The 1,153,433-nt window shown below is 42.0% G+C and overlaps 7 protein-coding genes and 2 non-coding genes across 28 annotated transcripts; 4 read left to right on the top strand and 5 right to left on the bottom strand.

The window, feature by feature from the left end:
- Positions 1-308,898: 308,898 nt before the first annotated feature.
- On the top strand, positions 308,899-433,469 carry LNX1 (ligand of numb-protein X 1). 2 transcript variants are annotated; one of them, XM_057729036.1, is made up of 11 exons: positions 308,900-309,066; positions 326,842-327,334; positions 394,196-394,437; positions 394,955-395,107; positions 400,707-400,909; positions 403,508-403,879; positions 416,862-416,996; positions 422,736-422,913; positions 424,484-424,715; positions 432,327-432,485; positions 432,895-433,469. In XM_057729036.1, the coding sequence occupies exons 2-11, from the start codon at positions 326,943-326,945 to the stop codon at positions 433,028-433,030; spliced, it is 2,202 nt and encodes a 733-aa protein (XP_057585019.1). In that variant the 5' UTR covers positions 308,900-309,066; positions 326,842-326,942; the 3' UTR covers positions 433,031-433,469. The 2 variants fall into 2 exon arrangements, with proteins under 2 accessions (XP_057585020.1, XP_057585019.1); XM_057729037.1 differs by lacking the exon at positions 416,862-416,996 and having other exon boundaries at positions 308,899-309,066.
- Positions 433,470-434,263: 794 nt separating this feature from the next.
- FIP1L1 (factor interacting with PAPOLA and CPSF1) lies at positions 434,264-502,241 on the bottom strand. 10 transcript variants are annotated; one of them, XM_057729039.1, is made up of 18 exons: positions 501,935-502,241; positions 500,687-500,731; positions 500,544-500,583; positions 496,934-496,991; positions 495,735-495,838; positions 490,271-490,335; positions 489,599-489,709; positions 489,061-489,191; positions 488,702-488,770; positions 481,453-481,562; positions 466,067-466,160; positions 462,926-463,082; positions 452,225-452,251; positions 450,160-450,214; positions 449,185-449,240; positions 441,414-441,627; positions 435,309-435,446; positions 434,264-434,580 (listed from the first exon to the last, which is right to left on the bottom strand). In XM_057729039.1, exons 1-18 carry the CDS (start codon positions 502,017-502,019, stop codon positions 434,433-434,435), a joined length of 1,707 nt encoding a protein of 568 aa, XP_057585022.1. In that variant the 5' UTR covers positions 502,020-502,241; the 3' UTR covers positions 434,264-434,432. The 10 variants fall into 10 exon arrangements, with proteins under 10 accessions (XP_057585022.1, XP_057585024.1, XP_057585025.1 ...); XM_057729041.1 differs by having other exon boundaries at positions 481,453-481,556; XM_057729042.1 differs by having other exon boundaries at positions 481,453-481,556; positions 489,599-489,706.
- Positions 502,242-509,859: 7,618 nt separating this feature from the next.
- Positions 509,860-880,942, top strand: SCFD2 (sec1 family domain containing 2). 3 transcript variants are annotated; one of them, XM_057726430.1, is made up of 10 exons: positions 509,891-510,456; positions 510,547-510,838; positions 517,229-517,397; positions 554,248-554,375; positions 583,778-583,953; positions 663,827-664,076; positions 842,531-842,676; positions 854,564-854,698; positions 869,560-869,679; positions 879,806-880,942. In XM_057726430.1, exons 1-10 carry the CDS (start codon positions 510,001-510,003, stop codon positions 879,896-879,898), a joined length of 1,965 nt encoding a protein of 654 aa, XP_057582413.1. In that variant the 5' UTR covers positions 509,891-510,000; the 3' UTR covers positions 879,899-880,942. The 3 variants fall into 3 exon arrangements, with proteins under 3 accessions (XP_057582412.1, XP_057582413.1, XP_057582414.1); XM_057726429.1 differs by having other exon boundaries at positions 509,860-510,838; XM_057726431.1 differs by lacking the exon at positions 869,560-869,679 and having other exon boundaries at positions 509,891-510,838.
- A 6,039-nt stretch (positions 880,943-886,981) lies between these two features.
- RASL11B (RAS like family 11 member B) lies at positions 886,982-891,540 on the bottom strand. Its single transcript, XM_057726432.1, has 4 exons — positions 891,216-891,540; positions 890,527-890,583; positions 889,294-889,370; positions 886,982-888,469 (listed from the first exon to the last, which is right to left on the bottom strand). Exons 1-4 carry the CDS (start codon positions 891,355-891,357, stop codon positions 887,999-888,001), a joined length of 747 nt encoding a protein of 248 aa, XP_057582415.1. The 5' UTR covers positions 891,358-891,540; the 3' UTR covers positions 886,982-887,998.
- A 66,480-nt stretch (positions 891,541-958,020) lies between these two features.
- Positions 958,021-1,017,642, bottom strand: LOC130850429 (uncharacterized). 5 transcript variants are annotated; one of them, XR_009052885.1, is made up of 5 exons: positions 998,889-998,943; positions 998,485-998,618; positions 997,686-997,734; positions 973,659-973,812; positions 958,021-958,350 (listed from the first exon to the last, which is right to left on the bottom strand). XR_009052885.1 is itself a non-coding variant. In XM_057729978.1 (5 exons), exons 4-5 carry the CDS (start codon positions 973,721-973,723, stop codon positions 968,802-968,804), a joined length of 603 nt encoding a protein of 200 aa, XP_057585961.1. In that variant the 5' UTR covers positions 973,724-973,812; positions 997,686-997,734; positions 998,485-998,618; positions 1,017,423-1,017,642; the 3' UTR covers positions 968,747-968,801. The 5 variants fall into 5 exon arrangements, 3 of the variants coding, with proteins under 3 accessions (XP_057585961.1, XP_057585962.1, XP_057585963.1); XM_057729978.1 differs by lacking the exons at positions 958,021-958,350; positions 998,889-998,943 and adding exons at positions 968,747-969,339; positions 1,017,423-1,017,642; XM_057729979.1 differs by lacking the exon at positions 958,021-958,350 and adding an exon at positions 968,747-969,339.
- Positions 969,498-969,619, top strand: LOC130850633 (small nucleolar RNA SNORA26). The gene has a single exon (XR_009052992.1). It is a non-coding gene; the product is annotated as a small nucleolar RNA SNORA26 (small nucleolar RNA).
- Positions 998,087-998,208, bottom strand: LOC130850632 (small nucleolar RNA SNORA26). The gene has a single exon (XR_009052991.1). It is a non-coding gene; the product is annotated as a small nucleolar RNA SNORA26 (small nucleolar RNA).
- LOC130850427 (uncharacterized) lies at positions 1,013,757-1,017,120 on the bottom strand. Of its 2 annotated transcripts, XM_057729977.1 has the most exons (4): positions 1,016,674-1,017,120; positions 1,016,239-1,016,407; positions 1,015,753-1,015,847; positions 1,013,757-1,014,418 (listed from the first exon to the last, which is right to left on the bottom strand). In XM_057729977.1, exons 1-3 carry the CDS (start codon positions 1,017,028-1,017,030, stop codon positions 1,015,819-1,015,821), a joined length of 555 nt encoding a protein of 184 aa, XP_057585960.1. In that variant the 5' UTR covers positions 1,017,031-1,017,120; the 3' UTR covers positions 1,013,757-1,014,418; positions 1,015,753-1,015,818. The 2 variants fall into 2 exon arrangements, with proteins under 2 accessions (XP_057585960.1, XP_057585959.1); XM_057729976.1 differs by lacking the exons at positions 1,013,757-1,014,418; positions 1,015,753-1,015,847 and adding an exon at positions 1,015,930-1,016,082.
- USP46 (ubiquitin specific peptidase 46) lies at positions 1,017,293-1,075,745 on the top strand. 3 transcript variants are annotated; one of them, XR_009052882.1, is made up of 9 exons: positions 1,017,293-1,017,501; positions 1,041,854-1,041,934; positions 1,044,363-1,044,576; positions 1,045,962-1,046,191; positions 1,057,923-1,057,999; positions 1,065,671-1,065,754; positions 1,067,778-1,071,016; positions 1,071,121-1,071,199; positions 1,072,065-1,072,108. XR_009052882.1 is itself a non-coding variant. In XM_057729974.1 (9 exons), the coding sequence occupies exons 1-9, from the start codon at positions 1,017,466-1,017,468 to the stop codon at positions 1,072,164-1,072,166; spliced, it is 1,101 nt and encodes a 366-aa protein (XP_057585957.1). In that variant the 5' UTR covers positions 1,017,293-1,017,465; the 3' UTR covers positions 1,072,167-1,075,745. The 3 variants fall into 3 exon arrangements, 2 of the variants coding, with proteins under 2 accessions (XP_057585957.1, XP_057585958.1); XM_057729974.1 differs by having other exon boundaries at positions 1,067,778-1,067,975; positions 1,072,065-1,075,745; XM_057729975.1 differs by lacking the exon at positions 1,017,293-1,017,501 and adding an exon at positions 1,019,954-1,020,080 and having other exon boundaries at positions 1,067,778-1,067,975; positions 1,072,065-1,075,745.
- The last annotated feature ends 77,688 nt before the right edge of the window (positions 1,075,746-1,153,433 follow it).

The following is a 1,153,433-nucleotide window of genomic DNA, read 5'->3' as shown; positions in this document are numbered from 1 at the left end:
CTTCTAGCATCTCCCCACTCAGGTCTTTTGTGCCCCTAGCATGGTTCCCTCCATTCAGGATGCCCCTGACTCCTGCCACCTTGGAGAACTAATACCCCCTTAAAAACCTAAGCATTCCCAAGGTCTCCAGGCAGGGTGGGTGCTCTCAGACTGTGAGGAGTCCCTACAGGGTCCAACTTGGCCTCATTCTTTATATCAAGGGTTGTTTGGCACAGAGAAGCCCGAGAAGATGCCAAAAGAGGAATTAAAACCTAACCATCTCAAGTTTCTAATCTTAAGCAACAAACCTCCATGAGGGGTTAGATTTTTATTAATTCGAAGATTCAAGCATACTAAAGGGTAGTTTTCACAGGAGCTAAGATTCACTTTTCCTCCTGCTGGATTCGTCCCTGGGGCTTGCCATGAGGGAAGTGAATTCGCGCTTGTGGGAACAAGCAGGTCATTTAGGGCCGCTGTTGTCCATCAGCAGCCTCTCTGGCTCTGCGCTCAGGATCTCCGCTGTGCTATCTGCTCGGGGAGCTGGGTCCCCATACCCACCCCCACCCCCTAGCATTGGAAAATGAAGCTGAGAAGCAGATTATTGACTCGCTTTGAAATGTCACTTCTGTAGGTGATCTGCCACCTTGCAAAGAGACCGCTATTGTTACACAACATCATTAATGATAGCAACCTTCCGGGGGATTAAACTGTTATCGATCTTTCATTTTTAAAACTGCGTTTGATTTGTAACACGGAAGAGTGAATTTACAACATTACGGAAACCAAATAAAAGATTAGAGCAATTAAATGAAAACCGCCACCAATTAATTTAATCTAGACTAAAAGCTTCAAAATGGTTCCTAATACTGATCATAATTACAATGACATTAAGGCGCCTTTTTGGGTTGTTTTTGTTTCTTTGTAAATGGGATTTAAGTAACATACCCTACAAAGATGATAAATCTAACTGCATGACTACCAGGTGCAAGAATTCTATTTGTGTGGCATGAACAGGGCTGCTAATCCCTCACTCGTTCTTTTCTGTTTGGCAGCTAAACACTTCCTGGTGTGCCCTGTAATAACAGGCAGCTGTCCTGTCAGCTCCACTGAAAAATGAGATAATAAGGCAGGCAAACGATGTCCTTTATGTCCCGAATCTACCACTTCCTGCAGTTTTCTTCTCAAATGCTTTAAGTAACAAGGATCTGTGCAATTTTCACACAGTTTCTTCTTCTAAAAAAGTTTGTCCAAATTCTTGGTGAATGTCATTTCCCTTTGGACATTTGGTGGAAAAAGAGGCAGCCTGCTTCATTGCACTAGGACAGAAGGCTTCCAAAAAGCCTCTGAATGGGGTTTATGGATGGAAATCCCCCTCAAAAGCCACTGAGGTGATCGGAGCCATAACTCGTGTCTGGAGGGACAGGGTTGGCTCCCCTAAAGACAACTGCTGTGGACCTTTCCGTTCTGTCCCTGGGATAACTGGCCTTTATAGAGGCGACAGCAAGAGCAGCGATGTCCTGCCACTCTTGCAAAAGGCTGCACAGTGCCCTCCTGGCTGAGAAAATTGTGACCAGATGAGTCTATATCTGACATCTCACCTGGGGAGCCTAGGCGGTGTAGGATGTGTGAGCTTTGAGGCACCTTGGAGGTCATCTGTATCTCTCCCACCTTTTCCCCAAAAGGAAGTAGCTGCTCTATGCTGGAGGGCAGAGCTGGAACTTGAACCCAGGTGTCCTTCTAGCCAGGCTGATGGTGGTGCCTTTCCTAAAACAAGGGCGCGTTTCTTGGCATTCTTTATAATCCACACTGACTCAAGGCTGATAACGATTGAATCCTCGTTTTTACCCATCCTGCTCATAATGTAGCAGAAGGTTAATGCTCAGAGAATGTATATTTTAGAATGTTTTCAGGGCCTCACGCAATTATCTGTCATTCATTCATCCATCCATCCCTGAATCCTGCCCTGTGTAGGGCTTACAGAGACAAGCAGGCCAATTGATACTGCTGCCTGCACTGATGCTTCAGGAGGTGGCCGTAACCAGAGAAGCACATTCCAGGCATTCTGGACACAGGGATGTGTGTGTGTGTGTCTGTGTGGTGTCTGTGTGTGTGTCTGTGTGTGTGTGTGTGTGTGTATGTGGGCAGGAAGGGCTAACAGGCTGAATGAATCCATGCACTCTTCGCCTGAGAGGAAAAGTCTTGCGTCGCTTCATCAGTGTATCCCAACTATCCAGGCTGTTCTCCCCGTGGAAGAAAGATCCCACTTAGTGACAGTTAAATTCATCTTGCCTGCTCTTTACTGGAATGAGCCTTAAAACAGCCACAGGACAGGAACTGCCCTGCAGGCTGGGAGCACCGTGCCCCCTGTTGGCCCGCAGGCCCGGGAGGCCCGTGCAGCCACCTGGGCTCAGAGGCCCCGCAGGGCAGCGGGCATGAAGCGGGGCTTTGTCTCTCCAGGCCCCGGGCCGGGTTCCAGCTGAGCAGGGGGCTCAGAGCAGCTCCATGGGGGAGGCACCCTCTAGGCAAAAGAGGAATTCAAGAACCCGCTGAAGGAGTGCACGTTCCAGACCACACTTTTTGCTCGCTCCCCTCTCGCAGAAGGCAGGTCTCCGCAGACCCAGAGGCCTCAGCCGTTGGTTGGCACTGTCGACTCACCCTTTCTGAGGGGATAAGCGCCCCTTTTATTCACACAAAAATTTCTTTGTCCAGTGTCCTCCCCTCCTCGATTTTCCCCCCTTCCATTCGTATTCTCAGGCAAGTATGATGTGTCTAATGCTTCCTGAGCACTTACTACATGCTCTAGCGCTCGTTCAGCTGCTTTGGAAGTGTTAACTCACTGAACCCTCATAACAGCACACTAAGGTGTTTCTGCGATCACCCTCGTTGTGCACATGACCAAACTGAGGCTCAGAGAGGTTGAGCGATGTGTGCACAGTCACACTGCTGACATGTGGAAGGAATCAGTGTTCACATCCAGGCTTCAAGTCTGGCTTCAAAGTTTCTTCCTCTATATAACTCCTCTAGGAGCAGACAATGGGTTCATCCTGAATTTTCTAGAAAGGCACCATCCAATACAGTAGTCAGTGGCCATAAGTATCTATTTAATTTAGCATCTAAATAATTCTAATTAAGTAAATTAAACACTCATTTCCTCAGTAGCACTAGTGCCATTTCAAGAGCTCAGTAGCCACAAGTGGCCAGCAGCTACTGTGTTGGAAAGGGCAGGTACCAAACATTTCCATTGCAGCAGAAAGTGCCCTAGAAAATCGCTGATTTCCTGTAATTTTATTCTGTTTGATAAACATCAAGGAGAAATAACACAAACAATGGCAATCATTTAATATATGAGGGTGAGTCAAAAATTATCTGCACTCTAGCTGTAGAATTTATTTTAATTAACTTTTAAAAAAAAGACAGATACATCATATTCAACATAATCTCCTTGCTTCTCAATACACTTTGTCCATCTGTAAACAAGCTTTCGTATTCCCTCATTAAAAATGTTTTAGGCTGAGCTGTGAGCCATGAATGCATCACGGTCTTCACTTCTTCATCAGAAGTGAATCTTTGTCCTCGTAGGGCTGCTTTCAGGGGACCAAACAGGTGAAAGTCCAATGGAGCAAGATAGGACTATAGGGAGGATGCTTTAACACTTCAAAACGAAGTAATCCATGACAGACTTAGGTTTTGAAAAGTTTGTGTGAGAGGGGTACTAAAACAACTCACGGAAGAGCATAAACCAAAGCATTTGGATATCTGCAAACAAAATTTGGACCGATACTCTAAGGAAGGTGAAAGTTTCTTAAAGAGAATCATTACTGGTGACGAGACATGGATTCATCACTATGAGCCTGAGAGTAAACGGCAGAGTACGGAATGGAAACATCCTCAATTGCCGACCAAGAAAAAGTTCAAAAGTCAACCATCAGCTGGAAAATGGATGCTTACAGTTTTTTGGGATTCTCAAGGGCCACTATTGGAACATTATCAGGAAAAATGTTCAGCAATCAACAATGTTCGTTACAGTGAGATGCTTATTGAAGAGCTAAAGCCTAAATTTGGGATTAAACGTAGAGGACTGCTATCCAAGGGCGTTGTGATCCTGCATGACAATGTACATCCGTGCACACTTCTGTCCACATTGTCGATACTGCAAAAACTTCGTTTTGAAGTGTTAAAGCACCCTCCCTATAGTCTGATCTTGCTCCATTGGACTTTCACCTGTTTGGTCCCCTGAAAGCAGCCTTATGAGGATGAAGATTCACTTCTAATGAAGAAGTGAAGACAGGGGTGCCTTCGTGGCTTACAGCTCAGCCTAAAACATTTTTTAATGAGGGAACATGAAAGCTTGTTGACAGATGGACCAAAGTGTATTGAAAAGCAAGGAGATTATGTTGAATATGATGTATTTGTCTTTTTTTTAATTAATTAAAATAAATTCTACAGCCAGAGTGCAGATAATTTTTGACTCACCCTTGTAGATTTAACAATAGTAAAATCTATGTGATAGTAATAGACTAAAAAAAATTCCTCCTGGAAAGATGTTTCCAACACAGGGAGTGAAAAAAATCAAATACAGGTTTGCCCTACTATCTGAAAGCAGAGGGTCCTATGAAACTTTTCCTAAGCTGAAATGGCCTAAAGTGAAGAAGCAATTACCTGAGGACATGTCTTGTTAACAGATGCACAAAATCAATTGAGACGAAGCACAGATGTTCACAGACAGTTCAAAGTTCTGGCAGCCGAAGCTGAGACGCTGAAGACCATTCCCAGGAAGGAGCTTGGTGGGGCCACTCTCTCTGCTGGGGGTGGCTGCCTCTGTAATGGCTGCTGCAAAACCAATGCTGAATGCTATTTTTGCTTTTCCTCTTTTTTCGTAAGACTGAAATCTTCTTCGGATTTCTTTCAGTTGTGGAAACTAAGTACTAATGTAAAAGACCTGTGGCATAAAGTGAACTTTTGAAAAGTGAGGGATACCTGAACCACTGAAGTGTGTAAAGTGGAATGCATTTTTGTTAAAAACAACGCACGTGTACACACATGTATGCACGCAGAGAAACACCTGGAAGGATGCACCACACACTAAGCCATGGTTATCCTTCCTGCAGAGTAGACGGGAGGGGATGATATGTGGGTAGGGGTAGATTCTCTTGTATAGTTTTGTTTCATTTAAAAACACTTTTTAACGACATTTACGACTGCTTTGATGATAGAAAAAACTTCTAGAAAAATAAATTTTACTGAATAAAAGAAGATAGGAAAAGTGCTTTGTAAAACATTCTGATTTGGTATTTGGATATTGTGATCCTCATAATCACGATTTTAAGAGTGCTATCCCACCCTGAAGACATGTGCATTTTGAGAGAAAGCAAATTCTGTTAAAGACAGAAGCTGTGAGGAGAGAGCTTCAGGTGTCAGGAAGCTTAGCAGGACCCTGCAGCTCGTCCTGGGGGGTGCAAGGAGCAGAGAGCTGCGGAGGGTGGCGAAGGCACGTTGGGAAGTTGGGGAGCAGTCAACGCAGAGGCCCAGGTGTGTGGGGGGAGCCCTGGGTTGGTGCTTCGGATTCAGCAGCACAGCGTTTGCCGCGCCGGCTCAGGACCTGCACTGACTCTTCGCTTGCCGCTCGCACCCACTTGCGAGCACCCTCCCCCCCCCCCCCCCCCCCCCCCCCCCCCCGCTCCCTCAGCCGGAGCTACGGAGGAGTAAGCTGCCCTGAGGAGAGGCATTGCCCTTCCCTGCTCAGCTGAGCACCTGGCTTCACCATCGCCTCCACGTAGCCTCCTGCACTCTCTCCAGGCTTTTCTCTTTTCCAAAATAAAACCCCAACCCCGCCCCCCCCCCCCCACACACACACAGAGTACATGTTAACACTTGCTAAAAATATTTGCAAAAACAATTTAAAAAGAAAAGAAAGAATGAAGGCAACCTGCACTGTGATAAATCCTCCGGAATCTACACCTGTTGGCTCTGGGGCCAAGCACAAGTGTGGCCGTCCTCCTGGTCCACCCATCGTTTTATAGCTGTGCGAGCTCCCCCGTTTCCCCGTGGAGCAGCAGCTGGGTGTTTTTGGTGTCACAGCAACAGGCCAAAGGAGACTCCTCAGACAGGCGTCTTAGAGGACGCGTGACGGGAGCAGGCCATCGGCAAGCCGGCTGAGAGAGGCACGCACGCCCGGGGCCAGGCGGAGGGCTGCTGCTGGCCCAGGCTGATGGAGTCCTGACGGCTCCCTCGTGGTGGAGGACGCTCTTCCCCTCCTCTTTCCCCACCAGCGTGGGCAGACTGCCCAAGCCGTCGGCTGAGGCAAAGACCAAAGTGCCGGTCCCCTGCACATCCTTTCAACATGCAGCACATTTGTGGTTTATAGCTTCTGCGGAAGGATTGAAAGGTCTCAGGTTCAAACTCTCAGGGTCTCAAGGGAAAAGAAAAGGACTCTTGTTAAGAAAACATTTCCAGCAGCTCATCTCGAAGGATGCATTTGTGAGGCCCCAACTCTCGACCTCTGTGTGAGAAAGCGTGTCGCTAAGTAGAAAACCGGAAGGCATTTGACCCCAGTCCCCAGTTACAAATTCCTCCCTGGACTCAGCCACACGCACTGCTCTGCTCGGGGCCGCCGAGGCGGCTCACGGAGGCCCTGAGGGAGGCCAGGCTTCAGGGCCCCTGGGCTGGGGGAGGCCGCACTGAGAGGCCTGTCAGCTCTTTTCTGTGAGAAATGTGTGTCTGGGATGCAGAGCTCAGAACTGTGGCATTTAAGAGCCTGGGGAGCTGTGAATGATGGGGAGGGACGCCTCCTTTTTGTCCCATGCATGTCAATGCGAAGAGAAGAAACTCCCAACTTCACTGAAAGAGAAATGCAGAGAAAAGAGACTCCATGTCACCTTGAAACGCCTTTCCTTCTAGGAAAGCAGAACTCAGCTAACGTTCGAGCCCCTCAGATCCTCGCAATATGCTTAAAGAGCTTTGGAAAGTGAATTACCTGGTATCACTGCTTGAAAACAAACACGGGCTTCTTGTCTTAGGCTGTGTGCCCTAGAGTTACGACTCCTCACCAGGCATCTGTATTAGCAGTGGTCTCCTGGCGTCCTTTGAATTCATTCTTTCCGGAGTGTGATCTGGCTCCCATTCCAGTCAGGGTAATTCTGGAAGGGTCAGAAACAGTCACACTAAGTGCCAAATAAAGATTTCCCTCTGTCGGTGCCAAAATCAGACCCTCTACCCCCTGCTAGAGGGTGAATCAGGAGTCCCTTGTAAACCTCTGTGCACCTGTCTCTACCCTCAACCCCGCTTTCTACTTAGGATTTCATGTGGAAATCCTCTTAGTGAGATTATTTATGACATAGCAGTCTCTTTCAAGAGTTTTACATTCACATCAAGAATCTGTTGAGGGGTTTCCCTGGTGGTGCAGTGGTTAAGAATCTGCCTGCCAATGCAGGGGACACGGGTTTGATCCCTGGGCCTGGAGGATCCCACATGCCACGGAGCCACTAAGCCTGTGAGCCACAACTACTGAGCCTGTGTTCTAGAGCCCTCGAGCCACAACTACTGAGCCCATGTGCCACAACTACTGAAGCCCACACACCTAGAGCCCATGCTCCACAACAAGAGAAGCCACCGCAATGAGAAGCCCGTGCACCACTTGCCGCAACTAGAGAAAGCCTGCCCGCAGCGACAAAGACCCAATGCAGAAATTAAAAAAAAAAAAAAAAAAAAAAGAATCTGTTGTGGGAGGGGATCCCTCAAATCTGTAGGACAGTAAAAAAAAAGATTCAGGCAGAATTACTACACAGCTTCTTTTTATCTCAGTTTCTGGAACAGCACACCCAATCCTAAATAGGCCATCACATTCATGGCTTGTCAATGAGAATTTTAGGTCATACCTGTGAAAAGGTTAAGATCTTGAAAAATGTTTCCAAATATTTTCACTGTAACTCTTCGCAATAATCATACAGGAGGTCCCTGTAAGTATTTCATAGTAATACTGTCAGGATGGGGATGCGTTTGGAGCTAGACCAAGCACAGCCCATTCTCATTATTCGTGGTAGTTATGCTCCAGAAAGTCACTGTGAACCACGAAGCAGCAAATTCTGAACTGATGCTCCTGGGGAAATACAGAGTTAGCTTCCTCAGGGCCTCTGGTCACAGGGTTTTCATCAATCCAGCAATACATAGCCTTGTTTTATGTGTTTCCATTTAAAGACGCCTTATTTAATATATATATTGTTGATTCATTCGCACTGAACTCATAGGCAATAGCACCATCACTCATGCCTGAAGGAAGCTTGTCTAACACACGTGTTTTCTCCTTAAGGCATGTCACAGCCTTCTGGCGCTTAGGAACACTAGATAGCACTTCAGCAACAAGTTTGGGGACCATTAAACAGTGAAATGACCAACAAAGCACACGAGTACAAAAAACATGAGACTATCAACACATAGATCATGAAAAGGACCCTTGTTTACAGTCTGAGAGCCGAAACAGGAAGGCAGGGCCGGTTTAACGGTGCTCTGGGTGGGACTGGGTGGGACTCATTTTTCACCACTCTGCATGTCTGTGAATGGCCACAAAATCCCTGTCAAGTATCGATTTGGGGGTGACAGGAGAATTTTAGTGGCTAGGCGAAGTCACAAATACAGCATTCGTGAATAATGAAGATCATCTGTATATCCTTCAGGGTGAGATCTCATTACCCTGGTTCCTGTTCCACAACACTTCCCTGATGTTATACATTCTTCACTGTTAGTTTGCTTATAAAAAGGCAACAACCTCTGGGAAGGGAACGTGATTATTTGAGTCATTTGTATCTTATGGATTTGTTTATCCGCTTCCTCGCTGAAAAGGACCTATCTGAGAGCAGCTTTAGAAAAGGTAGTGTTTAGAGAGTTGATATAGGCTAGAGGGGATGGAGAAGAACTATAAACATACAGAGAGCAAACTCTAATGTTACAGTGTGTCTTCATTCTCCCTGAAGGATGGTGGGACACCAGAAGTCTACTTTTCTATGGCTCGAGTGCCACCCTGTCCAGCTGCCTTCCCACTCTCCCCCAACCCCTAGACGATTTGCCAGAATTCAATTGACTTCAATAGTTTGTCCTCAGTCAGCCAGAACCATTCTCCTCAAATGCAGCTGATTTGCTCACTTATGAAAACATTTCCTGCTCGTCACTGGGGCTGGAAACATCTGTTCTAAGACCAGGTTTAAGTCGATCTGATGCAACACCCATTTCTGAGCTTCCACACTATGCAAGGCGTTGAGTTAGCTGAATTTGAACAGGCAGGTGGAGGACGGATGAGGACTCCCATCTTACCTTTCAACCTGGACTCTGCAATCTTTGTCTCCTGGCTTGGACCATAGTTTTATGAACCGTGGACTCCTTGGCCTCAGGCTAGACTTCCCGGCTTCCGCCCCTGCCTTGCGACTGACCTCTGCCCTCAGAATTCTCCGTGGTCCTGTCCTGATTTTCCAGTTTCCTGACCTTTTGCTTGGCCTGATCTCTAGCAGCCCCAGGCTTTGTAACCCCCAGCTTGCCAGCTCAGCAGCTTCCAAATGCAGCTACATCCTGCGGGTGTTCACCCTCCCTGCCTCCACTGTGCTGCTTCCATGGTTCAAGTCCCTCTCGGTGGATGGCTCTGGATCCCAGGCCCCACAAAGAGCATTTGGCCAAACGGGTTAAACCAAGGAAGACACGAGCCTGGGCGAAGATCTTTGCTTGTTTCAGGTCTGTAATTGGCTTACAGTGAACTCCTGATCTGCAGTCTACATCATGAGTGTTTAAATGTTTTTCTGGGTCAATGATAATGACAGGATGTTAGAGCCAGAAGTGACACTGTGTTCTCTCATGTCAAAGATGAAAAAAACCTGGGACTTTCCTGGTGGCGCAGTGGGTAAGAATCCGCCTGCCAAGTCAGGGGACATGGGTTCGAGCCCTGGTCTGGGAAGATCCCACATGCCGCGGGGCAAATAAGCCCGTGTGCCACAACTATCGAGCCTGTGCTCTAGAGCCCACAGACCACAACTGTTGAGCCTGTGTGCTGCATCTACTGAAGCCCACGTACCTAGAGCCCGTGCTCCACAAGAGAAGAAACCGCAATGAGAAGCCAGCACACTGCAATGAAGAGTAGCCCCCACTTGCTGCAACTAGAGAAAGCCCCCCACACAGCAATGAAGACCCAACACAGCCAATAAAATTAATTAATTAATTAATTAATTAATTAATTTAAAAAATATAAAAAACAGAGACCCGGAAGTATAAAGGAAATTTCTCAGAGTCATGTAGCTATTAAATAAAAGGGGTGGAACTAGAACCCAGTTCACCTGATCCAAATTCAATGCCTGGTCCATTATGCTATGTGGCTTCTCCTATTTAGCTATAGGGGGAAAAGAAAGATTATACCGCTTATAATAAGCCAAGTTTAAGTGCAGATAATAGAGACCACTTTAGTTGGTTTAAGTGGAAAGCAATTTAATAAGGGGACTAGGTGCTTACAACGTTGCTGGAAGGGCTGGAGGAGAGGCCACAGACTGGCCTTTGGGAATGGCTTCTAGGAGGGCTCTGTAGAACTGGCCTGTGGAGGGTACTAATTTCTTTGACTCAACAGGGAGATTCAGGAAGTTGCTATCCCAGCCATTGGGTCCAGGGCCCCCTATCTCGACTGTGATCTTTGGATCAGGAAGCCACTCCCAGAACTGGAGGCACCAAAGCCTCATATGCCTGAAATCATCTGCAAAACACAGCCTTGCATGCTGCCTCTTTCCCTGCCTAACTCTGTTTCAAAATTAAGTCTCAGGCCTATGCAGCTGATTGATGGATGCTAAATCGTATCCAGAATCTTATTCACAATGGAGTCTGGGAAATGTGGACTTTAGCTTTCCAGGCTATGTAATACAGGAAGGAAGGTACACCAGAAGGAAACTGGAATGGAGGTTGAGTGAGCTAATCTGTGGCATTCCCACCACAGTGTGCCTCAGTTTCCTCATCTGTAGAATGGGAATAATGATTTTACCTACCTCATAGGATTGTTATAAGCAATTAATAAGCCTATATTACAAGTAAAACACTATTCCTGGGGGCATACTAAATACTCCATAAATAGTAGCTATTAGTTTTAAAACCTTGGCAGATTTACAGTCTGCTATCTTGAATTTTCAGTTCAGTTTTCTGTGTATTCAACCTAAGGTTTTAATCTTCTTCAGTCCTATCAAATTATGGGGTATGGGTGACTTTGCAAAATTGTTTGACTAAAAGAAAAAAAAGTATTATTAAAATAGGGCTTAAACTATTAACAAATTGATTAGAAGTAATTTTCTCTCTCCCCATTTTACAGAGAGGAAACTGAGGCCCAGAGAAGTGAGAGGAGCTGCCCCAAATGAAACCATTAACTCGTTTCAAAGCCTGCACTAGCACCAGTCTAGTGCTCTTCCCAGTACAAATAAGCAAACTGTGTGCCGATGATGGTTGAACCTTCAAATTTGCAAAATGTTTCCAAACATGTAGTTTCATTTTTTTAAACTACTTTGCTTTGTGAATATACACAGATTAGGAAAACAAAACAGAACAAACACAACATCTCTCACTGTGAAAGAAAAAAATGACAAAGGCTGTCTCAAATAATAGTCAGCACTCTATAAAAAAGTGCAATATTAGAGATAATCCTCTTAAGATCACAAATGAAAGGAGGATTGCTCCTATCACCATCCTAACATTTTTCTACAATTCCCACCTAACTCATTGAGAGAAGAAAAAACAATGGAGTGTAACTTTCAGTAGAAAACAGACCAAATTATCTTTATTTGCAAATCTCTAGCATTATATATAATGTATAATTATCTACCAAGAAAACACAAAAGAATCCATTGGAAAAACTACAGTACTCAATATAAGAATCCAGTGATATGGCCAGTTACAAATAAGTATTTGAAAAATAAACTGCTTTCTTTTACACCAGTAAGAAGGAATTGGCAATTATAATACAAAAATAAAATCCTATTCTCAACATGAACACAAGTCATTACCTGGAAACAAGAAATATGCTAAATCTACAAGAAGGAAATAATAATATTTTACAAATGGACATAACAGAGACTTGAATAAATGAAATATACACTTTGTCCCTGGAGGGAAAAACTAATCATGTGAGGATATCAATTCGCTCCAAAGTAATAAATCCGTTTAATAAAAAAGGAGTCTACAGGCATTGTGACAAGATGGTTCTAAAATTCACCAGGAAGAATAAATAAGTGAAAACCCACAAAACAATATGGCATTTTACTTACGGGTAGATGTATATGAAGTTAAAGTTTTAAAATGTGAACGGGCAGTTTCCACGAGCAATTCGTGTTGGTTCACCTCTACAGTGGGAGCGAGGAGAGTGGGCCAGGGACCTGGAATCGATCTGTTACGTTTTATACCTTTTCCTAAGATCCACGTCTAAAGCAACTATGTTAAAATGTTGGTATCTGTTAATAACATGTGGTAGGTGGTATTATATTATTTTCTGCAATTTTCTGTTTTTATGTATTTTTTCCAAAAAAGAAGACTGAGGGAGATGTGGAGTCTACACTGCAAGAATTCTCAATAATTAAAAGAGTGTCATTTTGCCCATAAATAAAGCAATGACACCAAAAAGAAAGCTAGAAACAGACCCATGGCCGGGAGGTATTTCAAATCAGTGAGGGAACCTACAGAATTTCTTAGTGATGTTCTCACCATCGCGCATCAGAATTTTTTCTAGAGAGGTTAAAAAAAGTAAAAAATAAAACCATGAAAGAGCAAAAAGAAAATACTATTGCCTATTTATCTGATTTCAGGGTAGAAAAGATCAAAAATCTTCTCATGAGATCTCTTCCCACCCCTAGGCCTTTGCACAGGATGTTTCCTGCCTGGAAACCTCTCCTTTCCTCTTCACTCCTGCATTCCTTCCCCAGGAAGCCTTCCCTGTCTCCCCATTAGCTGACACCCTGCATTATGGCTCTGTTGGCACCACGTACCTCTCCTTTGTGTCATTTGTCACTTTCGCAATTTTTCATTTCTTTGTGTGATTATTTGACTAATAATCTGTCTTCCATTAGACAACCAGTTCCACGAGGACAGGCCTTGCCTGTTTTACTTGTTCAAAAGTAAAGCACCTTGGGACTTCCCTGTGGTCCAGTGGGTAAGGCTCCGTGCTCCCCATGCAGGGGGCCCGGGTTCAATCCCTAGTCGGGGAACTAGATCCCACATGTCTGCCGCAACTAATGAGCCTGTGTGCCACAACTAAGACCCAGCACAGCCTATATATAATATATATATATATTTTAAAGGAGAGCACCTTGTCTACAGTGTGTGATACATTGTAGAGGTTTGATAAATATCTGTTGGCGGAATGAATGAGTGGTGGCCAAGGAGAGTTGTTTCTTCCTGCTCATTTTCACGTGTGTTATACGTATGAGAAGCTCTGTAATCTGTCGCTCTGGGCACCACACCTTTTACACGTTTGGAGCATCAGTGGTCTTTGTGATTGGCATGGCTGCACATCGGCGACATGGGGCAGACGACTTCTCAGCCTCCCTTCGCAGACATCAGATTCTAGAAGTGACTACTTTTAGAGCCACTCAAGAGCCAATTTGGCCTTAACTTCTAGAAGAAGGAACCAGCTCACATGGGAGACTGTAAACTCGCTGCTGGATTTGTCTTCTCCCTCCAGCGACTGCTTTCTACCCATGGTGATCGTCCCCCAGAGATGATGGAATTAAAGTCTCACAGGCATAGAGGACCCCAGTCTTTCTCCAGATGGGTCTCCCTGGGCTTTGGGACACAGTCAGAATCAGAGCTCTGGCCATTCCATCTCACAACAGTCCCTTCCTGTGGAAATGACCAGACATCTAGTTCTCCAGCTTCTGCTTGTGTGTGGTCTCCTTAGGTTTTTGAGCTTCCTGGCAAATGAATTCAGAAATGCAATTTTGAGAATGACATCACCAATAGTCATGTATTCATACTGGAGTATAGACAAGAGCTGAGCAGAGGACTGTCATTTCGTGGAGGGACAGACCCTCAAGGGGAGGGAGATGCCGAGGGAAGTCTGGGGTGGGCACATATCTGGGTGGGCTGCATCTCTGGAATGCAAGAAGCAGGTACAATGACTTCAAACTCCCAGGGAGGAACAGGTGGGCGTTTTCTCTGACCTGCACAGTTACTCAGCCAAATCAGTATTTTCATTCCACTGGGCCTCAGATGCCCAGATGGGTCTGGAACTAAGGCCACTCAACATTGTCTCTAGATTGAATAAAGGCTCTGTCTCACACATCCAATGCCCTACTATTTTCAAGATATAGGCAGATGCCATTGAGGCCAATAATATACATTTAATGTGTGACTGAAGGTAGAGAAGCTTCTTGGTTTCACATGCTTTTTCAATCAAGGATTTAAAATACACATAATTATTATGTTTGGAGGGGTGTCAGAGTTTTTTGAGGTGCATAAATGCTATTTGCTGTCACCAAAAAGTGCAAGGAGTCATTGACGTAGATGCCATGATTCATATGACTGAACCTTCCTGTCCAGTCTCTGTCCTAAGTAATCTTCAGTCATCAATCTGTCCGCTCCGCAGAAAGAGGAGCCCAGCCAGCTTTGAGGTGCAGTAACAAACAACTGCCACCATTCATTGAATGCTTAGCATGTGACAGACACTGTGCTGTACATAAACTCTTCTACTGAATCTTCATGACAAGGCTTTGAGGTATTATTATTCATTTTACAGCTGAAGAAACTGAGGATGGAGTTACTTGCCCAAGGTCAGGCTGTGAGTAAGTGATGGATCTGGGATATTGTAACTCTAAATCTGACATTCCTCATTGCTATCTTTCACTCAGTCCACCAGGCACTATACTTGGTATCAGGCACTTCCTGGCCCACAAGTGAACTTGCTGGGTCCAAGACTGTGCACATTTTCTCCTTTAACAAGAGTGGCTCAAGACCCGGGAAAAGCTAATATTTTGGTTCAAGTCTGAAGACAGGGAAAGAGCCGATGCCCTGGTTCAAAGACTGTCAGGCAGGAAGAATTCTCTCTTACTTTCTGTTCTATTCACGCCTTCAAGTGACTGAATGAATCCTCATTTTGATCTCACATTAGTACTTATGAGGGCTGATCACCAGATATGCTGTTTCTGTCTTTTGAGGACCTAGTAAGATTGGAATTCTTGGTTCCCTCTCACACCTTGGGGTGATTTGGGACCATGTGATCAATTCAAGGTCAAGCTTTTAATTGCTGTTTTGAGACCCTCCAGAGCTCTTTGTTTTCTCTGTCACGATGTCAGAGAGTGGGTGCTTCATCATCTATCTTCCAAGATAACACATGACAGATGCGTAGCCCTGTAATGGACATGCAGTATAAGCAAGAAACAGACCTGTGTCATTTTGAGCCACTGATAAATAAATCTTGATAGTTTATTTGTTATTGCAAAACAACATTAACTATCTTGACTGCTGCATGCTATTTGGAGAGGGTGGCTGGGCAGACTGCTCTCCAGAAAGCCTCCTTGCCCTCTGTGGGGAAAGCCAATGTGCTTGCGCATAAATGCCCCGTTCTATCCCCATTCATTCTGTGTCATTTTCTGGAAGTACTTAAGGCGACAAGTCTACCTCACTCTTCCTGTTTTTAAGATGGCCAGTTCAAAGTCAGAATCTTGCAAACCAAGCTTCAAGCCACATGTTTTAATGACCAATTTCCACACAACATTTAAGATTGTTCTAGAAAATTCAACCTCACCTAATCCAAAATGACACTTACTCACGTGGTGGCTGCATTAGTTAACCCCCCCCCCCAAAAAAATCATGAAACATTGCTGAACAGTTATTAAATAGTTTCTAGTCCCTAACGGCAAATTCATTTTCATTTAATAACAAGTTATTGTGAAGTATAATGAAAAATAGAGTGGCATGCAAAATAAGCTGGCCTCTGTTTCCATTGACATAGTGCCAGTTTCTCGGGTGCAGCGTTACAATACTATCCATCTTCATAAAGCACTCTTTGGACGGCATTATGAAGCAGCAGGAAGGAGTGGCGGATGACAGCTTCATTAGTCATGACTAGGTAATCCTGGCCAATTTCTCCTGGGAATTATTAACACATTCCTAAACACCCCTTGGTCGATGGCATCCAAAAAGAAGAAGAGGAGGAGATCGGTTATAAGATCCTGGACATTATCCAAACCTGGCTGCAAGTGAGTTGCAGAAGGTCACGGAGCCGTCCCTCTTTCCCAGAGCTCTCTGGAAGACTTCTGGGAGATGGAATGGGACCTTCTGAGCCAAGATGGACAAGACCTCAAACTTTTGCCCATTGCTGAATACCTAATGGAGAGAAAAGTCGGGATGGTGTCTACTGGCAGAAAACTTTAGGCTGTATCACTTGGTAAATGGGTGAATTGGCCCCAAATTCATTCTTTATCACTGGCTAGAAAATAGGAACTCCAAGAGGGTACCTTTGGGAGCCTGGTGAGTACACAATAAACACTGAATCCCAGAGTTTCCTGTGGCTCCTGGCAACTGGGATCCTTTGTTCGCCAAAGATTACCTAATCCCCCAGAGCTCGATCACTTAGCCTGGAAGCTTGAAGAACAAGGGGGCTGCTGCCAGTCAAGATTTCCCATGTTTTTGTGACCTTCTCTAGTGAAGCCCCCTTTTCAGGTTTTTGGTGAGTCAGCTGGGTGGGGCTGTAAGGGGCTGGCAGGGAAAAGGTTTATTCTGCAGGTCAATAGAGCTTATCTGTGGGTTGAGACTTGCATTAATGTGTTTTGGAAGCTCCCTGGTAATTCATGGTGTAGCACAAGGGCTTATGAATTGGAGTGAGACTTGAACTCAAATCTTTGCTCAGTTGCTCACTACCTGTGGGACCTTGGGGAAGTTGATTAACCCTTCTCTGCCTGAGCTTCCTCATCTGCAAAATAGGGGTGATGATATCTGTCTCCTAGAGTTTTGTGATGATTAATTACTACAGTTAGGTGAAGCACTTGGCAGAGTGCCTCAGTAAATATTTCTTCCATTACATGCATATATGTAAGGTATGTCCTACCTAAAAAGTAAAACCAGAAATAATCAGATTTATAGGAAAGAAAAATCAGTATGAGTAGTTTATATCACCCTGCCCACTGCCCCCAACTAAATTATAATCTCTTGTTTTCATTTACTTTAAAAAGAAGAGCAATGATGGCCAAAAACATTTGTAGGTCAGCAGACCATTGTTGAATTTTCATAGCAACTCTATTGTTGTCCCCATTTTCCAGATGAGGAAACTGAGGCACAGAGGAGGGATAAGTTGCCCAAGGTCACACCAGCAGTAAATTTTGGAGCTGGAATTGGAAACCAGATAGTCTGCCTGCAGACGCTGTCCTTACCCATCACAGCTATGTCCATGCATCTTTGTTGAATTGGATGGAATCTAGTAGAGAACTCCTATTTAAACAGCAAGTTTCCTAAGGACATTTAAATGTTTACACATTGCTATCCTAGGGTGTCTCCCCAGTGACTCTGTGCAAAACTAAAGCCCATGCACACTGCAGTTCTAAATCCTTCAGAAGTCTCCCTGGATTTTTTCTATCGGCTCTTTCAACAGTCCTAGCCTCAGCCCCACCACCCACTCAGGGCACTCAAACCATTCATCAGTGGCTCCTGAGAAGATGAGAGAGAGTGACAGCTGCGGAGGATGGCAGAGAGACACAGGCAGAGAGAACCGAAGCCAAAAAGGAGAAAGAGCCAGGCGGAAAAAAAGGAAGATAACAAGACAAGAAAGAACTAAAGGTGCTTAAATCTCAAGGTGGATTTTATTTTTAAGGATTCTACATCATAAAATCTGACTATTGTCAGAACATTTTTTTTCCCCTGCTGCCTCTGGCTTTTGTGAACAGTGATGTGTTTTCACTTTAGCCATCATGGAAGAATCTTATTTTTAGTGATTCCTGACACCAACTAAATTTTTGGCAATCAATGATCGCTGTGAAATTTTTAAAAATATTTTCTTTGAAATCAATTTGAGTATCTTTTGTTTTTTTGTGTTTGTTTTTGGACTGACAGCATTTGGAAGCTATGTCAGTGATTTCTGTAAAAAATGTTTGAAAATTTAATCCAATTGGAATTTAGTGCCAGGTATGATCAATTTGGTAAATCTTTATTAAGTGCTTACTACATGCATGGCACTGTGCCAAGTCCCAGACACAAGCATGAATAAAGATGACCTGTGCTTTGGTGGAAGCTCTAATTTAGCCTCCTCAGGCTTGGGGACATCAGTCTCTTGGGAAGCCTGTTGGACGTTTGCCTGCGTGGGTGGGCTCCGCTCCAGGATCCCCTGAGTCAGTAGGTGATTCTGAGGCATCCCAATGTTCAAGACACACCGGTTGAGGGCAGGCACTATTTGTACCAATCACACATCCCAGTTTTAGAGGGTTATCCAGGACCTTGAAAGCTCCGGAGACAACTCAGCTCCTCAGACCCCATGCAGGCTCCACTCTAAATAGGGTGGCATGGGTGCGCTAGGGCCAGAGACAGATCAATTTATATCTCAACTGATGGAGAGCCAAGTATTCCTGTTAAAAATTCCAAAGGTTCAGAATTAACCTTGGGTCACTGGGAAACATCTTGATTTTAGAGTTTTAAAAATCAGAAAAATTTGATTGGAAAAAACGGATTTTGTGCTCCTATCTTACCTCTTGATTTGCTGAAACGTGAGAGAAGACTTGTCTTCTTAAATCAAACTTGTACACCTCTGGAATGCCAACTATAGTAAGTTCATAAGTGATCTGATAATACAGAATACACGCTTGTGCTTCTAAACTAGCAAAGTGCCAATGAGAGAATGTTCTCCAAGTTCCAATTGTTCCCTCCTCTGTGGCTGCAAATTTCTATAAACTGTTTTTCTGACAATATTCCTGCCCCACCTTTTTTTTTTTCCCCTCCAAAATAAAATAAAGGCAATGATTCAAATGACTGGCTCTTCGTTTCTAAGTAACTTGGGTGAGGTTACCACAGTGAGTTTTACTTTACACAATTTGAATCAGGTCAGTCTGAAAAACAAGAGCAAGATTATGTAACAGTAGAGATTCTGTGTGTGTTGGGATAATTGGAACCATTTTTATGAGCAGTGAGTAGTTTATAGAGAAGCTAGTTGGTGATACTTCTCCATCATATTTGAACTTATTATTTCAACAAGCCATTTTGAGCACTGGCTGTGAGTATTACCCTTATTCCAAGGGCATAAATATTTTTTTCCTACATAGAATGCAAGTTCCTCAAGAGAGGATAGAGATTATATCTTTTTTTCTTATCCCCCCCCCCACCCCATCTGCTCTCCCCCTCCCCACCCCCAGAAAAGAGGGCCAGGGAAGGTCGAAAGGGGTGAGGGGGAAGGAAGTGAGATTTAGGTGATAAGGATCTAGCCCTGCAGGTTAAAGCAGTGCGATTTTAGCATGACAAAGATGTAGGTCAGTGAAACTGGCTAGAGACCTGGACCTGGATCTAAAACTATATAAGAATTAAATAAAGGATTATGTGAGCATTATGAAGGGCGAGCAAGAATTATTCAATAAGTGGTTTTGTACACAAAGAGTAAAATTAGGGGAAAAGCAGTTTATTTTTTATTTTTTTAATTAATTTTATTTCTTTACTTATTTTTTGGCTGCATCAGATCTTTGTTGCTGTGCACGGGCTTTCTCTAGTTGTGGTAGCAGAGGCTGCTCTTCGTTGTGGTGCACAGGCTTCTCATCGTGGTGGCTTCTCTTGTTGCAGAGGATGGACTCTAGCTCTAGTAGTTGCAGCTCGTGGGCTCTAGAGCGCAGGCTCAGAAGTAGTTGTGGTGCACAGGCTTAGTTGCTCCATGGCATGTGGGATCTTCCTGGACCAGGGATCAAACCCATGTCTCCTGAATTTGCAGGCGGATTCTTAACCACTGCACCACCAGGGAAGTCCTGGGACAAAGCACTTTAGACTCATACTTTAAACCAGATTCTGAAATGAATTTACCCTGTCACTTGCTAATTGTTCCTTAATCTTCTCTCTCTTCATGTGCCAGTGTTCAGAGACGCACTCAGGCCCCACACAGAACTAGTTGATCAGCAGGGTGGCTGCTTTATTACAAGTGAAGCATCACCAGTGTCATGGCACCGGCACGGGGGCTGACCTGGGAACAAACCGAGCTGAATTCCAGAGTGATGTGGTATTTGGGTAAAGGACACATTGCAAACTGACTAGACATCAACTCATGGAAACCAAAAGAGGGTAATTGCATTTATGATCTGGAAGGACAGTGGCATTTGGAGCCCTCAGCTATTCTGTTACTTTAGCTTCTAATAGAGTACCTGGCATACAGTAGGTGATGAACAAATGTTTGTGGACTAAGTGACATTTGCGTTTTGGTGCTTTGCTGGGCGGACCTCAGTGCTGATGGTTGTGGCTGTTGTTGCCTGTGTCCAGAGTTCCTTAAAGCATAAAGAGTCTTCACATTCAAGGTCTCCCGAGAGCATTTCTCTAATATTCCAGAGTGGAACCTGAGACCAAGAGGAAGAAGACTGAGGATTACACTCGATGTATTAAAGACACAGGCAGAAGACCAGGGCCAAGATTAACGCCCAGGCTTCCAAATGGCTGGCTGGCCGCTGCCTCTGGCAGGAAACATTGCCCTTTCCTCCAAAGATGGAATGGCACAGAAAATGTTGAACAGAAAGGGGAATGACAGTTGGCCCTGGGCCTGCCTTCTCCACACTGGCTGCACAGGCATTCAGCAGGCTACCCAGAACACTGTCTCTGGCCAGTTCCTCTCTCCTCCCCTCCCCTCCCCTTTGCCTGGAGTGAAAACCCAGCATTCTCGGATCCTTGTGTTGGAGTGAGGCGGATGGTGGACACATGCGGGCTGAATGCCCGCAGCTTTGGTTGATCCTGGCTTGAGAGTTGATTATTTGCTGGTTGGGATGGGGAAGCGGGGCTGGGAAGAAAATTCAAGTCTCATTCCTTAGTGATGTGGAAACGTATTGCCATTGGCTCTTATTAGGTAGCTCTAAGCCAGTGATGAAAAAAATGTTTTCATTGGCACGAGAGCGCATTTTGCATCCACACATACATGTGTCTACTTTTGGGCAGACTGCAGAAACTTATGGCTTTGGTCCTTCCTGCACCTCTGTCTCGTGAATTCTACCAATGGTTCAAGGTCTAGCTCAGTGCCTGCCTCGAACAGGAGGATTTTCTTGACAACTTCAGTCCACACTGATTTACCCACGATCTCAGCTCTTGCTGCAATTACCAATCTTCACCACAGTCAGGGCAGATTTATTGTAAAGTGAAAGAAGCTTAGGCTTTAGAACTTCTAATGACGTGGTCCTTGTTTGGGTTCACGTAGCCATATGATTTTGATAAAACTGCATATGTAAGATATTCAGCATTTTAACTGCAATGGGCTAAGGATATTGTCTTCTCCCACTCAGTGTCCCCCTCCCTTAGTTCTCCCCCAGGAGTTGTGTGTTGATGGAGAGGCCCTGAGCATTTTGGGGACTCCAGCTAAGGAGAATCTGAGTTGGAGATTTATTTATTTTGGGTTCGATGGATCTATTCATGCGGTTCACACTTATCTCTGTGTTATCTATTCTCATGTAAGAATGGCTTCCAGGAATACTCCCAGTGTCCTTCGTACATAGTCATCTGGCATCACGGGTCCTATTGCAATATCAGTGTGTCCCATTGCACCTAACACTGGAGAAGAAGGAAAAGAATCATAATGCGCAGAAACAGAAGCTAGTCTGAGGAATGTTCTTTGAATCCTCAGATGTACAAAATTATAAGTGGAATATTTGGTTCTCATTGATGTCTACTCAAAGAAATTACCTTCAGGGACTTCCCTGGTGGTGCAGTGGTTGAGAATCCGCCCGCCAATGCAGGGGACATGGGTTCCATCCCTGGTCTGGGAAGAGCCCACGTGCCACAGAGCAAGTAAGGCCGTGTGACACAACTAGTGAGCCTGTGCTCTAGAGCCCGAGCCACAACTACTGAAGCTTGTGTGCCTAGAGCCTGTGCTCTGCAACAGAGAAGCCACAGCAATGAGAAGCCTGTACACAGCAATGAAGACCTAACACAGCCAAAAATAAGTAAGTAAATAAATAAATACATTTATTTTAAAAACAGAAATTACCCTCAGGAAAATAATAATGCAGTGTATGTGATTATAACATACCCTACTACCATCCTTTCAAAATGAGAGTAAATGAAAAATAGAATTGACTAGAATTCTTGTGGTAGTAGGGCCCAGAATGGGAGCAATACTAGAAACTGTGAAGTAGGATTTTTATGCATGCCAAATTGCATTTTTATGCCTCTCAACATAAAAACCGATGGGGATCCCAGCTGATCCCCATTGGGCCAATTTTAGCATATCTGAAATGCCTTATCCTGATGAAGCCTGGCAATTCTAGAAACAAAATGATATTCAAATCTCTAAAATCACAGCGAAGCAATCTAAATGTTCCTGTGACACTCCCATGCATACTCATCTATAAGTTATTGTATGTAGTTTAAGGGTAATTTGGTTAAACAATTATGTAGCTCAATCCAATATAATGGAATTTCAAAATGCATTTGAATTACTTTCTCTTCTATGAAAATGATATTATAGAATTATTGTCATATGAAGAGATGATCATACAGACTATACAACCCCCAGAATAGGAAAAAGTATAATAGAAGTATAACTATGTAATTTTTCACAATTTTGTTATACTTGTGGTATTTATCACCTTCTAAAAATTTGTAATTTATAATGATTTTTTCAATCAAAATACATTCCATTTTCATACCTAATTTTGTATTCCTGTCTTGAATTCTTTTTCCTAAAAAGCCTCCCCTGCATGTGTGAGCTTCAAGACCCATGTATCCTGAATCTGCCCTTGACTGCAATTGAGCAATTTCTTCTTATATTATTCTTATAACAGTTATTGAATTTTATTTTATTTTATTATTATTTTATTTTTTATTCTTAAATTTTTATTGGAGTATAGTTGATTTACAATGTTGTGTTAGTTTCAGGTGTACAGCAAAGTGAATCAGTTATAAATCCACATATATCCACTCTTTTTAAGATTCTTTTCCCATATAGGTCATTACAGAGTATTGAGTAGAGTTCCCTATAGTTATTGAATTTTAAAGTTAACCATGACCCAACGCAGCCAAAAATAAAAATAAACAAATAATAAATAAATCTTTAAAAAAATAATAATAAAAAATAAAAATAAATTTTAAAAAAGTAAAGATAACCATAATAGTTTATGTATGGGAAATAATTTTCAACAGTGCAGAGCTTTGTGTAGAAAGTAAATAATGTGGTCTCCTAATACTAATACTTCTCCCTTTTTTTTTTTTTTTTGGCCATGGTCTGGGGCTTGCAGGATCTTAGTTCGCCGACCAGGGTTCGAACCCGTGTCCTCTGCAGTGGAGCACAGGGTCCTAACCACTGGACCACCAGGGGATTCCCCCCTAATACTTCTTGCTTATAGGGGATAACCAATGTTAATTTGATGTCCATCCTAAAATGCCTTTTTTTTTTTTTTTTTTTTTTGAGCCAGTTTATGATGGTAAGTGTGGGCTTTGGAACTAGCTGCCTGGGTTTGAGGTCCATCTCTGCCCTTGTGACTCTGGGAAAATTATTAAATTTCTTAGCGCCTCCCCTGGAAAGAGAGGGTTTGATTGTTCTGTACCTGTCTCAGAGTGCTGGGAGAAGAGTTTAGGGCTTAGATAGAACTGTACCTGACATGCTGTACTCATCATACGCTGGTTTTATCGGTGAATGACTATACTACAATTTTTTCTGGGTTACTTTATGTGACCATGTCTATTTCTCTCCCTTCCCCCAAGACTGTAAGCTTCTTAAATTTAAGTACTAATGGGAAACATCTTTCACATCGCCTAATTCCTCAGAATTGTGAGGATGTGAGCGCCCTCTAGCTGCACCATTTGTGGTTCCGCTGATCACCAGGCGGAGTTCCGCTGATCTGGCTGTTCTGTCTCAAAGAATAATATTAGATTTGTCAGAAACTGGAGGGCTGCTGTGGATGTGACAGAAATTCGGAACCAACATATCCGGAGGCACTCCTGAGAAGCCAGAGATCCAGCAGAAACAGAAGAGTCTTTCTGAAATGCGATGAGATGATGTCCAGGAGAAAACAGGACAGTGTTGGATTCATACAGAACTCCGGGGAGCACACAGTAACCGCTTGTCTCTGCACTTCATTGAAACAGCACCGGAAGTGTCGCTAGAATGCTCTTCAACGAAGGCCTGGGGAAACGGGGGGGAAAGGGAATTTGGGGCCTTCCCGAGATGATATAGCTCCACCACTGCAAAAGGAGCTTAAAAAGGGGGGGGGGGGGGGGAGGAGATAATAAAAGATCAAGGGATGAAGAGATTTGGGTGGGGGAAGATCGTTTGGGTATATACCTTATTATCTTAAAAGATTCTCTTTAGGAAGTAAATCCTGATAGATTTATCGATGACAGGCTGTGTAATGAAGTAGACAATAGTTCCTCATCCCTCCTCCCCCCAAATTCACAATCTGATATTGGGTGAAAAAAGCTTGTTCCAGAAGAGTAGGAACTTAGTTTTAGTTTTAAAAAATTTACAGGTGCACAAGACTAGAAAAATGACAGAAAAATAGTGAAATATAAACTGTGGTTATTTGAGGGAATGCGATTTTGCGGGACGTTTTTGTTCCTGGTGCTGTTATGGAATCCCTTCTCCTAATTATAATAAACATATATTTCTTCTGTAATTAGAACAACACATATTTTAAAACAATCACTAGGTATCTTTTAACTTATTGTAGTTCTTTGCATTCTTGTTTCTATACTATTTTTTAAATTATATGGCCCAGTATTAAATTGTAATTATATGAGTTTAAAAACAACTTGCCTCATAAAAGTATAGACCCCCCCAAAATGCAGTATAATGTGCCACATGTCCTAGAATCAGTCTCTGTAAATCACAGCTCTTGACTGACCTACTGATCTGTGAATAAGAAGTCTTTCTAGGAAATTCCCTAGTGGTCCAGCAGCTAGGACTCAGCACGTTCACTGCTGACGGCGCAGGTTCAAACTCTGGTTAGGGGATATCTTCAAGTGGCACGGCCAAAAAAAAAAATCTTTTTAGAATGATATAAAGCCAAAACCATCTAACAAGTCAATTAGAAAACATCTGGGGACTTCCCTGTTTGCGCGGTGGTTAAGAATGCCTGCCAATGTAGGGGACACGAGTTCTATCCCTGGTCTGGGAAGATCCCACATGCCATGGAGCAACTAAGCCCATGTGCCACAACTACTGAAGCCTGCACGCCTAGCGCCTGTGCTCTGCAACAAGAGAAGCCATCACAATGAGAAGCCCAGTCGCTGCAACGAAGAGTAGCCCGCGCTTGCCACAAGTAGAGAAAGCCCGCGTGCAGCAACGAAGACCCAATGCAGCCAATAAGTAAATAAATAAATAAATTTATATTAAAAAAAAATGTCTGGAAGAATAGTCAAACTCCTAATAGTAGGTATTGCTGAGGGTGGGAGGGAAATGGGCACTAATATTGCCTGTTTTATACACTTCTGTTTTCTTTGAATTTTTCACAACTATGTGTTACTTTTATAATTAGAAAAAAAATTCCTTTCACATAAAATAATAACTTCTTGGGGAGGGTGGGGTGGAAGGGAGTCGCGGGAGGGAGGGGATATGGGGATATGTGTATAAATACAGCTGATTCATTTTGGTGTACCTCATAAGCTGGTACAAGAGTGTAAAGCAATTATATTCCAATAAAGAGCTTACAAATAATAAAAATAATAACTCCTGCACCAGGCCCTGCAAAGCTTTTTTGTCAGCCCCTTTCCCATCGGAATATCCACCTAATTATATCAGATGTCTTTAAACGCCTCACCTGGAGTATATTTTCCTTTTCCTGGTCTGTTTTAGCTTGGGCTTGGAGTTGAACCTGGCTTCATCGGTTACAGCAGCTCTGTGACTGTGATGCTAAAGGACTGCTCCCAGCCTTCACTCATAAGGAAAAACATGGTAGTGATCCCTACCTCACGGCTGCCCAACAGCAAGTGTCTGTGATTTCTCTCTTTATTCTCTCTTACCGCAGTTCCCCTGTGGGGTAGGCCAAAGATCCACGTCCTGAATTCTGCCCTCAAAGCTCTCATGGTCTAGCGTGATAGCTGCCACGGGGTCATCAAGTGGAGATGACTTTCAGCTGGGCTGAGGGGCCACTGAAGCGTGCTCGCTGGAGGGCTCACGGGCTTCACAGAGCTGTGGGGGGAGGTACGTCTGCACAGGTGGGTCTGCAGTAAGCCCAAGGCTAGCAGGACTGTGGACTTGCCCCATTTTGCTACCCCCTTCTGCTGTGCTGGCCTGAAGGGCTCCTGTGGGCCTGGACCCCACTGTTCTCACCTGAGGATGTCTGGTCTCAACGAAGGCTGCCCTGTCCTCCGTCACCACCCCAAAGGCCGTGACTTTCTGCACCAACCTCAGGTACCGCAGGCTTTTTGTTGTTTTTCTGGTTGACTGTTTATTCTTTCAGTTGTCTCTTACCAAAGACTCCTTGGAGGCTCAGAAACCTGCACTCCTCTAAAATAACTAACTGCCAGTCACTGCCTGACCTCCGACTGATTCTAACCTTGGTCTTGGATCAGTCAGGCCACCACCCTGCGTCTGTCTCCTCCTCTCTGGTGATAATGGTGGTGACGATGTGTAGCTCAGGGTCTCTGGAAACAGAGCCTGAGACGGAGATTCTTCTCCTGAGGGCGTGCCCTCAGGAGCAGGGGATGAGGAGGCAGGACGGGAAAGGGGAATATGTCCAGATGGATTCCAGCTCAGTCTGCTTCCACGAGGGCTCTGGAGCACAGACTGCACCTTGAAGTCCATCCTACCTTGAGGTTGGGGCCGGCCTCCGTAGCCCACGTCAGCCAGGCATTGACTATGAGCTGTAGGGGGCAGCTCAGGCACTGGGGAGCCAGAGGGTGACCATCTGGGTGAGGCTGAGGGCCAGTCTCCAAAGAAAGGGTGCAGGTGGGGCCGTTTGCAGCCAACCTCACTGCAGTGGAGACAGACTGGGTGCACCTCCGGGCCAGGTATCATTGTGATGACAGTGATGAACTCCCGTCTTCACCGAGCATTTACCACATGCCAGGCACTGGTTTAAATATGCACTAACATTTGATGCTCACGGCCACCCTCTGCAACAGACATATCATTCTATTATCCACATTATGCAGATGAAGAAATGGAGACATAGGTTAAGTAACTTACCCAAGGCCACACAACTAGTAAGAAGTAGAACAGGTCTGGGAAAAATGATCTCTAATATCTTTCTATGACCCTGTAGAAGACTTCTTTTGTTAGCAAGCTGAGAATGGTGTCATTTAATTATTCAGTCAGTTACCTATTCGTTCCACATTTATCAAGGGCCTCCCAGGTATCAGAAATTACAAAAATCAATCAAGCCCATCTCCAGCCTTCCAGGAACTTCAGGGAGGAACACACACTGGGCCCCCTGGGGAGAGGGAAGTACATATATTAAACAAGTGCCTCAAGGAAATGACAAGGATCCAGTCCGGTCTGGAAAGACTGGCAGATGTTAACATTTGAAGGAGGGGGCAGGGCTTTCCCGGTAGAGGGGCCGCCATGGGTAAGGGCAGGAGGGCTGAAGGCCTGGTGTGGGCCGGGGAGGGTGGCAAGTACTTGGAGACGGGCTGGGGTGGCAGCAGGCTGTGAGGGGCCTGGAGGGCCAGGCGAGATGGTGCACAGCAGTGTCCGCCAAACCGCGCTGCCTGCTAGGCTGGCCTGTGGTCCGCCTTCAACTCGAACAAGCTGGTTCGGCGCAAGTGGCCAAGGGCGACGGTCTGGGCCCAGAACTCCCTCACTGCCTGGACCTGGACGAGGAGAGATGCCCCACCTGCCCTTGACTCAGCTTGGCGGCCACCAGCTCCCTGAGCCAGCTGTAGACTGGAAAAGCGATGCTGAGCAAGGTCCACAAGGCAGGCAGGGGTTAAATTCCAGAGATCGTGGCCTCAGGGGAACATTTGGAAATGGCTCAATAAGAAAACGGAATTTTATAATCAAAAAAGGAGTTACAGGGACTTCCCTGGAGGTCCAGTGGTTAAGACTGAGCTTCCAGTGCAGCTGAGGGTGGGGGGTGAGGTGGGGGGAAGGAGTTACAGTAAAGATCCCCTGTTACTGTCTCTCTCCAGCTATCTTGGGCACTTTTCTTAAAAAAAAACCAAAAAACTCACAAGGAGCACAGTGCATAGCGCTTATCTTTCTGCTCATCCTATCGAAATCTAACTGTGACCCTCAGCAGGTCTAGCGCACACTCCCACCTTTATCAAAGCCTTTGCTTGGGGCTAGATAAGCACCTCTGCAGAAGGTGGGAGTGGTGTCCCGGCCAGATAAAGGTCACAGTTCCCTCCCAGTTGGCTGTCTGGGTGTGATTCAACTATTTATGGTGTAATCAGGGTCAAAGGAAAACATTGCCAAGAACTGGGACACCCTCTTTGTCTCATCATTAAAGGGCAATACAATTAGTTACATTTTCAGAGGGGGTGTGACCCTACCATTACTAAGAACCACTAAGAAAGCAGAAGCTTTCTTTAATGCACCAAGATGTCTTCAGTGTCTTGCACGGTACCTGGCAAGTTGTGGATACCTAACAAGTGTTTATTACTCCTGGTGAAGTATGAACTTTTGTTTTTCCCTATGTCTCTTTCTTTCTAATGACTATAAAAAGCCTGTCGATGAATCCTAGCATCTCAGGGTTTTACAAGATCGCCTAAGATTTTCAGGTCTACCCTAGGCCTAAGTCGTAATGGTTAATATTGACTGAGTGTTATGTGCCAGGCTCTGTGCTAAAAGCTATAATAATAATAATAATAATAATAATAATGGTAATCATAAAATTATACATAATATCAATACTTATAGAAGGTACAATTGTGAGCGCTTTACATGTAGTAGCTCATTTAATCCTTGCAAGAACTCTGAATTAAGCATTACTGTCTTCATTTTACCAATGAGGAAGATGAGGCTGATGGGGTTGTGGGACCTGCCCAAAGTAACGTAACCTGGGGTTCTGACCCAGGACTCCACATCTACAGCCTGGAAGAAAAGTGTTTAGGCCTGTTCTAGACCCAGCTCACTCCCTGGGGGCAGCATCACGAGGATTCCCAGAGCCTGGTTTGAGGTCTGGCCCCCGAGACACCCTGCCTAGGGTCTTCAGCTGTGGGATGGATATGGAAGTGATCCCTGTCGCCATCCTGGTGCCACTGGAACCATTACTCTGGGCCTGGAAGGCAGCGATGTGCCTTGAATCGTTTCCTGGGATGGCCTGTCTAATGGCCTCAAGCCCATTTGTGTTTCCTTTCCGGGGTGGCCGCTTAGCTTCTCAGTGGATTTCTGGGAGCAGCTAAGCCCCAGGACTGAGGTGCAGGATGAAACTGCTCCGTGCCTTTCTCAGAAAAAGGAAAGCTGTTCCGAAGCCCTTGGTTTCCTTTTAATGACACGACCTTTGTGGTCAGACAGGGACTCCTGTGTAGAATTTTTTTTTAATACATTTATTTGTTTATTGGCTGTGTTGGGTCTCACTGCACACAGGAGAGCAGGGGCTACTCTTCATTGTGGTGCGCAGGCTTCTCATTTTGGTGGCTTCTCTTGCGGCGGAGTACCTGCTCTAGGTGTGCAGGCTTCAGGAGTTGGGAGGCTTCAGTAGTCGTGACACACAGGGTCAATAGTTGTGGCTCACAGGCTCTAGAGCGCAGGCTCAGTAATTGTGGCTCACGGGCTTAGTTGCTCCGCGGCATGTGGGATCTTTCTGGAGCATGGATCGAACCCATGTCCCCTGCATTGACAGGCAGATTCTTAACCACTACGCCACCTAGGAAGCCCCTCCTGTGTAGATTTGAAAAGTGGTGGCACGTTTGGGAGAGGTGAAGGTTTTCTGAGAGGTCAAGGGGCAGGCAGCACTCAACTGGACTTAACGATTTCTGAGAGTTTGTTGAAATAGAAGTCTCTTCTCCTCCCTCTGCATTGTTAATGTATGGACTGTAAGTAACCTGAGGACGGGATGGAGGCAGGCTCCAACGCCCCACACTGCCTGGGTGCACACGGAGTCACAATAAAGATCTGGCCTCGACCCATCTCGAATTCCCTCTGGTTGGCTGTCTTTTCGTGTTATGCCATTAGACATTTGTTTTAACTTGAAACTTTTCTTCATTTGGCGTTTTTGCAAAATCTCTTAAACGCCTTTAAGTGATTTGGCCAATAGTGCTGAACTATTTGTGTGCAAGTTTACAAAGTTAGGAGACTTTATAAGTTTCCAGGGGAAGCCTGATGTGGTGGTTGGGCACTTGGTGGTCTCCCCATAATCATTTGTTGACTAAATGAATGAATGGATATTTTAATAAATTAATGGAACCATCACGAAGGTTGAAATAGGAGTCGAATATCACGGAATTAATTCTTTTCCTAACAGTGACAGCTAAAATTTATGTGAAAAAGGAATGAGACAAAGGGACAAATCAAGGCAAACTCTCAGGTTTGGGGTCTGAACAGCTTGTGAGGGATGGTGCCTTTTAGAGAGAGGAGAATGGTATGGGCACAGAAATCAAGAGTTCCGTCTTCAGGATTTCTCAGCCTTGGCACTGTTTTAGCCACATAGCTCTTGGCTGTGGGGGGCTGTTCTGTGCGTTGAAGGATGCCTAAGAGCCTCTCTGGCCCCTGCCCCCTGGGTGCCGGTAGCATAGCTCCTCCCTCAGTTGTAACTCCCACAATATGTCCAGATGTGGCTGAATGTCCTCGGGGCAGGGGCAAAGCTCCCCTACTTGAGAAGCACTGGGCTGGAGTGAACACCCTATGAAATCACCACGGCGGGGAAGGGAAGGGGTGTCAGATAGACAGGGAGAGGCAGGAGAGACACATACATTATAGCAGACGAGATTTATAGTAGATCTTGAGAAGAACTTTCTGGCCTATGATAAGATCCTGAAATGGATTGCTTTTCGTCTCAGAAATTATAGGGAAAAAGGCCAAGAGCTGGCTGGACACCCCAGGAATGCTGGGTCTGGAGCCAGATGGGTCTGGCTGGAAACAGATTCAGGCACATGGCGACGCTTAGCAACTCTGGGCCCATTTCCTCGTCTGTCAAATGGGGCTAATAGCATCTGCCTCTTGGAGCTGATAAGATTAGAGGCATGTGTAGAAGATACCTAGCGCAGTGGCATGAGGTAGGGCCCCCAAAAGAGTAGAAATCGCTGTCACTGCTATTACGCTCAGGTTTTATGTAGGCTCCTTCCTGCTGGGACTCAGGAAGTAATAGCAGGCCACGGAAAGCCTTTTTGAGTCTATCATCTTCACTGAAATCTGTGCAGACCTTCCTGTGGTAGTTTTGGGGACGGAAAATGCAATCGTCTAGAAAGCAATTACCATTTAAACGGTCACAGAAGAGGTTAGAATCACACGGTGGATGTTTTAATATTTCAGTCCAAATGTATTTGAAGTGGTTAGCCTCCTCCTGGCGGGTAGCACTCAATATGTATTTAACAGCTGAAAGGACCCACTGAGATAGGTGCTTTAGGCTTTTCTAGGGGAAAACCACCTTTCTGTCTAGAAATGCTTCATTTGTCATTTTTTATATTTTGCAAACAATGGAAATGTAATGTAGCAAGCCCTCTGTTGGCTGGGTACCCCACCCACTGAGGAGACAATTGAGACACAGAGAGGTCAGGTACTTACCCAAAGTCACACAGCTCATAAGTGGCAGAGTAAGAATTTCAAACTAGACATTCTGCCTGCAAAGCCTGAACTTTTAACCACTACACTGCACAGTTCACTTGAAGGTTGAAGGGAAAACTTCTGGAGACGTTAACAACATCTAGAGGACTGTTTCCTCATTTATTATCCACTTGTCTGCATTCCCGATTTTATTTTCTTACACACACACATCTGTTGGCATTCCATTTAATTTCAATTCTTTTCATCTTTTTTCCCCCAAGAACTATTTTATTCTCATATTTTAATACTATATTTAAAACATCAGGCACAAGAGGACCCTTCAAAAGAAAAAGCACAGAGGCTGTCTGGAGCAAATGCCTATGCAATGGTCTTTATCTCATACAGCTGAATATAATTTCCCCCCAGATGTGATTTTAGTAACTTATTAAATTAATCCTTAGTGTTTCAAAACCAATAGAAACACCACCATGATCTGAGCTGACCAAGAGGACCTGCAAACCTGGGCAGCTGATAAATTTTTAAACAGTCCCTTGGGTCTGTTTGATCTTCACTCACAACCTCTTAATTAAGCTGATTGAGGATAAGACAGTTGGAGTCTTTGCATATTCAAACCTTCCAGCCTCCTCTTCCTTGGTGAGAATGAGGGGAACAGTGGGAGTGATCCCACTTTCTCAGCCAGAAATATTGGGTGGGTCCTTTCCTGCGGCAAACATGTAGGCACCACTGTTGGCACTTGAATCGCAGCTCTTGACTGAATGTCCATCCCGGCTGTGCTGGAGCCCAAAAGGAAGTCCATAGCATTGGGGCACATGGCTGCCTTGGGCTGGTTGGTTTGCTTCCTGTAAGGCCCTTTAGCAAATTTATGGACCAGAGCTTCATGATTTTTCAAAAGAAAAAGCCACTCCCCAGGCAGGTTTCCAGGAGACGAATCCACTAGTCCCATAGAGGGACGGGTTGAGTCCCTTCTGGTCTCTGGTTGCACCTTGGCCCTTCTGAATTCACAAAAGCCACAACCACTCGTTTCTGTCCTACACATGGGTCTTTTGCTTTTGTAAGGGGTCGCAGAGAGAATTATGATTGAGGACTTTGGTTATAGCATCAAGAGAGCATCGGCAAGGAAAAAAAAATGTTTAGAGGCATCTTCTGCCTCCTCTGCCCTGCTTGCCCCACTGCTATAAACAAACTCACACAGAGTCATCCAGAGCCTGAGCCCTGCTGGGGGTTGGCCCTCTGGAGCCAGGCCCCGTCACTCTCCCAAGGTGGCTGAGGTCCCCCCAAGGGGAGGTGCTAACAAGCTTTGAAGAGGAACCAAACAGAAGCGCTCAAAAGCGCAGAAAGTGTCAAAGAAGCTATTTTAGGAGCCTCCTCCTGGATCTTGTCTCTAGCGCTCACTAGGCGCTGTTAAACTTTTCAATGTTGAACTCATTAGACCTCTTATTGTGTCATCCTGCCACATTTACTTCCATCCTTCCTTCTCTCCCCACCCAGCAGTCACCCCCGCTCCCCCCACAAGCTGAATAACACCCTATTCAAATCTTCTGAGACGAACCTCCCTCAAATATGCTCTTCTTTCAAAATATGTTGATGTTGAAGTCACTCAAGTGCTCTGTTGCTGAGTCAAAGACTGAAAGACATTTTAAGGAAGAGGAGGAAGAAGCCAGAGATGGGAATTAGGGCCTTCGGTCGAGCGTCTGTGGTAGTCCTCTAATTCCTCACTCGCCGCCTGCCCGTTCCCACATCCCACCATGGTTCTCAGCTGTTCCCCGATGCAGGGAGCTCAGAGGAACACAGAGAGAAGCTGGGCAGCACAGTCAGACCAGAGGGCCGAATTAGCAGGAGCCAAAGCGTCAAGATGCTGAGTTTTGCTCGTGTTAGTTCGGACCCTAAAGAGAGCCCAGAGCCCTTCTGCTTGGACCCTGCCTCTGCGCAGCGCTTCTCTTCTTTGGTACCCACTGCCCGCCCCCCGCCGCCCCCTCCCCCCAGCCAGCCCTCTGTTCTCCCAGGGTCCACAGCCCACTCTGAGCCGAGGCTTTGGAGTCAACCAGCCCCTGGCTTCAGGTCTAGCATCTGTGTGACCTTCACCCGGTCCCATGCCCTCTCTAGGCTCAGTTTTCTTAGGGGAATAATAGCCTTAGTACCTAACTCGTAGGGTTTTTGTAAAGACCACAGGAACAAATTTATACACGTGCTTTTTTACCAAAAAACTGAGGTGAAATTCACACAGGTTAAAATTCACCATTTTAAAAGCGAGCAGTTCAGTGGCATTTAGTACACGTATGTTATGCAACCAACACCTCTATCTATTTCAAAAACCCTTTCCTCAACCCAAATCAAGTGCCATATCGTTAGGCAGTCAGGCCTTCCAGCCCCTGGCAACCACCAATCTGCTGTCTGTCTCTATGGATTTAGGGGCATTTCCTATCAGTGCAGTCGTACAATATGTGACCTTTGTGTCTGGCTTCTTTCACTCAGCTTAATGTTTCTGAGGTTCATCCATGCTGTAGCAGTTATCGTGACTTCATTCTGCTTTCTGGCAGAATGATATTCAATTGCATTTATGCACCACAATTTATTTTCTCTCCCCTGCTGATGGACATTTGGGTTGTTTCTACATTTTGGCTGTTATGAACAGTGCTGCTGCTACAAATATGTGTGTGTGTGTGCTTTTTTTTTTTTTTGTAAGAAAGCAGTCAGCTCTTCCCCCCACCCCTTATTTTATTACAATGAAGTTTACCAGTACAGAAAAGTCACATCACCTTGGTGTGTCAGAAAGCAGTAAGCTCTTAATAAATGTCAAAGAAGCAAACCAAAGTCCAGGGTCCTGTACTGATAACTAGAAGATTCCTTGTCTCCTAAGCATCCCACACAGAGGTAACTCACAGTTTTAATGTTCATGAATGCCAGGGCTTTTCAAATCTGTGCTCATATAAGATCTAATCTCCCCTCGCATTACAAGTGGGTGTGAGTGTGAAAAAGCATGCTGTGTCCTGCTCAGGTACACTTGTTTGGCTGAATGACTTAACCAGGCCAATGCATGGCTAGTATTTCTAAGGAACTAGAAAAATTAGAACCTCACTAAGCCTCAGTTTTCCCAACTGTAAAATGGGGTGATAGTAGAAATGACCAATTGTCCTGGTTTACCTGGGAAACTAGTCATCAAACCAGGATAAGACCTGGATACGTATTCCCTCTTCCTTACTTCCTACTAAAAACAAACATATATTGAAACAAGAATTCCCTTATGAGAGAGATAATATAATGTACTTTAATTGACTCAGTAAATACTTTTTTGAACCCCTACTATGTGCCAGGCACCTTTCTAGCCTCTTGGGATACAGCAGTGAACAAAGCAGAGAAAATTCTTGTCCTCATAAAGTTTATATTCAAGTGGGAGGGGTGAGTGTGTTGGCCAGAGGGGAAGAGTGGAGTTTTGCAATTCACCAAAGAGTGGTGTGGGCAGGATTGCTTTCCTTGAGAAAGTGACATTGGGACAATGATTTGAAGGAGGTGAAGGGGAGAGGCAGGTGACCATCTGCGGGACAAGCAGGTTTTGCTGAGAGAGGCAGGGACATGGGCCCTGCGGCAGGAGCAGGGCCGGAAGTGTCGAGAAAGGGCAAGACGGCCACCAGTGAGCAAGGAGGCGCCCCGCTGGGGGAGGTCAGAGAGGTGATGGGAGCCGGATGGTGCAGGTCACGCGGTCAGGACTTTGGTTGTTGGGTGGAGAGAGCTGGCAGGGCTGGGGTGAGGAGCGGCAAAGTCTTCCAGAGGCTCTCCAGCTCATCTGGACGAAAGCCAAACCCTCTGCGATGGCCGCCAATAACTTCCATCACATAGAGATCAGAACTCGTGATCGAATCCCCAGCCCAAGCGTGGCTCTCCCGCCCCATCTTCTTCATCCCAGCTGCTCCAACTGAACGTTTCAGACTTGAGTTTTGATCGCTCTCACTCTCACACGCCTCCCCAATCCATCAGCACGTTTTGCCAACCCTACTTCCCAAACAGATCGCATATCTGCCCGCTTCTCCGCTCCATGGCTGCCGGCCTCGTGCAGTCACCAGCGCTCTGACCCCGTGTGCTGCTGTGGCCTCCCCATACTGTCCCCGCAGCGCAGCCAGAAGGATCAATTAAAACATGAATCGATCGTGCCTCTCCCCCTTCTTAAAGACCTCCAGAGGCTTCCATCCTCAGGGAAAAGTTCAAGCCGCTCACTGTGGCTGACGAGGCACATGTCTGGCCAGGCTGCCCCTGACTGTCTGCTGGTGCACTCAGTCACTTCCGCCACCCTGACCATCATCCCACCACAGGGCCTTTGCATCTGCACTTGTGTTTGCCCGCTGCCCCAAATGCTCTTCTCCCAGTTTCTTTCTTTTTTTTTTAACTTAGTGTCTTCTTCACTCTTTTTTAAAAAATTAATTAATTAATTAATTAATTAATTTTATTTTGCTGCGTTGGGTCTTCATTGCTGCACACGGGCTTTCTCTAGTTGTAGCAAGCAGGGGCTACTCTTCATTGTGGTGTGCGGGTTCCTCATTGAGATGGCTTCTCTTGTTGCTGAGCATGGACTCCAGGTGTGTGGGCTTCAGTAGTTGCGGCACACAGGCTCAATAGTTGTGGCTCACAGGCTCTAGAACGCAGGCTCAGTAGTTGTGGCGCACAGGTTTAGTTGCTCCGCCGCATGTGGGATCTTCCCGGAGCAGGGATCAAACCCGTGTCCCCTGTATCGGCAGGCAGATTCTAGTCACTGTGCCCCCTAGGAAGTCCCTCTTCTCCCAGTTTCTGTGTCACTCTGGTCCCAGCTTAAATGTCACTGGGGTTTCCAAGACCACCCAATTTAGAGTAGGCACCCCTCCTCAACAAACCTGTTACACTCTATTAAACATCCCGTTTTATGGTCTCTATAGCACTTAACCCTCTTAGTCGTTATCTTATTAATGAGATATGAAAAGGGTTTGTTTATAAGGCATGTAAACTACTTGAGAGCCAGAACCTTGTCTGCCTGTCCACTATTGCACTCCCAAAATCTAGAACCATGACTAGCCCATAATAGGTGTTCAATAAACACTTGAATAAATGAAAATATAGCAAGTTATAGAGCTTACACAGCATCTTCTGGGGTCCCATAGCACCCTGTCTTTCCCCCATTAGAGCTCGTACTGCCTTATGTTGTGATGACTTGTATATACGGTGTCTCCTTCTCTGGTTCTCTAAGGAAAGGAACTATATTTTGCATCTGCCTCAGTACCTAATATTTGCTTGGCACACAACATACACTCAATAAATGCTCTTTGTACCAATGGATGAATGAGGATATGCCCCAAATAAGTGGCTTAAAAAAAAAGCTATTTCCCTCTCATGCACAAGTCTAAACTGGTACACTGGTTTCGCTACATAAGTGTTTAAGAGCCCACTTTGTGCCTTCCTCTGAATGGCCTGAGATGGTTCATTACTTTCTCTGTTTCCAATGCTCAGGAAAGGGAAAGGGGAGGAGAGCACATCCCTCTCTCTAACGGTAAGACCTTGAAATTGCTATATGACTTCAGCTTATATCCCATTGGGCAGAATTAAGTCACATGGCCCCTTCTAGCTGCAAGGGAGGCTGGGAAGGGTAGTCTTTTACTGGAAGGAAGGATGTGCCCAGCTCACAATTGTATTAGAGTGGAAGAAGGGGACATTGGCTATTGAGGGAGGACTCAGCATCTGTGTTGCACACATCCATTACTTCACTGGATCCTCACAATAGTCTTATTATACCAGCAGTATATGCAGTATGACCTCCATTATACTGATGAGAGAATTGACACTTAGAGAGGTTAAGTGACTGCACGGGCAAAAAACAATGCATGAGAAGCAGACTGGGAACTTGAAGCCAGGCCCTCTGATACCATGCTGGAGAGAGAACTGTTTTGTTGGTTGTGTGGCCAACAGCTCAGTTCAGCAACAGGATATATAGCCACCGAATCATCCAATGTTCACTGAGCACCTACTCCATGCCAGGCTTCCTGGCTAGATGCACAGCTCCTCTGGGCCTGGAGCCTCTCTGGGGGAAATTCTAGCCCTGAGCCTGAGCCTCAGTAAGGCAGCAGATTCCATCCTTCCCCTTCCCAGAGCAGCAGTCATACAGGTGTGTTTTGGTACTCAAAGCGAAAGCTGGGGGCTGCCGGGGCTGCCGGGCAGGAGTTAGGAGGCATGGGCCAAGATTTTCTTGGCTGTCGGGCTTATCTTCAGCACGATTCATTCATTTATCAGGTATTTACTGAGCTCCTGCTATGTGGCAGGCACTGGGGATGCACCAGTGAACAATAGTAAAAATTCCCTGCTTCATGTAACTTATATTCCAGTGGGAAGAAGCAGACAATAAAATAAATAAATAATATTGTAAGTAATATGCTAGATGGTGATAAGTACTGTGGAGAATATAAAACAGGGGTGAGGAATATGGAGTGCTAGGGAAAGTAGTATCCCAACTTTAAATACTGAGGTGGGTGAAGACCCTACTGACAAATGATATTAGAGCAGAGACTGGAATGAAGTGAAGGAGCGAGGTAGAGAATATCTAGAGGATGAGACTCCCAGACAGAGGGGACAGTAAGTGCGAAGGTCCTGAGGCAGGAGTATGCTTGGAGTGTTCAAAGAACTTCAAGTACAGCTGGATCAGAGAGGGTGAGGGGAAGAGTAATGAGAGTTGAAATGAGCGATGATGTGTCCAAGTAGGGGACTATAGGCAGCACTACAGGGTACAATTGTGCGGGTTGTTCACTGCACAAGGATGCCTGAACTCACCAAGCTTTCTGCCCTGATGCAAGACTATTGTATCTGTCTTGCCTGGAGGAAGCAGCATGTGGTTGGGCCAGTGACAAAATTACTTTTTAGTAACTATGGCTTATCTCATAAGAGATAGATACCCATCAGAAGATCTGAGGAGAGGAATGACATAATCTGACTTATTCTTTGAGGACTGTGATAAGCATAGACTCAATAGCAAAAAACCAAAGAATATGATTTAAAAAATGGGTAGAATATCTAAATTGATATTTTTCCAAAGAAGACACACAGATGGCCAACAGCTGCATGAAAAGATGCTCAGCATCACTAATCATCAGGCAAATGCAAATCAAAACCACAGTGAGATACCACCTCATACCTCAGAATGACGATCATCAAAAAGACAAGAAATAAAAACAAGTGTTGGCAAGGATGTGGAGAAAAGGGAACCCTTGTGAACAATGTCAGTTGGTGCAGTCATTACGGAAAACATTTGGGAGGTTCCTCAAAAAATTAAAAATACAACTACTATATGATCCCGCATTTCCACTTTTGGTTATTTATCCAAAGAAAAAGAAAACACTAACTTGAAAAGATACATGCATCCTCATGTTCCCTGCAGCATCATTTACAATAGCCAAGATATGGAAACAACCTACATGTTCAGTGATGGATGAATGGATAAAGAAATTGTGAGATATATATTTCATATATACAATATGTATAAACTCTTGGCCTTTGCAACAGCATGAATGAATTTCAACGGTATTATGCTAAGCGAAATAAATCAGACAGAGATGGACAAAAACTGTATGATTTCTCTTACTTGTGGAATCTAGTCCATATATGGTTATATAAATATACTTATATAATATTTAATAGAGTATGTAATATATAAATGGATATATAAATATAACCAAGCTCATAGATACAGAACAGATTGGGGGTTGCCAGACACCAGGTGTGGGGGATGGGAGAAATGGATCAAGGGGGTGAAAAGGTAGAAAAAAGATAGTTGCCTTAGCTCCCCACTTTGCCTGTGTGGACACAGCCTCAATATTCTATCCACGTGAGTATGTTTAAATCTGGAACTAGTTTTGCCAGGAGGCAGTGGCTGGGTGGGGAGGGGAGAAGGAAGACAAAGGGGGAAAATGTAGTAAAATATCACTGAGAAGGAAAATGAAGAGCAAAGCCCTAAAAAACAATCTGAGTGAAATACATTGAAAACAACAGAATTCCATTTAAGCAATGTGATTCTTGTAGTGTAGGAGCAGTGAGTGAAGACTTGGGTGGACATAAGCAAGTCTGGCAGATGCTGGGCATTGAGTACATTTGCAAATTTCCAGTGAGTCAGAAAGCTGAGGGATAAGGCAGAAAGTTTAATAAATAAGATGAATCAATCCTGCAGTCTGAAAATATGTACGTGTGTGGCTGAGTTAGATGTGTTGAAAAACAAGATATCTAATTTCATTATTAATCCTAGACAGGCAAACTAAAACCATGATGAGTTGTTCATTTATACCCACCAATCTGGGTGGGTATAAATTATTATTGGATAATAAAACTATAAATCATTACCTAATAACACTGAATATGCACATGTTGTATATCCTGATAATTTAGCTCCTATAAGTCTATATCCTTGACAAATTGAGTGTGTCTAGCAGGCAGCTCTGCTCATACTATCAAAAACTTCAAAACAGTCAATAAATAAATAAATTGTGAATAGAAAAATATTACACACATGTAGAAAGGAATAAACTACAAGTTCTCACTATAATGTGGTTGCATCATAAAAGAGAAAAAAAAGGCGAGACAGTAGGGGGCAAAGGCTGGAGTGGCGAGACAAGATTGAGGCTTTTGCAAAGGATGGCGACTTGGCCACTTGATGGCATTAGTCTCTGGGTGCCAGTCTGGAGGTGGACAGCCTGGTCCACCACCAGGCAGTCACAGACCTGGTTCTGACACTTCTGGAACACTGTTGCAGCAGACTACAGCCCCCTTGAGAAGCACAGTCTAAGAGGGCTTGGCCTGTGTAGGCACACCCCTCCCCCACCCACGGAGGAGCGTGGGCCTTTGCCCTGTTATAACACTGTAAGTAGCCATCCACTGAGCATTCACTGTGTGTCAAGCCCTATGGTGAGCATTTTGTATACCCATCTCTTTATGCCTCACATGAGGAATCTCAGAAGGGAGCTGTGATTTGAGAGAGATCAGTAACTTCCCCAACATTGCACCATACGTGGCAGAGCTGCGATGCAAAGCATATTGATCTCACCGAGGCTTGGGCTCTTCACCTTGTTATGGGGTGTCTTCTCAGAAGGCACCATAGGGAAGGAGGAGGGGATGGCTCCGCTCTGCTCCAAGTTGTTAGCCAAATTGCAAAGAACAGGCCTTCCCCAGCTTGATACGAATCTCTCCCAGGCCTTTGCTTTCTTGTCTTCCAGATAAGTTAGCCAGACAGATGGCTGATTAAGAAACTGTCCTATTTTTAAAGAGGAGAACATTCCATGCTTTCCTTTGGTAACTCAGTTGCTTCTGGTAAACAATGACTCTCCTGTCACCCAATGGGATGGAGCCATATCTTTTCATCTAGTGCCTAATAAGATGCTGACTCAGTATTTGCCAAACAGATAAATGGAAATACTGAGGTTATCAGAGAATTCGACTGAAGATGAGTGAGCCCCGCAGAACGGACTGGCTCAGGGATGCGAGAGCCGTAAATCTGAGACAATCTGAGACTGACCCCAATACACAACTTTCCTGCAAATCTGACCTTTAACCTTTTGAGGGGAGCAAGAAGGGAAGGAGAGGGTTGAGTGAGACACAGGTAGCTCTAACAGGGAAATTCTCAGTGAAAGAGAGGGAACAGAGAGCCGTTTATTTTGCTTTCTCTTGATCAAATTATGCGTGGTTGTATTTTTCAAGAGTTCTGGGTTTAAGCAGCAGCTTTGTCATTGAAGGCATGTAATATCGAGCTGGTCTTAACCTGTTTGAGCCTTGGTTTTCTCCCTGGGAGGCTGTGGGTAACAGTGCACTTTTAGGGTCTGTACTTGCTGTGTGGCAGGCCCTGACCTAGGAGAATTCACAGCTATGTGAAACTGATGTGCTCCGTGATAAATGATGCGCAGTCGATACTTCCATCAGCTCTACTTTGCAGAGGCAGCAGTGAGGCACAGAGCGAGTAAGTGACTGCTCAGGACCACACAGCTAGTGCGCAGTGGAGCGGAGACGTGAATCCGCTCAGTCTGCGCCTTGTTCATTTCTCACAGCCTATTGTGGGGTTCAAAGAAAATACTGTTTGTGAAAACACAGGTAACCTGGCATCCAGGATAGTGCTATGCAGGTTGTTAGTGCTTAGTATTAAGTCAAGATTTTGAGGATTGTCTGACTCTTTCTTGGAGGCCACGAGATTAAGGAGCCAGGAAGGGTCTTCTCATCTGGTCCTGGAGTGTGGGGAGAAGGGTATAGCATCATTTGATTTATGAACTCCTAGAGGTAACGCCTCTGGTTCAGGTCTGAAGGTCTGAAGTGCTTGTTCTCTAATTAAGGACAGGACCTGCATTCCTTGATTGATTAAAATAAACAAAAAAGCAAAAAAAAAAAAAAAAAACCCAAACCAAAAATACCTATAAGAGAGCAAAGCTCTGACAAAGAATCACGGCCTGGGAGAGATGGTGTGCCCCATGTCACTCCACAAAGATGGGAAGGAGACAGAGGGAAGACACTCATTTTGATACAAAAGAGGTTTCCAACTGGACTAGACAAGGAGGTCTCAGCTCTGATAAGCAGCTACTCTGTGCCAGGAACTGTGCAAAGCAATGTCAGGTGAATTGCCTTGTGTAATATTCATAGTTGCTTTGGGCAGAACATTCCATTGTCTTGTATTTGTGCTCACAGAGCTAGGAAGGGGCAAAGCCAGGTCCAAACCTGATTCCAGATCTTTCCATTGTACCATACTGCCTGCTAATGTCCCATCTTCATTTCCAATAGCACCGTTTCAGTTGGCCCCAGGAATGAAGCAGCAAGGCTATGTGATACATTAGAATATACCTTGCTTTTAGACGAAGCTTTGCCTAGAAGGCTGCGTTTAAATGGATTATATACAAGCCAGGTTATATTTTAAAAATGTCTTCTTTGAAGCCCTTTAATGGGATTCAATGATAAAGCCTTTTCTGTTGGAATAATCCTTTTGTAAAGCAAACAACAATTTCCTTCCCTCTTTCCAGGACAAATTTATGTTTCACAGTAATCCTTTTATAAACTGGGCTTTCTTAAGATACTGTACACCAATATCAAGACAAGTAGAAATCAAAAGATATGCAAGAACACAACATTGCCAAATCAGCAGCACCTTGAGAGAGCTCTGCAAACTGCCTTAGACCATGGTTTGGGGTGTCAAGATGGTGGAGACTTCTAGAATGGCAATCCTCAGACATCACCTTGGTTGACGTCAATCTGGAATGTACTGTTCTTTTGACCTGGCTCTTAGAACCCGACCTGGTTTTCAGCCATCCCTTGGACATCTCAATATTGATATTTTGTAGGAGTCTCCAAGTCAACACACCCAAGCCCAAACCCTGACCATCTTCCCCCCAAGCCGGCTTCTCCACCCCTCTTTGTGCCTCCACTAATGACACTTTCACTTCAGACTCACTCTGACCCACTGTCTGCTGCTCTGCCCTCCCTTCTCAGTATTTAAGTTGACACCAGACCATCGAGACCACTGTCCCTTTCTTTCCTTTTGCACTGGCCACCACGGCATTTCACCCCGTGTTTCTGCAATAATAGTGCCTTAATGGGTCTCCTCACTTCCTGCTACCCTCCTTGAATCCGCTCTCCTTCTCCATGCCAGACTAAGTTTCCTAAAATTAACTCTGTTCATGGGCCTGCTTGCCTCAGACCTCCAATGGTTTCCTGTTATTGCCTTTTGCACTCAAGTTCACTGGCCTAATGCTGAAGCTCTCCACAGTGTGGCTTTTTCCAGCCTCTTCTTTTATCTCTTCTTTCTACAAGCATTAGCAACTGGCTGTTGGCTGCTGGGACGGGCCCCGCCCTCCTCTGCAACCCTGCCTTTGCCCCGGCCTGGGATTCGGATTCTCCTCTCTGACCACTCATCCATCTGTCTTTGGAAACCTACCTATTCTTTAGGGCCCAACGTAAAGTCTCTCTCTCTTACGAGGTTTCCCTTCAGCCTTCCATTCCAGATGAATACAACCTCTCCTTCTGCTATCTGTATTTTTCTTCTAAATGAACTCTGTTCTGCCTTGTCTCATGCTTCTTTATGGTCTCATCTGATTCTTCTTACCCAGAACAGTGTCCTTTTCACCTTTGTGTGTCCAACACAAAGCCTGACACACGTCAGGCGTTCAAAAATATGGGCGGTAAGGAGGGAATTAATCTGGGATTAAAGAACACTTTATCATCAAAAGAGAAGACAGTAGACACACATAGTTAAAAATCGGTGGATATGTTAGGAAAATGTGCGTTTTTGAATGCTCAGCTTGTGAACCTTTATTAGGTAAAATGACATGCTCGTGGAAACTCTTTGCCCAAAATGTAAATTAAGTCCAACCCTATGGGATGCCGTCCCAGGCAGGAGACAGGAGTCCCCTGTCGGGACCTAATTTCTTCACGCACAGGGCATACAGGAGTCTTATTCTGAAATGACTGAAAACGCTTTCAGTACCTCTGAGAGGAAAGTCTGACTCCCTTTCCCCACATGCTGATAATACGATCTGAGCCCAAAGAGAAGCAAATGATAAATGTCCAGACCTGGTCCTCGTCTGCACAAAGAGGGACTGGAACTCCGTGAGCCTTTATGAGACATTAGAGTTTGAAAAAGATGGCATCTTCCTTTATTTTCTTTGAGACGTTTAGTCCATCTGAATAAAAAACAAGACCGAAAAGCTCTCCGTGGGTCAGAGGGGGAAAAAAGCGACTTTTACAAACACACTGCTTATTCTGTGGTGACTGCAGGGTCCAATATCTAATCTGCTTCCCCACTTCCTGTGTTATGAAATACTGGGCATAGTTTTCTCTTGGCTCAGTTGCATTTCGATAAAGAGCAAAGTGCCGGAGTGAAAGACACAGCGAATGCTGCCCTCTTTTGTCCACCCGGGGTTTCTGCCGATTCTTGCAGATGAGTGCGTGTCAGGCAGACAAGAGTTAAAGTCAGGCTGAGTTTAAACCTTGGCATTGAATTCCATTTTCTTTGCTCCCTGCGTGACTCTGAGGTTTTAGTAGCGTGGAACATCTTTATTTTGGTGTCACAAACATTTTAGCTTATCCAAGGCTGCTGCTTTGCACCAAAAACCATTTAATGATGATTCTTCCATGCTGACCCAAAAAGCGGGTGTAAAACAGGAAAGAGGCTCTGTTGTTTGAGGTTTCCCTGCTCCGTTTGGATGACCAGGGAGCTAAAGATAAAACCCAGGCAGAAAGCGAAGTGTCGGCAGGAACGGAGCAAAATTTCCCTCTCCCCTTGGGTAACCCTCACTTGGAAGAGACGGCGTTGTCTGAACAGCTTGAGAAATTCTTCTCGTATAATTTGGTTATGACATTCTTTCAAGGGTATGGTGGGAGATAGGAAGGAAGGGACTTTGTGAATCGAATATATTGCCAGAGAGCTTGAACTGATTAAGGCAGTACTGGCCAGGAAGGGCATTTCTCTTGTGGAACAATTTATACATTTTTCAGAGGCATATGCAGAGATTAAAAATTAATATGACCTCCTTTCTCGGTTGAATCACACTTGACAGTTCTTTCCTTCTCGTGAGAGCATACATGTATTTGGAGAGGTTGCAGAGCGCACCAGGGGAAAAGAGGTAGGGCCGGGGTGCACTGCTTAGGAAGATGGTTTAGAGTCCTCTCGGCCCTGTGCCCAAATGCAAATTGCTTCATTTGGTTTGAAAGCTTTAAAAGTCATATTGCTGAGGTTTCAGTGCATCAATTAATCATCTACTGTGTCTGTACATCTGTTGTGTATGCAACCACGCATCAAGGTGTATAGGAGAGGTGTGAACTGATGGGAAAGGGAAGATTTAATTGTGGATTCTAATTCCAGGAGATCGAGTTTGCAGTCTGCACCCCGTCACTTTATTCTTGAATTTTAGCCCGAATTCCAGCCACTTTGGGTCCTTCATTTCTCAAGATAGTTCTGGGGACAGATATTCAACTCCACTGTGCTCCTAAGGGAACCTGTGCTTTGATGGGTTATTTGGAAAACATGGTGAGATAAAGTCATCGTCGTTGCAAATGGGGCAGTCGGGGAATGGGTCCCAGGGAACTTTTTCCATTCCTGTTGCTCTTTGAAAAGCCCTGCAAAGATGCTATTACCAATTCCTGTCTCATCAAGCCAGGATATTACCTTTACAAAAGGAATGTCAGGACTCATCTCATCCGTGATATCCTCTCACCAACGGCCGATCTCTAAATTACCAGGGCTAAAGTATATTTAAGGGTAAGAATATACCCATCAAAGAACAAAGTCAGGAAACAGATCTGTGTAGTCGTTTTCTTTCTGCTAAGGGCCTTTGAGGAAGTATTTGCATTGGCTTATGCCCAGGTGTCTAGAATCAGCCAGACGCAAGTGGGGAATTTTCGGCCAGGTGGTGGTCAGAACACTTCATCTATATGAGAGCTTCCATTCAGGTACACGGAGCTGGAATCTGGAAGTCAGATCCTTAGTAACTTAATTGTATGGAGCTCCACAGTAGCCTGGTTAGGAATGGTTAATGTACTGAAATATTTTGAAAATACTGACACCAAAAGATTTTATTCTGAGAAATTATTATCCAATGGGGAAAAAGGAAAGGGACAAATTACAGAAAATTTTCTAGTGTCCCTGAGGATCAATTATAGAGCACATCATTTAAGTGAGTGCTACTTAAGAGAGAAGTAGTATTGGATTTACATGCTTTCTTTAGGAAAGATGAATTCTTAGTCCTTGTGTCCAACAGAGGCAGACTAGAGGGAAGAAAATGTCTGTTTATTCACAAGAAAATGTACATTTGCTTCAAAAGCCAAGGGAATGTTTCTTTTATAATATCCTTGTAAGTTTCTTTATTGGCAATGTGGATGAAATACTGAATATTAATTTTTTGCATTTATATAGCACTCTACTTGTAGATCTTTCTCAAAGATGGGATCATTTGGCAATAGAGATGAGGCGTGGGGGTAAGATTAGGGGAAAAGCCACTTTACAGTGTTTGTTCATGAAGCAAACGGGAAACAGAAACTAAAGAATTATTTTCCCTCATTTGAGTAACAGGCTGATGTTCGGCAAACTGTCCCGGGAGATATTTAAGAGAGGACCAAGCATCCTGATTAAAGACTTCTCTCTCCTCTTTTCCTCCCTACACTTCTCTGACCACAGTTTGAACACATTTCAATCAACAGCAGCCCCAGCCCGGCAAGGCTGCCACGTGCTTGCTAGCAGTGGCCCAAAGCAGTAACCCAGGAGGTCTTCCCGGAAGTGCTGTTGTAGACCGGGGGTGGGGGCTGAGGGCGGGGGGCGGGGCTGCCAGCCGCTGCTCTGCGCTGGCACTAGATGTACCACACTTCCAGGCCCAGCTTGATAGTCCACAATGATAAAGGGCAAGCAGGCACCTATGAAGTGTAACGACTGTTTAGTTGGAATGGGCTGATTTAAAGCTAGTCTAGGAATCCCTCCTGGCCCTCAAGTTCCAGTGTTCGAGGACTTTTTCTGCAGACTGACTTAAGCCATTGCAGCATTAAATAAATAAATGAAAGCACAGATTCTCTGGGCGTGGGGGAACGCAGTGAGCTGTGCATGGAGCCTCTCTGAACCGTTAGCAACCAGCTTCCCATCTGACAAAACAGATTTGCTAGCTTGATTTTGAACTTAAGTCGACAAAGACAGAAAAGGTGTGGGAAATGCAGTCATTTAAAGGGAAGGCCCAGTGACTATTTTGTGAACTAAGGAAGGCTCTTTACCAGGGTATTAGTAGTTTATTTTTCAGAGCCTTCCCTGAGACAATGCATATGAAAGTATTTTGTAAACCGGGGAGTCTTTCATAAACGCCAACTACTCTGTTGAGACATTTCTTTTTTTTTCTTTTAATTATATTTATTCATTTATTTATTTTTGGGCTGCGTTGGGTCTTCATTGTTCTGTGTGGGTTTTCTCTAGTTGTGGCAAGCAGGGACTACTGTTCAGTTGTGGTGCGGGGGCTTCTCTTGTTGCAGAGCATGGGATCTGGTGCTTGGGCTTCAGTAGTTGCAGCACGTGGGCTCAGTAATTGTGGCTTGTGGGCTTTAGAGCTCAGGCTCAGTAGTTGTGGCGCACGGGCTTTGTTGCTCCGCAGCATGTGGAATCTTCCTGGACCAGGGATCAAACCCTTGTCCCTTTCATTGGCAGGTGGATTCTTAAACCACTGTGCCACCAGGGAAGTCCTACTGAGACATTTTTAAACTCATCAGAGTGAAAATACTAAGAATATCAGGCAAGAGTGGACAGAAGCACAAAAGAGACATTGACAAGTCCGTTCTAGGCACACAAGACAGTATGTTCATTCTTATTAAAGAGAGCGAGGACACTAGAATAATTTAGAATACAATCTCCACCCTGGTAGAGGCTGCTGCAAAATTACAGAAGACAGAGGAGGAGACCTTAATGTTTTAGCCATTCTTCCACACAGTTCCCATTGCTCTATAAACCCTCTCTTCCCTTAGTAAGATCAACAGCTCTTTAAAATGGGGAGAAAATAGTCTTACTCAGCCAAGAGGAACCTGGCAGCTCCCTGTGGTGTTACTGTCCAGGCTCACCTGATGTTCTCTGATTTGCTCACTTGGGATCCGGAAGCTAGCCAAGGAAGGGTGGCCCATCCCAGTTTGGGGGAGAACTAAGCTGTGGGACCCATGGCTGTCTCCCCCACCATCAGCCATAAAGCTTGTCAGCAGCTGCTGACATCTAAAGCTGAAAAGACGGGTTATGGCACAATAAAAGGGACAGGCCCGTAAACCCCCCCTTGGTGATTGGTCATGCTCTTCTGCATCCTGCCTGGCCTTCGCCCATTTTTATCACTGGGTACATGGCAGGCCTCCACTCAGAGCTTGTCTACAACAAAGGCGCATTAGTTCCAGACGGAAGCATTGCCTGTAGCAGCCCCTACTTTCTCTTAAGCAAGAAGACCAAGGAAAAAGCAACAATAACAGCAATAATAACAACAAAACAATTTAAGACTGGGCACTCAATAGCAACCCCTTTGTCTGGGGAGAGCTGGTCTGGGGTGAGCTGGGTGCTGGTTCCTTTGAAGGGGTATTTTGCATTGGCATCACCATTGCTGCAGATGAGGGTTCTCTGGAGTGCCCACGTCGTGCTTGTTTTCCTGTGGAGACTCCAGCCCCATGTGGAGGGACTACAAGACTTGGAAGGAGCCATCAACAGACAAATTAGCCAGGCCCTAAGCTTTCTACGGAATGGTCCACATTCCTGGCTCAAGGAGATGCTGTCCAGGTCTGAGTCTTTACTGCCAGGAGAGGAGACATCTCTTTGCTGTCATAGCAGCTATTTGTGGCATGTTATAATAGTTCATAGAGAACTTCTACCTAGTCCTCAAAACCTCCTCTCAAGATGGCTGTTTCCCTTCTCAGCTGCAAATGTGACTTTCAATCCTAAAGCCTTGGTTCATGTGCCAACCCTGCCACTTTATACATATGTGCAACCTTGAGCAAAACACAGGTGAGAAAACCAGGGCTCAACAAAGTTAAGTGACTTGCTTCTTCCTGGCAGAAGAGAGAGCAAATGCAAAGGTCCTGAGGTAGGAACAAGCATGGTCTGTTGGTCCCTGTTCTAACAATGAACTCGGGTTGGTGCCTGAGCAGATCTCACAGCTGCCTCCTTCCTTTCATTTAAGTCTCCTTAGCAAAGAGTTCTCTGATACTGCATTGCATCTCTATCCCATTCTCCTTTCTGGTGGAGTTTTTCCAGAGCACTTATCTCCCTCAGAAATGATCTTATTTGTTTGCTCCTGTGTCATTGCCTGGCTGGCTGGAAAGCAAACTCCATCACAGCAAGGACCTTGATTTTATTCCACCCACCATCGTATTCCCCCCACAACAATGCCTCATAAACATCCAGGCAGATACACATCCCAAAGCCCTTATCTGAAACCCATGGGCTCCCAGTTTTGGGGGAATTCAGAATTTTCACATTTTGGAAAGATCGTGGGGTCCAACCCCCTAAGTTACATAACACCCCCAAGGGGCTGGGTCAGCTTCCTATCATCAAACACATTTGCAGATCTGCATTGAAAGGTGCAGAATATACGAATATTCACATAAGGGGGATCAATAAAGACTTTGAATAGCTTCATGTCTATTTAGGTTAGGAGTCTCTATCAAAGAAGCTTGCCATTAACTTATAGAAAATCTTTTGCATTTCAGGCTTTTTGGAATTTGGAATTGCAAATAGCGGACTGTTGATCTGCATTCAATTAATATGTGTCAAATGCATAAATTAACAAATACGATTGCATGGCTCCTATGTGTCCAGGCACTGTGGCAAAGCTGGCTCTGCAGTAATTAAATAAAACAGATATGATCTCTTCCACCTAAAGACCAGCAGAGAAAACAGGTAGCTGAACAATGAATTTCCACACCACTTCACATGAGATGCCTTTTCTAAGGAGAGCAAACCTGTAGTTTTCACAGACATCAAAGACAGAAATTTGCTAATGATCTCTCTCCTCCAACATGTTGATCCTACCTTGGATCTAAGCAAAGGCAGCCACAGACTTTTGGAATCTGATCTTAAAATGTATTCCTTAGTATGACAATGGAACCAGAGGTGGCAGAGAGGGAGTTTTCACCCCAGATTCCAGTGCTTCTCTGTCATCCCAGGCCCCGCCCACCCACCCCCCCTTCTCTCCCCAGCAGGTCACAGTGCCAAATTATTCAGGGACTGGACCTCCTTTAGAGATTGCCAGGTAGAAATGCTGGTGTGCCTACAGGTATGGTAGAATGCTCCTCTGTCTGGGAAGGGCATTCGGGATGCCAGCAGCATTTGTCACAGAGGCAGGAGGCCGATTCTCTGATTCCACAGGGCCAAGGTCATCCACCTCACAAGGCAAAGGACTGTTGGCCTTTCTTCCCTTGATGGTCTTCAGAGAAGCCCTTCCTCATACCCATCCACCCTCCCACCCAAGCGCATATTCATTGAACATCTCTGTGCCTGGCCCTGTCCTAGATATAATGGCAATCTGGCTAAAATTAGAACATGCAGATTACAGGAACAAAACATCATTGGTGTCACTGTCCCTCCGAAAACAGAAAACTTTTGCTGAGTGACTTTGTATTACGGAAATTTAGGAGACTGGGAGGTGCAGCACTTAGAGGACTTCCCAGACTTGGATTCAAACACTTGCTCTGCCTCTTACTAGCAAGTGTTTAAACGTGACATTACTAAGCCTCAGTTATTTCACCTGTAAAATGTGGATTACGGTCCAACTACACAGGACTGTTGTTTTGATGAGATGGGAAAGCTCGTGCATAGGAAAGCAATGAGTGTACCATCAGTCACGCGATCAGCACACAGTCGTCCGCTTGTTGAGTGTCCAGTTTGTGCCAAAGTCTGTGCTGGATGCCGAGGACACAGGAACGAATAAGACAAACCCCCTCTTCCAGAACCCGTGTGAGCCTACGCTCATTAGATTTTCTAAGTATTTAAAGTGGAGTTTTCAGGTAGGCAGACGTTTCCTTTTAAAGAAATAAACATTGTTATGATTAGGATAAACAACGTCCACGCTCGTTAAAGCAAAATGGGAAGGAAAATACAAGTAGAAACACACAATGGTTATTCCTTCATGTTCAGTTCACTCAACAAATATTTAGATACTGAGCACCTACAATGCGCCAGCACTGTTTCAGGCACTGGGGACACGGCAGTGAAAAGCCAGACAAGACCTCTGTGCTCGATAGTTTGGTGGGAAGAGAGATAATAAGCAAATGAATAAGAGAATTCACGATAATGATAAGTGCCATAAAGAAAGAAGGTGATCTGTTTAAGAGGAGGGCGTGGGGCTCAGTGTCAGAGAAAGAGGCTCTGAGGTGGTGACAATGGAACTGAGTCCAGAACGACAAGGAATTGGCCGCGCAGAGGTTTGGGAACAGTGTTGTTACCCAACGTGCGTTTTTCCAGTGATTTTTCTATCCAAACATCCAGCTGTTTCTCATCTACTCCCAGAGGAAAATGACGTAGAAAAAACCGTGTTGCCAAAGATTTATAGTTTAACCTTTCTGGTTCTAGAGCCAATTCTTCCAGCAGCAAAGAAATGCTCTTAACTCTTTAGTGCCTTCTGCTCTTCAGAATTTGAAAATCCCTTGGAGAGGGGATCAGATGGGTTTGGGCTCACGACTGACATGCAGAGAGTGATTTATGTTTATAGGAACATGACACACAAGCCTCAGGAAATGATCCTTCTCTAGACTTGGCATCCACCAGGCTCTTTTCCAAAGTTTTATGTTCTCGGCTGGTCTCTGGAGAGATTGGGCCATAGCCAGCAGAATGTGGCCACTCTATTTAAAATAGATAAAGTCGAAGGGTGTCCTCAAATATATGGAGATTTATGAAAAGGGTAACACTGAGTGCTTCCACCGAGACGAGAGGATGAGCCCTCCAAGGAGAATTTGCCCAGACAGATGGTCAGTCTTTATCTTGGCTGTCCAGCATAGTTCTGATTTCATGAAAGTTAATTCTTTTCAATAAAAGGCATTTATTTATTAAAAGCATAAATAAGTGTGATTTAACTTTTATGCCTTCTTGCAAGAGCTTTCAAAAATCCTTTGTCATAAAAAATGTTTCCATGTTAGATTCTAAATAGATGATCACTGTAGTGAAAGGAAAGCATTCTACTGTGAATTAAACTTTGGAAATACAACACTTAAGGCAGTTATTTGATGGCAGTTATAAAAAATAGGATAGGTAAAATACCCTTTGCCTTCAAAGGAGGAGATGTAGTTCTGCCTTCAGGTAAGGAGACAGAGATGCCCTTCCTTTCCTCTCCCTAACCAACAGTATGGCAAAAGCAACATTAAAAAATGAATTCCAGACAAGGATTGTTGACAATCCCATCATCTAATCAAAGCAAAGTTTCACGTGTTCATATTATCTTCTGTCACCTTTATCTTTATGCACGTATAATATGTGCACCTTTGTAATAATATAATAGCTAGAATTTAATTTAATTAAATTCACTTTGTTTTTTTAAAACTTTATTGAGATGTAATTGACATATAACATATGTAAGTTTAAGGTGTACAACAAGATATGTCGAAACACATATATTGTGAAATGATTACCATATAAGGTTAGTTAATACCTCCATCACCTCAAGTAAGTACCTTTTTTTTTTGTTTATGGTGTTGATAACATTTAAGAATTACTTCCTTAGCAACTTTCAACTGTTTAATACAGCATTGTTAACTACAGTCACCATGCTGTACATTAGGTTTCTAGAACCTATTTATCTCATAACTGGAAGCTTGTACTCTTTGACCAACATCTCCCCAGTCCCCGCCCCTGCGCCCACCCCCCCCACACTCCCAGCAGCTGGCAACCACCATTCTACTCTCTATTATAGATAGAATTTTAAAATAACAAAAACATTCACTTACTACTAGTATGTGCCAGGCTCCTAAGGTCTTTATATATATTAATTCATTTGATTGTTAAAATAACCCTCTAAGATAAGTATTATTTCTGTATCACTTTGCACCCAGGGAAATTAAGGGAATATTTTCTATTATCTTGTTTATATTTGGCTTTAGATTATAATATTTTTCTCAAATTTTCCATTTTAGCTAGTCTTTTCCCCCCTCTATCTCCCTCTCCCTCCCTCCGCAGACTATATCTCTTTTTCTCCATTGTGTTTTCCTCACCTAATAAATGCATGGTAGACATTTCTTTTAGATCAATAGCTTTGGATCTCACTTTCTTTTCATATTGCTGCTTAATACCCCACAGTCTGAATGTTACACATATATCCTTGTATACAGGGTGGCTTTACTTCTAACAGATTTCCAGAGGTGGAAACGCGGGATGAAAGAAAATGTATGCTTTTAATTTTAAAAGATACTCCAGATTCATTTCCAAAATTGCACAACAACTCAAGTTCCTGCCAACAAACTATGAGCATGTGTGTCCTTGTATCTTTGTCAGTTTCAGTTTTTTGGTATTCAAATGGGTGAAATGGTATCAAGATGACAATTTAAACTTCCTTCCAGCTTTGAAATATTAGAGTTTCATGATTTTTTGTTTTATTGCAGAGGTCCATTTAAATCAGTTTGTCACCATGCGATAGAATCATCAAGATAGCGAAAATATAAAGAGTAATTGTAAGGAATTTTCATGACAGGTCTTAGTCTGGCAAACTGAAGGGACAGTGAGATCCACTGATGTTTGACCTGGATGCTCAGGGCAGACGAAGGAAGATTTTCTGAGTGGATGGAGTTCTGGTTCTCAGTGGTCATTTGTTCTGTGGCTGACTTGCGCCTTTTCTCTTACTAAGGAATCACTTGCTATCTGAGACGAGTTCCAGGTAGTTTTGCCTTTTTAATTCAATAAGGTGAACCATGGGATCTCCTACTCTCATTTCTCTTTAAATTGTTACTTCCTGGTGATGCCAATAGTGCAAGCCAAAAAAAAAGTTGCTTTTAATGGAGTGGATAGACAAATGGAATTTTCTAAAGGAAAATTCAGTAAGCAGGAAACAGGATTTGGAGGCAGCATGGTAGTACATTGCTTATGCCTTCAACCTGAATAAGCTACTGAAACACTCACACACAACAACATCCTGTGCGTGGTCTTCTACCCATACTAGGTCTTGGAAAGATAGGTGGACCTCAGTGAACCATTAACCTGTTGCCTGTAAAGCACTTAATTTAATGATGGGCGGAGAAAATATTTTCACCACTCACTCAGCGGGTCATACCCTTGCTTGCGTAACAATGTAACACTAGCTGTAGAGTATCTCTTAAGAGCATGGGCTCAGAATCAGCCCTGGGTTCAGATCCTTGCTCTGCCTTTTCCTGTATGATTTTGATGTCTGTGCACCTCAGTTTTCTCATCTGAGAATGGGGATAATAGTCAGATTTTACATGATTGTTATGATTAAATGAGTTAATTTGTATAAAGTACCTAAAAATTAATACATGCTTGTGGTACTGTAGGTAACATTTTTGATATTGATTTAATTTTTCCCGATAATAAAAATTAACCATGTATAACATGTAGTATATTCAGACAGAAATAATCTTAAGACTAAATTCTGTAGAGAGTTACAGATTTTAAAAATTCCTTATAGCAAAGTTGGGTGGTTAAAATCTGGGCATTAGGAGTCACAGAGATTTGGATTCAAGGTCTAGCTTTCTCACTTACTAGCTGAGTAACTTTGGGCAAATTGCTTAATCTTTTAAAGCTTCGGTTTGTCTGTAAAATAGGATTTATATTGTTTCCTACCTCATTCAGTTGTTTTGGCAATAAAATAAAAAACGTTTGTTAAGGGCTTGGCACAAATTAAAGATAGTTGCTAGCTCTTATTTGATATTTGGTTTTGTTCACCTTGCATCAGACTTTAGACGATGATTGTCAGATAGAGTTCTCCGAAGCACAGCAACCATAGCTATTTTTGAGGGGATTCCTTAAGTCAAGAACTTTATGAAGTTGACAACAGTTTTGTTGAAAATCATTGACGTTTGGAGGATGTACCATCTCTATTTGCCCCTCCCTAGGGAAAAGTGGATCCTCCAAAAAACTGGTCTGGGCCAGCCTGGATTAAGCTAGTTTTACTTTCAGGCAGTCTTGGGGACACACATGTAGATCGCATTTTGTGTCCGGCCATATAGTACCATTAGGAGGCCGTCCTCTAATATCAGGGTTTTAAATACTCATTGTAGAAAGTTCTTCGACTTGAATTTACATTTCTTGAGTATACAGTCTTCAGGTACTAGGTTTTTAGCAGTGTTTTCTTTGGAAGGCATGGTTTGCCTCACCAGGCGATGCTGAAGGCTGTCTTTTTGCCTTAGCAGTTGAGTAGAAATGGCTGTGTTGCTACAGCTGTCTCTCTGCCTCGGCTGACTCATTCTGTATCTTTGCATTCTTAGGCCTCTCACCTCTGCCAAGATAATTTTAAAACAGCATTTTTGGTGTGCTCTGGTAATGGGGAGGGCATTTCAGTCTCTTTTGGGTGGAAAAATCCACTTTTGGTGGGAGTCATAGGCCAAAATATTGGCCCCCTTGGATGGCCTTTCACACTTCCCAGCAGCACAAATATCCGCTCTAACCTTCTCCTCACTCCTGGAGTCCTGGAGTTCGTTTCTGTTTGATCACTTACTGTTTAATTTCTAACACCATGGAAGCAATTCATGCTTATTGTAGAAACCTTGAAAAAAGACATGAAAAAGAGGGATTAAAAAATTACCCTCCGCAGACAACAGCTGTCACATTTTAGCATATTGCCTTCCAGTCCTTCAAGGTTTGATTTTTTTTCCCTTTTTAATAGTATTTTAAAATATGAAGTAGAGAGCATACTGTTTACATAATTTCCTTACTGATTCTTTTTGCTGGACATTACAATAAGCATTCCTTTGTGATTTGTGACATTCTTTGTAGGTAGAGCCAAACTGATCTTAACCGGGTTTTTACTTATTACGAGAGCAAAGCATGTTTTTTATTAAATTTGAAAGCACAGATAAACTCAAATTAGAAGTCCATTAAAACCATGTATGATCCCACCACTCAGAGACAACTTCTGCTAATATTTTGGTGTGTTTCCTTCTGTATTTAGACTATATTTTAGATATACACAGAGAACATATTCTACATTCTGTTTTAAACGTGTGTTACTCACTTAAAACACGTCGCCTCATCTTTTTAATAAAACCTCACAGTTGTCGTGGGGGAGGGAGGTTGGCAAAATGGGTGAAGGAGGCCAAGAAGTACAAACTTAAAGGTATAAAATAAATGAGTCCTGGGGATGTAATGTACAGCGTGGTGCCTATAGTTAATAAACCATATCATATATATAGTTGCTAAGAGAGTAGATCTTAAAAGTTCTCAGCACAAAATGTGGTGACCATTTTGCAATATATACAAGTATTGAATTATAAGCTTAGATACCTGAAACCAATACAGTGTTATATGTCAATTATATCTCAACTTTTAAAAAAGACCTACAATACTACCAATGTTTGCATAGAAGTCTCTCTTAAAGGATGTTTCTTTCATTCAAATAGTCTCTATTTGAATAAAATAGACACTTAACCTTATTATATTGTGGGACTTAGTTTGAAATTATTGCCTGTTGGCCCAAATGTATCCTGCTGGTACCTCCTGTCTCTTCCGTGTCTCTTCCATGAGCCTCGGGTGCCTGGAGGTCTGATAGAATTCCTGAGTCACCTTAGCCTCCAGCCTGCTGCCCAGTGCCCAGCACACGTTGGCCAGATGAATGGACTCTTACTATGCTCTGATGGCCTAGGAGACACCACAGTACAGAGTTTATGAAGTTCAGAACAGAACAGGTTGCTGGCACTGGGGGCCCTGCCATCCTGGGACTGAGACTAAGTCTGTCTGCCTCCTCCAACCTAGTTTGAATTTCCTCCAGTACCATGTAGTTTATACACATTTATTCTTTAATTATGGGCCACTGGGTGCTATCTGCCTCTTTCTAAAGATGAGACCAATAGTAAATTCTCATTTGGGGAAAATATTTTGTAAGACGATGGAATGTCCCATAGTAGAAAGAACTCTGATTTTAGAATATAAAGACCTAGGTTCGATTTCTTGCTCACCGTTCAGCTTTGCAATAGGAGTCTCACCCAGTGGTCCAGGCTTTAGTGTCCTTTATCAAGTGGAAAAATACGAATACACACTCTTCCTCTGCATAAAGTCTTATTGAGAAGAGCAACCATCCTATAGATGTGAGCTGGGCCGGGTGGGTAGAAGAATGGGGTGGGGAGAGGAGCCAAGGAAGCTCTTTGGCCTCACGTTCACAAATTGTCTCAGATTTATATATTTAAAGATTATGCACACACATGTATGTACATATCCTATCAATGAGATGCAGTTGTGTTGTATTGCATGGCATTTGTGTACGCGCGTTAAAAGTAGTAACTTGCTTAGTATAAATATTTTAACTATTCCATAATTTTTTATTACTTTCTTTTGGTCTTTTTTCCCTTTCATTTTGAGTATGCTGGCAGCCTCCGTCAAAGGAAGTGGCTTAGGTCTTCTGACTTGTGGGAAACCCTGTTTGCCAAAGCACCTCATAAACTACACACCACTCTGACAGGGCTGGAAACGAAACAGGGGAGGGATGAGTAGGGTTGTTCTTTGGTGGAAGGGGGGTGATGGTGGAGAGAAAGTTGGAGAATGAATAGGAAATTCTGGGGAACCAGCTCCCCTAGGGTTGCCTGCCTCAGGCTACTCCAGCTGGAAGCAGAGTTGTTAAAGTGATAGCAGAGAAAAATTCATTTTGAATGTTGCTTTCCTTTCCCTAGAAAGACCGTTACTTTTCAGTTAGCGGGAACAGGGATTTTCAGAGTAAAAATTTTAATGTAAAAAAAAAAGAAAGAGAGAGAGAAAAAATAGAAAATACCCAAAGGCAGTTAACTGCTACTCCCAGGGAGTCACTTAGGACCCCTTGAAGGTTATAATTGTAATGGTAACAATGTTACTTTGGATGAACTCTGTGTTCCAGGCAGCAATCTGTAGTAGATCCAAGGTCAATGCTTTTCCCTGGGCCATTTTACCCTAAGCTTATTTTATGCCACCATTTATTACAGGGGACAATTTGTATCACAAATCTCATAAAGTCGCTGCAACTCCAAGTTTAATCATGCAATCAGAAAGGAAGTTACCTCACAATTTAATAAGGTAAAAACGAACATTTTTACCATTATCGTGTGTTTTATAATTGGCTCCAGTGAACAGTTCTCCCCTTTCATTTGTGGAAAGTGGGCCTCGGGTATCTCACATTTGGAATTTTCCTGGGCAGTCCCGCCTTTGAATGCTCTGGACTGGCGGCCGTCTCATGGACATTGGTTTATGTTAGACCTTCACATCCTGGTCTGGTTTTGGAGATTTGATAGAGACGGTTGTGCCCTTTTTCGTGTGGGAAGCAGGGACCAGTTCTTCCCTCAGGCAAATGTCTGTCTCCCACTAAGTCACTGTTCCCAGGATCTCAAACTTGTTCCAAAATAGGAGGGGGGCCCGGAATCCATGATCCTCTTTTGCAGAACATTCATCATAAGGTGCTGCTCTATTTTATACCATAATTGGAATTAGAAATGCTTTTAGGGAGGGGGTATGGGGATATATGTATAAATACAGCTGACTTACTTTGTTGTACAGCAGAAACTGGCACAAGAGGGTTAAAGCAATTATACCCCAATAAAGAGCTTGAAAAAAAAAAAAGATGCTTTTAATGGGGATAAACATGGCCTTCCTACGCAAGTTTTTTTTTTTTTTATCTAAAGTAATAATAGTATATACATGGCTTTCATAATAATACAAATTGTTAGAAACTCTTAACTAACTTTGCAGGGTCACCTGGGGCATCCTCGCTGTCCAGATCTCTGAGCTAAGTTTCCTAAAATCAGGTGATGCGCAGCAGTTGACACAGCTGCCAGCGCTCTCCCTGAAGCCCGCTCTCGTCACGGCTCCCGGGACACCACTCCACCTTGGTCCCTCCTGGCTTCACTGGCCGCCCCAGGCTGAGCAGGACGTGTCTGTCTCCATGGTGGATGTGGGAAGGCAGTGACCTTGGAAGCAGCTGTCCCCTTTCCTGAAAGCACATCTTGCTCTTCCCCTCGTCCCTCCCCACCTCCCCAGACCTCTACAAATGAGACCAGAGGTGGTCCAAGCTTCGTAGGTGGAGTGGATACAGGCGGGTCGGGTTCCCTCAGCTGCTGAGACGTTCAGCCTCTTCACTTCTAAGGTGGGAATACCAGTCGTTCCAACCTGCCCTGCTCATTGTGAATATTAAGTGCTCTAAGCCAGTGGTTCTCAGTGGGGATGATTTTGCCCCCCAGCAGATATCTGGTAACGTCTGGAGACATTTTTGGGGTCACATCCTAGGTGGGTGGGGTGGACAGGTCACCACTGGCATCTAGCCGGGAGAGGCCAGGGAAGCTGCTACACATCCTACAAGGCACGGGATGGCCCCACAACAAAGAAGGCTCTGGTCCCAAAGTCAAAAGTGCCGAGGTTGAGAAATTTTGCCAGGAGGAGTGAAGAGTGCTTAGTTCAATGCGTAAGAAATGTCATTGTCATTGTGTGGCCATTATTCTTTCATGCAGCTGCTCCCTGTCAGAGCAATGGCTGTGCCTTCTATTACTTTTAGGAAGAAGATTTATTTTAGCCTTTTGATCTGTGATGCAAGAATGCTATTCTAAAGTACAAACATTGGTGGAAACACTGCGCCTGTGCATTTAACAACATGGCTAGGTGAAACAAGAAAGCAAGTGGTCTGTATGCCTCAATTAAACAGTAACCAGCGAAAATTATAGACTATGAAAGTAACTATACTTTTTACATGTTACCACTAATCCTCCCTGCAAATTACCCGTGTTATACTCCCTTTAGAGAAGAGAAAGCCTCTACTCACAGAAGTTATGTGATTTGTCCCAGTGATAAAGGCTGGTGAGTGATGAAGCCACATTTTGAGTTTTCTACCTGCCTACTCTTCCCTCCCCTGCCCCCTCCCCTTCCTGCCCCCAGGACCGACTGTGTTCTGGAATCAGATCAGATAGAGCATATCCAGGTAATATGTTTTACAGCATGAAAAGGACACTAGGACATCAAAAGGGTCACTACCTTAAGGTGGCGAATTGATTAGTACTTACTTGGAAATTTTTAGTTTTATAAAAGCCTATAGTTGATCTAATTATAACAAACTGGAAAAAGAGATACATACATAGACCCATGTCACCTTGACTTCCAATCCCGGTACCCATGCAAAACTCTTAAAGTCAAATATGATTATGATTTAATCAAGCAGCTAGACTGGTGATTCCTTGTTTTGTGAAAATGCTGCCGAAATATGATTCTAATCTCCCTGCCTACTCTCTGCCTACCCAAACCCCCAAACACACACACACACACACACACACACACACACACGCACACACGACGTCTTCACAATCTTTCATTCTTTCTGCGTCCATTTACCCACTCAGTTATCTCTCTCTCGTCCCTCCCCTCTGAAACAGGTTAGCATCTTAATGGAGGGTAAGTGGTTCCAGCAATTCCATTAGGAGAGAGCCTTCTGGCTGGGCAGGGTAAGTGAGGAGAAAGTTTAGCAAGGAGAAAAGCCACAGTTCTGAAATGAACTAGTGTTTTACATCAAAAACAGTCTTTTTTTTTTTTTGGGAAGAGAACAGCCGAGTGGTGAGTTATAGAAAAGTGCCCCAGAGGCTGGGTCCTCCACAGTGTTTCTCTGAACGAAGACAGTCACATAAGCAGTAACATCTGGATGGGGGGAAGCCCCCTTTGAAATCTGAATACAGACAAACAGTGCTTATTTAAACATTGCCTGTGTTTGAATAATGGCAAGAGTAGAGCCCATGAGGGACTTTGTTTTTCAGGCTTTTGGAAGGGGACAGAGAGAACTTCCAGCAGTTTGAGGTGAGCTGGATTTGGGGGGGGGTGGTCTGTGGGGACATGGGACAACGGTGAATTTTGGCAACTCGTTCACAGTCATTTTGGGTTCTGTTTAAATTTCTCTTTCCTTCTGCATTTAGCAGTCTCAAAGCATAAAGTCCCCAAGAAAAAAGGCAGACCAATCGGAAGGGGAGGTGGGAACTTAGGTGAGGCTTTGTGGCTCTGCTCTGGAGGTTGAGGGGTTGGCAGACTGGGGGATAAGCTCTGCGTGCCCTGTGAGCCGAGGCCGGCACGGACCGTGGGAGCCGCTGCTGTCCTGCTCGTGAGATGGGGACCTCGAGAACACGGGCGCCTGCCCAGCTCATGGAGAAGCCTGCACACTCGTCTTTGTGTCCTGGAGGGGTTTCGGGCACTGAAAGAAGGAGCGTGATCACAGCAGACCCTCTGTTCGCCCTCCCCCAGCTCACCAACCTCCACCGGTGCTGCACACAGGGCCACCCCAAATGTCCTTGCTGGGCACCCCCAGGCCCCCTTCCCCCACACACCTGCACCCAGCTGGCCACTTGCCCTTGCATTTCTCCTAGCAGGTTGTATGCTTTGAAGGGAGGCCACAGGAGGCGGTGCGCAAGAACCAAAACTCTGGAGTCAGACTGGGCTTCCCTGCTCATGCACTCTGTGACCCTGGGCAGGTCTCTTAACTTCCCTGTGCTGTGGACTGAATGTTCCTGTCCCCTCAAAATTCCTATGTTGAAATCTTAACCTCAAACTTGATGGTATTAGGAGGTGGGGTCTTTGGGAGGGTATTAGGTCATGAGGGTGGAGCCCTTGTGATGGGATTAGTGCCCTTATAACAGAGACTCCACTGTCTCCCTCACCCCTTCCACCATGTCAGGACACAGCAAGAAGACCACCATCTATGTCTATAGAGCAGGAAATAAGCCTTTACTAGACACCAAACACTCCCTTGCCTTGATCTTGGACTTCCCAGCCTCTAGAACTATGAGAAAGAAATTCCTGTTATTTATAATATCACTGGACTGTGGTATTCTGTTACAGTAGCTGAAACTGACTTCAGTTTCATATCTGGGCCAGGTATGTAGTTGACAGATGCTTAATAACTACTTGCTGAATGATTTCCTATCTTTCAGAACCATTGGGATAATTACATAAAATAATGTAAAACACAAGCTGAGTGCCTGACATATGGCCAGAGTTCCATAGTTGCTACTGTTATATATATATATATATATATATATATATATATATATATATATATATATAAAATAATATACAATGTATAATAACATACCATATAATAAATATTTTATAAAAGAATATTTGCTTATATGATAATATCTAATACATAATGCTTACTCTATACCAGGTATTATTCTAAGTGCTTTGTATATATAAAGTAATTTATTCCTTTCAGCAACTCTGTGAAGTAGCTATATTATCATCCCCATTTTACAAATGAGAAAACTGAGGCATGAGAAGATAAGTTACTTGTTCAAGGTTTCACCACTAATCAGTGGCACAGCTACAATTTGAATGAGGTAACCTGGTCCAGAGTCCTTGCTCTTAAATGAAGCAGTAAGTGTGCTTGAGAACCGAGAGATGCCTTGCAAATAGTGCTGGCCATCAAGGGCTATGGGTGCATCCCACACATCTCATGGGCTTGTATGTGAGTTGGGCAGATAAGTTACAGAAAGGCAACTTACCAGGTCAGGGAGCAGTTTTGAAAGCTCCGCAGGTGATTCCAAATTTCAGCCAAGTATGAGCTCCAGTGTGCTAGAGCAGTGCTTCTCAAACACTATGTGCATTCACATTGTATGAGGATCTTGTTAAAATATAGACAGTAACGCAGGGAGTCTGGGTGGGGGCCTAAGTTTTTTTTCTTTTTACTTAATTTTTATTCTGATATCATTCACCTACCATAAATTTCACCATTTAAGGTGTAGCATTCAGTGATTTTTAGTCTATTCATATGGTGTGTGACCCTCACTACCATCTACTTCCAGAACGTCTTCATTACCCCAAAGAGAAACCTCGTACCCATTGGTAGTCCCTCCCTGCTTCCTCTCCCTCCAGTCTCTAACTCTAAACTGCATTCTGCCTCTGTGGATTTGCCTATTCTGGACATTTCATATAAACTGAATGGTCCAACCTGCTGCCTTTTGTGTCTGGCTTCTTTCACTAAGTGTCATGTTTTCAAGGTTCACATGTATTGTATCATGTATCAGTACTTCATTCCTTTTGTTGGCTGACTCCAGAGCATGGATACTCCACATTTTATTTATCTGTCTATTAACTGATGAACAAATGGGTTGTTTCCACTTTTTAGCTATTATGAATAATGCTAATATGAACCTCTGTGTACAAGTTTTTGTGCGCACATATGTTTTCAATTCTGGTGGCTATATACCTAGGAGTGGAATTGCTGGGCCATATGGTAACTCTCTGTTTCCCTCTCTGAGGAGCTCCCAAACTAGTTTATAAAGTGGCTGCACCATTTCACACCCCCACCAGCAATGTGTGAGAGTTCTACTTTCTCCACATCCTTGTGGAGAACGCTCATTATTGTCTGATTATTGTGTGTGTGTGTGATAGCCATTCCAGTGGGTGTGAAATGGCATTTCATTGTGGTTTTTATTTGCATTTCCCTAATGACTAATGATGTCGAGCATCTTTTCACATGCTTATTTGGCCATTTATATATCTTCTTTAGAGAAATGTCTATTTAAATTCTTTGCACATTTAAAAAATTACCTGTCTTTTTATTCGTATTGTTTTTGTTTTTTTGGTTGCCCTGCATGGTTTGCAGGACCTCAGTTCTCCCACGAGGGACTGAATCCGGGCAACAGCAGTGAAAGTCCAAAATCCTAACCACTAGGCCACTAGGGAACTTCCCTGTCTTTTGATTGTTGAGTTGTAAGTGTTCTTTATATATTCTGGATACTAGATCCTTATCAGATATATGATTTGCAAACATTTTCTCTCACTTTTTTTAAATTAAAAAAAATTTTTTTTGGCTGCATTGGGTCTTTGTTGCTGTGCATGGGCTTTCTCTAGTTGCAGCAAGCAGGGGCTACTCTTTGTTGTGATGTGCAGGCTTCTCATTGCGGTGGCTTCTCTTCTTGCGGAGCATGGGCTCTAGGCACACAGGCTTCAGTAGTTGCGGCATGCGGGCTCAGAAGTTGTGTCTTGCATGTTCTAGAGCACAGGCTCAGTAGTTGTGGTGCACAGGCTTAGTTGCTCCACGGCATGTGAGATCTTCCTGGACCAGGGATCAAACCATGTCCCCTGCATTGGCAGGCGGATTCTTAAACACTGCACCTCTAGGGAAGTCCCTATTTTTTCTCATTTTGAAGGCTATCTTTTCACTTTCTTGATAGTGTCCTTTGAAGCATAAATTTGATGATATCTCCTTTATCCACTTTTCCTTGTGTAGTTAGTGCTCTTGGTGTTATATCTAAGAAACCATTGCCTAATCTAAGGTCACAAGGATTTTCTTTTCTAAAAAAATCACTGGTGATGCTGATGCTGCTGGTTCAAGATCCACAGTTTGGGATGCGAGAGGATAAGGCATTTTTTTTTCCCTTCAGTGATCAGATGGAGTAGGAACCATTGCTCACTTTGGATGGCTTAGTAACAGACTCTGATCCAGCCTGAATCAAACTGCAGTTTTTCTTAGCCTGTCAGCGCTCTCCCACAGGGTTGCAGCTGGGGATGGAGGATAATGGTGGATTGCCTGTTCTTTTTGTTGGAAGCTCTGGACCTAAGAGCTTGGATGAGTGCAAACTCAGTACTATAAACTGTAGGTAAAGAATGCTTTCACCATACTGGAATTCAGTTGTTGAAAGTGTAACTTAAATGAGTGAGCCTTTGTCGGTAGTTCTGATCGTAGACAGAAGTTTCTTGTTCTGGCAGCACTGGCTCTAATGAGATTTGAGATGCCGTTGCAGGCAGCACTGCATCTGAAGCAAGTCACAGGGCGTATGAACAATACAATTCTGTGATTCTCTCAGACAAGGCCCCATTTCAGAGTACAATACTCCCTTAAATTATAAGATCATTAGCAGAAAGATTAGCTTGGATTCCTCTGCTTTGTTTTATTTTTTTTTTTCTTTAAATTTGGTTGATGCTTTAATGAAACCTCCACTTTCAGATTCAAAGCCCCAAAAAGAATCCTGGGATGCTGATGACTCTCTGGAAAATGGTCTTTCTCCTTCTGGACCATTTCCTCTCTCAGACTAAGTGAAGGTGATCCCCACTGCTTGCCAGACTCCACAGGGCCCTCCTTGGGGAGCCCTCTGCTGGCTCAGTCATCCTGGCCGCCGAATAGGAAACACTGACCATGGACTCTCCAGAGGGAAATTGGGCATTCATGGGTGGCACTTTCCTGGCAAAGTCAGAATGCATCCAGGTCTAAGGAGGGCAGAGAGGAAGGGACCACAGCAGGTGGGGCTCGCAGGACTCCACTCCTCTGCCTGCAGGCTAGACCCCCACCAGCCTGGCCTTCCATCCACACTGCTGTCAGTGCTGTCTCTCAAAGCCCCTTCCACCTCCAACTCCCCATGCCGCTTCTCCTCGGAATGTTTGTGGTCTTCACTCAGTTTAGTAAGAAATTGTGGGTGGGATTCAACTCTTCATCATTCATTCATTTGCTGCTTCTCACATATTTATTATGCACCCTACTATGTGCAGACCTCTGTGCTTGTCATGGAGGGATTTCAAAGATTGTCTTTTGCCCTCACAAGGCATACAGTCTGACGGAGATACCCACTCTAAGTTGTTAGTTCAGCAAATACTTACTGAAGGCATGCTATGTGCCAGGGGCTGTTCTAGGGGTTGTAGCTAAATCTATGACGAGACTAGGCCAGGTTTCTGCCCTCATGGTGCTTACAGGGGCAACTAATACCTAGCTGTAACTCACGGCAGTTCAGTTAAAGTGGTATTTTAGACTACAAGTCTGCTGTCTTCGTTCATTCACTCATTCATTTCAGAGGTGGTTAACTAGCTCTTACTGTACACCAGGCGCCCTGCTGAACCCTGATGAGCAGATGAGGACCAGATTCTTTCTTGGTGCATACAGTCTAGTGGGAATTTAAACATGAACCAAGTAATCGTATTAGTGAGTCAATAATAACAAACAGATAAATTGTTTGAGGAGCAGTCAAAACCAAGCTGTCCTTTCCTGACACGGGTCCCTGGGACTTGCCTGATTTCGTGGACTCCAGGAGGCTGCCAGCTGTCAGTAACTGTACCCCCTCCCTTGAGGACCCAGCAACCTTTATCCAAAGACTTTCAGGGCTTGCTGAGCACACAAAACTTATTATTATTTAACTGGTAGGGTCAGGGTCATTATGTTCTACATGATGACGTTTGCAGCTAAGAGAAACTGATCTCTATATGCCAAAGGTTTGCAGCTCCCCTCCTTTTTAAACCATTTTTCTAGATATCCTCCTGAAGTCATAAGTACTTTTCAGCTCGAGGATGGAAGATGCCTTAGAGGACTAGGACGGGGAGAGTGGGGGGGACTCGAGGGAGGGTGGGGGGGGAGTCAAGGGAGGGAGGGAATATGGGGAGATGTGTATAAAAACAGATGATTGAACTTGGTGTACCCCCCCCCAAAATAATAAATAAATAAAATTTAAAAAAAAAACAGAATATGTTGAGTATAATTTAATCTTATCTTGATGAGGAGGCTAATATTTATAGAGCTTCCTTTCCCCGATATTTTGGCATTGATTGTTCCTTCTTACGTGAATCCATTATTAAACTGGAAGTAGATAGTGATTTTCTTATTTCATCACTCCTTCTACATTTGTTGGCTGGCATTCTTTTGTAAAGAAGAACTCCCATCACATTTGCTCCCTCCTACATCTCTTATTCTCTCTTTCTCTCTTTTTCAGTGTCACTATGGTCTCATGGATCTTTTTTATTCTATCCAATGCCATTATTATTTCTTTTCATGCACCGATTGTCCTAAATTTGGACAGTCAAAGCCCACTTTAAGTCAGCTCTTGTATTTTATTTTTGACAGCTTTATTGAGATGTAAACTCCGCATATTTAGAGTATACAACTTGATAAGTTTTGGCATATGAATACACCCATAAAATCATCATTGCAATCAAAATAACACACCCATCACCTGCCCTGCAAAGTTTCCTTGTGCTCCTTTGCAACTCCTCTCTCCTATTTCTCCTTCCTCCTCCAGATCCTTCCTATCCTCTGGCTCTCAAGGAAACATAGATCTATTTTGTTTTACACTAGTTTGCATATTCTTGAATATGGTATTAGTGAAATCATATAGTATGTACTCTTATTTTGTCTGGTTTCTTTCACTCAGCATAATTATTTTGCAATCCATTCAAGTTGTAGAGTGTATCCATAGTTGATTCCTTTCTGAGGAAGTATTGCATTGTATAGTAGTAGTATTTCATTGTCAAGTAGTATTTCATTGTATAGCTAACCACAGATTGTTTATTCACTTGTTGATGGACATTGGGTGATTTCCAGTTTGGGGCTGTTACAAATGAAACTGCTGCGAACATTTATGTATAAACCTTTGTAGGACACATGCACTTACTCATTTCTCTTAATTACTTAGGAGTAGAATGGCTAGGTCATATGGTGGATATATGGTTAACTATTTAAGAAACTGCCAAACAGTTTTGCAAAGTGGTTGTGCCATTTTATATCCCTGCCAGCAGTGTAAGAGAGTTCCTATTCTTCTGTATCCTCACCAACTATTGATATAGTCAGTTAAAAAAAAACTTTAGGCATTGTAATAGGTGTGTAGTAGCAGCTCATTGTGATTTTTAATTTTCATTTCCCTAATGATGTTGGACACATTTTTATCTGCCTTTCTGCCATCTGAATAGATTGATAAATAAGAGGTGTCTGCCCAGTTGTTCAATATTTTAAAAATTGGATTGTTTTCTTTGAGTTTTGTGAGTTCTTTAGTACACAGAAGACTCTTGCCTTCAAAGTGGGAAATAATTAGTTCAAAAATGAGCACTCTTGGTGGATAGACCTAGAGACTGTCATACAGAGTGAAGTAAACCAGAAAGAGAAAAACAAACACCGTATGCTAACTCATATATATGGAATCTAAAAAAATAGTACAGATGAACCCAGTGACAGGGCAAGAATAAAGATGCAGATGTAGAGAACAGACTTGAGGACACGGGGTTGGGAGGGGGTGAAGGGGAAGCTGGGACGAAGTGAGAGAGTAACATTGACATATGTACACTACCAAATGTAAAATAGATAGCTAGTAGGAAGTTGCTGCATAACATTGGGAGATGAACTCAATGATGGATGATAACTTAGAGGGCCAGGATAGGGAGGATGGAAGGGAGTCACGGGAGGGAGGGGATATGGGGATATATGTATATACACAGCTGTACCTCAAAAACTGGCACAAGAGAGTAAAGCTATTATATTCCAATAAAGACCTTAAAAAAAATGAGCACTCTCTGCCCCTAGTTAACAAATCTTGCTTTAAGCAAGATCCTGAAAGATCAAACACTCTCCATCAGACTTAACTGTGCCCCCAAATAAGCTCAAGATAGTTATGAGTATAAAAATATTCAGCAACCAACAAGGTAAAATTTGAAATGACTGTCACCTAAACAAAAATTATCAGCCATGCAAAAAAAGCATAAAAATATGACCCATAATGGGGAGAGAGAAATCGGTCAGTTGCAATTGACCCAGAACTGACAAAGATGTTAGAATGAACAGTCAAGGATATTAAGATAGTAATTATAACAAAGAACATATGTTCAAAATTTAAATAAAGACATGGATGGTATAAGAGATTCAAATAGAACATTTAGAGATGAAAACTACAATACATGAGAAAAGTACACTGGGATTAACAGCAGATTAGATGTTGCAGAAGAAAACATTTATGAACCTGAAGACATAGCAATAGAAACTATCCACAATAAAACACTGAAAGATAAAATAATTCTTAAAAATGAAATAAGCATCAATGATCTGTGGGAAAACTTAAAGCAGCCTAATATGTGTGTAACTGGAGTCCCCAAAAGAAAGAGGGGGAAAAGAAATTTGAGTAAACTATGGCTGAAAATTTTCCAAATTTGACAAAAACTATTAACCTACAGATCCAAGAAGATGAGTTAACCCCATGCACAAGAAACATGAAGAAAACTAGAAAAAGTAACATCATAGTCAAATTATTCAAAACCAATGTTAAAGAAAAAAACATTTAAAAAAGCCTGAGAAAAAAAGAGACAGTATGTACTGAGGAGCATAGGTAAGAATGACAGCAGATATTCATTTTAAGAATTAAAAAACTGAAGGCATTTATGAGCAGCAGACCTAGCACTATAAGAAATGTTAAAGGAAGTCCTTCAGGCAGAAGGAAAATGGAACCAGGTGGGAAAAGGATATACACAAAAGAATGAAGAACATTAGTAATGGCAACGACATAAGTAAATATTAATATCTAGGGATTTTTTTTTCTTATTTAAATACATTTAAGAAATAATTGGGGAAGGGACTTCCCTGGTGGTGCTGTGGTTAAGAATCCACCTGCCAATGCAGGGGACATAGTTTTGATCCCTGGTCTGGGAGGATCCCACATGCCTCGGAGCAACTAAGCCTGTGCACCGCAACTACTGAGACTGTGCTCTAGAGCCTGCAAGCCACAACTACTGAAGCGTGAGTGCCTAGAGCCCATGCTCCTCAACAAGAAAAGCCACTGCAATGAGAAGCCCATGCACTGCAGCAAAGAGTAGTCCTCACTTGCCACAACTAGAGAAAGCCAGCACGCAGCAATGAACACTCAACACAACCAATAAATAAATAATTTTTTTTTTAAAGAAAGAAACAATTGGGGACTTCCCTGGTGGCCCAGTTGTTAAGACTGTGCTCCCAGTGCAGGGGGTCTGGGTTCAATCCCTGGTCAAGGAACCAGATCTCTCAAGCTGCAACTAAAAGATCCTGCATGTCACAAGAAAGATCTTGCCCATGGCAATGAAGATCCTATGTGCTGCAACTAAGACCTGATGCAGAGAAGTAAGTAAATAAATAAATAAATATTTTTAAAAAAGAAATGATTGTTTAAAAAGTAACAATGTATTAACATGGATTATAATGTAAGTAAGCAACGTATGACAACAATAGTATAAAAGTTGGGAGGGGAGAAATGGAAGTATACTATTGCAAGATTTTTGTACTATATGTGAAGTGGAATAATATCACTTGAAGGTAGAATATGATAAGTTAAAGATATATACTATACCTCTAATGTAGCAATTACAATAACACAACAAAGAGTTATAGCTAAAAAGATGTAATCCAAAAGAAGTTAAAAACAAAGAGCAAAAATGAAACAAAGAACAGATAGGATGATAGATTTAAATCCAACCATATCAATAATCACATTAAATGTAAATGGTTTAAATATCCCAACTAGAAGGCAAAGGGAAAAAAAGACCCAACTATATACTTTCTACAAAAAATTGTACTTTAAATATGAACAAACAGATGAAAAATGAAAAAGATGGAAAAATAAAACAGATGGGAAAATGTATACCATGTTAACACTAATCAAAAGAAGGCTGGAATCACTTTATGAATAGTCAGTAAATTTCAGAGCAAAGAATATTTCCAGTGGCAAAGAAAGTCACTTCATAATGACAAAGGACTCAATTCCTCAAGAGAACATAACAATTTCAAATGTTTATTCATCAATAACATAGCTTCAAAATACACAAAGTAGAAAGCTGTAGGAAAATCTTGAAATCATTTATTTAGTACAACTGCTTTCTTTCCTCTTTTCTTCTTTCCTATTTCCCTCCCTTCCTCCTTCCCTCCTTCCTTTTCATTTCATCCTTTCTTCTTCTCCTTCTTCTCCTCCTTCTTTCACTAATGAAGAACCTGCAGCCAGAGGTGAAGTGATTGCAGAAGTACACATCCAGTGAGAAGCAGAGCTAGGTTTAAGACCCAGGCCCTCCAACTTCTTACCTAGGACCCTTTCCTCCTCACTGCACTTTACTGAGCTTGAACAAACATTGTCTTGATACATTAACAACTCTTAAAGTGAAGGTATTAATGATACATAAATAAACAGATGGAAAAAAGAAGTGTGACTTAGGCACTATTCCTCATTTGTTGACAGTTGATTGGTATCAGCTAGCACAGAAGCCAAACAAAAGGTTGAAAAGCAAACTGGGGAAACGCCTGTCTGTTTCTTGGGAATTGCTCATTGAATTTCTGCTTTGAAGAGAAGTCTGGGAACCTTGGGATATGAACCCTTAGTAAGCATTTTGCCTTCCTGGCACTGGGTGGGCAATATCCCCTTAAGTACAGGTCTTTATTTGAAGTACATATTCTGGTGACCTGCTCTAAAATGGTGGCTGCCATAGGCTGCCTCTTGCCTGTGCTGTCAATTGTGCCCAGTTATGCCAACTTGCCAGGAATTCACATGGAAATCAATTACCAGCTGAGCAAGAGCTATGGGAATCTTTGAGTGCTGACCCGTGCACTGGGATGAAGGCAATCAAACACAGGGTCACCTGGGGTCAAGCCCATGGCTTTGGATAGCCATTTGTCACTTGGAATTGGGCAGAGAACCGTAAACACAAGAGACAGTGAGTGAAGTTAACTAATTATACACAATTGTGGCCACAGCTTGGCCTGATCAGACAGGGCAAGACAGAGAGGGTTAGAATGCAAAGGTCTGTTTAAAAACATAACCTTCCCCAGCCAGAAATGGTGCAGGCAGTGCTGGAAAGATATGAGTAGAAGTTAGAGTGTCCCAGTCTTCAATTTGGAGGCCGTGAAACATGACCTTGGAGGGGAGTGGAAGGTAATTTCAAGGCTCTCTGACAATGAAACCAATGAGAGCTGCGTTATGTCAGCCTTGGGTAACTGCCATAATAGTTGGAGTCAAAGACAGAAAGCTCTAAAAAATGCTTCTCCATCAACTACTAACTCTGGGATAATGTAATCCACAACTCCATGGAAGAGATGTTGGCTGCTGGACAGTCAATTCAGATTGGCTTAGCCTTCTCATTTATTTTTATAAATAGGGGGAGAAAAGAAACATATCCAACAGTGGTATGAAGACTCTGGGATTAAGCAGATATGTGTCCAAATCTCATCTCAACCACTAGACACTGTGTGACTAGGGTCAAATTCATCCATTGTTCTTAACCTGAGTTTCCTCAACCATAAGAGAAGGATGATGACATGTACCTCATAGGATGGCTGTGAAGGTTAGGAATCGTATATGCATGTACACGTAGCAGAAGCGGGTAAAATTATCCTCCTCCTCCTCCTCTCCACTACCATCACCACCACCGTCATCACCATCACTTGGATGTCTTTGGGCAACCTGCCTCCTTTCTTTGCCTTTAGCATTTTGTCTCAGCATAGAAAAACTATAAGCATAATCCCGCTCATTAGACCAAGCTGTGCCACCTTAGGTGCTAAACTAGAGCTATGAGCTGGGAATGAAGACCAGGCTCCTCTCGCCTCTATAGGTCTATAACGCTGCCTTCCCCTCCACCCAGGTGGTAAAGAGGGCTCTGACACTTGCTATTTCTGGGATTAAGTGTGAAGTTGCCAAGGCCAGGCCTCTGCATTATACACACACAGAGCTAGTTTCTCCTGCCCGAAGCTATGTGTCTGTCCTCTGTTTGACTAGAATAACTGAAAGTAGCCACAGTTAAATATATTTATTTAAATATCTATCAGAAAGCAATAATATGTCAGCTGGTCCAGCGATCCCCAACCTTTTTGGCACCAGAGACCAGTTTCAGGGAAGACAATTTTTCCAGAGACCTGTGTGTGGGGGCATGGTTCAGGTGGTGTTGAGAGTGATGGGGAGTGGCAGATGAAGCTTTGCTTGCTTACCTGCCGCTCAGCTCCTACTCTGTGGCCCGGTTCCTAAAAGGTGTGGCCCGGGGGCTGGGGACTCCTAAGCTGGTCAATTGCAACTCAACTCATCTATTACATATTTATTACACATACATTATATTTGATTTTGATGATGGATTTTGGAAGCAGTTAAGCATGTCTGCAAAGGAATCCTGCCCAACAAGGATAGTTTGCCCTGCCTGTAACTTCCAGTAGGATGCTATCCTCGTCACAATAAATATAAACACAATAAATCTCAAAATCAGCCCCAAACTCCAAGTAAAAGACATGATTACCACTTCCCCTAACCCTTGCTAGCTTGTTTTTTCACACTTCTACTGGATTAGGTAGAAACTCTTTATTCTAATTCTGCCAGCTAAAATTTGGGTTGGGCATCTCTCTCTCTTTTTTTTTGCATAAAATAAAATAATAGTAGCAAATTAATGCCTCATTTTTTTTTTTCCTGAGAGGAAAAAGAGTTGCAGTTGGAAAACTTGTCCTTCAGATACTGCTTCCTGACATATAGTGTTTGCCAAAGTCCTACAGTAGAATGTGTTGTGAGGAGAGACTGAAGGCTTAGAGTGCCATATTAGTCAGAATTCTTCAGAGGAACAGAACCTATAATAAAGAGATTTATTATAAGGAATTGGCTTATGTGATCATGGAGGCTGACAAACCCCAAGATCAGTAATTGGTAAGCTGGGGACCCCAGAGAGCGGATGTGCAGTTCCAGTCCAAGTCTGAAGTCCTGAGAACTAGCAGGGCCAGTAGTGTAAGTTCCGGTCTGAAAGCCAGCAGGCTCCAGACCCGAGAGCCAATGTTTCAGTTCAAGTCCAAAGGCAGGGGGAAAAAAAAGTCCCAACTTGAGGGTAGTTAGGACAGAGGAATTCCCTCTTATTCAGGGGCGGGTCAGCCTCTTAAATTCTATCTAGGCCTCTGACTGATTGGATGAAGCCCACCCACATTAGGGAGGGCAGTCTGCTTTACTCAGTCTGTGGATTTACATGTTAATATCCTCCAAAAACACTCCCACAGACATATTCAGAATAATATTACACCAAATATCTGGGCACCTCATGGCCCTGTCAGGTTGACACACAAAATCGACCATCACATGTACATATGGGCCTACCTTGTCTGACGATTTTAGTGCAAGAAAGTACCAGGCAGTATGGTGAGGCAGAAAACGTGTGCTGTGAAGTCAGTTGGACCAAGGGTCAAATTCACCTGTGCCTCTCATGACTCCATCAGTCCTAGTTGTCTCATTAGTAAAACATAGATAGTATTTATTGCGTAAGGTTGTAAGTTTGGCTGAGGTGATATATACAAAACCTCTAATAAGCAATAAATACTTATAAAGGGTAGTTGCTATGATTGATAATAATCTATGGTGATGATAATAAAATCAAATGTGTTATCTTTTTTTAAAGAACTTTTGTTGAGATATAATTAACATACAATAAGCTACACATATTTAAAGTGTACAATTTGATATTTTTTTCTTATTAGTAATGTATATATGGCAATCCCAATCTCCCAATTCATCCCACCCCAACCAGATGTGTAATCTTTACCTCATTAGTTACATCCTCTTCCATATCCAGTTTTCCTTACCCGAAGATCAGCAAAATCCCATGGTAAGTACAAATTTACCATTTCTAAATGTACAGTAAGTCCCCTACATACGAAAAAGTTCTGGTCTGAGCGTGCATTCGTAAGTCCAATCTGTAAGTCCAACAAAGTTCACCTGGGTACTGTACTGTAATAGGTTTATAATAATTTTCACACAAATAATACATACAGAACAAACACAAAAAATAAACATTTTTAATCTTACAGTATGGTACCTTGTAAAGTCCAGTAGTGCAGTACAACAGCTGGCATACAGGGGCTGGCACTGAGTGAACAGGCAAGAAGAGTTCCTGACCGGAGGAGGGAGAGGAGGTGGGAGGTGGTAGAGCTGAAGGATCGTCAGCAGTAGGAGACGGAGGACAAACTGCAACTTCACTCACGCCTGACGGTGATGGCACAGGTTCCGGTTCCTTGCTGGATTCAATTCTATCCTCCCTCTTGAAAAACCGACCCAGTGATGTCAGGGTAGTAGCTCTTTCTTCTCCTCATAGATGACACAGTAGCCCTGGATTGCGTTCTGGACGGCTGCTGCAACCTTCGTGTACTGTTCTACGTTCGGGTCCTGTGCCTCAAAAACTAACAGTGCCTCCTTAAATTTAAGAAAATCCACTTGCCATTTCCTGTGCTGTGAATTTCTTCAGTTCTTCAGTGACTTCTTCCTCTTGTCTCTCTTCATCCTTTCTCTGGGCATGTTCACATCTTTGAAAGTTCACAACTTGAAGGTTCGTATGTAGGAGACTTACTGTACTGCTTAGTTTCCCAAACTGCAGGAGACTGAATGGCTTTCTAGCCACTGCCTTTGGTTGAACAAGGCCATTTAATCCACTACAGGAAAATATCTAGGGCCTATGAGATTTTCATAGGCCAGAAAAAATGGCCTTTTTTTGGGAAAAAAAAATTCTGGTTCTAAAATATAAAAAGAAAGCTGCAAAATTGCAATTAAAATGTTTAAATAAATATCTATAAAAAGTAATCATATGTCAGTCATATGTAACTCAATTCATCTGTCATTAGAAATTATATTCAATGATGGAAATGGATGCAGTTTAGGATGTCTACTTTGATGTGGGTGAAGCCTCCAAAAGTAAGAACGCTTAGGGTCTATGAAGGTCTTAAAATAACCCTAACAAAGGCTGGGGAATGTGCATTGGCCAGGAATGGAGAGCAAATGGGAGACATTTGGAGGGAGGAATACGGGGGGAATTTGAGACGGACGGTGTGCAGGCCATGGCCAGTGAGACACGTGAGTGCTGGGAAATGGGATGTTTCTGGAGACACAGTGGGAACAAAGGGGGATAATGGAAGCCCTCTGATAGTCCTACCACTAGCAGAGCCCCGACTTCAGCATCTAAATACATGGAGAGAAAGAGTCTCTACCCAAGCATCTCTCAGCAGGTGGGTCAGGGAAAACCATCAGATGGAGAAGGAAGAAGTAACTGCTGACAGGCTGAACCACAAATAGTTCTAGCCAAATAGGAATAATTAAGCGGGAGCTGACGCCAAGAGCAATTCTAGCTCTGGTAATTCACTTGGCCTTCCTCAGATCACCATTGACATTCTGCCTTTTTGTTTCCTTTATCTGGCTTTCTTGCTACAATCCATCTTCACTGAGCAGAGGGCTAGAATATGCCAACAAAAAGTCAGAGAGACTGAGCTGGCAGGGATTTTCCATCCTTGAGTGATGGCTGGAGCATGGGTTCCTTGGAAAAGGAGGCATTAACCGTGAGCCAGGGAGATTCCCCAGCAGCGAGGCAGCTGGGCAACAGCTCCCCACATGGCGACCTGCGTGCCCGTCACCCAGGGAGTAGGGCATCCCACTACTGGGGATGTGAGTGGTGAGATGGCAAAAAGAGAGAAGGATGTGGCCCATAGGTACGCGTGACTCCACCAAGCAACACACAGAAAAGACCAACACACGGAGTCCCCAAACCTGAGGAGGTGGGGCCATCCTCCGTTTTGTTGTTGTTTTGCCACACCACATGGGGCGCGGAACTTCCCTGACCAGGGACTGAACCCACGCCTCCTGCAGTGGAAGCGTGGAGTCTTAACCACCGGACCACCAGGGAAGTCCGTCTGTCTGTGTTTTAAGAGAGCTTGCCATTGCATGGACCACTGGACCAAAGCCTCATTATCCTTGGGGGAGCCTTATCCTCCTCTTCTCAAAATAAATAAGGGTCAATTGATAGAACTGACCCCAAACAGCCATGACACAAGAGCCCTGTTGGCTGATTTCCTTTGATCCTCTTCTCGGTGTCAAATGGCATGTGGTTAGCTCGGCAACGTTCATATTTGTTATTGAGAGGTTTTCTTGTCTTTTCTGAAAGACTTCCTCTCCAGGCTAAACAAACCACCTCAGGTTCCGAAACTTGTCTTAGGGGAAACATTGTTTATTTTTTTTAACAAACCCTCATGGGCCCTCGCTACCCGCCAAGCATGATTCTAGGCACATTACAAATACCAACTATTTAATTCTCACAACAGCTCCATGAGATAGGCAAACGCGTTCTTTTCATTTCCACCTTAGAGAAGGGGTAAAGATGGAACAGGGAGGTTAAGTAACTTTTGCAACGTCACACTGCTCCCGAGAGGCAGAACAATCTTTGGGGCCTGTGGTCCCTTAGCCACACTCCATGCTGCCTCACTTCTGTCCCTGTGGCTTTCCTCAGATTCTCTGAAGGTCGTGGAATGTGAAGTTAGTCACGACGTGCTAATGGCGACTCGGCCTCCGCTAGCTAAGAGGGAGCAGCACTGCTTAGCCCCATCTCTACTCTTAGATTCCGGTAGCAGCTTGGCTTTAAGCCTGGGATCCCCCGTATGCCTTTGTCTTTCCACAGCTCCCTGTTCAGGAGCCCAGCAATGTTCTCTGATTGTGCCGGAAAACTCACAGACGCAAGCAGGGTCGGCCAGGGCAGGCAGGTCAGCATCACCCAGAGCCAAGGCATGCAAGACACCTGTCCCCTTCTGTGTAACTAGACCTCAGGTAGATGCCTGGGTCGTTCGCATTTGCTTGTTTACTTATAAGAGCAGAAATGAGCTCTGGTTAACTGAAGAAATAAAAGAAGAAAACAGAAAAAGTGAAAGCGGAAATAGTGGCAGGATTCTGGGGGGTTCATAGACTCAAAGAAGGGTTGACTTATCTGACCAGTTAGGCCTCAGAAAGGACTGGAAACGAGGCAGCCTTGGACATTTCAGTAGCAGGGTTCAGGAGTGGTCTTTCAGGGTGGTCCTAAGAAATATGTTCACTCCAAATGGTCCCCATCCTTGTGTCATTCCAGTGAAGATTTCTCCTTACGGCAAAGGGAATGTGATCGGACTAGGTCCGGCCACAGGGAAAGTGCTTGGTCAGGCTGTGGGCACGGCGCTGCCAGCGAGGGAGTGGGGAGCTCCTTGGACCTAAGGCGGGAAGGAGGCCGGGGGCTGGGCAGGCACAGCAGCAGGTGTCGTCTGGATGCCCCAGGCCCTCCACGGCCGGCCCCCCGCACCTCTGTGTCCTGATCCTGTTGAAGGCCTCTACTCCCCGCCAGCCCCACATCTGTCTGTTTCTGACTGCAGCCTGTTGATCTGGTCCCGATTCCTCTCTGTTTCCTCCCTGGATGGTTTGGTGCTGGTGCTCCGCCCCCGCTACGCACGGCTGCCGATGGGCTCATGGTGCCTCGGTAGGAGGACCTCGCACAGGTTTCCGTTTCTCTTCCTATATTTGTGCCTGTGGCTCATTACCAAGTTTTCTTCTGTAATTATGGATGTTTGAATGACATTTTCACTCTGTCATCTCAGTTAATCGTTTGAAAACCCCTATGAAGTCGGCGAAGCAGATATTACCTCCACCATCTTGTAGATGGGCAGCTTGGGGTTTAGACAGACTGGCTGGCTCAGTCACGAAGTAATTAAGAAGCAGGCAATTGCACTAAAATTGAGGACTTCCAGCTCCGCAGTTCTGAGTTGCTGCCCATTTCTCCAAGTGTTATGGTTTCCAGGTTGCTATGCATCTGCCCAGAAGAGTGGCTTTGATTAATTTAATAAACATCCTCTTATTTTTGAAAAAGGAAACAATAAGTAAGAAACTGGTAGAAGGCGGGAGGCAGTTTCTCCGCTGAACAACTCCTCATGGTCAAACAAGAATGATGTGTGTTCGTGTCTGAGTGTTCAGAGTGTCCAGGGTTTTGTTCACAAGGCATTCGTTTCTTTAATCCCTTGAAAAATAACAGTCACATTTCACTCAGTAGGCAAACAGGACCCAGCTCTCATTGTGGCCGTTCTTCAGCTAACACCCGCAGCTCAGTCCTATTTCCTTCTGCCGTCGTGGAGACACCCTTGCCATCTAGACCTCCTTCAACACCAGTGAAAGGTGAAGCACAGATGACAAATAGGTTGTGATTACCAGCCTTGTCAAACCGCAATCCCCATTGAGTCGGTTCACATGTGCTGATTTTCCAAAACTAGTTTAGCAGATACAGCAGGCTGTCTGGGAAGCCAGGGGCCTGGTGGCAATGGGGGTTCCACGGTCCTTCATGCTACCTGGAGATTATCTCGTGGATTCCTCTAGTGCCAAGGTCCTGCGGCTGTGACCACCTCTAGGCAGCCTCTTAAATTAAGTTACTTAGGGAAACATCTGTGAATTCATTTATTCATTCAAAAGATATTTATTAAGGGCCAACTGTGTGCCAGGTGCTGTCCTGGGGGCTGGAGGGAACAATTGAAATTCCCCGCTGTCACTTAATTATCAGGTGTCTATAGCTGTGTGTGTACGTGCACATAAGTCCGTGGAAAGGGTCTTCAATATCTTAAGATAGGAGTCGCAGACTCAAGCGCTTTCATAATCCAGGCGTTAAGGTAAGCTAGTGAGGCCAAGGGTGGGTGTGCTATCAGTTAGCACAACAAAACCCCTCATCTGGTGGCTTAAGACAACAATGATTTATTAGTAGAACTTGGGTTGGGCTCAGCTTGGTGTTTCTCCCTCTGGTCTCCCCTGGGCTCATCCATGTGGCTGCGGTCAGTGGCGGCTCAGCTGGGGCTGGATGGTCTGGCTTGGCCTTCCTGTCTGGGATAACCCTGGCTTACCAGCCGGAGTGCTTGGTTTGTCTGCTCACGGCTCCTCCCACAGGCTCGCTTGGTTTGTTCACGTGGTGGCCTCCGGGTTCTCAGCGGCCAGAGGACACAAGCCACTGTGTACAGGCACTGCTCAAGCTTCCGCTGGTGCTCACGTCTGCTACGGTCCCACTGAGCGAGTCACACGGGCAAGCCCGGAGTCATGGGCGTATGAAGATGGCGATGAAAGGGCACAGTGCCAAGAGGCGTGGACACCTTGGCCATGACCGCAGCAGTCGACCCAGAAGTCGTACGGCAGGCGGAAGGGAGCACGTGAGCGCCTGCACAGTGTGCATCTCCAACGGGGGGCCGCCACCGCCCACCTCCGCGTTCCAGCGGGAGTGGACGCCCGGTGTAGCCAGATCCCCAGAGTGGTAAAGACAGGCCAGAAATCCGCATTGGTACATAAATCCTCCTATGGGAAATATCGTCAGTTAATGCAGAATGTGAAAACCCGCTGTGACCAAACCAAAATACCTCTGTACTGGGGCTGAGTTTGACTCAGGGGTCCCCAGTTTGTGGCCTGTCATTGGGGGTGGGACCATGTGGTGTAAGGGGCCTCGGTTCTTAAACATTTGGAGTTTTCAAATAGTGAAACTGTAAAAGAGAGGACTATCAGTTCTTATTTTTACCAAGGATTTTTTTTTTTTTATAAAGCAACCATCTTCTATTATCTCTGATTTTATAAAGGAGTTAAACACGCAAAACGAGAAATGACATGAGCTCAGAACATGGGCACAGTTCTTATGCTGTAACAGAATCTTACACACTCTGTGCTGAACACGCCCTTCCCCTGCTCTTTGCTTTTTCCCTGTTGGTTGGAGCTCTGGGGGAGAAAGCGGTGCCGGGTGGCACCAAGCCCAGGGGTCCTGTACTCAGGGGTGTACTTAGCTGTATGGCTCTGGGCTCAGCTTGGGTTCAAGGGTCCTACCCTCTTCTTTCTGTTGGCGACGTCCTTTCCCAGGCCTGCTCTGTTCCAGGGGTGCCATCCTTACCACGGCTGGTCTTGACCCCTGGGGTTCCTGGTCTTCATCTGACAACTGGATTGACTTTCCTGGGTTCCTATCTGTGGCCCAAAAATCTTTAGCTCCTTTCTGTTCCAGATTTCACTTCCTGTTTTCCTTGTGGAAAGAAAGTAGTGAGGTAGAAAAGGATGGAGCCTTCAGGGTTTGACAGACTTGAATTCCACTGCTACTTCCTAGCCCTGTGATGCTGAGTAAGTTAGCTCTCCTGGGCCCCAGTTTCCTCGTCTGTAAGATGAGCGTGACAGCACCTGCCACGCAGCATCGTCGTGAGGATGAGATGCGATGTCATGTGATGTCATCATCATGGAAAGAGCCCAGCATGATTCTGGGGGCGAGCAGGCACTTAGCTTCTGAGCAACAGGCATCTATTCAGCTTTGGCTCTGTACCAGGGGGCATTTCAGCAGTGAGAGGTGGCGCGGAGCCATGCCTACAGCTTCCTACTCGAACCAAACTTACTTTCTGCAGGGGGGCAAGCAGACACAGACAAGGAAGCAAATAAAGGAATAAAAGATACCGGAGAGTAAAGTGCTCTGAAGAGCATATATCAGGGTGAGGGGATGGGGAGGGACTGGGGAGGAAGAGCAGCCACAGCCTCGCAGTGGAAGAGATGCTTGAGCCAAGACCTGGTTGACCAGAAGGAGCCAGACATGGGAGGATCTGAAAGAGGCGCTTTCTGAGCAGGGGAATTGGCAAATGCAAAGTCCCTGTGGACCCGTGGCGCCCGGGTGAGTGTGGGCGGGAGGCCAGCGTGGCCGCAGCGAGAGTGGGAGGTAGAAGAGGGGAGGCATGCGGTGCTTTGGAGGCCAGGGTAATATCGTGTCTCCTTCTGCCCTTCCTCCCAAATCTGACCTCAGGCTGGTACCTTGTTATCTCCTCTCCCGGACAGTTCAGCTTGGGAACCTCAGCCCGGGACCAAATCCTGACCCTGTTCACCGTGGCTCAATGTTAAGCACTTGTCTCTTTACCGCGCACCCCGCCCCATACAACCAGATGTACAGCTTATTCCCAGCTGCTAAGACTCATCTTCTTGCGAAACCTGTCCTTCCTCACCGTGGCTTACCTTGATCACTGCCTTATGTCCTTTGCTTCCAGCTTGGCATGTAGGTTTTACATATGCATCATTTCTTCTGAACTCTTACATACTTCTCTCAGCTCTCCAGCTACACATTTGGTCCTTCAAACAGAATCATCACTCCTATTTGGTAACCTCCTGTGCCTCCTACCTTGTTTAGCTGCTGAGTGAATGAAAGCCTCCCTCTTAGCACTCAAACTGAAACAGCCATCACTGTTGACACCACCTTCCCGTTTTATGTTCTTTATAGCTTTATCACTATCTAAGTTTCTCTGGTCTGTTCATTGGCTGCCTGCCCCGACGAGAATGTCTGTGCCAGGAGAGCAGGGACCTCACCTGTGTTTTCACTGCACCTGCCCCCAGGAGAGGCTCAGGGAATGAACCAATCTGCCCTGGAGTCTTAGCCTCTAGTGGGTGCATTGGCCAAGTTAGCACCATTGGTCAGGTGATCCTGACTTCCTTGTGCAAAGGAGAAACTATTCTGGGAAGGCATTTCATGCCTTTCCCCTGGCTCTACTTCTTGGAACTCAGACTCTGGGGGTCTGCCAAAGGCACTTTGCTTTGGGTCAGTGGCAAAATCATGAATGTCCTGTTAGGTCCCTGTGGCCTCTCTCTTGGTACTTGATGTAGAGGTGGAGAGTTTGGGAGGGTTGGCAGCAGCTGCTCTGGGGTACACACGTTCCCTGAAACTGTGATTTCATTTGTTTAATTCATTTCAACTGTCCCCTTTTTAATTGACCATTTACAATCTGCTGGGACTATCGCAATGACCTGTGGGGTTAGGAGAAAATAATGGTGTGTCAATGACAGAGCCTGCTCTCTGCACTCTGACACCCCACTCTACCTTCCCTATTGGCTCAGGGAAGATGTGGTTTATATTAGTGACCTGGAGAAAGTTCGTGCCCTCGGGGAAAAGTATGTCCATGAAATGGCAGAGTGATTCATGGTTTCTTTGCAGCCCTGACATCCAGCCTGTCAGGACCCTTCAGCGGCCTTTGATGTAAAACACACCGAGAGGGTGTCCTTATCTCCTCACAGGAGAGAAATCAGACATGAAGAATGGTGGGCTGAGGCTCTGAACGTGGGGCTTCAGGGGTCTGAATGGGGAAAACAGACAGGGGCCAGGGATGGGGCTGGGCGGCACTCAGCAGGGTGTCCTCATGTCTTTCTCTGGGCGCTCATTGTTCCTTTTTTTCCTTGTATATTCTTCTTCCTTGGGCACCCCCACGTCACCTCAGGTCCCTCAAGGCACACAGGGTAATGATTTCACAAATTACGCATGGATGGTCCCAGGAGTGATGTCGTGGATATTTGTATTCCTAAGGGCGGGTAGGTGGGCCGGTAACGGCCATGCTTCAGTATTCAACCACTAATGATCATTTAGAACTCTCTGGCCTCTGGTTGAAGGAGCCATGTTTCTTTAAGAGAACAAAAGAACCCCAAATGATCCCCAGTCGCCCAGGACAGAAGACAGAGGTTGCAAACAGGCAGTCTACAAGCTGAATCCAGCCCACAGCTGTATTTTGTTTGGCTGCAGAGAGCTGAAAAACTTTTTAGTCGCTGCCAACATTTAACAATAAGATTTCAATTTCACATAAAAATTTGGATTTCTGCTTTCTCTTGAAAGACTGAAGATCCAGAAAAGCCGGGCCTAGGCTCCCTCACAGCAAAAGGGGCTGAAGTTGAAGAGCGGTTCCTCCCCTTAACGGGGGCAAGTTCCCCTTTCACATGGTCGGGGGGGGGCCCAGGTGGTGGTGTGTGTTCGTTGCCGTTTACCACTGTGTTTGAACTGTTGTTTCACGCAGTCCACTTTGTGCATGTTTTGTGTGAGTTATTTGATCCAAATTCTTTGAATCTCAGTGTTTTCATCAGTAATATGGGGATACCAGAACTACTCTGTGAGGGTCATTGTGCTGTTCACAAGAGAGAGCGCAAGCAAAGAGCTTAGCACGGTGCCTGGCACATAAAAATGTTTAGCAGATGGTAGTGGTTATCTTATTGTAGACATGAGTTTAGGCCTTCCCCTCAGTAAAATCCTTCTGGCAGTCCCTTGTTGGTTTTGAAGCTAAGTTATTCAAATCAATGCTTTAGAAAAAGGTTCTGCCGTACTTTATCTATACAGAATCCCCCGAGGTCAGTACTATTCCAAAGCAGCCTGGATTTTGGAGTAGTAAAGACTTCTTTGAGGACACTGATTGCAAATATTCCACCTTCTGAGGTGAGAATATAGGAACCACCAAGTGCCTTACCACTTCAGAGTAAATTGGTGTTGAGCGGACCAGAAATGCATCTGGCTGAGAATGAATAGATACAAGAGAAGAAAGAAATGGCCCATAAAAAAGGATGTTAGGATTCTCTCCAGCAGCTCTCCTGCTGCTATTTCTCTGTCCTCCTGTGGAAAAAATGAGGCAAGGGAGAGCAGCAGTTGGTCTAATGAGTCATGACCCATAACGAGACACATGTGGCCTCAAACACTTGACTTCTAGTAGACATTCTGTTTGCCTTCCTTATTTTATAATTCCTCCTGTGGTTCTTCCCAGGCTATTACGTACAGCATGGGAATCTGGAGGCAATGGTGTTTCGTTCAATTTGACATATGGTTACAAGTAATTCTGTTTATAGGCATGAAACCTCACTTAGATGCAAGGGATAGCTTGGTTCATTTGAAATGAGGTCCACACTAAGGAGATCACCAACTTTTTTTTTTTTTTAACCATACTGCACAGCTTGTGGGGTGTCAGTTCCCCAACCAGGGATTGAACCCGGGCCATGGCAGGGAAAGCCTGGAATCCTAACCGTTAGGCCACTAGGGAACTCCTTTGGAGAGGACCAACTCATGATTATTTTTCCCACATTATTTCCTAACTAGAAAGAGCTCTGTACTTCTGGATGAGTACCTCCAAGATGTTGTTTTCCATCATGGTTGCTGTGGGGTGCTTAAATTTGCATGAATTAGAATGCTTTGGGCAGCAAGTAGCAATCAGATAAAGATATTTTGTTATTTCACTCATCAAGAAGCCTAGTGTGGATTTAATTCTTTCCTACCAACAGGGTTCAAGTTTTTGCAGACAGTTGAGATACATTCTCTGGTGGCACCCATGGGAGAGACTTGGAATAAAATTCCAGGAATAGAAAAAACAATACTCTAGTACTAAAACTTTGTTCTATGTCACAGATAAATCCTACATTGAGAAACAGTTGATAGTTCATGGATGACCTGCATTGGGGCCTCATTTAAAGATTTTTTCCTGCCACATGTGGGAGAAGAAAAGCCATGTTGAGAGTTTGTTGACATCCATCAGTCAAAGGAGATTATCCATGAGCTTGTGTAATGTGGCAGACTTCATCCGAGATTTCTGGCTGCAATGGCAGTGGAATGGCAACTGGATAAGCAAGGAATGCAGTAAGATGCTCTGCATTGAGTGGTTCAGGGCTCTGGTACTGGAGCAGTAGCTGGCACATGGTGGGGAGGTCTCTTGGGGGTGGTGATAGAAGGTGACCTGGAAGCCAGAACAGCATGTGAATTCATAGCAGTGATTGCAGAAGGTACTAAGCAAATTCCCAGATAGAGATGGTACCATGAGGGAATGATAGGCAAGTATCTGGGTCAGTATTTTGCAACATGTAATCCCTAGTCCAGCTGCATCAAATCATCTGGCAGATTTCTTGACCTTGTCTACCAGCCTTACATTTTAAGAATCTTTTGGGAGCATGGCCTGAGAATCTGCTGAAGACTAAGAATCCAGGTTTACACCTGAAGAGGGTTACATCTTTTGGAAGAGAACTGAAGGTCTCAAACACATGACCAGCTCTTGGCTCAGGACTTTTGCATAACTTGTGGGCTGTAACTGGATGGAATATCACAGACATAGGTCAAGAACCTCTGAAAATCATAGCAGAATTTTGTCAATCTTGCAAGGCCAAGTTTAGTGTTCAGGACCTGCCAGGAAGAGGAAATGTGTAGAATATACCAGGCTCTCAGTTGAAAAACCCTATGGGTCAGGGAAAAACAAGAAATATATTAAATTACAAGAGCCTCAACAGAGTTTGATATAACACCATATTTATTGGCCTAGTGGAAGGTAGGATGATGGTAACTTCTTTCAAAGGTAACCCTCTTTGAAAGAAGTTACCATCATCTGAAGCCCCTACACCCTTTAATATGTAATTTATTCATATTATGCATTTTCCTTCATTCATTCAGAAATTTATTAGTCATGGCAAAAGAGAGGATGACAAGAAATAAAACATCATAAAAATAGTCACATATTGGAGTTAGCTAACAAGAACTTGTGCTGTGTGTGTGTGGCTGCACTGCACAGCATGTGGAATCTTAGTTCCTTGATCAGGGATTGAACTTTTGCTGCTTTCATTGGAAGCATGGAATCCCAACCACTGGACCACCAGGGAAGTCCCAAAAAGAACTTTAAAATAACTATGACTACAATGTTTTAAAAAAATAGAGGGAAAGGTAGAGAAAATATATGATAAAAGAATTTCACCAGAGAATTGAAATCTATAAGAAAGAATAAAAGCAAATTCTAGGAGCAAAGAACAATATGTGGAATTAAGAGCCCATTAGATAAACTTAATAGCAGATTACATAAAGCAAAATACTGGAACAGGGTAATTGAAAATAACCACACAGAAGCACAGAGAGAAGAAAAGAAATGGGGCCACAGGAAAGATTATTGAGATATGTGGGGCATACGTGTGATTGGAGTCCCAGGAGAAGAGGAGAGAGGAATAATGAGTCAGAGAGAGAATAGGACCAAAGAATATTTGAAGACATAATGGTTAAGAATACTTCCCAAACTGATGAAAGATATACACCCACAGATTCAGTATGTGTTTGCAAACCTCAAGCAGAATAAATACAAAGAAAATCATGCATAGATACATCATAGTTAGACAGTTGAAAATTAAAGGCAAAGAGAAAAGTCTCAAAAAGAGCTAGGAAAAAACACACATTACCATCAAAAGAGCAAAAATTAGTCTGATAATTGACTTCAAGACAATGAAAAGATATCTTTAAAGTGCTGAAAGAAAAAACTATCAACCCAGAATTCTATACCCAGTGAGAATATTCTTCAGAAATCAAGGGGAAAAAAAGATATTTTCAGAAAAGAAAAATGAGAGAATTCATTGCCAACAAACCTCAATAAGAGAAATTCTAAAGAGAATTCTTGAGACAGAAGGAAAATGATTGCAGAGGAAACCCTAGAATTGCAAGAAATAAAGAGTGACAGAAATGTTGTTATATGCATATGGGTAGATATAAATGGATATTGACTAAACATTAATCATATACTTATATATGATTATATATAATATATATATTAATCATTATATATATTCTCTCTATATATGTGTATATATATATATATATAATTGAAATGCAGAACAACATAAATGCAAAAGTTAAGAAGGTTATAAATGCAGTTAAAGTTTTCTAAAATTTTGGCACTGTATGGGAATTAATAAAAATAGTAATTTAGATCATAGAAAATTTTTTTAAGAACTTTTATGGAGATACAGTTAACAGACAATAAACAGCATATATTTAGAGTGTACAATTTGGTATCCCAATTTCCCAATTTATTCCCCCCCAACCCTCCCCGCTTTCCCCACTTCATGTCCATGTGTTTGTTCTCTACAGCTGTGTCTCTATTTCTGCCTTGCATTTCCTCTTTCATAGTTATTAGCATTTGCCTTATGTATTGAGGTGTTCCTATATTGGGTGCATAGATATTTGTAATTGTTATCTCCTCTTCTTGGATGGATCCCTTGATCTTTATGAAATGTCCTTTCTTGTCTCTTGTAACATTTTTTATTTTAAAGTCTATTTGATCTGATATGAGTATTGCTACTCCAGCTTTCTTTTGATTTTCATTTGCATGGAATATCTTTTTCCATCCCCTCACTTTCCGTCTGTATGTGTCCCTAGGTCTGAAGGGGATCTCTTGTAGACAGCATATATATGGGTCTTGTTTTTGTATCCATTCAGCCAGTCTGTGTCTTTTGGTTGGTGCATTTAGTCCATTTACATTCAAGGTAATTATTGATATGTATGTTCCTAGTACCATTTTCTTAATTGTTTTGTTGTTGTTTCTGTAGGTCCTTTTCTTCTCTTATGTTTCCCGCTTAGAGAAGTTCCTTTAGCATTTGTTGTAGGGCTGGTTTGGTGGTGCTGAATTCTCTTAGCTGTTGCTTGTCTGTAAATCTTTTAATTTCTCTGTCGAATCTGAATGAGATCCTTGCTGGGTAGAGTAATTTTGGTTGTAGGTTCTTCCCTTTCATCACTTTAAATATATCATGCCATTCCCTTCTGGCTTGCAGAGTTTCTGCTGAGAAATCAGCTGTTACCCTTATGGGAGTTCCCTTGTATGTTATTTGTCATTTTTCCCTTGTTGCTTTTCATAACATTTCTCTGTCTTCAGTTTTTATCATTTTGACTACTATATGTCTTGGCATGTTTCTCCTTGGGTTTATCCTGCCTGGGACTCTCTGCACTTCCTGGACTTAGGTAGCTATTTCCTTTTCCATGTTAGGGAAGTTTTCAACTATAATCTCTTCCAATATTTTCTCGGGTCCTTTCTCTCTCTCTTCTCCTTCTGGGACCCCTATAAAGCGAATGTTGGTGCATTTAACATTGTCCCAGAGGTCTCTTAGGCTGTCTTCAGTTCTTTTCATTCTTTTTTCCTTATTCTTTTCCACATCAGTGATTTTCACCATTCTGTCTTCCAGGTCATTTATTCGCCCTTCTGCCTCAGTTAATCTGCTATTGGTTCCTTCTAGTGTATTTTTCATTTCAGTTATTGTGTTGCATATCTCTGTTTGTTTGATCTTTAATTCTTCTAGGTCTTTGGTAAACTTTTCGATCTTTGCATCCAGTCTTTTTTCAAAGTCCTGGATCATCTTCACTATCATTATTGTGAATTCTTTTTCTGGAATGGTGCCTATCTCCTCTTCATTTAGTTGTTTTTCTGGGGTTTTACCCTGTCCCTTCATCTGGTACAAAGTCCTCTGCTTTTTCATTTTCTCTATCTTTCTGTGGCTGTGGCTTTCAGTTCCGCAAGATGAAACACTGCTGATACTGCTTGATACTGCTAGATCAGAGAAATTTAAGGAAACATTTTTTAACATGTAAATGAACACTGAATAAGTAGTAAAACATTCATAAGAGAAAAATGGAATAATAATTTTTTTAGCTCTTTATTGGAGTATAATTGCCTTACACTGTTGTGCCAGTTTCAGCTCAAAAATGGAATAATATTGATAAAATATATTAATCAAAAAAGGCAGGAACAGAGAGAAAAAGAAATATGGGTTGCATATAAAATAAATGGTAAGATGGTAAATAAAAATGCCAATATATCATTAACTACACTAATTATAAGTGGACTAAATACTCCAATTAAATCCAGTGACATTGTTTTAGTTGTCAGATAGCAGGCAATGATATTGGAGGTTGGAAGATAGTGATCCAAGTCATGCAGTGACAAACGCATTTGTTAAAACTGTGCCTGAGCTCATGTGGCAGGAAGACCAAGTAGCTACCAATTCCTTAACTTCAAGGAAAAGTTAGGAAGATAGAATGTTAATAGTCTGTGTTGGTTGTGACCTGATGTATTATTAGAAGAAAGAGATGAGTTCAGACAAGGATTTGCTGATTTGAAAGCATAAGTAAAAATGGATCTAAGGAGTCCAGATATTTGGGTACTGAAAGATTTAAAAAGCCATCTGCTTCTAGTCTCCAAACAGTAGGAAATAAGATGGAGAAGCCCTTTGAACAGCAGTGGCTTATTAAGGTACAGATTTATAGCAAAGGTCAGTTTATATGGCTATCCAAGCTGGATGGCCTGAAATTGGTTGCCATTGAGTCAAGAGTCTTGAGGGCAAGAGAGCAAAGAGATGTATCAGGCTTTAGAATTATATCTAAGAACTGACACTTGCAACTGACTGAGGGCAGATAGATGGGAAACATTCTACATTTTTGAGGAAATTTTATTACTAAAGAAATATGAATAAAGAACCATGACACTGAAAAAGCCTTTTCCTATTTGAGACTTAAAATAACATTTGGGCCTCACAATCTGAACCCACAGGGACAAGCTTTCATGGCTGGGCAATCCCTAAAAGGGTGTTCTTTTCAATGCCCACTTTAGATGCAGCCAAGGAGGTCATGATGGACATGGAAGAATATTCCAGAGGGTGGAGCCATGAGTTATAGAGAATAATAGACCTCTGTTTAATGTCCTCTTAGACAGCAAAATCAAGGTCTAATCAAGAAAACTTTTCTATCCTCAGAATAGAGATTTTTATAATATCTGTCCAGCAAAATTCCATCATTGCTCCGGCATAATTGTGCTAGATAGTCCCCATGCTTTCTATTCATGAATGGAAGTTTTCACTGTGATTATTCTATTTTCGCTCCCCACTGGGTAGTGGGGTGTGTGTGTGTGTGAGAGAGAGAGAGAGAGATACTTAGTTCACAGGAGATTGGATCCCATGGACCACATCTGGATGTGATGGATAGACAATAGGGAGGAATCTGCATCTCTGGGAGGTCCTTTGAAGTGATTGGATGGGACTTTGGGTTGCCTCCTCTGGGGAGGAAAAAAAGTTTGTTGTCGATGTGGGAGGAAAAGTGAAATGGGTTATTTGGTGACCAAAGTGTTGGACAATGGCCAAGAATGGTATGTGTTCACCAGAACCTGCTTCCTCTACTTCCTGAGCCCACTGCCAGACAGACCACTTGTTGAGCTTCCCTTGCAGTTAGATGGGGCCAAGTGCCTGCATTCTGTGGGTAGGAGTGCTTTATGCCACTTCCAGTCCTGGCCCATAGAAACCTCATATGATCTTCCATGTTCTATCTTCATCCATAGGCCAACTGGATGTCAATGCCCCAGAGGAACTTTGGAAGATGTATATTGATGGTAGAGCCTCCATCAGCGTAGGTCCCTGAATGACTGCATGGAGCCTCCCCATGTACTCACCCTCAGTCACTGGCCTTTATAAAGTCACAGACATTTTGGGGTTTATCTGTTTCAGCAGCTACCAGCATTCCCTACTAGTCATCCCCTACATTCTTTGACACCCTTTAATTTGTATTACACACCAACAGTACAGAGAGCAAAGAATGAGCTTTGATGGCTGGGTAGCCAATAGTACAGAAAGAAGTAGATTATCTTGCTGGATTTGGACATCCCAGAGAATTGAAAAGGGTAAAGCATATGGTTGTGGATCCAACCATTGAGTGGAGTGTCACGTTACGATCTTATTTCTGAGCCATCCCCCACGCACGGTCCTAAAACCCTTTCTATAATTTCAGTCACTGAAGTGGTGTCAGGGATTGTGGAAACAGCCTCCCCTTAATACCATTGAAAAGCTATATTCTGCAGTGTATATGCTTACAACATGTGCCTCTTAGAGCAGTTTTCTGCAATGGGGTCAACGTATTTTTCCACAGAGCACAAATGCTGGAAATGTCTGACTAACTCTAGCATCATGTCTTAAGGGGGTAAAATAGTTTTGCTATCTGGCCCCAGGAATGTAGGCCTCCTAATTTCAAGTAATTCATCTCATAGGGATGTTTTTGTGTGTTTGCATGTTTTTCTTGGTCAACTATACAGTCATCTCATTCTGCAGCCAGAAGCAATTTGTTTCTCTGAAACCATCCAGCTTACACGGTTTGCTTTCCAACCAGGAAGGGCGTTGTGGGGAACAGTCCTGTCTGACACCGGCTGATTCATGACTGCGTTAGGGAAATAGTTTCTCGTCATCCTATTAGAATATGAATTTGTCAGCTGGGAGGGCTCCAGTTCAGTTTGCACAAGAACAGGGGAGAATAAGGCTGTTGTTGAGCCCACGTGTGACTCTGTGTTTCTGCCTTTTCTTATGCAATGAGACGAAAAAAAATATAAGCGGATTCTCAGAGCCCTAGAGCATGCATGATTTTGTCATGAAAACGGGAAGCAGGTTTTCCGGGAAGGCCAAGTATAGACCCAGTTCAACAGTTTTGAATCTGATGATTTATTTAAGAAGTCTGATGGAAGGAAGCGTCACCCTAACTGGCTGAGTTCGGCACAGGAGAGCTGACAACAGGAGGTTGTATTTGATTTTTGTCGATAATAGGAAGCCCCCACTCCTTGCCTCACACCTTCTGAAAGTTTGAGGAAGATAACTGTGTCTTAGATCATATCATGCCATTCATCTGTGAGATGCGGGAATTAGAAATTGAGATTTGGGGATCTGGTGATAGAATCTTACCCTTATCCTTGGCAATAAGTTTGAGATTGATCCACGGACTGGTCCTTTCCTTCACCATGTATTTATTGAACAGCTGCCACGTAGAGGTTCTGAGCCAGGCCCTAGGGGTACAGTGGGGAGCGATGCAGAGAGTTTCTGTCCCTGTGGGATTCACAGCCCAGTGGGGGAGACAGATCAACACAGAGACTCACTTACAGTGAAGTGTAGGGAAAGCTGTAAAATGGGTAGTATAGCTGCTAAGGGAGGCCAGAGAAGGGTCAGCCAAGCCAGCTTTGTGGATGGGTCAGGGAAGGCTTCTTGGAAGAAATGATGTCTAGACCATGACACAGAGATGAGGGGGAAGCAGCTAGGCCTAGGGCTGGGGTCAGGGTCAGGGAAATTGGGTGAGGGAAGGGAATGGGCTAGAGAGTTTTGAGAGAGGGAATCACAGAGAGCGTATTGTGGGAACTGGGAGCAAGTGGCAAATGACTAGATTCCAACATGTGAGGCAGGAAAAGTTGAAATCTGAGTGAAGGCGGGAGTCGGATCTTGCTGAGCCATGCGAAATGTTTTTAAAGAGGCTGGCCTTTATCTTAAGAGAGATGGGAGGTGTTGAACAAGGTATATATATATATAAATAAATTCTTTCCATTATAGGTTACTGTAAGACATTGAATATAGTTCCCTGTGCCATACAGGGAACTATATGCAAAACAGTAGGTCCTTGTTTTATCTATTTTATATATAATAGTGTGTATCTGTTAATCCTAAAATCCTAATTTCACGTGTGCATTTTTAATGTAAAAGAGTATTTTCCAGGGTGTCTTCCATGGAACCCCAAGTTCTTGGGTTTTCATGAGATAATACTGAAAAATGGGGTTCCAGGTTAAACCATTCCAGGTAGCCTGAGGTGCAGTTAAACTTCTTTACTGAGACATTGAATATGCCAGTGTGGATTGTGACTCTGAGAAAGGAACATGATTTGCAACATACTTTAAACTGTTTTCCGAAGATTCTCGCAGCCTGTCTGACCACAGAAACCTTTTTAATTTCTGGTGGAGCGTCATACGGCACAGGGCGGATCGTAAGCTGTTTGGAGAGAAGACATCGCGTCTCTGTGGCTGAGAGCTGCCGTGCTGGGGAGGGGCAGTCCCAATCCCCCCCAGCTTGTGATTTGCATGTGTATCTGTGACAGAAGCACAGAGTGGCAAACCCTCTCACGGCGATTGGATTCTTCTCTCCAGGAGAGACAGTTTGTTGGTTTGCCAGATTCTCCGGGGAAACATTCAGAGAGTGGAGGAACAGGACTCAGGAAGAGCCATTCCTTTGTCAAAACAAACACGGGCGCCCCTGCGTCAGCAAACCCCATGGAGAGTAACTTGCTCAAGATTTGAAATAGATTTTAAAGGAGGATATGGGGTCTTAAACTTGACACTGGGGAGGAAAAAAAAAATCTCTGTTAAGAAAGAACATATGTGAGACAAACGTCGGGCAGCTGAAAATCCTGGGTAATTTTGGCAAATCTTAATTTTTAATTGAAAGTAAGATATCAAAAACTCTCTCTGAAAAAGCTCACCTTTCAAACAAAAAAATCCTGTTGACAAAGGCAAGCTGCTCTGTGTGACATTTGCCTAAGGACGTGACATTTTGAAAACAACAAAAGTGCGAGACAATTCCTAGGACACATTTGTTGAAAGACCTTAAATAGCCACAACCCCAATCCAGAGGAGTTTCCTGAAATGTATTTTCTTGAAATATTCTTACCAATCCGTGTAATTTCCCCCAGCTCTTTGGCTCTTACCAGTATCATTGGAAGGTTGATTCAGATTAAATGAACAGATATACACATGATTTAATAAAAATATTGATAGTAACAATACTCAAAGGATAGGAAGATTCAACTGTTTATATCAGAAAATCACTCCCAAATGTACTATGAATCCTTGACTAGGCTTTCAAAAATTGTAAGAGAACCAGTTACATGAAGGCAGGCTAAAACAAAAAGATAAAGGCTGAATCTTATCAGGAAGAGAATTTTTTCCCCTCAACCAGACCATCTGCCAGGTACTTTCCGCAGTAACTTTTATTAATTTCATAACCCTAAGAGGTTCATATTATTCCCAATTTACTAATGAATAAATTGAGTTCAGAGAACTTAAAAAACTCTCTCAAGTCCTTACAGTTGAGTGTTGAATTCGTATTTTAACCCAGATTCTTCAGGTAATGAATGCACAATCTCTGTTCAATGTTTCTGCTTCCAAAGGCAAAGTTATCCTCACCTAAATAAATGTAATTTGAAAGACAAAGATAAAAGATCTCAGACAGGGCTTCCCTGGTTGCACAGTGGTTAAGAATCCGCCTGCCAATGCAGGGCACACCGGTTTGAGCCCTGGTCCGGGAAGATCCCACATGCTGCAAAGCAACTAAGCCCTGCAGCAAAACTATTGAGCCCACGTGCCACAACTACTGAAGCCTGAGCACCTAGAGCCTGTGCTCCTCGACAAGAGAAGCCACCACAATGAGAAGCCCATGCACCACGGCGAAGAGTAGTCCCCGCTTGCCACAATTAGAGAAAGCCCGTGCACAGCAACAAAGACCCAATGCAGCCAAAAATAAAAATAAATAAATTTAAAAAAAAAAGATCTCAGACAAACAAGAAAACTTCTACTACTGTTTTTAAATCAAACAGAATCCCTGGATGACAAAAGGTGGCACCAGAAATGAAATGGTTTCTGCGAATCTATTCATTTTAATAAGCATACATTGATATACCAGTGACCAGGCATAGGTTTAAGCACTTTGCAAATGAGGGTCCTCCTACCGTCCCTATGAAATAGGTACAATTAGCATCTCTCTTACACAAAAATAAACAGAGTAGTTAAGTAATTTGCCCAAGGCTCCCCAGCTCATAAGTGGCAGAACGGGGTCCAGATCCAGGCAGACAGGAAGGCTCCTGAGTCTGGGTTTTTAACCTCTCTGTTAGGTTGCATCTTTGATGGACCACTCCAGGTCTAAGGAAATGCCACATTAGGGTGCCCGGTCAGATATTCCGCTTTACAGTGTGTCTACTTTCCTAACATCAGATGTGCTTTAGGCCAAAGCAGATTTTCAAAGCTTTCCTGACTCCTACCGTGTCAAGGAACATGAAGCCTGGATGTCTATATCTGATGAGGATCTCGTGACCCGGCGCAACCTGCCTGTGCTTTTCTCATGGGTGGTCTAATTTCCGTGGTCACGGTGAATCAAAACCCCACCCGCTTCCCATTTGGGTGGGCATGGGTGCGGGGTTTGTGTTGCCTGCAGAGTCAGGATCATCCTATTGGCACAGAGTAACGAAAAGGATCACTTTGTGTTCTCCATGTTGCAGGAAAACCCAGATTAAGAGTAACCTTTGCCGCTACTAACACACGCACACACATATGCACGCGCCCGTGCGAGCGCGCGCACACACACACACACACACACACACAGCTGGGTCAGGATCCATATGAACAAACATCTGTGCAGAGGCCTAATAGAGCAGTATTGTGCTTGGGATAAGGGCTGAGAGCCCGCCCAGAAATGGTTTTAGCAGAGTTGAGTCTGCAACTGGCCCTATAAACAATTATGACATTGAAAAATAAGGGGGCTGGCGTAATAATACAGCACTTTTGAAAAGCAGTTTATTGATTGACAAAGTACTTCATGATGTTAAAATCTTCCCACTGGAGTCCCTTCCCTCCATCTAGGTCAAGACATAAATAAACAATGTTTTATTGTTTGTCCTCTGCTGAAAGACAAATTATACAAGCTATGAAGCAAAAGATAGGACAAGATATAAATACAATTCTCTTTAAATTGTGAAGTAGACACTTCTATTTGCCTCAGCTGACTATTTTCTTTCATATAAAATAACGATAAAAACTTCCTTTAACTTACTTCTCTTTTCCATTGGTCTTTCAACTTTACCAAAACTTCCATTTGTTTCTTTTTCACATTTTCCCCTTAGGCAGGTCTAAGACACAAGATTTAAATTGTCAAGTTTAATCGGTTCTCAAAAGACATGTGAAGTCTTGGAAGAAAAAATTTTTTCAAATGGTCTATTTAATCTAAGGAGTATTATTAAAAATATGTCTGCTGTGACCAGAACCTAACAGGTAGCAGATCTACACAGGTCTGGATTTTTCCAGCCGAAAATACTGGAAAATTTCACCTTGTGGCCTGAACATGTAAACCCATCCCGTTTTCGGAAAGTTCGGTTGCTGAAATGCCCTGGGTGTCTGGAAAGAAGAGAGCTCGCCTGCGAGGTATGTTGAAGTTTTGCTGAAGAAGAGAATGACCACATGCTAAGAATCATAACTGACCCTCAGCGTTTCCAGATGTGGAACCAAGCGTCAGCATAAATTTCCCCAGATTCGTTTTGAGCCCGGGCTTGGCTCTCAGTGCTGCCTGGAACACACAGGCAGAAGGCGCCGAGGTAGGACTGTCCTGCCCTGTGTCCACCCAGCACATATCTTACGTGGCAGTCAGCTCCACAGAGACAAAGCAGAGCCATAGCACTGGCTGCTTTGGAAGCCCCTACCTACCTCCAATACCAGAATAAGAAATTCCAAGACATTGGGGTGTGCAGGGACCCAAGAGAGAGGACTCCCTCCCCGCCCCCCCCCCACCCGGTTCATCCATCTTAAGCTTTCTTTCAAGACAAAGATATTTAACTTTTTCCCTAGACTCTTCTGTTCCTACACATTTCCGTGTGTATAGATGGTTATGTTATCTTTACAATCATAATTGAAATTGTTGGTAATATTCCTTTGGGTAGCTATCTTGTAAATTAATCCATCACTTTCCTACTATTGGAAATCGGGCACCTTCTAATTGTTTAGCGTAGTAAACAACTTGTAATTAGCATTTCCATGGATATGATTACCTTCAAACCACTTTGTGATCTTTCCTCTTCGTGGGAGTCTCTCTTTCAATGGGATTTACATGGGTCATTGGTGTGTGTATCGCTTTAGCTCTTTAGTCACACCATCGCTTGGAAATCCATTAACAGGAAGCAAAAAAAAAAAAAAAATCTGAAAAAATGTCCATTTAATGAAATACAAATGTAAGTCTGTTGTGAAATCTACGCAAGCCTTTAAAAATCAAAATGATTTTTTTTAATGCAAAAATGGAAAAAAATGGTCAAAAGTTCCCACAATCTTAACCATCCTAATGTAATATTTCCACAACCACGTATACCAGAATAATACTGTTGTGTTATTTTTGTTCAGCCCTCTTGCATTTGCAGAGATAAAACAGCATAGTAAACACTTATATAAAGTGCTTACTCTGTGCCAGGTAGTTTAGTATAAGAGTTTTATGTGATAGTAACTCATTTAACCCTTGGAAAAAAATCGGTGAGGAAGCTATTATTATTTTTCCTATTCTATGAATGAGGAAATTGAGCATCAGAAAGGTTAAGTAAGTCACCCAAGGTCACAGCTGGTAGGTGGCAGGGTTGGAATATGAACCTAGACAGTTTAGCTCTGGAATCTATGCTCTTAACCACTATACTTACTGCCTTTCCTGTATTTGTCTCTCTTCAGTAAATTACATCATATTCGTACTTTCGTATGCATATATGACTATATAGATTTTATAAAAACCATTTTAATAATTGTGTAATACTATCATAAAGTTTCCATAATAATTCAATGAGCCATTCCCCCACTATTGGAAATTGAGTTTCTCTAATTGTTTAAATTTTTCATAATCTATGATAAATTTTTCCATGAACATGGTTGTTCAAGTCATTTTGCAGAATTTCCTGGGCATAGATTCCCATAAATGGTCTTTCTAAGTCAAAGAATAAACATTTTATGACTCCTGATACATATTTCAAGAATGATTTCCAAAAAGTCATTCCAATTTACATCACCAACATTACTAGAAGAGAATACTAGATTCTTTGAAACCTAGCCAGAATTGGATATTATCAGCTTTATTTGTAAAATGCATCATTTTTAGATGTATGGTTTTTGGCAAATGTTTATAATCATGTACCCACAACCTCAGTCAAGACATAAAATATATTCTTCACTCCCAAAAGTTCATTTTGTAGACAATCTCCTCCCCAGAGCTCCAGCCCCTGGCATTCTCCAATCTGTTGTCTGTTCCTATCGTTTTTCTTTTTCCAGAATGTCGTATACATGGACTCATAAAGTATGTATGGTTCTTTTGTGTCTGGCTTCTGTCACAGCATAACGATTTTGAGATTTCATCATATTGTTGCGTACATCCGTGGTTGTTCCTTTTTCTGGCAGTGTGGTATTCTGTTGTACGAATGCGTCACAATTTGTTTATCCGTTAGCCAGCTGGGTTGTTTCCTCTTTGGACGATTATGAATACAGTGGCTATAAATATTTGCAAACAAGGCTCTCTTAATCTTTTTCCAGAATTTTTGTCAAAGTAATTTTCTTTACCGGTGTCTTGGGGTTTTTGTTATCTATTTTTATCAGCTCAGGGTTGAAATTTTTTTAATTCTTTCTCAAACATATTTTCAACATCTGTTTATCATAGCCTTTACAGTTATTTTTTATCTTCAGTTCTAAATTCTAAAATGTAGTGAAACAAATCTCTTCCCTTATTTCTTCTATTACTTCTAATTTAAATATATATATATATATATATATATATTTTTTGGTCACACCACCCAGCTTGAGAGATCTTAATTTCCCAACCAGGGATTGAACCTTTGCCCTTGACAGTGAAAGCTCAGAGTCCTAACCCCTGGACTGCTGGGGAATTCCCTCTCCTATTACCACTATGCTTAGAATTTTGTCTTTTGTCTTCTATACTTAGAAAATTACTTAGAATTTTTTTTTTTTTTTTTTGGCTGCATTGGTCTTCATTGCTGTGCGTGGGGCTCTCTCTAGTTGCAGCAAGTGGGGGCTGCTCTTCATTGTGGTGTGCCGGCTTCTCATTGAGGTGGTTTCTCTTGTTGCGGAGCTCGGTCTGTAGGCACGTGGGCTTCAAGTAGTTGCAGCATCTGGGCTCCGTAGTTGTGGCACACGGGCTTAGTTGCTCCCTCTGCAGCATGTGGGATCTTCCCAGACCAGGGATGGAACCCATGGGCCTTTCATTGGCAGGTGGATCTTAACCGCTGAGCCACCAGGGAAGTCCCTACTTAGAATTTTGAAAAATATTACATTTTCTTCATTAGTTAGTGGTTGGGATTTTTATATTACATTTCTATCCACTTGGAATTGATTTTGATTCATGGGATAACATCTTTAATGTTTAACTACTCTGTGGTACTATTTGTAAATATCATCCTGTCACAGAAGTCCATAAAGGGCAGTAAGTAAAGGAAGTCTGTACAAGAGTTGTTATTCAACAACTTGTGTTCTTCCAGTCTTCAAAAAGATGGAATTAGTAAAGTTTCTGCTCTTGAGTAGCTTTTAGAGGAGTTAAAGTTCAGATGGTATATTAGTCAGGGTTCTCCAGAGAAAGAACCAATAGAAGATACGTGTATGTGTGTGCACACACACACGTGAGATTTATTTCAAGGAACTGGTTCACACAACTCCGGAGGCTGTGAAGTCTTATGATTTGTTGTCCGTAAGTTGGAGACCCAGGAAAACTGGTGCCATAGTTTCAGTTTGGGTCCAAAGGCCTGAAAACCACGTATAAGTCCCAGCCTCAGAGCAGGGGAAAACCAATGCCTCAGCTCAAGGAGTCAGGCAGGGAGCAAATCCTCCCTTCCTCCACCTTTTTGTATACTATTCACGCTCTCAAAGGACTGGATGGTGCCTACCTACATTGTGGGGAGCCATTTACTTTACCCAGTCTGCTGATTCAAATATTAATCTCACCTAGAAAACTCTCACAGACATACCCAGAAATAATGTTTAACCAAATATCTGGGTTCCCCTGTGACCTAGTCAAGTTGACATATAAAATTAACCACCAAGATGGGTAGTTAAGATGGAAGGATAGTTCAGGTAAGATATTTCTGTTTGTGTCAGTAGTTATAGTCCCTGTAGTCCCAGAATGTACAGCACAACCAAGAGGGCTGCAATGTTGATTTGGAATTTTAGATTTTGTCAAAATTGTATGCTAATTGGACTGATTGCCCTTCAGCCTATATCAGAAATAACCAGGCCAAATCTGCAATTAATAGACTTTGCCTGACCTTCTGAATGTGATTACAGTCAATCAAAAAGGCCCTTTAGGAACGTTCACTGTCTCAGCTAACATCTTCAGCCCCTCACATTCACTCTGCTCTCTGTCTAGACTCATGGAGGAAGGAAGTTGAGGGAGCAGGGTAGGCGCTAGCTTGACTTGGACACTTAACTGCTTGAAGAGAGAAGGCAAGAGCAAGAGAGTGAGTGGAAAATGGTGCACCAACCATGTCTACTAGTCTCTCATCATTCATGTTAGCAGAACATCCTTTGTTTGGAAGGAGGGTGGGAGGGAAGTGATTAGGGAGGTGGGGAGAAGGGAAGGAAGATCCTCTCTCCTTTTTGTGTGGTTGGCACTTGGGCTTTCTGAACATAATATCCCTGAGTCTTCTTTGTGGCTCTGGAGTCAGATACAGGTTCAAATCTTAGCTTTACCACTTTGTAGATGGCAACTGGGTAAATACACACACATACGTTCATAGGAAAAAAAAAACCCACTGTAAATCACTAAAGGAGGGAGAATTACCACTCTCCTGGGAATTACTGTGGAGGTGGCACCAGCAACAGCAATCAAAGTCTAAGAAGACGATGACCCTGTCCTAATGATGCCAGTTGAATCCCGTGACTGCTTGCTGTGAGCTGCTCCTGGGTGCCTACTTCACATGCCCTAGCTTGTGAAGACGTTATTATCTGATTTCACTAATAATGAAGTTGAGGCTCAAGGGACTTAGATAATTTTCCTTATAACCCTACATAGTGCTGAACAGTGGGATTGAATCTCAATATGTCAGACTATAGGACACGAGTTCTAACCTTGACACTGTACTTAGTGGTACACGTTGCTCATTTCACCTTCCCCTCTTGGGGCTTTTGCTTCCAGTATTAAACTTTAGAGGGTCTGTGTTTTGTTTTAATAAGGGGGGTGATTCCTCTAAAGGCTCCTAAATCCCCGTGAGTATGCATTCTCTCTGTATAGGTCCAAGATCACTAGTTTCCTCTCATTTCCTCAATCACGTGATGTTTTATTATTTTCACTTACCCTTTATAAAAGAAATCAGTCTAAGGGTATGGAGGCTTTCTCAGGACTAATTCTTATATGGTTGCGAGACAGGCCTCATGGGTGGTTCCAAGGCTCCCACTGCTAGAGTTGGTATCTCTTCTAGTGACCTTGAATCTCATGCTCAAGAAACTTTCCTAAACCTGTTTAGTGCTTGGACAAAGTGAAGGGCAGATCCCCTCTCTGTGGAGTCCCCAGGCTGGCCTGACCACGAGAGAGGTGTGTAAGTGAAGGGCTACAAAAGTCACTTGGGGTGAAAGGAATGGAGGGCATTTGACATCTCTGATTGGTTGTCAGATTGGGGTGATGAGAAATGGGATAGACCTGCCATCAGAGAGGAGAGACCTAAATGTGAGTGGGTGGAGGAGACTAGGAGGTTTTCAGAGAGGTACTTGAGGGGAAAAAAAAAAAAAAGAGATCGAACCTCTCAGGTGTCATTTGGTAATTTAATGTTGGCCATGGAATCCACTGGTCATCAATCTCGATGAGCTGCCCGGGCCAAAGAGGTCACATGTAAGCTACCCGACCAGAACTCTTCATCTGCTCTCTGTGCCAGAAGCCAGGCAGCCTGTTGGGCTCATTGTTCTTTGTTGTTCCTGCTCCTGTCTACCCATCCACTCCCTCTTACTCATGGTAGAAGATTATAAGGCAGGCAGGGGTCTGGGGCTGCTGGTTTATATCACCATCTGATGTCTGAATGGAGTAATCCATGGCTGTCAGACTCCCACAAGAACTAAGAGAACAGATTTAGGAATATGTGGGAATATATTCAACTTTACATCTTTGTAAAGATGGCCTCCCTTTAAAGGGCAGATAATTTGAGCCAAAAGCTATCCAGACTTGGAATGTGTAGACTTGCTGTTTACTCACTGTGTGACTTGGACATGTTGCTTAACCTCTTTGAGTTTTGGTTTTCGCTAAGGTGAAAAAGGAACTCAATTCTCCAGGAACCAGTTCGGTAAAGTTCTGTCCAGGTCCTTGGGAGCAGGAGCTGTAAGCCTGTTACTGGTTTACTTGGCTTTGCAGACTCAGAATAGGTATGTCCATCACCCTTAGGCAAATTGATTCATTTTCTAAAGAAAGAGAGAAATTCACCACTTAAATGAATCTTCTGATAATTCCTCTGGTTAATCCAAAGGATATAATAATAAATATATATTAATGTTTAGCCAGTGGTCTTATTTAAATTGAGGAATTATGTTGGTCAGCTAGGCAATTCTCTTCCTCCCCTCAGTATCCTCAAAGGATGCACCACTAGACGTTAGCCTCCCCCAATATGTCTCCCACATTTATCACCTTTGGGATAACTTCCTTGGCCATCTCCTGGGAAAACAGGAAATGTGCCTCTAAAAGTCAGATTTGAGATTTGCATCCATGCTTTACTTTTAGCCCCCTTCAAAGCTGTTTTCGTGACAACCAGTCTCACCCTGGGTTATCTGGTCACGAATATACTGACGTCTAATCCAGTGCGAGAAAGCTCAGGACCACAGCTTCCATATTTAGTGCTGAGTGAGACTTGGTGACAGGATGAGCCTCTGGACCACCTGGGCTAGAGAATGAGGGGGCAGAAAGGAAGACCACCATGGCCTAGGTGTGTTGACTGTAGCTGGCGGATTTGCAAGCCTGCGTGAAAATATCTTTGAACACCCCCCCAGTGAGCTGAGGGGACTTTGAAGGGGGTGAGGACTGATGTCCTGAAAACAAGCAAGTGGGGACTCTGATTTGGCTTTAATCTTAGTGTGACAACATGGGAGTCCACAAGTTGTGGAAGCCCGTAGTAATACGATGGCCTCTTCTCAATTTCCTCCCAACCAGCAGGCTCCAGCTCCGACCCTCGGGTCAGGGCGTTCTTATGCCCTTCACGCTTCGTCACTCTACTTCCACCCTCTGGACCAGAATTCAGCTTTTTCTCTCAGCATCTTGGAGAAAAATATTTTCTCAACCTGGGCTCCATGCCAGCAACTGATCAAAACTGCCCTCCTCACAGCATTTAATCCAACAATCTAGTGTGTGTCCCCTGGCGTCTGTCCCTGGAGGCATTTTAATTTTTAATGTAGTTTTAAAAACCAAGGTTACACTGTATTGCATTTAAAGACGCAAATGCATTTACAAAGCTTTCAGAAAACACAGCAACTTCTCCCCATCCATTCACCACTCCTCCAAAGCCCCTGCTTTCAACCCCTTCGGCCTTTCTTGTGGTCTTTATCCTCAATATGGTTCACCTGCAGTTCTTGATTTTTCAGTGTTAAGCATCATCTATTGACTTCTAACTATGGAAGATGAGGATTTATCCTTCTTTCCCAAGTCTGCCACACAGAGACGTTCCTGTCTCCCGTCTTTTATAATTTTGGTTAGATTGATGCGTAGCACTTATGTAGCACTTGATGACTTTGTAAACGCCATACCTGTAAAGTGTCATTACCTTCCCAGCACACACATTTGTTGTCCTAAAGTTAATAATGGCTTTGTTTTGACCTGTGCTTAGTTTTCCGTGCAATTGTCGTTACCATATTCCTTAACGGTCCCCCTGTTGTGTATCTCTTTCAGTATCTTCACATACATTAGAGAGTCTGCTCTCTACATGCTCTGAAGAGGTCCCTCCTGGAGGCTGCCCTGTGGGCCTGTTGACAGCTGTGATCTTGGGCTTTCCCTTCATCATTTTCCTGGACTTTCTCTTCACCTTTCCTTTTCGTTGGGTCTCCTGCTTCCTGCATTCTATGTCTGCCTCTTTCTGGGTTTACTTCCTTGTTTTGGTGAAGTATGTCTGAGAAAGAATGAAAATGAGGTAGGCTTTTGGAGATCTTGGAGTCTAAAAATCCAAAATCCTTTGGTTTCCTCTTTCCCTTATTTATCTTGGGTACTAAACACCCAATCCTATGTTGGAGATCATTTTCCTTCAGAATTTTTAAGGAATTGCTCCCTTGTCTTTCAGCTTCCAATGTTGAGAAAGCCAATGCCATTCTGATCTTTGAGACTTTGTATAATGCCTGCTTTTTTTTTTTTTTTTTTTTTTTTTAATCTCTGGAAACTTTTAGAATCCTCTCTTTGTCTCCTATCACCTTAGGTTGGGTTTCCTAGAAACTGAGATTGAGACAGGGTTTTGAGTGCATGTGACTAATAAAGGAATTAATCTCAGGAGAAGGTAAATGAGGGAAGGAGGATGGTTCTGGGGAAAGAGTTAATGTGGTTTGACTGGAAGCTAGTTTGGCCTGATACCCAGCACTGCTCTGGGGCACAAATTGTTCCAGAGTTGGTTCCCCTTTTGGGGCAAGGTTCTAGACCTTTCCCATCAGTCATTGGTGTGAGCGCTCCCATGCAGGAGCTGGAGTGGGGGGTGGAAGCTCCCAGGAGACACAGCCGCCCTCGGCTGAGAGCAGCTCCCCAGAGAAGGGGGCCACGGGCCCTGAGCGGCCAACAGTTGGATGTGCTGGCCCCATCTAGGGGATCTGGACAAGGTACCAGCAATGTCTTCTAGATACATGTTCTGAAGGTCACAAGGATTGTCTTTCACTCTGGAAACATATACTTGAGTTCTGGGAAATCTTCTCTGATAGTTTTGTTGATAACATCATCTTGTCTGGAACTCCTTTTATTCAGATGTTGGAGAGTGTAGAATGGTTCTCTGTCATCTTCTTATCTGTCCTCTCCTGTTTTCCTTTCTTTTTCATTTTGTTCTTTCTTTATCTTTCTACCTTTCTTCTGAGTTTTTAAATTTCTGCTATCTGGTTTTTAATTTCTGAGGCTTCTTCCTTGTTCTGAGTATTCTTTATTTAAATAGTCTCCTGCTTCTGTTTCTTGGCTGCAATATCTTCTTTCCCCGAAGATATTATAGTGGGTTTTTTTTTTTTTTTTTCAGTTTTTCTCTGCCTCCAAATAATTTTCCTCTGTGTATGGTTTTGTTCTTAATCTTTTATAATTGAGATTTTCCCCTAATATGTCTAGCTTGGCTAGATGCTGTTATTTAAAAATGGGACACTCAAAAGCTGATTGGAAACTCCGAGCCAGGGAGGATACTGACTGTGGGCTTCATGGTGGGGTGATCTGGAAAAGCCATTTTCTGGGGAACCCTACAATCTTTAGGTCTTTTCCTGGGAGTTGCTCAGATTCCAGAGAGAAGTCTCTGTTAATTTTCTGCATGGAGGATATAAACCTGATTTCCAGTGTTTTGAGAGCCAAGTTAGGGGGAGATGAATATTTGAGTTTCAACATTCAGTAAATATTCATTTAATCCTCCTGTTTTTATCATACCATCTCCACCCTCAGCTGTGGCTGGTGTCCTCCAGTCCAGAGACTATGATTTATCTTTTCCAAAGACGAACGCTTTTTCTTCTTCTAGGATGGGGGAGAGTCTGTCACCTGGCTCCACAGAAGAGAAGAGATATAAAGCCTCTCCGTGCTTCTTAAACAGACTTTCATTCAATACCACCTCTTGTAGTCTCACCTCTCCCCCAGCTTCTACAATTGCTCCCAATTGCTAAGACTTTGGTGGGTTCTTCACTATAAATTGTGTCTCCACTTCCCTCACTTAAGATTTATCTTTCTTGAGATAAACAGTAACGATGCAGGCATCTGCTTTCCAACTTCCAAAATTTCCTTGTATTGTATCCTCTCTGGAATTCTTTGTTTTTATGGTGTTTATGCCTTCTTTCATCTTTTTACTGTTATTTTAGTGGAATTTCAGGAGGGACTAGATGTCAAGGCATGAGTGCAATCCAACATCTTCAGTTGAAATCCCCAACAGGATCTTGTAATCTCTCTGCCAGGGGAAAGAAATTTTCCCTGAAATTTCTCTCGGCTCCTTATTTTTCATTGTAACTGTGTTGAGCCTGCCTTCTTCACCGGTAAGGACTGTCCTTATAACCCAAACCTCTTTCCTAGAATGTACTTCATGTCAGGTAGGTAATAATAATAAAATTTCCATTAAACATTTATACAATATTGTACACGCAACATTGTACTAGATCCTCAAAGAGCTTATCTAGTTGGGGAAACACACACATACACAGAGTACAGCAAAGGGTTGTTCTAATATGTTAAACAATATTCCCTTCAGAGATTCTGCAGCAACAGATTTTTAAAACAGCAAATTCAAAAATCCGCATTAACATTTTGCTAATTCACATGCATAATCTATGTTACCTCAATCCACAAACACAAAAGATGGCGTTTTCATCATGTGCTTCTAAGTTGTGCTCCAACGTCGAGCAGCTGATTAGGGCTGTAGCATCAGAAACTGATGTGGTAGAATACAAAGCTATTTCCACCTTTCATCTTCCCCGTCCTCACTCCTGAAGGTCAAGAAAAAGACCAGTGCCTGGAATCAGGAGAAAGAAATTTCGAGAACTGAGAACCCCAAAGACAATACTCTAGCACGCACTGCTGGTGCCCTGCCCAGTTGCCTTGGCATTCACCTCTGCACACCCAAGCCTGCTTGCTGTGAACATCCACAGCTCTGTTCCTGATGACTTTCTACCTGATTGCAAGATCAAGCTCTGCTTGTGCACAGGGGAGGCTAAAAATACCAGAGTTAATACCCTTGGGAATCACCCTTGAATCAGTGGCAGGTTGGGGATGTTATTGGTGGGTAAATTCCCCAGCTTCCTAATCCTGCAGTTGCGATGACTCTGAGGCATGTTCTACACTGTCTTCCAGAGTGCCCCAGCAGGACTGGATTCCAGTTGCTCATCCTGGTAACCGGCTCCAAAATGCACGCTTCCCTTTCCTGTCCCACTTCTTCACTTCCCTACCAGTGCTTCCCATGGTCACCCTCTAAGTAAACGACTGGCACTCCAATTTTTGCCCATAGTGAAACCCAGACCTAGATCAAGATCCTCCCTAAAGAACAATGTATCTCAGAGAGGTCATACTGTTACTCTGAACTTTACAAGTAGAATGAACCCAAAAGATATACCAGGAGACTGTTACCCCAGATGCACAGAACATTAAAATAACTCAACAGCCAACCAGTGCTTACACAGTTAAATTTTGGAGCCAGAAAGGGTTCAAGTGGTAATTCAGTACAACTCCCACTCAAAACTAAAGCCTCTCTTCTAAACAGCCCTGACCAGTGATCACCTCAAGTTCTCTTCAAAATTGCAAAACACAACAGAAAACCCAAAGAATCTCAGCCTTTCATATTTAAGTTCCCACTTTGGGTTGAACTTGGTAGACCCTAGAAAAGAAGAAAGATAACAAAAGATGTCCAAAATACATGGGTGATTTTTGAGCGAGAACAATTCAGACTGTTATCTATGAGAATACCAGTAAAAAAGGATTTTATGCACATTCCCAAGCCATTAAACTAAGCTTTAAACTAAGTTGTTTCTTTGCCAATGAATTGCCAAAAGATTTCCTTCTCTAGTTTCTAACCCATCCCTGTTTTCCCTGGATAGAAATTTCCTTCCTCTCTCTCTCTTTTTCTGTCCTTCTCTGTTTGAACAAGCATCTCTTGACAGCCACCCAGTGGACCCTATTGACGGTCAGTAGATGGTAAACAGTTTTAGCAGCACACGTCCACTCCAAGTCACATAAACCTCATTAGAGACAGCTTATCACAAAGTCTCACCCCCTGGATAAACAAAGAAAGGCTAAGAAGTGGTGTGAATACACAAATTATTGCCAAAAACAGGAGCTGCTTATACAAAGTGCAACGGCAAACCCAGCCTTCCATAGAGGATTCTGGAACACTGGGCTGTCTGCCACAATTCTCCTCCTCTCCCCAACACAGAAACACTTGCAGAACCACTGAATGTTTTCAAGAAATATTAACATGCAAGTTTCTAAACAGAAAGCAACCAACCAACCTCGGATATATGAGAAGCCAGTCACAAATGTTCAGGAGCTGAGAGCAGTCGACTCTAGCAGCAAGATGGATGCGAATGCACAGAGCAGTGTGGTGGAAAGAGGATGTATGTTGGACTTTGTTAAGATTTAGATTTTTTTATCACCAGTTATGTTAGCGGAGGCATGCACTTGGATTCTCTTAACCTCATTTGCTTCAGTAAAGTGGGAATGCTACTGATGTTTAAAAGACTCTTTTGGGGAGTAAACAAACATTGAAATATGTTTAGTAAAATATCAAATTATAAGGTAAGGTACCCAGATTACCTTTCCTTGCTGCTATACTGCATTTGGTAACAACACTGCCCTATTGCCATTTGAATGATCCAATCTGAATCAGGTAGCCTTAGTTAATTCAAAGCAATTATCAATTTTAATTAAAAATAATTGTTAACATTGTTAAGACCATGACTTATAGACGACTTACTGCGTATAAGGTACTATTAAGCGCTTTTCATTATCATCTCATAGAATTCTTAAAATAGACCTATGAGATGAGATATTTTTCCTGTTTTATAGCTGAGGAAACTACAGTTCAGGGAAGTTGAATTACTTTTATGAGGACTACAATGAACATGTGTTAGAGCCTGGGTTAAAACTCAAGTCTGTCTGACTATAAAACCTGTGCTCTGAACCATCAGTAGATACAAGGTAACCCATGGTGACTGGAGTTGGCAAGGGTAGAGCCAGGGCACTCCCAAAGGAGAGGGAGCGGGGGTGGGGCAAGCAGAGGAAGGCATTGGCCAGGGGCAGCCCGGAGGACCAAACTTTACATTCTGATGGAGCTAAGAGAAGAGTTTGGCCAAGGAATTAGATGGGTGGCCTAATGGGTCAAGTTGTTAGATGTGTTCCATCAGGGGGGAAGCTCTTAACATGAAACATCCAGCCACAAGCAACCGAAGACTCACTACCAATGGCCCAAGCAGACTGGGCTGTACATCTCACTTAATACCAAGCGCAGAGGTAGAGTGGTTCCAGGGTCAATCTGGCCATCTGACTATGTCATCAAGGGTCCAGGTCTTTGACATCCTGCTGCTCTGCCACTCCCAGAATGTCTGCAACCCTCTCTCCATCCCCTGCCAAGCTGCTTGATGCTGGCATTAGCTCCTGATACATCACACCGGAAATCCCCACCCAGCAAAGAGGGGGTGTTTCTTTCTATGTGTCTGTCTCTTCTTCTTAGGGAGAAAAATCTTTCCAGAAGCCCTCAAAGGGCTACCCCTAGGCTCCATTTTCCAGACTTGTGTTACGTGATCACTCCCAAACCAGTCCATGGCAAGGGGGAAGAAATTACTATAATCAGCTTAAACCAACCAATGTTCATCTTCTGGGACAAGGATGAGGCATTCCTTTCCTTGACAACATGGGCGCAGGGCACCTAGACACAATCAGGTCTCTACCAGCAAGGAAGAAGTGTGTGTGTGCATGTGCGAGCGTGCATGTGATTGTGTGTCTGCACACACGCATGTGTGTGCAAGGGTGAGCTCTAGGAGAGGCAAACAACAGGGTCTGCCACAAGCAGGCTGCTTGCAATGTCTCTCCTGAAAGCAAGAAGAAGGGAGAAGACTTCCCTAGAATTACACCAGTGAAAAGTAGTCTGCACCGAACTCTCCAAGCCAGAGGTCACTCTTTTCTCCCTGAGCATTTTCCTTTTATTAGCTGTTGACCCATAGTGCCTGGAACGCATCTCCTTTCTGCCTGGTCTGCAGCAGGCCTGCCTCAGACATCACTCTGCCATGACTGCTCTAACCTTTATTACCACTTCCTATGGTTTGTCCTAGAGCCCTTATTCTCCAGATCTTTATTTCCCCAGCTTTTTTCTACATTTTTTAAAAGAAATATCTATTGACGCCATAGATGCCAGTTTAAGAAACGCTAAGCCAACAATTAACCCAGCAGTAAATTATTATTTAAAGGAAAAATAAAACCATAGCGACTGTTTTGGGGGAAGAGCATTTCCTCCTAAATATTCCTGATTCCTGTATTTTTACGTCCCTACCCAAAAAATCGCTCTCTGTCTTCCATTAGACACTAGAGAACAAATCCCAACTCACCACTTCCGAAGGGTACATCCCTGTGGCAATCCCCAATCTCTTTGCTCCTGGCAGGCACTGAACATGATGGGGCCGCCTTCCTCATTTGGATGGCAGTGGGGATGGGAGCATTGGCCTAATATTAAACAGAGCTACATCCAGTCCTGCAGTGAGCAGCGGCCAGGAGCCCAGCATTAAAGACATAAATAAGCTGCAGGTTTTCAGAAACTTGCCAGCAACCCTCTGAAAGAGGAAGAGGATACTTAAAGCTGTCTTGCTAACTCTGAACCATGGGCCTGCTGCTCAGGTCTGAGGCTCCCTAACTGCCGAAACCACCAGCCTTGGAGCTGGCTGCAAGAGCACCATGCTGAGAGGCTGCCTGAGATCCCAGGGACCGCTGATGGGGGAAATCACTAGATAACCCCTCCATTTGCAGGAGCAGAAGGGGGTTATAAACGTCATTCCTTTTCTGGGAGATGTGGTATCTGACTCCATTAGACTTCCAGGGGAGCTCAAAACAAACAAACAGAAGAGGAAAGGGCTTAGGATAATGGAATAGGATCAGGGCTGCCCCTTGAGTGTCATTGGGGAGCTGCTCCCAGGCACACTGTGTTCCGGGCCCCTAGTTGACTGGCCTTGAAAACTATGCTACTCACGTGGGGACGGGGCTGGAACAAGTCTTTGAAATTCTGATGCACTCAAACTAGGTTTTCTTTGGCGGGGGGGTCACTTTTCTCAAGTCTGAGAGCCATTAGTTTTGTATGAAAAGCCATTATGGATGAACACAGTTAATACAGTTAAAACAGATTCCTTGTGTGAAAACGAATGATAAGAAATCAAAATGTAGTTGATGGCCTATTTAGTCCAGTAATAGTTGATATCATAAAATTCCTGTCCAGTGGAAGCCTGGGGGTCATTCCTTACCGTTCATGGTGGTTAGAGTCAAGCCTAGGAGGCATAACTCTAAATTTCATCACTCAAGAAGGAAAATGTTTATCAAGCACTACGTGCTCAGAGACACAAAAGATGTCTCCTATTCTTCAAAAGGTTAACATCATCACAGACACATATGAAGTTGAAAAATGACTTAAAGAATAGAATCAGAGCACATGAGGAGTCACAGGCACTATCTGAGAAATTAGAGTGTGTGTGGATGAAGACGTTCATCGGTGGGTTCAATTATGATGAGGTGGAGTGGCCTGAGAAGGCTTCTGAGAGAAGGTGGGACTTAAGTTGGGGCTTAGAGATGAAGGATCTGGATAGGTGAAGGGGAAGAGAAAGGAGGGGTTTTAGGAAAATGGCAAGGAATAACCACGCGTGAACAGTGTTGTTTATACTGGCGTTTCCAGGTACCTGGATGCCCGTCCACTTACAATCACCCGTCTGAAAATCATTATTGCTATGGACTTCTTTTTGCTGCTGCTCTACAAGTGAATTATTTTCCTTTATAACTGCTTTATTGAGATGCAACTGAAATGCAATAAACTACACACATTGAAAGTATATGATCTGACACATTTTGGCATCTATAACTTGGATACAACTCCACAATCGACACAGTGGATCCATCCCCCCTACTAAAAAGTTGTAATCTTCTTTCAAATTGGAAAGCCCGATATATGGCTTCAAGACACCCATCCTACTCAGATTCTAAAAGCTAATTCTTCTCTCTTCTCTGATAGGAGTGCCCCTTCCTCTCCCACCACAGAACACAGGTTTCATCTTTTAATGATAATCAAAGGAACCACGCTTCGTTGAGGGCATTTGGCAGCCTGGAATTTGTGCTTATTTCTCTATTATTCCTAAGGACAACCCCAGCGAGGAGGGTATTCACTGTTCCCATTTCAGAGGCAGAGAAAGCAAACCTTAGGAGGTCAGTCACTTGCCCAGGTCTGATAGACTGATAGTAAATGGCCAAGCCACTGCTGGATCTCAAGGCTGCCTATCTTTCAGACATACATGCATACGTACGTACTTTGAGACATTTATAAGCCTTTTCCAGGACAAAGGATCCTGCCAGTCTGGCATGCAGGGAAGGAGGATATTGGGGATCGAGTTTCTAATCCTGACCGTGGATAGAACAGTGAACTCAGGTTGGCTCATTCAGCTTTCAAAATCATCAACTTACCCTCCCTCCGAGAGTGCACAAGGGTTCCCTTTTTTGCCATATCCTTTCCAACGCTTGTTATCTTTTGTCTTTCTGATTACAGCCATCCTAACAGATGTGAGATGATATCTCATTGTGGTTTTACTGGCATTTCCCTGATGATTAATCTGTACTCCCATGTTCAAATCAACATTATTCACAATGGCCAAGATGTGGAAACATGGAAACAACCTAAATGTCAATGGATAAATGGATAAACATATCATACATATAAAAACATTTTCTTGATACAGATATAGATATATATATAAAGGAATATCAGCTTAAAGAAAAGGAAATCCTGACATTTGCAACCACATGGATGAAGCTGGAGGACATTATGCTAAATGAAATAAGCCAGATACAGAAAGGCAAACACTGCATGATTCCCCTTACATGTGAAATCTAAAATAGCCAAACTCATAGTAGCAGAGAGAGGAATGGTGGTTACTAGAGGCTGGGGATTGTCAATTATACCTAAATAAAGGTGGGGAAAAAAGTTGGACTGTGGATTCTTTCCTTCTGTTTCCTATAAAAGAACTTTGGTGGTCCTGAGTGGGAGTGGGTGAAGTGTCCTCCATCTGCCGCTGTCCTTGCCATCCCACCCAGTCCCAGTCACTCATCCTTCCCAGAAACTCAACCAGGATCTCTCGTAACTGACAGAAGCAGCCCATCTCAGAAAGAAGAAAAAAGATGGGCGTCTTGCTCTCCAAATCTCCCCTGCTGGCCTCCGGCACACCGGGGAAGGAGGGCCCTGTTCCGATTGCTGCTGTACAAATGTCCTGTCAGGCTGTTTATACTCACAGCGCATTTTCTTGGCTTCCCCAGCTCTGTGAATTGCCACCAGTTCAGGAACCTCTGAAGGGACGAAAGCCAGATTGCAGAGACACAGCAGTGTTTATCACGAGTGACTTTCCAGGGATTTCTGTAGCAGCAAGGGGTAGGTCCTTTTCTTCGGAAGCCTGAGGCTTTGCTGCCTCAAGTCTGGGCTTTACTTTCGCTCCTGCACCAGCTCCCTTTGCACTGGCGGCTTCTGAAGCTTAGGGGATGGCCGATTCCTCCTCATGGGCTCTCACTCAGAAACGTGTATGAAGTTGCAGCTCTTGATGTGAAATGCCTGTATTGGGTAAATGGTTTTTTGATCATGTATTTCTGTATCAGAGTATCCCATCCTCCAAGCCCTTCCAGACAATGGGCTACCATATGACCCAACAATTCCACTTCTGGGTATACATGTGAAAAAAACAAAAACACTAATTCGATAAGATGCACACACCCCAATATTTATTGCAGCATTATTTATAATAGCCAAGATATGGAAGCAACCTAAGTATCCATCAACAGAGGAATGGATAAAGAAGATGTGATCTATATATACAATGGATACTACTCAGCCTCTGAGTACTGATCTCACCCTTTTTCTTCCCAGCAATGTTCTCTCCTGTGCTTAGGTACTTCTTTGCTGCATTTATAAGTACTCAAGGAGGATGTTTAAGAGTATATAGTTGCAAAGTACTGCATCAGAGGGGCCCTTCTTTTTTTTCCTTTCTTTCATTTATTTTTATTTTTTAATTTACATATAGTTGATGTACAATTTTATATGTTACAGGTGTACTATATAGTGATTCGCAATTTTTTAAAAGCTATACTCCATTTATAGTAATATAAATATTGCCTATATTCCCCATGTTATACCATACATCTTTGTAGTTTATGTTATACCCAATAGCTTATACCTCTTAATCCCCTGCCCCTGTATTTCCCCTCCCTCCTTCCCTCTCCCCACTGGTAACCACTAGTTTGTTCTCTATATCTGTGAGCCTGCTTCTCTTTTGTATATTCACGAGTTTGTTGTATTTTTTGGATTCCACATGGAAGTGATATCATATAATATTTGTCTTTTTTTGTCTGACTCATCACTTAGCATAATGCCCTCTAAGTCCATCCAGGTTGCTGCAAATTGTAAAATTTTCATTCTTTTTTATGGCTGTATAGTATTCCATTGTGTATATGTACCACATATTCTTTATCCATTCTTCTGTTGATGAATACTCAGGTTGCTTCCATATCTTGACTATTATAAATAATGCTGCAGTGCAACTGGGGTGCATGTATCTTTTTAAATTAGTGTTTTTGGTTTTTTTGGGATATATACCCAGGAGTGGAATTGTTGGGTCATATGGTAGTTCTGATTTTAGTTTTTTGGGAAACATCCATACTGTTTTCCACAGTGGCTGCACCAATTTACATTCCCACCAACAGTGTAGGAGGGTTCCCTTTTCTCCACATCCTTACAAATATTGTTATTTGTATTCTTTTTGATGATAGCCATTCTGACAGATGTGAAGTGGTATCTCATTGTGGTTTTGATTTGCATTTCCCAGATAGTTAGCTATGTTGAGCATCTTTTCATGTGCCTATTGAGAAGATCCCCTCTGTTAAGGAAAGTACTATATGTATAAAGACAGCTAGAATATAAGAGAAAATGTGGCAAATTCTTGAGAGACAATGTAATATGGGTATTCAAAGGAGGAAGAAAAGGTACCCAATGGGGAGCAGTAGCAGAGGTGTGTTACTTAAGCATATTTCAGGCATATTATTTCATCTTCCCTGTAACCCCATTAGATAAGAAAACTGAGGTGCAGAGATATGAAGTAACTTCATCAAGGTCACACAGTGAGCAAGCAGTAGAATAGAGATTTGAACTCTGGAAGCCTGGCTCTTTTTGTTTGTTTGTTTTTTGTTTCTTTAGCTGTGCTGGGTCTTTGTTGCTGCGTGAGGGCTTTCTCTAGTTGCGGCGAGCGGGGGCGACTCTTTATTGCGGTGTATGGGCTTCTCAGTGGGGTGGCTTCTCCTCTTGCAGAGCATGGCTTCTAGGCACATGGGCTTCAGTACTTGTGGCATGCAGGCTCAGTAGTTGTGACTCGTGGGCTCTACAGCGCAGGCTCAGTAGTTGTGGCACACGGGCTTAGTTGCTCTGCGACACATGGGATCTTCCCAGACCAGGGCTCAAATCTGTGTCCCCTGCATTGGCAGGCGAATTCTTAACCACTGTGCCATCAGGGAAGTCCCTGGAGGCCTGGCTTTTAATCACACTGCCATACTGAAGCAGTGGCACTGGTGCTGGCCCGTGGAAGATGAATGAGATTATGATTGGTAGGGCTGGGAGAGGGCATTCCCAGTTTGGAGAACAGGAGGAAAACAGTAAAAGATATGTGGTAAGAATATTGTTAAAAGCATCCCTAGGGAAATTCGATCATCCACCCATCCATCTATTCATCCATTTATTCATTCAATAAATATTTGTTGAGAACCTGTTGTATACCAGGCACTGTGCAGTCTCATAGGAGCTATCAGGATACAAAGTTCCCTGCCCTCATGGAGCTTGTATTCTAGAATGGAAAGACAGATGATAAAAATAAAGTATGTGAGCGCTTATAGAAATAGAGAAATACAGCCTGATGCAGGAGAGTTGGGAGTACAGGGTGGGATGGAATCAGTAACGGTTTATAATAAGGTGGCAAGGGGTAGGTCCACCCCTCACGGCTCCCTCTAACTCCCCCATGTTCTCCTTCCATCCATCTGTGTATCCATCTATCACACCAGACTCAGAAACCGTGAAACTCTTGAGCTGGCATCTTAGGACAAATTCTTCCTGCTGTATGGACAACCCCAAGCTGCTGGAACAATCTCTGCACTGGCCTGGGAGGCGTTGCAAGCTCAGAAGCTTGTGATACAGGCCCAGGGCTGAGTGTGGTCACTGATGTTTCCTGCTCTCCAGGCTAAGCAGGGCTTGCTGCCTTCCTGTTTACCACATCCCGCTTTGCCTCCTTCCACACATAGGGTCAGCTGCTCTGACAAGGTGGGGTACAAGCCCTCCATGGGCTGCGCAGCCAATAGCTTTGCTGTCCAGCGACCCTGCAGCTCGGAGGAGGCATCGCAGGAATGCAGAGTGTGACTCAGGAAGGGGCGTGCAGAATTCCACTAGAGAAATACAGCCCGTCTGCAGCACCCTGGCCTGGATTCCTCAGTAAACAATTCAGACAGAGAGTAGCATGTTGAGAGGATGTGTGGACAGAGGCGCTGTCTCAGAGTAGAGACTGCCTCTTAGAGAGCCATCAGGAAACTCGAAATGAACCAGGGCAAAGCCGCTCCGAGGAAGGATGTGGGGGTGAACTCAGAGTGGGGGCTGTTTCTAACGACTCAGGAATGAGGATGCAGGGTAACTTGTTTTTGGTCTAGACAAGCAGCATGTGAGTGCACAGAAGGTTAAGGCAAGAGACGATGACTTCTTTAGTCCTTTGTCACCCACCCACCCCCAACTAAAACATCTCCTTTTCTGACTTCCAACAAAGTAATGAATTAAATCATGGACATATGTGAATTCAGGGTTCTCCCTGGCACTGTTCTTTCCCAGTGGGCTTTGTTGACCCCACCCCAGTGTTTTCCAGAACGACTTTATTATTTTTTCAGGGAGGAGGGGTAGGAGAGAGTCGAGGATGTCACTGGCTGGTTGAGACGATGTTAAGATTAGGTGTTGAAAACACAAAAAAACTAAGGGCCACTCACAGTCAGATATTGTCTAATTTCAAAGACCTGAAGACCCCTCAACTGGTTTAAATGAAAAACAAGAAAAGTGGGGGAGGAAGGAGAAGACATAGCTTTGGAATGGTAGGAAGGCATCTCACCCACCTAGGGATGGGGGGTGGGGAGCTGGGCAGGGGAGAGCCAGGCTCCAGCAGCAGGAAGCCTCGAGCTAAGCTCACTCTGAAGGCCTCTCTCTGCACATCTGCCTCTTCCTTCTCTCTCTGCAACTGGTTTTCTCGCTTTCCCATGCACATGTAGATCCTGTCCTAGCGTCCCATGGTGCCCAATTCTCCAGGGCACCCACCAGGGTCTCTGGATCTCGATTCTAAATGCCTGTGGGACAGAGTTGGCCCATCTTAGTTCAGATGTTTAAACTTTCTTCAATTAGATGAAGTTATTTATTACAAAAATGGTCACAGAATTTCCCAGAAAGGAGAGGTGGGGTGGAGGTGAAGAAAGGAGGAAATTTTCCAAGAAAAGGGTTTAGTTGGGCAGTTATTCCAGAAAGTGGCTACTGCAGGGTCTTCACGAATTGGAATAATGTTTCCCAGAATGAAACAAATACTATCAATTAGAATACAGGTGTGGCTACTCTAATGCACACCCTGCTTTAAAGAAGATAAGCATTTATTTAACCTCCCCTAGTGGCTGTAGCATAAACAGACCAGCAAGGAGACAGCAACTCCACTGTGTCAGGAGCCATGGGAGGCAGCCTCTAAAATGGAGAGGCCCACAGAGTGAAGAGCTGACATCAGAGGTCAGCAGCCAGCGGGCACCTGACGGCTGCCATCAACTGCATGAGAGGGCTTGGACGTGGATCCCACCTCCGTTGAGCTCTGAGATACAGCAGCCCTGGCCAACACCTTGGCTGCAGCCTTGGGAGATACCCTGAGCCAGAGGATCTAGCAAAGCCATACCCAGATTCATGACCCAGAGGAACTGTGAGATCATAAATGTTTGTTACTTGAGCCACTACATTTTAGGGTGGATTATTATAGAGAAATAGTACAGCCAACGCAGGGTACCAGGTTTCTTCCATCTTGTGTCTCTGCCATCCTTCCCATCCACGTGGTACAAGAAGACTCACCACCTTGCTCTCATCCCAGCCAGCACGAAGGGGGAAAAAGGAACCGGAGGGTAGGCCTCTTATTTTTCAGGGCATAATTCAGAAGTTGCACACATCACTGCCAGTCACATCACATTGGCCAGAACTTTGTTGTTACCAAGGGGGGTGGAAGGGGCGGCCTTGTGGCCAAGTGAAAATCGAAGATTCTTTTTTGTTTGTTTGTTTGTTTTGTTTTGTTTTCTTTAAGAACTTTTATTGAGATACAAGTGACGTGCAATAAACCACATATATTTAAAGTGTACAATTTGATTTTTTTTTCTTTTTTCTTTTTCTTTATTATTTTTGGGGGGGTACACCAAGTTCAATCATCTGTTTTTATACACATATCCCCGTATAAAATTGAAGATTCTATGCAATGAAAGAACAGAACAGGTACTGAAGGACAATTAGCAGTCTCTGCCACAAACATCCATGCCCACATTTGTTTGCTTTGTGTGTGTGATGAGGTTACAGCCATATCTCTCTGGTCCAGAGAGGCCTGGATACATACAGCATCAGGAAGACTCCAAAAAGGTGAGAGACAGAAGCCATCTCCGTAGACCTAGCCCAGAGCCTGCCAGCAGGTGACAAATGCACATTTTCTGGAGGGATTCAAGCCCTGGAAACCTAGGCTCAGCCCATTGTTTCTTCAGGGTCACCCAGCTATTCAGCAGCAGAGCCATGACAAACACTGGAGTTTCTGCCTTCCAGCCTAGAGCTCTCTCGGCTCCTAAAGGGCAGTTTTAAAGAACTGCTTTGAGTTAGGACTGCATGTGCGGTATGACAATGAGGAGAGGATGACACAGCGCAAAGGCTTCACTTGCAGTCCTGACATTACTTTTCCTGCCAAACCAAGACGGTTTGTTTTCTAGCACCTGGTGACTGTTGTGCCAGCTCTTGACATCACCGTGAGCTCATCCAGTGCTGTATCACCTGTGAATGTTCAAAACATTTTAATTCAATTGATGCCAAATGAGAGGATATAGGGTTTGCCTCTGCTGTTATTTCCCACAGAGAAATGAATATGTAAGAGATGGTCTTATCTGTGCATTTAGTTAAAATATGTTGGGATTTTCCTTTTAAAGGCATCACACTAACAAAGTCTTTTTTGCTTTTTGCTTTTTTTTTCTTTAAGAAATTTTATTGAGATACAATTTACATACAATAAACTGCATATACTTAAAGGGTACAATTTGATATTTTTTCCTTAATGGTAATATACATATGGCAATCCCAATCTCCCAATTTAACAAAGTCTTTTTTTCTTGGAAGGTTATCTTTTTTTTTTTAACTTTTTATTTGTTTATTTTTTACAATAAACTGCATATATTTAGAGGGTACAATTTGGTATCCCAGTCTCCCAATTCGTTCCCCGCCGCCAACCCTCCCCGCTTTCCCCTTTGGTGTCCGTATGTTTGTTCTCTACATCTGTGTCTCTATTTCTGCCTTGCAAACAGGTTGATTTGTACCATTTTTCTATAGTCCACATATATGTGTTAATATACAATATTTGTTTTTCTCTTTCTGACTCACTTCACTCTGTATGACAGTCTCTAGGTCCATCCATGTCTCTACAAATGTCCCAGTTTCACTGCTTTGTACAGCTGAGTAATATTCCATTGTATGTATGTACCACATCTTCTTTACCCATTCATCTGTTGATGGACATTTAGGTTGCTTCCATGTCCTGGCTATTGTAAATAGTGCTGCAATGAACATTGGAGTGCATGTGTCTTTTTGAATTATGGTGTTCTCTGGGTATATGCCCAGGAGTGGGATTGCTGGGTCATATGGTAACTCTATTTTTAGTTTTGCGAGGAACCTCCATACTGTTTTCCATAGTGGCTGTATCAATTTACATTCCCACCAGCAATGCAAAAGCGTTCCTTTTTCTCCATACCCTCTCCAGCATTTCCTGTTTGTCGATTTTCTGATGATGCCTATTCTAACTGGTGTGAGGTGATACCTCATTGCCGTTTTGATTTGCATTTCTCTCATAATTAGTGATGTTGAGCAGCTTTTCATGTGCCTCTTGGCCATCTGTATGTCTTCTTTGGAGAAACGCCTATTTAGGTCTTCTGCCCATTTTTTGATTGGGTTGTTTATTTTTTTGATATTGAGCTGGATGAACTGTTCATATATTTTGGAGATTAATCCTTTGTCTGTTGATTCATTTGCAAATATTTTTTCCCATTCTGAGGGTTGTCTTTTCGTCTTGCTTATAGTTTCCTTTGCTGTGCAGAAGCTTTGAAGTTTCATTAGGTCCCACTTATTTATTTTTGTTTTTATTTCCATTACTCTAGGGGGTGGATTAAAAAAGATCTTGCTGTTATTTACGTCAAAGAGTGTTCCTCCTATGTTTTCCTCCAGGAGTTTTATAGTGCCTGGCCTTACATTTAGGTCTTTTATCCATTTGGAGTTTATTTTTGTGTATGGTGTTAGGAAGTATTCTAATTTCATTCTTTTACAGGTAGCTGTACAGTTTTCCCAGCACCACTTATTGAAGAGGCTGCCTTTTCTCCATTGTATATCCTTGCCTCCTTTGTCATAGATTAGTTGACCATAGTTTATCTCTGGGCTTTCTATCCTGTTCCATTGATCTATATTTCTGTTTTTGTGCCAGTACCATACTGTCTTGATCACTGTAGCCTTATAGTATAGCCTGAAGTCAGGAAGCCTGATTCCCCCAACTCCATCTTTCCTTCTCAAGGTTGCTTTGGCTCTTTGGGGTCTTTTGCGTTTCCATACAAATCGTAAAATTTCTTGTTCTAGTTCTGTGAAAAATGGTAATTGGTAATTTGATGGGGATTGCATTGAATCTGTAAATTGCTTTCGGTAATATAGTCATTTTCACAATGTTTATTCTTTGAATCCAAGAACATGGTATGTCCCTCCATCTGTTTGTGACTTCTTTGATTTCTTTCATTAGTGTCTTATAGTTTTCTGAGTACAGGTCTTTTACCTCCTTGGTTAGGTTTATTCCTAGGTATTTTCTTCTTTTTGTTGCAATGGTGAATGGGATTGTTTCCTTAATTTCTCTTTCTGATCTTTCATTTTTGGTGTATAGAATTGCAAGAGATTTCTGTGTGTTAATTTTGTATCCTGCAACTTTACCAAATTCATTGATTAGCTCGAGTAGTTTTCTGGTGGCATCTTTAGGATTTTCTATGTATAGTATCATGTCATCTGCAAACAGTGACAGTTTTACTTCTTCTTTTCCAATTTGGATTCCTTTTATTTCTTTTTCTTCTCTGCTGTGGCAAGGACTTCCAAAACTATGTTGAATAGTAGTGGCGAGAGTGGACATCCTTGTCTTGTTCCTGATCTTAAAAGGAATGCTTCCAGTTTTTCACCATTGAGAATGATGTTTGCTGTGGGATTGTCATATATGGCCTTTATTATGTTGAGGTAGGTTCCCTCTATGCCCACGGAAGGTTATCTTTATGGCAAAATAGAATACCGGCACACAGGAAGCACCCAATAGGTATTTGTTAAGTGAAATTACAGACTCTGTTTCTTTCTAGTAATTACTGAGTCATGGAGGAGACTTCTGTCTCCCCTTGCCACTCCCTGTATCCATTCTCTCTCTTTTGATTTAGTAACAGAACTCCTGGGTTTCACTGGGCGTGTTGGTTGCCCAGCAACGGACCATATTATCCAGCCTTACTTGTAGCCATGTGACCACATTTGGGCCAAGGGAATGTGAAAGCAAGTGATGTGTACAACATGGGGGACATCCCTAACCACTGGGAAATGGTGACAGGGGTGTTGGAGCAGAATCCTTAGACCCAGAAATGGAAGCCACATCTTGATAAGAGTAGAGATACCAAGTCTGGTGCAAGGATGAGCTCATGGATAGAACCATCTACAGACAAGACCATCTGCTTCACTCTGGACTTTTACATAGAGACAAGTAAACATTTATTTTATTTAAGGCTCTGTACTTGGGGTCATTAGTTTCTACTTTAAATAATACATTACTAAGTTTACTAAGTAATGTATACTTATGTATACTAATATTACTGTTGTATACTAATGTATACTAACATTACTATTACCATGAGTAATGTATACTAATATTACTAATCGATAGGTTTTCCTTTCTTCTAAGACAGTGTTTGGTCGAACATGTTTAATCTAAAATGTATAGAGTACTTTAAGAGCTGGATGCTAACATTTCTCTGAAGTGATCCCTGAGCACCAAAGTGAAGAACAATCCACCACCCAGTACAGATCTGCTAGTCTGCTGCTCCTCTGTAGATAATAACATTGATTTGGCCACATTACACACATATTTCCACCTGTTAAAATAGAGACTCTATTAGAAAATTAGGGTTCTATGACTACGCAAAACATCTACTTTGTGAAGGACAGGGTCTTTTAAGAGAAGGCAACCTGATTGATTATATTTTTAGTCAAGAGTGTAAGAAATTCCACTTAGGTGATGGAAATGCTTATTATTTAAAAAACCACCCATATATACTGATGGTTCCAAGCACATTGCGAGTGCCCACAAAATGCCCACTAAAAGACATGAAATAATTGATCCCCTGTTACAAAGTGGATACTTGACCCGGCATTGACCACACTGAGTTTTCAGCCTGGATACCTATTCCCAAAAACCATCCTTCTTCCCATCATCTTCTGTGTACTTGTGTTGACTTTTCAATGACAAATTCTTGACATATGGCCATGCTCTCTTTCCAGGGATCCAAGACATATCTTTGGTATTTGCTTCACCCTTTGTTGACCTGACTTTCTCCTACAAAACTCCTACCACTCACATTATAATACTCTACCATCTTTGAATCATACAGTACCAATCTAGCTTTTTTGAACATCCTTATACTTATGAATGTATATACAGAGAGAGATGTGGGTGTATAATATATGAATATGTATAAATGAATGAATTGAACATCAAAAATTCTACCTAGAAAGCAACTTTTCCTTTCTCACCAGTTCCCATCAGATGCTCTGAAGACTTGAATTATTCTTCACTACCCATTGGGTAAAATCTCAGGCAGATCCCATCGCTTTTTTGGTCGATTTCAAACATTAAAAGTTCCGTCTTACCCAATAAACTCCGAACTCTCATCCAATGAGAATGTTTTCTCCTCCTCTAGCTCTGACCTGCCTCAGGCAAGGGGACTGGGATAGAGTAATTTTTTTCTCCTTTCCTCACTAGACTTCCTCCTCTTCTAGGTGTTGCTTTGCTCTCTAGGGTCAGGATAGGGTGGGGGTGGGGTCGGGTGAATTAGAGGACAAGGGCCAAGTTGTCACTAGAGTTTAGCATCAGGGCCCTCTGAGGCAATGTCTCCTTCGACTGGCTACAGTTGCTCCTTGCCCCAGTCTCTGCCTCCTTGTCGGTGCTCTGTTGGGGTCACCTCCTCCCTGCAGGAGGCTTTCTTGTGTAAAATTCTTTCAGAGATGACCCACCACCAGCTCCCTTCCTCAGGGTCTACACTTGGCTCGGGAAACGTGATTGCGTCCTTGCCCTCCCCGTCCCAAAGCTAGCAAGCACTGACCTTTCTCAGGCAAGCTGCTGCTCCATCCTACAGTGGCTTTTAGACACGTTAGGTGAGAATATGAGTCTTCCCAAATTTTAGGGGACATAGGTTGTGGGTTGCTTGACGTACCCCACCTTGGAGTCCCCACAAGTCTTTTTACTTTGTGCTGAACAGAGAAGGACCAGGCTCCCATGCTCTCCCCACAAATCCTGCTGAGAGCTGGCCCTCTGATTCATTTCTGACCTGGCTCCTCTCTGCATGGGTCCCCATAACCCAGCCAGGCCCCCACGGGCCATTGCCGTAAAGCCCTTCTTGCTTGTGGAGGGTGTCAGGTGGGATGTTGGCACCAGCCTTGTGCCCTGCTGCGTGGGGCCGGGGCAGGGACTGGAGGGTGTACAAGAGGCCTCCCAGCAGCCTGCCGGATCGGGCCAGCCATGAGCACAACCACCAGCAAACAAGCAGTGTGCCAGGCCCCGGGAGTTCTGTGTGGCAGGGCCAGGCTCACACAGAGCTGCAGCTTCAGCCCCGGGGGCGGGGGCGGGGGCGGTGGTGGGGGCAGTACAAACACAGTCTAGCGAGGAGGCCCCACCCAGCCACCCGGGCTTTTTCTGTTATGGCCCATCAGACTCCCACCAGATTGAACACACATGTCATAAAGGTTTGTTGATTTAGCCACCATTTATTGGGTACGTTGTTTGTTTCTTTTGTCTGTTTTAACCTAAGCACCTTGGTTATTTCATCTATTGATAATAACATCTCTGGGTTGTGGCTGAGGGCCGAGCCAGCTGAACTGCTGTGGCTCCTTTTAGATCTGGTTTCTGCTGGTGGCTGATGTAGGGGGTGGGGGGTGGGGTCGGGACTCAGGGCACATTTCTCTCTGCAGCCACACTCCATTTCAGGTCCTACGAAAGAGGAGGTAGTGTTGTGGTTAAGGGCCCAGGCTCTGGAGCCAGACTGCCTGAGTTTGATGTCTGGTACCATCAGTTACCAGCTGTGTAACCTGGAACAAACAAGACATGCAGTAACCGATATACCTTCCCATTTTCCTCTTCTGTTCAGTTAGGATAACAATCCGCGATGTGTTCAGAACAGGGCCTGGCGCACAGCAAGTTCTCAATCAGTGTCAGCTGTCAGTAGAAGCAGAGGATGCTTGCATATTTCAGTTATGGCCTATCTTCCATTGTGTCGCACTGTATTGTGGTCCTGTATCAGCTTCCTTGGTCAAAGATGCCCAGAGCCCAGCAGAGCTGCTGTGCGTGGTGCATGCCCATCTGATACAGATGCTGACCTTGAACACCCTACATCCCCACTGCGTCCCATAAAGACCTAGCAGCATTATTTTAGGGAATCCCCAATTGTCTCAGCTCAGCCTGCTCTAACAAAATACCAAAACTGTGTGGCTTATAAAGGTCATCACCATGCAGGAGCACTCCGCACAGTTCTGGCAAATAGAAATGTGGAGTAAGTGTTGCTTATTAGCACTGTGTTTGTCCTTAAAATGCTTATTGTTGAAAACAATAAGTGATGCGATGGTTTTAGGCAATGAGGGTCACCCCGAGAATCACCTGGAGGGCTTGTTAAACTATTACTACTTCCTGCCTTCTGCGTTTCTGATTTAGTAGATCTGGGGTGGGGCCTGAAATTTGCATTCCTAACCCGTTACCAGGTTACTGATGCTGCTGGTCTGGGGACCACACTGTGAGAACCACCGATTTAGCCTCTCTCCACCCTTAACTACATTATCCCCTTGCTTATTTCTTTCAAGGGAAATCACAGGAGCACACAGAGTGGGCACTTCACCTTGGCCTTTAGCTTTGGGCGGAGTTTTTTTTAAAGACGATGAAGAGTAGATCAGCCTTTGAGCTCTGTGTGGATAGCAGAAGATCTCACAGTGTAGGAAAAGAAGTGCCAGCTCCTAAATTTTGCGGGAGGAGAGATGGGGCCTCCACACGACCCTTCCTCCCACTGACAGCCACATGTTCCAAGCAGGAAAGTTTGCCCAGTTTGGCCTGGACTTCAAAGGAGGGTCTGTTTGCCACATGTCTGCACGTGCTGAGCAGTTGCTCTGTGTTGGGAGCCCCTGGAGTTGCTGTGGCATCAGGGCCTCGTCTTACCTTGGCAGTGTCTGGTTCGAGCATTTCTAGGCTGTCCTGCGCTCCACATGCGGCAGGGAAGATGCTGTGCTCCTCTTGTGCAACCTTTGCTATACAGCTGCAATCGCTCAAACCCACGGCAAGTTGGAATTTTATTTGAAGTACTTTGGGGGGCTCACAGACAAATATTTTCTGAATGATTTCGGCGAAAGGCCCAGTTTTGGGGGTACTGGGATTGCAAAATAGTTCCCCATCACCGCTGTGTCCACCCTTGTCACTCAGCCCCTGGGGTGGGCTGGGCAGAAGGAGGTGACTGGTTTCTCCGTGGGGTTGGCCCTCACTTGATTTAACCACTCTGCCTAATGGGCGGTCTGGAGGTGGTTGGTACCGTGAATGTTGAATGAATGTCTAGGGTCATCTTCTGCTTCTCCCCAGGATTGGACCCTTGGCTGATAATTCCTTTAACATGGGTAGACATCGGCTATGGGGGCTACCCTCCAGGTGGCAGGAGGGCCGGCTTCCTGCGTGTGACACCTGTACAGTCACAATACACCCAATGCTCCACATCAGGTTTAATGTTCTGTGGTCACTGTCTTGAAATTCTGAGTAAATTTTGAATGGGTCCTTAATTTTCACTTTGGAGTGAGCCTTGCAAATTATATAGAGGTCCTGGCTGGCAGTCTCAATCAGAGAGTAACAATAGAAACATCAGGAAGGAAACAGATTTCGATTAGAGCTTCTCCATCAAGTGAGCTTTCAGATTTGCCCTCCTGAGACCCTGGGAACTGCCAGTGAGGAAGGACTGCTCAAGGTCACTAACTCCAAGTCAATCCACTCAGCTCCAGGGGCTTGGAAACTTCTGTGATGAAGTCTTATTGGGTGTAAATACTAGGGTGGTGGGTAGAATCAGGGAGAATATTTTCACTTTAAAGGTCTTCTTTCTCAACCAGTGTGCCCTGAAAGAAATCTGGCCAGTCTGAGTCAATTCAGATGGAATTTCATTCAGACAGCTCCTCCCATGATGGGGTGAAAAGGAGACCAAAGTCCAGGCTCACAACTTGTCTGCTAAGCATCCTTAGTGAAAGGAACTTATCTCTTTCCTAATAATATCAATGAAAGTCTAGGAATTGAATTTTACTGGTCTAGCTTGGGTCAGGCACCTGTCCCTGAACCAGTCACTGTAGCCAAGGGGAATGAAATGCTCTGATTGGCTAGGTCTGACTCCTATGTCTATATAGTGTCAGGGGTGATCTCAGCCCCTCCATCCCAGGTTTGGTCCTGAAGTGGGATCATAGCTTTTCTAGAGCACTGGTCCTACCTTACACCTCTCATAGTTTACCCCAGTACTGGGTGTATGGTGGGTGCCCTCAATATTTGCTGTTTACGAAGATGGTTTTTAGGAGACACTAGTCTGCCATCTTCTCAGTCTGCCAGCTTTCCGAATAAAGTCATATTCTGTACCTCAACAAAAACAACAACAACAAATTTGCTGTCTACAATAATGGTACGGACAACGAACACAACTTTCACCTTCGTCTCTTCTGGATTCCCATGAAATTAGGCCCACCTGTCACCCAGAAAGATCCCTGCTACTGACATTGCTACTGCTTACTCTCCAAATTGCTTTCGTCAATTCAAGCAGGAGTCAACCCCCCAAAAACCAAACCAATCCTACACAGATACTTACAGCCCCTGACTGTACGGGTTAGCTCTGTTACTACACAATGCTATTTAAGAAGCCACCCCAAACTCACTGACTTAAAACAGCAATCACTGGTTCTCATGAGTCTATCAGTGAGCTTGGCTGATCTAAGTTTGGTGTATCTGGGAGGCTCTGCTTCAAGCTGTGGGTCCAGCTGGATGTCTCTGGGGAGCTCTCCTCCAAATGTGTTCACTCTGGGCCTGGCATGAAAGGTGGCAACTACTCAGGGGAAACTCCTCTCAGGGCTTTGGCAAAAATGCAAGAGGGCACGTGGAGACACAGATTGAGAACTGGGTGCTGTTACATCTGTCCACATTCCATTGGCCAAAGTAAGATATGTGGGCAAACTCAGAGTCAAGAGGTGGGTAAGTATTTTCTGCCAATATGAGGTTCCGGCAAGGCTGTGACTCTGGAGGTGAAGAATTGGGGCTGATTATTCAATTTAGGCCACTACTCCTACTATCTAAAATACTCTGTCTGTAGTCGAGTCATAACCTGGGGCCATAGTTTCTTGTGCATGTGGCATCAATAAGATGTCAACTAACCAGGTGCTGAGCAGATAGCAAGTGGAAGTAAATGGAAACATATACCCCATGATCTAAAATCCCCAGATTTTACCATGTGAGTCAGTTTATTAAAAATTTCCTCGAGAGTATGTGAAAATGCTGATATCCTATTCCCAGATGTCATGACAAGGAGGTCTGGGCTCCAGAGTTCTGCAGAATTCTGCAATCCTTATCTATGCCATTAGTTCAATCAACACTGGGATGCTAGCAAATTTGAGCAGATCTGGTGAAATTCTTGGTGATGGATAGTTAGTAAACTTCTACACAAATGAGCTATTGTTTTTGATCTCCTCCATCCTCTTGATTTCTCAACCGTGTCACTGACTACCAGTTTTGCAGGTAGTATCTGGTCTCTAGATACCTGTTCAGCACATACATCTTTGTGTCATCATTAGAATTTGAAAATAAGCTTCTTGTGATTGTGCATAACTGTGAAAGGTATCTATCATTTTTGCTCATTCAGCAAATCCCAGCTTTTGCGACTTCATTCAGATTTTTTTCCAGTCGTTACACCTTTTCCTCTTTCAGTCTATGGAGTCACAGCTGACCCCACTCCCACAGGCTACCCCTGTTTCCAAAAGAAGGCACATGAAGTCACAATGATTGTTGTGAACATCTGTGTATCCCAGTCTGGACCAAATCACTGTATGCAGTTTTACTGGTAGGAAAAAAAAATGTCTGGAGCTGCTGGGGCTCCTCTTGGCCACCACAAAACTAAAACTTGCCTGAAAGTGAAGTCAACACAAAGGAAAGCAGAACAAAGAGTTTTAGCAACAACTCTGAGCACCTAAATCCAACTGTGCCTAAAGGTGTATCTCCTGGACCATTCCATTATGTAAGCAAATGCATGGCCTGTGTTGTTTAAGCTAGTTGAGTTTGGTTTCTTTCACTTGCAACTGAAAGAGTCCTAAGTGATATATCATAGTCTGATATTGAGGTCAATAGGACCACAAGCAAATGAGACTGGTCAGAGCTTAGCAAACCCAGAATTCACTCAGCTAGTCACACACATGCAGAGAGCATTCTGATAATCAGACTAGACTAGGGACCAACTCAGTAGTTATTGAGATATTTTAAAGCAAAATAGATTGAAAAATGAACACAACTTTTAAATATATCTGTGTATTCTTAGTAAGGTCTAACTGCATTTTAAAAAACTATTCCCTCTTAAAGGCATAACTCATTTTATTGGCACTTTGCTTTATTGTGCTTCTTACATACTGTGGGATTTTGTTGTTGTTTTGTTTTGTTGTTTTTTTGTTTTAGAAATTGAAGGTTTGTGGCAACCCTGTGTTGTTAGTTGATGGTTATTTTAGCATTTTTTAGCAATAAAGTATCCTTTATTTATTTATTTATTTATTTATTTGTTTATTTTTTTGGCTGTGTTGGGTCTTTTTTGTTGTGCACGGGCTTTCTTTTTAGTTGTGGTGAGTGGGGGCCACTCTTCGTTGTGGTGCGTGGGCTCCTCATTGCTGTGGCTTCTCTTGTTGTGAAGCACGGGCTCTAGGCACGTGGACTTCAGTAATTGCAGCACATGGGCTCAATAGTTGTGGCTCACGGGCTTGGTTTCTCCGTGGCATGTGGGATCTTCCTGGAGCAGGGATCAAACCCGTGTCCCCTGCATTGACAGGCAGATTCTCAACCACTGCACCACCTAGGAAGCCCAGCAATAAAGTATCTTTTTTTTTTTTTTGAGGTACACCAAGTTCAATCATCTGTATTTACACACATATCCCTGTATTCCCTCCCTCCCTTGACTCCCCCCCACCCTCCCAGTCCCAGTCCTCTAAGGCATCATCCATCCTTGAGTTGAACTCCCTTTGTTATACAGCAACTTCCCACTGGCTATCTATTTTACAGTTGGTAGTGTATATATGTCTGTGCTACTCTCTCACTTCGTCTCAGCTTCCCCTTCACCCCCCACCCCCTCAAACCTCGAGTTCTCCAGTCCATTCTCTGCATCTGCGTCCCTGTTCTTGTCCTGACACTGAGTTCATCAGTACCATTTTTAGATTCCATATATATGAGTTAGCATACAATATTTGTCTTTCTCTTTCTGACTTAACTTCACTCCATATGACAGACTCTAGGTCTATCCACCTCATTACATATAGCTCCATCTCATCCCTTTTTATAGCTGAGTAATATTCCATTGTATATATATGCCACATCTTCTTGATCCATTCATTTGTTGATGGGCATTTAGGTTGCTTCCATATTCTAGCTATTGTAAATAGTGCTGCAATAAACATTATGGTACATGTTTCTTTTGGGATTATGGTTTTCTTTGGGTATATGCCCAGGAGTGGGATTACTGGGTCATATGGTAGTTCTATTTGTAGTTTTTAAAGGAAACTTCAAACTGTTTTCCATAGTGGCTGTACCAACTTACATTCCCACCAACAGTACAGGAGAGTTCCCTTTTCTCCACACCCTCTCCAACATTTGTTGTTTCTAGATTTTGTGATGATGGCCATTCTGATCGGTGTGAGGTGATACCTCATTGTGGCTTGGACTTGCATTTCTCTGATGATGAGTGATGTTGAGCATCTTTTCATGTGTTTGTTGGCCATCTGTATGTCTTCTTTGGAGAAATGTCTATTTAGGTCTTCTACCCATTTGTGGATTGGGTTATTTGCTTTTTTGGTATTAAGCTGCATGAGCGGCTTGTATATTTTGGAGATTGATAATAAAGTATCTTTTAAAGTATGTACATTGCTTTTTTAGACAAAATGCTATTTCACACTTAGTATAGTGTAAACACAACTTTTATATGCACTGGAAATGAAAAAAAATTGTGACATGCTTTATTGCCATAGTCTCTTTATTGTGGTGGTCTGGAACCAAACCCTCAATATCTCTGAGGTATGCCTGTGTTTCCATGTGCTACAACAGTTACATTTTCTCCCTCCCAATTCCCACTACTAACACTTTCAGTGACTTCTTCCCAGGTATTGCACAGAAGGATCTCTCTGAAATCATTTCTTTTTTTTCTGCTTGGCTGTGGTAAAAGGACAGAAGCCTCACTCTGGACAGCAGGAAATAATGCATCACTTTGAACAAGTTGTCTTTTTATTATAAATATGATGATATGGCTAGGTGGGATGGTTTCAAAGAAACAGGATGTTACCTTAAACATTTACAATGCTGTGGTTAAAACAGTCTCCTTAAATTACCTTTTCAACCCATGGAGCTTACATAAATATTTGGCTGTTGGTGACAGGCCTAATAAATCTGTTTAGGATGTTGCAGCAATATTTACTTACAAAGTAAAAGCATAAGCCCACTTTGGCCAATAATTTTAAGAAGGAGAGATGCTACTTTTTAGCACCTTGCATAAATATTTGCAAGACTTTTAAATCCAAGATAACCCTGCCTCTTCTCTAAAGCTATTTACTACTTCCTATCCTGTTCCACCGAAATGCCACTTTTAAGTGCCTTTTGATTCACTTGGCAAAGCTTGATATTTACTTGAGATGTATTGGAAGACATCAACTGATTCTGGGCTATAATGGAGGAATTCTAAGATTTCCTAGTGGCCTAAAGTTCTTTTTTTAAATTAATTTTTATTGGAGTATAGTTGATTTACAATGTTGTATTAGTTTCTGCTGTACAGCAAAGTGAATCAGTTACGCATATACATATATCCACTCTCTTTTAGATTCTATTCCCGTGTAGGTCATTACAGAGTACTGAGTAGAGTTCCCTGTGTTATACAGTAGGTCCTTATTAGTTCTACTTATTTTATGTATAGTAGCATGTATATGTCAATCCCAATCTCCCAATTTATCCAACCCCCCTTCCCCTTTGGCAACCATAAGTTTGTTTTTTACTTCTGTGACTCTGTGTTATATTTCAGATTCCATGTGTACGTGATTTCATACGGTATTTGTCTTTCTCTGTCTGACTTACTTCACTCAGTATGACAATCTTTAGGTCCATCCATGTTGCTGCAAATTGCATTATTTCATTCTTTTTTATGGCTGAGTGATATTCTTTTGTACGTATGTGCTACATCTTCTTTATCCATTCCTCTGTCAGTGGACATTTAGGTTGCTTATATGTCCTGGCTATTGTAAAGAGTGCTGCAGTGAACATTGGTGTGCATGTATCTTTTCAAATTATGGCTTTCTCCGGATATATGCCCAGGATTGGGAGTGCTGGATCATATGGTAGCTCTATTTTTAGTTTTGCAAGGAATCTCCGTACTGCTCTCCATAGTGGTTGTATCAATTTACATTTCCACTAACAGTGTAGGAGGGTTCCCTTTTCTCCACACCCTCTCCAGCATTTATTCTTTGCAGATTTTTTGTTGACGGCCATTCTGATCGGTGTGAGGTGATACCTCATTGTAGTTTTGAACTGCATTTCTCTAATAATTAGTGATGTTGAGGATGTTTTCACGTGCATCTTGGCCACCTGTATGTCTCCTTTAGAGAAATGACTATTTAGTCTTCTGCCCTCTAATTGCCTAAAGTTCTGCATGATACTTTCAGGCTAGGGGAAGAGCTGAACTTCCTTCGCCTCTAAAGCTTGTGAATCAGAACATGAACATTTGGGGAATACATCTCACTATGTCTGACCAGGAACTGAAGGACACTCTGTTTGACCTTTCACATTATAGGGATTATAGGAAGTACTTGAAACAAAAGTAGACAGGATGGTGGCTTGTTGAGCAACTGTTTCCCCTGGAGAAACTAAGATGCAACCTCAGCGTTTTGGGCAAGGCTGTTGCACAAACTGGAAAGGATTCTGGTCTTTATGAAACAGAAATGGGATGCCATCTGACTTCTCTCTGTCTCCATTCAAGAGCTGAGTTTCTTCTTGATTTCAAGAAATGCTTCCCCAGGGGAAAAACACCAGCAGTGGCAAACATCTCTTCATGGAGGTCAAACAACAAAATGACCTCTTGATTGCCCAACGCATCCCCGTACTGTTGTTCTTTCATGGTTGAGTTTTGTGAAAACTTTAAGAGGTATTTCCTGTTTACTACATGGTAGAGAAACAGGCTGTGGAAAACTCATCCCAAACACAAATACCAGAGAATTCCAAAGCGCTTGTCATTTGCGTATTACGGTTCTGTTATCAGATTTAATTCCCAGTGAGTGCTAATTAAGCAAGTGGTCACAGTTTACAAGAAAACAGGATGATTGACTTAGAAAAACAATATTTCCAGGTATCATGAAGAAATTGTTTTTTTTTTCCTTTCCTAAGGCCTCCGGGTCTGAACATTTCTGAGGAAGGAAAACAAAAGTTTGCTTTGGTATTTACATTATCTAGGGGTGGAAGGAAAGACTGCAACCAAGACTTTGATGTTTCTGAGGAGGACAAGAGATGATTTGGTATTTATCCCTTTTTAATATGTGAATTTATACCAGATGGTCCGTTTAAAATAGACCCCATTCTAAACCACTTTGCATTAAGTGGGGCCATCCAGAAACCTCTCATTTCCTCTCTGGCAGTAGCTGGTGTGAGATCAGCCTCCTAGGAGTGGCAGGGCTGCTATATTTGTTTCTGCTGCCAGCCTGCAGGAACTCACCTACACAGCCACCTGCTAATATCAGACAGCCAAAAGTAACTGCAGTAAGAGAAGTCCTAGCCAGTGCCTGCCAAATGTGTCACAGCTCTTTCTCCTGTCTCTGAAAATTGTGGATACTAACAGTGCTTTATTTATGTGTTTCATTTATTCCTGGGAGAATTGGGAAAGGCGTCACAGAAAGTTCAAGAAGTGGATTAGTCAGGCTGGGCTAGGTGCTATAACAAGCATCCCCAAGACATGGCACTAGGCTCTGGGGACACAGAGTAAACAGAACAAAGTCCTCGCTCTCACAGAGCTTCCATTTCTGTGTAGCTTTCAGGGTTACACTGAGTGTCTAAAGTGAATAATCCTTTCCATCAGATATCAGCTCTGGACTTTTTCTACATCAGTGTCACTCTCTGTAAGGGGTGGGCCAGGATGAATGGATGCTATTTACATATAGAAAAAAGGGAAAGGGAAGCAAAGAACTCAAGCAGCTCTGTTTCCTGCCCCTAGAAGAAATACCTTCCAGTTCCTCTCACTTGACTCCTTCAAACATCTTATCCTCTTCTGTGGTTTTTGGTCCTGGCTGCTCATTAAAATCACTGGGGAGCTTTAAAAAATATGGGAGATTTTTACTTAGTTGGTCTTGGAGCGAGTACTGGAAATGAGGTAGTTTGTTTTTGTTTTTTAAATTCTCCAGGTAATTTTGATGGGCAGCTACAGTTGATAATCATAGAGTTAGCATCCTTCTGAGGCTGGTGGCAGTACAGAGTCCAGTTTTTATTATAGTGGTTGTAAAGCATTAAGCTCAAATGTGCCCAGATGTTAGGGAGCTGGAAATATAATTTGAACATTTTGCCCTGTAGGCTTCTATCTCTATGCACAAACCAGCAGTGAGCATCTTCCATGTGCTATACATGTGATGAAAGGCAATGGAGAAATCAAAATAAATAAGCTATAATCTCATTCCTAACCTCTAGTTACTCACAGTATATTTGGAAGGGGTAATGCAAATAAGCCTACAGTTACTGTCTAATGAGAGAGATGAAACATGAGGACAGGAATAATTTTATCTGATTTGTTCACAGATGTGTCCAAGTACCTAGATATTGCCTGACATAAAGTGGTGCTCAATAAATATTTGTTGAATGAATAAATTTGAAGTTATGGATGACAAGACAAAGGGTTGATACCTTTATTAAATATGTTGTAAACACAAGCAAGAATCAAATCAATAGTTAAAAATAGGCAACTATATAAAGATCCAAACAGAAAACGAGCCAAATTGAAAATAGGAGTAAATAATCATATGGGAAAGAGTTTAACTCAATTAGTCAGAAGTAAATTAAAATACAAATAAGTTCATTCTTTCTTTAATTAAATTAAAGATAGCATAAATAATCTATAGGAGGATGCAGTAAGATGAGCATTCATACACTTTGCTCCTGGCACTGTACATTAGCACAACACTTTCTAGAAAGCAGTTTGGAAATAAATACAGTCATCCCTTAGTACCCATGGGGAAATTGGTTGCAGGACCCCCACAGATACCAAGATTCAAGGATACTCAAGTGCCTTATGTAAATTCTTTTATAGTTCTGGAGGCTGGAAACCTGAAATCAAGGTGTCAGGAGGACCACGGTTCCCCTGGAGGCTCTAGGGAACTGTCTGTTCTTTGTCTCTTCCAGCTTCTGGGGGCTGTAGGTTTTCCTTGGTTGTGGTTACATCACTCCAATCACTGCCGCTCTGGTCACATCACTTCCTCCTCTTCTGTCCGTCTTCTCTTCCGTGTGTCTCTCAATAGGACACACCACTGGATTTAGTACCCAGCCAGATAATCCAGGATGATCTCCTCATTTTAAGAGCCTTAACTTAATTGTAGCCACAAGATCCTTTTCCCAAGTAAGGTAACATTCACAGGCTCTAGGGATTAGGACACGGACATATCTTTTAGGGGCCCATCATTCAACCAAGCACAGAGGCAATACATTCATTTAGACATAGGTTCATCAGCTCCTCCATGTGAAGGGGTACCTGTGGCCATTTTTACTCTTTGCTGCTTGGGGACTCACACTGTGTCCCCATCGGACTGAGGAGGCTGAGGGGAGGGAGAGGCACTGAAAGCAGTGGGAGATGTAAAGACAACTGCACTTGCTTTGCAGTGTAAATCCTATTTCCTATCAGGGAAATAGGTGTTAACGTTCACTTTTTATTATTCTTTCTTTCTCTGTTGTTATAGGTGTGCTTAATTATTTAGCTTTTTAACTTCCACTTCTCCATTGTAGAGTTTCTCTCTTAGCACAAATGGCATGCTGTCATGTTTCACATGTTGACCTTCCCTTTCATACCATGAAATAAGGACAGAAACACCTATTCTTCTCCGTATCCTCCCCTATAGCACTTAGAAAAATCCTATACAGGGTGTATAATCCCTCAAATGGTGGTGAAGCTTTGTGCATATGGTGGGAGTCAGAAACGGTAGCTGTCGAGTTTGTTTCAGAAAACAATCGTCCTCATTTACCTGAGTTGAAAACCTGTCTACACAAAAAGCTGAATGCAGATTCTTACAGCAGCTTTAGTCATAATTGCCAATACTTTGAAGCAACCAACACATCCTTTAGTAGGTGAATGGATAAAGAGGGCTACAACCAGACAAGGAAATATTACTCAGTGCTAAAAACAAATGAGCCATCAAAGAACAAAAAGACGCGGAGGAACCCTAAGCGTGTATTACTGAGTAAAAGAAGCCAGCCTAAAAAGGCTTCTTACTGCATGATTTGAAACATATGACATTCTGGAAAATGCAAAACTATGGCAACAACAAAAAGATCAGTGGTTGCCGGGGACTGGAGGAGAGAGGGGTGAGTAGGTAGAGTGCAGAGAATTGGGGGGGCAGTAAAACTACTCTGTCACTACAATGGTGGATACGTCATTATACATTTGTCAAAACCCACGGAGTGTGCAACACCAAGAGTGAACCCTAATTTAAACCATGAACTTGGAGTGATTATGATGTCACAGAGGTTCACCAGTTGTAACAAATGTACCACTCTGCTGGGGGTGTTGATAATGGGGGCACGTGTGGGGGAATGGCGGTATACAGTAACTCTGTATTTTCCACTAAACTTTTCTAGGAGCCTAAAACTGCTCTAAAAAAGTAAGGTCTGTGTATTTTCAAAAAGCCAGTCGTTTTTTTCGCTCTTAGAAAACGTCAGTGATTCATAATTACAAGACTCGTCTGGGAGACTGCCTTTCGCACAAGTATCGCTGTCTTCTCTTTTCCCCCTTGAGGATAAAAACTAAGGTTGATATTCAGATCACTAGTTAAATAATATTTCTGGATTAGAATGTGACACTAAGAAGTCATTGAACTAGCATTTCTTCTGAAATGTTAGTCCCAAACAACTGAGAATGGTGCCCTTTTGATAGTGTTCACTGGAAAGAAGAGGGTAATTTCACAGCCTGTCTCTTAAGGACAGCCCACGGAGGGGACAAAACTGCCTGGGCATAAGTGTTACAAAGAAGGCCGTGTTCCCCTACAGGGCATCATTCCCCTGGCTGCTGGACAGAGTACTATAGACTTATTCTATGGTGAAAAACTTAAGTGTTTGGCATCCAAAAGTGATGTCATACCCACCCAGCTCTTGGTAAATGTGGGTTTAGTTAGATTGGTTTCATTTCAAGACTAAGAGGAAAACTGGAGGATAAAGTTGGTTCCTTTTGATCACACCCTGGTGCACCCAGACAGAAATCAAATAGAAAAACCAGCTGTCATCAAGTAGTGAAAATATTGGGATAAAAAATAGACTGTGAGGCATCACAAAGAAATTCTGCAAGGCCGAGTTAGCTGCAGTCAGCCATGGGGGTCTGTTAAATGCCTGCGAGCATCTCCCTCTTCTGCTCTCTTCTGAGTGTTCCAGACCTCAGTGAGGTTGACTCAGGGCTAAAGGACCTTTGAAACCACCCGATTCAAGAGCAGCCTGCCCTTGCATGGCCTGAGTGGCCCCCCACGGTCCCCAAATAGTCAGGCACTGCTGTGCTCGCCAACTCAAGGCCACCCTAGCCCGAGAATTCTGACAACGACACACAATACACAGCAGATTTCCTCATCTTTTTCTTTAAAGCTTAAAAGCAGATGTGTTTCAGAGTTAGAATCTTCATACTATAGGTACAGGTAACAAGTAATTTAATAATAAACCACTTAATAATTTATGAATAATAAATAATAAATGAATAATATTGTTCATTTAATAATAAGCCTTATCAGTGCCAGCCACGGTGCTTGGCATTGGGACAAATCAGAGACGACACGAACACAGACGATACATCCAGAGACTCCAGGCCCAGGCAGGTAATGGGATGTACTCACAAGTAACAATAATGCGAGGCAGACGGTGGTAAATGCCACAAAAGGGGCTCAAATGACACACAGCAGGGGCCTGGAGGATTGGGGATTACCCCCAGCTGAGGGAATGTAGGAGGTACTATTAGTGATATTAGAAGTTGGTCTGGGGACTTCCCTTGTGGTGCAGTGGTTAAGAATCCACCTGCCAATGCAGGGGACACGGGTTCGAGCCCTGCTCCAGGAAGATCCCACATGCTATGGAGCAACTAAGCCCATGAGCCACAACTATTGAGACTGCGCTCTAGAAACCATGAGCCACAACGGTTGAGCCTGTGTGCTGCAACTACTGAAGCTCACATGCCTAGAGTCCATGTTCTGCAACAAGAGAAGCCATGGCAATAAGGAGCCCATGCACCACAATGAAGAGTAGCCCCCGCTCTCCGCAACTAGAGAAAGCCCATGTGCAGCAACGAAAACCCAATGCAGTCAGTAAATAAATAAAATAAATAAATAAATTTATTTTTAAAAAAAAGTCGGTCTCAGAGGACAGGATTGGGTCTGCAGGCAGAGAGATGAGAGGACAGAGAGCATCCCAGGTGCCATTTTTATCACGAGCTCCAGGGGAGGAGAGGTGCCCGCATCTGTGAGCGTGAGGGGAGGAGGGGCCGGGAGAGGAGGAAAGTCAGGATTAGCCCCACGAGGCGCGGCGCCCTGAGTGGACCCCACAGACGTGGAGACAACAGGGGCCGGCCACAGTTCCAGGAGGAAACGTGGGGATGTAGGAAGGAGATGGGAGGAGTGGTGAATAGGTGGACTCTGGTCAGAAGAAGGATTTTTAAAAAAACTGTTCCCTTTTCTTTCTTTTCTTTTCGGTTGGAAGAGTTCAGAGTTGTGGCCACGTGTGTAGGCTGAGGTGAAGAAACGGGGGAAAGGAAGGGGCTGGAAACTCGAGGAGAAACTTGCCGGGGCAGGGCAGGAGGAATGAGCAGACACTTGGCCAAGCGTGCTCACAGCAGCAGTATTGGGAATGGCCCCGAACTGGAAACTCAGATGTCCATCAACGTGGGAGTGGTTAAAGAGGCTGCAGCACATTCATTCATGCAATGGAATGCTACACAGCAAAGGAAAGCTAGAATACTGATCCTTTGTGAACAACCTAGATGAATCTCACAGACACAAAGCTGAATGAGAGAAGCACAATATTGAAACAGTACAGACACCAAAGAGTCCCTGTTATGGGATTGCATTTATGTGAAGCTCAAAAATAGGCATAACTAGTCTATGGTGACAGAGGTCAGAATAATGGTTACCCTTGAGGAGGGTGCTAGCAGAGAAGGGCCACGAAGGAGCTGGCTTGGGGGGCTGGAAAAGTTCCTTATCTTGACTGGACAGGGATGGCACAGGTGTGCACCTATGTACAAAGTTATGGCACTTTACAGGTAAGAGCTGTGCACTTCATGCAGGTTATTCCTCAACAGCAAGAAAGAGAGAGAGGAGAAATTGGGCAAAGCAAAGAGGTGGATGAGATAAAGATAGGAGAAGAGGGGGAGGGTGTAAGGACGGATTTTGAGGTAGAATGAAGACAGATGGCTCTGTTGCCTCCAACTTCTTCATCCATCCAGGTGTGAGCAGATAAATGCCTCACCTGGAGGGGTGGGGATGACAGAGATGGGAAGACAGGGATGGGTTCTGCAGAGGAGCAGTCTGCGAGGCGTGGTAACTGAGAATGGGACTCGGGCGGCATCTGAAGAAGAGGAGGGGGTCTCAGGTGCTCCCGAGGCCTGGAGCCCGGACACATGCCCTTCACCGTTGTGTCCAGAAAACGGTCACTGACTCACCTACGAGGCGCAGATCCCATGTATGCAATGTGACTGCACATCTAATTTATGGGGTTCCATTCCGTGCCAGGATCAACTTTGATTTAGCGGCTGGTTCTAGCTGAGTCTCCAGGAGCGTTGGGAGGATAAAGAAATATGTTCAGTTTAACATCAGCTCTCTGTCTTATCCTTGATAAGACTGAATGGGGTGGGATTTGGAGTCTCCCCAAAAATCTGTTAAATGCAGTCACTCACAATGGAGCTGATGTCACTGTGAATTAAGGGGGCCTATGCATGGGTCCAAAATGTGCACACAGCAGAGAGCTTGCTCCTCTCAATACCGATTGGTGAAACCAGTTTAGAAGCCCTGGGCAGAAAGCAAAGGTAAGGAGAGGTAGCGAACCCACCATGGGCGTAAAGCTTCACCTCCTTGGACATCATCAGAGGAGCCAGGCAAGAACAGTGTGCTTGGCCCTGCTCTGCTGTTGCTCTCATGTCCTTCCTAAGGCAACGTGAGTTCCACTCGGATGGAGTCCTAGTTCTAGGTGACAATGAGACTCAGAAAGTCAAGAAACTGGGCCATCAAGGATGCTGAGAGCTGGGGCAGAGATGTTGTCCAGCTGGCGTCTCCTGGGCACTGACCTTGCCCTCTCCTCCCAGATGAGGATGTGGTCTCACTGGGGCTGAGTCCAAGTCAGATCCAGGAGAGCTTGCTGCTTATAAACAGTCCCACAAACGCAAGTACATGGGTTGTTAGTGTAACTTCTTCCTGGGGTGGGGTGAGCCACCCCAGGGTGGTCTAAAGGGACAGTGTCTGAGCGAGTCCTGGGTTGTTTTCTCAACTCTGGCAGACACCCATCTACAGAGTGCTGCCGGCAGCTGTGTGTTGTAAGGGAACCCACAAGCAAAGGAAAAATCCCATCAAGAAGTATGTTGCACCTGCTTCTGCCTGGTGTGACCACTTCCCTTCCCTTTCTCTCTGTATCTTGGCTACATAAACAGGGTTGTTGCACGCACATGTGCATGCAACACATGAGAGTATGTAAGAGCTCTTCCATGAGCGTGTAACTCACTGAACCAGTGCAATAAGGCACTGTGACTGCATCATGGAGAGAGGTGGGCATGAAGAGTTGGGCTGTGCGGGACTCAGGGGACATGAGATGCACCACTGGCCTTCAGAAAACGCGTGGCTTAAAATATGTGCCGCCTGATGTGGGCCCAAAAGACAACTCCAGGCCAAGTGAGTGGTACCAAAAAGAGGTGCTGAGAATGAGCAGGAGTTGGGAGAGAGAAAGGGACAAGGGAGGGTGGGGACAGAAGAGGGGAGAGCTTTCAGCAAGGGCAGTCCGAGAAGGAAGGCCTCATGAAAAAAAGACACTTGGTCTGGGGTCTTAGAGGAAGCAGCTTACATTTAGGATGAGAGAGAGAGAAAAGAGAGCATTTGAAAAAAAAAGCTGGTAAGTACAAAGGCCTGGAGGTGGGAAAGTGGACAGACTGTTCAGGCAGAGAAGGAGCAGAGGCTTCACGCACTGGGAGTTAGCTGTGTCTGGCAGGGTCCGCCTACTGCCCCACGCATCAATCAGTCAGCAGTCAGCAAAGAGTAACTCAAATATTTTATATACAAGGGTGAGTCAAAAATTGTCCACTCTGGTTATATTAAAACTTCTGTTAGGGCTTCTTAGGTGGTGCAGTGGTTAAGAATCTGCCTGCCAATGCAGAGGACATGGGTTCGATCCCTGCTCCAGGAAGATCCCACATGCCACGGAGCAACTAAGCCCATGTGCAAAAAAAAAAAAGTTAAAAAAAAAAAAAAAACAACTTCTGTTAGCCACACAGTCTTATCAGTGCTTTCCGTTCAAGGCTACTGTCTCCCCAGTCACTGCTGTGCAGTTGTGTACATGTTAAAAGTCATCTGTAACTGCAGTGTGAGCAAAAATGGATGCCCCACTTGTGATTTGCATGAAAGAAGAATAGTGTGCAGTGATTCATTTTTTGTGGTCTGAGGGTGTGCATGTCCACACACTTCTGCCCACACTGTCAACACTCTGCAAAAACTTCATTTTGAAATGTTAAAGCATCCTCCCTATAGTCCTAATCTTGCTCCATCAGACTTTCACCTGTTTGGTCCTCTAAAAGCAGCCCTACAAGGACGAAGATTCACTTCTGATGGAGTGAAGATAATGGTACATTTGTGGCTCACAGCTCAGCCTAAAAAGTTTTTTAATGAGGGAATATGAAAGCTTGTTGACAGATGATCAAAGTGTATTGAAAAGCAAGGAGATTATGTCGAAAAATGATGTATTTGTCTTTTCTAAAAGTTAATTAAAATAAATTCTACAGCCAGAGTGAGGATAATTTTTGACTCACCCTTGTACATGTGCATCTCTCTATATATAATTCATATATAATCTTATATATGAATATAGGAGGCTATGGAGTAAGTAGAAAGTGTGAAGATTAAGAAAAATATTTTTAAAGGATTAGTAACATATAACACCGGTTGTCACCAAGTCAGAATTGCATATCTAGTTAATGTAACAAAAAGAAAGATGAGGGACTTCCTTTGTGGTCCAGTGGTTAAGACTCCAAGCTTCCTATGCAGGGGGCGCAGGTTCTACCCCTTGTTGGGGAACTAAGATCCCACACGCCATGTGGCAGGGACAAAAAAAAAGAAAGATGAGGCATCTCTGCAGCCATGCTCCCACAGCTACTGTGTTACAGGGTGACCTAAGTCCTCCCCTCCAGCCTCCTCAGAGTCTCAGAGCAGCCCAGCCAGGTCGGGCAGCCATCGTGGAGCCTGGGCTATGTGATGGGCATATCTAGTTCAGTCCTGGCTTTCCAGCCATGTGATCCTTGGCAAATTACTTGCTCTCCCCAAGCTTCAGTTTTCTCATGTGTAAATGGGAACACTACAATAGGACCAATTTCAGAGGGTTGTTGCAAGATTTAATGAACCTGGAAGGAACAAAGCCCAGTACTGGGGAGCCCTCAGCAAATGTTAGCTACTTTTATTATTATTACAAGTTACAGGAGGTGACAGTGTTCTCTGCCTCTGCCACATGAGTGCTAAGACTTGTGTGCTTATAAGGCCCCTGTGGTATGGAGACCTAGTTGCCCACCCAGTACCCAGACTCCCCCTCTTCCTTAGTAATTGACCCTTCATTTTATTCAACATAGCAGTGTGCCTAGATTAAACACACACACACACACACACACACACACACACACACACCTATTTTCCTTGCTTCCCTTGCAGCTATGGCCCATCCTGTTCTGACCAAGAAGATGTAAGCACTAGGTGTACCCTCCATGAAGCTCTTTTAGCCAAGTCACAAAATACACACCACTTTGCCCTTCCTCATCTTCTTCCTTCTTCCTGCCTGAAATGTAGATGTGATGGTTGAAGCTTCAGCAGCCTGCTTGAACCATATGGTGATCTAAGGATGGAAACCTTGAACTAAGGCTGAATGGAGAGACAAGGAGCAGAAGGGTCCCAGACTATGATAGAACAGCATAATAGTCTTAAGATGTCTATATCTTAACTCTCATTACATGACAAACATAAACACCTACACTGTTTGAGTACTGTGTCTATGATACTCATCACTAATTGCAAACTGGAAATGATTTCCCCATGAAGAAAAAAATGGGATTGGGGGCTGGAGCTGGCTGAATTGATGCTGGGATCCTAGGGTAGACAACTTCTTTCTTCCATGCCCTCACTTCTCTCTTTTCCTCTCTGTCACACTAGTACACACCTGCAGTGAGCTAAATGGTGGACCCAAAAAACTTATGTCCATGTCCTAATCTCCAGAAGCTGTGAATGTTACCTTATTTGGAAAAAGAGGTCTTTGCAGATGTAATTAAGTTAAAGATCTTAAGATGAGGAGATCATCCTGGGTTATCTGGATAGGTCCTCAGTCCAGTGACAAGTGTCCTTATAAGAGACACACTGAAGAGAAGACAGAAGAGGAAGTGATGTGAGCACAGAGGCAGAGATTGGAGTGATGCAGCCATGAGTCAAGGAAAGCCATCAACCACCAGAAGCTGGAAGAGGCAAAGAACAGACCGTTCGCTAGAGCCTCCAGAGGGAGTGTGACGCTGCTGACACCTTGCTTTTGGGTTTCTGTGTTTCTCTCCAGAACCATAAGAGAATACATTTCTATTGTTTTAACCAATTCAGTTTATGGTAATTTGTTACAGCAGCCACGGGAAACTAATACCTACCCACTGGCGCACTGTACCCAAGTTTGCATCATGCAGGGTAGGAGCCTTGAACCCTTTGCAACTCTTTAATAAATTCTTCTTGAACCAAATGGGCATGTTCGCACATTAGAAACTTGCAGACCAGGCTGCAATCCCTTCTTCAAGGAGAAAGAAGCCAGCCTACAACTCTGACATTCCCCACATACTCCCCTGCACAGACTCTGTAAACAGCTGTGTTCCAGTGGCAGCTGTATCCCTATCGTACACAGAAGAGTAAAACCATTTGCAACCATCTGGAGGATACAGCCTGATCCTCTTTGCTCTGAAATGCCTCCGAGTTTAGAAATCTAAACACATATTCCAGTTTATCAAGCTTCCTGAAGGACTGGGATCTATTACACGGTTGCATAATACAGTTAAATGACCGCCCTGCCTGTGCCTCCCTCCACCCCCATGCTGGGACCAAGGTTAGGAGAGGAAGTAGGCTGGAGAAGACAGGCTGGAGAATGGGAAACAGAAGAGCAGAGAAGCATGGGCAAGCATGCTCAAGAACCAAGAACCTTCCAATGGGCTCTGGAAGGAAAATCTGCCACCCTACCTTTGTCAGAACCAGAAAGCAACATAGGGTGGTGGTGGCATGTAAGGTGACAGTCCTGAATTTGAGCCCGGGTTCTTCCTCTAAACTTTTGTGTATCTTGGACCAATTTGATACGTAAGATTTGTCTTATTTATCCACAAACTGGAGCTAGTAACTACATCTTTCTCTTGGAGTTGTTGTGGGGATTAAGTGGGATAAATGCGTGAAAAGTGCTTTGGGCAGTACCTGGTGCCGGGTAAGTATGTATTCTTAACAGAAACACCTAGTGATTCCTTTTCAACAGAATCCATGGTAATCAAGATACTTGGCTTCCCCCAGTCACAAAAGTCTATCAATAGTGCCTCCGTTTCCTGTGGACAAGTTCTTCAACCCCAATCTTTCAAGGACTTCTCTTTCTATCTTTTTTGGTTTTTAAACAGAGCTGGCCCAAGCCTCATACCACAAAATTCCTCCACCCCTCACTCATGCCTGCAATTCCATCGCTAAAGGCTTTACTCCTCTAGAATCTAGAGAGGTCAGCAAATTGTTAAAGGCCAGAGAGTAAATATGCTAGGCTTTGTAGGCTACATGTGGTGTCTGTCACATAGCCTTCTTTTTTTATTTTTAACTTGAGAGGACTACAGAGTTTGGATTTGTCCCAAGGGCCATGGTTTGCCAGCTCTTGCTAGATGAAGGTTTAAAGAGACTCGCAATTTTCTGATTAGATTACCCATCTGCATAAGGAGGTTCTGGGAGGTATCTAAGAGAGAAAGGGGTTTTCTGTTTTCTCTTCCTCTATCAGGAGAGGAGGAGATGGCAATTGTGGCCCCCAAGGGAAAGGACTCATTAAAGGGATTAATTGGCTGAAAGACACAAAGCAGACAGGGAAGACAGAATCAGATCCTGGCACTGTCTGATTCTGTTGGAAGCCAGCCTGTTTCAGAGTTTGCCACCATTAGTGAAGAACAGGTGAGAACCAGACTAACATCTGTGCTTCAATATGGCTCTCCTCCCACTACTCAAAAGTGCTGTCATTTTCCAGCAATCCAACCCAGCACAATGCTCAGAAGTTAAAATTCCAAAACCTGATTTCATAAATAATTCACTCCTGTTGATAGGTTCTCCTCCTCCCATAACCTTTCATTCCAAGCAGCAGAAGACAGGGCTACAATTTTAACTCTGACAACAACAAAGAAACCCCCTGGATGATAGAATGAGATCATAGATGCAATTCCCAGGGCCAGGAGACTCCCATCTGCACTTGGTAGAAAACTGGCTCTTGAAGATGCTGGCCACTGGGCCAGGTTCTAATGGATATAACCTCACAGATAGAAAGGAAGAAGGCTGAAGATTAATTAAATTGATCCTAGAAGAAATGTAGACTACTCTCTGATCAAAGAGAAAGTGAGATAGATCAAGTTTTTCTTTATCCAAAAATCACACACCAAAAAATTACAAACATGCTCAACAAAATTTGGAATGAAAATTTTTAACGGTTTCCACTGAGGTATATATCTCAAGGGGTCTTTGTTTCCCACTAAAATTTATTCTTTCCCTGAGTTTCTATATGCACAATATATTAGTCATTGTTCCCTGAAGAAACAGAACCAATAGAGAGATTGATTGATTTTAAGGAATTGTGGGGGGGGGGGGGGGCGGCGGGTGCTGGCAAGTCTGAAATCTGTATGGCAGGCCACAGGCTTGAAACCCAGAGAAGAGTTCACGTTGCACCACAAATCCAAAGACAGGCTACAGGCAGAATTCTCTCTTCCTTGGGTAATTTCTCTCTTAAAGTCTTCAACTGATTGCATGAGGCCCATCCACATTATGGAGGATAATCTGCTTTACTCAAAGTCTACTGATTTGAACGTGAATCTCATCTAAAAAATACATTCACAGCAACATCTAGATTAGTGTTTGACCAAAGAGCTGGATACTATGGCCTAGCCAAGTTGAACACATAAAATTAACCACCATACCCGTTAATCTACTGCCTTCTCTTTGGACTCCCCATATTAGCCACAGGTACTGGGTCATTTAATTGTGACTGTGCCATCCTTATCTGGGATGATAAGAGGGAACAACAATAGATTATCCCTGAATGGCAGATTCTATTCATTAGAAGTGGATTTGATTGCAAGGGATATAAAATGGAAAGAACAATAGCTTGAAAGGAAGAATCAACTTTCCTCCCGGATCAAGAAATCCAGTGATGCCATGAGACCCAGATCCTTTCTATCCTTTGCTTTGCTATCCTACATGTGTTGGGTTTTTTTTCCCCTCATGCTTATTGCTTCCCTTATGCTCATAGTTTCATGTTAGCTGCAGTAGCTCCAGATATCACATCAACATTCAAGGCTCAGAAAAAGCAGGGTGAGAAGAAAGAGTAGTATGGGCTATGGCTTTTCCCTTTTATTAAGAGAGCAAAGATTTCCCAGAAACCTCCCTGGCAGGCTTCACTTGTTTCACTGGAAAAAGCTGTCACATGGCTACCTTGAGCTGCAAGGGAGGCTGGAAACATTGCTGTTCCAAACAGAAGCTGTTAGCAAGAAAAAATGTGTGGGTACTTACAGTGTCTGCCACAAGGACAGTCTACAATTATTTTTATCTGGATTTGAAAAGTGTTTCTTTAGTTTTGCATTCTGCCATTCACTTAATAAACACATCTTCTATGTGATAGGTCTGTGATACCATACTGAATACAACAGTGTACTTGCTCTTAAGAAAATTAAGTCTATAGTGGTTTCCAAGAATAAACCATTTATTGTGAGAGAGATGTGATAGAAGAGGAATACCCAATGCATTCTTCAGGAAGAAGTGGGTGGAAAACTGGGACAGTTTCAAAGATTAGGTGATGGTAGAACAAAGTCTTAAAGGAAGACTAAGAGTTGGCCTTGGGATGAAGAGGCAAAGGCCTCTGGTGGGAAGGCAGTTTAAGTGAATCAGTCAGGTCTCTGCAGAAACCTTTTCAAGTGTTTACAACAGAGGGAATTTAAAGCAGGGGACTGGCTGTATGGGAGAGAGATGCTAAGAGTTAAACATGGGATGATGAGTCCATGCAGAAAATGGCATCAGCAAGAAGCCACTACAGTAAGTCTCCTCCACGTGAACGAGTTCTGTGCTTTCGTAAGTCCAATTTGTTTGTAAGTCCAGCAAAGTTAACCTAGGTACCCAACTAACACAATCGGCTATATAGTACTGTACTGTAATAGGTTTATAATAATTTTCACACAAATAATACATACAGAACAAACACAAAAAATAAAGAAAACATTTTTAATCTTACAGTACAGTACCTTGAAAAGTACAGTAGTGCAGTACAACAGCTGGCACATAGGGGCTGGCACTGAGTGAACAGGCAAGAAGAGTTCCTGACCGGAGGAGGAAGAGGAGGTGGGAGGTGGTAGAGCTAAAGGATTGTTATCAATAGGAGACGGAGGACAAGCTGCAATTTCACTCACATCTGACATGGTGGCACAGGTTCTGGTTCCTTGCTGGACTCAATTCCATCTACCCTCTTGAAAAAATGATCCACTGATGTCTGGGTAGTAGTTCTTTTTTTCTCATCGTAGATGACACAAGAGCACTGGATCGCATTCTGAACAGCTGCTGCAATCTTCGTGTACCATTCTACGTTCAGGTCCTGTGCCTCCAAAACTAACAGTGCCTCCTCAAATAAAGAAAATCCCCTTGCCATTTCCTGCATCAGGAATCTCTTCAGTTCTTCGGTTACTTCTTCTTCTTGTCTCTTTTCATCCTTTCTCTGGCCTCCAGTTCCATCCGGTCTTCATTAGTAAGCTCTTCGCGTTGCACAGCAACAGTACTGTACAGTAAAGTACACAAAAGCACAACCACTTGTAGAGGATGCACACACATGACAATGTACACCAGATACATGAACTAATTTATGTGATTGGACATGTGAACACATGTTCGCATCTTTGAAAGTTTTCAACTTGAAGGTTTGTATATAGCGGATTTACTGTGTCATCTCTCCTAGAGGGAAAAAGAAGGGACCAGAAGCTGAAACCACAGTGGGCCTGTTTGGTAAGAGCTGGAACTACAGAAGAGACATAGTTACTGCTGCAGAAGCCACCGAGGTGGCAAGGAGAGCAATACCCTGGCTTCTCCCTTCTTCTGATCGTCTGTTATTTCACCAGTGCCTCCCAGAGGCCTAACCCAACCAGCTGGCCATCTGAAACAGTGCAGCCTGCAAGCATCATCCATGGTGGATAAAAACAGAGCAAGGGAAGGGTGAGGTTATTCAGGGCAAACAGGCCCAGGACCAGTGTTGCATCTTTGGGGAACTACGAGTTTCACTAACATGCAGTAGTGATAGCCAATGTTTATAAGCATTTACTAAATGCCAGGAAGTATGCTAAGTGTTTCATATGCATTAACCTATTTACTTACTGTAAGTCAGGTACGTAAAGAGGAATGGCAGGAGACGATGCTGAAATATGGAATTAAAAGCAAGGCTCACACCACTATGGGCTTATTTACCACATCAAGTTTTTTGAACTTAGTCCTGAAGGCACTCGGGAATCAATGAAAGCTTCAAACCAGAGGAATGCTATGATTTGATTTGTGTTTCTGAAAGATCATTCCATAACTGTGTCTGAAGTTCTGAGCATTGATAATTCATCAAAGTAAATATTAGATATATGACTAGGGAGACTTGGAAGTCTGACCAGCTTCTCTTCCCATTTTCTCTGTTCATCTACTTGGAGCAGACAGCATCACTTTTGAACTCTTGTGTCATCTGTTGACACACTGGGATCTTTGTTTACTTTAGCTCAGCAAAACTGGAGCAGTAGATCTTTTAAAAGCAAAATATTTATTACCAATCTATACAATAGTTACGATAGTTAATATATTAGTATATTACTCACTTCATTAACACAGTTCCGGAGGAATCTACAGCCTAGTAATGTTTTAGAGATAGTCTAGCTCTATCTGCTAGTCCCTTAAAGCATATGCGGTACTTATGATATGGTTTTCAACTTTTAAAATAAATCAGTGTCATTTGTCATTGGGTGTGGAGGTGGCAGTTGGAGACAGAACCTCAGATTAACTTGAAGTGTTGACACAATGTTATCACAAAGCCAAGACTTATGGCCCTAGAAGAGACATTTAGAGTTTCTTCCAACAACCTCTTTTAGATGAGAAAAGTGAGCCCACACAGATAAAGCCCAAGGATTTGAAAGTAATTAGTGAAGTAGGACTACAACCCAGACTCGGAGATCAACTCCTTTTATACTTGGCTTTATTGCCAAGGTGTCTAGAGCTAATAAGAAGTTGCCATTTTCAAAAATGCTGCTCAGGTGATGAAAACCTCATCTCAATGGATCTGAGCAAAAAAGAGGGTTTGTTGGCTCAGGAAACAGTTTAGGGGGATTCCAATTTTAGGCATAGGTCAGTCTAGGGGCTTACTGTAGTAGTCAGGACTCACCCACTTTCTATTTCTGCTCTCCTCTGAGCAGGTTTCATTCAGACAGGTCCTCCCATGATAGGGCAAGGAGGAGACCAAAGCCCAGGCTCACAACCTGTCTGCTCAGAATCCCTAGTGAAAAGAACTTCTTTTTCTTAATAATATCAATGAAAGTCTAGGAATTGAATTTTATTGGTCTAGCTTGAGTCATGTGCCCATTCTTGAACCAATCACTGTAGCCCAGGGGAATGAAATGCTCTGATTGGCTAAGTCTGACTCATGTGTCTCTACAGTGTCAGGGGTGGTCTCAGAGCCTCCATCCTCAAATTACATATTTGGAGAATGAGGGCAGTAAGATCCCTTGAAGAAGATCAAAGTTCCATCCATCCAAGAAGAGAAAATAGGTGCTAGACAGTCACAAAACTGAGCTGTACTCTAGATACTGAGACTTATGTCAAATAACAGAGCGGATTTCTAAACAATATTGGGTGGGGTTAATCCCCTTTACATAAAGTGAATTTCTCATGTGCAAAGCACATGGAATTCAGAGAAGTCAGTTGTTTCTGCGGCTTTGAGTCTTCGGAAAGATGGTGACCCTAAGTAGAGAATTCTCCCCCACTCAGCTCCTGCCCCCATGGATTGATCTTTTTTGAGTCCTGAGCAAGTCTCTGGGAAACACTTCCTTAACAAAGAGGCTCTCGCTTCGGCCCTGCTTTAGAGGCAGTCACTCCAACAAGTTTAACAAACTAAGCATTTACGTTTTGTAGCTGAGTTAGCAGGTAAGGTGCTCAGGGGAGTGAGAAAGGAGCTTGAGGCAAGGTGAGTGTGTCTGCTCAGAACTCCCCCCAAAGAAACAGGCGTCCAGATGAATCTGAGCATTCAAATGAAGAAGCAGCGTGCCTTAGGGCATCATTGTCTATTGGGGGTCTTTACTGGACTTTTCATGCTCTGTGATAAATGAGCAAAAGCAGGTCAACTCTAGTAAGCAAAAATATACAGGATTTTGTTCCACTGTAATTTGTCTCACTGCGTCTATTCACTGGCTCTGTTCTTTTTGTTTAAAAATGCATAAAGAGTAGCCATGGAGTGTCTAAAAGCCAGCATCTCCCCTTGGAGAGCAGAGATAAATGGAGAACTTTGTAAGCATGATTTCAAGGCAGAAACCTTTTTTTTTTTTAATCTGAAAAAAATTTAAGTATATGGGAAAACACTATTAAAAAGTTAAAGGGCAAATAAACTTCAAAGAAATATGTAACTTGTATTAAAAGCTGATAACAATATCTTTTACATGTAAAGGGTTCTTATGAAGAAAAAGAGGAACACTGTACCACAATAGAAAAATGGGGTAAGGGAGTGAACAGCAAGTTAATGAAAGGAAAACAAATGAATAATACATATACGAAAAATAATGCGTTTTATTAGCACTTAAAGAAGTGCAGATTAAAACACCAATGAGACACCACTTTTACACAGTCCGGTTAGCAGAAGAAAAGAGTGACGCTACCCAGAATTAGCCACGGGTAGAATAGATGGGAGTGAAGGTTAATAAAAGTTGGTGCAAAAGGTGGGTGTTGGGAAGGTTGCAGTTTGGAAATAACCATTCTAAGAAGCCTCACAATGCGTAGTTTTGGCTTGACACCTCTAGGAATTTATCCTAAGGAAATGAGAATTTGCACAAAGATTTAAGGCTAGAGGTTGTTTATAAGAATAAAATACTGGAAACAACCAGGCTGTCCAATACAGAGGAATTAACTAAACATATTATGACATGTTCATTGTAAGTGGGAGAAACAAGTAAATTATAAAAAAAAAAAGAAAGAAGTTTACTGTTATCTTCCATTTGTTTTTCCATGGAAAGCTTTGGAAAAATATTTAAGAAAATGTTAACAGCGGTTTTCTTCTTTTTGGCCCATTTGTACTTTCTCATTTATCTTAAATGAACACAATGAAAACTGCAACCTTAGAAAAGAAAGAAAAGGCTGAGGAATGGTGAACTGCCTAGTTGAACAGGGACCTTTCCTTAGGCATCCCCCTCCCAGCTGGGAGAGGGACAAATACTTCTGCCTCCTCTCTCGGGAAGACAGAACTGCCCTGGTGAGAGGGGCTTCTGATTTCATGGTGGGCATCTGTGCCTGGCTCCCCTGAGTTGAGGCAGCCTGAGAAGCAGGGATGAGTGGGCCTAGCCAACACCAGGGGCTTTTGATCTTTCTACCTAGAAAAGCGATTCTGAGGCTTAGCGAAGCCTTGCTCACTATGTCAACGTGAAGGAGAAGGAGAAGGAGCTTTTCACATATGCCAGGACCAGTTTTCCTTTTCCTTTAGAAAGATAATGTTTCTTGAATTCCCTACTGTCACTGCACACCGATATTTATCAGCTTTTACAAGAGAAAAAGAAAAATGGAAAGACATAGGGAATTCAAGTCAGCTCAATTTGTCCCCAGATCCTATCTTGTGTATGTTTTAAGTCTGCTAGTTCATATCTCCTCCTGGATTCTAAAACCCGTTGATAAGATTCCCTTTTGGTATCTCTATGCTTTTCAGGGAAAGAGGCTCAGAACTGGTCAGACCCTTTTATCTCTGATAAAGCTGTGTGTTTATTTAGATTCAGTCATACTGAATCCATCTCAACAATTACATATTACACCGTCCGCCCCCTGAACAATAGATGCTCCCTCTGCCCCTCCCCTTAGGCCTGGACTTGCAAGGAATTTGAGAGCTGTGAATCAGAGCTCTAAGAGGGAATAATAGAAATATTTCTAAGGTCCAGGAGTATTCAGAACTGACATGTTTTCCACGGCGCCTATCCTTCCCAATCCCTCACTCTAACCTCAGCTCATCTCCTTCGATTTCATTTGGTTTCGTTTCACTTTTCAATGTAGACCCTTCATGGCTCTGATCATGCCTCATCTGGATGGAATTGCAGGGTTATCCTCTCCCACCTGATGGATAATTTCCTGCATTGCACGTTGCAAGACAATCTGGTGAACACTCCTTCCTCCCACCCAGCCAAAACGTTTCATAATTCTTCAGCCCTTCACTAGGGGATCCAGCTCAGAAGCTGCAGTGAATCAGAAGAGGATGAATGTTTCCATTGGTCTTGTCTTTTTTTTCTTTTAGTTTGGTTTCTAAGTATATGTCTTGAGCTTTATCTGGGCCTGTTGGACTTGTGGGTTGAATTCAGCTTCAGAAGTCAGGGGACTACATCTTCATGACCACCCCCTTCACTGGTGTCTTTCTAAGTGACTCCAAAAAGGTCACAGAGAGTCGATATATTTCTTTCCCATCTGTTTATAATAAAGCCTCAGAGAGCCGCATCGGGTTGGATGAGCCTAGTTTATGGAGTGTTTAGAGATCCCTGAAGGATACTCGTGCCCCCAAAGCCTTTTCCATCGTTAGCAGACCTGCAGCTAGGAAAGCAGAGTCTCCACCGTAGAGTAATTAGTTCCTCTAACAGTTCTAAAAGTCAGCTTTGTAATGGCGTTGTCATTCCGTTCCCAGCTTCTCTGCCCAGGTTCCCCATGTGTATTAAAAATCTTTGCTTCTAATGATAAATAAATAGTATTTTTCTTTACTCTAGAAAAATTGGACATATTTTCGAGGAAGGGGAAAGAGGCATCCAAACTCCAGGAATTTCTGGTAGTGACTTTACATCTTTTCTTGATCGTGGTGATGGTGTCACAGGTGTATGCATATGTCAAATCTTATCAAAGTTGACACTTTAAATGTGTACAGTTCATTGTATGTCAATTATACCTCAATAAAGCTGTTGAAACAAGAACAAAACAAAACCCTATATCCAGCATTCCCCGTTTCCAATGCCAATCGTCCGCCGTACTGCCCTGATCATTACTGATTAACAGGTGTTTAAGTTAAAAAAAAAAAATCTCCGCAAGGAAATAATGTTCGCCCAGGCAAAACTTTCTAAAAGTGTTACATTTTATCCAATTATTATTTTACCTACTTTCAGAATCTAAGAGAACTTACCACAAGATTCCGATTCTGGGAAGAGAGATTTAGGAGTAACTGGCCATCAGAAAGAAAGCAAAGTGATGAAGTTCCACCAGAAATTTATTGACGACAAAGCCGTACATGGGAGACAGCTGGGAATCCACTCTCAAACAACCCTGAACATTTGCAGCCTTCGCTCCGGCATCACCTGAATTGTTGTTGTATGGTTAACAGTTCTTGCGGCCAATGATGTAGGCAGTGTTTATTGCTCATTTTTAAGGCTAAAATTTCCAACAAGCCTCTACGGGTTGGAACAGGAAGCAGGAAGCAGGAAGAGAGAAGAGTCAACGATCATTTAAATGGTGAGAAATTGCCTTTTCTCTTTCGCTATCAAATGTACACTAGTTTTGCTCATTTACTTAGATCAAATGTTAAAACTGTGTGTAGTCAGGGAACCACCAAAGCGATTCTTATAGCGACTGGATATTCAAGAGTAACACGGGGTTACACTCACTGGAAAGGAATCAACAGCAGGGCTCTCTCCCCCACTGGGTCTTGATTCTCTCTCCATGGTCAGGGCCCAGGAACAGGACCAGGAGTTGTAAAGCAGGGACATTTCCCACCTGGTGATGGCCAGCCTTGTTTGCTTCCAATGTACTGTGCTCTGTATATGTTGTTTTTACCTAAACCTCATACTTCAAAATAGGTGTAGCATTCCCATTTTACAGACAGGAAATCTGAAGCATAGAGATATGAGGCAAGCTACCCAAGTTCACTTAATACTGATACTAATATTAATACTAATACTGAAAAAACCAAACACCTAGATAGCATTTACTATGAGCCAGGCAGGGACTATTCTAATTGCTTTACATATATGAACACATTTATATTCCTACAGGGTATGGAATACCGTTACTCCCACTAAAGATAAGGAAATAAGAAGGGGACAGTAACTCAACCAGTCACACATTTGGTAATCAATAGAGTCTATTCTTCACTAAACACAACATTGCATCTTTCTAGTATGTTGTAGGCACTCGGTAGGCGTTTGTATGTGTGTGTGTGACTTTTTTGTGTGTATCATTGGGAGAATAGGTTCTGGAACATAATAAAGTAATTTTCCTATTTCTAGCTCAAATCCCCTATTTAGCTTAAATGATTAAGGCTAGATTGGAGTTGACCTTTTTTTTAAATGAACTAATTTATGTATTGGCTGCATTGACTCTTCGTTGCTGCGTGCAAGCTTTCTTTAATTGTGGCGAGTGGGGGCTACTTTGTTGCGGGGCACGGGCTTCTCCGTGCAGTGGCTTCCCTTGTTGGGAAGCACGGGCTGGAGGCGCACGGGCTTTAGCAGTTGCGGCGCATGGGCTTAGCTGCTCCGCAGCACGTGGGATCTTCCCAGACCAGGGCTCGAACCCATGTCCCCTGCACTGGCAGGCAGATTCTTAACCACTGCACCACCAGAGAAGTCCCTGGCGTTGACCTTGACTGCAGTTTATGCTCTGCCAGGGCCACAGAATGGCGCATATGACACTGGCCAGTTTCCACTTACAGCTTTCAACTCCCCCTGGGGCACTAACACCCGCTCCCTCTCCCAGGGGTTCTAGAAGGGCAGTTCATCGCAACACTCACCTCTTGACCACAGAAGTGAGCATGTGTTCAATGCCTGGCCAATCTCAAACCTCTCCATGGCCACAGGGACTGGCCCAGCATTAAGCATTTGACCAAAGAGGAACCAGTCAGTCCTTCCTTGGATTGTATATTTAAATGCTCAGAGAAAAAACCTGTCTGTTTCCTATGCAAGTTTTCATTAGGAGTGGTTATGCTTGGAGATATACGAGGCCATGTTCCTCTTCATGGAAGAGGTTCAGTCATCACGGGAGGAGCTGAGGCCCAGATACCGAGAAAAGCGAAGACTGGCAGTGGGGACAGAGAGGGAGAGGGAAAAAATGACATCATTTGAGTCCTAATGGACCCTCAGGACCTCTTGACTTCTAAATTTCCTAGTTACGTGAACCCACTTCTTTCATTATTTAAGGTGGTTTTATTTGAGTTTCTTTCATTTGCTACCTTAAAAGCATTGACAAATACAGGAAATATTCTTTTTCCTTTTTCTTATATATTAAAATTATATCCACTCCAAAGTTACTTTTAATAATAATATTATACCTACAATATTGTGAAGAAAAGTGATTGCAATTCTTTAAATACTCATAGTGAGAATATTATTCTATTTATTTTTAGGTAAGTCCTTCTATGGAATGTAGTATCGTTAGAGAGGAAAATAGGATCAAAAGATCAATATTATCCTCTCTATCATAATCAGAATAGAATCAAAAGAGTGGAGACAGGACTCAGATACAGCTAGTGAAATCTGCTGGACCTGAGAATAAAAATAGACTCTGCATTGAAAACGGTTCCCTTGGGCAACATGAAAGATTAACCGGGATCAGTAAAAATTGGGGCAACAGTCTAGAATTTCCCTTTAAACCAGAATGCATTTGAGAGTTTTCTAAAAAATCTATTCTTGAATCTATCCACACTTGAATAGAGTTCAAAGACTAGGGACTACCATAGAAAGAGTGCTTTTGATCCCCATATGCTTTCTTTGGTCCCCAAATAGTTGACTCCTCCTTTAGGGGAACATCCTTTTGATTACCTTTCCCTCTTTCTCTAGTTTTCCTTGAGAAACTTTCTTTGCAGGGTAATATCACATCACTTTCGTCTTTAGACAGTAATTTTATGGTAGTTCAGTGCATGGATTTAAGCCAGACAGCTTGGGGTCACATCCTGGTTACACCATTTACTATGTGACTTTCCCTTTACTTTACTACCCCCACACCATACCTTATCTTAGTCCTCTGTAAAATGGGGATGATAATAATAATATCTACCTGGAGGGTTATTGTGGAATTAAAGAAGATGACACACATGAGGCTCTCAGCGTGGTGCCTGGCACATAATACCTTTTGATAAATGTCAGCTATTCTCCTGAGAGTGAAGCATCCTGGCTGTGTGCAAAGGGCACTGAGAAACCAGCCAGGAGCATGGATGCTAAGCCTGCATCTTCAAATACTATCCATGTGACCTTGACGAAGTGCATCTTGGTTTTCCTCACCTGATAAAAGGCAGTACTAATGCCCCTTATGCCAAGTTCCCAGGGGTGGCAAACCCAAGATGGGTGTTTTGAGGACAACATGAGATAACAGAAATAAAAAAGGTTTGGAAAGAGTAAATGGATTTTACAAATAATCGGCACTGTCAGGGGGAAATAGTTTATTCATTCAACTAATATTTACCAAGTGTCTACCAGGTACAAAAACAGTTTTATTTTCAAGGAGGTGTGAAATCCTGCTCTTTGATAGAAGAAAGTCAGACGAGAGAATAAAAGCCTGATAAAATTAGGGAAAATGTAAGAAATGGGAGATAAGGGAAAGACCAAGCTCGTCTTCTTCACACTTTTGCAACAGGCTAACTCCACAAGGTTTTCCTGAACCTTCCTCAGTGTGGCCAGCCCAGAGCCACTTTAATGTCATCTCTTCTTCGAACCAGTTCCAGGCAAAGTGAAGTTGGGCACATGTTTCTAAACAGCTTGAAACGGAAGATACTTCCACACATAATGCCCATGACTCTGAATTAATGCAAGTTGCTCTCCAAGGAGCAGAAAATATATATATATATATAAAATATTATATATAAATGTATATAAGTATATATTTATAAATTGTATATAAATATATGTGTATAAATATATTTAATTGTAAAATGCACATAAAATTTACCATCTTAACCATTTTTAGTGTACAGTTCAGTGGTATTAAATACTTTCATAATGTCCAACCATTGCCACCTTCCATTTCCAGAGCTCTTTTCATTTTGTAAAACTGAAACTCTGCAAATTTCCTGGCAGTCCAGTTTAGGACTTGGCACTTTCACTGCTGAGAGCTCAGGTTCAATCCCTGGTCAAGGAACTAAGATCCCACAAGCTATATGGTGTGGCCAAATTTAAAAAAAAAAAAAAATTAAAAACCTGAAACTCTGCCCGTGAAACAACATTCCCCATCTCCTCTATACCCCCGGCTTCTGGCAACCCCCATTCAACTTTCTCTGTCTATGATTTTGACTTGTCTCTGTACCTCATATAATCAGAGTCATGCAGTATTTGTCTTCTCGTGACTGGCTTATTTCACACAGAGTGTTTTTTGGAAAACGTCTGAGATCATTGTCCCCATAAATTTGGGATGTGGCCACATTCCTTTCCTTTATTTGCAGGCCCACCAGTTTATGACAAGTCCTCTGTCTAGGTTTCAGCGGCAGCCAGGCTTCAGTAACAGCGGGGAAGGGGATGCTGTGTTCCTTATGGCTTTGAATCCAAACAGCAATGTCTGCTGCCTCGAATTTCACCTTTTTTGGCTGCTCTCCGTTTTCCTTCACTTTCCACATAAACAAGGACTGGGGAGATGGGGTGGGTGGTATGTGAGCCACGGCCCCTCGGACACTTTTGTCCAAGGAGTTTAATGGAGGCTTCTGAAGTCTGTAAAGCACAGTGAGAAACAACAGCTGCTTCTTCACCCCGAGCCTCCATTAATAATGAGATGTGCCTTTGTCGTAAAGGTAAACACACTGAAATGGGAACGTTACCAAGAGGCCCTGCGAGAGGCTTATCAGCAGGGGGAGAGGCCAAAGGTAAAGGTCGCCAGGCACTCAGGGCCATGAGACAGAGGCGTGATGTCACTGTTGCCTTGGGAATAGGCTTCCGCACCCCAAACCTGGAAAGAACACGAGGTCTGTGTATCCTCATCTGCTACTTCTGGGCTCCTGAGACATGGTCTCAGCTAAGCAGAGCCCACCTCCTTTGTACAGCTGACTTTTTGAAAAAGCATGCATTCCAGAGTTTACACTTCCAAATGGAGACTGCCCTCTAAAGTACCATGCCATGGGGACATCATCTTGTCCTCCAGGGCCACCCGGAATGCTACTTTGCACAGGCCTACAAGCAAAGGCAAAATTCTGTGAGCTTTGTCAGTGGTGGCAAGTGAAACTTTGGCTTGGAATTTGAGACAGATGGTGAAATCTGATAGAGGACGTGTGTGATCAACACACAGTCCTGTTGTTTGAGGTGGGAAAACAAGGCATGAGTTCATACAAAATAATAGCTGATGTTTACTGAGGCAGGCCAGGTACGATTCTAAGTGTTCTGGATAGAATGTCCTATTTAATTTTCACAATAACCCCATGGGTTAAATAGTATTATCGCAATTTTACAGAGCAGGAAACAGATACAGAGAAGTTAAGTTATGTGCCCAAGGTTACACAGCCACCGAGTGGTAGAGTTGGAGTCCAGGTCTAGGCTCTCTAGGCTCTTAACCATTCACTGTATCAACTCCGTGATTTACTTGAGTGAATTCTTTACTAGAATTGCTGAATTAGAGGTTATCAAAGGGACTCCTGACTCAATCTCTTACTCTTCCCCAGGTCCACAAGATCTGGAGTTTCACTATTAGAGTTACTCATCAGGCATTTTGTTTTGACAACGGCTCCTGTTAAAATGCATGTGCTTTGCTTTGGCGAGCATTTATTCAAATGTGTCTAATAAATTAAAAAGACTCAGAGAGCAAAGAGATGTAAACATGGAAGACAAGGCAATGCATTTTGATGGGACAAGAATTAGTGAAAGATTCTAATCCTCGAGTTCCATGGGATGATAGTTGTCTGGGTACCCCATCCGTCCATCCATCCATCCATCCCTTCATCCCTTCATCCCTTCCTCCCTCCATGCATTCATTTAATAGATATTTATTGAAGGCCTGTGATGTTCTAGGAATCATGCCAAAAACTGGGATAAAATGTTGAGCAAAAACAGACCAACCCCCTCTGAGAGTTCAGAGTCTGGAAGGGGAGACGTAAAATTTGAATTGTGATAACATCTGGGAAAGAGAAATACAAGGTGCTGTGAGAACAGATAACAGGGGGCTGGAATACAATGATCTGAGGGGACTGGGCCTTTGGGAGGAGGCAGAAAGAGATGCCAGGTGAGAGGCAGGGAGGGGTCCAGCATGGCAGATGGTGCTGAATGCTCGACGCAATTCAGCTAGATCCCCGAGTTAACTCTGCCTCAATGTTTGGTGATGGACAGGTACATAAGAGTGCAAACTGCTTTAGCCCCATGAAGAAAGTTATTATGGTCATACAGCGTGCTATTTAGAGAGGAAGAAATAATGACTTTGAACATGTGCTCAGCCTTGACTCTTTTCCTCCCTAACTTCACTGCCATGTGACTTTGACATCCTGTAGCTGCCTCATGGATAAGATGATAAGGTCAGACAGACATTGTCTCTAAGCACCCTTGAGACTCTGCATGTGGCTATGATAAGAGCCAAGAAGCCAGCCACCATTGCCTGTCCTTGTTTGTCCTGGGGTCTCTGTGGAACAGAGAGACAAGAAGGACATCCAAGGCAGCATGGCGGCCGAGGCATTTGGTACCAGCAAGTCCAAGATGGGGAGTGGGGGGCGAGCAGAGATGACTTTCTTCCCTCTGTTCTTGGAGAGGAGAGAATCAGGCAAAAAAGTCTCAATGCTTTACATGCTATAATCTGAAAGCTGGGCTCATTTAACAGGGGCTAAACCAGTTCATTTTGGAAACATCCCAGGAGACAGGGTTTGCATGGCAAATTCATACTACAAGGAAGAGTGCAATCCAAACTCTTGCTGAGAGTCTGCGTTTCAAGCAGTCATTTATTTATTAATAATGTTAATAATAATAATAATGTTCATTGAGCATTTACTATGTGCTAATTCCTTCACATTGACTTTCTCATTTCTTTCTCATATTAACTATAAGAAATAGATACTGTGCTGTTATTATGCCCATTTTACAGAGGAGGACACAGAGGTCTAGAGATGTCACGTGACTCACCCAAAGTCTTACTGCTATAAGTGGTACAACCAAGGTATAGCAGACTGATTGCAAAGTCCAGGCTCTCAGACACTACTCTCTACTGCCTCTGTGGTGAAAGATAATGATATCCAGATATTTACCAACCTGTTACTTGTTCACTAAGAAAGGTAGGTCTCTAAAGACGCTGAGGCCAACATTGCTAGATTTTACAGGTGCGTAAAATTCTAAAAATATTTGGGAGTTAGACAAAGCGGTGTCAAGTTTTTGCTTTCCTAAATGAACCAGTGTTTTTTTTTTTTTTTTTTTTGAAGCCTATTTTGCCTATTTCTTGAAAAAAAAATTTAAAAATCTAAACATTAAGAATTAAATTATCTCAGAATTTGAAAGCTGAATAAATTTAAACCCATGAACAAATCACTGCACAAGTCTTGCTTTTTTCTTTTTGCTTCAAACCAGTGAAATCAGTGCCCTAAGCCACTGACTGGCCCTTGTGCAAGAACTAATATTGGAAGTATCTATCCATTGGCTTCTTATTAGCAACACTTTGGTTTTGAATGTAGCTTAGAAAAAAATAGGATGGTATTTCTTACAATCTTTTATAACTCAGACTTTCCACTAACTTCATCTGGTTTCTATCCTCCCCCACCATATAATTAGTCTGAATATTTGAGGTTTTCCTATTGTCTCCAGTGAGGTTGTTGGAGACAAGGTCAAATTAAGGGCAAGTTTCACAGGTCAGAGTGTTGTTCTGAGCCATATGAATTGTTCTAACTAATTTTTAAAAAATAAAATCACTGAGTTACTGAAGTTATTGAGCGTTCAAACCAAATGGGTGGGTGGGTTTGGGGCCAAAACCAAACACCATATTTTAAAGATGACCAATGATTTAAAAATGATAATCCAACACAACTCAAATAGGCAAAGAGAAGTCACTTCAGCCACAAGGAAGGCATGGGTCTGATCAATGTTTGGGTGAGTCTGATTTGTTTGAGGCCAGTGAACTTTCCCTACTCTGGTATTTTTTCAGACCTTTTTTTTTGACCATTCAGCTTTACACAGTTCTTCTTAGTTTATGAGTCGCAGGTTATCTTGAGGGCAGCATCTCCTTTTCTGGGGGATACGTGAAATTTCAACCCTGTAAGCTGTGCGCCATCATCTTACTTCATTATTTGTGTCTTTGACACTTTGGGAACAATCTGTCAAAAGTGTGTGAAACATCTGAACATCTTCCTTTCAAAATAAAGCAAAGCAGACGAGGAAATACTATCTTGGTGAAATTTTTTAACATTAAAAATGAAATGCTGCACTTGATATATGAGTATCACTGATCTTAAACCTGTCTTCATATCTTCAAGTCATCCAGATACTTTGAATGGTGTAGACATCATACTTCAGGATTTTAACCTTTCATTCCCACCACCTCGCGCCCCCCCACCCCCGCCCCGACTTTTTCAGAGTGATTCAGAAGACAAGTAAATAAATAAAATAAAGATAAGGGCTTTGGGGTTTTCAGTAAAAAATTCCCATCAGTATAGTCCAGTGGCTATGGACTTCTGGAAATAGACATATCTGAATCCCCATGTGGGTTCTACCACTTACTTTTATTTGACCTTGGGCAACTTAAGCTCTTAAGTCTCTGTTTCCATATTTACTAAAACAAGAATGAAGGAAGATACTACACGTAAAGTTCTTAGCGCTGTAGCTAGTACATAATGAAAGTTCAAAAAATGTGGCAGGGAGCCTGGTAGCTCAGCAAATATTCTTAGTGCTCTGCTATGTTTCCCAGCTACGCCTGCTGTTAGCTGGAACAAATGACTTGTGAGCATATTGGCACATTGGCTTTAGGCAGTTCAAAGCTGGTTTGTATGCTCTCTTTCTCTCCCCCTGCCGTAGTGATCTTGAAAGCCTCATTTTTTTCAATGTACTTTATTATTTTTATTTTTTTATTTTCTAATTAATTAATCATTGGCTGCATTGGGTCTTCGTTGCTGTGCGGGCTTTCTCTAGTTGTGGCGAGTGGGGGCCACTCTTCATTGTGATGCGTGGGCTCCTCAGTGCAGTGGCTTCTCTTGTGGAGCATGGGCCCTAGGTGCACAGGCTTCAGGAGTTGTGGCATGTGGGCTCAGTAGTTGTGGCTTGCAGGCTCTACAGCTTGGGCTGTTTAAGCCAGACTGAGTGGCTTAAACAACAGAAATTTATGTTCTCACAGTTCTGAGAAGGCGGGAAGTCCAAGATCAAGGTGTCAGAAGGACTAGCTTCTTCCGAGGCCTTTCTCCTTGACTTGTAGATATCTGTCTTCTCCCTGTGTCTTCACACGTTCTTCCTCTGTACGTTTGCGTCCAGTTTTCCTCTCTTAATAAGGATGCCAGTGGTATTGCATTAGGGCCCACCTTAACAACTTCAGTTTAATTTAATTACCTCTTTTAAGACCTATCTCCAAATACAGTCACATTCTGAAGTACTGGGGGTTGCTTCAGCGTATGAATTTTGGGGGAACATAATTCAGCCCATCATACGGGGCAACCAGAATTGCAATAAGAAATGAAGCCCAAACATTGCCATTCCTGGGCTTTCAGCCTCTCATGTGTGAATCTGAGACAACAGACTCGTGAAAAGAGTAAATGCACATGTTGTGGCCCAGCAGTGAGATTTTTGGACCCAGTTACCAGGCAGTAGCAGCGGGTCAATCTGCACAGTTTTTACTTGAGCTAATTTGGATAATCTCAAGCTTGATCATTGATCTATCTAGAGCCAGTTCGAAGAATATACAATTTAAAAACTCATTTAAGATAGAAATGCGAGTGAATCTTTCACTGGTTTCTCTGCCTCAAGTTAGTAAACGATAGCAGAAAATATAAAAGCAAAAGAACAGGCAGTTCCCACTTTGCTCTTTAGCTTTCATGCTTTTGTTTAGATGTGTTTCTCAGTCAGCTGGAACTGGAAAACTGGATCAGCCTATTTACGGAGGAAAGACTGTGTCTGAATAAATAAAACTTGGGCATACTCTTTCCCAATTAGAGGAAAATATTTCCTTCTAAATTGATTTTCCCCCACTTTTTGAACATGCAAAAAGCCAATCTGAGGTTTCATATACACTTTAGGGTCATTCACTCTTTCAAACTCACGCATAAGTGTAAAAACATAAAAGGAAGTAAATTGAGACTCTTGGAGCAGGGAGATGTGATTAATTGCTGGCCTTTTAAGACAAGTCACTATACAAAGTGGAGTAATAAATTAATAATGCCTCAGATCATGAGTTAATAAAGGCGGCTTTGCCTAAGAGGCAGATGATAATTTGTAAAGGCCTGTGCAGGCAAAATGTCTCAGACAGCCCCTGGGAGGTAAAACAATCGGGAAGAACATCCACAGTGACAGCCCTCGCTTTTGCTGTAAGGAATGCAACAAATGAATCGCAGATCCCAGAGCTAACTCAGTTTAGAAAGAAAACTGTTCCTTTGACCTGCATGGACTTAGGGCAAGGATGGGGGTGCTACGTGGTGGTGGTACTGGATGGTCTGCAGCAAAAGCCGTAGCAATCCGGGCCAACACGCCAAATATTTACTGACGGCACAGATGTCTGCGAGTGGGCACTGTGGAAAATACAGGTGGTCAGCCATCAGGCCAGGGGGGTGGGTTATGCTGCAGGGGTCTGCGGCCCAGCCTCTAGCGGGAAGTGGGCTCCGCTGTGGTCTGCTGGCCCTCAGTGACAGCCCCAGTCACCCAGTTCAGCTTCTTACTGGATTTATTTAAGGAAAGCAAGCCAAGGGCACTGTGGGAAGAGCACTGTGCTCAGGGTCATGGTACCGGATTTGAGGCCTGACTCTCATAAATGCATCCGGTGTGTGTTGTCAAATCCCGTCACCTCCAGGGGCCTCTGTGTCTTCATTGGTAAAATGAGAGTCGGAGGGTGGCTTTCAAGTGTTTTTAGCTGTCTGCCTTTTTCTTCAACCCAAAGCTGAAGTGGAGGCCCAAGGAGCTGAGCCTCTGGTTGTAGCAGGAATGAGGGTGACCCCCTCCCCATGCCACTCCAGGGATCTGAGACCCGGCTTAGAATCCTCAGTCTAAAGCAGTGCACCTCAAATTTTAACGTGCAGTAACATCACCTAGATCCTGTTCAAACACAGATTCTGATTCATCAGTTTGGGATTGGGATAGGGATGTAGGGTAGGAGCTGAGATTCTTCATTTCAATCAAGTTCCCCCCTCCCCCTCCCCCAGGGGAAGCTGGTACTGCTGGTCCACAGACCCTTCTTTGAGAAATGAGATCATTTCTGTTTACCTCTGAAAGTCTAAAAATTCTTCTGACCCCTGACTCAGTACCCATCACTACCCAGGGTCCCTTCCTGTGATGGAGAGGTACCAAGAGCAGGCCCGCTCTCTGTCTCTTTCTCTCTTGATAGAAATGTGTCGGGGCACTTGTGGACTCCACACCCTTTAAGGGCATTGTCAGCATTTAGTAGATTGAAGCTCAGGAAGGGCTAGATGCTCTGCACAGCATACAGCTGCCTCATGTGGCAAAGAATTATCCCACATCCTGCATAACTTTGCTTTCTTTAAGCTTTGCAGCCAACAAAAAGCTTTCCTCCTTCAACTTTTTATTTTGGAAAACACAGTATCCTTGGAGCATTCATTACAGGACCCCTGTGGATACCTAAATCCATGGATGCTCTAGTCCCTTATATAAAATATTGTAGTATTTGCATAACCTAGGCCCATCCTCCCGTATACTTTATCTCTAGATTGCTTATAGTACCTAATACAATGTAAATGCTGTGTAAACAGTTACCGGTAAAAGGCAAATTCAAGTTTTGCTTTTCGGAATTTTCTGGAATTTTTTTCCCAAATATTTTAGATCCATGGTTGGTTGAATCTGTGGATGTGGAACCCACAGATACTGAGGGTTGACTGTATTCACATCCACAGATGCAAGAATAGTTCAAGGAACACCTGGGTACCTTACATTTATATTCTCCAACTGGTAATATTTTGGTACTTTTGCTTTATTATTTTCTCTGTGTGTATATAAGAAAATCTCTTTCTCTCGCCTTGGCTGAATCATATGAGAATTACAGAATCCTAATACTTTACCCCTAAATATTTCACCTTATCTTTTCTAATTACAAGGACATTCTCTTACATAACTAAAGATTATACATGCAGGAAATCTAACACTGATATAATTCTATTTTACATTAATAATTTACAGTCCATATTTATAAATTTCCCAAGGTGTACCAATAAGGTCCTTTCTAGATTTATTTTAATCTAGAATATAATCAAAGATCTTGCCCACATGGCTTTCTAACACCCACTGGACATTCAGGTACATACAAAATTAAATAAATCTCTTTGTATCCGAGCCTAGAATCTAACTTTATAAGTAAGCACAAAGCAATTTTTCCATAACTTTAATAACTATTAAATTTTACACAAATGCATTTCCTAGGTAACAAAACAAAGAATGCGCTTTGTTTTGTCTGGAAACGTAGGTAAAGTCATTCACCATTGTGGTAACTCACCTCACTGATGGCAGTGCTGCTTGTGGGGTTTGGGTTGCCAAACACCACACCTCTGTTGACCTGCCTTTGTCACTGGAGACCTCACAGTGACTCCACATGCACATGTGAGCATTTGACTACTTCATTACGGCTTCCAGTTTATGCCTACTTATTTACATATGGAAACACACATCATCTTATTAGAATTTTTTAAAAATTTCTCTTTCTCTCTACAGTTAGGGCATTGTGTTGACGTTTTTGTAATTATTCCTATGGGTAGGTATAATAACAAATTTTATTTCTGGGTAATAGCGGGGGTGTGACAAAGTATTTACTATAGAAAGATTTGTTGACCTCTATGAGAATGTCTAACATTAGAAAGACTGTCAAGTGTTGAAGTGGAGCAACTGGGATGCCCAAACACCATTGGCGGGAATATAAAATGGTACAACTGCTGTGGAAAGCAGTACGACAGGTTCTTAAAAAGTTAAACATATACCTACCATGTGATCTGGTTGTTATCTTTCTAGAAATTTATTCAAGAGAAAGAAAAGCATTTGTTCATACAAGGGTCTCTGCACAAAGGTTCATAGCAGTTTTACTTGTAATAGCCCAAACTGGAAACAACCCAAATGTCCGTTAGCAAATGAATGGATAAACAAATGGCAGTATATCCATACAATGGAATACTACTAAGCAGTAAAAAGGAATGAACACTTGATACACACAAATCATAGGCAAATTTCAAAATAATTGTGCTGATTGAAAGCAACCAGGAAAAAAAGAGTATACTTTGCATGATTATTGAAAATTATAGAAAATTCTAAAATTCTAGAAAATAGGCACTAATCTATAGGGATGGAAAGTCAATTAGTGGTTGCCTAGGGGCAAAGGGTGGGTAGAAAGGGGCCGGAGGGGGCATTACAAAAGGACAGGAGGAAGCTTTAAGGGGTGCTGGTTCTGTTCATTGCATTGATTGTGGTGATCTTTCACAAGTGCATACTTGTGTCAAATCATATCAAATTGTTTAAGTGTGTGAAAATTTAAATATGTCAGCTATACCAAAATAAAGCTGTTAGAGAAAACAGTGGGGTTGTTGTAAACATCTGCCCTGTTAAATGCAGTCTGTACAGCATCCTCTATAATCTGGGCCCTTATTGCCTTTGTTTAGGTAACTACTCTTCTCTTGGGTGGTGGATCCCTAATGGTCTAATTTAATTATGGTGTTTTTTTAATACCTTTTTCCCCCTAATTATGGTGTTTCCCCCCTTTTCTTTGGATTAGGTGTGAAGATGAATAGCCATTCTGGACAATGAGGAATGAGGGAAAGTGTTTAGGTCAGGTTTCTGTGAAGAATTTACTTCCTTCGTAGAAAGACAGAAAGAGAAGGACCCTTACCTTCTTCTTGACGTGTTTATGTCTAGATGTGATATCTGGAATTTCTGCAGCCATTTTGTGACCATGAAGGATGGTGGTTTAGGAACACAGCTAACATGTTGAGGAGGGCAAAAGAGAGACATGGAAAGAATATGAGTCCTTGATAGTCTCTAGACTCTATATTATGGGGTATAATAAGTTTCCGTATCATGTGAGGCAGCTGAGTTTACTTCTTTTGTTACATGCAGCCAAAGGCATACTACCTGATATATTCCTTATCTTTTAAGGCTCAGCTCAAGCACTACCTCCTCCAGGAAGTCTTCCCTGACGCCTGCTCCCTTCTGGGCCTGGACTGAGTTATATACCCCTACTTTGTGTTCTCAGGATATCCTTTTAATGGCCCTTTTTTTACACTGCATGTATTATTTATTTACAATTCTCCTCCTGCATTGGTTGAACTGGGAACTTCCCAGAGCAGGACTGGGTTTCATTTGTTTCTACTTCACCAAAACCTAGACAGTAATTAACAAATAGTAGGCATGTAATAAACACGATATCAACTGAATTGAAACTCTCCTTTTCATGTACTAGCAAATGAATCTCACTGCCCTCCAGTCATTACCAGCCTAATTAGATTTCTCACATCTGATAATTCCTTTCTTCTCTTACTCAGTCTTTTGTGGTTGCTCTTCCCTAAGTATCTTTAGAAACTGGAGTTATCTTTGAAGTCTCCCTGCAACTACAAAAGGCCATCTTCCAGGTGTGCTCTTGCAGGCTGCAAGGGAAGGAGGAAAGGGGGTTCCCTTTCTCCACTTTTGGGGCACTGCCTCTCCAATTTCTCCTTACTGTGGCCTTGGCTCTTTGGGGGAGTGTTGGCTTTTCTGTCACAGGAGGACAGTGGGTGGAAAGACATGTGCCTTCACCTGCCTCTCCTCTGCCTCCTCCCCCGAGTCCGATTTGGATTATTCTTCTACAGCTGTCTTGGCCCAAGTTGGCCAGGATTTCTGAATTCTCTCTATTAGAACCTTTTGTGTGTCCTGTGGGGCCCTTCCCAATAGCAGCAGCTCCAATGACACTGACAGGTAATGTTTTTCTGTTTTGCAGATCATTACCAGTGAAAAAGATGTAAACCCAGAACTGGCCAACCCCCTTTCCCTGGGGCTTCCTGCTGAACATTTTTCTTCCCTCCCCTGGAACCTCAGGCTGGAGGCAACACCATTCATCATTTCTCTGGTTGCAAATTGTGCAAGAAGATGGATTCCATTTCAGAAAATGGAATCAATATAAAATGGCATCTTCTCTCTCCCCTCTCCTCCCCTCTTCTGTCTTCCCCTCCCCGCTCCCCGTTCGCATCCATCCCCCTCTCCTTCTCTCTCTCCCCTGCAGCATTTCTTCCATAGCTTCCTAGATTAGTGCTTAAGTGCCCGGACTCTGGAGCTAGACAACCTGTTTGTGGATCCTTGTTCCATAACGTAATAGCTATATCATCTTGATGGAGAAACTTAACCTTTCTGTACTGTGATGTCCTCCTCTCAGAAGTGGTGATAGTTATGTTAATAGGGTCATTTTAAGTATTAAAATGTCGTACGTACAAGACTCACAAACACGCTTAATAAAGGTAAATACAATATAGGTGTTAAATATTATTGCTACTACTACCACCACAGATACTACTACTAGCTAGCATTATTGAGCGCGTACTAGTTATTATGTGCCTGATGTTTACTACACTGAACTATGAAACATAGTCCTTTTTAATCCTCATGGCAGCCGTAAAAGATGGTACCAAAAAATCCACAGTTTTTGAATGCTCTGTGACAGACTCTTTTCTAAGCTCTGTACACTCATTTATTATTTAATTTTCATAACAATCCCATTGGGTAGCTATCATTGAGGCCCAGCTGACACAGATGGGAAAACTGAGGCTTAGCTTAAAAGTCTTACCAAAAGTCACACTGATTATAAGTGGAGAAGAAGGGACTTGATTTCAGGTCTGTGTAAACTTGAGATTCTCAAATATTAATATGCATCAAATCACCTGGGGTTTGTTACAACACACATTGCTGGGTCCCACACCCAGAGTCTGTGATTTAGTAAGTCTGGGATGGGGTTTGAGAATTTGCGTTTCTAATAACTTCTCAGGTGATGTTGACACTGATGGTCTGGGGACATGTATTGAGGTCCACTGTATTCGTGGTAGCCACTGATTTATCCTCAGGATAAGCATAATCCTTTAGGTGACGTCTTGAATTTTGCTCTAGAATCTAAACTAAGAGATCTATATCTCATCATAGGAACAGAGGCGAACATTTCATGTTCATCATCCCACTCATGATGTTCCAGGGACATTATGACTTCAGCTCAAAGTCTTATTTACAACCTAGTGGTTTTGTGTTAGTAGTGTTCAATGAAGCAGACTCTCACCTACATCCCGAGCTCTGGTTAGGCTGGTCTCCTTGTTTAGATTTGTATTCTTTTATTCTGTCTTTTTTCCACAAAGAGGTCATTAATTTTGGAAGCTTTCCTTGCAAATGAATCCTAAACCTGAGCACCAAGAGATGCTGACATTGTAGATTTCAAATGCCAATATGTGGAGAAAAGCAAGCATCAGGTTGAAGAACTGTGATGGTTAATTTTACATGTCACCTTGACTGGGCTGTGATTGCCCAGATTAAATGTTATTTCTGAGTGTGTCTGTGAAGGTGTTTCTGGGTGAGATGAGCGTTTGAATGGCTGGATTCAGTGAAGTGGATTGCTCTCCCCAGTGTGGGTGGGCAGCATCCAACCCACTGAGGACCTGAATAGAGCAAAATGTGGAAGAAGGAGGAATCTGTTCCTTTTATCCCTGCCTCACTGTTTTCCTGGGTCTCCAGCTTGCAGATAATCATGGAACTTAGCCTCCATAATGCCACGAGTCAATTCCCCATAATTAATCTTTCTCTCTTCCTCTCTCTAAATGGGCTTGAGTGCAATGGTCAGCTCCTTGCCGAGGGAAAATGGATCCTAATAATTCGTGGCATTTGGTGGCTTCACAGTTAATCAAACTAGGGTGGCTTTGATGACATACAAATGGTGTTGGATGGATTCTCTTGAGGGCACTGGAGTGTCTACAGACAGCTAAGGTTCTTTCAGTCTCAGTTCAGGTCATGATCTGAGAGCCAGAAAGTATCCATGGCAGCCCTAAAAGAATGTTTTATTTATTATAACCACAGGCTCATATTGCTAAAAATCAAATAAAATGTAATTGGGAGGCTTGCAGAATTGCAATGTCAGTTGAATTCACAGCCTTACCAAGTTTCTCCTGGACACGTCAGGGAATTGATTGGAAAAGAATGAGACACTGAAACCTGGAAGGCGGCATTATGTTTGAACTGACACTCCAGCACCCTCACGTCACTCTGGGCCTCCCTTGCTAGTGCGAGTACCTCGTCCTCCTGTGTCTGAGGGGCAAGCCTTCCTTTGACTGAAAGCCCTGTGGTGACCTCAACTCAGGACAGAAGCCTTACAAGGAAGGCTCATTCTCCTCAAGACCCATCACAGCTACCCCTTGTTGTCACTAAAACAGTAACTAGGGTCAAATCTCAGCATGCCCAGGGGTCCGGAACATATAATGACCTAGGAGGAAATAGCATATATACACTGTAAGGTTTTGCTGACATAAAACCTAAAGAATATGTATGGTAGTGGGTTTTGTAAAATATAATACTATATCTTTTCTTTGGCGCATAACCAACGGTCCTTAAAAAAAAAAAAACAACTTCATTTTATGAAAGAGTTATGGAGCTATTAGCCCTCATAGAAACTAAAGATGTATCATAAAGCTACAGTATTCGAAACAGAATGCTGCTGGTACATAGGTGAGCAGAATGACCAGTGGAATAAAATAGAGCCCAGAGAAGTACCCAAGTGTGAAAAGTAATTTGATTTATGGAAACAGCGGCATTTTATGTAAGTGGTCAAAGAACAAATCAGTCAATCAATCATGTTGATGCAATAGGCTAGTGACCCGGGGGAAAAAAAAGAGAGAAAAAAAGAGAGACAGAAAGAGAGAGAGAAAGGGAGAAAGGGGAGGCTGAGGCCCTGTAATCATACCTAAAATAAATTCCATTGTGGTCTGTTATTTGCAACATATAGAAAATCCATGAAAGCTTTAGAATAAAGGTAGAATTTTATCCTCTGGAACAGTGAAGATCTTTCAAAGGAAGGCATGAGGCCCAAAGGGTATAAAGAATAGATTTGACCACGCAAACATTTTAAGCAGAAAAACACAGAAAGCCAAGAGAATAATAACAAACGGGGAAATATAACTGCCACCCATATCTCAAAGTTTCATTTATTTAATTTACAAACAACTGCTACAACCCAACAAGAAGAGGTTGATAACCAAATAGAAAAGTGAGGGAAATAAGATGAAAATGAGCAGCTCACACAGAAATAATTACAAAGAGCTTTTCACAATGTAAATGGATGCTCGACTCTCCTCAGGGTCAAGAATATGCATGAAAACAGCACAAGGAAAAGAGCAGAAAGATGGATGCTACCCAGTGCTGATGAGGTGTGGAAAAAGGAGAACTGGCCTGCACTCTTGACGGAAATACAAATTGATTCAGTCTTTGAAAGTATAGTTAGGCAAATCTATCAAAATTTAAAACGTGTATGTTCTTTGACCCAATTCTAAAATATTTACAAGAGATATGCTCATACAGGTGGATAGGGGTATTTGAACAAGATGCTCATTGCTGGCTTGTTTTTGTTCATGGGAAAAATGCTGGAAACAATCTGAATGCCCATCATTAGAGAACTTGTTAAGTGAATCACTTTCCACCGATATGATGACACTGTAGGGCCACTTAAAACAATGAGATGGATCTAGAAGCAGCGACAGGGAAAGATGAATAGAATATATTACTGTCACAAAAGTAAATTGCTGAATGAATTGTATAATCTCATCTGTAGGCAACCAAAAAATATACATATAAATGTACAGGAAAAATCTGAAAGACACACTAAAACTTGTAACAGTTTTTACCTCCAGGGAGCAGGATGAGGGAGGCTGTACTTGACAAGCAGCATGCGATTTTTACTTTTTATTGTATACAATGCTCATTTTTGTGAGCATATATCCATTTTATATTTAAAAATGCATTCCTTTCTCTTTTTCTCACTCTCCTGCCTTTAAAAAACAAGAAGAAGAAGAAGAAGCTTCCTTTCTCTTTCTTCTTTGGCACTTGCCTACTTCACACAGCCTTCCCTCTCCTCCATTCCGGACATTGCCCAGAATAATCACTCCAGCCAGGTCAAATGACCCCAGGAAACATGGAGAGAAGGCACTGGCAGGTTGAGAGGCAGGAGACCTGAGTTCTTCTTCTTAGTTTTGCCTCCATCTAAGAAAATGATCTCAGGTAATTCACTCAACCTCCGTGAGCCTCGGTTTCTTTGGGAAATGCGACAGTCGGAAGGTTTCTTCCAGAGTCTGTGTCATATTGATGACCTGAGCAATGACCTGCTCCAGTTCAGCAATTTTCCAGACCCCACCATTGTCTCCTGGAGACCCATCTTCTGCCTTATATGGGAAACCCCTGGCACCTTTCGCACGGAGGGGCCGCTGACACTGATGGGCAACAGAGGGCTTTTGTTTCACCTCCGACCGGCTCTATTTTGGAGCTGCTATCAGCTATTTCTCATCTCAGACTTGCCTCTGTTATCTAAATGGCCTATTGGGTGCTGGGAAACAGATGCTTCAGCCGTCAAGGAGAGCCATCTTTGTCTAGGTTTGAAGTGGGTTTCTCTGAAGAGTCCTGTCACTCAAACCCCCCGGGTGGCTCCTGAGTTGAGTCTGGAGATATTGCAGGTTGGGTCACCTGTACGTGGAAAGACTCTAACCCCAGGCTTTATGGCCAGCTCTCTAAATGTGACATAAACAACTCCGTAAACATAATGTTGGGGGTGTGTGTGTGTGTGTGTGTGTGAGACTACCTTGTACTAAGCACTCCCTCTGTGTCTGCCAGCATGCTTGGTGCTTTACATAGGACCATACCCTAGAAGCTGTGTGTTATTAATCCCATTTCACAAATGACGAAAACTGATTCTCAGGGGGAGAAAATAATTTGTAAGCACATCTATAAGAAGCGCTTTGGTTCAAGAAGCTGAATCAAAGGGTATGCGCAAAACCTTTCTTCACCTCTGTCAAGCCTGCCCCTTTGCTTTGCTTTTGGCAAGGACGTAAAAGGTCCCAAAACACCCTAGTGACTATTGGAGGAGAATGAAATTCATTGCTGATCTTTTCTCAACTCTTCCCCCACCCTCACCCCCCAAACACCACCAAAATTTGATTATTTCCATTTTATTTCTTCACCAGATATTGTTTAAATAAATAAAAACCTTGTGGTTAGCAGTATCTGCCAAGTTGTGGCGTGGCAGCTGGGTGGGGGAGAAGAGGACCAGCACTGAGGACACAGGTTACAAAGCAAATGCTTATGTGTCATTTAAAATATGGTCTGTGCCTGTGTCAGACGTTTGCACATAGCTCTGAATCAATTTTGTTGATTTGGGCACTTTTGGAAGGATAACCAACATATTTTGAAATATGGGGCCAGGAAACAACTTCACTGGAGCTCATTTTCCAGTGACAAGTTCCACCTTATCTCAAGTGCCTCCATTCCTAAAATTATAAACATATGTCCTCCTGCCACTGAAAATAAATTTGTCGAAACAACAAGCTGGCATGGAGGGAGACCATGTGCAAAACAGGAAACCGCGGCAAGTGCTTCCATACTTCTCTAGGAGACAAATTACTTTGCAATTTTCACTCGAAACAACTGTAGAAGTTAGTATTTTATTTCCCGGACCTATAAAAGCCTAATTGGTGCCCATATGTCAGACTAATATTTCTTCCAGCCCTTTAAACTCTGCTGCAACATTAAGATGGGGGAAAAGAAGAACTGATTTCTCCTTGGAATGAGATGACGTCACCCGAAAATGCCCAGACTCCACCTATAAACTGTTGGGGGTATTTCCTTTACTTTCTCATGGCTCCTCTATTCCTCTCATCTTCACAAGGAAAACTCCACCCAGCTTTTGCGTTCTCCCTCTCCATGATTTAAAAGCCCTAATTGCTTCTTTCTGGACCTAAAGATTATTCTAGAGCCCCTGGTGAGTTTGGTAATATTCCCAGAAGAAGGTACATATAAGCTTTTTAAGAGGACACAAGAAGTTGTTTCATCATTCTTGAATGTGAAGACCTTTCTAGGAGAGCAGGCGTTTTTGTCTGCCTTCTCCAGTCTGCATGCCCATTGCCTAAGACAAGGTCAGGCACAATAAATTCTTGGTGCTCCAATAAATATTTGTTAAATCAAGGAATAAATTATAGTAGACATCTGCTGTTGTTGCCTGCCTGCATTTATTCCTTTCTTTCTGGTAAGAGCACCTCGTGCTTTTTTGGGAAACCTCATCTTTCCCACTCTCAGTGCACCTGGCTCAGGTAGAGGTGACCTATTCCCAGCTTCAGGGGTAGGCACATGTCCCAGGCCTGAATCACAGGCCACAGTGATTGGTTCATAGATGGCCACATGATCTGATGAGAGTCCAATGAGAGTGAACCTTAAGGATTTTATGGGAACTCTGGAGATAAGAGTATGTTTGTTTGTTTGTTTTTTCCCACTGTACCTGCTATCTCTAAGGGTACCGTGAGCCAGGAGCTTCAGCCTTCACAACATAGAGAAGTCCTGCTTGGGAATCAACTCATTACAGCAAAAAGCTGAGCCAAGGGATGGAAAGAGGGATTGAGTTTTACAGACATTGTTTAATCCTTGGATCTAACTATACCTAGGGCCCCAAATCCCCTGAAGTATTTAATCATATGACCTGATAAATTCCCTCAAACCAGTTTCTAGAAATCTAATATTTAAAAAAAATAAAATGAAGAACTGAATTAAGGAAATGTCAATGATTTTACCATCCTGGTAACTTTGGTTTCTATTAGAATGTGTCCATATTTGACTCAACTAGTCAAGAATCAGGCCGCTATTTCTAAGAGACCCCAAAATGCTGCAACTTAAAACAAGATAGACTTATTTTTTAATTCCCCCATGCAGAAGTCTGGGAGGCAGTCTAGACTGTAATAGTGGCTTAACTAGGATTCTATCTTGTTACTTTGTCATCCTCAAAATGCAGCCTCCCTTTTGTGCTTCCATGGCCCAAAATGGCTGTTTGAGCTCCTGCCATCATGTGTCTTCCCACCAATAGGAAGAGGAAAAGTAGAAAGTGGAAGACATGTTTGTCCCAAGGCACCATCAACTTGGAGAAAGGTACAGGTGGGTAGATCAGAAGTGAAGCTGAGAATAATTCCTCCCTCCCTTCTTCCTTCTCTGCTTCTGTCTTCCTTCCTCTCTCTGATCCTCCCTCCCTCCTGCTTCTTTCCTTCCCTCCCTCTCTTCCTTCCTTCCTCCCTTCCTTTCCTTTCTTTCCTCCTTTAAGCATTCATTGAGTACCCAATATGTACCAGGTACTGTGATGAGTGCTAGGGAGACAACATTGAATAAGGTTGATTATTAAAAATACCACAGGTCCAATTTGAGGAGGTAGCAGCTCTCAGAGTGAAATCTGGGACTTCCTTTTTACAAGACTGAGAAAACCCAGCCATCCCCCAACTTCCAGAAGCCTGGGGACTTCCTATCTACCCCATGCCTACCAGACCAGGAAAAGATCTGTTACCTCCATTTACATTTTGAGTAACATTACTCATATGAAGATGTTAATTTTCTCCATCTCATGCATGTTATAAACCTTTGATGTTTAATCATGCTATTAAAGACTGTCTCTTTTCGAAGGAATTTCAGGCAATCACAGAAAGGTGAAAAAGATATTTCTTTCTCTACAGAATGGAGACAATAATTTACCTGCTTCGTAGATGGGTTGTGAAAATTAAATGAGATAATACATATAAAGTGCTTAGCATAATAAAGAGGTTAACAGTTTTTTAAATCATTTTTATTATATCTTTCTGTCCAGAGAACATTCTTTCTTTCTCCCTAATTCTATTTGGGGCACTTGGTAGAGAAAGTGTCTCAATTTTTTTTTTAATAGCGTCAAATAACACAAGCTAGAATTATTATTATTTTTAATTAATTTATTAATTTTTATTGGCTGTGTTGGATCTTCCTTGCTGTGTTCAGGCTTTCTCTAGTTGTGGAGAGCGGGGGCTACTCTTCGTCACGGTGCGCAGGCTTCTCAGCCCAGTGGCTTCTCTTGTTGCCAAGCATGGGCTCTAGGCGCTCATGGGCTTCAGTAGTTGTGGCACATGGACTTGGTTGCTCCGCGACATATGGGATCTTTCTGGACCAGGGATGGGACCCATGTCCCCAGCATTGGCATGGAAAATTCTTAACCACTGCGCTACCAGGGAAGTCCTTGGAATTTTTTTCTTTTGATAATGAATATATATGGCGTTGATGTTTAACAATTTAATATTAAAGAAGAATGACTATTCTGTGTTTGTAAAAATGAAACATGTTCATTATGAAGTATTTAAGCAATGGAGAAATGTACATGTTTATAACAACCCCACATAATTATCATTAGGTGAATGATATTTCACATCTTTCTAAGCAGATGTCTCAATTGCTGTGTTTTTAGCTGCAAAAAATGTATAAAATCTGATTCAAATTGGTTGAACTTCTATGGAAATGTGTTGATTGCCATAATCGGTGTTCAGAGACAGGGTAGTCTGATCCAGCGTCATTTTTCTGTGACTCTACCTTGTGTGTGTGTTGGGGGCGGGGCGGGAGGTGGGGCGTAAGCCTCAGGCTGGCTTCACTCGTGGTAAAAATGGCGGTAGCTGCTCACGCTTTGCACCTTCCTACACCAAGTCCAGAGGGAGAGAAGGAAACTCCCGTGGTGAGCATGGTGAGTGTATTGTAAAAACTAGGATACCTCTTTCCCCAGAAGTCCCCGGAAAACCTTCCCTCAAGCTACGTTGGCCTTACTTAGCTGGGTCACAAACCTATTCCAGATTCTGTGGCAGGACTATGCCACGTCCCGGTTGGCTTCACCCTGAGCTCCCTGGGATAAGGAGAAACGGGATTATCCTCGGACCAGTCACTCACCGCAGAGCTGGGTCTGGGTTCAGAGTCCCCTGAAGGACATACATTGTCTGGTGGAGAGATGGCTATCTAAATGAAAAGAGAGGAGAGGGGAAGGTATGCTAAAAAGAGACTGGAAGACACAGACCTAGAGAGGAAGAACTATTTTTACAGAAATATGAGTATATTACACATACTAATTTTAATAAAATAATAGATTTATTATTACTTACATTGAATATTAGAAAAGTAAAACTAAAGTAAAATCGAAAGAGTTGCTGCCCTTTTGTTAAATGTTATCTTTACCACAGAGGTGATTATTTCCTTAAAATTGCCGCTTGGGGAAATAAGATTAAGAAATTATGAAAGATGTGAAGATGTTGGAATCATTATTTTTTAAGAGCAAGTTTCAATTTTAAACACTATCGACTGGCTCGTGTTTATGAAAGATGCGTAAAGCTTTAGGCTTGCACTTCCTCCCGTCTCCCCACCCCTCACCTCCCAGTGCTGACTCTGTTACTGTCTTCACAGTATCATAGTTTGTAACACTCACATTTTGTTGTGGAAACATTACTCCTGTAATTGTTTCATATCATGAGTTCGGTATTCAAATGAATTCTATGTTCATGATATGTCCTTATTACCCCAGTCTGTCCCTTCCCAAATACTTTATTTTGCCTCATCTCTAAATTGACTGAGTCTCATCACTGAATAGTTTTTTCAAGAAAGACCAATGGGTGCGTCTTCTCTGAGACCCTTCCTGTGTCAGACTATTTGTCTGTGGCTTTTATACTAGAACTCCTCTTGGATGGGTGAAATATGCTTGAGTCACACCTTTCCTCAGAAGTTCTAGATGATGCTTCATTATATTCTGGCATTGAATATTGATTATTAAAGTTAGAGGCTGACCTAATTGACTTCCCTTACTTTTTATGTCAGTATGCTGAAGGACTTCTTTTTTTCCCCTTTAATTCCTTGATGTTCAGTAAGTTAAAGAGGCTGTGTCTCAGTGTTGATCATTCAGCATCTCCCTTCCTGGGCCCTGCTGTGCTCTTTCAGAATGCAGATTCATTTCTTCTGTGTCAGAGCAACTTTCTTGTTTTATATCTTTGCATATTTAGTCAGTCCTATTTGTAGATTCTCTATAACAAACAAGCTCAAATCGCTTGGTGCATTTCAAATACATTCACTATGTTTGTCTCAAGCATTCTTTTCTTCCTGTAATTTTATTTTGTGTCTATTCAGCTTTTTGGCTGTTTTTATTTATTTATCAGTTCCATAATAATGCTGTTTCGGTCTTTAATTTGTTTCTATAGAACTGAAATGTCCATTTTTCCAGATCATTGTCTTGTTTTATCATTTTCCCATTGGTCCCCAGTATGTCGAATTCATACTCTTATTAACCTGTTCCATACCCAGTATACCCAGCTAGTTTGCTTCTTACCAAATGTGGAGACTTTAATGAAAATGCTCAGGATTTTTTATAATTTAAGGCTTCCAGGGTGAGCATGGGGTTAGGACCTCCACTCCTCTAAAAGCTCCCCTTTCTTTCCTTGTCCTCTCCTTTTTGAAGTACACGACATTACTTCACTTCCTTATTTGTACCCATTTCCTTATTTGCTTGCTATAGCTGATTTCCTTTTCTTGTCAGTTTTCATTACTAGATATCAAGGGAGGAGAATCTCTATTTTGCCTTCATTCAGCCATCTTTCTTCAGAAGTCTATACTATTTATATTCACTTACACTTATAAAGTCAGAAGGAAGTGATCTCCAGTATTTTTAAAAAAATCGATGAGATCATGTGAGGTTCATTAAACACTTTGAAGTCCTATGCAGATATTATTTTTAAAAGATCACAGAATCTTAAGGTTGCAATAGACCTAGGATCTTGTGTTTTAATCCCATACCCAGCTCAGAAATCTTCCCACAGCATCCCCAATAATGGCTTCTCTTGCTCTCTGTGACGGGAACTCACTGCTGGACAAAGCCAAGTGGATTCAGGAAGTGAGCAGCTTTCAGTTAGTAGTTATCTCTGTGTATTAAGGCGAAATGTGCTTTCCTGAATGTCAGCCTAGAGATTCTAGTTCTGCCCTCCTCAGCAGGTGGCAAAATGGGCATCATTTGAAGTTGTCACAATGTGGTGACATCAGCATACTGAAAAGAAACAAATAACAAGAAGATTTAATGGGCTTGTAAAGGAACAACACAGATCATAATAATTTGTGTGAACTGTTTTCTACTTGTGCCCCCAAAACATACAGCAGAAAAAAAAAAGGATTTTAACTGTAAACATTACAGTTAAACTTTGTAGCAACTTTTGAATCTGAATTTAACGAATCCTACAAAATTTTGTTAAAGGTTCATGGATAGTTCCTCCTACGAATGTTGGCAGCCTTAAAAAAAGTTAGAAAGAGTGCTCCTGATATCTGGCCATTATCACCCTTCTCTGCCTCTCAGGCTGCTGAACAAGCACTTGTTGAGTGAGAAACACATTTCCCAGTGGGTCAAACCACTTCTCAGGAGGAAACAGCCTGAGGACCACTTCCTAATCTATACACTCCTGCCAGGCAGTGCCAAATGACCCATTTGGAAATATTTTTTTGGACAAATAACTGCTCTTGTAGCCAAATGTTTTGAAAATACTTCAAAAAAATCTTTTCAACAATGCTAATTCTAACCTGTAAGAGAAATACGTTTATATTTTACCCTCTTTTTTTTTTTTTTTGGCCTTTTGCATCAGCTCAAATTTCCCTTGAAAACGTTTAGGAGCTTCTGATGGTCTTTTGTTCTCCTTTTGAGAGTAAACGTTTCTAAGGAATTTGTGTGGCACTTCAGTACTGACACTTGGGCATTAGATAAGAGGCAGATGGAGGGTGGTGTAGAGATCCAAAGTGGTGGAGGTTAAGAGACTCCTGACTCCCCGCAGCCCCACCCCCGCCTGCTGCAAGGTCCATGTGCTTTGCTGATTCTCCCTACAGTCTCCCTAAATGAGGCTGACATCACTGTGCTTGAGAAGCCCTTGAGACCCTTGTATGGCGTTTCGTTTTTATTTTTATTTTTCAATTTTTTATTGAAGTGCGGTTGATTCACAGTGCTGTGTTAGTTTCTGGTTTACAGCAAAGTGATTCCATTATACACATATATATTTCTTTTCGTATTCGTTTCCATTATGATGTATTACAGTGGCATTTCATTTTTAGATCAATGCACACAAACTTTAGGTAATCTCACCCAATTCTACATTTTCAAAGGGACTTTTTAAGAATGTTGTTATTATTTTTTTTCCTGGGGACTGGGTCGGAATCTCTTCAGTTACAAAGGTGATGACGTCAGGGTTTTGTTTTGTTTTGTTTTTCCTCCTCCTTCTCATTTTTACTTCTGGGAAGGGCCAGGACAATGCTGATGAGCTGTCCCTCCATCGCTGATCTGGTGTGTGAGAGCTCAGAGAAGAGCGTCCCCAGCACAGGGCCTTGCCCTTGAACTAACAAAATGCTCACCCTGGTGCAGAGATATTGCATGCCAGGCCCTTTGTGTGCACTGCTTCATCTAATGCTCTCAGCAGCTCCCTGGGGTTAGTGCTGTCTTATTTCTACTTTGCATGTTGGGAAATGAAGGTGCAGAGAGGTTAAATGGCTTGCCCAAGGTTGCCCATCTTGGAGGTAGAACTCAAATTTGCATCTAGTCAATCTGATTCTGGAGCTTGTGCTCAGAACCTCCCCTCCCCGCCCCCACGGTGCTGCTCCTGGACGTATGAGCGTATCGAGCATCTACACGGAAAACACTTTATCAGCAGCCTCTGCTGTGCTATCCTGGTAACTCGCTTAAATGATCATCTCCAGTGAACCTCTTGTGAGCACTTCATGAGGTGCTATTCTAGGGGATAAAAAAGTGGCAGAGGAAGATATCTGCAGGTGGCACACGATGCGGCAGAGTCTTACACAGGGTCTCAGGGGCCTAACGAGCTTTCTGTTTCTGGCAATGTGGTGGACTGCATTACATCAAGCCCTCCTGCTATGAGACACCTGGAAAGGCGATATAAAATAGAGCTAGCATCCCTTTAAATGTCAAATTGGGCACCAAAGAGAGAAAAGGAAATCCCAGGAACCAAAAATGAAATGGAAACTAAAAACCAGAGTGCATTCTGCAAGCTGAAGCTGGAGCTACCTGGGGAGATTTGATGATCTCAGCAACCGAGGAGTCTGGGATTTAGTGGTTACTCTGGGACAGAAGGAAACCTCGATCCCCCATGTAAAGCTATTACTCTTAGTGAAAGGGTAAAGAGAAAAAAAAGACTCCCAAAAGACCAAGGGAAATGACAGGCAAGCTCACATTCCTTGGAGTGAGCTCTCAGTGGAGGAAAAATTGGAAACCCCAGGCCTGCCCTCACTAGCTCTGGGGTTCAACAGTGAACTCCCTCTATGATGCCAGGGACCCCTGGCTATTAAATTAGCTTAGAGACAGTTCTTAGGTGCTCCCAAAGTTCCTGGCAAAAGCAGAAGAGAAGCTTTACTAGAGAGACATCCCCAAACCTGGAGCCCCAGCATTCCCATGGATCAAACACTGGATGAAATTAATACACAGTCCAAGATTTTTTAAAACACCAAACACATGAGCCAATGCCAGCAGGCAGAGCAATAGAAGCATCAACCCTTCCAAAACCAGGTATCGAATAGAGACTGTAAAATAAGGACGTATAGAGTGATTAAAGATAAGAAAGAAGTAATGAGAAAAAAGAAACCATCAAAAAGACTAAGCAGATTGTGCTAAATAGAACTATGAGAAAGGAGCAAGGTTACAAACTCAAGGGCAGCTCAAGGGAAAACCAGAGAGGCACTTGATTCAATTCTGGCTGACATCTGAGGCAGATGGAAAAATTTCCAGAATGCTGTACGGGAAAACAAGTGGTCCCAGGAAGGCAGTCTTGGGCCTTTTACTGGAAACAATGGACAAGAATAGCTCGTTTTGTATTGGAGCTGCCCTGTCGTCAGCAAACCCTTTTTGTAAAGGGCCAGATAATCATTGTTTTCAGTTTTGCCAGCCACGCATTTCTGACTGTCACATAGTCGTCTTTGCGTTTTTTACAACCCTTGAAAATACAAACATTTTCCTTGGCTCACAGGCCTCAGGTAGGTTTTGACCCAAGGGCCACGGTTTGTGGACCCCTCTGCTGAGCCATGGTCTGGAGCTCTGCTGGGCATTTGCCACTGCATGGGCGGAGCCTGCCTGAGGATGAAACCACTCAAAGGAAGGCCTTGCCAGGAAGAGGATAAAGGGAACACAGATTCCTGATGACAGGGTTTGAATGTCTGGACCCACCATATACAAAGATCCAACCAGGAATTTTTCATTATGTGAATCAATAAATATTCTTTTTTAAAAAAGCCACTTTTCCTTGGTTTTATGCCACTTATAAACAAAAGAGCAAATGCCAATTTAGCCATGTCCTTGAAGCTCATTTTAAGAGAATCTCTAAATCCTTTGTGTGTGGTAGTGTGCTTACTTTCATATTATCTAAACAGCAATCGATTTTGTTTAGGAATTACTGGACACCAAATGAATGCATCATTATTTTACAATCAACTGCTGTGTGGAGGGAAAAAGAGGAGAGAGCAAAATAGTGTTTTTGTGTGTGTCCAGCACCATACTGAGTGTTTTATTTGTTGGCTCATTGAAGCATGATAACAGCTTGGTGAAATACACACAACCCCATTTTATAAGTGAGAAAACTAGCCTTAGCTAAAGGCGAAGTAACTAGTCCAAGGCCACACTTATAGAGTGACAGGCCCATGGCTTGGATCAGGACTGTTTGACTTCAGAATCTCTGCTTTTCTTAAACCCCACATTGCAAATATCCTAGATCGGGGTCAGCAAAGTTCTTCTGTAAAGGCCCAGACAGTAAATATTTTTAGCTTTGTGGGCTACATACAGTCTATTTAAACAACTCAACTCTGCCGTGCAGAGCAGAAGCAGGGTTGCAGAAAGATCTAATACATAATTTTAAGTTGTTTGCTCTGTTGTATGCAATATCACCCCTCCCTGTGTTCACTTGGTCTTTAGGAAAATGCTTTGTTTTCATGGTTGCTTTCAGGGTGTGGAGAGACAGAGAAGAAGCTGTATGTCACATACGGGCTGATGCCAGAGCAGAACTGGAGAACTAGCTACAAGATAGAGCAGGGCTTCCCTGGTGGTGCAGTGGTTAAGAGTCTGCCTGCCAATGCAGGGGGCACGGGTTTGAGCCCTGGTCTGAGAAGATCCCACATGCAGCAGAGCTACTAATCCTGTGCACCACAACTACTGAGCCTGCACTCTAGAGCTCACGAGCCAAAACTATTGAGCCCACGTGCCACAACTACTGAAGCCCACGGTGCGCCTAGAGCCTATGCTCCGCACCAAGAGAAGCCACTGCAATGAGAAGCCCGTGCATCACAACAAAGAGTAGCCCCCGCTCACTGCAACTAGAGGAAGCCTGCACAGCCAAGGAAGACCCAAGGCAGCCAATAAATAAATAAATTTATTTAAAAATAAAAAAGAGCAGAGCGAATTTTGATGACGTCAGGACATAGGAACTGAATTAATCAGAAGTCTGTAAGAACTTCTCCCCAGATTTGGAGAACCCTTGGGAAGTACTTAGGTTTCCTTAATCTGTGAAGTTGGGATCGGATCCATCTTATCTAGATCTTAAGGGCCCAGGTGACCCTAGCTGAGAGCTGAGTTAGACTCTTACTCAACAAGTATTGAATAAGGCATTCTTGCTTCCAGGAGCTCATACTGTGGGAAATAAATTTAGGAACAAATGCATAATAAGGTCTCTGACAGAAAGATGCTGTGAATGCCTGACGGCAAAGTGATTCATTTTGCCTGGGGACTTTGCCTGGGGTGTCAGGGAGGGCTTCCCGTAGGAAGTGAGCTTTGAAAGGTGCTCCTTGAAGGATGAGAAAGAGTTAATTGCTCAGAGAGGGGAAGGGAGACTCTTCCAGCCAGAGGGAACAGGGGGTGCCCAGATGGGAGTCAGAAAGTTTCCTGTGAGAGAAAATGAGGAGAGCAGGGAATGCAGAGGTAGGTCAAGGCCAGGTAATTTTGTGTACTTCGTTTTTTTCCTTCATAATGCTTATTATACGAGGAAGGTACTCCATGAAACGTGCTCTCAAGTGGGCCAACATCTATTACTTAGTATTGGGAATTGGGATTTGATGAGGTGTCCCTTTCCTTTCTTATTGCTCTCGAAAGCGTTAAATATTTGATGGCCTTGGTGATATCATATGGTATTTGTCTCTCTCTTTCTGACTTACTTCACTTAGTATGATAATCTCTAGGTCCATCCATGTTGCTGCAAATGGCATTATTTCATTCTTTTTAGGGCTGATATATATATGTGTGTGTGTATATATATATATCTCACATCTTCTTTATCCATTCATCTGTTGATGGACACTTAGGTTGCTTCCATGACCTGGCTATTGTAAATAAGTGCTGCAGTGAACATTGGGGTGCATGTATTCTTTTTGAATTATGGTTTTCTCCAGGTGTATGCCCAGGAGTGGGATTGCTGGATCATACCTCATTGTAGTTTTGATTTGTATTTCTCTAATAATTAGCAATGTTGAGCATCTTTTCATGTGTCTTTTGATCATCTGTATGTCTTCTTTGGAGAAATGTCTGTTTATAATTGATTATTTATGCTGTCAAAGTTTGTGTGTTAAAAAAAAAGTGCAGGCTTGAGTTTAAAATGTGACCTTGATGCTTCTTAGTGAAGCACAATTTATTTAACCACTCAGTTTCCCCCCATAGAGACAGGATAATGTTATCTATGTGGCAGAATTATGATGATGAGTAAATGATGTGATGTAAGTAAAATTGTCAACTGAGTGGCCATCATATAGTTGGTACTCCATAAATATGTGTTCCCTATTTTCCATTTAGATGGATTTTCTTTGTACATGATTCTTTAATGATTGTTTAGAGGATTTACATTTTCCAGTAGGGTAGCCAATGGCCACACGTGGCTATTGAGCACTTGAAATGTGGCTCGTGAGAACTGGATATGCTGTAAGACTTAGTATGAACTAAAGAACTGAAAATATTCCTTTAGTGTATTTGCATATCGATTACACATTTAAATGTGTATTTTGGATATATTAGGATAAAAAATATTCTTAAAATAATCTCACCTGTTTCTTTTAAATTTTTTAACATAGGCTAATAGAAAATTAAAAATTACTTTCATGGCTCACCTTATATTGCTGTTGGACAGTTACAAGTCCAGAGGAGTGATGGAATTAAATTTCAAGTCTTCTTTAAAGCTCAGATGATCTATTAAATATTTCAATTTTTTCCATCTTTTTCTATAAATATCTACTTGCCTAAAATTCAATGGAGTTTTGAAAATTGGGTTAGGTACTTAGCCATTAGAGTATAGGTTAAATGACTTTGATGAAAAAAAATTTGGTTATTAAAACTTTTCTGTTTTTATATTTTCACCTGTGTCATCTGAATACCCTGTCCTCTAATGCAAGTGTGAAATTTCAAGCACTGTCTCTCTGTCTCAATTCTGATGGATGGAATCCCAAAGCCCAGCTGCGTGCTATACTCTCTGTCCCTCCTGGATTGCTCAGTGAGTTCGTTTTCTCTTTATGTGTGACAGTGCCTTCACTTTTTGAACTCCCCGTTTTTCTTAGAAACCACACAGGGATGTCCCTGGACTATAGGGGAAATTCTTTTGAACTCCAAATCAGCAGTAGGCCTCAGGTTTGACATTAAAATCATTTAAACACACACACAAATCAGGAAACCCAATACAGGAGGTATGGTTTATATCAAAAAAAAAAAAAAATCAAATGCACTAGCTGTCTTTGGGATACAGGGAAAGACTGAAGCATTTCTTCATACACTGTATCTCCTCTTCCTTGCTACCATCTGTCCGTTCTTTTGCTGGGGGAGGCAAAGGAGTGAATGAGGCTCCCGGTAAGCATTTATGCAGGTGGAGGCAGAGAGGCAAAGGAGAGGGAAGTCGGTATCACTAAGAGGCCACATCGTGTTCCCAGTCTCCATTTCCTCCTCTTCCCATCCTCAAATCCTCTCACCTCTCTTCCAACCCTAATACCCTTCCACAATGGCTACCACTTGCTAAGGACACCCATGACCTCCATATCACTAAATCCCATAGATACTTTTGGCCATATCCAGGGATAACCTTAATGTCCACATCACTTATCCAGCACTGGCCGAGAGTACCACAGCTGTGCTCACTGTCTCCCTTTCTTCATCTCCCAACAAACACTCTCCAGTAGGCTTTCTCCTACCTGTCCCAGCAGTCTTCTAGATGGCTTCTTCAGAGGTCACCCATGACACACACAATGCTACATCAATGGTTTTTTCAGTTCCCATCTTTCTTAACCTCTCATCAGCATATCACTCCTTCCACCTTGAGACACTCTCTTCCTTGGCTTTCCAATACAATCCTTACCTGGTTCGTTCCTAGGTCTTTGGACACTCCCTCTCTATCTACTTTGCAGGCTGAATTTCTTCTTGGCTGTTAAGTGTCGACTTCCCAAGACTCGACCACGAGCCCTGTTCTCTTCTTCTGTTCCATACTAACTCCCTCAGCATCCAGGAACCATAACCATTTCCAGAGTTTCAACAACTAAAAATTCTGACACTTTTCAAGTTTATATCCTCAGCCCAGAAACCTTTTCTCAACTCCAAACCCATATACCTAACCTCTTACTTGACATCTCAAGTTGAATGTCTCAAAGATACTCAAAATTAACAAGGCCAAAACGAACCCCCAAAGCCTGATTCTCCCTGTTTTCTCTTTCAGGTAATGATAGTACCATTCATATCTTGCATGAGCCAGCAATCAAGTTGTCACTTTTGAAACCCTCCCTTTCCTTTGCCTTCACTATTTTTTCCATTATATCATCCAGTCCCAACACTCTTATGTGCTAATAATCTCTCAGATCCATTCACTTCTTTCCACCCTCCCTGCCAACTCCCCGGCCACAGTTACCATCGTTTCTCACTTGGACTGCTTCAGTAGCCTTCAATCTTCTCCCCACTCCTCCCCAAATGCAACCACCAGAGTCATCTGGCATATTGAGTCTCAGGCCTGTTGAGTCTTCCCCCACTTGGTGTCCTTCCAGAGTGTAGACGCGCTGGGGACTTTGGCATATGGCCTGGGAGCTCCCTGACTCCTAAAAGCACGAGGGCTTTATAGGCGTTCGGAGAAGGAAAAAGTTACTTCTGGCAAGTGGGTCAGGGGAGGCTTCACAGAGGCTTTGCCTCTGAAGGATGGTTAAGTCCCAATCATGTGGGTAAGAGAGAAGGTCAATTTAGAGAGTGGAAGCATGCGTATAAACAGGGAAGTGGCAAAAGACCAGCATCGATTCATTGATTCAGTGGACAATAAACTATGGAGCACTCCTTGTGAGCTAGGCCCTGCTAGAAGGGCTGGGAGTAGTTTGATGAACAAAACAGACATGGCCTCTGACTGTTGAAACCTACAGTCAAGAGGTGCAGTGTGGGGCGTGTTTGGGGCACCAAGCATACAACAGGGATGGTGGGAAGTTACGCCGGAAGAAAGAGCCAAGGCCAGGTTGCGGGAGGGCCTTGAAGCGTAGACAAGGCATTTTCGACTTCAGACTTTCCGTCAAGACTCATAACCTCAAATGCTGCCAGGGAATGCTCAGGACACGTATAGTAGGGAAGTGGTCTGCGCGTGAGGCAAGGGGAAGAGCAGGTAGGGATTAGGGCAAACTGGAAATCCCAAACTCTATCCAAAGCCATGAGTGATGACTCAGCCACAGGTAATTATGGCCATCCAGGGATATGGGCCCAGAGCCTCTGCTATCAAAAGAGGGAAACAGGATTTTAGAGAGATTTTTGGCTTGTTAAATTTTTTTTTCTCATTTTATTTATTTATTTTTTGAGGTCTACCAAGTTCAATCATCTGTATTTATACACATATCCCCGTATGCCCTCCCTCCCTTGACTCCCCCCCACCCTCCCCGCCCCAGTCCTCTAAGGCATCATCCATCCTTGAGTTGAACTCCCTTTGTTATACAACAACTTCCCACTGGCTATCTATTTTACAGTTGGTAGTATATATATGTCTATGCTACTCTCTCGCTTCGTCTCAGCTTCCCCTTCACCCCCCGCCCCCCCCAAACCTCAAGTTCTCCAGTCCATTCTCTGCATCTGCATCCTTGTTCTTGTCTTGTCACTGAGTTCATCAGTACCATTTTTAGATTCCGTATGTATGAGTTACCATACAATATTTGTCTTTCTCTTTCTGACTTACTTCACTCTGTATGACAGACTCTAGGTCTATCCACCTCATTACATATAGCTCCATCTCATCCTTTTCTATAGCTGAGTAATATTCCGTTGCATATATATGCCACATCTTCTTGATCCATTCATTTGTCGATGGGCATTTAGGTTGCTTCCATGTCCTGGCTATTGCAAATAGTGCTGCAATAAACATTATGGTACATGTTTCTTTTGGGATTATGGTTTTCTTTGGGTATATGCCCAGTAGTGGGATTACTGGATCACATGGTAGTTCTATTTGTAGTTTTTTCAGGAAACTCCAAACTGTTTTCCATAGTGGCTGTACCAACTTACATTCCCACCAACAGTGCAGGAGAGTTCCCTTTTCTCCACACCCTCTCCAACATTTGTGGTTTCCAGATTTTGTGATGATGGCCATTCTGATCGGTGTGAGGTGATACCTCATTGTGGCTTTGACTTGCATTTCTCTGATGATGAGTGATGTTGAGCATCTTTTCATGTATTTGTTGGCCATCTGTATGTCTTCTTTGGAGAAATGTCTATTTAGGTCTTCTGCCCATTTGTGGATTGGGTTATTTGCTTTTTTGGTATTAAGCTGCATGAGCTGCTTGTATATTTTGGAGGTTAATCCTTTGTCCGTCGTTTCGTAGGCAACTATTTTTTCCCATTCTGAGGGTTGCCTTCTTGTCTTGTTTATGGTTTCTTTTGCTGTGCAAAAGCTTTTAAGTTTCATGAGGTCCCATTTGTTTATTCTTGATTTTATTTCCCTGATTCTAGGAGGTGGGTCAAAAAGGATCTTGCTTTGATGGATGTCATAGAGTATTCTGCCTATGTTTTCCTCGAGGAGTTTTATAGTGTCTGGCCTTACCTGTAGGTCTTTAATCCATTTGGAGTTTATTTTTGTGTATGGTGTTAGGAAGTATTCTAATTTCATTCTTTTACATGTAGCTGTCCAATTTCCCCAGCACCACTTATTGAAGAGGCTGTCTTTTGTCCATTGTATATTCGTGCTTCCTTTGTCAAAGATAAGGTGCCCATATGTGTTTGGGCTTACTTCTAAGTTCTCTATTCTATTCCATTGATCTTCCTTTCTATTTTTGTGCCAGTACCATACTGTCTTGATCACTATGGCCCTGTAGCATAGTTTGAAGTCAGGAAGCCTGATTCCACCAACTCCATTTTTCCTTCTCAAGATTGCTTTGGCTCTTCGGGGTCTTTTGCGTTTCCATACAAATCCTAAGACTTCTTGCTCTAGTTCTGTGAGAAATGCCATTGGTAATTTGATTGGGATTGCATTGAATCTATAAATTGCTTTGGGTAGTACAGTCATTTTCACGATGTTGATTCTTCCAATCCAGGAACATGGTATGTCCCTCCATCTGTTTGTGTCGTCTTTGATTTCTTTCATCAATGTCTTAAAGTTTTCTGCATACAGATCTTTTGCCTCCTTAGGCAGGTTGATTCCTAGGTATTTGATTCTTTTGGTTGCAATGGTGAATGGGAGAGTTTCCTTAATTTCTCTTTCTGCTCTTCCGTTGTTAGTGTATAGGAATGCAAGAGATTTCTGTGCATTAATTTTGTATCCTGCTACTTTACTAAACTCATCAATGAGTGCTAGCCGTTTTCTGGTAGTCTTTAGGGTTTTCTATATATAATATCATGTCATCTGCAAAGAGTGACAGTTTTACTTCTTTTCCAATTTTTATTCCTTTGATTTCTTTTTCTTCTCTGATTGCTGTGGCTAAAACTTCCAAAACTATGTTGAATAATAATGGTGAGAGTGGACACGCTTGTCTTGTTCCTGTTCTTAGAGGGAATTCTTTCAGTTTTTCCCCATTTAGAACGATGTTGGCTTTTGATTTCTCATATATGGCTTTTATTATGTTGAGGTAATTTCCTTCGATGCCCATTTTCTGGAGAGCTTTTATCATAAATGGATGTTGAATTTTGTCAAAAGCATTTTCTGCATCTATTGAGATGATCATATGGTTTTTATCCTTCAATTTGTTGATATGATGTATCTCGTTGATTGATTTGCCTATATTGAAGAATCCTTGCATCCCAGGGATAAACCCCACTTGATCATGGTGTATGATTTTTTGACTGTGCTGTTGGATTCTGTTAGCTAGTATTTTGTTGAGGATTTTTGCATCTATATTCATCAGTGATATTGGTCTGTAATTTTCTTTTTTTGTGACATCTTAGCCTGGTTTTGGTATCAGGGTGATGGTGGCCTCGTAGGATGAGTTTGGGAGTGTTCCTCCTGGCTTATTAAATTTTGATAAGTAATTCAATTCACTTACTTTTCAAAATACCATGAGGGTCAATCAAACTATGTCAGCCAGTTGCAGCTTGTGAGACACTGGTGTGTGGGCTCTGCTTTATGCAGATGAAAGCCACTTAATACCCAGAAAGACTGCTCATGTACAAAATAGGTCAAAGACAGGAACCTTTAGGCAGAGAGCTCACAAGAAGTGGTGTATGAGACAAAGGATGAGAGTCTGGGTTGGAATCTGGATGATGAGAAAGAAGATGGACCTATCCCAACAGAATTCAGTCTTAGTAATCGAACTCCGTGCAGTGTGCCAGCCTCCCTTCCAGCTGGGGGTGTGTCTCCATGTGAATCATTCTGGGCCATGTAATGACAGCAGGTTATTGGGTAGGGCTTCAGGAATAGTTTTCAGAGTAGTATGCCTTTTTGTCCTTTCTCCCTTCCACCTTTCATCTTTCTGGGATGTGGACATGATGATGAGTGGCTGAAACTCCAGAAACTATCTGAAGCCAAAGACAGTAGAGAAGAAAGATGGAAGGACCAGGGTCCGTAATATCCATACAGCCATCCTCTCAGCCCTGGTCTGCCTACCCCAGGATTTCTACTTAGTAGGAAAATATTACCTCTGTTTAACACCTGCTATATATTTTCTGCTATATACAGTCTGACCTGATTCCTAAGCGAGAAAGCAACTAACTGAATTTAGAGAGGGGGGTTGAGGGGGGGAGGCAGTGGCAGAGTGATAGGAATCTAGCTGTGTGTATAAAATGCTGGAAAGATAGGAGTGGCAGGAAGCTGGACACACATTAGGAAGGGCAAGTGTGAAGGCATAAAGGACCAATGAGTACTCGCAATGTTTCAGATATTTCTTGACACACAGTAACTCATTGAAATCTAACAACCACTCTATAAATATACTATTCTATAACCGTTTTACAGATGGGAAAACTAAGGCACAGTGAGACTGAGTAACTTACTCAAGATCTCTCGGCTAGTAAGTGGTAGAACCATGGTGTCCAAGTGGCCCATTCCAGAGCCCACCTCCATGCTGTGCCACTTGGCATGTGGTCCGTTCCTCCCATCACCCCATAGAAGCACTTCCTCCCTCTCTCTTAAGTGCTGCTCTCCAGCCACACTGCTTCCTCTTGTCCTTGAAAATGCCAGGTCCTTCCTGCCTCAACTCAAAGCCTTTGTCCTAGCTGAACTCTCTGCCTACAAGGCTCTTCCCTCCGATATCATTGTATGACTGGCTCCTTCTCCTAATTCTGGTCTCAGCTCAAAGAGCACCTCCTCAAAGAGGCCTCTGTATCAGTAGTTGGAGTACTCTTGCAATGCATGTTTCTTGTGCAGAGTTATAAACTGTATCCCCATTCTCAGACATCTACAGTTATGTTTCTGCTTTTAAGCTAAAGAGAGTGATCTATTTAAAGAAAAAGCCAAAACAGAAACAGAAATTTGGGACTTGAGTGCCAGACAGTCATCCATGCCCTCAAGGAATTCTCTGCCTAGTGGCGAGGCACACAGGAAAATCCACGTGTTTGGTGTGTTATCAGTGCTCCTAGGGACGTGCAGGTGAGATGCATACCAAGGGCAGAAAGAATAGCTTCTGCAGGGGCTGCTGCAAATAACTGAGAGTGAAAGCATCAGCGTTTGCTACTTGTCCCCAGTTTTTTGCTGGATATATGGCCACCAAAAACAATGACTGCATTTCCCAACATGTTTTGCAGCAAACGTAGCCATGTGACAAAGTTACATGGAAACAAAACGGAGGTTCCTAAGTGGAACTTCTTAGACGAGACCATCAGGGGAAGAGTAAGACTTTCTTTGGTTCCTCCTCCTTCCTGTGGGCTAAAATGTGGATCTGAGAGCTGGATCTCAAGCAGAGATCATCATCATCTTGGCCAATGATGTGGAAGCCATGTGATGAAGAAAATGGAACAGTGATAGAGAAAAGAACTTGAGTTTCAGAGACTTGGAAAAAATACCTGTCATATGAGAAGGAAAATCAACTTTTTATAGTTTATACCACTGTTATATTTAGTTTTCTACCACTTGTAACCAAATCTAATTTTGAGTTAGGGAGTATTATATAGTAAATGAACATGGAAAGATAAAGCCAAAACAATAAAGTCATTTTAAGAAATATCAAGAAACTTGAAATTTATCCTGGAGCAATGCAAAGAGAGTGAGTGTTTTCTAGTAGTAGATGAACAAGATGGGACGCAGATTTTTTGAAAAATTACTCTTGGAAGTGAAAACATCTTTGGGAAGCATGGATGGGAGGGAGCAAGTCTGGAGTCAGAGAGGGCAGTTAGGAGGCTATTATAAGTCATGTGACGAAATGGTGAACTTCTGAACTATAGTAACAGACATCAAATGGGAGAAGTGGATTGCAAGGAAATTGATGGGGTATAACCTGTAGAACTCAATCCATTGGTGTTCTGACCTAGGAGAAGGGAGCACCTTTACCAACTTTCAGGTTTCTAACCTAAGCAACTCCATCACTCATGAGTGGAAGATGTTAGAAGGGGCAGTTCACCAGGCTGTAAAAGGAGACCTTCTCTAAGCATATGGAAACCACGTGGTGCAGATTCTGGAAACAGAGTGTTATTAACCTAGTTGCAAGATTGCAAGTCCACAGAGTCAAAAGCATAAACCAAATGGATTGGGTTCCAGTTTTGGACAAACCATGCCCATGTTGCTTGACCTTAGGCCCATTTATTTAACCTCCCAGATCTTCAGTTCCCTCAACTATAAAATGGGCAGGATCACAAAGACCTCACTGGGTTTTGTGAAGAATAAATGAAATTCCCAGTAGAGTGTCCAGACATACTAAATGGTCAATACATGGTAGCTATTCTTATTTGCTGTTTGTTACATATTCAGGTCATCCATGTGGGAGTATTTCTCCTTCCCTGTGCTGTGGATTGAATGTTCGTGTCCCCCCCAAAAGTCATATGTTGAAGCCTTAATCCCCAATGCAATGGTATTTGGAGGTGAGGACTTTGAGAGGTGATTAGGTTTGATGTGGTCATGAGGGTGGAGCCCCCATGATGGGATTAGTGCCCTTATAAGAGGAAGAGACTTGAGACCTCTCTCTTTTCCCCCCCCACCCCCACCCCCTTTTCTCTTTCTTCCATGTGAGGATACAGCAAGAAGACACTCATCTGCAAACTAAGAAAAGGGCTCTCATCAGGAACATAATTGGCCAGCACCTTGAACTTACCTTTTCCAGCCTCCAGAGTTGTGGGAAATATATTTCTGTTGTTTAGGCCACCCAGTCTATGGTTATTTTATTTTAGCATCTTGAGCTAGGATACCTTATGTAGTCTTTTAAAGGTTGTTAGTACATAGCACAGCATGTAGGACCTTCAGCCTCAACTAACTTTCAGTGTACAGTACATTCTCAATAAAAACAAAGGGAATGAAAGAGCTGAGTATGCCCTTACTAGTCCAAGGAGGTATTAATAGGTAAACCTATTCATGTTTACCTTCACTTTGATTCTCTTTGTGCCTTGAAATCTCTCTCAGCTTCTCCCACTGGTTGTATATTCCGCCTAGAAATTCCAGCAAAGAGTTTTTATGGAAGATGCCTTAGAGGACTGGGGCAGGGAGGGTGGGGGGGGGACTCGAGGGGGGGGAGTCAAGGAAGGGAGGGAAAATGGGGACATGTATATAAAAACAGATGATTGAACCTGGTGTACCCCCCCAAAAAAAAATTAAAAAAAAATTAAATTAAATTAAAAAAATAAAAAAAAAAAAAAAAAAAAAAAAAAACCCTAAATGTTCCTGATAAAGATTTTGGTAAATTTCTTGATATATTAGTATGGTGTACAAATGATTCCTTCTCTTTTATAAACCTTTTTTTTTTCTTTGAAAGAATCTCAGTTGACATTATAGCACCAAAAAAAAAAATCATTGCAGCATGTATAATATTAACTGGCTATAAGTCTGGAAAAGATTCAAAAACCAGACAGAAGTCTTTGATTTTTAAAGCATATTTAATCATGTTTTAAAGCAAAATGAAAGACCACAAATCTATTCAGACATTCCAAACAGTGAAGGAATAATTTTTGTCAAAATTTGTAACCTTACTGACACCGAAAGAAATTGTCCCTAACCAATGCTGACAACCCTGTCTGAGACATGACTCTGAAAACACTGTGTATTTTTTCAATTATATTTTGGAAGCATTGAATGTGCTCAATGAAATTCCAGAATTAATCCACTCTAGTTCTGCAATAAGCACTGACTCATCCAAAACTCCTCCCCTCTTTCCTTTTGGCAAACTCTTCCTTCTCCCTCCCCCCCGCTTCAACACACACGCACACACACACATACACACACACCTTCAGTTAGAGCCAATGGCTATGATACATCAAAATGTTCACAGTTAATCCAATAGACTTTCGTTTCTGTTTCCTGCCTCTGTTTTTCCCTCATTTACCACCTGGAATATCTCCCATATGAGTCGAGATGCAAGACACCTCCCCATCTAGCGGGGTATGCTGGCTTTTCCTGCCCATGAATACAGGCTGCTCAGCAGTCTTTCACAGAATGACATGAGAGCTGTGTCAACCCACAAATTGCAATGCGTTGACATTTATTGTGCCATCATTAGAGAACAAATGATTCACCTAGAAGGAGACACAGTCTTCCAAAGAGATGGATCATTTTAATTTCAGTGCTGAAGAGGTAGAGAGTTCATGAAATAAACTGGCTTCAAAATCCATGGTTTTAGCTCATAATAGATAGTTTTTTTTTTTAATTTAACTATTTTTGAGATATAATTTACATATATAAAATTTATCTTTCTGAAAGTGTACAATTCAGTGGGTTTTAGTATACTCGCAAATTTCTACAACCACCACTATTATCTATTTCCAGAAACTTTTTTTTACCCCCAAAAGAAATGCCATACCCACTAGCACTCGATTCCAATTCCTCCAACACTCCAGCCTAGGCCATCACTAATTTACTTTCTGTCTCTATAAATTTGTCTATTCTTTTTTTTCTGTGTCAAAAGTAGTCTTTCTTTTTCTTTAAGAACTTTTATTGAGATACAATTGACATACAATAAACTGCATATATTTAAAGCGTACAATTTAATATTGTTTTTCTTATTAGTAATGTAAATTTGCCTATTCTTGACATACATTTTGTGTAAATGGCTACATGTGGCCTTTTTGTTTGGCTTCTTTCACTTAGTGTTTTTAAGATTCTAGATGAAAGTTTTTGATGATATGTTGAATTTCTCTTCTAACAGTCTTCCAGTATCAAGTACCTCTCCATCTTCAAGTGCTGTATATGCATAATCTCACTTCATCCTCACAATGGTCAGATGAGGCATCTACAATGATATCCATTTTACGGATAAGGAATTGGGGCTTAGAGAGAAGTCAAGTAGCTTGTCCAGGGTCAGACACCTAATAAGCAATAGAGCAGGATTCCAATCAGATCCATTTGACTCCAAAGCTGGTGATCTTAACCTCCAGGCTACAGGATTTTTAGAGATGAGTTCTGATTTTGCTGCCCTTTCCAGTCTCTTCTTTTAAACACAAAAATGTAGATTGCAAAGATACTTGAGAGTTAAGGCAGTTCCCTAGGGCCTGGACTGGGTGGGATGAGTCTGTGAAACGCAGCACAACCAGTCAGCAAGCTGTGTATCAGTGAATGGCAGCTGGAAATCTAAGGCCCCAGAAATCCCAGAAACTTTAAGGCGAATGAGCCCAGGGCTTCCAGCATACCAGACAGGCAAGTAGCTTGAAGTGTCTGGTTGAAGCTTGGAATGTCATTCACAACCCTGTTTGGGTCTCCAATTGGTGAGCTAATAAGTCAGATTATTCACCAACAAAATCTGGTCTTCTTGCTGAATCTCGGAGAAACATAAAGAAGCATCATCTTGCCCAGAATCTGGGGATGAGGTTTAACTTTTTTAAATATTTATTTTATTTTTTAATTGAGGTGTAGTTGATTTACCATCAGCTTATTTCTGAAGACTCTCCAAAGAGTGACAAAACATCCAAAGAGTGACAAAACATCCAAGCAGAAATCTGTCAAAGGCTGTCAATTTTCTTGCTTTTCCCAGAAGAAATGACATAAATTATAACTGAAACCCACAGCTCAGTCTTTAACCTCCTTTCAATATGTTCCAACCCCTCCTTTGAAATTCCAGGAACCAAATGATCAGGAATTATCAGCCTCACTTCCTGTTTCCACCTCCAGACTTTGAGAGACCTTGACATCCGCAAACTGTGACATGGCTCAGAATGGGCTGCATTTGAGCAAATTATAGGGTCTGAGTAATTCTTCCTTAAAACACTGGACCCTGGATATGTTTTGAATGCAGGTGTGGAGGAAATAGTCTTTAAATGATGGTAGATTATTAGGCACATTGTTAAAACGAAGCTCAACCAAACTCAAATGCTCAGCTCTTCATCCTGCTGCAACTTTAGGCTTGAGTTGAATTTTTTTTTCTTTCTTTCTTTCTTTCTTTCTTTCTTTCTTTCTTTTTTTTCATTGAAGTATAGTTGATTCACAGTTTTATGTGAGTTTCAGGTGCAGAACATAACGATTCAGTTTTTTCGGAAAATTATACTCCATTATAGCTTTTTACAAAAGAATAGCTATAATTCCCTGTGCTATACAGGATATCTTTGCTGCTTATTTATTTTATGTATAGTAGTTTGTATCTGTTAATCCTATACTCCTAATTTCTCACTCCCCGCTTCCCTCCTTTAAAGGGGAGAAAGAACATCATTCTCCCCTCGCTCCAAAGGGAGAGGCAGTCCGGTTGCCTGGTTCCTGCTGTCCTGCTGTTTCTGGCAGCAGGAGCTTTGCCTCATGCTGAGCCCGAGTCCTCTGACATCACACCTGAGAGAGCCTACTTTACCTCTGTAGTCAGACAAGAGTGCCTCCGAAACCCTAGTGTGCGTGTTCGTGGGTGCAAGGCAAATTACTTAACCTCTCTAAACCTGTGTTTCCTCCCTTATTAAATGAGAATATTAATACCCACCTCTTAAGTGTGTTAAGAGGATTAAATGAGATAAAATATGTGAAGCACTCAGTAAAGTGTTTGACATGTAGTAAGTCCCAGTAAACATTGGCTATTGTTTTTATAAATTTCTCTTGTATATTTGGAAGTAAATCCCAGAACACACACATGATTTAGAGAGGCTGGGAGGGGATAAAAATGTGAGCTAGCTCTCATAGGTGCTTTCTAGTATGAGCGCTGAATCTCAAAGCGAAAAGCTTTTGGAAGGCTTGGAAATGGATGTGTTTTTGTCATCTGATCTCCTCCTCTTAGAGGAGGAAGGAATTAAGGAATAAGGAGCCCAAACAAGGGAAGATTCTGAGGCAAGAGGTGAAGGCCTCTCTTCAGAGCTCAGGAGAGAGGAGAGGAAACCATGAGGGTAGAGCCTGGGAGACAGCCTTGGCCACTGCCAGCCATAGTCTCCCAGGAGCCACTTAGGGATGGGCACCTCTCCTCCCAGGACCCATGACTTGGTGAGAGGTGCACAGGTTGGGTTTCAGTTCCCCACCCTGCCCCTCACATCTTCTCAAATAAGTCCTTGACCAGGACCCAGACTTCACAGACTCAAGCAGTGGCCTTGGGCTGGGGGTAGGTGTCTGTGTTTGGATTTGGACCAAGAGTCCAGAACCAGGAAGAAAAGAGCCAGCAGGCTGATATCTGTTGAGGGCAAGAGAGGAAGAAGGGAGGGTCTTAGCAAAGTGTTTCTCTGTATGTAACTGAGCACGACCCTATCAGGACTTCCCAGGACAGACACCACCCCACCCCACCCCCGTCCTCTGCCTGCCTCTTGTTCATAGAAAACTTTAGCCTCTTAGGCCTTCCCTGAGTTCCAAATAATAAATTTAATCAGAGAAGTGAAAAAATGCAGAAATAAAGGAAAACAGTCAAGCCAGACAAAATAATAATAGTTTAGCCATTAGACAAAGTCAAGGATCTTTAGTTCCTCCTCAAAGGCTATAGATAGTATTCTGAGCCATATCCTGTGAGCTGTTTGGCAGATACCGAAACCCCTACCAGGTGGGAGAAGTTAACTCTATACTGACCATGAGCACATAGACCCCAGACCGGTTGGAACCAGGAGGTTAATGATATTGACTCCCGATTACGTCACCACCAACTGATCAGAAGAATGTCCACAAGCTGATCACGCACCTCACAATCATCCTTCCCTTACCCTATCTTTAAAAACCTTTCCTTGAAAGCCATCAGGGATTTCAGGTCTTTTAAGCACTAGCTACCTGGACTCCTAGCTTGGTGCCCTGCAATAAATCCTGCCCTGTCCTTCACCACAACCCATTGTCAGTAGATTGGCTTTCCCGTGCTTGGGCGCGTGGACCCAAGGTTGGTTGGGGAACACAGACTTTGCTGAATTTGTGAACCACCTGAGCAGGTTGGGTTCTTCAGAAATTGAAGCTGAAATGAAGGTTGGGATATAAGATATTTACTAGGGGTCGGATCCTGTGAAGCACAGGGGAGGAAGCAGGACTGGACCTAGAGGAGCTGCCAGCTGAAGGCTGTTGACCGTACTCCCTGCAGCTGGGCAGCAAGGCCTTCCTCACGGGGCGATCTGGGTGATGCGTCTGTGAGTGGAACACCATTACCAGTCAACTAGCACTGAATTAGCAAGGCGTGAAACGCTGTTCCTGGGGAAACACAGGGGTTAGGTTCCCGTGAGCCTCTGGTCACAGCGTTGTCACCAACAGATCAACACATGACCTGGTTTGATGTGTGTTTCTTTCTAAAGACACCTTTTAAAATATATGTTATTGATGCGTAAACATTGACTTCAGAGTCAACAGGGCTATATAGTGCAGGCCTGAGCAAAGCTTGTCTAACACACGTGTTTTCTGTTTTCTCCATAAAGCTCATCACAGCCTTCTAGCACTTGGAACGCTAGACCCACTTCAGAACTGCGCTTGGGGGCCATTTTAAACAGCAAAATCACCAACAAGAAGTACAAAAAAGTGGCACTAAATAGACCTCGAAAAGGACACGTTTACAGTGTGGGAGCTGAAAAAAGAATGCAGCAAGTTACCTGGCCAGTGTCAGCTGAGAACTTGCAGGTTGGGCAACCCAATTTTTTGCCCCTCTGCACATCTGCAAATGACCGTGGAAGCATTGTAAGTATTGGCTTTGGGGTTACAGATAAATTTTAGCAAGTAGGCAAATTCACAAATTCAGAATCAATGAATAATGAGAATCAATCATGCTTAATATTTATTCATTGCCTCCCTAATAATTTAAAATGTTAGTCCACTTTCATTCTAGGTAATATTATTGATGAAATCATGGTTTAATTACCCAGGATATATTTTTTCTAACATACATTAAGTTGAATACATTAATGTTAAAATTGTTCATCTTTACACCTCCTAAAATCAACTCACACACCCCCACAGTGGTGCACAGACCTCAGGAGTCCGTGATTCTTTGAGGCTGCCTTTTTGTTTAAGGCTGCCTTTTTGTTTGAGGCTGCATTTGTGTGGGCGTCATGGATTTGATATGTAGATGGTTTGGTCTGATCCAGTCTCAGGAAATCCTTCTCCAGGTTTCTGATGGAATCATTCTTTTGTTCCAGGATCTCTGGGCTAAGAGAGAATTCTACTCCATATTCCACTCAGCATAAGTTATGTTTATCCTTTACTTGCTAATAAAACAGCAGCTTGTGTTTAATGTGGATTGATTCAAATAAGAGAATTCAGCAAATTTCCAAACCCACCAACTTCTTCCTGTGTGGTTAAACTTTCCCATATTTGGTGAAAATGGAGAAAGGAAATGACAAAGGATTTGGATATTATCCTGAAAACTATTTGTTGTTTTAAAAATTTTAATAAAAAGATTTCTCCAATTTATTTTTCATAACTTCATGGGAAGCAAGAATAATTTTTGTGAAAGAGCTGATTTTTAGGCAAAAATGCCATTTAATCTCCAAGTACACTGTAAATTACTCTTAAGTGCTACCTGGCGTTTATAATCTAAGATGTCCAGAGTCGATAACATTGCAAAGATTCTCTGATAATCTCGGGACTGCAAGTTAATTTCCTTCAGTGGAAAGTCCATTAATCAGCCTCCAACCTCTCTGCCATGATGTGATCTGCCTACATTTTTCCATAATTTGTAAGCATCAGCTGAGGCTTTATTGATAGAGGAAGCTAAATATTTGTTAATTGAAAGTGGGGGTGATTTAAACCAAACCAAAGATGGCATGTATACATTTTTTTTTGACATTGAGCCTATGTTCAATGTTTAGGAACCTATGTTCTGTTTTCTTCTTCTTTTTTAAATTTATTTATTTATTTATTTATTGGCTGTGTTGGGTCTTCAGTGCTGCACATGGGCTTTCTCTAGTTGCAACGAGCGGGGGTTACCCTTCATTGTGGTGCGTGGGCTCCTCATTGTGGTGGCTTCTCTTATTTGTGGAGCACAGGCTCTAGGCATGTGGGCTTCAGTAGTTGTGGCACATGGGCTCAATAGTTGTGGCTCACAGGCTCTAGGGCACAGGCTCAATAGTTGTGGCACATGAGCTTAGTTGCTCTGTGGCATGTGGGATCCTCCCAGAGCAGGGATCGAGCCCATGTCCCCTGCAGTGGCAGGTGAATTCTCAACCACTGTGCCACCTAGGCAGTCCCTCTTCTCCTTCTTTGTGCTTTTCTTTTCTTTTCTTTTTTTAAAAATTTCAGCTTTATTAAGGTATAATTGGCAAATTGTAAGGTATTTAAATGTACATTGTGATGATATATGTTGTGAAAGGATTCTCCCCATCTAGTTAACTAACATATCCATCACCTCACATATTTATCCTTTCTTTTTTTTTTTAGAACATTTAAGTACTACCCTCAGCAAAATTCAACTATACAATACAGTGTCGTCAGCTATGGTCGCCATGTTTTATGTTAGATCCGCAAAACTTATTTAACTTAGAGCTGAAACTTTGTACGCTTTTACCAACCTCTCCCTATTTCCCCAAGCCCCCAGCCTCTGGCAACCACTGTTCTACTCTCTGCATCTATGAGCTTGACTGGGTTTTTGTTTAGATTCCACATATAAGTAATACAATGGAGTATTTGTCTTTGTTTGTCTGGCTTATTTTACTTAGCATAATGCCCTTAAGATCCATTCACAAATGGCATGATTTTATTCTTTCTTACAACTGAATAATATTCCAGTGTGTGTGGCATGCATGTGTATATATATATATGCCACATCTTCTTTATCCATTCATCTGTCAGTGGGCATTTAGGCTACTTCCATGTCTTGGCTATTGTAAATAGTGCTTCTATGAACATGGGAGTGTAGATATTTCTTTAATATCCTGTTTTCATTCCCTTTAAATACATGCCCACAGTTGGAATTGCTGGATCATATGGTAATTATATTTTTAACTTTTTTGAGGAACCTCCATAATGTTTTCCACAGTGGCTGCAGCGTTTTACATTCCCACCAACTCTACTATCTCTTATCTTTTTGGTGATAGCCATTCTAACAGGTGTGAGGTGATAACTCATTGTGGTTTTGATTCTCATTTCCCTGATTAGCACCTTTTCATGTATCCGGTGACTATCTGTTTGTCTTCTTTAGAAAAATGTCTGTTCAGGGAATTCCCTGACGGTCCAGTGGTTAGGACTCCCTGCTTCCACTGCAAGGGGCACAGGTTCGATCCCTGGTAAGGGAACTAAGATCCTGCATGCTGCACGGCATGGCTAAAAAATTTAAAAGTTAAAAAAAAAAAAGAGAGAAAAATGTCTATTCAGTTCCTCTGACCATTTTTAAATTGGATTATTCTTATGCTATTGAGTACTTTACATATTTTGGCTATTAACCCTTTATCAGATGATTTGCAAACATTTTCTCTCATTCAGTGGTTGCCTGTTCATTTTGTGGATGGTTTCCTTTGCTGTGCAGAAGCTTTTTGTTTGATGTAGTCCCACCTGTCTATTTTTGCTTTTGTTGCCTTTGCTTTTGGTGTCATCCAAAAAATCACTGCCAAGGCTGACGTCAAGGAGTTGCCCCCTATATTCTTTTCTAGGAGTTTTATGGTTTCAGGTCTTACATTCAAGTCTTTAATCCTTTTTGAGTTGATTTTTGTGTATGGTATAAGATAGGAGTCCAGTTTCGTTCTTTTGCATGTCGCTGTCCTGTTTTCCAACATCATTTATTGAGGAGACTGCCCCTTCCCCATTGTATCTTCATGGCTCCTTTGCCATAAATTAATTGACCATGTATGTGTGGGTCTATTTCTAGGCTCTCTATTCTGTCCGATTGTCCTTCACAGTGTTTTCTAGTGGGTATGAATGTCCATGTCTGGGTTTCTTTTGTAATTCTCCCCCAGTTAATTACTTCAGGAGAGAGAAGGAAACGTGGCTACAAATACAACGTAATTGATAGTCCAACTCACTAGCCCTGCTCACCAAGAGGGACCCTCCCATTCTGAATGTGACTTCCAGGTGAGGGGAAAGGCTGTGGTCCCAGCACTTGATCATCCTCTAGAGCCTCCAGGACGCTTTTGCTTTCCCTGGTTTTTATAGCCCCTGTTTCCCCTCTGATGGGTTTAAGTCCATGATGGCCACAGTAGGTTTGGGTCTTCACAGAATACACATCTGGTCTATGTCACCTGCTTTGTTCTCTAGACCACAGCTTCCTCCCTGAGCTGCAGCACATGACTGTGTTACTAGCATGTGATCCTCAGATTTCACAGTGGCCAAGTGGCCCCCTGGAGTGGTTAGAGCCTCTTGAACGCTCACTTCTGGCCTTGAATAGCCTCATGTGCAGTCTCACACATAGTACACGAATGATCATTTTCTATGTGTGCTAGGACATGAATAAGGTTGGGAAGCACCTCTCAAGATCAAGGTTCATCTTGGCTTTGGGAAGTAGGGTCCCTAACTGCCCCTATCCTCAGTATGTTTGCCAGGCTTTCTCTCTAGTACCTGGTTGCCAGTCCCCAGAACAGCTGGCCCATCTTTAGACTTGAGGCTGGCTGGCTTCACTCCCATGGCAGAGACTGACTGAATGGTCATCCAACCTGCTTCCTCTCCTGATCTTAGATATGAACTACATCTCCAAGGCCCTTTCATCCAGGCGGGAGTGTGAGACTAGCTCTTGCTAATGGAGTGGAAGTGAGAACAATGTGTCATTTCTGGGTCAAGGCCACTTAGCGTTGTGAGCCTTCTCCACACTTTCCACCCAACTTCTCCATCCAAAGTGTCCTTTGCGTGTTGAAGGTGGTTGCTGGGTCCCTAAAGGATCGTCCTTTGTCCAGCTACCCCAGGCCTCAGCGGACTGAAACAGACTTTGATGTGAATGAAAATAATTTTTTTAAGATGTGAAGCCCTGAGACTTCAGGATTTGTCTGTTATAACAACTAGCATTACTTACAGTAATCGGTACAATTTCTTTGTCATAGATATTCGTGATGTTAGGAGCTGAACTGTGTCCCCTGTAATATTCATGCACTGATACCCCCTGTCTCTCAGAATGTTATTGTAAGTTCTTTAAAGAGGCAATTAGTTTAACTGAGGGCGTTAGAGTGGGTCCTAATCCGGCATGACTGGCGTCCCTATAGGGAGAGAAATAGACCGGGGGCGCAGGTGCCCAGAGGGACAACCCCGGGAGGAGGCAGCAGGACTGCGACCACCTGCAAGCCAAGGAGAGAGGCCTCGGAGGACAGCAAGCCTGCCAGCTCTTTGACGTCCAGCCTCCAGAACTGTAGGCAATAAATTTCTGGTTTTTAAACCGCCCCATCTGTGGGATTTTGTTACGGCAGCCCTAGCAAACTGATACACGTGGGCAAGTCTTCCCGTGTACCATCTTGTTTCCTTCTTATTTCCCAACAGGTTTGCTTGGTAAAAACACTGTGAGCAACTGTGAGTCCCCAAAGATGCTAGTTTTGCCAGCTTTCCTGTCTCTGCCATTGTTCTCTCTCATGACCTGCAATCAATTTTGGTAATGCCAGATCTCATAGAAATCCAAACACACACACACACTCACATTTCTTTTGCTTGATATTTTCCAATTCCATAATGGTCTTGGTTTCAGAGTTTCTGTTCAACAAAAGTCTTTACAGAGGGCCACCCAGAATTTGAATTTAGCCCAGTCCGATGCCCCACAAGGAGCTAAGGGGTTAGGTGAACACCAGTTCCAAACATTTCTATAGGATTCTCCAATTACTGACTCTCTTTCCCAGCCACTGCCCTCAAAGCCAGTGGCTAACAAACCCCCTAAGTTCTGCATTTCTCTGACACAGGATCTATCTCTGGAGACGTGAACATGAGCAGCCCTGCACGGTGTGTGAGTGCAAGGTCAGCAGAATCGCCCCTCTCCCTCACTACACTGGAGCCCGGCCCTGCCTCTGGAATCTACAAGCTTGTCAAACTGTGGCAACTGTCATGTTGAACCAAAACCAAGTTTTGCTGATGGAAGCAAGATGCACAATTCAGGGCAGCCCACAAACCCCAAGACACCACCTTGCAAAAGCTTCGCTCTGGCTCAGAGCTTTTGACTAGGTAACCACCTATTGATAAATGAAGCTTCCAAAATGTACACAGGGGCCACCTGCTTGGCTCACTGCAAGTATTTTAAGTTCAACTTAGGGAAATTGTTTAACACAGCTCCCTCTACTGGGCTATTAGTCACTCTGAAGCTTTCAGTGTCAAAAAACCAGGGAGAAAGGAACCAACCCGGTTATTAATTGAGGAGCCAGCTGATGGAAGCAGTGAGAAAACAGCATCCTCTGATGTGAGAATACCAAGGAGTGTATACGTGGGACCCTCTGGGTTTTTGCCAATGCTTTTTGGGTGGTCTGCCACATTGGGTCCCTCTGCATCTCAGGAACTTGTCATCTGTGAAAAAGGAGGCAGTGATCCCGACAGACCTTCCAAGAAGTATGGGTTAATACGGCTACAGCATTTTCTTCTAGGAACAAATATGGTTCCAAGTTTAGCTCCACAGGAAGTCAGCAAGCACGAGAAACAACAGGGCAAAGGTGTTCCAGAAAAACAAGCCAAAACACATTCACAAAAGGGGCCCTTTCAAAATAAAGGCAAACTGAAAGGAAGGCAGGCAGTTCTTCCCAGAGTCTGATCTGGGACATCGATGGGAGTTCCAGGCTCGGACCAAAGGCCATTCGTGACCTTTGTCCAACTGCTACAGACTCTTAAACAAGGACAGTCCTGATCTGCTTCTTTCATCCTGTAACAGGAAGCTCTAAAGCAGGGAAAGAGGCAAAGAAAGCCCCTGAACACGTGTCTCCTCTCTCTACAGATTTCAGGATCCTCTTGGTCTCATTTGGCACATGGAATGAAGATTACTCTTGGCCCAGCCCAAATGGAGTATCCACCCCGCTGCACACATCTATATGTCTGCCCAGACTGCAAATAAGCATCACCTATGTTGGGGTTTGAGAGAGTGCAAAAAGGTAAGTGGAGGTCAAAATGACAGCGCTGATAAAAGCTGGGTTGGTGAGCGTAGCTTTAAATATATCAGCCAAGTGGCTTTCCAATCGTTCCCTCTGTGCTGAACTTACTTCCCAGGCTTTTGCCGGGAAGGTTACAAGGAGTACATTCCGGGCAAATCCTGCCTCTCTAAAGTTTACAGCACAGGGGAGCAGAAGGAACGGTCCCCGCCAAAGAATGACTGAGTCAGTCTGTCTCAGTTCCCTCTCCTGGACTCGACGATCAGATAAGTCATCCCTCTCCCCACCGGAGAGATGAATAAAGGGGTGGCAAGAGGCCAGAAGCAGTGCTCTAGTGAAGGTGTCCACATGGAAGGAAGCGTCAAAAGAAGGAAGTAAGTGCCCCCAACAATCTCCTCTGGAAGCCCCCGTATATCCTCACCCTCCCTCCCTGTGTCAGGGCACAGGCGGGCGCGAGCACACGCACACACATCACCAGCCCCTCCCACGAAGACCAAGTCAGGGCTCCACCCCGTGCTTTCACAGCCAGTGATGATGTCTATCGCTGCCCTTAACATGCTGCACCACCACTATTTTTCCTTTCTACCTCCTCCATTAGAGCTTGAACTCCTGGAAGGCAAGATTGTATTACATTACTTTTTTTTTCTCCTAGTTTTATTGAGAAATAATTGGCGTACATCACTGCATAAGTTTAAGGTGTAAAGCATGATGGTTTGATTTCCATATGTTGTGAAATGATTGCCCCGATAGGTTTAGATAACTTTAACCGTCTCATAAAGATACAATAAAAAAAAAAGTTTTCTTCTTGGGAGGAGATTTATCTGGATTTTTTCACTAATCATGATTTTAAGACTCTTCCATATTGTTGCATATGTTAATATTTCATTCTTTTTGCTTGCTGAGTAGTATTCTATTGTATGGACATACCAGGCTGTTCTTGGGTCAGCAGTTGATGGATATTTTGTTTCCTTTTTCTTTTTTTTTCTCTTCTTGTTTCATTGAGCTACAATTGACATACAGCACTATATAAGCTTAAGGTATACAGCATAATGATTTACCTTACACACATCATGGAATGCTTACTATACTATGTTTAACAAACATCCATCATCTCATATAGATACAAAAAAAAAGGAAGAACATTTTCCTTGGGATAAGAACTCTTAGGGTTTACTCTCTTAACAACATTCATGTATAATGTACAGCAGTGTTAATTCTATTGATCTTGCTATATGCATTGCTTTTTAAATGTATCTCTGTCTCCCTGGTATTCACACATAGTAGATGCTTAAGAAATATTTCTGGGGTGGGTGGATGGATGGATGGACGGACGGACGGATAGACAAATGAGTAACATGAATGAAACTGTGGGAAACCAGAGAAGCAGGACTTTTTTCTAGATATAACTAAGGCTTTGATTTGGTCTAAAGGCACAGCTGCCTCAGGCCTGGGGTTTCTCTAGGGCAACCCTGGAACCAGCCAGCCACACAGAGGCTGCCAGAGTAGAGAGAATCTGGATCCGAACTACATTCCTCTGAATGCCAGGGTTTCCCAGGTTACATCAGTCCCATGCTGGATCTCCACGGCCTGGCTCTGGCCCCTCGGCCTGAGTGTGGACCTTTCCTGCGGATCCTGTGGGGTCCCTCCCAGCTCCCCCTATGCCTCCCTCTCTCCAGGCTGACAGACCTGCTAGTTCCTGGCTAGAGACCTGGTTTGGGGATCTCCAACCTGGGCAATGCAAGACCCTCTCACAACTGAAGTACAATTGTTAATAAAATATAAACTAAATATTCACATAACTACACATCATATTTTCTTTTTTTTTTTTTTTTGGCCTGTATAGATTCAAACAGCATCTTGCCCAGAGAACATAATATACTCAATAAATATTAGTTGGATAATCAATTGATCAATGGAATATGTTTAATTATGCTGATAACAGGTACAGTAGCTTGGACTTTGAACAAGGAAGACTGTGGAAAAGAGGTGCTATAAGTACCTACTGACTGTTTTCTAGGATGTGTAAGGCAGTGGCTAAGACATGAAAACTAGCCCGATGGGCCTGTGTCTGTGTTCTACCTCTGCTGCATCTGTGACATGTCCTATGGTATTTCTAAATTGCAGTTTATTCTTCTATAGTTTGGAGATGATCTCATAGGACTGTTCAATGAGAAACAAAATAAAACAGCATAAAATGCTTAGTATAGTATCAGGTACATAGTATTTAACAAAATTTTTTTATGTTATTATTTGGTTGCACTGGGTCTTATCTGTGGTGGGCAGGCTCCTTAGTTGTGGCATGTGTGCTTCTTAGTTGTGGCAAGCAGGCTCTTTAGTTGTGGCTCACAGGCTCCTTAGTTGCAGCATGCATGTGGGATCTAGTTCCCCAACCAGGGATTGAACACAGGCCCCCTGCATTGGGAGCATGGAGTCTTAACCACTGCGCCACAAGGGAAGTCCCCAAATATTTTTTTTTTAATTGTAGTTGTTCTTTTGTTATTTTTGAGTTAGGACTCTGGGGCAATGCAAGGGGCCAGGGAAAAATACCATTATAGGAGTTCAGGGGCCTGTGTCGAGGTGGTAAAGCCCAGACTGACCCCATGCTGTGTCACAGCTCTGTGAATCTCCAGATGAGCACAGATGGAACAGTTTTCTGCAAAATGAAGGAGTGTAAATGGGGTCAGGGGAGCTTACAGGAGCTCAGAGAAAAAGTTAGGAGCAGAGGGTTCAATCACTAAAGCAAGCTCGAAAAGAAACTCTGACAAGGAAACCTCGTGCTCTTACCCGGAGAGTTTGCTCTTGGGTTCTTCCTCAAACTCCATCCTATGATGGGGAGTAGGGAGAGAGACAGACAGAGACCAAGAGAGACCGAGTCACGCCCCCTCAAGCCTGCTGCCGGCCAAACCAGCTGTCCCTCAGAAGCTGCTTCCTGCCTTGCTGGCGAGGGGAGATGTGTCCTTGGCCCAGTAGCCATCAAAGGTCTTGGAGTGTAGAGGGATGCCTGCCAGGGAAAACAAAAGGACCCTGCCTTTTGCTGCCCGGGGAAAACTCCTGGGGATGCTGTAGAGTGATGTCCGCACATGTGGTCATGGAGGGAAGCAGCTCTTCCACGCTGGGGACCTTGAGAGATGATGGAGAACTACAGAGTCGGGGGAAAGCCCGTGGACTATTTTAGGCCAGGCCCAGACTGGAGTCAATGGAGGTTTTGTTTATGTAACATCTGCAGAAGGCCCTTTGGAGAAAATGACCCCGTCTCCAGGCCAGGGCTGCAGTGAGCAGGGGTGTGGTGGAAGCTTCCTGTTGTTCTTGGCCCAGCTGCCCAGCTGGTGGTGCAGCTCGTCTCCTGGAGCCATTGGTTCCACACTGCCTGCTCCTTCCAGTTGCCCAGCTTCAGCTTCCTTCCTACAGGGCAGTGCAGGCAGGGTGTCCCTCAGAGGGGGTGAGTCAAGCTCTGTGCCCCAGAGAGTTGCCCTCCTGACCTCAAGCCTCCCCGCCTGCTCTGTGGCCTTGGATGCTTCCGGGTGTCCTTCCTGCACATTCCCTTGGCCGAGTGGGTTTACTGTCAGATGCAGTGATTAGAGAAAGGGGCAGGGCCTGAATCCAGCTCTCCCATTTGGTACTTGCTTGATCTAGGGCAAGTTGTATAATCCACTGAGTTATTTGTTACATGCAAAAGTGTATATAAGTACATCAGACATAAATAATATATGTCAGTTTCCCTCCTACCAGCCTTGCCCAAAGACATTAGGACTATTGTGGTATCTTTTTGAAATGCAGATTCCCTTGGTACTAATGTCTGAACTTTGTGTTCCTCCAAAATTTGTACACGGAATTCCTAACTCCCAAAGTGATGGTAGTAGGAGGTGGGGTCTTTGGGAGGTGCTTAGGTCCTGAGGATGGAGCCCTCATGAATGGGATTAGTGCCCTTATAAAAGAGCCCCAGAGAGATCCCTGGTCCCTTCGCCATGTGAGGATACCAGAAGAGGTCTGCAGCCCAGAAGAGAGCCCTCCGTGTTTATATTTGCACTCTGATGTCAGACTCCCAGCTTCCAGACGTGTGAGAAATCCATTTTTATTGTTTACAAGCCACCCAGTCTACGGTGTTTTGTTACAGCAGCCCAAACTGACTAAGACAATTGGGAAGGATGGTGGCAAGAAGGACTTTTTGAAGTGTAAGTAAAATTTACATACATAAAAACGTACAAACCTGAAACAGACAGTTTGATATATGTGTTTACCTATGCATCTATGCATGTAGCTACTAGTCCGATCAAGATACAAGCTGTTCCCTTCACCCTTGTGTGAAAAGTTCCTTTGTGTCCCTGTGGAGTCAGTAACTTGCTCACACCCAGTCTACCCTTCTTATTCTGCTCAGGCTGCCATAACAAAATAGCACAGACTGGATGGTGTAAACAGCAGAGACCCATCTTCTCCCAGTTCTGGAGGCTGGAAGTCTGAGATCAGTGTTCCAGCATGATTGGGTTCTGGTGAAGACTCTTTTCCTGGCTTGCAGATGGCTACCTTCTCACTGTGTTCACACCACCTCTTCACTGTGCACTGAGAGAGAGCTCTCTGGTGTCCCTTCTTATGAGCACACTAATCCTGTCGGATCAGGACCCCACCCTTACAAGCTCATTTAACCTTAATCACTTCTATAAAGGCTCTATCTCCAAATACAGTCACTTTGGAGACCAGAGCTATAACATATGAGTTTTGGGGGAACAGAGTTCAGTCCTTAGCACTAAGGCCACTCCTTCCTCCCCCAGGTCCCTGGCTGTAGCCACTACTTACTTCACTTATAATACCTCAAATCTGAAAGCAACCCAATGTCCATCATCACAAAAATGGATAAACAAATATTGTACAAGTAAAGTCATACAATGAAATATGCTGCTGCAATAAAAAAAAAGAATGGCTACTGGTACCTAGGATGCATTCCAGGTATTCCCCTGATCACGGCCTTTGGAACTTATATTCTGATCTCTGCCTCCACTGCTGCAAAGCTTGGTTTGTTCAAACCAAGTTTAATTATCCCCTCACATTTGAAAGTAAAATTTCAAGTCCTTTGGGACCTTGGCTAACCACTGACAATCCTCCCACTCTGGGGTAGTGATGGAGACCCCTGCTCAAAGCATGAGCAATTTTCAGTAGAGCCTTGTTAATATGAAGCATAGCTTTCTTAGGGGAGAAACTGACTTTGAATTTGGACTTTCTGTTGTTTTTATTAAAGAACAATAGGGTACCCAGTTGGCCAAAAAAAAACGCAGTTGTTTCAAATTAGGTATACTTTTGAATTAAGCCAATACTGGCTTAATGAGTTTTACCCAAGAAGTTTTTCTATATACAGGATGTCTTACTAAGTCTGAGAAAGATTGTGGTAGATTTCCACGTCCGTTGTTATTTGGCCTGATGCTTTGAAAAGTATCAAAGTAAGTTTGTTTTTAACAGTTGTGTTTTAACGGATTGGGCTGAACTGTCTAAGAGGAGAAAGGGTTTTTATAATAATCATCTCTTTTGAGGTGGGGAGTTTTAATTCACCAATATAATTGACTTTCAAGTGAAGGCAGCTAGTACTTGAGATCTGAGGTAGCAAGCCACCCTGCTTGAAACTCTGCAGATCACACCCACTTCCAAGACTGGGTTTTCTATTCCTGGAGGTTTCATTCTGGTTTCTGTGAGTCTGGTTTTCGATCCAGAGGCATTGCTTGCCTGATGTCCCAATTTGCCTTTGGTTTTTTGCACTAAAAGGATATTAAAATGGTTAGCAGCAGAGAAGCCAGTGAAGTACAGAAGAAAGGTCTGTGTGTTAACATCAGAGAGACCCATTTTTGGGTCCTATATCTTCCCTCTGCCTGGCTATGTGATCTTGAGCAATTATTACCTTTTTCCAAGTCTCGGTTTCATTATCCATAAAATGGAGATGTTGAAGCCTGCCTCTGATCTGATAAGAATTTGGAAATAATATCTGTGGTGTGCCTGGCACATGGTGGTTTATTCATTCAAAAAATATTTATTGAGTACCTACCATGCGTCAGACTCTTTATTAGTGGGGACAGAGCAGTGAACAAAATGATCTCTGTCCCCATGGAGCTCATGGCTCTTCAATAAGTAGTCGCTATTTTAACTGGTACGTGAAAAGATGCTCAACATCACTAATCATCAGGGAAATACACATCAAAAGCATAATGAGATATTGCCTCACGCCTATTAGCATGGCTATTATATTTTTTAAAAAGTTGTATTGGTAAGAATTTGGAGGAACTGGAACTCTTATTGGTGAGAATGTAGAATGGTGGAGCTACCATGGAAGACAGTATGGGGGTTCCTCAAAAAATTACAAATAGAGCTACTGTCTGATCCAGCAGTCTCACTTCTGGGTATTTATTCCAAAAGAATTAAAATCAGGATCTTGAAGAGACACTTGCATTCCCATGTTCTTTGCAACACTGTTCACAATAGCCAAAATGTGGAAACAAGCTAAATGACCATTGATGGATGAATGGATAAAGAAAATGTGGCATATACAAACAATGGAATATTATTCAGCCTCAAAAAAGAAGGCATTCCTACAATATGCAACAACATGGATGAACTTGGAGGACCTCCAGAGACCTTTAGGAGCAACCCTCCCAAAAGAAGTCTACTGTGGTTAGTTAGCTCAGTCCCAGAAGCTTCTGTCCATACTGTCTCCCATTGGAGCACTAATTCATGGCATTCCCTAGAGATGCTGGGAGGAAAGTGGCTAGAGCGGAGCCCTGGGTGGTCAGTTCACCTCTTTTGACACTCCCCAGGGGTCCAGGAATCACCTGTCCCCCAAAGCAGGCTCAGCCTTTTGGTTTTGTTTGCCAGTCACTGCAATTGGCTCTCAGCAGCTGTGACCTGAGACCCCTGAGCTGGGCTGGGGGTGGGTGGCTTCCTGGGCATCTGGAGGGGCTGTGGGCATTCATTCCTGATGCCCAGGGACAGAACTTCCACCAGGCCTGGGTGCGATCCTGGAAAGTGTTCATTTCTGTGTTAGATGAGCCTTTGCTCTGGTTCACATTAGTTAACGCTTACCGCCCCCATCACAGACTGCCTCTTTATTTTCCCTTTAGCTTCAAAGGACAGATCTCATATTGTCCCTCCCCCTGCCAGCTCTCTAGAGGGGATGAGGGGGCTGGGAGTGGGGAAAACTCATTTAGAAGACGAGTACCACTTCCCATGGAATCGAGACCCCTTCCTCTTGCAGCTTAAAGCAGCTTCCCCTTTTCTCTCTCTCAGTCACAGTGCCTGGGGCCCACGATGCTTTAAGAACCCACAAAAATGTTTTCATTTCTTTTAAAATCAAAAGGAAAAAACAATGAATTTTCAGGGGAAAAAAACGTTTATATTTTCTCTCACAGCAGCAAAAAATAAAAATTTTAGGATTTCTAAAACTTGATGACATTTTGCCTGAAAGGAAAAATAAACAAAATGTTACAGTATTTAAAGCTCTATCAAAAGTTTTAATTTTGATATTATAATGAGGAATGGGCCCACAAAAGTCACATCGTGGCCCTGCTTGTTATAAAATCAGAAAAGCGATGTTGTCATTTCCGGGAGGCCTGGTGGCTTGAGAACATTTTGGGCTGCAGCATATAGTGGGGCCGTTTAAGGGAAAAGGCAGGGTGGGACAAACATTTCTTGAGTGCCCCTCTGGTAAGCCTGATGTGGGGTATTTTAGGCACATTATCTCATTGAAGCCTTACAACTCTGGGAGGCCATCTAACCACCCACTTTTTTTTTAATTAATTAATTAATTGGCTGCATTGGGTCTTCCCTGCTGCACGTGGGCTTTCTCTAGTTGTGGCGAGCAGGGGCTACTCTTCATTGCAGTGCGTGGGCTTCTCATTGCAGAGGCTTCTCTTGTTGTGGAGCACGGGCTCTAGGCATCAGGGCTTCAGTAGTTGTGGCACATGGGCTCAATAGTGGTGGCTTGCGGGCTCTAGAGCACAGGCTCATGGGCTTAGTTGCTCTGCGGCATGTGGGATCCTCCAGGCCCAGGGATCGAACCTGTGTCCCTTGCATTGGCAGGTGGATTCTTAACCACTGCGCCACCAGGGAAGTCCCACCACCCACTTTTTTTTTTTAATAAATTTATTTATTTATTCATTTATTATTGGCTGTGTTGGGTCTTCGTTGCTGCACACAGGCTTTCTCTAGGTGTGGTGAGAGGGGGCTACTCTTCATTGTGGTGCACGGGCTCCTCGTTGTAGTGGCTTCTCTTGTTGCAGAGCACAAGCTCCAGGCATGTGGGCTTCAGTAGCTGAGACACATGGGCTCAATAGTTGTGGCTCATGGGCTCTAGAGCGCAGGCTCAATAGTTGTGGCGTACGGGCTTAATTGCTCCGCGGCATGTGGTATCTTCCTGGGGCAGGGATTGAACCTGTGTCCCCTGCATTGGCAGGTGGATTCTTAACCGCTGCGCCACCTAGGAAGTCCCGACCACCCACTTTTGTAATGAATTTAATGAACTACTTACTACCCAGCTCCCCAGACACCTCTCTGTGTATTTCCCTTTTCTTAAAAAAAAAAATTAATTCACAGATTCATGAATCCTTCTCAGTGATCTTACCCAAATATCGTTTTGGAATCTTTTGAAAAATGCCTTTTCCTTTATGATCCGTAAATTAGAACCAGCAAGATGGATTTTGACAGTCAGAGGTCTGACTTAAATTCCAAACAAGTTTTTATGTATTTTAAGTTGCACCTGGGGTCTTGGCAGGTAGAGGGGGTGGGCAGGGTTTGATTACCTAAGGCAGACTACTTTGAAGAAATGTGTGATTTTTACTGATCTTTTTAAAAAGCATATTTCAAATGTCCAAAGTTAATTTTAAAAACAATTTCACAATCAGATTTCGGTTGTGTTGGCCCCCATGCAAACACCCATGCTGTCCTCAGAATGTAGCCTCCAGGCCATTCAATTAGGAAAAACAGAAAACAAAGCCTACCCACTGGAAACAAAATCCTGCAAAATTTGGCCCTAGAAAAACAAACAGTGCCGACTCCAGGAGCTCTGGTTTCTTGATCGGACAATTTGATTCATTCGTTTATTCAATGCCCCTGAGTGCCCGCTGTCACGTGTTGGGCTCCATGCTGGGAATTCAAACACAAATGGGATTTCATCCCAGCTCTCCAGTCACTCCCAGGCTAATGCGGACAGCCATCCTGGGCCAAGCCACCACAGTCTTTCATCTGGACGGTTGCAGAGGCCTCCTAACTGGTCTCCCTGCATCCACCGTGGCCCTCCATTCTCTACACATTAGAGGGATCCTGTTTAAACACGTGCCAGTTCATCCCCACCACGGCTGAGCACTCTGTTCCCGCTCTCCGACCTGTCTCCTGCTTCTCTTCCCCTTGCTGACTGTGCTCCAAGAATTCTGGCCTTCTCAATTTTTTTAAAGCAGGCCAAGCCTACACCCACATTCAGAGTTCTCTGATTGTTCTTCTGTAGGCCAGGATGCTCAGCCACCAGAGGTCCACATGACTCACTCCCCACCTTCTTCAGGACTTTACTCAAATGTCATGTCAGTGGTGCCTTCCCTGACTGCCTGTTCAATCCTGCAGCTCCTGCTCTGAGCCTCCGTATGCCTCCTCATGGGATTATTTTATTGCATTGAATTTACCATCATCCAACCATCCTGTGTGTGTATTTTAGTGCTTTTTACTTATTTACTTTTATTGTCTGGCTCTCCTTTGCTTCCTGAGAGCAAATATTTTGCCTATTTTACACCCAACTGCATCCATAGTACCTAGAATAGAGAGCCTAGCACATAGCGGTCGCTCAAGAAGAATTGATTTTTTTGAACAAATGACTGAATGAGACACTCATGTAAAACAAGCATGAAATGCTACACATGTATGGTTTTTTTCTGAAAGAACAGAAGAAAAAAACCTATCTGCTTACAGAAGCCAGGAAGGCTGACCAAAGAGGAGACTTTGCGCTTAATCTCAAAGGATAAGTAGCAAGTAGCTAGGCAAAGAAACGGGGAAAGGTATTCAAGTGCAGGGAGCAGTGTCAGCAAAAGAACATGCCTGTTTGGGATGTACAGGTAGTTTGGGTACCATAGGAAGAAAAGATACATCAAATTAGGTTGGAAATGTGAACCAATTCCAGCTCGTGTCCAGCTAAGGAGTTTTTAACTTCCTTCTTCGGGTGATGGGGAGCTATTGCAGGCTATTAAGCAGAAGACAGACATGATGGGACTTATGTTTTAAGAAGACCCCTCTGGAAGTCCTATGCGGAAAGAACTGCGGTGTGGGGGAAAGCCAGGAAGACCAGCTTCAAAGGTTGCTTCAGTAGAACTGTTGAAAGATGACCAAGACCTGCAGGGTGACTGTGGCTGTGACAAAGAGGAGGGATTTAAGAGACATTGGGGTAGCAGATTCTAAAGGACTTGATGACTCATGGTGGAGGGTAGAGGGGGACTGGCTTGAGCAGAAAAAGACGAGAGTGACTCTCCCAAGTGTCTTTTGAGGAATTAAGGTAAATATATAAATTCATCCAACAAATATTTATTGAGAACTTCCTATGTACCAGGCACTAATCCAGGCACTGGGAATCTCGCTTTGAACAAAATAGGAAAAGCCCAAGTGGAAGAGGCTGTCAATAAGTAAACAAAGAGATGATAGAATTTCAGATTGTGATAAGCCTTATGACAAAAAATAAAGCATGGTAAAAAGATGGAGCATGATGTTTATTTTATGTAGGAGACAAGGAATGAGATTCTCCAACCGTCATTAGAGCACAGGAAAGCCATGTGAAGATCTGGAGGGAAAGATATCCAGTCTGAGGTAAGCGTGGGCATAAAGATCCTGTGACTGAAACAAGGGGGCTTGTTTGACAAACAATGAGAAGGTCACTGTGGCTGAAGCTCAGTAAGATAAGTCACAGGATAAAGGAAGGTAGCAGGAGCTGGAGTCGTACAGCCTTGTCAACCGTGGCAGTGAGTGTGGATTTCATACAAATGTGATGGGAAGCCATTGGATGGGTTTGGGTAAGGGAGAGACATAATTTGCCTTACGCTTTTGTTGTTGTTGTTCAGTTACTCTGGTTGTGGAGTATAGAATGGATTTTAGAGATGCGTGAATGGAAGCGGTAGTCCAGGCAAAAGAAAATGGCAGCTGAGACTTGTGTTGTAGCAGTGAGAGTGTTGAGAAATAGACAGGCTTTTTGGTTTTTTGAGGGTAGAAAAATCAGGACTTGCTGATGGATTGAAAACAGAATCAAGAATCACTCCTAGGTTCTTCACCTGAGAAAACAGGTGAATATTGGTACTCTACTGAAGTTGAGAAGTGTTGGAAAGGAATAGGTTTTGAGGCAATGGAGGAGGGAATCCAAGGTTTTGTTTCAGACATAATTCACTTGGAAAGCCTATTAAACATCCAAGAGGAAATGTGGGAAGACAGCTAGGCACATAGGTCTGGAGATCTTAGGGAAGGTTTGGGGAGAGATAAAAATTTGAAGGTGTTTGATGTCAGGAGATTGAATGAGGTCACCAGGGAACTGAATACAGATTGGGAAGAGAAGATGGTCCAGGACTGATTCTTGTTCACTCAAGATGATAAGAGTTGAATGGAGAGGGAGCAGCCAGTAAAGGAGATTGAGGAGGAGTTGACGATGTCAGTGAAATAAATTTCAAGGGTGGTGTCCCAAATGCCAAGTGAAGAAATTTGTTGCCAGAATGAAGGAGTGAGTTTCTATGCCAGGTGCTGCTGAGAGGTCTAGTAAAGTGAGACCTGGGAATTGACCACTGGACGTGGCAAGATGGAGATGATTGGCAACCTTGACAAGAGCTGTTTTGGCAAAATGGTGGTGACAAAACACAAGGAGACTGGGAGGTGAGAAAGTGAAGAGGAGGCCTATTGATGACGCTTTAAAATTATTCGCTTTAAAAGAGTGCAGAGAGATGGAGTGAGAGCTGGATGGGCACCAGAGGTCAAGGGGATTTGATCTGGTTTTATTTTCACAGCATATTCATGTACAGATGGGAATTATCCAGTAGAGAAGGGAAAACCAATGATACGGGAGAAAGGGGAGCGAATTGTAGGAGTCAAACCCTTGACTAAGCAGGAGAACGGGATGAAGTGCACAGTGGAGGGGTTGGATTTAGGAACAGGTACAATCCCACCTGCTGTAAGAGGAGGAACGGCAGAATGCAGAGGCATAGGTGCCTGGTCCTACCAGGAGAAGTCCTCTCCAATTGGTTTTACTTTCTGAGGAAAATATTCGGCTGAAAGTGAGGAAGCAGAAGTGATGTTGGAATTTTGAGAGGCCGGCGGTGGGTAGGGGGAATATGAAGAGTAGCTGCGGTATTGAGAGAGCAAGTTGGGTGGCAGATGTATTAGGATTGCCAGACAGTTTTGAGTGCTCACTTAAGAGATGTATGGTCCTTAATTTTTTTCTGGCTTTTTTGAAATGTAACTGACGTGTAACATTGTATAAGTTTAAGGTATAGGACATGTTGGTTTGACACACTTACATATTGTGAGATGATTGCCACAGAAGCCTTAGTTAACCCTTCAGCGTGGCACATAATTACCAGTTCTCTTCTGTGGTGAGAGCATTTAACAGCTACTCTCTTAGCAGCTTTCCCGTATGTAATACAGAGCTGTTAACCGTAATCACCATGCTGGTCCCCAGAACTCGTTCATCTTGGAACTGGAAGTTTGTGTCCTTGGACCAAGACCTCGCTGTGTTCTCCACCCCCGCAGCCACTGGCAACCACCATTCTTCTCCCTCTCTCTCATTTTTTTAAATGAAAGATTTTATGGTGTGACTTGCAAACTGGGCATTTCCAAATTACTTCCAAAACTCTGCCTTGCATTTGTCCTGTTTTCTTATGAGAGTCACACGTTTAGGTATGGTAACAGAGGGCACCGAAGGCAGCCAGGCCATTCCTGAAGCATTCCTTGCACGTGCCCATGACTGTGAAGTACAGTGCACTGCTTAGACCTGATGAATGAGCCCCTGCTAGGCTACTTCTTGGCTGTGGCTGGGCCTTGGACGAGTTACTTGCTAAACTTGTTTGTCAATTATAGGAGATGGTTAAAAAAAAAATTGCCAGCATTGACAATACATTAAGTGGACAAGGCAACAAGACAACTGTGGGGAAGGACAGCTTAAAATGGATATATTCTAGTTTCCTTGGATGGATGGATGGATGGATGGAAGGAAGGAAGGAGGGAGGGAGGGAAGGAGGGAGGGAAGGAAGGAAGGAAGAGAAGGTTGTTGTTCCATATGCACATAGCTCTGTGTATCTTCCTGTTTTTTTCCATTTCGGATCACCTTCCGCACGCGTAAGTGTAAAATTAGGAGCCAGGAGATACAAGTTTCAGTATTCTTGCCACCCCCATCTCTCCGGAGCCCTACTCTGTTTCCAGGAGTTTGGCTTTTTTAGGTTCCACATATGAGATCATACAGTATTTATCTTTCTCTGACTTATTTCACTTAGCATAATGCCTACAGGATCCATCCACGTTCTTGCAAATGGCAGTACTTCTTTCTTTCTTGTGGCTGAATAATATGGCCTCAAGTGAGGTCAGTCAAGTTATGTTTCACTCCAGCCAGTGTAGCCACATGGGGGCAGGTGTAAAGTAGGAAGAGGAAAAAGAGAGATGATGCTTCAGTGAAGGGAGATATTATGTGATAGGAAGACAAAGAACTCAGCTTGGCATGTGCTGGCCTTAAAATATCTAGGGAGATGCTAGTAGCTGTCTGGTAGATAGTTGGAAATGAGGAGTTTATGCTATAAGTAAAGTGTACTTTTTAGGTATATTGGGAATCACTCACTGATTCAGCAAACATTTACTGAGTGTGTCTGGTGTTCCAGACACTCTTCTAAACCATGAGATGTAGCAGCAAACAGATAGAATCTCCGCCTTCATATGGAGCTCACATGCTGGTGAGGAAAAATCATCCTGTATAGTTCAAAGGTTTCCAGAGAGAAAGATGTGCAGCCCAGGGATGGGTGAGATGGTCCTTTGGTATGTGGCTAGAAAATATTTGAACTTCCACTTCTGTATTTCTTATCTCCTTTAACATCTATCTTTATATGTGTCTTATTTTATAATACGTGAACACAGTAGTACGTCTATTATTACATACTAAATATGTGTATGTTGGCAGATGCCTGCTCCAAGATTATCTACTGACAGAGATGCTTGGTCAAAAAGACTTGGAAAACACTAGCCATATGTGAGATAGTAGAGGAAGAAGGATTGTGTTACATCCCTCCCAAATTGACACTATTGAGGATGTATGCAAGGAACTAGATTCACTTTCTATGGGAACTAGTCCCTGAGTATCCCATTCTGTGTGGGGAGTTAACATTCCTAAGTGATGAGCCTTCCAGAAATGGCACAGGATAAAAATATCAAAAAGAACTTTATTATGATTGTGTTGTTGAGAAACAGGAAAATCTGCCATGTGACGTTCGGTAGAGGCAAGATGATCATTGGTGAGCCTTGCAGGACCCTGTTGATTTTTTTTTTAATAAGGGAATTAAACTAGATCATGTTTTTAAGTGTATTTTTTTTTTTTTTTTTTTTTTGCTGTGCCGAGGCTTAGTTGCAGCCCTCGGACTTCCTAGTTGTGGCCTGCAAACTCTTAGTTGCTGCATGCATCAGGATCTAGTTCCCTGACCAGGGATCACACCTGACCCCCTACATTGGGAACATGGAGTCTTACCCTCTGGACCACCAGGGAAGTCCCAGGTCCCTGTTGATTTGATAGAGAAGATTTGAGCATGTGACACTCAAGTGCCTTGTAACTCTAAGCATCAATGGGTGTATGAACAATGAGCTGTGAACTTGTAATTATGATAATCTCTTCATGCAAAGATTTGGACAGAGGAAGAGTGAATCATAGCCTTACATCTACAAACAGAGGGGCAATGCTCTGCCCAGATGGGAGCCAAGGGAGCGCTGGAGAACATGTCAGCATTTCCAGCTTACTTCATGGGAGAGGGTGCCTGAGCAGCAGATGTGAATATTTTTGTTTCTGTGGTTGGTGTTTTCCTATAGTGGAGAAGAGTGACTCACAGTGTCTCCACAGCCTGATGAAAATCACCCTGGAGAGGCAGCTCAGAATAGTGGAAATTTACTCCAGGTTTTCAAATAAGGAGACTGAAGCTCAGCGAGGCTATCACTAGCCCAGAGTCACCCAGCTGATAAGTGGTAGAGCTAGAATTGAAAGCTGGGGCTATCCAACTTAAAATTCCATGTTTACTCTGCTATGTGGTAAATGGAGGAAATGTCCTAGGAAAAACACCAAGGGCTGCAGGAGGAAGAAGCAAGAATGCATTCATCTGATAAGATGGGCTGCTATAACAAAGAGAACCAAGAATTACAGAAACCAAACAGTGGTTTAAACAAGATGACAATACTTCTCTCTCACACACAATGGTCCGCATGTAGGCAGCCCTGGACTGATATGCCAGCTCCACTGTGTTGGGAACCAGGCTCCTTTTTAACTCCTGGCTCTGCCGTCACTTGTGGCATTGCCTTCGGCTGCATGGTTGAAGGTGGCATTGTGCCCCACCATGTCCACTGGGTCTGCATTTCATGCCATAGGAAGAGAGAGAAGGGAGTCCCCGCATCCTCTCACGTGTGACCGTCACTGCACACTTTGCTTCTGCTCCCAGACCCTTGGCCAGAACTAATCACCTGGCCACACCGAGTCATGAGAGAAGCGAGGAAACATCTTCCTTCCAGGATCTATGTGCCTAGTTAAAGCTCAGAGCCTCTCTTTCTAAAAGAAGAAGGGGAATAGATATTGATAGATAACCAGCAGCCTCAGACTCAGAAAGTTACATCTGTTAGAAGAACAAGAAAAAGTACACAGAGGAAGGATTTAGGCTATTCTAATGCAAAGCCGGGGAGGGCAGTCCGGGCATGGGAAAGAGCCCGGGCGAGGGCAGAAGAGACAGGCCTCTTAGAGAAGAGCTTGTAGCCAATTTGGCAGAAGAATTTAGTAGTGCACACAAGGGAACATTCAGAAACAAGGCTGAAAATTTTTGTCCCGGGCCTTCAATAGGTCAGGTGAGGAATTTGTACCACCTCTTGGTAGGCAAGAGATTGCAGGAGTATAAGCAGAAAAAGTTATGATGAGGGTTGCACTTGTCAGAGATTTGTTCTAGCAGTTGTGTGCAGAGTGTAGATAAAGCAAGGCAAGATAGGAAGCAGGGTAGGATCATGGAAAAACACTGGACCACTTTCAGGAGGCCTGGCTGCAAAGCCCAGCTCTGCCACTAAGCAGCTATTGTGCGGTGGTTATGAGTCCAGCCCTGGAGTCTGGTTGCTGTGTTCCATCTCAGCGCCACCACGTACCAGCCACACGGAGAAACCAGATGTCTATGGAGTGTGCTTAGCACGCGCTGGGCACATGGTAAGTGTTAGCTCGGCTGTGACCTTGAATAAACCTCTCTCCTTAGTGACATGTAGATTCCTTAGTTACATGGTTAGTTGATTTCTAAAGACCCTTTTAGTTCTACAATTCCCTGATTCTAAAAAATAAAATAAAATATCAATCAAGTAAAATTCCCTGATTAGATGAGTGTAATATAAATATTTAGCACTGGCTGAAGAACTCTGAAAATAATGTTTTAGAACAGTTTTCTTTCCCTTGGGTAACATGTTAATATTGATCAATTCACCTTCCCTCCCACCCGCAAACTGAATTATAATAATCTGCTGATTAGAGGAAAAGAGAATTCTATTCAAATCATATTTTATTCAATGCAAAATAACGATGCTAGTCCAAGACATTGAGGGAGTAGTGCCAGCCATCTGTGTGCCTCTGTCTCCTGTCTTAGAAGAGGAACAAGAATTTCATATAACCCATTAGCTTTCTGAGTCAAATTGGGAGGTAGGTTCTTTATCATAGTCTTTTTGAGGAAGCTATTAAAGAGATCGCCAGGTCCAAATGCAGCTTCTGGATAGATTTTCTACTTCCTGGAGTATTACAGGAGACTCTTGGATCCCAGGGTTGGGAGAGTAAGTTATGGAAAGGAGCTACACCTCTGTAGCTGAAAGGGGTAGATGGATAAAATGGAAACACAAGCTGCCAGTTTGATTTTGTTTAGTCCACGTTAAGGGTTAAATTGTGTCCCCCCGAATTCATCTGTTGCAGCCCTGACCCCCAGTACCTCAGAATGTGACCTGAGTTGGAGATAGGGTCTTTACAGAGGTAATCAAGGTAAAATAAAGCCATTAGAGTGGACTCTAATCCAATACAAATGGTGTCCTTATAAAAGGGGGAAGTTTGGTGACAGACGTGCACGCAGGGATAACGTCATGTGAAGATGAAGGCAGAGGTCAGGGTGATGTTTGTAAGCCAAAAAACACCAAAAATCACCAGAAAACCACCAGAAACTAGGTGAGAGGCATGGAACAGATTCTCTCACAGCCCTCAGAAGGAGCCAATCCTGCCATCACCGTGATCTCAGACTTCTGTGAGACAGGACATTTCTGTCATTTAAACCACCCAGTCTGCGGTCCTCTGTTACAGCAGCCCTAGGAAACAAATACAGTCCTCACCACAGAGAGGGGGAAATGACCAGCACTTGGAAAAGTGTCCGGCACGTATTAAGTGTTCAATAAATACTTGGATGGATAAATAAATTCATGAGGAAACAGTTTTGGATGAACAAATAACCCGCTCTCTCTTCAGGAATCCTCCCTCTGTTGGAAATTGCACACCCTGCACCCTTTCTGGAGAACATGAGAGGGGAACGGGGGTCACTAGAGCAGGAAGAAGAAGAAGAAAATTTTTTAGAAGTTCTCTTCAGGCTTCAGGATTCCGGCCTTGGCCAGCCATGCTCAGTCCAGGGAAATCATCGAGGAGGGTTGACAAGCTACCATTTATTATTATGTATTATTAGAGCTCAGAACGTAGCCATCCCTATAAATTTCCTTAGTTATGAAAATCAGCAAAATAGCTTAAAAAACGTTTGGAAGGTTTGCAGACCGAGGGTAACCTCTGGTGTGTATTTTCAGAGCAGTTTTCCACTTCATTGTGAAAGACATCTGAGTTTCTGAGAAAATATAATCCATATGTCTCTGGCCTATTTATCCCGAAAACCTCGGGAAGGCTTGCTTTGTAAGACCACGCAAGAGAAATGCTGGAGACCTTTCAACCTGTTCTCTGTGAATGAGTTGTATTTCCTGTCACCAGCTTCACTGGCAAAGTCTTTTGATTCAGTCCTAACCTGTTTCCCGTGACTTTTCTGGTTGTTTCTTTTTCAGAGCACAGACCCATCTCCCAACGGGTCTGCCTTGAATGAACCCCACACGCAGGTGATACGGCCCTAGCCCCAGGCGATGCTGTCATTTCCTAAATAGCAGAGATTTGCTTCATTTCTCTAAGCACCTCTCCTCCACGTATCTATTTATGGAAAGTGATAGGAGATTTCTTTTAGGCTTTTGGATGTGAAAAAAAATAATGCAAAATACTAACACACCAAAAAGTTGGACAAGATAAGAACTTGCTCAGTGTTATTAGGAACAAAACATTTGTCTCATGCAGATCAGAGGAGGAGAGTCTCAAAATAAATTCTCATGTCTCCTGTTCAGAGAAATGCGAAGCTCTATTCCAGGAAACTCGGAGATTATATGAACCATATGGGATTGAGCCCTTTCCGTTTAATGCCTCTTACAACTGGCCTCTTTGGGATTTGTTATATTCGGTTGTTCATTGTTTTGTGTAGGTAGGTAACTTCAAAACTCTCAAAAACCCATCGTTGTTTGTAAGCAGCAAAAAGAAATTTAAATGAGAATTTTGTCTTTGAATTGAAAACATCTTATTGGTAAGAGATATAAGAGGGAGAGAAACAGTGAGTGCCAGGAGCAGAAAACCTATGGGTCTTGGGACAAGCTAAAAAATGTGAGTAAACCAATTGCAGAGTTGGCTGACTCAGCTGCATGCTTACTGTGTTGTCAGTCCCTTACAGACAAGGGGCATCATACCCCTGAACAAGGCATGGAGCATTGCAGTCTAAGGCCCCCTCAGGCTTAACTCCTGTATCGTTTGCCCACCCTGAACCACACGTTCCCCACTTGAGGAGCAAAATCACAGTAAACCCTCTCTGTTCTGATTTCTGAAGGGGAAGAGCAATTAGAGTTAGCAAAATAGCTGACATGCATTATTTTTTTTAACCTCATTTGCCTAGTGTGGTATTAATTCACATGCCTCATTTCATGATGCATTATTATAATTTGTCCTTGGGAAGTCCCTTCCATTCTTTCCCTTCCTTCCATTTTTCTTTCTTCCTTACTTCTTTTTTTTAATTTATTTATTATTTTATTGGCTGTGTTGGGTCTTTTTTTGCTGTGCACAGGCTTTCTTTAGTTGCAGAGAGAGGGGGCTACTCTTTGTAGCGGTGCGCGGGCTCCTCATTGCCATGACTTCTCTTGTTGCAGAGCACAAGCTCTAGGCGCATGGGCTTCAGTAGTTGCAGCACGTGGGCTCAATAGTTATGGCTCACGGGCTCTAAAGCGCAGGCTCAATAGTTGTGGCACACGGGCTTAGTTGCTCCGCAGCGTGTGGGATCTTCCTGGAGCAGGGATCAAACCCGTGTCCCCTGCATTGGCAGGTGGATTCTCAACCACTGTGCCACCTAGGAAGCCCTCTTCCTTACTTCTTACCTTTTATCTCCCTTCCACATTGCCATCCATTCTAACATGTTATATGTGTTTTTGTATGTATGTGTTTGCAAAATGAATAATATGTTTTTGTACATATGCCTTTTAGTTTTGCACCCTGTATCATGTTATAGATCTTATGATATGCAGCATCAACATTTAGTCATCTGCTGTCCCTGGGATGGATATGCAGATTGCCTTCCACAATTCAACCTACAAATGAGCCTGCTATAAACTCATTTATTCAACAAATATTTATATGAGCATCTGTTATGTTTCAAGTGTGGTTCTAGGTACTTAGGATATATCAAAAAACAAAACAGATAAAAATTCCTTTACTTTTAGAGTTTATAATCCAGCAGAGAGAGAAAATAAATAAAAAGATAATAAATCAGTAAATTACATAGCATGTTAGAAAGCAATAAATGTGACATGGAAAGAGAAAAAGTAGATCAGAGTAAGCAGGATTAGTTTTGTGGGGAGGGGGTAGGCAGCAATTTAAATAGTTTGTCAAGGTAGTAGACTTGAAGGAGACGTGTGGAAAATCATGCAGAGACCTGGGGGAAGGGAGAATCAGGGAGCAGGCACAGCCATCGCAAAGCCTTCAAAGTCAGAACATGCCTGACATGTTCAGGGTACAGCAGGCAGGCAAAGCAACTGAAGCAGAGTGAACAAGGTAGAGGGCAGTAGGAAATGAGGACAGACCACGTAAGGCCTAGGAGGGCACTTAAAGGACTTTGATTTTGATTTTAGGTGAGGAAACTTTGGAGAGTATTGAGCAAGAAACTGTCATGATCTGAGGTGTATTTTAAAAGAATCACTCTGGCTGACATGTTGAGAAAAGACTGCATGAAAAACAAGGATAAAAGCAGGGATTCTGGTTAGAAGGCTTTTGTAACCACATGAGCATGAGATGGTGATAGATGAGACCAGAATGGAAGCAGTGAGGATGGTGAGAGGTGGTCAAATTTGAGACAGATTTTAAATTAAAATTGATAAATTTCTCAAAGTTCCATTTTTACTTCAGATGTAGAAAACCACAAGAGTACATTGCTCCTGTACTAACAATGAGAAAAATCTGGAACATCTATAAAATCATAACTTTTCTTAAGTCCATTAGAGAGCTGAGGTCTCAAGGCAACCAAAGAAATGGAATTCAAAAAGGTGACAAGATTCTCCTAGGAGAAATGAGATACACAGACTTTTCCACTTTTGGCAAGACACAGGGAGAAGAGGTGGCTGCCACAGAAGAGAGTCAGAAGAAATGAGCTAAAATTTTAGCAAATTTCTGAAGTCCTAGCATGGCTGGTGTGCCAGTATAGTATAACTGGGAGCTATAGACACAAGGGGAGTTTTCACTCTTAAGCTCCTCTCCATGAGCCTCTAACAGGTATTCACAAGAGTTGAGGGCAGGGCAGGGGACCAGAGAGAGTATCCTCAGTAGCCCAGATGTGTGGGAAATGATTAAATGCCATTGGAAACCTGTAAAAACCACTGCATACCTCCCCAACCTTTCTGTCATTCAAAGCAGAAGCCTTATGCTGCGGAGGGAAATACAGCAAAAATTTCTCACCTCCAGAGCTCCTTGGGGAGGGGTAGAGGGGAAACCCATCTTCCTTTGGGGAAAGTATATGCAAGCCTCCTTCCTGCCCCCAAGGAACCAGGCATAGATCCACTGCTTCTAGGGAAAGGATAGAAGCAAAAACCATCTTCCCTAGAGAAGGGACAAGAAAACCTCTTGGTGCCTGGATCTTGTACCAATACAAAGCAGTCTACTACTACTGGGGAAGGGACAGGAAAATCTGTCCAATAGTACACACCAATATGAGACAGTTTTGCTGACATGGGGGAAGAGCAGGAACGCTGAAAGGCCCTCCCTGCAAAGCCAAGTGCACAGTCCCTGCCTAAGATTGAGGCTGGACCAGGAGAGTTGAGGATCCCCTCCTGCCCCAGATCAAAACCCTAGCACCAGGCACCAAGCACAACTGCAGCAAGTCCACTGCAGGAGGAGGGGCAGGAACAGGAAAAGAGAACCCTCTTATAGTCACTGCATACAGGGACTACCGAAATCTGAAGGTGGAGCAAACATTCAGAAAATGTTACTCTGGTGCCTGAGGCCTCTCACTAAGCAGAAGTAAGACAGGGTACCACTGGAGGAATGTGAAGTGTGTGATGCACTGAAGGTAATGACAGCAACAGTAAACCCCAATCCAGCTCAACCACCGAGTAGGTTGACTCAGGTCCCCACACTACTGGCCTGACGGAAGAGGCATGCCCACTTCTGGGATTGAATACTACCTCTCTCTCCTGTTCCTCCAACACAATGCCTGGCAGTCAGTGAAAAATAGAGATACGACAAAGCAAGGGGGAAAAAAGACATTGTTTTTTGGTTTTGGTTTTGTTTTCCCTAGTCTTCTTGAGATGTAATTGACATATAAGACTGTATAAGCGGTGGTGGAGGTAGGACTGGTCCCTCTGCTGGGCAGGGCCATGCTCAGTACAGTTTTAACCCACGTGCCTGCTGATGGGTGGGGCTGTGTTCCCAACCTGCTGATTGTTTAGCCTGAGGCGACCCAGCGCTGGAGCCTACAGGCTGTTTGGTGGGGCTAAGGGCTGGCAGGCAGGCCTCCGAGAGGGCTCACTCCGATGGGTACTTCCAGAACTGCTGCTGCTGCCAGTGTCCTTGTCCCCGCGGTGAGCCCCAGCTGCCCCCTGCCTCTGCAGGAAACCCTTCAATACTAGCAGGTAGGTCTGGCCCAGTCTCTTATGGGGTCACTGCTTTTTTCCCCTGGGTCCTGGTGTGCACAAGACGTTGTGTGTGCCCTCAGAGAGTGGAGTCTCTCCTTCCCCCAGTCCTGTGGAAGCCCTGGGATCAAACCTTAATGGCCTTCAAAGTTACATTCTCTGAGGACTCCTCCTCCTGCTGCCGGACCCCATGCTGGGAAGCCTGATGTGGGGCTCAGAACTTTCACTCCTGTGGGATAACTTCCGTGGTATAAGTTTTTTCCAGTTTGAGGGTCCCCACCTGGGGATTAGAGTTTCTTGCAGTTGCGCCCCTCCTACCATCTCTCTGTGGCCTCCTCTTTGTCTTTGAATGTAGGGTATCCTTTTTTGGTAGGTTCCAGCATTTTTTGGTCCATGGTTGTTTAGTAGTTAGTTGTGATTTTGGTGTTTTCATAAGAAGGGAGTGAGCTCGCATCTTTCTACTCCGCCATCTTGAGCTAATCTCCCACCATCAGTATACTTCTATTTACATTCATTGGCCATCTGGCCACACAGTCACCTCTAGCAGCAAGGGAAAGTGGGAAAACAAGTCCATTTCCTCTGCCAAAAAAATCTAGGTTCCGTAAACAAGGAAGAAGGGAGTATGTGATATTGGATAGACAGTATCAGCAGAGTCTGCTCTGTGAGTATTCCTTGAGACAGTGCATACGAAAGAAGCTAATACGACATCTGGCCCATAATGGATGCTCAATAACTGTATGTTTCTAAAAAGCTGAAGAGATGGAACTTATTTGAGAGGGAAGGATAGGAGACGGCCTCTATCACAGGTCAGGTTCTCACACTACAAGAATGACAAATTAAAAGCTCATACTTGATTTTGTGACTCCTTGAAATACTCAGAAAAAATAGTGCTATACACTTGAAGAGCAGTATTAAGCGTTGGAGGGAGGCGGCTGTCTATATATCCTTAACGGGTGGGATGGTTATTGTAAACTGAGAGGAAAGAAACTGGGCCAGAGGCAGAGAAATAGCAAATGTCACAGGAAATAAGCAAATGCAGAGGTAGCCTCAGTTCTGAAGAGGACTTTTGAAAGGTGGAAGACTAATAGCATACAGAATCTGTAAGTATATTGTATATACACACATGTGCACTCTATAAATATTTCACAGGCTGCCAAGCCATTCTTCAGAATCATGATGTAGGAGAGGTTTCCATACACCAAAACAAATTATCTCAACAGATCCCTTCTATCAACTCAGCAAAGTTATTACAAGACTATTAACTTTGTTGCTCTTAAGAAAGTTTCAGGCATAACTTTTAGAGTCTGTGTCTACATAGTCTAAGCAAAGAGAGGAACTGACTTAAACTCTGGGTTTTTTATCAATGATAACCAACCAGTATAATGAATTTAAGCTCACCACAAAATCCTTTCCATCATAATAAATTCTTTTTTGTGACATTTCTGTTAATAACAATTAAAGATCATAATTTTCATCACTGCTTAATTTCTCAAGGGTGCATGAGTCTACAAGTCAGAAGTATTACAGACACCATGGGTACCTGACCATTTTCTAGGGGCCATTCTGAATCCCCAATGCCATCTCCTTTTCTATCTCATGGGAAATGGCAGAGCAGGGGAACTACAGAGATGTACCAGTACATCCCTGTAGGGAGAGCAGTTAGGAGAACATATATTTAGTTGAGATCATCTTGTTTCAAATTATTTTCAGTTGATATCCAGTTAGGGATCAGAATCAAGCTGCAAGACAAAAAAAGATGTGTTTGAAATGATTTCTTCACTATGGATGAATTATTAACTCATATTACCATGCACTTAAACGTTATAACTAATTACAAACACCCAACATAGAAATATTTCACTTTGACTCCCAGTCCTTCTTTATCTAGGAGGGTTGCAGTATTAGTTTGGATACAAGCTCTGTTGCTTTGATGCTTTAATATAGACCCTAAATAACAGTTCACAGAAGTGTGTGCTTTCTCATACAGAAAATCAGGAAGGTGAACCAGGGCTGGTATAACAACTTCACAACCTCCATAAAGCCAGGCTTCTCCTTATCTTATTATCCTGTCATCCTCAGCATACGACTTTTATCTCGTGGCCTGTATTAGTCTGCTGGGGCTGCCATAACAAAATACCACAGACTGGGGGCCACAAGCAACAGAAATGTATTTTCTCACAGTTCTGGAGGCTGGAAGTTCACGATCAAGGTTCCAAACAGGGTTGGTCTCTGGTAAGGCCTGTCTTCTTTACTTTCTCATAACTGCCTTTTTGCTGTGTCCTCACATGAACTTTCTTCTGTATGTGTGCATATGCCCAGGGTCTCTTCCTCTTCTTATAAGGGCACCAGCCCTATTGGATTAGGGCCTCACACTTTTGACCTCATTTAACCTCAGTTACCTCCTTAAATGCTGTGTCCAAAGGCCTGTCTTCCTTACTTGCTGATAACTGCCTTTTTGCTGCGTCCTCACATGAACTTTCTTCTGTATGTGTGCATATGCCTGGGGTCTCTTCCTCTTCTTAGAAGGGCACCAGCCCCATTGGATTAGGGCCTCACACTTATGACCTCATTTAACCTCAGTTACCTCCTTAAATGCTGTGTCCAAATATAGTCACATTGGGAGTTAGGGCTTCACCATATGAATCTTGGGAGGATACAATTCATCCATAACATGGCCCAACATAGATGTTCTAGCCCCCATCACAATATCCACATCCCAGCCAGAAAGCAGAGAAGGAAAAAAGGGAAGGGCACAAATTCTCTCTTTAAAGGCATAGTGAGAAATTTAAACACATCACTTCCACTCAAATCCCATTGGCCAGATCCTAGTCACATGGTCACACCTAACTGAAAAGCAGGCTGGGAAATAGATTCTTTAATGGAACTTCCATGTGCTTGGCTTAAATTTCTATTCAGGAGGGAATAATAGATGTTAGGAGATGACCAGCAGTCTCCACCACAGTTGGAAAGGTTCTGTTATCTGGTATAATCATATCAGCATCCCCATTTTGTCCCTTTTGCCTCCATGTCCATTTTGTACCCTCTGTTCCCCTCCAGAGTACTGGTTCCACTCAGTGCAACTTGGGAGAAGCTTAGTGCATCCTTAGAACTGAAGGCTTCTTTATGGCATCCATAGAAGACATGGAAGCATTATTATACCAAAAGTCGTCTTTCTCTTTTGGGATAAGGGGATAAAACATGGAAGGGGATGATGCAACTAGCAGTGTAAGGGTAATTAGGGGAGAACGCAGGGTCAAGGAAGAGAACTGGGATCGGAAACATTAGAGCACTTTGTCTGCTGGTGGGAGTGATAACCCTTTGTCCTATTTTTAAATCTCTGCAACAAGAATGACCTTTTGTGGGGGAGAAGACAGTTTAGAGCCAGTTAACTTTCTACACTACTTTACTCTGAGCAAGAACTGCCTCTTGCCTCCTGCTTCATGCCTCTTGAAAGTGGAATGTCTCCTTTCATTAGCATTTTTAATCTGGTTCCTCCAAAATTGTGCAATTTCCTATTTCTTCTATAGTGATCTAGCCAAGTTCTGCTTTGGGGGACTCTCCCCTGTTGCTTTAAGGTTTCCCAAAAGCCCTCCCTTAGCCTTTTACTCTTCCGTGCCTTCGTGGGAACACTTTGTTCTGGCACTCACGGAACAGCTGAAAGTGCATCTTGTTACCTTGGCCCCATTTCAATCAACAAGTATTTACTGAGAGCTGTCTTTGCTCCAATGCTGTTCTAGATCCTGTTGAATATAGACATAAGAGAGTCTGAGGTCTGGAAAGCACCTTAGAGATAGCTGCTCATTTTCCAGATGAGGAAACTGAGGGCCAAAAAATAAACAACTGGCCCCAGGGTCATGAGGCTGTTTAGAAAAATAACCTGCTGAGGTTTCCCATTTCCTATTCTCATTAGGATTTATGCTTTGACTGGGAAGATGAAAGGAAGTGTACGGAACATTATGGCACCTTTTCTAAGCCAAGCTTCATGTTTTCAGTCTGCTATGTAAATCGCATCATCTCCCAAAGAACTTAGTAAGATTACACTGTAAGAATTCGACTAAAAAAAAAAAAAAACATGAATTAATTAAATTATGCATAATAGCTTCTCCTACCTCATGGCCCTATCTAGATGAAATAATAATCCAAATTCTGGGCATGCAAAGATAAGGACCAGATCCTGGATCTTCCGGGCGCTGATACTTTGTAGGGACTCTGGGAGAACAGTGAGCCAGACATCTAGGGGTCTGCCTTACTCTTGGCCTTATGTAAATTGCTACATGTATCTCATTCTATCTTCCAAACAGCCCTGTGAAGTGAATATCACTATTCCCATTTTATAGATGAAAACATCCAGGCTTAAAGGGGAATTCCTGGGGAGGAGTCTGGCCTGATTGCCAAAAGATTGCAATGGAATTCAAGTTTTACTGATGTCTCTTCTCATCCTTAAGTGCTAGAATAAGTCACATCCCCCTCTTCTTTGTACAGCTTCCCAGCACAGAATAGTGCAAGAGGGTGGAGCAGAAGCAGAAGTAGGTGGACAGGGGTTTGGCCGTCAAGATGAACTTATTGGTAAGGCTGGCCCTCACAGCTGATCTCTCTGTGCAGCTCTAAGGCTCGTACCCTTCCCTGCACAGGAGGAAGAGCTCTTTCAGGATGAGAAAGGATAAGACCCTAACACTCCAGAATGCAGCTGAGCCCTCTGGAACCAAGCAGGGGTTAGAAAAGACTCTGGGAGCTGTGTGGGGATGGGGAGAAGAGGAAAGTAGACCAGAGAAGATGCTCAGGCCAGGTTTCCACCTGAGATGGCTCTGTTTGGCCTGAAATGGGATTCCAGAGGAAAGGCAACATTTTGAACCATCTTCTGGACCATAAGATTGCTCTCTTTATGGAACTGAGTTCTGCCTTCATAACCTCCCAGATGTTGCAGGCCTAAGAATGGAGTTATATATTTGTATATACATGCAGAAAAAAATGTCTGAAATAATATTCATAAAAAATATTACTAGTTGTGATTAGAGTGGAAGGGTTTGGTGCTTTTTAATTTCTTTATAATTTCTGTACTTTTAAAAATAATAAGCCAGAATTATTTTTTAATCAGAAAAAATGTTTGGTTTCTTTTTTTCATTTTTCATTGTTATTTGGGAAACAAGAAACCACCACATGCATCTAGTAGCTTCAAATGTGATTGCTGCCTCAGGGATGCTTGGAAGTTTCAAAATGACTTTGTTTGTAAAGTAATATCCTCTGGCCACACAAACAATTTGAGAAGAGATAGAAGAAATTAAGATAGAAACCCGGTTTTGAATCTGAGAGTTTGAATCTGAATCTGTGTTATACCAGTCGCACATCATACCCTTCCTGGTTCCAAGAACAGGCTGTCTGATAGTTCATGTCCCCACACAGCATCGCCTTCTAACTTTCCAGCTATTTGCTCACTGTCCTTTAGGGCAAAGAGAACAGCTTATAGCTAATTGTGATTAGCCAGGATCTAGTAAGAAGCTCACAAAATAAGTAGGGAAAATGACTGAGGGTTTTCCCAAATCGGAATCCAAGAAGAAAGATGATGGCTACTTCATAGTGAGGACTAGGAAGTAGACAAGAATCAAAATAGATAAGACTCAAAATGCCCCTGAGTATTTTAGAGTGAGTCCAATTAATGTTAGCCTGGAGAGCTGAGGCAGGCTGGAGACTTCCTTCTTTGCAGGCCTCTTAGCAGTAAACATGTGAACATCTAAAAGGATTCACTTAAGTGATTATCCTCATAAAGGCACAGGAATAGACTCCACTGATTTCCCAAGGTGTGGTAACAGACAGTTCATATTTTACTTTATCTCAAGAGGAATTATCTCAGGAGGAAAACAGCAACTGGGGACCAGCCCCATTCTCCCTCTCTATTCTGACTTCCAGTGAGTGTGGCCTTTTAAAAACTTCATCACCTATATCTAAAGGTTGTAGTTTCAGAGTCAAAATTATATAATGGATCAGGGCTGGGTCACTTGAAAAGGATACCCAGGTAGGGGAGCTGGGGGACCTGGATCAGATTCCTTCCATTTTTGAAGTACTGGGTCTTCATTGGAGAAAGATCATTTCCTTAGGTCTGTGCTGTCCCGCAAATAGCTGCCAGCCACATGTGACTGTGAATTTCTGTTAATTAAATTAGGTGTAGGAGTCTCAGGAGATACACAGACACCGACAGGAAGTTCCTGAGCTGGGACTTTCTCCTGCTTTCATCTTTCTGAGATGTTTGAGAGTCGTAACACAAAGTATTGGTTACCTCAGAAAAATGGGCAATGAATTTTTCTTTTAAAAGAGTCTACTTTGTTTTCGTGTGCTCAAGAAAAAGTTTAGGAGGAGGCACACCCAGTGGCTAACCGTGGGACTCAGAGTGGGACTATCCCTCTACAAGTGGGGTGGGAGGGTCACAGGGCAGGAGAACGGGGGGCTGGGGGTATGTCCAAGGACTTTTCCTTAACTACCTCTAGGTTGTTGAGATTTTTTTCTTTGATGATGATGCCTTAATTTTTATTGTGAGAAAACGAATGAAGAGACTTAAAAATAAATAAGCATGCAAACAAACACATGGATCCAAAATTCTAGCCAATCTCATTTTTCTTCCCTAGGAATAAAGATTGTAAAGAATAATAAACAAATGTTTGGGAGGAAATCTTGTTTATTTTCACCCTCCATATGTTTGGCCTGGTCCAAAGGCGCTAGCGTGACATTGTTTACCCATGATGTGTGTGTGACTTTGGTTGGCTTCTTGTCCTGCAATTCTAAAATTAATACGAGGCTGGCTGGAAACTTCCCCTCCTTCAGTGCTATAGGGGCAGAGCTTTGAGTTCTTTGATTTGCTTGGTAAGTCCTTCCTTGCATTTAAGAGATGCCTCTTTGCCTTATTTAAGGGTCAGATTCACTGAGATGCTGAGTTTGCTCTTTATCAATATGGTCAAACAGAAATGGAAATGTTCCACCCTGTAAGGTTTAGCTGGCCCGTCCTTCTGCCTACAAGTACTTAACGCTGACGTCTACCAACATGCCAATATGTTTTATCATTCCCTTGGTCAAGCTGACAATTTTCTTATTCAAAGGAAATCCACGGGGTCATTAAGCTCAGAAAATGATATTCTGAGACGTTTTCTCAACTATGTGTCGACTTCCATTTGTATTTGGTTTTTGATGAAATATGCTGTTCCATATATACTAGCTGAGAAGCTTTTAAACTTATTTAACAGTAAAAAGACTTGGATGGTTGAGGATGGATAGATAGATGGATAGATAGATGGATGATAGAAAGATAGAATATATCTCTATGATATATATCTATATATGTCTACATGATATATATAGATAGTCTATGAAGAATAAAGCAAGAAGTTGCTGGAGAAGGTAGAGAGAGCCTTAGACAGCACAATTGAAGTGTGAAACCTGTGAAAGAAGAGCTACATGAAAGGAGGATTGGGTGGGAAGAGCTTCAGCCTACAGTGAGTCTCTGAGAAAGTCTCTGCGAGGCTGAAGGGGAGTCCTGAGCAAAGGCAGCCCATTAGAGGAGCCCACGTGGGTCAGAAAAGCCCAGCTCCAGTGCCCCCCAATGCTCAGTCATCGGCAGGGAGGAGCCCCAGGCAGTGTGGCCTTAGTGTGAATGCCATCGTGGATCTGATGGTGGGAACAGGAGGCTGTCTGTCTGCAGTGCTCCCCATGGCAGGTTCTCTTGAGGGAGATCCGAACAGTACAATGTATGGGTCTGCTGGGGCTGCTATAACAAATACCATAGGGGGACCAACACAACAGAAATTTATTTCCTCTTAGTTCTGGAAGCTAGAAGTCCAAGATCAAGGTGTCAGCAGAGTTGGTTTCCTCTGAGGGCCATGAGGGAAGAATGAGTGGCAGGCCTCTCTCCTTGGCTTAAAATGGCCATCTTCTCCCTGTGCCCCTACATCATCTTCCTCTGTCTGTTTCCGTGATCACATTTCCCTTTTTAGTGAGGACTCTAGTCACTGGATTAGGGCCCATATTGAATAATACCCTCATTTTAACTCATTACCTCTGCAAAGACGCTGTCTCTAAATATGGTCACATTCTGAAGTACTGAGTGCAAAGGCTCCAGCGCAGGACTGGGGGGAGGGGTACAAGGCAACCACAACGTGCGCCTCCGTGCCACCACAGTCCACCCCGTACACCACGGGCCTCTACCCCTCCACACCCATTCGGGAAAGAGCTCCTGCACAGCTCCCACTGACCTCTCTCCCTAAGGGAAAACTGAGAAGAGGGAAGTTAGCGGGACAAACCACAGCCCCTATGGCTGCAGTGAGTTTCGGGGCAGCAACAGTTACTCATCCTCTCCTCCACCACGGTCCATCCTAAACCACCCCCTCCCCCAACAGTCGCTGCAGTGGCTGTTGGTAGTCTCCTGCTAATTTACCTGCAGTGAGACCACCATTGAGGGCGGTACAGTCTGAAGCAACATAGTTGTTTGCCACCAAAACTGCTTTCAAGCTGTCATTCCCCTAAATACTATCCTTTCTTAAAACATCAGAGACTGAGGATCCTGTTTTCCATTGGAGATGAGCAGAAATTGGAGCCATTTTGAATTTTTTAACTTTCCAGATATAGATGACCATTTCTTGATGAATAATTACACGAAATTTTGAAAACTAGTCATGGTAAAAGGGCAGGGCAGAATAGGAGTTTCCTGGTCCATAGTGGGAGTACTTCCAATTAATATTTCTGATTCTCTCTTATTTCAACAATAAATACTAGGCTTCTGCACAGACAGTTACATTGGAGAGCATTTTGTTTTTTTCATTTTTCTTTAATTTTTTAAAAAATATTTATTTGGCTGAGTTGGGTCTTAATTGCAGCATGCAGCATCTTCAGTTGCAGCATGTGGGATCTAGTTCCCTAATCAGGGATTGAATCCGGGCTCCCTGCATTGGGAGTACAGAGTCTTAGCACCTGGACCACCAGGAAAGTCCCAAAAGCACTTTTTAAAAGCAGGGTTTCCATCACTTAAAAAAATGAGTTAGCTTTTTCCCTTTTTACTTGTCTCTGATGAGTCATTTTAAAAGGTTGAAACTTGTCATTAATAACCTTTCCTGTGTTTGTAGCTAAAAGAGTAACATCAAGCAGGAGTCTCATGATCATTTAGGGAAGTTGTGTTCTGGATTCTTCTTTTAAGTTTTCTTAGTTCTGTTTAAAATACCGTCTCAAAATACCTAGGCTACACTTATTAAATTTTCTGGGAGACAGCATAACGTAATAATGTTTTAGTTCGGTTGCTTTCAGCTACAAGTAACAGAATACCTCTATTAAAAGTGGTTTTAAACAGAAAAGAATTCAGTAATCTCACAAAACAAGAATTTGAGAGGTAGGCGTGCAAGGACAGGGTTGGATCAGCAGATCAGCAGCGTGATTAAGGATGGAAGCTCTTTTCCTCTCTCGACTCTGCCATTCAAGCTTGGCAGCATAGGTACAAAAAGGCTGCCACGTTCTAGGCAACACATTTATACCCCACAATATCTGGAAGAGAGAGAGAGAATGAGAAAGACAGATTTCTTTTTATTTTTTAAAGGCAGTGATAAAGTGTGGGTATTTATTTATTTATTTATTTATTTATTTATTTATTTATTTATTGGCTACATTGGGTCTTTGTTGCTGCATGCGGTCTTTTTCTAGTTGTGGCGAGCAGGGGCTACTCTTTGTTGCAGTGTTGCAGTGCATGGGCTTCTCACTGTGGTAGCTTCTCTTGTTGCAGAGCACAGTCTCTCAGTGCGCAGGCTCAATAGTTGTGGCTCACAGGCTCTAGAGAGCAGGCTCAGTAGTTGTGGCACATGGACTTAGTAGCTCCATGGCACATGGGATCTTCCCGGACCAGGGATCAAACCCGTGTCCCCTGCTTTGACAGGTGGATTCTTAACCACTGCACCACCAGGGAAGTCCCAAGACAGAGATCTCTTTCCAGACATCTTCTTTTATTAGAAGGGAAATTCTTCCCCAGAAGTCCCCCAGCTGATGACTCCAAAGGTCCCACTGGCCAATACTAGGTCACGTGTTCTAGCTGCAAGGGAAGCGAGAAGAGAATGCATCTCCAGCCTCTTCCAGGAAGGAAGAATGGCAGCCAACAGGTCAACCATGCAGAAGTTGATAAGATCAGAGTCTCTGGGATCAAACTGATAAGAATACCAGCTCCTCCACTTAATACCCACGGTAAACTTGAGCAAGTTACTTAGTTACTCAGTACCTTAGTTTCTTCCTCTGCTGTGTGAAGTAAATTCAACCAGACATGTAAAGCCCTTTATAGTATCTGCCACATGCTGCTTTTAGGCATCACGGTTATTTGCTAGAATCACAGAGGGCCTCCTGGGGCTCAAGTTCATCCAAATGCGCTGGCTGCAAATTTGACAGACATGTCAGAGTTAAGCTGCTGTCATGTTAAATTTTTATAGGACTCTAACCACGATGGCTATCTTTTAATTCTTCAGACTTAATACTTAACACTGTCATATATTTTTTAAAGCTTTTAGTTGACAGCCTTGTCTATTAAACTTATTTCCAAAAATAGAAATAGAAGAAGTGGCTTTGGGTCCTATGGGAGATGCCGGCCTCTTCCAAAATTCCGTCTTCTCTCTCACGTTGCTCCTATATCTGACTCCTTGGTCTGTTCTCCTACGGCTGAAAGCAGATACTAGTTTCACACAGTCCTATACCTCATCTCAGCTCTGTTTCCCAATTTCCTGGCTTCAAACTGGGACAAACTCGGGAAGAGGACAGAAAGTAGCTATTAGGGTTTTCCTTTAAAATTTGATACACTGTTAAGGGGGATGGAAATTGGCACAACCTTTCTGAAGTGCAATTTGACACATGAAATATTTAAATACATAATTCCCTTGACCCAGCAGTTCCCCTTCTATGAATGTAAGCAAGAAATAAAGCTCATAAAACATTGCTTGCCTTAGCAAAAACATTTTAACTACCTAAATGCCCATTAATAGTAAATACGTTAAATAACGGTGGCATTTCCATATTGTGCAATTTCTATGTTGGAACATGTTTTAAAACATGAGGAAGATCTTTATGCACTGGCATGAAAGGATGCCTACAATATATTGTTGAGTTTAAAAGCAACAAAATACAGACTGTTGTTCATCCTATTGTATCAGTTTTCTACTGCTGTTTAACAAACCGTGCCAACATCTTTACTGCCTTAAAACAACAGTATTTATTCATGATTCTTTGATTTGGCAATTTGCATTGGGCTCAGCTAGGACAGCTTGTCTCTGCCATATGTGATGCTGGCTGGCCTCACTCATGTATCTGAGACCTAAGCAGGGGTGCCTGGGACAGGTCCCTCCACCTGGCCCCTCTCTCTTCCTGGTCTCTCATCCTCAAGGAGGCTAGTCCAGGCTGCTCACATAGCAGCAGCACAGTAAGAGGGTGAGAGCAGAAAAAGGAACTCTGGTAGCGTGGCTCAGGACTCTGAGTGTTCTTTCCCCCAGTTTCTTCTGGTCAAAGCAAGTTGCAAAGCTAGGCCAGAATCAAGGAATGGAGAAATAGACCTCACCTCTTAATGGGAGTTGCTGTCTCAAAGGCAGCATCCGAAACGCCTCCCAGTCAACCTCACTAGCCCCGTGCCTCTGTATAGTCCCTCCCTTACTGAACCTGCACCACCTGTGTGATCAACAGATCTTCGGAGGCTGGATCATACCAAGCCTTGCGCCTTCTACCTTGCTCTCTTAGACCTCTCCCTGTGAGGGAACTCAGATGCCATTTCATGAGGAAATTCAAGCAGCCTGTGAAGAGGCTGCATGAAGAGGAAATGAAGCCTCCTGCCAACAGCCGGCACCAATAGGTCAGCTGTGGGAGTGAGCCACCGTGGAAGAGAATCTTCCAGCCTCAGTCAGATCTTCCAACGACTGCAGCCCCAGCCAACACGTGACTACAACCTCACGAGCGCCCATCCCCCCAGAACCCAGAACCACTTGGTCAAGCCACTTCCTAATTCCAGGTCCACAGAAGCTGAGAGAGAGTAAATGGTTCGTGTTCTTTTAGCCACTAAATATTAGAGAGATTTGTTGTATAGCGTTAGATAATGAATGAGATGCAAATAACTTGTGACCTGTGTGTGTGTGTGTGTGTACGCACATAAATATACACATATCCATAAACAAAGATAAATATTGTCTATCTCATGATTATCCCTAGGGACTGGGAATAATGGTGTGTGTATTGTTGTCGTTGTTGATGTTGGATACTGAGGCAGGCTGACATACGTTTTAGTTGAGGTCCTTTTTTCTTCAGACTTGTTTGAGTTTTTTCACCAAGAATGTGTCAGTTCTATAATTTTTTTAAGCAAAAATAACTTCTCTTGATATGTCTAAGCATTTGTATGTACACATAAATATGAGCAACTGGGCTGGGAAAGGAGGTGCAGGTTATCTGAGTTTTTAGAGGCCCTCTGGCCTGATTGCTGTGGACATTTCAGTTCTGGTAACTGTGCCGCTCGCCCCCAGGACATCAGCACAGGCTTGGTGTGCCGAGGTGAACACTCTCCGACCAAGGAGAGCATCAAGACTAAAGTCATAAGGCAACAACAATGAGATTTAAGCATCCGTTTTCTTTTTAAATGAGATTTTCCCAAAAAGATGACATCCAGCCTAGTCACTGAAATGTAATTAGTACATACAGCTGGATCGAGTTTAGAGCACTGAGGATCTGTTTGAAAAAACAAACACAAAATGGGGTCCAGCTGTCTGCACCAGTTTTGAGAACCCCACATTTAAAGATAAAATGCGCCTATATGTTTTCCAATTGCTTTTTCATTGCAATGTGGTTTTGAAAATCAACCAACCCAATCAATTCATCAGTGCAATTGACCAGGCCTTTTCAAAATAAAGAATCTAAAGCCTTTTGTCCCCTGAAAATAGAGATCAGTGTCATAGTGTCGTGGGATTTTTTTTCTAAAGTCTGAGATAACTCCATAAATTTCTTTCTGGATTGTAAGAAATCTGAGTGCCCCTCACATTATTATTTTCATTCATAATATCTATTATTGCTATGTTTATTTATTATTTATTAAGCATTGACAGTATTCTCAGGACTGGAAACAAAATTCTAGAGGAGACTAGACTCTCTGACTAATAGATTACAGTTTAGTCCTCTTCTCTGTGACGGTCCCAGAATGTACACTATTTAGTCTCATGGCATTTCACAGAGCCCTGAAAGAGGTAGTTTCACCTCAAAGGGAAATATCCCTAACTTGTAAAAAAGCATGTGATAAAGAAATGTATGTGTAAAGATGACATCTCCCTGGGGATCATAAGCAGATTGCTCAGAATTTCTAATATTTGTGATTTAACGGAAGAGTTCAAATCTATGCGTTCTTCCTACTCTGATTAAAAACTTAGAGACATTGCCAAGAAAATTGGATTTTCCTTGATGTAATAACTCATTTTATTTATCTTTATTGCCCCATCTCTGCCTAAAAATCCCCTTCAAGACTTATCTGGGCTACCTAATGTGTATGAATATGAAAAAGACAGCCTTTCCCCAGAGATTGCAAACACTCTTCCCAGGAACATGTTAGGAGAAACTGCAACCCCTGCCAAGTAAGTTGGGATTTCCAGCGTGCAGGTTTGACAGCTGGATATCTGTTCATCTGCCCTGCACCAAGACTCCCTGCGGTTTTAAGCAAGCTCCCTACATCCTTCTAGGCCTGCTCCCTTCAATGACGATACTTATTTGTGAGCAAAGCATTGTAAAACTATTATTACATGAATGAAACAGTGTAGAACAGAAATCCTAAGTATGGAGATGGGACGCATGGCCATGTGCATTCGTTTGGGTTGACTCAAGGGCAAACCTGCTTAATATAAAATTCCTTGGGGAGTGTTCCTGGGTTTTGTTGAAAAATCAAACAAAAAAGCCTTTCTAGGCTGTAGAAAGACTTCACTTTAACCCTGGTTTTGGAGACAAGGCAAACACCTGATTCACACACTTTCTAACTGCGGTGTGAGATTTTTTTCCCCCGAGCATTTTATACATAGATAAAGAAAAGTTGTTTATGAAAGAAACAAGTTAAAACACAACACAAATTACCAAAGCTGGGGGGAAGAGGGTGCCTCCTCCTGCCTGAGGACAGAAATCCAGAGCAAGGGGAGTCTTAATACAGCATCTGCCTTCCGAGGAGGTGGATTGAGAGTAACACACAGTTTCCGGCCACCTTCCCTGAACTATGAGACCCACGAGAGTCCAACTCCTCCAACCAGTAAGACGGAAGAAAATGGAAGCAAGAAAGCAGAGGCCCGGACTTCCTAGGTGGCGCAGTGGTAAAGAATCTGCCTGCCAATGCAGGGGACACAGGTTCGAGCCCTGCCCTGGGAAGATCCCACATGCCACAGAGCAACTAAGCCCGTGCGCCACAACTATTAAGCCTGTGCTCTAGAGCCTGTGAGCCACAACTATTGAGCCCATGTGCTGCAACTATTGAAGCCCACACGCCTAGAGCCCGTGCTCCACAAGAGAAGCCACTACAATGAGGAGCCTGCACACCACAGTGAACAGTAGCCCCCGCTCACAGCAACTAGAGAAAGCCCACGTGCAGCAATGAAGACCCAATGCAGCCAATAAATAAATAAAATTAATTAATTAATTAAAAATAAAAAAAAAAAAGAAAGCAGAGGCCCATGTCCACTGACCGAGCATCCCCACATGGCCTGCCTATAACAGGGAGACAGGGGCCGCACAGGCACGCCCTCCCTTCATCGGAGACTCACCAGACAAAATCCGAGAGGCAAAGAGAAAGAGGCCCTTGCTTTTCAATGCAACAGCTCAGTGCCTGGCATTGGGGGCCCCGGGAAGGACCTGCTTGCCCTGTCTCACCAATCAGATTGGTCATTACTCCTCCTCTTGGGAGCAGCATGGTGGGAGCTGGGCAGGTGGCTGGAAGTGTGGTTCCAGATTGCTCCTTCCTGGGGAATGAGCCGGAAGTTCCTTCTGAAATAGGGACAGGAAAATAAATGTTTCCTGGCTGTGCCTCAGCACAAATAAATACAGTGCCTGTGTGCATAAATGATCTCATGGGCCTCTGCAGTGCCATCCAACACATGCTCAGCAGGACCCAGATTAAGACGAACAGTCAGGGAGAGTGTGGCTGGGGATGAGTCATCCTACATTTGAAAATTCATATGAAACGTGAAACGGGCCGCTGCTCCTCAGAAAGAATTTTTGTTCTGAGAGGTTTGGTTTTTCATTTTCATGTGTTTTTTGTGTTTTTTTGGGGGGTATGTTGGCTGTTCGAATTTGGAACACATTTTTCCCCATGAACTGATATTCGAAATCTACATGGTATTTGGTTTCCCAAAGCTGGTCCCCCAAAGTTTTTACAGCAGTACAGTCTCTGCTCTGCCTTACTGTTTTCATGGGGAATGAATTACAAAATCTAACACGGAAGTCAGAAATACATGCGTCCTGGTCCACACCAGTCCACCCCCTACTTCTCCCCCGATGTTTCCCTGGGCTGTGGGGTGACCCTCCCAGAAGCCATGGCAAGTGGTTCCTTGGAAGAGAGAACTTGGTTAGATTCTCTAAGACCACAGTTACTTGCTAATTCTCTGTATCTATACAGGGAAAACTGTATCTGCATCTGAATAAGAATAAGTAAGTACCTCTCAACAGCTATTTAAGAAACTCTTCCTTAAGTGATCTGAATTGAGAGAAAAAAATGTTTTCTCATTCAATGACTCATTCCTTCATTCAACTTTAAAAAAAAAACAACTGGAACCCCGGTAGTTATCAGGCCCTGGACATAGAGTTGTGAACAAAACAGACACAGTTCCTGCTTTCCTGGAAGGAAACCTAGTTGTAGGCGGCAGGGTGGGTGTGGGAGGGTAAACTATATAAATTCTATATTAAGCAAGTAGGCAAATAAATAATAGACTTACAAATCACATCAAGTACTACAAAGGAAATGGGTGTGGGGGGATATGTCTCTAGGAAATGACATTTGAGCTGAGACCCGAAAGATGAGAAAGAGGCAGGAAGAGAGTGAGTTTGTGTGCTTTTGGCAGGGAAGCTGAGGATCGAGGGCGGAGGCCAGTACAAGCCAGCCCAGGAAGAGCAAAGCTGTGAGATGGAGAAAAGCTTGGCGTGTTCAAGAAACTGACAGCAAGCTAGTGTCACCAAGGTAACACTGGAGAGGTGAGCAGGGGATCAAATTATGCCAAGCCTAGCAGGCCAAGTCAGGGATTTTATGTTTCCTCCTTTTGCACTAGAAAGCCTTGAGGCTTTTAGAGAGGCTAATGGCATAATCTGAATTGCTTTTGAAAAAGTCTGCTCTGGCTGGGATGTGGAGTATAGATTTGGTAGAGGGACTTGGGGCTAGAAGGGCAGCAGGATGACCAGCTAGGAGAGAACTCGGGAATCCAGGTGAGAGCTGAAGGCAGGTTGGCAATGGTTGGACACAGCAGCAGTGGCTGCAGTTGATATCAGTTTGGAAAGTGGGACACAGAGGGAGAAGGGGAAGCTGGGATGAAGTGAGAGAGCAGCATTGACATATGTACACTACCAAATGTAAAATGGTTGGCTCGTGGGGAACTGCTGCGTAGCACAGGGAAATCAGCTCAGTGCTTTGTGACGACCTAGAGGGGTGGGATAGGGAGGGCAGGAGGGAGGCTCTAGAGGGAGGGGATATGGGGATATATGTATACATATAGCTGATTCACTTTGTTGTACAGCAGAAACTAACACGACATTGTAAAGCAGTTATACTCCAACAAAGATCTGAAAAAAAAATTTGGGGGGTCGAATTGACAGAAGGGACTCACGGATTGGACGCGGGACTGGAGGGAGAGGCTGGAGCACTCGGGTGTCTGAAAGGACCATTGGCGAAGATGGAAACAGGAGGAGGGGCAAGAAGAGGTGAAGAGCTGGCTTCGGATGGGTGAAGCTGGAGATGGTGGCCAGACGCTGAGAACGTGGTCGGAAACTCAGAAGAGAGGTCTGAGCCAGACATACAAATGTGGGAGTTGTTGGCACAGAGATGGTATAGAAAGCCTCTGGGTGGAGCTTTGGACTCCTCACTGCCTCTCCCATTTGTGGGCATGGGTGGGCAAATTATGCGTCGTGAGCTTAGAGGAGGAAAAGGAAAGCAATTGGTCCATAACGGTTTAAGGAAGCCATTTTCTACCTCCTATTTTGATAAATCCATGTTCACCCTGAGCATCTTATAAGAGTAAAAATGAGCCTGAAAGAAAGCTAGCTCAGGGTCTGATGTCTTGAACACAGAATACTGAAATATGGGGTTGGGGGGGGGTGATAAATTAGGAATCTGGGAGTAACGTATACACACTGCTATATACAAAAGAAACAAGGGCATTGTATAGCACAGGAACTATACTCAATATTTTGTAATAATCTATATGGGAAAAGAATCTGAAAAAGAGTGTATATAGGAATATATATATGTATGTATAACTGAATCACTTTGCTGTGACACTATCACCTGAAACTAACACATTGTAAATCAACTATACTCCAATAAAAAATAAAATAAAAAGAATACTGAAATAGCTCCTCTAGCATTTTACATAGCTCAGGTTTAATATCCCTCCTTCAAAATGCACCAAAAATGAGGACATTTTGTCTGCATATAACTGGGCATCTTACTTTTCTGGGACACTCTAAAAACGGGCCATTTTTCCTTGCCTGGCAAAGTTACATTTGCTTTCCCATAATGATTAAAACCCATACGGATTTTCATTTCATCTGGACGTTTCTGCTGAGTTGGAGCCTGTCACTCATCCGAAACATCCCCCACCGAACGGAAAGGACACTCTAAAGCCTTGGAGTTTGAGCAGACCCAGGTCCCCACACCATGAGCTGCCAGGGAGTGAGTAATTCTGGCTTTGGAAAGGGCATATTTGTAAAGCTAAATTAATACGTCCTGTTTTTCATCCGTGACTTCTCTCCGTTTCCAGCTTTAAATAGTCAGCTGCCTTGGTTACGTGACCATGCAAAAAAAAATTTTGGGAGGTTTATGTGTTTATCGTCAATCCCAGGATGGACTCAACTCTTGGAACCAATTCAATCAGTACTGATCCAGATGCTCACAGGAGAGGGAGGAGAAATAAAATCCATCTACCTTACCTTTCTGAATGCAAACCCCCAAGGCGTTTTCTGACAGTCCCCAAATCTGCTATCTTTATTCCCTGGTGGTGAAAAGCTGCGAAGCAGATGAGGAACGTGAAAGCCTTCATTACATCAGCTCCTTTCCAACATTTCGGTTTTCGTTTCATACGATAAGGTTGAAAGGCCCATTCGACTGTTATAAATTGCCTTTCCCCATCAAAGAACTCCAAGACCAGATTCTATAAACATATCTGGACACTGTGTTTAGCTGTAAACCACTGGGAAAGAAAAATGAAATGACATCGAAACTAAAAGCCCCGTCCCTTTCCAGACTTTTTTTTTTATTGCCATAAATTCAGTAAATAAGTCTTTAGAGTATGTCTTTAGTTTCTGTTGAGAATGAAAAGCTGACCAACCTCAAGTTTAAAGGTGTATGTGGCTCCAGAGCAAAGAACCCCCAAGCTTCACCCCACCAAATGCAAGTGTCCCAAGGGCAAGCCACTGCCCTGGTGTGGCAAGTCCTATATTTACAAAAACAGACAACTTGAACCTCGCTGGGAGGCATCTCCTTGTCTCCTAATAAAAGGTTTTACTTTCCTTTGACCAGCGGCCAGCTGCCCTGGGTAAACTGCACAGGGGAGCTACAGGCTAACAGTTGGAAGTAAAGGTGAGACCAAAAAAAAAAAAAGTTGCAGTAAGACCTGAGGACTGAAAATACACATGCTGATTTCTTTTCATCAAGCAGAAGTTTCCAGGGTGGAACTTAGTATTGTTCATCCCCTAGATTATTGATTAAAAGAAGCCTGTAACTGTTAGGCTTCTAAAGTCAAATAGGCAAATTTGTGATCAGGCCATAACCGAAGCACACACAGAAGCCAAGAGATTTACAGGGCACCTCCTTGTGGGTAAATCAGAATCACAGTGCAGGGGCTTCCTAGGTGGTGCAGTGGTTGAGAATCCGCCTGCCAATGCAGGGGACAAGGGTTCAATCCCTGCTCCAGGAAGATCCCACATGCCGCGGAGCAACTGAGCCCGTGTGCCACAACTATTGAGCCTGCGCTTTAGAGCCTGTGAGCCACAACTATTGAGCCCATGTGCTGCAACTACTGAAGCCCACGTGCCTAGAGCCTGTGCTCCACAACAAGAGAAGCCACGGCAATGAGGAGCCCGCGCACCACAATGAAGAGTAGCCCCCACTCACCGCAACTAAAGAAAGCCTGCACACAGCAAAAAAAGATCCAACATGGCCAATAATATAAAAATAAATAAATAAATTGTATTAAAAAAAAAAATCACAGTGGAGAGCCGGGTGACAGCAGTCAGCAGCACCCTCTTGTATTAAAGAGAAGAGAAGGCTCCAGGCTAGGTGTGTCCTATGTACAAGTTACGTAAAGGTAGCACCAATTCATAACTCTGGGGAGGGACCACTTAACTAACCGATGAGCCATGTTGCTGTTGAGAATTCTATTCCCAGACCTAAGAGTTCGTTTAAGCAAGCTCTTTGGCCATCACTGGAGTTGTCAGTCCACAGAAGTGCTTAAGCTGACTGTTGGGAAAAGCAAGACTCAGAAGAGCATCCTTCCAGAAAGGCAATTCCTACATCCTTAACTAGCTGGGTCACTTTGCAGGAGTGACTTAATCTCTGTAATCCTCATTTTCTTCATCTACAAAATGGGAATGAGAATGACAGGATTATGTCGAGAATTAAAGCAACTAAAACAGGTGAGGTCATTAGCACAGGATCTGGCAGACAGTAAGCTCTCAGTGATGGTAGCAAAGATGATGCCGCTGACCGTGACGTTGAAGAGTAAGTAGGAGAAATCTTTATGTAAACAATAATCCTGTAGCTTTAGAGGATATCTTTTAAAGGTCTTGTCTGTATCTTTAAAAGTCTTGGCTGGTGTCAGCCATAAACTTGCTCATTCTTTTCCTTTGTCTACAAACGTTTGCCAGTGTTTGGTTACAAGAGATGCTACCCATTGAAAGTCTTTGAAAGATTTGGGAAGGCGCTGGAGTGAGTCAGGATTGATTGATTTGTCCGATATAGATTTCACGCTTCTGATATAAACGCACGCTTCTTTGCACATTTAAAAATTAAAAGATGCCCGGGATTCTGAGGCTGTCCAGGCAGCAGCCAGCTCCTGCCTCTTTAGGAAGTGGTCCCAGCATGACCAAGTCCCAGCCTGGTGATGACCTGGAGGGGCAGTGACCCTGTGTTTATTTCCTTGTTGATTTCCCTTCCCTGGCTCCAAGCTCATTTTCCCATTGCCTGCAGGAAAACAACAACCAGGGGTGCGGTAGGCCTGACTTGGCAGCCCTAAAGGTGAACAAAAGGATCCTGGCTTTGGCGAGAGCAAAAGGAAGTTGGAGGGAGCCTCGGCCCAGCGCAAACCAGAGCAGATTTGTGGTTGATGCGCCTGAGCTCCTAATGCTCCTCTCCCTGGCAGCTCCCTGGAGGCTGCTCTCGGGTTTACGGCCCTGCTCTGTGCGAAGCCTGCAGCACGGGCAGCGGACGAGCTGAGTACCTCCAAGGCAACGTGGTTCTCACGCGTGTCGGGGAGACGGGGCACAGGAAAGAGAAGGAAAATGTTCCTGAGCTACTGCTGAGTCAGAAAACTCAGCCGCCAAATGGGCTTTACCCGGAGGCCTCACACGGCTGGAAACTGATCCACAATGCAACACAGGTAAGAGGCCTGCTTCCTCCAGAGGGTGGCATCTCAGGCAACTGGGGAGAAGTTTGCCCCTGACTACCCCAGCCCAGCCTACCCCCCCTCCAACCCCCACCCTCCACACACACCAACTTGTTGAGAAGAACCTAGAAATATCTAGTTCTGTCTTTTTCAAAACACTCTAGAAAGGCCTCAGGACATTTGCCTCTTTGTGTTTGATTTTTTCTGCATTCTTCACGGATACCTCTTCCTTTACCTTCAAAAATAAAAGCTACTTTTTTGTTTCATTTTTTACTGACCACATAGGTCAGTAAAAATGTAAGTAATCCCACTGCTGCTGATTGGGTTTATATAACATTATTTTTCATCCATATTCAAAACATGTTCACAGGTTTTGTCCCATTTCTATGGTAGACGTGGATGTTGCCATTGTAATTTTACCCTTGGAGACACTTCAATCCAGAGAAGTGACACTTCGGTCCAGACACTTGCCCAGCAGCACGGAGGGAGGTGAGTGACAGACAGCTCCTCTCATCTCCACTCCTGCCTCTTTTCAGTAGATGGTGACTCTACTTTCTAAACCAAGTACCAGACCACCTTGTCTGCCGCATATTCTGACAAGTGATCTGATGAGAGGATGGAATTTTAGCAATTGGAACTCTCCTGGATAATCCAGAAATGGAGAGTCGCAGTATTCAGGACCATACGCCACCATGTAATGTATCCCTGTTTACTTCCAGCCCTGGGCATGGAAGCCAGTTCAACAAATGCCGATACGCAGTGGCCTCTGTGTCCAGCTCTGGGTCACGTGTCAGGTGGCAGTGCAGACCGTATGCCCAGGAGGTGCTGAAGGAGTACAGAGTGGGGGCTGGGAGAGGAGGTTGTGTGTGAGAAGGCTCTCCACAGGGAGGGAGCCTCACACGTGGGCTTAGCATGAAGTAGGGACTTGTGATGAGGGAGAACGTTTCAGATCAGCACAGCCCCTCAGGTAGGGAGGGAGTGAGCATTTACACCAAGACGGCGACAGCAGGGCAGGGGGTGAAGAGAAGGGACTGGGGAATTAGACCATCTGGACGTGAATTCTGGTTCCGCCACCTACCACCTCTGGGTGCTGGGGTAACTCAGTTAACCCCTCTGATGTCAGTTTTTTGATATGTAAAATGGAATAATGGTGATACCTACCTCCAGGAGTTGTCTTAAGGTTTAAATGAGATAATGCATGTAAAATTTTTGCTGGCATGTAAGTGCTCAGGACATCCTAACAACTTAAATACCACGTGCCTGGCTCCCTGGGAGGCACTGGGGGTAGAGATAAAGGGAGCCCTGCTCTCCGTGGGATCACAGGATCGTGAGTTAGTTGTGCGCCACCAGCTGTATGCAGTGCGGTCAGGGCTGTGGGATGGCAGAGGATGGGGCTGCTCAGTGCCCGACAGTTTGGATGGTTGTTCTGGGCGGCCTGTTGGAGGAGCTGGGAAGAGTGTCCACAGCAGAGGCCCTGTGTGTAGGAAGGTGGCATAGAACAGAGCTTCTGATCTGATTTTGAATACCAGCTTCATCTCCTCCACGTGCCAAGCAAAACCATGCTAGTCTGCTCAGGCTGCCATAACAAAATACCACAGCCTGCAATGGCTCAAACCGCAGAGACGTGTTTTGTCATGGTTCTGGGGGCTTGAAGTCCAACAGCACGGTTAGGCCACTCTCCTTGGCTTGCAGACGGCCACCTCTTTGCTGTGTCCTAGCATGGTCATTCCTCTGTGTACCCGATCCCCTGGTGTCCCTCTGCATGTCCAAATTTCTTTTTCTTATAAGGACATCAATCAGTTGGACTAGGGTCCACCCTAAGGACCTCTTTTTAACTTAATCACCTCTTTCAGGGCCCTGTCTCCAAATCCACGTTCTGAGATGTGGGGCTTCAGCATATGCCTTTCGGGGGATACAAGTCCCCCTAAACACAAAGCCTGTCACTAAGCTTTTCCAAGCCTCATTTCCTCATCCATAGGATGGGGACAGTACTCAGCAAGGAGAACCATTGTGATGCTTATGAAAACAACACATGAAACACCTATCCCGGTTTCCGGCCCTTAGAAGGTGCCCATAGGCAGCGCCGGTCATCATCAGTGCTGCAGGCCAAGCCTCAAAGGAGCGTGGGGTCCCCTGCACAAGCCACATTCCAGATAAGCCCTGAAGACCTGGCCCTTCGTCGTCCACAGACTTCCCCAGAGGACAGAGGCGCCTTCAGTGTTCCCACTTTCTTGGTTCTGGCAGGGAGCGCGGCATCAGATAAGTCAAGTGGCCGGCGTGATCAGCCCGACAGATGCTGTGTCCCCTCTCTCTGGTTATTCAGGGATCTGTCCATTCTTTACTAAATGAGTGGGGTGAGAATGCCCAGCTCCTACACCTCAGCAGAGAACCAACATGCAACAGACACATCCCGATTCTGTTCCTGGGGCAGCCACGCCACGCTTTGTCCACCCAAAGCAACCTCTGGGTACCTGTGTCCTGGCAAGTCCGAAAAACATTGTAATTCCAACCTAAGATAGTCATTACATGTAGATGTAGATATAGGTACAGATAAAGATTATTTTGAAAAGTCCCAAACTTACAGAAAAGTTGCATGTATAGTACAAAGAACTTTATACTCTATTTTCCCTGAACCCTTTGAGAATAAACTGCCACCATGATGCCTCATCTTCCCCAAATACTTTAGTGTGCAGTTCCCATAAACAAGGACATTCTCCTACACAACCACAGAATCAGGAACTTGACATTGGTGCATTACTGTTATCTAACCCTCAGACCCCGGTAAGTTTTCATTCGTTGTCATTGGATCCTCAGATCAGTTCAAGTTTTTGTCAATTGTCCCAATAATAGCCTTGAGAGCAAAAAGAGTACTTTCGAATCAAGCCTTGCATTTCGTTGTCCCATCTCCTTAGTCTGCTCCATTGTGGAAACCTTCCTCGGTATTTCCTTCCCTTTCATGACCTTGACACTTTTTTAAAAAAAGTACAGGCTGATTATTCTATAGAATGTTCCTCACTTGGGCTTTGTCTGAGTTTCCCCACGTTTAGATGCAAATTCTACAACTTTGGCAAGAATATCACAGAAGGGATATTGTGTTCTCCCCATTGCATCCTACCCGGCGGCAGGTGATTTTCAATGTCACTGAGATCACTTGATTAAAGTGGTGTCTGCTAGGGTTCTCCACTGGAAAGTTACGTTTCTTGCTTTTTTCAATTAATAAGTGTTCTCTAGCAAAGGACCTTGAAATTATGTACACATCCCAATCAAACTGTCAGTGTGCCCTTTCGACTCTTCCCACTGGCATTTGAGCACTTCTTTACTTCCTGTTACAGCACCATGTTCCAGCTTTAAAATTAGCTCTTTGTCCAAGGAGCTCTGGTTCCGTTTAGTATGGAATTGTTTAGAATCCCAATTCTGACTGCTCGATGTGCTCACGGCTGATTCAGGTATTGCTGTCCCCTGACGCTCTCAGTGGACAGCGCTGGTGTGTGTATATACGTCTATGTTTATTTCTGCAGATGATCCGTGTATACTAAAACCATAAATTCACTCTGGTACTTCCAATTCCAGTCCCACACCACAGGATGCATCCTCGCTTTCTCCCTTTCCGTATCACAAGCTCTTTCTCTAACACTTATGGAGCATGGTTCCCATTATCCTTAATATACTTTCTTTTTTTGAAATGAATTCATTTATTGGCTGTGTTGGGTCTTCATTGCTGCGCACAGGCTTTCTCTAGCTGCAGCGAACAGGGGCTACTCTTCATTACAGTGCGCGGGCTTCTCATCACAGTGGCTTCTCTTGCTGCGGAGCACGGGCTCTAGGTGCAGTAGTTGCGGCATGTGGGCTCAGTAGTTGTGTCTCGCGGGCTCTGGAGCACAGGCTCGGTAGTTGTGGCGCACGGGCTTAGTTGCTCCACGGCATGTGGGATCTTCCCAGGGCAGGGATCGAACCCAGGTCCCCTACATCGGCAGACAGATTCTTAACCACTGCGCCACCAGGGAAGCCCATTAATATACTTTCTTATTTGATCCGTCCCCGGAATGTAAGCGTCTGCTGTCATGACCACTGCCCCTTCCCCACACAGGTACCTTCCTCCTCCTGCTGGGATTCTGACACTGCCCATCCAGGCTCTGGCCCTTGTGCTGGTCAGCCCTTCTATGTGGCTGATCTCCTCACCCTGTCTGGGCCACCTTGTCTCCTCCACCCCTCACAAGGGTGACTGTCTTACGCAGCCCCACATAATAGCTTTAAGGACTGAATTATTGAGGAAGAGAAGGGAAGGTGAAGAAAATATTCGTTCAATGTTAACATTTTTGAAAACCTCAGAAGTCACTCTCTGACCCATGGTATGCATTTGTGCAAGTGTGAGTGTTGTCACTGTCTTTCATTTGTGGGAAACAGTCTCTTTCATACGAATCTAGTACACGTCCCCAGTACCAGGCCTGAAGGCATGAGATTCACACCACTGGTTCTATTCCATTCAACACTGCTCCAGTCTGCATGGACGTAGGCTGCTCCCTGTCTGCTTAGGGTACCAACAGCATTTCCAGGATGAAAACTGCTCTTTGGGCAATCACCGCCCCTTTTTCTACTCTGAGTCCTCGTCTGGGCTCTGCCTCATTTATTTACTCAAAACCAGATACTAAGAACTTACTCCAAACCAGGTACTTGGCTAGGTTGGGACATAGAGATTTAAAACCTTGGTCTCAGCCGTCAGGGAACTCTCAATCCCCTGTGAGAATCAGAGAAGAGTTAGACAGTTATAAGTCCATGCAGCAAAGTGCCATGTGTGCTGTCTAAACAGCCTGCCATGGGAGGGCCCCTAACCCGGCTGGGGTGGGCAGAGAGGAGATGCCCAAGGGGAACCCTGAATGCGCAGGGATTGACAAGGCGAGTCAGGGCAGGAAGGGAGGCATAGGGAAAGGTGTGGGGCGGGCCAGAGGCAAGGGGAGGGGCTGGGGAGGCAGGTCCGGGCTGGTGAGGTGTGTCACACACGCCAGGTTAATATGGCTGCATTTTAGACTTTAGGACAAGAGGCTCTGGAACCCAACTTTCTGGGTTCAAATCCTGACTCTGCCACGTACTAGCTGTGTGATCTTAGGCAAGTGACTGTTTTGTGCCTCAGTTTCTTTGGCTGTAAAACTGGAGATCATAATCCTACTTACTTCATGGGATTAATATAATTAATATAATGATTAAATCAGTGACTTTACATAGTGCACAAAAAATGCATAGCATATGAAAAGCGTATAATAAATATTAAGTGTGATTATGATTTCTCAATAGGTGGATCAAAAAGAGATTAGGTCACCAGCAAAGCAGAGGCAGCAAGCACATCACTAATTAAAAGAAAGAGAAATTTGAAAGAATAGATTTGGGCATTCCAAAAGAAGCTCTCAAATTGTTATCTTGAGAAAAATCAGAACTTAGTTGCCCTTCTTTAAGCTCTTTCTATGGTTTACTGTTGTTTTTCTTTTGAGGTATTTGGAGGAGTGGGAGGCCACCACAATCTTTTCATTGTTTTGGCCTCTAAAGGTCCTAGTGTTACATAGGAGACACACCACAGAGACCTCCTCTCTTCTTTTGGTTTATTCACCAAGGCCTGTTAGGACCACCTGTTGTACATGCTCACTGAGGTCCAGGCCAATAGCCGTGTCATGCTGTTCTGACAAACTCAGCACCAACCAAGGCCACCCCAAAGCTGAAGGGCGACCATCTTGAAATTCAATTAGGGCTAACGTAATTCTACACCCTGAATGTGTATTGGGGGTAGAAGGGTGGAGAGTGAGGGGTTCTTGAAACTGTTCTAAAAGTCTGTTTGAAAAGGAATTGACAGCCTTTCTGTCATGGCCTTCTAGCCCTCTGTCGACGGAGCTGCGAGGCAGTCCTCCTTTTCCGACAGTCCATATCCCCTGAGAGCCAGTGGAACCAAAAATAGGAGCTCAGAAATGCCAGCAGTACATCATAACTTAAAACTTCTATCCATCAAAGGAGACACTCAACAGAGTGACAAGGCAACCAATGGAATGGGAAAAAATATTTGCAAACCATGTACTTGATAAGGAGTTAATATGCAGAATATATAAAGAGCTTCTGCAACTCAACAATAACAACAGCCCAATTTGTTGGGCAAAACAGACATTTCTCCAAAGAAGGTACACAAATGGAAAATAAGCACATGAAAAGATGCTCAGTGTCACTAATTATTAGGAAATGCACATCAAAACCACAAGGAAAAGGAACTACCACCTCACAACTATTAGAATGTCTACTATCAAAAAAAAAAAAAATCCACATAATAAAAAGTGTCACCGAGGATGTGGAGAAAGTGGAACCTCTGTGCACTATTGTTAGGAATGTATAATGGTGCAGCCACTATGAAAAATGGGAAATTGGTATGGTGATTCCTCAAAAACTTAGAAAGAGAACTATAACATGAACCAGCAACTCCATTTCTAGGTGTATACCCAGAATAATTGAAAAATAGAAAGCCGACAGATATGTGTATACCTACGTTCACAGAAGCGTTATTCACAGTCGCTAAGGAATGGAAGAAACCCAGATGTCTATGGACAGATGAATGAATAAACAAAATGGGGTATAAACATACAATGGAATACTATTCAAACTTAAAAAAGAAGGAAATTCTGACACATACCATAACATGGATGAAACTTGAGGACATTGTATATTAAGTGAGATAAACCAATCACAATAGGACAAAATACTGTACGAGTCCACTCATGTGAGGTACCTAGAGTAGTCAGATTCACAGAGACAGAAAGTAGAATAGCAGTTGCCGGGGGGAGGAGGGAATGGGAAGTTTTTGTTTAATGGGTACAGAGTTTCAGGTTGGGGAGGTGAAAAGAGTCCTGGGGATGGATGGTACCGATGGTTGCACAATAATATGAAGGTACTTAATGCCACTGAACTGTATGTACCCTCAGAAATGGTGAAAGTGGTCCATTTTATATTAGGTATATTTTACGGCAGTTGGAAATAATAATTAAGAAATGCCAATAAACCCTGGCTTTTTTTCTTAACAGGGATTCTGGGACAGATGATTAGGAGAACTTGTAGAAGGAAAGAAATTCTGTAATTTATAGAGAATTTGCCACATCTCAGAGTTTCCTAAAAATGTTAGAGACCTAAATTTCAATACTGGAATTTTATTTTAAAGCTCTTCTCTGAGAAAATAGATACATAAGAAAATATGTCCTGGTCAGAACTTGGGCACCCTCTCAAAAACGAGATATTGCCTGCTAGATCACAGAGAACCTACATTTCTACCAATGACGTAAGGAGATCGTCTCCTGAAAGCAAATAAGATCAACATCATATTGAAGACACAGAAATGAAAGAGGCCCTGCCAGGTGTGTTTGGTTATTCAAGTGTGCGTTTGTGTGTGTCTGTGTGTGCACGAGCGCGCACTCACACTCGCTCCTAAAACATTTTAAGACTGGCGGCAGGGGAGCCAGGTATGTGAAAGGAGTTAGAGACATCCATACTGATGGTCCCTTCTTCACTGAAAGGCAGAGAAACAGACCCTGTGTGAGGCTGACTCTGAATTCCAGGTCACGGCCTGTGTCGGGAGAAGCATCGCCTAACCCCTGGTTCTGGGACAGGAAGGAGAGAGGAACGGGTACAAGAAGGGCTCTTCCTGCCTCATTCCTGAAGGCTGACCAGGAGGCCAGCTCTGCCTGCTCTGACGGCGGAGCAGTCGTGCCTTTCAAAGCCTCCTCCACCTCTAAGCCCACAGGTTCACTTTATGCCCTCAGGGGCTTTCATTTCCTCCTACTTAAAATTAGAACAATAATGAAATACTAGAGGGCAATGGTGCTTCATAAGCCATAAAACAAATAATGCGGGTTTTAATTCATTTGTGTTCTACTTCAATCCATAGGGAAACTATAGTGGCTGCAACTGGAAAATGCAAAGCAGAACAATGGTTACATGCTAACATGGCCTGTTTCTGGCCAGCAGAGTGTTTTTAATTTCTTTATACTTGCCCCCAACAACTAAACATCAGGAGATGTCATATAAAAATCCAAATTTCAAATTCTGTTAAAATGTAGTAAAAACCTAGCCTCACTGGTCCCACATTCGTGCATTAATTTATTCACCCAGCAGATGTGGACGGGGTGACATTTCTGTGCCAGGCGCTGTTCTGGGTGCTGGGGGTATAGCAGTGGTGAGAGACAGTAAGCAGATCAATAAGATACTTGCAGAAAATGATCAATGCTATGAATAAGCAGGGTTTGGGGCTAGAGGTTGACAGTGGAGAGAAGGGGGCGATGCTACTTGAGTAGAATGGCCAGGAAATACCTCTCTCTGTTTGCCACAGTCCACACCATGCCCTAGTACACCCCTTACTTCAGTCATTTACTGCTGCCTGCCTGGCAGTCAGAGGCATCTGAGGTTGAGACGTCTATAATAACAGTGACTGGAAATATAATCAAGAATTTAAATTAGGGATGGGGGAAACATAAATGAGATTAGGATGACACAAGGAACCTCTGCCACACTCCTAGGCTGGCGACCAAACGCTGGGAGATCTCGCCTGCCTTCTAGAATGTTCCTAGGGAGCTCTCTCATGCCTTCCGTGTCCAAAGCTTCTAAGGGTTCCCTTGCCAAAGGAATCCAAAGGATTCTTGCTTTGTGTTAGCTCTATTGTGTATCCCCCAAGAGCAGAGCGTACCTATGGTTTTAAATGTGTCTCCAGCCCCGCGAGAAAGCACACAGGCAGAAATAGAGTTAAACCAAATTTTCTGCCCTTATTTTTTGGCCCCGGGGGCTGCCTGGCTGAGTCCTTATCATCAGGATTATCTGTTGGCTCATGGCGATTTTGTGGGCTCCCCCTCCTGCAGTTGGCAAGAATGTAGGCATTGTCTGAGGGCCAGGGCCAAGCATTACTTCTCCCTCACTCTTTTGGAAGCTGAGAAGAGCGTTTTGACTGTGCTGGTTGTAATTCTTACTCAGACGTCCTCCACTCCATTACCACACCTCTCTGTTACCCTGACTAAATATCCCCTTTGAGCCAATCTCACAGAACTGGTTCTCTGGGTTTGCAACAATGACCTTCCAGAAACACCCTGAGCTCAGTCTGGCTCGAGCCTCACAGTCGCTGCTTGGCCATCTGGCAAAGAGGTCCCTCTGGTGCTGAAGTAATTGACCCCACATAGGATGTTATCCAAGTCACTTGACATGCAATCCTGCTCCGTCCTGGAATGGGACAGCCCAAGAGTTCCCGAGGATTTGCTCCAAGAGTCCCAGCTAGACTTCATGTGTAAATTTCTTTCCATGGACCATAAACAAATATATAGGCTTGTATCTACACACGCACATAAATACCTCAATATAGACTACCTTGGTTTTTTTATTTAATTTTTATTTTATATTGGGGTATAGTTGAATTACAATGTTGTGTTTCAGGTGTACAGCGAAGTGGTTCGGTTATATATACACATATACCTATTCTTTTTCAGATTATTTTCCCATATAGGTTGTTACAGATCATTGAGTAGAGTTCCCTGTGCTATACAGTAGGTCCTTGTTGCGTATCTATTTTATATATTGTAGTGTATATATGTTAATCCCAACCTCCTGATTTATCCCTCCCCCCACCTCTCCCCCTTGGTAACTCTAAGTTTTTTCCTACCTCTGTGAGTCTGATTCTGTTTTGTAAATAAGTTTATTTGTATCTTCTTTTTAGATTCCACATATAAATGATATCATATGATATTTGTCTCTCTCTGCCTGACTTACTTCACTTAGTATGATCTCTCTAGGTCCATCCATGTTCCTGCAAATGGCATTGTTTCATTCGTTTTCATGGCTGAGTAATATTCCATTGTATATATGTGCCACATCTTCTTTATCCATTCTTCTGTTGATGGACATTTAGGTTGCTTCCATGTCTTGGCTACTGTAAATAGTGCTAAGACTACATTGTTTTAACTTAAATCACTTTTCATTCATTTCTTTTATCCTTAAGGTGAAGTTCAAAATACAGTGCGTCCAACACACCCAACGGGCTTTGTTCCTGAAGGGTGAGGGTTTTCATCATTAAGACTCTTAGAGTAAATGCTTTGTAGACTAATAAAAACTTGCCGCCAACTAAGACGAGTGGCTGGGAAACACCTGGAAAAAGTGCTTTGAGTTCAGCAGGTGCTCAACTTGTGAAATAACAATAATCAGTCACTTATTGAGTTCTTCTCATGTGTCAGACACCATCAAACTCTTTACATGGCTTGGCTTATCTTGTTTAGTTCACATGATTCTGAAAGGTACTATGATAATTTCCATTTTTCAGGTAGAAAAACGGAGCTTTAAAGAGGGTAAGTAACTTGCCCAAAGTCACCAAGCATCAGGACTGTGTTTGAAACCAGGTCTGTTATACTTCAAAGCTCTTAACAGGAGGGAGAAGGGAAGGCAGAGGAAGGTGATGAGAGGGTGAGATGTCTTGGGGCAGCCTGCTGTTCGCAACCCCTCAAGCTTCCTGGTCAACTCTCTACTTCCATGCTGTACTGCTTGTTTTCTTAATAGACAAAGAACCACTTTTTCAGAATCTACATCAGTCCTATTCTCTGTTCATTCTGGCTGAGCTCAGATTAAATCATCAAGATCGAAGTTTCCCAACCTTGCCAACACTGGCATTTAGGGCTGGATAATTCTTGGATGTGGAGAGCTGTCTTGTAGCATATTTAGCAGTGTCCCTGGCTTCTGCTCACTAGATACCAGTAACATCTCCCAAGTTTTAACAATCAACAATGTCTCCAGACATTGCCAGATGTCCCCTGGAGAGCAAAACTACCCCATATGTAGAACCGCTGCACTAGATACAACAAGCGGTAAAAGGAGGTTAAAATTCCAGAGGTGATGGTGAAATTCCCCATAGGTTAGGAGTTTCTGTGGGTCTGGCTGGGGAGCCTCTTGGAATTGTTCAGGCAAAGCAACCCCTCTCCTAGTCACCGTGCCATTCTGACCTCAAGCTAAATGGAAAAGGCCAAAACTAATCACCCAAAGGAAGCCTCAAGCAAGCCCCACAGGCTTGCATGTGGGTGGAGCAAGGGGGGGGGGTCCCTCCAAAAGGCCCTGAGGGCCAGGATTCACCTTCCCAGTGCCACCATTCTGGTAGGAAATTTGCGTCTATCTGGGAAGTGGTCCTTTCTTCCACAACCGTCTCTGTGGCGTTCATTTGACCCCAAGCATAAACGGCTAAAAGGGATCATGCCGGATGTGACTTCAGGGTATACGGAGTGTGTGGGACGCGCCCAAGCTCATGATAGTGTCTCACGGTCCATCACAAGGTAGCCAACGGGACACCAGAGTCCTTTGTCTCAGGTCCCACGTTTTGGGCCTCAAATTTAAAATGTTGACATCCTCTCCAATGTTATACACATGCTGAATTTTTGCATTACGTACGTTTAAAATATATCACACTTTTCACATGTCTATTTTGGAATTTCTTTTATTTTAAATACCCCAAGAGCCTCAAAAAGTGTGCACGGCCCAGGCCTGTCTTGACCTCTGGCATGGCCTGCTTTCATCACTATAGGGCAGAGCAAGGCACATAGGGAGAGTGATCTCCAGGGGCTAGGAGGCCCTGGGCCCCCAAATTGTTCCACATGTGCTCTGATTAGTGCTGAAAATTCCATGAAAACTGTCTATGCAATGTCTTACATCCCAGGATAATTCTTTAAATAAAAAGTACCCCTGGGAGAATGTATAATGACCTCTCAAAACTCAATCATGAGAAAATAGACAAGCCAATTTAAGAAACGGTCAAAAGATTTGGACACTTTGCCAAAAGAAGATTCACAGATAACAAGTAAACACATGGAAAAGATACACAACATTATTAGTCATTAGGGAAAAGCAAATTAAAATCAGATTGAGCCACCATTACATACATTTTCGAATAGATATCCCTAGAAAGGATGCCCATACCAAATGTTGGAAAGTGTATAGGAACTGCAACTACTGGGGGGAAAAATGGTACAACCACTTTGGACAACAGTTTGGCAGTGTCTTAAAAAGTGGAACGTATACCTGTCATACCATCCAGCCACTGCACTCCTCAGAATTTATCAAGAAATGAAGGCTTATATCCACACAAAGACTTCTACACATATATTCACAGCAGCTCTATTTGTCATCACCCAAGCTAGGAACAACCTAAGTGCCCATCAACAGGTGAATGAACAGACAGACCACGCTTTATCCACATAATGGAATACTACTCAGCAGTAAAAAGGAGTAAACTATTGATATGTACAATATGAATGAATCTCAGAAGTATTATGCTGAGTGGAAGAAGGCAGACAGAAGAACATACTGATTCCACTTACACAGGATTCTAGAAAATGCAAATAATCTATAGGTGTAGAAAGCAAATTGATGGTTGCCTGGCAATGTGGAGTGGAGGGAGGAGTGAGAGGAGGGATTATAAAGGGGCATAAGGAAACTTTAGGGGGTGGTGAACATGTTTGTTATCTCAACCGTGGTGTGGACAGAGAGTATCACCTCCCACATCAGTAAACAAAGGGTGTTGCAGCCATTGAGCCATCAGCCATGGCAGCGCCCCCAAACAGTGCACCCTGAGGTGATCCGGGGGGAGAAAAGCAGGATGCTGGCTCTAGATAGTTAAGGTGCATACAAAAGAATGATTTCAAGGAGCCCAGGCTCTTGCATTTTCTCATACACAGAAAGGCGCTGAATTTATTAACTTGAGATGTCAGGTTTTCTTTAATTAACAGTAATCTTTTGATGTTCCGTCTACCCCAGTTCTTGTCACAAAACTTCAATTTATTGTGACTCCTCCCTTACCTCTGTGGAGCAGTCCCTCAGAGCTACCTGAGAGGCTATCTTCTGGGCTTAAGTCCTCAGTTTTGTCTGCCAAATAAAACAGAATTCTCAACTTTTACATTGTGCGTTTTTTCCAGTCAACAGTGGCAATGATTTCGTGGGTATATCTGGAGGCCAAAATTGATCAGATTGTACACATTAAATATGTGTACATATTAGAATGGAACTCAGGTACTAGGGTGCTGTGAAGAGGACAGAGGCACAGTCAATAATTAAATCCACCTGGGCAGTTTCTCCAACTCCCTCTCCTTGGGCTGAGCACAGGGGCTGAACACAGGGGCTGTAGCCATCACTCCTGAGCACTGCCTGGATTGTGTTACTAGAGTCAAGTGTGAGAAACTCATAAAAAATGCAGCAGCTTCTGGGTGGGGGAAAGTGTGGCTGTGACACCCTCTCATACTCCCTGAAGGGCACCTTTTATCTGGGTAAGTTCTCTTGGGGCCAGAAGAGATTAGATCAAAATACACTGGATATACTTGCAGGGCTGAAAATCCCTCCTTCGTAGAGAGGAGAGAAAAGAGGGTCCCTCTCCACCAGAGTGGAGAAAGCGGCAGAGCACCTTGGATCCCCTCCAGCCTATTCGGGCCAAGAAACCACGCAGTGTCCAGTGTTCCTTGAGGAAATCAAATGCACACACACACACACATACACACAACGGCACCAGAGCCCAGCCGCCTCCAAGGCTGGGGTCTGCAGGTGCAAACTCCAATTAGAGCAGCCAGCCTTCCAATACCTTTTCATCCCAGACAAGGGCTGGGTCTCAGCCTCCGCCAGGGATTGAGGAAGGTCCCGGAAGGATTGCCGACCAGACTGGAGGAAACAAAGACTGTCCCAATAAAAGCAGCTCATGTGAGTCAAACCTGAAACCCTCCCTTCAGTTGAAATACTCTTGTGAGAATTATCCAATGCACATGTGGTGGAAAATCAGTCACTGGCCACAAGGAAACAAACCGCCTTCCAAGGCCCTCCACTTCCTCCGCTAAGCTGGGGAGTTTTCTTTTGCAAACCAGCGAGGCACAGTATTTCTGTAACGGCACAGTCTCCTTGGTTGTTTGCACCATTGACAACAGTTCCCCCTAAACTGAGGTATTTTTCAGGGTTACGGATGCAGGGTGGTGTCTCTGTAACTGGTGGCTCTTTATCATCAATTTCACATCAAGGCTTAAAAGAAATCACTTGTGCCCTTCATTGGTAGCAGATAAGCGTGTGCTCGATGTGCTTGCCAGCGCTCTATTCTTAGCAGAGAAACACTAAGACCACGCATGTCCTCTACTCCTCTTCTCCCTCCTCGTGTTTCTTTCACTGACTTTTTAAAGAGAAGGCTAGAAAGGTCGAGAAGCTTATATGGAGCCCAGTGCCTCCTCTATAATGAAGTCAGCTGGTTTCATAGCCAAGGAAGCGCCCTAGAGGGCGAAGGACATCTCTGCAGGGGAGTTACTTCCTGCTGAGCTCTCTGGGCTGCTTGGTCACTGCCCTGGCCACCACCCTCTGTCAGGGGCTGCTTCCTCCCCTTCCTGACAATCTTGCTTGTTTTCTAATGTCTAAATCTCTGAAGGCATACCAACAATTAGAAATGTTAACAAAAGAATGTTAAAAAAAAACATTCTCGACCTTTCTAGCCTTCTCTTTAAAACTCAAACATTGGTTTCAGGTCAGAAGGTCTGAGTTTGAGTGGTGCTTCAGGCTTCAGTCTCCATCAGCAGCCTGACCTTGAACAAGGCGTACATTTCCTCCTCTGTAAAAGGGGAAGTCCAGAGTTCATCAATCCTAAGACACTCATTCTTTCACATCTTAACATATCTGAAACTGCGTGGTCGTTTTGTTTTGTTTTACAACTGATTGTGTGTCATAGTTTAACTGGCAACATTCTGTTTTCTTTCTGGGTGGTACATAAAATAAAGGCATCTTAGAAGTGATGAAATACAAGGATAATGATACCTACCTCATGGTATCTTGAGGACGGGGCAATGCTACAGCTTCACAGGGTTGATGTGAAAAGGTAAATAGAGTGTGAAAGGATATGAACGGTGCAAAGCACTTGCAAATCAGGGAGTGTTATCCCGACTGGGAGTATTTTCATGCTCCTGGAATAGATGAATCTTTTACTTTTGAAGTTAGGAAATTTCATGAAAGTTGCACCCATGATCCCCTATGACTATATTTTTATGCAATGATTGGTACAAACAGATTAGTTTAGTGGGTCATGAAATGTTTTTGTCATTGGAAATAGATTCCAAGAAGAGTTTGAGGACTACTGCTTTGGGAAAAGCAAAACACAAATTCCTTGGGGGCCAGGGCAGTCCTTTCTCCATGTCTCTGATGTTGCAAATCTGAGGTTGCATGTGACTTCATTATTGGGGTTCTCCTATTTGCATTATGAGATTCTTCGCCAGTGGAAATTGGATTTCCTCTCATAAAACTGCTTTTGCATGTGTTCTGTTGTCTCAGTGGTAAAAGCAATGTGAAACAACTGAGGTAACCATTCAGTCCTAAATTATTAACACAACCCAAGATTTGTCCATATAGGTCATCCAGATTATTACCTCAATTGCTCTTCTTTTTTTTCTTTTGGCCGAGGGGTGGGTGGGGGGTAGTGATGGAGACCGAGAAGGGTTACCTAGATTCTGTGTAGAGGAGAAAGCTTATAACACCTTCACTCCAAACAGATATTTTAAAGTACAGATCTTGGCCATGTTTCCTTATACATGTTTGTTTGTTCCTTGATGTAAAGGGACAATATAAATCCAAGACATTTCTCTGGAGTCTAAATACAGACATATGGTAGGATCTGCTGATTACGTGTGTAGGACTGAATGTCTGCTGGAGGTTTTCTCCCTGAGAGCAAAATATACAGATCTGCTGTCCTATTGCCAAATACTATCAAAGTAAGTGAATAAATGGAAAGGGGCAGAAAACCAGGATTCATGGAGCTGCTTCTAAGTGCCATTTTGTTAGGTGCTTGTGTATGACTCTTTCACCACACCTAAATATGAGCATTATCATTTCCGTGTTTCTGGTATCAAAACCTGGCACTCTAAGGTAACGCGATTTATGTTAAGGTCACAAGAGTTAGGAACAGAATCACCTTAACACCCAAATCCTGTCTCAAAACCCTGCTATTCTACTCTAAGGGGCAAGAAGGGCCAGCCAACGTCCCAGAGATGTGGTGACAATCGCCCTGCCATCCACTTTTCCTAGCATCTTCTCTGAGGGGAATTGCAAACCTGGCTACTTTATTCACATGGTTGTCTTCTTACCCCACAGTGGCATGCAGCAGCAGGTGCTCGCTAATTTTTTTGAGACAATGAAATTTTGTTTTTTGCAAGCCTGTCAAGGATACACCCCTTTGGCCCCACCACTCCTCCTCCCTTAAAGAAAGAGAGAGAGAAAGTAATAGAAGCGAGGTCCCAATGCGATTCCTCTTGGATTTCCATTCTGAATAGTAGGTATTGTCTTCAGAGGTTATTGCTTTTGGAGAGCTGGCAAATAAAGATTAGCATCTCCTTTGATTAAATGCAGTGCAAGAACACAGATTTTAATTGACCTGCCCAAGGTCACACAGGAATTAGCAGTGGAGCCAGAAGGGGGGCCCAGTGCTTTAATTCCCCTTCAATGGCCATAGCAGCCTACACTGCTGTTTTAGGTACGCTCAGTAAATATTTACAGCCTTAAATATCTTCCCCATCACAGTTAGGACAAGAAGTACTTTTATATACATGCATGTGCATGGGAAACAGATGTGAGAAATATAAACTTGAATTAAATGGACACAACACCCCTGATAGTTAAAGTACTAGACGAAACCACGGGAGACCCAAGATTTAAGACAACTACTTTGTCTTTTCCCATCTCTTGGTTGTTCTTTAATGTTCTGAGCAGAGAGTACACCTTTGACTAAGAGACCTACAATCTGTGCCCACCTAGACGTGCACTGATGCAGAAGGATGAGGGAAGGGTCCTCTGTGTTGCAGCCTACCCAAGCTCATGGTGCCTTAAAACATCCCATGTTGGAAAAAGTAGTAAAAGCCCATTATGAGACGGCTGGGTTTTGTGTTGGAAAGAATAACGGTCAAATCATGCCCCTACTTCCCAAGATAATTTTTTTCTGCCTTAAATCATATATAACTTACACCAAGATATTGGTTCTACTTCTCAATAATAATACTGAAATACAGCTGACCCTTGAATAATGTGAGGGTTAGGGGCACTGAGCCTAACCCAAGTTGAAAATCCATATCTAACATAGCCAGCCCTAGGTATCCATGTTTCCTTCGTATACGCCATTGACATCCACAGAGTCAACCACTGTTCAATCGTGTAGCACTGTATTTACTGTTGAAAAAAACTGCACGTAAGTGGAGTCGCACTGTTCAAACCCATGTTAATCAAGGGGCAATTGTAACTGCAATATATTAACACTGAATGGGCTCATTTTATTCTAATTACATAGTCTTTAAGATACTTGAGGAAGGAGAACACCTATCTGAATGGAAGTTCATATATATTTTTAATCAATTTTTTAAATTTATTATTATTATTATTTTGGCTGCAACAGGTTTTAGTTGCGGCACGCAGGATCTTCCCTGAGGCATGCAGGCTCTTTCAACGTGGTGCATGAGCTCTTCGTTGCAGTGCGCAGGCTTCTCTCTAGTTGTGGCGTGCAGGTTTTCTCCCTCTAGTTGTGGCGCACAGGCTCCAGGGTGCATGGGCTCTGTAGTTTGCAGCACTCAGGCTCTCTAGTTGAGGTGCACGAGCTCAGTAGTTGTAGCACCCAGGCTTAGTTGCCCCACGGCATGTGGGATCTTAGTTCCCTGACCAGGGAACAAACCCACGTTCCCTGCACTGGAAAGCAGATTTTTTGCCACTGGACCACTAGGGAAGTCCCTGGAAGTTTATATTTTTAAAATTAGATTTTTAAAATATTTTGTAGTGAGTTATGTGACTTATCCTCAGTTCAAACTAATTAAAGATTCCATTGGATCACATAATTGGGAATTCCAGAGGGGGAATCTGGCTCAAACAATGTCAGTGCTCTCTTCTCTTTCCACATCTGGCCTCTGCACATCTCTTCTGCTTCCGAGGGTATTGGTAGCATTCTATCCGCCCCTCCCCTCCCCACCCCGTGACAGGAAAGATAGATGGCGGGCCTCATCCTAACAGCTTGTTTTCAAGTGGAGGGTGCTGCCCTTCTACCTCTTATTCCAAAATGCTGGAGAAGGATTCTGATTGACTTGATGAACCAGCTACCCCTGGGACCAATGCCTGTGACTAGAGAGAAGTAGACTATCGTCAGTGGAGGCTGGGTCATGTGCCCACTCTTCCTGCAGGGGATGGGGAGAGTTGGTCCAGCAATGAGACACCATGATCACAGCCCCACTAGAACCAAGGAGAGGAGACGGAGCTCCCCAGAGAAAAGGGAGTGCTGATGCCAGAAGGAGAGAAAAAGGATCTGCGCAGGCACAAAATATTACTTAGGTCAGGCTGTTCCATTAGACTTACAATAATTATTATTTTAAAATTCCACTTGAGAGCTAGTATTAGGTGCTCAAGGCTAACATGTGACTTTCAGATTTTCCACCCTCTTCAATGGAGAGTGTTATCGTGACAGACATGCCTTACTATGTACTCCATGCCCTGGGGAGTTGAATTGCAACAGTTTCATAAAGTTATTAACAAGAATATTTGTAACAAAAAAATTGTTCTCAATTTCTGCACAGGGTTCCAGTGCTTCCCCCAAAAAAATATTTTATAAATTCTAGGAGACCCCTTGTGAAGTAGCTGGCACATATTTTGCTATAGAGCCTTCCTGGTGATGGAGAAACTCGGCTCTAAGGAGGTTATGCAATCTCCCCAAAGACCCACAACTAGTCTGTGGCTGAGCCAGTAAACTCTTGTCTCAAGTTCTGACTGTGGGGATCAGCTCCCTTCTGTTCCACTGTTTGGCCCAGAAATTGAAGACTGAAGTTGATGAGGGTTCTTTATGTCAAGCACTAGTGTAATTGATTTTTAATGGCCTTATTTTCATCTTACAAGGAAAATAGCATAGCCTTTCCTGGCTAAACACTATCTCAGAAAAAGCCACAAACCAGCCCCTTGAGTCCTGTTTATAAAACTGAACCCAACCTAATTCTGCTGAGCTGGCAAAAACTGATAACTTCACTGCAGTTTCCCTGGCCATGGCCCACAGAACAAGGATCTGTATTTCTGGATATTACTGTATATCTTCCTTAGTCTATCACGGCTGGAGGAAGTGACAAACACTACCAAAAAATGAAGTGAGACACCCTGGGGAAGGGTGATAGTAAAAGGTAGATGTAGAAGGGAAGAAAGAGAAAGATAATGGAGAGGCTAAGATAATCATCATGCATGGGGACCAAAGAGAACAGTGGAGAACCAAGTTTGGAGGGAGATGGCAGGAAGGTTCCAGGAGGCAAGAGAAGTTGACATTACTGTATCACTACTATGTGCCATGGACTTTCACATCCATTCTCTTGTCTCATTTAATGTCATCCTCACAACATCCTTGCAAGGGATATGTGGCCATCCCACGTTGTATAAAGAAAAAACAGAGGATCATAGCTTCCAGGTAACGTGATGGATTCATGCAGCTAAGAAGTAATGACATTGAGGCTGAACCCAGACATATCTGACTCCCAGGTTCGTATTCTTTCTGCCCTACTCTCCCCATCACCCACATACTACCCAATCACTACTTGTCATAAGACAGGTTATCTAGAAGCAGAGCCTGAGACAAGGATTCTTGTACAAAGGATTTCTTGAGCAAGTGCTCTCAGGAGAAGGGGAGTGAGGGAAGCAGAATAGGGCAACAGAATTGCAAGCAAGGATAGAGCCACAGTTACTCTGGCTTTAGCCTGATCTGACAGAGAACATGGATTGCCCTTCAGAATTCATCCCACCTAGAGGCAAGGGAGTCAGACTCTGGCACCCCTGCTAGTCAGTGATTGTCTGTAGGTCATCCATCCTGGCCAGGGTGGAGAGGGGTGTGGGGGGTGTAACATCTCAGAGGAGCAGCTTTGTAGGAGAAGGGGGCTCTGAAGAGCAGAAATCACTGCCCCAGTTTTTTCTGCAGACGTATGCTGAGTGCCGATGCCAGTTTCAAAGGCCTGGCCATTGCAGCAGCCAAACTGCAAGTAGCAGACCTCATACTGGGGCAGTTCCTGTGATGTGGGCTTAGATCTGCCCCCCAAGCCCCGTTGTTCCCCTCAATGGCCCACTTGCCTCCTCTCCCAGGTGACGATTCAATGGATTAGAAGAATCAGAGGACCAGGATCTTTGAAGGTACCCAATGCCTGGTCTCACTTCACTACATTCATGTATTTATCACATTCAAATATTTCACCACATCCATATTGATCACCAGCGCCTTCTCCACTCTCTCTTCCTTGCTTTTCTCCAGCAGATTTTATTTCAACCATGTGATAACTTGGCATCTCACTAAGCCAAGGATTCTCACGGACTTTAAAAAATATATCCTGATGCCCAGGCTTTCTCTACCTTCAAGGGGGTTCTGAATCAATGCACCTAAGCTTTATTTTAAGTCCCAAAGTGGTTTTAATTGCAGCCAGGATTAAGACTCACTGAGCCAGGCATACCTCCGTCACGTGGGGCCAATATACTGGAATCACTCGGGCACTGAGAAAAACACCCACGTTCAGGTCCCATCCCCCAGAAATTCTGATTTGACTGGTCTTAACTGGGGGTCTGACATTGGGGTTTTTTAAAGCTCCCCAGATACTTCAAATGTGCAGCCAAGATGGAAAGTTGAGGGGTTTTGAATTGTGCCATGGGGAAGCATGTCAGGATAGGGAGGTTTGGAACTGGTTTGGATCAGAGTCCTACTGAAAAGAAAAGTGGACAGTAGCAGCAGAGGTGAAAGAAGAGACTCTTGCATTTAATTTGACAGCCAACAGCCAGTTTGATCAGACTTCCTGTCAAACATAAAATAAAACTAGATTTTTCAGGAATCTTTTTGTGTCTTCAGGTCTTCCTGTTGGAAAGCTTTCTGTTGGAAGTGTTCTGTTGGAGGTCCACAGGAGGACCCTCCCAAAAATGGTGGGAGGAGAAGGTTATTATTTTACCTGAGATCAGGTCCAGAATTAATTTACCCAGTCAAGACAGTTCAGGCTCCTGTATTATCCCACCTGACTCCTGATCCTTCGTCCCCCTGGGTATACAGACCCCATGAACACCAGCCACTGGGTACTGAAATTGTTTCCAAGTGGCTGCATCCCTCACGTTCACGGGCCTCTGCCCTCCTTCCTCCCCGCCATCCCCCACCCCCACCTACACACGCTTCTTCATATTGACGCAACCCATAGCACCACACGTCTAGCCCAGGGGGCCTCGCTGCAAAGTGCTCACGTCGTTCCCTTCACTGTCTTACCTGCAATGGCTTGCTCGAACTGGCCTCTGCAGCCTCATAGGCCCCGACCCACTCAGGTGGGCTCATGCCCTATCCTGATTCACACCCCCAACTTCTAAAAGCTGATACAGCTGAGTGTCCATATTCCCAGTAGCTATATTCCATCAAGTCACTGCAAGCACTGAATTAGCAAATAGTGAACATTATTGCCAGGAGAAATATGGGGTTAGCTTCCTGCAAGCTTCTGGACACATTCTCAGTAATCGATCAATGTATAACCTTGTTTTATATGTATTTCTGTTTATAGACTCCTTAATTAATATATATTATTGATTCATCATTATTGAACTCATGACCAATAGCACCATAACTTGAGCCTGAATGAAGCTTATCTAACACACCTGTGGTCCCTGCAAGGCCCGTCACTGCCCGTCATGCTTAGGAACACTAACTAAACAGCACTTCAGCGCTTTGCTTGGGGGCCATTTTAAACAGTGACATCAACAATGAAAAGCACAAAAATGCAAAAAAAAAAAAAAAAGTGGCATTACACAGACCATGAAAAGGACATGTTTATAGTATGAGAACTGATTAAAGACAGCAGATGTGTCCGAGCATGTCCACGGATGACTGTGAAAGTGCCACAACATTGAATTTGGGGCCACAAGTAGATTTTAGTAACGAGGGGAATCCACAGATAATGAGGGTTGACTGTGCAAGCACCTTGTTCTGAATGACAAGGTGTTTTAATGCCTTGCTATTAATTTAAAAGCCTATGTTCTAAGCAAGAGCGCCTGAAATAATAGAGAGCTCAGATCAGGAGAAAACTCGCACAGTGCTGTTACTCCTCTTCCTCTTCTTCCTCTTCCTCCTCCTCCTTCTCTTCCTCCTCCTCCTCCTCTTCCTCCTCCTCCTCTTCTTCCCCTTCCCCTCCTCCCCTTTTTTTAACCAAGAAATTATTTTTGTGGAAAAATACTCATATTTCCAAAGACGACTGAAGGTTTTTCCCCCCAAACAATGAAACATAATAGAAAAAATCAGTATGAGTACATTGTGTAGAGTTTGGCTTTTCACTAGAAGAGTGTTTTGTTATAATGAGAAAAATAGATATATTTGTGGTCTTTATTATGGATACATAGAGAGGATCTTTCTTTTTTTCTTTGTTCAAAATGGTATCATTCATTTAAAAAAATCAACCCGTAGTGTCTCTGTCATGTAAAACAAAACAACAGACTCCATCCAAGCCAGGGGTGTTGGCCTCAGTGTTGAACAGCTGAGATCTGTTTGGAAAGAGACACAGACTAACCACCGCCACCCTGATCACCCCAAAGACTGAGCAGACAGTGGGTGTCTTTTTTCCGACCTCCCAGGTCTGAGCCTGTCTCCGACCCCTGGTTCCGTTCTGTTGCAAAAGGCTTTGCTGCTGGTCCAGAGCACCCTTGGGCTGGCCTGCAGCCCGTGTGCAGATGCGCCATGTGACGGCACACTGAGTCTTTTACAACACTCTTTCTTTCCGGGTCTGGGAGTGAAACCACGCTTTGGCACTGCCTTGGATGTATTTGCAAGGATGGGCCACCACAGAGCAGAAGGAGCCAGAGCGAGCTCTTAGCACTGAAACTCTGCCCCTTTGCTAGAGGTGGTGTGAGCTTGGTGTGTTTCTCGGTGGTGAGAACTTTGTAGCCATTATTCTGGCTTCCAAGGGCAGCTTCCAGTCCTGTTTCATTTGCAGATGCACCGAGGAATGGCGGGAGGCAGGGAGGAGGGGGCTTCCCCACCCCTCGCATCTCATGTACCCCCTAGTCAGCCCCAACAGACACTCTAAACCTGTGCGCTTGCCACGTGCTCTCAGCTTCAGGAAGTCTTTACTGGCCCAATCCTTCCAACCAAATGGCTGCCTCCAAGCTTTGCCTAAAGGAAATCCTGGAGATGATTCTGTTCCCAGTGAAGTTAATTTTCACGCCCACTGGAAAATGTGAAGAGGCGCTAAAGAAAAATGCCTTCAGGTTGGAGTGTTGTGAACTGACACCCCCGATATTCTCTTTTGGTTGCTTCCTAAATGCAGTTTCCCTCAAAGACTTGTGAAGTTGGATTTATATAAATCCCAGGCCCCCCTTGACCCGGAGCTGAGCACTCCCATTGAGCACCCATCTGGATTCCTCCTGTGGGAGGCACAGAAGGAGGACTAGCTAATGAGGAGGGTGCAGGCTCCTTAGAAACCACTTCCAGCTCCTTTCACAAAACAGCAGTGTGACAGGTTCGGGGTCAGCTCAGAGCATTACATTTAAAAAAAATAAATTTTAGTTTTTTTATTTTTTAAATTTTTTACGTTCTCATTTTTGTACGATTTTAAAGGTTATTTTCCATTTACAGTTATTACAAAATACTGGCTGTGTTCCCTGTGCTGTACAATACATTCTTAAGCCTATCTTATACCCAATCGTTTGTACCTCCCCCTCTCCACCCCTATATCGCCCACCCCCGCCCCTACTGGGAATCACTAGTGGGTTCTCTATATCTGTGAGTCTGCTTTTTTTTTTTTGCTATACTCGCTAGTTTGTTGTATATTTTAGATTCCACATATACGTGATCTCATACAGTATTTGTCTCTCTCTGTCTGACTTATTTCACTTAGCATAATGCCCTCCAAGTCTATCCATGTTGCTCAGAGCATTACATTTTTTTTTCCATTTTTTATTTATTTATTATTTTTGGGGGGGTACACCAAGTTCAATCATCTGTATTTATACACATATCCCCGTATTCCCTCCCTCCCTCGACTCCCCCCCACCCTCGAGTCCACCCCACCCTCCCCGTCCCAGTCCTCTAAGGCATCTTCCATCCTCGAGTTTAATTCCCTTTGTTATACAACAACTTCCCACTGGCTATCTATTTTACAGTTAGTAGTATATATATGTCTGTGCTACTCTCTCACTTCGTCTCAGCTTCCACTTCACCCCCCGCCCCCCCAAACCTCAAGTTCTCCAGTCCATTCTCTGCATCTGCATCCTTGTTCTTGTCTTGTCACTGAGTTCATCAGTACCATTTTTAGATTCCATATATATGAGTTACCATACAATATTTGTCTTTCTCTTTCTGACTTACTTCACTCTGTATGACAGACTCTAGGTCTATCCACCTCATTACATATAGCTCCATCTCATCCTTTTCTATAGCTGAGTAATATTCCATTGTATATATATGCCACATCTTCTTGATCCATTCATTTGTCTATGGCATTTAGGTTGCTTCCATGTCCTGGCTATTGCAAATAGTGCTGCAATAAACATTATGGTACATGTTTCTTTTGGGATTATGGTTTTCTTTGGGTATATGCCCAGTAGTGGGATTACTGGATCACATGGTAGTTCTATTTGTAGTTTTTTCAGGAACCTCCAAACCGTTTTCCATAGTGGCTGTACCAACTTACAGTCCCACCAACAGTGCAGGAGAGTTCCCTTTTCTCCACACCCTCTCCAACATTCGTTGTTTCCAGATTTTGTGATGATGGCCATTCTGATCGGTGTGAGGTGATACCTCATTGTGGCTTGGACTTGCATTTCTCTGATGATGAGTGATGTTGAGCATCTTTTCATGTGTTTGTTGGCCATCTGTATGTCTTCTTTGGAGAAATGTCTATTTAGGTCTTCCACCCATTTGTGGATTGGGTTATTTGCTTTTTTGGTATTAAGCTGCATGAGCTGCTTGTATATTTTGGAGCTTAATCCTTAGTCCGTCGTTTCGTAGGCAACTATTTTTTCCCATTCTGAGGGTTGCCTTCTTGTCTTGTTTATGGTTTCTTTCATTGTGCAAAAGCTTTTAAGTTTCATGAGGTCCCATTTGTTTATTCTTGATTTTATTTCCATGATTCTAGGAGGTGGGTCAAAAAGGATCTTGCTTTGATGGATGTCATAGAGTGTTCTGCCTATGTTTTCCTCTAGGAGTTTTATAGTGTCTGGCCTTACCTGTAGGTCTTTAATCCATTTGGAGTTTATTTTTGTGTATGGTGTTAGGAAGTATTCTAATTTCATTCTTTTACATGTAGCTGTCCAATTTCCCCAGCACCACTTATTGAAGAGGCTGTCTTTTGTCCATTGTATATTCGTGCCTCCTTTGTCAAAGAGAAGGTGCCCATATGTGTTTGGGCTTACCTCTGAGTTCTCTATTCTATTCCATTGATCTTCCTTTCTATTTTTGTGCCAGTACCATACTGTCTTGATCACTATGGCCCTGTAGCATAGTTTGAAGTCAGGAAGCCTGATTCCACCAACTCCATTTTTCCTTCTCAAGATTGCTTTGGCTATTCAGGGTCTTTTGGGTTTCCATACAAATCATAAGACTTCTTGCTCTAGTTCTGTGAGAAATGCCATTGGTAATTTGATAGGGATTGCATTGAATCTGTAAATTGCTTTGGGTAGTACAGTCATTTTCACGATGTTGATTCTTCCAGTCCAGGAACATGGTATGTCCCTCCATCTGTTTGTGTCGTCTTTGATTTCTTTCATCAATGTCTTAAAGTTTTCTGCATACAGATCTTTTGCCTCCTTAGGCAGGTTGATTCCTAGGTATTTGATTCTTTTGGTTGCAATGGTGAATGGGAGAGTTTCCTTAATTTCTCTTTCTGCTCTTCCGTTGTTAGTGTATAGGAATGCAAGAGATTTCTGTGCATTAATTTTGTATCCTGCTACTTTACTAAACTCATCAATGAGTGCTAGCCGTTTTCTGGTAGTCTTTAGGGTTTTCTATATATAATATCATGTCATCTGCAAAGAGTGACAGTTTTACTTCTTTTCCAATTTTTATTCCTTTGATTTCTTTTTCTTCTCTGATTGCTGTGGCTAAAACTTCCAAAACTATGTTGAATAATAATGGTGAGAGTGGACACCCTTGTCTTGTTCCTGTTCTTAGAGGGAATTCTTTCAGTTTTTCCCCATTTAGAACGATGTTGGCTTTTGATTTCTCATATATGGCTTTTATTATGTTGAGGTAATTTCCCTCTATGCCCATTTTCTGGAGAGCTTTTATCATAAATGGATGTTGAACTTTGTCAAAAGCTTTTTCTGCATCTATTGAGATGATCATATGGTTTTTATCCTTCAATTTGTTGATATGATGTATCACGTTGATTGATTTGCGTATATTGAAGAATCCTTGCATCCCAGGGATAAACCCCACTTAATCATGGTGTATAATTTTTTTAATGTGCTGTTGGATTCTGTTAGCTAGTATTTTGTTGAGGATTTTTGCATCTATATCAGAGCATTACATTTGAGCAGATTACAGCATCCATCTTCAGAGGCGTGCTAACTCAAGACCAACTTACCCACTGGCACATTTTAGAAAGAGAAATAAATTACTTTGCTTCCAAACAGTCAACAACTGCTTGATTTCTTTAATTTTTGAATTTTCTTTCTGTTGGGAGAATTTACTTTGAGATTATATAATTTTATTGGAGTCAAGCAAATCAATTCAAAGTAAAAACATCTGGTTTTTTTTTTTAATTGAGTTGGGTTCTTTTCAACATAAGAGAGCTCACCATCTGTAGGAATTCTTATGGAAATAATGCGAGAGTCAACCCAAGTTATTCGGAAGCAAATTAAACTTTCAACAAGATTGCTCCACTCTGTTAGAACCAATTTAACAAAACTTGATTGGGCTTTTCTTATAAATGTTAATGAGCATTTCACAGTGGGAAGGATGATGACTACATCCTGAGGACCACTCTATACCTTCAAGGACCATGATAAGAGAGTAAAGAGGATGGGATGGCCCATAGGTAATCAATAACTCCAAACCCAGTCCTCTTCTAGGGGAGTTTTGTTACACTAGGTAAGCTTTCCTTCTCCCCGAGGACACCACTGGCTTAAGAGGCAAAGGCCCCATTAAAACCAATGAGTGTACCTGGGGCAAACGAGGTTGAGGGAACAAGAAGGAGACGTGTAGGACCAGGTGGTGCTTTCACATGCTGCTCCTGTCCAACCAAACTGGCCTCAGATCCTTGGCCACTCATTATATGGTGATTTTTGTCAACAGTGTGTGGGGAATGAAGGTCCAGTCCTTCAGACCACGTGCCACACTCCTAGCTTTACTTTTCATTTCAGACTCTTTGCAACAATGGGCATATGGTGAGTTTTTTTATTAGATTTCAAAAGCAAAATGAATACTCGAGTCTTTGGTTTTTATAATTATAAAGCTCTTTTCTGAAGCCCCTGAGAAACCATGGAGCTTTCTTTGGATCACAAAAGAGCTGAAGAAGAGCTTGTTTCCATTCTTTGGTGTGTCTATGTACAGTAAAAAGAATGTAAAGAAAGGATTTTTGGCTGAGAAGTGATGTGATTCTCTGTATTGGCTAACTCCCAATTTTGTCAGCTGTCCATATGGCTCTTGGTGCCCTACCCATCTGGTCACCATGCATCTTTTACACAATGCTGTTATGCCCAGCATTTAACACAATGCCTGGCTCAAGGGATGTTCCATACATATTTGGGAAATGAATGAATGAGAAAATGAACACTAGCTTGCAGGTTGCTAATCTCTACTTACTTTTTTCTTTTAAAAAAGCTTTACTGAGTTATAATTCCCATACCACAAAAGTCACCCCTTTAAAGTGTGCAATTCATTTTCAAGGTTGTGCAGCCATTAACACTATCACCTCTGTCACCCCAAAATGAAACCCAGACCCACCCACAGTCCCTCTCCATTCCCTGCTCTGCTCAGCCCCTGAAAATTTCTAATTTGTTTTCTACCTCTACAGACTTGCCTATTCTGAACATTTCTTTTAAATGGAATCATATGATATGTGGTCTTTTGTGTCAAGCTTCTTTTACTTTGTGTAATGTTTTCAAGATCCATCCGAGTTGTAGCACGTACTTCATTCCTTTTTATTGCTGAATAATACTCCATTACATGGATATACCACATTTTGTTTATCCATTCATCAGGTCATGGAAATTTAAGCTGTTTCCATTTTTTTGGCTATTATGAAGAATGCTGCTATGAACATTTGTGTACATATTTTATATGGACATATATTCTTAATTTTCTTAGGGATATATATTATTTAGGAGTGGAATTTCTGGGTAATATGGTATCTCTGTTTAACATTTTGAGGAACTACCAAACTCAAAAGTGATTGTACCATTTTACAAACTCAGCAACGTATGAGGGTTCCAATTTCTCCGTATCCTTGTCAAGGTTTTTTATTTGCATCCTTGCCAACATTTGGTTTTTGTTTGCTTGGTTTTGTTTTGTTTTTGCCATATTTAAGTGTACATTTCAGCAGCGTTAAGTATGTTCACTTGGTGTATAAGCATCACCACCATACATCTCCAGAACTTTTTCATCTACCCAACCTGAAAATCTGTACCCATTAAACAATAACTTTCCATTCCTCTCTCCCTAAGCCTCTTGTATCCACCATTCTACTTTCTGTTTCTATGAATTTGACTACTCTAGGTACCTCATATAAGTGGATTCACACAGTATATATCCTTTAGTGACTGGCCTATTTCACTTAGTATTATGTCTTTGAGCACGTGTCAGAATTTCCTTCCTTTTTAAGGCTGCGTAATATTCCATTGTATGTATATACCATGTTTTGTTTATCCATTCATCCATTGATAGACACTTGAGTTGCTTTAACATTTTGGCTATTCTACACAACACTACTCTAAACATGATGTACAAATATCTGTTTGAGTCCCTGCTTTTGATTCTTTTGGATATACACCCAGAAGTGGAATTGCTGGATCATGTGGTAGTTCGAGGTTTAATTTTTTTGAGGAACTGCCACACTGCTTTCCACACTAGCTGTACAATGTTACACTCTCATCAAAAATGCACAAGGGTTCGAATTTCCCTGCATCCTGGCTTGACTTTTTTTCTGTTTTGCTTTTTTTAAATAATCATCATCCTAATGGGTGTGAAGTGATATCTCATTGTCGGCCAACATTCGTCGTCTTTTTCATTTCAACTATCCTATTGTGTGTGAAGTGGTATCTCATGATTTTGATTTGTATTTCCCTAATAATTTGTGATGTTAAACATCTTTTCTTGTACTTATTGGCTATTTGTATATCTTCCTTGGAGAGATCTCTATTCAAATCATTTTCCCAGTTTTCAACGGGTTTGCTTGTCTTTTTGTTGTTGAGTTGTGAGTTCTTTACATATTCTTTTTTTTTTAATACTGTACATGTACTCTTTTTTTTAATTTATTTATTTATATTTTTTATTGGCTGTATTGGGTCTTCATTGCTGTACACGGGCTTTCTCTAGTTGCGGCAAGTGGGGGCTACGCTTCCTTGTGGTGCGCGGGCTTCTCGTTGCAGTGGCCTCTCTTGTTGCAGGGCACAGGCTCCAGGCGTGTGGGCTTCAGTAGTTGCAGCACATGGGCTCAATAGTTGCGGCTGACGGGCTCTAGGTCGCAGGTTCAATAGTTGTGGCGCATGGGCTTAGTTGCTCCACAGCATGTGGTATCTTCCTGGGGCAGGGATAGAATCCGTGTCCCCTGCATTGGCAGGCAGATTCTTACCCACTGCGCCACCTAGGAAGTCCCTATATATTCTTTTTACAATTATTTCCACTTTATTGCTTAAGCACAGAAATTGAGGCGAACCTGGAGTTCTTTATATATTCTTAAGACAAGTTCCTTATCTGATATATGATTTGCAAATATTTTCTCTCGTTCCATGGCTTCTCTTCTCATCTGCTTGATGGTGTCCTTTGGAGCACAAATATTTTTAATTTTGATGAAGACCAATTTGTTTATTCTTTTGTTGTTCTTTCTTATGTATTATATCTAAGAAATCATTACCAAATTCAATCTTCAATTCATGAAGATTGACTCGTTTTACTCTGAGTTGTAGCTTTTGCTCTTGCGTTTACGTCACTGATCCTTTTTTAAAATTGAGGTATAATTGACATATAATATTGTATTCATTTTAGGTATACAACATAATGATTTGATATGTATGTATACTGCAAAATGACTACCATTAAGTTTAGGTAATATCCATCACCACATATAGTTACAAAATTTTCTTTCTTGTGGTAAGAACTTTTAAGATCCACTCTCTTAGCAACTTTCAAATATATAATACAATATTGTTAACTGTAGTCACCAGGCCGATGATCCATTCTGAGTTAATTGTTATATATTATATGCCTATAATTTTAAAAATACTAACCAAATATATGTAAATCTTTTAAAATACAATTGAATTTATTCCTTACTCTGCAAAAGAGGGCTGTTGTTGAAATGTTAGGCAGTTTCCTTAACTTAAATTATTTTCTTTTGAATTCTTTAAAAATGTAGAAGGATGTTTACATGTAAAAAATTCTTTCTGGTTTTTAATCATATATACATTGTATTTAAGAATTTACAAAATCTTTGAGTATATTTTTAACCAATCATTTAATAAATTTTTGTTTGTCTAATATGCACAAGCAGCTTTCCAAGCAGTGGATGGTCTGTCTGCAGGACCAAATGCTGCAGAAAGGTCAAGGTGAAAGACAACCAGGAAAGGCCTTCGGGTTTGTGGTTAGAGATCACGAGTGCCCATGAGGACACAACAGCAGCAGAGTTGGGGGTGGGCAGTGAGGGCCATGAAGTTGCAACAAAAGAGACCACTTGTTGAGGAAAGGAGAGAAATGAAATAATTATTAGAAGGTACAAAAGAATCAAGTAAAGACTTATTCAACATAAGGGAAACTGGAGCATGAGTGTGGAGAGGAGAAAGCCAGTAAAAAGGCTAGGCTGAAGATGCTCAAGAAAAGGAGAAATTGAGAGCCCAGTTCTCAGAGGCAAGTAGAAAGGATGGCATTAAGAGCATAGGTTACACAAGGAACTTGGAAATCAGAAAAACCTGTATTCCTTTGAGGAGTAACTACCTATAGATATAATAGATCTTTCAGTGCAATGTTGTCATTTAAACCAAAAGAAATTTAAAGTATAGGACTTGAGCTCCAGGTGCAAACAGACCTGGGTTTACATTCTGGCTTTGCTACTGGTTAGTCGAGCAACCATGGGCAAGCTATTAACCTCTCCAATAAAAGGGACCAGTAATAGACCTACCTCATCGGGCTGTTTGGGTGAGGATTCTAGGAGGACTACACATAGATCGCTAGATAGTTACACATTCTCTGTAGCTCTAGCAGAAATGAAACACATCCATGTTACTTCAGTTGAAAATCCGATTGGTCGAAATGATATTTTATTCTCTCCTAAACCTCTTCCTACCATTTAGTCGCAGCACTCTTGACGAGCATTTGAGAGGCACATCCAGTTTGTGTAAGAATGGCTCTCGACTGATTTTCATTCATGTTATATGGAGTCAAAACTCTTTCCCCTCCCATCCCCCGGTGTAAAGCAGATGAAGTTAGCTCTCATTTTAGTCAAACAGTTCACACTGGCTGACTTGGATGTACTCTAGCCCAGCAGTCCCCAATCTTTTCGGAACCAGGGACAAATTTCGTGGAAGACAATTTTCCCATGGACTCGTGGGCGGGGGGATGGTTTTGAGATCATTCGAGCGCATTCCATTTACTGTGCACTTTATTTCTATTATTATTACATTATAATACATAGTGAAATATTTATACAACTCACCATAATGCAGAATCAGTGGGAGCCCTGAGCTTGCTTTCACTTGCCTCTCACTGATAGGGTTTTGATATGAGTCTGCAAGCAATCAATTTATTATGGTCTCTGTGCAGCCAGGCCTCTCTGCTAATGATAATCTGTATTTGCAGCCACTCCCCAGCGCTAGCATCACCACCTAAGCTCCAGCTCAGACCATCAGGCATTCGATTCCCTTAAGGAGCACACAACCTAGATCCCTCACATGCGCAGGTCACAGCAGGGTTCAGTACCGGTCCGTGGCCCTGGGGTTGAGGACCCCTGTTCTAGCCATTCTGTGTGCTCAGTCTAGAATGATGGGTCCTGTGTGATGACATCAGCACACTATTTTGAAATCTCTTCCAGTCCCAAGCTGGGGTAAGTTATTACCCCATGTACCATTTTCCTTAATCTCTGTTTAATGAAAGGACGAGCTCTTTCCACCTTTCTTGTACAACCATATTCACTTCTGGGCAAAACTCATGAAAACTTCCCTCCCAAAGAATAATCGTTTACTTCTAAGAGAAATGAAATTGTGAAAGAAAATGCCGTTGACGTAACAGTTACCTAAGTTAGATTTTAAAGTCCTGTGACATAGACAAAGGTAAGAGGTCTTTCTGGAAACATATGCATCAGCCCCACTCCTTCTCTTCAGAGATGCTGTTTTTTCCCAGCAAATACAAGTCACTGCGCTGCGTTAGGGGTATTTGGTTTTCTCAGACATTTTTCATTTTCTCAGAAATTTTTACACTTTAAAACCTCTTCCCTCTCATGAGCATCCTTCTTTGTTTTCTTTACTGTATCCTGCTGTAATAAGAGGATTTTGTTTTTATACCGATCTGGAAAACTTCCTTCCTGGCATTCAGGTTCTCTCTTCAGATGTCAGAGTGAGAGATAATGGTCCTTTGCCAGCCCTTGGGTGGGGGAGTGATGGAGAAACAAGGGGAGCCCTAGTCTCCCGAGGCCCGCCAGGTTGACAGTCTCCGTGTGTGAGAGCCGCCCAGTGTGCGCCAACAGTGCTTCACTGTTCCCGCCCGCGCACCGGGGCATTAACATGCAAGGCTAGTGTTGTGGAAATTGTCAGTATTTTCTCATCTACGCACTCTTGGAGGCATCAATGGGTCTTCTAAAGAACTTAATCACTCGGAACAAAGTTGGGTTTATTGCAAATGCCAACTTTCTTGATGAAAATCCGCTCCTCCTGGCTTAGGACACGCCTACGTCTTTCTGAAGCAGGTTTCGTTCAATAGTTTCCTTCTCATGAAAAGCTTCAAATACAATAAACCATGTTTTTTAAAATGTCTAGGGAAATAGGGGAAACATATAACTTAGTGTTACTTGCCTATGAAAGAGATTTTGAAAACTGATTACCCTCCAGAGGCCTGTTCAAATAAAACCTTAATATCCCAAAGTCACCTACATTAGATTACAATAATATCTAACAAATATGAGAACTTTAGTGTTTAAAGCGATCTGTGATGGGGTGGGGGGAAACCTAAGGGATTGCTTAGTCCAACTCCCTCACCTATTAATGAAGAGACAGAGCCCAAGGAGGTGAAACGAAAGGACCCAAGTGATTCACCCCAGATCAGCACCGTATTCAGAACCCAGCTCTCAACCCCGCGCTCACTTCCTGTCATGTCACGGCCGCTGTCTTTTGAGGTGGCACCTGGTAAATCAACATGTAATGAGAAATCATAAAGAAATCCTTTCAAAAGTAGAAACTGGGTTTTATTTTTTTTAACTCCTGGCCACCTCAGTCCCCTGTTGCCCTAACCTTCTGTCTGGTTCTCTCTGATGCTAATGAACCAGACAACTGCCCGGAATTATGTGACTGTGAGACAGGAGAGTGTAAGTCCCGAGGTAAAATTCACCCAAGACGTGGAGTCTGCTTTGGGTATCTGGCACATCTCATTCCTCCATACGAGCACCCATGAGGTGCCACACAGCAAGTAGGTCCCAAATACCTGCAAATTACAGAGGAAAATAACACGAGCGCCCTGACCTTGAGAAGCTCTCAATCTAGTACTGAAGACAAACAGGTAAATAAACCACCTCCAGTCCAGGTACTGTCGTGAAAGGAGGTCCAGTTTCTCCGGGGGTCAGAGGAGCCAAAGGAGGGGAGGGCATTCCGCACAGAGGGAGCTACACAGGGGATATAATTCGGCAGTTTTGGAGAATGGCTAGGTCCTTCCCAGTAGGTAGAGCTGTACTTCTGAAACTTTAACATGCGTGCAAACCACCTGAGGTTCCTGTTCAAATGCAGATTCTGATTCTGTCAGTCAGGAGTGAGCTCTGAAATTCTGCATTGCTAACAAGTTCCCAGGTGATGTCAGCACGCTCTGTGGCCCCCCACTTTGAGTAGCAAGGAGCTATGGGGCAGATGAAGTGGGGACAGAAGCAGGAGCCGGTTAGTAAAGTGTTTTGAAGGTCATGCTATAGAATTTGGATTCTCTCCGGAAAGTCACAGGAGTAACAAATATACTTGAATAACCTGAAACTGATGTTGGCTTTCTAAGTTTATTGGAAGCTCAATAAGGCATTTCCTCCTGGAAGCTTTCTCATCCTTCCCTGGGTGGAGCATCATGTGCATATCTTAATTTAGAGCCAATCGCACTATAAGGTAATGCTCAGCCACCCATCTATCAAATTCACTTGACTCTATGCACTGGAAGGACAGTAATGTCCTTTTCAGCCTTGAAGCCTCAGACTGAATGCATCTAACACCTGCCACTGTATCTGACCCATAGGGGTTTGTCCATAAACTGTGATCCTGTGATTATCTTGCTCTAGATCAGTGGTTTTCACATGTTTGCATACATCAAGATGACGGAAGGCTTGTTAAGACAGAGATCGCTGGATCCCACGCTCAGAGTTTGTGATGCAGTAATTCTTGGCTGGGGCCCGAGAGCTTGCACTTCTGACATGTTCACAGGTGATGCAGATGCAGGTGGTCTGGGGACCACACTTTGAGAACCATGGGTCTAGAGGAGACCACTGATTACTTCCTACTAAGAAGTGTTAACAATGAGATAAAGTAAGTTAATGGCTGAAAAGCATGGACGCTGAGCGGGGAATCTTGCAGAATCAGTTAACGTTGCCAGGACTCAGAGTGCTCCCCCATAAAATGAAGGTGGTAATTATAGCACATAACCCCAAGGCCAAGGTGAGGAGTCAACGAGCTAATATATATACAACACTCGAGAACTGCAGACACGCATTCGTTGTTATTGCTAAAAGAACTCACCTCACTTGCTGATGGCACAGAGAGAATTAAACAGCTTCTTAACAAAGCTGCAATGTGTTTCTTTACAAGTAAACTTGGCAACTGTGAACTTAACCCCTAATTTTTGAAATCTGTAGGAATATCACAGACCCTGTTGCATTTTTGTAAGCACAGTTTTAATATTTTTTAATCTGTGAAATACTAGCTGACCCCACATTTGTGAAAAAGATTTATACTTCACACCCACTGGGGTGGCTATAATAAAAAGACAGACAATAACAATCGTTGGTGTTGTTGGAAACTTCATCCATTGTGGGTGGGAAGGTAAAATGGTGCAACCACTTTGGAAAACAGTTTAACAGTTTAATAAGTTTTTCCTTAAAAAGTTTAGCATAGTGTTACCATTTGACTCAGCAATTCCATTCCTAGGTATATACTCAGTAGTACTGAAAACATGAGTTCTCACAAAAACTTTTACATGAATGTTCATAACAGCATTGTTCATAGTAGCCAAAATGTGGAAAGAACCCAAAGTCCCATCAATTGATGAATAGTTAAATAAATTTGGTATATACCCATATAAGGGAATAGCATTCAACCTTAAAAAGGAGTGAAGTACTGATACATGCTGCAACATGGATAAAACTTGAAAACGTTACACTAAGTAAAAGAAGTCTGTTACAGAAGGTTGTATATAAATGAGTCCATTTATACAAAATGTCCAAAAGGGGCAAGTCCACAGAGACAGAATGCAGGTTAGTAGTTGTCAGGGCTGGAGAAGAAGAGAATTGGGAGTGACTGATAATGGTATGGAATTTCTTTGGGGGATGATGAACATGTTCTTTTTTTTTTTTTAATAAATTTATTTATTTATTGGCTGCGTTGTGTCTACTGCTGCACACAGGCTTTCTCTAGTTGTGGTGAGCTGGGGCTGCTCTTCTTTGCAGTGTGCGGGCTTCTCATTGAGGTGGCTTCTCTCAGCACAGGCTTTAGGCACGTGGGCTTCAGTAGTTGTGGCACCTGGGCTCAATAGTTGTGGTTCGTGGACTCTAGAGCACAGTCTCTATAGTTGTGGCGCATGGGCTTAGTTGCTCCTCGGCATGTGGGATCTTCCCGGACCAAGGCTCGAACTGGTGTCCCCTGCATTGGCAGGTGGATACTTAACCACTGTGCCACCAGGGAAGTCTCGTGAACATGTTCTTGATTTAGATGGTGGTGATTGAGGGTGGTGATAAACAGTCTTGTGATGATGCTAAAGACCATTGAATTGTACACTTAAAAGGATGAATTTCAGTGTGTGAATTGTATCTCAACATAAAAAATCATTTAAGACCCTGTAAGCCTACTTGGTGAGAATAACATTTTCATCTTAGAGTCGTACTGTCCAATAAGGTAACCACTAGCCACATGTGGCTCTTGAACTCTTGAAATGTGTCTAGTCCAAAGTGAGCTGTGCTGTAAGTGGAAAATACACAGTGCAATCTAAAGACTGTTTTTAAAAAAAGAATATACATTATCTACATACATTTTTAATACGGAAAGGATATTACTTTGAATATATTTAGTTACATAAAATATACCAGTAAAATTAACTTACCTGTTAATTTTTACTTTGTAAAATGTGGCCACTAGAAAATCTAAAATTCTGTATGTGGCTCACATTTGTGGCTCACGTGACCCTTCTCTTGGCCTGATCTGCCTCCAAGATCCTCCTCAGCAGGTTGGAGTCTTTGTAGAGACACACGAAAGTGTTTGCATCTGGGGTTAGTAAATCTGAAGCTGGTCCTTTTCCTTTACATAAAGGGCTTTGTATCCAGGGCTTGATTAGCTGTTCCATTAGCATGACTCAACACACGTAAACAGGGCAATTCAATGGATGCTTCCAGTTTTTGTTCTTTGAGTAGAAGGCCACCTGCAAAAACAGAGGCTTGTTATCTCAAAGAGCAAGGTTTGGGACCATTATTATTTTAGAAAGTTCTTTTTGTGTCTCTTGCTAATGAACTACACAGCAAGTCATCTGAAAAAGAAATTTTTAAGGCATAATTTCTTTCCTCCTCACAGTAATTTTTTTCCAAGGCTTAAGTCCTGTGTCACAGTTTTCTTAGCCTTGACATAAATTTCTAGATATCAGTGAAAACTGATCATAAGAATTCTTCTGGAAGGGAAAAAACTGTTTTTAAATAAACGGAAGACAAGGACTTATTTGGTAGGCAAAGTAGTTAAGGGCAAATTATTTAAATGGTGCAGGAATGTCTATCAGTAAGGAAGTTAAGCAGGTTGATTGCTTTTAAAAAATCGTTATATCTTTTTATCATAAAAACAATATATGCTATTTTGAAAAATTTCAAAAACAACAAAAAGCAAAGAGAAGTAAATAACCAACATTCCTAATTGTCCTACCAGAGATAATCATTGTTAATATACAGAGGCCTATCCTTCCAGGGACAGAAAGGTCAAAATAATCCTATATAGAGAAAATGGGCCCCAATTCTATTGTGTCAGTCAAAGAACAGTAGAATTGTTATTTTTCATCCAATAAAAATAATTCTATTAGCACTAAATTTTGAGAAGATAAATCCAATTTTTATAAGTTTGGTTATAATATCTCCGTGTTACAAGTTGCTGGTTGGACTTAAGGTAATCTTTTAGCCTTTACTTCAATAAACCAAGGAAGATATTTACGTTACACACATCAAAGATGTGGGTGGGCATGTCTCGCTATATTTTTCTCTTCTCTTCACCAACAAGGTTGTATAACAGTATTTACTGCTTCCCCATAGGCTCGTGTATGTGGGGTCGTGTCCACGTCATGAGGCAGAAGGATGGATTAGTCACTGGAGTTTTTATGGACCCACATTCAAGTGTTTCCCCAGCTGTGTTTACGGCTTTGGGTTGCTAAGCCTCTTGAAAAGTAATCAGTTTTGATCATCTTAAATCCCAAAGTAAATCCTCTTTTCTGGAGATGACTCTAGTAGCTAACACAGGTTAGTCTGGCCTATTGAACCATCTCTTAATGCTGTGACATCCAGACATGAAAGCTGTGGTTTTGCTTCGAGGAAAAAGGCAGATTTGAAATATGACTCAGATTCTTCCCTGCAAAAGGTGAGGTCTCAGAACTGCTTTGCTCTTTTTTTAATTGTATCTTGTCATATTCATTTCACCGTAGAAGTCCGGTCTCTTCAAAATAGTGTAAATACCTTTAAAGCCAGAATTCTTCTATGTTATTTTTTATATTGGCTTATATGTTTTATAACTTTCTGTGTACAAGCACAGACGCATCATGCTCTCAGTAATACTTGTTTCTTGACTGATGAGAAGTACAGTGATATTTAAAAGTTTTGGAGATGGTCATTTATAGGTGGTCTTGTTAGATAACTTTTATAAATGACTATGTTTAATATTCCTTACTTTAAACATTTCAGCTGTAACTATACAATTAGCCACAAAGAGAGTGTTTGCTAAGCACTAAGGCTCTACCATGTGACTGTGCTAGCGTGGGCAGATAAATTAGCCCATCTGTGCCTCAGTGGCCTTATGGAAATGATAGATCACTAATTAACTGATTTAGTTAATTCATGTAAAGTGAATAGCGTGATGACTGGCATATTGATAAGATGTCAATAAACATTAGCTGCTGCTCCTGCTACTAGTATTACTATAATCAGTACACTTTTGACCAATGAGATCAGTTCCTCCACTAAGGGGGGAGAGGCTCTCGTCTTCCAGGCCAGGATCTTTGAGAACTTTCTATGTGGAAAAGTGAGGCAACAAGGACTCATCTGCAGAGCTGGCCAGCTAAGCCAAATCAACAAGTCACTATTTGTCTTGTGACACATGCAGGTACTAAGAAAATGAGATGAAAGCAGCAACAGGTGTTCCACGGGACACTTAATTTGGTCAACATGTGCTGACCTCCCACTGGCCATATGGTGCTGTCCTGGGTATGGGTTACTGAAGAGTAGCTATAAGATGCAGTGACTGCCTTTGCAATCTTCTATCTCCTAGGAACTTTTAGAGACATAGTATTTTGGAGTTAGTTGTGTCCATGCAGAGAATGTATTTTCCTAGATTTCTAGGAAAAAAATTAAAAAGTAGCCTCGTTATACATGAACCACTAGAATAGAGAAATAAAAGTTAGATACTCAATTAAAATAGCCAAGCCTTTGTATTAATCAGCTGTTGCGATATGACAAACCACTTCAAAACTCAGTGACTCAACCAGCAACCATTTATCATTCCTCATAATTCTGGAGGTTGGCTGAGCTACTCCTCTGTGGATTTTGCCTGGGGTCACTCATGAGGCTGCCTTCAGCTGGAAGGTCCAAGATGGCCTCACTCCCATGTCTGAGTGTTGGTACTGGCCGTTGGTGAGAGCCTCCCTCCTCTTCTGAAGGTCTTTCATTCACCAGTAGGCTTGCCTGAGCTTTTTTACAGCTTGGCCATCTCAGGGTTCCAGGAGGGCAAGAGTGGAAGCTGCAAAGTCTCTCATTGCCTAGGCTCTGGAACTCCCATGGCATCCCAAGGCCAGCACAGGCAGATTCACGGCGGTGGGGAAATGGTCCCTAATTCTTACTGGGAGAAGCATATCATATTGCAAAGGGGTTAGACACACCCCAAAAGTTAACGGCTGAAAACTAATCTCCCAGCCTATTCACCTCCCTTTTAATTTGTGTCATTTTCTCTTTAGTGACATGTGTAATTACCCCTCCTGTTTCTGCAGTTAATCAATTTGAAATGTCATGACAAAGCGAGGGTCAATGACGTGAGGAAAAAAGAAAACTACATTTCTTTCTCACTCTCAGAGTTCAAAAGCAGATGAATGAATTGAGGAATAGCTCCAAAAGCCAACTTGGGATAAGATGAAGAGAAGACATGTTTCATTAAGAAGAGGAGCCAGATTCTGAGGCGGGGCCACTCCCCTTGGGTCCTCCCTGCACCTGGAGCTTCCTTTGAAGTGAGGGAAATTGTTCCACCACAAGGAGGCGGAGGGAGGCAGACAGATGTGAGCACGGGATGTAAAACTAGTAAACATTCTGTAAACACCAAGGGGGCAGTCAACAAGCGGGGGCTGACTAATGGTATCTCGAGTTCGTTTTCTTGGCTTCTTATATTTTACCTCAGATTTGATCCTGAAGAAGTTCACAATTTAGACAACTTTAAAGTTTTTGGACTTATGACCTAAAGAGCAACTGGTCATTTCCCAGGTAGCTTCACCTTCTGGCTTCTCTGTTGTGGGGAGAGAAGAACCATGGCCCAATCCCCCTAGAGAAGCTGCCCCAAACAGTGTGATTTGCTTTACTTACAAATGTTAACCTTACAAGGTAATTTGCTTTACTTACAAAGGGAGTCATTGCACAGAAGGCAGTATGGACAAGAAGGAACGGAGGTAGAAAGGCCAAAAGATATTCATTCCCAGAAGGATGTTGGAGCCTTCCTGAGCACTGTTTCTGAGATGAAACACTATGCCATGGGAGGGGAGGTTTTAGAGTTAAGAATGGGAATCCCAGAATCAGAAATTCTTTCCTGGAGAATGTGTTGGTACAAATGGAACAGCAAATGTTCCTGGAAAGGAAGAAGTTATCTGGGAGACAGAGCCCTTTGAATTGGCCGGGTGAGCGCTGTATGTCTGAACAGCACACGTTCATACGTTTTCACAAATGCATGTATGTGATGGATTTAAACATAGGTACATGTGTGTGGTCATGTGTGGGTGGTTTTTTTGTTTTTAGCCTTTTTTGAGGCTTGGTGCCTCCTCTTCTCTTACACGCATATCAATTCCCAACCCGCCCACCTACTCTGATAACCCTTATTAAATAATCTAATATGTATCTTTCCTATTTTTACCCATGGCTGTATAATCATATAAAGATGCACACATACACACACAGGTGCTTTCTGATCATTGTTTGTTTTACAAAAACAGAAAAATATTACCTTTTTTATCTACATTGTGCTTTACTCAGTCAACAATACCTTTTGAAATTCTTCCTGTCAGCAGAAATCTATGTCATTCGGCTGTGTTGTTTCATCATGCAGCTACCATAGTTAATTCAGCCATTCCCCTATTGCTGGAAACATTGTTGCTTCCACAGACAATTTGAAAAAATACACAAACAAAAATAAACCCAAAAAATCTAAAACAATGTCCTCCTTCCTAAAAAACACTTTATATGAATCCTTATGTCCTAGTGACTTTATTTCTATTGGGGAGTTTCCCGGGGAAAAGACTGCTGGCCTGAAAAGTATATAACTGTGTATTTTAAATATTAAGTAGATATCACGGTACTGCTTCCCCAAGAGGCTGTAGCATTTATCATTCTGGCCATGAAAGTGATCCCTTTCCTACAACCCTGCCCATAGAACTGTTTCACATTTACCAAATTTTAGACAATTTTGTAGGTATAAAATGATGTCTCGTTAATTTGCATTCCCCTCACTGGATGAATTCGAGGATCTTTCCATGTTTCTTAGCCACCTGGATTTGCTTTTCTGTGAATTGCCCATTCACATACTTTTGGTTTGTTCTTTTTTTTTTTTAGTTATTTATTTGGCTGTGCCGGGTCTTAGCTGTGGCTCGCGGGATCTTCGGGATGTTCGTTGAGGCATATGGGATCTAGTTTCCTGACCAGGGATCAAACCCGCACCTCCTGCATTGGGAGCATGGAGTCTTAACCACTGGACCACCAGGGAATCCCCTGGTTTGTTCTTATTTCTCTTGTCGAATTATAATAAATATTTGTATATTATAAAAATTAAATATACTATCTGCATAATATGTATTTCTGCAAACCTACTACGATCGATGACATTTTTATGATCTCTTTGCTTTAAAAGCTATAATTTTAGAGTTAAACATGCCTATCTTTTTCTCATAGCTTTTGACTTCTCGGTTTTGATCAGAAAAGTTTTCCTGCACAATATAGGACATATAATATACTGGATTTTCTCGCAAGAGCTTTGCGTTATCTTTATCTTTTTACTCGTATATTTGTACCATGTCTTGGATGTGCAATCAAATTGGGATCAAATAAGGTATTTATTTGAATACAATGGCTTTCTAGAGCGTTCTAATTACTGGTAAGGAAGTCTCTGTCCCATCTTTACTTTTCTAAAATTACGTAGCTTTTCTTTAGTATTTAATTTTTTTCTAGAAACTTCAAGATCACTTTATCCAACTGACAAAAGCAAACAACCAAAATACCCACCTTGTTGTGAGTTTTCGTGAAATATATACATAATTTGAGGGAACATTTTTATGGCATTGAGCCTTCGCATCCAAGAATATGGCATGTCTTTCCATTTCTCCTTTTACATATTTTAGTATGATTTTGCTATTTCTTTTTTTTGTTGTATCTGTTTCTAAGTATTCCATAGGGGCTGATTTTAAATGATTTTTTTCCATTCGTATTTTATTGCTACAGTAGAGAAAAGCTAATGTTTTTTTTTGCATATTTTTGGATCCATCTACTTTACAAAATACTTGTCTTAATTTTAGGAGATTTCTACCAGATTCCTTTGGGTTTTCTAGGTTTACAAACATATCATTTGCAGAAATAGATCATTTTTTTCTCTTCCTTTCCAATGTTTTTTCCAGTTTTCAAATTTGTTGCCATAAAGTTTCAAATTATATTCTCTTTTAATATGTTTAGTCATTTTAATATCTGTTCTTTCTACTTCCTGGTCTTTTATAATTTTGCTTTTTCTCCTTTTAAAAAATTAGGTTGTTTATCAAACGTATAGATTTTTAACATAAAATTTTAAATTTATATATTCAACTACTTTTTTCCTTTCTGTTATATTAGTTTAAGATTTTACCTTTATAATCACTCTTTATTGTTCTTTTCCTAATTTCTTAGAATGCAGATTTAGGTTCTTTACTTCTCATTTTCATTCTTTCACAAGGAAGGACTTTTGGCTGTAAAATTTTTCAAGTATAATTTCATAGAGTCTTAGAGTATATTACAAAGGTTGCCTTTTCATAGCTTTCAAGATAATTGGTAATTTCCCCTTCTGACTTCTTTATTAAGCCAAATATTTTCTAAGTGTTTCTTAATTTTAAAGTAGGCAACTTTTGGTCATCTTTTGATAATTTTTTTTTCTTATTCATTGAATTAGGATCAGATAATGTAAACCTATAAAATCTTTATTTTTTGAATTTCTGAAGTCTTCTTTGTAGCCAGCTACATGATCAGTCTTTATAAATATTCTGCAGACATATAAAAAGTGATGAAAATTATCTATATTTGAAATGTAGGGTTTGTTCAATTATTGTGTTGGGAAGCAGTATGGCACAGAGATTAAAAGCAAAGACTTCAGGGAAAGTATGTCTGTTTTCAGTCATGAATTTACTATGTGACCTTGACCACATTTGTAAGATGTAAATAATAGTATCTACTTCACAGGGTCTTTGTGAGGATTAAATTATTTAATATTTATAAAGTACTTAGAATAGAAATTAGCACATACCAAATGCTATATAATTGTTTGTTAACAAAAACTAGTCAATTCAACTACGTCCTTATTTCCTTCTATCTCCAAAATTGTCCAATATAGTCAAAGAGATATATTGGGTTAATATAAGTTTTTTGGTGTCTTTGAGGATGGCTTGTGTGTCAGAACATTATTCTAGTACTATTTTCCTTTAATTTAAGTTTTAAGTTCTTAACGTGATAGATTTTTTAAATGTAATCCTTTTTTTCTTTAGATTTGCAATGCTCATTTTACTTCCTTGAATTTTTCTTATCTCCTTTACTTATTGTTTTTACATTTGACCACACAAATTAAAATTTCTTTGTCCTTTAAAAAACTTAATCCCAATCTCATTCTTCCTTAACTAAGTTGCCTTTTCCCCCAAATAGTACATAAATAACCATTCTTGTTATACTTTAGAATGCTGAATTTCCTTCAGGGCAGTTCAGGCAAATTAAGTAGCCTGTGTAATCACAGTGGATTACAGATGTGCTCCCAAAATGACGTTAAGTGTACTGAGTTCCACAGTCCATTCATTCTTACAATTTCCGGTGCTCTTCATTTTTTGTGTAAATCCAAGTTTCTGTCCTGTTCCTTCTGCCTAAAGAAATCCCTTTAAGATTTCTTGTAGTTCATGTCTGTTAGTAATAAATGATCTAGGTCTTTATTTACCTGAAAAAGTCTCAATTTCCCTTCATATTTGTAAGACTCTGGCACTGGGTATAGAATGTGGGGTTGACAGTTTTTCCCTTCCAGCATTTTAAAGGTGTTCCCCCATAGCCTTAGATTTTATTCCTGACAAGAAGTCTGATCTTTCTTATCCTCCTTCCACAGGCCTGAACCATGAGGAAGGGTTTCTCCCACCTTCTACCCTGCACCAGTCTTTCTCATGAGGTCTGTGGAGAAAAGCCACTGGTTGGGTATGACTTGTCTTTTTATCTGTGACTCCCAGGGTGTCTATAATCTCATGATAGTCCAAACTTGACTTTAGAAATCTACTACAGATTTTTGGTGAATTTTTCTTACTTGCTTTCACAGCAGATTTGCCTTCTTCTCATGCTCTGCTTCAGATTAACTAGTACTCGTATTTTTTCCTTGGAGGTGCCTATTTTCTCTTAGATTTCAGCCAGCTGGTTGCCCTACAGCTTCAGATCACTGATGGTCCCCAGAAGAATTATGGTTTTGTAGATTATTCTACTTTTTCTTAGGGTGTGAGTGCTGCTCCTTCCAGTTTTTTATATTCTAAGAAGAATCCACCTTAGATTTTAAGTGTAGTTTACAAACATTATTCTTTTAGATACATGCATCCCTATGTGGTTTTTTTTTACTGCTATTTTATTTATTTAATTTATTTATTTATTGCTGTGTTGGGTCTTCATTGCTACGCATGGGCTTTCTCTAGTTGTGAGGGGGGCTACTCTCATTATGGTGGCTTCTCTTGTTATGGAACACGGGCTCTAGGTGTGCGGGCTTCAGTAGTTGCAGTGCATGGGCTCAGTAGTTGTGGCTCATAGGCTCTAGAGCACAGGATCTGTAGTGGTGGCGCACAGGCTTAGTTGCTCGGAGGCATGTGGGATCCTCCTGGAGCAGGGATCGAACCCGTGTCCCCTGCACTGACAGGCAGATTCTTGACCACTGAGCCACCAGGGAAGCCCTACAAACATTATTATTTAATTCATAAATCTACCAAAAAATACATATATATACACACAAATATATATATAATCCCTTCTTAGGGTACTTTTATAACTTAACTTATTAAATTTCTTTAACATGTTCAACTGCATGGTAAATTGTAAAGATAATGTATTAAAATTTCTTTTTAAGTATTCCAATTATCTGTTGTAGTAGATCGTATTTTCCAAAATGGCTACTACGCCACAATTCCCATCCCACATGCTCTTCAATGTGACCTCGACACTTCCCATCATGAGATAGAAACTATTTTTTCATCCCTTTAAATCTGAGTGTTGTGACTGTTTCTAACACTAAAACATGGGAGAAGCTATTCAATACAAGTTCTGGGCATAGACCATAACTGACCTGGCAGCTTCTACTTCACTAGGCCAATGGGGGCTCCGAGTCTGGCAGTGATCTTATGATCCAGGTTCCTTGGATTCTCCCTCAATTCTCTGATGAGCATGTGAGGAGAGAGAAGTTGTTTTAGCACTTGTTTACAGTCTGTTCATATTTTTGTTACTTGATTCTATTCTCAATTATTTTTAGATTCTTTCAACGACTCTTATAGACCGTTAAATTACCTCCCATTAATTTTGCATATCTCTTCTGTCTTGTCTGATTTTGTATTCACAATTCCAAGGTTATGCTAATGGCATCCTAAAGATAGCCACCAGAATTGTATTTTTTAAAACTCAAGTTGTCGTTATATTTCTAAAAGTGTTTGGTTTATAGTTCGATGTTTAATGTTTGATGCATACTTTGGTGTTTGATGCAAAGATGCAAATGGGATTATGACTGTTACATCTTCTTTATAAAAAGTATCTTTTTTTATAATGGTATATCCTTCTTTTGTCCTGTTTAATGATTTTAAACTTAAATTTTACCTTTGCTGATGCTAATATGCTACTTCAGATCTTTATCTTTTCATTTGCCTCTTTTCCTGCCCTTGTTTTATCATGTTAACAGCATTTAGTTAAATTTTGTGTTTGAAAGCCTCGGCTATTTACTTGTTCTGCAAATATTTATTGAGCGCCTACTATGTCTTAGACTCTATCTGGGCATTGGTGTATAAAACAAAGATCCCTGATTTCAAGAAATGTCATGGGAGGAGAGGGAGAATAAACAATACACATAAGTAAGCAATTGACATAACATGTTAGACATGATAATGACGTGGAAAAAAATAAAAGGAGAGCAGAGTATGTAAGACTGGGAGTGCGAGGGGGAGGAGTTTGTAATTATAAATAGAGTAGTCATGATAGACCCCACTGAGACGGTGACATTTGAGTCAAAATTAAAGGAGGGGAGGAAGCTGGCCATGCCGACACCTGGAAGAAGCATGGTCCAAGCAGGAAAGAATAGCCAATACCAAGTTGTAAGGTGGAGGTATGCTTGCTGTGTACCAGGAAAAGCCAGGAAGACATTATGGCTGGAGCAGAGTGAAAGGGGAAAGTAGTAGATAAGGACTGAGAATCATCACCTATCTGGCAACAGGACGTCATTGGTACCTTTGCTGAGGGTATGCAGTTTCGGTGGAATGGAGAGGAAATGCCACATTCTTCATGGTGGTGGATATGCTTAATTCTATTTCTTCTCTCCAATTTGTTTACTATTGGTCTGATTTTATTTTTTACACTTTTTCTTTTTCCTAATTTTCACAAGTTTGATCCATCCATCCATCCATCCCTGGCAGAATATCTCCAGTCTAAATTCCTGGAGTTTTCTGCTACCCAGCCCTAAACTCATTTCTGTCTTCCCCTGCAACCGAAAGAGGCAGGGATTTTTAGCTATTCTTTCCTGCAGACTTTGGGCACAGAGGAAAGAAGAGGGCTGTGTGTGACTTTGGGCCACTGTATCTGTCTAGGTGGCAAGCAGGTGCTGTTGTCAAATCTGGTCATTGAAAACTGCTTACAAAATGGGGCCAGTTCCAAAGGTGAGCAGAGGGACAGTGCCGACTCGGGGCTACTGACAGTGTGTGTTTCAGTGGGTGGGTAAAGCCATTACCATGCAGGAGAGAAGCAGTGACTAGAACTCTGAGAGAAAGAGAGTCTTTGCCCTATATCAGAAAATGAACCACTCTGTTACTCTGGAAGGGGAGTTTAAATGCACGTTAAGAAAGCATGTCCCTTCCTTCAGAATCCTATACCTCCAAAGCATCCTCTGTCCAGTTTCTTACTCCTGCATTGCCCTTTTCTTGGAATAGACTACCTGTGACCTGCTATTCCCCACCCAAGCAGCTCTGCCCCATCCCAGACACGGGCACAGATTTTCAGTCTTGGGGAATTGTATGAAAGACATACTAGTCTATCTATGACTTTGGACTGATATTCATAATTCATTTCTGGTTACAAGAAACAACAAATCCAAGTCTAAGTACACCCCAGATATCAGGTGTACCCCCTTACATACACTTTGGAGCTCTAGTTAAACTTGGCCTGAACCCCCATACCACTGCCTGTGAGAGTTCAGAGTCCTCAGTACAATCTCCGGGGGTTCCTGGGTTCCTTTCTCTTGCTTCTCCCTGTCTCCAGCTCCCACATCCTCATGGGACCTTCCAGTTCTGCTTCTTGTCCACCTGGCTTTTAAGTCTAGACATTTCATCAGTTTGCCCCCAAATTTCCCCATTACTTCAGCATGTTGTGAGTATACAGTCTTTAATAACAGATCGCATTTCATTTGGTCTCAGGTTATTTTTTCTTCAAATATTCTCCAGTTTAAGAAAGACATCCTGTGCTTATGGTATAAGAACAAAGAAGTTCACCAGCGTTGGTTGCTGGTGTATTTTTAGTGAGGCAGTGGGGGGAAAGTAATATAAATTGTTTCCTAGGGAGAGTAAAGCAAAAATCAGCAGCTTATCAGAAACTTGGAATAGACATCGCCTCAATTTGATAAATCACCCTCAATCAAATTCACAGAACAGCAAATGGATTTGGGCGGCTCCTTTCGTTTTGGCACCACCACCATCTGTGGGAATTGTTAATACGTGTGGTGGCCCCATGTTGCAGTGGAATGGCCATCAGAAATAAATAACCTCCATTTGTGAAAACATCACCAAATAGCCTAGGCAGTATGATAGTCCGTGTATCTAGGGATAATTTTCAAGATATTTAACGATCAGTACAGCCCAGGCATCAACCAGTCTGAACAGACCTGACCAATCAGAAGAGATGTCAGGAGTAAACACCCAATACAGCCCCAGCTACTCTGCCTGCAACTTAATAGTAACTCTGCTAATTCACATCATTTTGTACCCAGATGCTTCCTTTCTCCTTCACTTTCCAAACTATACTTTGTCCATTCATTCATCCATCCATCCATCCATCCATCCATTCAACAAAGACGTGGTTAAGCTTTTCCATGTGCTTTCCCAAACTTTTCCAGCTCCTGTCCCATTGTCACTCACATAGGTACCTTCCCTCATTAAGTCTTTGCTTACTTAACCTCATCCCGGCATCCGTTTCTCACAGGTCCCAGAGTGTGAGAAACTGATGCTGGTGTCAAGATCACAGACAGCTGAGCTCGCTTGTTACACCTGGATCAATCCATCCCTGTATCACCACGGAGGGTAACGTCATTTCCATTACTTTGGGCATGCTCATTGACAGGCCCTGATTAGTCTTTCTCCCTCTGTTCCTCTTTCCATTTAAGCAGGGGTGAAGAGGGTAGGTCGTATACCGTTTCTACAGAACAAGGAGATTTGTAGGAGAGGGGATGATGAAATAATGGCAACCAGTTTAGAAGTCTGGCTTTGAGATAACTAGGACTTGGGACCGACCTGCTGCTGCCCTCTGGCCTGCGGTTCCTGGTTCCTTTATTCTAGAGCAGATGCTACCTTAAGATGGGTAGAGGGCAGACCAGGAGACTCACAGGTCTTCTTCCACCTTCAAGTTCAAAGGAGTTGGTGTGTGCAGCATCCCCTTGGGGCAGAGATGAGGAGAGGCCATGCCCAGCAAACTGCTGTCCCCTCTGCCAAACCCCTGCAGCGACATGACACTGAAGAACAAGCATCCTGACGTACACCTGGCTCGCTGCCCCGCATGCTGCATAGTCACAGCTGCGCATTTATGGATGGGTGGATGGAACATGAACAGTGTTGATCAAGTGCAGCCGAATCACACAGAAGGACCGGCCACCCTGGGGAGACTTTCTAGTGAGAGTCGCTCAACACAGAGGTGGGAACAGACCTGTGGCCGGACTTGTCAAAGCCGCCCTTCCAGTCCACCTCCTGGGATGACGCAGAGAAAGTGAGAGAAAGGGCTGAAGGGCAGCCTCTCCCTTGCCACATGGACCACGCCACTTCAGGGGGACAGGCTGAGCTGGAAAGACCAGCCTGGCCACCCTCGGCTGATGGCCAGCACCGATATTGACAAGGCCTCCATTAAGGCAGTACAGACAGAAAACCTGGAGGTCTGGGGCCTCTGTTACCTAGGCCAGTTTATAACACTGGTCTTCGCTCTTAACTCTCTGCAAATGTTCATTGAACTGAGCTGAATGGATTTGAAAATTACATGCAGGCGTCTTTCAGACATTCTCAGACCCCAGGGAGAATGAGTTTTTGCTCTCTCTCCTGCACTTTGGCCCCTTGGTTGCAGTTGAGGTCAGCATTTCCACTGCAGGATTATTTGAGCCACCTCGTAATGGGGGACTCCAGGAAAGGTTTATGGTGACAATAACCCCACGTCCTCATAATTGGCGACAGGGAGTAGGAGGGGAAAGTATTCTTTACTCTGCGATAATCTAAACGTCGACTGGAAGTGCAGCTTCCACGCTGAACCTGGGAGGAGCTGGCAGTTCCTGGGGCCAGAGTTACCAGAACCGGCCACGGAGATGCCTTGGTCCACATCGCGCGAACCCATGTTCACTGCTTCACCTCGCTGTGGCTTCATGGCCACCAGCAAGTGCCCTTGTTCACTCCAGGCACCTCATCATGGCTTAGTGGCAGGTGCCCAGGGAAATTCAGCTCTAAGAAGGGCCAAAAAGAGAGGCAACCATCCAGGTTCACTGTCCAAGTTGAGAAGGACTTCTTCACCTGCTCATGATTTGGGAAAAGACAAACGAACTTCCCTTTGCTGAGACTCTGTTAGTCAGAATCAGACCAAGAGCCGTCTCCACATTAATGGCGAGTAATTTTCATGATGTCCTTTCTTGTATTCTTTGACTTAGGAGACGTGAAGGACAGGATTCTTGGCACTGATCCCCATTTTTGAGGACCCACCCTCTCTTGGATGGAAGTAAAAGTTCACTGGGAAGGAAAACACTTCTCCACCTAGAAAGTTGGCTGCTTCTGTGCTTATCACACCCGTAGGGACCAGCAACATGATTCCCCTCTTGCTGTTGCCTTTTCCACTCCATCCCTTATTGGACTATTTTGTGTGTGTATACCTGTGAGTCACTGTATGTTACTAGTTATTATGAATTTTCAACTTTATCAGGAAGAAGTTGGGCTCTTAGGCCTGGACAGAGTATTCTATTAGACAACAGAAAGGACGGCACGGATATGGAGGGTTTGTGAAGAAAACAGTCATTTGGTCTTCTTCCCTGAGGACTGAATATACAAAAAATAGAATTAAAATGGGATTTACTTGATATAACACTGAGAAAGCTTATGGAGTTTGAGATGGGGGTCTTTAACAAAGGTTTACGGAAGGGAGTCGTCAACTCCACCTTAAAGGAATTTCAGTTCGTCTAAATATCTGTAGAAGTTACTATCACCTGAGGGCCAGGTCTTTTTCAAGTTCTTCTCCAGGCGCCAGCCAGTCCTGACTGCGGGCATGAAACTCTGAGACCACAAGTGAGCAGTTGTTAGTTTTTCTACCCACTCAGAGAACCTGCCTCTACATTTGTGAAAATTGTGAAGGTGTAAGAATCCCTGCGTTCTCTGCAGTGACACACCCAGAATCTAGAAGCAGGACAGGTCCCTGTTCCATGAGCCCCCTTCTTGGCTAAGGGCCAAGGTGAGGCTGTGTGGGGCCTGGGAAGGGTTCAGGCTCTAAAGTAAGCAGACCTGTGCTCCAGTGTCAGCACCGTCATTTGCTAGCCGGGTGAACTTCGGCAGAACTTAGAGCCTTTAAAGGAGAAGAAACAAGCCAGCCTCCCTCTTTCTTGCAACTGCATGAGCACCTGGTAATTTCCACTTGTGCTTTAATCCTTTGTCTTCAACTCTGCTTCTCCATCCATTATGAGCTCCTGAAAACAGAGATTCTTCTCATCTTTAACAGTGTTTAATATTTTTTTTGGAATAAGTGAATGAATGAATAATAAATGTCTAGCTTGTAGTATTACTGTGAAAATTAAACATAATAAAGTTAGTTCCTTTTCCTAAAGTCTACAAGCCTAGACTCCTGGGAAAAGGAAGGGAGGGATACTTCCAAATTTAACCTAACAATGGGAATTCCCTCCCTTCCCTCATTCCATCCCTTGTCTATAGTCATCTTTAGTTCTCTGAACTAATGTTTATTGAAGGCACTGGGCTGTGTTCCTTCCAGGCACTGGGCTAAGTCCTGAAGGTCTATGAAAAGTCGTTTTCCCCCAGCTAACTGTCTAGAGAGCAGATCTTCTGTAACAAATTACAATCAGAACAGTAGCTGCTGGAGTAGCGTGTGCGAAGAGCACAGCGCAGATGCGGATATCTGCTTGGGGAAGTCAGGGGAGACTCTGTAAAGGAGGTGGCATCTGTGCTGAGCCCCGAAGATGGATAGGAGTTTCCCAGGCTGAGGGAGGAGAGATATCTGAATGTCAGGTCTGCCTGTAACCTGCTGGGCATGTTGGACAAGTAACTTTACCACTCAGAGACTCAGTTTCTTCATCTGTTAAGTAGAGTTAGCTCATGGAGTTTCTGCCAGGATTCTGTAAGAGAATATATAAAAGTGCATAACATCAATCCAGGCGATGGTAAATGAGCAAGAACTGTTAGGATGGTGCTGCATGGGTGAGAGCGTAGCAGTGAGAGACCCTGGTTGTTATGGGAACCACACTCAGGTTTTTTGGCATATCCAAGGGGACCCCAACAAAGAGTGCCTCTCCTTCCCACCTGAGTTTGGAGTAATTGGAGAAAAATTCAAAAGAATAATTATGGAGACCAAAATATCACCTTTCAAATGGTAATAGCTAAATTGGAGAAGGAGGTCTGGAACAAGGGAAAACAGAGCTTGAAGACACCCAGCCTGGGCAGATCCGGGCATGGTGGCTTCTCACACAGAAGTGCCCAGGGAAGTCTTGGCCGTGTGGAGCAGTAGAGGAAAACTCGGGCCGCTCCCAAGACAGAAAGGGGAGGAGCAAAGCCGAGCTTGCCTGTTCTTTCCCATTTTTCCAGTGACAGACTTGCAGGGGCAGAGTGAGTGAAGGGTGAAGCACGGTTGGCGTTTGCTTTGGAAACCACTTTCCTGTGGAAACAGGGGCATGGGGGGCAGTCCCTCTAACACAGTGTTGCGAGGGCATGGGGGCTGGCCCATGGGTGGTATTTTGTGGCTGGAAAGGATGTGGAGATGTTGATGAAGTATGATAGGCAGGCAGGGGCCAGGTCACGAAAAGCCTTGCAAGCCAGGCAAAGCAAAGGAACTGAAGGTGGGATGGCTGCACAGAAGAGGCACGGACCAGGATTGCCGAGGACACTGACTAGTGCGGCTGGCATTGCAGAGCGTACAGAAACAGGGGCACCGACCCTCGAACTTATAGGAAGAGAGAAGCCTGGCACCCTGGTTCTGCCAGGCCATTAGGAAGTTAAGGACGTGGGCAAGGACGTGAGATCTGGGCCAGACAGGCTTGAAGTGAAACCAGTAGGGAATGATATTCTCGGGCAGCCTCCAGGAGTCAAGAACCAGGAATCACAATCAATTCAGAGAGGAAGGCAACATTTGAGTAGGGGAGTGGAAAATCTGGATGCCTAAAAGAATGCAGGAGAGAGTAGCATTCTCAGATTTTTTTTGAAATTGAAGATATTTGGATGAGAAGAAGATCGAAGGGGTGGTCCTGAAAATGTGCAGCTTAAGAGGAGTAGTGGTAAATGTCCTTAGAGTTGATGAGGTCAAGGATGTAGAGGGACCATCTACAAGGACATGAAAGCCCCTGGGATGAGGCCAAACTTCAAAAGGAGAGGAAACATTTTATGCCTTTGACACATGGTATTGCGTCACTTATAGTAGGCTGTAGATGATGGAACCAAGAAAGAAAAATGCAACGACCGTCAAAATAGCAACAACCATCCGCACGAACATTGAATAGCCCACCTGATTTATGCAAGATGGAGTCACATACACATAGATATTCGCATTTGTGGAATATAGGCCTTGTGACATTTACAGAGAGAGCAATAATGAAGTCTTTTTTTTTTTTTTCTTCTACTGAAGAAGAGTGTGCTGGTCACAGGTCTGTGTGCAGTAAACCTTCACAAAATGTGTGCCATCTCTAGAGACCAATGTACTCCCTCTCCCTTCAAAACACACAACCCAGACAGTGTCTGCTCCCAAACTGTAGACCCATTGAGCACCCGAGAAGCTCATCTGCAAACCAGACAGCACGTGGGCTGTGAGTCTGTGGGAGAAATGCACCCTCTTCCACATACACAGAACCAGATGGCATCTATCCCATCAGCTGATATCTGTGATTACTGCTATTATTTTCTGTAATTGCCCTTCCGGGTTCTGCTAACTTGTATCATGCTAAGTACGTGTAATCAGCCAATGAAAGATTTGGAGCTAAGCTAGTTCAAAAAAGAAACTGAGACCAACATGATGGAATGTGTACAGCATTTCCATCTCATAATGCTGAGTACTTTCAGCTAAAGAGATGCCTTTTATTAAAATCAGATGGAATATGTTCACTTTTGTTGTGGCATTCAGTCATCTTAGACAACTCTACAAATATGCTATGGGGAGAAAAAAAAGAAGCAAACGGGGGCAAAGTCATTCTGACGAATCTTGAGGTACGGTCTTAGCAATAGTTCATTGCCAGGAAGAATCCTTGAGAATGCCAACCTTCATTGTGGTGATCTAGAAGGAAAGAGCTTTGAAAACAGACCTCCTTTCCCCCCACAGATTTCCCTGTCAAGATATATAAAAGAATTCAGAGTAATCAAAAAGCCCAAGTGAGCTGGCTGGCTAACTAGGACAGGCCCAACCTTGAGTTCAGAGAGCATTCTAATGCGTTCCACCTGTCTCTCCAAAGAACAAAGTTTACAGGCTCCGTTGACTGCACAGAGGCTTGCTTCTAAACAGTCAGATGATCACATGGCAGCCAAAAGGGCATATCATGGAAGTTTAGCTCAGCATTGAAAGTACTGTCGCTCTTAATAAAGACCCATGCCCAAGATGCTGCATTTCTTTCTCTTTTTTCCTTCCTCCCTCCTCCTTTCCTTCTTCCTTCCTTCCCTCCTTTTACTTCTTTCCTTTCTCCCCCCTCTCTCTCCCTTACTCTCTCTTTCTTTCTCTCTCTTTCTTTCTTTCTCCCTTCCTTCCTCCCTCCATTTCTCCCCCTTCCTTCCTTTTCTTCTTTTTCTTTTTCTTTCTTTCCTTCTTTTTCTCTTTCTTTCTTCCTTCTCTTTCTTTCTTTCTTTCTTTCTTTCTTTCTTTCTTTCTTTCTTTCTTTCTTTCTTTCTTTCTTTCTCTCTTTCTCTCCCTCTCTCTGTCTCTCTCTTTGTCTCTGTCTCTCTCTCTCTTCCTTTCACTGTTTAATCATCATGAGAAAAGTAGCCAGCAGTAATGTGAAGATCTGAAGGGGCAGCCCTTGGGGCTCTTTACCATTTTACCCGTGCAAACCAAGTATAGGAGGATGGCTCCTCTTCACCCCAGCAAGGTGAACATTTCATTGTCTTGTCTTTCCCCTCATCCCCCACTCACACCTTCCTCCCCAACACACACAAGCTGTGGTCACCCCTGCCTCCACCTGCTGTCCTGCCTGGATTTGTTTGCCCTTCTCAACTCTCTTCAAATCCTTCAAAGTCTGATTCATGTTCCATTCTCCATGAAATCTCACCTAATGACACCAGCCAACACCGATCTTTTCCTTTCCTGACTATCCCTCCCACTTACTCTCAAACCAAGGACAGAAATTGCTGCTGAGGTTGGACTTGTGTCTTGAGGATTCCAAGGTTACCTCTGAGCTCAAGGGCACCATGGCCTTCTAGCAATGACAGTGAGAATGATATGGGAGGAGGGAACAGAGCAGTGTGTCTAGTACTTGCCAAGTGTGGTCTAAACCATCTCACTTGGTAGTGGTTGTATTGGAACTTAATTTTACATTGTCTCATATTATCCAATTGTATGTGTTGCAGAAATTGGTCCATCGAGAAACCAAGCATCACACTCGGAGGGTTGGAGAACTCAGGTTTATTAAGCCAGCGGCACCAGACGAGCTAATGCTCCAAAGTTCTGGGCCCCGAACTCAGGGTAAGCTTTACTTTTATAGTGCAGGTGTTTACAGAGCATGGAAGTTTCCAAACAGAAACTTACAAGAGCAGGTGCAGAACATTCCATTTTTTAGCAAAACATCTTAAAGTTACATTGATTTGTTAGGTCATCCTGCCTTTTTGTTTTTCTGAATGCAGCAAGCATATCTCACAAAAGCAAAACAAGCATGGAGTTGTTTTTAGCTGAGAGTAAGTTTCTAACTTTCCTCTTCATATGTAGTTCTATGCTCTTATGATCCTTTTGATAACATTTGCAGATTTTAAAGGGATAGACTGTTGACGTTTTAGTGAGAAATAACCATAAAAGATGTCATACAGAGTTATAACCGATCATTCTCGAGGGGCCCCTCAAGTTGGCCTTCCCTTCTTGGGGTTGGTTTGACAGACCCCCAAAAAAGATAATTTTGAGGATGCACCCAGGGATGATGGATTTCCTGGTGTGTTTTCTCCTAAATATATGTATAAATGTATCCATATATATATATATATATATATATATATATATATGTATGTTCTATATCTACATACTCAATGTATAAACCAGATTAATAATTCATTTGCAATTGGAGACAGTTCCCTCCCAGAAATTACAGTTCCCACGGCTACTTCTACAAGACACTTCCTTCTAAAGAAATGCTGGGTAAGAACTTTGATTGGTGGCCAGGAAGTTACCCAGGGAGCATGAAATTAGAACTTTTCCCCATTTTTTCCCAATGGGTGAAAGTGCTCTGGCCCCACCACTTGCTGGCTGTGCTGGCCTTCAGCAAATACTCAGCGTCTCTATGCCTTGGTTTTCCAGCCGTCTGTGCAAATAGTAATAGTATTTAACTTACAGTGCTTACGACAGTAAGTAGCACCAGCTAAGCACTTATTCAGTTAGTGTTTTATGATTATTATGCATGTCTTTTCACCAGTACTTTAGAAATAGCATTTCCATAATAGCGGGACAGCCCTAATGGAATTATGAAACCCATACTGATTTTTTAAACCCTTAAAGATTATGCTAAATCCAGGACTACCAAATCGAATGGCTTATTGTGTGAGAAACATCTAATTTTTCCTTTCCTTTTATACATCGTTCCTGGGAGTGAGCTTCACTCCTGGTTCAACTTTTGTTCTCCATTTTTATTCATCAAACCACAGGAGCAGAAGGCGAATACAGCGAGCGAGGCCCCACACAGCCTCCAGGGCTTTGGAAAACGCTTTCTGCGCTGTCACTTCCTGCAAACTCGTTCGCCCAGAAACCGTGTTCCCCGTCTACCCTCCCTAAGTCTGTGATTTCCTCCCCCTCCCAGGTGGGGCTTGGTGCCCTTCAAAGGTGACTGACACACACGGAAGGCAGCTGCAGGCAGGCCTCCTAGGTGACTCATCAGGCTGCCTCTCCTCCTGTCCCAGGGGACACCCCGGCCGGCGCAGGAGAAGCCTTTGTTTTGCCGATGTTTCTCAATTGAGTATCAAACTGGTGGGCCGTACTTGTTCCTGAAGCACCGGCAAGTGAAAGGTTTTGCTGCCTTTGTCTGCTTTTGTTGTCGTTGTTAATAATAAAGGAGTAGCCACACCTACCATAGTTTCTATTGGATAAACGCGTGAATGGGTTGTTCTCTTTTCTTTAAGCTTCATCTCTCTACAAAGCGCACCCAGTGCCCAGGTGGGGAAGGGAGTCTAGAGCAGTCTGGGAGGGCTGGGGAGAGGAGCCAGCCTTTTTGCAAGTGAAGTAGCCGGAGCCCGCCCTGCACCCCAGCCCTGGACTAGAATTTCTCCTCCTTCGCTCCCAGGTGGTTTTACGAGGTAGCGAATGACTGGCGGCACCCAGTCAATGTGGAGCACAACAGAATGGCATCAACACCTTCCTCCCTTCCTCCTCTCCTTCCCCCGCCTCCCATTTACCCCTCTTCCTCCGCCCCTCCCCCAGCCGAAACACCAGCCAACCAACCAATCCAAGAAAGTCTGAACGACAGTGTTAGAACCTGTGCAACCAAAGCAGTTCCAGTATCAAGAGAAGAGGGAGACAGGAAACGGGGGAAAAGTCGGGATTTCAATAATTTTTTTCTTCAAGGGGAAAAAAAAAATAGAGTCTATCTTTCTGGGCAAGGAAGCCATCCTTCCGGGAGGGAGAACCCACGATGTCCCCAAGTAGTACATTCCAGAGAGTGAATAAATTGTCCAGAGATGCTGGACGAGGGCCACAGAAATAACGCGATATTTAAATGCGATGATGGAAGCTGTTTACAGTCCTCCGAAAGATGATGGCAAGGGGTTTAACAGTCAGCCGCAACAGCTCACAGCTGCTGCTGTGGCGCCGGCTGAGCTGCAGCCTTCCAGTCTTTCCCTGCTGGAAAAGCTGAAGCAACACAGTGACTTGCCCACGGTCACACACCACGCTTGGGACAGAAATAATCCTGATTCCTCCTTCCTGGCGCTAACCAGCCGACAACGCCACCTTATTACTGTACTAGCTTTCGAATCTGAATCATTTAAATTGCTCCTAATTGCAGGCCGGGGCGGTGAACTTTAACCTCCGTGTGACTAACTGCCAGGCCAGCGAGGTAGGAATAAAATGCTGGCGGGGGGAGGGGGGGAGTGTTTGAAAACTTGACTGAGAAACTGCTCACAAGCATCATATTTAGATTTTTTTTATAATGATTTGAAATGACGCCTCTCGTTCATTATATTGGAACCGAGAATCTCTCGGGATCCAAAGGGATGCCATTGAGAAAGGCGTTTGGGGGATAAATCTCAGGTATTTTCCAAGCAATCTTCATATATTTCCATTTTATGCTCACTAAATGACTGTCTGGTTTTGTGTTTAAACATCCTATGTTATCCTTTATATGTGGAATCTAAAAGATAAAACAATCTGTTTCTGTACATACATAAGAAAACAGAAACAGACTCAGAACAAACTAGTGGTTCCGGGTGGGGAGAGAGAAGGGGGTAGGGGTGAGACATAGCGGTAGGGGATTAAGAGGTACAAACTAATACTACGTATAAAATAAATAAGCAAAAGGGATGTATTGTACAGCACAGGGAAGTATAGCTATGATTTTCTAATAACTTTAAATGGAATATAATATATAAAAATATTGAATCACTATGCTGTACACCTGAAACATATAATATTGTAAATCAACTCTACTTCAATTTTTAAAAATAAAGTTTTTAAAATGAAAAAAAAATAAACTTTCTTTTTAACTCTTTTGTAGGCAACTATTAGGAGGAGGTGGGAGGAGAGGTCTGGGGAAGCACCCAGGCATATACATTGAGATCTGTCCACGGGGCTGCACGCGTGCTGCGCTCAGGAAAGAAAGTAAATTCCATAGGGCAGATTGCTCTAACTGATTCATTTGTCCTCACAGAGACTCCACCTGCCCGCTCGCAGGTATTCAGGTAAATGACGGGTGGGCGGGACCTACTGACTGTTTCAATAGCTAAGGTCCCAGCGATGTTTTATCTGTCGAGGCTCCCGTGATGTCACACATTTCCTGGTCTCCACCGACCAATGCCCTCCTCCTTCCTCTAGGTACCTGCATGACTGGTGGAGGCCGGTCACTGCTCGGGTGGCCCAAGGAGCTGCTGGATTCACGCACAAGGTGTGAGAGCTGCAGGGGTGCTGCTGCTTCGAGAGTCCCAGGCAGTACTTGCAAAGGTGAGCTGAAACCCCCCATTTTTCTCTCTGAGCATTTAAACCACTGGCCCCTGCCGGATCTGAAGGAGGAATTGGAGTGAAAAACATAAGCTGAATGGTTTAGCCCTGGGTGTTTGTCCCAGAGAGGGAAGCCCTTTCTGAAAGGAAAGAGATGCCTTTGGCATTTTAGTTGCACAGGAAATTTCTCCCAGGCCAAATATTTAATCCTTTTGGTTTCTCTTAATCAATAATCCAGCCTCTGCTTGTCTGGAAAGTTGAACTAATTGTTATTTTTTTAAACTCTGAAGTGGAGTGGAGTGCAGGGGAGGCTTTTTTTGAAACTTAACTCAAAGATGCAGACCTGTTCAGCACGTGTTGGGAGGGGGCTGAATTCAGAGTTGCCTTGTTTGTCTTATTTTGCCTTACCTTTTGCGTTCACCAGGGACAGTTTCCATCTAAACCTGTGAGATGACCTTAATTTTTTTTCTCCTGAAAGTCTGTTCCTCCAACAGGTAAATTCTGTTGCCCTTACTCAGAAGCTCTGCACTCCAAATGATCCTCCTTTCTTCTCTAAAAAGTCCACTGTTTTCTTTGTTTTTTGTTCTTCTTAAAACCCCTTTGCAGTCTGGATTAGAGTTGTTTACATTCAGACCCTGAGTGGCTGCCTGCTGACCTTTGGTTCAAGTAAAGATTATTTCCTCAGTGTTTACGAGAATATAAATTCAGGTCTGATTTGTAATTTTTTGGAACTCTTCCAATTTTCCTCTCTCTTCTTAGCAAATATACCAAGGAGATTGTGCTGCCAGGACCTTTCTGTTTTAAGTAATTTTACCTGTAGGGTCCATTTTTGTTTTCTTAATCCTGACCACACAGCCTGTTACTACTTCTGTTCCTGACGGCCCAGTCGCCACTCTCTCCACCCAGTACTGCTGTTAGAGGAAAAGAAACCATCTCCAAACCCAGGTCCCTACTGGGATGAGCTGGAAAACTGGAGGAGAAAAATCCGCCTTTGAGGGAGGCATTTCATTCTGGATTCCTTCATGGGCTATTTTTCTGAGATGCCAGTTAGCAAGGGAATAATATGTTAGAACATTCATATTCCTCTACCCAGAAATTCAAAGCGCATGTCCGTTCTCCAAAAATATAAATTGAAACAAGCTGAGAACACGTTTGTCTCAGACAGTCGCTTCTCCCCCCAGCCTCTGCCTCGCCCTTGCTGCCAGTTTCTCTTACTCCGCAGAGGCTCTGCAGCTGACCTTCAAGTCTAAGTCTGTCCTTTTCCCCTGAGCCTTGTGCTTGGGTGGTGGCGGCTGCGTGTCCCTCACCAGCGTGCTCACTTTATTCCGAGTTTTGTCAGCAGAAGAGAGAAAGAGATCTCGTAGATCCTGAATCTTCTGGATAAAATTGTGTCTTTAAAGTCACAAACCTCTCCACAAGATTGCCTTCCCTCTGTTGGCCATGGTTTGTTCGTTCTTTGCTTAGTAGTTTATGTATGATTAAAGCAGTCATTTCATCACTATATGTCAGGGCCCCTGGCTATTAAATGACAAAAGCTGTGGACACTATGCCGCCAGATATAAGAAAGGGAAAAAAATTACAGAGACCGGAATTCAGTCAGGTGATCCAGAATGCAGTTGGTGTCTTGGATAACTTGAACACGAGTTTTGTCCAAAGGGATGAAAAGACCCATAGTGGTTCCCTTCCTGTAGTAACTCCGTCCCTTGGTTAAGTAGCAAAAAGGCTTGATTGAAAAATGTACAGTCTCTTCCATTTACATCTTCCTTATATCACTTCTCTGAGCCTCAGTTTCTTCATCAGTAAAACGAGAGCTAATAATCCCTACAATATAAAGTGGTCCTGAGAAGTACATGAGGTAACATATATAGAGCATCTAGTGACTGGTGCCTGGTGCTAAGTGGGTACCAAATGAAGTCTAGATCCATCCTTCCTGAAGGCATTTATCTGGGTTGCTTAGAGGAGAAAGACTGAGATAAAAGGTCTAATGTGGTTGCAAGTGTTAGGGGTCCTGATTGTTCTTGGTATGGCTATTAGCTGTAAGTAATTAACACCAGTGTTCACAGTGCAGAGAAGGGAAACAGGCAGGAGGCAGGAAAATGCTCAGCCTGTATCACTAACCAGGCTGGGTTTAGGAGCTACTGACCACCGCTGTTAATCCTGCCTTTTCCCTCCTCAGGGCTCTCATCCCACAACAGTCCCACAAAGTGTGGTCCTCCACAGGCCTTTGGGGGAAATGTCCTGTTGTCATTTGTTGTAATCTGACTTGGCAGGCAGCCCTCTCTGCTTTCAGTTGTGATGTGTCCAGGGCAGACGGGTGCTGGGTCTCCTCCAATCTTGCAGATGAACACCCTTGGCCACAGCCTGGTGAGCTGCAGGACTAAGTCCCTGAGTGGAGGAGCCTGCCCTGGACTGAGGAAGGCGGACTGTGGGTCTTTTGGATGTGATCATCCCCCTAATGGACTGTCGTGTGTCCTTCAATGACCTTGAGCCATTGCATGAGGGCAGGCAAGTTCCCAGAGCCCTGGGACCTTCTCCAGGTCTCACCCCATCCTGGAAAGATAAGGGCATCATCATTCAATAGCAAGGCAACAGCCTAGTGGGTTGAGGCCAAGGGTTCAAAACCTTGAACCGACTACTGCTTAGGGGAACCTGGGGAAGCACTTCAAGCTTCCCATCCATCAGTTTCCTTGTTTACCTTTTCCCCCAAAAGGAATGCTAACATGGTGTGCTTCACACCCCCCTGGTCCTGATAACAGAAGCTGGCTGGGCTGCACACCTAGGTGGGTAGGTCAGGTTGACTGCAGGGGAGTGTGCAATGCCTCCCTAGGAAATATTAATCTTATTTATTGAATTCTGGGTGGAATGGTGCTACTGCTTTAGAACCGTGGCCTGGTCTCTGCCACCAGACTCCCTGGGTTCAAAACCCAGCTCCACCTCCTACTAACCTTGTGACCTGGGATGGGTTATTTCACCTTACTTTACCTCAGCTGTAAAATGGGCATATTGTGAAGTTGCAATGAGTTGAAATGTATAAAGTGCTTAGAAGAGTCCCTGGCATAATGTGAGTTATTACTAGTATTATTTTCTTGAAAGGAAGGCACCACGAGTAGAATGAGTCAGATCTGGGTGAGAGAGCCAGTCCCGCCATGTAACTACTAAACTAAAGAAGTAATTTAATATCTCTTTGTCTCAGTTTCGTTCTGGAAAACAGAGTACTTACCAAACCCAGTGTTGTTGTGAGGAATAACTGAAATGGTGTCATATAAAGTGCTTAGTATACAGTAAGCACTCAATAAATGTTAAATTGTGTATTATTATAGGAAATAGTTGTTATATTGGATACAGCTGGACTTCTTAGGTCATGCCACAGTTTGGCTATAATAATGATGTAGTAGTAAGTTGAGAACCAAAGACTGTGAGCAAAACAGGTTTCCCAAAAGGCCCCCAAAGGCTTAGAAGGAGAACCTGGTAACAAAGATTATCTTGTTTATCTTGGAGTTCCAGGGTAGGGGAACTGTCAGTTGAAATGCCTGAACCTTCGCAGAACTATGGGCAGTAGGATTCTGTGATGTAAATAAACAGTGGGTTTTCCTGGAGCAGTGATTCCTGGCTTCCTGGCTTGCAGTGCCTCCTTTTTAGATTTGAATTCCTCACTTAACGTGGAGAAATAAGGTCTGCTAAGATTCTGGCTACTTAAAAGGCCATTCTGTAAGATGCTGCCAAGAGGGGACCTAGGAGGGACGCTCTAAAATGTGTCCTCCTCGTTGTCTCAGTACCTGTGGACTCCCTGGCGGTGCAGAACTATTCCTGATATCTATGTGCTGCCATCCCGTAGACTCACTTTTGTGTGGGTGGCAAATTTATTGTCCGCTGACAGGGCCTCCAAAGTATCAAGAGCTTTTAAAACCGTTTGGAAGGAAGACTACATCACTCTTTCTGGGTTAATAGGATTTAACCATCTACTATCTCCAAAGAATAAAGGTTTACATGAAAGCCATACAGATTGCAAAGCACAAAAACTGCGCTGAACTGAAACCAAAAGCAGAAAATGTTGGTTGTCCTCTATAAACATCTTACATTCAATCTCTTCCTCTTATCTCACTTTGTTCTAAGGGACACGAGGACACCATAGTGACCTGTTGCTTAGTTACCCACAGATATATTTTAGATCAACATAAGGAAGAACTTTCTAAGAGTTAGAGTTGTCCACATATCCAGTAGGTTGCCTTTTGGGGCACTGAGTTCCCTGTCACTGAAAGTGATTGTTTTTTAGTATATTTAGCACCGGGTACATGTTTGCCGAAGAAATGAATGAGTGAATGACAAAGAAGACTGGTGCTTCTTTAGCAGTACATACCTCATCTGTAAAATAAAGACTATATCACTGATCTCATTGGATCATTCTAAAGATGAGATAAGAAAATACATGGAAAGTACCCAGCATAGTATCTTGCACTTAGTGACCTGCTCATTAAATAGTAATAATCATTATGTTTTATTTTATATTATATTCTAAAAAGGAAGGGAGAGAAGGGGTTCCTGGGATTCAGGTAGAGAGTAGACAAGATGACCTCCAAATTTGAGATTTGCAGTTTCTATGATTATCTCTCTATTCCTATTCTCTTCACCCCTGCCCTCTGTGTCTGCCTTTCTAGAAGAACAACTCCCCCCGTTCCAGGGAGCCACGTTCCTTGACATGGTGGATTGCAATATACTTCTAACAGTGGTTAGGTTCTGTCCCAATTAACCAAAGACATTTTTTAAAAATTGTATTTATTTATTTATTTATTTGTTGGCTGTGTTCCGTCTTTGTTGCTGCAAGCGGGTTTTCTCTAGCTGCGGAGAGCGAGGGCTACTCTTCGTTGCGGTGTGGAGGCTTCCCGTTGCGGTGGCTTCTCTTGTTGTGGCACACGGGCTTAGTTGCTCCCCAGCACGTGGGATCTACCTGGGCCCCTGGGCTCAAACCCGTGTCCCTTGCTTTGGCAGGAGGATTCTTAACCACTGTGCCACCAGGGAAGTCCCAAGACATTTTTTTTTTTAACGTCACTAATATGTGACTTGGAATGTGTGGACTTAAATTCCACCATTATTTTCCAATGACTCTTAGTCTCTTCTTGTGTTTGATGCATTTGTCACAGGGACATAAAAGACGTCACCAGCAGCAGAGAGGAAACTCACCAAGAATTTTCTTTAATAGCCTCTCGGCACAGAGCATGACAACAGCACACATATGATGGTGAGGTGTAAACATGTCATTGCCATCTGTTGAGATGACTTACATAACTTGCTTGTGACTGCTTCTGTCAGTTGCCTGGCCTGTTTGAATAGTATGCTGCGTGTTTAGGCTTCTGCATACTCATGTTAATACATGAGTCATCTGATGTTTTCAAAATCATTAATTATTATCATTATGCTTGTCTTATGTCTTCCACAACATACACACAAACTCAGCTATTCTACCTGTAGTCTTTTTCTCCCCCTTGGGGCCCTAGCAAATCCGGTTTAAGTCATCTCTGAAGATATCTGTGTTCTAATTTAGCAACGGATTAAAAGAAAACTATCAGGTTCTTATACTAGGGCAGAACTGCGGTCCCTCAGTATGTAGCTGTTTAAGTGGCTGCCCTCCACCCCCCAGCATATTGTCCCTAAACTGTAGACAAGCGTTGGAGAGGATCATGGGGACTGTATACCCCATTCCTGGGAATACCCCTGGACATGCAGAGTCTCTGTATTCATTTCCTGTTGCTGCTGTAACGAATTACTGTAAACTTGGCGTCTTAAACAGCACCAATTTATTTTCTCACAGTCCTGGAGAAGAATCAGCACAGTTTGAAATCAAAGTGTTGGCAGAGCCTTGCTTCCTCTGGAGGCTCCAGGAGAGAATCCTTCTTTGCCTCTCCCAGCTTCTGGTGCCTCCAGGTGTTCCTGGGTTGTGGCTGCATCACTCCAGTCTCTGTCTCTGTCTTCACATCACCTTCTCCTCTGCATCTGTCTTCTCTTCTCCTGTCTCTTAAAAAGACACTTGCCATTGGATTTAGGATAAATCAGATGATCCAGGATGATCTCATTTCAAGATCTTTAGCTTATAATTAAGACCTTTTCTAATAAAGTCACATTCACAGGTTCTGGGGGTTAGGATGTGGGTATATCTTTTGGGGGGACATTCCTACACATAGGCCCCTCCCACTACTTATAGAGAAATTCCTTGCACACTTAGAGGCTGAAATATTGTACAAAATGCCAGCAAGGAGAATTGGTACCAGCAGCCTTCACTACTACCATTATTTATTCCTATATTCAAAGTACAATAAAGTGTTTTATATTCCAAAGACCTACTGAATTTTTTTAGTCAATAGTGTAAATTACCCATGAGAGCAAATCATCTTAGGTTACTTTAATAGACAAGTAGTGTCCTGGTTAAGGAAGTGATTATTCCACTGAACCCTGAGCCCAAACCGCAAGTTTTCACGTTCAGGAGCCATGTTTTCAAAGGGACCTTAACAAACTATAGGGCATCCTGGGTGGACCCTTTACCACCACTGGGACTACCCAGGAAGACAACTGGAAGAACCAGAGACAAAAAGACAGGGGAGACACCAAAATGCTGTCTTTAATTTTGGGGGGCTGTCATGTTTTAAGGGAAAGAATGGGATCTATGTTACACTGAAAGGCAGAACAAGAGCCAGAGGTCAAGCTAACAAGAGGGAAGCATTCAGCTGTTGGCACACTGATGAGCTCCCCATCACTGGAGATGTTTCAGACAGAAGCTGGTAGGGCATCTATCTGAGATGTTGAAAAGAGGTTTCCTGCCCTTGGTGAGAATCAAAGATTGTTACCCAACTCAAAATCCTGTGACTTCTAAGTCATTTTAAAATCTCAAATATAGATCATCACACGGGAATATCAGACACCAGTGGGTGGATGCCTCTTCCTTGATTGAGGAATTTGCTCGGGTTCTTCCTCCCACCTGGATTTCTTCCCGCTTGCCCGAATCCCATTTATCTTTCATGATCCTCCCTGAGGACCATCTGTTTCGTGAACTTTCCTTGACTGTTCTGGGCCAGACCGCACTGCTCTCTTGTTCCTTTCTCTCCACGCTTGTCCCTGACTCCTGTTTCGGAGGACCATACTTATTGTGGATTCTCCTGCAGTGTTTTAACTTTTTCTTCTTCTGTATGTAATCTCCATTTTCCTAATTAGACTTAAACACATTGAGGATGAAATTGAATTGCCCGTGGGAACTTATACAGAAATGCAGACAAATGTGAGGCAGGTAATAGGTGATATGTGAACACCTGTAGAATTGAAACAGTAGAATAATGTTGAGAATTCAAATATCTTCCTCCACCTTGTCCTTCCTTCCTTAAAGCTTGGTTACCTATTTTTTAAATTAATTAATTAATTAATTTTATTGGCTGTGTTGGGTCTTCATTGCTGCACACAGGCTTTCCCTAGTTGCAGTGAATGGGGGCTACTCTTCCTTGTGGTGCATGGGCTTCTCATTGCGGTGGCCTCTCTTGTTGCAGAGCACGGGTTCTAGGCGCATGGGCTTCAGTAGGTGCAACACATGGGCTCAGTAGTTGTGGCTCACGGGCTCAAGAGCGCAGGCTCAATAGTTGTGGCGCACTGGCTTAATTGCTCCGCGGCATGTGGTATCTTCCTGGGGCAGGGATCGAACCTGTGTCCCCTGCATTGGCAGGTGGAGTCTTACCCACTGCGCCACCTAGGAGGTCCTTGGTTATCTATTGAAAAGCTGCAAGTGGTTCCTGAGTATGCTTTTTGGCCTTGGGGGAAGAAGGCCAGCCTGCTTCTTTACCATGCTTCTCCTCTGATATCAGCACTACGCAAGACCCTATGACAACTAGTTGCATGAAAGAGCCCTTGGTCAATGCAAAATACTCTGCCTTCATTTTTGTTATTGGCAGGGAGTCAGCTCCATTTCATCGTGTTGGTAGACCAGGAAATGGAAGGGTGTCTTTTCCGGGCCAGAGTTCTTACAAACAAACCCAAGTTTTAAAGGTATGCCGTGACACCCCAGGGGAAAGACAGGAAAACCTGTCAAGAGAGGCAAAGCTCCTCTGGCCTGTGATAGTTCATCACTGGCTTCTAAAACTTGCATCTGATTGGCTCGCCACCTGGTACTCTTCTCTCTCAACACTTCCCTTGTTTTTCCCACTTTCTGGAACATTTATGTTCTCAGTTATTGACTCCAGATATATTACGTTGTCTCCTTTTAGTTCAGTTCTCCTTTAATTTCCTGACCATATTTCGACCTCTTTAAAGACCATTTATATTTTTTTCCTGTCTTTTCTAGAGTTGGCAGCACTATGCAGACTAATGTCATTCACAGACTGCATTAATGAATTGTTTACTCTCTCTTGGAGACCATTGATTTTTTTTTTTAATTTTTTATTTTTTTATTTTTTACAATAAACTGCATATATTTAGAGTGTACAATTTGGTATCCCAATCTCCCAATTCATTCCCTCCCCCAACCCTCCCCGCTTTCCCCACTTGGTGTCCATATGTTTGTTCTCTACGTCTGTGTCTCTATTTCTGCCTTGCAAACCGGAGACCATTGATTTAGATATTAAGTAGGGGCGAGCTAACCTTGACCTTTGCAGCAGCCCATATGCACTTGCTCTCTCTCTGTTCCCTCTGTCTGTCCTCCGCAATGCATATGGCGCCCCTGCCTTTCCAGCCTCCACTTCCAACCCAGGCTCTTGGTTCAAAGACAGTTTTTATCTCATGTGTGACTCTTTTTATTCAGGTCACTAAAGCACTAATTTCTCCCTATTATATATGTGTCTGTTAGCTAAGAAATAGCCCACAGAGCATTTGTTTATCCTCTTATATACCTTAGTTCACAGTTGGTACTTATAAAAAATTAATGGCACTTTGATACCTCCAAGTCTCACACAATTTATCTATAATTTAAAATGTGGGACTTCCTAGGTGGCGCAGTGGTTAAGAATCCGCCTGCCAGTGCAGGGGACACAGATTCCATCCCTGCTCCAGGAAGATCTACACGTCTTGGAGCAACTAAGACCATGTGCTACATCTATTGAGCCTGTGCTCTAGAGTCCACAAGCCACAACTACTGAGCCCACATGCCGCAACTACTGAGGTCTGCGGGCCAAGAGCCCATGCTCTGCAACAAGAGAAGACACTAAAATGAGGAGCCCTGGCACTGCAATAAAGAGTAGCCCCTGCTCACCACGACTAGAGAAAGGCCATGTGCAGCAACAAAGACCCAATGCAGCCAATAAGTAAATAAATAAAATGTAATTGTAAATTTACTCTGTTTAATAGAGGAAGATAGAGTTTGCCCTAACTTTGGCAATTACTTTCCTCCAAAAATCTAATTTAGAAGTTGAAACCAGAGCCAGGGCAGTGGTTAGGCAAACAGGCCCACTAAATAATCACTTTAGAAAGAGAGACGAGGCCATTGGTGTGAAGAATTTATTGGCAGTGGTCCGCCCTATTTCTCTGTGGGTGTATTTCTGGTCGTCATGATTCCAAGTGGTGTTCCTGGCCGTGACAGTGATCTCTGCCCTGAGGTGTGGCCTCAGTGACCACTTTGAAACCAACTCTGCAGCCATTCTGCCCAGCAGAGCTTCATCCAAATTTTCAAGCATCATCAACCATAGGAAAACCTTAAGCTCGGTTGTTTTTTTTTTTTTAATGGCTAATTCATCTTGTTTTTTTTAAGTTTTTTGACTGAAGTATAGTTAATTTACAATATCGTGTTAGTTTCAGGTGTATAGCACAGCGATTCAGTAATATATATACATTCAGATTCTCTTCCCTTACAGGTTCTTAGAAAATATTAAATATAGTACCCTGTGCTACACAGTAGATCCTTGTTGGTTTTCTATTTTATGTATAGCAGTGTGTATATATTAATCCCAACATCCTAATGTATCCCTCCTCCCACCCCCAAGCTCAGTTTCTTGAAGGTAAAAGACTAAGGGTTTTTATGTGTTTGAGACACGCTGTAAAACATTAAGGTTAATTGAAGGGATTCAAAGATTTTGAACATTAAATAAGTCCACAAAAATTACGAAGCAAACCGACTATAGTAGGGCAGAGTCTCACACTGTTTGTATAGCCACAGTCCACACAATGTCCTTGCTCGAGAGGACAACTTCTGTCACTTGACTGCGCTCTCTTATACACTCCCAGAACAAAGCTCTTTCAGGAACCAAGAGTTTTGTGATCATTTTGGGGACCTGGCTTTAGGTTATACTTTCTTCCTCTCATTTGAAACTAGTTCTTCCTCTTGCCTCATGAACCCTTCAGCACACTGCTGACCTGGTGCCTCTGTGAAGTATAACAATCAGTTAGAGCAGTCAATTTAGACCTTGGTTAACATTTAGAGGCGCACCTGTGACAAGGTTGTAATTCTCTACTTTTGCCATCGCATCTGGCTGGGAACCAGGACAGGTGCAAGGAAAAGATTGAGACCCACAGAGGTGCTTGGAAGCAGAGCTGGGTCCTAACCACAGCCTTGACACCCTACTCTCTCTACCTGAGTCTCTAAAATAAATGACAAGGCCATGAGTAGGTGAGGCAAATGGGGCACTCACCTTTGGGTGCAAATTTTAAGGGGGCACCAAAAAAATTTAGTAATCATGATAAGTAATATTTTAATGTATTTTTTTTAAAAACCAGAAGTAATGCAAAAAATTCATGGTGAAAACAAAAGATCGAAATTTACATAAAAACAGGGATTGGTAGCTCGTTATCTAAAGGTTATTTAAGATTATCCCTTGGTCAAAAGAAATTGTCAAACATGGCAATTTCCTCAATTGAAAATCACACAGGCAAAGAGGTAGATTTTGAAAATAGTATTGATGGGCTTGCTTTCTTTAAAGCCAGGAAAGTGAAACTAAGGGGAAAAAAATTTTGTTTTTAGTATAAGTGAAATATTTAAACTTAAAATAACATTGTACACTTAATATACATATTTTTCATGTTTCCCACTTTTTTTCAACTATCTTAATGATCTGGGGGAAAATTAACCATTAAAAAATACCCAAAAACATGTATGTCAGGACTCGCATTTCCTTTTGCCTTAGGCTGCAACATGGGCCACACAGTGCTGATGGGATAAACATATCTGTTTTTTGGGAATGTCTTCAGTGGGATTTTTCTGACTGTGTTTGTCATAGGCTAAGCAGGAATTTTCCATAAGCAATGCTTTCTGGCAGATAAGAGGAGAACCCTAATGGTCCAAGGTGACTTCTCAAGCACTTAAGCAAAAAAAAAAAAAAAAAAAAAAAAGCACTTTTTTTTAAATTTTTTTATTTTTTTTAGCAGGTGGGCAGGAAGGGGTCAAGAGCCTCTGGAGCTTCAGGATTTCTAGTTTATCCCATCGCCCACCCCCTGTCCGCTGTCCTTGGCCTGCCACTATTTTAATTTTTTCATTTATTAGTGAATTTTAGTGAAAGTTCATCAGTGTGGTATGCTCTGGATGGGAAAAATTATCTGATTTACCATTTGTTTACATGATTTCCATGTCTGTTGTGAGACGTATGTCAGGATATTTTAGAACAAAAAGAGTTGTCAAAATAAGGGAATGCTTACAAACAAGTGGGGGAGCCCCAAATTCCCCAAATACCATTCGTTCTTCAAATCAGATTATATGCTGAGAATTCCAGTACTGGAACTATTTAGCCATTAAGGTCTTTATTCTGTTTATAGACATCTACCTAATGCCACTAAACATCTTTGCATTTTCTAAACTGTTCCCAGCCCTTGTTTTTGCTTTTAAAAGCATCTACTTCTTTACTTTATGACCCTTAATTTTTTTTCACCCTCTGTGGCCAAGGATTTCTTCAGTCCTCAGGGCAGTGTCCCCTGTTCAGCCCTGGCAGGACTGCAGTAACAGCTGGGGCGTGTATTGCCACCAAGAAAGCAGATGCAGTCTTTGGCTGTGGGAGCAGTTGGTTACTCCCACTTCACTCTGTCCTGGATGCTCTTCATATATTGTAGGAAGGGCACTGTTAAGTTGGGAGCTTGCACAAAAGTGTGGTCAGCCTCTTGGAGTCTGGAAACCTGAAGGAATGTTGGATGCACCTGAGACTGCTGAACCTAGGAGAGGCCCTGGGGTCTGGTCTTCAAATAATTGAAGGATTTCAGGAACTAGGCATATTCTGAATGGCACCCATGGAGGGGGTGGGCAAGTTCCAAGGAGGCATATTTTTGGTCAATATATAGAATTTCCCTTCCTAGTAGGTTAGAGCTATCGAAAGGCAGAATGATCTATTTTTTTTTTTTTTTTTTTTTTTTTGGGGGTACACCAGGCTCAACCAACCGCTTCCACACACACATCCCCATACTCCCTCCCCTCCCCGACGCCCCCCCCCTCGAGTCCCCCCCACCCTCCCCGCCCCAGCCCTCCAAGGCATCCCCCATCCCCGAGCCGGACTCCCCCTGCCACACAACAACCCCCCACTGACCATTCCACAGCCGGCAGCACACACACGTCCGCGCTACTCTCTCGCTTCAGAATGATCTATTTTATAAAGTAACAAAGGCTTATTTCATTTAAGGACCATCTCGCAAGGCTCCCTTTCAACCCAAAAAGCCTGTGGCTACCATATTTCACGGGTAAAGAACCCATGCAGGCCGCTGCCATTCGACTACAAAGATACATTCTTTTTAACATTATGAGGTCCTATCACTATTGTTGGAATAGTGCACGTGACTCACGCAGCGATTCAAGAAATGCTTTAGAGTCACGTCTTGACCTTTCAGTAGGAGGGAAATGTGAACTTGTCAGTGCAGCATGCCAGATGACACGTTTATCCAACACCTTTCCAAAGTGGAGTATGTGGGTTATTCTGACTATATCAGGGAACTATTTTCTCTAAAGCCAGTGTGCATTGAAAGGAGAATCAGTGGAACTATAGCCACTAGGGACCCCATTGTTCTGGTAGGTTATCTCATGCAAAATTTTTTCTACTTCCAAGTTGGCTATATCCCAACGGCTGTTCTTTTTCTGTGTGTGCTTTTTTATCATCCGGTTTTATTGAGATATCATTGACATACAGCACTGTATAAAGTATACAGCATAATAATTTGACATACACGCATCATGAAATGATTACCACAGTAAGTTTAGAGAACATCCATCATCTCATATAGATAAAAAAATAAAGGAAAAAATTGTTTTCCTTGCGACCGGAACTCTTAGGATTTGCTCTCTTAATGTTCACACATAACATACAGCAGTGTCGACTTTATTAATCATGCCGTACATTATATCCCTAGAACTTATTTATCCTATTACTGGAGATTTGTATCTTTTGACTACCTTGATCCATTCTCCTTCCCCCTTCTCTGGTAACCACAAATCTGATCTCTTTTTCTTTGAATTTGTTTGTTTGTTGAAGTATAATTGACCTACGACACCATGTTAGTTCCTGGTGCACTGCATACTGACTCATATTTCTAGATTTCTAGACACTACAAAATGACCACCACAATAATCTAGTTATGTGTCACCATATGAAGGTATTACACATTATTACTGATTCTATTATTTCATCCCGACTCCTTCATTTTGTAGCTGGAAATTTGTACCTCTTCCTCTCCCTCCCGAAGGCTGTTCTTAAGGGTATTAAGTCTTCAGTCTATTGAATTTCCCAGTGCAGGCGGCAGTGTACATACGACCTCCAATGAACCTCTTGGTGGCAGACAGTGCTGATTCACATTTGCTATGAAATGTATCTTTGTTGACAACCACAAACATTTAGAATTTGAAAGTTAGGTAGAAGAACTTCTGGACAGATATCAGGCAAGATAAACTAGTGGGAAAGGAAGCAGGAATTAAGGACACACAGAGATGGAGATTTTGTTATTTTTCCTGGCACTTCCTGGCATGACATTAGTGGACTACCTGTCTCTGTAAAAGTCCCGTCAGGCTTCTATTCCACCCCCAATCAGAGGAGAAGGAGGAAAGATGGTTCCTAAGCCACAGTAATGTTGTATCAAGGCAGAATAAGATTCCCACCCCCACCCCCCATACATACATCTGAGGAGGGACTCTACGTCTTGCTCTTTCTCACTCCAAACTGCAAAAAAGCCACCCTGCACCTCTCTCTTCTTACCCCAGCCAGGACCAGCGTGCTGACAGCTGACTCACTGACTAACCTGGATGGACAGGCCCTCTCGCTCACTTTTAGGGAGGAAAAGAGTTTACCTTTTAAGCCTTAATGATGTTTGGTTATTTCTTCTTAGTTCATCAGCAAGGCACATATATGTCTAAACACATGATACATCATACACGTTTATTAGATGTAAACTGGAAATATGAAAACATCAGGTAAATGATATTAATCATATTGTTTTAAAAGTTTACCTAGTTCCTAAAAAAAAACTCTACCTCGTTGTTTCTTTAGAGCCCAAACTGTTTTGTCAGCCAGTTCTTTAAATGTGTCTATTCATATAGGCTTTATTTAGTCTAAAGCAAAGTTGGAAAATATATGCAGCAGTGTTTACATTAATATTATATGAAGACTCTGGTTTACTCACAGGGGCAGTTGCCAGGGAATTCAAATTGGTCTCAGATAAAAAAGAAAGAAAAGAAAAACAAATCAGCGTGGGAGCTAAAACCTGCCATTTTTGCTTGCCCCAATCCACTCATCCTGTCTGAGGCATTTTGGCATTCAGTAAAGTCAGAATCTTTTCATTCTGCAATGTGGCCTAAAGAGATTTTTAACCTTCTAATTTCCTGGGGGTCTTTTATTTGTTGTTATATTTTGGGATTCTGACTGATCATAGTCAAAAAAGATCCTGGGAGAAAAGTAGCAAAATGGTGAAGAGCAGTAAGGAGTCAGGAGCTCTTGCTGGTTTGTTTCTTTTTTGGTGCAACTGACAAGTTACTTACCTACCACACCTCAGTTTCCTCATCTGTTAATTAAAAACAAAACAAAATCCCTGGGGATTTGTAAGGATTAAATAACAAGTATATAAGGCCTCAGCATAGTGCCTGGCACATGGTAAATACTCAAAAAGCTATTATAAAGGGAAAAAAAATTTTTTTCCCAAAAGCCAGCCTCCCCAAAATAAAACACCTCCACTTTATTAGCATAGAATCATAGAACTCTTTCTTTTTCTTTTTTTTTTTTTTAGCTACGTTGGGTCTTCGTTGCTGCACGTGGGCTTTCTCTAGTTGTGGGGGGGGGAGGGGGGCTACTCTTTGCTGTGGTGCGCAGGCTTCTCATTGCGGTGACTTCTCGTTGCGGAGCATGGGCTTTAGGCTCTCACGCTTCAGTAGTTGTGGCACATGGGCTCAGTAGTTGTGGCTCTACGGCTCTAGAGTGCAGGCTCAGTAGTTGTGGCGCACGGGCTTAGTTGCTCCGCATCATGTAGGATCTTCCTGGACCAGGGCTCAAACTCCTGTCCCCTGCATTGGCAGGTGGATTCTTAAGCACTGTGCCACCAGGGAAGTCCATAGAACTCTACTCCTGAAAGGGATTCCATAGGATCTAGTTTGGTGGTTTGCTTTGCTTTTTTTTTTTTTTCCCCCTTCCTTAAGCCACGGTCCTTTGAACAGAGTATCATGAGAAACCTAATGTGTGGAATAAAAGTGGAGCTGGGTCTGGGTGGACTGGAAAAGTGGACACAGCCCACCACTCCCCTTCCCTTCCCTGGAAGACCCTGAGGCATCTTACACACCTTCCAGAGCAGAGTGAAAACCAAAAATCTGGCCCAACTCCACCTTTTAATCAGCAAGGGAATGGCCTAGAAATATGACCTTGTTTTTCCAGTGGTCCAACCAGAGCTACCACCTGCATTCCTATCAGTCGCCCATACAGCACAAGAAAGAACATGTGGGAGTATTTGACCCAGCTCTCATAGGTCTAATGATCTAGAGCTTTAGTTCAAAATATGTGAACTTTGCTTCCTATAGCAGATGATAACCTTTTGGGTGGCCCATTTCCATTTTCATGTTTATTTTTCAGCTGTTTTTCATGCCATTTAAATCATTTCCTGTGTGGTTCCAGTACCTTCTATCAGTCTTGAGGACAAAGAGCAGCTGTGTAGGTTTCCTTGAATTTGACTAGGAACTACTTCACCCCCTCCTGCACCCTCTACCTTATCTTCCTGTGGTCTCTTTGGATGCTACATAAAATGCTGTGATTTCTAAATGTTTTCATATTTGGGGTACTTTACTTCCACCTCTTGACCAGCATTCTTCAAGGCGTATTAGCGCAGTACAGAAATGTAAACACGAAGCTGATTCAGTGAAAGTTTGAAGTCAGTGTATTTTCTTTTCGAGATAAGGCCGTATTTGCCCAAACAACCTCGGACTTTATTTGGAAAAGAAAAAACTGTAACACAGTTCATGACTGCTGTGCTGTTTCCAAACGTGGCTAATTTCCTGTTAGGTTATTCGTGTGTCCTTGTGTTCCTGTGGAAAGCTCAAAGCCATTTTATTTGCTTTCCGAAAAGAAGAAAGTTGAGCTGCGGGCTGGGGTCCTGCAGGGTCCTTCACTGTCATGAGCGTTGACCCAGAGTCCCCTAGGGCCGACCTCTGTTTGCATTGCTTACCTGGGCTTCTCGTCACTGTGTTCACGTCCACCTGCCCCGGACCGGGCACTCCGTGAGGGCAGGCGTGTCTTTTAAATCTCTCTCTCAGTCTCCCCCACGGCCCACTTGCTGCCTAGCTCAAGGCTGGCGCTCAGAAAAATGCTTATAGAAAACAGAGACGTTTATGATTATCGTTGTCACTAATCTCACACTACTGCAGCCCATTAATAAAAATGATGTGAAGGCCAAAAAAAAAAAATGTTTATTAATTGATCAGGAAACTTCCTAGATGCTAATCAGGCTTGCTGAAAATTCCATTTTAAACTCCTACACCAAAGGAAAATACGTAGTGTGATAGTATTCTAGTAGTTTGAAAAAAATGTATATACTTGAATGAAAGAGAACTATTAGAACAAAGCAAAAAGACCCCTTAGAGGAACTAGAGCTTTCGGTTTCCAGGCCAATTGAGCTAGACTGGAGACGGAAGGACTTCAGTAACAAAAACAGGTAAGAATAGTTCACATTTATTGGGCACTTACTATCTTCCAGGCATAATTCTGAGAGCTTTATGTGTCATATCTCATTTAATCCTCACAACAACCCTCTGACGTAGGCTATTATTATCCCCACTTGACAGACATGGAAACAGAGGCTTAAACCATTGGCGCACAGTGGTGGTGGTATTTGCCCAGGCAGTGTGGCTTTAGATCCCACTTTATCCCTGCACGACTAGGTAAATGAAATGCATGCAGAAGAAAACAATGCTTTCATCACTGTGAAAATACAGTGGCCTCAACAGCTCTCATTTCTTGTCAGATGATTTAGTTGAAGACTCTGAGGTCCTATATTTTCTGAGTTGAGGAGAAAGGAAAGACAGATTCGAGAAAGCCATCCGAGTTTTAACTGTTTTTCCTCTTGTCCTGCTCTGACAAAGAATTTTATAAATCACTGGGCTATTTTATTAACAAATTACATTTCGTAGGACATATTTCTGGGCACGTCCCAGATTTTACCCCAATTTTTACCACACCAACATGAGGACGTTAGGGTAAATATTATTCCTGCTGGGACAGGTGGTTAAACTGAGGCACCAGCAGACAAGGCTGCTGGCCTCAGGACAGGTCATCCACCTGCGTGGGCGCTCAGCCCTGGCCTTCTGAGTCACAGCCCAGTTCTTTCCACTGGCAGCCCTGCTTCCTGTCTGTAACCAAGATGAGCAGTCTTATTCTCTTTTAGGTTTGTGGATGGCTACTAGAAGATCTTGATTTGTTCCAGAGGAAATACTGTTTTCCTGGGTTGGTTTCGTGTGGTCCTGCCCCGCCCCCACCCAGTCGACCATGAACCGGCCGGACCCTGCAGAGGGCTCTGACTCCCGCCCCGCACCGCCGTGCGTGGTGTGCGGCCAAGCCCACTCGCCCGAGGAAAACCACTTCTACACCTACACAGACGATGTGGATGATGACCTCATCTGCCACATCTGCCTGCAAGCTCTCCTGGACCCTCTGGACACTCCCTGCGGACACACCTATTGCACACTCTGCCTCACCAGCTTCCTGGTGGAGAAGGACTTCTGCCCTGTGGATCGCAAGCCTGTGGTCCTGCAGCACTGCAAGAAATCCAGCATCCTGGTCAACAAACTCCTCAGCAAGCTGCTGGTGACTTGCCCGTTCACGGAGCACTGCGCGGAGGTGCTGCAGCGCTGCGACCTGGAGCATCACTTGCAGACGAGGTAGGGAGGGGCTTCTCCTTGGCCAATCCTAAGAAGCCCTTCCCTCAGGGCGGCTGCTGGAAGGGCGGGGTGTTCCAGGGCCCAGGGGCTCCCTGAGATGCCTATGTCTTTGCCTTCTGCTTTGAAGCCAATGGAAGGATTCATTCAAAATAAGGAACGTCCTAGGTGTTTATGGCTGTGGTTCAGGGTGAGGAAACGGTATGTGGTAGAGTTGTGGGGTGCGGGTGTCATATGTGTGTTTATAGGATTGAGGTTTTTTGGTAAACTGAACATAACGTAAAATTTACCGTTTTCAGTATACAGTTCAGTGGCATCAGGTATATTCACATTGTTGTGCATCCGTCACTATCATCCATCCATCTCCACAGCTTTTTTCATTTTCCAGAACTAAAACTTCATACCCATTAAAAAAACAAAAACAAAAACGAAGAAAATCCCATTCCCTCCTCTCCAGCTGTGGGCAATCAGCATTCTACAATAGTTTCTGTCTCCATGAATTTGACTGCTCTAGGAACCCCATATAAGAACCTCATTCAGTGTTTGTGCTTTTGTGACTGGCTTATTTCACTTGTGTGCATTTGAAATGTGAAAGATACTGGAAAATTTGATGAGCAGATTTCTCTGAGGCTCCTGGTCCCCAAAAAGATTTCCTGGGGGCATTGTTTATCTTTTTATGTAAGGGGAAAATGTCCCCCAGTTTTTCCCATGGTTATTAGAATTTCCTCTGTATGGGAATTGGCAATGTCCAACTCTCCTTTGAGGAGATATGAGGGATTTTCAACTAAGTTTTTAAAAGGAGAAACTTAGGAAACCTTTGTCCTTCAAGCAATTTGTTCTGCATATTTTTCAACCAAGGTACACACACTGGTGGCAGAACAGTGGTCTGACCGCTCCTGCTGCTGGCCTATGTCACCCGCTGCCCCGTCCGCCCCTTACTTTGTCCACTCACGCTTTCACATCCCTGAGTGTTCCTCGTGTGGACGGCCTCAGGGGCGGCCCTGGGTCTTGGGCATAGGACTTACTCTCTTAGAGCATTTAAGGTGCTTAATAAAGCATGAACAATAATGCCACAGTTATTTTGTAAGAGGAAATTTGGAAGCTGGTGTTTACCTTGGTTCGTGTTGTGATGAGGGTAAAAGGCAGGTGCAGGTGTTTTTTCTAAAGGTCACATTCCTTAAGTCATGAATCTGAGTCTTTGTCTTTGGGGACCCGCAGAATCTCTCACGTGGAAGTTAGCGTCCAGAGCAATGGTCTGGGTGTAACGCTTCACACATGTTTTCCACACGATGACATCAGTGAACTCACTTTCTCCCCTAGACGTTGAGCCGGATGTATCTATCTCAGGTCTGTGGGCTGCCGCAGACCCTCTGATTGGTGGTGTGTAAACTAGGATGTGCCTCTTCTCTGATTGCCCGGAAGGGAGTGTGGCCAGGGGAGAAGGGGTAAGGGCGTCTGTATGTGATCCTTGCTGCAGATTTTACCCAGGTAGGACAGGCAGTGTCTGGAGGGGAGCTGGTCTCGGGTCAGAGGTGAGGTGCAGACACATGCTGATGCAGGGCCAGGGCCACGACTGGGGTCACACCGGGTAGGGGAGTGAGGTGCGTGAGGAAGAGAAAAGGCCGCGGGAGACCTCCCGCCCACGTTCCCGTGTCCCCGACGTTCACCCTCTGTACATTTGTGTTTGGAAGCTGTACTCGTTTCCTATTGCTGCGCTCACAAATGACCATAACCTTAGCGGCTTAAAAACAACACGAGTGTGTGATCTTACGGTTCTGCGGATTCCAAGTCCAACATGGGTCTCACTAACAGCAAGGTGTTGGGAGGCTAGTTCCTTTTTGCTCTAGGGGAGAATCCCTTTCCTTACGGCCCGCAGCTTCCAGAGGCCACCTGCATCCCTCTGCTTGTAGCCTCTTTCTCCATCTTCACAGCCAACAGTGTAGAATCCCTCTCCCTTCTTTCTCTCCCTCTCCCCTCCTTCCATCACCACATCTCCTTCTGTGACTCTAATCCTCCTTCCTTTCTTGTATGAGGATGTTTGTGATTACATTGGGATCCGCTCAGTGAATCCACCTGAATGATTCAGGCTCCTTTCCTCAAGACTGAACTTTGTCACATCTGCAAATCCCTTTTGCCATGGGAGGTCACATGTTCACAGGGTCTGAGGATGAGGAGGTGGACATCTCTGGAGGGTGGTCTTTATCCTGCCCACCACGGGAGTTTTGTCGGGGAAGGGTAGAGAGGAGAGAGACAAGGAAAGAGATAGAAGTGCTCTCTGGAGAGAAAGTGAAAACACAGCAGCCCTTCCTCATCCCCTGATCAAGAACTGATTCAGGGCCAAGAATATCCCTGAAATTTGGGATAAGATGGTACCTGGATCTGAGAGCAAAGGCGGGACAGAACGGGTGCAGGGGAAGGGCTGGGAAGAGGCAGTGAGAGGGCCTCTGGGGTCCGGGAGAGAGATGACACAAGTGCACCTCAGCTGCCCAGAGTGGGCATCTCATTCCCCTGCACACGCGGGCCGTGGGACCCACACACCTCGAGGAAGCCTGGGGAAGAGGCCTGCCACACACTCAGCTGATCACAAGATGCACATGTGGAAGCCAACAGCGAGGAAGGAACCCAAGCTCATTGAAATCACCTCTGAACTGCGGCCTCAGGGTCCTTCACAGGCCCCATCGGCAGCCCTTAGTGAGGAGGAAATGCTCACGGAATGGAGGTGTTGGGCCTTCACACTTGCTGTGACTCTCTCCACACTTCAGCTTCCGAAGTAGGTTGAAACCAGCATTTCCAAAAATATGTTACATTTGTTAGTCATCAAATGCTTAATATACACGTCTTTTCCTCCGGTTCCCTGAGCGTTTTATCAGCTGGGATTCAGCATTTGGAGCTAATGCAGACCCTGACTGCAGAGCCCTCTGGGGACGTTGGCAGTGGACGTGGTGGGGGAACAGCAGGGGGTCAGTTCGATGCATCTCTCTTGAGCCAGATCAGCAGTGGGAGGGTGTGTGGAGGCCTCATTTTTCCTTCCTTGACCCTGGGTATTCTTAGTCTCAAGACCACATCTTTGTACAATGTCATCATCTGCATATAGAATTTTTATCAAGGATCCACAATAGGCCAGGCCCGGAATGAAAGAAAAATCTATATAAGCCATGATCTCTGCCTCTGAGAAAATGACCTTTGAAGGTAAAAGAGAGAGTTTGCAGACCCACGCACATTGAATTGTTTCATGGGACAAGGCACCTTGCCTCTGAGTTTCTCTCTCATGAAGATAATAAAATGGGAGATGGTAAAGCTGACCCTCCTTCAGCATTTCCTAGCACGAATAAAGAGCTCATTGTTCAGTGTTTTGAAAACAGCCCCGAATGAAAACGCCGGACTGAAGGCTGTCTAGGATTATTTCCTTGATTAACTTTAAACCCAATGTCTTGGAAGTTTCTTCCCCAAAGACCTACCCTGGAACCTCTCCTGACCTTTTCTATCAGGGGCCCTTTTTCTGTAGCATGTTCCGTAAACACAGGCTCAGCTAGCTGCCTACAGGACAGGGAAGGTTTTGCTGCCAGGGTGCAGGTCTGGGGGGTATTACCCTATGGAAAGGTGGGCAGGTGACAAGTCGTGTTGGTCACATCAGCCTGGCTCAGCATCTCCACTCTAACTGCATTTGACATACATCCTTCATGTGACTTTCCAACCCTGAACCCAGTTTTCTCCTGGCCCTGCCTGGCTGAGAGTTGCTCTTTTAGCTCTTCTGGGCATGAAAGAGATGAGGCAATGCTTCTGTATTACTTTTTGAGAGAATCATTGAGTGCCCATCAGATTATGCTCTAAGCAATTCTTTAAAGAAACCACGGTCTCCTGGGCACTTATTTCCAGAAATCTTCCTTACCTTTTCCCTTTCTTCCTGGACATTTTATTATCTATCCATATACGTGCTCAACCTCTGCTGTCACTCTCATAAAAGTTTGGAGTCCTTTTTTGCTAATTTGCCTCTAATCAAGAAAGATTGGTCCCAAAAATGGTCTCTTTAACGGAGTTGAATTCTCTTTCATTCAACAAATATTTACTGAGCATCTACTGTGTTCTAGGCACTCTGGTGAGGATACAGTAGAGAACAGGAGCAGTAGGACTCCTGCCCTCAACGAGTTCCCTGTCTAATGAAGAGTAAAGAGACAAGAAAACAGGAGGTGATTGCTGATGTCTGAGCTGACTGTCAGGATAAATAGAAATCAGACAGGCAGAGCCTGGGAGCAAGGATTAGGGTTAGGACTGTTTACTAGCAAGGAAGCTACACAGCAATCCATGACCATTTGCAGGTAGGGTTTTATTTCCAAAAGATTGTATTAGGTGATTACATCTGATGACAAGTAATAGAAAATTCAAGTTATGTTGGTCTAACTATGTAAAAGTTTTCTTGTTCTCATTTAACACAAAGTCTGCGGCTAGGAAACCCGCAACTAGTATGAGGTTGCCATGATGCCATCAGGAATCCAGGCTCCTTATGCTTTTCGATCAGCATTCATTCTCAAGTTTTTCACTTCATGGCCTCAAGATGGCTGTTCAAACTCCAGCATCACATCTAAGTTCCAGGCAGAAAGAACCAGGCAGGAAGGGTAAAATGCAATGTACAAAGTGAGACCCCCTCCTTTGGTATACCTCAGAAACTGGTACAAGACTGTAAAGCAATTACATTCCAATTACATTCCAAGAGCTAAAAAAAAAAACCTGAGACTCCCTCCTTTAAAGATATTTCTGGCATGCCTCACCCAGGAATTTCTTCTTTTACCTTATTGACCAGTATCATGTTACATGGCTGCCAATTCATGGGAGAGGCGAAGTGCATTACCACCATGAACAAAACCTGGGTGCTGTTAAAAGGAAGAAGAGGAAATTAGATATTGGATAAGAAATCAGCAGTTTTTGCCATAGCGACAGAAGCAACAACAAAAAACAATACCTTCATTTTTATATTGCATTCGTATCCATTAATACATCTTATCCTTTTGAAATACAAGGAGATAAAAGGCAGACATCCTTCTTTTTTCACAGAGACTTGAAGATGCAATCTGACCTGCCGAAGATTATTAGAAATACAATCTAGTACACTCTGAAGCCCACAGCGTCTGTTATATACCATGCTGCTTATGACTTATGCGCTATATAGTAGAACCTGGACATTGAAGAAGAGTATGTCCCAGGACTCTGTGAAACTCTGTATTCAGGAAAGACTGTAACATGTCATGTCCCTAATAGAGCAGGAGGAAAGAAAGGCCAGGACGAGAATAGCAAAGCCTCTTGGAAGTAGATACTGAGCTGGCAGCTAGGCTCATCCACGATTGCCAGTGGCTGTTAATAACAACATTTATAACAATAGCTAACACTCATTGGGTCCTTTGTTCTTACTGGCATTATTTCATTCCACCTTCATAACAACACTGTTAGTTAAGCATACTATTATTGTCTTTCCTTTACAGAGGAGGATACGGAAGTTCAGAGAGGTTAAGCAACATGCCCAGTGTCACACAGCTCATTCGTGGCAGAGTTAGGGTTCAGACTCAAGCCTGTTTGACTACAGCATCTAAACTCCAAACCTGTCTTCCTTTTTATGACTCTACACTAGCTCTGACTCACTCTTACACACCAGACAAAGGGAATGGAATTCAAATTAGGAGCGCAGAAAAAGTGTAAATTAATAGATGCCGTGCTTTATCAAGGTGGCTTATCTCAGATCTAAAGTGTAGAAGTTACATCTGTGCATTCTTGGGGTCTACTGTAGTTAACTCTTTCAGCCCCGCCTCAGGCGAATGTGGATCTCTGATGCCAAATTCCCTCTTACTGCACTGTTTATTGCACTTGGTCTCATCCTGTTGATTTTTTGGTCTGGTTTTCTTGCTGTGAAGTAGAGTTTGCTGTAATTGCTTGGTAACCATTAATGTAAATATCGCTTTGAGCCATTTCTATAAAGGCCTTCAGTTAGCGAAACGGATTTTAATTTTCGTAAATATACTATGAGATAAAAGGAGAGGAGTCTGGGGCTTCTGTGGCATTCCAGAATGTAAGCATGCAAAGAAGTCCTAGTGTTAAGATAGACAGTACAGTCTAGAATCACAGATCTCAAAGCTGGAAGAGATGATATGGCCCAGCCTCTACAGAACCAGGTAGGCAAGCCATTGTTAGCTGCATTTCAAAGATGAAATGACTGAAGCTCAGGGCTTCAATGAAATGCCGAGGATCCTACAGCTAGTATCAGAGCCTAACTCAGTTATTCAGGGGAGCAGGAGGAGTGGAGTGACTTTTGTTCTTACAGATCAGGAGCCTGTCTACAATGTTTGGACAGAACTTTCAAGGCTGTTTGTTAGTCTCAGAATGACACAGCCTATTGTGACATAGGGACAGTTTTCAAACATAACAAGGAAGCCATCACTTCCCTTTATCTCTGTCAGTGTAGTCAGGACAGTGACAGGTGAAGTATGTTAAATGCATATTCTAAATATACGTGTATAGGTGGAGTTGGTTTACATTAACATTCCTGTGTCGCAGTATCCAAAGACTCACTTTGAGCTCATGTCTCCAGGCTGTGTTCCAGAAGTGCTGATTTCATCCAGTGTCTTCCTCCAGCAAGCCTGAGGACAGCTTCTATTTTCTTATTCACACGGTGGGCTCTGAATGTGCCGTGTTCATGCCCTCTTCCAACACAGATTAGCTTCCAGCCCATCTGCTCCTGGCCAGTGATGTAAATGTACCAGCTGCTTCCTGAGAACCAGTCGGCATCCTGTAGGAGGGGCAGGTCCCTTTCCCGGGCATCAGCCTGCTTGCTCTCAGCCTAAGCCCTCTTGCCAACCATGGTGGGTCTCTCCGTTCTCACATCTCCCCATCTGAGAATCAGCGCACACAATCCTCTTATGAACCCGTGATTTATCAGCGCAGCTCTAGCTAAGGGCTCTAAGTGCGATTCTCTATGATCTACTGATTGTGGGAACATGGCAAGGGTTGTTTAAAGGGACTGGGCTGGGCCCCTGCAGCTGACAGAGAGAAGGTGGCTGGGGAAAAAGCTGCACCCTAATCGGAAAATGAAGGCGCTTCTGTTGCTGGTCCTGCCTTGGCTCAGCCCCGCCAACTACATTGACAGTGTGGGCCACCTGCACTTCCTGTATTCAGAACTGTGAGTCCCCCTCACCGTGCCTGCCTGTGTTTGTGTATTGGGTATGTCGGGGGTGGGACCTGAGTCCCTTCCTTGGCTGGTGTGTCGGTTTAGAGGAATTAACTCCACATGCACTAGATGCACTTGGACAAAACACCCTTGCAGCAGTTTCAAGCAGCGTGCTTAGCTGTCTGTGACTTAACAGAAAAACACCATCTTAGTGATGCAGTGCTTTCCCAACAAGGCATTTTTTTCCCTGCTTCTGTGCCAACACTGCTTTCTCTTTTTTGGTACTCTGCTTTATCTCAATAGATGTGTCTTCTTCTCCTTCCATAAATAGAACCAAAGAACGGTTCCGAACAGAGGCTGCGTGCACGGATGTGCAGTCTCCGTGGGGCATTTCTAGTTATGAGCAGGTATCAGCTTTTTTTGAGATGATCGGTCTCCATACCTGAAAACACAAAGAGTGTCAGTACATTTTTACCTATGTGTAAAAATCTACCTCCATTTTGTTTTTATTTTTGATAATTTTTATACATGGGAAAGCAGAAAGAACCCGGCAGTGAACACCCATATTCCTATCACCTAGATTTAATGATTCACATTTTGCCATTTTTGCCTCATTTGTTTTATTTTTTTACAGAAGTGGTTTGGAATAGATTGCAGTCATCATAACATTTCACCTCTAAATATTTCAGTATGCATCTCTAAAAAAGACATTTTCCTCCATGACCTATGTCCGTTTTGTAAGAGGAAATGACTCAGGCCCCCAACCTTTACAGTGATATTTTTCTGGCTCTTTTTGTTAATAAGCTTTTAAAGAGGATTGCAGACTGACGTGAACAGCTTCTAGCAATCAGATGAAAAGTGCTGCTGTGTGTGCCTCAGTGTTCAGAGTATTTACAAAAATGTAGTTCTCCTGACTCACCAGACAGGTAAAAATAGTAAGAGTTGGCTTGTGTATAAATTAGAGTCAGTGGCCAAGTGAAGAGGGACTCCAAATAGAGTCCAAACAGCCCAGACTAGAAAAGCTTGACTGGTCAGATAGAGATTGAGATCCCTACATTTTTAGGTAAAACTAGTGCCTCTGTTATAGTTAGCCAGACTAACCAATTTGCCCAGCATAATAGATGCTCAATAAATGCTCTATAAGTAGAGAAAAGAACGAATGACCTGGATCTTTGGAGGCATGTCATTCGTTTTGAGCACTCTTCATTTCAGGGTTTCCTGGTCCTACCTTATTGGAATGTAACCCCAGGTCCCCTTGGATAAGAAGGTTCAAAGAGAAAGTATCTGGCTTAAGCCTGAATAGTGAGCATCTCTGGGGGGATGATGACATTGTGGAAGCTTTCCTAGAAAAGTATACAGTGGCAGAATTCATTGGGATTGTGAAAAGGCCCCTCCCTCTCTGTTGATGGATGGCGAAGGTATCTATGAAATCTAGTGCCAGAAAGCATTCCTCCCCACCCCTGTCAGCCGCACCTCTCCACCTCCACTCCCCACTCCCTGCCTCCGTCTGCTCTCCTTGTCTGTTGCTATATTAGTTTCCTAGGGCTGCTGTAACAAATGACATACACAAAACAACACAAATTTATTCTCTCACGGTGCTGGAGGCTAAACACTTGAAATCAAGGTGTCAACAGGGCCACACTCTGTGAAGGCTGTAGGGGAGAACCCGTCCTTGCCTCTTCCAACTTCTGGTAGCTCCAGGCCTTACCTTGGCTTGTAGCTGCAACACTCTAATCTCTGCTTCCATCTTCACATGGCCTTCCAGTGTGTGTGCTCTCCAATCCTAGGTCTTCTTCTCGTCTTCTAAGGATACTTGTCATTGGATTTAGGGCCCACCTGGATAATCCAGGATGATCTCGTCTTGAGAGCCTTAGCTTCATTGCATCTGTAAGGCTCTTTATCCAAATAGGGTCACATTCACAGGTTCTGGGTGGGATATCTTTTGGGGGCCAGCATTCAACCCATGACAGGTGCTAATGAGGAACCTTTCCATTGAGTTACTTTCTGTTTTATAGCCTAATTAAAGGAAGTGCTCTTCATACTGGCTCACAGTTTTCTTTTCTACAAATACATGGATCAAAGGCAACTTTTCTGTTGCATAACTGAGTTATCGCAAGCTGGCCATTCTTTCAGAAATGTGAAGCAATCCAGGAAGCATGATGCCAGAAAATTGCAAAGACCATGTTTCCATAACTGATTTGACAGAACTTTCTTGGGAGCTTCCAGTTGCTAGGGATGCTTTATAAGAGAATTGTGTGCAGCTGTTACCTTATGCTGCAGGTAATAATGAACTAATCAGCGAGTTAATGACACATTTCAGGTGCTGTGGCAGGTTCTGGATGGAATGTGGGCAGTAAAAAATTAGTCACACTGCCCACCCTTGAAGAGTTGAGGATCTAATTGAGAAGAAAACATTTATACAGATAAGAAATTAAACAATTATCCAAGGCTTATTAAGGGGGTAAATCTTTAAACAGTAGGGTAAGTAACCAGTTGAGACTGTGCTTGCAGTGAAATTGACCAGGGAAAGCTTGGGGAGAAGTTGGGGGTTTGAGCAGGATCTTGAAGTCATTAGGGAGGAATGAGGCAGAATCAGAGAAGGACAGAGAAAGTGTTTCAGGCAGGGTCAATTGTTCTGGCAAGAAAGGAGGTGGCTGTGCTTGTCAGCAGAGGTTGAGAGCCATGTGTGGTACTGCTGGGTCCGCTCAGCATTGTCAGAGCAGGGGCCATGGGTGGTGAGATCCGCTGGGATCTCGAAGGAAGAGTGGGCTCACTGGGAAGCGTGGGAAGCCAGGCTCCCCCCTGCCACCCTAGTCTGAGCTTTGGCATCCGGGCCTTTGGTGAAGCTTGCCCTGTGTCCTGAGCTTCCAGCCGCAGATCTCCTCCTGGATTATTCTTTCTTTCTGACACCAAGGCTCTCTCAGGCTGAGTCCTGTTTCCTCGGAGCCCAGCTGGAAAGCTGGAGCTAATCCAGTAAATGGATTCAAGTTTAAGATGTGGCACCCAGAGGTCTCAAACTCAAATGCCTACAGGAACCAGGCAGGAATTATCTAAACATGTGACTCATTCGGGTATAAGGCTACAGGAAGAGGTGAGGCCTGGAATCAACTACTGAGAAAATATACATATATATACACACGTGTATATATATGATGTCTGAAGGCATTCAGATTCAACTTAGGCCAAAGTAAAACAAAAACACTGTTCAATCCAGCAGATCACTTCTGCCTGCCTGGTTTGGCCTTAAGGACCAAGAGTTTATGACCCTGGGCAGCTCCTTCTTTAAACATTTCCATTGGCACCTGTTGCCATGACCCAGAGGAGAGTGAATTCCACAGAAGAAGCCTAAAAACCAGAGTATTTGGTATAAAGGAGTCCCAATCAGAGGTTAGGGGATGGGGAATCTAGGATTGCTCTTGTCTACACAAAGCATGCCATAAAGGTCAAGGGCAGCGCTTTCTTCTACAAGCCCTCACTCCCAGACTCCCACGAACACTTTCTGAACTTCCTAGAACCCCCCAAGCAAATTTAGGAAGTAGACTTTGAGTCTCATGGGCGTGAGCAGGGATCCAGCCTTCTCATCTTTCTGGGTCTGTTTACAGCCTCACGCGTGACAGGGCTTATAGGTGAAGTCCTGGGAGCAGCGTGGGTTCTGAGGACCACCCACATAAAAACATAAGAGGGCCGGGTTTGTCTTTTAAAATGCAGATGTTTGGGCACTAAATCAGTTCACTGAAACAAAAATCTTGGGCGGGGGCGGGCGTGCATGTTCATGCTTAAGTTCCCCAGGTGATTCTTATGGGCCCACACTGTTTTCATGCTTAACAAGCTCCCCAGGTGACCCTTATGAGCACTCCAATTTAAGAACCCTTAGGTCCAGCTCAGACCTCCCCCGCGGAAAATCATCTCTCAGACACCCCTGCATCTCCTCCGCCTTGCATCGCCCGCAGCGTTCATGTCTGTCTCCTCTGCCTGGTGAGTCCTTAGAGGGAGAGCTTTTTGCGAGATGTTAATTTCTGTACACCCAGCTTCTGTGTAGTGCAGGCTTAAATTGAAGTAAGTGGAATGAATTTGCCTCATGTCTTGGCCAATTTCTTGGCAAGCTGGCCTCATCTTGGGTTTTGCAGGAAGCAGCACCGGGCAGGAATAGCTGAGGGTGGCTGTTGCTCTGGTCAGTGACCTCCCATGGCTTTTGTAACGTTTCTTTAGCTAGTTTGTGTAGCAAAAATCCCAAGGAAAAACCGTAGAGTTTGGCAGAGTGGTGAGATGCATTTTATGGTACATCCCTAACCCTCAAAAGCCGTTTACAGAAAATGGAAAGTTTTGTCATCTTTCCCTAGCCTTTCAGATTTCTAGCTCCTACAGCCCCTGAAAATACTTCTCACTTCGTATCGTATTTTGGTGGATGCTGTGTTCGTGTGCATGGGGTAGAGTCTGGGCGAGTTTTGGGTAGGCATGCAGTAAGTTGGAGCCCTGTTTTTCAAAGTAGGTAACTGTCCTTTGTTTTAGAGATGAAGGTATCAGTGAGACAGCTAGGCATGGTCGCTGGGGGATGAGAGATCCCTGAAACTGGTGCTACTGCTGTAGCTGTGTGGCTTCTCAGGAAGTCAGGCAATGCTGGCGCTCTTTCTAGCTTACGGTCAAATATTCTTGGTTTGAAACTGGCATCCCTATGAACAGTATCCATGTGTCTGGAGAGAAAACTTATGCTCTCTCCCCTGACCCCTGTAGAGATAGTAGCTCTAAGCCCGGAAGGTTTTATGCCCCCTAGAGTTTGTGCTTGGGAAATTAAAATGAACGACTGCAGTTTTGCAACTTGAATCATTTAAGGTTGTGGAAGGATGTCTCCTGGAGAAACTGCCAAGAGCAGCAGGAGTTACGAGGCAGCCCTGTGTGTGTCCTTCCTGGGAAGTGGGGTAGGGCCCAGGAGTCAGAGAAGCAGAACACCCACCACGTGTCTCGGGTCCAAGGATCCCAGCCACCCACCGCTTCCCTAGCAGCACTTCCTCGAACCAACCTGCAAAACACACCTCTGACAAATTCCACGGTCTTCGCTGGGGTTCACAGAGTAAAAAGAGCCTTAAATCATACCCAGCTGAGCATTCTGGGCTCTCAAGTGAGAAGATGGTTTGCCGTGGTCCGACTTCTCCATTTCCCCTTCTCTAGGTAAAGGCCGTGCAGCAACACAGCCTCCTCCCTGCTGGCTTCAGCCACGCTTGGCCATGAACTACACGGGCCAGGGAGGCATCTTTTTTTTTTTTAAGGGCTTTGTACTAAATGGAGATCCACACAAGGCGTGTCTAGATTGTTGCTGTTGGATTCTTTCTTGTGTGAATGAGGAGGAAGAGGGTTGAGGGAGAGGAGTGCAGTGGGATGATCTCAGCATCCTTTTCCTCTTCACTTCATTTGCACTGTGTTAACGACTCTCAACACTTTCCAAGTTTAAACGAATAGGGCAAACTCTATGGGTTTGCCAGGAAACACTTTCCAAGTTGAGTCTCAAAGAAATGGTTTCTTTTTCATCAAAATTGAAAAGGAAAAAAAAAAAAAACCTGCTGATCTCTGGATTTTTCTCATCCTATGTTTTGAGAATCTAAAGTTGAGTTTAGATTAGAACTTAGAAAGAAGGAGGTAGAGTTTACAGAGGAAATGGAGTGAGGCAGAGAAATCCAACTCCAGTGGAGAGGAGCAAGGGCCAGTCTGGGGGAGCAAAGCCAGGGCCCATCTGGGTTCGGGGACTCTCAGTGTCTTTCAGAGCATTGCAGCTCAGCACACCTCTAATAGGGCATTTTTCCTTAAACTTACAACTTGTATATTTGGAAGGAAATTGAAGCCACATGTTCCTGATTCATTTACACTTCACTCATCAAAATGGTGCTTTGTAATGATTCTTTGTCCAAAGAGCCACAGTGATCCTGTTTAATGGTGTTATTTTTTTCTCCTTGAGAATTAGCAAGTTCTCTTTTGCCAGCAGAAAAGCAATGCCCGTCTCAAACCATTTGCTTTCTGGTCTAAAAGCAAAACCTGAGGGCTTCAAGGTACCACTTCAATGCTTGGCATATTGTGTCTTTCTTGGTGTCACCTGACTATGTCAGGTGGATGAAAAAGTGGGGACTTTTTTTTTTTAATATCAGGCCTCATTGATTGCTATGTTTTATTTTTTTTATGATAAATCTCAATGCCTAAGTAGAGTGTAGGGAATCCCCATGTACCCTAATACGTATCTCCAGTAATTAACAATTCATGGATGTCATTTTTCCTCTGTATCCTCCTTTGAAGCAAATCTCAAGCGTCGTATTTCACATGCAGACGTTTTAGTATCTCTCAAAAGGATAAAGGTTCTTAAGAAATGTAACCGTAACACTCATATCACACCACAAACAACCATAATTCCTTAATAGCAAATATGCAGACAGTTCAGATTTTCCCTTTGGCCTCATAACTTTTTTATAGCTGGTTTGAATTGTGAGCTCAATAAAGTTTACACGTTGCCTACGCCTCCCCCTCCATATTCCGTTGGGGCCAAGGGGTTCTCGAGGTAAATTCTGAGGAATGTACCTTTGGAAAATTCCCAATACTGGGTCAGTAGCTGAAAAAGAAAAATACAGCAGTTATTTTAATTTCCTCTCAAATTGAGGGGAGATGTGAAGAAGGCAAGATCCAAGACACTGAACAACCTTGTGAGTTTAACTAAGTTTAACCAAGATGGGTGTTTTTGGTGCCTTTGTCACCCAGAAGCTTTAAGAGAGGGAACTTAAAGAGGATGGGGAAATATCTTCTCCCTAAGGTGATGATCTCTCAGGTTTTTTTCATCACAGATGCATATCAATAAGTGTGTCATAGGTATGATTATAAGTTATACACATGTATTACTGTATTACATCCATTATAAGACATACGAAAATATTTTTGTTAAAGGGTCAAAAAATTCTACATAAGAGTTCTATGACAGTCTCCCCACAGTCCTCATGGGTGTCAACCTTTTGGAGACCACCTTGGAGGAACAGGCTTTCAGGACTGGTTGGCATCAGAGCACAACCCCTTCATTAAAGTAAACAGAGGAAATTTCCCACTGCCATCCTATGGGATTGGCCTTGGAAGGAATAAGGCAGGAAATGGCCCTTTTCTGCAAGCCAACAAAAACTTGGAGGCCAAAGAACCAGACATCTTGTCTCTTAGTTGTTTTCCCCGCTTTTGACCATCATTCCTTATTTTGTGCTGCCCGTGTGGACCCCACTGTCTTCCAGCTTCATCTGTCCTGAACCGCATCTGCTCTCGTGAACCCCAAGAGTGGGTGCAGGGCAGGGTCCAGAGTTGTGAAACCTGAAGCATTTAGAAGAGTCCTTTTTTTAAAAAATCATGAATTCATGCTGGCTGTGTCCCCGGTCTTGTTCTTGGAAGGGCTCATGCATGCCTTGAGGTATAATCATCAGTCTTACAGAGACCCCCCTTCCTGCGAGAGCACTGAAGTCCCACTGTCTGTCTGTGTCCCCTCTCCCTCCTCATTTTCTCTTTTAGTTCCCTAAAGAACCAGCTCTGGGAATTCCAGTGCCCCTCTAATCCCACTGCTCCTGTGTTTAAGTCCTGCATTTCCAGAGCTAGAATGGTCTTGATGATCAGTGGGCCACGAGAGTACCTGTGGCCCCTTCACCACCCTCTTGCTTCATTGGCAGTTCTACCCAGAAGAGTAAGAGAGAGAGAGACCAGGGCCCCAAGACCATGAGTAAGTCCTTTTGTCACCCTGAAATCCATAATCAAGTGGCCCATCACCAAAAGGTTGGAGGTGAGATAACTTAGTGATTAAAGGCACATGGCTCTGGAGTCAGGCTGACTCGGCTTCCTATTCAGTCTCTGCCAGCTGGGCAACCTTGGGCAAGTTACTTAGCCTCTCTGAGCTTTTCTCATCTATAAATGAGGATGGTAACACCTATCTCACAGATTTTGAGTATTGAATGCAATTAAATAAAGCATTTAGTACAGTTTCTGGTACATAGCAAACCCTTAAGTTATGGGTTTTACTATTAGTAATAGCTGCAGTTATAAGAACATCTCATCAAGTCTGAGATACTTCTTAATATGAAAGTGGGCTGCATCTTATTAATGGCACTGTACAAAGATAATGGACAGTGCTTTTGTTTTCTATTTCTGTAAAATAATGGTGCACCTACAATAGATGGAGTCTTCAATTTAATGACATTTGATAATAACTAAACTTCACCTACTTCATCATGAGCAGGGATGGGCTAAGGTCAAGAAAACAGAGTTGCTGAAATCATACATTCCCTCCATTCTTGGCTCCCTCACTGAAGAGGTAGGTAAGTGACTTCCCTGCGCTGAGAAAGGGGTGACTGGCATCTCTGGGTGAAGCCATTTGTTGGGGGACGAGGGCCCCGCCTTCCTCACAGCTCCACTTCCGCAGTGGGTCCTTCTCTCTGGACTGTCTTCCATGCTTTCTCCCTGCAGTCATTCCTTGCCACCTAGCTCCTTGTCTTGTTACCTTGACATTGCAGCTCCTACTTCTCTTTTCCTCTTTCCTACCCATCTTCCCCCTTCCCCACGTTGCGGAGGAAGGCTGGATCCAGCATGTCTCTTGGCTGGTGGAGTCTGTGGCCCAGAGCCCTGGTTTCTTCCCAAGCCAGAGGGAGCTGTGGAGATGATCCAGCCCAATCTGTCCATTTTGTAGAAGAAACTGAGGTATAGTAATTCACCCCAATAACTCAGTCCTTCCAGTAACAAGCCAGGTGACCATGACTTCATGACATTTTTGGGGAAATAATGCTAATGCAATCATTATTTTAATGTTTCCTCAGGAAACAATAAAACTGGAGTTAGTTGTCAAAACTTAAACTAACAGCTTTGGGCAAAGCAGTGTCATTGCTGTGATGTAATTATGCATGTGACCATGCCCGTCATCTTTAAGGAAGTGAGTGTCCTCTGAGGGTGTATGACCACCTGGGCATGCTCAGAGAGGGCCATCATGGGTCTGTCTTGACTGCTTTTGTACAAATGCACCCTGAGGCCATTTGGCAATAATAAAGCTTCACAGCGGAATATGGCATTCCAAGGATTTTCATGTAATTCCAAGGATTCCATATACAAATGACGGGAGCAGAGAGGCAGGGCGGAGCCCAGTCATGAAGCAGTGGTAAGCTTCAGCTTGGAGTGATTAAAACCGTGGCTTCAGGAGTCACTCAGATCTGAATTCAAGTTCTGGCATATCACTTAAGCCAGTGGTGTAAACTTGGATAGGGTAATTACTTAATTTCAGCTGGGCCCCAGGTTTCTCATCCTTAAATCAGTTTTTAATGATAGTACCTACCCCATGGTGTAAAAATTAAATATCACATGAAGCACTTAGTAGATGCTTGGAGCATTGCAAGGATACTGTAAACATTAGCCATGGTGATGATAAACTACCTCATTTGAACCTCATAGCAAATGCAGTGAATCCCCATCTTGTTGATGAGAAAACTGAGCATCACTGAGGTTAAGGAAGCTCCCCTAGATGATCCAGCCAGCCTGGAATGCAGGCATCCTGATTCTAGGACCAGGGCTGCTTTTCCTCTGAATCTCCCTTTGTTACCATGGAGATGGCATTGCTGGGATGTGTCTCAGGTTGTTCCAGGCCTTTACAATTCACTAGAGCCAGGTTGGGGGACTGAGATGGATTCTGAACCTGACACGAAAAATGCTTTATAGATGAAACCTTTCTGGGTGAAATATTTAGGTAGTTTCTCCGTCCAGTTGAAATCATGCTGAAGACAGAGCTTTTTAGCATATACAACTATTTTTTTCCGCTGGAGTAGGCATAAGAGGGCAGACTACAAGTGGTCCCAAAGATGTTCTTTTAAAGTGGTCAGCCAAAAATGTTTTTTGGCCTCCTGAGCTAATTGACGATAGATTAAAGAGGATCAAAGGGATTCTGTTGCAAATGCATCTGGAATAACCCTTCCCGCTAAGATGCTGCTGCAGTTTTTATAGGAAAACATCTGGGTGCCATCAAAAGTAGAAGCTCGGAGGTTCACTGCGCTTGTGCTGACAGATGCAAGATGGCAGACAGCGCGGAACTAAAGGGGACACGGGTTCAATCCTTGGTCCAGGAAGATCCCACATGCCACAGAGCAGCTAAGCCCGTGTGCCACAACTACTGAAGCCCGAGCGCCTACAGCCCATGCTCTGCAACAAGAGAAGCCACCACACTGAGAAGCCTGCGCGCTGCAATTAGAGAAAGCGCACGCAGCAGCGAAGACCCAGTGCAGCCAATAAATTAATTAAAAAAAAGTAGAAGCTCTACCCTCACTCCCCCCAGGAGCCAAAGCCCATGAAGGTCAGAAGGGCAGGGATGTGCAGGTTGTGTAGCATTATGGTCATGAGCGTGGACCCCAGAGAGCCAGACAGACCCTGGACCTGTCACTTACTGGGTGTGTGTCTTTGGGCACCTGCCCTAACCTCCAAGCTCAGCCTTACGGAGGAGCAGGTGAGATCACATGCAGCCCCAGTCGCATGCCTGCCATGTGAGCATTAATGACCAATGTGAGCTCTTCTTATGCTTCCATCTTTGCTGGTCTATAAGCCAGCTTCCTTTCTTCACTCCCTGCATATTTTTTTTTAACTTTTTATTTGTTTATTTTTTACAGTAAACTGCATATATTTAGAGTGTACAATTTGGTATCCCAGTCTCCCAATTCGTTCCCCCGCCCCCCCCAACCCTCCCTGCTTTCCCCTTTGGTGTTCATATGTTTGTTTTCTACATCTGTGTCTCTATTTCTGCCTTGCAAACAGGTTGATTTGTACCATTTTTCTATAGTCCACATATAAGTGTTAATATACAATATTTGTTTTTCTCTTTCTGACTCACTTCACTCTGTATGACAGTCTCTAGGTCCATCCATGTCTCTACAAATGTCCCAGTTTCACTGCTTTGTACAGCTGAGTAATATTCCATTGTATGTATGTACCACATCTTCTTTATCCATTCATCTGTTGATGGACATTTAGGTTGCTTCCATGTCCTGGCTATTGTAAATAGTGCTGCAATGAACATTGGAGTGCATGTGTCTTTTTGAATTATGGTGTTCTCTGGGTATATGCCCAGGAGTGGGATTGCTGGATCATACGGTAGTTCTATTTTTAGTTTTGCAAGGAACCTCCATACTGTTTTCCATAGTGGCTGTATCCATTTAGATTCCCACCAGCAATGCAAAAGCGTTCCTTTTTCTCCATACCCTCTCCAGCATTTCCTGTTTGTAGATTTTCTGATGATGCCCATTCTAACCTGTGTGAGGTGATACCTCATTGTCGTTTTGATTTGCATTTCTCTAATAATTAGTGATGTTGAGCAGCTTTTCATGTGCCTCTTGGCCATCCGTATGTCTTCTTTGGAGAAATGCCTATTTAGGTCTTCTGCTCATTTTTTGATTGGGTTGTTTATTTTTTTTGATATTGAGCTGGATGAACTGTTTGTATATTTAGGAGATTAATCCTTTGTTGATTCATTTGCAAATATTTTTTCCCATTCTGAGGGTTGTCTTTTCGTCTTGCTTATAGTTTCCTTTGCTGTGCAGAAGCTTTGAAGTTTCATTAGGTCCCACTTATTTATTTTTGTTTTTATTTCCATTATTCTAGGGGGTGGATTAAAAAAGATCTTGCTGTTATTTACATCGAAGAGTGTTCTTCCTATGTTTTCCTCCAGGAGTTTTATAGTGTCTGGCCTTACATTTAGGTCTTTTATCCATTTTGAGTTTATTTTTGTGTATGGTGTTAGGAAGTGTTCTAATTTCATTCTTTTACAGGTAGCTGTACAGTTTTCCCAGCACCACTTATTGAAGAGGCTGCCTTTTCTCCATTGTATATCCTTGCCTCCTTTGTCATAGATTAGTTGACCATAGTTTATCTCTGGGCTTTCTATCCTGTTCCATTGATCTATATTTCTGTTTTTGTGCCAGTACCATACTGTCTTGATCACTGTAGCCTTATAGTATAGCCTGAAGTTAGGAAGCCTGATTTCCCCAACTCCATCTTTCCTTCCCAAGATTGCTTTGGCTTTTCGGGGTCTTTTGCGTTTCCATACAAATCGTAAAATTTCTTGTTCTAGCTCTGTGAAAAATGCCATTGGTAATTTGATGGGGATTGCACTGAATCTGTAAATTGCTTTGGGTAGTATAGTCATTTTCACAATGTTGATTCTTTGAATCCAAGAACATGGTATGTCCCTCCATCTGTTTGTGACTTCTTTGATTTCTTTCATTAGTGTCTTATAGTTTTCTGAGTACAGGTCTTTTAACCTCCTTGGTTAGGTTTATTCCTAGGTATTTTCTTCTTTTTGTTGCAATGGTGAATGGGATTGTTTCCTTAATTTCTCTTTCTGATCTTTCATTGTTGGTGTATAGAAATGCAAGAGATTTCTGTGTGTTAATTTTGTATCCTTCAACTTTACCAAACTCATTGATTAGCTCGAGTAGTTTTCTGGTGGCATCTTTAGGATTTTCTATGTATAGTATCATGTCATCTGCAAACAGTGACAGTTTTACTTCTTCTTTTCCAATTTGGATTCCTTTTATTTCTTTTTCTTCTCTGATGGCTGTGGCAAGGACTTGCAAAACTATGTTGAATAGTAGTGGGGAGAGTGGACATCCTTGTTGTTCCTGATCTTAGAGGGAACACTTCCAGTTTTTCACCATTGAGAATGATTTTTGCTGTGGGTTTGTCATATATGGCCTTTATTATGTTGAGGTAGGTTCCCTCTATGCCCACCCTCTGGAGAGTTTTTTTTTTATCATAAATGGGTGTTGAATTTTGTCAAAAGCTTTTTCTGCATCTATTAAGATGATCATGTGGTTTTTATCCTTCAGTTTGTTAATGTGGTGTATCACATTGATTGATTTGCGTATATTGAAGAATCCTTGCATTCCAGGGATAAACCCCACTTGGTGGATGATCCTTTTAATGTGTTGTTGGATTCTGTTGGCTAGTATTTTGTTTAGGATTTTTGCATCTAAATTCATCAGTGATATTGGTTTGTAGTTTTCTTTTTTTGTAGTATCTTTGTCTGGTTTTGGTATCAGGGTGATGGTGGCTTCAGAAAATGACTTTGGGAGTGTTCCTTCCTCTGCAATTTTTTGGAAGAGTTTGAGAAGGATGGGTGTTAGCTCATCTCTAAATGTTTGATAAAATTCACCTGTGAATCCATCTGGTCCTGGACTTTTGTTTGTGGGGAGATTTTTAATCACAGTTTCAATTTCATTACTCGTGATTGGTCTGTTCATATTTTCTATTTCTTCCTGATTCCGTCTTGGAAGGTTATACTTTTCTAAGAATCTGTCCATTTCATCCAGGTTGTCCATTTTATTGGCATATAGTTGCTTGTAGTAATCTCTTATGGTGCTTTTTATTTCTGCGGTGTCCGTCGTAACTTCTCCTGTTTCATCTCTAATTTTATTGATTTGAGTCCTCTCCCTCTTTTTCTTGATGAGTCTTGCTAGAGGTTTATCGATTTATTTATCTTCTCAAAGAACCAGCTTTTAGTTTTATTGATTTTTGCTATTTTCTTTGTCTCTATTTCATTTATTTCTGCTCTGATCTTTATGATTTCTCTCCGTCTACTAACTTGGGGTTTTGTTTGCTTTTCTTTCTCTAGTTTCTTTAGGTGTAAGGTTAGATTGTTTATTTGGGATGTTTCTTGTTTCTTGAGGTAGGATTGTATCACTAGAAACTTCCCTCTTAGAACTGCCTTTGCTGCATCCCATAGGTTTTGGATCGTTGTGTTTTCACTGTCATTTGTCTCTAGGTTTTTTTTGATTTCCTCTTTGATTTCTTCAGTGATCTGTTGGTTATTTAGTAGCGTATTGTTTAGCCTCCATGTGTTTGTGTTTTTTACAGGTTTTTTCCTGTAATTGATTTCTAATCTCATAGCATTGTGGTCAGAAAAGATGCTTGATACAATTTCAATTTCTTCGCTCCTTCCATATTTTTGTCTTTTAAAAAAGATACCCATGTGGTGGTATTGGGTGGTGGTGTCAGTGTCTGAGTACTGAAGGCTTCTCCCTGAGGAGGTACCCCTCTTTTGATCTTCTTGGATTCTACTCAGGATGGCAGCCCACCCCTATCAGGGAATTATTCCTTTTAACATCTCAAGAGAATGATTCAACCCCTGAGAGGTACTGATTGTCCATGAAAAGCCCCCAAACACTTACAGTCAGCTTCAGAGAATTTAGAAGTCCAAATGGCAACTAGAGAGCAATGGTGTCTAGGGCTCAAATACAGGACAGGGGAGGGTAAAGGAGACTAAGAAAAAGTGTTTTTTGTAACTCAGGCATTGTTACTTTCATTACAAAAGAACCAGACAACTTAGGTTATTCTGTGGGAAATGTAGTCTGTTTTTGATCCCCCGTTCAGTTGTTTGGCATCAGTAAAGAAAGCATCAGGGCAATGAATTTTTTTTTTTTTTCCTTTCACTCAGTTTCTCTGCACATACATCCATCTCCTCTTACTTTCTTGGTGTGGTTGACAGAGTTGGATCAAGGCATGTGGACCTCCAAGGAGTCCAGTGATTTGGTTCTCCTTCAGATTCTTTATCTAACATTTAACAAAGGCAAGGAGTTCCTATTCATGGAAACAGTACCTTACAGAAACAGACTGACTGCTTGGTACAGTAGACCTAAATTAAAAATCTGGAAATTTCCAGCAAGACATTTCCCACTTCTTAGAAGTACTTACTCTCTGCTCAGTGTTTTGTTTTATAAGTGTGGTTTCTTTAAGATTTTCCAAACTAGGCAACTATTGGTGAATGAATTAGTGTGCGTTTAGGTAATGAAAAGAAATCATTCACTGCTGGGAAGCGTATAATTTAATAACAAACATTTATTGAGTACCTGTGAAAAACTGAGGATTCTGCAGTAAATATATATTCCAGTGAGAGGGCAGTAAGCCAGCAAATAACTAGCATATCAAATAGAAATAAGTGGTGTGAAATAAAACATCATCTCTTTACCCTGGTTTATTGATATAAGAAGGACTCTCTCAGATAAAGAAAGAGACAGTTGTGCAGAAACCAGAAGGCAGTGAAAGAGGGAGCCGTGAGGGTGTCTGATGTTGGGATGAACATGGGCTTTGCGGTCGGGCTATGTTGTTTGCAAACCCTGGACCTGACAGTTTCTAGTTCTACGTCTCCTTATGTGGCCTTAACCTCTTTGGCCCCAGTTATCTCACCTGTGAAATGGGAGTGGTGATTCTTACAGCACAGGATTCCTGTGAGCCGTCAGTGAGACCCACGGAAAAGGAGCTGGCATCTGGGCAAGCTGGGTGATGTGACTTCCTACCGCTTCTGCTTTCATCTTTGCTGGATTAGTCCTGGATGAGGGTTGGGGAGGGATTTGTACCTGGTTAAACCTCACTCTGGGTCACATGCTCTGAATATAGTTTTCAGTGGAATCTCAAATACTAATGACCTCCCTCTCCATACACCCCCCCTCCCCCATTCTTGCCCGGTGTGAATTCATGTTTAATTTTCTCATCTCTAAATTGTGTTTTCTATACTTCTCCAGCTTGTTCGCATCTATGTTTTCAGTGGATTCTCTCCAGGTGCACATGTGTCTGTGTCTAACCTAGTTTCTTTCTTTTTCTTACACCTGTCTCCCATTTTCCGTGGCTCTCCCCACCTGAGCGTCATCTGTAAATTTTGTGACACCCCATGCCAGGTCACCTGTCAGGGTACTGATTGAGACTGATGCGATGGCGGATGGTTAAGACACCTTCAGAAACACATCGCTATGACTGGGCTTAATACCATTTTGTTGAGATTTCTGTCCATTTTCAGCCCCCCTTCTGAATCTTTAGATCAATGGTGAAAATAAAGTCTTTGCCAAGACACTGCATGTTCACCTTAATGCCCCCATCGCCATCCTTTACATTCTTAACTACAACAACTGTATTAAAGTCCTCAAGATAATCTCAGGCTCATCTGTGGTCATCTAAATGCAGATTGTTTTGTCTATTCATCCCTGGTTTTCTGAACCTTTTAAGTTTTGCCTCCCTAATGTTTATCCCACAACTCTTTAAACCAGCGATTGCATATATCATACACTAATTTTTCACCACCCTTCTGTTTTCTTTCTACATCCCTATCACATATTGTTGGTCTTTTTCCAAGCTTCTGACACCACCCTGTGTGCAAGGTAATTTTTCAGAAATAATTATTCATCTTTACTGCACCATTGTTCAGTAAGCATATTAGTCAAATTCTTTTGTTCCCAGGGGTGTATGTCATCTGGAGCAGCTGATTTATGTGCATGTGTGTTTGCCAAATATTCCAGTACCTAATTTTTTCTTGTCCAAACCTCTCTGTGTGAGTTTAATCCTTCAAATTTTTATTTATACTTATTTGTACTTATAAAGATATTTTTTAAGGAATTTAGCATTTCATGTGTTAACATTTTCATTTCAGTGTTTGCCTGTTATAAAAACTTAGATCTGTGTTCTTTCAAGCTGCTTGGCCTTTTTATTTTATGATTCAGGGTGAGCTTACAGATTTTAAAGCTGAGTGTTAAATCCTCCTGTTTCAACTCCTTCTCCTTTGAGCTTAATAAAACCCATTGTCTGAGCATCTTTCTATTCTTAAGTATTCAGAACTGTTCGGTGATCCTAAGAGTTTCTGACGCATGACTGAATAGATGTCCTCTTTTTCTACTTGATAGAAATAGTTAGAGACTGGAATTAAAGAATTATGATCTATAACTTTCTTTCAGAAAAAAAAAAGCAATGGAATATGCTGATCAGCTTCTTAGAAACCACCAAGTCTCATCTTCCCAAAGTGTAGAACTTTCCACTATGTGAATAGTTTGGCACTAATTATTCACTCTTTTCCTCTGAGAAATCATTTTATTCAACCCAGTCTCTTTTTTTTTTTTTATTTAAAAATGACCTTGCCAAGTCAACATGATTTTGGAGAGCATTTTGCTGAAGTTTATTCTGTGTCCTAACTCAGTTGATACCTCCACCCAGCCACTGGAGAATCCTCAAGTCATAGAACACATCCCTGCCAGTTATTTTTAGAATCTAATCCAACACCCTTATTTTACTAAAGACAAATGTTTGACCCCAATAAGCGAGGACACTTAAATCTGCAATGAGTCTTTGCCAATGACGACTCCAACAGAAAGCTGTTTCTGATGCAATAACCCTCTTTTTTTAAAAATATTTTTTTAAATTATTTATTTATTGGCTGTGTTGGGTTTTTGTTGCTGCATGCGGGCTTTCTTTAGTTGCGGTGAGCGGGGGCTGCTCTTTGTTGTGGTGCGCGGGCTCTAGGCGCCTGGGCTTCAGTAGTTGCAGCACATGGGCTCAATAGTTGTGGCTCACAGGCTCTAGAGCGCAGGCTCAATAGTTGTGGTGCACGGGCTTAATTGCTCCGTGGGATGTGGGATCTTCCTGGAGCAGGAATTGAACCCATGTCCCCTGCCTTGGCAGGCGGATTCTCAACCGCTGCACCAACAGGGAAGCCCAATAATCCTTCTTAATGAGCTTTGCAAGCTCGTGTGGCACCTGACTTGGAGGTTGGTATTGGAGTACATTTAAGTGAAGCCCCATTGTCATTTGAAGCTGTTGGCAAGAGCAGTGTCATTGCTATGCCATTTTATTTTGTTCAAATGCAATAGGTTTGGTATTGATTAGTAGCCTGATCAGAAAAGAACTGGAACAACCCCAGATCCTAAATTTCCAGTTTGAACTATGTGGCCGAGTCAGCCTTTGTCACATCCATGCAAGGACAGCAGAAATTAACATTAACTACAGCTAGTGGTAAAAGAGGGAGCAGCCTCACGGTACCTCCCCCTGCAGCTTACAAGAAGCTGCTGTCACTGTCCTCTGAAAGCAAACTTTTCATCTTAAAACATGCGGTAAACAATGTCTTGGACAGCATCCGTTTTAGATAACAGAAGTCCCGGTGTTTGGAGGCGTCTGTATACATAGACTCTAAAGGGATCAGAGCAGTGGTTAAAGCAGACAAGTTAGAGCCGAATCAGTTTCTGCAAATGAAAAATCATTTGTAGGAATCATGTTCCTGCTAGAAGACAAATGTCAAAGTTTTAAAATATTACCGAGCCCCAAACTAACCACCCCCACACCCCAGGGCCACTTTTACCTGAGACAGTCTGCTTTCTGCCTGTAGCATGTGTCTCTCTCTAAACTTGCTTTCACTTCAAAAAAATAAAAAATCACTGAAGTTCTAAAATCTAATACTTAAACAAGTCATTTTAAAAAGGTGACTAAGGAGCATGTGAGCATTTATCAGCCCAGACATAACGCAGTGGGTAAATATGTATGTACATCTTCTGGACAGATAGGAGGTAAAATACTGTTCCCAGTTCTTGAGACTCTGCATGATTAGAGGACCAGAGGGGTAGGAAATATTGCCGGGGACCTTCTGGGAAGGGGGCAGCAGACATCCCTCTAGCTCGGATCCAGCCTTGGGCAGCTTCGCCTGGCACAGGGTCCTTGTGACCCCATTCATGCCCGAGGGAGCCCTTAACCCTCGGTGGGCTCCTTAGATGAAGCAGGATGGTTACAGGGCTGATTCGATTTTGGTCAGGAAATCCAACTTATTTAAAGCAAAAAAAAAAAAAAAAGATTGAAAGAGATCAAGCTTTTGGAACTAACCCCATTTTTCAATGGGACCAAGTTGATTTCATCCTCTTTCTGGAGCCCCTTCCGCCAGTCGGCTCTCCAGGAGTCGGGCAGGTAAAAGTGCACAAATGTTCGTCGGCTGTTGGGCTTACTTCCTCTGATTGCTTCCAGAAGATGTAGAACGTATTTTCCCTGTTGAGGGTCTTCAGTTACCTTTTTTCCCTCCCCCTCCCCCTGCCTCCTCGCCCCCTCCCCCCCCCCCCCCCCCCCCGCAAAGGCCCTTGTTCCAATGTGTTCATGTTCGGCCTTTCCTGGCCATGTGAAAATCATAAGACCAGGTGCTAATGACACCTGCATTTTGAATCTTGTGTCATGTCCCCGGTGAGCTGGACACCTGTGAATTTGAAGGCTCTTTCAATCACAGCTTCTGAATCACAGGTGAATCCAGCAAGACTCAGGCAACATGGAGAAGAGCTTTTAACCAAACACATGCCATGATACTAGGCTTAAGCCATCTGGCAGAACAAGCGGATTGACTGACTTTTCTAAAATGGAAGACTTAGATTAATTGGACCAGATTTGTAATTTAGTGGTTTTCCAGAGATGAACCCTAATCCATCCAGAAGAGAGGCATAAGGGTGCTGATCTCCTACCACCTCCAGTTATGTGTGTGTGTCTCCTGCATTTCACCTGGAGTGAGGAGCCCCAAATGCAGCAGAACTGTGAGGAAAAGCTGTTCTAAGTAGCAGAAGACAGTGCCACCAAAGGTGTTTCTCTGTCACTGCTGATCTCAGCTCTTAGGCTTGAAGATGAGGTCTCACTCAACACAGCGGTTTTGTGGCCAGGCTAGTAGGAAGGGGTGCAGATAAAGCCCAGACCCCATAGTGTCCCAGTCCCAGGAGCCATCCAGACACCCACCCTTAGGGCCCTGTGTATTACTCACTTTCCTTTCCTCTGTTTTCTGGGTGTGGGGCTTGGGAGTGGGTTTTTGTGATTGTTTGTGGGTTGCTTTTTTTTTTTCTCTTTATTAATGAGACATTTATATTTAGCCAGTGGCTGATTGAAACCAATTGCTGTGCATATTTCTTTACATACTTTGGGTCCCCTAATATTTCACATTCTGAATGAGGATGGAGAAGCAGTTACTGACAGTAGCCGAGCCCCACCCAGTCTTAGGATACTGTCTCGGATCAGCCAGGTCACTGACTTCCCCATGTCATCACCTGAAAAGAAAGCACTAGATGGACCACATTGTGTATTTTTATGAGGAAGGAGTGCTACTCATGGAAAGCTCTTTCCATTTTCAATGACAAAGATCTTCTCTTCCTTGGCTGTGTAATAGGATGTGGTTTGGTGGGACTCGTGTCGGATGGGGAGGCAGTGCAAAGGAAGGTGCCAGGGCTGCCCACCTCTGAGGGGCTCAGGCATCACTGAATCTCATAAGGCTGACAGCGGAGCCTGGTGCTGGGTGCAAAGTTGAGTTAGAGAAAATGGAGAGGGTGAGAAGATGCTAATGGAGCCGGAAAAGTGGCCGCATCCCAATCCTTTGTAACTTCTCACAGCGTCTGCACACATGCGCATGAGCTCATGCCCTCCTGTAAAAGGAATAAAACTAATCAGTGCTTTCCAAACAACCAGCATCTGGCTACCAATTGATAAAAACACAACAGCCTCCCTCCCTCCCCCACCCAGGAGCAGGACTGGACATAGGATTAGAAATTGGCCCTCAGTGATGATTTAGAGGGCCAGGACAGGGAGGGTGGGAGGGAGAGCATATGGGGATATATGTATAAATACAGCTGATTCACTTTGGTGTACCTCAAAAACTGGTACAAGAATGTAAAGCAATTATATTCCAATAAAGAGCTAAATAAATAAATAAAAAGAAATTAGCCCTCAGACAAGTTTCATTCAATTTAGAAAGGGTGAACCTAGGGCTGTGTATACATAGGACTTCAAGAGTGGTGTTTACCATTTCAAAGCATTTATAGGTGTGCTGATAATTCCTTTATGATTTGCTGGGTGTTTGCATAAAAAGTGCCAGGTGTTCATGCTATGTGGCTGCCTTTAAAAAATATGTATCTTTTTCACACGGTTTAAGGCAAATCACTTTTCACAGGAAAATCAGTGTACCTTCCCTGCTACCACCCTGAAATGCAAAGGGAGCAGACCTAGAGGTGAATCTTTTCACTGGTGGCATGCTAGTGACCAGCTTAGGCTAGAAATAAAGCAATAAATGAAAAGATAAACGTTCCTAAGTAATCAGGAAGTGATCACTGCTAAAACCATGTTAGCAATACATAGAATTTGCTACCAGCAGAGAAAATAACGATCCTGGGGTTGACTCCACCCTGATGCTAACATTTGCATCCTAGTGTGATAAATGCAGTCTCCCACATCTTTCGTGTTGTTGCTCAGCCAAGTCAAGGCATCATTTGGTGCGGAATCAAGAAGAGGAAGAGAACCAGCTAATTATAGAAAAACAAAGGAGCGATTTCTTGTGAACACTTTATGCTTCCTCAGTGCAGTCAAAGGCCCTTGAGAGGCATTTAGAGCATTCATCCAAGGAAGCTGTATCACTTCAGTATCTAAAACTCTTTATAAAGAAGTGACGTGGGAACAGAAGCACTAGACTAGGAATGTCGTGGCCTGAGATCTAATCTGGCATTGGTACATCAGGACTGCTAAACAAGTTTTGATAAAGCACAACTATAGAACACACTGAGTCCTAGGACAAAGGTGGAGAAAGGGGTAACCTTTTTAGGTCAGGAGTTGCTTGTGGTCTAGGCACCATTCCATTCAGGGACATTTCTAGATACTTCGCTATGACCATTTTATGTTTGTCTTCCAAAGTAACAGTTCCAAGGGGAACCTCAGCGGCTGTACCATTTGTGTTAGGATCGTCTTTCAAAGGAGGGGTGCGGTGAGAATCTCTTCATCTTTGCTGGGTGATGGGTGGCTTCAGTTAATGGAGAAAATCCTGTTAGGCATTTCCTTGAGATTCTCACGAGATCTGCTTGACTTGAACTTGAGACTATAGGAGGTTTATTCACAGACAGAGGGCATTGCATTTATGTAGAAATGGCTGTAGTTATTCTCTACCTATTTCCTCATGGTTAAATAAGGAAAACCATGTTGCCATGTCACGTGGAATAACTAAGCAATGGTAAGATGGTTACTTATTAAAAGCAGGTGGAAAGACTTCAGGTCAGGGTCAAGTGATTAACCCACAAGGTGTACACTGGTGCAGTCCCTGAAAACCGCTCAGAAGTACTGGCCTTGGCTAAATCTAATATTTGAGGTTCCCTTTCTGCAAAATGGGGGTGATGGTGCCATTATCAACAGTTATCAGATGCTGTACCGAACATAAAAGTAAAGATAGTCCCAGCCCTGTGTGCTCATGAACTGAGCCGGTAGATGAATGAGAAATGATATAGGAAATGAGATTGATGTAGCAGGCAGGGGAGACTGACTGGGAAGTATTTACTTGGCATCCATACAGTGCTGGGGCCAGGGAGCTGATTCATGGAGGTGGGGCTGACCATTGAACCAGGTCACATTTTCCTGGCTTTTGTCATCCCTCATTTCATTCCAGTCTATATCAAGGGATTACCATGTTTTTATAATTAATAATGTTTACCTTTGAGGACATTAACATGGTGTCTTAAAACGTTCACTAATAGAATGGTAAAACTAATCATAAAAATAATGTTCAGTTTCGTTATGATGCAGTGAGCCAATTTGTTGGATTGATTTCCCATGTACCCTTGTAGGTAAACAGAGTAAAATAGTTTGCTATTCTGCATGGAGGGGAGATATTTCATATCTGGCCACATCAGGATGCAGGTTTTATGTCATGGAAATAATAACATTTCAGGAGAGGGACAATGAGAGCAGTCGAATTTGCAAAAAGAAGAAAAAGAGTCATGCCTTAAGCAACCAAAACAACAAAGCCTGGTCTCAGATGTTTTCAGAGTCTACAGAGCCTAGTTAAACAGGCTCAGCTTGTAAAGGAAATATTGGTGGGTCTCATGAGTTTGTTTATATTCTTTGTGTTCCTAAACAAACAAACAAAAACTAAACCTTTAAATTACGATGCGGAAAGGAAAGTCTGCTTCTATTTCTCTTCTGATTCTTTATAGCCATGAGGAATCATAATTATTCCAAGAAAACACCTTCCATCAACTCCATGACTTAATAGAAAAATATTTCCATTTACAACAGGTTACCACTACTGGTTTCTTTTCTTCCAACTATAAGCACAATCGCTTCTTTCCACTTACTTAAAAAAAAAATTGTTTTTTGGCCGCTCCATGCGGCTTGTGGGACCTTAGTTCCCCAACCAGGGGTTGAACCTGGGGCCACGGCAATGAAAGCACTGAGTCCTAAACACTGGATCACCAGGGAAGTCCCCATTTTAATTTTTAAAAGCTCCTTTCTCAGACCTTCTCTCAGTGATCCTTCCAGCATTTCAGTGAGTCAGACAGGTCAAGCACCACCACAGGCAAGGACACCAGGGCCCCCGGAGATGAGATAGCAGCTAGGCCAAAGCATATGGCTGCTGAGAAGAGAGAGAAAAAGTAGAGCAGAAATCATTTGACTCTCAATATGGTACTCTTGAGCACTAGAAAATGGTTGAGATATTTCTCCTGAACTTTTTCACATCTTTCCCTGAAGACCTGTTCCCTTAGCCTTCTGTGGCACAGCAAATAACCAAAATGCAAGCCCTAGAAATAACTCCTCTTCCCCCCATGATCCACTTATGACACTTAAGGTTGAAGATAGGGCCCTACCCAGAAGCATCGCACACTGGTGAAGAGGACTTACGAACTCTTGAAGAATCAATTAAGCCCACAGATCCATAATGATGGGAAAATTGGCAGTGGGGCTGATGTTTCAGGGACACAGCTGTCCAGCACTCCTTTACTCTTCTGCTTGGGATAACTGGACCCTATAGTTACTCCTGCCCATGGTCCCATAATAAGTCCTATTAAAGTCTCCCATGGGTCTTACGTAGAATAAATTTGTCAAGTGTGTTGCAACTGTACCTCAACCCACCCTCACTGCCCTGACAACCTGGTGGTGTCAACTACTACACATGGGTAGACGTTCTCAAACCTCAGAGTGCATTGGAATCACCTGCAGAGTTTATTTAAAAACACAGGTACTTGGCACTCCACCTAACCCATGGAACAAGGTGTCTCAACCCTGAAATTTTGATGGTTTTTTTTTTGGCCGGATAATGTGCTGGGGGGTGGCAGAGGGGGAGGCCGTCCTGTGCATTGTAGGATATTTAGCGATCCTGGCCGCCACCCACTCGATGCCACGAGCACCCTCCCCAGTTGTGACAACCAAAAGTGTCTTTAGACATTGTCAGATGTCTCTTGGGGAGCTCAGTCCCTGGCTGAGAACTACTGTCTTCGGGATTCTAATTCCTAAGGGAGGAGTGGGGCCCAGGATTCTCTTTTTCACATGCTTCTCAGGCACATTTAGTTGCTGTGTGTGCCTTACTGGGCCTCTTCTCTTCAACACTCCCTGTCCTTCAGTCCCTGCTTCCACAGTCGCCTAGAGGATTACTGCAGTCTTGATAAAAGGCAAAGCCCAGTACTCCCCTTCCCGGCCCGGCCAACTGTGCTGCCCAGAAGGCAATTAACTAAATAAACAAAATCCTGCTCTGTGCTGCTGAGTGGCCTTCTCTGCATCCAGGGAGCATGTGTGCTTCATACCAGAGCCCTTTTGGAGGGAATGTCCCTGATGTTGTTATGTAAGCCAGGAAAACAATAAATAGGCCCCCCGATGGGATCTTTGGACCCAAAGGGAGAAAAGAGCATCGGTATAGCTGGCTCCCAGAGGGTGAAATATTTAGAGCAGATGATGCTTGGTAGCAACTCTTGGGACAGCCTGGAGCCTTCCCTGCGGGAAGGCTGGACCTGAATTCACGGGCAGGTGAGGCAGCCTCAGCAGAGACCCACTAGCCTGCAGCCCAGCACAAGCTGGGCACCAGCAAAGCCGACTCTGACGCCTTTGTCCTAGCATGAATGACTTGGATGCTTTCAGGAATTCCGCTGTTTAGTCTGTCTCCTGTGGTTGGAACTTCCTCTCCAAACAGTCATATTGGGGATGTTATTTTCCAGTTGGCACGAGGAGAGTTTCCTATGGTGACTGGAAGTGCCGTGCTCTGGCTGAACTGATCCATTCAAGGCGGGAAGGCCTTCTGCAGGGAATTTACCAAAAGTGAACATTTTGTTTAAGCCTGGTTGCAGTCTAGCAGCACAAGGGTTTCCGGTCTGTGGGTTTCCTTGAGGCTTTCAGCTGTTGTAGCCGGTGGCCTGGTGTCAACAGGCGCTTTCTCCAAGAGGACACTGATTATATTGATGGTATTAGTGTCCTTGGTCCACTTTTTCTGAAGAACTTAAGCCATTGCAGTTATATTTAGAAATAATGTTGCCTTTATCTCTTTCTCACTGGAAGGCCGGAATAGATGCTTGGGTGTCTGCTTGTGGCTCAGATATTTCTTATAACACCACCAGAGGCCTTGAACTCCTTTCCAGAAAAAAGAACAACTGAGGCAGAAGGGGTTTGTGTCTCCTAAGCGTCCCTGAAGAGACAGAAATAAATACATCACCAGGATGATGACGTGATAGGATAAGTCCTAAGTTCTTTGTCCTAAGATCCCTCTAAGAACTCTAAGCGTTCGTTATGGTCCTGTGTCAAGAAAAATGAAGTGCAGAAATCATGGTTTACCAGCAGCGTGGTACAAACGTGGGGCATCTCAGTCTCACATTTAATCCTCGTTCACAGTTTACACAGTGATCGCGAGTTCATGCACCTCCCTTTACATTCTCCCCAAGCTTATATGTTTACATAGCGGGAAGCATCCAAGCAGGCAAAAGCAAACAACCAGCTTCGAGCTAAAATAATTTATACTAAAAACATTTTGAAAACTAAATATTGTCCTAACCACTGTCTGTTTCTGTGTGCCTCATCCAGGAAGCTGTGGGTGTAGAATAGGAGACAGACTCGTGTCTGAGCCAGGCTGATCTGTAGAATGTTAAGATGATTTGGGGCAGGAGAGGTGATCCAGTTCAAGCCTGCACTTTACAGATGAGAAGGCTGAGGCCCTGGAAAACTAAGTGGTTTGCTTCAGAGTATACAGCAAGCTGGTGCAGGAAAAAAACAAGTGGCATCTCTTAATTTCTGACCCAGTTTTCTGCAAATTATAGAATTCTGTTGCCGATAAAGTGTTCTTTCCCTACCTCGGGTCCACAGCACTTTCCTCACTAGACAAAAGTAGAGAAATTCTCAACTGATGCCAGTCGAACTTTGTTTACTACAAGCAAGAGAAGGCTGAAGTTGTATGTAGTGTATGTGTGTTTGCTTGTGCTGCTGTAACAAATGATCACAGGCTGGGGCACTGAGGTAACAGAAGTTTTAGTTGTTTGCAGTTCTTGGGGTAGGAGTCTGTGATAAAGGTGTCAACAGGGTTGGTTTCTTTTGAGAACCATGAGGGAAGGATGTGTTCTAGGCCTCTCTCCTTAGCTTGTAGATGGCCATCTCCTCCCTGTGGCTTCATGTGGTCCTCCCTTTCTGCCCTTTGGTGTCCTAATTGTCCCTAAGGACGCCAGTCAGATTAGAGTCTACTCTAATGACCTCATTTAACGTCAGTTACCTATTGAAAGACCCCCATCTCCAAATAGTGTCATATTGAGGTACTGGGGGTTAGGACTTTAACAAATTTGGAGAGACACAACTCAGTCCATACAGCGTACGTAGGTGCATGTTTTTAGGCAAAAGAGAAAATGGAAGAGAGTAAGAGAGAGAAAGAGGGAGAGAAGATAAGAACATGAACAAGGTCCCTTGGAGGCCTGTCAGGGAGGCATAATCATTTCATGCCAGGACCTTGGCAGGAGATTGAGGGAGAAAGAAGAAGAAATAAGAAAGGAAGGGAAGCTGGGCTTCTACCTGGGCAAGTACATGGGCCCTCAGGTCTCCTTATCATTGTCAGACAAGCTGAGGTGTACTTGAGCTTGATGTGTCAGCCTTCCAAGAGAACAGGCTAAGGGTTAGGGCATCATTGTTCTAGTTGATTTATTTAGCGTGCAATTAGATTACCCAAGAGTTCAGTTCGAAGGGAGAGAGGCTTAAAAGGGCTAGTTCTGGGACTTCCTGGGTGGCACAGTGGTAAAGAATCCGCCTGCCAGTGCAGGGCACACAGGTTCAAGCCCTGCCCTGGGAAGATTCCACATGCCACAGAGCAACTAAGCCCGTGCGCCATAACTACTGAGCCCATGTGTCACAACTATGGAAGCCCACGCACCTAGGGCCCATGCTCCACAACAAGAGAAGCCACTACAACGAGGAGCCTGCGCACTACAACGAAGAGTAGCCCCCACTCGCAGCAACTAGAGAAAGCCCGTGTGCAGCAATGAAGACCCAATGCAGTCAATAAATAAATAAATAAATAAATTTAATAAAAAAAAGGGGGCTAGTTCTGTACTGCTGTTATGGTAGCCATGAGCCTTGGGTGGCTTTTTTTTTTTTTTAAGAATTTTATTGAGATATAATTGACATACAATAAACTGCATATACTTAGTGTATAATTTTTTTTTTCTTATTAGTAATGTATATATGCCAAACCCAATCTCCCAATTCATCCCACCCCAACCCTTCCTCCACTTTCCCCCCTTGTGTGGCTATTGAGCACTGGAAATGTGGCACTTCCAAGTCCAGATAAGCTGTAGACTTAAAAACAGTCGATTTCAGGAATTTAGTGTGGGGGAAAAAAAAAAAGTAAATTATCTCAATTTTTCTGTTGATGTTAAAATGGTCATATTATACACCAGGTTTAATAAAGTATGTTAAAATTTTCACTTGTTTTTTAAAATCTTACTTTATAAAATACAGCAACTAGAAAATTTTAAATTACCTATATGGCTTTCATTGATTTTCTGTTGGATGGCTCTGTGCCCTAAACTATGCATGGGAAAAAAATGATTTGAATGAAATTAAGCTTATATATTTTAAAATATATATATTTACATAGTTTCTAACCTTTGAAAATATATTATAGTAATTAAATATATATGTATTAATATAGTAATATATATTTTCAAAGGTTAGAAACTATATGAATATATAAGCAATTTTCTCTTTCATTTCTTATTTAATATTGTAATTCCTAATATTTAATATTCATAATAATTGAGTCGTGTTTCCATTTTATTTGCTATTCTTCACAACTATGATTTTAAGTTTGTAGGGTAGAGTTTTTCAAACATATGCAAAAGTAGAGACAACAGTTTAATGAACCCTTATGTGTACGTCTCCCAATTTTAACAATTATCAACATTTTGCAATTTTATTTCATCCCCCACCCCTCCCCCCCCTTTTTTTCTGGAATATTTTTAAACAAATTCCAGACATTATGTAATTTTACCCAGAAATACCTCAACAAAATGTTTTTCATTGGCTGCCCGGTATTCTGTCTTTTGGCATGTCATAATTGAGAACTATTCTCTAGACATAGGGACATTTACTTAGCCATATATTTAAATTTTCAAATTTTAACTATCCTGAGTAATCTGTGATGAACATCCTTTAATATAAATTCCTATTTTTTTAGACCAAAATCTTAGAAGTAGAATTACTTATTCAACGTAGATTTTTAAAATATACATACGCTAGGTTGCTCTCTAAAAATTTAAGTTCCTGCTATAAGCTTTTATCAAAATGCTTCACTTTAAACACTTTGACCAGTACTGGATATTAGCAATGCCAGTTTGATACATGAAAATACTGTCTCATGTTGTTTCTTTAGTTATAATGCTATACTTCTTTAATTACAAGTGAGATTGAACAGTTTTTTTTCTTCTGTTTCACTGGCTGTGTACATGTGGCCCCTCCTCCCTTTGACCTTTGTTCTCTTGTTTCCTGGGCATCTCAGTCTCCACATGAATATAGAAACACGTGCATGTGATTCCAGTAGCTTGGTTGCCTCAAAAATCAGCACCTGTACTGTCCTGTTTTTCAGCTGGAATAACCTCTCTTGGTCTCTGTCTCTAGACCAGGGAAAAGACAGAGGCGTGGAAGAATTCTCTCTTCCTCCTCAACCCTGGGCAGATTCTGTTGCATGAATTAACGCATATGGAGCAAAGTAGCTATTGGGTTTCTCAATTCAACTCCAGCACCCCTGTCGCCTAGATTGTGTCAGTTCATTGCCTAAGTTTGGTGTTTTAAGTTTTTTCATTCTCTCTCCCCCACCCACCACTCATGCCTTAATCATGTTGCGTTGACCTCTGTTTTCATGTGTGTGTGTGTGTGTGTGTATTGGTTAGGACTCTTTACCTGTAGATGTCAAACAAGCAAAAATAGGACGGCTCGTACTGAAGACACCAGGCATCACTGGATCTCGGGTCTCTACGTCTCCATCAATAAGGTTCTCTCTTACCATCTCACACTCTGTCTTTCCCTGGGATGGCTTCTATCATAGGCAGCCTCTTCCCACCAGCTGAAATGCAGGGACCCAACTTGGATTGATCTGATGGGAGTCACATGTTCATTTGGGTCCAATCCATTTAGCTGTGGATGCCCTGATTGCTAAGTTAGATCATGTGGCTGTCCCTTCCCTCCTCCAAGAAAGATGGTGCCAGGGTAGATACGGTCCACCTGTCCACCTAGGCTGGCTTCAGTTCATATTGGTCAATGATCTATTCTCACTGGTCGCTGTGTAGGCTGTTCTTTTTATTTTTTAAAATTAACGTGTAATTGACATAGAACATTATATTCGCTTCAGGTATACAGCATACTGATTTGATGTTTGTAAACACTGCAAAATGATTGCCGCAGTAAGTCTAGTTAACATCTGACTCCATGCATAGTTATAAAACTTTTTTCTTGTGATGAGACCTTTTAAGAATTATTCTATTAGCAACTTTCAAATATACAGTATAAACTATAGTACAGCATGGTGACATTACATCCCATGATTTTATTTATTTTATAACTGGCAATTTGTACCTTTTGACCCGTCTTTACTCATTTTGTCTACATGTTCTACCCCACCCACCCCTGCCTCTGGCAACTATCGATCTGTTCTCTATGAGCTTGGTTTCCTTTTTTAATTACACATGAGCTCATATGATATTTGTCTTTCACTGTAACTTATTTCACTTAGCATAATACCTGCAAGGTCCATCCGTTTGTCACAAATGGTGAGATTTCATTCTTTTTCATGGCTGAATAATATTCCATTGTATATATATACCACATTTTCTTCATTCATCTATTGATGGACACATAGGTTGTGTTCATACCTTGGCTATTGTAAATAATGCTGCAATGAACATGGTGCTGCATATATCTTTTCAAGTTTTTTGTTTTCTTTGGATATACACCTAGAATTAGAATTTGATTATATGATAGTTCTAATTTTAATTCTTTGAGGATCCTCCATTTTGTTTTTCATAGTGACTACACCAATTTACATTCCCACCAACAACGTGCAAGTATTTCCTTTTCTCCACATCCTTGCCAACCCTTGTTATCTCTTGTCTTTTTGTTAATAGTTATTTTAACAGGTGTGAGGTGATATCTCATTGAGGTTTTGATTTGCATTTACCTGACAATTAAAGTGTGATGTTGAGCATCTTTTCATGTATATATTGGCCATCTGTGTATCTTTGGAAAAATGTGTATTCAGATCTTCTGCCTATTTTTAAATTAGGTTGTTTTTCACTATTGAGTTATATGTTATTTATATATTTTGGATATTAACCCTTTATCAGATACACAATTTGCAAATATTTTCTCCCATTCAGTAGTTTGTCTTTTCATTTTGTTAATGGTTTCCTTTGTTTTGCAGAAGCTTTTTAGTTGGATGTAGTCCCACTTGTTTAATTTTGCTTTTGCTGCTTTTGCTTTTGGTGTCAGGTTCAAAAAATCTCCAAAACCAATGTCAGGGAACTTATTCCCTATGTTTTCTTCTATGAGTTTTATGGTTTCAAGTCTTTAATCCATTTTGAGTTATTTTTTTGTGTATGGTATAATATGGTGTCTGTTTCATTTTTTTGCATGTGGCTGTCCAGTTTTCCCAATACCATTTATTGAAGAGATTGTCCTTTCCCCATTGTATAGTCTTCCCTCCTTGTCATAAATTAATTGATCATATACATGTGGGTTCATTTCTGAACTTTATTCCATTGTATTGACCTATGTGTCTGATTTTGTGCCAGTAGCATACTAATTTGATTACTGTGGCTTTGTAATATAGTTTGAAATCAGGGTGCATGATGCCTTCAGCTTTTTTCTTTCTCAAGATTATCTTGGCTATTTGGAGTCTTTGTGGTGCTATACAAATTTTAGGATTGTTTGTTCTATTTCTGTGAAAAATGCCATTTTGATAGGGATTGCATTGAATGTGTAGATTGTTTTGAGTAGTATGGGCATTTTAACAATGTTCTTCCCAACCCATGAACATGAAATATTTTTCCATTTATTTGTGTTTTCAGTTTCTTTCATCAATCTCATAGTTTTCAGTGTACAGATCTTTCACTTCATTGGTTAAATTTATTCCTAAGTATTTTATTCTTTTTCACGTAAGTGTAAATGAGATTGTTTAATGAACTGTCTGAAAGAGAAATTATTAGTGTATAGAAATGCAACAGATTTTTGTATATTAATTTTGTATTCTGCATCTTTACTTCATTTGTTTATTCTAACAAAGTTTATTTGATGGAGTCTGTAGGACTATATATATGTATATATGTGTATATATATATATAAATAAATATATATTTTTATAGTCCTATATATATATGTAGTCCATATATATATATCTTCAAATAGTTACAGTTTTACTTCTTCCCTTCCATCTGGATGTCTTTTACTTCTTTTTCTTGTCTACTTGATCTGGTTGGGACTTCCAATACTGTTCTGCATGAAAGTGGTGAAAGTGTGCATTCTTGTCCTGCTTCTGATCTTAAAGGAGAAGCTTTCAGCTTTTCACCACTGAGTATGAAGTGAGCTGTGGGCTTGTCATATATGTCCTTTTATTATGTTGAGGTATATTCCCTCCATACCCCTTTGAGTTTTTTTAATCATAAATGGGTGTTGAACTTTGTCAAATGCCTCTTCTGCATCTATTGAGATGATCATATGGTTTCCATCCTTCATTTTGTTAATATGATGTGTCACATTGATTTTGCAGATGTTGAACCATCCTTGCATCCCTGGAATAAATCCCACTTGATCATGGTGATCATATTGTTATTTAACATATCATTGAATTCAGTTTGCTGATATTTTGAGGATATTTGCATCTATGTTCATCAGGGATATTGGCCTGTAACTTTCTTTCCTTGTGTCTTTCTTGTCTGGTTTTGGTTTCATAGTAATGCTGGCCTTGTAAAACAAGTTTTGAAGTACTCCCCCCTCTTCTATTTTTGGGAAGAGTTTGAGAAGTATTGCTGTTAATTCTTGGAATGTTTGGTAGAATTCACAAGTGAAGCTATCTGGTCCTGGACTTTGGTGTTTGGGGAGATTTTTGATTACTGATTTAATCTCCTTACTATTAATTGGTCTATTTAATCTTTTCAAAGAACTGGCTCTTAGTTTCATCTTTTCTATTGTCTTTTTAGTGTCTATTTCCACAATGATCTGTGTTATTTCCTTCCTTCTTCTAACTTTGGGCTTCATTTGTTCTTCTTTTTTCTAGTTCCTTGAGGTGTAAAGTTAATTTTTTACTTGAGATTTTATGTGTGTTTGTTTGTAATTTGAGGGTAGGCATTTATTGCTGTAAATTTCCCTCACAGAACTACTTTTGCTGCATTACATAAGTTTTGGTATATTGTACTTCCATTTTCATTTGTCTCAAGGTATTTTTTTAATTTCTGTTTTGATTTCTTCTTTGACCCAGTGGTTGTTCAGTAGCATTTGTTTAATCTCCACATATTTGTGAATTTTCCAGTTTTCTTCTCATAATTGATTTCTAGTTTCATACCACTGTGGTCAGAAAAGATAATATGATTCCAATATTAAATTTACTAAGACTTGTTTTGTTGCCTAACATATGATTTATCCTGGAGAATGCTCCATGTGCACTTGAAGAATGTGTTTTCTGTTGCTTTTGGATGGAACATTCTGTATATGGCCCATCTGGTCTAATGTCATTTAAGGCCAATGTTTCCTGATTAATTTTCTGTCCGGCTGAGCTATCCATTGATATAAGTGCAGTGCTAAAGCCCCCTACTATATATTGCACTGCTATCTATTTCTCTCTTTAAGTTTGTTAATATTTGCTTTATATATTTAGGTGCTTCTATTTTGGATGCCTAGATATTTAGAAATGTTACCCTGTTGTTGGAGTAGTGCAGTACCCTTCTTTGTCACTTTTTACAGTCTTTGTTTTAAAGTATATTTTGTCTGATATAAGCATAGCTACCCCAGCTTTCCATTGGTTTCCATTTGCACGGAATATTTTTTTCCATCCCTTCACTTTGTCTCTGTGTGTCCTTACATTTGAAGTGGGTCTCTTGCAAGAAGCATGTAGGTGGGTCTTGTTTTTTTAATCCATTCAGTGGCAATCTTTTGATTGGAACATGTAATCCCTTTACATTTAGAGTAATTATTGATAGGTATGTACTAATTGCCATTTTATTAATTGGTTTCTAGTTGTTATGCTGTTACTCTTCTATTACTCTTTCTTTGTGGTTTGATCACTTTCTTTATAGTGTTATGCTTAGATTCCTTTCTCATTATCTTTTGAGTATCTACCATAGGATTTTGCTTTGTGGTTATAATGAGACTTCCATATAAAAACATTTATAACAGTCTATTTTAAGTTGGTAAGAACTTAAGTTTGAACACATTCTAGAGCACTACATCTTCCTTTTCCCCTGCCTTCACATTTTATGTTTTTGATGCCACATTTTACATCTTTTTATCTTGTGTATTCCTTAACTAATAATTATAGTTATGTTTCCTACTTTTTTGTGTTAACCTTTATATTAGCTTTGCAAGTGCTTAATCCACTACCTATACAATATATTTACCTTTACCGGTGTGATTTATACTTTCCTATGTTTCTTGTGACTAATTAGCACATTTTCTTTTCAACGTAAAGAAGTCCATTTAACATTTTCTGTAAGGCCAATGCAGTAGTGATGAACTCCTTTAGCTTTTGCTTGTTTGGAAAACTCATCACTTTTTCAATTCTGAATGACAACTTTGCTGTTCTTGGAATTTTTTTTTCTTTTTGTGCTTTTTTTTTTTTTTTTTTTTTTTTTTAACTATATTGTGCCACTCCCTCTGGCCAAGAAACTTTCTGCTGAAAAGTCTCCTGATGGTCTTATAAGGGTTTCTTTGTGTGTAACAAGTTGTTTTTTCTCTTGATGCTTTTAAGATTCTCTCCGTGTCTTTAAATTGTGACATTTTAATTATCAGAAGCCTTGGTATGGGTCTCTGTGGTTCTTCTTATTTGGGCCTCCTGAATCTGGATATCTTTTTCATTCCCCTGGTTAGGGAAGTTTTCAGCCATTATGTCTTCAAATAAGTTTCTGCCCCTTTATCTCTCTTCTTCTTCTGAGACCCCTATAATGAAAATGTTAGTCTGCTTGATTCCCATAATTCCCTAAGCTATCTTCACTTTTCTCTCTCGCACGCGCGCGCTCACTGCTCTGATTAGGTTGGTTCTACTGCCCTGATCTTTTGTTTGCTGTGGTCTGATGTTAACCCCTCTAGTGGGTTTTTTGTTGTTATTGCTTAGTTATTATATTCTTCACCTCCATGACTTCTGTTTGGTCCTTTTTTACATTTTCTATCTCCTTGTTGAAATTTTCACTGTATTCATCTATCCTTCTCCCTAGATCAGTGAGCATCTTTATGACCATTACTTCGAACTCCATTTCATTAAGGTTTTTTCTGAGGTTTGCTCTTGTTCTTTCATTTGGAACATATTCCTCAGTTTCTTCCTTTTGTTTGACTCTGTGTTGGTTTCTAAGATTAGGTGAAACAGCTGCCTTTCCCAGTCTTGAAGGAGCGGCCTCATGTAGGACATGAACCTTATCCTTCAACTCTGCCTTAGCTCTTAGTTGTCTCTCAAACCTCTGTGATGGTCCAACAGCCTATTTTATTTTTAATAGCTCCCAGTAGTTGAGGGTGTGCCAAGACCTGTCCATGTTTCAAAGAGAAGGATCTTAGTCAACATCTAGATTCAGGTTGATGGGAAGCCAGACCCTCAGGCAGAAGCTGTTAAAGTATGAAAACATGTGCAGTCCTGCTGACCATCAGAGCCAGGTGACCTGGAGGTGTCCCCTGGGTGTAGCTGCTACCAGTGAGGCTCCAGGTGTGTGTGTGTAAGCAGATGTGTGTATAAGCTTCTTTCTGTAAGATACCAGTGAGCTGTGGCCAGGCAGAGGGAGAGCCCAAAGATGGCGTCCCTCAGTCTGCATTCCCCCGAGAGTACCTCCGTAGGCTGCTAGCTGTGTGCTGAACCTGAAGCTTGCCCCTCAGGCCAAAGCTCCAGGCCCAGCAGATATTCCTCTTTCCCAGAAAGGCTGAGGGTATGTTTCAGCCTATTGTCTGTGCAATACCCTGGGGGTAGTAGCCTGCCAAAAACTCTCTCTGTTACTGTCCCGTGGGACCCAGCACTGCAAGGCCTTCTGGCTACGAGGGCCAGGCCATCCGTGGGTATTCCCTAGGTGGCAGTGGTAAGAAACCAGGGCACCACCTGTAAAAACTGAGGTACCAGACCTGTAAGAACTGCCCTCCAGGGATACTGGCGCTCTAGGGAGCGTGAAGATGGTGCCCATCCTCCCAGGTCTCTGGAAAGGATTATAGACAGCCCTTAGATGTGTGTTGAATGAGACGCCTGCCCCTCAGGCTGCAGCTATGATGATAAGCTAATAGGCCTCTTTTAGAAACAACGAGCTCCAGGGTCTGTTGCTGTGCCCTGAGAGCGGTAGCTGTTTATGAACTTTTTCTCCATTGGTTATGGTCCTGTGGGACCTGCAAGCATAAGCCTTGCAGGCCACCAGGCAAGGGAGAGAGAGAGAGAGAGAGAGAGGTGGCCCCTGGCAGCAGCCACAAAAATTGGGATGACAGACCAGGGTATAAGCCCCTCTCTAGGAGATGTTGGTGAGCTGGAGCCAGGCAGGTGGAGAGTGCAGAGGTTGCAGCCCCTGGCCTCCATTGCCTGGGTGCACCTAAGTGGCTTCTAGAAGTCCACCAGACCAGCGGCTGCATGGAGCCAAAGCTCCTGGGCAAGCAATAGGCTTCTTTCTCAGAAAGACTGGAGATGTGTTTCAGTCCGGTCTGTGCAGGGCCTTGGGGTGGTAATCTGCCAAGAACTGTGTCTCCGATTGTTACAATCCCATGGGACACAAGAAGGCAAGCTCCCCTGGCCTTCAGAGCCAGCCACTCAAGGGATGTCCCCTGGACAGCAGCTGCATATACCCGGGCACCAGCTGCATATATAGGAGCTCCCCTCCAGGTGATATTGGCCCTTCGGCGTGTGGCACCCACCAGAAAACACTGGTACCCATGGGCTTTAGCAAGGCAGGGGGAGAGCGTGAGGAGGCACCCACCAGCCTCCATCCCTAGAGTATCCCAACAAGCCCCTGCCCCTTGGCTGAGGCTTTAACATTAGCAAATGAATGTCTTTCCCGTAAAGTCCGGGTCCTTTTCAAGCAGCCGCTTGTATGTGTGCTGTGCCTTGGGGTGGGCGAGTCCAGGCTTCAGAGCCCTTTTAGAGCCATTTCTCAGTTTGCTACAGCCTCGTGGGTCGCAGGTACATGCGCCCTGCTGGCTTTCAAAGCCAGGTGTTTGGGGGAGACTCATCTTTCCGGTGCAGGTCTTAAAAGATGGGGTGCCTGGTGTGGGGTCTTCAGGCAGAAGCTGCGGGTTTGGGTTCCCTCCTTGTTGTGCGTCTCTGTGCTGGGCATGGGGCTTACGGTGAACTTGTGTCTCAGCCTCTCCTTCCTGCTTCAGTGTGGTTTCCTTCTCGTTTGCTCCATGTGCAGGAGGCACTCAGCGAGCTCTTAGTCTTTTTTCCATAGAAATTGTTCCGAATCGTAGCTATAGATTGTGTGTCTATGGGAGGAAGTGTACTCAGGATCTTCCAGAACCTCACACTAGCTTTTTAAATATTTTCAATGTCATCCCGGGTGAGCCTACGTGACTGATGGTCCCTTCAATGGAGGAGCCATTCTCAAAGGGAAAACACACAAAGGGCCAGGCAACAACATTTGTGTTGTTATACAGCATCTTAGAAGACAAATTAGAAAGACAGTTGTACGTGGGCTCTGAGTTTAGGTAAACTTAGAAAACATAAAACTGTATTCCCAGGAACTGGCATGTAGTGGGCTCAAAATTAATATTGGGGGTGGGGGGTGGGGTGAATGAATGAAAGAAGAAGTAGACTGTATCAGACCACAATCATCTCATTGCCGGAGGCATTTTGCCTGTGTAATGGGATTAGAATCCTCTGCTTGCTCTTTGATTATTGGGGACCATCTGAAGCTGTCAGTGAGGGGTAGCTTTCACAAGGTCTTTGTCTTCAGAGTCCGCTAGCTGTCAGCCCCAGGACCCCCTTTCCCTGCTGCTGCCTGCTGCTGCCCTCTACAGCCTCTGCTGTGGCTCTGGGGGCGTGGGGGCTACCCGGATACAGTGAGGAGTCAGAATTCAGGCTCTGCTGAGTGATGGGGGCAGTGCCGAAGAAGATTAAGGCACCGGAACTGTACCGAAGCATCAAAACATTTCCCAGGCATGAGGAAACGTTTGCAAAGGAGCTGGGGTGTGCCTGCAAGATGGAGCAAGGGGATGCCCTGGGGCTGATGACCTTTAGAACAATGGAGCCCGCACCAGGCGAGTAGAAGCTGATTTGGGGTGCGGGCATCACGCAGACCCTCTCTCAAGGACTTTGAAGCCATCCGGTAGTGAGTACCACACCAAATTAGGAAAACATTTCAGTGGATAAATTCCTAAAATAGGAGAAAGTTAGTTACAGTGGATAATTAAACAACCCTTGACTTAAAAAAAGAGCTTATTTGTACCATGAACCTGGAAATCAGCTAGTTCATTGAATATGTAGCAATAGAGTTTCAGTGAATGGATATAGTTTTATCTCAACTTATAAAGACGCAATGAAGAAATTGACCTGGGGCTGAGAATATAGAACTGAATTTGTATAAATTCCTAGTGATATATTTTAGTTGCAACTCATGTCTATAAACAAAGCTTGGGTTTTTTTGTTTGTTTTTCCTTTGAGGAGGGGAGGGATGGTGGGGGTTCTGAAATTTTATTTGACCCAGCGTGTATTGGGTCTCTAATTCATGCATTCCCTACCCCCATATATTTATTTATTTTTATAAATTTATTTGTTTATTGGCTGTGTTGGGTCTTCGTTGCTGCGAGTGGGCTTTCTTTAGTTGCAGTGAGCAGAGGGCTACTCTTCTTTGCAGTGTGCGGGCTTATTTTTGTGGCTTCTCTTGTTGCAGAGCACAGGCTCTAGGCGTGCAGGCTTCAGTAGTTGTGACATGTGGGCTCATTAATTGTGACTCACAGGCTCTAGAGTGCAGGCTCAGTAGTTGTGGCACATGGGTTTCGTTGCTTCATGGCCTGTGGGATCTTCCCGGACCAGGGCTCGAATCCATGTCTCCTGCATTGGCAGGCAGATTCTTAACCACTGTGCTACCAGGGAAGCCCCCTTACCCCTCATTTACGCTTCATTTTCTATCACTTCTTATTCTATTACTTTACTTTCCCTTACTCTATGGTGACTGTATACCTTACAAAGAGGAATTTGCTCTGTGTTTTCATTCATTTTGCAAACATTGTGAGCCTTCCAAGGAGCCAGCTGCTGGGGAGGTAAAGATTTTAAGACACTCTACCATTAAGATACTCACAATTTAACTGGAGAGACTGAGGAATTCACAGTAAGTGCCAAAGATTACAAAGTTTCTAAAAGAAGAGATAATAATTTTACCCGAGAAGCCTAGGAGAGGCCAAGCAGGCAGAGACTAGAGCAGAGAGAAAGGCACTGAGATGGTGGCCATTTGGCTGCTGGAGGGAGAGCATCTCATGGCCGTGACTGTGTAAGGATGTAATTAGTTTGTTATGTATCTTTACTAGCTGCTTAGCCAACAGTTTTCATTGGACTTTAAGATTTCTAGCAGAAGTTGTCCTTCTAATATGAAATTATACTTGTTGAATTTCCCAGTTGGTGCCAGGCGTTGGTGGATTGACTGGTTGGTAATTCAGACCTGAGAATTCAGGATTATGGGAAAAGTTCAGAAGTTGTGTCTCACTTACATAGTAACCAGTTCTCCTCATTTTACATCAACATGTATAAATTCCCCAAACAGAATTTCTAATGTAAACGTAGGGATGGACACTTAGGAATGTGTCCAGTGGTTAAGTTTTGTTTGTTTGTTCATATCATAATTGATTAGAAGAGGTTTCTTGTGGAATGTGACTTAAATTATCCTGGAATCTTTATTACATTCTTTTTCTTTCTAAAAAGTTCCAAAACATGCTATAATACTTTTCTTTTAGGCAGCTTCTAAACAAATGGCCTGTATTTTAAAAAAATTGAATACCCACAACCAAGTGATTATTTTGATTAAACAATAATTAGATAGACACTGGCAATTTGCAAAGTCCAATTTGCAAATTACCCCTTTGCCCATTTTTATTAAATGACAGGGTTCCTGCTAGCACTGATCAGGCAATATTTCCTAAAAATGTGAGCTAACAAAGACCCTCATTATTTTTAACAATCAGCCCACCTTGCCAGCGCCTTCCCCCAGGCACGCCCCCTTCCTGGGCTTCAGGGTACTCTCCCTGAAAGGCAGGCACTGTTTCAGCCACAGGTTAACAGCATTCACTACCACGTTTTTTTTGTTTGTTTGAATTTTAATGAAGTATAGTTGATTTACAATGTTGTGTTAATTTCTGCTGTCCAGCAAAGTGACTCAGTCACACATATTCTTTTTCGTATTCTTTTCCATTATGGTTGATCACAGGATATTGAATATAGTTCCCTGTGCTATACAGTAGGATCTTGTTTACCTAATCTATACGTCATAGTTTCTGCCTGCTAATCCCAAATTCCCAATCCTTCCGTCCTCCACACCCCACCCCCATCCCCCGCTTGGCAACCACAAGTCTGTTATCGATGTCTGTGAGTCTGTTTCTGTTTCGTAGATATGTTTGTTCTTGTCCTATTTTAGATTCTACATGTAAGTGACATCATACGGTATTTGTCTTTCTCTTTCTGACTTACTTCGCTTAGTATGATAATCTCTAGGTCCATCCATGTTGCTGCGAATTGTTTCACTCTCTTTATGGCTGAGTAATATTCCATTGTATATATGTACCACATCTTCTTTATCCATTCGTCTGTTGATGGACATGTAGGTTGCTTCTGTGTCTTGGCTATTGTAAATAGTGCTTCTGTGAACACAGGGGTGCATGTATCTTTTCAAATTATAGGTTTGTCTGGGTGTATGCCCAGGAGTAGAATTGCTGAAGCATATGGCACTTCTACTTTTAGTTTGTTGAGGAATGTCCATGCTGTTTTTCATAGTAGCTGCACCAACACTACCACATTTTTGATTCAAGAACCTTCTTTGACTGAGTCTCTACCTTTAAGAAATCTTAAACACTTGAGCTATTTCTAGTCACCAGCCTGACTGACAGTTCTTTCCTCATGGTGATGATGGTCAATCAATTTTGTAGACTAATCGAGCTGGAATTGCAGACAAGAAACCAAGCTTCTTTTATGTGTGGTTAGCTAGATAAGCTAGGCTGAAAGCATAGAGCTGAAAAGATAGAAGTAAGGAGTTGGGGAAAGATGTGTTTAAATCCTCTTGGTTTACCAGCTCTATGACTTTGGGCAAAGGGCAGAGCTTTTCATTAGTTTTTTAAAATCTTTAGCAAGGAGGGGTCATAGCCCACATCGAGTGGCTCTGGGAGTTCTAAATGAGAGTGAAAGTGAAGTATGTGAAGGCCCTGCGGCTGCAGAGGCTACAAAATGTAGATGACTACCATCCGTGCTACACGTGAGAGCTTTCTGGAAGCTTTCAAATCAAGCACGAATTCCCACCTGTACACTCTAAGATTCCATCTGTACTAGACCTCCTTTAGATCAAGGTGCAAATTAGAATAAAGCACCCCCTTCACAAGAGGACAGAGACTTTTTTTTTTTTTTTTTTTTTTTTAAAGAAAGGGCCACTTCCTTTTGGGAGATGAATTCTGTGCTGGCACTTGGCTTAGAAGGCAAAGCACTAGCTGGATGTCGACCCCTCAAGCCCTCACTTGGGCACCTTTGTGCAGGATCCAACTGTGTTTATTTCCCCTAAACCTTAGGAAAGGCAGTGAACGTCTTAGGAGTTGGATTAGTTCTGGAGGTAATGTTGACTGATAGTAAGATATGGGCGTGAAGTCACATGGACCCGTTTTTTCATTTCTTGATCAGCCATTTACCAGTTGTTAGAATTGAATGACTTCCAGGAAAGTCATCTTGGTCTTCTTGTGTGCGCTTGGGTGAATGACTTAGTGTCTCTGAATCTATTTCCCCACTTGTAAAATGGAGACCCAACAATACACAGGCCACCCAGTAAATCTGAAAGATACCACATGTGAAAGAATAGCACAGGGTTCAACAAATGTCTGCCCAGCCGAGCGCCACTTCCAGCCTGGCTCATTGGTTATTCCTGGGACAGGAAACCTTGCTCTCCATCACTAGTCTCTTCAGATCACTGCAAAATTTCAACAAGATAATAACCATAGTGCTCCCAAGGTCCAACGAAAGCCTTGTTGACTGCAATTTTAAAACGGGGGCAGCGAGGGAGAACCCACTTTAGTTTAAACATTGGACTGTTTCTTTTTGAACCATATCTTTCAAGACACATCGATGCTATTAAGAGAGCAGATGTTAGCGAGCCAGATCTCCTGGCCTTGTTCTCCTGAGAGAACAAAGACTCTTATCCAAAATGTCAATTTCATGTAATCCAATTGATGGTCAATTTAAGAATAGGCTGACCAGCCAGATGACAAGTTAATAGAAAAAGTTGTCTTCTGAAAATCAGTTCTCAGTATTATAATTAACGAAACCCTCTGCTGTGATTACCCAAATCCTCTGTCACTGACAGGCAAGCTGGAGGATGAGGGAAGAGTGTAAGTGGAGTCCCCAGAGCATATTTTAGGACAATTGGCAAAGAGTATCTGAAACTGTCTGAATCCAGCGTAATTTCTGCAATGTGCCTGGGCCTGTCTTCATTTGAATAGGCCACAACTATACTTGCACGTTCACCTCTGAATCAGAAAATGCATGGTTTCCTTCTAGTAGGCCACTGTCTGATTTTACATGAGACGTGCGTATTCATACTTAAACTCATAGAGCTTGAGAAAATCATTTTCAGAGGTCAAAATATAGCATTCTTTCTCTATAACAATCCTTTACTTATTCTTAGGAACATAAACCCATGCCTAGGTTGGTCTTTCCTGGGAAGATTTCTGGAGGGTCCTGTCACTTAATCTAGCTGGAGGTCTGTGCAAATTTTATATTATAATAAGCAAGTCATAACAGACAAAATGCCTAACATCTTAATGAAAGTTTAAAATATCTTGGAGTTCAGATCCAAAGGATGTTGGTACCAGATTCCATCCTACAGACACATGAGTCCCTGTGGTTTTTTTTTAATACTCCGTGGCTTTACTTCCTGAGCTCCAGTTCCCAGTGTTGGCAGATGGGTAAAAGCTTGATTGAACAACTTGGAAGTGCACGTTGTCCTAATAAATCTGGGAACTCTGTTTACTCCCTCTGGAATAATTGGACAGATTAAACTGTTTGACCCCATTGATTTCAGTGCAGTTCTCCGATGATAGATTTTAGTCATGAACAGGTTGAGTGATAAATTAGATGGAAAGCAGCCAAAATTTAGGTCTCCCTTATGTTCTTTTTCTTTTCCTTTCTTTGCTATTCCTTCCCTAGGGATTGTTGAATTCCTAGAGAAATAAAAGGAAAACGAATCAAATGGATTGAAACCAAAAAGGCAACCTCTGAGCTCACAAGTCATAGACAGTCATGGCTAAAGCCATATTTAGGATTCAGTCAGGGTCGTAGTGGTCAAAACCAAACACTTCAATGGAATAGAGCTTTTAATAGGATGCAAGCCCTGAACTCTGCTTATTGAACATCATTAGGAACACATGGTTGGTAAGTAGGACCTTAAGACATTTACCCACCTCAAGGATCTTATAGGCTGGCAGGGGTGGGAGGGAAAGAGGGTGAGGAGAGAGCGTGGGAGAGGGCACGTGCCAATAACCCTATTATCAGTGTATCCACACGCCTGTTCCCCTAACCAGTGGTTAACCTTGGATGAACAGTAGAATCACCTGGGAAGATTTAAAAAAGAGAATGTGTGGCAATAAATGGGATGATGAAAAAGTTAGGAGTATTGTGAGTTATTTCAGTTTTAAATGAGACTATCAAACCAGGAATAGGATGACATTTTTACATAGGTTGTTGAAATCAAGAATCTAATTATTAAAATATTCCTGCGTCATCACTTAAGTGTTCATTGAGAGCCTACCATATATCAAGCACTGAGTATAGCTCCCAAGAGGGATTTATTATTATAGTCTTATAGAACGGAAAGAGAACCCAATAGGTTCTATTAAAAAGGTTTTTAACCATCTAGGGTAATGGGAAAAACTTTAACGTGACTTATTTTAAGCCATAAAAATCCATCGCTGTTAATTGAGGTGGACTTTGAATTTACACTTCAAGCTGTATGTAAGTTGTGGGAATGTGTTGTGGTCATGTTGGCCATCCCTTGATGGGTGGTTTGCCTGATTATATCTTAACTATATCGTGCAAATAAAACTGTAAGAATTCAACTAGCTGCATTTTAGATGAAACACTGATTTGTGCAGCACATTGTAGCCACCCCACCCCCATGCACTGTGGAAGGTCAGGGTTAAGTGGATGCTCTCCAGTGGAGGAGATGGCAGTGGAACATAATCCTTCCCTTTTCCAAGTCCAGATGATTGCGTAGCAGGGAAAGAAACCCTATTCCACTTCTTTCCCTGCGGGAGCTGCACACCCAGTTCCCACTACCCCAGACTTTATCTCCGCCGACGGTTTCCCAGCACAGCCTTCAGGGAGGGGTGAGGGCAGTAACTCAGTAGTACCCTGGAAGCCGGGGCACCTGGTCACTCAGACATCAGCAGTGAGAAATGTATGGTTTCAAGAATTCACACAGCAGCGATTGGCCAACGGGCAGTCAGTTCTAAGCAGATTCTGTAACTCTATCAGTTAAAATAGTGAGATGGAAAGGACTGGACTCGTGGTTCTCAACCAGGTTACACACTAAGATCACATGGGGAGCTTTACAAAGCACTGTGATGTATGGTAGACCCACCCCAGAGATTCTCATTTAATTGGTCTAAAGTACCTGATAGGCTAGATTTTTAAAAATCTTCCAGGTGATTCTATTGCTCATAAGGTTAAGAACCACTGCATAGGGGAACAAGCTTGTTGATACACCGACAATAGCATCATTTACTAATATATCTCAAATGCCTTCAAAATGCACATTTCACTTGGTCCAGCTACGGAAAAAACACAAGCATAAACATGTATATGTGTGTCTATGTATTAAAAAGGGATTGGAAGAATAAATACTAATAAATTAGCAAGAATTTTCTTTGGGGGTAGAAATTATGGGTTTTTTATTTTTCTTTTTTCTATATTTTCAAAACTTTCTTCTCTGAACCTCTTGCTTTTGAAATTTAAAAAAGGGACTCTTTCTATTTGATTCTGACAAAACTGAGAAGTATTTCATGACCATCATGCCCTCAACTGCGTGTGCATGGTGGAGGATACAGGAGACATGGTCTCAGGGGGTTTGCAGTCCGGTCGAAGAGATGTAACCAATGTCCATCAACACGTAGTGAAACTCTGAGTCCTGAAGTTAAGCAGGTGTGGTTCAGATCGTGCTTGTTCATCTGTCTATCTTGTTTCTGTGCTAGATCAATAACTAGAGAGCAGAGTCTTAGGAGCACCTAGCCTTGGGCCTTACATTCGGTAGCCATTCAGATGTTTGTGGAAGGAAGGGATGACTTCCGAGAACAGAGCGGTTACTACGAAGCGTCAATGGAGAAAGTGAGCTTAGAGTTATCATTGGGGAAAATGAGTCGGAGTGGCCACCGTTCAAGCAGACCCAGGTGGGAGGCCCGTGGTGGAGGTCAGTGCACAAGGAGGGACAGTTTGCAGAAGCGCTCGATCTTGCAGAGCTTTGTCGAGTTCAGTGACTGCCACACCAGAGAAATCGGGCAGAGCCGTTGCCGAAAGGTAGCCTGGCAGGAGAGAGGGAGAGAGAGGTGTTCGATTATCCAATAAGTAAATAAGAGAGTCAGCATTTCCTGCATCTGCTCCCTCCCCCGTTTGCAGAACACAATTTGGGGAAAATGAAATATGATTCACGGGAGTCAGGTGGTTTCCTTTCAATATTGAAAGGGAAGAAGGAGCTCATTTAGCAAAAAGAACTGGCTAGGAAAATAGGAGTTTTATTTATTTCATGCAAAAAGATTTGGCACAAAAGAGCCAAATATCTTCACATGACATATTCTCAAACACAGAGTGAGGAGGAACCCACTTTCTCAATACCTGAGAGTCGCGTAAAGTACATCCGAGAGGGTTCCAGACAGCCAGCCCGAAAAGCGCTTGGAAAAACTCGAGCATTTTGTAGTTATCCTCAGGGCTGGAATGAGGGCAATTTGAGGAAAGAAGGAAACGCTTTAAGATGTCATCTGGGAATGATTTCCACTCGAATGCCCTACTACCTTCTCCCACCCCTCCCCCATCCCCATGCCAAGCTGTCACCTCTGAACAGCCCCCTGGGGTTGTGCAGACTTCACAGAAATTTGAGGCCCTCGAAGACTCATCCCAGGTGGCTGAAAACCTAGCCTGCTTTGAGAGTCAGTTGAAAAACCTCACTGGGCAGTCAGTTCCGATATTTAGAAACCCTCACCACTGTGAAATCCACCCTTTCCCATTCCCCTAAAACATTTCCTACTCAACCCTGAAATAGCACAATTGATCCATCGCCCAGTTTCCCGAAAATGAGAAGCTAGACTTTGGTCATTTCTAAGTGTTTTAAAAGTAAAGATGGTAATTCTGAATGGAACCAAGAATTGCAGGGACCTAAATGTTAACCAAAAAGATAATGTCCCCCACCCCCACCACACACACACACCCCCCCGCCTCCGGATCCATGGACAGTTGACGGAAAACTCCAGTCATCTATGGCATGGGAATTGTCTGCTCTCCCTCCCCCAAAATGTCCAGGAAAACAACTCCATGACCCCAAAGATGCCGGAGACTCACAGCATGGATAAACTATTGCGACGTCTCTGTGACGGATGGACCTGGCATGTGGATTGTGCCCGCGCCCTCGGCCATCCCTCATTAGCCACTGTCAACTTCACATCTGGTTTGGGCTGTGGAATTCTTAGGCGTCACCCCAGGGAGCAGCACTGGGATTTATCAGGCCCTCCTGGCTATCAGCGTGGGTCTTCGAATTAAACAGTGGAGTTGATTCTTCTAGTTGCAGGAAAGCCCTGGAATTGCATGTTTTGGACCTGCCGGGGCTGCTGTGAGGGTGAGCTGAAGCAGCCGTTTGGGGGGTGGCCTTTTGGAGGCCCTGCTAAGAGGGTGTCATCTGGCCACACACTGGGAGGCACCAGAAACCACGAAAGCCTGCACCTCACTTGTTTCAATTAAATCTTTGGGCCAAAGAAATGAAGAGGAAAAAAAGGTCATAGAGTACATGGTGAAGAGCATGTTATTTGGAGTCGTGACTCTGACTTTAAACTCTGTTTCTGCTCCTTCCAAGATGATCAGCTCATCTTGATTTGCCTGGGACTGGCCCGGGTTTAAAACGGAAAGTCCTACATCCCAGGAATCCAGTCAAAGGCAGGCTGGGACGGCCAGTCACCCTAGGTGCTGTGTGACCCTGGGCAAATGAACCTTTGTATTATGTCTCCACATCTGCGAAGTGGGCATGATAAGTGTGTTTCCCTCATTAGGTGGTTGTAAGGATTAAATGAACAGAGGGGAAAGTGCTTAGAACCGCCTGACCCATGCTAAGGACTAAGATAACTTGATAATTTCACACTGTCTAAATTAGCAACAAAATCCCAGACGGAGCTGTGTTTAACTTTCCTTTGCCTTAGCACTGTGTCATCCTGGGTAAATTATTTAACCTCTCTGAGCCTCGTTTTCCCCATCTTTAAAATGGGGATAATATAAGCCAGCTGGGGCAGTGTCTGATCGTGTAAGTCCCACTACTGTGCCTGGTGATAAAGCCCACTCATGGGACAGGTAACAGCTCAGGTGGTTATTATTATGACTTGTTATTAGGACAGAAGATGATGCACTCCTAGCTGGCTTGGGACGGATACGTCTGCCTCTTTTCCCCTGATAAATTGTTTTCCATCACAAATGTATGTATTTGACTATCTGAATGCCTGGACTAAAGAGCTCCCTCTAGAGGAGGAGTAAATAAATCACAAGAAGTTACCCACCCAGCCACCCAGTTGAGATCATTTTAAGCAGCTGCCTCTTAATGCTTGGAGCCGCACCTGTTCTCAGATAATTAGCTTATGTTTGCAGAGGAAGAATGGCAGGGAGATAGCAAGCCTGAGGGCACCTGCGGACCGCTGCAGCTGCCTCCCTCCACCACCGACCCACCAAGTGTGCTCCACTGACAAACAGCCTTGTTGACAGGGCAGAAGCAAAGGCCCAAGCAGCTCAAAGCTCACGGCCTGTGTCTGTCAGCTGCAGACCTGAAGATGCCGACTGGATTAGAACAGACCACACTTGCCAGCTCATGCTGTTTGTATTTCTTATAGCAGCCACTCAGTAGCTGGCAGTGAACAATAGCTGCAGTAGAGAGTATATGGTTATAAAGGACCTTCTCGTGTTCCTTGTCTTTTCCTTGCCTCCTACATTGCAGTCACCTCCAAATCATCAGCCACCAGAGTGCATGGATGGTACAGTCCTAAGGTGCACGCTTCAACTAAAAGCCTGTCTTGCTTTGGGTTCAAATCCCAGCCCCTCCACTTACCAGCTGTGTGACCTTGGGAAAGTTACTTAACCTCTCTGTGCCTTAATTGCTTATTAGGAAAGTGGAAATAGGGATCTTCTTCATTGGGGTGATGTGAGGATTGAATGAATTAATATGCATAAAGCACATAGAGTAGTGCCTGGTCCATAGTACATGTACTGTAAGTGTTGGCTGTAGTTATAAGTTACTATTAATATGTGAGTTGAGATTTGAAGGATAAAAAGACGAAGCCACAGGCTGTCTGACAGACCTACCTCTGCAAACTAACAGAAAAAAATAGAAAAGGAGAGCTGTTAACATTAGGTAAAAGAATATCTGATTTTCCCTGCCTCCCCTCAAAAATAGACACTGTGCAGAGACAGGCCAGCTGTTTCTCATGCCTGATCATCAATCCCACAGGAACACATCAGCATCTTTGGTAAATTGAGTCACCTGAGTTGGCTTAGGTGTCATTGGACCATTTGTGGAGCAGATTCCACTGTAAGAGCACCCTGCCCCTCACTCCCCCCTCACCAAGAGACTAGGGTTCCAGCTGACCAAAGCTTGGCCTGCATTTCCACGTTGCTTTCCAGTTTGTTTTAAAATTCCCTTTCTGGAGCTCACTAACAAGTGAGGCAGGGGAGGTTGGAATTGCTGGGGATGTTTCCCCCCCATGGTTTGGAGGCAGAAGAAAGGGGCTCGTGAGAGGAAGGAGCTCATGGCTGGTGGTGATGTAAGAAGTCCCTCAGTTCTGCAGGGGGAGGGTCTTTCCGGCTCAAGTTCATACTCAGGGTCTAAGCTGACTCCCAGATGGTGGGCTTGCCCAGCTGATGACCTCTTTTGCGCCTTAACGGATGCTCGCTTCACCCATGAGTATACAAAAGTGCTAATGATTTTTTTATGTTTGGCTTCTGGTAGCTTCATGAGTGGCCACATATAATTCGATTCCAGGGAACATGGATTTTAACCTAGAGTAGAAAATAATCCAAACAAGGAAGAATTACTTTACCTAATATCCTTAAACCAAAGAGAAATTAAAGAAGCTACGGGTATAGTGAGTGAAATATAGAATGTAATTATCTAGTCTGAACTCAGAAAATTCCCAAAAGAGTTCTGGCACTTAGAACCTGGCTGCCTGAAAACCAGGGGGGTCATATTAATAGAAGTTGTATTAGTGTTACTTGAGTTTTTTCCAAGTGAAGTGCTCAGCACTTAATTAGCAAGGGTGAGTCCTGCTGGAGTGTGGGCTCGGGGAGCTCAGATGGGTCTGTTTTGGAAGAAGATAACTGATGCATTTATTTTCATCTTGAACATAATAAAGATTCCTAGTGTTTTGCATTTTAAAAGTCACAAAATATTATCATGTATTTAAAAAACATCGCCTGTCTTCCTCCAAAAAAACCAATCAAAGCAGCCTGCACCAATGAAAACATAACTGGGTCAGCACAATTAAAAGTATAAACAGAAGGCATCTAATAAAAGAAGCTAGAAAAAACATAGCATAGGGCGTTATGCTAAATGAAATGTCAGACAGAGAAAGACAAGTACTATAAGATCTCTCATACATGGGATCTTAAAAAAAAAAAAAAAAAAAAAAACCTCAGATACAGAGAATAGATTGGTGGTTGCCAGAGGCAGGGGGTGGAGTGGGGGGTTGTGAAAAGGTACAAACTCCCAGTTTTAGAATAAGTCTTGGGGATATAATATATAGCATGGTGCCTACAGTTAATAATCTTCTTAATGTATTTGAAAGTTGTTAAGAGAGTAGATCTTAAACATTCTCATCCCAAGGGGAAAAAAATTTACTATGAATGTTAACTAGACTTACTGTGGTGATTATATTACAATATATAAAAATATTGAATCATTATGTTGTATACCTGAAACTAATAATAATGCTATATGTCAGTTATACCTCAATAAAACCCATCAAAAGGAACAAACGTATCTAGGCCAGCACAACTAAAAGTATGAACAGAAAGGATCTAATAAAGGGAGCAAGAAGGCAACATAGCTGTTCCCAGAATCTCCTGGGCTGCTCTGACACACGGTTGACCCTGTGTCTGTGAGCGCTGTGTGCAGTGTTGAGGATTTACTGGTGAGCAAGACACACTGGACTTTTACTTTTGCGGGAAGACAGTGATTTAAAAGAGAAGCAAGTAAACATATAAAATCACTTCCTGCAGCGTTAAGTGCTGGGAAGTGAAAGCGGGCGCCGGTGGGAGAGACGATCCACTTTAGACTGACAGTCACGGAGCCTCCGTGAGGGGGTGATGTTGAGCCTTCTGTTGCCACCTTCGTCCCTCCTGCTCTTCCTTAAGCATCAGACTTCTCAATGCCCACTTGTCTCCTGTACCCATGGGCATGGCTTTAGCCCTGCTGAACCCCAGAAGTGGCAACTGACGGGCAGTCAGGCATCCCAGGTTTTCTCCCTAGCACCACCTGCAGCATTTGTCCTCCTCTCTGGTCTCACTTCAGCTCTGTCCTTTCTCCATCAGTGTCCCTTGGGATAAAGTCTGCACTGAACGCAATAATCCTGGCATCTGCGATGCACTTGGATCCTTGGGGTCTTTAAATGTGGCATTCCCACCTAGAGTGTCAGACCAATGTCACTCATTTTCCTAGACTCAGCTCAGATGTCACCTCTTCTGGGAAGCCTTCCCTGATTACCCCAAGCAGAGTGAGTGGCCCCTTTCTCTGAGCTCTTCCAACCCTTGGCTCATACCTCCATCTCTCTGGTAACATGGCATGGTGGTTTTCTGTTTTCACGTCAGTCTCCTCATGTGCGTACACTGTATAGTATGTTTCTTTTTTTTCTTTTTTTTTTTTAGGCACACGGGCTTAGTTGCTCCGTGGCATGTGGAATCTTCCCAGGGCAGGGCTCGAACCCGTGTCCCCTGCATTGGCAGGCGGATTCTTTACCACTGCGCCACCTAGGAAGTCCAAAATAGGATCTTGCTATTTTTTTTTTTTTTTAGTATGTTTCTTTGCATCCACATTATGTCTAATGTTATGTTTGATGAATGATAATTATACTGATGACTGGTTACTGAGTTGCTGCTATATTCCAGGTACTGTTAGGGACTTGGCATGAATCTTTGAATCTCACTGTAAATAAACATGGTGCCCATTTTACATCTGGGAAATGAGGCTCAGAGGAATCATGGAACTTGTCTAAAGTCGCAGAGCTGGTAGTGGCAGACCTAGGATTCACACCCAGATGTTTTAAACTTGAAAGCCTGTGCTTTTTCCACGTCACTGTGCCCTCTTTCTCAGGAGGGCCGCCATAAGCGCTCATTGAATGAAAAAACGAAGTATTTCAAAATCACCCATCCTGTGGTACCAGCATAAGCCATCAAAAGAAGGCATAGGGCAACTATTTGTTCCTCCTGTATACGGAATAGTTTTAAAACCCAGATCCAATAAAATCCTATAAAGTTATCAGGGAAGTATGTGAAAAAAGAATTGGAAAAAAAAAAATCTCCCTTTTCCCTCTTTCCTCTCACTTTTCTCAACTCGAGTCACAGTGCAGGGAAGTCACGAGGTTGCTGAGGGGGAAAGGGAGCCTGGCATGGGTATCACAGCCAGCCACAATTAGGTGTTAGCAGGACTGTGTGGGCGAATCGTCAGTTCCCAGTACCGGAACTTCAACAGAACACCCAAAAGGGGACTTCGGTTCAATTCAACAAATGTTTGCTGAGTGCCTGCCCTAGGAAATCTAGGTGGTATGTGGACCCTCTGAAAGGCACCAGGTGAGCAAGACTTTGTCCGTTTTCTCCAGTCCCCTCCAGCCCTGTGCGGCAAGACATGCCCAGAGCTGAGGGGGCAGCGGAGACAGGGCCGGTGAGCCTTGACCGGCAGCCAGGAGGGACATGGGAATCCATGAGCTCGCTCTTTTCCCAAGCACCAATATGACGAAGCCCTTTTGATCCTAAAGGGATAAGGTTTTCAAAGTTTGGTTCTATTGGCTTAATTATGGAACTAGACTCTCCCCCCCGCCCCCGCCCCATTTGGAGCTTGTACTCTATGGAGAAAAAATAAGCAGGGAGGAGGAGGGAGGAAAAATAAATAGGGTTAGGATGTGCCAGGGAAAAATCCGCTGTTTTAAAGAGGGTGCTTAAGGAAGGTGGACGTTAATCACAGACCTGATGGAGAGGAGGGAGCAGGCCAGACGGGAATCTGGAGCAAATGTTCCAGACCCGGGCGGGGTGGAGGGGTGGCGGGGGAATGGAGATTGAGGGTAGAAGTAACAGGGACAGAGACTACAAGGCCTCATAGGCCACTGTGAGGACCAGCCTGTGTTTTAGTAACATGGAGAGCCATTTTAAAAGGCTCACACTGCTGCTCTGGTGAGAATAGATGGGGGAGGGGAGTGAGTGTAGAAGCAGGAAGACCTCTCAGGAGGCCATTGCAATAACCCAGGCTTTGGTGATGCTGGCTTGGACTAGGGCCGTGGAAGTGATGGATTCTGTATAGATCTTGCTTGATTATATTTGGAGTGTCGAGCAAAAGAAAGGAATTGGGGCTGACTCCGGGGTTTTTGGTCTGAACAACAAGAAGGATATAAGGTAAAACAGGGAGTAGGAGAGAAGAGCTGGTTTGGCAGGGAAGGTTGGGGTGTTTGGATGTGTTAGGTTTGAGATGCCTGTTGGACACGGGAGTGAAGATGTGGCCTGAGCAGTATGGTCCAGGAGTCTGGAGTGCAGGGGGTGCTCTGGGCTGGAGGCCAGGCCGTGGGAGGGGAGAAAGCATGGACCCCATAGCCTGGATTCAAATCCCAGCTCCACTCTGATAGCTAGAAGGGAAGAAAGCCTTGTCCAAGTTTCCACACCCTTATCTGCAGAGTGGAGGTGGTTTAACTGACCTAACAGCTGGGACCGTTGGGGGAGTTCAAGAAGACCACGTATGCAAAGTGTAACGCACAGCACACAGTAGACCAATAGACGTGAGCTCTTCCCAGCCCCCTCCTGTACTGCCAGACCCTGTGGTGAGGCCATGATCGATACGGCTCAGGGATGGCCTGGGATGTCAACCTGGGGAGTTGGGACTTGACCCGTTAAGCAGTGGGAAATATTTCCAGGGGAAGTTTTGGAGCAAAACGAGATTGTGTTGGTATGGCTGTGGTTAGGATGGATTGGACGGTGGGGAGGAGGGGAAAGACTGGGAGCAAGGGGAAGGGGTAGGGTGGGTTACAAAGCCCTGGAGGCACAGTGTCGGGAGGGCCAGGGTGGGGTCCCCGGAGATGGAGTTGGGAGCCAGGCACACATGGCCGAGGCCGACCCTGGGCCTCCGCGGTCACCCGCACCCTGACACAGACTTTCTCTAAGCCAGAGCATTGTGTTTCCTTGAGGCTCCCAGGGGCCTTGTCCGAGGACACAAAGAAGAGCCTGCTGCTCTCTGACAGCGATCACCTCCTCCTGCAGAGGGCTCCCAGCTGGCCCTGGGGAACCCACTTTGAGCAAAGCTTCAGAGTCACTCATCCTGTTCAGTGGAGCAGCTGAAGCCTAAGAATCAGCTGTTAACAGGGAAACTCACTTCCTCCCAGAGCCCCCGAATCTTAATTCTCTTGGCCTGAGGGAGTGTATGCATCCATAGGGGTCGACCGCCTCCCTTTCCCATTATATCATAACTTCAGGAAGTGATTAGCGCTCCCACGAGTGAAAGACAGTTGGGAATGCTGTCTCCTTCTCAGACAGGGATCAGAAATGGGGCTGGGGCAGATGTTGAAAGGGAAGCCCCGTTTGGGGCCATCTCCTCTGCGTACCCAGTGCCGTGCATACACCCCACACACAGGGAGGGAGGGAGCGAGCTCAGAGGAAGAGTGAGAGAAGGGTAGAGTTGCTTCCGGGATGACTGAAAAGAAAAATGGGTCTGACCTACACACATTGGCAGGGTTTTTTTTTTATTCCCAGAGGCTGGAATTTGGCATCCCTTGAGATCGATCTGGCCCACAGATGTGTTTTGTTTGGCCCACACAATGGTCTTAAAAGTTTTGAATTTGTTGCCAACTTTTAAAAATCAAGAGATTTTACATTAGAAACTGGAGTTCAGCTTCCAAATTGCTCACTGTAACAACACTGGACTGCCCTTATTCATTTCTTCCAATTTTATTGAGATACACTTAACATACAGCACTGTGTAAGTTTAAGGTGTGCAGTGTAATGATTTGACTTACCTACATCATGAAATGATTATCACAGAAAGTTTAATGAATATCCGTCATCTCACATAGATGTAAAATTAAAGAAATATAAAAAGATTTTTTTCCTTGTGATTCACCCACTTAAGAATTTTTCATATATAACGTACAGCAATTGTATTTATCATGTTGTACATTACATCCCTAGTACTTAGTTATCTTATAACAGGAAGTTTGTACCTTTTGACTGCCTTCATCCTATTCCCTCCCACCCCCTCTGGTTGCCTCTGGCAACCACCAATCTGTATGAACTTGTTTGTTGGTTTAAGATTCCACAGATAAGGGAGATCATACAACATTTGTCTTCTGATTTATCTTACTTACCATAAAGCCTTTAAGGTCCATCCATGTTGTTGCAAGTGGCAAGATTTCATTCTTTTTCATGGCTGAATAATATTGCATTATATATATATACACATCATGTTTTCATCATTTAACCATCAGAGGACACTTAAGTTGTTTCCATGCCTTACTATCGTAAGTAATACTGCAGTGAACATGGGGATGAGTATATCTTTTCCAGTTAGTATTTTCAATTTCTTACAGTAAATACCAAGAAGAAATGATGGATCATAGTTCTGTTTTTAATTTTTTGAGGAGCTTCCTTATCATTTTCCATAGTGGCTGCACCAATATAAATTGGAAGATAAGTTCCTGCCAGCAGTAGGAACACCCACACCTTTTTTCCACATCCTCACCAGCAGTTGTAACCTCTTGTCTCTTTGATAATAGCCATTCTAACAAATGTGAGGTGATATCTCATTGTGGTTTTGATTTACATTTCCCTGATTAGAGAGTGATGTTGAGCATCTTTTCATGTACCCATTGGCCATCTGTGTGTCTTATGTGGAAAAATGTCTATTCTGATATTCCCAGTTTTTTAATCGTATTATTTTTTTGCTATTGAGCTGTGTGGGTTCTTTATATATTTTGGATATTAACTTCTTATCAAATATGATTTGCAAATATTTTTCCCATTTAGTAGTTTCCTTTTCATTTTGTTGATGGTTTCCTTTGCTGTACAGAAGCTTTTTAGTTTATTTGGTTTTTTTTGTTTGTTTTCGGTTTTTTTGCTTTTGGTGTCAGATTCAAAAAATCATCTCCAAGACCAATATCAAGGAGCTTACTGTCTCTTTTCTTTTAGGAGTTTATGGTTTCAGGTCATACATTTAAGTCTTTAATCTATTTTGAGTTAATGTTTGTGTATGGTGTAAGACGGATCCAGTTTTATTCTTTTGTATGTGGCCGTCCAGTTTTCCCAGTACCATTTATTGAAGAGACTGTCCTTTCCCCACAGTATATTCTTGACTCCTTTGTCATAAATTAATTGGCCATATATGTGTGGGTGTATTTCTGGACTCTCTACTCTGTTCCATCTATCTACATCTGGCTTTTTGCCAATACTGTACTATACTATTTTGATTACTGTAGCTTTGTAATATAGATTGAAATCAAGGAACATGATGCCACCAGCTTTGTTCTTGTTTCTTAAGATTGCTTTGTCTATATGGAGTCTTTTGTGGTCCTATACAAATTTTAGGATTGTTTGTTCTATTTTTGTGAAAAATGCCATTGGAATTCTGATGGGGATTGCATTGAATCTGCAGATTACTTTGAGTAGTATGGACATTTTAACAATATTTTCCAATCCATGAGCGCACAATATTTTTCCATTTATTTGTGTCATCTTCAATTTCTTTCATCAATGTCTTATAGTTTTCAGTGTACAGATCTTTCACTTCCTGGGTCAAATTTATCCTTAGGTATTTTTCATGCAGTTGTAAATGAGCTTATTAATTTCTTTTTCTGATAGTTCTTTGTGGGTGTATAGAAATGAAACAAATATTTGTGTATTGATTTTGTATCCTGCAACTTTACTGAATTCGTTTATTCTAACAGTTTTTGTGGTGGACATTGCAAAGAGTGACAGTTTCACTTTTCTTTCCAAACTGGATAACTTTCATTTCTTGATTAATTGCTCTTGGGCTGGTCTTCTTTGAGGCAACACCCGATGAAGGTCTGTAGGGGTTGCCATACCCTTGAAATGGAACAGCACTCCTCACCACAATCCCCCACCCGACCTGATTAGCAACTATGAGTTTACAAGCCCTGGTTTAAAAGTAAGAGCAGACTGGGCAATTAATGAACTCAGTGTGAGAGCCGACTCAATGTTTAACCTAATTCAGAAGTGAACCGAGAAAGAATATGAAGGAGGCTAGAAGGTTCAGAGATTGTGTAGTTACCCAGACTGCTATAATGAGTGAATTGAGGCTCAGTTTCTCAGGGACCACTGTTATTCTTCTGTCATCAGAAAGGAGCCCTCCCCTGCCCGCCAGCTTGTGCCTCCTGGTTGGCTGAGCTGTGATCTGGTCAGAGCCTCTGTGAAGTGTGCAGGGGTCCATCCTGCTTCAAGTCAACCCCCGCTAGTCGTGAACTCATGGACTTGGGAATTTTTGCAAGGAGGTTCATTTTCTCTTCTTACTTCCCCTCACCCCCGCCCTTGCAAAAGAGACAACAGTTCCATGGCACACCCACCTGGTGTCAGCATGCTTCTATTAAGACAGATTTGCCTCTGCTCACTTTGATATAGGAGCTCAGGACCTCAACTCTGTTATTAACAAAACGGGTCATGAGAGTTGCTTTGAACAGTTGGCATATCCAAAGTGGTTGAAAAATGGTTTTCCATGTTCTTTGTGTTCATCCTTCAAGTTCATGGCCGTCGCCTATCACCACCTGAGAGTACTTAGTGCTCAGGAAAACTAAAGGGAGAGTAAATCCTGCTTGCTTTGAACACAGCCCAGGGTTCAGTGTATGCTCCTATACTGGCCAAGGCTAATCAGCTCTTTCCCCCTCCTCCCCTCCCTTGTGCCTGTAAATCAAGAGGCCCCAGGATTAGTCAACACAAAGGAGATAATTAGTAAGTACAAGCTGCTACCTTCATAGTTCACCCTGTGCCTCAGATTCAAGCTAAGCCAAGAAGCTGAAACAAGCAACATTGCACAAGTATGAGTCTCTTCAGCAGAACCTTTTTTATACAAGGCTTATGGATCTGAATGTTTAAACCTACCCTCCCCGGCTGTTGTAAGGATATCTGAAATACAAGGCCGAAGGGGAGGCTTCTTAGTCATTTCATGAGGTTTTTCTTTCCTGGACTAAAATGTGTCTTTGGAACCCCAAGGATCTGAAACAGGAATGGCTTCTTTATGGCATAGTCTTGGGATTCAGAGATGTTTAAATACCTTAACCCTCCTCACAGATGTGGCAGCCGAATAAGATGCTGCTTTTTTCCACTGGGATATGCTGTGTCCCCTTAGAAAGTCGTGGCTTGAGTCTTTGCCAGCCATTTGTCCAATTGGAAAATTCATTTCCTGCTCTGGCAGGGCACATGGTCAAGGGCATTGCTGCCCCAAGAGAAGAAAGACTGTTTTCAGTCCAATGAAATAGCCTAGGAACTTCCTAACCATGAGTTGCTAGCCTGATACTGCTGGCTTACAGAGGAGTGTATTTATGACTTTGGAGCTGCTCAAATGCATGCTGGCTTTTATTTTTTCCATCACACAATGTTTCTTCCAACTTTTGAGTTTCTCATGTCAACCGCTTTGCTATTTTAAGCAGAACAATTCAAAGCCAAAGTAGCTAATCAGAACAGGAAAACCTCACCAATCCAAGCAGAGAGCTTGTACTCTTTCAGTGAGGGAAAGACTAGCGTTAGAAACTGGAGGCCTGTTTCATCTTCCACAAGATAAGGATGTAGGGTTGTATAATCAGAGTCCTTTTCTACTAATATTAAAACCACATTTCATCAAATCGTCATCATTGGTTATAAGAAGCATCATGTTTTATGTACCAACAAGAAAATTTTAAAACTGCCACTGGTTAAATCATTCTAAAACACCTTTAAAGATATACCTGCCAACGTATGGGTTGGTCAGATCAGACTTTGAAATCCATTCAGACAAATTTGGTGACCTCTCCTGCCCTCTAGTTGTGTTGTTTGGCATGAAATAGGCCTGTCCTTTTGGATGATCTCAGTAGCAATGTGACACCACTTTTCATCTCCTTGGGGGGGGGGGTATCTTTCTCTCTAAGCAAATAAGGCATTTGCTTGTCTCTTTGCAAGAAAATCAGAAATTGCTGTCTTCCTCCTAATGACAAATATTTACTTCACCAATATCAAATTTACATGCCACTGCTCTGTTTTTGAGACTTCCCATATATACAGTAACTTTTCATTTCAATGCTTAATCATAATGTAATCTTTTCTAAGACCTTGAACGGCAGTTAAACTAAATGGCATAGTACCAAGAGTGGATGCAACTCAATGGAAGGGACGAGATGGACACCTGTGACAGTGTTTGCTCAGACAATGGCATTTGTGTCATGATGGCAGCTTGGCAACTGAAGCTGTGGGACCCCATCATTCACCCATCCATCCTAATCTCAGAGAAGTTAAAATGTAATAAAACAGGCATCCTAGAATGGTTGAATTATGGAAGTAGCTACAGTCTTGAGAATTTTTCTATATTTCTGGCAAGATGCTAAACTCTTGACAGGACTTAATGTCAGCCAGACCTCACAGCAACCCAAGATGTATGTGCAGATTAGAAAGTTTAACCAGGTTAACAAAATTGTCCCAGATCATACAGCTAGGTAAATTTCAGAGCAAGAATTCCCATCCAGACAGAGGCTCTTCTATCCACCAGCTCTGTGTTTCTGTATAAATTCTGTGCATACCAACTGCAGACTGCTGTTTGATTCCACTCAAAAGCATCACTCCAAACAGGCTCTCAAAGCGTTATTTAAAATAGCTCAACAGTATAAGGTTTTCTGTAATGAGTTCATAAAAATAATTTATAAGTTAACATCCATTACATGCAGATGGCCACTTCTTAAAGGGACTCACCCATTTAATTTCTGCCTTCATAACCACTGGGAAGCTGGTGTGGCTGTCTGTGGCTACTTCCTCACCACAATGCAATGACAGAGTTAAAATCGTCACTATTTTCTGATCAAAACCCTACCTAAGAGCTGAGATGACTTGCCCAGTGACAATGGAAGTGGATTCACAGCAAAATATGGACTTAGATCAGCTCGAAGCTTGGTCTCCTGGCTCTTATGCTTGCTCTTTAACATAGATGGTAAATGGGTATAGACCTACTTTTGAAAGACCATGAATGTTGTTTTACTCTCCCAATGTTAAAAGCCATGAAAATTTTCAGTGCGTGGGAACCCCCGCCCCTGGTCCTGGCCACTCTGAGACCAGCCCAGAGGTAGAGACTGGAAGACAGCAGGCCTGCCTCCTAGAGAATGTGATGCTGAACAAACTCCTGTGGCTTTGTCGTGAGGGCAGTTCTGTCTCTATGGACAGTTAAATATGGAATCTGGGAGGAGCTCTGTATTTATGTTCAGCGGTTTGGGAACTGCACCCAAAAGGAAGGACCGAGAGGGTGACTAAGGGCTTTCATGGTCAAGATAAACACCAGCAAGAAGGAATTACCACGTCCAAACAGTTGAAGACTGCCAGCCTCAAGCCCTCGTTCTGTAGACCCCATGACAACTCTCATAATGTGCATTCCAGGGACCAGCAATAAACATGTTTTAAAAATTGTTCTCTCAAGTCATTCATTCATCTGGTTGGCAAGTGTACATTGACTTACATCCATGTGGAAAGGGAGAGGAACCCAGAGGTGAGCAAATCAGTTTCCAAGGGTAGCAAGCGTGTGTATCTGAAGAGGCCTGATTGAACGCTGCGCAGAGCCTTCTCTGACCTCCTGCTGGCTTTGTTACAGCTGCAAAGGTGCCTCCCACTACGGCCTCACCAAAGACAGGAAGAGGCGCTCCCAGGATGGCTATCCAGACAGCTATGCCAGCCTCACGGCAACAGCCCTCTCCCCAGAGGTTTCTGCAGCTGCCACCATCTCCTTAATGACAGATGAGCCTGGCCTAGATAACCCTGCCTACGTGTCCACACCAGAGGAGGACGGTCAGCCAAACAGCCCCCTGGACTCTGGCCGGAGCAACCGAACAAGGGGTGAGTCAAAGGGGTGGTTGTCCGGGAATGGGTTTCTCTGCCTTGGGATTGCCCCCTGTGGAATAGTCACTGTGGAAAGTTCTAGAAATGTTTTTTAAAGCGGAAATCGTTCTGATAGTTTCGACAGCAACCCAACGTCTAATTCTCCAGAGTGAAATAAAACCATGAGGACCTGAGATCATTAGAAACGTATGTAATCTGACCTGGTGAAAGGGGTTGAAGTTAGACCTAGTGATTCATCACTCCTGTGGTGTCCCTACCTTGCCTCCAGGCGTCTCGAGAAAAGTGCTGCTATATTTCATCCAGCCCAGGAAAAACAAAGACAAGCAGATTTTAAATAAACCATCCATATTTCATTGTAGAAAACTGAGAAAATACAGATAAGCAAATTCTGTCATCCCACTACCTAGAAGTAATCACCGTTCACGTTGTGCTGTGTGTGTCTTACCAGCCGTGTCCATAGAAGAGGACTTCTTTGAACGTGTAGCACTCTCCCTCCCTTCTCTCTTGTCCTCAGCACGGCCCTTTGAGCGATCCACCATCAGAAGCAGATCTTTTAAAAAGATAAACCGAGCCTTGAGTGTTCTTCGAAGGACAAAGAGTGGGAGTACAGTTGTCAACCAAGCTGACCAGGGCAGAGAGAATTCTGAAAACACCGCTGCCCCTAACGGTAAGTAGCCTCCCTGCGAGGCTGGGCACGGGCTGGGCTTCCAGGATGACTCCAGGAGTGATAACTGGACCACCACCCACTTTCTATGACACCTCTCTTCCCGAGGGCATAAATATTTTTTACCATGATTAGCCTTCTTCTTGCATAAATGACCAAAGGCAGAAATTATTGTTTTCTTTTTTCATAGATTAAGGGAAAAGATTTTGGAACCCTTACCTTCAGGTGTTAGCTTAGTGCAAATAAAGAATAATATAGCTAAGTGAAGGACATTTAGAACAGAGCCTGGTACATAGTAAATGCTATATGAGTGTTATTCTTATTGCCACTTGTGTGATGTATGGTTCTGAGTGTTTTCCGTGCATTAACTGATCTAATCCTCAACGACTCTATGAGGTAGCTACTTCTGTACTCCCTGTTTTACACATGGGGAAACTGAGGTACCAGGAAGTTACTTAGCTTGCCCCAAATTGCCCTTCTAAACTTGGAATCCAGGTAATGTGGCTCTAGAATCCAAGCAAAGAAAGTTCCTGGATCTTAGATCCTATGTGTTTTCGCCAGTATAAATGGAGCTGAGAAAATACTGTCCTGTCCTTTCCTCTCATCTGATACTAGACCTTTATAGCAGTAATAACAATAGCTTCAGTTTTTGTTTTTTTTTTTTTTGAGCTTTGCTGGGTGCCAGGTAGTGCTTCTAAGTCACTGAAAGGTCACAGTGCTAAGGGATGGGGATCATGATTCTCCTTTTACAGAAGAAGAAACTGAGACTCAGAGAGATGGGGTAACTAGCGCAGCTAGGAAATGGCAGACCTAGGATTTTAACTTGAGTCCTGGCTCCACAGCCCACTCGTTCACCCACTGGATTAAGTGCCCTTTGCTCCTTTGAGGTTGGGAGGTAAATCGCAAACCACTGTCTTGATCCCATTCTCAGAGAAACTCATGAGCAGTCGTGTAAGACCCCTGCTTATCCCCTCTCACCCTGTACACACACTGCATGCTCTAACTACTCTAGACTTATTGCCATCCTGTAAATACTGTGTCTTTCTCTCCCTTCCATGTTGTTGTCCAACCTGTACTCTCACTCCCTTTTAGCTGGCATCCTAATTCCTCCTTCCAGGATCAGCATAGGCTTTGCCGCCTCCTGGGAGCCCTCCTTGACTCCCTCAGTCCTTTCTCCTTTGTGTTCTCAAAGCACCTGTATCTCAGTTATAGCAATGTCACCTTTCATCGTAACTGTACCAATGGGGGCAGGGGTTCTTTATCAAGTCTTTGTGTTCTCAAGGCCAAGCACAGTATCTGGCACATAATAGTTTTCGCTGAATGTTTCTGCAGTGAATAAAAAAGGATTATAACTTCCTTTCTGCCAGTCTTCCCCCCTTATTAAAGGCTCTTTAATTCCATTCCACGTAAAGCTTTCTCCTGCCTGAATAAGTTTGCTTTGCATGTTTATTGCTGAAACTTTTAAAATAAGAGATTATTCTGTATAAGACATTGGCTTAGGCTCTGTACTTTTTTTATTGAAGGATAGTTGATTTACAATATATTAGCTTCAGATATACAACATAGTGATTCAATATTTTTATAGATTATACTCCATTTAAAGTTATTAGAAAATGTTGGCTGTGTTCCCTGTGCTGTGCGATATATCCGTATAGCTTGTTTATTTTGTACATCGTTGTTAATACCTCTTAAAATCCTTACCCTATTCTGTCCCTCACCCCTTCTCCTCCCCACTGGTAGCCACTAGTTTGATCTCTGTCTGTGAATCTGTTTCTGTTTTGTTTATTTGGGGTGGTTTTTTTTTTTTTTTGGAGGGGGGGTTGTTTTTTGGGGTTTTTTGGCTGCGTTGAGTCAGTTGTAGTACACGGGATCTTCGTTGAGGCATGCAGGATCTTTCATTGTGGTGTGCAGGCTCTTCATTGCAGCGCGTGGGCTTCTCTCTAGTTGTGGCGAGCAGCCTCCAGAACACGTGGGCTCTGTAGTTTGTGGCACACAGGCTCTCTAGTTGAGACAAGCAAGCTCAGTAGTTGTGGCACATGGGCTTAGTTGCCCCACAATATGTGGGATCTTAGTTCCCCAGCCAGGGGTTGAACCCATGTCCCCTGCATTGGAAGGCAGATTCTTTACCACTGGACCACCAAGAAGTTCCTGTTTATTTGTTTTTGTTTTCCAGATTCCACATGTAAGTGATAACATATGATATTTGTCTTTTTCTGTCTGACTTTTTTCACTTATCATAATACCCTCCAGGTCCATCTACATTGTTGCAAATGGCAGAATTTCATTCTTTTTTAATGGCTGATTATTATTCCATTGTATACATACCACATCTTCTTTATTCATCTGTTGATGGACACTTAGGTTGCTTCCTTATCTTGGCCATCTTGGTAAATAATGCTGCTGTGAACATTGGGATGCATGTATCTTTTCAGATTAATGTTTTTGTTTTCTTTGGATATATACCCAGGAATGAAATTGCTGGATCATATGGTAGTTCTATTTTTAGTTATTTGAAAAACCTCCATACTGTTTTCTATAGTGGCTGTATCAATCCCACCAACAGTGTACTAGGGTTCCCTTTTCTCCAACATTTGTTATTTGAAGACTTTTTGATGATAGCCATTCTGACAGGTGTGAGGTAATTAGTGATGTTGAGCATCTTTTCATGGGCCTGTTGGCCATCTGTCTATCTTCTTTGGAAAAATGCCCATTCATATCTTCTGACCATTTTTCAGTCAGGTTGTTTTTTTAATATCATGTTGTATGGGCTGTTTATATATTTAGGCTCTGTACTTTTATATAAAGATTATAAAATCCAGTTCCTGGCCCCCAAGGGTTCATTCAAGACTAAAAGAAAATAAAAGATACAAAGAAACGAATATGGCGGCCATCAGGAGAGGAGCACCACTTCCTAGTAGGACAGTGTAATCTGTGTTTAAGGAGAGGTTTATGACCTGGATGGGCATGGGGTCTTGACTCTGTGTTAGAAAATAGTGGGAGATGAGGTTAAGGCCAGATTAGAAGGGTCTGGATGCCATTTAGGAGTCTTGACTTAGGGCAGTGAACACACGTGAAAGCTTTTGCATAGTTACAACAGAATCGAAGCTATGTTTCAGGGAGATGAAGGTGGCAGCCCTGTTATGTGTGCAGGGCCTTCGAGTGGAGAGAATGGATTTCCTCGGGTGCTCCAGGAAGCTATTACTCCACAATGGGGAGAGGTATTAAAACTCAGGCTGGTACCAGATTTGTGGGGCAACAAAGCTTTTAAAAATGGCCTTAGGGTGTCATTGCTTCAGTAACCCACAGTTAGTGCAGTGCACTCCCATGGTTTATCCATCCTTTTCATATCGGTAAAGAGACCAGCTTCGCTACACATCAGCTGTGTGACTTTGCCAGGTTACGTGACTTCTCTGAGCTTTAGTATTTCATCATCTGAAAAAAACAGCAATGATAATAATAATCTAGTTCAAAGTGTTGCTGTGGGGACTAAACAAACAAACAGAACATCATGCACATTGCTTAGCTCAATGGCCAGCACGTAATAAACACTTGGTAAATGACATTATATCCCTTGGTCCTTAAGTAAGGACACAATAGTAAACAACTGTTTCTCTTGAGACCAGCACTAGGTTGACAGTTTAAAAACTACTTCAACTCTTGAAGGTCACTAGAATCTCATTATTGTAGCTCTAATTAACATTTCCAAGTGTGACTGGGTATGTCCTTTCAGACTGTCAAACGTCCTCCACTGGGTTAGATTTGGGAGCACGGTTTTTGTAAATCTGTCGGGAGGAAGCATAGAAAGGAATGGGGAGGAGAGGGAGAAAATCATCAGCTTTGATGATTATATCCAAATCTTTCTTTGCTCAAAATGATTTTTTAAAGAACTTCCATTCCCTTGTCACCAGACCTGTTCCAGCAAATACTTGTGGACAGAGCCTACTTCAGGGAATCAAAGTAGTTTAAACATTAATTGAACTCGATCACCCCAGCACTGTTAGCATCAGGAGCTGACAGATGAAGGCTGCTGCCCACAGCCTACAGCAAAGCCTGATTGCTTACATTAAATTAAATCCCAGTGGGGGTTAAAGACCCACATTTACACCGTCTCCAGCTTCCTCTGGCCGCTCAGTTGCTTTGTTTATCATGTTCTGCAACACTTAAAAATAAGTTTCTTTCTCTCTTGTTCCTAGAGGCTTGAGTTCTCATTAATGAACTCATAGCTCATTAGGGAAAATGGACTAAGGTCATGGGTTTTGAAAATAGTCACAAAGAGTGTTTTATGTAGAACCAGGCCTGCAGTTTTGATCTTTCCCAATGACTTAATTAAAGGAGAATTTGAGGGCAGAGGCAGCTGTCAGCAGCTACAGGAGACAAAAGCATCCGCCCTCAACATCCAGCCTCAAGCAACTAGCGAGGAGCTGCAGCTCCCGCCAAACTAGGTGCTGCGTGGCCAGCATTTCCTGGTGTCCCCTCTGGGGGCTTCTACTCCACCCGGGGTGGAGACCAGCGCCAGTGAGCACTGCTGGCTTATGGGTCTCTAAAGCCAGTCCCCTGGCTTCAGGGGACTCTGAGGTAGGTGGCAGGAGGGAGTGTCATCGGGAGCCCCGGGTTCCGACTGAGGGCCACCACCTGACTGCCACCTCCAGCCAGTCACGTCACTTCTTCTCTCTGAGCTCATGCGTCCTCACTTGTGAAGTAAAGGTTTGACTGTTATTGTCAAACGACACAGCCCGAGAAGCTCTTCTGTGTGTGGGCCCAGTGGGATGCGGACGGGGGACCTGTGAAAGATGCCACGGGGAAGGAGTCCTCCATGAAAAGGTAAAGTTTGGAGACACCAGCCTAGGTCTCTGAATCTCCTTTTGGCTCTGAATCCAGCAGTTCAAACAGATCGAGGACGAGCCTCTTGGCGTCACCAGCTGGGCCTGGGCCTCTTTCCTTGATCGTGAATCAGGCCATTTGACTTCCCTTTACTGACAGCAGAGTCAGGTAGAGAGGACTGATTCGCTAAGCCTGAAAAGCAGGGCCTCCCGGGAGGAAATCTTCAAAAGAATCAGGAAGAGCAGAACAGGTTTGTTCTGTTTTGTCTCTTGGTCGGTAAGTGATCAAACCGCAGTCCATTCCACAATGACTGTTCATTCATCCCTCTTAACTGAATAAACACTGGCTGAAGTCTGTGTACAGAGATCTGTGCACAGAACCATGAAACAGCCAGAAATTTGTCCTCAAGGATCTTAGAGTCCAATGGTGGGTATGAGAAATGGGTATGAATAATAATAATAATAATAGAAGGCTCAGTGCCATGAGAAATAAAGCTTTATGGGAAATGGGAAGTTTAGAGAGAGCAGGGGGAGAGGTCAGGGTAGAGTTTAATTGGAAGGGATCATTTCATGCAGGCCTTGAAGGAAAAATTGGGTTTAGGCCTAGGATGGAAAACATTCCAGGCAGAGAAACTTATGCTGGCACAGAGGCAGGAAGATGGAAAACATGTACAAGGAACGATGAACAGTTTAGTTTGGCTGCAACCAAATTTTGGCAAGAAAAGGAATGGTTGGAAATGTCCGTTGGGGGGTGTCTTAAACACTGTCTCTGTCCATTTTAGTCTTTCCAAGGTTGTATCACCTGATTCCAGATGGTGAAATTACCAGCGTCAAGATCCATCGAGCAGATCCCAGTGAAAGCCTCTCCATTAGGCTTGTGGGAGGCAGCGAAACCCCACTGGTCCATATCATTATCCAGCACATTTATCGTGATGGGGTGATTGCCAGGGACGGCCGGCTACTGCCAGGAGACATCATCCTGAAGGTAGAGACCGCGGCTGTGCGTCAGAGCAAATCATTGGGTGGATGGATGGATGGGTGAGAGGATGGATGGATGGATGGACAAGATGGGGAAAACACTAACATACATGTGGAGCCATCACTTTCCATAGTTACGATGCTGGTATGACTTTTCATACAAGGTTTGTAATTTGAGATAGGTCCCTAACCCTTCTGTCTGGCTTGGTTTTTTTGGTTGTTATTGGGGGGTTTTTTGGGGTTTTTTGTTGCTGTTGATTTTTTTTTTTTTTTTTTTTTTTTGGCTGCACCACGTGGCACGTGAGATCTTAGCTCCCCGACCAGGGATTGAACCCATGCCCCCTGCGGTAGAGGTGCGGCGTTCTAACCACTGGACAGCCAGGGAATTCTTTCTCTGTATAAATACTGTGTCTGTGTCATTTTGTCTCTGTGTTCCCCTCCTTCCTCTTCCTTCTCCTACCTTCCCCCTCCCTTTTCTCTACCTCCTCATTCTTCTGTCTTCCTTCTCCTCCCGCCTCTCTCTTCCTCTTACCCTTTCCTCCTACTTCAAGTAGCAATAACATAAAACAATATAAAACAGCCTATATTTTCTTAAATTGTTTTTAGAGCAGATTAATGGAACATTTTGTATTTTATCTAATCACTCACATTCACACAGCCCTCTAAAGTAAATTTCCTGTAGCTTAATGGCGCGCACACACACACACACACACACACACACACACACACACACACACACACACACACACACACACACATCCCGAAGCTATTCTGCCAACCCACAGACATTCCATGGGAGACGGGTGGTGGAACAGAACACCTTGGGCATTACTGTCCTCTGAGGCTTGACTGAGGGGAAAGGATGCTAGGGAGGAATTTTCAGAAGAAGAGAAAAGATAAAGGAAGAGTTGTTTATCAGACAGAAGTCCAACATGTGCCAAAAGTGATAAGAAAAAAATCCCTGCCTTGGTCATATATTTCCTGTCTGATACTCAGATGACAGTTTCATCCCATCCCTTCTGGGTTGCTGAGGGGCCAGATCCTGACACATCATGAGCTGTTTCTCTGGCAAAGAAGTTCTTATTCTTTGGAATAAGAGGAGAAAGAATTGAGAGCAGTGATTGTAGAAACACTGCTATTCCCACTGGCCTCCGAGGTGGAGTATGAGGCAGGGCCCGTCAATCTCAAGGGACAGTCAGCCGTGCAATCAGCAACACTCTGCATGGCTTCCTCCCAGTTCTATGGAAACTATGCTGCCTGGGAGGGTTGCATAAGGAAAACATTTTGATTCTTGTGGCCTTCAACTGGCACTTGCAAGCAAAAGAGCTGCCAGGACCATTTAGCAGGCAACCCTGACTTCCTCTTGGCCTGGATGTGATGGGGAAAACCAGACACAGGGTAAGGTGACAGAGCAGAGCCAGGTCTTTGAGCTCACCTGTGCTTGGACAAAGGTGGTGAGCCTTGTCCGAGCACGAGGGAGCCTCCATCCACCCCTGGAGATGCAGCAGAGGACCAGCGATGTTACGATGCAGGCAGCCCCTTGGAAATCTCACTCCAAGACTCTTCTAACAGTTGGCTGCAAGGACGAGAAATCTTACCAAACCATAGAAATTCAAGAAGGTTGTTTCTCTTCTGTGGGGCCTCCTTCCTTAAGCACAGAGTGCAGTGCTGCTGTGAAATTATTTTCTTTCCAAGCAGTGACCACCACTGGGGGCTGAAGCCTTCAGGCCGGGCTGGCCTAGAATAATTAAAACCAGAAAGCCCCAAGCAGCATCAGGCCCACAGATCATTAGTGAGGCACAAATGTGTAGGCCAAGCTGGGGGAGATTTAAGCAGCTTAATAAAGTGATCCAGCCTTTCAACAAAAGAGCCTAGAAGCTTCCATTCACATCAGTATGTTTGAAACTGTACAGAGATTTTTTTTTCTCTTTTGTTGAGAACATGGGCAAAAGGCCTTGTAGGTGACCACTCGAAGGCTTGACACACACACACAGACACAGACATACACAAACATTCTCACACACATTCACACTTGCCAACACACAAGTATATCCACGTACACATTCTCTCTCTCTCTCTCTCTCTGTCTCTCACACACACACACACAGAGTAGTGGGGACTGGGAGTTCCACTACAGGTGATCCAGGGAGAAAAATTCATCTGGAGATGTTTGGAAAGGAAATGTCAACTCAGTGTGATTTAAACAGCAGTTTAATCATTAATCAGAGATTTGCTGCTCTTCTTTTGCCTTTTCCCACTTTTTCTTCCTTTTCCTCCCCCCTTCAGCTGAAAATTAAGGTTAGCAAGCAATAGAAATGAGGGTTAGGACTATATAAATAAATCTGAAGGCCCGTGTAAGGACAAGACTGAAGAAAGATGGTGTCTGCTAAGAGAGACTTGAAAGGTGTGCAGGTAACACTCAAGAAAGCCGGGTTACAAGTCCTGTTGGAAGATGGGGATATTTGGACAGAGAAGAAGGCGACAGAGTAGAGTGGTCCTTCAGGAAGGGCCCCAGTGAGTCAGTGGGCCGGGCCTTTTAGGCGGGGTTGTGGCAGTTGCAGCCGATGGCTTGGTCACTCCAGATCCTGAGGTCCCCTTTCCCCAGGTCAACGGGATGGACATCAGCAACGTACGGCACAACTACGCCCTGCGCCTCCTGCGGCAGCCCTGCCAGGTGCTGCGGCTTACGGTGCTGCGGGAGCAGAAGTTCCGGAGCAGGGCCAACGGGCAGCCCCTGGACACCTCCGGGCCCCGGGATGACAGTTTCCAGGTGATCCTCAACAAAAGCAGCCCGGAGGAGCAGCTTGGAATAAAACTGGTGCGCAAGGTGGATGAGCCTGGGGTGTTTATTTTGAACGTGCTGGATGGTGGCATGGCAGATCGACACGGTCAGCTGGAGGAGAACGATCGTGTGTTAGCCATCAATGGACATGACCTTCGGTTTGGCAGCCCGGAAAGTGCAGCTCATCTGATTCAGGTGGGTCACGGGTCATTACAAGATCTCAGTCAGAAACTGCCAGTGTGAGCAGGAACCCTCATCACCCTGTTACTACCCCGTGTGACATACAGTGCCTCCCTTTCGAGGAGTCAAGAGTGAAGGGCCAGGTAAGAATATTACTCCAGCAAATGATGTGTCTCGGGGTCATGGCCATTCCATTGATGTTGCCAGCCATCCGGTGTGACTGCAGGTAAATACACTGGGTGACGTGTTGCAGCCTCATCAGGTTAAGATCAGTCAGGGTCAGCAGGGTTGTGTCATCCCTGAACCTACTCTGATAGCTGCAGACCCAGGGCTCACTCAGATGTGTTCTGGACACATTCAGGGCATCCGGTTGTAGCAATTCCTGTAAGAAGCTGTGCCATGTACCCTCCAGGGATCCTGTGGACCAGAAACCACTGTAAGATTGGCTAAGGCTGAGCCCTGTCTCCACGGCTAAGTCCAGCCCCCTTCAAAAGCCCGTGGGAACTCAGATATGAACCTAAGGAAGTCCCCCTATAAGAGAGGCATACAGGTTATTATTACTCAGGCAAATAGAGCTCACGACAGCCTCACGTTAGTTCATACTACTTCATTCTCCTGACAGGCTCGATGCTACCGCGCCCCAGCGTGCATCCTTGTTGACTTTGGCTGGGTCACCAGGAGTTTTTCTTTTCGTTGTTGTTGGTTTTTTGGTTTTTGGTTTTTTTTTTTTTTTTTTATTGAAGTATAGTTGATTTACAGTGTTGTGTTAGTTACAGGTATACAGCAAAGCGATTCAGTTTTACATATATGTTTTATATATATATATGTATAATCTGTTCTTTTTCAGTCTTTTCCCTTATAGATTATTACAGACTATTGAGTGTAGTTCCCTGTGCTATACAGTAGGTCCTTGTTTATGTATTTTGTGTATAGTAGTGTGTATATGTTAATCTCAAACTCCTAATTTACCCCTCCCCCCACTTTCCCCTCTGTTAATCATAAGTTTGTGTTTTATGTCTGTGGATCTATTTCTGTTTTGTAAATAAGTTTATTTGTATCTTTTTTTTTTGGATTTCACATATAAGCAATATATTTGTCTTTTTCTGACTTCGTATGATAATCTCTAGATCCATCCATGTTGCTGCAAATGGTGTTTTTTCACTTTTTATGGCTGAGTAACATTCCATTGTATACATGTACCACATCTTCTTTATCCATTTCTCTGTCAATGGATATTTAGGTTGCTTCCATGTCTTGGCTATTGTAAACAGTGCTGCAATGAACAGTGGGGTGCATGAATCTTTTTGAGTTATAGTTTCCCCAGCTACATGCCCAGGTGTGGGATTGTAGGATCATATGGTAACTATATTTGGTTTAAGAAACCTCCATACTGTTCTCCATAGTGGCTTTACCAATTTTCATTCCCACCAACAGTGTAGGTGGGTTCCTTTTACTCTACACCCTCTCCAGCATTTATTACTTGTAGACTTTTTGATAATACTCTGGTTTCTCTTCAGATCGTATTCCTTGTAGACTTTTTGATAATGGGCATTCTGACTGATGTGAGGTGATACCTCATTTGATTTGCATTTCTCTAATAATTAGTGATGTTGAACACGTTTTCATGTGCCTGTTGGCCATCTCGATGTCTTCTTTGGAGAAATGTCTATTTAGATCTCCCTCCTATTTTTTGATTGGGTTGTTTGTTTTTCACCTTGAGTTTCTCTAATGTTTACTGAGCTTCCAGCTTTATTCCTAGAGAGACAGGCTTTGTTCTGAGCTCCTGTATTCTAACCCTTAAATCCACTTCATTTAGCCAAAATATATTTTTTTCTGCTTGCCTAACCCTGGATTAGGTGCAGAGAACAGGAGCTGATGACCTCTTGGGCAGCTCTCCCAAAGGAGCCCCCAATCTAGTGGAGACAGTAGACTTTTTCTAAATGACTGCCATGTGGCGTGATAGTGTGTAATGGAGAAATTCCGTATAGTGCTGGTGCAGACAAAGGAGGGTTTTTTACTTAGATGGGGTCTAGAAATTCTTCATAGAGGAGGAAGGTCTTGAACTGGGGTTTTGAGGGATCAGCAGACGTTCTCTAGGTGAATGAGACAGGGAAGGTCATTGTAAGGAGATACAACACAAAAGACTGTTTCCCCAAAAGCCAGTTAGGGAAATGGTTAACACCTGGAGAGTACAGTTAAAATGTGGTGTACATTTTACAAGCAGCAGCAGATAAAGCAGGGGAGTGATAGGCAAGGGCCAGATCATGTAGTGTTTTACAGGCCATGCGAAGGAGCTCAGACTTTACCCCCAAGGCCATGAGGTGTCATTGGAAGGGTTTAAGAAAGGAAGTGACACGATTTTCTAGAAAGATCTCTCTAGAGGCAGTGGAGAGCTGATAGGAGAGGGGCAAGAACAGAGGCCTTGTCCTAAGATGCGTTTGCAGTTATCCGGCACATCATGGCAGCTTCCACTTCGTGACTTAAATATTAATTCTTCAAATATAGACAGTCAGCAGCAGTCATTGACTGGTCCTTGTACCAAGTTCCATGGAGGATGACAGTCAGAAGACAGAGCCTGCCCTCAAGGACTTGATCATCTCAGTGCAAACAAATCTCCCTACCCTTGGGTTCCAGTCATGGAGTTCTTCCAGGTGATGGCAAACTCTTTTCACTGTGGTGTATGTAGCATCTTATCCTTTTTTGAGGAGAACCAAGTAGGGGGTGAAATTGTCACTTTAAATGTGGAAAGCCTGAGGCAGGGGGTGCAAGGGGGCTTACCCTTCCTCCATCCAGCAGGACAGGAAGCACACCTGGGGCTCTGGTCCCTGAGCTGGGACTTCTGATAGTGTCCCACTGCCAAGGTGGTTCTCAGCCTGATGGACATGCATCTGCCCTGTGGGGGCTGAGGTCATGCCCTGTGGAGCAGGGGGAGAACAAAACCAGAGTTATAAGAGGCATTTCCCTGCTGGAGTTTCTGCCGTCTGTTCCCAAGTCCACATGCCCAGTCCCAACTTCTCTGGACACCACAACTACATAGACAACTGCCCACTTGGCACCTGTATGTGGATGTCTAAAAGGCATCTCAAATTTAATGTTCAAAAGTGGACCCTTGGCTTCTCCCCTTCCCCTCTTGCCAAACCTGCTTCTCCCTCAGTCTTTCCTCGTCTCTAGAAATGGCGCCACCATTTACTCAGTTAGTTGGACCAAAAAGAGTCTTTACTCTCTTCCACATCCCCTGCCTGCAGTTCATCTCTCACCACCTCCGTGGCTTGCATCAGCCAGGTCAGCATCAGCTTTGCTTCTGGGCCACTGCGAGAACCTCTTAACTGGTCTCCTGGCTTCTGTATTCCACGATCCCCGCCTCTCTCTCCACACAGCAGTTAGAATGACCACTTGACAGAGTCAGTTCCACCATGTCACTTTCTTGCCCTCAGCTCCAATGCTTCCCAGGACACTCAGATTAAAATTCCAAGTCCTTACAGTGACCTGCAGAGCCATGCTCATCTGGTCTTTAGTTGTCTCTCCAACCTCATATCCCATGGACAGGGGAGAATTTCTGGTATTCTCCCCCTTGCTTAACCATGCTCAGTCACACTACCTTCTTGCTATTCCTCAAATATTTTTAAGAACTTTCTCAACTCAAGGCTGATGTTCTTGCTGTCCCTCTGATCGAAAGACTCTTCCAAATGTCTGCATAACTCCTGCACTTCACTCAGATCCATCCTCAAATGTAACCTCCTCAGAGATGCCTTCACTGACAATCCCACTTAAAATAGCATCTCCCACCCTCAATTAATTCCATATCTTTTTTATCTTCTACCAACAAATTATTTTATTATTACCCACCAATCTAGCAGTAGAGTATTACATCTCAAGCACTTAGAGAAATGCCTGCCAATAATAGACCCTCAATAAATATTTGAATGAATAAGTTTAGTCAGATTATAAAAATGTATAATTATATATAATTCACCCATTAATTTCATCTCATAGGGGTACTTTTTGTCAAACCATTTACTGAAGAACGAGCACCAAATCCACTTTTACGTTATTTGTCCCCAAGGTAGAACTCTACTTTTTATCCCCTTGAATTTGTTCAGTTATTATTGGTTGAGCACCTTCTAAGTGGCAAGAGGTGTGTAGTTGAACAGTGAACAAGACTGACACAGTCCTGGCCTCTTGGAGCTTGGAATACATTCCCACCTCTCCCCAAATACAGTCAAGCCAGCGTTGAGCAGGTGGTCTAGCCTATACGTGCCAGTGGGTGAGAACAGGAAATAAATGTTTATGAAAATATTAATCCATGGAAAAGGGAGAGCCTTTGGTTTTTTCTTTATGAAGAAACTGCACTCTAAGCATGATTTTCTTCTCTTTAAAAAGCAGACTCTTAGGTGATCATCGAGTTTTTTTGCCCTGTTACACTTGTCAACGCCCTCTGCAGGTCAGTCCGTGCAGCTCACATTCTGAAGATCATCTGCCAACTAGCCTTTGCAATAGGCAAAAGGAGAACTCCCTTACTCATGTCACTTGGAAAAATCTTGATTACATATGGCATTCGACTTTTGTAGATTAGTAACAGAGGAGGAAAACATTTTTTCCCTGAGAAAGTTAATTTATGAAACAAAATCTTGCCTAACAAGCGGGATTTCCTAAAAGATTCTTCTGCTTTCCAAACAGAGCCAATGTGCTGTATAGGCAAGAGAAAAAGAGGGGGGGAAAAAAAAAAAGCGTGGGCAAAACTAGTTGGAAAAGAAGTGGGAAAAGTAGAATGCTGGGCAAGCTCAGTTAAGTGATCTCAAGCGTGGAGTTTATTTATGAGATACTCATAGCACACACCAGGCTAGAAGGATTAAACTAAATGCCCTTCAAAGGTTGAGACTCAAATTTCCAACCAATCCTGGGCTGCGTTGGCCTTGTGTGTCCACTGCGTGAATCATATTTGTCTTACAAAGAAATTCCCAGACAACATGTCCTTTTGGTCATGTTTTCTCCCACAGTCCCACACATTCTGCCTTTTTCTACATTATTTCAGGGAAAAGTTATTACAGAGAAGCCACAACTGTTTTAAATTTGACCAACTTTACATCTGTGGAGCCCTAACCGTGGCTTACTCAGCAGCAGCTCTAAGTGCCAGACCCCAGAGTTAGACGGATCAAGAGTCATACTCCTCTCAGAGAGAAACCCTACAGAGACAGAAGCTTCAAATATGCGGCAATTGCCTTATTTAGCAGCTTAGTACAAGTTTATTTTTCTCTGTCGTCAATTTAAGCTTTTTGAGCACGGTGACTAGAATCTCTGTATAAAAAAGACAGCTCTGTTGGACTGTCTCGTGTCATACCTAAAATAACAGAACAAAAAAATATGGGCCAAAGATGTGAGACCCTAGCGGGGAAAAAAGACATCTGAACATCCCAAACCTGGGAGAGTCCGCATATATCTTCCCAATATTCAATATGAGAGTGGTTTCTGCTGAGAGGTATGCCTTTTTTGAGATGCTCTCATCTACTTGCAATTCTGGATCAGTGAAGTCGTATTTAGGAGTTCAAATATATACAGTTAGTAAATGAAGACAGCAATGGTGGATTTCAGATTTGTGTATCTTTTTTGTGCCTTTTGTTCTTAGCCGGCTTCCCAGACTTGATGCAGAAGTTGAAATAATTCAAAGCTATTTGCAGAGGTTGTGAAAAGATGGGTTTTCGTTAACACTGGCCTGTGTGATTTTTTTTTCCCCTTCACATGAATTAGTATTTAAATGAGAAGTTATTTCACCAAAGAACAGTTGAAAACCATGTTCTTCAGGCTTTTAAAAAGAATGTGATAGGCCTTCAGACGGAGCCAGAAATTAAATAATGCCCTACTCACATTACCTGCATTTGCTCTAAATACGTGATTCCAGCTCGAGTTCTGCGGCAGAACTTTTATCCCTTGGAACCAGTAAGAATTGCCAATGAAATAAGACCTGACAATTCTGTGTGTGTGTGTGTGTGTGTGTTTTTAATAGATTAGCACAGCTAATATAATCCCTATTTAAACAAATTTTCTTAATGTGGTATGGTGAAATTTAATGCACATAAGACTAAATAATACATAGATTTTTAAAACATTCTTCTTGAGCTGGGTTCTTAGAGTCCAAGTGATTTTTGTATAGGGCTCCAAATTCCGTGCATTCATGACTTGCAAAACTGTTCAGCTTTTCAACTCAATTTTATGAGTGAATCTCCTGCCCAGCTACACTGCAAATATTAGGAAATCTTGAAACTTCACTATCCTTCCAGCTTTCATGTCCCCACATATGATTTTGTTTTGTTTTTACCATGGAACAGAATCAGAATAACTTCCAGATACCATAAAAGAAATGGTGTTTGAGGACTTAGGTCATTCTGCTGACTCAGGAACTTAATTCTTATTTTGACGTTGTCCCTGACATCGGTACGACCCTGTGTAAGTCAGACTGTCATCGTTAATTTCTCAGCATTTAAAAGATGTGCTGCTGGCAACATAAAGATGTACATGGAACTAAAGTCTAGCGGGAAAAATAAATCAAATTGCTGCCTCAAATCTTCTTTTTCTACCCTCGTCAAATCCTAAGGTCCTAGTCACCACTTTTCCTCTAATCCGCCTTAATTTCCTTTTTCCTTGGTGAGACTCTGATCATCCTGAGCTCACTAAGGTAGCAGCTGCATCTCCAGAGAAGATGTACACAGTTCTTTTGATTATGTGCTAGGCTCTATGTATGCCAGGTGCTAAAGTCTCAGTGGTGAACAAAGAGAAACACACCAGATTTCCTTTCACCAAGCTTATTTTCTAGAGATGAGCAACTAACTGTGCACTATTAGCTCATCCTAGAGTTGTAATTCTGGAGCCCCCAACTTACTGCTCAGTGAAAAGTATTTCTTTCCTTTTTTTTTTAAACCTTTTTATTCAAGTGTAGTTGACTTATCGAGTTGGCCAAAAAGTTCATTCGGGTTTTCCGTAAGCCATTACGGGAAAAACATACAAGCTTTTTGGCCAACCCAGTACAATGTTGTGTTAATGTCTGCTGTACAGCAAAGTGATTCAGTGATACACATATATACATTCTTTTTCATATTCTTTTCCATTATGGCTTATCACAGGACACTGGATATAGTTCCCTGTGCTATACAGGAGGACCTTATTGTTTATCCATTTTATATGTAATAGTTTGCATCTGCTAACCCCAAACTCCCAATCCATCCTTCCCCACACCCCATCCCCTTTGGCAACCACAAGTCTGTTCTCTGTGTCTGTGAGTCTGTTTCTGTTTTGTAGATAAGTTCATTTGTGTCATATTTTAGGTTCCACATATAAGTGATATGTGATATTTGTCTTTCTCTGTCTGACTTCACTTAGCATGATAATCTCTAGGTCCATCCATTTGCCGCAAATGGCATCATTTCACTATTTTTTATGGCTGAGTAATATTCCGTTTGTGTGTGTGTGTGTGTGTGTGTATACACCACATCTTCATTCATCTGTCAGTGGACATTTAGGTTGTTTCCATGTCTCGGCTATTGTGAATAGTGCTACTGTGAACATTGGGGTATGTGTATCTTTTCGAATTATAGTTTTGTCTGGATATATGCCCAGGAGTGGGATTGCTGGATCATGTGGTAACTCTATTTTTAGTTTTTTGAGGAACCTCCATACTGTTTACCATAGTGGCTGCACCAATTTACATTCCCACCAACAGTGTAGGAGGGTTTCTTTTGGTGAGAGGTATCTCTGTTTCTCAAATGTTCTTTTGCTCACTGGCAGGACCGTTAGTCAAGGATTTTGTTTCTATACCTCATTGTGCAGTATGTTGCCATGTCAACAAGAATGGCTGACAACTTTGTTTTTCTAGCATATCCGTGGGTAACCCTGTTTGGATGCTTCCTGTTGTCTGTATTGCCATGTAGAGTCTGTGTGCCGCATGTGATCTCAGAGCCAGGCTGCACTGCTGTGATGTGTTTCATAGCAGCATCTTGGGAACCTCCCTGTCATCTTTCAATTAAGCAGTAATAACAAAGACAGACATCTGTGGAGTTCTTGGCTCTGTAGAACACAGAGACAGTCCTTATGCACATGTGAAATGGCAAGATCGAAACTCCATCCGTGAGGTCCTGGGTTCAGCTGGTCTATCCAAAAAAAGTCCCTACTCTGTTGGTCAGACCAGGATTTGTCTTCTAGGCCCAATTCTCATACGCACACCCAGCTCAACTCTATTAGAGTGAGAGAGTGAGTCCAGCGTTCATCAAGTGTTTGAGGTGACTTGAAAGCATATTAAATATTGAAGAAACTAGGAATCCTTGGCCTGGAAAGGAGAAGAGCTAAGGGAGGGCATTGAGAGTTATTTTCAATGGCTTGTCACATGGAAATTGACTTGGGGTTGCCCGAGAGGGCACGACTAGAACCAGTGAGCAAAGAAGAGAAAGACAGATTTAAACTCAACCTCGGGACAAACTCACTAATTAGTGCTGTCTAAAAATGGCCTGCCCTGCTGGGGGACACAGTGAGTTCACTGTTACAGGAGGCACTGACGCATGAGCTGGGTGACAACACGGCAAGGATTTTGGAGGGGACTTGAAGCATGGGCTACAGAGGAAATGTTGGATAGGTGATGTCTGCCATCTCCTCCTTAGCTGTGACTTCCTAGCTATGTGGAACCAGTGCTCTGCAGTTTCCCGGAGCTTTGTGAGCACAAGATGGATGAACTGAAAATGATACTCGAGCCACAGCTGGAAGGGGAGCTGAAGTGGGGCAGGCCCCAAAGGTGCAGGAAGAACCATCCCCACAGTTAGAGCTGGACTGTCTCACTCTGGGATCCTTGGAAAAGAAGCCAGCGGAGAATGCAGGTGCAGGCTGAGTTTTTTAAAGAAATGGTCATTAAGACCTCTGATGCTAATGGACAGAGCACTGAGTAGAGACAAACTCTGTAAATAGTTTATATTATTATAAATCCAACTACAGCTCTTATCTCTGTAACGAGAAGGGCCCCCCCATCAAGCAGGCCTATACTATGTTATCGGTGGGGCCATGTACATGATCTGCTGCTGTGGGCAGCAGTCTCCATGCCTAGCAATCCGTTTGGAGTCCTCTGTTTCAGATGTTTGTACAGAGCCATATCCTGTGGCACTGAGGGGGCGTGAGTGTGGTAACTCTTAACTGGATATTTTATGAAGCTAATATATCAATGCAATGACCAAACCACATGAATTACCGTTCACCAAATATTTTTTATGCATATGCATATATATATATATTTTTTTTAAAGCAGCAAATGCTAGAGTGCATTTGGTTTAACTCCAGTCTTCCTTCGCAAATGAAGCCTTTGGCTAGGTCACACCTTGAAGTACAGGTTCTCCATCAACTCTTGCTCTTCCCTAGTTACTGCTGGCTAACCAGCTACCACATGGACCTATGCCACACGGGGGTGGTCCAGAGTCCCACTCAGCTCCAAGGCACAACTCTGCAAAATGCCTCTCCTGGCCCCTTGTGCAGTGGCATCTTTGATTTCCCTCTCTCTGCTCTGTGAAGGTTCTGGTCCATGTTGTGTCCTGACAATATGAGTAGTTCTTATCAACCATAGTGGATTTTGTAGCGAAAAGAGCCATTTCCAAGCTGAACACAATGGAAGATGTTTGCCCTGTGAGACATCAGTGTGGCACTATCAGACTCTTCCTTCCAGCTATAAGAGATGAGATTGTATTATTTTAAAATGGGTCAAATATAAATGAGGCTGCAGGACTATGCCTTCTATGACCTCTGCTTACTCCCATCATATAAACATGGGCAGTTTTGAGTCAAATCACAAAAGAGCAGAGAGAAAATCATCAAATAAAACAAAAACAAGCTTTCCCATGAGAAACGCTACTGGGTTTTAGCCCTCCATTTTTCTCTGAATATGGGACTTGTCCTGTTTTTTCACCTGGAAGTAAGTGGTCCCACCTCAAGAGACTCCTTTGTGTGTTACTCATGTCTTTCCTGGCACCTGCTTCTGACTCTCCCTGAAGTAGGACAAGCTCCCTGAGGGCAGGAGCCATGTTCCCAAGGCTCTTAGTGAAGTGGCTGGTCCAGACCAGGCACCTGTCAGCCACAGGGACAGAATGTTTATAGAGAGATCTGCCAACAAGCGGAGGTCCACAGGGGAGAATGTGGAGGCCATCAGAATCCCTTCCCCTTAACCAAGGAAAGGAGAGGACGGAGTTAATACTTGGGCTCTTGGAATAGAAAGAATATGGTACAGCAGTCAGGCTGTGCAGCAGGTAACCACAGTGTCCAGAATTTGTCTAGATCAAAACTTAGAATGTTTAAGGGAGAGACGAGAAGAGAGGAGAGGAAAATTCAAATAAAAAGGATTTACCTCTCGCCTGGTCTGCTGCTTGAGAGAGTCACAATTGTTAAACAGTCCTTTTGCCCAAAACACAGCATCCCAAGAAATGCAAGAAAGATGCCGGGTTCCCTCTTCCTTTGCGCGTTTGCTATTTGAATGACAGGTCTGCTGCCCCCATCTTCCTGGCACAGATTATGTGGGTATGAAATAAGTTCCTGGCATTCACGCCTTCATTCAGTCTTTCTGTGACTCCCCCCTCCTCACACTCACCCCGCATTCACACCAGTGGAAAGAAAGGCTATCTGGTGCTAAGGGCTGTTTCTCGACCCTGAAGCCAGCTGCTCCTGAGAGTTAGAGCCAGGATCAACACATCAGCCCATTTTCCACCTTCAACTTCAAATACTCGGAAAGAAAGAGCATCAAATAGAATCTCTCCGAGAGCAATTTATAAGGTGGCTGGTAAGAGTCGGGGATCCAGCCTTGCAGGGAATTTATTTCCAAGTAAGTTGATACCAGGGTTATTTATTGGAGTGTATTCCTGCCAGAGTCGGCATTTGAAAATCCAGTGAGAAATTCACGTTGGGAAATGTGAATTACATAGCTGTTATAGGCTACTCCTTGGCATTTGGGATTTTGCCTAGCGAGTTAATTCAGTATGTAAAAGTCTCAGATTTTCTGTTATTATGAGGTGCGTAGGCCTGCTGCTGCTGCTGGTCCAAAATGAACATGGTACGATATGCGGGCCGAGACACAAACCCACCACCACCACCGAGAGCCTTCAAAACGTCGGAGTTTCCCTGAAGATAAGGAGCACATTTGGGCTCAGGCATTGAAGTTTTGACTTGAATGTTTGCCACTTCTTATCTTTTAGTCATTTTTGCTTCAGAAAGTTCCCAGAGATAACCTCATTTGGATAAGTGAGGCTTACAGTATAAAGAAAGAGATAGTTATTACAAAATACTCTTCCGAGAATTGTTTAGTTGGCTAATACCGTAGTTCTTCATGTCAGCTGACTTCATTATTGTTTCCTGGGCTTGTTATTTTTATCCTGTTCTGACACAGGCTTTATATATGATGAGAAATACCAGGGAATTCAAGATAGGCAAGCGAGCGTAGGAAGGGTATGTAAGTGATGACTAAGCAGGGCAGCAGAAGTGATGATCAGGCTTGATGTGAAGGACTTAAACTTGCTTTGGAGGGTTTTCTATGTTTATGTGAAATGAATCAACTCTCCTGGCCCACCATCCACCGTGATGTTTACAATAGACACTGCACTTTAGCAGGTTTTTTAAACGTTCATCTAATTTACAACCACCCAATTGATGACCTCTAAGCTTTAAGACAATGCTGAAAAGAGATACTAATATAAGAATGTAAAGTCATGAAGGTTTGGGCTGGATGACTGTAGGGATTTGATTTGTTGGTAGGTTCTTTTTGCTCAAGGTTTTAAAACAAGGTCCCAGTTCCTAAGGGTGGGAGTGAGTCATGGGCCATGGGAAGGAGGATGCGGAGAGGCAGGGAGCGAATATCTGTCTGAGCTCATGGGGAAGAGCGTGGACTTCCCATGGCCCCCTTTCATGACCTGACTTGTCCATGGTCTGACAGCCGTGCCTGTGAAGGAAGAGGGCAGGCAGGCCGCTGTCCATCTGCTGTGATGCTGAGCAGTCAGGGAAAGGGATGTAGATGGGAATCCATAGAACTTCTTCTCTTCTCTGCCTTCCTTGTCCCCAAACCTAGCCTTTCCTGGTTTCCAATCAACTCTAGCCATGCCTCAGCCACGGTCAGCTTTTACTCAAGTGACGGGAAGGTCAGCAGGCTGCTTCAGCCTGGACCGTAGGGGAGCCTTGTTATGCATGTTTCACAGGTTCAAGGTCAAGCCTTTCTGGCCTGCAGATCTGGAACCTCAGTAGTCAGCAGTTCTGGGATATGACCCACACTCTCAAACACAAGTGAAACTCATCTGTGGCAGAGAGCCGATTAGTAAATATACCATGTGGAATGAACCTTCCTAATAAAAGGTGCATTTGCTATTTGGAATACTCTGTCCAAGTGTCAGGGTGCATAGCAGAGAGGACTAGTCATCACAGTTAGTGGCTGTCCCATAAAAAAGGATCAAGGCAAAGGCCTTTAACAGGCTGCATTATAACCTGCCATCATCCTCAGGTTTCTAAAACGCTCATCCTTTCCGATGCCCAATGTTTGAAACTGTCAGATGCAGGATTCCTCTTCCTGCAGTGTTTGTGTTGCTGCCACCAACTCCATTTCTTTTTCTTTATTGTTTACCTCTGGTCTGGGATTTGGGCTGGGCTACAGTTTTACGCTGTATCCTCTGTTCTAGCTGGAAAGTCCTTCAGCCGTGGCTTGTGTGCAGTGGAGCCATTCATTAAAAATAGCAACATCCAGCAGTGTCTTTTCAAAGACTGTTGAATGAGTTAAACCTTCCCCAGTTTTTACCTGGAAGTGATGTTCAGCACCTGATTTAGAGATAAAGGAAATAACTCGAGTTCTTGCCAAATTACAAAGTGGGCATGGCCATGGAAAATACTAGAAATCATTTTTTTCCATAAAAAAAGGTAAAACCAAACTCACATCTTGGTAAGCTGCTAGTTCTAGGTGCTTTGGATGGACGCTCAGAGTGGCTAACGCCTGTGTCTTATCACACAGGCCAGTGAAAGGCGCGTTCACCTCATCGTGTCCCGCCAGGTTCGGCAACAGAGTCCTGACATCTTTCAGGAAGCCGGCTGGAACAGCAGTGGCAGCCAGTCCCCAGGGCCAGAGGACAGAAGCAACACTCCCAAGGTGAGGCCCAGCCAGGGTATGTCTACTGCTGCTGCAGGGAGCTCTTTCTTGGGAAGGCTGTATACTTGAACATTTTTAACTGTCACCTCTGGACTTCATCACTTAAACACTATTTGACTTGTCTTGTAAAATGCAAAGCCCCAAATCCCATCTTCGAGAAGTGGTGAGATAACAGGTGTCTCCCATCCAAGCAGGAGAGAGAAAAGTGCATGAGAGTTTTGAAACCTGATCCTGAAAACCAGACTTCATATGGGGACCTAATTTCTTGCCTAAGCCAAATGGATGTCGTGTTTTTCCAACAGGCATTTTGTTTAAGGACTGCTCCTATTCACTTTGAAATGAAACAAGAGGTTTGCTTGGTTTCTAGTTTTTGAAGTTCCTAGTCTGCCTGAAAATTAATGATTCCCTTGCTATTTTTAGTATGTTTGTTTTTGCAAGAAGGACCGAGGAAGATAATAAAAACACTTCTTGTAAGTGTTTTTATTATCTAAGTTCTTGTAACATTAGGGAGTAGTGGGATTGGGACAAACCAGGAAGCGTATGTCCTTATGGCATTAAATTCCAGAAAAATTTTAAAATGCTGTGGATGAAGCAGAATGTGTCTCTAGGCAGAATGTCTCCCTCAGGCCAGCAATTTGTAGCCTGTCTTTAAGTGAGGTGACTCAGCCCAATATGTACTTCTGTCATGGCTTTTATTAGAGGCCATACTGTAACCTCTCCATTTGGATGGGTACCTAAGCAACACAAACCTTTAGTGCAAATTCAGAGTCTGATAGCCTTGGCTAGGCCGCCTGTTGTGATGGCAGTGAGTTTCTAGCCATCATTTCTCCTGGGACTTGGTCTCATTACATTTCTTGTCACTAAAATCTTACAGGTAGTCCACTCTTGAATCAGAAGTTAAGGAATGCCTACATTCTACATCAGGCTGTGTTTCAGTTTGGAATAACTCAGGAGTTTGAGTTTTTGAGCAATGGAGGCAGAAACAATACTCAAAGTTTTGATTTTGGATTTTGGAATCTCTGCTTTATATACTGTTAACTCCACAGCCTACAAGGCTACACCACCTCTCCTTTCTCCAGCCAGCCAGCCAGCCAGCCATGCCCCATAAATCCGTAAATTTCAGGTTTATTTACAATAAGCGGTCTAGAAAAGCTGAGTACCTCCTACTAAAACCTTTTATGGCTAAGGACTCCATGGTATCTTTTTGCTAATAAATACCATTAGTGTTTAAATTAAACCAGTGTATTAATTAATGGAAAACTAGTTTATTAGCTCAATCAATTACAGTTTTAATCTAATCATAGTTGAGTTAACTAGACCGTATTATATTCTGGTGCATTAAACCACTAAGAATGCAGCCTCCAGCAGCACTGTGGCTTTATGATCCCTTCCACCTAGCCATCATGAATCGTGGAAACGGCCCGGGTAATCTGATCAAATTTTTGCTGGAACCTTCTGTCATGTGTCTAATTCCTGGAAAACATTTATACCAGACTGACCTGGTAGGAAATTGTTAATTATTTTCATTTTAATTTATAGTTCTAATCTGCCTTCTGCAATGTCCACACACAGACACACACACACTTTCACACACACAGGGTGGCATATTTAAAATTAAACTGAGACATATAGACATTTGATGATTTAGTTTTTTATGATCCTACTAAAGTTTTATTTAGGAAGCGTCATGGCTTTTGAAAGTAGGAGCTTAACTGATTCAAGTAAATACCAAAGAAGGCAAACCAAGAGTTGCGAGACAGAGAAGCTTTTAGCCCATTGAAAAGTTAAAGATTGATGGGCATCAGAGTTAGGCTTGTGGTTACCTTTGTGGGAGAGGAAAAGGAATGTGACCAGAGAAAAGTTATAGAGGGACTTCAACTGCACGCAGAACCTGTATTTCTGACGCTAGGTTGCAAAGCACACCGGTGGGTTATTATGTTCATCTTTTACCTTTATTGTGTGTCTGAAATGTTTTCTTTGAAAAATCCAAAGCAGATATTCCATAATGTATTTTTAGTAGTGGGATGATGAGTACACGGGTGCCCGTGATACTTTTTAATCCATTTGAACTATGTCATGAAAAATTATATTTTTAAACATGAGGGACTATTCTGAGGTCTCCCCAGTAGGGAAGGGGGTGGGGAGAAAACACAGATGGGAAAGAAGATCTCTGTTGTATGCACCTCTTCTCCTCTCCAACCACAGTCAGGCAACTCTGGATGTGAGGGGTTCACAGGGTGCGGGGAACGACTTGGGTTTTTCTGTTCCTGACACGGGTCTCTCTCTGGTGGGGAAAACAATGGCAGTTGGAGACACAGGACACCTTGATTTGGGGTAGCCCAGTCATTCAAGCTGAGCCTGTACGAGCTCAACAAAACATCGCTTTGCTCAATGCAGCAACACTGTTTGGTAAGCACCGAGGAAGCGTGAAGGAAGACTGTCTCCAGGAACTTGTATCTGGAAGCCTAGATGGCACAACTCTGCAGTCAGGAGGACATAGCTTTCAGCATTCAAATCTTATATGTCATGTGTTTTATTTGACAGCATTAAATTTGATTTCAGTTCTCTACTCAGTGAGACAAATTCTTTCTGGAATAATTGGGTAATTAATTCTTTCATGTGTGTTTTTCTGATTGTTACCAGAAAATGGATAGATTAATTTATATCACATGTTTAAATAGTACCTCTAAAAGCAGAGTGGTGTACAGGGTAGAGTGAGGATTTAGAGTCAGACATCCTAGGTTTCAGCACTCAGTCTTTCTCCTGCCAGCTGTGGTTCATTGATCAAATTTTTTTTTTAATGGTGAGCCTTGGTTTGCCTGGCCCAACACACTGAAGGAGACAACAAACAACTTTTCCTTTTCCCACAGGAGAATCTGGCCAGTCTCTATATTATTCAGGCAATATTTATTCATGGCAAAATAATGAAAACCTCACTAATAATCTCTATTAACTGGAGTGGCAGGAGAGAAGCCATTTTAACTTCAAGACTATTTCATAGGATATATAATTTTGCTACTTTCAAATAAAGTTAGTGACATTTTTTAACCAAAGTATTCTGAGATACAAGTCATATCTTCCATTTAATTGCATTTCTTTTAGCCACAGGTTTGCAGTACGTGGGCATTCTGACCCATTTTACAGATGAAGTCAGAGGAACCTGGAGCGATTACAGTGTTACAAAATCTCACGCTTATTACTATTAGAATCCAAATAGCAACAAATGATGTTCAAACTTTTTACTAGAAAGGCAGTTAAATTATTGGAATTTTTTTCGTCTGGGTAAACGTTATAAATACTGTATTGCTAAAACCCAGTATTGGATGAATTGTGGGAAATTAGCATTTTTATAATGTATTGGTGAGATTATAAATCATAGAGCTCTTTCAAAGGTAATTTTTCAGTATCTATCAAAATGTTAAATGCTCAGGCTCTTTGACTTAGCAGTTATACTTCTAGGGCATTAGCCTGAAGAAATATTTACACAAGTGCACAAGATATGTGTGTCTAAGGATGTTCACAGTGACACTGTTTAATTTTGTGAAAGACTGTAAAAAACCCAAACAGTCATTAATGGTGGATATGACATATTCACACGATGAAGTACTAGGCAGCTGTGCAAGAAGAGCTAAAGTGTGTGTGTGTGTGTGTGTACATGAAAAAGGTGTCCTTATTTTCCAGAGCATTCCGTATGTGTTTAAGGCATCACCTTGATAGATTGACTAACTACCCCTACAATAGCCCGGGCCCCCTGGAAATAATGGAGTTAAGCCCTTCTTTTGGAGGGCTGGGAATACATGTTTTATGAATCTCTCCAGGAATGAGCTGAAGCAGCAGGACAGTCTGTTGGAGTCTCTGGGTTTAGAGCTTTGCCCTGAGCTGGGGGCATTTCAGAACTGCAGGCATCTCCAAGCTGGGATCTTTTGAGAGATATCTGTGGTTAAAGGAAGAGACATCCTGAATCTAATTGCTTTTTAAAAAGGAAAGGTCATGTACTGAGGACAGATCTTGAGATCCCCTCCAAGTCTACTCCTTGGCCTCAGCTGCAATGCTAGGACCACTGTGTTCATACTGTTACTTCTTTGTCTTGTCTTGAAACTTTTCTCTGAAGAAAGCACCATTTCAGTTTTACAATGTTTATCTGACAACCAGTCTCTACAGGGCACTTCAAAGTTCTAAGGTTTGTATAAACACAACCCAGAACTTACAAGTACTAATTTTAACATACACCTTGCTGTAATTAATTTCCAATTTATCATCCCATTACTATCAAAAACATGTATGGCAATTTGCAATTTATCCATCCATTTATTCAACAAACACGTACTTACCATCATCAGTGTGTTAAATGCTATGTTCAGTGCTAAGCGGTATAGTCACAGGGCATCACTGTATACAATAAAGCCATTAAAACAGACACGGGTTATTGAAAACCACAGGAAATCATCAGATAATGCACAAAGATCCTAGACTTATCTTGCTTCACAATGAAGTATTCAAAACTGATTCTGTGCATGCAAGCATTAGTTCTATATGATGCCAACCATCAAATTTACAGAAGTATAATTATAATTTGTTTGATTTGTTGAATAGATAATATATTCACAGGGTTCAAAAAATTGAGTATGTATTAAGTTTCTCACTCATCCCTGACCTGCCCAGTTTCTACCTCCACCCCCATGAAACCACTTTTTCTTCTAGAGTTTCTTTATGAAAATGCAACTATCAATAACAGGTTCTTATTTCCCTCCTTTTTTTTTTTTTAAATGGAAGGTAGTATACTTACATTTTGCTCTGTGGCTTATTTTTTGTCAGATGTGTTTTAAAATTTTCTTTCTTTAGATAGAACTATAAGCTATGTTTTGAGCCATAGACTTCTTTGAGGTTTGATCAAGTGTTATAAGGATTTATTTGCAGTGCACAAGCAGGAAGGAGAATAACTTTTTAGAAAAATATATATTGATATATATTCATTGGTAAGCAGTACCCTTGACATATTATTGCTTCAAGATAATGTTGAATGTGACTTCAGTGTTTTTAATCAAAATCACAACTCTCTTAATTTGCTTTTGAAAAGTTGTTCTACAGTGTAGGTTATATGATGTATATAGTATGCTGTTTGTAATAAAATTAAAGGATATAACTGCACATTATTTAGAACTGCTGAAGTAAGAGTAAAGTTGTCAGCTGGGGGAAACCTAGATTTTGGTGAGTTTTTAGAGTATGATATCTATGAAATTCATTATTTTTCTTTGAGGATTTCTGTAATCGATTACCTGCATAAATTATACTGGGATGATTTAAATATGGTTACTTTTTTTTAACTTAGAAAAAATCCCTGATATTCATGAATGACAAGAGTTTTATGAACTATTGACTCACTATATCAGGAATAAATGAGTCACTTGAAAAATTTTAGGTGCGCTTCGCTTTGTATGCATACTATTTCTCCAGTGGTCTCCAACCTATTCCTCTTTCCATTTTTTACTTGTCCCATTTGAAATATAAATTTTCTCTGAGTCAGCCTATGGAATTTGGGATAATGTAACTATGTTGAGAGTGAGGACCAAGTGAGGAGTTCTCTGCCTCGCTCTCCCCCTCTCCCTCCCTCCCTCTCTCTCGGTAAGACCAAGAACCACCATCATATACTTATGCAATCTTGATAGTTTTTATATGTAAGAAATGCAAACCCACTTGTGAACACATGTGCTGTGTGTGTTTTTCTGTCTGTGCCTTCAGCCCCTCCATCCTGCAGTCACTTGTCACGAGAAGGTGGTAAGTGTCCAAAAAGACCCCAGTGAATCACTCGGCATGACTGTTGCAGGGGGAGCATCACACAGGGAGTGGGATTTGCCAATCTATGTCATCAGTGTTGAGCCTGGAGGAGTCATAAGCAGAGATGGAAGAATAAAAACAGGTAAAAAGTAAAGAGACTTAAGGTACTGGGGCAGCAGAGTGTTAAAAGGAATTAGTGGTTTACTGGTTTAGGTAACTGTTTCTGGAATTAACAAGAGAATGTGAGTGTGATCTGGCCAGGACATCTGTTACCCATTGACCATGATTGGTTTGAGTATAGTTGCTCATGGATTTCACCCATCTTGGTTCACGCGGGCTGATGTGGGCCACCTCACTTGCTGTGGGTACCTGCAAACAATACCAAGAATTAATAGGAAAGAGCTACAGTTATGAGCAAGTTGCCTCGATTAAGTGGCATAATTTGGTCCCATTCATTCTAAGTAATTCTTTGGTGGATTGATCCAGTGATGAAACTGTTCATGAATTGTTCTGTTTATGGGTTGGATAGGAGAAATAATTTGATATTTTGATTAAATGACTATTTATTAAGTGAAAATACCAAGCCAGGTACTTTCCCATCGATGAGAAGTGTTGCACTACTTTAATCTTACGTGACTTGGGCTACTTCAAGCAAAGGAAAGAGATGTCCAATTTGTTTAACAGTATTGTCAGTTCCCATGGAGGGGTAATTGACGGTTGAGCCAGTATGCCCTTTCAGGCTTCAGATTCAAGAGATAAAATGTGAAGTTTTCGAAGTACAATTGCTCAGCCTGAGGGACCACCGGGGGATGGCATGTGAAGGGGTTCAGTCAGCCAACCTAACAGTGCTTCTTTAGGGGTCAGGATGAACTCAAGGCCTTTCCCATCTTTCTCCTCCTATCCTTTTATTCTTGCTATAGTTATTCTGTATGAGAAAGTTGATATTCAAAGGAGGCAGAAAAACAGGAGGGAGATAAAAGGATAGAAAATGGAGGTAGGGGAGGTATGTATTTTAGTCTTTTTCTTTTTCACCCAAGTACTTGGGTGGAGAATGATGAGGTCAACCACGAAGTGACTTACTAGTGAGAGAACATGAGCGGAGGGTTATACGCTATGATGGTCCTGTGCATAGTAGGGGCTTAACCAGTGGTAGCTGTCGTCACCTTTGCAATGAATAGAAATGGGACCTCTTCTTCCCACCTCTTTAGGAACACAGTTCCAGGCCCATTTTTCTTAACCGCTATAGACTCATCTGTCAGACACTCTCGTGGGAAACTTATTTATTCATTCAATCCATATTTTTGGGTGCCTACTACATGCCTGGCTCCGTTTAGGTGCTGGGATCTTTTGCCACATGCTCTGCCTTTGTGCTAAAAATGGGAAGGGGGAAAAAAAAGCAGGCTTTCTTTGATTAAATAGTGAAGGCTATGTTACTCCCTCCCTCCCTCCCTCCCTTCCTTCCCCGCCCCCCACCCTTTTTTAAGGCAAGAGCCAAATACCAATAGGTATGCTTTAGAAACCTCCACACATGATTTACCAACACCTTGGAACGTGCACACGGCTCACGATTTGCTGTGTGAGGACCCAGCCTCGCGTCAACACAAGGCTGAGGACGTGCCCCTTGCCTTCCCCACATCCCGGTCAGTCCCTGCCCCTTTGCCTTTCCAGTTTGCAGTCTCACTGAGGATGGCTTCTCTTTCTCTGGTCACTAGGTGACATTTTGTTGAATGTGAATGGGATTGAACTAACAGAGGTCAGCCGGAGTGAGGCAGTTGCTTTGTTGAAAAGCACATCCTCCTTGGTGGTACTTAAAGCTTTGGAAGTCAAAGAATACGAGCCCCAGGAAGACAGCAGCAGCCCAGCAGCCCTGGACTCCAACCACAACGACACGGCCCCACCCAGCGACTGGTCCCCCTCCTGGGTCATGTGGCTGGAATTACCACGGTGAGTCCCAGAGTGACATCCTTGGGGAGGTGTGGGAGGAAACAGTGATAGTTCTCGGACCACTGTTTCACTTTCTTGGGCTGATTCAGGGCACTAACATGTTAACGAGACCCAGGCTTGGTTGTGGGTCTGTTTGAAATAATTTGTCTTCCCTTTGGTAACTGAAAATGCAGTAATCCTTGGGCAGGGACGAAAGCCTGGATGTGGAAACACTGTTAAGCATTCGTGTTGAGGAGCTCTTAGGGCTGCCGTGTCCGCTTGTGTGGGTTGTACATGCAGCAGGAAGCTCGGCCGACGGGAAGAGGGGGATTGTTCTCACACTCTCTGAAGCAGGGGAAGGTTACCTTTTCCTAATTGACTAGCGGCAGCCCTAGGAACTTGCGTGGCGGTAAAACCCTTCTGTTGCTTCACCTCTCCAGCTTCCCGGTGGCCCTGGCTACGTGCAAAGCAATGCAGCGGCACATTTTGCCTTTGCCCGGATGTTGGGGCGTTTGCTGATTGAGGGCCTGTCTCAGATCACTTCTCCCTAGTTCCTACTCTTGTAAAGTTCTTGGGTAAACCTTCAGGAAGCAGCTGGGTTGTCATTTCAGTGAGGTGTAACTAAAGCCTTACAGGGAAGCCAGATAAGTGTTTCAGAAAGTTCAGGAAAGGATTTGAGGGCAGCTTTGCTAAATGGCTGGAAATCGAATACTCAAAGGACAGATAAATTGGGGGTTTGCTCACCTGCATCAGAGTGTAAACTCTTGGCCTTCAAAGGATTGTCTTAATAATTCCAAATGCACGATTGAAGTGTTAAACATTAGAGTCCCTGACGATGATATGCTGACAGAGGTTTAAATGAATGAAAGTAGGGTGTTTGGTTTTAGTGCATTTTTCTTGAGGGTGGAGATAGGTTGGTATCTCTCTCTAATTTTAAATGAGGTTTTAAAAACATCCTTACCTCAAATACAAACTGACTAAAGTTCCTTTTTTTAGCCGTCACTGGTTAATAAAATATTTTTTAAACAATTTAAGTTAAAAACTGAGCATTGAGTTTAAAAATTTTTTTTTTAATATTTTAGAACTGAGCCTGGGTAGAAGAGAGTGTTACTTTAACTAAAATTCTATTTTAAAAAATCTTTCTAAGACTGCAATCTCTTAAAATAGATCACTTAAAAAAATGTTTTGTGCTTGAAAGCTGTTTGTTGTATAATCAAAGTTCCTTGCCGTTCATTCACGTAAGGCAGAGCAAATGTGAGATGCTTTTTTACTACAAATACAACCAAGTAAATGGCTTTCTCTCCCTCTACCTCTTGCCCTTGATTTTGGGCACAGCACTTCCCTGGTCTTGCCAGAAGTCCAATCTGGATTTTGCTCATTTCCTTTAAAAGAATAGAAAGTGTGAAGCCAGTGAAGACAACACTGGTTTGCAGTCACCCTGGCAAATCTTAGTTTCCTTCATCCCCTCCTCTCCTGGTAGTAATATAATAAGCACAGTGAGTATTCAGAGAACACCAAAGGGTATAGAGAGAGTGAAAGTGAGTCTTTCACCCCTGCCCTCTCCCCTCAGATCCACTCTACAGGGGTCACAGTTACCAATGCCTTGTGTAATTTTCCAGGGAGTGTCTGTGTCAGAGGTTGGTAAGCTTTTACTGAAAAGGGCCAGAGAGTGTCGGTTTGGAGGGTCATACTGTCTTTGTTGCCACTATGCATTTCTGCCATTGTGGTGTGAAAACAGCCATAGACAATAAATACATAAAGGAATGGGCCTGCCAGTGTATTTATAAAATTGGGTGTTGGGCTGGGCTGTAGTTCACTGACCCCTAGTCTAGGTATATATGTACATACGCACATACAGTGGTAACATACACACTAAGATGTACCATAATTTTTTTTTAGTCTAAGAATATACTTTGGGTATCATTTCACATCAGTACACATCAAGCTGCCTCTTTCTTTTCTATGGCTGATAGTCTTCTCTTGTACAGAGGTACCATATTCATTCAGCCAGCCCTATTGGTAGTGGACACTTCTGTGACCGCTGTTTTCATCTTTCATAAGCAATGCTGCAAAAAGAATTCATAGGGAAGGTACGGTGATGCTCATTGCAATATTGTCATGTCCACTACCAACAGGAACTGGTTAAAGAAATCATGCTCTGTCTGTACAACCCTGTGACAGGTTACCCGGTTATAAAACTATCTGATCACCTCTTTTTGGACTTTTTTAGGCATTGCATCACAGTTGACTTGCACTGAGTGGTGAAGTGAAGTGAGGCTTGTCTCACTTCTTTCCTTTATGTGGCTTCGTCTTTCCACCTAACGTTCAAGATAAATGTTCTGTTATTTGGGTTCTTCTTTTCAGGGAGTCCACGTGTATTTGTTATCTCTTTTTGTTTTATATCTTTCATTTTCTCTTGAATCTGTTTCAACTCTGTTTACGTTCATTCTGCTTTCTTTGCTTGTTTCTTTTTTTTTAACTGGTTTTTTTTTTTTTTTTTTTTTTTGGGCACATGGGCTTAGTTGCTCCGTGGCATGTGGGATCTTCCTGGAGCAGGGATCGAACCCATGTCCTCTGCATTGGCAGGCGGATTCTTAACCACTGCGCCACCTAGGAAGCCCATCGTTGCTTGTTTCTATCTGTCCTTCATAATCCTTACTATGTTTTCAATAGTACATCTTTGCCTTTGTAGTCACTTTCTGTGGTTTTTTTTTTCTTCCACTTCTTCTCAGCCTATGTCTTCTCCTCTGGTCTTGTATCTCCCCTTGAAATCTTGTATCTCTGCCTTGATCTCTTTTATAGAGCCAGTTGTTTCAGAAGTATTTTAAACACAGTAACAGAGTTGGTTATGAGTTTGCTTTTCTGTAGCAGCATTTCATTTCTGTGGCAGCATTCTTCTGGTGAGTGGTTTTTGTCTGTTACTGTTTTTAGTGTTACTTCCCACCCTTTCTTTTACAATGTGTCTCTGGTTCATTTTTTTAACCTTTGAGCTAAATTTTTCCTGGAGTGGCTATTTGCTGGAGGTTTATAATAAAAGGAAGGAACCAGGGCCATCTTCCAGGTGGCAGAAACTTCTCTTTATAACACAGGGTTATATGCTTCTTTACTTCTCCCAAACCAACTAAGAGCAGCCTTGCGGGGCCACTCACAGTGCTCAGTGCACGTCTCTCCCTCACCCTACCACCCGACAGGCTACTACTTCCTGCACCTCCTATATTTTCAAGCATATTTCCTGTCTGGGTTTTCTGTTTGGGTTTTCATTGCCTCAGTCATGCCCTTTTTCTCTGCCGAACTGGGCCCAGGGTAGCTCTGTTAACAGCCCATCCGCCTGTGTCTGGTGTTCCCTGTGGAATGAGCATTCTGTGCATCAGAGGGGCTGCTCACCGTGGGCCCAGGGCTCTGCAGGCCTGATCTGCACGCTCCGGGTGTGGGCAGCCTCACTTCCATCTTTGCTCTTTAACTTTCATTGCCTTTGATGGCTCTCCTTCAGTTTTAACATGGACTTTGCATTTCTGTTTCCAAGTCCCCTAGTTGCCTTTACAGTAATTTTTAAAAGCAGAGGGGGAAACACACTCTTCATTGACATTTCGAAACTAGAAATATGGCCACCCTGACATTTTTCGGAAGTCCTTAACACTGAGTCATGCTCTGATACAGGCCCCCAGATAATCTCAGAATGTGAGACCCCAGTCATAACACTGCTTCCATTTTCATGGGTGGGGGATCCACTCACATTTCTGATCTTGGCTGCATAGATCCCCAGAGACTCCAGGTTCTTCCTCATTGATGCAGTACCATGGGCTTAAATGTGTCTAGTCATTTGGCGTTAGTGATGTCCTAAGCATTTCAGGCCTCAGCAAAAGTTACTTGCTTGCTGGAACCACTAGAGATTTAAGCTGCAAATAGATTTTCTTTTTAAATTCACAAAGATATTTCCCTCCAAGTTATACACTTACTTGTCAAACCTTTTCCCTTTTTCCTTAACAGATTGAGGAAATCTATTTGCCCTAAAGTATGATCCAGCCAGTTACCTAATATTCTCTACCAATGAAGAAAAAATGTCAGCAGATCTAGAAATAGACGATCTCTTTTCTAGGATATTGCGATCATGTCCTCAAGTGCAGTCCAACACACAGAATGAAAGTATATGAAGAGGGCTGAACCAGTGGGCATCAGATATAATAAATAGTAGCAGAGAGTAAAAGTAGGTTATTAAGGACAATGCAAATATATCTCACCATTATCGGGGTGCTTGTGTGCCAAAGGCAACCCCTGGGCAGTAGCTCCAGACATGGGCTCTAAGCAATACAAATTATGAGATGCCATTCAGTTGAAGGGGATTTAGAAAACACTGAAGACCTTCTGCTTTATTCACTGTCGGCTCTCAAGGCCAACACTCCTCATCAGGAAATCTTTCAAATCACACTCTCATCCAGACTAGTATGATAGTAATACACATGAACTCATTTCTCCTCATGCCTGAGATTTAACCTTTCACGTTCCTGAACTTCTTAAAGCATTTTGATGAGGACTGTCTGTATTGAGGAGCAAGGAGAGGATCATCATGGATCGTCTTTTTTTAAGTCAAAAACTTTTTACATTGTAACTATAAGACAGGGACACTATCAGGTACCTCCAAACCCAGAATAAAAGTAACTGCAACAGTAGCTCATACTGATATAAACTTTTCTGTGTGCCAGGCACTCTGCTAAGGGCTTTACATGTTCTTCTTTTTTTTTTTTTTTTTTTTTTTCTTTTTTTGGGGGGGGGGCTGCATTGGGGCTTCATTGCTGCCAGTGGGCTTTCTCTAGTTGCAGTGAATGGGGGCTACTTTGTTGCAGTGCACGGGCTTCTCATTGCAGTGGCTTCTCTTGTTGCAGAGCATGGGCTCCAAGCATGCAGGCTTCAGTAGTTGTGGCATGTGGGCTCAGTAGTTGTTACTCGCAGGCTCTAGAACACAGGCTCAGCAGTTATGGCCCACGGGTTTAGTTGCTTTGGAGCACGTGGGATCTTCCTGGGCCAAGGATTGAACCGTGTGCCCTGCATCGGCAGGTGGATTCTTAACCACTGCGCCAACCAGGGAAGTCCCTGCAAACCTCTTTAATGTTTGGCTTAATAGAAGATAATTGGACTCTCGTATCTACTTCTGTATTCAGTGTCTTGACAGATCACCTATCATGTCCTCTGGAAAATATCACCACATGCTCATAAGAAAATGAGAATGAAAAAGGCAAATAATGTCTTACCATTATGACACGTATTTTTTGACTTCCAGACTCCCTGAAAGGCACATACATTGAGAAACCACTTTGGTAGCATAGGGGCTCGGTGAAAGAGGTCCACTGAGAAGTGGGCTGAGGAAAGGGGGGCCCTTGAAGGAGGCCAAGATTGAACAGCCAGTGAAAGAAGAGTAGAAAAATATACAGCTTCCTGAGCAACCCAAGGCTTCACCATACCCGTTAATTCCTTTCAATGGAGTTTAAATTATTTTTGAGGTAACCATAATTTTCTCTTTGGGAAAAATTAACCAAATTCCTTGCTGTTCTTTACAGTATGCCAAATCTTCTCCAACTAGGCCGAAATTTAGAGAATTCAGAGGAGAGCTCACATTTAAATTTAGATCTTAAATTCACTTAATTTCTCAGGGTAAATCTTCAACATTGCTTAAGACAGCTAGTGAAGCAATTCAAATTAAGAAAAACCCCAAAACTTATCAGTCCCAACTAACCAGGGTCTGACTTTGAAAGGGTTTAACATATTGAGTTCTCACTGCTACAATGAAATCAGTATAATTAACTGATAGAAAGCACTTAATGAAATAAAATTAGTAATACTGAAATTCACTTGAACGCATTCCACAGAGGGCAGGGGTTTTATCTGGTTTGTTCACTGATATGTCCCAAGTGCCCAGAGCATGGTATACTCACATCAAAATGAGTCTAGGAAAACAGACACACTTACAACTTAATGTTATGTTGAAATTTTCATATTGGTACATAAAAACATGGTTATTTTTATAACTTGTCCACGTGGAATAAAATACTCAGAGTCAAGGTCCAGAATGATACCTAATGAAAAAACTCAATGGTGAGAAGGGTGAGAAACACTTAGTTTCGACTATTGCTCTGTATACCCATTTATATGTTTTAAAGAATGTTAACACATTTGATCATAACGTTGGGAAGAAGCACTGACCAGCTTTCCTCCACATATTGGGTGTAGGTGGGAAAATAATGCTCTAGTGTTTGGGGAACAATTACCTGTTTCGAACATGAGCAGTCAGTGAGCCACTGTGTAAATATGGTATCAAACACAATTCCTACAGGATGAATTTAGAGTCAAGGCTTACTGTGAAATACAGCAGATGAATATTTTATAATAAAAATATGGTTATGTTTCATTTAATGAAATTAATCTTTCAGCAATAATTTCAGCAAAAGAAATTGATTATTGTAAATGATATATACGTGTAACAACAGATAAAAACAAAATTGAGTTGAATTTTAGCACTGTATCTTAAAGTTAGCCACAAGACAAACCCAAAGCTTGTTTTACTTCAAATGGGAGTCGAAATGCCATGAAAAAGCCATGGTACACTGATTAGCAAGGTTGGTGACAAATGTAATGACCAACTTCATCACTTAAAACATTTCTCAAAAGACTTTTTATTAGTTTTTCAAAAAGCAGTTACTATTTTAAGGTACAGTTTATAAACAGAACCACCATATCCTGACTTTTACCAATGTGAAAATGCCAATTTTCTTTCAAACCAGTTCCTGGACTGGGGGATTCTGGAGTCAAATCCACCTCCTGACGTACCTCTGTCATAACTGTAACACAGTTTTGTACTTGGCCTGCACCTATGTTAACACTGATCCAACTGCCACTGAATAATAAAAGGAACAGCTTCCTCAATTTAATTTTGTTTTAGCTGAGGGTTCTACCCATTTACAGACCTGTGGTCTTTCTCCCATTCTGGTTATAACTTGCTATTCAGTTTACTGCCAGTTTTTTCTCCTTCAATATGAATCATTCTTATAATCTTTAAATGTACTCTATCTCCATTCATGATATTATGCTGCGTGCATGCTTCTCTATAACCTATCAAACATGTAGAACTATATATAAACTGGTGTTTTTCAAAAGACAAAACCTCAGCCAATGAATTAATTAGGGTTATGTTTAAATTTTTCTTTCACTGAGGTTAACCATTTATTCAAAGAATTTATCCTTCGTTAAAAATTATTTACATCCATAAGTAAATAAAAATATATCTGTAAGTATGCTTGAATATGGTTCATCAGTAAAGATTTAGGCATAACTTACTTTTTAATATAAATTGAGGAATCAAATCTTCTTTAAGCCAGAAATGACTCTTTCCAAGTAGACATATAAACAGAACATAGTACATGGTGTCATTATTTAAAGGGTGGTTAGCTCTGGAAAAAAGTTCAATCAGAAAAAGCCACCTAAAAGCACAGAGGTCACTGGGCTATAACACAATTTTGAGTGAGACCCATCCAGTGCTATTAAGCCTAAAAAAATAATGCCAATAAAGGGAGTGGGAGATGAATTAGAGTAATTACTATGAGTTCTAATTAACTGTGCACTTACATCTGATTACTATTTCAGGTACCTGTATAACTGTAAAGATGTTATACTACGAAGAAACACAGCTGGAAGTCTGGGCTTCTGCATTGTAGGAGGTTATGAAGAATACAATGGGAACAAACCTTTTTTTATCAAATCTATTGTTGAAGGAACACCAGCATACAATGATGGAAGAATTAGGTAACAAGGACTACTTAACAAAAAACTTATTTTCAAAGATTGTACCTCATATGTGCAAAAGCTTGGCCCCATTTGAAATAAGGCATATATTTATTATACTGTTTTTTATTAGTAAGAAATTTAAAGCATTTATGAAGCATTCCATCTCTAAGAAATCCAAAATGATTAGTTACTCTTGGGTCCCATACAGCAACTTCATATACTTTTAGCATTCTTTCTAAAACAAGCTGAACAATAGAATTTGAAGAATTTAAGTGAGGGGTTAGGGAGAACCTTAATTAGAAGTATTGATAATATAATTAAAACTGACAGATGTAGCAAAAACTAGGACCACCAAAAAAACTTTCATTAACTTCAGTATGGCTCAAAAATGTTAACCATATACCTTGTTTAATTTACTTTTTTTCAGATGTGGTGATATTCTTCTTGCTGTCAATGGCAGAAGTACATCAGGAATGATACATGCTTGCTTGGCAAGGATGCTAAAAGAACTTAAAGGAAAAATTACTCTCACCATTGCTTCTTGGCCTGGCACATTTTTATAGAATGAGTCACAGAAAAACAGGAAATCACAAATAAGCTAAGTTGAAACAATGTATTTATCTTGTCAATTTTTGTATTTGAAGGCTACATTGTAAAAATATAAACTTTAATGTCAGGAAAAGTAGGACCTAATGAAAGCCAATTACACCTCAGAAAATATAATTCTCAAAATATAAACATTACTAATAGTTTTTATTCAGTGTGGAGCATCTCTCATTACTCTACAACTTTAAGTTTATATTTTTCTATTCAATAAAAAGCTCTTACACAGCTGACATGGTTTGTATGCCCCCACTGAATTCAAATCATAAACTAAAATTTGATATATGCTGAGGTCTGCAAAGGGTACATTATGGACATTTCCAGACGGAGGATTTTAAAAGTGCATTGCTAAAAAATGTTCCTTTCATCAAATAAGAAATAAATATTTTTCAAAAATTATATAGCTGTCTTTTAGTATATGATACTAAGTTCATTTCTATTATCACTATTTAAAAGTTCCTAGTAATTCATTCTTTCAAAACCATGTTGTTACCAAACACCTCCTAAGGGTTATCCCTAAAAATGCTCACAGAATTAGGTAAACTTGTGTTTTCTTAAATGTAATGGGAAATGACTAATCTAAACCTCTGGTCATTTATTTTTATTCACAATGTAGCTAGTAACTATAAAAAATCTACGTGCTGCTCAACCAATGAGCCTTGGAAGAAGCATCAAGAAAGGCCAAACCAGCTTGACCCTGGCTCATAGAAGGTGGCCTTGAGGCAATTCAAATTTGTGTCACAGTGACGAGTATTTGTCCACGTGCCTACCAGAAACTACATTTAGGGCAAGTTATTTCAGAGGCCACCCAAATGCTGTTAGATTTTATTACGTTGAATATAAAATTACCCATTTAGTTTCACCATGAACCCAAATTCAGAACACTGAAAACCTGCTATCAAGAAGTTGTGATATCAAAACTGAGTTCTTTAATATGCAAAGCAACAGTGCCACAGCAGTGATAAGACTAGTTTTATCTCAAGACTCAGAGGTGCATTTTGCAGTGCAACCTCTGGTATTTGATTAACTCAAGAAAACTGGCCAAGAGGAAACCTTGACCTTTATTGGATATTGTGTATGTACACAGCTAAACATAGCTCTTTAAATTCCCTGCTGAGTGACTCGTTCACATTACTTTCTTCAATACAAAGTCATTACTGTCTTTTTATTTTTTAAATATTACGAGACAAAGATTTTTAACTTAACATGAAAAATTCACTCTTTTATTTTGGAAGAAAAAGTTAACTTTTCATACTAACAGAACAAGATTAAAGGCAAATTTCTTAAACATTATCCAGAAAAATAACAAGATTTATAGTCTGTATATCTGGCACTACTGTATACAAAAAGCCATAACCATGCCTATTCTGCAGGTGTAGCTTCAGTGTTCTCCTGTTCAGGGGCCGGCTCGCTGCCAGCTTCTTTTCCTTCTTTGCTTCTTTTAGATTTTTTGTGCTTGTGTCTCCTATGACTGTCTCCTTCTTCACTTTCATGGCGACGTCTACTATTACTAAAGAAAAAAGGAAGGTGTAGTCTTAAAAATGTTTAAGTGGATAAGTAGTGACAAATCAACCCACTTTAGGTAAATTCTCAGTATAACAATGGGTTTTAAATAATCTAATACTTTTTCTCACACACATTTTGGGTAATAGTCATTTTTTATGTGACTTATGCTGAGATTATATTTACATTTAATGACCACCTTCACTGATATTTTCCTAGCACCCTAAGGCCCACAGACTTTAGATTATGAGACTGATGCACTGCCCACTGTGCCAAGAGGCCCCATAGGGCCCACATACTTTAGAAACTGAGGCACTAGGTCAGAACAGGAAATACTTTCTAGAGTTGATTTTAGGCAAACAATAGGCATTAAAATTTAATGCTGATTTTTTTTTTTTTTTTGAGAATACAAGGCCCTGAATTTTCTTTGATTAAACTGAACATCGGTTTGTTGAATAATATTTACTATTAAAAACTGATTCATATGACAAATCCCCCCCCCCAAGATAATGTAGGGTAAGTCTAATTCATTTTTTTATTCCATGCTAATTTTGGCTTATGGGAATTATAATTGTGTTAGATTTCAAAATCTCTGTTGAAACCTATAAGGAACCAACTATAATCTTCCAATGAGGAACACATATATGCTCTAGTGGTTACTTGGAAATGTCTTTTACTTCCCGAAGTCAAATCAATTTCTCTTGGCTCAAAGTGATTCACTATTAAAGAGCAAACCTTCGAGAGGACTTGTGTCTGGTTTCCTCTTTCTCTCTGTGTCGTCTTTCTCTGTGTCGTTCTTCTTTCTCTCGACTTGCTCTGTGGCGCTCATAGCCTCTTTCTGCATACTCCCTGTATCTGTATCGTTCTTCATCACTGAAATAAGAATACGAACAAGTTTTCTTGACAACTGGATTGTTGATACTGAATGACTTCAAGCTATAAAAGATGTGACCCAGTCCAAACGAGAAGCCCCAATGTTAGCATCTTATACAGAATAGGTCCAAAGTATGTATCTGCTGAATTGAGAGGAAAGCAATGCTCTTCCAAAGTCAGTACTAGATCAGGAATACAAAATATATAATTGTACATATTTTAATTATCAGTTTTACTTTTTAGCATTAAAAGCATGTTTGTATATCTCAGATTTCTAACTAAATTCTTATTTATAAAATCTTAGGCACACAGTTAAGATTCTAAAAATATATTAAAAATATTTGGTTTACAACAACTACATAGTGGAATGTAGATAAAGGTTCTTAAGTTTTTGAATCACATAAAGAGTATATTCATCTAATGAAGTCGTATAAAGCGTGACATCAAAGCAGCTGCCACAATATCCACACAGGTGGAAAACTGCCTGTGGACATACTTGAATTACCAATAACTTAATACGATCACGGGGGGTGGGGGGGCATGCATGGAAACAACTTCAAACCCATATTAAGCTGCACCTCTATTTTCTGATTTTGGCGAGAATGGACTGGTGACACTGGGACTGATGATAGTCATCTTTACCTCCTTATACCTGTCTCTCTTCATGTCCTTTTGTGAAAATGGAGAGAGACGTACTTCTATTTCCCTTTTAATCCTTCAAGTCCATTTCTTTTTATTCAGCATAGAAATCAACATTTTCTACATCCTAATATCAGTAAACTCTTAGAATGAATAAAATATCTTTTGCAACACTGTGCTAGAGAGCTTTGGTTTCTAGAAATGTATGTTTAATACAAATTATTAAATTACTAATTTGTATGTAGCAGCAAGATGTTAAGGAATCAGAGTAACAGGAGGTAGAACTGGAGAAAGCAGAAGCCATATAAAAAATCAGCCTGTGGTCTCTCAGCAAAAGTGGTAATTTAGGAGTGCAACACTTAAAGCCAAGTCACGCTGCTGACCAAGCTATTACTGCCTGTGTCACATTTTTAATGTTATTTTAAAAAGTACTCATACATGGATACATATATAGAGAGACATGTATACACACACAATTTTCTTCTAGTCATAAACATATGCTTGGTGCTGGGAAGGTGGAAGGCAAGGCAGTGCGCCATAACAGGCAGCGTGGAGCAGCAGGAAGAGTCTGTGCAGAGCAGGCCCAGGAGCACATCCCGACTCTGCTATTTAGTAAGTGTATGACCCAGGGTAAGTTACTTCACCTCGCTAAACACTCAGTTTTCTCATCTGTAAAACTGGCAAACAGTCTTCTTCAGGGATGCTGCAGAATTGGCAATAATATTTATAAAGTGTCTGGAACAAGAGTAGGCCCTCAATAAATGGCCACTAACATGCATGCTCACATCTTCATTAAATTTAATGTTAAATTTTTCAGAAGCAGAGTGCTTTTTGTAAAAGTTACTCTAATAAAGTTTCTAAATGAGAATAAACTCACACCTACCATGACAAATGAATATTAGCATTTAAAAATAAGGTTCTTTGTAATGATTCTAACTGGCTTTACATAAAAATAACTAAGGTCAATTATCTCATAATTTGTCATTTGTAACCCTCTCTTTTCCCTCTCACCCTAATACCGATTCTCATTAGCTTTGAGGCCTTTACGACTCTGAAGGCAGCTATCTGATCGGACCCTCCCTACAGATGGTGGAAGATGTGGTCTCATACACAAAATATTAAGACCCCTTCTCTGATAAGCAGCTGCAGCACAAAGGTTTCTCTGGGCCTGGAAATCATTAGAGCTCATTTCAAACACCCTACAATGACCAGCCTTCTCTCTGGCCCACAATTAAGCAGCCTAAAAAACAGATGTTGAAACTGTCTGTAATTTTCAAAACAATGACTCTAATTTGTAACACAGCACATACTACACGCCATATTGCTAAAATCTGTCTTGAGAAAAACATGGCCTTTCTTTATATTTCATTTGGATTTTCCAGAGAACACTTTATTCCTGGGATAATTCAGAACAACACAAAATTCTTTCACCTTTTTTTCCCCTCTCTGGCCTTGAACTTTTAGTCAGATTTAGGTAAACATTACTCCTGATGCCCTACAGCTAGCAACGTGAAAATCAACTGTGGGTTAACCATTAACGCTTTTAGCTTCAATAAAAATTAAGTATCATTTGTGCACGAGTGTATTTGAAACTGAAGAATTCAAAGAATTTTATAAACACTATTATTTATGCAAAGGAAAGTTATGAGCTCTAGCAAAGCAATTCATTTTAGACTTCTTTCCTATCAAGTTTTGCACTAAGCTCCTTACCTTGTGAACATGTACCTCCTAGAGATAACAGTACTATCTCAAGTATATTAATTTTAACTACATTAGAAACAATTCAACTTTCCAGAAAGTAACGCCCTTAAACTTAGCAGAATTCATGCACTTATGTGACTGAAGTTAACAGCACGTCCCACCACACAAACTCGAAACGTACACTTACACACACGTACCATACCTTTATTTAGTCAAAAAAAATTTTACCAGGTGCCTACAATATTATTAGGAGCTACAGGAAAGAAAAAGATTAATAAATCCCATTGAGTTTCTTCTTGCACTTTTTTTTACATAAAGTTTTAAACTTCTAACCGGTCCTAGTTATCGTGACAATATTATATTATATGGTCATTATGGTATCAAAAAAATATATATTATATGGTTAAATCTATAACGACAGTGTATGAGTAATTCTGTTTCCTCAGCACACAACTCTGTGCCTGGTACATAAGGGGACTCAAAAAATGTCAGTTACATGAATGAAGGAATGAATGTGGATCCCCAGCCACCCCCAAAAAACTTAAGTACAGAAACAGTAAAAAGGAAAATGAAAGTAAGAGAATTTTAAAATTACCTAATTTCAAGACTAGAAAGGATTTTAAGTAATATTTCAACCATATTTCCAGTAGACAGTATGGTTCTACTGTTGCTTTAATTTCTCTATGCTTCCATTTCCTCATCTGACAAGTCAAAATTGAGATTAGATAACACCTAAGGACCTTCCTGGATTAAGAAGTAGATGATTACATGATCACATCTAACAAAACAAATGCTGTCTGAATCAAGCATATGTTCACATCCTGAATTGATATATTGTTTCATCTCATCCAGCAAAATCAGAAACTGTATACCTTACCATTTATTTTATCCATAAAAGTAGCTGATAACAAAAAAAGTTATCTTTAACGTATTCATTCTACATTGTGAAGGGTCCTAAATGGATATGTTAATTAGAAAGATGCTCAAATTAATGCTTTGATATACAGGTTGATTTTTATCTATTTCAAAATCTATCTAGCTAACAGTTTCACCAACAGTTTCCAAGACTTTTTTCTGTACTGTATTCACCCTCCTCCCTGATATGTGTAAGCCCTTTTATTCACTGACATTCATTATGTTCCAGGCATTACTGTACAAAATGCCGAGGATACAGAGATGAAAAATGATAGGCAATGCCCTAAAAGAAGTTTACTACGAAAGACATGCTTTAAAGAAAATACATAAAGTGCTTAGGGGGCATGTGAAGGAATAATTAATTCTTTCAGGTTCAGAGAAGCTCAGAGAAGACAAATGTGAGCTGAACCTTGAAGAATAAGCACAAGTCTGTGAGGCAGAGAGGACAGGAATAACATGGAGAAGGGAAGTGTTAAACTCTGAGGATTTCTAGAAGAGTGACTGGCTCAGTGTAGCTAGAGCATGCAGGAATATTGACTTGGGAGAGAACCAGGGTTAAAATATAGAAAGGTGCACTGGACTTCTGATCTACAGATCATGAAAAGAATTTTGAATTTATTCTTTATGCTAGCAATAAATGAATTCTTTCCAATGGCACAGAAAGTTTTAGGGAATCAATTTCCAGATCCCCAACTTCCATGTTTATTCTTTCCTAAACATGAACTGCCTAATGATATACCTGTAGGCAACACACATGCCACAGCTCTGGCTAACCTCTTCTTTTTTTGGTGCTCCTGGCCTTTTACAAAAGAGATGCATTCTTTTCACCAATTTTACTATAGCACATTATTGGCTCAAGGTATAAAAACCATTATGGGGACTTCCCTGGCAGCGCAGTGGTTAAGAATCCACCTGCCAATGCAGGGGACCCTGGATCTGGCTGCATCCTAATCCAAAGACTGTTATCCTTATAAAAATAGGTAAATTTGTACACAGACGCAGAGAGAAGAATGCCGTGTGAAGACAGAGACACAGACTGGAATGAAGCATCTACAAACCAAGGGATACCAAGGACTGCTAACACCCATGAGAAGTTACATGAGAGGCAGGGAACAAACTCTCTCTCAGAGCCTACAAAAAGGAACTAAACCTGTTGCCACCTTGATATCAGACCTCTAGTCTCCAGACCTGTGAGAGTAAATTTCTGCTGTTTTAGGCTAACCAGTTTGTGGTACTTTTATTGCAGCAGCCCTAGAAAACAATTACACTGAGTAACAATCAGGTGATTTCCAATTCTCTGCTTTTAAGAAAGTTGAGCCATGAGCTGACAGATCCTTAAAAATAACATCTGATGACAGGTTAACTGTGTAATTTTGACATATCACTAAATCTTAAAGTGCTCAAATAACTGAGTGACAGAGCGGCAACAAACTTCCATCAATTCTTATTTACATATTTTATGTGAACAAGGTTTCTCAGTGCTTCCATAAGAAAGGACGGGAGGGAAGGAGAGAGGATGAAGAAATATAATTAATGACAAAGCCTTTCCCGCCCTAACAGTAGTAACATTCATTAATGGATGCAAATATTAATTAGGGATGGGAAGAAGCTCTTTCATCACATTAAAAAATGTAGTTCCATTAAATTATTTTCAGAATTTGCATTATATTTATATATAAAAATAAGTAACTAAAATCAGAAAAAATTTTAAAAACAATCTTAAGGTCATTAACTTTTTAATCCATTTTAACTTACACAGGTATGTTGCAGGGAAGATTGATAGGATGGATCAGTTAAAAAAACTTTCAAGAATAAAAATATTTTGCATCAGAATAAAATTCTTTGGGGGACGTGGCTCAGAAATAAGAATTCAGGCACAAGAAGAAGTGTAGAATTTCCAACCGTTAGAGAGCTTGTTTATACATTTTTAAAAAATGGATAATGTTTAGCAAATCACTATAAGTATTCTTAACCCACTGGATATATATAAGAGTAATGATAACTTTACTTTAAAACTGTGAGATTAGGACTTCCTAGATGGTGCAGTGGTTAAGAATCTGCCTGCCAATGCAGGGGACACGGGTTCAATCCCTGCTCCAGGAAGATCCCACATGCCGTGGAGCAACTAAGCCCATGTGCCACAACTATGGAGCCTGCGCTCTAGAGCCCGTGAGCCACAACTATTAAGCCCATGTGCCACAACTACTGAAGCCCATGGCGCCTAGAGCCTGTGCTCTGCTACAAGAGAAACCACCACAATGAGGAGCCCGTGCAACACAATGAAGAGGAGCCCCTGCTCACCGCAACTAGAGAGAGCCCATGAGCAGCAATGAAGACCCAACACAGCCAATAAAAAAATAAAAATAAAAAAAAGTGAGGTTTATAACAGACTGGAAATTATATGTATATAGCCAACTATTTATACTTAGGATGAAAAATTTTAGATGGCAAGATAAAAATATGTGAGGGGGTACAATGTTTTCAAAATTGTTTTAAGGAAGAAATGAACAAACAAATTTGAAGACTGCTATTTTAGATAGTGGGAAGTCCTTACGAATAAACAAACAGCCTTGATGCTTTTAAAATGGCTATTCTAACTACTCTTCGAGCAATCCTTTCCCAATTGATTTGGATTTTCCATCCTGGCACTGAATATAAATTCTAAAGTGCATATAAAATACATGTGTACAAATTCCTGCACATTGAGCATACCTGTTGAAAACACTCGGTGTGGGACTGTGATCACGCTCCCTCTCTCTCTCTCTGGTGCGTTCTCTTTCTCTATCTCGATCACGATCTCGCTCTCGGTCTCTGTCTCTCTCTCTATCTCGGTCTTTCTCTCTTCTTGAGTAATAGTCCCATTGCTTGCTGGTGTCCACAAGACTAGGCCATGAAGGAGCAGAACCAGGAAGGTGGGGAAAGGCAACTAAAGAAAATAAATAATAATAATTAAAAACAAAAGTTATGGTACTTAGAAAGCAAAAAAGACAAAAAAATAAAAATCCCACAAAAATGCTTCATTAGATTAAAAAGAAAAATTATTTTATATGTAGAATAGAGAAGTAAAATACAGTGAATACCTACAGTCTGGGAAAATGCCCAGAAACAAACCTTAAAGATCTAACATATACAGACTCTTCATTTTGCAAGGTGAACAGCAAACAAGAATTAGATACATCACAAAGTTCCCAATGCAACAAAAATGTAAACCAGAATACATTAGGACATCTTCAAAGTGCTGAAAGAAAGTAACAATCAACCTAGAAATGTGTACTCAAAATTGTATTTCAAGAATAAGATTAAAAGAAAGGCATTCACAAACAAAAAATAAGCAAAAGTTATAAACAACAGAATTCACCAAAAACAAAAAAATACTTCTATCAGATATATGCATAGTACATTTTAAGAGTAACCACTAAAAAACATAAATATATTATTTCAAAACAATGTATGGAAAAATAGAATTTTAAAAAATCACCTAAAAAATTCAGTCAATTCAAAGCAGAATTAGAAAGAATGGGGATATGGGAGACAAGTTTGAAGACCTCAAAAATCACAATAATACAAAAGGGACTGAATCAGTTCAGTGACATAGACTGTTGACTTGTACTTTTAAAAATTCTACCTACATTCTGAGACATAAAATAGACAAAAACACACAAAATGGCTGAAAGTAAAAGAATGGGAGAAAAGAAGGAAAACACTAACATCCCCCAATTTCCATATGAGTAGTTGTATTAATGACAAAGCAGACCCACACAAAAAGGATTACCCAGAGAAGAAAGGATGACTACTTGAAGATGGAGGATGCAACTCACCAAGAAGACAGAACAAATTAAATTTCCAAATATCTAACACCATCGCCTTCCTTTTTATAGGATTAAAAACTAACAGAAATAATACAGGTAGAAAAAGAAAAATCCACCATGATCACGGGATATTAACATACTTTTTCAATTATTGACTCTTTAAGCAAACAAAAAAAATCACTACAGATACATGAGGACTGAGCAAAACACTGCTAACAAAGTTGATTTAATGGACATAACAGTGAATGCTGCCCAGGGCAGGTGAAGAATACTCATTCTTCTCACCCATATGAAACAAGTTATAAAAATATATTATGTAACTTTCAAAGAATAAGTATAACAGACACCATGTTCTCTGATCACCATATAATTTAAATTAGAAGTAAAAGTAAAAGTTATGGGAAAATAATCTCCATATATTTCAAATTTAAAACACAGTTCTGGTAACTTGGGGTCAAAAAAGTCATAAATTTAAAATAATTTAGAAACCAAACATAAACAAAAATACAATATATCAAAAGTCTAGAGATGAAAACTGTTCTGGAGGGAAATTAACCTTAAAAAACACTACATTAGAAAAGATGGAAAGTGTATGAATTTAAGCTTTCAACTTATGAACTTAGGAAAAAGTAGAATAATCCAACAGAAGGGAGATAATAAAGATAAAAGTAGAAATCAAGTAAACAGAAAGCTACCATACAATAAACAAAGCTAAAAGTTGGTTTTTAAGGACTAGACAAAACATGATAATCTTCCAACAAGATTAATAAAAAAAGAGAGACCTCATAAAAAATATCAGAACCAGTAAGGGACTACAAAACTACAGATGTTGCAGCGATTAAACAATACAAAGGATATTATATACTTTAGACCAACACAAGGTAACTCAAGAATAAAAAGAAATCTTGACTAGTCCCATAATTATTAAAGACATTAAATCGGTAATTTAAAAACTTTCCACAAGACCAGATGGCTTTTGCAGGTGACTTTTACTAACTTATAAGGTACAGATCACTCTAATAATATACAAACTTCCAGAGAATAGGAAAAAAAGATTATTGCCTAACTTATCCCATGTGGCTTATATAACCTTAATACTGAAAACAGTTAAGGACAGTACAAATAAAGAAAAGTCACAGAACAATCTTACATATGAATGTAGCTGTCAAAATCCTATATAAGTTTAAAAAAAAAAAATTAAAAAGTAGTCAGTCATGACCAAGTTAGGTTTACCTTAGCAAATAAACAGTGGCTTAATATTAGAAAAACTTAGAAATCTGCCACATTAACAGACAAGGAAAACAATATGATCAACTCAGAAAACATCTGATAAAACTCAATATCCTTTCACAGTTTAAAAGCCCTTGGAAAACTAGAAGGGATTTTCCTTATTCTGACATAGGGTTTTTATCAAAAACCTAAGAGTAAAAATCTGATAGTATAAATATAAAAGCATTTCCTGTATTTAAAAAAAAAAAAAAAAAAAAAAGCGGGGGTGGGCGGGGTTCTCCAGGCTATAACTCTATTTTTAGTACATTATATGGAGGTCCTAGCCAGAACACTAAGACCAAAAAAGGGAGGGGGGAAGAAATAAGAATGTGAAAAGGAAGGAATCGCAGAGGATACTGCCTGAAGACAATCCACAAACTAAAGTGAGAGTTCAACAGGTAACAGGCTACAAGATGAACATATATACTGATCAATATATATACATATAAATAAAACAAAAACCAATTCTAAGTACAAGCAAATACAAACAGAACATGGAGCTTAAATGAATACACCATTTAAAGAACAAAAGCATTAGGTACCTATGACTAAATCTAACCAAAGATGTGCAAGAAGTGTATGGAGACAATTACAGCACTCAGTTGAAACTCATTAAAGAACATCTCCCTAAATGGAGAGAGAGTGCTTGTTCATATATTAACTCAATGCTGAAAGGACTGTGGAGCCCTACATGGTTTCAAATCCTGACTCTGCCACTTATCATATACCATTCGGAAAATCACTGACTCTGGCTGTTCTTAAACTCCCTAGTCCATAAAATGAAGATCATAACTGGATGCCTGCTATATAAGGCTGTCAGGATTACATGCAACTTGCAAAGTTGATTCTAAAACAGATATGTAAGAGCAATGGCCCCAAAACACTTCTGAAGCAGAATAAGGAAGACAGATTTTGCAGAACCAGGTATCAGATTTACTATAAAACTCAAAATTAAGACAGTGTGGCATTATTAGCACAGGGATTGTTAAATTAACCAAATGAACAGTCTAGAAAACTAAGAAACAGATCCATTCATTAGGGAAACCTGAAACACAAATGGAGATGACACTGTAGATCCCTCAGGAAGGATAAACTACTTAACAAATAACACTAGGACAATTATATCTTTACTTTATAATGTAGGCAAAAATTAATTCCAGATGGCTTAAGAACTTACACAGGAAAAAATTCTGAAAACTCTTTTTGGGAAAAATATATTAAAGAATATCTTTGTATACTTGAGGTAGAGAAAGTCATGGTTCAAATATGACCCCAATTAAATGTGGTATGACTTCTGCACAGTTGATGAAGTGTCAAAAAATAATTTTAATGTATTTGCCATAGAAAGTTTCTTCTTTGAGGGGCCTGAGTGTAATTATCTCTATAGTACACATTATTCACATAGTCATAATAATGTGAATATGGTTTATTGTTTAGCTTTTAGAATAAAATATTTGTCAGGGCATAGATAATTTTGGTTGTAAGACAGAATATCAGAAGTATACCTGATCAACACTCTATGACATACATCAAAGCAAGATCCTTTTTGACCCACCTCCTAGAATCATGGAAATAAAATCAAGAATAAACAAATGGCACCTAAAGAAACTTAAAAGCTTTTGCACAGCGAAAGAAACCATAAACAAGACAAGAAGGCAACCCTCAGAATGGGAAAAAATTGTTGCCAACAAAACAACGGACAAAGGATTAAACTCCAAAATATACAAGCAGCTCATGCAGCTTAATACCAAAAAAGCAAATAACCCAATCCACAAATGGGTGGAAAACCTAAATAGACATTTCTCCAAAGATGACATACAGATGGCCAAAAAACACATGAAAAAAGATGCTCAACACTAATCATCAGAGATGCAAGTCAAAGCCACAATGAGGGATCACCTCACACCCATCAGAATGGCCATCATCACAAAATCTGGAAACCACAAATGTTGGAGAGGGTGTGGAGAAAAGGGAACGCTCCTGCACTGTTGGTGGGAATGTAAGCTGGTACAGCCACTATGGAAAACAGTTTGGAGGTTCCTTCAAAAATTAATAATAGAACTACCATATGATCCAGTAATCCCACTCCTGGGCATATACCCAAAGAAAACCATAATCCCAAAAGAAACATGTACCATAATGTTTATTGCAGCACTATTTACAAGAGCCAGGACGTGGAAGCAACCTGAATGCCCATCAACAAATGAATGGATAAAGAAGATGTGGCATATATATACAATGGAATATTACTCAGCTATAAAAAGGGATGAGATGGAGCTATATGTAATGAGGTGGATAGAACTACAGTCTGTCATACAGAGTGAAGTAAGTCAGAAAGAGAAAGACAAATATTGTATGCTAACTCACAGACATGGAATCTAAAAATGGTACTGATGAACTCAGTGACAAGAACAAGGACGCAGATGCAGAGAATGGACTGGAGAACTCGAGGTTTGGCAGGGGCAGGGGGTGAAGGGGAAGCTGGGATGAAGTGAGAGAGTAGCACAGACATATATATACTACCAAGTGTAAAACAGATAGCCAGTGGGAAGTTGCTGTATAACAAAGGGAGATCAACTTGATGATGGATGATGCCTTAGAGGGCCGGGATGGGGAGGGTGGGGGGAAGTCGAGGGAGGGAGGGAATATGGGGATATGTGTATAAATACAGCTGACTTTGGTGTACCTCAAAAACTGGAACAAGAGTGTAAAGCAATTATATTCCAATTAAAAAAAGAAAAAAAAGTATACCTGATCAAAGCAGGGAAGCAGAGGGGGCAAAAGAGTTGAAGGCTTGGAAGGATGCACAGTAGTAGATAGAGACTGTTGGTACATGAAATGGGGGGTAGGTATATAAATAGAGAGAGGAAGAAAGGGAGTAATATAATTTCACTTCAGGGGAAAAGGAGAGGAGTAATGATGGTAAGTGAGTAAAATACACATCTATCACACTAGGAAGATAACAGATGGTATCTAAAGTTATATAATCAAGAAACAGGGTGAAAGCCTATGTAGAAATGCCATGCAAACCATTAGAACCAAAAACCATTAAAAACTGTTTGTCTCTGCAGTTCTTTAATATTCCTACAAAGATTACTTTTTAACTAGGTATTACTTTATAAGCACAATCCTAATATGCACATCAAGAAAAATCATTATTTCCATCTATAGTTACTTGGTAGTGTTTGAGGATGAATTACAAAATTCTAAAATAAACGAAGGTAAAACAGAATTACCAATAAAGAGGAAGCTGTATTTATCATCTTCATTCCAAGGCTCTGTTTGACTAGGATAAAGAAAACTAATTTTCCCCTACTTAATTCTTGCTCTTTGCTTTATCACTGTTAGTACTAAAGACATCCTTCATTAAAGGGGAAAAGAAAAAAGCTCATCTCTGAGGGGGTGGTAAAGAGTGAGGAGAAAACTCTTGCTTTTTTATTAAAAATGTGCATATATTACTTTGAGAAAAAGTTAAATGCTTAATTAGCCAGTTTTTAAAAAATGAAATCTTCCACTAGGCAACTGCGTAGGTTATCTCAAGAATAAAGTCTTATTCTTTCTGATATGGACTATTCCTCCTGTTCATCTGTACTGAAACAAATACACAGGAATTTAATGACAAAGCAGAAAACGTTAAGTGCCATAAAAAAGGTAAAAATAAATTTTAATTAATTTAATAAGCAATGCTTATTGAGTACTTACATGTTATAGGCACTGTGCGGAGTCCTTTATATTCAAACTTTAATTAACAGATATGAAAAATAATTTAGGTTGTTAAACTTATCCAAAGTTACTAAGATGGACCCAGGACCCAAACCCAGACTATCTAACTGCAGGGCCTATGCTTTAACAAATATGCTACACTGCCTCACAGTGCAGAAAAGGGGAGGAACTTGGCGCTTGTCGAAGGTGGGGATAATCAAAAAAATAACAGCTACTATTTGAGTGTTTATTAAATGGCAGGACTAAGGTGCTGCAATGTATTCTCACTGATCTTCACCTTATAAGGAAGAACTGTCCTCCCCATTTAATGATTAAAGATCTATAAAAGTCACATAAATAATGGGATGGGGAAGCACAATTCCAACCCAAAGAGTATGACTTCCTGGAAGCCCAGGGGAAAAAATGTGCTATAATCACTGAAACAAATAACAGAAAGACTACCTCTTGATGTGAATGAATGGAATATATGGCTTTGAACAAGGTGGGTCTGAAGGACAATACAATACCCTGATAGATACCTAGAAGGTAACTGAAAGTATATAACTGATACTATGATCTGAACTCTCACCAAGACTTTTAAATTCTACTCCATAAATGCCTTTGGAACAACTAATTTTCTCCATCCCCCATGGAATCAGCTGAATTCAGGACTATAAATTTCTTCCCCTGGATTACTCTAACAGCTTCTTGTTCTCCCAATCAAGCAGGCATCTCTGCCATTCCTACCTTTCTACCTACCCTAAAAACCACAAATTCCTCACAGTAAGTAGCCAGAATGGACCCTTTTCAAATGTAAACCTAACAATTATGCAACTCAGCACAAAACTACATGGTTCCTCAGAGCCTTCTGAATAAGTTCTAAACTCTACAGCACGGCTATAATGCCCCACACCATTTCTCATCTCATCTCTAGATGTTCATCATGTATTCTCTACAATCCAGCCACACCACACTTCATTCAGTTCAAAAGCCTACCACCACACTCTCTCTCGCCTCCATGTTTCTGAACATGATTTGGATCCCAAGTCAAATCATCTACAACTCACTCCACCGGAGTGGGAGACCCTTCCCATCATGTTCCTATGACAGCTTCTTCTTTCAGCTGGTTGTTTCCTCATTATCTTATAATTTGTTGAAGGCAAGCAAACCTATGTCTAGTTTATTGTATCCCTAAAACCTAGTACAAAGCACAGCTCTTTTAAAATAAATGAATGGATCAAGAAATCTAAGCAGAAAGTGGTATCAAAAGCCCTTAGAATGGATAAAGCTGAACATGAAAGAGGACCTGGCCTAATGATCTAGAAAAAAAGATAAACCAGTGAGGGGGAAAGATGAGGTTAACTGGATGCCATGAGTTAAGAAACAAAAGGATTATATATAGACAATGAAGATCGACAATTTAGTGACAAATCCTAAATTCATTTAGGAAAAGGCAAGGCATAAAAATCCCTGTTGTGTCACTATTTGTTAATTTTTAAAAGTATAGGTGATAAAGAAATGAAAAGTATTCTGTTAAGTAACCTGGAATATATGTAAGACCTAGTTATTCCTGTTGTAAATATTTTTTAATTGCTCTGTGAGATAGTACTTTAAACCATGGAAGTATGCTTCTATTGTTTTAAAACTATTTAAGTACTTTACTGACTCAAACTGAATCTGAGCATTTAAAAAATAACACTTACCATTGCCATATGGAAAAGCCCGTGCAGAACGACTATCATAACCAGAGGAATGTCCACTGTCAAAGAAAAATATATTTTTATGTGTTGCAAGTAAGTTCTGAATTTTAACAGTTTGGTTTTTCTTTTTATATAGTTTGAATCACTTTTTCAGAAATACAGTATTTTTTATAAAGTTTATTTGCCACTTAAGAGGAAATAATAACAGGTACCATTAATTAGTTATTTCTATGTATCAAGAATGGTACTGATGCTTTATATTCACCAGCTGTTTTAATCTTCACAACTCTATCAACCCATTTGGTAAAAGAGGAATCTGAGTCTCAATGAGTAGTTATGAACTTTGCCTAAGAACACAAAGCTGAGAAATTTTGAAGCCAAATTTGAACCAGGTCTGTGCTGATTCCAAAACCTATGGGTTAAACATGGTATTGCCATCCATGAGGTAAATGTTCTTTACCACAGCATTCCAAATAACATAAATCATAAATGCAGGATATAAAAAATAAGGCTATTGTCACAAAGAAGGGATCCAATCTTCCTTTGTGGAAGCTGAGCTGCACTGGGTAGCAAGCAATAAGGCCACTTTTCTTTACTGTGGTCCCTGATAATAGTTGTCCTTACTTAATCCTAAAATAGACATGCATTATTCATGATTATTAGTCATCTGTTTACATATCACATAAACCTGACTATAGCCAAGTTCTTACAATCTAGGGGTTTTTTTAATAAGAATATCATAAATCAAAGCAAGATACTTCAAAATACTATCATTTAGTTATCTTTGTTTTGTTTTGTTATTAGGCCGTAAGTTCAACATCTTAAGTAACTAATATAGATCTATACTTATGAATTAAAAGGCAGGTACTATTGCTTATAATATTAAATCTTTGAAAATATTACCAAGATACATATGATTCTTCTGTCAAAAGCCTATCAACGATAAAAAAAAACCCTTACAGTATCCACACTGATTACCTTTCTATTGTTGGTATAAGAGATGGAGGTGGAGCGCCTGGTGGAGGAGGAAAACCTGAAACATTCAATCATAAGATAAAAAAGTTAATAGAATGTACATTTAATGTCAAGAGTTAAAGTTGCTGTGTGTCACTAAATCTCTCTGGGGATATATAACATGCTTCTCTATGTTATAATGGGCAGAAAACAATGGAGCTTAAATTTATGAACAGATTTTTGGAGCAATATAACTTTAAATGAACAGTCTGATCTAATACACAGCACAAACTGGGAGTCAGGACACCCGGTCTTATTTTCAGCACCACACACAGCCCATTTTGTGAGTATAAGAAAGTTAATTTCAATGCCTTACCTTTTCCACATATAAAACAGCAGTAGTATTGCCACCAGATAATTTTTAAGTATTTTAGAAGAAAAGCAAATAAAACAGCATTTACCTCTTTCAAAAAAATATTTTGAGAGTTTAGATGTATAGAAATTTCCTTAAAATGTATAATTTATAAATAAAATCTTACCAGTAAATATATAAATGCTGAGAACATCCATCATAGAACACATTTTAAACAGCACAACCCTAAAGAACTAATTTACAAAGAAAAGCACATAATGTAGTTTTTTAATTGGTTTAGAAAGAAAATAATTTGCACCTTTATATCATGAGATCTGAATAATTCACAAAACCTAAATGAAATACCACCAAGTATGGCTACAAGGGACCTTGACAGTTAATCTACTCTGCACTTTCAAGTTCAGAGAGGCAATGAAGCATCCCAGCAAGACTTGAAAATTCTACAACTTATGATACTAATTCCTTATGACACCAATTCCTAACAAGTTTTAACAACCCTGACTATTAGGAAGTACATTAAATTATGTAATTTAAATCTATCACATTACAATTCATACGCTGATCTGAATGAGGACAGGAAGCAACCCATCGAAATACATGTTTGAAAATACTTTCACTAAGGCCTCCTTCTTAGCATTCTATGTAAAAATGAATCCCAGTTCTCCTAACCCTTCTCACAAGTCCATTTAAATCAATTTTTAGCCCTGCTTCAAGCTGTTTCAAATTCACCACACTCATCTTCACTGTGTCCAGTTTTAGGTTCTCCTCTATTAAACATCTTAGCAGTGTAAAATTTAGCAATTACTACATTAGTCCTAGAGTCCATAATCCTACTTTATACAGCCTTACAATCACATTTCTTTTTAACCTACAAAGACACACCAATGATTTCTTTATGACTTTTCCTGACAAGTCTTTTTCAGCCATATTCATATATAATCAGTGACTATCCCACATCTAAATATGTATACCAGCCTATGCTATCTAAACTCCACTATTTTCTGTTTATCAAGGTCATTCTGAATTTAGACCCACCCTTCCAAGCACTGTCACCTCTCATTCTCTCTATACTTCCTGACTGTTAATACTGAACTCAGTACACACACTTGCTATCATATTTGCATCACACTACCAAAAAATTTTCAAAAACTGAAAAAAATGTAATAAACAACACTGGCCCACATATAAACTCCTACTGATCATATCCTTACAACAATGAACAATTTAATCACTGCTCTATGAACAACCATCTGTCCCGCTGTCAACCTATCTGTGTGGTTCAGAACATACTTTCTCACGACACTGAGTTATGTCAGCAGGGTAAAATAATCAGAAACAATGATAAAGTCAAGATAAATGATCTTTCTCTTCTCTTGCAGTCACTTCATCATATACAAAATTCACTGGTCCGAAAAACAATTTTTAATAAAAATTTTATTTTTAATCCTATACTCTTGTTTTCTTTAATAAACTGATACGGTAAGAATTTTCTCAGAATCTCTATTTCTACAGAAATGGGTAAGACAAGTATAAGAAAACTAAATATCTTAATCAAAACTGGAATGAAGCAAAGGCAGAGCTGAAAATAGGACCTTGAAATCCCAATAGCCTATTCCATATTCTAATAACCATATCAACACTGTCCCTCCTGTAACTATAAGCTTGAAATTTCATGTTTATTAACAATGATGGAGAAAACATGAAAAAAAGTTTTACCTGGAGGTGGTACAGTTATTGGAATACCTAAAAAACAAGTGATGAAATTTAATATAGTAATTGGATTTCATAACCTGTTATGTATTTATGCCATCACCAAAGAAAACTTTGAAATAAAACCCCTCGCCTCATTGTCCTGGCTTATTCACTCAAAAGCAGCATTCTGTTTTCTTGCAGAGGACCAACAATTCAAGTGTAACGTCAGACTTCCTGATGAAAACCCAGTCTAACAACTTGATAACAAGTTTTCCCCCACTAGTTGTAATCACAAACAAAGAGAGACATCAGTTAAAAAAGCACACTTGTGCATACACAAATATCAAACTCCATGAAGTTACCACTAAGTTTGAAATCAACATCTGATCTTATTTTAATAGCTTAATAGGGAAAATGATCAATGGGCTCTTAAATACTGCAGGTAGTGCAACTCAGAAGATGATGGATATTCCCTTTAGTAAAGCTATGAGGAACATTCAAGTGTTGGTGTGAATTGTTTTACTACTGTTGACAGGCATGTGGAGAGGTGATTATTTCCTTTGACTTGTGCGAGTAAAGATAGGGGGTATAGCCAATCCATATATATAAACCCCTAGGGCACACTAAGATAAGTGTGGATGGTTTACTTCTATAGAAGTCAGTAAATACTAATTTGAGTGACTCTCATTCATTTGCACACATTATAAACTTTAAGAAATAAACTATGTATAAACATTCTCAATTTTCATTGGTCAAATGTGCCCTTAAATCCTAATTTAAAATTTATGTGTCATGCAAATTATAACAAAAAAATTTTTCAAGGAAAATTTTATACCATAAATAACTTCAACAAAGTCACAATGGTTTACTAAATCCAACCTTAAAAACGGCATCAAAACTATTCCCAAAGAGGAAAAAGTAATCTAATTCATTAACTAAATGCATAGGAAAAAATAATGAAAAAAACTGCTTTCAAGTGTTTGACTGTCAATGGAAACATCTGCTAATAATTTATCTAAACTTTTCCTGTGCATATTTTACCAGAATAAGAGGTTTATACAAAAAGATGTTAAGGCAGCAAGTGGCCTTAAAATGGAGAATGAAGCACCTTATTTAACCACCCATGCAAGAAAAGGATGATGCTAAACTTACAAAACCAAGAATACTAAAAAAGATATATAAGGCAGCCATCATGTTCCAAGAATCATTAGGCATCCACAAGTCTCCTGAAATGAGCTATACTTCATGGTAATTCTCATCCATCCTGAGGTACCCTGCTGCCTCCTACATTACTAAGCTAAAAGAATCCAGCAAACAATGCATACTAGCAGAGTCCCAGACACCAAACTAAATGGGAAATTAAGGAGGGCAAAGCATATAAAATGTTCTTAATATCTATTATTACTTGACTTTCTTTAGAACAGTAGACTTTTTTTAGAGCACTACTGAACTTCACTATGTGACCTAGTTTTCACATTTAAGTACATGACTACTTAAATGAATGATTATTGTCCTAGGTGTGTAAGATAAAAAAAAACCATACCAAATCCAGCAATCCACTCTGTAATCCTAATAACTTTACCTAAGTAAATACTTGAGCAACATGCATCACTTCAGCTAACTACAGTGTGAAGTCATCTAAAGTAAGTAAGAAAATACTAGTCAGCCCTCTCAAAATTTAGTCTTTAAAAACATTTAAGTTATCAAACTTTCACAAAACATAAAAATAAAAGAATATAACCTAACTAGTAAGTATGCTAAGAAGATAGTTAACATTACAAACATTTTGCTTTTAATTTTAATCTTACTACAGTAATATCATAGGACAGATTCATAAAAAATCAACTGAAAGAAATTAAGAACACAAAAATTATGCAACAGAGATAGATAGATATAGATGTCTCTCTAAACAGTGTCTACACATCAGAAAGCTGGCATGAGAACTTAGAAAGGGCCCTTCTTGTGAGCCCTATATTTCATCTAAAATAATTCAATGCAAATCTTTATTGGTAAATGTTCACTGAAACATAACTTCAAAGTTGATGATACACTATAAAATCCATTCTTTGACAATTAGCAAATGTTATTTTCAAAATGCTACTAAGAAAGTTTAATACGTGATATAGTGTTAGACCAAGACAATTCTCATCTTAAAAAATCACTATTTAGTATTTGACTTTTGTTAACAAAAGAGACACAGTGTAATAAAAAAGAAAATTCATCTCAAAATTCCCTGTCCTGTCTCCCTCAACACTCCCAACTTTCCTGGCTAACACATGTGCTCCCCCAGCCAACAGACCTGAAATACACAAAGCACACTCTGTGTTTCTTTTCTGTATCTTTTATCTGTAAAATGAGCAGGAAAAAAAATGTTTATTTTTCTGGAAAGTTTTGCATACAGTAGTAAAAGTAAGATTTCTATTACAGGCCAAAAGCTTTGGGAAAAGTAATACTCAGGTTCTAAAGGGACTGCATAGCTCAGTGGTTTTGAAACTTCGGCGACCATCAGAATCAGCTCAAGAATTTGTTAAAACAGACTGCTGGGCCCATCCCCTAGAATTTCTGATTCAGTAGGTCTGGAGTGAAGTGAGGCAGAGAATCTGCATTCCAAACAAGGAGATGATGATGTTGCTGACTAGAGACCATCCTCTGAGCATCACTGGATTATGGTCAAACTTCTCTACTAATTGCACTGCTGAGCACCTCAATATTCAAAATACATAAAATAAATCCATTTCAAATTTTTATGAAACAAAGCATGTGACATTCTCAAGTGAAGCAGTACAGCTGTATGACAGCCTTTTTACTATCTGGCAACTTCAAAAGAAAGAGAATAGGATTTAACCTTTCCAGTAGGTAATATGTACTTTTAAAAAGAAGCATGGGGTGGGGGGGCCTAAAATCCTATTTGGGGACTGAAAGAATTGATGCAAAGAAACAGAAAGGCAGCAGAGCAGCACAACATCATATCAAAAGGAACTCAACTATATTTTTTTAATTCTCACAAAATTAATAGAGACTCTGCACTCAATGAAAAAACTGAATAAAAATTATCTATAAACTCATTCTCAATGTATCCCATCATAATTTTATACAACTATGGCAAAAAAGAGTTATGTGATAGGCAGCCTCTGACATGGCTTCCAATGATTTCTGCCTCCTGGTTTTCATGTCTTTTTATAACTCTGGTATTTATATCCTCCCCCTGAATGTGGGCGAGATATATAATGACTTATTTCTAACAAGTGAAATACAGCACAATGATGGGATGTCACTTCCGTGACTAGGTTACAAAAGAGAGTGACTTCTATTTTGCTGGTTTCCTCTACTGTGTTCTCAACATTCATGCTTTGATGAAGCAAGCTACCATGTTGGGGAAGACGTGAATCTTTCAATGAAGAGGTCAATGGACTTGAACAGGAACCTTATCCTAGACAAGCCCTCAAAGCCTGTGAGAGACCTTGAAGCAGAGGACCAGCTAAGCTGTCCCCACATTCCTAACTCACCAACACTATTCAATAATAAACGTATGTTGTTTTAAGCCACTGCATTCTACAGTAATTTGTCATGGAGCAAGAGCTAATTAACACATACAGTTACTACCTATCATTTCTCTATTCAGTTCAAATGAAAGAAAAAAGCACAGCAGAACTATGTAAACTATGCTTCCTAATTCTCACTTGGAAATCACAAATTTCATCAGCACTGGTATGTTACAAATAGATAAGCCTGATCGCTTTTCTTAAGTCTCACCAATTTCTACTTTCAAGTCATCAGACTCATAAGTAAATTCTGCACCAAAAAACTGAGTACAAAAAGTCAAGGTTTATAAAAATATTTAAATATTACCTTCCACCACATGCTTTTCTATGTATCGATATTCTGAATATCATGTATACAAACACATCACCTACCATGTACTCTTTAAAAATATTAGGACGTAGACTACTATAAAACTATTCCTTAATAAAGTAAAATAATTAATTACAAAAGGTGCAAAAGGAATGGAAGTAATTTTAAAGAAAAAATGTGTTAAAAGATGCTTTGGTCACAAAACTTAAACCAAAAAAAAGAAAGTTATCAGCATACTCCATACTGAAAAAGTAAAAAAGATAATTTTACATTAACTATAAAATGGGTGTACTACCTTATCTTTATTAGGATCTCTTAATCCTCCTATCATAAAGTAATCTAAAAGCCTATGGAAAACAAAAATTCTATGTTAGACAAATAAAAACATCTCTGATAGAAATACCAATATTTTTACAAATGACTTGTAAAGGAATTAATCTCTACAAGCTGACGTCCAATGGCAAAATGACTGGAAGAGTAGCACAACCAAAAAGCAAATATTAAACCATGATTAAATTCTACAAAATACAGCATCTACGGTGTATTAAAAATATAACTATTATAAAGGGAACATCCATGGGGAAAAAAGGCATTGAAAAAATCAACATCCTAAATGAGCTTTTAATTTCTATTAAAACTTAAATTTAAATTAACTTTAATTGTGCCCAAAAATACTGTTCATTACAGATATTTAGCACTATACCCTATTTTGAGTTTACTGAAAACACTGATAGACTCTTGGGGTTTTATTTAAATATAGGAAAACACAAGAAAATAGAAAATGAGTACAGTTCTCAAAAACATCACGAAATTATTTTTCAAAACATACTTTTGGAAACCACGTTTTTAAAATGCTTACATTTTTGTCAAACAGCATCAGTTAATATGCGGATTTGCTGTGTAAGACCAAAAATCTTCATGGAACTATAAAATCAGCTTAATAAATGCTATATTCACAAAACAGCTTCTCAAATAAAGGGACAAAATTGTACTTCCTCAAGGGTGCAGATAATATTCACTGAATATAGGCCAAGCTTCTGCCAAAGCAGCAGTACTCAAAGTGTTATCTGGAGCTTCCTGGGGGTCCCTAAGGCACTTCTAGGAATCTGCAAGGTCAAAACTCCTTTCATAAAAACACTAGGATGTTATCTGCCATTTTCATGCTCATCCTCTTACAAATGTACAATGACGTTTTCCAGAGGCTACATGACGTGAAATCACAATAGATTTAATGTGGAAGCAAATAGGAGAATCCAGTTTTTTCCTATTAAGCCACACACTAAAGAGATTTTCAAGTGTAAAACAAGGCCACTGTTTGCACTAAATGTTTTTTGTCATTCTGAAAAAATAATTTTTCATAAAAATGTTATCAATATGTAATGGATTATGTATACTCAAAATAATATTTTAAATACAGTATTTTAATTTCTCAGGCTTAATTTCTAATTAAAAATAGATATAACACACATAAATAAAAGCTCTTTGGGGTCTGCAGTAATTTTTAAGAGTATAAAGGGGTCTGTGACCAAAAAGTTTGATAGCTGCTGTGCTAGAAACCAGACTCCTAACAAGAAAATAATCTAAAGACAATGCAGACCTTGAGGAAATGCAGAAAGACTTCAGACATAAGCTGCTTTTCTCTCTAACCCCATGTATCATTGCTAACTCAAAATCAAAATGTTTAAGAATGAACAAGATTTTTAGGTTCATATAATTTGTAGTACTAGATGACTAGTAAGACACTAATGTACCTAACAAGAGTCTTTCAGGAAAAAGTATACTTCCTTCTAAAATACAGAATTTTATACATTTTGAAATCTAGATAGACAGCTAAACCCTATATCCAACTTTAAAAGCAGAGATGACTTATCTGTGATCTGGAGTAACTGGACTACGTCTCAGTAAAGCAAAGAGCCTTATTCAACTTAGTAGAATTATATTTATGAGCTAGATTTCAATTGTTCCTAAGACTTACAGAACCGTAGTCACGTGAGCCTTAATACTGATTAGGTAATAAGAAATGAGTTAAATTCAATCTCCCTTCTCTTGTTCAATAAACTTCATTACATAAAAACGAAGATAGAGTATGACACTAAAAGTAAATTAACATTTAAAAGCCTAAAAGTCTATCATAAAATGTAATACAGTTTGACCGTAGTTTAAAAAACAGCTTGTTTACAACTGTTAATTATGTTATTAAAGAATAATAATAATAATATAAACCAGACCCAGAAAGACAAATACCACTTATATGAGGTACCTAGAATAGGCAAATTCACAGAGACAGAAAGAAAAGAGGCCACCAGAAGCTAGGGTAGGGAGGAAGGTTATGTTTAATGAATACATATGTTTTGTTATGAATGATGAAAAAGTTTTAGGTATAGATAGTACTGATGGTTACACAACATTGTGAATGTAATGACACAACTATACATTTACAAATGGTTAAAATGATCAATATTATGTTACATGTATCTTACCACAAAAACACACATACACAAAATCAACTACTCTATAATATCAATCCTTCCAATTTTATAATTTTTCTTCCAACACACAAGTATTTCAAAACTGGTTTACTCAGTAAACAAAGACTTCTTAACACAAACCAGGCAACTAGTGAAACCTCAATTAACTGGATTTTAAAAAAAAATCTGATTCCTGCTCTTTACAATCTCCCTAACTTCCTTAATCCCAAACATATATGCATACAGTGCAACATCAAGAAAATTTTTTTAAAAAGCTTTTAAGCCATGTTATTGGGATGAATACACATAAGCCAATAATATAGCTTTCTTGACACAGGTAATGATTCACTTCTTCACTTCAATGTAGTTAATAAAACTGGCATTCAAGCAAAACTGCCTAGGTTAGAATTCTGGTTCTGCTACTTTCCAGCTATTACTGAAATTCCTTAAGCCCCAGTTTTCTCATCTGTAAAATTAGAATATCTACTTCAGATGTTGTTGAGAATCAAATTGAGTTAATATATGAAATATGTTCAGAATAGTGCCTTCAATAGTAAGCATTCAATAAATATTAGCTATTATTTCTATTACTGCTCAGTGAAAGCATGAAACCACACTAATGTTTTTCTTAAAAAAAAAATTCATACAATACAAACTATAATATATTCTGGTTCACTAGAAAATGAAAATAACAGATTTTCTAAAAATTAAGGAAGATCTTGAATAACCAGTGTTTGTTTTCAAGCTACTGTGAGTATGGTGGCAAGGAACTATATTAAATACTTTTCCATTTAATAAAGCTAATCCAGAAGTTACAACATTCATTTAGGATCAAAGGTCCCTTACATGCCTGTTGCACTCTTCAATATGCCTCCTCAACTCTTCATACAAATTTACTGTGGCCAGAAATATGACTTTGGCCTCTTTGTCACTAACACGGCTTCACGTATGTTGTAGATGTGTGTCTGAGGGGGAGAGGAAGCAACACACCTTTTCTGTTAAGTTTTTCTCACAGTAAAAGTTCCTTGAATGAAGCTGTTTCTATCAATTCATCGTTGCTAAACAATAACTGTCTACTCATTCCATAAGCCACATCTGTAAATCTCCAAGAGCTGACCATAAATTTTACCCTCCACACCAGGGCGTTTCTGAGAGTGAATAATAATAATTAAGCTGGGACAAAAGGTATAATGGGACTATTCCAGGCAAATCTGGGTAACACCCCAAATTAAGGGCATAATACTTCATTACTATATTTGTTTCATCATATATATAGAACTACAGTCTTAAAAATTTCAGCATTTGAAAGCTAATGTTAACAAAAGCAACACTAAAATGTTTACATTAATTCTCCAAAGATTTTTTTTTTCACTTTTCCTTTTAGTATTTCTCAAGGAAGCAAAAAGAAACCCCAAGGTTTCTCTAAGACAAATGAAGTACTTTTTGAGGCAATACTTACAGACTCCTGAGTCACAGCTTTCTTTCATTAGTTGCTTATGATTCTTAAGGTGATCTAAATTACAGCAAACTCTAGAATACACTGTAATCATGTGACTCTGGTAAACGGTAACTGAAAATGTGGCTTTAATCAAGGCCTATATTCATCTGATATATGTATATATATCTATGCAGCCATACTGTTGTTTAAAGCCAGTGCCCATTCTGATCAGTAAGTGCCTGTGTGACTGTACCAACTGCCAGTCTGAAAATCCCTTTTGGTGTTATGGATACATAAGTATGTTGTTAACATATTAAGGGAATGTCAAGTATACAGGAGACCTCTGTGATCAGCACTGCGGGGAAACACAGATGGAAACACACAGCCTATGCTCTCTCCAATAGCTCACAATCCAGTAAAACTAAGGAGTAATCCAGATAGTCTCAACTTACAAATATTTGGTTTTAATATGAATTGGTATCTCTGCCTCACTACCACCTCCAGCAAATATACCACAGATAGCTACTACTTAAACCAGCATTAAAATTCATCTGAATTTGTATTCCTTAAATGCTGACAGGATGACATGGAAATGTAATCTAAGGATAAGCATCAAAGGAAATCTAGACAGATGTTTAAAATATGGAAAGCATGTAGTTGAAAATTAACATTAAATAGATAGCTTAAGCAATAGAAAAATAATCAGTGGTACTCTACAGTATAATGCTATAGATAATGTGAACATTATTAAAAGATTTGTTATCCTTGTAAACAGAGGAGGTTATATAGCAAAGAAATGAAATGACTTTACCATTTTGAAAGAGAACACACATCCAGATAATGCCACTGCCTATCAATATCCTACAGAGCTTCTATTCTTACACCAATGAGGTATTCTTTCTTTTATCATTAATTCATACTATCTCTTCTTTTATCATTAATTCATACTATCTCTCTCATTTACTTTAATAAACAGCAAGTGTTGTAATATATAAATGTCAGCCATCTGGGAATATACTATATTAGCTAGAAAATAAAAAAATTCTTTTAAATCACCTTTAGTAGCTAGTAAAGTTTAAATAAGATTACAAAGCAATGTAGTGTAGAGACTATTATCACACACATTGATCATCTTTTAGTCTTATTAAATCAAATACATTCAAAATTAACTATTTCTACATTTTATCTTTTTCATAGGACAAAGGACTCACTGACGGATCACTAAGTCCTCATCACTTTCTCTTTTCATTTAGTTAATTCTCACCACATTAAAAATCCAAGAATCACAGATCCAATTACAACTTCTGAATGGTTTTGGATTCAGAACAAGCAATTTATTTTTGGAACAAGAAATTCACTTAACTTTAGAAATAATGTTGTCTGGAGTAACCAACTCAAACCTATCCAGTCTTCTCCTTCCTCTGTTTTTGAGACAACAGATTCCCTAAAGCCATAGTCATGTTTCATAATTTACTTATCCTTTTTGAAAGCAGAAGTGATCTCAGAAGAAAATCAAAGGTGTTGTGTTGTGGGGCTAATGCAACAGCTGAATTTTAGAGGTCAAGGATGAATATTACAGGGAAGAATTATTCAGACCCTTTAAATGCCTCTGTACTCTAATCACAATCACCACTGCTTAAAACAAAGACACCTCTTTGAAAATGCAAAGTGAGTGGACACAGCTCTGTAGTACAAACTGATTTCACTAATAGAAAGCAAATTTTAGGGACTTCCCTGGTGGAGCAGTGGTTAAGAATCTGCCTGTCAGTGCAGGGGACATGGGTTCAATCCCTGGTTTGGGAAGATGCCACATGCTGCAGAGCAACCCAGCCTGTGCGCCACAACTATAGAGCCTGCACTCTAGAGCCTGCGAGACACAACTACAGAACCCACTTGCTGCAACTACTGAAGACCTAGTGCCTAGAGCCCATGCTCCGCAACAAGAGAAGCCGTTGCAGTAAGAAGCCTGCACACTGCAATGAATAGTAGCCCCCACTCGCCACAACTAGAGAAAGCCCCTGTGCAGCAACAAAGACCCAACGCAGCAAATAAATAAATGAACAGATAGATAGATAACAAAATTGTAATAACAGTTACATTTTTAAAAAAAGAAAAAAAAGAAGAAGAAGAAGAAGACAGCAAATTTTACTGTATGTAGCACATGTAGTTCTGGTTAGGACCAGCAGCTCATTTTTAACATTTACTACTAGCATTCTCCCTAGGAAGAGGGTAATTGTCATCTCAATCAATCCTGTTAGTTTCATTAAAAATTGGTTAAGGGACATAAATACTGAAATTATTGTGAATAAAATAACAAAGGTCTTCAGACAAAAGGCTGAAAGTATAAAATTTGGGAATTATCTGTGAATTCTTTTCTACTGCCACGATCTAGTTTTTAATAAATAACCAAAAGTGACTAAGAATACAATAAAAATTGACATTACTTTTCTGTCTTGTTTAACTGAAGTAAATATTAGGTACCTGGTACCCAGAAACAGTCTCCTAAAAGGAAGCCAGTATACAAAGAAAGATGACCAGACAGACTGAAATTTTCATTTCAATCTCTTCACGGGATATAACTTTTTTGACCTACACAATCCTAAAAGTATCTTTAAATTTTTTTTCAAAACAAGGTAATATGATTCAATGTGAATTTATGACTACACAATTAGTAACTTTAATTTGGGGATCACTATCATATTTTTGGATCACAATTTTAGTATCTGTCCATTCTTCTATTTTAGTACATTGCCTCTTTGCTTTACTGAAATAGTAAGACACGTATACATCTGTTTCAGTGTGAATCTACTGAAGATTTTACATCATCTATTTCATATTCCATTACTTTTAATGTAGTACAATCAATGAAAATGCTGTTTTCAAACACATACTTCGTTAAATTCAAAATTTAAAAAACACTCCCGGGTTATTTTTCTTTCAAAATCAAATGTCTAATTTACTATTTACCTGGTGGTGGAATCAGAGGTGGAGCAGTGCTGACAGTTGGAGGAGGTGGAAGAAATGGAGGAGGTGGAAGGTGAGTGGGAGGAGCTCCTGGAGGGAAAAATGGAGGTGGTTTGCTAAAATTGTTGTCTACTTCAGTAGCAGATCTTTCAGAAAGGACCTAAAATTAGAGCATAGTTAATTAAAAAGGTGAATAAATGTTCTGATTAAACTCAATAAATGAACCTCATTTAATCGAAGAAATAAGTTTTATTCACATAGACATATTTTGGGGAAGCAGAAGTAATGTTCCTATGTGTGTGATATGCATGTGTATTATACAGATGTGAGTATTCGATCTCAAACCCACTTTTTAAAATGTTCATATTCAAAGCGTAGAAAAAAACTGAATCATTACAAATAAAATTAAGGAATAATTGTTTTAAAAACATTCTAAACAAGAGACAATTAAGTGCTTCATAAATAAAATGCAATGAGTATTATCTTTGTTACCCAACCAAAGTTAAAGTATTCAAATTAACACGATATAATCATTAGTCATAGATACTAGCATTAAGAAATTAACATGGCAACAGAACCAGATATTCATTGTACCAAGGCCTGTCATCAGCAGGTTGCAAAGTAAGAGACTGTAAGGTGTGCATCAACAGGGTGCAAGTAACAGGCAGCCAGATATATAAAAAACTTCTCCATGTGAGCCTTGCACCTTTAAGAACAAGGGTTTATACTTAAAAAGTATTCACAAAATACTGATCTATGTGAACAGGTACAGGACAGATGATACTAAACCTACAGGAGAATGGCACCTAGAAACTGAATTTTTTACAAGCTCCCCAAGGGATTCTGATGTGCAAACATGTTTAGGAAAACTAGAAAAAACAGGCAACATGATGTTATATATTTAATTTACACTTTTCAAATCCCTGCTAACTAAAGCGTATCATTTAACCTTTCATTAACTTTTCCTGCATTTAAGTACAGTAATTTTTGTAAGGCTTATGCTGATAAGCTATTTTTTAAAGCAGAAAGCAGAATTATTTTAAGAAAGCATGGCATGCAACTTAATACCAAAACAGTAAATAACCCAATCCAAAAATGGGCAGAAGACCTAAACAGACAGTTCTCCAAAGAAGACATGCATATGGCTAACAAACACATGAAAAGATGCTCAGCATCACTAATCAGTAGAAAAATGCAAGTCAAAGCCACAATGAGGTAACACCTCACACTGGTCAGAATGGCCATCATCAAAAAATCTAGAAACAATAAATGCTGGAGAGGATGTGGAGAAAAGGGAACCCCCCTGCACTGTTGGTGGGAATGTAAATTGGTACAGCTACTATGGAGAACAGTATGGAGGTTCTTAAAAAAACTAAAAATAGAACTACTATATGACCCAACATATATGCAGGGTCATATATGCAGAGAAAACCATAATCCAAAAAGAAGTATGTACCACAATGTTCACTGCAGCACTATTTACAATAGCCAGGACATGGAAGCAACCTAAATGTCCATCAACAGATGAATGGATAAAGAAGATGTGGTACATATATTAAAAAAAAAAAAAATTGTGGTACATATATACAATGGAATATTACTCAGGTGTAAAAAGGAACGAAATTGGGACATTTGTAGAGACACGGATCAACCTAGAGACTTGTCATACAGAGTGAAGTAAGTCAGAAAGAGAAAAAAAAAATTGCATATTAACACATATATGTGGGATATAGAAAACTGGTACAAATCAACCAGTTTGCAAGGCAGAAATAGAGATACTGATGTAGAGAACAAACATACGGACGTGGCAGGGGCCAGAGAATGAACTGGGAGATTGGGATTGCCATATATACATTACTACTAAGAAAAAAAACATCAAACTGTACACTTCAAATATATGCAGTTTATTGTATGTCAATTGTATCTCAATAAAAGTTCTTAAAGAAAAAAAAAAAGGAATGAAACTGAGTTATTTGTAGTGAGGGGGATGGACCTAGAGTCTGTCATACAAAGTGAAGTAAGCCAGAAAGGGAAAAACAAATACTGTATGCTAACTCATATACATGGAATCTAAAAAAAATGGTACTGATGAACCCCATGACAGGGCAAGAATAAAGATGCAGGTGTAGAGAACGGACCTGAGGACACGGGGTGGGGGGCGAAGGGGAAACCAGGACGAAGTGAGAGAGTAGCAGTGACATATATACACCACCAAATGTAAAGTGGATAGCTAGTAGGAAACTGCTGCATAAGACAGGGAGATCAACTCGATGATGGGTGATGACTTAGAGGGCTGGGATAGGGAAGGTGGGAAGGAGTCGAGGGAGGGAAGGGATATGGGATATATGTATAAATACAGGTGATTCACTTTGTTGTACAGCAAAACTGGCACAACATGTAAAGCAATAATATTCCAATAAAGAGCTTAAAAAAAAAAAAGAAAACATAGCATTTTAATGGTGGGGGTAAAAAGAGGATTATCTTCCATTTTAGAAATAATTTACCTTTAAAGGTGCTAAAAAGAACATTTACATGATTAATTTGTTAAAGGTAATAAAGAATCAAAAAGTTGGACTTTTTTAAAGTACTCAGAGAAAGAATAACTCATGAAAAAAAGTGTGGTAAAGCTAATAGCTGAAAGTCTCAATTACTCAAAGTTCAAACTTGACTTATACAAGCTACTAATAACTCATCTCCTTTCATTCTTTCACTTGAAAAACAAGAGATCTACTTCCCCCAGACATGTCACATTAAATAAATTATGGTATAGCCATACTATAAATTTATCATGAGGTTTTAAATATCTTTTAGAATAAGGGAAAATGCAAATGATAATTGTATATGGAAAAAAAAAGGATACACAAAATAAAATCACAGTAGTATCTATCCCAATCTTTTTTGGTCCAATGAGCCTATATATCACATTTATAGCAAGGAAAAAAAAATCTTACTGAGAAAGATCCAAAGGTTATAAATTTTAAATGGAACAACTTTTGCAATAACACAGTGACCGACTCCACATTTTAAACCTCCTTTGTAGCACCTAAATTACCTAACACGTAGCATAGTGCTATGAATGAATGAATTAAATTAGAACACAGATTAACTCCTCATCTAAAAAAAATAATTTTTAAAATACTAAACCTGTATGTTGCTGTTTTCATTTGCCCGTCGCCTTCCTTCTACTCGGCTGATAGTTATAGTCTGACCAATAACATCAATTGCCCCAGGTAATCTCCTGTAACAAAAATTGAATCACTTCAGTTTCACCTAATTAGATGTTTGGACAATAATACATATATTACGTGAGAAATAAAGCCTAAAACCCTCTGCAATGTAATTTAAAATAAAATCAGATCACAACACACACTGAAAAACCTTCACTTAGATCTCACTATTTTGCATAGTCATAAAAACTAAGTCTTATTAATAAGCTAAGATGAAAACATCCAACAATGATCATAATGCTAAATTTTAAGTATTTTTGTAGGTTTTCTTTAAAATCTACTATTTTTTAATAGTATACAACTGAATTTATCTCTGTGGAACTGAAGCAGGTAGCAAATGCTTAACAAATGGAAATAAAAATTCTGGGCCACTAGAATTGTATCATAACTATATTACAGAAATTTTAAAAACTCCCCAAAGGGGCTTGAAAAGAAATGATGCTCATTTTGATACACAAAGGTTATTTTCCTTAGTGATTTATTCTGAGAATTAGAAAAAATAAAAAGGGAACCAGTTTTCCATTTCTGATAACTTGTCTTTAGATAGAAAAACTCAAATATTTAAATGCTAGCCCCACCTCCAACTGTATATACAGGCATTCAAGTTTGTGAATAGATGAAAAAACAGTCTACCACAAAATAATGCAGCAAATTTAATAGGAAAATCAAGCAAGGTAATTTTAAAAGAATAAAATAATGTTAAAAGCCATTTTTACATGTGGCTAAGGGCTTTATAAAAATATATAGGCTTAACAAGATACAGAAGTCACTCGTAGGAACTGGCAATGAAAAGTGAATGCAAATTAGATGAATTTCTCTTCATCTATATTTCAGTTCTGAACAATTCTGTTTTTAAAATTTTATAGAAGTAAAACAATCAAAGTATCATAGATCCTTCCACAGTCCCCACAGTTAGGTTCTTAAAATGACTAGTAACAGCAGCTGCCATTTGTTGAATGATTACATTCTATACCTAAACCTCACAATAACCCTTAACATAAAAAATTAATATATACTTGTTAGAGACGATAAAACTAGAGCCAGAGTGATGTCACTGACCTCAGTAATAATTAAATGGCAAAACTAACTTTCACACCTGAGTCTTCCTGATTCCAAAGCCTCAGACCCCATCCCTTGAGCCATGCTGCCTTCTAGCAAGATAAGTGGACTTTGAAAAGCTTAAGACTTATGGAAATCAAGAACTGATGAAAGTATTGTTTGAAGTAAACCTTGAAAAGCCCCATAAATAATTTTATGCTCACAAAAACAAAAAGAAAGCCCCTATAATGGCATCTGAAATGTCTTCAACTACACCGTTAATGCCTACTTATCCTGCCGCTTAAGATTTCTGTTAATACATTTAAAAAATGTTCAAGCCTTTCTGATTTTATGCCTGGGTCATCGACCCCCTAAATTCTCTTATGATTTCAAAGATCAAAAAGGATTTTACTTAACTTGTACCCTTCAGTATAGCTGGGAAACTATCCTAACAGTCACACATTAGAAAAATTCAAATACTTCTGACAAAACAAATATTGCTCTAATTTTTCCCTAAAACTTAAAAAGCTATGATCACTATAATTTCACATCAAAGTACACGCTATCAGCTCTCCCATATATAAACACATCTCAGATCCAATATCCCGAAAGATAAATGTGTATATTCTGAAGCCAGGATTTCCCTCACCATTTATTACTATCTAGACTTCATTGTAAAAATCTTTATTTCTACTCTATTTGCTTTTCCATTCTCTTCTATTCTCAATCACTGGATTCTCTCCTCTCCATCTTCTTAAATTTAGCCCCATCAAGAACAAATGCTCACAAATTTATCTGGATTTGCAACTTGGATTATGTTTTCCAAATTGTTAAAAGTAGAAAAGAGGGGAAAGATCCTATAATCTTTGACCATAGATTTATAAGGACTTTTGCTTTCAAAAATTCTGGGACACATGGGAGTATACTCATTTATTAAAGTTTATCTTCAATCTGGTCAGAGAAGTCTGATTACCTTCTTCAGCTTTAAATGGATTACTCTATCACTAAAGATTCAAAATGGCAAATACTATGTTTCTAAAAACATACCAATGAATAATTAGTCTTAATAAATGTATATCACTAGAGGGAGTCAGGAAAATTGCAATTCCTTATATTTCCATAATAGTAACAGCTCCTTGCCCAAGCATTTTTACCACACAAATTGATTTAACTTAATCAGAAATTTTGTTAGAAACACTTTACAACAGATACATATACACCAGAGTAACAAAAATCATTTAATATTTAACAGAGATGAATAATTAAACATCAATTCTGATGCCACATTATGGAAAACAATATTGAACTATATTATTAAAGTTTCTGATGTACCACTTTCTATTTCAGTGCATAAAAACATTTAGTAGAGCTTCACCATGAGGATCTACTGTAACTTGGACTTCTACACAGCACACAGGTTTAACCGTTCAACAAGGCAGATAGCTAATGCAGTTATCAAGACTCTCTTCTCTTTATTGGACTCAATCATGCAGTAAAAAGCTGAAAGACACAGCAACTAACCACGGCGGATAGCTACAGTTTCATTAACCTACAGTTTAATACAGGCAGTGAATAGTCACAAGAACTTCTCCCTTTCCTCCTAGCACAGATAAATATGAAAACATCTCTGAAATTTTAGTGGAATTAAATTAAAATGACATATTTTGATGATTCTGATGTTCCAGAAAGGGTATGAGAGCTATTTACATAGATACGACAGGAATCCTAAGTGACAAAATCAGAACCAAGGGAAAATGGACAAAAGATTAGTTATTAATCTTTGGCCACAAATTTGCCAAAATAATGGACAGTCTTAATAACAAAGGTCTTTAATGTGCATTAAGAGAAAAACAAAGAACTAGCTCTTAAGATTACTTTTCTTGGTAATAATAACTGTTAGTCTTTACTGAACAGCCTACTATGGTGCTAGGAAATCACTGTTCTAAGCACTTTATACATATTTACTCCCCATAATAATCCTATGAGGTAGCAACTATTATTATTCCCATTTGATAGATGAAAATAAAAAAATTTCTCCTCTGAGTCCATCTTAAAAGAAAGTATGATAGGGTACAGTAGTTTTTAAATTTTTTAAGCCACAAAACAGTTATTTAGGAAATACATTTTGCACAGCAATCCAGTACACACATTATATAAAAACCAAAAACAAATGTTTCATAAAACAGTACTTACTTACACTTACCATAAAGGAAAAAGAATAAGATTAAAATCAAATATGATTTTATTAATATTTATAAAACACAGGGAAAAAAAACAAAATAAAACCAATAAATATTTGGTGGTTGAGAACACCAAACTGATTTCACACCCCACTAACGGATTACAATCTCATGCTTTGAAAAACACTGAAATAGGGACAAAGTCTCCAATACTACTACAATGAAAACAGAAGTGAATTTCACAGATCTGTTTCTCAAAATGTTCCTCAATATTCGGTGAATCATAACAATGTATAAGTCAATAAAAGCAATTTAAGCACGGACGCAAAACACTGTGTTTTGAGAACACTGCCTTCTTGATGGTCAGGCTTAATCTAAGGACTTAGCTGTACTTCTGAGCAAGAGTTCTTAACTAGCATACATGGGATCTAGAGAGATCAAGAAGTCCCTGAACCTAAATACATCTATGAGTATACATGTATTTTACAGGCAAGAGTCCAGTTTGAAGCAAATTTTCAAAGGGCTTACTGCTTCAAAGAAAGTTCAGAACCACTATTCTAAAAAAAGAGGAATGAACCTCATACCCTTGCAAAAATCTATAAATGCAGTTTTCTCACAACAGAGCTTCTAATAAGAACTGAGCAGCAGAAAGACCAAGAGTGAATCTCTAGAAAAAGACCTAGAATGTGTCTTTTCCCAAATTAACGACAGACACTTGCCATGATTATCTAACTCAGGTCACACAGATGAATAGACAGCTGTAACAATTCTGCACGGAAACTGGTGTAAAATCTTTCAAGCTACTTTAGGAAAGAGATGAGCCTTGAAAGACATGTAGAATGGATGTAGCCAATTAGGATGGGAAACAAGGACATTTTAGATGGAGGGAAGAACACGAGTGGGGAAAATATTATGTGCAGGATTCCAATTTGGCAAATACACTATCCACCAATCTGTCTGCAACAGAAACAGCATGATCCTCATTTGATAATGGTTACCAACAAAGACTTTCAAAGAGGCAGAGAATATAAATTAAGTGAGAATTACATATAGGAAAGAGCTCTGTGAAGCTGCAAAATGCTATGTAAATATCAGTTCTCATTATAGCTAAATCTATCATTTACTTCAAATTCCAAGGTGCTAACATTTGATTTTAATGTTTATGCCAAGGCAGAATGCAGTCTCTGTATCAGTGGTTCTCAACTTTGCCTGCACATCAGAATCATCTAGAGAGCATTTAAGAACCCCAATGCTCAGAGTGCACACCAAATAGTTAAATCTGAGTCTCTCAGGCCTAAGCATCAATATTTTTTGCAGCTCCCCATGCAACTCCAATACATAGCCAAAGTCGAGGACTACAACTAAAGTTATGCCCAAAGAAGAGACTTCTATTTTGTCCTCTTGCAGAAAGAATTTAAAGTAGTTAATAAAAATTACTGTTTTTATTACTCAATAAAATTTACAGTCATATCTAAAAAGGTCTGACAATTATGGTAAGGATTTTATTACATACTGTGGACTGACAGTACTGCTTCTATACTTACATTCTATTTTTCAGGTAGAGACTTCTTAACAAAAATAAAAAACTATCTAGAAAAGTGATACATGTCCAAAAAAAAAAAAAAATCACAGAATTTAAAAACTGTCTTCAGGGCATGTAACTTCCTATCATACTATAGTTAAAGAGACTGGTAAAGCCTATGATGGGAGCAGAGATCCAAAGGGAACTAACACTTTAGTGGGTGCCCTGCAATAGTGTTTTCACAGGCTTAAAAATTATTCCACCCGTAAGTACACTGCAAGTGAGGTATAAGTCCAATTAGCTTCATTTTCATAGCTGTGGAAAGAGGCTCTTTTGTGAAGTACAGCACCAACACCAATATTCAGGCTTGGGTATGACCAATTCCAAAACCCACCCCATCTAAAATGCTTTTCATGCTAATTTTCTGGGGCCTGAATTTTTAAAATGTTAAGTTACTTGTTAAGCTATATTAAAAGCAAACAAAAAACCCTGAATGCTTAAAGGTGAAATATGCTAAAATATGACTCACTGGAGGACATAAATGTATTTATTAGGGTAGCCAAGTTTACTCACTTTTGTGTAGAGCTTGGAATAAAGCTTTACCAGCCATATTTATGCTTAGTTGCATTTTTTAAATGTATCAATGATAGGAAAAGATATGTTTCTACAGGTAATTAAAAAAATAAAATAAAGGCCTTTATATGTCCAATCACATAAAATCTTACAAGCTACACAATACAGCAACATGCATTCAGAGTGCTCAAATGCTATGAAGTACAGGTACATTTTTTCAATAAATGATTTCATCAAGACATAACAGTAAGTAGTGCAGAACAAATAAGGAAGTCGATCTTAGATTTAATGTTCATTTAACATCCACTTTTATTATAAGTTTTATGTTTTTCTATTATAAGAAATGCAAGCAGGTTTAAATATTTTAGTGATTCTACATTGTAAAGCAATTTTTGCTACTCCTTCTTCAAGAGTTTGAATTAGTTTAAAAGTATTCTGATATTGGAAAAGAAGCTTAATAAAAACCTAGAATCTGCAATTAATTACCTAAAGGGAGCATAGTTTAAGATTATAAAATGGAAACAAAATACAGAAGTAAATTCGACACTAGGATAAGATTATAGCAATCATCCATATCGCCTATTCCAATTTTTCTGTGTTCATTAAAACTACTTCATTCTTCGCGCTAATTGGCTATACAAGAGTTACAAATCTGAATGTACAAAACAAACGTGCACCAATATAATGTTATTGTTATACACTATAGTTAGCATAAAGAGTTAAAAAACACTATATTATATAAATTAAGAGTAACAGGGTGAGAAAAGAAGTTTGGATCGCCAAAATATAGTAATTTAGGAAAAGGATCTCAACCACCATTTAATTGTTCTTTACAAAGAGATTTAAGGACTGCTTCAAAACTCTCCATTTCTCAGTTATATTAATTACAACAGCTGGATCTCATTTTTTATCTTTTGCTATAAGAAAGTGTGTATAGCTTCCATCTACAGTTGTTTCTTTTTTAATTTTCAAAAGCACAAAATACACACTGAAAACACAGTGTCAAGTTTCCTACTACCTATACTCCCTGAGACTAATCACAAAATCAGAATAAGGAGTTTTCTGAGTTACCAAATCATCTTTGGGGAGGAAAAGGGGAGGGTAGCAAGGGGGAAGTTATATAGTCTAAGTACTGAGATAGATCACTTTCAGATTTAAAAACTAATATTTTCCTTGTAAAATCGCCAATTTACTTCAAGAAATTTTATCAAAGGCACAACTATTTTAAGATAAAAATTATAAGTCAAATGGTTTATATAAAAGCAATTTCAGATGTTAAAATAACAGCAGCAAAAGCAACAAATAAAAGAGCTGATTTTTAAGTATTTCTATGGCTTTGTTTATAAAAGTCAACTTGCCTAAACTCTAGTATTTGAAGGCAAAGAAACAAAGATTTTTGCCCCAGGCTTTGCCTCTTTCTTAGCCATGAATTTGGGCAAATTCCCTAATTTCTCAGATCTCCTTTCCCATGTAAACCAGGGAGTAACCAGAAAATAAAGAATTTCAGGATTAAAAGGGCCTTCCAGATAACACAGTCTTAGCCCCATCATTTTACAAATTTAGGAACAGAGGCCTAGGGAACTATCGTAAATGCACGTTAAGAGCAAAATCACATCTAATATCCAAATCCAGTACTTCTGCCATGAAACTGCTGTAAGTTTAAAAAAGCAGTTTTTTTTTATACAAAGATGGCTTCTGATTCATTATCCATAGTAGCACGATGAAATGAAAGCTCTATTGTCTGACTCTTTCGGGATCGGTAAATAGGCTGTCCATGCTGCTGGCCAGGTTAAACATAAATCCAAGTGTTTCTCTATGCACTATACGCTATAATAACCAAGTCAATTATTATGTAGAAATTATATTCTTAGAACTGCTATTAAACTTTTGGATTCCACAGAAGTGTTAAATGTGAAGACTCGAGACTCCACTTCACACTTGGCAAATCAAACTTTTATTTAAAGGAACTTTTTTGAAATTTTCTATTGGTTCTTCAAGAATTTTAGTTTTAAAAACTAAGATCAGTCAATATTGTATAATACATATGCAAAAATATCAATGAGTACCTTTAAAATAGTAACATATGCAAATTTTCATTCTATAACCTGTTAAATTAATACATGCAACTGACACTATTCTAAGAATATATTTTTTATATGCATCAATAGTAATTGATGCAGATAAAAACTAATACTTATCATTTGGATATTTATTAGAAAGTTAAACTATTTTTGACTTCAAGATGAATGCTCTTGAGAATGACTAAGCTTATTTTAACAAGAAATCCTATCAAAGCAAGTTGACAACAAATTCTTACCACTCACAGGGAATATATAATGGAGACCCAAAGGAAAGAAAATCTAAGAAAATAAAATTTTGACGTGTTTCCTCCCTTTGCTTTTCTTTTAGGTGCTACGATCAAAGACATCCGATCATAATTTATACATTTGAAAATTTGTAAGTGAAAATAATTAAAAGCATATTAATAGACATCAAGCTGCCCAGGAAGAAAGCTTTAAATTCATTAACAACCAAAACAAACAGAATACACCCCCTATACTATCACCTTATTTAAAACTTCAAATGACAAATTAGGAAGGTATCTTAGTATATATTTCTAGTCAAACAAAGTATAACTGCTTAGATTGACTGATCATTGTTGGCAATGCATTTTCATACCGTAACAGACTTGCTTCTCATTACATCCCTTAGGACAGAAATTATTATTTCCATTTTACAGGCTCAGAGAGTTTACAATATCCATCCAAGGTTTGTCTGCTTTGTAAATTTAAGATTTAGAACACAAACCAAAATTCTATGGAGGGTGGATTGAGTAAAAAGCATAGCAAAAATAAGGCAGATAGTACTTCGTAAGACAGCTGGTAGAGCCACTTAATAGAACGGCAGGTTTATGCTCCATAGCTGGGAAATAAAGATTGTAAAGATTCAACGGCGTCCAATTTTATAGGCCCTAAAGATGGGCTCAGAGGGCTAAATTTTATTCCAGATAGTGAAAAGCACCCAGGTGTTTTTGAATAGGATATGATACGAGAAAGGAAAATTAAACCTGCAGCAAGGGAAAGAAAAACATTTACTGAGTACCCATTAGCATGGTTCCATGCAATTTATGTTATAAAAAGCTGGAGAGATGAGGGGCAAGACATGAGATGATAGGGCTGATTCATAAGATAACTGTAAAAACCCTCAATTCTATACTGAAAATGTGTAATTTGGGTGGAAAAATGGTACACATAAATTTATCTTTCAAATAAGATAAAACAACACTGATGATCTAAGCATCAGGAGTATCCAGTGTTTAAAAATAGCCTTACCTTGGATCAGGTGAATCGGCCCTCCCATATAGATCCTGACACTTCCCAAAGCTTGCATTGGCTTTTCTGGAGGCAGTACTTGTCTGAGACTGAGGATACAGGTGCTGTTTCTGGTGAGACAGATCTTCTATGTTTCTTACATATTGTTGTCTCTGACCTCCCTTGTTCTATTTCTTTTTTCCTTGACATGCTTTTTCTAAAGTCCTTTAGCGTGTTTCTATAGTATCATTCTCTTCAAGTTATGTGAAATACTTGATGTGGTACTAAGACTGCTAGTGGTATTCAAATATAGATGTGTTTGTTATCAACATTTTATTAATTCTAGAATGTTTTTAGAAATATTTTTCAACATAGACAGTATGATGTCAAAATGCAGAAATGAGAAAAGAACCAAAGGCTTACTTCAGGTTATATACATTATCCAGAAATAAATTTCTGTGCTTTTACAAATTAATAACATTACTTTCTGCAGTTTCACAGAGCCTTATTCAAAATTTTGATATTTCTTTTCCCAATTCTTCAATAATAGGAGTAAGTATTGTTAGTGTAACCAGTTAAGAGCAACACTCCATGTTTCATAAAAGCGTATACTAAGTATATATTTCATAAAAATTGCATTTCAAAATAAAGTCTTTCAAAGTAAAATTCTAAAGAAAGTTAATTTTATCTGTGGTGTTCAGCTATTTACACTCTTGCCAACCCTTTAAAGGATTAAGACATTCTTTCAAAGTAACAGGAAAAAACATGTTATGTATCTGCTTATTTATGTTAAAACAAACAAACAAAAAAAACAAAAAACACACAGGAAGAATGAGCCAGAAACTATATGAAATGAAATTGCTACTGACAAGAGTGAAAAAAATTAGGAAAAGAGTGACTAATCTGAGTATACTTTTGGACAGTCTTGCCTTTGGAACTATGTTAAATGTTCTAGATATGTAGAAAATAATTAAGTCAATAAGCATGGAAGAAAAGAAATGCTAATACTGAACAGAAACAGAAACAATGGATCAAATTATCTTTTAAGTGATCAATACATATAACCACTCTGAAGGAAATTTTTGAATACAATATTTTGACTATATGCTCTCAATCTAAGAAAAAGAAAAACTGCAAATAAATCCTGAACTCTATTTAATAGGTTTGTTTCTTGTAATGGTAGGTGCAGAGTTCTAATTTATTTTCTGTGCATTTCAGGATTAAGCAAATGAGTGTACATACTGAACTTGTTGGGAACTAGGTTCTCAGTGTGGGAAAGAGGAAGATGAAATACACAACAGGGAAAGAGGCGTAGAACCTGTGGTGTCAAAGTGGAAGTAAAAGAAACATTACTGAATGATTAAAATTTTAAAATAATTACCATTTCCCACTAAAAGGCATCACGATCCCTTCAAGAAGTGGCTGCTTCTAGGGAAGGGGCAGGGAAAGTACAATATTTAAGATTGAAACATCAGAAAATAAAGGAACCCTCAAAAAAAGATGATGGGGGCACGTCAAAAGGTCACAGGAGCCAGTCTGAAGAGGCTCCCACAGACCAAACCTGGAACAATTTGAGCATCAATATGAATTACAGTATATATAAACACATGTATGTGCGTGTGTGTGTATATACAGTTTATATACCACATCCATAAATATGCCACATTTATAAGCCCCCCCCCCCACACACACACATAAAATAAAAATTAATGAGTCTAATAATAAATATGTGAAGGAGGTGGAAAAGCTCATTTTTAAAGTATAATGCCAACTAATAAATGTAACAGGAATAACAGAGTTAGACTGATGATTTTGCAGTCATTACAGTAATAACTGATTAAATAAAAAATCATAAACAGACATTAAAATTCTTGGAAAGTTCAAAGACAGAGTATTTATGCAGTCTCCTCGCAGATTACTTATTTATACAGTAACTTTGCAGAAACCCAAAGGATACCACCACAATTAAGTGATTAAAGTTATCACTAATAATAGGACAAACTGACATCATGTACCTACAGGCCGATGCACTGAAATACCACAACATTACTTATGTAGTATTCCTGCCCAAAAAGCAAAACCTGAATCTAGTAACACGGAAACATCAGGCAAACCTAATACGGAAACATCAGGCAAATCTATTAACACGGAAACATCAGGCAAACTTAAGGATGATTTACAAAAAAAGCAGATTGTATTCTTCAATAGTTGATGTCAACAAATACAAAATGTTCAAGAAGCTGCCCCAGATCAAAAAAGAATAAAAAGATAAGAGAGTTAATTGTAATGAATAATCCTGGATTGAATCCTAAATCAAGGAGGAAAGAAAAGTACTGTCATGAAAGATATTATTGAAAAAATCAGCAAAATTTATGGCTTGTATATTAAAGTACTGATTCATTATTAGATGTTCTGACATTGATAACTGTTTCCTATAATTTTGGAACATGTCTTTGTTCTTAGGAGATACATGCTGAAGTATTCAGGGGTAACAGGGCACGATGTCTACAATTGGCATTCAAATAGTTCAGGAAAAAATATTTTTGAGAAATTACGAAACAAATACGGCAAAATGTTAACAACTGGTAAATCTGAGTGAACAGTGTACATAGACTTTAATACTTTTCTTGCAACTCTTTGTAAGTTTGAATTTTTTTCAAAATAAAATATTAAAAAATGAAAACAATAAATGAAGGGGGCTTCTGGTAGTAACGGTAATATTCTGATTATTGATCTATATGAAAACTTTTAAAGACTAAACAAAACATTCTGATATATTAAATATTAACATTTTATTTAAGTATGTCAATTTGCTGGACAGTACAGGAAGTTAGAAATCCAACCTGCCTACTGATAAAGCACAAAGAACCATTAAAAAATTTTTCCTGTGCAAACATACCATTAGCCATCTACATATTAATAAGGCAATCTAAGATTTTCAACAAGAGAAATACAGTGATTAGGTCAACAGTATACTTCATTAATGCTAAATATTTACTGTGCAGTCTCTATTATGACTTACATATTACTGTCTTCTCCCTAAAGTTAATAAAATTTTACCTTCAAAAACATCTAATTTCCATAAATATAGAGAATAAAACAGAAATATTTTATAAATATATAGAATAAGACACAAATGTTTATTTGGGAAATGCTTCGCAGCGGCTGAAAAGCACCCTTCTGCTCCAGTGCAGATGAGTTCAGAGAACAGACTTTTCATGAGCCATGAGCACGGTTCTCTGTATCCACAAGTGACAGTCTTGGCATGTCAGGTCTGTTCCTACAACCTGCAGCGGCAATTATTCATTCTTTTCAGTAGCAGTGATGAACGTGCTAATTTTCCTGTCGTGTTTTTACCTCCTTTAAACTGCGCTTTACCCACCAGTGTCCCTCCCACCACTCCTTATCCACCCCCCCGTTCCTCTCTCCTTAGATCCCTGATGCATCACTATCATCACTCTCTCAAGCACACCCTCACCTTCCTTGCCCCTCTCTATCCCTTTGTCATATTTGCCTGGTGTAACTTCAATCCCCGCTAAATTCAACTCTATCTACTCTTCATGAACACATGAATACCTGACAAGGGCAAGAGAAACACACCCAAACAAGGTGACTTGTCTCATTTTCAACCTATGGCTATTAACCTCAAGAAAAGTTGGAGGTTTCAGTCTCTCTCCCTGTGTCATCAATTTTTCACTCTGCTAACTCATTCCCATCGGCATATAAAAAGGCTGTGATTTCTCCCACCTGCAAAAAAATCCCATCTCCTGACCCCATATTTCCCTCCAGGTAGCTGCCTAGCAGTCCTGCTCCTTTCCCCCAGTTTATTCACACCCCTCTAAATAATTATTTCAGAACTTCTCCTCTCCTCTCAAATATTCAACATCCACTTTCACTATTCTCACTTTCACCAGATAAGTCTGCATTCTACGCTGCTGGGAAAAACTGAAGCAATGAGAAAGAGAACTTTCAGTTGTTCCCATCACCATTAACCACCCACCTACCTTCACCGTATCCTGCCCTTCCTCCTATTACAATGGGTGAATTGTCCATGCTTTTCTTTAAGGCTGAATCCTCCACTTGCATATTACATCTCACCCTCTCTGACCTTCTTAAGGACACTGTTCTAACAACTGTCCCTTCTCAATTCTTACATCATCAATTTTCCCCTCTAGTAACTCATTCTCATAAGTATAAAAACATGCTGTAATTTCTTTTATTTTGGAAAAAAACTAACACCTCCTCCTGACCCCACATTTCCCTCCAGATACTGTCCCATTTCTCTGCCCTCTCAAAAGTGGGGGGAAAAAAAAAACCCTCAAAAAATTGTTCATTCTAATTTCTCATTCTAATTGTCTCATTCTAATTCCTCTCCTCCTATTCTCTCTTGAATCCATTCCAAAAAGTCTTTTTAAAATCTTCACCTGATACCACTGAAAAATGATCCTGGTCAGAATCACCACAACCTTTGCATTTTAAAATCCCAAAGTCATTCCCAGTGCTCTTCTTCTAGGCCAATCAATATTATTTGATAGTTAAACACTCCTCCTACTTTGAAACACATCCTTTTCAAGATATACACTAGGTTTCCTTTCTATTTCATTAGTCATTCTCCTCTATTGGTCTCCTCTTACTGGCCCATCCTTATTTTCTAACCTGCATGCAAGTGCCTCAAGGTTCTGTCCTCTTACTACTTCTCTATTAATACTTACCTCATTTACAATCTATTTCAGCTTCACAGATTCATTTAAATACCATTTAAACACTGATCACTCCAGAACGTGCACCTCTAGTCCATACCTTCCCTTCCTCCAGACCCACTCATCCACTTCCCACACAATTTATTTCCCATTTGTATATCTAGTAGGCATCTCAATTCTATCAAGTTCTAAACTGAAATTTTTGTCTCCTCCCTCCAAAAATCATTCCTCCTACAGTCTCTTCTGCCTCAGATATAAAGGATCTTTTCTGTGTTTTGAAATGTATCCAGTACCTGACTGCATCTCACCATCTGCAACACTTCCACCTTGGTCCAAGTTACCATTATGTCTTGTCTAGATAACTGTTACAGCCTCCTAACTGGCCTCCCAATTACTGCCCTTAATTCCTCTGCAGTCTGAGCTTAACAAAGCAGTTAAATTGAGAGTTTAAAAACCTAAATCAGATTATTTCATTCCTCTGCTCAAAATGTGATGGTGAATCCCCATATATTTCACTTACAGGAAAAGCCAAAACCCTTATCGTGACACAATGTCCTATATAATCTGGCCCAAATTTTTTAAAAAAGGGGGGGGGGGGTGAAAGGGGCAAAATACACAAAAGTTGCTATTTATTTTTAAAAGTTCAATTAGTTTAATTATGATAATAACAAACATCCATACAATATTTATTATGTATGTACCACCGTTCTAAACACCTTACATAAATCAATCCATTTAATATACATAACTACCCAGTGAGGGTATTATGTAATATTATTATTGTATTTTACAGATTAAGAAATGAAAGAACAAGAAGACTGAAGGATGTGCCCAAGGACACACAGCTAGAAAATAACAGAGCCAGAATTTGAACCAGAAGTCTAGCTCGAGAGTCCAAGCTCTTAACATCACTCTAGAAAGTAGAACACAACAAATTCAATGAATGAAAGCTGAAAATATGAAAAAAATTCATATTTTTAAAACATGAAAAAAACAAAAGAATACTACATATTAAAAGAATCAATATTCCTCAGCTACCATAACTTCTTAGACAAACACTTTTACGAGATTGCATTTAGTTTAAAAAATCTTATTTGGAAACATCCATGACTAGTAATTGTTAAAATGAGAAGAGACAGTCAAAATCTGAGATGGCTTTATGACATTTAATTTTGGCTGAAAGTTTAAAAAATATTTTAGGGCTAAACTACATGTTTTGTTTCTGCAGTCATATAGTATGAAATATCAGAATGACAAAACCAGGAAACTATATAAAATAAATTTAAGTAAGTAACACAAAAAGTAAGTGATCTGGCTGAGAACTAGTTGAGTTATTGACTTGTTTCAGGCTCAGAGAAATAGCTGGTTTAAGTCACCTTTATCTAACCCAAGATTAAACTTTCCTAGTCTCGGCTTATCCCTTACCATTTTCCTGGTAACAGGCTAATCACTTGTTATGTTTAAGTTAAAAGGACACTTGCCAACATCTTTGCCTCTTACAATTGGTACCTTGTGGAACTCAAACTTAGGTATTATCACAACAAGCCAAAGAAAGAAAAGAAAATGGTTTTAATTTGAAAGATTTCTCAAGCTAAAATTTCGACAAATTCTTTCACTAAAATCAATAAAACATCTATAGGCCAGTAGATCTAGACTTAGGAAGTTCAATAATTCTTTATGTAAGAATAATAAGCACAGGAAACAGCACGACCATTGTTTTCACCACCTCTCCTGAATGTGAGATTGTTGTCTCTTTATATATACATGTAACTACATACCATGGTTCATTTCTTGCTTACCTAGAGTTTTTTAGATGAAATAGCACCCAGAAGAGTTTTCCACAAAGAATTCATTTTGTACTAAAACCATGTGGAATGTTCCAGTTTTTTGGTATATCATTCAGTTTTTATACTTCATATAGCACTAAAGGTGAAGATACTGATGCCTTCAATAAACTGAATCATCAATGTCTCACTAACCTACTTGGTGGGAGTCCAGTCTTGAACAAAGAAGGAGGAGAAGTAAACTCAGCTTTTGTAGATGGAAGCGCTGTTTCCTTCTCTGAATTACCAGTTCTTCCCTGCTGTACCTTAAAAAAAAGGGTTATTAGCTTGTTTAATTCAATGGAACACTCAAACCCAATACAGTAAAGATGTTAAAATAAATTCATAACATTCGATTTGAAATTAAATGTGAAGAATGTTTTGTTGCTGAGTATATAATAAAATTAAACCTATTTTAGAACAGCATTAGGTGAAAAGCACCACAGATAATGGGACCAAAATGTTCCCAATTATTAAAAGGTTCAAATTAATGTCACTTACAAGTCCAATAAACTATAACTCTTAAGGACTTTCATAAATTTCCTCAGATCATTATAAATAAGTCCAAGATACTCAGCTAAGACTCCATGTTTCAGAGTTCAAGAAAGGCCTTGAAGAATTCAGTACACCTAGAAGCCTAAAGTCAGATTGTCTCCTTAATCCCTCTTCTCACTCTTTACATTCACTTTCAAACCAGTTACCTACTTACTTCATAATTTCTCCCATATTTGTCCATCCTTTGTGCTCCTATCAGATCCTTTGAGTATGTCCAGCCATACTCCTTTAGACTGGTGAAAATCTTCTTTATGCTCTTTTGCTTTTATACTCACCTTCCTATCTTAAAATCATCAATTTATTAAATTTAAATAAAGTTCAAGTTGCCCTACACTTAAATAACATCACTATATCTTAGGCCCTATTTAAATCCTATTGCTCCTGTTCAGTCTAAATTCAGTACCACTCTCCTTCCCCATGAGGCAAAGGCCAAGAAAATTCAGACACCTTGACTCTGATATATTCAAACTACTAATTCAATTCCAGCAACCATCTACCTCTCAAATAAACATTATGTGGAACTCACTTTCAAATAAAATATTAATGTTAAATCCTAATTATATGAGGGATGATGAGGATCAGCACTAAGACAATGAGGATAGAAAGAAAGAAATAGATTTAATAGACATTTGACAGGTAAAACTGACAGCATGTGGTGACAGGGAAAATAAACATGTTTTATTCATCAAACATTAAATATCTATTCATGTACCAGAAACTGAGACCACAGAGAGAAATACAACAAAATTCCAGACTGTGGGAAAAGGCAGACACACAAACCATCAGAGCAATACAACTGTTATGAAAAAAATATCTCTGTGATAAAAGTTACTTTGAGAACATGGAAGAAGAAATGTGCTACTCTTCCTGGGGATGTCAGGAATACTCAGTTGACACTATGGTCTCAACCGTTCCCTTGAGCTCCAATAATTTATACCCAGCTTCTCACACATCTTATAAGCATCTCAAACTTACATGGCCAAAACAAAGCTATTGATTTCTCCCATCCCCCAATCTGGTCCTCTTCAAGTCTTCCTCCTATAAGTAAACAGCACCATCATCTACAGAGCTGCTCAAGAAAATAAAAACAAAAACAAAAAAACCTAGCAATTATCCAATACACATGAACATCCAATGTCAACTTTACCTTGACAATATACACCAAATTCAACCACTTATCATTCTGTCCACTCCCAAAACTCCGGTCAAACCCACCACCACATCTCAACTATTCTGTTAAATTAACTTTTCTCTCTGCTTTGACCTTACCTCTCTAAAATCCATCCTCTGCACACAGCCAAAGCAATCTTATTAAAAATGTAAATCAACTCATGTCTCTCCCCTGCTCAAAATTCTCCAACAGCTTTCCAACGTAAACAGAATAAAACCTAAACTGATCATGGCCTACAAGGATTTACGGTATGGGCCCTGCCTACCTCTGCAACTTTGTTTTCCTCTACTAGTCCCCAACTTATCTTAACTATGCCCAGACACAATGGCCTTTTTTCTTGTTCTTTTTAGCAGATAAGTTCCTCCTTTATGATGGCTTTCGCACAAGATGTTCCTTCTGCTTTATAAGATCATGGCTACCTCCTTCTAATCATTCAAATATTGTTCAAATGTCTCCTTGAAGTGGCCAATTCCAATATCTATCATATTATCGCTATCACATTATCATTTTGCATTTTCTTCATAGAATTTTTCACATTATCTGAAGTCCTCTTATTTATTTTATTATCTGCCTGCTGCCATTATAACACAGGATCTCTGAAGACATGGATGGCTTCAAATTTGCATCCTAAGCACCTAAAAATATTGCCTGGCATGCAATGAGTGCTCAAATATATTTGTTATTTGATTGGCTTTAGGACTCAGCTCAAATGTCACTTCTTTAATGTCTTTCATAGAACATGGAGTTTATGACTATTTAATTTTTGGCATGGTTATCTAATCATTACCTATCTTTCCCATTAAGTCAGATAAACCCTAAGATCACAAAGTCTACGTCTGTAACGCTTACCTCCCCTCTCCACCCAAACCTAAGACACTTCCTGGCCCAGACAATGCTCAATTAAAAACTGAGATCTGGAGAGCAACTGGTACCCTAGCACTGGAGCAAGAGCAGAAAGGGAGCTCCACTGGGCACCAGAAGGCCTAGATTCTAGTCTCCACTCTTCAGGCTTTGGGAAAGTCTTTAAATCCTTCTATCCCTATGATCAAATACCAGTGACAACTACTCAATCTACTTCATCATCAAGCTCTTGCGATGATCAGGTGAGATAATGGGAAACCACTTTATAAACATGGGGTATTGCTGTTATTGTCAAAAACTACATAAACATGAATATCTCTGGAAAGGCAATTTAAAGAAAGTGATAAAGATAAAATATCATGTTAAACCTTTAAGATTAAATAAATAACAATTGGGAAGGAGGAAGGGAGAAGGGTTGGAAAGAAGTTGGGGGGGGAAGAGGGTATAAATTAAAGAGCATTTATAATAGAGGAAAAAGTGAGAAAAGGTATCAGGAAGACATGGTACATTTTTAAACATGTAAAAATTGCTTGTGTTTCCTAACTTGGTTTCCTTTTCTGATTAATTTCTTCATAATACACTCATTATATCAAACAATTCTGAAAATCTTCACCATTTTCACAACCCTCCTATTCAACCTGCATCATCACTATCACTTTGTCTCAGGATGCTGCAGTCAGCATCACACACACTCAAAATTCATTTAACCAGAACATAATGAGATTATTTTTTCCACAGGATCTAATATTTTAAGAAATGACTGTAAGATATCACAAGTGATTCTATAAAAACAAATTGTGAGACTTTTACTCAAATTATGCCAAAACTTATTTTGTAAAATTCCCTTCAATTGCCCTTCATAGCATTATTTATAAAAGTTTAATATTACAAAATAATATCTAAAAAGAAATTATTGTGAAACACCCAAATAATGGATTATGCAACTATTTATAAAGTGTTATTTATCAAAAAACTTTAATAACTTAGGGAAACATTTACCACATGTTAAGATGAAAAAAGAAAAAGTAGAAATCACAAATTATTTATTACAATTTTGTTTCAACCCACAAGAACAAAAAGGTTGGGAAGGCAACAAGAGTTAGGACTTCGAAAGCAGATGAAAAAATAGTAACTGAGAAGACCAAAGAATAATCCTAAGTCAGCAATGAGGAAGCAAAGACAAAATTGATTTTCATAGCAAGACCCGCAAAGATTCCGAAACTGACAATTCTAGCTTCCAGAACATTTCAAACAGCCAAGTATAAATACAAAGCCTCTAGGCAGGATACTAGAATGTCTTCTATGAAAACTCAGATTACCACAAAAACAAAAAGTACAACAAAGATAAAGATACATCAGAGACTGTGAGAAAAGCTTAGCCCTACAGTAAAGCCTACAATCAGCAAGTTCTACTCACATGCACAGAGCTCCCAATCATCTTTTCAGTGGCCCATTCTCTCGTGAGCTAATAATGGCCAAGGATCAACAAATACTTGAGAAAAGTCAAAGTCAGAAGGCAAAAACAACAAACTTAAAAGATGAACTTGTAGAAAAAAAAAAAAAAAAAAAAAAAGATGAACTTGTAGAAAACAAACCATGCACAAAAAGAAAACCTAACAGAAACAATCTACCATTAATATTAAAATCTTTTGAAAGACAGAGGGATAAAAAAATACTGTATCAGTGCATGCATGAATGCCAATAGGATGCTAAAGTTAAATACTGGAAAAAAAAAACTTCTTGGATAATCAAAAATATAACAGCACAAATGAAAAAGTGAATAGAAGCATTCTAAAGCTGAAGAAATCTCCCAGACAATGGAAAACAAAGAGAAAGGAAAAGAGAAAAACTAAGAAAATTAAAGGAACCAGCATAATGAGGTCCAATTTTTTAATAAGAGATCCAAAAGGCAGACAAAAGCAGAGAAAAAGTAAAAAAACAAACATAAGAAAATATCCCAGAAGGAGATATGAACTTCCAAATTAAGAAGGTACAAATGAATGTTTGGTACAATGGCTGATAATAGACCAAGACACATGCTTATGAAATTCACAACACTGGTGACAAAATTCACACATGCTTCCACAGAGGAAAAGAAAACATCTATGCAGGTGTGCACACACAGACATAATATCTTAAGTTAAGGTTGTGGTCAATTTTTCTTACACACATCATCCATTCTCACTAGTCACTCCTCTCTTGCCCGCACCCCAAATTATATAATTATACAATTGCTTTTGTATTCAACTGACTTTATTTTTATATCTATTAAATTTCATCTTCCATTTTGCTAAAAAAATATAAAAAATCTTTTATATTGATGTATATAAAAAACTTTAAGAATGTTAAAATGTTGATAAGTCACTTGAGACACTAATAAACACATGATGGTTCATTTGTACTTTTCTACCTACTTCTTAGAATGTTTGAAAATTTACCTAATAAAAAGTTAAAAAAAATATTTTAAAGATGCTAATGGGTTGCCTGCCTCTCTTGACTAAGGATGAAAAAAAATCTTTGCAGTAGACATGAAAATAACTTGTGCATCCACCAGTATCAGTCTGGGTCCTTGTTCATTTTGTACTTATCGTACTCCAACAGCTCCCTATCTGGTCTCTGACTCTTTTTCCCTCTTACAGTCTATAACTCACTCTTGTAACCAGCTCTTTTTCTAAAAACCAGATTTACCCATGCTATTCTCCTACCCAAGAAATTTCAAATGGCTTCCTACAGCCTATATTTATGTCTTCAGGCTAGTTTTAGATTAAGGTCTTTCTCATCATTTCTACTATCTCCAGGCTTCTCTCCTCTATCTCTCCATCTACCCTGACTCTCCTTTTCATGATATCTGGTTTTGTTCACATTGTTCTCTCTGCCTGCAATGTTCTATACTCCCCTGTCTCCTACTAATGAAAACTCACTCTTCTTTCACTTATCACATTCCATTTGAATCCTTCTAGACTCTGCAATGCAGGATAACCCACATATCACTCAGGTCATGTGCTCCTTGAATACAAAGACCCTGTTTTACTGTAGCATCTAGCACAGTGCTGGGCCCACTGAAGGTCCTCAGATACATCAAGAAAGCTGGGCAAGCTTTTTTCCTTCTATCTCTTTCTCACCAATCCTAACACTTATAGTTCAAATGGTAGATAAGTGGGCAAGAGCTTGGACTTTTATCCAACCACACCATACAATGCTGCCAGAATAGTGCTACTATAAGACACTCTCCTGATCACTAACAGGCAGTAATTCCTCCAACTCATCTTCCTGGTTTCTAGGCTTTCCAAAATTAAACCATACCATATGAAGCCATGTCTTCTATTCTTCTCCAAAAAGAACTCTCAGATCCAATAAGGCTGATTTCTTAAATAATTTGACTATACCTGTCAAATTCAAGTCCTTATTCATTCAGAATTAAATAAATCAGAATGGAACAATAACCTCCTTTCACGTGATCAAAAGAAACTCCAACACAATTCTTCAATAGACTGTATATATATATATAACTTATTCACAATGGCTACCTTCAATAAGAGACCAGATCCTAGGAGTTTCTCTTTATCCTTTAGTTTTAGAAGTTTACTGCAAACAGACAAACCAAAGTATAGAGAAGCTGGCAGTTTAAAAAGGCACTTCTCATTTCTGTTTGAAGAAAATTAAAAGCACCATTGCAAACAAACTATTTCCTCATCAAGATAACTTTTCTAACTATTCATTGCAGTCATGAAAAACAATACATTCAATGTCTAGTTAAGTAGATATCACCAAGAAGAACTTGATGACCATTTAAAATACGATAGACATCATCACACACTTTCAAAATATTTACAGCAGAACAAGAACCAAATACTTACCCAAAGTAGGATGTAAATTAAAATTAAATTCTCTATACAGAACTGTGTCCAGCAGAGCGGCTACATCTGCGGATATAGCACATGCATTGCATAAGGCAGTATTTTGGTGGACAGGGCTGTAGCCCCAAAAGGGACACAGAAAAGTTTCTGCCCACAAAAGTTCCCTGAGTATATAACCCAATCTAAAAGTCACTCCCAGTCTTCGTCCCAGTGTCACTCAATACAAGAATCAAGAATTAAGAATTAAGGTAAAGGAAGAAGAGTTTACAATCAGATTTTGAGAAAAGTTTGTAGGCTGTTGTGTACTGCATAAGTATGAATATATATTATTATTCTTGGGACTGACCATATGGAATAGAGAAGCCAGAAGTCAGACTTGATACCCAAGTGGTATCAACCTGCAAGTCCCTCACTAAACCTGCTCCTTTTAAGTATTAATTTAAAAAATCAACGGCTTTATCTTAATTCTGTTGAGTCTTTCTTGGTGACTCTCAAAGAACACCTAAGATTTAGAAATCTTAAACTGCAAGAGACATTACACCAATGATTTCAGTGTTATACAGATAATAAGCAGTATGCCATCTACCTTACCATTTCTTAACAGAAAATTAGGACAAGTAAATATCCAATTCTGATAAAGATTACAGCAGGATCTATAATGAGTGCTTAGCCTGTTGACATGAACTTTCATATCCTACAAACAAACATATACTTGACTCAAAATCACAACATATAGCAAGAATAGTTTTACTTTGCATTTGTTAGTATAATAGGCTATAATTCACATGCTTGCAAAAGTGAAGATAAAACAACAATCAGCAAATTTGTAAGTCACCAGGAAGCTGAAGGTTTGGAAAAAAGGTAGCTATTTCCACTTTAATCTTGTCCCTCAAGTAGTGGTATGGGAGCAGACTCAAGAACAAAAAATGAGAGCAACCAAGGATAATTTACTAAAATTCACCTTAAAAAGATTGAATCTGCCATCTTGGATCTCTGCACCTGGTGTAACTTCCATAGTACAGTCTTCGGCCTAAGTTAAATAACATATTCCCCATTAAGATACCACATAATTTTTAATTGATAGGCCACATAAAGACAAACCAGCTGTGGCTAATCTGTGACTTGAAACTAAAAACATCATATAATCATTAACATGAAACTCTGAAAGGGAAGGAAGGGAAAAGAACAAACATGGTAAAATGGAATTTTAAAATTATCATATAACATTTAGCCACCTTTATAGGGAAAAACTGATGTATTTAGGGAGTAAAACTGGGGTGGTAGAAAAGGCTGGGGTATTTTGGAATATTTACTAATTACCGTAATTTTATTTGTAGTAGAGGTAACTGGTATAACTTCAAGTCCCATTCGTATCCTCTTTTGTTTTTCACAGTAAGCTTTCCAGGTATCTTCATTAAATCCATAATTAAAATAATCAGAAAGATCAGCACCTAAAGATAAAACACACTTTTAGTGTACAAATATTTCAATTCTATTTTTATGCACCACATAAAATATAATAAACTGTAAGAATAAATTTAGAGTTTTATTTGTTTTATCTTCTAATTTTACCAATTCTCCCAATTACTACCATAAAGCAACAGGACTACAAATTTGTGGTCAAAATTATTTCTTTTAGAAATGGCATTAAACAATATGCATAAAACATATGCAAGTCTACTTTTATATAATGCTAGACCACCTGTAAGATTTAATAATACAGGTTATTATTCATGTGCTTAAGACAATGAAAATTACATTTAAAAAATAATATTCTAAATTGATGCTGAAAAAACTTTTCTAATGATTGTTTATACTAAAAATCTTTTGAAACTGATATAATCCACAGTAATCTTACCAGGTTTACGCCATGGTTTATCTTCAAAAGAATCCAAGTCTACCTCCAAAAGTGGCACTCCATTAATGCTTCCAGGTGCATCAAGATCTACTCCTTTGACTTTCGTTCCTACTTTAGAAAATTACAAAATAGCGAAGGAACTACATTAATAAGAAGCTGAGATACCACAGACAAACAGAAAACAATGACACCTTTCTACTATTATTAGCACTAAATACGGCAAAGATTCCAAGCAAAGTAGTAATGTTTATCACAAATAAAAAGTGAGATCAAAGTTTATGGTGTAGCTATAAGATAGAGAGATTAGAGACTTCTTGTTTATAATAAGGGTTTCCTGTACCAAGAAGACATTATTAACTTCCATGTTTTAAATCATTGTCTTTGTAGAGTCTGTGAGCTAAGAAAGAGTTTTACCTTTTTAAAGAGTTGCAGAACCAACAAACAACAACGACAACAACAAAAAAACCCCACACACGTGACAGGAACCCTATGAGACCCACACAGCCTAAAATATTTATTATCTAGCCATTTACAGAAAAGTGCCCACTCTATGATATACGGCCAAAAACTGCTCTTTTTAACTGAGCTGTAATAGTTATTAAAAGCTATTCATGACCTATTTAGAGATATGCCCTATTTTCCTATTAATGCAACTGCAAATACAAATTTTACCTGTAGTTCCATAAACTCTTCCTCCTGTCTTGATGTTAAGATTTACAGGTGCTGTACCATAACTCCTAAAAGCAAAATAAAAAAATTATCCTGAGACGCTTAGAGCAAACAAAAGCAGCAATATATTCAATACGCACACATAAATTATATACCCACAAATTAACTAGATAGACTGACACTAACTCAAACATTTTAGAAAATGTTTTAAACTGATTTAAAAAGTCTGTCACTTGCTTAATAAAAGATAAAAACAAATATTTTTTAAAAGTCTGACTAAGTTTCCATCTCAAAAACCTACCTGCAACTAACTCAATATCCCACTGTAACAAACTTCTGAGAAATGAGGCTGGGAAGGGAATAATAACTTCTTTTCACTTCCTCGCCTCCTCGTCATTCAACTGCACCTGTGAAAGCTCACTGCTTCTGGTCTGCCTAATAATTTCTATCTTTTGTCTCCAAAGTACTAAATTTATGAGACCTAGGTTATTTTGCTTAAAAAAATAAGGATATATTCAATAAAATATTCAAATAATTGTATAAAGCTCCACTACTACAAATGCAAGAAGTATGAAGTAGCCTAAAAGAAATCGTTACTGTCAAGTCATACTATCATTACCAACTTGAAAGGTTTAATCATCTCACTGACTAATTCATCTAATAAATGCTTGAGCACCAACAATATATCACATACAGTTCTAAGCTAAAGAGAAGAGAATGAGGAGCTGGACACATACGGTTCCTGCCCCATGATGTTTACATTTCAACAATCTAAATCAACACAGCCAAAGCACTTTGAGATATCTATATATGATGTACAAAAGTCCTAGCTGTTTGAAATTCAAAGTACAAAAACCAAGGACTATGGTCCCCTTACAGAACTGCTAAAGGATAAACCGAAACAGTATTTATAAAAGGCTCACCACAGTTCATTCAGTGAACTTCTTTGCTTCCCACCTAGCTACTTTCCCTCCTTCCCTATTCTGTCTTTTAAAATGTTACTTTTCTTTTTTAATGCCACCAAGCCTTCGCATTCATCATGTGTAAAGAACCTTAGGCTGTCTGGAAAACTGCACTTTAAGTAAATCTTATACCATCCAATAGCCACCCCCTCTTTGCCCCCCGGCAATGAGGTCTCAGGTTTCTCTAGGGGTTAGATCCTATATACTTGGATGTCTAAAAAAAACTTAAAAATAAATGTATCAAAAAATTTTATTTTTACATGCTCCTCCCACCTTACCCATATACGGTAATATGCTGTTATATACACACTGAACTACTCTAGAAAGCTCCAGGTCACTAAGTCCTCTATCTTCCTTTCCATCTACAACTCATGTCATTTCCATTTATTATTCACTCAAATATATCAAATTCTTCCATCTATCCCTTTATTACTGCTGCTTGTTTAGTCTGGATTATCATCCCATGTGGATGATTACTTCAAATCTATTAACTAATTTCTATCTAGTCCATCTCAACGACTGTTGCTAGAGTTATATTTTCAAATAATGTGACCTGTCTAAAAACCTTCAAAGGTTCCATGACGACACAGCAAAAACATCCTAACCCACGTCTTCTGTGGTTTCAAGCATCCTCTCTCATCTACCTTATCTTTAAGTCTTGTGGTTCTTCTAAGTCATGCTTCCACATCTAAGTAGTTTCCTCTGCTAAAATCATCAGTCCTCTGTCTCAAGAATTATTCAAACAAATTCAAATATTACCTCTTCTAGGATCTTCTCTTCAACACATGCAGACTTTTAGCAACTGTCCTCTCAAAGCTTTCAAATCACTTTGTACATGTTTCTATTCAAACATTTACACTGCAAGGAAAGTATCTGTTCACATGTCTATCTTCCTCACTACTTTTGATAAATAAGGACAATTGATATTCCCATCATCAATTATTAGAGCGCCAGACTATCTTTAAAATGTGTTAATGAATGAGTGGCTAAATGTCAAAGATAGAGCTAAGAAATCACTTCCCTATACAAGGCAAATTATTCCTACCCTAAGATTTGATTTTCCTCATATCTTACTTATAGATACAATAAACTCTGTAACAAAAATATGTTACCTGAAAAAAATTCTAGTTTTTACCTTCTAATAGCTTATAAGAAACCAATTTAGGGACTTTCCCTGGTGGCGTAGTGATTAAAAATCTGCCTGACAGCAAAAAAAGACCCAACACAGCCAATAAAATAAAATAAGTAAAAAAATAAATTTATTAAAAAAAAAAAAAAGAATCTGCCTGCCACTGGAGGGGACATGGGTTCATTCCCTGGTCCAGGAAGATCCCACACGCCATGGAACTGCTAAGCCCATGAGCCACAACTACTGAAGCCTGCAAGCTCTAGGCCCCGCGTGCCACAACTACTGAAGCCCAGGCACCTAGAGCTCGTGCTCTATGACAAGAGAAGCCACCACGAGAAGACAGCACACCACAACAAAGAGTAGCCCCTGCTAACCACAACTAGACAAAGCAGCAACGGAGACCCAATGCAGCCAAAAAAACAATTAAGTATTGTTCCTTGAAAACAATCTGCTCTTTAAATTTGCTTCTGAAAATGCTGTGCACAAAGTAAATATCTGCAGTAAATATTCTGCAAAGTAAATATTCATCAAATTTTATTTTCTCCCTGGCTTTCTTTCAGTTTTCAATGGATATATCTTCAAATACTAAGGTTAAATAAGCTTTATACTCTTCAGAAAGATCTATAACTTACTTTGAAATGCATTAAAAAAAAAAACACAAAATAAGGGGATGCCCCTGGTGGCGCAGTGGTTAAGACTCTGAGCTCCCAATGCAGGGGGGCCAGCTTCTACCCCTCGTCAGGAAACTAGATTCCATGTGCCACAACTTAGAGTTTGTATGCCACAACTAAGAAGCCAGCAATCTGTAACTAGGAGCCTGCAAGCCACAACTAAGGAGCCCTCCTGCCACAACTAAGGAGCCTGCCTGCAGCAACTAAGACCCAACACAATCAAATAAATAAAACTTAAAAAATAAATAAATAAATAAAAAAGATGAATTGATGAATGGGTGAAGACATGGAGATATGTGGCTAGGTAGATAGACAGGTGATAAAGCAAATACAACAAAATATAAATTGTATAATCCAGGTACAAGTAAATGGGTGTTCACATTAGTTCCTTAAACTTCTTTGAATTTTCATAATCCAATGTTGAGAAAAAAAAGTTCCAAGACAGTTGTGTTTTTAACATGCAGTCAATTTAGTGAATAAACATTTACTAAACACTGACTATATTTAAGGCAATGTAAGGAATAGGAAAATTTATAAACCATGGTTTCTACTCATAGAATTTAGAATCTAAAGGTGAGGGCTTCCCTGGTGGCGCTGTGGTTAAGAATCCGCCTGCCAATGCAGGGGACACAGGTTCAAGCCCTGGCCTGGGAAGATCCCACATGCCGGGGAGCAACTAAGCCCATGCACCACAACTACTGAGCCCATGTGCTGCAACTATTGAAGCCCACGCACCCAGAGCCTGTGCTCCACAATAAGAGAAGCCACAGCAATGGGAAGCCCACGCACCACAACAAAGAGTAGCCCCCCACCTGCTGCAACTAGAGAAAAACCTGCGTGCAGCAACGAAGACCCAATACAGCCAATAAAATACATAAATTTACAAAAAACAACAACAAAAGAAACTAAAGGTGATAAACATGTGCAAACATAATTACAATCCATGAAATTGGAAGTACAGATAAGAAATAAAGTACAGATAAAGTACTATGGGAGTCTATGCGTATTTAATATTTGTATGCAAGTCCTATCCCAAAATTGGTCGTATTAATAAAAAATAATCACCATTTGCTTTAACTGTTCTATACTTGAAAACACAAATAATTTTATATTAGATATAAGTATTTACTAAATATGCAATTGATTATTATAGTATTCTGTTAAAGTGTTCCTTCTGCATAATGCAGATGGTAAAAGGCCTATTAGCATAAAGGCTTACTAACATCATAAGCGAAACAATGATTTAAGTGGGGATAAAGAGAACATCAAGAGTTATCCTAATTTTAATAATTTAGTCTCTTCTCAATTCTGCTCCCTAAAGTTGCTAGGGTCTTAAAATTACATCAGCAGTCATTATTATAATGCAAAATTGATTATGATAACTGAATTACCTTTAGGCTTCTTAAAAAAACTTTTGAAAAAATTTCTCTACTGAAGAAATAAAATATTCAAAAGTATTTATGTATATACTGGTTCATTTTGGATAAAGCTGCTTAATGAACCCTAGTGCAATTAATGAAAAGTTTACTTTATGTTCCCAATGCACTAGTACCATCTCATACACCCCATCTGAAAAGCACAGAAAAAACATCAACTCTTATTCTACCACCATAACAAAATCACAATCTGTACTTTATTCCTTTCCAATCATTCTGTAAGATTCTTTATGTGCTCAATGAGTCAATCACAGTCCATTCACTTGATCCAGCTTTACAGACTATAAACCTTGAGACAACATATTGGTATAAATAGTATACAGGAAGATTAACCACTTGAAAAATACACTATGGAAAACAAAAAAATTCTTTTGATATTGTTTTCATTGGACAAAAAAATTAAAAACCTCAACTGAAGTCTGGGTAAATAATAAAATATAAGAACAATATAGATGCAAACAGCAATTTAAGGTTTTCTGATTCTAATTAAAGACTCTGGGGACTTCCCTGGAGGTCCAGTGGTTAAGAATCTGGGTTCCAATGCAGGGGATGTGGGTTCAATCCCTGGTCGGGGAACTAAGATCCCACATGCCACAGGGCAACTAAGCCCACACCGCAACTACTGAGCCGTGTACCCTGGAGCCCATGAGCCATGACTAGAGAGAAGCCCTCGCTCAGCAACTAGAGAAGCCCGCTTGACGCCACAAAGAACCAGCACGCCACAACGAAAGACCCCCGCATGCCTCAACAAGATCCCCAGTGCTTTAACTAAGGCTTGACGCAGCCAGATAAATAAATAAATATTAAATAAAGAACCTGTAGCACGCGATTCATTTGTAAAAACACTTCAATTTCAAGAATCAAAAACTGCTGCTACCATGTAACTTTACCTAATTAACTTTATGTTTAAGAAAAAAATATTTTCATGATGAAATTTCTTTTTATCATAAGATATACTGATACTTGACATACATCACTGTATTGATTTTAGGTATACAACACGATTTGATATATGTATAAACTGCCAAAATGATTACAATAAGTTTAGTTAACATCCATCACCACAGATAGTTACAAATATTTTTTTTCTTGTGTCAACAACTTTTACCTACTGTCTTAGCAACTCATCACATGAAATTTTAACAGTTCTTTCATATCATGGTAAGATGAAAAAATGTAAGCGATGGAATCAACCACTAATTGTTTGATACAGACACACACACACTACCTTTGATTTAAGCACACAATTGTTACTTAAAAATAACTTACCCATACTGTGGTGCTCCCGTTTTAATGTCTCCTATTGTGACATGAACATCATCCTCATCATCATCACTGTCGCTATCACTATCATCTTCCGTTTCAGTCACTTTCTATACCAACATAAACAACCATAAAATACACTCAAGAATCCATTTCAATGTCTGATATGAATAGTTGAAAACGTAACCATTTTGCGTTTTTTAAGCTAATTTTAGAGGAAAAAGTTATAGTGCTACTACCTACTTCAACTCATTTACAACTCTGATGTCTTACACGATAAAAAGGGATAAGAATGTGAAGCAAAACCTTTTTTCAGCATTGTCTTTTTATAAGTAACACCACATGTATTTTTTCCTATTATTTATAACTGCTCCTCTTGTAAAAAGGATCTAAGGCAATGTACTGTCTAGAAGATAAATTTTTTAAAAAATATTTGGGGAATTCTTAGCGAAAAGAACATGAAGGGGAAAACAATTAATTTTAAGAGTCGCAGTGTCATGGTTAAAAGCACCAAACAGTTAAGAAGCAGATCACTTATTGTTGACATTCATGTACACGTAGAAGAGGCCCTCCATGCAAATGACTGAGGGAATACTTTGTTTCTATGAGTAAAAAGTAGGGCCATTTATGAAGGTTTTATTTTGGCTTTAAAAGGCTGTTTTGTGCTTAGTCACATAACAGTAAATTTAAAAAGCAGATCACCAAGGCTAAATACCTTTTTGTATACAAGTTCAAGCTTGCAGAACAACAATTTCCTTCTTCTTGCAAGATTAAAATGTTAAAATACTCACGGGACCAATGATTTGTTCACCCCCAAAAACATCACTTTTAACAAGCATGAGGTCAGACTTTCACTTGTATACAAAATAATTTTTCCTAAAAAACTTGACAAACTTGGGTTAAAAGACCCAATGTTTGCTTTGAAAACCAGGCTCACTATGATCTATTTAATTGACCTATTACCACTAGATTCCTTGGAAACAATAAACATCAAGCTTTTGCACATACCCCATTTCATGTGACATCTCCTCCCACTGTTTCCTCTCATGGTTACACTGTTTTGATAGTACCACATGACATGGGAGATATAAGAAAGGGCCAGAAAATGCAAAATACTGGCAGTCATGTTAAATTTTGGTTTTCTTCCCAACTATTGATAAAGATTTTAAACAGAGAAGTAACCAGATCTCAAAGCCTTATGTTACCGGTTTAGGTACGCCATTTTCAGGAGTTTCATCTTCAATTCCCGATGGAGGATTAGCACTACAGACAACAAAAATAAGTACACATCTGGTATTACTTTTCTGAAGTACAGGCAGAGCATACTTGTATTTTTAACCTATGTCTGACAGTCTCCTGAAATTACGGTCTCCACTGGGTAAAGAAAAAGATGGTAAAAGCTGCCTGTCTTATTCCGCTATTCCTAATGCCCTACATAAAACATGTACATTCAACACTGGAAGGAGAATGGAATTGCCTCCACAATTTGTTAATGATGCCAAATATACAATCTGACGGTGGGGTATAATTTGAGTTTTTTACATTTTTAAAATATGCATCACACAATCAATTTTATTCATCCTAAAACTACACTGAACTTCAAGGTACTCTAGGAATTGCCAAGGGCTATGTGACACACACAGTTTCCTCTTTTCCCTGCTGCCCAAGGAAATCAGATTTGTGGTATGATGACATTAACTCAGTTTACTGAGTTAACACACATGCTTCTTCCTAGTTTTCTGTTTCATCAATCTTATTGGATATATGTCCTTTGTATAAAAAACAGATTTTAAAATTTTAAAAAGTTTATTTTCATGTAAGACTGCCTTCCAATTTGACACTAAGGAGCTCCAGACCTAATTCTGATGCATTAAAAAATAATTACTTTTTAAAGGCCAGTTAACACTTGAGTTTGCCCTGTTACAACAATATTGACATATAACAGTAAACACTCTTATTCCCACGAGACTCAAGTATATGGCCATTAACCATGAAATAAAACTGCTAGTTCTACAGTGCAATTGGTTCCTAACATTTTTAGTAATTATAATTTTGATAGTGGGAATTAACAATTAACCTCATTTTATAGATAAAGAAATCGAAGCACAAGGAAACACAATTATTTAGTAGCATTTCTAGGAAAAAGGTCTAGATGTTGATATAGCTCAAAGCTCTTTTCACTGGGTTTCTTCTAATCTCTTCTAAACTTCACTTTTTGTTAAGCAGTTTCTATATAAATCAATATAATCTCTATAGTGGTATTTTGTAATACAATCTCCAAATAAAGCAAAATGAAGGATAAAACCTGAAAACTTATCTGTTAAATTTTCATAGTTCTACTGCTTGCTCCAAGAAAAAAAGTATGCAATTATAATTATTCAGTACATTTCTCAGAAACAAGTTGAGCTTGTTCTTTGTCACAAAACAGTATGTTTAGCCACAACTTGGATAAATAAAACAAGATAGAGACAGCACAATGCAATGATTAAAAGCAGTTTTAACAATGGGCCAGTCACTTAGAAGCTGGGGAAAACTCTAACAACAAGAACTCGGTTCAGGGCAGTGAAGTATGTACCACACTGCAGAGTAGAAGAGAAGTTTGGCAGAGCTCTCTTCCCCAAGAGACTTTTAAAAAACTTTTAATTCTCTATCACCATTAAAACACTAGAAACATAATAAAATTATGAGCTTTTTCTAGAAAAATAACTTTTTAAGGGTAGATCTTTTCCTTTGGATGAAATAAACAACTTTCCAAATAACGTGTTAATTAGGACTATAAAGACATTTTGACAGTGATAGGGAAGGGAGAAGGGTTCCTCTCTAATCAATTTAATCAAGCTGTGTATTGAGGAATTAAGGAATATTTAATCAGAAAATAAGCTTCAAGAACTGTAGCCAAGAACTAATATTAACAAAAATAGTTCACAAAAATGTGTATCTGAATGTTATCATTAATTTCTTGACCAACTGAAAAACAGGGTGTGAAGAAATATTACTCTCATAACTACATACACAAATCTCAACTTTGTGGTTGAGAGTAGGGTTAGGAACTGGGTTGGATATATCCATTTCAAAACTAAATGACAAAAACAAAAAAAAAAACAACAAACCTAAATGACAAGGGCTTCCCTAGTGCTCCAGTGGTTAAGACTAAGAGCTTCCACCGCAGGGGGCACAGGTTTGATCCCTGATCAGGGAAGTTCCCCATGCTGCCAGATGGGGACAAAAAAACAAAACAAAACAAAACAAACCCACACACCTAAATGACAAGATTTCAGATGATATAGCAATGAGTTAAAAAAATCTTCCAACATAGGGGTATTTTTAAGTGAGGAACAATACTCTAATTTCAGCACCCCCTAAGCTATTTCCACTTCTTCCCTTCATTCACTTTTTTAAAAATAACAGCTTTGAGATATAATTAGTATACCACACAACTCACTTATTTGAAGTGTACAACTGAAAGGTCTGTAAGTATGTTTACAGAATAGCGTATGTATGTATGTATGTATCTAATTCCAGAATATTTTCATCACCCCCCAAAAAAATCTTTTATATGTATATATATATACACTTGTAGTCACTCTCCATTTTCCCCTGTCCTGGTAACTGCTAACTACTTTCCGTCTTTTTGGATTTACCTATTGTGTACATCTAATATAATTAGAAATACAACATGTAGTCCTTCATGACCTGCTTCTTTCACTTAGCATCATGTTTCCAAGGTTCATCCATGTTCTAACACACATCAGTACTCCATTTCTTTTTACTGCCAAATAGTATTTCACTGTATGGATACACCACTTTTCTAAATCTGTCCGTTCATCATTTGATAGACACGGGTTATTTTCATGTTTTGGCTATTATGAATAATGCTGCTATGAGCATTCACATACAAGTTTTTGTGTGATATGTATTAATTTCTCTAAGGAATATATCTAGGAGTAGATTTCCTGGATCATATATTTGGCAGCTCTACATTCAACCTTTAGAGGAACTATCAGACTGTTTTCCATAGTAGCTGCACCACTTTACAATCCCACCACCAGTGTAAAAGGGTTCCAATTTCTCCATATCTTCACCAGCACCTGTCTTTTTGATTACGGCCATCCTAGTGGGTGTGAAGTGGTTATTTCCTCCTCTTTTTAAACCCAAATATTCTTTAAAAGTCCTTTTTGTAATCACACCTCCCCCATCATAAGACACTAAGGCATCTGGTCAGAGTGATGTCAGCATATCCATGTACCTGTATCCATGAACTATTTTGAAATTTAGAGTAACTTTCTGGCTCCCTGACATGTTCTGTAAATGATACTCAGACCTTTCTAGTAATCTAACAAAGGCAATCAATCTTATAACAAATTCATTAATTCCACTTTGAATTTAAAAAAAAATACAAAGCATTGAAATTATAACCAAAACGCATTACATCATTAAAAATATTATGTTGTAAAAGTAGCTACCAAGGAATTATTTTTAAAAAAAATTTTTAAAGTTAAAACTTTTTTCTTAGTAGTCTAATGGTTATACTGTATACTCCACTACTGAGCTCATTTAAGAGTACACAGTTACTTAATAGTGAAAAATATCCAAACCGTTACTTCAAAAACTTTGTCCCCTAGGCTACTAGCAAATAAAAAGAATTGGTATACGATTACGTCCCGAAATCATAATAAACTATAAAGGACTCGGTGTCTTGCAATCTTTGTCAAAATGTAATCAAACCATGATTATAACGAAATAATTCTGACAATCTGTTGACAGAACCACTGTACAACACAATCTGCATAAGCATCGACAAGAAATTTCACTAACCTGGCATTTTCTTCTTCTGGCCTTTCAACTTCATTTTCATCTACCAAAAAAAATACATACATACATAAATAAAATTAACAAACAAACCACTCTTACAGAAACGAGTATTATAAAAATCTGAAGTGATCGTCACAAGCACTAACCTAGGTCCTTTGCCAAATCACTGTGCACATGCACGTCCCATGGGCCTATAAGTACATCCAAAGTTAGATCACCTTATAATGATTTAACAAGATACGTCTTTTACGAAAAATAAAGAAAAAAATCAGACTTTACTTCTATAAAAATAAACTTAAAGAAGTACTAAGATTTCTAGACCTTTGTAAAAGAAACCCCACACATTAACATTTCAAAGAGTACTACTAATGCTGAATCTTGCCACCAAAGATAATGTATTTTACAAGTTTATCAAAATCAAATTTTGTCGAAGTCACGTCATCAAGGAGCTGCATGGTGCCCAAACGTGCACTTTTACTAAACTACCCTAAAGACAATCAAGAATATGCATTTTAGGCAAGGTATAAACATTAACTTTAAAATCTTGCACTGGTAACACACACGGGGCTGTGACTTCACGGAAGTTAAAAACCAGATGTCAAACAATTCCCTATCAAAGGGGAAGTAAAAGATGCAGTAAATTTATTTTATGAAAAAGATATACACGAGATGATACTGAAAACCATAAGCCTAAGGGACATGAGATATTTCTGAGGGTTAAAGCGCAGTCTCTTAAAAAAGAAAAACTTCACCTTAATACAGGAGACATTCGGGGTTTTCTTTATGGGCCATAATGTATTCCATCTCTTTCTTTCTCTCTTTTAATTAATTATTTTTAAAGCACGACTTTCAGACAAGGAGGTACCCTTGCAGGTGCATTCCATACCAACTGACCATCAAGAAACAAGACGTTAGTTTTACAGCATCAACTTTATTTAGCTATTGTTACAGAATGACTGCTTCTGGGACAAGAAGGGCATCCTACAGTCAAGGGGCAAGAAGAGACACACCAACACAGCTTAGAAGCGATATATGAAAACAAGAAAAAGAGCACAGAGGCGAGGCGGTCGAGAAGCCCCGGCGGGGTGGAGGGGGAGGCTGGGGGCCCGGCCCCTAGCCCCCTGCCCAGCGGGACCCCGGCCCCTAGCCCCCAGCCCAGCTGAGCCCCGGCCGCCGCGGCGTGGGTGCGTGTTGGGGGCGTGGGCGGAGCGGGAGGAGGCCGAGGGCGGCGGGGGAGGCGCACGCCGCGCTCGGCCTAAGCCAGGCCGGATGAGGCTCCATACGGGAGGCCCCAAGCGGCAGCGCGAAGGGGCCCGGGACGCCGGCCGTTTGAGGGCCGGGAGGGGAGGCCTGAGGGAACCCGGGAGAGAGAGAAGGGACAGGAAGTTCCGTACCGCCATAGAGCCACTCTTCCTCCTCATCCCCTCCGGTCCCGCCGCTCAGCTCCGACACTAGGCGCTCGACCTCGCCGGCCGACATGGCCGCCCCGAGCGCAATTTAAAGGCGGCGATGAACAGCCCCCTCCAACCCCTTCCCCAGCCTCGCTGCCCGGGGGCTCGGGAGGGTTGCGAACCCGCCGGCGAGGGAACGAAGAAAACACGAGACTCAATTCCAGCGGAGACGGCCCCGGCGGCGGGGGCGGCAAAGAACACGACTCCTGCGCCGTTCCGCCCGCGCACGCGCAGCAGCACCCAACTGCCGCGGCGTCTCTAGGTGGCTTCGCTTCCGCAGCGGCGGCCACCTGAGCCTGGTTGCGCATGCGCACCGTAATTGGTCCCGCCCCCGTGGGATCCCGCTTGCCTTTTAGCGTGGCTTTCTCCAGTGACGTCCTACCTAGGCTAGGGTTCCCCTCCCCCAACCTTCCCTCTGGTAAACGGTATTGCTTTTGCTGGAGAGTACACCATTGTTGTTTTCTGCCTTTGGTGCTTGTTTTCTCTTCTCGGTTTTCTGTTGTTTATTTTGTTTTTAATCTTCGGAAAGACCTTGTTTTATTCTTTACTTGTATCCGACTTGATACAGAATCGTTACATCAGTCCCTGTTTCTCATTAGAGAAGAAACGATAATTCATGCCCTCTTTCTCGAAAAACTAATTTTAACAGCAAACAAAAACCAAACTAAAAAATGAATAATGCATTCTCCTTGTCAGAAAGTCAAAGACCTTCTCATCCACTACCCTCTCTTCCAGAAGCAGCCCTTGTTTTTCTCTTTCGTGTGCTGCATTATGAAATTTTATGCATATTTGCTTCCCGTGTTTTGGTGGAAGAACCTGAGATTAATGAGTCTTAAAGGGTACAATACTGTTTGTATCATTGTGTAGATTTTTTTGGTTGGTTGGTTGGTTTGGGGTTTTTTTTCCTCAGCAGTGTCTTGGAGGTCATTTCCATACCTGTGTATATCACACTGTTAATTTTTTAAGTGCTTCATAATTTTTTTTCGTTTATTTATTTAACAGTTATTGAATATGTACTGTTTAAGAACTTGGGAAGTAAAAGTATGAGTGAAGCACAGCCCCTGCCCTTGAAGAGCTCTCAATTTATTGAGAAAGGCAGAAGGGTGGTAAACAATTAACTCTCCTACAAGGGAAAGGTGGGTCTTAATAAAAGTGTAAAGTGTTTTTATACCACCAACGCCACACCATCTCATGGTATTTAAACAAATCGTGTGGTTTTAATCTCCCTTACCTTTGAACATTGCTCTATTGCAATTCTCAGTCTCCCTTATCTGTAGAGGATAATCACTTGCCTATTTCTAAAGTCTGTTGAGATACAGCCAACATTTGAAATCTTTCCTGAACCCCATTTCTTTATTCTATAAACAATTATGGAGGGCCTACCAAGTGCCAAGGACTCTTCTAAATTATGTAGATTCAGCAGTGAATAAAGCGAAGTCCTTCCTCTTGTGAAGTTTTCATTCTAATGAGAGGGAAACAGACAATAAACATAAAGGTACAGTATGTCAGATGGAGATAAGGATTATAAAGTAGAGTAAGTAGGAAAGGGGGACCCAGAGCGAAGTGACGAACAGGGATAGGATGCAATCTTATATCAAGTGGTCAGGGAAAGCCACTGTAGTGAGGTGGTACAAGAGTAGAGACCTGAATGGAGAGAAGTAAACCATTGTGGGTTTCTGGGAGAAGCCCTATCAGATGGAGAGAATAGGAAGTGCAAAGGCCCTGAGGCAGGAGCATACTTGAAGTATTCAAAAAACCCAAAATGCAGCTGCAGTGGAGTGGAGGAGAGAGAGGATATCTAGATGAGGTTAGGGTTAATCTGGAGTGGGTAGTGCAGAGCTAATCATTCGTTTCTGCACTCTATGCTGATTCCGTGGCATGTGTCTATCACATCGTATAGTAATTATTTGACTACGTATCTGTTTTCCTAAGACTCTTCACTGGATCCTCTCTCAAACAGGTCATCTTCTTATATGTCATTCTTATTCCTGGTGTGGTGCCTAGCACTTAGGAGATCTTCTTGGCCTCTACTGACGGTAATGAAATGAGTATCATAAGGCAATCACTCACAGTCCTGTCTATTTATCTTTCTATTTACCATTGCATGAGTCTGTGATGACCTTTGGTGGTTTCATGGGAAAGCCTACTGCCTTTTGCTGAGGAGCCTCTTTCTCCTTTCAGCTGCCTGAAATGAGCTTGCCTTTCAAGGCATTACTTAAACAGAACTGAAGAATTAGTGAATAATAATTGATGCATGAGAATTGCCTTCATGGTGTGGGTAGCATTTGAGCTAAGCTTTGAAAATGAAGATTTTCACAAGCAAAGAAGCCCATAAATCACTAATAATCACTCAAAAAACCTCTTCTTTCTTTGTTTCCAAACTGAGTTCTTTGCCTGGATAGACTTCATTAGTTAAAGGTGTCTTTATCCCCTACCAGGGAAGACTTCAAAAATAGGTACCTTGAAGATATTATATGAAATTATGACCTTATTATACAATACTCCATATATTCTGATTATATTTGTTTTCCTGTGTGTGTGAGAGATAGAGAGAGAGATCTGCTGGTTCTTGGCAAAAAAGCTAAAAACAACAAAGCATCAGTTGTAATCTGTCTATCTCTGAGAAGTACTGAAAGAGAATGCTTATTAGATGATGACTAAAATGATAACAGGAGGTAAAGATCAAATAAAAGTGCTTTGCTCAGTATCTAGTAGATAATAAGTACTCATATATGTGTTTTGATACGGCATTTAGACTCAACTATACTATTCACTGCCAACTTTAGTTACGTCATTTCAATGTTCCTCAGTTGCCTTATCAGTAAATTGATACATTAAAATAGCATTTTATACCCATTTTTGGGAGGATAACAAAGCTAAAATGAAGTTTCAAATGTGAAAGCATTTGACAAGTTAGAGGTGAGTGGTAAAAGAAGTTTTCACATATTGAGGTATGGGGAAGTCATTCTGGCTTATACATGAGTTAATTTGAATTTTATGCTAACTAGAATAGCCTGTTTGTGGCCTATGAAACCTAACTTTGTACATCTTCTTTAATTATTAAAGAAAAGGGCACATGGACCACAAGTAAAGAATGTCCATGTTAAAAATAAAGATTAGGGGCTTCCCTGGTGGTCCAGGGGTTTAGACTTTGCACTTCCACTGCAGGGGGCACAGGTTTGATCCCAGGTCAGGGAACTAAGATCCCTCATGCCCTGCAGCCATAAATAAATAAATAAATAAATAAATAAAGTAAGTAAGTAAGTAAGTAAATAAGCCTTCCCTTCTGGGACACCAGTGCTGGTACTCCTCCAATGATAAGATTACCTTTCCAGGTGCCTAGGCCATACTATGCACTGTATACCTGCTGATTTTTTTTTTTTATTATCTTTGCTTTCTTTTTTTTTTGAAACTGTGAAGCAATGTATCCCTGACTTGTTTGATGTTCTTTGTTCTGATAAGACATAAAACTATGCTGAAAACCATGCTTCTCTGGAGCAGTTCCTCAGAGTTATCTGAGAGGCTGTCTTCCAGGCTATTGTCCTCAGTTTGGCTCAAAACTCTTTTCTATCCTATTATAGATTGTTTATTGATTATTTTCTTCGGCATATGTTGTGGTTTAGGCCTTTTGTCCTTTGAGCAACCTGAGGAACTGCACGGGTAGCATTTTCCTTCCTCTCTAGATACCACAATTGGGAATTAAGCCCCAATTATCCATCTTCCCCGTCATTCTGATATATTTTAACACTAAATTATGTATTGCTGGTTGTTTCTGGTAACTGTATCATCTATTCACATCTATACTATTATGTAAATGTCACATTCTTTAAGGTGAAAACAATTTTCTTTTATTCACCAGATTCTCTCTTACAATATCAAGCAAATGAAAGGTGCTTAGTAAATCCTTGTGTTGATCATGAACACGGAGGACTTAGAAATGAGTTGGAGATATATTGGATATTATGAGAATAGAAAACAATCGCTAGCTAGTTTGAGCAGAAAAGTACAAATCACATTTAAATAAGGTAAATCTGAGGATCTTAAACTCTGCCATGATGTCTGAGAGCAAGAAATGGATTTTTTTCCTGGATTTTCTTCTCTTTTCTGTCTACCTTGTCCCTCAAGCTTATTTCCTCCAACCCCATGACTTGTTCACTGTAGGTGAGAATGTAAAATAGTATAGCAGCTGTGGAAACAGAGGGTCCTTGAAAAAGTTAAAAATAAAATTACCGCATGACTCAGCAATTCCACTTCTGGGTATAGAGCCACAGAATGGAATGCAGAGTCTCAAAGAGATATTTGTATACCCATGTTCCTAGCAGCATTATTCCCAATTGCCAAAATGGGAATGCTATCCAAATGTCCATTGACAAGTGAATGGATAAACAAAATGTGGTATATACAATGGTGTATGCAACCTCAGAAAAGAAGGAAATTCTGGCATATATTATAATGTGGATAAACCTTGAGGATATTAGGCTAAGTGAAATAAGTCAGCCGCAAAGAGACAAATATTGTATATTCTATTTATATGATGGACCTAGAATAGTCAACTCATAGAAACAGAAAATAGAATGATGGTTGCCAAGGGAAGAGGGAAATGGAAAATTGTTGTTAATTGGTATAGAGTTTCAGTTTCAAAAGACGAGTAAGTTCTGAATATTGTTTGCAAAACAATGTGAAAATACTTAACTACTGAACTGTACACTTAAAAATCATTAAGCTTTCATATATTTTGCCACAATTTAAAAAACAGACACAAAAACATGTCCCAACCAAACTCAGTATATTTATTCCCCAATCTGCTTCCCTACTGGTTTTTCAAATCTCTGTGACTGCCACTTACTAGTCACCCAGGCAGAAAACTGGCCATTAACCTGAGATTTTTCCCTCTGCCTCTCTCTTTCTCCATCTTCTTAACATCTCTTCATAAACCTCACGCTATGTACCCCCTTTCACTGGTATCCTTATGTACTCTCATCCAGAGTTGTTGCTGTTACTGTTTTGTGTTTGCTCTCCTTGCCCTAAATCTTACTCCATTGAAATTATTTTCCATTTAGAATCTTTTTTTCCCTAAACTCCAGGTGTGAACAAATTGTTTCCACTCCTAAAAATACACTCGGGTCTTCCATATTGGCGCATTCTACATCCATGGATGCAACCAACTTTGAATGGAAAACATTTGAAAAAAATCCCAGAAAGTTTCAAAAAGCAAAACCTGTATTTACTGTTTACCAGCACCGATTTACATAGCTTGTACATTGAATTTACAACCACTTACATAGCATTTACATTGTATTAGGTATCTTAAATAACTTAAAGCTGATTTAAAGTGCACAGTGTATAGGTTATATGCAAATATTATGCCATTTTATATAAGGGACTTGAGCGCCTAGAATTTTGGTATCTGTGGGGGTGGGGGGGGGGTGGGAGAGGTGGGGTTTGTCCTGGAACCAATCCCCCAGGACATGGTTACCAAGGAACAACTGTACTTTAACAGCTCCCCATTGCCTGCTACTATTTAGAATAAAAAATAAGCCTCACCCTAAGTCTAGTCCCTTCTTTTCTAGTTCCTAGCTCCTATTCTTTCATGGGCCTCTCTTTACAGTACACTCAAGCTATGTTCAACTGTTTGTAGCTCCAGAAAACATGTTATAAGTTCTCATACTTCTATGCCTTTGTTCATGCTGCACTCTTTGCTTAGGCTGCCAGGAATGCTCCTCCCCATCCTGTACACCTGGTGAACACCTGGTTTTCTTTGAAGGCAACTCAAAACTTCTGTCCTGTATGAAACTTATTCTGACCACTTCCCTTTTTCCTTCACTTAGTTAGGCTTTATTTTTCCCACATTATAACTCTTAAACATTAAAAAAAAATTGCTTCTGGGACTTCCCTGGTGGTCCACGGGTTAAGACTCTGCACTCCTAATGTAGGGGGTTCTGGTCCAGGAGTTTGATCCCTGGTCGGGGAACTAAGATCCCACATGCCATGTGGTGTGGCCAAACAAAAAAAAAAGACAACAAAAATTAAAAACATTGCTTCTGTAATGTTTGCTTGCTTTACATGTGTGGGTCCTTTTATTTCAGATTCTTTTGAAGGCAAGACTGTGGCTTACTTTTCTACATCCTCAGTGTCCAACACAGTGTCCAGAATATTGTATATCTCCATTAAAAGTTGGTTGAATGTATTATTTATTATACTGATACAAACTGAACATTTATTCAACAAACATTTATTGAATAACTGTTATTTTCTAGTGTTGGAGATACCACGCTTCTAATGCACCATCTAGTAGAACAGGTATGTTAAGGAAAACAAGTATGTTAAAACTTACCCCATGATATGGCACATACTTAGCAGAAGTGTAAATTTTTCATGGATCAAGTCATAAAACTTATTAACCATTGTATTTTGGAGCCTAGCTCAGTAACTACACTTAATAAGTGCTTTATAAATAGTGATTGCATGAACTGAACCTATAAAACATTCTGGGCTCAATCTGTTGACTTCATTAATAAGTGCTTTATAAATAGTGATTGCATGAACTGAACCTATAAAACATTCTGGGCTCAATCTGTTGACTTCATTGTGCAGGTATTTAATGTTCTAAGCTGGGAGTAGCTGGAGGGAAATTGAGAAATTATGAAGGTTTTTGGTGCCATTATAACACATCTGGCTGTATTCTTTAGGCAGTTGGGTCAGGAGAGGATTTCAAGCAGAAAATGGTTGAACAAGCTTAGTTTGCCAGGAAGAAAACTGAATGGAAGGGAGAAGAGATGGAAAACTAGGAAACCATGGGGAGGGAGGTGTCACTGCTATCGTTCAGTTGAGTGATGACAGTGGATTAAGGCAGTGAGAGCAAGGACTAATGAGGAGAAAGGGCTGAAATCTAGACTTTTGAAGCAGATCAAGATTTAGTGCCAATGAAATGAGGGAAGGAGGATGGAGAAACTGAAGGCAAAACTGGTATGTCTGTTAGAGGTTTGTGTCCAATAATGTATGTGATAGTAATCTACAGACGATAAAACATCACACAGCAGTTAGTTGCTTTTATCTTCTCTGGCTGCTCTTAGTTTTGTTGGGCAACATATCACTTTTAAAGAAGTGTTCACATGCACTGCAATGTTCATTGCAGCACTATTTACAACAGTCAGGTTATGGAAGCAACCTAAATATCCATCAACAGTTGAATGGATAAAGAAGATGGGGTACATATATACAGTGGAATATTACTCAGACATAAAAAGGAACAAAATGGGACATTTGTAGAGATATGGATGGACCTAGAGACTTGTCATACAGAGTGAAGTAAGTGGGAAAGAGAAAAACAAATACCATATATTAATGCATATATGCGGAATCTAGAAAAATGGTACAGATCAACCTGCTTGCAAGACAGAAATAGAGACACAGACGTAGAGAACAAACATATGGACACCAAGGAGGGGCAGAGGGTGGGGTGGGACGAATTGGGAGATTGGGATTGCTGTATATGCATTACTAACAAGAAAAAAAATATCAAATTGTATACTTTAAACACATGCAGTTTATTGTACATCAATTATACCACAATAAAAGGAAAAAAGAAAAAATTTAAAAAAGATGTGTGTTCAGGTCCAAGAAAAATACCATATTTCGAATTAGGTTTTATCATTCCTGAGATTTCTCAAGGAGCAGTGAAAGGTAATCTGAGCAGAGGGGGAGACGAAAAGAAAATTCCTCAGCTCTTTCACATGCAGCTCCTCCTCACTTCCCCCAACTTTTGAGGCAACCTGGAGCCTCGGAGCCCCGCCCATTTATTCCCAGCTCTCACCACTTTTCCGCGATCTCTTCTCGCTAGCCAATCACGCTCCGTGACGTCATTACCATGCGCCCACACTGGACAACTCAGAGGCCGCCCCACGTGTACCGTATTGACTGTCAATGTCTCCGGGAGCCCGAATCCCGGAAGCTGTGAGTTCTGAGAGAAGTTCCTGCACTTGGTGCCCCGAGTCTGCGAATCCCCAACCATGAGCACTCCGGGCGTGCTGTCCTTTACCCAGCAAGCCTGGGAGCAGGTGCTGGCCAAAGTGAAGCGGGCCGTGGTCTACCTGGACGCCGCCTGCGCCGAGAGCCTGCATTGGGGCTGCGGGTCCTCACGGCTGCTGGAGGCGGTGGGGAGCTCTGCGTGTTACCTGCGGGAGTTCGAGCCTGCTGCAGTTGGTGGCGGGGCCGAGCAGCCCAAAGCAGTGTTTGTGCTGAGTTGCCTGTTGAAAGGCCGGACTGTAGAGACCCTACGGGACATCATCTGCCGCAGTCACTTCCAGTATTGTGTGGTGGTCACGGCTGTGAACCACGCAGTCCACCTCACGGCTAATCATGTCCCGGCGGCGGCAGCGGCCGAGCTGGAAGGGCAGCAGCCGGTGTTCGAGCAGCTGGAGGAGAAGCTGTGTGAGTGGATGGGCAACATGAACTACACCGCTGAGGTGCTGCACGTCCCGTTGTTACTCGCCCCTTTTGCTCCCCATCTTGCCTTGACTCCAGCTTTTGCTTCCCTTTTCCCACTATTACCCCAGGATGTGCATATCCTCAACAACGCCCGACCGGACAAGAAGAGGCTGGGAAGCCTGGGTGAGGTGGATGCCACGGCCCTGACCCCTGAGCTGCTGCTGCAGATTAGGTGCCTGGTGTCAGGACTCAGTTCCCTGTGTGAGCATTTAGGGGTAAGGGAGGAGTGTTTTGCTGTAGGTTCCCTCAGTCGGATCATAGCTGCAGATCTGGCCAATTTCGCTCCTGCCAAGAACAGGAGGAAGACTGCCACAGGCAGGGCATCAGTGGTCTTTGTGGACAGGACTCTGGATCTCACAGGTAAGTGGCCGTTGCTCTGGAGGGCTTCATAACCACTCTCCAAAGTGCTGGGACTTTCATTGATTCAATATATATTTTATTGACCTCTTACTATGTGTCAGGTTGAGGAGTCAAAGAAGAACTAGATGGACACAGTCCCTGATCTCACAGTTTATCGTCTAGAGGGGGATACAGGCAAGCAAATTAGCAATTAAAATCAATTTGTTAAATGCTGTATCGGGTGAATACTTCCTCAGCGTGCACTGCCCTTTTAAGCAAGAACAACTGCATCTATCCCAGAGATTGGAAAACTGGACTTCTGCTGACATGGGGGAGAGCTGTCCACCTGCGAATCTTTTAGAAACGTGCAGATAACAGTATTCACAACAGTTCTTTGTAAGAAGGCTTTAAGTTGTTGGAGAAGTATTAACAGATGACCAAGTGGAGGGAACCTGTACAACAAAACATGAAAATATTACAGATCGTTAGTTGACTTTCAAGTTTTTCTACATGAGTGTTAATAAATGAGGCTGAACTTAAATTTCACCAGAAAATGAGATTAAATAGAATTGTAGAAAATATTTTCAGGTGTTTGTTTATTCTTAGCTCTCATTCTATTGAAGATTGAGTAATCCTAAATTGTAATAATATTTATACACATAAGTGACAAATTTTACCCTTAAAATAGGTGAAGGGAAAACATTTTCTGATACTTGACATGCACATTTATTTTCAAAGGTCGGTCAACTTTATTGTTCTCTAATTAGGTAGATGTAATGCACTAGTAGTATAGGCTGGCCACACCCAAGTTCAGGGAGGATAATCAGGAAACTGCGTTGGTAAGCATTCCCTTCAGTAGATTAAGAACAATGTTGAATGAAATTAAAAAACTGCAATAGGTGCATTTGAATTTTTGACCTTTTGAGATTCAATTTCAGATCATAAAATAGAAAGTAAGCTAAGTGGTAATACTGAAATGTAAGCTTATTTATGTGACGAAAAAAACCAGGTGTTCTGTCTGTAAGTGTGATTTAAATAAAAGTAATCATTGTAACATTCCTGAACTCTTAGAGGATTAAAAACACCTGAAGAGTGAGTATACGCTTGTTGAGTTTTTGATTGCGTGGTATATGCTGCTTGTGCGGTATATGCTGCTTGTGCTTCTTTTTTGCCCCAAATGTGACGTATTGTTTTATAATTAATCAAGGTCACATATTTTTGTGTCCTTCCTCCCCCACCACCCCCCAGACTCCAGTTTGGCAAACTTTAATGTCCTGGCCATCCAGCATCATAGCAACTACTCCTTTACATATTATGCATCTCTTCTTGGTATATGACTCTTCTAAATACGGAAAAAACAAGGTAAGCATAGCTTCTTGTCCTCTAAAAGCTTGCAGTACAGAGCGGTCAGGAACGATTTAGAACGTAAGGGCACATAGGAAGGGCAAAGGTGCCATTCAGCACAATTATTTTATACTTTCCCTCTCCTCAAGCCTCCAGCTCTCCCTCCCCATATTCACTCCTTCAGCTTTCTTGCTTTTATGTAAGCCATCAGAAAACTTCTGTATGTTCCCATCACCAAATCTACCAACCTTGCTACATCTATACCCACATATTTTTCTTTCCTTCCTTCGTATTAAAAGATGTACTGTCCCTGCTACTGTCTAGTGTCAACTTTTCCTCCCTTGCAGACTAGATCCTTTCCTTTTTCACTTCTCTCATAGGTTTACTTCTTTCAAATACCCTCCCCCTTTCCTAGATTATCATTTTTTTAGAAGTCTTTTCTACTAGATTTTCCCCATCAACATACACACAGAATGTAACATTTCCTTTCTTGACTCCTCAGGCTCCTCCAACTTCAGTTTCATTTTTGCTCTATTTTTAGCAAGCTTAGAAATTTGTCTGTAGTTGCTATCTCTACAATTAACTGCTTCAATTTTCCCTTGACTTCAATTAGGCTGTTTTCTTCTCAGTACTCCTTAGAAACTTCCTTTGTCAAGATCACCAGTGGCCTCCATGTTGCCAAATCCAATGTTCAATTATCAGGATTCATTTTACTCAGTCTCAAAGCAGGATTTGTCACAACACAGTAGAGGATGCAAATAGTTAAAAAAAAAAAATACAAATATTAAACTACAGAAGACATGCAGATAATGCAGTTTCTTGTATAATCCCATCAAAACATAAAACTGACATGTTATTTGCTTGCTCACAATCCTCCCATCACATCCACTGTCAAATCCAAGTTCCTTAACACTGTTTTCAAGGCCGTACGTGGTCTGCCTGTGTGTACCTGTCCCACCTCATCCCTTACTGAACTCTCCTCACACATCGCTCTCCTGGCACGCCGGTCACCTCACCATTTCTCAGCACGCCACGTATGTCCCAGCCTCAGGGTCTTTGAGTTCTTCTACAGCTCATCTTGTAACCCTCTTCTTTCAGGCGTCTACGTGGTTTTGTCGCTCACTTCCTTCGAATTTCCACTTATGTGTCTCCTTCTCAGACAAGCTTTCCCTAACTACTTTCTTTAGACACTCGCAAACCCCTTCCCCTGCTTTATTTTCATAGTCTTTATCACTGCCTGACATGCTAATTGATTCTGTTGCCTGTCTCCCATTTGCATGGAAGCTCCTGAGGGGAGGGGCTCTATTTTGTTTACTGTTTATCAACTAGTATGCAGAAGAGTGCCTTGAAAATAGTTGGTATTCAGTAAATATTTATCAAATGAATGGATGAAAGAACAGGTGAATTAAAGGTTGCTGCCAACTAGACATTCATTGAGGTTAATATACTCATTTTTTCTGATTGAAAATACTTCTGAGATTTCTAAGTTGCGTCATCAGTCATTCACAAATGCAGTCAGTGTACACCAGGGCACATGTTTTCTGAATATTCTAAAATTTGACAATTTGGGCCCACAGTAGTATTTGAGAAAGGAAATAATAATATTAACTAATCATATTTATGTGATTATTTAATGGATAAAAATCACTTCCACATTACTTTATTTGATCTCAACAAATTAGGTGAGTTAAGTATTATTTATCGTTTCAAGAATAAAAAATTGAAGCTCTGAAGTTGTTCTTTACTGGAAAAAGGAAAAGCGGAAACATTAAGTAGTAGGCCAGATGTGACAGGATTGCTGCAACATTTCTATCAGTGTCCAAGGTCACCATCTTTTTTTCTCAATTATCAGAGTTGTTAAAGTCCTCATTTTCTTTGTATTTGTTTAGGATCCTTCTGCCAGCGGGTGGGCTTCCAGGGGTGTGCTTTAAATTGGTGAAGGCACTCAGTAAGCAAATTGAAACATTTGGGAGAATACATTCTAGGTACATGAGCTCATGTGAAAGAATAGGTAACGTCAGAAGGGGCATTGTTCAAAGGGAGCAAATTTATTTACTTTGTCCACAGCTTAGGAGGAACCATGAGAGTATTATTTTCCATAGAATGCTGAAAGGAGATGGAGATGATAAAGGAATGAGAGTGAACCTCCCAAAAGTTCCTTGAGCTATTTCCCAAGTACATTTAAAATTATAAGGACTCTGCTTCCTTCCTACCTTCCTGAATAATTCAGTTTAAAAGCATCTAGGTGGGGCTAAGCAAGATAGGTGTCCATGCAGGGAGGAGAGCACTAGCAGGCCCTAGTGAGCAAGCTCAGGTTGGGTGAGATCCCCTGAGTGAGGAGAGGTGCCTGCATGGAGTGGCGGGCGGCAGCAGCAGTGGCCTGGTGGGATAGGAGATAAAAGGGAGCCAGAATAGATGGCATAATGGGGTGTCCATGGGACCCAACATATTTACCTCTCTTCTGGTACATGCAACAAAGTTTGATTTGTGGTCCCTCTGAAACCAATCAGCTTTGGCCTAGTGTAGCCAAGAAAAGGTCCATGATCTACTTCCAATAATGGCATACTCTCCTTCAGAGGGGATCAGAATTATTGCTGGTTGATGGAGGGTAGATTTTGGAGGGTAGATACTAATTGGAACAAATCTGTTACTGTGGTCCTAATAAGGTATAAATCGAAGTCTTTTTAATGGATGCCTTTTGGATAACCATCTAAACTGTCTTCCAGATGGTCAGCTTAATGGTTCATTTGTGTCAAAGACGTTTCCATATTGGTAATCCTCAGGGCTGGTTTTCAGTTGGTGCATAGCTGTATCCGTCAAACCTGTTTTTTAAATACTAAAGTAATTCTCTACTAGCAAGTAAAGAGAAGTTCTCTACTTGCTGAGACCACAACCCACCTAATACTGTTGCCCGGTGGAGGCAAGTGGTTGGGCCTAGAAGCATCCTGGTGTGGACACAGCTGACCCTCAGAGGTACTGAGGCAGCAGAGGGAGTTCATGCTGATAGTGATGGCTGTATAGATGGAGCACTTGTCCTTTGCTCCAGGGTGGCCCAGAATTGGATGGGGTGGTAGGATAGGTGGTGTTGGTGGCATTATCTTTGGCACGGGGGCTTTCCAGCCTTGATCCAGGCTCTGACGTCCAGGAACATACCTGATCACCTCGCTCAAATTTTTTACTCATCTTTCCTGGATGCAACAAGCATAAGGAGCTGGGGACCGCATGACTTGTTCCTATAAGAATTCAATGTGGTTTCTTTTTCTTTTTCTTTCTTTCTTTTTCTTTCTTTCTTTCTTTCTTTCTTTCTTTCTTTCTTTCTTTCTTTCTTTCTTTCTTTGTTTTTTTTAATTTTTAGTGAAGTACAGTTGATTTTTTTAAATTGTATTTATTTTTTATTGAAGTATACTTGATTTACAATGTTGTGTTAGTTTCAGCAAGGTGTTCAGTTATACATAAATATATATATATATTCTTTTCCAGATTCTTTTCCCATATAGGTTATTGCAAAATAATGAGTATAGTTCCCTGTACTATACAGTAGGTCCTTGTTACTTATCTGTTTTATATTAAATTGACATTATTTTTATTTTTATTTTATTTTTTAATACCTCTCTTTTGGAGTGTAACTGCTTTATAATGTTGTGTTAATTTCTGCTGTACAACAAAGTGAATCAGCTATATGTATACATATGTCCCTGTATCCCCTCCCTCGAGCTTCTCTCCCACCCTCCCTATCCCACCCTTCTAGGTCATCACAAAGCACTGAGCTGATCTCCCTGTGCTATGCAGCAGCTTCCCACTAGCTATCTTTTTACATTTGGTAGTGTATATATATGTCAGTGCTACTCTCTCACTATGTCCCAGCCTCCCCTTCCCCTCTGTTTCCTCAAGTCTTTTCTCTACGTCTGTGCTTCTGTGTCTTTATTCCCTCCCTGCCACTAGGTTCATCAGTACCATTTTTCTAGATTCTGTATATATGCGTTAGCACACGGTATTTGTTTTTCTCTTTCTGATTTACTTCACTCTGTATGACAGACTCTAGGTCCATCCATCTCACTACAAATAACTCAGTTTCGTTCCTTTTTATGGCTGAGTAATATTCCATTGTATATATGTGCTACGTCTTCTTTATCCATTTCTCTGTCAGTGGACACTTAGGTTGCTTCCATGTCCTGGCTATTCTATATAGTGCTGCAGTGAACTTTGCGGTACACGTATCTTTTTGAAGTATGGTTTTCTCACCCACCCATTGTTGGAATGATGTTTTCCAAGCATTGATGGCTTTTGGAAAGATAACTTGGTCTCATGGAAAAAGCATTAAACTGTGTCATTTGTCTTGAATTATAATTTGAGCTTGTTAATTCATTTATTATTGAAAAGTTTAATACATGTAAAGCACCTAGAGCAGTGCCTGGTACACAGAAAGCACTGTATAAATGCTTTTATCACTGCAAACTGTTACTAGTCATTCATTTGTTCTTTCCTTCATCTAACAAATAATTAGTGAGCCTACTAGCTGCCAAGTTTCCTGCTAGACATGATGTGTAGAGGGTGAACTAGGTACATGGTTGCCATGATGAAGATACGCTTCTAGCAAAGGGGAGATCTGCTGTCCTTGGTCCGGTCTCTACGCCTTTCTGGGTCTTAAGGTCTTCATAGGTAAAATAAAGGAAATCTTTTTGGCTCTCAAATTTCAGGATGGTGTCATCCTATCACACCATTTACCTAACCTTCCAAATGTTTATTATTTATTTATTCATTAAGTACCTATTGATGTCTACCATGTGTAGGCCGTATGCTAGGTGCTAGGAATATAGCAGTAACCAGAGCAGACCCAGTGCCTGCTCTCAGGGTCCATTAAGTCCAACATGTAAGACATACGTCACGTAGGTACTTGTGAGCTTGATTACTGTTACTAAGGGCAGAATGCTGGGTTTATATTATTGATGTATATAACAGAAACCAGAAATGGATACTGTTTTTGATACAAGGGGTATTACAAAACGTTAATCCAGCTTCTTTTTCCTCCTGTTTTGTGAGTTCATATTTTCTTGTCTGCTTAAACAGGGGCGGTTGGACATCATGGGGACAGCTTGGTGGAGAAGATGCTTTCAGTGCTTCCCCAGCTTCCAGGCCACACCACTGACGTGATGGTTAACGTGGTGGAGCTCACTGCACTCCAGGCCGAGGAGGACAATCAGAACATGGTTGCACCCGGCTGCCTTGCACAATCCAAGTAAGATGTGTAGGTTTTTCTTTTATCCTTTTCTTTCTCTTCCCTTTTCTTTCTCTTCTAGAGTGTTCCTGTAGAAAGGAAACGATGAAGAGTTAGTCTGGTTGAAAAATTCATAGTGGATAACATTTAGAAAAAATAATTTTTTCTTATCTTTGAAATAACCATATTCATTAAACAACGTAAGCCAAAAAGTACAGAATTTTATAGAGGTGTCATTTGGATGTAATATAGACTTGTTGCTGGGGTCAGCTAAGTGACTCAATTTGTGCATCTCCATTTCACAGACAGTTTCACACGGAGTTGAGGCTAGGCTTACTCAATTTCTCTTTCCCAGTTGACTTTTCAACATGACTAAAATACTGCCCACATAGCTCTGAAACAGTGCCATCTTTTTATATGTAAATGATATACTCTTGGGCATCAGTGGGAAAAGTTTTATTTCCATGTATACTTTTTTACATGGTTAGAGAAACCAGAGAAAGAAGATACGGTATTTTATGTTAGGCAGAGTTCCAAAAATAAAAGAACATTTCTCTAGAAACATCACAATAAAAAGATACAGTAGTTACTTTTTCCACTTTGTCCTTCATCAACAATTCTTGAGGAAAAAAATATATTAGAAGAGAAAAATGTCTGAGTATCTGTTTCCCTCATCTCCAAGTTTTAAAGAAAACAGGACTTTTCAGTCTTATAGTTTCCAATCTTAACAGTAACAGATACATTGGGAATTTCCTATCATATTTGGAATGAATTTTCAGCTCCTGAAGTTTTCAGCTTTTCTGTAGTTGCTTAATAACATTTACTGGATAGCCAGTGTGTATAGGCCAGTATGGGAAGGAAAAAGAAAGTTCTGTACTGTGTTTTTTTGTATGCTTACGCGCACAATAAAAACAAAGGCCCTGTACTCACTTTGGCAACATTTATACTAAAACATAGGCCTAAGGGCTTGAAACTATACAAATCCAGAGTAATTATGGTTGGAAATATTTTTAGCTGCTCCGAGGGCCATTCTAAAGTTAATCATTAAGGACTTACTATGAGCCTTACTCTGGACTAAGTAATATGAAGGACATAAAATAATATAAAATGTCATTCTTGCCTTCAAGGAACACTTTTCTTATTCTAGTCATGATTTAGATATAGGTACAATTAAGAAATAGCAGAACAATATGAAATCAAGACTCATGTGTTTACTACAGAGTATAATTCCTGTAAGTGAAGTATCAGCTTAGTGTGGTCTTTGTAGATCAGTCTGGGCTTTGAGGAAATCCTGGTGCTTGATTCAATTATGTCTTAAAGGATTTAGGAAAGGCGAGAGGGCTAGCACGAGCATAGGTATGGATGTAAGAATGGTCAGGGCCTAATGTGGCGAGTGGTGAGGAAGGAGGACATCTCACTGGACCACCACTGCCATCAGCTCTATGATATTTTTCAGGACATACTATGTGCCAAGCACACTTCTAGCTAGGCATTTTACATTTGGGAAGTCATTTAGATTTTACAATAACTCAATGAGATAGGCGTTTTTATTCCATTTTACAGATAAGGAAGCTGAGGCAAAAAGACATTAAGTAACATAGCTAGCAGAGAGTGGATTTAGAATTTGAGCCCAGAATGTTTGACTTACAAGCCGCTGTCTTAACTTATATGCTACGTATGCAGGGGCCAGAGAAGCGCTAGGCTCATGAATAGCTATGAAGAGACATGAGAAAGGTTACTTCATGATTTAATTTGGGGAGGCCTGTTTGTTCAACATAATGGTTACACAAACAACATAAATCAGTTTTGGCTAATTTCATCAAAATGGGAATTTATTAAAGGGGATTGGAAAGCTAACAGAATCAAAGGAAGAATGGTTAATCAGATTTTGGAAGGGACTGTACAGTTCCAGGGACCTAGGGGGCAAGAAATCAGGAAAAGCTCTCCAAGGCATTGACACCAAAGAGACTGAATTTTAACTGTTTTCTGTCTTGAGTCATTCTGCTTAAGAGTCAGATTCCAGGGGAAAAGGTAAGATTGGCCTAACTTGGGCTTTGTGCCCACCCTTTGCCCAGTGGGGTTTGGGAGCAGTTCCTACTGACTGAGAATTGTGCCAAGATTGTATGGCATGGCAGAGGGGTAGTTCTTCAGAGGAAAATTGAAACATTTATCAAAAGAAAGGGGAAGGGATACCGGGCAGGCAAAAACAGTAGATGCCCCTTAATAACAATAGCACACACTTATAGAGGACTTATTGTGTGACAGGCATGGTTCTGAGCACTTTGTGTATAGTAACTTATTTAATGCTCACAATATCTCTATGAGGTGTTCTATTACCATCCCCTTTTATAGATGAGGAACGAGTTAAGTCACATGCCTAAGGTGACACACACAGAAGTGATGGGGGCCTGTATTTGAACCCGAGCAGTTTGGCGCTGAAGTCAGTGCTTACCGTTACCCTATGCCGCCTCCACAGACGCCTAAGATAATTACAGAGGAACAAGTGAGCTCTGCAGAGAAGTTGGCAAAAAGAGAGAAGGGTTGAATCCATCATTTTAACCAGCAGAATAAGCAAGTGAGTTCTGAGAAGCGTAATAGGACAAATGTAAAAATCAAGACATCTCTTAGATCTACAAGTAATATTTTGATTATGGCGAGTTTATTTAACCTTGACTCCTCAGCATTCTTTCTACCCCAAGCTTAGTCCGAGACTTAAACCAAACCCAAACCAGTCTTGGAATCCCATTTTCTTTGCTGGTGATTGCTTTGGAAATGGGGAGGACATGGTGATTACTTTAGGGTTTCTTGGTCAAGTTTCTTTGCTTCTGAGAAGATATTCAAGGAAGAGACACACTTTCCCTTTCCTCTTATACTTCTCCCCCAACTCCCAGGACTCTGATGTATGTTCTGAAACTGCGGCAGCCCTGTTGCTCACAACCGGAAGTTGAAGGTAATACACTGAAGGTGGTGTGGCCAAGGGTGCCTCAGGCAAGAGCAGCGATGGGTTACAATGAGGTGTCTGGACCTTATATTATGTAGGAGAGCATGTTTCTTTATTAAGTCAAATTGACCTCCTCTTGTCTATTACTTGCAACCAAAGTCATCCTAAGTGACACACTTTCTGTATTTCAGCTATAAAGTAAGGGCATTGGCCTAAATGACATCTAAGGCTTTTCAGTTTAAAATAAAAATTCTTCTCAACTGAGCACGTGCTGTGACTCAGCTCTGCTTCTGAGCACTTGAAACTAAGCTCATTCATATGTATTTTCCACTCTTGGTCTTTGTTTTTAGTGGGTGCCTTTTCCTTTCATTAGACTATGGGTGAGTGTTGCCATGCAATATGAGCTTTCAGTGCCATTCAAATATGAGAGTGTGGTTGTAAATGTCAGAGGAAGTGAGGAGTTCTAGAAGGATCTGAAGAAAGCTTTAAGGAGAGCAAGTTTGGTGAAATAGTGAGACCAGAAGTCAGATTGCAGATGATAAAGAGGTAGTGAGAAAACTGTAACCAATAAAAGTATAAAGCAATAACTGGGGGGAAAAATGGTACTTTCTAGTTGCTTTGAAAACTGAGGGAATTGTGCTGATTAATTTCTTTTCAAAGAGATATTGAAATAAATTACAGCTGTCCTAGCGTATACTGAACTTTCATCAAAATAATAACAATCACTGCTATCTCCAACACCACCCCCCAGAAAGTTCTTAGTGAAATGAGTGTGAAGATAAAAAAGTTAGTACTAAAATGCAAAACAGATGGGCACTTGGTGATAAATAATGTGCCTGCAATGGAATAATCTTTAAAAAGCAAGTCTCTAACTAGGATATAAATTTTGACAATCAAAATCTATTGCTAAAATAATTCTTATAAAAGATTGTTTATAATTATAGCAATTAAAGTTTTCACCAATGCAGATGAAAAATTGATAACTTAAGTGCATTATAACATAGCTTCCCTGGATTATGTGGAATATTTTGCCCAAGAGGAGGCAGAATCTTTTCTGTTCTTATGCTTTCCTACTTTCGAAGTGGGTTTCTGTTCTCTGCCCTGGCTTCAGTCTCCTAACCCAGGGATCCCCAGCCACTGGGCCATGGACTGGTACCCGTCTGCAGCCTGTTAGGAACCAGGCCGCAGAGCAGCAGGTGAGTGGTGGGCTAGCGAGCGATGCTTCTTCTGCCACTCCCCATCGCTCCCCATTGCTTGCATTACCACCTGGACCATCACCCCCCCACCCCCTGGTCCTTGGAGAAATTGTCTTCCATGAAACCGGTCCCTTGTGCTAGAAAGGTTGGGGACTGCTGTCCTAGCCTATTATTCTTTCCATTCCTAAAGCACCCTTACCCTGATGCCCTATCTGCATTTACTGTGTCCATGCTTGGTGCTCCTGGTTCTGGCCTAACCCAGCACCCTTAGTGCTGCTGGTTCTGCTCTGTCCAGTGTCCAGTTTTCCTCCCATAGCTCTTCATGTGCCTCATCTTTCATTCTCTCCTTCCAGCCGCACTAGCTTCCTTTATGTCCATCCAGTGTCCTGCCACAGGGCTTCTGCTCCTGACGTTCATCCTGCCTAGATCATTCTTCCTGCAGATATACACCTGCCCTGCATTTCCTGTCTTTCTTCTCAGTTAGGGCTTCATATTTACTTTCTCTATTTTAATAGTTTTTCTCCTTAACCCAGATAACTTTCTTATGTATTTATTTACAATGTATATTTATCTGTCCCTCTCCTAAAGACCTATGGAGTGAACTCCTACCAGAGAGTTCCATGAAAGGAGGGATATTTGTCTGTTTTATTTGCTGCTAGTTCCCCTGTGCCTAGAACAGTACGTGGCACTCAACAGATGTTTGTTAAAGGGAATACATGGTGATAGATGCTGGGATGCTGCTGGGGCAAGATCTGTGCGTGGAGTGAGGCTGGAGACTAAGAGAGGGTGAAGTCACACTAGAGCATAGGAGAGGTTAGTATGGGGATGTCTAGACTCTAATTATTGAATATTTAAAACACTCATATTGTGTTAGCAAAATATAGTGAACCTGGCCCAGAAATTCTACTTTTAAGACCTTATTTCTGGGACTTCCCTGGTGGCTTGGTGGTTAAGAATCCACCTGCCAATGCAGGGGACACAGGTTCGATCCCTTGTCCAGGAAGGTTCCACATGCCGCCGAGCAACTAAGCCTGTGCACCACAACTACTGAGCCTGCACTCTAGAGCCATGAGCCACAACTACTGAGCCTGTGTGCCACAATTACTGAAGCTCGAATGCCTAGAGCCTGTGCTTCACAACAAGAGAAGCCACCACAATGAGAAGCCGGTGCACCGCAATGAAGTGTCATCCCCCCCACTCGCTGCAACTAGAGAAAGCTTACACACAGCAACAAAGACCCAACACAGCCAAATAAATAAATTTTAACAAATCTTATTTCTTAGATGTATTTTGTACAAATGTAGAATGATATATTACATTCATTTGTCACTACAGCATTTGTAATAACAAGACTGGAAATAACTTCCGTGTCCATCAGTTCAGTAAATTGTGGTACACTCATACAATGGAATAATGTATAGCTATTGAAATAGGGTGAAGAATGAAAAAGTTGTTTGTATACTAATAAGCTGTGAGCTTGATGACATACTGCAAATGAAATTCTCAAGGTGTAGCACACCTGTTTGTTACAAAGGGGGAGATATATATTCACATTTGCTTGTGATATAGTAAATACATCTGGAAAGTGTATAGGGAACTGATGACATTGGCTGCCTCTGTAGAGGGGTACTGGGTGGCTAGGGGCATACTGAGCAGTGAAATGAATGTAAATGGAGGAAGGTTTACTACATATATCATATATTTGTGTGTTTTGGATTTTCAATCATGTGAACGTACCTCCTACTAAAAACAGATAGAAATTAGATTTAAATAAAAACACTGCTTCCTAATTAAGCTAGCTTAAGGTAGAATTCTGTGCTCCTAGGAAGGAAAGCTGCTGTCTCTTACTTTGGAACCTCTATAGAGCTTCTTGTCTTCCTTCCCCAATGAACCATATTTTTCCTTTAATATTTCTTCCAAAATGCCAAAACATTAGACTGTAATTATTTGTTGCGTGTCCATTTCTCCTTATAGATTATAAATTCCTTGAAGGTAGTAACTGAACCTAGCATGCTTAAGAAGTGCTAATGAATTGCATAAAAAAGTGAATAAATCTTATTAGATTTGAAGCCAAGTATAAAAATGATGACATAAATCCCTGAAGAGCTTTATTTCATTTTAGCACTTTAGTCACTGTCTAGCATTGTTGATTGATTTTATATAAATATACATACATACATATACATACACATACATATATATATTTTTCATTTCTTGCATTAAGTTCTTGTAGAATAGGAATTTTCTATGCACTTTTCACCAAATGCACCTATTGTCTGGGTCAGCGAGAAGGAAGGAAGGTAATACCGAGTGCATGAATTTTGTCAGGTGTTGTGCTAGATTTCTTAAATGCATTATTTCATTTAATTCTAAAAACAACTCAGCAACCTAAATGCCCATCAACAAATGAATGGATACAGAAGATGTGGCATATATATACAATGGAATATTACTCAGCTATAAAAAGGGATGAGATGGAGCTATATGTAATGAGGTGGATAGAACTACAATCTGTCATACAGAGTGAAGTAAGTCAGAAAGAGAAAGACAAATATTGTATGCTAACTCACATATACGGAATCTAAAAATGGTACTGATGAACTCAGTGACAAGAACAGGGAAGCAGATACAGAGAATGGACTGGAGAACTCGAGGTATGGGAGGGGGTGGGGGGTGAAGGGGAAACTGAGAAGAAGCGGGAGAGTAGTACAGACATATATATACTACCAACTGTAAAATAGTCAGTGGGAAGTTGTTGTATAACAAAGGGAGTCCAACTCGAGGATGGAAGATGCCTTAGAGGACTGGGGCAGGGAGGGTGGGGGGGAATCGAGGGGGGGGCATCAAGGAAGGGAGGGAATATGGGGATATGTGTATAAAAACAGTTGATTGAACCTGGTGTACCCCCAAAAAAAAAAAAATAAAATAATAATAAAAACAACTCTACGAGATGGATATTCTTCTTTTTTTAAACAGAAGCTGAGAGAAAGAGACTTAGTACCTTGCCCTAAGCCAAACTTTCCCTAATTGATTGAATCAGGTCATTAAAAAAACTTTTCTTTTAAATTGAGGAATAATTGACATACATACAGCCTTGTATTGGTTTTAGGTGTACAACATAATGATTTGATATTTGTATATATTACAAAATCATCACCACAATAAGTCTAGTAAACATCTGTCACCACACAGTTACGCTTTTTTTTCTCTTGTGATAAGAATTTTTAAGATTTACTCTCTTAGCAACTTTCAAACATGCAATACAGTATTAGTAATTATAGTTACCAGGCTGCACATGATATCCCCGTGACTTATTTTATAGCTGGAAGTTTGGCAACCACCATTCTGTTATCAGTATCTTTGAGCTTGGGTTTAAAAAAGTTGTTTTTTTAATTCCAAGGCACATGTATTTTCTGCTATACCATACCAACTGTCTGGCGCATGCTTCGTTGATGAATGTATAAATCAACCAATGAATTCAGAAATTGTGGGGACTCTGGTTTATAAAATGCAATATTTTAAGTCCAGTTTTCTTATTAACTTTCATGTTGGAGGTGGGAGTGTTTTTTTCCTTAGACTATAGAGCTACGGAATAAATAAAGTAGATCTTTTAGTAAGAGACAGATACAGCAGTGATTTTACCCTAAACACTGACAAGCCCACTTTTTGTCAGCTTTCACATTGTTAAGTAACCTGATAATGGTGTATATTAAATCACTAACTTAAAGTCAAAAATCGTTCAATTACCCCTAAATAGTGGTAATTTTTTCCTCTCGTTTCCTTGGTTTCCAAATGCCAATTAAATATTATTGTTAAAGACACTAACATTTTCAGAGAGAAGAAAGGTAATTTCATTAGAGCAGAATCAGAGATACTACTTTGATTTTAAGTTTACCTGCAGATAGATAGAATTACTGAACTCGGATGGAAACATTAAGTAACTGTATATTTAGTGTTGACTTTGAGGTGAAAAGCCAGCACACAAGAGGGTGTGTCATGACATAGCGGTGTTATGAATGACCTTGCTGTTGGTACAGGCTTTGGGCATCTTCTCTTCCCCGCTTGGACCTCCCTGCCAAAATGATATTTTATTTTATTTTATGTTTTTACTTTTTAAGTAAATATTACAAACTGAGTAGTAGAAAGGCTTACCTCTTCTCAGCATACAGCTTGCTATATTTAACTTTTTTTTGAGGGATTCTAAAAATCATCTAGTCTCAGTTACAGGTTTAGAAAACAGAATTTATGAGTAACTTGTGGGTGGTGGGATGAAATGAAGCAGGGTTCTTTTCTGCAAATGAAGGGATAAGAATATCCACTAAGAAATCGTTAATTTAGTATGCCAGAGACATGTAAGTTATATTTCTTGATAAATAGTTGTGTTTAATAGTTACATTTTTTTTTCAGAATTTTTAAAAAAATGCATGTTAAGAAAAGGTTTGGAGGTAGAAATTCTTGTTCTACAATTGCTCACATATTGGAACTCTATCATGGTATTTGTTAGTTAAGGAATGTGCAGGCAATCCCCAGAATCTTGTTCATACTGAAAAATTTTAAATGATTTGTGGTCTCCATGTTGTGAGAAGACTGAACTCTGGGTCACCATGGCTTTGAGATCCATAATTTAAATGAAAACTATGACTCCTTTAAATAAAGCCAAGAATGTTCTGAAGTTAGCTAAAATGGAAAAGGAGGAATGGAAAGACTCATTACATTTGAATGACAAGTTCTTAATTAGGCAATAATCCACAAGTATAAAAATCTAACTCCTGGTGAGTAAGCCAACTACAGCCTTTATTGGGGTGCTTCTCAGTCTTATGTTATAGTATAGACCAGGGTGTATTCAATAGTGCACCAGGATTGTCCCATAGCTCTGGCTATAGCTTTCCTCCTCTAGCACCTGCTGGAATTCTTGTCCAAGGTCCCTTTTCCTTTCTTTTTTCACTCTGCCTTCTATTAACAATGTCACACTGGTGATGGGGGTGAGGAACTGGGATCAACAGGTGGGGGTAGGCATTCTTCTAGCAAAGCTGGAAGGAGGATAAAGTAAGAACTAAGAACAAGGCAATGGTTTTAGCATTGAAATAAGGTATTTTGGGGGCTGCAGGCAGATGAGGCTTGAAATCCAGAAGTTTATTTGAATAAAACATCATGTGTTGAATTATGAAAGCAAATCCTCTGAGTATGTAGATGTGTTGTAGATTTTTAATTTATTAAAAAATTTTATTTTATTTTTTTCATCTTTATTGGAGTGTAATTGCTTTACAGTATTGTGTTAGTTTCTGCTGTACAACAAAATGAGTCAGCTATATGTATACATATATCCCCATATCCCCTCCCTCTTAGGCCTCCCTCCCACCCCTTTAGGTCTTCACAAAGTGTCAAGCTGATCTCCCTGTGCTCTGTAGCAGCTTCCCACTAGCCATCTATTTTACATTTGGTAATGTATATATGCCAATGCTACTCTCTCACTACGTCCCAGCTTCCCTTTCCCCCCATGTCCTCAAGTCTGTTCTCCACGTCTCCATCTCTATTCCTGCCCTGCCGCTAGGTTCATCAGTACCATTTTTCTAGATTCCATATATATGCGTTAGCATACAGTATTTGTTTTTCTCTTTCTGATTTACTTCACTCTGTATGACAGACTCTAGGTCCACCCACCTCGCTACAAATAGCTCAATTTTGTTCCTTTTTATGGCTAATATTCCATTGTGTATATGTGCCACATCTTATTTATCCATTCCTCTGTCGATGGACATTTGGGTTGCTTCCGTGTCCTGGCTATTGCAAATAGTGCTGCTATGAACATTGTTTTTTGTTTTTTATAAGATTTGTTTTCTTGTGAAGCAAGTTGAGAGATGAGAATTTTTTTTTTAGTCTTTATTGAATTTTGTTACAATATTGCTTCTGTTTTATGTTTTGTTTTTTTTTGCTGTGAGGCATGTGGGATCTTAGCTCCCCAGCTAGGAATGGAACCCACACTTCCTGCATTGGAAGGTGAAGTCCTAACCACTGGACTGCCAGGCCCTGTTGTAGTTTGTTTATCCAAAATGTTTGTTAATTGACTACTCTGTGTCAGACACTTGATGAAGACAGGATCTCGGGGAGACAGACAACAAGCAGATGAACTAGTGTCTGTGTAATGTCAGGTGGGGATAAGTGCTATGAAGCAAATAAAGCAAGGGAATCAAGAGTAACTAGGGACTGGGGGTGGTGAGGAGGGTTATGCAGAAGGTAGAACAGACCTTTCTGAGGAGCCATCTTTCAAGCAAAGGCCTCAGTGAAGTAAATCGTAAGCCTCGTGGATATCTGGGGCTAGAACACTCCAGCCTAGGGAAAGGACTAGGTGGCCAGAAATAACTCGTGGTGGTGTTAATTTGCTTTGTCCTAATGGCTTATGATGTTGAACATCTTTTCATGTACTTATTTTCTATCTGCATATCCTCTTAGATAAAATGTCTCCCATCTTTTGCCCATTTTCTTTTTGGAATTTTTAAAAATTTTAAGGTTACATAAGCCTTTGTCAGATAAGTGATTTGCAAATATTTTCTCTTAGTCTGTAGCTTGTCATTTCATCCTCTTAACAGGGTCTTTTCACAGAGCAGTTCTTAATTTTGATAAAGTTCAACGTGTCAATTTTTCCTTTCATGGATTGTGCTTTTGGTGTCAAGTTTAAGAACCCTGCCTAACCCTTATTTTCCCTTCATTGAATCACTTTAGCACCTGTGACAAAAATCAATTGAGCATATTTGCTTGGACCTATTTATAGGTTTCCTGTTCTATTCCATTTATCTGTATGTCTGTCTCTCTAGCAATACCACACAGTCTTGACTGTAGCTATACAATGTTTCAAAGTTAGGTAGACTGATTTCTTCTTTTTTTTTTTTTCTTTTCTTTTTAGAAAGTCATGCCTATTTCTCTTTCTCTGGGGACCCCCCCACCCTATCTGCTAACAATGGTGAGAATACAAGTTTGTTTGCTTATCTATCTATCTATCTATCTATCTATCTATCTATCTATCTATCTATCTATCTATCTAGATACCTATCTATCTATACAGCGTTGGGTCTTCGTTGCTGCACACAGGCTTTCTCTAGTTGTGGCAAGTGGGGGCTACTCTTCGTTGTGGTGCACAGGCTTCCCATTGCAGTGGCTTCTCTTGTTGTGGAGCATGGGCTCTAGGGAGCAGGCTCCAGTAGTTGTGGAACCTGGGCTGCGGTAGTTGTGGCTCAAGGCTCTAGAGTGCAGGCTCAGTAGTTGTGGCTCACGGGTTTAGTTGCTCAGCGGCATGTGGGATCTTCCTGGACCAGGGATTGAACCCGTGTCCCCTGCATTGGCAGGCGGATTCTTAACTACTGTGCTACCAGGGAAGTTGCTGATTTCTTTCTTTCTTTCTTTCTTTTTTATTTTTTATTTCTCCATTTTAACTTCTTTTCAAAACTGTTTTTGCTATCTTAGTTCCATTGCCATTCTGTATAAAATTTAGAGTAATCTGTGTTTACAAAACTATTGCTGGGATTTTGATAGAAATTACATTAATAATTTATATAGCAATTTGGGGAGAATTGACATCTTGACTCTTTTTGAGTCTTGCAGTTATGAACTTGGTATTTCTGTCTAGGTTATCTTTGACATTTTTCAATAGTGTGTCGTGTACAAGTCTTATACAGTATATGTGTTTTTGTTAGATATATACGTTAAGTATTTCTTTTTCTAAGTGATAAAAATGATATTGTAATTTTATTATCTGTGTCCATGTGTTCATTGATAGTGTGTAAAAAATATAATTGACTTTTTAATGTTTATTTTGTATCCTACAATTTTGCTGAATTTATTGATTAGTTCTAGATATTTTCTCTGGAATTTTCTCCATAGATAATCATGTCATCTGCAAATAGGGTCAGCTTTATCTATTCCTTTACGGCCTGAATGCCTTTTCCTCTTAGCCTTATTGCCCTGGCTAGAACTTCCAGCATTATGTTGAATAAGAATGGTGAGAACAGACATCCTAACCTTATTCCCAATCATAGGAGAAAGCCATTCAGTCTTTCATCTTTAAATGTAATGCTAGCTGTAGGTTTTTTAAAGATGTTCTTTATTCATTAAGGAGATGTGTATCTAATTCTATTTCACTGAGAGTTTGTGTTTTTTTTTAAATCATGAATGGATGTTGAATTTTGTCAAAGTGTTTTGTGCATCAATTAATATGATTATGCAATTTTTCTTCTTTAACTCATTAATATGGTGGATTACATTGATAGGTTTTCAAATATTAATCTGGCCTTGTGTTCCTAGAGTAAAGGCTACTGGTCATGGTGTATAAATCTTTTTATGTATCACTGAGTTCTATTTGTTAATATTTTATGTACTGTTTTGTTTTATTTGCTAACATTTTGTTAAAGATTTTTGCATTCATATTCATGAGAGATATTTGTAATTTTATTTTTTGTACTGTCTTTTTTAAAAATAGGGTAATACTAGCTTCATGAAATGAATTGAGAAGTGTTCCTCCCTCTTTTATTTTCTGGAAGAGATTGTGTAGAAATAGTATAAATTCTTAAATCTTTGGTAGTATTCCATAGTGAAACCATCTGGGACTGGAGACTTCTATTTTGGAGTTTTTAAATTACAAATTTAACTTGCTCAATTGTTATAAGACTATTCAAATTATCTATTTCATATTGGATGAATTGTGATGGTGTTTTTTGAGGAATTGGTCTATTTCATCTAAGTTGTCAAATTTATATAACTCAGTCCTCTGTATCTGTGAGTTCCGCATCTGTGGATGCACCCAATCATGGATTAAAAATATTGGAAAAAAAAAATTTCAGAACGTCTCAAAAAGCAAAACTTGATTTTGCTGTGCACTTTCTGTCTTTAATTGGTATTTTTAGATCATTTAAACTTAATGGAATTATTGAAATGTTAGGACTTCAGTATGCCATTTTAACTTTTGTCTTCTGTTTGTTATCTCTGTCTTTCACTTCTATTTCTTTAATCTAGCCCTCCTGTCAGTTACTTGAACATTCTTTAAGAATTCCATTTGATTTATCTGTAACGTATTGCTTTATATAGTTTTTTTACTGGTTGCTCCAGTTATTACACGTGTTATATACATAACATCACAATCTGTTGGTGTTATTCTACCTGTTCAAGTGAAATGTGGAAAGCTTACCATGCATTATTTCCCTTTACCGTCCCATGCTTATAATCATCTTACTGTTTCCTCTCTATACATTTAGAACTTCATCAGACAGTGTTAAAAAAGTTTTTGCTTCTACTGATTGATAGTTTAGAAAACTTAGAAGAAGGAATGTTGTTGTGTTTACCTATATTTTTGCTTATTGTTTTCTTTCTTCATTATGTTTCAAGATTTCCTCTTTTTTATTTCCTTTTTAGAGAATTGTCTTTAACCATTCTTTTTTTTAAATATATGTTTTTATTTATTTATTTAATTTTATTTTTGTTTATTTATTTATTGGCTGCATTGGGTCTTCATTGCTGTACACGGGCTTTCTCTAGTTGCGGGGAGCGGGGGCTACTCTTCGTTGTGGTGCGCAGGCTTCTCATTGCCGTGGCTTCTCTTGTTGCGGAGCATGGGCTCTAGGCTGGGGGTTCAGTAGTTGCGGCACGTGGGCTCAATAGTTGTGTCACATGGGCTTAGTTGCTCCACGGCATGTGGGATCTTCCTGGCCCAGGGATTGAACCCGTGTCCCCTGCGTTGGCAGGTGGATTCTTAACCACTGTGCCACCTAGGCAGTCCCTATTTACTTTACTTTTGGCTGCGTTGGGTCTCTGTTGCTGCACACGGACTTTCTCTAGCTGCAGCAAGTGAGGGTTACTCTTCCTTGCGGTGTGTGGGTTTCTCATTGTGGTGGCTTCTCTTGTTGCAGAGCATGGGCTCTAGGTGCAAGGGCTTCATTAGTTGCAGCACCCGGGCTCAGTAGTTGTAGCTCACGGGCTCTAGAGCACAGGCTCAGTAGTTGTGATGCATGGGCTTAGTTGCTCTGAGGCATGTGGAATCTTAGCGGACCAGGGGTTGAACCCATGTCGCCTGCATTGGCAGGCAGATTCTTAACCACTGCACCACCAGAGAAGCCTACCATTCTTTTATGTTTTTATTTTTTATTGTTTTAGTCATTCTTTTATAATAGGTTTGCTGATGACAGAATCTCTTAGTTTTCATTAATCTGAGAATATTTTTATTTCCCATCATCTTTGAATGATATTTTCTCTACATATTTTATTCTTGGTTAACAGTTTTTTTCTTTCAACACTTGAAAAATGTTGTGCCATTTCCTTTTGGCCTCCATGGTTTCTAGTGAGAATCCACTGTCATTCGAATTGTTTTTCCTCTGTAGATAAGGTATTATTTCTTTTAATACTTTCATGATTTTTGCTTTGTCTTTATTTTTCAGAAGTTTAACTATGATGTGTCTTTGTGTTGATTTCTTTGAGTTTATCCTGTTTGGAATTCACTTAGCTTGTTGCATCTGTAGGTTTGTGTCTTTTGCACATTTGGGAAGTTTTCAGCCATTATATCTTCCAGTAGTTTTTCAGCTCCACCTAATTTCTTCTCTTCTTCTGGGATGCCAGCGATAGGTACGAGGGTGAGTCCGAAATTATCCACACTCTGGCTGTAGAACTTATCTTAATTAACTTTTAGAAAAGACAGATACATCATTTTTCAACATAATTGCCTTGCTTTTCAATACACTTTGTCCATCTGTCAGCAAGCTTTCGTATTGCCTTATTAAAAAATGTTTTAGGCTGAGCTGTGAGTCACAAATGCACTGCTGTTTTCACTTCTTCATCAGAAGTGAGTCTTCATCCTCATAGGGCTGCTTTCAGGGGACCAAACAGATGAAAGTCCTATGGAGCAAGATCAGGACTATAGGGAGGATGCTTTACACCTCAAAATGAAGTTTTTGCAGTGTCGACAGTGTAGGCAGAAGTGTGCGGACGTGCATTGTCATGCAAGATCACAACACCCTTGGATAGCAGTCTTCTGCGTTTAATCCAAAGTTTAGGCTTCAGCTCTTCAATAATCATCTCTATCCATTCATACACACTTCTTCGTGACAAAACACTTTCTCCATGCTGCACACAAAGTCTTTGATAAATAACGGCACCAGGTACACACTCAGACCACAAAAAAACAAATCACTGCAGGCTGCTCTTCTTTTGTGCAAACTACAAGTGAGGCATCCATTTTTGTTTGCACCACGGTTACAAATGAACTGATGTAACACGTTCACACCTGCACAGCAGTGACTGGGGAGACAGTAGCCTTGAACGGAAAGCGCAGATAAGACAATGTGGCCAACAGAAGTTTTAAAAGAACAGGAGTGTGGATAATTTTTGACTCACTCTTGTATATTATATCCTAGTGCTGCTGTAGTAAATGACTACAAATTTAGTGGCTTAAAACAACACAAATTTATTCTCTTGATGTTCCGGAGTTCAGAAATCTAGAATCAGTTCTTGTAGCCCTAAAATCAAGGTGTTGGCAGGGATGGTTTATTCTGAAGACTACAGGGTAGGTTCTTTTCCTTGCCTCTTCCAGCTTCTAGAGACTGCCTTGGCATTCCCGGACTGGTAGCCACATCATTCTAATCTGAACTTCCATTTTCACATTGCATTTTCCTCTGCCTGTGTCTCTTCTTGTATCCTTCTTATAAGGACTATTATGATTACAGTGGGCCTACCTGGCTGGATTTTTTAAATTGGAGCATTATTTATAAAATTGTGAAATGTACAGATGAAATCATATGGTATGTACTCTTTTGTGTCAGGCTTTTTTCACTAAGCATAATATTTTGAGATTCACCACATTGTTTTTCTCTCTTTTTAATGCTTTGTAGTACTGTTCCATTGCATGAATATACCACAGTTTGTTTAGCTGTTTTAAACCTGTTTCTGGTTTTCTGCTATTATGAATACGATTACTGTGAACATTCTCGAAGAAGTGTTTTGGGGAAGATATACTGTCATTTCTCTTTCATTTCAGTGGAATTGCTGGGTTATACTTTCATTTCAGTGGAATCGCTGTGTTACAGGGTTAGTATTTGTTTAGTTTTAAAAGAAGCCGCCAGACATTTTTCTTAGATGGTTGTACTATTTTACATTCTCACCAGCAGTGCATATGGGTGCTGGTTGATCCACATTCTTGACAACATTTGGTATCGTTCATTGTTTTGGAATGAACTGTGTCTCCCTAAAATTTATATGTTGAGTCTCTAAACCCTAGTACCTCAGAGTGTGGCTGTATTTGGATATAAACCCTTTGCAGAGGTAATAAGTTAAAATGAGTCCCTTAAGGTTGCCTTTAATCAAATATGATTGGCATTCTTATAAAAATAGGACATACATAGAGACACCAGACACAGAGAAAGGCATTATGAATACATAGTGAAAAAGGTGGCCATCTGGAAGGCACGGAGAAAGGGCTCAGGAGGAACCAGACCTGGAGTCACGTTGATTTTGGATTTCTAAATTCCAGAACTGTGAGAAAATAAATTTCTGTTGTTTAAGCCATCAATCTGTGGTATTTTGTTATAATAGTCTGGGTAGACTTATACATCTATCGTTTTAATTTTAGCCATTCTTGTGGGCATGAAATGGTATCCCATTGTGGTTTGAATTTGCATTTCCCTTAGGACTAATGATACTGAGCACTTTTTCATGTAAATGAAATTTCACTCCATAATATGTGGAAAAATTGGAGCCCTCATACATTGCTGTTGGAAATATAAAATGGTACAGCAGCTGTGAAAACCAGAGAGTCCCTAAAAAAGTTAAACCTAGAATTAATGTATGACTCAGCAATTTCATTCCTAGGTATATACACAGAATAATTGAAAACAGGTATTCAAAGAAAAGCTTATACATGAATTTTTATAGCAGCACCATTTCCAATAGCCAAATGGTATAAAAAACCAAATGCTCATAAAACGATAAAGGATAAACGAAAGTGGTATGTCTGTAAAAGAGAATATCATTCAGCCATGAGAAGGAATGACATACTGATACATGCTCCAATGTGAGTGAACCTTAAAAATATTATGCTAAGTGAAGGAAGCCAGACCCAAAAGGTCACGTGTTATGTGATTCCATTTATATGAAATACCCAGAGTAGACTAATCCATAGAGATAGGAAGTAGATTAGTGGTTGTCGGCAGTGGGTGGAAAGTGACAGAGGAAACGACTATTAAATGAGTATGAGGTTTCCTTTGATACTGAAAATGTTTTGGAACTAGATAGAGGTAATGATTGTACAACATTGTGAGTGTAATAAATGTCACTGATTTGTGTACTTCATAATGGTTAATTTTATGTTATGTATATAAAAGTAATTGAATAATGTAAACCATGGTGAGAGATCCTTAAATAATTCTCACATTCAGTTCTTTAATATGCATTTAAGTTTGGTATATTATATACTTGTTTTCTAAATATTTCAATTTATCTTCTTTCCCTCTGGTTACTCTCCTCCCACCCCCAAGCAAGGCCCCCCAAGCAAGGCCTGGCAATATTGCTTGTTTGGGCCATTGATAGATAGGCTGAAGCCATGCTTTAGGAGATAACACGTGGTGGACATCTCCTTTTCTTTGCCTCGACAACTGGTAGTGTTTAGCCTGAATCCTGGAGTAAAGATGAGATAGCAGAGCTCGGCTGACTCTTAGTAAACTTAAAACATGAGTGGAAATACACCTTTTTCGTTGTAAGCCAGTGAGATTTTTGGAGTCATGTATTATCACAAGACTACCTAGCCTATCTCGATTGGAATATCAGGTAATAAAATACCAGGATGGCAGAATTGCAGGTGACTTTTATCTCCTTTTATATTTATGTGTTGTTTGAGTTCTTTTAAACATATCATTTATATACTCAAAAGAAAACAATAAAATTATATTTATTGTGGAAAAATATTTAAAATTTGAAACATAATTAGGAGCAACATTGTTTGCTAGTAATCTTCCATATGTTGTTAATAATTGTTCTTACTGATAAACTATAAAGTCACAGAAGTTAGGAATTTTATTTTATGGAGTGAATGCAGTAACCTCAGCACTTTGGAATTTTTAATAAATTATGACTATCTGCATTTATAATTCCAAATTTTTTCCCAAAGTAATATCAGTTTAGAATATTTAATGTCCAGACTTCCCTGGTGGCGCAGTGGTTAAGAATCTGCCTGCCAATGCAGGGGACACGGGTTCGATCCCTGGGCTGAGAAGATCCTAGATGCTGCTGCGCAGCTAAGCCTGTGTGCCACAACTACTGAGGTTGTGCTCTAGAGCCCGCGAGCCACAACTATTGAGCCCACGTGCTAGCAAAGCTGTGCCCCGGATTTTGAGCCCAGGTTCTAATTACAGAACTCTTCTTTTTTCTTGTACTAAAAACAGCCTCTATATTTGTACTTTGTTTACAGAAGGCTGTCACTTTCTATGTGGAATAATATTACTTTATTTCCCTGTCAGGATTATTCTTACCTTTTTTTTTTTCCTCTTTTTCTGGGACTTTATCACTGAGTGATACGTTGCATAAGTATTCCAATTATGGCTTTTCCAGTATTAGAATTCAATTTTGATGATTGCTTTATGGACAGTATTAATGGTGGAATGAAGAAAGGAATTTTCAGAATACAGTCCCAAACTGTTACTGCCCAACACTAGTCTGTGACTAAATTTCTTCTTTTCTATGAGGAGCACAATGTAAGAGTTTCTGAGGGCTTTATGCAATTTAGAGTTTGGCTTTATTGTAATTTAGGATTTTCTTTGTTTCAAGGATACCCATGCTTTAAAAAATGTCAAGTTCCACAAGGAAGAAGCCACAGGTCTTCAGAGCCTATATGTTGTACAAAGAGATTATTCTGAGCATTTTGAATTTAAATTGTTTCAGAAGCACACAGCATAATTTTTTCTTTTTTGTAAAAATTGAGATATAGGGACTTCCTTGGTGGTGCAGTGGTTAAGACTCTGCCTGCCAATGCAGGAGACCCGGGTTCATCCCTGATCTGGAAGATCCCATGTGCCACGGAGCAACTAAGCCCGTGTGCCACAACTACTGAGCCTGCTCTCTAGAGCCTGTGAGCCACAACTATTGAGCCCGTGTGCCGCACTACTGAAGCCCATGTGCCTAGAGCCTGTGCTCCGCAACAAGAGAAGCCACCACAATGAGAAGCCCGCGCACCGCAATGAAGAGTAGCCCCCGCTGGCTGCAACTAGAGAAAGCCCGTGCACAGCAACGAAGACCCAATGCAGCCAATAAATAAATAAATAAATAAATAAATGAATGAATGAATATTTTTTAAAAATTGAGGTATAGTTGATTTAGAATATTACATTACTTTCATGTGTACAATGTAGTTATACAAAATTTTTATAAATATAACTCCACTTAAAGTTTTGAAATAATTGGCTATATTCGCTGTGCTGTACAATATATCCTTGCATATTATTTATTTTATACATAATAGTTTGTACCTCTTAATCCCCTAACCCTATCTTGGCCCTGCCCTCCAAACTGGTAACCACTGGTTTGTTCTCTATATCTGTGAGTCTGTTTCTGTTTTGTTATATTCATTCATTTTCTTTACTTTTTAGTTTCTACATATAAGTGTTAATAACATACAGTATTTCTCTTTTTAAGTCTTATTTCTCTAAGCATAATACCTTCCAGGTCCATCTGTGTTGTTGTCAATGGCAGCATTTCATTATTTTTATTATGGCTGAGTAGTGTTCAGTTGCATATACTAGATCCTCTTTATCCATTCATCTGTTGGCTATTTTAAGTAATGCTGTTGTATACATTGGGGTGCATGTACTTTTCGAATTAGTGTTTTATTTTCTTCAGCTGTATACCCAGGAGTGGGATTGCTGGATCATATGGTAGTTCTGGTAGTTCTATTTTTAGTTTTGTAAGGAACCTCCATACTGTTTGCTATAGTGGCTGCACCAATTTACATTCCCACCAACCGTATACTACAGTTCCCTTTTCTTTACATCCTCATCCACAGTAGTTATGTTGAATAAGTGGTGAGAGTGGACATCCTTGTTTTGTTCCTGATCTTAGGGGAAATGCTTTCAGCTTTTCACCATTGAACATGATGTTAGCTGTAGGTGTGTCATATATGGCCTTTATTATGTTGAGGTATGTTCCCTTCATGCCCACTTTCTGGAGAGTTTTTATCATAAATGGGTGTTGGATTTTGTCAAAAGCTTTTTTGGCATCTACTGAGATGATCATATGGTTTTTATTCTTCAATTTGTGGATGTGGTGTATCACACTGATTGATTTGTGTATATTGAAAAATCCTTGCATCCCTGGGATAAATCCCACTTGATCATGGTGTATAATCTTTTTAATGTATTGTTGGATTCGAATTGCAGCTACTTTTTTTCTGTTCAGCATCGGTGATTTCCACTACTCTGTCTTCCAGCCCACTGATCTGTCCTCTGTATCATTTAGTCTACAGTTGACTCCTTCCAGTGTTTTTTTCATTTCAATTATTGTGTTTTTCATTTGTTTGTTTTTATATATTTTCTAATTCTGTATTAAAAACTTCTAACTTTTTACTCTGTGTATCCTTTCTTCTCCTAAGTTCTTTGGTCATTTTTACCATCATTACCTTGAACTCTTTCTCAGGTAGATTGCATATCTCCACCTCACTTAATTCTTCTTTCCTCTGGGGTTTTATCTTGTTCCTTCATTTGGAACATGTTCCTCTGTCCCCTTATTTTGCCTAACTTGTTGTTTTTATTTCTATGTATCTGGTATGTTGGTTACATTTCCTGATCTTGGAGAAATGGCCTTTTGTAGGAGATGTCCTGTGTGTCCCAGCAGCACACTCCCCTCTCATCACCAGAGCTATAAACTCTAGTGGTGCCCCCTGTGTGGGCTCTGTGGGTCCTTCTGTTCTGATGGGCTGATTACTGTTGGTGGTCTGGTAGGCATAGCTGGCCCGATCCTGTTGGTTGCCAGGCTCTGCCTTGTGCAGAGGCTGGCTGCTGGCCACTGGTTATTGGGGCAGGGTCACAGGATGGCTGGCTGTGGAAACCTGGGGAGTCCCTGGGGTGGTGCTGGCCTGCTGGTGGATGGGCCAGGTTTTGTTGTGGCAGACTGCAGGACTGTGGTGGTCCTGGGGCAGTCCACCCATTGGTGTGTGACTTTGGTCTTGGGGCTAGTTCCTGTCCTGCGGTGGGTGGGGCGGAAGCTCAGGGGTCCTGGGGCTAGTGCCGTCTCACTGGCAGGTGGAGCCTTGGGGGTCTCGGAGGTGGTGTGTTGGCCCACTGGTGGGTGGGGCTGAGGCCCAGGGGATCCTGAGGTTGGTGTGCCTGCCCACTGGTGGATGAGGCTGGTCCTGAGGCTAGAGCAGGCTCTGGTGGGTGGGATCAGGTCCTGGTGTTAATAGGCTAGAGGGAGAATTCGAAAATGTTGCTTGCCAGCACCAATGTCCACCTGGTAGAACAATCTCCCCAAAATGGCCATATCCCCAGTGTCCTTATCCCCAGAGTGAGCTCCAGTTGTCTCCTGTCTGTCTGGGAGACCCCCCAGGATCAGCAGAATGTTCTGACCCTGGCTCCTTTCAAGTTACTGCTTCTTCCCTGGGTCCCAGAGAGTGCGAGATTCTGTGTGCCCTCTTTAAGAGTGGAGTCTCTGTTTCCCATAGCCTTCTAGGTCTCTCGAAAGTAGGCCTCGCTAACCTTCAAAACCAAGTGTTCTGGGGGCTTGTCTTGCCGATGCCGGACCCCTAGGTGGTGGAGTCTGGTGTGGGGAGCCCGTTGCTTCCTGGGGAGAACCTCTGCAATTGTAATTATCCCCCTCCTTCTGGGTCACCCACCCAGGGGTACAGGTCTTGACTATACCATGTCTCCACCCCCCCTACCTTTCTCATTGCGGTTCCTTCTTTGTATCTTTAGTCGTAGCAGATCTTTTCTACTAGATTCTGGTCTTTCTCATCAATAGTTGCTCTGTAAACAGTTGTAATTTTGGTGTGCCCACGGGAGGAGGTGAGCTCAGGGTCTTCCCCCTTCACCACCTTGGCCAATCTCCCAGCATAATTTTTAACTTAGGAAGGGTTGTTAGCATTTAGGTACTTGGTATTACTGAGTTTTTTTTCCTTGCATTTATTTAGAACAGTGTTTCCAAACTTTAATTGAAGAACACCTTATTCATATACTGACCTTCCAAAGCTGCTTGATATTTTTCTTTGAATTGACTGATGCCTTAAAATTTTTTTCAGATTTTTTTTCTTTAAGAATTTTTATTGAGATACAATTGACTTACAATAAACTGCATATATTTAAAGTGTACAATTTGATATTTTTTTCTTATTAGTAATGTATATATAGCAATCCCAATCTCCCAATTCATCCCCCCTCCCTGCTCCCCACTTTCCCCCCTTGGTGTCCATATGTTTGTTCTCTACATCTGTGTCTCTATTTATGCCTTGCAAACCAGTTGATATGTCCCATTTTTCCATATTCTGCATATATGTGTTAATATACGATATTTGTTTTTCTCTTTCTGACTCACTTCACTCTGTATGACAGTCTCTAGGTCCATCCATGTCTCTACAAATGTCCCAATTTCATTCCTTTTTACAGCTGAGTAATATTCCATTGTATATATATGCCACATCTTCTTTATCCATTCATCTGTTGATGGACATTTAGGTTGCTTCCGTGTCCTGGCTGTTGTAAATAGTGCTGCAATGAACATTGGAGTGTATGTGTCTTTTTGTATTATGGTGTTCTCTGGGATATGCCCAGTAGTGGGATTGCTGGGTTCAGATATTTTTTTAACGTACAAAAGAGTGGCAAGAATAGTACAAGAAACTACTTTTTTTCCCCCTTGAACCATTTGAGAATAATTTGCCCATCACTCGCAAATACTTCAGTGTGTATTTCTCTCAAAGGGATATTCTCCACTGTAATCTCAATCACGAAATTAACACTGTTATAATACCACCATCTGACCCACAAATTTTGACACTTATCTCAATAATATCATTTATCAAAGCAAAAGGATATTGGTCAGAATCCCACTTTGCATTTAGTTGTCACATCTCCTTAGTGTCCTTTATAACAGTTCATAAGTCTTTCCTTGACGTTCATGACCTTGACACTTTTGAAGAGTACAGGCCAGTTATTTGTAGCATGTCCCTCAGTTTAGGTTTGTCTCATGTTTCCTCATGATTAGATTCAGATTATGCATTTTTGGCAAGAATAGCACACAAGCGATGCTGTGTTCTTTTCATTGCATTCTGTCAGGTGGCACACAGTTTAACTTTGTCTACTCATAGTGATAACTTTGATCACTTGATTAAAGGAGACATTTTGAGATTATGTAAATATACTTTTCCTCATCAAGCTGTAACCCACTGCTTTAGCATTTATTAGTATTTCTTGGCTGAATTATTTCCGCGATGGCTGTTTTTAATTGGGGATGTTTCAGACACGTGTACTTACAATCCCTTCATTTTGGGTTTTTACTCTGAATTCCTATCTCTTTTACTTAACGGTGTAATTTTGGCTACAAAAATCTAGAAGAAAACCTGAAGATTCCTTTTTACTCTGTTCCTTAGGAATTGAGCTTTGTGAAGTGGTTCTCAGATTTTTGGATTTCAAGGAGCAGAGAAATTCAACAGCATAAAACTCCCGACTTTTATGTGATGTCCTCTAGTTTTCCCACACAACACACGCACCACGGAAGATTATTTATCTTACAGTATTGAAAACACTTTAATTCAAATAATGTAGCTATATGAGAAACTCTACCTCATCCTCCTTATAAGTAAACATCGTATGTTTGCTGTGCAAACTTCAAAATAGGTTCTGTTTTCTAGCCCCTAAACAGATGGGGACCCTTAAACCGTCCTTATAGGAAGAACTATTCTATATTCTTCTCTCCTCAGATTTACATTCCTGTTAACGCTTCAGCAAGGTTCCGTGTTTCTAAGGTGTCAAGAGGCACGGTAGGAAATGCCTTAACAAAATACGTGGGGGTTCAGATGCTAAATAATAGGAGCAGCATAAATTCATATTCACCTGAACCAGCAAGACTATAGTAACTTCAACAAATCAAGTTTTCTCAATGTAGTATCTTTGAGATCTTACACTTACGTGTGTATAGGTACACCGGTGTCACCCAGGGTGAGTGGAGTAATAGGTTCTGGAATCCCTGTATGGTAATAGAATAATAGGGTGTGCTGGTTTTGAAATTACCCTTCCTCATGGAGTGGAGTGATAGAAGGGGTGCTTAGAGTTTGTTTCTAAGAGCCTCTGTAAAACTGTCGCTGACTCTTTATCTTAGAGTTTCTTTACACGTGAACTGATCTGCAACTTCCCAAGTCTTGAGTTCAAGCCAAAACACACAGATGTAATCCAGGCTGGAGTAGAGTTCCCCAGTGGAGCAAGCCCTGGCCTTCGAAGTGGGTCATGGAACTCAAAGTATAGCCTTCAGGGGCAGAAAAATGTGCATGGAGGGAATGTGTATTTGGTGTTTTAAGTAATCTAACTGTGTCAGTAACTTAAAATCTCCATGTTGAGTTAATCTGTTTATGCATTAGGGATCCATGTGTAAAACCGTCTTTCCTGCATTTTATTGTTTGTTGTGAAGAAATTATGAATGTTTGTGTTGATTATGGTTACTACCCTTAAGGAGCTGGTAGAGTGGAAACAAAAAACGTTTCTCTCCACTGAGATGAAGTGCAGTTTCCCACATTATTTTATATGATTGTCAAATGGTTTATGTGTAACGATCTGGTCCATTTTTTAAGAGGCTTCATAGGCATATTGCTGTGCTAAATAAAGCCATCATTTAGAAGGACATAATGGTGAACGGGAGTATTCTTTGGAAAGACAGGAAACTTTGCTTATATATCACATGAAGATTGTTCTTTTATTATTCTGAACATTATAAATATATATAACAGTTGTGTGCAGTTGTTTACCCTGGATTTAAACAACGTTTCATCCTGCACTTTATGTAGTTTCTTAACACATGGCTGTGATTTCTGCACTGCTGAAGTCATTCCAGTGCATTTATGGTGTGGAACCAGTCACATCAATAGATTTCTATTAGCTATAGCTTGATAGAGAAGGCACATGCATCTTTTAGGACATTAAAATTGTTTGAATACCAAACTAAAAGTATGTAGTTCACCAGATTATCATGCTAATTGAAAGTTAATAACAGATAATACATTGATTCATGCTTTTAAAATGACAGCTCTTTCCACAGGTAGAACGTTACAGAGTAAATTTGTATGGTGCTTTATTCTTAAATAATGAAAATCACTTTCCTATGGTATGAGATATATAGTATCCATGAGACTTGAGGGGTAAATACCGAGGGACTTGATTATAGTAGGAGCTGCATCAGGGTTCCTGCTTTTTCCATTCTCCTCTGCTCCTTTCCTTAACTGTACTTCAAAGCAATATTGAGTTTAACATTTTGCAGTGATCTTATCTTTTTCAGCAATGTATGTGATAGTTATGGGAACATTCTTTAACAGATGGGACAGTGGACACACATCTCCTTAAAGCAATCTCTTCCTTCTCAGTTGAACCAGAAAGGCTGATTGTGTTGATGTGGGGTTTTTTTGGGGTCCTTGAACAACTTCTGTGCAATTTTAGTTTCTACTCATTATTGTAGTAGAGTGGCTTTCCCACCAAAACTCTGTGACCTTGAACAAGGTACTTAATTTCTCATAGTCACGGTTTTCTTTTCTGTAGGAGAGAAAGTACAGTGGATGATTTCTAAGGAACCTTTGATTTGAATTCCTTTTACGTTATGATTTTCATGTGTTGTGTTTGGACAATAAACTTCAGAACATGAATTATGTGAGAGGAGTGGTTGTATATCTGTTTTGTTCACTAATATATCCCCAGTCCCAGGAACAGGGCCTGGTGCAAAGTAAGCACTCATATTGTTGAAAAAAAGGAACAAAACCTCAGAGAAGAAACTTTAGTAGGAAGGAATAAATGGATTATATTTAAAAATTAAATTTTATCTGCATACTTTGAAAGCATTATAGTTTTAATATCCATCTTGGGGCGTTATTTTTATAAGACTGTCTATTTATACATACATTTAACTGTGCAAGTAATAATAAATCTGATTCTAACCCTGTCCTGGTAAAATCCTTTGGTGGCTCTCCGGTGCCCTTTGAGTAAAGACTAAAACTTTAACTTGTTTTGGGAAGCCTTCTTAGATCTGCACCTCGCTTATTTTTTCAGCCTTCATCTTCACCATATTTTCCCACCACCTCCTTCCCTTCCCTCCTATACGCTCACGCTCTTGGCTGCAGCTACACTAAACTTTCAGGTCCTCAGTGTCCTGCTTTTCCAGCTTTTGGTCATCCCACATGTTACTCTTTCCCTCTCCTCATCTTTTATTTCCTATAATAGCTCATAATGCATTGGCTTATAACTAGTAGTTTAGTGTTTATTCTCCCCAGCTAGACTTTGGAGGCTTTCTGAGAGAAGGTTTGTGCCTGACTTGTTCACCCTTGTACACTGTTACAGCTCCAGTGACTGGCACAGTCCATGGCCCATGTGTTGATGGCCTGAGTGCACTGCCACCCATGGGCCCAGGAAACTGACATTCTGATAAAAGCCAGAATATTTCTGTCCTTAATGCCCTGCGACCAATTTCCTTCCAATTCATTAAAATAAATTATATTTAACATTACCTAATTTGAGTTTGTGACAAATGTTATAAATAAAATAGGGCAAGTGGAATTTGGAATAGGAAGCGCCACGTTAGCTAGAGTGGTCAAGGAGGGAAGCCGTGAGTTGTACTTACAATAGAACTGCTGTTGGTAAGTGCTCAGTAAATATGTGTTAAATGAATAAGACCTAATCAATGAACATCTAGAGGAAGAGGGTTCTAGGCAAAAGGAATAGCCAATACAAAGGCCCTGAGTTGGGAATATACTGTGATCCATTCAAGGGGCTGAAATCAGGCCAATGGGGCTGAGGCCTAATGGATGAAGCTGAGAAGGTGAGAGATGAAGATGTAGATATAAGAATGCACCATAGTATGAAAGCTTGTTGGCCAAAATAAGGAGCTTAGATTTCAGTGTAATAGTAGCAGGAAGCATGGAAAGGTTTTGAGCAGGGGAATGATATCATCTGGTAGCTTTAGGAAGTCACCCTAGTCCAAGCCATCAATTCTTGCCTTCCCCATGCAACAGCCTCCTGTCTGGGCCTTAGATCCATTCTCTGAAATGGGGCCAGAGTGATCTTTTAATAATGCAAATCTGATAAGGTCAGTCTGTTGCTGAAGACCCCTCGGTTGCCCTTGAAAAAATGTCTACAATCCCTAATGCGGGTTACCAGGCCTTGGATAATTTGGCGTATGCTGAGGGCAGTGTCAGACTAGATCTTAATGCTCCATTCATACTATTTGTCGTTTCCTTGAAAAGGTCTCACGTTCTCTTCTCAGAACCCCACCCATGGTGCTTCTCTTACCTAGACCCATCTTACTCCATGCTTCAACTGGCTAATTCCTGCTCATTTTTCAGGGATCACTGTCACATCCTCAGCTACCCTGTGACCTCCACTCTCACACCCAGACTGGGTTTGGTGTTCTGCTCTCCCTGAGCTTCCTTTCTCTGCTTTTGTTACCCAGTCTCCAGGCGCATGCTCAGTTCTAGCCTCCCTGCTGGGTGGCTAGCTCCGTGAGGACAGGGCACTAGAGGCTGCTCGCAGCTGTGGTTGCAGCATCTCCGTGAGTGTCCAGCCCTCAGGAAGTGCTCACATTCTGAGAGAAAGAATCAACAAAGAACTGCTTTCCAGCGCCAGGGGTCTATTTCAGTATCCTCTGTGTTTAGCTGTTTTCTCTTCTGTTGAGATGAGGGTTAACGGATGATTTTGTTTAAGATGAGGTAATTGTTTTAAAAAGTAGTCAAGAGGACAGATGACTATTGAAACCTCTGTGAATAATTTAATTAACAAACTTACCTCCATAGCTCATTAAGCTCACCACTGATGGAAGCCATTATTCCCTGCTGTGAAAACCTATGAGTCAGGTTGCTCTCTGTTTAAAATTAGTTGAAAATGCTTATTTGGTTGTTTTTGTTGTTGTTGTACCATTGTATTTCTGTTGGAATACTGTGACTGTTATTGCAAATTGTGTGAGTCAGCTTAGCTTCGCATGCATGCCACGCAGAAACCATTTCTCTGAGTTTAGTCATAAGATAATGGTGTGCGTTTACATTTTACCCTCTCTTAATTGCATGCCTTCCGTTTGATTGAAATAGCACCATGATTCATTTAGCCACCTTTAAAACATTAATACTGTCTTTTTTATATTTTATTTGGTGATTAATATTTCCTGTTAGTTTCTAGCAGACTGCATTTGATATTTCTACATGCCAAACCAAGACAGCTTCTAAGATTTCATACATAGTTGAGTAATTCTAGTGAATAAAAAGTTAGGGAGTAACTGAAAGGACCATATCCTCCTGTACAGAAGTCTTTTGAGACTTAAAAAAGCTAATTCTAGCAGGTTATTATTATGTGTATATTGCTGGCCTGTCTTCTTCAAACATGACAATTTGTCATAATCGTTTGATTTTTGAGGATACAAGATAATCAGTTTACTTAAAAAAGGACATAAATTTAGTATGTATTTGACATCTTATGTAGTTACTGACAATATAGAAACTAATTAATTTCATAGTAATAAAATGAATCTTTTCATAGGACAAATATTCTACTTTTGTATTATATCTTTCAAGAGATCTATTGAAACAAATAAAATTATATTCTAGTAGCTACAGTGAAATAAAGTTTATCTCATTGGAAAACTTGACTTTAAAAACAGAAAAGGGTAGAAAATTGTTTAAAATATTCTGTAAGCTATTGGAAACGTTCTTTTGTTAACTCTCTTTCTTACTGCCACTGAAAAAGGGTTCTTTTACTTGTGAAAAAGAAAAAAGGGTTTTAATAAAACAAATAACAGCACAGGATATTCCCCCATCTTTCACTGAGTGTTACAAAATTAATCAAATTCATACATGTGAACTTGGAGTACCGATGCATAAAGGAAACCGTATGAATATAGCTTGTTAGGGACCCAAGGAATCTCAGGAGTTAGCGTTCTAGTTTGAGCCTTTGTTTACAGAATAAGAGAATCGTGGCTAATAGTGTGGGATTTTGGAGTTCACAGAGACTGGGTTCAAATCCTTATCTGCTGGCTATGTGATTTGGGTAAATTCTTGTCTCTTTAAGACTCAGCTTTCTCACCTTTGAATGGGGCAATGATACATATGCTGGAGGGCTGTTCATCAATAAGATGATGTAGTCATATTGCCTGTGACATAGTGAGTTCTCAATGAATGAAAATAATAATGTTAATAATATTCATAAGAAGATGTAAAGCCCCAGAAAGGTAAACTGAATTACCTAAGGTCACAGAAACAGTCCACGGCACTTCAAGTGTTAGTTCCTGTCTCTAAATCTTCTTCACTTTATTGTTAACAGTAGGCTGTGTTAGGCAAGTGGCTTCATTTTGTTTCAGTTTTATCAGTGGTAGAATAGCTAGTGGCTGTTTCTCCTTTCTTTCCCAAGGAGGTAATGAACATCAAGTAAGAGCTGATGATACCTCAGGGCAATTTAGACTTTAGTTTTTTGTCAGTTCAGTTATATAAAGATACATATGTAGAATGATTTAAAATTCAGCAAAGTCTTCTTAGAAACACTTAAAGAAGAAATTTGACTAAAAGTGGGACATGATTGACGTTGTGTCACAAGTGACTGTTCAATGGCTAATGGTGACCTTCAGGAGGAGTAGTTAAAAACAAAAAGTGTGCAAAATCTCGAGAGCAAGCTTGACCCGCTTATGAGTTAATGTGGATCTACTTTACGCTTCACTCTGTCCCATTCTATCCTTCGTGGGCCCAAGTGTGACTTTAAAGGGAGAACAGAGGATGTATTAAAAATTGGAAAAGAAAGTCAAAGTGAAAAGTTTAAAATAACTGATATTATAAATAATGGATTCTTCCTGATGATTTGCATAATACAAACATAGCATGGTATAGTAGAAAGGTTACTGGCTTGGAGCCAGTTACTTGGGTATGAGTCCTGGTTTTGCCACTTACAGGTTGAGTGTAGTTATGTTAAGTCGGTGGCTTCTCTGAGGCTCTTTAAATTGGCGCAGTGGTAATGGCTTAGCTCATGGGTTGAGGATAACGTGAGACATAAGAACTTGTAAATTCTGAAATGCTTCTAAAATGGAATGTAGTGATGGTATTTAACAGTATTATATTTTATTTACCTTTAAAAACTCTTCCTTAAGTCAGCCATGAAAAAAAGAAATAAATTGTTTTTGGGTGGGCTGAATTAGTAAAAAGATGTTGTCCAGCTGTTCCTGAGTTTAAGAGAAAAGACTAAAAGACTAAGCAAAATGAAGTAGGTTTACAGTAGAGCACAAAGGGTTTAGATTAGGTATAAATAGCATCTAATAGCAATTTGATTTGTTTGAAGCTGTAGTGTTTTTATCAGGCATGTTAGAAAATTTTCTTTAGATGCCTTCAAAAACTAGAAATAGATTTACATCTCTTTGTGTTGGGTTAGGTAGCATCCTGGTGAAGATGTAAAGATGATTAACATTACTTCTGATGTTTACTTCTACCCCAAAAGTTGTACATCCACTTTATAAATCGGTCTGGAAATATTTATAGAACCTGAACTCCTCGTAAAAGTAACAATTGTAGTTTTAAAATGTCTTATAGAGTGCAGTCTACAGAATTTCAGTATTATTAAATTGATGAGGTAGGAAGCTAGCACCAAAGTCATTGCTTAAAAATCTTAGTACAAAAAACTGTAACTTCCTATAGCTTTGAGTCTCTTAGTAATCTGTAATAAAGTTTCTTATTTTATTCTTGAAAATCAGAATTTTTCACATCAAACTGTCTTATGTAGGGGGATTGCTTTAGTTGGACTTAATATGTTTCACTATGAATTCTACATTATATATTGTTGGCCTTTTCATATTAGAAAATGAACCTACTGACAGTGGTTATCCATATGTGTATGTAAGTATGTGGAAGAGACTAACGTACTTCTAAAACAGGCTTCCTTCTATATATCTTACGAGAAGATCCTGACAACTGATTTTTTTTAAAATTTATTTATTTATTATTTTTGGGGGGGTACACCAAGTTCAATCATCTGTTTTTATACACATCTCCCCGTATTCCCTCCCTCCCTTGACTCCCCCCCCCACCCTCCCTCGAGTCCCCCCCACCCTCCCCGTCCCAGTCCTCTAAGGCATCTTCCATCCTCGAGTTGAACTCCCTTTGTTATACAACAACTTCCCACTGGCTATATACTTTACAGTTGGTAGTATATATATGTCTGTGCTACTCTCTCGCTTCGTCTCAGCTTCCCCTTCACCCCCCACCCCCTGCCAAACCTCGAGTTCTCCAGTCCATTCTCTGCATCTGCGTCCTTGTTCTTGTCTCTGAGTTCATCAGTACCATTTTTAGATTCCGTATATGTGAATTAGCATACAATATTTGTCTTTCTCTTTCTGACTTACTTCACTCTGTATGACAGACTGTAGGTCTATCCACCTCATGACATATAGCTCCATCTCATCCCTTTATAGCTGAGCCTGACAACTGATTTTTTAAAAAAATTTTATTAAAGTATAGTTGATTTACAATGTTGTGTTGATTTCTGCTGTATAGCAAAGTGACATATATATATACATTCTTTTTTATATTCTTTTTCATTATGGTTTATCACAGGATATTGAATATAGTTTACTGTGCTATATAGTAGGACCTTGTTGTTTACCCAGTCTATATATAATAGTTTGAATCTGCTAATCCCAGACTCCTATTACATCCTCCCCCCGCCCCCCACCAGCCTTGGCAATCACAAGTCTGTTTTTTATGTCTTGTTTTCTTTTTCCCTAGAAATCTTAGTAATTTATTTTATTTCATTTTTTAAATTTATTGGAGTATAGTTGCTTTACAATGTTGTGTTAGTTTCTGCTGTCTGTTGATGACTGATCTTTTTGCTACTACTACTGCTGCTATGTTTATTGGGCACTCATTACGTGCCAGGCATTGTCCTAGGTCTTTAGATATACTAGCACATTCATTTCTCATAACAGCCCACTCAATGTGTACTATTACCATCCCCAGGTAACAGAGGAAGAGACATGTATAGAGAGGTTAATTAACTCCACCAGGGACATAGAGCCAGCAAGTGGCAGAACCAGAACCCTTCGTGGCTGCGTTCCAGAACCCATGCTTCTACCAGTCTACAGTGCTGCTACCACTGGTGCACAATACTGGCCCTTTTGTGATAGCCCTCTGTGTAATGCTTATTCCCTGATTAGGAAAATAGCTTGGAGAGAATAGAGAAAATTATATAAAATACACTATCATGATTATAGTGTGAATTTCTTTTTTCTTTTTTCTTTATTTTTGGCTGCGTTGGGTCTTCACTGCTGTGCATGGGCTTTCTCTAGTTGTGGCGAGCGGGGGCTACTCTTTGTTGTGGTGCGCAGGCTTCTCAGTGAAGTGGCTTCTTCTGTTGCAGAGCATGGGCTCTAGGCATGCAGGCTCAGCAGCTGTGGCTCACAGGCTCAGTAGTCGTGGTGCACGGGCTTAGTTGCTCCGTGGCATGTGGGATCTTCCCGGACCAGGGATCGAACCTGTGTCCCCTGTATTGGTAGGCGGATTCTTAACCATTGTGCCACTAGGGAAGTCCCTATAGTGTAAATTTCAATGAACTTTCCTTGACTTATAAAATTGGACATCAGGAATTGATTTCATGCAAAACTTCAATAGTGTGAAATGTCTATTGGATCAACTTTTATGAGCATATTAGAGAAAGGCAGTAATTAACTCCTGCACTCAACTCAGATGCTGATATAGGAGTGCCACCAAGCAGCAGTAAGAATGACTTGGTGAAGAAATGGGGGCAGGACACAGCAGAGCTGCTGGTAAGTATGACTTTGATCTTCTTCAGTGCTAATTATTCAGAGAACCAGAATTAATTCATGAATGTTAGCTTGCTAAAGTTTAAGCAACCATATGCAATGTGGGGGTATAATATGTTTAGAAAACTGTTTTGGACAGAAAGTAGACATTAGCAACTGTTGTATCTAGACAATCAGAATTGGGTTTGTTTTTTTTTTGGAATTTTAATTTAATTTTATTGTCGTAATTTCAATTCCAATTTATTTATTTTCAGTATGTGTTTTTAAAACCTTTCTGCACGCATGGCCATCATATACATTCCATGTAATATCACTGTTCTCACCGATGCAAACAAGTAGCAGACTTACACATCTTTTTCTTATGTTCGTGTTTATAGAATGAACAGAACACCCACTTGCTGAACAGGGTTTTCTTTGTAGGAAGCAAATACCACTTTAACATATTTCTTACTATGTTTAAATATTTCTATATGTATTACAAAATGACTGTTGCATCCATTCATGGAAATACCAGGGTTCTTCTCTCCATGTGGGCTGCAAGTCTGTAGCGGTCTTACAGACTTCTCTCTCACACTGAATTTTAAAAACTTTTCTATACGCATCCCATGCATTGACTAAAATAAAAGTATTTAATCAGAATTGTTTATATCAACACAACAACTTTCATGACCTGGCTCCACATCAGTGTTAGAGACTGTGTAAACTATATATTTCTTCTTAATGTTTTAATAGAAAAAGGCCTGAGAGTACAAGCCCCAAGTGACTTCAGTATGAACAAATTGAGATTGTATGAAAAAACATACTCAGTGTAATTAAGTGGATTTATTTAATATATTACAAACCCTTCAGCGTGTTGAGTTTGAAGACAGCATCTTCCATGGCAATAGTAAATAGTAGTAACAACCATAGCAGCCGCACAACTGCTCACATTTTCTGTGAACCAGGAGATTGCTCCATGTGCATTATCTTCTTTAACCCTTCAGCCATCCTGGGAGGTAGTCACTGTGTTACCTCCATCTCACAGGTGAGAAAACAGAGGAAGAGGGAGGATTCGTTACCTGCATGAGGTTACACAACTAGCAAGCATCGTTTGTTCATTCACTTTTGTTGAGTGTACCTGTGACCGGCCTGGCACTGTTCTAGGTAGTGGGGAATTAGCAATGAGTATGAAGAAATCTCTGCTTTCCTAGAAGGACCTCGCTTTCTATGAAGGATCTGGACAACAAACAGAGAAACATGGAAACAGAGAATGAATCAGATGGTAATACGGATTATGCAGGACAGTAAAACCCCGTAAGAGGGAAGGGTACGCTGGGATAAGGTGCTGGGGTGGGCTGTTGTCGCTCTTTTACACGGGTGGGAAGGGTGACATCTCAGCAGACACCTGAAGTGAGAGAGGGTTGTTGGTAGGAAGAGCATTCCTGGCAAAAGAGGGAAAGCGGTCCCTGCACTTGGAGTGCCCAGGGAGGCTCAGAGGGGCCATGGAGCTGCTGTGGGTGAAGGGAGAATGGTGGCAGTTTGAACCCAGATTTATCTGACCCCAGAGCCCACATTTTAACCATTATACTAGTCTGATGGGGCAACCACAGCATCACCTGACCTACTGTGATCTTAGAGAGTCTGTATTATTCTCATGCAAAAGAGGATGGCAGTAAAGTTCTGCTGTAGAAGTTCTGTGTGTAGAGTTGAGAGAATAGGAGAAATCTTTGTGGTTTGGGGTGCTTTGGAGAATAAAAGTAGGGAATGATTGTAGACCATGAATTTGGGAAACTGGGAGGAGTGTACCTCCCCAGCTCAAAATTCCTCAGAGGTTTTCCGTTGCCTTCAGAGCTTTAGAGAAGCGAAGTAACTCTCCTAAAGCCCCATAGCAAATAGACCTAGCTTAAAACATTTTTTTCTTATTATAGTTGATTTACAATATGGTGTTAGTTACAGGTGTACAGCAAAGTAATTCAGTTATATATATATATATACACATTTTGAGATTGTTTTCCATTATAGGATATTACAAGGTGTTGAATATTATTGCCTGTGCTATATAGTAAATCCTTGTTGCTTATCTATTTTATATATAGTGGTGTGTATCTGTTCATCAGGACTCCCAATTCATCCCTCCCCCTCTTCCCTTTCCGCTTTGGGAACCATAAGTTTGTTTTCTCTGTCTGTGGGTCTGTTTCTGTTTGTAGATAGACTTCCTTGTATCAGTTTTTAGATTCCACATACAAGTGTAGACCTCGTTTTAAATGATGGTGAAGACTTTGTTCATGGTAGCTGAGCTGTGCTACCCTTCTCAGAAAGTGAAGTCCAGCTCATGTTCCTTGGCTTCGCGTCGCCTACAGACTGAGGTCAACAAGCCTTGGCAAGGAACTGCAGAGCCCTCCCATAGTAGCTCGCACTGTCGCCGTGATACCTACTTCTGCTGGGCCTCCCCTTCCACCTTAGCATGGAGCAGCGTTGCTTACGTACCTGCCCCTCCTTCCAGACAGTAAATCATTGAAAGCTTGTGCCCTGTTTTGTTCTATATTCCAGCCACGGAGAATAGGGCGTGACATGCAGTTTACCTGCTCATTTAAATGAAACTTTGAATATTAATTTTAATGTTAATGATGACAGTTTTGGTCAGATAAAGAAGTGGAATATGTTGAGCCGTGATGTTAGTTCATTCAGAAAAAAATAGATGATAATAAAAACAACTATTATTTAATGAAAGGTTATTACATGCCAGACATAGTTAAACTCAGTCTGAAATACATCATTCCCTTATGCCAAATCAAATTCAAATGTGAAAGATAAACCTTATTAGATATAATTTTGAAGCTAAATTAATATCTTATTAGATATAACTTTTAAGGTGAAACTTTAAAAAATGTATTAATTTTCAAACTATTACTATTGCTGGGTAGTAGGAGATATTTCTAAAGCTTTAAGTGGAGGAAAATGTCCTCAGAAAGGGACAGAAGTCATCTTTGTTTCTTTGTACTCAGTTTTTAAAATGTTACTACAAATGTGTATGCTTGGCTACATGCAGAGATCTTCCGGAAAGAACACTGTACTCATTTATAATGGGGATGTGGCACGTTGGGTGAGACAGAGGGCTTTGGAGAAGTGAGCCCAGATGAGACCCTGCATAATGCCCTGCTTCGTGCTCTTATCAACAGTTAATTGTAAGGGCTTCATCAGTGCCGTCCTTCCAACCCAAGGCCCAGAGTGAGCTACTTAAGGCCATGGTTTCTTAGCCTAATTCCTGATTGTCATTCACTAGGAAATCTATTCATTAGGAATTCTATTGAGTAATATTTGAATAGGAATTCTCATTGCTGATTGCTTTCTGTTTCTCAGACAAGTATATTATGTGAAATTGATATGCTTATAATCAGATAACATCATTTTTGGACATATATTTCATTTTGGCTTACATAATATTTATGTTACTCTAGTAATGTTCAATTATACTCTGAAATACTTGTAAGTGCAAATTCTCAAAAAAAAAAGGTCATACAGTTTTCCCACACTTCTCATAGCACAGTATGGCTCCCCCCACTTTTGGGTGGCTTGATTTTATTGTCTCCTTGATTTCTCAATATTTTGTGCTGATTAAAATGGATTAGATATTCTCTATTTAATCCTAATACTTAGAGTCTGTCAGTGGGAAGGACTACGTTAATACTCAAAAAAGATGCTTAAGAAATTATTTTGGTGCCGCCCTTTCCCTTATCCAGTAGCAATTTACTCTAAAGCTCTTTTTGTGGTTTTATTGCAGTGACCCGGCAGCCAAAGCCCTGTGGGAAGCCTTATTGAACACCAAGCACAAAGAGGCAGTGATGGAAGTCCGGAGACATCTAGTGGAAGCGGCAAGCAGAGAAAACCTGCCAATCAAGATGAGTATGGGTAAGTTATCCTCTTCCCCCATAGGCAGCGACTGGCTCTGAGGAAGTTCATTTAAGTCTGCTCTGATCTGTGGGCCAACTTAGCCAGCATGGCATCTAGATAAAAGTATTGAAGACATTTGTAAACTGTTGAAAGAGTAGGGAAGGAATTTGTACACATGCTTTCAGGGCTCAACCATGAGCTCTTTTCTTAGACTCGGCTTTGGGAAGTCCAGGAGAGTCCTTGCTTACGAGGCATCATGCTGTTAGTTATTTCATCTAGAATTATCAAAATTGGTCTGAACTTCCCCCCCTTTGTTCTATTCCACTCCTTCTCCTCTATCCCTGCCTGCCCATTTACTGTGGATAAGTGATCTTTTATTGGTTTTGAATTGATGAGTGAATGACTGTGCTCACAAATCAGTTGAGCACATGGACGTGTTCTGTCCTGGCCCCTCACCCTTAGAGTGGTCTGTTGATTGTCTGGTCACATCAGTGTTACCCCTTCTTCACCACAGTAGTAAATACCTTATTTTTCTCATTTCTCTTTTTTTTTTCCACATGCAGCTTTGTCCTTAGTATTAGAAGAATGGGCTGCAATGAAATTTAAGGTTTAAATGGCTTTTTTCTTTTGATTGAAAGTCAAAGAACTAGTGTTTTTATTTGAGAAAAGGAATCTGGGGTTTTAGCTTTTTTTAAATTAAATAATTGTATGAATATGGAAATATTTAAATATGGATATCAAATCTGGTTAATAGAATTTATTTCTGGAAACTTGCAATCGTTTATTTCTCTATTTTAAAAATAAGGTTTCTCTTATAATCTGCTCTTAGGTATCCAATAAATATTAGCACATCTTACTAGATGGGTAAATTTTTCTTGCTAAGATTTCTCACCCAAGTTGTTCGTTACTAATGTGTACAAAAAAATCAAACTGTCAAGTGAAATAGAAGAACAAAATTTTGGAAGTAAAAGAATGTGGATGAACCTAGAAGGAAGAAAATTAGAGGGTCATAATGTGAATAAAAATCATAACTTTCAGTGTGTTATGTGATTATATGTGAGGGCTTTAAGAAGCATGAAGGATGATAAGAAAAGTGAAAATAACTAACATTCATTGAGCACTTATGATGTACCAGGTCTTCTTCTCTTTACATGTTATTTAATCTTCACAGTATTTCTATGAGATGGGTACTGTGAGTATCCCATTTTTCAGTTAAAGGAGCTGGAATAGAGAAAAATTAAGCTGCCCAAGGCCCATACATCTGATAAGGAATAGGACTGGAATTCAAAACCAGACATGCTAATGTGAGAGAATATGCTTTTTATTTATAAAATTATCCTAACTCCATACATTTTGGTTTTGAAGCAGAAATAAAGTTGTTTCTTTGAGATCATCCTGGCATTTGACTATAATTCTGGTATCTCTCTCTCCTTCCTCCTTCCTCCCCCTCTTTCTTCCTTTCCTTTCCTTTCCTTTCCTTTCCTTTCCTTTCCTTTCCTTTCCTTTCCTTTCCTTTCCTTTCCTTTCCTTTCCTTTCCTTTCCCTTTCTTTTTTCTTTTCTTTTCTTTTCTCTCCTTTCCACAGTTATAGGTACACATTAATAACATATGTTTACCTAAAATAATTCCTTATCTGTGAGTATGTTGAAATAAGAACTAATTCACATTGTGAATAGAGAAAAGTAGGAATGCACAAAGGGTCTGAGTGATAAGGTTAATTTACATTGCATTTCAGTGATAAAACCTTATGATGCTATCACAGAGCATAAATCAGTTTTTATTGCTGAATCAATGCAGGACTCTTGAAAGATCAAAACACTTTACATTTCTAAAGTTCTGTATCTTTTAAAAATAATCAGAGCCAGGAAAAAAAAAAAGGCGGGTAACCCCATAAGGAATTCAATTTAAATATTTGAGTTTTCTGTCGACCAGAAAAATTTTAGATAAGATGGTTTGATTTATCCCCAAACTCCAGACATGGGGGAGGGTGAGGAGAGGGGGGAAAAAAAAGGAAAGAATCAGACAATTGTTTGCAAACTTTGTTGTAAGAAGGCCCAAGAAGATTGGCCCAAAGCATATTCTATCTGTGTGCCAACTATAATTTAGTAAAAGATAACACACTGTGGCCATGCATTTCTGCTTCATATCACTGGTCAGAATTTCTGGTGTGTCTCATTTCCATATACCAACAGATACATAACCATGAACAGTAAGAAAAAGGGCTGGAATTTAAACATAATAAAACAGTGATATTTGAAAACTGCTTATCATAAAAAAAAATCATGCTCTGATATCCTAGATGGCTGGAATGCTTTTTCTAGCAGCATTTAAAACTATGAAATATACTTTAAACTATGCTCTGTTCTCTCAACCCCTGCTGTAAATTGTACTGAAGTACACATTTTTTCTGACTGTGATAGAGGCTTCTGGTATTTTTGAGACATTAAACAGATACTTTAATTCTAGATTGAAGATTTTTCTTATATTTAAATTCACTGGGAGGGTTCCCATGACTGAAACCTCAGCTCTTAAATATAAAATTTCTCAGAAAAAGGTAAGTTAATATTGAAACCTCATAAGCCCCAAGAGAAATAAACATCGTTCTCTTAGGGGAAAAAAGTTTAATTGCCAAAAGAAAGAAAAAAAATTCATTTTATCACTTCACATATAAACATATGCCTTCTTTCCAAGGGACTGTTATTAAATTGTCAGTTAACTAAACATATATGTTCCAGAAAAGTGATTTTTTTAAAACATTGTAAACTGAATTGTGTTTTTCCCACTGGCTTTTCATCATGGAAAATGTATTCTGAAAGTAAAATACAAATAGACTCTAAGAAACCCATTTGTTTGGACCCAAAATGTTCACTCACAGAGGAAATGAGTAAAAGATGCCCATCTCAGTCTCTCCATTTGCAGAGAATCTGTTCCTCTGGGCTGACACTATGCTTGGGGGATCCTCACTGGATTTCCCATAGCTTTCTTCAGAGTGGCCGTATTTAATGGCTGGCAGAAAGAGCCTGTTAGGGCTAAGTGAAACAGATCTCTTTATGACACTGTTCCTTGTTTTGCAGCTAGATTTCTTGAAAAAGTATTTTATGCTCAACGCCTCTGTTTCTTTATTATTTTCTTGCTTATTAATCTAGTGTAGTCTGGCCTCTGGTACCTTTTTGCTGAAAAGTCTCCTGGGCTACTAAATATAAGGGCGTTTTTTCTCAGTCCCAATTCTTCTTCATTTCTTTGCAATATTCATGATCAGATTATTGCAGCTTCCTTTTTTCTGTTTTCTGTGACTTTTGGCTTTTCTGATTGTGATGTACATCTCTGTTTTCTGTGACTTTTGGCTCTTCTGATTGTGATGGAGTGCAAAGTCAGTTACACGTGGAGGTGAATCACAATTCTGCTGCTTATTAGCCAAATTTCAGTTTATCCATAAAAATGGGGAAGCTGTTTCCTGGAATTTTGAAGGAGAAAGAAAGCTCTGAGCAGAGTGAAGGTTATGATTACTACTCAAAATGGAATTGGTGTGCTGCAGTTATATTCTATTTATGGGAAAATCTATGTTGGAAACTACATTATAAGAAGATTGTTTGATGAGCGTAAAATCAAAACAAACAAATCAAGTTAGATGATTTCTCCCTTTCTTTTTTGGAAATGTACCAATTCATTCTTTCCACTTTATTTGTCTTTTTCTAGTCTTTGTGAGGAATATTTCCCTTTCAATAACACATATTTTCTTTAAGCAGAATTCTAAATAGTTTTCCATTTTTCAGCTTAGTTACAATTACATTCTGTTACCTCTTCCCTGACTCTTTTCATCTTGTAAGTCACCTTGGCTGTATTTGGGATTCCCAGATGTCTATGGTCACACTTTTACAGGAAAATCTCTTGAGCTACATTTTCAGATGATAATCTGATCCATTGATTTGTGAAGCTTCTTAATTTACAATCCTCGTTTTGGGGCACTCGAGTGTCAGCCCCATATAGTCACCATCAGTTTCTCTTTTCCAAATTAAATATGAGTTCTTTCAGCATTTGTGAAAAGACTAGCCTTTAACCATCACAATTTTTTCTAGTTCTGAACCGCTGACAAAGCTCTACTTTGTTAATGTCCATCCTAAAATGTGATGTCCAGAGCTGAGTAAAGATGTGTTCTTTGCCTCTTTTTGGATACCATGCTTCTCTTAATGAAGCCCCAGATGAAATTAGTGATTTTTGCTTTCCACCAATGCCACACCCACTATCATTTCCTGCTTTTACAATTTAGCAATACTGACTTTGTAAAATAGCAATAAATCAAAACACTCTAAAATTTTATTTGATGTATACTTTTTCAACATCATTGAGAGGATTCCGTTTCCTACTGTTGGTACTTGAATTCATCCAGTTCTGGGTTTTGATCACATTTATATCTTTTGCCTTCATTATGGAGAATTTTGTTTGGGATTAAGGGGAACACGTATGCATACACATCCACATGTATGGGGGTGTGTGTGTGTCTATGTGTGTGTGTGAAATGGGTGTGGAGATTGTGAAACTTTGCAAAATGGATAGGTTCAAACCTAATAATACCAACATACCATTTGATATATGGTAATTGATAAGAGATAAGAAGATCTGGATACCTCCCAGGGCACATACGCTGACTGTTAACTCTCACACATCCTTGTCTTCATACATTAGCTGTTGCTACAGTTTGGGGAATGGGGAAGGGAATTGATTTTTATTTGACAGCTACTTTGTTTCAGGTAGTATAACAAGTTTTACATAGTTTGTTTCCTTTAATCCTCCCAGTAGCCTGCCCCCCCCCCCCCCACCCCGCATTTCACAGACAAGGAAAACTTAGACTCAAAAAGTTTCTTTTCCAGGATTTCTGTGCCAGTTGTTAAGTTCCTGTCTCTCGGATCTCAACTCACTCTTCTGCTCCATGGTGCTGGGGCTGGCACTCTGCAGACCACATTCTGCACTTCAGTGGGCTGCCTGCTGGGCTATGCTGATAAGGGGTGCTAGAGGGAAACTGCAAGGCTGGAAGAGGAAGAAGCAACTTGCCTTTTCCTGCCTGCCCCTGTGGCCTTTGCTTCTGCTTGTGAGTGTCATGCCAGTAACACTTCTTCCCCCCAGCAGTGGCAGGTCCTTCCTGTGGGAGCAACTGGATCCAGTTTGCAGTTCTTCCAATACTTGCAGAACCAGCTTCGTGGTGCTGCCTCCTTAGAGGTACCAGCCCACCTGAGTAGCCCTCCAGTCTCAGAGGTATAATTCCAACCTTCTGCCAGTGTGTCTCCCACCCTACTGGTGGTAGCTGCTTCCAACAGTTGCTGCCTACAGGATACCTTGGAGTTTTCTTTTTACCTTTCAGTTACCCAGTTAACAATTCCATATGTTAAATTTTCTAACTTCTTAGTAAGTCCTGTTATATTTGCGTTATTTTTCCTGTTAGAGTGCCATCATTTTCCTGCTGGGACCTTGGCTAATATAACCACTCACTTTCCACTTCATGCATATGCACACATACATGCATACACACACACAAACACTTTCCTGTCAAACCCATCTTATTTTTCCCGATCTAATACAAATGTCACTTTCTCTGTGGAACTGTATCTAATTCCCCTTTCCCCTTCTTCCTGCACCCTCCTCAGCAAGTTGCATGGATTGCTCTGGCTTCTGAGGACCCACAGCTCTTTCTCTCATTGCTGTCTTAGCACTTAGCACAGTGCAAAATAGTTAAATGTGTGTGGATTCAAAACTTTGCGAGAGTGTCCATTTCGTATTCTCCATTGGCTGTCTGGCTTGGTATATAGGGAGTGGCTTAGTACTTGCTGCTTGAATGAATGGATTGCGTGATGCATGTGGATGAGTAGCAGAGGGACAATGTGTATTTCTACTTTCAGTTATATGCATTTTATATTCCTCTTTACAACTTTCCTTTCTGATAGTTCTTGTTCCTCTTGATATGTTGTAGCATCTGATCATGTCTTCTTTCTTGATTCTTTTCCCTTGGTCTTCATGTCACTCGGCTCTTCTGGTTATCTTCCTTTTTCTGATAATTGTTTTATGCTTTTTCTTCCTTACTTCTAGTTTCCTGGAAGACTGTAGATCATTTTGTATCCCGTGTTGTGCCTTGCACATAGATACTTGGTTAATAATTGCTACTGATCTTAAAACCTTACCCTACTTCTATCCTCCCTCCAAAAAAAAGAAGCCCATTTCATTCTCCAGGCTTTACAATTCTCCCCCAACATTTTCTCCATCATATCTCTCATCCCCTGTCATTCTTTCTAAAAGATGACATCTTATATCCCTATTGGTACTGCTTTTGTTCATATTGCTATTACAGCAGTTACCATCAGACCCTGGGTAGCTGGGGCTAAAAATTCTTATCTGTGCTTCTTAGTATTCTCCACACCTAACACAAGACCTTGAAGTTATTATGTACTGAGTAAGTGTTTATGGAATGAATAAATTGAATTACTACTGTCAGTTGGTATTTGTTATGCATTTGTTTAGTGGATTGCTTTTTTTATCTCTCTCCTATGGAATCCAAGAGTGACACTGAGTTAGAACATCACTTCTCAAACTTTTTGGTCTCAGAACCCCTTTACATTGTTAAAGGTTACTGAGGGGAATTCCCTAGTGGTCCACTTTCACTGCTGGGGGCCCAGGTTCAATCCCTGGTTGGGGAAATAAGACCCCCCCCAAAAAAAAAAGCTATTGAGGTTCACAACAACCTATGAATGAAAAAACAAAACAAAACAAAACTATTTTGGACACCAGGAGCTTCTCTTTGTGTGGACTATATCTACTGATATACGTGAGATAGATAGATAGATATATAGGAAGAAAGAAAGAAAGGAAATATGTTAGGAATTCAAGCAGGGAAAATTTGTTAAAAATATTTATTAATTAAAAATACTATAATAAACCTATTATATGTTAATGTAACTTTTGTGTGTGTGAAAAATGACTATATTTTCTCAAATAAAATAATGTAGGGAAAAGCGTGGCACCGCTTTATGTTTTTGCACATCTCCAACATCTGGTTTAATAGAAGATGGCCATATTCTCATATCTGATTCTTCATTCAATCTGTGTGATATATTATTTTGGATAAAGTATATAAAGAAAAGCTGGCCTTACAAAGATACGTAGTTGAAAAAGGGAGGAATATTTTAATAACTTTCCAGAAAACTGCAGATATTCTTTGATTATACACCAGGTTTACAAGAGGTAATTTTTTTACAGGTTAATTGCAGTGTGGAATATGAAACCATATCATTGAATTTCCCATACTCTGGTACATTAAAACCCATTGGTTTCTCTTGCACTTTGAGTGGCTCTTTTATGCACATACTATTTTATAGCATTGTACATTAGCCTCTTGGACAATATTGGTTCTCTAAATTATGCAGGTTTTCCAAATGTTGACACATATTATTCAATATAACAAAACCACATTTGTTGATATCACCACTGATATCATTAGAAAATCTTTAAGTATCAGGAATGTAAAGATATAGGGGCAGATACAAGTTTTCTAAAATTATTATTATTTTAAAGCTCTTTATTGGAATATAATTGCTTTACACTTTTGTGCCCATTTTTGAGGTACACCAAAGTGAATCAGCTGTATTTATACATATATCCTCATATCCCCTCCCTGCTGCAACTCTCTCCCACCCTCCCTATCCTGGCCCTCTAGGTCATCACCCATCATTGAGTTTATCTCCCTATGTTATGCAGCAACTTCCCACTAGCTATCTATTTTCGATTTGGTAGTGTATATATGTCAATACTACTCTTTCACTTCGTCCCAGCTTCCTCTTTGCCCCCCCTCCACCCCGTGTCCTCAAGCCCATTCTCTACATCTGCATCTTTATTTTGCTCTGTCACTGAGTTCATCAGTACCATTTTTTTAGATTCCATATATATGAATTAGCATATGGCATTTGTTTTTCTCTTTCTGGCTGACCTTGCTCTGTATGACAGTCTCTAGGTCTATCCACCTCACTACAAATAACTCCGTTTCATTCTTTTTTATGGCTGAGTAATATTTCATTGTGTATATGTACCACATCTTCTTTATCCATTCACCTGTTGATGGGCATTTAGGTTGCTTCCATGTCCTGGCTATTGTAAATAGTGCTGCAATGAACATTATGGTGTGTGTTTCTTTTTGGATTATTGTTTTCTTTGGGTATATGCCCAGTAGTGGGATTGCTGGGTCATATGGTAGTTCCATTTTTAGTTTTTTAAGGAACCTCCAAACTGTTTTCCATAGTGGCTGTACCAGCTTACATTCTCACCAACAGTGCAGGAGAGTTCCCTTTTCTCCACACCCTCTCCAACATTTATTGTTTCTAGATTTTGTGATGATGGCCATTCCGACTGGTGTGAAGTGATACCTCATTGTGGCTTTGACTTGCATTTCTCTACTGATTAGTGATGTTGAGCATCTTTTCATGTGTTTGTTGGCCATCTGTATGTCTTCTTTGGAGAAATGTCTATTTAGGTCTTCCACCCATTTGTGGATTGGGTTATTTGCTTTTTTGGTATTAAGCTGCATGAGCTGCTTGTATATTTTGGAGATTAATCCTTTGTTCAGTGCTTTGTTGGCAAATATTTTCTCCCATTCTGAGGGTTGTCTTCTTGTCTTTTTTTTTTATTTTATTTTTTTATTTTTTATTTTTTTTAAATTTTTAATTTTTTGGGGGGTACACCAGGTGCAATCATCTGTTTTTATACACATATCCCCGTATTCCCTCCCTTCCTTGACTCCCCCGCCTCGAGTCCCCCCCACCCTCCCTGCCCCGGTCCTCTAAGGCATCTTCCATCCTCGAGTTGGACTCCCTTTGTTATACAACAACTTCCCACTGACTATTTTACAGTTGGTAGTATATATATGTCTGTGCTACTCTCTCGCTTTGTCTCAGTTTCCCCTTCACCCCCCGCCCCCTCCCATACCTCGAGTTCTCCAGTCCATTCTCTGTATCTGCATCCTTGTTCTTGTCACTGAGTTCATCAGTACCATTTTTAGATTCCGTATATGTGAGTTAGCATACAATATTTGTCCTTCTCTTTCTGACTTACTTCACTGTGTATGACAGATTGTAGTTCTATCCACCTCATTACATATAGCTCCATCTCATCCCTTTTTATAGCTGAGTAATATTCCATTGTATATATATGCCACATCTTCTGTATCCATTCATTTGTTGATGGGCATTTAGGTTGCTTCCATGTCCTGGCTATTGTAAATAGTGCTGCAATAAACATTATGGTACAAGTTTCTTTTGGGATTATGGTTTTCTTTGGGTATATGCCCAGGAGTGGGATTACTGGATCATATGGTAGTTCTATTTGTAGTTTTTTAAGGAACCTCCAAATTGTTTTCCATAGTGGCTGTACCAACTTACAGTCCCACCAACAGTGCAGGAGAGTTCCCTTTTCTCCACACCCTCTCCAACATTTGTGGTTTCCAGACTTTGTGATGATGGCCATTCTGATTGGTGTGAGGTGATACCTCATTGTGGCTTTGACTTGCATTTCTCTGATGATGAGTGATGTTGAGCATCTTTTCATGTGTTTGTTGGCCATCTGTATGTCTTCTTTGGAGAAATGTCTATTTAGGTCTTCCACCCATTTGTGGATTGGGTTATTTGCTTTTTTGGTATTAAGCTGCATGAGCTGCTTGTATATTTTGGAGGTTAATCCTTTGTCCGTTGTTTCATAGGCAATTATTTTTTCCCATTCTGAGGGTTGCCTTTTAGTCTTGTTTATGGTTTCTTTTGCTGTGCAAAAGCTTTTAAGTTTCATTAGGTGCCATTTGTTTATTTTTTTGTTTTATTTCCATGATTCTAGGAGGTGGGTCAAAAAGGATGTTGCTTTGATGGATGTCATAGAGTGTTCTGCCTATGTTTTCCTCTAAGAGTTTTATAGTGTCTGGCCTTACATGTAGGTCTTTAATCCATTTTGAGTTTATTTTTGTGTATGGTGTTAGGAAGTGTTCTAATTTCATTCTTTTACATGTAGCTGTCCAATTTTCCCAGCACCAGTTATTGAAGAGGCTGTCTTTTTTCCAGTGTATATTCGTGCCTCCTTTGTCAAAGATAAGGTGCCCATATGTGCGTGGGTTTATCTCTGGGCTCTCTCTTCTGTTCCATTGATCTATATTTCTGTTTTTGTGCCAGTACCATACTGTGTTGATCACTGTAGCCTTGTAGTATAGTTTGAAGTCAGGAAGCCTGATTCCACCAACTCTGTCTTTCCTTCTCAAGATTGCTTTGGCTATTTGGGGTCTTTTGTGTTTCCTTACAAATTGTAAAATTTCTTGTTCTAGTTCTGTGAAAAATGTTGGTAATTTGATAGGGATTGTGTTGAATATGTAAATTGCTTTGAGTAGTATAGTCATTTTCACAGGGTTGATTCTTCCATTCCAAGAACATGCTATGTCCCTTCATCTGTTTGTATCGTCTTTGATTTCTTTCATCAGCGTCCTGTAGTTTTCTGTGTACAGGTCTGTTGCCTCCTTAGGCAGGTTTATTCCTAGGTATTTTATTCTTTTTGTTGCAATGGTAAATGGGAGAGTTTCCTTAATTTCTCTTTCTGCTCTTTTGTTGTTAGTGTATAGGAATGCAAGAGATTTTTGCGCATTAAGTTTGTATCCTGCTACTTTACTAAATTCATCGATTAGTGCTAGCAGTTTTCTGGTAGAATCTTTAGGGTTTTCTATGTATAATATCATGTCATCTGCAAAGAGTGACAACTTTACTTCTTCTTTTCCAATTTGGATTCCTTTTATTTCATTTTCTTCTCTGATTGCTGTGGCTAAAACTTCCAAAACTATGTTGAATGATAGTGCTGAGAGTGGGCACCCTTGTCTTGTTCCTGTCCTTAGAGGGAATGTATTCAGTTTTTCACCATTTAAAATAATGTTGGCTGTTGGTTTGTCATATATGGCTTTTATTAGGTTGAGGTAACTTCTTTCTATGCCCATTTTCTGGAGAGTTTTTATCATAAATAGATGTTGAATTTTGTCAAAAGCCTTTTCTGCATCTATTGAGATGATCATTTGGTTTTTATCCTTCAATTTGTTAATATGATGTATCACATTGATTGATTTGCATGTATTGAAGAATCCTTGCATTCCAGGGGTCATGGTGTATGATCTTTTTAATGTGCTGTTGGATTCTGTCAGCTAGTATTTTGTTGAGGATTTTTGCATCTGTATTCATCAGTGATATTGGCCTGTAATTTTCTTTTTTTGTGACCTCTTTGCCTGGTTTTGGTATCTGGGTGATGGTGGCCTTGTAGAATGAGTTTGGGAGTGTTCCTCCTTCTGCTATATTTTGGAAGAGTTTGAGAAAGATAGGTGTTAGCTCTTCTCGAAATGTTTGATAGAATTCGCCTGTGAAGCCATCTGGCCCTGGGCTTTTGTTTGTTGGGAGATTTTTAATCACAGTCTCAATTTCAGTGCTTGTGATTGGTCTGTTCATATTTTCTGTTTCTTCCTGGTTCAGTCTTGGAAGATTATACTTTTCTAAGAATTTATCCATTTCTTCCAGGTTATCGAATTTATTGGCATATAGTAGTCTCATGATCTTTTGTATTTCTGCAGTGTCCGTTGTTACTTCTGCTATTTCATTTCTAATTCTGTTGATTTGTGTCTTCTCCCTTTTTTTCCTGATGAGTCTGGCTAATGGTTTATCAATTTTATTTATCTTTTCAAAAAACCAGCTTTTAGTTTTATTGATCTTTGCTATTGTTTCTTTCATTTCTTTTTCATTTATTTCTGATCTGATCTTTATGATTTCTTTCCTTCTGCTCACGTTGGGGCTTTTTTATTCTTCTTTCTTTGTTTTAAGTGTAAGGTTAGGTTGTTTATTCAAAATTTTTCTTGTTTCTTGAGGTAGGACTGTATTGCTATAAACTTCCCTCTTAGAACTGTTTTTGCTGCGTCCTATAGGTTTGGGGTTGTCGTTTTTTCATTGTCATTTGTTTCTAGGTATTTTTTGATTTCCTTTTTGATTTCTGCAGTGACTTCTTGGTTGTTTAACAGCATATTGTTAGGCTCCATGTGTTTGTATTTTTTACAGTTTTTTTCTGGTGATGTCTAGTCTCATGGAGTTGTGGTTTGGAGAAGATGCTTGATACAATGTCAGTTTTTCTTGAATTTACTGACGCTTGATTTATGCCCCAAAATGTGATCTTTCCTGGAGAATGTTTTGTATGCACTTGAGAAGAAAGTGTATTCTGTAGTTTTTGGAAAGAATGTCCTATAAATATCAATTAAGTCAAGATGGTCTAATGTTTCATTTAAAGCTTGTGTGTCCTTATTTATTTTCTGTTTGGATAATCTGTCCACTGGTGTAAGTGGGGTGTTCAAGTCTTCTAATATTATTGTGTTAGTTTTGATTTCCCCTTTTATGGCTGTTAGCATTTGCCTTATGTATTGAGGTGCTCCTGTGTTGGGTGCATAGATATTTACAGTTGTGATATGTTCTCCTTGGATTGATCCCTTGATCATTATGTAGTATCCTTCCTGTCTCTTGTAATAGTTTTTACTTTAAGGTCTAATTTGTCTGATATGAGTATTGCTATTCCAGCCTTCTTTTGACTTCCATTTGCATGGAATATCTTTTTCCATCCCCTTACTTTCAGTCTGTATGTGACCCTAGGTCTGAAGTGTGTTTCCTGTAGACAGCATATATAAGGGTCTTGTTTTGTATCCATTCAGCCAGTTTGTGTCTTTTGGTTGGAGCATTTAATCCATTTACGTTTAAGGTATTTATTGACATGTATGTTCCAATTACCATTTTCTTAATTGTTTTGGCTGTCTTTTCCTTCTCTTGTGTTTACTGCCTAGAGGAATTCCTTCAGCAGTTTTTGTAAGGCTGGTTTGGTGGTGCTGAATTCTCTTAACTTTTGCTTGTCTGTAAAGTTTCTGATTTCTCCATCGAATCTGAATGAGATTTTTGCTGGGTAGAGTATTCCTGGCTGCAGGTTCTTCTCTTTCAAGACTTTAATTATCTCCTGCCACTCCCTTCTGGCCTGCAGAGTTTCTGTATAGAGATCAGCTGTTATCCTTATGGGATTTCCCTTATATGTTATTTGTTGCTTTTCTCGTTGCTTTTAATATGTTTTCTTTGTGTTTAATTTTCGTTAGTTTGATTAATATGTGCCTTGGTGTATTTCTCCTTGGGTTTATTCTGTACGGGACTTTCATCACTTCTTGGACTTGGTTTATTGCTTCCTTTCCCATGTTGGGGAAATTTTCCACCATAATGTCCTCAAATATTTTCTCAGACCCTTTCTTTTTTTCTTCTTCTTTTGGGACGCCTATAATTTGAATGTTGGTACACTTAATGTTATCCTGGAGGTCTCTGAGACTGTCTTCCATTATTTTTTATTCTTTTTTCTTTTTCCTGCTCTGTGGCAGTTATTTCCCCCATTCTGTGTTCCAACTCACTTACTCGTTCTTCTGCCTCAGTTATTCTGCTGTTTATACCATCTATGGTATTTTTAATTTCAGTTATTGTGTTGTTCATTACTGTTTGTTCTTTAGTTCTTCTAGATCCTTATTAAATGTTTCTTGTATTTTCTCTATTTTGTTTTCGAGATTTTGGATCATCTTTACTATCATTACTCTGAGCTCTTTTTCAGGCAATTTGTTACTTTCTTCTTCATTTATTTGGTCTTGTCAGTTTTTATCTTCCTCTTTTGCCTGCAAGGTGTTTCTTTGTTTTCTCATTTTGTCTAATTTATAGTATTTGCTCTCTCCTTTCCCTATGCTGCCTAGTAGAAATTCCTCTTATCTCTGTTCTGTTTGGCTTCAAGTGTCAAGCACTGGAGCTTGCTGGCCTTTGGTTGGATTTGGAGCTAGGTGTTAAGAATGAGAACTCTGGGGGAGCACTTGCCGATGAATATTCCATGGGGTCAGGAGTTCTCTGGTGGTCCAGTGTCCTGGACTCCGCTCTGTTGTCTCAGAGGTCCAGGTTTAACCCCTGGCTGGGGCACCAAGACCCAGGAAGCTGCACGGCACGGAGAAAAAGGAGGTAGAAGGAGAGCAAAGAAAAAAAAAGGAAGAAAAAAGGGAAGAAGGGGAAGGACAAATTCCCAAGACTGGTGGTAAAGGCAACTGTAATCAGTCAAAATCACACAAGGAGATGTACACACTTGCACTTGCAAAAAGAGAAGAGGAAAAGAAACCAAAGAGAGGAGAAAAAGAGAGAGCAAAGAAAAGAAAGAAGAGCGTACTCATAGCAATTACAAGCAAATCCACATATAAATATATACAGGAAAGATTTAATTAATAAATACCTAAAACCAGAAACAAGACAAGCACACTAAGAAGTCCTCCGATACTTCTAGGTAGGGCTCTGCCCCTGCTGGGGAGAGGACTGTGGAGAGCTCAGTCTGTGATCTGGCATTAGTCCTGTGTGTATTTGTCCCCACAGCCCCCAGTTGCCCGCTATGCCTACAGTCTCTATTGTAGAAACACTCCTCTGTTCAGGTGATCCACAGACTCAGGGTCTATCAAGCCTATTGTGGGCGTTAAATCTGCTCCTCCTATGGCTGCTTCTCTTTCTCTTCTTTGGCCCTGCAGTCCTTGGGAATCAGTTTTGGTTTTGGTCCCTACTTTGTGTGTGGGTTGTTCTCAGGAGTCGGTTCCCCGCCCAGGCAAGGGGGGGCAAAAGAGCATGATTGGGGCTCACTTGCAACTTCAGGTCAGGGGATAGGGTGGGATAGGGCAGTCTAACTGAAATCTGCAAGAGTGCTTGTAGCAGCAGAGGTCAGCATGAGCCGGAGGTGTCATGTGCATTCTCCCAGGGATGTTGGTCCCGATTGCGAGACCCTTGGTGTTGATGGGCTTCACCTACTGCCGGGAGGGTGTGGCCAGTGTCTTGCCTTACACACAGGACCCTTGGTGACGGCAGGTGGGCGGGCTGCGGGGCCCGGGGGTGCAGTGGGGGTGGGGAGCAGGCCAGCGGGCAGGTGGGCAGGCATTCGGCGGGACCCAGCAGCGCCCGGGGCGGGTGGGGGTGCAGGGCGGCAGGCAAGCTTTTTGATCCAGCAGCCGCGGGATGCGCCACTTCGCAGCCTGTGAGTTTGCGAAGAGGGAAGTTCCTCCCAAGCACTCCGAAACAAAAGTCCCCTGCCTCTCCGTCTGGCCCAGGATTTTCCCCAAACTCCCTCCTACCTTGCTGGCGCACCTGCCCCCCAGGCTGTTCTCATGCAGTCAGTCCCAACTCTCTCCCTGGTGTCTGTTCTCCGAAGCCCAGGCCTCAGCGCCCGGCCCCCCGCCACTGCCGCGGTGAGCAGCTTGGCTTCTCAGGCTGGGGAGTGCTGCCTGGCTCCTCCGTGCGGGGATCTCTCTGCGCTGCCCTCGGCACACCTGCCGTAGCTTTCTCTTCTGGGGGCTCCGGGGCTCCGCCTGTCCTTCCCCGCCAGTGAGGGGGCGCCCCCGTGTGTAGGAGCCTTCCCCCCTCACAGCTCCCTCCCAGGGGGGCCCTTCTCCTCAGGATTCTTTGTCTCTCTTTTCCCCTTCTTTTCTTTGTGCTACCCAATTGCGTGGAATTTCTTTTGCCTTTTTGGTGGTCTGAGGTCTGCTGCGGGCATTTGAAAGGTGTTCTGCAGGAGCCACTCCCCAAGTAGATGTATTTTTGATGTATTTGTGGGGAGGAAGGTGATCTCCACGTCCTACTCCTCCTCCATCTTTTCCCACTCTCTTCCAAAATTATAATTTCACATGAAAACTTGAGTTTTGATATTGACAATACAAACTGTTAGTTGTTTTCTTTGAAGTGACAGGCTCACTTCATTCAGTTTTTGGAAAAAATGTATGAAGAACCGTATTTTTTCAGTGTCTTTTCAGTAAAACTTTTATGCCATTGAAACAGTGTACACAGCATTTCACTACTTAAGTAATCACATAAGTGCTTTTCCTTGAGACAATGGTTATACTGATACTTTGGTATGCCCCAGAAGTGCTTTTTGTATATTTCTGATTTCTTTACACAGCATATTGATATTTTCTTAAGGTTTGAAGATTTGATAAAATTAGTAACATTCTCAAGTGAAGCTGAGACTACTTGTATAATTTGGTGCTGCTGCCTTGATCGGTGCTAAGGCACTGGCACTTTTACCCACAACTGTTTTTGTACCATCAGTACAAATACAGGATAGTAACAAAATCAAGTAGCGTCTTTGTATTATTATGAAAATAGTTCTGACTTTTCTGACTACCTGAAAGTGCCTCAAGGGCCCAGGGGTCCAAGGAATACCTTTGAGAACCATTATTTAAAGAAGTGTCATATTCTCCAGCGTGCAAGATTAGCACAGTTTTCTGGAGATCATTAGAATCAATAGACAGAGGAAAACTCTCTGAAATTTTTTTCTATACCTTATCCAGATTTAGAGGTAATAGACAATTGTTTTCATTCATTTAAAAGGTATTTATTATGTGTTCATAGTATATAATTATGTCCTTCATAGTATATAATTTTGTCCTTAACTTGTTCAAATGAACAAGTTAATTTTTCTGAACGTTTCCTTGTCTTCAAAATGGGAATTCTATTATCTGCTAAGCTGACAATTAGATGAGATGGTTTATATGAAACATAGTGTTTGTGAAATTCAAGGTGTTCTGTAAAAGGAGGATATAGCATGACAAAATTATTTATTGTCTCCTGGGCAGATAAAAGACATAAAAATAATGACCAATGGTCATACAATTGCATATGGAGAGCATTCTACCAGATCTAGGGGTGGAGTTACATTGTCTGTAGGATTGTTCCCTGATCATCTTATTTGGAAAACATGTGACTAGAGTAATGATTTCCAGAAGTGGAAGTGGAGATTGGGGATTTAGTTACCTAGTGATTATGTTGGAGCCTAAGTAGTGGATTTCTAAAGGAAATATAACGTCAAGGTGATCATTCATGAAAAGAAAGTAGAATGGGTGAGGGTTGAAGTCAGATTCGTAAGGAACACTTCTCTTTAGGGGTGTGAAGAAGAAGAGAATCTAGAGAAAAAGAAAGAATTTTTATTGAATTAAAAATTAGTAATGCCTGAAAACCTTAAGGTCACTAAACAGATGTTTCTTTCTTACGCTTCATTACCTAAAACAGAACCTGGGTTGCCTCTGTTTCTCTATTTCCTCATCTGCGAAATGGGAATCAGAATTTCTAATGTCCCTTCTCAAGCTTCTGCCCTCTGGCTCTATATTTTTAACTTTAATTGGTGCATCTTTTTCTTCTTTTTTCCTCCTCTTCTTCCTCTTATTAATCTTTATAGTTTCTCAAAAGAAGGGATCTTCAACATATGAGAATATGGGCTAGGAGTTTAAAACCCCAAGGGAGAATGGGATTTGCTGTAGAATGCGAGTTGCTTTACTTGGAGGCTACCCTTTCCAAGTCAAGGTGGACCCACCAAGGAAAGGCTCTTTACCTGGCAGGCCCGTCATCTGCTCCCTAGATAGCAGGGATAATCTATTTGTTCTTTTCTGTGCTCTCTGTTGAGTTTATAAACATTGATGCAGTGTTTAAGTTAGCCTCAGGAAGGCTGCATTTCCAAAGAAAGCCTAACTGTAAATGTTTCTGGTGGTTTTATATTTCACTGTTTTTGTATAAATGTCAGGGAGAGCTGTTTATTTTCTATTTGTGACCTGTGGTCTTGCAGCAGTTATATTTTATTCCATACTATCCTGAAAACGTATCTTGCAATAGATTTCTCAATTTTGGATCCATTTGGTTGAATTGATTCATATAATTAAAATGCTCTTTTCACATTACTTTCTTATTCTATCTTTGTAACACTATAGAGCTCAGAAATTTGTGTAACAAGAAACATATACTGTTTAAAGGATATCCCAGGAAAACCTTCTCCAGTATTTATAGTGCTGTAAAAATGGACATCGATTCCCAGCTGGGTTTTATCCAAGTTTCATTGTACAGATGGCTGTATATACTGCCCTTCAAATCCCTACGGGAGAAGATTTATAATGTCATCGCTCTTCCCCCCTTTAATAACTTGTTTCAATGTCTAATAGTCTTCACGGTCGTAGAATTTTTTTCTCATGTATGACTTAAATCTCTCCACCTGCATGTTAACCATATTTCTTTGTCCTTTGACCTCACTAGAGGTGGGAAACTGGCTGTTATTATTACTCTTATATTTCTTTTTCTGTTGAAAGCCAGTGCTTCATCCACTGCAAAAATCAGTGATAGAAATAGACTCAGATTTCCCGGAGAAAAATATTTGTCTGTTCATTCCACATGAAACAGACATTATTTTATTTCAGAACCAAGAGAGTATTTAAAAAGTAGTACTAGCATATGCTTCTAGAAAATTCATATCATTACGTTAGTAAAATAAAAAGTAATTGTCTGTCCCCCCTCCCTATCAACCTACTCTTCAATGTAACCTTTGTTCCTAAATTAGTATTTCCTTCCAGGCCTTTTTCTGTGTAATTAGGTAAGAAAGTAAGTAAATAAGCAAGTAAACAAACAATGAGAAAAATAAAATAAAGGTGCAGACTAACAGTATGGCAATGTGGTTTCCATTGTGACTTTTTTTTTCCCTCTCTCATTAGAGTTTTGGCTTCCCAGCATAAAATACCATGAAGGAAACTTAATTATGCAGTTGGGCCAGGTTTTAAACATTATATGTATACTTTTAAAATTATGTTAAATTATGTTAAGTTTGATCACATTTAAAATGTGTGGTTATATTGATACAACCACGGGAAACTGTTTGGCAGTATCAACTTAATCTAAGTATGCACTGATCCAGTGGTTTCACACCTGGGCATGTATCCAGTGGAAATGAGTCTACCAAAAGGCATGTAGTAGAACGTTCAGAGCATCATTGTTTATAATGGCCCTGAATTGTAAAACCTAAATATCCTCCAAAGTAGAATGGATAGAGAAGCTATTATAGTTTTATATAACAATAAAACACAGTAAGAAAAAAAAAATTGAGATTTTGGATGATGTTGAACTAAAAAAGCTGGATACAAAATATTTTATCTGTATAATTCTGTTTATATGGTGTTCAAAAGCAGACAAAAATGAGCTGTGTTGAGAGAGTCAAAATTAATGGTTTGCTGTTGTGGGTTTATTGACTAGGTGGGTATTGAGGGAATCTTCTAGAGTGCTGGATATATTCCTTAACCTTGATCTGGGTAGTGGTTATGTCAATAGATGTATGTGTAACAGTGAACGGAAGTGCATACTTAAGATGTGTATGCTTTACTTCATGTCATACCCCTCACTTTCCACCCTTATACCTGAGGCTTCTGAGTCTGAAATTGTTCGTATCTTCTGGGCAGATGGCCCCTCTTTGCTGCAGTGCCTTGTCGCATATTCTAGGCAAAGCCTTTGGTTGAGGGGAGGAGAAGTTTATTTTTACTGTTCCTTTTGCTCCATGATTTAGTACTCTTCTATTCCTCTGTTACTTCAAATAAAAAACAATTTTTTTTAGTGCATGACCATAGTATTATTATATATAAAAAAGCCAGAATTCTATTATAGCTATAATTCCCTGAATGTTCTCATTTCCGTGACTTCTCAGTTTCTTGGTATAACTAAGTACAGTTATATCTCCCAACTGAAAATTTCATTCAAGCTATATTCTAATATGTGTGGATTTATAGCTGTGTATCTTTTTCATAACAGGGGAAACTTGAGTATAGGCTTTCTTCTTGGGATGATGAAAATGTTTTGAAATTATATAGTGATGATTGCATAACTCTGTGAATATACTGAAAACCAGGGAATTGTACATTTTAAGGGTGAATTTTATGGTATGTGAGTTATATCTCATAAAGCTCTTGTTAAAATAGAAGCCCTTAGAAATAAGAATATTATTGTAAAAATAAAATTCAGCCAAAGTTTAAAGATAAATCAAGAAAATTTCCTAAAGTGTAGAAAGAACAGGACATTGAAAATGTGATACAAAAAGGAGAAGATATAGAGAACCAATTTAGGAGGCCCAAGAACTAGTAGAAGTTTCAGAAAGAGAGAGAAAGCAGAGGACAGGAAATTAGCAAAGAAAGAATGTAAGACTTTTCCAGATGTGGAGAAAGGCGTATCAGGTATATAGAACAGGCTTAACTGAAAAGCAAGTGGAAAGAATAGAAACCCACTAAACGAGACACAATCACTTTGACTCCTCAGAGTTAGAATAGAATGAGAGGATCCTATGGACCTCAAGATAGAAAAAAGAAGCTCATCTACAAAGGAACAAGAATGAGACTTGCACACATTTCTTATGAGCAACCCTGAGCCAGAAGATAATGAAGTAGTGCATTATTTCCAACCTAGAATCATAGATCTAGATAAACTTATTGTTAAACTTTGAGGGCAAGAAAAAGCCTTTTCAGAGATAAGAAAACTTTGCTTTCCACACACCTTTTCTGAGGAAGTTACTTCAGGGTGTCCAGCAAAACAAGGCAGTATAACAGAAAAGAAAAATCAGGGGTTTAATGAAACAGTACTCCAATAGAGGAGGCCAGTAAAAGGAGTTCCAGGATGCTGACTATGCAGAAAGGCCTAAAGAGCAACCTGCCCATGACAGAACTGGAGAAGGAAGAAGTTTGATAGTAAAGTATTCAGGGAGGGGGGGAAAAAAAAAGAACAAAACCCCCCACAAATCAAATATATTTCAATTTAAAAAACAACAACAAAAAAGACGACACAACATGGACTTCAAAGCTAAGACAGTGTATTTGAAATTAGGAGACTTCACAACTTTGATTAAGGCAGGGAATGCGCCTCCCCCACCCTCTCAGAAAAAGCCCATAAGCATTCTAGGACCAAAGTGTATTATATGCATAAGGAAATGTAATCATAGCTTGTACTTTGGGTCTGTCATTAATAGTTATATAGTTCACAATGATGCAAACTATGTAAGTCCACGCCCTCAGAGCCAATCTATTGACTGATTCTGAACTTTTTGAATCATGTTATAGAAAAAGACTAAATTATGGTTACAAAACAAAATATAAATGCTACCAGTCTTGACCAGATGAAAATAAAAGTACAAATGATTTGAAAGATGAAAGGGGGAAAGACAAAGTAGAGAGAAGGGTAAGGGGAACTAATATCCTCTGCTTAGAAGACGAAAAGCCATAGGATACCATCTGTAGTTGACAGAACAAAGAAGAAAGTTTAAGTATATAATGTAAGTTACAAAGATAACCAACAGATGGGGAGGAAAAGTGCTTGAAGTTTTCTGTCTGCTTATGGACTATCTCTTGATCTCTTTGTTGTGTGTTCCTTTCCCTTTTTAATTCCTTTTTGTCTTTCTGATGAAATGGGAAGAGGATGTGAACCTATGTGTTCAGTCTACCCTCTGAACCTTTTGTACATTATTTACAAAACTCCGAAACCATCTTTTCTTTTCTTTCTTTCTTTTTTTTTTTTTTGGCTGTGTTGGGTCTTTGTTGCTGCTCACGGGTTTTCTCTAGTTGTGGCTGTGGCAAGCAGGGGCTACTCTTCCTTGCAATGCGTGGGCTTCTCAGTGTGGTGGCTTCTCTTGTTGCGGAGCACAGGCTCTAGGTGCATGGGCTTCAGTAGCTGTGGCATGGGGGCTCAGTAGCTGTGGCACACGGGGTTAGTTGCTCCAAGACATGTGGGATCTTCCCGGCCCAGGGATTGAACCCGTGTCTCCTGCATTGGCAGGCGGATTCTTAAACACTGTGCCACCTGGGAAGTCCCTGAAACCATCTTTTGTACGTAACATCTGGCTCTCTTATGTCAACTGTTGAATGAACATTTGAAATTTTCTCTGACAGTGCTGCCCACCAACCAATAGTTTAAATTTAGTAGAGTTTCCACCTTTGTCTACATATTAGTGTGAGTACTTTTGCTATAATTTACATGCATTCCTGGAAAACTTGTTTTGCAGAATCACATATTAGTTATAAGGGCTCATGATAAAAAAAAATATCATTAGCAGAAGCCCATTCAAAAATCTATACAGGGGCTTCCCTGCTGGCACAGTGGTTAAGAATCTGCCTGCCAATGCGGGGAACACGGGTTCTATCCCTGGTCCAGGAAGATCCCACATACCACGGAGTAGCTAAGCCCATGTGCCACAACTACTGAGCCCATATGCCACAACTAATGAAGCCCATGTGCCTAGAGCCCGTGCTTCACGACAAGAGAAGACACAGCAATGAGAAGTCCACACACTGCAACAAAGAGTATCTGCCTCTCGCCACAACTAGAGAAAGCCCGCTCGCAGCAATGAAGACCCAACATAGCCAATAAATAAGTTAATTAAAAAAAGTCCATACAAATTTATAATTACTGCACTAACATAAAGAATAAAAATCTTGATAAAAATACTAGCGCAGTTAAAAAGGTTGGCCAAATTCCTATAGATAAAGAAATGTTACCGCATGTATGGGAATGTGAAGAGGATTTGAGGCTGTTTGGTTATGGAGGCAAAGGTAAAATGCACTAAAGATTAGGGAGAACCAAATAAAAAGTACTTCCAAGACAGAGCACGTGGCCGAGAGGAACTAGGAATGGAATCAGTGCTCAGTTTCTCTTGTGGCTTGCAGTGTTCAGTTATGTTTGTTTATTTTGTGTTCATCTGCTCTTATTTGGTGGCACAAAATGTTAAAATTTTGAGAAAAAATGACAAATGAATAGATGTGATTTTTTGTGTAATATTAAAATTATTTGTGTTTGCCAGTTTTGTGAGTTAATAAACCAAAGTTTTAGCAGAACATCTTATATTTAAATATTTTAACATACTTTGCCCTTATTGTATAGAAAAATGATGAAAAAGGAGACAAATGAAATGCTGATATTTGATTTCTGGGAATACGTGTCTTAAAACATAACTTTGTTTATTGAGATTTCACACACTGGGTTTTCATTCATGTTTTCAGGACAGTGATGAGCGAGAACCATGCTATGACAGCACTATTATTTGTTACAGAGCTGTTTTTTTGTTAAGAAAACATTTAGTAGCTAAATATGCTGTTTTAGACAAAATTTCTGATGGTTACTTTCTACCAGTAAGACATTCGGGGATTAAATCAAAACTAGCACTGACAGAATACTTTTTTTTTTAAAGAAAATCAACAAAGAATCATATACGTGTAGATATTTAAAATATATCTTACCAAGCCACAAAACAGGTTCAGAAAGTTATAGTTTATCAAGTGTATATAATAAATGGAAAAATAAGCTCCATAATTCATTTGAATACAATGGAATTCAGTATTGTAAGGATCAGAGACAGTATTAAAATATTAAGTCCTTTTATTTTCCAAATATGTCCCCTTTCTCCCAAGAGATAATTCTATTTTAATAAGAGTTTCAAAATATACATAGAAATTGATGGTTGTGAGTTTTGCGTTTTTTCTTAACTAAATTGAAATAAGAAGCCTGTTTTTCTTAAAAACTATAAAAAAGAAACAGAAAGTCTAATAGATTTTCTTACTTGAAAACAATTTTTCAAATTTCAAAATAGCCCCTTTTCAAAGAGTTGCCATATATTATGCAGTCTTGATATAAAATAACCCTTGTTTTTATGACTTTAAAAAAATGTGTTGCAAAGCCTTCTTGGGTTCACATTTGAAAATTACCATGTAAATCTGCCTGACAAACTTTTTTTTTTTTTTGGCAATATGAGATGTGAATAAATGTTCTGTCTGTTACTTTTTCAACACCTGGTTCTAGTTGCTTGCAGTTTTAGTTGATATGAACTGAGAAGTTTTCTCAAGTTGTTAGTCTCAGTATAACATTTTTGGTAGTCAGTTAATTGATTTTGACTTGCTTTATCTAAGATTGTGATTAAATTTATATTTAAAAAATGTCACTAGCTTATATTTTAAAGCATTTGTGTGAAGTACTCTTTTAATAAATTCCAATTAGCATGTTATGGATTTTTACCAAAAAAGCCCCTGCTTTCATGACATATATAAGGAAGTGTTAATGACTTGTATGTGTAAGAAAAAGGTATACAGGGGGGAACAGAATGGAGCAGCAAAGGTGAATAATTTCTAATTCACAGTGTAGTGTTCTGTTGGCATTTCCTGTTATGAAATATATCCATTTGTTCCTTTGGATCTCATGCCATATGTGGGAAGGTGGTGTTATGTAAATATGGTCACTGAGTCCAAGTCTGAGCTAGGAAAATGCTAACTGGATAAAAAAGTTTAACTGTGTCTTTGAATTGAAGACATTCTTATCTTTAAGTTTAACATATGGTTATTGCAATTGAATTCTAAACAGACCTGATGACTTTCCCTGATGGTTTCCATTTCTTGAGGTCTCTCTAAAAGACAGTTATGTTACAAAGGAATTGTGTGTACTCTGAGCCTTTTTAATTCCCCCTCCTTCAGTCCAGGAGATAGAGTTGGAGAGGTAGGCAATTACGTATCACATAGAACCTTTCACATTTCAAGACAGTTTAGTTTTTGCCTTAGCAGTACTTATCACAATAACGGTTAAGCAATTGTTTGTATAATTGTTTTATGACTTTCTTGATAGACAAAGCTCTGTGTGTCTAGGGACCACACTGCCATCACCTGCAGCACAGTATATGAATAAATAAATGGAGCTCATGGCAATGTTAGATTTGAACCCATTTCATGTGAAAATTTATTTTCATATGTTTAATGTTAATATTTAATATGCCAGAAGATGATTTTTTTGTTTTGTTTTTAACAAGCTCAATGCTTTTCCTTGTTTTGAAAAAAGTATTTATTTATTTATTTATTTATTTATTTATTTATTTATTTTATTTTTGGCTGTGTGCAGCCTTAGTTGAGGCACGTGGGATCTTCCTTGAGACATGCAGGATCTTTTGTTGCAGCATGCGGGCTCTCTAGTTGTGGTGAATGGGCTCCAGATTGCACAGGCTCAGTAGTTGCGGTGTGCGAGTGCTCTCTAGTTGTGGCACATGGGTTCCAGAGCATGTGGGCTCTGTAGTGTGCCACACACAGGCTCTCTACGTGAGGCGTACGGTCTCAGTAGTTGTAGCACACGGGTTTAGTTGCCCAGCAGCATGTAAGATCTTAGTTCCCTTACCAGGGATTGAACCTACGTCCCCTGCATTGGAAGGTGGATTCATAACCACTGGACCACCAGAGAAGTCCCTGTCAGAAGATGTTTTTGTGTAAAAATGTTAATCATCTGTATAAAAGATCCCCATCCCCTAAGAAGAGAATGACATGCAATGAGCTGAATTAATTAGGAGAGCATCCAGGAGTCATTTGTCTTCTTTATTTGTTGGCCATGAGGACAGATTTTTGTCTCATTTGTTCATGGGTTTATTCTTAGCATTAAGAACAGTGCCTGGCACAGAAATATATGTTGAACCAATGGATTAATAAAAGTTAATGATTGTTGTATAACAAAGGGAGTCCAACTCGAGGATGGAAGATGCCTTAGAGGACTGGGGCAGGGAGGGTGGGGGGGACTCGAGGGGGGGGCGTCAAGGAAGGGAGGGAATATGGGGATATGTGTATAAAAACAGTTGATTGAACCTGGTGTACCCCCCAAAATAAATAAATAAATAAATAAAAGTTAATGATACAACTCAATAATAAGAACATAGCCTAATAAAAATGAGCAAAAGATTTGAACAAACTTCACCAAAAAAGATAGAGAGTGTCAAATAAGCACATGAAAAGATGACCAACATTATTAGTCATTAGAAAAATACAAGTTAAAACCACAATGAGATGTTGTTAGATACCTATTAGAGTGGCTAAAACCAAAATAACTGGCAGTACCAAGTGCTAGTGAGGATGTGAGGCAATAGAACTCTCATTTGTTGCTGGTGGGACAGCTCACTTTGGAAATTAGTTTGTCGGTTTCTTATAAAGTTAAACATACACTTAGCATATGACCTAGCAACCCTAGAAATTTACTTACAAAAAATGAAACCATATATCCACAGACACATACAGACATAAAAACCTGTACTAAGATGTTTGTGAAGGCTTTATTCATAATTTCTTTTTTTTTTTTGAAAATGTTGGTGGACTTTGATTTGTGAATCTTTTAAATTTTATTTTTATTTATTTTTAAAATTAATTTTTATTGAAGTATAGTTGCTTTGCAATGTTGTGTTAGCTTCTACTGCCCAACAAAATGAATCAGCCATACAAACACATATATCACCTCCCTTTTGGGATTTCCCTCCCATTTAGGACACCACAGTGCATTAAGTAGAGTTCTCCCTGCAATATTGTATGTTCTGTTTTATACATAGTATCAATAGTGTATATGTGTCAGTCCCAATCTGCCAATTCCTCCCACCCCACCCTTTTACCCCTTCATATCCATACCTTTGTTCTCTATGCCTGTGTCTCTGTTTCTGCTTTGCAAATGAGGTCATCTATACCATTTTTCTAGATTCCACGTGTGCGTTAATGTGCAATATTTGTTTTTCTTTTTCTGACTTACTTCACTCTGTATGGCACTCTTTAGGTCCATCCACATCTCAAATGACCCAGTTTTGTTCCTTTTTATGGCTGAGTAGTAGTCCATTGTATATACGTACCACATCTTCTTTATCCATTCCTCTGTTGATGGACATTTAGGTTGCTTCCGTGTCCTGCTTATTGTAAATAGTGCTGCTGTGAACACTGGGGTGCGTGTGTCTTTCTGAATTATGGTTTTCTCTGGTTATATGCCCAGGAGTGGGATTGCTGGGTCATATGCTAGTTCTATTTTTAGTTTTTTAAGGGACCTCCATACTGTTCTCCATAGTGGCTGTATCAATTTACGTTCCCTCCAACAGTGCAAAAGAGTTCCCTTTTCTCCACACCCTCTCCAGCATTTATTGTTTGTAGATTTTTTGAATATGGGCATTCTGCCCAATGTGAGGTGATACCTCACCATAGTTTCAATTTGCACAGGATAGACAGCCCAGAAATAAACCCATGTACCTATAGTCACCTAATCTATGACGAAGGAGGCAAAACTATACAATGGAGAAAAGACAGCCCATTCAATAAGTGGTGCTGGGAAAACTGGACAGCTACATGTAAAAGAATGAAGTTAGAACACTCCCTAACACCATACACAAAAATAAACTCAAAATGAATTAAAGACCTAAATGTAAGGCCAGATACTGTAAAACTCTTAGAGGAAAACATACTAAGGCAGAATACTCTTAGACATAAATCGCAGTAAGATCTTTTTTGACCCACTTCCTAGATAATGAAAATAAAAACAAAAATAAACAAATGGGATCTAATAAAACAAAGCTTTTGCACAGCAAAGGAAACCATAAACAAGGCAAGAAGACAACCCTCAGAATGGGAGAATATATTTGCAAATGAAGCAACTGACAAAGGATTAATCTCTAAAATGTACAAGCAGCTCATGCAGCTCAACATCCGGAAAACAAACAACTCAATCAAAAAAGGGGGGGAAGACCTAAATAGACCTTCTTTGTATTTCTCCAAAGAAGACATACAGGTGGCCAACAAACACAAGCAAAGATGCTCAACATCACTAATTGTCATAATTTCTAAAAATTGGAAAAACCCCAAATGATCATTAACTGGTGAATGGATAAATGGCTAAACAAACTCTGGCACGTTTGTACAATGGATTACTACTCAGCAAGAAAATGGAGCAAACTAGTAATACAAGCAACAACATGAATGACCATCACATACCTTATGCTGAAGTGAAAGAAGCCAGACTCAAATGGCTACATACTATATGATTTCATTTATAAAACATTCTGGAAAGGCAAAACTATGGGACAGAAACCAGATAGACGCAGATAAGTGTTCACCAAGGGCTGAGGGTGGGAAAAGAGAATTGACTACAAAGGGGGACTTTTTGGAGTGATGGAAATAGTCTATATCTTGATTGTGACAGTGCTTAGTCAACTACATGCATTTGTCAAAATTCATAGAACTGATATGAGAACACCCTGAACCAGAAAAGGGTGAATTTTACTGTATGTAAATTATACTTTAACCAACCTGACTCAAAACCAAACAAAGAAAGGTTAATGAGGCTCTTCTCTGTTAGTACTCAAGCAAGCAAATCATTAATTAGCTTGCTGCTTGAGAGTCAGGAATTCACTAGGCTTTACCAGGGGACCAAAGAAACAAGTGAGACTCAGTTCCCTGCTCATCCTTCTCGCTGTTTTTTATTCTTTACATGCTCACACTGATAAACCGGTAATAAGGCACTTTAAAATCCTTAATCTCTTCAAAATATGTAATGGAAAGACAGAATATGTTGCAGGCTTATAAGTTTCTTGTGACAAGATCTTTATATTTTGTGTATTATAATCTGTAGCAAAACCATTAATTGACAAATGCCATTTAGCAGTGTTTGAGACACTGAACTCTCACTTGTTTGCTACCCCACAGAGTTGCTGTGAAACTCAGAAGAGGGCATGCTTGCACTGTTTAAATGGTAAAGTGCTAAATAAATACAGGTGGTTTCACTGCCAAATGTTAACAAACCTAGACATAACAAACAAACTTGGATTTCAGGCATCAGAGGGTAAATCACAAGCACAGCATAGGTACGATGCATAGGAAAGATTTAGCTGCTTGGCCTCATTGTCATCTCCTGGCCCAATGAGGAGAATCTGTGGTGTTCAGGAGTTCTGTCCACAGCACTGATGAGTGGCAGGATTGAAATCTGACCTATTAGAATCGGAAGTGACTAAATGGAAGGACTGCTACAGGCAAAAGTTGAATTTAGAGGCTCTGAAAGAGTGAATCTTCAACAGGCTGCTTTTTTTTCTTTTTCTCTTTTTCTTTTTTGGTACTTTAGCTTTTTATGAGGTGGGGGTCTCATTCTAGATCTAGGTGACCATTGTAGTCAATGTGCTGTCACCCATATCAAATTGTTTCTTCTGAAATCTCATCTTCCAGGGTTTTTGCCACTCTAGGTCTCCATACATTTTGTCCCACAAACAGGCAGCTTTTATGCTCATGAATATTGTCATGAACCCACTGATATCAGTGATAAAGTTTAGCTATAGTCATAACAGATTTCTCCTTTACTTTATATACATACACACACAGTTGGAAACCTTGCCTTTTTGCCTCTTAGATTGCTATATCATATGTCTTGGAGAGGTACTCCATGTTGAGCTCAAGAAATATTTATTCATATGACTTTATTTGAGAACTTATTTATGGGGTATTGCAGAATTATGAAATGAATCCTACTAGCAATATGGCCTTGGCAAGAACACTTAACATCTGTTTTCTTGCTTGAAAAATGCAGTTAGTAGTTTCAATTTCGCTATTGTCACCATATAGTTTTAAGAGTCGTAATAGCTTAGGAAAGCTTGCAGTCTATTCTGAAGTTTTGTGCTGATGTAAGGCTACTGTATTAATAATGGCATTCTCCTCATTATTTTTAACCACTCCCAGAAGAGGGTACACTGATAAACTGTATTTTTTTGCAGGGAGAGTCACTCCGGGGCAACTCATGTCCTATATCCAGCTCTTCAAGAACAACCTCAGAGCTCTAGGGAATCACTGTGGACTCCTACAGCTTGGGCTGGCCACCGTTCAAACTCTGAAGCACCCGCACACTGCCAAGTGGGACAACTTTCTGGCTTTTGAAAGGCTTCTTCTCCAGGTATGTTGTTCTGGGAGCTTCTTGGGATATTAATAATTAAAGTTTTTACTTCCAAGGAAAAACTTGGATATTTATTGCAGTCTTAGTAATAAATCATATTGTTGACATATGCCCTATATCATATTCTCTAAGTGCCCCCAAATTTAAAATTCAAGTAGCAGCTTTTTCTATACCTACTTTTTTTTTTTTTTTTCTTTTCACAGTGATGTATTTGGATTCTTGCTAAACACAGAATGTTTTTTGAGTATTTGACTAAACTTTGAAAACCCCTTTTCAGTTTTATGCCATTTGGACCTTTCTTGACCTTCATGGCTCTGTATTCAATCCTTGCTGCTTTTCCTGTAGAATATTGCTGCTGTTTACATTTCTTCTGACGCTAGTTTCTAATCCTTAAACAACACAGCATGTGGCTTAAACGAAGCTTAGTAATAGATGAAAGGGAGGCAAACTCCGTTTGTAGTTTTATGAAGCGATATGTATGTGGGGTAGAATCTTTTCATTATTGATAAAATATTTTCATGGGACACTTTGAAAAAGATGTACTTTTTAAAATTATAAAGTATTTCAAACATAAAATAATATGACAAAATATTTATGTACCTTACACAGATTCAATGATTTACTAGTTTTTTGTATGTACTTTATATCCTTTTTCATTAAAGAAATAAAACTAGAGATAAAGTTGAAGCATCTCTAGTACCATACCCTTTCCCTGCTCTGTTTCTTCTTTTTCCTCTCCCAGGGGTAATCAAAAGCTTAATTCCTTGTTTCTATATGTTTATTAAATATTTTTCTGTAAATAATACAGAGTATTGTGCTATGGGTTTTACTTTTTATGTAATTGACATCACATTATAAATATTGCTAACAACCTGCTTTTCCCTCTCAGTATTCTGTTTTTAAGAAAATCCAAATTGACATATGTAGATTTAATTTCATGAATATTCAACAATTTATCCAGTCCATATTGATGTATAGACTGTTCTGTATTTGTGTGTGTTTGTGTGTGTGTGTGTGGTTAGAAAGAATGAGATGAATATTCTGGAACTTGTCTTCTGGTCCACATGTGAGAGAGTGTCTCGGGCATATACCTTGGAGAGGATTGTTGCTTTACTGACCGTGCATATTGTTGAGTTTACTAAATATTACCAAATTGATCACCAAAGATATTGAACTAGTTGACCCTTCTGCTAGGAATAGATGACAGTTTGTTTCCCAGCACAGTGTCCAACACTCTGTATTATCAAACTTAAACATTTCTTAATAAAGGGTCAATGCTATCTTTGTATAAATGTGCATTTCTCTGACTAGTGATGAGGCTGGAGCACCTTCTGTGGTATTTATTGGCTGTTCAATTTTCCTCTTCTAACAGTTGCTGCTTCTTATGCTTATTTACCTACTGGGTAACAGAAACAACTGTTCTGCATCATGCATATACTTCTCCCAGACTGTGGTTTGGCTTTTAAATTTAATTCCTGTATATTTTATTGTACAAAACTTTTACATTTGTTGTACTCTAGTTAATGAATATTATCCTTTATGGTTTATGCTTATTTGTATTTTATATTAGAAATCTTTTTCTACCCCTAATTTCTAAATATGTTGTTCAGTATTTTCTACTAAAAATTAACTTTTATTTTTGACATTTGAATTTTTAATCCACCTGGAATTTGTCTTTGTTTATGATATTAATGGGATCTCATTTTCTTTTCTTCCATGTGGATAGCCTATTCTCCCCACACAATTTATGAAATATTTCATTGTACTGTAGATCACTTATCTAACAGTAATTTCCCTCTTTCTCATGTTGGCAGAACACCAATTTTGTTTCAGCGTTTACTCTTTTCCCACATGATTCAGGCAAATCCTGATTGGTCTCGGACTATATTAATGTTCTCATTTCCCCACTTAATGATTGATTTAGCAGTTCTAGCCTAGTAGAGGCAAAGCGAAGTTTGGTAGAGGTGCTTCTAGGAAAGCTTTTCTTTTGCCCTTACAGAAAAATATGTAATGAACAAACAAGCTCCTTTTTCTTGATGTATGTTTGTGACACTTTGAGCATTTTGTGATAATGAAGGGAGCTCACTGGTATCTTGAAAAAGACAGACAGAACCTAAATCCTTAATGATGACTTTGAGTCTTACCTCCAAATATCTGGTTTTGTGAGATGATGATTCTTTTCATTGTTAAGCATTTCACTTGGTTTTCTGTTATTTGGAATCCAAAGATATTCATCCTTTTCTCAGTGATACATAATATACTAAGATCTCATATAAAAATAGGTTTGTACCTCAGTTTCTAGTCTGTTTCAGTGGTCAGTTTACTTCTCACAGAACTAATACCACAGTGTTAAAATTAATATGTCCAGTTTTATGCCTTTCTCTATAAAAGAAACTTGCTAGATTTTCATGAGTATTTTAATGATTTTAATACCGTTTGTAAATTGAATTTTCTAATTGCTTATTGCTGATGTATTGGGATACTCTTGACTTTTTAAAAAAAAATCTTTATTGGAGTATAATTGCTTTACAATGTTGTGATAGTTTCTGCTGTACAACAAAGTGAATCAGCTATATGTATACATATATCCCCTTACCCCCTCCCTCATAAGCCTCCCTCCCACCCTCTCTATCCCACCCCTCTAGGTCATCACAAAGGACTGGTGATCACATGTGCAACAACTTTGCATTTTATATTTATATTTGCTTTTTTATTTCTTGCCGTGATTCATTGGTTCTCCTGTATTTCCTCTGTGGGCAGTAATATTATCTGTGAATAATGGCAGTTTTGTTTCTTCCTTTCCACACTTGATACCGCTTTCTTTTTTAGTGCACTGACCAGGCATACTAGAACCTGCTCAATAGAGGCAATGAAAATAGGTATTTTGTCTTATTTTTGACTTTAAAGAAAATGTTCTAAAATTTTAGAATTAAATATTATGTTTTGTTTTGTTTTTAATCAGGCTAGGAAAGTTCCTTTCTAATCCTTTTTTGCTGAGTTGCTGCTTTTGTTATTGCTGTTTTTTATTATGCATGAGTGTTAAATTTCACTTAACGCAGACTCTGAATTTTTTAGATGAATATATATGTTTTTTCTTCCTTAATCTGTTAATATGGTGAATTGTATTTATAGCTTTTTTTAATGTTAAATAATCATTACTGTATTCCTGGAATAAGTTTAACTTGATCCTACAGACATACACACACACACACACACACACACACACACACACACACACAGCTGGATTTCCTTCACTAATATTTTATTTAGCCATTTGTGTTTATGCTTGTAGGTGAGATTAGCTTATAATTTTTCTTTATTGTGCTAATATTGTCTAGTTTTGAAACAAAGCTAAGAGTAGTTTGGTAAAATCGGTTAGAGTGAGTTTCATTTTTTGTATTCTTTGGAGATATTTGTATAAGAAAGGAATTATCAGTTCCTTAAAAGTAAGATATGCCTAAGGAATCATCTGGGCCTGTTGCATTATTGTTAGGTTTAGACTTTTACTACCGACTTAATTACTTGTGTTTATAGATCTATTTAATTCTTCTGTTTCTTCTTGAGATTATTTTGGTAGTTTATATTAATTTAAATCCATTCATCTGTGTTTTCCAATTGGCATAAATTTATTCATAGAATTCTCTTAAAATTTTTAAATCTCCTTTGAATATATAATTGTAATTCATTTTTTTAATGCCTGGTATTATTTTTTTTTTTTCTTTTTGGCTGTGCTGCACAGCTTGCGGGATCTTAGTTCCCTGACCAGGGATTTAACCCCAGGCCATGGCAGTGAATTCGCAGAGTCTTAACCACTGGACCACCAGAGAGTTCCCAATGCCTGGTATTTTTATTGTATTCGCTCTGTTTGATTTTGGTTCATGTTAGCAGGATTTTATTAGTCATTCCAGGTAATCAGCTTTAGCTTTTTTTATTTTGATATACTCATTTGTTTTATATTTCATTAATTTTGGTTTCTATCATTTTTATTTTCTTTCTTCTGTATTCTTTGGTTTTATTTTGTTCTTTTTTTAACTTTATTTTCAAAAAATGTATTTAAGGTTATGAATTTCTATATAAATACTGCTGTAGCTTTGTCCAAAAGTTTTGATCATTGTTGTTATTCAGTTCTAAATATTTCATAATTTCTATTATGATTTTTCCTTTGATTTATTTTTTAGATTGCATGATTTTTTTAAAATTTATAAATGTATGGGATATTTTAAAAACTTATTTTAAATTGCTTATTAGATGGTGGTTGGAGAATGTATTTTTTTTTTTTTTTTGGAGTCTGGGTTTTTATATTTTTATTTTTTTATTTATTTAAAAAATTTATTTATTTATTTGGCTGCATTGGGTCTTCGTTGCTGTGCACGGGCTTTCTCTAGTTATGGTGAGAGCAGGCTACTCTTCCTCGCAGTGTGCAGGCTTCTCATTGTGGTGGCTTCTTTCGTTGCGGAGCACGGACTCTTAAGTGTGTGGGCTTCGGTAGTTGTGGCACATGGGCTCAGTAGTTGTGGCTTGTGGGTTAGAACACAGGCTCAGTAGTTGTGGCTTGCGGGCTTAGTTGCTCCATGGCATGTGGGATCTTTCCGGACCAGGACTCAAACCCGTGTCCCCTGCATTGGCAGGCAGATTCTTAACCACTGTGCCACCAGGGAAGTCCAAGAATGTGCTTTGAATGATATGATTTCCTTATTTATGTGACTTCCTGTGTATGTGATTCATTTCTATGAATGTTCCACATAGCTCAAAAAGAATGTTTATTCTCTAATTATTGTCTGTATGGTTCCATATATGTCCCTTAGCTCATAATAATCATATATAATATATATTAAGATATATATTATTAACATATAAATAATTCAAGTAAATGTATATGATTCAAAGATACATTTAAAAAAATTCTTTATCTCCTTACTTATTAGCTTCTGACAAGTGTTTTCAAATTTCTCACTATAATTATGGATTTATTAATCATTCCTTATATTGTTTCTGTGTCTGTATTTATGCCTATATCTACATCTGTCTCTATCTATGGCACCTATATTTATATCTACTTATTAAAAACCAGATCACAGTGCTAATTTAGTACCACAGGGTTCATTCTCGTTTTCTCCCTGTCCTTATCAGTAAATCCCTTGTGATGTATAATCTTCCATTAGAACTGCTGCCGCCTCTCATGGGTGCCTTTCTCACCTCCCCTCACCTGGGCTTGTCTTCCTGCTCCAGGCCATGGCCAGGCCCACAGTGATGTTTTCCTTTACTTCACACCTTCACAAAAGTGTCCCTGTTGAAACCTCTGCATACAGATGCCCTTCCCACCTCAGTTGGGCTCTGACCTCCAGTGCTGCGCTGCCTGGCCGCTGCCTCTTGTGTGGGTGCCCTTCTCACCCTCTCAGGCTGCAGGACCCCACACCGAGCCCCGCTGCTGCTCTCACGGCACAGATGCCCTCTTCACGCTGCAGGCTCTGACATCCCGTGCCGGAATAGTGCCGTTGCTGCTCCCATGTTAGGATGCCCTTACCGCCTTGCTCAGGCTCTGACAGTCTGTCTTGGGAGACTGCTGTCCCTCAGCCTCCCCATGGATGCCTGTCTCACCTCCTTTGGTTCTGACAACCTGTGTAGGGCTGCTGTTTCTTTCCCCTCCCCTCTCTCCCCACCCTACTCCCTCACTCAGACGCCCTCCCCACCCCACAGGGGCCTTGATCGCCATTTGGACACACCTGTCATCTTGCTCAGGTTCTGAAACCCTGCCCTGGGCCTTCACTGCCTCCAGCCTCCATGAGATCCTTTTCTGCTACTTTGGGTTCCAACAACCCCTGCTTAGCTCTACCATCCGCTATGCAAAGGTGCCCTCCCCACCCTCTTTTGACTGACACCCTGCACTGGGCTGCCATTGCCTCCCACCATTCACTTGCTTGGGCCCTGGCAACCTGCTCTAGTCCACTGGTACAACCTCCTTCCTTCTCCCAGCCCTGCCACCTGGACAATCTCCTCACCTTTGCTCTTTGCCACTGATACCCTGTAAGGTGAGTCTGAAGCACCAAAGTCTAACAAAAGTGTTTCTAAACAAGGCACAGCAGTTTTCTCCCAAGAATGATAATCCTTCAACTCACTAGAGGTTTCTGAAGAAACATGACACAGTATTAATTCTATGCCATCTTATATTTATAACTGATTTTTGGCATCCTTTTCCATGTTAGACTGCCTCAGATGTGACCACGGTACTTAGTGTGCTTCTCTCAGGAGGTGGAGAAGGAATAAAAAGACAGGGAAAAAGAAATAGCATTTAAAATACTAAAACCCCATTTTTATCCCATTACCCTGACCAGCACTGTGTTCTCAGTCATTTCTGGGTCCTTATAAGTTAGCTTTTTCACACAGGCGAACTTATATACCAGCCGTAGTAATTGCTCTTTGTTTATGAACAGGCTTATTTTATCCAGTATACACTCATCCATTATTGTAATGAGTCATAAGATATGCTGAGCTGCCCTTTTTTACAGACTTTAATATGAAAGTAGAGCATCTGAGTTTATTTTGAGTGTGAGGACAATGTCTCGCTTTTTCCTAAGGACTTAAGAGCCTCCTAATGCAAACCTCAGCCAGCAGTGAGAGCTGTTTGTTTCTTTGGAGACTCATTTCCGCCACTCTCTACCCAGCCTCCGTCACTGAACCTCAGTGTTGACTTCATGGCCTAAGAAACACTATAGACAACCTTGGTAAAGAAAAAGAAATTGGTCTTGGAAATGTATAATTAAACACAGGTTACCACATTCCTTCTACTCACGGCCATCTCTTGGCTCAGTGGTCCTGGCGATTTAATGACTAGTCAGCAACAGGTCTGAATACTATTCATGAGACTTATGTTTGACTCAGGCCCTGGAGTATGACAGAAAGATATTATTATGTGCTCTGAAGAGAAACTCTTTTGGTTATTATTGGAAAAAAATCTAATATTTATTAGCAGTGAATGTTTTTAAAAACCAAAGGGGATAAAACATCTTATAAATTCCTTTTTCTCTCCCTTTTCACCAAGGTCCAATATCTGTGTTTTAGGCATTCAGTACATATGTGCTAATTAACAAGGAATTCTGTTTCTGTTTCTGTTTCAAGTTAAAAATGTAGAAATGAAGAAGTTGAACCTGAACATGGATGCATGTATGAGTCTAGTAATGAATGTATTCACTTGTAAAAGTAGCTTTGCTTTCCTTTTAATCAGAGTATGGTTTTACTTAATTTGGTGGTAGCCTTTGAAGAATTTTTTTTTTTTTGAGAAAGTTTGATTTAGCTTCCTCATCTAAATGGAAATAAAGTGCCTACATCACAGTCCAATCAGGATTGGATGAGATTACATATGTATACCACTAAGTACAGTGCTTGACATATAGTAGATGCTCAAGTAGTGTTACTGAGTCCAAGCTTGCTCTGCTCGCCACACAACAGGCCAATGAATCGAAGACGAGGTGCTGAGGCAAGGAATACGACTTTATTTGGAAAGCTGGCAAACCGTGAAGATGGCAGACTAACGTCTCCTAAAAAACCATCTTACTGGGCTCTGGATGCCAGTTTGTTTTATAGAATCAGAGAGGGAGGGGCTGGGAAGTAAAGTTAAAAAGGTTATCAGTCTTGCAAAACATCTGGAATGACTAGCCTCAGGGGAAGGGATGTGTTAATTTCACAGGTGGGTAGGGTTCCCTCAGGCAGGCCATTGTGTATGAGCAAAGGTTAAAGTCAAAGAAACAGATCCAACATGGAGTCCTATTTAGCTCTACACAGTAGTAGTCATTATTTATTCTTTTGGCTTAGCCAAAAATATTGCAAATGCCAATTTACTTTATGCAAGTAATGGTTTTAATATATTCTCACCTAGATTTTGTTTTTCTAAATTAAAATTTATTAAGGAAGAATAAGACTGTTACATAGAAAAATGTTACTCTTTTTTTACTTACTGTTTGATAATGTTTGACAGTATTTTTCTTTAAATTCAGATTTAAATCTCGTTTCTACACTGTATATCTGATGTTTTTAATGCTAATTGTTTCAAAGAAAAACTTATTGATCGTAATTTATTGGTGGTTATAAAACGATAGCGAACAATGTAATAGAGGAGGCAGCTGTGTTTATATTTTCTAAAAGGCATACTTTATAAATATATATGTAGCATCTATTTCCAGTTATTTTTTTAAGTAGAATTTACATTTATAAATAAAAAAAATCCAACTTGGAAAATGACTTTTAAATAAAATACGAATGATTTATAGAGGCACTCAAGATTTCCCAGGTAAACGTTGCTTTAGTTTTAAATGTTATCTGTCTTTGCAGTGAAAAATTGGCACAGCATTTTATCAGTTGCCAGAGTAGTTTTTAATAGGTAGAATTAGTTTTCTTTATGAGATACTGAATTTCAAAATATCTCTTCTGTAATAGATCAAGTTTAACTAAACTAAATGACAGTGTGTCTGCTTGTCCTATAGCAAATTGGTGGGTTTTACCTTCTCAGTCCTCTAGTGCTTCTGTTAGGTCCTGAGCCAGATGGCTAGGCTTGGAAATGTAATGGCTCATTTTAGGTCTGTTCCTGACTTCACCAGCACCCTGGGAGGTCCTGATTTGTCACTTGCAAAAGTGCTGGTGATATTATTTGGATGAAGAGTGAGGGAAAAGATAAAAAAAAAAGGTGATCCCTAAAGTCAGACCTGAGTGTTGTTTACAGTTACAGAGATTTTTCATAGGATTTTTCCTGAGAAGGAAAATTATGGAACATGTTTAAAAGAAAACCTCTTGTTTCTTTACACTCTGCTCTTAACACTTCTGACACTAAATGTGTGAGGGTTTTTCCCACACCAAGCAATCCTCCAACCCACTCCTGGGTGTCACACCCACTGGGTGTCCTGTAATTTAGTTATGACTAGCTGAATGAAATTAGCACAGACCCCACAGGTTATGGGCTCCGTCCCACAAGACTGCCCCCCACGTTAGACATCGTTTGTAAGTCTGGGCCTCTCATACTTCTGACCAACCTGCTATCAATCACGGTTCCTATGACCCCCTCCTTGGGTTACATAATTTGCTATAATGGCTCACAAAACTCAGGGAAACACTGCAGTTTACCAGTTTATTAGAGCTCAGGTGAGGTCCGAAAGGGTCCTGAGAGCAGGAGCTTCTGTTCCCGTGGAGTTGGGGTGTGCCACCCTCCTAGCACATGGATGTGTTTGAATGAAAAGATGGAGGAACCATAGTTGGTTGGCTGAAATACCATACCAGCCCTGGACCACGGACGTGGTCTTTATGTGAGTGAGAAATAACATTCCTATCTTGTTTAAGCCACTATAAATTTGAGTCTCTGTGATAGCAACCAAACATTCTAAATAACATGCCCATCTTTTACTGTAGTTTCCATCACAGAAGTTTGTGCTGTGAATCTTGTAATTCTGATCATTTATGATCTCGTGGGGAAGTGATCAACATAATGGAGTGTCTTGATGTTTGTGTTCTTAAACATCACTAGAGTCTGGGATATTTGGAAATAGTGTAGGAAATTTAACTTATTTTAATGCAACACTAAATTATTAGAGTTTTAAAAAATTTTCCACAGAAATTTATGGGAAAAAGTTCCAAATGAAGGACATTTGGAATTAAAGAGATCTGAGTAGCCTAATATGTTGATTCTTCAGGGGCTCATGTGATTAGACTCTTCTATTAACTCAAAAGACCTCTACTCCTCTTTTCCCCCACAATTCAGAACACCTGGGGAGATACTAATAAACTTTACAAACTTTACTAGTCCTCAGAAATACGGATCATCTCTTCATCACTTTCTCCCTCCTCCTAGGGAAGCCTCTGCCCTCTAGTTCCTTGCCAAGAGATGTGTCACTTCCAAATGGTGGAGGGAAAAAGCTAAAATGCCTTTTACAGAAGAAAATATTATGTTCCATTCCATATAATAACAATCTACTGAACACATGCTGCCTGCCAGATAGCGAAGTTATAAAACCAAAGTGTATATAGTTTCTTCGATGTGCAATACAGTTTATTTTGTAATGTCGATTAGATACCAGTACGTTAGTACCATTTGTGCTGTTTGCCAGGGTACAGGATGAAGTAGGATTTCCTGAGCTTGTCCGAGTACCTGAGTACTGCATTTATAGTATTTTATAAATAAATTTCTTGGACTGCTGATTTAGCCTTGAGGTTGGACAGAGGTTGGACAAGCTATGAACTTGATCGTGGTCCTACCACTAATAAATGTCCGAAGCAGGTTAAAACCCAGATGTGTCTGATACTGAAGCCATGCCTTTCACTGTTGTGTATTGCTGGAATAATCGTCCTGGGGCAAGGCGTCAAATGACTGTCGGCCACTTTCTTCTCATACTCCACTCATGCTTGTTTTCAGGCATTAGAATAAAAAAAGTTTTCAAAAACACAATAGGGTCTACATAACCTATTAAAGCAGATTTCAATTTATGTGCATTTAGGTTAATAACTTTCTCTGTGAATACTGAGATCATTTAAATGCATTTTCCACTAATTTGTTTGTTACCGATATATCTATAAATTTGGCATCCAGGTTAGAGTTTCATCTTGAGTTTTGCTCCTCGGCAAGCCTTTTATTGAAACCTTATGGCACTTATACATTTCTCCATAAGGATATAGCGTCTTGATTTTATTTTCTCCAGCAGAATATTTTATTTTAATGTTGTTCTTCTCTCCTATCACATTAAGGTACTGTGTTTTTGAATAATAAAAGAGAAAAACAAATGGAAAATAGAAAAAAACACCCATGAACTTCTTGTTCCTTTGCCCAGGGAGGGCGCATTGCCAGGTTTGGGGGTTAGGTGAATTTGTGCCAAGCATCTGATTAGAAAGTGAGAGTTGAATATATAGGCTAAGTAAACTATTGCTTTGAAACTGGGTTTGCCTGAGAAGCAATGATATCATATGTTATTCCAGCTGGAAGCTAGAGCTAGTAATCAGGCAAAGTAAGTTCAAGGCTAACAATTTTGGTTGTAGCATTTTGTGGGTCTACCAAAAAAGTTTCAAATACAGACTTTATGCCAGTGGCCAAAGGCACATCTGGGTGGGTCTTCGTTTTGGTTTGCTTGACCAAAAGGGAAATAGTAATGGTTTGTGCCTCCCTGCATTGACTGAATCTGTCCTCTGTTACTCCCATCTTTGCTTCTAAGGTGAGGGACTCAAAGCAGAAGTGGAAGAATACTGAATGAAAACTGACCAGTCTGTCCCTTTTTCTATAGAATGTGTTGGTTCTTGAGGTGATGAGTGTCGGATGATGTGAATCTCCTAAAGCAGACATCCCTTATGAGGTGTATGGGGCACTCCTCCACACCCTCTTGCCTCCATGTTTGTCAGTAGGGGTAGCGCTAGCTTATAACTTGCAGGATACTGTTGCAGGGTCCCTTTACAGACATTACGGACATACTTCCTCTACAGTAATTGATGCTATTTGACAGATGAGGAACCAGAAGCTTAGAGAAGTATCAGCCTAAGATTATATATAAGTGGTAGAGAATAGATGCTATCCTGACTCTGCCCAACCTCAAAATCTGTGCCCTCAGCAATCATACTGCACTACTTTAAAAGGCTTATTTGAAAATATAAGCTAAATAAATGTTGTCAAGCTACATATCTAGTGTAGGATGTGAAGGTTTGCCTATTTATGAGACAATCATCTGTATGTCAGCTACCAGAAAATATAGTCAGGATCATTGATTTTGATTTTTTGCAGAAATCGGCCTTTGTCTTTCCTTTATGAATAAATAATACACCTCATATTTTTCTCAAGGAGCAAGCCCCTTCAGTATATCACATTCATTTTACACACCAGTTTTCAGCCATGCATCATGAATGGCAAGCAAAGCACATAGGAGCAGAGGGTTTAGGCTCCATAATAACAACTCCAAAACCTGGCTGTTCAAGTGTAGTGAGGTTTAATGCACACAGCTAACACAGTTTTTGAGTTCTTGCAAAGACTTTGTGTTGTCTTCATCTACATCAGAAATCTCAGCCACATTTGATTGTACCATCCATAGATTCTCATTGCTGGGAAGTACTTTAGCAGTCATCTATGTAAGAATCTCTCTAGGGCAAATCCTCTCTATAGACAGCTTGTATGAGTCTGTTTAAGATCTAGATTTCTTTCTAAATGTTGCACACACAGACAAATTTTACTGTTAGTTTTGAGGAGTAATATAATTGGGGCAATGGACTATTTGCTTTTTAAAAAAAAACAAAAAACCTTTATTTAAAATGTTGTGTTGGTGTCTTTCACAAACTGTACTTAATTTTGTCATCTTTCTGTGCCTGAAATTACGTTTGGTACTCTTTTATACAAAATTACTGAATGGTGATAGGACAGGGGATGCTCGAACTCAACAAAGAGGCCAGAAGAGATGCTCACAGAGGCCACCCATAATAGCCACCTTTCCATTCTGGCAGCCGCGTGCTCCATCTTCTCCCTCAGGAAGACAACATGGTAAAAAGACATGAGAAGATCCAGCACATCCTTAACAGCTAGGAGATCTCCCAGATGTCCCTCTGTGGGGGCTTCCATTTCTCCCTTGGGGGTAAAGAACCCGCAGCAAATGTAATCACCTGACAACTGTGCAAGGAGTGTTAAAAATAATTGCGTTGGTGATAGAGGGATTTTGTAGGTTGGTTGGTTTCTCATGGTAGAGGTGAGTGTTTAGAGGTGAGTGTTAATGAGACACTTAGCCACAGCGATCTTAATATGCACATCTAATTATTTCATTGTCCTCTGTGTCGTTGGGTATGCTATTTTCTCTACTTATCCAGAATACCTTTCCTCATCCTTCAAGTCCAAATTAGCTGTCTTTCCATGGTGCTTCCCATCATCTTATACGGATCACCCTGTCTTCTTATTGCCTAGTTTATTTTTATCTCCTCAGCTCTCTGAAGGTAGGAATCCTGTATGTTTTGTTTACTGCTGTTTTTCCACCTGGTGCAAAATAGGTGTTCAATAAAAATTTCCTCTCAACTTATGAATTTAATGCAATGTCATTTAGAATTCCAGCAAATGATTTTTTTAAGAATTTGATTGTTATTCTTTTTTTTTATTTTTTAAAAAGTTTATTTATTTATTTTATTTATTTATTGGCTGCGTTGGGTCTTCATTGCTGCACACGGGCTTTCTCTCGTTGCTGAGAGTGGGGGCTACTCTTTATTGTGGTTCGCAGGCTCCTCATTGTAGTGGCTTTTCTTGTTGTGGAGCACGGGCCCTAGGCACATGGGCTTCAATAGTTGTGGCACATGGGCTCACTAGTTGTGGCTCACGGGCTCTAGAGCACAGGCTCAATAGTTGTGGCGCACAGGCTTAGTTGCTCCGTGGCATGTGGAATCTTCCCAGAGCAGGGCTCCAACCCGTGTCCCCTGCATTGGCAGGCGGATTCTTAACCACTGTGCCACCGAGGAAGTCCTGATTGTTATTCTTAAAAATAGCCAATAAAAACATGAAAAACATGTTGGTTGCAAGACTTGTTCATTTAGCCCACATTATGATACTTATCAACATGTGATATCAATTATAGATCAATAAATTTTCTAGTATTTTTTGTTTTTGTTTTTCTATTTGCCCTTTTAATTCACTAATAATCACTATCTTTCCCATAAGCAATAATAGCTAATAATTTGTACTGCTACAAAATAGTTCAGAATTAGATGCTGTAGTATTTTAGTATAGTAATGAATGCAGTGTGTCTCATAAAGGCAGTATCATAAGCCAGTGGGAAAGGAAAGAATATTTAATTGGACAAAAGCAATTGGTGGGGGGTGGTTATTGCTGTATAAAAAGTGTAAATTAAAAACCAAAACCAAGAGAAGTCTACGATAAAATATTGTCAAGCATAGTTTTATCTGGGAATAGGGAAGAACATTCCAAACATAAAAGCCATGGAATTGGGACTTCTCTGGTGGTGCAGTGGTTAAGAATCCACCTGCCAATGCAGGGGACACGGGTTTGATCCGTGGTCTGGGAAGATCCCACATACCGTGAAACAACTAAGTCCATGTGCCACAAGTACTGAGCCTGTGCTTTAGAGCCTGCGAGCCACAACTGCTGAGACTGTGTGCTGCAACTACTAGAACCTGTGCTCCACCACAAGAGAAGCCGCCGCACTGAGAAACCCAAGCACTGCAACGAAGGGTAGCCCCTGCTCTTCACAACTAGAGAAAAGCCCACGCAGCAGTGAAAACCAACACAGCCAAAAAAAAATAAAAAAATAAAATAAAATAAAATAAATAAGCCATGGAATTAATCACAAAGGGGGAAAATCACCAGATATAGTAACTATAGCTTAGTGGTTAAGAGAAAGGACTTTAAAATCACATGGTCCAGGATCTGAATTTTGCCCTTGACACCTACCAAGTGCTCTTATGGGAAATGATTTACCTCCTTGAGCCTCAATTTCCTCATCTATAAATTGGAGGGGTTGATAATAATAGCAACCTCATTAAGCCTTTAGAATACAAAAGCTACTTAGGTCAAGTACCTGCCCTTTGCCACTCACAGAAAAACACGCCAGGAATTGTGGCCATTATTATTTCCTTTAAAAATTTTCTATAGGATGTTAGTACACGGAAACCCCCTATAAAGGGCAAGCAAAATAGGAAAAGTTTTGCCATAAAGACAAAGATTGACATACATGACATGTAAAGAATTCATTCATGGATGAGAAAAACATAATCGTTCAACAGGAAAAAAATGGTAAAAACGTGTGGCCAACCATTATACAGGTGAAGAAATCACTATGGCTAATGAGCATATGAAAATATGTTCACTTTTCCTAGTAATAAAAACAGTAAACTCAAGCTACACTGAAAAGCAGTTTCCCACTTGAAATTAGCAAAGATTGACATTTGATAGTGCAGTGTTGGGCAGAGCTCAGTGGCATGATCATCAAGAAACGTTACTCTTGAGAAAGTGAATTTTGTCAGAGCATTTTGGCGGTGTATGACGAGACTCTTATACCTTTCCTGGTAATTTCACTTCTGGTAATTAATCGTAAGGACACAATCAGAGATGCTATTATGATCTACTCTGAAAGGTATTCATTGCAGTTTTATTTATAACAATGAAGAATTAGGAGTAACCTGAATAGTCCACAGAATGACAGAATGCAATATGTAGTCATTAAAAATTGTTATTGAAGAATATTTTTTAATGAGGTGAAGTATTCGTCATGTAATGCTAATGGAAAGGGCTTATTCATATGGATATGAAAAACAAAACTGCATGTACAGTATGAATCCAACTCTGTTAAATAACAACAACAACAACAAAAAGGATGAAGAAAGTAAGGGAGGTTAGGTACATAGATAAAATTGGAAGAAATAATGGAAAAAAAATACGTGAAAATGATTATCATAGTTTTCAATTAGTGGGCTTTCCATTTATCTATTGCTACAACAGCAAATTACCCCAAAATTTAGTTGCTTAAACAAGCATTTTATTATAGCTCATAATTTTGTATGGCAGGAATTCAAGCAGAGCTCAGCTGGGCAGTTCTTCAGTGCCATGTGGCGGCTAGTGAGGTGGCTTGGTGGTATTCAGCTGGGAATGGGGCTGAAATAGAGAGTCCTAGATGGCGACAGTCATGTGTCTGGGCCTGAAGGGAACAGCTGGAAGGATGGGTTCAGCTGCAGTGCCTACACATGACCCCTTCACATGGCAGTCCCAGGATGCTCAGGTCTCCCTTGGAAAGTGTTCTAGGGGAACTGGTGAAAGCTGCAAGATTTCTTATTCTAATAACCTAGCCTCAAAAGTCCCAGAACATCACTTCTATTAACCAGCCCAGAATCAAGGGGATAAAACTGGACTTCAGAAGGAGAGGAGAAGCAAAGAATTTGTGACCATCTTTAATCTACCTCAATTGGATTGAGTGATTTTTATTTTGTTTCTGTAAAGTCTATAATGCAAATGTATTTTTTTTTTTTTTTGTACATTTGTAAGAGCTCTTTATATATTAGGTGTATTACCTGGAATGAGATAGTTCCTATAAGAGTACTTAACAGTGTGTCTGGCATAAATAAGAGTCCTCTGTAAGTGCCAGCTGCCATCAATATTATCTTTATTCCTTTCTTATTAGAATAGAAATGTATTGGTGGGTTTATTCACAGTGGCTCACTGAAAAAGACATTAAAAAATACATAGTTTTGCCTGGGCAAGCCAAACAAGATTTCATAAGCAGTTGATTCTTAAATTATGCTTTGAAGGATAAAAGGGAATTTAGCGGTTAGGGAAGGGTGGGAAAAGCACTTAAAGTAGTAGAAGCTGTATATTCCAAGTCACAGGGTTCTGATGGTGCGTGGGTGCTGCGGGATCTTTTAGTGTGGCAGGGTTCGAATATAAGATGCACATTTGTGGAGAAAGGGCTGAGGCTTGGGGAGGAAGGATTAAATTCAAGACATAATCCAGAACAGAACATACAGGTCTTAGCGACTGATTAGCTGCCACAGTTCCTTGAGAGTTATAGCAAACAAAACTTATCTGTTCACTAGTTAAAGCAATCTTTACTATCTGGTCCTGATTCAGTTTTCTTTCTTTTAATTTCAACATGAATTTTATGTGAAAAGGACAGAATTCAGAGCAAGTAATAAACTACACATGGGTAAATTTCCTTTCAAATTAAAAAAATAGTTGGAGAAAATGACTGGCTAAGCTGTATTTCTTGGTTTAAAAATAAAGTGATATATATACATATATGTGTGTGTGTGTATATATATATATATTTTTTTCCCCTGGAAAGTCGACAGAAGCGAGCATTTGTCCATCATCTCAGAGTGGTTGCTTCTGCCTGTTGGGCTTGTTAGCTCTATGCTCTCATCCCAGGGCTCTTAGGCTCATGTGCCATATGGTCTCCACATCTGGTGACCAGTCCATGCTCTTTTGGGGGTGAAACACAAAATTTCCTTTGAGGTACTACATAAATACATTTCTGTAGAATCTGCTACTGCCCATGTCTACAAATATCTGGGTCCCAAATTAAACACATAAAGCTGAAATTATATTACTTTTCAAAGATAACAGTAATTAAATAAGACACAATACAAATTAGGGCTTTAAACTTTTTGGCACCAGTTCTTTTCTTCCAGCTTATTACTTGCAGTGATAGCCCTTTGATGTTTTGACATATCTCTGAAATCATGATTAAGTATGGTAACCAAAGCTAGTACTGACTTATTGTACTGGGCAAGTCATTCGGAATCAATATTGTAGAGAAAAAATGCAATTTTGGAAAGTTCTTCTAAATTTCATGAATTTAATTTGTCTTTTTTTTCTCCTTAACTGTCATTAAAGTACTTCTCTCAATAAGTTATTAAACCAAATAAAAACTTAAAATAAAAAAGTAAGTTCAAGATATTATTATTAGCAAATGTTTATCACTCAATATTTTTTAGATTTATCATAGATATCCACTGTCCCATGGATAAAAGTGACAATTAAGCTTTTTGGTAACCACTTATATTGGTATGCTTTGCAGCCACTTAAAAATAATTTCTTTAAAAAAAATTTCTTCAATCAAAGCTTTGAGAAGACTGTTGGAGCACCACACGTGCGATACTGTGCTGGTAACACAGTCGGAGTTCTGGGTTTCAACACCAGAGTTTTTATTCTCTTCTTAACTCATTGAGTCACTGTTGCTTCTCTCATTGTTTTAGAACATGATTAAAATTTGTACCATTTTTCCTGTGTTAAAGAAACAAAGTGAGGAAAAGGGAGAAAGACATAATCCAGATAAGATGGTTGTATAGAAACAGATTTTTCCAAAGTGTTAACTGATGTTGTGGAAAGCTGTTTTAGTAATAAGCCTAATGGGAAAACAATGTGGTCAGGAAACTCGGTGATACTGAAATTTGACTCTTTCAAAGTAATGTCAGGTACCACAATAAAGGGACACGAGGAACAGAATTAGTCCCAGGTGTTGCTAAACATAGGTTTTTTTGTTGTTTTGTTCCTCTGCTGCCTCTTCTTGTAGCCTCCCATGATGTTGGTGGGGGTCAAGGACTGGAAATGTAGCTCCAGACGAACTGCTGGGTTCTCCCTGTTCCTTAACTTCTCATCAGCCTCTTCCAGCATTGTTCATCTTGTTCCATCTTCTTCTAACTTGTCTCCTGGTGGTGCTGTTTTAGCCTTAACTCATTGTTTTTTTCTAGTACAATAGTCTTGATTTGAAGTTCATATGAGTAATAAGTAAAAAGTAAGCAAACAATCAATGCAATCACGTTCCAGAAATTATATGCAAAATCTGGAAAATATCTATTAGTTGGGAATTCATATCATAAATCACCACTGAAGGAGAAGTTAGAGAGGGGGAGGCATAAACATTGCAATCTATTGTAACATTCTTAAGAATGGATAGCTACTAGCAAGGCCTTTTAATTCATAAGATTTGGATTGAGTAGAGTCTTAATTTAATTTCACAATTTTTGTAATGAGACAGGGTCTTGACAAAATTAAGAATGTGTGGGGTATATTTTTTAGTCTCAAGACATAAAGACTCCTGCAATTGGAAGTCAGGAGACCTGATTTTCAGTCTTTAAATCCTTTGCTTCTTAGTTTCTTCATCAATCAAACAGGGACATTTTTTTCCCCGCCTTTCCTTGAGGAAATGCTCTAATGATGAATATGACTTTATTTTCAAGTCTCCAAGGAGAGTTGCTTGCTCTTTCTAAAACCCCTTTCCTCAGTTGTATAATTGCGGTGGCTTTCAGGTGGTTCTGAGCATTAGGAATAATGTATACACAGCATTAGGCACAGTGCCCGCTAGGTCGCGGGTCCTCAAAAGAGAGATTTGACCATTGCAGTTACTGCTGTTGCCCCTGTGACTCCTCTGCTGCTGTTACTAGTGCTACTGTTACGTCCTCATCGGCCAGGATTTTATCAATACTGGTTCTTTTCCATGATTAAAATAAGCATCATGATATGGATGAGATTCATTTATACTACTTCCTGCATGGGAAATTTTTTTTGCTTTATTGAAAGGAAAGAGAAGATAGTATTTCAAATACCCCTGCATATAATTTAGAGTTTCAAATTTTTTATTTCAGTATGCCATATTTATTTTCTTAGAGACATTCCCCCTCCCCTAGACTCTCAGCGCTAGAATCAGTCAGAACTGACTCTGTCTTTGGGACTCTTTGTTCCGTATATGAAGCCTTGCAATTGACCTCTGAATCATCAAAGATACTGACTTATGATTAGTAAGGTATAATTGTTAACTGCTTTATTGTATCTAATGCTATAAAATTTTGCATGTGTATACATGTATATGATCTTTGAATAACTCAATATCCAACTATATTTTTTTCCAACTTTATTTCATATAAGAATATTCTTTACATTTCTGATAATTTGTTAGAATATATTAATACATAGACGCACAGAAAGCACTCAGTTACTCATTTCAACAAATACTTTTTGAGTGCTTACTATGTGAGTAGTAATCACGTTCCATATGGTAGGACTAGAGTGGTGAATATTACAAAGTCCCTTCTGTGATAGAGCTTACATTCTAGTTGAGGACACAGACAGTAAACAAACAAGCACATATCTAAAGCATGTATGCTTATGAACTAATAAACTAATCAGGTTGTCTATAGTTCTATTCCATTGATTGGTTCCCTTGTTCTACTGGTTTTAAATAATTTGAGCATCGCTATTAGCGATGAGTGCTCTGATGAAAAATGAGTCTGGGTCATGGGGATAATAAGTAGTGGGGTTTGGGGAAACATATACCTTGTGGTGAAGGCTGGACATTTCTGGAGAAGTGTTATTGGAGTGGGAGAGCTGAATGAAGAGAGGGAGTGAGCCATGAAGCCTTCTAGGGAAAGAGTGTTCTAGGCAGAGACAGCGGGCACGGCCAAATCCCTGGGGCCGATTGCGGGCCACTGCTGGGGAGTGAGTGTTGGGTAGTGGGGGGTGAGCTCAGAGCGGTGTGGTAAGAGGGGTGGGGGGCAGATTTTGAGGTCTTGTAGGCTCTGGTAGTAGTGGTGGTGGTAGTAACCATTATTATTATCATTTGGCATTTTGATCTTAGTATGTCTTCATGTTGAACAGTGGGGAAAAAAACACACATAGCATTATTAATTGGACGAGCAGAAAAATTTTAAGAACTTTTTGAAGCAGAATTCCACCAGTACTCTTTATGCTGCGTTATTTGCTTGTACATCTTAATTCTTGAATTTTCTTTTAGCTTGAAGTAGCATGAAGTTTTTGTGTATGAGCTCTTAAGAATTGTGACAAAAAAAACCTTTTTTACAGAGCCTAACTGAAGGCAGGGAGACTTTGCAGGGCCCACTCACTCTGGTTTGAATTTCACCCCCCTCTTTGTAACAAAAGTCACGTCCCTTAAGAGAAGTGAATTAAGTCAGAGGTGTTTCTTTCTTATTCTATTCCAAAGAAGTTTCTAGAGTTTCTGTTTTGGCACTGTGCATCTCCAAGAGGAATTTTTTTCCTATACACCTGCAACAATAAAACATAAAAGGATTGTGAACTTGAATTCTGTCCTTATTCTTCATCTCTTTATGTATGCTAGAGACAATTATATCTAAAATCTTATATGCAGTTGGGTTGTTTTTAGACAGTAAACTTTGTAAGAAGGTAGTGCTTTTTATTCTAAACCTACTAAATAATTCTAGTATAATCACCACTGTTAGAAACTATTTGTGTGTACCATATGTGTTTACACATACTTCATTTATCATTACTACAGAAGTGTTTCAATACTTTCATAATTGGAACAACCATACTGAATACATTCAGGCTGAATATTTTTCTTGGCCCACTGTCTACCCGCACCTAGTTATGTGTAGATTTTTTTTATAATCAACTATATTTGCTAACAAGATAGAAAAAGTAGAATATGCTGGTTAAAAATTTATTGATGTAATCATTGCAAATGAGTTAAGGTTCACTTGTGAAGAAGAATTTGAGTGGTTCCATTGGTTTCCTTTTAAAAGCTGCCATCATTTCAAAAGAACAAATGAGCCCCCATAGCAGTTGTATAAAAATAACTACTCTAAAACCCCACATCTAACATGAATAGTTTTCTTTGTATCTTAGTGAATATTAATTTGTCCATAATTCCTTATCTCTTTTACCTCCATCCAAACACACACACACACACACACACACACACACACACGCTCACACACACACACGCTCTCTCACACACACACACAGACACACACACATAGACACACACACACACGCTCACACACACATACACTCACTATCTCCATAATAGTTTTTTGTGCTGTTCTCTGTTCATGTGCAAATACCTTTTGCTTTCTTTTGATTTGAATACTCCCTCCAGCCTGTCCTGGGCTGCGTTGTTGCTTTGGGAAGTGAGATGGGTAAATTCTTAGTGACAAGCTAATTGCTTTCATGGTGGTTGTGTCAACTTGGGTGCACTGAAAACACCAAGCTAAACATACTTCTCACGTTTTGTATTGTTTTGACTCTTTCAAGTCCTGGTCCTTTTTTAAAGCTATAATACTGTGGTTAACCTTACCAACTTCGAGGAAGGAAAGGAGCATTTGGTTTTGAGGGGAGGAGAATGTTTTCCCAACAGTGAATTCTACTAAGTGCTGGAATTGTTTTTTTCTCCAGCAGAAGGAACAGAGGTGCCATGCCTGAGTAATTTAAAATTCAGCTGGAGGAAGTTTATCTTGGGCATGTACCATCCATCCGATATTATAAGACAACCGAAGTAGGGAAGGAAAAGTGAAGGTGAAATAGTAACACAGAAAGTAGAAAATAGCCTCGTTAAGCCTAAAATTCAGACTGCTTAGTTGACATTTTTGACCTTTCAGTTTATAGTTTAAACCAGTGGATCTCAAACTTTTTGGTCCTAGGACTCCTTTACATCTTTGAATATTATTATGGACCCCAAGGAGCTTTTGCTTATATGGGTTGTATCTAGTGATTATCAACCATCTTAGAAATTTTAAAAACATGATTCATTAAAAAACAATAATAAATACATTGCTAATATAAATAATACATTTTTTCATGAAAAATAACTTTTTCTAAACAGAAACATTTAGTGAGAAGAGTGGCGATGTTTTACATTTTGCAAATCTCTTTAAAATGTCTGGCTTAATAGAAGACAGCTGGATTCTCCTATCTGCTTCTGCGTTCCATCTTTTGTCATATCACATGTTACATAGCTTCTGGAAAACTTCACTGTATGCTCCTGAGAGAATGAGAGTGAAAAAAAGGTAAATAATGTCTTAGTATTATTAGGAAAATAATTTTGACCTCGTGGACCCCCTGAAAAGGTTCCCCAGGGTCCCCTAACCACAGTTTGAGAACTATTGGCCTAAACACATCTTTCCAGTCACACTCTTGTGTCAACTCCCTGTGCAGCCTTTGTATCAACACTTTGGCCGATTCTTCTCCCCACTCCCAACTACCTGTTCCCCTAGCTGCCCACAGTTTGGAGACGAGAATCTTAAGCATTAGAGTCAAATAATGTCTACCCAGTACAGATGTCTGTCATGGAAGGGTTCACCTCAAGATATTATGAAAATAACAAAAGAGTGAATTGAGAATGAGTGAACCCACTTCTGAAGTAAAAACTATAGTTGAAGTCTTTTCCATGGTGATCAGGGCCTGAAGATGGCTGTTTAATTTAAAAAGCAGTTCAAAAGAGAGAAACATGAAAAAGATGCATTTGCACACCAGCATTTAAAAACGTATATAAAGTATATCCATTCATTCACCAATCTTTTCATGTAGTACCAGCTCTTTTCTTTGAGTAAGAATTTGCTGATTGAAGTTCCCCATCTTCCTTTTGCAATAAACTACACTCAAAATGCATCATCTACTGTTTCCAGTTTTGTAATTTTAGAATGTGGACTGAGATCTGGAAGTCACTTGCAAAACAATCTAAGGGCCCTGCACACACTGGTCTGTCACTTCTCTATAGTGTTGTTTCTTGAGGACGGAGACTGTCTTGTCATCTTTTTCCTAGTCTGAGCACAGGGTCTGACAAACACAGATAATCCCCAAAAGCTTATTAGTTGAGTCCCTAGTGAGGGCATACATCGGCGAATGAATGAAGCAGAAGCTATATAATGAAATGATGTTCATTATAAATTATTTCCAACTCCACTGTTAGCAATATAGGGAGGACCAGTAATTTTGTACCTCCACTGCATCTTTAAAAAGAGTCACCACGTTTTCTCACCTCAGCTTCTAGTTTTCAAAGGGTACATGGGCACGGGTATTAACCGAAGTCTGACTGTTATTTGAAGGGGCAGACTTGCTGGCTGCTACCCCCTCAGTTAGAGTGTCTTCTTGGCTACCTTGATCAGGACTATGGCAGCACACATTAAGCACGAAGCTTTTGGATTGTTGATATTATGTTAGTAACTGTATAGACTTTGACCTTGGAGAGTGAGAGCAGGAAGGCAATGTATTTTGCAGTGTGTACCCCCTGCTGTCATGCAGCCTCCCTAGAACACTCAACGCGCCCCAGTGTACCTGAGACTTCCCCTGGTTTAACACTGGATGTACTAAGTCTGGAGAGTTCCTTCAGATCCAGGCAAACTGAGATCACACTAACCACCACCCTAAATCTGTGCACAGGAACACTGAATTCAAATTAGGGTTTGTTAGGAATTCAAATATTGGATCCAATACCATGGCCAATTTGAATTGCCTTCATAGAGCACATTCTAGTAACCTTTTTTTAAGAGCCCTTTAGTTGCCTAAGGCAGGCAGTCTCTCAAAGGGCTAAGCTTCTTGGGGTTAGTCTAGTCCATTGGAATCTTCTTTTTTTTTCGCCAAAGATCACAGAAACATTACCCACTCAATTCATCATTTAACTCAAGATACACTTTTAATAAGATATTTAATTTATAAGACTTTCCCAGTTCTTCCTGTGCTTCATTCTGAAAATGTGTTCCCTTCCATTGCTTTGGAATTCTGTCAAGTACATATGACTTTGATTGGGAGGAGAGGCCACTGCCATTGCCCTGATAGCCATGGTTAGCGTGGAACACATGCCTGGGAGTCAGAAGACTGGGTTTGCACGCTGCTTCTGCCACAAATCCAGGTCTGCGGACCTTGGACAGGTGACCTGACTTCGCTGGGCCATGCTTTCCTTTTCTATAAAATGGTGACAATTATAATAGCAATGTCACAGATTGTTCTGATTATTAAGAAAAATAACTTGCAGGAAAATATGTGACATATAATGAATTATTCAATAAACGTTTGTAGAGCTATTGCTTATATATCCACAGTACCCAGTTGTTACTTCACAGATAAACTAGTTTATTTTTTCCAATGTTGTTTTGATTTTAGAGCATAATAAATGTAAAAAGTGATTGTTTCCTGATATAACTACTTACTGCTTTCTATTATTGACTTTTCAGGCTACTCAGCCACATTTTTCCTGGTCCATGATCCAGGTACTTCTGTTATTTAAGTTTGGCCTCTTTGGACATTAAGGATTATTGGTTGTGTCAACATAGCAATTTGAAAAATGTGAAATATGAACGCTTTGTTTTTTAATCCTTCCCACCTCCCTTCATACTTCTTTATTTTCTTTTTTAGCAAAAATGTTTTAAGTTCCAAGGTTTGCCAGGTTCAGGGCTAGGCACTGAACACACGTGGGTTAACACTGTTTCCTGCCTTTTTGGAACTTGCAAACATTTATGTCCTTTATCTGTTAGAAGTTTTCTGGATATTTCCAGCTAGCTTCAAAAACTGTAAGGATTGCAAAGAGAGCAGATTAAGAAGCAATGAATTAAAAGTACTTAAAGGCAAACCATGTGGAAAGAGCGAGGCTTAGAATCCTAGAACCTGAATTCATGTACTTTTTACCACTGTCTAGGTGTGTGATTCTGGACAAGTTACTTTAACTTCCCTGAGACTGTTAATAAATAACTGTTTTTAATTTGTTGTTTGATTTGTACCAATTACTAACTTTTTGTCCGTTTCAGTAGCCTTTTTTTTTTTTTTTTGGTCCTATAATTATCCGTAAGATTAATCACATCAGAGTCAGGGTTTCAAGTTTTTGTTTGTTTTTTCGTTTTAAACCTCTGTTTTCAAGAGTTCTTTGTGTGTTTGTATGTGTACATGTGTGTACTCTGTATATTATAATTTTTAAGATATCATTTTGTTCTTGTTTTACGGATACTATGTCTTCTCTCTGCATGGTTTTTCCACATTGCCTTTTATCCCCCCTAAGTTGGTTTCTCCACCATCTTCTATGTTAAAAGTTTTCCTCAGATGTTGGATAATTCCTGGTACTAAAGATTAAGAGTAGATGTCTAAACAGCTCATTGGACTTGCTGAACCTATGGTAGGCTTGCAAATTTGAGGTTTACTATAGGTGATCAAGTGAGTTGTTTGTTGAAAAACCATGAGAATCAGTATTAGGTCTTTTCTCTTGTGCTAAAAGTATTCTCCCTAAGGGTACCCTTCCAGTTTTCTGCACGAAATGGCAAAGGTCTGGATATATCTTCTGAGAGCCACATAGAAGAGAAGGTGGTGTCTTAGTCCACTCAGGCTGCTGTAACAAAATGCCACAGACTAGGTAGCTCATAAACAACAGAAATTTATTTTTCACAGTTTTGGAGGCTGAGAAGTCTAAGATCCGGTACCAGCATGGTTACCTTTTGGTGAAGGCTGTCTTCTTGGTTTATAACCAGCATCTTCTTGCTATGTCTCACATGGTGGAAGGGACTAGGGTTCTTCCTGGAACATTAATCCCGTTCATGAGGGCTACACCCTCATGACCTAAACATCTCCCAGAGGTCCCACCTCCTAATACCATCATCCTTGGAGGTTTGGATGTCAGCATATGAATTATGAGGGGACACAAACATCAGATCATAGCAGGTGGATAGTGTTAGTATCCAGCTTTTGGTGTACAGTCACCTAATTCCCAAGTCTTTGCCAGCCAATCCCTAGACCAAAACCCTCTGTTTTACTCTCTCCAGAGAATAAACCTCCTGTCTGCTGCCAAGGTGAGGGAGAGACAGTTGCCAAGTGATGTGGAGTGTTGGAGGGGACTCAAACAATTTCATCCCACCTATTATTAATGTACCCCAGTTCCTTCCCAACTTTTGAGGAACCTCTTGCTGAGATTCTTGCCATTTGCTGAGCCTTTTGTGGCTTCTGCAGTGTAAGTAGGTTTGCTTCTTAGCTTTTCCACCAGTTAGAGCTTGACTTTCTTGGTTCTCCTAACTCCTTTAAAAAACAAAACAAAACAAAAAAAAACTTTTTCTGTTATCTTTCTTGGGTAATTTTAGTAGGGCTTTGGGAGGTAGCATATTTAGACATATATGTTTAATCTACCATCTTAACCCTGAATTCCTTTTATCTTTCTAAAACTGAAAATCGTGCTTATGAATCTTCGATTATACTCCCTGATCTCAGTAGAGTCAGATACAAACTAAAGGGAATATTTGACAATACTTTTCTCTTTTTAAGATCTGTGTTCCTGTTATTTACAAATGATGATATCAGCTGTATTTTCCAGCAAATACTCCCACTTTACTAAAATTTAAAACTTTTGATTTTGAGAATAGATTTATGTCTCTGATGAATTATCAGAGAAAACTTAAATATGTACAGAGATGAATAACTGGGGCGAATTCATCGAGAGAGAGTGTGTGTGTGTGTGTGTGTGTGTGTGAGAGATAGTATATGTGTGTGTGAGAGAGATAGTATATATGTGTGTGTGTGAGAGAGATTGTGTGTGTGTGAGAGATAGTATATGTGTGTGTGTCTGAGAGATTGTATGTGTGTGAGAGATTGTGTGTGTGAGAGATAGTATGTGTATGTGTGAGAGAGATAGTATATGTATGTGTGTGTTTGTGTGTGAGAGAGAGATAGTATATGTGTGTGTGTGAGAGAGATAGTATGTGTGTGTGTGTGAGAGAGATAGTATGTGTGTATGAGAGAGATAGTATATGTATGTGTGTGTGTGAGAGAGAGATAGTATATGTGTGTGTGTGAGAGAGATAGTATGTGTGTGTGTGTGAGAGAGATAGTATGTGTGTATGAGAGAGATAGTATATGTATGTGTGTGTGTGTGAGAGAGAGATAGTATATGTGTGTGTGTGAGAGAGACAGTATATGTGTGTGAGAGAGAGTTAGTATATGTGTGTGTGTGAGAGATAGTATATGTGTGTGTGTGAGAGAGGCAATATATGTGTGTGTGTGTGAGAGAGACAGTATATGTGTGTGTGAGAGATAGTATGTGTATATGTGTGTGTGTGAGAGAGAGACAATATATGTGTGTGTGTGTGAGAGATAGTATATGTGTGTGTGTATGTGAGAGATATATGTGTGTGTATGTGAGAGAGAGAGATAGCATATGTATGTGTGTGTGTGTTTTGAGATTTAGTCTATTAGAAGCTACACATATCATAATATAGATTAAATATATGCCCTTAAGAAAGAATATACTTTTATCTACATTTATCCTTCAACAATAAATCTGTAGTTAGGATTTGATATGAACACATTTTGCCACATCCAGAGACTCCCTACTTCACGGAGCAAAATTTCTCCCCGTTGTCAGCGGAGTGCTTATCCTAGCTCCTGATTTTCCACACTGGAAACCCCAGTCTTTTTTCCAGAAACAGATTATTGCTTTCACCTTGAGTAGGGAAAAAAAACTCTGTTATTAGTCACAGAGACAGTGCTTACATTTCTTTCAAATCTGATTATACCAGGACACTGTAATAATTTTTTCATTTGTGATCCACTTTAAATAACAGTTCAAAGTTTTCAGAGACTCACATTCATACTACTACTTACATCCTCAGGGAGGTTTTCTTGAGGGTGAGTTTGCAGGTAGAGGGGTGGGAAGAGGATCAGGAGACGTTGCTAGGTAGGAATTAAGGTGAGCCCCTATTATAATGACTCTAGGGTAGACTCTAGTTTTGTATATCCTAGTTTAAAGGGTTCAAGTGCAGAATAGTCACCTGCCCATGGAAAGAAATGTTACATGACTACAGCTTTATTTCTGATTTTGGCTAACAATCTCAATACAATGGACTGAAGTGTCCCCCTCAAAATTCATATGTTGAAGCCTCTTAACCCCCAATGTGATGGTATTTGGAGATGCAGCCTTTGAAAGGTAATTAGGTTTAGACAAGGTCACGAGGGTGGGGCCCTCGGGATGGAATTAGTGCCTTTACAAGAAGAGACACCAGAGAGCTACAGCTTGCTGTCCTTCTATCTGGCATGTGAGGATAGTGAAAAGGCTGTGTCTACAAGTCAGAAAGAGAGCCCTCACCAAAACCCAACCATGCTGGCACTCTGATCTTTTTGACTTCCAGCCTTGCTTAAGCAGTCCAGTCTATGGTATTTCATATAGCAGCCTAAGGTGAGAAAATGCACTTGGAAATTCATTGGTCAGATGGGAGACTGCCTGATTTCAACCCATTTGTTCTCTGGAAATATGATTGAGGATATTTTCTCATACCAGCTAATTCTGCATTTCTCCACACACCAACTGGGTGTACAATAACTCAATTCACTTTTGGTTCTGTCTACCTGGAGTTAGCATCAGATCCCCAAGTTAAAGGGGCTCAGTCCCACAAGACTGCCCCTACTTCAGATGCCAGTTGCATATTCTAGGCCACTCATATTTCTAACTGACTGGCTATAAATGGTATAAAAACTATAAACCATCTCAGGTTCAATCATTTGCTAGAATGGCTTATAGAACTCAGGGAAACACTAACTTTTTGCATTTACCGCTTTATTACAAAGGATACAACTCAGGAGCAGCTAAATGGAAGAGACAGATAGGGCAACGTATGAGGGGCGCCGGGAATATGGAGCTTCCATACCTTCTTCAGTGTACCACCCTCCCAGCAAGTTAATTAACGTGTTCACCAATCCAGAAGCCCATCAGATACCTTTGTTTGAGAATTTTTAGGGAGCTCAGTCTCTAGCCCCCTCCCTGTGGAAATGTGGGTGAGGCAGAAAGTTCTAACCAGTAATCACTTGGTCTTCCTAGTAACCAGCTCCATCCTGAAGCTATCTAGGGGCCCTACCCCAAGTCACCTCATTAGTGTAAACTCAGGTGTGATCATCAAAGGGGCTTGTTATGAATAACAAAAGACACTCTTGTCACTCAGGGTTTTAAGACCTTTGTGCCAGCAGCGTGAGACAAACTATACATATAAAAAATGTTATTTATTTTTTGAAGCTATTAAGTCTTGCTTTATTTATTTTTATTGAGGTGTAGTTGATGTACAGTATTACACAAGTTTCAGCTGTACAACATAGTGACTCACAGTTTTTAAACCAAATATCTTTTTTGTTATACTACAACCCAAAGCCCATACCCTGTTGTTTGTGGGTCAGCTTCTCAGCCATTCATCAGATTTGTAAAGAAGGAAGAAAGCAAGAAAATAAGTAAACATTTATGTGGTTTGTCAGGATGCTTTTTGACTAGGTAAAAGAGAAATGTCTTAAATAATATGGAAAATATGTTACTGTTAGAAGGAAAATGCCACTACCTTCTCTGTCACAAACACCAACATTTGGAGATGAAATGATGCTTGCCTTTGGAGAACTGAGTGGTTATATCAGCTTTGCTACAGAACAGAAGAACCTTGACCCCTGTATCCTACTTAAAACAACTTTGGCAATGATATTTTGGTTGGTGAGAAACTAATTAGAAGATGAGACAATTTTATATACTCTTCAAATGACCCTGAGTTTCAAACAGATGTTTCAAGGAGATGCATACCTGGTGTTCTTCCATTAGCCAATTACCTTGTTGCAACTGTCACAGGCTCTTTTGTACAATAATTATGAAGAATTATGTCCCAGCTGGCAACAGAAATGTACATTGTTTAACCCAATTTGAAGGAAGTTTGGTGGTAATTAGAGACCCAGTTTTTCTGTTAAGTCTTGAAAAAGGAAACTATCACAATTGAGAAGACCTTGATGAAAGGCATAGGGGCAGACCACATTCTCCAAGAAGCATACACAGTAGAGTCCTGTAGGATCCTGTACACACACACACACACACACACACACACACACACACACAATCAAAAAAGCTCTAACTCCAAAACAACTTAAACTGAGGTGAAGTAGAGAAAGAGTAAGGAATAAACTATAACAGCCTGAAGCACTGAAATTTAAATTGTATAGCATTTAAACATGATTGCCTGAATTCTTGCTGGCTTCTCTTGATGTCTCAACAATTATTTTTAGGATTTCTTTTCTACCTTTAAAAATATTAGCTTATATATCCATAAAGAAATAGCTTTAATATTGAATTTTTCAGTAGAATTATTAGATTGGGAAAAAAATCCTTGTTTGAATCTATAATACCTTGCTCTCTTAAAAGAAGTGAGCAAACAAACCTTTGAGTTTAAATACTTGTTAAGACTGCATAAGGCTTGGGACTTTCTAGGTGGCGTAGTGGTTAAGAATCTGCCTGCCAATGCAGGGAACATGGGTTCGATCCACGCTCCAGGAAGATCACACATGCTGCGGAGCAACTAAGCCCGTGTGCCACAATTACTGAGCCTGCACTCTAGAGCCTGTGAGCCACAACTATTGACTCTGTGTGCCGCAACTACTGAAGCCTGTGTACCTAAAACCGGTGCTCCGCAGCAAGAGAAGCCACCAAAATGAGAAGCCTGTGCACCACAATGAAGAGTAGCCCCTGCTCTCCTGTGTGCAGTGAGACCCAACACAGCCAATAAATAAATACATTTATTAGACTATACAAGGCTTGATTCTTTTAAGGTCAAATAATTAGTTATTGTTTTGCTTAGTGACCTTAAGTCTTTTACGTATTAAATAAAAGTTCCAATCACTCAGATATACAGAAAGCCATATGGATTGTCATTATGTATGATTAAAAAAAATTTTCATTATGTATCTATAGATTTTATTCTTGGGACCTGGCAAAGAATTTGCTTTTTTCCTCTACAAACTCCCAAAACATACTGAGTCACTGGAAGCCAAGTATTCAGTGCAAACAGTTTCAGTTTCCATATTTCCTAGCAGGCTAGCCAAGAGCTACCCTAGGCAAATGCAAAGAAAAAGTTTATTTCTGGAAAATACGAATACATTGTTGTCTTGTAAATATTTTCCTACCCCATATTTTTGAAATTAACATCAATTAGCATGGGTCACATTGACTTGTGTTTATAAACCAGCTCTGCATTTCATTTTAGACCAAGATGAAATATTCATTCTATTTTTTTTACCATTTCCCAATGTGATATTATATTTACAATAAAAAACATCTGGATATTTGCAACTGGAGAAGTCTTTTGAAATATAACATTTAATAAATAGTTCTCCTTCCACTGCTAAGTAGCAATCAGAATGTCTCAGATATTTGGGCGGGTTTTTTCTTAAAAAACATTTGCTTTTTGTAAATAGGACATCTTAATATTGTAGGTAGGTGGTGAAAAAGCAAGTTGGATGTCAGGAGAAGAAATCTAAAATTTTGTAATAAATTAGGATAATTATGCCAAGATGGTTAGATCTTAATGAAGAATAATGCTTTTTCCTCCCTTGGTCAGGCCAAGTGTTGCAAGTGTGAGCATGATGTTACAATACTGCCCCCTACTGTAAGATTTTGCTGGGACCTTTCAAAGGAACATCAAGGAAAAATAGGAGAAACTAACTGAAGGCTGGGGCAAGTAAATCTTATTACATTTGGCATTTTAAAAGCATATTCTGATGAATGGTTCAGGTCCCTTAAATGCAGAAATCTAGAATAATAGTAAATTTGTTTCTCAGTTTGTTTTCTTTTGAGTTAATGTCTTTGCTGCTCTGTTCCTTTGCGGTAAACAGAGGAAACTTTCCTCCCTTGACGTTCTTTGAGATGATGGATCTTACTAGGGGTTTTGTGACTGTGTTTTTGTTTTAATTAGTGTTGGTTTCAAGGAATTTTGCATCTTTGCAAAAAGCACACAGGGTATCTTTGAGGCTGGATGAAGAATGATGCTTTTGTCTATCTTCAGTGTGGCTTTGGTATTTTTAATAACAGGAATGAGTCTTGGGGTAAAGTATATCAACTCAACCAATCATATCTTGGAGTTTATCCAGTCTTAAATCTGTCTGTAAACAACTTTGTATTCTTTTATATTGAGTAAAGCTACAAATTCATGTGAACAAGCCTTTGGCATGAATACAATTTAGGCTGCCTTTTTTTGTTCTGTTTTTTGAAAAGTCGAAAATTTTTTCTTTTTTATGGGTACTGCTTTAGCAAAATGATTCCGATGACGTTTCTTTTGCCAATGCACATTTTCTGACATTAAAAAACAAATCAAAAGCCACTTATCATATGAATCATTGTTAAAGTCAGCAGTAATCCACTGTGTAAAATCTCCCTGTAAAGGCACAGAGGCTGGGGGCTTAAACCTGGAGCACATTAAATTAGTTCCAGTCTCTCGCGAATGGGCTTCGCCTGGCTTGCTTAGGCAGGCAAAACGGAAACAGGCAGTTTATAACACGAAGTCTGCTTTAAAAACCATGGGGTTCATTGGAGGAAGATTTATATCCCCCACTTATATAAACATTACAAATGTGGACTGCAAGTAGGAGGGAAACCTTTATCGAAATCTCTTGAAGAGCTTTTTCATTGTGAATAAAATGGACAGCTTGCACTGTTGTTTGAAGATAGGCCAGCAGTTCGACAATCATCTTTTTCACTGCTTCGCCTGATTAAAATGTAACATTGTGAAGACTAACCAGACCACCTACTTTTAATTTATTTTCCTGATGAGACTATGTTGGCATCAAAAATGGAGCCAAAAAACTATGTGCCAAAGGAGAAAATTGTCATTTCAGGATTAAAAAAAAAAAAAAAAGACAATATAATTATATAAAGATTTGGGGAAAGTTTATATCACCTCCCAATTTAAAATGATTTTTATATATAAACACTATCCTAGATTTCATGTTGTCTTTAAGGTTGTAATAGAACACAGATGAGGCTTGAAATATTTGGTCCAATAAAATGAGAAAGGCTGCAAGGAAAGATTACCAGTTGAGATTAAAGTTGTTATTTATTTGATATTTCACATATGGTGATTTTAAGTCCAGAGCTAAGTTTCTGTTTTCTTCTCATTTGTTTTTATCTTATTTTTAGTATCTTGAAAATTTCCATGGAAATGTACTTTCCTTTGCCCCAAACACATCTAACAGGGCTCTAAGACCAAATTATCTTTTTTTCTTTGGGCTTGTTAGCCGTAGCTGCTTTGTGATGGACTTTAGCCACAATCCAGGTAGTACTGAATCAGTTTTTCTTAGGATTTCTTCATTCTGCCTGAAAAATAGCATATCTGGTGTTAGCATTGTTAGCTGATTCCAAATGTAAGGTTATTCTTAAACCTTAAAAACCTTCAAACCTTAAACCGAAAATCTAACCCTAAAACCTAAAACCATAAACCCAAAAATGTAAAACCCTTAAAAATCAGGGCTGACTGTAAGAAGGGACATGGTGAACACATTTGAAGTGCATTACATGAAACCAGAACCTGCAGGAGTGTGGGGGTTCACGTCTCAGCAGCATCGCCCAGAGGGGCCAGCTTGGCTCTTTGCCCACCAGGCCTGCTAGCTGTGACAGCCATTAGAAGTAAAGGCAGATTTCTGAAAGGGAAGGACAGTCATTTGACTTCCAGGTGTGCAAAAGTAGAAGATGTAATTAGATTCAGTGTTAAAAAAAATGGTACAGTCAAGGCTCTTCGGCCAATAACATAATAATAGTGATCACCATCATCATTTTAGTGCATCTCATTTGTTAAGCTCTGATTATATGCCATGTACCATGCTAAATGCTTTACATATATCATTATTTTTCATCTTTGTAACAACTCAATTTCTTAAGTGAGGAACCCAGGGTACAGAGGCTTAGGTCACATCACTAGTAGCGGTAGAGTTGGTCATTGAAACCAGAAATTCTGACTCTAGAGCCATGCTCTTAGCTTGCTTAATCACTACATGATACATGTTGATTTTTCCTGTTTCTGCAGACACTTGGGGTTTCCATATCACGTCTCTAACTTGTAATCCTGTTAATGCCAAACACTGTCCAGACTTTTTATCAGCATCTCTGTCTGTCCCTACAGTTGTGATACTCAGATGAGTGGCCCTGAGTGTGATAATGAACTGTTTTGTGTTGTGAACTGGGATGGAGGCAGAAGGGATACAGGATGACTTGTGCCAGAGGTTGTCAGGTAGTGATGAAAAGAATTCTTTGTTACTCTGTATGGAAGGGTTAAGATAATGGATGATTCTTGTTAATCTGCAGCTAGTCTGTGATCTGTCCTTCTAAACATTTAAGTTATCCTAAATCTGTAATATCTTCCAATGAGAGTTAGAATTTTACTGTGGAAAACCTTTAGTTTCAAAGATAAGTTGACCTAAACTTGAAGGCAGCAGAATTATTAATCACTTACAACTACCACTTCCTTGGTTGAATAAAACTTTGTTCTTTGAGAAATTTGATTTATATTCACCTGTAACATGAAGAACAGAATGTATATGTTATTAAAATGGATTTTCGTAATGAATAGCAGTCAGAAGCCTTACTTCAAAAGAAGGGTGCAAATACATCACCAGCAATAACATATGATTTTAGGCTCTCAAGAGGTTGTGTTAGATAATAGTGAATTTCTTCTTTACATAATTGGACAACCCCCCCCCCCCCCAAAAAAAGAAAAAGGAAATTCCAAAGGTAGAAGGTAACAGAGTGGTAGCAGTGATGAGAGGAGGACAAAGAGGAAAAGAAAAAAACCCTACTCTCATTAGCATGTTGACCTGTGAGATGAGGTGTATGGTCTAGAGTGGGCGGAAGAAGAAACAAAAGTGTAACTATTGTACTTATGGTATTTAAAATGGAGGAGGTAATCAGTAGAGAAACCAGAGTTGTGATAGAAATAGAGGATATCTGGATGTGTTGGGGGAATGGGGTAGGAATGCAAGTGAGCTAAATTCTAGTCTCTCACGGTAAGAAGTCAATAATAACGTAAGAAAAAAGTGATTTGTAAAAAAATTGGTGCAGCCACTATGTAAAACAGTACGGGGGGTCCAAGAAAAGCTAAAAATAGAGTTGCCATATGATCCAGCAATCCCACTCCTGGGCATATATCTGGAGAAAACTATAATTTGAAAAGATACATACACCCTAATGTTCATTGCAGTACTGTTTACAGTAGTCAAGACATGGAGGCAACCTAAATGTCCATTGACAGATGAATGATAGAAGATATGGTACATAAATACAGTGGAACATTACTCAGCCATAAAAAAAGAACGAAATAATGCCATTTGCAGCAACATAGATGAACCTAGAGATTATCATGCTAAGTGAAGTAAGTCAGACAGAGAAAGACGAACACCACATGATATCACTTACATGCAGAATCTAAAATATGACACAAATGAACTTATCTACAAAACAGAAACAGGCAGACACAGAGAACAGGCTTGTGGTTGCCAAGGCGGGGGGGGGGGGGGGAGCGACAGATTGGGAGTTTGGGGTTAACAGATGCAAACTATTGTATATGTATAACTGAATCACTTTGCTGTACACAGCACTGTAAATCAACTATACTTCAATAAAATTAATTAAAAAAATAAAATAAAATGAAGAAGGTAATCAGTAGAGAAACCAGAGTTGTGATAGAAATGGAGGATATCTATACATGTGTGGTTATATGTTGGGGGAATGGGGTAGGGGTGCAGGTGAGCTAAATTCCAGTCTTTCATGGTAGGAAGTCAATAGAAATGTAAGAAAAAGGTGATTTATAAGAGAAGTGGTTTAAATATAACACATTATTTAATGATTTGATGGTGATCTCCTGAGAAACCAAAACCAAAAATCAGCCAGAAGTGGTTTTCTCTGAGCAGTCAGAGTGGGCTTGGGAAGGGGTGAACAGGAGCCTGTTGCTGTCCATTACAGCCCCTTGAACTATTTGAATCAAATCTTATGAACCATGTTCATGTTTTACTTTGATAAGAATAATTTTTTAAAAGAACTTAGATTAAAAACAATAGAACGCTCAAGGTTCTACTTTAAAAAAAGAGAGAGAACAAAATATCCACCCATGCACTCCGTTATACTTTCCTTTTCCCCCTTAAGCAGGGATCTGAAAAATTAAGTGACTACTCTTAGTTTTGTTTAGTCTCAGAAGTTCCCTTTGTTGGTAAGGTGAAGCCTTCCAGAAAAGACATTTTTCATAATCTGGTTAATTAGGCCAACATTTTTGATGACTAAATAAACCTGACCAGTGACCTGTGGACCATTTTGATTAATTTTCAATTTCAAATTACTGAGACCCATAGATTTAAGTGATGGATGTAGTGACATGATGCCTCAAGGACTTTCTTAGATTATCTTTGCCTTTTCGTTACTGTTACTGGAATATACTTGTATTCGGAAGGTCTGTTTCTCTGTAACAGATAATCACAGCAACCTTGACTGTCTGGAATCTTAAAGCTGGTTAACCACTTATGAAATCCTGTTATGCTCTCTTTGGAGGTGGTTAATAATCCCGGCTCATTACATACATTCTAATAGCAGCATTTGTCTTAGTTTTCTGCACAGACCACTTTTGCTCATTTCTTATATTGTTGTTCTTAGATAGACTTTTTTGGTCATATAATATTGTTCCTGAAAACCCTTTTTGGCCGAACTGATTTGACCTTAAACTTATCTTTAGTTCTCAGGAAATTTAGTCATTTCCCAGTTTAGCAATCTGATAAGTTAGATGTTTTTTATGCTTATAAGGTTTTCTAGAAGGAGGTGGTTTTCAGTATACATAAATAAATATTTGCATTTCCTGAGTATGTTGTCTTAGGCTTATTAATTTCTTTTGTGCCATTAACTGAATAGAAAATCAAGCTTTCTCCGTGTACCAACCTCAAAAATTCATGTAAGATGCTGTTGTTTTATAGTATTTTTAAAATGTGCTATCCTAATCAAAGATTCACATTTGCTTTGTGACGACACCACTTCTCTATAGAGCACTTTTACACCCCTTATCCCATTTAGTCATCGCAACAGCCCTGTGAGGAAGGCATGGGAGGAGTCATCATCTCCTTTTCATAGACCAGGATGAGAGAGGATGAGTGATTTGCATGCAGTCACAGGGTTAGTGGTCTAGTGGTCAAAGAACAACTCAGTGCTCTGACCTTGACTTCATGGTACTGCCCAACAGGATTTAAATCTACAGTTTATGTTTAAAAGCAGTAAAGGGGTGTGATCCGCCCTCGCTCTGGATCTCATTTTCTCCTTCATAGCTGCTTCTTGCTTTTCTTTCCATTTGACGTGTTGTAAGCCTGAGGGAGAGCCAACAAGACTTATTGCATCTTGGGGGATAGGGTTATCACTCACTTTATTATGGAAATTTTGATTAAAAAGTAATTTTTTATAACCTCCAAAAAAAAAAATTAAGGGAATGTGCTGGACTCGGGGGCCAGGCAGGTGATGTAAACCGGGTGGAAGACAGTAGGGATCTGTGGGGACAGTAGTGACCCTAAGAGGAGGTGCCCAGTCTCAAGGGGACAGTGACTCTTTAGAATCTCCTTTTATTCAGCAGTTGAGCCTCAGTGATGCTTGAACTTGTGGATTTTTAAGAGAAGTTGGAAGTTTGAATATTTTATGGGAAATTTCCTAATTTTCAAATGCCCTTTTTGCTAAACAAAACGTTTGATTCCCAGGGCCTATAGCTTGGGACCCTGACATAAATATTACTATTCCTCTGTTGAGGCACTTAGGGGCAGCCAGGGCTGAGTCCACCCCTGGGGCTGAGCTCATCTTTTCCTTCACCAGGGTTCGTCTCTACTGGAAAGGAGACCATGAAAGGGGTGCCCGTGGGATGGGGAAGGTTACAGACAGTGGATGTGGGACCTTGTGGCATTTAGGGAACCCCTTTCTAATCAATGTTTTTTGATTTTTCTATAGAAAACCCTTTTTGGAGTTACAAAGTGTGTCTTTCTTGCTTTCTATGATACTGCTTTACCTATTTCCGTTAAGAAGCCAAATAAATAATCATGGTCATGTTTGACGTATGTAAGAAAAAATAACTTATGAATATTTTCAAACTTGATTTTTCTGCTGGCAAATATTGCTCAACTTTTATATTTAATATTGTCCTAGATCTAAAGCAAAGTAAATGCAAACCTTATATTTTTTGGTTATCAGTATAGTTTTTTTGTGATAACATATTTTGGTTCTTAAATAATTTTATATATCTTAATTTCTGTAATGTCAGGGACTTTTTATAGCAACTCTGGTTTTAAAAATATTTATAGCAACTCTCTGGTTTCAACTTCTGGAAGAGTTCACAGATATAATCTATAGTTTGTTGGATTGGAAACTGTTGATATTTAATTTAATTTGAATCAAAGCATTTAATAATCCAGTTGTGGTTTTATTTTTTCATATTCTTTTTCTTAATTTTTATTTAATATTGGAGTGTAGTTGATTACCAGTGTACAGCAAAGCGATTCAGTTATACAGATACATATATCTATTCTTCTTCAAGTTCTTTTCCCATTTAGGTTATTACAGAATAATTCTTTTATTCATTTATCCAGCATTGACTATTTCCCTGGCGTTGGGGGTTCAGCAGAGAACAAAAACTATATGGACATCTTTGCTTTCTTGGAGTTTATCTTATAGTGTGGAGAGATAGATCATAAAGAAAATATATAAGTAAATTATGTAGCACGTTAAAAGGTGATAAATGCTATGAAATAGGAGTGTTAGTGGTGGTGAAGTTTGTAATGGTAAATAGAACGGTCAAGAAGGCCTCACTGAGAAGCTGACATTTGGGCAAAGACCTAAAGAGAGATAAGCCAGTAAGTCACATAGATCAATTGCAGGCAGAGATTATAGCAGAAGCAAAGGTCCTGAGGTGAAAGGTGCCAGGTGTTTCAGAGAAGATCCAGGAGGCCTGTGTGGCTGGAGCAAAGCAGGTATGGGAAAGAGATGAGGTCAGACAGACCCTGTAGGACCCTATAGGCTATGATAAGGACACATACACAACACACTGACACAACCACGTGCACACACACACACTCACACAAGCATCTGTCTCCACTAAAATTTCAGCACTGTTTCCCAGTTAGTAAAATAGAAGAGGCCATTGATGGGGATTATTTTCCATTATTAATGTATTTTGTGCCAGTTGACTGTTGGGCTAAAGAGAACATGAAGAATAAGTTGAGCATATCAGGAGGGAATTCAGATTGATTAAGTGTTGGAATGTAACATCAGAATCTCTAGTTTCCCATATGGTATTAGACCCCCTCCTGTGTATTTTTATGTCATGTTATTCATTTTTCAGCAGATATTTATTGGGTGATGTTATGTGCCAGGCACTGGAATAGACTTTGGAGCAAGCAGTGTTGTGCATAAAGGATACAGCGAACATTCTAGTGATGGATTCCAGTGCCATGGAGGTTGTACAGATGTGCTTGGAAGTGGCACAGCATAACCTCCTCCACTCTATTGTCGTGTGTGTCTAAAGACAGTTTAGGTAGTATTATGGAGTAAATGTTTGTGTCCCCTCACAATTCATTTGTCAAAGCCCTCAGTGTGATAGTATTTGGAGATGGGGCCTTTTGGAGGTGATTAAGTTTAGATCAGGTCACGAGGGTGAGATCCTTGCCATGGGATTAGTGCTCTTACTAGGAGAGACCAAAGAGCTTACTTTCTCTCTGCCATCCTCAGATGGTAGAGAGACAACAAGAAGGCAGCGAAGTCTGCAAGCCAGGAGGAGGACCCTCACCAGAACCTGCCCCTGCTGACACCATTATCTCAGACTTCCAGCCTTTAGAACTGTGGGAAATAAATGTCTGTTCTTTAAGCCATCCAGTCTGTGGTATTTTGTTAAAGCAGCCCCAACTGACTGAGACAGGTAGATCAGTTGAGGAGGGAGGAGAAAACCTTCTAACCTTTCCCCATATTTATTGTCTCCTTCTGGTTTCACGTGACAGAAATCCAAATCAAATGATGATGAACGGCTTCAGGCATAGTTTGACCCAACTTAAAAAAAAATAGTTTATAAGGAGTCTGTTTCTTGGTTCTACTCCCTTCTTCATTAGTTTCATTTTTAGGAAGACTCTTTACAAGTGGTGGCAAAGATGCCTGCAGAAGCAGTAAGTTTATATTCTCTAATCATGGAGCTAGGGAAGAGAGAATATGCTTCTTTCCCAGGAGCTTAAAGAAAAGTTTCAAGTCTCATAATTCTTGCCCCAAATGGTCCTGGCTTGGGCCATGTGGCTGCTGAATATTCATTCTGTCTAGGGGATAAATATATTGCATGATCTTTCCTGGGTTATTCATTAGTTCCTAAACTTAGGAAATGAGGTCATCCCCACCATATGAGCCAAAATGTGAGCAGTAGTCCCCCAAAGGAAACCTGGGTGCTCTTAACCAGAGAAGGGACAGTCACTGCTGGGCAGAAAAAACAAGTGACCACCCTACCTGGGGTAGACAATAGATAGCAATTTAAGCAGTTATTTCCTTGGTCTCTCTCTCTCTCTGTCTCTCCCTCCCTCCCTCCCTCTCTCTCTCTCTCTCTCTCTCTCTCTGTGTTCAAGATTTATTTTACTAGGTGAAATTAAGAATCTTCAATTGAATCTGTTCTTTCATTAGTTTTAAAAAGGCACAAGTCAATACCATAGGTCTACTCTGAACTCTTGAGACCTTTGTTCAGTAATAGTTGTTAAGACTGAATCAGTGTACAATCTAGTGACACAGTGTGCTGTGCCTGCTACCTCCCTTCCGTGTGGGGAGGAGGGGGTTAAATGTATTTGTATTCAGACTGGCTTTACTCTGAAGTTGGGCCTTTCTTAGATTTATTATGAAGCTGGAAAGCCACACTAAACACACACACACACAGGCACGCACGCATGCATGCACGCACACACATACCATCTTTTGAAGCATAGGGACCTTCTCCTTTTGCCTATTTCCAAAAATGATTGAACTGACTTGAACTGACTTTTTTCCCTTAGCTGTGAGCAAGCATTTGAACTGTCAGCCAAGAGGTCCCTTTAAATTTTCAGAAAGCAATGAGTTATAGTATAGATAAACACATACTGAAGTGTTTCTAGAATTATAACCATTCAGATCACTAAATCTTTCATAATTAATGTTTGTTTTTGTTTTTTTCTTTTTGCTGCTGAGTAAGCATGAGATTAGGGTTTTAACTTTATCCAGTACTGCTTAGTTGTGGTATTTTTTTTCCCCTAATGCCACTTAACCATTAGGCATGTGATGCTCCCTTGAGTTGTTTTGGTATTTAATTGAACTTCTCCATTGAACTACCTGAACTGCTACAGAACCTGATTCTCATTCTTATATGCCCCTTCCAAGGAACACAGTGCAGCCACCATTGATTGGTGGTAATGAACACCGTCTAACATCAGGGGTCTCTGAATGATAGGGGAGGGCTCTCTCCTAATGGTTAATTTTTTATTTTGAAAAAGATAATTTTTATTATTTTCTTAATTACAAAAATATATTTATCAAAAAAAATTTAGACTATGTTATAGTTTTCCAAAGGCACATATAATTTTGTTAGCTAGAGATAATCCATGTCGGCCTTTTGGTATGCTTCCTTTCAGATCTTTTTTATGTGTCTGTATACACACACACATTCTGTTATTGTATTTTTTAATGAAAATAGAATCATGTAGTAATGCTGTTTTAGCATTTGTTTTTTTCATTAATGGCATTAAGTATCTTCCATGAGATCGCAGTATTCAGTGTTGTAAAGGCATTGTAATTTACTAACTATTCTCATCCAGTTTTTCACTCCTATAAACAAGGGCTCAGTTTATATATTTGATTATTCCTTTGTTATAAATAACTAGGTTTCCTTGGTCAAAAAGTATGTACGTTTTAAGGCTTTTGATGCTCATTGGCAAAATGTCCTATAGAAATGTGCAAATGTAAACTCTTCACAAAGCTCTGTAAGTGTGCCATTGTTTCATACCATCATCAGCATTGCTCATTTAAGAAGCAAAATTTCTATCTCATTTTAACTAACACCCTTCAATTACTTAATTAAGGTGGATTTTTTTTATGTTTGGTCATTTCATTGTATATATTCGTATTTTGTGAAATGCTCAATTCTCCTTTCCTTTTTTTTTCTATTAGGGTTTTAATCTTCTTGTTAATTTGTAAAAGGTCTTCATATATTTAAGATATCCATCTTTTTTCATCCTGTTTGTTATTTGATATTTATTTATTTATGGGAATTTTTTTTTAATACAAAGGCTATTTTTTAAAATTTATTTATTTATTGGCTGCGTTGGGTCTTCATTGTTGCACACGGGCTTTCTCTAGTTGCGGAGAGCGGGGGCTACTCTTCATTGTGCTCTGTGGGCTTATTGCGGTGGCTTCTCTTGTTGCGGAGCATGGGCTCTAGGCGCGTGGGCTTCAGTAATTGCGGCACATGGGCTCAGTGGCTGGGCTCATGGGCTCCAGAGCACAAGCTCAATAGTTGTGGTGCATGAGCTTAGTTGCTCTGTGGCATGTGGGATCTTCCCAGAGCAGGGCTCGAACCTGTGTCCCCTGCATTGGCAGGCAGGTTCCCAACCACCGTGCCACCTAGGAAGTCCTACAAAGGCTATTTTTATGCTGTCACATCTATCTTCTCCTCTGTTGGTTTGCTTTTAAACATTTATGGAAGACGTTGTGTCAGGCATTCTGGTAAGAACTTTTATCTCATTCATTCCAACATGTAAACTGTATGAGCCAGGTATTATTATTGTCATCCCATTTTACAGAGAAGAAACTGACCCACAAATGGCATCCTGGGGACTGACTTTGTATAGCCTGACTCAGAGCTGGCGATCTTGACCACTTATTTCATTCCTCTTTTGCTTTTGGTGTCATGTTTAGAAATGCCTTCCACCTCTCAAGATTATGGAAACATTCCCCTGTATTTTCTTTCAGTATAATTATGGTTATATGTTTACCTTTTATTTAATTAAATGTTTTATTCCATAATCTCTGGATCTCTTCTGTTCTCTCATCTGCAGACACAGAGGCTAATTGCTAGTTGCTTTTTATTCATGATTCTTTGTTTCTAAAGCTGCTGCTAAATTCTTTTCTTCTTTCTTCTCCTATTAATGCTAGTGTTAGTTCCACCAACATTTGCTGGGCATGTACTTTGTGCAGGAAGCTCTGTCAGTGTAGGCATACAGCAATGAATGAGACAAGAGTCTACCTCTCCAACAATTTGTGATGTAATGGCAAGAAAGAGAAACATATGTAAAGAACTTTAAGGTGAATTATGGTAAGTCCTTTTAAAGAGAGGCAAATAAAATAGTGCAAAGGGGGAGGTGGACAATAATTTGAAGTGGTGAGGGAGGTAGGTGTAATTAAAGAAGGACTTGTGAGGAAGTGAAATTTAAATCAGACCTTGCAGGATGGGAATAAGACTCAGACTATACAATGAGGATGGTAATAGAACCATCTTGTAGGCCTGTTGTAAAGATCAAACAAATTAACACGCAAAGTGTGTGGGACAGTGCCTGGCATGCTGTTAAGAGTTGGGTCAATGTTAAGCATTGTCTTCTTGATCACAACTTGAGCAAAATCTTGAAAAATGCTGATTCTAGAATAAGTCCTACCTTGTAGATTTTTGTTTATACACTAGAGTATCCCTCTTGATTTTTTTATTAGTAGTTGCTGATTTGTATATTTCATGATTTTCTACCTTGCTTTCACAAGGCTATTCATGTTGCATTTGGAGGGGGGCAAATAAGTTTGAAGGAAAATAAATTTAATTAACGTGGAGCCAGTTTTATTACTTTTATATATCCTGCTTTTATTTTGAAAAATGTTCATTTGTTACAAATTAACCTTAGACTTCTGTTTAATTAAGAGAGTCTGATGGTCTCACTCATAGATTGTAATCACAGTTAAATTGAAGTATTTTCAGTATGTGCATGTGTGCGTGCACGCACACTTTAAATCACCCTTAGTAACTAAAGCAGTAGTTTAAATGAATGTATTGGAATAATTCAAGTTTAATTTAGACAATGAGTAGAGTTAAAAAACCACGTTTGATACCTTTGCTTTTGGGTGACTTGGGTGCTTGGAGGACTGCCTCAGTTGGAGGTAGGCCGCTGCCAGGGAACGGTAATCAGAAACCAGGAAGCAGGAAACTTGAAACCCAGAATGGGAACTTGGGAGCAGCACCATAGAGCAGTCTGAAACCTGGGGCCAGGACGAGGTCAAATAGATGATGACTTTTAGACCTTTCTCTATAATACCTTGAGAACAGAAGCCAGTTCCAAGCCTTGGGGGCAGGCTACAGGCAGGAGATCCGTGTAGGAGGATGGAAGGCTGGGCGCAGCTGCTGACAGTCTTCAACATGCATGGAACACTTGGGTGGGACACAGTGAGAAGCCAGACCATCTGCCTTCCTCTTCTCTTCTCTCCATCTGTACTTACCAGAACCATCACTTCCTTCCCCACTAGGACCAGTTGTCTTTCTACATGTGTGGAGATGGAGAGAAAAATAGAACTACCGCTAGTCTAGATGATATCTTAATAGGAATAAGAAAAGGTCCTCTTCCCTCAAGACGCTCCACCGCTACTGCTGGAAATTTTTCATAATCAATACACAAATCTGTGATGTCTATAATTTTAATTGTGTCCCCTGAATGTACAGTATACAGCCATATGCTACTGCCCTGGGGAGTACAGGCTGCGTATTGGGAGAGAAGAGAGAAAAATTATAAAGGCCGTTTTGAAGACAGTTTCACCCTTGTTATCTTTTGTCCCACCACATAACTACCCTGTCCTCCAGGAGAGATGCAACTGGCACTTTGGACTTGGTTGTGCAAGTCTGCCGTGGGCACCGAAGGATGTTTAGTGCCTCTTCTTTCCACCCTCACACTGAAGCCTGTAGTGCTCTACAGCTATCCTGTCAACCTCCACCCCACCCCCACCCCCGCCCGCTCTCATTTCTAGATGCCCCCGAGACAGGCAGTATTCAGGTTGGGAGCCTCTACTCTGGTGTCACAGTACAAATCCTTCATCCTCAAAGATTTTGAAGATGCCATGCATAAAGGCTCAACCTTCATGTCACCTCCTCTGTGAGTATTTCTGGTCTTCTCTCTGGATAGAATCAATCCCACCTCTGTGCCCCCGCATAGCACCTTATGTTAACACCTGTTAGGGCAGATACCACATTGCATGTGGTTGGCTGAGGGCCTGTCTCTCTGTCTGCCCCAGCCCCCCGTCCCCATTAGACTTTGAACTGTGTGAGGTTGGGGATAATGTTGTCTTCCTGGGATCCACAGAGTCTCGCACAGTCCCTGCGTCTTCCCGGGAGGTTTTTGTCTCCCTTCTCAACCATGTCAGCTAAAATTTTTAACTTTTTACTTTGTGAAAGCACTTTGCATAATGAGGAGCTACTTGAAATCAAACAAGTAAGGATATCGTGTATTGTAAGTCAAAGTATATTGAAAATTGGAAATCGCTTCTGTAATCTATCTAAAATATTAGTTTCCTATTCAGACCAGTATTTTTAAGGATATCAGTCTGTTGGTTTGCTAGTGCAAAATATTATTCTAGGTCAAAATTGCCGTGGTTCTACTCCTTAAGGGAGTCAGGTAAGATGTTTTGAGATATTGTTCTTATATACATTCTTGTCTTAAACGTAACATTGCAAAGGATTATTTCCAGAAAATTCGTTACTATCCATACTTCCCTTTGGATTATGAGTCCAACGGAGTCAGCCTCTGTGGCCTGAAGTAAGAGAGTCTGTAATGTGTGAGAGCCGATTAGCAATTGGTAATGTCCACTGGCTTTTGTGTGGGGAGGTCATTTTTATATTTCATTTAATTTGTTTTAAAAGTTTTTTTCCCCCTTTTGAGAGATGAGTCAAAATCATCACAGTAAAACAACCTGCAAAGGGAAGGCTTGCTCAGCATGAAAGCTAATCTCTGTAGCGGCTAGAAAGACTGTTTCATGGGCGGCCTGGGTGTATTAGATCAAGTAAAAAGTTTCCAAGCTGCTGCAAGAACTCATGATAACAAATGAAGTTTGTTCTTTCTGCTTAACACTGTTGCCATCTGACAGGAAGCAAATAATAAGTACAAAAATGAGGTGTGGATGAGTTGACTTCCCTGTTGCCAGATATTTGCTGCGGGGCACTGCACCAACCATCTGGAAAGGCCTTTCGACTCACAAGGCAGGTCGATGGTTCAGTTCATTAGGATACACATTAGGCTGCTGTAATAAACAGACTCCAAAATACAGTAGACAGAAGCAAGATAGAAATATCACTCTCTCTCATGTAAAAATCTCCACCAGTGGTCTAGGACTAATAAGGCAGCTTCTTGGTGCTGGGGGCCCAGGCATCCTCAATTTGGTGGTTTTGCTGTACACACTTCCATTCTGTGATCCCAAATAGCCGCTCTGGCTTTCACAAGCATTTCCTTATCCCACAGATTAAAAAAATAGAGACAGAAAGGTAGTGGTGGGTATAACATGTTCCCTTTAAGATCGTGGCCCAGAAGTTGCACCTGTCATCACAGCTCACCATCCTACTTGTTACCCCTTAGTTACATGGCCACACCGACTCGCAAGGGAGGCTGGAAAATGTAGTCTTTTTCTGGGTGGCCATGTGCCAAGCTAAAGGGGTGGTTTTATTCCGTGAAGTAAGGACATAGACTGTTGGGGCACAGGAAACAAACTCCACTAAAATGGCTGTTACTGTTCGTTACAGCACTCAGGTCAGTGAAATGAATTACTTATTTCTATGGGACATTTCTTTGGACTAGATAGTAATCTACTAGTTTCTAGTAATTCTAGTAGAATTTTCCTAGTTCATGTAATAATCTTTGAAAGCATTTGTTATATCATATAATGCTGATGCAGTTGGCTTCGTCCTTGCTCAGATTGACTGTTCTTTGTGTCAATGTCATGCAGATGTGAAGCCAATAGCGGGCAGCCAGTTGTTCTCAGGCCACCTGTGGATGTACAAATGGAATGTAGTCTCCCTCATCCAAATAGCCAAAATGTAAGGGAGGTGAAAGTTTTCATAAGAGCCCCAAAATTTGGGTATGTTCGTATTATAATCCTGTTAAATGTTAGTTTTTACTTCTTAGGATTTTTTTCCCTTGATTTATGTTGACTTCCAAAAAAATTTCTTCATCCCCTTTCCCCTCTCCTAGTCTACTCTCTGTCTTTCCTCCAGATTTTTCATGGTCTTTACTTCCTCCAGGAAACTTTACCTTATCTCCCAGTTCTGAACTGGGTGTCTCACATGTATTTTACCATAACATCAGGAATTCTATCCACTAGATTCAGACCAACCCTATGTATTGTAATTACTTGTTCATATGTCACTCTACCCCACCAGACAATGAGCTCTGTAATGGGGCGTGTCCCTTCTGTCTAGGGCACAGTGCCTGGAGACATATTTGTTAAATAAATGTAAGGGTGAATGGATGAAGAGACGGGAGAAGAGGGGGATAAAGCTAATGGAAAGGGAAGGAAAAGTGGAGGAGGAGGAAGTACATTGGATTTCATTTACGTTGGCACATTTGATAACTGTTTCTGTCTGACCCACCTGGCCGGCAGCCTGCTCACAGAGCAGCCAGGACAGTGGTCTGGAAGGCTTGTCCTCAGGTGCCCACTTGCTTAGCCTGGCAGTTCCTGTTTCCCTCTTCAGGTCCTTCCTCTAAGCTTATAGGAGTAGAGGCAATATGGGTGTGGTGGGAGTGAGAGCATTTGTGTGTGGCTCCATGATCTGCTGGACAAGATAACAGTCCCGTCTCCTCCCAAGGTATCCCCTCCCAGAAAGCTCCAAGGAGAGCTCTAAGGAGTGTCTGAGCAATGTTTTTCAACTACGCATTATATTCCATCACTTCACAACAATAAATTTCCTTTCGGTGTTATCTGTATTTTCAGGCATTGCTAATTTAAAAGTCTATTTAATATTTTTCAGCTTAATAGATCATATTCTACTTCTGCATTAAGTTGCAGACATTTGAAAGAAGTTTTGGAGATAGACATGTTTTTAGTTTGTGTTATTTAATTCAAATCTAAATATTCAATGATACATTTTTATTATGGTGCATTCCTTTATTTATTTATTTAGCTCTTTATTGGAGTATAATTGCTTTACACTGTTGGGCCAGTTTCTGCTGTACAACAAAGTGAATCAGCTATATGTATACATATATCCTCATATGCCCTCCATCCCGCGATTCCTTCCCACCCTCCCTATCCCACTCCTCTAAATCATCACCAGTCTTTGAGTTGATCACCCTGTATTAGGTGCATTCCATTATTATCTTCAACACTGAGAGGTCTTTCCCAACTTAATGTACCTGTTCTGTAAAATAAAGTGAAAAAATATCATTTGAATAGATAGAAATAATTGAAAATGGGCTACTGTGTGGAAAGTAGAGAGATATAAAGAATGGAATTGGCAAAAAACCATCACTCTGGTTATAATTTCACAGCTGTGCTGATAGATTCTTTTTTTTTTTTAAGAACTTTTATTGAGATACAGTTAACAGACAATAAACAGCATATATTTAGAGTGTACAATTTGGTATCCAAATCTCCCAATTCATCCCCCTACACCCCTCCCCGCTTTCCCCACTTGGTGTCCATGTGTTTGTTCTCTACATCTGGGTCTCTATTTCTGCCTTGCATTTCCTCTTTCATAGTTGTTAGCATTTGCCTTGTGTATTGAGGTGTTCCTATATTGGGTGCATATATATTTATAATTGTTATCTCCTCGTCTTGGATGAATCCCTTGATCTTTATGTAATGTCCTTTCTTGTCTCTTGTAACATTTTTTATTCTAAAGTCTGTTTTATCTGATGTGACTATTGCTACTCCAGCTTTCTTTTGATTTTCATTTGCATAGAATATCTTTTTCTATCCCCTCACTTTCTGTCTGTATGTGTCCCTAGGTCTGAAGTGGGTCCCTTGTAGACAGCATATATATGGGTCTTGTTTTTGTATCCATTCAGCCAGTCTGTGTCTTTTGGTTGGTGCATTTAGTCCATTTACATTCAAGGTAATTATTGATATGTATGTTCCTAGTACCATTTTCTTAATTGTTTTGTGTTTGTTTCTGTAGGTCCTTTTCTTCTCTTATGTTTCCCACTTAGAGAAGTTCCTTTAGCATTTGTTGTAGGGCTGGTTTGGTGGTGCTGAATTCTCTTAGCTGTTGCTTGTCTGTAAAGCTTTTGATTTCTCCCTCGAATCTGAATGAGATCCTTGCTGGGCAGAGTATTCTTGGTTGTGGGTTCTTCCCTTTCATCACTTTAAATATATCGTGCCACTCCCTTCTGGCTTGCAGAGTTTCTGCTGAGAAATCAGCTGTTACCCTTATGGGAGTTCCCTTGTATGTTATTTGTCGTTTTTCCCTTATTGCTTTTAATAACATTTCTCTGTCTTTAATTTTTGTCAATTTGACTACTATATGTCTTGGCGTGTTTCTCCTTGGGTTTATTCTGCCTGGGACTCTCTGTGCTTCCTGGACTTGGGTAGCTATTTCCTTTTCCATGTTAGGGAAGTTTTCAATTATAATCTCTTCCAATATTTTCTCAGGTCCTTTCTCTCTCTCTTCTCCTTCTGGGACCCCTATAATGCGAATGTTGATGCATTTAACATTTTCCCAGAGGTCTCTTAGGCTGTCTTCAGTTCTTTTCATTCTTTTTCCCTTATTCTTTTCTGCATCAGTGATTTTCACCAGGTCACTTATTTGCCCTTCTGCCTCAGTTAATCTGCTCTTGGTTTCTTCTAGTATATTTCCCATTTCAGTTATTGTGTTGCATATCTCTGTTTGTTTCCTCTTTACTTCTTCTAAGATCTTTGGTAAACTTTTTGATCTTTTCATCCAGTCTTTTTTCAAAGTCCTGGATCATCTTCACCATCATTATTCTGAATTCTTTTTCTGGAAGGGTGCCTATCTCCTTTTCATTTAGTTGTTTTTCTGGGTTTTTATCCTGTCCCTTCATCTGGTACAAAGTCCTCTGCTTTTTCATTTTATGTTTCTTTCTGTGGCTGTAGTTTTCAGTTCCACAAGATGAAATACTGCTGATACTACTTGATACTGCTGTCTGCCCTCTTGTGGAGGAAGCTGTCTAGGAGGCTTGTGAGTGCTTCCTGATGGGAGGGACTGATGGTGGGTAGGGCTGGGTGGGCAGAGCTCAGTAAGACTTTAATCTGATTTGGTGGGCAGAGCTCTTAAAACTTTAATCTGCTTGTCTGCTAATGGGTGGGGCTGTGTTCACACCTTGTTGGTTGTTTGGCCTGAGGCTACTTAACACTGGAGTTTACAGGCTCTTTGGTGGGGCTAATGGCAGACTCTGGGAGGGTTCATGCCAATGAGCACTTCCCAGAACCCCTGCTGCCAGTGCCCCTGCCTCCTCAGTGAGCCACAGCTGCCCCCCACCTCTGCAGGCAACCCTCCAACACCAGCAGGTAGGTCTGGTTCAGTCTCCTGTGGGGTCACTGCTCCTTCCCCCTGGGTCCTGGTGAGCACACTGTCTTGTGTGCCCTCCAAGAGTGGAGTCTCTGTTTCCGCCAGTCCTGTGGAGGTCCTGCAATCAAATCCTGCTGGCTTTCAGGGTCTGATTCTCTGGGGATTCCTCCTCCTGTTGCTGGACTCCCCAGTTGGGAAGCCTAACGTAAGGCTCAGAACCCTCACTTTAGTGGGTGGACTTATGCAGTATAGCTGTTCTCCAGTTTGTGAGTCACCCACCCAGCGTTTATGAGATTTGATTTTAACGCGATTGCGCCGCTCCTACCATCTCATTGAGGCTTCTCCTTTGTCTCTGGATGTGGGGTGTCTTCTTTGGTGAGTTCCAGTGTCTTTCTGTCAATGATTGTTCAGCATTTAGTTGTAATTCTGGTGCTCTTGCAAGAGGGAGTGTGGTGATAGATTCTTAATGAATAATTAAGGAAGCCAGGAACTTGGGAGTTGTAAAGATTCCGTAAGTATCATGAGATTGTAAAGCTGGAACCAGGAACCTTGGACATTCTCTTGAGCAGTACTCCCATTTGATAGATGAGACCAGTGCCTAAGTGACATATCCAGAGTCCCTGGAAGGGGCAGTTGTCCTACATGATAGATAAGTGCCTTTCAGTTTGTAAAACTGTCATGGCCTGTAGTCTGATAAAATATTCCATGGAGGCAAATTTAAAGATACCACAGTGTTTCTAAATTAGTCACTGCTCTTTTTTCACTGTCTTTTTTTTTTTTTGAAAAAAAGAGACAAGGCATAAATAAACTAACGGCAAATATAAATATAATTCATGGTAGTATTTCAGTTAACTTAGAAGTTAATTTTGGTTTATAGTAAATGCTAGAGAAAATGGAAAGATTTCAGAAGAACGTAATTGTTATATGAACTCATTGAACTACCTGCAGATTAAACCAATTATTTAGTCTTACTCCATGTACAAATGAAATTTAAATTTAGTTGGATTTTGGGGTGTTCATATTTGGCTAATTTAGAAAACACTACAATTTTGTCTCAAGTGAATTTGTACATCCAATTTTCTAGTCTCCAAAAACAGGAAACTCAAAAATTCAAACGAAGCTACAATATATCAGCTTACATGGCTTTGTTTTAAGAAATAAAATTTATTTCTGTACTAATAGTATTTGCTTTTTCTTAGTGGGAAAGTTATAAACTCTAAAAGTGATCTGAAGTTTTTGCTATTTGTTAGGTACCTTATACATTCCTGAATTTCAGTTCAAATTCCTGTGGAAGTCAATGGGGATGGCTAAATACATGCAGCCATTGTTGGGGAAGAAAGTTCGGTGTGCCGTCAGCAGAATCTGAAACCCCAAAGTAAACTGAAATTGGAGCTGAGTCAGACTTTCTCCAGTCAGTGTGGTGCAGTGGTCTGTCACAAACATGCAAAACGGCCGTCTGTGCTGCACAACACAGGCAGCCACATTTGCGTGGAAGATATGAATCTTTATTATAAGCAGAAACATTCCATGCCAACTGTACTGAATAAAAGGCATTTCTCTTGACTGGGAACAAAAGTGAGATGTAGGGTACAGGACTGTTTCACATTAGCAGATGTGTTTCACTTGGGGGTGAATTTATTGTTGCGTTCTCCCACCCCAAGACTCTAAAAAAATGAGGAAGTAAGCCAATTTCAGATTTCATTACTGTGAGTCTTGGTTTATTCTTCCTAGTAGCTAATTTAATCACCTAATTGGCATAGAGATGAAGAATAGAGTTGTTTTATTCAACCAGTGTTTTCTGAACAGTTTAGGGTGTGCTTGGCAATATAATAGGAGGTAATTGCACAAAGATGCTAGTACTCAGGACTTTGACAGTAATATTTATCCTTCTGTATCCAGTCTCTATTATTGCTATTGAGACATCTGTAGTCACTGTAACATCAATTCCTTTGACTGTAATCCATTTTTCTTTTTTTGTTCAAATTAATTAATTAATTTATTGGCTGCGTTGGGTCTTAGTTGCTGCATGTGGGCTTTCTCTAGTTGTGGCGAGCAGGGGCTACTCTTCATTGTGGTGTGCAGGCTTCTCATTGTGGTGGCTTCTATTGTTGCGGAGCATGAGCTCTAGGTGCGTGGACTTCAGTAGTTGTGGCGCACAGGCTCAATAGTTGTGGCTCATGGGCTGTAGCGCGCAGGCTCAATAGTTGTGGCACATGGCTTAGTTGCTCCTCGGCATGTGTAATCTTCCTGGAGCAGGGATGGAACCCCTGTCCCCTGCATTGGCAGGCAGATTCTTAACCACTGCACCACCTAGGAAGTCCAGTAATCCATTTCTCTTTGACTTCTTTTCAGATTTGTGTTCATGTGTGTCTGTCTGTATTATTATTATTATTATTATTATTATTATTATTATTATTTTTACAATTTCATTATACTGTTACAATGTCTGATTGTGGATTTCTTTCCATTTGCCCTGCTTGGTATACATTGTATTTCTTGTATCTGTGGATTTGTGTTTTTCTTCAGTTCTAAAGAATTCTCATGTATTATCTCTTCTCATCATATGTCTCTTCTTAATTTTTTTCACTCTGGGACCTGTTTTATAACTTTTTATTTAACTGTCTTTTCATATTTTTGTCTTTTGTTTCTTTGCCATAGTTATGGTAATATCTTCAGATTTATCCTCTATTTCATTATTTTTCTCTTCAGTATTTGGAGTCAACATTTGAGTTTGAAATTTCAAATATTATATTTTTCTCTTTTAAAAACTCTGTTTTATTCTTTTTTTTAAAAAAAACTTCAGGTTATTTCCAATAGTCTGTTATTCCCGCCTTTAAAAAAATTTTCGTCTGTATTTCTTTGGACATTTTATATATTATCAGTTTATATTCTTTAGTTGATAATTCCAGTCCTGAAGTCACTAGGGCCTGAATCTGCTTGATGGCGTGTCTGCTGGCTCATCCACAGCTTGCTTCCGCTTGTGTTTTCGGTTGTGAACTGTTTCTGGTAGAATAACATTGGGTGATTCTGCAGGCCTAAATGAGGAGTGTGTTCCTTCAGAGATGATTTGGTTAGGCTCCTCCTTTGGAGCGAATGGTCTCTAGGGATACTACCAATCTGCTGTGACTGCTGTAGCCCACTTTGGTGTCCTGAATTAACGTAGCAAATGCAGATTCAGCTCTCTCACCTTGAAGGGTGCCCAAGGCCACATTTCTGGATTCCTGTGCAGAAACCACTAGTTTCCCCACGGCAAACTTTCTGTTGGCTCCTAATCCAAAGTCTGGTTTCAGCTCACTGGGTTGACAGCTCACTGTGTTTTAGTTTCTTTGCCTGTACAGGTTTTCTTTACTTTCTTACAAGCCAGCAATGAATTAAAAACTAAGTTTATTATCATTTACAAATGATTGTATTGTGTGTACGCATTATTTTAGCAAGAGAGCTTATGATAGTATCTAGCACAGTAATATTCCAGGACACTGTGGTCCCCCTTTAATAATAAATAGCCCACCAATAATCTGTGCTGTTCAGAAACTAAAACATATGACATTATTGATCTTGAGAATTTTAAATAATGAAGTGCTTTCAGGGGGTAAACATTTCAAGTTACAGAGATTAGTCCCATATGAAGAAAAAACTTCCCTTCGCCTCCTGGTTTTGATGGAAAGTTTAATTAGTGCAAAATCTTAGCATTTGGCACTGTCTTTATCCTAGGTTACCAGGTATTTTTTGCATGATTTTTAAACAAAATTAAAACCCAAATCAAGTGTCTTGGTTCACTTGCCAGATTACAGGTAGCATCTGGAAATGCCTAGGAGCAGCTGGCCAGTTGGATATCTTGAAATGTGACAGTATTTTAGGACTGGAATTTTTTGACCTGTTATTTATACTTTGGTCATATCAGTGTTGCTGCAAAATATTTGGTTGATTCTTCATAAGTTAGTTTTGCTTCCCTTGTTATTGTTCAAGTCCAGGTGGATCAGTTACTAGGTGATGGTAACCTACAAATAAATGAAACGTGTGTCTTGGACATAGTAGTCAAATAGGAAAGTCACGTACACAAATAATTATAGCGCAGTGGGCTGTGTTCTAGCAGAGGATACAAAGTGTTATGGGGATGCCTAGGAGGGAACAGCAATACACGTGAGGCTGAGGATCTCAACAGTCTGGAAGACTTCTCAGAGGAGGGGGACATATAAATTGGGTATTATAGAATAAGTAGGAATTATCAGGTAGAGAAGGAGGTTGAGGAATTCCAAGCAAAGGGGTTATTATTAGATGGAGCAGGTTAGAAAGGTTTTTCAGAGGAAGAGCTGATTAATAGTATAACATTCATTTCCTTATGAGGGGTAAAAGCCATGAAATTAGTGTTTTACAAAGTCACAACTGTTCTATTATATTCCTTCCATTCACCCCCACATCCCCCTTTCCCCAAATACCACTAAATATTTCATCTTTTTATGTGGACCTAGATTACAAAGAATCTAGTATGTGGAGATTCTTTCTTTGTCAGCATCTTGATATTACAGCAACTTCTGATCCTCAGGGCATGATCTCTGGTCCTTCTAGCATCTTCAAGCCAAGTCTTGATTGCTGGCTGCCTTGGTTGTGAATGGGCTCCACTTTGCTTCTTGTGTTCATATATCACCATTTGTGTGAGGAGTAGGGAAAGTACTTTATTTTACTTCAGATTCCCATAATCCTTTTTCCTAATTTTCAGAAACTTTGCCTTTTTCAAGCTAGAGAATTAGTTTGTATTTGTCTCTATTTTTTTTCTTGTAACTTCAAATTTTCTCTTTCTATTATATCTTTCAATCTACATACCTCTGTAGACCTTTCCATAGAATAAGCCTATTTCACAAGCATGAAGGAAAAATATATTAAGGCATTACCAATGCAGAGTTAATGATTTCTATTCTTCAAGAAGCTAGTTTGCTTCACAGATTTTTTTTTCTTTTTGCCACTAAGGCAAAGAAAGGACATTGACATATTGGCAGATACTGGATGTCATGACCTCTAAGGCCTCATTCTGTTTTTACTTTCTATGAAAAGTGCATATGATACACCCCTGTTCATAATAGCATTATTCACAATAGCCAAAATGTGGAAACAGCCCAAATGTCTAGCGACGGATAGGTTAAAAAATGTATATACAATGGAATATTATTCAGCCTCAAATAGGAAGGAAATTCCTAGACGTGCTATAACATGGATGAACACTGAAGACATTATGTGAAATAAGCCAGACACAAAAGGATACACAGTTTATGAGTTTACTTAAGTGAGATATATAGAGTAGTCAAATTCATAGACAGAAAGTAGGGCTGTGGTTTCTGGGGCCTGGGGGAAGGGGCATTGGGGAGTTATTGTTTAATGGGCGTAGAGTTTCATTTGCAAAGGTGAAAAAGTTCTGGAGATGGATGGTGGTGATGGTTGCACAATAACGTGGATGTACTTAAAGCCACTGAACTGTACACTTAAAAACGGCAAATTTTGTGCTATGTATTTTTTTTTAACCACAATGAAAAAAAGTTCACCTGAAGAAGGATGACTTGGAAAAAACTGTATTGTGCCTAGGGTCATTATTTTGGGGACATTATTCATTCATTCCTTCCTTCCTTCAGTGACTATTGAGTTCCTACTATGTATCATATACCTTTTAGACACTAGGGATATAGCAATGAACAAAACAGACAACAGTCCTAGCCTCACTCAGCATTTTAGTAGATCGAGACAGACAGTAAACAAATAAACAAAACAGGTCGTAAATAGATGGTGAAAATTCTGTGAGGAGATATGAAGCAGAGGAGGGGGATGGAGTAAATTGGTATCAGGTGAGGACTGTTGCACTGTGTCAGGTTACTCCCTGAGAAGTGGTGGTTTAGTGAGACCTGAGGAGGTGAAAGGGCAGCCACATAGATGTCTGGGGAGAAGGGTTCCAGGAAGAGAGAGTAGCAAGGGTAAAGGCCTTGAGACAGACCGACAGTAATAATAACAGATTTCACTTGCGAAGCACTGGCTTTATTTACTATATTATTTTTATCCCCCCCCCATTTTATTGAGATATAATTGATATACAGCACTGTGTAAATTTAAGGTATACAGCATAATGACTTGACTTACATATATTGGGAAATGATTACCATACTCAGTTTAGTTAACATCCATCACACACACACACACACACACACACGCACACATATATATTTATTATTAATCTCTGGAATAATTCTGCAAGTAGCTCTTGTTTTCTAGATGTGGCTGTTAAAGCTCTTGGAAGTCACTGTAGCTTGTCCAAGGTCACTTAGCCTGTTGCAAAGCAAGGATTTGTAACCATGCCTGTCTGACTAAACATCTCTGTTTTTCTGCGTTTCCATGTGGCCTTCTGTGGCACAAAGGTAATAATATTAATTGGGAATCCCAAAGAGTGAGTTGCTCAGCATTTAAAAGTATTCCCTTAGAATGTGATGGGGGCCCTTAAATGATATGGTTTGTGATCAGGATAATAAAAATCACATAAACAGACTGTTGGTTTCTAGTTCCGCAACTTGGAAATTGCCACTCCAGCCTAACAGACAATAAGCTAAACAGAATAAAAAATCAGCAACCCTCCTTGGGTGGTAAGAGCAGGGAGGACAAACTGCTTCCCTTGAGACTGGAGAGACAGACAGACAAACAAAGGGAGTTGCGGCTTCCCAGAGCAGAGACTCACACGTGGAAACTGCCAGAAGGACCAGTGCTGGGCAGGCAAACCCGAACTGTAATTGATAAGTCACTGGAGGCTCAATGTGAAGAACTAACTCAGAGAGGTGAAAACTCCAGGGAAGTCCAGTCACAGGACAGCCGCCACAGTGTTTATAGTATTTACCTCCAGGAACTTGACCGTATTTATAAAATAGATATAAGAGAAAAATTCCCCTTGGGCTTTCGAAAGGGAAAAGGAACCATTTTAAAATATGCCAGAGCACTCTCTTCTTCTCAACAAGGCCTACCCTAGGGGAAAGTAGTTAACCAGAGTCTAACCTGCTGGGAAAGGGAAATATCCAAGTCCAGCCCACTCCAGCCATCCTATTCCACTTAAGGGAGGAGAAACAAACTGAGAAACGCTTCTGAAATCACAGTCCAGAGGCATATGCTTATTAAAACTCTGAGATCTAATTAGAGGACAAGAGAATTCTTCTCCAACCCCCACACCTTACTATCATGTTACTAAATGTCTATATATAGCAATTGCTTTTACCTGGTAGGTACATCATATCTTGCTATCACAAAAAAATTACAAGGTATACTAAAAGGCAAAAAACGCAATTTGAAGAGAGAGAGCAAACATCAGAACTAGATATGGCAGGGATGTTGGAATTATCAGATAGGGACTTTAAAACAACTAGGATTGATGTGCTGAGGGCTGTAATGGATAAAGTAGACAGAATGCAAGAACAGACGGGCAATGTAAGCAGAGGGATGGAAATCCAAGGAGAGAATCAAAAAGAAACACTAGAGATAAACAACACTGCAACAGAAATGAAGAATGCCTTTGATGGTCTTATTAGTAAAGTGGATATGGCTGAGGAAAGAATCTCTGACCTAGAGAATTTATTAATAGAATCCTCAGAAACTGAAAAACAAAGAGGAAAAGGAATGAAACAAAAACAGAACGGAATATCCAAGGACTGTGGGACAGCTACAAAAGGTGTAATATAAAATGTAATAGGAATATCAAAAGGAGAAGAAAGAGAGAAAGGAACAGAAGAAATATTTGAATCAATAATGACTGAGAGGGACTTCCTAGGTGGCACAGTGGTTAAGAATCCACCTGCCAGTGCAGGGGACATGGGTTCAATCCCTGCTTCAGGAAGATCCCACATACCTCGGAACAACTAAGCCCTTGCGCCACAACTATTGAGCCTGTGCTCTAGAGCCCATGAGCCACAACTGTTGAGCCCGTGTGCCACAACTACTGAAGCCCACGTACCTAGAGCCCATGCTCCGCAACAAGGCCATAGCAATGAGGAGCCTGTGCACCATAACAAAGAGTCGCCCCCACTCTCCACAACTAGAGAAAGCCTGCACACAGCAACAAAGACCCAACACAGCCAATAAATAAATAAATAAGTATGTAAATAAATAAATTAATTAAAAATAATAATGACTGAGAATTTCCTCAAATTAATGTCACACACACAGTCCCAGATCTGGGAAGCTCAGAGAACACAAAGCATATTTGATAAATGACAAAAATGAACACCTAGGTGTATTATTTTCAAATTACAAAAAAATCAAAGATAAAGAGAAAAATTCTAAAAGAAGCCAGAGGGAAAAGTATCTTTTCTGTAGAAGAACAAATATAAGAATTATATTCAGCTTCTCCTTAGAAACTATGCAAGCAAGAAGAGAATGGAGTCAAATATTTAAAGTGTTGAAAGAAAAAACTCACCAGCCTAGAATTCTGTATCCTTCAAAATAATCCTTCAGAAGTAAAGGGGAAATAAGGACTTTTTCAGACAAACAAAAGGGAATATGTTACCAGTAGACCTGCCTTGCAAGACATGATAAAAGAAGTTCTTTAGAGAGGTGGAAGATAATATAGGTCAGAAATTCAGATCTTCATTAAAAGAAGAGCCTCAAAGAAGAAATGTCAAGGTAAAATAAAAAATTTTTAAGTTTTCTTATTCTTAATTGATCTAATAGAGAGCAGTTTGTTCAAGATAATAATAGCAACAGTATATTAAATTTATATGCTTATCCATATATCATATTTATGCTTATGATATATATGTATACTTATATATATGTGAAATGAATGACAGCAATGATACAAGGAATGGGAGGAAAAGGAATCAGGATTATTTTATTATTATAAGGTACTCACACTACCTGTGAAGTTGTATAATGTTATTTGAAAGTAGATCTGGAATAGTTGCAAATGTATGTTGCAAACTCTAGGGCAACCACTAAAAAAAAAAAAAGGCCATAAAACTGGTGTGCTAAGAAGGGAGAGAAAACTGAATCATATAAAATGCTCAGTTAAAAGCACAAAAGCAAAAAAAAAAGTTGAAAGACAAAAATAAGAACAAAGATAAAAGGAAACAAATAGAAAACATTTATGAATATGGTAGATATTAATCCAACTATATCGGTAATCACTTTCAATGTCAATGGTGTAAATGCACCAATTAAAAGAGATTGACAGATTGGATCAAAAAAATATGACCCAGCTATATGCTGTTTATAAGAAAGCCACTTTAAATGTAAAGACTCAGATAGATTAAAAGTAAACAGATAGAGAAAAATATATATTATGCTAACACTAATCAAAAGAAAGTAGGAGTAGCTATATTAATTTCAGACAGAGCAGAGTTCCGAGCTAGGAAAGTTATAGAGATAAAAATCATTATATAATGATAAAGGGGTCAATTCTCCAAGAAAACATAATAATTCTAAAAACAGAGCATTAACTACATGAGGCAAGAACTGTAAGGAGTAATAGATGAATTTCTATCATAGTTAGAGACATCAACACCCCTCTCTCAGAAATGGACAGATCTAGTGGCAGGAAACCAGGAAGGACACAGTTGAACTCTACAATACCATCAATCAACTGCATATAATGGACATCTGTGGACTACTTCATACAACAACAGCAGAATACAGGTTTTTCTCAGGCTTTCATGGGAGATTTACACATGTGAATATTAGACCACAACTGGGTTATAAAGGACATCTTAACTAATTTAAAGGAATAGAAATCATATAGTGTCTGCTCTCAAACCACAATGAAATGAAACTAGAAGTTAACAACAGAAAGATAACTGGAAAATTCCAAAATACATGGAGAATAAACACACTTTTAAACAACACATGGTTTAAGAAGAAATCTCAGGAGAAATTTTAAAATATTTTGAAGTAACTAAAAATGAAAACACAACTTACCAAAATTTGTAGGATGCAGCAAAAGCAGTGCTTAGAGGGAATTTACAGCATTAATGGTTTATATTAGAAAAGAAGAAAGACCTAAAGTGAATAATCTAAGTTTCTATCTTAGGAAACTAGAAAAAGAAGAGCAAATTAAACCCAAGTAAGAAGAAGAAAAGAAATAGAAATTAGAGCAGATATCAGTGAAATTGAAAATAGGAAATCAATAGAGAAAATCAATAAAATTAAAGGCTGGTTCTTTAAAAAGAGTAATAAAATTGATAAGATGTTAGCCAGGCTAAGTAAGAAAAAAAAAGAGGACACAAATTACTAACATCAGAAATGAAAGAGGGGACATGGGACACTACAAATCCCATGGAAATTAAGAAGATAACAAAGGAATGCTATGAACAGTTCTTTGCCTACAAATTCAATAACTTAGGTGAAATGGACAGTCTACCAAAATTCACACAAGAAGAAATAACTGATCTGAGTAGGCCTACTGTTAAAAGAAATTGAATCAATAATAACCTTTCAAAACAGAAAACACCATGCCCAGTTGAGTTCAACGGTGAATTCTACCAAGTATTTAAGGAAGAAATTATACCAATTCTTACAATTTCTTTAGAGGATAGAAGTGGAGGGAATACTTCTAGCTCATTCTGTGAGGCTAGCATCACTGTAATACCAAAACCACAAAAAGACATTATAGGAAAACTACAAAACAATGTCTCTCATGAACAGAGATGCAAAACTCCTCAACAAAACATTAACAAATTAAATCCAAAAGAGTATTAAGTGAATTATATACCATGACCAAGTGGAGTTTATCTCAGGTGTGTAAGACTGGTTTGACATTCAAAAATCAATTAATGTAATCCCTCATATCAGTAGACTAAAAAAAAAGCATAAAAATTATATGATCATATCAACAGATGCAGAAAAAGCATTTGACAAGATCTAATACCCATTCATGATTTTAAAACAAACAAACAAAAAACCAAAAAAATAGCAACTCCCAGTAAAACTCCCAGTAGGAATAGAAGGGAACTATCTACGAAAAAACTTTAGAAACTTTTCCACTAATGTTGAGAAACTTGAAGCTTTCTCACTAAGATCAGGTACAAGGCAAGGATGTTCCCTCACTGCTCCTTTCAACATTGTACTGAAAGTCCTTGCTAAGGCAATAAGGCAAGAAAAGGAAACTCAAAGTCTTCAGATTGAGTAAGAAGACATAAAACTGTCTTTGTAGATGACATGATTGCCTATATAGAAAATCAGAAAGAATAGACAAAAAAAAACTACTACAACTAATAAGTGATTATTAGCAAGGTTGCAGGATACAAGGTTAATAGCAAAAGTCAGTTGCTTTCCTACATTGCAAAGATGAACAAGTAGAGTATGAAATTAAAACCCAACACCATTTATATTAACACACCCCCAAAATCAAATACTTTGATATTTACACATATTTGTTAGGTATACATCTAACAAATATATATACAAAATCTATATAAGGAAAACTACCAAAATCTGATGAAGGAACTCAAAAAACCAAATAAATGGAGAAATAGTCCATGCTCATAGATAAGAAGATTCAATACTGTTAAGATGTCAGTTTTCCCAAATTGATCTATAGATTCAATGCAATTGAGTAAAAATCCCAGGAAGTTATTTTATAGATATCAACAAACTAATTGTAAAGTTTATATGGAGAAGCAAAAGACCCAGAATAACCAACACAATATTGAAGGAGAAAAACGAAGTTGGAGGACTGATGTTATCTGACTTCCAGTCTTAACTGTAAAGCTACACTAATAAAGACAGTGTGGTATTGGTAAAATAATAGACAAATAGATCAATGGGACAGAATAGAGAGCCCAAAAATAGACCCCCATAAATATAGTCAAGTGATCTTTGATGAAGGAGCAATAGCAACGCAATGGAGTAAATATGGTCTCTTCAAAAAATGGTGCTGGGAAAAAAAAATGGTGCTGTAACAGTTGGACATACACAAACAAAAAATGAATCTAGACGCACACTTTATACCCCCACAAAAATTAACACAACATAGATCATAGGTCTAAATATAAACTTCAAATTGATAAAACTTGTAGAAGGTAAAATAGGAGAAAACCTAGGTGACCTTGGGTATGGTGATGTCTTTTTAGCTACAACATTAGAAACACAATCCATGGAAGAAGTAATAGATAAACTGGATTTTATTAAAATATATAAACATCTGTAAAGATAGTATCAAGAGAATTAGAAGACAGGCCACTGGGAGAAAATATTTACAAAGGATTCATCTGCTAAAGGACTGTTATGCAAAATATACAAAGAACTCTTAAGATTCAACGATACAAACACAAACAGCTCAATTAAAAAATGGGCCAAAGACCTTAACAGACGCCTCACCAAAGAAGATATACAGATGGTTAATAAGCACATGAAAAGACATTCTACATCATGTGTCATCAGGGATGACAATGAGCAGTACACACCTGTTAGAGTGGCCACAATCTGGGGCACTGACGCCACTAAATGCTGACGAGAATGTGGAGCAACAAGAATTCTCAATAATTGCTGGTGGGAACGCAAAATAGTACAGCTACTTTCAAAGACTGTTTAGCAGCTTCTTACAAAACTAAAACTATTCTTAGCATACCATCCCGCAATCACAGTCCTAGGTATTTACCCAAAAGAGTTGAAGACTTATGTCCATAGAAAAACCTGCACATAGATGTTTATTCAAAATTGCCAAAACTTGGAAGCAACGAAGATGTCCTTCAGTAGGTGAATGGATAAATAAGCTGTGGTACATCCAGACAATGGAATATTATTCAGTGCTAAAAATAATGAAAAGACATGGAGAAATTTAAATGTCTATCCCTACATGAAAGGAGCCAGTCCGAAAAGGTTGATACTGTATGATTCTAGTTGTGCAACACCGTGGGAAAGGCAAAACTAGGGAGACAAAAAAAGATCAGCGGTTGCCAGGGATTAGGAGTAGGGGGAGAGATGAATAGGCAGAGCACAGAGGATTTTTAGGGAAGTGAAAGTACTCTGGGTGGTATTCCAGTGACGAGTATAGGACATTATACGTTTACCCAAACCCATAGAAGGTATAACACCTAGAGTGAACCCTAAGGTAAACTATGAACTTTGAGCTATTATGATGTATCTATGTAGGTTCATTCTTGGTTTAAAAAAAAAGTACCACTCTGATAATTGGTGTTGACAATGAGGGAGGCTCCACATGTGTAGGGGTTGGGGGTACATGGGAAATCTCTGTACCTTCCTCTCAATTTTGTTGTAAACTCAAAACAGCTCTAAAAAAGTCTTTAAAAAAAAATCACATGAACTTGCTTTACTTTTTATTGTTAAAATAGGCTCATTTCATTTGGGGATGAGTTTATATCCTAGAATCATAATTTTGATCATTATTGCTACTATTTCCTGGCTGCTAGCCCTGGACCATGGCTGCAATCCAGAATGCTCACCAGGTTCCAAATCCCTGACTCTACATTAGTAATTGTCTCCTGTATTAGTTTGCTATTGCTGCTATAGCAAATTAGCATACAGTTAGTGGCTTAAAACAGCACTAATTTATTAGCTTACAGTTCTGGAGGTCAGAAGTTGAGATGGGTATTGCAGAGCTAAAATCAAGGTGTTGGCACAGCGGTGCTCTTTCTTAAGATGCCAGGAAAGAAAACATTTCCCTGCCTTTTCCCACTTCTAGAGGAAGCTCGTTGCCCCTTTCTCCATCTTCAAAGTAAATTACTCCAACCTATGCTTCTGTTGTCACATATTCTTTTCTCTAACTTTGACTCCTTTGCCTTCTTCTTATAAGAACCCTTGTGATTATATTGGGCCTATATGAATAATCCAGGATAATCTCTCCATCTCAAGATCCTTTTGCCAAGTAAGGTACACGTAGTCATAGGTTCTGGGAAATAGCATCTGGGCATCTTTGGGAGTCCGTCATTCTGTGTTCTAACAATCTGTGTGCTTGATTTTCTATTCTGGGCAATTTACTCCATCTCTAAACCTTAGCTTCCTTGCCAGTAAAATAAAGATAGTAGGATCTCACTTTCAGGGATTAAAATTAAATGTGAAGATATATATTATATCTTACTAAATAAATGTTGACTACCTGGTGCTAGTTTTGAACTTGGTGCTAGTAGACTCTAGAGCAGTACTGTCCAATAGAAATAGAATGTGAGCTACGATGTAAGCCACATATGTAATTTCAAACTTGTAATAGCTACATTAAAAGATACAAGGAGACAGGTGAAATGATGTTAACAATATACTTTATTTAACCAAATATATCTAAAATATTATCATCTCAATAGGATAAAATAAATAATTATTGAGATATCTTACTTTTTTTTGCATTAAGCCTTCAAAATATGATATATATTTTACATTTACTATACGGCTCAATTTGGACTAGCCACATTTTAAACATTCACCAGCTACATGTGGTTAATAGCTACCATGTTGGACAGTGCAGGTCCAGAATAATCACTGTCATTTCCTTGGGTAACACATACATCACAGCACTTGTCTAACATTGAGTTTTCTACTCAGATTTTTCACAGATCTGACTCTCGAAAGGTCAAAGTAAGGGAGTTTATTCATTTACCCAACAAATACTTATTGACCATCTTTACAACTAATTAATTAAATGTCAGATAGTAGTAAAGGCTGTGAAGATAATATAATGGCTTAAAGAGCAATTAGGACCAGCAATGAGATAGAAGGCATGCTCCTTTAGACAGCAGAGAAGAGCTCTGAGAAGTGGATAGCTGATCAGAAACCTGACTGATGAGACAGAGCCTTCTCACCAGTCAATGAATTTCCACCATGGTAAGACCTAGAGAAGAGCATTTCAAGCAGAGGGAACAAGAGCAAGTGCAAAGGCCCCCATACCAGGACAGCCTGGAGTAACTAAGGAACTGAATGGTGGTGACCATTGTGGCCAGAAAAGACTGAAGGAAGGCAGGGAAGGATGGGGTGGGAAGAGGAGTGATACCAGGTGGGGAGGGAGGCGGGCCTGATCCTGGAGGGCTGTACAAGTCCCTGCAAGGAGTGTAAATTTCACTGGGCTCTAGTGCTCCCCAGGACTAAAACTCCATCAGTCTTAAAGTAACAATTAGATCCTTTTTTTCATCACACTGGTTAGTGTTTGTTTTTCGTTGATTACATAAGCACAGGCAGAGATTTCCCCTTTCCTCAAGGACTTTCTCTTCCAAAAATTGTATACATATACACTTGTGGCCACATCTCTCTCTCTCTCTCCCTCCCTCCCTCCCTCTCTCTCTCTCTCTAACAGTCGAGCGATATGAAGACCTTCTATTGCCTAATTCATCTTTGTGGCCTCTCTAATTATCTTTGTCTTGTTTTCCTAGGAAACAGAGTCTGAGGCAAAATTTATATGAAAATACTCTAAAAGGGAAAGGAGGTGGAATCCCAGAACAGCAAAAGTGAGGGGGAAAAAAAAAAAAAGAGTCAAGGAAGGAAGTAAAGCAAATACAAGAGGATGCATTACTGAGCTGGCCGTTGCCTCCCAAGAAACACAGCTGGCTGTAGCTGTGTAGCACTCTTGCTGCTTGTAATTGTCTGTAGCAGGGGAGCTAGGTTGAGACTTTATGCCACTTCTTTCCGGTCCTCCTGCCTTTCCTTGGTCTTAAAGTTTATTATAAGGTGTGCTAACTTTCTTTTAGGTGGTGTTCTCTGGGTGACCTTGAGGCACCAGAGCCTCCACCGGACTCGTTCTGTTGGATGTGGGCATGTTGCTGGTGTGGCCTCCACTGGGTGGGGAGGAGGGCGCCACGTCAAGCTGTGCCCAGGACGCCTGAGCGCGCTGGCCGCGTGGAGATGAGGCAGGGCAGCGACAGCCCAGCCACTCCACCCGACACGTGGCCAGGTCCCGGCGGGGGAGGGCAGTGTGCAGCTGAACCTTTGAAGGCGCGTGCGTGCATCTGGGACACCAGGCCTCTGTCTGAATAGAAGCATGGCTTTGGTGAAGAAGGTGATAAGGTAGTAATAAAGGTAGTATTAAAGCAAGTACAGACTGCGTTATAGTTTATAACATGCTCTTCTCATTGATAGTCCATAAAAATCTGAGTCTGAGCTAAAAGTCTGAGGTGAGCGATGTGGTATGATCCTCCTTTCTACTGAGACCTTGAAGCCTAGAGATGTTAAATGCCTTTTAAGAGGTAGAGTGGGACTTAAATCACACCCTTTCTTACCGTCTCTTTAAGGAAATGACATACGTACCTCCTGAATTTATACTAGTGCATTTGTAAAGTAGGAGGAGAAAATAGTAAGTATGCTTTAGTTCATTTCTGTAAAATGTGATTTCAGGAGCTCTAGAAAGACTTTCTATAAGTGCTTGCTGCCCAGTGAAAATTAATCATTAATGAGTCATCTCACTTCCTCATAGAGTCTATCTTTCTTCTCCCCTTTTGAAATGCAGAATTCTCTGGGAAGAGTTTGGCCATCCAGTCAGTCATTTGTTAGAGAAGGAAGGGCTCGTTCACTGGTCTGAGGAAGAAGCCAGTGAGTTCTGAGTGCTTGGTGGGGAAAGGGAGAGGCAAAGTCAGAGACAGGAAAGCAGAGACCACTCAAGGCAAGTTGGCTGCTTTCATGACAGTGCCTCTGGGTCCCCGTTACGGCACTTAGGTGTCCTCTGGAGTTTGTCCAAACTTCCCTCCTGGAGCAGAGGGTGTTCCAGTATTGTTTCTGAATAAGAGGGCCCAGCCTGCTGAGATTCTGGGGGGGATGCTTCTGGGAGAAGAAGCTCTGAGTTCTTGTCCCAGCTCCACCCAACTCACAGGTTTCTGCAGGTAGGTCGTGGATGTGAGAAACGGTGCTTTGTTACTGAGTAGAGTTTTCGTGTTGCTGGTCCCTTTCCTAAGGGGGATCCAGGCCTTGGACAGTGCAGCACCCTTTCCTACTTACTTCCTGTCAAGTGATACAAAATGTTTTGAAATAGTACTTAAGATAACTGTTCTGGTTTTCACAGGCAACCTTTAAGCTGGCCTCTTTTACCCGTGCCTCCACCGCATTTCTCTTCCTCCTCCCCATTCAGTAGTCTTTGTTTTGCTCTGTGGATCCTGGAATTAAATTCCTCTCACAGGCTTTGAAGTGCAGTATCACGTTCTCCATTAAGATAGCTAAAATTTATATTTTCATCTTCTCATATATCCCCAGATTTGCCAAAATGTAACTTCTTTGCTGGAGTCAGCAAAATGACATCATTTTCAGTGGCCTGCTAAAAACTGTGATATTGTTGTTTAGCCAGATTAAAAAGCAAGCAAGCAAGGAAGGAAAAAAAAAAACAAAACGGGTTTTTAGATGATGTATTCATTCTATAGGATATTTTGTTATTAAGGATAAAATTTATCACGAGCCCAAGCAAAGAGTGGACACGTTGAGCTGGTGCTGATTGGAGGAGTGCGAATATTTTTATACAGGCTTCAGAAAGCCCAGCGTTGACCTGTTTTTATTATTTTTATTGGCTCCCTTGATGACAGACAAACTGGCCTAACCCGGGGCCAACAGAACCAGCAGGAAATTTAGGTCACGGATAGTTGCATTTTAAAAACTCCAGTTTTTTAGATGCTGCTCAATCATTGTAATTGATTGATGATAACATGGCAGAGAGGGCTCTTAAATCATTAAAGGTGCCAGATAAAGACAAATGGCTGGAGATTTTGTTGGATGCACGGTCCCCAACTCCCTGCGGTGTTCTTTTCTGCTCTCTGAAGAAGTAGCTTGTCCCTCATTTCATGCAACTTATGGCCCAGCTGGCCTGTGTACAGAAAAGGGCCTCTTAAAATTGGCAGTTCTGTTTGAAGCACAGTGTAACATCATTTCCCAAGAGATGGGGAAAAACATTACAAAAAAAGTTTCTATCCCCCGTAAAACATATGTGTGTTTTAAAATGAACAGCCTTTAAAAGTTGTTCTTTCCATCTTTCTCTGAAATCAAGGCCCTAGCCTTTACTTGTAGCTGAAGGTAACTGTAGTCAAATTAGATAATTTGATAACTCCTGTAAGCTTCTTATATATTGCTGCTCTTGCTTTGGGTAAATGCTAATTTGTAATAAGAACTCTGAGTAGATAGCTCTGTTCTTCCCAGGACACAGGAAATGTGGCCTGGTATAATGGCATTTTATTGAAGTAAAACATAATACTGTAGAAAAGTACAGCTCGATGAATTTCCACTAACTGAAAACATCTGTGTAATCAGTACCCAGGTCAAGAAATACAATATGACCAGCAACCCTGGAAGCCCTGCTTTTTCTTCTCCTTGTTACTCCGTCCTTCCAAGGGGTAGGGACTTCTAAAAACATAGATAGTTTTCTCTGGCTTTTGTATTTTACATAAATAGAATCCTGTATTATGTTCTTTGTTATGGATTCTTGCGTTCAACATTTTATCTGTGAGATTCATCCATATTGTTGTTTTCTGAAATTGGAGGTCATTCTCATTGCTGTGTACTATTCCATTATGTGATTCTACCACAGGTTTTCTCTCATGGGCATTTTCAGTGGGGAGAGAACATTTGTAGAATCTGTCTTCACTTCCATTGAGGACTTCACCATTTCCCAGTGCCGGGGAATCGTTTACTCCACAAACACAGAATACCAGCAAGTTCCAAGTGCCCTTAGAGGGGTAAATTTTAGGAAACACTTTTGTACTTTGAGGTCAGCCTCTCTGTGCTACCTTTCATCTGCTTATTCTGTTACATCTTTTTGATGCATTCTTCCAACTTTCTTGTCTGTGACATCATTGTGCTCACTCCAGAATCCTTCCATTCATTTTGGTCCCTTTCTGCCTTTCCTGAGCTCAGACATCCCCCTTTCTGAAATATCTGTATCTATCCTGTTTATATATTTCACTCCAATTCTGCCTTCTCTTATCTCCTTTGAACCACCTCTTCCTACTCAGAACTTCCATTCAAAAACCTTGAAATAATTCTAGACTCTTCGGTTTCTCTCATACTTCATAGTCAATGCATCAGTAAAACTATGCTGGCTTTAGCTTCAAAATATTTCCAAATTCAACCAGTTCACACCACCTCCAATGTGCCTACCTCAGTTCAAGACCCTTTTTTTTTTTTTTTTTTTTTGCTTGGATTATTGAAATTATTTCCTACCTGTCTCTCTGCTTCCCTGGCCCCTCTAAAGTCTGTTCTCTTCACCATCACCTGAGTGATAGCCTTTTAAACATAAATCATATAATATCATTCCTCTTCTCAAAACCCCTTTTGTCTCAGAAGAAAAGCAAAAGTTCTTATAATGGGCTGTGTGGCCCTGAATGATCTGTGCTCTTCTCTACCTTGTGTCTTACCATCTTCCCACTTTTCTTGCTAAGGGAACTGAGACCATTCAAACAACTTCCACACCACTGATCTACCACCTTCTTCCTGCTGCTTCTCATCTGAATCACATGCCATGGTTCCGACCTATCATCTCTAAGTCAGCTGCTCCAGGAGGCCATATCAACCCTCTTTAATGACTTCAGGATCTGATTCCTTTCTGTGCATATCTCTTCAGTGTGTTCCATCCTTTTTTTTTTTTATTTTTTATTTTTTTATTTTTTATTTTTTTGGGGGTACACCAGGTTCAATCATCTGTTTTTATACACATATCCCCGTATTCCCTCCCTTCCTTGACTCCCCCCCCTCGAGTCCCCCCCACCCTCCCTGCCCCAGTCCTCTAAGGCATCTTCCATCCTCGAGTTGGACTCCCTTTGTTATACAACAACTTCCCACTGACTATTTTACAGTTGGTAGTATATATATGTCTGTGCTACTCTCTAGTTGTCGGTATACATAGAAAATCATGCTGTTTGTAAAGGACGCACTGGGTTGAGAGCTACACAGGACTGGAGCCACTGGCCCAGTGGCACTGGCTGCCCTAAGCCCCAGCCAGCTGTCCCTTGGGCTTAGGGGTGGGGGTAAACATGTCATGGCGACACTCTAAATGAGAAATTCTGCCTTAACCTTTGTGAGTGGAACTACATAACCCTCCAGCAGAGGTTTTTAACCTTGAATCAGGTTCTAGGGCCAGTCATCTACCTTACTTGGGGACTCTAAAAGAGCTACAGTCGGTAGATCACCTCTGACATGCTAAGTTGGTCTACTGCTGCTCTTGCTCTGTCTGATTTATCTCATTTGCTGGGTTCCCTTGATGATTTGGCATCATAGCCTGTCTCAAGGCTCTGCATTCCCCTTCCCCCAAAACCCTGATTTCCCTCTGGCTGGGAAGCACTGGAGAGCAAATGTGTAGTGGATCACCTGTAGGATATGGAGAAAGACAGTCTTAAGTTAGACCCCAGGTCAAGTATTCACCAGCTGATGTCCTTGACGAGTCACCTTTCTCAACCTTAGTTTCTTCCTCTGAAATAATCATGCCCATGTTACAGGGTAATCAGGGGGATTAAATGAAATAATCATTAACTATATCCTTGTAAATGTTCATTTCTCTTTTTCTGATGTCAGCTACCTCGTTGTAGAGTTGAGGATACTTTTGATACTATGTTCAAAGGACCGAGCTATATGCTAGAGATACCATTAGGAGTAAGATGTGGTTCTTGCCATCAAGAATTTTTCAGGCTTAGAAGGGAGCTGGGCATGAATAAACAATTAAATTCAGGGTGATAAGAGCTGTGGTAGAGGGAAGTAGAGTCTTCTCAGGGATTACAAAGTAGGCACACTTAACACACTGGGAAAATTGGGGGAGATAATGCTTTAATTGAATTGTGAGACCAGGTGGAAAAGAGGGAAAAACATTCTAGGCAGGGATATAAACATTACAAAAGCACAGAGGCAAATACAAGTAGTTCAACAAAACTGAAAATGTAGCCTGTGAGGAAAGGATTCATAATAGATGAGGCTAAATGGTAAATTAAGGCCACGAAGCTAAAAGAAATGCATGTGTCATGTAAAAACTTTACCTTGAAGACAGTGGAAACAATGGAATAACTTTAAGGAGATCAAATTTTTGGTTCATAATGAGATAAATCATGACTAGAGATAATAGTAGTTGCAACCTAGGCGGTAGAGGAAGGCATAAGAGGAGATGGATATATAAAATCATCAGGGCTTGGTGGCTGATTTGATGTGGTAGGGACGAGAGAATGCAGTAGACTCCAAGTTTCTGTCTTGTTCAACTGGAAGAATGATGGTACCACACAACAGTCTGGATATGCAGACTGCAGAACAGATATGGGGGTAATTATCTTCATTTCTGTTTTAGACATGTTGAATTAAATTTGCAGATGAGATATATTCAATACAAGTGGAGATGTCCGATAGGCAGTTGACTGTGTGGGCAGGGAGCACACAAAGGAGAGAAATTTGGCTGGAGATGTAGACTTATGAATTATGTTAGTTAGTATTCAGATTAAGTGAGATACCAAAGGAATCCACAAATACAGCAACTCAAACAGGATAGTTTATTTCACATACACACTGCAGTCTAGAAATTGTTGAGTGATCCAGTCCGGATGCCACTCAAAATGTGGTCCACTGGCCAGCAGCGTTGGTATCACCTGACAACTTATTAGAAATACAGAATCTTCAAGCCCTATCCCCAAATCTAGTGAATTAGCACCTGCATTTAACAAGAGCCCCAGGTAATCCACATGCACATCAAATTTTGAGAAGCTCTGATTTAAAGGACTCATGTTGCATGAGAAGGGGAAAAGAGCGTAGAAAATAATGAACTTTCTTTTTAGGATGTGACATCCTTAAATCAGTAAATATTATTACTTACTATAGTAGAAATTAAAACTGAGAAAAGTTGAAAATACTTACTTATCAATTCCTTTAAAAATAATAACAAACCTGTTATAAGCTAACACAAATAATATATTTTATGAAAAAGAACTGTATTTCCAAAACAAAAAATGTGAGAATGGCATTGGTTTATATTTTTGCAAATCTCTTTAGTGTCTCCCTGAAGAGAAAACAGCTGGATTCTTGTGTTTGCCTCCTCACTCAACATGCTGCCATATGTTGTTTTGGTTGAAGTAATAGTTGAAGAAAATCCAGCCTCATGTAGATACATAGTTGGAAAAGGGAGGAATATTTTGATCGCTTTTTCATATGTTTGCATATATTGTGTTCTAATACCATACTTTGATTCTACAAGCAGTAATTTCTTAAAGTAAGTTGTAATGTGGAATTGGAAACCATATCAGTGAGCTTTCTGTACTCTTTTACATTAAAATCCAATAGTCTATCTTGCATTTTGCATGGATGTTTTGCCTCTGCCTGATGTTGTTACATCATGCGTGGGTCATTTGGAAAACGCTGACTCATCGAGGTATGCAGATCTTCCAAATGTTGACATATTTCATTGTGCAATTCAAACAAAAAATATCACATTTTTAATGTCACCATAGATGTCATCAGAAATGTCTTTAAGTATAGAGAATCTGGTAGTGGCAGATACAAGTTTTCCAAAACTTGAATTTTTATTTAAAAGCCAGAATTTTATCATTGACAAGAAATATGTCAGTTGTTTTCCTGGAAGAAACAGGATCACTTTGTTCATTTTTGAGAACATGTTTGCCAGATACCCAAGTTTTAATTATAATTTCTCTATCTGAAATTTTTTCAAATAACAATGGTATTGCATAAGAGAAACAATTCACTTTACGACTCAAATATTTGCACAAGTTCTTTTCCTCAAAATAACCATTGTACTTTAGTAGATAGAAGTGCTTTATGCATAGTCCTATTTTGTTACACAGAATATTAAAGAGATGTTTATTTAAGGGTTGAGGTTTTGTAAGAGTAATAATTTTTACTGCTTCATCAAGAGCACTCAAGTGAAACTGGCTTTTTAAAAAATTCCAACTGTGAGTACATAGCACAGAGCCCAAGAATACAATGACTGTTATCATAGTTTGGAGCCTCTCTCCTTGATCTGTGTTCAAGTACCAGCAATTTTACCCACCATTAATTTTTGTACTATTAGTGCAAATGTCAACAAGGCAAAGAATGCCTTAGTATTTTTTTTTTCTTTCTTTTTTTTTTGCGGGGGTGTGTGTGGATAGAGCAGCAAAAGGTTTATTGCAGGGCCAAGCAAGGAGAACGGGTGGCTTGTGCTCAAAACCCCCAAACTCCCTGATGGATTTTGGGGAAAAGTTTTATAGGTAAATTACACTGGGGGGGGGGGGGAGGGCAGGTGGAAATAATTTGTACTCAGGAGACCCACAGGGTCCTGCTTGGTTTCAATACCCCCTTTTCTTTGATACTCCTCAATCTTGAGGAGAACAGGTGTTAGAAGCCTTAGTATTTTTATAAAAATAGTTTTGACCTTGTGGACCTCTTGAAAGGGTCTCTGGGATCACAGGTCTATGACTAACACTTTGAAAATCACTCTCCTGTATGATTATCCTGGGCCTGATAAATACTGGCTTCTGCAGCTGCATGATTTTGAACTAATTCTAGGCAAATTTAAGTAGCCAATTAGGGAGCAAATTGTTAAGTAGCAAACTTTAAATTTCACATGTTTCTATGCCTTCTCTTTCTGTGACCACCCTGAAGGTACTCACTGGATCCCTAGTGGCATGGATGAAATAGGTACCACCTAGGAACCTAGTCATGCTTGCTCTTGCTTGTTTGTTTAGTCATTGGGCAGGTATTTATGGAGCCCTACTTTTTACCAGGTTCTCTGACTGGGCTATGGGCCTGATGCAGGGCTTCACATGCCCTATCTCACAGAAGCCACTTGTATTAATTTCCTATTGCTGCTGTAGCAAATCACCACAAACTTAGTGGCTTAGAACAACAGAAATTTACTGTGTTGTAATTGTGTAGGTCTCACCAGACTAAAATCAAGGTGATGGCAGCACTGCATTCCTTTCTGGAGACTCTAAGGGAATATGTTTCCTTGCCTTTTCCAGCATCTAGAGGACTCTCGCATTCCTTGGCTCACGGCTGCCTTCCTCCATCTTCAAAGCCGGCAACTGTGCTTCTCTCTGATCCTTCATCATTGCACCTGTCTCTGACCACAGACAGGAAAGGGCCTTTACTTTAAGGACCATGTGATTAGATTGGGCCTACCCGGATAATGTAGGCTAATCTCCCCATCTCAAAGTCTGTAACCTTCATCACATCTGCAAAGTCCCCTTTGTCATATAATATAACATATTTCTGGTTCTTGGGACAAGAGTGTGGGTCTCTTGCAAGGTGTGTGTGTGTTATTCTGCCTACCACACACTTAGTAAGTGTGCATTAAATATTTGTTGAAGGAATGAACGAAGGATCCTATCCCATCACTCATTTCTCAGAGCTTTGCTCCTCCCTAATATTAGATGTTGATTGTTTAAGACTCAGTTGAGGTACCACCTCTTTGAGGATTTAGGTGTCCCTCTGCTCTGTTTCCAAAGTAAATGAATACCCCTACTAAAGCACTTATTTACTGCATCATCATGACTGTTTACTCCTATCCCCACTCTCCTGTAAGCTCCTTGAATCTTGTGTCTGGTACATAGTATGTGCACAATAAATATCTATTGATGAATGCATGAGGGCAGCAATTAATTATTGTTATACACACCAAGTTACATTTTTGCATTTTCCCTGGAGCATATAAAGCCCATTTCCCAGAGAAGCCACGTGGCTTTAGTTATGGGAATTTAAGGCCTTGTGGCAAGTATTAATGCAATAATGGCAAAGGCCATTAATACAAGTGATATTTTGGAGGAGAAGGGCCTTAGGCCCTCCCTCAGGCCCCACACTCGCAGCATCCCTTGAGCCTGTGCCCCTTAACTGAGCAGAAGCTTGGAGAAATTGTAGAGATGGGTTCTTGGCAGAGCAGCACTTTAGAATGGCTTAGAGTTTCCCTAAGTGTCTGCAGGCTCTGCACCCCCAGAGGAGCAGGTGTGGAGCCAGCCCAGCCTGCTCTGCAGCCACACTGCATATGGCCCGTTTGCACCGCATGCCTGCAGAGGTAGCCAGCACAGAGACTGACTCTGACTTTGCAGAGGTGTCTTAATTCAGCCCCAAAGTTAGCTTTTCTAAAGACAGCATACATTTTACAGAGGGCCTTTTGTATGGAGTTACTGGGGATTCATTCAAAAATAACAGAAGCTCCAGTCTGCAGAATTAAAAAAAAAAAAAAGAAAAGTTTTTGTCATTCCAGACACAGCTCCAGTCTTCCACCTCCTACCAGTAAGCCCATTTATATCAAAATGAATAAGAAATTTAATCCCTGGTACTTTATAAAGAAGCCATTTTCCCCCCTTTGGTTGTAGTTTACTCTGTGTGTGCTTTTTTAATGGCAGTGTTTAATAATGTTTATATTGCCTTTAACCTTTAACTAACTTTGCAGTTAAGTTCCAAGATATGGTTACACATCCAGTGTATGTAGGCTGCTCCTCCTTCCCTTGAGACTACTAACTTCTTATTCCTATAAGGTTCATTTCTATTTCATTCTCTTACCAAGCATCTTAATCCCTTCTGCAGGGTAAGAAGGGCGTCAGTGGGGTAGCAGGCAATAGTAGTAGTTGTGTAGTAGTAGTTGTGTAGTAGTAGTAATAGTTAATAGTTATTAGGGACTCTGTGCCAGGCTCAGTGCTGTGTGACTCCTATTGTTACATCTTTAGAATAACCTTATGAAACCAAAAGTATTATTGTGTATTGTCAAAAGAAAGTGTAAGTGCTTTCCTTAAAATTAGCCCTCAGAAAAGAGGGCCTCCCCTTATGTTTGAGTCCACAAAGGCTGTCCCATTGTAAGCGTTACTCTGTTTTAGACCACAAAGTGGTTTAAGCAGTTGTCCCAGTATTATGAAAATGCTTGTGGCTTGGGATTGCTTGATATTCAGGCATTTGTGGTATTCTTTACATTTTATATAGATGGGAAAATTGAGACTTGGAGAAGTTAAGTAACTTACCCAGGGTCATACGGCTAGTAAGCGGTACAGCCAGAATGTAAACCCAGTCATAAAATCTTATTCCCATCTCCTCATTTTTAATCCACCTCAGATTCTTTCTTTTACCTTTAAAACGGTTTCAACCTAGGAAGTCACTGATGTTTTCTTTCCTTCTTGTTGACGCTTCATCCTAAGAGCAGAGAAGATCAGAAGGTGGATATGCATCCGTCTAGAGCTCTGCTGTTTTGGATAGTGCTAGAAAGGTCTAGTTCACCTTCTAGGCCAAGGTGCCATGGGATTCTCTCTGCTTTATCCTTGCCAGATCACCGTGCCTCCTTTTGCTTTGATGGGAAGTTCACTGCTTCCTGAGTCAGTCTCTTGTTGCGGAGCACAGGCTCCAGGCGAGCAGGCTTCAGTAGTTGTAGCACACGGGCTTAGTAATTGTGGCTCTCGGGCTCTAGGGCACAGGCTCAGTAGTTGTGGTGCACGGGCTTAGTTTCTCCTTGGAATGTGGGATCTTCCTGGACCAGGGATCGAATCCGTCCATACACAATTTTTTAGAAGCAAGTCACACTGAAGAGGTAGGGCAATTAAATTCTGCCTCCTGGAGGGGAACTATCTTATGTAGATAAGTTATTTGGAATTTTTCTATTAAGGAAAATTTGTCTCTTCTCCTACATTTATTAATGTAATCACTTATTCATATCAGTGTGGAGGGATGCATATTTATTTTATACTTTGGGTTATAATACATTACTACTTTAATTATTCTCTTGTGCAAACTGTTCCAGCTTTGGCCACTGGGAGGGCTTCCAGTTGTCTCTTATGTCCTTTTGCCATGCCCCCATTTGTTTTCTAAGGACTTCTGTACTTTCTGGCACATCAAGATATTCCAGGTTCTTCTTGTGTTTTCTGTGCCCCATCCCTAGAATCAGCCATTTCTCCAAGGATCTCTGGTTCCTGTTATTGGAGAATGGTGTTAGAAACTAAGATCTGATCCCTGGGGTGCTCATTGCTACCGGGGTGTAGCTACTGCTAGATGTTCTCGGTAGACAGAGTTAGGAAGTACATGAATGTATATCGGCACATGTTACACACGTATCTGTAATATTTCTGCATCTACATTTCTTTCTATAGTAAAGCTTTTCTTTTTCAAATATTTATGGATATATCTTGCTGTGTGGAGAACAGTGAGATTCACTGCCTTCTATCACCAATTGTAATTTTTTAAGGTCGGGGGAGAAGAAAGTAAAAACGGAGCATAGCTGTGACTTAAGAACTCTGTCATCCTCTAGTCAGATCATGTCATTTTAGAGATGAAGACACCCTGAGAAGTTTACTGGGATCCAAAGAGGTTAAGATACTAGCTAGTGGAGTAGTCATGATTGGAATCTGGCTTTTTGAAATGGAATCTCTTTATTTCCGCTGTATCTAATGCCTCTTTAAGACTGATCAGTATTCTTGGCTTTGTATTTAGCTCAGTTATTAACTTCTTGGGATGCATTAAGCAGATTAAAATGTCATTTTAGACATTGGTGTGCACAGGTATGACCTAGCCAATGGAAGTCTGCTACAGGGTCACTGAGGAGGGATTTTGCTCTCCAATGACATGTCTTAGATCAACAACTTGAAAATGATGCTCTGATGGCCAGATGTTAGTGAGCGAATCTTTTTAAATGATTATGATGATTACCGTGCCCGGTTTTACTTTGTATAACTATCGCAAAAAAAACATCTTTTTGCTCTGGGGAGAGAATCACAGGGCTCCTATAGGACAGGTCCTTGATGTATACACATGCTTTTTAGAAATGGGATGTAAAACAATGAAGGAGTCTTCTTAATATCATCCAAAGAGTTGGTGATAGGGTAAAAAGTAAAAATCAAAAGCTGCAGCCCCCACAAGCCCTTCTTTTAACAGGCTAGCCACATAGCTTCTTTCTTTTAAATTGCTTTTGACAGTTTTTAAAGTAGAGAACAAACATGTGAAACTCCTGAGGCTCTAGGACAGTCCTAGGATGCCTTCAAACCTTTCAGCCATTTCCTTTGAGGAGTGGGTATGTTTATACTTGATAAACCATGTCTTGTCACCATGTAACAGTAAAATCTCCATTCTGTTCTTTTCCATTTATACTTTATTCATTCCATTTTATTTTTGCTTGGTACATTGTGAACATCAAGATTTTTAGTGGAAATAAATGGTAACAGCTGTTTCCCGTGTACCAAAAAATATAATTGTGAACCTTAACCTTGAGATGATATGTCTAAATTTTCCCAGGTATGGAAATGACTTGACTAGAAAAGCTCATTTTTGGGTAGTCGTCCCAATACAGAACCACATTCAGCTGCTTGCCATTAACTTCATTCAGAGAGAGAGAGAGTTTCTATAGGTCTTTCTTTATTCCAATACTCCCTTCTTAACGTGGCTTTTCCTCTTTAAAATAGTGCATATTTACTTACATAAACATAAATACACCCTTATGTCCCAGCTTTCACTCCTGCTTTATTTTTCTCCATAGCTCTTAGCACCATTTAATATACTATATATTTCACTTCCTTAGCTTTAAATTGTCTCTTTTCCCCCAGTACAATGTGAGCTCTCTGAGAGCGGGAGATTTGTTCACTGCTGTGTTCCCCGGACCCAGAGTAGTACCTGGGACATAGTAGGTGCTCAGTGAACGCTTCTAAATGAATAATGTGAAAGTTGTAACTCGTGATCATTTGGCCCCCAATTTTAATATAAACACAAATAGTTGAGTTTTATTTTACAGGGTTATTTTAGACTGTGAGTAAAATTAAGTCACATTGTTTAAAATGGGGATTTATTATTCACCAAAAACCTCAGAATTTGTACTGGAAATGTGCATAGTGCCTTGGGAGTTATGCAGCTAACTCAGTAATGCAATGCTATTATTACATGAAAGGAATTTAAAAGTTCTCTGCTAAATATCACTCAGGAAGTTGGTGGAATATCTAAACGCACTTTTTTTTTTTAAGTTTAAAGGTGAATTACCTTTAGACTAACCCAAAGATATCATGAAGTGTCATTACCCAGTTTGACCAGATTTAGCAGAAGATGACTTTTCATTGTTATAAAAAAAAAATCTATTCTGACTAATTTTTGCCCACTTAAAAAATATTAAAAAGAATATGCTGTAAAATCCAAGATAATTCCTCTGAAGGAGTGTCAGCATTCATTTGTATATGTAGGTGCTGGCATGTTTTTATTTTTAATCATATTATGTTACAAATGTATTATTTTTATTTAAAATTTCTAGTGTCTGAAGTACTTACCCTTTTATTTTTAAAACACATGGGCTCTTATTTCTTTAAGCAGTATGTAAGATAATAGAAAAGGGTATGCAACTTGACCAGCCGTTTTATGAACTAGATCTTTCAAAACAAGAGCTCTAATGCCAAATTTCCTGCAGTATTCTCTCCAGGACAAGAAGCAAACAAATAAAAAGCAATCTGAACATCACAGACTTGTTTGCAGGCTATCTTTGGGCTGATGTAGTGCATAAATGTTGTCTTTGTACAAGATTGACATATGTACCTATTCCCCCCTTTTATTTCAGAGCATTGGGGAGTCAACAATGTCTGTTGTGTTAAATCAGCTGCTGCCCATGATTAAGCCTTCGAACCAGAGGACCAACGATGACTACAGCCCTGAAGAGCTGCTGGTCCTCCTCATATATATTTATTCTGTCAGTGGAGAGTTCTCAATGGACAAAGACCTGGGTGAAGGTGAAGAAAAAGTGAAGAAAGCATTGGCTCAAGTCTTTTGTGAGGAGCCTGAATTGTCACCTTTGCTCCAAAAAATCACAGGTGAGTGTTTAACAAAAATAGAGGGCGTAAACATCACCGATACAGAAAACAGATTTAAAAATAAAGGCGTTTGGAAATAGGATGTAACCATCTTCATTGGAGTTGTTCAGAATTTCATGAGGCCCAATGAATACTAGTCAAGCTTTAGGATTAGAGGTTTTTATTGGAGTGTTTTTTTTTTTTTTTTCCCCAGTAGTGGTAGTGAAATGACTTTCTAGTTGCTTGTCAGATTTCATTTTCTTGAAGCCTAAGCCTTGTTGAAATAGCAAAATACTCACAGGGTATAATATCTTCAAAGAAAAATATGACTTCTCATATTTTGTTTTGAATCTGAGTTTAATTGGCAGTATCCAAAATAATACCCAAGCATCCCAGTAAAGTGGGCTGTTGATTTGGGGGAAATATATAATTAAATATCATAAAATCTAACCATCTTCACTTCTGCTAAGAACTGTGATATAACTTATGGAGATAAGTCATTTGTGCTGTTTCCTATCAAATTCAATACTATTTATATTTTGTGTAAAGCTTATTGCTAGTAGTGTGAGCCTGGGTCTGTTTGAGAGTGAGAAGTTATTACAACTTACATGTAAAACTTAAATATTTTAAAAACATACCAGGTTGCCATTCATTCATGAGTGTGTGTGTGTGTGTGTGTGAGTGCATGTAGACCTCTCCACTGGGGAAGGCTCAACTGAGGCAAGTTACATATCATCCGACTTTTCTTCCTGTCCCCTGTTGTGCCTCCCTGGGGGGAGTATCCAGCTTGCTCAGAAGCAGGCTGTGTCTCTGTCCACCCCAGCATCCCGTGCATCTATGCCTTCCTTTGTGCCCACCGCTGACCTTTCCCGTGTCTGGTCATGGAAAATTACACCCTGACAAGATGGAAACCGAATGAAGTTCCCACAGAAATGAAACGTTTCCTTGCTCAGTACAGAATCTGCTTGCCAACTTAAAATCTACGTAAGGAAAACTCGTGGGAGTTGTTCCCATTTCATTAAGGTACCGCACTGTATGTGACTCCGTGTGTTTGTTTGGCTATAAATGAATATTGACTTAGGAAGGCTTAATACGGTTTATATAGGGCTTAGAACAGTGATTTGATTCAAAGTCCATTTGAATGCTCGGAGAGTGCAACTGGAACTTATTCTTAACATGCATAATTCCAGAAACAGACAACAAAGACGGTGTGTTTTCGCAAGGCTGTTTGGATAGCTTTTCTGCAGCATTAGTGTGTTACTGTATTATTTTGAGAATTGAGGTCAGGCAGTCCGTGTTCATTCGATATTTGCTCAAGGTGTTTATTGACCCAGAATTTCATTCTTTATTAGTTTCTTTGTTTATGATTGCGCAGGATATTACATTTTCTTGCTTTCAAGTGTGATTTCACACTTAAGAACACTTTTGTACATTCGTGTTTATGTTAGGAAAATTTGTAAGGTTAGCAGTTGAAGGTAAAAAAAATAAGAATTTGTAGAAATTTTAGTGTATCTTTAAATTTTGGAGACATCTTATTTTATAACACAAAGTGTACATTCCTACCTAGATTAACTTTGGATGTACAGTCAAACAGGGTGGATAAGATGTGCTACTTAGACTTGACGTAAGTCAACTTGCCAATGGAACGCATATGCATTGATCGACCTCTGTGGACACCAAAAGGACTTGATTTCTGAAGACGGACCTTTACTTGGCCTGTGTAGACATGCCCCTTATTAAGTATGTGGAAAAGACATGTGTCCTGAGAAGTAGGGTTTATGTTTACAGTTAGCTGCTGAAGAGAATGAAGAGAATGGAGAATGTTTAATTACTCCATCTCAGGAGAAGGAGTAAAAGGGTACTGTTGAGGCAGTGGTGACTCAGTCTTGTAGAACAGGATGAAATACCCAGTATGTACTGGAAGAATTGAATAGTCTTCCAAATGTGCTTAGGCTTTTGTGGAACTAGGTTAGTTTGGCTTTTACCATGAACTTGCCCACAGTGTTGCACTTAGGTTATTCCAGTTTATCCTCTCAGCTTACTTGTTACTGGGTGGCAGAAAATATTTTATGTCTTGTGCACAGTTTGTGGTTGATGAGATTTAGTTTAAAAGTATTATTGGAAACAAGCAATCAATATAAGAATTCTATTTTTTATATAATGTTTTAATTTTACTAATCTTAACTGTTGATAGACTCAAGAAAGCAATACTTTTTCTGTACTAAAAATTAAGCATGTTATCATCACCCAACAGCTAAGTGATAGAACCAGGATTTGAATCCAGGTGTTCTGGATCTGGAGCCCATGTCTTTAAATATGAAATTCTAAACCTACCACAAACTCACTTCCATAAGCATTGCATATTATATTCTGTAACTTATGCTTGCTTAAACTTATTGTTTTATGCCATGCATGCTCATTTTCTGAACAGTGAATTAATATTTGGTTAATATTGTAAATATTACTTGTGCTTTTGAATCTGTCTATAGTAGCTACTTATAGATGTTTCCTCATACGTTTCTATTTTGGTGCATGTGTCCTCTTTGTTTCTGCACTGCTATAAAGAAATTAAAATGTTATTTCTAGTCATTGATATCTATTGGTTGTCTAGCTTTCTAAAACAGGAATAGCAAACTTAAATTCCTTTTATTTCAATAATATCTCTCAACAATCGCCCTGTATTTAAAATTCATATTTCCTTTTATATGTTAAAAATGTAATTTACTTTTGACAACTTCTTTCATTTCTCTCTCGCCTTCCCTTTTATGGAAAGGGCAGTGGGAAATTATGATTGGCAAAACAAGACAGAACTTGATTATGGTCCCTGACAGCATGATTTTGTTTGTAATAGGTACTCTCGGGGAGAGTGGTGGGCAAAAACTCTCTTTTCTATTCACACAAAATAACAAGGGTTGGCTCTCAGGGTGTCAGGGATGGGAGCTGTAAAAAAGGAAATTGGTTTGGCCTAAATGTGTCATTTAGGGTTGTGCTTTCTCAGTCTTGCTAAGTTCAAAGAGAGTATCAGTTTCCATATATGTTAGTGTTCGCATGGCAGTCACAAGAGAAAACAAAGGAAAACCATTTGAACTTTCTTCAGAGTATGAAATCAAAACACTGATTTTAAAGATCTGTGCAACATGGACTGTCATCGCACAGGGAGTTACTTTCAGAAACAGCGTAAGCTTAGAGCAGAAATCCTTGATGCAGAGGTCCTGGCTCTGTCATTTCCTAGCAGTGTGTATCAGTGGGCCCATTGCCATCTCTGAGCACTGATAATAAATATAAGTGCCCTACTGACTGCTCATGGTTTTGCTGAGAATAAAATGATGTCATGACGTGAGCTAATTTTTTATCCATACAGTATTATAATAGGTAATTTTTTTTCCATTGCTGTTATTAATTTGATAGCATCTAGCTGTCATCTCGGGCAGTGCTTCCCAGCCTTTCCCACATTGTGACGCACACAGACAGTACGAATGTTTGCATAGTCTGCTGAGGTGAGTGGACAGGCTGGCGTGGTTGGAGGCAGCCGGTGGCAGGGGCTCTGATCACCCCCGGCCCTACCCAGTTGACGTGTGAGCTGAAGTGAAGCAGCAGCTTGGCACACCTGCAAACTATTGAGGGCAAATTGGTGCGCTAAGGTATGTTGGTCAGAAGGCTCTGGAATCAGGAAACAAAGAAAAACAACACTTGCGTGTGGTTTTTGACACCCAAAACTCTTGGAAAATATTTTTTTTGGTAAACAGTTTTTATATTACTCATTAATTTATTTCCCTGAATTTTTATAGTGTCTTTAAAGATCAGGTCGATAGGGGCTTAGATGTATTTTGTTGAGTTAGGTTCAGTGTAATGCTAGGAAATGAAGGATTCAAAATATCTAAAAACTCTGTGGTTCAAGAGAGAGGCAGGATAATATCATAGAAACTGTAATTTACATTTATTAGGTTCTTATTTTACTTCTGTTGATAATTTGGGATTGTCAGTTTCTGTATTATTGTATTAGGATTGTACCTGGATATATGTAATGGGAAATTTACCAGTTTAGCTTAAATAATAAATAAAAATAAACAGGGATTTATTTTTTCTCAGCAGGAAGTTCAGAGACAGGCAACAGCAGAACTCACACTTCTTTTGGCTTCCTTCCTCCCTCCCTTCCTTCCTTTTCTTCCTGTGGGTATATTTCCGCATCATGGTCATGAGGTGGACACTCCTCTTCCATGCAGTGCCCCTGCTGTAGGCAAGGAGGGGAGGAAGGGTGAAAGTAAAAGGAATACACTAGTGGAGTCTGCTGTTTTTTTGTGTTAGGGAAACCCTAGCTTTCTGGAAGTCCTACCCAGAAGACTTGTAATCATTGCCGAGAACTGGGTTTCATGACCACCTCTGGCTACAGAGAATCTGATGACTGTTTTTAACTGGGCACGTATTTGTCATGAACACAGTCAGGGTTCTGTTAGAAGGAAGAAGGTGAGAATGGGCATTAGGTAAGAAGCTTGAATTTGCTGCAGTTATTATTATCGGCTTCCCTGACAGAGGAAATTCTAAGGCAACGTAAGGTACTGTAAGATGGAGTGATGCCTCGGGTGCAGTTATAGTATTAATTTTCTTTTACAGCATATACTGAAATAACATGTTGTTGTGTGCTAGTATCATTGGACTTACATCACAAATATTTTAAACATCAGTATTCATTGAACATGTCTATGTACCTGGCATTATTCTCTCTAAGCATAGAAACCCTGGGGGCGGCAGTGGTGGAGTAAAGGCTCTGGGCACAGGATTTGGAGTCAGGTGGATCTGGGTTCTAGTTCTGACTCTGGATCTTAGTAGTTGTGTGATCTTGAATATGTCATTTAACTTCACCAATTCTCAGTTTCCTCATAAATACAATAGACATAGTAATAGTACCAACCTTAAGAGATAAAATAGTTGCTTGAAGTGCTGGGTACAGGTCCTGGTGCGTAAGGTGTTGTCCGCGTGTGTTATCTATGTCATCATCGTTGTTTCATCACTTATTATTTTACTGTTGTTGTCACCATCATCATCATCAGGCAGCATCTCTCTTCAAAGAGCTTACAGTTGTTTTAGAGACAAGATGAACACCGAAAACACTGCAAATCAGCATAATGTTATATATGTTATGTGTATTTGATGTTATATAAATGGAATGACATGTCCAAAATGTGTGAATTTGAATGCTATGATGACTTGGTATCAATGACATCTATAAACAGAGAGTTACTGTATGTACTGGGTCTGGCCAAATCGAATCGTATATAGACAAGTATTGGGGAAATATCAGTTAATAACAGCATTATAATATCTGATAACTCTAGATAATACTATAGTGTTCAAAGTGCTTTCATATACATTATCTCCTTTGCTCTGAAAAGAATATATAAGGTCGAGCCCATAAACTTACACGCCTAAAAAATATACCCCAAATGTCTGAGCTCAAATGAAATATACCTATAATGCTGAATCCTCTTTGAGACGGTTTATTCATAAATATACTTCTAGTTTTTCAAACATGGTTTGGGACAGAGAATATAAAATTGTGTATAAATTTGGAAATAGTAAAGTTGCAGTTTTGTGTTTCCATTTTTTCCATGGCAGTTCCCTCTCTAATAAACCTTTTCTCTTTAGGTAAAACCCAGGTACCCTTTTGGAAAGTCCCATGGTTGCCTGGTTTTTATAATAGGTGTAAAGACTTGTAAGGCATATATTATTATGTTTTATGAATGGAAAGGTTCTCAACAATTAGCCAGTTTATTCACTTTGCACAAGAGAAAATCAGTGCCCCAAAAGGTTGATAATGTGCCTCAAATCAGCAGCTAATAGCTTATCCAGTGCAAGGATGGAACTAGAGACTGTGTTTCTTGATTCCCAGTCCAGAATTCTTTTTACTGGACCAGTGATTCCCAGCCTTTGGCTCATGGATAGCTGGGGAAATCTAGCAGTGAGAACAGAAGGTTTACTCCTCCATGTGTGCTTCGTGCTTCATCTATAAACTCAGTATTACTCTTCATGAATAAGTATGCAAATATTTGTAGATATTATTGTAACATAAAATACAAATTCATTTAAAGATATTGCTCAAGCTATAGGATTTTTCCTTTGTATCTTTCAGGTAACAGATACCAAAAGCATAATTATAAGATATCCCCATACTTTAAAAATGTTTGAAATCATGAGTTGCAATAGGAATCTCAAACTCAAATGCTTGCAGTGACCAGCAAGTAATATAAATAAGTAAAGTAGGCCAGGTTCGGGAAAAACAACAGTGAAAGTGCAGTGATAATTAGTAAAAGATAGTCATTCTTAATAAAGGGGACAATAGGGAGTGGTGAGGACTGTGTCAAACTGGAGATCCTCTGATTGTTTTAGGGAGAACATGAGCCTAATATTGCCAATCTCTCAAGAAATCAGTAACCTGAGTTTTTTTTTTTTTTAATATTCTTAATTAACCAAGTTTAAAAGTTGGCTTATTTTTTAAAACACTGCATGAGTCAAAGAGATCTTATTGAAGGGCAGAATTCAGCCTGTAGGCTTACAGGTTGCAATCTTTATGCTAGAGTACAGTATCTAGTATACAACCCAGTATACAGGTTACAGTCTTTATACTAGAGTATAGTATCTAGTATACAACCCAGTGTACAGGTTACAGTCTTTATATTAGGTACTGCCTCAGATGTTGATTACAGAGAAAAGCTTTTAAATCTCTAACTCTAGTACTTACTAGAAATCTGAAAGATCTCTAGGCAGATGAAATTAGACACTATAGTTCTGTCAGAAAGCAAAGGAAAGGACCTAGTGACCTCCTTTTTCAACTTCTTTTATCGAAAAGAAAAAAAGAATCACATTTGTTTACATTTTAATCTGGCATGAGTTTACCAGGGAAGTAGCATAGATTTTCCTTCCAAATAGATTCTGTAAAGATACTATCTAAGTGGAAGTAGGTTTCTCACAGAACTCTGTCTATCGGATAGAATATGCTGGAAAACAATTTGGGGTTTAATATTAGGACGACAACTCAGGAAAATAAAGCCAGCCAGAAAGTCTGACTCACCCCCATGAGAAGAGCTTCCCAGCACAGGGAACTGACACTGGGGCTTGTGTCAGTAGGAATTTTACTAAGACATTTTAGGACTTTAAAATATTACAGTGTGAAAAGTCAGTTCTGTGGAAGGGTTTGTCTGTAAGTTCTGCTCAAATTCTGGCATTTTTTCTAGCTAGATCTGATCTATAGTTGTGCTTCCTTTGCTATGTAATTCCCAAAACTTTGGCATAAAATAATGGCAGGATTCCTGTTACTCTAACTGGAATAATCAGAACTTCACATTGATTGGGATAAAATGTATAAATTACCTTCATGATACACCATGATTTTTCAAATCTTCTTCAGCTTTTTTGAAGTTTTGATTTTAAGGGATTTTGTTTCCTAAGTTTTTTCTTCTCTATTCCTTCTCACTGTCTTTTGCCCTCTTTAAGATCAGCCATGGATAATAAATGAGGAAAGGCAGGTCCAGTTTGGAAAGCACTGTTCTTAGGGACACAGAAGGTAAGAATAGTCTAGTGAGCTCTCAGCCAGCATCCACTTGCATTCTTAACAGAAATCTAACAGAGGGCTTCGAATGAGGAAGGAGCTGAGAATTCGTTTTCAGTGGCTTATGGAAGGCAGTTTATGGTACTTTCAGGTCTACTTTCCAACAGAGAGCATATGTATCTACCCTTATCTCCTCAGTAAAACAAAGACACATTCTACAACTAAGAGTAAAAATCTGTTTGCAATGATTTATTTATGACAGCTTTCCTCTTTTGAGAAAGTTCAGGTAAACATAGACCATATAAAATTATTATTACTATTTATGGCTGCCACTTTATTATGGAAACTTTCATCTCCATCAACACAAGGCATGGACATTTTGTTTATTATGTTAGTAAAGGTATGTCTTTCAAACAAAGCATTTTTCATCATTGGTCAAGTACTTTTCCCAGCCTTGTAGAAAGTCAGTCTTCTTTGTAAAATATGAGGTACTTCCCAACAGAGAATTGTAAAAGATGAGGAGCTAATGAGAATTTCTCCTCTTGTGCTTCCTTTACTCTATCACCTCTGCATTCTTTCCTCCTCTCACAGCTTCCCCTCAGTAATTCATCAAATTTCAGAATATGCATCTCTGCAGATTTCTGCTCCTAAGAGCACTGTTTCAATTGCAAAATAGTTTTCAAGATTTCAAAAATCTTTCCCTTAAATAGGTGTTCCTTGAACCTTGAGCATTGTCAGTGGTGGTGTTGCTGTGGTGACTAGAAGAGTGATCCTAAAAGTTCATTGCCAGCCTTCATGCTACCCACACTGGAATGAAAACTTCAGTTTATTACAGTAGGTGACAGTGTACAAAACCATGACTGCAGAATCCACTCACTCAGCTGAAAGAGGACTTCGGAATGCAGGGTAAAATTCATTTCAGAAAAGATTTCCGAAATCTTTTCAGAAAAATTCATTTCAGAACCTCACCTCTTGGTTCTAATTTGTGGATTCTCAGTTATTGTGGCACTCCAGTATTAGACTTTTCATTAAGGTATATACGTTCATTTCTAGTGTTTCAGGGCTGTCAAAACAAAAGATAACAAAACAAAACAACAGCTTTAAAGACTGTTGTTTTCCATTATGGTTTGTAACACTGTTTGGTATAATAGGGTCTATTTTTCCTCTTGATTTCTAAGATTTCTGCTGGAAACTCTGATGAAGAACATATGTCTGCCTTAAATCACTCCCGTGAGAAATGTTGGAACTGTTACATTTAGTTTTACTGTCCAACATATTAAAATAGTTAACCACAGCACTTATTACAAAACAGCTATATCAAGTGAAGTTTACAATGTTTAGTTCATGTTTAAAATATATCACAAGCTGTGTAGAAAAATATTTAGAGCTGCCTATTAAGGTAGCAAACTAGTTATGTAATTCTGCAAATATATGAAGGGATCGCTACGAATTACTTTCTCAAGTACTTAATATTTCCATGCCAGCTCATAAAAACAATCACTCTTAACTAAGACACTGGAACGAATCTTCTTGCTGTGGTATTTATATATGCATACATACACAAGACAGACTGTCCAGATCATTAATTTTTATGTCTGCACATAATGCCAATAGTAATAATTGTGTGTGTGACAGAGAGATTAATAATTGCTGATTCTTATTAACTGCACATTAGATGATCAGTTCTCAGTCATGAAAAAGAACAAATGGAATGCATGGAATACAGGGTAATTTTCTTAAACACATAGCTCTGGATCAAATAGGAGTGATTGGGTGGTGTGGTTGAAAAGAACACAACCGGGAAGGGGCCCAGTGTTTATTCCTAAATATGCCCATAGGTGTGTAACCTGAAAATAAGTCCCTTAGCTTCCTTTGTACTCAGAATCCTCATCATAAAATCAGAGTTTCATTAGGTGAATCTAAGGTCTCTTCTTTCACTACCATTCTGTGGTTCTCGCTTCTTTTGCTTTTTATTTTTATAGAAATCAGTGTACTCCCTTCCCTACCCTAAATTAGCTCCTCCTCAGTACCATTCTGTCTTTTTCAGGCTATCCCTGTCCTCTCGGGGGGAAGCAATGGAGCCGTTGACTCAGCCTCAGCTCCTAGAGCAGTGGGCTGCTCTCTGCTCTCCAGAAGTGCTCCCTCTTCTCCCATGGCCTTCCCTCTGAATTCCCTGACTCCACGCCTGCCCACCCATTTATCCTGCCTGCTGATACCAGGTTAACATTTTAAAATTTAGTTTTATATTTTGATATCTTTACTTTAAGGTTTTTCCTCCACTATTATAGTCACACGTTCTCTTTGTAGAAAGTTTGGAAATGTCAAGAACAATGTAGCAGAAGCCACCTATAGTTTTCATTTTATTGAGTATTGATGAAAAACATACTTACCGTTTGTATTTCATCTTTTGTGAGTTGCCTGCTCATGGTCTTTTACTTTTTTCCTGTGGAGTTATTAATTTTATTCTTAATGATTTTGAATCAGAGCATTTGTATTATTAAGGTTATTAATCCTCAGTCATGTATTTTGCTAGTCTGCCTTCCTAGTTGGTATTTGCCTTTCATATTTGCTTGTTTGGCAAATCTGGAGACAGAGCTGTATTTAGGAACTTGGGGGCAGAGACTCCAACAGCATGACTGGGACTCTCTGCATCTTCTAAGCTTTTCTTCCTTCTAAGTATTGACCTCATTCTTTTCTATCGCAACTGCCTCTCTGTGACCTCTCATCCCTCCCAGCCGTTCCTGGCTTATGTCATTCCAGAATAGCAGCTCAGGAAAAAAGAGAGCTTCTTTTCTTCCAGGGGTTATAGATCAATCCTAGGAAACGAAGCTGGCAGACTTCCAGTCACTGTTGCCAGGGGACTGGGGCTCTCTTTGGCCAGGCTGAGTCCTGTGTCCATAACCATGTTGGGGAGCGGGCGGGAGGGAGGCGGAGGCAGGGATTTGGAGGAATGGGTGGTGGGCTGTGATCGACAGGCCAGCACCGCCATGTAGAGTAGGGTCTGGAGTAATTCCACAGAGGAAGGGATACTGACGTGCAAAAGCTGGATATGTCCACCGTGAGAACATTCACTAATAAACCAGTTTTCTTTCTTCATATTTAAAAAATACATCTTCTCCCTCTTGGGTTTTGTATTTTGCCAAAATGGGTAAAGATGTCATTGGCACCAGAATGATTGCTTCAGGAGTAGGTATTTGTATGCCTAAAAATAATTGTCTGGAATTTTCACTAATGTTTTAGAAAACAACATCAGAACAACTGTACTAAGGGAATTCTTAGGACTCAAGCTACTTTCCCCATGTGACTGCCCCTCAGCACTCGAGTGGCAGTAACTGTGCCTGTCATGCATGGCTGTGTCATTATATATAATTCTTTGAGTATAAGCATTAGAAGGGCGGAGATTGTCATCTGGATGAATTTTAAAGTTCCATTCATATTTATGTATTCCTTAAAATATTTATAATTGGATTTTTTCCCCTGATCAGAGACATATACTTGTTCACTGTAGAATACTTGGAAGATCTTTTGCTCTCTAATAAACACAGAATAAAATTTAAAATTACCAATGAACCCACTACCCAGAGAAAACTACTGTTAGTATTTTGATGTGTATTTGGTGATCTATTGCTAAGTAGAAATTCAGATCCCATATATGCTTCCCACGTGAATGTAGCAGGTGAGATTTTGTTTTAAATGTGTCTTGTAGTTTATCTGTTAAGATCAGAGGACCCCAGGTATAATGTCACATACAGTTTTTGAAACTAACATTGGAAAGATGGTTGTTGAGAATGTTTGTTCAGAATCCGTGTCCCAAGTTCCAGGCGACCTTATCCCTTAAAAGTCAAATTACCCTTAATCAGAACATGAAGGAGAATAAACCAAAAAGGAGGACCATTAGGACCTTGGGTAGGAGGAAAAACACTTAGGTACAAGCAGTTCAGCCTAGAATTGCGGCAGAAGAAAATTAAGAAGAGACAAAACAGGCTCTTGGTTCTGACTTACAATTTTATTACGTGAGGAGAGATTAATATTTTTAAAACCAGGAGGAGAACATATGTGTATAACCATGGCGATATTCATTTGTATTTTGAAATTTAGTTGTAAATGTAACCAAGAATGCAATTCCCATAGAAGCCTGACTTTTTCTGCCTTCATGTGTTGCCTGTTTATTCTGTCCTTAGCACCTGGACTGAATTGGTCCCAAAAGGAATGACAATTTTCACTGAAGTGTTTATAAAATGAAGCCCCCTTCTGCTTTTTTTTTTTTCTTTCATTTTAAACACATGACATATGCCTGCACCTCTTCGTCAGGCTCTTGAGTTGTTGCCAACCTGACAGAGAGCCATCTGGAACAGGAAACTGATAGGGCGCAGCGTTCATTAACAATTTACATTTTCCAACATGCAAGATGCTTTAGGGTTTTAATTTTAAATGCTGCGGTTTTGTCCAAACTATAAAATAATTGGACTCTTTACTTCCTTATTTTTGTCATGTTGGTGAAGAAAAACAGTTAAATCTGATCTGTTTTTTTCATACAGTGATATAGGATTGGGGGTTTCTTTTCTGTGCAAATCACCACCTTGCAAAGATTTCAATATTTGGCCAAAAAAGGTTTCTTCATAGTTCAAATGTGGTTGGAGAACTTCCTCCCTGGGAGTGCACACCCTTTCTGTCGCAGTGTAGGAGCAATGCACCATGTAAACAATAACACTGGTTATCGTTTACAGGATTGGGGGCTTCTCTTTGATGTACAAGAAGTGAAGTGCACGTTTTCATGTATTAAAAAAGCAGAATGCTTTCAATTTTGTTCTCAGAAGCAGATATGAAGGCACCAGTTTTTTCCTCTGATTATATCTTTGTTGTTGGTTTTCAACTTTAATCTCTGGCTTACCATCCCCCTCCTCCCTTCCTCCCTTCTAATCGCACACTTCTGTGAGAGAAATCAGAAAGCTGTTCACCTTGGGAGTTTGCACACTATATTCTTGATTATTTCAAGTTGTTCTCCTTGAGAATGCAGAAGCCCAGACAAAATGACATCATCCAAGAGGAGTACAGCCTTTTATTTTAGAAATGGGTATTTAATGGCTTTTGACTGTAGAGTGATTGTAGCATTTCAGAGCTACAGCCCTTCCAGATACTCAGCTGGAGGTGTTGACGCTGTTACATGTCAGGGCTGCTATATGCAGAGTTTAGAATAGAACAAAACTACCAGCGTGTATTTGTTGGAACTTCTTGGTAGGGTACGTGCAAATAACAATCAAAATATCAGATGTCTGATTACTTCCTTATTGTTTTTATCTTTACAGTTCTCTCTTGGGCTAGTTTATGCCTTATCATTTTTTAAAATACAGATTCAACATGTGAAAAGTCCAGGAAAAAGTTCTGGGAACATAGATATGTTGGCTTCTTGGTTGGCCTTTTTAAGGACATGGCTCTTGTTTTCCAGCTTGGCAGTGAAAAGTAATCAGTATTTTGCTTAAAATAATAGAAGAGCAAAAATGAACACGATCAGGCTGAAAAAAAATCTGGGTCATTACTCTCCAGGGTAGGGAGGAGCTAGAAATGGTTCCCAAATAGTGTGCAACACCCACGATGTCCTCTGTGTCTGGACCAAAGGGACACATCCTCTGCACTGGACTTTTCAGAGCAGTAGAAGGTCATTTTTCCGTGATCACCTTCTCACTCTAGAGGCTTTTTATTCTTTCGTACCCTTTGTTCCAGCCACAGGCTTTTCAGTTCCTTAAATACATTACCTTTCCTCCCACTAACTCCCCACCCTAGTCCAACTAACCCGTTCAGAGCTCAGCTCAGACCACATGTCCCGGGCTCAGCCTCCTCTGCCCCTCCACACGAGCTCAGCGCCCTCCACCCTCGTCAGGTGTCTAGTGAACAGTTCCTTATATATTTGTGTGATAATTTGATTAGTGCCTGCCTTCCCCCGGCTCAGACCATAAACTCCATCAGTTTTGTTCACCATTGTAGCTCAAGCACCAACTATGCTTGGGGGCACAGGGAGGGCCCTTCATAAGTACAGTATTTATTGAATGAAGGAGGGAGTAAAGAGCAGCTCTGGCTCAGTTCCAGTGTTTCCTCTGACACTGCAGCGCTGCAAATATGTTGCAGCTTTACCGGAGGAAATGTGCTTTGGAGAAGAGAAAGGCTGCTGAAGAGGAGAATGGAGCGTCAAGGGAAGCCACGCCCTGTCAGTGAGAGTTTGGAAATCCCGTTGTTTGCAATATAGGGAAGAAAATATTTCGTGCAGTGAAAACAAGTGGTATCAGCCATTAACGGAACTATTTTGTGCTTTAATATTTTTATCCTACCAGATTTTAAATTCTGGAGGGTTTTGGTTAAATTCACTGTTTCCCTGTTTCTCCTTTTTTTTTTTTTTCATCTTTATTACTTTGCCCCTCTTCTCTTTCATCCCCTCATCTTATTTCCTTGCCAGCTAGTAAGCCTGCCATTCAGCCATATCTGGAATGCAGAACATTTTTTAACTTAACTTCTAGGCCCTCTGACAATTATTCTCCATCCTGACTATAACAAGGATGAAACCGGCCCCAGAATGTCTGGGGCAGTTCTTTGGCCTGTGGACAGAACCACAGGAACAGGAGCTTCTTCTCAAGATGGTGATTCTTGGGAATCTGGCTGTCTCACCCACCCAGCTCATATCTGATCATCTGTCTCACACTGGAAGGGGCTTCAATGGACCAATTCCATGAAGGAAAGTAAATGTCATGTACATACCATCATTTGAAAACCAGTGTCATATAACCTAATACAATCAGACTTTTTATTTTTTAAATCTGCTGTTCTTTCTCCTTCCTTCCCTCCTCACTACTTTCCTTTCAACCAGCTTTTACGACGGGACACCGTGCCTCTAAGATGGTGCTAAGTACGAGACGTGCAGTCGTAGGTGGGGTAGGCAAGGTGCCTGTTGTCAGGACGTGACTCTTAAGGGGAGAGAGCCTCTCTTCGATGCCACACGTATCCCTGAGTTCTAGCTTAGTCTCTCCAGTTTTCCCTCAACCCCCTCAGCACGGTTCCCTTCCCTTTATCCTTCATGCCTGCCAGTAGCATCCAGCTGTAGCCTCCTGACTAACGTTTCTTCGCAGATCTCTCCTCTGCCAGCTCCCGTAGTCCTTTCTGACTGCTCTCCAAACCGTCCGCCTCCCAGCCTGGACAGAACCATTTCTCCAGAAATGTTTTCTAAAATAACTTTCTTTTTCGCACCACATCTGCTGCTGCCACCCTTCTACCCGCAACCTCCACAGCTAATAATCAGGCCCTAAACCATGGGAGTTCAGTCATGAAATTAGCATTCCTGAATGACAGCATTCTGTTAGGTGTTCATTGATAAGAAAAAGACTTAGAGTATATAATATTTAATATAAAGTGGAGGAGGGTTTTTGCTCGCAGCCCCATGTGTCTGTTGCCTGCTTCTATGTAACCTGAGGCCCCATCATTGGGCATGTGTGCCCGTTCATAGAAACACAAGTATGCGTCCTGGCTTCAGAGTTTCACTTCTCCAGGCAGGAGCTGACTAGCCTGAGCACCTTTTGCTTCTCATACATGTAGAAGAATATGTGATAATTTTTCGGTGAATAGGAAAATTGCAAAATGGAGAATGAGCAAAACTTTAGATCCAGGTATATAGTATGTTTAAGAACCCTTTAAGTTTTCTCTCCTCAGGATTTGAATGATTTTATTTTCATCTCTACAATAAAGTATTTTCTAATTGTGCTGTATTTTAATACCATTTCCTGTGCATAAAATACATTCCCTGCCTCCCATTCTTAGCTGTAAAACTCCTGCCTATTCTTTAGATGCAACTCAGATATCATTGCCTTTCTTATTCCTTCTCTAATTATCCCAGCCCAGAGTGACCCCGTGCCTCGGTATTGATTTGTGACAGTCCTAGGGCACTTGCATTTGTGCTGCCTCGTGTGGCTGATATTTCTACGTGTGTGTTCTTCCTACCTGGTGATCTTGGACAGGTTACTTATTCTCTTCACCTCCGCTAGTCCGTCCATCGCTGTATATAACGCTGAACAGTATACAGCTACTATTGTTGTTTGTTTTCTCTTCTGTTACCTTAAGCTCCTTGAGGGCAGCCACTGTTTATTATTCACCTTTGTAGTCTCAGCTCCCATTTTTAAATTTTGGTGCTGGATGAAGGAGGAGGTAAAGACTGAGTTATAACATTTTCATAACGCTCTTCAATTTTCTCTATTCCTAGATTTGGTTCCAACGGAATGGAGGCTAGACTTGACAGCTCAGCCTTTGGGGTCTGGAACTGGTTCTGAGATGTTAGGTGGTGAGAGAAATATTTGATAATGAGTGCTATTTTCTGTAAAATATCACTCTATAAAATTCTGTTTGCTGTATTGCAGAAAAGTTTTTCTTCTATTCCTGATAAAGCAAACACTATAAACAACGTATCACCTTCTTGGGAGTAAATCTAGGTATTCTTCTCCTCCAAAGTTACTTTGCTCAGCTAGGAATTGACTCTCACATTTTTCTTTCACACATTCATATTTGGAACTTAAAATTTTTCTTTTAACTTTATAAGAAAAGGAAATTTAACCCATGCGTAGTTGAGATGAACTTACTTTAATCTTCTTATACTTCCTTCCTCTGAAGAAAGTCCTATAGGTTGGGGTATAATCATCTGAACCTCAGCTTTCATTGGTCCAGCTATGTGGAGTTCAGTTACCAGACATCAGTGCATTTGCTTGTATGAGAAGAAAGGCACTGATGTTGTAGAACTGGTCTTTCTCTTTCTCATATACTTGGTTCCATGTTCCTAGCATGCCAGTCAGCACTAATAGGAATTAATATTTATTGTACACCAAAAATGTCTAGACATGGCACCAGAACCGTCCTGTAGGATGAGCTAGCTCACTGAACTCAGTCTGAATGATACAGTAAGATATCAGGCCCTCTAATAGGATGAAGCCCTACCTCGGCAGTACTCTATTCCAGCTGGCTTATCACCAGGGCACACAGAGCCTTTGTTCTCTGTCTCCCCAGGATGGGAATTCTTAGACAGATATGCCTGTGAAGATCCATTTGAATTCTTCTCTGGAGTGGTTTCCAAGTACTGTTCTGCACACTGGCTATACCAGAATCACTGGAGGGAGTTACTCACCATGCACCTTTATAGGTCCTACCCAAGCCCTACTCTATCAGAAAGTTGAGGGGCCAGGTCTAGGGATCCCCTGGATCAGACATAGGAAAGGGCTTTCCCTTGAGACATCACCCCACTGGAGGTATCTGGGACCTCACTCTCCCTTCTGGGGCACTTCAAGTTCCAGGTTATTGAATAGGGTGGGCTTTGTCAACTTGGAGTAGTTCAGCTGGCAGGGTCTCAGGTACCGACAAGCATCTTACAGGCACTCAAGCTGGTGACTTGCTGGCCATGTCTGTCAGTGCCTGTCATACAGCTATTAAGTGATGAAGCTGGGATTCAAATCTAGTCCTGTCTGGGGCCAGTGCCAGAGTTTGTCTCTACGCCGTGTTGCCTTCTGATTCCGGACTGAGTGGCTCCAGCCACCCCTTCCCACCTATTTACTCTGTTTATTTCCCCTTGTTTATTGTGACACAGCTGTTCTGTTTGGTGGCTGACGTTCTTGCCAAGACAGTGTTTATGCTGGGACGCTTCCTTCCCTTTTGTGGTGAGTGAACTGGAGCTTGTCAGCAGGTCAGGGTTCAGAAGTCAGGGTCCAGGAATTTTTTTCGCCTTAGATTTTTTTTATTTGGCACCAAAGTGAGTCTTGGGAAGTTATTGCTGAGGTGATCCCAGTAAGTCCGAACCTGTGTTAAATGGGTAATAAGAGGCGATGATGGCAGCTGAAATATTTAAAGCAACAGCACATTTTAGAAAAGAAGACAAGGAAAATGAGAGCGATCCCGGTAGCTGCTTATATTAGTATTTTTGGTTAATGTCTGCTTTTTAAAAAATCAAATTGCTAATGAATCTCTAATCACTGCACCAGTCATAACCAGTTAGTTGTGTTTATGTCATATTAAACAGTATGTGGGCGGGGCTGGCTGAAATGTCACTGTCTTCCGTAGAGGGAGTCCAGATCTCATGTCTTGCTGTTTCTCCATACCTTGTCTCTGCAGAGCGTGCTTCTGAATGTGACCAGGCCACAGCACAGCACTGAGGCAGCTCTGCCGGTAATTCACAGAGTCGGTTCTTTTGTGGACTTGAAAGGGCCCGCAAGGAACTGCCCGTGACAGCCTTCTCCCAAGCCAGGCTGCCTCTTTCCTTCTGCACCTCAGAAGCAAACTGGATTGCAGGCTTGTACCCAGCAAGCCTCAGCTGTTCTGTGGCCCTGTTTCATTTGGCCTCCTCAGTGTTTGTGAAAACTTTCAGTTAGAAGCCAAACTAGAATAGAGCAGCTTCACATAAATAGCTGGGTTTTTTTGTTTTCTGTTTTTTTTTTTTTTTTTTTTTTTTCTGATTTCTCTTTGAAAAATATAAAGAATGGCAGGAACTGGTTGGGGCCAAGTCGTGGCTGCTTCTTAGAAGGGCCCGTGCTCCCCAACTGGCCCAAGCGTCTGTCCCTTGCTTCCTTCTCTTGTAGTAGCCGCGGGCCCCTGGCTGCAGGGCAGTGTGTGGCCCTGCTTTTCCATCACTCCCTCCACCTGCCTGTTAAGGGAATGGAAGAGCGGGACAAGCCGTCATCCTGACCAATTTGAAAATAGTTCACTTATCATTGCATCACTGTTTTGTAAACAGGAACTTGAGATCCACACATTTATCAGTGTTTTTAGAGAAATGTATCAGGCACAGGCTGTGGCAGGTAGTAGCCACTTGGCAAACATCTGCTAAATGATTGAATCTGCAACGAGAGGTCCAGGTGTTTGGGAACCCAGGATCTGGTGTTTGGCTGGAAGAAGAGGTATCATGGGGCAGTTTGGGAATATTAATGGCACTCTGAATACATGCAGAACTTGGAGGACAGCTAGTAACTTTCACTTTTCAGGTAATGTAGCACTTTACTTTTACCTTGTGATGAGATACCTTGGCCACTTTATATTGAAGTCCTTTTGGAGACCTTAAACTTTGGTGACCTTTTAAAATTTCAATAAATTTTCTTTCTTCTCATCCAAGCCAAAAGACCTCTTGGGTTCAGTTGGGTCTGACCATCTCTCTGACCTGATACTGTCTGTTTCTCCCAGTGTGGGCTGTGAAACAGGACCTACATCCCACATCTCTGCCACCTCTCCGTCTCTGTGCCCCAGAGACCTTTGGTGTGAACCGTGAACCCACATTTTGTTACTAGCACCTTGGCTCTGCCCTGCCAGACCCAAAACAAGTTAATGGCCCTATCACAGTGGTTTAGGCCTAGGGTTCCACAGATTGCCTGGGTCAAAATCCTTACTCATCATGTGGCCGGGCAAGTTATGTTTCATTTCTGTATCTTCATTTTCTCATCCACAAAATGGGCATTGTGGTAGCACCTGCATCCTAGCATTGTTAGAACTGTGCTAGGCACATTGTGAGTGCTCAGCGTATGACAGCAGCAGTCATATCTGTCTTAAGTTATGAGAAAGCTGCCACTAAGAACTTTTTCTGTGATTTAGTTTTGTCTTACGCGCATTGAATACTTGGAGAATTGCAAAGTCCTTTTGTCACCAGGTTGTAAAAGTATTGGATACTTTTTCCCCCCTTAATGTATGGTCAAATGTTGTTTTTTGTTGTTGTTTTTTTTAAATTTCCCATTGATAACTTCAGACCTCCCCAAATAACCAAATAACCATGTTCAATTTGAGAGTTTTAATCAGAGAAGTGATGAGATTTGATTTATCTTTTGGGATGATTTCACTGACCAACTGTATGGTCAAGTTTGATTTGATAGAACAAGACACTGTCAGTGACACATATAAGGGGCCCATTGCTTTCCTGGTTATGAAGGGCAGATGAGGCCTGTGTGAGGGAAGGTCATTATCTTCCCATAGTAATTACTGTTTCTATAAAAGCCAACACGCTCTCACACCTGATTACTGAGGGAAAACAAGATTCTGGTTTGTGTGTAAGCTCCTTGTGGTGAAGGCCGGCTTTGGAATTGGTCTGATGTCACTGCTGATTGGCTCCAGAGCTCTGGGTTTCATCTGTGTTGTTGGAATACCTCAATTTATCTGTTTTCCACAGGGGATCACAGCACTCTTCGGGAGTTTGGAAAGTTCTGAAATGAAAGCATACTTCAGGGCTAAGACATGCCTATCCCAAACATTAGCAGTCCTCACAAGGCTAACAGTGTCTGTTGACCTTAAGGAACTATTTTTTTTTCTTAGCCATCAAACCACAGGAGTTTTAAATTGGCTTTATGACCATCTCTCCCTCTAGTCCACCCCCTTACTTACTTTGGACAGAAACTCCATTTCAGGGGCAACATTGTAAAGTAAATGTTCCTGTTGGACCTTTTCTTTCCCATTCCTTAAAGATTGCTTTCAGGTCTACAAGAGAAAGCAAATTCTATCAGTTATATTTGGTTCCCAAAGTGGCTTTTGAACCCCAAGTGATATGGATACTACTGAAACAAAAGCCTTCCATTAAAAAAATAAAAAGTGGATGCCTTGCAGATTATAAGAGGAAGTAAATGTAGTCTGTGGTGGATAAAAGAGAGGGGAGGGAGGTGTGGAAGGAAGTCTTTGAGAATCAGAATTGAAAGTGTCCCCGCCAGTTAGGCCTGTGACCGTGGCTAGTTCTTAGCTGTCGGTTTCTTCCTGCATGTAGCTGGGAATCACAGGTACCACCCTCACATGGTGCGGGAGGACCAGTGCTTGGGCTGCCCTGAGCAGGCACTCAGTAAATAGTATGTTACCATGATTACCGTTATTATTATCGTGCCTTGCTCTAGACTGAACTCTGCTTATCCAGTTATGAGAGCTCATGTCATCAAAACATTTTCTAAACAGTTTTCTGAGAGAAGTATTTGAATGCGCTCTCTTTGTGATCATATCTCCTTTCAGATTTTATTGATCTAATCACCATCTACTTATAGATGGAGAAACGCAGTCACTCGTATGACTGATATTATGTACTTTTAACTCCTGGTAGACTGTCACTTCACCAGTCACCGTGTGTTTACTGAGTGCCTACGATGTGCCAGGCAGGAGTGGGTTCTGGGGATACAGTGGAGAACAAGAGAAAGTCCCTGCCCTGAAAGAGCTTGTACAGTATTTTAGTGGCAACATTACTTCTTACTCGTATTTATATCCCATTCATTCTACATAGTACCTGGCATACAGGAAGTACTCAATAAATGTGGGGTTTTTTTGGTAAATTGAGTGCAACTTACTGAAATGGAAGTGCAGTGTGCTCCTTCTAGAAATTTTTCTTTAAGAAAAAACAATCTAAGATTTTCCATGGAAGGCCCCCGTATCTTTATGTTTTATTTGTGAACAATTTCCACCCATCTGGTTAGACAGAAAAATAGGTCTTGCTGATTACTGTCTTCTCGCTGTTTGAAGAAACCCTTCACTGAGATTCCATATGTATAGATAATTGCCTGCGCTGCTTATATATGTAAAGAAATGTGTGAAGGAGAAATTAACAGAAATACAAACCAAGGCTGGTGGACTTGTTTTTGAATGTGACCAGATGTTGCAAAGCTTGTCAAGAGCTCTTTCTCTAATGGACACAGAACTCCTAGTCTGCCTGCACACCAGCAGCCTCCCCTCTATACCTGCAAATCAAGAAGAAAGGGAGCAGGTCGTGGGGTGGGAAGGAGGTAGCAGGGGAAGGGCTGTTAGTGCTTGGCCTTGTAGAGAATGCCTCACCTTTTTAAAATCACCTGTGAACTCTGAGGTAGATGCTATTCACCACTGCACCCCACCCCCATGCTCAATAGAGATGAGGACTCTGAGGCCAGAGGTTAAGAAACTCCCAAGGACACCCACTTGGGAGGTAGCAGAGGCAGGAATTTAGCCCAGGCCTGCCTACCCAAAGGCTCCATCTCTGAAGAGAAGGCACCCCTTCTCTACCTGATTAATATTCTCAGGTACGTCTTGCAGGAGTCAAGACTCTCCTCCTCAAAGCTGCGCTGGGACTGGTGAGAGATCCTGGAAGTGGTAAGTTGAAGGATGCTCTTGTGGTCAGTTTTCCTTGGGCTGGGACACATGGACTCAAGAGGAGCCAGCGTGGCCTGGGATTCTCTCAGGTTTCCGCAGTTTTGGTTCCAGGGCAGGTTTTGAGTTATACCAAATGTAGAAAAAAAAGTCCCTCTCCTTGGTCTTTTTTTTTTTTTTTTTTCCGAGTCTGTTAAGATGCAGAAAATTTTCTAGGTGCAGTTAGAATTAATACACCTTTGGCCTTCTATCTCCAATAGTGCTTTCAACTTTTATCCCATACAGAATCCTAGATATGTGACAAGGTGGTAGCATCTAGAGGCTCTGTGGTTGCTTAAAAACCTGTTGGTGTTTCAAGGATAGGGTAATATCCTTCCTCCTTCTACCGTCTTCTTCCCAATCCAGAAATACTGTTCCAGTGCTGTTGTTTGTTGACAAGTACATGGCTCAGGGTTCTTTCAGTCGTCAGACGTGGAAGGAAACCCAACTGAATTAAGCAAAACACAAGAATCTATTGTTTCACATAAACCAAGAGGCCAAAGGCCCTCCGGCATCAGGCACGGCTGGATCCAGAAAATCAAGCTGTGTTATCAGGACTCTTCCACCTCTTCCAGTGTTTTTCTCTACACGCCTGGTGATTCCAGGCTCATATCCCGAATAATTGTTAGTTGTTCATCAAATATTTCCAGCTTTTCTCCTTCTGGGTACATGGCAGGATTACGCTTCTTTGTCTCCTGCAGTTACGTATGGTGATATGATTTACTTTGACCAAGAAAATGTGAACATAAGAGGCATGTGTCACTTCTTGGCAGAAGCTTTTATGACCCAGCATGTTATTCACTAAGATCCCTTCTCCCCACCGTGGTGATCGTTGAAACGTGTCAGCATGGGGTCTCCATCAGCTTAGGCCTCTGAGTGGCTTCAGTGAGTAGAGCTCCTTTGCTGATCCGTGATAAAAATGTAGTGTGAGGGAGAACTTTGTTACCTTAAGTCACTGAGCTTTTGACACTTTACTAGAATATAATCTAGTCTATCCTGACTAATATACATCCTCCAGGTTCATATACAAGGGAAAACAAGAGATATTTCTATCCTGGCTTCTCAAATAGGAGTCCTGTTATCTACTCAGAGTAGCTATAGTTAGATGATGTACACGGTTTGATTTTCTAGATCCAGCTGTGCCTCGTCTGCCATTTTATTATTTGTTTTCTGTTTGTTTCTTGTATTTTTCATTATTCTGTTTTCCCTTTCCTTCCTTCTTTTGGGTGGTTTGAACACTTTTTAGTATTCCATTTTAATTTATATATTATGTTTGACTCTATTTTTTCATAGTGTTTTTAGAGGTTGCTCTAGGGATTACAATATACATAACTAATATATCAGCTTACTGTCAATATCTTAGTACTTCAAATGGAACATAAAAACATTATTCACATATATCAAAGTCCTTTTATGTTTTGGTCCTCATATATTACATATAAATACATAAAAATGTCATCAGATGTTACAATTTTTTATTTCAAACATTTTTTAAAGAGCTCACTAGGAAAAGAATATTGTGTTTACCAAGATATTTGCCATTTCCACTGTTCTTATTTTATTTCTGATGTTCCCAGCTTCCTTCTGATATAATTTCCTTCTGATACCTACTTTCTGTCTGTCTGAAGAACTTCCTTTAGCAATTCTTTTAAAAACAGGTTTGGTGGAAGTGAATTCTCTTAATTTTCTTTCATCTGAAAATATTGATTTCACCTTCAATCCTAAAGAATATTTTCACTAAATATAGTTCTTTTCTCTTAGCACTTAAAAAATGTTGTTTCACTTTCTTCTGGACTCCAGTGTTTTCTGATGAGAGATCCACTGTCATTTTAATTGAATTTCTGGCTTTGGGGATGTTTTGAGCTCAGTCTGGGGGAAGCAAGAGATGGAAATGGTATATTTACCACCAGTTTGATGGGATTTCAAAGACTGGCCCGTTGCATTCTGGTTTCATGCACTCTGCAGGTTTTATAACAGGAGAGAAATGACAGGGTGTACTTCCTTCATCTAACGCGGAGCCTCTCTCTGCATCTGTTTTGGGGAGGAGTGGATATGGAGTTCAACAGAAGCTGCTGAACCCTTTTATATATTCATAAATTATGTGTGGTATGTATGTATATATGTATATATTTAACAAACACACATTACTTACATATGTGTGCCAAGCATAGTTTTAGGTCTGTTGCAAATTAATTTAATACTCGTGACAGTCCTATGAGGTATGTACAATTATTGCCCCATATTTTACAGATGAGGAAACTCAGGGACAGAAACTCTAAGTAAGTTGCCCAAGTCACATAGTTAGTAAGTAGGGAGCCAGGATTTAGATCCCTGGGGAGTCTGGTTCAGGGTTCAACTATTAATCATTAATCATTACACTAAACTGTTACTAATTAAATTGTTGCAATTATATAATTATATTAAAAACAAAGAAGAAAAGAAAAATTAATAGCTCATCATTTTTGAGCACTTTCTAGATCTTTTTTCTGTACTAATAGCTTTATACACATTATCTCATTGGATTAATTTGTTCATGCACCGAGTTTTTATTGAGAATTATGTTAGGTACCGTGTGAGGTGCTTGGGCTTAGAAGCAAACAAGAAAACAGTTCCCTGCCCTGATGGAGGCTGTATTCTAGCAGAAGGCTTATGAAACAGATGACGCCCATGTAAGTACGTGATTGCAGTGTGAGAAGTGTTGCAGAGGAGACTGTGAGTGGCGAGAGCATTCCAGTGGGGTTCTCATTTTAATCTACCACTCGTGTTACGATAGATCATTTTGAAATAACAAACAACCTCAAATTTTCAGTGGCTTAAAACAATGAAATTTATTTCTTGCTTATACTGCATGTCCATCAAAGAGTGGGCTGAGGGCTCTGTTCTGTATCATTATTTTTGTCCTCCTCAATCCAGGACACAGGCTGGCAGAGCAGCCACGAACAAGCACATGGCCATTCTCAGAAGAGGAAAAAGCACAGTAAACAGGACTGGCTAATGAACCTTTTACCAAGAAGTAACTATAGCATCTGCTCACATTTCATTGACCAGAGTAAGGATATGGTCACTCCTGATGTACAGGGGCTAGGAGAAGTGCAGTCCTACTGTGTGCCTAGAAGAAGGAAACCCAGAAATATTTGGGGAGCAGCACTAAGATTACCAGGTTTGTCTTGAGGTCAAGGAAGCTTTCCTTAAGAGACGTTGTTTGGGTTGAACTCTTAAGCAAAAGGCAAAGGGATTGGGGTTGAGAAGTAGATGGAAAGGCAAATGTGATTAAAGTGATGGGAGTAAACAGAATTATACACGGTCTTCTAAGTTAGTTTACGGGGTTTGGGTTTTATTCCAAGAGCTATGGGAAGCCAACAAGAGGTTTTGCGTGGAAATAATAATCAGATTTGCACTTTATTTATTTTATTTGTTTATTTTATTTATTTTATTGGCTGTGTTCAGTCTTCGTTGCTGCACATGGGCTTTCTCTAGTTGCGTCGAGCGGAGGCTGCTATTCATTGTGGTGCACGGGCTTCTCATTGCGGTGGCCTCTCGTTGCAGAGCACGGGCTCTAGGCGCGTGGGCTTCAGTGGTTGCGGCACACGGGCTCAATAGTTGTGGTGCACGGGCTTAGTTGCTCTGCGGCATGTGGCATCTTCCTGGGGCAGGGATTGAACCCGTGTCCCCTGCACTGGCAGGCGGATTCCCACCCACTGCGCCACCTAGGAAGCCCCAGATTTGCACTTTAAATGGGATCCTATGGCTGGTGTGGAGAGTGTTGGGTTGGGAGTGAGAATGAATAAGAATAGGTCAGTGAGGATGCTGGACGCTGTTGTCCTGGTGGTACAGGCTAGAGAAGATGGGAATAACTTGATTCAGGCAGTAACAATCGAGAGAAGTGGGTGGATTAGCGAAACAGAGTTTGGAGATGGATGGAGTAATCCTCCGTGATCCCACAGGATCTACTAGTCTCCATTTTTTCCATGAGGAACTAAAGCTTGGAGAAATAACAAAGCTTTGCTAATGAGTGGCAAACCAGGAATTCAAACCTGACCTGATTTCCAGACTTGTACCCTTGACTGCCACATCACCCTACTTTGGTAGAATGTACTGAAAATAGTCTATGTTCCTATAATAGAGAAAAGGTTGGAGAGCTTACAGTGCGAATGTTCAGGGCTCCCACTTGTCTCAGATGGAGCTTGCAGACCCTTTGATGGCAGATGCCAGGACTCTTACTCTTCTCTGCTCACCTATATGGGCCTGGGGTCCTGAGCCCTACTGGCTGCGCAGTAAATCCTTGTTGGGTTTATAGTGAGGTGATGTTAAAGTCATAGTTGAGAATCTTATCTAAATGCTTCCATTTAAATTAATTTATGTATTAAGGCTAGAAGCTTGATGTTGTAGGGTTAAAGCACCTTAGAGATTTTAATGCATCCTGATTCCATCCTTCCTCTCTCCCTCCTTTCTTCTATTCTATGTTCCCTTTTTCTTTCTTTCATCCATTCACTTGATCATCAATCATATTTTTGAGTGACGTTTTTCGCAGGGCAATATAGCAAAGTGATTTATAAGATAGAACACCAAAGTCCTTCCATAAACCCTTTTCCATACCTTCTATTGACATCAGAATTCCAGGCCTAGTTCATACCACCAGTCCATGAAGCCTTTTCCGCTTCTGCTGACCAGTTCTGGATGACTTTCACTGTGGTTATTTTAAGTGCAATTTATTTTAGACTAACCTCCTGCTTATTTCTGTAGCCCGTTCTCCTTGAGAATAGGGAGTTCATTCTTTAACTCTTCACTTTCTGTAATGTACTCATCATGAGGCTAAGTTTGCAGTTACTTCCTAATATACTCAAGAATAGGACAATGAATGTTATTTATCTTAATCTTTATATGGCATTGATTTTTGAACATGCTAAGCTGTGAAATACAAGTGGTCTTGAAATATAATCAGTCATAAAATTTCATATAGCAAATCAGAAACCCAAATTAATATATTCAAATATGGAAATTTTTAAATAGTAAAATTAGCAATGTTGCCTAATATTCATTTTCTGTTTCAGGATCTCTCTAGGACACCATATTACATTTAGTCATCGTATCTCCCTAGGTTTCTCCTGGCTATGACAGTTCCTCAGACTTTTGGTATTTTTGACCTAGATATTCTTAAGGAGTACTGCCTCTGGTATTTTGTAGGATGTTCCTCAATTGAGATATTTCTGATGTTTTTTTCATGATTAGACTGCAGTTATGGGTTTTCTTTATATTTCCTGCCTCAGTCCTAGAATCAGCTATTCCTTCAAGGAGCCCTGGTTCTTTTCACTGGAGAATGGTATTAGAAATCAAGATCTAGTGCTAAGTTTGCCCATTGCTATTGGGATGTTATTCTTCTAGACCCTCTCAGCTAACAAAGCAAAGAAATATATGTGTATATATATAAAACCATGTAAATATTCACATTTATAAATATTTCCATTATAAAACCATCTGTATTCAGATTAAGCTAAACATAAGTTTATACTGATGTCTCCAACTCTAATTCATTACCATTTGGCTCATTCTATCCTCATCTCCTTGTTTTTCCTGTAAACTTCCACACTGACAGTTAGAAACTTGGCTTCCACCATCCTCCATCCATTTATTTAAATGGGTTAGATTCAGTTTACGCACCCTTGCCCTCCATCAGAATGCTACACAAGAGAAGTTGTAGATTTCTCAGGGTACCATATCCAGAGCCATACCTCTTAAGTTGTGATGTTAATTTTGATCACCTGGTCAAGGTATTGTCAGGTTTCTTCCTGTAATATAGTTACTATATTCTCCCTTGCAACTAATAAAGCAATTTATGGTCATTTACTTTGACACAATGCAAATATCTTGCTCCACGTGAAACTATCACCCATTGGTTCTTGCTCATACCAATCTTACAATGATGATTACAAAAAAAAGTGATTTTTAACTCCACCATATCTCTACTCATTAGTTGACATTCTACTAGAAGGAAAAGCTCTCTTCTCCTCTAGCTGTCTATGTATGTATTTATCTGTTTATTAGCAGTATGGATTCCTATTTTTTTTGAGGTTCCCATCAGAAGTTGGATTCCTGTCTAATTAATGTATTATAATGCACTAACTTTGGTGCCCGTTATCTCAGATCTGGCAGGTGGTAGCCTCTTCAAGCTGGCTCCCATAATACATTTGACATGCCTCGTTATTTGGGGGCATTTCTTTACTTTCTGGCACAGCAAGATATTCCAGGCTCAACTTATGCCTTTCTTGCTACATCCCTAGAATCAGCCATTTTTAAAAAATTCCCTGGTTCCTTTCAGTGAGGAGCAGTGTATAGAAACCAAGTATACACTAGATATACTCATTGCTAATGATGTGTCATAGCCTCCAGGCCCTCCAAGCAGACGAAGTTAGGAAAAAAATAAAAAATTTTAGAACGTACATACAAATAAAAACACATATACGTACAAATTCATATTAGAGGCATATACATATTAGAAAATGTTTTATATATATATGGTTATATTGTTAGTTATATAACTGTATATGTGTCTAGTAGATAATATATCTACCTGCCATTCTACTGTAACCCCCAGGGTTCCGCCTTGCCTTTGCCCCATTCCACACTTGCATTTCACTTTTTCACAGTGAGCGCCCTGGCTCTCCGCAGCGTCAACACATTTACTACATTTGCTCAATCCTACAGTGCACAAACAAAAAGGAACAGGTAGTTTCAGAAGTGCTATACTCATAGCACTATGAAAAGGAAGCCTACTAAAAATAGGTCAGGATTTACTTGCAGTTCTTTTTTTGCCCCAGACTGAGGTTATTTATCAAAGCATCGTGTAAGCATCGTGTTCTAAAGTTACTTCAATCAGTTCTTCCCTAGCCTGCCCTCCTGCTGCAACGTGCTTCTGTTTTTCAGTTGGGATCATATGTTTATTTCTGTTTGAATCCAGTTTTAGGGTTCTCTGTGAAGCTTATTGATTTAATTGCACTTTTGAATATGTGCAACATTAACATTCTTCCACATTTGAAATTATACAGAAAATGTATTCAGAAATATCACTCACTCCTCCATCGCTTTCAACTTGTGTTCCACCCACCTCATTCATTCCTTTGTAGGTAACCAGTTTCACTGGTTTCTGATTTATTCTTCCTGTGTTTCCGTTTGCAACAATAAGCAGGGAAATTTATGGTTTCTTACTTCCCCCTTTTTCTTACACAAAGGCAGCATGCGATATGTACTGTTTTGTACTGTGTTTTTACTTAACGATATATCCTGGAAGTCATTCTGTATCAGTTCATGGAGAGCTTTCTTGTTCTTTACTACGTTCGCCTGGTATTTCATTGTGTGAATGCACCACACTTTATTCAGCCGTGTCCTGTGGTTGGATATTTAGGTAATTTCCAATATCTTGTGATTATACATGATAGAGTAATGGATAACCCTATGTATCTGTGTTGGAAATATAGGATCAGGATAAATTGTAGTCATGGTATTGCTGGGTCAAGGGTAAGTGATTTAGTTTTGTTAGATATTGCCAAATTCCCCTCCATAGGGGTTGTACCCTTTTACCTTCCCTCCAGCCATGTAGGAGAAGGCCTGTTTTCCTCTAGCCTGACAACAGACTGTATTGTCAAGCTTTTGATTTTTTGCCAATCTGATGGGTGAGGTATTTCAATATTGTTTTAATATGATTTCTGTTTTAAGTGAAGTTGAACATCTTGTCATATTTTAATGCCATTTATATCTTTCATGGGAATCTTTTATTCATGTCTTTCATATGTCTGTCTGTAATATTTTTGGTCTGTTTTTGATCAGTTTTTTAAAGTTCTTTATAAATTAGGGACATTAGTCCTCTATCTAGGATATACTTGCAAATATTTTCTTCTGATGTGTTGTCTTTTGGGTTTGCATACAGTAGTGTTTTTTGCCATGCGTTTTTTTAAGATAATCAAATATATCAATCTTTTAAGATTGCATCTGGATTTTGAGTCACAGTTAGAAAGCCTTTTTTACTTTCAGGTTATAGAAAAATTATTAAGAATTCACCCATTTAAGAAATTATTTGTATAATTTTATTTTTAAAATATCTTATCTATTTGGAATTTGTGCTTATGGGCAACATGAAGAATGTATCAAGATCTATCATTTTTTGGGGCTTCCTAGGTGGTGCAGTGGTTAGGAATCCGCCTGCCAATGCAGAGGTCACGGGTTCGATCCCAGCTCCAGGAGGATCCCACATGCCGCGGAGCAACTAAGCCCGTGTGCCAAAAAAAAAAAAGATCTATCATTTTTTAAATGGCTATCCAGTTGTCCCAACACCATATATTAAAAATTCCATCTTTATTCCCACATTTTGGGATGCACCTTATCATATACTAATTTCCGTCTGTGGTCAGTTCTCCTTCTGACTTGCTCCCTGTTTCATTGGTCTGTCTGTTTGTTCTCCAAGACCACACTATTTTAGTTATAAAGATTTTGTAGTAGGTTTTAATATTTCTTTTAGCAATTCCCTCACAGCTCTTTTTTTTTTTAAGCTCTTTATTGGAATATAATTGCTTTACACTGTTGTGCCAGTTTTTGTTGTACACCAAAGTGAATCAGCTGTATTTATACACATATCCCCACATCCGCTCCCTCTTGAGCCTCCCTCCCACCCTCCGTTAGCCTCTAGGTCATCATCAATCATTGAGTTGATCTCCCTGTGTTATGCAGCAGCTTCCCACTAGCTATTTTACATTTGGTAGTATATATATGTCAGTGCTACTCTCTCACTTCGTCCCAGCTTCCCCTTTGCCCCACCCCCACCCCATGTCCTCAAGCCTGTTCTCTACATCTGCATCTTTATTCTTGCCCTGTCACTGAGTTCATCAGTACCATTTTTTTTAGATTCCATATGTATGAGTTAGCATACGGTATTTGTTTTTCTCTTTCTGGCTTACTTCACTCTGTATGACAGACTCTAGGTCCATCCACCTCACTACACATAACTCAATTTCATTCCTTTTTATGGCTGCATAATATTCCGTTGTATATATGTGCCACATCTTCTTTATCCATTCATCTGTTGATGGGCATTTAGGTTGCTTCCATGTCCTGGCTATTGTAAAAAGTGCTGCAATGAATACTGGCTCACAGCTCTTTCTTTACATTGTTTTCCTTAGATAATCTTGTGCAGTTATTTTTTTCATATGAACTTTAATATTTAATAAAGTCAGTGTGTTTATTTCCAGAAAAAAATGGCTTATTGGTATTTTTATTGGGATTTCACAAAATTTATAAATTAGAGGCACAGGTATATGTTAATAACATTGGGATGTCCTAAACAAGAACCAGGGATGTCTTTTCATTTGTTCAAATCTACAGTTGTGTTTTAGAGGAGTGTTAAGCTTTTCAAGTTTATTTAAGTTCTTTTTAAGTTTACCTTTTTTTTTTAATGGCTTAAAACAATAAACATTTATTTTCTTATTATGTCCATGGTTAAAAAACAGGAGCAGCTTAGCTGGATGGTTCTGTTTTAGGATCTCTCATGACATTGCAGTGAAAGTATTGGCTGGGGTTGCAGTCATCTAAAGGCTTGACCAACACTGGAAAATCTGCTTCCAAGGTCACTCACAAGGATGTTGTCAGGTGGCCTCTGTTCCTAACAGGCTGTTACGTGGAGATCTCAGTCCCACTGCATGATCCCCCCCACAGGGCAGTTTGAGTGTCCTTATGACATGGCAGCTGGTTCTCTGTGCTCCAGAAACTTTCCAACAAGGAGAAAACTTCCCAATGATGAAGAAAGGAATCTTCCAACAAGAAGTCTGGATAGGAAATGGATGTCCCTTTTGCCTTGGGTGCCAAAATGTTTTTTTGTTTTTTTTTTTTAATGTGGCCTTGCCACGAACCCTTAGTGCCTGCAGCATCCCCTCTCTCCTCCCTTAAGTTTACCTTTTTCATTGTTACTGTAAATGGAGTTTTCTCTACCATTATGTCTTTTAACTTCAACCAGTGTTTTTAACATTTCTATTTAAAAGCAATGCTTACCACATTTTTTTTTTCATTTCAAACAACTATCTCAGCACAGCCAGACTGTGTGCAGTGCATCAAAGATAGTTCTTCCATGGGTAACTTCCTCTGTGTCACCAGACGTGGTTAAAACTTTATACATGTACTGTAGACTAAAATCCACTAGAACCTTCACCATCTGGAATTCAGAAGATCAGCTGTTATTAAAAGGAGAATATCATTCTGGAAGCTCTGTGAGTTGCTGTTTGGATTCGTACAACAGGAGTGGTATAAGCACGGTCAAAGAAAGGAACTGGACCAGAGATCACACCAGATCTTATTGGAACAGCAGCACTGGGATGTACAGCTTGTCAAGCTGGGTTTCTGTACAGCATGGGAGTGATTCGTGTAGCCCCATAAAGTCACTCATCCTGAGTTTCTACAAGCCAGTCCTTTTTACAGTGCATGAGGGGTGAAGTGTGTTAAGTAGTTTACCATACAGAACGCACTGGTAGTTTCTTGCCTGTCCCTGGGATCTGCAGTGCTTCAGTGTAAACTCTGTGTTTGGTATTTCTCTGTCTCTGATGAGGCATTTGAAGTTGTGCCAGAAGTGGAGATCTGTCTTTTCTGTACTTAATCTCACAGCTGTGGGTCTTTGTGATTCATGCGGCAACACAGTTTGGGGTAGTGATGATTATTTATGCTAAAACTGAGCATTTGCATAATCATGAGATTTTAATGGAAACTTACAAACTGTTTTTTGCTGATTACTTCCAACATTAGTAAACTTTATGCTCACAAAGAAAAGAGAGATACTAGGAGATACTACAAAAGAAAGGGAATTTTCAGGACCCAGAATAAGGCTGAAATAAAACCAGAAGTTCAATTTCTACAATCTTTTGATATTTGCTGGGTTTGGCTGAGGTCATATGCAATTCCATAGGGAACCTTATGTGTTTGCTCATCTCCAGCCATTCGTCCCTCATCCAAGTCTTATTCTCATGGGTATTTTGTCAGAATACATTTTAAATCATCTTTTTGTTAATAGGAATTTGTAATGTAGTCCTAATGACCTTTCAACACCTCATTTAATGAAGGCAATTAAATTTTGGTAACTATCCTGGATAGAAAATTATGACTAATTAAATAATCAGATTAAGAAACAGTTTCTGTCTCTGGACATATAAATACATGCATGTGCACAGATTTCTTTATTTATGTGATTTAGTCTCTTACAACTGTGATGGTATTTCTGATTCTTAATAACCCCAGGGCCATCACTGGGAATGCTAATACTTTTAAGATGTAGTGAATAATAATAATAGATAATATTTATTGTACACATCTGTGGCAGGCACTATTCCAAATGATGTCTTTATTCTTCATAGGAGCCCTATTAAGCAGTTGCTATTATTATCCTGCATTGAACAAATGAGGAAACTGAGGCAAATTAAATAACTTACCCAAGCTCACTCAGGTAGTAAGTGTTGGTGATTTAATCCCTGGATTCTTCACCACCACAGAAGTAACCACCTAGCAAAAGTGAGGCTAAGAACTCAGCTTACTAACTAACATGACAGATAAGAGTCTTGTTACTTTTATTTTCTCCACCAGTTCCCCACTAACCACTTTGGCTTCCTTTTAATTTACATGTACCATCATTTATTGGTATTTCTGGTACTTCTACACTAGTTTTTCCTTTATACTTCCATTTTCACAGAACCTGGATGAGGTTCCGTTCAGTGTCATGCCAGTGTTTTATAAACATTCACATAGCTCTTATCCATAAATTTTTTTTTTTTTTTATTAAGGAACAAAAACCTCCAATACATTCACACCCACTAGGGGACATTGAATGAGGGAAATGGCTAATAATCATGTGTTCGGTAGGCTCAGAGTAAGAGGAATATGTAATGCTAATTTACCCTTTTCTATTTCAACTCTCAACTTTGTGAAATTTTGTGATCCCATGTGGAAAAAATAGATTGCTGAAACAGTTCTATAAGTGACGTTAGTGATTTGGAAAACTGGGGAAGACGTGTAATTGTTTACTGCCTTTGTGCTTCTAACATGAATGGTCGTGGTAGAAATGGTGGAAGCAATACCCTGGTAACTCCTGCTGGCCTCCCTTTTTATCTTTCCTGGAGACAATTAAAATAAACACAAGTAGTTTCTTGGGTTTTCTTGCAGATGTATATATATATATGTGTGTGTGTGTATTACATAATATATATGTGTATATATACACATATATAGAAACTCATATATGTTTTCTTCTCCATTCCCCTCCCTTTTTATACAAATGATAGCATTGGACTCTGCCTTGCTTTTTTCACTTAATATATTAATATTAATATTACAGTGTATTGTCATGTTATATTAATATTAATTAATGTTACATGGTATATTGTTAGGTATTTTATCAGACAGATTGTAATGTAAATTCATCAGAGGCTGAGAATGTGCCTTTCTGTCTCTGTCTACATGCTTGTGGCACAAAGCCTGGCATACTATACTATGTAAACATTCGTTGAATGGAATGCACACATCTGGGCTGCAATTTGTATGGCATGTGGCAGTTTCTAATTTAGCTCTGATTTGCTGGAATTATTTTGCATGTATAACATTCTGTTATTTTGATGTCTCCTTTTTTTGCCACACTTACCTGAAAACCTGCAGTGATGTTCCTTTTGACCGTGAAAGATTTGTATTTCTTTAATTATTAAATCGCTGCATCTTTTGAGAGTTTTGATATGCCGACAGAATAAAAGCTAAAAGAATTACTTTTAAGAGAAAAACTGTAGATTATTATAATTAGAAAAAAGGCATGACCAACTGTGTCTTAATAGTGAAGATGTGCTATTGCTAAAACAGATTAAAAAGTACCAGACTCTTGGACTTCCTAGGTGGCGCAGTGGGCAAGAATCTGCCTGCCAATGCAGGGGACATGGGTTCGATCGCTGCCCCAGGAAGATACCACATGCCGCAGAGCAACTAAGCCCGTGCGCCACAACTATTGAGCCTGCGCTCTAGAGCCCGTGAGCCACAACTGTTGAGCCCATGTGCTGCAACTACTGAAGCCCACGCACCTAGAGCCCGTGCTCTACAACAAGAGAAGCCACGGCAATGAGAAGCCTGCGCACCACAATGAAGAGTAGCCCCAGCTTGCCACAACTAGAGAAAGCCCATGTGCAGCAACGAAGACCCAACACAGCCAATAAAATAAATAAATAAATAAATTAATTAATTAATTAAAAAAAAAAGTACCAGACTCCATAGCCGTATACTTCAGAGTGTATCTTTTCTCCCAGAAACCCTCAGTCTGCCTGTGTTATGTCACAGGCCACCCAAGCGGTCTTTATGAAAGTTGTAGCCACAGGACTCAAGAGGGACTCTGGGTGTTCTAAATTTGAACTGAAGGTTGAAATAAACTGACATTTTATGGAACAATAACCCATAATTAACTTTTATGTAACAATCAGATTTATGTAGATATTCTTGGAGGATTATGAAAATATAAGGTATTTCCCAGGGTCTGATTTACTGAAAGACCATCAGAGAGAATATATACTCCAGTGTTTTTTAGGTTTTTTTGCATTCTCAATCTCCTGTTAACAGTCACTTTAGGCTTTACACACCTCCCTAGCACAGAGTTTGCCAGATTTCTTCTTTTACCTATTTTCCTCTTTTCCCTAGGTGACAAGAGTCAATCCTTTATTTCTGTTTGGAAGTAGTGCTTTTCCATCTTAGAAAAACTCATAGCATTATTTCTTCCCTTATGAGTATCTCTTTTAACTTTGTGTCTCCTAACTCTCTCCTCTCTCCTTTCAACAACAATCAGGCAGACACACGGTTTCCTTTTTGGAGTCCATGGGTTTAAACTTTACAAATCTTTAGGCTTTCTCTGTCATCTGTAAATGACTATGCTGGTATAATATAGGACAAGATGGTATAACACTGACTTGTATAATTGCCATCCAAGATTAAATAGCATGACAGCAGCTGTACGATTGTGGTCTTAGAGTCACATAGTGAATCTCTGATGAAGTGTGCAGCTTTGAAGATTAGAGTTTCAGTGGCTAGGCAGACCTGTGTTTGAGTCACTGGTTCCTGGAGCTAGGCGAGTCCCTTAACCTAAACCTCAGTTGCCTCACCTGTAAGGTGAGAATAACAATAACAGCTTATCCTGCGGGATTGGTGTGAAGAGCAAAGGAGATATCACATATGAAGCTCTGAATACAACGCTAGGCACAGATCACTGCTCCATAAATATTAGCATTTATTTGTAAGTTCCATGAGGGCCAGGGACTTGATTCATTTTGTTTACAGTTGTATCCCTGGCACCTAAGGCAGTACCCATGGTAAGTTCTTCACAAGTATTTGCTGAATGAGTGAATGAACGGCTCTTAAATACCTCACGCTAGAATACCACTTCCTCAGTCACTATTCTTTCCCCATCCCAAAACACATACTGTAGGTACTTTCATTCAAGCTCATTAATTTCCTATCCAGATCGTATGATCCTTTCCTATACCTCTCCTAACATAGTTAGCCATACCAGAGGTAAGGAGGACAGAGTGAGGAAGACGTGGTCTCTGCCCTCAAGGAGCTTCTTATGAGGAAACACAACTAAACAAAACAAGCTGCTCCCTGAAGAGGGGTCCTCTCCTGATTTCTTTTCATTCTTCATTCTATCTCTCTTGGCATTTTCAGTGAGTTTAGCTTGTACATTTTCTAAAAATTGTTGCCATGTATGAATTGAATCCAACAGAAAATCTGTTTGTAGGGAAATGTTTGTTTGGGGTTTCTTATTTTTTATTTTGTTGCCAAATTAGTTTTCACTTGTTATCCTTCTTTTGACTGGCTTCCAGTAGGATTGCAGATACAAAGCAACAGATGGCTGGGAAGAGGGTTTTGCAATGCCCCTTGGGCCCAGTGAAATCCCACTTGCCACCCAGACGTTGCAGTTTCTGACAAACCTTCAAAGCTTCTCCAGCTTGTTTTCCATTTGAAAACTATACAGTGCTTGGAGGTCGCCATAGCATATTTTATTATTACCAAAGTGAAGTTCTGGTTGTTGTAGCTCTCTGCAGAAGAAGCAAAAATACATATTGGCACAGATGTCTTTTAAATTAGTTTTCTTTTAATGGTTGAGCATGTATTGAGATGTCACAGGGGAAATATGTTTGTGTAACTCCACATCTTTAGAAATGATGCCAAGCAAAGATGTTCTGTGAATTAATAATATTAGCATTTAGTCAAGATACAGATTCTAAAATATTTAAAAGTATGAAAATTCTGTAAGCATATAGACCGTCTAGAGATGGTCCTAATTTTTGTCCATTGTTAAGGAAATTGCTCAGATTTACTTTGATGTCTTGTCAAGCAATTTTGCCCTAACTTGTATAGGAAAACAACTCTTTTATTATAAATGTCTCATGACAAAATTAATTGGGTGTCTTCTGACTATACAGTCTGTAATTTTTCTACTTCATAGATGTTGTCTCTTTTGTAACTATAGAATTAAATAGAGAAATAATTTAAACTGGAAACCTGGTTGTTGACATATCTCTAATTGCATAAATTTGCATAATTGGATTTGATCAAGATTTAAAACTTTTTTGCTTCAAAGGATACTATCAAGAAAGTGAAAAGACAATTCATAGAATTGGAGAATATATTTGCAAATCTATATTTGATAGTAGTCTAGTATTCAGAATATATGAAGAACTCTTACAACTCAACAATTAAAAGACAAATAACCGAAGTGACAAATGGGCAAAGCATTTTCATAGACATTCATACAAAGAAGATGACCAATAATCATATGAAAAGATGCTCAGCTTCATTAGCCATGAGGGAAGTGCAAGTCAAAACCACAGTGAGATAACACTTCACACCCATGAGAGTGACTGTTTTTTTTTAAAAGTGTAATAATAAATGTTGGTGAGGATGTTGAAAAATTGGAAACTTCATACATTGCTGATGAGAATGTAAAATGCTGCAGCCACTTTCGAAAATACTTAGCAATTCCTCAAAAAGTTAAACATAAAGCGACCATATGACCCAGAAATTCCACTCCTATACCCAAGAGAACTGAAGACGTATGTTTACACAAAAGCTTGTATGTGAATGGTCGTAGTAATATTATTCGTAAAAACCCTAAAGTAGAAACAACAGAAATGTTCATCAGCTAATGAATGGTTTAACAAAATGTGGTATGTCTATACAATGGAATATTATTCAGTCATAAAAGTAAATGAAGTACTGACATTTGCTACAATCTGGATAAGCCTCAAAAACGTTATACTAAATGAAAGAAGGCAGACACAAAAGGGTTAGAGTTAGTGTTAGGGCTGTATGATTTCATTTATGTGAAATATTTGGAATAGGCAAGCCTATAGAGACCAAAAGTAAATTAATGGTTGCCAGGGGCTGGCGTGGTGAGGAAGAGGAAGGTAGGAAGAGGATAGAGAATGACCGCTAATGGTTCTGGGCTTCTTTATGGGGTGATGAGAATGTTCTGGAATTAGATAGTGGTGATGGTTGCACACTAAATTTCACTAAATTGCATGCTTTAAAATGGCGAATTTTATGGTATGTGAACTGTGTCTTAACTTTAAAAACTCAACATAGAAAATCTATTAAAAATCAATTAATGAATTAAGAATCACCTTGATACGAAAATGTAACAATCATTCAGTTGTGATTTTCTCTCTGAGGTCTTATTAAAAAGTTGTTTATGACAACAAATATTCCTCCCAGAATGTAAAGGATTGATTATACAGAAACCACCTAGACTTTGTTAACCCACACACTAAGATAATTGCCTGAAATTCTGTGTGGTCAAGTGTAGATTTAACCGTATGTTGCCTTTGCCAGGCTTTGGGAGGTAGATTGTAGTTTGCAATTCTAATTGAAATAATGTCGGGGATAACCCCCTAAAGCCGGAATTATCACTTACTTACTGTATTTCATCTATTCTAAGATGCACATTTTTTCCCCAAATTTTAACATCTTTGGCATATACCTTACAATTGATGGTATCTTGGATTGAATGAAATATGGCAGTTTTGTACTGTATGTGTTTGCTTTTAATGCCTTTCTAGAGTGGTTAGCCAGACAAAATTAACTTTGCTGTTCCCTAAAAGGCTATTTACATTAAAATATCATTGCCAGTGTGCCCCCAGTGGTATGTTTATTTTGAGCCTTTGAAACCTGGCTGTTGACATATCTCCTAATTGCATAAAAAATATTCTCAAAGGTTAAAAGAAGGCTTCCCACATTTCCTGTCCGTCTCTTTATGGACTGAAGGGAGAAAGACCTATCAAGTTGTCCTACCTTCTTATTCCCTTCTGTCATGTTGGACCTTTTGAAGGACTAACTGAAAACTTGAAATAGTCAGGCATTAAAAAAAATCCTGTCTCTATATATGATATTGATCTGAAACTTAGAACAAAGTTTTGAAAGTTTCTACGCTAGACCATAATTTAATGGTTTTTTAAAAAATTGCTATACCATGCTTTAAGTATACCATAAAATCCTGTAATACAATAGAGTTAACGTTTTTCCCAAGTATCTTCTCTAAGGCCTTTGGAAGCAGAAGGTTTCGGGTCCCTGAGTGGAGATTGGGGAGGATGTTGTTAACCCATGGTTTACAAAATGTTTGTTTTACCCCTAAACGCAGAGAGAACCTGGTTATTACAAGTGGTAATACTTCTTAAAAATATAAACAGAAAATGAAAACTCTGAGTGTACACGGGCTAAGAAGCCGTTGTCAAGGAAGGTGGAGAGGGAGGGAGTATTTTCACTGTTGGAGCACGTGGTTCTGTAGGATAGTATCCTTTCACAAAGCTGAAGCATTGCTGGCATTGCCTTTCAACAAATACATAACCCCAACCATCTGTTCATATGTGTTATACAACAGGAATACCTAACTATTCCCACAGTGAAGAAAGGAATTTCTTCATGTACATATTAAAATGTGTATTTATATGTATATATCTTCTTATATATGTTTTCTTTATAGCACAGATCTGTATCTGTGTATGCCATATGGCCATCAAACATTCCCTAAGGTCTTAGCTCAATGGCGATGTGTAATGGAGAAAGTGACTTTCTCTTGCTCTTAACTGAAGACTTAAAATTGGATAGTAAGTCCAAGTTATAAAGCACATTGTGAGGGGAGGGGGGGCATGTAGTAAGAGCCTAATAGTTGCTGTGCCAGGAAACACATAATGGTAATTATCGGGTGCTTTGCATACTCTTTCCAGTTTGGATTCTTGTTGTTTTTAAAAAATACTTCAGGTGCTTGGATGAGCACATGCAATGGGCAATCTCCCACTTTCTTTCCAGCACTGTTCAGACTCCTCCTGGTGAAAGGGAAGTAGCTCTTAGAGAGCAGGGACAACCACAAGAGGTCAATAAATTCTCAGTGCTGTGTGTGCCTAGCTAGGCATCATGGCCCAGTGATGGCACACGTGGCCTAAATGTAGGCTATCCCATGAAAAACTCATTGCAGACCCAAGATGTTAGTGTGCTCTTACTTGACTTACACCTCATTCTATATTCCATCTTAACTACAAAGTGTGAGTAAAAGAACTGATCATAGCCATTTGACAGGTTGTTTTATTGTATTAGCGGATACAGTGTTGTGGTTAAGACCATGGATCGTGGAATCAGATTATGTGGGCTCATATTCTGAGTCCACTGTTTATTAGCTGTGTGACTTTGGGCAGGTTACTTAACCTCTTTGTACCTTAGAATTCTCATTTGTAATATAGGGCTAGCAACGGCATGTGCCACATAGCAGTATCATCATCATGCACTGAACCTCTGAGAACCGTACAAGCAAGTAGACTAATTGCCCAAGGATGCTTCTTGATATTCTGTAGAAAGCACTCATTAGGAAAAGCCATCTTGGGAGCTGGGGAATGGCCTGAGCTGGGAAAGTAGCCTTGTACAGTGAAAGCCATCAGGTGAACTTTGACCTGGAATCCTAGTCCCTTGGATGGATGGAAGGAAGGAAGGAAGAAAAGAAGGAAGGAAGAAAGGAGGGAAGGAGGGAGGGAGAAAGAAAGTGGGACTTCTAGCCTGGACAGTATTAGTTAAAGAAACACACAATGCACAGAATGAAAATTGAAACCTTGGGGGTATTTTCTCACCCAAACAAAAGACGTTTAAATGTAAATAACTTTTAAAATTATGGATTGTCTTTTTGTCAAAATGGCATCTTGAATATCAGGCTTTGCCACAAATTATTCATTAATTACTTAATTATGAATACTCTTTTTCCATTTCTGGAACTAAAATAGATTTCTGACCCATGAGCACTTTGATAATTTGAATTATTTGCTATTTTTTAAAAAAAAGAGTTAATTGAGATGAAAGGCAATTTAGTATAGTAGAAAGAATATAAGCTTGGCAATATAATGACCTGGTTGTAAAATTCTGTTCCGCCTCTTACTGCTTTGTGATCCCAGGCAAGAACTTAACTTCTCTGAGCCTCAGTTCCTCGTTTGTAAAATGAAACTAATTAAGGCATCATAGTTCAAGGCAAATGATAGTGCTCAAAATGGTTCCTATAATTTAGCCAATGACTAGTTCCTATTAACCATGCAAAGGGTTCAGACACATCAGCCATCTTATATGGTAGTTCCATGGTGCAACCTTGATCTTATGATGCTCCTAAACATGCTGGAGCTTAACAGTGGTCACAGTATACCTGGCTGAACTTGGCGTACACAAGCTCTCATGTAGAATTTTCGCTTGAAAAGGGAGACTTAAAAACTTAAAGTATATCATGGGACTTCTCTGGAGGTCCAGTGGTTAAAACTCTGTGCTTCCAATGCAGGGGGCATGGTTCGATCCCTGGTCAGGGAACTAAGATCCCACATGCCCCGTGGCATGGCCAAAGAAACCAAAAAAACCAAAAAAGTATATCACAAAGAAAACTGATACATATTTTAGATGTAAAATCCAGGAAACTAATAGCGATGGCCTATTATATGATCTTGTACAAGTTAACTGTTCTATGCCTTGTTTTTGATATGGGATGATTAGACTAGACTTTTGGGAAATAAATATTCCTGAGTTTGGGAAAGATAGAATAAACTTTTAATAACATAGAGACAATTGAGCCTTTGTCAATCGAGGACATAAATGTTACTGGAGTTTGCCATGATTTGTTCGGAAAACTTGTGGATTTGAGAAAGGGAGGAGTGAAAATTAGATCTTAAAACTGAACTATAACCTGTTAAACAGTCATGCACTTAAAGAAATCATCTTAATAAAGTTTTGAAAGCACTCATCTAATATTGGCTTAACTGCATGTGGGACACTTCTGTTTTTATCTTGTTATTTCTACTGCGGGATCTTAAAGTTAAAAGTGATCACACTTGGGCTCATTACCTGCATATGTACCCTCCACTGCTAGATTTTCTTGGAGCAAAGGAAGATTCTTCCTCATGGGAAGAAAATAGAGTGTAAGCTCCATGATGATGCTATTGGATGTTAGAACAATATACATTTGATAGCTGAATTACAGTCTTAAGACCTTTTTTTGGCAAAGTTTGAATAATATGCAAAAGCTTTCCCAGTGCATTTAAATTAAGGTAATTACCAAACCTGTTGTCTCCAAATTCTCCTCTGCTGCTGAAGGAAGAAATAATTTGTCCTTAAAAAAGTAAGGCCAATAGGGAAAAGAAGCCCTATTGGGTAAACCCAAGTGTGCCCGCAGCTGACTCTGGGCCAGCCTAAAGAAATGCTGCTGAGGAGCCCCTGTTTGTCACCATTTAAAGGCTCATCAAATTTGATGGAGAATTATATTTATATGCTTCGAGCTGGCAGGTCCTTTTCTCCTCACAGCTTTTTAAATGACTTATTTTGCTACTGATTGGTCCGTCCACCTCATTTTGCTCTTAATATTTCACTAACACCTCTGCTCCTGACAGTTATGAGGACTCCACGCCAGCCAGATATCAGCGGGCCTGCTCAGCCCAGCAGCAGCTTAGGAAGGAGTCTGACCAGAGCCGGGGAGCAGAGGCTCTTCATAAATAATGGTGTGTTCTTGTCAGCGGTTTTGGCCCTCGAAGGATGGTAACATGTTTGCATAGCAGATGGGTCAGCTCTTGCCTGCCATTCCGTCTTTTGAACTTCCTGTGCAAGAGTATGGTTTTTATCAACCTTGATGCTGTAGAGAACACCTACTTTATAAGATTGAATTTTTTTTTTTTTTTGTAGCCAAAAGAAAATAACTGAATGTTTTTGTGTATAAAAGGTTTCTTTGGAAAAGATTAAAAGGGGGTGGAGTAGCCAGCCCAGATGTCCAAGTGAAAAGTTGTAACTGTGATAGAAGCTTTTTCTTGTAACACATGAAAATTAAGACTGAGGAGAACGACCCTTTCTAGGTTCAGATTTCATTAAATGCCATTAAGAAATTATACCTTTTGCTATAAGACTGCTTTCCCTTATCTTTTTTTGTTAACAATCCCTGCACATAGATGTCATTTTGCCCTCTTATGTCTACAGATCTTTTGGCAGGAAAACTGTCTTGTACCTTTCGTTTTCAGCATCTTGATCTCATTTTCGGGAGAATCCAAACGTAGTGCTCATGGAGCGAGCAGGGTTTGGAATGCTGAGTATGCTGGCCTCATTGCGATGGTATTTACTGCTGGGGGCTGAACATGGCTCAGGTAAATTATAGGGACCCCATCAACCCTATTGGACCCATAGAATTAGCTTTATCCAAGCAGGAGAAAGTGAATAAGTTTCAAAGCTTTGCACATTCCCAGAGGGAAAAATAACACATATATTACTGTCATGTCTGCATAGTGGAAGCACAGGTGTGTCCTCCTGCAAGGAGCTCTCCTGTGTAAAAATGGAAACGTTAAAAGCACATAAACGAGGTGGTGATTAGATACCCTCCTACATGTGCATTCAGATGATGATTACTTGACGGCGAGAATAAATGACAGAGTCTACAGAGATAATTCCACTTACAAATGTTTAAGAAATGACTGCACCATGTAGTAAGAATGCATTACATAACCAGAAAGGAGTGTCTGATGTTGTGGTTTTTGCCCGCAGAAGTCTCTGAGATTTGGAAGACCAAGTAAATCTGAGGGAAAATATAACCCCGTTAATGAAAATATGATTCACATGTAATTTTTGAAACAAGAAAGTATCCCTCTTTACAGGTGTGCTCTGATGACCCCCAGAAAATTCAGCCTGGTCTGCTGTGCCTGCCTAATTTGCCTGAAGGGGACCCCATGGTACAAATCTAATCATGAAACCATTAAGGAAGGCAGTGGTAGTCAACTCAGAGGTGAATTTTGATTGCTCTTGTATCTGAGTGTTTAGCAGAAGGGATGAGAAGCCTAAGTCCTGAGTAGGCATTCATCGGGCGTATCCCGTGTTGGAGACACTGCGCTAGGTATACTAGGGTACAAAAAAGTGATAGAGAGTAGCTGTGGGAGAAAGACTACTAGTAAGAGAAGAAAGAGTTGGTAGCAAGAAGCAGAAACCCATCTAAACGAAACCAAGGGAAAAAGGGACTGATGATAAGGAAAGATGGGAAATGTTATGGAATCCAGTTGCAGAAGTACAGCCAAGTTTAAGAGGAACGAACACACCTTTGAGTGTTCAGTCTCATTCAGAAGGTCTCACCCTCAAGACTGCCTCTTGCCTAGATTATCTGTGTACATCTGCCTGCCCTCTTCCTGGCAGACCAGCATCCTCTGTTCCTCCCTTGGTTTCTGCTTCTCCAGTAAGCTTAGTCAGCAAAGCGCTTTGATGTGCCATGTATGTAGAACTCCCTGGCTGTATTCTGTATAGCCTTACACTTCACCTCCTCACAGCTTACTAGCTCAAGCTTTGCATCCCAGTGTCTCATTCCCAAGAAAGCAAACCTTACTAACTGAGCCAAGCCTATTGATTAGCTGTCCTTGGATCCCCCAATACAAAAAATCACCATGTACTAAGTAGTTTCTCTGTGCCAGGTCCTGGGTTAAACACTCTGTAGGTACTATCTCCTATAATTTTCCAGCATTCGATCTGCAGCATATTATTTACTTCTTCAAAAATATTATGTACTTCATGTGGTTCTTGAGGGGTTAAAATGAGATGATGTATGACCAATCAGTACATTTTACAGATTCTAGCCTTCATTAATAAGAACTTCATTAATATTAACTCATAATCGAAGTGTTTTGAATGAATGAAGCCTTGCTGGATTAAAGCTCTGAGGACCTGGGTTCTTATTGTGGTTTTTGCCAGCAACAAGTCTCTAACCTTCATTGGTTTCTACTTCATCAAATTAGAAGAAATTATTGTTAATTTTTTTTAGGTATTTTAACGCCATTATGGTTGTATTCTTTAAAGTCCTTATATTTAAGGATGTGTACTGAAATATTTGTGGATAAAATTATGTGATATCTCGGATTGACTTCAAAATAACTTGAGAGGGAGGTAAATGGAGATAAAAAAGATTGGCCATGAGTTATAATTATTGAAGCTGTGTCAGAAATTTTATTGTAGTACTGTTCTTTCTACTTTTGTATAGGTTTCAAGTTTCCCATAATAAAAAAAAAAAGTAAAAAAAAAAAGAAAAAAGATTAGAATAAGATCTTAGAAGTCTTTCCAACTCTAATTTTTTTTATTCTGCTATTTGGAACAATATAAGTCTTAGCCAGCATTTACTCTGAATATTTAGCTTACATAACTAGTCTTTGAGTTTTATACCATTAGTATTTTTTTAATTACAAAAGCAGTGTGAGAATGTTAGAATATTGGCCTTCACCATCCCCTTTCCCAAATTCCTGTTGCCCCTGAAATAATCGGGGTATCTTTCCACACTTTTTTTCTGCAGTCATGTGAACATTTTTACATATACACATACAGGCTTTGGTGTTTTTTGCTTTATTTTCTTTACAAAATTTGGGCTACTTACTTATCACTTAATTACCTTATACATTAAGGGCATCCCCCAATAAATAGGCATGGATCTAACTCCTCCTCGTGGTCCAGGGTGGCTCACCACCACTTCACATTCCAGCCACTTAGAAGGGGCACAGGGCCAGGGGAAGCTATGACCCTTCCCTTCAGTGGCCACAGCCAGAAGTTACAGACATTGTCTTTTTTCTCCCATGTCCCAGAATTTAGTCACGTGGCCACAGTCTTCTCTTGTTGACAGATACTCAAGTTTTTCCCATTTGTTTTTTGCCATTACAAACAATGCTATATTAACATTCTTGTACATAGATCCTATGTGCTTTCACTGTTACTTCTATAGGATAGCTCCCCAAAAGTGGAATTGGTGTAAATCTGCATTTTCACATATTATGAACTAAAACACTGAAAGAAAATTTTGTAGCTGGATTCCTATTTTAGTTGGTCAAAATCTCTAACTCTTGATGGCATTGTCTCATACCGAGCAATGCAGTTTTGACAATGTCACCATATTTGTTCAGCCATATTTTGACAGTTATTTGACTATTTTATTGTGTTTTATTCTCATCTATAAAATTAGTGAACAATGGAAAAGTGAAAGTTTTGCTGATAGTGAGATTTCTACTAGAATTTAATAGAATGTAAAATCCTTGAGAACTGGGGATTTTGGCTCTTCTCTTCCCTGCTTTATGCCTGGCAACTAAAAGAATATGACACATAATAGGCTCTCAATATGTATTTGTTGAATGGATGCAAGATGTCAGTAAATGAATTTTCATTGATGCAGATTGGAAATGATTAGGAGCATTAAAAATAGTGAATCTTTAGTCTCAACTGGACACTATCCTTAAATGGACCACCTGAATGTTTATTTGTTAAAAAGAAAAGAAAAGAAAAAAAGTCTAAGTAAGATATACAAAATGCTACAAAGATGCCATTAAAGATGTAGTGATACAATGATTGAGAGGCTCTAAAAGTGTGGATTGAAAGTATCACTCTAGTGTTTCAAATGCTAGAGTAGTTCACAGAATGCGATAGGGATGTGGTCCACTCTGGAATCCTCTGCCAAGAAAAGAAGGTGGTCAACATTTTTGTGACAAAATTTTGGAGAAGGTTAAGATCATCAGAGCGAGAACCGCAAAATTGCTGTCAGCAGGCGCTGATTCTCAACAGTAAAATGATTCTCAACAGTAAAATCATCCTTTCCTTAGTTACTTAGTTTGTGTCTATTTCACCCCTGAAACCTTTCATCTCCAAAAGGTCAGATACCTTGTTTATTTGTCTTACGACAGTATCCCCACTTAGTGGGTGCCTAAAAAATAAATGTTGAATGAGTGCAGGGATGAACACTCAGGAATTTAGTTTGCAGTATTATGTTTAATGTTTATATTTGTCAGTATTCTTTAGGTGGCAAGTAACAGAAACCCAACTCAGACCACTTTCACAAGGAAGATGGTTTTATTAGGAGGAGACTCAGTCCAATCAAAAACTGCAGAAGCCAGGGCAGCCTGGACATCTCAGGAACTAAAACTGGGATCTGGATTGCTATCAGAACTCTCTCTCTCCCTCTCTGTCTTCATCTCTGTCTCTCGTCTCACCCTCTTTTATGTGTATATGATGATGTTTTATTGCACATGAGGTTTTCTTTAAGTATCTGAGTCCCCGGGCTGATATCCTAATAATCATCCACCAGAGAAGAAAGTTTGTCCCACTAGCTCCGTTTATAAAGTTGTTATGAGAGCACTTGAACTGTCCTGTCTTGGGCTATACAGCGCTGAGGAAAAGATCTGTCACCAGGGGAAAGGTAGGGGTGATGTTGTTAGTGAAGCATTGCACATTAAACAAATATTTTTTTTTATTTTGCTTTTTATATTTTAAATAATCATATGCAAATTATATTACTATCTGATGCAAAAAACAAAAACAAAACAAAACCTAGAAACAATTTTAATATAATTAAGAACTTTATAATGTCTAAAATTTTGTTTAGTTATATGGAACAGAATCCCCCTGTTAGAACATAAGTCTTACTCTTAAGTTATATTTATATCTAACTTTCTTAGATGTTTTTAAGAATGATTTTTTATAACAGTTAGGAATTACATATACATGTACTCCAGTCACTGGAATAGTGATAAGGGTGTGGGGTTGGGAATCACCCCCCTTGGTTAGTTTTCATTCTGTTATTAGTTTTGAGCAAGAGATATACCCTGAGCCTCAGTTTTGTGTTTGTTTTTGCTTTTATATCAATTTTGTGGGATTTTTTGTTTGTTTGTTTTTTAATCTATAAACTGATGGGATTAGAAACCATATTTACTTCACTGGACTGTGAAGATCAAGAGAGATAATGGATACAAAAAAAATCTGTTAATTACAGAGTACGAACATTAAGCGGTATTTCTAAAGTGATATTCTTAATTTGGGATCCATGGACATCCCTTCCCCCAACCCTGAAATTATATGCAAACTTGAATATGTTTATACCTGTATCAGTTAAGATTAGGTTCAGCTGTGAGTGACAGAACACCGAATGACTGTGGCCTAACAAGTCTAAGTTCACTTTCTCCTCAAACTATACAAACTCCAGAGATAAGCCATCTGGGACAAGTATGATCGTCAGTGGCCTGAGCGCCTTCCCTCTTGTTTTGCTTTACTAAGCCTCTGGCTTTCTCCTCACAGTCCAGAATGACAGCTTCAACACATACGCCAGCAATAAAGATGAAAGTGGGGAGGGAGTGAAAGAAGGCCATGCTGCCTTTAAGAATACTTCCTGCAAGTTGAACATGACACTTATGCTTGTGTCTTGTTGAATTTAGTCACATGGCCACACCTGGCTTAAAGAGCAACTATGAAATGTAGTCTTTTTCTCTAGGGCATCTGTTACTAAGCAAGAAGGGAGAGTACTTAAAGGGAGAATCTTCTGTGTCTGCAATAAAATGAAAATATATTTCAAGTAGAATAATGCAGGTATGTATTTCAAACAGAGCTTTCATCAGATTCTTAAAGAGATCTATTATAATTTATAAACTTTAGAAAAGCACACTGTTTTAAAGCGGAATCAGCCATTGTGCTATGTAAACCTATAGATGAGGGGTGTCTTTCTAGATCCTCATCAGTCTGCGCTGTGAGCAGGAGAGTAGGAAATAATTAATCTATAAGCATAGGTTTGGTGCTGTCATGTATACACCATCAATACCATTTGATAATTAGGGTTTATTATTTTAATTTACCTTCTTAAATCAATCACTTTACATGTCATAAGTCAATGACTTCTTTTTCATGCGCTCTACTGATGATGTATTACTTAAAATATTCTTAAGCAATTTAAAATTTCATCTCTACCCTCTCTTCTTTCATCATTTTGGATACTAATCACGATTCTTTTTGAGAATTAATTGACTTGCTTTTCATAATTAATTTAATTTCAAATTAATAAAGCCTACTGAACATCTTTCTTAGTTTAATTGAATTTTTCTTTTAATGCTTTTGCTTTGTACAAATCGTCTGATCTTATTGTTTATATCTCATTTTAAGTAACAAATGTTAAGCAACACATAAAATGTCAAAAATTCTAATTTAATTCATTTCAAAAGTAAACAGCTGATAAAACCAACTCAAAAAAAGGAGACAGTTTTTAGACATTTTAATGGTTTTATTTTTGTTTTCATTGTGCAGTCTTTGCTTATGCAGAAATTTGTAGCTATAAATGGTTATTTATTTTAATTAATGTCTACTAAGAAGTTTCTCTCTTTAGAAACAAGTCAGATGTCAGCGTTAAACACATGACCAAAAAAAGGTCTTACTAATTTAATTGTCAAAGTAAAAATATATCAGGATTTTTTTAAGTATTAAAAATAGTTAATTATGCAGCCATTAAAAAAGAACTTGTTTGACAAAGAAAGATATATAGTCATATGGTTAAAGTAGAACGGAAGGTTACAAAGCAAATATGTCTCATATATTTTTTAAAATATTTAAACATGGGGGGAACAATCTCTAACAATATACAGCAGCTGTGCAACCATTTAATAGCATCTATCTGTGGGTGATGGGATTAAAGGTGATTTTTACTTTCTAGAGTATTCCTTTCTATATTGTATGGATTTTTATACTATCATGTTGTATTACTGTTATTACCAGGCCAAAAAACCAAAAAGCAAAAAACAAAAACAACTCACTAGCAAGATTTTCCTATTTGGAAAGACGGTTAGTTAGAATAAAATGGATAAAAAACAGTAGTATATTGGGGGTTTTCCCCCACTGCAGACTTCTTTAAGTCTTTAAAATAAAAATAAAAAAGTCACAGTGCTTGCTTTAGCAGCACATATACTTAAAAAAAAAAAAAAAATCACTTAGAAGGTAAAATTTATATACCCATAGCTGAAAACTGCAATTTTAAAGCAGAGCATTTGGGACATTTCACAGGAGACTTGATAGATTGCTGCTTTTGTTGAAGAAACTTCTTTGCCTTGTCAGTGCTGGGCTGATAGCTACAATGAATTGCAGTGAGATCTGAAAGTAGAGTAAGTCAGTGTGAATTAGAAATTCAGTCTCCTGGATCTCCTTCTCTTCAGAGTCACTGACTCAGTGTTAATGAGGATGTGTGTGTGTTACTTATCTCAAGGTGTGAGGTTAGCAAATGACTGCGGGGCAAATCAGTAAAGCTTTTGTGCTCCGCGAAAGCAAGAATAAACCAGCTATTTTAACCCAAGCCCAGGCATTGCCTTCTCTGGATTCCCTAACGGATCTTCAGCTGAATCTGAGCCTTAAAATAAAGCCACTTTCTGTGCTTCTCTGTGCATACTGAAAACCCTGCCAAAGCCTTCTATGAGGTATCTGTGAATTTCTCCTGGGAGAACACCACACAGTGTCCTTGGCTTCCTGCTCTAAATGATCCACTCCAATGACACACTGTAATCCTACTCAAGGTAGGGAGAATGAGCTGCCAAAACCTATTTATCACTTTGCTGGCCTTGAACCGTGCACATCTGTCTAAAGTTAAACAAGGGTCATAGGAAGAGCTTTTCTTCTTTCCCGCCTTTCCAACACTAGTATCTTGTATAAAGATTAAAATAAACTGTCTGGTGTTTCACTGCATTGGTTTTCCCACGCTACAAAGTGCCATTCTTTAAAGATGTAGAAAAGAGTGAATTTGGGAAAATAGATGTTTGCAGTTTCACAAATCAATATTAACTATCCAGAGCTAGGAGGCATCGGTTAACTAGATTATGGTTATCCATTAAAATGGGATATTATGCTACCATTAAAAATAATGTTGAAGAATATTTAATGAGTGCACAGATGGCTGGGATATTCCATTGAATGGATAACTGTCACCTGTTTAACCAGAATAATATGTAGAATATTATCCCAGGTTTGTTTTTAAAAATTGAAAGTACAATTTTTAATTAAAAATGTGAAAATACACAGGAAAAAGTATGGAAAGCTATGCACCAATAAACTTTTTGTAGTTATCTTTGAGTGAAAGAATTATGTTTGCATTTTCCTCTCTTCTCTTTCCTTTCCCTTTTTCTTTCTTCTTTCATCAGTGTTTATTAACTTCTCTGCTTTTGAAATAAACTAAAAAGTCATTTAAAATAGGTTTATTAGTGTTGATCCTTATCTAAAATAGAAAATTTGCCAATTAATATGAAACAAAGGGAATAGATTTTAGAGCATTTTATTTCTAGCAGTTAAATTTATATTTTTTAAAAGACTTTAGAAACTGTGGAGAGGGGGCAGAGGGCAATACAGGAACTCTGTACTTCCTGCTCAATTTTCCTCTAAACCTAAAACTTCTCTAAAAATAAAATCTATTAATTAAAATGTTAAAAGCCCCTTTACACTTGTTCTACTTGGCCATCTTTTATTTTCTCACCATCACAGGTTATGTTGGTAAGCACATGTTACATTAATACTTCAGTTTTAACAAGCCACAGGGCGATGTCTGTGAGCAAGATGGTTCTGGCTGTAGTCTGGAGAAGAGTAAGGGCTCGCTGAGTGCTCTGTAGACTGTTACGATGCGATATTCTGGTTTTGTTTTCGCTTTGGGCGGTGGAATCTTAGTTCCCCGACCAGGGATCGAACCCATGCTCCCTGCAGTGGAAGCTTGGAGTCTTAAGCACTGGATCTGCCAGGGAAGTCCCAAGGATCTGCTATTCTGGCTTTCTCCCTCTAACTGACTCCTTCTGGCCACTTGAACCTCAAATGCTATCAGCCCCCCTCTCCTCCTAGCCATGGAACAAAGCTGACTCTTTCCCCCCTGGATTCCCATAGTCGTTAATGATGACCCCTAGCCTCGGGCCTGTCATCAGTGGCCCTGCTGTGAAATCGATTCAGTGCACACACCTGCTCTGAAAGTTTGCTACTGTGCCATTATAGCCACTCTTTCGGTTAAGACCCACCTCCAGAAAGCCCTTATTGAAGTGAAAATATGAATGAATACTGACCATATAGACCAGCAGGAAGGTGTGAGGTCCAGGATGAGTTAAGCATGTAAAGATGAGTGAGGGAGCTAGAAGGCCATAATGTGTATTACTGAGGTCTCCATCCTAATTCTGTATATCTTGCTCCGTGTTCTCAGTGGCATGAGGCTACAGGGAGAAGGAAGAGGAAAGAAGGTAGATGGGAACCAAGTAAGATAAGAGTGAGGGGCATACCTCTATTCTATTCTTGCCTTGGGGTAGAATTCTAGTCATCATTTTTACCTAACCAACCAGTAGTGACTGCCTTTCCAACTTACTGTAATTCCTTTTTCCCTTCCCTTTCGTCATTCCATAAGCATGCATTAGATTTCTACTGCTAGGTTCTGGGCTTTAAGGGGAGAACAAACATCCGTGTCCCTCTTCCCTCATGAGGAATATAGTCTAACGGGAGGGAACTGATCAAATAACCACATAAAAATGTGAAGTTGCGGCTGGGACAGTGCAGTGGAGGAGAGGTGCACTGCTATAGGAGGGTTGAATCTGAGAAGTCAGGCTAGACATCCACAGGGAAGTGACACTTCAGCTGAGCTCTGAAGGATCAGTGGAGGGGATGAGGCAGGCAGCGCGAAGGGTCTTCCAGACAGAAAGAATAGCATGTCCTAAAGCTTTGTCTAATGTTGTTTGGAAGGGGGCTACTGGAGCACTGAGAAGAGCCTTCAGTTTTTAATGTTCTGACTCTCAGACACCCCAAAGGACTCATCCAGGTGCAAGCAAATGTTCCCCTGAACCTGTGGTATTCATTTTTTGTGTTTTGCTTCAGCTGCAAAACTTGCTACAGCTGCACTTGCTGGTACAGAATTTGAACACGTATCATGAAACGATCTCAGGGAAAGACTACACATATTGGTTGTTCAGATTTTGATTGCTACACGGCCGATATCGCCCAGCAGTTACTGTATCACCTTGATAATGTAAAATAAGCACCAAAGGTCAGGCTCTCAAGTTCAGGTTGTCTTCATAACATGATCCTCATACACGTTTTAATTTTGCTTCACGTTGCAGCTTTGATGTTAGATACAAGCCAAATTAGACTGAGCTTGGCCCGCAAGTTGTTTTCTTTGTAATTTTTTGATAAGGTAAAGAGTTTTATCAAGCACTGTTTTTAATGCTCGAATTTAAAGAACTTCAAAGACAATTAGTCCTGGTCAGACCATTCATCTGTGATTATTTTCATGGTAAAATGGTAGTATTAACTCTCCTGATGTTAAGGGAATAATTTTACTTCAAAGCATGGTTCCAGAATAGTCTTTCTGGTCTTGCTACAAGTTCATGTTCCTTAAGGTTTTATTCTTGTAAGAGCTGTTCAATGAATACAGTAGCAAGAAAATGGATGAAAAACACATGGTGTTCTTATTCAAGGGTTCAGTTGATCATTTTCGTTTTTAAACCTTCAGTCATCCACCTTATTCATTTCTCCAGTGTATAGGGTGGTACTGTGCGTGTGTTCAAACTTGAAAAATGACGAAGCATATAGTATGGTAGTGGAATGCAATTATGCGTATTTAATTTTTTTAAGTTAGAAAGAAACCAAACTCTATTTTGGTAAGATACAATAATAGAAACCAAATGGAAAGAGAGAATTATTATTAAATTATTTTTCTAAGACAAAAAATTTTGGAGTAGAGTGTCAATGTTTCTGAATAATGTTCACCTAAAAGATACTATGACATACTTTGAAGTGTGATATTATTAGTATAAAAGCAGAATAACAGTTAATGTCTTTAAATATGACTAAGTATAGTTTAAAAAAATAATAAAATCTATTAGATGCATCAGAGTATTATTAATGGTTTGCTAGGTTAGTTTCTCGGCAGAATTGCAGAGATTTTCCATGCTTTCTCCTAATCTGACATCTGACTTATAATTTGTATCATAAGTGTTCTTACAATAGAAGTATTCATTTTCTTTCCAGATTTCCCTTTTATATTAAGACCAAAGTTTATCTCTGTTATCCTTTTCCCCAGGTTACTTCCTTGGTCTGTATCCTTGAATTAATTTATATATGGTATAAATAGTCTTAACTCGTGAGAGCAATATTGAATTTACTGTGCTAACTGGTATAAGCAATCTATGACCACTGCTAATTACATGCTTGTCATTTGTGTAATAATTATTCTACTGAAATCATCTTCTACTGAAAGTTTCCCTGCCACTCTCAGGTATCTGCTGCCGTGACTGGAGTTCTCTCCTCTCTCTTTCTCTGTATTTTTCTGATTGCTTCCCCTCCATCCTTTTTTTTTTTTTTTGGCCTCCTTTAACTATCAGAAAAACTAATTGGCTATATTCTAAAAAGAAACAAGCTTGTATAAGTAAGCTTCTAGAAGCACTCATCCTAGTGGAAAATTATAGATGGCTCCAAATAAAATATTAATAATATTTTAATTATAAATGGTAATTTATTGAGCATTTTTTATGTGCCAGGCACTAAACTAACTACTTTACATGGATTATCTCATTGAACCCCGTGAAATCTGTGCCTTTTTAGTGCCTGTTTTTCAAATGAGGAAATTAAAGCTCAAGGAAGTCAAGAAATGTGTCCAAGGTCTTTTAAATAGTAAGTGATGGGGCTAGAATTGAAACCTCATAGGGGCATATTTTAAGACTGTGGTTGTTTCTTTTTCCACAGTGTAGATAATGTCACACTTCGCTGCCATTGCATTAGGGCATCTTCTGAAAGTGAGCTTGTTCAACAAGGGAGTCTTATGTTACACTTACTGTCTCATGTCTGAACATTACGCTTACTCTCTCATGTCTGCTTTCAAAGACCTTCAGTGAGATAGGTTGATATAGACAGTAAATCATGTTGCTTCTAGTTTTGAAAATGAGGCTTAAGTGAGCTCAACTGTGTCTTCAGGACATCTGCCCAAGTACTAAATCCCTTCCTCCATTTATAATTTCCATAAATTCATTTGCATTACCAGGACATTGTTAGAAGTTTCTCCAGTAGCACCTTTCCCCCTGCTTCAAGTGTTTGATCAAAAATGGATGTTGGAAGCTATTGCCAAAACAGTGAAGGTAAACTTGAGATAACACCGGTGTTTTATATAAAGAACAAACTTGTTAAGGAAGGAAGGAAGGAAAAGGGAGTGTGAAACTGCAAATTGCCTCGAAATTAGCCACAAATGATAGAAAATCCAGGATGGACAGCTGATGCGTAGAGTTTAGCTAGAATAAAACTTTGATAAGTGGAGAATTTGCCACAGGAACCCTTTTCCAAGAGTTGGTTATATTCATCTGGGGTGGGCCTAGAGAGTTAATTTAATCAAGTAAATCTAATTTTAGAGATTAAGAAAGTCAATTGAGTTGAAGACACCTTGAATAAATTCTGGGTACCTTTTTAAATAACAGTGAATCCTATTCAAGTTACGTAGTTGCCTTTCACTTTTCTTAGTTAATGAGAGAGAAGCAGTATTGCTGGAGAGCCAGACAGATTTGAGTTGGGTCCTAACCTCCCTTTTTATCAGGTTGGAGACTTTGGATGAGTAACTTGACCTCTCTGGGCTTCACTTTCCTTATCTGTTAAAGGGGATAATAGTGTTTGTTCCTAAGGATCATTAGATAAATTTGTGAAAGTGAAACCAGACCCCTCTCTTTCCTTCTCTTTTTATCTCTTTATAAAATAGGAATTACTATTTTAAATCTACTGTATGGTACCTTTTCTCTAAGGAACTCTACCCCTCTTATTAGCTTGGGAGAATTGTTGCATTGGGGGATATATTGCATACAGAATAATTGCTTTGGGTTTCTTAATTAGTACTTTTAATATAAGGATTGATTATATAGTTTTATACATTTAAGTCAAAAGTCATAAATCAGTATTCACAAATAAATTATGAATAAAGTCAAACAAAAACATTATTCCAAATATTATTTCCAATGGGAAGACGATGAAATTGGTAAATTAATCCTCACCATGTTAAGCTTTTATTATTATTATGTGCAGGACTTGGTCTTACATATTTTAAGTAGGAACATTTATTTTTATAAATGAAACTTCCATTTTGTCATCTCAATGTGAAAAGAACTCAGAAGATTACTGGATGAATGATTTTTTTTTTTTTTTGGTAGGCCAAGGTTATTTCACGCTTTTAGTAGTGGTTTCATATCACTTTTCACCTATTAAATTATATAGGTTCCATGTAATAATAGCAGTCTTGTTACTTAAGAGACTAAATCCCTGGAGGGTACTCAAAAAGCAAGTTTTCTTGTGTCTAATCACACACGTGATATTGCATCTCCTCTCACTTGAAGTGAAAATGCTTTCTTTTCTGTGTGTCACGGTTGTATCATAATTTTTTCCTGCTATTACATTTATATCATGGTGAGATAAAAGTTGTAATATTTGAGTAAATTTTTAAAAACACAGGTAGGAAGAGCTCCTAATTTTGGTTATTAATCAGAATACCATTCTCCCCACGCCTGAGTTCCTCAACTGACTAGAAGTAATATTTTTGCTGTTAGGTATATATGTTAAGATGCTTAAGCACAGAATACCTGTAATTCTTTGCTTGGTTCTCTGATGACTAGGATTTGAGTTTGAACAGAAATGCAGAGGAAAATTTCCACATCTGCTGTTGTCTATACAGAAGTAAGGAGCCTTATGGAAACAAAGATACCTCTCCTGTGAGAGACTACTACTGCTGATGGTGATGATGTTATATACTATATTCTATAATTACAATAATAATAATATATATTTTAAAATCACTTAATATCATACCTCCCTGGACTAAAGGCTGTGCCACATCTGAATGTACTAACATCAGGCCAGGTGGCTTTCTCACCCCTCTATCCAAATGTGGGTTTGGGAAAAGTGACCTATTGTTTCTGTTGTATTATTGTCTACTAGTATCATGTTTCCTTTGAAAGTGCTGAAGAAGAACTGAATAAAGCAGTCGGATTTGCATCATGGCAATACGGGGCCATACTGCCTTTATGAGAATTTCTTGTGTCACACCTCCCCAGGGAAAAAGTCCTTAAAAACTACCATCTGATCTGCTAGCCCTGAAGCACTTCACACATAGGGTGTTATTTTCCAAATGAATAAATAACACAACTGCAGTAAGCACAACTCTGCCATAAAGGAGCCCACAATGTGAAGGCAGCAGAAGGCAGAACCTTGGACTCTCATCTACATCCCAGCATACACTTAAGAGCATTTCTGATTTGTATTTCCCATTTCCTCTTTTGCACTCAAAATGCCTTCTCTGCTGGCAAGAAGGAGAGGAACGTTCCTAAGACCAGAGTGGACTGGATATGTCCTAGTGGTCCACGCTGTAGTTTAGAGCAGAGGCTCTGGAGACAGACAGGTCCGAATCCCGACTCTCCCACTTACCAGAAGATGACCTTGAACAAGCTATCCTCTAGTATTGTTGTGAGGACTCAAGGAGAGAACAAGTGGAAAACTCTTAGAAACAGGCCTGGCACAGAGTAGGTGCTCAATAAATACTTGCCATTAGTGTTGGCAATGCCAAAACCTAAGAGTTCAGTTTCATGTTTTCTTCACTAATGGTTGTTCAGAACTCAAGAAAGCCCTAATATTTTTAAGCTCTTAGCACATTTAAAATAGAGAAATGTCAAAACAGGCTTACAAAAATTATGGTATGTTTTAAATATTTATACTTTCATTATTGATATTTCTAGCATATGCTATTTATATAGAAGCACTTGGTTAATGTGTTTAACCAAAAATATAATGCAGTTTATTTTTGCTACTCACAAAATAATTACAGGATAACTTCTGAATTCCAAGTTTGCTCTAGGTGTTACGACCAGGTAAAGCAGCAGTTCTTGAACTTTATGCTCTTGAGGACCTCTTATGATTACATTCTTATAAACAATTAAGAAACCCCAGAGAGCTTTGTTTATATGTTTTATCTGTTACTGATTATCTGTTAGAAATTAAGCCAGACAATAATAAACTCATTGTATGTTAACATAGTAACGTATGAAACCGTGTAAACATAGAAAGTAAATCTATCTCTACAAAAAATAACTGTATTTTCAAAAAGAAAAAACATACGTATGAGTGGCATCGTTTTACATTTTCTCAAGTTTCCTTAATGTCTTTGTCAATGAAAGACAGGTGGATTCTCCTATCTCCTTTTGCATTTAGTCTGTTGTGATATCGCATAACAGGTAGCCACTGCGTACTTGTGACAGAATGAGAATGAAAACGACAAATGACATTTCATGCCACACACCCACGTTTTGAGGCCCTTCACAGAGTAGAGCCTGGGCCAGATGGCCCTGCCCAGTAGCCCTGTGGTGGCTTTGAAATAATGCAGAGCACAATATCTTTTTCATAGAGGATGTCCATGGAAAGGAAGCAGAATTAACAGGGCCTCTAGTTCCTTAGCACTCTGACCTCATTCTACAACATTTAATTTCTTTTTTTAAACCCCTGTGTGTTTTTCATTAATTCCACATCCAATGAGGAGGGCATATTGTCTTGGTCTGAGTATTATGGGAAAAAAATTTGGCTTATTTGAAGGAATCATTTTTCTGGACCTCAGAGTCCCCATTTGTAAACAAATGAGAAAATTGAACTAAAGGAGTCCAAGAATCCTTCCTCTGTGTGAGACTATTCTTCTCACTTAAAATTGGATTGTTATTGAAATAGAAGAAAGAAGAATGTGCTTTATGTATCTAGTTACTATAGATCTAGGGGTTTCTTAACACTAAAATTTCAGATTAGACAATTGCAAGGAGCAGTACATTTGTTCTGAGAATGACTGAAGTCATTTCAGCCAATCTCCTGCCGTGTCATAGGGTCTCGAGTTGAGTTACACTACTCTGAATTCGTTTTTGAAACTTGGCTGTATGGAAGAGGAGGCCTGCAGACCCCTTACCAGCTACAGTCGGGAAAAAAGAAAAGATTTTACCAGAAAGCATTTGCAGAATGGAGATTAGTAAACTGGGCTCTGCTTACTTTTTTTTTTATAAATTTGTTTATTTATTTATTTATTTTATTGGCTGTGTTGGGTCTTTTTTTGCTGTGTGAGGGCTTTCTTTTTAGTTGCAGTGAGTGGGGCTATTCTTCGATGTGGTGCGCGGGCTCCTCATTGCCGTGGCTTCTCTTGTTGCGGAGCACAGGCTCTAGGTGTGTGGGCTTCAGTAGCTGCAGCACATAGGCTCAATAGTTGTGGCTCACGGACTCTAAAGCGCAGGCTCAATAGTTGTGGCACATGGGCTTAGTTGCTCCGCAGCACGTGGGATCTTCTTGGAGCAGGGATCGAACCCATGTCCCCTGCATTGGCAGGTGGATTCTCAACCACTGCACCACCTAGGAAGCCCAGGCTCTGCTTATTTTTTAAGTTACTGTTTCAGTGATCAGGCAGGCTCTGAAGTCAGGCACAACCAGGATCCACACCCCAACTCTGAAGCTTGGTACTTACAGGACCTTGGGATAGTTCATATCTCTGAACCTCAGTTTCTTCCTCTCTAAAATGGCTACTTCAGAGGGTTGCTTTAAAGATTGGGTGAAACACGATATTGCCATGCCAGGTCATTGGTAGTTCCAAATGGTGGCTCTGTCCTTTACTAAGTTTCTTCATCTGTAAAATGGGGCTAATGACACTTCCCTTTCATAGTTGCAAAAGGATTTAATCAGCACAAGTCCTAGCATATCATAGGAATTCAACTGATGATAATAAAAATTACTAATATTATTACTCTTATTTATACAAGTATTCTAAACATGTTATACCATTGTGTACCATACAAAAGACATGTTACTCATAGCTTTGTCTAGTTAGTTGTTTGTATGTTTGTTTTGGGAGGCAAATCCCAAAACTGGTGGTAGGTAAGATTCCAGATGTGGGCTAAAAGAAGATGGAGTGATAGGTCATAGCCACAAGATTCAGGTAAGAGCCGTGTGTTAGGGGCAATCTTGCTTTCCTTTTTGGCAATAGTTTTGAACTTTGCAAATTGGAATCACTTGAGGTTTTAAAACCCTTGGCACCTGATTTCACCTCCAGAGATTCTGAAGTCATTGGCCTGGAGCCTGGCCTGGGAATAACAATTTTTAAAGTCCTCCAGGTGACTCCAATGTGCAGCCAGACCACTGAAATTCTGCATATATTTAAAACAGCCATTTTCCCTGGAACGTTATGTGCATTTGAACCGAAGACACAGTCAGCTATATCTATGTGGTTGTCTGACAGACTTGTATATTAAAAACATATGTTACTTTTGTTTTACTAAATATAACATTAATTTAGACCTTTTCTTAAAATAGATGAATCTCCTCTGTGCCACACAACTACATGGAAACACTCCAGTAAAGTATTACTTATAAATGAAATAGGACTCTCATTTAAATAATCTACATAACAGCATGGAATACTAAAGTTGCCGTTTCTGTCTTCGCATTGTTACTTAGACTGTTAAACGCCATCGTATTTGTAATTAGATTTGTAGTGAGCTGTGGTAGTAATAAATTCAGCTGCCCGTTGAGTGGTCAGATTTTATCTGATGGCCTTAGTTACCCTGGGAGGTGAGGTGCTGAGGATGAGGGGGAGACTCCTTTTGCTTGAATTCCAGAGATGGCTTTCCAGAGAATGCTGAGTGCTTTTCTACCCTCTAAACTGTCTCCCTTCTGTAAGGTGGGGTCAAGTTCCTGCTAGTCTTTGCATTGCCCTTTAGCTGCCCAACAGTAGTGTTGATAACTTTCCTTTTTGGCTGCTAACACAGCACGAGGTATATATGACTTTCATTTGCTGCTCAGCCACGTTGGAAAACTCATGAGAGGCCCCTAGTTACCCTCCCGCCGAGCCTTGAATGGCACGTGCTTTCTCCCCGAGTTGATGAGCAAGTGTCCCTGATTTTTTTGTCTTGATCAGCTATGTCTGCTTTTCTCCTTTTCCCAATATCTCCTCCTGCGTCCTCATTATTTCTCTTTCTCCTCCATCCTTTAGTCTCCCCACTCAGCACCCTTATTCTTCTTCCCTCTCATCACTGTGTTCCAATATATACAAGAATCTAAACCCAAAGGACTTGGAAGAAAGTATAGCAACACATTATTAGTGACTAAAAGGGGTTCATTACTAGAGAAGCTAACAGTTAGAAAGAAACACACAATATATTATGGAAAATCCTATCTTTAGGAGGGAGTCAGGAAAGTTCACGCTATTTGTTATTCAAATTGCAGTTCACGTACAATTCTGCAATTTAATTGAAAAATATCTAGAAAAAATATTAGATGTAAGTCTCTTTGCTGTGAATAAAACAGAATCAGCACTTTCCTATAAAGTCAACTATCTTTCCTTTCCTAAGTTTAGGAACTGTCATTTCTTTGCAGACAAAACATACATTTCACATTAACATTTTAGAGACATTGATGGGGCTCCATTACTGTGGCCGAGGCTGCATGGTCAAGATTTGCTGTGAGAATGGACATCCCTTGGGTCCTCACCTGAGGTCATTAAATTGATTTAGTCTGGGTCCGCTGGCTGCATTTTAACGCAGCTTAGCTGTAAAAATACAAGGCCCCATTGTGTAATACAGGCAGTGCATTGTTATTTTTCTAGGCCTGTCAATGTAAAAAATGTGTCTGTTTGCCTTCCCCTATGACCTGAAAAAAAATTTTTTTTTTAAGCTATATTACAGAGTAGCAGGACACCCTAGAAATGTTGGTTTTGGAAGGTACCTTGAGGAATAACATAGAAAAATATGGCAACATAATTTGATAAAGGTGCCAGGGATACACATGTTCATCCGGGGGCACTTTATGACCCTTCCTTTTCAGTTAAGTACCGGGCCTAGGAGTGAACCACATTATGAGTCTCTGAGAAGCTGGTGGTTCTTCGGATGGTGGTCTGCTGTGACGAGAGAGGTCATTTTCACTGCAACCAGTCGGGATAGAGGCCAAGCAAATGAGCACACACTCCAGCACCCAGAAGCCTAGGAAGCCACACTAAATTTACTGTGTCCAAGATTTTCCCTAAATAAACCAGATGGTGTTCAGCTCGCCAGGGCATTCAGTGTAATGTGTGTTGTGGGTTGTTGTAGGACCCGCGTGTCTGTCATACGATTCTGTTGAAGCTGAATGTCTTCTTTTCTCTCTCTCTTTTTTTTTTTCTTTTTGGCATGTGGCCATTGGTAACCATTTCTTCAGATATGTTTTCTTGTGGGTCCCTCTAGGGTGGTTCTGTGTTATCCTAGTAGGGTACTGGGTTGAGTACTTTACAGGAAATTGCCACACAGCTTCATATGTGGTTTGGATTGGGCCTATTTTTAGGCTATTTTCCATACCTCTGGGACTCCTGGGCGTTCTTTCCCAAGGGTAAGTTTCCAGCTATGGATGTTTAAATGCTACAAGTAAACATGAGAGGCTATATCACTTTTCTGCCTATTACCTGCCATGATATGGGCTCCTGAGATACTCATTTGAGAGTGTCATTGATAAAAGTCTCACGGCCACAGACTCTGGAGCCTCACAGGCCTGGGTTAGAATCTGAACTCTGCCACATCCTGGCTGTGTGACCTCCAGCAAGCTTCTTACCCTCCTAGAGCATCAGTTCCCTAATATGTAAAATGGAGATTAATAGCAGACTTTCAAGGGGTTGCTTTGAATATTAAATCAGATAATGAATGCATTTGCCTAGTAGATAGTAAGCATTCAATAAATGTTAGATACTGCCATGAGGTATTATTACTGCTATTACTGTGAATATCCTGACCTAATTCATGCCCTACACCCGCAAATACAAACCCCTAAATTATTGTCATGACTGCTTCTCTCCCCTTAATCTGTTGTTTAATGTTTTAAACTTGGACTTAAAAAAAAAGACCTCATTTTTGAAGACTAAGCTATTCATTTTGATTCTTTCCTTCACCTATCACTGCCCTCTTATGCTCTAAAAGGTTTTAGTTTCTTTAAACTGACATTGGTCACAATGTCCTGATTCTTTGCTACCAGTTATATGCCTTCCTGTGCATTTTCCAGTTCAAGGTCAACAAATATTTATCAGGCATCTTCTGTCCAATAGGTACCATGCCAGGAGGTAAGGATACAGAGCTGATCAGTATGTGATCATTGTCCTTGAGGAACCTTATATTTAGTGGGGAACTAGACTGTGAAATGTCAACTAAAATGCAGAATGATAACTTTCCTAAGTTATGAGAGGGATGAAAAGCACACAGGGGGGCCAAGGAGAGGATGCTTCTGACTCAGCCCCAGGGAGGTCGGGAGTCTTCACCAAGCGGGCAGAGCAGAGCTGTTCCCGGAGGAATAGGAGGGCGTCAGGTGGAGAGCAGACCGAGTCCTCTGTAGGCAGGGGGAAGAGCAGAGGCCGAAGCGTGGAGGTGAGCAGTGGAATGGCTGTTCCAGATAATTCAGGGGAAACACATGCCTGGAGCATATTGTGCATGGATGTTGAGATGAGAGCATCTGGAGGGGCTAGATTACCAAGAGCTTCCTGAGGAATTTAGACCTTATCCTGTAGACCGTGGTAGGGCCATTGCAGGGCTTCCAGCAGTTGAGTCCCTGTTTTCTTTGTCATTAAAGTACAACTGACATACAGTAAAGTGCACAAGTAGTAAGTCTACGGCCTGATGAATTTCTCATGTGTACGCACCTATGTGTTTGGACAGTATTTCCAGCAGCTCACGTGTACCTTCTCCCATCCGTCTCCCCGGAGGTAACCACCGTTCTGACTTCTTTCACCCCACGTTAGTTTTTGCCAGTTTCCAGCTTTGTAAAACTGGATTCGTACAGTATGTGCTCTTTTGTGTCTAGCTTCTTTTATTCAATATTGTGTCCATGAGAGTCATCCGTGTTGTTGTCTGTAACCAGAGCCTGTTCCTTTTTGAATGCTGTGTAGCCTTGCATTGTATGAAAATACCTCTGTAGTCACTTGTGGCTACTGTTTCTTTTCAGTTGTTGACCTAAAATCACCTAAAAGTGGACCAAGAATGGACTCCTCCACTTTAATTTTCGCCCTCTTTACAGAATGCTCACTGTATCACTCGTGATTTCCATTTGGGTGTTAAGTTGGTCTTTTCCTACTATCCCATCTGAAGGACCAAGAATCTGTCTGTAGCTGGAACACTTAAGATCCTGACCATCTCAAGGGAAGACTGGCTCAAGGCTGTTCTAGTTCATAACATAAGGTCTTTATTTTCTTTTTACTCTTTATTGCCTCCCATGACCTTCCACCTCATCAATTAACAAATGATTATTGAGGACTGACAAGGTGCCAGACATTGGGACACGTGATAAGAAGTTTGTAATAAGCAGTCCATCAAGATTCCACCGTAATCTGGAGGGTTGGCAAACGCTTCCTTAAAGAGTAACGGTTGATCTAATGAACTGAAGGATGAGCAGGAGTCAGCTAGAAGGGAAGGGGAATAACAGCCACAAGGACCCTAAGTGGGAGGAAAGTCCCAAAGCTCCCAAAGAACGTTGGTGTATCTGGAATGAAGAGGGAGAAGGGGGAGAGTGGCAGAGTTGGAGCTGGAGACAGAGACAGTGACCCAATCATGTGTGGGCTCGTGGCCCCTTTAGGATCTTGGATTTTATTATAAAGGCAACGTAAAGCCTTTGAACAGAAGGGGAGTAATGTGGTGCTTTGAATTTTTTAAATAATTAGATTCCCTGCTACACTTTTATTAAAAGAAAGGGGGCCTGCTGCTGAATATCTGACCTATAGGTCTGGGCCCTGTTGGAAAATTAGCTCTACGTGAGGGACCTGTCATTATTCTTTGATGGCCTCATCTCATCTGTAATATGTTCAAATCTTTTCTGTATGTTTTCCTCTTCCTTGCATCCTAGACTTTCAGAACTTCCTTCCCTTTCACTAGAACGTAAGGGGAAGTACTCTGCAGAACTAACTTAAAATCCTGGCTTTATTCTTTAATTGAAGTCTTTTTTGAATGATGGTAAACCTCAGGATTTTAACTTCAGAGGGGTTGACACTTTGATACACCACTAGTCTACTTCAGTGTCACTAGCTTTACTCTGTATCCAGACTGAGAAACAATTGAGTGACATAAGCAAGTGTATTAATGAGCTCTAGCCACTGTACTTTAAAAAAAAATCAAACTGGCTTAACCTAAAGTTTCATTTTCTTCCTGCAGCCCAGTATGACTGAGGTGGCCCTCCTCCAAGAGGTAACTCAGGGACCTGGGCTCCCTCCCCCAGGTGCTTCCATCATCAGAGTCTTTAGCTTCCAGCCACACTGCTGAGGAAAGAGCAGCCCAGAAGACTGTGTGGGTTATTCTGCTGCTAGTTTTAGAAGGGGCGACCGTCACTTCTGCACACATTCTATTCGCCAGAGCACAGTCTCATGCCCCCAGAACCCAGCCAGAAGGCAGGCAGGCTGATGAGGGACCTCCTGTGTGCCAGGAAGAAGATTTAAGGCGTCAGCATCTAGCCCGTCTGCCATAGTGATATAAAGTTTGCTCAAACTTTTCTTGCTTTTTTTACAGATTCCATTTATTCATCCTTTTATTCACTAAAGGTCCTGAGTAGCTGCACTGTGCCAGGCACTAGGAATACAGTGGGAAACAAGACAGGCATGGTCTCTGCAGTTTCGCCAAGAGAGGAACGGAAATAAAACAATCAGACCCGTGGCTGTTTAATTATAGCATTGCAGGGCGGCCTGTGAAGGAGACCAGCACGGTGTCAGGAGAGAGCGCCTCGGCGGTCAGGAAGTGTTCAGGGAGAGCGCCTCTGAGGAAGAGGCAGGTAAGCTGCCTCCTGACAGATGTCGGGGAGTAGAGAGACAGAAGGGGGCAGCTTTCAGAGGGAGCAGGAAGGGACGCTGGGAGTTTAAGGAACTGAAGGAAGCATGGCTGACGCCCGAGGAGGATGGGGAGACAGGAGCCAGATGATCCGGGGCCTGGTGGGCCATGGGGAGCAAACACTGGGGGACAGAAAGCCGTGTGAAGCCACTGAAGGAAGGCCAGCCTGGGAGCACATGATCATAAATGTGTTTTATAGGCGCTGGCCTCGGCGTGGAGGATGGCTTGGTAGGAGGCCAGAGATGGTGTCGGCAACCAGGTGCGTTATCTGTAGGGCTTCTCTCTGGTTTCTGTTCTTCCTTCATGGCCTCCCACCGCTGGGTGTAAAGCTGTTAGGCTCCAATGGAAGCTCTGTAATTTTCAGTTCTAGACACGGAGATGTTATCTGTATTATTGAAGTAGAGTCATCTAATCCATTTCTGAGCTTTTTGTCATCTTGAAATATTCCTCATGGCCTCTGCTGTCTGTCTTGACTCGGTTAATCACGTCAGCTGTGTAGCCAGACCCTTGCCGGCAGAGTTTGCCGCCACTTAATCTGGAGCTGGTGGAAAGCAGTGCCCGTGACTGTCCCGTCTGCCATTTTGAAAACGTCTAATCAGCACCTCAGTCGTCCAGCGGTACCAGGGGGTGAGCTGCTGCCTGCAAGATCTTGTTTCCCTTAAGTACTCAGAGGTGTTTTAAAGACGTCTTTAATTTTCTGGTTTCAAAAGTGGATATAGAAACAATATTAAAGGTGGAGTTTTATAGGAAAAAAGTCCTTAGCTCCCTTAGACAACAATTTTTACTTTTGCATATCACATTAGAATACTTGTAGACTTGTATACATGTATCAAAATATCTTCCATTGTTTTTTCTCTTTTTTTTAAACCTTCAATCTAGTGTCTTGTCTATAGCAGAAATGAATAAATATCTGTTGGATAAGTCAGTGAATATGTTAAAGAAATTTTTTAGATGTTGAAAAGCCAAAAGAAGAAAATTTACATGACCTAAAATAATTTTAACAAAACAAAGACCTATAATTGCTCCACTGAAAAGCAAATTTGACCTGTGCACTTTTATGTAGTTTTAATAGAGCATTTTGTATCTTACTTTTCTAAAAAAGTATTTTTATGCCCTTTTTTCTAAAATATTGTGAATTATTTTCTGATGTGAGGTAGTCAACGTAGATACCAGTATCAGAAATTTTTATACAGAAATAAACTCAGACTCAGACTAGATGGCTGGGTGCAGGGAGCAGGGCCAGGAAAGGTCCCATGCTTCCACCTGGCAGATTTCTTTCCTTCACGGTGCCCTGCTGCCCCTCTGCTTGCTCCTATTTGTCATTCTGTCATTTGGGAACAAAATGAGGAGGAGGGAGTAGCATGTGGTTTAGAGCATGAGGAAGCCAGGCTGCCTGGGTCTGAATCCCAGCTCCTCTGTGCTAGTCTGCTAACCTTAACTAACCTTTGTAGACCTACCGTATGTGTGTGTCATGATGTGTGTGTGTGACTGTGTACAGGTGAGGGGATATGATGAGGAGCAGAGAGCTAAGGGGTCAAAAGCATAACCTATAAAGAAAATGCTTGGAAGAGAATTGTGTTTTACTCTTTTGAGAAGAGCAGAGAGGTGTAAAGATACATTTGTACTGAGTGGATCTTAGGTTGCAAAAAGCACTTTCGTGGGAGGAAGAAATTTGTCTTTTTTTCATCTGCTCTCCTTAAGTCCTAGAACAATTCTTGAAACATACTGAACATTCAATAAACATTTGTTGAATACATAAAAAAATGAAATCAAAACTTGGGGAAATAATTACCATACACATCACTGCAAGAACACACAGCATTGTTAAAGTGGGAATGTCAGGTACCATTAAAACTAGAACTTTCTAGTTCCTTTTGAAACATTATTTTCCAGGACTTGTTCTTATTTTATGATCTAGTTGTCACAGAAAATGTGTATGCTCTTTCAAAAAATGTATGCTCTTTTAGGTGACTCTCTGAGTCCACCCGTGTTTCTGTCCACACATCCTGTACCTTTTTTTCCTCCTAATAAATACTTGTTTCACTTAAAAAAAGAAGTATGCTCCTTTAAAAATGATATAATTTAGAGTCATTTATGCCATTGCTGACTCTACAATTGTATGCACTGAAGATTTTTCAGTATGGATTTTTAAATCTCATAGTAGAATAGAAATAAAAATTGCATTGAAAATCCAGAGAGTTGGATTCTGGTCCCACTTCTGCACCTTAGTAGCTGTGTGACCTTGGGATAGTTGAGTGACCTCTCTGACCTTTAGTTCCCTCATCTTTAAAATGGGGTGGTCAGCCAAATAATCTCTGGGAGAGTTTCTAGCTCTTCAAAGCTATGAATTTTTTATTCCATGGGCATTTAGTAAACTTTTATATTTTAAGAAGTTAGATTACAACTATGAGAGAATTTGTTTTTAAGAGCATTCAAGGCATAGTAAAGGTTTTCCTAGTTAATAGGAATGTACATTGAGATAGTCATAGGCTTTTTTTATTTTCCAAAATATGTAAATAATTAGAGATAAATTCGTTCATCATTAAATAAGTTTTCACTCTACTATACATGCGACAGCTATTGTGTGTTAATCCCACAAAGAAAAATACCTTACTTGGTAGAATGTAAGATATGCAGATATAGAAGTGTCAATCTAATTTTATAAGGAAATTTTGGGGAAAATAAAATTTTAAATATGTTTTATTATATGGAGAGTGAAAAAAAGACGTGTGTGTGTGTGTATCTATATATATATTTGTAGAGTGTATGAAATCACAAGCTCTGGATATATGAAATATATTACTAACCCTCAAAATTACATTTTTAGAGCTAAATTACATATCTAATAAGAAGTACATTGGCCATGGAATACTAGTGCATAGCAGGCCAACAAAACACAAATTGCATTGATAAATGAAGTGACTATACCATACTTATGGGGTTAGAAAAGCAAATACCAGCACTAAATGTCATTGAACACTAATAAATAAAAAGCCACATTATAAAACAAATATGAATTCCAGTACAGGGCATGCAGTCAAAGCAATAATGTTAGTAAAATCGAGTACAAAGAAGAAGTACAATGATGTAAATGTGCTTGAATTCTTCTCCAAGTTATGCAAGTGTTTGTGAGACTCGCCCCTTTGCTGTATTGTGGGGGGACACACACTTTGCACCAGGAACAGCATGCTATTGTCTTGTTACTGTCCGTGGAATACAAAAGGCAGACTCTTTAGTTGAATTTTCCATTGCAGTAGCTTTGTTTCATTTTAGTAACATAGTTCATACAGGGGACTACAAGTTCATACAGCTTATTCCAGACCCAAGACAGGCTTTCTTTTGGGGGGAGTACAGGTAGGAGTTGGGGTGGGGAGATAGGTGGATACACTTAGGTGCTGGCAGAAAGGAAAAAAAAAACAAAAAAAACAATGACAGTAGGAGAAATACTCTTGCTTCCTCTTGGACTCACGGTCTATGATGGGGACAAAATCGTAAGCATATATAACGTGATAACTGGTCATTCTAATCCTGGCTGCACCGAATCACTGAGGGAGCTTTGTAAAGTTAAAAAGAAGAAGGAGGAGGGAGAAGAGGAAATGAACTCTAAGACCTACGAAATCACAGTCTCTGTGGTTAGAGAATTTTGAACAACCTTTTTTTTTCTTTGTCTTTTTCTTTTGGCCACACCACGCAAATGTGGGATCTTAGTTCCCCAATCGGGGATGGAACCTGTGTCCCCTGTGGTGGAAGTGTGGAGTCCTAACCACTGGACCGCCGGGGAAGTCTCTGAACAACTTTTCTGCTAAGGCTGGATGATAGGATACAAGAGAGCAAGTAGTGAGTGCCGCATCTGAATGGCCAGGCGAGGCCACTTCATGAAGGGCCTTCCTGAGTGACCTGCTGTGCAGAATACTTTTATTCCTTAGGGCGTGAGGAGTCACGGAAGCCGAGCACCATTGTGTTCACATTTGGATCTTGAAAAAGTTACTGTTCTGAGGACCAAAACTGGAATCAAGAACTCCCATTCTGAGGTTCCTATCCTAGTCCAGGCCAGTGATGATTGAGCCATGCAGTGGGGTGGAGAGGAGGTGACAGCTTCCAAAGGTCTTTAAGGAGGAGACTCAACAAGGTCTGGTGTTAGTTGGCAGCTAAGGGTCAAGTAGTGCTGTACTTGAAGATGGGAAGAATAGGTAAAAGAAACACGCCTGGGGAGGACACTAGATTCCAGGAGCTTTGGAATGACTGTGGAACATTTGTCTAACAGGCATAATTATATTATCTCCAAACTGGCCTCCCTGCTCCTGCCTTTGCTCCTCTGTAATTTTATCACAGCAGCCAAAATCAGCCTTTAAAAACATAATTCAGACCATGTCATTCCTCTGCTCAAAAAATCCTTTAGTGGCTGCTCACCTCACGCAGTGAAAGCTGAAGTGTCCTCAGTGGCCCAGAAGCCCCACCTGCCGTGTTCCCTCTGACCTGGCCTCCTGCTGCTCTTACCTTCCGCACTTCATTTCAGCTGCACGGGCCTCCACTCTGCCACTCAGACAGGCCAGGACTGCTCCCACCTCGGGGCCTTTATTCTCGCTGTTGTCTTTGCCCCGGGTAGGGGTTGTTGTCACGGCTGCTGCTGTTTTGGACTGTGTTCAAGCCAAGAACAGGGTCCAGGACCTGCTTCGGGTCCTTGCTGGAATGTCTCCTGCCTTACTAAAATGACAAATGCTCCCTCCCCTCTCCTATGCCCTTTTCACAGTCCTCCCATTTAAATCTCCAGCCCACATAGCTTTCTGAAGGACAGTTTCATATTTAGAATTGCTATTCATTCATTCATTCAATCAGCAAATATTTATTAAGCACCTACAAAGTACCAGGCACTGTCTTAAGCGCTATAGACACAGCAGTGAACAGAACAGACAAATATCCATCCCTTCGTGGAGCTACGTTCTAGCTGGGGGAGACAATACACAAATAAGTACAATATATATTATTATTGCATGATACTTTTTATGCTACTTGCTCAGAAAACCTGATGTAGGACAGGAATATAGAAGGGGCTTGAGTTCAGGTTTAGCAAGAGAAAGGAGTGACAGGGTTGAGGGTACTTGGATGATGAGGCGTGGGCTGCAGAGGGAAGAAAGCGCAATTCCAGAAACTACAGAGAAGTTTAAATCATATTTCTTTTGCCCGCAAGATTAAATATTTTTACTTACTTCCTTCTAAAGTCTCAAAAATATCCTTAAAATTCATAATTACTTATTAATTTATTCAATTCGCAAAATACATTTTGAGCCCATATTATGTGCCAGACACTGTCATAGCCTCTGGAGAAAACATCATTAGGCACATTATTGATTTATTGAGTTGGGAGAGACCTTAGAAATAAATTAAGCTAAAATCCCCACATTTTGTAAATCACAAAACCAAGCCCCAGGAAACTGACATGACTTGCCCAGTTAATGGCAAAGCTGGAATTTGTCCCTGGGTCTCCACACTCAAAATCAGTGCTTCATCCAAGCTGCATTTCTTGGGATCACATCTTTGAAGGTCTAAACTTGCCATTTTATGATGGAAATCACTGGGAAAATGATATTTTATTTATGGATACTTTCTTTTAGGCTTGCCTTTCAGGAATTTCCATAAAATAAAGTCCAGTGCATGAGTATACCAGAAGTGAGAGACACTGTCATTGAATATATTAGCGAAGAGTTGTGGTTACAAGTGAGAGACGTTTCACTGAGCTAGCGTGCACATCATAAAGGGGAAATTGGGGTAAGCAACAAGGTCCTGCTGCACAGCACAGGGAACTATATTTAATATCCTGTGATAAACCATAGTGGAAAAGAATATGAAAAAGAATATATACACATGTATAACTGAGTCACTTTGCTGTACAGCAATAATTAACACAACATTGTAAATCAAATACCCTTCAATAATTTTCTTTTTAAAGTGGGGGAAACTGGGAAGAATTTATCGGTGACAGCAGTAATTGGTGTAGTGTGGACTATATGTCTGCTCCCTCCACAGCCAGTAGGGTCAGGACAAAGCCAAATGATAAAAACAAGGCCGGGCAAGGGATTATGGGGTGAGGGTGGAGAGAGGAGTTCTCGGATAAAAGAGGAGCTCTTGTAAAGTGTGTAAAGCCCCCAAAAGGTGTCTGTGTTGGTTGGGTCCTCCAAGAAGCAGGTGCTGAGACAGGGTTATGGGGTAGCTGGTAATGGTTCTGAAAAATAAAAGGGGGGAGGGGAGCAGGACTGAGCAGGAAAAGCCTTTGGCTAAAGTATGTATCTGGCAGCTGTGAAAGGAGAGAAGCGGGAGAGCAGGACCAGGAAGAGAACCTCAGATCTGGATGCAGACCTGACAAAGACATGACCAACCCAAAGCGGGTTTGGGAGCAGAGATTGTCTGTCGGGGGAGAGTCCTAGGAGGGAGTGGCCGGGCCCCAGAGATTGTGCCTTCACCATCCTCAGTCATTGGCTGGTCCAGCCTGGAGGAGTGTGGCCAAGCAGAGGAGGATGCCAGTGGGTGACAGCTGAAGGCTGTCCACTAATGACACTCCATCCAGCTCAAAGGCAAGTGCTTTCTTGAAGCAAGATCACATTCAGGGCTGCCACAATGTCTTAGGTGAACTGTAACTGTTTCACTGACAAAATGCAGGAAACAAATCAGCAGCATATAAATGCCAACAAATAAGAGATTCTATATTTTCAAAATATATTTTGGAAAATTTGCTATTTTTAAAGTTTTTATTTAAAATGGATATGTTTTAAAAGTTTTTCTTTCTTTTTTTTAATTTAAATAGTACAAAAGAGCACAAATGTTCCCTCAGCACTTCAAAAATCTGGTGTGTGTCCTAATAAAGCTTTTTCTATGCCATGTATCTTTGCATATTTTGTATAAAGAAAAGTAGAACAATATTAAAAGTAATACTACTTTGCAAATTGTTTTTTTATTCAGCAAGATAGATAACCTCTAGCATACATTAACATCTTTTCCCTGTTCTAACCCCCCATGTTTTGTTATAATTATCTAGAAACCTTCCAGATAATTATTATTTTTTCACTTTATATTTATTCAATTTAATTAATCTTTATTTACAAATGCATGGAATCTCACAGCCACACGGTCAACGATTATTGAGAGTTAAGCATGACTGGGTTCATTTCTCAACACTGTTTCTTATACGTCATCTCCCCAGCTGTTTCTATTTGTTAGTTGACAGCCACCTAAGATCTCCAGCCTAATCAGATGCTTTAATTTTGCTGCCATCTGTTTCCCGCCTCTTTTTGGCTCTAAGTCTTCCCTTTTACTTCACTCTTCGCTGATGTGGGCTTCGTCTCACCCCCACAGTGCCTTTCCCGGACACGTCCGATCTGCTGCTGCCCTCAGCGTTTTGAGGCAGAGCTTGACAGAGATGTTTTCCTAGCCACCTCTCTCTCACTCCTGTTTTCTTCCATTGATAGTCAATTATTTTATAATAAAGTTGGCTTTGGTTCGATAGCTAAACCCAGTGCTATGGTCAAGGATGGTGAGGTGGTATTTATTTTTAGAAATAGTGCCTATGGCTCCATTACTGCTCTAACATATGAAGTTCAGGTGCTTTCTGGTTTCCCTGCTTCAGGAGAGCAAATAAGCCCTAATACCTCAAGTTGTGAAGATTCGGCCTAATTTTGCTCCAAGACATAGCATTTGGACGACAGTCTCGTTGTCCCAAGAAGAGATTGTAAGAGGTTCCTCCAAGAAAGGCTGTCAGCTCAGAGTGGTGCTGGGGCTCCATTATGACATTTTCATCAATGGGGGAAATTAGGATAAAATGTCCAGCTGGAAAAAAAAAACTGGGAAAAAATAAAGAGGAAACTCGTTTAATAAGTGGGTTTTCCCCCCCAGAGAATATTTTATCTTATACTAGAACTTTTCCATATATGTTTTCCTGGATACATCATTTAATTATTTGTTGTGATATTTAGATCCTGCTTTAAAGTTCAAATTTCTACGGAGTCCAGTACACACTTCCTTTTTTTTTCTTTTGAATTGAGAAAGGCAAAGTACATGATATACTGAACCAAGCTGAAAAGTTTCTTTGTTTAATTGGTTATCAGTACATAAGAAGATTAATAGCACACTTGCTATGTCAACAAGATGTTTCTGGTTCCTTTTAACTGCATACTTTCCGGGGGAAATACCATTATTTGGAGGCCAGCATGTCCCTTTGTGAATGATGCAAGTCTTCATGAAAATTCTCCAGTGTTTTTCCCAAAAGATGACATTTTTGAAAAGCGTGATTAAGGTAAATATATTTGGAGAGACATTTCACTCCCAGCTGGTAAGCACAGTGTGAACAGGTGTCTGCTTTCCATGTTTAATTACAGATGAGACATTCCTCTTTGAAGAGTACTGCGCGGTAGCCGGCCTTCACGATGGCGCCTGACGATTCTCACTTCCTGGTGTTGACATGCTTGTGTAGTCCCCTCCCACATTGAAGAGGGTGAGCCTTTGTGCCAATAGGATATTGCAGACATGACAGAGTGACAGAGTGTGTCTTCTGAGGCTAGATCACAAAAGATACTGCAGCTCCCACCTTGCCCTCTCTTGGGTTACCCCGCTCTTGAGGGAGCCAGCCGTCACAGCATGAGGACATTCAGTCGTGAGAGATGTCTTCATGGAGAAGGTCCATGTGGAGAGGAACTGAAGCCCCTGCCACACTTAGCAGCAACTCGCTCGCAGTGTGAATGGGCTATTTCCGAAGCACAGCCTGCAGAGCCAGAACCCCCCCCCACCCCCCCAGCTAAGCCACTCTTGAATTCATGATCCACAGAAACTGAGATAATAAATGTTTATTATTATTTAAGCCTTCAGTTTTTGAGATAATTTATTACTCAGGAATAGGCAACTAATACAGACAGTATCACAATCCTGACGTGGAATTGAGACATGGAAGTGTGGTCACGTGTTTTAGTTCCACATGTGTATTGGGAGGTCTGTTATTAATAGCTTCATGTCCCTTTTCTAAAAGCTAAATTAAAAAATAACAGGATTAATTCATTCTTTTAGGATTTCCTAAAGCTCTTGGTAATTCTTCCTATCTATTACCTCTAGTGGAATGTGAAATCAATGGATAGTGTGAATTTCATAGATGTGGTTTCTACCTGCTTGTTGCTTCAGAGCAGTGGTTTTGCTTTTGTCATGTAGAGGGAGGAACTGAACTTACTGTTACTGAGTCTTATTATTTTATGAAACCTTTGATATCATCTAGTCTAGTGATTTAGAATACTTTAGAAGTGGAATCCTTTTTATTCCGCATAAATTTTGCATGGAGCCCTGATATCTGAAACAGTATATTAGTGTTTTATTAGTATAAGTATATTTTATAAGTTAAAATATATTAACTTATAAAAACAATAAATTTATTGTAATAAGTTTATTATAAAAACAATAAGTAATAGCAGCGAGGCCTTTAAAAATTCATGTTTGATATAAGCTTAATATGATGCTTATAATAAAGCAAGGCATTTTGATAAATACAAAAAATTGAAATTACGAATCATAGATGACAGTTTCAATCTTATATCAGCTTTGGCATCCAATTTATCTATCTTGATTGATTGTTATATACAAGCTAAGCTACACTGTGGTAGCAAATAAATCCTGAAATTGCAGTGTCTTAATATAACAGAAGTCTATTTCTCACTCACATCAAAATCTGACATGGGTCAGGCAACTCCCCTCTAATTAGTGGCTCAGGGACCCAAGTGCTTCCATCCTGCAGCTCTGCTGACTTATACTTGAAGCAGGCAAATAAGGTTGGGAAGGAAGGGAGAGAGGGAATGAAGAAGGAACACCTGCACCTAACCGTAGAGCTTGGAGATTACACAAGCAACGTTCGCTTACATTGAGCAGAATTATTCTTGGGGCCAACCGAAGGCAAGAGACACTGGAAAATAGAAAGGAACACGTCAATATTGTTGAGCAGCAACAACTGCAAAGTGTTGCCAAAACCCTAATACATGCAGGGAAGCAAACGGTGGTTGTTATTATTATTATTTTAAATGTCTTGCCTTGAATATCAGAATACTCTTTAAATATTAGGACTAACTCCTTTATCTATGTGGCACATATCGGTGCTTTGGTAAACTCCAATTGATAACTAACACGTATAAATATGCATTTGGGTTTTTCTGGACTTTATTATTTTTTTAATGACATAAATCAGACACTTATGAACTCTTTGGAAACTAAGGCCTAGAAATAAGATGAAAGGAACCAGGACAAAATCTTGGTTCTTTTACTAAACTGTGTGCTTTTTGATCTGTTCTGTCCCCATCAACTCTCAAACACACTTATGCTTACAATGGTGTCCTAAAATTAGTCACATACCTTGGAAAAAACCAGGTTTGGTTTGATTTATACAAATATGGAAAGCATAAGAGGATTAAAGGCCCTGTGCAATGTATCTTACTCTAAATTCTACAGAGGTAGCAAACTCAGATGCTTGCAAGAACCAGATAGGTAATGGAGATGTGATAAGGGGACCTGAGTTATACCACAGAGACTGGGCACACTTGCTCAGCTCTAGGTGATTATGGCCTTGTGGGAGTCAGAGCCCAGTGTTCCCAGATCTTTTGGGGTTTTTTTGTTTATTTGTTTTTGGAGAAGCCATCTACTACCTACATAAAATAAATGTCTTTAATGTCAGATTATTGAAAGTAGAGAAGTGATTTTATACTCTTCCAAATTTGGGTTGGGGAATTGATGGCAATTCCACCACCATGGTGTATAGAGATTGAGTGAAAATTGGGTAGCAGTGCAACCAAGACCAGCTTCATAAACCACATCAGGGTTATCAGTTACCAAAGGGCCCAGAAGTCATTGGAGGCTCTATCCAGCTCAGCCTTAATGAGACCCATGAGACCAGGTCTTGGCTCTGAGTATATTCGAGGCATATTTTATCTTTTTGACACAGCCTATTTGTTCCTCAGCTTATCTTAACAAAGAGGGCTGGTTTTTACTCCATGCTGTCACATTGAAAAGAGGGCAGGTACAGAAATAAGGAGACTCCTGGGGGTGGCAGACGCTAGAAGTGAAGAGCTGGGTAAGACCTGGGAAACAGAGCCGTGCTGAGGAGTACCTGACAAGAATAAAACTTATCCTGACACCACCAGTTCCAGGTAATTTTATTATCATTGAAAGAGTGAAGCACAGTTTTTAAAGGAATAATTTGTGCATTTCCTAAGAGCTACATCAAACCAACCATAAACCACATGTGCGAAGAGACTGCTTCCACATTCAAAGCCAGAGACAATTTGCCTCCTCTTTGTTCCTCTCACCTTCACCCAGCACTTACTCTTGCAAAACTAAATGCTATACTTCCTGAAGTGCCAGACCAGGTGCACAAGTTATTCATTTAGCTACTCACACAGGACATCTCATCTCCTGATTTAAATGTCATTTTACTGTGCACAAGTGTGGTAAATAGGTCAATGTAATGTGATATTGATATACTCTGCATAGAACTGTCATTAGGGCAGCTTGACTCCATAGAAACTCTTTAAGTCTCCCAGGTTATAGGCCATGATTGTAAATCCCTATTAAGTGTAAAACATAATACCTTATGAATCCACCAGGTTCACTAATGCCTTTGTTCCCATCATCACCAGAGGGAATGTTTCAGGCATCCATACAGCTATTTGAGACCACAGAAGATGCAGCGGCACCGAGGGTTCTAGAAACAAGCCTCTGCTAGTGGGGATCCCACAGATGGTTGTGTAAGCCCTTTTAATTAGCATATTATTGACCCAATAATAGCTTCTTCTCAGAGATGTGTTTTCTATTCTAGTCTACCCAGCTTCTCAGAGATGTGTTTTCTATTCTAGTCTACCCATGCTGCTTAAAGACCACATAATAAAAGACTATGAAAATACTCACAGATTGTCTGGTAGCAGATTTATAGACTAAATAGTCCCTGTGATTTTTTTTCTCTCTCTCTACCAAATAAGGGAAATGAATAAATATCCAAAACCTGAATAATCATTTAGGTTCAGCAAGGCTTTTATCTTATTCACAAAAGACTATATCAACAAACATAAAATCTTTTAACCACGGTTTTCAAAATTAGTTATCATTTTCATTCTTAGTAAAGATTCTTTACACATTCATCAGTAAGGTGTGAGTTATTAGAAAAGCACAATGCTTGTTGGCAATGCTGGAAGTTCCACAGCGAACCTGCTCCAAAAGACAATGAATAAGTTGTGTCCATTGGAAGAACTTAATGTGGCTGTGGTTTGTAAAAAAAAAAAGGTAAAGAACCCAAAGAATAGAGATATTTATCATTGCACAATTGAGAACATTTAAAAGAAATTTTCAGCCAAAGTAGTCAGAGCAAAGTATCTATGTTAAACATAGCTACATGCTTTCTAGTTTTCACCAAGCTTCCATAATAAATAAAACATTATGAGATCTCAAATTGTTTCATTTTTATTACATTGTAGGAAATTAAATTTTGATTTGAATGAATCCTGCCTTATGAAATTGAGGTATGCTTAGAGAAAAAATATCAAATTCCAATGTGGATTGTTTATAAAGATCCTTCTTCAGATGATTTACTTAACTCCATTCATTCAATATTTCAATCATGCTAACCAATTGATACTACAGTGAAGCTTACCTCCCTCTTCATATTGTTTATGAGTCACACCCTCAGCTAGTTACGTGAGCTAAAGATATAAAGATATACTCTTCATTTCATAACATTAACTCCACAAAGAGTGACAGTGCTATTAACAGAAATAGGAAGCCAGGGGGAGAACCCAGTTCAAAAAGGAATATATAGCTAGGATTTCAGGCCACACTCACTGGCAGCATGTCCATAGCACCATGTTAGAAGCTGAGGGAGGTGGTTTCTTGGTAGTGTAAAGTGACTGCCATCTAACAGCCACGTTGGGAAGGTAAGCACAAGTGAACTGTGTCATTAGCCGTTCAAAACAGAATGAGATTAAGTGTCAAATAAGTGATTTCAAAGATAAATCTGGACAAGGTTCAGAGAAGAAGAGACAGATGAAGGCAGCACAGAGCCAGGAAAAGAGCAGCAGCTCTAGGGTCAGATAGTCTTAGGAGAAAATCTTGTTTTCCCCCTTCTGTAATAGCAACATGGTCTTAAGTCAATGTCACTGAGCTCCAGTTTCCTTATCTGTAAAACAGGGATCAGAATGCCTTCTTTGCAAGCTGTTGCCATAATGAAATGAGATACCATAAGGGAAGTGCATGATGTGCAGGAGGCATTAATTATTTGGCAGCTGTTACTGTGGCTGTTGTGCAGGGTTGGGACAGCCATCCTCATGCAAAAGACATGCTTGAAATTGAGGACAATGAAGTTTTTGCTTGGGACTTGCCATTTAAAGACAGGAATCAGTGAGAAAACTGGTCCGCTAGAATTGTCTTAATAATGTGCTAGAGAATCTTAAAGTAATTGGGGTCAGATTACAGAGGGCCCTGAATGCCAGGAAGAGAAGTTCAGACTATATTCTGTGGGCAGTTGGGAGCCATTGGAAAATTTTGAGCAAGGAAGTTATCTGATGAAATTGGCATTTTTAGGGTCTTGTTTTGATCCATCTGATAATCAGATACGCAACCTGGATTGGAAGTGAGAGTGTAAAGAGCAAAGAGTGAGAAGGAAAGGGAGAGTGAACATTTATTGAACACCTATGGTATACATTTTAGATCATGGCCTGAGAGCCAACCTCTGATTCCAAAGGGGGTTCCCTCTAAGGAAGAATCAGTCGGTCTTCCTCTTTAATGGAATGGAAAGTGAAAGTACACAAGAGCTTTTCAGAGTTCTGAAGGGAGTAGACTAGAGCATGGGGACTACCATTGATGGTAGAACGTGGAAATCTATGATGCTGGTAGAAGGAAATCTCAGAATGCAAATTCTTTTTAAAAGAATATTTTTGTCAGTTTTAAAATACTATAAATATATATATTCTTTTTCTATTAGGTATGTTTTTTTCTTCACCCTTTTGTACTTAGAGTGAAACTCTAGACTCAGAGTCAAGCTTCCATTTCAAATTATTGCTAAAACCTGTTGTTAACTGCCTGGCAGGAAATCACTTAAATTCTATGCCTTTATGGGAAAATACATGGATATCTTCAGCTCAAGGCATAAGATTTTATATCTTTATGATTTTGTATTATTAAAAAATCTATTTGTTTAAAAACTTTATACATTATTATAATATGTATATCATAGAAAAATGAAAGCCCTTTATCATCCAACTTCTCAGAAAATACCTGTCTTACCCTTTGGAGGGTTGTTTCTCCGTAGTTATTTTTCCATGGAGTTACTAACACACACGTGCATGGGTGCATTAAAATGCAATCATCATATGCCTACACTTCTACAACTTGCTCTTCTCTCTTAGACGTATTTTCTGGCTATTGAGTTTAAACCTAGCTTATAAAAAAAAAAACCTAGCTTATTCGTTTTTGAAAGGAATATTTTAATCCCTTTGTGAAGTGGCCCATAATTTATTTGGACAGTCCTCTGTTGATGGACATTTATATGAGATAGTGATTGTTTGAGGACTTTTTTGTTTACATGTGGAAAAACTTACTATTTTTGGTGTAAAATTTTATGAGTTTTGATGAACAAAGATAGTCATGTAACTACTACCACACTTAAGATACAGAACTGTTCCATCACTCTGAAAGTTTCCCTATTCTGTACTGTCCCTTTGTAGTCAACCCTTTCTCTGCCACCAGCCCCTGGCAATCTGTTTTCTCTTCCTGTGATCTTGCTGTTTCCAGAATATCATAAAAATGGAATTATGCAGGATGTGGCTTCTTTCACTGAGCATAACGTGTCTGAGATCCACCAGTGTTATTATGTACATCAGTAGTTCATTTATTTTTACTGTTGGGTAATCTTCCACTGTGTGGAGGTGCCAGTTTGTTTATCCATTCAACAGAAAGGCATTTAGCGTGTTTCCAGTTTTTGAAATTATGAATTAAGCCACTATAAATGTTCATGTACAGGGTTTTATGTTAATGTAAGCTTGAATTTCCTCCAGGTAAATTCCCAGGAGTGGGATTACTAGGCCACATGATAAGTGTATGTTTCACTTTATAAGAAAATGCCAGATTGTTTCCAAAGCGCCTATGCAATTTTGCATTTCCACCAGTAATGTGTGAGGATTCCAGTTTTGTGTATTTTCACCAGCACTTAGTATTGTCAGTTTCTTGGTTTTTGAACCATTCTGATAGCTGTATAGTGGTATCTCATTGTGGTTTTAATGTGCATTTCCCTAGTGACAAATGATGTTGGGTATCTTTGCACGTGCTTACTTGCCATTCATATATCTTCTTAGGTAAAGTGTTCAGATCTCTGCCCATTTTTTTTGCTGGGTTGTTTTCTTATTAGTGAGTTTTGAGAGTTCTTTGTATTTTCTGGATACACATTCTTTATCAGTTGATGTTCTGCAGATATCTCTCCCAGATTGTATTTGTCTTGTCAGACTGTGTCTTTTACAGACCAGAAGCTTTACATTGTGATCGTGTCCAATTTATCATTTTTAAATGGATTATGATTTTGGTGTCATATTTAAATCTTTGCCTAACCCGAGACTTCAATAATTTTCTCCTGTGTTTTCTTTTAGAAGTGTTTAGTTTTCGTTCTTACATTCGGACCTATGACCCATTTAGAATTAGTTTGCATGTGAGATGGAAGGTATTCATGTTTTTGTTTATGCGTCTCCAGTAGTTTCACTAAGAAGATTATCCTTTGTCCATTGAATTGCCTTTGCACATTTATCAAAATCAGTTGGTCATGTGTGCGTGGATATATTTCTAGACAATTTGTTCTCTTCCAGAGCTATGAATTTTAACTGTCTACCATACTGCTGCTGAATTTATCCCAAGAAGTGAGGCTACCAAATCCCATCTAGATCATGCACTTGTTTATAGTTTAATGAAGTCAAAGTGAAGGCTTTTTCTTAGTTAAACTCAGGTCATGAAAACTTGCGTTGTTTAAGGCAGAATTGGGCAGGGAGAAGAACAAAGTTAATGAAAAACAATGTGTATACCCTTTGGTATAAATATTTTTGGTAGAATCTTTTCAAAGTTGAATATTGATGTTAACTTTTTCCAGATTCTTTCTAATAGAGAAAGTGTGAAATTACAGAATGATTCCCCTTACACTCAAGTACATATGCACACATGCACACACACACCACACATCAGGAGGAAATTTTTATAGCTCAGAAACATTTGATATTTGTTTAAGCCTGAAATAATATAATCTTTTCATTATGAAAAGCTTGACTTTCTTCTTTTATTAGAATAGAGTATTAGAAAATGCCATTTTTGAAGGGAGGGGTTCAACACATAGGATCCCAAAGCAAGATATAAAATATCTGGAACATGCATTTATCAAGGAAATGGTTCAGAAAATAACCCCCTCCTATCTGTCTCGCATCTTCCATTTGCTAGCTTACTCTACACTGGCCTACCTATCCCTCAAAAGCCCTGATGATGTTTCATCAAGTAAGTGGTCAAATTTGTGGTAGAGGAATTCAGAAAAAAAAAAATTACTTCAGCAAACATGAAAAGAGCTGGGCAGGTGCTCCCCCCTTTATACTCAGCCCATAAAATGCTTGACCAAGAGAAACCTAAAAGCCTGGGGAAGATCTTTCTTCCTTCTACTTCTTTTTTCCTTCCTCTTTTCCTCCCTTCCTTCTTCTCTTCCATCCATATTAAGCCAGTCAGTTATGAAGTAATATGACACAGTCCCTTACTGATAATCTAATCGGACAGAGAATACACATCTGCAGAACATAAGTAATACTACGGTGTGATTCACAAAGAATTCTACAAAAACCACATTTTACCAAGATACACTGATATCTTTTTCCAAGAAAATAAAATGCTGATAGTCTTGTGTCTCATTTGACTCCTCCCCACAAAAAGAAAATAAGTTAATGTATAAAATTTTAAGCATTTTCTCTCATATAATTTCCTTAAAACTTTAATATTTACTATCACTAGTCTATCCTAGAAAAAAATAGCATCTGAATTAGCACAAAAGTGTACATATTTTTCATTAAATATATGTATATTAATTGTTCCTGCTATTCTACAAACTACCCACAGATTTCTAGGTGAAGAATTTAAAGAACTGCCAAAGTGACATTTGCAAAGGGTACATGAAACTATAGACACTGGGGGCTGAGAGGTGCCTCTCTGATCAGCTTATCTAAACTGATCAGGAAACCAGCACTGGGCAGATGCACCCATTTTACTGAGGTCACTGCCCCTCGGCCTGGAAGACTCGGGAGAATTGGGTCGGCTGCGGGGAGGTGTTTGCAGAGCTCTTGAGTTTAGAGCGCTCCAGTCCTCGATTCTGGATGAGGCTGGCTCATCTTTCACTGCTACTATAGTCAGTAGGAACTTAAGAGGATCTGTTATGTTGGTGGATATTAATTCTCTCAGGTCATCAGGGTGACAGTTACTACATTGCTGCTTCATGCAGTAACTTCTCTGACTCAGTGAGATGTGCGTACACGTGTCATTGAGTCAGAAAAGTTTTAAGTTCACATTTTTACTAGTAGGGAAAATCTGGAAAAGTTTAGTAACCGTTTTCAACTTTGGAATTTGTCATTCTCCATTCCTTGCTTTTTCCTGTTTTTAAAAATTTTTTTAATTTTGTTTTAAATGGTTTAAGTGTGAAAGTTTGCATTTAATTAAGTTCCTTCTCGTGCCCTGGACCATGCCTCATTCCAGTGACCTTGAAGAAGCAGTTACTACGACTCTGGTTGTGTGAAAGGTATCCTGCAGACATCCAGAAGGATCTGGCTCCTGGAGTGATTGCCTAAAAAGCAGAGGTTAGGAAATAGCAGGACCATGGTAAGCCAGGGTGCATCTGTAGGGGTCTCTTTGTAACGTCATCCCAGTATCCACACCTGGCAAGAGACTAACTCAGCCCTGGAGAAGCCCATCTCCAAGCATGGGCTCTGACATCCTTATTTCCCATTTAGCGTCTTGCCGTAGAATTGGTCTTATGGCTTGGCTGTAGTGCCATAGAAAAACTGGACCCAGAACTCAGAGACAGCATTTTTAGCTCCTGTTATGTCATCTGTTTATCCAGCAAATATCCATTGAATGTCTACTGTGTACCAGGCATTGTGCTAGATAGACATTGAAAACACAATGTTGGTTCCTGCCCTTGTGGAGCTTTGGTTTTGCCTCTAATTAGCAGTGGCCTCCAGACAGGTTTTCCTTTTCTGTAAATGAAGGACCTGGACTGAATGTTCTTAGAAGATCCTTCCCAACTAGAGTATTCGATTCCTGAAAGCAGAGTTCCAGTGTCTCTGATGGGAGCAGAGGGCTAACTTAAGCAGTATGGAAAAAAAAAACTCCTAGAAACAATTTAACATAAGAATTTTGGGGTGGTGTTGTTGTTGTTGTTGTTGTTTTGGTGGTGATAGCTTGCTTTTTTGGAAAATTTTATGGAATTTTCCTAAGAAGGGGAGAGAAGAAAATGAAAACCTTGAGTTGTTTATATCATCCATTTTAACTCAAGTAGGTTTTAAGAACATAACTCAGTCTGTTGAAAGCCTTCTTGAAACTTAATATATGAAAGTGTCCTTTGTGCAAATCAAGTTAGTTTTATACGTGTATTTAACAAAGGTTGAATTTTGACAAACTTTATTTTTTTATTTGTATTTTTTTAAGCTCTTCATTGGAATATAATTGCTTTACACTCTTATACCAGCTTTTGAGGTACACCAAAGTGAATCAGCTGTATTTATACATGTATGCCCATATCCCCTCCCTCCCGCGACTCCCTCCCACCCTCCCTTTCCTGGCCCTCTAAGGCATCACCCATCATCGAGTTGATCTCCTTTTGTTATACAGCAACTTCCCACTAGATATCTATTTTACATTTGGTAGTGTATCTATGTCTATGCTACTCTCTCACTTCGTCTCAGCTTCCCCTTCGCCCCCCCCAACCCCGTGTCCTCCAGTCCATTCTTTGTATCTGCATCTTTATTCTTGCCCTGTCACTGCATTCATCGGTACCATTTTTTTAGATTCCATGTATATGAGTTAGCATACGGTATTTGTTTTTCTCTTTCTGGCTTACTTCGCTCTCTATGACAGACTCTAGGTCCATCCACCTCACTACAAGTAACTCAATTTCATTCCTTTTTATGGCTAATATTCCATTGTATATATGTGCCACATCTTCTTTATCCATTCATCTGTTGATGGATTTAGATTGCTTTCATGTCCTGGCTATTGTAAATAGTGCTGCAGTGAACATTATGGTACATGTTTCTTTTGGGATTATGGTTTTCTCTGGGTATATGCCCAGGAGTGAGATTACTGGATCATATGGTAGTTGCATTTTTAGTTTTTTAAGGAACCTCCAACCTGTTTTCCATAGTGGCTGTACCAACTTACATTCCCACCAACAGTGCAGGAGAGTTGACAAACTTTTCTTTAAAAATTAAACCCATGAACTCAATAACATGACTCCAATTAATAAATTTCGTGTCTTTTGTGGGGCACAGCAGTAGGCCACGTGGGTGATCAGAGGTGAATAAGATGATGATGTCGTCTTTAAGGAGCTCACAGTGCAGTGCTTTCTCCTGCATGAACTAAATAGCTTTTTAAACTTCTTTTTTAAATACTTCAGTCTTTAGCATTTACGATGGAAATATGACGACAATGGAAATGGATAACGGGAGGATGTGGGAGGTGTGGTACCACAGTAGAAGGCACTGAGAAGGCTTTCAAAGTGACAGCTTGTGCTTGAAGAGGTGGTTCTTCCTCCTGTAGGGTTGATCTCAAAATTGTACCTACTGGGCATTCTCTATTAGCAGCACGAGAATGTTTGGTTTTCTTTGATATATTTCTTGGTTTGGAAATATCAGTGCTGTTTGGTATCAATTAAACTAAAAATTGTTTTTGTGGATTTAACAGAAATGTTTGCTTTAGTGCTGATTTTCTAATTTTGTTGTAAAATGGCTATCCCCATCTGTGCTTCATCCAGGACAGCTTAGAAATAAAGATATTTTTAAGTGTGTAAATGTGATTTGAGAATTTGAAAAACTTAGTGTGGCATTTACATGAGCAAGTGTAGATTTCTATTTAAGAGGTGGCCACCTAGAAGGACTAAGCCACCTTCCCCTCTATCCCAGCCTCCTTCTCCTTTTCACACCATTCCTTGTATTGCTAACTATAAGAATAGAGGCTTTCAGCAGAGCAGCACAGCAAGGCTGTGGAGATGCTCACAGGGTGGCTCGGCCACGAATATATAAGGTACAGTACGTCCAGTGGGCCAAATGGACCAGATACTCACAGTCCAAACTGATGTTCTGCGGGTGGGGAGGACTCACAGTTTTAGCTGTTTTAATGCTTCCAGAGTATCAAGGACTGCCGTCTTCAAACTGCTTATGCTCATGGGATAATGTGGGCCAGTGTGTGATTATTGAAGTGGTGATAGGACAGAAGCAAAGGGACACTGGAACCCTTTCGCAGTGACATCATTGCATGGAACAGCTAAGAACCTTACTTGGTGTAGCTGAAGGCAAAGGAAATGGCTGTAGGCATTAAAAATAACATTTAAATAAAAATACTATCAGTAATTGCAGGAGAAAAATGGAATTTTAAAATTTTGTTATTTTTATTTTTTTAAATTTTGGGTAGCCATTCCTCAGAATAGGCCAAACCAAGGGTTTATAAAGAACTGGTCATGTCTTAGCCTCCCATTTATTCATTCTGTGCTTTATTCAGCAAATACTTATTAACTGGCTGCTTCATCTCTCTTTTCCTCAACCTTCTTCCCCTCCCCCATCTTCTCCATCTTTTTTGTCAATGTATTCTTCCAAGTCAGTCGTGCCATTTTTAAACAGGGCTTTACATTCTGTTAATTCATTACCTGGAACTTGCTGGGTAAAAAGCCTTTGGCTTTAGCCTGAGTTGAATAGGAATACAGTTGAGCCAGCCATCACCTCTTTAGAGGACTTTCTTGGAGCCAAAATTTAGCCCAGAACCCTTCAAATTGGTGAGGTAAGCAAATCTTCACGTCTTCAGATTTCCTGGTGATGACCAGGACTTGCCATTGGGCTTTTAGAAACACAGCCACAAATGCTTACTGAAAGCAAACATCTTGAAAACAGCGGGTGTCCATTGGCTGGTTGTTTCCAGATGCTGGAGAACAGAGCTGCTGCTGACTCTGGAGTTTAGGTTCCAAGTCAGAGCAGATTCATTTGAATGACAGTGGCTCTAAAACTCTGACTTGTCACCAGCAGGGCTCCCTCCCATCACCCGAGATCTCCCGCCCAAACAGGTATTCTCAGTGTTGGGGATGAAGTCTTCCCTTGGATGATTAACTGCACGCGGTGGGTCAGAGCTCACACACGACAGGTTTCACAACTTCAGATTTCACTTAGGGAAACCTCCCAGACTGGCATTTGGAGTCGCATTTATTCATATTATGCCAAAAGATATCCCAAGTGGTTTCCAGAGAAACATACTGTAAAAACTGTAATAATGCCAGAGCCAAAAGAGAATGAAAGTAGAAAATAAAATGAAACTAAAGGTAAGATAAAGAAAATCACTGATGTAATTATAAAACATGAAAGCCGTAGGGTCCTGTATAGTTGAGATGGGTCTAGATTTGGCACCAAGATCCTAGCAGCCAAGGAAGAGAGAGAACAAAGATTAGTTCGAATTTGGGAGAGGGGACTGACATCACAGCATTCGGCCACGCAGACTCCACCTTCTCAGTATGGGCTAAATCTCCTGGATTCCTGGAACCTCCTGCGGCCACACTAGTATTTTCAGGGCCAGGTTCATGTCAGTCTGCAATTCCTTTTCCCAGAGTATGCCTTCGGAAGGTGTCCCAGTTTCCCCAAGCGTGCTGTTGGAGTTGAGAATTCATTGAATTGGAGACACAGTCTCCGATTTCAGCTCATCTCAGCAATACTCCTCTTTTTGAGGGAGCATATTCAAATCAGAAGAAAGGCATGAAAAGTGAACTAAGAGTCTAAAAGTAGATATAGTGTCACAGGAAAGGATTTTCCTCCCCGGAGTCTAGTTCTGCACTGAGACCCATGTACCCGTGAGTCTAAATATTTATTGGGCCCTCTCTGTGCACTAAGTTCTCAAGAAGACACAACTACCCTTGGGCACCGTAAGTTAAGTCAGTTGCCTATGATACACTAAAGAGGTGTATTATGTAACATGCCTTTCTTTAGCCTTTTGGGTAGTTTTAAAAAAGCCTATAGAAGCACTGCTTAATCTGTAGATTTACCTGGCCTCGGTTCATTCATTTATATAATAGATAATTCTCACACCCCAACTTTGTGCCAGGCTTTGTGGAGATAAAGCAATGAATAAAAATGTCAAAATCTCTATACATATACAGCTTATAATTATTATTTTGCTGTCGTTACTTAATGTGAAGAAAAATTCAACCCTTCTTGCATTTTTTTCTAGCTGACCAATCAGTCTCTGAAGTATTATCTCATGTCTCTTCTGATCTCTAAATTACCCTGTGAGGTAGTTTGGCAGAAATTAATCCCTTCTTTAGAGATCAGGAAAAAGTGTAATCTTGCCAAGGTCACACAGAGCTGGGATTCAGAACCTGGTCTCTTAACTCTAAGACCTAACCTTTCTCTATCATACCATTTTCCCAATTAGGTACTTTTACTTTATTTTCTAACCTCCAGTTTGCTAGATGGACAAAGATAAGCAGTTCCTTGTGACACTGTAGATTCAGACGTGCAAATTTCTCAGAAAACCAAACAAACAGCGAGGAATTAGAGCACAAGTTTTTTTAGATCTGCTTGCTGATTTAACGTCAGCCTCCAGTGGCCTCGGAGGCCCTGGCCACGTTGGTTCCCGCATATTTGCAGGGCCACCTTATGGGTAGAGAGGACGGAAAGACACTGTGTTCTTATTCCTTGTCACCATCAATTTAAAAAATCCAGGCCCCCAGTCAGGAAAATAACATCCTTCAATGTTTGTTCCTCTTCTTGTGGACCTCTTAATAGTTAACTTGCTTTCGACATCCTTTTGTAGTCCAAACTCCTTTCCTAACCCACCAGAGACCATATTTTTCCTACCCCCAAAGCTTAAAGAATAAGAAACTGTAGTGGGAGAAGGGTTTCCGACAATACCACAAATCACTTGACAGCATCCCCAGTGGCATTAACCATCATGCTCTATGATACATGGACCTGTGGCCCCTCCTAATTTTTCAAACAGGGATGCTGGCATCCAGTCATTGGAGTCGAATTGGCCCCATAATGTTTTCCATCTGTTGGCTTGGCACCAGTCATTATAGGGTGTCACCTGGGTTCTGTCTTCTAGTCTCTAGGGCCAAGGCTAGAGGCACTACAGAAGAACAATTACCTTATTCATCTGTCAGCACTGTTTACTTTATGTGAACAAAACAAGATTTTGCTGAAGTATATAAAAGAAATTTACTGGGGGAAAAAGTCTGGGCACCATCTCTCTTCTTTTTCTCTCCCCAACATCTTCAGCTTCTGACAGATCTCAAACGTCACCTTCTCTAAGGAGCTTTTCCCAATGCCTTCACCTTCCATGTGCCCCTGGAGAACTTACTTCGTATTGCATTGTGTTGCCATTATTTACTTGTATTTCTCTCTCTCCCACTCGACTGTAAACTCTTCGAAGGAAAACATGAACTGTATCTTTTAAAGTTCATACCACTCAGTTTGTTTCTGTTCAGGGAATGATTTGCAAGTTTAGAAAAAGTTTTAAACTAAATCTACAGGGATAAATTATGTTGAAATCTGCCATTCTAAAAAATGAATTAGTTAATGCCTTTTTCTCTTTTATAAAAAATTAGCAATAGGAAGTTCAGTGTTGGGGTTTTAGGATATCCTTTTAAAACACCTGAACTTTTTACTGTTGAAAACCAACAGGATATTTGAAACTACTCAATATCATTTAAAATTGACCTCAGACATTTGACAGCACCATCATTAATTAAACGGCCCAGTAAGTTCATGCTTGTGATTCTAAAGTGGGTTTCTGCTTTAATAGAAATATTCACACTATTAGTATTTCATCATAAGTGAAATATATGCTTTGAAATTATTTCTAAAAGAATATAAGATTTTTTTAATATAAGGTTTTTTTCACATTGATGCTGGCTTAGACAATTCAGGGAGAGATGATGAGGTAGCTTCAGGAGCAATCCTGGAAGGAGGAATGTCTGGGACAAAAATTTAAATCAAAAAAAAAAAAAAGCCAAACCATCTACCCTGGCACTTTCCGTCAAAGAGCAGAGACTGCTAGTCATGATTGGCTCTCATCTGAGCTGTAGCCTCGACACCTAGGCTCCATCTTCTTCAGTGCATGGTTACTGTGACCACATTAGGGAGGTGCTGATGGGCCAGGCGTGGTGGTTGCACACAGTGTCACTTGTACCCACAGCAGTCACATGGCCCCTCCTACCTGCAGGTAAGGCTGGGAAACGTGGGCTCGCTGTGTGCCCAGGAGGAAGAGGAAAGCACTGTGGGGCACAGCATCTAGTCCCTGTGATCTGAACTCACCTCTTAGGAAACCTAGTTCCAGGCATGGGATAGTATGCGTGGAGGATACAAACTCCAGAGCTATTCAGATGGGAAGCATCGGGACTTAGTGACTGACTGGATGCGGAAATAGAAACACAAGAAGAGCATCGACACGTTCCTAACCTCTCTCTGTGTCTGTCCTTTTTAGGCTCTCTGAAAATTATTTCTAAAAAGCAACTGGCCAAGGCCCTGAAAAGCTTGTCTATCACAAAGTTGTCCTGAATAAGTGACTTGTTAACTCATAAGCTGTGTATGAACTGGCTTTTTCCATCCACTCGAGACCAGATAAATTTTTAGAGGGACCACAGTCTGATTTGAAAGAGAATATCATCTCATTAATGTGAATTAACATGAGCAAGTACAGTTCTGTTATGACGACATTAAAGGCCGTGAAGAAAAGTCATGAAATGGTGTGCTAATTTAGTGTGTGGGCACCGGAAGAACTATTCTCTATTCAAAAATAGTTGTCAAAGAGAAGAATCAACCAAGAAGAGCTGGTTGCTAATAGTTTTGGCATGGGAGGAAAACCCGCTTTGCAGCTCTTGGCTCTGAGGTGAGGTCAGGAAGGCCAGCAGCCCAGCACTGACCTTTGTGTTTGGAATCTTTCATGTTGACTCGCCAGACTCTTGTAATTTGGTGAACCGACGAGCAGAAGTGTAGACGGCGGTCTCTGTGCCTGAACTTTAAACTCCTGAGACGCTTCTCTTTCACAATAATAATTAGCACTGCTTGGGATCCAAAGCAGGGTAGCCACCTAAGACCTACCATATTAATCTAAATTAAATCAGTGAGTGACCACCGGAGAACCCACTGGGAAGCTGGGGCTGGGCAGCTGAGGAGCACGCTGCATAGCTTTATACACCGTTTGTTTGGAAGTGCTTTTTACAAGAGTGAGACGTCCGATGGATGAGAGAATTTCAGCAATACTGATAGGATCACATGCTCCTCTAGTGCTGAGGGTCTCTGATCCCTTTAGATCCAAATGGGACTGTTACTCCTTATTTCTTCTCCTCATGATGAAGTAATTAATGTCATTTTATAATCAGGTCCATGATATTTTTCAAAATTAAATTATATGTGTTTATGGTAGAAAACTATGAGGCTCAAGATTTTAAATCAACTTTACTCCCATCACCTAGAGAGGACCACTATAAATATTTTGGTTTGTGTATGTATAAATATACATATGCCTATATAGATAAGGCTTAAGTGTAAATTAATCTTGATATCAGGAGTACTTCCCAAGTTTTGTTTTTTTTTTTAATTTACCTTTAATAGTTGCATGATGTTCTAAGATCTACTATGATTTCCTTAAGTATTTCCTATTTTTGGACATTTCAGTTGTTTCTAGATTTCGAACATCCTTGTGCATAAATCTCTGTGCTTATCTTTGACTACTTCCTTAGGATAAAGTCGTAGAAATGGAATTACTAGGTCAAAGGCTACACTCTTTTTTAAGACTCCTAGTGAATACAAGTCACATTGTACCCTAGGAAGCGTGCTGCTGTTTGCGCCTATTATCTGGGTATGAGAGAGCCTCACCAACCAAAAATCCTTTCAGCATTGAGTATTCTTTACTTATCAAGTGGTAATTGGAATGTTCAACTGGGCTATCGCTTCTATAGCTTTACAGGCTGCTCTGCTTCATAACTGGCCATCTTGAGTATATACTGTATGAAGAGCTATTACAACAAACCTCATTAGAGCTGCCCTTAGTCTAAAGACTAGTAAGACAGACACAGACAATCTAAGATATGTCCAGCATGAGTACATGCATTACATAGTTCTTAGTGAGCAAAGTCAGGCTGGTATGAGTTTTGTTACGTTTATATGTCCTAAGCATCGTTTGGAAGATTGTATTTGGTCTCCAGAGTTGATCTGCTGGGTCTCTTCCCCAGAAATGTCTGTCCAGCAATAAAGGAAACTCCAAGCATGAAAACTGCACATCATGAGCCCGGTGGAGTTTTCCTGCTGACAGAGAATTGATTGACTGAATATAAATCACTCTGACTTGAGTGATTCTGTCCACTCAGGATGAATTGGGGAGAAATCACCAGAAGGAAATTGGTCTCTGAAGTGTGAGAACATTGGATTATTGCCGTCAGGAGCAATGCTTGTCAGGAGCATTGCATTTTTGCCTTATTTCGGATAGCATGTTATTTGGAGCAACGTTGGAGTGCTGCTAAGATTTAGATCTACCTTTCTCTGGGTGTAACATCCTAAGTATTTTCTTTGCCATTTTAGTAATCTAGGAACAATGGATTATACTACTTTATTATAGTCTATAATGCTTGCTTCATTCTGTAGCAATATCAAAATTCCACCAACTTTTTCTTAAATACTTAAGAAAGGAGACATTTGAACAGACCTGAAGAGAGCAAGGCAGTGAGTCTTTTCCATATTTGGGGGAATGACATGCCAGGTAGAGGAAAGAGCACTTGCAATGTCCCTAAAGGAATGGCTAGCTTGGTCTATTTCAGAACAGCAGCCAGGAGGGTGGACCGATGGACGGGGGTGGGAGAAGAGGTAGCAGAGTACAGAGCAGGTAGGACCCGGTGGGCCTTTGTAGAGACTTTGGCTTTGGCTCTGTGTGAGAAGGGGGTCACAGAATTTTTTGAGCAGAAAAGTGACATGATTTGACTTCAGTTTTCGTTGGTAGCAGAGGTGGTTTATCCACTGAAACAGGAAGAAAGTCAGAGTGCCACGGACACGGGTGTAGAGCTTAGCTTAGCGATGGGTGGTGGGAACGTGTGGAAGGCCTGAGTTGGTGCCTTCTGCTTCTTGGTGAAGGAGGAAGCCAGGCTGCCCGCCAGCAGTGAGGCTGGGGGAGGAGGCGTTGGAGGGTTGAGGAGAAGAGAGGGTTTGAAGTAATGGCCTGGAAGGGTGGGAGACTGAATGAAGAAATGGAGGAGGAACAAGAATTGATACGGCCATGAGTGCCATAATAACCTGAGTAAAGGACCAGTTGTATACAGTTGTTTTTTGAAATCATTTTCACATTTTCCTTTGGCCAGCTGCTTCCTCAGCCTTGGCCGAACCAGTAGCCCTTGGCTGATTTTCTTTGACAATCTTGGTACCTTAGGACTCTAAGAGTTTGATTATAAGGACTAAGATACTTATATATAAGGACTGATAGAGCTGGAAAGAGCTCAGAAATCATGTGGTTCAACCCCTTGCATTTTACAGATAAAACCCACCAGTGAGCTAGAGTGACCTGCCCGGGGCACAGAACTCAAGGGTGGGAGAGCTGACCTCAAATCCTGTCTCCTGATTCCTGACCCAGGACTCTTCATACTACAACAAATCATTCTTTATTTTTCCCAGAAATTAATTAAAAAAAACGTAATCTTGGATATTTTTGAATCCCTATCCTGATGTAATCTAGCTGGTTTAACTTTAGAAGATAAAAGAAAATTGGGGAAAATACTTTTTAACAATTTTTTTGAGGTTTGTAAAATCCATACAACATTTACTTTTTCATCTTTCATGTTAAATATAGACACAAAACAGAATTAGCAGCAGCAGCAGAAATTTGGGTGAGTTACTTCACTATTTCACATGTTTTTTTACTTCAGCATTTTTTTTAGGCTACTAGTTTTTATTCATCATTTCTCTCCTTTTTTTTTTTTTTAATGATTGAATTGTTTTCCACGTTTATTTCCAGTGGGTGAAGTGTGGTCCATGTGGTACATTGCATAACAACCCCTACCCCTGGATAATTGCCCTCCTTATTTTGGGGAAGCAGAAAATAGCCTATTGTGTTATAATTAGTCCACGGTGCCCACCCAGACATGAGTATTATGCAACAACTTTTGCTTTTGCTCTCTTTTAGGGAAGGGAATGGGGATGAAAACAGGAGGGAGGATAAGATTTTGATCATCTTTGAATGTCCTGAAATGCCATCTTGGGAAAGATTCATGTTTTCTCAGGTTCCCTAAGAGATTAAAAAAAAAAAAAAAAATCCATACACACCTAATTTAAAATTAAATGTTCCCCAAAGTGACAAGTATACATTTTCTTTCACCTATCTCCTAATTAGAAACTCTTACTCATCTCTAACTTGATTCATTTATTTTGTCCTATACAGAGAATATTTAGAATACTCGCTGATGGCTAAAGAACTCAGGAGTTTTACAATGATGGGTGATGCCTTAGATGGCCAGAACAAGGAGGGTGGGAGGGAGTCACGGGAGGGAGGGCATGTGGGGATATATGTATAAATACAGCTGATTCACTTTGGTGTACCTCAAAAGCTGGTACAAGAGTGTAAAGCAATTATATTCCAATAAAGAGCTTAAAAAAAAAAGAAGGAAATGCAAAATCAAAAAACAAAAAACCTCAGTTTCAGCTAGATGAAAATTTTGTGCATTAATAAAAAGAATAACAAAATAAAAAATAAAATTAGAAACCTCATCAGTATCTTATTTTATAAACCCTAGAAACAACAGATACTTAAATAAAAAAACTTTTTTTGCACTTTATTTGAAAATCTGCATAAATATTTTGGAGACTTTTTAAAGATTCATATTATAACAATATACAGTTTGTGTAGTATTTCTTCATGTGTTTGACCCCTAATAAATGACACCGTTAACACAGAGCAGATATGATTTTCTTGCTTTCTGCTCCTATATGATTCAGGATGATAACCAAAAATAATTTTGTGACATCAGATTTATTTCCATGGCAACTGACTGTAATGTTACAAACATTGGATTATTGACTGGTTCAAGATGAAGGTTGAGGAAGATTCATTCCTGTTCGAATGGGATCATCCAAAACCAGCACCGAGGGGAATACTGTCAGAGCTGCTTCCAGCAGTGAGTCCTTTTCAAACATGTTCTCGTTATTCTGAGAGTTTGGTTTGGTTTTGTGAGGGTTTTGTTGTTTGCTGTTGTCATTGTTTAATATTTGAATTTCATTTGCTTACTTTACTTATTTATCCCCACTCCTCCCCCAGAGCTGATCGGGTGGAAAAATGGTTATTTTTAGTAAAGAAGCCCCCTGTCTTAAGAAGCAGTCTCCACCTTCATGTAATTTTATTGTATAAATAAGATTTATTTTGGAACTTTAGTCACAAACATCTGTATTTTGTGCTGGACAAACAGCTGCTTTCCTACAAGAGCTGCTGGCCTTGCTGATGTTAGATAAACCCATTTTGGTAACTGAAAGCCCCTCGGCAGAGCAGAAAAAGAATGTAGAGTGGGAGAGAGAAGCCTGCTCATTCTTTAATCCAGAGCGCCTCTGTGTGGCCTGAGCAAGCTACTACAGGAGGAGGATGAGCGTATCCAAGCTGTTTACCAGTTTGCTCTCCATTCCCTGCCCCCAAACTTCATACGCTTTTAAAGACAAAATATATTTTCATAACCACATTATTTGATGACGTAGTATGAATACAAAGCTCCTGAGGGCACATAGTGCTATTTGACCATCTTAGAAGATAAGCCAATGTTAGTGGCATTGTACTGGAGATATTTTTCTAATAGTGATGGGAGACATGTGGTGATCAGTTTTTAAAGTCTTATCTGAACCACCCAATGACTGACAACATGCCTTTGAGAGATTCTGTTTCTCTTGGGAAGCCTGCCCCCGCTATCATGCTGCTTCCTCCAAAGGTAATTTTTTTAAACTTACTTTTCTGTATCCCTTACTAGGTTATAGATTCCTTCAAGGCAGAGCTGTTGTGTTCCTCACCTCTCTATTCCCAGGAACAGCACAGTGCCTGGCACATAGTAGGTCCTCAGAAAATGCTGGGTGAGTGATAGGTGTTTAAGGACCAACGGTGGTGGGTCAGAGACATAAAATCCATAACCTTGACCTGTGTCCCGACCATCCTAGTGTATGGTTAGTCTTTATTACTGTGTTTTTCTGTACTGACTCTTTAGAAATTGCCTTAAATACAGTGAGCTTTGCTTAATGAGAAACTGAGGTAGTAAATAGTAGACCCTATAATAAAGCTGGACGTTTTGACTTAGTCCTCTTCTCCCTCCTGACTTGCTGGCGTTTGGAGTGTTTTGCTAAATCATTAGTTTGTAATGTCTACTTTTTATTCAAAACATCTGCCTCCCCGTACTAACCCAGTAAAATCTTCTAGCTCAGAGAGAAAGTAGTCCCATTGCCCTAATAGCAGGGAATGCTGAGTTATGCTACTTTTCAGAGGGACCCGCCCAAACCTTTTTTTATTAACTCTCCGTTTACCGTCTGCATTGAAACATGCTATATAGGAAACACTTTTTTTTTAAAGGTGCATTTAACTATGTTTTGAGAATTGAGCTATGTCCCACCAAACACATGGATCATCCAACAAACACTCATCCATCCCCTCTATGTGGTTGGCATTGTGCTAGGATTACGCAAGTGGTGGGACAGTCCTCCCTGGACCTCATGGGAAGACTGAGGGAGCCCTGATGCCGCTGATCTGTACACACAGGGCTGAGACAGTGGGGAGACAGTGCCTCTGAGGTGCTCGATAAATGCTGAATTCAAGGCCTTTTTAAGGTTACTGGAAGCACCTTTGTGTATGGCAAAACCAAACTGAGGAGGTTCCTTAAAAAACTACAAATAGAACTACCATATGATCCAGTAATCCCACTCCTGGGCATATACCCAAAGAAAACCATAATCCCAAAAGAAACATGTACCATAATGTTTATTGCAGCACTATTTACAATAGCCAGGACATGGAAGCAACCTAAATGCCCATCAACAAACGAATGGATAAAGAAGATGTGGCATATATATACAATGGAATATTACTCAGCCATAAAAAGGGATGAGATGGAGCTATATGTAATGAGGTGGATAGAACTATAGTCTGTCATACAGAATGAAGTAAGTCAGAAAGAGAAAGACAAATATTGTATGCTAACTCACATATACGGAATCTAAAAATGGTACTGATGAACTCAGTGACAAGAACAAGGACGCAGGTGCAGAGAATGGACTGGAGAACTCGAGGTTTGGGGGAGCGGGGGGTGAAGGGGAAGCTGAGACGAAGCGAGAGAGTAGCACAGACATATATATATACTACCAACTGTAAAATAGATAGCCAGTGGGAAGTTGTTGTATAACAAAGGGAGTTCAACTCGAGGATGGAAGATGCCTTAGAGGACTGGGGCGGGGAGGGTGGGGGGGACTCGAGGGGGGGAGTCAAGGAAGGGAGGGAATATGGGGATATGTGTATAAAAACAGTTGATTGAACTTGGTGTACCCCCCCCCAAATAATAAATAAATAAAATTAAAAAAACAAACAAACAAAACCAAACCAAACTGAGAACAGTGTCTGGGATTACAGGGTAGAATAGTCGGGCAAATAATGTTCCACACCACACTTACAAACGTTTAATTTAGGCAAGGCAGGTAAGGAACGTGTGGATTTTAGGTGTGGCCAGTTAAAATCAGAGACTCGGATTATAATCCGTTTCTTACGTTCCCCCCAGTGTGGACCAGTGACACTGACTTACCAAAAACGCTGAAACTTTCTTTTCCAGGCTTAATACAAGTTTTTCCTTCTGCCTGGAACAGTCCCGGCCACTCCACCTCCAGACCCCCTCACAGCACTTGCCATACCGTCATGTAAACAGGTTCGCCTGCTTACCTGCCCGACTCCGCTGCACGACAGGGAGCTTCATGGGTCAGGGGTGTGCCTGTTTGCTCCAGGGCCCGGCACTTGCTTGGTACCTCAAGGCTTAATAAAGATGTGTTGATCAAATTAGCTAATGAATCAACAGTAGCTCTCTGGTGTTGTGTCTCTGTATGTGATTTTTTTTAGTTGTCCCTTTTTATTTTGTGCTGAAAGAAGAGATAAGCCCTTCTCATTACAGATGACGGGAATATAAACCCCTGACTGCACAGAATCCAAGCAAGCTCCTTTCCTTCCCTGATAAACATGGGAAGTTTCTGGGAGGATAGGAAAGTTTTTTTTTTTTTTTAATAAAAAGGAAGATATACAGTCTAGGATCTGCCCTTGAGCCTGTTTACTCATCTATAAATGAGGAGTTGGGCCTGATTATCTCAGAGGACCTTCCAGCAAAAGTTGTTCAAGGAAGCCCCTCCGTAAATACTATAAAACCATCTTACTACTACCAAAATTCCACATAATGTTTGTTAGGATTTTGTAAAGTACTCATGAGTACTTTAGAAGAAAAAGTGAAGAGGCTGTCTCCCTAGTGGCCTCCAGCACACAAAACCTAAATGATTTTTGTTGATTAAATGAATAAGAAAAAAACAAGTGGGGGGAAGAAACCTAGTAGTTAAATGAGAAGTTTATGGACCACTGATGGGATTTTTCAAGAAAGAAAGGGAGAATTGTCTGCCAAGGCAGAAGCAGACATTTATTGTGAAAATGTGTTAAACAGTTGCATTATTTATTTACATGGGAAATGGCCCATGAATCTACAGTGAAAAACCTTTATAATAAGATAATTAGGCGATGAAACTAGTATAGCTGCACGTACAGGCCAGTCCTTGATAAATGCCATGAACTAATGATTTGACCAAGTGTCCTTTTGAAATGTCGTAACAAGGAGTCCCAGGAAAGTACAGGGAAGCGTTAGGAAGAGCAGCCCATTCGAAAAAGGCTTCTTTCCTTGTCTCTGTTAGATGGCTGTCTTGAGGAGGGGAGTTCTAACAGTTTTCAAATGCAGGCTGCAAATGTGTTTGTTGTCACTGAGGCCGCCATTTGGAATAGGTGCGGGAGCTCTGCAGCTTCTTCTCTACGTAACAGTCTAAGCGTGGTGGTGCTCAGTCTAGCTGAGGCCCCTTCCTGTCATAAATAAGATTACTTTCATTTCACTTGTGGAGCGTGCTATTCCTCAGAGTAATGAATTTCCTCTGTGCCTTTGAGCACATAAACATGGTTTTCATTAGCTTTCTCTCTTTAAAAAAAAAAAAAAAGCAAGGGACAGGGAGGTGGAAGGAGGAGAGAGAATCTGAGCAAAATTAATAGATGTCAATTAACTCCATAAATACAGATGGATTTTTTGCCAGCTGGCTGGAACAGGCTTGTGAGCAGTTCCAGAAAGGTGTGTGTTAGTTCATCTCTTCTGAAAAGCTACAGCACTTCAGTGAGGCAGAAAGGGGTACCAATGTTATCCTACGTGAACAGAGAAAGAAAGAGAAAGAGAGGGGGAGGGAGAGTATTCTTTTTTCAGCCTTGCTTTAAGAACTGTATCAAAAAGTCCATCAGAATGGTCCCCAGGCCAGATAGCTAGCCCTGTGTTCCTCTGGAATTATGGAGCCCATCACAGAGTTCAGCGTACACGACCAGGATCATAGTGCTGTCTCTGCATTCACCTCCCCTGCCTTTGTCACACGCGCGCACGCGCGCGCGTGTGTGTGTGTGTGTGTGTGTGTGTGTGTGTGTGTGAGATTTTATGCTAATAAGATTTCTCAGCCTTTCTCAATTTCAGACTTACCCTGTTGAGATTTGTAAGTCATACAGTGCATTGTACTGACTGTGCAGTTGTTCAATGTTATGGTCTAGAGTCTCTTGTCAAGGAGTGACTCATTATAGCACGGATGGACTTTTCTCGTTGACGTTGCATACTTGAGCCTGAAAGCTATTTAGGAACCATTGACCCTTTGACTTCTGCCAGGATCTTTTTTGCTGTTGTTTTTGGAAATTTGGGGGCAGAGTATGGAGGCATTGGGATGTTGTCAAATCATCCCAGTGCAGGAGTTAAGTCATTTTTTAAAAAGTCTAAGACTAGTTTTCAAAACTATTTATTCTCAATGCAAAATCCCCAGATTTGTCTTTCCAGAATCTTTCTCTCTCCCCTCAAATCAAGGTCTGTTGCAGCTCCCAATTCATAGTATAGCGTGTGCTTATTTCTACCTCCTGAGAGGAAGAAATGGTAATGCTCTGAAAGCATCAAGGAATTGAATTCCGGGTTGCAGGTTGTCATTGACAATTCACCATAGACAAACTTGAACCCGGACAAAGAAGCTTGACGCATTTCCCAGCGAGGTGCCTTCAGCCCGGTTTTGACCTCCTGGATAGGTGCTCTCTCGTTACAGTTTAAAAGTACAGCTGGTTTCCATTTGAAATGAGAAGGACGGAGCTGTTTAAGAAGTCAGTGCTTCTCCAAGGTGAAGGCTGCTTTGCTGAAATGTGTACAACACACAGCAAGGAACCTTAGAAACGAGCTTCCATCTCGCTTAGCCGTAGCACAGGAAATTATTTCTGGCTTGTTGTTGTTGTGCACAAAGAGAGTGTTGCATGTTAAAAATTCCCTGTAGTTGTTTAATATTTACTGGGTAGTGTGCTAGTCCCTAGTCAAGGCCTTCTCCTCAGTAAATCATGTCAACTCGGTCACTGTTTTGATTGGAAGCATGAATTGTAACGTTGAAAATCTCCCAGGACGGTAAACCTCTGCAGCTGTGGAAGGCTGCAGCTATTTACTAGGGTTATTAAAGGAACCTGTGTGACTTCTTGGGGGGAGAAAAGCTAAGATGGAGTGAAATTCATGAGCCGTACAGGGATTTAAAATGAAGGTTCTATTATAAGCACAGCCGCATAACAATATCCTCATAGAAATAGATACAGTATAATAACAATTGTTCCAAGAACTGGCAAACATAATATTCTGCTGTGCTTTTGCCTTTTTAGAGGGAAAAATAGAGTCCAAATGTGAATACTCAAGTAGACATTTTTAGTGCTTTAGAACAGTGTTTGAACTGAATGGTTTTAAGGTACTCTGTGGAAACAAATGTCACCTTTATTTCCTAGCGGCATTTCGAAGGGTTTGCATTAATGTTTTTACGGCCTTAATTCTCCTTAGAACAAAAGGAGTGGAGAGATTTTATACTTTCATTATCTGAAGACGCAACTAGCCCACCTCCTGCTGTTTGGGGCCCTGAGGAATGTCCTCAGAGTACGAAGGATGCATTGGAGGGGCTGGATCCCAAGGAGTGGGAAGTGGAACAAAGGGAACTGAAAACTCATGCTTGGGAGCTGAGACCAACCCCACGCCTAAGATATGTCTTTTCCAGAGTGTTTCTTTGTTCACTTCTTTATTCCTTTATTCAGTCACTTATTCCTTTAAGAAATGTTTATTGAGCATCTACTCTGAGCCCAGAACCTTGCCCGGTACTGGGAGGTCTAACTTAAAGGCAGCTTGCCCCCAAGGACAGGGCTTCCTGCCAAGGATGTTCTGTCCTCATTGCTGCAGTGTAAAGGAGCAGCTGGATCCCCCAGTTCAGGCTTGATATTCAGCAGAACTCAGTGTGTCTGCATCTAAAAGCACAACCTATTTGCTTGGCTGTTGTTCTTTTAATTGCCAGCATCTTTGCCGTTGTGTAAAAGCCATTATTCATTTTATAGGCAATCTTCTAATTGGATAGAAAACTCTCTTGTATCTAGAAGAAGCAGTACAAGGCCCTAAGAAATAGTTTACAGAAAATATTTTTGAGTCATTTAGACAGTAACTGTAAATTTGGCATAATTCCCCAAAGTTAACTGTCAAAGGTAAACAGACATCAAGAAGATCCTGCAAAGCTATAGAAATGTAGTCCATGTATTTTCTTTGGGGCAAGAGCAGGATAATTAGGGACAAAACTTCTAAAATATTAACTCAGCAAAGCAAATGCAGGATTTCTGGGGACTCAGTACTCATGTGGGAGACTGGACCCTGTGGGAGATACAACTTAGGATACATGGTCTCCAGCCTAATTTAGGGCAGGAAATGAAACTTAAGCCCTTGACTTAGAAGACGATGTGCTCCAAGCTATCCGTGCAGCCCCAGAAGGTACAGTGAGTGCTGGCTCTTCTAGGCCAGAGGGCCAATGAAATACTGGGGCCTTGGGAAAGTTACAAGAAGCAAGACTGAAAACATGTCCAGAGCTATCCTGTGTTCCTACCTGGAATGTATGTATGTTCCTGGCCTTGTTCCTCAAGAAAAATAGTTTAGAATCAGGCAAGGTTCAGAGAAATGCAATTAAAATGATAAACAGGAGCAAGGGGTGATGGTGAGAGAGGACACACACCATATTAGGAAAAAACAAAAAGATTGAGATTCTTAAGTCTGTAGAAATGGAGGTTGAGATGAGTTGTGTCTATGAAAGAAGGTTACATACAAGGTCAATGCTAAGTCTTAGTGGTACTAGAAGCAGGAGAGAGCCTTATCAGCTGGGAAGCCTTGAGCAAGGCATTTCCTTTCTTGGGGCCCAAGTTTTTTCTTTTGCAATCCATGTTCCAAAGTGTCCTACAAGATGCTTGCTGGAGAAAAAGGTATTCTTTAGCCAAGTAAATTTGAAAATCTCTCCACGCCATAACTTCTTCCAGGAGATTCACCATTTGCATTTGATATTAAAAGCTCTCAGAAGTTCATCCTTAAGGAAAATCTATTTAACTTCTGTGAATCTCAATCAGTATTTCCCAGACTCTTGACCACGTGGAATCTTTCGTTCATGTAGTGCCTATGAGGACTTTATGAAAATGCTTTTGGGAAAAATGGACTCCAAGGTATTTAAGGTCCCTGGAAGGAAGTTGATCCCAGACAGAGGAAGTGCTTCCTGACAATGTGAAACTTGTTATTTCTGGAGCTGGTACAGGAAGAAAACCGTAGTTTGCCAGGAGTAGGAGTTTATAGCCACTTATGGTAGAGAGCAGGTTTATCAAAGGTAATTGGGAAATATGAAGGAAAATGGTTGGAGTCCACACAGTGCTTTTAGGCGCTGCTATTGAGACCCAGGCCTCCGCATCAGGTTTTAGATCATTGTATCAGGACATAGTAGGGAACAAAACTTCATCAAAAGAGAAAGTACATAGAGGCACCTCATTTAAATTGCTGAATCAAGTGAGATAGGTGATAGATGAAATTATAGACAAATTGGAGAACACTTCTCTTGGACCTTTTGGCCTATCACTTTCCATTATTTAAGGTTTGAGTTCATGTCCATTAGGACCATATCAGTGGTTTTCTGTAGCTTGTCTCCAAGAACCTGGCTAAGGATTCAGGTTCAGCAGTTTTGTGGACTTGCGTGTGCTTGTGTTATTTTTTCCTAGAAACCTTTTGCTGTTTTGAACACGTGTTTTATGCAGGCAGCTCTCCACCCGCTGAGCTGCTGGCCGACTTTTCCTCCTTTCTCTCACTTCCCCACCTTACTGAGCATGTGTGTATAGCCGCAGTGTCCTTCCAACACTGTAAAATGTTTTCCTGTTATTTATTGGACTTTAGGGAGAGCAAATGAGTAGACTGCAAGACTAAAGCTGAGAAGAGCTTTCTTGCTTTCTAACACGTTTCAGCCTCTGTTCCTTTTGCTTCCTTCATCCCGTCGTGCTGAATATTCTCCACTGCCCACTCTTCTCCGTTCTGCTTCATATGGGCATGGGGAGGGGAGGGCTGTCCTGTATGGACTGCACCAATGGGCTCCCTTGCCCTGTGGCTTCCAGTTGGGACCGGCTACTGGAGAGGCACCAGCTGGAGGTTGTAGGAGGAGAATGAGGTTTGGGTATCTACCCCCACCTCCTGTCAGGCCACCTCCTCCACAGAGCTCCTTTCTCGTGTTCTGGACACAGCTTCCTTCCCTTGCCTCTTCAGACCTGCGCGTGGCCTCTGTCCTCTCTGGCCCCGGAGCACTGCACCTCCACTTGTTAGTTTCCTTAAGCCCTGCCCATGTCTTTCCTTAAGCCAGGCTTTTTACATAAACTCTCCCCAAATTACCCAGTTTGACTATGTCCTCTCTTTCCTGCAGAGACTCTGACCAACATACCCACGTTCCTGTAACCTTCTCTGGCTTTTTTGCTGTCTAGCCAATAGCACTGTTAAGTGGAGCCCAGCATAGGGTCACCTTCTTCAAGAAGTCTTTCCATTCCACATGAATCTCTTCTCTAAATCTCCTGGCCCTTACACTCTGCACCACTCATCAGCACCTAGGAATGCTGTCTTGCATACCGACTTAACTGCACTAAGACTGATGTTCTTCATGTGTAGGTCTAACGTCTCGTACGTGTGCAGGATGGATGGCTAATGAGAAGAGATTGCCAATTGGCAACCTGACTACTGTTGGCCAGTTTTCAAAGTTTCATAGAGTGCTTCCAGGCACTGTTAAGCAGATTATAGAGTTAATAGGTGGTACCATTAATTATCTTCATTTTACAAATACAGAGGCTGACACAGAGAAGTTAGGTAGCTTGTCCTGGGACATACCAATCGTAAATTCTGGAGCTAGGATTTGAACCTAGACAGTCTAGCTCCAGAATCCATGCTCTTAACACTACACTAAGCTACCTCTTACAGGGTTGTTGTTGTTTTTAAGTTTTTGAATTACCAGTTATCACTTAAAATTCAGATTTCACTTTACAATCTGCATTTCTAGTGTTTCTTGAAAAATTGGACCATCTGGCTGTGGGGACCCATAGGCCACGGCAGTGGTTGGCCAGAGGTCCGTGGGAGCTGCCTCATTCAGGTGGGGGTGGGCTCTCCAGCTTGTGAGGGTCTCTGCTCAGCTGGTCCTACGTTCATGCTCTTTCCCACCCTCTGGAGCACTGAGTCTGGGGCCCCGGATGAGAGGCATTTTCACGCGTGGCCTTCTAGAAACCATTCACATGCATGTCCCACATGAACCCCTGTTTCCCCAGCCAGATAAGGTCTGAGGAGGATAGAGTCTGTATTTTATTCTCTCCACACCTAGCACAGAGTAGCTTGTACTTGATAAAAACATGTGGATTGGGAGAAGACAACTTGCTCAAGTTCACAAAGTTAACTAAGTAGGGTAATTTAGGTAACTCATCCAGGACATGGGGGGCATCCTTGCACTTGGGTTGGGTTTAATCCCTTAGAACAGTTTGCCTGGAAAGCCTCACAAGTAAAATCTATGCGTATCCCTAAAACATAGCTGCTGTGGGCAGTATTGTACTGCTCCCAACTAAAGCAGAACCTATATCCCCTCCAGGCCCAGTGCTGTGAAATTTGTAGGAGAGGAAGTAGTCACTGCTTGAGGGTCGTGGGAGAGGGGAGAGCCCAGTCCTGGGTGGAGCAAGAAAGTGAAGGGATGTTTCAAGGCAGAAGTTAAGAATGTGGAGGATCTTGCTGCTGATGGACATGGGTTCCAAAAGGCACAGGACTTTGGAAGTTGGGCGGGGGGAAATGGAGGGATGAGTTGGGAGGGGGAAATGGAGGCAGAGTAGGGATGTGCAGAGCCGTATCAGGACCAGGAGTGATGAGGGATAACTGGGAGCCTCCGGTGACAGATATAAAAACAGGGTGTGGGATATGTCAGGGTTAGTCCTAATGGTCTCCAAGGCCCTGGCGGTAGTGGGACCGTGAGTGTTGAAGGAGAGGCAGGGATGGGGGAAGGGAAGGGCACACTGAGCTCTGGACCCTGTCTTCTTCCTCTTTTCTCCCTGAGTGTGGGGGGCAGGGCATAACACACAGGAACGCTTACTGGAAGGCAGGTGCGGAATGCCCTGTTGGGGATGATGCTTCTCACATTTTTGAATGCACATAAAATAGGGACAATTTCAGTAGAATCTGGGTATCATCATAAAGCACAGCTAAGAAGCTTGCTTCAGCTGTGTTAAGAGCACATCAGTCTTATTTTTCTCCACGTGATACTCTGCATCTCTTTGATTGCAGGTTTTATTATTCCATCTGATTATAGGTTGACTCTATGGGATGAAAGGACTTGAAGAAATAGATGCCAATTTAAGAAAATGAATCGTCTTTCCTTGGACGGGGGCTGATGTATTTGTAGTGTTGTAATTGGCATTCTTACCAACAATGGACTATGAAGAGCCTTGGGTGCCTGCAGCTCTCTTCCGCATAATGTGCAGGAGAGGAGCCTCACAAACTCCTCCTCGTGAGCTGGGAAAACTGTCAGTGGTTGGGAGTGCCGCACTGGCCAAGACTTGGGGCTCTTGGTCCTGGCTGTGCAGGGCGAGATGCCTGACCTCCATCAGGCAAGCCAGGGGCTTTCCCACCAGCAGAGATCAGCCGTATGGGTCACTCTTGTTCACACCCCTTGGGAGTTCATGGAGAAGTACAGAATTTGCAGATTTCATCAGCATCTATTGCCTTGGTCTCCATGGATTCAGGGAGTGCAGTCATGACTAAAGTTGAATAGAAATCTGCATCTCTCCTGAGAGCACTGAGCCTGTAAGGGGGCAAAGAAAGTGATGCATTAGACTTAAAAATCCCCCCTGGCAGTGAGCTGTTTCCCTTACTCTCTACTCTCCTCACTCCTGGTGATGCCTCACCTGTCCTTAGGGATTCAGGCAGGGGAATCACCCTGGAAATTCTCTAGGATGCCCCCAACAGTATAAGCAAGGGTTGAGCCCTCCCACCATTCTGCCCTCTTTGACCTGTCTGTCCCCAGCCACACTTGGCATGGGATCAGTGCTTTCAGACTCTGGCTCTACCACTTGCCAATTAGTTGTGTGACCTTGGGCAAGTCACTTCAGCTCTCTGTGTCTTAGTTCCTTCATCTGTCAAAAAGAATCATAATGGTACCCACCTTGTAGGGTTGTCGTAAGAACTAAATGAATTAAACGATGTCTGGCATGTAGTGAGGGCTAAATAAATGTTAGTTATAGGACTTATTTTGATGACAGTAACAGTGGGTGTCTGGCCAGCCACCAGGTCACCTTTATACAAGATACAGCCAGGTTGTCTTCATGCTTCTCTGTTAAGCAGACGTTGGTAACTGAAGTTGGCCTGACCTGGCCCCTACATGACGCTTGTTTATGTCTTCTTTCCATGCTCTCCAGCCTTCTGGTTCTTATGTAGCTGAGACACCGACTGGATCGGACAGCTCTAGACAAGAGCAATTCTGAATCAGACCCCAGAGGTCTCCATCACTGACCACATGTCGTGTGTATGTTGTTATTCAGTTTCCTTTGTGGCTAAGGAATGGACACCTAAGTACTGCTTCTTTTTATGGAAGGCTCTGACTAGCACATTTACTGATTAAAAGGAAGGCCTCGTAGAGCATTCATTTTGCAGAGCATAGTGATACTTAAGTACCAGCACTATTCCAGGCATTTACTGCAAACTGTTTATTTCCTAAAGTAAGGAGGGCATGCTTTTTGTTTACTTCCTCCTAATGAGAATTCCTCAGGAGTTTGAAAGCTGTTATCGTGGACTTTTCCTCTTCCCCCACGTTGCAGCCTACCCTGTCCAAGGAGCAGCTGACCAGTGCTACCATTAAAGTGGTAACTTAACTTGGAAAGGAATCCTCTTCCACTTTCCTCTTAGAATTGTAGCAAGCTGCCTTTATCGACCAAATGTATGTAAAAACTTTTAATGTATTTCAAATCCTAGCATCAATTTCTTTCCCCTCTGGGACGTATTCCCTGACCCCCATTCTATTATGTAAAATACTTCATCCTCTGTTGTTTCTGTGCTGGAACATACCTTTACTGTTGTACTTATCACACTACTTTAACATTTAGCAACTGTTTAATAGTGCCTACTGTGTGCCCAGCACAGCGCTAGACTCTAAAGATCTAATCACAGGTAAGCCTCCAGCACAGCACTGTCTAATGAAACTGGGGGTGATGATGGACGTGTTCTATATCGACGCTGTCCACTGCGGCAGACGCCAGCCCCCTGTGGCTATGCGGCACTTGAAATGGGGCTAGTGCTGAGGGGCTGAATGTGTAATTTTATTAATTTAAATATACATGTAAATAGTTATGTGACTACTGTATTGAACAGCTCTAGAACATATGCCTCAGAAGGACAGAGATCTCTTTCTCTTTTGTTTACCACCGTACTCCCAGCACCAAGAACAATGCCTGGCAGGTGACATGAAGGAGAGAAGGATGGGGTGGGGAGGGAAGGAAGAAGGGACAAGGTCTCTTGTCCTTGTAGAGCTTAAAAGATAGGCAGGACCATAGGTGGTGCAGTGGTAAAGAATCTGCCTGCCAGTGCAGGGGACATAGGTTTGAGTCATGCTCTGGGAAGATTCCACATGCCATGGAGCAACTAAGCCTGTGCGCCACAACTACTGAGCCTGTGCTCTGGAGCCTGTGAGCCACAACTATTGAGCCCATGTGCTGCAACTGTTGAAGCCCACACGCCTAGGGCCCGTGCTCCACAAGAGAAGCCACTACAATGAGGAGCCTGTGCACCACAATGAAGAGTAGCCCCCGCTAACAGCAACTAGAGAAAGCCCATGTGCAGCAACGAAGACCCAATGCAGCCAATAAATGAATAAAATAAATAATAAATAAATAAATAAATACAAAAGAGATAGGCAGGACCTATTATCTATGTATTTATTTATAGATGTTAAGTCCAGAGGCAGGGATCATCTTTCCTTTGTTTGTACCCTTAGACCCATTGCCTAGAACCGTATCAAGACCATGGGAGATGCTCAAGAAATGTAAGTTGGATTGAATCAGATGCGGATGAAGGGGTAGGCACTAGGAAAGCTGAGATAGCTCCTCTGAAATTAATATTCTCTTTCATTTTCATGAATATGGGAATATGCATTTGAGACTGAATAAGAGGGATTTAGTCTCTCATCATGAGCCACCTTCAAAAGCTATGTATGGTGCCAGCAGCAACAACTCCGAGTGGGCTCAGAGGGATACAGTCCTAAAGGTAACATATCCAGCACCATAGCATGGAGGGGTCCTTGGTTTGGGGAAAGAAGGTCATGGTCCCCAGAGCCAAACCTAGTCCGCAGCGGACCTGAAGTCACGCGTGGCTCTGAAGCAAGATGAAGGTTGAACATCTGAAATGTGCCTGGTGACGCTGCGGTTCTGAGTTTCTTAGATGCATAAATGCAACCAAGTGCTCAATCTGGGCTTTGAAAAATTATCTGACTGTGTCTCCAGTGAGTGGCTTTTCCAGTAGAAGCCCTGGAATGCAGCCTTATCGTCTTCTTCTCTCGGGCTGACCCTTTGTCCTGGCTGCCGACCTTTCTCCTTCCTCACACAAGGAGGTTTGCTTGACTGGGAAGAGTAGCAGATGCAGAGAGTCTAATCTGTTCTTGGCAGGCACCACATCTGCATTGCTGTGGGGGTCAGGAGGACCATGAATAATTCACAGGGTTCTGGTTTTCTGGGATGAGATGGGCCAAATGAGTCATAATTTTATTGTGTTCTCCCTCTTCTCACCCCAAACCCCATACACCTCTATAGCCACTTATCCCCTAAGCCAGCATCTTCCCTTTGATTCCTTAGAAGGAGAGGGGAGGGTGAGCTCTCTCCAAATGAACGTGAAACACATTGAGTTGGGATGTGAAGATGCTGTGATGCAGAAACTAGGACATCTTGAAAGCTGAAACATAAAACAGCGTTTTTTAAAAGGCAAAATAACTCCAGTGTGTTTCCAGTATGCTCCTCACAGGAAACGAGACAGAGGCTCCAGTGATGCTGAGGGGAGTCAGCTTCAGCTAGAGGGCTTTTATCATTGCTCTGTTATCATCTGCGCATCAGATCCCCAAGATCTTTTTACTCCAGCTCCAGGAGACAGTGGGTACTAATGGCTAGAGAGCTTGGAATGTCAGTGTGACCTTGTGGGGCCCCTCTGTCTCCTTCAGCATTTAAAAATTCAAATAATAAGCCTGGTCCCTGTCTGACTCAGAGTTGTGAATGTGTGAGGGCAAGTGCCTTAGCAATCCAAAGTGATCTTTTGTTTGGGACTTACTCTCTTTTAACCAAAGATGGGGAAAGAAAGCAATTCAAAGGCAGGACTGAGACTTCAGGCATCTGTTTAATGTTGTTTAGACGCGGAGCAGAGGCTAAATGCAACCAGAGTGCCACTCTGGCTAGATCCGGGGTGGAGAGAGACCCCAGCTTAATGTCTTTACTGCCATCAGCAGGACCAGTCCTCCTCTCTGCCACCACCAGGGCCTCACGGCCAGCTTCCAATTCCCCTGCCTTGCTGGGTTCTAGAGCAGGGGCACAGGGCAGCCTCTGAGGGCATGTGTAGGAGACAGCACCACAGTGGAATGTGCAGGGAAGAGCACGGTGATCCACTTCCACGCATCCTCCGTACTGCAGACCCTCCCTTTTCTCCTCCCTCTGGCATATTCACTCTCTTCACCCCTTTCCTTGGATATGGAATCAAGAGAGCTGTTAGTTGCTCAAAGCAGGCGATACTTAGCTGTTTTCAACAAAGGTTTGTTGGAAAAGATGTGAAGGAGATTAAAGGGGTTTGGATTATCTACAAACTTTATTTCTCTTTCTGCTCTATGGAGACCTGGCATGATGCTAATTAAAGAAATGCCGCTCAGTCCTTGCCTTTAAGAAGCTGAAACTAGAAGAGGAAACATAACTAAACATAATAGTTACTTATGGTATCAGTTTGCTTCCTTTCTTACAATAGATATTGTCAGAGGTCAAGTAACTTCACCAGCAACAGATGGTGGTGGTATCATAAACACCGTAGGTATTAGGGAAGTTGTCTGTTGATGTTGATGAGGTGATGATGGTAAATATGCTTTATGATATTATGTGGAAACTCTCACTCCTCCCTTAGTGTTAATGAGTGAGTTCCTTTACGTTGTCAAGAGTGGAGGCAGAAAGGATGTGAGTCTACGCGGCCCTATGGAGCCTCACAGGCAGACAGGACTTCACTTGGTGACAGTGTGGTACGGCATAGAGTGGGCAGGAGGACACGGGAGAGCTCTGGACGTTCCGGGGAGCACGAGGCTGTGTGATGCTTCAGCTTCCTCCTCTCTCAGGTCCCTGTGTCAGATGGGCCAGGTGATCTCCAAGCTCCTCGCCGAACCCTGGGTCTTGCATCCATCCTCTACCTTTGACATGATAAGGACACTGATGCCAGAGAGTTTAATGAACCCACCCAAGGTCAGTTGTAGCAGAGCCAGAAGTAGAATCCAGTTCTCTGGCTCCAAGTCCCCTGTCCTTTGCACGTCCCGTGTCATAATTTCAGGGTCGTCAGGGGCAGTGTAAAATATTAGTGAAGTGTTGGAGCTTTGCAGAAAAGTAAAGTAACAAAGCATTGTGAAGAAAAACATCGGGATCCTGGAAGTTGGGTCATGGTTCCATCCAAAACATGTCCAGGATACCTGGGCTTCCTCAGGTGCACCCTGGCATCCACCCCTTGGGGTCTTTGTCATCCCTCCCCCGGCCATTCAGGGGAGCCACTGGCCTGAGGGCGCCCCTCTGACCTGGAGTGGCCTCCGGGGGCGTCTGCTCCAAACCCAGTTGTCTGGAGCAGGGCCAGCCTCAGGACCAGGAGGCCAGGTGGGGGCCGAAGGTTCATCCGAGCCCTCAGCCCCCTCACCACGGCGCTGCCAGCAGACCCGCAGTTGGGGCCACCGGGCATGTTTTCGACAGCCCGAGGATCTCCCACACTCCTCCTGTCTCCAGCTCTTCTCCTGGGGGTGTTCATTGTCAAATACAAAGCGCTCTAAATAATTCAGTGTCAGAAGAAAAGTACCTGTCCTAGAGCGTTTAAATGTGTTCAGTTAATTTTATGGCCATTTTTATCATTGCAGTTTGGAAACTTCGCGTGGAAATTCAGCAGTATTGCCCACTTTCCCCCGGGCTGTGCAGCATGGCCTTTTATTTTGACCAAACAGCCCATGTGTGCCAGCCCATTGCCACTGTTTTTGTGTCTTCAGTTTTCTTGAAGCAGTCATTTTGAGGAGAGAAACAGCATATGTAAAAAATTACGGGGAGCCTATAAACACAGTTGAGGCTAAAACACAGAACTGCTTTTAGACATGCATCGTAGTGAGTATTTTGATGATTTAGTTGCAACACATACATACAAGATCCAATTAAAGGAAAAAAACATCCCTAAGAAAAACACACATACACTTTTTAAGGCTGCTTGGGGAAATGTATCCACTGTGCAGACGTGCATTTTTTAAGTTCATGCCCTGCCTCATTCCAAAAGGATTTGAGATACTTTGGGGACAAATATTGGCAGATAGAACCATCTGAACTCAATATTTTCATGCCAGAATGACTTCCTGCCAGCACAGGGCTACACAGCCACGGCTCCACCCCAGTTTCCAGAACCAGAGAGAATTAAAGGCACTTCCCCCACTTGGCAGTTGGGTGGAGCAAAGCCAAGCGACCTTGAGGCTGGTTCTGCTCAGGTGTGCGGAAGTAATAAGCAGGCTCTTAATCTGTTTCTGGTGATCAACTCCTCTCCTCTGACCTTAACCAAAGTTTTACTTCCAGGTGCCAGTCTTGTTCCTCCTCAAAAATCTGTGTGATTTTCCTGGTCCTCCAGGCTCAGGAACCTTCCATTCCTGTCCCTAGTTTTCTTTATGGTAGGAGCTCACCCCTTGAACCCTGATCCCAGAGGGTCTCCCCTTGAACCCCAATCGCTCCTCCTAAAGTGAAGGGAAAGAATATAGACTTTGAAATTGCAGATCTGGGAATGAATCCAGTCTATTTGCCTTTCACTGTCCTTAAAACCTTAACAACTTGCTTAGTTTCTATTTCCTCATGTTGAAATGGGAGGAAGAGTAGTACCAATCCCAGAGGTTCTGGTGAGGATGAAATGAGATAACACCCACAACACGCGGGGCCTGACACATGAGTACCAATGCATGGTCACCATTGTTATTAAACTTGCCTCTCCCTAAGCATACCGGACATCAGCCGTGTGTCTCCCTGTACTGCCTAAAACAAGCTTTCCTGTGGGCCAGATGTACTCAGCCCCTAGGATGCGCTCCAGGACCCCTTTCTGGACCTCCCTCCCTCCTCCCGCCCACCTCCACCCCCCATCAGCATGATGTCCTGATTCTGCACACCAGGGACCTGCCTTGCCTTGTTCGCCTCAGGCCACGTCTATTCCACATCCACGTGTATGTGTGCAGACCCTCGTACACGCTCTTCCCGCCCCCTCAGCCCTGTTCTGATGTAAAGATAGAACTAATGCTTAAGAGTTAAAACAGTGGGGCTTCCTAGGTGGCGCAATGGTTGAGAATCCGCTTGCCAATGCAGGGGACATGGGTTCGATCCCTGCTTCAGGAAGATCCCACGTGCCTGCAGAGCAACGAAGCCCGTGCGCCACAACTATTGAGCCTGCGCTTTAGAGCCTGTGAGCCACAACTATTGAGCCCACGTGCTGCAACGACTGAAGCCCACGCACCTGGAGCCGGAGCTCCGCAACAAGAGAAGCCATGGCAACAAGGAGGCTGTGCACCGCAACGAAGAGTAGCCCCCACTCACCACAACTAAAAAGAAAGCCCGCGCACAGCAAAAAAGACCCAACACAGACAATAAAATTAATTAATTAATTAATTTTTATAAAAGAGAAAGCCACTTATTTTTTAAAAAAAGAGTTAAAACTGGTGATTTCCTTCAAGATCACTGTACATCTCTTTTGTTGGAAAAACCAACCCTTTTGGTGTTTCATGACTTCTACCCTGTATTTTTTCACCCAATCCAAAAATAGCAGCTACAGAGATGAACAAGTTGGATCCAGTGCCTGCCCTCAGTCTGTTTATTATTTAGTAAGGGAGTAGTATACAGGATGGTAGATTATGTATTTGTCAAAATGTATTAAAGGCCCTGTTTTAACTTTGTAACTTACGTGGTTCTTCCACTTGGGCAAGTTACTTAACCCATCTGTGCGGCATCTTCTTCATCTGAAAAATGGAATAATGATAGCTTCTACCTACAGTTCAACAAGCAGCCTCAGCTCTGCCCTCTGCTGGACTTCTCAGCACAGTACATAAACTGCACCATTGTATGAAGAGCTCTGAATTTGATAATTTACTTTCAATAATTAAAACAAGGCTGGTGCGTTGTAAGTGCACAATAAGTTATTATTAATTGTAGTGATAAAACAAAACTAATGAAACACATTGGGCATGCCGAGATTCTACCATTCAGGGCCTCATATATTTTTGCAGCAGCTTTGTCTCTTTAGAAACCTTTGCAGTCATCCTTGGATGTAAGAAGACAGCTTTCTTATTAACCATCGCTCATTCCCCCTTCAGGAGCTGCTGAATCAGGTAGGATGTCTCTTTTGGTTCTGACCCCTGCTTCAGCACTCCTTCTAAGAGGATAATAAATGAGCGTGGTAAGTTTTCCTGCTGCAGTTAACTACTGTCTGTGAGATGTGTCAGGAGATTATCTGAGAGTGTTTGGATAAATGATAGATTACTTGGAGGCTATTTATAAGCGCAGCAATAATGAGGAAAAGTTGAAGGAGGTGTGGAGGATGAGAGGGAGGGAGTTGATGCCGGAATGTTAACTGTGAAGACAGAGGAGGAGAGTCAGGGAAGGAAAACAAAGGGAGGCGAGCCGCTGAGCTGGAGACACACGCGCAGAGAGGGCAGGAACGGGGCGTCAGAGGGTGAGGAGGAAGAGGGTGCAGAGAGAGAGAAGTCATTGTCCACCAACAGAAAGGCTGAATAGCGAATAAACAAAATGCATCAGGCAGATTGGGAAGAAAGTGGAATAAAAGAAATGGAAAAAGAAAGTTGCGATGAATATAATTTGATGCAGAAATGGAGAACACAGGTGACGGCTATTTTATGTATACAAAGGAGCAAATGTTTTGCCTGATAGAGATTACTGAGCTCCTCTGAAGTCACTACCATAAGCATTCCATGACAGTTTTAGCCTTTTTTTTTTTTTGCATTATATTTGAAATAGACGCACAAGGGAAACTTATAGAATATCTTTATCGTAAATTGAACTCCTAAGTTATAGCATTTCAAATGCTGAAGTAATAATATGTAATACAATAGAATACTATAAAGGAAATTACAGTACGGGTGAAGAAAAACTGAAGTTATACTGTTAATAAGACGTTTATATCACCTCTCCTTAGTGTGCTTTATCAGCAATGGTATATCTGTCTCATAACATTCCTTTAAGATAAATAGAGGGGTGTAGCATCATTTTTTTTGTTTTTTATTTTTTAATAAATTTATTTATTTATTTGCTGCGTTGGGTCTTCGTTGCTGCAGGCGGGCTTTCTCTAGTTCCAGCGAGCGGGGGCTACGCTTAGTTGCAGTGCACAGGCTTCTCATTGCAGTGACTTCTCTTGTTGTGGAGCACGGGCCCTAGACACGTGGGCTTCAGTAGTTGTGACACAAGGGCTCAGTAGTTGTGGCTCGCGGGCTCTAGAGCACAGGCTCAGTAGTTGTGGCTCACAGGCTTAGATGCTCTGCAGCATGTGGGATCTTCCTGGACCAGGGCTTGAACCTGTGTCTCCTGCATTGGCCGGCAGATTCTTAACCACTGCACCACCAGGGAAGTCCCTGTAGCATGGTTTTTATTTCACCAAAAGAGATTAAAAGACTAGCCAAATAATCCATGTCATTCGCAGAACTAAGAACATCATCAGGTTTCATTCTAATAATGACGCCCGTTCTATTCATCCTTTGGAAACAGATGAACCTGGGGATTGGACATGTTCGGGTGAGAGTCCAGGCTCCCTGATGTATTAACTTTATAAACCGGAGCAGCTAACTTGGGCTCTCTGAAATTTCATTTCCTCCTTCTGTAAAATGGGGATACTGCTCCTTTTTCCCCAGGATCATTATAACTATTAGAGATAAAAACATATAAGGGATTTGGAACAGGTATGTGGTCAATAAGTGTTATCTATTATTATTTTCATGCAACAGAATCTAGTAATATACATCTTTTAGTGAAGAAAAAGCATCATTGCATTAGCAAGGAAAGGGGGGAATAGGGTGGCAAGATTAAATCAAGGCAGAGAAGGAAAAGAATCACATGAAAAGCACGCTGGAGACGATGTATTTTAGAGTAAAGGGAAATGTATTCCTTTATTGCTCTGAGTCAGTGTACCTAAATGGAAATGAGTAAATTCAGCCACACGTGTCAGGAAATGCTATTAAAATGGAGGTTTGCCATCTCTCAGAAGATGTCTTAATCTATACCTTAAGGTTAAGGTAAAGAGATAAGTGGAAATGAAAGTATAAAAACAAGTTTTACATAGGTTGAAGCTTGAGTTTTTGATGTTGAAAAACCTGAATATTAGCAGCAGCCATTTCCTCCTGGACTTGATCATCCACACTTGATCATCCTCCTAAATCATGTAACTAGTACATTGAATAAGCATGGCTCACGAGGTTAGAACATAAAGCAATCTAATTTTGTTTCTCAGTGTTACTTTCAATTATTCAATGAGGTCTAGTTCTTTCCCTATCTTTGGATCAATATTGGGCAAGTCCATAACTTTTCTGGTCACCCTTAGAACATATAAAGTCTCAATTTAGTAATTTATATGTATAATCCCATGTAATAATCAAAACTTCAAGCTTGGGACTTCCCTGGCTGTCCAGTGGTTAAGACTCCGTGCTTTCACTGCAGGGGGGCGCTTTCACTGCAGGGGGCGCAAATTTGATCCCTGGTCTGTGAACTAAGATCCCACATGCCGTGATGATCCCTGGTCTGTGAACTAAGATCCCACATGCCGTGAGGTGCTGCCAAAAAAAAGCCAAGAAAAAAAAAAAAGCTGCAAGCTCTCACTCCCAGCTTCTGCCTATTTCTACTCCCTTGAAGAAGGGAGGTGTGGCCACCTGCCTCTCTCTTCCTTCCTGTAAAGTTCCTCCTCCTCCTTCTCCTCCTCCTCCCATAGCTGATAAATTGCATTTCCCAACCTCTGCAAGTTTCCAGAGATAGGAGAGGAGGGAGGGGTAGGAAAGCTGTTACCTTCCTGACACAGTGATGAGCTGGCCTGACGCTGTCTGGTCCTGGTGGCCATCTCAACCTGCTCTTTCTCTTACGTGCACTTTGGTGGGGGCTTTTGAGACACCCTTATCCCTGGAGATCACCTGTAGTTTGATGTGGAGAAGTGCTATGCTGTGTTGGTCAGTGGGATGAAAGGCAATTGCGTTGTGGTGTTTTGTTTCTTTTTTATTTTTATAGGAACAGGTAGTTGGTGTGTCACCACCTTCTCAGCTAACAGTGCAAACAGCACGGAGAATAATGCAAGTACATGAAAAGATGGAGATCAGTGAATTTGAGCAGAAATACTATTGCTCAGAGTTAGTTCAATGAAGAACTTATCAATTATTCTGATTTAGAGGAGGCTCTGATGATCCTGGCAGGTTGCCAGTCTCTGATTTTAAAAGGTTCCCCTCCTCAGATGAAATGGCTCACCTTTCCATGAGCTCTGTTGAAAGAAAAATTCTATAGAGACCTGTGCCCTGGAGAGTTCAAAAAGAGGGGGGTGGGGTGGGGTAGGAAAAGGAGAGCAGGACTTTCCAGTGTTGTCTTGAGGAGGAAGGCTTGTGAAGACAGGGATGGCCATTTGAAAATGAGTTTGCTCATTGGTATTTTAGAAAAACAGATCATGGAACAATGAAGGGAGAAAGGAAGTGATACACATTCATTTTAAAATACTTTCAAACTTTTGAGTTTGCAACCAAGTTACAAAGCACTAGGTATCAAGCTCTAAATTCTCAGGAAGTACTGAATTGAGCCATGGGAAATTCTGATATTTTTAGACTAGAAAAATGTTTAAATGTTGGTGATTTCATTTGGTTCAGACTTTTGTCACCCCCTCTGATCGCTAATACCGAATTCTGCCTTGTAGTTTAGATATTTTTAAACTTAAATTAGGTACTTTTATCATCCCACGCCTAGATCCTAAGCTTCCTGAGATGGCGATTACTCATCTTTGCATTCCCTACAGTCCCCAGTCCCCAGCACACAGTGCTTGCTGAGAGAATACTTATTAACTCATACCACACACTCAGAGTCATGCTGGAACTCATTATAAGCCACAAAATTGCTGAGTTCGATTCTTTTTTTTTTTTTTTTGCAGAGTTCGATTCTAATCATCAAACTCTCCCTTGATACAGAAAGTGGAAAGTACAAGAAGTTGAAAAACCTTACATGTGGTCAGCAACTTTAAGAAAACTTTGTACTTTTTCCCTTGTAAATTGCCCAGGGAAGGGAGAGGAAGAGGGAAAGATGGTACCTCCTCCAGGATGCAAAGAGGGGCGGCTGTGGAGGGAGGAGGTGAGGTCCAGCCTCAGTCACCAAATCCGAGGGAGGCGGTTAGAACGAGCCAGCTTCCCTGTGCTCCTTCCTGATGTCAGGCAGGGACGAGAGCAAAAGCAGGATATTGAGAGGACTTGTACGCCTCTTCTGCCCACTCATTGTCTAATGAGAAATTATTTCTTGGCGATCATTTCAGCATTTGAAAAAAGCCCAGCTCAACCCACTCTCTCTCTGGTGTTTGATCTGATTGGAAATTCCCACGTGTGTTTAGCGCTTTGTCCTAGAATGGGTGAACATAGCTGCAATTGCAGCGTGTCATCTGTTGCATATTTGGAGAAACTTTTTAAAACCTAACTTGACACTAACCTGCTAACTCTGACCCAGAATTCCAGACAGATATGTGGGTCTTCTAAAATCATAAACATTTGATGTTTGTGTTCTTGAACTGATTTTTTTAATGCAAAAATATTTGCATCTGGCGTTTTGAAATCTTCTAAAGGAAGTTTTCCAGGCACCTTTGGGGGTGTGATTTTTTTTAATCGAGTAAAACTGCCACAGTTTTGTAAAATTCTGCTAGGATTTGCGCTATACACCGATTCAAAATACCCTCACATTTATCAACACCAAGATACCCAGTCCCAAAGGTGATACTAGCACCTTAGTATAAGTATATTTGGGAGCCTCAGTAACTCGAAAGGCTTCTATTAGGATGAAACATAAGGCTAATGAACAAAATATGGAGCTAAGTACCGCCCCAAATGAAATGAATATTTATTGGAAATAACCAAAATGACTTCGCCGCAGTAGAAACATCCTAAAACTGTACTCTGTGGAATAAGTAATGCTAAATGTGTTCATGTGTTTTCACAAACACATGCTAAACATTATGCCCAGTTTGCTAGAGCCCGGTAGGAATAGGGTGAGGATTACGCCTACCGCCAGGGAGCAGTCACACAGCCGAACAATATTAAAAAAGTATTTGCTGATCAATACCCTTAAAACCCCAAGAGAAATTTTACAACTTAAGTTGTCTGAGGCTTAGCTGTATGGCTCCCAATTAAATGAGTGAGTTGTATCTTTAAATACCTGCTGAAAATGCCCCATAGCTTTTTAAAAAAGCTATAAATGTGTTACTGGCGACAGAATTCAGCTTAATAAATTTCGGAAGGTTTTGATAGTTCCTTCACACTTTAGCTCATAAAAGGTACAGGCAAGTAAGCAGAATCATTTTTCCCATCTTCCACATGATTGGGAAGGGTACAAAATCCAGCTGCATCTCATCAGAGTGATTTTGGGGAGTCTGAGATGGCTGGTGAGGAAAAGAGGACTCCGAGTAAGTCCTTGGTACCTCAGGTTACACACTGCACGTGGCTCTGCGTGCCCCTCTCCTGCTGTATCAGCATCACGCACAGTCTCCAGCCTCTGCTGACCTAAGGGTTTGCCACTGATGACTCAACCAGAACTACTTAGACCTGTTGAGGATTCACAGCTTACAAGCAATTCTTTCTATCATATAATGATCACTCTTGGGTCATAGATGCCCCCCAAAGGACCCTGGTTTCAGAGCAAACTTAATCCTTTGTAAGTTGCAGACTCTCATATGAGTCTAGTCCCATTGGAAAGCATTCGATTCCAGTGTCCATCCCCTCTTGGCTCTTTTGTTTCCCTGGCAAGAATTAAAAGTGGGTTGGATCCTCACGGCGGTGTTTGCAGGACACCCTGGACAGGGGTGGCTTTGTGACATAGCCTTGAGGTCACCATTCTGTAGAGCAGCACAAAAAGGTGCTCTTAGAGACAAGCCAGCACTCAAAACTCTCCAACTTGTTATGTCAGCGATTCTGACATTACACATGTTCCTCCCTTTCCTTTCAATATGAATATATCCAACACAGCCCCTGCCTCTCCCAAAGTTAGAGTTTTACAAAAAGTACCTTTGGCATAACTTGCCAAGTGGTGTCATAATTACAGCCTGTTTCACTGGCTTCCTGTCTGGGAACCCAGCAAAGGCGACAGCGAGCAGGCCTGAGATGTGCTGTTTGAAAGGTCCGTGATTCTGCCGACGCCCTCCTTCATGACACAAGTCACTCCTGCTGCTCTGCAGAGAAGTGGCAAACTGATAACCCTGTGTACTCAGTCAAAAAGTTCTGTGGGGTCACTATTTGGAGTGAGCTTTCTCTTAGAAAAATATGTTCAACAAACCAGCCTAAATTTAAATTCTTCAGGGTAGATGAGATCAGATAGAGCATCAGTCTTAACAAGTGCCTGTTTACTGGCAGGCTAGGATGTGACGTTTACCCCGAAGCAAATGTGAACGTTTCTTTTCCCATGTTCCAGGTAATGGAACCAAACCAGGGAAGAAGAGAGGTTCCTCTTGATTTTCCCAGCAGAGGTCACCATTTTCATGATCTGGGTGGGTTTTGTGCATTAGAATCCACACATTGAAAGGACCTTGGTAACTGGTCCCTCAGTTCCTGGAACTGAGAACAGACCCTCTACAGGCCACTTTATTCTGTGGTAAAGAAAAATAGCAATTGTCTGGGAAATGTAGATTGTTCAAGCAACCTACATTTAAATTGGATCTTGAAATTTGAGATGTCTCCACTAAGCTAAATACATCTCCTTTGAATATTTGCATGCACATATACACATGAAACTTATTTTTTAGTTAATTAATTTATTTATTGGCTGCATTGGGTCTTTGTTGCTGCACACCGGCTTTCTCTAGTAATGGTGAGCAGGGGCTACTCTTCATTGTGGTGCACTGGCTTCTCGTTATAGTGGCTTCTCTTGGTGCAGAGCACAAGCTCTAGGAGCTGGGCTTCAATAGTTGTGGCACTCAGGCTCAATAGTTGTGGCTCACGGGCTCTAGAGCACAGGCTCAGTAGTTGTGGTGCACGGGCTTCGTTGCTCTGCAGCATGTGGGATCTTCCTGGAGCAGGGATCGAACCTGTGTCCCCTGCATTGGCAGGTGGATTCTTTTTTTTTTTTTTTTTAATTATTTTTTGGGGGGTACACCAAGTTCAATCATCTGTCTTTATACACATATCCCCGTATTCCCTCCCTTCCTTGACTCCCCCCCCCTCGAGTCCCCCCCACCCTCCCCGCCCCAGTCCTCTAAGGCATCTTCCATCCTCGAGTTGGACTCCCTTTGTTATACAACAACTTCCCACTGACTATCTATTTTACAGTTGGTAGTATATGTATGTCTGTGGGCAGGTGGATTCTTAACCACTGCGCCACCAGGGAAGCCCGAAACTATTATTTTTACATTATTTTGGTTGCTTTAAAATATGGCTTATTTTCTCCTTTTAGAACAATTTAATCCAAAAGAAGAGTCATAAATATTACTTATTGCAAGTCTTTGCTGCACTGTAGCATTAGTTGTATCTACCTTTAAAACCAATTCTATAGGCAGATGTAAAATAACAAATGTATATATTGAAACATATATATTGAAAACGACAAATGTATATACTAAACATTTGAATTTGGTTTTATAGGACCTAGTGCCCTTAAGTAGCTAGGCAGAGTTATCATGCCCTTCTGTGCCTTTACTTCTGAACTTTTGTAGACTCTTGTCTAGCAGTCATTCAGGTCTTATGTTAAAGGCGTTGAACAATACCTTGTATAGGATGAACCATTACATTGTCTAAAGCTTTTTTAATAAAGCAAGGGATCAGGTAGCTCACACTAGAACTCAATAAAAATACCTTCTTTGAGAGAGAGCAGGGGTAATGATCACACCTAGTACCCAAAGGAAATCTTTGAAAATGGACTTCCTAAACACTATTTGCTGTCCCTCATGAATCATTATTTTGAAGATTTCTGTCATGTAAATCTCCCTAGAATAGATTAGGATGAAATATAGAGAGTAAAGTTGCTACTTCCCCGGTATATTTCCATGTGTGCAAACTTAGCTGACTGCTGAATAATTTTGAACAGCAGAGAGCAGTAGAAGAGTATCCGAGCACAGAGCTGGTCAAAAGTCAAGATGCCGGCAAACAAAATAAAGGCATGTTCTCCTAAAATGATGTTCAGTTTCTACCAGGAGTGAAAGACACTTTTGAACTATACTGTAATTGTATCCGTTTTTAGAGAATGGCTAAATAACATCCAAGCAGTAAGCTATCAAGCAGGAACGCCAGTATTTTTTTAATGTTTTTTTTTTATTGTGGTAAAAGTCACATAATATAAAATATACTATTTTAACCATATTTAACTATACAGTTCAGAGGCACCAAGTACATTCACACTGTTGTGCAATTTTCGGCATCATCCATCTCCCGAGTTTTTCACCTTCCTAAACTGAAACTCTGTCCCCTTTAAACACTAACTCCCCATTCCCCCTCCCTGCCCTCCCACCCCTTGGCCCCTGGCATCTACCAATGTACTTTCGGATTCTATGAACTTGACTATTCTAGGTAGCTGGTATAAGTGGAATCAAACAGTATTTGTCTGCACCTAATGTCTGTTGGAATAGGGATGCCAGTATTTATACTGATCAGCTGTTTATTAGAATTAAAGCTGTTTACTTTGGAGGAGTGGAAATATTCAGTAACAAATTCTATATAAGCTCCCTCATTGCTAAAAGCTGTAATCTAAAGCAGGCCTCAGACTAAGCATATAGGAGAATCATCAGAATCAATGTCATTTTGGTGAATACCAATTTATATGGAACATTCAACACACTTGCATCAATTTACCAGTAAATGTGTTTGCCACTCACTGTGTAGTCAAACTAGCCTCTGTAGAAACTACTCCATAATTCTGATGTTTCCCTTTGGCCTTGGTAGCGCCACTGGGGTGGTAGTGAATACAGCAGTGGTGAAAACAAACAAACAAACAGAAACCAACATCACTGCCACCACACTTACTCTTGCCAGACACAGAGCTGTCCACATCTATTGTGCTGTTTCCATTCCAAGCCTCACTTGACCACACGTCCAACACTGAATTCTTGGTTCCCTGCCCTTATTTCTTCCCATCTCGTAAATAGTCCCTGCATCCACCCACGCCAGAACGTAAGAATCATCTTTGACCCTCCCTCTACCTTACCTCCCACAACAGCAAGTCCTCTGGATTCCAATTCTAAAATACACTTCAAATCCATTCCCTTCTTTTCAACTCCACTGTCACACCCACACTTGGGCCGCCATTGTCTCACACCTGCACCACTGCAAGAGCCTCCAGCTGACCTTTCTCCTCCCAGCAGCTGTGTGGTCTTTTTTTTTTTTTAATTAATTAATTTATTTATTTATTTATTGTCTGTGTTGGGTTTTCGTTGCTGTGCGGGGGCTTTCTCTAGTTGCGGCAAGCGGGGGCTACTCTTCATTCGTGGTGCGCAGGCTTCTCATTGCGGTGGCTTCTTCTGTAGTAGAGCACAGAACAGGCTCTAGGCATGTGGGCTTCAATAGTTGTGGCACATGGGCTCAGTAGTTGCAGCGCATGGGCTTAGTTGCTCTGCAGCAGGTGGGATCTTCCTGGACCAGGGCTCGAACCCGTGTCCCCTGCATTGGCAGGTGGATTGTTAACCACTGCGCCACCAGGCAAGCCCCGAGGTGTGGTCTTTATATTTGAAAACATGGATCAGATCCTGGCATCCTCCTGAGTGAAACCCTTCAGCTGCTGCCTGTTGAGCTGGGAATACAGTGCAAACCCCTGACGGCCGAGCCCTGACCAGCTCTCCAGCCTTACCCTGCCCCCACTCCAAGTTCTTTCTGACTCAGGACCTTCCCACATGGTGCTGCCTCTGCCCAAAGGCTGTGTGACTTGGGAAAGTCACTCAATCTTCTGGGCCTTGGTTTTCTTCTCTGAAAAGAGGGAGCTTGGTCGTTTTCCAGCAGTGAGCTTCCAATTTCCTTTGATAAGACAATTTCTCTTGAATTTATCTTTTAACAACCTTCTACCAAGCACCGATCCTGAGGTACAGGAGAGGTTAGCCACATGTCCATTGGAACATATTTTCCAAGGATAGTACAGGAATACAAACTGCTTTGAAATTGAGATGTATATGTTAACCAGCACTGTTTTCAATTAATAAAGGGATGTTTATACCATATGAGATGCCTGAAAGCCTAAAATTACAGCAGGGCAGGAGACTTAATCCTTAGAAAGTAAATTTACTGCTCTCTCCGTAGGCTGTATCTGAACGCATCAGTTACATGTGGGTGCCTAGCTAAGTTGGCATTCTAACCATCCTGTATTAAAAGTGCATTTTCAAGGTTTATCCTGTTCTCATCAGCAGGACAGTGTTGTCAGGTTTCCAATTTCAGATTGTCAGACACCCAAACCAGAATTCTGAGCCAAATTTCCTTTCTTCCATTGCCTAGAGCAGATGTTCCTAAATCAGTCTACCACAGAAATTGAAGGTGAATTCTTGAAATATGTTCTTATAAACTGAGCCAACCCCACACCAATTCAATCCAGTTCTGCAAACTTTGTTGAGTGTCTCCTAGATACCAGGCACCTACCAAGTACCGGGTGACAATAAGTAGGTCCAGGGCCCAGTGCTCAAAGGGCTCACAGTCCGGAAGGCAGACCCAGATGCAAATAAATCACATCGGAGATTGGGTGAAAAAATAAAGGAAGGTGCTGTGGGCTCTGGGACAGTAGTGCTTATCTCAGCGTAGAGGGATCAGGCAACGTGTGATGAACAAACAGTATTTCCCTGTCAAAGAAGAAAACGTTCCAGGAAAAGGAGTCAGGTATACAGACCAACAGGAGTGCAACAGCTGTGTCCTTTGGGGGGACAGCTGGGGTCCTCAGAGGGAGACAAAGCTGGAAGGAGAGGCAGGCACCATGTTGTAAAGGGCCTGGTATGACCCGTATTCTCTCCATCAAGTTTGATTGTATCCTGAAATACTAATCACTAACTGCCACTTTCTGTGAAATAATTCGTGTACTCCTGCAGAGCTGGGATTCCAGCCCATGTCCACCATCTCTTCTGCCCTGCTGTGAACCACTGTTACTCTGCCTCCAAGATAAAAGGAGACGTTAAGACTCTCTGACCCTGGACGAGTTACCCAACACCGCTGAACCTCACTCCATCCTCTGTAAAATGGGAAGAATCTGTACAATGGGAATAGTTGGGTTGTGGTGAGAACTAAGGTTAGAACATGTGACTCATGTAGCACGGTGCCGTGTACATGGTATGTACCTGCCGTTATTATCAGCTGCAGCATCATCGTTATAATTAATTTTTAAGATCTTAAGAAATGGAACAGTATAACCATATTTGCATGATAAAAGGTGTCTAAGAGGGCCGGGTGAAGGGAGGCTGGGGGCAGGGCTGCTGTGTTACCAACCCTGGGGGGCACCATTCACGTTGTAGTCAGTGTGTAAGTGCCCCTTGGACCCAGGCTGCACAACAGCTCTCAGATGAACGCGACGGGAAGTCATCCAGAAATGAAGGGAGCAGAGAAGAAGGGGCTGTGATAGATACCAGGGAACTAGGGACTGAGAGGGTCAGGACAGTAAAGCAGTGGCAGCAGACTTGATCCATCACCAGGTTTCTGGCCTGAGAAGGTGAGCAGAGCGAATCCACTCAGATGACCATGTGTTTCTGAATATGTGTCTCTGACTTCCTGCCAAACACTCTTCCTCTCAGGAGTGTCAATAATCGGCGTTGACTGTGTTCTTATTAACACCCGGGTGAGGGTGAGTGCCAGGACGAATGGCAGAATCCTGTTCTGATTTTCATGAAAGCCATTTTCAGTCTGGCAAGACTGACCGTGTTATTTCCGAATTAATGATTTCACTCACCCTGGGCATCTTGTAAGTGAAGTGTGGTGCATACACGTGAAGTCTTCTAGTTGTCGTGGGAAGGTTCTTCATCTTGTTCGTATATGTTTGAAGTACCTCATCACAGGGCAAGAGAAAATTAAGTTTTTATGACAGAGGAGAAAAAAATTCTGTATGTGTATCCTTTTGTAAAGACAACCTCAGAATATCCTGAAAATAGAAGAGACAGAAAAATGTTGCATCACTGCCTCAGCCCCTGGCACGTCTGCAACCCTGGTATTTCATGCACACCCATCGGTTTGGGAGACGTCTGCATCCCCAGGAGCAGGTAGGTGGAAGGCTGCAGGGTGACCTGCTTAGCCCCTTTTGAGTCCCAAAATATCTGATATTTTACCTTATATTTTACTTTACTCGTGAGTTAGTTTAATAGCTCACGTTGGCTGAAACACTTTCCAGGGGAAGGAGAATTTTATTTTTGCTGCTGCTTTATGCTATGTGTGATGCTTATCAACGAGGCCACATTTGAAGCGTAGCTTCACTCCTAAGGGATCAGAATCAGAGCTGTCGATGCCTTGATCATATTCCAGGGCCCATTCTTTTTTTTCTTTTCTTTTTTTTAATATTTATTTATTTACTTATTTGGCTGTGCCAGCTCTTAGTTGTGGCATGCAGGATCTTTTAGTTGTGGCATGTGGACTTAGTTGCAACATGCATGTGGGATCTTATTTCCTGACCAGGGATTGAACCCGGGCCCCCTGCATTGGGAGTGCAGAGTCTTAACCACTGCACCACCAGGGAAGTCCCTCCAGGGTCCATTCTGTAAAGCGCACACTTTACCTGAGATTAATGTCACTCTGCTTACCCTTTATCCACTGCTCCTTCGTTTGTTTTAAAGCAAAATAAACCCTTTTATTTTTCAAAACAGTTAATCATAAAACAACAAGGTCCTACTGTATAGCACAGGGAACTATAATCAACATCCTGTGATAAACCAAAATGAAAAGAATATGAAAAAGAATATATATGTATAACTGAACCACTTTGCTGTACAGCAGAAATTAACACAGCACTGTAAATCAACTATACTTGAATAAAATGTTAAAAAACAAAACAAAAAACCCAACGAATCATAATAAACATCCAATAAATAGGAAATAAATCTAAAAACAAACTTTAAAGAAATAAATTATGTTTACAATTTGATATCATCATCATAATAATAATGACTGGCATTTGTTGAGCCCTAATCATATATACGTGCTGTGCTACACAATTTAAGTACGTTACTGTACTTAATCCTCACAACTACGATGAAAGATCTGTTACTTCCATTTTATGCACGAGAAGGTTGGGCTCAGATATACAGACACAGATTAGAGTGTTAGAAATGCCTGCAGGCCATCTGAGAGCAGGAACAGACTCCAGGAAGAGTGGTGGCCAGGCGTCCAGTGACATTCTGTCTGGGCCACGAGTCCACTCCCTTGCTCCGGGGGGGTGACTTTCAGTGTTGCCTCCGCCTCCACTCTTGGCAGCTTCTAGAATAAACTTCCGTGTTGGTGCTGTTGGCATCAGGGCTCCTGACCCAGTTCTTCCTCCGGTGTGAGGACCACATACTTTCCCCTGCTCCCCTCTCCACAATGCTCCTGTCATTCCTTCGTTCTCTCTGCGACTTATCCGTGAGCCCTTGCTACGTGCCAAGCCTGCTCTAAGGACTGGAGATCCAGCAGTGAACAAAACCGACCGTTTTGTGCTGATCTCTGTTCTGTGGAGCTTAACGCTATTGGGCATGGCAGAAAATAAAGAAGGAAAGAAATCACCCTGAATCTTTTAAATCAAACCCCCTTTCCATCTCATACCTGAATCTGGGTTTCACATCAAAAACTCTTGCAAGGGCCTTTTCTCACCTGCCATAGGCAGTCTGTTTCTCCTTCTTAGGCTCTAAGAATTCATTGAAGGGATCATGCTGGCCTGTGCTTCTTCTCACTCACAAGCCTGAACAGTGAGCAAGGTTGTGTGGGTCTGCCAGCTCTCCTATATCCATTTCCCTCTTTATTATGTGTTCATTCTCCCAGCATGCAAGAGAAACTAGCCAGTCAGATAGTCTTTATTCCTGAATAAAGTGTCTGCCTCAGATGCTTCCATCTTTAACATCATGGAATAACCTAGAAGAGAACAAATGCCCTCTTTGCTAGTCCTTCCTTGCCAGATGCCTGTGTCTTTCATCTGGCCTATGGTGTGGCTCCTTGAGCTCAGTAGATCCAAAGGTACGCCACCCCCAGCCCCAACCCCAACCCCCCCACCACACACACACACACACACACACACACACACACACACACACGCACGCACGCACACGCACTGCTCCAGTCATCCTCTGACACTGTCACTCTTCCCCAACCTTGTGAAAGGGAAAAGGGTGTGACTGCCGACCTTCTACCTTAGGGAGGAATATGGTAGACTCCTCTTTAATGTTCTTAGGAACTGGTCCTAAGCCCTTAGCCAATATTCAGGTTCATAAATGATGCTGTAATAGCACACAGTTTTTCCCATAAAGTGTAGTCAAGTGTACGTGGTCCCTTCAGAAACTTAATGATGCTGTAAATATTGAACACAAATATTTGCATTTCTTCTAATTGTCAGTTATGCACAACCCTTATGTTTCTCTCCACTCCCAGCAGCAGTACAAGGAGTTAACTCTCCTGTGGGGCAATGGCAGGAAGTAAGAGTTGCCACCACAGGGGAGTTCGCAGTGACTTAGGTAAGAGTGGAAACAGCAGTAACTGACATGGCGCTCACTGCGCGTGAGGCTCTAAACTGAGAACTGTACGTCTATGACTCAGTCCTCCAGCAGCCTTCGAGGCAGGCCCTATTACTATCCCCATTTTTAAGACGAGAAAACTGAAGTACAGAGAGGTTAAGTAACTCACCCAAGGTGACCCAGCGAGTAAGAAGCAGAATGAGGATTCAGATCCAGCCTGCCTGTCACCAGAGTCAATGCCAAAATCTCTGCTCTGATCTTCCGCAACGCCGCAGCAAACGGTGGGCGTAAACGGTACCGCTGTGATGTGCTGTAGGTGCTGCGGCTTAGCTGGGCTCGCTCACCACACCTGCCACTGGCCCAAGCCACGCCAATCCACGCCTCAGGGCAGGGGCAGGTTGTCTCACGTCACGGGTGATTGGGTCCCTAGGAATGTGAGCTCCTCCCATGCCGGGGTCTGTGAGCGTTCCAAAGCCACTAAACCCGCTTTCTCTACAGTTCCTCAGGCTTTGTACTTTACCTTGTGCTGCAGCCTTCTCGTCCTCTCCACCAGACTTTTCAGTATTTCAGGAGGAGGTGAAGGCCTGGGAGAGAGATCTTTATTTGGAGATTATACGTCTGATTAAAGATCAAGCTGCAGGGAGGGGAGCAACAATTTCCTGTGACTTTGAAGGAGGAAATAATTTTCTCCTTGACTCTAGAAGACAAGCGAAATGCCTCCCTGGCAATCATTTATTAAAGCTGCTGGGTGTGCATTGCTTCATTTAAATACAATAGCACCCTTTGGCAGGAGAGCTGAAATCTATTCCCAGTGCTGTCTTTTTATAAAGCCTTCTGCTCTACATCCAAATTTATACAATAATAGAATCTTAGAATCAACCAACTGTTTTTTATATTCTTTGAACTTTCTATCCTTCTAAAACATTTTCATAAGTGAAAAAAAAGTAACCATATCAAAGAAAACTGCCCTTTTTAGAAAAACTAACATTGATTTTCGTTTTTTGCATGTTGTCCTCCAGCCCAGGCTCAAAACTATTAACGTTTTCCGTAAGGTACTTTCAGCTCATATTAGTATAGTAACTCCAATAATGCAACCCCCAGATCTCAGGAGTTAACACAACTCATATTCACATCTCACTCACTCTGCATCTCTGACTGAAGCCAGCAAGCGGGCTCTGCTGGTCACAGTCACAGAGGCACAGACCCGAGGGATCGGGCCCCATCGTGATGCATGCTTCCCAGATCACCGAGGCAGGGGAAGGAGAAACAGGAGATTACAGACAGGCTTTTAAAACTCTGCCTGGAAGTAACACCCATTACCTCAGCTCCTTTCCACTGGCCGAAGTAACTTCTTTCCAAGCCAACTTCAAGGGAGATGAGGTTGTACATTTACCGTGTACCTGGAAGGATGAAAGATGGAATATTTGAAAACAGCCCTTAACTGATCCGTAACTGCGTTATATTCCGCCACGAATCATAATTTACTAAACTGTGTTTCTACTGGTGAATATTCATGCCTAAGGCAATGAGTTTATTTAGGATTTTAGAGTATATATTTGAATGTGTATTATGCTACCATCACCAAGCAACATTTGGCTGCCACTGTATGAGATCACTCTCTCACTCTCTCATGCACTCTCTCACTTTCTCACGCACTCACTCACTCACTCATACACACTTCTGATCACCTGTGTGCCCTGAGGCCACAGACTGGAAGATCAGACGTTCACAAAGTCCGGCTCAGCAGTATAACCCTGTGTGCCACTGTGTTCTGATTTGTTCCCACTTCAACTCTGGTTGCTGTCCTAAGCACCTCACTCCTCCTTGCTGCAGCCTCTGAAAGGTACCCGACTTGGTACCTTTTTCGAAGAATGCCTTTTTTGCCCAGCATCTAAAATGTCCAGCAAGAGCCCTTTCTGCACAGCCGCATGACAACAGCCTGGACCCTCAGCCCGAGCGGGGCGCCTAGCACAGTGGTTGTGTCCAGATAAGACAGAAATGACTTCAGAAATGAAATGAGGAGACACTAAAAGTTGTGCTGTCTCTGTGAAGGCAATGGCCTTGCCCAATTATAAAATTGCCTCTATTATTCTAAGTCAAAGAACCACTGTGGCTTTTTTTTCAAGAATTTTTATTGAGATATAATTGACATACAATAAACTGCATATATTTAAAGTATACAATTTGATATTTTTTTCTTACTAATGTAATGTATATATGGCAATCCCAATCTCCCAATTCATCCCCCCACCCCCCGCTTTCCCAGCTTGGTGTCCATATGTTTGTTCTCTACACCCGTGTCTCTATTTCTGCCTTGCAAATCAGTTGATCTGTACCATTTTTCTAGATTCCACATATATACATTAATATACGATATTTGTTTTTCTCTTTCTGACTTACTTCACCTTGCATGACAGTCTCTAGATCCATCCATGTCTCTACAAATGTCCCAACTGAGTTCCTTTTTACGGCTGAGTAATATTCCATTGTATATATGTACCACATCTTCCTTATCTATCCATTGATGGACATTTAGGTTGCTTCCATGACCTGGCTACTGTAAATAGTGCTGCAATGAACACTGGGTGCATGTGTCTTTTCGAACCATGGTTTTCTCTGGGCATATGCCCAGCAGTGGGATTGCCAGGTCATATGGTAATTCTATTTTTAGTTTTTCAAGGAACCTCCATTCTGTTCTCCATAGTGGCTGTGTCAATTTACATTCCCACCAACAGTGCAAGAGGGTTCCCTTTTCTCCACACCCTCTCCAGCATTTACTGTTTATAGATTTTCTGATGATGCCCATTCTAACTGGTGTGAGGTGATACCTCATTACAGTTTTGATTTGCATTTCTCTAATAACACTGTGGCTTTTCAATTGAATTACGTTGTATGGCCAGCCTTCCAGATTACAAAGTAAAATGTTAGTGGGATACCAGAGCCACCTTGCCTGTAGTGGAATAATTACATTTAACGGAAAAATTCATGATTGAGAGGATCTGTGTGAAGTTATATTGCAACTGGGAAGCAATTCAGCACCCATGGGGGTGAGGTAGGGAAGGTGAAGGGACAGAATCTAGTAGTATGTTTAGAATCTCACAGAGCAGGGCACGAGGCATAGGCTCCAGAGCCCAGGTGGTCCACAGGGCAGGAGGCAGAGGGCCTTGGAAGCTCAGCCCAGGCTCAGGAATGCACATACCGCCAGGCCCAAGCTGGCAAATAGGGCAATGGAGAGGGAGGCCAAGAAGAATCAGCAACATCTGTAGTTTAATGAGGAAATGTGTCCATTTGTGGACGTACGAGAAGCAGAGGAGAACTGAACTGCCTCCCCCATGGAAGGAGAGGGAGGACTTGCAGGAACTAAGAGACATTATAGGACATATAGGGCTGCCTGTCTTCTAGTTCTGGGGCTACCACTTGTTAACGGTATCCTGTGGCATTTTACTTAATCTCCCTATGCTTGACTTTCCTAATCTGTAAAATGGGATTAATAATAGTACCTACTTCACAGGGGTGTTGTGAAGTTTAAACAAGATAGTATGTGCATCTTGTTATTATACATATTATATATGTGTGTTATAGGTATGTAATATTATACATATTATATAATATGTGTATATTGTTTAGAATAAGAAGCCACATAGTAAGTTTTTTAATTTTTTTTCATTACTTTATTTTTTGCTGTGGTGGGTCTTTGTTGCTGCAGTCGGGCTTTTCTCTAGTTGTGGAGAGTGGGGGCTACTCTGTTGTAGTGAGTGGGCTTCTCACTGCAGTAGCTTCTCTTGTTGCAGAGTATGTTCTCTAGGCACACAGGCTTTAGGAGTTGTAGCACGTGGGCTCAGTAGTTGTGGCACATGGGCTTAGTTGCTCCGCGGCATGTGGGAATCTTCCTGGACCAGGGATCAAATCCATGTCCCCCGCATTGGCAGGCAGGTTCTTAAGCACTGCACCACCAGGAAAGTCCAGTAAGTGCTTTTAACATGTTAGTTCCTATGAGGGGTTCTTGGATCCCAGATGCTAAATGGCATTTAGGGTAAGGTCCCAGAAATAGAGGCAAGCTAGTGTTCACTGTAGAATGGGGCCAACTCCAGAGTCAAGAATCAGTTAGAAAGTAGAGGGAAGCTATGGTAGAAAGATTCGAAATATGCAAGAACACACCTTTTTGAACTTGCGTTGAATATTCAGAAGATGGACGACATAGATAAACCTTGAAGACATTATGCTAAGTGAAGTAAAGCAGTCACAAAAGCACAAATACTGGATGATTCCACTTATTTGGCCTACCCAGCCCAGTCAAATTCATAGAGACAGAAAGTAGAATGGTGGTTGCCAGGGGCTGAGAGTAGGGGAGAATGGTGACATTGTTTCATGGGTACAAGAGTTTCAATTTTGCAAGATTAAAGAGTTCTGGAGATGGATGGCAGTGATACTTGTACAATAATGTGAATGCACTTAATGCCACTAAATTGTACACTTAAAAATGGCTGAAGTGGTAAATGTCATGTTATGTGTATTTTACCACAATTTTTTATAAAACTAAGGAAATCTGTATAAAATATGACTTTCATTATAATAATGTATCAATATTATACAATGTATAATAATATCACTACAATAATGAACCAGTGTTTTGGTTCCTTGATCGTAACAAATGTATCATACTGGTATAAGATGTCAGTAAGGGAAAACTAGGTTCAGGGGGGTATGAGAAATATCTGTACTAGCGTCACAATTTTTTTGTAAATCTAAAACTGTTCTACAAAATAAAGTTTATTTTCTAAAAATAGCTCTAGAAAATGGGAAAAACCAGATGAAAAGCTGCTTTGGCTAGAGTGAAGGATAGCTGAGTTAGCTGGAGTCTCATGAGGAGTCTGAAAACAGAGATTGTACATGTGGTTTAGGAAGTAACATGTAAGGAGGAAAGGGACTTAAGGAAACAGCAGGTTGGTCCCAGCAGCAGGGGAACAGATGACCGTTGACACCGACTGGGAAAGGATTCGGGTCATCACAGTGGACTTATGGGCTTCCTGGATGGCACAGTGGTTAAGAATCCGCCTGCCAACGCAGGGGACATGGGTTCAATCCCTGCTCCAGGAAGATCCCACATGCCACAGAGCAACTAAGCCCGTGCGCCACAAAAAAAAAAAAAAAAAAAAAGTGGACCCATGCTCACCCCAGTCCCACGTTACATGTGTGTAGGAGAAAATCATAAAAAACACACATACAGTCCGTCAAGGGCATTTCAGAGTTCAAAGAGGGAAGATTACTAACCCTGAATCCTTAGACATTTCCTTAAAGCAAAACAGAAAGCAGACAGTTAGGAACGGACCGAGTGGTACAGAGCAGGGCAGGAGGCCCTGGCCCCAGAGTCCCGGTAGTCTGCGGGGCATAAGTAGATCTGAGCACCGAAGCCTGTCGGGACTGAACTGTAAAATGGGGATACGATAAATCAAGGTGTCATTTTACAATAAGATTTACCATTTGAAATTCTTATCCCTACAAGTCCCTAGGAAGTCTTTATGAATCAGATCTAAGTTCAACACATTTTTAGCACCGGTGAAGTTCTATATTTGGCATGTCTGCCCATGTTGTTTTAATTCTCATAATAGCTAGTATTATATGAAGAAACTAGAATCAAATCATTAGAGTAACAAGTGTTAGAGGAAGGAATCAAAGTATGATCTCCTAACTGTATGAACGAATTGTGAGTTTCTGAGCTCCTTCTATAACAACTGTTAAGCCAAATGAAATCAAATCATATACAGTGGTGAGTTTGCCTAAAGGGCTGAGCAAGCCAGACATCCTGGCTGCAGAGGAGGTCCTGGAGGAGGCATTGGAGAATAGACGTGGGCACAGCACAGCCCTTTTTACAGAACGTGTGCCCTGTTCCAGCCCGCCGGGTGCCACGGTAGCCGTCGGGCGGGCATCGTTTTGAGGATCTGCGCAGTGCTGAACGATTGGGCGTGCACATGTTGATTCTGACCAGTCAGCACGGGACGAGAGTGAGGACGCCCTGGGGGACGCAGGAACGCATGTCACAGTGTGGGCAGAATGAGGGGGAGGTGGTGTGGGCCTAGCGTGACGAGGGTGGACTAGAGGGCACGTGCACTCAGCAGCTGGAGGAAAGAGGGTGGCAGGAGGGACCAAGGGCCCTGGGCTGAGGCAGGAAGTCAGCCAATGCAGCCTATGCCGTAAGTGAAGAAGGCTTTAAAGATCAGTTAATATGCTATGAGAAACGTCCATACTAGACTCCTCATATTTTTGAGCTTTCATAGTCCACCTCATTTATTGGGATACTTTCAGTGCAGCCCCCAGAAAAGAAAGACGTGCACCAGGATGCAAAAATGGTGTGAAAAGAGTAGCGTCAAACCTTAATATTCTCCAGCTCAGCCTCCACCAGCCATGATGATATTGCACATAGTAGGTGCTCTAGAAATGGTTTTTGAGTGAGTGGTTACAACATGGAATAAGTAGCATCAGCATGTGTGTGTGTGTGTGTGTGTGTGTGTGTGTGTGTGTGTGTATCTGTGTGCAGTCTGGGTTACCATGTGAGGTTTTTTGCTTTTTTTTTTAAATGTATCTATTTTCCACCATATATTCTGCCTTTGAGATCAGGAATCATGTAGTTAATGTCATCTTTGTAACTATTCACAGCTTCTGTGAGGCTTTTTCCATTGTGGGTTGGGATCTAAACTGATACAGTTTTCTAAATTCCAGACTAAATTAACATGGTGATATTATATAAAATGCTTATCTTAGCCCATCCTATTTCATGCTGGCCCATAATTAGAAGTACTCAGGTAAAGGCTGGACAAACAACTACATAGGATGGGAATTGGGATTAAAAGATTCAAGGATCCCTTCTGACTCTGAGTCCATTTTTCTGGGACCCCTCCCCCAAATCCCCCAAGGTCAGTATTCTCTTTGTAATCATATTGCAAGTCCACTCATAGGTGGATTAGAGTACTTGAGTATATTGTCTTCACATTGCAAACCAATATTATTTAGCCATCCACTTAATGAAGTGAAAACTCAAGCCACTCAGATGTGACTCTTATAGAATGTGCCTGGCTACGTGGATGGAGATGACCAGGAAGCTTCCGGGGACACTGGCAGACACATTGGTTTTGGGAAAGGGTGAGGCTCCTCTTAGTATAGTAAAATATCTCTCTTCAATATTTTGAAAAATTTGGGCCTATTGGCTAAAGCAGTTAGTAGTCAATACTAATGACTTAATGTTGGATCAGATCTGATCTGGTGATACGTACAACTTTACCCTTCTGCTAACCTCTTGTGCCTTCAATCAGTCCAGAACTTAAATAGCTAATAACAGGAAGAAAAAATTCCTGACCTAGTTTTTGAATCTTCACATGATACAGAGATAAAAATAATTTCTCTGCACTAATTAACTGAAAACTCTTGGAACATTACAGCTTGGAAGCTTTCCATTTCTAAAATTGGTGCCCAGAACATTTCTAAATGGTTTGTTTTAGGGAAAGATGTGTTGGTTTTCTTAATCCATCATTGAGCTTTTCAATAGAAATAATTCGATAAAATCTTTGTATTACTTTTTCTGCCAATTAATAACAAGAACATAATGTACTTTGGGAAGGACAAATGTATGACAGATCCTTCACTCCCATGTCTAATTTTTCTTATGCATCTCTTGAGTTCCATGTATTTGATTAACCGTTCAGATAACTACACGACATGGAACTTTGTTTTGTTTTGGTTTTTGTTTCTTTGTTTCCTAGGGAACGTATATATTTTATTTAAAGAACTGGCAAAACAGAAATTCACAGGGATTGCTTCTTATACAGTAAACAATTATAGAAATCATATACTCATGTGTTTTTAAACAGCTAGGGTGAGAGAAGCACCACTGCTTTTTTAAATTTGCTTCCAAATATTTACACAGCTCACCTACCTTATAACTTCCACGTGTAACTTACATGAGATCTAGTATAAAATTAAAGCAGTTGAGGTGAGTCAGTCAAGGTCTTGAACATGGAACTTTACAGTCCCATAGTTATTGCTCCTTGTCTTGTCCAACTTATGAAATCAGAGAGCAGCATTTTCTCCTCCCACCGCCTCTGTAGTGTCAATCGCATATGTTGTGCACAGTGGAACTAAGGCTGACCGAGAAACATAGACTGCTGCCCGTCAGGTTTACGGAAGAGACTCCTGTCTTGGAGTCTTCCTGAGAAAACCAAATAGATAATCATGACCAGAAGAGAGAGAATTTGGGTTCATTTGGTGGAGACACTTTTGAACACAGTTGGGTTTATAACTCTACCTTTGAAGCTTATATGTCAAGTAGTTTGATTTAGGGTCAAGAATGTTGGGGGAGAGAATCACAAAAACAAAATGTCAAGTTCAAGGCCATGAATGCTCTCAGAAAGATAGAGTGCCGTTTAGAACCTGGCTCCAAGAAATAGGGAAGAGAAGGCAGTTCAAGGCCCTACCAGCAAATTGTTAGTGCAAAAAGAATTAAGTATATGTAAACATTTTTAAAGCGGTAGGTGAGGGACCCCAAATATTCTTGCTGCTCCTCTGACCTCGTGTTGCATCAGAAGAAAGCAACAGCAAAAATAATGATGACAAAGTAAAATAGTTTCTTTTTTCAATCAGAAAGCAGATGAACCCTTATGATTCCAATAGTAATCTCACTTGTAATTTTTGTTCTTGATTAGTGACTAGGCATTTCTGATAATAATTTGCAAACTTAGGAAAATACATTTGTTCTTTTGAATAGAGGGTAATTAAAATGCTTTAGTAGCCAACAGAGTACTTGTGAAGATTTAAACTTGGTCAAACCCATGTTTGTTTAGTAACTTGTTTAGTAACTTCTTGATTTAAGCAAAGCCGGTATGTGGTGTGTTGTGCTGGGGGAGGAGAAAGAAGGAAATCAATGGGCTTTTATATAAACAAGTCACTTTTATGTGCATTTGAGGCCTTGGCCCTTCTTCTAGTCTCTCTCCTTTTAAGATCTCATCCAAGCTCAGAATTTTAGCCATGTCATCTGTGGAGATAATTAATTTGGGGAAGAAAGATTCACAATGACCATGAGAGTAAAATATTGAATAGGCTGTTCAGGGTAAAAGGGATTAGACTTCGTTCCAGAGACAGCCAAATTCCATCACCTGGGAAGCCAGCCTGGGGATGAGGCATGTTTCCTACCACTGACTGAAGGGTGGGAAGGAAGAGGCAAGCATATCCAACTTTCGTCTACTTTCTTACTCTAGCTCGCGGTCATTCTGTTTCCCCTAAACTGTTTACATCATAGTCTTACCACAACTGTCATTTTAACGTATTACTTTAAAAAATTAAAAAAAAAAAAAATAGGTGAGAGGACAGCCCCTTTTTAAGAGGGTAGCCAAGGAAAACTACCTCTGCCATTCCGCTCTCCAGCCCAGCTGTACTCTTCTCAACTGTATCGCCTTCAGGAGGAAATGGTACAACCTGTGCATTGAATATATAGGGAAGTCCATTTCAGCTCAATGAAAGGAATCTTTTATGTTAAAGCTACCTGGTGACAAACTCTCGATGGCCTTAAGAGTTTATAAGGTGCCAGGAGTCAAAAGTGTTCAGGCTGAACGCCCATCTGTCATCATCTCTGGAAAGGAGATTCCTGCTTTGGGTTGGAGCTTATTCTACGGACCCTCTGAGGTCACTGAGAACTGTGAGTTTCCCTCGCTACCAAATCTACATTTGCAACCGTGTCCTCCCTCTTGGAATCAGGGAGCTGTAGAATTGGCCGTGACCTCAGAGGCCATCTTATCCAACCCTGTGCAGAGAGGTTAAGGGACCACCATGGTCCCCTTTGAGCTTCAGTCCCACTCCTTCCAACGCTGCCCCGTAAGTCTCAGTGGGGGAGAAGTCCTCCCCCTTTTCAAGCCAGCTCCTCCTCTACTCTCCATCAGTGGATCCAGCATCCTCCCAGCTCAGGGGAGCAGACACTCACTATCACCAGCCTTCTCTTTCCTTTGCCTCCCACAGCTAGTCATCAACGTGACCGGTACTTTTGCAATTTCATCCTGTGCCTCCCCTCCTCACTCCCACCACTACCCCTGTGGTAGTGCCTCCAGCCTGTCAGTAAGTGCCTGTGAATGTTCCTGATTCCAGTCCTGCCCCTCTAAGCCATGATGCAGACTATCACCCGCTACTGCCATCTACCACACAGCCTCAGCGTTGGAAGAAACTGGAGAATTCTTCTTGTTCCATCTCCTATCCCACGGCTGACCCCTTATTAAAACATTTCCTCTTTCATAAGTATTCCCTGTCTCAGAGGTCCTCTTGGCTTCTTCTGTCTATAGGACATAAGGTTTTTTTTTTTTCTTCAGATCTTTATTGGAGTATAATTGCTTCACAATGTTGTGTTAGTTTCTGCTGTACCCCAAAGTGAATCAGCTGTATTAAAGATATATCCCCATGTCCCCTCCCTCTTGAGCCTCTCTGCCACCCTCCCTATGCCACCCCTCTAGGTTGTCACCAAGCATTGAGTTGATCTCCCTGTGCTATGCAGCTGCTTCCCACTAGCTATCCATCTTACATTTGGTGGTATATATATGTCAGTGCTACTCTCTCACTTCATCCCAGCTTCCCCTTCCCCACTGTGTCCTCAAGTTCTTTCTCTACATTTGCATCTTTATTCTTGCCCTGCCACTAGATTCACCAGAACTGTTTTTGGTGTTTTTTTTTTTGGATTCCATATATATGCATTAGCATATGGTATTTGTTTTTCTCTTTCTGACTTACTTCACTCTGTATGACAGACTCTAGGTCTATCCACCTCACTACAAATAACTCAATTTCGTTCCTTTTCATGGCTGAGTAATATTCCATTGTATATATGTGCCACATCTTCTTTATCCATTCATCTGTTGGTGGACATTTACGTTGCTTCCAGGACATAAAGTTCTTATTCCCTAGCTTTCAGTCATGCCTCGCCTCTCATCTCCTGCCAACTCTGGCCCCAGTTTATCCTTCCGGCTGTCCTTTCACCAGCATCAACCCGTGAGGCTTGTCTTCCCACTCTTCCATGAACACTCTTACACATTAACACCTACAGTGACAAAAGCTAATCAGCCAAACCAGCTTTAAAAAACAAAAACAAAGCCAACTCACATGAAGTAAATGGTCCAGGCATAGAGCTGGTTTCCTCAATCTTTGTCCTCAGGACAGAGAGCTCTGTCTTGGTTCTGCCTCTCTCTGTGTTGGTTTCCCTCTCAGGTCACCCCTCTCCATGTGGTAGTAAAATGGCCACCAGTAGCTCCAGGATTATGTCCTCTGAGCAGACAACCACGGGGAAGGAAGTGCTTCTCTCTACGCATGCTTCCTGCAAAGGGCTCACGATCAAGTCTCATTGCACAGGTCTGGATCATGTACCCATTCTGAACCCTCACAGTGGCCAGGTGGATATGGTGCTTGGTGAGCAAGGTCAGGTTCAGGCCCACCTGAATCACAGAGCTAAGGGTGAGTTTAAGGAAAATCAGGGCATCAAAAGATGTGGGAGCGGAAACTGCAGTCACCCCCTCTACTCCAGATGCTGTGCCGGCTCTCCTCAGCTCCTCCAAGGCCCAGCCCAGGCCCCACTTCCCCCAGGAGGCTGTCCTATAAGCAGCCTACTCACTAGGACCCCTGAACTCCTACCATACTTGCTTTCTGGAGCATTCCACGTCTCTATAACTAGGTGCTAAGATCCTTGAACAGGGAGACCACATCTAATGCATCTTTGCTTCTTGGTTTTTCTCATTGCACCTAGGACTACGCTTTGCACAATTGATGCATAATATATTTTTGTTGTGGTGGTGACATTGGCTAATATTAGGTGCATGTGTGTGTGTCAGAAACCAGGTTGAGGTGCATGAAAAAAGCAGATATGCATCTCTGTGGAAACACAGCAGCGGGCAGCCACTGAGCCTGGTGGCCGCATTTATCCGTCTTGGTAGCCAGGGTTGAGGCCTCTGCTGAGAGGATTTTGCATCCTTCCATGATAGGCAGTACGATGATGACATTACAAGGTGCACTGAGTGCGCACTATTTTGTCACTCTGACCTCGGTTTCAGCAGGAAAGGACAAAAATAAATAGGCCAAAAGGAAAATTAGGGAAAAGAATGAAGACAAAAGATGAGGCACATTTTTAGGGGAAATAAGGAAATAAATTAGAAGGAAAACTCAAGACCATGGCCAAAGATGACAAGAGCTACTTATTCTCAGTGAAAAGAAGGCCTATTTGCCCTCACACTCTTCCCTTACAGCCTAATTTTACCTGTTTTCTTCTACGTGTATGATCTGAGTGTGTGTGTGTGTTGATTTAGAAATACCTTCTCCTTCTCTCTCCCTCCTTCCTTCTCTCTCTCTCACTCTCTCATTGTCAATGTTCTCTGATCCAGTGACTCTCTTCTCAGTAACTAGTTCCATATGTTTGTTGACTTCTACTTGTAAAATAACGTTAAGAAAATTCTTTTGGCTATGGTCATGTCATCTTGTTTTTGCATTCCTTCTAAATGGGAAGGATTTGTTTTGTATGCTTTAAACATTTTAAAGGATAAAGAATTTGCCTGTGTCTTACATGTCAAACAAGATCTTGTGTTGTATAAAGTTGATCTAAAGAAGATGTACAAGATATTTGGAGGTCCAATGAAAGAGGAAAGCTTGCGTTCTTAAAGAGTCTAAAAAAAGGAAGCCATAAGCCATCATAATAGAGCTGGGTGAGATTTGGGAATCATATACCTGGAGTTCTCAGACTTTAATATGCTTAAAAATCACCTAGGGTTCTTGTTAAACAGATTCCTGGACCTCACCCCCAGGGACTCCGATCTCATAGATCTGGAGTGGATCCAGGAGTCTGCATTTCAACAAGCACCCCTGGGTGTGACTGGGAAGAATGGTCCACACACCACACTTTGGGTACTGATCGAGGCCAACCTCCTGCTTTTAATTTTAAGCAGGAAGAAACTTCATCCAGTAGTTCTGAAGTGACCCATTGGACATCACACTGCCATTATAGGCTTTACGTCTATAAGCCTCAATTCCTTATTCAGCAAAACAGGAGTAAAAGTGTTCTCTATTTCCAAGGGTTATTGGGAGAATTACATATGATAGTGCACATAAAGCACTTTACACTTTGCATGCCTAATACATAATAGGTTTCAGTTCATGCTTAAGTATTATCATCAGCTTATTGTTATTATTTGGGGGGAATTATTTCCCTGCTTGAACTCTGTTTACCTGTAGAACTTACCAAAAGGTACCAGGGCCATTCAGGATGGACTGGTAAGGTGTCCCTGGGGAGGAAGAAAGGTTCTCCAGAGCTGTGCAGAGACCTCCTTCCTCAGCTCCAGCCACAAACTTCCTCTTGCAGTTCTGGCAGTGGGTGACTGACCTAGACTCCACTGCCCCCAAGTTAAGGCCACCCGTATGAGAGCTTTTCCTTTGTCCGGTGGTAGCCATGAGCGAGGCAGTCTGTCGTAGACATGGAGGTGTTGATCAGATGGTAAGCAGACAAAAGTCAGTTGTTGAGGGTGCGAGTGAAACACTAAAAGAGGTCAGTAATGAGAACCTCTGCAGCACATGAAAAAAGTCACCGCGGTATAGACGGTTAGTGCTAAGACACTGCAGCCCATCTCTTGTCCCGCCCCTTCCCTCCCTCAGTCAGTAAGTGAGAGAAGTACCTGGTCTGAGTAAGAGCCCAGTTAACACCCTTCCTGAACAGAAATAAACAAACTCGTAGTACCTTCCTTATAGTATCAACAAGGGCCTCACAACCCAGGCAGATTTTAATACGTGAGCCCAGTTCATGACCTTGTAATGCAGAACGGGATCAAATGTGTATGCAGGGGCGTATTTTCTCTCTGCACTCAGAATGTCATTGTTTTTCCTTCCCACCTTGGGGAGCAACATAGCCCCTTTCAGTCTAAAGGAACACTTTTGATGCAATAGGAGAAAATGAACCTTTTTTCCTTTGTGTCTGACTTTATTTCTCATATACAAAGAACTTGTGTTCCGAGGAGAGCCTGGAGATGGCAGTTGGAATCGTAACAATCACGTTTACTGTTCGACTGCACAAGGGGGCCGTCTGTTGGGTTTAATGGTCCTCTCTTTTAAAAACAGCAGTGACCAGCCAGTTAATAAAAAACAGCCCTGGCTGAGTCCTGCTCGGGCTGGTTAACTTAGATTTATATTAACACGTGAAAATATAAGCATCCCATTGGCCTGATGTGAGCGCATGCCTCTACCCGGTTTGGGATTTCATCTAAACCAGCATTCAAGGAGTTTCCTGGCGGTTCAGTGGTTAGGACTCCACGCTTCCACTGCAGCGGGCACAGGTTTGATCTTTGGTGGGAACTAAGATCCCATAAGCCGCGTGGTGCAGCCGAAAAGAAAAAGGAAAAGAAAAAGAAAAAAACAAAAACAGAAAAACCCCAGCCCTCAGAGCTGCACGTGCAAGTCTCATCTCTGTGGATAAAATCAAATGATGAGCAGGTCAAAGGAGTCAGGCACGAGGAGGATGCTTTTGCTGAGATCTCCACGAGCCACCTCCTCCCTTTCTTTCTCGTTGTGGGACCTGGTGCGCGCCTGCCATTGTGAGGCTGCGGAAGAGATGGGAACAAAAGCTCGTAAACGTGCTTGGTGAGCGATGGCCATTGGAGCCGCTTGGTATGTGGACCCCAGCCTTTGAGAGGGGTCAGCCGGGATTTGTGAGAGCCCGTAAACTGCCACGTCAGGAAGATCGCTGCTGTTCTCAGCAACGGAGAGCTGGCAGCAGCTGCCAACATTTTTTTTTTTAAACTCAGACCCCATACTGCTCCTATCCTGCTGATTCTTTCAGTGTTCCTCTCCAAGTGGCAGATGGTGACAGTTCTCCAGATGTTGCTGCTTTCATGTTCATCTGATGCGTCCATGGTGCTTCAGGGTTATTTATGTCAATAGACTCACATACACAGCGCGCGTGGACCCAGGTGCATGCTTCCCGGGCTGGCTGTCACAGTGGCCTCTGCACCACCCAGGTGGAGGCGCTGAGCCCAGACTGGGTCCCTCCCATTTTCCAACCCTCCCAGCATGTGATGGTTGCATCCCACTCCTCTGGAAGGGCAGCATTTGCATTTGAAGCTCAAAATGGTTTCTGGAATTACGGGGTGTCTCTAATCTGCTTGCTGTCCTCCCTTATGTGACTTTCGTCTCCCAGGCTGTGTGACTCCCCCAGAACATCGAAGACCTGGGTTACGAACCAGTATTTCACGCTGACCTCCGATCCTATTTTTCTAGGATTTCAGCAACTCTGTCCCCTTTGTCGTTTCCCCCTTAGTCACCCTGGGGCAGCTCCCCTCAGTACTACAGAGGTCTGACTGCCCAAGACTGCAAGACCCTTTGGCGGCCATCTGTGGTTTAACCTGCCCCGCACCAGTCCTCCTTTTGGGAATCTTATGTGAAGCACTGCGCTTCCTAGTTCTCTGTTTGGTTTTACTGGGGGCTGTCTATCACAGTACCTCTCCTTATTGGCCACAGAAATGGGCCAGTTGGATTTCTTGTCTAGGACTTTACTGATTGAAATGAAGAGTCTCCCTTCCTAGCCTTGAAGCTGGGAAGATGGGCCCGTGCCACTTGCTGGCAGCCACATCTCACGCTTCATGGAAGATGCCAGTCTGCAGGAGAGGTCAGCTGATCATCAGAGAGAAAAAGACACAAAAGACAGAGAGGGCAGGGTGGGCCCTGGTTTTACTGTCCCAGGACCCAGCTGGCCACTTGCCCTTCCCTCGGCTTAGTTACTTGAGCCAATAAATTCCCCTCTTTGCCGTTAGATAAGTGAAGTTGGATTTCTGTCACTTGTGATCAAGAGTCCTAGCTGACACAGTTGCCTTGCCCTCTGTTGTGAAGTCACTGCACGCTCCTCTGGCCCCTCAGCAGCACCCGCCCTGCCAGTCTCCAAGGGGAAGGAGGTTTTCCTTCCAAATGTGATGGGTGGTTCTGACATGCTGCTGGGGAGACAGCCACGGTTTCCAGGGATGACAGTTCTTGGAGCTCCTGAAGATGGTCTTGGGCTTCTTCCAGGTGTAGAGCCCTGACTGTGGAGAAGTTTATACCAAGGCCCCGCACGTGATACTTCAGAGACTCTGAAGCCGGGAGGAAGATTGGGCAGCCCGTATAGCCCTCACCTGACCAACAGATCTGAAGTCCCCGTAGTGTCGCTGAGCACAGCAGTAGGTGTCTCAGCCTACTGTGGGACGCCAGCTTAATACAATTGGCCATTTTCTGTCCTTGGGACGTGTTCCTTCAGCCAAGTACCTGCCTTTTCTTGAAGGTAGAATTTGATGTCAGGCAATATGAGGGCTGTTCTTCTCAGTCCCAAATCATCATGGTTGCCACTGCCTTAGTCCTAGAGTACCATCGTGGCAAAGCGTACGTTTTTCTACTTCTGTGTGTGTAAGCACATTATGTTTTTTGTTCCCAATCCTGAGGCAGAATCTGCTGCCAGAACCTTCGGATGAATGTCCTACAAGGTTACAGCAAAACGAGACTCTTTGTGGTACTTAGAGTAAGGCTAAGAGCGGGGGCTGTGGAGTCCAGCTGCCTGGTTGGACTCTCACCTTTATCACCTACCAGTGGTGGCCCCTGAAGCCAATGCCTTAACCCTTCTGTGGCTCAGTTCCCACATATGAAAAATGGGGATAATCATAGCACCGGTTTTGTAGGACCGTAGTGAGGAGTGAACGTTCTAAAAGACATAGTGTAGGTTCTAGCACATTAGCAATCATTTAGTAAATATTACCAACACTAATAATAGTTGTTTAACGTGAGGCCTGTGGGGTCTGGTTTCCTATGTTATGGTCAGATATTTTGCTTCTGAGAAATGGGACTTGGCAGATTTGGCAGAAAGCAGGCCAGCGGGGTGCAGGAAAAGACAGATGCTGGCACGACCTCTTGCTTGGGCTAAAACCCATCGTGCTAAGCCCTCGTCTCTAGCACAAGCGCAAAGGGAGAAACCTTGAACACCAGCTGGCAGCTGGTGTCAGGAAGCCTGGCCTCTGCTTCCTCCCAAACAGGCTGTCTTGGTGGGAGAGGGGGGAAGGAAGGTGACTGCTGAAGGGTGGGAGGGAGGTCACCGACAGATGGAGTGAGGAAGTCTCGAGAAGAGGGTACAGCGTGGGAGAAGGCTTGACGTCAGCAGCAGGGCGGGTGGGTGAAGAGGGCGGGTTGAGAGTCTCCTCTGGGGATCAAAAGGAGCAGAGCAGACAAGCGGCACATGAAAGACGAGTGTGCGGCCGTGCAGGTAGGCGCGGGCTCCTTGGCTCCCTTCCGTGTCTCTTTCATGGCCCTAAAAAAAAAAAACCTCCTTTTCCCACTTCTAACTCAGACACGTACATCTGCAAACCCACCAGCCCCCTGAACGAATGTGTGTGCTTAAAAGACATGATTAGGTCCTGGACTTAATTTATGCATTGCTTTGATACTGATGCAGCTGTGTAAGCCATGGTTATTTATTTACATTTCATCTGACTCTCCCTTTCTGATTTTCACTAGACTGCTTGTTCCTTTTTTTTTTTTTCCTACCTTCCCAAGCTTTGGATCTGTTTGCCCATGTATGCTAAGTTGAAGAATATGAAATTGCTGATTTTATTCCACATTTGACCTATCCGAACAGCCATTTCATAGGGTTCAGGTGAACTTTTTCAAGTTTAGGTTATAACCATAAGTTTCCAGAGGAGTGGAGCCAAAGCCACATGCCCTGAGGTGTAACCTGATGGTGACAGAAAACTGGTTAACTGTCCAGGACAGAGAAGGCACGTGAGAACAGCTCACGCTTAGCCAGCAGCCTTCTGTGTCAGGCACTGTTCCTGCGTTCCTGCTCAGAATCCTCACACCAGCCCTGACGTGGGTACTTGGTGTAACATAAAGGGAGAGAGGCACAGAGAGGTCAGGGAGCTCGCCCATAGTTACACACCCAGCAGGCTGCAGAACTGGGATTCGAACCCAGACAGCCTGGCTCAGGCGTCCGTGGTCTTAACTACTACACTACAAAACGTTTGACCAGATATATACACAGCGGATATGTTGTGAATATACATACAATATATTGTATTACTCAGCCATAAAAAAGAGTGAAATAATGCCATTTGCAGCAACATGGATGGACCCAGAGATTATCATATTAAGTGAAGTCAGAGAAAGACAAATACCATATGATATCACTTATATGTAGAATCTAAAAATATGATACAAAGGAATTTATTTACAAAACAGAAATAGACTCTCAGGCATAGAAAACAAACTTATGATTACCAAAGGGGAAAGTGGGGGAGAGGGAAGGATGAATTAGGAGTTTGGGATTAGCAGATACACACTATTGTATATAAAATAGATAAGCAACAAGGACCTACTATATAGCACAGGGAACGATATTCAACATCTTGTAATAACCTATATTGGAAAAGAATACGAAAAAGAATATATATGTATATGTGTGTATATATACATGAATTACTGTGCTGTACACCTGAACCTAACACAACATTGTAAATCAACTATACTTCAATTTTTTAAAGAAAGAATATAAATTTAAATAAAAACAAATGCAAATAAGACAAAAAAAAAAAAGGTGGAGCAAACAATGGAGTTGTCAGCAGTGCTCATGTGTGCAGTGCTGGAGGCTGCACTGTCTCATTCATCAAATACCCCTGCCCAGCCTTCTCAGCTCGTGTTGGCTTGGATGAAGTTGCTTTTCTGGATAAGCTCTAATATAAATCCATTAATAATTACCTACTTGAGGGTTTTATTTGTATTTGGCATTTTACCACCACCTCCCACGCCTTCTTTCATCTCGCACGTAAGCAGCATCTGAGATTTACAAAGCCTCTCACCTTCATCTTCTCACTCATCCCTCACAATCCCTGTCTCCTGGACAAGGAAACTGGCGCACTGAGGGTGGAGAGGACCTTCCCAGATCACACATATAACTCCCGTCAGGCAGACACTAGCCATGACCCCACGGGAGGCTCTCCCCAGGACTCGAAGAGGTGGGTGACCCCGCTGCACGCTTAGGGCTACGTGACTTTGGTGAGGCTATCTGCCCTCCCCCAGCTTCTGTTTCTTTTTAGATGGAGGTATTCATACCTGCAGGATTGGAGGTCAGCACTGTCTGTGAACTTCTTTACGCAGTAGACACACTAGAGGTCTGTTCCTTCCTTTCTGTTCTACTCGAGGCTGGCTGTGCTGGGATGCTCTGAGTCACAGCCATTGGCACAAACTGACGCCAGCTCGGTAGGGTATAAGACAAACTAAGCTGGACGCACGTACTTCACTACTCTCTGGCTGTAAACTAATGTAGTGAAGTGACTGCTTTTAGAGTCTTCATTTGCCAGGTGGGAACAGTAATAATAATAGTAGCTCCCTCAAGGGCTCTGTCTGAGGACTGAAGGAGGTGATGGGCGGCGCTCAGGGCCTGGTGCTTTACCGGATCTCAGATGGTGTAGCTGTTGCTGTAGTCGTTGCTGTTCGTGTTGCTGTTACTTGCCCATCAGGCCTTTATGTTCAGCCTAACCAGCAGAGGCACTTTCTAGTCCTGTGGGACATTATAAAGCTGTAAACACGTTTCTGCTATTCTGTGGCTCCTAAAAAATACTTGTACTAGGTTTCAGGATGCCAGCTGTCACTTTATCATCCAGTCCCTGCTGTTTGGTGACTTTCCAAGGGAATAGTCGGGTCATGTGAAGATTTCTATTTTTATCTGGGAAAAAGCGGGGGAGAATTTGAATAACATTTGGGGGAACGAAAGGATTATCGTTTTACTAGTGGACCTGTTTCCAGCATGGGTCCCCTTATCACTAGCAGATTGTAAAGCTATAAACCCTCCTGTTCCACACTAAATCGTGAGTCACGTATCAGGAAAGAAACATACCTTCAGCAATCTGTCCGGCAGCTCCCTGACGCTTGCTTCACCTAGATGTTGCCCAGATGTGGTTACTGCTTATTTCAGATGATGCTTTAAAATCAACTGCTGCAGTAGTAATGGAAATATTTTAAAGTCTATGTTTAGTATGGGGAGAGGGGAGAGAAACCCGGTTCCAGAGTGAAATTAAACTGGCCTTGTTTAGCTTATTTGCTTTGTTACTCTCACAGGAGTTGTTACCCTTTCAAAGGTGTCAGCTTTTAAGCTATTCATTCCCTTGCAGTAGACTTCAGGGAGCTGCACAGAGAGGAGCAACTGCCCTTAGACCGCCCCCTACAGAGATCCCTGACAGTGGTGCCTGACTGTCTGGGCCCCACGTGGGACTGGCTCGGGGTGGGAGAGGGTTGGGGTAGGGAGTGGCTTTTAACCATTACTTACACAGAGAACGCAGGAGTGTAGCTTTCCTCCTTTCCTTTTATATTCTGCCCCCCTCTTGTCTTCTGTTCAGACTTCTCTTTACCAGCTTGGCATCTGAACCCATGTCCAGGTACCAGCTCTAAGTACAGCTGTCACACTACTGCCTGTCACCTTCATCTCTTTCAGGAGCGTGTTCTTAAAATACTGGTCCCCTGGGGGCAGAGCCCCCTTTCCCCTGAACAGTATTGGAATGCATTTTAATCCCAGCTCCCCCTTTTAATCCATCATCATTCTCACCATTGGTCAGGATATTCTAAGTTTTGCTGTAGTAACATAATAACCCCAGAAGTTAAGGGACTTAATTCAACTGAGAAGTTATTTCTTGCTCAAAGTACACATTGATTGTGGCTCAGTGGAGTCTCTTTTCCACACATTTTCTCAAAGATTCAGGATGATGGAGGCTCAGACATCTTGAAGCTACACCACCTGGAATAAGAGGCCTCCACAGACACCGTGATAGGGAAAGAGGAGAGCTGGGCTGGAGGGTCATAGAAGCTCCTGGAGTCCCCCTTCTTGTAGCTTCTTGGCAAGAACTAGTCGCATGGCCTCTCCTCACTGCAAGGAGGGCTGGAAAATGGGAGGTGGATCCCATGGAGGTTTGGTGTGCAGATGATGTCTCTGCCACAGCCCATTCCCACATTTTCCATTTTCTGTGGGATGACAGCTTTCCGATCCTAAGGTAGTTTTCTAAGGGTACTGTTTGGATAGATGGGAGTTGTCAGTTTTCACAGACTCCCCAGTCTCAGACTAGCAAGCTCTCCTCTATGCTCCTAGACCACTTTGTATGCACTTTCATCACGGTCCTTACCTGAGTGCATTAGATTTAGTTGTCAGGGTCTCCGTTTCTGCACCCCCCTGCCTCTCCCCGTCCTAGCTAAATTGCTAAATCTTGAGGGTAGAAAACAGGTGTTTGGGGTCTGTTTTAAAAAAGCATTGCTAGTTGTCAGTAAGAGTACCTGCCTGTTTGGTAGGTCAGGGAGGAAGAGGGGGAGGGAGGGAGCGAAGAATGAATCAATCTATCAGTCAATCAGTCAAACAAAACCACCTCTTGGAGTAGGTTAGGCATAAATTAGACTCCATCTATTATAGGTTGATTTCTACCAGTGTACTAGGCACCAATAATGTTTAGGTATCTAACAAATGCAATTAACAATTTTTTTTTCTCTAGCACTCTTAATTTGTATGTGTGCTCCCGTTCCCCTGGATGGTGGATATTTACTGTCTAGCAATTCCAGGTCCTCCCACCTTTTTCCAGGGCCATATCTAAGGCTCTGAGGAGCCAGGGCCTGTGCTACACGTGCATTCTGTCCCTGAAGGTACCCCAGTAGCATCCTTGTGTTCTCCGCTGTCAGTCCACAAGACCTTAATGGGTAGTTGTTTGCAAGGCCTCTTTGGGCCCAGCTCTGTATCTCTCTGAGTCTCCATGAACGCCATTAGGCCAAGAGAAGCTTTCTGCTGTTCTTGAACAAGGGCCCAGGGAGCTCTTTGAGTCTGTTCAGAGCTTCATCTACAGTCAGGCCACTCTGGGTCTCATGCAGTGTGGGGCCAAGGAAAACTCTGTGACCTCATCCGATGTATGACACAGCTGTTACTGTTCTGGGGCTTCTGCTTCCCTGGACTCCATTCAAGAGGTGACGCACAGACATTGTTTGTTCTCTAAACCTACAGATGTATCCAAGAGTTCTCTCCTTTTCCCCAAGACGTTCCCAACCCAGAGACCTTTGTGTCGTCTTGGGGACTAGAAGCCTGCCTCTGCCTCTTTCAATCCTCTGAGTATCCTCAAGGCCTCTTTCAAAACTCAACGCCTAACTGACTGGGAGAAGATGCGTGGTCGGGTCAAAAGAAATGTGATTCTGTTGTGTATATGAAATTCATTAAAGCTTTAAATTACTGTCTTTCCTTACTAGTGCCACTCTCAGGGTCACCTACTTCTTCTTTTGTCCCCAGATTTAGTCTAGGGGCATCTTCATCTTGTCTCACACCCTGTCCACTAGCATCTGCTACCCTGTCAGGTGCACAGGTGTGTGTGTTGAGGCCATCAGTCCACCACCTCTGCCCAGAGCAGAGGCAACAGTCAGCTTTACACGGCACATCTGAGATGCTTGCTGCAATGCCAGGCTTCACCTGTCCAGCAGGAGGCTGCCCCCGAGAAGCTGGAGTTCCCTCTGCTCTCCTGGATTCTGCACCAAGGTTCAAAGACCCTTGCCCATTCTGACATTTTGGCGATACAGGCCTGGTGCATTTAGGCCCTAAATCAAAGGATGAAAGAGTTGTACTTTCATTGTTTCCATGGGGCAGTTAGGTCTAGGCCCTGTGGTTCAGCTGTGTATCCCCTGCATCTTCCAAGATATGGGAAAGATCGAGATTTCAGGGTGGTCACAACAGACTGCAGTGCCAATAGTGGACCCAGTAGACCAGGAGAAATCTCTTTCTCCATGCTTCTCGGTAATCTTGTAGGAAAGACTTTGTCTACCCAGAACCCCAAGGGAAGGCAGCCCATAAAGAAAAGAGTCTGAGAACACCTGTTGGTTCAGTCAAAAATGAAAGTAATGGGCCTCAGACACCAAAAGGGAAGGTGGCAGCTTTCCGAAACAGCTGAAGCCACACGTGGTTGTTGGGAACGAGTGCTCCCCACCTATGGAGAGCAGCCGTGTGCAGTCCCTGGGCTCCTTGGCTCTGAATCCTGAACCAGATTTTCATAATGTACATATTGGAAAAGATCCTACTCTAAAAATATAAATACATAAATATAAGTATTAAATATAAAAAATAAACCCATGTATATATATAGTAAGCTAGTGTTCTGAGGGTATTTTAATGTCCTCTGAGAACTTATGATGAGAACATGGAGCCCCAAAGAGGTCACGCGGCTTCATCTGGGTCCCACAGAGAGCTGATGGCTCAGCAACATCTGTCAAAGTCAGTCTCTTCTGGCTGCTCATCCTGTGTTCCTCCTCTGGAAGCCTTTATGCTCAGAATTCTATCTCAGCCTGATGATGCAAGAGAGTCTTTTGAAGCCATATCTTAAGATGCCTGCTTTTAATTAATTGGTATTAAAAGTGCTTTACAGAGAGAAGAAAATAGAAGGCAGGATGTGGGAGAAAGGGAATATACATTACAACCCTGGAAATAGACGCACAGAAAGAACCAACCCGCCCATTGCTTTAAATCTAGCCTGTCCACCCCCATGAAGGTTACACACTGACAGGAAAAGAATGGATCCAGCATTTGTTCCTGTTGGTTGCTTATGCTGGTGGCTGCATCATCCAGGGTCATCACTTTGTACATAAAAGTAGGAGTTGGAAAGAATGGTATTTCCACGTGTAAACCATTGGCAACAGTGAAGAGACTTGGCCTGTGACCACTAGCAGTGGTATATCAGCCCCGATGTACATCTGTACAGTTGGTACAATTTAAGTTGTACTTTCACTAGCTCACTGGCATCTTCATGGTCACATTGAGGTCATTATAGTTCTCTCTCTTAGCAGAAGAGAAACGTGAGATGCTAAGTTAAAGTATCTGTCCAAAGGTCCACAGTAAATCCAGATCCTCTGTTTCTTCTTCAACAGTGCAGCTGCCTCAGTCATGACTTTCCAGTCTTTCAGGGGCACCGGGCCTTGTAAGAGCGGTAGGAAAGTGCAGCTCTGCCCATTCAAAACCACGCTCCAGTGAGATACAGGAGGGAAGAGAGCGAATCTGCGGAGCCTGTGCTGTGTTCCCAGCACTCAGCCTTCATCTCTGTCTTACTTACAGCCCCACTCTCTCTCCTCTGAGGCTTCTGCCTCTACTGTATCCCCAAGGGACCTGCCTAGTATCAGACTTTCATGTCTGTGTCATTGTCATTTCCCTGACGGTTGTGTAAAGGTTTCACCACTCACATGATTTCTTCTGTGATTTGCCTTCATATTCTTTGCCTATTTTTCTACTGGGTTGTCTTTTTTCTGTTGATTTTCTTACTGTTTTCTTCCTTTGTCTATCTAATCCTTTGTTGATTTTATATGTTACAAGCATCTTACAGTCGTTTAAGGTTTGTCTTTTCACTTTGTTTATGGTACCTTTCATTTTTAAAAAAAAATTTTTAAATTTTGTTTTCTTCACATTTGGGTCTTTAATATCTCTGGATTTTTTTCCATATAATAAATGATATAGGGATCAAGTTTCATATTGATTATGTCCACACATCACTTGTTGAGTAGTTCATCCTCTCTGCACTGAATTTTGGCATCATTTTGGTCATATATCAAGTTTTCATACATGTGTGACTGTTCATGGGCTCCCTGTCTTCATTTCATTCTTCAGTCTTTCCCTGTGGCAGTACCACGCTGTCTTCATTACTATATCTATGTAATAAGCCTTGTTCAGCTTCAACTTTTTCTTGGTTATTCTTAACCCTTTGTTCTCCTATAGAAGTTTTAAGAATCAAATTGTTAAATTTTACACACACACTCATACACACATACCCTTTCTTGACTTGCATTGAAGGTGTACTGAGTTGATAGATTAATTTGGAGAGAACTGATATATTTACAGTCCTAATCCTTCATGGAACTTGAGTTTGATCAGCCACAGGGACATGAAGGCCAGAGCTTGCTCTGAATAATGAAAGGACACCTGACTTCCGTCTGGCAGTTTCCCTGTAAATGGAGCGCTCTTTCCAAATGGCCATCCTTGCCTAAACTTTGGGTGCATTACAACAGGTATTTTTCTCCATGGTGAGCCAAGGTGGGGAATGGTGATTGTAGTGCAGTTTGCCAAGATATTTGTGTAGCTGAGTGATCAAATATATGTAATTAGGGAGAAAAGAGCATGTAAGAACAGTGCAAAGGCCACCTCAGCTCTGACAGCTGGATTCCCATGATGGCCTGCATGAGAACACTCATATACCACAGGGAGCAGTGAGCAGTCTTTGCAGGCTGGAAACTGTCAGCAAGACAAGAGATTCAAAATAGAATAATGGGAGAACAAGAAGAGTGTCTTCAAGCCTGCTGAGCTTGACATGTCCCAGCCAATTTCATTCCAAAGATTATTCCCCTTCTCCTCTGATGAGTACTTTCCTGTTCCTCCCAGCTTTCCTACCGTAAATACCTAAGAGTGGAAGAAAAATAATCCCTGCACACTAAAGAGTGATAATGCTAATCCTTTACTCTGGAAGGCTCTGATACTGTTAAATGAGGATTTTTAAAGGACAAGAGCCTATTTCTTTTAACTCTTAAGATTTTCAAGAAAAATAAGCATCTGCATTATGTTAAACTGCAGAAACATATGTAATATTTTTGAGTGAGGGCACAAAGACTGTAGTGATTGCTCATGACTTTAATCATGGCCACTGTCATGGTAAGTCATTTGTTCCAATTATCGTGAGAACTGTAATACTCCTTTCTCTTTGTTCAAGAAGAAATAATGAATTTGAGGTTTATACATCGAACTTTTTTAGGGGACCGACATCCCCAACCTTTTTAGAGTTGAAATACTTGTCTTTGGTAATTTTGAAACACAGCATTCCCTAATCTTGTAAAAGTACCCAATGGAATATATTTATTTTTTAAATGAAAAAATGTTTAATGTTTTCTATGAGATTTTGAGGATATTTTTGGAATTCTCCCAAGATAAACCTATGATATCCATGGGTGATAATTGCTTATTTGAAGATGAATTTTACACCAAGAAGGAAAACATACCTGGCTCTGACCATCAGAACCAGCTGTGGTGCTAAAAGTGCAGATCCCTAGGTCTCACTCCAAGAGATTCTGTGTCACCCATCTATGACAATTTTCTATGCTTTTGAAGCAAGCAAGCATCTTATTTTCAACTTCTTACAAGTAACCTATTCTGTTTTTCCACTGTAATTTTAAATCCATAGGCTTTTATTTTCTCCTTAAACTGTAAGATCTAGAAGATGATTTAAAAAGGAGGCAGCATTTGGGGCACAGGGGCCGTCTTGGGCATTCTCCAACCAAATTTAAAAAAAAAAAAAAAGGATGCAGCATTTGCTTTTAAAATCCAGTTAATATAAGAATAAGAGAAGAATAAGACAAAAAATATTTGATGTATAATCCCAAACTCATTATTCCTTCTTACAAAAAGAGAAAAGACTATTTCTCATGGGTCTTTCTATAAGTGGAAACTTGCAGAAAGAGAAAGACAGTTAAATTTAAAGTCAGTAAAAGAATCATTCCATTTGGAACTGTTCTTTTACATTTCTTGGAAAGTATGCCCAAAAATATCTGATAACTGAAGCCTGTGAGAAAGCCATGTCCTAGTGGGAGCTGTAACTTTCTGTCGATAAGGAATTCTGTCCCTTTGGTTTTGTGTATTAGTGGTGGTGTTTTTTGGATTTGAGTATTTTTGCCCTCGACTGTAGCAGAAACACAACTCATTTTCCCACGGATGAACACTAAGAACTGATGAAAACAGAAACATTTATGAAAAGATCAGTGTTACTGATCCTCGCACTTATTTTCATGACAAAGATATGGTATGATTTTGCCTAAGTTCCAAATGTTTGTGTTGCAGGAAGAGGAATTGAGGAAAGAAAATCTTAAGCAGAGCCTTGAGCTATAGAAATAAGGAGGCAACCAGATTTGGGGCTAGGCCTAGAGTTCCCTAAAGAAAGGTAAATTGAGCTATATGTAATGAGGTGAGTAGACCTAGAGTCTGTCATACAGAGTGAAGTAAACCAGAAAGAGAAAAACAAATACTGTATGCTAACTCATATATACAGAATCTAAAAAAAAAAAAAAAAAAAAATGGTACTGATGAACCCAGTGACAGGGCAAGAATAAGGATGCAGGTGCAGAGAATGGACTGGAGGACACAGGGTTGGGGGGGCAGGGGGCGAAGGGGAAGCTGGGATGAAGAGAGAGAGTAGCGTAGACATATATACATTACTAACTATAAAATAGATAGCTAGTGGGAAGTTGCTGTATAACAAAGGGAGATCAACTCAATGATGGGTGATGCCTTAGAGGGCCGGGACAGGGAGGGTGGGAGGGAGTCGCGGGAGGGGGGGGATACAGGGATATATGTATAAATACAGCTGATTCACTTTGGTGTACCTCAAAAGCTGGTACAAGAGGGTAAAGCAATTATATTCCAATAAAGAGCTTAAAAAAAAGGTAAGTGAAATGTAAAATTAAATTCAGTTTATAATACTTGTAATATATGAATATACTCTCATTGAACAAAATTTAACTAATACAGGTGAAAACACAAATTCCTCTTGATGTCTCCCTTTTCTAATTCCACTCCTCTTCCCATCAGTAAACCCAGTCATCAGTTTGGATATCATCTTCCACTTTCTTTTCTAAGTATTCACATCCAAATGTATGTGCAGAGGTATACCTAGACGTATACAGGGCTTTTTAAAGTAGATATGATATCACAGTCTACATATTATTCTGCAACTTGTTTTTTCCACTTCATATGTCTTAGAGATTTTTCCAGGTGACCACATATGGATCTTCCCTGTTCTATTTTTAACAGCTGCATAATATTCTGTTATTAATTTAATCATATGCATTGAAACATATTAAATAATCGTTTCTAATTATTCTCAGTTGTAAGCCAGGCATAGCGACCACCTTTCTAGAGGCTCCTTTGTACCCAAGTAAGATTATTTCTAGGGTAAATTCCTAAAAGCTGAGGTGCTGGGTCAGAGGGCCTGTATATTTGTAATTTTAGTGGGTGCCATTCTGTTGTCCTCCAAAATGACCACAAATCCACATTTCCACTAACCCCGTACATTCCCACCATGCTTGATATGAGCAAGCTTTAAAAAGCTGGTAATTAATGGTGAAGGAAAAAAATTGTACTTTCATTTAACTGAACTTAATATTTAGTGCCTTTTGAGAATTATCATGTTAATAAATTCACAGAGGCACACACAGAGGAACCCTTTGTCTGCCCATACGCTTGTGTTTAGCTTCACTGTAAATATGCCTTGTTACAGCCTCAAGGCAGTACTTCCTCCAGACCCCAAATTGAAGACAGCCTAGGTGGCTGCTATGGCAACCAGCTTTATGCTAGATTCTGGGGGGAAAGGGGTGACTATTACATGATGAGAGGTAAGGTAGACAGCGGCTTCTGGAGAATATCCTTCCTACTGGTGTAAATTGAAGCCTGGAAATTACCTTCGGGAAAGAAGTCCCTTTGGATTAAGCACTCACCCTTTGCAGAGAGACGGTCACTAACAGAAAGGAGTTGGTCTGTAACGTGAGAGTGCTGCATGGGCTCCATGGGCACTTTCAGCTCGAATGTTCTATGATTCTCCTGTGGAATTAGCTAGTTGACAGGAGTAAACAAGGCCTTTAGGGAATGGAATTCAGGCGAGAGGAGGCAGTCAAGAAATCTCTGCAGCTGGGGCAGACACAAGATGTGATTGCCTTTGGGTAGTTCAGAGACATTGCCTGCGGGAGGGACATTGGTGGGAGGACACCTTCCCCATCCACCAGCTGACCTGGCCGTTACCTCATCTGCCTATAGCTCGACTCAGAGGGATGCTTCTGTTCAAGCATTAGACGATAGCACCCAGCTCATCAACTGAAATGTATTTAAAACCAGATTAAAAAGTTGAAATATCTCGCCTGTGACGTCATTTAAGACACATGAGAAGAGAGGCCAGCCAATTATGTCATTGAGAGCAAAGTTTGGATGATAAATGTATCGTTAGAACAACAGATATAGGCAATTTGATTTTCTTTTATAGAAGAGTCATCTGTTTCTTTATAGGGTTGCCTGGTTCTCTGGCGTGGATTCTTGTGGATTAGAATAATATAGGTTGATATTCCTTTTTGCCTGATAGTCTCTTCCTTTGGTGCTACTCCCTATTTAAGAGTAGTCAAGGTTCTACCCTTAAATCCCAGACATTTGTGTCGTGAGAGGGAGCTTAACATTTCTAAGACGTGGTTGTTATAAAGTAATATCATTTCCAGTGTCCTCCCCAGCCACTGACCTGCTGGGTGATGAATTCTGTAACATTGTTGCAGCATGGAAATCTTTTTTAGAATGAGATAATATGTCATGTGGATGAATAAAGAAGTAAAAGAATTCTCAGTCTTAGTCTCAATTTACATAAGTATTGAGAGATCTCATGCTTAATTATATTAATCCAGACCCAACTAAGGGAGACAGAGTGTGTTTAAAATTACAGATGTTATCTATCCCTCAGTAAAGTTCATTGAGAATATTTTTAGTGCATAGTATCCTTGTCAATTTCTGAAGCCTTATCTGCTGAATAATTGTCCACACCACTGACATTTCGACATCCTGGAGCTTTTATGTTTAGGCTCTCATTTCATTATATGGTTTGGGAAAGAAAATGTTCTCAGTGGGCTAAAAATAAAGGTGTACTGTGTGTCTGAACTCATCCCTTCCTTGTGGTTCTTTTGTAGACCTCCCGAGGGGCTGGGAAGGAACAGGGGCGTCGAGGTGGACGGTACAGAACCATTGCAATGCGAGTCAGGGTCTCTCTCCTGGCAGCCCTGTTATGCTGTGTGTGCTATTTCATTTACATGATGGATAATAAGCCCAATGCCTAGCTTCTGCAGGGATTGTTTTTAAGTGACTAACACTTCAAAATGAGATTTGAGATTGCCCGACGCCTCCTCTGGTCACGAAGGCCAGCAAAGCTGGAGTCTGTCCCCTTGCCTTCTTGGGTGAGGTACACCATCTTGAATCACTGGCTCACTCTCACACCTTTGTTTTAATTATTTTTTACCATTTTAGAAGATTTTCTTTAGTAGCAGCAGGGTAATGTCATATTTAAATAATGCCAAATTCCCTTCTGCTTAGTGTTGTTTTAAATTTTTTTTTCTTTTCCTTTCCATGGTAGACTTATATAGGTCAAATCCTAGCTATCTTAAGCGATGTTATACAGGCAAATCTTATTTTGATGAGGAATAGTCTCATATCAAAAATACTCAGGATAGCTAAAATATTTCCAAGGCCAAGCCACTGGCCCACTTGTTTTGAGGGGTATTCATTAGAGTAAAATGCTTTCTCCTTGGGCCTCAGCCCCTCTCTCTCTAGCATTAAATTGCCCAAAGACAGAGACTATACCATTAACTTCCAAAGTAGAATTTTTTCTCACCCCAACCCCATAAGCCTGGATGTAGCCTAGCGGCCCCTAACCCAAAACATTCCACCCACAAGAACCACGTATTTCTTCGTCTCTAAATGGAAGGGACTTCCTTCTGAAGCTCGGAATTCAGACCTGGATGGCTGAGTGTCATCAGAAGAAGCCTGAACCGTCCTGGGGTCGTCACAGGCCTCAGACCTGCGGTGTGTCAACAGCCCCCAAGCTTCCTTAGACGCCTTTCTACCTCCACAGCTTCTGTTCATTCCCTGTAGATCATCAGTCAGCGTTGGTTGAGCGACTGTTTCATGTCAGGCCCTGCATAAGGTCTGGTGAGTGTGGCAAAGAGTCCTAGGTGAGCAGGGAAGACCCGCTAGCAAACTGCCCTTCGTCCTCTTGGCTGGTGGTGCCAGCCGCCGGGGAAAGCCTGCTCTCTGCTTGGGCTGGAATTCCTGAGCCCGCTGGGCTGGGGGCCTGCTGTTCCCAGCAGGGCGGAGCCGTCTCTCCTGGCTCCCGTGGCGCCTTGATGTCATCAGCCAGCGGCAGCATGCCGCCACAGTTGTGTGTGCCGGGGGGAAGCGTATGGCATGGCCTCCCCAGGTGTGTGCGGATCTGAGCCGGAGGAGAATTACGTCGATGGCACGTCTTTATTTGGCCGTCATCTCTCCTTTGCTTTCCTAGATTTCCCTTCTCTGCCGTGTGTTGGTTGTTTTGTTTCTCCCTCGTCCGTGACTTTGAGTAGACTCTCAAGCCCCACCCCATCCTTGCCCTAGACAAATAGCTCATACACCGTATTGAAATTGCTGCTTGTCTGTGGCCGGCACTGGACCGTCAGCTCCGCAGGGCAGGGCCCCTATTCCTCTTATTCACGCCAAGGATCCTGCTACAGTACCTGACACATAGTACGTGTGCTGTGTGTGTTTGGTGAATGACTGGATGACCGAATGCCATTCCCGCCTAGTGGTCCTATGTGTGGCACGTAGAGGAATCTAGTTGCAGATGCTCTTGTTGACAGCATCACATAATCACAAAATTGAGACAGACCTGAATGTGAAACTCACCTCTGTCGCTTACTAGCTGTGTAACCTTGGCTAAGTTCCATTCCCTCTCTGAACTTCAGTTTCTGTGTCTGTAAAATGGAGGTTATACCTGCTTCTCAGTGTTGCCAAGAAGATAGGTATGATATCATGTAAATACCTAAAATATAGTAATGGTCAATGTTTGTTTTCCTTTCCCTTCTAGTTGGCTCTATAGATTCTTTATTCATCCCTCTTTGCACCCAGAATTGGGAGGACTGGTGTTTGTCATCGTGAGGATGGGCGAAACACAAACAAGCCCAGATCACAGTGGTTTGAAACAACAATGGTAGTTTCTTCTCTGGGCTCTGCGTCCACCTCTGGTGTGTAGGGGCTCTGCCAGGCGGCCAGCCACCTGCTCTCAACACGGCCTCCATGAGGACTGCAGCAGCGGGAAGGGGCGGTGGTAGCCACACAGCTGCTCTTAAAGGCTCCCCCTCAGCAGTGGCACACGTCGCTGCCACTCGCACAGTACAGCCCAGGGGAAAGCCCGCCGTCCCACCGCCCTCGGGGACGTGTGTGATCCTGCTGCAGAAAGTGGAGGCTTGGGGTGCTGTTGATGGAGCACCAGGGACCACCCAGTAATATTTAAGACATGTTCACTGTAAAGTACCATGAAATATGAAGTTACCTTGACCTTGATGGAGAGTGAGGACTGTTGGGCAAATGCGTAAAGTCAATAAGATTGTAATGACAAGTGGATAGCCTTCTCAAGAGAAGAGATCATTTTAAGGATATTAAGTGTTAGTTAGTAGCTATGGGCCCTCGAGTTGCAGCCAGTCTTTAACACTCATCACAGCAAGCAGCAGAGCCCTCTGAGTATGCACTTGCAGGGCGTAAAAATACGTTTCTTTCCAAATAACCTAGAATGTAAACTTGTCATAATGTACACTGACCCTTCTCCTAGCTCTTTGCTTGCATTTGGGCTATTTTACTGTGTTTATGCTGTACTTTTTATCATAATCATTTAGTTGTTTATTGATTGTCTGCTGTGGTAAAAGAGTCTGGACTCTGAGTCCTGACTGCCTGGGTTCAAATTATGATTCTGCCATTAATTGGCTGTGTGGCCTTGGGCAAGTTACTCAGCCTCTCTGTGCCTCATTTTTCTCAGCTGCGAAATGGGAGTGATGATAGCATCTACCTATAGGATAGTACTGAGGATTAAATGAATTAATACACATAAAATACTTAGAATAGTGCTTGGCACATAGTAAGTGCTTGATAAATGTTGACTCTTCCCATCATTTTTAGGCACAGTAGGGAAATACAAAGGAAATCTGATGCGGGAAGAAATTTTTACATTTTATTTGCTGTTGCTTAGAATAGTGCTACCCGTCGGGCACTCAGTAAATACTTGTTGAGTGAACCAATGAATGGGCTCTGCCCAGGTGAAATTTAAATCCAGCCTAACCCTCGATTCCTTCCTTGGAACAATAAGAGAACTTCCTTCTCTCAAAGCTATCATAGCCAACCTTGAATTTTAGGGTCAGCACCAGCTCTTGACCTCCCTAGCCAGGGGTTTTCATTTTCCCTTCACATGCCAACTCACTCTCCAGCAAATTCTGTCAGCCATGCCAAGCCCGGGCTTCGCGGGCTGCCCTTCTCTTCGAACCCTGCAGGGGTAACCCTGGCACGACAACGCTGAGCTCTCACAGCAGAGGCTGGGGACCCTGAAGCAGCGCTGACGTGCCAGCTTCATCCTATGGCAGCTTGGATGCTTGTCGTGTTATTTGATGTGGCTTTTTGCCCACATGACTTTCATTGTGTTCTTACCATCAGGAAGGGGTGGGGAGACCCTAGAAACATTCAGGCATGTGAAGTCAAAGCTTGTGTGCTCTCCACCACCAGCCGGCAGCCCCTGCCAGAGGGCCTGCTTCCCTCCCAGGCCCACATGCTCCACTGAAACCCACTCATCAGCACAAGAAGGTATCCAGATGTAGGGATGTACCTTCCTTTCCCATCTTCCTCATCCACATGTGTGCTCTCTCTTCTTCCCCCATCTGCCATGACTCCATGCAAGGCCCCCTGCCATCTGCCTCTGCCTGTCTCTCTGACCTTTCCTTTCTGACTTGCTTTTCCTCCTTTCTCCCCCTGTTACTCACTTCAGCTGCTGTCTCTTTGCTCTCCTGAAACTCCTCGCAGCCCTTTTTGCCTCAGGGCCTTTGCACATGCTGCCCTTATGCCTAGAAAGCTCCTTCCTCAATATCTGCACTTCAGGAAGGTCTCCACTAAGATTCCATCTCCTCCAGGAAGCCCTTCTTTACCATGTCTAAAATAGGTCCTGCCTCTGTTGTTCTTCTGAGCGCTTATCTCTAAGGACACATTATGACTTGTTTACTTGCGCATTTATTTATACATTGTCTGCTTCCCCCCACTGAAGTGTAGGCTCTGTGAGAGCAGACACTACCTACAGTGCCTAGCAGCCAACTAGCACTCAATAAATGTGTACTGACAGGATGGAAGGAGGGAAAGAAAGAAGGGAGGGAGGGGGAAAAAACAAAAAAGGAAACACATTTATATGTATTTATAAATGCTGACAAAGTGCTTTAAGAGAGACAACCTAATTGAGATGGGGTGATCAGAAAAGGCCTCTTTGAGGCAATGACCTAAGCTGAAACCTGATATATGGTAATGACTGGAGCAGGTAGAGGGAAGAAAAGTGCAAAGACTCTGACCTTGGCATCTACTGGGGAACAAGAGAAGGCCAGAGTGGCTGGAACCCCACAGGCAAGTAGAAAGGGGCAGCGAGGCCTGATCTCAGCTGTGTAGCGAGGGGACAGCCCTAATGAGGCTAGTCCAGAGCAAAGCAGGTCTGAATAAAGGCAGAGTCCCGGGTCGCGCGGTCATGCACAAGGCCTGGGAGAGCAGACCTCTGCTGCAAGAGAGGCACCTGCCTCTCTGGACTCCTGACGCTGCGAGGCTGTTTCCCTCTTAAAGGAGCTGGTTATTCATTAAACCAACCTTCCTTGAGCCATCGCAGCTCCTGTGCCGTCATCTGAAGATCGAGCAGAACAGCACTCACTCCACAGGGCTGTCATCAGCGCAGTTCCCGGCACCTAGGAGCTGCCTCCTTACAGTTGGCTGACTGTCAGTTATCCCGTGTGCAGCTCGGTGCCGGTGCTAGGGTGGGAATGGGGGGAGAGAGGACCCTGCCTCTGCGTAGCAGACGAGCTTCTTATGGAAAGACACGTGGTCCTGGCACTGCGGAAGAAGAGCCTCAACTGCACAGCCATGAGTGCTCACCGGTCTAAAGGGTGGTTTCTGAGAGGAGCTCAGGGGTGGGGTTGCCAATGAATATCTTCCATTTTTCGGTTATATTTTTCTTTTGTGATGCGTGTTAACATAAGTAAATATTAGCACATCAAATCAATTTACATAGAGCAAATGCATGAGTTGATTTCAAGTTAACTTACAGGAGCAGACTGAGTAAATCATGGAACAGGCAGTATATAGGCGTGAAGGTGGAAAGTGAGCAGCTGAGGTTCGGGAAGCAGGGACCCGGCAGGCACAGCATCTAGGGACCCGGCAGGCACAGCATCTGTGAGCTGAAGGAAGCATAGAGGGTTGGTCTTGAGTTTTTAGAGGCAGACTGTGAAGAGGAACAAGTAGAACGTGAGCTAGAGGGGCAGCCAGCTGTCGGAAGGCAGGCGGTGTCACTCACCGAGGCTTGCGGAGAGAACTGAGTGAGTGCTGGCAGGACTCCGAGGAGCAAGCAGACTGGACAGTGCCGGGGGAAGCGAAGAGGTATCGTAGGGCCTTATTCTAAGACACGCGTTGACTTTGAGAGGTCGTGTCAATCAGGACCCTGACGGACCCTGTAAGTGACAGAGAAGAGTGGGCCTGACCGCACATTTAATGGCAAGGACCGTCTCTTCTGTCAGGTTTTCTACCGCACGAGAAAGGTGGACTCTGCTGCTGACCGCATTCAGAGAAATGGAAACCCTGAAGGCCGTGTTGAGGGGAGAAAATGGAATTGAGTGTATGATTTCTGCCATGAATCAGGCACAAGGGGCAAGATAAGGCAGGTGGAACGGCGGCATCCAGCAATATTCATCCAGGGAAAATTGGCCCAGGTAGCCAGGAATAAACACACGGTGCTACCCAGGGGCCAGCCTTCCCCACCAGCCAAAGGGAGTGGTAATTTGGGCGGCTAAGAAAAGAAAAGGATGAGATTGGTGTGCATTGCACTTCAGAATTGGAACTTCTTTGTTGTTTTGCTAACTTAAAACATATGCTTATTAAAAAATCAAAATGACACAGAAATACATAAAGTATAAAGAAGTCTCCCATAATTCCGTAGATAACAACCTTTAACAGCCGATTGTTTATTTCATTCAACAACTGTTTTTTGAGTGCCTACCACGTACCAGTCACAAACACTATATTAGAGGGTTCAAATACATCTGTAATTAAAAGTCTTTGTCCTCGCTGGGCTTACATTCTAGAATTGTGCTGTCCGATACAGTAGCCACTAGCCACACGTGGCAATTAAATTAATTAAAATTAAATGCAATTTAAAACTGAGATCCCCCAGTCACACTAACCACATTTCAAGTGCTCAGTATCCATCTGTAGCCAGTGGGCGCCATATTGGACCATACAGATGTAGAACATTTCCGTCACTGCAGACAGTTCTGTTGGGCAGTGATGTTCTAGAGGAATGACTGTTAACGGTTTGTAATGTATTATTCTGGACTGTATACACAAATACATAGGTGCCTAGATGCGTATGTGTGTGTGGTTGTGTGTGTGTGTATGCGGTATACACCTGTGTGTGTGTATGTGTACGTGTGTGTGGGGGAGGGCATAGGTACTGTAGCTACTGTTCAGCAACCTACTCCCATCAGTTAACAGTTTAGCACAGGCATCTTCTTTGATAAATAAATGGTAGATCAAACACATCAATTTTTTAGTTATTGGGGTTTTTTTTGGCCATGCCTGCAGCATGCAGGAGTTCCCCAACCAGGGATCAAACCTGCACCCCCTGCAGTGGGGGCACGGAGTCTTAACCACGGGACTGCCAAGGAAGTCCCTTTTTATTATCAGTTTTTAGCGATGGATGTTTGATTCCAGTTTTTCACTGCTATTAACAATGTAACTGTGAGCACCCTTAGAACGTCTATCCTTATACGTTTCTCCAACCCTTTCTTAACATGAATCCTGCGAGGTCGACTGAGTCAACACTCAGCGATGTAAGGTGCCGAGCACACAAGCGAGAGCTCAGTACCCACAGCAGGAGCCCCTGGTGTGGCTGTGCAGGGCTTTGCAGAAGTCCCTGGAGGGGCCATGTCAAGATGAGGCTGCTTCTAGAAGTTTCCTGCTTCAGTTGGGCCCTGAGGCTTTTCACAGCCAGCAACCAGACTGCCATGGCCACAGCCAACAATTCTCCATAGAGGTTTGGTTTGGTTTTGTTTCCTTTTTGTTTCTTTGATTGCTGTTTTTGTTTTTTGTTTTTATTTTTTTCCGAGAGAGTTACGTATTTTGGATCTAGGCAGCAGGTTACATCTACTGACCACTTCCTGGGTGCCTGGCTCAGCAGGAGGCGCCAAACCTACTGCAGTTCTGAGAACTGTCTCATTTTACAAGCTGACAATGAGACCTTTGTGGGACGTAACTATTCCTTAAAGCTGGTCCTGAGTTATCGTCGCACGGTTGCTTCACCTGCAGGGAGGCAAACCCTTGGGGCAGAAATGAAGGCAGTTGTGGGCTGGTGTGTGAAGAGAGAATTCAGATGTTACCAATCTGGACCGCCTGGGTTGCTGGCTTTTTCTTTCCCCGTTGGAGGCCCCAAAGAAACGCTAACCATTTTGGAGTTTTTATTTCTAAACTCAGTCTCAACTCCCTTGCCCTTTCAGGGAAACAAAAAGCGAAGAGCTTGTTTGCTATTCGGTGTCTGTTCTGCCTTCAGGTCCCAGAGCTGGCTGGAGCTCAGTGGTTCTTCCGCGCATCCCCTTACCCTTCCTTCAGGGGACAGAGCTCTGAGCCCAGGGCCCCCTCGCTCACCCTCCATGACACGTGGTGGACAAAGAGTAACTGTGAGAACAGCTGTGGGCTTGAGAATGTCCCTGCCCAGAAGCAATTGAAAACCTAGAACCCTTAAGCCTTTGTGATAATTCATTTTTGTCAGCAGAGTTTAAATCACCCCGTAGATGTGCAGTTCATCTGAGCCATCTCCAGAGGTTGGGTGAGATGGGTGAGAGCCCACCTAAGACTGGACTGGGGTCGGGACAGGTAGAAGCGCCTGGAAGTCTGCAGACAGCGGTCCGCTCCACCAGGCAGGAAGCCTGGCTCAATGCTAAGGGTCTGGGAGGCAGGGAGAACAGCTGCCCTCTCTCCTGCCCCTGCCAGACCCCAGCTCGCCCTTCACTGGGACCTGAGCTCTGAGTTACAGGAGGCAGGCTTCTGCCTGTAAACTTTCCTGCGTGTTCTGCATTTGCTTCTGGGATCTGCCCTCTAGGCTCCTTCTGCCCCAGAGACGAGGGCCACGATGGTGTTTCTCCCCTTCCCTCTGGGCAGGGGTCACTGTGAGCCTCTCTGGATTTTGTCCCATCTCTGAATCAGGCATGGCTGACCCCCACACGAATCCACGCTGCCCCCAAAGGAAAAAACAGACAAGTGATTGATAAGAGGCCTCATTTAGTGGGAGCTTAAATTTCAGGCGTAGCGATGCTGGCTGTGTTCAATGGAGATTTACAACAACAGGTGCAGGGGAGCCTTGGGTTGAGGCTGAGAGTGATTTTTGTATGTGTGGGGGGAAGGGCGAGGCAGGGGTCTCATTTGATCTGGCTGCTACTAGAAGAAAAATAAACTCCATTTGCTCTTCCATTCTTTTAAGAAACAAAAGGGATGAAAGAAACTTTAGGCCAATAAGCTTCCCTTTCGCTCTTTTCTTTTTCTCAGATCAGAAAATGATCCCGTATTATTAACCACCTAGCCTTCCCCAAAAATATAAATAAAAAGACACTACTATCCCTCCATACGTACAAATCCCATGCTAACAAGCTCAGTGAGGCTGGAGCTCAATAAACATAACGGAAAAGAAGACTTAGATTTCTTTTTTTATAGCTCCTCCAAATGACAGTGAGAATAAGAAGCAGGGGAGGGCCAGACAGGCATTTGAAAGGCTTTTAAATGTGCCGTGATTTGGACTGCTGATTTCATTCTTTCCTACAGTTAGCTGTAGCCCAGGTTCGTGTAATTAGCAGACAGGCCAAACCCTGAGTGATTTATTCACTGTAACTTGAATAAGAAAGCATTGCCCAGGGACTTCCCTGGCAGCCCTGTGGTTAGAACTCTGCATTTCCACTGCAGGGGGCACGGGTTCAATCCCTGGTTGGGGAGCTAAAATCCAGCATGCCATGTGGCGCGGCCAAAAAAAAGCATTGCCAGTGACACATCACAGCTGAAAGTAACACCATGTTATTCCCATACTCTCCATTTTATTGGCGTTGCTAGAGTAAAGTACAACCTTATCGCTTAAGAGTCCTTCACAGGCTGTGGACCTTTGGTACTGTTTGTAAAACTGGCAACAGGACTGGGCCTGGGCTAAGATTCAGAAAGAAGCAGAGAGAGTGCCCCTTGATGTGGTCCTTCACAACTTCCTTCTTGGCTTGCTCCTCCAGGAAGCCTTCCAGGTGATCTAGGGGGAGCCTAGGCCCCTCCTGCAGCTGCACCAGGTAGAATCACCCTTCCCCACAACACACACACACCTCTGCATTGGAGAATAGGGAGCGTGGAGGGTAACGAGCTGCAGGGCTGGGGGCACGTGGGGCACACTTTCTGGAGGAGGGGTGGGGTTGGTTTCAGCAGGTCTTGGAAGGAGCATCTGGGCTTCCATTTCCCTCTCTCTGAAATGCCCACCTGGCTTATTGGTTCTGAAACTGTGCCCTGGGGGAATACTATTCCCTGCTAAAATCGAATGATGGCAGTCTTTACTCAATTTAAAGAAAAATAAAGTAAGCGGATCAGATGTACCCCACTGTGAGTTTATATCTATTCTGCATGTTCTTACCTTTGTTGCTGCGTCAGCTTGGGTAGCACCCTCAAAAGAACAGACAGGAAGCAAGCAAACACGAACAGCAGAGCTGCCGGCTGTGCTCGACTCACGGCCGCGCTCCGGTGCCGCCTTCACGTGCATGCAGCATAGCCTTGCGTTCTCCTAGCTTGGACAATGAGATCAACAGTCGTCACGGTCACCGTGGTCTCTGAGGCTCCCAGGTGCTCTGCCACCTGACAGCTTGTGAAAACAACCAGATGCAGGTCATCTCTCACGTCAGCTCTGAGAGGCCAGCGCTCCACGTCGAGCTACTCAGAACCGCCAGGAATGTCAGCCTGCTTTGAAAGCGGACTGATGGTGTCAGTGGCAGGTTCGTAAATCCATAGAATCAGTTCAACAGAATAATAACCGGCAAGCTATGAGGAAGCACTCGTGTGAGATGTGGGTTTGAGAACGTGTGTGTGATTCCTGTTAGGAACCTGTGTGCCTCCCCTCTTGGAACTGGGAGGCTTTATGATTGTGAGCTCTGGCTTAAGGGGTTGTGTGGGCATTTCCCCCACTCGTGGCAGGTTTCATTCCTGGAAAGGGGGCCCAAAGTCAAAATGATGTGAGAGAACTCTGATGTTTCCTATGGTGATAGCCACGATAATACGCAATTGTGTAACTGATCAAAAAAATCACTGCCTCCCTTTTTTAAAGAAATAACCTCAGGAATTCCCTGGCAGTCCAGTGGTTAAAATTCCATTCTTCCACTTCAGGGGGCACAGGTTCAATCCCTGGCCGAGGAACTAAGATCCCACATGCCACACGGCACAGCTGAAAAAAGAAAAAAAGGAAATAGCCTCAGACCTGGTATTCCACTTGCTCTGAATGTGGAACTTCACGATCCCTTTGTCTGAGGTGACCTGGGTTGATTTAATAGGATAACATAGTAACCGACATATGAAATTGTACTACTTAATATGATGCGGTATCACTACAGTTTCTACACAATTAATCTTCCTTAATTAACCACATAAAATCTTAAGATAAAGAAATTCTATTGGTATAGTTAGGATAGTAAAAAAAACTGCTTTGGAGAGATTTTTCCGAAGCATCTTAGAAGAAACGTTTTGCTATAGTTGGGGCTGTTTCCTTATTTCTGTAATGATCCAGGATTATCTGCCTTGCTGCCTCCTGGGCTCTTCCTGAAGCAGCACAGACATTCAGGGTCAAGAGGCTGCTTGTCCCGCTGCCTCCCTCCTGCTTTCCAGGCCTCGCTGGCAACTTGACCTTGTTCCCTACCTTAATTAAAGATACAAGTTCCAAAGCATATTCCTGACAATGTTCCTTCCTTCAGCTTTCCCCCACTACATGTTTTGTCACAAAAATCCTCGGACCTTGGGCTAGAATTCTGGGCAGTCACATTCTCTCGTGACTGTACAAGCCTTTCCACGTCCACCACACATCCCGAAACTGCCTAATAATAATAGAGTTCAGCTGTCATTTCTTCCCTTTTCCCAACTGTTATAAAAAGCTGAATTTGCTGTCGGCTTAAAATAGTAGCGTGGTTTTTTGTTTTGTTACATTTTTTAAGATGATAGCTGATCCATTTACAAGAGTATATGATATATATGTTATAAAGCATAATTACATAATAAACACCCATGAACTCATCACCCTATCCCAAAGGGTTGCTTACCCACCCACCCTCTCCCCCAGAGGTAACCACTTTTTTTTTTTAATATTTGTTTATTTTTATTTGGTTGCACTGGGTCTTAGTTGTGGCAGGTGGGCTCCTTAATGCAGCTCGAGAGCTCCTTAGTTGTAGCATGCAAACTCTTAGTTGAGGCATGCATGTGGGATCTAGTTCCGGACCAGGGATTGGACCTAGGCCCCCTGCATTGGTAACATGGAGTCTTAACCTCTACGCCACCAGAGAAGTCCCAGAGGTGACCACTTTCTGAAGCTTGTATTTATCATTCTCTTTCTTTTTAAAACACTTTTATCTCATATGAATGTATACCCAAACCATGCAGGGTTCAGTTTTGCTCATTAAACAGACAGACTGAATTTATGCAGCCAATTGAGGTTGCTCTTCTTAAGTAGCCTTTCTGGGAGATGATCCACTTATGCCTGTAGGCTGCACTTTGCTGACACCCATCTGGGGGCCCTTTGTTTGAAATTTGCTGCAGAGATAGTTTATCAGCTCCTCAAGAATCACACTCTATGATGTGTTTCGTCTGATTCAACTCTTTTTCCCATTATCTCTCTATTTTCCCCATTCATTTATTTACGAAATATTTCGTGGGTGCTTCTAGGAACCAGGCACTGTGCGAGAGACCAGTGGAGAACCAGGCAGAGCCCCGGCTTCCCTGGGGCTTGTCGCCACCCCTCCCCTCTTTTCCTCCTCTGTCATTTGAGCAATAACTAGAGGCCACAGGCTAGGAGAGTCCAAGACACTGAGCAGGATCCAGTGAACCAAGGGGCCATGGGATCAGTGTGGGCTGAGAGCCTGAGGAGAGACCTAGGGAGAGACTTCGGAGGTGGTCTGGCCTCCGTGAGCCCTGTCCCAGGCCCTTTGTGGCCTCACCTGGACACTTCTGACCCTGATTTTCTGTGTTAAGCTAGGCTCACTAACTCTCTCACCCAAGCATATTTACAGCCTTCTCTCCGCACCAGCTGAGGAGCCCCTGCCGGGTGGTGTTGATCAAGGATCCTACAAGGAGAGAAGTCAGCCCTGTAAGCCCTGAAGGCTGACTTAAAAAAAAAACAAAAAACAGATTATGGTTTTTCTATGTTAGGAGAACTTAAAAGTCATACTAGGTCATTAAATATTAGATGGATGACACAGATACATTGCCTGTGTGCTATAAATGAGACCTCAGGAAGGTGTGTGTGTATATCTTCATTTATATACACTATAATGTATAATGTAAATACAATGACTATAAATAATACATCTATATATAATTCATGTGTTCTCAACCAGCCTGCATATGACCCTTTCACCAAAATAACTGACGCTCTGCAATCCCTCTGTAAACAGAACGAAACTCTGACCGCCAAACTGAGGCCAAAACTCTGGCCCCTCAGCGCTCTAAGGCAACCTCCGCTTGCCCGGGCACATCTCTTCTCCCTGGTGGACCCGTGTGAGTCCCAGGAGCCAGTTATGTTTGTTCCCAAACCTGCTTCTGCCAGTTGTACTTGGTATTAAGTTGCAAACTTTAATTAAATGTTCTCTGAGGAAATATGAATTCCAAAAAAATTGTTTCAGTGAAAACCAAATTGAATGCTTTTGAAAGACTCAGTAAAGATGAGTCATTTTAAACATGCTTTTGAATTAGGTATGAATAAGGTGATTGCAAAAGATTGAAGGGGAAAAAGCATTAAAATCTAGAAGAATTCTGCTCTCAGATTGTGCTGCAGGTGTCTAGCTTCTTATTCCACTTTAATTTTACTAAAATTGGAAATTATACATAATACATAATGGTTTTTCTTTTTAAAAGACAGAACTATAATCAACAGACAATACTCAAACAAAAGACTTTTTCTCAAAAGATTCATGAAGAAGCAGATGTTTGTTTTAATTTTAAACAAAGTTATACACAGACACAAATATACATATATGTGTGTGTATATGTGTGGGAGACAGATCAACTTTACATGAGCCACCTCTTTAAATGACTTCTAATCACCTGTTGGTCCTAAGCACATTTGAAAAAGAGGGCTTCTATTATAAATATTACCAGGACTGCCCTAGTCAAGAGTGATTTTACACAGTCAACCTCCCTAAAAGATTTCAGATGTGACACCACTTGCTAAGGTTTATTTGGTTTTTTATTGTATTTGGTTTCGTTTTCATTTGCCAACCTTTTATAGAGAGCCATGCAAAAAGACTCCATCTTTAAAACAATGGTTTGAAAAGAGAGAAGAGGCAGTGTCAGACAGCCGGATGGGTGAGGGAGGTCGTGACCTCCCCGCACTCTGACCTTTCCGGCCACGTTGCCCTCCCTAGCCAGCCTTTTCTCTAACTGCCCAAGGAGCCCACAGAGATAGGTCCCCTGCTGCCAGGGGTTTGCTGAGAGGCAGGAGGGCAGAATGCAAATTGGAAAACGGACCTGACATTCTCAACCTCTGGGCCAGAAGTAGGATGAGGAGGCCATCCTCAGATAATTTGGATCCAGATAAGAAAAGAGCCCCTTGACCAGGCTCAGTTGATATTCTTTGACCCTAGCTCTTCCCAGTCAGATGTAAGGGACCTTTACAACTGTGAGGAGAGTAATGTTACTAAATAGGGAGACATTTCAAATCCAATTCCACCCATGCCCCCCTAGCTTATCCAGCCATACGGGTTCGACCTGTGTGTGTGTGTGTGTGTGTGTGTGTGTGTGAAGGCCTTAGGTGAGGGTACTTCATCTCTAATCCAGACTGAAGCTTTGGATAAGGCAGCCTCCTGATATAAGACGCTTTATTTTCCTGAATACCTAAGAAATAAAACCAAACTTCTGGAAGCCAGGCTCTTTTGAAAAAGTTCCCCACACACCAGAAAAGTTCAAGCCTGCTCCGTGAGAGAACCAAACAGAAGGACTGGGCAGACTGGAGTGAGGAGTCCAGCTTCATTTCAGTCCTCCCAGGAATATCACTAAGCTATTCAGCCTTCTCTCCATTTTAACTTTGTTGTTGCCAGAAATGTGGGCTCCTGCAGCACAGAGCCATGGAAGCCACTCTCCTCCCTCTGCCGAAGTAAAGCGACGTCAGTAAGTGGAGACGGGTGAGAGGAGGATGGGGGAGGGCGGATGTGGACACAGGAGCCCTGTTTTGTTGCTCCGAGGAGTAACTGGACCCCTGCCCAAGAGATCCCCAAGCCCTCCAGAGAAAGAAATTGCAGGGGCATGAGTCATCCCCTATTCTAGACAACACAGGGGTGCCCTGCGGGACTGGGGGCCTCCCTTATCAAGAAGTAGGCAACTGAAGTACACAGATTGTGCTTGGCCAAAGGCTAGGATCAGCTTCTGGTTTATTATCTATTTAACTAAGTGGATTAAATGAGAATTGACTGCAATTGTACACTTAGGGGTCCCTTACAAAACACCGTTATCTCATAAGCTGGCTTAATGGAACAGGCTGTCAGGAGCTTATTAGAAGTAACTAAATACAGCGCCTTACAGGGCAGACATCCAGTGGAGGGTGTGCAGCAGGCCCGGGAGATCCCACACAGGCCCTTGTGTGGCCACAAAAGACAGGCCTGGGGTGTAACTGCAAACCTTACTATTAGCATCTGCCCCCAGGGACAGGCCCAGGTCTTCCCAAGAAGAAAGGCATCTGCCGTTCACCCCATTTTAAAAGCACTGTTTCAATATTGAGGGTGAACTAAGTGCTTTATGATCTTTTATGTATGTGGGCTCCAGCACACGTGAAAGACAGCAGAGTGGAGTGGTTAACACGACCATCTTGGAAGCTAGACTGCAAAGGTTTGCATCAAAGCTTTACTGCTTACTACTTGCATGACCATGTGTTACTTAACTTCTCTATGGCTCAGTTTCCCCATCTGCAAATGGGGGTGATAATAGTACCTACCTCATTGGGTTTCTGGGGGGATTAAATGAACTAATATGTAAAAACTTCTTAGAATACTGCCTGGCATACGTGATTATATAAGTGAGCTTTCAGTGATTACAGCTTTTACACAGAAAAAGAATTCATCCCTACATCTCCTTTAGCTAGTAATTGCAGCTTGAGTTTAGAATGAGCTGCATGCACAGAGGAGATATTCTGAATGGTGGGAGGCAGCGTGCCTGGAATAGGTCAGAGCTGTGATTGGAGGTACATTTTGCTGGAGATGGTGATGTGATCTTGCACATCAGTTTATCTTCTCTCATCCCCATTTCTGTGTGTGTGTGTGTGTGTGTGTGTGACTTTCATTATAGGGTTTAGGTAAGTGAATGTAAATCCTGATTTTGGTGAAGATTGATATAATTATGAAAATGTTCAGAGATGATAAAAATGAGACCCCTTTGGCCTGGTGTCCCAGAAACATATGCATTGCAGAGCATTGCTTTGAGGGTAACAGACACATCGGAAAGGGTCATCGGACAGACCAGCTGGACAGACGTTGCCCTTGTGCAGTTGGTTTGAACAATGGAGATAATTGACTGTTTTTCAGAAAAGTTTTAGTTTATTTGTAAATTTTAGACTTTTTTTTTTCTTCTGACAATTTCTTTGACAGTTTTATTTTCCTGTTGGGTTCCTTGGAGATCAGTTTACCTGTAATCTGTAGACATTTCTTCTGTCAACAACCTGCTCCACCGTTCACCTAACTTTTCAGAATTACACAGCCTTTGCTTAAACGAATTCCAATGTGTAATCCACAATTTCCATGTATAATTTGTAATTTTCAGTACTGTATAATCCAGGAGATGATTCTATTCCACTCAGCTAATGGATGAACCTTCTAGTCCTCACTTTTCAAAAAGTTGAGAGAGACCATATGAAAATTTGTATGAACCTTTCTGTTCCATAGAAAATGAATTACTTTAAATTTAAAAAGTTGAGCCTGTTAGCTGAATTGTGTTTTAGAAGAATTGAAACACTGTGCATGGTATTAGAACTAGTAATGCTTTCTTCTTGTTTTCATGCCTTTTCTAATTTAAAGGAGTAGTACACAGTATACAACACTTAGATATAATTGATGTAATTTCCCATATTTTAAATGGCTCAGCCTGGGAGTTTAAGGAAAGAAGCCACATGAATAAGTGAGAAGCCATAACCTTCCAGGGTTTCTTCTGGCTGGTTACTGACTAATGCACATGACTAATGCACAGGCTGATGTATCTCAGCTGAGCTGCAATGCCAAGGGCAAGCATGGTATGCTATCAATAGATGCTCTTCACCTGTGCGTCTCACCTTTTCTTGGTTGTGAGCCTCTTTAAGAATCAGGAGGAAGTTGTGGACATGCTCCTCAGGAAATGACACATTCCACAAAGCTTGGCATAGAATTCTGGGGAGTGTACATGAACTCCCTGAATTTTCTCCATTGACTCCCCACTCCCCCACTGGAGTTCACTGAACACAGGGAGGCTTCCTCGCACTAGGTTTGACCACCCTTTTGATTTTTTTAATGACAGTGAGTTGGACATTTCTGGAGACCAGGAAATAAAGACTGGTGAGAGGATTTTTATGATCCAATAAGAAATGTGCATATTGGTCTGTCCGCAGTTCCTAGCACACAGCTCTTAAAACCTTTGGAATTTCCAGAATGATGAGAGTGTCTTGTATGCTAATGGGATGATTGGTGGTTGGGGGATAATAGCTTCAGGATGGGGACTGGTTGCCAGAAAAAAGCAAGGCATGTTTAGAGTAGAGGAACTTTCAGCCCTACCCTCCAACTTCCAGAGGGAAGAGAGGGGCTGAAAGATGCATTAGTCACCAGTGACCAATAATTTAATCAATTGCGCCTATGTATTGAACCTCCAGAAAGCCTCCTAAACAATAGCATTCAAACAGCCTCTTGGTTGGTGAACACATCAAGGTACTAGGCAGGTGGAGCACCTGAAGAGGGCATTGAAGTCCTGTGCTCCTTCCCCCATACCTTGCCCTCTGCATCTCTTCCATTTGACTCTTCCTGAGTTGCATCTCTTGTAATAAACTGGTAGCAGTAAGTAAAGCACTTTCCTGAGTTCTATGAGCTGTTCCAGCAAATTATTGAACCTGAGGAAGTGGTCATGGGAAGGTCAAGAGTGCAGCTAGCAACCTGTGATTTAAACTTGGCACCTGAAGAGGGGACAGTCTGGTTGGGGTCTGCACCAACTCTGCATAGCTAGTGGCAGAATTGATTTGAATTGTAGGACACTCAGTTTGATGTCTGGAGAGTTAGAGAACTGGTTGGTGTGGGGAAAAAAGCCCACACATATGGTGTCAGAAGTGTGAGTAAAAATAGTTCAGAATTTTGTCCTCCCTTTAAGAATTATATACAGTGTTCCACAGTTATTGACAGTACAGGCTCAACTGTCTACACACGGTGTCTGCTGCCATTGGGTTCCTTTGGATGTTCCTATGTACTTTAGATACACTCCATTTTAGTTGAAGCTTGTTTGGATCTACCTCTGCTCCCTAAAAACAACTTATCTGTTTATCAGAATCAACAAGTATCTCTTCACTTCACATCCGTGAGCTACAATCAAGGAGACAGTTGATAAGCATTTTTGAGGATGCAGATAAAACCCTGTTACACTGCTGGTGGGAATGTAAAATGGTGCAGTCACTTTGGAAAATAGCCTAGCAATTTCTCAAAAGGTTAAATACAGAGTTGTCACAAGACCCAGGAATTCTGTTCCTAAGTATGTACCCAAGAGAAATGAAAATGTATGTCCGCACAAAAACTTGTACATGTAAAACTAGAAGCACTATTCATAATAGCCAAAATGTGGAAACACCCAAATGTTCACCAACCAATGAATGGATATTTAAAATGCAGCATATCTGTACAATGAATATTAGTCAGCAATAAAAAGAAACCAAGTGCTAATGCATGCTACAGCTTGGATGAACCCTGAAAACATTGTGCTAAGTGAAAGAAGCCAGTCACAAAAGACCATATAGTCTATGATTCCATTTATATGGAGTGTCTAGAGTAGGAAAACCCACAGAGGCAGAGAGCAGATTAGTGGTGCCAGGGTCTGGGGATGGGGGAAAGGGGAGTGGCAGGTAACAGGTATGCAGTTTCTTGTTGAGGTGATAAAAATGTTCTCAGTTTGATTGTGGGTATGATGATTGTACAACTATGTGACTACTAAAAGCTGTTGAATTGTACACTTGAAATGGGTTAACGGTATGGTGTATGAATTGAATCTCAATAAAGCTGTTCTGAAAAAAAGAATATAGACTCTGGACGCAAGCTGCCTCTGTTAAAATCACCCTGGCAGCTCTGATGTCCTGAGACAAGGATTTGGGTGCAAATAGTGTATTTGAGAAGATGTCCCAGGCAGTGTGGTCAGGAAGTAGGGAAGTGAGACAGGAGAGGAAGGAAAGCCAGTAGAGGAGGCATTCATGAGTGAATTACTGTTGTGGGCAACGGGGGCTCAGTCCTGCTGCCCCCCCCCCGTAAGGCTATGGAGACCACAGTTCAGATTGCCTACCCCCCACCAAGCGATGAGAAAGCTATGTTGTTTCTGAGTGCTGACTTCCATGCTTCTGACCAGAGAAAGCCCCCAGACAGGAGGAGAGATGCACAGAGACAGAGACAGACAGACAGAGACAGACATGCAGGTACTTGAGGTAGGGAGCAGAGGACACAAGAACTGTTCCCCAAACCTACAGGTGACCCAGTCCAGGGTGACCGACTGAACGTGGGCCGAACATCAACGGTGTGCTGATGGGAGTGTTTCTTAATCTCTCTGGACCTCAGCTCCCTCATCCTTCAAATGGGGGAATGAGCTCCTGTCTCATAAGTGTGATATGGGGATGGATGTGTTCATGTATCTGCAGTATTTCAATAGTCAAAAATATTCCTCTTGAATCTTTCTCTGCTTTTTGAACTTCTGACGTACCACGATCATTCCTCTTCGACATGAGCTTCTCGCAAGATAGAGAATAAATCCACCTATTATAAGTTTCAAAAAGAAATAGAACCACTCCCAAGAGCAGTCTTCTTATGAGGCTCCCTTTGTGCTTGAGCAGCTTTGAATGGCTGCCTTTTGAAATACACCATATGCTTTGTTAGCACGTTGGATGCCCATCCCAGCAAGTGCTGTTATTGGAGTAACTCTGTGATCTTTCTCATTCTTGCTGTTCTATTTTATGGAAACTGTTGGTGCGATTCAAGCGAGAGCTGTTCATCACAGTACTCTGTTGTGTTTTCCTTTGTGTCTCCTATTTTCCCAAAGCTGTGTTCTGAGGATAGCAGACCCTGGGGAGCTTTCTTTTTGTGAAACTTCTGCAGTCCAGGGGTTGAAGCCAGTGGCTGCCATCCCAGGGAATTCTGAGTTCTTCTTCTGTCAAAGACGTGTATACGCAGTGTGTTTCATTGCTCAGGGGTGATTGAAACAGACCAGTTGGTGAACAGCCAGGGGGAAATAGGGTTAAAAACAAAAAACAAAAAACCCAACTATGTTACATGAGCTCAACCTGTCATGATTAAAACTCAGTTTAAAGATTTGTTCACCCAAGCATGTATCTCTGGATTGTTTCAGGCTGTGACTCTTCAATTAACCTGACATTTCACAAATCCAGAAGTGCCGTGGAGGAGCTCTTGACTTCGCTTCGGGATATTGCTGGCGCTCGGAACCTCATGAAACAGTTTAAGTCTGTATACATTCCTGGAAATCACACCCACCAGGCAAGTACATATGTTTTAAAGTAATCCGTGTTGTGTTTTTAGGATTCAGAGACTCAAAGAAAAGTTTCCACGATAACTTCTCTAAAATGAAGGATTTGTTCACGAATAAATCCAAGGCCCTTCTAGTCCAGAGTTCTGGGTTCCCCTGAACCTGAAAGCGTCCCAGTTGATTTGTATTTCAGGCTTGATGCAGTGAGATGAGCACTGGATTGCGGGTCAGCGCTGCTGTATCACTGGCCCAGACCTGGTCTGTCACCTTAGGCAAGTCCCTAAGTGCCAGATGTGGGGCTGGCCTTAGTGCCCAAGTTTCTGGATCTAAGAATAACAGAATTACCTAATAACATTACGGCAAGGCGAAAAGACGTTGATGACAGCAAAAACATATGTTATTTAAAATGTCCCTACCACTTTATAAGGAGAGTAGGAGAACCTTATGAGCATATTTTGACCAGGGAGTAGGAGGATGGTATGAAAATCCAAGATTGAAGGGGTAATTGCTCTATCAAAACTCAGTGGGGCAAGGTGGGGGCAGGGAGGTGCAGGGAGGCACAGAAAGACCCAAAGGGAAGATGATGGCATGAGGGAAAGCTGGAGCCGTCAAGGCTGGGCAGTCTCTGCTGGACGAGGAAGAGACCGAACTCAGGTTCCTGGTGGCCAAAGTGAGCTTTCAGGGAAGAACAGGTGTTTCTGACAGAGACGATCATTAGGTTTTGCTGTGGGGTGTGTGAAGGAATCGTCTCTTCTATCTCCCCATGAATCAGTCAGTAAAATTCACCCTCTTTGCTAAGGCTTTTTGGAGAGTTGAATGAGCTGTGAGTGGGGACTATGACATTGTGAGGTGTTCACCTTGAGCGTGCTGACTCTTTAAGGTGGACGTGTAGACAAGAGCTAAGGTTACCTGCTACAGCCTAGCAAACTCCAGATTCTTCCTCGCATATATTCGTGTAGTAGCAGATGCTTGAGGAGTCCTCCTACAGTTGGCTTTCCCTTTGATCCTTACTGCAAGTAGGCCGGAGACGTATTCTTATCCCGAGACCCAGGAAGGCCACAGTGACTTGCCACAGGCACACAGGTGGCCAGGGCCTGATGCTAGGTCTTTGCGGCCAATACAAAACTTACCCCCTTGCTGCACCATGGTTCTCATGGAGGCTCTAGAAATACTGACTCATAGTGCTGATAGGTACCTGAAATCACCCGCTAAGACACAGAAGACCTTAGAAATTGGCACCCAACTTAGTAATATAAATTCCCATCCTTTGTTCAATGATCTGAGAACATCACTACCAGAAAATACAGATAAAATCACTCAGATAATTAATCAGTTGTAGTTTTGTCTTTAAAAACATTACCAATCCTAAATCTGACAGCGTGGACTGGTTCTAGAAGATGTGATAGAACTGGTGATATATGATGAAATTTAGACCAAGGGATGTCAAGAAGCAAGTGGCTGCTATTGTTGCCAAAGGGAAAATAAGCCACTAAATTAATGAGGTCTTTTTAATTTTATGGTCATCATGGTGACTAATTTGGCCAATGTCGCATAAACATGTATTAGCTACAAATTTGGGGCACAGTAAGGACACTGATAAGTTTCCTAGACTTTACCTCCCTGCCACCAACATAGTCGTTTCTCAAGGCCTCAGAACCCCGTCTGAGCAGCCATCGCCTTCGGAAAATGAACTTTCCCTTGTTGCATATACTTCCCCTACAGCGAGTCCATAACATCACCTCATTCACCAAAATTCCTAAATGTCAGCGAGTGGAAGTGGGCACAAGGCAGGGAGTGCATGTGCATTTGAGGGGATTAAATAATAATATACAGACACTTAATGAAATGCTGTGCAACCAGAAAAGGAGTGGGGTCTCAATGCACTTGGCAAGGACTGTATTTGGGTCCTTGTCTCAGACTCTGCTTAGAGAATTCAAACTAAAAGAAGGGGTCATGGTCTATTGGGTGAAAAAGTGCTGTAGATCATTCTGTAAAGCATTATTCTATTTTTGTTTAAAAAAAATAAAGAGTGTATGGGTGTATATATTTAATAACGCTAAAATTTTAGGAAAATGGTATATGGTTACGTGTGGGGAATAGAAAAGGGTGAGGTGGACCGGGAGGAAGTCTGGTTTCCTGCTCTGTGTTTACATGTGTAGAGAAAGAAGTGTTGATGGGATTTTGGATCATTTTTACCTGTTTGGGTTTTTCAGCACTTTTTGAGCTTGAAGAAGTTTTCAATCACAGGTGGAAGCCTTTTGGGGACAGGTTTGTCCACGGCCATATTTCAGTGCCTAGAGTGCTGTCTTACACATATGGGTGCGTGATAAATATTTGTTGGGTGCATCTTGAATGCACTACATGTATTTTTATCATATATTGGAGGATTTGTTGGAACAAAGATGTGTGTAGATAGAAAACAACAAATGTCCAGACTAGAAACAGAGTCTAGCTGTGTCTAGCTTTGAAGATGGACCTTGGCTGGGCAACTTTCTGTCCATCGCTTCTCTCAATTTGGTCCTCAGCACCAGGAAATAATTGTGCTTTCTATCTAACCCCATGCTGTTTCTACACGGAATCTAGTTGGGATGTCCCGGGTTCCCTGGGACACCCAGGAAAGCACTAGATTAGCTCTGACCAGTGCTGCGTATCAGACTCTCTCCGCTGAATCTCAGGGCCCCAACTAGCCCCAGCCTCCCTCCCGGGGTACCTCTCTCCTGCTCCAATGCAAATAAGTTGACTCTTAGAAGCACTCCTGTTTCCTCTCCTAGCTTGAGGCACTTCTTATTTAACCTTCATCCTTTAGCCCTTTAGGAAAGTGTGTCAGTCACAGCTCAGATGCAGAAAGCAGACACCACTCTTGTTATTTTAAGGAGCATGTGATTTCATACAAGGAATTAAGTACATATAAAATCTTGAAAGAGCGAGAGGAATGGGATCTAGCTTAGGTCTTCAGAAGTGAGCCCAGAACATCACCACATACCTGGCCCTCCAAGGAAACCAGTACCTCTACCAGGAGAGTGGGCATGATGGGGATCCCAAGGCTGCCATTAAAGCTCTTTATTTGAAGAACGCACCCCCAAAGCCGGAGACGCCTTCTATGTTTGCTCACCGTGGTAAATGCAGAGCCCAGCTCAGTGCTTGCCACCTAGGGGTGGGTAGATAGGTGGGTGGATGGATGGATCCTGGACTGTGGGTCTTATCCAGAATGTCACTTCTTACGTTCTTAATTCTTAGTGAGAGGGAGGTTAGCATGTAAGTTAACAGCAGCATTTGGGTTCATAGCCCAGCTCTGCTCCCTACTAACTGTGTGACCTTAGGCAAATTACTTCACCTCTCTGTGCCTAGTTCCTCTTATGCAGGAAGGAGCTAATAAGAGTAGCCCCTTCATAAAAGTGCTCTGATGATTAGGTGAGTTAAAACGTATAGAGCTCTCAGGACAGGAGCTGACGCATAGACAGGACTGTGTAAGCATTGGCTTAACCGTTGTAGTAAAGGACAAAATAGACCTTCTCTTTGTCCTCTTTTGTAGCATTTTGTCATTTGCTTTGTTAGAGATAGGCTACACAGAAAGGGAGCCATTCTCAAGCTGACTGTCCTGTTAGCTGTGGCATATGGTGAGAGTTTACTGCTGACACCTGCTTGCCTGGAAAAGTCATGTTTGTCCATAGGCTTTGTTGACCGGAAACATAAGCCCCAGCTTTTGGCCTGTGCAGCAAGTCTTCTTATGCTTTCATTTCTTAGGACAAATATTCCAGTTTAATGGGAGTCTTAAGCTCCTTCCTAAATGTCAGTGGTTGGTGTGCTGCTATTCCTCAGATGACTCAGGGCAAGGACCTTATGAACCCTTTCAGACAAAATATTGTATGGCTCTTGCATGACTGGCTTTGGCAGAAGTCTCAAAGTGCTGTGCTGCGCTGGAGGAAACTTCCCACAGATGTGTGCTGTCTTCTGTGCCTCTGGCCTGCTGAGCAAGAGCCTTGAAAACCAGCAGGGCCCACGGAGGCTTGATTCATCTTGTGCCTGGTGAAGTATGGCCTCTGAACACTCTGTAGGCCCAGTCTCTTCATCAGCAATCCCCAGCTCTGGCTGCCAGCCGTTCTTTTCCAAGCACTAAGCTCTGTTCTTCCTCCTGATTCTACCCACCTAACCCTAGACCTGCTAGCATCCTTTTTGAAAAAATCTACATGAGGTAGGGCTAAACTGGGGGCCAGGAAACTTGGCTTTGTCCTGTAGTGTAACTTCCAACTGCCTGTGTGAATTCAAGCAAGTTAATTAATAGCTTTGGGCTTTGATTTCCTCATATTGAGGTTGAAGGGACTTTAACCAAAAAAGTTTTAAAGTAATCTGCTTCTGGTTTGAAGGATGGGTGGATGGATGGATGGATGGATGGACAGATAGACAAATGAACCACTTTTTAATCTGCAGAGTGAACCATTTTCCCTAAGAAGATGAAAGGAGAAAAAAAAATCAGTCACAGTGTAGCAAAAAATAAAAATAAATACGCCATAAAGTAGTCAAAGCCAAGAGCAGTTTTGAACAAATGTTTTTCTGTACACTCTTGGATTGAAACAAAATAAATACTCTGCGCAAGTCTAGTTCTCCTGAGAAGTTAGTTGTTTAGAGTCAGTTTTGCAGAAAAGAGAGAAGTATCTGCAGTAGCAGCACCAAGAGAGGCCCTGGCTGCACACCACCAACCAGCAAAGCCAAGGTCAGCAGCACGACTCATGGGGATGTGATTGTGGCAACAACTCCAGTTTTCTTGGAAACGGACATCCTAGGCCATCTTCAAGTGCGCCAAATTCAAGACAATGTTGGAGCTAGACTAGTGTCTCAAAATTGCCTCTGACTTATGTGTAATGTCAGAAACTGTTGCTATGCTCAATACCTTTCTTCAAGAGTTGGAATCAGGTCAATAAGAACCTTCTAGACCTAATCATACACCACAAAAGAGTAACCAGAGACATAGAAACAAGTATGTCATATTTCGTAGTTTGATTAACTGTGGTATATTAAAAGTCCAGTTTTTTCTGGAACAGATATTGGTCATTTAAAGAAAAAAAGGGAGTTTCTAATTTTTTGAAATTTCATCTATTTCGTGTGTGACACCCATGGGGATCTCATTAGGCTCTACCAAACCTTCAAGCTAGCCTCATGAGACTGTCATACAGGGCACGTTTGCCTTCATGGCCCTCTTCCTGTATTTAAAAAAATATATATATATATATATATATATGAATGAGAATAAATATTTACTAAATATTATATATAATAAAAATCATATATACATATATTTATTTGAATACATTTACTGAATATATTCATATATTTATATTCATATTCTTATATTTATATATGTTCCATTATATATAACTATATTATACAGTCACATTGGTATAGAGACAGATATATTAATATTATATATCAGAACATTATCTTTGACCTAAAAGTTCATTTTTTTCTTCTGATTGTAAAAGAAATTCATACGTTTTCACGGGTTGCTAGCAGTCTCGTGGGCCCTGGGCATGGTGCACTCGGTGCCTAGGGGGCAAGGCGGCGCTGTGGTCTTAGGCCCCACGTGCACCCGTCTGCCCGGGACAGGAACAGAGCTCTCCATGGCAAGCGGTGGGCATTTTTCCCCTCTGGAGTGGTCCTTGTGGCCATCCATGCAGCAGGCCATGCAGCTAGCCAGGAGCGCTTCGGGTTTGTCCCGAAGTAACAGCTGAGCCGTGAGGGAACTAGACTCACGTGGAGGGAAGGGTGGGAGCGGGAACCCCTGGCTCCAAACCCTCATATCCTATAGGAGCCAATTTCTCTGAAACAACTCCACAGACATGACTTCCAGCATTCCTCCAAAGGCCATGGCCAATTATACAAGAGTCGTCATACTCAGAGAAGCCCAGAGCTCTGGCTTTCTGTCCAGTATTTAGAGTTCTCCCAGTCTAATGCAATTTATGAAGCAGGGGTCATTTTTATCATAAGCAATCTTGCCTGGCTAGAGTTTGACATTCTTCCCTTATCAGGTTTCCAGGGAAACAGAGCTAGAAAGTTAACCAAAGGTCACATTCTTATGTAGAAGGGAAGAGAGGTTTAATAATCCCTTTGCCTACCACAAGCAACCTGCCTGTTATTAAGAAAATATTTATATTAATGTTTCAATCCAGACTTGACGGTGTGTCTGTGGCAGAGACAACGCTATACATGTTCCCCAAACTCCATCTCCTTTTCCTCCTGGAACAGTTAGACCAAATTTTCCAAATTCCCTTGCAGGTAAATGTAGGTTTGCGACTAATTCTGGCCAATGAACAATGGGTAGAAGTGATACAGATCACTTTCAGGCCAAACCCATAAAATCTCTCTGGAAATCCTCCGTACTCTCTCTCTTTCATCCTCTGCTGATTCCAGGGCCCTAGGGAATGGTGGGGCCACCCAAGAGCAGGAACCTGGGTGTCTGAATGATTGTATAGGGCACAGACCCCCTCTGCCAGCACACACTGGATGTGGTATAAGCGAGAAAGAAGGATGAATTTGTCTGTTTTTAATTCCTCTCCTTCCCTCATGAAAGATGAACTAACAGTGAGTGTTTGATTCGGAAAATTAAATTACTCTGGTTAATACTCTTACGTAGATAAACTACACGACTAATCTCCCCTCTGGTCCTTTTTAACATGTGAGAAAAACTTTGAGCAGGGCACTAGGGCAAGACATCTGTCTCCCCATCACCACCTTCTATGGTCCTTTGCTGAGAAGTGGATAGCTTCTGGCTAAATAGAAAATTCCATGACAGAGGATCCTCATCTAAGAAGCTACTGCCAAAGCTGTTCATTCCAATCAGATTTCAGTGATATGATTTGGGGCAGGAAAAAATCCAAACTAAGTGAGGAAGGAGCCAAAAGTTCTCATGATTAAAACCCTAATTGGGAAAACTAAGAAATGTGTTTGCTAAGAAGTCACAAGATAAGTACTGCTTTGTACCTGAGAAAGTCTTTTCCCAAATCGTGCTCTTTAAATGGACAATGTTGTTTAGTTGTTCTGTGCTTAGTTTTAAAGAAGAATTTAGGGGTCTTTTTCTGTATAATATTTAAGTGGCAAAACCTATCAACATCTCTTTTTTTTTTTTTTGGCTGCACCACGTGGCTTGCAGGATCTTAGTTCCTCGACCAGGGATTGAACTGAGACCCCAGCAGTGAGAGCGTCTAGTCCTAACCACTGGACTGCCAGGGAATTCCCTTCTTTTTTATTTATTTCTTTTTTTTATTGAAGTAGAGTTGATATACAATATTGTGTTAGTTTCAGGTGTACAGCACAGTGATTCAGTTATATGAATATATATTCTTTTTCAGATTATTTTCCCTTACAGGTTATTACAAAATGTTGAGTATAGTTTCCTGTGCTATATAGTAGGTCCTGGTTGCTTATCTGTTTTATACATAGAAGTGTGTATGTGCTAATCCCAAACTCCTAATTTATCCCTCCCTGCCCCTTTCCCCTTTGGTAACCGTAAGTTTGTTTTTTATGTCTGTGGGTCTATTTCTGTTTTGTAAATAAGTTCATTTGTATCATTTTTTTAGATTCCAGAAATAAGCGATATCATATGATATTTGTCTTTCTCTGTCTGTCTTACTTCACTTAGTATGAGAATCTCTAGGTCCATCCATGTTGCTGCAAATGGCATTATTTCATTCTTTTTTGTGGCTGAGTAATATTCTATTACATATGTGTACCACATCTTTTTATCCATTCATCTGTCAGTGGACATTTAGGTTGCTTTCATGTCTTGCATATTGTAAATAGTGCTGCAGTGAACATTGGGGTGCATACATCTTTAAATTAACAATACTTATATCATTTAATGGGCCTTTGGTTACAAGTGAAAATAGAAATGAGAAAAAAGCTGAAACCACTTAAGCAAGAAAGGTAATGTAGTGGATCCTATGACTTAAAAGTCCAGAGAAGGGACAGCTCCAAGTGGTGAGGGGCCATTGCTGGGGTCATGCCGGCAGGACCAGCAAATAGACAGAGAGGAGCAGGTTCCTTTTGTTCTTCCTGCCTCTGGTCTCCTTCCCGGCAGAGTCTAACAGATCCAGATGGCAAAGCACAAGTATGATTTGCAGGCCAGCATCCCAGAACTGAGTACAGGAGGGAGGGTTTGGGGTTAAGAGACAACAGCTTAATAACCATCACATCTCAATATAGAAAGTGGTATTTAAAAATTGTTGTCATATGAGAAGACAATCACATGAGAATGTCATGTTAATGTCACAGGAGAGAGTGCAGCCAAGAAATATAAGAAATGAGTAATGTAGAGGTATGTCAGGCAGTTCATTAATAAAATCACTTTTGTTATTTTTGTGGATTATATGATGTGTTTGTTATTTGTTACTTTTCCATACTTAAATTTTGGCTTCTTTTCTCACTCTAAATGTTACCTACATACCTTAAAAAAGAATAAAAAGGATTTACAGCCTTGCTCAGAATATATAATGATTACAAAGCCCCAAGAAAGAAGATGTTAAAGGAATAGCAATTCCAAATTTCTGCTCACCCCCAAGGGGAACCCTGACTCAGGGGGCATTTTCTCCCCAGAGCTGCATTCCCCAGGCTTAGCTGAAATTGGAGCAAGGGAGAGAGCGGGATCCCCAACCCTCCGTGATTCCTTCTTTCCCTGTCTCACAGTCTACACGGGGGCTTCTGGAGCCCTGAGAGTAATCCCGTCGCCCTGGCATACTTGCACAGAGGAGGTCCTAGGCATAGTGTTTTAGCTGGATAACAGGATCACCTTTTTCCTGTGCCTGAGCTCTTCTCAGGATCACTACTCTTCCTTCTTACAGAAGGTGCAGCTTATGGAGAGCAATAGCCTTTTTTGTTTTTTGTAGATTGAGGGGTACACTCTCTCCTTTCTTAAATGTGACAGCCTATGTGTATTTCTCTGTGATTCTGCTTAATGTTTTCTATATAAGCATATGTAGACTAATAAAACAAATAACTGTAAGCTCCTGGAAAGAAGAAATAGCCTTTTCATTTCTTTATCTTCCCTTTGTGCTTTGTATCAGTTAGAATTTCATTCAGTTGCAAATAACAGAGATCTGAAACATAAGGCTTAAACATGCAAGGTTTTATCTTGTCATGTAAGTAGGTCCCGATTCAGTCCATTCATGTATGGTTACAGTGGCTCCACCAGTCGCCACAACCTGGGTTTCTTCCAGCTCTCTGCTCCAGCATCTCTAAGGAATGGCTGTGTCTTACACAGTGGCTGCTGGAGCTCCAGCCATCACTTCCATGTTCCAGGCAACAGAACAGAGAAAGAGTAGGAAAGCATACCCTTCCCCTTTAAAAACTGGAGACTTCTGAAAGTCCCACTCCCCTTCTACTTACATCTCATTGCCCAGAACTTCCAGACCCAGCAACAAAGAAGGCTGGAGAATGGAGTCTTTCAGCCAGTTGATCATGTTCCTGACCAAAAACTGGATTCTGTTTCTAAGGAAGCAGTTGATGAATGTTTGATGATAATGATGATAAGGTAGCAGAGTATTGGCCAAAGGACTTCTCCATGGAGAGCAGTTTAAAGAGATAAAAGTTTAAGAGATTAAATATCCAGAAAGGCTGAGATGGTAGAAAAGTTCTCGAGAGAGTTTACTCAGGGAAGAGGATTTGTAGAATTCAGAGGCCATTCCATGAACTTTTTTTTTTAACATTGAAAATATTTATGGATTTTTTTTATGATTTCAGAAGTATAACTGTTAATTTCTAAAATTCAGAAAAAGAAGAAAATAATGTCCCCTACTCCCAGAACCTAGAGGTAGCCCTTGTCTGCATTTTGGTGTGCTGTACTTCACTCTCTTCCATGCGTAAATAATTTATTAATTTTTAACAGGTGAGGGAAAAAAAGCCATTCTTGCTCTGTGTGTGTGTGTGTGTGTGTGTGTGTGTGTGTGTGTATGTGTGTGTGTGACAGTGAAGAGGCTTCCTCCCACCTTTGTCCCTTGTCCGGTCCCCCACTCCACGGTCACTGCTTATGGTGGTTCTGTATATCACACTAGAGTTTCTTTTTTGCATGTTTCAGCAAATGCAAACTTTCATCTTCCCTTTGGCACATTTTACACGAACGCCTATCATAGACACTGTTCCTCACCTTGCTTTCTCCACTCATGATTTATTCTCCACTTGCTTTTTACCATCAGCACAGATGCTTCTATAGCATTATGTCATACGGATGTATGCATTTATTAAACAGCTCCCTACTGATGGGCACGTGAATTTCTAATCTTTTGCTATTATAAACAGCCCTTTATGGGTCTTATTTGCATATATTAGCATATCTGTAGGATAAATTCCTAGATGTGGAATTGCTAGGTCAGATGCATTTGTAAGTTTGACAGGTATTGCCAGATTACTCTTTACACCGATTGTAACAATCTACACTCCCACCAACAGTATATGAGCATGTCTGTTTCCCCATGGCCTCATCAAAAAAGTGTGTTTTCAAACCTCTCTATTTTTGCCTGTATGATAAATTTTTAAAAATGTATCTTGGTATTATAGCTTTATTATGAGGAAGGTTGACTCCATTTTTTTTTTTTTAATTTCTGTATTACCAGTGTCTCTGCCCAGTGCCCTTTCGTGGGTATTTGCCTTTGAGATCTCTGGGCACGCAGTGGCCTATTTGATTAATAAACAGAGGAGAGCTGCACCCTCAACTCAACAGTTGCTCCTTCTCCCTGCATCTTATCCCTGATAAATGCACCAGTTACCTTCTCGCTGAATGATGGTTTATGATTTTGGTGGTTTATACCCTGCTTTATTTCTAAGATATTTCAAGTAAGAAAGTTGGAATAAGGGGGAAATAAGAGTAAAAAAATGACTGTATGAAAAACAAGATGAAGCCAGAGGTGAAGTTAGCACACCAGATATCCTCAACACTGGCTAGAGGCTGGTTACAGATTTGGCCAGTGCACAGAGAGAAACAGTTCATGACATCCCTACAGTGCTGTCAGAGCCTGGCTTTCCTGAGCCTGTAATAGATATAGCAGAGTGCTTTGAGGGAAGACATTCCTCTTCCTTTATCCTTCATGCTCAAACCGGAGTGCTGAACCTAACTGGAGCAGCAGAGGCAGAAACCAGACTGGGAGGAAGGGGGTCCAGCTGATGGGAAGGGAAGGAGAGAGGAAAAGCTTGGTAGTAAGAAGACCCAAAGAAAGAGGTGGGGGGAACATGCTTGAAAATACATTGGTCAGAGGCAGCTGCCTCCAGATATTAGCTAAACATGACTAGATTTAGCACCATTTACCAAACCAGAGCTGTTGTAAATTCATAGCCACTTAATTCTACTGAAATTCTTATACTAGCTTGCTTTCCCTAAGCCCTGACCTTGGTCAGATTTCTTTTGGCATCTTGGCGTCTTTTTCTGGCCAGTTTGTACTTGGAGTTGACCTCTCTAAAAGAAGGAAGGATTGCTTTCGGCTTGGATAGTGACAATACATTGTAAGAAAACGTGTGGGATCCTAGCAGAAGGGAGCACAATTCTAGGAATGTTTAGGAGATTGTGTTCATGTCTATATCAGCTGACGATGCTTTGCTTTTCAGTATCCTTCATGCACAAAACTGTCACTTTAAATCTAGGTTGAAAAGTTAGCCACACTATGATTACAGCTCTGGTAAGAGGCATTTGCTTGTGGAAGGGGGTATGAGAAACAAAAAATAGTGCTAGTGTAGTGGGATACAAATTGCCTCCCCAAACCAGTGTTGTTATGTGGTCTTTTCACACACACACAGAATCACAGCCATTGCTCAGTATCAAAATAAACTTGTTTTGCTTCGTTTGGTGCAGATAAAGCTATCCTCTCTCCAGACAAATCAAACAAACCCTTCTAGTTACAGCACAATATTTTGTCTTTCCAGGCATCCTATAAGCCATTGTTGAAGCAAGTTGTGGAGGAAATATTTAACCCTGAGAGGCCAGATCCAGTTGACATTGAACACATGTCTTCAGGCCTCACTGATCTCCTGAAAACTGGATTTAGCATGTTCATGAAGGTAAAGTAACCATGACGAGGTAATCCTGAGTGTAATGCTGTCTTTGCTGGGCTTGAAAATGCTGGCACCCCCTTAACCCTGGCGAGTACCACAGAGGGGAACATCCCGTATTTGGCCCTTCTGAAATCGGTTACAATCTTCATTTAACTTTCGGTTATAAGCCGCCTGACCTTCCAGCCTCATACAGCTTCTCTTGACGTAAGCATTATGATCTTTTCTGATCAATAGGTAAGGACACAAGCCCTCTAGGGTAGCATTGTTGAAGACTTCCCTCGTGGCCCGCATTTTCTTTGAACAGGAATCCACATACCATCCTGTGCTCTTAATTCTAGAACTTATTAGGTAGGATAGTGAGTAACTCTGCTCAGTCATGTAACTAGCATCACCCCAAAATCCATTTGAAAATGACTTTTATTTTGGCTTAGCAGACTCCCAGATGACAAGTATAAGAATTTCCCTGGCTGGTGTTGAGGGTAGGTCAAAGTTACTGAACAGCCTTTGCAGTGGAGATGAAAGGAGGAAAAGTACACAAATGTGATCTATTTTTAACCCACTGTAAAGTTTCTAAATTTAAAAAGATCTAAACGAGATTACAGGCTGGCCATCTCATCTATGCCGGGATTTCAGTTGTAATAACTCTTGGAAATAACAGAATGTTTTGCCAGCTTCAAAGCGTCTTTGAAATCATGAATTAATCTATGTGTAAGATCTGGCCTTTCAGAGTTCAGTAAATGCATGTGCCAGGAAAACTGGTCCACTCCAAAAGCCGGAGGACGGAAGCCCATCAGACTCTAAACCAAGCAGTAAGTGGCTGGAATGGACACCCGGTCTCCTTCCCAATGCCCCCAGTCATCGTCAGCTTCTGATGCAATGTGTGGCTCGTGCATTCTACCTCCCTCCCTCCCTCCCTCTCTCTCTCCCTCTCTCTCTCTATATATGTATGTATACATTTTAATAATACAGCACAGATCAGCTTCTCAAAAGTGTTCACGGACTCCCGTGTTAAGTGTAAGCACAGGGTTGTCCAGCAGCCCTTCACGGTGGCTACTTTATACAGAAGCTTCCAGGCTAGACGTGGTCTCTGACCTTCTCCACCCCAGCACCCTATTCCTTCATTCATAAGCTTGGACTTGACCTTGGAGAGAGACTAAAATAACAAGTGTGGACTTTTCTGCCCTGGTCAGTCGGGTCTGAGGACGGCCCATTGTGTCCTTTCTCAGTCGGGCTGCTGCACCTATGGTCGGGCAGCCTGGAGGCTCAGACCCGTCTGTGTGCACTCTGCTCGCTGGAGGAGCTTCTAATTTGCAAGGGGGCACGGTGTCAGTGAGAGGAGGCCCTAACTCGCTCTTTGATCGGTGATGTTCCATGGAAAGAACTGTTTCCTGGCAAAAGGGTTCTGTGACCAAATATGTTTGGGAACCCCTGGGTTAAACAGAGAACTAATGGACTTCGCACCTCTCCGGAGGCCAATGTTGCCTGTTGGAGGAGGACTGTCCGCTTGCATTGTCCATCACTGCTTTGTGAACCATGAGACATCACGTTTTTAAACTGCCCTTTTAAACTCTACAGAGTATTTTCTGCAGCTCTTCTTATGGTTGGAAGCTTTGCTGTCCTAAGGGGAGCTTTGCTTAAGAGGATGTTTGGAACCACCCTGGGCCAGCACTGGACTGCTGTGTTTCTCTCCATTCAGATCCCTGGCATTAGTGCTCATGAAGAGATGCCCCTGCCCCTGGAGACTGATCTCGAAGGGAGGTTTCCATGTAATGCCTTTTAGAAAAAGGAATGTATGTTCTTCCAGCAGCTGTCGGGATCCACTCCTCGGCCCCCAGCTGCCGGTCCTCCGCTCTCAGTTGCCAGGGCGTCTCATCTGTCTGCAGCGGGTGGGAGAGTCTTGGTGGGCCGGCCCAGAGCCCTCCCCACCCCAGAAGCCCTAGGGAGAATCGTTTTGTTCCGTTTCTACACTGGCCTCCATGGTTGGCTCTTCCCATCATTCCATCGAACTTGGCAGGGAAAGTTACCTCTGGCCCACGTGTTGAGGGTTTGAACAAAATTGGGATAAATGTGAAGAGGAATAGTAGGGCTTTGAGGACCTACCAGAGATTTCCGGAAGAACTCTGTCTTTAAGGTGGGGGTGACGCCGTCAGGAAGGGTGTCTTCTACTTTGGTTTAAGGCCAGTGGAAAGAAGAGGATGTGGAGGGGAAAAGCTGGGGCCTTGCATGGCCACGGCCACTCACCCGTCTCCGTGGTCCTGTTCTCCGATGCTTCTCACTACCGGAGTCAGACAGCCAACCTGTGGTCCGCTCTACCAGGGGATCAGCCATTCTCACATTCAGACCTCACAACAACCCTTTCAATATCCCTGCTTTACCCGTGGGGAAACTGAGGCTCAGAAGGCTTAAGCAGTAGATGTGAACTTCTGGAAGGCCAGAATTGGGTCATCCTCCCCTGTGTTCTCAGGTGTTTTCCAAACAGCACACAGGAAATGGGACATCAGGATTGGATTTGTCCCCAGGTCTGTCTTATTTCAAAGCCTGTGCTCTTAACCACAACATTTCTTGGCACCAGGATGCTGCCAGGTATTTTCTTGGAAGTTAAATATCCATGTGTCATTAATTCTCTTCTTCCTGAGGACTCATTCGTACAGATGCTTTCCCTCTCCAGTATCTGTGTGGCTCCTCAGTCAACTCCAGGCCCAGACTGGTCATCAAGAAACAGCCCATGTGAGGGAGCTCTCCTGGGGTCAGCTGCTGGTACCCTGTCTGCTTCTCTGGGACTTGGTCCTGGGACTCACTGGTGGTACAGCCCCAGGAGAAGAAATACGCACCGTGGTGCTGAGCTGCCTTCACACACTGCATCTTCATTCCGTATCAGCAGCCGACAACCATTGTGGTGCTGAGCTGCCTTCACACACTGCATCTTCATTCCGTATCAGCAGCCGACAACCATTGTGGTGCTGAGCTGCCTTCACACACTGCATCTTCATTCCCTATCAGCAGCCGACAACCATTGCTTTCCTGCCACTTGCTGCCCTGCTCTTTGCCTCTGGAACCTGCTTCCCCCTCTTGTCACTCAAGACCCATTGATGCTGAGCCTGAAAGGAACAAATAGTGGAGCCTGATGAAATAAAGGTGTCCGTGTGGGCTCCTTCCGTGCTTGGGGTACTGTCATCCAACTGGGAGAGCTGTAGGGCTGGAAAGGGAGCTGGGCTGCTTGTCGGCCCCCATCCTGCCTCTGGACTCATGGGTGCTTTCACAGATGATGCTGGCTCAGAGCCACCAGAGGCAGTATCTGTAGCCTATGCAGGGAGTGAGGAGCCAGCAAGAGATGTGCTGGGAAATAGACCGGCAGACGTTCCCACAGGATGTGCTGTAGGTTCCCCACAACGGTAATAGGAAGACCGTAGGGGAGGGCTTTTCAGGCCCCAGCGTCTCGTCAGGGCTCCGTTCTCTTTGTGCACACTTCTGTGGCTGCACTTGTTCCTTGTTTCCTCATTACCCATGTTGGGCATCTTTCTCCAGACCAGCGTGTTCTAAGTGCACAGCTTGATCCACTGCACATCAGTGGATCAAGATCTCAATCCAATGGACTGTAATAATCATTTTTTAATGAAGAAGAATAGAACAGACTAGCAAGGTCAAGCCTTGCATCTAGCAGCATGAAACCAGGTAACTAAGTCACAATACAAATACACTTGTGGTTTAAATGAATTTCTTGCTGTAAGCCGCAATCAAAAGGAAGTGAAAGCTATGGCTGTGAGGAAGGAGGGCTCACCTGGGTCTCATTCTTTCCTGCATCCTCAGCACTGGGCACCTGCATGGGCCTTACACACCGCAGGGACCTGCTAAAGGTTCGGAGGGGGTCACAGTGGCCCTGTGAGGGCGCCCATTCACAGAGCAGCAGGCTTCCGTCAGTGGTTGCTCTCTCCAACTTGCTACCCTTAAGCCGAAGCTATGTTTCAACAACTTCACGAGGGAAAGAAGGCAGCAGCCGGACCCATCAACTCCAGTGACCCTCAAAGGATTCCCTGACCCTCCTTTCCAGCAGCTACTAAGCACAGCAAAGCCAGTCACTGTTCTGTCATTACGTTACCCCAGAGAAAGCAGCGACCCACGGGCTCCCACTCACCGCCCAACACTGCCCTGCCCAGGGAGATGGAAGCCCGCCTCTGCTTCTGTCAGAGGAACCTGGTGGGCTCTCCTTCTTTCCATAGACAGCATGGAAATCTGCTTTTTCCAACTTCTTTGTCTCTCTGGAGAAGAGAACAGAAGCAAAGGGGCTTGGTTTTGTAATGTGATAACTCAGAGGAGTCAGCAGGAGAGACGTCTTAACAGAGTGTCAGGTAGGAGGGTGAGTGTTGCCGGGGAGCTTTGAGGGATGGCTTTTCTATTTCACAGCTCTCATTTTTTTGTTTGGTTTTGTAAATAATGGAAGGCCATCTAGTAGATGCTGTACGAGCACCACCCACCTCGTTCTACTGCCCGTATTCGTTTGCAGGAGGCAGTAGGGAGCAGTGGTAGCACATCTGGAGTCAGATGGTCTGAGCGTTGTGAGAATGACGCAGCTCACACAGTACGTTGTACACAGTGCCGTACTGTTCCTCCGTACAGAGCATGCACAGCAGTAGCTGGCCTGCAGTAAGTGCGAAGTAGGTTTTTGCTGTTTTTATTTTCACGCGTTCGTGATCCTGGCCAGACTGTGGCTCCTGAGAAAAGGGCCACCTCAAGTGACTCCGTAGCCCTGTACAGAGCCAGTGCTTGGGCATGTGGTGCAGACAGAGCAACTGCTGAGAGAGCAAGCGAATCACACAGAAGAGACCCGCCACCTCCCCCACAGTCTCAAGCGCTTCCTCTCTCACTGCTGACTTGCTCTTGCTAAGAGACATGGAGTTTCTGTGCCTGTGGGAAACCATGTTTATAAGGCTGTGCTGTGTTTTTCCGGACCCCCTTTTTTATCTCTCCTGTGAGTCCAACCTTGATGTTCTCACAATCAGGGGACACAGACTATCCCTCCTGGGGCAAGGTGGGAGCCGCTGAAATTCTGTGCACATGCCGTGACAAGATGGCTTAAGCTGGGCTAGACCTGGGCCACCTGGGGCACGGAGGCAGAAGCTCAAAACAACTTGGACCCCAGACTCCACCAGGAGCACTTCAGAAGCTCTGTCTCCACGTCCTGGGAGAGGGCAAGTGCTGTGCCCCACCACTGCTCCTCAGACAGCCCCAGGGCTGTAGGGACGTGGAAGTCTCCATCCCAGACGCTCAGAAGTGGCTCACAGAAATCAATCTTATTGATGTAAATGTCTGCAGACAGTGAAAGGTAGGAAACGTGCCTGTGTGTCGAAGGTTCTCTGCGTCAAGCAAATCCTCTGTGGGAGGGAAGTCAAGGCAGGTGTATTTGCCCTTCGTAAAGTCAGAACCTCATTTGCGACATGTTAAAGTCACTTTCCATTGCTTAGCTTGTTTTCCTGTATAAATCAGACTCTCCAGAGAAGTCTCTCATCCCCACCTGTTCTGGTTATCAATCAGTGTGTAAGAGGCCGTGTCGCAACACTGGCTTAAGATGTTATCCATCACTTATTCTGTTAGCTAGGCTGCTCTCTGGGCAGAGCTCAGCAGAGAAGAATTCACCTGCAAGGTGGTCCACTGCCATGGGCAGCAGGTTGATGCTGATCGTCAGCTGGTAGCTCAGCCGGGCCTGTGAGCTAAAGGCCTCTCTGTGTGCCCTGAGCTTCCTCACGGCATGGCAGCCCCACCCAAGGACAAGCATCCTAGGAGGGAGTGCCAGGTGGAAGCCTCGGAAGCCACAGAGCAGCCCTCCCACAGTACTCTGCTGGGCAGGGCAGCCACAGATGCCCACCTGGATTCAAGGGGAGAGATACACTCTCTTCCTATCAAAAAGGGAACCAGAGGGGCTCCCCTGGTGGCGCAGTGGTTAAGAATCTGCCTGCCAGTGCAGGGGACGCGGGTTCGATCCCTGCACCAGGAAGATCCCACATGCCGTGAAGCAACTGAGCCCATGTGCCACAACTGCTGAGCCCGCGTGCTGCAACTACTGGAATACCCACGCATAGAGCCCGTGCTCCGCAATAAGAGAAACCACCGCACTGAGAAGCCCACACACGGCAATGAAGAGTAGCCCCCACTTGCCACAGCTAGAGAAAGCCCACACACAGCAACAAAGACCCAACACAGCCAATAAACAAACAAACAAACAAACAAACAAACAAGGGAACCAGAGCTTGAGGAGCAGAAAACACCGTTGAGGCCACTTTCAAAAAGTACAGTCTGTGCTTTACCTAAATGTAGGATTGGCTGTCCAGCTCGGCAAGGGCAGTGTTTGGCTGATTCTAGGAGTTTTCCTTTCAATCTAGAGGACAGGAAATTTACTCATGCTTCTGATCGGATTTCAAAATAAGTGAGCCCAGAAAGGCTTTGCCAATGAAAGGCCTGCCTGCTCTTTGCCCATAATCATTTAAAATAATATAATCTAAAAACAAAAACAAAACAAAAAAACCCCTTCTGAGTGATGAGACGGCTATAGGATTTTGCTCTCCCAGGTTCGCCCCATCCGGCCCTGTCAAGGAAAGCAGAACACAGCTGGGTGCCCACGAGATCATTCTTCCTGTGGTTCTGAGAAAGCGTTTGCAGTCAGCTCAGCGCACTCCTCCAGCAGAGGCTGGACGTGTGGTTAGCCACACGGAGCTGTGGGCTTCAAAGGGCAGTGCCCTGGGGGAGGGGGAGGGGTGGGGGGTGGCTATCGAATAGAAGAGAAAGGGCTTTGGCAGAACCTGACATTTTTCAAACAGTCAAGTCTTCTCTCCAAATGCCTGTGCGTGGCGCACCTTGCTCCCTGTAGAGAAGACTTGATAGTGATCTAATAAATAAATCGAACCATACCTTACCACCCCCAAACAACGTTAATTTAATTTAAAACGAGCATGTCTAATAGGCAGCACTTTGAAAATGCGTTTCTGGAATTTGTGGTTTGGATTTGGTTCCCCTGAAAATAATATATTTTATATCTACTCCATGTGTTTGGACTCCAACTTGTTTTGACTAAAGGACATGATTTGTCAAGATGTTTTCTCTGCTGGAACTGGCGTGAGGAGGGTGGGTTGTATCTAATGAAACTGCACAAGGCCCTTTCACCTCCTTTTATGAGCGTTGTTAAACTTTGTGTTGTTGTTCCATTTCTTACGTGGCCGTGCTTAAGTAGAAAAAAAATAAAAGATTTATGAAAAACACTCAAAGAAGACCCAGCGCTTGCCTCTGGGCCCTGAATATGAGTTTCTGTGAGAGCTCCATGGCCTTAGGCAGTAAGAGCAAAGAGCCCACAAGGAGAGAGGGAACAACCGCTCAGGCTGGCCCTGAAAACCTGGAGGTGGTGCGGGGGTAAGACTTGAAACACTTCGGTGGCAATGAAGCTGCCACCAAGTTGCACTAACTTCGTCAAAGAAAGTCCTGATTTGTGAGGACCGAGGGGGGTCTCCAGGACCCTAAGGGCAGCAATGCAATGAGCCTCAGGAGGGACTGGGCCCAAGAACTGGAACGCCATCAGGAAACCAGACAGTTCCGGAAGCCTTGCTGTGGCCTGCAGAGGATGCTGAGAACAGCCCCAGCATCACGTACATAGGAGTGGAGTGCAGGGCTGGGGAGCTATAGCACAGCTTTCGGTGCCTTTTAAGAGCGCAGCTTTGGCCGGGCCTCATCCGTCTCAGGTCACGTATTGATTCCCAGGGAAGGGTGGTGAGTTGGCCCAGCCTGGGTCAGGGCCCATTCCTGGACCGTTCAATCGAGGCTGGGGGTCAGGATCACCCTGTAATTATGTGGCTGCCAGGAGCCCACCCCACGGCTGTGGGGATGGAGGAGACTGTTCCTGTGTGGGCTGGACGGACACCTACAGGTGTATTTACAGTGGGGGTGAAGGCTCCTCTAAGGATAAAGGGCAAACATGATGACGCTCAGGGGCAATTTGATGTCAGATCCTTGGACTGTGAGAGCTGGACATGCCTGGAGGTCATCAAGTCCAGCTCCTCATAGTTTACACAAGAAAAACGAGACTCAGAGACGAAATGCTGGCTTAGGTCCATTATACTTAGTGGCATTTCTGACAAGAGGAAGACATCTCAGCCTTTGGTGTTTGTTGATTAAATCAGCACACGTCTTGGAATTTGTTTGCAATACTATTTATAACCATTGTTTATATTTTCTTCTCCTTAATTATGCTCCATACTGTGGTTTGATTTTTGTGTAACGTTCGCTAAATATGATCCATAAGTTCTAGTGAGATGGAACTGGGGAGGAATCATTCAACAAGAACTTGGTTTTGGCAGGCTCTGAACTTTGCCTGCCTGTGAGCAGTTATCAGGAGCCTCTTGTGTGCTGCTCACTGTTGTGGGTAAGGAAGATACGGAGACAAACCAGCCATCCTACCTGCCGTGGCAGAGCGCGCGTCGGAGAGCTTACATGTTGTCAGGGAGATGGACAGGCACATTGAGGGTTGTGAGGACGAGAGAGAAGTGTTGTCTGGGGCGGGGGGGGGGGGGGGGGTGTGAGGGCTCAGAGAAGGGGGAGCTCAATCAGGGAGTCAGAGGAGCTCCGTGTGTCCGACCAGGAGGAGTGAGGAACAGAGGGATGAAATGCCGGGCTACATCGGAGCCACTCCAGGTAGCTCCAAGTGGCTGGAGCTCAGAGCAGCCTGCAAGGAGTGGAAGAAGATAAGCCAGAGAAATACGTAGAAGGCAGATCACGGAGGGCAGGAGGCTTGACATTTGACCAAAAACAAGGTTCCATGGCACGTTTTTTGGGAATATATAACCAGTGTATAGTTTATGAAGATCAGCTGGCAGCAGTGAGACAAGGGGAATGAGGCCAGACTGGCATCAGGTTGGGGAGAGAAGGTGAGAAGATGAGAGTCGAGGTCAGGTAGGGGCCGAGGGAATGAGGGCAGAGCTGCAGCGCCTGTGAGTCGCACAGGGCTCACTGATGGGAGGTGGAAGTAAACGAGAGAACGCTGTCCAGTGCCACTCGCCTTCTCTCCGACTTGGAAGCAGGAATGGAGAAGAAAAGAACTTGCATTTTAGAGTTTAGGTGCCTGTGAGACAGCTTTGCAGCCCAGCAGAGCCTGGGGCCACTGGCCCCTGTGAGGCCGGGACCGTGCACGGGATAGGACCACCCAGGGAGGGTGTTTGGGAGAAGAGGCCCAAGCAGTTGGGAACACAGTACGTGATGGGGCAGGTCAAGCAAGAGGAGAGTCCAGGAGGAAGGAGAGAAACTGAGAGGGCTTAGAAAGCAGAGAGGGTTGGGGAGAAAGTTTCCGGAAAAAGGAAGCCCTCCACTGCAGCAGATGCAACAGGGGGGGTCGAGCTGATGACACAGTGGCTCTGGCAGCGTGGCAGCCTTTGCCATGAGATTAAATGAGACCCACGAGGAACCTGGTAATCGGCTGATGTTGCTGCAGAACTAGAAGTACAGAATTTTAAGAGACGAAAGCTAGTAAAAATGCCTTCAGTCTGCAGAATGTTTATAAAAGTGGTCGTGTGGAATGTACCCCACTCTGGGGTGAGACGGACCTGGATTTCTGCCTCCACCCTACAGCTTACGAATTGGAAACCTTTAGACAAGTCACTTCACCTCTGTAAGCCTCACTGTCTCTGTCTCTAAAATGGAGCTTCTGCCTACTTTGGAGAGTCTAAAATTGCGCAAAGTAACGCCTGCCACACCCCCTGCTTTATTTTCCTCCACAGAAGTTACCACCTTCCTCACTTACCAATTTAAAGACTTTTGTATTTTGTCATTCTCCCCAACGAAAATATAGACTCTGCTACTGCAGGGATTCTTCTCTGGTACGTTCACTGCTGCGTCCCTGGTGCCTAGAGCAGTGTCTAGGCCATAGTAGTTGCTCAATACGTATTTGCAGCATGGATGAATACATGAATAGAGTAGTGCTACACAGGAAGGGTTTGGTGGCAGCGCTGTTACGAACTCCTGCTGGGAGAAAAGCCAATACCAAGCCACCTTCAGAGTCAGCGTGGCTGCGCTCAGGGCCCAGTGCCCTTTGGGCCGACACTCCCGTTACGCTTTCCCCCTCCTGTGAGGCCCTGCCCGTTGTTGGAGGATAGGGAACCTGACCCTTGCCTGTGCTGGGGACAAGTGGAGGAGAATCAGCAGCCGGGTTCCTGGAATGCGTGGAGAACTCCAGAGAAACGGGGAGCAGAGGAAACCCTTCTCACAGAAACCAGGCAGAACATCAAAGAGCGCTCTTGGGGCCACAGCTGCAGAGGAGGCGTCGGCAGCCTCTGCTTCAAAGGCTGGGTGGTTGGTGGAGAGAAGCTGTCTTCTCTGACCAGAACCGATGCTTTACAATCCCAGCCGGCGAAGCTTTAGGAAATGAAAGAAAGAGCAGTGAGTCCGACTTGCGTTATGAATCTGTGTGTTTATGATGGCAGTGATGACGCTTAAATCTTTCATCTTCAAAGTGCCTCACACCGTGAACCCACGTATACAAATGGGACTCAGCCGAGTGTGGCTGATTAGAAGGAATGTGTTATTCTGATGGAAAACACTGGAAAGACTCCACTTCCCAATAGCCTGCCGATTTGACGTGTTCTAAAAGGAAATCTGGTATCACAACATAAATCTAAACAGAAACCGAAATAGCAAACAGCAGTGTGCATTAATGCGACCTGTTAATTTGTACCAAAGTCAACATTCCGTCAACTCCTTGGCCCAAGGGTATTGTTCTTTGTTGTTGCTGTTCATTTCTTTTTTCCTTTTCATCTTCCAGTTCATCCTTCCAAGATTCTCGCAGTGTGCTTCAGAGCCCAGACTCTCTTATGGAAAGCATATGCCTCTGGGAACATACTGTACCACTTGAAGTTCTGGAGCCGGTTGTGTTTCTGTCTCAGGATGAAGGGAGGAATAATTGTTTGTAGGACTGGAAGGGACCTCGGGTTAGTTACTCAGCCAGGAAGAACCATGCATAAAGCAAAGCGAGAGTGTCTAAAAGATCTCTCAGAAAAGAAGGACATCTCCAGTTAACCTGTGGACCTCATTCATTCATTCATCCATCCCTTTTATTCATGCAACATTTGTTGAAAGTTTACCATGAGCTGACTCTGTGCTCAGAGCCCAAAATACCAAGACAAATATGATCAGTCCCTACCCTCCAGTAGCTTACAGTCTAGGAGAGGAGATAAGCAGGTCTGTCAAGGTCACAGTCCAGTGTGACAAGGCCAAAGCAGAGGTTTCTGTCAGATTTGGGTTGTGGGGCAGGAGTTGAGAGGTGGTTAGGGAGAACTTTTTAGAGGCGAAGATGCCTTTCCGCCCCCCCAATGGCATATATTCTTTTTTTCTTTTTTTTTTTAACAGGCAATAAACAGCATATATTTAGAATGTACGATTTGGTATCCTAATCTCCCAATTCATTCCCCCCCACCCCCTGCTTTCCCCACTTGGTGTCCATATGTTTGTCCGCTACCTCTGTGTCTCTATTTCTGCCTTGCAAACCGGTTGATCTGTACCATTTTTCTATATTCCGCATATATGTGTTAATATACGATATTTGTTTTTCTCTTTCTGACTCACTTCACTCTGTATGACAGTCTCTAGGTCCATCCATGTCTCTACAGATGTCCCAGTTTCATTGCTTTTTACAGCTGAGTGATATTCCATTGTATATATGTACCACATCTTTCTTATCCATTCATCGAAAATGCCTTTTAAAGAGAGTAAGAAGGAAGGAGGTAAAGAAGGGGAGGCAGGGGTACTTTGCAGAGGAAACTATCCATGCCACAGAAAACAAGGTGATGCCGGTAGTGCTCTCACTGTTTAATAACTGGAATGTCCTGGGCACAGACAGGTCAGAACCCACTGGTGTGGTCCCAGCCAATGCCTGCGGACCACAGAGCTTCCCTACTAATATGGAAAATCCCCAGGGTGTATCATTGAGCAAAAAAATCCAAAGTCCGACATCGAGTGGCTAGAGGTCAGGACAGCAGCTACCCCTTGGCGAGGTAGTGCCATGAAGGGGGCCTGAGTGGGGATCCCGAATGCTGCCTTTCTGTTTCCTGACCTGGGTACTGGTCACAAGGGTCTGTTTAGTTTGTGAAAATAAATTGAACTGAACACTTGTGGTAAATGCTCTTTTCAGTGCAAATGTTTAGTAAAGTGTTATATATTTAACAAAATGTTTTTTCAAAAAATACCATGCATTTATGGGTGGCCCAAGTCCTTGTGAGTGACCCCAGCAAACAGTGTATATGGCAGAGATGAAAATAGAGGCATAAAGCAGAGCCATGTGAGAAGAGCCTTACATACTGAATGGAGGAGTCCGAACTTTATCCTTAGAGCTAGGAGACTCCCCAGAAAGAATGTGAGTGTGTGATGGTGTTTAAGAGTGTGGCCTCTGCAGTTTGGCCCCTGGCTCCACTATTTAGTCACTATGTGTAAACTTCAGCCTCTCCATCTGCAAAATACACCAATGATTGTATTTGCCTCCCAAGGATTTTTGACAATCGGATAAGATAATGCACAAAAATTCAATAATAAATCTTTGCACTTTAGAAAGCTTACTTAGGCAGGAATGAGGAGACTGGATGGGGGAGAGGGCAGGTGATGGCCAGATCAGGGACAGGCAGACAAGCTGGAAGGCTCAAACAATAATCCAGGAAAGAAGGAATGAGAGCCGACCGGAGCAGGGACAGTGGAAATCAGGGAGAGGGGGAAGCATTCACAGGACTTGATCTGGGAGATGAAAAAGACAGCAGAGTCCAAGATGACTCTCTGGGGTCGGGCTCAGGCGACTGTGAAGGTGGCGATGCTCTTAGAAAGTCAAGAGAAGGAATAGACTTGGGGAAAGATCACGCCTCAAACTTGAAATGTGCTGAAAGCCGGGATCGCAGGAGGCACCCAGGTGGGGATGGCCACAGGGACTCAGGAGCGATGCTGAAGACAGGTTTGGGAAGCATATAAAAGATTACTGAAGGCATATGAGTAGATGAGGTCCTCAAGTGAGAGAAGCAAGGGGCCAAAGATATAGCCCTAAGGAACATTGACACTTAAAAGGCAGACCAAGGAAAGGAACCTATGAAGGAATTTGAGAAGAAACCATTGGAAAGGTAAAAGTAATAACCCAGAGAGAGTGCTATTGTGGTAGCCAAGAAGGGTGTTATCAACTGTGACAAATGCCACAGAAATGTGCAGTTAAATGAAGACGAAGAACTGTCTTACCAACTCCTACATGTGATGGCCATTGGTGACGGCAGTGAGAGCAGTTCCAGGGGAACAGTGGAACAAAAGCAGAGGACAGTCGTGGGTGCAGGGTATGTGGACTGGGAGACAGCCGTCAACAAAGGCAGTCAAATGCAGATGGAGCTACAGTGCAGAAAATTGGGGGGTGGGGTGAGGCCTCCAGAGTCTTTTTCTAAAGAACAAAGTGTCTTGCAACTCTTTTCAGTATTCACCACAACCTGTTGTGAAAAAGTTTAGACCTACTTTTCCTTTGTTCTTTCTGCCTTTCGTTTCTCTCCCTCCATCCCCCTGTTTCTCTCCCTCCCTCCCTCTCCACCCTGAGTTTCCTCTCCAGAAGCCAAGGAGTAACTTATATAACTGGAAATAACATATTACCTTTTTAAGTGTTTTTAAAATAAGACATTGAAAAGTGGGTGTGCTTAGGCAAGGCAGTCAAAAGAATCAAGTTAGAAAGGATTTGGAGCCGGAGTAAGAGAAAGAGCCTCCTCTCTGCCTGTCTGCCTGCTGCGCCACCCTGCTGCTCCTGGGGACCGTCCCTTGGCCCAGACATGGCTTGTGTGTTAGTGGGTGTGAGTGAGTGCAGACACCGCCTTTGTCTACCCTCTCCTGGCTTGGAGTCACGCCTGTTTCTCCCACCTCCGGCTTCAGTGACCGTACAGGCCGCCGGCAGCATCCTTCCGTGATGACTGCATGCTGCTGTGCTGGCCGGGCTGCCAGCCTGGTGACCGCCTGCGTGTGGCAGTTGGCTCACACCACTTCCGCCCACTCCTCACCGAACCATCCCAGGCTTCCAGGTGGGGCTCAAACTCACTGCCTTCAGGAAGCCCCTCTGTCCCCTTCCGTTAGTCACTAGGTCCACGTGTTGGCATGATGCGTTTCCTGGGGGGTCACTGGGAGACATTTTAGTTTTTCATAATACTTTGCCTCACTGGTGAAATCCTAAGGCACCAGGAAGAATTCCCCGTGACATCCAGTGCAGCGTTCCACACAGAGCAGGTCCTCAGCTGAGGCTAGTTTGCAGAAGGTAAGGGCGGGAAGTCTGCACTCAAGGGAGGGGCTCCGGGCTCTTGCATCTTTGTCCACCCTCCCCCTCCCCCTCCCCCTCCCCGGGGCTCTGACCACCCACCAATTCCACAGACATTTATTGAGCACCTACTCTCAGCCAGAAACTGCACCAGTACACTGGGAATTTAGCAGTGAACCAGGCAGGCGAGATCGCCGCCTCACGGAGTTTATGTTCCATTAGAGGAGACAGCCATCAGGGAAGCAAATATGTAAACAGACGTTGACCCCAGGCTGTGGCAAGTGCTTAGAAGGAGATGCGCGGAGCTCTGTGAGGCGGGAGCACGCTGATGCCGAGACCTGCAGGCTGAATAGGAAGGGAAAGCTGCCCTCCGTCTTCTCTGCTTATGTAATAGCACCCACTCCTTTAACTTTCCTTTCAATAAAGTATTTAGTTAAAGGGCTGTAGGAAGGTGACGTGCTGTGCCTGTTCCTGGTCAGTGGGCTCACAGACCACTGACACATCTGACCTCTCACACATCATAGCCTCTCTAAGGGTTGCTCATCTCACCTGAAGACGCCTCTGACGCTGGGGGTGGTTTGTCTTGCAGGTGAGCCGGCCTCATCCCAGCGACCACCCTCTCCTGATCCTCTTCGTGGTGGGCGGGGTCACAGTCTCCGAAGCCAAAATGATCAAAGATCTTGTGCCGTCCCTGAAGCCAGGAACCCAGGTACTGAGTCCTCAGTGATTTGATCTGAACGGGAGGCCGGAGAGACGCGTGGGAAGGGTGGGCCAGGGCCCTCATTAGTCTCCCCCATCTCCATCCCCCTGCCTTCTCTCCCCCCGCATCTTCCGCCTGTCCCAGGGCTGGGACCTGGTGTGGATGGAGGGAAGGGGAAGACCTCCCCTCCCTCTGGGCGGCAAGGGCTGAAGTGCTGTTCCTGACACCTAAAGGGCTTGCCTTCTCTGGCGTCCAATCAGTTCTTAATTACTCATGAGTTTTTGCTGCTTTCCAGGCTCCAGACAATTGAGGGTGACTCCTGGGGACCATCTCTGCCCTGTGGCAGAGAGAGGACTGGGCTGCAGGCGTCTGGGAAGGCACACGGTCAAGACAATAACAAGTGTCGTTAGTACCTTTCTTCTCTGTAGCCTCCTGCCAGGTCCTGTCTCGGTCCCCACACAAAGGCCCAGCGGTTAGGACACAGCCCTCTTGGTTTTCCAGGCCTGAGTTCGCATCTTCCCTCTGCCTTTCCCTAGCCAGGTGGTCAGCGTGAGAAAAGCCCTAGTTTTCTCATTCAGGCAATGGGGGGGTGGGGCAGGGGCGGCTGTGAAAAGAGTGCATTGCTGGGCTGCTTACTGCTGTGGGCCACCGAGGCTCTGTCCTCCGGGGGCCAGAGAGCCTCAGAGCTGTCCTGCTGGGGGACAGGGAGCCCCCCTCGCCCTGTCCCGCCCCCACCCCTTGGGGGGGGGGCTATCTTCAGCTTTGGGCTGTGTCTGCATGCAGCCAGCTGCTTTCTGTGGTTCCGAGAAAGCAACAGAGATGCCCGTGTGGGACCCCGGCTTCTGCGGGGAACTGTCCACCGCAACGGTGCAGGACCCTGGTGGCCTTCCAGCGTGCCTGGCTGCTGGGGGGGCGGGGTGGGGGCAGAGTGCACAGGTGCCCTTGTCTCCCATCTCCACCCACCCTGTACAAGGCACTCCGCCACCGAGGGGCCCTCCTCTGTGCGGCCGTCCGTAATCTGGGCTCTGCAGTGCGGCTCTGGGCGGCTCGCCGACGGCTCCCTGTTTGCGGATGTAGCCCCTCTGGCAAATGTGAATTCCTCGAGGACGAAGGCTGGGCCTTCCCAGGCCTGAGCACAGCGCAGGAGCTCTGGAAGCCTGTGGTCCGATGGCTTGATTTGAGGCAGGAGAACTGGCTTGGTGTTGTCGGGCCACCTGGCAATGTAGAGAAGGCCTGGTCTCTGAGGGTCTTCAGACACCCTGCTTCGGAAGGGGACCTGGGTACCCAGGGAGCCACGGTATGTTCCCAAGCAGGGCAGGGACCAGTCATTGGCTGTGAGCATCTCTACTGTTACTAACACCTGTCGTGGTCCTGGCTGCTGGAATTTCTGCTAAAGTGGTAAATTCTGCCTCGTCTCACACCCTCTCTATCAGCAGTGCTCAGGATCTATTTGAGCAAAACATTCTTTCTTATCAGAAAGCACGCTTCTCACTGCCCCAACATGGTGAACCAAATTCTTAGCTCTTCCGAACAGTGATGCATTGTTACACAGCCTGACAGACGTGTTAATCCCCACTCTAAAAGGATAAAATGCAGACGTTTTCAAAGCCGTGTGACCTGAGTTTGACAACAGAGACCCAGAATCCGCAGTGGCTCCGTGGCTCGGCTACAGTCTGACCGACCTTGTGCTCAGTCACCTGCAGAGAGAGCGGCTCAAAGAATTTGGGGCTTAAGGAGCAGCCTTGCCTGCGGCTTGTCCTTTGTGCAAAAAGTTCCCCCTGAAGAGTTAACAGGGCCTGGGAAGATTCCAGAGAGGAGTTATTTGCCATAGTGCCCGTCCTCTCCAAGTCTGTGAAAGGAGGTGGGTTACCTGCCTGTTTGCTGGAGCGACACCTGGGGAGGCACGTCTCCCGTTTTTGGACCTCAGCAGGCTGGCGGCTAAGGCAGCCCAGATCTGAGACATGACCAGCTCCCGGCCTTCAGAGAAGAAGCAGGAATGAGGCCTGGCCGCTCTAGCTGTACACAAAAAGGCAGGTGTGCCAGATCTGCTGCCTGCTTAGACGTCTGTCGGAGTACCCCTGGGAACGCACTGAAGGGGCAGGTTCCTCTGAACCTGTGCACCAACACACCCCCAAAGACACAGCTGGCGACCAAGAGAGTGACTCGGACTTGACCTCAATGTAAACAGCAATAATATGCGTATCTAATACTTCTGTCTTTAAAATCTAGCCTGCACTTAGAGGTCCCAGTAATGAGGACCCCTCCCCCCCCGCCCCGACACACACAGTCTACCGAAGTCCTGGAGGCCTTGGCTGTCAGGACTGTTTCTTCCTGACGAGTCCAGATCCGCCCCCTCGAAGCTCTCGCTCACCAGTGCTGCCTCTAGCTCCTGGGCCACACAGAACCTACGAGCAGAGCAGGCTCATCCCACCTCCACAGGTCCTCCCAGGGCCGCTCTTCTCCAACCTGAGGCTCTTCAGTCCCTCCAGCCACCCCACCCCAGCCCGTGCCGTGGACCTGAGCACCCCAGCTCCTGGAACAGCCGGCCTGGGCCCCCTGGTCTCTGCCTCTCACGCTCAGAACCGAGCGCCTCCCTTGCTGTAGGCTGATCCGTGCAGAGGCACTGGGGCCACCTCCTCCTCCTGCCAGGGCCCCTACCTGCCGCTGGGCCTTCTTTTCCTACCACCCTTCTGCTGGCCTGCTCCCCTCCAGCCTCAGGACTTTGCACTGATTTTAATCCCAGCCCCTCAAACACAATCTGGCACCAGGTGTTGTGATTATTTATTGAATACTAGCAACTGTACTTGCATTATTGATGCATAAGATAAAAGCAGCTTTTCTGGAGACTACACCAACCTGTTATTGATTCTGAGAGTATGGACAACTAAAACCACTCTGTCTTGTGTATCAATTGCTCTGATCCATAACTAATCTATATCCACATGGGTGCTTTTTGGACTCAGGTACAGGAACTTACAATCTCTTCAATTGGATTAGTCGATTATCCAGCAAGCATTTATTGAGCATCTAGTCCGTGCCAAGCGCTGTTCGTTGTGCTGAGGCTAGAGCGGTGACCAAGCCAGACTCCTTCCTGTTTTCATGGAACTTACATTCTAATAGTAAGTGACTGACTGACATTAAACACGGAAGCTCCAGCCAGACGTGAGTGTTCCGGAAACATAGGCAGGTGCTGTGATGGGAATACCTGGGGTGGGGGTTGGGGTGGGGGTGGTGAAGGCGAGCAGTTCCTACTCCCACCTGGAGGAGTAGGCTGGTGCACTGAGATTTGTGAGGCACTCGGGAGTCCTCTCTTCAAAGGAAACTGCTGATAGAAGCCACTTAAGGCACATCCAGAAATGAATTCTCCTTTGCAAAAAGTGACATGGATAGCATGAAACAGTGGATTCCAGCAACCACGTTAGCATCTGCTAGTCCCAAAGCAGGGTTGTCGTATTCTAAGATGGGTGTGTTTTCTCCATTCTCTGCCCATGGTTATTGGTAAACGTGCTTATGAGAGAAAGCAGGCAGCTGGAGAAGCCCCTCTTTCCTGACCACAAAGAAAAGGATCAGAGAGGCAACGTCTCAACCCCACTCCAAACAGCCACAGCCATGAGCAGGAGACCTTGAAGGTTTGCCCTGGCTCTGGAGCAGGTGTGCCCAGCACTGGCCTCTCCCACTCCAGACAGCTCTGCGGGCTGAACCCTGTAGCTGGGTGTGGCCAGGAAGCCAGCAGAAGCCCGCGATTGTGGGAGGAAAATAACAGGGAGGGACCCTCCCAGAAAATACAGGGAGAAGCCAGCTCAGGAAACAAGAAGACCAAGTGGGCAGGCCGACCCTGCCATCACGGCTCTTCATGGGCTAGTGCCCCTTGCCCAGCCACGCCTTCCTGTGCGTCCGCATTTCTGGAGCTGAAAATCTAGTGAGAATGTAAAAGAAAAAAAAGTAGACCCAGAAGTATGCTCATACACACACAATTTTGCACAACTGTGGAGGTTCAAGGATACCTAAATCCTGGCTGTAAACCCTGGCTCCGGGTTACTCTAAAGTTTGATGCAAGTGCCGAAGGAGAGGAGTCAAGTGATTTGTTTTTGGTTTTGTTTTTTTTCTGTTTTGTTTTTGGGGTTTGGGGTCTACATTTACTTTATTCTGAAGTTTCTCACGCTAAGAAAAATGTCAGGGATATTTAAAAAATGTTTTACCTGAATTAGTTTAGGGCCTTGTCATTTGAAATATTCGACAGCATTACCCATGTTCATATTATTCCTGTTAACAGTGCCCCTCATTCCTGCATACTTCATGTGTCTGATATTTGTAGCAGTCCTCTTAACAATGCTGAAGTTATTTGCAAGGGAAGGTTTTCGTTCTTGTTGTTTTCCCTCAAGTGACTTCTTTTTAAACAACCATCAGGAGGGACAAAAGTGACAAGACATCTGAAATATCACCAAGTTCTTTAGGAGAGCCTAAGCACAGCACCCTCACCCCTCAGGCCATGCAAAGGCAATGAGTTTTCCAGAAAGCTCAATCATGTCTAATTAATCCACTGTTTCACTGGTTTCACAATACACACCTTTTATGTTTAACACACGTGTGTATTTGTGTGTATGCATGCAGCACCTGTGCTAATGGGGGTGGGTGGTGCCTCGAATATGACATGTGCTCAGAAACCAGTTCATCAGCTGGGTGAACATGCGTGTCGGTGCCTGTGCATGTTAGTTGCTTTTACTGGGAAGCTTCTCCCAAGTTTAAAAGAAAAATAGAGAGGAACTATTTTTATCCCCCGCTCCTTTCACTTCACAATGATAGAAATCAGAGGGATATGGAGTCTAAACCCTGGATTGCCAGGCTTTCTCCCTGTTCTGCACAAATAGAACCGGAAGATGCTGGCACCTACAAATTATAGCCATGGCCCGGAGAAGCGGAAAGGGGAGAGAGAGCCAGGAGGCTGGGTAGCTCCTGCAGGAGCCAGGGCGGGCTGAGCACAGAGACAAGCTGTCCCTCTTCCAACTGGGGTAGAGCAGCTGCGTGGAGCCCCAAAGGCAGCTTTTGAGGGGCTTGGTTCAGAGGTACCCTGGTGTCTTCCATCCTTGCTTCCCAGATGGAAATTTTCATCAGTGCCCTCGGTTGCCTGGGAAAAAGCCAGTCCTAAAGGAATTCTCTAGTGCTTAATGTGTGCTCAAATCACACATTTCATGACTATGTTTACAAAATTTACATTTCATATCTGACAGGCCAATTTCAGATTGCTTTAAGCATTTTCTTTCTCATTTTTGAATGCCTTTCCCCTACCCCCATTTAGCTAATTTTTTATAATTTTCAGGACTATTTTAGTCAAATAATGCAGAAATGCTTTTAGTTGAATAGGCTAAAAACAGGAAATGCTCAAAATCATCCTGAAGAACAAAAGACGCCTAAAATGTGAAAATGCTTACAGATCACCAGCTATTATACTGTAAAGGAAGTGTCAGCTGTGCAATCCTGCTTGTTCTTCAAAATAGGAATTTTAGACAAATGGATTTTCAGGTGAATCCACTGAAACAAATTTACGTAGAGCTATTTGAGATACCAGAGCCTCCTGGTGTGAAAAACTTCCTGCTAACCGTAGCTAAACTCACTGCCTCCTTCCTAGTCTTGTTTTCGTCCATTCATTTAATCAATCATTGGCTAACTCACTATATCAAGGACCTGCTAGGTATCAGACACTTTGCCAGCACCCAAGGAAACAAGAAACACAGTATGATACCAATAGCCATGGGAACATCCTCTGTCTTCAGGGAGGGGTGCTCTGGGAGGGGGTGATGCCTGAGCAGATTGTTGAAGGATGACTAACAGGTCTTCAGGCAAAGAGTTGGGAATTCTCGTTCCAGATGAAGAAGCATCCCCAAAGTCCCATTTGTGAAACTTCAAATCATTTAGGGTGGCTGGAATGTGGAACCGGTTGTGAGGAGGGTGTGGTGGCCAGGGGGTGAGGTGTGGAGTGCTGAGTAGCCATCAGACTCTAAAGTCTTTGAATGCTGTCTAAGAGGGTCAAGCTTATAGGTTTTTGGTTTGTGGTTACCACAAGATTTTGATATAGCAGTCTATATATGAGATTAAGTTGCTGGTCTCTTAATTTCAAATGCATTTCCAATATCCTGCACTTGTACACTCCTCACAAGTGCTGGTTTCAATATCATATTTGTGTGTGGATGATTTTCTACCTTTACTGTGTGTTTGCCTTTACCAGTGAGCTTTCCCATTCATAATTTTCTTGTTTCTAGTTGTGGCCTTTTCTGTCTAGAGAAGTCCCTTTGGGATTTGTTGTAAAGCTGCTCTGGTGGTGCTAAATTCTCTTAGCTTTTGCTTGTCTGTAAAGCTTTTGATTTCTCAGTTGAGTCTGAATGAGAGCCTTGCTAGGTATTCTTGGTTGTAGGTTTTTCCCTTTCATCACTTTAAATATATCGAGCCGCTCCCTTCTGGCCTGCAGAGTTTCTGCTGAAAAATCAGCTGATAACCTTACGGGGATTCCCTTGTATGTTATTGTCGCTTTTCCCTTGTTGCTTTTAATATTTTCTCCTTGTCTTTAACCTTTGTCAATTTGATTAATATGTGTCTTGGTGTGTTCCTCCTTGAGTATATCCTGTATGGGACACTGCACATCCTAGACTTGAGTGAGTGTTTCCTTTCCCAGGTTAGGGAATTTTTTGCCTATTATCTCTTCAAATGTTTTCTCAGGCCCTTTCTCTCTCTCTTCTCCTTCTGGGACCCCTGTAATGCAAATGTTGGTGCATTTCATGTTGTCCCAGAGGTCTCTCAGACTGTCCTCATTTCTTTTCATTCTTTCTTTATTCTTTTCCACAGCAGAGGGTCAGGCTTATAAAGGGTGGGGAGAAGGCAGTCGGAATTTTAAGCCTGTGAGTAAATGCGATCAGGTTTACACTTGGGGAAGTTGGCTCTGGCACCTCTAGCTCCCCTGCATCGGCGCCAGGGACTGCCGTGAGCTGAGTAGAGGGGATGCAGCAGAGGAGAAGAGTCATGAAGATGGTGATGAGCACGAAGGGACCAGTTTAACACCCCCCCCCCCGCCCCAAGCCTGTCACTGTGCCGAATGTTATATATGTGTGTTCACAGTGGGTCCTCCTGATAATCATACGAGTGGGTATCATTGTTCCCACTTTACCGATGAGGAACTTGAGGCTCAGAGTGGCTAAGCAGATTCTCCAGGGCCCATCACCTGGCAGGCGGCCGGCTGGGGCCCAGCTCAGATTGAACATTCCTAAGGCTGTGCTCTTAACCACTGGTCTCAGCTTCCACCCCTCCTCAAAGACCCCCTCAGTTACGTCACAGGCTGCCTTTTGTTTTCCACCTCCTTCTTTTCAGCCCTCCACAGGGCATGCCCCAGACACCCTCTGGTTTAGCCCTGAGGCTGTCTAAATACCCACTTGTCTAGATGTGAGCATCCTGGTCCTTGGTTCCAGTTGGGTGGAGGTGACAAAATCCACAAGTCACTGTCAGCCATGACTGAAAGCCCAGCACGTGACCTGAGGGTGATGGATTCTTTGGCTTAGTTATCCCCGCTCTAGAAGTGTCCACATCAACCGAGTCTACAGCCTTTTCCCTCCAAGTTCCTCAACCCTGTTAATAAGACTTTAGCATCCTGGGGACTCACTCTAGCCACTGCACTTGCCCTCACCTTAGCGAGAGAGGGATCCACCGTCTTGGCATTGGAACTAAGGACCCCAGGCGCTGTCAGTGGTGGTGGGGCCTGGCAAGCACGAGGGCAGGGGAGGAGCCTGTGGCCATTAGCTCCCCTGGCCTCTCCTACCTTGCAAGAGTCTGCTACCAGATGTGCAAAGGATTTTTGTCTTTATGTGTGCATTTTTTAAAATATCTAAATAAGGGTTTCTTAACTTGTGGTCTCTGAATCCTAGTTATCCACAAACCTCACCTAAAACTATTTTCAGAATCTTGTGTATATGAACATATGGTATTTTTCTAGAGAGTTCTTAGCTTTTATAAGATTCAAAAGGCCTATGACCCAATCACAAAACCACAATAAAATAGCAGCTCAGAATCACTGAGCACCTCGTGTGCTCTACACACTTGGCCTTATGTAATCCTTGCCAGTGTGCTACAAGCTTGGGGCTGTTGTTTTTCTTCTGGGCTGGATAGAGTGAGGCCCCAAGTGAAATGACCTTCCCCAGGGCATGTAGCCCGTCAGCTGAGGGGCTGGACTCTACTAGCATCTGACGAGCATGCTGGCCTGGGCGCCACCATTCTCAACCATCTGTTGGACGTGGCCTAGGAGACTCCGAGGAGTGAGCAGAGACCCTCTGCAGAGCCACGTATTGAGATGGTGTCTACACCGTGTGATGAGGGGATGCTAATATTCATTCTCTGCCCTCAAACTCTTGTCACATGGCTTTCAAGGAAAAATGGGAGCACATGTTGCAATGTATTTTTTTCTTCCAAAAATATGACTTGGCTGACATTAACCATACATTTTCAAGGATAATCCTCTTTCAAAAGAAAGTAACATCACTGCTTTCAAAGGTTAATTTTTGTTTTAAACACCATCATTTTTAACAAGAACAAGAAACCTATAAAGTGCTTCTTTTTCTCGTCCCCTCCCTCTGCTTTTCCACCACATTGGAGGGTGGGCTCTGGTTTTGGCGAGTGAGTTGGTTACTTCATTGGTTTGGTTCCACCTGGGACAGCTTTGGGGGGCAGGAGGGGAAGAGAGTGAGGTGGGAGTGCCAGCTTGCTCGCCCGCAGGAGGCAGTGTGGCCCCTTGAAGCCCAGGCCTGCTGCTGGCCTGTGGCCCCCAGCACTCAGGTGCTGGGCTCTGGCATCTGACTCTCCCATTTCCCACAGTCACTTCCTTATCTACCACGTGTACAACCCCGGCCTGGGCAAAACCTTACCAGCCTGACAGAGCGCATCACTGCCCCAGCCCAGCCCTGAGGAATGAGCTCTCCCAGTGCTGCAGAGGGAAATCTGCCCAGAATGGGCTAGTCTCGGGGAAGCAGGAAAGGACATCCTGATGACAGTCCAGAGAGGCCCAGGGGTCCCTGTGGACTAGGGGAGTCAGCAGCCTTCCCAGAGCTCTTGATGATGGAGAAGTGACCAGACAGACACTTGGATGCTGGAGCCAGCCTGCCTGGGTTGGAATCTTGACTTAACTGCTTCCTGTGTATCCTTGGACAAGCTGCTTAACCTTTCTGTCCTTTATTTTCTTTATCTGTAAAATGAGAATAATATATGTACCTACTTCATAGGGTTGTTATGAAGATTACATGGATATTCAATGAGATCATCCTCAGTGCCTGGCACATCATAAGAACTAACCAGTATTAGGTAATCGTCACTGTTATGGGTCGAATTGTGTCCCCTCCCAAAAGATGTTCAAGTCCGAACCCCTAGTACCTGTGACTGTGATTGTATTTGGAAATAGGTCTTTGTAGGTGATCAAATTAAGATGAGGTCATCAGGGTGAGTGCTAATCCTATATGACTGTGTCCTTATCATAGGGAAAGTGTGGACAGAGACAGACACGTAGAGACACTATGAAGACATAGAGACGCTTAAGAGGGAAGGTTCTCTCTCACAAACCTTAGAAGGAACCAACCCTGCCAGCACCTTGGTCTTGGGCTCCTGGCCTCCACAACTGTGAGACAGTGACTTTCTGATAGTGACGTCTGGGCTCCTAGGAAACTAACACGGTCATCATCATCACCACCCACAACAATATCCAGCTCTTGAATGTACCTTCTCGCTTTCCCTGAAGGAGCAAAGGCTCCCTAGAAGAGGAAGAGATCATTATGTTGCGGTCAAATGACTGGATCACAAAGCGACAGTCTGATCAACTTCAATTCAGCAGCGAAGTGGGTGGCTGGGCTCGGCTCTGCTCAGTGCCCACCGGTTAAAAGCTCGGCAGGCGCAGCCCCATCGTCCCACCTTCCCGGCCTGTGCACCCCCCCCTCCATCCTGGACACTAGCATCTGGTGGCATTCAAGCTGCCGCCTTCTGCCTTTTTCTCCATAGTACCCACTCCATGCCTTCCCCCAAAGAAATGTGTTGTATTTTATTTCTTATCATCTAGTAAACTGGGATTGGCTCTCCTAATTGTCTGCGGTGTGTTTGTTCCTCCTGTTGTTAGGTAATCGTGCTGTCCACGCGACTCCAGAAGCCACTTAACGTCCCTGAGCTGTTATTTGCCACTGACCGGCTGCATCCAGACCTTGGCATCTGAGCATCTGCTAAGAAGATGAGACCTACCAGAGCTGAAAATCCCAACACTATTATCTGTCTCCATCCAAGATATGCCTCCCAAACCAGCGTCCCTGTTACTAATCATGGGTATGACTGAATTCTGCCCAAAGGGTCTTGATAACCACACAGTGAAGTACTTTGCTGGGATTGCTGCGATTCTTAAAAAAAAAAAAGGAAAAAAAATTTTTTTCCTAAAGGCATCAAACTGCCTTCCAGCTGGCCTAATTCATGATAATTCCCCTTCACCCTTAACTCTCTGTGATCTTTCTGATTCCACCTGCATATTCATTCATTCTAAACAAGTGCCTGTTGGTGAGTGTTGGTAGATTACAAACTGTTTGATCTGCAGTTGCTCAAGGAGAAGTTAGACATGCTTTAGAATCATGAGTGTGAGGAAAGTTTCGTTTTTAAGATTGTGTAGCTGAGGAGGGAACTTTGCAAATGGGATCTGAGGCTTTGTTTCTCTCTCGATCAGAGACATTTCTGAAAAGGCAAGAAAGGGAGGGGTAGTAGCAGCTAGGGCGGTGCTGATTGTCTGCCTGTATTGTAAATCTCCTGCCTTTACAAAGGGCTGCATTGTTCCAGTTTGCTTACTGGGCAGGGCTGCCAGCCTGCTTGGAACAGGAGTGGGAGAGAGGTTGATTGGAGGGCTGTGTCTGCCTGTGAAAGGTTTCCTCTCCTCCCAAAGGAAGGCCCCAGTAAAGATACCTGGTCCAGGGAGTCTAGGTTGGAACCCCACCCCCTGTGACTTTTGTGATTTCACATTTCTTTTAAAGTATAAAACTTTCTTTTCTGTGGCTCTAACTCTTCCTTCTGGCCCTAACGGAAAAACCTAGATCCACAGAGTGAAATTATATAAGAACTACAGCAAAAATGAACTGCTTGGAACCCACATATTTGTAGGTGTATATTTCATGGAAACTTCTAGCATCTCTAAAAGATGTTTGTAATAAAGAGATAAAGCTGCAAAACAGTGGCGTGTGGATTAAACAGGTGGAGGAAATAAAATGTAAACCAAAACACTTACGTGTCTCTGCTTTTAGTTCTCTACAAAACAGTCATTTTTTATGAGAAAACTGTGAAGCTGGGAATAATTTTGAGATGTCATCAAAGCAGGTTTTCTAGACCCCAACATTCTTTATTTTGTCCAAGTATGTTTTCCACCTAACACCGGTCCTTTCGTGGTGCTGAAATACTGGAGACCTCAGATGCTTCTTCCATTCCACTCATTTAGACGTTTAAATTTGAATAAGGAAGAAAATGGCAAATAGCCCTAAAGAAATGATCGTTAAAGCAAAGATCACTCTTTTCTAAAATAAAGAAGTAACCTGTTGTGTCTCCAATCTGCATTCATTCAATCATTCATTCATTCCCAACTATCCAGCGGCAGGTGTCAGGAACTCTGTGAGGTTCTGGCCACGATGGGCGAGGAAGCAGGCGCATCCGGGACTCCATGGCTCTCACAGAATGAGCAGCTGGCGCTTCTCCTGATGCTGGGCCCTGTGTGGGATCTGCTCAAGGTTAAGTGGGGGTTTTTGGTTGCTTTTTTTGTTTTTGGCCGCGCCACCTAGCTTGCAGGATCTTAGTTCCCTGACCAGGGATCGAACCAGGCTCTCAGCAGTGGACGTCTGGAGTCCTAACCACTGGACCACCGGGGAACTCCTGAGGTTAAGTTTTAAACCATACTGTCTATATGCAAAGGAAACTTTCGGGAAATACAAAAACCGAACTGCTAACAAGTGGTTCCCTCTGGGAAGCAGTATATTATAGGAGGACTAAGAAAAGGGAACATCTCACTCCCAATACATTTGTGTCCTTTGAGTATTTTTCACAGTAGACATGCATTTGTGTTTTACTTCTGTGCCTTGCGTGCATTTTTACAAGTTAATTTTCTCTTTTATAAAGGAACATTCAAAAGCTTCTAATCTGAAAAGATAAACGGAGGAAGTTTCTGATTGTAAATGTTATCATTCAGCAGTTACTGTGTCCCAAAAATTCTTCAATACTAGATTAGATATGGCCAAAAGCAGTCTCTGAGTGGTGGGGAAAACATCAGAAGTTTAGTTTGTAATCGTTTTTTTCCATCTCTGTAGTCGCTGGTTGGAGGAACTGAGCTAGGCAGACAATCAGGTAGCGGGAGGCTTTGGAGGAAATGTGAGCTGAAAGAAGATGGTGGTGATGTTTGGTTTGAAAAAGAAGGTAGGAGGCACAGGACAGGGCACTGCTCCTTAAATGAAAAGCAGGAGCAAAAAAAGAACTTGGTGTAAATCCTGCAAAGGGCCTTCACCAGATAAGGAAAAAGAGGGGACTCTGGAAGTAGCACATCACGCCCTTGGGTGGAGCTTCCTAAAACCTCTCTGTCATTGCCTTCTTCTTGTGCTCACTGCCCAAGGGAGGAGTGGGTGGGGGAGAAACGATCGTGCCCGTGGCATCCTGTGAAGGAGCAGCGGTCAGAACGGAGCTCCATAGTTTTGTCTGGTTTTAAGTCTCAGCTTTGCCTCTCCCAGCAGCGTGCCCCTCTCCAAGCCTCAGTGCCTGCATCTGTAAAACCCTGATAATAATGAGTGATATCTACCTCACGAGATGGCTGCTGTAGAGGGATGCTGTCCCTAACACAGCTAGCACGTGACGCCAAGGAATGTGGGTTTTCACTGCTGAGGACACCAAGGATGTCACCTCACAAAATGATAAAGTCTCAAAAAGCGGATAATGTCAAATGAAGAGAAAATCTGGAGGCATTCTGGGGCTCCACACGGAGATGAGAAAACAGAGGAGGAATAATACCCTGGTCCCACCTAATTCCAGGACAAGACAGCCCAGAGGCCAGGAGCGACGCCTGGAGCCCCATCCCGTGGCTTGGGTTCCAGTTCCACCTCCTCCACACAGTGGTTCACTTCTCCTGGTCTCAGTTGACTGTGAATTGGACAGTGATAGGGAATACTGCGTTGTGAGAATTAAAAGAGTTAATATGTGTAAAGCATTTAGAACATGGCACTTGGCAAGCTGGCTAAGAGCACGGAAGAATCACCATTATTGGCAGTTAATGTCTACATTGCCCATGCAGAGCCCAGTCCCGGTTAGAACTCCCTCCATCACTAAGGTTAGCTACAGAGTAGTTATGTGGACTCTGAGACTGATACCCTGACTTACCATTTCAACCTCATCAAATGTACCAGTTCTAAAGGGATTCTCCCTCACCAGACATCAACCACCTGAAGGTGGCTTCAAAGGCCCAGCTGAGAGGTCGTTCTGGTTTCTCCTCTCTCAGCCGGGTCTGTGTTTATCACCTAAACCCTGGCTGGCCAGAGCCAAAACAAGCACACACAAATCCAAGCCTTCTGCCAAGGGTCTCTTAGGCCACTCTTTATAAATACAATTGATAGAGGCGTAAATACTCCTTAGCAATTGACTTCCACTTGTGTAAACCCTTCTTCTGGAGTCTGCTTCCCGGCAAACATAGCACGGCAGAGTCTCTGGAGGTGCTGGGGAGCTGCGGCAGCCAGGGTTGACCCCAGAGGGCCTGTGGATACGGCTCCGGCTACCCCAGGCCCCTCCATTACAGGGTTACACATAACAAAAATTTCCATCAGGCTGAGCCCTGTCATTTATTTAACCCCGGTTACCGGAAACAGAATCCCAACAACAAATAATCCAGGATTACAAACGCCGCCTGCCATTGCTGCCCAAGAAACATTGAGAAACTCTGTCCCTATTTTAAAAGACAAAACCAGACGATGGAGGGTATTTGAGAGGGGAGGCCTGGGGGATGGCTGTTGAGATCCTGCCACAATCAGCAATAACCCTGATCCTGTTCTCTTCTCACCAAATTAGGAGAGTCATGAGGACAGTAAGAACTTTCTGTAAGTTTCTCCTTTTAGGCTCTGAAAGGAGTGCAGAAAACACCGTTTCTCCTGGGTTATTTATTGTAACAAATAAAGGTCTGCAATTCCTCGTGGCCACTCCCAAGCGCCCTGTCTTAATTTACCGGCAGAGACCCGGCCGGGCAGCCCCATCCCCCACCGGTGCAGACCAGGAGTTACCCAACTGCTCATTCCTAAGGGATTGGCCCACAAGCTTGTGCATTTGTCCAGAAAGCACATCTGCTTTCTCCGCGGCAGGGTGTAAAGTGAATGTCGCAGTCCTGCTTTGCACCAGCGCCAGGGGCTCACTGTAGGCAGGCGCGCAGCTCTTGAACCTGGGGTTCAGGGCGGGATGGTGGCCAGGCGCTGACAAGGAGCCCTAGGCCAGGAGCAGTTAGCCATCGCGGTCCGCGGCGCAGCGCCAGGCCGGCTGCAGAGTGTTCGGATGGTTTTGATTTGCGGCAGGGAGGAAACTCAAAAGCCAGACATCTCGACAGACAAGGATCCGGTGCTGAGGCAGACGGGCTGGGGGCTGTGCTGGCCCCCGCCCCAACCTGGACGTCTTTATTACTGAGCTGGGACTGGAGGCCAGTGAGACGCTGGCTGATGGCAAAAACAGATGTGGCCACGGCAGCCAGGCGGGCCTGGGGCCAGGGAGGAGCCGTGAGCCCAGGGTAGCGACAAAGAGATTGAGGGGAGCCCGACAGGGAACCCAGGCCAGGGCAGGGAGGGGCAGCGTCTGCAAGCAGAGGAGAGGAGAGCTTGGTGCCTTGGGGGCTTGGCTTAGAGGAGCCAGAGCTGGGAAGCAGCGGGCCGGCTGCCTGGTGTCTAGGCTGTGGCATCAGGCAGACCTGGGTGGAGTCCTGAATCGGAATCTGCCACTTAGGAGCTCATTCTTCTGAGCCTCCCTTCTCCACATCTGTAGAAGGGACTAAAGATGGCTTGTGGGTCAGTGTGGAGGTATTATTTCAAATACCCCTAGAGTGCCTGGCACATAGACTTTCAATCAGTAGAAACAGTGATTGTTACTGGCTGTGTGATCCCAGCTTTCATCTCTCTGAGTCAGTTTTCTCGTCTTGAACCTGGAAGTGGTATTATTACTTTCCTTGCAGGATTCTTTCAAAAGATTAGAGGAGGTACATTATAATCTGGCACATTACAAATGCTCAGTAAATTCTGATTTTCTCCACTCCCCTACACACACACACCTCTCCCTTCCCCTGCCCAGGTGGCAAAGGAGGCCATCCCCTACCCAGGTGGGAGGCAGCTGTTTCTCAGTGCCATGTGGTTAGAGATCAGAAATTAAAAACAAAGAGGGATTCAGAGTTCAGTGAAAGAGATGAACAAAGGTAATGAAATATGAAGCTAAATTCATAAGAAGAAAACATGGTGTATTCTAGAACTATAAATAGTCAAGTCAGCCTGAGACAGTGGACAGAACTGGGACTTGGGTGGTTTCCAGCCGGGAGTCAATCTCTCTCTCCCAGAGTGGCCTCCAACAAGCCACTTTATTCCCAGGGTGGACTAGAGCCCTGAAACCCTTTCAGCCCAGATTTCTAAAGTGAAATATAAGAGACCAAGTCCAGTGCGGTGGGGATGTGAGGGGCAACGGAGAAGCGCCAGGTCAGGAAGGGCAGCTCAAGCTCGCAAGGGAGGAGGAGAGGTCTGCGTGAGGTCTGCAGACTCATGGAGCAGGTGGAAAGGAGAGGCAGGAAGCAGGGCGCCACTCATAAACGAAGGACCTCTGGCACTGCTCAGCACCTTTGCAAGATAAAGCCCCCAGGAAAGCTCATCTTTAATTCCCCAACATGGGGAGAGGATCATTGTTAAGTATATAAAGATGAACCTCTCACTCATCGGACATTACTAATATAGCCACATAGAATGTGAGCAGAATAGATTCGGACTACATCAGAGATCCTTGTCACTACCTTTGAAATGTTTTTAGAATCTCATGTGAGCGCCTTTCCCTCCCGGCCCTCAACACCTTCTCAGAGGTTAGGTTAGGCTTGGAGTGTAGAAAATTGCCCTCCACGTAAGGATGGTTTGGGACATCACCAGATGCCCCATCAAGAGCAGGCAGGGCATTTACCCTGTGGGAAAACAGATTTGAAAGCCGGGTACCATTCCATAGTAGGCCCTCAACTATCCATTGTGGCTGCTTCCCTTGGTCCCAAGGCCCCATGTATGCAGCAGGGACCCATATATGAAATATTGTAAAGGACTAAGGACACTGAATATAGTCGGAAGACATTGATTCATGCCCTTTGTGTGAACTGGAGGACATCACTCAAAACTCAGAACCTGTTTTTCTCATCTGTAAAATGGTGGTATTACCTCCCCCGCCCTCCCTACAAGTTTATCCTGAGGGTTAAATGAGATCAGGTATGTGAAAGCACTACTCAGACAAATTTAAGGTGTGATTATTTGCCCATAAAGGTGGTGACTCACTCAGCTTGCATGAAAGATCTCCCACGACGAGATGGAAGCAGATGAGAGGCCTGGCAGTTTTAGCACATCACCTGGGGCAGGTGCTCCATGGCCGGGGTCCCTGAACAGGCCTGAGTCAAGTGCTATGAGCTTCTACAAAATGAGAACACAGTGCACTTTTTTTTTTTTTTTAGCACACAGGCTTAGTTGCTCTGGGGCATGTGGGATCTTCCTGGAGCTGGGATCAAACCCGTGACCTCTGCATTGTCAGGCGGATTCTTAACCACTGCGCCACCTAGGAAGCCCCCACAGTGCACTTTTTGAAAGCAGCATACCCAAGGAAGGCTTGCCCAGTAGAGTACATACGGAGCAGCAGTGGTCTTGTGTAGAAGCGTGATCTTCATGGCTTAGCCAAGCGATCTCTTATCAGCATAAAATACAGGGCCAGACATTTGTCTTAGGTTCACCTGGAGGATCAGGAAGGAAATGAACAGGAAATGTGCTACTCTTGACTAGAAAGCAGCAAATTACAATTTACAACACTTGCAGGCCAGGGCTTTGACAAGTTATTTAACTTGTTTTCAAGCCTGTTCCTCATCTGTAAAATGGGGATGAGAACGGAATGCACCTCAGTGGTTTGTTGGGAGACTTAAGTGCTCACCCCAGGAAAGCATCATGCCTGACTAGACACGCCCAAGAAATACAAGGTGCTGAGTAGTACTTTCTCAGAAGGACAGAAGGTGAACGTTTCAATCAGGACCAAGTCAGATGTCTACTCTTTCAAAATGAGCTTTATTGTACATAAAATAAATTAATTACAGTTTAAGCCAAAGCATGAGTGGCTTTTTAAAGTGCATCTGTGTAGGGGATTTGGCAGTCACCCCTGCATCTGTTTACTCGCTGTAAGATAGTGTTTCCGTAGTTAAGCCACAACTCGGCCAGGTCCAGAAACAACCCAGCGTCATTGCTGTGTTTATACAAATCACACCAAAATAAATGGACATGTTTTGTTTTTCTGTACCTGATGCAACGATTAAAAGAAAAATCATACAGTCTCACAATTACTCAAAGTCTGGGGCTGAAGAGTTTGTGTTCTCAACCACAACACGTACCCAACTCAGCATACTCATCCCATGTCGGGGGGAAGCAGCCCCTTCCTGCAGGCCCATAAGTTTACACATGGCTGTATATATAACATTCGGCCCATAAACTCCACCCTTTATAGTAGGGTGGGGTAGTATTTTCTGCTTGTTCTTTAAAAAAAAGAAATCTGGGTATCCTTCAGGTTAGAAGGGCATTCTATAAGGAAGAGTATTCCAGAGACACACACACTTGTAAAAGAAAAGCAATTCTTCCTCTTGGGAGGAGGTGGGGGGGAAAGGAAAAGAAAGTTTTTCTTCTTGAAAAAAACAAGGAAAACCTGTGAATGCTTAATCCATTCTCTCATTCCCGACGTAAATCACATCAATATACTGGGTGAAACTACAACTGACTGTCATTTACAAGGTAGTTAACAAAATCCCAAGCGCTCAGGCCCCCTCCCCACTCCAGAGGAAAAGACACAGAGGACAGTTCACACGTTCAGAGGGTGGCTCAGTGGGCTCGTTCAAACCGCATGAGTTCTGTGCCCCTGCTCAGGACAATGCTTCCTTTCCTGCAGCAGTTCCGAGGGCCCTCCGGGCCCCTCCGCTCCAGCCCTCTCTGGAACCACGAATAACTGCCAGCAGCCAACGTTCCTGCAGAACCTCGGGCCTCCTCCCGGCAAGACCAAACCTTGAGCCGCCTCCGCTTCAGACAGAGGTGACAGTCCTGACTTTGGCAGAGAGGGCCTGCTTGAACCTCCTCTTCAGGTCCTGCATGTTGGGGGACTTGGGCCTGGGGATGAGGGAGGTTCGTCGCTTCTCCGGCGTGCTGCTGGGCTGCTGTCTGTGACTCACTTCTTTGCACAGCACGTGGAAAGCGTTGTAGACGTCGTTGTCGTTCTCGCTGACGGACACCTCGTAGAAGGAGCAGCCCAGCATGCTGGCCAGCTGTAGTCCGAGCTGAGGGTCCACCTGCTTGATGTGCAGCAGGTCGGCCTTGTTGGCCACGACCACCACGGGCAGTCGGGTGCCCAGGTGCAGCTGCTGCACGTGCTGGTGGAGCTGGCCAGTGAGTTCGTAGCTCTTGTAGTCGGTGACGGAGAAGACGATCACCACGGCGTCTGCCCAGCGGATGCACCTATTCAGCTGTTCGGTGCAGCTCAGGCCGTTCTCATGGACCTGGAAGAGCAATGATGGCAAGGTGAAGGGTGAGGGCTGGAGAGAGCCCTGGCTCGGCCGGAGAGAGAATTCGAGAAGCCCTTAGCAGAAACACCAGGTTGCAGGCCATAAACAAGTTCTATCCCCCCACACTTCAGCTTTCTCCACAATACGTAGATCCAGCTGCATGAAGCTGAAATAAATAACAGAGCAGCTCACCACACTCAAGTGGAAAATTGACCTGCAGAGAACTCCATGCAGAGAGACTTTGTAGTTGCATAAAATGGGAAATTAACTGGCTAGACAGTAAGTCTGGGGAAGTAAAGATAGGAGCTGGAAGCATTTAAACCTGGATAACTGCCCAGTTCAAGAGGGAGGGAAAAAAAACCTACACACACACACACACACACACACACACACACACACACAGGCATGGCTCTTTGTCTATCAGAGTAACTTTCCACCATATAAAAGTGATTCCAAGTGTTTGGAGACTATACCTAGATGTTTGATTTTTAATAACAAAAACACAAATGTAAAAACTGACCTTTTTAATCATAGCAAGGGCATTTTGCCAAATCCAGGTGTGTTTGGTTTGGTCTTTCCTGCTGGGTAGAATCCTCCTAAGAGAAGATTTCTGCCCCTTAACCAAGTCTCCCAAATTAAGCTAGGCTAAGACTGACCTACAGCCACATACAACTGAAGTGTCAAACAACATATAAAAGCCTAGAGTTGACCCCCCAAGTTTCTCTCCGCCTTCTGCATAAGGTACTTTGAAAACAATAGAACAATTCCACGGTCAAGTAGACTCTCCTTTGACCTAGTCACATATCTCAGACGCTCACCTGAATACCTGGAGTGTCCTGAACCTGAATAGCCAGGGTTTCACCTTCTATTTGGACCTGTCTGGTATAGAGATTACCTATAAAGGCAAAATTAAAAAAAAAAAAAGATTATGTCCTTCCTTCTTGTACAACTTTTAAAACACTGTGGGATATTTTTTTAACTTAGAAATTATAACCTGAACCAATGCACAAAAATATGCTATAATTTATTCTATCTAATGGGATTATTTCAGATTTTTTTTTAATAACTGCAATTTTAACCCCATATTAGTGGATTTATTAAAACTAGGACAAAGCTTGTAAGATTTTGGAAACTTAGTTGTCGAATTTTAAACGAAGCTTCCACGTTTAGAGAATTTCCTTGAAAAAAAAATTTCTTGTTCAGTACGTGTGGAATTTGTTTTATTTTAGTACTTATTGCTCTTTGGCATAAATTTATATTCTAGCTATTAGACATAATAGTTTGGCAGCCGAATATTATTAGTAAATTCACAGCCAACATTATCAGTTGGAATAAAAATGTAACATAACATAGCTGACTCTACATCAAAGCAGAAGGCTGCCATGCCTTATCTTGGGATGGTTTATATAGTGTATTTCAAATAATCCCCTGTAGGTACTTAATATGGTCTAAGGAATTAAGCAATTTGCTAACACAGCATAGGTAGAAAGCCCTTAAGCTTTCCCAATGGATATTCTTAATCATAGGGATTGAAAAAGTGTCCTATCATTTATTCAGGAACAGTCCTCCTAAAATGTAGTTATTTTTCTTTGTTAAGAAAAAAAGAACTTTAGGTTTACAACGGCTCTCCTTTGGCCTTTGCTTTGAAAGGTCACCTCTGAAAGGCAGCCAGCAGAGAGGGCCAAGGGCGGGGGGAGGAGCTGGCCTTTTTTTTTTTTTTTTATGACTTTTGCAGGAGTGTTTTGAAGGGAGAGGCTCTTGAGTACAAAGGGTGCTTCCAACTGGGGTCCCTATAGTTAAAACATACCAAGGGGAATACTTTCAGGCACTTGATAAAATGATGAATGGGCCTGGAACGGAATGAGGCCAGATGGCAGGTATGGGAAGGGGGCAGCACGGAAGGGTGCAGGCAAAGTGGGAAGTGGCAGGATCCCAGCACTCAGACTGCCACTCTCAAGGAACCTGCCTGGTAGACACTTCAAAAAAAAAAAAAAAGGGAACAGCAGTACTGGTGCAAGCTGGGAGCACTTTCCTCAAATACATTTCCTCACCTGCATTTCTTTCGTAGTCGCCAATGAATCGTTTGGTGAGGAACCGGACCACCAGAGCTGCAGGTCAGAAAAGAGAAAGGGGGTTAACCTTGGCACAAGAAGTGAGATGGGTCTCCACCCCACCCCCACCCTAAAAAACAACTCTCAGAGAAAGCCAGCCGGCCACCAAGTGAAATTCCTACCCTGCCGCTCCCTGACCCTTCTTCCAGACACAACGGAGAGGGGGCCAGAAGGCATCGTGAGTTATGGCTCCGTCCAGCTGGAAGGGTCATCTGGCCCACCCCCATGCTCTGCGCCCGGCTGAGCCACACCTAAGCCTTCCCGCAGACAAATGTCTTTCCTAACCTTAAAGATCTCCAGGAGGGGTTACGTTCACTAACTGCGCTTTCTATACCAGGCACTGCCAGCGGCTCAAGAACCCCCAAATTCGAATCCTAGCGGTGTCGGTGGTGTAAAGGGTCGCCTGGCCATTCAGGGCGAGTTTGTTCCCTTCATCTGATGAAGGAGGGGGTGGAAACGAAGATGGCTAAGGTCTCTCCGGAGGGGCAGCGGATCCACAGGAGAGGGTGGGCGATCCGGCTGCACCTCCCACCTCTCCTCCACGCCGCGTTTCACCGCAGCTCTCAGCGGGGACCGCCCAGCTCCAGCCCCACAGATAAGCGGGTTCTCGCCGGAGCGCTAAGACTCACCGGTCTTGCCCACGCCACTGGCGCCCACCACGGCGATCTTGACCAGGCGGCGGCTCGCCGCTCCCAGGCAGCAGTCGGCGGCGGCCACGCTGCCCGGGGCGGGGTACTCGGCGATGGTGCACATGTTCTGAATGAGGCGCATCGCCGATTCGGCCGGGGCTTCGCCGCGCGGGGCCGGACCTGCGGGGCAGGAAGAGGCTCGCGCTGCGCGGGAGCGGACGGGGGACCGGGCAGGGGAGGACACTCCGCGGTATTAAAAAAAAAAAAGAAAGAAAAAAAAGAAAAGACCGGCCGGACGGGGCGCCGCTGCAGGATCCCGCTGGCTCACGCTCCCGGCTGGGACTGCAGCCGGGCTGCGCGCGCGCTGTTTTCTCCGGGACCGGCCCCACCCCTTGCTTCCCGCGGCCAATCCCGGGGCGCCCTGAGCCAGGGCCCGCCCCCGGCGCCGCTGCGAGCGCGCCGCGCCCCTGGGGTCGCCCGGAGCCAGTGCGGGGCCCTGTGAGGCGCGGAGAAAATGGGGCAGCCGGTCCCGGAGGCGGGCAGCGGGTGGGCCGGAGCCGCGGGCGCAGCCAGCGGCGGGCGCCAGGGCGGGCAACGCCGGGCGCGGGCCGGGGTCGCGCTGCGCCGGGACGGGGCACGTGCTGCGGCTGCGGGCTTGGGGGCGCCTCGGTTCCAGGAAGCGGGGCTCGGTCTGGGGGCGGCTGTGGGGGGACGTCTGTCGGCCTGTCTGCCTGCCTGGCCTCCCCGAAGAGCGCGGCCCCGGCCCCCCATCAGCGTTCCCAGGCACCTGCGCCCGCACGGATGCTCAGCCCGCCCGCCTACTGCAGCCAACCGACCTCTCGGCCCAGCCCTGCCCCCCTTCGGGGAACCTGCGCCCGGGAGGCCGGGGCCTCTAGGGTGTGAGCGCTCCGGGCCGCCCGTCCCGCTGCCTGGCTTTGTGCCCGTCTCCTTAATTTGGGGCGTGATGGTACTGACTCGGGTGCATCCGGGTGGCATCCTGAATCATCGATTTGGTTATAATGGCAATCAGTAACAAAGACCCCGTATCCATTCCCCTGAAATGTGACTTTAACTTTGGGGGAAAATAAAATCACCCATTTTGCTCTAGCTCCTGTTGGCAGGATGGCAAATCACTCACCCTCTGACACACTCACGTGAACACACATATGGTCGGGTGCATGTACAGCACACCCAGAGGCAAATCTAGAAGTAATTATAGAACAAGCTTTCTAGCGCCTCACACACAGTCACACCTCCTCCAAGAGCTGTGAAAAGGAAAGAAACACTTACCCCAGCTGTCTCTGGATACTGACTAGATTGGGAGGCAGAAACCAGAAAGGGTCTGCACTTACTCTCTAGTTAGAAGGAATGGCAACATTGGTTAAGTGACTTGATGCCAGTTTGTGCCCATAAAATCCCAAGCTCCAGCTGCTTACATTCTCACCAAGGAAAGGCATCTTCAATCGTAGGCTGAATTCCCCATCCAAGCAACATTCTGTGGCTGGAACTTCTGCAAAATGTCACCAGACACTCAGGCTGACCACCTCCCCATCCCCCCCATCTCACGCCTCCTTCCCACCCTCCTAACCTTGTGGGCCCCCAGATGTTCCAGAGGCTTTTATCCTAACGGCAAATAGCAGCAAACACTGTGGCATTGGGTCCACACCCCCATGAAAGGTTGACACGTAAAAGGAAGGTAAACCAATTCCCTTATCTACAATGTCAGGCAACTAGTTGGACTCCCCCTTCCAACCTTGACTTGATTGACCAGGTATTTGACAGAATTTATGACGCTGACCCAGTTCAGATGCTGAGATGAACCCTCTGGCCTATCAGGGTTTAGATGTTTGCAGGAATTCAAGGACAAAATAGGAGAGTAATCTCAAATTGCTTGGCAGCAAGTCTTCTAGGACGGGCAGCATAGTTAGCAAGATGCACAACCTTAACAATAAACACAAGGTTGATGTCTAGGGAGCTCACAAGAATGAAAGCAATTCAGCCAGTTGAGTCAGAAGGGAAAAGAGTACGTCCAAAATGTGCTATGTTCTTCTGCATGGTTTAAATCAAACTTGAATTTTGCTGTTCATAAAAATTGCAAAAATGCGCTATGTTTTTTGCCATGAAATCAAAGTTAGCAAGACTATAATTACAGGTATTCATGTACTTTTCAACCTACCCCCCCCCCCTTGGAAAAAAAGCCTGTAATTCTATCATGCTTACATGGGAAAATAATTACGTAGTCTAAAGTTTTTGTTTAACTGCTTTTTACACATCACACACAGAGACATGACAAAAGTTGTCAAGAGGAATTTTGCTTTGAATCATTTTAGCTTATGGGGCTTGATTTTCAGTACCATGAGCCTGTACCAAGCCTATGATTTTTCTGTCTGGAACACAAAGGCTGAATTTGGTATTCTTATTTTAGGTCTAAACGATCTGGCTGTGCTAGAAAGAAAGAAAGGAAGAAAGAAAGGAAGAAAAAGAAAAAGAAAGAAAGAAAGGAAGGAAGGAAGGAAGGAAGGAAGGAAGGAAGGAAGGAAGAGAGAAAGAAAGGAAGAAAGAGAGAACGAGGAAAAAGATGGAGAAAAGCTCTTCAAATTCCAAACATCAAGCAAATAGCCCACCTCGGAGGATGACACTGAGAGTTACCCCTTCTTGGAAATTCATAGAATTAATAAAAGGAAAGGGAAGGGGCAGGAAAATTGATATACATTGAAGGCTTGTTTTGTTTCAGGCTGTGGGCTGGGGATTTAGCAAACAAAAATCTCCTTTTACCTTCATGACAGTCCTAAGAGGTAGATGTCATCATTACTTCCCGTTGCAGTTTTCTGTCACTGCTTTGGACGTCCAGGATGCCTTCTTCAGTGACATGTCTGCATTTCAGCTGGAATGGCTGGAACAGCTGGGACAGGCCAGCATCTCTCTCTGTCTGCCTCCTACTGTGGTTAGCTCCGGCTCGCTCACAGCATGGCGGGTGGCTTCCCTTAGAAGGAGGATTCTAAGAAAGGAAGTGGAAGCTGTGCATCTTCCAAGGCCAGAGCATGGAAACTGGCACAGCATCGCTTTGGTCAGTCCTGCGGCCCACCCAGATTAAAGGGCAAGGGGCATAGATCCCACCTTTAGAGGGGAGGAGTGTCAAAGAATTTGTGGCTATCTCTAATTCACCACCCTTCCATTTCTTAAGTGAGGAAACAAAGTCTCAGGTAAAAACTCCTTCAAGATCATATATCCTATCAAAGAGAGAGCCAAAATCTGAAAAGGATGAATAACATAGAAAATATCCAATGAGAGGGTCTCCTATGATGCAATACTGCAGTGGTTAAACTTCTCTGTCTGTCTCTCTCTCTCGTTAACCTAACACACTAGAAATGGAAAGCAAGGTGAGTGTGAACCCACCAATTCCTCCACACTTTTCTAGCATCCCAAAGAACATAAAGGCCCAGAAAAGGAGAGATTGGGCCCTACCTTGCATTTAATTTTCAATTATAAAGGAGTATAATGAGATTCTTTTTCAACTGATTGTTTTGAGACCACTGTTCAAGACCACTGTTTTCGTTGCTTTTATGTACTGTGTATTGATACCCCTCTCTGCTTTTTTGAACCGGTTTTTTTTTTTTTTTTTTTTTTGAACTGTTTTCCTAGAGTCTGGCACAGGGAGTATTTACTGATGTCACTTTCTCAGATCCTTTTCCATTCTGTAGTAAGAGCACCTCAGTTTTCCTTGGGAAACCTCCCCTGCCCCATTCTGGTGATGGTGATGGCAGTGGGGAGAGACCAATCCCTAGTTCCAGGAGTAGTTACCAACAAACCACAGGGATTCATTCAGGGCTGGGCCAGGGAAATACCTCCCTGCGAGTTTTGCTGGGGGACGGGGTACTTCATTTGCACTGGTGTTAATCAGCTGGTGGAAGATGAGGCTGGAGCTCCAGGTAACCGTCCTGCCACCTTGGGGGGGAGTCAGCCTCAGAATGAAGCCAACCCACAAGAAAGCAGAGTTGAGAGGCAGAGAGGCAGGACCCTGAGGGCATCTTTTCTGGCCCTGCATTCAGCCATGCCTGAAACTCCAGACTCACTCCTTGAGATTCCCAGTTATAGGAGTCAATACAGTTGCTTTTGAGATTAAGCTAGTCTGAGTTGGGTCTCTGTCACCTGCACGGAACAAGGCTTCACACACTCTGTTTGTGTGGCGTCGTGGTCTCTGCACAAGCCACTCTGCAACTGAGCCGCAGCATCAGCAACATCCCTCATTCAGAAAGCTGAGCTCAGCCGTATCCTGCGACCTATAGAAATAAGCACGCCATTGAAAGGATATTAGTACATCCAGATGATGCAATATTCAGCGCTCGATAGAAATGCGCTATCGAGCCACAAAAAGCCGTGGAGGAAGCTTAAATGAATATTCCTAAGTAAAAGAAGCCAATCTGAAAAGGCTATACACTGTATGATCCCAACTTTATGACATTTTGGAAAAGGCAAAACTAAGAAAGTAAAAAGATCAGTGGTGGCCCATGGGGAGCAGGGATGGAGGGACGAACAGGTGAAGCACAGAGGATTTTTAGGGCAGTGAAACTACTCTATGTGATACTATAGGGTGGTTACATGTCTTTATACAGTTGTCCAAACCCATAGACTATACAACACCAAGAATGAACCCTAATGTAAACTATGGGCTTTGGGTGCTAATGATGTGTCAGTGTAAGTTCATCAATTGAAGCAAATGTACCACTCCAGTGAGGGATGGTGATAATCGGGGGAGGCTTTGTATCTGGGGGTATGGGGCATGCGCTACATATGGGAAGTCTGTACCTTCTGCTCAATGTTGCTGTGAATCTAAAACTGCTCTAAAAATATCTGATTAAAATATATATATATATGATAGGGCATCTAGTCCAGCTTTCTCCTACAATATCCCTGCTAAGAGATTGTCCATCCTAATCTAGAATTCTTCCAGTGATGAGAACTCCTCACCATCCACAGCAGCACATTTATAATGAGCTGTTATCTTTTCTTCTGTAGCCTCCTTCCTGAAAGCAGACGTTGGCATCCGCACCAGCTTTTCAAACACCTAATCCATTGCCCCTATGCCTTCCATAGTAGTTTGGAAAGGACTGAAGGACTGACAAGGGAAAAGGAAAGGTGCTTGCCTCTTCCTGTAAAGGAACAGGAAACCCCGGAGGCGTGTCTCCTGAATCTTCACTGAGGATGACTTGCAATAGCATTTTTTGTCATTCAATTTTAAAAATTAAAAAGAACGATGGCTCAGAAGCGGCGTCTGGATGAAAGAGGGGAAGAGAATTCATTTCAGGGTTCTCATTTTCTAAGAGCTCTCTGAGTGTGGAAATAGCAACAGATAGAAGTAAGCATAATGGAAGGTTTTCACCCAATGGCTCTGTGCCCCGTGTGTTGGATGTCTTGCAGTTCTGTGCATTCCGCTGCAGAGAGCTACGCCTGGTACACCGTGGGGACGTGATGATTTTTTTCAAATTGTCAACCTTCTGTTTAGTAGAGGCTGGGCAGAAAGCTAGAACCACTAAGTTCAAAGGGCAAAGGAGGGAAGGCAGATTGGAACTCAAATAAAAAGAACACACAACGCGCGCACACACACACACACTCACACAAACCTCTTGCCATTAGAAAGATTACCTATGGACTAGAACACTTTAACTTTGAAAAATAGTAAGATCTTTAAGTTCCTCGAATGGGCCTTCCCTCCCTGCCACATACCTTGGTTGGTTTCTATGGCAGCAAATGGCCCACACTCGCCCCTCCCCCTTCTACACTCAGGGAGAAAGAAGGACTAGGCTTCTACAATTATATTCCCTTGCTATGCTATCAGATTTTATGTTTCTCATTCTAGAAGGCTTCCTCCACCCTCTTTCTCTATTTCAATGTAACATAGAAACCGAAGGTAGAAGAAAAAGTGGAAATAATTCTCCTTTTCATTCAGTGCAAAACCTGAGATTTTCTTCTCCTTTCAATGATTTAAGTCTTAATAGCCTAAGTTATTTTCCTGGCAACATAGAAGACTTATTTGATAAGTAATCTGATGACAATAGCTCAGAATATATTCGAGTTTTAAACATTACTTGGAACAGCTAGTGAATTTTCCCTGTGTTTTCATGGAGAGTGGGGAAACTCACAGGGCCCATTTTCCCAAAGCCTTTTAAAACGTTGAACATTAGGAACTGACAGGGCTGCATTATTAATAAAGCCATGGTCAGGAGTTCCCTTCATTAAATGAAACGTCTTTCAATATTGGAACTAAGTGCTGATTTTCTCTGAGATCATTTTCTTCTCCTTTTCTCCAGTGGGAAGAACTCTGCAAGCATACAGGGATCCTGCCTCTTCTCTCTCCAAACCATCATTTGTACAGAAGAGTAAGGAGCTGAGAGGAATATGTATTGGTCCCTCAGGAATGATTGCTTTTGGGATACTTGACAAGATACTGGGATCAGGTGATACGAGCAGAAACGGTTCAGAAAGATTCAGACAATTGAGCCAATTGTTTAGCAGAATCTTTGGTTCCAAATTCCTAAGCAGATTGGACACACCTAATATCTGCCCTCCAACTTTCCCTAGGGTGCTTAAAAGGTCACCTAAGGACACTTTAGGCATCCTTATTTGTCTTCGCAGGGAAGACAAAGCCTCTGCTGACAGCCTCAACCCCTTAGCATAATGTTCAAAGCTACAAGGGAATCAAAACTTCATAAATATCCACCTATGTTATAAGAGAACACGCTTCACTTCCCTCCATTCCCTGAATTACCTGGATGCTGGACGTAAGAGCAATGAAATCTTGTTTGGGGCCAAAGCCACTGATTCTCGTCACTTTATGTGGCTCTCAAACTCACAGGAACCATCAAATTCTTTCTAAGCCCTAATTATCATCCGTGGCTCAGACCATTCAGGAGTGTCTAAAATATCACAGGTCATAGTATGAACTATGGAAATGGGGGCCCAAGTCAGCAGAAATATGTAAGTTCCTTGGCTTGTGAAAATGGAAATGCTGATGGGATCATTTCTTAAACAAGCATGAAATTCAGTCACTGCCAAAAAACATTTTCATTTTAACAGGACTCTATGAGAGTTTAGGATTTTTACCAAGATATTTGCATTGTTAATGCATCTCCTTCTGATTAAAAAAGAAAATGGATAGCAGATGAAAAAAATTTGATGTAATCGTTTTTAGGAAATGCATAAATGACTCATGTACTCGCTTGATTTGACAAGAGTACTGGTTTCTATATAAAGAAACAACCTAGTCCCAAAATAGAGCTGCACATAGCAGAATGTAGCTCGTAGAGGAATTACACATTCCAAGCCTGAGGAACATGGAGATTGGTATGCTGGGGCATCTCTGCTGGGAATGTTGTGTGAAGTCCGTTATTAATTCACTTGGAATGTGAAGTTAGCTGCTCCGGGAACTTAAATGTTTTTCAAAATAGGAAAACTCCATTGTAGTTTGAGATAATTCTTAACCTGTTCTAAAAGCAAACAACTTAATTTTTTTTTCAAAGAATGTGTACCCCTATACTAACTAAAAATATATATTTAGCTCAGTGGTAAATAAATTATAACATTTTATGCTATACCTATGTTGAATATCCACTGAGATTAGGTACAGAAAGTGCCCGGTGAATTATCAAAGTTTGATACTTTTCTATCTTCATTGTGAGAATGACACAGAGTTATTTTTCCAGCCTGGATTGTCCCATAATCAGTTGTTGGGAAGTAGTCTATTTATAGCTCAGTCAAATCCTCTCCCAAATCCCTTCTTACCTGGGCCTAAATGAGGAGATAGGCTGAAAAGAGCCATGCTGAAGCCTTTCTTGTCTTTATTTGCCAAAACATCCAGTAGATCCAAGAGCCAAGGCATTCCTCTCTTCCTGTCTGCAGGCAAGAGATGGAATCATGTCTTTTGGATGAGCTAGTGTGCTGCTTATCAACCAGACCTGCTGTGATTCTAGGGCAGAATGTGACAGCCTCTCTGAGGTTACAGCACACACCCAGCCCAAGAACATGGTGGAGAACAATTTCCAGACAGTGGTGCTGTACAGCAGCCGGCTCCAGGAATTCCTCAAATTGGCCAAGCAGCATCTTAAGGGAGCCCTTAGCCGCTTCTCCCTCATCATCATGAAACAGCCTGACCCACAGGAGGCCCTTCTATGGCATGACCTGTCCCCCGTCCCTCCATCCTTCCTCCCCAGTTCACCCCCAGGCCCGGGGCCACTGGGATGTGCTTCAACTTGCTGTATCCCTCACCCTTCATGCTGCACTATTTGCTTATTTATTGTGCAGCTCTCCACGCTGGAGTGTAAGCTCCACAGGAGTAGAGATGCTGTGTTCTTCCTTGCTCCGTCTCCAGAACCTAGAAGCGTGCATGTAGCACATGCTAGCACTTACAAGCTGTTGTGAAAAAGTGAACAGATGAAAGAATCTGTGCATTTTCTAAGCACTGAGAAAGGAGGCAGTGGAGAGAGTCCAAGGAAGCTGGAACTGTGGACGGGGATGGCGGGGGAGTCAGGACCAGAGGGGGCCCAGGGAGGGTGGGGATGAGAACACAGATGGAGAAGGGCTTTGCAGGTGAGGCGGGCTCCCGGGCTGCTCTAGGCACTGGCTCAGTCTTGGCTCACGCTTTCCGCTGATGCCAGCAGATGGACGAAGAGGATGGCTTTGCAGTTGGAGGTCATTGCCAGGTGGAGAAGATGGAGAGGGTGCTGCGGCTGGTCCGCTGAGGGCTTGGGAAACAGAACTGAGGCCAGTGGCCCAGACTGGGGGATAAGATGAGGAAACGACAGGGTGATGGTGAGGACGGTGCGAGGAGAACAGAACAGGAACGTCACATCCACTGAAAATGCTTCGGGAACCAAAGGACCAGCTAAAATGAGACAGGAATATGGAGGGTGTGGCTCAGGCCACAACACTGCAGTTGGGAAATTAGAAACAGAGAAAGGGGCATGGCGTCTCAGGGAGCCAAGGGGGTGAGTTGATCTGGGATTTGGATGGGTGGCTGATTCTGGAATCTACATGGGAAAGATGTCCATGAGGAGGGAGAGTAATGGTGAGTGACCCCCCGGACCTTCCCGGGAGCCAGCCACGGGGCTGCACGGCCAGCGGCCCGTCTGTGCAGGGACAGACAGGCTGGACTGTAAGTTCACAAGGGCAAGGACGGTATTCTCTGTGCCTGGCAAGTATGTGGCACACGTTAGGTCTCAGTAAAGAGTTGCTGAATAAAGTTAATGACCAGAGCAGATACAGTGCAGGAGCGGGTCAGGTATGGTTTCCTGTTGTTCGCTGTCTCAGGTGGGTCTTCTCCTGGTCCTGAGGGGACTCACGTGTCTCCCCTGACAATGCTCACCAATACCGATTAGGCACAGACCATGTCCCAGGCGCTGTTCCAAGTGCTCCATACACGTTCACTCAGTTGACTGTCGCCACAAACCCACAAGACAAGGCTAATACTATTGTCACCCGACTTACAGACAGACCCAGAGAAGCTCAGCGGTTTGTTGAAGATGATGTGGTCGGTAGTGGGAAAGGCAGCGTTTGAACCCAGACAGTCTGGCTCCAGAGCCCCGCCACCCACAGCCTGCTGCCTGCCTCTCAGGATGCGCTACCCTCCCGCCCCCCCCCGGGGCCAAGTCCCCTCTGTCCTCAGCGTTCATCTGGCCTTTTCATCTTCTGTGCAACTTGCAGGTGGAGGGCTCTTGCATTTGGAAAGGAATGTGTGAAATGCAAGGATGGAGAGGGCAGCAGACTGGGGAAAGAGTGGCGTCCCAAGCTGTGTGTGTTTGTGTGTGGTGTGTGCTAGGAGCTGCAGGTGTTAAAAATGACTTCTCGTATATATTTAAAAAAAAAAAAAATCTTCTCATATAACCCACTAGGGTAAGAGCATGTTCCCCGACCACAGCTACAGGGCTGGGATTTGATCAGGATGTTACTATGTCAGTTTAGGGTCAGAGCACAGAAAGTTGAGGACAGGTTAGTCAGAAAAGCAGCAACAAAATGAAGACTTTCAGCTCATTCCCAGGATGGAAAGAAGAAAGAGTATCACTTCTTGAATTTAACTTAAGCATTCAGTTCAATCACTGCTTTATTTTGCCCAGAAGTCTGAAGGCCTAAAAAAGAAACTACAGTCAGTCCTCCATACCTACGGATGCAAAACCCACAGATAAGGAGGACAGGCTGTATACACTATTTTATATAAGGGACTTGAGCATCTGTGGAGTTTGGCAACTGAGGGGCCTCCCAGAACCAATCCCTTGCAGGTACCAAGGGACTGTGTACTTATAATTGGGTCTGTGGAGTGAAATTCAGTTTAACCCCAACCATAAGCCAGGTACTCTGCAAGGTCCTTTGAAAAAGGAAAAGTGGCATTCATCTATTTCTTGGTGTTTTGCTTTCTCCGCCTTCTGTCCTTCTATTACATAACATCAGCCCCATTCAGAGCAGAGATAATGCTTCACAATAGGCCCGGTGCTCAGTGACCAGAAGCACATTTGCTGAACACTGGTGGCAGCTGACAAATTCCACCGCCCCACTTGAGCATTTAATCACCCACAGAACCTTGGATTGCTTTGTATGTCCTTCCCATGTGACTATTATGTATAGGTAACAGGCTCCAGCAGAGCTTTAGAGGAGAGCATCCTAGTTTATTCTGCATCCCTGGCAAACATATGTTCAATTGTCCTCATCAACGTGATGCTGAAAAGTTGAAAAAGCCAATGCTTTTTCAAATGTTAAAAAAGAAGATACACCAGAAGTACTAGGTATTTAACTGTGAAGTAGGATTAGTCAAGTTTATTTGTTTAAATCATCATGTGTGAGGCCATGTGAAGGTCACTGAAATCATTTGGCATGATCCCTGCTCCCTGGGAATGTGTAGTCAGGTTAGGAAGGCAAGATTTACAGAGGAAAGAATGGATGAAATATTGACATGCAGAGCATGTCAAGTTATACTTAAGGAGAAAGAGGAAGATCAATAGGGTGGAGTGGCCATAGGAGGCTTCTTAAAAGAGCTGGAAATTGAGCTGGACTGTGAAGGGTGAGTGAGATTTGGATGAGAGTGCGTGTTTGAAGGAGGAATGGAGGTGGCATCGTGGAGAGGGGTGGAAAAGGCTGCACCGACAGAAGGAATTGTGCCAGGAGGGAGTGGGAACTCCGATTGGGTGAGTGAGATGTTACCACATGATAGAAGGATGTGGAAGCGGAAAGGCAGGGTGTTTATACTTGTCTTGGTACTTGCTAGTGCCCAAACCCAGTGGGGAACCTCAAGGTTCCAATAGGCACGAGGTGCTCTCACAGTAGGGTTTGAGGAACCAAAGGAAATAAGAGAAGAAACATTGCGACTGTAGCTAAGGTCAGAAATGGACCACGATTTAATGACTGACTTGAATGACTGTGCATTTCTGACATCTGTTTTTCTACAAGAAGCAAAGAGGCTAAAATCACCTATCCTGGTGCCTTGACACTCCAGGAGCAAGTCCACATGCAGGATCAAGCAGGAATAAAAGAGAGACAGGGGAGAGAGAGTGAAGGAGACTACAAATCTGGAGAGGAGGGTGAGGGCCAGGAACTCTGAAGAATTGGCTGCTGGAGCAGAAATTGTCCAGAGCTAAAGTAAGCAATCAAATTGCTGACATGGAGAGCAGATGGACATGGGAACAGGATTCATCTAAAGGCTGATGCCATCCAGTCAAGATCTGTGAATAGAACTTTGGGTGTTCAAGGAGTAAAGCCAAAGCATGACCAGCCAGGATTTCGTTTACTCATTCATTCATTCCTCAGCAAAATATTGGGTGCAGTCGCTGAGTTGCCCCATTTCAAGGAGACCCATTCACATTGTTTTCTATATAAAAGACACCACCAGAGCACCATGTAGAATAAATATGAGTGGGGCCTTTGGAGCTGTGCGTCAAGGTAGTGTGGATTGCGTGGCTACTGTGTGTCAGGCACTGCGGTAGGTGCAGAAGAATTAGGTTCAGGGTCAAGTCCAAGAATGGGAACCAGCCAAGCAGCCAAGGTTGGAGGTTGGAAGAGCCTAGAGAAAAGAGCAAGATATGCATGTACAGGGCCCCAAAGCAAATCCTGCCAGACCCCAGGGACTGGGCCAGCTCCTGTTTGTGCCCACTCATTCCTGTGCTCCCAATAGAACAGATATGAAGAACGCTGCAGGCAGAGAGGTGCCAAGGAGGGAGAGGTGAAAATTAAAGCACATTTATAGACAGATGCTGCATTTATAAACTAGCCTCTACAAAGGCCCTGGGAGGTTGCCTTCCTTTCATGTACTCAGCACGAGTACAAACAGATTCAGCCCCTCTGGAGACAGACCAGACACCGGAAATGGTTTCATTCTCCAGCCTGTGCTGTGGAATAAATGGCTTTACTCCCTCTGGAAAGCCGGTGGTGGAGAACAATCCCAAACCTGTGATGATACCTTTCTCTCTACCTCATTAAACACTTACCTGAGTGAGAGAAGTGAAGTCAGTAAAAATTTATGGACTGCTCTGCCCTAATTTCTGCAAAACTTCCACTCTTCCTTCTCATCGGCTGTGTGATTTACTGAACATGAGCTAACAGTCACAAGCCTGGTAACCCGGCGAGTGCAGGGAACGAACAAATGAAATCATGCCTTTAGGGAAGTGGACACGAGTGTCACATTGATGGCTTATCTAGTAGGAAGCTGGCTTAATGTCACAGCGGATGTCTAGTTGCTTAAAACGACAAAGAGAGATTTGCATAGAAAGCCTGAGTCAGCAAAGCAATAGAAAGGCTGAGTCTTTGCCATAGAAAGCCTCTGGTTGCAGCTGTCTCCCACTCAAACTGAAATCCCTCAGTTCTGAGGTCATTGTTAGAGATGAGGTCATCATGGTGTCAGCCTGTGATCCTGAAGAAAAATCCACGATGCCTTTAGCTAAGAGAGCAGGACAGGTCTCAGCTCAGGAGAAGAGGAACAACAAGGCTGGTGGAGTGGCTTTCATCTTATCTAGGGAAGATAGGAAAAGAATCTCTCTTTTCAGAGTATTCAGGATATTTCCTGCAGAAAAAAATGGCAGAAACTCAATTCAAACTGGCTTAAGTTTCAGAATGGAATCTCTGGGCTTGTATACCTGGAAAATCCAAAGGTAGATTTGGTGGGTTCAGGTATGGTTGGATTTGTAGGCTCCAAGAGCATCCACAGGTCCACAGGTCCCAGGCCAGCTTCTCCTCTCGTGCCCGTCTTCCTTCCCAGGCAGGCTCCAGCCAGGTGGTTGTCCTTGGAAGCTCCAGGCTTACCTCAGCCGCATAGCTCACAACTCTCAGCTCAAAGGGAAAACCTCTTTCTCAGTATCTCCAGCAAAAATTCCAGGATTCAGTCTCATTGGCCTGGCTTGGGTTACGTTCCCAACCCAAAGGCAATCATCTTGGCCAAGAGGATGGAAAATGCTGATTGGCCAGGTGTAGATAACATGCCCAGCCCTGGAGCAGAGTGAGATCAGCCCCACTGCGTCGCTGGGACCAGGAGTGAAAACAGGTTGCTTACAATTAGGAAATGAATGCCAGGCAGGTCAAAGAGCACATCTCTAACTCATGTGCCCCCCACGTGTAAATGAACAATCTCCACTGGGGTCTTATTTGGCTCATATGGGTCTTGGCTCATGATGTTAAAAAAAGAACAGGTCTGCCTGGGCCGGGGTACACTGCCCAAGAGTCCTTGGGAGCTTTCTGCTTCTCTTGCTTGCATTTAGTGTGTCTCTCTGGAAGACAGAAAAACGGAATTTAGATGGCATTTCTCAGAGGACTTTCCTCTCCAACGACTGGCCCACAGGCACTGGACAATCAAAGCGTCATGGGGGGAGGGTAGAGATGTTCGTGTCTCCAGGTCCAAGTTCCAGCTCTACCACCTGCTTCCCATGTGATCTTAGGTTAATTGAAGGAATTGCTGTATACTCCCTACTTCAAAGACTGGTGAGGATGTGAATACTTGAAATTACGAGAAAGTACTTGATAAATTATTATCAGTAATGATAAGAGGTATGTATCAGACAGTACAAACATTATTTGTATTTCTTGCATTTTACAGTTAAGAGAAATGAGTCCTAGAGAGGCTAAGGACTTAGCCACCCAAGGTGGTAAACAGTAGAGCTAGGATTTGAGCTCTGCTCTTTTTCACCCCAGAGGCTACCTTCCCGCCACCATGCGGAACAACCTCTGTGGCAGACACTCCAGGCTGCCTCCAGAAACCACCCCCTTCCCTCATCATCCCTTCTTCCTAACCAACAAGATCCTATTTTGCTCTGAGTAGAATGTGCCTAGCCCCAAGGAATGTATCAAGATTGGTCTAAGCCAACCCTAACTTTGCCATTGCCCTCTGCTAGACATTTACTTCCCCAGCATCCCTTTCTACAAGGAGTGACCAAGGAGATATAAGGGGACGTCTTCTGAGGGAGCTTTTGGGAATCACCTTCTACCTAGATAAAAACAAATATGCTTTTTTCCTTCCCCATTCTTTTCTGCTTGGACCACTAGTGGGAAGACAAATGCCTGGAGCCGTGGCAACCATCTTGTGATCGTAAGGCAACAAGCACAAGGATAAAAAGCCAACTCAGGGGCAGTGCAGAAGGCTGGCTCTTCGTGGATACCTTCGAGTCCGTGAAAACAGCGAATGAAATCATCTCCCTCCAGACTTTCTGTAAGTAAATAGTAACAAATGTTCTTTCGTTTTAAGTGATCGCAGCCAAGTGTGGTCTAAACGGGGACAGCCTCTAGTTTTAATCTGAACCTAAAGAGTAAGGTAATGCTCTCTGTACTTCAGTTTTCCCTCCTGTAAAATAAGGTTGTTGGATTAGAACATGTCTAAGGTCTCCTCAGGACTCTAAGTTTCCCTGATTCTGTGGCTACCTCTGAACCAGGGCTATCTGGGGACTCTATAAGACAGTCCAACTAAAGAAAAGGCCCCAAAGGAGGAGCACTTGGGGTTATTTCAGAGACCTTGACCGAAAGGGACACACTGTAAAATTTGGCTTAAAGGGCCAAGTACTGCTTGGCTGAATTCACCGATATTTTATCGAGGTGTGACACTGGAAGTATTTACCACTCTTATGGTGTAAAACCTGAGCGATAAGGACGACCCATCAGAACGGACCGTGGCTGCCACACGGTGCATGAAGGATGGCCGTCAGCCCTGACTGAAGGGCAGCTGCTCTGTCACTCTTCCTGCTCGCCACCCTGCCGAGGCTCATCTCCCAGCAGTGACTAATGCCCACCCCCACCCCAGCTCCTGCCACAGCCTGGAGCCACCAGAGCCACCTTGGTCTTGTGGTTTGCCAGAAGAGTGCCTCTACCACCATGAGAGCCAGGGTTTCTGCCTCCAACATTTTGGTCCTTTCCTGAAACAAAATGTGGAGATTAATTGTAATAGCCCAAGGGCATTGTAGCTTCTGCTACCTCCCTCTTTCCCACACCATTCACCTTCACCACAACGGCTGCCACCAAGACCACCATAACCCCTGAAGTTTTTGCCCATCAGTAAAGTGGATTCCGTCAAAATCAAATCTCAGGCACCACCAAAGAGTCCGCCTTGGGCTGGGTGAAGCATTGGCCAACCGTCAATCAGACAATGCTTGCCTCACTTCACAGCTGTGGGACTTCCGTGGCCATCCACAATGTGGTCTTTCTGAACAGTAATTGGATCCACAGAACCATGGTCCCTGAAGGTTACCAAAACTATGCCTCTCTCGTGACCTTATTTACTTTTTAAAAAAATAAATTTATTTATTTATTTATTGGCTGCATTGGGTATGTTGCTGCATGCAGGCTTTCTCTAGTTGCGGAGAGCAGAGGCTATTTTTCGTTGTGGTGCACAGGCTTCTCATTGTGGTGGCTTCTCTTGTTGCAGAGCACAGGCTCTAGGTGTGCAGGCTTCAGCAGTTGTGGCACGTGAGCTCAATAGTTATGGCTCATGGGCTCAAAAGTGCAGGCTCAGTAGTTGTGGCACACGGGCTTAGCTCCGCAGCATGTGGGATCTTCCTGGATCAGGGCTCGAACCCATGTCCCCTGCATTGGCAGGCAGATTCTTAACCACTGCACCACCAGGAAAGCCCCTTATTTACTTTCATACTGTTCAAATAACCTCTTGAGAGGAGCTCATTACTGTCTTCCTTAACCAGATAGGTGGGCCTTCTAGAGTCTTCTCTTGAGATAGGCCTGTTTGGCTCACCCCACAGGTTTCTTGTTCATCCACCTCACGTGGCCTTGCATGCCTGGCTGCTTCTGCTTCTTCCACAGTAGCCTCGTGACAAATGCAATATCCCCGGAGTGACTGGTGTGTGCCTGCCTCCTCCAACACCTCCCTGTCGGTGAGCATTCCTCATTGCCCTCAGGCTCCCATTGGTCACCTCCAAGTTCAAGTCCCCAGTGAAGAGCCTCTGCAGCTGTGAGACTTCAACATGGTGGCTGTTAGAGCAGACACCGCACCCCCTTCCTTGGGGGCATCCACTCAGAAAGGAGCTGACCCAGACCCAGGTCTCAAAACTTGCTTCTTCCATGAACCAAGTCAACGGGCTGCTGAGACACTTTTTCACCCTTTCTTTCCCCCAGTTTTACTGAGATTTAACAAACACACAGAACTCTATCAGTTTAAGGGGTGCAGCGTAATGATTTGACTTACATACATCATGAAATGAGTGTCACGTCGAGTGTAGTGAACATCTGTCATCTCATATAGATACAATAGTAAGAAAATTTTAAAAATTGTTTTCCTTGTGATGGAACACTTAGGATTTACTCTCTTAATAACTTTCCTATAGAACATCCAGCAGTTTAATTATACTTAACATGTCGTACATTACATCCCGAGTATTTATCCTACAGCTGGAGGTTTGCACCTTTTGACCATCTTCATCCAATCCGGTCTCTCCCCACCCCTGACACCCCTTCACTCTTTAGTGGCTACCTCACACTATTACGTCTCCAGGGGAAGCTCAGACCTGAGGTTCACACTTAGCTGGATGCATTTTCCTTATCCTAAACACCCTGGTGTAACTATTCCACCCTTTCATTGCTAAGCCTTCATTGTTTTAAGCAGTTTAGAGTTTCATTGTATCTTTGTCTTTTTTTAATAAAGCAATCTCAATTCCCAAGATAAATAAGTAGTTGAGGGAACATGAAGAAATAGCTACCAATCCCCAAGAAAGGAACGTAAACAAAACAGAACCCCCGCACTCATGTTTAGCTTGTAGGGACTTTGTCCCATAGGTTGAATAAGGTAGCAGTTAGCGTGTTGATTAAGGTTGAGGGGAGACAGGAAGTCAAAAGGCCTGGAAGAGCGGTCCCCTTCCCCTTAGCTTGGCTGAGAACCCTCCTTCACCTAGAATGGCAGTGTCCCTGAGGGCCCCCCACTTTGAGGAGGGAGGCACCCTCCGGGAGAACATCATGTAATAGAGGAAACCGCTTCGCTGCCATGAACGGGTCTCAGGGGATAGACTGTATTTGTGGCAGACACTCCAATAGCCAATCACCAGCCCCTGGCCCTTGCTGCTTTTGCTACAGAAGCAGAAAAGGGCAACATCTACTTTCTCAGTCTCCTTTGCAGCCAGGAGGATGCAACATGCAGTTCTGGCCAATGAAATTAGAGGAAGTGGAGGTTTGTTGAGTTTCAAGAGAAACTTTGGCTTTGATGCAGCTGGCACTGGCCTCTCTCCTAACAGGCAGAGGGAGGTCAGCGTATGGGAGCAAAGTGGGTGGGGCGGGGACGGGGGGAGGGGGATGCGTGGGAGTCTCTTCCCATCGCTGGGTTCTTGTTCTAGCAGTGAAACAGAAAGCAAGGCCATCAACTGCGAGTGAGGACGGGAAAGGAGAGGTTGGGACACGTACTAGGATCAGTGGACAGACTCAGGACTGACCTGAGGTTAGTGGTCTAGAATGTAAAGTGAGACTGGCCAGTGTGGGCTAGTGTTTTCCTTTAACCTTGTTCATCAGCCTGCGTGCAGACTTGGACTAGGATTGCCAGGAAAGTACAACAAAAAGAGAGAGGGAAAGGGGTTGAGGGTTCTTGCAAGGAAGGGACTAAAGGGAGTCTTCTTGCCCACCGAGGCCAGAGAATGGTGTGAGACGAGCTATGGGGAAAGGGAGCTGGAAAAGTGGGAGGTGGTGGTCAGAGCAGGGATGCTTGAAACTGAGCTGAAGAAGGAGGTGCAGTTGTTGGTCACGACCGGCTGCTGATAAAGATGCAGTGTCCAGAGCGGAAAACGCAGACAGAAGAGATTATGCTCCCTCCTCCCCTGAAGTTAGATACTCAGACCTACTGCCTGAAACCTCAAAAGTACTAGCCTTCCATTTCCCACCAGACTGACCCGTTAGAGCCAGTAACTGGAAGTTTTTCTCCGGTAGCAAAGCTTCACAGTCTCTCTGCTTCCCGCCCTATTCCTATTAGCAAACTCCCATCAGGAGCCCAGGTCAGGGGAACCCCCAGCACCAGACAGGCAGCAGGATGGGTCAGGAGGACCCTGGGGCACAGGGGTGGTCATGGTGGAAACGGCAGCTTCGTCTCAGGACAAGGTGGGGACTCGAATTAGAAGAGGTTGCAAGATCAGGTGGAGCCACGCTCCCCTGGGCTGAGGGGATGTTCTCCTGGGCTGGGAAGCCCTCTCCTTCCTTAGCTGGGCGAAAGCCCCCAGTCTGAGTGGGGGAGGCGGGGGAAGCAGAGGAGTGGTAAAGCTCCGCATGGCTCTAAAGGTTAGAAGGGGAAGGGCTGAGAGCCAAGCCGGACACTGTGTTCATAGCCAGGATTCCAGAACGGGAAGGCCTCTGGGGAGCATTAAGGTTAGATGCTCTGACATAACGGAAGTCTTAAGGTGGACGTTTTGGATGGTCCATGGTAGATGGTCACAGTTGCTCCACAATTGTCAGGGTCCTGGGTTCATTTTTTGCCCACCACCCTACCTGTGGCCTCCATTCTAGTGACGGTATTTGGGGCAAGTTGCTTTATTTTTCTGAGCCTCAGTTTCTTCAGCTGGAGAATGGGACTAATTACAGTCTCCACTTCATGAGGCTAAGGAGCAGATTAGTTAAGATAACATAGGGAACGTGCTTTGCACCTGTGCTGACCCAATAAACTTTCATGGTTATTTGTTTTGTTCAGCACTAGTGCAGTGCCAGGTATACAGTTGGAGCTCAATACATATTGCTTGAACTGATGGCTATTATTGTTATCATTGTTATCGATGTGGCTTCACACAGTGCTCACAAGCTATATCCATCACCCAGTGCCTAGGAAGGGCCTGATTTCCTTGACCCATCTTTATTTCTGGATGACCAGTTGCCAGAATTGGAACTGACCCAAGGAGCAATTGACACAGAGCAGCTGATGGAGAGTCCAGCCCACGACAGCCCAGCAGAGCCCAAGGACCTCCTCCGCCAGACCAGACGCTGCTCATGGCTTTTGTTCCCTTGCCAAATGCCCCCGCCCGTCCTCCTCTGGGAAGAAAGAGCAGAGGAGGCCAACTGAGTCCCTGCAAGGCCAGCACAGGCTAGAGGCTGGGAGCCTGAGAAGGAGAGCAAGGAGGGAGACACCACAGGGGACCATTCCGGGGGGTTCTGCACAGGCCTGGGAAGTGTTTTCCTTCCTTGTACCCTAGGCTGCGTCTGTGTGTGCAGCCCGCACTCGAGATGGCCTCGCTTCCTCTCTCCCAGAGTCACAGAGGGATTGTGGCGAGAAAGCTCAGGAAAGTCAAAACAAGCCTGGTGATGTGAAAACCATCTGAGAACTTGGTGGGGCCCCAGGTCAGCCTGTCGGCCTTCCCAGCCATCACCGAGCCCACAGACACTGGCCCTGTGTGAGGTGGGGGGCCCTGGCCCCCTCACTCAGGTTCAACAGAGACAAAATTTAAAAGGAAAGAGAGACGAGGAAGGCTGCAGTCTGTCTTCTATCATCTCTGGGCTTCCAAGGGCTTAGCAACACAGTGACACTAGGCCTTTTAAGTGATGCATAGTCACTGAGCGCTTGCTACCTGCCAGGCTCATCCCCAGAGGGCCTCATTTCCCCTCTCATTCCTCTCACTGATCTGATTTACCTGATTCCCACATCAAAGCTCAGGTCTCCGAGGTTTATGGAGGTCAAGACACCAAGGTGACACGGCTAACAAGTGGTGGAACAGCCCTCGGGGGTTCAAAGGCAGGCCCATCTGGCTGAACACCTTGACCTTTGATTATCACAGAGTTGCCTCCCTGTGACCTTTTGGTTATTTCAGACAAAGTTACCAATATTCAAAATTTTGCGTCAAGGCTTAGCTTTCAGAAGAAGATGTTTTCCATCCTAGAGAGAAATGGAGACATATCTTTTCCTTCCCATTATATTATCTAGTCTTTGGACGATACTCTAACATGCCAGCTGTTATTTATACCTGAAGTTGCTGCATTGGAAAGCCTGTCGGGGTGGGAGACTATTTTCCAGAGCTCTCATTATTATGATGTTAAAATTAAATGTTTTTTTAGAGCAACTGAAAAGAAAAAAAAAAAAAAAACTAATTCAGAAAATGAGATAAATGGCTGTACAAGTATAATGGCTTGTTCTTCTGGTTCCCAAAGACCAGAAAAACAAGCTTGATGTACAAGTACATGTGCAGACTTTCACCTATCTGTGATCTGTAATTACTTCTACATCCAGCATCTATCTTCTTGGAATGGTTTCTTGAAAATCATTCAAATCCATTTTAAAACTCAACAAACTTTTGGAAGTCTGACCAGACCCAGGTGTTCTGAATTTTTTTTAATTGAAGCATAGTTGATTTACATCATGTTAGTTTCAGATGCACAGCACTGTGATTCAGTTTAATATATATATATAATGTGTATATTCTTTTTCAGATTCTTTTCTATAGGTGTTACAAGATACTGAATATAGTTCCCTGTGCTATACAGTAGGTCCTTGTTGTTTATCTATTTTATACATAGTACTGTGTATGTGTTAATCCCCAGCTCTTAATTTATCCCTCCCACCTCCTTTCCGCTTTGGTAACCATAAGTTTTTTTTCAATGTCTGTGAATTTCTTCCTTGTGGACTTTAGGGCTGGCAACCTGGATATGGAGCCACTTCCAGAAGCTGCCTGGCTCACATCTGGAGTCAGCTTGAGACCTAATTATTTCAGGAGAAGCAAGGGTCTGCTTCAGCTTCCTCACGGAAAGACTCATGAAGGGTCCTCGCACTTAACTAACGTGAGGGCAGGGAAAGAGCATCAGGGTAGGAGCCAAAGAAATCCAGGCAGAGGGGGTGAAACAACCCAAATGCCATAAGGCTGGGTAAAGGGGTCCCTACACATCCAGACAGAGGGGCCTGTGAGGCTGTCAAGAATGAGCCGGATCTGTAGGTATTAATAAGGAACAATTTTTGATTGTTTTCTGGTGTACAACAAATATTTTTCTTATAGTTTTTTTTTTAAAGTACAGACCAGTACATAATATCTTTTTTTTTTTAATTGGGAGTTATCTGTATCTCTCCCTTGTGTGTATATCTATGTAAATAACTATATCAGTGCAAGAATATGCTTTGAATAGCTTGTGACTGATAGCTAGTAAACTGATAACAGTGGTTGTTTCTGGAGAGGAAAATTAGGAGGCTTCAGGTCAAGATCAAAATAACATTTACTTTTCACTCTATACCCATCTATAATGTTTGAATTTTTTTTTAATTGGGAATTTTATTTATTTATTTATTTATTGGCCGTATTGGGTCTTCGTTGCTGCCCGCGGGCTTTCTCTAGTTGCGGCGAGCGGGGGCTACTCTTTGTTGTGGTGCATGGGCTTCTCATTGCGATGGCTTCTCTTGTTGCAGAGCATGGGCTCTAGGTGTGCGGGCTTCGGTAGTTGTGGCTCGCAGGCTCTAGAGCACAGGCTCAGTAGTTGTGGTGTGCAGGCTTAGTTGCTCCGCTGCATGTGGGATCTTCCCGGACCAGGGCTTGAACCCATGTCCTATGCATTGGCAGGCAGATTTTTAACCACTGCACCACCAAGGAAGTCCCTATAATGTTTCAATTTGAAAAAGTATTGTTACCATTGCTAACACTGATTTGTCATATATGACGTACCAGGTACTGTTGTAGCACTTCACATGTTTAAACTCATTTAATCCTCACCGTACCCTAAGATGTAAGAACTCTTATTACGACCATTTTACAGATGAAAAAACTGAGGTACAGAGCGTGTATACCTCTAGTAAGTGGCAGAGCATGCATTTGATTGCAAACAGAGAGGCTCTAAATATCATATGCATGTACTATTTTCAAAGAGTAATGAAGACACTGTTTTTTTTTTAATGTCAAGGGGAGTTGCTGCAACCATCTCAGACCTTGAAGGTGACACCACCCCTGGGTCCAGTTCTCAAAGAGTGAGGGGTGGGTTCGGTGGGTTTGGAGGGGGGTGGGGGTGGAGAGGACGGTGAGCCCGGTGCCCAGGTCCCCAGGCTTCTCAAGGAAGCTGGGGGTTATTCTCTAGCAGCCCGTGATCCCTACTATCCTAGTGCTAATTTTAAAATGTGTAAATAGATCTTGCTTTCAGCCTTCATTATGTTAGCATACCAACGGGGAGGAAGTAAATGAGAGCCTCTCCTGGTCTCCAGTGGATGGATGGAAATTGAAACCCCTCTCCCCACCGTCTTCCTCACTGCATTAAAGAAGCACATTGTGTTCTCTGAACCAGTCGGGGCTGCAGTGAGAATGGCTCCTGCTCCAGAGTCACCGTAACCCTGACTCAAGTTGCCTCGCCGTCTGGCCGTGCACCCCACAGTACTCTACTCATACTCAAAGAGTACTAATTGCCTTCTTAACAGACCTCCTCTCAAGAGAATGAAACTTAAGCAGAGGAATATCAGAACGTGATTTCCAGAGAAGTGAGCTGATTCAGAAACTAATAGTATTTCCAGCAACCAAGTCGCAGAAGGACCGCAGAGCAAATAAAAGAGCATTTCAATGGTACTGTCAAGAGGATATGACTTGTCAAGGCAGATTTGCAAACCGGAAAGGGGGCAGAGACCATTCTCGTCTAGACATCTGATTAGTGGGAAACTGTAGGATTATGAGGAGTGAGGATTTTTCTGGCTGCCGTTTCTGAGGAGGTCAGGCTTTCTGCACATAGGGCTGGATGAGAGAAACATTTGTCCCCAGTGGAAAATGCTGGCTGGTTCTCACCCTCCTCCAGCAGCCAGTTCAGAACCAAGAGACTATATTATTCGACTTTAACCTGCTGCTGCTCGAGGCGGTGGGCCCTTGCCTGGAAGGGTCTGGGGCTCGGAGACAAGAGAATCACTGCTGGACACATCATCTCTTCCTGCCCTTCCACTGGCAGCCCCAGCTTGCTCTCTGATAATGCTTTGGGCTGATCCCCTGGACTTGGGACCTCTGTTCTGCTTAAATAACAGTCCAACTTTTGCCCCCTCACCCCAGGACACCATGGAAACTACAGCATTTGCGAGTGGGAATTGTGGGTTGTGGGCTCAGACAAATAATTCTCCTTTAGATAGTAATGAAATCAGGTGAACCTGGGATACATGTGGAAGGACTGCAGGGTCTTGGGTAATGGGTGGGACCCTGGAGGTGACAGGTGGGTTCCTAAAAGAAATGGGATGGGAATCAGGAAACATGAGGCTCTAGAACAGGTTCCTCACCTCACAAGGGAGGAAATTAACATCACAATCCCTGTCCCTGTCCCACCTGAGTGCTTTCTGCTCAGTGCTATCGGCCATCCGTGCCCGCGGCCCAGAGCTGCCTGCTGGCTCATGGAAAAGTCACAGCCCAGCTCCTTGTCAGCAGCAGGCACTACAGCACATGCGATAATCAAAGAGTCATTACATCATGCTGAGTCCAACTGGCCAAAGAAAAACCACTGTGGATTTCAAACAGGGAATGCATTTCAAGGAATTTGTTACAGGGGTGGTAGCAGAGCTGAGAAGCTAACCAGAGGATGGTGAGAGAGTCCTGATATTGGCAACAGCAGGAAGCAGCTACCACCCGAAAGCTGCGGAGGCAGAGGGAGGAGATGGGAGAATCAGAATGAGACAGGAGGCCCCAGACAGCAGCCATAACCAAGCAGGCCTGTCCGGTGGGTGCTAGGATCATGGAGAAGGTATTACCCAGGCTGGGAGGGAAAGGGAACAAAAATATCTTAGATTTTCTCCCTTTGCCCTACCCTCCAACCTCTTCCTGGCATACAGCCTTCAGGGGTCAGCCCCCGGCAGGGAGAGCAGAGCCAGACAGGGCAAGTGGGGGCAGATACATTGGGTCAGATATTCTGTAAAGCAGTCTCCTCACATCCTGTGCTCTTCCTTCTGCAACAACCACAGTTAAAATGCAGAATTAAATATTTGCGTAATTATTAGTTTAATATCTCTTTCACCCCCTCCACACCCCCAGTGCTGCAAACTCTGAGCTCCACAAAGGCAGGGATGGAGGTGGCCTTATTCACTGTTGTAACCCAGCACCCAGCATGGTACATGATTCCTGGCTGCTTCTTTAGTGTATTTGTTACAAATAATTGAATGAGTGAATTGATGTGTGCTGCCCATAGTGCAAGCAATGGATTCTCAGAGGAGAGCATGCAGGATTTAAAATTTAAAAGCAGTAGCACTTATACTCACCACATAAAGTCTGGGAGATCACCCAGCCCCTAGGGTTGGCCTTCTAAGAGCTCAACTTTGTGCCGCTTCAGTGGGGTTTTAGAATTTAAACAGATTTTACTGTTACCAGGATGGGACTCTGCCCCTTGGTAAATATGAAATTATTTTGTAAACCACAAAATGATGCATTTTACTTGGAGAGTATAGTAACATTTATTGTATTTTACACTAGTCAGCCCCGCTTCTGCATCTACTGAGAGTGCCAGGGAAGGATTTTAGGGTTCCTCCTTTCTAAGACCTTTTAACATCTTGCACAGATAGAAATTCCAGGGGATAATTTAAACCAGTTAGTCACAGGAAGAAATTCTAAAGGGGAAGATGAGAAATTGGGTAGAGCGGATTCAAAGAGAGAAAAGAAAAGACAGCCTGGAGTCACTCACACATTCTCAGGAAAGAGGAGGTGACGTGGATCAGGTGACGGAAGGGCAGCCGGACAGCACCAGACACCATGGTTGCAGCGGGTGCTGAGGGCCGAGGGGCCAGAAGTCAATGTGAGACGTGAAGGAAGCAGATGCCAGTTAGGGCAGAAGCACGGCTGAAACTTGACAGGGTAGATTTGATCGGGGCAGAAAGGGACTAGCAAATGGATAACTATAAAAAACAAGGACAACTAATGTTTATTAACAATAAACTAACATTTATTTGCTTACAATGTGCCAAGCATCCAGCTCAGCAGTAATTCCCAGGACAACCCTGCAAGGTAGATACTAGTATTTCCCCATTTTACTGGTAGGAAACCAGTAGATATCTGGGGTGTGTGTGTGTGTGTGTGTGTGTGTGTGTGTGTGTGTGTGAGATGTTTTGTTTGGGGTTTGCAGCATCTAATCCCCCTGCCTACCCACACACCAGTTTCCTTATGAGGAACATGATAACTGGTCTCCCAGATGGTCCCAGTGAGCCTCTCCTTCCGGTATTCACACCCTTTAGAGTCCCTCCACCCCCACAATAAAGACGGCTGACCAGTTCTGAGTGCTGCTGTACATTAACTTATTAAATTCTCCCAATAATCCTATAAGGTAGGTACTAGTATGTCCTGTTATCATACACATTCTTACAGAGGAGGAAATAGAGGTACAGAGAGCTTAAGCAACTTGCCCAAGATTACGGAACTAGCCAGTGGTGGAACCGGGATTTGAATCCAATTTTCTCACTCCAGAGTTCGTGCTTAAATGAAGCAAAAGGAAATGTGTTGAAGGATACAGGGTTTACACAGAATTGATGGAAAGTCAGGAGCACTAGGCTCCAGTGGTTTCTTGACTCCCAGAAGGCGGTCACGGTCCTTGCTAGGATACCCAGGTGCCCTCTGACTTGCCCCCTCCCTCCCTGTTCCATCACAGACCTCCTCTCCTGCTCCACCCCCCACGCTGCTCTGCTCCAGCCTCCTGCCTCCACCTTTAGCACTGGGGCCACCACCACATCAGAGCCCGGGCACGGACACTGCCTCCTCCTGGAACACCCCCATGCACCCTCCCCGCCTTGCCCACAACCAGCCCCCTCACTCCCTCAGGTACTTTCTCAGTGAGCTCTCCCTGACCAGCCTATCTAGGATTTTACCTTCTGCTGACACTTTATTTCCCCTTCCCCCCAAGGTAGACACTGTTGTTGCCCCACCCAGATTCTTTTCTGGGCCGGTGCACCCACCCCAAGCTGCTGTGAACGTGGCCACCCATGGCTCCGAGATGCCGCGCGCTTCTCTGAGGAATTGCCCTCAACTAGCAGGCTCTTCCTTGGCTGGGACGTTACAGCCCCTTCCTCACTCACCTCAGGGCGGCTCACAGCCAATGACTGAAAGATAAGGGGACCCAAGATGCTGGCTTTCATGCTTCAAGGTTGAGACAATTCTGCAAGAGTTATATGAACACTCGAGTCTCTCATGGGTCAGACCTAAAACCACATTCTTACTTGACTTTTTCCCATTCACTACCTGCTTCCTTCATTCTCTTTCATCTCTTTCATCTAAGAACTCTCCAGAAAGAAAGAAAGAAAGAAAGAAAGAAAGAAAGAAAGAAAGAAAGAAAGAAAGAAAGAAAGAAAGGAAGGAAGGAAGGGAGGGAGGGAGGGAGGGAGAGAGAGAGAGAGAGAGAGAGAGAGAGAGAGAGAGAGAAAGAAAGAAAGAAAGAAAGAAAGAAAGAAAGAAAGAAAGAAAAGAAAAGAAAAGAAAAGAAAGAAAAACAAAACAAAAACAAACAAAACAAAAAAAAAAAACCCCACCTGCACCAAATCCCTTTCTCAGGCTCTGCTTCTAGGGAACCCAACCTAAGACCTTTCTGTTGTTTTTTTCTTCTTAGTACTCACTTAATATAACATACATTTAACTTTGTCCATCCCTCTCTCACTAAAATGTCCATCCAGGAGGGCAGTCACTCTGTCTGCTTTGTCCCCTGCTGCATCCTCAGTAGCTAAAACAGTACCTTGTATATAGTAAGTGCTCAGCAAATGTGTGTTGAAGGAATGAATGAGTCCTCACACTTCTACGCATCGCAGGACTTGCACAAATCCCGACCTTGGTGGTCAAGCTAGGAGTCTTGAACTGCTAATGCTGCTGCCCACAAACTCAGTCCGCTGTCTCCAGCCTGTGAAAGCTGGCTTCCGGTCCCAGTGGTCTGTCCCTCCCTATCTTGTGTGATGTGCCAGCTTACTTGCTTGTTTGTCTAAAGGAATCTTTCAGTTTCTCTTGAGACTACCTGCCTCCCACTGTCTGCCCAGGTCTCAGTTGAATGATAAGGTAAACAAGAGAAATCGATTCATCTGCCTCCAGATGTGATCTGAAAACTAGGTGGATGAGGAAAGGTCCATGTGGAAGGCATCCAGCTGAGCCTGTGCTTCCTGATGGGGGTGAGCGATCAGAATGCTTGACGGAGATAGGAATGGCCACCAGCAGGGGGAAAGCTCTTTTTTTCCTGGGTTGGAGCCCTGCCAAAGCCGGCTGAGGGCCATTGCCTAACTCATTCTAGAGGTCAATTCCGGCACATTTCGCAGGGGTGTCTTAGGGCTGTGTTCCAGCAAGGCTGCACTGCTGCCAGCTAGGAGTGACTAAGGGACTGGAGATGTGGAATCAGACAGTCAGGTGGGGCTCAGATCTCGAAGGTTCTGCACGATTGACTCCTCAGTGACCTAGTTACCTCCCTGGGCTTGGCTTCTGGGCAGTATATGTTCTTTGGTTTCAGTAATAGCAAACACTTAATACTGCTTTCCATGAGGGCATTTCCTGGCTGTGAGCTGCCCCGGGGTGGGTGAGGGAGGGGCTGTAACGCCCCAGCCAAGGCAGAGCCTGCTAGTTGAGGGCAATTCCTCAGAGAAGCACGCGGCATCTCGGAGCCATGGGTGGCCACGTTCACAGCAGCTTGGGGTGGGTGCACCGGCCCAGAAAAGAATCTGGGTGGGGCAACAACAGTGTCTACCTTGAGGGGAAGGGGAAATAAAGTGCCAGCAGAAGGTAAAATCCTAGATAGGCTGGTCAGGGAGAGCTCACTGAGAAAGTACCTGAGGGAGTGAGGGGGCTAGTTGTGGGCAAGGCGGGGAGGGTGCATGGGGGTGTTCCAGGAGGAGGCAGTGTCCGTGCCCGGGCTCTGATGTGGTGGTGGCCCCAGTGCTAAAGGCGGAGGCAGGAGGCTGGAGCAGAGCAGCGTGGGGGGTGGAGCAGGAGAGGAGGTCTGTGATGGAACAGGGAGGGAGGGGGCAAGTCAGAGGGCACCTGGGTATCCTAGCAAGGACCGTGACCGCCTTCTGGGAGTCAAGAAACCACTGGAAGTTTCTGAGCAGAGGACTGACATGATCTCACTTTCGTTTTAACAAGTTCATTCTGGCTGCCATGTTGAGAGTAGATGGAAGAGGCCAAGAGTGGAAGCTGGGAGGCCGATTAGGAGGCCACTGCAATAATCCAAGTAAGAGAAGAGAGTAGCGTGGACCAGGGGAGTAGCAGAGACGGTGGTGAGAGTGGTCAGATTCTGGCAATATTTTGAAAATGGAACCAGTGGGATTTTCTGAGAGTCTGAATATCAGGTATGAGAGAGAGAGAAAGTCAAGGTTGGCTCCAAGGCTTTTGGCCTGAAATCTTGAAAGATGGTTTCCATTAACTGACATGGAGGAGCTGTGGGTGAGACATTTTCATTTTCATGTCCAATGGGGGCTCTGTTTGGACATGTTGCTGTGTGCTGTCCGCTGGACATTCAAGTGGAAATGTTGAGTGAGTAGGTGGTTGGATATACTTTTGGGAGTCTTGTGAAAAGATGTTACTCAAGCTATGAGATCATTCAGGGAGTGAGTCGAGATGCAAAAAAGAAGGGGTTCAAGACACAGATATAGAGAACAAACATATGGACACCAAGTGGGGAAAGCAGGGTGGGTGGGGGTGGGATGAACTGGGAGACTGGGATTGCCATATATACATTACTATTGAGAAAAAAAATATCAAATTGCACACTTTAAATATATGCAGTTTGTTGTATGTCAATTGTATCTCAATAAAAGTTCTTAAAGAAAAAAAAAGAAGCAGTTCAGTAATGTTTTTCAAACGAAGCACACTGAGCCTGGGCCTCCCCACTGGATGTAGGGGTGTCTCCCTAATGACCTGGGCCAAATCCACTTTTATGTTCCCAGAGCACTCAGTGGTCGCAGGGAATGTCACTAATTCCCAGAAGCTCCCCGCCCCGCCCCACCCTTGGAGATTATATGTTTCAGAATCATAAATACAGAGATATTCAAATGTAAACAATCCTTACATCAAAAACCTACATTTTCTTTTTTTTTTTTAAAGAAGACTCTATTCTTTTTTTTTTTAATGTATTCATTTATTTTATTTATTTATTGGCTGCATTGGGTTTTCCCTGCTGCACACAGGCTTTCTCTAGTTGCTGCGAGCGGGGGCTACTGTTCATTGTGGTGCACGAGCTCCTCATTTTAGTGGCTCCTTGTTGCAGAGCACGGGTTCTAGGCGCGTGGGCTTCAATAGTTGCAGTACACGGGCTCGATAGTTGTGGCTCACGGGCTCTAGAGCACAGGCTCAACAGTTGTGGCGCACGGGCTTAGTTACTCCACGGCATGTGGAATCTTCCCAGATCAGGGCTTGAACCCATGTCCCCTGCATCGGCAGGCGGATTCTTAACCACTGCGCCACCTAGGAAGTCCAAAAACCTACATTTTCAAGAGAGATAAAGTAGGGGGTGATAGCTGGTAATAGGCTCTGTGTGAATGAGTCCCCACAGACCTGCCAACAGTCAAGCTTCACACACAGCCCTCTTGGGCATTTCAAACAGGATCCTGTCTGTAAAAGTAAGGCACCAGCTTTTTATCAGTGCACCTGTTGTTCAAGGCTCACTGTTCCCCAGGTGGACATACTCCAAGGTCATCTGCTCATACCGCCCTGTGGGAATGTTACCTGCCAAGCTGCCCATCCAGGCACTCTGTGCCCAGAAAGAGGACGAGGGCAGAGTAGGGAGGGAGGAAGCAAAGCTTTCTCTGCTTCTGGGTCCTGTCCCCCAACACCACATGTGAGTGCAGCCTGCCGCTGAAGTCTCTCTCATGCAGATGGAGGCACGCCATCACAGGAAGACACTGAAAGATTCTGTCTTTTTCAAAAATTACTCTAGCTTGGAGGCCTTTTTAAAGTGTCTGTCCTGTGGTAGAAGGAAAACTGGTGAGAGGCTCTCCGTCCTAGTTCTGCCGTGAACCAGCGGCTTTGCTTTGGGGGCATGTTTTACCTGTTTGCGCCTCAGTCTCCTCATCTGTGAAATGGGGTTCTGAGTGCCCCGTGAGGTCATTCTGAGAATTGAAGGAGTTGAAATGGGTAAAGTACACAGAAGAATGTCTGTCACAAAGTAAGGTATTGTTATATTCTATTTTATGTTGTGTTAGTAATAATATAGCTCTTGGTTGCTGTTATTTTTGTTTTTGAATTGATTCTGCCAACTAGCTCTGTGATCTTGGGCAAGTTGGTCCACCCCTCAAAGCCCTTGGGCTTCTGCCCTCAGAGCTGCTCTCACAGTAATCTGTGAACAGCCCTCGCTTCCAGGGTCTGAGAGTGGGGAAAACTCCACAATGGCAAATTCGAGAGGCCCGGTGACTGCTGAGGCCCTTACAGGAAGTGTGATGGCACTGTGAGAAGGGGGGGTGTCTGCACTGGGGGTGAAGGGGCTGAGAACTGGCAAGGCTGCCTTCCCTCCCCTTACTCTGTCTCCCTTTCCCACCGGAACACGGGTGTCTTCTCCAGTCCCCCCCACTCCTCCCTTGCACCCTGGGTCCCCGGAGGAGCTCTACAAAGTGTTCTGAACAGCCTATCCTGGTAGTGTTCTGTGTCTACAATTTCAAGAAAACAATCATGTCATCTGTTTATTCCAGGAAACAGGTTCCATAGTAAATGAGAATCCTGAAACTTCTGAGAGAGTCTCTCTGTTTACAACATTTGCAGAGTCTTGCTTATGTTTGCATCTCCCCTACTAAGAACTGTTTTGGCACTCCATCTCCTGCTGCACGCAAGGGCACTACCTGAGCCCCGGTGCACCTTGCCAAGTGGGGAGGGAATTGCTTATAGGCAGCCCGCAGGAATCGTTGGGTTCCTGGGGCTGTGCCAACGTGGGAAGAGGGAAGTAAAGAAAAAAAAAGTAAGAGAGCCCTGGGCTAAGGATCAGGGGCAGACCCAACTGAGTCATATTATACTCCAGGCAAGCTAACCATTTGGCTCCTGACTCAATTAGAAACAGTGCTTAATTGTTCACATTAGCGACCTGATTATGGTACCTTCAAGAAGAGGTTTATTCCTCTCTTACATAAAAGAAGTCTAGAGGGCTTCTATAGTAGCTCCACAAACTCATTAGGGACCCAAGCTCTTTAGCTTTCTGCTTCACCATCCTAGTTCATTGCTTTCATCCTTCAAGCTTGCCTCATGATCCAGCATGGCTGTTGGGAGCTCCAGCCATTACATCCACAGTCCAGGCAACAGGAAGGAGAAACCAAGGAAGGGTAAAATGAGTATTCACACCCTCTACCTTTTCCAGAGCCTCCCCAGAAGTCCCATACACCAACTCTGCTTACATCTCAATGACCAGAGCTCAGCCACACAGCTGTTCCTGACTGCAGAGGAGGCTGTGTTACGTACGGAGATGCTGAGAGTGGTTTCAGGAAAAGGGGAGAATGAGGGCCATCAGTGGCAGCACAGCCTCCAGTTTTCTGTCCTGAGCAGTTCTGCTCTGGCCGCAAACTTGCACACACCTAGCAAAAAAAAAAAAAAAAAAAAAACACACTTCATAAAGCACTGTATTTACTTGTTACTCAAATATTCCCCCGGAGAATGTTAAGATTTCTCCCACATATATTATACTCTCCTACAGAGGAATTCTAGTAAATAGAGCTTGTTCTATGTCAGAACATGTCTTGGGATGCTTTAGCTTAACAGCAATGTTTAAACTCTCCTCAACTCTTGGTCTGAGAAGTTACCTGGCTCTGACAAGAGACCTAGGACCTAGTCTTAGCAAAGACACCATCAGTCTGGATCCTTTATTCATTCAACAAATATTTGTTTAATATCTAACCTGCCCAAGACATTGTGCTGGGAATCGTGGACCCAGGAACCAACACATGCGATGTCAGTACCCTCCCAGTGCTCACAGTGTAGGAAATTCACAGGCACTGGTCATGCATGGTGGGGAGGTGCTGGGGACCAAGTGTGAGGCTCCCTGGTAGTTCCGTGGCAGGTCTTTGACCCTATCCAGGAGAGTCGGGAAGGCTTCCACAGGGGTGACCTCCAAGTTGAGAGCTGAAGGTCACGCAGAGAGTATTCAGACTGTGAATAACTGAATAACAAAGAAGTCACAAGATCAAAGGATGAAAGATCCTTGTGGCCACAGTGCAGAGGATGAACTGGAGGCAAGTGTGGAGGTGGGGAACCGGGCCACAAGGCTGTTGCCCCATCCGAGAGCGCAGCAGAGGCGGAGGCGAGAAGGGGGTGCACACAGGAGCCATCTGGAGGCGGCACCCAGAGAAGGTGGTGACTGGCTGGTGAGGAGGATCTGTTTGGGACAGGAGGAGGGATCCAAACATGATGGCAGGTTTCTGGCTCAGGGTTCCTGCCTTCAAAACCTGGCCGGTGATGTGTCCTAGGGCTGGATAACACAGGGGAACGGGCCAGGACCTGTGGCTGAAGCCTGCCCCTCTCCCCACATGGCGAGGAGTCAGGCATGTGGACTCTCAGGCCCGCGCAGCACCCCCACACCCTCCCACATGAACAGCTTCTCCTGAAGCAGAAAGCCTCCTCTGGGGGACCGACCCGGCCCAGAGCCCTGTGCAGACTCTGGGAGACGCTTGGAGCTGTCTGGGCAGGTAATTCTGGGGCCTGGGAACACCAGATTGTGAGCCGTGGGGGAGGGGCAGGGGGTCAGCGCAGGCACGTCCCGGTGGGAAGGAGCACAGCCAAAAGTCAGCAGAGAGAGGAGCCTCCATGTGCCCCGGGGCAGATGTCCCAGGCCCCCGGGGGTAAGGACAGTACCACCAGGAGAAAGTAGGATGCGCGGAGATACTGACCTTAGTTCTGGGCCGCTTGTGTTTCAAGGGCCTGGAGCTAACCAGGAGGCAGTCAGAGCTGTCATCCCAAGGCACAGAAAGGAGATTTGAAGTCACACACCTGTCTTCTCACACTGGCTACCCTCGGCATCATGTATAAAACAGGGCTGTATGGGGCTGTGTGACCGGGTCGCTGAGCCTCCTTCCTTCTCCAACAACCTCTGGGTCATAAACCAGCCTCCCCACCCACTGCCCTGCCCCAGGGCTGGTGGGCCCCGTGAGGGCAAAGCCTGAAGAAGCCCGTCCGAGGGGCCCAGACTAGCCCGATTCACCAAATTCTTGTAATCCGTTTAGTGACACAACAAAATTCAGATCAGAGTGAGGATTAGCAGGGGAAGTTTGTGAATGGCGCTCTGAACGTCACAGATAAAAGACCGCTCCCCCATTCGCACAAGGAAAGCCCGGGGTTTGAAATGGGACGGGACATGAACGCGTCACCCCCACCCCTGCCAGTCTCATGGCCGCTGGCTGGGCGAGCTGTTGGCATCCCAAATGGCTGTCCCCCCATGGCATTCCACCCAGGTCTCCCAGAGAGGGGGACATGGATTCTTTCCTCAGCCGGCTGCTCCTGGAATTGCAGGCATGTGGTGAGCGGGCCCCCAGCACTGCCTTCTCCAGGCCTCCTGCGTGCAGACTAGTCCTGCAGAGTAACAGGGACATTCACATCCCCACCACCTCCCCATCCCACTCGGAGTCCACAGCGCACGGTGGCACAGAGCCGGGGCGGGGCAGGGCGGGGGGAGGGTGTCGTGGTAACAGAGCAGCCCTCCCGTCGGCTCGGCCTGTCGCCGGCGGGTTATTGTTCCCAGATGGAGACTGTCAGACCGTGTCAGCCTCAGATACACACGGAGCGCTACATCCGCATTCCTGGGATGTGTAACTGCCCGGCTTCACCTTCTGCGGCCCTCGATTCAATAACATGTCAAGTTCCTTCAATCTCACCCAGAGCTAAAAACCTCTCACCCACTCCCAGCCTCTGCATTTGGAACACATATTCGCTGTGGCTGTCTAAATATTTAAGCTGGGCTAAGGGGAGGCATATGTAGTTGGACTGATTACACTGAGTTGTCCAGGCTGAGTGGATCTCACCTGTTAGTGCTGGCTGCATGATGAGCTTTGGAAGCCAAGAGTTGTGGACTGTGCTCATTGGGCTCTAGGACTGATGATCATGGATGCCGTCCCCGCGGTGAGCAGCCCTGGGTACCTGAGGGAGGAGCAGGACAGATCTGCTGAGGATTCTTTAGTTGAGGGCCTGGCTGCTGGAGGGATCCTGTGCCCTTGATTCCCGGCTCGAGGTACCCCATCCGCCATGCTAGGAAGCGCGTTCCACAGCCCCCTCCACCCTACCTCGGCATCGCCTCTCAGAGTTGTCATGCTGTCCCTGCCCTGGCGGACACTTTCCCCAGTGAGTCCATTCTCTTTGACCGATCTGCAGTAAATTAGGCTTTTATTCATACCGCATTGAATCTGCAGGCCACAAGGGTACCTGTGGGGATGGAAGAGGGCATCTGGGGGCCAGAGATGGTAAGTGTCTTTCTCAGGAATTGGTGATGAAGCTGGATCTATAATCCCAGACCTTTGACTTTCTATCTGTTATGGGTTAAGTTGTATCCCCCCAAAAAATACGTTGTGGTCCTAATCTCCAGTGCCTGTGAATGTGACCTTATTTGGAAATAGATTCTTGGCAGATGGAATCAAGTGGAGATGAGGTCATTGGGGGGGCCCTGATCCAATATGATGATTTCCTATAAGTGGAGGGAAATGTAGACAGAGGCCCACACATAGAGGAAAGTCAGCCACTTGAGGATGAGGCAGGGATTAGAATTACACTTCCACAACCCAAGGAACACCTGGATGAAGCCACCAGAGCTGGAAAAGGCAAAGAAGTCTCCTCCTCTAGGGGCTTGGAGAGAACATGGCCCTGCCAACACCTGGATTTCAAACTTCTAACCTCCAGAACTGTGAGCGAATACACTTCTGTTGTTTTAAGTCATCGTTTAAATTTATGGTACTTTGTTACAGCAGCCCTGGGAAACTCATACATCACCCAGTAGTGTTTCTGATATGAGAGGTAAGTGAAATTCTGGATGAAAATGCAGCTCCTTGGAAGTGATGAGAGATGGCTTGTTATGGTTCTGGACTCCTGATTACCTACCAGGTCGTGTTTAGTGTGCAAGTCACCTTTGAGTAGGACCTGACATTCTGTGCCTCCTCCTATCCTGAGAAATGCCCTCCAGAGAGGCCCATTGATATGGGCTCCTTATCCATTTCTAAACTTTGATTTACGAGTTGATGTAAAATTGGAGGACTTTTCCTCTTAATCCTTCTTTAGGCTGCCTGACATAATTCTGGTCGTTTGTGTTTAAGTGGCCTTCCCCTCTGAGAGATTTCAAGGCACTTACCAAATTCTGTGACCCATAGGACTAGCCTCTGGGGTTAGGAATTCCCAGTTTACATCTACCCTCTGACCTCACCCTGTCCCAATGACTTCATTAAACTGAGTCCTTTCATTTGTGGACTCGGTAAAGAAGATAAGAGCTGGCATAAAAATACTGTGGCTCAGGCTTGGCCTGACTGTGGGGTTTGGGCAAATGGATGCTTTGCAATTAATCTTAATGTTTATCTCAATTCTCAAGAGCTGGCAATTTCCCAAGAATCCATTGGCCAGCTCTTGAGTCTGTGGTGTTTCTTAACAAGGCAGTCAGTTGGTGGTTTGCCTCCAGGGGTGGCTGTGTTCATGCCCTAACACCCAGCAGCACTGATCCAAGAGAACCCTTGAGCCCACTGCCTTCGGTCAGTCTCACACATTGGCTGAGGTTAGCTGCCCCAACCCCAGATCTCCTGGTTGCATAACTTTGGGAGTAACTGTTCTAATAGACATGTTCTATTTCCTTACCTCACTGCTCTTCACCGAAGCTTCTTGTTTACTGGGGAATTGCTAGGAATCTAAACACATCAAGGGACAAGGCTCCCTTTCCCACAGGCATGAGCTGAACTAAATAGAACCATTCCTTTGCTTCCTTCCCAAACCAATGGGTGGAACCAGTTTAAAACCTCATGATCCTGCAGTGTGTGTGCAGAGACTCCCCTGTGTGTTTTCATGTTCCTCCTGAGAAGGACATAATGTTCTTGCCTGTGCTTTATCTACCGAAGGCAATAGGTGTAAACAACAAAGACAACAGGCCACTGCTTAAACCAGTTATGATACGGCCATGCAAGGCACCCCTATGCAGCCACAGAATGTCATGCTTTGGAAGCAAATTTAATGACATGGAAAAATGTGATCTGCTATTAAGTGAAAAAAGCTGCTTACAAAACAGAATGTACAGTATGAAAACAATTATGCAAAAATTAGGTATATCTGGATTGAAAATCTGGAGGGCTATACTCTGACATATAAACGCTGGTGAGATGTTCAGGGCCACGAACACACAGTGGCCAGTTTGTGCACCGCCCGAGGGCATCTGCTTGTAAGAACAGCAGTGGCTGACACCTTGGCCCAGGGCTGGCCCTGCTGGGAAGGACCATCTTTTTCTACTCACGCATGGCAGCATGGAGCTGGGCATTAGCTCTGGGACTGTGGGTGAGTCGAAGTTGTCTTCTATGTGCTTTTTCATGCTTTCCCAAAGTTCTTCAGTGAGTATGTGCTACTTTTGTGTCAACTAAAAACCATGATACACAATATAATCGATCTTAAAAAGGTAATTGGTGGAAATTTGAACACTGACAGAATATTTGATGGTATTAAGGAACTATCGTTAAGTGTGCTAAGGATGTTATGGTTATGTTTTTTAAAGACTCATTAGCTTTTAGAGATGCACACTGACATGTATATAGATGAAATGATATGTCTGTGATTTGCTTCAAAAGAATATGGGAAGGGAATTTCCTGGAGGTCCAAAGGTTAAGATTCGGTGCTGTCACTGACAGGAGCTCAAGTTCAATCCCTGGTTAGGGAACTAAGATCCCACAAGCTGCGCAGCAAAGCCAAAATTTTAATTTAAAAAAAAAGAATATGGGAAGTAGTTAAGTGGGTAGATGTATAGTATAAAAAAGAAAGGTCATGAATTAATTATTGTTGAAGCTGAATGCTAGGTACATGGGGGTTTGTAATACTTATCTATTTTTGTATATTTTTCAAATTGCCATAATATAAAGTTAAAATAAAAATCGAAAGCTGGTTTAGGTCCTTGTGGCTGAGATTGACCTGAGTTTTCCCTTATTTTTGCTTCTGGAGAATTGTACAGACCTTCTGAGTGCCTTCCTGGGTGTGCCTTCTTGTATGGGGGTATAGTGGCCGGTGAGGGCATGATGCCATCCTACTTGATGAAGCCAAGAAGGAAAGCAGAGGACACATGCCCCCTACCCATTTCTGCCAAAGCCACCAGGAGTTTTGCAAAGTAGTGACATTATCATCACCACAGCTGAAGACGGGCAATTACGCCCCATAAACTGGATTGTGAGTAACTGAAATTTAACCCTCGACAAGAGCCATTACATATCTAACAGGTTGAGCAATGCATAGGTGGATTACCAGCGAGTCCTTGTCTCAGCGGAGACAAGATAAGAGGAAAAGGATTAATTTACAAGTGCGAGAAATTGGATTTAGCTAAATGGAAAAAAATTAGTACTAGTAATGGAATGTTAAATACCCACATGATTATTGCATCAGCTAGGAATACTTTCAGCTGCAAGTAATAAAAAAAAAAAAACTTAGAGTGGTTTAAGCCCTAAGTATCAATACATTTGTCAGTTAGTTAACAAGGAGTAAACCGGGTAGAAAATCTCAGGATTGTTTAGCAACTATTGGTGATACCAAGGTATCAAGAAGCCAGATGCTTTCCATCCTTCTGTTTTTTTGTTTTTTAAAGCAGACTTTTTTTAAAATCTATAGACTTATGGCCTTGTGGTTACAAGATGGGTGCAGGTGCTCCAAACATCCCAATCTTAAGTAACTGCATTTGAAGGCAGGAAGCAGAGGGAGGAGAGCAAGAGAAAGTTCTCCTGTGTAGCTCTCTTTTCTCTTTTTCCAGAAAGGAAAACTCTTGCCCAAAAGCCCTTCAGCAGTCTTGTCTTTGTATTTTATTGGATGATATTTGGTTGCTTGGTCACCTCTAGCTGCAAGGGAAGACTAGGAAAATGAGTACCTGGCTCTTTAAGGCCCTATAGGAAGGAGGAAAAGGATTGGGAGTGGCTGCCAAAATTATGGAAGAGAGCTATGGCATATCCGTCCTCCTTATTGAAGCAATTTTTGCTAATTCTAGAAAATTTGAAAAATGCAGGCAATTACCTGTAACTACATCATCCAAAGAAATCCACCGATAACATTCTGGTGTCAGAGCAGTAACTTTTAACGAAATTAGATCTCCTTTATTGGGTACATGAAGACAAGTGGAGACAGAGTGGGTCAACTCAGGCTTTCCCGGCCTTTCACAGACTTGTGAGTCAAAGTAAAAGGCTCTATCTTGAGTTCTTACACTCCTCAGGAATAGAAAGAGAGGATTCGGATAGAGTTTATCAGTTATGTCTTGCTGTATAACTAACCACCCAAAAATTAATGGTTTAAAACAACAACCATTTATTATTTATTGCTCATGTTTCTGTGGGTCAGGAATTTGGGCAGGGCTCAGGGTGAAGACTACTTCGTGTGGCACTGGCTGCTGACAGGTCAGCTGGGCTGGAGGATCCAAGACGGCTTCACGCATTGGTCTGGGGTGCTCTGTGCATCTCCCTGTGGCCTCTCTGGATTCATTCTGTCTTGTCCTCCAGCGCCTCTCTCTCCAGGTGTCCTCTCCCTCTAGCAGAATAGCCTCGAGTTCTCTCCATGATGGCTCCCCAAGTGAAAGCAAAAGCCGAAAGCCTCTTAAGGCATGCCTTAGAAGTTCCAGAGTGTCATTTCCACCATCTTCTAATTGGCTGGAGCAAGTCACAGAGGGAAGCCCAAATCCAAGGGAAGGGAAACAGACTCTTTTTCCTTTGTAGAAAAGATTTAAATTATGAATTCAAATTATGTAATAGATATAGAGCTATTCCAATTGTATATTTCTTCCTAAATGAACTTTGGTAGTTTGTATCTTTCAAGGAATTTGTTCCTTTCATCGAAGATTTTGAATTTATGGACCTAAGATTTTTTAATAACATTTCTTTATTATTCTTTTGACGTCTGTATAATTTTTCATGACGATACCTCCTTTATTCTTTTTTTTTTCTTTAAATGAAGTATAGTTGATTTATAGTGTAGAGTTAGTTTCTGGTATACAGCAAAGTGATTCAGTTACACATACATATGTATTATATATATGTGTGTCTATTTATTCTTTTCCATATTCTTTTCCTTGGAGAAGAGGCAAAGGGCGTGCTGGATGGAGATATTGTTGAAACCATCTTGGAAACAATCTGCTCCATATGGCAACAAGTCTGCTCAGGGTTAGAAAAGTTAACACACACACACACATGCAAATGCACTAAAATTCAAAACTGAAAACCTCTGGCAGCTGTATGCCATGTATATATGCATCAACTGTGACCTTGTCATTCTTTTCAAATAAGAGCTTTCACGTTTGTTGAGGAATCTCTGTCAACCATGGATAAGAGTGTAGTACTTCAGAGCACTAACCTCAGAGCCAGAATGCTGGGATTCAACTCCAGCAACACCTCTTCTCTGGAAGAGATGAGCATTTGAATTAATAGAATGAGTAAAACAGACGACCCTCCACAACAGGAGTGTGCATCCCTAGCCAAGCTGTCAAGAGCCCAAATAGAACAAAAAGGAGGAGGAAGAGTAAATTTGCTTTCTCTCTCCTTGAGCTAAGACATCCATCATCTCCTGCCTTCTGACATTGGCGCTCCTGGGTCTTGGGCTTTCAGACTCAGATTGGGTCTTACAACATCAGCCCCCTGATTCTCAGGCCTTCAGACTTGGACTGGATTATACTATTGGCTTTCCTGGTTCCCCAGCTTACAGACAGCAGATCATGGAACTTCTTAGACTGCATAACTGTGTAAGCCAATTCCTATAATAAATCTCTTCTTTCTATATCTATCTCCATCTCTATCTATATATCTATTCTATATCATCTATATCTATATATCTATATCTATATCTATATCTGTATCATCTATGTCTATATCTATCTATCTATATTTATCCATTGGTTCTGTTTCTCTAGAGAACCCAGACTAATACAAGACCCTTAGCTGAATTACATTCACAAAGACCCTTTTTCCAAATGTGGTCACTTTCATGGGTTTCAGGGGTTAGGATTCAGAGCTTTCTTTTGGGGGACTATTTTCACCCAATACACCACCGTATTTAATAACTGCAAAACTCTAAATGCACGCGCACACACGCGCACACACCCACACACACTCACACACCAGGTCCTCCTGATACCCCTTTCCCTGTTACTATTTTCTTATTTTCCATAGTACTGCCACCTTCTAATATACTATATCATTTGCTTATGTACAAGGTTTATAATTATTCTCCCCTCCCACTGGAATGTAAGCTCACCAGGGCAGGGATTTATGTCTGTTTTTTCATTGATGTAACACAAGAATCTAGACGTAGGACAATGCTTGACATATAACAGGTGCTGTCTAACTTCTTACAGAATGAGTGAATGACTGAATAAATGAATGCCACATGTTACGGGGAGCCAGTTGCCCAAAGAGCTCCAGGCATACAAGCAGGAGTCAGTAAATGTCTGTTGAATAAAATGAGGTTAAACAGTCTTGAACTCACCCTTAGGAGAATCCTGGGAGATCCCATTGAAAAGGCAGAGTTATTCCCTTCCCAAGCTAATTTTTCTAGTTTTTTTTGTTTTGGTTTGGTTTTTGGTTTCTGTTTTCTCATCAGATTTAACTGCCCACTTTAGGAGCAATGAGTGATTCTCCATTGGTGATTCAGAGTTACATGGTTCCTGAGCTGGCTAAGCTGAAAATTACTCCCCCCAGATTGGAAAAGATTACATTTCCAGGGAATACATCTTGGTCTCTTAATAAGGTGTAATTAATCACACCAATGAGCATAATGGCCAAAGTAGTTTCCAAAGAGCAACTGAAAGCTGGGTAATTATGAATCAGGGATGCTGCTAGATGGAGCACTGATGGCCCCAGCTGAGCAAACCGCTTATTCCACAGAAAAATAGAGCCGCGGCAGGCTCTGTACCTGCTTTCCAGACTGCTGCCTCCCCCGTTGTGCCCCACGCTGACGCCCACTCTTGTTTGTCCTTTAGAAGCTATGTTGGGATATGTTTATTTCTTTATTTCCTGAAATAATGGCCTTTAAGACTTGAAAAAAAAAAAAGAGAGAGAGAGAATGGCTGCTGAGAACGCAGTTTCGGAGCCTGAGTTTTCTTTGGTTGTTTTGTCTTATCTCCACTTGGTTTGGTGGTTTTCTCCTGCTGCAAATTTCAGGGCACAAATGAGGTCTTTAAATCCAAATGTATTTCTTATTTTCAATAAAACAGGAAGACATGTTTGGAAGGGTATTTAGGAAATGCAGGTAAGCAAAAGAAGAGAGTATTTGGAACCCTGCTGCCCAGAGACAGCCGTGGCCGTTGTTCACACTGAGTCTCACCTCCAGTTTTTTGCATCTCATGAACCTCCTCACTTCCCACCCTTCTGACTCCTCGTTCAGATATTCCAGGCGTGTTCATGGTGGTTTAAAGATGACACATGCCGCAGGAAGCAAGGAGGCCAGAAACAACCAGCTGACACCCCCAGTATCTTCTCCCATGTGCATCCTCGACTCCTGGACCCACTCCTGCAGGAGAGGGCATCTTCTTCCATTCGTCTTGCAAGGATCAAATCATAGGCCTCTGGGCAGGGTGTGGCCCAGAGCCAGAGCTCCACCCTGGAAGGCAGCTGGTTCTAGGCCTGTCTGTGGCAGACAGAAAGCAGTACTGTGGGCCTCTAACTTCCAGCAATCAGAGCACAGAAAGAGCAAAATCTATCCACCATTCATTTGACAAATATTTACTAACTGCCTACTCTGTGCCCGGGTTCACATCTATGGCTGCCCAACAAACCATCCTGAAACAAAATGGCTGTACACAACTATTTATGATTACTTCTTATAAATTTGTCCTTTGGCTGGACTCAGCTCAGGGGTCCTTGCTTTGGGTCTCACGTGGTTGCCATTAGGTCGCTGCTGGGGCTAGAGTTATCCAAAGACTCATCTGGCTGGACGACCAGTGGGTGCCCTTGGTCTTTCCTTTTCCCCTCACATGGTGTTTCACCTCCAGGCCTTCTCCGCGTGGCCTGAGCATGGTGGCTTCGCACAGCATGGTGGCTTCAGGGCAGCTGCGCTTCTTATATGGCAACTGGCTTCCACAGGTGGAAAGCAGAAGCTGCCAGCCCAGTTAAGGGCCACACCTAGAACAGGTACAGTGTCGCTTCTGCCATATTCTATGAGTGAAAGCTGTCACAGGGCCTACCCAGCTTGAAGGAGGTAGAGACATAGATTCTACTTGATGGGAGAGTGGAAAATCACACTGCAGAAGCGTATCTGGGATGGGAAGTATTGTTGCCAACATCACTGGAAACCACGATCTGCCACAGGTGGGCATGGTGTGTGGCCAGGGTGTACAGCACTGAGGGCCCCTTAGTCCTTGGAGCTAATATCTAGTAGTCAAGACAGGCATTAAACATTTACCCATGCAATAAAATATATATTTCTACATTGAAAAGCTAGGTGTCAGAAAGGAAAAGAACAATGGGAAAGGAAAAGCATAAAAGAAGCTTGGTCAAAGAATGCGTCTCTGAATATGGGGCACATAGACTGAGCCCCCAGTGGTGCGCAGGAGTTATGCGGGTGAATAGCATTCCATGCAAAACGAACAGCATGCGAGAAAAGGAGAGTGGGGTTACAGTGTAGGGATGAGAGAGAGATGGAGGCAAGACAAAACTGAAAAAGGAAGCCAGGGCTGGGTCATGCAGGGCATGGTAGCCCTCATTGAGTAGCTAATATTTTTTTCTTAGTGCAGTAGAAAAACTACTTATTTTGTTTAGATTAGGTTCAGCTGCAAGGGACAGAAACCCCAAATAGCAACCTATGAAACAAGGCAGAAATATCTCTTTTCCCCACATGAACTAAGGTTTGCATAATCCATCAGAAGCTAGGATGCCTGTCCACGGTATCAGGGACAAGCACCTTCAATCTTTTATCTGCCATTTTCAGAACAGTTTACCCCTACCTCATGGTTCAAAATGGCTGCTTGAGTGCCAGCTATCATATCTACATGGCAATCAGCAGAAAGGAGGAGGGAGGATATGTTTTCTCCCTTTTGGGATATACATCCTTTCCACTTACTCTCATTGCCAGAACTTAATCATGTAGCTACATCTATCTGCAGGGGAGGCTGGGGAAGAGCCTTTCTCCCATTGCGCATGTGCTTAGGTAAAAACTGGACGCATTATTACTAAGGAAGCAGGGGAGAATGGATAAACAGCAGTCTCTGTTATAGGACTGAAAGACTTTAAGGAAAGGAATATTTCTAACATTGCCAAAACATCTTATAAAACAGGAAATTGGTTTCTTTGTCAAGAGTCCTGAGTTCTACAGTGCTCCTTCCCCCACTACTGTGACCTTGAGAATTCTCTTAACTTCTCTGGGCCTTTGATTTCTCATCCACAAAAGGGAGGCTAGCCTGCCCATTGCATAGAAAGTGTTATGTGAGCTGGTGAGGTAATACTTAGAGGGCTTAGCAGGGGGTGGTAGTGAGTAACCATGTTTAGGGAGGATGCTAATTTGGAGAAATTCCCAGTCTGTGAAGTATTTAGAGATTTGGAAGCACCAAGGAAGGAAACAACACTCCACCTTTCTGACCTTCATGCTATAACCCAGCAACCAGCAAGGAGTCCTTAAGTGCCCAGAAGTGGGATAGTGTACACTGTCCTCAAGTGGACAGAATTAGGCTATTATCAGGTTCCTTGGAAATGCCAAAGTTAAACTGACTTACTCCCTGAGCAGGGAGCAGTAACGAGCCTTGGTCACTGAGCTCAGATTGCTGAGATAAGTGACTAGAATGTTGTTTCCAGGAAAGCTGGACCCGTTCACACACCACACAGAGAGAAGCAGGATTTAGGATGAGTCAGTCTCTAAAACCTGGATTAGAGGCAAAGTAGGGACAGAGCTAGAGTTCATTTGTTCTTGTTCTGCAAGTTTCCCTCTACCTCACAATGTAGTAAGATTAGCTATTGTTTTTGGACTGCCTGCTCAGCTAAGCAGCAGACTCTGGGCTAAGCTCTTGAAATAATGACCTCATTCAGCACTCAACAGTCCAAAGAGGCAGGTGCCAATCATACCCCCATGTTAAAGATGAGGAAATCGAGGTCTAAGAGTCCACAGTTACTATAGGCAGGCTAATAGCATTATTTGTTCCAAGAAGTCTGGCTCCAGAGCCATTGAATAGAAACCACTAATTACCCTGCATCCGGCTCCCTAAAGTTTTGAGATGCCTCACTTTCAAGCACATAGCTCTTAAAGACCTACTATGTGCCACGTCCTGGACTAGGTGTTTGTATCGTAAAGACAAAAACCAAAACCATCCCTTGTCCTCAAGAATTTTACAGCTGGTGGAAAAGTACACCAGGTAAATGTGCTGCTGGGCATGCTGAGTGGTTGCTGTGTACATAGGAGGAAGACCTAATCTCCTGGAGGCTATGCTAGGAATAGTCAGGGAAGGCTTCCTGGAAGAGGCAATGCATGAGCCAAGTCTGATGTTTCTGATTCAAACACACTTGAATGTGTCTGAAATAGTAGGCTTCACACACACACAAACACAAATATTTACTGCTTTATAACTACACCCTTTTGATCTATTAGTTCCATCCTCCTAATTTATTTATAAGTGGAGCTCCAGGCACCATTGGTAAGGACAGCTGGGTGGGCTTTCCTGAAACTCAGCCCCCCTATTTTGTGGGTTAGCCTAGTTATTTTTCATGTTTCATCTTAGGTTCCAGCAGATTTTGGAGCAAAAGGCAGTCTCACTGAAGCATCCAGAGGAGAAGAGAGGCAGGCACACACATGGCCCCCGCCCCACCCCACCCCCCTCCCATCTGAAGCACCCAGGCCCCTGCTGTGAATAGGTCCTTCTTTCTTCTATTCACATTTCTTCACCACAAGCTTGTTATGACCTTCACTCCCATATTTTATCCGAATAGTTGTTTCCGTGGAGAACATTTTCTTCTTGGAAAACACAAGGCTTGAAACTGAAAAAACATTAAAGCATGTGTTCAATGTTCAGTTGCTTTTGTAGGGGATGCCTCACATGGAAGAGTCCATGTCTCACATCCATCCATCAGAACATTCTTTCTCTTTTTCCTTCTCAACAGGTGTAAGAAAAATGAAAGCCTGGGATTTTAGCACGTTACAGGCAAGAAAGATCCAGAAAGGGCACAGCAGGAAGAGTGGGGGCAGCCTGGGTGATGTGCCCTGCTTCCTGAGAGACACAGAATTCCTGCTACTCGGATAGTATGTAATAGGCGCACAGGACCGTGGGCCTGGCACAGAACTTCTACAAAGATGGGATTCGCACGCCAAGCTGGATGGAGGACTGCAGGGAGGGGACTGCTTTGGGGCTACACTTTGCATACGATGCAGAAAACTTCAATTGCACGTATCAGAGATGGAAGGCTGGATATTAAGAGGTGGGAGCTGAAGCTGCCCCTTCAGATTAGAAAAAAGAAAAGCTAGAAGGAGAGAGGACTAGAGGGAGGGAAAGAATGACTGGACAGAAGTAGGGAAAGAAAGAAACACTTAACCAGAATTTCTAAAACGAGCTTCTGTCAGAAATTCCTGCCACCATTTGTTAAAGATTTGCCATCAGGACTAGAACTCTGATGTGGCCTTATGGGGGGATGAAAAACATCTGTGTTTTAGAGGAAAACAGAACTGATTTTAAATCCTGACGCTGCTGCCTGTCAGCTGAGTGAGCTGGGATAGGCCTCGTTTCCTCAAGAGTAAAAACGGGTGTGATGGTACCTGGTGGAGAGGCCGTGTGCCCAACAGTGCGGGCTGCAGGCAGGGGCCCCGACAGGACACCGGTGGGCCTTTCCTCCCCTGCAGGATTAGGCAGCCTGGTGGCCTGGCCTGATGCTCCCCACTGCTCCTGGGGAGAGAGGTCTCCTAGGAAGGCGTTTCCACCACTGCTGGAGGGTCGGAGCGGGGCCTGAGGTGAGAAGGGCAGCAGCCCTGACAGCACCTGAAAAGGTAAGACTGTGCTGAGGGCGTGTGAGTGAGAACAGAGCTGGGAGAGGTGGGCGACCACCAGGCTCCAGCCCTGACCAGGCATTTGCTGAAAACCGCTGGACCGCTAGGTTCTCACACGTGAATTACTTTTCCTCTCTCATCCCTGTGTATAGCCCCGTGATACTCTGGCAGTCACCTCTGCATTTGTTTATAGCCTCTATTCCAGACGTGGAATTCAGGCTTGAAGCCACTGTCTTCCATTTCGAGGCTGGCGCATCTGTTCTGTCATCACTAGCTGTCCCCTCCTCTTGGGCTACGCTGCCCTGTCCTGAACACACTTTGGAGCAGGCGTTTGGCTTGTATTCAGCTCTCAGAAGTGAGGCCGCTTTGCTGTGGGGGCCTTGAACAGCTGGGTGTGCGAGTGTGTGCCTCTGTGGAGTGTGTTCTTCTCCAGCGTGGCCCCTCCTGTCAGCTCTTCCACTCTCTTCCCAGCCTCTCTTTTCATAAATTCATCCCAGTCTTTTGAAACATTTTATCTTTCAACCCACAAGAATGTTAACATGCTATCTGGGCTTCAGGAATTATCTATTTGAAAAGTCACTTCCAATTGCATGACCATTAATGTGGGAACGTTAACCTTTTTGAATCTTTCAAGTTGTTCCACGAGCAAATCTAAATGTGTCCTTTTCCTTCTTTGTTTAGCAAATTAATCATTCTGGCGTTGTCCTCATTTTTGATGTTAAGAAACCCCACGGTACCCCTCACACTGTATCAGTTTCTGACAGCTCTTAAAATGGCTTGTGATCAGAAAAAAAACCCAAAAAACAAAAAAACCCACGAGTGACGTTTTCCAAGATAGGCTTTAAAGAAGATTATTCTCCAGGAATGGAGTTAAGAGAAAACTTATATGTAAGTAATTGCTTAGGAATGTGCCTTAATACAGCAATTTCTTAACGTGATGACACAGTCTAAATGCTCTATTCGCAATGTTCTTGAAACAACTTGAGGTACTTTTGTGCTGTGGAATGAGATACTTCTCTCCAATTAGATCGAAGTGCTCCAAAGAGAAATAGAACGTAACGCCTATTTGGGGGATATCTCCAAAAGAAAGGAAAAGAAAAACTAAACCTTATTAAAACTTTGAAAATCTAGTGGGATTAGATGAAATGGCTGAGTACAGTTTACCTAGATAAGAGTATTGCAGTACAATGAAACTATTTTAGTCTTGGCTGTATGAAATACAGTTGTACCAACCTGACTTCTTAGAACCCTTGGGTATTTCACAGGGATCTAGTATTTCATTTCAGCTATTCAGGTATGCTGAATTTTTTCATAACATTTATTTATGTAGCATATAAATAGAAAAGCATATTTTAACGTTGAGGCAGAAATTCCTATTAAAAATAATGTTTTCTTATTAAAGAAAGATACACAGAAATGTACAGAGAAAATAAAAGTCACCCATAATCAGACCATTCAGGAGAACTATTATTAAAATTTTGCCGTATTCCTTCTAGTCATTTTTCTGTGTGCGTGCATGAAGAATGTAATTTTTCAAAACTGGGGAATCATGATGTGTGTACAATTTTGTATTTGGTTTGTTGTCTTTGTTGTCTATATTTAACGTATGCTGGGGAGGTTTTTCCATGTCATTATACATTCTTCTATACCAACATTAGTGCTGACTACGTAGTTTTCCATTGTGTGAATGTACCATGATTTTTAAAAAATCAGTTCCCTGCTATGCATCACTTGGGTTCTTCCCTGTTTTTTTTTTTTAATTAATTAATTTATTTATTTATTTATTATTTTTTGGGGGGTACACCAAGTTCAATCATCTATTTTTATACACATATCCCCATATTCCCTCCCTTCCTTGACTCCCCCCCCACTCTCCCTCGAGTCCCCCCCCCACCCTCCCCGCCCCAGTCCTCTAAGGCATCTTCCAACCTCGAGTTGGACTCCCTTTGTTATACAACAACTTCCCACTGACTATTTTACAGTTGGTAGTATATATATGTCTGTGCTACTCTCTCGCTTCATCTCAGCTTCCCCTTCACCCCCTGCCCCCTCCCAAACCTCGAGTTCTCCAGTCCATTCTCTGTATCTGCGTCCTTGTTCTTGTCACTGAGTTCATCAGTTTTTTGTTTGCTTGTTTGTCATTACAAACAATGGTGTAGACAGGCCTTTGTGCATACCCGTGATTAGTTCTCTAAAGTAAAGGGTATGGGGACTTCCCTGGTGACCCAGTGGTTAAGAATCCCCTGACAATGCAAGGGACATGCGTTCGATTCCTGGTCCAGGAGGATCCCACATGCCCCGGAGCAACTAAGCCCGTGTGCCACAACTACTGAGCCTGCGCTCTAGAGACCGTGAGCCACAACTACTGAGCCCGCATGCCACAACTGCTGAAGCCTGTGTGCCCTAAAGCCCACCCACGTACCACAATTACTGAGCCCTTGTGCCGCAATTACTGAAGCCCGTGTGCCTAGAACCCATGCTGTGCAACAAGAGAAGCCACCGCAATGAGAAGCCTGAGCACCACAAGGAAGAGTAGCCCCCACTCGCTGCAACTCGAGAAAGCCTGTGTGCAGCAACAGAGACGGATGCAGTCAAAAATAAATAAATAAATAAAGTAATAAATAAATCTTTAAAAAAATAAAATAAAGGGTATAAACCTTTGTAAACCTGTTTATACATAGGCAGAATTACCCTCCAGAAGATCTGCAGCAGTTAACACTCACTCCAGGAACAGATAAGGATAGTGGGGAAGTCGAACATGCAGGCTAGGCTTGAACTTTCATGGGGTCTCGGGCAAATGATAGACTATCCTGTGCCTCAGACGTCTTATCTGAAAAATGGGGCAATAAATGCATTTATGTCATGCAGCTGTTGTGAGGGTTAAATGAGAGAAATGCTTGGACCTGTGATGATGGCCCATCGTCATCATCAGGAGAATCTTACAACCAGATTCTTTTGCTCATTGATTCAATTCACTTAACAAATCCTCAGTGAGTGCCCACCGTGTGCCAAGCCCTGTTCTTGGCACTTGGGGTACATCAGTGAGCAGATCCTGGCCTGAATGGGAGCTCACATCCTGGTGGTGGGGAGGGGAAGACAGACAAATAATAGAGCTGAAAAAGACATAACTGCGCAGTACTTTAGACGGTAATGAGCGTGCTATGGAAAAAGACAAGGCAGAGCAGCGTAAGGATTTTCAGGAACTTGGGGGCTCGGGTTGGAATTTTAAGAAGGGTAATCAGAAGAGGCGCCAGTGAGAAAGTGACAGTCGAGCAAAGACTCGAGGGGGTGAGAGAGCAGAGGAGCAGATAACAGGAGGATGCGGACCAGGAGAGCTAGAGCCTCGGAGGCAGGCAAGCGGCAGTGCGGTGGGGACAAAGGCGTGAGGGGGAGAGCAGGTGGAGGTGACAGAAGAGAGGTGCGGAGAGCAGATCACATGGAGCCTTACAGGGCCTCTTCCTTTGCATGGAGTGAGGAGCTGCTGCAGGCTTCCGAGCAGGGTGTAACGTGATGCGGCTTCCATGTTGTAAAAATCACTGGCTGCTGTGTTGGAATAAACTATGAGGGTCAAGGGGAGAGGCAGGGAGTCTGTTACTAAGGGGCCTGTACAGTGAGAGGGTATGGTGACTCCGATCATGTGGAAGGAGTGAAGGTGGCCCAACGTGGGCTGATTCTGGACCTGTTGTGAAGGTAGCACCAGCAGGATTTCCCATGGGTATGAATTGGATGTGGGGCGTGAGAGGAATAGAAGTCAAGGGTTTATTCCACAGCTTTTGACCTGAGCACCTAGAAGAACAGAGTTGCCTTTCCTTGAGATAGGAGATCAGGCATGGAGTTTGGAAAGTGCTGTGTCTGAGGAGTCAATCAGACATCCAAGTGGAGATATGGAGAAGGCAATTAGAAAGATAAACACCTGGAGTCTGGGAAACAGGGCTAGGGTGAAGATGTCACTTCAGGAGTCACAGGTATAATTTTAAAACTACAAGATGAAATAAAATCTCCAAGAAAAATGCATTTGCATAGGAAAGAGGAAAGGGTCAATGACTGAACTGTGATGGTATCCCACCTTTAAAAGATTGGAGAAAGAGGGAAAAACAGCAAAGGAAAGTGAGAAGAGCCAGCGTCAAGGTAGGGCGAAAACTAGAGAGCCTGATGTCCTGGTAGCCAAGTGAAGAGAAAGGATCAAGGAAGAAGGAGTGATCCAATGGGCCAAAGGCTACAAAGAGATCAAGTTAAAATGAGGATGGAGGACTGATGAGTTCATATGGATTCTGCAGCCTCGCTAGATGAGAACAGATTTGATGGAGTGAGCAGAACAAAAAGCCTGATGAGAGTAGGTTAAGAATCTTGAGTAAGCAAGAGTGAATGGGCTCTAGTACAAAGTGGAAGAATTGGCTTTTGATGGGAGCATAGGAAATTCACCTATATTAAGTTGTGGCTTCAGATGCCGTCAGTGGGCAGATGTGGTAAAAGAAGGCTGTGAACCTTCTCTTCCAATTGCCACATTTTCTCATGTACTTATTGAGCATCTACTGCATAGAGCACTTGGGTGCCCATCAGATCATTTTGCCAGGTTCCCCACATCTTTGACATGCCTTTGCCTTTCTGGAATAACTCAGGAATGTTTAGAGGACTTATTAGGTTTCAAGTGATGGGTAGTGATGCCCAAAGAAGCCTGGAGGGATGAGAATATTTCCAAATGCCTCCGTGAATACCTGGGCTCTTTCTGGGGTCAAGAATTTGAAGCAGTTACCCTATCATCCATTACTAAACATTGATAGAACCTCGTGCTAACAATAGCTGTGCTAAAAATAAAGTTCCAGAACTTATCTGAATTTTGTCAAGTAAACTGTCAACATCAACATCTACATATTTGGAAACATCTGTGTAAACACTTAGATGTTTGGAAACATCAGAAACCTTGACATCATTTGGCATTTTTAAAGCTTTCTACTCCTTATCTAGATATTTTGGTTTCATATAGACATAGTCAGGTGGTGTGAAGGATACATTTAAAATCAAGTCTCTGGGGACTTCCCTGGTGGCATGGTGGTTAAGAATCTGCCTGCCAATGCAAGGGACACAGTTTCGATCCCTGGTCCCAGAAGACCCCACTTTGCCACAGAACAACTAAGCCCATGCACCACAACTACTAAGCCTGTGCTCTAAAGCCCACGAGCAACAACTACTGAGCCCATGCACTGCAACTACTGAAGCTGCAACTACTGAAGCTCTGCAACAAGAGAAGCCACTGCACTGAGAAGCCCATGCACTGCAACGAAGAGTAGCCCCTGCTCGCCACAACTAGAGAAAGCCCATGCACAGCAACGAAGACCCAATGCAGCCTAAATAAATAAATAAATAAAATTTAAAAAAAAATCAAGTCTCTGTCCACAAAGGTCTGTTTCCGTCCTCATACAGATACTACGGGAGAGAACACAGTAATCATGAAACTATGAGAAACCAAATGTCATTGCCATTTTACCTTGATATTGTCCATGAAAATATTCTCTTATAGTTAGAGCTAAACCCTCTCACAAAATTTTCATTTTGTGCATTAATTCTCATTCTAAATTGTTAAGCTATTTTGATGTCTTCTGTTACCTCAAGCAATTACAAACCTTTCCTTCATGTTAATGTTCGATGAAATCTTAAACCTATTAAAACCCTTCCAATGTGTACTCTTCATGGTTCTTATCAGACCTCATGGTGAAGTCAGCTTTGTTTTTAATTGCCTTTGGATTATGTTACTGCAATTCATATAAGTTGTTGGATAAGATGTTGCAGCATAACTGATTGGAAATTAAATCCCAGGCACCGCTCAGCTTTTCAAAAGCCTGTGAATTAGGCTTTGCAGTCAAATTAGGTATTAAATTCAGCTTCCTTTATTTATACAAGGTATCATGATAAGGCATATGCAAATCTTTTATCCATTCTTCTTTATGACTTAAGAGCACTTTGCAAACTGTTGTCCCATGTTTATACATACTTATTGTGTATAAAATGCCACTCAACACTAGGAAAAACAAATTTTTGGTAGTTGATTCCAGAATCTTTGACACCTCTTTGTCCCTTTGGCATAGTAGTAACTCAAGGATGTTTAGATAACTTTCTATACATGGTCTGATTCTGTGTAAAAGGAAAGAGGCAGCTAGTCATCCTGCCAGCTTTTCATCCCTTCTTCTATGGATCTCTCCAATATATTTTAGATGATGTGAGTTTTGAGAGTCAAAAACCAGTTAGGGACTTCCCTGGTGGCGCAGTGGTTAAGAATCCGCCTGCCAATGCAGGGGACATGGGTTCGAGCCTTGGTCCAGGAAGATCCCACATGCCATGGAGCCTGTGTTCTACAGTCCATGAGCCACAACTACTGAAGCCTGGGCACCTAGAGCCTGTGCTCCACAACAAGAGAAGCCGCGACAATGAGAAGCCTGCACACCACAGCAAAGAGTAGCCCCTGCTCGCCACAACTAGTGAAAGCCCGTGCACAGCAACAAAAAGCCAATACAGCCAAAAATAAATAAATAAATAAATAAATAAAATAATTTTAAAACAAAAACAGTGAGGATGCTCATTGCTATAACTAGAGTTTTGATGCCCATAAATGTGATTTTTTTTAATCACACATTTATAAAAAGAAGAAAATAAAGGTTATAATTATTGATCAGTCTGTATAACTTGTATTAGACAATTACTTGTATTAGGTAGGGAGCCGTAACAGACCCCAAATTTCCACAACACAGCACAACAGAAACTTGTTTCTTGCTTACATAACAATAGGTGTTCTTGCCCAGCTAGTGGCTGTTCCTATACATAGTCATTCAGGGATCTGGGCACCTTCCAATTTGTGGGTCAAATAGCCCCAGTTTCCTTGGAGTCCTCTGCACCTGGCTGGCAGATGGCAGAGGGGAGCAGAAAAAAGGCACAGCCCATTACTTAAAACCCAACCCAGAAGTGACACGGCACTTCTGTTGACATCTCATTGGTGAGAATTAGCCATACATCCTGATCTGGATGCAGAGGAGGCTGGGATATGTAATCCTTGATTGGGCAGCCGTGTCCAAGTAATAACTCTGAGCTAAGGAAGGGTTAGCCGGCCATCTCTGCCGCACTGTGTGATATAATTACATTTTAAAAATATATTCCGCAATGCCTCCTGCTGTTAACATTTGGAATATAGCTAACAAATTGGATCATACGATATATACTCACTGTTTTATTACCTGGACCTTTCTTCATTAACAGTGGATCAAATCACACATCTGTCATGTGTTTTGTAGATGTACATCATTGGTGTGAACAGAGCATGGTTGCAAGTAGCAGCCAGGCATTTTTCTTGTGTGTCTATTTGGTAGCTGGTATCACAAAGACAGAGAACAGCACGAGACTATATGGCATAATGGAGTGAGTTCAGGCTTTGGGGTCAAGCATATCTGGGCTCAAGTCCCAGCCCTTGCGTTTACTAGCTTGTAATGATAAGTAAGCCCTTTCCTTAACCTGTAAAATGGGAATAGGAGACTTCTTTTATTAAGTTTCTGTGAGGGTTACTGAGATAACTTATCAAAGAACTCAGAATACCAAGATGGGTGATAACCTTATTTTTTAAACCTTATAAGTGACTTTAAAAGTAAAAACTTTTTATATTGTTGGCATTTTGTGGCCTAGTGACATGGAGAAACATGTAAAGCAAGTTATAGACTGCATATGAGTCACCTGGGGATCTTGATGCTGATTCAGTAGGTCATAGGTTGAGCCCATGAAACTGAATTTTTAGCAGTTCCCCAAAGTGATTCTGATGCATGTTGTCCTGGGGACCAAAATTGAGAAACACTGATATAAAGGTTCTTTCTAGATATTCAAAGGGTATGGCAAAGAATAGGGGAGCAGAAATCAAGAGAAAGGAATAAATATCCCTGAGTCAGGAGAGAAGTAAGACATAAGAGGAATATCTAGCACAGTATCTCAAGAGGAATTCTGGGTGAGACAAATTTTCATTGTTTGGGATCATCCCAAGCATCGTAGACATTTGGCATCCCTCTACCCTACCCGCTCAATGTCAGCAGTGTCTCCACATTTATTGTGATAATGAAAAATGCCCCACATTTCTCCAAATATCTCTCATGGGAATAGAACTACCCATGGTTGAGGACCACTGATCTAATCCAAAAGCCTCACCTTTTTAGATGAGGAAGGTGAGTTTCAGAGACATGAAGTGACTTGCTTATGGTCACACAGCCAGTTGGTGGCATGGCTGGGAATAGAACCAAATATTCTCTCCAGCTGAGGCTTTATTTCCACCACGTGGCCACATTACTTTAAAATGCTTTTTGCACAGCAAAGGAAACCATAAACTAGATGAAAAGACAACCCTCAGAATGGGAGAAAATATTTGCAAACGAAGCAGCTGACAAAGGACTAATCTCCAAAATATACAAACAGCTCATGCAGCTCAATATCAAAAAAACAAACAACCCAATCAAAAAATGGGCAGATGACCTAAATAGACATTTCTCCAAAGAAGACATACAGATGGCCTACAAACACATGAAAAGATGCTCAACATCACTAATTATTAGAGAAATGCAAATCAAAACTACAATGAAGTATCACCTCACACCGATCAGAATGGCCATCATCAAAAAATCTAGAAACTATAAATGCTGGAGAGGGTGTAGAGAAAAGGGAACCCTCTTGCACTGTTGGTGGAAATGTAAATTTATACAGCCACCATGGAGAACAGTATGGAGGTTCCTTAAAAAACTAAAAATAGAACTACCATACAATCCAACAATGTCACTACTGGGCATATACCCAGAGAACACCATAATTCAAAAAGACACATACACTCCAATGTTTATTGCAGCACTATTTACAATAGCCAGGACATGGAAGCAACCTAAATGTCCATCAATAGATGAATGGATAAAGAAGATGTGGTACATATATACAATGGAATATTACTCAGCCATAAAAGGGAACGAAATTGGGTCATACAGACATGGATGGACCTAGAGACTGTCATACAGAGTGAAGTAAGTTAGAAAGAGACAAACAAGTATTGCATATTAACCCACATATGTGGAATCTAGAAAAATGGTACAGATCAACCAATTTGCAAGGCAGAAACAGAGACACAGAATTAGAGAACAAACATATGGATACCAAGGGGTGAAGCGGGGGGCAGGGTGTGGGATGAATTGGGAGTTTGGGATTGACATATATACACTGTGGATAGTGTGTATAAAATAGATAGCTAATGAGAACCTACTGTGTAGCTCAGCAAACTCTACCCCGTGCTCTGTGGTGACCTAAATGGAAGGAAATCCAAAAAAGAGGGGATATATGTATACATATAGCTGATTCACTTGGCTGTACAGTAGAAATGAACACAACATTGTAAAGCAACTGTACTCCACTAAAAAGTCATTTTTAAAAAAAGTTTAAAAAACGTATTTACAATTAAAAAACAAACAAAAAAATAAAATAAACTGCTTTTAACTGCAAGTCATAGAAAACGCGATTTTCTCTTCCATCAGTAACAGGAAGTTCATTGTCTACTTTCACTGGAAGGCCGGAGGTAGAGCCCACTTTGGGGTAGTCCAAATCCAGTAGCTGTGACCTCACAGGCTTGTGACTCGCCTGGCTTTTCCTTCCTCTGTGTCTGCTTCGTCTTCAAGCTGATAGTAAGATGATGACAGCAGTGCCAGGCCTTGCCTCTGGACGGCAACAGCCAGGGAAAGTGAGAGAGGGTAGCTTTCAGAAAGTCCCCAAGAAGATGAGGAAGGACTTCCCCAGAAGCTCCTGGAACTGCCTCTCATATCCAGTGGCCTAACTTGGGTCATAAAGCCATTCCTGAGCCAAATTCTGAAGAGAAATATGGGATAACACTTAGTTCATCAGGCCTTCCCTAGAGCAGGGGTGAGGTCAGCTTATTGCAGGCTGTGTTGGACAGATGTGAGTAGGTATCTGAACAAAATTAAGTTTCTATTAGGAGAATGGACTCTCCTGCTGGTTAGACCACCATCAGCGTTAATCATAATAACGTTGACTCCTTTGCAGCTTATACTCTTAAGGAGTTATCCAGTCTACAACTACGATGCCATGTTCTTTGGGGTTCCCAGTGATTAAAGAATGTGCATAAAAAAACAAAATTAAAGAGTAATTTTTTGATACATCAAACAGTATATGGTTACATGTCTGGTACATGTATCATTTCAGATTAGCTTTGGCTGCCTGTGACAAAAGACCCAAATAACGGTGGCTTAAAAGGCAGAAATGTATTTCTCTTCTGACACATGTAGGCAGCCCACAGGGAGGCAGGCCATGCTGATAGGGTGGCTCCACAATCATCAGGGATCCAGATGTCTATCTCGTTTAACCACCGTCCTAAACAGGAGTCTCTGTGCTTCACGGTCCAGGTTGGCTGTTTGGCACCAATCACTGTGCCACACTTCAAGCTGGAGAATGACAGGGAGGTCTGAAGAAGGGTGTGAGCTCCCCCCCACCTTTTTTTTTAAATTTTTGGCTACATTGGGTCTTTGTTGCTGCTCACAGGCTTTGCACGAGCTTCAGTAGTTGGTGCACAGGCTCAGTAGTTGTCGCATGCAGGCTTAGTAGCTCCAAAGCATGTGGGATCTTCCTGGATCAGGGATCGAACACATGTCCCCTGCATTGGCAGGCGGATTCTTAACCACTGTGCTGCCAGGGAAGCCCAAGGTGTGCTCTCCTTTTAAAGACATTTCCTAGAAGGACAATATAAAATTCCACTCAAATTCCTTTGCCACACCTAGCTGCAAGAGAGGCTGGGCAATGTGGTCCTTATTCTGGATAGCTAAAACATTGGGAATTTTATTATTAAGGAAAAAGGGGGAAAGGATACTGGGAGTAATTAGGAAGCAATGTCATGTATACATTAATTAAAAAAAACAATGAAATATAAATTCTGAATATTCCCATGCCACTGATAAAATACATCTCAAGAATTACTCAACAATAGTCAACTATAGTATTTAGAATTCTTGAGCCTCACTGGGAAGTCCAGCCATATAAGAATAAAAAGGTGCCAGCCACGTAAGGAGGAGCCAATCTACTCTCAGCTCCTTAAAGTTGCTTCTCTACCCCTAATACTGGGCAGCTCCCCCAAGTGAGAAAAATAAACATAACTAGTCACAGGTAAAAGTCAATGACCTGAACAAATAAAGGGGATGGTTATCCAATTGCAATCTGAATGTAAGCTGGGGCTCGTATTGCTAAATTAAACATTAAGTACATTCAAAGGAAAAAGTCTGAAAACCAGAAATAGTTAAAAAGTAACTCTAGTCATTGATTGTATTTTCAAAGATCAATAAAGGAGTGAGTCATATCGCACAGCAACGGATCCTTGTCACCTTAGGGATCGTATTTGCTCACATTCTGACACTGCTTCAAAATCTTGATGCCCCCCCCCCGCCATGGAAGTTTTATTCTCTTTTCTCTTTCCTTCTTCCTCTCCTGCCCTGTCACCCATGCCCACTCTCTCCGTATAGCATTCCACAGACCCAGAAACCAGCAAATCAGGACACGACTTCTCCTTGCTGTCGAGGAGGGGGAAAGTTGAGCCAACAAAGCTAGACCAAGGCAGGAGAAGGGAACACAGAGAGTGGGGACACTCCCACCGTATTAATCCTCTTTGTGACCACCTCTCTTGAATCATATGGTCATAAGGACAGTCCTCTACCTGGACACGCTCGTCTCCTCCCAGCGTGGAATAATTTTCTAGAAAAATATGAATACTAAAATGTATTCAAGGTGAAAAAGAAGATCTGAAGAGAATACTTTGTTAGTCATGGTTCCTACGTTCAAGCAACAGACAATAATTTTCCCTTGTTAAAAAAAAAATGAAAAAAGGATAGTGCAAGAAAAGTTACCAGCAAATATCTCTTAGAGGTCAGAGGAAAGTGTATGTTTGATTGTTTCAACTCTTAAAATGGAATACAGGTCCTGCCTTTAGCCAAGATTGAAACAATAGGGAATTCCTCAACACGAAGGTATTTCAGATGCCGGACGGCAGAAAAATAAAACATAAATAAATAAATAAATCCACCAGAACCAATAAATATGAAAGTAACTTAAAAAATTTCTTCCTCTCCTCAAAAGGCAGCATGTTCAAATGGTTTTTATGGGCAACTTTTGCCAAATCATCAATTATAAAATTGTTCCAAATATTTCATTTCTCCCACGTTAAGCTATACATTCACTGCAAACCCAATCCAATTTCCAGTTAGATTTTCTGGGGAATTTAAAAAACTGATTCTAATATCTAATAATAGATATTCTAATATCTATCAAGACATGAAGATGTTTTATGAACCTATAATAGTATTAGTCAAAATATCCACGAAAAAAGAAGGAAACTCCTAAAGAGACCCATGCTTTTGCAGGAATTTGGAATGTGATAGGCAGGCTCTGTCTTCCTCTGATTACTTGGCGAAGGCTTCCTGAAGAGGAGTGAGGAAAGATTTCAGGAGGCATTTGGTGATTATGCAGAATTAAAAGTAATGAGGAAACTGGACACATCTTCTACAATTTCCAGTTCAAAAATCACCATGAGGATTTCCCTAAACCTTTACTGCAAATTGTTTCCTTGGTGGATAGATAGATATTTAAAAGAATAACTCTTTGACCCTCTTCCCTTTAAATAGAGTTTTATGCTGTGCTAGAGACTAAAAAATAATGAATGTATTTAAATAGGCTCTACCACATCGAAAAGCAAGAAGTACCCAAGCAAAATGAATAGTGACCAGATGAAATCCTTGGTAGAAGTCATAGATACTTCATTGATTTATTATCTCACCAGAAGAACACACTGAGTACTTGGGGACATTTTTTTTTTTTTATCATTTTAGAGTAAAAAGAATTAACTGCTACAGATGCAACAAGGAGACCAAAGGGAATGAGTGCCAACTTCTTAAAACATAGAGAAGAAACACAGTATGTAAATCAGAGCTCTGATATTATCAGGAATACATCTAGTGACTGCATGGGAAAATCCTAATCCTATTAAAGGAAAGATTGTCTTTGACTTTGGGAGCTATTGGGTAAATGATAGTTACTGTTTTGTGTAGAGAGTGGAACCAAGCTTACCACACCACAACAAAACGCATTTCTTAGCTTTGATGTTCACATATTTTTTTTATTTATTTTTGCTGCATTGGGCCTTCATTGCTGCACACAGGCTTTCTGTAGCTGCGGAGAGTGGGGGCTACTCTTCGTTGCAGTGCAGGGGCTTCTCAGTGCGGTGGCTTCTCTTGTTGCAGAGCATGGGCTCTAGGCGTGAGAGCTTAGTTGCTCTGCAGCATGTGGGATCTTGCCAGACCAGGAATTGAACCCAGGAGTCCCCTTCATTGGCAGGTGAAATTTTATGATGTCCACATATTTTACCTTGATAGATACCACAACAAGAATCTTTCCATCTTCACGTTAGCCCAATCTGACTATAGATGTCAGTCATCCCTTCTTAAACCTTATTATTTTATTTTTGTCTAAAAGAATATGTTTCTAAATCATCCATTGGAAAAAACAAAACAAAAACGAAGTCATTAAAGAAGAGTGTATCCAAAATGATCAAAAAAACATTGGTATTTGAAAACAGTTGAGGATCTTAAACCTGTGTAATCTTATTCCCAACAGTCCTTAGTTCTGAGCTTCCCACAGCCTGCCCCGCCCCCAGCCCCCCGCCGCCCCATAAACCAACAGTATTCATTTGCTCCTGGAAAAGGCAAAATCCAGTCTAGGACAGAAGAGACATTCTCAGCTTTTTTCTTCAAATTAGATTTTAAACATTTAACACTTGGATAATAATTTTCCAAGGGTTTGACATTACATATCTCAGGGAGGTACTTCTGATAACATATTAATAATAAAAATGTATTCATTGATACTTATGTTCCATACCCTGTTCCGAGTGCTTTACACATTTAATCCTTACCATAAATGTCTTATTTTTTTCCTCCCATTTTAAAGGTGAGGAAACAGAGCCCCAGAGGGGTGCAGTAACTTGCCCTGGGTCATGTAGCTAGTATCAAGTGGAGCTAGGGTTAGAGCCCAGGCAATCTGACTCCTGAGCTAACGCAGACCCCAGTTCAAATACAAAGACGCAGATATCGGGGATAAACATAAAAAGAGCACTTAAAGATGGCCATCCTCCAAAGAAAGTTCCAAAAACAGAGGGAGCTTGGAGCTAGAATAGTGACCACAGCTTTGCCTGTCACTGCAGCCATGTATTTAACTGTCTTTGCACAACCCATCAGGAGGCTTTTTTCCCCTCTGCCACCAGAACTAGCAACGTTCTAGATCCGTCTACCTACCAGCCCTGTTTGCATATTCCTTGTTACCAGTAGAGAAATTGAGTAAGCACTTAGAAACTTTATAGCAATTTGATGTAGCTGCTACATCTAGATGTGTGACTAGGGGAAGCACCTCAGTGAGCAGGGCTTCACCTCAGGAGTTGTGAGATTTCCACCACATGTGGAGTACCAGGCATGCGCAGTAGGACCATACGACAATATGTGACTTTTTAAGGTTAGTTTGTCAAGGGTAACACAAGTGTGTGCAAAAGTCTGAGAACAAGTAAGCGTTTACTTATTTTTATAATTCATTACTTTGATAACATTTTAAATTTTAATCAATCTTTTTTAACTTATAGGTTATTAACTAAAATAGAGAATTAAAATCTTTTTAAAAAGTTCACCCTTATTGATAAATGATGAAACAAGCTTTTCTGGACTTTTTTGTAGAGAAATGACACCACTGTCTCAAATCCACTGGTAGTGAGCAACCAAATGATGATGGTGGAAATGATTCTGAAGAAATGAACACCGTATGATGGAATCAATGAGGGAAATCAAGTAAAAGGTACAAAAGACCTCTCTGTACTATCTGTGCAACTTCCTGTGAATCTATACCCATTTCACATTAAAACATTTTTTTGAAAAAGAGTTTGAGGGCTTCCCTGGTGGTACAGAGGTTACAAATCTGCCTGCCAATGCAGGGGACACAGGTTTGGGCCCTGGTCCGGGAAGATGCCACATGCCACAAAGCAACTAAGCCCGTGCACCACAACTACTGAGCCTGAGCTCTAGAGCCCATGAGCCACAACTATTGAGCCCACGTGCCACGACTACTGAAGCTCCGTGTGCGTAGAGCCTGTGCTCTGCAATGAGAGAAGCCACTGCAATAAGAAGCCCTCACACCACAACGAAGAGTAGCTCCCGCTCGCCACAACCAGACAAAGCCCGTGCGCAGCAACAAAGACCCAACGCAGCCAATAAATAAATAAATAAATGTTTTAAAAAATAATAATAAAATAATAAAATTAAAAAAATTAAAAAGAGCTTGAGTCCAGACAAAAGACTAGGAGACTATACTTTCTCTCTCTCCCTCTCTCCACATATATATAGAAAGGTAAAGTACACTAATCATCATTGAACAGCCTGCTAAAATTTTCACATATGTATATATCCTTGTGAGCATCACCCAGACCACAATATAGAGCATTTTGATCACTAGAAAAAATCATCATGTCCCTTCCCAGTCCACAGCCCTTTTCCAAGGGTATTCCAAGGACGTTTTGTCCCAACTTCCATCACCATAAGTCACTTTTCTCTATTTGAACCTCATATAGGTAGAATCATACAGTATGTTCTCTTTGTTATTTGGCTTCATTCACTTGAAAGACAAGTGTTACCCTTTCACTGCTAGATTTATCCATGTTGCTGAGGGTATTAGTAATTCTTCTTGTTGCTAAGTAGCATCTCATTCTATGAATAAAATATACATTATTTGTCCTTCCTAGTATTGATGGATACTTGAGCTATTTTAAGTTTGAGGCTACCACAAATAAAGCTGCTGAAAACTTTCTCATTTAAAAAAAAGGAGGATGAGGAGAAGGAGATGGAAAAAGGAATGAACACCAAAAAAAATAAAGTTTATTTCAACTTTGGGGGGATATATTGGCCAAGGAAGCAAAGCCACTGTAGGTGTTATGGAATAGGGGATTTATTATAGGATGTATGGATCTTAATGATTGGGGAGAGAGTTTAAAACATGGAGGTAGTAGATTGGAGAAAAACTCACAGTTTCTCTGCGAACTGGTGTAGGTAGACAAGTCTGTAATTCTTGAGGAGCTAAATGTGGCCAGCTATTACAATGGGATCAGGAAGAAGGAGCTTATGGACAGGTCTGTGGGAAGCTGCTGCCTTTATGTTGCTATCTCTTCTGTGTGTCCACCACCGAGCATTTGTGGTGGGTCTGGGGGCTGCTGCCAGCTAGCAGGGCAGTAGAGGCATACAGAGCGAGAGGCGTGCAGATGAACTTACCCACAAAACAGAAATAGATTCACAAACATAGAAAACAAACTTATGGTTACCAAAGAGGATAGTGGGGGACAAATTAGGAGTTTGGGATTAACAGATACACACTACTATATGCAAAATAGGTAAACAACAAGGACCTACTCTGTAGCACAGGGAACTATACTCAATATCTTGTAATAACCTATAATGGAAAAGAAGCTGAAAAAGAAAGAATGGATAGATAGGTAGATAAGATAGATATAGGTGTATATGTGAATCACTCTGTTGTGCACTCAAAACTAACATGATATTGTAAATTAATTATACTTCAATTAAAAAATAAAAGGGAGAGCCAGGGCCAGCTGGAATCTTTGGGCAACATCTGAGTCTGTCTGTCACTATATCTGGCTCTGAAGACCAACATGAAAGTCCATAGCAGCTTTATTTACAAGAGTGGAAAACTGGAAAAACCCAAAGATCCCTTGGCAGGTAAACAGATAAACAAATGAAAGTCAGCAATTGAAAGGAATGAACACTGAGAGGAGAGGATACTGGAAGGATTGCCTGCATGGATATCTATATGCCATGAATTAAGATAGGAGTAGTGTTGGAGAGAGTATCAAGGAAACAGGAGCTAAAATAATTTTTAAATGAAAGGGAAAAACCTATGAATCAGTAGAAGACACCAACCACAAAGGGCAGCGGGGTGGTAAAATTGGTGGAAGAGGGAGATAGAGTGGTAGTGAGAAGCAAAGATGAAACTCAGACACTTCAGAGAGTTGTAGGAGAAACAACCAGCCAACTCTAGACATGGCTGCAGGGCAGTGTCTTAGGGAAGATACCCGATTTCACTAAATAAAGAAGGAGAAGGAAAACTTCAAAGAGGATGGGCATAATTTCAATGGTTATGTGTGTGTGTGTGTATATATATATACATATATTTAATTTCTGTAAGTTCTATTTGATTCTTTCTCAAACAAGTTTAATTTTTAAAATTTTCTCTTCCTTTCTCAATTTTCACTTCATCTTTTATCTTTAAACATTTATGCATCATGCATGTACTGTAGCTAATAATGCCAATACCTTAAATCCTGGGAAGTCTAATTTTATGTCAGTGTTTTTGCTGACTTTCATTCTGGTGAGTCATTTTTTCGTGCTGGGTAATGTTTTATTGAGAGCCTCTATTTGATTGCACTTGTTCTTGGGGAAACCCTGAGTCCAATGGTGGGTGCTTTCCCCTAGAGAGGCTGTGCAACTGTCTTGGCCTATGCCAGGAGGCATTTGCAAACTGTGACCAGCAAAACATCAGTTCTGAGCTTGAGGTTTTCCCTGACTGCACTAGTAATACACATTTACATCCCCCAGCCACGTGTTGGGGGTATTGTCAGTTTTCATGTGAAATAATTTTTGATATTTTATACCCAGAATAATGATGGAAACAAATGCTTCTCCTCATAACCTCAAACACGGCAGCAGCAACAAGCAGATCAGTCCCCATTCTCACTGCATGACAGCCTGTCAAGCTCCCAGCTTTACCACAGGTTTTACTCTTGAAAAGTTTGGGAGAAACAGATTAAAGACTTGGGAAACTTAGCCATCAGGAAACTTAGCCATCAGGAAAAGAAAAGTTTTAAAAAATGTATGATAAGGGAAATTCTATCTTGATAATTTACTTGCGTCACCACGGAGGATATAATCATAATAATCATGTTATAACTAGGCATGTAAATAGGCATATAAATAGGTAATTATAATAAAATAAACACTGACTATTTAAACAAAACTTGTGGTAGAACTTTACTCAGAGAGGAAGTGACAGCATGGGGATAGGAAAGGTATTTGATGGTATCCTGTCATCCATCATAGAATAGCAATAGATAATGCCCAAAATGTATACACAGAAAGTACTAACGTAAGCACCCTGTTTAAAGGTATGGATGTAAGTTAAAAAGAGTTTTAGAAGAGGAACTCAGGAGTGGGCAGTGCTGTGCTAGAGCTGACTTATTCTGGCTTGAGAAGCCAGCAGGGTGCATCTCTTCCCAGCTCCCTGTTCAGTGGTATCACGGAGGAACCTAGAAATCAGTCATGGTAGGAGTATTTATATCACTAAAACAGAAAACACTATACATCAAAACTTTTTTTTTTTCTCCCAGACAGTCAGTTGTTAAACATTCACAAGCATACCACTAAGGGCTAAAGAGGGACTCCTTTTGTAGTTACAAGCTTTATGGTACTATTTGGTTTTTCCAACTGTGTTCATGTATCATGATATTTTTCAAGGAGCACCCATGGGGGGTAGGGGAAGAAAGAAGAACAGAGCAGGATTTGCCTTATCAAATATCAGAACATACCGTAAAACGAATATAATCTAATCAGTGTCATATAGACATAGTAATAAATAGAAGAAAAGAATAGACTAGCGAATCCATAAATTGACCCCTTTATGTATAGGTATATAAAGTTATACATGATAAAGTGGTATTTCAATTCGATGAGGGAAAGCTGATTAAGTAATAAGTAATGTTGATATAATTGTCTATCCAGCTATACTAGTCTGCTAGGGCTGCCATGACAGAATACCAAGTGGCTTAAACAACAGAAGTTTATCTTTTCACAGCTCTGCAGGCTGGAAGTCCAAGATCAAGGTGCCAGCAGTTTTGATTTCTCCTAAGGCCTCTCCTTGGCTTGCAGATGGCCATCTTCCTGTGTCCTCAGATGGCCTTTTCTCTGTATACACAAATCTCTGGTATTTTTTTCCTCTTCTTATAAGGACACCTTATATTGGATTAGGATCCACATTGTGATCTGATTTAATCTTAACTACCTCTTTAAAGGCTCTATTTCTAAATGCAGTCACACTGGGGGCTTAGGGCTTCAACATATGCCTTAGACGTGGACACAATTCAGTCCATAACACCATCTTAAAAAGTAAAACTCAACCCTTATCTTATAGAAAAAGATAGAAAAACTTAATTGTAAAAATTAAATCATAAAAATCTTAAGTGATAATCCAGGAGACTCCATGTAATCTAGGGTCATGAATGTTTCTTAACCACGTCAGGAATCTCATTAACTATAAAATAAAAGTAGTAGATATATTGACTATATAAAAATTTTAAACTTCTCAAGGTAAAAGATATCTTAAAGTGTATCAGTCAGGAAACAATGCAGGAAACACCACCTTAGGGTATTTCAAGAAGAGAGGCATTTAATACAGGGAATTGGGTGTTTACAAAAGTATTGAGAGGGCCAGAGAACCAGGTGTAAGAGTAAGGTGGCTGCCACCGTATGACTTATTTCAAGGACACATTGACAGAGTTACAATCCAGATGTCAGAAAATTGTTGCTGCCACCACTACTGCCTCTTCAACTCTCATGATCAGGAAGCTGGTGATCAGACAACAGAATGCAAAGTAAGGCCACAAATATTCATGTATCATCTCCAACTTCAGTAAAAATAGTACTTCTATCTTCCACACATTGCATGAGTGCATCTCATTGGTGCAACTTAATTCACATCACATTCCTAGCTGCAAGGGAGTCTGTGAAATGTGTTTTTCTCTTTCCAGCCCCTGTGATCAGAAGAGTATTTAGAAAGTATTTAGAAAAGGGAACTATTACTGTACATCAAATGACCTGACTATATCTAGGAAACAGTCAATTTAAAAAGCAATACATTGAGGATGGAAATTACTGTTGATAAACACAAAGACTTACAATTTAAAATATTATTAAGAGCTCTTCAAGATGGATAAGAAAAAGTTAAACAACCCAAAAGAAAACTGGCAAAGGATATGAATAGACAATTCACATGAACGGCAAAGATAAAGAAAAAAATGCTTAGACTCATATCCAAAATTAAGCAATACCAAGATATCACTTAATACCCATCATACTGGCAAGAATTTTAAAGAGCAGTGACATATATTAACCATGGGATTTGGGGGGAAAGTATGTGAATAAGGTCAGGATTCAGGTGAAAAAAAGAGGCACCACTCTAGCTGTTTTAATTAGAAAGAAACTTTTTAAAAAATTAATTTATTAATTTATTTATTTTTGGCTGCATTGGATCTTTGTTGTTGCACGTGGGCTTTTTCTATGGTGTGGCAAGCAGGGGCTACTCTTCGTTGTGGTGCGTGGGCTTCTCATTGCAGTGGCTTCTCTTGTGGAGCATGGGCTCTAGGCATGCGGGCTTCAGTAGTTGCAGCATGTGGTCTCAGCAGTTGTGGCACATGGGCTCTAGGGTGTGCAGGCTTCAGTAGTTGAGGCCATCAGGCTTAGTTGCTCCATGGCGTGTGGAATCTTCTTGGACCAGGGATCGAACATGTGTCCTCTGCGTTGACAGGTGGATTCTTAACCACTGCACCACCGGGGAAGTCCCCTAGAAAGGAACTTAATACCAGAAGTTATTATTGAAAGAGTTAGGACAGAGCTAGGCTCCAAGCTGGACCTCCAGTAAAGATTCCCAGAAAATCCTGCTGAACTTATGACCAGAGGCACTGCATTCTTTCTTCTTTCTTTTATGTAAAAGTGAGTATAAGTGAGATGGCATTTCTGTAAAATAAAATTATGTGTGCATGTGTGTATGTGTGTGTGCATGTGTGTGCATAAATGTGTATCTGATTAGGTGCACTTGGGGAAAAAGATGGAAGGATGGGTTATCAGCATAGGTGGAGGCATGGCAATGAGGTAGAGGGTTTGAAATGATATGAGTAAAAAGAGTGAGAAAGGGAATGAGGAAGGTGAGCTGTAAGGAATGGGGAAAAAAAAAAGAGAGAGAGAAAGACACCAAAAATGTCCATTGTTTTCAGCATGGTCCATTCAAAGTCACCCTCTCAAAACCTATAATTTAAAAACATTGTGTCCAAACATTGACCTATAAGAAGACACCATCATTCAGCCAAATATGGCATTGTGATTGATATGCATGACATCAAACACTGAGCTAAGCTATTTTAAAATTTTCCAGATGTTCTAGAATGGAATCTTTTCTATTCTGGAAAGCAATTTGGCAAAAGCCATAAAACTTTCATATCCATTGACCCAGATATCACACTTCTAGAAATCTAAAGGGAAATCCTAAGGAGATTTGAGTACAATTTTTCTTTTAAAGATGTTATTTTAGTATTAAAAGCAAAAAAGTAAGGAAAAAAAAGACCAATCTAAATGTTTAGCAAATATTAATTTAATAGATCTATATAAAACACCAAGCAACTAATAAAAGCCATATTTTTAAGGGTTTTAATAGCATAGGAAATTGCTCATGATATAATGTTAAGCGAATAGTAAAACAAGACATAAAATTATGTACCTCATTGTTTCACTATTGTTACACACACACAGACACAGAAGACCTTAAGGAAATACACCAAAATGTTAATGGTGATAGCTCTAGGAAATGATTAAAGATGATCATCATTTTCTTTATTTGTGTATTTTCTAAATTTTCTAGAATAAACAATTATTTGGGATCGAATGTTCTTCTTTTGCTCTGATGTGAGGGCAAACTGGCTGGCAAATCAGCCACCCCAGTGATTCACAGATTACAAACTCGATGAGGGTGGTTGTCTGCTTAACATTGTGGCCCCACTGCTTAAAACATGGTGGTGGGTGGATAGATGATGGATGGATAGATGGACACATGCATGCATGGATGAAAGCATGGATGGATGGATGGATGAATGGATGAATTTGGTTGTTCTGATGGGCCAGGCAGTGGTTTTCTTCTTCAATCCCCTACTCTTTTCTCCTGAAGCTTTAAGGCACAGTAGGACAATCAGAGATTGGAGGACCATTCTGCTGCTTAAAGTACTACTTCCAGCTATGTTATCAGGTTATAAATTAAGGAGAGTTTAATATTTGCAAGAGAGAGCCAGATATAACCAGAAATCATTGGTGCTTATGTCAATACAACATATGGAATGATTGTAGTTATGTGTGTGAATAAATTGGTCCTCAGGATCTCTACAAGATTTCATCCATATCCTTTGATAAATCTCTTCTCTGGCATCTTCAGCCTTGCATGGCAATGATGAAACACATAAGCCAATATCATACCATGAAGAGCTGGCAAGGTAGGGCATTTGGGGCATTTAGTACATTTAAAATTCCTACCGTATCCTTTGAGACTTCAGTTAAAATTTTGTGAAATGTCTGTTCTGCTCAAGATCAGCATATCTACCATTGTGACCATGTACTTATATCAGGCATTTTAGCTATGTAATTGCAGTTAATCCTAGCAGCAATATTATTATCTCCATTTTATTTATGAGGAAGCTGAGAAGATGTAATTTGCTTGAGGGCACACAGCTAGTAAATAACAGAGCCAGGATTCAAAGCTGAGCCTGTCTAGCTTCAGAACTCAGTCAGATTCACATCTTGATACACTCTAAACTCCCACTCCAACTGTACTAAAGCAAGCCCCCCACCATCTTTTTTTCTTTTTCTTTATTTTATTTTTATTTTTGCCATTTTGATACATTCATTTGCAGGCTTTTTAAGGAGACTTTGTTTGTCAATGGTTGTTAATGCTTCTGTTCTAGAACTAGCTTTCCCTCCAGGGTGCCCAGGAACATTTCGATGCCACATTGAGCAGTAACAAATAATATTTTCCTTAACAAATTTCTCACCTAGTCATAAAGTGATTGTGGATGTTGCCAGTGTATGTTGGTTCTTACAACCTGGCAGTGAGCATTCAGTGCAGGAGAACATGAAAGTTTTGTGGGTAACAAAGCATCACCTCTGATCTTCACTTCAAAGACAACCAAACAAACAAAAAAAAGCCCTTCCCATCAATACCTTTGGGATTAATGTCAGTTAGGTTTTTGCTCAACTTGTCTATATAAGTATGTGCATTATAATGAATGAAGCTTGTTAAGAAACCACAAACCTCCTCTAAAATGGCAGTAAAATACCTACAGCGCACGCAATTTTTTCCTGATGTATTATAAAAATTTGAGTAAATGGACCCTTTTCATCCCTTAGCCCTGATTCTCTAACCCCAATTTTAAAAATGTGCCAATAAGACCCCATCAGAAAGAGGGATAAGTGTTGTTCCTAAGCCCCCAAATCTAAACTGAGATTTTCTGTAATGTCTGCAGAACTTTCCTTTCCTTCCTCAGCAGAGCTCACGTCTAACTATTCCTCCTCATCTGAGCACAAACTCAGCTTCACAAAGACTGTTGTTCTGGATCTGGGACTTCTTCAGAATTCTCAATTCTCAAGTCAGAATGGCCATCATCAAAAAATCTACAAACAATAAGTGCTGGAGAGGGTGTGGAAAAAAGGGAACCCTCCTACATTGTTGGTAGGAACGTAAATTGGTGCAGCCACTATGGAGAACAGTATGGAGGTTCCTTAAAAAACTAAAAATAGAACTACCATATGATCCAGCAATCCACTCCTGGGCATATACTCAGAGAAGGCCATGGTTCAAAAAGATACATGGACCCCAGTGTTCATTGCAGCACTGTTTGCAATAGCCAAGACATGGAAGCAACTTAAATGTCCATTGACAGATGAATGGATAAAGAAGATATGGCGCGCACACACACACACACACACACACACACACACACACACACACACACACACACACACACACACGCTATGGAATATTACTGAGCCATTAAAAAGAATGAAATAATGCCATTTGCAGCAACATGGGTAGACCTGGAGATTATCATACTAAGTGAAGTAAGTCAGACAAAGAAAGACAAAGATCATATGATATCGCTTCTATACAGAATCTTAAAAAAAATGATACAAATGAACTTATTTACAAAATGGAAACAGACTCACAGACTTAGAGAATGAATTTATGGTTACCAGGGGGAAGGTGGGGGGGATAGTTAGGGAGTTTGGGATTGACATGTACACACTGCTATGTTTAAAATAAATAACCAACAAGGACACACTGTAAAAAAAAATTAAAAATTAAAAAAAAAATTCTCAAATCTACCTCCACCTACATGTTTTCTGGGCCATGGACCTGAGGAAGGAGGCCCTGCTCCTGGAACTCTTCTGGGGCTGGTCTGATGTCTCATTTCTGTCTTCACAGTGCCTGGTGCTGCCTTGACCACATCACTTACTGTCCAACCGTCATCCATGAACTCTTGGAGAACCAGGACTATGTTTGGACCATCTTTGTATCCCAGGCACATAGCCCAGTGCTCAACACAGTTGGTGCTCAATTACTGCCCACTGCCCAATTAAGTGCATGAAGGGAAATGAGACCACCCTTTACCCAGAGGCTAAAGATGAGTCCCCAGGAGTCTAGGAAAGGGGAGGGAGAACCCCTAGGGGTATGTCATCTGGAGCAAGGACAGACAGTTGGAGTTTGTAATGTAGAAAGGTCAGAGGGAGTCAGAGGAAGTACACTCAGTAAGTAGAAATGGGCTCCTCAGGCACAGGCTAAGGTGAGCTAGATGATGAGTGACAGCCGTTACTGGGCACAGGCTAGAGCTTCAGGCCCCAGAGAGCTGATATCATTTTCCTTGTAATCCGTGTCCATGATAGATGCTATCCTTTTTAACTCTTCCCATCCAGATGTGTTTGGCTGGGATTCTGTATTTCTGTATTGTATATTTATGTGAGGTCTATACTAACATGGTAGTTCTCTCCTTTGTGTGATAAATGCTTAAAAGCTCCCTCAGTTCTGTACACCCAAGACCTTCGTGATGGGTCTGCCCAAAAAGGAGCTTGGTAAGACCCTCAAGCTGGATCAGATTACCGGTACGCAATCTATTATAGAATTTGATTAAGGGCATTATGAAATACCTTAAAATGGTTTTTAAACATTTTCAATTAAAATGCCCTGAATTTAGGGACTTCCTAGGTGGTGCAGTGGTTAAGAATCCGCCTGCCAATGCAGGGGACACAGGTTTGATCCCTGCCCCAGGAAGATACCATATGTTGTGGAGCAACTAAGCCCGTGTGCCACAACTATTGACCCTGCACTCTAGAGCCTGTGAGCCACAACTATTGAGCCCATGTGCCTCAACTACTGAGGCCCACTTGCCTAGAGCCCGTGCTTCACAGCAAGAGAAGCCACCGCAGTGAGGAGCCCGAGCACCACAGTGAAGAGTAGCCCCCACTCACCCGCAACTAGAGAAAGCCCGTGTGCAGCAATGAAGACCCAACACAACCAATAAAAAAAATTACTTAATTTTTTAAAAATGCCCTGAATTTAATAATTCATTCGGTCAATAAATATATGTGCAGCTTCAAATGTGTGTTAGCTACTATGACAGATATAAGGAGGTGGCCTTGTATAGCCCAGTCTTAGTTAAAATTAAAGTAGGAAAAGTAAACGTAAAAACGTTGCACTTTTCCCTTTCCCTCTGTACTTCTACAGCCACTGACATGAAGAATATGGAAGAATGTGAACACCAGCAAAAGACAGGCTATCCATTATTTTACATTTCGTCTGGATTCCGGCATCTATAAGACGCATGATTTCTCCTCTGAGTTACTGAAATAAGATGAGACTCGGTTGGGGGGAATTTTATGAATTTGGATTGTCTTCATTACGTAAAATTCATCCCAGCGTCCAGATACGAACATTAATAATGGCATGGCCAGAAGCACAAAGCAAATATATTACATGGACTCAGTTGCAATAGACAGAATTCACATCAGCTCCTGCAGCTCAGCTGGTCTCAGAGCCCTGGAGTTAGGGAGAGGCTGCCACTTCCTGCTCTGCTCCTTCTTCAAACTCAGCAGGAGAGAAGCCCCTCCTTCCCTGGGGAAGAGGAAGGAAGGGAGCAGAGACAGCCAAGCATGTTATTCTACTAGAAATACCTCCACCTGGAACCTGCAGGCATAGGGAATTAAGCACTTCCTACTAGCCAGCTCCATATTTTGAGGTAGTTGATTTCATTCCTTGTGATTCTGACCTAGATTCTGTCTTTGAAAAGCAAGTAAATCATAATGTGTATCTGACCTAATTGCTGAAATAAGGACTGAATTCTCCCACAGTGATGTAGACCAGTAACTGCTGCCTAGGATGGAAAAGAGACTCTTCTGACTAGCCCGAGCTCTGCAAAAGCACCAAGTGTAAGAATGCTTTCTTCCTTCATGTACCATCAATCCCAGGCCCACAGCATCAGTATTGGGATTGATGGAAAGATCTCAGAGTGATCAACAATCATTCTAAAGCACATTATCACAAACTTCTCAACTGGCTTGGCATGTAAACACATGGACACCATATCCTGACATGACAGCTTACTTTTGGCATGACTTTTTCCAGCAAGCAAGCCTCATTCAACATGGCTTTAATAGTGTATTTCAGACACTCTTACTAATCTTACTGAAAATAAGTTTTGAAAAAGCAAAGAGACCTCAATTTATAAGGCAATCCTTTCACTTCCTTCCTGTTTTGATTATCACTTGAAAGATTTATCTTATTCTCCTTTTGTTTAAATTTGGATACTGGAATTTTAAAAAGCAGCTGATAAAGTACATATTCCAGACTTTAAAGTTTTAGCCAAATATTAACTCGTCAGAAAAAAAATCCAGCAGATTTTCATTTTTCATGAAAATATGGCAATAAAAAGGCATTTGCAGTTACAAAACAGGTCAAGCGCATTTGTTGCTCTCATTAATCCTACTCCTCCTGTGAAAAAGGCTAAAAGCATTGCCTACATTTTGCAAATGGAAAAAAAGTAGCAGGTTCCATCTTGCTCTAGATATAATAGCAAAGCCTGTGGTAGAGCCAGAAATAGAAGCTGGAGGGATTTGTGTTCATTTTCTGATGTAGAATAGGACTTATCTGAAGCAGTCTCATTAAAATTGTGTTACTGAAGAAGCAGGTCTAGCTCTTCACTCCCATTTTCTTTAAAAGAATTAAATAGTCCATTTGGGCTGTGCTTTCAATTGGATACCTTATGCTAATTAGTTTAAATGGCCAAATATAATTTATATAGTACTTTGATAGAGTACATGAGATGCTAAGCATAATGGATGTCGACTAAAAAAATATATTCACAACTTAAAAGTTAAGAGTTATATATTATTCAGAGGAAATTTTTAGGACTTCAAGCCTGGGAAGCAGCATCTCAAGTAACCCTGAGAGAATTGTTCCCAGGAGGTGAGGGGGGAGCCAGGATATAGGAGTTTTGCAACAAAAGGCAGGTAGTCTGAATGTCAATAAATTATTTTTAATTATAGAAAACCAGACATCACAAGTTAAGGAATGTAGTGCTTTTCTTTTTTTTAAATTAATTAATTTATTATTTTTATTCATTGTGTTGGGTCTTCGTTGCTGTGCACGGGCTTTCTCTTGTTATGGAGAGCGGGGGGCTAGTCTATTTTGCGGTGCACTGGCTTCTCATTGCTGTGGCTTCTCTTGTTGCTGGGCGTGGGCTCTAGGCACGCCAGCTTCAGTAGTTGTGGCACTCAGGCTGAGTAGTCGTGGCGCACAGGGTGAGTTGCTCCGCCGCATGTGGGATCTCCCCGGAGCAGGGATCGAACCCGTGTCCCCTGCATTGACAGGTGGATTATTAACCACTGTGCCACCAGGGAGGTCCCTGTAGTGCTTTTCTATGTATGGGAATTTGCAAGAGTCTGGGCTCACTGAACTCATTCCTTTGATATGCACCTCAGTTATCCGGGGCCAGTATCCTGTGTTTTCACATCCCGTGTTTCCTCAGGGCTCACTGTAGGTAGCAGCTGCAGTCGGATGGCTGCTAGATGGCAGGTATTCTTTTCCTTCCAGAGTTCCCTCGGGGCTCACCAGCTCACCTTTGGCTGTGGCTGCAATCACTGATGACTGACATCCTTTGTTTACTGACATGGCAGGCAATATTCTACTTCTCATGGATAACATGTCATTATTTTAAGAGCACTTTTTTTTTTTTAAAGAAAAAGCAATATTTAAAATCCAATATAATCAAATGTTATAGGACAGCAAGTACCATTGTTCAGTTCAGCTGGTCAACATGCAACTACTAACATGGCTATCGACATAATTCGAGACTTGTTCAGAGTTCTAATGGCAATTCCACAATCACTTTTAGGGAGAAGCACCTTCAGAGTTACAGAAACTGAGAATTCCATGCTGCCATCCTGTGTCCACCATCTGGCCATTGCAGCTATTATTTCAGTTTCCTTCCCTAAGGCTGTGTTTGTGTACACGTATTGGGGAGGAACTTGACCCACTAGCTGCTACCCTGTTTGGGTGTGCTTACAATTCCTAATATGTTTACCAGCCACCTAAACTATTAGAGCAGCAGGAGAACAGCTCTCACAAAATATTAGCAATATGTGGATCCTCTGGTACAAAAGGAGAAATTTTGTACCCGGTAGGTAGCTGAGAGGAGTCGATAAGATAATCTGTGCAGAGCCGTTAAAGGAGTTCAGAGGATTTCGTGAGTGGCAATAAAGGTTAGCTCTTTTTATCTTTAACGTGCTGGCCTGAACACATGCCAACCTTGCAAACATCAACAAGGTACTGACATGCACGTATACAACACATTATTAACGAGCATCACATACGGGCAATTTTGGGTCTGGCAGCCACCAGCATCTCCCAACAACTCCATCCCTAACCTCACCCCAACCCCCTACCCCCACAGCCCAGTTTATATCATGCCTTATCCTGCATCTCTCTCCATCCCCATCCTTTGGCTTTTTGTGCAGAAGTCATAGCAGCCTTCCTTCATTTCCATGAACGCGTGAGCTCCTTTCTGGTGCCCACACTCTGCACGTGCTCTTCCCTCTATGTGGAACTGAAACCTCCAAGCTCCTCATAAACTCATCTTCAATTTTGTGCTTAACCATCCCTTCCTCAACCTCACAGCTAAGTCTCTGACCTCCATCTTAGCTCTTAAGCGGTACTTTCACCTTTTAAAAATGTGATTCTTGGGACTTCCCTGGTGTTCCAGTGGGTAAGACTCTGTGCTCCCAATGCAGGAAGCCCAGGTTTGATCCCTGGTCTGGGAACGAGATCCCACATGCCAGAACTAAAAGATCCTGCGTGCTGCAACTAAGACCAGGTGCAGCCAAAATAAATAAATAACAATAATAAAAAATATGATTCTTGTATTAATGTGTTTTACCCACTAGACTACAAGTTCCACACGGGCAAGGTCCACATTTTGTTCTGTTGCTTGGTTTATTTGTTTTTTTTCTTACTATCTACTTACCTCAAGGAGGTTGACCACAGGGCTTGACGTATGGTAGTTCTCAATACATATGAGTTCTATAAATGAATATACACACCGCAACATCAGGCAATTGCTTCCAAGGGCTGAGCATTTCTCTCCTTCCACTTTATTTCACAATCACTGTTCCCCTCACTCCTGGCTTTACTCAGCTATACTGTGAAGAGGGACGTATTTATTTTTTATTTTTTTAAGCTTTTTATTGGAATATAATTGCTTTACCCTCTTGTACCAGCTTATGAGGTACCAGACATATTTTAGAAAGTAAAAATAGCTTGGGGAAAATAAAATGTAATTTAATTTACAAGGGAGAGGGAGGAAAAGAGACATCCACGAAATAAACACAGTTACAAATGGGGCAGTGAATCAGCATAAGCAAAGGGCAGTTTGAATAGTGGTTACACCCATTTCTTGAGCCAGACTGAGAAGCAAAAGAGAGAGAAATTTGAAGAGGCAGGTGATGAAAAACGAACAGCCTGAGGAGGGCTGAGGAGGCCAATGGGACTGGAGCCCAGACCAGAGCAGTGGGATTGGTGCTGCTCTGGGGGGAAGGGTTCCCCCCTGCTGGCAGAACACTGGGAAGGATAAAGCAGGCTGCAGGCCTATTCCGGCCTGGGAGAGGAAGCCTGGGAATCTGAAGGGTGCGAAGTGCATTATCCCATCTCCATGACAATTAGCCTCCTTCCTGAGCATCCTCTCACTAGTGACTGCCACCAGGACTGTGGAACATGTGTCCCACAGCCCAGGGCCATTGTCCTTGTCCATCTTGGTCCCCACTGCATTATCAAGTATGGGTCCAAATAGGACGCTGCTGGGGTGTGCAGGGCACCACCCAGCTATCACTTCCGGTAAAGAGCCTTTCATCGTAATTAGTCATTGCTACAGTGAAACATATTTTCCAAAGCAGCACAGTATACCAGTCATGATAAGTTTTGCTTCTTTGTTTCTTAGTGTCGGAAGGGGCATCTGTTCACAGAAAAGACTATTGTCTATCTTTAGTTTTCGAAGTTGTAATAAATTGTAATACTTGTAATAAATACTTAGGTTTTTCTCTTTCTCACTTATTACCCTAAGACGTGTTTTTACATCTTGACTTGTTGTTGTTGTTGTTCTCCACTAGAATGTCAAAGGCCCTTGTTTCGCTCTTTTAAGGACGAGAAGGGTGCATGGCACATAGTAGGCACTCAAGATAAAATGTGGCACAGGAACAAGCAGCTCAGCATTCTAGGGGGTCGTGTAACCGGGAGCCCTGGCCCAGGCACTGACCTGAGGAGTGGGTAAAGCCGAAGGCCTGGCTAGGAGAGCTCCTTGTGGAAGGCACGTTGCCCTGGGAGAACCAGATCCATGAGGGCTAAGGCCTGGGGAGGCGCCAGATACATCCGGTTCCCGCGCGCTGAGTCCCGGAGGCCCCGAAAACCACTCTCCGCGCGCAGTCAGCTAGTTCTCCCGCCACAGCGCCCTCTCCTCCCCGCCCCGCTCCCAAACCTCCCTGGGATTGGTTGCCTGCCCCCGGGCCCTCCTCCCGCCCCGCCCCTCAGCCCTCCTCCCGCCACGCCCCCTCCCCAACTGTCCCGGTGATTGGCTGCCCGCCCCGCAGCCCGCCTCCCGGTCCCGCGGCACCTGCTGGGTCTCCGCGGGTCGTGGGTCTCTTTGTCGCACGGAGTTGGGCGGTGAGTGTTACCCTGGTCTCCGGTCTCTTGGCCTCTTGCGGCGGGGAGGGCGCCCGGCCGGTCCGCGGGCCCGGGTGGGGCTGGGCTTGCCCCCCGTCCCCTCGAGCTTTGCCCGCCCGGAGCTCCGCTGCTCCCGGCCGCCGGAGCGCAGGGGTAGAGCAGCTCTCGGCGGCCTGGGGAGGGGGAGCGGGGAGCGGAAGGCCGTGCCCGTCCCGGGGCCGCGCGAGCCACACGCGCTGCGCCCAGCCGTCCGGAGGCTTCCCGGCGGGCAGGCCCGGGCGCGGCCACACGTTTGCGCTTTGCTTCCCCAGGGCGCAGCCGCGGCTACTTTGCAGCGAACCCCAGCCTGCGGCGGTAACAGCGGGTCTCGGAGCGACGGCGGGCCTGGGGAGCCTGTCTCCCACGACTGCGGGTGCAGCGGCCTGAGCTGTAAGCGCAGGTATGCCCCCTTTCTTGAGTGAAGTGAAGTGACCCGGGCCTGAGTCAGTGGCGCCCGCAGGGTTCCCAAGCACGTGTTTGGTGCAAAGGCTCGAATCCGGCTCTCCCTTAACATTAAAGGAAACGGACTTTCAGAAGCAGAGCAGTTGCTTCTAGTGGGTTTTCAGACTCGGTTAAAGAAACTGCTGAGGTCCACGGATGTTGACGAGAGAGGCGTGCAGGAAGTCGTAGAGAAACCTGTGAAAAACCCAAGTCGCCCTTTCCTGTGCCCTTTTAAGGTTGACGCAGTGCCTTAAGAGGCTAACACAGAAGGGTAAAGAAAGTCTCCATAAAACCCAGAGAAGAGACTGTAGAACTCCTCTGTGGATCCTGTCTGGAGTCACAGCTGAGCCAGAAGACTATTTCCTTTCATTGTGAGCACCTTTGTGATAGTTTTACACAGCTCAGAGCAGAAGCGATGAATTCAGACTTAACCTAGCATCGGTAGTACAAGTGTTGGTATTTGTCATTGAAGGCAGGAACAACCCACTAGAATGACATAAAGGCTATAAATTGAGAACATCTAAATGCACCAGCAGACAAAGGTCATAAAACCTCCAGAGTCACACTTCACTGAGTAGAAACAAGTTACCTCCTCAGGCCATGAGATATCTCAGGGTATGCAAAACCTCACCCCACATGCTTGGACTCAGTTTTGTCCATCCCTCTCCCAGAGGTGAACAATTAGGCAAATCTTCATGGGCAGCCGGCTCTTGCCGCCAGTGGATTACCAACTTTGCTGTCCCAGCCACACCTTTATATGCCTCGATCCCAGATATGCCCACAGAATCCTTTACTGAAACACTGAAATTCACATTGTCCACCCCTAGCCCTCAGATTACTCAATTTTGATAAACCTGCCCACCTAGATTACCATGAAAAGAGTGGGTTAGATGCAGGTATTCCAGGACCTTTTCCCTTTCAGATACATCCCATAGAATAGTTCTCATGTCAGTTGGACCCTGTGGCATCAGACATGCCCCTGTGCCTGTGTACATGAACTTGGCTGCTACCCTGATTAACAAAGCCAGTAGCCTTACACAAGTTTCCCCTTTTCACCTTTTTGTTCCCTATGCTGTGTCAGCTCCTACAAGTCCATGAAACACAACACCTCTCTACTCCATGACAGACCACCTATGAGCAGGCGCATTAACTAATCCCTCCATCATCGTGCACCTCTAATACTCTTAAACCCCTCCCTCATGATGAAGAGCCATTCTACTCGGTTACCTTACAACCATCAAGATGATTTCTAAACCACAAGAAGACCTCTTGGACACGTCCTTTAGCAAGCCAGACATGCTCTTTTATGTGATGGCTCTTGTAAACAAAATTTTCCGGGAAGCTATCCCACAGGAAACACTTGCTGCATACTGCCCGCTAGAAAATCAGCCTAAGCTGCAAAACTCATAGCTCTTCCTAGGGCTGCTACATTGGCAAAAGGGAAGGTGACAGCTGTTTATACCAACTAGACAAGCCTTTAGAGTCTGTCATGCTGTTAGCACAGTTTGGCAGTTCCACAGGTTCTTGACCTCTGCAAGTACTTCCTGCAAATGCTTTCCCAGTGTACCACCTGTAAATCTTACCAAGTTTCTGGAGGTAACCAATGTATGCCAGCGAGTCCTCCAAGACCCACACTGTCCTTCATGGCCCTCCAGGTGGACTTTATAGATTTACCTCCAGCCTTAGGCCCCTTTCACTCTTTGGTTATTGTCTGCATGTTTAGTGGGTGGTCTGTGCTATCCAACTGGACATACTGATGCCACAGCAGTTGTAACAGACTAATAACTTAGATTATTCCTTTATGAACTGAATCTGACCAAGGAACTCTTTTTTTTAATTTTTAAATTTGTCATATAATTTTTAAGGTTACACTCCATTTACAGCTATTGCAAAATATTGGCTATATTTCCATGTTGTACAATACATCCTTGTAGCCTACTGTACACCCACTAGTTCGTACCTTCCACTTCTCCACCCCTATTCCTCCACCTCCCCACTGGTAACCTCTAGTTTGACACTTTACAGCAGAAACAAATCACTTGCTCACAAAGACTCTGAGAAGATATTCGTTACAATTTCATACTCCTTACCATCCCTGATCCTCAGGGGAAGGAAGACATTAAAATGTAGACATGAAAAAGAATGCTAGGGGAAAAAAAATCTATCCAGAAACTAGACTTATTTGGCTAAAAGCATTTTCCCTGGCCCTTATGCAGATCCAGAATACTCCAAATAGACCCCTTTTGAAATCGTTTTTAGTCACCCCGTTGCCAGCTGGCATCTCTAAACCTTCCATTCCCGGATTGGGCGAGCATCGTGGGGACTCGAGTTAACAATTCAGTGCTCTGACTAGTTACATACAAGAACTGTACTTGGTGCATATCATCAACAGGTGAAAAAAGGCATGGTCTTCACTGACAGGCCTTGCCATCCCTTTCTTCCAGGAGATGAGTATAAATCAACATTTTTAGAAGAAAACATCCATTGTCACCTTGCTGGGAGAGGCCTTAGGAAGTACTGCTAACCATCTACACTGTCATCAGAATAAAAGTCCTCCTGGATTCACATGAGATACCAAACTAAATCCAGATCATCACCCCCCAGGACAATTAGAAGTCCATCCCTATGAGTGACCTCAAATTGAGGATTTCTAGAGCTTACTCAGGCTCCAGAAGCAGACGACACCATGAAGTAGGCGGCTTTACCCAAGATCTCAGATCAAGAATTTTGGCTCTATTTATCTTCTTTTGAAACCTCTCCTCTGCCTGACCTGCAAAATTCTCTGACCTAGAAATTTAAACAGTTAACAGAAAGATTGACTAGAGGTTGCTTGTCTAAACCTATCCTCCCTCTTTTCCCCCACTATGGGCTCCCTTTCAAACTATGTGTTGCTTCAGCTAATTCTTACTGCTTTTTCAACAACTTTAGCACGGCCCCAACATCCACTCACACCAATCTTCCAGACCCTGGCCACCTTAACTAATCAGTCTAATTGCTGGTTATGTCATCGTCTAAATAATGCACAAGAACCTGAGCTAGGTTTTGTTCCTGCCAGTGCAAGCGCCTGGTGGACCCATGCTGGACAGTGGATATATGAGAGGCACTCTACTTCCTCCTGCGGCAGAGTGACTTGGCATTGGGGATCCCCCATGGAAGCTCAAGGCCTGTCCTTCACTCAGGTGAGGCTACTGGAGGGAAAGTTTTCTCTTTGCATTGAAAATAAAAACGGCACTGGACCCTTCCTGGGTAACATACCAAAACAATACTGTAATCAAACACTATGGTTTGATTCCACAGTTGGCACCTTCAGACCCTCCATAGATGTTGTAAATGCGTTCAAGACTTATGATGATGATACAAATGTTTGCCTCGTCACTGGACAGTATTCCTGGTCTGCAGGCCACACAAATGGGACCTGGAACAGCTCAGCTGTTCCCCTGGTTGGTCTGCCTGATACCCCAGGCTACAAGTGGGTTGACCAGAATTCTGGAATGACCTGGTCAGGTAATGACACGTATCTCTATAGCTGCCAAAACCAAACTGAAGGTCTCCTCTACCAGATATTTCGCAACCTGTTTTGCTCTTACAAACTGACAGAGGCACATGGGAAATGGAGATGTACAGATGCCAACACAACTAACAACAAAGACCGCCATGGACACCGAACTCCAACCTGGTGGGTCACAGGTTCCACTCTGACCTTGTCTGTGAACACCTCTGGTCTGTTTATTTTATGTGGCAATAAGGTGTATAAACGGTTCCCACCTAAATGGTCAGGGCGATGTGGACTTGGCTACCTGGCACCTTCCCTCACTAGGTATCCCACTTTAAATGCTAGCCGGATTACAAACCTGGGCTCCTTCAGGCATAAAGTAGCACCAGGTAGACACATCCGATCAAACATCGTAGGCAAGCCACTCAGGTATCACAATATTGATTCAATAAGGATCCTTTCCCCAAGTTTGACAACTTCTGATCTAGAAGAAGCAATTCTGAACATTTCCAAAGTAATGGAACAAGGATTCGCTAGCACCCCGCAGACTTTGAAAGCACGTCCATCAGGGGTTAGCAGTTTCACCTCTGTGCTCCGACATCGCCGTCTCCTGGCTACACAGGCTGCCCAGCAGGGTACACAGTGTGCCATCATTGGCAGACAATACTGCTTGTATGTAAATAAATCAAAAGAATCATGGGATGCTTTGAACCGTTTGCAAGAACGGCTTGAGATCCGACGTAAAATGCATGAAGCATCGTTGATTTATTGGACTGACCTCTTCTCGAGAATAAGAGACTGGTTCAGTGAAAGATGGGGCTACGTGTTGGGATTTACTCTTTTATGTGTATTCATCCTTGTTATCTGTGTTTTTGTTCGAAGATCTCTTACCTCCCGACTTGTAATCCAAGTCTCTCCACAGCAATCTCCTCAGCTCCTTGCTTATGAAACTTCATGACAGGTTATAACAGGGAAGTGAAGGGACTAACCCCACCAAAATGGCATAATGTTCTATCTAAACTGAGAACATCTGAACAAACAGCAGCTGCAGGAAAAAAAAGAAGAAAAAAAAAAAACCACAAAAAACCTTCTCTGAACTTCCCTTTGATGAGTAGAATTCAGCTGCCCCAAGCCCTCTCTGAGGGAGCTTTCTGTAGGGAGCCTGGCTTGGCATCAGGATGTGCCAAGGAATTGTGTGAATACGTCCTGGGAGAACCTTCCATACTTTCCCACTGAGGCCTTAATGCCTTTCCCCACCCCCACCTCCACCCCCATCCTATTAAGCTGGTGTGTAAATCCTTACTCCTTATAGTGTGCTCTTGCATGCGTGTGTAATAATCTGTGCTTCTGTTAATCTTTCTGTTAATTCACAGGCCCCCAAGGACTTCAGCCTAAATTGGTAAAGAAAGTTTTCCTCCCAGTAACACTTTCTAGACTTTTCTGGATACACCAGAGAATGTGTTCAGATACATAAGGGAACTTAGAAACCTTGATTTTGTTTGAAGGAGAAAGAATCCAGTGTACATGTACCCAGGCTCCGTGGAAATCCTTTTAAATTTGTCTCAAACTGGGTTTAATAATTGACTGAGAACTTTATTTCTCTTAGAGAGAAAGCTATAGACCATTTAATCTGGGATGATCTGCTCTACTCCTGATTTCCTTTGGGCATTCCATCTGCAGTCTAAAGGGGCGTTTGTCTGGTATGATTTGTAGCCATCTCACCACTATGGGCAGCGGCAGTGAGAGGGTCTGGAGGGACCGAGTAGCATTTATCATATTGCACGTCACTCTGTCCTTCCTGTCCTTACATTTTTCCATTTAATTCTCACACAGTGTTCTTCCTGTTTTACAGATGAATAAATTCAAAGGGTAGGTAACTTGCTAAAGATTATACCATTACTGGGACTTCCCTGGCAGTCCAGTGTTGAGACTCTACACTTCCAATGCAGGCGGTGCGGGTTCGATCCCTGGTCCGGGAACTAAGGTCCCACATGCCAGGCAGCATGGCCAAAAAAGAAAAAGAAAAAAAAAAAAAAGGCTATACCATTACTGAAACTAAGCAAGATGCAGAGCTGGTATCTAGCGTGCAACCTTTCATGAAGCAGAGGAAAGAAGAAAAAATGCACAGGCATTCCTCAGAGATATTGTGGGTTTGGTTCCAGGTCACCACAGTAGAGGGAGTTGCACAAAATTTTTGGTTTCCCTGTGCATGTAAAAGTTATGTGTGCACTGTACTGTAGTCTGTTAAGTGTGTGGTAGCAATGTGTCTAAAAAAACAATGCACCAAAAAAAAAAAAACCCAACAAAAACACACACACAATGCACATCCCTTAATTTAAAATAGTTTCTTGCTGAAAAATGCTAACCATCATGTGAGCCTTCAAGTCAGTCTTTTTTTCAATAGTAACTTCACAGATCACAATAGCAAATATAATAGTAATAATGAAAAAGTTTGAAATATTGCGAGAGTTAACCAAAATGTGACAGATGCGAAGTGAGCAAATGCTGTTGGAAAGATGGAGCCAACAGACTTGCTCCACACAGGGTTTCCACGAACCTCCGATTTGTAAAATACACAGTATCTGCGAAGTGCAATAAAGGGAAATAATAAAACAAGGTCTGCCTGTGTGTAGACATATGTATACTTACTCAACTTTGCAAAAAAGACAACTGAGAGATGACTAAGGAAGGGTAAGTCTGAAGCTAATGGAAGGGATTACCTATGTATTATCTATAATGGGGGTGGGCAGTGCGATCTCCACCCCCTTCTTTAAAGTTGAATATAAACAAATTAATGAACATTATAGAAGGTTAACAACTTATTCACGTAGAGAATTATTTCAAAAGTTATTTTAAGTTACGCCAAAAACGAACAGTATTCTGGGTACATCCTTAGAGGTGGGTTTATTATTCATAGGAATGTTGGTGTCAGGAGAAGGTGAGAAATGAAAACTGTCCCAGCGGTGCAGGGCATAGTAAAGTAAGAGGGCTCCTGAGCAGAAGTCCTCTATCTGTTCCTTTCCTGTGTGTGCAAACTGTAGTTAAACTCTTCCACTGAAACTAGAGAAACCATTAATTCTTGACACAATCTGAGAAAATAGTAAAGGGTACATAGGACACCACTGCTTTCTTGGTGGCCTTTTGGACAAAAACAATGATATAAAAAGCTTATTGTTAACAAATTTCCTTTCAGGGGAAGACTGATAGCCACTGACTCTTGGAATTCAGTGCTCAAGCGTCACTTTTAAAGAGGTTTGAGACGGACTAGATTATAAACGTATTTGTATACCTATTGTCTGTTCGCTGGTAGACTGTCAGCTTCACAAAGACAAGGCATATTTGTTGAATCCCCATGAAGAGGGTTGTGAGGATTAAGTAATGCATGTAAAGCTGACCTTGGGCATTGCTTAACTAAATGTAAGATTGCGTTCACGTACAGCCAATATGAGTAGCAGGTTTAAACTTCAGCAATGTCGTTGTGAGATGTAAATTTCCAAAAATTTATGAATAAAGTTGATTATATACCATTTTGGAGTTCTGATCATGGCTTACTTTGTTTCCCTTTTCAAGTACTCGGGTACATTAGAAACCTTATGTGTGTATGCACATCTGCTTATTCAGCCCTTATTTCACACCGTTAAGTTCTAACAAAGTTAGGAGGGAAAGTTGTGAAATGAGAGTGCAGTAATTGCAATGTTAGGAAATGTCTATTGGAAGGATAAAGTCTTATTCTGTCAACTGGTGTGAGTGATTTCAAGGTGTGCTTAGCCACATAATATTGGGTTAAAGGATATGCACCTTTTCTGCTTCCTTATGTAAAGTTTGTATGGCATGAAAAGTTATAGAAAATAGTTTCAAAATTATTAATAATGAAAAAAATTATTAATAATGGACACATTTTTGATATTTGGATCTTAAATTATTTTGTAGGATAGATACCCTCTTTCCATCTTTTTGTAACAGATGGAGCACAAGATACATTGGTTGGCAAAAGGAATTATCTGTTAGCCAACTCGAAAGACTTCTCAGATGTTTTAGCAATTCATTTATTTATCAACATTCACCAAGCCTCAATGAAAGATGCCAGAGAACAAGGGCCATTGTAATCAATTCTGTTAGAATTAAGAGTAATCCTCTGAATGATATTTGTTACAATGATAAATGATTTTAACACCTTAATCTACAAATAAAATTCAGATGGGAGACAGCTTCAAGAAGCACTTGAATTGTGTTCCGCCAGACTACAAAATAGGGGAGGCTTATCAAGGCAAAAACTGCAAGGTTACAGTTGTTACATAACTTGCTTATCAAGAATTATAATTGGAGCTGGCAGGAAGTAAGGGTGCTTGACTGGGGTCTGAAATGGTTGCATAGTTACAAGGGGGAACAACCTTGAGATAAATTTGCAGCTAGCCGACGGTTTAAAAATGGCTGGTGCCCTTGGGTTAGGTATAGTTTATAGAAAGTTCAAGTTTTCAGTGATTGGAGAGATGTGTCTGAGACGAGGTCCTCAGTGGCCACCCAACTCCATTTTTGTGTGGCCTGAACTATGATTATTCCATTATAATTTCTATTTGTCATGATACCTAACTGTGCTGCCAGGTCTCCCTTTAAGTTCACAATCACAAATCCAGAATTGGCACTTAGCATTGCCTGACAATTCTATGATCTCTACTCTCTCTCCTAAATGACTGTCACACTTTGTCTTCTTTTTCCTCAGAATACAGTGAGTCCCCTACATACAAACAAGTTCTTTTCTGAGAGCACGTTCATTGGTACGTCCAATTTGTTCATGAGTCCAACGAAGTTAGCCGAGGTACCCATCTAACACAATCAGCTATACGGTACTGTACTGTAATAGGTTTATACTACTTTTCACACAAATAATACATAAAAAACAAACAAAAAATAAAACATTTTTCATCTTACAGTACAGTACTTTGTAAAGTCCACTAGTGCAGTACAACAGCTGGCATACAGGGGCTGGCATCGAGTGAACAGGCAAGAAGAGTTCCTGACTGGAGGAGGGAGAGGAGGTGGGAGGTGGTAGAGCTGAAGGATCGTCAGCAGTAGGAGACGGAGGACAAGCTGCAGTTTCACTCACACCTGACTTGGATGGCACAGGTTCCGGTTCCTTGCTGGCTTCAATTCTATCCTCCCTCTTGAAAAAAAGATCCAGCGTTGTCTGCGTAGCTCTTTTTTTTCTCGGCATAGATGACACGGTAGCACTGGATTGCATTCTGAACAGCTACTGCAACCTTTGTGTACCATTCTATGTTCAGGTCCTGTGCCTCCAAAACTAACAGTGCCTCCTCAAATAAAGAAAATCCCCTTGCCATTTCCTGCATCATGAATCTCTTCGGTTCTTCAGATACTTCTTCCTCTTGTCTCTCTCCGTCCTTTCTCTGGGCCTCGGATTCCATCAGGTCTTCATCAGTAAGCTCCTCGTGCTGCACAGCAACAGTACTGTACCGTAAAGTACACAAAAGCACAACCATTTGTAGAGGATGCATGTACTTGACAATGTACGCCAGACACGAGAACTAACAACTCGCGTGAGAATCTTTGAAAGTTTGCAACTTGAAGGTTCATACATAGGGGACTTAGTGTAGTCTTATGCTCCCCTCCCACACACATACACATTTATATCTGATGGCCTTGCCTTCTACTTCATTGAGAAGTAGAAGCAATTAGATAAGCAGCCTGTCATCTGTCTTCTCACCAACCTACCCCTTCTGATACCTGCACTCTGCCTTCCCTGTTTCGATAAAGTGCCCTGGAACCTGTCAACGGCTGCACCTCACATTCTTGCATTGAAGCTTGTGTCCACCAATGTGATTGTTTTCATTGAGGCACTGATTATGTCCATCTTGCCAAATCAGTGGTCCTACTAGGTTCTTTGTTTTGGGGGATTTTTTTTGTTATTGGCTGCTGCCACACAGCATGTGGAGTCCTTAGTTCCCCAACCAGCGATTGAATCCGTGCGCCCTGTAGTGGAAGCACAGAGTCTTCACCACTGGACTGCCACATAAGTCCCCTACTAGGTGCTTAACAGGTCTCTCAGAACCATTCTTTTTTCCTTTCTTCTATTTTTATTTTATTTTTAATTTTTATACAATTTTGAGAGGTTGCTTTCCATTTACAGTTATTATAAAATATGGGTTTCTTTTTTTTAATTTTGTTGAAGTATAGTTGATTTACAATGTGTTAATTTCTGCTACATAGCAGAGTGATTCAGTTATACATATATATTCTTTTTCATATTCTTTTCCATTATGGTTTATCACAGGATATATATAGTTCCTGTGCTATACAGTAGGATCTTGTTTTTTATGTATCTTGTATAAGTTTGCACCTGCTAATCCCAGACTCCCAATTCATCCCTTCCCCTTGGCAACCACAAGTCTGTTCTCTATGTTTGTGGGTCTGTTTCTGTTTCGTAGGTAGGTTCATTTGTGTCGTATTTTAGATTCCACATATAAGTGATAGCACATGGTATTTGTCTTTCTCTGTTTGACTTACTTCACTTAGTATGATCATCTCCAGGCCCATCCGCGTTGCTGCAAATGGCATTATTTCTTTTTCATGGCTGAGTAGTATTCCATTGTGTATATGTTCTCAGTACCATTCTTAATAACTGGCCACTCCCTCTTTCCCAACACCTTCTTCCTTCAGTCATCACTTTGATGGTTAATTTTATGTCACCTTGACTTGGCCACGGGGTGCCCAGATATTTGGTCAAACATTCTAGGTGTTTCTGTGAGGGCGTTTTGGATAAGATTAACATGTAAACTGGTAGACTCAGTAGAGGAGATTTCTCTAATGTGGGTGGGCTTTACCCAATCAGTTGAAGACAAAAAAGGCTGACTCTCCCATGAGTAAGAAGATTCTTCCTGCCTGACTACCTTCAAAACTGGGACATCAGCTTTTTTCTTGCCTTTAACACTTGAACTAAAACACCAGCTCTTCCTGGATCTTGAGCCTACTGGTCCTCAGATGGAACCGCACGTCAGTTCTCCTGGTTCTCCTGGTTCTCCTTTGGGGTCAGACTGGAAGTAAACGATCAGCTCTCCTGCGTTTCCAGTTTGCTGACTCACCCTCCAGACCTTGCAAGGCTCATAATCATGTGAACCGATTTCTTTTAATAAGTCTCTGTGTGTGTATATGAATGAATGAATTTATATATTTTCCTATCAGCTGCTACTGGTTCCATTCTCTGGAGATCCCTAATACACACTCTCCTGGCTTTTCTCCTGCTCCACTAGGGACTCTCCTTGGCCAGCTCCTTTGCTCCGTCTCTAAATGATGGAGTGTTCTGGGGCTGGTTCTAGGTGCCCTACTCCTCTCTGTCTGCATAGTAATCCCCACCAGTGTCCTAATCCAGGCCAGGTGGCTTTAAATAGTATCTAGGTGTCAGTGATTCCCAAATCTATCTCCAGCCCTGATTCCTCCACTGACCTCTGAACACATGTATTCATACTTATTTGTTGTCTCCATTTAGGTGTTTCATAGGTGTCTCTGCTTTAACACAGTCAAAACTTCACTCTCAGTTCCCTCCCCAAACCTGCTCCTTCTTCAGTTTTCCTCAGCTCAGGGAATGATGGCACTGTCCACCCAAGCTGCTCATCCCCCAATTAGATGGTTTCCCCTATTCCTCTTTCCCTTTCCCTCAGTCCATACATGCAATCCACCAGCCCAGCAGCAAATTCTTTCAACTCATTTGCCACCGCACAATCCAAATATCTATCTGCGTCACCCTATTCAAACCACTTCTACTGTTACTGCCCCCTCCTAACTCTTCTCCCTGAATCTAATCTGTCCTCCTGAAACCCACACTTTGTGCTTTCAGGCAAAGGAGACTTCTAAAAATCAACAATATCACAGAATTCCTGAAACATTTAAGGGCTTCGCATGACAATTAGAATAAGAGCTAAACTCCTTACATGGCCCGTGATGAGGCCTTATGTGATCAGATGCTTTAATCCCTCAAGTTTGCTCTCATCTTAGGATCTGTTTTTTTTCTTTCTTAATCTTTTTGACCCTGCTTCTTGGCATGCCGGATCTTAGTTCCCTGACCAGTGATTGAACCCTCACCCCCTGCAGTGGAATTGTGGAGTCTTAACCACTGGATCGCCATGGAAGTCCCTGCCTTGGGACCTTTGTTCCAGCTCTGCCTGCACTGCTCACCCTGACCCCATCTTCAGTAGCTGGAGCTCTTGACACTGAGGTGTCAGTTTAAATACTACCTTTGAGAGGCTTCACTTATCTGAGCTCCCCATTTAAAAGCGCTTGCGTCCCTCACTTTGTGGCGCACACTACCCAGTATTTTCCTTCCCCTGTAGAATGAATGAGGAATGGTGCGTGCTACAGCCATCAGAGAATGTGGCATGAAAGGGAGTGGGAGCTTTTGAGTAAGGATAAAAGTGACCCTTTGGTTCTCTTGGTCTTTTTTTTTTTCTTATCAAGTTGATTTCTTAATTATTCATTTATTTACTCTTCTGTTCATTCAACATTCAAGAAACATTAGTTACTTCCCATGCACCTGCCTGCCGTGGTTCTAGGTGCTGAACAAACACCAGTGAACAAGGCAGACATAGGCTGACATTCTGTCAGGAGGAGACAATGTAATATAATGTGTTTTTTTTGGTGTGTTTTTATAGTTTGCATGAAAACACACCTTCTATAGGCAGGGTTTATTACCTTCTCACTGGCTAAAAATATGAAGTTTTATAGTTTTCATGGACTTTTTTCTTCCCCTTTTAGAAATTTCTGAGAAAAGAGAACTTTCAGAAAGTTACAGAAGTTTCTCTTCAGATGTTTGATGAAAAACAAGAAAAACGGCACATTTAGCGTTAGTGACAGAGAGCAAGTCTGGAGCAAAACCAAAATCACACTTTGAAAAGTGCTCTAGTGATGTGATTGTGAGTAGCTGGCAGGCTACCTTATAGGCAGCAGAGCAATTAACTAACGTCTCTGATAAGCTACTTTCTTGCAGTATATTGGGATTTTTACATACCTTTGCTGGGATTCAGTTTACTTGCTATAAAATGGGAATGATAAAAATAGAGTCTGTCTCATTGGGGTCTTGTGAGAGGGCTTGAATTTTGCATGTGAAGTGTCAGAAAGTGCCTGGCATACAGAAAAACACTTCCCAAATGTTAGTTTTTATTATTACTTTAAACTGGGGACTCAAAGTTTCTTGGAGGAAGACACATTTAAGCTGAGACCTAAAGGACAAGAAGGACCCAGCCTCGTGAAGGTGGACTGGGGAGAGCCATCTCCGCAGAGGAAACAGCTGCTACAAGACTCAGGTGGGGCCGTTCAAGGACGGAGACCGGAGTGGGGGGAGGGGGAAGGTGAGTGATCAGCGGGGGGCCACGTGAGCTTGACGAGGGAATTACATTTTCAGAGCCAAGGAAAAACAAGGGAGAGTGTTAAGTGTGAGAGTAGGCCAGGCCTTATTAAGATCTTTGAAAAGAATCACTCAGCTCCTCGTGCACAGCATGGATTTTTAGGAAGGCAAGGCTGGAGCTAGAGAGACCAGGTAAAGGAGACGCTATTTCAGAGGTCAAGGTAAGAGAGACTCTGTGGCCAGGATGGTAGAAGTGGAGACTGGGGAAAATGATGGATTAACTTTGTATCATACTTGATTTTTAAACTTCCTATTCTGTTATTGTGCTTTTGTTTTCCATTTTACAGATGTTTAAAATTCAAATGTCTTTTTTCCACCGAGTTCTTCAGAGAAGAAAGAAATTGACTTTTCTTCCTCAGATGTGTTTCAAAAATCATCCTTTAATGATACTTCATGAATTTAAGCTTTTACGTTTAAATTCTTATCTGTGAACTTTTTCAAATTTCTATCCAGTTATCAAAATATATTCATTAATTTCCTTTATTTGGTTTTTGAAAACTCTTACACAGCCAGATTTTCTGTTCCTTTTTTAAACTTGGGGTTGTGCCTGTTTCTGGATTCTTCTACACTGAAGTAGAATTCTACCATACCATACCACTGCTAGGCTGTAATTGCTGCGTAATAGCTGTAAAAGCTGATAATAGCCCTTTTATTTCACATTTATTATATATTGTATATATTATGTTATATATTATATTTGAATCCATTTATTTTTCCATTTAAAAATTCTTATATTTTCTCTATTTAATTGGAATTGCATTAATTCCAAAATCTAAATGCTATAATTTACACATGTATGCAACTATAAGTTAAATAGGGAAAACAGACATAAATACTTAGTGTCAAGTTTCAGAATTTATTTCTTATGCATCCACTGATTCATTATTTTCTGTCTCCTTCCATCCTTTATGCTTGTAAACCCACACTGTGCAAAAATATGCTATAGTTCTCCATCTGTCCAATTCCTTTTTCAAAAGGCTCCCAGTTATAAAGTTAAAAGCTAGCACAGAAATGGTACTTACTCTGCAGCAGGGACTGTGTAAGCACTTTACATTTTCAACTCATGTAACCTGTTCAGCTCTACGAGGTAGATCCTGTTATTATCACCATTTTACATATGGATAGACTAAGACTCAGAGAGGTTAAATAACTTCCCAATTTCCACAGCTACTAAGGGTGGAAGCCAGGATGGGCACCAAGCAGCCTGCCCAGTATAGTTGATAACTAAACAAATAAATATATGCTATGTCTTTTGTTGTTTTAAGTATTATATATTTTTGTGACTTTTAAATTGGATCTTTTATTTTTCAGCTGTTTATACAGGATCCTCTGACTTTCATCTTTTTCTCACTATTAACCTATTTTTATACCTCCAGGATTTTTTTTTTGAACCTAATTCCTTTGGATTTTCTAGGATTATCAATTGTATCACTGGCAAATAATGGTGCTTTTCTCTTTTCCTGTATAATTACATTAGCGTAGGATTTCCAAAGCAATAGTAAATAATTGTGTAATTGGGAGCTAATTTTTAGACCTGAAATTAAAGTGTGTGTAGTTGTATTATTAGTTCTAATTGCATAAAAGTTTATCTTTGTATTCTTGAATGTATTCATTTTGTCTCTGATAGGAGCACATATTTCTGTAATAATGGTAGGTAGATCTGAGATTCCCCACCCACCCCCCCCTTCCAAACTTAAATTATATGTGTAAGTGCTCTGGCTAGAAGATCTTAAAAATATAAAGGTGAATTTAATTCAGCTAAACTGGATTTGAAAGTATGGGAAATCTCAGTGTGATTTAGATATCGTAGGGAAAGGAAAAATACTTCAGTGGAAACAGTGTTTACTAGCCCACTGTTTAGGGCACTAGTTCTCAAACTGGGCTGCACATTGGGATCAACTGGTAAGATTTACAAAAAATACTGATGCCTGTGTCCCACTCCCAGGTAATCTGATGTTATTGGTCTGGGCTGCAGCATGGGCACTGGAAGGTTTTAAAAACACCCCAGGTGATTCTAATGTATGGCCAAGTTTTATAACCACCAGTTTAGGGAAGACTTTAAATCTGCTTCTCACCCTGCACAAACTCTGGTTAAATAGACTGGTGTAGCCTGGTAGTAAAATATGCTCCTGTTGTACACCAATGTTCCTAGCACCGTTGGTCACAATAGCCAAAAGATGGAAACAACCCAATAGCCACTGATGGATGTGAGTGGATAAACAAAATGTGGTATATACATGCAATGGAGTATTTATTATTCAGCCTTAAAAAGGAATGAAATTCTGATAGATGCTGCAAAATGCAGGGACCCTGAAAACATCATGCTGAGTGAAATAAGCCAGATCTTGCATGATTCCACTTACATGAAGTTCCTAGAAGAGTCAGATTCACTGAGACAGAGAGTGGAATAGAGGTTACCCGGGGCTGGGAGAAGGGTGCATGGGGAGTTATTGTTTAACGGGTATAGAGTTTCAGTTTGGGGATGAGGAAAAATTTCTGGAAATGGATAATGGGGATGATTGCACAATGTTGTGAATGATCTTAATGCCACTGAATTGTACACTTAAAAATGGTTAAAATGGTAAATTTTGTGTTATATATACTTTAGAATAACAAAAAATATTTAGAACGTTGCCAATGGTGGGCTATGAGCCACCTTTTCCAGCTGGTTTTAGAGTGTGTGTTTGTTGTATAAATTTATTTATTTATTTATTGGCTGTGTTGGGTCTTTGTTGCTGCACGCGGGCTTTCTCTAGTTGCAGCGAGCAGGGGCTACTCTTTGTTGTCGTGCGCAGGCTCCTCATTGCGGTGGCTTCTCTTGCTGTAGAGCTCGGCCTCTAGGCGTGGGCTTCATTAGTTGCAGCACCCAGGCTCAGTAGTTGTGGTTCAGGGGTCTAGTTGCTCCGCGTCATGTGGAGTCTTCCTGGAGCAGGGATCAAGCCTGTGTCCCCTGCATCGGCAGGCAGATTCTTAACCGCTGTGCCACCAGGGAAGTCCGGTTTTAGAGTACTGATGGTAAAGAATGTGATACAGAGTGATTTGGTAATGGCCTTAATGGAGTTTGTTTAGTGGTGGTTTTCTCTCCACACCATTTTCAAAGAAGGTAGCTCTTTTACTCTCCTAACAGTTGTTAACTGTTATAAAACCTTCCCACATGTGCAGACAGGTAGAGGCCGTAGAGCGGAAGTCTGCAATGCAATGCTGTTCAGACTATGGTGTGAGGATCCTTTGAAGCAAAGATCAGAGGTGAGTCTCTTTCACCCTCACACCTTTGATGTCCTCCTGCCTGGACTGCACGTGTACACAGCAAACAAAACTGAGACATGGACATCACTATTTTTATTATGTGAGACCTTTAGCAAGAGAAGTATAATTTGTATCTGACTTGATAATGTTTCTGGTGTTCCAAAGAGAAAGATGAAGTGAAATAAGTCTCTTTGGTATCAATTGTCATGACAAAAATGAGGCCATTTATAAACTGTCTGGACTGTTTGAAAGAGATGGATCACAACGTCAGAGAAAGGCCTCGATGTGCTAGTCCTGATCATCTGCTTCCCCGGAAAGACAGGTGAGCTTTCTTCGCTTGGTTCTCCTTGCAAAATCATTGTCTCATAAATTCATATTGGATGCAGGGAGCATATTAATATTCAGAGCTTCTACATTTTGAAAGAAGTATTGTCCAGGAGATATGCGTCCTCACCAAGCAGAAGATTCTAGAACTGCACTGCCTAGACGTGTGCTCTTGAAATGAGGCTGGTGCTACTGAGTATATTAATTTCCTGTGGCTGCTGTAACAAATTTCACAAACTTGTTGGCTTAAAGCACACATTGTTGGCTTAAAGCACACAGTTCTGGAGGTCAGAGTTGGAAATCACTTTCACTGGGCCAGCATCAAGGTGTCTGCAGGGCCACGCTCCTCTTGAAGGCTCTAGGAACCAAATCTGTTTCTTTGCCTCTTCCAGCTTCTAGAGCTCCACTCTGTACATATGTTGGCTCAAGGCCTCTCCCTTCATCTTCAAAGCCAGCAGCATAACATCTTGCGCCAGCTGTCACACTGTCTTTTTCTTCTGTAGTCACATCTCTCTGTTCCCTTCTTGTAAGGTTACCTGTAATTACATTTAGGGTCCCCTCAAATAATCCAGGATAATTTCTCCATCTCAAGAACTTTAGTTTAATCACATCTGCAGAGTCCCTTTTGTTATATAAGGGACAACTAATAGGTGCTGGAAATTAGAATGTGGATCTGTTTGGAGGCCATTATTCAACCTTAGGATTGAATTTTTAATTTAAAATAAAGTTTAAATATCCATGTGGCTAGTGGCCACCATATTGGATGTACAAACACAGAATATTTCACCCTCACAGGAAGTTCTATACACAGCATTGCTTTAGAAGACATCTAGCAGCCAATTCTAGATGCTTCATTTCATAGCTACAGGCTGTCTGAAATTTATTGTTGCACTGCTTGTCAAAAAAAAAAAATCTATGTAAATCTTTTTTTCCTTTCCTTTCCTTTCTTTCTTTCTTTTTTTTTTTTAAGAAATTCAGAACACATCTTCCCACAGATGGGCCAAGGAAAATCCCTAGTGATCCTTCATCATTGAGCAAAGATGTAATGATTATTTATGACAGGCCAGGCACTGAACTCTAAAAGACGTTCATAATCTACAACATAATTAATAAACATCGTGATAGCAGGAAACCAATCCTGGTGAGGTCAGGGAAGGAATTCTGGAGAATGAAAAAACCTAAGTTAAAAGGTTGCCCGGCCAAGAAGGGTGAGAAAGAACACAGGCAGAGGATAAAGAAGGATGTTATCGGCAGAGCGAGAAGCATGCACAGAGGAGAGAGGTTAAGAGAGGGCTTTGGGAGTAAAGTAGTGCCGTGTGAGTGAATATGTGGGCTCCCAAGGTGGAAGGCAGAAAAGCAGGCAGGGGACACATCTTACTGGGCCTAGTATGTCATCATAAGGAGGTTGAGCTTTTTCCTTAGTATCAGGATTGCCTTTAATGCAAATAACAGGCCCGGTACTAGTGCCTAAGGTTCTGATCACCAATTAAGATGTGCGGGGATTTCCCACACACATCCAAGTAGTGCTCAGATACCAGCTGGCTGTCCTGCAGTTCAGTTCTATTCTGACACTATCTACCTGGAGGTAGCATCAGATCCCACAGCTGAAGGGCTCAGTCCCATAAGACTGCTCCCCACTCCCGCCCCCATCCAATGCCAATTGTGAGTCTAGGTTGTTACTGTGCTTTTGACCAACTGGCTTAAATCAGATGTTCCCACAACCTCAGCCTCGGGTTCGACTAATTAGAGTGGCTCACAGACCTCAGAGAAACATTTTAATTACTAGATTACCAGTTTATCATAAAAGGATATAAGTCAGGAACAGCCAGATGGAAGAGAGGTAGAGGGCAGCATATTAAGAAGGGGGGGGGCGGAGTTTCCATGCCCTCTTTGAGAGCACCATTCTCCCAGAATCTCCATCCGCTCACCAACTCAGAGCGCTCTGAACCCCATCCTTTTGGATTTTTATGGAAGCTTCATTACTTAGGCATGATTGATTAAATCAGTGGCCATTAGTGATTGAGTCAACCTCCAGTCCCCTCTCCTTTCCTGGGCGGGAGGGACTAAAAGTTCCAACCCTCTAACCACAGGGTTGGGTCCTCGGGCAACCAGCCTCTAGCCTTAGGTGCTTTCCAAAAGTCACATCCTTAACATAACAAATGACACTTTTTATTGCTCTCACTCTTAAGAAATCACAAGAGTTTTAGGAGCTCTGTGCTAGAAACAGGGGCAAAGATCCAGTGTATACGTCTTCTTATAAATCACAGTATCACAGAGCCTTGAAAAAGGCAGATGTTTATCAGGATCAAGGCTCATGTGGAAGTTGTGCTCCATACAGTTATCAGGGGCTCAGATTCCCTCTACCTCTGCCATCTTTAGTGTAGTTTATTTATTTTTTTTAAGATTTATTTATTATTTATTTTTTGCTTTGTTGGGTCTTTGTTGCGTGCAGGCTTTCTCTAGTTGTGGCAGTGGGGGGTGGGGCTACTTTTCATTGCTATGCATGGCTTCTCAGTGTGGTAGCTTCTCTTGTTATGGAGTATGGACTCTAGGTATGAGGGCTTCAGTAGTTGCAGCATGTAGGCTCACTAGTTGTGGCACATGGGCTTAGTTGCTCCACAGCATGTGGGATCTTCCTGGACCAGGGATCGAACCCATGTCGCCTGCATTAGCAGGCGGATTCTTAACCACTACACTACCAGGGAAGTCCTTTAGCGTAGTTTAGTTAGTTTCCTAGAGCTGCCATAACAAAGTACCACAAACTGGGCAGATTAAAGAACAGAAACTTGTCACCTAGTTCTGGAGGGTGGAAGTATGAGATGAAGGAGCTCACACGGTTGGTTTTTTCTGGGGGCTGGAAGGATGAATTTGGTCCAGGTCTCTCCCCTAGTTTCTGGTGATTTTGTGGCAACCTCAGGCATTCCTTGACTTGTAGAATCATCTCTTCCTTCATCTTCATATTCACATAGTATTCTTCCTGTGTGTGTGTCTCTGTACCCACATTTCCGCTTTTCATAAGGACACCAGTCATATTGGATTAGGGGCTCCCTCTACTTTAGTATGACTTTCTTATCTAATTACATCTGTGATGACACTGTAACATCACATTCCAAATAAGGTCATGTTCTGAGGGGGTTAGGACCTGGACATATGAATTTAGGGGAGACACAATCCAACCCATAACATCGAGGGTATGGTCAAAGATAGCAGCTAGAGATCCAGCCATCACATTTACCTTCAGCGTCTTCTTAAGGGACCCATCCTTGCAGGTCCTTCTTCCACATTAACTCGAATATTTGCTCTGGAGGGTGTCTCAGAGCAGCCTAGCACGATTCTGGTTCTGAGATGGTCACTGGAAAGTCATCCTCCTAAAGAGGACATTTGGCCACTTGTTAACAATGCCTCCTCTTCAGAAGTGGGGTCAGAAAAAAGCCTGGCTGAGGATTGAGGAGAGGGAGAGGGAAGCTTATTGCTCCTCCTTAGATCATTCCAGGAGGACTTCATGGAGGAGAAAGGATTTCAGGAGACATTTACAAGACCAAGTTGCTAAGGCCATCTGGCTCATTTCCCTCAGGTTATCTTCAACTATGACATCCTACAGACCTGCTCGCAGGATTCATTGCCAATTTTCCTTTCTTCTGTGCTTTTACCCCCCTCTCCCTTTTGTAATATCTTTTCTGCTGGGGGTTGTGGTTATTGTGGGTTTGCCTCCTCTATTAGACAGTATGTTCCTCAGGAGGAAGCAAAGTGCCTTTTAAGTCTGATGGCTCTCATAGAGGTGGTGACAGTGGTGGGATTCATAGCTTCAGTCTCAGGTCCAGCACTTATTAGCCATAGGAATCTGACCCCCAGAACCTTAGTTTTATCATCTGAAAAATGTGGTAACAGTATTTACCTCACAATGTTATGATCATTAAAAATAACAAATGCAAGTGTTTGGGCTATAGTAGATGCTCAACGGTAACTATTATTGGTTATTTGTCAGAGTTTCTCTCCAGGGCCCAGCACAAGGCATCTCACAGAGTAAGCGCACAATAAATATTTGTTGCCCCAGTGGAAATTTCGATCATGACTATAGCCCTGTGCTATCCTCAAGTCTGGAAACTGATGATAATTAAAATAGCCATCCCAGGAATTATAAAATACAAGACATTGGAAAAGAAACAGTTATCAAATGCAAGCATTGTGAGGAGAAATAAATACATCTAATGTAAAAAGTAACACCTGAAGGACATAATAAGTACATATGTATCATTTACAAGTCAAAAGACTCCAGTGTCACTAATGGAATAAACAGGACAATATGGTTTGAGGAATCCCTTATACACATGAGCCAGATCTGACTCAGACCTCTGATTGCAGTCTGAGGGCAAACTCCCAAGCAGAGGCCAGAAAAGCCCTCTGAAAGAGAATTGTTACGTTTGACCTTGGAAGAGGGCAGATAACTACAGGTAATTGTACTATAGTGGGAATCTTTTCCTATGATTTGGGGCTACATATTTTATGGTGTTTGATCACAGGAACTGTCTCCCAAAGCATTAAACTGCCATTATATATTTATTGAAATATACTGCAGTATCTCAAAAAATATAATTTCAATAAATAGCACTCTCTGCCAGAGAGTGGCAATAAGGAACCAGAGAAGGATTTGACATTTCAGAGACGTGAGAAGGATTTGAGAGACATGATGAGATTTGCATTAGGAAGATTAATCCTTGGCTTTGTAGAGGATGGCAAGGAGAGGAGTTAAGGGGCTGTTTGTAGACATAATCCAGCAATTATAAAGTCCCGAATTAAAGTAAGGGAGACAGGGATGAAAAAGGACAGAATATAGTTCATATTTGGAGAGCAAACACAGAGCTTGGGCAGATCACTAAATTCTTCACTTGAAAAATATTAACAGTACCTACTTCACTGATGATTATTTTGATGATTTAATGAGTTAACGCATGGGGTAAGGGGGGTTAGAGATTGTTAAAGCAAAAAAAAAAAGCCATTTTTTTTTCTCACTGCATACTATGCAGAGCAAGACGCAGGTAGGGAGATGAGAAAGCTTTTAGAGAAATATCTTATTTGGCAGGGTCCATGGAAGCCTTTTTCCCAAACACAGGTAAAATCAGCTCCCTGCCCAGGAATGGGTCAGTTTGGGGACAAAGGTTAGACGGCTGAGGTTAGGAATGAGACAGGACACGTCACAATCTGGGCGTGAAATGGTCCTAAAACGCCACGGGTGAAGAGCTGGGATTCTACTCATGTTGCCCGAACTCCTGCACTGGGAACTGGGTGCAAGCGTAAGGCGAGGATTCAGGCCAAGTAGGTGAAGTTGGGGCGGGAAAAGATGCCAATGGTACGCGAGCTTTCCCATGCTTAGCCAATTGGATGCGCCCGGGACCGCCTCCATCTGGTGATTGGCAGGCCGCATCCCCTGGGGCTCTAGCGGACTGTAGGGGCTTGTCAGAACTCTCGCGAGGGTGCAAGGTCTTCCTCCGGTCCTTGGGCACTAGGTCTCGCTGCCTACGGATGATTGCCCACCTCCGGTACCTGGGACCCCTGGCGGCCTCCATCCGCTGCCCACCTGGAGCCGAGGGGCGTCGAGGGGCGATGGGCGCGGCCAGGGAGTTTGACGAGCCGCAGGCAGGGAGCTGCCTGTCTCGAATCCCGGACCGGCGGTGCCCAAGGCGGAGGTGAGGCGGGCCCGGGCCATGGGGTCTCTTAGCCGCCCGAGCTCGGGCTTTTCCTCTGCCTTGTCCTCCGCGGGGCTGAGATTCGCGGTCGGCGCGGCTCTGCTGCCTCTTGGCAGGAGGGAAGCCAAGGTAGTAAAGCGCGACCTGATTGGGCCCTGCCGGGTACTGACGCTCCCTTCCATCTGTGTTGAATGGTTTGCAACCTTGGAAGGGACATTTAAATTAAAAATAGTGGGTGTTTGTGGTCCTGTGGTTAACGCACTTCGAATGCACGCAGTACAGAGATACAATGCTTACAGGAAGGAACCGTCTTGCTTAAATGGTTGGTTCTTGTCGCAGCCTATTTCTAGCTCGTGCTACAGATAGTTAAGTGAGGGTAAGGTCACATCTACATTTTTAAGTTCGTTTCTAATGCAGACACTGAAGCAGCCCTATTCACCTCCTAAAAAAAGTAACGCAGTATGTATTGAATTCTTGCACTTGGCACACAACACAAAGTTACCTTAAAGCACTTTATCGTTAATACTAAAAGTTTGAGCCCGAATCTGTGTTTTCACTGAATAAAACACTGCCGGGGGGTGGGGGGGGGGGGGAGGGACGAGGATTGCAGAGAAAAATACTTAGCCCTGTAGATATCTGAATCTTCATGTACCATTGTGAAAGTTGGTAGAAAAGTGTTGGCGAAGAGATGGTGAAATTGGAACCCTTGTGCGTTGCTGTTGGATGTAAAGTGGTGTAGCTGCTGTGAAACTGCTCCTCAAAAACTTACCATATGATCCAGCAACTCTGCTTCTTGGTATATACCCAGAAGAATTGAAAGCAGACTGGAGACAACATCCATTCTCATTATATATTTGGAAGTAAACTATTTTGTTATCTTGCGTTTGGCCTATCAATCAGTAGAAAAAAGATCATTTTGAACTAGCTCATTCTAAAAATACAGCCAAAACAAGTGGCAGCTTCCATGTTGCTAGGATGTATTATCTATCTTAGGTTTTTTGTTTTTTCTTTTTGGTAAATGCTCCTTGCATATAGTTAATGTATTTCAAAGGTTATTTGCACTCTTCTGTTTTAATTTTGACCAAGTTTCCATGTGTGGTTTCTGAAATCGGAGGAGTGATTGTTGCACGGACATTATAACGTTTCAGCTTGCCGCAACAGTGCTTTCGAGGTTGCTGGCTAACTTTGGGAGTAGATATGACAATTTTTTTTCAACCATAAAAATGAGTTACTGTTATTTAGAGCAAAGAATGCATAGTAAACTTTGTGTAAAGTTAAATAAATCTGCAAGTGAAACACTTGAAATGCTAAATGGTGAAGTAATGTCAAGAGCAAGCGTCTTTGGCATAAAAGGTTTAAAGAATGCAGAGAGAATACCCAGGATGATGCAAGAAGTGGCTGGCCAGTCACCACAGGACACATGGAAAGTTTAGAGGGTCAGGAAGTTGATTGGCTCTAATAGTTAATTAATGGTAAGAAAAAAATAAGTAAAAAGCTAAATTTAGACACTCATTCTGAAAGAAAAGGAAAGTTTCTGGCAAGATGAGTTCTCCTGCTGTTGTGGTCCGTGATCCTATAGAGGCCAAATCAAAATAGAGCTGCAGAGAAACCTGCTACTTGGGTGCATGTTCAGGGCAGTCCTACAATTTTGTTTCATTGGTCTTGGAGAAACTAAAATGAGCTGTGCTTCTTCAGACATTTTTCATTGGCTCCATAGACTTAAGCCACTCAGAATGATTTAAGCAGAGTGAAACTTGTAGAGTGTGAAAATAGAGCACGGAGCTAGAAGTTTACCAGCAAACCTAGTTAGCTCAGATTGAAGAACGAAACATGGGAGCATTTCTATCTTATTCAAGTTGAGTTCATTTGAATAATCGAGTCACCTGCAGGCTGGGAGTTAAACAGGAAGCTAGAGATCAATGTAACTATGTGGAAACATTTAAAAAAAAAAAAAAGAGTGGCCACTTTTAGGCAGAAATATTCAGACTTGTAATAATGAAACTTTATTGTTGTGTGAGATGTTGGAAACAGGTATTCAAGTCTGTCAGCAAGAAACAGAAGAGGCTGTAAGGAATGGTGGGCAATTTATGGCTTTCCTCTCCTGCTTCCCCCTCCCTAAATCAGGACCTGATTTTTGGTCAGAAAGTCATGAAACCGTCTATTTATGTAACTTCCAATTTTAAATAAATTTTCAGATATAAACTCTTCAGGTCTGCAGCTTGGTATGAAGGGAAGATAAATAGGGCTCAGTTTTGATCCTAACTTCTTTCATCAAAATGAGATTCCATAAAGAGGTTCAAAAGGCATTACTGTAAATAGCAACATGTAAACAAAGCACAGTCTTCAACAAGGACTGAGTTTTGACCTTCAGGTGTTCCATGTTTTATTTATTGACCGAGTATGATGGTCCCATAAGAATACTGAGTTCAACAAGTGTGAAATTTATTCAGAAACTTGGATCTTTGCCTCAGTTTCCTTACCAATCTCTAGCATGAAGCTGCCATTATTCAGTATTAGTATTGCTATAACCTAGATATTCAATACATCAAAATTCCAATGTATGCATGACAAGTCAAAGCCCTGTGGTAGCAACCCTGAGAAAACTAGTCCTGTTAGCTATACTGTTTTTTTTTTTAAACCTCCCAGAAATTCCAGTTTACATTTTGTGAAACATGAGCCCAAACTGAGATTGTTTATGGAAAAACTGTCCCATTTTAAGCCTTTTACCTCTGGGACACTGCTAGCCAAAGCTGTATGGCCTACAAGGCAAAAATTATAATCAAAATAATTTTTTTCCCTATTGCCTTAGTTTCCGTTACCAAATTTTTACAACTTGAACTTTGGGTGATGTTTTATACTGTGTAATGAAATTTATTACATAAATACATGTAATAAATGTATACATAAATGACATTCCAACAAATCATACATTGATTTCTTATATTTGTTTTGATAATGTGTTTATTATGAAGTATTGGCTAATCCTCCGTATTTTCACCACATGCTGATGTCTCTTGTGATTCAAATCTAAATAAATTTTAACTTCATTGCCATACCTCTGAAAAATTTTAAACTGACTAATAGATAAGATCTACTCTCACTACCCACCAGTAAGGCATTAGCGAAAACACAGGTAGGAGGTGGTGTGGTGTGGTGAGGTTCCAGCTCTGGCAGTATTTGTGATCTTAAGCTTTCCATCAGTACTGGATACCTGAGGCTGCTGTAACAGATTACTGAAAACTTGGTGGCTTACTGAAACAGAAATTTATTCTCTCACAATTCTGTGGGCCAGAAGTCAGAAATCAGCTCTGCTGGGTGAAATCAAGTGTATGTTCCCCCAGGAGGCTCTGGGGGGCTGGGAATCAACACCACACCTTCCAGCTTCTGGTGGCTGCCAGCATCCCTCCGCTGCAAGCTGAAGCTGCATCACTCCACTCTCAAGGCCAGCAAATCTCTCTACTTCATCTTCACATGGACTCCTCCCCTGTTCATGGAATCACCTGCCTGCCTCTTATAAGGCAGTTCTGATTGGATATAGGGCCCACAGAGATGATCCACAGATGGGGATAGTCTCCCCATCTGAAGACACCTAACCTAATCACAACTCCAACGACCCCCGACCCCCTCTCAGGTACGGTAACATTTACAGGTTCTGGAACCTCTTTGGGGGCCATTAGTCAGCCTAACTACACCATCTCTCTAGGTTTTCCCTGTCTTCACCACATAACTTCTAGAACAGTACGGCCAATAACCTTTCTGCGGCAATGGAAATGTCCTGTATCTGCTGTCCAGTGGAGTAGCCCCTAGCCACAGGTGGCTACTGAGCACTTGAAAAGTGGCTAATGCACCTGGGGGCCTGAATTTTTAATTTTAGTTTTGATTTAAATAGCCAAGTGTGACTAAGCACTGTTTTAGTACTTCTATAGTTATAAACTCTGGACTCTGAAGCAACTAAAAAGTTGTCTTTCCTCCAATGTTTTAACCCCTGGCTATAAAACTGCTCGCATCTTTCACCTGCTACTGTTTAGTCTAGTGGGCTTTACGCTTTTTAGACAAAACTCATTACAAAAAAAAGAAAAAGCCTTTAGTCTACCAAATACCCTCTCCACCACACTGCTAACTAGTCACAACCCAGTTAAGGAAGCATCACAAGCCTTTACAGTGGAGGCCTCCATCAGTGGACCAGTTGCAATCACATCCACTCATCTGCTTTGTTCACAATACCTAGAATAGTACTTGGCCCACAGTAGGTACTCTGCTAACTTTTATAAACATTAAAGCCAGCATTTTAGTATCATATAAATATCAAATATCAGTATTTTCATTTTGACCCAATATTACAATGATCATATAGTGTTATCAAAATGATTCTATAGCACGATTAAGTGCTTACTACTTACCAGGGGCTTTTTAGTAACTATGATTATTATCAACTTACAAATAAAGAAACTGAGGTTAAGAAGTAATTGGTCTAAGATCATACAGAAGGATGGGGATCTGAATCTAGGCTCTTATGATGCCACTTCTAAGTAAGCCACCCACTTGAATGCGACTTTTAATTCAACACACTTAACAATAGCAGTAAGCTTAATTATAAATGATACTGCTCCTTGTACCATAGTCACCATGGGTTTAGGCTCAAATTAAATATCTGAGAACATATAATATGCCAGGCACTTCGTTAGACCCAGGAACATGGTGGGAACCAAGAGGAGCTTTATGAGCAGGGGCAGTGAGGCAAGCTCACAAGCAGTTACAAAATGTGCTTCCCAGTGTGACAAGGCCATTACAGGGTGCTATAAAAGTCCAGAACAAGAGCACTTGGGAGGAAAGACAGTGCTTACAGAAACATGGGCAAGTCTGTGTGTGGCAGGGTGCCTTTTAGGTTAAATCATAGCATTCAGAGGCCTGAGAGGCCAGAAAGCAAGCTGCCATCTTAGAATGGTCTAAAATATCCACCTTAGCCCTGCACAGAAACTACTGTGGAATCCTCCCTTAAGGTCACTTCTCTGCAGCTTCACCTTGCTTTCCTCCCAAACCTTTAAACACATCCCACCCCAGGGCCTTTGCACTTACTCTGCCTGAAATGCTCTTCACCCAAATATATACAGTTGACCTTTGAACAATGCAGGGGTTAATCTGAATAATTTATAGGTGGCCATCCACATCCACGGACCACGTAGTACTGTAGTATTTACTACTGAAAAATATCCGTGTATGAGTGGACCCATGGAGCTCCAACCCATGTTGCTCAAGGGCGGACTGTATGTATATAACCATATTATCTCCCGCAGCCCTTTCAGGTCTTCTGTAGTTAGTCATTCTCCAACCAGCTCTATCTGAAATTACCGTGTCCTCCACTCACAGCGCATATACATGCCCTTCCTATTTCCCTTACCTTGTTTTCCCTCTAGCAATTATGATTTTCTAACGTATTTGTTGCATAAATTTCCTATATTAGGAAGCTAGGTTTTACAGAATATGGAATATAAAAAGAAATGAAGTTTAAACAGAGGCTAAAACAATGTTTTGAAATAAGCGTTAAAAATGAATCCAAGGCGAATACCTTTAAGCCTTCTGGAAGCATTCAGAGCTGATCAACAAGAACTCTTGCTACAGTGAGTTAATCTTGCTACAATGACACATTTCTTCCCATATGAAAACTTTCCCATCACCTCCAATACTTTCAAATTCTAACAATCTAGCATCATTGCATCCTACAAATTCCTTTTTACAGCTCATTATGCTACATTTACCAGAAACATTTAACATGCTGATGGATGGTCCTTTTGTGCCAGATTTTGACTTCTTTTAGGTTCAGTGTAATTATATACTATAAACACTTTATATTCTCAATAATAACTCTATGGTCCTTAACCTCCCCCTGCCCCCCAAACTGCCTAATTCCCATCTGAATACTTATGTTAAAACAAGACACTAAATCTCCAGAGATAAGTGACTTCCCATAGTTTACATAGCCAAAAAAGGTACACTTGAGGCTCCTTTTCAGGGTTATGCATATGTGATGAAATCTTAATTCACTACCTGAACTACTGCTTCATCTGTAAGTTTACAGTATCCACTTCATAGAGCTGTGAGAATTAAAGGACCAGCACTATCTCACTGCCCTAACTCCTATGCCAGTGTAGATACATGGTTGCTACAAGTTATGTGAGACTACTTGACCTCATTAGAGGCACTTGTGTGTTGTAAACTGCAGAGTGATAGTTTGTATAAGTCCAGTTAAAATACCAGCATCAGAGCATTCCAGCTTCAATGGCTTCTACCCGTAGTTTTCAACCTATAAAAAGAAAGAAATTTTAAAACATTTGAACAAATAGGAAAAAAGCAAACAAAACAGAGACCACAAACACCTTTGAGGTACATTCTTTTCAGTTTGTCTCAAAGGATATCCAGAAAAAGCCTCTTGTACACGTGTTCCATCATCTAGATTTTTTTCCCACCTTCAGAGATGACCAAAGTATCCAAACTCCCGTACCTATTTGAAAACACTAGATGGTATCCCCAGGCTGGTCTAAAAAGCAGGCCTGAAGGTATCCTCAAACCTAAGGTTAACTTCAAATTTATCACTTTGCTATTTAACTATAAAAATACCACTAAGGTGCTAGAACTGAAAGAGAATCTTCTGATTCAGCTGTGACTCCAGACAGGATCCAAAGAGGAGTTCTACAATCTCTTCTCTGGGTTTTATGGAGACTTTCTTTACCCTTCTGTGTTAGCCTCTTAAGGCACTGCGTCAACCTTAAAAGGGCACAGGAAAGGGCGATTTGGGTCTTTCATAGGGTTCTCTACGACTTCCTGCACTCCTCTGTCGTCAATATCCGTGGACCTCAGCAGTTTCTTTAACCGAGTCTGAAAACCCACTAGAAGCAGCTGTTCTGCGGGGTGGAGCCAGTAAACGTCCGTTTCCTTTAATGTTAAGGGAGAGCCGGATTCGGGCCTTTGCACCAAACACGTGCTTGGGAACCCTGCGGGCGCCATTGGCCACGTGCGCAGGCCCGGGTCACTTCACTCAAGGACGGGCACATACCTGCGCTTTACAGCTCAGGCCTCTGCACCCGCAGTCGTTGGAGACAGGCTCCCCAGGCCCGCCGTCGCTCTGAGACTCGCTGTTGCCGCCGCAGGCTGGGCCCGAACCCGCTGCAAAGAAGCCGCGGCTGCGCCCTGGGGAAGCAAAGCGCAAACGTGTGACCGCGCCCGGGCCTGCCCGCCGGGAAGCCTCCGGACGACTGGGCGCGGCGTGTGTGCCTCGCGCGGCCCCGGGACGGGCACGGCCGCCCGCCCCTCCCCGGGCCGCCGAGGGCTGCTCTACCCCTACGTTCTGGCCGCAGGGAGCAGTGGACCTCCAGGCGGGCAAAGCTCGAGGGGACGAGGAGAGAGCCCATCCCCACCCGGGCCCACAGCGCCCTCCCCGCCGCGCAGATACACACTCACCGCTCAACTCAGCAACACTGAGGCCGCTGCCTGCGCGCGGCGCGGAGATCCTGCAGGCTGGGCGGGGCGGAAGGAGGGGCTCGGGGCGGGGCGGGAGGAGGACAAGGCGGGGTAGGGGCGGGGCGGGGCGGACAGCCAATCCCCGGGAGGTCTCTGGAGGGGGGCGGTGCGGGTCTGGCCATTGGTGCCCTTGGTCTCTGGCCGGTTCGGGTCCTTTCGGTCTTTCCGCGCCGGGAGCGGGAGCCAAGCCTACGCGGAGCAAGGTTCGTGGAAGCTCTGAGTCTCGGCGCCTCCCCAGGCTTTGGCGCTGGTGGATCTGGTTCTCTCGGGCCAACGTGCCTTCCTCTGGACTCTCCTTAGGAGGCTCTAGCCGTTACCCCAGGGCTGATCCAGGACCCAGAAATTCCCCTTCCTACAACTACGCTAGTTCAGTTTGTGCTTAGAATCTGTTTAGAACCTGTAAGCTTAAAGAGAGGCCAGGACCACGTCTTCTTGAGCAAGCTCACCCCATGGTCCCTCCTAAATCTGGGAGGACCAGCCTCCTTTCTTCATGCTCTCTGTTCATTCATTCACAGTGTTCAATAAGTAGATGGGGAGGTGGGGAGTGGGGAGGGAGGTACTGTAAATCTTCCCTAGGTGACGGACTCAAACTTGACAAACAATTAAGTGGGTTAAAATTGGAGTATATGCTAAAGTGAGAACTTCTATTACTATTCTAAGAGTTTACCATCTGTTAGCAATCCTAAAAAATATTTTTAATCATCCCCACATTATAGGTGGAGAAACCGAGACATGTCCGAGTAACTTTCCAAAGTCACAGAGCAGCTAACAAGTGGTGGATTTGGGATTTGAACCCAAACAGTGACAGCAGAGCCCCTCAAAACGCTGTACTACATTGCTTTCCCCAGGTGGGTGGAGTCGGGTGGGAAGGGAAACAAATGGCCTATGTTTGATTGGCTGATCAAGGCAGGCATCTCCAGTGGAGTTGGGGGTCTACAGGCACAAAGAACAGCTTATGGTACAGCCTGGAGGTAGAATGGAAAGCGCTTGACGGGTTAAGGAACCCAAAGTGTAAATGGAACTTACAGATGTAGGAGCAGAGTGGCCTAAGAAGCGACTGGGGGCCACATCATACAGGAGGCCCTGCTGGAGTTTGTTTTATGCTGAGAACAATGGAAATCAGTTCGAGCATTTTATTTTATTTTTTATTATTTTTTAAATTGCAGTATAGTTGATTTACAATATTGTATTAGGTTCTGTTGTGCAGCAAAGTGAATCAGTTTATACATATACATATATCCACTCTTTTTTAGATTCTTTTCCCATACAGGTCATTACAGAGTATTGAGTAGTTCTCTGTGCTATATGGTAGGTCCTTATTAGTTATCTATTTTATATATAGTAGTTTGTAGATGTTCAAGCATTTTAAAATGGAGGATGATAGGACCTGATGCAAGCTGTGGTTTAAGGATATGATTAAGATGATTTGTGGATAAGAAATGTAATAAGATTCATCAATAAATCCTAGCAGCCAGTCACTACCTTGCAGATACTCATAAGATCATAGTAAAATGGGTTAGGGTGGCACAGGAAACACCCGTTTGCTGTCCCTTCATCTTTCTTATCTCAGAGTTTCCCAAACAGAGGCTCTAAGGAGAGAGCAGGGTCTGAGTTGCCAAGCTGAGATTCAATGACATGACCCTGGCTGTAGGAAGAGCTTGGTTAAGAGCAGGCAGGAGTATAAGTGACTTGATAAGTCACCAGGAGGTGGATCGAGTTACCAGAAGTGGGCAGGTCTCAGCCAAATTTGGAAGATGGGGTGGAGAAGCTTGGTTCTGATGCCCAGCAATCTCCCCTACATAACCAACTTCCTCAATATCAATAACCTAAAACAATGTTTGTAATTCACATATCCAAGATTTTTGACACCCAGGCAGAGGATTTCCTTGTCAAGGTGATTTACATGTTTAAACTCACTCAAAACAATTTGGCCCCAAGTGCTAATTATCACGTAGCAAGATGGTCATCAGTCAGGCCAGGTGACATTTGGGAAGGAAATTGCATCTGATTATGAAGCAGATAGGCCACACTCTATAATATGGAAATCAGTGATCGAAAACAGGTAGTATGTGCCTATAAGAAAGATGTGGTAATTTGGGTTAATTCTCTGGTCAAAGATTCAGCATTAAGGGGTGTGTGTGTGTGTGTGTGTGTGTGTGTATAGTATTAGATTTTTAAGACAACTAAATTTCTAACAAGATTATAAAATTAAGAAGTTCTCAATGACAAAATCTTAAGTCTAGCATAGTACATCAAAGTACAAATTTATTTTGATGTGAATGAAGTTAATTCATTGCTTAGAGTAAATATCAACTGAATATATAGTTAACAACTATATATTCATCCTCTTAGAACTTAAAGTGGCTTTTGAGGAAAAAATTAGGTTTTCTCTTTTTTAAAAATGACCAAGGAACTTTAAGCTCAATGTCTTTCTAGTCTTTCCATTAATTTCTCTGAGTTTATGGAATTATTCTCAATTCTCCCCCTGACCTTTTCCTATTGAAAAGCTAGAAAGTAAGAACCTGCCTCTAATATCTGCCCTTCAATCTCACCTTAACACTGCAAGTACAACTGAAATTTTTGGAATCAAACATTAAAATAATCAAGAAGCCCTGAGTTCCTTCACTCTTAAATTTTTTATCATGAAAATTCCCAAATATGCCCAATGATAGAATTCAAGAAGTCCCTGTGTATTTATCTTCCAGTCAACAACTATCAACCAAACCAGCATTTATTTTGCATACTTGTTCCATTTCCCTTTTTTTCTCAAAGTATTTTAAAGAAAACCCCAGATATCATATTATTTCATCCTTCAATATTTCAGTATTAATCTCAAAAGACAAAATTGCACCTGACAATAATGCCAGTATGATTGCTAAGAAAATAATAATTCCAAATTCATGTTCAATTTCCCCATTGTCTAAAAATGTCTATTTTACAGTTTGTTTGAATCAAGATTCAAACAAGTTTTACTTATTGTATTCAGCTATGTCTTCAAAGTTTAAGCCTCCTTTTAAATGTAGGAAAAAATGCCCTCCTTTTTTCTTTTCTTTTTTTTTTTTTGTTCCAACACCTTTAACTTTTTAAATGACAGTTTTGGAGATATAACTCAGATACCATAAAATTCACCCTTTTACAGTGTGCAATTCAGTAGTTTTTAGTATATTCATAGAGTTGTACAATCATCACTATTATCTAATTCCAGAACATTTTCATCATTCCAGAAAGAAACTCTGACCCACTAAGTCACTCCCCACCCCTCTTCCCCACATCCTTTGGCAACCACTAATTTACTTTTTGTCTCTATGGACTTGCCTGTTCTGGACATTTCACATAAATGGGATTGTACAATACAACATGTGGGCTTTTGTTTCTGGCTTCTTTTACTTAGCATGTTTTCAATGCCAAACAAACAAGAGTAGGGCCATGCAGTGCTGGACTTTATTCCTTTTTATGGCTGAATAATATTCCATCGATTGGCCGTACTGAATTTCATTTACCTGTTTACCAGATGGTGGACAGGTCAGTTTTGCTGGGGTGTGTTCCACATGCTGGCTGATTGCTTCCTCCCGCTGCTGTTTCATGTGGGTCTTTATCCTCTGTTTTTCTCAAAGACTTGAGAGAAATCTCACATTCCTGAAAACTTGGTCGTCAGACTTCAATGTGTGAAAGAACTACCTGACACACTTGCTAAAGGTGCAGAATTCCAGGCTCATCAGTGGAGAGTCTGATGTAGTGTGACTGGAGAGGGGGCCTAGGAATCTGCATTTTTAAAAACCCACCCGTTGATTTTGATGCAGGTGTTCCGAGAATATGACCTGAGAAATTCTGCTAGGTGTCCCTAAATCTTGATTTTAATAGCACTTGACATTTCACAGAAAAGCCATAATAGCAACTGGTAGACTATTGGCTAAGATTTTTCAAAAATAAAGTTGGAAACCTTACTGTAGAATTACTAAAAAGGGCCCAAGTTAATACCCTGGCTGATGTCTTCTGGATGGAGATGGACACTTGCAGGACTGATGGCCAGGAGAACTGTGTTGTGGATGTTAATTAGCCACCCTGGAGTGAGTGAAGCAGCCAAATTTAGCTTTAAAGGCAATGAAAGCCAAATAGCCTCTAAGAATTAAATTACTGCACCGATCTTCACAGTATTGACCTCAACATTTACAAAGGTGCTCAGACTGATTAATTAGAGTACTTCTTGATTCAGAAAATTTTAATTCTTAATCTAAAACCATTTTCTGTTAGGTGACCAAGAACAAAGTAGGTTGTAAATAATCTAAGAGGGCTCCCCCTTTCCTCTAGAAATAGGCTACAACAAAGTATAATACAACCATGTTTGCTTCAACACTTTTTCACTATCTAAATAGTGCGTTTCATACACCCCAAACTCCTGTGTATGAAGAGTGGTTTTCCCTTAATTTAATGGCAAGGGTTTTCTTTCTTTCTTTCTTTTCTTTCTTTCTTTCTTCCTTCCTTCCTTCCTTCCTTCCTTCCTTCCTTCCTTCCTTCCTTTCGATTTGTTTGATGTAGATCATTTTGGAAGTATTTATCGAATTTGTTACAACATTGCTTGTGTTTTATGTTTTGGTTTTTTGGCCGGGAGGCATGTGGGATCCTAGCTCCCCGACCAGGGATGGAACCCATACCCCCGGCATTGGAAGGAGAAGTCTTAACCACTGGACTGCCAGGGAAGTTCCAAGAGCTTTCTTTCACTTAATAGATGAGTGATGCTTTAAGGGTCTTTCAGTGGTTCTTGAGCAGCCAAAGTATCAATAGCAAACGGAGCTCCATTTACTCTGTGCATCTCATTACGCTATTACAGAAGAGAGTAATGTGGGGAAAAAAATCCACCAGGGCTTTTTTGGGCTGTGAGAGAAAAAAAAAATGGATTTCAGGATATGGAAACTTAGTTTTGGGCGTTTATAGGGGAGTAACTAGTAGAAGGGAATGTTTAATTCCTGAATAATAATAACCTCAACTTCTTGACTCCTTAGCCTGACTTGTAAGGAGTGAGTGCCTACAGCAAAAGTATATTTTAAAAAACTTTTTATTATAAAAAATTTCAAGCATACCCCCAAATAAGGAGAAGCTTCACATACTCAGCATCAGTCTGCAGCAATTAGCATTATTTTGCCAATCTCATTTCATCTGTGCACCCACCTTTATTTTTACTCAGTCATTTTCAAGGAAATTCCAGACATTATGTCGTTTCACCCATAAAAATTTTAGTATGCATTTCTAGATTGATAAAACATATTCAAACATAACTATATGCTATTATCACACCTAATAATTTTTAAATTATCATCTAATACCAGGTCCATGATCAGATTTTCCCAATTGTCTCAAAACTCTCTTTTTACAGCTGGTTTTTTCCAATCAGAATCCAAACAAGATCCACCCATAGCATTTGGCTATGTCTTTAAGTCTCTTTCATTTAATAATGATCCTCTTCCTTTACCTGATCACAGATTTGTTGTAGAAATTGGGTAATTTCTCCTGTAAAATGACCTACATTCTGGATTTGTCCTTTTGTTTCCCCTTACTGTCATTTAGTGTGTTTCTTTATCTTCATATAACTTGTTTCTTTTTCTTTATTTAACTTGTTTATTTTCTATAAGCTGGCTTGATGAGATTCAAGTTGAATTTTGGGGCAAGGAAACCTTCAATACTTCTGGTGCATCACATCACAAGGCCCATAATGGCACACCTGTCCCATTTTTCTAGGCTTTATTAGTGGTTGAGGTGGTGTCCTCCACTGCCAAGTTAGCCATTACCTTTTCACTGAATGGCTTTAGCTTTCACTTACACTTATTCCTTAAACTCTTTATTCATAGCTGTAAAATAGCAATTAGAAATTTTTAAAAAATCACTCCTTCTGCATTTATTAGCTGGACTTCTATAAAGAACAACTTTCTCTCAAACACTATTTTGATTACCCCCCAAAAACAGGTCATATGGGAAAGGCAGGATAAACTCTTTTTCTTTGCCTCCTTCCAGCCCCCCGCCCCCCAAATGTCAGAGTAATACAACAATTACAGGGAGGTTTCATATTATCATAAATTCAGGATTTTTATGTTTTAAATTAATCAAAAGTATGCTTTTAAAATTGATACTGGAGATGGAATCATGAAGCATTGGCATCAGCCTTCTGAGACAGCATTTCTCAAAGTATGGCCACAGACCATATATATCAGAGTCTTCTGGGGGCACTGGTTAATATGTAAATTCCTGGGACTTCCCTGGTGACACAGTGGTTAAGAATCCACCTGCCAATGCAGGGGACACGGGTTCGATCTCGGGGCCAGGAAGAACCCACATGCCATGGAGCAACTAAGCCCGTGCACCACCCTATTGAGCTTATGCTCTAGCCACAACTACTGAGCCCATGTGCCACAACTACTGAAGCCTGAGAGCCTAGAGCCTGTGGTCCGCAATAAGAGAAGCCACCACACTGAGCAGCCCACATACGGCAATGAAGAGTAAGCCCCCGCTCGCTGCAATTAGAGAAAGCCTGCACAAAGCAATGAACACCCAACACAGCCAATAAATAAATAAATTTATTAAAATAATATATAAATTCCTGGTCCCCACAAAGACCTACTGGGTGAGAGTCTTTAGGAGTAGAGCCCTGGGATCTGCATTTCTAACAAACTTCTCTAGGAATTTCTAAAACAGCTATGGAATGGATAGCCTTATGGGACAACCTCATCAGAGCTTGGGGACAAAACACCAAGTGGGTACACACCTGAGCAGTTACTTCAAAATAAGGTCACAAGATCAATGACCACTGATAATTCAAGAAAAGAGAGGGTGGATACATTAACTCCTTCAAGAAGAGCCCAACAGACAAGAGAAGTACTTATGCAGTCCTGGACCCCTTACAGTGCTCTACCCTGCTTGAGACAATCTAGGTTCTGACTACCCATTCTTATTAGAACTCTGGGAAACTTTCACAACAGTAAATCCTGTACATGGCTCTACGTGACACTGAACCAGTCCCTCCGGTGGATTCCCATGGACCAGTGTTGTTCACATCCACAGGCTCAGCTCCTGCACAGCTGCTGTCCACTGGGCCCCAGAGACTCCCACTGCATGATATGACATGTCACCGCATCAGGGAACATGGTTCCATATCTGTTAGGACATGGAGTGCCATTCGTATGTGAAGCACCACTTAGCGCTGTTCTCATACGTCCTATTTTTGACTTGCTTATCTCCTCTAGGGAACACTTTCAATATTTTATTAAAGTCCCCAAATGCTTGACATTTTGAGCAAAATATTTGTTTAGTTGATTTTTCACATGTGATGATCCATTTTTGTAATTTCATTTGCCTTTATTTATTGCATTTTAAATTGCATTGTTGACTGCACTGACTCATGGGGAGGTCGGGGGGTGGGGGATGCGGGCAGGCACACAGATGCTTTAGAAGAAGCGCCAAACTTGCAGATCTTGCCAACTGGATTTTCTGTAGGTTAGAGAAAGCTAAACTACATCTCTCAGCATTTTTCTGCCCATGTACTTGGGAAGAGAAAACAGGAATCAGGTTCCTGGGGCATAAGGGAAGTCCCAGCTCTCCCTGAATGGACGCAGCCCCACTGTATGTCAGTGAGGGTCTGTATTATGCCAATATCCAGCCCACAGAAAGAGCATTGCAAAGGACAGCACTGGGCAATCCAGCAGGGCCCTGCAGGAGACCGGAATGACATACGCAGCCTGTTTTGAGATCCTTCAAGTTGCTGCCAAAGCCCTGGCGTGGCGCTCCAGGCAGAAATCTGGCCTTGATACTACTTGATTAGGGCAGGAGTCGTAAATTCAAATGCATATGGGGGCCAGGAAGGCAGCATAAAGGAGTGAAGAGGCCTGGATAGAAGACTGGTGAATTAGGGAGATATGTCCCCACTGAAGGAAGCCACCCCGGTCAGCTTCTCCTGGCTATTACCAGGAACAAGGTCCCCGAATGGCTAGAGCTTTTGATATTTCCAGAGAGACTGATAATCTGAATTTTTATGTAAATTCTCTAGATTTCAAATGTTGGCATTAATTCAAATAGATTTTAAACACTGGAATGGTTAAACTAAATATATCTGTGGGTCGTTGTCTTGGGGCTTTTAAGGGCTGCAGTGCCTTAAATTAATACTACAATGAAATAGGGGAGAATATTTCCCAGACCAAGATGGTGAAAGAGTCTATAGATGGTTTGCTGAGGCTGTTAGCAGAGACTCAAATCATGAACTTTTTAGGGATAAATTAGCTCTATTTTGGTCAGTAGCCAGAGGCTAGACATTGGCAATCGTGTGCTATTTGTCACCTAGAAGCTCTGGATGAATGTATATAGATCATTGCAGAGCCATAACTCAAAGTCCACAGCCTATTGATTGTGGGTCAGTGGTGACATCTTCCTACAAGAAAGGCATCACATTATGGATCTAGCCCCTCGACCCCCTTGAGTCCTCAGAGGAAGACAGAGTAGAGTATTTACATGGATTGCTTTATAAAACTCTAAGCCTGACTTGCTGGCAAAGAAAATAGTGAGAATTAAGACAGACTGCTTTTGTCTTTCTGAAGAGTGATACCAGATAGCATGTTCTGTTGGGATTGGATTTCAGTGTTGAATTGCCTTCTAATTAGAGAGAAAAAGCATGGCTATATAATTACAACATGTGGACAGTGTTCCTTCATGGTTAACTAAGTGCGCTTACAAAATTAATCTGAACTCTGGGAAATTAAACTGAGTTTAAAGAGAAATTTTCGACTTAAGAAAGTACATTGAATAAAATTTTGGGTATCCTATAAAAGGTGTAAGGACTAGAAGTCTAGTTCTGGCTCTGTCTGCAACTGATATGGGTCTTAATCACTTAACCTCTCCTGGCTCCAAGTTGGTTGAATTAGATAAATCTAACTGTAATCAATTATTCTACAACTTACACTTCATTATTTTTAAAAGCTGGTTGTTTTCTGTTACTGCTTATAGTCCTTGACTATTCATTTCTGTATCTTGTTTTACTTCGAGGAGATATTAGATGAATCCTTCCGTTTGCTAGATGGTTTAGACGGACCTGTCCCATGTCTGGTATTGTTTGTATACTAGTTGGGACATGGACTGCTCACTGAGATGGGCTTAAAAGGAAAGAGGATGATGTGGACTCAGTACCAAAAATATTTTAATGAGCATTATTAAGTTATATATGGTTCTCTCTGTTCTGCTATAAAAGGAAACGCAATTGTTTATTAAAATGCAGCATTTTAATACCACAATGAAATACACACACACTCTCACCAAAATGGCTGAAGTGCAAAAGTCTGATAATACTAAGTCTAGGCAGGATGTGAAGCAACAGGAACTCTGACACTCTGCTAGTGCAAGTGTTAGTATGACCACCTTAAAATAAACCGGTTTGAATAAATAAATAAATAAATAAATAAATAAATAAATAAATAAATAAAATAAACCGGTTTGGCATTATCATTCCAAGTTGAACACACGTCTACCCTATGACTCAGCAACTTACACCTAAATGTATATCCAACAGAAGTGTGTGCTCATGTTCACCAAAGGACACATACAAGAATGTTCACAGAAGCATTTTTCATAATATCCTCAAGCTGAAAACAACCCAAATATCCACCAGTGTCAGACGTCTATAAATTGTGACATCTTCATACTATACACTGTACAACAACAAAAACTAACCCACTACAGCCTTTCTGAGCAACATGGCTGAATCTCATAAATATAATACTGAGCAAAAGAGACCAAGCCAAAAAAGAGTTACACACTGCACGATTTTATTTATATAAACATACACAAACAGAAAACAGGCAAAACTAAGCTATGGATTTAGAAGTCAGTGTAGGCGTTACCTCTGGCGGAGAGAGGGTAGTGATTGGGAGGAGTACGGGTGAGGACTTCAGGGATGCTGCTTATGTTCTAGTTCTTTACCTGGGGGGTGGTTGTACAGGTGTGCCTGTTTTGTGACAATTCACTTAAGATTTATGCAGGTATGTATGTTTTAATTAAAAACTAAATTTTCTGAATGTAGGTTTTCATTTAAAATATTAAAAGCATATAAAAGTTTCATGCTTTGTGCTTAGACATAATATCAACAGCTCTTTTAAAAAGCTGTAATAACCTATAGGAATCAATAATAGCTGTTGCTGAAACATTATTTTATAACCGTGACTTCAACTAAATGGCTCATAATTACCCCCCCAATAGAAGATAAGTAAGCTATCTTGAATTGTCCTTTTTATTTAAAAATAAAGCCCCGACAGCAATGAGTATAATGTGCTTCAAATGGAACCATCGACAGTATCGTTTCAAAGGTTTCAATTGAACCAGAATTCCATCAAAAGCAGCATATATCATTTGTAGTCATTTGAGTCAGTTAGTACTCTTGAAACTTTTGAATCTATTTATGTAGTTCATGCAGATCTTGAAAGGCTTATCAAATGAGTATGTATACCATTCAGAGCTGTCAGCTCCTCACAGCCTACCTCTTTTTAGCCACGGGTGACAGTAGGCGATGACTGGCTTGTGTATAGTGCTTTTCAAGGTACATAGCACCACAGCTACCAGCAGGAGGATCTGCTCACGTGGCCTTGTCAGTATCACCCTTAATTTGGCTGTCTGACCCTATTTACTGAGAAGAAATGCAAGAGTAGAACCCTAAACCTTCACTGGCAAAAAGTTGTGCAGTGAGGGAGTGCAGGACAGTCTTGTTTTCAATGAACCACAGGTTGCCAGCTTTCTAGAAGGGCATGACCACACAAGGAGAATTACAGGTGCTGCTGCTTGAGGGAGGTCTCATTCCGGGTGCCACTTGTGAATCTCTGCCCTTCCACCAGGTGGCAGCGGTAGTCGGGAGGCTGTTAAAGCTATGGAAGTGATCACATATGGGCTGGGAGCACACTAGGGTACAGTCTGCTGTACAGTCTGCATACATCTTTCTTTATTGTAAATAGTGTTTATGGACAGGGAAGGAACGTAAATGCCCCGAAAAAAGCTTGTTCTAAATCTGATTAGGCTATTAGAACAACTATTCGCTTACCCTAGGGCGTCTATGCTTAGAGTTCTTCTAATCTTATCCTTTTGATCACCCATTCAATAAATATGTATTGAGTGCCTTCTATGTGCCTTACTCCGGGGCCATGGCAGTAAACAAAGCAGTCAAACCCCTTGGGAGCGTGCAGCGTCTATTCCTATCTGCTAAGAAGATGGAGGCCATCTCATGTTAATTTCCTCAATCTAATGGATGGAACTCCTCCTTTCCAAAGCTCTTGGGCCCTCAACATGACCCCTACTCTTCTAATAAGGGCACTCCATCAAAGCTCACTTCTAGATTCACTAGCTTCCCATATTTTGATGACAAGTGTCCTAAAAACTATGGTAAAAGGGACAAATAAGATGACCAAACCCTTCTGCTGATTCCCTTGCCTCCCTTAAGCTGCTGAGATCTCTCCTTATGTTATGACCCGGTCTTTCTAGAAGCCTTATTTCTCCCATCCAAGTACTAACCAGGCCCGACCCTGCTCAGCTTCCGAAATCAGACGAGATCGGGCACACTCAGGGTGGTATGGCCTTAGACTAGAAGGCTTATTTCTAAATGACGGGAAGCTCCTTTGCTTCAGCTTCCTCGCCACACACTTACCTTCTAAACCCTGCCCTCCTCATACCCACGAGGACTGTAAATTCTATATAATTCAGATCGGAACTTGGAGAAAAGAGAAAACCACCAGGAAAGCAGGATGGTGAGTAAAATGGTTCTGATCAAGTGAGCCAAGTGTTGTAGGCAAAGAATTAATCACCTGTTAATTATCTGAGAGCCTCCTGTGTACACCTAGCATTGTGCCAAGCATTTCAGGGTCGAAAAGAAATGTCAAAAGTGACCTCTGATAAAAACCTACCAGGAAAGGTGAGACTGACAAGACTTCCTCTGGAAGCGAGCTATGAACTGAGTTTTTTTGTTGTTGTTTTTTTAAGTAAGTTTATTTATTTATTTATTGGCTGCACTGGGTCTTCATTGCTGCACACGGGCTTTCTCTAGTTGTGGTGAGCGGGGGCTACTCTTCATTGTGGTGCACGGGCTTAGTTGCTCCGAGGCATGTGGGATCTTCCTGGAGCAGGGAATGAACCCCTGTCCCCTGCATTGGCAGGTGGATTCTTAACCGCTGCGTCACCAGGAAAGTCCCTGAACTGAGTTTTGAGGACCGAGTGGACGTGAAATAGAAGCAAGAATAGTCAGCTGAGAGTGGGGGGAGTTATGAGGTTGCAGACCTGGAACCATGAACAGAGAATGATGTAAATATTTGATTTAAAGGAGGTGCTTGCAAACCAGGCAGAGACCAGCTCCACAAAGGTAATTTTGAGCTCTTCAATTGTCTATTTCCTTATCTCTTTTTCCTTTGAAAGCCAAACAATTGTGGTTGTTTTCTCACCACCTTCTCATTTATTAATCCATCCAACATGGATTATCCAGTATCCTAACTGTTCCATGCAAACTGCCTTTGACAGAATTCAGAGAACTCTTAAGTAATAGGCTCTGGTGAAATAATGCTTAAATGAATCTGTGGAAGTTACTTAAACTCTCTGAGCCTCAGCTTTCTCTTCTCTAAAATGGAGATTATAATAGTGCCTTCCTCACAGGGCTGTCAGAAGGATTAAATGCGTGTTAAAGTTTTGTTCAAGAATTGAACAATGTTACTATTATTAATCATCTTCTTTGATCTCTTAGCTGTATTTGATACTTTTGACTATGCCCTCCCACTTTGAAATACTCCGGGGTTTGCAAAGCTGCATGCTTGTTTGCTTTTCTTCTACCACTTTAGAAGCACTGTATTAGTTTTCTTTGGCTCCTCTTCCTCCACCTGATCCGTACATGGTGGAGCTCTTCCTATCCCTTTGTCTATTCTCAGTCAAAACTCCTTGGCAGGGACTTCCCTGGTGGTGTAGTGGTTAAGAATCCGCCTGCAGGGGACACAGGTTCTATCCCTGGTCTGGGAAGATCCCACATTCTGCAGAGCACCTAAGGCCGTGTGCCACAACTACTGAGCCTACACTCTAGAGCCTGTGCTCCGCAACAAGAGAAGTCACTGCACTGAGAAGCCACTGCAAGGCAACGAAGAGTAGCCCCCACTCACCGCAACTAGAGAAAGCCTGTGCGCCGCAACTAGAGAAAGCCTGTGCGCAGCAACAAAGACCCAACACAGCCAAAAATAATTAAAACAAACTCCTTGGCAAAACTCTTCCTAGGCAATTTCATCCATAACCACATGTCCTCTGTTATCTTCTATATATTAATTAGCTTTAGGTTTATCTCCAGTCCAGACACCTCTTCTGAGCCCCAGATTGGTACCTGATATAATTTTTCAGGTGTTTCATGGTTATCTCCAACTCAACACCTCTGAAACCAAGTTTATGTCTTCTCAACTACCTACACCTGCATCTTCTCCGCCAGCACTTCCTATTGTAAAAAACGACATTCCTTTTCATTCTGCTCAGAAACTTGGGTCTCATCTTTGACTCATCCTTGTCCCTCACCCCAATCACCAAATTCAGCTAACTACCTCCAAAAAAAAGTCCTCAATCTACCTGCTTCTCCCCTTTCCACTGCTATTCCTTACCTAAACCCAGGCTCCCAGCAGCTCTGGGACTCCCTCTCCACAGATCTCTCACTGGCCTCCCCTAGAGCCCTTTTGCTCTCCTTCAACCCTCTTTCCCCATACAGTAGCCAGCTACAGTCGTCTTTTCTTTCAGTTAATCAAAATGTATCAGCAAATAGAAATCTAATTATGTTCCAACCTAGCTGAAAAGTCCTTCAATGGCATTTCAATTGGCACTTCAAAATAAGCCAATTGTTCCAAAGACTTAGGGAATCTTAACCACCCACAAATACACTCATCATTTTAGATGCAGCTTCCCCGCTGTAGGAACTCATTCCATAGTTAGCTTATCCTTCTTTTATACTAATTGCATGGAAAAAATAGTGAGGTCATTCATAAACGATGCCAGTGGACACCACATGAGAAATTGAGCAGTGCGAGTGCTATGACTGCCTTCTCTTATCCTAGGACCACTGGGGCCTCACACAGCATCTGGACCAAAAGCATGTCTTCAAGTATTTGTTTGACATATGATGAAAAAGGGAAAAGGCTGTCATAAAGTTCCTCACAGAATTGAAACATAATCCTTGGAAACCAGTTTGGTTTTAAACTACAACCAGGAAAATGTCCTCCTCACCACCACCCCGACCCCCAGACAGCCAAATGTTTGCTAGTATTTGCATCTCAAATGAGCTGCAATAACCTATTTGGCAATGAGGAAAAAATGGAAAGGAATGAATGTGCCAGGCACCATGCCTAAGACCGGATGAGACTCTTTTACATGCACAAGACGCGGTTCTTTCCCTCCTTGAGCTTCCAGGCCACTTGGAGAGGGGCAACGGTCCAAATATTTAACATCTGATTTCTTGGCTGCTCTATAGACAAGGCACTGTGTCTTTCTTAGGTGTAAAATGGTGACCAAAAACAGACCTCTCGGGGCTTCCTAGCTGGCGCAGTGGTTAAGAATCCACCTGCCAATGCAGGGGACATGGGTTCGAGCCCTGGTCTGGGAAGATCCCACATGCCGCAGAGCAACTAAGCTCGTGTGCCACAGCTATTGAGCCTGTGCTTTAGAGCCCGTGAGCCACAACTATTGAGCCCCTGTGCTGCAACTACTGAAGCCCACGCGCCTAGAGCCTGTGCTCCGCAACAAGAGAAGCCACAGCAATGAGGAGCCCCCGCACCACAACGAAGAGTAACCCCCACTCACCGCAACTAAAAGAAAGCCTGTGCACAGCAAAAAAGACCCAACACAGCCAATAAAATAAATAAATAAATTTATAAAAAAAAACCAGACCTCTCTTTCACTTCACAACTAATGAGGGTTGGGAAACAGACATTAATCAAACAGTCACATTCACAATAATAGCAGTGATCACTTATGTAGCGGTTAGTGCATGCCAGACATATTTTTTGTACTCTACATAAACTAACACATTAACACTCTCTGAAAGGGCCTCTTCCTTTTATGGATACAGAAATTTCGGCATAGAGAAGTGAAGACACTTGCCCAAGATCAGCTAGTGCAGAGTCTGGATCCAGGGTTCACTTGTTAACACCCACTCTATTGCCTCCATGCTGTGTGCTGGATGGCATAAGCATATACACAAATATAAGGTCCATGAAGGAAAGACTGATGGTGTTGTAAGGACATACGACAAAGGGCATCCCATCTTGTCTCAGGTCATCTGAAGGCTGAGTGGTGTTAACTAAGGAAAGAGGGGAGGCAGGAGGGACACTGACACAAAACCGGTAGCAACAGAAGGGTGAGCATGGACCCACCTGGATATCGTTCACTGGTGGCGGTGGCAAGCAGTCGTGGACGGCCTCAGGGACGGGGCAGATCTAGAGAAGGAAGACCTGGAAAAAATCCATGTCATGGGTAGGGAAGAGAGGGAAAGGAAACGCCATGAATTCAGAAAGAACCTAATGAATTCTGGATATAGGAAGACAATGGTGTATTAGAATTGTTTTAGGTGTGAGCAGCAGACACTCAGTTTGAACTACCAAAGAAAACAATGACTATTACCACCTTGAGCTGCTGAAGAGTCCAGGATACAGATCTGGCAGCAACAGGATAAATGATGTTGCTGGGATCTCGGTTACATTTCTCAGCTTTATTTTTCTTCATTCTCAGGAAGGGGAAAGATGGCAGCTCTAGATTTTATCTTATCAGCTCAGCAAACTCAAGAAAGGGAGTCCCAAAGACCCAGGGCCAACTCTCATTGGCTCAGCTTACAGTACATCCTCCTAGCTGAACCAATCACTGTGCTGGGCCATGAAGTGCCCTCACTGGCCAGGCCTGGATCACGTGCCTTCATCTGTTTAGCGCTGGCCTGTGTTTCACCTTTCCATTTGCCTACTTTTCCCAGTTCTAACTCTATACCTTCATACCAGCTGGCCCTGATACTTGAAACACTTTTCCTCAAAGTTCTCATTAGCTTGTCAATGTGTTCATCATTTTACCTCTTACCACCTCCAAATGTTTCCTCCCTGAACAAGGCTGAGGTTACAATTATTCTTCTTCAACTGATGCCTTTTCCAATTTAGATCTGTGAATACCAACCCTGTAGTAGTGTAAAAATGTACTTAACTATTCATGAGTCTGACAAGATCTGCTGTGTTCAATTGATTTGTTGTGTTTGTAACTCACTGCCTGAGTTTCAATCTGGATGTTCATCTATATTGAAACACTTCAGTTTTAGGCTATAGCCTGTTAAAAGGCATGCAGAGGATGCCTTGCTGACATAGCACTCAGTAATCGAATGATGTTCAGTTCTCATTATGTCAATGGCATTTTCAATCCTGTGGACTTTGCCATCCATTATGCCAATGTTGGCAGAAATACTGAACTCTATTATGGTATAAAATTTCCATATCATTCAAGGTTTTGGATTAATGCCTTCATAGTGGAATGTCTGTGAAATTGACTCCCAAGGCCTGAGTTTTAGCTTTGAGGTTGCTCCTGAACTTGTTTTACGATTTTCCTCAAGTATTTAAACCTTTCCAGGAGTTGGTTATTCAACTAGCCATAGGTTGGGTATTTTGCTGTCTCCCCTCTTCAGGATGCTCAGCCTGATTAAGGACACCAGCTTCAGTTGTAACATTTGGGTAACATCATGGAGGTAGGATACTTGGTACTCTAAGCCTTATTTTACTGACCTACAAAGGGCAACTGTAATAGCATCTATTACCTGATGGTTAAGTTGGTGACTGAAGGTCATGAATGCAAAGAGAATCATGATTGACAGGGTAAAAGATCAAAGTGAGCTGTCCACATCCTCACGACCTGTTTGGAAATAAGATATAGGCAGAATGACTTAAGCAGGAATTTATTCCTTAAATCCATTAAAAATACAGAGCCAAGATGACCCCAAGGAAACTTTAGTCGCTGTTGTCTCTCTTCTTTTATTTCCATCCCAAATCCTAGCGATGTTAGCATCAACGGCTCTCAAATCTTACAGTGCATAACGCCGAGTAGATGATGGAGGACAGGCAGCGTGCTATTTTCCCAGTATGTTCCTCTGGGTTAGATAAAAGCTATCTTCAATTATATTAATTTCCCCTCTAATTCGATTTGTCATTAAATGTATTGGTTTAAGAATTATCACGCGTTTCTCTTGTGCAGCTTCCCTGTTGAAAGCACTGAATTGCAACCTTGTGTGAGGATTGTTTCCCACCTTCGGAAATGGGCTCCTCCGCTTCACAAGAACCGATCTGCTCAGTGGTGTAGATTCGCACTTTGGGCCAAAAACCACGACCCGTTATGCAGGGAATGTGTATAAGCCGATACCATGACCCTTCCCGAAATCTAAAGAGGTTGGGTGCCCGCGAGAGAGGGTGGTGTTTCTAGAAGACGGAAAAGTTTGGTTTTCGTTCTTTCCGGATTCAAATCGCTCCTTGGGCCGTCCCTAGTTCTTGTCCAGAACCGAGACTTCCCCTTGGTACCTGCTAGTGTCACAAACCGCCCGAGCGCGCCGCGGCTGGCCTCCGCCCAGACCCACGTTCCCGTCCCCCCCCCCCCCCCCCCCCCCCGCCACCCCGCGCCCTCGACCAGGCAGCCGGCCCGCCGCTGGCCCGGGCTCCCGACGCTCCCGTGTCCTGACCCCATTTACTTCTCGGGTCCCCGCCGGTGCCCTCTGGCTGGAGCCCCGGGGAGAAACGAAAAGGCGGACGTGGTCGCCTCTGCCCCTTGCCTCCTCCACTCGCCCAAACATTAAAAACCCGGAGCTGCTGGGGGCCGCGCGGCGGGAGAGAAGAACAAGTGGAGACGGAAAGCGGCTCCCGGTCCCCGACGGCGTGCCCCGCGTCCCCAGCCCGCGGGCGGCCCCTTCCGCCGGCCGGCACCCCACGCGGGCGCGGTCCTCGCCTCCCCCGCGGCGCGTCGGGGTCCGCCCGGGGGACCCGCGGCGGCCGCGCGAGCGAGGGCCTGGCCGCGCATCCCAGCCCGCACACACAGGGAAGCAGGGCATCGGAAGAGAAAAAGCGGAAGGCCGGGCCGGGGTGGCCGGGGGGGCGCGCGCGCGCGGGCGGGCGGCGGGAGGCGCGGCGGGGACCCGGGCCGGGGCCGGCCGGGGCCGGGCGCGCGGCGGGAGCGCACGGGGAGCGGGCCGCACGCGGCGCTCGGGCCGCCCCTCCTCCCGGCGCCGCCGGCCGCGGCCCAGGCTCCCTCGCTCCGCCACTCCCCGCCCCTCCGCGCTGCCTCCCGCCTCCCGCCTCCCCAGCCCTCCCCTCCTCCTCTCCTCCCTCCCGGCCTCCCTCTCCCAGCCAAACTGAAAGCCGGACCCCAGGCCGCCTCGCCGCCTCGCCGCCGCCGCGCCCGGCCTCCCCGCGCGCGCGCCACCATGGCCGGGGCTGTGTTCACCTTGTAAAGATGGCGGTGCGGGATCGCTGCAACCTTTAGACTAATGACTGTCCGAAACATCGCCTCCATCTGTAATATGGTGAGTGGCCGCCGCCGCCGCCGCCTCGGGGGTCGCGCCCCAGGCGCCGCGAGGCGAAGAAAGGGAAACCCGAGCCGCACGCCCGCCCGGCGGCCGGTGGGGGCGGCGGGGGCGGCGGGGGCCGCGCGGCGCCGCCAGAAGTTCCCGGCCCCCGGGCTGGGCGGGCCGGTCGCGGCCCCGGGAGCTGCCGGGGGAGGGGCCCCGAGCCCCCCGCCCCCTTCGCGGCCCCGGCACCGGGGAGCCCGCCCGCCCGCCGGTTCGCGGGCCGCGCCGCTGCGCCTCCGCCCTCGGGTTGCGGTGGAAGCGTCTTGGGGGGAGGGGGGAGGCCGAACCCGGACGTCCCGGGGGACCGGGTTGGAGGAGAAGCCAGGAGTGGGGGGCACGCATCCTGTCCGTGCCGTAGATAAAGCCCTGCCGGACTCCCTGACCGCCCTCATCTCGTTTTTGAGTTCCCTCCTTAAACTGTATTTAGGATTCACTTTGCAGAGGCGATAGGTGTATCTGGTGAAATCTGAAATGTGATAGAGCTGTTAAAAAAAAGTGCAGAATTGTGGTTAGGGAAGTGAACTTCTGCCTGGTTTGGGGAAGCACGGTCATGTGCTTGGATGCCTCAGTTTCCCCATCTGTGAAAGGGGGACAAGGTTATAAGGCAGTAACAGTTAGAGGCCTTAAGGGCGGGGCCGGCTGGGGGCGTGGACGAGGTCTCCAGGGTTATCCTGCCTGGTCCACTGTAGCCCCAAGCGGACTGGGGGGCGTGGACACAGTGTGCAAGGGGACATTGCTGGGCTCCCATGAGGAGTGGGTCCATGACGTGGTGATCACTTTAACTTGGGTTTCTCCCATTGCTTTCCCTTTCTTTTCATTTTCTGCAGGAACAGCCTCCAGCCCTTGTGTCCCCAGGGTGCATCCTGCTGGTACCTCCACTTGTTAGAGCCTTGGGGAGCACAGCTTGCCCCCTGGAGTAAGGCATTGCCTTCCTGTGCAGGATGAGAGAATGTGTGCTTTGCCTTGGCTCTCCAGGGTTCCCCCCACCCCGCCCCCAACAGCACGTCTCCCCTCCCCCCAGCTGAATGGAACACATGCTCTTTTAATGCCAGTTTGGGGGGAACCTCCCTTGAAGCTAATAGTACAGGCCACGAAAGGGAATCCGAGGAGGTTTGAGTGAGAAGCCTGGGAGTAAGGTGATCCGGCTGCCCTTCCCCCATCACCAGCTTTTTAAATCTTCTGTCCCACATTCGGTTGCAAGATTAACACATTGGGAAAGGAGCATTAAGGAGCCATGTGTTAGCTCAGGGGTGGAATCAAGACCCACTGGCGCTGGCTTCAGTTTTCGGCACGGTTGCACGTGGCTGCTGCTGTGGGCAGCAGAGCAAATGCTGGGCCTTCCCAGAGTGATAGCTGCAAAGGGATTGGCGCAGGACCCCTTAGACGTGGTGGGTGGCCCCTGGCACGTTTCCATTTCCTCTCTTCCTTCCTTCTCTACCCAGAGGCAGGTCTCCTGCTCCTTCCTGTCAAGTGGCATTAACGTTGCTTGGTGCAGGGAAAAGGTGATGCGTTGCTTCTCGGTTTCCCTGTCTGCTAAGACCAGCTCCTGAGGGGAACTGTGAAACCAGAGCAGCTCTAATACTCTTTCATGCCTCCTGGGGTGGCCTCGGGCTTACAGGGCAGTGAAGCCGTTGGTGGTGTTCCTGTCCTGCTTGTGTGGGGCGACACCTCTCCGTATTGAAGCAGGCTGGAAAGGAGAGCTAGCATGTCCCAAGATGAAGCCAAGCCCCCGCCTTTTTTTTTTTTTCCCCTCAGTGCAGTTGGGGCTTCTTGGCACACCTGAGTAGAGTGTCACAACCTGCTTCCAGTAAAACTCGGCCCGGGAGGCCAGCTGTAGGGAGGACATGAGAGGAGTGGGCTAGTACTGTCTCTGGAGAGTTGACACCTCATGTAGAGTCCCTAAAAAGGAGATTAAGGATTATCACCCAGGTGAGGTGAGGAACCAATAATTCATAACTAGGGAGTTGTACGTTTCTATATGGACACTGTACCTGGAGTAAGTGATGGGAAGAGTTTGGGCTCTAAGGTCAAAGATCTGGGTTCCGTGCCCTAGTTCTAACATACTAGCTATTTGTCCTTGAACAAATTGCTCTCTCTTACTTTCCTTATCTGTAAGAAGAGATGATCACGGTTCCTACCTCATGGGAGTGCTGTATTAAATGAGTTACTGGGCCTAGTATGTAGCAAGTACTCAATGAGTGTCAGTTGTTTTCAACATCATCTTTATTATGTCACCTTCAATTGTTTAAAAGACAGTGGGGATGGTGTCTTCTTGTACCTGATGGAAGCAGCCACTAAGATAACCCACATGTTCTTTTCTGCAAACCAAGCTTACTACAGTATAAGGAGGCTGGAGTGGGAATCCTTAACCCCGCCCCTTATAAAAGGCTGCTTAGGGCGTCCTGTCCCTCCCAGTCTTGCTTCCCACAGAGGAGGCTCGGTGATGAGGAGACCGCTGTCTTTTCACTTGATCAGGCGTACATTTTCATTGGACCTCTCTTTAGTTTCTTCACTCGATGATGAATTGTTTCCAGGTAGGTTTTCTATGGGTCTTTCCTCACTGTTTAATTTTTCTCTGGGGCTGTTACTGATCCTTCCTGCTCCCAACTCCATTTGATCCCAGCTGGTTTGAGTTGTAGTAAGAACAAGTGGCAGTTTTGTTTTTGTTTTAAAGCAGGTCATCTGGCATATTTTAAACAGGCCAATGTGTGTCCAGAAAGTGTTAAAAGATATCGTCCTTCAGGGTAAGACTTGTGCAGACCAAGACCTAGCATTTAGAAATGGATTTGTTTCATCCAGCAGACAAGAAAGGACCCAGCAGAGCAGGAAAAAACCTTGCAGCAAATCCTTTGTGTGATTGAAAAATAAACACCTTCTCTTTCCCCCACACTTCTGGTGCCAGTTTTAGATACAGGGGTCCTGAGAAAATATTCACGTCCCTCCACTTGTCTCCTACCCCGCTGAAGTTTTATGTAGTCCATTGGCAGTTTAATGCCAGTTCCCATTTGTTTTAATTTCACTTCATGTGTATTCCTCCCATCGTGATTCTTGATCAACCTGCTTAGGACTTGTTGGCTTAGCCACACAGTGTGTCTGGTTCAGAGATAGTAAAGCTTGTTTGGCTGGTGTGTTGTAATTTTTAAAATGTACTAGCTGCTACCAAGCATGAGGAAATGTTCCTTGTTGATAATCCTCTGATTTTTGTCCAGACCAGTGGATTTAACTTCCTACATATTTTTATGGCCCTACAAATGGAAGTTTTTTGGGGGGTAAATTTTCTGTTTGAAAAGCCTGAGGAATTTTCTAAAGAGGACACATTTGTTTGGAGAAACCAAATGTGCCCTGTAGAAATGTGACTTATATTGATGCAAATTGGCCTAAATCATCAAATCTTAATTTCATTTGTTAATAACATTGTAAGATGTACCATTACCAAGTGTAAGATATAACACTGTAAGAAATGCTGAGTGTCAGACATTACATTTTGTTCCATCTGTTGAGGACCTCTGTGTTAGTGTTGGCATATATTATGTGCAGGTGTGTAATTGAATGAGGTGAGTCCCTGTCCCCAAGGAGCTCAGTGGATTCTTATCTTGTGGGTATAACATTGGTAAAGATGAAACCATTTCAGTACAGTGTGATAGCCACACAGATAAAGGTTGAACAAAATCTCAGAAGCGATGCAGTGGACTGATGTTTCCTTAATATAATTTGCATTTGACCCAAGTTTGACTATTTTTTAAATTTTATATGGGGACATGATTGTAGTCAGTGTAACTTAGAACTGGAATCTGTGCCATTGGGTGTCTTGCCAGTTAAACCTGAGTCTAATGGTGCCTCTGGACAAACTGTATTTCTTGGGACCTTAACTCAACTTGTAAAACTGATATATATATATTTTTGATTGTCAAAAACTTCTTAGTGAGGAGTAGTTTCTAGAGTCTTTACTTCAGTGCCTAATTACTTTGTCTAAAACTATGTTGAATTTACCAGATATTACCATTTCAGCTTCTACTGAATGAGCCCAGGATATTATTGGACACCACTGTGAGTGCCAGATTTGAATTCTTATAAATAGATGGAGTCCCCTTGGTATGAAGGGAAGTAAAATTAGTAAACATTTGTAACAAAGCTAGAGGATTTTTATAGAGATCCTTTTATATTGGTAAGTCAATTATTTGAGGCAAGTATTTAGAGAATAGTTAAAATTTTTTTTTGAATTATTTTAAAATGTAAATCTAAAAATTTGAAAGAGATAACTTGCTTCTTCCTGTATTCCTGTTACTCCTTACTGTTGTCGAAGATAATTGGAGACTATAAGTTAAGTTCAGTGTATCAGCTCAGGAGAGGTTAAGGTCATGTGTGAGCATCTGCACTGACAATTGTCAGGTTTAGAAATTGCAGCCTGAGGTGGTGTGGGTTAATGTTTAAAGAAAAATTCTGTTCTTCTAGCCTCTCAGGTCTAATATGGAAGAGTTCGTGTTGGGTCAGGACCTGACAATTAGGTCTACAAATTCATCTCTGTTTTTCTTGGAATCGTAAGGGAAAACAAAGCTGAATGCCAATATTTAGTTAGAATTAAAGGTTGTGATACCATTTTCTGGATATCAGCTATGTGTGTTCTAGTTCACCCAAACAATAAAACCTATTCATTTATTTTTCAGTAAAGTGGACTTTTGGTATGTTTGGGTTGTAACGGAAAGTAATTTTCATTTTTAATTCTCTTGAGCAATTAAGAGAAAATTCTCTAGTTCACATGTCCCCCTGCCCCCAACCTGGTCTGTCTAGTTAGTTTGAATGAGTTGAGGTTTTATGATGGTGTTTAATTCTGTGGTATCATCAGAAAAGGATCTCTTGGTGGTTTTATCTCTGGCCTACCCGCAGAGCCAGCCCAAAGCAAACCCATTGGGAGAGTTGTAAAAGAATGGTGTCTTTTAGTCTAGTTAACTTTTCTGGCCTAAATACATTAATATAACTTCTTATAATAAACTTTCCGTTGTGGCAAAACCAAATGCTGGTCTAAGGGTTTGAAAGGCCTTGCTGATCTTTTAAGAGAAAAGACCACCCAAGAATGAGCCAGCAAAAACGTTTCTGGAGGCAAATAAATTCTGCATGAGCAGCCAGCCCTGGCACAAAAGGCTTATTGGGATGTTTCTCTTTTGGGATTGTGGCTTAGAATTTTGGGGACGTCGTAAATTCTCTACATGGAATTTTACCACAGTTCTGAGAAGGATTATTTGCCATGGATAGTTTGAAGAGCAAGAGGGGAACCCTATTGGTTCTGTAAGCCTTCCATGTGTAGGTCCAACCTACCTCCTGCCCATCAAGGTTTTTTTTTTTTTTTTTTTAATATTTATTTATTTGGCTGTGCCAGTCTCGGTCGTGCCACTTGGGATCTAGGTCCCTGATCAGGGATTGAACCCAGGCCCCCTGCATTGGGAAGTCGGAGTCTTGGCCGCTGAACCACCAGGGAAGTCCCCATCAGGTTCTGGTTCCACTCTCAGAACCCCCAAATGATTTCAAGTAGCCCAGCTTGAAACTCTTTTTCTAGGTGGTGATAAATTTCAGGCATACAGAAAAATATGAACACCCAGTATCTTCCATCCTGTGAAGAAGTAAAATATTACAAATATAAATGAATCATTCCCTTCCCACCAGACAGTGGCCACTATTCTGTATTTGGTATTTATCACGTTTTTATACCTTTCCTAGATATGTAGGGATTCATAAACCAGATAGTGTTGCTTCCTCATGTTGTAAATGTGCTGTTGTAATGCTGAACAATTTCTTCTCAGTTTGCTTTTGTTTAAATTATGCTTTTGAGGTTTATCCATGCAAACACAGGTAATTATAGGTTATTTTAACTGCTGTATAGTGTTCGATCACACGAATGTGCTACAATGTGTTTATTCATTTTATTGTTGCATGTAGAATTTTGTGTGTGTGCCATGATAGCTTTGAACGTGTCTCCCTGTGCATCTGTTTAGAGTTTCTCCGTGGTGCATACCTAGAAGGGAAATGGCTGGGTCAAAGGAAATGGGCATCTTTGACTCTAAAATATTGCCTGATTTCTCTACAAAGCAGTTGTACCAGCTTGCATTCCAGCCAACAGTTTTGGGAGCTTCACTTGTTCCACGTGCCTGCAGACACTCAGTATTCTTAGACTTACGGTTTTGCCAGTCTGATGCGTGTGAGGTGATATCTTTGTGGTTTAAAATTTGCTATTTTTGTTTTCTCGTGAGACTGAACATGTTTTCATGTGTTTATTACGCTGGGTTGTTTTTATTTATTTTTTCTTTTACGAAGAATTTTTTTTATTGAAATATAGTTGATTTACAATGTGTTAATTTCAGGTGTACAGCAAAGTGATTCAGTTATGCATACATGTGTGTATATGTATACACATATATATTGTGTTTTAGATTCTTTTCCATTATAGGTTATTACAAGACATTGAGTATAGTTCTCTGTGCTATACAATAGATCCTTGTTGGTGATCTGTTTTATATACGGTATTGTGTATGTGTTAATCCCAAACTCCTAATTTACAACCCCACCCCCACCTCCCCACTACCGCCCTTTTTTTTTTTCCCTTTTCCTTTTTCAGCCGTACTGAGGCTTGCGGGATCTTAGTTCTCTGACCAGGGATTGAACCTCGGCCCTTGGCAGTGGGAGTGCTGAGTCCCCACCACTGGACCGCCAGAGAAGTCCCTGTGCTGGGTTGTTTTACACCCAGGGGCTCCAGAACAGTTTTCCAGGGCTTGAAAGTCAGGGTTGCTGTGTTGGTTTTGCTTGCAGGTAGGGAAACGGAAAATGAAGAGGAGCATCAGGGAGACCAAAGAAAAAATCAAGAAGGTTAAGGGTGGAACAGAAGATAGAGGCTGAGGACATGATAACAAGCTGGGGAAAACTTGTAGCAAAGGCATCATAGACTAGAATGGAGAAGATAATCTTAACAGGAATTTTGGGATCTTTTATTGTGCTAGCCAGGCCTCGGTTCAAGTTACATCATTCATGCCTTGTTTAATTGAATTTGGCTTTGGTGAAAATTGTGTCTGGGGCCTCTTCCAGTGAGAATAGCAGCAAGGCTGGACCTGTGGAGCTTTCCTGTTTACCCAATTGCTTTTTGAAATTCTTTGAGAAAGGCAATGTGCAGTTATGTTCTTCTTCCTGAAATACATTTCTTTGCCCTTCAGGTTAGATACGCTGTGCAGGAAACCAGTTTTTATCAGGATCTGCTTGAATGTACTTGTGGAATTATGATCTCAAGTATTTGGAAAACATTCCCTGTGCTTTATTTTAATTTTCAGAGTATGATGAATGTCATCTTGTTGAATGCAGACATGTATGGTTTTAAAAATGAGTAACAATAACTTAAAAAATATACTTGAATGATTCTTCGGTGTGTGAAAGAATTGTGCCCACAGGTGCACTCTTTTATTAAGAATTCAGCCTCTGGGTTTCCTCCCTCAGAGATTTTGATTACATAGGTCTTAGGCGGGAAACCTGGAATCTGCATTTTAATAAATATTCCCTCCTCTTCTCACTGCCTCTTCCTTCTGTTGCAGGTGAGCTGAGGATCACAGTTTGAGAAATGTTGCTTTCTGGGGGTACTACTCTTGGCCTCCTAAAAAAATATATAGCTTATAGAAATTATCTGCCATGTCAAAGGTTTTTTTAAATCTATATAAAATTATTTAAGGTAGTAATTTAACTTCAAGAGCTATAGATCATTGCCATACTGTAGATGTATTTCCTGATATTAAATAGTAGGGTTTTATTGCTTTATGTTCCTAGAACAGGGATTCCCAACCCTGACTATATATCACATCCCCTGTGAAGCTTTTAAAAGAAACTTTAAAGAAATTAAATCACAAAACATTAGCACTCAAAAAAGTATGGGGAAAAAAAATGTAATTTAATATACGTTATATACCCAAATGCCAACCCTTCAGATTTAACAGACATACTTTAATCGTATTTAGTTAAGATCTTTTTTTAGATGTACTACCTTTTTTTAGATATATTACCCCATCTTTTTCCTCTCCCCTCCTTCTAGAACTAACCATTTTCCTGAAGGTGGTATGTGTTTACCATGCATGTCTTTTTTTTTTTTTTTAATTAATTAATTTATTTATTGGCTGTGCTGGGTCTTCGTTGCTACACGCAGGCTTTTTCTAGTTGCTGTGAGCGGGGGCCACTCCCTGCTGTGGTGCGTGGGCTCCCCACTGCTGTGGCCTCTCCTGCTGCGGAGCACGGGCTCCAGGCATGTGGGCCTCAGTAGTTGCGGCACATAGGCTCAACAGTTGTGGCTCACGGGCTCCAAAGCGCAGGCTCAATAGTTGTGGCACATGGGCCCAGCTGCTCCGCGGCATGTGGGATCCTCCGGGAGCAGGGTTTGAACCCGTGTCTCCTGCATTGGCAGGCGGACTCAACCACTGCGCCACCTAGGAAGCCGCATGCATGTCTTTATACTTCATATTTATGCATCCATAAACAATATATCAGTGTGTGTAAAAATACACACTTTTTTCACTTTTGTGACTTTTTTCACTCAACAATTATATTTGAGAATATGTTAACACATGCATCGTGTTTATTTTCTATTTATTTATTCTAAGGGCTCTTAACAGTATTCTCTGACTTAACCATGGTTTACTTATTCATTCCCTTATGTAGGGACAGTTGGATAGTTTCTAAAATATTCTGTCTGGAAACAGTGCCGCAGTGAATGTTCTTGTTCCTGTCTCCTTTGCACACATCCCTCCATTTCTCCAGGATATAGTCCTGCTCCTAGGATATGCTCGCCCACAGCTGCTCAGGGTATTGTCAGATTGTTCCTCAGGGCAGTTTCACGAACTGGAACTTTTCTGACAAGCAGCGTCTGGGGCTTCAGTCTCAGTTTCTGACTGTGTGGAGGTATAGGTAGGTCTGGGGTGGGTTTTAGGCACCTGCATTTTTTTGTGTGTGTATGTGCTACCGTTGATTCTCATGAGCACCCAAGGTTGAAAAACCACTGTGTTAGACTGGCAACCCCTTGAAGGCAGGATCTATGTTTATTTTATCCTCTGTGATTTCCCAGTATTCAGCACAGTGTGGTAGATTCACAGTAAAGAATTATTGGATAAATGAATGAAGAGTTGCGGGCGGCGTGGGAGAATGGAAGGATTGCCTTGCAGTAAAGCAGTACTCCTCAGATTTTTTGGTTGTTTGGTTGTGCTGTGCAGCGTGCAGGATCTTAGTTCCCCCACCAGGGATGGAAACCGCGCCGCCCTGCAGTGGAAGCACGGATTCTTACCCATTTGACCGCCGGGGAAATCCCTCCTCAGATTGTCTTGTCCACAGGAATTACCTGGGGGTCTTGTTAAAGTGCCGATTCTGATTCAGTAGGTCAGGAGCGGGGCTGAGATTTTGTCTTTATAGCCTCCTCTCTCGTGACCAGATGCTCCTGGTTTGGGGAGCACACTTAAGACCCTAGGGAGAGAAGAAAAACAGTTTCTTTTTTCCATACAGCTCTAAAGTGGAGCCGTTTGGGGTTTGAAATCCTGCTTGGTAAATCTCAAACCTGTTTCCCCGTCTCTTTACAGCACAAAAAGACATAATGAAATACCCTCCTCACAGCTTTTCTTGGAGAATCAAAGGGTATCTTGCCTATGGAAGCATTTTGTGAGCTGTGATGCCCTCATGCGTATTATTTTTCATGATTCTCTTTTAGCGAATGAGTATTTTCCTTCAGTTTGCTCAAAGCACAGAGCTGTTGGTATTGCAGGAGCCAATGGGATCCTTTCATTTTGACCTGTCATCTACATTTAGTGGGCATTTTGGGAAAAATAGGATTGGGGAAGGAGGCTGGGCAAGAGCAGAGGCAAAATTCGCCAGATGGTGCAGTTCTGACTGCAGGCGATGGGAAAGAGGGGGTCCCGTCTCACTGTTTCTGGGGTGTGAAGGGCCAGAGAGAGGTCACATCTCTCCCAGTCAGCTCTCCAATTTCTTCCCCAGGTCAGACACTTAAAGTGAGAAGCCAAGCTCAAAATAATTATTTGATGTTAATTGATCTATAGGTATGATCAGAGCTGTTCAGGGCAAACTAGGCCTGTGGTCAACCCAAGGTTAAGCCACCACAGGACACCGTCATTTAGATACCAGGTTTCAGGGTGCTTTGGTAACTGGGGTCCTGCCTCGTCTCTCTGAGAGAGCCGGGTGGTGTGGAGAGTGGAGGGCGGATGAAAATAGAATAAATACAAGTAAAGCAACATTCAGAACTCATGTGTATTGTGTGCTGGGGGTTCCCAAGCTTCTCTTCCTCTACAGAGACGCCATGGACTGGATCCACCTCCTTAGACCAGTGAGTCTCAGATGTCAGTTTGTTGTCCTTCATGGTTTTCATTATCTCTCTGAACCACCTGGACTTATTTATTTAGTCTTTGCCCTTAAATTTGTTCAGCTTCTTTTAATTTGGCCTCATTCTGTGCTGTGACATCTGTGAAGTAATGGGTTTGATGAGCTAGTTATGTGCTTTTTAAATACATATCAAAAGTGTAGTTGCTAAAGTTAAAAATGTTCCTCTTCGTGCCACTTAAGATTATCTCCCCTCCCTTGGGCATTCATGGTTTGTAGTTCGGGAGACGTTGGCTCAGATAAGAGGTGCTTTATGCTGGTTCGACTAACTGGCTGTTGGAGGAACACTGTTAAAGTGGTTTATAGATTGCAGGCTGGCAAGCTTCCTCCGGAGGCAGGTCAGTATGTGGATGGAATCTGGCTGTTGGGGTGTGAGAGTTCGCCATCATCCACCCTCTCAGAGACTCTGCTTCTCACCCATGGCATGTGGGTGATGACGGAACTTCCCTCCCTGGGGCATGGTGGGGCGTAAGTGGCATCGTTTATGTGTAGCGCTTAGCCCAGTGGCTGGCTGTTTTATTGCTGTTTTCTTCTAGTGTCCCCTCCTTCCCACTAGCAAAGGAGTCCATAGGATGTAGTGGAAAGAACCCTGATCTCGGGATCCGAGGTCCCGGGTTCCAGTCCTGATCCTGCCACTTTGTAACTTTTGTGACATTGGGCAGGTGAGTTAGGTCTCTCTGGGTCTCTAAGATGCTGAGAGCCATTCCTCCTGGTGAGCAGCGCTGAGAAGGGAGATGAGCTAGCACGTTGTAAACTCATGGTGGCTTCCAATGAGAGGCAAGCCCAGGGAGGGGAAATGCGTGGAGCGGACAAAGGGAGGAAGAAGCTGTGATTTCCTGCTGAGATGTTGTTGAAAGATGCAGGACTGAGGGTGTGTGGCAAAGCTTTTGTAATCATCAGTCAGGATACTGTGTTTTTCCTTTCCTAGGAGCAAGGGCACATCATGTAGTAAACGATTTTCAGTCATCTGATAAACATACAACATACCCTTTTGTGTTATCTGGTGTACAGTTAGGTACGCCTAACAAAAACACGTGAGGCGGTTAAGCTCAGTTTCTTTCTTTTTTAAAAGAATTTTTAAATAACGTTTTTGAAAAGGTAGTATGAGTTATATGGTAGAAATTATAGATTGTACAAAAGGATGTATGTTGCAATTATACCAACCATCCAATTCTCGTCTCTGGCATCGATCAGTATTTGCTGTTTCTTCTGCTTCTATTCAGAGGTATCTTAGGTGTATACAAGCAAGGATGTTTCTGTTTCTCTCCTAGTTTTTAAAAACACAACTAGTGCTTATAGCATACACTGAACAGTCTTGATCTGCCCTTTACCTTTTGTATCTTGGAGTTGGGTCTGTATGTGAAGAGCATCCTCATTCTTTTTTTATGGCTGCGGAGTGTTCAGTTGCCGGAACATATTGAATTCGCTTAACCAGCCCCCCACTGATGGGCACGAAGGTAGTGTTCTAGTCTTTGGTTTTTACAGAGTAGGCCGCAGGGAACAACTTTGTTCCTACATCATTTTGCATACGTGGGGGGTCTGTGAGCTGACTTTCTAGAAATGGATCTGCATTTGTAACTTTGATGGGCTTTGCCAAATTGCCCTCCACTATGAACATGTGCAACTCTTGCTGCCCACAGCCTCACCAAAGTAGGGCGCTATCCAAAAGCTTTCTGATCTTTGCCAGTAGGGGAAAAAATGGTGTCTTGGTATATTTGTAGTTTGCGTTTCTCCTATTAGGAGTGAGCTTGAGCAGCTATTCACACATTTCAGAAAACAAGCTCAATTTCATTTAACTGTTTTGCTGTTGGCAATTATTTTCAAAGTCTGTAGGGAAAGACCAGTTTTATTTTTATTTTCAATCTGTCACAGACTGATACTTTTGTAAAATACAATAAAAAATTAATTGCAAAATGGAACAAAAACCCCAAAGATACTTAAAACACCAACTCCAGTTTTTTTATAACTAAACTCAACAGATACAAAATTATTCTGCCCGTTTATTATGCATGTTTTCAGTTTCCGAACTTTGCTCCTGGGAGGGGGTAACACTTTGGGTAATACTGCTGTGAAGACTGCCTTTCTTCCTCTCTTTTCTCCTATTGCCACCCTGTCTGGGGATGGGAGAACAGAGCACAGAATTTTTTGTTTTCTGTTTCATAATCAATATATTACAGGATGTTTTCAGTACATTAGACGAAAATATCTCTGATAATGCAGTACTGATGCAAGGCCAGGGATTCCACGCTGTGAGGCGGGGATACTAGTGTCCTGGTTTTTCATTGATGAAGACCTTGAGCTTGAACTAAAGAAGGGGGATGAGGGAAGGACTTGAAATCACCCTATTAGTTAAATTTGAGGACTTGGCCTCTTTGACCTGGGGCTTTGCCAGGATCCTGTGCCACCAATGCTGCCTTTTAGGGAAACAATGGGAAGGGTACCTTTGGGTAAAGTAGGAGCTTAGGAGACCCCGTAGTCAAGGAGGCAGCTTGGTGTCTTTGCAGAACCTTGAATTGGGAGTGAGGTTCTTGTTTCCAGCTCACTGAATTCAGGGACTGGGTAAATATTTCCTCCTCTACCCTCAGCTAGGAGACAGACCCAGGCCCAGTTTTCTTTGTTCTGCGTTTGAATTGAAATTTTATCTTTGCCTGAAGACTTTGTTATGCTGTCTCTAGCCACAAGGAGACTGTTTTACAAGGCAGAGTCTCTAGCTGCTCTTTACTGTCCTTCCGGTGATGATGACGTCGACAACTTGGGATGCTTACGTACCCCAGGGTCATCTTTCTTCAGTTGCAGAAGCAAAAATGCTTCTGTGTTACGGTCATTAAAGTGAAGTCACGTTGAGGTTTTTTCCAGAGTTACTTCTCTCTCCCCAGCATCATATAAGGCATGGAAATGATATGCTATCCTGGTGCAGAATGAAAATGCCCTTTAACTGCCTTGCTGTGGATGCCTGGCTCCTCGTGGAAGCCTGGAGGGAGGCGGAGGAGTGCTGTTGAACCAGGAGTTGGAGTCGTGATGGTCTCAAGATTGTGGGTTCACAGCTGACCTCTGCCTCATACTAACACTTGACCTGGGCAAGTTACTTACCTCCATTAATTTCATTTCCCTCACCTATGAAATGAGGCTAGTGAATCTGAGTGAGTGACTTATCTGGAGGAAGAGTGTCGGTGTTGCTCGGTGGGACCAGGTGACGTGTGTGCTCTCTGAGTAGGACAGGTACCCCCTCTGGGTATTGCCCGCCCGTGGTTAGGTGATGTGTGATGGCCAGCAGCCAAAGGGGACACTCTCAGAAACAGTGGTGGCCCTCTGCCCTGTCCCCACATCTGCAGCTAAGGAATTACTAAAAATATGAATGAGAAGGCCATCTTCCCTGACTTGTGGTCAGGGGCTCAGGCTCTGGAACCGAGGGGCCTGGGGTTGAGTCCTGGTGCCGCTTTTGCTGGCTGAGTGAGCCCGAGTAGGTCCCCTCTGTTGCTGCATGAGTGGGATGGGGACAGCAAGTGGCACTGCCTGGGTTAGTGAACAGTGGGGTCGAATACAGAGACGGGACGTCCTCTGGACAGCAAGTGGCACGTACTGCTTACCCTGTTTGCCAAATTTGTGCAGTCGGCAAATTTAGAAAGTGCCTTTTGTATGCTGGGTGTCCTGCAGGGTTCTGGGAAACCAGTCAGGCATGATCCTGTCCTCAGAGTTTGTGCTGTAGTGTAGGGGTGGGCAAGCCTGCCGGTAAAGGGCTCGATGGTAAATATTTTAGGCTTTGTGGGCCACAGTGTCTCTGTCGCAGCTACTCAACTCTGCTGTCATGCTGTGAAGCAGCGACAATAAGTCAATGAGTGATCACAGCTGTGTTCCAATAAAACTTTATTTACAAAAACAATTAGTGGGCCACATTTGGCCCATGGACTTATTTGCCAACCTGTGGTCCAGTGGGAAGACAGGTGTTAAATAGTCACAAGTGTGTTATTAAAAGTTGTGACTAGTTGTATGAAAAGACACACAGGATTCTGTGAGAGGGAGAGGTCAGGGAAGGTAGCTTTGAAGACGTGACACTGAGGCCAGATGCTGAGGAGGAGGTGGGGGTGGGAGAGGGGACGGTTCTGAGGGACCAGAGAACTGGCCACGCCAGCTCAGAATTGCAATCTGCATTTCTGTCTCTATAGAGACACAACAGATGCTTTGCCACTTTCTTTGGATAAGAAAATAATGGCAGTTTTTTCCCTGATACATAATTTACATCACTTCTCCCTACTCACCCCTCTCAAATAATCCCAACGCTAGGAGATGAGCTGCATTAATATATTGGCATATTTTGTTCTGCATACTTCTGGTGGGTCCTTTCTCTCTCTGTTCCTTTTTTTATTTTATTTTTGAATTGTCAGAATCTACCCCAAAATTTAGAAGTTAGGGAAGTGAGAGTGCACATTATTCCATTATTAGGTGTAAAAGGGTTTACTCCTTAGAACTCATTTCTACTTTTTGATCTTGTTTTCACTTTCTCTTATTTTAAACAGTATTATTTTCTTTTCCCATTTGGCTAGATAAAAATTCACAGCCTGAAACCATTTTGAAAAACAAATCTGTTTCTTCTTGACTACATCTCAAGTTTCTCCTGATTTTCAATCTCAATTTTATAATTCCTTTAAACAGGTTGCAGTATTCTGTGGTGATCTTACAGAGAAGGACACCTGTGTTCCTCATTCTAGAGTATTTTGAGTGGTGCCCCAGAGGTAGGGGTTTCCCTGTATAACTCTGACCCCTTCTGTTCCCTCGTTTTTCCGTTCCTGCAGTTCTGGGGCTCCGAGGGGACCCTGCCACCTTGAGCATCAGTATCATGTAGTGCTTGGGAGCACATGCGCTGGAGCCAGATGGTGTGAGTTCAGCCCTAGTTCTAGTACTTATTAGCTGTGCGAACTTGGATAAAGTTACTTACCGTCTCTGTGGCTCTGTTTTCCTATCTTTAAAATGGAGACAATGACATCCACCCCAGAGAGTTATTACAAGGATTAGAGTGTGTACAATATCCATCGAGTCCTCAGAGCAGTGACTGGACACAGTGTTATTTTGTGTTGTCTATTATGATTAATAATGATGTCTGGAAGCCAGTGACTGTAGTTAACCATCCTCGAATCCTGGCAAGTGGCTCCTGACTCCTCATCCTGAGCTCTTGAGCTGCGTTCCTTCTTTTTTGCTTCACTTTCTCCTTAAGGCTCTAGGAGTGACCTTTTGTTATCAGACGTCTAGGAAGACTAGTCCATTTGAGAATTAGTCCTCTATGTACTTTTGTACTTTGAAAACATACTTGATAAGTACAATAGCCTTTGTTGAATACAGACTTAAAAATGTAGTTTTAGCAACGACATTCACCTCTCCTGTCATATATTTAATTCATGGTTTATAATCAGTGACTTATTCTCTGTGTACTTGGAAATCCTTACATGTTACTTTGGACCTTTCTTTACTTTGTACAAACTTGAAAGACATCCTGCCTGCCTTAGGATGCAGAAGAGTGGGCTGCCTTGGGGTGGTTTTGGGGAGTAGGTTTATGTTTCTGGGTCTTGGTTTTTTTCATCTGTGGAACGGTCTAGCTGATCTCCAAGGCCCCCTCCTGGTCTTTGTTTTTGGTTTCGGCTCCTGAGTATCATATAGTGTTCTTGTTGGTTTTTATAGACCTTGCAGTGCCATCCTTCTGATTATATCCTCCTGGGTAAGAATCTGTCTTCTTCCCCTTTCCCCCGAAAGAAGACATTTTAACATGTTTTTCCTATAAACTGCTTTTAAATTTGCTTTAAAAGAAATGCCTTACTATTCCCATCTTATGCATTGATTATTCATCCTTCCCCAGTTGTTGTTATCGTTGGCTTTGTGTCTTTGTAGCGCCCCTCGGCAGTCACAGAGCTGTTTTCAGAAGTGCTGTGAAGAGCTAGCATTACAGTCTTCTTGTTGGAACTTGTCCCAGCCCAGATTCTATTTTTAATAAAGTGTGGTGCATTGTTTCCAAAGGTTACCAGATTTTTTACTGATGGAAATGAGAACTCTGCTTCTTAGACCTACAGACCCTGTTATTCACTGCGATAGAGCAGCTTTTTGCTCAGCATCTGGTCAGTGATTCTCAGTGCCTCCCGTTGCCTTTTGTGTCACTGTGCTGGATGCCAGCAGTAGAAGTGCAGGCTCCTGGGTTTGTAACACACCTTGCAGTTTACACTGTGCTGATAACGTGCCCTGTTTTGCTTGATTGCCTCTGCCAGCCTGCGCCATAGGCAGACCGAATATCAGCAACCCCACCTCCCAGCCAGGAAGCTAAGGCCAAAAGCGGGGACATGGCTGAAATCAACAGCAAATTCATACTGGGGGAAAAATGGCCAAATAAAGCTCTGAGTTGTGTGCTGTGGGCCTTAGATAACTGGTCTGCAGGATATTAGTTTGCTGACTTTCTTTTACATTTTTTATGACAAAAATAATATATGCTCACAGTAAAAAATTTGAACGGTTGAGAAAACAAAAAGCCCCTGGTGGCCTTGGCATCTGCCAGCCCCGCTCCTAGACACTGGTGACAAGTGTTAATAATTTCTCAAGTATTCCTTCTGGAATTTTCATTAAAATATAGGTGCTGCAGGCAGGCCCAGGCTGCTCTGTCCCTTCACGTCCCTCAGAAGTAGAGGTAGTGCTGGACACAGAGAGGGCTCGGTGTCTGCTGCTTGAATGGAGGACATTTCCAGTAGTTGTCCTGTGCACACATACTCTCTCACATGGTTTTACTTATCGCTGTATCTTGGACAAATTTTCATAGCCGTACCTGTAGAGCAGCTTTACTTTTTGAAGTAGGTAAGGGTATTCCATCCTATTTATTGCCATAATTATTGAACTAGTTATTTCTCACTTTTTTCTCTTGCACACCTTGTCAGGAAGAACCCTCTGAGACACTGCCTGCTGATTCTTCCTCCAGGATCTTTTTTCCGTTTCTAATTTTGGCTGGTTGTAGCCGCTCATGTAAAGAGCATGTTTGCCAGGCTCTGCTGGCAGCGAGGTGTGGCTGTGTGGCTGGGTGAGATTCTGGCCATCGGGATCGTGTGCAAAAGTGATGTGTGCGACTTCCAGGAACATTCTTGGAAGGGAAGGCGCAGGCTCTCCCCTCCTTGTCTGCTTCCCCCTGGCAGAGGTTGTTTGATGATAGGGGGCTGGAGTGGCCATGTTGGTCCCCAAGATAGACTCTTGAGGGTGACAGAGCAGTAAGATAAAAGGAGCCTGAGTCCCTGGCCCTGCAGGGCTGCCATATCAGGCCTGCGCTGCTGCTTCTTGAACTAAACTTCGATCTTGTTTAAGCCAGGCCTGGATTATTTGGGTCCTTGATGCAGTCTCTATATCTTTGCTACCTGTGTAAGTATGGATGTGGAACAAATTGCTTAAAGTAGAATTGCAGGATTGAAGAATGTGCTCCTTTAAAATTTCCATTTATACTAATTGATCGTTAAGCCCTCACTGTCGTCATCTCATGAAACATTCCCCATCATGTCTGTGTCCTTTTATTGTACAGAGATGTACATTTAACATAGACAACTCCAAAATCTGTTAAAGATGCACAAAAATTCGTGTTACCAATGGAAAATGCTGGCATGTGAAGCAAGAGTTTGGTTCCAAATGTCAATATCAGCAACATTCTGTATCCACGGGAAGGAATTCCTAGGGAGTGTATTTATAAAAGGGAAGGGAGAATGGGGAAGTGGAAGAGGGCACCACGCAGGCCTCTCTGAACAGTAGATGGGGAGAGCTCACACACCTGTGTCCAAATGATCATGGACGTGGAAGCAACTCACACAGTCCTAACCATCCCCATCTATGCATCTATCCACCCACCCACCCACCCACCCACCCAGGAGGCCTGGGCCTACTCTGCTAGCCGCTGAGATGGCAATATCAAGCAAGTTGAACATAGTCTTTGCTCCTGTGAGACATGTAGTTGAGGGAATATGACAGACATTAATAATTACATAAATAACAATTGGAATAAATACTGTAAGGGAGACAGACAGTATGGTATGAGTGGAGAGTGGAGGTTGGGCCGGGGGATGGGAGGGGTGCATTAATTTCCTGTTGCTGCTGTAAAATAGTACCACAAACTTAGCAGCCTTTGTCTTTGTTGTTTGCTTCTTGGTTTGGGTTTTTTTTTTTTTTTTTTTTTTTTTGGCCATGCTGCATGGCGTATGGGATCTTAGTTCCCCGACCAGGGATCAAGCCCACACCTGCTGCAATGGAAGCTCGAAGTCAAGCTCAAAGTCTTAACCAGTGGGCTGCCAGGGAAGTCACTTAGCAGTGTAAAATGACAGGAATTTATTATTTTTGAGCTCTGGAGGCCAGAAGTCCTAAAACCAAGGTGTTGGCAGGGCTGCACGGCTTCTGGAGGCTCTAGGAGAGCCTCTTCCATTTTCCAGGGCCTACCTGCATTCCTTGGCTTGGGGCCCCTTCCATCTTCAAGGCTGGCAGCATAGCATCTTCGGGTCTCTCTTGGAACTCTGCTTGTGTCAGCACATCTCCTCGCTGACTCTCATGCTCTTGCCTCCTCATGAGGACCCTTGATGACACTGGGCCCACTCAGATCATCCGGGATAATCCCCCCGTCTCAGGATTCTTAAATCCATCATACCGGCAAAGTCCCTTTTGCCACATAAATGAACACAGTCCCAGGTTCCAGGGATTAGGATGTGGACATCTTTGAGGGGCCATTATTCAGTCCATCACAGAGACTACCTGAATCTGGGGGTGGCCGGGGAAGAATTCCCTGAGAAGGATGATAGGGTACAGCCAAGTGAAGAAGTAGGGGAAGAGCATTCAGGTGATGGATGGGAGGGAACTTGAGGTATTTGAGGAACAGAACAAAGGCCATCCTAGTAGGCCAAGTGTACGAGAGAATGGGTGGCAGGAGGTGACGTTGGAGACAGCAGTGGAAGTCACTGGAGAATTTTAAAGCAGATTTATATTTAAAAAGAGCAGTTTTGCTGCCATGTTGACAGTGGGGTTAGAGGTGAGCAAGGTAGATGGTGAAACCATTTAGGAGGCTATTGTAATTCAGGAGAGAGATGCTGGTGTCCTGGTCTCAGGTGGCAGGAGGTTAAAGAGAAGCGAATGGACTTGAGAGGTCTAAGGAGAGTGAATCCATCAGTAGTATACTGTGATGGATGGGTGTCGAGTGCGGAGGGGATGTCAGGCCTGGCCCTGAGGTTTCTAGCAGGAGCCGGGAGGAAGGCGGCATTGTCACAGGCTGAGTGGGGAAACACCAGGAAAAGATTGGATTTGGAGGGAAGGAGAAGTGAAAGCTTTTAGGCTTGGGGTAGAATGATTTTGAGGCCCTGTGAGACAAGCAAGTGGAAATGTGTCTTCATCCCATCTGAATGAGCTCAGAAGCGAGCTTTCTGGGATGAAGGTGAAGAATTGGAAATGGTTGGCACGTCCCTGCTGGTTGGAGCCGGGTTATTGCCTGGACCTACACAGAGGGGCTTGCAGAGAGGGAAGAGGGCCTCAGGCAACGCCTGGGGAAGACCAGCAGCTAAATGTGTCTTCCAGAGTTGACCATGTGTGGAGCTCTTCAGGGGTAGAATGCAGAAGGGGCTATACTGAGGAGAGATGGGGAGGTGAGGAAAGAGAGTCAGGTCCTAACCAGTATTATGGAAAACTGCAGACATATCGTATTACTTTTCTGTTGCTGCTTTTAACAAATTAGCGTGAACTTAGTGGCTTCAACAGTGCAAATTTATTATCTTACAGCCTGGGGGTGAGAAGTCTGTACTGGGTCCCCCTGAGCTAAAGTGAAGGCAGCGTAGGGCTGTGTTCTTCCTGGAGACCAGGGGAAACCGTTTTCTTGCCTTTTAAGCTTCTAGAAGCTGCCTGGTTCTTGGCTGCTGGTCCCTTCCTCTGCCTACAAAGTGAGCGAAGGCAAGTTGAGTTCTTCACCCGTCGTAGCACTCCGGTCTGCTGTTCTGCTCTGCCTCCTGCTTTTAAGGATGCTTGTGATTACGTTGGGCCCCACTGGATAATCCAAGACAGCCCCCCTATTTTAAGGTCAGCTGATTAGCAAATTAAGCCCTTCTACAATCTAAATTTCCCTTTGCCATGTAAGGTGATGTCCTCACAAGTGCTGGGGATGAGGACACGTGCATCTTTGGGAGACCATTACTCTGCCTATAAACATATATGTAAAAGTATAAACAGAATAGTATAATAAGGTCCACATACCCACCACTCAGCTTCAGTAGCATAATTTTATCCCCACCCCTAAAGGCCCACATACCCACCACTCAGCTTCAGTAGCATCATTTTATCCCCACCCCTAAGGCCCACATACCCACCACTCAGCTTCAGTAGCATAATTTTATCCCTACCCCGCACCTCCCACTTCTCGCCACTGGATTATTTGAAATAAATCTTAGAAATCATCTGATTCATTTGTAACTGTTTTAGAATAGACAGTTGTTTAAAGAAGTTTAGCTGTGAAGGGGAGGTGAGAAAGAGGGTGGGGACTGGGGAGATGTGGGAGGAAGATGTGTGTGTGTATTTTAACATGAGAGACACGTTAAATTCAGCTGGGCAGGATCTAATAGTGCAGGGGCGATTGGCCTTGGATGAGAGTGAGGTCTCTATCATTGACTGAGGGGGGCGCGTAGATTTGAAGGTTTGGAAGTGTGAAATTAAGAGCTCCTCTCTGCTGGTTTAATTTTTTTCTTTTTCTTTTTTTTTTCTGTTGAGTGGGAGGCCAGTGAGGGGGCAGAGGGGTGTAGAGTTTTGAGGCGCTTAGGGAAGTTTGGAAATAGTCGCTGTGGAGTGGAGAATGAGTGCATTAGAGAAGCGCTGCTGGAATGTGGGCATGGGGGCCGCTTGAATTTGGTGAGTTCACGTGAATGCAGTCAGCTTGGGGTGTGACTTCTCCCTGCTAGCGTTGCACATCTGTCTGGGTATATGTTCAGAGAAGGTGAATGATTTGATTCCCACTGGGTTGTTATTTTGCCAGGTGGTGGGAGCAAAGGACAAGGTAAGGCGTGTTTATCAGAGTCACTGAAATCACGACCCATGGACTCTATCTAAGCTGAATGAGAAAGAAGAGGAGTGAGGGGTCCTGGCGGGCGTACGTGTGGTGTGATGGGACGATCCGGCAGGCAGAGCCCAGCCCGGCTGGGTTTTGGTGTGGGGTCCAGATCTGGGATGTGTCTTTGGGAGCGGGTCGCTGGAGTAGACTGGAATAAAAGGCAGCTGGAAGAGAGGACGTGAGTTGCTGAGAGAGCAGGGTAGGGGAAGGTGCCACCACGTGGATGCTGAAACCACCCAGCGTGATGGCAGGAGATGGGGTGTAAAGGTAGGCCGTCAGGGGAGTTGGGGGGGTGCAGGCAAGACGAGGAGAAAGGGAGGGGTTCGTACAGTGCTGGGAGGCGCCGGCTGCAGAGGGGGGATGTTTTGACGAGAGGGTGACGGTGCAGTGGTCTGGAAGCAGTGCTGGGATCAGAGCCCTGCTGGCCTCCCCTCCTGACCCTCCTGGATCTCGTGTGTGCGGGCACTGTGCAGGAGGACCGGGAGGACCTGCAGGCCTGACGCAGGGGTGCGCGGGAGGTGTGGACCTCAGGGAAGAGCCAGGTGTCCCTGAAGACACTTTCTTCTTCCCTGGGCTGTGCTGTGGGTCCTCCTCCCCTACGGCCTCCGAGCTCCCCGCCTTCCGTCCAGGGTGTTATTCCTCTTACGCGCTGTGCCCGGGTCACTGTACCTAGCGTGAGTCACAACCGGCCACTCCCCACCAGCTCCCTCTTCAGGGGGAGGATATTAAGATAGAAAACAGCAGACTCAATCCAAGAATTCCCAAATAACACAAGTCATGGGTTGAATATATGGCTACCTCATAAAGGAAGATTTAATGAGCCCTGTCTCCATGTGCCATGCTTTTATATCTGACATTCCTCCTGGGCTCTAAGCCATGTATTCTAATGTTGTTTCAGAGATGGCTGTGGGTATATTTAATACACATTATTTACATCGATTTATGATTGGGATATAGCTTTACTGAAAAATTTTAGTGATTTTTGTCTATACCATAAAATCCTGCTTTATTAGCACCACGCTCTAACCAACTGAGCTAACCGGCCACCTCTAAAATCCTGCTTTAACGTAAGTATTATTTTAAAAACTCTGCCTGTATATGGAGTCACATTATTGTGAAGGCAATGAACCCCTCCCACCCTGCCCCCCGCCGCACACGCACGCGCACACACACACACACGCGCGCGGGAAAAATGATAGTGAAACTGTGCACAAAGATGACCACTAAACTCAAAGTATCCAATGACGGGTAAAGGAATTTAGATCGCTGGAACAGAGTAATGGACCTAGAAAACAAGTTGAAACAAAGGGTATTATGATAAGGGGATGGAATGTATTATTTCTGCTGACGTTCTGTTTGCTTAGAATTGTTATTCTGCATTTAATGTTTGCTTGCTGAGGTATGACCATTTTAACTGGTTCTCAGCCTACCTTTTGGGCGTTTCTTTCTGTGATGGGAGATTCTAATTACGTGAACCCAGAATAAGTAGCAGCAGCAGATTTATTTTTTATAAAACATAGCAGTCTCTTTTTAAAATACCTGTCTCCTAAATCCTTGCGATTCTGTGAGCTGTGAGTCTTCCGTGATAGCCTGAGGACATGAGAAGCTGTAGAATGATGATAGGGCCACGGGTACAGGTGGAGCCTGGTCCTCCCCTTCCCCAAACTACTCACCTGATTGGACTGAACTTTGGTCACTTTTCCTAATCCCAGCAGACTCCTCCAAGCCCTGAGGGGGAAATGATAATCAGTGTGGTTTTGCCAATGACCCCTTGGCCCTTAGCGGAGCTCAGTAAATGGTTTTGTCATAGTAACGCTCTGCATAGCATTTGGTTAAGACTGTGGGCTGCTAAGTCTGACTCCTGGGTTCAAGTCTTAGCTCTGCCACCTACTGACTATGGTCTTTGGGCAGGCTCTTAACCATTCGAAGCCTTAAGTTCCTGTCTGTTAAGTGGGGATTATGACAGTGAGTACTTACCTAAAAGGATGTTGTGAGAGTTAATAGTGCCGTTCCTGGCGCACAGCGGGAGTACCCAGCAGCTCACCAACATCACGTTGGAGTGTTGAACGCGAGTACACATGGCTCCCAGTCTGATGCGTTTGGGAACTGTCAGGTTTTAAATGGTATTTCTCCATTATTTACAATATTCCTTAGACAGTTCACTCTCAGTAAGCCCCCCCCAAGCACCCTATTTAAAGCTGCAGCGATCAACCCGCCATTTCTCCCTCCTCCAGTGCCTCCCCGTCAGCTCCTACTCCCTGGAGTCCCCACCCTCATTTCCTCCTTCGTTTCTCTTCACTGCACTTAGCCCCTTCTGATAAGGTGCAGTGAAGTGTACTTGTTTTTTTCTTCAGACTGTCCTTGTCCACTGCTCTGTTGTCAGAGCCTAGAATAGGAGCTGACCCATAGTGGGTGCGCGGTAGATAAATCTTGATCAGGATGATGCTACTGACTTTGAAAGTAGCGGTATGATTCTGTACACCCCCGAGTAGTGTAAAAGCTACTGCGGCTGTCTGAGCTTAGAATGTTTTACTCGGACGTTCCGAGTGATGGTTTGCTCATTTGTCTGTCCCAAACCTCCTTTCCTAACAGAAGGTAATTAAAGCAGGTAGAACAGGTTTGAGGGGACAGTGAAGTTGGATGAGGAGAGGAGTAGGCTGCTGTCGTTACTTCATCTATGGTTTCCTTCTGACACCTGTTCTTTCAGCGTGACCATCACCAGACTCCGTGGCCACCAGGGGAGATGCTGGTCTCAATAGTGGACTCTCTCAGGTATCATTTTGCTTTCTTGTCTATTTTACACACAACAGAACTTTTGTTATTTTTCTCTTTTAGGGCACCAATGCCTCTGCTCTGGAAAAAGACATTGGTCCAGAGCAGTTTCCAATCAATGAACACTACTTTGGATTGGTCAACGTAAGTATTTCGAAAGGTACTATCTTAATCAAGTGTTTTAGAGTTCTTGAAGCAACTCCACTGCCATTTTCATCGTTACCAAGTTTTAAATAATTATTCATACTCCTTGGTTACCATAAGTGGCAAATATACGGGTGGGAGAAATTTAGTCCAGCTTTTGAAAGTAGGAGTTGCCCCAGAAGAAGGGGCTTAATTAGTGCATTACTGGGTCAGATTCTCATTTTTTCCCCCTGTGCTTTAAAGGATTTCCTTTGCACACATAACTTTTCGAGCAGTATTATTAGCCTTTGTAGCAGCATCTGCTTTTGTATGTTCTCCCTTTACCATCTGGGCGGGCCCCTCGGTCGTCTTGCTTCAGTATGCGTCAGTTCAACCAGAGCATTGAAAGGGTTACCAGCTCATCACCAGTAGCCATGTAACAGCATCACTTGGTATTTGAAGCATGTGTGGGGAGTTGGGGGAAAACTTGAGCCGTTTTATCTCAAAATCCCTCGGCCTCATTTTGCTTGTGCTCCGCAGTGGTCCCTTCGTGCACGGCCACACTTGCCAGGCACTGCGTCCCGGACAAGTTAATTGTAACCGAGTAGTAAGGCAGCATTACCCACCACCCTCATGAGCTTTCTTCCCCACCTGATCCTTTCTCTCTGGGGTGGAGGAGTTAAGTGACATCAGGTGTTAACTCATAAGCACCTGGTTCTCTGGAACACCCGCTCTGAGCATGGTCTGTCAGAATTCAGGAGTGATAGGTGGTAGTTTCCCCTGGACTGTTCTCTGAGTAAATGCTGCCTGTGGGGTAGTGGCGTGGCCATTGGCTTTGAGGTAGTACAGACCTACGTCTGAATTCTGCCCGTGCTGTTCTTGGGCAGATCACTTGACCTCTCTGAGTCTCCACTTTCCCCTCTGTAAAATGGACAGCATAATGGTTTCTACGTCTTGGCTTATGGTGAAGGATCCACGAGAGCGCCTATCGAAGGTCCCGATGTGAGGCTGAGGCACCCTGTGGACACTTGGTAAATGTTAGTTCCTTTTCTTTCCCAGAAGTTGTCCACTGGACCAGGGCCAAGTGTTGCTAAAGGGTGTCTGGGTAAAGGTGAGGTACTGAGTAAAAGAGAAAAGAATGGTAGGAAGAAGCCTAAAGTACTGGAATATAGGGCATTGTGTTGATGCAATACCGACTCCAAATGTTAATGCAGTTCTTTTAGGCATTGTGCAAAGGCCTCTTGCTTAAGCTCTATGAGGATACTTATCCAGGTTGTGGGAATCCTACCTTGTCCAGGGAAAAAGATGCAGACCATGGAGGAAAAAAGAACTAAGGTCATCTCCAGGACTGTGGAAGTGTCGTGAGATCTAAACTTGTTAATAGTTCCATTTATGTTCTTTTCGAATGGTAATTCATGACAGTTCCAACTTGTCTTTAAAAAGAGGTTTGTCTCATTACATAATTGTGTCAAAGTAGATTAAAATATATAAAAATAGGAAGTGTTCTGTCTTAGCATACGTAGAAATGTCACGTCAGGGATGGTGGTGCATCTGCCTTGCTCTTGGGCAGACGACATACAAGCCAACCAGTCTTGAGAAGATGTTCGTGTTCTATTTTAATCTCACACAGCATTTCATAATCTGTTATTAATCTTCTGATTTCCTTAGATTGTTTCCCTTTTCCTTTTAGTGGTGTGAAAAATTCTAAAGTGAATGTCTCAGCTATGTGTTCGCGCACAGAGTTGGTTCTATAGTCAGTTGAAAGCCAGAGAGGTGATGACTTTTTCCCCTCATTAATCATAATCTTGAGTATCCATAGCTTTTGAGAGGTGGGACTGTTACTCTGTGGGCCCTAATCTGATTGGAGGAGGCCAGGAACTGGGTGGTCTATTGTATTGAGACAATTGCTACTTCGGCAGAAACAAGATTGCTCTGGAGAAGGTGAGGAAATGTGGTCTGAAGCCAGTGGCAGGTGTGCTGGAATCTTGAAAGAGAAACTGAAACAAGTCCCCATTCGGTGAAGGCTGTTGTAGCTGAGCAGGCGGCGCCTAGTTCCTGGATTTCTTTCTGATTGGGATTTCTGTTTTCCCTGCCATAGGAGTTTTGGTATGTTTCCATGTGAAATCTTTTGTGTAGCCAGCTGCTTCTTCGGTGTCTCTTTTTTAAGCACCAGAAAGTTTTATTAGATTTTTTAAAATCAAGGCCAAGTGCTTCTTATCAATTTAGAGACTTTTATGGGCTCGAGAGCTCCCAGGCTTGCATACGCTAGCGTTCATTTCCCTGGTGATGTTCAGAGTGGCTTCCTGGCCTTCTACCACGGTGAGCAGGGCTGTGATACGGGGAATCTGGGCCGGTTCACACAGAGGATGCCCCCTCCCTCTCCCCACCTGCTTCAGAGGTGGCGCAGCCCTGGACCCCGATGTGAACCATCCCTGTTGTCCTTTGGCAGTTTGGAAACACATGCTACTGTAACTCCGTGCTTCAGGCCTTGTACTTCTGCCGGCCCTTCCGGGAGAATGTGCTGGCATACAAGGCCCAGCAAAAAAAGAAGGAAAACTTGTTGACGTGCCTGGCAGACCTTTTCCACAGCATCGCCACGCAGAAGAAGAAGGTCGGCGTGATCCCACCAAAGAAGTTCATTTCGAGGCTGAGAAAAGAAAATGGTGAGTAGTATGGAGACAAATGTTTCAGGCTCTGAAATAAATGAATCTTTTTTTTTTTAAATGGGAAAATAGTATGGCCAACTACTCAGATATTTTCTTTTTTAAGAAAAGATATTTCTCCTTTTCCACCCAGTATATAAAATAAAACTGGATTAAAAATATACTTAAAAATTCAAATTTATCATTCTATTTTGGAATTTTTTTTTTTTTTGGCTCCACATTGGAAGGAATTTTTTCTGGGTAGGAGCATTGTAAGAGGAAGAATTGCCCAAGGCAGGACACTGATTGGAATAAATAGGTTGATGCAACAATTGAATGAAATAGTACTATCTTATAAACTTGTCATAAGTGATTAAACTAAATGCACATTATCTAATCAGAGCCTCTGCCATTTTAAAAATAATACTTCTGGTTTTTATTTGCCCAACCCTGTTGACGGATATCAAGTTGATATTTTTCTGTGATAAAAAATGTTCTGCTGTCACCTGATTTTCTTCTGTTTTTTTTCTATCTTTTTTTTTGTGTGTTTGAGAAGTGCTGGTAGAGACGAGGTTATTCCAGAAGTTTTGCATGGGTAATTTTTATGACATAGAAGTATTTGATACGACAACTTGTGTTTAGCCTAGATTTCAGCCTTACTGCAACAGACTTGCACAGTTAACCCGATGTTTGTTTTATAAAGTCTCATTTAATTTGATTGCTGTCTTTTGAAGTTGTTGTAGTTTATACAGACCAGAATAGAAATAACCTGGGAAGGAAGCAGAGCCCTCCCAAGTCTCCCTGTGAACATGATTAATAATGAGGTTTCACAGCTGCATTCATCCCTTGATTGTCTGTCCTTATGGCAGGGAACAGCCGCGGGCTGCTGGAATCTTTTGTATTTGGTTTCAGAACACTATCAGATGGATACATTCTCATATATATACCTTATCTCCCTTATGTGTTTCACTTTAGCTGCTTCCAGGTTGGTCCAGGGTTTAATATGATCTTTGGGAAGAGACCTTGTTGCTCTGGATAAATTACAAAGTGAATAATTGATCATTGGTGGTCATATATTAAATGTTGATATTTTATCAGGGAGTTTATCAAGTAATTTTTTTCTTTTCTTTTTTCTTTTTTGTAGAACAAATAAAAATGTTGGTAGCTTTTTATATATATGATGTCCTTAGGCAGATATGGGAAATTTAGTTCTTGGTGGGTGGTGAAATGTGAAAGTGAACAAAAATTTTTAAGAAATGTATTCACTGAAGTTGCAAAATAGAGGTGGATATATTCCATACCTGTGCACTCTTTCCATATAAAAAACTGAAGCGTGGTTTGTAACATTAGCATTTTCTTTGCTTTTCAAGAGCCAGAGATTGAAATAACAACCCTCTCCTTTCCAGATCTCTTTGATAACTACATGCAGCAGGATGCTCACGAATTTTTAAATTATTTGCTAAACACTATTGCGGACATCCTGCAGGAAGAGAAGAAACAGGAGAAACAAAATGGAAAATTAAAAAATGGCAACATGAACGAACCTGCAGAGAATAATAAACCAGAACTCACCTGGGTCCATGAGATTTTTCAGGGAACGCTCACCAATGAAACTCGATGCTTGAACTGTGAAACTGTAAGCATCCGGAGGGCTCTCCTGTAGTTGGCTTGTGCATAGTTGTACCAGCTGTGTTGTGCGTGAGTGCAGTGTGGGATCACAGCACCTAGCAGTTGTCTTTAGTACATGCTGACTGTTTTGTTTCTGTGTGTGGACCTCAGGTGCAAACTTCTGGAAGCATGTCTCTACCTAAGATGTCTCAGCTGGCTGAAGTAGAGTGCTGAGGGAAAAATCTCAAAAACTAGATTGCTATGCACCATGGGCTTATTTTAGGGTCTACCAACTGAAGTATTGAATTGGACCTCCACTAGTGATCCTGAAAAGATTTTGGCCACGAGGAGGTCATGTGTGACTTAGAACAGACCATCTCCGCAACATAAAGGGAATCAGCTGTGATACGGTGAACTTGAAATCAGAATACAGGCTTGACTTCTGATCCTCCAGCAGTTAGCTGGGTGTTTGGGACGAGTCCCTGACAGCGCTGTTGCCAGGGTTGGGTGAGCTTGTGTGTCTGGGTGAGTCTGGCACATGGTAGGCACTTAGTGTTGGTTGAATTTGAAGACATCTTCCAGAGCCTGATTCAGGTTGCTGCGCTGGCTTCGTATATTTGATTTAACTCTGTGAGTGGCTTCTTAATGTGTTAGTTAAAAGTCCAGCTTTAGGGCCAGGCTGCCAAGTTTGTACGCTGGCTCTGCCAGTCAGCAGCTGTGGGACCTTGTGCAGATTATTCACCCTCTCTGACCTTACTTTGCGCATCTGTAAGTTGGGGATGATGAGAGTGCCTATCTCGTAGGGTTGCTAGGAGAATTAAATCAGTTAGCTCTTGGAAAGCACTTAGAACCATGCTTGGCACATATCAAGAATGCAGTAATAACCAGCTATTATTATTTATTTTGACTACCAACAACATAGAAAGTATGGGTTCATCTGGGGTCTCAGAGTTTCTTAATAACAGCATGTGAAAAATTCTGTAGGATCGTGCATTTTCCTGGGGAGAGAGACAGTAGCTTTCATCAAATTCAGTGAAGGGACCGGGACCCAGAAATGGTTAAGAAATGTGGATTTAAGTGGGAGGCTCTTTGTTTCTTGGCAGTCTTCTATCCTTTTAAACAATTTTTGGAGCATTCTGGTTTGTTCCTTGTAGAAACAATTAGAAAACATAGCTGAGCAAAAAAAGAGACTAAAAGTTACCAGTAATCTCCCCACCCAGAGATGATAAATTTGTAACATTTTCTAAAAATTGTGATCAGGTTAGCCCAGAGATAACCATTTAAACATTTTGAAATATATCCTGCCAAAACATTTTCTACACATATTTATCTATCTAGAGATCTCTCCTCCTGCCCTTTCTCCTTCTGCTCCTTTATATTTTATATTCCAGTAAAATTCAAATACAGAAGTAGAGGGAATAGTATACTGCGTCCCATATGTAGGTTACTGAGGATCATAACATCTTAATCATCTTTCCTTTCCTGCTCCCATCCCCCTTCACCGAACTATTTTTAAGCAAGTCCCAGGTAACATCATTTCATTTGTAATTTCTTCATTACTTTGTTATATATCTCCCAAAGGAAAGCAATCTTTTAAAAAAAAATTGGTAAAGAATTCTGTTAAATCATTATTTACTCAGTGTTCATTTTTCTGATTGTCATTTTTTTTTTTTAAAGAAGCTGATTAATTCAAATCAGTATCCACACATGGTCCACACATTGCATTTGGTCAGTATGTGTCTTAATCCATAAGTTACCCCAGCTCCTTTTTATCCTTTGCATTTCAGTTGTTGAAGAAATCAGGCTGTTTGTCCTAAAGAATTTCCCACAATCTGGAAACATCCTGTGGTGTTTAACTTGTATTGTAAATGGCAGTATGTTTCTACCATCCTATTTTTTGTTTCTATTTAATCCACCTATTTTATATTCTTTTTTTTTTCCTCTTGCCTTTGTATCAATGAAACGTCTTCCTTCCTTCCTTTCTATTTTTGTTGTTGTTGTTTTTAGTTTTAAATTCTTTTAGAGGTTACTCTAGAGACTACAATACACATCCTTAACTTGGTTTGTTTTTTTTCCACTTTCCCAGCAATGCTAGAACCTTTGGAACCCTCCATCTCCTTTTCCTTCTTTTGCATTATAGTTTTGTGATGAACTCATGCATTTTAACATTTTGTGTGTTTTAATCCATTGCAGTTTTTTATTTTTGATACTAAATTTATTTTTAGAAGCAGTTCATGTCCTTTTAAACATCAAAATTTGGGCTTTATTGTACATAGTATAATTTGCATACTTGCCGTCTTTTTTCTTCCTTTGTTTCTTTTAATAAGGGAGTATTCCTTGGCACCCTCTTCTCTTTACCTCTTGTATCTATTCTGTCACCAAGTCCTGTCTTGCTGTATCTCTCTTTAATCCTCTGCTTCTCGTTGTCCCTCTTGCTTCCAGCCTGGCTCAGGCAGCCCATCACCACTTTATCCTGTTCATCTGGCTAGAGCCAATTTACTGTGCAGAGCAGCCAGAAGAACCTAGAAGGTAGAGGAACCCATCAGCTCTTGATGGGCAGTCTCAACTAAACTACAGCAGTAACTTCCTACTGGATCTGCTGGCTTTTCTCTTGCCCTTCTCCATGTTACCCTCCTGTCCAAAGTAGAGGAGTGGCCTCCAGTTTCTTTATCTTCTTTGGGAGGGTTTGTGTGAGTTTCGATTTATCTGTTTGTAGAACTTGAAACTTATCTGTACATCCCTAAAATAAGTAGTTCATTTTGGCTTGTTTTTGCTCTTGTTATGAATGGAGTCGTGTAGGGTGTATTCGTCAGTGTCCTGTTTTTGTTTTTGTTTCTCTCCCTGTCCCTGTGAGATTTATCTGTGGTGTTGTGTGACGCTCTGGTTCATTCATTTTCATTGTCATAAAGTATTCCATGGCCTGAGTATACCACAGTTCATGAATCCATTTTACTGTTGGTGAATATGTGGTTGTTTCCAACTTGGGGCAACTATGAACAGTGCTGCTGTGAACATTCTAATACATACATAATCTAGGGTACATCAATCTGGTTTCTCTAGGATATATGCGCAGAAGTAGATTTGTTAGGTCCTAAGATGTCCATATCATTAAACTCATTAGAATATATCAAATTCCCCAAGTGGTTGAACATTTTATACGCCCAGTGTATCAGCATTCTTATCGTCCACATTCTTGTCTGTACCCACTATTCTCAGATGTCTTCACTTTGGTAATACAGTGGCTGTATAGACGAGTATTCTTTTATTCAATAAATACTTTCCCCCCCACATCTGCTAAGTAAAGGTACAGACACTGAGAGGGATGCAGTGAGAGCCTTGCCTTTCTGAAACTCTGAGCATAGAAGACAGACATTAATAACAAAGTGAATAATTGGTTTTGTGATTACAATTGCAAAATTCTGTGAAGGAGCACAGAGTATTCTATGAGCTTAGATACAGGAACCAGAACAACGGGGGCATCACATCTCTGCATTTAGCCAGGAAACCTGCCCCAGGCTGTACAGCTGGTCTAACCCTTTTGGTTATCTTTGAAATTAACACAGTTACTAAATCTGTCTTGTGAGTCTCTGTGTGCCTTTTCAGAAAGGCTCAGATAATAGGCTCAGTCACATTTGTAGTTTCTTTTTTTGTCCAAGAACAGGTCAGTCCATCCCAACAAATGCAAATATTGCACCCCCAGATAATGGTATCGCAGAAGCTGTTACCGAGCCTGTTATTTCGTGAAGCGTTACCATCGATCAGAAGCATGTGCCCAAAGATTCCTCCCAAAACTTTTGGATCACACCATAGAGTTCGCTTCAGTGGGATTCCAACCATTGATACTTCATTTGTGGAAGAAAGAGAATGAGAATGTGTGGGTGTGTCTTTGTGGTACATGTGTGCACTCTGAAAAACCTACATTTATTGTCCCCTGAAATGATGAGATTTGAGTCGAGTGTTTTTTTTCTCCCCACTCTGGAGTTACTTGGATAATCACCTCCATTTTCTTAGATCCTTTAACTGGACAGGATCCTAGGAGTCACCTAATCCTTTTTCTCCCAGTGCCCGAGTCCCTTCTGTGACGTCCTAGCCAGTTGGTCATCAGCGTCTGCTGGGTCCTGTCCAGAGATAGGGAACTCAATCTCCCCAGTGATGCTTTCCGTTTTTAGAAAGCTCTAATTGTTAGAAAGCCCTCTACTTTCTAAGAAAATACATCGTCTGTGGGCTTTATAGTTGTGTTACTGTAGAATGTTGAGAACTTACTGTAAAAGAAGACCTAAGTTAAAGTTTTCCTTTACAGGATGAGAAATACAGGCGCCCCTTTGAGTAACGTCCTCTGCCCAGGGCAAGCAGCCTTTTCAGAGTGCTTCCGGCAGAATTGCCAAGACCATTAGTGAACGCTCACAGTGGGACTGAGCTGCACTAGATCTGGAGCAGCAAATTAGCCCCTGGGGGAGCCTCGCGTTGGGGCGGCCTCAGCTGCTGGTTCCTCCAATTGTGCAAAAACGCTTTGTGCCAGTCTTCATGCTTTCAGAAAACAATAATTTTTTTCCTTGTCTGGGTCTCACCCTTTGTGAATGTTGCTTGTGATTGCAGTGCAAATGTCAACTGAGGGGTTTACGGAGACAAACGGTTTCATTCTGCAGTAGACTTGGAGAGATGAGGTTAAGGGGGTCATTCAGTGCTGACTGTCCCAGATAACCTTAACCAAGGCACTTCAGAACTGAGGCGTGGGGATTTTCCAGTCTAGCCTCAGCACTCCCTTGGTTGTCCTCTGCTTGGATCATAAGATTTGCTGGGCCAGTTGGAGCTTAATTTTGTTGCTGTAAATTTTCCTCCCTTTCTCTTTAAACTGAGTTTTTGCTTTGCAATTCTGTGGTATCCAGTGCTTCTCGGTGGCTTTAAGACACATTATATCTGTTACTGGAGCCAAAAGATTGTCTAAAGAGCTGCTTTATTAAGTACCAGGTGTACGCTCCTTCTTGCTTTTGTTTGCAGAGGTTAACACTGATTCAGTAGAGCTTCTGAGCCCTTCACAGAAGAGGAGTGGGGATGGGCGCTGTGGTCAGGTGGGATCACCGGCTGAGGGGTGGTTCTGAGTTCCCAGGATTTGGGTGGGTGGTAGTTGCCATTTTTCCGGAGCCCACAAACTGGCACCGCCTCTACCGCGGCACACTTTCAGTTCCTGGCTGAACAGCGTGGAGCTGCCGCCTGCTCACCTTTTCTGCTAGGCCCAGCAAGGGCGGCTGGGATTTAGAGGCACATTTGAAGAGGATTGTAGTTACTCAGGAACGCAACAAAGCCCATGATTTTTATGTACGCCCCGTCTCTTAATTTGTTTTATTCATTGATTTGCACTTAATTAAAACGAAGAGTGCGTGGGGACTCTTCCACCTTTTTAAAACTAATTTTTGGGGAACTCCTTGCCCAAAATCGGGGGAAAAGGAAGGCGAATAAGATGTAGCCTGTACCTGCTGAGAGTAGGGGAGTCTTAGTGATACATATGTTTCCTTGGAGACAAGCTGTGTTTTCACTTAGACCAGAATGAGATCCTTGTGTGTGGGAAGAGAACGGTTTTATTTTCTGGCAGCTTTCTGGGAAGAGAGAAAAGGGAAAAAAAATTGCTTGATCACTCATTGCTTTTGACTGTGTCAGCCTGAGAGAGGGGGAGAGAGAGAAAAATCCAAATGGAGGGGTTTAGTGCCATGTTCTGACGTCCCCGACGGGGCCGATCCACCTGAGCAGTCAGTGCTTTCTCGCTCTTAATTCCGGAAGCAGTTTGCGCTGGGAATTGAGCAAGTTACAGTAACTTTCTCCAGTCCTTTAATTAGATTTGTACATTTCTTTCCTCTCTCTCTGAAACAATTAAGTACAGGAAAGATTTGCATCTAAAGGGAGACAGTGTTTCTTTGTTTTTGTCCCCTTTCAAGTACAAGAGCTTTAGTAGAACTATCTAAATTATGTATGACTTCAGTTGGCTATAATCCCTTTATTATCTCTCAGAGAAGGGCGATTTACATAAAAAAAAATTTGCTAATTAAAAAATGTAATACCCATGAGTTCTTTTTTAAAAATCAGGCACAGGAATGTATAAAAAGAAAAACATTAGTAATAATGCCACCCAGATGCCATTATTGGACATCTTTTCATTTGTTCATTCATTGATTAAATATATATTGGGTACCTATTAAATACTGGAAATTGTTTTATGTACTAGAGATACAGCAGTTAAAACAAACAGAAAAGATAGTCCCTGCTCTTTTATTTAGTGATATACACATTTAAAGCTATACATTTTCCTTTTAGCACTGTTTTAGTTGTGCCCCTCAAATTTCAATATGTTTTCTTTGACATTAGTTCAAAATATTTTCTGATTTCTCTTGACTTTTTTTCTTTGACCCATGTATTACTTAGAAGTATGTTGTTTAATTTTCAAATATTTGGTATTTTCCTAGGTATCTTAGTGTTTTCCAATTTCATCCTGTTTTGGTTAAAGAATATATTCTGTATGATTTCAATCTTTTAAAATTTATTGTGACATGTTTTATATCCTAACACATGGCCTATGTTAGTAAATGTGCTTGAAAACAGGGTCTCTCAACCTTAGAGCTATTAACCTTTTGGGTCAGATAATTCTTTGTTGTGGGGTGCTGCCCTGGGGATGTTTAGCAATATCTCTGGCTTCTACCTATTAGATTCCAGTAGCATCCTCCAAGATGTGACAAGAAAAATGCCTCTAGACATTGCCAGATATCCCCTGAAAGGCAAAGTTTCCCTTGTTAAGAACCACTGTGTTGAAAATAATTTATATTTTGTAGTTGTTGGGTATAGTGTTCTGTAATTATCAGTAGGTCATGATGGTTGGTAGAGTTATTCAGATTGTCTGTGTTTCTCTTGATTTCCTCCCCTGCCCGCCCCCCCAGCTTTATATCCTTTGCTGAGAAAGGAGTGTTAAAATATCTAAACTATAATTGGATTGTCTTATTTCTCCCTCTTATTCTGTCAGTTTTTGCTTCATGAATTTTTTTTGCTTTTTGAAAACAACTTTGAGGTACAATTTAAATACCATAAAATTCATCCAGTGATTTTTTTTTTTTTTTTTTTTTTTGGTGATTTACTGAGTTGTGCAACTATGACCATAACCCAGTTTTAAAACGTTTCCATCATACAAATAAGATCTCTTGCATTGGGCAGTTAATCTCTGTTGCACGCCCTAGGCCACCACTAAGCTACTTTCTGTCTTTAGATCTTTGCCTTTTTTGGACATTTTATACAAATGATATCGTACAGTATGTGGTCTTTTGTGTCTGATTTCTTTCACTTACATAACATTTTTGAGATTCATATATGCTGTAGCGTGTGGTTCATTCCCTTTTGCTGGTGGATAGCACTACAGCTTCATGTATTTTTGAGGCTCTGTTATGAGGCACTTCCATATTTTTTATTATGTTTTTAGTAAATTGACCCAAATATTAGGAAATATGTTTTCTATTTCTCATAATTTTGTCTAAAATCTATTTTCTTATATTAAATAGCCCACTATATATGTATGTTAACTCTTTACATAGTATGTTTTTTTCCATCCATTTATTTTCAGCTTATCTGTTTCTTTAAAGTATAGCTCTAATGGACAGTATATAGCTGGTCTTGCTTTTTAAAAAAATGCAACTCAATTTCTGACTTGTACCTGAAAAGTTTATTACATTAGTGTTTAATATAATTATTGGTATGGTTAGATTTGAGGCTCCCATTATATTATTTGTTTTCTATTTATTCCCCCTGAGCTTTTTGTTTTTCTATTTCTCATTCTCTGCTTTTTAAATTTTTTTTTTCCTTTTTGGATTATGTGTGTGTGTATGTATTTATATATTATATTTAACGATTCTATTTTAATTTTCTTCGTAGTATATCTTTATATTCTGTTTTTCAGTGGTTGCTCTAGAGAGTACAGTATATTCTTCACTTTTAACAGCCCGCTTACAATTAATAATGTTACATTTCACAGAAAACATAGTCAGCTTATAACTGTGTGAGTGCATAGTCTTTCTGCCCTTGACCTGTCTTGTCCTTTATGCTATAGTTATATATACTACATTGTACGTATGTTACAGACGCCACAGGACAATGTCATAATTCCCATTTTTGATGCTCTTCATTTTTTCTTGAGGACCTGGATTTCCATCTGGTAGATTTTACCTTTGGTTTAAAGAATTTCCTTTAACCTTTATTGTAGTGCAGGTCTGTTAATAATGAATTCTGTTTGTTTTGTCTTCATTCTTGAAGGATATATTTATGGGATACAGGAAGTCTTTTGATAATTTTTTCTTTTAGCATATTAAAGATATTCAGTGTCTTCTGGCCTCCGTAATTTTTGATGAGAGACTGGATTCCAGCAGAGTCATTCTCTCGTGATTTGTCATTTTTCTTAAAAAATTATTTTTTTGCCATAGCACGCAGCTTGTGGGATCTCAGTTCCCAACCAGGGATTGAACCCAGACCACAGCAGTGAAGGCCCAGAATTCCAACCACTAGGACACCAGGGAACTCCCTGTAATGTGTCATTTTTCTCTAGATGTTTTTAAGATTTGCTTTTTTACCTTTGGCTTTCAACAGTTTGACCTTGGCTGGCCTTCTTTGTATTAATCCTGCTTGGTGTTTGTTGAGTATCTTCAATTTATAAATGTATGTCCTTCACCCAATTTAGGGACTATTCAGCCATTATTTTTCAAATTGTTTTTCTGCCCTGTTCTCTCTCCTCCCCATCTGGGACTCCAGTTATGTGTATGACATAGTCTAACAGGTTTATTGATTGTTAATTTTTATTTCAGTTTTTTTTTCTTCTTCTCTGGATAATTTCCATTGTTCTGTCTTCATATCCACTGGTCTCTCCTCTGTCATCTCCGGTCCTCTAAGTCCATCCAGTGTATTAATTTTTTAGTTCTGGAATTTCCATTTGATTCTTTGTTTCTGTTTCTCTGTTGAGATGTCTTATTTCTTGGTTCACTGTGAATATATTCCACTTTATTGAAGATATTTATAATAACTTCTTTAAAATCATTGTTTTTACTTCCAACATCTGGGTCATCCCAGGATTGGTCTCAGTTGTCTCCTTTTATTTTAAGAATATCTTCCATTTTCCTGGTTCTTCACATATTATAAGTTTGGATCATATCTAGGACATCGAGAATGTTTGAGAGACTCTGGGTTCTGCTGTTTTTCTTCAATTAGTTTTTAGTTTCTTCAGTTTTAGCAGGTAGTTATCTTGGTTGGACTCAGACTACAAACTCTGTTTCCTAAGCAGCAGCTTGACTCTTGGGTCATCCCTTTTGTCACCAGCTGAGTTGCTTTGAATGTACTCTGTGCACGTGTGTGACTTAGAGGTCAACCAGAGATGTGGCCGGACAGAGTTAGGGACACCTTCTCAGATTCTTTCCTTTCTTGTCAGTGGACATGGTTTCCCAGACTGGTTTTTCTGGCTCCTAGATCAGAAAGAATGCATTTCCTCCCCATGGATCCAGCTAACGGCTGTGAAACCATGAACTCGTTATTTGCAGCTAAGTGTGGACTTGCCATCTGCCTCCATTGTCTTCAGGTAGTTGCTGTTAGTTTATAGTTATTTGAGTTTATGCTTTTCTGGAGGAGTGTTGGAAGGGCAGGATCTTAGTCATTACTGAGGCCAGTCTTTTGAAGTTTCACTTTAGTAAAGGGGAAATAGACAATAAATGAATAAAAATAAAATATATATACAGACATACCTCGGAGATATTGTGGATTTGGTTCCAGACTACTGCAATAAAGTGAATATCACGGTGAAGCAAGTCACACAAGTTTTTTGGTTTCCCAATACATATAAAAGTTATTTTTACCGTATATTGTAGTCTAGCGTGCAATAGTATTATGTCTAAAAAAAAGTACATACCTTAATTAAAAATATTTAATGCTAAAAAACGATAGCCATCATTCAAACCTTTAGTGAGTCACAATAGTAACACCAAAGATCACTGATTACAGATCATCATAAAGCATAATAATAATGAAAAAGTTTTAAATATCGTGAAAATTACCAAAATGTGACACAGAAACAGGAAGAGAGCAAATGCTGTTGCCGATAGACCTGCTCTACACAGGGTTTCCACAAAACTTCAAACTGAAAAAGCACCCTATCTGCCAAGCGCAGTGAAAGGAGGCATGCCTGTCATGTTAAGTCGTTGTAGTGGTTATTTGTTGCTTTGGTACAGACCTCCTTAAAACTCAGACTTAAATCAACTCTGATTTTTTTTTTTTATTATAATTCATGGAACCATGGGTTGGCGGGGTGTCGCCTGATCTAACTGGCCTTTGCTAAGTCGGTACGTCTGCATTTCAGCTGTCACACATGTGTCTCCAGGCCGGTGGGGATGGTGTGCTTGGCTGGGGCACCTTAGTGAGAACAGCTCTCCTCTGTGGGTCTCTCATCTTTTTCTGAGAAGCAGTGGGCTAGCCTGGGTTACCCTTCTCATGGTGATGGTGCATGTGCAAGAGAGCAGTCTCGTGTTTCGTTTCATATGATATCCACAATGTAGTAACGCATTCCCAACTTTTTGACCATTTTAGGCCATTTTAAATGTTTTCCCCATCCTTGATTTGTTGAGTGCTTACTTCTTAAAGCACTTTACACGTATTATCTTATTTCATCCTTACAACAACCTTATGAAATAGATATTCTTACTGCTCCCACTTTACAGATGAGGAAACAGGTACAGAGAGTATCATCCACTTTATGTGGCAGAGACAGGATATGGATTTGGGCAGTCTGCCAACACCCATTCTTGTGTGTACTAATAAAAGTATACAGGATTGTGTCCACGTCTCTGAATGTTGGAGTACTGGGTCATAGGATCGTTGTCTCACTTACAGGAGTATTATTTTCGTTTTGCTGCCAGTTGACTAGGCACCTCAAAGTTCCTGCTGGGCTAGTTTGTCCCTCCTACTCCAAGACAGTGAAACGCCAGGCTAGCTGGTGAGCTGCTGGAAGGCAAACACCAGTTGGTGAGCTTTGATCAGTACAGACCCGGAACTGGTGTGGTGTCAGCTGTGCAGGCTGAGAAACAGCCGGGGCTGGTGATGGGTTGGCTGAGAGCCGTCCAGTGTGCTGGGCCCGGGTGAGCCCAGGCTCCAGGCCAGCTGCAGGTCTGGGTGGTATCACGGACAGCATGGGGGGTTCTGCAAATGACGACACTTCCTGGGCCAGAGGGCAGCTGTGTGTGCGGTTAATGTGACCCCCCAGCCCATAGCACGTTCGGCTCCCAGTCTGAATGACTCGGCACAGGAGGAAGGGAGTGATGTCAGGGGACTGGCAGGAAGTGCAGACAGCTTCATAGAAGGCGATCATCTGAGCAGTAGGTTTTTTAAGGCTCTTGTCCTTTTTCCATTTCCATTGTTATCATTCTGCCAGGCTGAGCTATATATATACACCTGTTGGGTATTTCCTGCTTTGAAACAGTGGGGGAAATGAATGGACAGGAAGAGACATCTGGTTGAGTTTTAATTATGAAAAGCCTGATTCAAAGCTGGGATACACATAAGGTTAAATTGAGAATTTAGGATTTTCTCTTGTTTTGGTTTGCTTGCAAGGTAACTGGTAGCTAAAGAGTATACAAAGCCATACCTGACTTTTACTGCTGTTATGGTTTTTGGTTACCTGTAGGTGTTCAAAGTTTTATCTACTTGCTATTATGTATTTTGTGCCTAATACTTGTTTTTCTTTTTTTTTGCTTCAGGTTAGTAGCAAAGATGAAGATTTTCTTGACCTTTCTGTTGATGTGGAGCAGAACACATCTATTACCCACTGTCTAAGGTAACTTCGTGCATTCTGACAGTGGTCTGAGCTTTTGATCAGGCTAGTAAGTACGTGTCGGGGGCGGGGTGGGGGAGGACTCCTGTGTTTCTTCAGGAGATAATCTTCCTTTCTGTTAAACCAATATAATCCTATTATTTTCTATTTCTTCTTTCCCAAGAGATTAAAAATAAGTGTATGTGGTCTGGAGAAGAGTCCTGCTGAGGAGAGAGAGGATCAAGTGGAAGTCATTAGTCATTAAATTTTAAAATAAGGTTTTAATCTTTACTACAGATGTATGCTTTGAGCTCTCATCAGCTCTCTCCCTCTCATACACAGAGACACACACGATCACAGTCGCACAATTCAGTTGAAAAATGCTACAGGTGCCTACCATGACTTTCTTTTTCTAAGCTAATCTATTCTGTTATTTAAAAAATGATGGGAGTTCCCTGGCAGTCCAGTGGTTAGGATTCAGCGCTTTCATTGCTGGGGCCCAGGGTCAGTCCCTGGTTGGGAAACTAAGAATCCCTCAAGCTATACAGCGTGGCCAAAAAAGGTACGCACTTTCGAGCTGAGAACCAATGAGGGCATTCCCTTTTCCTCCATCTTTCAGCACTGTATGGAGCTCGTTCATGGAAAAAAACTTCCTCCTAATTAGGGTTGAGGGGAGGTAAGGAGCCCAGCGTATAAGAACAACACATGCCCAGGATTACTGTAGCTACTGTGTGTTGACTTGTGTGTTAAAAATGTGCTCAAGGTTGATATGGAGACACAGTTCCCATGTCCTGTCCTCACTGCCTTCTCCTCCTTTCAACAAGTGGTTGTGAGCGGTTATACTTAGCCCAGCTCTGTCCTGGACACTGGAGGTCTAGGGTGAGTGGCAGGTATCAATCTTATAGTCTAGTGGGAATCCACAGACAGGGATCAGTGCTTCGAAGGACATGAAGCGCTCTAGAGAGTGCCTGCTAGTGGGGGTGCCAGTGTAGACCATGTGGTCAAGGTGGGCCTGCCCACTGTTTACAGTACCTCAGCTCAGAGATGTTTTATAGTGACACTGCAAGGCACTGTTGATTTTTATTTATTTGTTTATTTTTTAAAATTTATTTTATTCAGGTATAGTTGATTCACAGTGTTGTGTTAATTTCTGCTGTACAGCAAAGTGATTCAGTTATACATGTGTATACGTTCATTTTCATATTCTTTTCCATTATGGTTTAACACAGGATCCTGAATATAGTTCCCCGTGCTGTACAGTAAGACCTTGTTGTTTATCCATTCTATATATAATAGTTTGGGTCTGCTAATCCCAAACCCTCAATGCATCCCTTCCCAACCCCCTGCCCCCTTGGCAACCACAAGTCTGTTCTCTTATGTCCGTGAGTCTGTTTCGTAGATGGCTTCATTTGTGTCACATTTTAGATTCCACGTAGAAGTGATACCATGTGGTATCTGTCTTTCTCTTTCAAGGCACTGTTGGTCTTTATCAGTGGGAATTGTGTGACAGAATTGTTCTATCAGGAGTTGAGGTTACTTAGAACTCTTTAGACTAGATTAAGGGGACTTGCTGTGGCCGTGGGCTGTTAGAAAGTCACTTTTCAGGGCAAAGTCATCAACTCCAACCTGGAAGAGCATCTTGGTTCGTCTGAGTGCCATGTAGTGTGCGAGCTGGGGGCTGATTACCCTCCAATTCCCAGGAGTCTGAGCCCCCTGCCGCCAAGTGAGGCAGCACCTCCTGTTGGCCTGGCACTTCATCTCGTGTCTCCAGATGCCTCGGGTCTGGCTGTCTAGGACACTTTTGTTACCTCTTTGTTTGCAAAGCGTTTTGCAGGCCTGGATGGCCTTTTTTCCTTCTGAATGGTTCTGTTTATGGCATGGGCTCCTCGTATTCCTGTGTAAAGAAGCCAGTTTTGATTTCCTCAGGGTTTTGAGACCACAGGGAGTCAAAAAAGTTCAGGTTGTGCCAGCACTGGTTGTAGGTGGGGAAATGGGAGGAAAGGTGCTGCTGGCCCGTTTCTCCTTCTTTGAGGAGGGGAGTTAGTTCCGGGGGCTGACTGTTCCCCTCCCCTCCAAGAAGTTCCTGGGCTGTTCAGAAGGGCTGGTGACAGTGACTGTAGCTTTGAGACCAACCAGGGAAAGGGCTAACTTTAGTTACAATTCCGAACTTTGGGGAATCTTGTTATAAACAAATATAACCCAGAATAGTGTTCCCCCCCTTTTTTTTTCTTGGAGAAATGTATGTATCGGCGATGCATGCCTGATGAAGGCAGGCTAGAGGCGTGTGGAGGCGTTCCAGTAGGACGGGTGAGTTCAGAAGGCGCCTCAGAATGCCTTTTAAACAACAGCAGATTTTCATCTGACTGTCCAGGCCGATATTGCTAAAGTGCCTGCCCCGCTCTTATCTTACACCATCCTTAAACTAGACCTTGACTACTTACCTAGAGCTGCCCTCATGTGTGCCTAAGGTCTCACCTCCCCGATATAAAGAGAGGCCTGCCAGGTGTTGCCCTTCACCGCTGAGAGTTGTGTGATGGGGTGGGCAGCTTTCCCGCCTCTCCCCAAAGAACGAAGTGCAGGAGAAAGTTCCAGGGGGTACATGATGCCAGCTGATCCATTTTCTATTTGAGACAAAAGAGAAGGAATGCTTGCGATCTTCTTTGGCCCCTTTCATGGTTTAGTTTGGTTTGCATTCTCGAGGGTTTGCTTTTCAAACTAGAATTATGAGTTTTCTTCTTTAACATTGTGCCTGCCGGTCTCTTCTGATGTGATATCTTTAGCATTTATTTTGATTTTGAAAAAAATTAAAAATCCAGCTGAAATTATAGGATTTAAATATAAGATCTCTGCCACCTCCCTCCAGAAGGTGATCAATTAGGTGATCAATTATAATGTGTTTTCAGTGAATTTTGTCCCAGAGAAATGATGATATAAATGGTAGTTAATTCAGGATACAGGTCTAAAGAAGCCACTAAAGCCATACTGTAGCTGAGCTATAATTCTAATATTTCAAATTTCAGCACTGTGTTTTCGGTAGAGTGAGCCATTGGTATCATAGGAGGATACTGAGGAAATTTTTTTTCTTTTAAAAAGTTCAGGGATGGCCTCAGGCAAAAACTTAAAATACCTGAAGTTTATCTTCATGATCACCCCCTGGCATTTTTGGTATTTTTGGTCTTTCGCTTCAGGGCCTTGGTCCCTCCCTGTGGCTCCTGCCCAGAAACGTACCTTTCCTCCTCAAAGTGCTCCCTGTCCTGAAACCACTCTCCTCTTCCTCTGTTCTCCTCTCATTAAAAATTCCCATTCTCCCAGGGCTGGGGAGGTCAGCCTTTTGGTTCTGCCAGAGCTCTGTGTTTAGAATTACTCTTCTTTTAAAAGCAACGTCTCTTCTCTTCATTTCGGAAGCTTCCTCCGTGTGCTGTTTATAGGCATCCCATTCGCACATCCATTGCCGTGTGCTTACCTCTTGGTTTCTCTGTTTCTCTGGCCTGTGTCTTGGTTTTGGTTATTACTTATATATGGTATTTGCTAACATCTGACATGTTCTTCCCTTGGATTTCTCTTTTTTTAACCTTCTTTAATACTCTAGTCATTCGTTCTCAAACTTTGGTGCACATCAGAATCACCTGCGGAGGTTAGTAAACATGGAGGCCCAGGCCATATTCGACGTTCGTGAGCCTGGGCATCTTTTTTTTTTTTTTTTTAAAGTCCTTTTCTTTAAAAAAAAAAAAAAATTATTTATTTATTTATTGGTTGTGTTGGGTCTCTGTTGCTGCACACGGGCTTTCTCTAGCTGCAGCGAGCAGAGGCTACTCTTCATTGTGGTACGCAGGCTTCTCATTGCAGTGGCTTCTCTTGTTGCAGAGCACAGGCTCTAGGCCCATGGGCTTCAGTAGTTGTGGCACGTAGACTCAATAGTTGTGGCTCGCAGGCTCTAGTGCACAGGCTCAGTAGTTGTGGTGCCCAGGCTTAGTTGCTCCACAGCATGTGGGATCTTCCTGGACCAGGGCTCGAACCCGTGTCCCCTGCATTGGCAGGTAGATTCTTAACGACTGCACCGCCAAGGAAGTCCCTGGGCATCTATTTTCAATTAATTTTCCCTGGTGGTTTTGATACCACCACACTTTGAGAACTGCCACTCTAGATCTGTGCTACTCAAATGGGAGTCTGTGGACTTGTGCCGTTGACATCACTTGGGATCTCATTAGTACAGGAGCATCAGGTCTTGTCCAAGAATGAGTGTATGAATCAGAGCCTGCGTTTTGACAAGATTTCCAGGTGACTCCAATGCGTGTTAATATTTGCAAAGCATTGGGGACAGTGGCTCTCAGCCCAGGCAGCACACTGGAACCACCTAGGCAGCTTTAAGAACAATGGTACCTGCATTCTACCTGGAGAGATTTGTTGTCATTTGGCTTGGGGGAGGGGGAGGCGGGATCGAGGTTGTTTTTAAAGCCCCCCAGGTGGTTCTGATGAGCAGCCGGGTGAACCACTGCTGCAGGTTTGGTAACAAAGCTACCCAGCTGGTGTGCCACCGGAGATAGGTTACAGGTGTGTGTGGATGCCCTCGGCTTTGGGAGCCTGGGCAGAGCCCGGAGCTGCCAGAGAAGCAGCTGAGTCAGTGTACCCAGGCTCATTTCTACGTAGCACCATTTTTTTTATGACATGAAAATTATTGGGAAGCCTAGCTTAAGACTATTTTTAAATCAATTTTTGAGCTGTTGTATTGAGTGAAAAGTTAAGATTTTATTTAAAAATATATGAAACAGACATTAAATAACTGGGACATGATAGCTATCTTTACAACCTCTAGCTGTCTTACCTGGGAACATTAGTCTTTCTCCATTTTTTCACGTTTTCTTGTATACATTTCTATTAGGTTTTATAGTTTCCTTACAAAGATATGTGTTTCATATTAGATTTGTTCCCAAAGTGTATTTTTAAAAAGTGTTTCATTGCCACTTTGACTCTTTCTAAAGAAATATGAAGAGTTCTGTGCTTTCCGGGTAACCTTGCCTCTGTGCTTTGGTGTAATTTATCCCGGGGGTCAAAAAGACCTCTCTACTCTCTCCTCTTCTCTTTGATTTTCTCATTGTAAAGTTTCCTCAACCTTTGTTGCCTGCTTTTGTTCCGACAACTGCATAGCATCCCCTGACAGACCTGCTCTGCCTTAGTTTCTTGCCGGGGCCACTCTACTCTGTTTTCCTAACTTAGCCGCATTTTCCAGTTCTCAACTCACAGATGCTCTAACAGCATTACCCTGTCTCTGGTAATGAGCTTTCAGCCAGCTAGGGCTGGGCAGGATGGTAGTTATTTGTGAATCGCGTCTTTACGTTAGGTACCAACTAATGCTATATTACTACATGCGTGGGGCTACAAAACCTTTTTTTTTTTTTTTTTTTTTTTTGGGAAATAAGGGAGAGTAGAACGTGTTTACTTCCTTGTTTGTTGCTGTGCCTGCCTCGTTCTGATTCTTTAGTTGGATTAAGAGATTTGTCTGTGGTAGACATTCCAAAAGTGTGACTCTCCACCATCACGCAGGCTCATCCCCCCTTCTCCTTGGTTGCTCCGTTGCCCCCCAGTAAATCCTGTGTGGGCCCAGGAGAGATCTCACCTCACGTACTTGCTGAAGAGCTGGCCAGTGTTCACTCAGCTAAGTCTGAGTCAGTCTGTATTCGGCAGCAAGCACTTGAAATCTGAGGGTTGAGCGTAAGTGCCTTCTCAGTTGTTTCCTTGCTTTTCGACCCCTTCAGTCCTTCCTCCAGAGCCCTGCCGGAAGTGATCTAGAGAGCACTGTCTCCCCTGCAGAGAGCAGTTGGAGAGCCGCAGGGTCCACACAGCTTCTGAGATGCGTGCTCTGTACCTTCCGTTCACGCCTCTGGGCCTCGGCCTTCATTCTGTCTGGGACCCTGGACTCTCATCCCCCTGGCTCACTTTCCCTTGCCCTTTCCCTGGGGAAACATCCTGAATAACCCCACTTCATTTCTCTGTCCACTGTGCTTTCCCCCGACTTTGTACACATGCTTCTCCCTCCGTTCCTTTGTTCAGCCAACACACATCATTGAGGGCCGTATGCATCAGGCCTGTTCTCGGTGCTGGGGCTGTAGCAGTGAGTGAGACAGACAGGGTCTGTGCCCACGCAGAGGGGAGGCAAGTAATCCACCGCATAGGAGGACGCTCCAGGTAGTGAGGCGTGCTCAGAGGAAAATTAGCCAGCGGTAGAGTAGGGGCTGGATGGGTCTGGAGCGCGTGGCTGGGGACGTCCTCTCCGAAGAGGTGACATTTAGGCCGAGCTTTGACCAATCAGCAGGGCCAGCCTTGGAAGCATCTGGAAAGGAGCCGTCAGTGCAGGGAAGAGGGCAGCCGCACATGCCTTGAGGCAGGAAAGCGCGGCACTCTGGAGCGACACCGAAGGCCAGCCGGATGGGGCTGGAGCGGAGTGAAGGAGGTGGGGTGGGAGACGGGTCAGAAGAGCAGTGGGGGCTCTAAGGACAGATGGCCTGTTGGCCACGGCAAGAAGTTTGAATTTTATTCCTGAGCGCACTAAGAAACTATTAGAGGGTTTTAGGCAGGGGAGTTAGTGGCGCGGAGTGACGGGTGTTTAGCCTGCACTCAACACCAAGCGTCGTAGATGGCTTATTGCCCGCGTCTCTGGTGCACTGAGAGCTGTGTGAGGGCAGCATTCTCTGCGGGTCCGCAGCACCTCGCCCAGGGTACTGTCGGTAGCTGTTGGAGAATTTACGGAACGGACAATCTATGTTTTCTCTTGATAAGCTCTGTTTAAGTAGTGGAGTCATTAACACCACATGAGTAACATTTTCTGTTTAAAAAAATCTGATCATTCTGGCGCTAGGACACTCTCTATGAGTAAGGAAATGTCATGGACTTTTTCAAGACTCTAGGGTATTATGATATTCCGAATGTTCTATTCAGCCTTTGAAGCAGTACCACAGGAATGGTAAGTAGAATCTCAGTGACCAGAGAAGAATGAAAAGCCATGACATTTAAAAAATGAAAACTATAAGCAGTACAGTAAAACCTCGTGAGAAGGTGAATATAGCTATAACATCCCATTGGCATTTGTTCTCAGGAGGCAGGCCGACGTTCTTACCTTCCAGAGTGTGGGGAGGTAGGGAACGGGGTTGGTAGACATCTCCTTGTTATTTGGGACTTTCTTAGTTCAATATAAAGGCCACGGAATATGTTTTAAAGTTTATTATCTTTCCTTTGGTGCTCTTTGAAAATATAGACCACCTGAGACAGACCGGTTTTCATTAACCACACAATAATGTCGCCTTACATTTTGTGTGATTGATGTTTTTGGACTCGACTTTCACCGTAATGGGTGGCTTTTACTGTAGTTAGTATTTTTCCATTGTAATTTTATCTCCAATTTACAGGTACTCCTGTTAACCCCTGGGTTTCTTTTTCTGAATCAGTTGGAAATCCTAATTTAGATCTGTCTGTGTCCCATTAAATAAAGGTGTACTTGAAAATCTCTCACGGTGAAATCATAACCCAGCCCAGTGGACATGCTCTAATGCGTCATAGCACCTGCTCCGAAGAAGGATCTTTTCTCGTTACTTCTTTCCCCACATTCACTTAAAAATTACCCTACAGTAATAGAGGGTTTAAAACATGGTAAACGGAGTGCATTCTAGACTTCTTTTAAGCTGAAAATATTTTCCTCTGCAGAGACTTCAGCAACACAGAAACACTGTGTAGTGAACAGAAGTATTATTGTGAAACGTGCTGCAGCAAACAGGAGGCCCAGAAAAGGTACGTAAAGGGTTTAGCTCAGGGGGGTGGCTTCGTGTCGCCAGCACGAACTAGACTTGGGAGCCCGACAGATCTGATTTTTGAATCCCAGGTCCGTGGGCTCGTAGCCAGGTGGCTTTGGAGACATCAGTTACCTTCCTCACTGGTGAGACAGGATAGGAATGCCTACCTGGGGAAGTTGCCGTTTCGTCTGATTGTTTGTTCCTCTGTTCGTTTGTTTGTTCATGCATTCATTCAATGTGCCAGATACCCATGCCGGGGAAGCAAGTGGTGAGCAACTGTAATCACTCTTCTCTTGGGGTGAAAGGCAAATTATAAAAAGGACTTAGCGTAGTGCATAACACATAGTGGTCACCCAGGAAGATTGTTAGTATTGCCTGGACATTGGAACTTCTTATTTAGAAGACAGAGAGGCAAAAAAACCATCGTCATCATTTACTAAGGAATCATGAGGAAATCAATAACATCCGTCTCTGGATAGGTGATAAGAAAGTTACCATATTCTGAATTGATACAGGACCCAAGTAGCCCATCTTTTACCAGCAGCAGCCAATTCCATCTCTTGGACAATGTGAAATAACTAGTCCTTCCCTGTGTTCTGTCCCCAGAATTCAAGACACTTGACATTTTAATTACCCTGTGACGCCTCACTGTGAGTTAAGTTTACCCTGCCCATGGTTGTGACATATTCAGGGTAACTCACAGACTCACACTCCTGCCATCTAAAACCCTCAGGGGTCTAGAGCTGAGGCTGAAATAGTTTCCATGCCCAGCCTCCCAGCCCTGCATCCTCAGACATGCACATCTTTTCTTGGTGCATCAAAACTTAAGAAAGGTTAGTCGCTGTGGTGCAGAGGGGAGTTAACACTCGTTAGTGGTCGGGAAGCTCAGCTCTTCCCCCACCCATGTAATCTAAGTCTGCCTAAGGCCAACCCCGGTCTTCCTGCGGAGTGTGAAGGTGTCTTCTGTTCTGCCCTGGTTTTATACGTTAAAATGTCATGTTCCTGAAAAATATAGGGTCGCCTATAAATCTTATGTGTCTGCTGATGTTGTTAATTTGCTTATTTTTATGAATAGGGTTTTTACTAAGTAGACTTCTGAGTGATATATTCTTAAAATTTGTCCTTTACAAATAGCATGCATTGAAAGCGTGCACAAGTTGAACAGCATTTCCACTAATTCAGGACCTTCATGGAGGGGGTCCTGGAAGGTAACCGGAAAATCCTCTGTTCTAGCAGAGTTATCCACGTAAACTGTTGTCTTTGTGACGTCTTACTGAGAAATATTCATGGTCATCTAGTGAAAAAAGCGTTCCGTGTTTATGTAAGTTGGGGAAATGCTGCATCAAACAAAAGAATATCCTTTTCTACAGGATTTCTCAACATCTCCAGGGCTCTTATGAGTCTATTTCGGGAAATGTAGTCCTAAGCCAACCCTTGCGTGTACTAGCGAGGAACCTGAGAGCCAGAGAAGGGAAGTGACTTGTCCAGGAGCACAGGAGTAGGGAGGGAGAGTGGGCCCAGCATGCCTGGTTATCTGATGGCCCGCAGCGGGCAGTATCTGAGGCATCCCTGCTGGTTGGTCCTCAGAACCTGTGCACCCAGACTGCGCCCTTCCATTTGTCCTTTTCCCAACCTCCTTCTCTCAAAAACTGTCCCCCTCGTCTCCATTACCTCGGGGTGAGGGGGTTTGTCCACCTACTGTTCTCTCTGGGAGGCAGAGGGCAGTGATGTAGAGCAGTTTCACATATATTTTCATTGGTACGAAAGTGCTGGGATGTCTCCTTTGACCAAACAGAGACCCCCTGTTGCCCTTTTCTCTGCCGGCTAGGCTCCAGTTAGCCGAGGCTGTGGAAGTCAGCTCTACATAAGCGAGCATCCTTTTGTTCTTGCGCGTGGTCTGGCTGTTTGCTGCTTTGCAGTTTGTCGGACCCCTCCTGCTCTCCGTGTGTGCAGGCGGTGGTGTGTTCTATTCCTCTCACGGGGGTTGGGTACCACTGATTTTCTGTTTCATGGTTTCTTAGGATGAGAGTCAAAAAGCTGCCCATGATTTTGGCCCTGCACCTCAAGCGATTCAAGTACATGGAGCAGCTCCACAGGTACACCAAGCTGTCTTACCGGGTGGTCTTCCCACTGGAACTCCGGCTCTTCAACACCTCCAGCGACGCGGTGAACCTGGACCGCATGTACGACCTGGTCGCGGTGGTGGTTCACTGCGGCAGGTGAGGGCAGGCGGGGAGCGCCATGCGGGAGAAGCGCGAGGGCCGTCCCTGGGCCAGGTAGACCTCCCCGCACCCTTCCCAGGTGGTGAGACTCAGTGGTAATGGTGCTTTGGGGAATCTTCTCCAAGTTCCAGTTTATTTATCACCTCAAAATGAATCTAAACTTACATACCTAAAGTAAAATAATAAAAAATAAATGAAAAAAATAAAAAATAAAACAAATGCATTATAATAATAATAATCTAAATGTTCTCTCATAAGGGAAACAGTATATCTCCACCAGATGTAAATGATGCTTATGGAGTTTGAAATCACATGGAGAAATAAATGTTTATGCTATGATTTTAATTTTTAAAAAACCAGGTTACACGTATAGTATATCTCAAAAGTGTTTTAAGATGTGTGAATAGAGACTTGAAGCAGTAGATGAAATTTAAGAATTTTTTGGCATTTTGAATGGTTAAAATCAAATCATTTGATTTGTATGCTTAACAGATATTCTTTATGCAGTTTTTAGTCTTTCCCCAGTATTCTGTAATAAGTACATCATCAGAAAAAAGGAGTAGGAGAGAAGGCCTCTACACATGGAGAAGCAAACTGTATTTGCTGAAAGTCTTGAGGAAATATCTTTTATTCCGTAATTTGGTGTAAGCCTGGAAAAGTCTACTGAAAACTCACCTGTTTGCTGTCCTTTGCTCGGGTAGGACCGGTTTGTGCCCCCTCTCCGGGGTTTCAGATTAGGGCCTGTCACAGAGCAGGTGTCTTTTCCTCTCCATCCGCCTGGATTGGGTTGTGGTGAACAGACCATTCCCAAGAGGATGCATGGTTCTACGTGGCGGGATGGATTGATCGATGTCTTGCCCTGTGCTGGGTGGATGGTATCAAGAAACTGTAACTTCACATCTGAAGCACCTCACGTTTTGTGCCATGCCGAGTAACTTTAAGTCACAGGTTATGGTCTTCCATTCTCAGAAAGTTGTATTTGTTGGTCAGTTATAAGCCACCTTTCTGTTTCCCTGAAGAATACTTCTAACAGTTAATCCTTCTAAAGAACGCAGGGGTCCAGTGATCTGGAAACTAGCCATACACACTGGGTTGGGAGGAGGTCTTGGGGGCAGGCAGAGCCTGGCACCTGGAGGGGTGCTGGCGGCCAGGGTGGGCAGTGGGGCAGTGTGGACAGGTGAGGGGAGCGCGGAAGCAGTCAGGGGTGGGGGTTTCCAGTATGGATCTCTGTGGCTGCCAGCTCTAGTCCCTGGGACTGCTGGTGAGGACAAGGCAGAGACCCGTTTATGAGACCTGGGGGGCACGTAGGTGGGATTCTAGAATAGTCAGTCCCTGTAGCTGGGACACAAGGTCAGAGCAGTCCCGGCAGCAAGGCGGAGCTGGTGCCGAGTCACGCGTGCTGCTAGTGAGGGTTCCTTGAATTCCTCCCCACTGGAGGTGGACTTGTTCTCGTATGTGGCGCAGGGCTGCCCGTGCCCGGGGATCGCGGGGCATCTAGCCGTGGGCTCTGGGAAGCGCTGAGGTTAGGGAGCCGAGCCCTTCCTCCTCGTGCTGGGACCCTCTGGCACATGGTTGCCCTGGGTGCACAGCCTCATTCATTGGTTTTTCCCGCAGGTATTTTTAAACCCTTGTTTCCTGGATTCCGTAGCAGGATCTGAAGGTATAGCAGTGAGCAAGCCACAGGGGGCCCCTAGCCTCGTGAAGCTGAGCATCTAGTGGGAAAGGTAGATAATTAAATACACGCACCAGTCTGCCACCACCAGAACGAAACCACTGCAGAACCACTCTATGATTTTGATTAGTGCTGTAAGGAATGATCAGGGCAGTGACAGAGGGCAACGGAGGCACCTCTTTAGGGAAGGTGGTCGGCAGTGATTTATCTACCAAAGTGTCATCTGAGCTGAGGCCCCAGGAGTGAAAAGAGCCGAGAATGCAGACCTGGGTGAGGACCGTTTCAGGCAGAGCTACGGCAGACACGGAAGCCCAAGACGGGAACAGCGATGTGTATGAAAACAGGGAGGCCTGTGGGCTGGAGCTCGGAGAGAGGGGAGAGAGTGGCGGGAGAAAGGCGGGAACAGATCCTCTGCGGCATCTTGTATTTAAGGCCAACTGAGGCAAATTCAGCTTTCCCACTTTGATGGTGCATTGAGAAAACAAAACAAGACTCTAGATTTAGAGTTAAAAATTCCCCCAGTTATGCAAATTAACTACATAGTAGCAGCTGTTTGGTTGTTCTTTCTCCTTTTTTTCTATAATGTGTAATAATGTAGCTTTTTGTTTTCCTCCTTGTTACCATATATTTTAGTGTAACATTTTTCTAGAACTTGAACCAAGTCACATCATCCCTCAGAAATTCGCAGTGTCTTCCTGGCTCCCTCACAGTGGAGTCCAGCATCTTACCTGTGCGCCAATTCCCGTCCCTCCTCCACCCCGGGCTCACATGGCTCCGGCTTCCTTGCTCTCGGGGGAACACGCCAAGAGCTATTCCCATCCCACCCCTTCCCCAGACCTTGCACGCGCTCTTCCCCATTCCTGAAGCTTCCATCACGTGATCACATGGCTACACACACGCCCCTTCCCTTCAGGCAGATTCCTTCTGCTCAAATGTCCTGTCATCAGAGGCCTTCTTTCACCAGTGGCATGGGAGAGCGCCTTCCCTCTGTGGCTCTCCACTCACCATCCCGTTGCTGTTCTTCATGGCACGCCTCACCCCTGGAAATGTATCTGTATTTTAGTTTGCTTATGACCTCTCCAACCCTCGCCTGAAGAAAGTGGGGACTTGGTTTTGTTCACTGTTCTTTTGGCTGACAGCGAGAACGGGCCTGACACATACTGTGTGTACAGTAATTATGTGTTAATATTTGTTGAATTTGAATGTCTGTTTCCCCCAGTGGATTGTGAGTCCTTAGAACACAGACGTTTTTCTCATCTTTCTCTTATGCCCGGCCCGACGCCAGCCCCTGGGTGTCCCTCCGTGAGTTGTGGCCAAAGGAACGTGGACATAGACGTATACCAAGTTCTCTGTCCTGAAGATAGAGGTGTTTTTTTTTCCTAGTCAATCACTGCGTATAAAGAGCTACACAGAGTTTTATGAAGAAACAAATGTTAACTTGGTGACTTTCTTTTGTTTGTTCTTTTCCAGTGGTCCTAATCGTGGGCATTATATTACTATTGTGAAAAGTCATGGCTTCTGGCTTTTGTTTGATGATGACATTGTAGAGGTTGGTATGCGGATGATTAGATCAGAGAGAGGTGGGGCGGAGACAGTGTTTTGGGGGGTGTGTGTGTGTGTGTGTGTGGACATTTTCTAAAGTAGGCCTGTTTTCCCGTATCTGACTTGAAAACAACTTACATTTCTCTCAAAACTAAATTCTGCTGCTCCCCATCCTCTCTGGAAGGGGCGAAGGGGGGGTGTGTTCAGGGACTCATCAGTGCTGTGTCTTGTTAACTGATCAGCCACAGACATGGGATCGCTTTACCACCGTAAATCAGGTTTATGTGTAAGTCCTGTTTCCTACAGTGACTGCAGCCCTCTCTGGGACCAAATAGTGAATTTCAAAGTTCTATTCAAATTCTTTTATTATACCAAATTTTTCTTGTATTGATTATTATTTTAAAATATATTTTTCAGTCTGTTAAACCTAGAAATCTTTATGACACCAAAGTATACCATATATTCACTTTGTTGTAAAGGAATATTGACTGGAGAGAATTCCACACTCAAAGACATGGTGTATTTTAGCCCACTTAAGGTAGAGCTAAAGGGAATAAAGTCTGATGACCTGAAAAAATTAAGGTTTATCCCAAGAGCTCCCCCAGTTTACTATTTGAAAGACAGAAGTCCTGGCTGCTTCAAAGAGAGCTCACCTGTGGTTGTTGATAGATTAATGGGTGGCTTCCTTCCCTGACGGTTTGCAATATGTGGAATCAGATCCCTCTGTCAAGTCTGTGGAGTTATCCATTTGCTATTGAAAGTTCCCAGTTGTATGACAGTGTCTCTTACATTTCCTTGTGCCTTCCATTAGCTTTTCTTTCCTTCTCCCAGTAATCATGTTAAACTGTTGCATTGTTTTCTTTTACTTGCAGAAAATTGATGCCCAAGCTATTGAAGAATTCTATGGCCTGACATCAGATATATCAAAAAATTCAGAATCTGGATATATTTTATTCTATCAGTCAAGAGAATAACTTAAAGGACTGTGGGACTAATTCGAGTAGGGGGAAATGTTCAAAGCACTCTTACCTGGTTTCTCTGCCGACGTCCCTCCTCCCCAGCGGCCCGCCAACGGTGTGACTCCGAGTCTCAATGGTCCGGCTGTGTGACTCTCTCCCCCTTCGTTTTTCTACATGCAGCACTACTCGTGGTTTTATGTTAGTCTGAGGTAGAGTTAACTGCAATCAGATTATCGTAAGTTTTAGGTGAATAACATTTGCTGATTTTAGGATCAGGTACATGCCGTACCACTGGCTGTGTCTGGCTGAGTTAGAATGACATTTCTTATGAACGTCAATAGCCTTTTTTGGGGTCTTTGCTAATTTTCCTAAATGGCTTCCGGGGTCTCCTTTCAATGCATTCCTTTAACTTGTCCCTGGAAACATTGCTCCCTGTTTTTAGCTTCTCTGCCTCTTTCCTGACAGAAGAACAGAAGAATGGGGTAGATGCTCACCTTTTAGAGCTGCAACTATAGCTTTAAGTTTGTGCGAGTGAAAATGTTTAAAAGTGAGTAACCTCGAAACTGAATTCATCCTCCGGGTGGAACAGGGTGAAGAGAAGCTGTTCACTAGCGGCTGCCCTGGGCTGTGCTCACCTGGCCTTTAGAATTCCAGAGGCTGACGAAGTGTGGAGCTCAGGGCAGGTGAAGCCAAGAGGAGGAAGCTTTTATGCACAGTGGGAAGTTGCTTTTCTTATCTTTCTACCAAAACCAAGTTTCAGGAAAATAGCTCTATGCTCTTTGTTTTTAGTGATACTTTTCTTCTTCCTGTGAGTTGTATCTATCCTTTATTGAGCACTGCTAAGCTTCCCAAGGTATCTTTCTGATCCTGCTGGTGTTTTGCAGTCAGTGGTGGCAGGGCTGAGACACCACGGGGACTGCCTCCTGCCCAGCTCTCCTTAGCTAGGCAGCACGGACACCGTCCTTTCCCAGGAAGAACGAAGGCGCTGCACCTTTCCTCCCATCAGCCACATTGTACAACTGTTCACATGTTAGCATTTCAGTCTGTATACTGGGGCCCTGGCACGTCCCAGGGCCAACCTGGAACTTTCCCTAGAGGAGATGGCTATAGTTAGCTGGGGATGCAGGTGGGTCAAAGGAAGTGTCGGTGGCCGGGTGGAGGGATGAACAAAATGGCGGCGTTTCTTTGGCTCAGAATCCCAGGATGCTTGACAAGTTGGAGTGTTTTGGAAGAACCTCATCTCATCATAATTACTTTTACTTTTTTCACTTTTGTTATATATGTATTTATTAAATCATTTGAGTATTGGTACCTTTTATTAAAAGGGTCGATACGGTGTTTTGCTCTTGAGCTGGTTTTTGGTTTCCTACAAATATTATGAGTTGTAGATCTTGGCTTCCTGTGGGAAGACAGTTGACTTACATACACTATAATATACTGTGAACCTGTTATTTTGTTATCGAATAAATCAGCGAACAAACATGCAAACTTTTGGCATAATGTGAACTAAAATCGAAATCGAGAATGTTACTGGCCATTTTGCAACAATGAAGAGCATAGCACTTTATCTAGATGAAAACTGGATTTCGTATCTTTGAAGTATCTTGAACTGTTTGTCACTCAAAACTTACGTAAGCATGCCAACACTTCATCTGTTCATGCTTGAAGTGAAATGTCTTACTTTTCACTGGAGAAGACAAAAACAGGGTGATCTTCATGTTATTGTTTTATACAAGTGATGGAAATATACTTTGCCTTGCTTAGAGCCAAATTCATATTTATAGATATTTTGTCTTTTTTCCCTCCGTGAAACATACACAGTAATGGCTTCCCTGGAAGGTGCGTTTTTATTCTTTTTTAAGGAGAGACACTCTCCAATTGAAGGTGACTGATATAGGGAACTGTTTATACTATCCTTAAACCATATATGTGACTACAGGTCGCAAAGTTTAACAAAACGCTGGTTTATCCCTAATATATTTGGAACTGATACATGAGAACAATGATTAACCTTATCTTTGCAGTGTCATGAAGCTAATTTATTAGAAAAAAATGTTTCAATTGGAAGCCTACAGAAATAATATCTGAATGCGAAGTCATAGATTCAGTACTTTTTTTTTTTTTGGATGTGTAAAAAGTTTTTCCCAGTGACTTAACTGAAATAATTCCTTTTAGTAGAAAAGGTTAGTTAAAATTCAGTATTCAGATACATTTTGGGAATAAAGAAATAAGTATCAAAGATAATACAAAGACACTAAAATGGTTGTGTGATGCAGGCAAAGAAGATTGAAAAAGACCAAAACATACTTCTCCGCCAACACTCCATCCGTTTTTTAAACTTTAGAGCTTTCTGGGAACGTCTTCCCCCTTCCTCTTTCATAAATGAAAGAAACACTAGGCAGCTGCATTCCCCCCTCAGTCATTTCACTTGATGTGAAGACTAGAGCACAGAAACACGTCTTTCTTTTTCATCCCTCATTTGTTGTGTGAAGCAGAGGTGGTGTGGGATGTGTGAGACCATTCTGAGGTCAACAATAGCACAAAGGCTCAGCAACGTTCCCTCCAACGGCCAGGGATTTTGTGTGTCGTTTTCTGGCAGGAGTGGGCAGGCCTGCTGTATTTCTTTTAACTGCTGGGTATTTTAAAATAACGTTGCAATGTTTTCCACTTAAAAAAGAGAAGGAATATGTGCTTTATTGATCAGTTCTTGTTTAACATCTGGATTATGGTACAGTGTGCTAAGATAGCATTGGTTCGAAAGTAAATGTTGGTAGGATGCTGATGCCTAGTCCTGTTATTCTGATGCATTTTCCATCCGAGGCAACGCGAAGTGGGCTGGATTGAAGAGAGCGGAGGAACAACACAAGAGGGTGGTGCTTTGACTAGGAAACCAGTCATATTGGTTTTATAGCCTGGTATATTTTGGATTTCAGGTGAAATGGAAAAAAAAAATGAGAGAAATGGTCCCTATGCATTTATTTTCATGGATACCCTTAAATTTCATGGGCATGCCTCACAATGAAACTATGTTCTAACTGGAGCTTAGGGCTTATTTTAGATATTGGAATGTAGCTTTATTACAGATGGATTTTATCTTTAAACATTGCATTTTGATCAACTTTGTATATTCATGTGTATTAAAATATTGTGCACTAAATGTTTTGCCCTCGTTTGCTATTATATGGTCAAGGCATTTATCAGCACTAGTGTGAATAACTCATGTAAGTGGCATGGGTCAGGGAAAATTATTTCCTACGTTTCTGCCTGATTAAATTTGTTTTCCAGTATTACATTAATTTATTTTTGGCTTCCGTTTCTGTATAACCAAAATAATTACTGTATTTGTGTGGCATTCATTTATTTGACTTTGTTGCTAAAATTTTTTTTTTGTTTTTATTTAAAATAATCTGTACCTTATTTTTAAATGTTAACCAATTCAAGCACTTTAAGCAATAATGTTAATCTTGTGAAACTTCAATCAGTTTAACACCCTGCCTCTAAAATTGTTGGCAAAAAAATAAAGAGGAATTCTCTTCCTAGAGAATTATATCTCAGTAGCGTTACACACATGGACTTAAAATCCTTTTTTATAAAATGTGAGTCATTGGCAAGTCTCCTGTCCAGGTAATCATTCCAAACCTAAGCATTGTGAAGACTCTTTTGGTCATTGTAGGAAAGTTACAGCTACTGTCCAGGTTCATAAGGTTAGTGTTCTGGAGATAGCTCACCGCTTTGAGAAAGATGAACACAGTTAATCCAGAAACCTTTGTCTGGGGAAGAGCAAATTGAGGCTATCAGTGAAACAAAGAATTAGGGTAGGTATATTAGGCATCACAATGAATTGCTTAGCAGTGATTTTCCATAGAAAATACCCTTTACCAGTTACAAAATAAAAGATCTATCCCGAAAATAAGGAAGGCACTTCCAGCACTTTGGTCTCGTCAGCATGTGGTTTCTAAGAAAGACTAGGAGTGTGGTCCCAGCCCTGGTGTACTACTGGCAGCCCCAGGCTTCTGGGCGGGGTGACCCGGTGGTGTGCACACCACTGCCCCCACTGCCTGCCAGAAGCCTGGCAGTGGGGGCCCATGTCCTATGGCCCGAGAGTGTGCCCCCCACCCCCTGGAGCCTCAAGCTTGCTGTTAAAATGCGTAATGCGTAAGGCTCTTTCCCCCCCAGCCAATCACTTCGAAGGGTCCGTGTGTGGACAGGAGATTGTTATCTGAATATATTTTCCTGGGCCCCATGATGGGAATAAAACCCCATAGACCTAGAGCAAAACCATGTGCCTTGAAGTCTCCCAGTTTCCATCCATCTCTCAGGACAGCTCAGGTGAACCTGGCTGAGCTGGGACAGGCTTGATGGGGAAGCGCTTGCATCCACCATAAATGCCGTGGGAATGGAGGACCCTTCCTCGGCCTCCTGTTGTCCGTCAGATAGGGTTTACAGGATATACCTGTCACCACCAGCATGACACAGTTTCTGAGAAATGGGAAGAGTTGCCCATTTCTCCAAATTTCCCTCCCTCTGTTCATTGAGACGTAAGACCTTGAACAGAGAACAAAACCTTCCATTTCCATGTCTTGCATCCCCATGAAGATAAAGAGGCTCGCTAAGTCATTTTTCTCCCCGAGGGAAGATTCTGATCCTGGGGACATACTCAAGACAAACCTCTTAGACTTGTCATAGAGATGCTCCAGGTGGAGAGATTTGTAATTAAGCCATTACTTAGCACCTGTTACATGCTAGGCATCGGGACCGGAGTTGGGGGATAAAAAGGTGAAGCAGTTAGGATTCCTCTTCTAGTTCCTGCCTCAGAAAAAAAAGGTTTATGGGAAAGAAATTTAAATTGTAACACATGGGCCACGAAATTCATCACAATCTGGCTCTCCTAACGTTCGGCCTGGGCCTTCCTGAGCAGATGGGCCCTGCTCCAGTTAGTGCTGTGCGTAAAGCAGGCCAGTTCCTTTTTTCCCTTAGGTCCCCTTCTTGGAGTCCCACTTTCCTACTTATCTGCTCTCCGTGTTGCCTTAGCCTGCCTTTTAGCGCCCTCTTGTAGGGACGACAATTTTTAAAACAATGTGTAAATCCATTAGGTTACAGTGATGGACTTGAGCATTTTGCCTCTTAATTCTCATTTAAAAGAGCCAAGATATTGTCAACAGAGGATTTTATGAATAAATTATCTAAACAGTCTCTTTCCCTGATTACCAAATAATTAGAGCCTATCCAAACTTAACCAAAATCAATCCAGCATGAGTTTTTAAGCTACGCGACTAATGATTTTATTGGTTTATCAACATGTGTCCCCATTTTGGGTGCCCTTATGTTTTAATAGTGCTTTAAAAGCACATTAGGAGCTTACAAACAAATGAAAAAAAGCTTCATTTTGGTTCTGAGACATCAGAGTCAGAAATGACATTAGACTTTGTATAAAGCATTCCTAATTTTCTGCTCAATTCCCACGTGATGATTCATAATAAAGTATTAACAACTTTGGGGGTATCATATTCATGTTGTAAGTTACACGGATGCATCTTTCACTTCGTCCTCCTCCCTCGAGTGAGCATACAGGTTGTATCAGTGTGGTGTGGAATTCCACAGAAACTCTGCACGGGAAGGTTGGGCATTTGTGTTGTGCGTGGAAATCCTATTTTGTTCTTACCTCATTGTGGTAGTTAGAGATCTTGGAGAAGAAAACTGATATGTCAATTTGACTTGGCAAGGAAGCAAAATAATTTAATAGCTGAAACCACTATTTCTATATATTTAACCAAGTCTTCTGTCTATGATCCAACTCAACTGTATTTGTATTTTAGAGTGTCTCTTAATTGACCTTGTCTGAGAGAACATTCTGTGCTGAGATAACTGAAAGTAAACACAAGAAAAATTTGAGAGTGAGCCTTCATATCTTCTGCAGAAAGCTAGGTCTCTTCACTATAGAGCCCATCTCGGGTTGAGAATTGCCTGTTTTCCAAGCTGAGGGATAGGAGAATATTTTTCACTGGGTTATAAAACCTGTGTAAATGGGTTCATCCTCTTGCTCCCCCAAACCCCATAGAATAGTTTGAAAACTCTGAAGTTCCTGCATTTTTTCCCATCTTTGTTACCCCAAAGCCCAGAGAACCAGAAAAAAGTATAAATTAGCGTAAGTATGTTGTCTGTGCCAACTTGGACTGAAAAGGCTCCAGGAGAAGTAGGGGCGAAGGCTGCAGAATAGAGAGGAACCCTCCTCCTGGACGTTCATTGATTGACCTCATCTCGTGTCATCGCAGGAGTCTGCAAAGATCATGAACAAACTCACGGCAGAATCTGACCTCAGGTGGGAATGAGAGAATGTGGAAGAGTGAGGAGGTTGGGTGTGAATCCCAGGGGGTAAGAGGAGGGGAATAAGGTTGAGACCCTTCTAATGTGACTGCATAGCTTCTGGCCTTGAGTCTCACTGCAACATCTACCCCAGTCTGTGCCGTTGAGCTGCAGGGTCAGGTGGGACTGCAGAGAGCCCCCCAGGTGCCCCCAGGTGATGGACAACCTATGGACTCATGCCCTTCCTGCCATTGCCCTGATTTTGATCTCTAATAGGAGAATTTGAGACTCAAGCCCTCCTGGACTTGAGAAAGCCCTACTGGACCTGGGCTTGCAATCCCGGTTCTAGTCTGGACGGTCACTAGCGGGTGCCGTCGTCATAGCATGTGGCGAAAGCAAAGGGTCAGGAAGCAGAAGGTCTGCATTCAAGTCCTGACTGTGGCTTCCTGGTTGGATGATGCTAGAGGTTTGTCCCTCTAAGTCAGATGTTGGCCATCAAGTTGGGTTTGGGATGCTAACGCGTGGTATTTGGCAGAAGGGCCCTTCGCAGTTCCTCAGGGAGATAGACACAATCGCCAAAACAACAGAAAGCATATGAGAGCTGGTTACTTAAATGGGAAGTTGTGGGGTATTGTGCTATACTATTTCACTTAATCTAATCCTCACAGGGATGGAAGACAAGACTAAAGAGAGCTGAGGGGAAAAAAGCAGCCCCTGATGGCCAGAAAATAGCCAGCAACAGCTACACCTGGAATGTTGTCTGGAGCTGGCCCGGCACTCCAGCTGGGCCATGGTGTTTCCTGGTAGGACATAATCTCATAGAACACCAGCCTCAGACAAGGTCATGGTATGACCATGATGAAGTGGAAACGATAAAAAAAGACCACTTTGTAATTTCACTTAAGCGTGGACTAAAACCAGAGCACTGCTAACAGCAAAATACCAAACACCCCCTCCTGCCGAATCCCAGTCACTGCTGCTGCTGTACCAGTGACGGTGTTAGCACCACTTCCATCTGTCCTGGATGAGATTTATTAAGACACATGATCAAAGGATTAGCCTCCCTTCCTGATAGCACCCAGTCCAGAGTGCAACCCTCTTCCTTGAACCCTCCCCCAAATCACCAAACCAAAGCCCCAGTCCTGTAAGTTCTGACAGCCTCTTACTGAGGTGCCCTGTGCTTCCCCATACTGTGTGGTCTCTCTGAGCTTTAAACACAATTTTGTTAAACTCAGTTGTGTTCCTGGAGGTCTGGCTGGAAAGGATGGACAGAGGACTGCTGGACTGAGGGATCAGCCACTTCCTGGGGTCGGCCTGGGTCTGCTGACCTCATGGCTGTGAAGGAGAAAGAGCCACACAGTCAAGGTTCTCCTCAGAGTGCTGGAACCTAATTGATCTGCAGTGACACCTGCTCAGCAGGGATGCTGGTGGTGGGCTGGATGCCAAGGAGTCTTCTTACAAGTAACTTCGGATGAATCTGGACCTCAGTTTTTCCTAACCTGTCAAATAACGTTAGAACAGAGCTGTTATGTGTAGCAACTGCTAGAAAGCACGAGAGGTATATCATGTGATTATTAGCAGGATGTGGTGAGACCAACAAGCTTTGTTCATTGTTTATGGGTTCCTGGCACCTCCACCCCTACCCTTAGAATCCCTCAGGCTCAGCTGTGTCTGTCCCTAGAGCCCTTGAATTCACTGCAGTGTTAAAACCCCTATTTGAGGCAGGGTCTGAAACTAGTAAGATGGGGCCTGCGCTCCATCTGAAGGAAGGGTATAAAATCTAATTCAGGAATTCCAATTTTCTACAACAGACAAGTTTCCAGTTCTGCCCGGATCTTGTTGTGTATGTGGAAGAGCTTTTTAGAATCATATAGTTGGGATGGTGTCAGGGGCAGTGAGGGGTGAAGGCAGTGGCGGAAGAGATGATTGAGGACTTGTGCTGGGTCTAGTGCCCTCTAGTGGGAATGGCCTAAAATACCCCCTGATTTTTCTCAAAAGAACTGCTAGACACGTCTCGCTTTTATTTTATATACATTATTTGTCCGTGGGTTTTTGTTAGAAACAAGCAAACCCAAAACCTGACAACAATTACCTTGATTCCAAGCCAAGGCTTCAGTTAAACAGGCCCTCACCTTTCAGCAGGATGGGGCAATGGAACAGAGGGTCCCCGGGTCAAAGGAGAGAAGAAAGTGACCTCCTTGAAGACAGAGAGTGTCCTGTTCACCTCTGAAGCTTCACGGCTAGAGAAGGGCATTGAGTGAAAACAAGAGCACGAGATCAGGCAGGGGCTGGTGCAGAGGAACTAGGTCAGGAGAGTAGAGGACAATGGATTCCTGGTCCTACTTAGCTTGTTAATGTCACAAAGCAGGAAGGGAAAAAAGAATAAGGAAGGAAAGAAAAATGGCATCTTTGAGAAACTGATGTAAGGGTTTAAATCAAAGATCTAAGAGCTCCTGTCTTATTTTGGGACGTGTTGGGAGAGCTCCCCACAGCAAGCCAGCTAAGGGAACAGGCATCATGTTACCCCTCACAGTCCGACCCAAGGGCAAATATTCTGTTTTATTTTCCTATGCATGTTTTGGCTAAAATTCTTCACAAGCTATTGATTTTTGTGATAAAAATTGTGGTGCCTCACAGGGACTCAATGGTTTTAGAATTTCTGGAAACTTGTTTTGCATTTTGGAGCAGTCTTACATTATTTTTGTAGAGACCTTTATTTGCAATCATATCTGCTGAGCCCGAACGTTAGGATATGTTAGAACTTTAATTACATGAGGCTCGGGATTTTTCTCTTCTCTCTTTGGCTATATGGGGCAGTGAAGTATTGGACAGAGAGTCTCTGGTGACGTCTGAGAAGAGGAGTGTGAATAAGTGAATGTTAGAAGTGCGAAAACATTCAATAAAGAAAAATTGCAAAGCAGAGCCAAAGGGAACAGAGAGAAAGAAGGTGTTAGTCTTCGTAGGCGCGGCTGGTTAGTGTGCAACTTCTCTCACAGGAAGAGTTAGATGAAGCTGGCTGATAGAATCTATTTTAAATTTAGATTTCAAGCAGGGCAGATACATTTTATTTTTAAAAACTATTATGGGAAATTTTAAACAGGTACAAAAGTAGGATACAGAATAGAATGTATTTCTGAACCTCCATGAACCCATGACTCAGCTTCACCAGTTAATCAAGTCTATTCCTGTTTCAGGCAGATAGAATTCTCATATTGTACTGGAAAGTCACCCAACTAACAAGCTTCCAACTCTTCAGAATCTCTAAACTTGTAGAGGATAACTATGTGAGGTACAGCACAATTCAGACTAACAACCATCTCTAAGCGGATTATCTACTTAGTCATTCCTCTAACTTGAAATAATGTCTTTCCTCTACTTGAAATGTTTTTGCATAAATGCAGAAACTTTTTTTTTTTTCGATACAGAGATGTTATGGTTGAAGTGGGCTTACTTTGTATAGTGGCTAAATAATATGAAATATAATGGAGCTGATTCTGCAGTGTTTAAACATGACCACATTTATTTGGAAAACTATAACAAAAAATAATGGCACTTTAGAATATAAAATATAGTCTTATATATATTTATACAAAAGTGAAAAGCCTACTGCTGACCCACATGCTTTCTCTTGTAGGTTTTCACCTTTCCATCTACCCCTTTCTTCTGGAATTTTCCCAAAGAGATGGCCAGGATGAACATTTCCGTTTGTCTCAACCATTTCCTGTTGGTATTTTTCCTTATGGTGTGTAATTAGCAGGTTTCACTAATCAATGGATTAAACTGAACAATTCCAGAGAGGGAAGGAAGTTCCTGGATAACAGTGCAAACTTTCCATAGTCGTGATAAGAACTGGAAGCCCTGAGATCTTAGCAAGACTTACTTGCATTGTTTTCTAAGTCAGTATTACCTAGATTAAGGAAGGAGGGGCTGGTGGAAGTTGCTGGGCGTTGAAGCAGGGTCACTGTTCTGTGGTGGACCCATGCAGCAGAAAAGGGATGCAGGCTCCACTTCAGCTTTCTGAATCTCCATCTTCACCTGGTGCCTGCAGAGTGTGGGTTGAGTTGGGCAGGGAAAGAAAGAGGTGGTCTTAGCATTCAGGGGTATAGCAGGAACCAGAGGGTCGTATGCATGGAACCTCACTGTCACCATCCCATTGTCCAAATGATCAAGGGCTGCAGTTTTCAAACTTTTCATTTAGTACCACAATCTTTTTTTAAAATTAATTAATCTATTATTTATTTATTTTTGGCTATGCTGGGTCTTCATTGCTGCACGAGGGCTTTCTCTAGTTGCGGTGAGCGGGGGGCTACTCTTCATTGCAGTGAATGGGCTTCTTATTGAGGTGGCTTCTCTTGTCTTGGAGCACAGGCTCTAGGCACATGGGCTTCAGTAGTTGCAGCACGTGGGCTCAGTAGCTGTGACTCGTGGGCTTAGTTGTTCCATGGCATGTGGGAGCTTCCCGGACCAGGGATCGAACTCATGTCCCCTGCATTGGCAGGCGGATTCTTAACCACTGCACCTCCAGGGAAGTCCCAGTACCACAATCTTTTTGAAAAAGAAAACCTTGTGTAGACACTTACTACATATGTGTATGGTATTTTATATGGTATTTTATTAGTGTAGGGTTCTTTTATAAGCTAATTTTATAAAGTCAGTGAGAACAAAGCAGCTACTTGAAAAACATGAAATTTTAGAAGTGGCAATCTGTAATTGGTCTCAGCACCCAGTTTGTATCTGAATGTTGTTTTTGCTCAAACCAAATTTTGCTCGAAACTGAATTTCGTTTTGCTCTTTGGATTAAGAAAATCCAAGTTCACACAAATATCTGATTGAAAATACTGCTTTTGTTTTGTTTCTGTTGTTTTTTAAACAGTTGTCTTGCATTATCCAAGATTCTTTTCAATAAAGAAAGGCAGTAGGAGAATAGTTACTTTTGAGGTCTTCATAAAGATAAATTAATCTCTCAAGTTACCTCAGTTGGGAGCCTCTAATGAGTTTAAATTTGATTTATAACACTCTTGAATATGTCTGTTGATTATTTAACCATGTTATATTTAAAAGGTGAAATCCTAACGAAAACATTTGTGAAATCTGCAAAGCAGGGTTCCATAGAACACAGTTTGAAAACCACCAATCTGATGTTGAAAACCACCAATCTGATGTTGAAAAGGGAAGGCTTCCTTCTATTTCCTTACCCAAATATATTTCAGCCTTTAGTGCTGCCCTTTCATGGCTTTTCCACCTTTTAGAGAGGGCATAAAACTAATTTTTTTTTTCAGCTTTACAGAGATATAATTAACATGTAACATTACGTGTATTTAAGGGCTGGCTGAACAAAACAGTATCCGTCAAATCTTCCACTTAAGCACGTATTTAAAATAGAAATAAGTGACCTTGCCTGGATTAAAGAAAAGAAGCCAGATGATGCTAAAACCATTGAGCTTAACTCTTTAATTCTTGGAAGGTATGGTTGCATGTCTGACAGATATCAGCTCATGCTATAGGGTCTCTACCCTGGCCTGGTTCTAGAGTTAACGTTCGGTATCTTCTTTTCCTTTTGGGCAGGTCGGAGTCCTGGCATAGGTGGATGCTATTTGGGTCAGCCAACAAAAAAGAAAGAGCTGAGATCATCAAGTTGTCACTCTTGCGTTTTGTGCAAACTTCTATAAGTTGCTCTGGGAGTGGTTTGGCCGGGAGCAGTTCCCGCAGCTGGCATCTAATGAAGTCAGCGTTGTCCCTGCAGGTGCTGTTTCTGCCCTTGCAGAAGGACAGAGGGGCTTGCCGGCTGCAGGCCTTTGCGGAGCGCACAGTGAGGGGCAGTTGGCTTGCGGTGGCCCAGACTCCCAGATACTGTTCACTCCTGGGCCCAAAGGGACAGGGAACAGAGCCCGGGGTGAAGGCTTCTCCCTCCCTGTCCATCCACTTAAGGTCGGCCCAGCAAACCAACTGCTCCACACTTGTACCAACTTTGTGGCAAATTTGAAGCAAATTTGGCAACCCTTTCCTGAACAATTTAGGGTTCCCTTACTGGGCTCTTTTATTCAAAAACACCCCACTTTTCCCAGCTCCAGTTAGAGAACATGGTTATCTTTTTAAAAACACTGTATATTATTTTAAAAATAAAAGTAGTAAATTCTCATTGTCTGCAATTAGGATAACAGTAGAAATAGAATAATCTTCACAAAGCTTTTCTGTTATTTATTTTTTGTACATTTGACTTACATACAAATTTTTGGAATATTACAGACGTGACATACAAATCATGATTATAGTGAAAAATTCAACAAGACCCGGTTAAATAGAGTGAAAATGAAAGTTTCCCTTTGCTTTCTTCCAACTCCATTTCCTTCTCCAAAGGTAACTACTAATGAAGGTTTGTAGAAGGCCCTTCCAGACCTTTTCTTACATTAACATGCATACATATATATATATATATATATATATATATATATATATATGCACAGAGATAATATTAACATATGCATATGTATTTAGTCCTGGTTTTTTAAATGTAGATGTTTTAAAATGTTATTCTGCAACTTGCTTTTTCCCCCAACCAAATAGTCTTAAAGATCTTTCTGTACCAGAGCCACTTCATTAAAAAAAAAAATTACTGCATATAATTCCATGATATGGATGGATATACCATAACTTATTTAAAGAAGATTTAAGTTCTTTTTTGCTATTATAAGCAACCTTGCAGTAGGTATCTTTGTACACCTGTCTTTGTGCAAACAGCGTTTTTCATTTACACTTAAGTTTTCCCCTTAGGGCAGGAAGGATTTACACCAGTGGGCTCAGAAGACTTAGCTGTATCTATGTACAAATGTTGAATTAGTCCAAGGAAACACTTGGGGAAATTAGAGGGATTCTAAATCTAGGATAAGAATGAACACTGAACTTCAGAACTAGTTGGTTTTATGAATGCCAACGGAGATTTCTCTATTTTTTTTTATAAATTTATTTATTTATTGGCTGCATTGGGTCTTCGTTGCTGCACATGGGCTTTCTCTAGTTGTGGTGAGTGGGGGCCACTCTTCATTGTGGTGCACGGGCTCCTCATTGTGGTGGCTTCTCCTGCTGCAGAGCACGAGCTCTAGGTGCATGGGCTTCAGCAGTTGTGGCATGTGGGCTCAATAGTTGTGGCTCCCAGGCTTAGTTGCTCCAAGGCATGTGGGATCTTCCTGGAGCAGGGATCGAACCTGTGTCCCCTGCATTGGCAGGTGGATTCTTAAACACTGTGCCATCAGGGACGTCCCGAAAGAGATTTCTTAGTTTCATGTTGGTTTCATGTCTGCAGACCCTGGAGCCATCGTTAACAGTGTAATGGACTTGATGTCTATCCTCATCTGGTGTCTGGAATTCTTTCAAGTGTCCGAGAGCCAAGAGAGAGGCTTGAAAGTTGATAATGTGTGTTTTTCTGTTGTTTCCCTTTCACCAGGGCATAGAATTTCCAACGGGTCAAACTGTGTGAAAGCTGTCTTCTTGCGGAAATGTTTTTCCTTGGCTTGGGGTTGTTTTATAATTGTTTATACATGATTTAAATTGTAAATGCCACAAAATGTATTCTTATTCTGCTATTCTTGAGGTAAAATTTAGAAATCAGAACGTTGAAGGGTAGGACTTGGAGAGAGAATTTAAGAAGCTACTGTTTCAGAGTCCTTAATGAGAGTGATGATGTCTCCCCCTGCTTTGACTCCAAGCTCTCTTGAATAATCTTGTTTGTCTGTCCGACAATCCCTGTGACAGTGATTAATAAACCCACTTAGCCTGAGGGTGGGCTTCCCCTGAAACACTGAGAGGCGACGGGTGAGAGACTGGAATGCAAACCCAGGCTAGAATGGATCTGGGTTTCTAGAGCACTGGCTCTCTGACCTGACTACATCAGAACCAGCAGGAAGCTTTCAACATAATTTCCTGATCTCACCCCACACCACTTGGATCACAGACTCCAGCCTATGGTTACGGTTCATCCATGAACATTTATCATCCAATGGAAACAAATGATTGGTATGTAGTTTGTAATAGTAACATTCACAATAACACATTACATGTATGCTTATGGTGATCTTAATGATTATTGTAACATATTGAAAGGTAATATTTTGCCAATACACACAGTGACAAGTGTAAATATAGTACCTCCTTCCTTTCATTCCTTCACATCCCAGATGTATGTCAACCGCACAGGCATCTCTTCATGTCCATTGCCAAGTGCCTAGTCCGGGCCACCTTTCTGTCTTGCCTGGACCAACCTTCTTTATTGTTCCCTCCAATCCTTTCATGGTACAGCAGCCTGAGGGATTTCCTTTACCTTTTTATTTTGAAAAATTGCAAACCTACAGAAAAGTTGCAAGAACAGAGTAATAAGCACCTGTATACTCTTTCCCTGGATTTACTGATTGCAATGTTTTGCCATATCTGCTTTATCTCTTTAAATATGTATGTCATTATTATTACTATTATTATTTGCATTATTATTTTTGCTGATCCACTTGAGGGTACATCATGGCCCTTCACTTCTAAATATTTCAGCCTCTATCCTCTAAGAACAAGTGCACCCTCTAAACATAGGAACTTTGATATCAGACCTGTGTCCCCATATTTGTAAGCAGATTCTTAACTACTGTGCCACCAGGGAAGTCCCTCGTGATTTTGTTTTCATTCAGAAATTTGACATTGATTCAGTACTATTATTTAATATACAATCATATTTAAATTTCACAAATTGTCCCCAAAATGTCCTTTATAAAATTCTTTTTTCTTTTGGAATCCATTCCCCAGCAGACATTTAGTTGTCATGTCTTTAGCCTTTTTTATCTTTTTTTTTTGGCACACAGGCTTAGTTGCTCCGCAGCATGTGGGATCTTCCTGGAGCAGGGATCAAACCCATGTCCCCTGCATTGGCAGGCAGACTCCCTACCACTGCACCACCTAGGAAGCCCTCTTTAGCCTTTTTTAATCTCAGACTTTGTAACATCAGACTCTTCAATGTGTGCAGACCTGTCATTTATACAACACTGCTCCGCTGGGGTTCATCTGAGGTTTCCTCATGAGTAAATAAATGCGGGTGATTCATTTTGGATAGGTTCTTCCCCAAGCATCACATCCGGGGTCAGAGGGACCATGGAAAGTCATCAGCCCATGGTTCTGCTGGGTTAATCACCCTCCAGAGGCATGTCATTGAATTAGCCTCTCCACACCACCTCTCCAGCCACACTGGGCTTCCTCCAGTTTCTTGAGCTGGTCAAACCCTCTCCACGGAAAGCTCTTCCCTACTCCGTTCTCAAAATCGCTCAGTCCGAACATTCCAGGAGTTTACCTATGGAAGAGAGTGAGGAATTGCCGTTCCCTTGAAATGGAAGTGACTGCACGGAGATTTGTGTTCAAAGCATTTTCCCTCGCTAAGCCTACCTGTCTCTTGTTTTCTTTGCTTCATCGCTTGAATGCCAGATTACTCAAAAGGCAGGATGGTCTATAACGCTCTCAGCACACTCTGAAGTACAACCTCTTTCCCATGTGGTACATGTAGGATTGGTTTTTGTTTCTGAAAGATTTTTGCAATAAGAGAATCTAAAAGGCAGCACTTAAAAAAATAAACTTTTAATTTTAGAATAATTTAGGTTTACAGAAAGTGGCAAAGATATTACAGCGAGTTGCTGTATCAGCCCTCACCCCTTTTCCCCTAATGTTCACATCTTATATCACCTTGGTACGCGTGTCAGAACTAAGAAACCAAGATTGCATGTTATTATTAACTAAACTCCGGACCTTCTTCAGATTTTACCAGTTTTTCCACTACTGTTCTCTTTCTGTCCCAGGATCCAATCCAAGAGAGGACAGACATCACATTTAGTTGTCATGTGCCACAGTCTAGTGTGGGACAGTTTTGCATTCTTTCCTTGTTTTTCGTGATTTTGTTTTCTTTTTCTTTCTTAAAAATGTTTGGCTGCGTTGGGTCCTTGTTGCTGCGTGAGGGCTTTCTCTAGTTGTGGTGAGTGGGGGCTACTCTTCATTGCGGTGTGTGGGCTTCTCGTTGTAGTGGCTTCTCTTGTTGCAGAGCACAGGCTCTAGGTGAGCTGACTTCTGTAGTTGTGACGTGTAGGCTCAGTAGTTGTGGCTCATGGGCTTAGTGGCTCTGCAGCATGTGGGAGCTTCCTGGACCAGGGATCAAACTTGTGTCCCCTGTATTGGCAGGTGGATTCTTAACCACTGCGCCACCAGGGAAGTCCCTTATGATTTTGTTTTCATTCAGCAAACTTTTATTTTTTTTGAAGATGTAGTGTGATGATTTAATATACATGTACTGTGAAATGATTACCACAATCAAATTAATTACCATGTTTTTTCATGACCTTGACAGTTTTGTCAGATATTTTATAGAATGTCCTTCAATTTTGATTTTTCTGATGCTTTTCTTATGGTTAGATTGAGGTTGTGAATTTGGGGAAAGAATTGCACAGAGATGAGGCTCCTGCCTTCTCATTACTCCCCATCAACAGGACTTATCACTATAGATGTTAATCTTGGTCCCTGGGTTAAGGTGGTATCTGCAGACTTGGCCTCTGTAACGTTATTATTTTTTCTTTTCTACATTCTGTTCTTTGGAAACAAGTCACTAAGTCCAGCCCACATTTGGGAGTGTGGTGGGGAGGGGCAAAAGGCAGCTTAAAAATGTTTAGTATATTGGTAATTCCCTGGTGGTCCAGTGGTTAAGACTGCAAACTTTTATTGCTGAGGGTGTGGGTTCAATCCCAGGTTGGGGAACTAAGATCCCACAAGCCATGGGCGTGACCAAAAAAAATTTTTTTTAGTATACATGTTACTTTTGCGTTTTAGAGTTTAATACTGTTTTTTTTTTTATTCAACTATTTCTTGGGGGGGCAGAGAGGCTATGTTCTTCTGAAATATTTTAATCGAACCCTGCTTCAGTACCTCCCTCACACTAATTATAAATGCCTTAATATGATGTGCCTTTTTGAGCTGGCTCACAGCCGGAATTAGCAAAGATTTGCTAGGAAGCTTGTTGAAAATATTTTGAATTATATGAAGAGACCCCTATATTCACTTATTAATTTAATAAGTAAATGTATATTGAGTGCATACTATGTGCCAGGCCGTGCTGGGGATCTATGGACACAGTTCTCCATCGCTCGGTTTGGCGTGGGAGAAGGAACAGGAGCCCCACAATTCACCAAGGGCCTCCTGTGAGCTAGGCACCGGGCTGGGTGCTCTGTATTCATTATTAAATCCTTTTGACAGTCCTGCAGGTAAACTTTTACTATCCCTAGTTTATATTATCTTTAAAATTAATTTATTTTTTATCAGAAAGACTCATCATTAAAAGATTTACAATAAAATACATGACTTCATCACTCCTAACCATACACTACCCCTCACCCCCCGAAAGAGCTACCCTCACCTGTTCTAGCCATTTCTCCTGATTACCTCTGTATTTTTGAATAATATGCTTAAATTATTCTTAATTTAAAAAAAATCTGTTTAAGGTAAAATAAAACACAGACACAGAACACTCCATAAAGCCAATGAATGGTTTAATGGGACATGGTGAGCGTACTGAACTCCTTGTAACCATCACCCAAGACGAGAGACAGAACTTGGGGAGACACCCAGAAGCCCTTCCATGTGCCCCATCCTAATCACCACCCCTCTTTCTCCAGAAGTAACCACTGTGCTGCTTTTACTGCTATCACTTTCTCGTGTTTTTAAAAATAGTTTTATCACCTTGTGTGCATCCTCAGACAGCATGGTTTGTTTAGACTTGATCATTTAAAAGATTGTTATATCTTCTAAGTCTCTTTTAATCAACAGGTTTCTTCTCATCCTTTTTTTTAAAAAAAAAAAAAAAACCAAAATCCACAATCTGAATTTTCTTGGTTTTAATCTTGGAGGGTGTCCTTTATGTGACCTTGCCTCAATGTCTGGAGTCCTTTATATATACTGGCGAGATATGCAAACAGAGAGTGCCTGCCCTAGGAAACAGTTTTACACTTAACATTTTTCTGTAAAAAGACATTAAATACAGTCAAATGATCATTTTGGAAGGTAGGAAGATGAAGGTTGATCAGAAGTTTGGGAGCTTGGTAGAGACTGGCAGGAATTTACCCACCATGTTTGCCTTAAGCAGAAAAAAAAATAGTGGTTATTATATAGTTTTGAAATAAAAAAGACTTTAAAAATTGCATACTGAATTAAAGTAGATGCTCTGATGTCTGCCTGAGTCCAAATCCTGGCCTCTCTACTCCTTAGTGCCTTTGTGACCTTGAGCAAGTTTCTCATTGCCTCAGTATTTCTTCTGCAAATTGCGGGTGATAATTGTCAGAGAGTTGCTGTGAGGATCACATAAGATGATACATGTACAGTGCTTTGAACAGTAGTTGGCAATCACAAAGTAAATGTTCAATATCATATGCTGTTATTTTTATTCTTTGCAGTGGGGAATAGATTGGAAATGATCAGCTTAAGTCTGATATACGTGGCTAGGATTTTCAATTTATTTATTTGCTTTTCCTCCTGGTACATTTCCAGCTCTCAGCCATGTGATTGGGGATAAAATTAATTCATCCACAGCTGTTCTTTAATCTCTGGTTATTTTCTGACTCTTTGGCACATAAATTATCAACCTTTAAACTACACAATTAGTCTTAGCTTGAAATAATTTGTATAAATCTCCAAGGCCATGCACAATGAAACAAATCCTTTGTTTCCTCTGTTTATATATAAACTGTGAGATGGCACTATGGAAACCTCATCTCTCCTCTAAGGCACTTCGGGAAGAAAAAAAAAAGACTATGGTAATTAATGTTTAGCAACGAAGAGAAAACTGGTGCATTTCTATGCACATCCTTGAATCCCAGAAATGTCTCTCTCCAAGTCTGTTTCCTGCAATCATATTTTCTAATATAGGTGGTTATTTCCTTGTAATCAGTCAAAGCGTATCTCACTAAAAGTCATGTCCAAGTCCTAACCCTATGAATGTTAACTTATTTGTAAATAGGGTCTTAGCAGATGTATTGAAGTTAGGGATCTTGAGATGAGATCATCCTGGATGTAGGGTGGGTCCTAAATCCAATGACTTGGAAAGCCGGTGAAGACTGAGGTTGAGATTGGAGTTGCGTTTCTGCAAGTCAGGGAAGGCTGAGGACTGTCGATAGTGACCAGAAACTAGGAGGAGGGCACATGGATTCCCTCGCAGAGCCTCCAGAAAGGACCAACCCTGCCAACACCTTGATTTCAGACTTCTGGCTTCTGTAATTGTGAGCGAATACATGTCTTTTGTTTCAAGCTGCCATGTTTGTGGTCATTTGTTATGGCAGCCCTAGGAAACTAATATAACCCTCGATTAGGCCATTCTGAACATTTTTTTTAAATCAGCAACTGACAAAATTAAAGGGTAGACCTAGGCAGTCTCCTTCTGCCAGTACAAATAACACCCCCTCCTCACAGGCACCTTTTATTTATCCTAAGCTAAACATAGTCGAGAAAGGAGCAAATTCTGGTTAATTACAGTGTCCCACACCAGTGACCATGGTTTTAGGAATCCAAATATTTACACTATGTTGCCACAAACTATTCATTCTTAGGTGATTCAGAAGGCACTGCATATCTTCAGGGACTTGGAAGTTACCTGTGATGTCCCCATCACCGTCACCCTGACATCCAATGAGTCACCAAGTGCTATAACAATTTCCTTCTAAATGTCTCTGGAATGTGTCCACTTCTTTCTATGTCCTCTGTCACTCTCTGGGCCAAGCCCCCATTGGCTCTCACCCTGCCCACCGGGCTGCGTCCCAGACAGTCTTTGCACCCTTCACCATGCTGCCAGCAGCCCAGTTTCTCAATAATACGAGACTGATTTTGTTATCTCCTGCCTAAAATCCTTCACTGGGGCTTCCAGTGCTCTGGACAAAGATCAAACTCCTTGAGAGAAGAGATTTTGTTTTCTATTTCAATACCTAAAACAGTGCATGGCACACAGTAGGTGCTCAATAAATGTCCATGGAATGAGTGACTTAAACCTACAATTCTCTGCATAATCCAGCTCAGGATTCAGTCCAGTCCCCAAATGTCCTGGCTGTGTGACCTTGGGACAAGTCATTGAACTTCTCAGACTTCACCGGGGTCCCGTCCTCCTCACGTATGGGCCTCTCAGGTCTTTGCAGATGTTGGGTTTCTTCCTCCTCCAGGGTTTCCCCAGGGAGTCCCCATCTCCTCCTCATACCTCTTGCCTTAGTCGGCATCTTCACACCAAATGCCACGTCTGCAGCCAGCCTGCCCAGGTGAGGTGTCATCTCCCAATTGCAGGCTCTCATGCATGTCCTTCACCTTGTGCATGACTGTAAATACATATTTGTTTGGTGATTACTTGTTTACTCTCTGCCTCCCCCTCTAGGCTTCAAGTTCTGTGAGCAAAGAGACAGGTTCCATCTCATTCTCCACTGTCTCCCAAGAGCTGGGCACACTGCCTGCTACGTGACAGGGGCTCAGTAAATGTTTGTGGGGGGAGTGAATCACCCCGGGGTGTCTCACATTGTCATGATGACTGTCAGCGCAGGGCGTGTTTCTGGCCTTGAACATGGGGGGTATGTGAGTGTTCACAGCAAGAGTCAGTGGGACCCAAGATGAGCAGGAGATTTCATGGGAAGAGTTGTCCCGTGGGTACCGCTGGGGTCCTCGGCTGGGGCGCACTGCAGAGGGGACCTGCCGGGGTCCACTGCCGGGGTGAGGTGGGAGATGGGAGAGGGGGGAGGTGGGCTGAGGTGATGTACGGCGGGCAGGGTGAGACGAGAAATGGGCAGAAAGCAGCGAGAGAACTGGAGCTTCCGCCCCGCCCCTGCCCTTCGCACCTGGCCGTCCTGGGCAGAAAACCCGCCAGTCCAGGTAGGAGAACAAGGCAGAAACTGTCCCTCCTCTCACGGAGCTTGAAGCCTTGAAGCCAGGATGGAGGCAGGGGGAGGAGAGAGGGCACGTCCACCCGACGCGTGACAGATCACAGGCCAGAGAGACACGGAGCCTCTGTTTTTAGGGGAACACTGTTTAAACTCTATACTTTGTGGCTCCCATGAGACATGAAGCAGTATTTATCAGAGTTTAAAATTTACATTTAAGGCAGGATGAGAACAAATATTTTTTGAGAGCCTTCGGTGGACCAGGTACTTAACATAATTAGTTCCTTCCTTCCTTCCTTCCTTCCCTCCCTTCCTTCCTTCCCTCCTTCCTTCCTTCCTCCCTCCCTCCCTCCTTCCTTCCTTCCTCCCTCCCTCCCTCCCTCCCTCCCTTCCCTCCTTCCTTCCTTCCTCCCTCCCTTCCCTCCTTCCCTCCTTCCCTCCTTCCTTCCTCCCTCCCTTCCTTCCCTCCTTCCTTCCTTCCTCCCTCCCTCCCTCCCTTCCCTCCTTCCTTCCTTCCTTCCTTCCTCCCTCCTTTCCTCCCTTCTTTCCTTCCTTCCTTCCTTCCTTCCTTCCTTCCTTCCTTCCTCCCTCCCTCCCTCCCTTCCCGCCTTCCTTCCTTCCTTCCTACCCTTTTCTTTCTTTTTGTCTCTCTTTTCTCTTCCCACCCCCAATTTACTTACTTTTATCCTTCCTTCCACCCATTCATCCATTCATTCATTCATTCCCAAGCACTGGGAATCTGTTGATGGTTACAACAGGAATGGTCCCTCCTGTCATGGGGGCTTACACTGGAGTTTTAAAATTTTTAATCCTCCCCCAAATCCATTGCCCTGTAGATGATCCCTATGTTACAGGTGGGCTTTAATGGGCTCTAATAGGCTGGGGTGATTTACCCAAGGGATTGGCAGAGCTGGATTCAATCTTTAACCTACATCCTTACCATCAGCTATTTTCAACCCCTTCCCACTCAGGAAATGTGTGCAGCCCTTGGGAAGATCCAGCTTCCATTAGGGACCTCCCTGTAGAGGTGTCAGCGGGCATAGGTTGGGGGCTAAGAAGGGGGCTCTGGCAGGAGGTCTCTGGTCCCACACGAGAGCCTAGCAGGTGCTGTGGGTGCCCCACCTGTATCCCCTTCACAACCCCTATCTGGACACATGTCAGAAGGATCCTACTGCAGGCCCTGGGGTTCTCCACACAAAGGCTTACTCTCAGCCTGGGTATGAGGTAGGCTGGACGGGCCCAGGAGTTAATGTCCCTGGGACCCCCAGCCCATGACAGATGGGGGTTAGAGGATAAGCATCCCTGGGGTGGCACGTCCTACAGCATCTCCCAGAGCTCCCAGCAGGGTGAGCCGCCATCCCACAGGAGACACCCTTTCTTGGTTCCTTCCCTTTCTTCTCTCCTTTTTCCACTTCCTGGATCTCCTCTTAAATGCACGACTTCCCTTCAAATCCTTGTCCAGAGTCTGCATCTGAGGACTCCATATTAAGAAAGGCAGTCACACTTGATAGTCTAGTGTGGTTCTAGCACGGACCCTGCTAGTTAATAAGCATACAACTTTGGAAAGGTCATTTAAGTGAGGTTCACTTTCCTCACCCTTGAAATTTCCAGTAATAACATTTTCAACGTCTCCCTCATGGGGGAAGTGTGGGGCAGTCAAGTGGGAAATGTCTTTGTAAACTGAGTCTACAGAAACCTGGTGGGATATTGGTATCATCAACACCCCTGGGGTTGAAATGAAACTGTCCAAGTGTTTGTGAGTCCACACTTCAAAGGCCACCTTGGGCAGGGTCCCTGGGCACGGGTCCTCGTCGTGGGACCCTCAGAAGCAGTTTCCAGTCTTGGAGTCTCCCTCTTCGGGAGGAGTGCATCCTGGCAATTGATGAAGGGCTGTCACGGCTGCAGCCCGGAGAGAGAATCCTAACACCGCGGGTCCCTCACGAAGAGACCAGAAGGCACCCCTCTGGGGTGATGAAAAGTGAAAATGCCATCAGAAGGGCTTTTTCTCTATGTGGAAATGAAACTCATGAAAATATTCTCTAACAGAAAACCCTGGAGCTCTAAGCAGTGGCCCTGTAAGAATCTGGATGTTTTCTTAGTCTCTTCCCCCATCTGCCACTAGCAATCATTGAAGATGTTTATTAGAAACTGGGTGCTCTGCAGGCACCTTGGACATCACCGGCTGGAATTCCCACAACAGCCCTACAAGGGAGGTACTTCTCCAATTGCCCCACGTGGTAGATTGGTGCCCAGAATGGCAACAAGTGCCCTGGATGGATGGTGTGGTCAACTAGTGGCAATGCTCAGACTGCAGCCCGATAGTCGGGTGCCAGATCTAGGTCCCTAGGCCCCCTCACTACCCTGCCCTCTTTGGGAAGTAAAGCAGTTGGAGCCACAAGCCCTGGGTTCCAGGCCCAGCGCTGTGGCTCATTCACTGTTGCCTCAGTTTGCTGATCATTAAAGTGGGGACTAATCGTTGACATTAATCATCATCTCTTAAAATGGTAGGGGGGATTAATTAAAACAATGCACGTGCAAGGGCTTTACAGATTGCAAAGTATGATGCAAATATTGTGATTTGGGTAAGAATTACATAGAAGGCAGGGAAGAGAAGCCAGTATGCTGACTTAGAATGACGGGCTTAGCAGAGGTGACAGAGTCCAGCTAGAGGATCACCAAACCCATGCCCTCCTCTCCCTGGGGACAGAGTGGGACTGCATTTCTCAGCCTTCCTTGCAGTTAGTGGGGACTCCTGCCTGTGAATCCTCCTGCGTGTTCCTTCTCACTCTCCCTGCCGCCCTCATCTGCTGGCCAGGAGCAGCGGGTCCAGTGACAACCCCAAGGCTCAGCTGGAAGATTGTGGCCCCTTTAGAATGCCTGCCCTACAGCCAACTGAGCTGTGCATAAGCGAGAAAGAAAATTGACTCATGTTAAGTCACTAAGATAGAGGTTATTTGTTGCAACAGTATGTGTACTCTGATGGAGAAGATGAGAATCTCTGCCTAGTTTTCTTCTCTTTTATTTTACTTTTTGACTTGGACCAGATGGAAATCACACTCTGGGATTTAAGGGCACATCCCTGGGTAGAGAATGCTTTGTTCAAGCTGACCAAAGATGGAATTCTTGCTCCATATTGTTTTAATCAACAAACAAGCCCAACGAGTAATTTGCTGTCCCTTTAACTTCATTTTCTAACAAAATGAAAAACAGGGTTTAAAGAATAGTAATTCTTTGAAACTTTGGGGATACATACTCTGGTATTCATCCTATTCCCAAATCTCATTATCCCGTGGAGAATACCAGACAGAATTTACAGGAGCTTGAGCTCTACTTAAAAGACAAAAAGTGCAATCATCTTCTTAGAACAGAGGGTTCTCCTGGGGTGATGTGATTTGTGGAATGTGGTTTAAGTTAAGCTTTCTCAGCAGGAGTCTTTCATATGAACAAGACTTATTCTCTTGGCTAAGCCCCTTTAGAAGGTCACCATGATTGGCAGCCAAGGGCAGCATATCCCATTTAGAAAACAGGCCCAAACTTGGAACTGAAGGAAAATGTGGAGGAAACCTGCCGACTCCATGAGAACAGGGGCATGTGGGTTTGGGGTGCTAGGTCAAAACTGAGGGTCAGGAATCTCAGCTATCAAAATCGCCACAGCAGCCTCTGAAAAAACAGAAGGGGTTTGTGATAGCATGAAATTTAAATAGCTGCAGCAGCCAGGAGTCCTCTGAATATCTGCAGCATCTTGGTGATTGTTATGGACAGAACATTGGTGTTCCCCTTGCCCCCTGCACTCCCTCCCCACCAATTCATATATTGAAGCCCTAACCTCCAATGTGATGGTATTAAGAGGTGGAACCTTTGGAAGGTAATTAGGTTTGGATGTTTGGATGAGGTTGTGAGGGTGCAGCCCTCATGATGGGATTAGTGCCCTTGTAAGAAGAGAAAGAGACACTGGGGCTTCCTCTCTCCCTGCACAAGGGGACACAGCAAGTAGGCAGCCATCTACAAGCCAGATTCACCAGAATTTCACCATGCTGGCACCCTGGTCTCAGACTTTCCAGCCTCCAGACTGTAAGAAATAAATGTCTGTTGTTTAAGGCATCAGTCTATGGCATTTTGTTATAGCAGCCTGAGCTAAGACAGTGGTTTACTTTGTACTTCACAATAAAAAGTTTCTGGGGTTTAGAATGTGGGAACTGGGTTCTTTCCCTTGACCTGGTGATCTTTTGAAGAATCCATGTGTTAGAACCCTATGAGAATCATTTCCTTTCTGGAATCTGAGAGACAGGAAATCTAACTATGAAGCAGTTTATTTTCCTAATTGTAGTCTCTCTAATCACATGTCCTCTCCAAATTTATAGCCGTAGAGGCACAGTGTTACTCGACACAAACAATGTATCCTCTTTCCAAGCTCTCAGCAGTCCCAAGTCCTGGAGGATGACCAGGAGGGTCTGCCACGTGCATGTCTCCCCCATCAGGTCGGCTGGTCCTGGACCTGGTGTCCTACAAGTCACACCAGTGAGGCATCTTTTCCTCCTCACTTTGTGCTGCTACCTGCACCAGCTTATCAACTAGGCTTCTTCTTTTACAAATGACGATAAGTGTAACACAAACTGGTTTAAGTAGAAATGGGAGATGATTCATTCACATAATTGAAAAATCTAGGTCTCTGCCTCCAGCCTCCAGCACAGTTTGATCCAAGGCTCACATAATGTCAACAGGATCTAATCTCTCTTCCCTCTTTCCTTTTATATCTGTTGCCTCTCCTATTTTCTCTCACTCTTTTGGCTCTATTTCCTCAATTTTAGCTCTATTCTCAGTGCCCTTCTGGTTTAAGATGGCCGTGGCCCTGGTTCTTCCAATGTCTGAGGTCCAGGAAAGAGCACTGGTTTCTACCCTAACGTTTCCACAGGAGGTCTCATTATTTTCCCCTAGTTCTGATTAGAACACATGTTGGTACCTCAGACCATTAACTGTCTGTGGGGCGTTTGAATGAGCTGCTTAGCTGTGTTCACATGCTTCATCCCTTGTGCTTTGGGGGGTGATGGCGTTGGGGGAAGGTGAGTGGTGGTGTGTATCTGATCTACACGGTATGAGGATAAGAGAGCGTGAATTCCCCAAAGAAAATGAGAGCAGGGCCTAATAGTGGAAGTAGGTGAATAGATATTGGATGACCCCAAATCAACAAATGTCCATTACCAGACCTACCTAAACCTGATCTGTGCATTAAGATGACAAAAGAAGTCAACACCCTAAATAGTCAAAGGAGACTCAGTTTTCCAAATGTTTTTGCATGGGGTTAAATGAGAAATTTTCTCTAGAGCATAAATCCAAGTGCTTTAGGGGAACAAAGTTTCAGATAAGAGGTGTCTAGAAACATATGTTTACACAGTCAGCCTTGGGCAAGGGGGAGAAAGCAGGACAGTTCATTGCAGCGGCTGTAATACCAGCATTTCTCCTTTGAGCACTGTGTTCAGCATTTTACCTGTGTTTCTGCATCCCAGAGAGAAAGTGCAGACGTGAAAACTTAAAATGTTAGATCACCAGCTCAGCAATGGATGGAGAGGAACATCCAGTCCAGACCTCACAGGTGCTCAGGAACATTGCTGACTCACTGCTGACCCACTAACCTGCTGTTCTGCTCCCCTGTGGCCACCGCCTTCACTCTTTGCAGTTACAAAGACCTTGTATTTCCTAAGATCTGGAAGCCTACACACACCACTTGTCTTTATTTTTCTTACAAAATTAGAATCAGTGGGTAGGTTTTCCTAAAATTAGTTTGACTCCCTTTAAATTTAAGCTCTCGTTCGTCCCCACAAGAATGTAAGCTCCACCAGGGCAGGGTTTTTTCCTATGTTCTTCCCCATGGGATCCCTGGCATACAGAACAGTGCCTTGTACAACATGGGCAGCCTCCACACATCCTCCCAGCTTTCCAAAGCTTCCTGGGTTTGAGTTTGCTTGGCGGTCACCTGAGGACACTAGGACTCTCTAGAGTTGATAATCACAGAGAAGGAGACTAGGCACCCCTGGCAGGACCCTAGCCTGGAATCTAATCTGGAGCACAGCACCCCTTTTGAGGAAGTGGATCAGGATGGTCCTGGTGTGTACCTGAACCTCTCTCAACAGTGGTTCCAAAGACCATGGGGTCCCTAGTAATTGTGAGGCAGGAGATAGATGGGCCCCAGGCTGAGCAGCTGGAGTTTGTCCCCTGTGGACAGATACTTCAAGGTGAAGATAATAGCAGGAGGATAATAGGAGAGGCTGAGCCCTGCCCAGATAAAAGATAGACCACATATTTCTCATTTTCTAGGTCAAGGATTCCTTCCTGACTAGACATGCACAGAAAGGCTCCCTGGAGGTCAAAAGGGGAGTGATGTCAACCTATCCACAGGCCTCTTCACTCGAACCCATCTTGGCTAAGAGATGTGCACGCACACATGGGAGGACCCTGAGATAAATCAAATACGGACTCAGAACCACGCAAACAAGATGATTGGCCAAAGAAAACCCAGAAGAAATGCCCCATGTACATGATTCAAACTACCATGAGGGTGTAACTCTCTCTCTCAGTCTGCCTGTGTGAGTCTATCCACATGTACCCTTTCTCCTCCTAATAAACACTTTCCTTGTTTCACTACTTTCCGTTTCTTTGTGGGAATTCATTTCTACAAAGCCAACAGGCCTGGGGCCTTCTCACTGGCCACTGGACTAGTGGCTAGGGTTCAGCGCTCTCACTGCTGTAGCCTGACTTCAATCTCTGGCCGAGGAACCAAAATCCTGCTTCAAGCTGCTGCAGGCCGAGGCCACCCAAAATCATCCGGGGGTGGCTTAGAACCTGAATGGCAGACAGTGTCTGGCCCTTTTCTGGAACTCTCACTGATGAATCTTTCAAGTTCCCTAGGAACATACTAGATTAATATAGTCCAAGGAATGGTAGGTAACCTGATGAATAGCGGCTCTGTTTCTAACAGAGGAAGTACGGTTGAGTATTGTCATATGTGACCAGGTCATACTTGACACTGATAAGGTCATACTTGATGCTTCTGCTCATGCAATCACTTATAGGGCTCCACCCTGCCCTGGCATCCCTGGAAGGTCTTGCAATTAATCATGGTAGGTTGAAAATACACGCCTACCTCAGTCCACCACCCCTCCCCCATCACTAATATCTGGTAAAAGGACAACCAAAGGGGAAATCACAGAAGGACATCAACTGAGCAGTGACTACCCTCTTCTCTAGTTCCCCTTTCCCACTGGGTTCTGAAAGCACATGCACACAGGAAAAGAGGCTTTATGTCCCTCTCTGCCCTAGGCAAGAAATCAGAGGATGCCTCTCTGGTAAAAGCAATTGGCCCAAGAGAAAAGAATTAGTGATATCTAGCCTGAGCATGCAAAGAATCAGTGATCTCTAGCCTACTGTCCCACCAGAGAAGCCCACTAGGCAACAAGCCCTGTGCACAGAGAGTTTCTGCTATTTCTGACTTTGTTCCCAAACTAATTTATGAGGACTGATGAAGATAAGGTGGAGATGTAAGATGGTTTAGCAAAGACACTGTGCACAAAATGTAAACTCACGCCTCCTAAGAATGGGCCACAGATTTGGCTCACTCAACAGCCAACTGCAAAAGGGGCATGGACAGTTCAACGCTTTGCAATAGCCATAAGATAAAAACTCATCAGTTGCTCTCTTACTACACCCACATCTCCTAGCGATGGTTGCCATGGAATCTGTCTGGACTTCACTTTTGTAGATTTAAGTGTCTGTCCTTGGGGGCATCTCAATGAAATTCTAGTAACCTCTGGTTCTATTTGAACTGAAGTTTCCCTGACCCATCGCTCCCATGCTACACATACATTTCCGATTTCATAGCAGCTATGAGGATACCTCTTGGGAAAAGTTTGTCATGGCTATTGACTTCTAACCTACCAATCCATTAGGTCCCTAAAGAAGATTAAGGTGACTATAGAGATTAATTTTTAAAAAATCAAAACTACAATGAGGTGTCACCTCACATGGGTTAGAATGGGCATCATCAGAAAATCTACAAACAGTAAATGCTGGAGAGGGTGTGGAAAAAAATGAACGCTCTTGCACTGCTGGTGGGAATGTAAATTGATACAGCCACCATGGAGAACAGTATGGAGGTTGCTTGCAAAACTAAAAATAGAACTACCATATGACCCAGCAATCCCACTCCTGGGCATATACCCAGAGAACACCATAATTCAAAAAGACACATGCACTCCAATGTTCATTGCAGCACTATTTACAATAGCCAGGACATGGAAGCAACCTAAATGTCCATAAACAGATGAATGGATAAAGAAGATGTGGTACATATATACAATGGAATATTACTCAGCTGTAAAAAGGAATGAAATTGGGACATTTGTAGAGACATGGATGGACCTAGAGACTGTCATACAGAGCAAAGTGAGTCAGAAAGAGAAAAAAATATATTGTATATTAACACATATATGTGGACTATAGAAAAATGGTACAGATCAACCAGTTTGCAAGGCAGAAATAGAGACACAGATGTAGAGAACAAACATATGGACACCAAGTGGGGAAAGCGGGGAGGGTTGGGGGAGGGAATGAATTGGGAGATTGGGATACCAAATTGTACACTCTAAATATATGCAGTTTATTGTAAAAAATAAAAAAATAAACAGTTAAAAAAAAAAAAGAAAGAAATTTCATTGTAAGGGTGGACTCCCGGGGGAGTCTTGGTTTGGACTGCTGTTTCCCACAGGAGTTGCCCTAAAGGGGAGAGGACATTTTCTGTAGTCCCCAGGCATCGTGTCTTGGAACATCAGAGTGCCCTCAATGAAGCGTCGTGCCACTAAACTCAACTCGGGGTGTAGCCTGTATTCTGCAAATTTACTACCCGGAAGCATAAAAAATATATATCTTTTCTTCCGAAAGCCTGCAAAGGCTCCCTTCTGAAAGCTCCCAAGTATCTGATCAGTGCTGTATAGGTACAGTCATCTTTTCTTGCCCCCACCTGGCCCAGCAAAGCAGAACTTTATCTCTTTATTCAAAATGCAGGCGATGCGTTGGTGGTATAGTGGTTAGCATAGCTGCCTTCCATAATGCATGCCGTAAGAAATCCCGTGTACAAATGGGTTATTTTTAGCTTAGATACTCTATGGCATTTACTTACAAGGTATATTGACTCTCTATGATGGGCCAAGCACTGTGCTAGGTGTTGTGATACAATAACAAATAAGACCCTGCCCTCCAATGTTCACGGTCTAGTGTGGAAATAGACACATACATGAAACTTCACTATAATATGTTGCGATCAGGACTCTTACATAGGTTTGTGCAAAGGGCTGTGGAAATACCTGAAGGATCAGTGAATTCTTTCTCACAGGGCTGGGGGAGGGCCTGAGGAAGAGTGATGTTAAGGAAGCCTTTGTGAAGCCATGCTCGTCCTTTCACATTTATACAATGAAAGGAAAAGAATAGCCAAAATGGTTGAATTTGAACATCTATTGAGCCCTGGGAAGTGGATATAAAGAAAAGTAACACACAATTCTTGGCTTTATGAAATGTCTTACCTCTTTCGGGTCTGAAGTCTATTTGGTTTCCTGTAAGCACTATTCACTAGGAAAACACATACCTCACATGTGTTGATAAGTATCCAGATGCTTGATCTACAGGCTGAAGAGGAGGTGATTTGCCGAGTCTGGGAAGGGAGGACATGGCCCCAAACGCTCGAGGAGTGTTGGATGGAATCGGCACGGGGCGCATTCTGTGAAGATGAGGAAGGCAGAACTGGGCCAGTGGGTGGAAGCAATGACAGGAAGGCAGATGTGAGCCCGTTTTAAGGAAGGCTTATTTTTCTGATATCTAGAACTTTCTAAATCTGGAACAAGCTGTCTTCTGGGGCGGGGAGTGCCTTGTTCCCACCGAGTAAAGGAAACATGATAAAAGGATATTCGGGCATTGTAAAGGATTGGGCCAGATTAATTAAATTCAACAATTATTTATCATGTGCTCAGCTTCTGCAAAGATCTAGGCATTTAATGAGTAAGTCATGGATATTGCCCTCAGGGAAACAGACAGGTATGCAGGCAGGTACATATAATATGACATGTGGCAGTAAATTAACATGCTGGAGGTGATTACTTCTCAGCTAAGATCCAAAGGACAAGAATACAGTCAGGCCAAGGTCATGGAGGGGAAAAGAGGGAGTGCTAGGAGATTTCTCCTAATAGTCCATGCAAAATTATTGGCCAATATACAAAATAAATAAATAAATAAAACTATGCTTCTTTTTTACCTGGAATGGGAGATAAATAAGATCATGTTTATTGGGCATCCTTAAAAATTCTGAGTGGCCTAATTATGTAGCTTTAGTAACTACAGTACAAATTAAAAAAGAAATTCACAGAGGGTCCAATGTGCCCTTCCACTCTCCCTAACACCCAGTTTTACTACTGTCTAACAGCCAGCACCACCTACTCCCACAAAATTTTCCTTCTCCCCGAACGTTGGGTGATGGGGCTGGCAGCATGGGTAGCTGGTGAGGTCCAGAGCTGACTCGAACCTTCTCTGCAGTGTCCAGTGGCATCAAGTGGATTTTTTAGGGGGTGAAATGTTGTCTTATCCATCAGAGGGTTGATAGGGACCACTTGGCCTTCATCTTGCTTTAATTAAGAATCTAGTTATGGGTAATTACCTGGAGGTCCAGTGGTTAGGACTCTGTGCTTTCACTGCCGAGGGCCTGGATTTGATCCTTGGTGGGGGAACTAAGTTCCCACAAGCCTTGTGGTGCTGCCAAAAAAAAAAAAAAAAAAAAAAAGAGAGAGAGAGAGATTCTAGTTATGTTCAGTGGGCTGGCCCACTGTAGGGACCAAAGGACAGAGAGTGGCCAGGCCATTGTAGACGTAAGAATCTGCCAATCTAGCAACCAATAAAGCATTGATGGAGCACCAGTTGGATGTAGGACACTCAGTGTTCACATCACAGGCACTTAGTTCAGTGCCAACTTGAAAGGCATGAGAGTAGAGTCACCCTAATGAGGTTAATGCCCTTGTAAGAGGTGGGAGAGTCCATTCCCTCTCCCCCTTTTCCCCTCCCATGTGAGGATACAACAAGGAGACTCTCTGTAAACCAGGAAGAAGGCTCTCACCAGACATTGAATCTTCTGGCACCTTGATCTTGAACTTCCCAGCCTCCAGAACCATGAGAAATCAGTTTGTTATTTAAGCTCCCCAGTCTATGATATTTTGTTATAGCAACTCAATTCAGCTAAGACACTCGGAGAAGCCTCTGATGACCAGCCAGTGAGGAACTGAGGCCTTCAACCCAACAGTTCCTTGGACTTCTTTGGAATTCTTAGTAGCAAAAAATAGACTCTGCTCTAGTTAACTTAGGCATGTGTGAAAAGCATCTATTAGAAGATTCTGACTCAAACAGAATCTCCAGAAAGGGCAGAGAAGCAGATTTGGAAGGTCACAGTGAGGGAAAATATCCACAAACATTGTCAGATTGCCCCAGGAGAGAAGAGTTGCTGAAGCCTCTCACAGGGACACTGCTGTTCTCACTATGATGGCAGGCATGGCTGTTATCACTGGGAACTCTGTGTCTGCTGCCTTTGAAAGCTCAGTGTCATGTGGTCCCCCTTGCCAGAATAAATTTCACCCTATTCTCTTCTAAACCATAGGTTCACATGAGTGTATCTAAATAGTGAAGCCTGGGTCACATTCCTATGCTTTAGCAGTAAGGGAGGCTGAGAAAGAGGCAGCACGAGGTTTTGCCCAGTGGATATGGAGCTAAAGGTGGGAAATCCCTCAAATGGAGGACAGTTTTCAAAGGGTATTTGGTGGCTAAAAACATAGTAAGTGTTTACTACAATACCCAGGATTAAAATTTCTGGTTCGAAGGCATGTGCTCTACTAGATGTTGCCAAATTGCCCTCTAAGTGGTTGTAGTTTCTTCAGCAGTGTATTAGTTACCTATTGCTGTGTAACAAGTTACCCCAAAACTTAGCAGCTTAAAACAACAAATATCCAGTATTTCAGTTTCTGTGGGTCAGGAATTTGGGTGCCACTCAGCTGAGAGCCTTTAGCTTAGGATCTCTCATGAGGTTGCATTCAGGTTGGGGCTGCTGAAGGCTTGACTACAAGATGATCTGCTTCTAAGCTCACTCAGGTCACTGTGGGCAGGCTACCGAAGGTTCATTTCCAAGCTAAGTCCCATGGCTGTTGACAGGTCTCAGAACTTCACTGGATGTTGGCTGGGGATATCAGTTCACAGCTTCATGGAGTTCTCCATCAGCCTGGTCATACATGGCAGCTTGCTTCTCTCCAGCGTGGCAAATGAGAGAGAGCAAAAGAGGAAAAATTGTAAGGAATTGGCTCACACAATAGTCAATAGTGAAGGCTGGCAAGTTCGAAATCTGTGGGATGGGCTAGCAGGTTAGAGACCCAGGGAGGAGCTGCAGCTTGAGTCCAAAGGACGTCTGCTTGCAGAATTCCCTCTTCTTCAGGGGAGGTCAATCTTTGTTCTATTAAGGCCTTCAACTGATTGGATGAGACCCACCCACATTATGGATGGAATCTGCTTTACTCAAAGTCTACCATCTCAAACATTAATCTAATCTAAAAATACCTTCACAGAAACATCTGGAACCATGTTTGACCAAATATCTGAGTAGGGTGGCTTAGCCAAGCTGACACATGAAATGAACCTTCACGGTGCATCTCCCTTATTCCCCAACCAAACAGGTCACTCTCTCACGTGTGCCACCGCCCTGCCCAGACTGGGAGGCTCCTTCCTTCGAGGGGCATGGCTTGAACGCAGGGGATGACTGGAGAGGCCATGGCAGGGGCAGAGTGTGGCTGCAGTGGACTCTGCAGGACACCAAGAACCCTGGGCAGCTGGGTCAGTGCTTACTTGCCTGTCTTAGTTGGGCCCCATGTCTCTGGGCTGGAGTCACCCAGAGCTACGCCTGGCTGGGACAACGCAGGGACAAGAGCAGCTGGCAGGCAGACTTCACTTCTTACCCACAACCCTCCACCTCCCTCTGCATCCTCAGCAAAAAGCTGTGCCCATTCCCTTCCACCCATACACTCACACATGTTCCTTTTCCATCCCTGTAGATACTTCAAATCTCCTGGTTGAACACTGATTTGAGAGAGAAGTAATCTAACCTAGCAGTTAGATTCATTTTTCCACAAAAAGGTAACTTTTCCTAGAAGAGTGAGTCAGTTTACTTTTATGTTTAGTCTAGCCTTCCAGTGTAATTACACTCTCGATATGCGCTTTGATCACCAATACTCAGAAGCCTTTGGGCAATCGTGTCTATTTCTTACCCGGGGAAAATGCTTAGAGACCCTTTTGGCTAGAGCAATTGTGTATGCAGCTTAATTATTATTTTAGAATATCTCAGAGCCATTTCTTGTTTGAACACTTTCTATTCATCAAGCTCAGGACTGAATTGGAGGAGAGAAAATGTGGTTTGGCAGTTCAGTGAAAAATGAGTCGCACTGTGCCCTCCTGTGCTGGGGGAAGGTGAGCAGTTGGTATGGGAGAGGGCGGGCATCCTCTCTGGCGCTGACACTCTTTGTGTTACAAAGTTCCTTTGTTCCTTTTTAATGTACTAGAAAGTTCTTTGAATCTAAAGAAATTTACTTCTGCCTCTTTCTCTATTTCTTTGGTTATAGAAAACATTTAAATGGAAAGGAATTCCAGAGAAGGCAATTTTTTTTGCTTCTGTAGACCGTATAATAATGAAGTAGGTTCTTTAAATTTGCTTCAAATTTGTTTTAAAACTAAGGTGGATTTTTTGTGTTTTTAAAAAAATTTTTATTGAAATGTGGTTGATTTACAATGTCATGTTAGTTTCAAGTGTACAGCAAAGTGATTCAATTATACATACATATGTATATACATATATGTGTATATTCTTTTCCAGATTCTTTTCCCTGATAGGTGATGACAAGATATTGAGCATAGTTCCCTCTGCTATACAGTAGGTCCTTGTTGGTTATCTACTCCATATATAGTAGTGTGTATATTTTAATCCTAAACTCCTAATTTATCCTTTCTCCATTTTCCCCCTTGGGTAACCATAAGTTTGTTTTCTATACTTGTGAGTTTCTTTCTGTTTTGTAAATAAGTTCATTTGTATCATTTTTTTTAGATTCCACATATAAGCAATATTGTATGATATTTGTCTTTCTCTGTCTGACTTAGTATGATAATCTAGGTCCATCCATGTTGCTGCAAACGGCATTATTTCATTCTTTTTTTATGGCTGAGTAATATTCCATTGTGTATATATGTACCACATCTTCTTCACCCATTCATCTGTTGATGGACACTTAGGTTGCTTCCATGTCTTGGCTGTTATAAATAGTGCTGCTATGGATATTGGGGTGCATGTATCTTTTTGAATTATGATTTTCTCTAGATATATGCTCAGGACTGGATTGCTGGATCATATGGTAGTTCTATTTTTAGTTTTTAAAGGAAGCTCTGTACTGTTTTCCATAGTGGTTGTACCAATTTACATTCTTACCAACAGCGTGGGAGGGTTCCCTTTTCTCCACACCCTCTCCAGCATTTGTTATTTATAGACTTTTAAATGATAGCCATTCTTACCAGTGTGAGGTGATACCTCATTGTAGTTTTGATTTGCATTTATCTAATAATTAGTGATGTTGAACATCTTTTCATATGACTCTTGGCCATCTGTACGTCTTCTTTGGGAAATGTCTATTTAAGGTGGATTTTTTTGACAAGTCTAATCTTCCTGCTTCTGACCTAGTCCCAGCAAATCCATCTTCCACACTGCACCAGAGTTTTCTAATATGTCCTATTATTCTTATTAAATTAAATAATAATTATATGATGGGTGTGTGTGTGTGTGTGTGTGTGTGTGTGTGTGTAAGGGTGACTGTTGTAAAGGTATGATGTGGAAATTACTATACTCTGCTTCTCCTTTTTTCTCTCTCCTTTGTTTCCCATTGGGTTTCTGAAAAAGATCAATGTACTGCTTGCAACCTTTCCATGTCTTTCCATGGTTCTGCACTGCATTACCTGATGCTGCCTGCCTTGGCAACCTCTGATTTTCTCATTAAATAAACAATAGGTCCTTAGTATTTAAGCCACTTTTTTGGAGGGGGGATTTGCAGTCAAAAGCAATCCTCACGGATACATGAGTTGTGTACCAGACACCATGGACTCAATATGTATTTATTGGATGAATGAATAAGAGAATGATGAATGGAACTCCTACCTCGACCACACCTTCCCACACTCCAGCTGTACCTGACTGTTAACAGTTTGCAGACTTGCTCTCTGGCTTCTGCATTTTGCACAATTTATTCTGTGTCTGGAAGAATATCCCTTTATTGTTCATCCAGAGGATTTCTTGTGCATCCTCCTTCAGGACTGAGCTCAAATATCAGCTGCCCTGGACAATCTTATTTGACTTCCCTAAATAGAGTGAAGAATTTTGTGCTCCCAGAGTGGCTGTTTCACTTAGTATATCGGTGTAACAATCTACTCCAAAACTTAGTGGTGAAAATTACTGTTTATTATGTTCTTGGATTCCGTGGAATTTGTACACAGCACAGCAGGGTGGCTTGTCCCTGCCTCAGCTGGAAGGCTTGAAGGCGGGGCTGGGATCATCTGATGACTTGTTCATTTACTTGGCTGGTGGTTGATGGGACGGGCCAAACATCTGGGGGCGGAACAGCAGGGGTTCCTGGGCATCTTTTTCTATATCTCTATTGTTTCCCCATATTGCAACTTCAAGGTGGCTGGACTTTTTACAAGGTGGTTCAGGGATCCAAAGGTGGAGAGAGAGAGAGAGAGAGAGAGGGGAGAGAGAGAGAGAGAGAGTGCACGAGCCCCAGGAGGAAGCTGTATTCTTTATATAGTATAGCCTTGGACGTCACATAGCATCACTTCTGCCATACTGTATCCGGCAGAGCTGTCATGAGCCCACCTAGGTTGGAGGGGATGGGGAAATTGATTATGTCTCTTGATGGAGGGGGCATGGTCCTGGAAAGGCACGTGGAACTGAAAATACTGCCATGGCCATTTTTAGAAAATCCTATCTGTTACAGCGCCTTCTACAAACCTCTGTGGTGGTATTTACCATCTTGCTACAATTAGTTTCTTTCATGTCTCTCCTTCTGACTTAAATGTGAGCATCTGGAGGTTTTGGATTGCGTTTTATTCACTTAGTGTCTCTGGCATCTTTATAAATATATGTTCAATAAATGGCTTAAACTAACCTCTCAGGGCCTCATTTGTTTTAAAAAAAAAAAAGCTTTGGGAGCAATAAGAAGAATTTTGACCTAGGTTTTCCAAGGTTCTTGCCAACTACATACAACGTTAGAGTCTGCCTCTCTTTAGGGGGATAAGAGAACAATAGATCAAGCTGGTATAGGTATTGACATGTATTTGCTTTTTCACTGTCAAGCTCTATAGCAGTGCTGCCTTATAGAACTTTCTGGAGTGATGGAAATGATCACTATCCATGCTATGTTATGTCACATGTGGCTACTGAACCCTTGAAATGTGGCTAGTGTGATTGAGAAACTAAATTTCAAATTTTATTTCATTTCCATTAATTTTAGTTTAATTCTAAATAGCACATGTGGCTGGTGGCTATCTTATTGGACTGAGCTCTAGAGGATTGGGTTTGTTGTAATTCTGTTCCAGGCTTGCAGGACCAGATACTCCTGGCCTTTCTTTCTTCAGCAAAAGAAACAAAAGCCACAGAGATTTTTTTGTGTGTTCCTCTCTGCTCCCACTCTCCCACCAAAACACTCCTTGAAATCCCGGAGACAGCCCTTCCTTGCTGGTTTCAGCCTCTTTCATCTTTCCCCTTCTACTCACATCCTCTCTTTTTCCCTCTGGTTTTCTGCCCAGTTGGTTTCCATATATAATGCTTTTTGTTCCCATTTTGCTTTCTACCTGGAAAAATACTTCCTCATGTTTAATCTGTATCACATACACTAATGTAATTATCTCTGTTGAAAGGTCATTGATGTTACTTAAGCCAGTTACCGTTTTCACGCACTTCAATGAAAACCCTCCTTTAAACGTTCCAGTTGTTGACGTGCTCACTAAGAATCTTTAATCTGGCCTCTCTGGCCCCCTTGTTTAATTCCAGTTGTCATTCTCTGTATGCTTCCTTTTGGCCTGTGCTGTTTTTTATTAAACTGTCACTGGAATGTTCTTGCCTTTAATGTGGCTTTTTGGAGAGGAATGGGCATTATCTTTTTCATAGTTTGGAAAGGGGCAGGTGGTAATCTTAACTTTATTGACAAAGAAGTGTAGCTTTGTAACCCTGTTTTGAACAATTTGAGAGTAAAAACAAGCAGGTTTTTCTTCCCTAAGCCCAGAAGTACTGCCATGCAGAGAGTTCAGGAAGCAAGGCCAGGGCTCTGGAACATTTTACATTTGAAGGGCAAACTTTATTTTCCTAAGAGCAAGTGTGAAATGAGAATCCAGAGTGACCTGGGGGATGTAGGTTTTGCAGCCAAGGCACTTAGAAGTGCAGAGAAAGCACTCCTTCTCTGGAAAGGAGAAGCCACAGATTGCCTGGGGCATCTGCAGGGAAAGGTCAGGACCACGTGTTAAATCCATCATCCCTGGATTAAACCCAGTGAATCCACAACTCTGTGCATGGAAGGAGAGAGTGGGGCAGGGGGGTAAGTTTGCAGAAGGCAGAGAATTGTGTCTGTTTTATTCACTCTTGTACCCCCAGGCCTCATTCGTTCACTTGCCAACTATTCAGTACCTATTATGAGCCAGGCCCTGTATCAGTGAACAAAACGGATTAAGATTCTTGCCTTCCGAGCCGAACTTCCCGCATGGAGTCAGGGTGGGAGAGAAAGATACAAATAAAAAGCAATAAAGATGTAAATTATAAGGGGGGGAAGGGGGAGGGATAGTTTGGGAGTTTGGGATTGACATGTATACACTGCTATATTTAAAATAAATAACCTACAAGGACCTGCTGTACATCACAGAGAATTCTGCTTAATATTCTTAATAACCTAAATGGGGAAAGAACTTGAAGAATGGATACATGTATATTAATAACTGAATCACTTGGCTGTATGCCTGAAACTAACACAACATTGTTAATCAACCATAGTCCAATATAAAATTTTTTAAAAAAGTAAATTATAGTATGTTAGTAGGTAGCACCTGTTATGAAACAAGAAAGCATAGAGCAGAGTAAGGGATATGGGAAGACTGCAATTTAAATTGCAATTTAAAATATAATAGTCAGGCTAGTCTTCATTGGAAGGATATTTGAGCAAAGACCGGAAGTGAGAGTAGCCTGGCACCTGGAACCATGCCTGGCTCAGAGAAGATTTGTTAAATGAACAGAAAAGTAAACTCTATCTTTGACTCAATGCATATGTTCTTCAGGTGAGCTTGAGATGGGGTGCAGGAATCTGCGGCCCCTCAGTGAGATCTAGACATTGATTCTCTCCCCATAATGAACCTTCCTAGTGTTAAGGATTCCCATTCATTCAGCTCCTAGTTGCAAGCCAACAGTTTCATCAGATGTTCAAATGTGATTGATTGGTATGTTTCAAAGCCAGGGGAAAATTGGCCTTATTGAATTTACTGAAATGTACATTTACAGGGTGTTATGATCTCTAACTGGTACTTCCTCAAGCAAATCCTGCAAAATACATATCTGTTCATGGAGCTGAATATTGCGTGTGTTAGTTGAGTAATGGTGGTGGGGGGAGGATTGCAGAGCTTTGTAGAATTGGGGTAGAAAAGCCAAGTTTCTCTTGCTTCACAATTTTGCCTGGGGCTGGCCCTGTGGGAGAATTAAATTTATTTATTTATTTGTTTATTTATTTTTGATATAGACCACTTTTTAAGACTTTATTGAATTTGTGACAAGATTACTTCTGTTTTATGTTTTGGTTTTTTGGCCACAAGGCATGTTAGATCTTAGCTTGCCAACCAGGGATTGAATGCTCAGCCCCTGAATTGGAAGGTAAAGTCTTAACCACTGGACTGCCAGGGAAGTCCTGAGAATTTTAATAAGGAACATTCTTCATGACTCTAACATTATTTAATTTCGTGGTGATTTTACAACCCCCATTTTAAGATTTGAGACATAAGGAAAGCAGATCATTTGTCTGAACTCCTCCAGAGTGAAAACGCAAAAGCCAATAAAAAGGTTCGTGCTACCAGAAGCCTGAACTCTCATGTTAAACACCAGACCCAAAGGGACTGAGTTTAGAGGACTTGGAGTTGGTTAAATCATTCATTCATTTATTTGAAAAATATATTTGAACCTTGTATTTCAGTCCCTGAGACGGCTGTCCTATTATTTATGTGGTAGTTCCCTTCCCTGGGGCCAAATTGGGTGACCAACAGGTCTTTGTGGAGACGACAGGGTGTGACTTAGGAGGCTAGGACAGAAAACAAATGGTCACTTTCATCTTGCTTTCTTGGGGCACACTTGCTGTGGAAGAAGCCATTGTGTCCTGAGCAGCGCCCAGGAGAGGCCCCAGTGGTGAGGAAATGAGGCCCCCTGCCCAGAGCCAGCACCAAGTTGGCAGCCATTTGGGTGGGCTACTTTGGAAGCAAATCTTCCTGGCCCACTCAGTCAAGCCTTCGGATGACTGCAGCCTTCTAAGATTTTTTCACGGCAACCTCCCAGAAAGACTCCAACCTAGAACTATCCAGTTACACTGCTCCCAAGTTCCTTATTCACAGAAACTGTGAGATAATAAAATTTTCTAGATTAGCTCGCAGAACTGAGGAAACACTTGACTTCTCTTTACTAGTTTATTGCAAAGAATATAACTCAGGAACAGCCAGATGGAAGAGATGCACAGGGCAAGATATGGAAGAAGGGGGTGGAGCTTCCAAGCCCTCTCTGGGTGCACCACCCTCCCGGCACCTTGATGTGTTCACCAAGCCAGAGCTTTCTGAACCTTATTGTTTAGGGTTTTTACAAAGGTAACATTACATAGGTATGCTGGATCAAATCATTGGCTATTAGTCATTGAACTCAACCTCCAGCCCCTCTCCCTTTCCCAGAGGCCAGGATAGGGGCTGGGGAATGATTGGGGGCATGGGGACGGGAGAGTCTGAAATTTCCAACCCTCTACCCATGCCTTGGTCTTTCTGGCCACCAGGCCCCACCCTGAAGCTATCTAGGGGTCCCAGTCATCTCATTAGCATGTAAAGGACACTCTTGGGGAATTCCCTGGTGGTCCAGACTTGGCGCTATCACTGTGATCAGCTGGGTTCAACCCCTGGTTGGGGAACTAAGATCCTGCAAGCAACCAAAAAAAAAAAAAAAAGATACTTTGATCATTCCAGAAATTCCAGGGGTCTTAGAAACTGTGTGCTAAGACCTGGGGGTAAGGACCCATGTAGATATTTTGCATTATACCATGATTGTTTTAAGCCAAACTAAACTCTGAGGTACAGTTTTACTCAGTAGTTGATAACTAATCCAGATGTGGGGTGCCGTCATAACAATAATCCTGAACCTATGATGTGACTTTGAAATGGGGTAGTGGACAGAAGGACTTTGAGAAGTGTGAGAGTGAAAGCCTAAACAATACAGAGACACCTGAAGTCAAGCTCCACCGACACTGAGTTGTCACTTTACATTTTAAGAGAAAGTTTCCCACTGAACCCCAGATGGCTGTCCCTTTCCCAATGACCCTCTTGTCTGTATGGAAAATGCTTTCTTAGGTAATTTCCAGAAGGATTTCCGAAATGAATGACTCCAATGGTATGAAGCCGAAAGTCACCTTCATTTTGTTTTGTTTATTTGTGTATTCAACAAATGACCATTGAGCATCTGTCACAGGCCAGGAGCTGTTTTAGGCACTGGAGATACAGTTGTGAACAAGAAAGGTGAAGGCACTGCTCTTGTGGAGCGTACATTCTAGTGGGAGGAGATGCAGAAGAAACAAACAAACCCATGGGCATGGCCATTTCAGGAGGTGATGTAAGTGCCCTGAAGAAACTCAAGTCCATGATAAGGGTAACTCCAATAAGCGTTCCCCATTCATCTCGCACTGTTGCCACTTCTGCCTACATCCTACTTTCTTTCCCACAATACTATAATTGCCCAGACTGGGAAGCAACCAAGATGTCCTTGGCCATAAATGAAAACTTTGACACTGTCACCTGGGAATGGAGCTCTTGCATTAGCTGATTCTTACAGAAGTGGTACACACCCAAATGCAGAGAGAAAAATGTGGCCCTGTGTCATGAAGCTGATGGACGGGTAGGCACCAGGGACAAATCACCTAAACGATTTTACAAGTAACCTATTGTGTTGAACCCCAATGTTATTCCAAAGGCTACCTCATTTAAAAAAATTTAAATGTGTTGATGTTTAAAAAAAGGATTTTAGTTTTTACAGCAGCTTTAGATTCACAGCAGAAGTGAGCAGAGAATACAGAAATTTCCCACATACCTGCTCTGCTCCCACACATGCCGAGCCTCCCCCCTTATCTGCATCCCCCACCAGCGTGGCATGTTTGTTATAACTGAGAAATCTACACAGACGCGTCATCATCACTCAAAGCCCATAGTTGTACATTCTGTGTTTTTTGTTTTTTTTTTAAATACATTTATTTATTTATTGGCTGTGTTATGTCTTCGTTGCTGCACACAGGCTTTCTCTAGTTGCGGCGAGTGGGAGCTACTCTTCATTGTGGTGTGTGGGCTCCTCATTGCAGTGGCTTCTCTTGTTGTGGAACACGGGCCCTAGGCGTGTGGGCTTCAGAAGTCGTGGCACATGGGCTCGATAGTTGTGAGTCAATGGCTCTAGAGCGCAGGCTCAATAGTTGTGACGCATGGGCTTAGCTGCTCTGCGGCATGTGGGATCTTCCTGGACCAGGACTCGAACCCATGTCCCCTGCATTGGCAGGCAGATTCTTAACTACTGTGCCACCAGGGAAGCCCCATTCTGTGGTTTTGACACATATGTAGTTACATGTATTCACCATTATAGCATCAGACAGAGTGGTTTTATTACTGCCCTAAAAACCCTCTGTGCTCTGGCCATTCATCCTCCCAGTCACCCCTTCCCCCACAACCCCTGGCACAAGCTGATCTTTTTGTTGTCTCCGTAGTGTTTCCTTTTCCAGAATGTCAAATAGTTGGAATCATATAGTATGTAGCCTTTTCAGATTACCTTCTTTCACTTAGAAATATGCATTTAAGTTTCCTCTAAGCCTTTTCATGGCTTGATAGCTCATTTCTTTTTAGTGCTGAATAATATTCCATTAGTTGGATGTAATACAGTTTATCCATTCACCTGCTGAAGGACATCTTGGTGGCTTTCAAGTTTTGGCAATTATGAATAAAGCTGCTATAAACATCTGTGTGCAGGTTTTTGTATGGACATAAGTTTTCAACTCCTTTGGGTAAACACTGAAAACACAATTGCTGCATTGTATGATAAGAATATGTTTAGTTTTATAATGCCAAGCTGTCTTCCAAAGTGGCTGTACCGTTTTGCATACCCATTAGCAATGAATGAGAGCTCCTATTGCTCCACATCCTCACCAGCACTTGGTGTTGTCCATGTTCTGGATTTTAGCCATTCTATTAAGTGTGTAGCGGTACCCCACTGCCGTTTTAATCATTGTAACTTAAAAAAATTAATATAAGTTATTTTTTAGCAGACCTTAACTTTTAATTTCCCCCCTACACGTTTGAGTGCCTGTCATCTGTACGTCATGCGTGTTTTGCTTGGTAGGAAGATAAAAGGATTCCACAGGGCAAAATAGTCATTTAAAAATGTAACTGGTTCTGTATGCTGTATGTAGGCTATTGTGTGGGCCATCTCACTTAAAAACAGAACAAAGAAGCGCTCTGTCACATACCAGGTATGCCCTGCCCAGCAAGTTTAATTCATGCTGGGTGATCTCAGGCTGCTTCCTGAGATTAGTACACTAATGCATGGATGGAGAGTTGTTTTTTTCTGCTTGAAACTCTTTCAATAAACGAATCCTGCCTCCTGCCCCTCTGTTGACAATCTCCAATGTATATGAATAAGTTTTAAGAAAAAAAGCAACATGCAGAACAGTATATATAGCAAGTCACCACGTGTTTAAAATGGGAGAAAATATTTACACATAGCTGTTTATTATTATTATTATAGAATACTACTAAGTAGTAGGCATTTTGCTAGGTGCTCAGGATACAGAAGTAAACAAAACAGATGAAACCTATGCCCTCAGGGAGCTTTTACACTAAGGGTACAAATAAATTTTAGACACAGCTATTTGGAGTATAGTGTCTTGTTTGTAAGAACTAAATAAAGGAAACTTCTTTAAATTGGGAGATGATATTTTAGAATCAGTGAAACAAAAGGCAGTGATACGACGTTTATGAGCATACAGGACTCAACCCAAGCCTACTGAAAAGACCACTCAAGCGCTCTTCACCAGCAACTACAAGTAGCCAGGTTGGGTGAGCGGAATTCAATGGATTCCTCCCAGAATTCAAGGAGGAGTTGAACCACCAGTCCTGAGGGCTGTGTGGACCCCAGCTGTGACATGAATGAGTCTCAGCTCTCAACTCCTAGTTCCTGTGTCTCTTCACTTACATTTTTTAGAGGAAAATCATTACAGTGTGACTCAAAGCAAGACTGACCGGCTTGCTCCGGAGTCAGGCTCCCCTATTTCTTCATAAGTGAGTAAGGTGAGATCTGCTTTCTTCCAGGCATGAAGAAGGAATAAGTAGAGATCCGTGGGACTCTTTCTTTTAACAGACTGAATCATTTTACTCCTGGTTCCACTTTTATTTTAAGCAAAGCAGCCCAGAATGGCCCTGTCCATTCAGTTCCTCTTCCATGGCAGAGCCTGGGGTGGTTCAGGGCCGTGCTGGGGTAGGGGCTCAAAAACTTGCAAACCTCCAAGGTCCCTTTACCCTTTGCTGATACTCATCTGGTTCCACCGGTACGAAATATCAGCACAGTTCCTTTCCAGGCACTAACGTGCTATATAACCACCCACACCAAAACATTGTGCAGACTTTGGAAAGTGTGAAATGGAAAACTAGCCTTCCTGAGTTCTGGGAAGACTTATTTTATTTTAGAAAAGTTGTATAGCTGAGTGGTCAACAGCTCGGATACTGGAGCCAAGTAGCAGTGGGTTAAATTCCAGCTCTAGCAATGACTAGCTGTACCACAGGGTGGGCTTTGTGACCCTTGCATGCTTTTGTTTCCTCAAGTTTAAGTTCAAGGTGGTGATAACAGTATTTATCTCAGGGTTGTACAGCAGACTGGCACTTATGTGCCCTTGGCAAGTCCTTTCCTCTCTCTGTGCCTCGGGTGCCCTCCTCTGCAAACAGGGGGAATGCCGAGACCAGCTCAGCGACTCGAGGTGAGTGACGGGTGCCGCAAGCTTGAAGAAGACACAGACACAGACTGAAGAGAAAAGTGGGACGGGGGGGGGGGGGCTCAAGACCTCTCGGATCAAGAGCCCTGCTGACTCATCCCAGGTTGCTTTTATTGAGTTCGTGGGCTAACATTCTCAGGTTACACCCATAAACAATCAAAGGCCTCACATGACTGAGGCAATTATCTTTGTTTGCTTCCTGGGTCCGAGTTGAGCAGGTGTGGATTTGAGCTGGGCGTGGAGAGCAAAACAGCCCTGGGGGCAGGAGACCTCTCTCAGATATTAGGGGTCTGTGCCCCACCCCTGTTGGCCCCTCTGCGACTGTGCCTGTCTTAGGTTGTTCCTCCCTTGAGGAATCTTACCCGTCTCTGGTTAACCAGTCATCCTCCAGGGCCAAACAGGGTGATATAAGGAAGGCTCTATGCACCACCCCTGTTGGCCCCTCTGCGGCTGTGCCTGTCTTAGGTTGTTCCTCCTCTGAGGAATCTTACCCGTCTCTGGCTAACCAGCCATCCTTCAGGACCAAACAGGGTGATATTAGTCTCCACGCCCCGCACCCTCAGCTCCTCCACTGCTCAAGCAGGACATTCTGAATCCCATCGCTCGGCCCACATACTTCAACATTTTCAAGGTTTCAAAAAGGTTCCTGAATGTCTTCCCACAGGGGAACCTATCAAAGAACATGTCTCAGAGGGCTGTTGAGAAGACTGAATGAGTTAATGGATGAATTATAGTTTGGATTGTGCCCCCAAATAAGATATGTTGAAGTCCTAACCCCTAGTACCTCAGAAATAGACCTTATCTGGAAATAGGGTCATAGCAGATATAATTAGTTCAGATGAGGTCCTTAGGGTGGGCCCTAATCTGGGGTGACTGGTGTCCTTATAAAAAGGGGACGTTTGGACACAGGTATACACAGGGACAATGGCATGTGAAGATGAAGGCAGAGATCGGGACAATGCTTCTACAAGTTAAGGAACAGCAAAGATTGCCAGCAAACCTCCAGAAGCTGGGGGACAGGCATGGAACTGACTCTCTCAGAACTCTCAGGAGGAATCAGGCCTGCCAACACCTTGATCTTGGACTTCGCGCCTCCGACACTATGAGAAAACAAATCCCTGTCGTTTATCTGCCAGGTTTGTAGCACTTTGTTCCAGCAAAGTACCTAGGAAATGGAAACGGTAGGTAAAGCACTTAGATTGAGTTGGAATTAGTATTATTAGAAAGGGCATTAAGTAGGTTACTACAGGGAACCAGTGCAGAATACAGTTAGTGGTTGGTAGCTGTCAATCATTATTTTTAGAAAAAAGACTGAGACGCTCTGAATGACAAAGCTCCTCATCATAGTCTTCTGGAGAAGGGGGGGACTCCATACATAAAGGGAAGACTCAGCCTCCTTTCAAGACAGGTGCTTATTTTACGTCAATGCAGTTAGGATGAGGCTGGGTCAAGGTCACCTGCAGCTCTGCTCACTGTTTAGTGAGAAAGCCTCCATCTCAGAGGTCACTGCAAGGATGACAGAAATGCAGTAGCTTCTGGGGGAGGTGGTTGGGGGGTGCACGGTGGTTGGGGGGTGCACAGTGGTTGGGGGGTGCACGGTGGATGTTGGCCCTGTAACCTAGCCGGGCAACAATAATAACAAATTTCAAAGGCTGCTGAGGAGAGGAGAGTGCAAGTGGCCTACCTCCCCCAAAAGACACTGGCGTGCACCCCACCCCCACTGCGGGAGGCAGGGCGCGCGGGCCTCTTAACCCGCGTTTTGCTGGCGTCCAGTTTGGCCTTGACTGTTCTCCATCTTGATGTTGAGTTTGAAACCGCTATCCTCTCCTGAGCACGTAAAAGCGTCTGGAAATTCTGAACGCTATATTGCTTATTGGGCTGTTGTTGTCTGCAGCCGTCTGCCCGCGGTGTTCTGTTTGTCCTCATAACACACTCTGATGACAGCTGCCTCACCCACCAGCTCCTGCAGAGAATGAGTGGCTCTGTGAAAATTGCCCCCGGTGTTTTCAGCACATTTGGTCTCAGTAGGCCTGCGGATAGTGTATGAATCCCTCCTGTGGCATGGAGCCTGGGTCCCTCTGGGAGAGAGCACAGCCTCTTCCGTCCAACTCCCGTGGACGTTGACCTGACCGTGTCCACTCTAGCTCATTGTTTAAAAATAACAAGGATGGGCTCCCCTGGTGGCGCAGTGGCTAAGAATCCGCCTGCCAATGCAGGGGACACAGGTTTGATCCCTGGGCAGGGCAGATCCCACATGCTGCGGAGCTACAAAGCCTGTGTGCCACAACTACTGAGCCTGCACTCTAGAGCCCTCAATCACAACTACTGAGCCCATGTGCTGCAATAACTGAAGCCTGCGCACCTAGAGCCTGTGCTCCGCAATGAGAAGCCACCGTAGTGAAACCTGAGCACCACAACAAAGAGTAGCCCCAGCTCGCCACAGCTAGAGAAAGCCTGTGCGCAGCAACGAAGACCCAAAGCAGCCAAAAACAAAACAAGTAAATAAATAATAAAATAGATAAGTAACAAGGATGCGATTACCATGTGTCTGTTTGGATTTTATCTGGGGAGGAGAGGTGGAGTTAAAAGTGGGTTATTTTGACACAGGAAGCTCCTTTTGATCAAAGGTTGTCAGCCCATTATATTCCATTTGGATAACACATTTCTCAGAAGAGCTCTGGGTGAGCACAGGTGTCTGTGCAGTGTGTCCTGAGGTTTTGCAAGGTCCAGAATGAACCTGGTGTTCAGTCCTGCACAGTCCAATACAGGAACCACCAGCACAGGGCTACTGAGCATTTGAAATGTGACTGTTAGAACTGAGAGATGCTCTGAGTGTAAAATACACACCAACTTTCAAAGACTTAGTACAGAAAAAGAATGTGAAAGATCTCCTTCATAATGTTTTATTGATCACATGATAAAATAATATATTTGATATGTAGGTAAAATATTAAAATATTAAAATTAATTTCACCTGTTTCTCTTTACCTTTCAAAAACTTTCTGGTAGCCACTTTAAAATTATGTCTATGACTTAATCTTTGTGGCTCAAATTATATTTCTAGTGCACAGTGCTTGTCCAAATTATTCAACAAGGGTTTCTTCTTCAAGGTTACTTGGGTGTTTTTTATAAGTTGTCTTTCTATTAAAAGTTTAGTCCTGCCTTCTAGAAATTGATAACTGATACCTCATTTAGATATTTTTCTCTCTCCTTGATTGCTTTATGTTTGGTTCAGGTGACTTAGCAATTTGCTACCAAATACTAAAATATATATTTGAATCTCTCTTTGCCTCTCTTCATGTATTTCTATTTCTTTAATTTTTCTTTTTCTTCATTTTTAAACCAGAGTGCTAGAAGTGATATAATTCCAAGGGCTCCTTCTGTATTATGATTCTGTTTTAAAATTTGAGACCTTAAAAGGAGGAGGAAAATACAGATTACTCTTGGAGAGTCTTGACATTTGAGGTGTGAGAGAGTTTTCTGAAGATAAAATCTTTTTTTCCAATTCTATTTCTGCTGAGACGGAAGCCTGGAATCACAGCCTGCAGAGGCCAAGGCTGAGCAGACAAGGAGAAGCAACGCTGCCTCCTACTGGGATAGAGGGGAGCTATAGGTCTACAGTGGGGTGTCTGGACCGTGGCGGCTGTGCTGGTCACTCCCAGAGCCAGGCCAACAGCTCACGGAGCCGACACTGTCTGTGTGTGGAGCCCAACAACTCCCCTCTCGTGCTTGCCTGGTCTGCCCCAAACCTTTTTCAAGGCTCACACATTTGATGCAAATAGGACAGCTCCCTTCCGGGTACAGTGCTCACCCTAAGGGTCTCCGTGGTATGGGCGGGTTAAGCTGCAAGGACGTGGAGGCAGGAGCCGCCCCCTCACGGTCCCTGCCCCAAGGAGACAGCAGGTCCACGGGAAGGTGCCTGACAGGCCAGGAGAAGCCAGAGATTGGTCCAGACTGGGCTTCTGCCCCTTCGAGCAGGAGTCTGACCAATACCGTCTACAAGGCAACTCTTTAGAAGAAGATGAGCTGACCTTCTGAGTAAATGTGACGATGCATCAATAACGTAAATAGAAGGGATATGGGCCCTCTTCTCTGTCTATGTGATGTATTTAAGAGAAAAGGAATCTGAGGGACACAGGAAGCCACAGCTCTGGTGCCAGACAAATGTGCCAAGAAGCCCAGATGATGAGTTTGTCCATTTCGGTCACTCCCTTGTCCAGACCCTCCTACCCTATCACCTCCCTGTCCTCGCAATCTCATCACCACTATGCCCTCTATGCTTTTTCACTTCCCACCTCCTCTTCCCAACACACAGCACACTCTACAAGCCACACACACTCCACACTTTGGTAGTAGAGAATGCAAAGGAATACACTTACCTGTGTTACTTCAAGTAAGGTGGGCTTTGCTAGGATATATACGGAAATAAGGAAAACATAATCTCAAACTTGTTGCCAGCCCGCTTTGGAATCAAGGGAAAGCTGCACAACCTCCAGAGAAGAATAAGAACCACAGGACAGCAGAGCAGCCCTGAGCCCGGAAGGCATTCTGGCATGAGGAAGGTCATTTGGTACCCATGCTGCCCTAGAGACCAGTTATCTTATTGCCTTGCCCGCTCTCCTGTCTTCCCCTCCTCCCGGATGCTGGAATGTGTTGATCTTCAAGTGGTCAACCCTTAAGGGGCACCTTTCCTTTTTGTTTGTGTCTCTAACACACTCCAAACAACAGCTTGAGGGGATTCCCTGGAGGTCCAGTGGTTAGGACTTGGCGCTTTCACTGCCAGGGCCCAAGTTCATTCCCTTTCCAGGAAACTAAGATCCTGCAAGCTGGGCGGCTTGGCCAAAAAATAGACAGACCTCCCCCCATCCCCCCCAAAACACCCCAACTTCATTCTCTACTTACCATGACTTTCACTGCCACCTGCCCACACAATACACACATTGATGCCGCTCTCTGCTCAGCCTGATTCCTTATCCAAGTTCTAGATTTATATTTGCAACTATCTATTTACCATGTCACCTTAGATGTCCTGCAGGTTACCCAATCAGAGCCCTCCATCTTCCTCCTCTAATCCATTTCACCTCCTACCTTCCCAAGCACACTTGGGGTCACTCTCCCAAGGTAGAAACTGTAAAGATACCCACAGTCCCTCAGACCCCTCGCCAGGCGCTGGGATCCACAGATGTGTCCTGGCTCCAGCCCTGCTCCAGCTCCTGCCATGGCCCTGGTCCTTCTCCTCCTGATTGCACCCAGGGAGGAGGAAACAGCCTCCCATCCGCTGCATGTTTGCCTCACACACTCTCTCTCATCGCCAGTCATCTCTGGTCCCCATTCAATGTATCTGCTTCGAAAGTGAACCAAGGACTACTGAGACCCTCTCTGAATGTGGGAGAAAGGGTACATCTCCACAAATACTAACAGTAAAATATTGGGAGCATAAACATTAAGTTCAAGAAGCAAAAAAGATATCTAATAATATCTTGATTATTCAACACCATTCTGGTCTTTATTTAACATGGTTAAACCCCTCCCCCAATAGAGTTAGCTGCTCTGTCCTCTAGGCCCCCACAGGCCGTCCTCCACGCTCCACAGAGACCTGGAAAGCCTCTTGCTAAAGCTGTCAGAGCCACGAGATGAAGAAGCCTAGGTCCTCACATTTCTACTTGGATGAGGTATCCACTCATCAGCAATGCCCACTGTGAACTATATGTGAAGCAGAAGTACACGTCTGTCATATTTGAGCCATGGCACGTGCTTGAGTTTGTTACAAGTCCTAGAATTCCCTTAACAAATACATCTGTCTTGAATATCAGGAAGCTATGGTTCCTATAGCAGTGCCTGGAGCAGAGTAGGAACTTTTGCCCTGGGAACCCTGGATTTTACTCTGCTGTTTAAACAGCAGAGTAAGGGTCACCCATGACATGCAGGAGTCAGACTTCGGAAATTTGCAGAGAAATGTTGTTGTGTACATCACTGAACTATGAGAAAGCTACCAAGAGGAAGAAAATGTAAGGTATTTCCCCCCCAATTTCAGTTCTCCCCAGATTTCTCAAATCAGATCATCCAGAATTACCTGAAGTTACTTCATTCGGAGACAATAGGAACTGGGGCACTTCGGTCTGAGGATCAGCAGTTACACTCTGAGGAGGGTCTTCTTCCCTGCCAGCTATTTAAAGAGAATGGAAGATGGGGACTGCATAGGTGGGGGGTGGGGGGGGTGGGGCGGGGAGGGGTCCTAGGTCTGGGCTTGTTTGGGACTCAATAAAAAGGCTGACTGAGTCACGTGGCCCCACGGTTGGCACTGTGGCAGGCTGTGAAGTCTGTACAGTCAGAGGACCAGCAGTCCTAAAGGAAAAAGGACAGTGTTTACATAGATGCCTGAGGTTACTTTCCAAGCAGCTCCTACCCCATCCTGCCTCTCTTCACCCCCCAGAAAGTTCTTCCTAAGGGAAGAGTCCCCACCTACTGCATTTGCACAGATGTGTGTGCTGTGACACATCACCATGAAACACTTCCTTCTCCTCAAGGTCTGTTTTGATTGAAGAAGCAAAGTCATACTGGCTCTCCCCGCTCCCATCTTTTACTCTCCGTTAGAGAGACGAGTAAGACTAGTCCCCTGTCCTACAGAGGGCAGTGGGCAACCCACAACATGTGATCTTTGATCAAGAAGTTGAGCAATTGACAAGAAAAGCCATTGTAGGTGGGAGCTGGAGGAGCTCTGCAGATGGACATGGGACAGGAGAGGGCTCGGAACTCACCATCCCCAGCCACCCCCATACAGGGCTATAGTCAGGGTTATTCCCTGCACCCAGCTTCTGGTCCGTGTGTACCAATGGCCAGGTTCTGTGCCATGTGACCCCTCTCCAGGGCCACAGCTTGGTGAACCAGAGATGGAATCCAGCCCAAGGGTAGCCAGTTTAGGGTTGTGCTGCCAGCCTGAGGAGAGCGTGCTGGACCCTCCATCCGTCCTGCTCCTGTGGGCGGGCCTGCATCTCTGGGAGACACCCTGGACAAAGCCGCATGAAGAGCGGGGCCAGGTTGGATCATCAGGTGGTCGCCTAAGGGAGGCTGCTGAAGATGTGAAAAATACCGAAGTCTTTCCGTAGCCACTACCTGGGCCACTCGATGTCCTTCTGCTGCCCCTGGCTACCCAGATCACCTTCCTCAGGAATTCCATGCAGCAGCAACCAAATGGGTAGTACCTGTACGGTCTGGGGCCCCCGAGACCTTGCTCCAGTAGCTGGCACAGACGGTTTGGTGCCCGTGAGCAGGGCAGGAAAGGCTGGGGTGCTGAGACTTGTCCCGGGTCAGGGAGGTGCCCAGACAGGGAACAGGGGGGCTGACACTGCCCAGCTCTGCCGTGGACAGTTGTGAGCAGGCAGGGGTGGCATCAACACTCCTCCAGGTGGCCTCCCTCCTCCTCTCCTCCCTGAGTCTCTCGACCCTGGACCACACTCACTGTCACTCACTGGAGAGACGGTCTCCTCCCTGGGATCCAGTCACCTCTGCAAACCAGTGTGGTGACTTCTTATGTGACTTTTCTGCTGCTTCCAGTAACAAATGACCACAGACAAAACAATACAGATGCACAGGGCTGGAGTTCAGAAATCTAAAATCAAGGTGATGGCAAAGTTGCGTTCTTTCTGGAGGCTTCAGGGAAGAATCTGTTGGCTTGGCTTTGCTCAACTTGCTTAAATCGCCTGCATCCATCCCTTGGCTCGTGGTCCCTTTTCACATGACTCCTACTTTTTACCTCCATCATCACATCTCCTACTCCTCACCCTGACCCTCCTGCATCCCTCTTTTAAGGACCGCTCTGACAACACTGTGCCCACCTGGATAATCGCCCTAGTTCAAGATCCTTAATTAATCACACCTGCAAGATCCCTTTTACCATATTCATGGGGATTAGGACGTGGACATCTGTGAGGGACACTTATACCCCAGGCCTGCCAGGTAATAGAGGGATCCCCATATGGGGCTGCCCTGTGGGAGCCTCACACCTGCTACGGGAAGAGAAACTAGGGTATGAATCAAAACATGCAGAGGACTGGCCAAGATTCCTCCCTCCACATTCATAGAATTGTTCACACTTACGTGAAAGTATGAAAATCACACGTTAGCTGTGCATTAAATATTTTTACTGAACACAGTAAAAATTATGTGGAGTTGGGGCACCACTGAAAAATAGCAGCATATTTGTGAGGTGTGGTTTGTGCATGACAAAAGCTTCTTTTGCCCCATGGTTTCCTTCCCGTATCAGTTTGTTAGGGCTGCTGTAACAAAATCCCACAGACCGGGTGGCTTAAATAGCACAATTTATTTTCTCACAGTTCTGGAGGCTGGAAGCCCAAATCAAGTTGTCAACAGTGTTGGTTACTGCTGAGACATCTCTCCTTGGCTTGCAGAGGGCAGTCTTCTCTATGTGCCCTCACCTGCACGCACCCCTGGTATCTCTTCCTCTTCTTATAAGGACCCAAATCATATCGGATGACGGTCCCACCCATAAGGCCTCATTTTAATTTAATACCTCCTCTGCCCAAATTTCCATCATTTATCCCTCTTAATGGCTTTTTTTCAGGAGATTCATTACTCAATGTGTAATTGAATTTACACATTAGGTAAACCCAGGGAAGGCTGTCACATTAGGAGCAAGGATTTATTAATCTGATTAATGAATATAGTACATATTTTCTTTAATAAAATTAGAGTGCACTAAAATACTTGTAGCAAAATAAAAAACAATGCACATTATCTTGACATGTAACAAATATGTTACGTGCCTTGCATTGCACAGTATCTGATTGAATTCTAACAACTCCTTGAGACAGATTTATTGTATAGATGAAAAAACCGAGGCCCCAAGAGATTATGGGACTCATTCAAAATCCCACAACTGGAAAGTCGAAATTTGGAGCCTGATGGAGTTCTCCATCATCCATACTGATGCTGCACTTTGTAGCTCAGAGTATTTTTCTTTTCACCTCATCTGATTTCCCCAATAACTCAGAGGATTAGGCATCAGGAGTGTACCCATTTTACAGATGAGGAAACTGAGGCACAGGTTATTAAGTTTTCTGCCCAACATCACACATAAGAAATGGGTGGTGAAAGTGGGACATGAAGCCAAAACTGATAACTCCCAAATTCTAATCACTATTTGTAAAATATTGTCAACACCTGGAAGGGCTGTTCCCAAGTCAATTACCAAAACATTCCAGATGCAGACATGTTGACAAGAGGCTTTACTGGTTAACAGAAGGCCAGAGACCAGATCCCTTAGTTATGAGACAGATGAGCAGCTCCTGAGCAGATCTGAAAGTTCCACAGCCTTCCTGCTCAAAGTGTGGTCTGGGAACCAGCAGCAGTAGCATCACCCAGGAGCTTGTGGGAAATGCAGAACACCACGCCCCACCTTAGATCCACTGACTCAGAATCTGCATTTTAATAAGATCCCGGATGAGCCTTGTGCACATAAAAAGCACTTTAAAAAACGATACCTCATATTATAGAACCAAAGCTATGGTGATTTAAACTTCTACCTCCCACTCCCCATCTTTTTCAAGCAGCTGTTAAAATTTAACAGTGAAACCTCAGTTTTGTTCAGGCTGGGAAGCTGTAGAAATGGTTCTCAAATTCATTGTGTTTTAGAATCACTCGGGATGTTTGTCAAAAGCACACATTGCCCAGCCCCATATCCACAGATTCTGACTCAGAAGCTCTGTGGCTAGGCCCAGGAATCCGCATGTTCATGAGGACCATGCCCCACCTCCCCAGCTGGTGGTTTTATGATGCTAGCTGTCCGTGGATCATGTTTTGGGGAATCACATTTTTTAAAATGATATTTTGTGACTGTGGTCGAAGATTTTAAATACAAATTCCAGAAGCAAAAAAGGGTTAAAAGGTAAGAGCAGGGTGTTAGATAAAGAAATGTTAGAAGAGAGTGTGGCGTTGAGTCTGCCATTCTCCTACATATTGATGATCTCTGTTGAAAGTTGGGATCATTGGCCATTGAGACCAGTTACCACCTTCAAGGTCAACTGTGATCAAATAATTTTACCTTATGCCTTCCTGCTGGTCCCCAGCTAAAACAAAGAAAGTTTTATGATGAAAAGAGTTTCTTTAAACTTGCTCGGCCTAGCAGATTGTGTCAAATGTCTTCCCGGCCTACTTGAATCATGAAGTACAGCTAGTGGTACTATCTTCAGCTGAATTGTCTAGGAGAAAAGGCAATTTCAAGTTATATATATCTTGAGTCAGAAACTTGGTGGATTTTTCCAAAGTTAAACATCTTTTGTATTCATTTCACAAATTGTGAATTGTTTCTGTTTCAGAAACGTTTACAGATTTGATCTAAACTTCAGGGCAGCAAAGGCTCTTGAGGTCCAGAAAAATTGGGAGACACACAAGGCCATATAACCTGTTCATGGTAGACCAAGGGCTTCAGGAAATATTTGGAAAGTTCTTTCTATTTCATCCTGCCACTCTATTTTTTTCCTCTTTAAAGTCATTATTTTCTTGTCTAATAGTATTACAAAATAAATTATGGCTAAGGAAACTTTTGCAGACTTTTCCCTCAGATGCAAATCTAATTTTCTGGGAGGTCGGCAAGAGGACACTAAGGATGAAGGCAAGCGGTCATTCAGATCCAAGTGTTTCCATCTGCTCCATTTATTTCTGCTTTTCTGAACGTTGCTTTCAAATACAGCCTGACGCTTCCTAGACTTTATCTCCATGTATACAACACCCCTCGTCTTCCCTTCAGCCTGGAACTGGTGACTGCTTCTTTTGCCCTTTTGTCTGGAGAAGTGTTCCACGCAAGATTTATCTTCCCAATGTCAACGTTGTTTCCTGTTTTCCTAATAAACAGGAGATTAAGTGTAGGAAGTACTTGTATAATGGTTGCTTTGCCCTTCAGAGGCGCCATTGCACACAGGGCTAACTATATATCAATAGCATTAACAATTCCATTCTATTCTTTATAGAAATCCAATCAGTCTGTCTTTTTCAGATTAGATAAGATAAAAACTGTTTCCCTGCTTCACTTTTTCTGATCTAACAGATTTCCAGAATGTTTTAAGGGTAGAGAGTGTACTGTGTTTAATTGTTAAAGCTAGTAGATTGTGAGGAAAATTAAGACCCCAGAACATTGAGAAAGGAACAGTATTTTCCATTTCCCTATGAGAGAATATATGGATTTTTGAACATGTGATTGTCAATACCAACATTATTTTAAAGACTATTCATGACTCATTATTGTGTCAATACTATTAATTTCTACTCCCTTATTTCATTCTGGCTTCAAACATAGTCTAGAAAAGACAAACAATAAGAAGAATCATTGTTTCCACTGTTTAGTCTTTTACTTAAAATTTATGTATTTTCTTTCCTATTGAGGTACAAAATTTAAGTGAACATTGAAGTGCACAAAATGTACAATCCTGAGTGTAAAGCTCAGTACTTTTTACTTACGTATATACACTCATGTAACTACCATTCAGATCAAGATATAAAAATCCACAGCACCTCAGAAAGTTCCTTCATGCCCTTGCCTGTCCATACCTGGTCCTCTACTAGAATTTACCACTAATATGATTTTTATCACAATTCATAGCTCTGCCTCCTCGTGGACCTCATATCAATGGAATTGAACACTATTTCCTTTTTGTGACTAGTTTCTTCTGCTCCACATGACTGTGAGATTCATTTATATTGTTGCTTGCTTCAGTAGATTTTTCTTTTTTAAATTGGGTATAGTGTTCCTTATATGACTATGTCAGAATGGACCCATTCTCTAGTTGATGGACATGTGGCTTGTGTTCAATACTGGGTCATTGTAAATAAAGCTGCTAAGAACACACTGGAATTAACCTGTTAGTTGGCACAAGCACTCTTTTCTCTTTGTTATGTACCCAGGAGTGGAATTGCTGGCTTCTGGGGTAGGTGTATGTTTAACTTCAGTGGTTATCACCAAACAGTTTTCTAAGATGGCTGAGAATCCATCAGCAATGTGTAAGAGTTCTGGTTGATCAATATCCTTACCAGTGCTAGGTATCTCAGTCTTTAATTTTAGCCATTGTGGTGGGTGTGTAGTGGTAACTCATTGTGGTTTTTGTTTTTTCTTTTCCATTAATAATTTATCACAAGATATTAAGTATAGTTCCCTGTGCTAGGGAACAACAGTAGGACCTTGTTGTTTATCTATTTTATGTTTAGTAGTTCATATCTGCTAATCACAGACTCCTAATTTATCTTCCCCTTTCCCCTTTGGTAACCATAAATTTGTTTTCTCAGTCTATGAGTCTGTTTCTGTTTTGTAAATAAGTTCATTTGTATAATTTTTTAAAGATTCCACATATAAATGATATCATATATTTGTCTTTCTCTTTCTGATACTGTGATTTTAATTTGTATTTCCACAGTGGATAATAATGTTGACCAACTTTTCATAAGCATATAGGCCAATTGGTTACTTTTTTTTTGAGACATGCCTTTCTTTTGCCCATTTTTATTTTGGGTTGATTGTCTTTTTCTTACTGATTTATAGGAGTTCTTTATATATTTTTTATATGAACCCTTTATTGTATCACTTATTACAAATATTTTCTCCCATTCTATGGCTTGTCTGTTTTCTATCTTGATAGTGAAGAAAAGAAAGTTCTTAATTTTATTGAGACCCAATTTATCAAACAATTTTTTTTAACTTTGATAGTTTGTGCTTTTTTCTGTACTGTTGAAGAAAACTTTGCCTAGCATAAGTCAAGAAAATATGCTCCTATGTGTCTTCTAGAAGCTTTATCTTTGTACCTTTCACATTTATATCTGTGATATGTCTCAAATTAGCTCTTACGTGTGACATGAGGAAGTGGTCAAGGTTTATCCCCTCCCCTCCCTGCCCCCAATACGAATAGCCAATCGCTCCAGTTCTATTTATTAGAAAGGCCATCCTTTCCCACTGCAGTATGGTGGCCCTTCTGTTGTAAATGAAGTGACAGCATATATGTGGGTCTATTTCTGGATGGAGAAACTCTGTTTTCAGTATATTCACTATAAATATTCCAGTGGATGTGTCATTGGATTGGGCATCAGAAGACCCGGCTTTCAGGGGTTGGTTTTTTCAGGGAGAGCTGGGAGACTTTAGAGCAGAGGACATATTGATCTGTTTGGTGCCACGTCCAACAGTCCCTCCAGGCTTCATGTGCCTCATCCCATACAGCTAGCAAGTGGCTGCCTTCGTTCTTCAGTCACTGCTGATTACATCATGGGTAGATGCCTGACCCAGACCTATAGCTACTGGATGGCCTGTGACCAATCAGATTCTCCCTCTGGTAATTTGACCTGAGATTTACAGAGACTGCTAACGTGCATTGAAGGGTCATATGGGATAAGTGTTACAGTTAAATAAAGGGATGCCACAGCCATGTGCCAAGTTAAACTTCAGGAAGAAGGTGTAGTTGAGAACACCAGCTGACAGAGAGGCTGTGTGAGGGAAAAGAATGGCCGAGAGGCACAGAGAAGATGGAGATGAAAGACCAGAGGAGAGCAACGTAGACCACGAGAGAGACTGCTTGAATGAGCTCTCGAGAGACTCTTACGAATCCATCTGCCAATACTTGTTTGAAAAAGAGCAGGAGAGGTGAACAGAGGGGGGTCTGTGCAATCAAGCACACTCCTTCACCCGGAGGCAACGCAGAATGCTTTTTGTAATTTAAAAAATAGTCACATAAAATATGTACTTTAACAATTTTCTTTTCTCCTTAGGCCTCCAGGTAACTTTGAAGTTTGTTTTACACAAGCGCTCGTGGAGGCTGTGGTCGATCAGCTGCAGTCCTGGGGGAGCCTCCGCTTGTCTTATTACCCTCCCTTCCTCCCACCCAGGACACTGGAGCCAAACTGGGGCTTCTTTGCCTGAATGAGGTTTGAGTCTAATACCTTCAAGTTCCCAAAGGCTCTGTATCTTTGTAAGAAGTCCTATTTTTATTCAAGGTGGTTTGGGTGTTTCTTTTTCTTTTTTATAAATTTATTTATTTATTATTGGCTGTGTTGGGTCTTCATTGCTGCACATGGGCTTTCTCTAGTTGCGGTGAGTGGGGGTTACACTTCATTGTGGTGCGTGGGCTCCTTATTGCCGTGGCTTCTCTTGTTGTGGAGCACGGACTCTAGGTGCGTGGGCTTCAGTAGTGGTGGCACATGGGCTCAGTTAGTTGTGGCTCATGGGCTCTAAAGCTCAGGCTCAAGAGTTGTGGCGCACGGGCTTACTTGCTCCACGGCATGTGGGATCTTCCTGCAGCAGGGATCGAACCCGTGTCCCCTGCATTGGCAGGTGGATTCTTAACCACTGCACCACCTAGGAAGCCCCTGGTTTGGGCATTTCTTGCAACCAAACAAATCCTGACTAGATCACTTGGAGTTTCTGTGACTTCCATTGCCCTGTGCCCTCAAGAGGGCCGTGGGGTGCCATAAGTGGAACTTGCCCCAGAAGCAGAACTCAGACACGAGTGGGCATGAACGTTAGAGAGCAGCAAGTGGCGGCCCCAGCTTGGGAATTATTGAAGGAGGATAAAATAGACAATGGTGTCTTGGACATTTTTTTTCCCTGCTGAAAGCTATTATTGTATTATTGTCCATTATTGTATTACTGTCCATTCATGAGATCCTAGTAGTGTGCTCCCTAAACGCTGGAAAAATGGCTGTCCTCAGTGTTCATCTAATAAAATCCACATACAACAGGTATGACTGATGTCTTCAAGAGTAAAGTAAGAAACTGTGTGTAAATGAGGGATCCGAGAATTTGGGAACAGCTAAAACTCCAACCTGAATGTGATTTGTCATTAGAAAAAGAAAGTCTAATCAACTGAATTGTGTCCTTTTTGGATAAAGAGTAGGTGAACAGAAAGAGCAGGGTCAGCTTGGAACATGCAAAGTGAGCAGTGTACACCTGGCACTCTCCAGGTGACAGAGGTGTTTCTCTGGGGAGCATCAGTTTCCTGGTGCCTGGAGAGGAGCCCTCTGCTGGCACAGGGACCACAACCTGGACGAACGTCCCTATCACAGTCCATCCACCACTTTCCTTTGATCTGTTGCCACACTCCCGAGTCTGATCTCCAGTTGTCAGCATGTCTTCCACAGTATTTGTGAGTGGAAAGACAGTGCTTCAGAAAGCAGTAGCAGTATTTTAGCCACTAGAAAAAAAATAACTCTCATTGTAAACTAATATATTTGTGCTTTGCTTTATGTATTTCAATGAGCTTGAATGGCAAGAATGAGCGTTCTTGTTTTCAACCAACTTTGTACACTAACAAGTTAAGACCAAGATTCTGATCAGATTTCTCCTGCAAATCAACTTTATGGTTTTCCCTCCTCACCATGGAAGTTTATTTTTAAGACCATCTCATCATTGCCATAGGAATTGGCTGTGGGCTGTAATTTATCAAGGCATTTACAAGAACTTTGCAGCAGGTACTTAAGAAATGCTTTGCATGGGAAGGCACGCACGTCTTCAGAATTTTCAGCACTTCATGATGTGTGATAAAACAGACAGGAACAGAAATAGAGCAGGAGAGATAATTCATGTATTCATTTGCTCGGGCGGCCATAATAAAATAAAATTGGGTGGCTTTAACAACAGATATTAATTTTCTCACTGTTTCTAGAGGCTGGAAGTCCAAGATCAAGGTGCCTGCAGGGTTGATTCCCTCTGAGGCCTCTCTCCTTGGCTTGTAGACGGCCTCCTTTTCCCTGCATCCTCACAAGGTTATCTCTCTGTGCTCACCCCTTCTTCTTCTTATAAAGACAGCAGTCATATTGGATTAGGTGCTCCATCCTAAGCACCTATTTAAAGAGCCTATCTCTATATGCAGTTACATTTTGGGATATTGGCATTGGGACTTCAACAGATGACATTTGAGGGGTTACAATTCGGTTTGTAGCAGGTGGTGAGATTAGTCTGTCAAGGCGGCAAGGCTTCTTAGCTAATCTTCCTATTGTTTGGGTGAGTCAGAGTAAAGAAGAGTGTCTGGGGACTGGGTTGGCCCACGCAGTGTTAGTACCCAGACTGGGCAGGCGAGGTTAGCTTGCCCATTGCCGGATGTCCCCCACGGAGACCATTTCTACAGAAAACATTATAAAAGGCAAGTTCTGATTATTGTGTTTCACGGACAGAGGCAAGGCCAATCTAGAATATCATGGTTTTCATCTCAAAACCAAAGGATAAGCAATGAACATAAACATCCCAAGCCATGCAGGGGCGGGGCGCCGGTCTGGTTTTGGCCGTAACGGTGGTTGTTGTTTATGGAGAAGGACTTTTCTGTGGGGAATGGCTACACAGCAGGCCCAAGAGAGGAGGATTTGTGCTTCCTGTGTTGAAGCAGAGCTTCCCAGAATTCTGGGGATTTTGCCAGAGTCCAGCTGGTTTTTGGACAGGGTCATCGGACTTCTCAGAGGGGCCTATCAAAGGCCCCTTCTAACTGTTGCATAGCCTGAGCCAACTTGTTCTCTGCCAGTCTCTGCTCTAGTGGAGCTAGGGATGCACTTCTCTTAAACTAGACAAAAATCCCTGGCCCCATGAGGCTTTCCCTCTATTGGGCAGAGATAGGCAATAAATAAAACCATTAAGTGAAATACATCTTGTGTTAGATGGTGACATCTATTTAGAGAAAAATGAGGCAGGGAAGAGGAATAGGAAGTGTCCCAGGAGGTGGGCAGCTTTGCAGTTGTAAAGGGTGGCCAGAGAAGGCTTCATGGAGAAAGTGACATTCGAGCAGAGTATTGAGGAAAGCCAGGGAGCAAGCCACACAGCTCTTTGGAGGAAGAATGTTCTAGGAAGCAGGAATGTCTAGTGTAATGTCCTGAGATGCAGCAGGAAAAGCCAGGAGGCCAGTGTGGCTGCAGGGAAGAGAGCAGTGGAACAATAGTAGGAGATAAGGTGAATGGGCAGTGAGGAGGGTGAGCAGATTAAGTAGGGCTTTGTAAGCTATAAAGGGCTTTATCGAGGTATAATTGACAAAATTATAAGATATTTAAAGTGTACAGGGTGATGATTTGCTCTTCGTATATATTGTGAAGAGATTTCCCCCACTGAATTAATTAATACATCCATCAATGTCAGCTGGTACCCACTATGGAAAACAGTAGGGGGCCCCTCAAGAAATTAAAAATAGAACTACCATAAGATTCAGCAATCCCACTTCTAGATATATATCCAAAGGGAAGAAATCATTATCTCAAAGAGATATCTACACCCCTGTATCCATAGCAGCGTTATTCACAATAGCTAAGGTATAGAAACAACTGGGAAAGTTTTGAGCGGGAGTGGCATGACCTAAAGGCTTTTAAAAGAGAAGATTCCAAGAAAGGCACGTGTGGAAGCAGGAAGACCAGTGAAGAGGCTCCAGCAATAACTCAGCAAGAGACAGTGGTGGCTTGGACTGGGGCGGCAGAGGTGGCCGGTGAGACACGGTTAGATTCCAGATATGTTTGTTGTTGTTGTTTTCTAAAGCTGTACTTTTTTTATTTTTAATAAATTTATTTTTTTTTATTTTTGGCTGCATTGGGTCTTTGTCATTGTGCATAGGCTTTCTCTAGTTGCAGAGAGCGGGGGCTACCCTTTGTTGCAGTGCATGGGCTTCTCATTGCAGTGGCTTCTTGCATTGCCAAGCATGGGTTCTAGGTGTGCGGGCTTCAGTAGTTGCAGCACGTGGGCTCAGTAGTTGTGGCACATGGGCTTATTTGCTCCGTGGCATGTGGGATCTTCCCGGATCAGGACTCAAACCCATGTCCCCTGCATTGGCAGGCGGATTCTTAACCAGTGCACCACCAGGGAAGTCCCTTTTCATTTGGTTTTTTTGGCTGCACAGCACAGCATGTGGGGTCTTGGTTCCTGACCAGGGATTGAACATGGGCCCATGGCAGTGAAAGTGCCAAGTCCTAACCACTGGACGCCAGGGAATTCTCTCTAGATATGTTCTGAAGGCAGACTCATTAGGATCTACTGACAACTTGGATGCGGGTTATGAGAGGCAGAGAGGAGACAAGGTTGATCTCAATGTTTCAGGTTCATAATAACTAGAAATCTAGGGCTAAAGTATTAAAAGTAATAGGAGGTTTTTCTAGCCAAATGTAGAGACTTTGGAGTATCTGATATGCAGACATCACTCTTCTGGACTACTCCATAAGAATTAAAGTATATAAGATGCTAGAATTCTCCAGTCTAGCTTCATAGTACTTGATGACTTCATTCGTTCCATTCATTCAATGTCATCTCAGATGTCAGCCAGGAACTCCCTATTCTCTGAGATCTAAATGAGATTTATTTGAACACCACCATTCCATGGTATGTGAATGTCCAAAGGTCTCCCAGGGATTTCCATCAAATATCAGGAGAACGCAGCTTCTTCTGGCCTCCTCTGTATCCTGGGCACCAGCTGCCAGCAATGCTGCCTTGGTTGTGCCCTCATCACCAAGCATCCATGGGTGTTGGATACTCTACTGATGATTTAGGATGGGGCATCTATTTCTTGACTCTTCTCCTCCATCTTCTCTAGGAGGAAATTAATTCCCCTCATTGTCTTCTGCATAGCAGTTTAGTGTACATGTGTGTGACTTAAACTTAGTCTCCATTCCAGGATCTTACCAGAGAGAAACCGTGTCCTTAGAGCAATCTGAAATGTTCTAGGCAGAGGCTGTTTGTTTAATTGTTTTGTAAAGATTCCTCTGGCTGCTGGTTGGAGAACGGACTGAAGTGTGGTTGTCTGCACTTGCACTGTGCCACACTCTGTTCATGGTGCCCTGTACTAGTTCTGCTTATGCTCCACTCACATAGTTTAGCCAAATAGCTATTCTAGTTTTCACTTTCCTCTCCTTAACCCTAGGACCCAGCTATGGGGTTGGACCAGAGAGGGAGCCGAGTTACAATCACCATGCCTGAAACAGAGCCACACCTCCTCTCCAGTCACTACAGATGCTTTTTTGAATCCAGCTGGTTTTATCCAGCATCTTCTTCCCCAGGACGAGTTCTCCTGGGAGGCCATCCATCCTCTTGCCAGTCAGTATATGGCAGACCAACCCAGCCAGTTTGCCAAATGTGCCCAGACATGTCTGACTCTCATTTAGACTACAGCTGGACACTATAGATCTGGTGAATAAGTTTCTTCATTACAATTTGACCTCAGTCTTGAGTCAAATTACTTTTGCATGGAAAAAATATCCATACTATGAGATGGGTGTGGTCATAGTTAAATAAAACATGTGTGATAATTGGCTTGTTTATTTAGTCTCCGTACTCAAATCAATATCCTTTGAAAAATAGTTTCTGAGTGTCCTCCTGGAATTGCCCATAAAAGAAACCAAGATATCTCTGTGACTGTGCAGCACTGGTTAATTTAGGCGTGCACCTGAAGATAAAGTCCTGATCTAAAGTCACTGCCCTGATGGTTTGTGGACCATGTGGAGAGGCTGAAATGTACTTATGCTTAGAGTATACTGTGCTCCAGCAATAACTTTGTCAGGTTTTTTATGTCAGACAAGTGCTCTTTGTTAAAAAAACTAGAGGGAAAGTTCTATTAAAGTTACTAAAACATAATTTTTCTTCCACGAAAAACATTTTATTACTTATAAAATTTAACAGGGGTAAGAGTGATACGAGTAACAAAAACTTGCAAACTGAAAAAAAATTTTAGTGCCGTATTTTTATATAATGAAACACATAATACTAGATTAATGTCATATCTTGATTGAGCACAAGATTTTTCCAGCTCACATCTCTGCAAATTGATTTATTAGTTCATTTGATATAGTTGAAAGAGACGTCAGTTGCTCTTGGCAAATGCAAGGTTGCAAACAGTTTTGTTTTTTGTTTTTTTGTTTTTTTTTTTCTGGCTGTGCCATGCAGCTTGCGAGATCTTAGTTCCCTGACCAGGGATTGAACCCGGGCCCCGGCAGCGAAAGCGCCAAGTCCTAACCACTGGACCGCCAGGGAGTTCCTGTAAATAATTTTTGATCATCTTTAATTGTGAAAAAGGTCTTACTGCTGACACAACTGTTACTGGATTTAGTAAGATTATTTTATAGTTAGTAGCAAAACTGAGATACATTTTGATAAGTTATTTCCAAATATAAATTTTAGTATATCTGGAGTTGATGATTCTCACAGAACAATTTTTATAAAAAGATTTAACTCTTCATACAAGTCTGCTTCATGTAAGTCTGAATTTAGTTTTAAGTATAAATTTATACAATAATATTTTAATGTTTCCTCTGACAGTTCTTGTAATTTGTAGAAAAAGTACAAAAAACTGACATGGCTTCATGATACGTTTATAATTCAAAAAGCCTGTTTATGTACTTTATTACCATATTTTTAACACAAGGAAATTAATTTTAAAATCTTTCTTATTAATAAGTGGTTTATCTGAAGTTTCATGTGAAAATAGTGCTCTTTTTCATCAAAAGTGATGTTCTTAAAATTTTAATTTCTAAGCTGGTAGATATTTGCTGTGCAATGTTGCATCAGTTTTCAAAACCGGACATTCTTCTTTGAAAAATTATACAGTATTAACTCCCAAATTCTTTATTGCCATGCCCATGTGTATGCTTCTATTTTGTAATAATTTACGCCACAGGTAGCTCTGTCACTTCTTTTAGGATTTAACTCAGATATCCTATCAGTGAGGCTTTCTTTGACACCCTATTCAAAAAAGCTTCCCCCAGCCCCTAAAAGTGTTTACTTTTGCTACATGATGCTTGTCACCACCAGGCATCCTAAATATTTACTCTTTGTTTATTCTTGCTACTTTTTGGCTTGTTGTCTGTCTATCTCTTGTAGAAGGTAGAATTGAAAGGGGTAAGTCTTCTGTTTCATTCATTATTCTCAGCACCTAGAATCGGACCTGGCCGAGAGTAAGCCCTCAGTAAATGCAAGCAATGAGTGAGGGAGGCTTCTTCAAGCTTGGCTAGTCTTGTTAAGGGCACGCTGATTTCTAAGGAGGATGATGTGGGTTAAGCACAGTTGTGTTTTCAGGCTAAGGCAGCATTTTGTTTGTTTGTTTGTTTGTTTTGGCGGCATTTTTAAAAGTGTGGTCTGTGGACCCAAGGGGGTCCTAGAGATTCTTTTTCACTTTGTTAACACTTGGACTGATAAGTCAAAACAAGGCTGGGTAAAACTGCTGCTGATGTAGCAAAAATTAATGCAGTGGCACCAAACTGTACCATTAGCATTGCACCTAATGCCTAATTTACCATCACACACTTGTAGGAGAAATAATTACCAGTTTCACTTAAGAATGTTCTTGATGTAAGAACTAGCTATGTTAAATCTCAACCCTCAAGTAAATAACTTTTTGACATTTGGTGCTAGGAGATGAGAAGTATGTTTGCTGCATACCGAGGTATAATGATTGTCTCAAGGAAAAGTCCTTGGGAGATTGTTCAAGTTGCAAGCTGAACTAGCCACTTTCTTTAGGGAAAACCATTTATTTTTTTATTTTTTTACTTTTTTGGGGGTACACCAGGTTCAATCATCTGTTTTTATACACATATCCCCGTATTCCCTCCCTTCCTTGACTCCCCCCGCCTCAAGTCCCCCTCACCCTCCCTGCCCCAGTCCTCTAAGGCATCTTCCATCCTCGAGTTGGACTCCCTTTGTTATACAACAACTTCCCACTGACTATTTTACAGTTGGTAGTATATATATGTCTGTGCTACTCTCTCGCTTCTTCTCCGTTTCCCCTTCACCCCCCGCCCCCTCCCATACCTCGAGTTCTCCAGTCCATTCTCTGTATCTGCATCCTTGTTCTTGTCACTGAGTTCATCAGTACCATTTTTAGATTCCGTATATGTGAGTTAGCATACAATATTTGTCCTTCTCTTTCTGACTTACTTCACTCTGTATGACAGATTGTAGTTCTATCCACCTCATTACATATAGCTCCATCTCATCCCTTTTTATAGCTGAGTAATATTCCATTGTGTATATATGCCACATCTTCTTTATCCATTCGTTGATGGGCATTTAGGTTGCTTCCATGTCCTGGCTATTGTAAATAGTGCTGCAATAAACATTATGGTACAAGTTTCTTTTGGGATTATGGGGGAAAACCATTTTTTAAAGGAATGACTGACATAGAAATTGCGGTTATTTAGATTTGAATGTTTGGTAGACATTTTTTGGAAAATAAATGAAATGAGACTGTTATTTCAAGAAAAACAGTTGATAGCATCTGATGCCATTTATAAAACTTGAGTTTTCAAGCAAAAATTAGAATTTGACACAGCTTTCCAACACTTGAAGACTTTGTGATAAAATCACTGGTATGTTATTGAAATTTATACACACATACATACACGCAGAGATCTTTCAGATATTGGCATGTTTCATTTTATGTATAATATTGACATTAGATAAAAATGATAATATATATAAAATGAAATGTGTCAACATCTGAAAGATCTGAGTAACTCAGTGAACCACTATTTTCTAAGTGACCAATGCATGCTGTTGTACAACCACGCGTGGGAAACGATCCATTCAAACTGTAAAATGGATCAAAAGATTTTAATGTAGCAGAGTATGGAAAATTCATTAATCTGTTTTAATCCACACTGAAGTTAACCTTTAAGAAACTACCACTCCTCAAGTTCTGATGTGGTATCAAGGAAGAATATCCACAATTATCTGAAAAATATTTCCCTTTTCCAACTATATATTTGTATGAAGATGGGTTTTCTTTATATATGTAAACTAAAACAACATAATGCAACATACTGAATGAGGCAAGTGGATATGAGAAGCCAGCTGTCTTTTATTAAGCATGACATAAAACAGAAGTGCAAAAATGGCACGCAATGACACTTTTCTCACTAATTTGTTTTGGAAAATGTAGTTATTTCTTTAAACAGCTTTATTAAGTATAATTGAAAAACAATAAGCTACCCATGTTTAAAGTGTACAACTTGATAAATTTTGACATATAAACACATCTGTGACACCATCACCCAGATCAAGATGATGAACATATCCATCACTGTCACAAGTTTCCTTGTGTTCCTTTTTAATTCCTCCCTCCCTGTCTTGCTTCCCTCATTTCTAGGCAACCACTGATCTTCTGTCATTCTGTTTTCATTTGCATTTCTAGAATTTTATATACATGGAATCATAGAATATGCACACTTTTTTGTCTGCCTTGAGATTCACCTATGTTTTTGCATGTATCAAAAGCTCATTCACTTTTATTGTTGAGTATTCTTCCATACAATTCCATACAATTTTCCACAGTTGGGTGTTTATCTTTTTGTTTTTGAGTTGGAAATGTTTTTATTATTTTTTATTTATTTATTTTTGGTTTTTTTTTTTTGGAAGTGTTTTTAAAAAATGTATTCGGAATACTAGACCTGTATCAGATATAGAAGTTGTAAATATTTTTCCCCATCCTCTGTGCTGTCCTTTCACTTAACTGATGGTATCCTTTGAGACGTGAAAGTTTAAAATTTTGAAACCCAATTTATGTAAATTTTCTTTTTGTTGCTCACATTCTTGGTGTTGCTTCTGAGAGTCCATTTCCCAGTCCAAGGTATGTATACTTATCTCTACTTTTTTCCATTTATTTAGATTTTCTTTCATTTCTTTCAACAATGTTTTGCACCTTTTAGTGTACAAGGATTTCACTTCCTTGGTTAAATTTATTCCTAAGTATTTTATTCTTTTTGATGCTATTATAAATGGAAATGTTTTCTTCATTTTATTTTATGATTGTTCATTATTATTGTATAGAAATATAACTGATTTTTGTATGTTGCTCTTGTATCCCGAAACTTTGGTGAATTCATTTACTAGCTCTAATAATTATTTTGTGGATTTTTAAAAACATTTTTCTATATATTGATAGTACCAGATTAAATCATCTGCAAAGAGAGATAGTTTTACTTCTTGCTTTGAATTTTTAAAAATTTTTTAATTTTTTATTTATTTTTTATTTTTGGCTGCATCGGGTCTTCGCTGCTGCATGTGGGTTCTCTCCAGTTGTGGCGAGTGGGGGCTACTCTTCGTTGTGGTGTGCAGGCTTCTCAGTGAGGTGGCCTCTCTTGTTGCAGAGCATGGGATCTGGGTGCACAGGCTTCCATAGTTGCAGCATGTGGGCTCAGCAGTCATGACGCACAGGCTCAGTTGTTCCTCTACCAGGGAAGTCCCCTTCCTTTGAATTGAAATACTTATTACCTCTTTTTATTTTCTAATTGTTCAAGCTCAAATTTCCAGTACAGTGTTGAATAAAGGAGGTAAGAAAATGCTATCTGTATTGTTCCTGATTTTGTGGGGGAAACTTCCAGTCTTTCACCTTTGAATATTGCTAGCTATAGGTTTTTCATAGATGTCCTTTATCATGTTGAAGAAGTTCCCTTCTATTCCTATTTTGTTGCGTGCTTTTATCATGACAGGGTGTTGGGTTTTGTCAGATGCTTTTTCTACATCAATTGAGATGATCATGTGGTTATTTTTGCACTTTGTTAATGTTGTGTATTACATTGATTTATTTGCATAAGTTTAGTCATCCATGCATTCTTGGAATAAAATCACTTGGTCATGGTATATTATTCTTGCTATATGCTCCTGCTTGATTTGGTTTGCTAGTATTTTGGTGAGAATTTTTGCATTGTTATTTTTAAAAGATATCAGCTTATGATTTTCTTCTTGTAATATCTTTGTCTAGTTTGGTATCAAGGAAATACCAGTCTCATAAAAGGAGTTAGGAAGTGTTCCCTCCTCCTTCTCAACTTTTCTGAAGAATTTGAGAAGGACTGGTGTTAATTCTTTATTTTTTAAAAAATTAAAAAAAATCTTTCTTTCCTTCTTTCTTTGGCTGCACTGGGTCTTAGTTGCGGCACAGGGGATCTTCACTGCCACATGCAAGATCTTCCTGTGGCGTGCAGGATCTTTAATTTTGGCGTGCAGAATCTTTAGTTGTAGCATGTGGGATGTTTTAGTTATGGCATCTAGGCTCCCAGTTGCGGCATGTGGGATCCAGTTCCCTGACCAGGGATTGAACCTGGGCCCCCTGCATTGGGAGTGCAGAGTCTTAACCACGGGGCCACCAGGGGTGGGAATTCCCAATCCTTCTATAAATGTTTGATAAAATTCACCAGTAAAGATATCTAGTCTTGAATTTTTGTTGATGAAAGTTTTTTGTTGATTGATTCAATCTTCTTACTAGTTATAGTTTCATTCAGATTTTCCGTTTCTACTTTGTCAGTTTTGGTAGCTTGTGTGTTTCTAGGAATTTGTCCATTTCATCTAGGTCATCAAATTTGTTGGCATATAATTGTTTAGAGTGTTCACTTGTAATCACTTTTATTTCTATTGCTCTGGGTTTAGTTTGCCTTTTTTTCTTGTTCTTTCAGGCTGAAGGTTATGTTAGGGATTTGAGGTTTTGTTTTGCTTTTTTTAGTATAAGTGTTTGCAGCTATAAATTTCCCTGTTTTTGCTGCATCCCATAAGTTTTGGTATATTGTGTTTTAGTTTTCATTCATCTCAAATTATTTTCTAATTTCCCTTGTGTTTTCTTCTTTGTTTAAGAGTGTATTGTTTAAGACTCATAGATAAAGAGCACAGACTTGTGGTTGCCAAGGTGGGGGGGGCAGGGAGGATTGAGAGTTTGGGATTCGCAGAGGCAAATTATTATATATAAGATAGATAAATAATAAGGTCCCATAGCACAGGGAACTATATTCAATATCCTGTGACAGACCATAATAGAAAAGAATATGAAAAAGAATATATATATAACTGTGTATAACTGAGTCATTTCGCTGTGTAGAAGAAATTAACACAACACTACAAATCAACTATACTTCAATAAAATTTAAAAAATAAAAATAAAATAGAATACTGGGTAGAGGAAAAAAAAAGTGTGTTGTTTAATTTCCACGTATTAGTGAATAGTCCAGATTATCTTCTATTATCGATTTCTAATTCCATTCCATTGTGGTTGGAGAGCATACTTTATATGATATCAGTCTTTTAAAACTTATTGAGACTTTTTGGGGTCTGACATATGGTCTATCCTGGAGAATAGGAAAGAGAGAGAGTGCCAAGGGAATCTGTAATGGAAGTTTGACCTGGGCAGAGAAGTCAGGGAAGGTTTCCCTGAAAAGTGCCAATTACACCAAAAGCTGAGAGATGATGAAGTGTTAACTTGGAGGAGCCAGGAAGAAAAAGGGTCAACAACAGGCTATCTTCACTACTCCATTTGGCGTATCAGAGGCCGATTTGCTAATCTTTTCGTCCCCTTCCTCCTTCCCTTCCTATTTCTCCTCATTTTCTTCCTTTTCTTCTTTCTCCTCCCTCTTTCGTTTCTCTCTTCCCCTCTTTTGGTCTTTACTTATTTGGAATAAATGTCAAAGCTTTTCTCAGTTTGATGAACAATCATTAGAAATTTTGTGCATAGGATGTTTGTAAGTAATTGTAAAATTTGTATGGCGAGGGCTGATGCTAACTTATGTGAGCTAATCAATTTTAGGGAGAGGACAAAATTTCAGGGTTTGGATAATATTTGGTTTATTGTTGGGTGGAAGGCGGGAGGGATGGCAACAGGGTGAAAGAAGGAAGGATCTAGGATCAGTCAGATTATAAACTGAGCCACTTCCGACAAGGAAATTTAATTTCAGCAATAGAATCACTGACTCGCCAAAATAACTGAATGTACTGTGTAATTGCATTTTCACTGGGCTTGGACTACTTATCTTTTTTTTTTTTTAATAAATTTATTTATTTATTTTATTGGCTGTGTTGGGTCTTTTTTGCTGTGCGCGGGCTTTCTTTTAGTTGCGGTGAGTGGGAGCTGCTCTTCATTGTGGTGCGTGGGCTCCTTATTGCCGTGGCTTCTCTTGTTGTTGAGCACGGGCTCTAGACGTGTGAGCTTCAGTTGTTGCAGCACATGGGCTCAATAGTTGTGGCTCACAGGCTCTAAAGCACAGGCTCAATAGTTGTGGCGCATGGGCTTAGTTGCTCCGCGGCATGTGGGATCTTCCTGGAGCAGGGCTCAAACCCCTGTCCCCTGCATTGGCAGGCAGATTCTTTTTTTTTTTTTATTTTTTATTTTTTATTTTTTTGGGGTACACCAGGTTCAATCATCTGTTTTTATACACATATCCCCGTATTCCCTCCCTTCCTTGACTCTCCCCCCTCGAGTCCCCCCCACCCTCCCTGCCCCAGTCCTCTAAGGCATCTTCCATCCTCGAGTTGGGCTCCCTTTGTTATACAACAACTTCCCACTGACTATTTTACAGTTGGTGGTATATATATGTCTGTGCTACTCTCTCACTTCGTCTCAGTTTCCCCTTCACCCCCCGCCCCCTCCCATATCTCGAGTTCTCCAGTCCATTCTCTGTATCTGGCAGGCAGATGCTTAACCACTGCGCTGCCTAGGAAGCCCTGGACTACTTATCTTAATGGAGAATATGAAGATGCATGGTGTTAATGTCCCAATAAGAGACAAATTTCTATGTTAGACTTTCATCTTTTACCATGAAGGACCTTTCAGAATTCTGCAGCACAAAGGAATTTATTTCCCCAGGAACTGTATTTGTAGAGTTAGATTCCCCTTGGCATGGCACCAGCATTAGCTGTAAACTGCAGAGAAGTAAACTAGAATGGCAAGCCCTTGGCTTCTTAGCTCTGGTTTGACTGGGATATCTGACCTTTCCAAATGAAGCAGAGCTCTTGCTTAACTGTAAACCTAACTTGTCTTTCTTATCAGTGAAGAAACAGGCAGAAACAAGAAGGTCAAAGCAAAAGACCTCCTCTACTGGCATCGTTGAAAGCTATTGTTTTATAATTACTGTGACTAACACAACAAACAAACTCTATTGAAGTTGACAGCCACATTAGATCACTGCAGCTGATTTTCCGTAGGCTTTTCCTGCATGTCCCCAGTGAAGGTATAACATGTTTGCACAGAACAAGCAAAAGAGGATAACAGACTTTTATAACTCCAGAAGGGCTATTGTGATATATTCTGCCAATGTGAAAAGGGATGAATTTCTTTTAGGCCTGTTTTGAAATATAGCAAAACATCACCATATTGAGGAAAGAGTCTGTTTCTCATACAAAATAATGAGCAGTGCAAGAGAGTTGAGAAGAAATTTGCACTTAATCTAGGCTAGCCTAGGCTAGTCTAGACTACTGCAACTCTAACCTAGCTGGGGACCATGAGATAGATACTCATTTTTTCCCCTCCCCTTTCATGGTACATATTATATAATGGTTGCTCAAGAAGTGTTTTTTAAGTTGAACTGAATTGAGCTAGTTTTGGGTATCTGAAAGTTTTCTTCTTTTCACTGGAGAAGAGAATGAGGAAATTTGTGGCAGTATTTCTCACCCAGTGACATATTCATTCTTGAAATCTATTTTATCATGGCTATCTCTCTGCATTAGAATAGTAGTCACAAGCCAGCCAAACTTTAGACATTAATACAGGTGTTCCTGGAAAGGTTTTTCTCTCTCTCTAATTGGTTGGCTGCAGATCTACAGCCTCATGAGTATATTAGTGGAGGCAGGTATGAATATATTGCCTATGTTGCAACACCTATAAAATTTTTTTGAGTATATTTTCCTAGCTCTCCTATCCTTGGCAAATTTTCTTTTACAAGATCACAGAAAAGTTTCAAACACCACAGAGAAACCATCTGTATTTACAAAGATGTTTTCATTATTTATCATGAAGGGTCTCTCAGAATTCTGCAGCACAAGGAAATTCATCTCCCCAAAAATCTAATTTAGGAGGAAACCATTAACTAGATCATTGAGATATCTGATTTGCCTTGTGGTACTGATCAACATACAACACATATTTATTAAATACTTACCTCTTGCCAGGCCTTGTTATAGATGATACAATGATGAATAAGAAAAAGTTCTTTCCCTTATGGGACTTGAATTCTAGTGAAGAAGACAATAGAAAACAAACAAATATATAATATAATGTTAAGTTGTAAAAAATCTTATAAAGAGCAATGCAAATAAAGGGTTAAAGAGTGACCAAGCTGCCAGGGAAGACCTCTTTGAAGAGGTGACTTTGGCACTGAAGAATGTGTGCAAAGACATGAAAGAGCTTGGCTCATCTGAGGCATAGTCATGAAGCCCGTGTGGCTATAACATTAGCAAAAGAAAAAAATGACCCCAACTTTGTGAAAAGCATCAACACACAGGACCATAAAGGTCAATAATCCCAAAGAAGACAAACATAAAGAAAACCATACCTAGACACATGGTGATCAAACTGAAAAAACAAAAAGAAAATCTTAAAAGTAGCCAGAGGAAGAGGTCACATCATGTAGAGGAGAACAGTGATAATAATGACAGCCAACTTCTCACTAAAAACTATACAGACAGAAGACAATGGAACAATATCTTTAAAGTCCTAGAGGGAAAACTGTCAGTTTTCTGTATCTACTAAAAATATCCTTCAACAAGGAAGGTGAAATAAGTACATTTTCTCAAAATAAAAGCTGAGAGAATTCTTTGCCAACAGACTCATTCATACTATAAGAAATACTACAGGCAGTTATCCAGATAGAAGGAAAATAAGACCAGTTGGATATTCACAAGCAATGAAGAAAACTAAATGGCTGACATGTATAAATATTAAAAAATAAATTTTCCTTATAACAGTGGCATAAATGAAATATTATTCTATTTCTCACACACAGAAAAATCTGTACAGGTATAGCAGCTTTTCTCTGCAAGATCCCTGGGAGCCCAGACTCCTTTTCTCTTGTTGACCCACCAACAGTGTGGTATAGTTCTCAATAATATGGTCTAAGACAATTCACCCCATGTTTGTATTCCAGCTAGTGGAAATGGGGAAAGAGGAAGGTGTAGGTGTGTCCTTTCCCTTTAAGGGCAGGACCTAGTGTTACACATATCACTTTATTCTCATCCTTTTGGCCAGCACTTGGCTGCACCCAGTCACAAGGGTGCATAGGGCAGATAGTCTTTATTCAGAGTGGCCTCATACTAAGCTAAAAAAATCACTGTAGGATACAGGAAGATGGATATCTATGCAAAACCAGCAGTCTTTTCTTCAATTGTGTACATTTCCTATGATGTTTTAGGCTTCTAGTACTCCCTTAGAGATTGGCACTTGGGCAACTGTCTGGCCTGCCTCTTATTCTGCATCTACCCTTGCGATTGCCACAAGGATAAGGAGGAGGTTTTGGAGGGGGGTGATCCTACAATAAATTTTCAACAGGTGAAGCAGCATCTCCTTCAATTTTTTCATATGTTGACTTCTGCATAAGATGCTATTTGAAGAAAGAGTTACCCAGCTGTGATGGTTAATTTATCTGTCAACTTCATTGAGCCATGGGGTATCCAGCAATTTGATTAAATATTATTCAGGTTGTGTCTGTAAAGCATTTTTGGATGAGACTAACATTTAAATTGGTAGACTGAGTAAAGCAGATTGCTCTCCCCAATGTGGGTGGGCCTCATCCAATCAGTTGAAGGCCTGAATAGAACAAAAGTGTTGATCCTCCATGAATAAGACAGAACTCTACCTGCCTGACTGCCTTGAGCAGGGACATAATCTTTTCCTACATTCCAACTTGTACTGAAACATTGGTTCTTCTTGGGGTATGAGCCTGCTGGCTTTCAGACTGGAACTTACACCATTGGACTCTCCTGGGTCTCCAGCTTGGTGACTGAAGATCTTGAGATTTCTCAGCCTCCATAATTACATGAGCCAATTCCTTATAATAAATCTCTCTATGTATCTCTCTATGTATCTCTACTTCTACCTCTATCTCTATCTTCTACTGGCTCTGTTTCTCTGGAGAATCTTGACTAATACACAACTTAATAGGGGGATATGTGTATAAAAACAGTTGATTGAACTTGGTGTACCCCCCAAAAAATAATAAAAAAAAAAGAAATAAAATTTGCAAAAACAAACAAAAACAAACAAACAAACAAACACAAAACACCAGAAGCCACTGATTTAGTCCCTATATGTAAAAGATGTGGAAATTGGGGCCCAGAACCATTAAGTGGTTCCCACAAACTAGCCAAAAATCCAGGACTTGATCTAGACTTCTAAACATCAGTCTAATTGTCTCTCTATGGAGAGTTTCCTTGTCTTTCAGGTCATATTACAGATGAAAATACACTGTGTTTTTCAAAAAGGCATATTCATGAACTGCTTCTCAAGTACAGTTGATTTTAGGTTTCCTATTATTTGAATAATCTCCATAGAAACTGTAAAATAAAAATTCAGTTTTCATATGAAGGTTTTTCCTAGGCTAAAATGATGGGAAGATATGAAAAACAAACATATTTTGCTATTTTAGTGGTCAGCCTTGGAACAGAACATCTTCTAAAATTTGTCTGGTAGCTGAACTGGCGATTGAATTCCACAAGCAAATGCCAACATCACCAAAGTAAAAACACAAGTGTTAGAGTAGAAAAACACTGCAAGCACTCAGTACTAAGCATACTAGAATCTGATTTTATTTTCAAAGCTCAAAAAATAAACTAACTCTTTGGCAATATTTATATAAGTAGCACTGTGTCTCATTCTCCCTTGTGTGTGGGTAGAAGAAGAAAATAGTCTCTTTGGAATAGACATTGGGAAGAATCATAATTTCTGTGCATACAATGACAATATTTTCTGTACCCAGAATTAGGTTATGTCAGCAATGACTTTTAGGAAAGTTAATGGGAACTCTAGATAATGACTGAGGTGTTCTGGAAATTTGTGCCAATATTATGTTTTTATACGAGAAAAAAACCCAGCTTTTTTGAGATATGATTCCCATTATGTAAAGTTCATTTAAAGTGTACAATTCAGTGGTTTTTAGCAATTCACAATACTGTGTAGCTATCACCACCAATTCCAGGACATCTTCGTCACCCCCAAAAGAAGCCCCTTACCTACAAGCGGTGACTCCCCATTTTCTCCTCTCCCCAGTCCCTGGTAACCGCTCATCTATTTATATGGATTTGCCTATTCTGGACATTTTGTAGAACTTGAATTTTATAATATGTGACCTTCTGTGTCTGGCTTCTTTCACTTAGCATAATATTTTCAAGGTTTGTTCAAATTGTAGCATCTATCAGAATTTCATTCTGTTTTATGGCCAAATAATATTTCATTACATGGATATGCCACATTTCTTTTTATCTGCTCATCAGCTGTTTAACATTTGGGTTGTTTCCACTTTTTGGCTATTATGAATAATGCTCTTATGACCATTAGTACAAGTTTTTGTGTGAACATATGTTTTCAGTTCTTTTCGGTTTATACCTAGTAGTGTAATTGCCAGGTTGTGTGGTTTCTCTGTGTTTAACATTCTGAGAAACTACTAAATTGTTTTCCACAGTGGCTATGCCATTTTACATTCCCATCATTAAAGTGTGAGGGCTTTAATTTCTCCATATTCTCACCAACACTTGTTCATATCTTTTTTTTTAAATTATAGTCATCCTAGTGCATGTAAAGCAGTATCTCATAGTTTTGATTTGCATTTTCCTAATGATTGATATTGAGCATTTTTTTCCTTGCTTCCTGGTAATTTTTTAACTCCTTGTGAAGTACTCGTTCAGGTATTTTTGCCCTTTTAAAAAATTTCACTGTTTTTCATTGGTAATTTTTTTTTTAAATAAATTTATTTATTTATTTATTTAATTTACTGGCCGTGTTGGGTCTTCATTGCTGCACACGGGCTTTCTCTAGTTGCTGAGAGCAGGGGCTACTCTTCACTGTGGTGCGCAGGCTCCTCATTGTAGTGGCTTCTCTTGTTGTGGAGCACAGGCCCTAGGCGCGTGGGCTTCAATAGTTGTGGCACATGGGCTTAATAGTTGTGACTCACGGGCTCTAGAGCACAGGCTCAATAGCTGTGGCGCACAGGCCTAGTTGCTCCATGGCATGTGGAATCTTCCCAGGGCAGGGCTGGAACCCATGTCCCCTGCATTGGCAGGTGGATTCTTTACCACTGCACCACCTAGGAAGTCCTCATTGGTAATTTTTAAAGAGATGCAAATCAAAGCTACAATGAGGTAACACCTAACACTAGTCAGAATGGCCATCATTAAAAAGTCTACAAGTGACAAACGTGGGAGCGGGTGTGGAGAAAAGGGAACCTTCCTACACTGTTGATGGGAATGTAAATTAGTGCGGCCAGTATGGAGAACAGTATGAATGTTTCTTGAAAAACTAAAAATAGAGTTACCATAATATCCAGCAACCCCACTCCTGGGCATATATCTGGAGAAAACTCTAATTGGAAAAGATACATGCGCCCCAATATTCATAGCAGCCCTATTCACAATAGTCAAGACATGGAAGCAACCTAAATGCCCATTGACAGAGGAATGGATAAAGAAGATGTGGTACATACTGAAATAATGCCATTTGCAGCAACATGGGTGGACCTACAGGTTATCATACTAAGTGAAGTAAGCCAGAAAAAGACAAATATGATATAATATCACTCATATGTGGAATCTAAAATACGATGCAAATGAACTTACTTACAAAACAGAAATAGACTCACAGACTTAGAAAATAAACTTATGGTTACCAAAGGGGAAGGGGGTGGAGGAGGGATAAATTAGTAGTTTGGGATTAGCAGATACAAACTACTATGTATAAAATAGGTAAACAACAAGGTCCTACTCTATAGTACAGGGAACTATATTCAATATCCTGTAATAAACCATAATGGAAAAGATAAAAATAATGTTTTTAAAATAAGTTCTTTGTTAGGTATATGTATTGCAATTATTTTCTCCCAGGGTGCAGTTTGCCTTTTTATTTTTTGATATCTTTCAAAGAAGAGAAAAATTTAATTTTGATGCAAGTTTAATTTATCAAATTTTTTCTATTACAGTTTGGTTTTGGTGTCCTGTTTATAAAATCTTTTCTTTTTCCAAGATTGTGAAATTTTTCTTACATGTTTTGTTTCAGAAGTTTTAGAGTTTTAACTTTTATGCATAGGTCTATAATGTATTTCAAGTTAATTTTCTATACAGTATGAGTAAAAGTTGAGATTTCTTTTCCGTTATCGTATCTAGTTGTTCTAACACCACCAGTTATCATTTTCTCACTGAATTTCCTTGATGACTAAGTCAAAATCAATGGGCCATATTTGTCTATTTCTAGACTATACTGATTGATCTGTATTGGTCTACGCGTCTAGCATTTCACCAATACCATATTGTCTTGGTTTCTATAGCTTTATATTAAGTCATGAAATCAAGTAGAGTAAGCCTTGAAATATTGATCTTCTTTACAAGATTGCTCTGCCTATTCTGTCCTAGCATTTCTATATAAATTTTAGAATCAGATTATTAGTTATTTCAAAAAAAGCCTTTTGGGATTCTGATTGGCTTTGTTTTCAATCTATAGATCAATTTAGGGAGAAATGAAATCTTAATAAAATCATCTTCCAATTTATGAATATAAGATTACTCTTCAATTATTTCAGTCTTTACTCAGTTTTCAACAAAGATAATATGTTTTTCATTACACTTATCTTTAAGTACTTTAGCATTGTTTGTTATTATAAGTGGTTTTGTTTTTAAATATATTTTCCAGGTTTTTGTTGCTGGTATAAATAAATACATTTGTTTTTAGTTATTGACTTTGTACCCTACAATATAACTAAATTCACTGAATTGTTTTTAACATTTTCTATATATTCATTAGAATTTTGTACATACTCAATCATGTTGTCTGAGAATATAGACAGTTATACTTCCTTCTTTCCGGATTTTTTGCTTTTTATTTTCTTCTGTTGCCTTATTGAATTGACCAGAACTTCCAATCTAATGCTGAATAGAGTATAAGATTAGGCATCTTTGGTTTATTCCTGATCTTTTAATTCTTTCACCATTAAATATCATGTTACATGTAGATAGTTCATAGCTGCTCTTTATCAGAATGAGGATATTCTTTTCTTTTTTTTTTTTCATCTTTTGTATTCTTTTTTTTTTTAAATTTTATTTATTTATTTATTATTTTTTGGGGGGTACACCAAGTTCAATCATCTGTTTTTATACACATATCCCCATATTCCCTCCCTCTCTTGACTCCCCCCCACCCTCCCTCGAGTCCCCCCCACCCTCCCCGTCCCAGTCCTCTAAGGCATCTTCCATCCTCGAGTTGAACTCCCTTTGTTATACAACAACTTCCCACTGGCTATCTATATACGGAATCTAAAAACAGTACTGATGAACTCAGTGACAAGAACAAGGATGCAGGTGCAGAGAATGGACTGGAGAACTCGAGGTTTGGGAGGGGGCGGGGGGTGAAGGGGAAGCTGAGACGAAGCGAGAGAGTAGCACAGACATATATATACTACCAACTGTAAAATAAAAGAGGATATTCTTTTCTATTTCTATTTTGTTGAGAATTTTTAATCATGAGGTCTTGTTGAAATTTGTTAACAACTCTTTCTGCATCTGTTGAGATGGTCATGTGATTTAGCTCTGTTGTTTTTGTTTTTTCTTTAAGAACTTTTATTGAGATACAATTGACATACAATAAACTGCATATATTTAAAGTGTACAATTTGATATTTTGTTGTTGTTAATGTAGTCAATGAAATTTGATTTTTACATACATGTTTATGAGGGATATTGACCTTTGGTTTTCTTCTAATGCCCTTGTCAGATTTTAGTATCAGGTTCT

The sequence above is a fragment of the Hippopotamus amphibius genome, chromosome 3, assembly GCF_030028045.1.
Source record: "Hippopotamus amphibius kiboko isolate mHipAmp2 chromosome 3, mHipAmp2.hap2, whole genome shotgun sequence".
NCBI classification, from domain to species: domain Eukaryota; kingdom Metazoa; phylum Chordata; class Mammalia; order Artiodactyla; family Hippopotamidae; genus Hippopotamus; species Hippopotamus amphibius.
This window is presented reverse-complemented; position numbering and strand designations above follow the sequence as displayed.

What these genes read in the sequence shown, in the direction of transcription:
- LNX1 (XM_057729036.1), top strand. Translation starts at nt 326,943, where the DNA reads ATGAACCGGCCGGACCCTGCAGAGGGCTCTGACTCCCGCCCCGCACCG. An exon ending in CAGGAGACATCATCCTGAAG is followed by an intron (nt 400,910 to 403,507) that starts GTAGAGACCGCG and finishes CCCTTTCCCCAG; the next exon opens with GTCAACGGGATGGACATCAG. An exon ending in GTGCAGCTCATCTGATTCAG is followed by an intron (nt 403,880 to 416,861) that starts GTGGGTCACGGG and finishes CTTATCACACAG; the next exon opens with GCCAGTGAAAGGCGCGTTCA.
- FIP1L1 (XM_057729039.1), bottom strand. Translation starts at nt 502,019, where the DNA reads ATGTCGGCCGGCGAGGTCGAGCGCCTAGTGTCGGAGCTGAGCGGCGGG. An exon ending in ACTGGACTCCCACCAAGTAG is followed by an intron (nt 466,161 to 481,452) that starts GTTAGTGAGACA and finishes TTTTTGTTACAG; the next exon opens with GAGATTACCTGGGGCAATTG. An exon ending in AATAACTGTACCACCTCCAG is followed by an intron (nt 450,215 to 452,224) that starts GTAAAACTTTTT and finishes TGAATGTTTCAG; the next exon opens with GTTTTCCTCCTCCACCAGGC.
- SCFD2 (XM_057726429.1), top strand. Translation starts at nt 510,001, where the DNA reads ATGAGCACTCCGGGCGTGCTGTCCTTTACCCAGCAAGCCTGGGAGCAG. An exon ending in TTTGCTCCAAAAAATCACAG is followed by an intron (nt 664,077 to 842,530) that starts GTGAGTGTTTAA and finishes GGATTGTTTCAG; the next exon opens with GCTGTGACTCTTCAATTAAC. An exon ending in CCCTGAAGCCAGGAACCCAG is followed by an intron (nt 869,680 to 879,805) that starts GTACTGAGTCCT and finishes TCCTGTTGTTAG; the next exon opens with GTAATCGTGCTGTCCACGCG.
- RASL11B (XM_057726432.1), bottom strand. Translation starts at nt 891,357, where the DNA reads ATGCGCCTCATTCAGAACATGTGCACCATCGCCGAGTACCCCGCCCCG. An exon ending in CGACTACGAAAGAAATGCAG is followed by an intron (nt 889,371 to 890,526) that starts GTGAGGAAATGT and finishes TTGCCTTTATAG; the next exon opens with GTAATCTCTATACCAGACAG. An exon ending in AGGACACTCCAGGTATTCAG is followed by an intron (nt 888,470 to 889,293) that starts GTGAGCGTCTGA and finishes TTGCTCTTCCAG; the next exon opens with GTCCATGAGAACGGCCTGAG.
- LOC130850429 (XM_057729978.1), bottom strand. Translation starts at nt 973,723, where the DNA reads ATGAAGTTTCATAAGCAAGGAGCTGAGGAGATTGCTGTGGAGAGACTT. An exon ending in CTTGGATTACAAGTCGGGAG is followed by an intron (nt 969,340 to 973,658) that starts GTAAGAGATCTT and finishes TTTAATGTTAAG; the next exon opens with GGAGAGCCGGATTCGAGCCT.
- LOC130850427 (XM_057729976.1), bottom strand. Translation starts at nt 1,017,030, where the DNA reads ATGCCCTGCTTCCCTGTGTGTGCGGGCTGGGATGCGCGGCCAGGCCCT. An exon ending in CACCGGCGGGGACCCGAGAA is followed by an intron (nt 1,016,408 to 1,016,673) that starts GTAAATGGGGTC and finishes TCCGTCTTCTAG; the next exon opens with AAACACCACCCTCTCTCGCG. An exon ending in GGAGGAGCCCATTTCCGAAG is followed by an intron (nt 1,016,083 to 1,016,238) that starts GTGGGAAACAAT and finishes TATCTAACCCAG; the next exon opens with AGGAACATACTGGGAAAATA.
- USP46 (XM_057729974.1), top strand. Translation starts at nt 1,017,466, where the DNA reads ATGACTGTCCGAAACATCGCCTCCATCTGTAATATG. An exon ending in TCGCCTCCATCTGTAATATG is followed by an intron (nt 1,017,502 to 1,041,853) that starts GTGAGTGGCCGC and finishes TTTCTCTTTTAG; the next exon opens with GGCACCAATGCCTCTGCTCT. An exon ending in TCTATTACCCACTGTCTAAG is followed by an intron (nt 1,058,000 to 1,065,670) that starts GTAACTTCGTGC and finishes TTTCCTCTGCAG; the next exon opens with AGACTTCAGCAACACAGAAA.